The following is a 1,058,385-nucleotide window of genomic DNA, read 5'->3' on the forward strand; positions in this document are numbered from 1 at the left end:
TAATCATCATGGCTCTATATTCTTTATTCTTAAATCAGGAATACTGGACCTGGGTCTTCAACCAACATTTTAGGCACATGGTGAATTTTACTCATGCAAATCAAGTCATGCAAAGGCCTACATGTTTCCAAAATCAAAGCATTAAGCTACAAACACTTTTGCATGTGCTTAGCTTTACTACTGTGCGCAACATAATCAGTGCCTTTGATTGTAAACTCTGATATCAAAACAAGATGCCAGTCCTGAAATCAGGGAGAGAGACTATATTATTTGTGTGAATGAATGTGTCTTTTTTATTTTGATTTTTAATTAGATTTTTTTCTGCTCTTTGTCATCTTTCACTCCACAATTTTCTTGTTGGGGTGGGGTGGGCTCTATGCTTTTTCTCCCTTCTATTGGGGGGCGTCAGTGGGTCCTTCCACCCCCAGCTCAGTGGGGTTGAGGGACTCTGGGCTAAGATTTAACATTGTACTTAGGAAGCGATACTTGTCACCCTTACCCTGCTAACTACACCTCTGACACCTCCTGGTCTCTCAAACCACACTCCCCACACAGACCTCTAGTCACCGCCTCTCTCATAGGCGTCAACTTCTACTGGTGCCCGTGGGTGTTCGACCTCCCTCTGCCCCCTCCCTGCTCCTATTCCGACTCCTTCCCTAAATCCCCACCTCGGCCCCGCCTCTTCCCTGCCTCCTCTCCTGAGTGTGCCACGTTCCTGCTCCTCCCCCCTCCCTCCAGAAGCTTGCTACAGCTGTTTGGCAGTGGCAAGCACTGGGAAGTGGGCGGAGGAGCGGGGACATAGTGCGCTCAGGGGAAGAGGTGGTGAGGTGGGGCAGGGAGCTTGGCTGCCGGTGGGTGCAGAGCACCCACTAAACTTTCCCTCTCTCTAGAGGTAGAATCACGCAATTCTTCCACTCTCAGACTGAGCCTTGGGCTGCAGTCCCCTGTGATCAACCATTATCATCTCAGCAGGTCACTGTTGGCAGTCCCTATGCCAAATAGAAGAAGGTTTCAGGCCTCACAGGTCAGTTTCCCATTGAAGGAGAAATTAGTGATGTGGTGGATGGATATTTTCTTAGTGCAAATTATTTACACTGTGTTCAAAGGTCCCTGAACAGGGGCGGTCATAAACAGCACATAGACAAACCCGTTTCAGGAACCTCAGCCTCTGTTTCAGGAATCTCAGCCCAAACAGTTCTCAGGGAGCAATGCTGTCCTAATCTCTCTAACAAGAGTCAATTATTGGCACAGAGCAAAAGCTTCCCCAAAAGAACCTGCATCACAAAACTAACAACAAAGCAGCATTTCTTCAGAGACTGTACACAACTTGCCCTCTGAGGCCAGATGTACCATGATTTGAAGGCAAGTGCTAAAGGTGTGTCAGCTGCTGGGCCCTATAGCCAATAGCCCTGGTGGGTCCCACATAAGTAAGTGTAGGGATATTTTAATAGGGCTATTGGCCAATGGAAAAGGGGAAGGTTGCAAATATCCTATGTGCAGTAGCTTAACTAGTTACAATTGAAAGTAAATATGGGTGGTTCCTTGCTTGGGCCTTGGGGCCAGTGGTGTCATGGAGCTAGAATGGTCCAGGACACACTCTGGAACTTTCGAGAGGTCATGCCATGTGGTGGGCACCATTTTGTAGGACAAAATGGCATCCTCCACACACTGAGCTTCTTCAGCCACTGTGGTTGCCAGGCTGTAAGACCCCACACTGCCCTGGCTGTATATAATTGCCCTTTACAAGGGAAGTCCCTTGAGATCAATCCCAGTTAGGGCACACTGCCCAGGCTAATTCTCAGTGTCTAGGGCACTTCCTTGGAAGTAGCCTTCTCCAGGCCTCTATCCCTCTAAGAGCCCAGGCCAGCTGCTGGTTCGGCACCCCCACAAGTTCCCTCATGCCCCTCTCTGCTCAGCCTTCTGGCTGCAGGACCCCTGCCCAATCTCTGCAGCTTCCCAACAAATTCTGTTCAGACCTGAGTCCAGGTGCAATTTCTGCCAGTCCTAGCCTGCTCCCCCACATATCACAGCAGCTTCCCCTGCAGTCAGCGGCCCTGAGCTGATCACCATATGGCTGCTACCTTTCCCCAGAGACAAGTTATTTCCTGGGTCAGGGTGTTTCATAGAAGAGTTTCTCCCATTTCCCCGTATTAACCAGGACAGAGGTGTGTGCCTGCATCTCCACCCTGGAAGGTCATCACTCAGTGGGAAGGGGATTGACGGGAATTCTAGTTTCCTGCTTAGCCAATTCAAAACTGTGTTAAAGTTGGGCCCAATTCTCTTCTCACTTACACCAGTGAGAGTCTATAGTAAACGTCACTGATGTTATTGGGTTACCCCAGGGTATGTTCAGAGTCAATGAGGAACAAGTCCAACTCTCTCCTCTGTAGCTGGGCAAGACCCTGTGCAATTAGTGGGGTTCTGCTCTGTTAATGGGGGGGGCTGGATGTAGGTGAGCTATGCTAGATGGGTGGGCATGAGGCAGGGCATCCATTACTGCACAGATCTCAGCACAGGAAGGCCACATATGATCCATACCCAGGCTTGGTTAATACTGGGTCATAGCCCCAACTCAACAATCAGTGGCTAGGGATCCGCGTAGCTGAGCTCATGTTGACCTCTACATGTAGGGGTTTGCATACACTGAGCTAGTTGGAGAAGATAGGGATCAATATGAACATCAGAAGGTGGATAAGGAATTGGTTAAAGGGGAGACTGCAACGGGTCCTACTGAAAGGCGAACTGTCAGGTTGGAGGGAGGTTACCAGTGGAGTTCCTCAGGGATCGGTTTTGGGACCAATCTTATTTAATCTTTTTGTTACTGACCTTGGCACAAAAAGTGGGAGTGTGCTAATAACGTTTGCAGATGATACAAAGCTGGGAGGTATTGCCAATTCGGAGAAGGATCGGGATATTATACAGGAGGATCTGGATGACCTTGTAAACTGGAGTAATAGTAATAGGATGAAATTTAATAGTGAGAAGTGTAAGGTTATGCATTTACGGATTAATAACAAGAATTTTAGTTATAAGTTGGGGACGCATCAATTAGAAGTAACGGAAGAGGAGAAGGACCTTGGAGTATTGGTTGATCATAGGATGACTATGAGCTGCCAATGTGATATGGCTGTGAAAAAAGCTAATGCGGTTTTGGGATGCATCAGGAGAGGCATTTCCAGTAGGGATAAGGAGGTTTTAGTACCGTTATACAAAGCAATGGTGAGACCTCACCTAGAATACTGTGTGCAGTTCTGGTCTCCCATGTTTAAAAAGGATGAATTCAAACTGGAGCAGGTACAGAGAAGGGCTACTAGGATGATCTGAGGAATGGAAAACTTGTCTTATGAAAGGAGACTTAAGGAGCTGGGCTTGTTTAGCCTAACTAAAAGAAGGTTGAGGGGAGATATGATTGCTCTCTATAAATATATCAGAGGGATAAATATAGGAGAGGGAGAGGAATTATTTAAGCTCAGCACCAATGTGGACACAAGAACAAATGGGTATAAACTGGCCACCAGGAAGTTTAGACTTGAAATCAGACGAAGGTTTTTAACCATCAGAGGAGTGAAGTTTTGGAATAACCTTCCAAGGGAAGCAGTGGGGGCAAAAGATCTATCTGGTTTTAAGATTCTACTCGATAAGTTTATGGAGGAGATGGTATGATGGGATAATGGGATTTTGGTAAGTAATTGATCTTTAAATATTCAGGGTAAATAGGCCAAATCCCCTGAGATGGGATATTAGATGGATGGGATCTGATTTACTATAGAAAACTCTTTCCTGGGTATCTGGCTGGTGAATTTTGCCCATGTGCTCAGGGTTTGGCTGATTGCCATGTTTGGGGTCGGGAGGGAGTTTTCCTCCAGGGCAGATTGGAGAGGCCCTGGAGGTTTTTTTGCCTTCCTCTGTAGCATGGGGCATGGTTGACTGGAGGGAGGCTTCTCTGCTCCTTGAAGTTTTGAACCATGATTTGAGGACTTCAATAGCTCAGACATGGGTGAGGTTTTTCATAGGAGTGGGTGGGTGACATTCTGTGGCCTGCGCTGTGCAGGAGGTCGGACTAGATGATCAGAGTGGTCCCTTCTGACCTTAGTATCTATGAATCTATGAATCTATTAATCTAGTTGAGGTTTATCCCTACTTGCAATTGGTCCAAACCCTGACTTGCCCAGACCCATTCCAAAGAGTCAGCACCAATGCAGCTGCACTGATTGCTGGCCTGTCTGTGGCCATTTCCAAATGTGCAATTCCATAGGCCACTTCAGTCATTGGGCTAAAGCAGCTTCTACCACCAGGGGTGGAAAAAGATTCCTGACTGCACCTCCCAGCATCCAGCCCAGCTATTCAGTCTACATTCAATCTAGATTTCAGCCTGGGGACACAATTTAGCCCCAAGGACTACAAAATCATTAACCAGCTCACCTCACTAATGAAAACACTTGTCCATCCACCCAACCATTTTTTGATTCTGCCTAATACACAGTATACAGGATTTTTCCTTAAAACCATCCTACAGTTCAAATGCTCCAATGTGTGATCCATTATTTAATCGGCAGACCTCTTTTTGAGCCTGGCCTTATTTTATTTGTCTCTTTCTTTGGATGATTATTGTCTTTTCAGCAGACAAAGGGAAAACTGGAAATTAAATCAAAGTTCTGGTCAAAATTAGACCATTCTGGTCAGACTGACCCCCCTGCTGAACTAGAATTGATCTCTCAAGTGAGAGAAATATCAAAAAGCTTCTCTCCTGCTGAGCAGAGGTTTCGAAACTCTAATCTCAGCAAACTATTTTTTAAGCATTATACAGAAGGTTTATTGTGTTTTGGGTGAGGGTTTTTCTTTTTCCTTGCTCTGTGTGACAGTTCTGAATGCAACAGCTTTTCCTCTGGAAGTCCTCTGGGAGCGCCTGTCTCAATTCCTCCCCTGCTACACTTATTGTACAAACACAAAGTTAACAAAAAAAAAATCACCTCCACCTTTTGAAAGATAGTTTATTGTGTATGGTTCTTTTCAGTGGCTCCCTTACATCTGGCTCCTTCTCCCCTTGTAATTCCCAACTGGTGTAACATGAGCGGAGCTATCTTTTTATAGCAAAAGCACACACGCTTCTCATTTACAACTGGCCGACTTTGTACGCTGTATTAAAAATAATAAAACATGCTTCCCAAGTGCAAAGAATTGAAAATGTCCAGCTTTGACTGTATTCCTGATCACCTGTCCAGCTCCGATTTGGTGAAGAGATTAAAGTCTGCCCTGGAAGTCGGGGATGAGATCACAATGATGGATTTGATCTGCACTGAAGTTAAACATGTGAATGCTACCATAGAACTATCTAATGATGACTGGATGAAGGAGCCACAAGCTCAACTGCACCCTTTAGTGCTAGTAGGTAACTGCAATATTTTTTAAAATGGCAAAAATAGATACTTAAAATATCAATATTTTAATTCTGTGAAGAACTAGCATTCATGAATGGGAAGAAATTGACAGATGGAATTTTGTTTACCTGAAAATTAGATATAGCCTAACAGGGCACCGGTTTTCCATGCTATGAGCTGGCACTTTAGACTAGCTCCAAGCTTGATTATCATCACCCTAGTTTCGCCTCTTTCCAGTATTCCACCCTATGCTCAGAGTTTGCCATGTTTCAAAAAATTGAATACATTATTCTAGCAGACAGGCCTCCGTAAGTGCAGCAATCAGGTCAGGATCAAAGATCAATTTGCTCTCCGCACTGAAGAGTGTTTCTCAACCCTACCTTGCATTAGAACAATTTTCAGGCAGATAACACTCATAAATTTAACTCTGTTGGAGTCTGCCTCTCTCTGTAAATTAGAGTTTGGACAAAAGCCCATCTAACGGAGCTAAGTACTCCATCCACTCCCTAACTGGAATAATCACATGAATCTTTTGCAATCCTAGCACTCAGGCCTCTACGTTCCAGATTACTGAGCTTTGCTGGCTTCTCTGTCTACCTGGTATGCCCAAGGGTCACTGTCACCTCCCAAGCACTCACTTGTGGCTGTCTGTGGCTCTGCTGTGGCCTGCCTCAGTTTCCCCTATGACAAGGTAACAATTAGTTCACTTTAACAGCCCTGTCAAGGAGCAGCCAAACTCTCTAACTAACATCAGCAAAGCTCCATTTAATAAATCATTCTGAAAGGAGCACTTTCACAATTGTTTAAAGGCGCTTAGCACAGAGCCCAGGCAAAACTTTCAGGGAGCTAGGCCAGGATGAGTCTCCCTTGCTAGTTCAGCAGCTTCTTGAGTAGTTAATCTCACCTTCCTCTAGCAGCAGCTCCTGCTAGGATAAGCCCCAGGCTTCTCTGCTGTCTGGATAGCTCTGTAGTCTCTCTCTTAGATGGTCCGAGTCTTCCCTAGGCCTCTCCAGCTGGACATCTTTGCAGTCCCTTCTATTGGTTCAGCTTCTGTCTCAGGCTTTCCTACCTGGTGCCATCTGTAACATCCCCACCTTAGCTTGCAGCTTTCTTTTTATAGCCAGCTAATTAATACCCACATCCCCACTCAGCTGTGGTGAGCAGGCTAATTAGCCCAGACTAATTGTTTCCAGGCCTCTGGCCTTAGAGGGGCAAGCCACCCTATGACATGGTGCTGACCCCAACATTCCCAATCTCTTCTGTTGCACTGAACAATTACATCACTGCTTTTACAGCTACTTTTTATCACCCCTAGGGGCAGTGTTGCACCAAAACAACCGCCACACAATGATTTTCCCTTCTGCTTCAGCTGCTTTGAGTTCGATATTAACACTTAAACCCTTTAAAGAAAATCTTGATACCAGAGCGCAAACACTACTTCACTTCTTAAAATTAAAGCAACCGGAAGTTATTGTTGCATCATGTGTATGAGGACAATGTGCAGACAGAAGTGTTATGCCTCTATATCAACATAGGAGCCTCTTTTCCATGGAAATAGTGAGAAAAATAGAATGGGCGCACTTTTGAGCATCACAGCCTCTTTGTCCAGCCAGGAAACAGAACAAAGTACAATATAGAAATAGTTCCAACAGTGGCCTGTACCCATTTCTCAGAGGAAGGCAGAGACTTGGACTCAGGACATAGTGCACGGGAAGGGAATTTCACTGGCGCTCAGGATGACTTCCACACATTCAGGACTTTTGGCCATGCTGGAGACACCATGGCCATAGTCTCTACAACTCCAATAGTCATGCGGAATAAGAGAGAGGAAAAGGATGAGTCTTGTCCAAGTAAGCCAACTGAACATGTCCTGTCATTGTCTAATCCACTCGCGGGGGGTACATTATTTTCCTGGTTCTTCTGTTTTTAAACTGTTCTATATAATTTTTTTTCCAAATACAAGAACAAGTTGTAGGGAGGGAGAAATACAAGGGGAATGGCCAGAACTTAGCCTAGAGAACAATCCGACTTTTTAATTTCCCCTTTTAGGTAAGTTGGTTTCCCATGCAGTGCAGCATTCAGAGAAAGAGCCATGAAGAAGGCACACAGAGAGCAGCTGGGAAGAAGAAGCAGGGCTGTCAGAGGTCTGGGAGGACAGCTGATTAGGCCCCAATCCTCAGGCCTAGGGTATCAGAGTGGAAAATCTGCTGCTTAAATGCTCTGTATTGAATTAGCCTTTGGAGCCTGAAGTCTGTGGGGTCAGAGTGCAGAGGTTGTGGGCAATGAAGACGGGTCAGGATGGACCAGTGGTTGAGGCACTGGCCTGATATGAAGAGATTGGGTGCAATTCCCAGCCTGCCACAGGCTGCATGTGTGAACTTGGGCAAGTCCCACAGGGCCTGATTTTCAGAGGTGCCCAGTAGCCTTAGAAGTCTGAGTACCTCAGGGTCTTTGCAAAATGGGAATAGAAGTACCGCCCTGTTTCATGGGGTGTTGCAGTGATAAAGTCATTAACAATCATGAGGCACATGGCAATAAGATATATAAAAGCAGCTAGAGAGACAGAGGGAGCAAACTGGGAGTTGCTAACATAGAGGAATTCAAGCCCCTACTCCGCTCATATTTAAAGTCAGCTTTGTTCAAAGGTGACGTTTCAGCTCTGCCCTCGCCGTCATGCTGCATCTTTGTACAAGGCAGTAAAACCTTGAAAATTCACATTAATGACTGGAAGCCCCATTGCGAGTTACCAGATGTTGTGGATTAGCCTTGAAAGGAACACACAGTTTAGGAGAGCAAGGATAATGCATCATAGCATACTTTTAGCATTGATTTGAACAAATGGAGCTTACTTTAAATTATTTATGATATTTCATGGTATACAAGTAAGTGTCTTCCAGCACAATTTATGAAAATAATGATGTCTTGGTAACATGAGACATCGCGACTGTACTTAGCTATCACTGAGAAGTGGGGAAAGACCATTGTATATGTGAGAGCACTATGGGATGTGCTAATAAGCCAACCTACTGTAACTGATGGAATTTCACAAGCCATACAACATGAGGTCAGTTTGCCAAAGCTTCAGACCCCATTATTCACCTTACCATTTCATAGCTGTGTGACACGGCAAAAATAATAAGCAACGTTCTCTTTGCCAACCTCAGCTTCATGGGAAATTTGATTTGATGTGGATTCAGATGAAATGTTTACATAGATATTGAGGAAGTGTTCTTTCTTTGGCCAGTGAAAAACTAAATCCATATCTGAATGTCTTTATTTATAATTAAACAAAGAGCTTTAATTTTTCTGCCTGCACCAAACCAAATTGAAAAGACAACAGAGGACACTAGTACACTATTATAGGAGCTGGACAGGAATTTTCTGTTAAAATGTGTTATATATATATGATATATGTGATATGAGTGAAAACAGAACATTGTGACCTTATCGAAATGCTTGGATAATTTCCCTTCAAAAATGTTGATGAAATCAATATGTTCCCACAAAACTGGGCAACTTAGTCAAATCAGCATTTTCCAATGGAAAGCTGTTCCACTGGAATAATTTTGACCAGCTCTGTGTATTTAACCATACTGAGCAGAGGTCTTCATTGAGCGGTCTGCAATGACAGATCTCTTTCCTGAATTAATATGGTTACTTCCAAACTTTGTAAGGTGTATGAGTCATTTAAATTTTTCCCTCCAGTGTGCATTACTTTGCATTTATCAACATTGAACTTCATTTGCTATCATGTTGCCCATTCACTTAGCTTTGCTCGGTCTCTCAGAAGAGTTTCACAGTCCTCTCTGGCTTCCCTGACCTACATAATTGTGTGTCAGATCTACAGTCCAACCAATGGTGTTGTTTCTCCCCTGCCTTGTATTTTGTGCCTTCATTTACATATCTCCGAGTGTGCAAAATGCTCCCAAATCACAAGATACAAGACAGCAGAGAATCAGTCTCAAGAACAATAAGTTTATGCTTGAGCTGGACAAATAATTTATAATTAATAATTTATTGGACAAACTTTGCCTTTTTCTCCATCGCAGTTGTCTCAAATTTATTTACGATTCAACATCACTTCCTAATAATGTTGCTGGTAAGTTCTTAGTCTATAGCGTGTGTGCAATCAATTGCAAGAACCCGATATGTAAATATGAGCTGTTTTAATTGGATATCTAAGTCACATGAGTAATTTCCACAGGTAGATAAGCAGCACAATAATTATAAATGTATCAGTGCTATTGCAATAAAGCAAACTGTCCCTGGGAATGAGAAAAGGGCCTTAGGGAAAAAGGTACCATGCTTTGTAACAAGATAAATGCATCCTCTCTCCTTGTTTGTTCACAAACAAAGAATGCAGCCCTGAAAAAGAATGGGCTCCTTCTTTCTTTCACAGGGTTGTCAATCTGGGACAATATGGTTTGAGAGAGAAAAAACAAAGTGAGGAAACAAACCTTACAAAATTCATCCTTACCTGGAGAACACACTTAAGACTTGGTTAGAGCAGACATGATTCTCTGAAATAGCAAGGAAAAGGGAGGCCTCAGTCAACCTACTTTTAGCAAAGCATGATGGGAAGAGACATCTAGGATCCAATAAAATGCAAGCTCTTCTACCTCACCTTTAGTGTTGATTACAATAGTACTAATGAAAGAAGTACTGTTCTGATAAGAATGCTAGAAGGTAAGCTCTGAAGAGATTCTTCTACTTGAAAAATTTTAACTGTATGTTAATAATGCTCATATTTATGACTGCATGATTTACATGATATTTTCCAATATTTTCTCAATTTCTTGTTTCCACAAAAACCCCTGCCAGTACTAGCACTTATTAGTACTTTCATGGACTACAAATATCAGAGCTAAGATCACAGTCAAAGAGTATCTTTCCTCCTTTAAGAATGTGAATGAGATTCATATCTCCTGTGGGGGAGGAGGGGTTGTTTGTTTGTTTTTCTATATTTACACAACTATGAATGAAATACTCATGTCTCAATTACAATTCGTTAATTACTTTTAAATTTGTTCATACACAATCATTAGAGATTACACTATTAATCAGTGTTGACACCTCTTGTGACTATCATGTTTCTCATGCTTATTTGGAATTTTTCTTAAAATATGTAAGAATCTTAAATTTCATTTAAAAAATGTCTAGTTCTCTTGGTTGTGGAGCAAGACTTCAAAACTTAACCAGAATACACCCTAAAGGTTTAAAAGTCATATGGAGTCTAAAAACCCCAAAATGTAAAAAATCTCCTGATTTTGAAGACAATCTTGTGATTTTGAATCCTTGGGTTTGACAGTATTGGAAGTTATGATTTGAAACCTATATAATGTTAGAAACTAAATAAGCTGTTATATAGAAGCTTCAGGGTAATAAATTAGTAAACATGCTCTCAATTTACTCTTTTTAGTTTTGCATATTGTGCTCTTTCACTTGACAATAATGAGTTTTCCTAATAATGTGAAATCAGCTCAGACAATTTGAGTCATTATTAATAGACACACTTGATCTGAAGAAGTAAAATTGCTTAATGTCTTGTTAAATGAGGTGTACTCTACAAACATTCAGAAAGAAGGGTAAGATACTACAACATATTAAAGATTAATGGTTGTAATGTTATTGCTAATGGAGGAGGCATGCTTGTGTGCTGTACCTTTATGGGCCCTATCCTGCAAATACATCCCTGAATAATTTACAGATCTGAGTCAGTCCATTAAGTAGAGTTACTCACATGCATAATTATTGTCAGGATCAGGCCCTAAAACTAAAACTTGTTTATTAGTCTGCCCACCCAAAATAATACAGTGAAACTATATATCAAGAACTTTCTCTTGAGGATTAGAAGGAAGGAAGAATGACAAAAACATTGAGACTAGGACAATCACTTTGGAGCACATTGTGGTACCCTTAGTCGGGTAGAGAAGCATTTTACTCCACAACTAGTGCCATTGGTTTCAATGGAATGAGACATAAGTAACTTATCATTTGGGATTGTTGGGGATTGGACCTGCTTTGAGCAGGGGGTTTGTGCTTCGTTACATCATCCTCTGATTCTCTGCAGTAGCATTGATGAGGTGGCACAAGAGGCTATAATGGCATCTGTACTGCAGACAAGGTAGCACAATGATACATGGGTCTGTGGGAAAGAAGGTAAAAGGAAAACAAAGCAATATAGTGACAAACTCTGGGAAACAATGGAAAGCTGTCAGATTGTAAAGAACACCCTCTACAGAAACGCCAAAATCACTTCCATCCTCACCTACATACTCTGTCAAATATTCCATCCAACTAGTGACTCTATTTAGTTTGAGAGATGTAATAGAATTGCAACACAAGGCCACAACTCCTCCATTTTTGTACACTGTTTGCTGGCTTCTTTGGGTTGCAATTTCTTTAGGTCATTGTGTTTTCTCAAGGAGATTTCTTTGGATATTTACTCAGGGGCGGGGGCAGTTAGGACATGGATCTTAAAGTTTTAGGTTATATGAAACCTATGAATTGAGAGGAATGTTCTTGTGCTTAAGCCATCAGACTGGGAGTCATGAGATCCATCATCAATTCTTGACTCTGCATCGTCATCCTGTGTGAGCTTGAATATATTTGTTAGGGCTTGATCCTGCTCCCATTGTAAAACTCCCAGTGACTTCAGTGAGAGCAGCAGAACTGCATCCGATGCATCCGATGAAGTGAGCTGTAGCTCACGAAAGCTTATGCTCTAATAAATTTGTTAGTCTCTAAGGTGCCACAAGTACTCCTTTTCTTTCAGCAGAACTGAAACATCCTTGAAATCCTATTGAAGTCTATAGAAGTTTTGCCATTAATTTAAATGGTAACAGGATTAGGTTCTATCTCTTTTCTATAATAGCACAAGGATATTAATCCTTAGATCAAAAGGTGCTGTGAGTTTTTTAATTCATTCATGTTTATAAAGTGTGCTGAGATACTCAGAAGATGCTATTCTGAGCATGGCTTCTGCCACACAGTATTATCACTGAATGTGAAACCCAATTGCACCTAAAGGCTTTTTTGTGCTCAAAAGCAAATGACAGTCATAGCACTGGAAATATGGATCATAGTCCTGAAAAAAACCAGTCTCCCAGATAAACCACTTACAACATGTATTTTTACACAGACTCCAGAAGAATACAAGTGATAGAAATTCATTCAGCCAGGGAAAAATAGAAGTTAAAGGCCTTGGGGTGGATAGTTTCTTTTATTATGGGGAAATTTTCTTCCCAGATTAAACTGGTCTCTTTCTCTGCCAACCTGCTGTCTGGAATCAAAATGGGATTTTAATCACAGAGATGCTGACACAAAGCTGCTTGGTGAACATTTGACCTTAGCTATCACCTTGTGATTACATACATACATATGTGTATATATATAACTAGGCAAGTTTGCTGTTGCTGTATCCAGAAGTCCATCTGACCCTTACTGTATCAAGTAACCATAATCATCTGACCCCACTGGAGTTATAAATACAACAACAATAGAGCCCTAACTGGATTATAATTGGACAATGGTAACAGGACAATGGAAATAACTATAAAAGACCATCTATCCACACAGATAGGTCTTGTACTAAAATAAGTTGCAGTACATTGCAATGGTTGAGCTGCCGGGACCCGTTATAGAGAAGCTACAGATCTTTCGGAAAGTAGAATCGGAGCACCCATTAATGGCTCATGCTCCAGCGGACAAGTACTACACAGCACTGGTCACGGGAGACCTGAGAAACCTTAAGGTCCTGACTGATAAATATTATGAAGACGTCAATCTGATTTTTGAGATCAGTAAAAATGAGCTGGAATGGCAAGTGAAAAGCTTGGCCTCTTTTGGATTGTCAGGTACTCTTGCTTTCAAGGACCAGTTTAAAAAGTAAACAGGCACTTACTAACACTGATTGAGAGAAAGGTGCGGTGTGTTTATATTAAATGAATTACACTCTGTTTTTAAGTAGCCTGTTAATATGTTACAGAGGAGTCTGATTTCTTTTGAAATGATTGTACGATGTGCTTGGCGGATGCACCCTTTGTGCTAAATGTTTGCAGTGCCTCACCGTTAGCAAGTGCTCTAGACAGGAAAAATGAAGGACCTGATTCTGAAAATTTGCACTAACAGATCTAGGGTAAAATGTTCCGTGATTGAGGAGCCTAAAGTGCCTAACTTGTCTTTAATAGGGCACTTTGGCATGTTTGAACATTGTATCCACAGTGCTTATTACCAAGCATAGTCCCATGGGACAAGTTTGTGCCGCTCACAAGTAGCTTTGCATTCGGGGCACGGGGATAAAGGGGTGCAGAGCAACACTGCAGCAGGGGGCGCTCTGGAGATGTCCTGCCCTGGGCAGATCAAAGATTTCCTGGAGCATGCAGTATGCTATATCCCTGCAGCATTTTACACCCAGGCTCTGCCTATTCTTAGCCCCTCATTAGCACTATAGCACTTTTTCCCCTAGGAAAGTAGTGAAGGAGCAGAGCCTGCAATACCCAGTGCGCACAATGCCATTCTGCATGGACTGCACCAGCTCCCTCCCTCCCACTGTGCACCTACATAATGCCTAGGCAGAACCACCATGGGCAATGGAACTATATTTGCAGTGCCAAGGCTGGATAAAAACATTGAACAAAACACTTGAGTGTCAGAAAATGGGGCTTCACTGAAAACAAAATCTCCCATGGGAAAGGAGGGGAATTTTCACAGAATTTTCCATTAGAGAAAATTGAAATTAAAAGTTTTCCTTCAGGTCAGTGTGCTGAGCTGCCACAGGGCCTGATGGGAGTTGTACTTCTGGATTTCTTATACTCCCATTCTCCCCTACGACCCCATCTCACTGGCTGGACTACATTTCCCATGATGCACCACTGCCTCTCCATGGTGTTTCAACCTTTCCAAATCAAAGTCTTTCTAAACTCCTTAATGTGCCACAAGCTTCGTTATTTCAGGTTTTTGTCCCAGTTCAGGACACAAACAAATACCAGTTTCCCACAGGACGGAAATTCCATTTTCCAACCAGTTCTACCCAACAGTAAGCACCGCACCCAGTGAGATCACGTCCCAGGCTGACTCCCAGGTCACCCAGCAGGCCAGGAATAGAACTCAGGTCTCCCAAGTTCCAGTCTGTCCACTAGGCCACACTGCAGAGGGCTAAAGTGCGGTTCAGCTTGTGCCTATCTTTAAAGCAGGCGAGGTGGAACTCCATGGGACTATTCCCTTGCTTGAAGTTAGGCATATAGCTGCTGAGGCAAGGCCTGAAAAAGCAGGGCTCCTACCAGTGTCACTGAAATGGCCTCAATAGATAAAAAAGTCATTCATGTCAGAATGGGGCTAAGTTGCTTTAACGAGGTTTATGTTTAATTGCTCTGATTACATGGTACATATTAAAATATGCAGAAACTGAGAGTTTGACTTTTAGGCTGAGCCCTCGCCACCTACAAACGAACACATGACTAGTATGAACGTGTGCCTCCACCTAGTGTCGTCACCACTCAGCTGTAGGTCACAGCCCTGTACTTGCCCCTTTAGCTCAAGTGACATCTGAAGCAGACGAATCTGAATTCCCTCTCTGCTGTTGCCAGGTGCTAGGTGTCCTGGCTTAGGGAGTGGTGACAGAAATAAGATTTGAATCGATCCCAGAGGCTCAAGGGGAGACATTTGTCAAAGCAGTTCTTTAAACGCTTTCCTGTGTTTAATGTGTCACTGTGTCTATACTGAATGGGATCGGTAACATTTCATAGCCCTTACCCAGCACCTCCTTTGGTTCAAGGGATGGGAAAAGCTGGGACAAAAGCAGTCCCAAAATAGGCAGTCAAAGCAATCGCAAAATCTTCCCATCCAAAACTTTGGTCTGAAACAATATCCTCCATCCTTCCTGCAATGGAAGGGTTTGGAGAGGAGATACACCATACGTGCATGCATCATTGACTCCTGGATTTTAATATCCTGAGGCTATCACTGAAGGGAAGGGAATTAAATAATTTGCAGGATTTCTACCTCTGCATCGGGAGGAAGGCTGGTTATGTGGCACTAGACCACTAGAGGAACTAGCCTGGGACTTGGGCAACCTCAACTATGCCCCAGACTCCCTGTGAGACCTGGAACTTCATCAATCCACACTTCATCTCTCTGCCTCAGTTGCCCATGTCTAAAGAGGGGACAATATTTCCCATGCCAATGCTTCACCAGCATTCTGGGGAAATCTATTTATGTATGTTTTGGTGGCATGACTTGGGTATTATAGAGCTATTGGAGTACCTAGAGAGAGGGTGTACCTGCTCCCAAACAAATGTAGCTCTTGATCTACAGAAGGCAGCCTGCAGGGTTTGACCTGCTATGTGTGGTGGCATATTGGCTTTAGGGGACTGTGTGTACATAAAGCAAGCAGGGGACAGTGGAACTGAGCAACCAGCACATTTCTGATGGCTAGCTTCACACAGGAGCTACGAAGCAGAGAAGTCAGCCACTTGAATGGAATGCACACACATAGTTCTTTGCAAATCCAAACTCTATCCTTGCCAGGGCAGTTGCTATGTCCAGGGTCACTGTCGTATCAAATTCCTGTTTTGGATCTGTTACTTCAGGCCCACTATGAGTCCAGCTAATGCAGGCTTTCCCCTGAATGAACAATAAACTGCACACCCAGGGGCCAGGCACAGTCCTCAACAGGTTACAAATCTGTATTAGATGCAGGTGGGTAATTAATAAGCTGCCTTTTAAAACTTCTCAGCATGGGCTCAGGGGAAGAAGTTAAGTCTCTGAATAAGGTACCCTTTGCGGCTCATTACAGGCATGATATTGATTCTTCCATCATTATAAGATGATATTCCTACCATGTGAAATCCTGCCCATTGATGTGCATTCACTGGGGAATTTTCTTTTCCCCTATAGCCACCACAGCTCAGAGTGGCTAACAACCTTAAACGGGCCTTTTGAAAGCCCCAAAGTTTTCAGAGAGTGAAAAAATGTACATGCACTGCTCTGTTTTATTCAGCAAAAGGGCAACGGCTGCACACACAGAGAACTAAAAAGGGGGAAAGAAAGAAACCAGAATTGTGTTGAATGCGGAGCCAGTAATCCTTTTTGAGAGCAATGTGCATTAAAGAGCTGCAAATGCTCAGCATTTTCTGCAGGTCAAAACTTTCCCAAATTCCTTTTCCTGTGCACTGTGTGCCAGGCAGGGGAGGGGGCCCACAGGTGCCAAGTCTCTTTGTTTTGCTTTGTATTTTAATTGCTCCTCTCTCAGGCCTGGTCTACACTACATAGTTAGGTCGACATAAGCTGCCTTACATCGCTGTGGAAGTGTCTTCACTTAAATTTGGCTCCCATCAATGTAATTTGCCTGTCCATGCTGATTTAGTTTACCACTTCCCTGAGTGGCGTAGAGTCACGGTCAATGTACACAGGTGAACGCAGCAGCATTGTAGACACTGCATTGCTTACGTCGACTTTTACTGCCTTTCAGAAGCCATCCCACAATGCCCCACACTGACAATACTCTTGATACAAGTGCTCCTGGTGAGGCTGCCCACCACCGACACCAGGAGCTAAGTGTGCACACGCAAGCTATTTTATAACTGCCGGGGCTGTATGTCAACGGAAGTTAGGTTGACATAACTTTGTAGTGCAGACAGGGCCTTAGTTTGTGCAGCTGAAAAGTATAACATTTACTGTATGTCTTGTATAAAATAACAGACCACTTCACCTTGAATGGGCCCTTAGCATAGCATAAGCAGTTAGCCGCACATATTCTATCTGTTCAATCTTGTGTTTAGCTATGACACTCAGAATATCTTTCCCAGCCCTGAAGAAGAGCTCTGTGTGGCTTGAAAGCTTGTCTTTCTTACCAACAGAAGTTGGTCCATAAAAGATATCACCTCACCGAACTTGTCTGTCTGGTGTAAAAGGGCAAAGTCTCTGACATCTGTGTCTGCCACTCACCCCAGTCATTTATTGGCTTCCCTCTGGTGCTGAAATGATCAAAGCTGGGCAGCTGCTAATGAAGTTATCCTCACCCCTGGGAGGAAGGGAAGCATGGCTACCACTTTGAGGATCTGAAACTGAGGCATTTAAAAATTAAGAGACTTGCCCAAGGTCACACAGGAAGCCTGTGGAAGAGCTTGGATCTCAGGAGTCCCTATCCTGTGCCATAACCATAAGTTCATCCTTCTCACATCTCTCTCTCTCCATCTCTCTCTCTCTCTCTCTCTCTCTCTCTCTGCCCTACAGGCCTGTGGTCCCTAGAATACAAGAGGGAACTGACCACCCCACTGTGCATCACTGCCAGAAATGGACACACTGCCTGCGTGCGTCATCTGCTGTTCTGGCGGGCAGACCCCAACATGGCTCCAGGAGGCCAGAGTGCTCTGCATGAGGCCTGCAAGGGAGGCCACACGGACTGCATGGAGCTGCTGCTGGAGCACAGAGCCAACCCCAACCTCCTGAGCGAGGAAGGCTTGGCACCACTGCATCTGTGCACCAACCAGAACACGCTGGGGTAAGAAGAGGGCTGTGCCAAGCAGCCTGAACCCACTCCCCTCCACTCTCTCCCATTATTAACCACCACCACCCTTGCAATTGTAATGTTCATTTAACCCTCGCTGTGCAGTTCTTCTCTCCACCAGCCCATATATTCTTCTCTATGTGGGCCTGATCGAGAGCCCGCTGGAGCCTATAGAAAGACTCCTATAGAGCCTATAGCATCTCGGAGATTGCTCAGCACTAACCTGCCCCAAGCAAAGTGACTTTCCCTTATAATACTGAGTTCAAGGGGAATTAGAGTCAGAAGAATTTACATAAAATTGACTGCTTCTTACACGCCAGATGTACTTCCTGTGTGTAGTCAGCATCTCCTCTCCTGACTCTGTTAATGACTGGAATCGGTTTTTACTACTTGTTAGCCCTGCAGAGTTAATATAGCAACAGGGAACTGGATTTTAGCTTGGCTAACCTCCAGGCATAGACTCTTTAAGTCTAATGCACAGATGTGTACACCACAATTGCAGCTTAACTACATGTATCATACCCCTCTGCTTTATCTAGGTCAGTGTTTCCCAAACTTAGGACGCCACTTGTTCAGGGAGAGCCCCCGGCAGGCCTGGCCAGTTTGTTTACCTGCTGCGTCTGTAGGTTCGGCCGATCGCGGCTCCCACTGGCCGCAGTTCGCCAGGCCAATGGGGGCTGTGGGAAGCGGCACAGGCCAAGGGACGTGCTGGCCGCCCTTCCCGCAGCCCCCATTGGCCTGGAGCAGCGAGCCGCGGCCAGTGGGAGCCATGATCGGCCGAACCTGCGGGTGCGGCAGGTAAACAAACCAGCCCGGCCCACCAGGGACTTTCCCTGAACAAGCGGTGTCCCAACTTTGGGAAACACTGATCTAGGTGATGAGAGATTATGCAACACCAAGACCAGTTAGCCTTTCCGGCTGACAGAACAAAAGGTTGACTTAGATGGAGTACATCTGAGCAAAACCGGGAAATGTTTACATTTTGCCACAAAACAAGTTTGATTTTCATATCTTGGAATAAGAAAAATTACAAAGCTGTCTCCAGGAGAGATCTCAGTGTCAACACATGGCTCTCTCGCCTCTAACATGCTGTATCAACTTTGCCTCATAAATCATCCAGGCAGATGTGACACATGGGGGGGGGGAGCAGGCAGGATCATTGTCCTGGCCCCCCCTTCCCCCTATTTGCTGCTTGGTTTGTACTGAGCATGCTCACACAGACTGAGCATGCTCAGTAACACTGCTGAAGTCCTCTGCCCTTACTCTGCCCCGCTCCCACTATCAGCAGGTACCAGTTGCCTCTGCAGCCAGGCAGATTCCTTTTAAAAACATCAAGGTGCAGTAGTACGTAGAAAGCAATGTTAATAACCACAGCCTACATATGCCACAGTCCTGGAGAGAAGAATAAACATGGAACACCCAATGCCGAGTGGATGAAAGTGGTAAAGCTGTGTCGCATCCACTGATTTGGTATTCAGTGGTTGTGCAAAACGGGTAACTTACATGCCAAAGGAGCCAGCGTTGAGTATAGCAGGAAGAGCAATGGACAACAAAAGATAAAGCCCCTCCTACTGCATCGTCTAGGTCATACTGTAATTTCTATTCTGATGGAAATAACTAAAGCAGTTCCTCCACTGATGTCACATTGGCTTTACATCATGTGACTGATCAAGATTTACCTACATGCAGGGATACCAATTCTGCATGCCCATTGAATATGTGATACTGTTACTCCTCTCTGACCCTTGACATAACTTTTCACTACTGTTTACACTCAAGCTGAATTTGGCCCTGTTGGCAGGGTTCTGACTTCAAGGCAAGTCCACGCTACGATCATGCCATTCAATTCAGTGGAATTACTCTTGATTTATTCTGTACTAACTGAAACCAGAATTAGGCACAACCCTTTTCAGGCAAACTTCCAAAACAGTCCAGTCTCTTTTCCAGCAAGTAAGAGCTTGTAGATTTCCAGGCCAGGCTCAGTTAGTGTTTCACTGGGACCCCTCTGCACCGGCTCCCTGCTCAGCCATTGCTACTCCCCAATAAGCCTCACCCTTACCTGCACCCAGCTGTAACACCTAGCACACACAGCCTTGTTCCACATACCATTCCTGGAGATTCCACTTTGTGTTCAGCTTCTTTGCTGCTCCTGGCTCACCACACAGGCCATCTGCTGCTTCCCAACTAAGCCCAGCCACTTTCAGGACCTTTCTCATTACCTAGCCAGCAGAAAGGATGTGCCGTGGGGAGGGAACTGATGGGAGTTGTAGTCCCCTGCTTAGCAAATCCAGCACACCTGTTTTACCACACTTATTACTGCCATGTGACAATGACAAAATCAGTCTCTTTCTTCTAATACTGAACAAGGAACTTCAGCAAAAATCCTTGTTTCCTCTATTCTAATAAAGTGACTCTGCTTCACTGTAGAACTTATGCCCACAAGCTTTGCCCATCTGCTGCTTCTAGCTTACTGCTACCAGTGTAAAGATGCAGTACCCACAACTTCATATCTTTCTCCTCACCTTTTTTCCCATAAGCAATCTATAACAATAATTAATGTTTAACTAACTCTAGGTCAAAATCCAGTCACAATTTAGCCTTGAGGAGGATTTTGTCCAGTTGACTCACAGCGATTATCAAATCCAAACAAGTGGAGACTCATGTTCAGTATGGTTAGGACTCTCCTTTGCAGGATTACCTCCCTCCACCCTGTCCGTGATGCAAGTAGGTTCACAAACGAGCTGGGTTTGGAACCTGCTGCGGATGCTGCCTGGTCCTTCTGTAGTGAGGACTCGGGCTGATGGGAAAACAGGAATTCTAGAGATGAAAAAGTTTGAGGTTGTTGTCATTGTGTTTCCTTTTACACTTGGATAAAATCAAGAGCTTCTGAATTTTTTCATGGAGCATCAGAGAGCCACCCCAGAATAGCCCACTCATCAGCGCACTCACCAGAGATGTAGAAGAGCCAAGTTCAAGTCACTGCTCTGGTGGTGTCATTAAGGAGTGCCATTAAGCTATTGTCAGGCAGTGTTTGCTATCTTCATACACCAGAAATTCCATCATGGAGCTGAGAAATCTTCCTGATAAATTGGTATTTTCCGACAATAAAACATGTCATCTAAGAATCCTGGCCAGCTCTAGTGAGGGCCTTAGTTGGTCTCTGTCAGGTGGATTCACATGGGGCCAAGGAATGGAGCACAGCTACATCTGGTGGCAATGGGTGGTGGCCAATGTTTTGCCTTATCCAGTCTTATCAAGACTTAGTGTCTTTCTTTTAAATGTCGGTATGTTTTGAGCTACATGCCAGCAGCTGAGGAAGACAGCCTGAAACTTCATAGATCTGGCACCTCTCAGCCTTGCACGTTTTAAGCAAGGCCATTTAGAATGATGATTTACTTTTTCACATTGGCTCAGAATGTGAGCCAATTGACCTATCATCAGCTGCCATGCTGTATCACTCAGCATAGCTAATACAGGGACTTTTTGTATGTTCTTAGCTAGTTGTACTGCTCTCTCCACCAGTCAGTTCCTTCCCTCATGATGATGAGGGCTGGAATATGCATGAAGTAACACTGTTTCCCAAAAGCATGGAATTCAGAGCTGGCAAACTGTGGTCCATTATCAGGGACTCTTTCTTTCCAGAATGCCACATGAGACCAGATGTTCTGACCTGGAGAGTTGTAGATCTAGTTAGAATGTCTACAGATATAAAAAAATTGTCACTCCACATAGGTGCGTCCCTTTCACACAGCTCTGGTGCTATTCTTTCCCAAAGGCATATGTAGTGTCTGGAACACTTACATGGAAGATGGGACTTTCTCTGTGATTTCTTCCTGGTCATTCTGCAAAACTCACGTGATTCTACCTTAAATTTTAGGCTTTTCCTTGTGCTGGGCCACAACACTGCCATTTGGGCTCAATCCCAGCGTTACCTAAAGCCCTGGTATCCTTCATGTATCCTTCAAGGACTGTTGGAGTAATATCCCCATACTTAATCAGACCTTCAGCTTCAGAGCATAGATTTCATGAGCTAGGTGTGGGACTGTGGCAAGTAACTTAGCCAACGTCTATTGCACACTATTGTGGGTGTGTGCCAACAGTAATGGCTATTTTAATCAGTTCTGTCTTCGGTGGTGGGTCTGGCAGTGGCCAGGTCTTTTCTAGTTATTAATAGCAAGAGCAGCTTGTGGTTGTGGGCAACTTGAAATAATCAAGACTGTACAAGTAGCATATTAAACTCTTGCACACCCCTATAGAGACAAACGTTCTGTTTGGGAGACAAAGGTACCTAGAATAGGCTATAAGCTGCCAGCCATATCTGTGCCATTGGAGTAGCAACTCACCAAGGGTGTAGCTGTTGCTATCTGCTGAAATGACTGTAGTCTTGGAAACACCATCAAATACCAGTAATGGGGCTATGGTCAATAGAAGCCTGCTTAAGAGATTGTTTAAATCCTCAGGTGCCCCTTACCATTGTATCTGCACCACGCCCAATGCACCTATGAGGGCGGGATGTATCATCTCCATTTCACAGATGGAGAACAGAGCCACAGAGTCTGAGGTTACACAGGAAGGCTGTGACAGAGGAAGGTCTTAAACCTGGTCTCTGGCTAGCACCCTAACCACTGCACCATCCCTCCTCTGGTGTCTTGGCCCACATCCTTAGGGCTTTAAGAATCACATAAGTAGCTTGGCCTTTTGAGGATAGGTTAGGTATAAATTTGCCTTCACTCTTTATATCTAGAAACACCATCAGCTCTAATACAGTCCTATAGCTTGGCTCTAGGAGTCCTCTGGCTCTTCCCTCATCCTCTATCAAGCACATGTCCTAAAACATGCCATTGGGTTTGCTTCAGCGTACACTCCTCTTCACTTTAGCTAAGCAGCCACACAACTGCCTTGGGAACTTACTTCAATCTTAAGTTCTTCCTCAGACTTCCCACAGACAAAAATTTCATCAATATGAACTTCCTCCCTCCAGGTTCCACAGAATTACATTCACTTTCCCTTGTAAGATATCTGGCTGTGTCACCAAACAGAAGGTGACCTCAGCCATTTCTGACATTTCCAAAGCATGCACTCAGTGGCTGAGCAAATCCCATCTGTCCTGTGTCAGTCCTTACCACACCTACCATGTTACTGCCTAGTGCTCTTCAGAGGCCATTTTTATGGCATTTCCCTTCCTTTACTACTTGTACCTTGCTTCCATGGAACACCCTCCCCCCAGGTGAACTGCAAAATCAGTACCCTTTTCTTCCATAATGCCTACAACAAAAAGTTATCCATTAATAAGATAGGTGATAGGGCACTTGGATAGCTGGGGCATTTAAATATGTTAAATGTGCATACTGATTGCATCTCTCTTTCCATCACATTTATATTGCTTCTTGTCTTAGCCCCCAATCCTGCAAATACTTACACAGATGTTTCATTTTAATGGGACTGATCATGGCAATAAAGTAAAGCATATGCATAAGTGTTGACAAGGTTAGGGCCTTACAATCCATGCCCTGAAGAGTCTGTCTGCTTGTCTGTGGCCAGTAGCCAGAACTAGGGTGCTAGCAGGATTCAAATAGAGCAGGTCAACATTTTTCAAACTTGGATTTTTTTTACCACATTTCATTGATTGTGAATTTAAACAGAGAAATAGAGCTCAACAAAAAAGTGCAAAAAGTAATCTTTTTGACCCACTATCCAGTTATTTTTATTTATGAAAATATTTTTGAAATTTAAACACAGTCAACATTTTTTAATTAATACTAATTGTGAAAAAATTGTGCCAGCACTAGAAAAAAATAAAGTTGTAATCATCTGGAAAAAAAACAGGTATGAAATTTTTACCAGCAGTCATTTCACAGAGAAGGGAAATTTTAGGAGAGATGGTAAGACCACACTTTATGCAAATGTGACATAACTGATAATTTACAGAGGGTCATATATTGTGCTGCACAAATCAGAGACACCACCCCACACACAGTCCTCTGACACAGGGCGGCTGGAGAAGACAAACAAATGTATTGGTCACAGACATTGCCATGCCATGCAGACGTGTATACTCACATAAAACCACATTTGTTGGGAGTAAAAATGCTCACTGTTTCAACACTGTTGCTCACCAAAAGTACAGCCCTAAGCTAAATTCACCTGCCTACGGGTCCCCTGTAGAGGGGGAATGAGTGAGGGAAGGTGCTGTGGCTGCTTTTCACAGTCACAGCCTGTAAAGGGCTCCCCTCCCACTGCTACTGGTGGCTGGGTCTGGGGATTCAGCTTTCGCCCCCTTCTGATGCTTACTTGCACTGCTGCCCCCCTCTCTCTCCTTGACTCAGTCCTCCTTCATTGTGACTCAGCTTTCCGGCCAGGTCACTATATAGTGCCCCCTTCTAGGATAACAAAGTCCCACCGGAGAAGCTGTCCAGATACTGTCACAGGCAGCCTCCTCTTCCAACTCCAGGTCCTGTGCTACTGGGAACCTGGTCCCACCTGTTACCCCCGGTCCCAGCCCAGGGACCCTCTCACTGGCAATCCAGGTCTGCTCAGTCTCCAACCTGGTTACTATTTCCCTGGACTCCTCCCTACCTCACCTCTCTATCTCCTTGCCTATCTCTGGCTTTACTCAGGAGCTTCCTCCGCTCCCCATGGCTACTTCACTTCTCTAGATCGCTTGTCAGACTTCTCTAGGGCAGGACCCCAGGGCTTGGTCTCTCCTGTCCCTGACCAACTCTCTTCCCTCTAGGGGCACACCCCCCAAGGGGGGCATGGAGGAACGTTTGGGGGAGCAAGTGGCAATGCCAGGCAGCTCGTTCCAGCCCCATATGGCAGGGCCTGGGGCAGCCTCTATGTGGGGTGGGGAGGGAGCGCCACCTCCCCCCCCAGACTCACGTCAGTGAGCCATCCAGCCTGTGGGTCAATCTCAACATCCGCCGTGGCCACACCCATTTCTGCTCCAGGCAGTCTCTGTGCCCAGCGCTGGCTCTGCCCCCACAGACCATCGCAGATGCCTTCCCAGGGAGGCAGGTATTGGCCCTGCCTGAGCAGTGCTGCCTGGCTGCAAGGTAGAAGCAGCCCACTGCTGAGGAAGCTTTGGCTGTTCCATTGGTAAGTAGTTTGCCTCTAGGTGCAGCAATCTTAGGTTAATGGGCCCCTCCAGACCCACATTAAATCCCTCAGAGTTTGTGTGGGGCAGCCTCCCCACCATGGACTTTCTGCCACTTGCCCAGAGCCCCCAGAGGCAGAAAGTCCACAGAGTGAAGGCTTCAGAGTAGCAGCCGTGTTAGTCTGTATTCGCAAAAAGAAAAGGAGTACTTGTGGCACCTTAGAGACTAACAAATTTATTAGAGCATAAGCTTTCGTGAGCTACAGCTCACTTCATCGGATGCATTTGGTGGAAAAAACAGAGGAGAGATTTATATACACACACACAGAGAACATGAAACAATGGGTTTATCATACACACTGTAAGGAGAGTGATCACTTAAGATAAGCCATCACCAACAGCAGGAGGGGGAAGGAGGAAAACCTTCCATGGTGACAAGCAGGTAGGCTAATTCCAGCAGTTAACAAGAATATCAGAGGAACAGTGGGGGGTGGGGTGGGAGGGAGAAATACCATGGGGAAATAGTTTTACTTTGTGTAATGACTCATCCATTCCCAGTCTCTATTCAAGCCTAAGTTAATTGTATCCAGTTTGCAAATTAATTCCAATTCAGCAGTCTCTCGTTGGAGTCTGTTTTTGAAGCTTTTTTTGTTGAAGGATAGCCACTCTTAGGTCTGTGATCGAGTGACCAGAGAGATTGAAGTGTTCTCCAACTGGTTTTTGAATGTTATTATTCTTGATGTCTGATTTGTGTCCATTCATTCTTTTACGTAGAGACTGTCCAGTTTGGCCAATGTACATGGCAGAGGGGCATTGCTGGCACATGCCTGACTAATCTAATCGCCTTTTATGATGAGATTACTGGTTCTGTGGATGAAGGGAAAGCAGTGGATGTATTGTTTCTTGACTTTAGCAAAGCTTTTGACACGGTCTCCCACAGCATTCTTGTCAGCAAGTTAAGGAAGTATGGGCTGGATGAATGCACTATAAGGTGGGTAGAAAGCTGGCTAGATTGTCGGGCTCAACGGGTAGTGATCAATGGCTCCATGTCTAGTTGGCAGCCGGTGTCAAGTGGAGTGCCCCAGGGGTCGGTCCTGGGGCCCGTTTTGTTCAATATCTTCATAAATGATCTGGAGGATGGTGTGGATTGCACTCTCAGCAAATTTGCGGATGATACTAAACTGGGAGGAGTGGTAGATACGCTGGAGGAGAGGGATAGGATACAGAAGGACCTAGACAAATTGGAGGATTGGGCCAAAAGAAATCTAATGAGGTTCAATAAGGATAAATGCAGGGTCCTGCACTTAGGATGGAAGAATCCAATGCACCGCTACAGACTAGGGACCGAATGGCTCGGCAGCAGTTCTGCGGAAAAGGACCTAGGGGTGACAGTGGACGAGAAGCTGGATATGAGTCAGCAGTGTGCCCTTGTTGCCAAGAAGGCCAATGGCATTTTGGGTTGTATAAGTAGGGGCATAGCGAGCAGATCGAGGGACGTGATCGTTCCCCTCTATTCGACACTGGTGAGGCCTCATCTGGAGTACTGTGTCCAGTTTTGGGCCCCACACTACAGGAAGGATGTGGATAAATTGGAAAGAGTACAACGAAGGGCAACGAAAATGATTAGGGGTCTAGAGCACATGACTTATGAGGAGAGGCTGAGGGAGCTGGGATTGTTTAGTCTGCAGAAGAGAAGAATGAGGGGGGATTTGATAGCTGCTTTCAACTACCTGAAAGGGGGTTTCAAAGAGGATGGCTCTAGACTGTTCTCAATGGTAGCAGATGACAGAACGAGGAGTAATGGTCTCAAGTTGCAATGGGGGAGGTTTAGATTGGATATTAGGAAAAACTTTTTCACTAAGAGGGTGGTGAAACACTGGAATGCGTTACCTAGGGAGGTGGTAGAATCTCCTTCCTTAGAGGTTTTTAAGGTCAGGCTTGACAAAGCCCTAGCTGGGATGATTTAACTGGGACTTGGTCCTGCTTTGAGCAGGGGGTTGGACTAGATGACCTTCTGGGGTCCCTTCCAACCCTGATATTCTATGATTCTATGATTCTATGATGGCATATATCACATTGGGAGATGCGCAGGTGAACAAGCCTCTGATAGTGTGGCTGATGTGATTAGGCCCTATGATGGTATCCCCTGAATAGATATGTGGACAGAGTTGGCAACGGGCTTTGTTGCAAGGATAGGTTCCTGGGTTAGTGGTTCTGTTGTGTGGTGTGTGGTTGCTGGTGAGAATTTGCTTCAGATTCGGGGGCTGTCTGTAAGCAAGGACTGGTCTGTCTCCCAAGATCTGAGAGAGCGATGGCTCGTCCTTCAGGATAGGTTGTAGATCCTTGATGATGCGTTGGAGAGGTTTTAGTTGGGGGCTGAAGGTGATGGCTAGTGGCGTTCTGTTGTTTTCTTTGTTGGGCCTGTCCTGTAGTAGGTGACTTCTGGGTAATCTTCTGGCTCTGTCAATCTGTTTCTTCACTTCAGCAGGTGGGTATTGTAGTTGTAGGAATGCATGATAGAGATCTTGTAGGTGTTTGTCTCTGTCTGAGGGGTTGGAGCAAATGCGGTTATATCGTAGCGCTTGGCTGTAGACAATGGATCGAGTGGTATGATCTGGATGAAAGCTAGAGGCATGTAGGTAGGAATAGCAGTCAGTAGGTTTCCGATATAGGGTGGTGTTTATGTGACCATCACTTATTAGCACCGTAGTGTCCAGGAAGTAGATCTCTTGTGTGGACTGGTCCAGGCTGAGGTTGATGGTGGGATGGAAATTGTTGAAATCATGGTGGAATTCCTCAAGAGCTTCTTTTCCATGGGTCCAGATGATGAAGATGTCATCAATGTAGCGCAAGTAGAGTAGGGGCATTAGGGGACGAGAGCTGAGGAAGCGTTGTTCTAAGTCAGCCATAAAAATGTTGGCATACTGTGGGGCCATGCGGGTACCCATCGCAGTGCCGCTGATTTGAAGGTATACATTGTCACCAAATGTAAAATAGTGAAGAGTGAAGCCTGTGACTGTGGAAAGCAGACACAATACCTGCCCTCACCCACTCCTGCTCTGCAGGGGATCAGCAAAGCAATGGGGCAGGTGATGACCAGGGAGAGAGTATAGCCAGGATACCATGGAACATGATGATGATTCAGTGCATCTGCAGGATAGTCTCTGCAAGTAGTGCACCTAAGGGTCTTGGCAGGTTTTAAAGCATCCCTCTGCTGGAATATCTCCCGTAGGGGTGTGGTGATGGAAACTCTGCATGTCCTCTTCCGGGAGTGAAGTCCCTTAGCTTCTGTGAGGCCCTGTGAGTAGAAGGAGATACCCACTTTGTCAGGGTTGCAGCCCCTTCTGTCTTGCAACAAATACTATACTGATTCTAGTCTGACATAGCAATAAAGTAATGCCTGGAACCTCAGGAAGAGTACACATGCCATGTGTTACAGCAGAATAGATTAAGATGCTGGTATAAATGTTTAAAGAAACATTCATCCTGGTTGTGATCTATGTCAAGTTTCAGCCCAGTATGACTTGAAGTGTCTGAATCATTAAAACTTGGAAAGCTTTTTATTTAAAAAGCAAAGCTACCTTGATATCTTGGTAACAATGCTTAGAAGTGTAGTGAACTTCGTTGCCTGCCAGTTTCAATGAAGTGCCACCCTGGTTTCAAACCAGTCCCCTTTAGACAGGTAGAGAAGCTAAACAAAACTATGTTGAGAGTCTGGGGTAACACTACAGAACACAGATATGATGAGCCACATGTTGGACAGGTGTGTGAGTAAGGCTCTTAAGAAAAGAAGGTATCCACTCAGGGGAGGCAGATTTCAAAAATAAATCTCTCAAGCATTTCCTATAAATGTGAATCTTTTCCAAGCACCAAAAGATACTAATGATTCGACCAAAATACATGGGTAGATAGAAGAACAACATGATGATGCAGAGAAGCTCTTGCGTGACACAAAAAAAGCAAAAATGATTTTCCAAGAGGGTAGCTGGATGAATATTGTCTTGTGACACTGAGCCACAATTGCTAATAAAGGACCTGATTTTTCCCCCATTCATCTCTATCAGAGCAGGATTAATCCCTAAATTTCCCTTTTAATATTTTCTCTCTAGAAAGAGAAAGCTTGGTCCACAAGCCTATGACCTAAAATAATTGTTAACCACAGCCTTGCAATCAAAACTATTTATTTGCCCAGACACCAAATTCACTCTCCCATACCATAAAAATTATGTTTTACTTGCTGGCATAAAATATAAAAGTCTCCCACACAGGATTTTTTGCTCGGCTCTTTTAGTCACTCTACAGACTTAGCTGATATACATGTTTTTACACGAATGGGGAGGCAGGAGTGAAATGGCATTTGAGCTGCCAACCTGTAACCCAAGTTACAGACAGAGGCAATGTGGAAACAGCTGAGTTATAAGCCCTTGAATATTGGGGCTTTATAATGGAAATTTTGGCAGACCCTTAACTACAGCAGCGCTACCGGGCGCCTCTACAATAACTAAGCCAACTACCTTGAAGGATCAAAAATTAATAGACATTTCAGACAGGTTTTGAGGTTTTGACCACTGCTTTTCAATTGCAAAGACTTTTGCTAAAGTTAGACACTGAGGAGGTCAAGCTTTTGGTAACATAAACATTTCGTCTGATTAAGAGAGACTACTTGTCCCTGGTTTTGAGTAGTAGATTTTAGGTCATCCTTAATTTTTTACTGACAGTAAAGAGCAGGTCATTGACCTACATACAGAGCTATTTTATTTTTCTCCCTCTTGATAACAATGGCCAGAACACCTATGTGTCGGGTTCTTCTGTATTCCCATATAGTTGGCAATTCACCATGGGGGCAGGACTTAAAACCTTTGAGCCTCTGAGTGACTGGGATAAAAAAAAATTACCTGGGCTTCCTTCCAGCCATTTGAGCTTCAGAATCCATGAGAATTCAACCAAAAAAAAGCATATCAGAGCTTTAATCTAGGAGCTTTTTGAAGAGATTTAAAAAAAAAAGTTCCAGTAAAGTTCACTCTTACCTTCTTCGCTTTAGGAGCCATGCATGCCAACTTCGCCCTATTTAGTAGAGAGTTCCTCTCCTTGACCTCCTTTTTACAGCAGAGATAATTAACATGGTGGGGTAAAACGAATCTCTAAATTTCACTGCACTCGGTCTTTTTTTCCCTTTTGCTAAAGGTGGGATGATTAAAAAGAGGAGAATTTAGTTGATTTTTCCTTTTTTCTTCTAAAGAGAATAAAATTGAGGGGGAGAAAAAGTTCTTTGCTTCTAAACTTTGTCAGTGGCACCAGGAGAAAATAAAAACAGGAGCCTGGAAAGAATCAGGTGCGCTGGTGCTGAATTACTGGGATCTGTGGAAAATTCCTGTCTGCTTCAGACCGAGATGGAGACACATTTGTATGAAATGAAAAGATCCATTGTTTTCAGTGAGGAACATGAGGGTTAGCAATGGGCTGGCGTGCTCCAGATGAACCTGTGCATGCAGTTAGGCCCTCCATTCACACATCTCCTGCTTTCTACATGGACGGGAGAAGAGAAATTCTGCTGTGGCAATGCCTCACTCCACCCCATTGCTTCATACAGATGTGCTTCTGGAGCAGCTCTGTGGATTGGAAGCCAGCAATGGGAGATCGTGGAGCAGGTATTCCCAGGCCCCTGTCCCAGCTCTCCTCCTAGGTTTCTGTGTGGTACTAATATTCTGGGACCCCAACCCATGGCAGTAGGGAGCCTTGCCAATTGCAGCTGATGATTGGTACCATCACAACCAGCTGCAGCTCCTCTGTCATGATGCCTTTTGGAGATCCCCATGGTTGGAAAGGTTCAGCCTTCCAGAACCCAAGGCACCCCTATACTCCCCTCCCAGCAGTCAGGATAATACCAGGGAAATTCAGAAGAGAAACCTCATAGGGCTGTTCACCTCCTGTGAATCTCGTAAGTGTTTTCCCTGTTTTCCTGGCCCAACAATAAGTAAATAACAAACAACTCTGTGCCACTTGGGACAGGTACCTATGTCTTAGTGAAGGGTTCTATCAAGGAGCAGGATGTCGTAGCCAACAAGATAGTGGATGGTGAGAGCCTGGATGGCAGCTTTGGCTGCCAGGTCTTAGCAATTTTCTTTAAAGGCAAGATGTAACAGTAACCACTGGAGAAATAGGATGCTGAGCTCTGATATGTGAAAGGGACGTTAACTAATACGGATCAGGATAACAATAACAGGACCAGGAGCAGGAGGAAAACATTTACTCTTACCAATACAGCTGGTCAAAAAATCTATTTTTCCCCTGAAAAAAAATTGTAAACAAAAATTTGCCATTCAAAATTTTGATTTTCTGTGGCAAATTTTTGGAAATGGTTTGAATTTTTTATTTTAGATGTTAAAATAATCCATTTTTATTTGCTTTTTCTTTTTCACCACAGAATGAACTATGTCATTGAGTTTTTCCACTTTTTCCTTGATTTTTTCCATCCTCTTCCCTCTTTAACTTTTCCAACATTGGAGAAGCTGTAACAAGTTAGCTTGGGAAAGAGAGGAAGAGCGTGTTGAGGGAAGAAAACTTTGACATTTTTCTTGTTATTGCACCTTGTCAAATAGAGGAGATGGAAGTTCTACATTTCAAATATATTTTGATTTTTAAAAACCTAAACAAAAATTTCACATAGAAACAAAATGAAAATTCTCCTTGCCTCCAATTAGCCCGACAAGGAGAGTGAAGCAATATATTTTATTGTTGGTGAGAGAGACGAGCTTTTGAGCTGACACAGAGCTCTTCACCAGGCTCTCTCACCAACAGAAGTGGGTCCAATAAAAGATATTACTCACCCTCCTTGTCCCGCTAATATCCTGGGACCAGCATGGCTACAACACCAACTGCATACATTGCATCAAATGACATTTTCCCACAAAAATCTTCCTTTTGACTTAAACCCCATTTTCACAGTGGAAGATATTTTCAGTCAATATCTAAGGGGAGGGATAGCTCAGTGGTTTGAGCATTGGCCTGCTAAACCCAGGGTTGGGAGTTCAATCCTTTAGGGGGCCATTTAGGGACCTGGGGCAAAAAAAATTGGGGATTGGTCCTGCTTTGAGCAGGTGGTTGGACTAGATGACCTCCCAAGGTCCCTTCTAACCCTGATATTCTATTATTCAAAAAATGTTGACCAGATCTACTTCCCCACGGTCTTATGTGTTGCTTACCTTTGTCACCAATATAGTTACTAAAGGAGTGACTGGAGAGGTAGGAGGAAAACCAGGAGAGGAAGGAGTCACGAAAGCCAAAAGAGCACAAGTATTCAAGGAGTGTGTGATCAACAATATCATAGAGTGGTAGCGTGCAAAGCCAGAAGGAACCACCAGACAATCTACTCTGACCTCCTGTATGTGTCTGGCCACCATCATCCACTAGCACCCATAACCTAGAGGTCAAGGAGGAGAAGATGGCAAACAGGCCCTGTCACCTGGCTACGAGTATACATTGATAACATGGACCAATCACCACACATTGGTGCACGCTCAGGGGAGGAGGCAGGGAAGAGGAGGGGCCGGGGATTTGGGGAAGGGGTTGGAATGGGGACAGGGCCGGGGGGCAGAGAGGAGTCGAGCACCCACCGGCGCGAGCAGAAGTCAGCACCTATGGAACCGCCAGAGCAGAAAGCACAAGTCCCTACCCTTGAGTGAAAGATCCTCAAGCTGTGAGCTTCAACAGACCCATATCCTCTGTGGATCAGGCATAGAGGCAGGTACATAGTACAATAACTCCTCACTTAACGTTATAGTTATGTTCCTGAAAAATGCGACTTTAAGTGAAATGATGTTAAGCGAATCCAATTTCCCCATAAGAATTAATGTAAATGGGGGGGTTAGGTTCCAGAGAAATTTTTTTTTTTGCCAAACAAAATATATTATATACATTTTAAACAATTTTAAACAAGCAATTTAATACTACAATCATCATTGCTAAATAAGAAGCTTGGTTGAGGTGGTGGAGTCAAACAGTGGAAGAGAGTGGATTGTCCAGCTGCTCCTCTTGCTGAACTTTCTGAACTTGAAAAAACACATCTAGACGTTGTTTTGCTTTCCTTTTTTTTCTTGGTAAATTTCTTTATAGCAAGTCATTAGATGACCAACTCCCCTAATCACTTTGGATCTGCGTTCCCTGTCAGGATCATCATCACTCAACCCTCAGCCCACACACTCCACCCCTTTCCCCAAGCCCCCACCCTTGACCCTCCTCTTCTCCCCCCTCACCTCCTCCCCTTTTACTTTGCACACTGTGTCTTCGCTCCTCCCCCTCCATCCTGGCTGGGGCAATCAGCTGGCTTGCAGCTTTTAGGAGGCAGAAGGGAGGGGGAAGGAGTGAGGACTAGGTGTGCAGGCTCCCCCTCCTTACCCCCCCCCCCGCCTCCTGCCCGGGCAATCAGCTGGCTTGCCATGTTCAGGAGGCAGGGGAGGGAGGGGGAGCCTGCACGCCGAGTCCTTGCTCCTCCCCCCTCCCTTCTGCCTCCTAAAAGCCTCAAGACAGCTGATTACCACCGGCAGGAGGCCGGGGGAGGAGGGGGAAGGCACTGATCCATGGGGTCTGTCGGCGGGCAGGAGGCTCTGTGTGGGGGGGCATAGAGAGGCTGCCAGCTGTGGAGAAAGCAGGCAGCCAAACAATGTAATAGTGGAGCATTGCACAGCTTTAAATGAGCATGTTCCCTAATTTGATCAGCAACGTAACAATGAAACAACGTTAACCGGGACGAACTTTAAGTGAGGAGTTATAGTACACTAACCAGTGGGTTACATGCTTCCCCTGGAGAGAAGACACTCATTCTCAGGCCCACAGCAGTTCAAGTCCCCATGCGCCCTTGCTATGTGATAGCCACTATCTTGACTAACAGTGGAGATTGGACCAGGGACCTCCAGAGCTAAATATGTGAGTCTCTATAGATTGATCTAAAGAACCTGGGCCTGTAGCAGACTGTGAACTGGTTACAGAGGGGGACACATAACATGCACCAAACAGTGGTATACACATATGCTTAAGGGCTTTCCTAAACCAGGACTACAGTACTGAGGTTAGTTTGATTTTCATTTGTCCTTTACAGGTCACCTTCCAAAACCAGAGGGCCAAATGGAGCTACGTCAATTTGGATGAGCTGGGGATCTAGCCCTTATCTCCAATTTCCATGGAAATATAACCATTTAATGAAAGAAAAATTAGAGAAGATAGAAGAATTAAGTAGCTACATAACGTTGTCAGAAGGGTCTCCAAACAGATTTTTCATTAGGCATCTGGTAGTCTTTAACATGGTTACAAGTCAGACTGTTCTAGGCACCAAAGCCAAATGGCAATGTATAAGGAGCGCTAGGGGGAAGAAAACCTGCTTGAAGTTTGCATGAGTCAATCTGGACCTGAGCAAGGTTCATTTCAGTTAAATATGAGCACTGAACATCACTAAACTCTGTAGAAGCATATTTGAGTAAAATAGGTGCAAAATTGCTGTACAGCTGAGCCCAATACTGTCACATCAGTCTCTACTATGAAATCTACATCCCAGAATATTTTCAAGGTCTTGCATTATTACCTATGAGTCTCCCCTTCTCCCTGCTGCCCTCCTCTCATTACCTAATAGAAATCCTAATCACAGCATGGCCAGTTGTACTGGCATTGGTGCCAACTGCCCTTTGCATGTACTGCAGAATTTGACATTGTTTTGCCACCATGTCACCGTTACAACGGATACAACGTCAACTTCTAGTAGAAAAAGTAGCAGTAACTTTGATTCATTTAGACTGGCTTATCACATTCACTTACTTGCATTAAAAAACCATTGGTGTGGACTGTTTATCTTTAACCCCCTTCTGTTTGTCAGAAGGCATTCTGTTCTGTAAATAGAATATTGTAAAGAAGGGAGGGTGTCCTTTTAATGGCCAAGGTTTCATGACAGTCTCCCCTGATCTGAGATCACTCTTTTGCAAATTTCCAAGATAATTTGTATTACAGGAATGTTTTTGTTTAAACACAAACCCTGTTCTTCTTGAAATGGCAGGTACTGCCACATGGGACAGTCCCCAAAGTTGGGTAGCAAGCAATTCTGTACACTGCTCACAAAATACATTTCTTTCGGTGGGCTTGAACCAAGAAAGGAAGTGTTCCCTTGCAGTACACACAAGGGGTGAAATCCTACATTCCTTATTCAAGCAAAACTCCCATAGACATCAGTGGGATTTCTGTCTGAATAAGGAGGGACTCAGGAAAGACTGCAGAGCTTGACCAAGGAAGACAACAAACCAGAAAAGTAGTTCTTGTTGGATAATTGCCACCCATGCCCCAATTCTTTTCCAACTCAAAGTTTTAACCTCACAATTAAAACGTCTGTTCTCCCATTGATGCAAGGCTATTGAAAGATTTCTCTTGCAACAATTTGGAAATAGACAATTCTAGTGTGAGTAAAGTTACACTACACTTGGAGAGCCAGAGAATATGTTTCAGCACCTTACTAGTTTCTGAAACTAGGAGAAGGCACAGGCAGTAGTTTTGGTCACTTAAATGGCAGTGTCAGAAATGGGTGAAGAAAGCATTTTTAATGCCAAATCTGCCCATGTACAGCACTCCATGTGTCTCAAAGCAGCCCAAGTCAATGCATTAAGTAGCTATAGAAGTTTTGTTCCCGTCTAGTTATTCTGGCTCAATACCAGCGTGAACAGCCTTGACCACTGGCAGCCAAGGTCCAGACAGTGGGTTTGATGTTTTCAGCTGAGAATCATTCCCTGATTCACTTACAGCTGACATCTATATAAAGAACCTTGCCTTTCCACACCGCCTCCCACCTACCGCCTACACACAGACCCTTGCCCTAAGGCATACATGTCAGACAAGAGTTGGATTATATGGATAGTCTGCATAACACTCTGGGGCTGTTATCTACACCAAGAGATGAAATGACTGCAGACACATTGATTGCATGAACTGGCTGATTGTCTTATGTGTCCTTGCAATAGTTTAATGTGTCTCCAGAGCAACACTGATTTTGACAAAACCTTTCTGGCACATCCACACGCGGTGCCCGCCTTGTAACCTTGCCTGTACCAGTGGACCCTGGGTCTCCAGGAGCATCTACTATGTAGTGCCCAGAGCCCTTGCTGAGAGCTGGGGCTTTGGGGCAATTCCCAAATGTGTAGGGATGGCACTGGGAGGACTGGCTGAAGCATCGTAGCTTTACTGCTTGTGGCTCCCCATCCATATGAAGAAGAAACCACAGCAGGCTACACTGATACAGCCAGACCTGATCATGGCCCAAGGCATTGCAACCAGGCACTTACACTCAACATTTGTAAAGTGCCTGGGGTTGGTATTGAGTGTGAACCTTTCCAACCAGTGCCCTTCCTTTCTCCTCGTGTGGACAAGGCTCTGGACCTTAGCCCAGTGTTTGCACTTGCAGCAATCAGCCAGAGTCACAGCTTTAATTTTTAAACAGCTGGGGATAGAAGACTCTTTCACATAAGCCAAAGAAGACCACCTTTCTTCCCGTGCCTGGAAAGCACTTGTGGGTGGCTGTGTGACCCAAAGTCCCGAAAGCTGGAGAGATTAGCTAACTGCTAGGCACAGCCATGGCATGCAGGGAGCGAGCTGCTCTCAACTTGCTCCAGTGTTAATAAGGCTGCAGATTTGGAGGATTATGCAAATAATACCCCAATACGCATGAGAATATGCATGACCTCATTTCCATAATTCTCTCTAACACCCCCACCCCTATGCTCCTGCTTCCTCCTTGACAGGTTTCAGAGTAGCAGCCGTGTTAGTCTGTATCCGCAAAAAGAAAAGGAGGACTTGTGGCACCTTAGAGACTAACAAATTTATTTGAGCATAAGCTTTCATGAGCTACAGCATCCGATGAAGTGAGCTGTAGCTCACGAAAGCTTATGCTCAAATAAATTTGTTAGTCTCTAAGGTGCCACAAGCACTCCTTTTCTTCCTCCTTGAGTTTCACCTTCCCCCCTCACCCTGATTTTCCTGTCTTGCCTGAGGCAACAAGACCTTTTCCCCTAAGCTCTGGCAGGGCCAGGGGATCCCCCCTTCTCCCTATGGAGTATTTTCTGGGGATGGAGAGCCAGAATCTTGCTCCCTCCCCAGTCTGCTGATGAGCTTCCTGTCTGCCCCCTACTCTGCACTGCAGCCTGCTGTCCCCACCCCAACCCCTTGCTGACCAGCTGGCTCTGCAGGAAAACCACAGCGGTTGTGTAGCTCTGCCAGGGAGACCCAGGTCCAATTTCCTACTCCCCTACAACATTCCTGTGTGGCATCGCTTAGCCTCTCCTTGCTGCAGTTCCCCCTCTGTCTGGGAATAACAGCTCTGCACTACCACATGAGAGTATTATGAGGATAAATGCTTTAAACGCTGACGGGATGGAGGACATGTAAGTACCTTGGATAGATAAGGGAGAGGGAAGCAAGGAAGCCATCCCTGCCAGGATGCAGAGCCTCTGGGCTCATTTCAGGCTCTCTCTGGGGTTCCCGAGAGGTTGCCTGAAAAGCCCAGCAGAGGGGGCTGGAAACTGGATGTCTTTGGAGGAGACTTACCAGGTCTGATGACTCACAGCTTTTAACAACCCCTGTTTGAAGAACAGAGGGCACTCTACACTGGGCCAAAGGGTGTTTGCCTCAAGGTCAAGTCACCAATGCCGTGCTGTCTGCCAGGCTCCGAGAGCTCTGCCTGCACATCACCCTCAGTGCTTATTCTGAACAGGCTCCCTTGTGTGTGGAGCCCCTTCCGGATGCAGCAATGTGATGACGTAGCCTGGTGCTGGGCTCCCTATCCTGGGTGGAACAGTGCCTGAACCCTGGTCCTGACCACCACCCCTTTCAAAACACAGATATCTCATCCACTGATTTGACCACAGCATCTACCCCCGTTTAATGCCTCCATTGTCTTTCCTTTCCTCACTGCATCAAGCTTAACCTTCTTGTTCTCCCTTTCCAGACCCTACATACCACTCTGTCTCAGACCTCCTCTCAGGTACATCCCAGCCCACCCAGGATGCCCGCCTCGTTCCTTTCTCCAGTTTCATCTCTATGCTTCCCCCTGCTCCTCCACACCACCCTCAATACACAGGATGCCCACACAGCACCGGCTTGCCGAGCGTCCCCCACTCCCTCCTCCAGAACTCGCCAAAAGACTCACTTCTTCTGCATCGGCTATAAGTAGCAGGTTAAGAGTGTTTTCTAAAAAAGCATACACCTCATTTTTTCCCCTTCTGGTGGCCCAGCATGTGCTGGCTGCCTTGCATCTGCGACCATCTCAGGCAGACATGGCTGATTTTTCTGTGCCTTGCTCTTAAAGAAAACACAATTTACGGTACATTTCAATTCATTTTTAAATAAAGGCTGCTTATATGTTTTGAATGAGTGTCGACACCCAATCAAGGTGGGCCACTCCAGCCTTAACCACATTGTTTCCATTCCTCAACTTAGTGTCCCATCATGCCAATAGTACCTAAGTGAATTAGGAGCACAAGTCCCATCAGAGGTCATTGGAGGCCACCCAAGAGCTTATGGGCTGGTAGATCTGTTTTCTCTAATCTTAGTGGTCTCGTTAATGGGAGGTGGCAAAGATGGCCCAATAATAACCAAGTCAAACAGCTCAGCTTCTATTTCTCCTTCAGTAAATGCCAGTGTCACTTCATTACAGATGTGCGAAACTTCTGGTGAAGTATGGCGCGATGGTTGATCTACCAAGTGAAGAGACACAGGAGACACCACTTCACATAGCAGCTAAACATGGCCTCTATAATCATGCTCTCCTGTACTTGAGGTATGGCGCTAGTGCGGATAGGAAGAACAGTCGGGAAGAAACGGCACTCAGCGTGACTTGCGGACAGGCAAAAGAACAAGCAGAGCAAGGAAGCTACTTGCAGGTGTGCAGATTGCTAGTAAAGTATGGAGCAGATGTCAACACCACAGATGAAGAGGAGAAGAGTCCACTCCACAAAGCCTGCAAGAATGCCAGTCACCGCTTGGTCCAGTTTTTGCTGCAGAATAAAGCGGATGTGAATGCCATTGATTACAACGGAGTATCCCCCCTGTCCTGTATCCTACAGACCGCAGCCTTCAAGCAGCAACTGAGGCCACATCTCACAGTGCAGACATTGCTGAACCATGGCTCCCAAAAAATCTGGCCTATGGCCTTTGGGAAGGTACAGTCTCACGCATTGGCTAGAGGCAGAGGCAGTTAGCCAGCTTAAATACCAAGGAGCCTTTTCCAAGGGGATCGGTAAAGGGCTACTGTAAGGTTGGCCAACTGATTGCTAGTTCTAATCCAGGCCAGTAATGGCTGAGGGCAGTTAGCAGCCCAGGGCTGTGCAGTGGCCTATGTGAAAAGGATTTGGTGGTTTCAGGCAAGGTTTCAGCAGACAGGAGTTCACATCACAGCACTTGTTGGCCATCTCAGAGACTGACCTGCTCTCTTAGCTCCCTTTGAAGTGACCCTTTTGGCTGCGGTGGGGCGGTGAGGGCTGAAACTTGCAATGTAACTGCCTGTACTGTCCCTGGTCTATAACTAAGCAGAGGAATTAGCCCTCTGAGGCCAGCCACCCAGCACCTTGCCTGAGCACTAAATTCACTCACATGTTTCTTTTAAAGAAGAGAGGACAAAGCCTCTTTCAAAAGGCTGACGTCAGAACTCAGCTGGCTGCTGAGAGAGTGGTGAGCAGTTCTAGTCAATGTAGGCACGGGAATAACAAGCTAATAGCGCGCCACTCACCTCGCGTGTAGTGATAGTGGGCAACATTTTCAACAGCACCTAAGTGACTTAGGCTCTGAAGTCCCATTTTCAGAAGTGACTTAGGGACTTACGCCTCATTTCAAGTCACTGGAGCTTTGCAAAATGGACTTAGAAACCTGAGCTCCACTAATTTGCAATGAGATGAAGGTTCCTAAGTCACTTTTGAAAATGGGCCTTGTTGCGGGGTTGTATTGGAAACCCAGGAAGTCAGTGGGCGCAAGCCCTTCCTCCAGCCTAGTGGAAAGGACCACTGGACCCAGGGACCAACTGATTACGGGGGACAACTAATAAAAAACAGGGATCGGAGTGAAGGTCAAAGGTTCAAAATGAGGATACCGGATGGGGACACAGAGCAGAGAACCCCGGACAGCGCCCACTGCTCCGCAAAGCTGTCGAGGGAGCCAGCGGATGCTGCACAGTGGAACTCTGCCCAGATACGTGACACTAGGGAGGAACGGACATGGGCCCCGCAGTTGCAGAGCACCCCCTCGTCTAACATCCTCTTCCTGGTATTATAGATGGAAACTTTGGCCAGAGCCGGGAGGAGGTTGACGAGGAGGTCTTGCGACTTTGTGGGGCCACGGATAGGGTGTGCAAAGAGGAACAAGTGTGGGGAGAAGTGCAGCCAGAACCTCAACAAGAGGTTTGTAGCGGGGTGGTCACCCACTCCCGGCCCAAAGGGGTTAAAAGCCAGTCCTGGGAGAGGGCGGGGGCTGGGAGCCTTAGGTGGGGCTGATTGGGAGGCAGCCTCAGCTGTGGCCCCAAACAGACTCCACTGGCCCTATAAAGAGGCTGCTGGGCTGAAGCTCAAGAGTCTCTTTCTAGCTCTGAGAGGGAGGGACCTGGCTGCAGGGACCCAAGCAGAGGACCTAGATTGGAGCAGGGCTGGAGAGCTCCCGCCAGGAAAGCCCCAGGCTGTGTCCTAGTATTAGGCCCAAGAGGTACTGGGGTTGCAGGGAACAGCCCAAGGTTAGACAGAGGCAGCAGGTCCAAACCCAACCTTGCCTGTGATGAGGGGCTTATACTGCAGTCTGCCCCAGGGCGTGGGGGCTCGCTGGTGACTGGCAGTAGCCTTCAACTGAGGTGAGGTAGGGATAGGGGGTGGGGTTCCCCAGAGAGGGGAGACCCTGCAAGTGAGGGGTTACTGTGAGGGGGCAGCACCCCAATGTGCAAGGAGCACTGTGTCCGGGAGGGACACGAGGGGCCTGGTGTAAACGGGACACCGGCCTGCAGAGGGTTTTCCAAGGCTGGAAGTAGAGCTAATTCCCAGGACCCCAGCAAGAGGTGCCACAGGGGTGAGTCCCACGTGCTTACATGCCTGAAGAGCCTAAATCAACAGAGGCGCTTTGGAAAATGTTCCCCAGCATGATGATAGTGACTGTTAGCTTCCATGTTGAAAGGGAAACATTTCTTGCAGTAGATTTACATCCTTTTCTTAAGAAACTCGTGATTTGAATACAGCACCCAAAGCAGAGTACAAACTTTAAATACGTTGCCAACATGTATTCAATTAACTTACATGTTGAGGACTAAACATTTCCTCTGGGTAACTCCAGTGAAGAAAACTGAGTTACCCTAGATATTAACCTGGCCCTAGAAGGCTTCTGAGTTATGAACTCTGTCCCATGTACACAGGCTACTCTGTGCTCACACATGTGTAGGCAGAACCAACAGAGCTGGGAGCATCTAGCTAGTAAACTCTAAGCCAGGTAGGGCATCAAATAAAGCTCTCAAACTGCAGCAGGATGTCAATTTTTTTCACAAAACAAAAAAAAAGGCCAAGATAAATTAAACAGGTAAACCATGTCCAGCTGCTTGGCCCCTTTCTAGGGCCTTCTCCCCTGAGCGGGGGGCCTTGTGCAGGTGCCTACCTGCTCCTTGCAAGCAGCTAGAGCTCTGTCTGCATTTAGCTGCTTGTTGGCTTTTGATCTAAGGACCAGGTGACCTGCAGCTATGACCTGAACCCTGGGAGGCAGCTAATTAAGTCCCCAATGGAACTAAAGGACCATCACATCCCCTGACATAAACAAATAGTTCTGGGTTTGGGAAGGAGGCACGGTTGGGTTGTTCTATTTATCCATCTGTATCAAAATCTGTGATGTTCCTCCCTGGGGTAACTTCACTGAAGTCAGTGCAGCTACGCTAAAAATTCATGTGAACAACTGTGTACAGTGTGATTATTTTTTTTGTGCCCAATTCAGCACTGTGTTTGTCCAGTCTGATGTGCCTCCACTAAGGCTTCGTCTACACTGGAACCCGAACAACAAAACTTTTTATCAGTTGGGGGTGTGAAAAAAACACACCCCCGAACGACAAAAGCTTTTGCTGATGAAAAGCATCAGTGTGAACAGCGCTTTGTCATTAGGAGAGTGCTCTCCAGCCAACAAACAGCAGCTGCACTGCGTGCCTTTTAGCAGCACGGCTGCAGCACAGCTGTGTCACTAAAAGGTGCGCAGTGTAGACATAGACTAATTCATACAGTAGTGAATCACACCCTGTATATTTTTTGCCACCTCATTTGGGGCCTGACCTTAAGGCACTGCGTGTCTCTCAGGATCAGGCCCTTAACATCACACATCATTTGGCTTTAAATCACATTTTAATGAGCAATGTTGGTCACATGCAGACAGAGGGTGAAGTTTTCAAAAATGCAAGGGCTTATTGCTCTCCATGTTTATGTTAATGAAATACATGCTGGAAACTTATTTCAGTGATCAGAGAGGTTCCTATCCTGCTGAGAATGTTTCATTGGCCTTAGACACCTAAGTCATCTAGACACTTTGTAAAATTTTACCCAGAGTGCTTTGCTTTGTAAAGGGATGACTTTTTGATGGCCTCTGAAAGTGCTCAAATTCAATCTGATTTGAGAGGGAGGAACCTTACACTGGGATCGTGCTGCGTGGAGTAATGAACATTAAAATGTGAATGAAATGCTTTGTGGTGATGGGTGTATGAAGTCTATCGGAGGGTAAGGGGGAAAGGGTTAGGATAGGCTGAAACTAACTCTGTTGTGGAGGCTAAGAAACAGAGTGCCCAATCTATCTAATCTATCACAGAGCAATGGCATATCAACTTGGTATTTTTGTCATCAAAGTAGTCTTCCTATAGCTTTGCATTTCATTGATTTTTACCTCAAAGCATAAAGAAAATATTATCCTGGCTTATGTACAAGCAAAGAGTGTAAACAAAAAGCAAATGGTTTTAGAGTAGTAGCCATGTTAGTCTGTATCAGCAAAAACAACGAGGAGTCCTTGTGGCACTTTAGAGACTCACAAATTTATTTGAGCATAAGCTTTCAGGGGTTCTGATGAGTGTGTTCTAGCCCACAAAAGCTTATGCCCAAATAAATTTGTGAGTCTCTAAGGTACCACAAGGACTTCTCGTTTAAAAAGCAAATAACCTCACAATAAAAGCAAGCCTTCCAATGATTTTTGCATATGAAGGAGATTTAGGGACTTGCTACAGAGCAGAACTTCTTCTTTTAATGTTGTGTGCACCATTCCCAAGTGCCTTGGCTAAGTGGTTTACACAGATAATTAGGCTGTCATTGGTGGAACCTCTGATCCTTTCATCTAGTGACACGATGAAAAGTGAAACCTCTAGTCGTCATATCTGGGTTTTTTAAGAGTTTCAGCACTGAGTGTACAGCACCCCCAGTGAAACCTCACAACATCACCTCTGCATTTGTTCTTCTAGGTGCTGAGGTCTTGTGCATCTGTGCCAGAGATCATTGAAATCCTCTTCAATTCCTACTCTCAAGTCCCCATCTCCGAGCAGTGGCGGGAGGCTATTCCAGAGGAGATATTTCAGGTAGGAAAGCTGTGGGCTGGTTTCTTAGATAGGCATATAGCCAGTGGCATAGTTTTGCCTCCTAAGACATGGGTTCATATCCCACAGTGCCTGAGGCGTGCCATCATGAGACCTTGAGCACTGCAGGTTCCTTCCCACACCATTCCCACCATCCGAATGGTTGTCTCTTACACCTATCCTGCACAGATGTAAATAAACAGGTAAGGTGCAAGGCAAAGAAAAGTCAAGCCCCTGCTTTGCACCCAGTAGCTTAGGATCCTGCTCTAAAAATGAAAATAGCCAAATGGCATCAAGGGCAAGTACAGTTTCCTGCGGACGGCACAAATGGAAAGGAGCAACTCCAAAATGAATATTAAACTTTGTTAAAACTGACCTTAAAAAAAGGTTTACTCTAGGAACATTTTATACAGAATAGACCTAAATTTCATCTCTTCAGTTTTACACTGGATTAACGCCATCAGTTCAAAAAGCATTACTCCTGATTTACACCAGCATGAGAGCACAATAAAGCTCAACATGGTAACCAATATGTGCATTTGTGACATCACTTCCCTGCAAGTCCTGCACTGATGACACAGAAATGGGCAGCAATGGTCAGTGCAAATCCAACCATACAAAGTTACAATCAAAAGGGCCAACAACCAACCGCTTGCTTTGAATGTTCTTTCCAGTTTTCTCCATATTGAGAGTCTGTACAAATCCTGTCTTTTTTAGCTAAATGTCAGTTTTAAGAGAGATGGTCAGAATAGCTTTAGTTTTCATTTGTTTGTTTTTTTAAATGTTGGAAAGCAACAAAAATAATGGAGTGGCAGTGAATAGCTGAGAGTAAAGGGAAATACACTGAGTCCTCTAGGTCAGTTCTACCTCCGATCCAAGCTGGAGGCAGCATGGTACAATGCGTATGGCACTTACCTAGGACTCAGGAGACTGGCTGTGCCACTGACCTGCTGCGGGATCTTGCACGAGCCACTCTGTCCCTTCCCACCCCTTGTCTAGTTAGATTGTAAATGTTGTGGAGTGAGGACTGTCTCTTTACCATGTTTGTACAGTACCGAGCCCAATGAGGTCCCAGTTTTGGTCTGCATCTCTAAGCATTACTGTACTAGAAATAATTGCACACACAAAACCCCTACATTAAAGGAACATTGCAAAGTCAAGCATTCAATAGTTAGGCAATGCCTGGCAACTTTAACTCAACTCCTCTTGGACATATGCATTATGATAGTCTTCATTATATACTATTTTTTCCACAGGATCCTTGCCAGGCATACCTATAATAAGATTAATAGTGATCAAAAGTTGTTACCCTCTGATGCCTGTTTGTGAAATAAATAGATGGTCTCAGGCCAGCTACTCATATGCAGGTTTCCATATCATGAAACCATTTGGCTTTAGGTAGCAGGGAAGCCAAGGACTGAAATCGGAACAACAATCTCATTCCTAGGAGAGATTCCTCCAGATCCCAGCTGAGGTTACGTTGGTGTGAAGAGTGGGGAAAGCACTTGCACTTCTAGTGCTGTCTCTCTGCCATGGACATACAGAGGAGTCTGATCAAGCCTGTCCCTTTCATACATGCTGGATTCACTCAACAAAATTTAGAAGTTCAAGAAGAATTCATTGTGAGCCGTTTTGCTGCTGATTCTAGAAATGAGGTTGTCTCTTCCTGGTGAGATTTGTGAGAGAACACTGAAAAGATAAAATACTGAAGAGTGAAGATGGCAGAGACCCTGATAGAACATGAGATGATTATTGCACCTTTGCAGCATTTGTATACAGAAACTCATGGCACCATGTTCCCTAGATAAGAACATAAGAATGGCTATACTGGGTCAGACCAAAGGTCCGTCTAGCCCAGTATCCTGTCTTCCAACAGTGGCCAATGCCAGGTGCCCCAGAGGGAATAAACAGAACAGGTCATCATCAGGTGAAATCCCAGTTGCCCATTCCCAGCTTCTAGCAAACAGAGGCTAGGGACACTTCAGAGCATGGTTTTGCATCCCTGCCCATCCTGGTTAATAGCCATTGATGGACCTATCCTCCATGAACTTATCTAGTTCTTTTTTGAACCCTGTTATAGTTCTAGATAGTTTGCACTAGCAATCTCTGGCATATGGTCTTGGGATGACAAGTTTATGGAGGAGATGGTATGATGGGATAACAAGATTTTGGCAATTAATTAATCTTTAAATATTCATGGTAAATAGGCCCAATGGCCTGTGATGGGGTGTTTAGATGGGGTGGGATCTGAGTTACTACAGAGAATTCTTTCCTGGGTATCTGGCTGGTGAATCTTGCCCATATGCTCAGGTTCAGCTGATCGCCATATATGGGGTCAGGAAGGAATTTGCCTCCAGGGCAGATTGGAAGAGGCCCTGGGGGGTTTTCACCTTCCGCTGTAGCATGGGGCATGGATCACTTGCTGGAGGATTCTCTGCACCTTGAAGTCTTTAAACCATGATTTGAGGACTTCAATAGCTCAGACATAGATGAGAGGTTTATCGCAGGAGTGGGTGGGTGAGATTCTGTGGCCTGCATTGTTCAGGAGGTCAGACTAGATGATCATGATGGTCCCTTCTGACTTTGATATCTATGATAGCTATATCTGAGTGGCTATTATAGCATCTGAGCACCACACAATCTTTAATGCAGCTAGCCTCACAACAGAGGGGGAGCTGAGATATAGAGACTGTAAGGGAGTCACCCAGGGTCTCATAAGGAGTCCATGGCAGAGCTGGGAACACAACCCCGGTCTCCAGGCTGCAGCCTTCCTCCTGCTCTATCTCCTCAGGGAATGTCTATACTACAATGTAAGATGATATTGCAGTTCAGCTAGGGATACCCGCACCAGATTTGATCTAGCTAGCAGGGATAAAAACAGCAGTGTAGACAAAGGCACTGACTTTTCATTGTGCCAGGCGGTGCTCAACCCCTGGCTATGTCCCAGGCCCCGCCCCCACTCCACCCCTTTCCTCAATGCCACACCCCCACTCCAACCCTGCACCACCTCTTCCTGCTCCATTCCGCCCCCTCCCCTGAGTGTGTCCCATCCTCACTCCTTCCTCCTCCCCCCCAGCCTCCTGCACACCGTGAAACAGCTGATTGCAGTGGGAGGGAGGGGGAGGTACTGATCTGTGGGGCCCACGGTGGTCAGGAGGCACTTGGGGGGGTGGAGGAGAGCTGATGGGGGGCTGCCAGTGGGTGCTCAGCACCCACCACTTTACCCCGTGGGTGCTCCATCACCCATGAAGTCGAGGCATATGAGTGTAGATGCAACAGTGTGATCTGTACATGCCTGCCCAGGGACCCTGAATATGTACTCGTGTGCCACCACATCTTCACTGTCACTATTTTTGCCATGCTAGCTAGATTAAAGCTCACCCAGGTATTCCTACCCATGCTCCAATCAAACCTCCGATTTACCCTTAGATGTGCTCTCATCCCCTCTCCCGGCTCAGTCCTGCGACCGTGGGTCAGTCCTCAAATATTCTGAGTTCACACTTGTCATAGGTCAGGGAAGGAAGGCAAGAGTGGCTCTAAGCCACTGTTACACCCATCCCAGTCCCGGAAAGCCACTGCACAGCTCTAGCTAGCACCAGCCAGTATTGTTCCCTAGGGACTGTTCCTTCAGCCAGAGCTCAATGAAGCATACTGCTCTGACTCCCCCCTCTAGTCCCCATCATGTCCCCTATTACCTGGAACCCCCCTCCCTACTCCTAGCCAGCCCCAATATGCCCCCTGCCTCAGGAGGCAAGTATCAGAGGGGTAGCCATGTTAGTCTGTATCCTTAAAAACAACAAGAAGACAGGTGGCACCTTAAAGACTAACAGATTTATTTGGGCATAAGCTTTCATGGGTATTTCATGCATCTGAAGAAGTGGGTTTTTTACCCATGAAAGCTTATGCCCAAATAAATCTGTTAGTCTTTAAGGTGCCACCGGACTCCTTGTTTTTAAGGAGGCAAGAAGGGGCTGGCATAATGCCCCATACCAGGGCAATCATCAGCTGCCTCTTTATGGCAGCATTCAGTCTCTGCACTGCTTCTGTAACCACAGCAGAGAACTATCATTTGTTGGTTGGTGTATTTGTGAACTGCTTTGAATGGATGCAGTACGTCATCCCCTATTTCTGTTGCTTCCTTCCACTAACAGAGTTGCTGCTTAGCTCACTAATTTCAGGCCTGTGGTTTTTGTGTACTCCGGTCATAAGAGCCAAGCTAGCTGCTGTGGGATAAGGCTGGGGTTTACAAAGCGCAATCCTGGCCTTTGTCAATTCTTTGAAAACCCCCAGCCTTGCCCCACAAAGTCAGTGGGGTCTGGGCACCAAACTCCTTCAAAGCCCTAGGACTACAACATTTAAAATCTCCACCCCTTCCTTTTCTGGGTGCACATCAAATTATTAGACAGGGAGACCAGGCTTCAGCCCAGCTAAAATCTCACCCTTGTGTGTTTACAACTGGTGGATGGCAGCATATAGGCAGCAATGAGCACTACAGTGGCAGTCGTTGATTGTTGCTACATCCTTTGATCCTCGTAGAACTACCCCAGCCACACATGGAAAGAAAAAGAAAGCTGGCGTATAAGGGCTATTCTCTGTGCTTTCTGCAGTTGTTTCTACCAAGGATTAAGCAGCCATCTTAGAAGCTCCATGTCTCCTATACTTCAAGTCAGCATGCTAATGCTTTAGGAAGAATTCTGCTGTCAAGTATATTTAAAATCACAAAAAAATAAAACTGTTTTCCACAATGAGGTGTTGTACCTGCAGAAATTTTGTGTGTCCTTTCTGATGGGAATTACTTTTGTAGTTGTGTTTCATCTCAGAGAATCCTACCAGTACCTAAACTTCTTAACATGCGAACAAGTTTCGGTAATGATGTTACCGTACTTAATCTAATCATGCTATTGATTTTCAGTTTGAAAATTCTCTGTTTTGTCTAGCTTATCCAAAAACTGAATTCAAGGTTTACTCTCTCTTGCTTTACAGATGCATCTGCCCTTTTACGAATCCTTTTTCATGCTGTCATGCACACCTCGGGGTCTGCAACATTTGTGCCGTTGTGCCATTCGGAAAAGATTTGGCATCAAATGCCACTACCTTATCCCCTTATTACCTGTGCCCAAACCCCTACAAAACTACCTGCTGTTGGAACCTGAAGGAATACTGGTTTGAAGTGCTGTCCTTTTATTAACTGATCCTCAGTAGTATATTACAGTATATTTTGTGTGTGCCTTTAGAATTACGGATCTGTTGTTTCCATTATAAATAATTGTTTTTCAGGGATTTACACTGTAACTTAAAAATTTGCTTTCAGTTGAAATTTTGTATAGAATGTTTTTTAATCACATTATATGTTCAGGTTACACTTATCAATGGTCTATGAAGGGTTAACAAATGAGTAATAGCCGTTATAAGCATATTACAGACATGAGTAGTACGTGTTACAAAAACTTAATTGAAGTCAATGAGACAACGCATATGCATAATGTTAAATGGGTGTAAGCATCAGCAGGATCTAACCCATGTGCAGTCCTAATGATTTCAGTGGTATCACTCCCAGGGGTAATGAGAGCCAAATTTGGCCCTTAATAGAGTCACTGCTGTAACCTTTGGCAGAATGCTCGAACTGATGAGGATAACCTATAATATAGAAAGGCTTGGCAGAATTCTATTTTTTTAATCATTTTGATAGATAATATCAATATTTATTTTTGAACATCTTTTTAGATTTTATATATGTAAATTTTCATGGTTAACCAACTTATGGACTTTAAGCATTTTTTATAAATTCAAATTTTCAAAGTTGCAGGAAATTATTTGGGGGCGGACAATTAATTAATGACAATGGCTGTTAACCTTCAAAAAGTCAAAGCATTATAAGCCACTCAAGCACAAACTGTCAACATCAAATGTCAAAATATACAAAGCCTTAAATCAGGAAATCATCCCTATTTTTACAATTCATTTGCTAGTCCATTTGTAGCAAGCTTAATTCAAAACTCTAAATCGCTGGACTTTGACTCTAATAAGTTCTCAAGCAACATTTGTCTGTCTTTGCCTATCTGCAAATTTCGATTATTATCAATGGAAATATTTTTTCATCACTTTGTGTGTGTATGGTGAAATCAGCATTTACTGACATTTGCCATTAAAAATCTAATTCTTCCAAGCCTAAATAGAGACTAGACCCTATTAGCATTTTAATTGTCCTTTAAAGAACAGGCTGTGGCTGAAAGCTGGCTACTCTACATACACACAAACTTTTTCTTTGATTCCTATACTAAAATTAAAATGGCTCCATCCTACCACAGGCAGTTTGCAGTATCTCCAAAGATGCTCTTGGCACCATATATGAGTGTAGCTCTGCTCTGAGCATGTGTCACGATGCACTGAGCCTAGTCACATGTCAGGGCCCCTCCGATCACGCTGGTATGGACTAATGCAGGACAGCTGGGGGGGTGTTTGTTTGAAAATTAAGGGAAGACGTTTAGGATCCTTTCTAAATCTATTTAATACAAATTTAAAATAATAGTGTTCTGACCAAAACATGGAGCGTTAGACTAATGGCCGTTGCCCTCTCCTTAACCCTCTTACATTCAGGCACCGGAGCAGGGATTTTCAAAGGACAGCCAGGTGTCCAGCTCCTAATGAGTTTCATTATTTCATGTCTTCCAATGGGAACTGGGCACCAACCTCCCTTAGGTTCCTTTCAAAAGCATCTCAGCCTACAGCAAATAGGTAGGTGTAGGTGAAATCCTGGCCTCATTTCCGTCAATGGCCAAAAACTCCCACTGATTTCTGTAGGGCTACGATTTTACCCAGTAAGTGGGGATTAACTCAGAGATTCCAAGGCCAGAAGGGATCATTGTGATCATCTAGTCCAACCTTCTGTATAACACAGGCCAGAGAACTTGCCAGTTTGCCTACAGCATGTCTTCTAGAAAAATATCCAAAGTTAAAGATTTCCAGTGACAGAGAATTCACCACAACCCATGGTAAGTTGGTCACTGGTTAATTACCCTGTTAAAAACTAATGCCTTAGAGCAGTGGTTCCCAAACTTGTTCCGCCGCTTGTGCAGGGAAAGCCCCTGGCGGACTGGGCCGGTTTGTTTACCTGCCGTGTCCGCAGGTTCGGCCAATCGTGGCTCCCAGTGCCTGTGTTTGCTGCTCCAGGCCAATGGGAGCTGCTGGAAGTGTGTGTGGGCTGAGAATCATATAAATCTCAGGCTAGAGGGGACCTCGAGAAGTCATCAAGTCCAGTCCCCTGGGAGGAGGCAGGACCAAGTAAACCTAGATCATCACTGGCAGGTGTTTGTCCAACCTATTCTTAAAAACTTCCCTGATGGGGAGATACCACAACCTCCCTTGGAAGCCTGTTCCAGAGCTTAACTCCCTTAAAGATAAAAAGCTTTTGCTAATATCAAACCTAAATCTCTTTTGCTGCAAATTAAGCCCATTATTTCTTGTCCTACCTTCATTGGTCATGGAGAACAATTAATCACAGTCCTCTTTATAACAGCCCTTCACATATTTGAATCAGGTCCCCCTGAGTCTTCATTTTTCAAGACTAAACATGTCCAGGTTTTTTAACCTGTCTTCATAGGTCGGGCTTTTCTAAACCTTTTATCATTTTTGGTGCTTCCTCTGGACTCTCTCCCATTTGTCCACATCTTTCCTAAAGTGCATCACCCAGAATTGGACACAGCTGAGGCCTCACCAGCACTAAGTAGAGCAGAACAATTACCACTGGTATCTTACATACAATACTCCTGTTAATATACACCCCAGAATTTTAGCCTTTTTTGCAACTGTATCACATTGTTGACTCCTATTCAATTTGTGATCCACTATAACCCCCAGATCCTTGTCAACAATACTACCACCTAGCCAATTATTCCCCATTTTGTAGTTGTGCATTTGATTTTTTCCTTCCGAAGTGAAGCACTCTGCACTTGTCTTTATTGACTCTCATCTTGGTGATATCAGACCAATTCACCAATTTGTCAAGGTCATTTTAAAGTCTAATCCTGTCCTCTAAAATGCTCACAACCCCTCCCATCTTCGTATCATCTGCAAATTTTATAAGTGTGCTCTCCACACCATTGTCCAAGTCATTAATTAAAATACTGAATAGTACTGGACTCTGGACTGACCTCTGCAGGACTAGATATGTCCTCCCAATTTGACAGCAAACCATTGATAATTACTCTTTGAGTACAGTCTTTCAACCAGTTCTGTGCTCATCTTATAATAATTTCATCTAGACCAAATTTCCCGAGTCTGTTTATGAGAATGTCCTATGGGACTATGTCAAATGCCTTACTAAAAATCAAGATATATCATATCTACTGCTTCCCCCCATCCACTAGGCCAATAACCCTGTAAAAGAAGGAAATTAGGCTAGTTTGGTATGATTTGTCCTTGACAATTCCATGCCTGCTATTCCTTGTAACCCTATTATCCTCTAGGTGCTTACACATTGATTATTTAATAATTTTTCCAGTATCTTTCCAGGTAGCAAAGTTAGGCTGACTGGTCTATACTTCCCTGGGTCCTCTTTGTTCCCTTTTTTAAAGATAGGTACTGTTCCAAGGTTGCTAAAGCTAGTGCCTGACGTACTCGAGGATGAATTTCATCAGGTCCTGCCAATTTGAATGCATCTAACTTATCTTTATTCTTTATTCTTTAACCTGTTTTTTCCCTATTTTGGCTTGCATTCCTTCTCCTTTGTTGTTAATACAGTATTAGTTGTGTTGAGTATCTGGTTATCGTCAATCTTTTTAGTGAAGACTAAAGCAAAGTAGACATTAAACATCTCTGCTTATTAGCTCTCCTTCCTCACTGTGTAGAACATCTACACGTTCCTTCTTCTTTCTCTTGCTCCTAATGTATTTAAAGAACTTATTTTTATTGCCTTCTATGTCCCTTGCTAGAAAATAACTCATAGTGCGTCGTAGCCTTTCTGATTTGGCCCCAACATGCTTGTTATTTTAAGACTGAAGTTGTCTAGCTTCAATTCCCAGACTTTGGATCTTGTTATACCTTTGTTTGCTAGACTGAAGAGGCCCCTATTACCAAAATTCTGCTCCACACTTGAAGGCTTAGGTGGTAGCTGGGGCTGTTGCCAGTAGCATATATGCACAAGAGAATGGAATGACAACAGGAATTAGGCCCAGATTTTGCGAAGTACTTAAACATTTGATTGTCTGTGAGTACCCAAATAGTCCCAGCGATTCATAAGCATCCATAACTTCAACAGGCGTCGCCCATACTGCAGCCCATCACCATTCTATCTGAGCACCTTTTCATGTAAAATCTATAGGAATCCTAAAGTCTGTGGTGGACTTCGTGAAGTCTCTGGCACCCTATTAAAGGTAAAAACTCTGTCTGGTGGAGAGTGTTTGTTTTTGATTGCATGCATCAGATGAAGTGAGCTGTAACTCACGAAAGCTTATGCTCTAATAAATTTGTTAGTCTCTAAGGTGCCACAAGTACTCCTTTTCTTTTTGTTTTTGATTTGTAAGATTTCATTAACCTTTTTTACAGGTTGATTGTTTCAGGGGGGATTGTTTTGGTTTTTGTTTTGGGCTGTTTATCTGGGGGCTAGGGGAGGTTGGGTATAAGGGATGTCAGAGCTGAGTTCCATTGTATCCAAGCCAGCAAAGATAGGTTTGGTTTTTACCCCATCTTATTTTTCATATTCCATCTGCCCGGTTGCATATAGAAGGAAAACATTTTCACTGTAGCAGTCACATATCCTACTGGCGCTTTTTAACATAATTAGCATGGCAACTTCTCAGAGGGGCATACTCAATAAAACAGTACATATTTGAGTGTAGTGTTCAAAACATATTTCAGAATGAAAGCACAGGACAAGGTAGTAAATTGGCAGCCCAGTGTAAATCACCAGAACATATCATGAGAAGGTAAACTGGCCTTCACAGATAAGAAATATGGCCTTCTTAATTTGTGCTTTGCAAGGAAAAAGGAGATTTGCATGGCCCATAACTTATTCTAGTTTATGTCAAGCCCCCTGTCTTATTATCAGTGTTCTCCTATCCTGATTGACCAGTACCTCCAGAACCCAATAGGATCCCACCTCACGCTCTTTAAATATCTCTTCCTGTGTCGTCATTGCCAATCCAGGTATAGAATAGGAAACCCGTGTCGGCATCAGATCTACATGCATCCACCGCCACTGCAAAATATCTAAGAGGAGCCGACATCCAGAACAGCATAACCCAGCTTTCTAAATCAAGGGAGATTGCTGATTGCTGTATTGTTTGAAGGCATCTTCCCTGCGTCCTCCAGGTGGCGCCATATGCACAACAGTTGTACTATTAGCCGGGCTGGAGGTAGTTACCTGCGTTTCATCCGAATTAAGGAGTTCGGTGTGGGGAGCGGACTGTTCTCCTTAAGGGTATCTCGCAGCCTTGTTTAGCTCTAGTAGCCTATAGAACTGTACTGCCCAGCCCAAGACCAGAGCGCTTCAGTAATTAAAATATTGATTATTGGATTGTGTTAGCGCCTTCTCTGTATGAATCACGAACATTTGCTAGGTTATGAGTTTGTACATAAATGCCGGTCTAAGCAGCCTCTCTTTATCCTGATGCTATGATGACAGCATCGTGCTCGACCGTGGGTTCCACCGGTTCTTTAGCAGAATTAGACACTTACCCCTGGGGTGTAAGTACCTAGGTTTTGCAAGCGTCATTTTTTGAGATCGGGCATGTCAGTGCTACTGCAATTCTGAAAGTGTTTGCTTAAGCACGCCAATAAAAAAAGTAAATTTCTTTTGTAACGTAATTTGTAAGCAATAAACATGATTGGAAATGCAGTATCTGCTGTTGCCTATGCTAAATGCAGAGGTTTTTAACTCTCTGTGTCGTTACTCATGTAATAGGCAGTTTTCTGTACATACTTTGTTCCCCATCTCTGAGCAAAGTTAGCAAGTTTCCTCGGAACATTTCAGTCTTTTCCTACCAGCCCCTGGTTTTGATGCAGATGCTTTGGGAAGGGATCATTTATTTCATCAGGTAAAGACAGGAGGTCACATTAACTTATAATACAGAGACACATACAAATGCGGTTCTGACTGCTAAAGAGAACACAGGAGGCTGCTAGTTAACACAATGAGATTTCTAGGAAGTGATGCATAAATTCTTCACAAATGACACATTTTTTCACGTTTCATTCCAATTAAGTTACTGAGGCAGCTAACCCAGCAATGAGCACACAATACATTTGGGTAAAATGAGGCTTTTTCTGGTGGGTGGGTGTGGATTTTATTTTTACCCTGAATGCTCGTGTGTTTTATGAAATGCAGTTAGTATTAAGCTGCTATTATGGATGAAATGTCAGTGACCTTAACAAGTCTCCCTTTCTCTGCACGAGTTGTTTACCCAGTATGTGCCTTGCAACGATAAACATAGGAAAACCCTCTGCACTGAGCTTTTCAAAAGATACGGCGTTGGGCTGCGATAAGGGAGCGATAAGGGAGCACGGAAGCTTATGCTCACATAAATTTGTTAGTCTCTAAGGTGCCACAAGTCCTCCTTTTCTTTTTTGCGAATACAGACTAACACGGCTGCTACGCTGAAACTTGAAGGGTTTGGCAGTCACACGGTAGATTTCAATAGTTAGATGCTTCCAGGAAACGTTAAAAAACAAATCGTTTAAACAAGATCTATTCAGGGGCTTGGGAATCCACCCGGCGACGGTCTCCGTGTGTCTTCTGATCACCCAGCACGTTTAGGAGGAACAGCGAGTTGCAAGGCAATCTTGGCCAACTCTTACTTCCAGGGTGACTCGGGGTTTTAACCTGGTAGGGGCGGATCCTGGCCCATTCCCAGCGAGTGGCTCTGGACACAGCAACCAGCGAGCTGACCTTACAGACACAACAAAATTCGCCTTGTTGGCCCAGGCAGGAGCACCGAAGGCTGTAGCGCAATTTCCGATGGCATTGAAATGCAAGACCCCTCCCCGCCCCCGCCCAAGTGCTAAACTGGATATGGCAAGACCCCCCCCCCTTTTGGACAGAGAGTGTTCCAATGTCCTTTCCTATATTTGCATTGTGGCGGGGGGGGGGGAGGAGGGTGTATAGTTTGCTTTACTTAAACTATTGGCGCTGTTAGCCTTTCAACCACATACGCACGACTGAACAGGGTCCCGATCCAGCCCCCATGGTAGGCAATGGCGCAACTCCCCATTGGGGTTTAGGAGCGGGTCCTCAATTTTGGGGGGGAAATATACTTACAAAATTATCTGGGGCTGAATGGGTAAAACGCTAACCACAACAACAACCCCCCCCCCAAGCTGGCCATTGTAATGAAATAGCATCTGATTTTAAAAGCAGAGGCTTTCCACAAGCTGCACTGAGGCGGGTGATCCACAAAGCAATACAAATCAGAAATGAGATTTCGGAGTCCTAATGAATCTGATTGCATGAACATTTATAATCCCCCATGGCTTTAAATGAAATCAGATATAATCAGGAGCTATGGGGAAAGGGAGTGTTTACAGGCTGAGATTGGGAAGTGCTGCAGTATTAGTAAAGATGCTGTTCCTTCTATTGATGTCTAAAATGATGGATAATGTGAGAATGGCAAATATACTATTTGTCTAATGGCTCTGCAATTAAATTCCCCTGTAAATGACCCATGCCTCATTTCATCCTAATCTATGGAATTTTGATTGAATTCGTCAGCTCTAATTGAAAAATACTGCACTTTAATGTCTGCATTGCAGTTTCAGGACCATGGTGGTTTTAATGAGACAGTGCCCCTCTGACCTGGGAATATTTTAGATTTTTATTCGGGATTTTAAACCAGCAGATTCTTCAATTCTATTCCATGCAGGAGTGAGTGTATATGCGTGTGTTTGTATAAGTATATCGAGAGAGAGAGAGAAAATTTTGCAAATCACAGTTTTATTAACCTCTGCTTTACTTTCCTTACAGTATTTTTACTTTTACTACTTTCCAAAAATCCAGTGAAATATATTTCCAAATCTGAGTCACCAAATCATCGGAAATAATTAATTTAAGAACATAAACCACGATTATTCAACCCACTTCTCATTTTTCTGCCATCCTCTGATTTTTTTTAATCTTTTAAATCTTTTTCATTAAGATCAGCATCTATGGTTTCCTTTTATGGCAGCAAGTGCGAATTAAATAACAAAGCAAATGTATACAGTAGCCAGGAGCCCTGTATACATTTGAAGGAAACCTACAACCCTCCCCAAAAGAGACAACACTGAGCACAGAATTCATAGATATGCTTTCTATGCAAATAGGGAAAGCAATCCGGGAGAAATTAGCTAGTTGTTGAAGCATAGTCACTAGATTGAAATGAGTTAAAGAGAAACATGCAAACGAGCTAATTGGATTAAGCATCGAATGTTTTCTCTTTTCCTGAAGAACAAAAAGAGAGAGATTTCAATCAAAGGGGCTGACAAGCAGTTTGATGGGGAAGCGTAGGTGCTGGAACTAGCAGTGTTGGGAGGACTGCACCCCCCGGCTTGAAGTGGTTTCCAGCATATACAGGATTTACAGGTTAGTTCAATGGCTTTCAGCACCCCCACAGTTAAATACCTGGCTCACTCTTGTAATACTGGTTGAGAGTTTTTGCAGGGATCCTTCTTTGGGGGTCACATTCTGCTGTGAGATCTCCCAGTGTCAAAGAGCAGCAGCCTGATTGCACTTGACAGGGGGGATAATTAGCAGGCCTGCCACAGAAACTGTGATTTGGTCACAATCAGCCCTGCAGAAATCCGTGCAGAACAGCCTTCCACAGCCTTCTGTGTAGGGTCCAATCCTGCATCCCTCATGCAGGCAAAACTGCTGGGAGTGAGGCCTGCAGGATTTGCCCTTTGAGCACAAAAGGGAAGTGGCTAAGGAGAAAGAAGGGGGATAAAGCAGGAATTCTGCCACATGCTAGACACCAAAAACACTTCTCCATATCCAACTGAGCGTAGCAAATCACAACAGAGCCATCCCAGGAGTAAATATCCATCGGATGAGTAGCCAGTGCTATTAGGGTGAAGTGGTGAAAATGCAGGTATAATCCTGCAATCTTCAGTCAGGCAAAATTCCAGAATAATGAAATCCTAAGGATTAAAGGGTACTTATTTGTGTCTCTTTCCTATTTTAAAGTCCTCAGTGATCACATGTAAACTACATATCATTAAACATTGCCCTGACACATTAGGTTATTTCCCCCCCTAAAATTGATTTAATTGCATGTAGTTTACATATTAGTGTGAGGAGCTTTAAAATGCATGTACTGTGTAATTACAATTTCAGCACATCTCCCAGATGAAGGCAGGGCTTGTTTTAAATGATTGCCTTGTTAGGGCCTTTGTAAGTTAGTTTTGCTTTATAATTTGTTAATTTATTTTTTGCAGTATTTGGCTATTTTTTTTAATTCTATTGAATGCCAGGAATTAAACCTACCAGATTTAAAAATAAAAAGCTGATGTTACATGATCCTAAAACGTACAGCCCTGCACAATGGTGTAAGATTAGTTTTTTTGTTTAAACCAAAAAACATAAAACAAAGCTTTCCAGATGGTCCCTTAGACTTCAGTTCTGCAGTTTAATTCAGCAGGGCTGCTAAACCTGATCCAAAGCTCATTAAATCTAACACAAGTCTTTCCATTGGCCTCAATGGGCTTTGGATCACACCCATAGTTAGGAACAATGACTTGCTGACTACAGACCACATGCATGTTCAGTACAGCTCTTCCCCATGGCATAGCGATGCTCTTCATATACCAACACGATGAGTCTCCACATTTGCAGGAGTTGGCCCTTAAATTGTATAATATTGTGAGCATGTTCCTGCATGAGCTAGGCCTTGTATGATCCCTCTTAAAACCCACTTGCACACCCCTTCCAGGATGCAAGGGCCTTGTCTACATGAGGAAAATTAGAACATGGAATGCAAAGCACTGCAAAGGTGGCAGCTGTAGTGTAGTTAAGACTCCGGCGTTCTAACCTCTGGCTCATCTAATCCTGCAACAAGACTGCCCAGTGGAGCCTGCAGAGGCTCTTCCCACCCCTTTTCTACCCACTCTGCCTGTACAGTAGAAGCAGCACTGGGTGGAAAGAAGGCACATTGGAGTTCAGCCCAATAGACTCTACATGCTGGATACGTACGGCACTTCATCCCCTCAGCCATGGAGTAACTGCCCGCACAGTTATTTCAGTGGAGTTCTGACATCAGGGGCTGTAATGTTTCTGTGCAGTTGGATAAGGAAAGATAAAAGGCTCAATTCTCCTATCACATCAATGTGACGCCCTTGGTTGGAATGGGGTTACTCCCCATTTACACCCATGTAAGTGTGAGGCACAAAGTTAAAGCTTATGCTCAAATAAATGTATTAGTCTCTAAAGTGCCACAAGTACTCCTTTTCTTTTTGTGAATGCAGACTAACACGGCTGCTACTCTGAATTCCAGACTTGGCAGTGTGTACTGCCCTGTAGCACTGAGTTTTGTCTGCATTTAAAGGGGACATGTGCCACTTTCCCTTGCTTTTAGTTCTTGTGTATTGCAAGTTACCTTTCTATCCATTTTCCTCCATCATGATTTCCCAACCTTCCCCTCTCCCCATCTTGGAAAAAAAATGGCTAAAACCTTAATGAATCAATGACTAACATGGAGACAAAATCCTGTGCTACCCAACTTAGTGCATACACTGTAATGCAAGTGTCAGGGTTCCTTCCTCACTCTGAACTCTGGGGTACAGATGTGGGGACCCGCATGCAAGACCCCCTAAGCTTATTTTTACCAGCTTAGATTAAAAACTTTCCCAAGGCACAAATTTCACCTTGTCCTTGAACAGTATGCTGCCACCACCAGGTGATTTAGACAACGAATCAGGGAAAGGACCACTTGGAGTTCCTGTTCCCCCAAAATATCCCCCCAAGCCCTACACCCCCTTTCCTGGGGAAGGCTTGAGAATAATATCCTCACCTATTGGTACCGGTGAACACATACCCACCCTTGGATCTTAAGCCTTCCCCAGGAGGGATAGCTCAGTGGTTTGAGCATTGGCCTGCTAAACCCAGGGTTGCAAGTTCAATCCTTGAGGGGGCCATTTAGGGATCTGGGGCAAAAAAAAATTGGGGATTGGTCCTGCTTTGAGCAGGGGGTTGGACTAGATGATCTCCTGAGGTCCCTTCCAACTCTGATATTCTATGATTCTATGAAAGGGGGTGTAGGGCTTGGGGGGGGTATTTTGTGGGAGTATCTTTTGCCCCCATTGGTTCCTTTGGTCAGGTCCCAACCAGGTTATTTGAGCTTCTTAACCCCTTACAGGTAAGGAGGAATTTTAGGCTACCCTTATGGTTATCGCAAAAAGAAAAGGAGTACTTGTGGCACCTTAGAGACTAACAAATTTATTAGAGCATAAGCTTTCGTGGTTATGACAGCAAGGTTGATGACTGGTGCAAGACATCCCACATGGAAGGACAATCTCCCACTGGTGTCCCTGTTTTGTTGTTTAACTCTAAGACAGGTGGTCAGATGAAGGCTTGCTTACTACCAGGAATGTACAGGTAAAGTTCCACAACCCCAGTAAATCCTGATCCTGCTCCCCAGCTGAGAACTGGGAAAGGGAGCAGCAATGGAAATCCAACATGAAACAGTAGCCCCCATGATTTTCAAAGCAGGCAAGATCCGCTCCCTGGAGAGGAAGTTACTGTTATTTAATACTGATGTGCCTCCCCCTTGTGTAGTGCTCAGGCATTCCCATATTAGCTCACAATTAGTCCAGCTGTCTTGATTACTTATTGTGAAGTGCTCTCTTTCATGTAATTTTTTTCTTGCCTTTTCAGATTCCTCTCAAATTAAACCTCCCCCTCTAAATTGTCTCCTACATAGGATTTTCCTGTTCCCCTTACATTTGCTTTTATGGGGGATGATCTGAGCAAACTTTTCAAGAGTGCCTCAGTGACTTAGGATCCTGAGTCCCACTGAAACTCAATGGGACTTTGGCTCCTAAGTCATTCATGTGCTTTTGAAAACTTTACCCTTTGCCATTTTTATGCACTACTGAAAGGAATTTGCAAAGATGCCTGGATATTTTGATTCTCCTGTGACATCCCAATGCTGTGCTTGGGGGCATTGCAATCACTTTCTGGGCAAGACTCTTTGATGCTATAGGGCTTTTGTCACTTTACTGCAGCTGCAAGGGCAGGCAAAAAGAGAAGCCAGGTTGTAATGGAGAGGTCGCTTATTCAGATACAACTACCTTCCATAAATGAGGGCTGAATCATCCTCTGGGGGCTTGTTCCTATGCTATGGCCTGATCCAAAGCCCGGTTATGCTAATGGGAAACTTCTGAAGTGCATGGGAATACTATTAGTGAGCCCTGAGAGAATACTGGAATAAGGACTTGCAGAGTTTCCACCAGGTCATTCGCCCAGGAGAGTAGCATTTACCCCATCTCCTGTTCCACACAGTGGAGAGGCAGTGTATGGGATACCCAGGAACCAGGAGATCCACCAGGCATCAGAACTATCCACATGAAGGAGCAGAGCCTCCACATCTCTCACTCCAACCTTGCAGAGGAGCCAGGCTGCCAATTGCCGTGTGGTGGGGACAGCCATACACATTAATGCTGACTGACTTGGTGCGACAGAAATGCCCATGTGGCTGAGGGAAGGGATAATGCCGGGGAAAGCAACCCTTCTCTCTACTTTTCTGTGAAGTTCCATTTACACAGAACCTTAACTCATAGCTACATGTGACCATCCCAGGGAAAAAAACCTATGGAGAGGGCCCACAGCTCCAGGCATGGGACTGGTGCCTCCTGCTCCCCTCGGGGAGGAGGGACTTATTGTCTCATAGAGGAGAGAGCAGCAGGGCCTGTAGATCGTGTGGATCCACCAGCTCTGCAAGGGACTCAGGACCAAACACTGCAGAACTTGTCATACCTGGGAAAGGGATACAGCACTCCTGGGGGCCTGGGTCAGCATGGCTCCCTGAGGAGCTCCCCTGCCATACTCACCTTCAGCCCATGAGCAGCTGGAAGGGTCATCGCATGTATATCCAGTGAGTTAATACTTTCTTGTAGCTCTCCGCCATGTTGTTCAGTGCCACGGGCTATTAGGGAGGTGATGGACCTGCAGCATGAAACCACAGCCAGGTTTGGCCCCTTCTGAAGAAGCAGCCTGCGGACCACACCACTGAGAGAGAGTCCTGAGCACTACAGCTGAGGCTGATCCTGCACTTGAGCACATGAGAGCTGAAGGGAGCCAGGGCAGCCCCAGCAATTCCAAAGTTAGAACACAGGCAGGGTAAAAAGCCAACACAGCCGGGGGAGCCTTGCCCAGAGCCCAGCCCAGGATATCTCATCTGGGTACCATAAGTGGGGGAGTCGTGCTGTGTAGGCAGCACTTCGGAGAATGCCACCCCTCTCCTTCCCACAATATGACCCTAGGCACTAGCCTCTTCCTGAGGGTGAAGGGTGTAGAAGACATAGATGGAAAGTAAGGCTGGTTCCTTACTGGGCCCAAAGCACTGCAGTTGCTACCCACCTCTGCTTCCCTCCCCCCATCTTGCCTCAGCCGCACCACCGTAAGCCCACAGAGCCCTGCCACATGCTCAGGAATAAGGATGACTCCCCCCATTCCACAAGTTTAGGGGCCTTCCCACGCTCCCTTGCACCCTGGTATCCTCTGCAGCATGGAATGGAGAGAGCAATTTGGCCCTCCTGCATTCCATTTCATGGGCGCAATCACACTTGGTTCACTTCCTCACCAATCAGAAATCATAGCAGTTCGCTAGAGAAAAATCAGCTAACTATGTGGAGCACAAAAGTCTGGTCTCATCTGAACTAATACTCCTGTCTGACAAGTGCACTTGTTTGTGGGCAGATTCTTAAGGGGTCAGACAATACAAGAGCTGGAGTGTTGGTGCACAGTGCCACATGCTGACAGATTACCAGGTCTAATTATCTGGCATGCCAACAGTCCAATATCCTTTCCTGGAAGTTTTTTTAATCAATTATCTGTTCATAAATATTTACTTTTCTGCTCTTCACAGTATAATGCAGTCTGCTGGGCTTTGGATTTCTGCATTGGGTAGCCTATCACAAGGAGGAATGACACTCTGGGCTAGCTGCAGTGCTGCACCTCCTGAGGTGGGAAACGCAGACAGAGCAGCCTCGGGAGAAGAGATGACAAAAGTGACTTTTTGCACTGATTCTAGGCTTCTGCAGGAGCCAACCTGGCCCCTAAGGGCTGATCTATCTTCCAGCACCCTCCTCGGGGTTGTCTACAGGCTGCACCAGAGCCCAGAATCCTTCATAGTGCCTATGAGACACACACCCTTCTACCCCCAACACTTCCCTATGTTGGGCTTGTAAAGCAGCACAGAGCCACTTGCACCAGTCTGGGGAATTGTTTCCCTCTACCTCTGCAAACTGCCACAGCAGCACACAGAGGCCAGAGTGGAGTGCAGAACTGATTCCTCTGAATTCAGGCTACACTGATACTTTTGATTCATCTGAATGTAGCTGTGCTGAAGTTAAAGTTATGGACAAGCTTTTCGAAAGCAGGGCCTTAATCTAACCTCCTAATTCCATATTTTGGCACCAAAATTAGCAGCCTGATTTCCTAGAATGCCGAGCACCCCACATTCTGCAGCCCCGATGACTTCAGTGGGGTGACACAGGGTGGAAGCCAGAAGAGAGTGCAGCCAAAGGTTTGTGAGATTAGAATGCCTCTGTTAATTAAAATGGGCCATATACACCTCTTTGTTGTCAAGAGGTATAGAGAGGGCTGAGGTCATCAAACGATCACACAAAATGAACATGGAGAGATTCTGCAGTCACAAGAAAAAAAGAAAACATCTGAGGTAACTAGCAGTGGGCATGCTAGAAAACACTGACTAGAGATCAAAAAGTTACAGACCCTGTGTTGGGGAAGCTGTAGATCCCTGAACTATTACACATATGGCAGCAGCTGTAATATGGTCGCAGGGCATATGGAAATGAGTAGTAAAACAAAACTTTTCCAAGCCTCTGAAAGTCTCAGATGAGTAAGTTTGAGGTCTTTGGTGCAGATTTTTACAGGCATTTAGATGTTGCTCCACTTTGGAAGGGGTGTAGTTCTACTGGAAGAGTCTAAAAGTCACTTTAGAATTGAGTGTCCAAATGTGGGGTTATATCAGCATAGCTGTAGCAGGATAATTATTCTATTATAGCTATGCCTTTTGATTTCCACCATGTAGACAAACCCTTAATCTCTCTGCACCTCACTTTCCCATCTGTAAAATGGGGTAGGAATCTTTCCTTTCTTTCCACCTTTTGACCGTCTTGCTTAGATTGTAAAATTAGATTATATTAGTCTAGATTGTAAAATTAGATTAGATTTTGAACTGTCTGGGGGAGGGACTGCTGTGTTTACACAGCACAATGGGATCTCTAGGAGCTACCATACATAATAGTAACTCACCACCGGCCAACCTGAGATGTGACCCTGGGTTCCCTGAAAGTTGGAGGCTAACAGAAATGATCAATGCTGACATCAGTATAGCCAACGCTGCAGTAATAAGGGCTACAAGTCAACAAGTGGACCTTGAAGCCAATCTACAACTTTGCAGGCTATGAGTGCAAAGAACAACCCACTGAGGGGGTCACCCAACTGCGGCTGTTCAGTTCCATGAGCCCGCATGCTGCAGCCCCCTTGTGCACCAGCTGTGAGGGAGGCCCTGAACAAAACCTTTATATGAGGAAACCGCAATAATCTTGTGGTCCTCTGGGCATGTATTGCAAGGTCATTGTGGGATAAGCAAGGGACAGCCTGCCCCAACTGCAGGGCTGGGAAAGACACAGCCCTACATAGCACAGCATTGACTTACTGTCTGCTTGGTGGAGTAGCTCAAGACCAAATTCTCTCATTTACAGGGGTTGAGCTCATGACTAACTCCATTGATTTAAATGGATTTGGACAGAAGTATTCTGAGTCCCACCCTTGTAATGAGCAGTATTTGGCCTTTACATTGTTTCTCGAGGGTAGCAGCAACAGTACTTGCCCCTAACTCCTCCCACATCTTTTCAAGCCACGCCCCCTTTTCCAGGGGTTGTCCTGTCATGTTACCTTGTGTGTTGTAATTTACATGGTAGCTTCCCAAGGAAAAGCTTATTTAGCCTCTGCATAGAACATGGAGGCAGATGTCTAGCAAGCTTGCAAGCCATGGGAGCATATGGCCCAGATCCTTAGGTCTTGAGAGGACTCCACCATGTCTGCTTCCCTTGTGCATTCAGAGCGCCTATTGAAATCAGTGCAGGGGTGGAGAAAGAGGGGAGATGAGACCCCTACCCTACAATATGTGAATGTTAAGGGATATATTGATGTACCCAAGAGAATACACCTTCACACTGAAAAGAAATCCTACTATATAATGAAACTTTGTCCACCTTGACCAAGCTCCACAAAGTATCCACAAAGAACTCAATGGAAGTTAGGTGCCTAAATACCTTCCTGACTCTAGTTGTTTGCTTCTGTTTTGCTTCCCTGCTCCCTCTCTCTATCTTGTCTATTTAGATAATAAAGTCTCTGGGACTAGGACAGTTGGTTTACAGGGACCCTCAGTATATGTCTTTGCACAGCGCCTACCACACAGGGGCCCTGATCTCTCCTGAAGCCTCTAGGTGCGGCCGCATTACAAATACAACAATAATAGGGGGATGGGGAAGGAATGAAAACGCAGCTCCCCCTGGAAAACTTTAATCCCTTTCCTGACACGTTGCTGTTCCCGAGGGGGTTCTCCAGCTGAGCTTTGGCCTGCTTTATAAACTTCTGTGACAGCGATGCCTTAGCATCTTCCTCCGAGCAATGCCAGAGCTCAGTTACTCTGCATTTCATTTGGAACATCTCAGTAAGCAATGCATGCTTGCCAGTTATTCCTCCTGCCTGACCCGGCTCCTTAGCGCCCATCATTCAGCCTTGATTTACTGTCATTTTGCTCACTTCTCTCCCCCCCCCCACCTTCCTTTTTAGCCAAATGCCAAACATCTGTCTTGCTTTTTCTTTCATTTCCCCAGAAAATATTTGATCCAATGATTTATAAATGACTGTCATGTAATTAAAACCTGCCTGGGCACAGGGGCCAGTTTTTTTCTTCTTCCTTTGGACAAGCAGCTCAACAAGGTTGGATTGTTTCATTTTTTCTTTTCTGACGAGTAATTTCAAGGCACTTTGACCCAGCTGGGCCATTTCCATTGCAAAGGCTGAGATTTGTTTATGAACCTTCATAAGCGTTTGGTCTTAGGAGATCAATTAGGGGGCGGGGAATATTAGCCAGAGTTGGAGAGGTTGCTGAATAGCGAAGTGCCCTGAAAGGCAACCGCAAATCCACAAATACAAGCGCACAATGCAGTGCTTCAGTCACCCCTTTCACCCTTCCCCTGTCCCCGCCCTGTGTTTACAGGTACCAGGGATGAGCATATCTGCGATCTCGCAAACAATACTCTGTGGAAGGCAGATAAAAAAGTGAGGCTACTGGTCTAAAGAGGGAGATAGGGGCGCGTTTGAAGTTCGCAGGAGATCAGTAGCAGATTGGAGGCAGAAAAACAAATCTATAGGGCTAGAAGATAAGGACTCACCTGGCCCCTGGAAACCCGCAGGGTAAGCTTTCCACTACTTCCTGCCGGCCATAGACTGTCGGCAAACACCAGCTCTTCTGCCTGCTTCAGCAACCCAGATGTCACCGTCCCGAGGGCAGCCCCACTCTCACGTGTGAGAGGTTCTGTGAATTCAATGCTCCTTGGATTGTAATTTCTCTTCGTAACCTACAAAGTGTAGCGTTAGCCAGCTGAATATCTGGCCATCCTCCTGCGGCACCAGGGTTCCCCTGATCTCCTCTAGACGAGCCTAGCCCTTTCATTGATCAGCTGTTCACTCCACCCTTCTTTTCGGTCCTTTCTTGCACAAGACGGGCTCGGTCCGACGCTTCCCAGCTGAGCAAGTCTGGCACATTCCCTCTGGTTTGCAAGAAAGTTTCCTCCGAGCCATTGTACGGCCTGTGCGTTTTGAATGAAACCTCTGCCTCCACCAAGTTTGCGTCTAGCCACAAACTGTATCTACAAAAAGAAAAGGAGTACTTGTGGCACCTTAGAGACTAACAAATTTATTAGAGCATAAGCTTTCGTGAGCTACAGCTCACTTCATCGGATGCATTTGGTGGAAAAATGGTGGGTTTTTTTCCACCAAATGCATCCGATGAAGTGAGCTGTAGCTCACGAAAGCTTATGCTCTAATAAATTTGTTAGTCTCTAAGGTGCCACAAGTACTCCTTTTCTTTTTGCGAATACAGACTAACACGGCTGCTACTCTGAAACTGTATCTAGTCGATTGAAATAGGGGACTGGTACTTGATTTATTTCCTGCGTGGGAGAACTGAATTTGTTCTCTTCCCCCCGATCACGAGGATAGTGCTCTGCCTATGTGTTGAATCAAAAGCTTGGCAGAGAACAGTAAGAGGTAGGGAGAAAATTATAAGGGAAAAAAAGGTAAAGGGGGGGGGGCAGACAAGGTTATTCATTGCCCAGTGGTCACGCCGAAATCTGTAGTTGCCAACTCCAGCCCAGCCATCAGTGAAATACCGAGGCACAAATAGTGGCTCAGATTTGGCAGACTGCAGGGACCTGTGTCTACAGTACAACAGCCAGGGAACCCCGCACAGGACAACAAGAGCTTTTAAACACATTCTGCCTTTCACCGGGCCTAGCACTATTTTCTTCTTTTTTGTAAGGATAGAAATACGAATGAGAGGCGATGAAAACATGGTCATAGAATGGCAAAGTCTAAGTAAACACAACAGCAAGTTTGAAGTAACCAAGTTATAAGCCAGAGAGTGTTAGGCCATTTCTAGAAAAGAAAAGAAAAGAAAAGAAAAGAAAAGAAAAGAAAAGAAAAGAAAAGAAAAGAAAAGAAAAGTCATCTGGCTGGATGCAAACTTTCAAATTCCCTCAAGCCAACTTTGCAACCAAAACAAGAATACAGGCACTACACTGCCTAGTTAGAAGTTTACCAGTAAATACGTTTATTTCCCATCCCATCCCCCAGTGATGTTTGAAGCGGAGGGGGGGGGCGCGGGGTGTTGCCTACATTTCTAAATTCCACCGCAGCAGAAGAATAGAAGTCAAACTTTATTTTTATTGTATTTTGGAAAGCACTTGATCTTTGCTTGGGAAACTCTATTAATTGAATGGGTTTGCCTTTTTGCCAGGTCTCTTTATCATTATTTATGGGCTTTAAATTGTTTAAAGTTCCCTTGACGTTCAATTTACAAGTTTGGGGACTTTTTTTTTGTTCTGCCTTTTGTCCTCGAGAAAGACATCGTGTTGGCAGGGCTTTGAAACGCCAAACATGAGAGGCTTGCCCGTGAAAAGGGAGCAGGCTAGATCGCTTTTAATTCCACCCTGTTAGTGAATGACTCTTTTACATAATTGCAGGAGCTGTTTCAAAGCCAAGCCAGAGGCTGACTTCACTTAGAACCGCATGGAGTCTATTTGGGGCTTTCAGATTAAAAAAAAAAGAAGACGAAGAAGAAGCATGAATAAAATCGTTTAAAAAGATGAGGCTTTAATGCTTTTGCCATTTGCAAATTGGTGTGTCTGATGGGGGATTTTACACAAGAACCCCTTTGTGAGCCCATCTTGGACACTTGAGGGAGTCTTCTAGGTTAGCTGGATATGAATGCAATCGCCCTGCCCCTAAATAAAACCATCCCCAGCTATTTCCCAACGCCTTACCAGGAAAGGTTGCAATAATGATTGAATGATCCGTGCGTTGTAAAGAACCCCAACTAATAGCAGTTCCCTGAAAATCCAACACATTTGCCCGGGCAAATGGGGCTGCTCTGTTAGACAAGCAAGAAGTGCAGAGAGACACCGCAAGCAAAAGGAAGAGTGCTGAAAGCTGACATTCACATGCTGCCTATGTGCTGTGTTTCATTTAGTTATTTCCTCTCCAATCCCAGTAACATCAGCAAACGACCAGGTGGGCGCTTCCTCCACCGAAAATTACAGGAATCCACATTAAAGTTCCCTCTCCCTGCTTGTGTTCAGCTATAAACCAGCCACTTAAATGCCGTTAACTCCAGGCACTACACACCTACATGCAAGAATGTGCACGCTGAAATAAACAAAATCTAGCGTTGCTATAGAGACTTCTGAGCTGATGCCCGGGATGCTGACTAATACTGGCCTCTACCCGGTCTAAAATTGGTGTCAGGAGCCTTTTCATGACCTAGTAGGTTGTAAACTTTACTTACGGGCAGAGTGCTTGCTTTTACCAAAGGAGCTAAACTTGTGCCTGGTTGTGAAGCTGCAGTGGCTTTCCTGAAATGATTTTTGCTCTTCCTCTGCGGATCGAAGTTGCAAAGGAATATATGCAAATTGGCTTGCATTCAGAGCATGAGAAGAATAAACTGGGGCCCTCTGCTAATTATTTAGATAGATAGATAGATAGATAGATAGATAGATAGATACTGGTTAATCTGTCCGAGAAGCAGACTAAAAACTGTAAAGGATTTTGTTATCTGCAGTCCTCAAGCTTTAAACGCATTGCAGATAGTTTAAGGTGTCTGGGATCGATCTTGTTAATCACTACAAAACTCAAGGATACTTTTATGACACGTACAGTCCTTTTCTAAGCAGTTAAACGTTAAATGAGAAAATATTACTTTTGCATTTTAGGAAAAGCACACCAGTAAATAAAAACGCCCATTGATGGAACTATGCCGGAATCCCTATACAACAAGCCCTCTGCAGTCGATATCTCCAGTAGCACTTTATAGATGCAAATAATATGCCATAAAAATATTCCAAATGTGGAGGTACTTGGAGGGGTTTTAAATCGTTTGGTGAGTGCATTTAAATACAGAATGATGGCTATTTCCCCCAGACATCGAAAGTTCCCACCATGGTATTTGAAAGTAGGATTTCTGATGTTTGTTTCTTGATTGATTGGAAATATTTGCTTGCCTGGCGATTTCAAAATCAACTGATGGGCACATCTGTGACAAGTGCCAGAGCAAGATAAACCAAACAACTTTCAGAAAGATTAAGGGTCTGTCTTAACCATTTTGAAACGCCTGTAAATGAGTGAATTGCTGTGGTATTTCAATGAGTGGGATTATTTAACATCCTCCGGGCTTCAGAGTTTCTATCTGGATTTTGACACAGGTGACATCCGTAGATTCTGAAGTAGTTTTTCATGTGAAATGTAATTGTCTACTGCTACCCACAGAGTCATGTCCCTTCTGCCTGTGCACCCATAACGAATTGATGTAAATATACATGGTGCTCTAATGGATTCCCTCCAAATATACAGGCATTCGGATGGCTCTCCGGGTACACTTACCAGATGTCTTTAAAATGTGCTGGGGGATGTTTGTGTCCCCCCTTCAGGATAAAGTCTGCGGCATTACAATTTGGTGTGCTGCAAAGTGGATTTCCCCCCATCAGGTAACCTCGCTGGAAAAATTATCCTGGGATTAAGATATTCCCTAGTGTGCCATAGAGTTAGGAGTCTGGGAGAGAAAAAGAGAGAGATTTGCAAAGAGTTGGATCGATACATTCATAAATATCGATTTGCCTTTATCTTCCAATTAAATGTACATGTAAAAAGACTCCCATCACTAGGGTAACAGCACCCATCTCTCTGATCACTATCTCGGTTAATGTTTCAAAAGGATGATATCCTCCCCCTTCCCCCCCGCCCCCAGCTTCTGTCCTATTGCAGCTGTTAAAACGGAACAGCAAAACACTGGTAAATCAGTGGGGATCTGTTCCTTAGATCTGTTTGGCTTGTATTTTCCCCCGCTTAGGTTCCCGTGGAATCTTTAATCTTAGTTTTAAGAGAGAGAGAGAAATCAGCTTTCGATAACCTTTTAATCACAGAAAATCAGCCCAGTGAAAGACAGTTTTATGCCTGTAGGGGCTACAGCTCCTCATTATTAAATCTTCCTTTTCCTTCTGACTAAGCGGACCTACTGTCCTTTTTTTAAAAAAAAAAAAAAAGAAAAGAAAAGAAGAGATCATTTAGTTCGTGCATATTTTCCAAAGGGGGCTTTTATTTGAACAAACATCGCAAAGCCTCCATCAGGCTCCAGCTCCACAATCAGGCGACCATTTCAAGCCCCCCACTTCTCCCTGAGGACCGACCACAGTGAAAAAACCCCAACAGCCTCTCCCTTTATTACCGTAATTACCGCGGCCGTGGGTACGTGCACGGGGAAAGTGTCTTAGGGTTTCACAAGACCAGGAGGAATTTAAAACAAACCCCCCCCCCCCCCCACCCAACCGACCCCCGGAGCGGGGCTGTTCTCCGCGAACAAGGGAGCACAGCGAGTTAGTGGGAGGAGGAAACCCCGCCGTGCAAACCATGCGGGATGTATCCCGCCCCCCGCTGAAAGAAACCGCCCCAAACCGCAGCGGCATCCAGGGACGGGCTCAGCCTCGGGCGGGGGGAAAGGGAGACTTGCGCTCGCTGGCCCGCGCAGCGCCGAGCCCCGAGCGAATGGGGCGGGCGGAGCGTGGCCCCTTTAAGGGGGCTTTGCACAAGTTTGCCCGGGACGCGCCGGCCGCGGCCTTCGCCCTCAGCGCCCCCCGAGCCCAGCTCCGGCGGGGAGGGGGAGGGGGAGGGGGCGGGGCCGAGGCCCCCTCCGGCCCCGCCCCCTCCCCCGGCCCCGGCCAATGGGCGGCCGGGCGGGCGCCCACGTGAGGCGGGGAGCGGGCCGGCCGCCGGCACGAGGCGGACGGGAGAGGAGAGCGCAATTTAAAGGTGCTGCCGGCGCCCGGAGAGAGCCGCGCGCAGCCTCTGCCCGGCCGCCTCTGCCCGCCGCCCCGCGGGGCCCCAGGAGCCGGCGAGGGGATGCCCCCCAGCTGCACCGGAGGGGACCCGGCTTGAAGCCCGGGCTCTCTGCCCTGCACCCCCCCCGGCTCACTGGCCGCCTGCTCCTGCCTGGCTGCTCCGCCGTCTCCGCTCCCCCGCAGCTCTATGAGCGCAGCCTCCCGGTCCTCCCTCATGATGATGCAGCGCCCCTTGGGCAGCAGCACGGCCTTCAGCATAGACTCTCTCATAGGCAGCCCGCCCCAGCCCAGCCCGGGCCACTTCGTCTACGCCGGCTACCCCATGTTCATGCCCTACCGGCCGGTGGTCTTGCCCCCGCCCCCGCCGACCCTCCCTCAAGCCTCGCTGCAGCCCGCCCTGCCGCCCTCCCACCCCCACCACCCAATCCCCAGCCTGCCCCCCGGCTTCTGCTCCAGCCTGGCCCAAGGGATGGCGCTCACCTCCACGCTCATGGCCACGCTGCCCAGCACCTTCTCCGCTTCCCCGCAGCACCAGGAGGCGGCCCGGAAGTTTGCCCCGCAAGCTCTCCCGGGCAGCTTCGACAAGGGCGAAGGGATCCCGCAGGAGAGCGAGGAGGGGAAGCCCTTCCCGGGCAAGGAGAGCTCCCTGCTGTCGTTCGCCGCCGCAGAGGCCGCGCAGGCTTCCCTGGGTGAGTGGCCAAACGACTCTTCGGGGCGCGCACTTAGAGCAAGTTTTTTACTCCCTGTCAGGGAAGCCGGGGTGGGGGGGGGGAAGGGTTGGTGCCAGGGGATAAGGACAGATTGTGTGTGTGTGTGTGTGTGTGTGTCCCATAACCTACCCCTGTCAATTTCACAAATTGAGCAATTCCATGCCATCGAAATGGGTGATCTCCAGCTACTTTTTACTAGGCACTAAACCCCTCTCCCCAACTCAAATCCTGGGGGAGGCGGTGAATCCCACACATCCTTTCCCAAGGAATGCACCCGACAAGGGTTGATGAGCTATAACACTGCAAAGCGCAACCTTATCAACCTGAAAACTTAAAATCTATGTCACATGTAATTACTACCTTCTGTCTAATCGCTATTTATAACAGCGCTGGCTGTGCTGCAAGAGGCCAGCTGGATTTTACAATTGATTGTAAGCGTCTTAAAAAAAAAAAAAATCGCACGCAGGAAAGAATCATCTCCGAAATATTTAATCCTTCCGGGGAAAGATGTCTTTTCCAGAGAGAACTAATCTCGGTTCAAACACTTTCTTCCCGTTGTTCACAGTGCTATCCAAAGAGGAAAAGTTTAAGTACTTCCCAAACAAATTAAGTTTCCCTTTCTCCGTTTTTTGAGAGGTAAAGGACCCGTCCTCCATTTTCCTCCCACTGTTACAAAAATATTGGGCAGTGAAATATACATGGCTACCAGTAGCTGCATGCAGAGAACCGTCTCTTCAATCTTGTGTTGTGACAGAAGGTAACATTTCATAAATCGGCTTGGTGCGAGGCTGTGGGGGATGGTGGCTGCTATTCCAACAAATGATGAGAAAATATCGGCCGGGGAGAAGTGTTGAAACGGGCAGTGAGCAATTCAGTCTAAAGGAAACAGCTATATGTCCCGAAATGTTACTCTGTGTCTGCCAAGATCGGTTTTCTCTTTCCTCCCTATAATCCCGCTTGCTTTCATCAAACCCGAATAGATCTTCCTCCCCTGTATAAATAGAGAGACATAAATCGAGGAGGATTTAATTCAGAAGAGCTAAAATTTATGCTGGACAGTGTTCTGGGACGGCTGCAGATGCCTTTGCTTTGCTTTGCTTTCAGGAGGGGCTGGCCGGGCTCAGGCCACAGATGATTCCAAAGCGGAAGACGACTCTAAAGGCAAAGAGGAAAGTTTCTCGGTGGACAGCGATCTAGATTATAGCTCTGATGACAATATCACAAGCCAAGCCGCTCATAAAGAAGAGGACTCTGGCAACGCACTAGAAGAAAACACCCAGAGCACAAATAACTCAAACACCACCACATCCACTGGCAAAAACAGGCGCAGGAGAACAGCCTTTACCAGCGAGCAGCTGCTAGAGTTGGAAAAGGAATTTCATTGCAAAAAGTATCTGTCTCTGACAGAGAGATCCCAGATCGCTCACGCCCTCAAACTCAGTGAAGTGCAGGTCAAAATCTGGTTCCAGAACAGAAGAGCCAAGTGGAAAAGGGTGAAAGCCGGCAATGCTAACTCGAAGACAGGAGAACCATCCAGAAACCCCAAGATCGTGGTACCCATCCCCGTCCATGTCAGCAGATTTGCCATCAGAAGTCAGCACCAGCAGCTGGAACAAGCCAGACCCTGATACATTTTCCACTACCCTTTTCCCCCCCATCCAAAAGTTTTGATCAATGTTTCGAAATCGGCTTAAAAACAAACACACACAAACTTTAATCTGAACCTTTCGACATATCAAGTAAAGCAAGAATCTATTAAGAGGCTTAAAACCTGTGTTTTGTTTTGGATCGGGAATATCAAACCCTTGAAGAGACTTAATAAATATTTATGATACTGTCCTACCTTGTGTATAAAGTGCTGGATGTCAGCTGCAGAGTTTTGACTTTTTTGGGACCAAATAACCAGTGACATGAATTCTGACATTCCAGAAGAACAACAACAAAAACTGCAATGCCTATTACCCATCTTTGGGGTTTTGTTCCTTACCGTTTTGAAAGGTAAAAATGAAACAAAACTAAGAGGTTTGTTTTCCCTTTTTTGGGTTGGCTGAGTGGCAGACATTTGGGTGAATTATTTTATTTTATTTTTGCCTGGCTTTCTGTCGATTTGGTTGCATATTCTACTAAGCCATGTTTGAAAAGCACGATCCTCTCTATTGTGTTTAATTTATTTCAATGTAGCTTTTTCCTGATAAGTTATGAAATTTAAAAAAAACTCAGTCTTGTGAATAAACAAAATCAAAAGCGAAAAAGAAAAAAAAACCCCAACCGATTTCTGTACCGAATTTCTTGTGTGATAGTGGGAGCATTTTCCCTCCTAGGAGAGTATCATTTTAGGTATGGGTCCTCTGCCTCTTAAAGGTGAGGTTTATTGTCAATAGGAAACATTTCGCAAAATACCTAAAGTTTAACTCTGGGGGAAGGGAGAGCTTGCCACCAAGGTGATAGCTGAGTTTATGGAAGCGAATTTCATCTGTAATAAACTGTAAACAAAACCCTGCTGAAAAGGATGTTATAGAAACAGGTTGGCATTGCAGAGCCTAGTCTAGGAGGGAGCTGACCAGAAGGGAATACGGTAGCCATGCCTGTGATTCTAGGTACCTTGAATTGAAAAGGATCAGACAGGTCTTACGCCCCCTCCGTAAATATTCAACACACACCCACCCGTGCACCGCATTACCTGGCGCTTTAAAACCAGCCAGTACTGAAAAGTCAGTCAATGAACTGTTCTGATTTTACTTCTGCTCCAGTCGTGCGCAGGGTTACTGTGGAGTGTCAGACAATGAGGGAGATGCAGGCAGTTTACTCTTGCAAGTGGAAAAGGAGTACTTGAGGCACCTTAGAGACTAACAAATTTATTTAAGCATAAGCTTTCGTGAGCTACAGCTCACTTCATCGGATGCTGTAGCTCACGAAAGCTTATGCTCTAATAAATGTGTTAGTCTCTAAGGTGCCACAAGTCCTCCTTTTCTTTTTGCGAATGCAGACTAACACGGCTGCTACTCTGAAATCTTGCAAGTGGGACTGACTTTGTATTGTTATCTGAGCTGCCGCGCTGTATCTGATTAACGCTCTAGGAAATTAACAAGGCTAAATCAGTATCTATTCGCTGCCTACGATCTGTCTGAGTAGGAGGAAGAAAAACTGCAACCCGGAAAGTTGTCAGAACTGTGGAGGGTCTTTAGTGATATTTAAAAGCAAAGCCCCTTGTTCCCCCCAAAGTTGTCCTGATGCCACACTAATTGGTATGCGCACAAAGCAATAATCTGTAACTACATGACAAAAATGACAATATTCCGCTAAAAGCGCAGCCAAAATAAACCCATCGAAATGGGGAATTTTTCTTTTCCACATGATCATGGGATTAGGAGACCAGAACTTGTTTCCGCCTGGTTATGAGCATACACATCAACGGTTGAAACATATATTTGATTGTCTACTCTTCCCCGCCCCCTTCTATCGAAAGCTTGTTTGCTAACAAAAAGACTGATTATTAACAATCGTTGAACGCTAAATACTACCTTTCCTCCCACAGATATTTAAACAAAAATATTGTCTCTATCGCTCGCCTAGCAAGCATCTACTGTGGGCATCAGGGACAGAGGCGATCTACAACTAGAAAGACAGGAATTAAAAGCCTTAATTTGCTAAATAAAATTAAAAACAAACCAAAAAAAAAAAAAGCAGCCAGCTCCTAACTGGCTGTGAAAGTGGACAATTAAGGAGAGCTGCAAGGAGCAATTTGCTATGCAGATAGCGCTGAGACTTCTAGTTTAAGCTTCAGTGAGTAAATCAAATGTTCCAGAAGGTCAATACCAATATTGACATAATTTATATCAGTTGCACTTCATCATTTTTTTTTAATGCTGGGGTTTAAATTGCATTAGAACGGTCTGGAAATGAAGCTTTGTAAGGACACAGCATCTTGTGTGTGGTTTCCCTCCTAAACTGTCCTAAAAATATTCCAAGTAAGTAGCCTGATCAACATCGATTTTTTCCCCTTTTGCACTAGGACTATATTATTTATAATGACTGATAAACGGCCTAGATGGATTAAAAGAGAATGATAGGAGAGGGTCATGAATAGATAGCCTACATTTGAATCATGGCCACTGAAAGGACAAGGCCAAATATTTCAGCACCAGCAGATAATGACTGGTCCTTTAAAAAAAAAAAATCTATTGATACAGAGGCTTTGACCTGAATCACACCCCATAGAAAACAATTTATAGCCGCAGAGGCATTGAAGGAATAAAGTGTGACTGTGTGTGGTGTATCACATAGGTGTGGGTTGTTTTACGGGAATAAAATGCAGAAGAAAAGTAACTGCTATCACCTACCTGTGCTCATTACACGCATACCTGGTGTATGTCTGCATGGAATTTTGAGCGTGGGGATTCTATATGTGTGGCTATATATACAACCCAGGTGCAGCCCCCATACAATTGTCAAACACAAACACACCCAAATCAAGCAGAGAAACGTATGAGCTAACTGCACCCCCTGGAGAAGTAAAAAGTATAAAAGTAGTATAAAAAGTATAAAAATGCGTAGCCCCATGACAAACCCTACATTTTCAATACACGATCTCTATGTATTTTTAAGCGATGCCAGAAGCACTACTGTGCAATCTTTAGTCTACAAAGGGAAACGCAGGCACTTATGTGGCTACCGTTTGTCCCTTCTTAAAAAACCCTGAAAATAGAAGTTCAAGTTACTTAAGAAGTTTTCCAGCCGTCCTTAGCCGGGAGGAATGCGAGAATGACGCGAGCGCTTTGGATTGGGGTCAGTTACACCGCTCCAGAGCTGGGAGGATTTCATTTGAGCAAAGAACAGCTGTTCTTTACCCCTTTTCCGCCAAGGGGGCTGGGAGGGGAGAGACACACGCGACAGTAAATACAATAAAAGTACGCAGCTGCCAAATGCTTATCAAAGTTACTTACCAATCAAGGTTTTTTTGCCCCCACCCAAATAAAATAGCTGCAAAGTATGTGTGAGAGAAAGGGAGATAGAGGGCTTGAGGTGCCCTGAAGTGGAAACAGGGACAGAAGAAAAGAAGATAAACAAGTGAGGGGGGTTGATAGCTGTCATCATCACCACGATCATGGCTTTCATTTGGCTGCCTAATGAGTCAGATCACAGGCAGAGAGAAAAATTGTCAATCGCCCAGACTCTAATGAATTTTTTTGCAAATTGTAATCAAGCCAGGCCGTCTCAGCTCGCTGATTAATGAGACCCAGGAGGCTTGGCCAGCACCTCAGCTTTTTATTCCATCCCATCCTCCCTGCACTAAATTAACAGCAACTTGTCTGAGCTTCAAATTAACTCCCAATGATTAATTCCGATGGGGGGGCCTGAAGAATAGCTCGTCCTAATAGGCACTAGCCTGTGATACTGTTTGAAATTAATCCACTTCCCCTTTGGCTGCCTGCTTTAATCCAAGGCTGGGGTTTGACATCACTATATTTGTTGTTACAATAAATTCCAGTTACATCTGCAGATCAAATCATTACAATGCCTCCCTCAAAGAACAGAAATCTGGGCCCAAGCTGACCAGTCCAAAGTCGGGAGTTTTCTCCAACCCATTCGCAGCTCACCTGGCCCTCTTATTTGACACTTTATTATAAAATATTAGATTTTTTTCCCAAAAAGTAAATTTACCACTAAGTCTCATACAAACAATCCCTCTCATTTCTTGGTGTGATGCTATTCTATTAGATCAGATACATTCATTTTAAATATACTCCTGGTCTTTATAATCATCTCATTGGGAAAACGATGGGGGGGGGGAAAGATTATTTTGGTAGAAAATACTCCCCACCACCACTACCACACACACACAGGAGGCACCTAAAACAAAGCTATCAGAAGAGGCTAGGCTTTTTGCCACGCTAAAGCTGTGCTTAACTGACAAGCAAAGTGTGTTTAAACTTAGCAACTTTCATTGCACTGATGTCAGGAAAGCAGGAGAAAGGGCTAACCGGTGTTCTGTTAGAGGTGTCATTTCAAAAGGAAAGGTACTAACGTTTTCCCAGTGATCAGAAAGGGTTGCGTAGTGGGCCTGCTACCACTCCAATCCTTGTGTCCAGTTTGGGTTTAATACTCCTGCACACCACAGCTATTTCTTTAGTCCTTGAGCCCGCAGGTTTGGATTTTTTATTATTAATTATTATTATTAACATGACCTCCCATCTCTTCTTGGTGGTGATCTTTAGGTTCCCCATTGACTGCGTTTCCCACTTGTGTTTTTATAGCTTTGATGACCATCATTACATGTTGTATTATTGTAAACGCATCATGCTATTCCCTATATTGCATGCAATTTACCACTACACATATGTCTCTGGGGCAAACACATCTGTTCTAAGAAGTCGAGACACCTCCCCCTTCCGAAGGGTCAGACCTCTCTTCCATCTTGTTTCTGTTTGTATTGACTTAATTGGTTTAATTATTTCAGCTGTGATTGGCAATACTCAGCATTGTACCTTTTTAACTGCCCCAGGGGTCTGCCAGTGATCTCTGTCAGAAGGATGCAGATTGCTTAGCCATCCTGCAATTTACAAAAGTCCCTTTGTGCTGAAGCATTGAGATAAAAGTAGAACTGTTCGCTTTCCATTGCAAACGCGGGATGAATTTATTATCCCAGACCCCAGCAAAGGTGGCGTGTAGGAGGGGAGATTATGCTTTCGCAATTAATTTATTATTATCTGTCGCCGATTGTCTTCTCAGGCAGTGGGGGAAAGTAAACCGACTGGCCTTCACCGGACAACGCAATAGGTTGGAGATTTGAAAGAAATGTTTGCTAATAACCGGTGGCCAGACAGAAAGGTTAGAGCAGCACGGACAGAAACCCACGCGAAGCAATGGCACATAAGGGCCAAAACAGAAGTAAACTGAACCAAGCTTGGCATTCTTATGCCTTTTCCCAAGAAAGAGCAGTGTGGAAAGTGATCATTGTCCCCCTACGAAATCAGGTGTTTGAAATCAAATTCCTTTAAATTTAAAAAAGATTAATTTTATGTCAATATAACAATTACTTTATATCGATTAAAAAAAAAACCTGGAAATATCCAAAATCCTCCCCTGGGGCTGAGCTAATATTATCGTGAGGAATATTTCGAGAGAAAGTTTGTGGATCTCTAGGCAGACTGAGTAATTTGGTCAAACAGCAGTCACTAAAATGAAGAGAGAGGACACATGGTATTGCATTTAAGAATAAGAACTGGTGTGATTATATATCAGCACTTTTAAAATGCCGGGTAAACAGTGATCGGATAGCAAGATCTGGACCGAGCCACCCTTATCTATGTCTCTACGGGGATGTAGCAAACATCGCCAGCGAGATCAATCTTCATAATTCGGCCCTTATGGTGTAAACCAGAGAAATATGAGCAGGCTAACTGAACATGAATGCAAATCATACTGTCACCGTAATAAAGTACCTGAAACACTGACACACAAAAGCAACACCATATGTATGAAGACAACCTGTATGAATTATAAATTACATCATAAAAATTGATTGCCCATTTTAACCGTTCAGAAACACACACACACAAATCGGTGTTGACTTTCACCTCGTTCTCTCTTGCTAAAGGTCACGGTGCCTGCTGGTGATCGCACCCATTTTGCAAAGCCAATATTTTGGCATGGGCCAGGGCCGGGGAGAAGCAGCCTTAGTGGTTTGCCAAATCCTATCCAGCCTGGGGTGGCCTCTAATTACATGCAAGCACCCAACTCTCTTACTTGGGTCTTGACCCTCCTACTTCCCATCTCTCAACTCAGGCAATTCAGGCACAAACCTCCTTCTCTCAAACACCTGGACTGGACTAAGGGACTGATTTCAGAAAGTGGCCTTAACTTCCAGGCCACTAAGTGCCATCCCCAAATGTCACAGCAGACTGCACCGGACACCACCGCCCTCTGCTGGCCACCTCGAGAGGCCTCGGCGTTGGCCATGGAGACAGCTGCTTGCATGCCCTCCAGCTGGGGGGCGAGGCGCCAGAGACGCTGACCTGTGTAGGGGCGGAGCAGGGGCTCACTGGAGAATGCCATCTGCCAGATGTCACTGAACGGCCCCTTAGGCACCGCCATCGGAAGTTGCAGCTGTGACCGTCAAGCTGCGTAGTGCAGGCGGGCAAGTCCCAGCGCACCCCTTGGACAGGTGATGGGCTACTCTTGCTTGCATCATCTTCCTACCCTGGGAGAAAGTGTTAGCCGCACGAGACAGAACCACCACTGGCAAAGAGCAATTACAAACAGAGTCTAAATCCAGACTCTGGTGCACAACAGAGAGGCCAGCAAATTCGGAAGCACTAAGCCAGGTACTTAGACCACGAGCACTACACCCCCACCCCACTCTCGATCAGATAACTCCGGCATACACAGAAATGGAGCCAACAGATTGTTTTCCAAATGCCTAGATGACCACTATTCATTTAATCTGTTGCTAGACTCCCAGCTGCGCGCCACAGTTTGCAGCATCTCTTCCTACCCTCATGCGTTTACAAAAGCAAAAGTGTCTTTGTGTTGTTGCTTGTTTCGATCTGCCTTGTGTGGCGCAGTCATTAAGGTCATAGGTATATTCGTGTCTGCTTCGAAACACCCGTGAATTCTGCACTCACGCAAGCCGAGACAAGGACTTCAGGAATTTCAGTTTGGAGCCTCAGACACCTCTGGAATTTGCATTGGTTTTAGAGCTTTGGCTGCTCTGCTGAATGCAGGTTTCCTCCCGCCCCCCAGGTGTACAGTAGCTTCTTGAGCAGACAGTGGCTATTTGCGTTTGGGCTCTGAGGAAACTCACGTGGCGCTATCATTCAAGGGCAGGAGAAGTGTAATAAATAAGGGTGATAGATTCTCACCAAGCAGTGAGATGTTTGCACGTCCTTCCCTCCATGCACGGACCCCAGCACCTATAACAATAGCCTCGGGGCAAACTCTCTCTCTCTGTGTGTGTGTGAGAGAGAGAGAGAGAGAGAGAGACCACCACCGAATTTAGGAGGGAGGCATATACTTTCATTTTGCCTTTTGATGCAGCCATTCAGAATGTTTCCTTCTGATCTTCAATTAAATGATTCTCTGTTCTCTCTGGCTTGCCTTGCCAATCAATATTACGTTTAGTCCTGGTGTCTGTTGCAGAGGGGGACAATCCTGCCCCTCTCCCTCCCTCTCAGAAAATCACCGGGCTTCCACAAGCGCAGCCCGGCCCTGGAAAAAGAGGAAGGGCCATGCAAGGGCAAACTGGGCATTAGAGAACCGAGTCTGCATGGCCCTGGGTTGCTCTTTTTTTCCCCGCTGAGCCTCTGCCATAGAGAGAACTCTAATCTATTTATTTCAAGCCACTTCATCCACTCTCCTGCTTTTGTCATGGCACCAGCCCCTGGCTTTGTGGTATGACTGCTGATCTTTTTAAAGCCCAGTCCCCTCTCGTCTGGGGTCTCCTTGGCTGCCTGAATTACAATAGATAAAACAGGATTACACTGACCTGATCCTATTAAACTCTGCCAATCGATCTGCAGTGACCTCCCTTCAGCTTGCTCTGCAAACTTACTTAACTTTTCTCGGGTGATTTACACTTGCACTTGCACGCGTGCGCGCGCGCACACACACACACACACACACACACAGAGCACTGGGGCTGATCTTAGCCAAAAACGTCTGCAGGAAAAGGTTGAGTTTCCAGTTGGGTATCACAGGGAGGTTTGATTATCCCAAGGCAGTTCTGAGTCAGGTGTCTCTCAAGTCTCTCTCCCCTCCCCCCACTTTCCTGGCATTCTATGGCACAGAGGTAGCAGCAGCTCTGTGTTACTCCACCGGCTCTGCTCCGTTGTTTCAATGGAGGTACCCCAGGTGACACTGGTGAACCAGGCCAAGAATCCCGCTGATAGCCATACACAGAGAACTGAATTTGCCCAGTGACCCTGCGAGTGCACCGGTTACAAATTCACAGAGTTTTGCACATTTCTGGAGGTGCGTACGATCAAAGGGCCAAAAAAACCAACAACCAAACCCATAGTTCCCAGGACCCAGGGAGGTGCAACTGCAGTCCCTGAAAATGTTGCCGTTTTTAATCTTGGAAACTGGGGACAGTGGAGAACAGAGATGAAGGTCCTGATGCCGCTCTCATCAAAACGAGGGACAAAACTGCCACTGGTTTAAATAGGAACAGGATCTGCCCTAATTATTATTGATTGTGCCACAAGAACAACCCAGCTCACGGCCATGTTGTGCTAGACTGTAAATTCTGTGGGGCTGGAATTCTCTTACTATCTTACTGGACAGGACAGATAAAGTGTGGGGAAATAAGGCATTATAATCCCCATTTAACTGACAGAGAATTGAGGCAGAGAAGGACTAAGTGCCTTGACCAAGGTCACACAATCTGTGGCAAAGCTGACAACCGAACCCACAGCCAAAGCCCTGTGAAATAGATGGAAAGGCTCTCACTGACTTGGGATCAGTCCTCTTTGTCTACAGGAAATGTCAGAAGTACAAACTGTATTTGCATCAAATGAATGTCTGTTTAATGATATTTCTTTAGATTTGGATAGAGAGACTAAACTCACTGAATTACTTTATCCATTGCCAGTGGAAGCATCACTTTTCGTTCATGATAGGACACACCACCATTTGTGAAGGAACGGATGCTTGGAATTAGTCCCCGCATTCCAATGGGAAAATGATCACAAAGTTAGAGCATATTCTAAAAACGTGAGGAAAAATATGGGTAATTTATTTAAATCCAACAGAATGATTGAATTAGTTAAATCAATGGGAGTGTGGTACCTAAATCCTTTTGTGGATCTGGGTCCAAAAGGTCTGAGCCTTGTCCCATTGGCAGTCATGCCAGTTTTGCCACCGACTTCCATGGGCGTAGTTTCAACTCTCAAACAGTGTAACTGAGATACTTCAAAAGACAAATTGAGGGTTCCCATAAACTTCTTAGGACTAGTGTTATAAACAATGAGTAAATTGAATTGAAGAATGTAAATACACATTTCAAAGTGTCTGTCGTCATTCCCTTTCCACAGCAAGACAAAGGAGAGAAAAATGAATCAGAACACACAACAACATCGCTGTTTCATAAACCCATAAATGTAGAAGTTAAACATACATTATGAACAAATATGGCTTATCTGCAATCACTTGAGTGGAGTTATTATGAACTTCCTCCAAAATCAGCTGAAGGTTGTTGCCTCAAATATGGGCTTTTCCTTTAATTATTTTTTTTTTTTTTTTGAAAAGATGACTTTTCATGATGCTTTGTCTGAAAGGGCCCTGATAATAGGTGGCAAAGGTTTACATGCTTTCACTCCTCAGAACCATAACTTGCTATTGTACTTTCCAATATGTTTTTCTGGATGACGGCTGCTGCTATTTCACCATTTAGAATTGATAAAGAGAACAATGAAAAAATGTACTATTGCAACATACCAGCAAGCATTTCCAGGGACAGCATCACTACATCATAGCCTCAGAACAGGAACAATTAAAAAAAATACACAGGGATATCAACGTTGTGATGTAATTATGCAAATTAAATAATTGTTTATCCACTGGCCGATTCAGCTCATTACCAAAAGGAGAAGCTGACAGATTTGGCATCAGTGACATGTGACAAACAGGATTCCTCCCATTGTTTGACTTTGAAACACTAGAACGTTGAGGTCACAGATCCTCCATGGGGCCAATTCCCACAGTCCTTACACAGGCAAAATTCCCAGTTGAGTCAAGATGAATGTGAATGGGAGTTTTACACCCTGTGTTAGCTGTGACACAGAACACAATAATACAACCTAATAAAACAAGAATGTCTGAGAGCTATGCCTGAAAAAAGAATCACAATGAAAAAAAAAATCTTTAAAGCAAAATGGGCTGGTTCCTCCTTCCTGTTGTAGGAAATGGAACTGATACAGTCCGGTAAAGCTCTGTTTATCTGAACCCTTTTAATCTGAAACTCTTTCATCCAAGTCCTAGTAACAGCCCCAGAATGTGCATCTCCTCAGCAATAACTCATTCAGTTACTCCAAATGCCTTTGATGCATTCAAGGGATTCTGGGTAAACATAGTTTTACTATATATGTAAAGGACCAAATTATGAAACATTCCTGGTGGCTCAGCAAAAATACAATGCTATATTAACATATAGGGAACATTACCAACAATTGGTAAAGTAATTTAGTGGATCCAGCAACAATGGCTTCCTAGACCTATGTAGTGCATCCTCACTGCTTCAAAGGGATTTGGGTGCATAACTTCCATTGAAATCAATGGAATTACCTTTGATGATCTTGGCCTGAATATATGGTATAAAAGAACTTCATAAAACCATTGGCAGTTGTACAGTGACATGTTGCACTATGACAGGTTTCTGCATAGTAGCCGTGTTAGTCTGTATTCGCAAAAAGAAAAGGAGTATTTGTGGCACCTTAGAGACTAACAAATTTATTTGAGCATAAGCTTTCGTGAGCTACAGCTCACTTCATGAGATGCATCTGATGAAGTGAGCTGTAGCTCATGAGCTCACAAAAGCTTATGCTCAAATAAATTTGTTAGTCTCTAAGGTGCCACAAGTACTCCTTTTCATGATGCACTAAGCACCTACAAATAACTTCTTCACTGCTAAAAATACACTTGTGCTATGTGAACATCATTATCTTCCTAGTTTAATATTATCTATTGATAAACACATTGCAGTCAACCATCAGGCTAAATGGTCTTTTTTTAACACACATCATTATTTGTTTAAGCAGATGCCCTGCTCCTAGGTCTAAAATTGCTATATTCCTCCCTTCTCCCCATCTCCCCTCAATTATTTTCATATTTCAACATTTCCAAAGCTGTGATAAGTTGCCACGAAAGAAGGATAATAGTAAGTCTCTTTAAGAGAAATTGTTAATTTGGGATTTATAAAGGACTTTCCTTAATGAATAATAGTTGAGAGGGATCTGTCTTCCTGACTCATTTTGCAAAGTAACATTTGTAAAGTAAGGTGATCCCAATTACTCCCGCTAATAACTCAATTCAGAAGGAGGTTTCACAGTTATACTGAGGAAACCGAGGGGGGGGGAAAGCATGTCTTTTAATACCGAACCAATCTCAGTATCAACAGAGAACTGCTTTAGTGGCACCCAAACACATTCTCCATGTAAAGAATGGTGGTTACTGTGCTGTATTCAGTTAGGTAACTGGTTTTGTTTTCTGTGCACTGCACCTTTAAATCTCCAAGGTCTCTTCTGACCACAGAGACTGTCAGCCAATTGTTGTTGAGATCAATGCAGACCATCAAAAAGACAAGACATGCACTCACTGCGCTCTCACCCATGGGGAGTTTACTTTCTAGATGATCTGGTAGTCCCTCTGGGCCTTAACCTCTATGACTTTTGTTCTCTCTTATAATTGTCTTTCCTTAAGCTAAAATTAAATGAATGTTACACCAGAAGTGTATGGTTGCTCTTTGTGCATGCAAAAACATATGAAATATAAGGCAATACTAGCAAGCCTCTCATTCCACATACGTACCTTCTACAATGCTCACCCCTTTTTATTCACTAACCTTATAGCCTTTATACCAGCTTTGTACCCCTTGTTGGAGAATTCTCTCTTTTGTGTGCTGTTGCTTATCCGTGTAACAGTGTCGAATGTAAATACATTCTAGAGTGCACCTCAGGATTAATGTATTCTACATACTAAGGGATTGTATGCATCTCTATTACAATTACTTCTGTTCTCATAATATCTCACCTCTATTTGCTTCCATTGTACTTGCTTGTAGTGTGGGAAGCTCTTCAATTAAAATGTAGCTGTGGCTCTTCGATTCTTCATTTGTTGGTGGCACTGGGTGGTTGAGGAGGTTGGAGATGGGAGACAGAGCTTTTCATATCGAGTCACCAGTTGCCATATGGCAACTGTTCCACGACCTGTGATGTTCTCAGTGCACATCATGAAAGATATTCTTGTAGGCAGTCCTGGCAGAAGTCAGAGACTGACTGGCCACAGGACTGGGACTCAAAAGAACTGGGTTCTATTTCCAACTCTGCCTTTGACTTGATGGGTAAGTTTGGGCAAGTCACGTCATCTCTTTGCACTTGTTCACTCTCTCGCCTTTTGTCTATTTACAGGAACACCATCCCCCCGAATGATGGTAACTAGGTCATTGGAAGCATTATTCCATCAATGTAACTGTCTCTATGCTGAAGTTTAGGTCAACATAGCGATGCCAGTCTCAGGTGTGGATTTTTCACTCCCGTGACCAATGTAACTCTCCGACCTAACTTTTAAGCATAGACCAAGCCTAAGAGTTCAGAGAAGGAAAGAAAGGAACAGAAAAAGAGGAAGAAGGAAGGAGTAAATTTTGACTCCTTCACTGGTCAGCTCCTCAGTGGCAAGTCCTCTCCCAGTGTTTGGGTCTTTGCCACCTGATGTACACAACTGCTGGCTGCTGCTGGCCCAGGGCTCCCCAGGCCCAGCGGTTCCACCGTCTTCCCCAACAGACCCGGGGATTCTCCTACACCCTAAGCAGGCCAAGGGATTCCCTTGGTGGTCAGAAGCTGCACTCCTCTCCCAGGTGCTCTCCCTCCATCCCACCCCATGCCCCAACCCCAATCATAGGCATTGTGCTCTTGCTGGTTAGTCCTCCAGTGTTCTGCTCCATTGTGTCCTTCCTCCTCAGTGGCCCATTCACCTCTGTCAACCGCTTACCTATCCGTCACTGGTGTGAATGTAATTATTGCTGTGAAGTCTGTCTGAGTTAGCTGCCAGAAGCCATCCCACAGAGGGACCTGACCTGCCCCCCCCCCCAAATCAGGGGCTGGCGCTCCGAAATGGATGGTGATGCCTTATTTGTCAAAACTATTAACTACTATCTTTGAGAACTCCTGGAGCATGGGAGCGGTGCCAGAAGACTGGAGAAGGGCAAACATAGTCTCTGTCTTTAAAAAGGGGCCAAGGTGGCCCAGGGTACTATAGACTAGTCAGCCTAACTTCAATACCTGGAAAGATACTAGAGCAAATTACTACACAATGAATTTATAAGCACCTAGAGGATAATAGGATTATAAGGAATAGTCAGCATGGATTTGCCTAGAACAAATCACACCAAACCAACTTAATTTCCTTTTGTGACAGGGTTTCTGACCTAGTGGATAGGGGGAAGCATTAGATGTGATATATCTTGATTCTAATAAGGCGTTTGACACAGTTCCACTTGACATTCTCACAAGCAAACTAGGGAAATGTGGGCTAGATTAAATTACCATAAGGTGGGTACACAACTGGTTGAAAGACGGTACTCAAAGAGTAGTTATGAGTGGTTTGCTGTCAAACTGGGAGGGTGCATCTACTGGGGCCACAAAGGGGTCAGGCCTGGGTCCAGTACTAGTGAATATTTTAATTAATGACTTGGATAATAGAGTAGAGAGTACATGTATAAAATTTGCAGATTACACCAAGCTGGGAGGGGTTGCTAGCACTTTGGAGGAAAGGTTTAAAATTCACAATGACCTTGACAAATCAAAGAATCGGTCTGAATTCAACAAGATGAAATTCAATAAAGACAGGTGCAAAGTATTTGAATTAGGAAGGAAAAATCAAATTTACAACTACAAATTTAGGAAAAACTGACTAGGTGGTAGTTGTGCTGAAAAGGATCTGCGGGTTAGAGTGGACCACAAACTGAATATGAGTTGTCAGTGTGATGCAGCTGCAAAAATGGTTAACACGATTCTGGATGTATTAACAGGAGTGCTGTATGTAAGACACTGGTGAGGCCCCAGCTGAAGCAGTGTGTCCAATTCTGCACACTTTAGGAAAGATGCGAACATATTAGAGAGAGTCCAGAAGAGAGCAACAAAAATGCTAAAAGTTTAGAAAACCTGACCTATGAAGAAAGGTTAAAAAAACTGGGTATGTTTAGTCTTGACAAAAGAAGACTGATGGGGGACCTGATCACAGTCTTGCATTGTGTTAAGGGCTGTTATAAAGATGACAGGGATCAATTGTTCTCCATGGCCACTGAAGACTGGATGAGAATAAATCAGCTTAATCTGCAGCAAGGGAGATTTGGGTTAGATATTAGGAAAAACTTGCTCCCTATCAGGGTAGTTAAGCTCTGGAATAGGTTTCCAATGGAGATCATGGAGTCCCCATCATTGGAAGCTTTTAAAAACAAGTTGGACAAACACCTGTCAGGGATGGTCTAGGTTTACTTGGTCTTGCCACAGCTCAGGGGGCTGGACTTGATGACTTCTCAGGGTCCCTTCCAGCCCTACATTTCTGAGATTTCCCAGCTGATCAGTTTGGCAAAGCCACCCAGCTAATGTTCTTCACTCCTGGATGGAGTGGCAGATATTGGGGTGGAGGTGGGAGTGAAGGGAGATGGCTATGGGCTAAGGAACAATTATTTTTAAACCTCCCTTCTCCCAAAATATAATGTCATATTCAGACCGTCCCAAACAGGGGAAGGAAGAGCTTCAACCATTTTCCAGTACCAAAAACCTCAACTGTGTCACCTCCCATGCTTTCCTGGATGCCAAAACCCCCATCTGTTCCCTTACCAGCTGCCAAAACTCTCAGCTTTCCCTGACAGGTTCTTTATTATACTTCTGTATTTTCAGTACCAAAGGCTGTGTCACACCAGAAACTGGAAATTTGCAGGTAGTGCCAAATAATCTTGCAGTAAATTACAAGGGATATGGTACAGATTGTACTGTGTTGTACCAGAGGATGGTGCTATTGAGAGAGAAAGGGTCACGTCATTTAGATTCCATATGCCACTAAGGAGAGACAGCCCTGTTAAAATGCATGGACCAATTGCGACAAAAGCCCAGTGTCCCAGATAACTTGCATGTCATCCATTAAATGAATTCAGAATCATACTAGGCTGGTGTTCAGTGCCCTAACAGTCAGGTATTTGCACATGCATATCTCTGGGTGCACACTGAGTGTGTATGCAAATCCTCTAATTGCACTTGTGCATGGCTAGAGAAGCACACATCTGGGAAAGGCCGCAGATGTTTGGGAAGTTACACAGAGCACAGTAAAATCATGCCCTGAGTATGTAAAAACTATCCAGAATCACCCTTATTAAACGTATACACATCAGACCAAACAGGGTTCTCCTCTTCTTTACACAGAGAGAGGACATCTTACATAAATTTGCAGGACACAGTGGGCTCCCAAGTGCCATTGTCCTAGAGGATCCTGTCCCATGAGGTCTCTTGATATGTCAGATAAAGCACAGTGTGCATGTAACATTCTGGCACCTAACAGGATAATGGACATAGCCAGACTCCCTCTGCTTTTTTGATCTGGTCCCTCTGTGCTTAAGGGTTTTGATCCTCTTTTTCTATCTGCCTGTCTCTTTTTCCTGCCAATGACCTTTTTTTCCCCATTTTTTCTCCCTATAAATTTTTCTCTGCATCCTTCCATGTGTATTTATATTACACAAATCACCACAGTATGACACCCAGCTCCATCCTCCCTCCCTAACCTGTTATTTTCATCCCCAGATGCCCCCCACCTCATCTTCTGGGATGTTTCATTAGAGCCTTTTTTATGACTTCCCTCCCCACATCACTGTAGTATGGGCCCCTTGCCAGCATTAATGGCTGAGGCTCCGGATACCTCAGCGAGGCAGGAAAGTGTAATCCCCATTTTAAAGAGAGGAAACTGAAGCACAAAAGGGCACGTGTCAGCAGTAGGGATTAAGCCAAGGTCACGAAGGCAGCCTGTGGCCGAGCTAGGACTTGAGCCCCAATCTCCTGAATCCCAGCACAGTGCCTTAATCACAAAGCCAACCTACCTTTCAGTATGTTGGGCCTCACCTTCTGGGGTCTCTTCTCCTTTAGCACTCCCTCCCTGAGATGTCTTTATTCACCCGCAGACTCTTCCTGTCCCTGCCCTCTCTCTCCCTCACTTCCCCTTCTTTACCATCTCTCCTTCCTCCATGTCTATCCTGTCCCTCCCCTGCTCTCTCACTCTCTCACCCTGGTTATTCCCCTCCCCCACTCTCCAGCAAGGCATTTAGAATACACCCAATGCTGTGTTATCTAGGAGCACCCCCCAAAAAAGGTATCCCTCCTGTGTTATCAGTACTCTTTTACCTAGGGTCACCAGATGTCCTGATTTTATAGGGACAGTCCTGATTTGGGGGGCTTTTTCTTATATAGGCACCTATTACCCCCCACCCCATCCCAATTTTTTACACTTGCTATCTAGTCACCCTACTTTTACCTCACACTTCCCTCTCAGTGCTCCTCTATGTCCCTCATGCCACCTCTGTATGTCTATGTTCCCAATGCCCCCAGCACCTCTGAGATCCCCCCTCACACCTCTCCAGCTCCCCTCATACCTCCATCCCACCACCCCGTGTCTTCCTCTCAGCTATGTTCCTCCTTCCTGCCTTCATCAAGTTCTTCATCTTCTCTCTTATTTGCCTGGCACTTTGCGGAGCCCTCTCCTGGCTCGGAGCTGATCTGGGGAGTGAGAGCATGTCGCGGTTGGAATACTGCCACCGTTCTGGTGCCCAAGACTTAAAATGGGTGCTGAAAACTTAGAGAGGGTGCAGAAAAAAGCCATAAAAATGATGCAAGGGCCAGAGAAAATGACGTACAGCAGGGGTTCTCAAACCGGGGGTCGTGAGGTTATTACCTGGGGGGCCACGAGCTGTCAGCCTCCATCCCAAATTCCGCTTCACCTCCAGCATTTATAATAGTGTTCAATAGAAAAGTGTTTATAATTTATAAGGGGGGGGTCACACTCAGAGGCTTGCTGTGTGCAAGGGGTCACCAGTAGAAATTTTGAGACCCACTGCCCTACAGTGAGTGACTTGGAGAGCTCAATCAGTTTAGCTCATCATAATAAAGATTGAGAGGTGACTTGCTTATAGTGCATCAGTTCCTTCACCGACCACTGGTGCCTTCCCACACTGGCGGGTGGGTGGGGGGAGCAAGCTAAAGGGGAGGACACATGACTGCCCCACGTGTCTCCTCCTCCGCCCTGCCCCCAGCCCGGGGCCGCTGCACTCTCCCCACCCCATGTTAACTTTGGGGTGGGGGGGCTCTGTCCTTCTGCTGTGCTGGCTACCCCTCTCCCCAGCATGTCCCTCTTCTCTCCCTAGCAGCCAGGCCTGGGCAGGGAGAGGGACGAATCCACTCCTGATCGTTGCTCTGTGCAGCGTTGCAACTGCCTGTAAGAGAACCTGACTGGGGACAGGTGGCAGCAGCAGCCAGCTCCCGGCCAGGCTTGGCTGCCATGGACAGGAAGTGAGCATGCCAGGGGGCCACCGACTCACTTTGCCCCTGCCCGCTGCCACCACAGCTAGGCTCTCTCTCTCAGGCAGTGACCAGGCTCTGGGCCCACCCCTTCTGCTCCCTGCCTGGACCAGCTGCTGTGGGGGACACTTGACCCCCACATGCCCATCCTATGTGTCACCTCGCCAAAGGACTCTTTAACCTAGTAGACAAGGGCAGAATCAGAATCAATGGTTGGAAGTTGAAGCCAGACAAAAATGAGAAATAAACTATTGGAACAAACTATCAAGGGAATTGGTGGATTCTCTTCTTGCTGTCTTGACATCAGGTCAGGAGGCCTTCCAGGAAGATATACATTAGCCAAACAGAAGGTATGCTTTGGTTAAAGACAAGTTATTGGGCTCAACACAGGGGTAACTGGGTGAAATGCAATGGCTTCTGTTATACACCCAATAATGAGCCATCAAGTATCATTACAGTATCTTCACCAGGAGACTCAAATCAAAGAAGAAGCTCTGTAGAGTTGTTTTAGCAGATCACTTTTCAGATTCAGCAAGAGATTTAAAGGTGAGTGCAATGAAAAAAAAATGGCTGTGCCCTTTTTGCTTCTTGACGATGGAAGGTGGCCTGAAAGTCTCTTCTTCCCTTTCTTACTTCCATTAGAAATGTAGGTCCTGTTTCGGGCTGAATGCCTAGAGATCTAATGAAAACATGAGCTCACAAGAGCGAAAACAATAAACACTGAAGCAATTGAGAGGGGAAGGGATTTTTAGGTAGACTGTTTAACAAAGACATCCTTTCCTCAACATGTTAATTAGCAATTGATGTAGAATTTATTAACAAAAGCAGTGTTTTAAAGATTCAAACCACCTGCCTTTTAAATTGCAGAACACTAACAATGCACATCCCCCGAGACAGTCACTAGCTGCTTCCAGGAAAACCGGAGATCAAGAATGCCACATCTTCTGCTATTTTTCCTTCTTTTCTTTTTAAAGAAAAAAACCCCACACTTCTCATGTCATCTTTATCCAAGGTAAAGAAACTGAAAAGGGTACAGGACCAATGAAGGAAAAAGCTCTGTTATAGGTACTGTTAACAGTATTGACAAGAAGGTGATAGAAATCAGGAAAGAAGGGTATTATTGACTGAAGTGTCTTCTACATAACAAAGCTACTCAATAATTTCATCAGGTTTGTTATGTATTATGTTTTCCAAGCAAAACAAGCCCTTTTCCAGCTAGATGACTTTTACTTCTGAATCAGGAAAAACACTTCTAAAGAAGGAACACATACAAAGTCTCCACAAAAGGGATCACAGTAACTCAGTCATGCTTCTGAACTGAAAAACAGCCTCTGCAGCTGGCAGAGAGACTTGTCTACATTGAAAGGTGCAGCACACAGAAAACAGAATGCCACCCTCTTCTTTCAGTTACCTAACCACAGACACCACATCACTGACCATCACATTCAGCTGAGCATCACAGCAGGCTAATTTGGAGAAATTCCTTAGCTCTGTTCTGTTTCCCCCACCATTAGGATAAGTCATAACACACGGTTATGTCACACGTAGGTAGGTGAGTTTTTGAATTCGAATTCTTGTGACTCTGAATGTTGCTTCACAGCCTGTACAATTCATGCACCTCTTTTTCTAATTGACCACAGAGAGGTGGTGGGATTTTTCTTATCAGGGCCTCCCTACCTTTGGTTGTTACCCGTTGTCACTGGAAGAGGATTTTGTGATTTGCAGCTACTGTCCAGCACTCCAGCCCATCGCTTTGTAAAATCTAAGGGCAGAGGCTTCCCAGTGGCTTAAGACGAGTTTGCCAGCTCTGTTCAAGTCACTGCATGGCTGGATGCGTAAATCCTGTTTTATTTATTCACTTGGCACAACACCTCAACTTTGTGGATATTAACTGGCCAGGCCAATTTGTGGGATGCCATCAGCCAATAAATAAATTGGAACCATCTCCAGACCTGAATGGCTTGCTAATTAAGTTCAGTTACAGGGAAATCTGCAGTCAATCAGCTCGGCTGTTACCAGTTGGAACTGTGCACTGTTAGCAGTAGATGGGTGTTATCATAGCTTTCTGTTTTGGAGGGTGGGGTTCACAATGGGGGTGGGCAGGAACAGTGCCCCCAAGTCCTCTTCATCTGTCAATAGTGACAGGAGACAATCAATCTTGGGGATCATTAAATAAAGCAGGAAGTACAAAGCCTAAAGATACCAGTCCCACTGTGGAGCGCAAGGTAGAATGATACTGCTTTGCTTCTGATCAAAACAATTTGGCAACACACACACTTTCCAGGCCACAAAGTCTGAGAAATCAAGGGCTAATGTCACAAAATTCTGCACATTCAGAAGGGTAAACATGGCATTTTATTTCTATATTTTGGCCCATTTAATTTTTTTCAACCCTCCCCACCCCAACGCACTGCTCAATTTTCTCTGCCTGGCTCCAAATTTTTCCCTCACACCATCTCCTTCATTCAACCGAAAGCTTTGGGGCACGGGAGTCCTTAGTGGCTGCTGCCAGCAATGGCAGAATCTTGATGTATGGCCTAGTGACAGCACAATGTTGAAAAGCTATAAGTAAAAGAGATTTTGTCTGGATTCATCACATGCTGCATTCATAGTGTCTCCTTGGTGCAGTCTCCATTGACAGAAGCATGAGGACTTTATTAACAAACAGGTACAACATAAAGCAAAGATTTGTGATCATCAGATGAAAGGCACCATATAGAACAGCAAAGTATTATAATTAATATGCAAGTACAGAACAACACAAATTACACATAAGAGTCATGAAAATCGCATGATGATGCATTATCTCCTTGTTTACATTTTCCCTAATGTATTCTAGTTTTGACGTATATGGCAGGGAAGCTGCTAACACAGCTGTGCAGTCTGGGGCAGGTGGGATGTCCCATGTAACAACCTTAATTTGAAAGGTGCTGAGTCCCACCAAGCTGCACTGATGTCAATGGAAATTGAGGGCATTCAGCACCTAACAGGGAATGTCCGGCATCTCCGAAGATGAAGGGTGGGGAGGACTCCAAAGAATTATGCTGTCCCACATGCTTCAATAGCAAAGAAACAAAGGGAGGGGAAAAAAAATCAAACAATGAGTCAGAGAGAGCTGGTTGAATTTGTTGTCATAATAGAGCTTGCCATTTAAAATCACAGCCATGGGTTTCTCTGCCTGGATGAAACCTATTTCGTGTTGTTGCTGTTCAGCCCTTGATGAATTTGTCACAAAACTGAGTCCAGGTAATGAGGTAGAATCCATGACAGCTGGCAATGGCAGCTGAGCTACCAGTTCTGAGACAGCCTGAGTATGCTAGCTGCCTCTTAGCCAGCCTCCCTTCCCCACGAAAAGGATGGCACCCCTCAAGATAAGGACGTAGTTCACTGATAGAAAAGGTTTGGACTGCCTGTCGGGTAAATGTAGGAGAGAAAAACCTTCAAGAGGTCCTGCCTTACTCAAGCAATTTCATACAAGCAGAATGTTTTGAACAGATAGACCTACTCTGACCCAGCAAGGTTTGTCTGAGGTGTTGTCAACTGCTGTAGCAAATCATAGTCATTTTGATCAGGCTAATTTTTAGTGTCTTCTTTAATCCACATGCCTCTTTCCCTTCCTTGCAATGGAAGAATTCAGAATCTCAGCACCAATTAGTAACTTTTTTTTTTAGAAGATACATTGCATTCAGTGCCAGCATAAAATTAATTACAGAAATGTTGTAACATGCCCAGCAGCTAGACTTCCAAGGCCAGATTCCTTTATCATTCCTGCTTGCTGGTATGGAATTGCCTTTTACTTTTTAGCTGTTTTAGTTTCTCTCTCCTTTGTGGCAAATGAGATGTTTCCTGGCTTCAAAACAAACAGATCTTGAAAACGAGTTGAGCTGGAGATCGGTCAATATCATATGCAAATAAATAAGTGCTAATTGCAGGCAGTGTCACTGTGTGTCAAGTGCAGTTATTGTGACCACATTTATTGGCCAATTAAGAGCTTTACTGGACTTTAGAAGAGATAAATTACAGCTTAGTGGGTTCACCCATCATGTCACAGAGAGAATGTGGTTTGTGGTTTTATTGCATTACATTTAGTGGTTTCACCACAAGTGAATGCATTTTCTTAATAAATTCCACAGGCCTTTCCTAATAACTCATCCAATCTAGGGCTCTCAGGTGTACCACTCCAACTGTCAGAGGTAGGAATTGTAACACAGTGGCATTATAGAGATACTGTACTGCATCAGCTGGAAATCATGCTACCTGCAACCCGTTCAGAAGAATCCCAGGACCTGGAAATAGGGGGAGCAGGAGGGAAAATGAATTCTAAAGGAAATTTACCAAAGCAAGGACACTTTTTTTCTCAGATCTACTCAAGCCTTAATATGGCTTCCTGGGCTTATATTTCTATTGAATTTGCCATCTCTGAGCATAATGGCAAACTTCCTGTGTACAGGATAACAGAACTGGAATCTGCTGATCTCTTTTCTAGGCCCAGCTCTACCACTGATTTATTGTGCTACTTTGGTCCAGTGACAATCTTCCTGTGCCTTAATTTATCTATTTGTAAAGTAGGGATAGAAATGTTTATACAAAATACAATGTAACTGCAACATTTATGTAAAATACTGAAATCTATGTATATACTAATTAAATCATTTTTAATGGCACACATAAAATGGTGTTTCCATCTGAACTTTGTCTTCCAGGTTTTCATGACTACTCTGCACTAGTGTATTTGTAATTGGCCTTTTAATATGATATTTGTAGCAAAGGATGCTGTTTTAAATGTAGGAGCTGGGGTTCTTTTAGGCACTCCTCATTTAGGGGAAGTTTCTCAGCAAGGTGACATGAGGCTAATCTTTGCCCTAGGAGCAGAGTAGGTCACCTTTATAATGCTCCTTCCTCAGGCAGCGTAAAAAAAAATCCAGTACTGTCCTGAAAGGAATTAGTGATACAGTAGAACCTTGATTTTATGAACACGAGTCTTACCAATGACTAGTTATAAGAACCATTTTTTCCAAGGGGGTGAAAAAATCACATAATGAAAGTGATGTCAGTGAAGAACAAGTCACCATCCTTTCTCATCCCAATGCCTTCAGTCCATTAGAAGTTGCTTTGGAGTAGCTTGAAGGACAAGAAAGCTATTCATGCACCATACTGCCACTTATGAGTCATGCCTTCTGTAACTTGGAGATGTTCAATTTTACAATCTTCTCAATCCCCAATTAATTAAAAAAATAGGGGCTGTACTGTATTATCACATGGGGTGTTTGAGTCTTTGTACTATTGTCTTGCTATGTGTAAGACATAGAGCTCAGTCATAGGAATGAGACTGCTACAGGGTTCAGCATGACACAGAAGTTACCTTTGCACAGTCAACATTTGCTGGCCAATACCCTCCAGTTATTTTCTATTCCAAGTAGGCAGGAAAACTGTGATAGCCCTGACACGTTAGAGGACGAGGAGAAAAATATGCAAATATAACAAGGGAAAGGTGGTCTTCAACCCATCTGTGAAAAATGTCATGTTTGAGTGAACTGAAATATTTATTTAAACAAATATGGATCTGATGTTGCTTTTTGGCTGGATTTTCAACTCTGCTGTGGAATCTCAAATGGGAGAGATATACAGCTTTGATGACAGCATCGCATTGAGATGTGTATGTTGCGTCCCCATTCTCTCTCCTCCCACCCTGTTTTTCCCATTTGGATTTGATCCAAAAGAACAAAAGGGAAACAGTGAAACTGCAGGGAAAAGTGTTTTAACTAGGAACCAAGGGCACTTGGTACCAGGGAGGATCAGACCTATGGCCTGTGTGCTCTGGAAGTGTCTAAGTTATTGCTCCTCAGCTCTAGCAGTGCTGATTCTTAGTAGGGGAGGATGTAAAAGAATGGAGGGGCCTTATGACAGAGCAACAGTCTTGTGTCTATAGTAATTGCTACATCGTCCTAGAAAAGGGGGCTCTGCCACTCCCATTAGGGCTGCAGTGTTTTCCTTGCAAATCTCCTTTTTGACCTCTGCCGCCTTGCAGTGTTGCATTTTCTTTTCTTCCTAGAGATCTGTGAATGCCACCAGCTGAGAGGTGGGTTTTGGGTAGTAAGAAACATTGGAATAAAAGACATCTTTAAATCTGCTCAGCCATTCTCACACCAGAATTTTCCATAAGAAATCAGAGGTTAGAGGGTGTGTTATTAGGGAAGACAGGGAAACTCAATCAGCAGCACTCAGCCAGGCCTGTCATACCAGAGGGAATGACGATTTTTCACACTTAATATGGTAAATTCAATCTCTTAGTCTTCCCCAGTTTCTATTTTCTTTATTTTAGCCTGTTCTTCCAGAGTTCTGTTGTACCTGAAGTTCTAAACCACAGAGAGACCAAAAACAAACCCTCCAATCCAAACATCTTCATATTTCAGATTTGGAGCCTGGATCTGATCATGCCTCCTGATAGTTCAGGTTCTGATCAATCCAAAACTCTAGGACCCTGTGGGGGTCGGAGGGTCCTGGGACAGCCCAGAAGTCTACCCAGCAATAAAACAGCTCCCCAACCTCAGCCCTGTGAGCCTGAGTTGACTGGCCGGGCCAGCCATGAGATTTGTTGTTTTTTTCGCAGTGTAGACATACCCATAGGGATTCTCCAGATTTGGAGAAGGGATCTGCTCCCTTTGCTGCTTGGGGGCAAACCGCACCCTCTCGAAGTGATGATGTGGAGGAATCTTGATGAGCATCTCTTCTCCAACAGCCTCCTCCCAGGATTTGTAATGTGAAGTGGGCATGATTTAAACACCAGGCCTTTTGGCAGCTGGGCTGCAGATTCACTCAGTCAGGGGTCTCATGATGTCTTTAAGGAAGGGGATGTAGAACTTGCCTCATTGTCATGATGACTTTGGTTGTGTTCTGTAACTGAATAAAGCAACTCATGGTAACTCAAGAATCTCCATAGTGGATCAGACTGATGGTCCTTCTAGTTCAGTATCCAGTTTCCAACAGTGGCCACTGCTCGATGATTCAGAGGAAGGTGCAAGAAAGCCTGCAGGTTGGGAAGAGGGATAATCTGCCTGCACCCTCTTCGCATGGCACACTGACCTAACACCAGAAATGGTTAGGGATTGGTGTAAATACTGAAGCATGTAATTTTATATCCCCTTTAAAGTTTTTTTTTTAAAGTATTCATTACTATATTTCTGGATATTTTTGATATCCATATAAGCGTCCAATCTCTTTTTGAATCTTGCTAAGCTATTGGCTTCATTAACATCATGTGACAATGAGTTTCACAGCTTAACTATGTGCTGTGTGAAAATGATGAAAATGATGTCTGTTTATCAGGTTTGAATTTGATGGCTTTCAATTTCATTGCATGTCCGGTTATTCTTTTGTTACATCAATGAGAAAAAAGAAATCCACCTTAGAACCATACAGTTTAAGACTAGGTTATCTAATCTGACCTTTTGCATATCAGAGGGCACCAACTCAGCACCAGTACGCAGAGCCCAAAAACTGAAATTAGACCAATGTATGACAACAGACAGGAGACACGGCTACTACATGCCACCTTCTTTATACCAGTCACTATTTTGAATAATTTTATCATGTCCCCTCTTTTTTGTCTTTCTAAGGTAAACAATCTCAATCTTTTCAATCTCCCTTCACACAAGAGCTTCTCAATTCTTCTGGCTCATCTCTGGGCCTCTCTCTTTCTGCAATATCCTTTTTAAGATAAGATAACTGGTAATGAACACAGTATTCCAGCTAAGGATAAGCCATTGATTTATATAATGTCATTATATTTCCCATGCTATTCTCCACCCCTTTCTTTATGCATCCTAACATTTTATTGAATTTTTCCACCCACAGTGGTGAATTGAACAGAAGTCTTCTTTGAGCTGTCCACAATGACTCCCAGGTCCCTTTCCTGAGTTGATATTTAACTTATTGCCCAGTAAAGTCCATGAGTAGTTCCAGTTTTTCCTTCCAACTTGCACAATTTTGCATTTATCAATATTGAATTGAATCTGCTATGGTGTTGCCCCATCTACCTAGTTCGATTAGGTCCTCATAGTCATCTGTTGACTTGACTAATCAAATAATTTTGTGTCATCGGCAAGTTTTGCTGCCTCACTGCCTGCCTGCTATGCAGAGCATTAAAAAAAACAAACAGACTGGTGGTCCCAGTAAGGAACATTGTGGTATTCTGTTTTTAACTTTTGTCATGATGAAAATGCACCACTTACTACGCTTAAATAGTTTTGAGCCATGCCTTTCACCCCATGCCTACTTAGCTTCTTCAATAGCCTTTGTGAGGAACCTTGTCAAAGGACTTTAAACATAAATTATGTCGACCAGTTGTCCCTTTATGTGCTACTTTAGCTGACCCTTCCAAAGAATTCTAATAAAATTAAAGCATCTCCTATCATTCATAACAGGAAAAAGTAGAATCTTGATATGTAGGGCTGGAAGGGCCCTCAAGAGGACATCTTCTCCAGCTCCTGGTGCGGAGAAAGGATTGAATATATTTGGACCATGCCTGACAGGTGTTCTGAGTAGTTATCTCCCAACATCCTCTGTGGTGAAGACTAAGGCAAAGAAGCAAAGCCATGACAGATATGTTTTGTCGTCTTTATTAGAAAGAGACCTATACAGTATGGCAGTCCCTCTCTGCATTACTTTACATTTTTCTTAAAAACTCAGAATACTGTACAGCTGACACAAAAATCTCAAGGTGGAGCAAGGGTTGAGGGGAAACATAATACAAACCAGCATATTTAATCAAAACAAAATCATATGAAACAACAAGCAAAGTGAAATGTCTGTCAATTGTTTTAATTACAGTACAAACAATATAAATAAAACATCATTGCATCATTGTAAAACAAACTTGCTGAATGAGGTAATATAAAAACAACAACCGAAGAGACTTTTTTTCCTTCTAATAATTTCCACACTGCTCTGTCATTTATACATGACTATATACAGAAACAGAAAAAACATACTATAAAGTCTGCCATGTGCTAGGCATTTCCTGCCTTTACCCAAGAAACATTTCTCGGGCATCACCATTCACCTGCTCCCTTCCCCCCTCCCCCAAACCCCACTTTAAGAAACATGCCAATGTGACAATGCAGGGAAACTAAAGGGTTTGATGGTTGAATGGGACAGAACAGTAAAACAGTTTAAAAATCTAAGGTTTGCATTCAGGCAGGGTATAAAACACAAATATTTAACCACCACAAACTGGTGGTCAATGGGTCTTTCAAAACAATGGGAATCTTATAAGCCATGCTGGCTGACTTGAGTGCCAAATTCTGATCTCAGTGGCAAAACTCCCCTTGACTTCAATGAGGCCAGAATTTAGCCCTTTGTGATTTACAGCCTGATTCTGCAGCCCTTACTCAAGCTCTGATTCAGCAAAGTACCTAAGGTTGTGCTTAAATCCCACTGGAGCCAATGGAAGGATTGCCACAGTAAAGGCTGCAGGACTGGGCTCACAGCAAACATTAAATCTAGGAGAGATGAAGTGAGAAATTACAAAGAGCTATCAAATCTTTTCTAAATAGCACAACTCCCTAGCAAGTGTTTAAAAAGATCATCAGTCCACATATTCCCTCTCACTTTGTGCAGTCTGTACAAACTGTGTAACAATTAAAAACTATCTTGAAGTTTTCTTTAACCTAAAAAAAATAAAGTTGATTGGACCAATTTGTATCCCTCATTCTGTGGCTCAGGAATCCTTGTATTTCCACAGAGGAGAGGGCTGTGCTTTACAGACACTTTAGTCAGACTTTATCTGTGGATTGGCAAAATGACCCCAGTGGACGCAGTGCAGGCCTGCAATGTGCATCTTGAATCCAATTCAAGCCTGGAATACATCAATCATTTTGAAGAAGAATTATCCCATCCTAGAGGATTTTTAGGTACAAGAAGGAGAAAAAATTAAAAAAAAAAATACACCCCCACAGCTGTGTTTTCCAACATACCTCCCTTCACTGCCGAGAACTGGCATCTTTACCTTATCAGGTTTGAGCTCTCTTTAACTTATTTCCCCTACCATGATTATAAACTGCAATGGTAACTGAAAACAATGGTGTGAATCATGTAAATCATGATCTAATATTTATGGACTGCCCACTATTATGCAGTGCCTTAACATACCGTAGAGACAATGTTTACAATCTCTTCAGAAACTAATATACTGCCACAATTTAGCTAACAAACATGTGAAGGGAAGGGCAGGGAGAAATCTAAGGAAACTATCAGCCTGGAGCGAGCTCTTTTAAACATCTTCCTCAGAGTGGATTCCTGAACTATCCTATATACATACACGCACACACACATTATGTAAGTGGCAGTAAGACGTCAAATGGCATTAATTTAAAACAGCTGCAGAAGGTCAGACTGTCATTCTCAGAGTTCAATTCAGCCAGTCAGCTGAAGTTCTCAGCACTTTCCCCATAATTATATATATCGAAATCGGCTTCTGACTGGTGAGCCCGCTCTCAACTTTTGCATCTTTTTCCCACCCTAGAATTTTGCTCATCTTTCATAGAATAGAAACACACCACTATGGCTGCCTAGACCACAGTGGTTAACCCTGCGGGCTGACTATGCCATTTTAAATCACGGTAGAGTTGGCATATCCCGTGACGAGTGGTGAGTTTGGGGTTTTTTGATAAAGACACTGCATGCACCTATAGTTTGAAGGAGTTTTCTGAATGAACTGAATCAATGCTCACAAACAGTTGTCTGCCTCACCATCATCTGAACTAAGAGCCCCATACGTTCAATCGGCACCCAAAAGTACCACTGTCTATGTGTCTTTCTGCCTAATTATATCCACTACACAATGTATACTGTTGACTGGGCAGCCACAGTTCTGTGCATCTATCTGTGCATGCCTCATTTACGCTTTCAAACACTTGCTTCATGCATGCACATATTCATGCACATAAATTAGGTATGTGAAAATGTGCAGTTATGCACAACTAACTGAAAACCTGGCACTCACTATAGATTTGCATATATGTAAATATATGTACACACACTATATATAAAATTATATTGCATGTGTTATATATAGCATATATGTATATATTAACATATGCATACACAGACTGCAAAATATTTTTGTATCGTATATTTAGTAGTATCTATCCATTGCCTATATCTTGCAACTTTGCCAGTTTCTCCTGCACTCTGCCCAATAATAATCTAACTCTACTGGGTCTCATTCTAAGATTCCACATCACTGAGCTGCTTGCCAAACAACCACCATTACATTTGTATAAGAAAAACCCCCCACAATTAACCTGCTGCACATTCCCCCCACCTTAACTGTGGAATTAGCTTTGAGAATTACACTGGCCTTATCCACAGGTTGGACAATATTAAGTCCTCCACCAGTGGCAGGTTTAAGGTCCCATATCTTGTGGTCCATCAGGACTAGGAAAAGATTAAATGCTACTGGAGAGGAGCAAGGACTGACCCAATTTTCTAATCAGATAGACCATCTGTTTATAGCTGTGACAAGACACGAAATTTCAGACTAAAGCTGCAATATTATGACTTATAAAAAGTTTTAGATAATTTCAAGAGGTTTCTAAAATGTATTCCTTTTTCCCATCCTCCACCATGACTTAGATAACTTAGCTTTAAAGGTGGAAGGATACAAGAAAATTTGTACCACTGATATTTGCAGAAACCAGAAATCATTGATCAGTTTTTCTGTAAAATATGTGGCCACATAAAGTACCCGATGGTGTTATCACTGCTGGTCAATGATACGGTCATTCCAAACTCATGTCAATAAAACCTTTATAACACCCCACACCACTTTCTCCCTCACATTTTAATCTAACATTCATACTACATTGAAAGTGACTAGCTCTGGAGCACTGGCAAAACCTCAGCTGTTAGAACTTTGAGCAGTGGGCATTCAATACAAATACCCAGCGGTTGGTGGCCAAGAGAGGAGAGAGAAGACGAAAGTTTTGAGAGTCAGTGAATCTCACCTTTGTCATGTGGATGTGCTAGAAACGTTAGATGTAAATAAGAAAGCTAACCATGTTAAAACATTGAAGGATGTTTATTTTTATCTGCCCATTAAACAAAAGTCCCTAAAATGCTCAGAGGACAAGTATAGGGAATGAATTCACCCACATATTGCTGTCACCTGAAATAAAACAGCAAAAGCCATGATTTCCAAAAAAGCAACTAGTGATTTTGGGGGCCCAGTCTGAGGGCCCTATTTTTAGGGCATGTTGGGTACTCAGTCCTCTGAAATTTCCAGTGGATGCACCCAAAATGACTAATTGATGCTGAAACCCCCTTATTTCCTCTGCTTAAAATATGTGATGTGGACTTAGTCAAATGAAGCTTGGTGCCATGAGACGGGAGCACCAGTGACCTAAAAGAAACATGGCTCATGACAACCAAACCGGACATGGTCACATGACAAATCAACGGCTTTTATAATTGGCTCTGTAATCTGCATCTTTTCCAGATGGGAGAGCCCTTCAAACTAAAACTACTGAACCACTCTTCTTCTTGTACTTCAATATGCAAGAGGTAAACCCTGATCTGAAAAACACAACTTCAAACTTGAGATTTATTAGTGTTATTTTATTCTTTCATCAAAAAGTATTGTGACCTGAAGTGCTTTTACATGGAGCAAACAGATAAAATGCCAAAGATTGCCTTTCTAAATGACAAATCTACAAAAATGGAATAAGAGAAGTTAAAATAAATCAGGGGTCCGAGACTAATGAAGCAAAGGTCAGAGATCCCCCACACTAATGACAATAATAGCTCACTGTGGGAAAATAAAGGTGCTTTAATATAAAACATGAACAAGGGAATCATCAGCATTTTCCCAAGCAAGGATTAAACTGCCCCAAATTTGGTCCCCCTACATTTGCATTCTCAAAGTAGAGTAGCAATAGCTTGAATGAACACCTGTTCCCTCTTGGGGTGTAAACATGGCTCCCCGAGACAGTAGTGAAGGAATCCACTTATTTAGAAATCTTTTGTGAAATCTGTGCTCGTCTTAGCTACTGCTACTTTATTAAACCCACACATTACTTCATTTTTCCTGATCACCTTACAAATATAAAAGATGAAAATAGCAACAAATTGGACCCTCAGTGCAGACCCCATGAATAACGGTACATTGTAGTGCTAGATACAATTGTTAGGGGAGTGTATTTAACATTATGTATTCACAATCTCTCTCCAACTTCTTTCCTATTTTATCCAACTTCCCCTTCCCATGAGCAAATCTCATATCAAGTGAAGGGGAAGCTCTTTGCTCCCTAAAAAGTATAATTGAAGGAGGTGGGGGAAAGAGACAGCAAAATAAATAGTATTAATATTTACACAGCAGTTATACACTGTACCTAAGTAGCAATGCCTAAAAATCTTCTCCCTTTAGTTAAACAGCTTTCTAAATGGCACGTGAATCAGAATGCACTACCACTTTCAAGACATATTTATTCTTCTGTCCCCATTTAGCAATAAAATTGAAATCTATTAAACAGAGAGGATATCTGACTAAACCCCTTGATCTGGAAAATCCTAAACTTTCCAGAAGTTTGGATCTGGCCCCTCTGTCTACAAGATGAAACACAGCCTTCCAGACTCTGGAAACATCAACACCCCAGTATTGCGCATTAGGCTCATCTCTATGGTTCAACAGCAATTGGATTCAAATAAATAGAATGGAAAAGCCAATGCTAATAGCAAAGATGGCTTTGATTTTAGTGTCTTATTACTTGGGGATAAACTGCAGAGGAGATAGGAAAGAAGATAATGGGAGCAGGAAAAGGGTTGAATGGGTGACATTATGGATCTCCATTATTTGAGAAAACAGAAATAGATTTAGCTCCCCAGCTGGGATATTTTATTGTCTGGCCTTCAATTGGTTTTTTAAGTTCTCCTAACATGCTCAAAAAGTGTAATCATTCTGGCAAGTGGGTTCCAGAATCGCAAGAAGAGGGGCTAAAAGCAAAAGTGAGGAACTGAAGTGGACAGGTTAAAAGAGCAGAATCAGTGTAAAAAAAATTACCGTGAAGTCTAGAAGTCTTACTGTATTCCTTTGTGTTTCAATGTCTTGGTGGGGTCAGAATCACCCTCTGCAAAATACTACCACATCACCTATAAGCGCGTAGTGTCAACAAATCTCCGTTTCTAATGCCAATCCAAGTCAGACTAGGTCTGCTGGATATCTGGGAGATGACTAACAGTTGCTAATATTTGTTAAGCATCAGCTCTGGGCAACTTGTACCCTAATGTGTGAAGGAGGTAAAATGGAAAGGAAAGGAAAACATGAGACTTACAAAGGAAAATTCTTAGTTTTAAACTTAGGAGAGAGACTGGAACACCAGGCAAGAAGATTTTTGTTTTTTCTTTAAGTACAGTACATATTAATTACACTGTACAAGACAGAGAGCTAGCAAACAAGCAGAGGATGGTATTCAGACTGGCCTGATCTTGTCACATTCCCTCTCACGGTGAGTCCTAGAGACCAAAGGCCCAAGCAATGCCTTACCCCTTTCCAGCCATTTCTGACCAACCTTCCTTGAATATGTACCTGAGGATGCAAACTTCCTGGGAGACAAATATACCTGAATCTGCTCACATATGGTAGCTTGTGCCTCATTAACACCTCTGCTACTGCTCACATCTCAATGGGAGGCGAGGGGGAATTGATTACAGGTATGCATATTACATAACACAAAAAGCATAGGTTTGTCAAGGCCTAAACCACATCTATCAAAGCAATGACAAGCCTTCCACATCTAGTAATCATTACATTGTTTCAGGGACAATGTATGGGTGGCCTTCCCAGTCTTTCACAGAGAATGCCACCAAGTGGATGGGCTGTATATCTTCCCTGCAGACATCCCTTGACTTTTGGGATATGCCACTAGAAAGAGGTAAGCTAGCTCATATTCTACAAAAGCACTGGTCTACATTGCTATTATCATCCCTTACTAATATGTCTACGAAAAAGATGTGCTAATTTAAACACAACTGTGTTACTGCTTTATCTAAAGTAGTGTGTTAATATTCTGTTTGTCTGGATAAACCATCCTTCCTATGATACAGTAGAGTTTCCTTTTCTAAAAACTTCTTTGTTACAATTTCTGAATGTCCTCCTTTATCACAGAAGGATACGATGGACCTCTACAATGTCAGAAACCTGTTACAATTTAGCCCGGTTCCCCTTATTTCTCAGTGACCTTGTGTCTTTCCTGCTAGGAAGATTGGTTTAAAGAGATCATTGAAAGGTGAATGGAAAAGCATTTTAAACCTAGAAGAATACCAGCTTTGAAAAAGCATGCGTGTTGTAGGCTTAAAAATGGCAACTTGTTTTAAAACAAAGTATTTTAAACAGAGGCGAGCTGGTTAGCACTTTTGGAAATCAGACTCTCAATTCCTACTTCACCGGCCTGCCAAGAGACTTGAGATCAGGTTACTGAGTCCCCTACCACAGATGGTAAAATCACAACACCCAGCAGCACAAGGTTGAGTGTGCAGTTTCATGTTCAGTTGTAGATGTTAGTGAAATCATCCAAGGTTGGAGGAAGATACTTGTCAATATTTAAGTCCAGACGTCAGATTGTGAGTAAAGAAGGCACCATTATGCAAACTACTTTAAAAAAACCCAAAAAACAGCTTTATCATTTTGAATGCACATGTGCACGCATGATGCTGCCGGCTTAAGCAGGTAAAACGAACACTAAAAACTTTTTCCATTCACCTTTAAATACCCCTATTGCAACAAAGCATAAAAGCAGAATTCTAAAGGACCAGGAAAGCCCATCAATGTCCACCTGCTTGAGCCCTTGGGGCTTCTCTCACCTGATCACTATGTCTTTTGGACCAAACCTGCCTCTTTTGGACACCCATGGGATATTACATTCCCCACCCCCAATTTTGTCCACATACATTTTATTATTTTCTTTTCCCATTCTGACCTGAACAGACATACAGAGCCCCAGGAAGTGCAGAAACTCATGAAATACAAGAAGATCAGGTAGATTAGCAAATTAGTGTGCTGTGTGTACCTGATCAACTTCATACACTTGTTCCTCTGCCACATGATTCAGATCAGATTTCAACTTTCTCTGAAATACCTTCTCCCACCTTCATATTACCATATGCTAATTAAAAATCACTTCTCTTTTTGCCAGAAACCTTGCAATCTACTTCTCTGTGCCACAATTTCAGTTTTTAGAAGACTTCAGAAATCAGCATCAGTCTAGTGCTATCAAAATATTGAATCAAGTATTAAAACTGGTAGATGGATGAACTGTTCAAACTCCTTCCACAAATTATTGTTGCTCCATAAAGCAGCCAAGTTGAGAGTCAAAGGAGCCAGGCCATGCCCACCTCAGAGAACAACATTAAATTTAGCTATTAGACAAATCTGATCTCTCCTCCCACCCCCAGGCTGTGTCTCGATCTGTGAAAGCATCATAGCTTCTAATGTAAAATATGTTTACGCTACTGAGAGACATCCTCCTTTTCTTCCTAATAGATACTGTACACCTTTTTTTGTAAGCCAAATATGCCATCCTCTCATTCCGATATGTTCGTCAAAGGTTTGCATCAAACAAATGGAAATACAGTTCACTGCTGGGAATATTTTCAATGTGCAATTATCTGTAAACCTCAGATCCTAACTACTTGCACATTATTTCGTTCACATCCATTATAGTTTATAAATTAACAGAGGTGTCATTTGTCTGTACAAAAATCAATGCATATTTATGAACTTGTTTATTCAAATAGATTTTACATACATATAATCTAAAGACACAATACAAAATCTGTATAATTTAGACAATGCATCACAAGAGTGACCAAAAAACTCAACACACTTACTTGGCAAAATGACATAACATATTTCTTGTGACTGAAAAAAATAGTATCCTTTAATGCATTTATTTATTTTACTAAATGTACTTGAAATGTTTTTCCTTATCAGTATTCATTTTTCTTTTTGTGTTTCATAGTTATTCTTATTTATTTTTTCCATTTTGTTTTTACACCAAGGAGACTGCAGTCAAATAACACTCAGCAACCGATTTCCTCTCTTTGGACTGAAAAATTAAACAGATACTAAATTATGACAGTGAATTTAGAAAGGAGGGCTCCAAGGGCTTGAAAGAACATGTCTGAGATAATATGATGCTTCTAAGAATATTGCAATCACATCCAAGCAATCACCGAAGCGTGCCATGTAACTACCTCCTCAGCTAATATGCTTTTTTCTCCGTGATGACTAATCATGTTCTATTAAACAGCAGTAATGCTGGAAGAACTCAACTATACAAGTGTAATGAAGCCAGTATTCTCCCTGGACAGATTAGCTACAACTGATTTGACACATACCATCATAGGAACTTCAAACCTGACAAACTCTGTGCTTGCTTCTGATTTATGCCGTCAAGCTCTTCGGAGAAGAGAATGAAATCCAAGTGTTCCGTTTGGTAGAGGTGAAATGTACTGATGTGCTTAACTGTCAGTTAAGGAAAGTTACCATTTCTTCTTTCTTCTCCTCTTCCTCCTCCTTTCTTCTCCCTCCAACCTCTCTTTCAACACTTGTAGAACCTCTGTCTAAAGACAACTAGTAAAATGGTCCCATGTCGTGCTATAATTAGAGACCTCACAACCACTCTCTCTCACAAACCCTCTCTTTTTCAGTTTTCCTTATTCAAGACCTTTTATTAAAATAAATGGTTTCTGCAGCCCCCTTTTCTCCTCTTGTCACTTCACACTGTTCAGATATGATTTTTCTGGAGAGGACAGAGATTGAGGGGAAAGGGGAGATGCGGAGGTATAAGACTCACAGGTCAGAGCTGTGAAGAAAATGGAGCAGTATGAGGCTGCGGATGTTACTCAGGTCAGTGAAGAAATGAGTACGTTCCTCAGATGATGGTGGGCATTCTTCCACTGCTGTTGTTCCTGTTATTGTTCTTCCTGGACAAATTGGGAGTAGCCATCAGGACAAAGCGCTCATCAGGGCAACCATACTGCAGGAGAACATCAATGCATTCCTGGCCTGTGGCTTGCCTGGCATAGGCTAAAGCTGTGTTCCCATGGGCATCACGGGCCATAACATCCACGCCATACTGTGGAAAAAAACAGATATCATTTGAGACCCTGCTAACACAGCGATAAAATGGAGTGAAAGAAAACAGCACAGCTAGAGCTGAGTTTAAGGGGAGGGGTGCGACAGATGGAGAGACATTCTCAAAGACAGACGCTACTTATTTTAAGGGTTTGTAAATCTAAACATGACAAATATGCTTCATGCACATACAGCTTTCTACTGGAAGAGCCTCACCTGCTGCCAGTCATGCAAATAATCTCTCACCATTGCATTTTATGTGGATTTTCCACAGTGTGTGCGCCTATCCCTCTCCCCATCTCCCGTGCCTCACTCCAGTTTTCACCACATTTAAACAGATGTGGAAAAAGACACATTTTGTAAGTGATCTCCAAGAATGCTAAAGTGCCATCATTTGAAAGGAATAGGAACATTTAGACTAAGGAAAAGAGGGAGATACCTTGAGCACCCCACTGGAATATGCTCATAGCAGTATTTTGAAAGGCCATATTGAAATAATGTTTGCTAGACAATAGGGACGAGTGAAACGTAACTCAGCACTGCATAGTCAACACCAAAAGGCAGGTACTTACCCAAATTAAGAGCTGAACTAACACTACATTTCCTTTTCTACATGCCAAGTGAAGGGCTGTGCGCCCATCCCCATCTCCGCAGGTCTCATTCACTTCTTCCCGGGTTCCATGGGCCAGGAGCAGGATGACAGTCCGCAAGTCCTCTTCAGCTGTAGCTTGAAGCAGATGCTGGCCTAAAGAAAGTTCCAGGCACTGCAGCGGGGCAAGGAAGAGCTTCTGTTCATATTTAGCACGTATCCAGCGCTCTTTTTCTTCCCTAGAGAAGCAAAAAGAAACATGCCATTCAAAAACTGGTTCCATTGCCTTTATGTGATGTTATATATTCATCTTTGGAGACAAACAATCCAAAAAAACCACTGCCATACAGAGAGGCTAATTAGCAAGAAAACATTTTCTTCTTGTAAATGTCAGCAAAAAAGCTTCTTTCTGAAACATTTCCTTTACGCCTTATACTTGTGACAAATTTTATGACACCTATACATTTCTCACCTGGTTGTACCTGGCTGGGGAGCTACATTACATATTGGGTTAACGGACCAGGCTTTCACCTCCAGAAACAGAGGCTCAAGCATGCCTTGGGCCACAAGTGGAACAAGTTTGGTGCCATGCAGTTTGGCATAGGTCAGCAAAACCAGCTATCTCTACTCAAGAGAGGCCCAAGACTAGAGCAGCCAAGCGGAGCTCCAGGTCAGGATTGAGATGTGCTGGTAAAGCTACACAGGGAAGCGTGCACAGAATTTGCCTGCACTGGGCCTAGATGTAGCCAGTGGCAGCACTAAATTCCTCAAAGTTCACTCCCATGAAAAAACTGACTTCTGCTTGCATCTAAAGAAAGAAAAGGGAAATTAATGAAAGATACTGCCTTGCTTTTTCATTCTGTAAGACTTGGCCACTGAACAATAACATCCCAGTTTGTTTCACAATGGGACAGAGGTTCAGGAGGTTTTTGTTTTTAAAGGAAAATCTCAGTACTTTGAAGCATCATTTCCTCTCACTGTACCAAGTAAGCACCAAAAGCTTCCTAGATACAGTTGTATTGTAGGATAATGCCACATTTTATAAGTAACTCCAATTTCTATTAAAAACTTTTCAAAACACACTGATGTGTTTTGGGAGACCTGGTCACAGGCAAATTCCCATTTACAGGTGCCCTTTGCCTAATACTTCAGGTATCTACATGGTAATCTGTCTATCCTGTGAAACCCATATATAGCATCTAGTAGGAAAACTACTTACTAGTGACATTTTTTCCCTGTCAAGTACAGAAAGAAAAGCTCTGTTTACACCTTTCAGCAGTGTTTACACTACTCCCAGTAATCTAGTGTCAGGTTAGCCCTAATCTGTTTTCAAATACTTATGTAAACAGATAGTTCCAACAGCAAATCTGGATTAGTTTTGCATCACTTCCTGGTACATATGGAGTGACCTTACATTGACCCCTCGGGATGCTTTCATGCAAAGCTTCCAAAGCATGCACTTTGCTACACAAATGACAAGTCAACCTATAACTATGCAATATACAGTCGTTTTTCCCCATAAAAAAAAGTACACATTTTTCAATTTATTCCAAAAATTATGGCTCGGACAATCCTTCGAACGACCACCTCACTCTGAATAATATTGAAACCATCTTGGGGGCTGAAAAATAGCCTGTGATGCTGATGCTTGAAAGTACATTCTATTTAAAAAAAAAAAAAGAGGAGAACTTAAAACATTCAACATGAGAAAAAACTTCTGAATACTGTTAACACTTTGACACAAACATACATGGAGAGGGAAGATTAATACTCTACTTATCTTGTGCTGTTCTATACAAATCAAATCAAATCAAATCCAACAAGAAGGATGGAATAGCTTAGCTCCGGCTGCCTAAAATGTCATGAATTTTGTGGAGTTGTGTCACATGATGCCATTTTGGTATTCTATGCACTCTTAAAAAATAACCATAGATGGCTGTAAAACTATTATTTATCCAGGTCTTGTACATCTCCAAGTCAATGGAGCAAGCAGGTACAGTATTTGGTAAGACTCATTTAAAATGTTTTAATATTTGTTAAAAATAAAAGTGTGTGTAATGTACAAAATATTTTATAACTATATCATTTACCCTTACAAAATGGGCAGGACTCCCAGATTAAGTGCATTTCACAGTGTTACTGTGGGACCACTGCCTAGGTCAGGGGACAGTCAATTTATACCTCCTAAAATCATACATCCAATTTTTTTCAAGAGCTGCTTCTACCCATCTGCTCCACAACAAAACCTTAAAATCTTAAATTTAAGGACTTAAATTTAAAGGGCACTGGGGACTGTCAGCAACAGCAACCTGCAGTTGTTTCTGCAACAGGTGTTCACAGTTCCAATCCCAGCTGTGGCAGCAGTTGTGGGAACCATGACTTGAACAGAAATTGCTCTCTGTTCAGAGAAACAAGCTATTTTAAACAAACCTTCTATTCTACTCACAATCCATCTATGACAAAAAGGATTTTTGTTTTGATTAAAGATGAGCATAACTTCAGTCAGACCCATGAGAGCGGATACCTCAGCGTGTACAGAAGCAGCAACTAAAAATGCCAGGATCAGCTGGAAGTTTTCAGAGCCTTAGGCTGCCAAAGTTTTACAAAATTCATGAGAATGTATTTTATGTTTACACTATTTTTTAACAGTTTATCTATTTTTCCTCCACAGCATTTACATAAGCTTCAAAAGCAGTTTTTACGGAGAAACATCTTCTAGAAACGTGCATCTTACGCATATGAAAACAAAAAGCTGCTTGAGAGTGATGCAAAGGCTTATCAGACAATGAGATCCTGTCATGTCTGGATGGCCTGGGGGAACAAGGAATGAGCTCCAAACTGGGACCATCTTATCACACTGTTTCAAAAAGGGTAAGGAGGACAGACCACAAACTTGTTAGGTTATTATGGGTAATCCATTAATAGGGTCTGTCTGTGGGGGGTGGGAACAAGGCATCCTCCCTCCCTGTCCTGTTGGCTTAGCGGGGGAAGGCAAAGTGCAGGACACAACCGGTCCCTCTCAAAGATTTCTACTGCTATGTAACCTGGTGACACAAACCACTGTCTCTCTCTCTGACTCTTATTGTCTGCTGTGATCAGAATTCTGTGCAACCACAATAAATCTGTTACAGAGCTGGGCAATGGCTAGAGTTACTGGTAATCCAAGATATTCAGGAAATGGGAGTCTACTTGCAAGAGCAGGGTTCTGCATTCTATATTAGACTCTGCCACTGTCTCACCTATCTCCTATGGGTACTGAGAGTCTTAATTAAATTAGGGCCAGATTCTGCCACCCTTGCTCAGACTGAGTAAAGCCTTGCTCTTTAAGTAGTCCCACTGAAATTAGTGGGACTATTTGTGGAGTAAGATACAATTCAGGGTGTGTAAGTGTGGCAGAATCTTGTCCTTACTCTCTGTAAAGCACCTTGAGATCCTCAGATGGAAGATACTTCAATGTCAATAATTGTTTCTAGTTTGAAAGACTATTTAAAAACAATTCTAGACACAGTAGTTATTGGGGGAATATACTGGAGAGAAAGTGTCAGCCTGTTATACATCCAGACAGACAATAGTTATTTTAAGTACATTCCTGATGAATAACACAGAAACTTTCATCTGAATAGCACATGATGTTAATGACTGGCCTGGTTAAGGATTCCCAAAATTCCACTTGAGGCTTCTAGCAGGAAGCCATGGGAAGAGCAATCAGTGCAAGCAATCAGTGTGCCCTTGTTGCCAAGAAGGCCAATGGCATTTTGGGATGTATAAGTAGAGGCATTGCCAGCAGATCGAGGGACATGATCGTTCCCCTCTATTCGACATTGGTGAGGCCTCATCTGGAGTACTGTGTTCAGTTTTGGGCCCCACACTACAAGAGGGATGTGAAAAAATTGGAAAACGTCCAGCGGAGGGGAACAAAAATGATTAGGGGACTGGAACACATGACTTATGAGGAGAGGCTGAGGGAACTGGGATTGTTTAGTTTGCAGAAGAGAAGAATGAGGGGGGATTTGATAGCTGCTTTCAACTACCTGAAAGGGGGTTCCAAAGAGGATGGATCTAAACTGTTCTCAGTGGTACCAGATGACAGAATCATAGAATCATAGAATATCAGGGTTGGAAGGGACCTCAGGTGGTCATCTAGTCCAACCCCCTGCTCAGAGCAGGACCAATCCCCAATTTTTGCCCCAGATCCCTAAATGGCCCCCTCAAGGATTGAACTCACAACCCTGGTTTTAGCAGGTCAATGCTCAAACCACTGTGCTATCCCTCCCCCCCAGAAGGAGTAATGGTCTCAAGTTGCAGTGGGGGAGGTTTAGGTTGGCTATTAGGAAAAACTTTTTCACTAGGAGGGTGCTGACGCACTGGAATGCGTTACCTAGGGAGGTGGTGGAATCTCTTCTTTGAAGTTTTTAAGGTCAGGCTTGACAAAGCCCTGGCTGGGATGATTTAGTTGGGGATTGGACTAGATGACCTCCTGAGGTCCCTTCCAACCTTAATATTCTATGATTCTATGAAACACAAATAAAAAGGCTTTAAATGTTTAGCACACCCTGGGGCAGCTCATTTCTGACCTCTGATGACAAGTGAGGTTCCAAACACAACCAATGTGCAAAATAGGGCACAAGTGAGACATTCCATTTGGGTATTCCTATAGGAAACTATCTTTGATTAGCTGGTCATAGTCTGGAGCTGGCAGTGTGTTCCTCACACTCCCCTGGGTCGATGCATTCAAACTTCAGAATGATTACTCGTTTGAGTAAAAATCCAGAAAGCTTCACAGACATCCTCTCCTGCTGTATTTCCCCTAATACAGGCTCTCTCCCCTTTGGTGTGAGTGATTTAATTTAAAATGGAAAGTTCTCAGGATTTTCCTGGAAGACTATTTTGGCTTCACTGTACCTGCTCACCCTAGGAATTATGACACTAAGACATAAATAGTGTAACTGTTTCTCTGATGTCACAATTTCATTTCTGGGATCCACATCTTGTCCTGGTTGAGTTTTCATTTTCCCAAAGGAAGGCCAGTCCAAGAGCAGAGTTGTCAGCAGTAGATCACTTAACCTCATTCCAATCCCCTGGAGGACCACTGTTCACATCCCCCGTTAGCTAATGAGCTACAAAATGAATGACTGGAACGGTCAGCAATAAGCAGAAAGAGGAGGCATAGTACTTCATTTCAGCCTGTGCTGACATACCTTTAAATAAATCAACTGCATAAGAGTGAGAGGAAATGAGAGAAAGAGCAACTAATCAGGAGAAAGACACCAATCCCTAAAAATAAATGTGCAACTGAACATCTGCTAATAAATATTCTTCTTCTTTTCACTTGTAACCCTATTAACCGCTTTCTGGGTAACCTCGTCTGTGCTAGGGACCCCAGATGTAGCTGTAGCAAGCCAAATCCTAATCTTAAACAAAATTGGCTTGCTTGTTTACTGTGACTTCCAAAATTCATTAACATACTTTTCTCTGGATCAGAGAGCAGGCCAAGGCCAGCTCCTGGGAGATGTTACAACATGATGTGTCTGGATCTTCTCTAGCTTGCCTGACCCAGTATGCAGTGATTGAGAAGGACACAGCCTTTCTTCAATGACCTTGCTGGTTCAAAATATAGCCTACTTGCACTGTACTATTTTTTTTTTAAACATACATGCACAGGGTGGATTAATAATCAGCTACAAACTAATGGATAAACAAATAACACTAACAACAAGAAGCAGAAGTACAGTAAATTAGATTAGGTGGCGCTTGCACCTTTTACCTTTATTCAGGTAAATACCAATCCATTTGAACTTAGTTTACTGATATAAACTTAAAGCCTTGTTGTCTATATAAAGGTCTGATACAACTGAATAATCATTATCATGTTGTTCCTCTATATCAAGGAAGTGATGATGAACAAAGTCTTGACCAAAAAGCACCATTGATTTCCTTACTTTAGTATGTGACTCCATCATCACTGAACTCTAATCCACTTTAGTGTGAATAATGAAAACTATGCCATGTATCTGATACTGTATATGAGCCAAAGTTTATGAGAAATGGAACAAAATTCAACCCTCAGTTTATTCTGATCTAATTAGGTGCTTGCTTCTCAAGATAATGTCCAATTATTTAAATTACTCTGCCAGCTACATCAGATCACTATTATGGAAACATACATACCGGGGATTGTAAGGGAGTGGGACAGAGTAGGTAGGATGAGAGGGTAGAAACAGCAAATTTGTTTAAGACACAATTATTTTGCTTCATGAACTTGACTGTGTTGTGTGCTTATATGTTGGAGCATAAAATACTCATTTAGAAGTCCAGACTCACTTCTACTGCATCATTTGGCTCTCTTTTTTCAATCAGGTATTCAAGTTTATATACCTGACACAGATCCAGATAAAAGCTGGCATCATTCCTACTCGCCCTCCATACTTCTACCTCCAACCTCATTTCCCTTCCTCAAATGTACTAAGTAGAGAAATTAGAAAGCAAGATAAGGAAATAACATGCACTTTGGAAGCAGAAATAGTGTTAGTATGGGAATTTACAATTTGTTGTTTAGTCAATACAGTGTATGAGAGAAAAGCCTGGGGAACTTGCCATGAGAATTCACTGGCACAGGCATAAAACCTAGAAGCTCAATCTTATTAAATTGATAAGAAAAAAAATTTATATTCTAGTCACCCATTATCTAAAATTATTCATCCCAAGTAAGTAGGTGAATGGAATGTTACAAGGTTGTATTAGAAATGCTACAAAAAGTGGGAGGTGGTTTACTGCATCAAGAAGTCACTATCATGCCTATTTCACGTACCAGCCAAAATACAGAGTGAGTCTGCTGAGTCAACATTTTAAAATGTATTTTTATCCCCCAACCGACATCCCCCAACCTTACAAAAATACGTAAACAATACACCTTCACTGTCATAGATAATCACAGGTTTCAGAGTAGCAGCCGTGTTAGTCTGTATTCGCAAAAAGAAAAGGAGTACTTGTGGCACCTTAGAGACTAACAAATTTATTAGAGCATAAGCTTTCGTGAGCTACAGCTCACTTCATCGGATGCATGTCATAGATAATGTTTATCTGAGATAGTCTCTCAGTTCTCACTATCTTTTATATATTTGACAACTCAAACCTAAGCACAGTGTGTCAGTCACATTTATTTTGCCATTTATGGCTGCATATTTAAGGCAACAAGTTTACTAATGTTTAACTTCTTGTAACCTGGCTAACTCAGCATGAGTAGTCCAGCCTTGCCAGCCTGTCAGAGACTGCGTCGGTTCCAAGAAAGTGAAGTAAAGCCCCCCACCTCTTCGACAACCCCTAAAACTGGCTTTACATGCATCTCTTGTAGCATCACAGGATGTATCATTAACTTAGTGATTCAGTATGTAGGGAACATGCATCATACAAGCAAAGCTGCAACCTCATCATAAGCTATATTGGCATTAGATCATGCTGCTTTCTCTAAAGAAAGCTATTCAAGACAATACGTTTCCGTATTCGATAAATTATCACCTGGTTTTGTTGGAATTTGCAATGTAGTGTTTTCGTAGGAAAAAGCAATGGAACAAAGATATTGGAAGGGTGAGGAGGTAGGAGGCATTTACAATTTTTTAAAAAATTTGACTGGAAAGGGGGCGGGGGGAAGAGAGGGTGAGAAGAATGGGCTAGCAGCAAGGAATTTCCAAAGTGTCTTCCTGTCTCTAGCAAAGCAGGAACTGGGAGGAGAGGCATGGAAGAGGAGCTAGGAACAATATGCTGAGAAAACAGAGGGGGCTTCCTCTCTCTGCAGGAGAAGACCCCACTCTATTGCAAAGTAAGTGCTTAGCAGTTGACTGCTTCCTCACATGCATGCCTTCTCTCCTAGGCTGCGTTGCTAAGGGGGAAGGAGCACAGGCCCGCTAGGGATGTAGGCCCCTGGCTAACAAGGGGACCGCAGACAGCAAACAAAGACCGATGGATATTTATTCCTTAATTACCAAAAGCCTTTAAGAAACTGGCCACTGTAAATCCCACATGCCGAGAAAGGGAAGCAAAGGACAAGGATTTATGTGCACTAGGGCATAGAGGAAATAAATATTCCTGTGGCTCTTGATCAATATTATGAGTGTTTTGCCAAGCTGCAGGGTGTTTTATGAACTTTAAGGACAGAGAAGGATAATTAAATAAATAAAGTCAACCTATTAAGCTTATTACTTACAAGTTATAGTTAGATACACCAGACAGATGAAATAGGGCCACATAGAAAAGCTCTGGACAGGACAACATCCAAATGTATTGCGGCAATAAGCAGACAAGCATGGACTACAATACTTGGCCAGTGAGCTCAGGGTCAGTCAATGCAGGGAATCTTGTTGAGAAATGCTTTTATTCTCTGTTGTGGGCAGAGAAGCTGTCTAGATGAGGATGGCGTTCTATTTCCAGTTTACTAGAAAGAAGAGGTGTAAAATTCATAATGCAGTGTTACAGAACTACTCCAAATTCAAGTTTATTCTCATTTCATAATGAATATGAATACAGGCCCTATTTCAGATTAATAACAGGCCTATTTTTCAGATGGAAATGCCCCCCACTCCAACTTTTTTTTTTTTTTTTTTTTTTAAAACAAAAGGGGCTTCACACCAAAGGATGCAAGAGACATTTTCTGATGTTTTGGAAGTTTCACTTGATATTTAACAAAACAAAAAATCATTCGTGAGAGATTCAGTAGCCCACAAATCAAAAAGTTTTTCTATCAGTAACTCCACAACTGTACTTAGTACTTCAGTCATACCATTACAAACTTGTGTTACAAATTTCAGGAGCTCCTAATAGCAGTGATTTCTTATACAAGCATTCTGACTTGAATCATTCTATTAGATTAATCACTTATTGAAGGTTACCTATCATTTAATAATAATCTTTTTGATTTTCTGAAGACATCAGCCCATCTTACCTACTTCGTTTCTGACACTCCACCACCACCCGGGTCTTTCAAATAGCTGAATTGCATGTATTTTCAAGCTTTGTTTTTCAGTGATGCCATGAAATAACCTGAGCTTCCCTCAGGTGCTAGACACCTGCTGGAGTTACTACTGTACAATATTAATTACCAGCCTGGCCAGGACATCAAGGCTTACTGACATGAAGTGAACTGGATAAATATACTGTAATTGTGGACTCTGCTACACTATATAAATCAGCAGTAAATTTAGTGTTTTCATTGCAGCACACGCAACTAAACCTAATAATTTTTAAGGCACGTTTGATAAAATATATCACATCTGAGGATTACTCTGTATGTGATTAAATAAAAGTCACATAGCATAGGGAATACTGCAGATACCAAGGAAAGCTTTCTTAAGTTATCAAAGACAAATGACGAGGTTGTAAGTGTGACAACTATAAACCCTATAAATATGTTATTAAGTCTTTTCCTGTTTCAAATCTAACCACATTTTCTGTCAGACATGCACTTCATAAACCATGATGCCTTCCAGAGCTGGTATCTTCTCATCGAAGCCAAAACAACTAGTAATTTTTTGACAGTCCTACCAACAGCTGCAAAGAAAGGAAAAATAATGCAGCGAACCGTAACACTTTTCCATTCACAGCTTGGAAAAATCTGTAATAAAATGAAACTAAACACTGGGGAGGGGGTGGAGGGGAGATGGGTGGCTTGTGGGATCTCTAACAGGCCACAGAATCATTCAAACCCAGCCCAAAACAGAAGTGAACAAAAGTTATCTTCCAATAGCTCTTTGAAGGCACACAGAAATTGAACAGAGTTGGTGCCATCAGAACAGTTCCTGGCAGACAGATGTCCCCACCCACAACACATTCCTAAGGCCCCCCCCCCACCCCCATATTTGTTTTTCTTGCAGGCAGTGTCATCACTAGGAGGCGATGGATGTATTCAAGGGACACAGAGTGCATTATTTAGTCTCTCATAGAGATGACCCCCCTTTAAGAATAGGGCTGAGGCACGCTGTCAGAGTAGCATTGGGAAATTTACATTGAAACTATGTATCAGCCCATATAGATAGAGCCTTGCCAATCTGGCAACTTTTAAGCATACTAAAAATTACTTAATAAAAAGAAAGTCACAAAGTTATTTTACAGCAGATACACAAACAAATTATAAACCCTGGAGTACGTTCTTGGTGATTCCTTCGACCTTAGTCCATCCCATGCTTTGCTGCACATTGGGCTACCCACATTTGCAATCGTTGCCTGTCAACTGCCCTTCTCTCCAAATCTTCCCATTTCATGCTGAGGTGCTTGATGTTGTTCAGAACTGTTCGTTTCCATTTTACTTGCGGTCTTCCTCTTTTTTGTCTTGCATTTTCTGTCTTCCATTCAAGGGTGGTATTTGGTAAGCATTCTTTTTCCATTCTCAGCACATATCCCAGCCACTGATGTCTTCTTTTGTAGATTATTTGTGAGACAAATTGGCCAGTAATTTATCTGACTTCTTCATTCTTCTTCCTATCTCTATGTTATTCCCATTTTCTTCTCAGACATTTGTGATTAAATACATCCAGCTTCTGTGTATCTTTCTTGGTAAGTTGCCATGTCTCATGGCTCTATGTTGTGATGGCAATAAAAATTGCTTTGTACACATTCAGTTTTGAGGGAGATGTTTCTGAGTCTTCCAAATGCAGCATTTGCCTTCCCGATTCTTCTTCTTATTTCCTTGGAACTAGTACCATCTTGGCTGATCGTATTTCCAAGATACGTAAAATTGTCCACCTTCTCCAGTTTCTGTTCTTCAGTTTTGATTTCAGTCCCTGTAGTCCCCATTAACATGACTTTACATTTCTTTGCATTGTATCTCAAATCTATCTTCTCCATTACTTTTTACTTGGTTTGTACATTTTTGTAGTCCATTGGCATCTTCATTGATAAGGGCGATATCATTAGCAAAGTCTAGATCAAATAGCCTTCAATTGTTCCATTTTAGGCCATATGTTATCACTGTTGCATTGTTTTAATCCATAATCCATGACTAGCATAAACAAAAAAAGGAGACAGAATATACCCCTACCTTACACCTCTCTTGATGCTGAATGGCTTACTCAATCCATTTTCATGCAGCATTTTGAGTTGGCGTAGAATGCCTTCATAATGTTGATTAATTTTGTTGGAATTCCATATTGTTCCACAATTTCCACATTGTTTCTCTGTTTACACTATTGAATGCCTTTTGAAAGTCCACAAAATTGATGGCAAGACTGCCTTGGAATTCAGTAATATATAAATAAAGAGAATATTAATGGCAATGGTATGCCCACTGCATTTCATCATACAAACTGAATGCATCCGATGAAGTGAGCTGTAGCTCACGAAAGCTTATGCTCAAATATATTTGTTCGTCTCTAAGTCCACTGAATGCATCCGATGAAGTGAGCTGTAGCTCACGAAAGCTTATGCTCAGATAAATTTGTTAGTCTCTAAGGTGCCACAAGTACTCCTTTTCTTTTTCTGATTTATCTAGATATCTATTAAATATGTAAATAATAACTTTCCATTGGAAATTTCAGTTTACAATTTTATATATATCACTTATATATTAATGGAGCATTCCATTAATTTGCCAGTTGCTAAAGATATCTGTCTCCCATATGGAAGCATTTTTTAAAGTTCTATTCAAAGGGTTGTAAAAAATGCATTCTCTTCTTTAAAAAACAGCTACCAATTTCTATTCTTATGCTGACTTTAGCAAGATAAGCCAAAAACTGGAGACTTGCTTTGAATGGACATTTCAATTCAAAATGAACATGACCACATTTTATGCAAAAGAAGGCAGTTTTTTATCCTATTTATTTATGAAAAAGAGTGACTACTTTAATGTAAATTATACCAAAATCCATCAGGCTTCTGCTTTCATGTTCATATAATTGTAGAGTTTTTTGTACAGTATGTAAGCAGTAGAAAAAATGTGACAAATTTTTCAATGCATAAATCTCAATAAATCTGTACCAGGTGAGAAGCAGACCGAGGTAGTCAAGTGAGATTCTCAGAGACCTGGTAATGTGGCATATAACAGGGATGTACATCAGCAATGTACTTTACAGCAGTTCTTTCTGTGATGCGACTATCACACTGCATTAGGGATACCATAACAGTCACTGATGTGATCTGCTTTGGAACATACCGCATCATAAACAGATGAAAGAAGAGAAATGGCGCTTTTCTTCTGCTCATAATATTATAAAGTGGATAAGTATCATAGCTATGAGTGCACCAATGCTTTACAAATGAAAGGGAAAAATGCAGGCTCCATCCAAGAGCTAATAAACTTAATTTACACATTAAAAAAAGTCTCAAACAAGGACTTGCCTTATAATCAAACGGATTGCACAGGAATGGTTGAGTTGAGTGGAAATGGAAAGGCATGGGAAGATCTGAGCTACAGAATCTGCATACAATTTTTGTTTGAAGACTAGAAAACAGAGGAGGATGTTCATATTATGTACATGTGGGTGCTTACATAGAAAATTTAAAATCACTGGACAATCCAAAGCTCTTGTTAATGTTAATTTCTAAAATAACCATTTGGGCTACAAAAAAAATTACCTTATTAACTATTACAGAGACAAAGGGGTGAGGTAATATCTTTTATTAGACAATTTCTATTGCTGAGAGACAAGCTTTCAAGCCACACAGAGCTCTTCTTCAGGTCTGGGAAAGGTACTCCCAGTGTCACAGCAAAATGCAAGGTGGAACAGATTATTTATTATAAGTAGTTAGCACATATTATAAGGGACCATTCAAGGTAGAGTAGTCCGTTAACACCTCTGCAATCATAGGACAAAAAGAGGGGGTTAGTGGGTTACAGATTGTTGTAATAAGCCATAAATCCAGTGTCTTTGTTCAGCCCGTGATTTTTAGTGTCTAGCAGAATAATGAATTTAAGCTCCCAGGCTCGTTCTTTGAAAGTGTTGTGCAGGTTTCCTTTGAGGACAAGGACTGTTAGGTCAGATATGGAGTGATCACTTTGGGAAAAGTGTTCACCCATAGGTGAGAGCATGTTTTTGTCTTTTATCATTTTCCTGCGTGAGTTCATTCAAGAGCGCAGTGATTGTCTGGTTTCACCCACATAGTTGTTATCACAGCATTAGGTGCACTGGATGAGGTACACCAGACGTTGCATAGTAGGCCACTCTACCTTGAATAGTCCCCTACAATGTGTGCTAACTACTTATGCTAAGCAATCTGTTCCACCTTGCCTTTCGCTGTGATTCTGAGAGTATCTTTCACAGACCTGAAGAAGAGCTCTGTGTGGCTTGAAAGCGGGTCTCTCTCAGCAACAGAAGTTGGTCCAATAAAAGATATTACCTCACCGACCTTGTCTCTCTAATATCCTGGATCTGACACAGCTACAACTACATTGCATACTGTTCACCATATTATACCATTACAATTTAAAAACAAATATTTTACCAGTGAAACCATCTCTGCAGATACATTTGTTATGCCTCCATAAAAAATAGAGGAGGGGAAAAAAAAGATTATACTGGCTCATATACTTGAAATTATAGCTAAACAAAAAACTTCAGTACTAAAACTCAGTACTTGAGCACAGATTATGAAAAAAAAACTTGCATTCAGAGCTACAAACAAATAAAAAAAGTTTTGATATTTTCAACGTCAGAAGCAAAGAACAGGCACAATTTCAGCTGAAGTTTTAGTGTGTGAAAACCAAAGAATACATCACAAAAATATCCAAATTATAAATGGTAATCAAAGTTTTAATGCAGAAAATTCTTTGATGCAACTGACCTCTATAGTCAGTAACTCCCTTTCCAGTGACTCCATTTGAGACCCTTCAGTCATCACTGCTTCCCTTTCCAATCCTTTACCACTTTGAGCTTCTCTCGTCTCCTCTCTCAGACACTGTAGTCTCTTCTATCTCTCCCCCCAAATCTCTCTTTGTCCTGCTTACCATGTCATCTGTCACCTCTACTTCTTCAGTCACTCTGGGCCTCTCTTACCTCCACCGTAATTTAATCCAAGGTTCTGGAGCCAAAACTGATAGAAGAAGTCTGGTGGTGTATTAACAATGTTTAAAATGTCAAGTCACTGCCACATCATTTTGTGATAAAGCTCTATCTATTGGCATGGCTGGTCAACTGAAGGAGTGTCTTCTTTTCATAAATACATCATATTCCCCTGATAATTTAAGAGCTAATTTAGAAGCTAATGAAGTACAGGTGTTCAGCATCTTTGAAAAATCAGGCCAGAGGTAACATTTAAAGTTGGAGCAGGGAAAGTGTATCCTCCGACATTTTCTGAAAGTGTACAACATCTCAAGTACCTCCTCTAGAAACAAAAAACAAAACAAACAACAACATAAAAAGCAAAGGAATCTTAGACTCTTACCAACACAATAACCATTAATGAGTTATTTAATTGCAACAAGGAAAATAGAAGGCCTTGTGTAAAATGCCTGTCTAGTTCTGACTGCCCAATACTCCTATCTCATGCACTGTTTCGGAAAAGTGCCATGAAAATGGAATTCAGCTGAATTCCAGTGAAAAACATTCACAGTAAGTTAACACATGTTGACATGCTTGTAGGCACTGGAAGAAGAGGAAAGGAAGGGGTTTCATTCTGAATGAGTTACCTGGGATTTCAGTTGTGCGATTCCCATTTACTTTAATGGGAATAATACAACTAAAAAACCTGCACACGTCTTTGAGAATGCTCTCCTAGATGCCCCATAAGGAATCATCACAGTCCAACTGAGTTTTGAAGGCTCACTGCTACTCTTCTAGTCTAATGTCAATGAAAAATTGCCAGGAGCATGGCCCTTGGTGAACACCATCCTCAGCCCAATATGCAGCAACACGCTGGGGTATTCTTTGGGCTGTCACTGAGCTGTCAATGTAACCATGCTGCCAGGAAGAAGGGGAGGAGGGAGATGAGATTGTGATGTTGGGAGAAGAGGTGAGAAGAGAGGGAAAAAAAGATCTGCTTATTTTTACAAAGTTAGAATAGTCCCTTGGCCAAAATTTTTGGGAGTCCAACTGGAGACACTTAAGAGGGACCTGGATTTTCAGTTGGTAGGTGCCCAGTACCTTCTGAAACTGAGGTCTCTCTAAGGTGACTGAAATTGGGCACACAAAATCATTAGTCATGCCTGGAAACTTAAGCTTTTATGGTTTAGTAACATTACCTCAGAACCTGCATCTGTAAAAATGAAAAACTCACATAAAATCTGACAACTTGTAAGCAAAAGTAAACATGCACAGGTGATACATACCAACTGTAAGGTCAAGAAGTTCCTATTATACAGAGACTCGATGGAAGTATCTACAAGGAATTTCAGATGTGCACCAAAATGGATTATTCTGTTCCATTTGCCAAAGCAATATTTGCTTAAAAGATTTTCTTGTTGTTGCTGTTTTCCTGCATAGTGTCTTCAGGGCACATTTGGAAATTATTTAAAAAAAGATAAAATGTCTCTAATCTGTTACCAATTAGAAAAACATGTGAATATTATTTTCTAATTTGTGACTCGAGTGTGTGTCTCAAAACCAGAGAGAAGTAATTGAAATAATTATGTCTGCTCCTGAATATTTCTATTATGCTCTTGAAATAAGAGGGTGGGTATGTCTTCTTTCGCCTGATGTGCCCTAGGGCTGAATATATCAGAAAGTACATCAAAGCCCTGAACATAAACTGCCACAAAATTGTAATTTCTACAAAGTGCATACATTGGTCCATTGCAGCTGCAGCCCAAGGGCTGCCAAACTGATTAGTTAGCTTCTAATGGTCTTTGTGCAAAACTTGGATGGGGGAGGGAAGTAGTAAGAAGCGAAGGAAAGTTTAACAGTAAACACTCAGCCTGCCATGCTGTTCAAGGAGTCTACTAGCAAAGTGACTAATTTTCTAAGGACTATTGATGTACAAGCTATAACCCCATGATTTATAAGAGCAGCAAAGTAGATTTTTTTTTAAACCCAGACGCAGTGCGACTTGAGTGACTAACTCCTGAAAATTGGTAATTTCCTGGTGGTTAGCAGTAAAGGGCCTACCAATGAGAAAGCAGAACATGCTAATAAATTTATAGTGCGTTATATGCCAATTAGACCTCTTCAGCCATTCAAGAGGCAGTGCCACCAATCAGGTTATCATTCCATAAATGTACTCTTTAGAGCTGATCTCATCACAAATCAATCCAGCATTTAAATTTCCGAAGCATAATTCTCATTAGTCTTAACCCAGAAATGTATTTGTGAAACACCACACTGGGTTATTTTTCCCCTCTTAGTGCCCTCTCCGTATACCCTATGTACAGTTATTCTTCTTGTTTACAGTCATGTCTGTACTTCAAATGGTAAATAATAATTCTGAATACCACATTAATTCTGTACAGAACCAGATTTATTACAGACTTCATACTTGGGAGTTTCACCGTCATTCACAAGCCATCCGTGAATCTCTTGGTTAAATTACATCCTTGTATTTAATCATGCATCATGTATTATTCTATCAATACAGTGACTCATATTAGATCCATCATCTCACACTTCTTTCTCACTATGACACCCAAAAGTGCCAGATACCCAATAATGGCTTAGTTTGGCATCACAGTCAGCGAGGAAAAAATCAAGTACAGAAAGAAAAAAAAATCAAGTCCGGTTTCAGCCTGCTCAATACATTTTCTACTCTGGCCACTATTTTTGATACCGCTTGGTGCTTATATCTGTACAAGAAACACTGTATTTTGGATTACATAATCTGTATTTCCTTTCTTCCTTCTCTGCTAAATAAAGCCACATAAGGATTCTGGTTTTAACTCTGACTCAATGCAATATAAGATGCACATAAGTCAGCATTTTAATGTCCAAAGCCATGCCAGACTCATCAGTTTACGATCGCACTGCATTGACATGGATCATGATGCTAATATGTACGGGCAGTACAAGGCACCTTAGATTAATAATTCGGAGCACATTTTCCTCGTACCACTTTCTTTTCTTTCAGCAGTCTTTGAGATCAGAATCTGACCAGAGTGTCATGTAAACATGCTGTTATATCACTGTGTGGGCCTTTATATATTTCATTTCAAAACTACTTGCCATTTGTGCTAGCAGTTGATCAAATCTGATCTGATTGTACTAAATGTTACATGATTTGCCTCAGTAAGTGTAGCAGTAAGTTCTGGCACATGCTAATAGCACCATCAGCAGACAAAAAGCTAACACTGTTATTGCATCTCACTAGTTCTTGCAGTCATACACTTATGGGGGCCTGCTGACTGAGTTGCTACTAAGGAGACCAATGAACAAATGCAAACTCTTTCTACCATCTTCCTCTATAACTTGCAATAATATTAACAAACTGTGAGATATTGGCAGAACCCACAAAGGGTACTAACCTCCTGTACAGACCTGAGTGAATTACTGATTTTTTTGGTTTCGTGGCCATACTAAAAGATCTGAAAACGTATTTAGTTCTTGCCAAAGCAAAACTGAATTTTTTCATTTTTTTTGCTGAAACAAAACTGAATTTTTTAAAAATGAAATGCTGAGAAATGACATTTTAAAACGATGTTTCCTTTTAAACAAAATTCCTTTAAAACTGTTCATTTAGAAAATGGTGAAACAACATTCTGCCTTTTGCAAGCTTTTCCCCTTGTTTTTTATTTGGTTGAAACTATTTGCCAAATTTCACCTGACCGCTCAAATAGCTTCAGTCTGTATTTTTCAGCAAATTTGCTATTTGCTAAAAAAATGTTGTCCAGATCTATTCATGTGGACAACTATCATACCATTAGAAAATTTCTATCACAAAAGCAAAATGGAGGGCACTTAACAGGGACTGCATGGCTCAGTGGTTTAGTGATGGGCTGAGCCCTTTACTGGTCCAGGCAGGTAATGAATTAAAGTCATTGCACTGTGTGCAATCCACTTTTTTGCCTCTCAGTTGTTCTCCCGAATCCATATTGCCATGAAACAAACAAACAAACAAACAAACAAACAAAGTGTCCAGCCCTCATGGTAATAAAGACTTGAAAACATGGGGAGTGTACATCAATTCAGTGTTATTCTCTTTTTTAGCGGACAAGATGAAACAATAGCTATGCGAGGTGCAAACTGGCCCATTCACCGTGTGTACTCTGAAACCTACAGATGACAATTTCAATGTTAATATTAACTAATTCACTGCTGATAATTTTAGCAGAATCATCATACTCAGGTGCTTATCCTACAACTCCAAACTACCTCCCCCCATCCTCACTTGCCAACAAGAGCTCCAGCTGTCTCTTACTACCAGCTTTCCCAACAAATTTTGCAATGCAGTTATGCATTGGCAATATTAAGATATTAAGATATGTGGGTATCAAAAATTGAAAGTATGTGGACAGCATTAAACATTTCAAATTTATTGTCAAGCGGGGCAATTTTACTGAATATACTCATCATTTCTAAACTTAATTAAAACTTCATTTTAAAGTTTAAAGAAAGCTGCAGCAGATATGCCATTCTTATCCTACAACTCCAAACTACCTCCCCCCATCCTCACTTGCCAACAAGAGCTCCAGCTGTCTCTTACTACCAGCTTTCCCAACAAATTTTGCAATGCAGTTAGGCATTGGCAATATTAAGATATTAAGATATGTAGGTATCAAAAATTGAAAGTATGTGGACAGCATTAAACATTTCAAATTTATTGTCAAGCGGGGCAATTTTACTGAATATACTCATCATTTCTAAACTTAATTAAAACTTCATTTTAAAGTTTAAAGAAAGCTGCAGCAGATATGCCATTCTGCCATGCCAGAAGACCTGGCTTCAGCTTGCTGCATTGCACAACAGGCTTAGGTCATTACATCCCATATATTCTGTGGCCTGTATGAAATGAGTTAGTAGTTTTAGTCCCATTCCTAGGGGACAAAGATGACATTAAAAAAATCCTAACATGACATCCATATGATATCCTTGTTTGCAATCTTAGCACTGATACACCATCAGCTAAATGGCCAAATTAGCCTCCTACTCCTATGCTAGAAAGTCCAAGTGAGGAGTGAAACTCATTCGTGGACGATGTGAAGCAGCTCACATTTCTCACAACCTATGTTGTAGCTATTCTGCAGTCAGAGAACTTCAGCGACTGCCAGTCTGGTACCTTTCATGAAGACAAACTCTGAACACTAAAATTCACTGAAACAAATGTTCAAACTGAAGGAAAAAAATGGACTTTCTTTCCTGCTCTCTTGGTTTCACTAAATTTCAGTCTTGATAAGATTTTATTTTGCTTGCTATATAAAAGCTACCTTCTGCCTCACCCATTTTAAGTTTTGCAAAAATTCCATATGAACAGTGTCACAAGATGCCTCAGCCTTGGGCTGTCACCTGCATTTTATTTCTACTTAACCTCTTAAATAACTTTGGAATGCACTTTGTCCCCTGATGGGCACCGTAATGAGATCCAACTGTCAATCACAGCTCCATTAGTGTGGACAGACTTTTACTTCCTAAAACAATTTATTGGATTCCCAGAAGCAAATGGGCCTTCTTCCTTTTCAGCTGTTTTTAGGGGAGCTATTCAGAGGGAGTGGGTATCCCTTCTGTTCCTGCTGAGCTGCCTTTGTTTCCTCCGTTTACTCATGAAAACAGTTTCCTGAGTTTACCCACCTCTTCTGTCCTGGGTAGGCCAAGTGTTTGCCAAAACTTTTTTTTTCTACTGCTCAGTTCACCAACGCAATACAAAACCCACCAGCTGTTTCCAGCTCCTGGCGCAGGGAGAAAGCGAATTTTACTGTTAACCCTTTCCCAACATAAAGTTACTTCCAGAACTGGAATTTGTTAGGTAGTGGTTTAATTTCATGCAGAGAATTGAAAAGATACTAATACAATCACAGGCTGTATTTTCCTTATGAAAAATGGACAGAGTGGGATTCTAAGGTGCCTATTTTTAATTTGTCCCTGCTCCACAACATTTTAGTTTGATAGTTGCTTTTGCTTTCCTTAATTTCTCTTGGTTAAATTTAAATTACAGCTCAAAGATAATCTTACTGATAAAGGATAAAACCACTTTATTTGAATCACTATCTTTAAAGGGGAGTTTTTATTTCACTGAATGTGTGCAGTTCTTATGGGGTTTGTTTGTGAGTTGAAAAATTGTTTTGATGAGATAATAAAAACTTACTTTATTTAAAAATATTCCAATTTTGTCCCAAAGGAATATAAAAGGTTAATCTTTCTGCTTCAAGAACAACCCACTGAGTAAATACAAGGACTCAAGACTATATAAAACAATATTTTTTTCTTCTTCCGCTGGTCTTGAAGAATCAAATACAACTGCAGTTCAGCATTAGCAGTATGCCCTTTTAGTATAAATCAGTTTAACTTTTAGCCTGGGAAAAAAAATTTGAAACAAGAGGATAGTTATCTCTAGCCTTCTGTGATTCTCAAGTCAATAGTAAATTGGGGGACTCGTTAGTGCCATAGAGATCCAATCAGGATGAAATTATGCAGTCATGTAAGAAATAATATCTATTAGGCTAATTTAATCAACGAATACTTTACAGATGAATTAGAATGCAGAATCCAATTATTTCAAACATTTGGACTGTCAGCCACTGTGTTTTTTAAGCAGAAGGGTACAGGAGGGAGGTCTAGGGAACCTTTTTAAAAGGCAGTGAATGAGGTGCACTTATAACAGGAGAGCTTATAACAGCAGAAAACTGACAACTACAATCAGTACCTTACACTGATCAGACAGATCGCACCCAAGCGGGCCTAATCTAACCATTCTACCCAGCCCCTGCAGCACATTTCTCCTGTATATTGGCCCAGACAGCTTGATTTGCTGTCTCAGTGACTGATAATTACTGTCTCAAGTCTTTATAATTTCCCCTTGCCACTCACCCTTTAAAAAAAGTCTTAAATTCTTTTGCTATGGTATTTCTTCTTCTTTGGTTTGTTTTAAAGGTAATAAGCATGCAAGAAGGGTGTTTCTGTTTCACAGCTCCCCATTGGTTGGATATAATATTGTCTTAGGAAGGGACATACTGATTTGCAATGCCAGCTAGAGGGAGACACTTACTACTTAGGAAGGAAAGGAGGAATTATTTCAGAAGAAAACCTGAGTAAAATGGGGTCTTCACTACAGTTTGGTCCACATCACACTGGACAGCATGAAGCCTTATTCACGATTGTCACTAGGGCTGTATACATATAATCCATATTCTAGGTCCATTATTTGTATCCCAAATGGAATAATATAAATTTTTCCCATACTTTGCAGGAAAAATCACATTTTACCCACCCAAAGGAACTCTTTTCCCTACATTTTCTTTTCTCTGAGATGAGACCTTTGAGTCCTTTACCATAGAATAGAAAAATAGGAATTGCCAAAATGGACTGGATTTATGGTTAATCTGGTGCAGTATTCTGTCTCCAACAGTGGCTGGCACCAGATGTTTCAGAAGAAAGTGTAAGAAACCTTGCAGGACAGGATGTGGGAGAATCTATTCCCTAGAATAGTCTTCCTGTAACCCTTAATAGTCAGAGATTGGTGTAAGCTCCAAAAGAAGTTGTTTTAGATTTTTAAACTGAGTTCTGGAGTATTGAAAAAAGTCACAGACCTGTCTCCCAAGGGTGCTCTTGTTAGGAAGGACCATCCACTGCATTAACCACAGAAAAAGTTCTTCCAAAGCTAATAAACTAGTAATTATACTAAAGAGAAATTATGAATAAATGATGCCAATTCCTCACTACAAATATGGGCAGTAAATCTGACTCTTTTTTTGGAGAAGACATTTGATTAATGGACAAGCTTCTTTTCAAAGCATATGTCCGCTAATCCAACCTTTTGGGAAGTTCTAAAATGCTAGCAAAGAGGAAGGAAAATAAGATCAGGAAAAAACTAGTAAATCTGACCCCTCAACAGTCTGGAAAACCCTGGTAAGTGGAAACCTCATCTTGTGGCACTCTCCTTCCAAATGATTTTCAAGTGAATACTGAAAGTTAAATTTATGGTCTGTGAAGGTATACATAATGGACAATACTGCTGGTTTACGTATTTCTTCTACTGGGACACTCATTTTTTCAGCCAATGACAGATACACAGATGCTATGAAAAACTTGTTTTCTTGTTGTAAAATGAGTACTTCCTGTTGCTTTGTATGTTTCAGTATGGCAATTCTTGAGTCATCTAGCTGGAGTCTTGAATACTTTTTTGCTCTGACATCTGGCGCAGTTAGCAGATTCACTTATGGAATGACTCTTGCTCATTTAAATCTTTAATGCTTTTCTGTCTGAATTATGCCTGTTCATGTGATGAATTAGCACAGAATGTGAGGGGGACAACATTCTGCAATCTGTGGAATATCAAATGTTGATTATTTTGGGAAGCCAAAGAAAAGAGTTATAAGTAAACTGTTTTGATTGATAAGAAGCAAAAGGATACTTCATGCAGTGGCTCAGTGAAGGCCTTGATGAATGCCTTAAGGACTATGGTGAGTCTTCACTGAAGGCATTCAATAGCATGGGGAAGATTTAAGATATTTATTGTCAACAAAAACAAGTGAGATGTGTGGGTGAACTGGGATGGGATGATTGCATTCTGCTGATGAGACCGAGTGTAAGGCTGACACTTGTAATTTTTGAACAGCTAAAACAAATTCATTTTCGGGTTCTGCTGTAGAATATATAAGATGTTGGTTATCTCCTTTTCCTTACCCCAGTTACAGAAACTCATTCTAGAATAAATTCTTGCAGTAGATGTTCTTCTAGATGACATCACCATTTCTTCTACTTTGGGAGCCTAGATTATTTTCCATCATCTCCATTTTAGTAATCCTGATGCTTACAGAAACCTGAAATAGATGATGCAGGAAGACTGAAAGAGCCCTCTAGTGAAATTTAAACCAGTTCTGAGAATCAGATCTCCTGGGCTAATGGAAGAACTATTAAAATTACTAAATCTATTCTAATTTTTCTGCACTTCCTGTGTAAGGAGAAATTGGGGAAAGGCATATATAAATTGACTAATTTTATGACAGCAAAATCACTGCCTTAGCTTTGAGATTTTTTTTCTGTTGAAATGTCTCTCTTACTTTGTTCACTGCTGAGGCAGAAGCATTTATCATTGAATTTCCTGATTCTTACTATGATCTGCTGCAACTCAGAGTATTTCAGATTCTGTTCTTCCTAACAGATCGTTTGGAGACTGTGCCAGTCCATGTTTATTGTTGCACTTCTTTTACATGAACAGATGTAATTGATAAAATTCATCTACTCAGCTGAAGAAAAATTTTGTTTCCTGGTCTGCCCTTTGCACCTCCTGGCATGTTGTTAAGTTATGGTCCAGGGACATTTGAGGTTTTGGATACTCAGTGAGAATCAGGCTCTAATGGTCTCATGTTCCATCCTTCTAATTGTAGAATTTTCAGTCCATAAGCCGTATAAGGCAGAAGAAAGATAGCACAATGGATTGTTCTTGAATTAATAATTTACTTATTGTCTGCTGGAGTTTGCAGAAACTCACCACAAACAAAGTCACTCATCCTTACTTCATAGCTAGGAAGACCTGAAAGTGCAGGATTTTCTGTGAGGAATTAGGCTGCTTTGGGGGTATGTCAATTACAAACCTATTTCACCCAGGGTCTCAGTGGTGACTTGGGTGTTTGTTGTGAATGGATTCCTTTTGGGTTCTAGGCTTGATAAGAAAATGGTATGTGTGCAATCTCTATGACTTCAATTGAAATATGACTATTAATTGCATCTTTGAGAAAAGGGCTGTCTGTGACCAGACAAAGAAAATTCTGGGACCTGGGAAATTACTTGTACAATGTTCTTATGCGAGTGTGCAGATAGGCTCCTGAGAGATCCAATGAAGCAAGGTGATCACCAGGGAACATGCTGAAGCGAGTTTTTATCAGAAATGTCGTCTTCTTTCTAGAAACAGAACGTCCACACAATTTCTCTTCTATTGAAACTGGCTCAACTGCACTTATTCTTTTGATGGAGGCAACTGATCTCTTTTATCCTAAGTTTTTTTTTGGAGTGCGAGATTGTTTTTTTGGGAAGGTTGTGAATGGAAGAAAGCATTTTGAAGCACCTGCTAGTAGTTCTATAGCAAATTATCCCAAGACACAATTATCTTGAGTACAGTCTGTCTATTCTAGAAGAAAGTGGGATAATTGCCAACCAGTTCAACAGTGACCTACATATGGTGGATAAATACATTGACTTGAAATACCGATCAGTCAAAGAGATGGGCTTCAGATTCAGTTTGTTAAAACTCTTTCCAAGTTATTTGCTGTAGTCAGTGGCTGCCTGAGAGTTGCAACTAACTTTACCTATTTTTGGTTTTTCTATCAAACTTGCTCCAATAGTCCAGGCTGACACAACATTACACTATATTAAGGGAACACTAGGGATTTCCTGTCATCCGAGGGGGACAGAAAGAACTCACAAAGAAGCTGGGGTGTTTTATAATATTGTTTTCTGGGCCTGGACACCAAGGAGCTTTAGCGATTGAGTTGGAAATTCAGACAAGCATCAGCATCATGATACAAGGCAGAACTTGGTAGAAAAATATGTAGTTGGTGTATATCATAATACATGATCCCAAATGAGGGGACTAGGATTTATCTTTTTTTTAAAGTGGCCTTGGAGCTTGGTATTTTGAAGCCTATCAGACCAGTGTATCACATTACTGGCCTTTCCTGTTTACATTCAGCAAGTGATTCTTAATCTGAATAAATACAAAGTGAGTCATACAAGTTAATCTGCATAATATTATGTAAAAAAAAACCACCACACCAGTTTTTTGCTGATTATTTTCAGATCAGAAGAACAAGACACAGACCTATTGGGTTATTACCATGGCTTTTTTTTTAACTGAACAGACAAAATTACAATTATATTTCTTTTAGCAGTGAAAATGTGCTTTGCCTTTCTGAAACAGGACATTTAAGATGTACTTGTTGAAAACTGATCAGCTCCCAAATACAGCTGTAGAGAGGCTTTTAGCATTTAGATTCAATTTTTATTTTTTTGGGTGGGGAGTCCTACATTAGGAATACCGAGGATGGAACCTTTAAACACTTGGCAGGGCTGCAGGCAGTCTCCACACCTACACAGTGTGCACTCACATCTATCAACTACAGGATTTTAAAAAATCCTAAAATATTGCATGAGATAAAGCCCCCTCCTTTTCTTAGCCATGCCAGTGAACTAAGCCAGTAGTCACAGCAATCATGTTGTTTACTTCTAGAACACCTTTTGGGAATAGCCTTTCCTTCTAGAGGGGAGACAATGTGTCAACCACCTTTAATCCTGCCTGGATGCTTAGAAAAAGCTATCACTCCCTTAGAGATCAAGTGGGCAGCAGCTCCTTAACAGGAACTGGTCTATGAGCTACCGCCACATGCCTAATTAATGACCCTGCCGGTCGCAGCTGGAAGAGCTGAGCTGGGGGTGATTAATTAAATTAGCTGGCAGAGGAAATTACAGTGGAAAAGCCAAAGTTTGATTGCTCCATAATTAACCGCAGTGCAAATAATATCTGCATCTATAACTTCCAGCAATGAGATCAGAAGCCAATTGAATTTGGCACTGATTGAAGCTGTAAATATCCTGTGGTGAAAAATGATAGGTTTGTTCTGAAGGGAAAACTTACAGAAATGGACATCTAGCGGATGCAGTAGGGGGAGAGGGCACACAAGAGGAATCAGCATTGGAATTAGACCTTTATTTCAGTGGTATCTCTCCTTCCCATGCCTTTCAGCTGCAGGCTCATTTTTTGTACTTCATTGCTTTTGTTTGAGTGCTCAAGGGTATGGTAAAAGGCAAAAAATTTAAGAAGTTTATTATGTTAATCTGGATGGTCTGTTTCTAAAATCCTTAATAATAGAATCAATATTCTAGAAACAAAAAAAGGATGTTTTTTCAGTGCCTCTCCTTGCTAGTACAGGATTGTTCCCTATTGTACATTTATTAGTGATGAGGCTTCCATCATTTCCCATGGGAAGCTACTCCACAGCCTAATAGACCTAGCTGCCAGGAAGATTTTCTTGATAATCAGCCTAAATATTTCCTCTCTTAATTTCATCCCATTATTCCTAGCTATAACTCTTTTTACTGTGTCAATTCATTCTTTGTTGGTCTGTACACTCTTCAAATATTAGCAAACTGTTCGGTCCCCACATTTCCTCACAATAACCACTTAGCCAAGATATACATAGTTAACTCTTAATACTTCCTCATAAGTCATTCAATACAGCCTTTGGAACTCTCTAATTTTTCTGCTATCTGTTTGTTAATGACAGGTCTAGAATGGAATAAAACATAAGTTTGGTTTCCTCCTCAAATCACCTTCTCCTACAAGATGCACACTTACATTTTGGTCCCAGGATTGGAAAACACATCCTGGTGCCCAATCCCTCCACCATTCTATTTAGATTCCTATCCCACACCCATCCTAGTGGTAGCTTTGGCTTCAAGATAATTCAGGCTGGGAAGAACTGACGCCAAGGTACTCTAGAGCCACCAAATGAGTTGAAGTTTTATTTACTTATTTCGAATAGCAAAATTCCAATTTGTAAGTTGTTTTGCCCATCTCTTTTCTTGTGTAACAGATGATGGATTTTGAAAAATATGTATGATCTTCGGTTGGTTTTTCAGTGTTGATTCATTTGCATGAATTTATAGAGCTAACAGCTTATGAAGAAGCAGATCAAGCTGAGGACATGTAGACCACATGTGAAGGAAAACTAATGGGAAGAGGAAGTGGCCAGAAAATAACACTATGGATTTCCAATCTTGTGAAGTTTGGACTCAAGGAGTGAATATAAACATTCAGGTTTCTCTGGTGCCAAAATCTACTAGCAAGATGTTTTCAACCCTAAAATTCCTTTTATGTGGCAAGTGAGACCACATGCCTCATTGATATAGCCTCCATCACTAGTCTTGCATACAGCTAGGCACGTTCTGGCTGAAGGTCCCATTCCTGTACTATTGTAGAGATGGACAGCACATTGAATTGTCTGAACACTACACTGGTGTGCTGTGTTGCAGAGTGCAGAATTTAGAACTTGAAAATAGGAGAATGAAGACTATCTTGGGATTTTTAACATAAGCCTCAAAATATGTTTTAGGGACAAGGAAAATATCCTCAGGAAACATCATATAGGATGGACCTACTTAAGAACCAGCCATATGTGTTGGGAATTCCTGACAAAGAGGAGAGCTGGGATCCTCCACTGTTTTTAGTGTGGTGGGTTGAGGGTTTTTTGGAGGGGGCAAGAGGAGATGAGAAATGATTTTAAAGACACAATCTAAATGTGAGAGATGACCATCTCATCACTGTGTCATGAATAAAAATAACCAAAGGGGTTCAGCTACAAAGACAAATTGTAATTGTACATAATGGATGACTACCAGGATAAAGAAAAAAGTACTACTTTCAGCTCATAAGAAGAAAGGCAATAATACAAAGTGATGGATTCTTATTTTTTCCAAATTTGGGACCAACAACTTAAGCTAAATGAAGGCATCTTTCTAATCAATAAAAATATCATTCACCAACCATGATATAGAAAGAGTTTATTTCACCCAAGAAGACTTGGAGTCACATAACAGAGCAAACAATATATCTACTGGGTCAAAAAATCAGCTGAAACTTAATTAGCTAAAATTGATAGCAAAGAGAACAGTGGTGACTCAGTGACAGTCTCTGATGCAGAGAAAACCAGAATAAGCCCCATATTAATTAAGAAAAGAGTTTGCTAACCAATATATACAACATAACTGTCAAGATGGTGTTTGTGTGTAGGATGGGTACATTAGGATTTATAGCTTATTTTCTTAGATTACAATAAATAACTCTGTGTGTGTGTGTATATATATATATTCATTCAGATTTAGTGGTTATCTTTCAGATTTTGTTGATAATTTTGCTTTATGTTCTTTCAGATTATAACTTTTTAATCAATAAAATATGACAAACTGAATGGGACTTTTTCTGTGTCAAAATCAATATTGCTTGTTTACTTACAAAGGGAGGGACATTTATGAGCTTATCTGATTTGGCTCCTGTGCTGTCCTAAAAAAGGGTGATTAGGCTAGAATAATTTCATACAATTATTTGTGTTACAAATCACAACTTACATCCTACTTCATATTTTAAATTTACTTACATTGTAACAGTAATTGTAGCAGCTATATTTAAGAGGGAGATTTTCAAAGGCAGAAACAAATCAGGCACGTAACTGCCACTGAAAATCAAAAGGAGCTGGGCACCTAACTTTGTACTTTTGAGACTCTCCTTCTAAATCAGGACAGTGCCCTCTCTCTGAGGATCTTAAGGCACATTATAAACAATTATATATTAAACCTCACATTTGTGTGAAGAACATAGAAATTATGATGACTTTTTAAAAATAGAATAATTAATGATTTAGAATGGATACTTAATGGTATTTAAAAGGAATTTGAAACAACAGTTTATTTAACCTCCAAAAATCCCGACTGCTAAATCATGCAGAAATCAAAAAGCTGTACGCCAGATGCATAGATGTAGTGTTTCAGTGTTGATCTGTAGAGAATGCCATATACTTCACTAAGAGTTTGTTTCAAAAGGAGCTGCTGAGATGTTAGAGGGAGAAATTCCACAGCATAATTAAGAAATGTTTTTTTTTCTTGTTCCCCTTCCCCATTTTTAAATTCTCTGCTGACTTTAATTAAATTTGCCCTAGAGCAATGAGCCTAGTGAGGTTGGAGAACTCTGAAAAGTAAAAAGCTAGCTATCTTGATGGGGAGAATGTCCATAGCTCTTGCCTATTTGAAATTGAAAGAGGTTCGCTTTTCCTTGATGTTGTTCTATGACCTTTAAAATTAAGCTTAATGTTTTACAGTGTATGTTAATGGAAAAAAACCCCATTATGGCTGATATCTTGTCTGCAAAGTTGTAACTCCATGGGATTTTTGATTTATGCTACTCAAAGAAAGACAAAAGAAAGGATACTAACAAATTATAATCCAACAAATTCAGAAGGTGCCATATACTGTATCAAAGCAGTGGCCCAGATTTTCAAAAGTGACGAGTAAATTTGATTGTATGTCCAACAGGGGCCTAATTCTCAGGGTGTGCATAGCCTTTTGGGCACTCAGAATCACTCATCACTTTGACAATCTTGGTTTATGTTTGTTCAAAGTCTAGGCATCCATCTTTTGTCATTGGCTTCAATGGAGAACTCAGTGCACAATAGTAGCCTAAGTCAAGGCTTCTTAAGAGTTAAAATGAAAGGGATCCAGAGTTGTACAAAATGTAACTATAAAATTTTAAATTGGTTGATATCACCTGTTTTGGGGTTTCCTTATAAATCTACAATACAAGCTAGGTTTGACGAGGTAGTGAATCTTTAAGTAAACCAAAACCAAGTTTTGAGTGAACCTGGGCCACTTTATGATTTCTACACATCCGTTACATGGAACTTGATGGTTTTTGCAAAGTTTTGATAGACAGCTATACAAAATGCAGGACTGTTGCTTTGAGTTTTTGGTTTCATTCAAAGCCAAAGCTCAAAACCAAACTCAGCAAGGTGTGAATCCCTACAAAAAGAAAAACAGGTTTGCATGAATCCCCTACCAACTGAAACCATTCCGTTTTGCATAGTTGTACTGCTTATAAAATGTGCAGTACAGAGGCTACACAGAAATTATGGCTAGCAAAATAAACTGTACTAGCTACTTCTTAAAATGAACTGTGTAAAAAACATCAATCTTGGGTGTTTCAAAAGCTTTTTTTTTTTTTAAACAACCCAGAGTTTGGTCAAATAAAACTTCTGAAACACTCAAAAAATTACAAACTGATATGTCACTTCCATAACATGAAGCCTTATTGCTACTTTTCCATCTGTGGGACTGACTGTGTGCTAGTTTGGGCCATGCTGGCTCCAAGCACCTGCTGAGTCCCCCTGCACTAGGGAATTCCCTAGGTAGTCATTCATGTTGGATTTCTGGCTACTTTGCACCGTAAAAGTGGCACAAAGCAGCCAAAAGGCATGCAGAGGGTCTAGCTCTTGAAGTAAAGAGTGCACGTGCGTATATGTATATATTTGTTCTTGAGTGTTATAGCTGGAAAGTCTTCCTCCTTGCATTGAAAAAGTGACCAACTGTGCATCTCAGTAATATCTGATAATGTAGGTTGAAGGTGTTCATTGGAGGTCATTCTTTCAGTTCAAGCGATTATTCTCCTTTTGTTTTAATTTTGTGTGCGCTACTATACTGCTGGCACGGGAAGTGAAAACAAAAACTTTCTGACCGAGAATTTCTGACCTTGCTGAACCCAGGATGTACTTGAAATCTCTTGAGAAAATCTGTACTTGGGAAGATTTCTAGACTATGGAATAATCATCTATTAAACCCATCATTAGAGATGGCTTCTTCCTGCTATGTCACTCTGTAGGCTCAACACAGACAAAAATTCTTAAATACTCTAGTATTTAGCTCCAACTACACAATCTAAATAATGGGCACAGTAGATAGAGATTCATTTCACTACATCCCCAAATCCAGAGCGAGTCCAAAAACTATTGAATACTTTACCTACATTCAGTTAAGCACATTTTAATTTGCAATTTTAAAACCTGTTTTTTTTTTTTTTTAAAGCTGACGTAATAGTGTTCATGCAATGTAGTTATAGCTGTGCCTTTCCCAGATTTGAAGAAGAGCTCTGTGTGGCTTGAAAGCTCATCTCTCCCACCAACAGAAGTTGGTCCAATAAAAGATATCTCACACACCTTGTCTCTATAATAGTGGTCATGTTTTTCTGGTTACACCTCTCTTCAAGGGTTCACCTTTGGATCCTTAATAACACTACACGTGTTGCACAGGCAAGCAACATCTGCAGTATACAAAATGAGAAATGACTGCCTAGGAAGGAATACTGAGGAACGGGATCTGGGGGTCATACTGGACCCCAGGCTAAATATGAGTAAACAATGTAACACTATTGCAAAAAAAAGCAAACACAATTGTGGGATGTATTAGCATGAGCGTTGTAAGCAAGACACAAGAAGTAATTCTTCCGCTCTATTCCACTCTGACTAGGCCTCAACTGGAGTACTGTGTCCAGTTCTGGGTGCCACATTTCAGGAAGGATGTGGACAAATTGGAGAAAGTCCAGAGAAGAGCAACAAAAATTATTAAAGGTCTAGAAAACGTGACCTTTGAGAGAAGACTGAAAAAATTGGGTTTGTTTAGTCCAGAGAAGAGAAGACTGAGAGGGGACATAGAACAGTTTTCAAGTACATAAAAGATTGTTACAAGGAGGAGGGAGAAAATTTGATCTCATTAATCTCTGAAGATAGGACAAGAAACAATGGGCAGCTTAGGTTGGACATTACGAAAAACTTCCTGTCAGGGTAGCTAAGCACTGGAATAAATTGCATAGGGAGGTTGTGGAACCTCTATCATTGGAGATTTTTAAGAGCAGGCTAGACAAACACCTCTCAGGGATGGTCTAGATAACTCAGTCTTGCCTTGAGTGCAAGGGACTGGATTTGAAGACCTCTTGAGGTCCCTTCTAGTCCTATGATTCTATGTTACAAATTCACAAAGCTTTAGACCTGCAAGAAAACAACATTTGGGATGACAACTCGTATAAAGTTTCAGCCCAGTGAAAAGCCAGCACCATCTTTTCATTGCAATCTGCTGTCCTTTTCATTTAGTTCTCTATCATTGAAGTCTCATCTCCCCAGTCCCTTGCCATAGGCTACCAGCTACCTGCAGAGCCAGAAACAAAGCTCAGTCTTAAACAAAGAAAAACAGGAAAAAAATCACAAGAGAGAGAAAGTTGGTCACAGTTACTATTATGGAGTCCTGCAGGGTCTGTAACTATGACCAAAGCAGAAGCATGCTGTTGCTGCTACTTCTATGCCCAGTGTCACTGTGGTGCTGATCAGCAAAGCTGCGAGTATCATCTGCAAGGTCCCGAAGCTGCAGGTTTTTTTTTCTTTTTTAAAGTCTTATTACCATTGCCATTACTAGCTCTCTTTTTTAGGCATCTTCCTATTTTCAATATGGCATAAGTTCACCAAAGCTTCTTACTATCTTGATAACTACTGAATGCAACACAACCTGGTGAAGAACAATCTAGTGTGACCACTACTAAAAGACTGCAGTTCTTGGCTCTTCAAACACAAAATGCTGATGAACCACTACAAGGAATAAAGAACTTCTAGCTAGGGTCATGCATAAGATCAGTTTGTATCTTATCTGACTCCAGCCAAAACAGTGTATTACTGAGGCCTTGGCTACACACAAAGTTGCATGGGCTTAACTAAAATTGATTTAAAAACAGATTTAGTTAGCTAGCAGTGAAAATCTGTTATATGGACACACTTAAATCAATTTAGCTTAAGTCAATTCTTCACCCAAATAAGCTAACAATACATAACATTATGGTTTTGTGCCAATTTAATAAAATGATTTTAGCTCCTTTAGTTAAACGTGCAACTTTCTATTTAGACAAGTCCCAAGATACTAAGATACTGTGATCTTCAGTCAGGGGGAATGAAATGCAGCTGCTTCAGTATGGAGTATATGGAAGAGATTTAATAGATTTTTCTCACTCAGAATATTCTGATGAGCTTTAGCCACTCCTTAAAAAACTGACCATTGTTGGCTAGCTAAAAAACCCCCTCTATCAATTATTACCTGTCTTTGATATATAAAGTTGTACATTCAGCAACACCAGTTGCTCAAATTCAGTGTCTTAATGCAACAAATCTCAAGCATCACACTTTGGCTATGATTCTTTCTAAGGGTTCCACAATAGCTGATGTTTGGTACTAAGGCCTGTCTACATAGCAGGTTACCATGTGGCAAGGTGGGGTATGACCTGACAGCACACAAGCTTGCTGTGCACTAAGTCGCTGTATAGAAAAGCCCTCTGCATGTTCTTTTTCTAATCACTACTGGGTTTCCCCTCCTGTTGCAGGGCTACGTCTATCAAATGTCTTCAATTTAGTACTGATAGTGTTGTTAAGTTGAACTCTTTTCTTTCAAGAATTCTCAATAAAACAACACAGGTATTAAAGGTTGAGCTGGCAGGAACCCATACAATTAAGGATGCCTAAAATTTTACATTGTAAATACCCATTTTCAGTTGCCTTTAACTTTGTCAGACATTAACTGTTTAAGCTAAAATTTTCCATGCTTGCACTGTACTGCAGGCTGATTTTTTTTCTTTAAGTTTCAGCAAAAACAATTAAGCTGTTCATAAGAATGGCATTAAGGATATATAGCTATTTTTGTCAATGTAAATATTTTCCCCAAATATTTTGAAGAGTTCTAGCTTTGCTGCAGGAGCTTGAAATTTGGGAAACAGATGATTCTGGAACCAGGAAGGTACCTTTTGCTGTCCCTGTGAAAAGTCATCCAGATTTGACACAGTCATAATCCTCTGAAAGTCACCATTTTCTACATGATCAACAGAATTTTTTGTTGCTAAGATCTCAAAAGATTCTATTCATACTGAGCATGCTACAGCCCCATGGAGTGTCTACATATTAGCTGCACTAAGCATGCTCCTATGTCCAATGTCATAATACTTATTTTATGTTAAACAGATGAAATGTACATCATAAACCTAAAATTCCATGGTTCACTTTGATTCACTGGCTTCTAAAAATTACTGGTTGGAGATACGAGTAACATTGGAGGGCCATTGTGATAATGGTATGTTCAACCTGAAAGACTCATTAGCCTTAATCAATGCCCCTGCTTTACTCTTCGCTAAAGCTTGTCTACACAAACATTTTGTTTGCAGCAAACTGGGGTGAGACTCTACCAGCATCTACCACAGACGAACTCTCTGTGTGGACTCTGCTGATGCCTGTTAAGAGTTTGCTAATATGCATTGATCGACTCCTATTTCAAAGAGGACTAAATCAAGGTGCACTAACAAGCAGTTAATTCACGTCGGCAGGGTCTACACAGGCAGTTAGTCTGTTGTAGACTAGTGTAGGGTAGATTCATACCCCAGCTTGCCACCAACTAACAGTTTGTATAGACAAACCCGTAGGGTATTAGTTCAGGCCATTAATCTTGATCCAGACTTTGGATATCATTAATTCTAAATTCACAATGCACATTTCAAGCTTGTCAAGATGTTGGCAATTTTCTGATTATTATACAGAAAACGTATCCGATCCTGGTTGTTACCCATCTCAAAATCATTCATCACTGACACACCTTTTATCTTGATCAGAACTGTGAATATCAGATAAGAGGTACCAAGTTATCTCCAAGCTTCTAGTTCTTGATGATATTCTAAGGAAAGAAGTTACCTTACAGCTTCATTTTGTACTCCCACATAAGATTTAAACTAATAAACCTGGTCTGGATTCAGGATGATGATCGTATAATGTCCTTATAAAGGTTGAGACTCAAGGTGGGTGAGATAGTATCTTTTATTGGACTAACTTCTTATAAAAGTTTGCAACTGTCCTTTGCTACAATCTAATTCAAAGGTATGCTATCCAGGAATGCTCTCTGATCCATCTTCAGCTTTCTATGCTTTTGGATCTGGGCATCATTTGTAACATGTAAAGCAGGTGGTGGAGCAATTTAGAACCGCTCTCTCTTACAGACCATTGTCAATTCATTTATGCATTCCATATCTCTAATCATTTTTCTGTGTTGTGGAAATCTGAAGGACTCAATTTTAGGACAATAATTTTATTATCTACATGACTCCTATTGCTTCTTATATTCATCAATGTGGTCTGAATAGTTGTTATACTGATAATATGAAGTTCTGTCTTCTTCTGTGGGTATAACCAAGGTAAATTTTCATATGTATATTGATGAAAGGCTCTGATTCCAAACTGATTTAGTGGATATCAGATGATTTTCAGAGTTAATAAATATTAATTTATGGTGGCTGGTTCCCAGCTTATTTAAGGTGGCATTGCCGTTCCAGACATCAGTTTGAGAGAAACATTTTTTTTTCCAATTACCATTAAAAATACTCAGAATCCAGTTTCTCTCCATTTGAAGGTCAGATTATTGTGCTAACTACCTCCTCCATTTATCAGTCACAGGAACACTGTTCGGCATTGTCCCATGTAGCTTCTCCTAGGCATGGCAATGGTTTTCTGTTCTTTGATACCTTCTAAACTGGGCTTTTTTACTCACTGTCTTCTAAACCAGCAGATAAAACACTGCACATATGATATCCTGGAATTGGAAGACCACTCTCCATGGTTGGTGTAGAAGTGATCCTGCTTTGTCATGCTGACAGTGAAGGCCAATCCATTTCTAAACTCAGAATGAGGTTCAGTGCAGAACTCCTCCAAGATCTCAGAGAGAACTTTAGAACACAGACACGGATCAGAAGTCTGATCCTCATTAATACGGCGCACAGATTTACAGCTCTAGTTAGCTTATAGTGACAACCTGAAAAATTATATATCTACACCATATCATGTAATTCTCTAATTGATAAAAGTTCACACACAATGGAAAATATCATCTCCCTTTTACTTCTGGAGTCCTGGATTCAAATTCTAGCTTTACTCAACTGCAAAAAATGAGTTTTGACAATACCATCCTAATTCCTAGCAGACTTCTAAATATATTCCTATGACTAATTTACATAGTGTATATATATATTAATTATAGAGAAAAAACACAGAAACAGAACAAAATGTCTAATGCTAAACAAAATCAATGCATCTTGTTTTGTACTCTGAAGGACATTGAACCAAATCACTAACAGGGTGCTAAAGGAGTGAATTTCAAAGACAAGGCCCCTCAAATGAGAAACCTCTATCCACTACTGGCACCCTCAACCATTCAAAGCCATGAGTTAGACCCACACAATTACAAGATTAAAAAAAACCTCCTGATTTTTAAGCCTAATAAATTTGGGGTCCTTTTCATTTTTCTGCTGTCTTCTGAGCCTTCATGTCATGTTTTCAAGCTTTTCTCCACAGCTCTGAGAGGTAAAAACGTACTTAAATAAATTAAGCCTGAGATTCCCACAATTCTAGAGGCTAGAGTTTTAAGAAAAGCACAGCAAATTGAGAAACTAGGAAAAAAATTGAAAGAACTGACAACATGGCCTGTCACTAGGCAATAGACTAGTGTTTAAACTGATCTTCCAACAGCAAGTATTTCTCTACCTCACAGGTGAGATATGGTATGGGACAAAAGCAAGACTCTTCGATAACCAGGGCCCAGACCACTTACGGCTTTAAAGGTTACAAACTTCACTTTAAATTGCACAAGGAAGTGAAGAGGGAGTCATTGTTGACTTAACACAGCTGTTGTGTGTTTATTACAGTCCACACTGTTCAGAATTCTGGCAACTGAAATTGTACATTGTTTGGAGCTTCTAAGCAGACTTCAAAAACTAGGCCCAAAGTAGAGCATATCGCAGATGCCTAGCCAAGAGATAAAGGTTTGCATGACAACTAAAAGCAGGACACTTGAGAGGAATTGTCTTCTGATCCACGTTTGGTGGAAGTTTGGTATAAACCTTCACTTGATGGTACAGGCACCTCTTTTACTTCTGAAAATTATCCCCTGCCTACTTTAAGATTGGGTCACAGATAGTTAATTTTCAATCAGATCTTCATCCCTGTTAGAAACTTGGAGAGTAATATTATAGAATTTGGATTTGATGAAGAGGAGATGGGGAGCAGAGTATCATTAGCTATCTGGTGACATTGCAGTGTGGAAACATCTCCATCTCCCCTGGTGGCTGCATATGAATATCACAAAAGAGGAGTGACAGATAGAACTATAGGGAGCCTTGCATGTGAAAGACTTAAAAAGGACAAGCAATTACTCAGCAATATCCCTATATGCAGAAAGACACCAGTGAAGAGCTGCTTGGCCCTTTCCTTCAAGATGTCTAATCAACTCAAATACCAACTTGTCAATGGTATCAAGAGCTACTGGAAAGATTTATATACATAGAGAACATGAAACAATTGGTGTTACCATACACACTGTAACCAGAGTGATCACTTAAGGTGAGCTATTACCAGCAGGAGAGCGGGGGGGACGGGACAGGACACATCTTTGTAGTGATCACTACAAAAGGTTCCCCCCTGCTCTCCTGCTGGTAATAGCTCACCTTAAGTGATCACTCTGGTTACAGTGTATATGGTAACACCAATTGTTTCATGTTCTCTATGTATATAAATCTCCCCACTGTATTTTCCACTGAATGCATCTGATGAAGTGAGCTGTAGCTCACGAAAGCTTATGCTCAAATAAATTTGTTAGTCTCTAAGGTGCCACAAGTATTCCTTTTCTTTTTGTAAATACAGACTAACACGGCTGCTACTCTAAGAGCTACTGGGAGTCAAACAGAATTAGAAGGTGTATCTAACACTGCCATTATCCACTTAGCACAACTGGAAATCTCTGTTCAAGGAAGGCATGTCAATCTATCAATTGGCCCCATAATTTATCATATTGATCTAACCCACACACACACAGGATGCGTCATGTATGTGTGCACCGTACATGTACATGCTGGAGATACAAAGTAACATATATACAAAGATGTTAAAAGACAAGTGATTTATAAAACAATTAAACAAGTCTTAGAAAGTTAAAGATTTTTAAAAATTATTTTTTATACATTTCTTGCCTTTCAGGTACTATTTTGTAAACCTCAGAGGGAGCAAAAATATATTCCTTTGTAGGTTATTCATTGTTATATACATTGCAATGGAGAAACATTAAGTTTATATACACAAATAGTTTGGCAAAGATTGTATCTGGTTTCTAGTGGTATTAACTGAAATTGTTTTGTAAGCTGTAGTTTGGTTTTATGGAGCCATCACTCTTTAGTAAAGGTGAATTTTGTTACATAAACATATACATTTGCACTGGGAAGCATGATCTCTATCTGAACTGGTCATCAGCATGTGCTTGGACTATCTTTTTATCTATCATGCACCAATGTTTTACTGACTCCGATGCTGAGAAGAATAAAACATTTTGTAGCACTTAGCTTTCTCTTGTGAGTTGTAGGCCTCCTGAAGGTGGAAGTTGAGCAATAACAATATTTTTTTGCTGAATTATTCTCAGTAGGTGCATTTTCTGAGAATTATTGAGAAGTGACAATAGCTTCACCTGAAAGTACTATATTCTAGCATGTCAGAACTGGTTCATTCCTACAGAGTGATGTGGGCTGAAAAGCTTTGGTTTACTGGCCATAATAGATCAGTATTTTTTATTTACATGTATATCTTTTATTTACATGTATATCAGTATTCATGCACTTTTAATTTATGCAATTGCATAATTGACTGAATGCTTACAATGAAATATTTGCATCCTAATGCACAACAGAAGTAAAGTCGAGCATTCTTAGAGATGTGTTAATAAGGGTAGTTCAGTCATGAGACAATGAATGAGTTACAACTCACAGTTTGATTCAAAGTCTCCTGACTAACAGAACTCGATAAAATATCTTAAGTAAAATCTTAAGTCCCCTAGCAGCTGTTTGGTCCACAGAAGCACAGTTGTTCAAACTTTATTGGCAGTAAATGTCATTCTTGCACACAAACTGTGTGCCTGGAAAACCCAGAGGCACATCTTGGTCCGTTAGTGCTATCACATATGATCACGCTCCCCAACGAGATGTGAAAACTGAAATGGAAAACGTCAACAAACTCTGTCCGCAGTGTGGACTGGGGCATGCCCGTTGACAAGCGTGCCACAATGACAGAAATTTACTTTGAGTTGCAATTAGTAGCACTGTCATTTTTGGGCTCTCCTGCCAATTAATTAAGCCTGTCAAATGGAAAAACAGCAGCATTCACATGATAATTTAGATAGGGAGAGACGAGCCTAGCAATGCTGCTGCTTCAGCCAACAGAATTCCCTTGGAGCACTTAAACAAAATAAAATAGAATATAAAGAAGTAGAAGAGGGGTTGGGGGGGAAGAAAGTTAAACTGTCCTTGTTATAATTGTTAACTCTGATCGCTCAAGTAGAAGATGGGCTGATTAAAACTCCAAACGAGCCCCTAGCTCGCCTAAATCTCGGAGTCCAGAATGATAGAATCAGAGGAGTTTATTCATACCATTAAGCCCCAGAGAACTTAATTGAAAGAAGAGCATAGCCCGGACCTTGACAAGCGGGAGGTCACAGTAATTGCTGCCGGACATATTTAACATTAAGATAATCAGGCCATTAATTACCCTTTGGATCATTAAATCAGCCAGTTGCAAAATGAAATTTCTGCCTCTATTACTCACTTGAGAGACCACAGGGGTGGCTTTTAATTTATCAGTGAGCTTGAGATACAAAGGACCAGGCTTGGGAAGGGAGGAAAGGGGGAGAGAAGGGGGTTTGCTTCAGCAGAGGCAGGAATATCAATCCGCCATGCTTAGTGATCGTGGCAAATTAACTAGGTAAGATAACCTCAGCTTCTAAAGGCAGAAGCTGGGGGTATGTAAATAGATGAGGGCAGACAGGGAGATCAGAGCCTGCACACCACTTAGCAGGATAATAAAGGAAATCATCCTTGATTATCAGTGCTAATTTGGACACTGCCGGTAGCTTGTTATGCGTGTTCTGAGTAGCATTTAATTAATTCAATTGCTTGTTAATGAGGGAAGTGACATGTGGGGAGCAGATGCCACCCAACTGCAGATGGGCTCTGGTCAGCCCATCACAATAAAGTCCTTTATTTTTTTTTACCCCTTCTTTCCCTCCCCCCCAGAAAATGGGAAAGGTGTCAAGCATGAAACAACATTCAAAAGGGACAAAACACTGACCTCATCAGGCCAGGAACTCTTAAGAAATAATAAGACCTGACAATTTTGGATATATGGGTACTAATGTTCCCTGAGGCTGCATTTGTAATGGTGCATCTTTATGCCAGAAATTTGAGATCGACATGGCTATACTGTGATCTTATGATCAAACTTAACAAAACAAAGAAAGGTTGATATGGACTATCTTTACATATTCAGCATAAGCTACAGGGCTCCAACTGTTTATTTACTGTGGGTATAAATAGGAATGAACTAATATTCTAAGAAAAAGGGAGGACAAACATATTTAACCTATACATCAGCTTCTGGTTAACCCGAAGGAGCCTTCAGTACAGGGGACCAACACATCCTATGTAGTGATCATTATCTTTGTATGGTAAGGAGATAATTTAGACTTTAGCCTGGAGTTCGAAAAAAAAAAAAGTCTGTTAAATATACCAAACTCCATAATGTTTTCTCTGAGACCATCTGACTCAGTTCATTTGAAAGTGGGGGTCAAACTAGATTTAACATTTTAAGGTAAAGGACAATTTCAGAAACTTAACTCCTAATTCAAAAGTTCTCAGACCGAATTAAGAATCTTTTCATGTTTCCTTTGAGCTTTGCCAAATAGAAAAAATACTATGTAAATGGACTACCTGAGAGGAACTCAAAGAGAATCGACGCTGGGGGCAGCAAATCATGGTGGTGACTTTAAAGTTGCGCTATATTTCTAGAGTGATTGTAGGAAAAGAAGAAGCACGTACAATGTAGGGGATAAAGTAAGCTTTATTTTTTTCCCCACCATCCCTTAGAACTTCAGCTATGACAGGTTTTGTAATCCACACTGAAGGAAAGTCTGCAAATTTTTAAGCAAAAAATTCCTCCTCACTCTTATGTCAGCTGAATGTGAAAAACGGACTGCAGAGTCCAACTCATTTGTACCCAAGTTCAGAAGCGTGCGTTATGCAGTATAACACAAAACCAGACTCTCTATGTTGAAGGTTTCTGCTTATCACTGCGTCAGGAGAGCTTATATATTTCAGCTGGTACACAAAGGTAGATAACAGTATAGCATCAGACATATCGGAGCATAAGCTTTCGTGGGTGAAGACCTCCACGAAAGCTTATGCTCCAATATGTCTGTTAGTCTATAAGGTGCCACAGGACACTCTGCCGCTTTAACAGTATAGTGTTCACTCATTGTACACACCTCAATTTTGGGGTAAATTTTTAAGTGGGAATAGAGGATCCTGAAAATCCCCAACAAGGCAACTCAAAAGTTGGGCACTCAAAACTTGTATCAATTAATAAATGTTTCTGAAAATGTCGGCCTTAATGTCGGCACAGAAAGCATCACTGCCAGCATATACGGATTCTCTTATGCCTGCTGGATTGCTTCATTCTAGACAGTGCCAAAAACAATCCTCAAGCCTGCAGTCATATGGGCAAGAATGGTGCATGCAGAAAGCTTACCACTTTCATAGCTCAAATCTGCTGTTCACTCAGTTAGCCTCATCACTGGCCAGCATGGGGAAAGGAAGAACAACAATCCCTGCACTCTGCTGATCCACCTAGTGGATCGGGGAACAAGCCAGAGACCTTCCCCTCTGGTGGAACCCACAGTCCAGTTCAACTCCTCTGGTATTAAGTAGGGAGCTGGGGGGATGGAGGGAACCCGGGCCCGCCCTCTACTCCGGGATCCAGCCCAGGGCCCTGTAGATTGCAGCTGTCTACAGTGGCTCCTGTAACAGCTGTGCGACAGCTACAACTCCCTGGGCTACTTCCCCATGGCCTCCTCCCAACACCTTCTTTATTTGTACCACAGGACCTTCCTCCTGATTTCTAATAATGCTTGTACTTCTCAGTCTTCCAGTTGTATGCCTTCTCACTCTCAGCTTCTTGCGCCTCTTGCTCCCAGCTCCTCGCATGCACCACAAACTGAAGTGAGCTTCTTTTAAAAACCCAGGTGCCCTGATTAGCCTGCCTTAATTGATTCTAGCAGCTTCTTGATTGGCTACAGGTGTTCTAATCAGCCTGTTTGCCTTAATTGTTTCCAGAAAGTTCCTGATTGTTCTGAAACCTTCCATTACCTTACCCAGGGAAAAGGGACCTACTTAACCTGGGGTAATACATCTGCCTTCTATCACTCTCCTGTAACCATCTGGCCCAGTCACTATATATATATATGGGCTGTCAAGTGATTAAAATAATTAATCACTATTAATCACACTGTTAAACAATGATAGAATACCATTTATTTAAATATTTTTGGATGTTTTCTGCATTTTCAAATATATTGATTTCGATTACAACACAGAATACAAAATGTACAGTGCTAACTTTATATTTATTTTTGATTACAAATATTTGCACTGTAAAAAATGAAAAATAATATTTTTTAATTCACATAGTACAAGTAGTGCAATCTCTATGATGAAAGTTGAACTTACAAATGTAGAATTATGTACAAAAAATAACTGCATTCAAAAATAAAACAATATAAAACTTTAGAGCCTACAAGTCCACTCAGTCCTACTTCTTGTTCATCCAATCGCTTAGAAAAACAAGTTTGTTTACATTTGCAGGAGATAATGCTGCCTGCTTCTTGTTCACAGTGTCACCTGAAAGTGAGAACAGGTGTTCACATGGCACTGTTGCACCAGAGTCGCAAGATATTTACATGCTAGATGCGCTGAAGATTCATTTGTCCCTTCATGCTTCATCCACCATTCCAGAGGATAGGCATCCATGCTGATGATGGTTTCTGCTCAATAATAATCCAAAGCAGCGTGGACCGATGCCACCAGCAGAAGGTTGATTTTCTTTTTTTGTGGTTCGGGTTCTGTAGTTTCTGCATCAGAGTGTTGGTCTTTTAAGACTTCTGAAAACATGCTCCACACCACGTCCCTCTCAGATTTTGGAAGGCAATTCAGATTCTTAAACCTTGGGTCGAGTGCTGTAGCTATCTTTAGAAATCTCACATTGATACCTTCTTTGAATTTTTTCAAATCTGCAGTGAAAGTGTTCTTAAAAAGAACAACATGTGTAGAGTCATCATCCGAGGCTGCCGTAACATGAAATATATGGCAGAATGCGGGTAAAACAGAACTGGAGACATACAATTCACCCCCAAGGAGTTCTGTCACAAATTTAATTAATGCATTGTTTTCTTAATGAGTGTCATCAGTATGGAAGCACATCTTCTGGAATGAAGCATAAAGGGCATACAAATGTTTAGCATATCTGGCACGTAAATACCTTGCAATGCCGGCTACAAAAGTCCCATGCGAATGTCTGTTCTTATTTACAATGTCACCAGAAAGTGAGAAGTGGACAGCATTATCTCCCGTAAATGTAAAGAAACTTGTTTGTCTGAGTGATTGGTTGAACAAGAAGTAGGACTGAGTGGACTTGTAGGCTCTAAAGTTTTGCATTGTTTTGTTTTTGAGTGCAGTTATGTAACCAAAAACTCTATATTTGTAAGTTGCATTTTCATGATAAAGAGGTTGCACTACAGTACTTGTATGAGGTGAACTGAAAAATACTGTTTCTTTTATCATTTTTACAGTGCAAATATTTTTAATCAAAAATAATAATATAAAGAGAACAGTGTACACTTTGTATTCTGTGTTGTAATTGAAATAAAAATATTTGAAAATGTAGAAAACATCCAAAATATTTAATAAATTTCAATTTGTATTCTATTGTTTAAAAGTGCAATTAATTGCAATTATTTTTTTGAGTTAATCACGTGAGTTAACTGCGATTAATCAACAGCCCTTATATATATATATATATATATATATATATATAGACACACACACACAAGAAAAGGTCCACAAAATAATCCACTATTCTGATGTAACTTCAAAACAATACTGACACAGGCGCATACAAACATAGTGCATTGTGCATAAGATCTTTTAATGATGATTCAAAGGACCGACTTCCATCACTTACCTCCAACAATATCTTCACATTCCTTTATCAAGTAAATTCTGTCCACCTGCCCACTGCTACTATCCACAAACCACTTCAGGATTACATCATTCAAAATCAATTTTTTAAGTGTGTGCTTAAACAGTATCAATAGCAATTAGAGGGGAAAATCCTGATTTCACCCTCAGATCCGGTTAATTGTTGCAATATTGATCTACTCTAATTTGACTTCTTACTGCAAATTAAACCCACATTACTGAGGGAGGGATTGAGGGCAAATCACCCCCCAAGACAATAAATTTAATATTGAATACACTTGGAAAAAATGGAAGTTGTTGCAGGATCCATACCAAAAAGATTTTTTTTTCTTCCTGGGAGTAATTAAAAGATGCTTTTCTTGACTAATGATCCCCCTGTTTAGAAATGGGAAGTCGATACTCCTTCAGCAGCAGTCTGCTTCAATTTGTCACAATGCTCCAGAAGTTTGAATGGCAGTTCTCAGGGCTGCTGATAATTGCTGGAACCAATTACAAGCTTTCTAAAGCTGACCTAATCAGGGGCCCATGGACAACAATCAGAAGACCAGCTGTTCACATTTTCTTTCTAGTTTCACAAATTCTACCATACTGTTTCCCCCCACCCCATTAACAAAGTTTCCATGTTTACTAGTAACACACATCTCTTTCTTTCCTCATCATTTTCAAACAACTATCCTCAACCCAAATTTCAGCTTGGATAGACTCTGGCTGCTTATTTACTCAGGAGTGCTTCCTTTAGGGAGCACATTACACCTGTGTTCCCATAGCCTGCACTGGCTTCCAATTTGTTTCTTGGTGCAATCCAAGGTGTTGGTTTTGACATATAGCCTCTAAATGGTCTGGAGTCCTTGTTATCTCACAGATTGTCTCTGAACCCTCATGTGACACTGTAGACTTAAAATCAGCAGAGGTGTTTGAACTAACAGCCCCCGGTATAAAGCAAGACTGCCAGTGGCAGGACATTTTCAGTGAAGAATCTTCAGTGTTGGAACTTATGTGGTCCAGTCTGATAGAGTCTCCATTTGTTGATCTTCAGAACATGCTGGAAAGCCTGTCTGGTTTCCAAGTCTTCCTCAAAGAGAGGTTTGAGTGGGCTGAGAAGGAAGAATTTCATTTAGGAGGTTTTTGGTATCGATACCGGTTCAACTCAATTTTGCATGTGCATCTAAAACACATGTTGTACATGCAGCTAGAGTCCTGGATAGGCACACTTAATAAACTGTATAAAACAAAATGTTTGGGAGATGACAGTTGTGCCCCTTCTCATTTTCTCGGAAATGGCTTTTCACATATTCTGTGTTTTACTACTGACCTGCCCACAATTCCATCCTAAAGGACCTGCATATCTCACCCCCTTACACTCTTTCCACAGAGGACAAATGCATGAGACTCTATTTATGGCCAGTCAATGATGCTTCCTAACACTGTGGAAGGACTGCTCTTGAAATGATGTCCAGCACTTTCAGCTTCTCCTGGTCCTGTGTGAAAGACTGGAGAGAATGTCTTTACTACAGTACTTCCTAAAGTTTTACCTCAATGCTGCCTTGAGCATCCTTACATGATGTACTCTATTTGTGGACCAGAGTCAATCATTCTCCCTCCTCCCCCACCCCAAGCCTGCAGGCAGCCACTGGTAGCTTCACATCAGACAAACTATACTATGAAATGGTGAAACCGACGTAGCTCTGTTTTCCTTAACAAATTTATCTTAAAATCAACCCTTCCTTGCATCATATCTTCTGTAAATAGTATTATTTTGGGAACCGTGCCTGTCAGAGAGAGACAGAGTTTGTGTTTAATTTCTCTTATTTAGCTTTTTTTTTGGTGGGGGGGGCAATCTCATAGACTTTAAGGTCAGAAGAGACCATTGTGATCATCTCTTGTAGAATGTTTAACCCAGCTTTTCAAAGTGAAAAGACGGGACATCTGTGGATGTGGGGAGCAAAGAAAGCTTTTGGTGGGGCTACAGAGGTTCAAACAGGAGAATTTTAGCAGCTGGGAGGAAAGAGAAGGACGTCCAACTCCTCCATACTCTATACGGGTTCTTATACTGCCCTCATCACCACAGTATCTGAGCACCTTCCAAAAATGCATTAAGTGACATGAGTCACACAGCATACATGACTGACATCTGTCATATATTTGTTCTACCATCCCCTCAGCAGTGGGAGGTGTGCGCAGCAACATTTTAAAAAAAAGTAAAATATTTGTGTATATATATATATGCACACACAGAGCTATATGTTTATGTTAGAGCAGGAGTTCTCAAACTTCATTTCATCGCGATCCCTTTCTGACAAAAAAAATTACTATATGACCTCAGGAGGAGGGGGGCTGAAGTCTGAGCCTGCTCTAGCCACGCTTCCCCAGGTGGGAAGGCCAAAACCCAAGGGAATCAGCCCAAGGCTGGGGGGATGGCTGAAAACTGAGCACCGACATCCAGGGCTGAAGCTGTCAGGCTTTGGCTCGGGCTTCAGCCCCAGGCCCCAACAAGTCTAATGCCAGCCCTGGCGACCCCATTAAAATGGGGTCGCAATCTACTTTTGGGTCCCAACCCACAGTTTAAGAACCGCTGTGTTAGAGAAAGCCAATGGCAAAAGAAGAGTGCCTTACATTCAGAGCAGAAGGTGATGAAGTTTGTATTCATCCTTCATTTGTTGCCTGATTTTATGGGAGATTAATAGATAATATGGGTTATAGGCTCGCCATTAATCTGATCAGAAGATAATAAGGTTCCTGTCTCAGAATCAGGCTACACAGAATTTGCCGGGACTCTCAGGATGTCTGACAAGAAAACTGTCATTGAGAACAAAATGCAGCCTTAAGCTTTTTATTGAAATAGTAATTGAACAGTAATCAAATAATAATCGAATAATCAATCAATTACAAAAGCAATAATGTTGTTCTAGCAGGACATGTGGTATTATATACTATAAAGGTTTCTTGATTAATATACTCACACCCTTCCTTGATAACCTGGTGATAGGAGACTCTCTGGCATGCCGAGAGTTCGATAGTTCAGGTTCCTCAAGTCTTGAGTGGGAGGTGAAGAACTTAGAAGAAGCTACAGCTAAAAGCTGCTGAAAGACTACAGAAGCTAACTTAGAGTTTACTTAAAACTATCCATTAAGAACTAACAAGGATGAACTACCAATGAACAAGCTGAACCTACCCAACATGGTGGGTTGCCCCTTTTATAGGGCCTGATCCCTAAGTGCCCGCCTTCCCTAAATGCCCTCCTCAAAACTTAATTTCCTCCCTATGAAAACGTTAGCGTTCCCTTACTCTATAGGCTGGCATGGTCATGAGTATTAATGACATATTTGTAACTATTAGTGACCATTAGCTCATCCTCACCTCTGCTATTTCTGTCCTAACTGGTTGTTTCCATGTCCTTTGTGCTGTACCTGTAAAGTCTGAGAAAGACCATGAACTTGGGTGGCCTTACCTACCAACTAGCTCTAAACATGCCCATTTATCTATGTTAAAGGTCACAAACATATATACTGTATGCTTTAGCTCATCACCACCCATTTAGGGTAAAGATCTCAAACATAAGTATGTTAACTTGCCTTTGCTTAACATACAGGATGTTGCCTGTAGGTTCCTTGAGTTACAGCTAACATACTTTAATACAACTAGCCAAAATACTCTAATACAAATTGATAAACCCATTATAATAACAAACAACAAATCTATAATATAACAAATGATTAAACTCATAAGAAAAGATATATAGGCAGGCAAGCAAGCAGGATAGCCTTATAGGCTACACATTGCTGTGCGAGTTAGTTCCACAGTCGTGGGCTGGCATCTCTAGAACAGATGAGCTTTAAAAGTATGTAGACTGTTCCATTGTGCTAGAGGAGTGAAGTTGTCAGCCACAGTCCTCATCCCTTACCTCTCCCCAGCCAATCTACGCCCACCTGTTTTCTAAATGAAACCCAGGACATTTTACTGTGAAGGGTGGACTGGGAGAAAACATTACTTTATCCCTCTGACTCTTTTCTACTGTTTGTTCCCAGTGTTATTCTCTCTTCCTGCATTTCCTAGCATGTGTCTGCAGGCCCTGCTCAGAAGCTAGAGGGGTATGTGACAAGCAAGAGGGAGTGTGGGTCAGTGGGAGAGGTGAATGGAGTGGGAAATATGAGAAACTAAGCAGGCCTGTGGGAAAGAGAGGGAGCGAGTGGGATGGGGGAGTGGAGATATTGGTGGGGCCATGAAAGATGAGTGACCATGTTGGGGTGGAAGACGAATGGGTAAGTGCAGGAGGATGAGAAAGAAGGGAGGCACTAGTGATTCTCTACCCCCTCTGCCTGATGGAGCTTCTATGGCTCACTAGGACGGGGAGCCACTAAGCTGTGAGTGCATGAGCTGATGGCTCCTCATGTGCCAGCCAGCAGATCTCAGGTTCTGGATGGCCCCTGAGCTGTGTGAAGGACCAGTAAGCCTTAGCGTGTGGAGGGGAACTCATGCTATGGCTCAGAACAGACTGACTTCCTTCCTGCTAGTGGTTTCTCCTTCTGCTTTCAGCCTCCAAACCCCATGATAAAGTCACCCAGCCATTATAACTCATAACATCCAGCTCTCCATCCAGCTCATCCACTTCCCTGCTCACCCCATCCAACCCCATAACCTATCTCATGTCCCACAACAGCACTTTTTCCTCAAGACCCCACGTCCATAGTAGAGTGTCTGGCTGTTGGCTTTCTTTTGTGAAACTCAACTCAGGAGTAACACAACTACTAGGTGAATAATTTGTTATATTTAAAATTCTAGTGTTTAACTTACGTCCAAGAGGTAGTGAGTAAAACTGTGAAACCAAGTATGATTACGATTATTTTACACAAGATGAACCCAATTAAATGTCACAGAACAGGGTTAAACTTAAAAATAGGAGGATTTTAAAATGTTTCTTGTGCAAAAGTTATTAAATATTTTACTAAAGGCCATCAAAAATGCAATTGTCCCACGATGAGTTATTGTTCCAAATTTGAGAAAAAAAATCATTCATTAACATGTGTAACAGAGGGAAGTTAACAAAGGTAAGGGTAATTAAGTTACTGACAAATATAAAAACAGCTGGAAAACTATATTACAAAATACATACATGAAGGAATTGTGAAGATGCAGGGACAGTTTAAAATAAATTCTAAGTACGGAATATAAAGAGAAAATGCAATCACCCAACCAAGCCTTAATTCAAACATTGTCAGAGAACTGAATTATTTGATTTCAACACTAGTATTCTCCTTCCATTGAGATCTTTTTTGTGGTATGGGTTTATCAAGACAATTTCTTTCATTTATTATATCCAGCCTTGCAGAAATCTTTAAAAATATTGTGAATTGAAATATTGAGAGTGAAGCCTATCTTTAATATTCGGAATCAATAAATCTTTCCAATGCCTCATTATTAAAGAGCTAGAGTCAAACAAAACAACAAAACAGTGTCTTCAGATTAAGTCTACAGTTATTAGATAATGCTGCTGATTTAATAACAATATTTTAAGTTAGATCTAGTTTAATTTGTGGAATTCTTAATTTATTTGATCTGTGTCACAAATATATGCACACATATACAGGTTCTATGCATATGAACTCCATGTGTATATCTGAGTATGCACATATTTAGATTGACAGTTGTGTATATAAATAGCCAGATTAATACACTGCCTTCATTCTCTAAGATGAACCAAAGGTGGCACCACAAATTCATTTTTCAGTGCAAACGAAATAATGCAGTAAGATATGGTTAACTTTATTACAGTCAACAGGACAAATCTATTTATCTTCTGTAGGAGGCGGCACAGGTATAGATTCAGTTATCCTTTCAGTAAATCTGGTATTGGGTACAATAAACTCCAGAAATGAAGCATCTGCATTTAAAAAAAAGGAAAAGTACCCTTCTGTTGTATTCTCTTACATCCAGGAGGCAAACACTGACAGCAAGTGCTAAACCTCCATCAGAATATCTGACACCTGGAGACTAAACGGTGCTTAGACGCAGTCAGTGCAACATGCTAGCCCCCTGGAGTGTGGCACTGTGACAACTGCAACACATGCACTTCTGAAGGCAACTTAAAAGGTTAGATTAACTGGGCAAGGTAGTCCAGGCTCCTCCTCATGTCTGAAATCTGCTCTACTGATATAGAGACGGCCAGCGGTCACATTGCTTTCGCCAAGCAAGTATTTCTTAATTGTTCAGTGCGACTATCAGCTCTTACATTTAACACCCATCACGGTTAACTTTTCTTTCTAAACCATTAAAACTTTTTTCTAAGCCATTTGACACTGATAATATGGACGCAATACAAAAACAACCTCAGTTTTCTTTTAGGATAACAAACCATAGCGAGAGGATCTTCTGTATGCTGACCCAACATTTGTAGATAAAATATTATATTAGTTATGGAAAAACATACACTTACCCAACAGATTGACTCCTTTACATACATAAGGAAATTAAGCAGCCTCATTTGGAACTGAACTCTCAAAACAATGAGAGCAATAACGTTATAGCCCCAAGAATTCACAGTTAGGTGTAAAAGACGACAGCAGTTTGCTGGGTTAGATTATGATTATGGAAATCACATTGCTAATTACAGTAAAGTATCCAGAGAGTCAGATTTACTGGTTTATCAAAAGCTAAACACACAATACAGTCGAATGAAAATGATGGAACAAAAGTTTGGGAGGCTTAAATTTCCCACTGTTTGAAAGACTTCAAAACTGCAGGGCAGCCTTGGCAAGTACAAAAGTTATAAAGATCACTCAATTTTTGGCACTTTTTGGTGAGACTTCACATTTACCTGACATGCTAAAATGATGCCTGAAATTTGGCTCCTAGAAGTCCATAAGTAGTAAAAAGTGCTAAGACCCAGCCGGCTCCCCTTGAAGCAAATAACCTTGAAAATCAGGACATAGATTTAGATGCCTAAACATGTATTTATGTGCCTATTTTAGATACTCATTTTTTAAAATCTTAGTCACAGTTTTGACATATGCACGCATTGTACACAAAAGGGAACAAAATAGCCTACCTTGTGGAGTCTGAAGAGGGTTTCATACGTCCCTGGCTATTCTCCTCCCAGACACTGTTTGCTAACTCATTCCCAATGGATGACATCACCTTGATGAGTTCTATAGGCCAATCATCCAGGTCAAGTGACCGTACACGTGACAAGTGCGTGCCAAGGTTCCGGTGTATACCCGAGCATTCAATACACATGAGGGCTCCCAGATTCAGACTGGCCCAGTCAGGGTCTACAGGAAGATAGACACAAACAATCACTAAAAAAAACAAAACAAAATTCCTTGTGACACATTCTAAACCTCTCTCAGAACTAAAGAACTTATGGATAATGATTTTTGCTGGGGAAGCAAGAGGAGTAATATTCAGGTCTCTTGGTCTCACAGCACTGTTAGGAAGCCTGACAGGAAGTGGAGGCAAAAGTTTGGTCCCGAGGTCTAGCCCTCTCAATGTGACATTCCTCATACAGACCATAAATGAGTTGACAAGTAGTAGTGGTGGGCTCAAAGGAAGGCACATGCAACACTCCAACAGACAAAGGGAACCTGTGATTCTAAAGAGAAAAGAAGCAATAGGGAAGATAAAAAGAGGGTAGCAGGTAGCTCCCTTAATAACCATCTATATCACCACCTACTTATGACTTATACATCTAACATGCTGTGGGGTATGGTTCATCTCTAAGATCAGGGAGATAAGTACTAAGCTGAAAATGTGCAATTTTTTTTAAGTGTACTAGGAAGAACAATTCTACAGAAAAAAAAATTACCCCCCAAAAGACAAGGCTATGACAAACCTGGCAAAAGCCAAGAAATTCAAAGTCATTTCTCAAGCTGTTTCATTTTTGTCACCACGCTATGTTATTTAAATGCAAGTTTGTCTGAACCTCTCGAACAAACATTAATTTTAACACATGCAATGAAACACTTCCGAGGGAAGATTTTTGGAGGTGCTTTTCTTGCTGTCAGATCTTGTCTACCTTTCTTTTTCTCTGAAGAGCTAGTATGTCACAATATCAATCAGGAAAAACCTGGTTCATAGGGCAAGAGATTTTTATTCACACTATAAATTTTAACACTGGTCAGAAAATGGGATTCCCCCACTGGTGTAAGAAATTTCCATTTCAATAAGAATGATTTTTTCCTGAATTTTCTGCAACAGAAACTGAACATTTTTCTGCAATTGAAAGCTGTCAAAATCTGAAAATATTTTCTGGTTTTCAGCCAAAAAATTTGGGTTTTGGACAAAAATTCAAATATTTTCAAGGAAGGCAGACACTTTCCATAAATTTTTTTGTTTAATTGAAAACCCAATTTTCCCTCGAAAAATGTTGATGGAAATATTTTGAACAGCCCTAATAAAGAGAATTTTAAAAAAAATTAAGTTCAAACAGAAGAACAGAATTATTTGTTAAAGCTTCATTGTCACTCCTACTCCTTTGATTAAGTGTTGAGAAAGCGCAGTACAAATCTTAGATTTCCAATGAGTCCTGTGAAAATAAGGAAGACAAGACTTGCTATTCCTTTCATGCATTCTTTGTACATCATACAGGATCTACAAAAGGCACAAATTATTTTCCCTCCCTCACCCTCCAATCATCTTTATTAGATAAGTTTCATGTCTCAAACAGTACATTGGGGGACTTGTGAAGTATTGAAAGCTAGCTGAAAAGATTAAAAGAAAGTAATTGTTTAAGGTCTAAATTAGTAAGATAATGTGTGTTAAATTACAATTTAAAAACAATTGCAACTTGGAATAAAATCTCTTTCATTGACCTGCCAAAGTCCGAGTTCAGTGTTCTGTGTTTCTCTGCCAACACTGATGATACTGCTAACAGCCAAAGGGGAAACTGCAGCTCCATATTCTATTTTAGGCCTTGTGACACTCAGAAGTGAGGATATATAAAATTTATTTTCTGACTACATGAGCAAGCAGAGTGGGAATGTGGATCTATTTAGGCAATTATCTCAAAGAACCAAAGTTCTTCAGCCGTATCTGCACTGAAAGATTATCAAGTAGCAATAAATTATAAAGGAGGTGGTTCTGAGGAGTATTTGTTAAATAAAAATGGCAAGACAGCTCTTCTATACTGGGCATCATATCAAATAACCAGATTAAGTGAACAAAGATGCAAAAAAACTGAACAGAACTCCAAATATCAGCATTATATATTTCTGTGACAGTCATATGTCAAGTATGCAGTAAAATTTGCTTGAGACCTAACAGAATATGGCTCAGCATCCCCAAGTTTTGGAGTTAAGGCCATAGCAAGATTTAATACACAGTCTCACTCATTTAGAGACTCTCTCTGAGTACAGGTGGACTTCCCTTAGATCTATCCCCACAAACCACAGACTGTATCCAAGATGGGCAAATATGTTTGTTCTACAAATGCACTCTCCATCATCCACGCTATGTAATCTAGCCTCCCAGGGTAGTATGTCAGACTTATGAAAAACTATTAGCATGTTTATAGAGTGTTGTAAATGAACACATGAAACCATCAAAGGCCTTGATTCAGCAAAGTACTTAAGCATGTGCTTAACCCTCAATGAAATAAATGGGATTTAAGCACATATATAAGTGCTTTGCTGAATCAGGGCCTTAGTGAAGAATTTACAGTATTTTCTTATGAAACACTGAGAACCAGTCCTTAGGTCTTGTATCTCTCAGACTCTTCTTTGCAGAAGTGATTGCCACTAAAAATGTCTCCAGGCTCTGGTGGAAAGGAGAACATTCTGCAAGAAACTCAAAAGGTGGCTTCAGCAGATTTATTTGCACAAAAATTAAGTCAAGAAAATATTTAGCTTAGTCTTCTCAAAGATCATTTAATAATTGCACATGCCAAGAATAAAGATCTCTGTGTTGGATCCCTGATGGCAGGATGACAGGAGACCTAGACTGTCTCTGAGCATTGTTAAATTCACCTTCCCTATCCTTTGCTGAAGAAGTATTCATAAGAAATATTTATGAAGAATCTACTTCCATGGACAATGGTAGTAACATCAAAGTAGCATACCAAATTCTAATACAATCAAGAAGTCACTAGAAATCTTTTCAGGACGGTATCCTGAGTTTCAATAGCTAGAAAATATGGTCAGATATGAAGACTACAGATCTTAAGTGAGTAGATATGGACAGATTTAAGAATGAGATGGTTGAGGTCCTTGGAAATGACCCCAAGAAAACCAAGGTTGTTGACCTCAGTTCCAACAAGAAAACAAAGAAAGAGACAGGACTGAATTAAACAATCAATCCATTCCCACAAACAAAGTTTTGCAAGCTTGGAACAAATGGTCTGATTTTTTTGATTCTATGAAAAAAAAAAGCAATAGTGTTTTTGCTGACCGTTGTTTCAATGTACTCTTCTAAATAATTGTTCTCAAATGAATTTAAAGGCAGACATCAGGAACTGATTGGTGAATGGTATGGAGTTCATCATGTGTGATGTTGTAAAATAAAAATAAGAGCATAGAAAAGCTCTATTCTGAAATTTAACATAGCAGAAGTGCCACTGACCTCTGCACCTCCAGCATGACACATGAAAGTGAGTATTTCCCTTGTAATTTCATGTCATGCGTTGCAAAAAAAGGTTCATCACTGATACAGGGTTAAAAACATATCTATCAAGTAGAGCTTGATAACTGACAATACACTTGCTGTCTTTTTCAGAAGGTGCAAATCAAAAAGACTTTTTGGACCAAACATGCTTTACTCCCTGTTGATACCGTCAATATTCCTGGGATTAGAGTATTGTAAAAATACTCAAAACCATTTGTATGGACATGATTGGTTCTCGTCTCCTTTTTGGATACAGCAAGACAATGCTAGAATGAGCCAAAGGTCTCTAACTGTTCAAGCAGAGCTATATTTATTGGACGAGCCATTCTTCCCTTTCGTTTTTTCTCCAGTATGTCAAAGAGCAAATATGACCTCTGTAGAACTATTGGTATTTCCAGATTAAAAGCTTCAGCACCCATATAAGAAGTTCTGAAAACTTTTGAAATCCACAAGAGATAATGGTGATACAAATACTTCTGCATCAAGTTGAAGGAGATTCTTAGAGTCATTATCCCTGCCAAGAAGTTTCTCCTTCTCTTCACCTGAAAGAGAACCACAATTAGTTTGGTCATCATCTAAAAAAATGGCATATAATACCAAGGTGTTAACTGTCCCAGCTCCTTTGGATTAGATGATTTGCGCTGTGCTGAACTGCTACCACATCCATTCTTCTTCTTTTTTCTTCATTATGATCTTGGAGACTCTAAGCTCACTGGACCCATGGATCTCGGGAGCTTCTCTGAAGGCGTTGGACTGGACTCAAATCTATCCTTTGATCTCCCCTTAGGCCTCTTCATGGAAAGAGCCAAAGCACTTTGAGGCACAAACTCAGCTGTAGTGAGCTGTAGCTCACGAAAGCTTATGCTCTAATAAATTTGTTAGTCTCTAAGGTGCCACAAGTACTCCTTTTCTTTTTGCGAATACAGACTAACACGGCTGCTACTCTGAGACTCAGCTGGGTTTTCCTCAGCAACACTACTTGTCTTATGTGGCTCCTCGAGAAGGAAGTCAAAGCAGAGATTCCAATTCCTTTCATACTCTCTGGGATAAGGCAACACAAGCTGTGCACTACCACAGCAGTGTCCTTCTGAGACACAGCAAGTACTCTGGTCTGGCAATGACATCTGAGTCACGCAAAAGGTGCAGTGTTTGAGGCCAGCCTTCTGCCCTGGGACAACTATCCATCACTCTGTGCTGGCATGGGAACAGAACAGAAGGGCACTGATAAAACCTAAGTCCCAGGCTGCTAAAGAGCCGGGCTGCTGGAACCAAGCAATGACTATTCTTAACCAATAAAACAACACAAAAGTAGTAACACCAATAGAACCTAAATCACTAAAATGAGCTGCTACCAAGGTAACTGATGAGAACATTGGAAAAACAGGATGAATGAGGATTCTGATCATGAAGCTGTTGGTGGTAGTTGAAAGGAACTGAAGGCTGGTTGCAGGATGCAATTTCTTATGTATCCCATTGCTTCTGAATATTTGGATGTGTGAGGGTGCAGACTTGGCCCGTAATGGCCATTGCTTTCCAAAGTGTTCTGAGCTCTAATGTTTGGAGTGCATACATGCCAGAAGTGGGGACCTACAAAAGCAAGGCTTGAAGAAAGAGACCTTGGCAGGCCCAGGACGCAAAATGCTGTTTAAAAGATGCTCTCTCAGAATGCATGCTTGAAGAATACCTTTTCAAAATAAAAGCTTCACATTTAATGGTGATCTTGAAATTGAGACTTTTAGCCACTTGCCCCTCCCACAGAACTTCTGAGCTAAGCCTTTGAGTACACGAATAACTGACTGGTTGAACCTTAGCAGCAAGGTCTACAAGGTAGACCTGTGAAGATATCATATATCCCCTTCCAGCCTGTTCTGGGCAACTGGAGCGAGGTTTTAGTGAAATCCTATAAAGTAAAAGACAGGAGCAGGAAAACAGAATTTCACAATGTAGTTTATTGACATACAGTAGTATTCTGAATGAACAAAATACATATTTAGGCAGTTTTTCAGTACTCATACAGAAATGAGCTATTTTTGTATGTATATTTTATATATTTCACTTGAGCTCTATCAGTCGCTGGGTAAATCTCAGCGTTGATAACCATAATGATAGTAAAGATGTTTTAATAAACAATTGTTTTAGTCTGTCTATGATGGAATATATCCTAAAGCAACAAACCCATTAGTTTATCATATATAGTCTTTTTTTTTGATTACTGGTTTATAGAATGTAAAGTCCCTGTGAAAAGTATCTGTAAAATTTACATCAAAGACCTGTGCAAAGCAGGTCAATGCACTGCCTTGACGGTATCTAAATTAGGATCCAGAGCTTTAGTACTCAGTGTCCAAGACAATTAGGCCAACACTACACAACCAGCATGCTCAGCTCCTGGGGGGATGGAGCAACTGGCATTACTCTTGACCCACTCTCAACACCTATGAATATCTGATAGATTTCAATGGAAGTAATGTCAAACCTTCCTTAATTGCAAGGAGGCATTGGTATGAACTGAGCCCTCTGAAGGGGCAATGAAAGGGAGAAAACAGAGAGGATCTTAGTGGACTTTACTCACATTTTTAAAAAGTAAAAAATTTCTTTCTAAAGTAACAGGGACATTTAAATGTTTTATTTACACATTAGCTTTCTATTCTAAATGCCCAGTAGTCTTTTGATACCCAAACCCCCTCCAAGTCAAGTGAGGAAGAAGCAGTTTGATGGGATAGGGTTATGGTGAGTTATTGAGATCAATTTTCTTGGTCATTATTTGGACAGTGAATTAAGTGTATGAAAGCTTCTGCATTACTGTATGAATTGTTTTAAGTCTAGGGAAGGTGCTAAAAAGATTTAAGTAAATAACTACATAGACAAGTTTATAAAACAACGTGTCTATAAAATATCAGTTTTAAGATAAAAGCACAAAAAAGCAACAGAAATTACTAAATTTTCATTTTTGGTCCTTGTACAATTAAAAAAAATGAGTATGATTTTCACACGTAAAAGAAATAAGAATTTTCAAATACCCTTTTGTCCTATTTCTCCAATTGATTGTTTCTCAGCTGGGACCTTGTATTGTTAAGTTTTAGCCCTGAGCTAATTTTTATAGCTGACTTACAAACCCCTTGAAGCAGGGGTAATAAAGAGTAGGGAGAAAAGACAGTTACCTTTTCTGTAACTGGTGTTCTTTAAGATGTGTTGCTCATGTCTATTCCACAATAGGTGTGCGTGCTTGCCATGTGCACCGGTGCTGGAAGTTTTTCCCCTAGCAGAACCTGTGTGGGGAATGCTCCCCGCAACCCCTGGAGTGGCACCTGCCTGGCGCGGTATAAGGGGGGGCTGCGCTCCCCCCCCTCAGTTCCTTCTTGTCAGACAACTGACAGAGGGGAAGGAGGGTGGGATGTGGAATAGACATGAGCAACACATCTCGAAGAACACCAGTTACGGAAAAGGTAACTGTCTTTTCTTCTTCTTCGAGTGATTGCTCATATGTATTCCACAATAAGTGATTCCAAACTATATCTGTTGGAGGTGGATAGGAGTTCACAAGTTCACGGGATGGAATACCGCCCTGCCGAACCCAGCATCATCCCTGGCCTGGGAGATGATTGCATAGTGCGAGGTGAACATGTGAACTGAAGACACGTGGCGGTCCTATAAATGTCCTGGATGGGGATGTGGGTCACAAAGGCAGCTCGTAACAGGAACGGATGCACGAAGTGATTCACTTAGAAAGCCGCTGAGTGGAAATTGGCTGACCCTTTGCAAGCTCAGCCGAGGCGATGAACAGTTGCGAAGACTTGCTGAATGGCTTGGTCCGCTCGAGGTAGAAAGCCAGAGCTCGCCTCACGTGGAGTGTGTGGTGACGGCGTTCCTCACTAGTCGTGTGAGGCTTGGGGCAGAGGACTGGCAGAAAAATGTCCTGACCCATGTGGTAGGTGGAGACTACCTTAGGGAGGAAAGTGGGGTGTGGGCGGAGCTGGACCTTGTCCTTATGAAAAACCACATATGGCGGTTCGGAGGTTAGGGCCCTGAGCTCCGAGACCCACCTGGCTGACATGATAGCTACCAGGAAGGCCACTTTCTATGAGAGGCGAGACCAGGAACACGTGGTCAGTGGTTCAAATGGGGCCCCCAAGAGACGAGCCAGCACCAGGTTTAGGTCCCACTGTGGAACCAGGGGCTTGGAATATGGGTAGACACGGTCCAAATGCTTAAGGGACTGGCCAGTCATACCATGGGAAAACACCGTGTGCTCTTACACCAGGGGATGAAAGGCCGATATGGCCGCCAAGTGTACCCTGACTGACGAGGGCGCCAGTCCCTGGGCCCTCAGGTGGAGAAGGTATTCAAGGATAAGCTGGATTGGGGAGGCCGTCGGGGAAACACCCTGGCCTGCCGCCCACCTCGAAAAACAAGACCACTTCGCCACATAGGAGCGGCGAGTGGAGGGCCGTCTACTTTCAAGGAGGATGAACTGAACCTGTTCTGAGCATGTCCTTTCCTCACCACCTAGCCACTGAGCAGCCACGCCGTGAGGTGAAGTGTTGCTAGGTTGGGATGGAGGAGGTGGCCCTGGCCCTGGCCCTGAGAGAGCAGGTCCAGGCGGAGCGGCAACTGCCATGGTGGCGCTACCACCAGCCCCGAGAGGGTCCCATACCAGTGCTGTCTGGGCCACACCGGGACAACGAGGAGGACCCTGGCTTTGTCTGTCTATTTTCTCCAGGGCCCTGCTGATCAGAGGGAATGGGGGAAAGGTGTAGAGGAGCTGGCCTGACCAGGACAAGGTAAAGGCACTGGAGATAGCGCCCCTCCCCGGACCAGAACCGGGAGCATCGTCAGTTCTTCCAGGTCGCAAATAGGTCCACCTGGGGAGTACCCCACCTTTGGAAGAGCTGGCGAGCCACTTCTGGTGTAGAGACCATTCGTGCTGAGAGGAAAAATTCCTACTCAAGCGAGCCACCCTCACATTCCAGGCCCCTGGCAGGTGGAAGGCTTTTCGGTAGATGTCGTGGGCTATACAGAACTCCCAGGGCTTTGTGGCAGAGGATCGCACCCCACCTTGCCTGTTGATATAGAACATTGAGGCTGTGTTGTCTGTGAGGACCTGACTACCTTGCCCTCCAGGTGCGAGCGGAAGGCCATACACACCAGTTGCACTGCCCTGAGTTCCTTGACGTTTATATGTAAGGTCAGGTCTTGAGCTGACCATAGACCTTGGGTTTGAAAGTTCCCCACATGGCCTCCCAAACCCAGGTCCAATGCGTTGGACACCAGCTCCAACGACAGGCACTGGTCCCTGAATGGGACCCCTTGGAGCATGTTGTTTGGGGTGGACTGCCACCGCGGGGAGGTGATCACCGAGTTCGGCACGGTGAGGACTTTGCCCATTCTGACAGTGGCCTGGGAGAATTGCGAAGCCAGCCAGAGCTGGAGGGGCCTCATTCTGAGTCTGGCATGAGGGATCACCTATATGCATGCAGATGTGACCCAGCAGTTGCAGGCAAGCCCTGGCTGTCGTCACCGGGAACCTTGTGACCGAGTCAATGAGCCCTTTCAGGGACTCGAACATGTCTGGTGGGAGAGAGGCCCTGGCCGACATTGCGTTCAGTAGCGCCCCAATAAACTCTATGCGTTGGACCGGGATTAATGTGGACTTGGCGTTGTTTATCAACAGGCCCAGGGCAGTACATGTGGACAAGAGGAGCGCCACATGATCCCTCACCTGCAACTGGGAAGTGCCTTTGACTAGCCAGTCATCCAGATATGGGAATATTTGGACCCCCTGGTGTCTGAGGTAGGCCGTTACCATCACCATACACTTTGTATAGACCCTGGGGGCAGTGGACAGACCAAACGGTAGCACCATGAATTGGTAGTGACTCTGTCCCACCACGAAACGGAGGAAGTGTCTGTGCCCCTCCAATATGTGGCTATGGAATTACGCGTCCTGTAAATTGAGGGCATGCTACCAGTCCCCGGGATCCAGGGAGGGGATGATGGAGGCCAAGGAAACCATGGGGAACTTGAGTTTCACCATGTAGTGGTTTAGGCCTCGCAGGTCCATGATGGATCTGAGCCACTCTTTGGCCTTCGGGATAAGGAAATACTGGGTGTAATAACCCTTGCCCAGGAACTCCTTGGGCACCGCATCTATAGCTTCTAGGTCCAGGAGCCACCCCACCTCCTGCCTGAGCAGAGCCTTGTGAGAGGGGTCCTCCAGGAGGGACGGGGGCAGAGGGCAGTGAGGAGGTAAACTGAAGGGTGTAACCTCAGGAGATGGTTGTTGAGGACCCATTGGTCTGAGGTGAGCCGCGACCATTCCGGGAGGAAAGCACACAACCGATTGGAGAAAAGGAGCTTTATTGGGGGCAGGTCCCTGCTGAGAACTGGTGGGGTAGCCCCGAGCATCCCGTCAAAAACACCTTTTGCCCACCTGCTTGACCTTAGAAGACTCAGGCTGGGGGGCAGGCTGCGATTGCCACTACGGGCGCTTTCTGTAGTCCCACTGCTTTTTGTGGGCAGCCTCGTACTTCAGGAGGACAGCCTGGGTGGGAGCCTGCTGCAGCTTGAACTTGGGTTTTGTCGGAGGAGGGACATAGAGGCCCAAGGTCTGGAGGATAATGCGGGAGTCTTTCATGCTATGCAGCCTTTTGTCTGTTTCCTCAGCAAACAGAGCCTTCCCGTCGAAAGGGAGATCCTGCATTGACGACTGCGCTTCCCTGGAGAGCCAAGAGAGCAGAAGCCATGATGCCTGTCTCATGGACACCATTAAGACCATGGACCGTGTCTGCTGCATCCAAAGTGGCCTACAGGGATGCCCTTGTGGCCACCATCCCTTCCTCCACGAGTGCCTTAAACTCCTTCTTATCGCGTTCCCAGAGGGAGTCCTCAAACTTGGGGAGGGATTCCCAGAGGTTAAACTCATAGTGACCCAGGAGAACCTGATGGTTTGCTACTCGTAGCTGAAAGCTTGATGACGAATAAACTTTTCTCCCGAAAGTATCCAGCCTCCAAGAGTCTTTGTTCTTGAGGTTTAGGGCTGGTTGCTCCTGCTGCTCCCAGTGGTTGCCCGACTCGACCACCAAGGAGTTGGGTGCCGGTTGGGTATACAGATACTCATGTCCCTTCATGGGTACAAAGTACTTGCACTCCGCCTTTTTAGAGATGGGAGCCAACGAGGCTGGTGTTTGCCACAGGTCATTTGAAATTCTTGCCACCTCTTCATGGAGCGGCAAGGCCACCCTGCCCGGTGCTGAAGGGGACAGCACATCGAACAGGGAGTCTGAGGGCTCTTCCATCTCCTCAGCGTGGAAATGGAGGCTCGCTTCCACACTTTTTAGGAGGTCTTGGTGGGCCCGGTAGTCCTCCTGCATGACGGAGGGGGATGGGGATGCAATCAGCTCCTCCGGATGGGGCGAGGCCAGTGAGGTGCTTTGGGTGTCATCCGGCACTGGAGGATCCACCAGCTGGTCGGACTCCGGGCACGGTACCGAGGACACAGGTCCCACCAACCTTTTTTCTGGCGGTCTAAAGATGGACGCTGATGGTGCTTCTGAGACCCTGGCCACTGAGTGAGCCCCCACCAGGGGCCATGGCGCCCACTGGGTCGGCCACGACGCTTGATACCATTGCGCTTGCTGAGGCACCGGTGGGGCTGGCTGTTCGGGCTAGCTAGCTTGGCCTGTAGATGGGTGGCTGTGAGGGGAGACCGGGCTGGCGTATGATCCACTGCTGCCTGTGGACCGAGAGAATCAGCGGTGCCAGGATCTACATAGGCCATGGGACTGCGATCTCGACATGGAGGAGCGGCACCGATGGCAGTAGCTGGTCCGCGAACGGCCTTGACGGGCGGATCTGCGTTGGCGAGACGCCGGCGATTGAAGCCCGGGGCTACGGTGCCATGGCGGAGACTTGGAATGGGAGTCCAAGCGGGAATGGCGTCGACGATCGTGCCACGACCTACTGTGGTATCTCCTGAGAGACGAGGACTGTTGGCAACGTCTGCCATGGTCCCGTTGATATTCGCTTTGCGAAGACGAGTGGTGCCGGGACCCATCCGGACAGTCTGGCTGGCATCGAGGGCGATCTACATGGACTGAGCCCTGAACGGTTGCTGGACGGTGAGAGTTGTCGGGAATGTTCCCTCGACCGAGACCGGCACTGGGCCAGTGGCGACTGCGGTGATCCAAGTGGCGGCTTGCCTCTGGAGTGTGGGACCGACTTCGGTGGAGCTCCGGGCACCGGCACGGACATGATGTCCCTGGCTGCCTGGATGGCATCTGGAGAGGCCTGCTCCAAAGGGGCTGGGATACTCCTCTCAACGTGAGTTGGAGGCCTAAGGCCTGATGGGGATCGAGGACTACCCGACATGGCCGTAGCCTCTGTCCCAGACTTCCCTCAGTGCCGTTGTGAAGAGGGAGTCTTTCCGCTCCTCTTGGCGTGCCCCGTGGACAGGAACGGTGCTGACTGGATGATGGGACCAGAGGGTCTCCGTGTACCGATGCCACGGTGCCAGGTACCGGTTCGGAGCAGCGTGCCAGGGTCGGGCCAGCAACGACTCCATCAGGATGGCCCGGAGCCTAATGTTCCTTTCTTTTTTAGTCCGGGGCTTGAAAGACTTGCAGATCTTGCACTGATATGGGCTTCTCCCAAGCAGCGCAGACAATTCGTGTGCGAGTCGCTCCTTGGCATAGAGCGCCTACAAGAGCTGCACGACTTAAAGCCTGGGGCACGGGGCATCCCCCGGGCCAGGCTCAATGACTAACTAAACTAACTGAATTAGCTAACAGACTACAGGTACTACTGAACAAACAAAGAGTTCTGGGGACGAGCTGCAGCAAAGCTGGAGCTGAGCAGTTCCGACGCACCTTCACTGGTGGCAAGAAGGAACTGAGAGTATAAGTGCAGCCCCCCTTATACCGTGCAAGGCAGTTGCCGCTCCAGGGGTCGCAGGGGGGCGGGTGGCGGGGAAAAACTTCCAGCACCGGTGCACGTGGCAAGCATGCACACTTATTGTGGAATACACATGAGCAATCACTCGAAGAAGAACAGCTCCCCTGAAATTAAACTGGCCAATCCTTTGTTAACTGTTAGTCTGTATATTTAAAAAGAATTCAGAATAAAAAAAAGCACTAAGGGAAAGAAATACAAAATCAATTTTGTAGCATTCCACTACTAGCGAATATTTTATTTTCCTCTATCAGTAATATGAAAAAAGCAGAAAGCTCAAGCAAAGCTTTACATATCTAACAACATTGCTAGGGCACCTGATTTTTTTTTCCTTATTGGAGGACAATGGTAGCATCTTATGTTGAAAAGAAATATGAAACAAACCCATTTTTTTCCTCAACTTCAAAGACAAAACGTGTGAACTCATGTTTAATGTGACAGATGAAATACTGGTGAAAAATCAGGGCTTATTATAACATAGCACATATTAATAACAAATTAATGTAAAGTAAACCTGACTAATCAACCTTCATAATGAACACCAAGCTTGCAAAGGTATGTGGAATTCAATACCAAGAGGGAAAGAATCAGAACAGGTGTTCACGTAAGCCTGGACAGAAGAGAATGCGTAAGCTTTATAAAACCAAGGGTAACAGTCCTTCTATGGCAATGGCTGTACTTACCTTGTGTCTCACAGTCCACACAGTGAGAATTGCCTCTGATGTTTCTTATTGACTGAAGGGCCATGGCCTCATTCTGACTTGTCAGTCGGGACTGTGTATATTTAAAGAAACACACACACAAGAAATAAGAACCCAATGAAAAGGTTTAGAAACACAATTGTCAGCAATGTGAAAAGCAAAAAAATAAAAAATAAAAAAGGAAGTTCAGATCAGGGTTGAATGAACATGATCAGGGAATTTGACATCTTTAGTTTGCTTCTCAAAGAGTTGATCCTTTGGCATCTTTAAGTACTGCAGCTCAGTGCATAACAAGCACAGCTACCCATTTTCATCCATATTTCTGACAGCTCAAACTTTTATTGAAGCTCCCTGCATAGAACACAGGAAGTCTGTGCATTTATGAGATATTGGACTGGACTCTGACCAATAATGGGATTTGTAGAGGAAAGGTGAGCTGAAAAATGAAGCATAGCATTCATGATCCATGTAAAGTACTTTTTGGAGATAAATTATATAACATTATTTATAAATCCCCCCCCCCTTTTTTGTTTTACTAGTATGTATGCTTGTGTACTTGAAGACTAAGAGATGGTCTGCAAAGGAAGCTGAACTGAAAGCCTTTTATCATCAAAAGATCAGATTTTATCAGATGGCTACAATGGGTGTTTCTTTCCACTGTGGCCTGCCCATAACCTCTACTTTGACCTGGAGAGACAATTGCCCATGTAGAGGTAGCTCGGCCTCAAAACCAGCTAAATCTTGCAATCTCTCCTAGGCAAAAAATGCTAATTACATCAAATTATTGCCACTGAATTAAATATCAGCTCGATCAAGTCATATATATGATAGTTTCAGATGTATACTTCTGCTCTGTCAACAGGACACTGAGTCCTGAGATAATCTAATTCATTTCACATATGCCTTCCAAGTGCTTCTTGAGCCCTAGTTCCAGAGGTGAATGATAAAAACTTCTCCCAGAAAATCTTGCAAGAAAACCTCCATACAAATATAACTTGTGTGTTTTTTTTAAAAGACTCTTGCCTTTATATAAACAAAATGTAATTCTCTCTTCAGTTACTGTGTGTTAAATATTCAAACCAGCATTCTTTACCTCCTATTACATTAACATTTTGTATTAATGTTTGCAGCCTAATTTCCATTGCCATCTTGTTATAATGTACTGATCTCAATGAAGACAGGCCACAGAGAAATATATGGGCAGTGATTTTTCTCCACCTCAGATATAAAAAGTCAATTTTTTAAAAAATGGGAAGTAAATTACATTACAAATATAATTACTGTGGTCTGGTTTACCCTGATTATAGAGGTAATAAAAAAGGCAGTCATGTCAAAATATAGATCCCCTTTCTTAATAAGAAAACAGAACATAAATCATTATAGAAGTTTCTTTACATAGATAGCAAAAGGATCTACAGGTCTATGAAAAGAATCTCCTCGCTCACCTCTTGTTTTCTAGTTATTAAATGTTTGAAAAATCAAGAGGCTCAAGAATAGCAAACTGTCAGCCCTCTACAGAAAGAAACTGTTTGGGTTGGGGGGAGGTATCAGAGTTTACAATAAATTGTTTTATAGAGAAAGCAGAAGAAATTGCTTGTGCCAAATATGAATGTGATGGGGGAAGCCTATCCCCAGGACACCACAAAAAGGACCATGCTTTTGCTTCCTGATTGGTTTTCCCTGAGACTGGCCTATTAGCAAAACCACAAAGAATGAATTACATTTAATTAAAGGAAAAAAACCTATATAGTAGCTTCACAAAAACAATTGATCATTACTTCTGAAATGTGTACCACCTTATATACAAGTCTGCTCCTACTCACAGGAATAGCAGTGCACATTACTATTAAGAAATCCAGAGCATTTAATGGAACATTGCCATGGAGAAGCCCAGTAGCATCCAGTAGAGACTTAGCTTGTAAACAAGCTGTTCTTTTCTCAGCCCTTACAGGCTTTCCTATAGACCTCCCCACCAAAATACAGTTTGTATTGTTAGAGCAAGTGATCCAACCAAAAGAGTATTATTCTACATCTGAAATGATGAGAGATGGAAAAGGCAAAAAAAATTAAATAATTTTAATTATTTAAATATAAAATCAGAATGTGTAACAGGATAAAATATGTTTCATATTGAATTATTTTGGAGGCATACAAGTTTGCATGGTTTACTTTTCTTTAGCTGTGTCCAACAAGTACATGGACCTTGCTGAATATGTTTACTTTTCACAATACCCTAGATCCTAAATTCTCTCCAATGATCAATGGCCCTTGCTCACTTTCAATGTGATGTTGTGCACCATACCTTATTCTTACTGCTCTCACATGACTGTAAACTGGCCAGGATCTGACTCTCAATGGCTTGTACCCACGCATCTCTTTCTTCATATGTGGTTGCTTCAAAGTGCCAAGTCTGGCCAGTAAGGGAAACGATAATAAACTCAAAGTTTTCTTCTTGTTCTGAAAAACAGCAGTGGGAAGAACAGTTTACATTTTATGAAACCAGCACTCAATTCTAAAAACTGTCTTTTACTTGGACAGAACCTCTATGGTGTTACACTCAAAGGCAAGTTTGGACATCTGATTCTAATCCAAACACATCTCTCCTCTCGTGAAGCATCATGCTTTGCCTGAAAATGCCTCAAAGATTTTGTAGTTTTTTATTGGTTGTTTCCTGGCTTCATAACTTTATTTCATGAGGATGAAGTACCAACTATTTTAGGGAGACCTGCAAATTTTAATAAAAAAACCCAGCCTATATTCTGTTAACCTTCAGAGCTAGGTAAGAACCAATATTTGAAGTAAAACCAGTCTATTGTAAAATCTGCTGAAGCACTTAGAAAAATAAGTTATGATGAACGTTCTACCGAATAAAAAATTTATAATACAAATCCTCTGGAGTAAATTTTTCTCTTGTGTATAGGTTACATGTATGTATCATATACAATACACATAATACATTTTAAGTGTACATGTACATGCACATACACACAGCTGATAACTGTCTTGAATAATATCTTTTCCCCACAGCTCAAATAAATTGCAATACAGATTAATATTAGTCCAATACTTTCTTCTCAGCAGCTCAGGGAGACTAAAGGAGCTGTGACAATGATTTGAGGAGACAACAGAAAGGGTCACTGGAATATCCAAGGATAACAGGAACATAAGAAAAATACTTCAGGGCCAGGGGAACACAGTGTAAGAAAGTATCAGCGATATTGCAGGGTTGGACACACAGATTCCAAACATACTTGGGACACCCAAAGACAAATAAAAAAAGTTCAAGGAAGCTGAAAAAAGCTTAAGGAATCATGGAACGATTAGAATAAGAGAGTATAATGTACCAGTGAACAAAAAGTATAATGGGTTTGCTTTAGAGAGGGATTTTATGTTCACTTGTCTGCCAACGACTTACATATTTACAGCCAAGAAACTTTTGCATTATTTTGTCATTCATAAACATGTACAGAGAAATGACAAGTCTAAAAATTAGTCCATTTAAATATAGCTCTACTGCTCACTGGAAATCATTTCTTCAAACTCTGGGGCAACACTTTTTCCCCAATAAACTCAAACTCCAGTCCACAGGCCGAGTGTCCACTCACGTAAATTGGTGGAGCACCACTAACTTCATTACAGCTTTGCCAATTAAAAATCAGTAGATAATTTGGCCCCAAATTTAAGATGCCCAGGGTTCACTTTTACTTAAGTGTCCAGGATGGGTCAGGCCCAGCCTGGCTCAAAGAAGAGATCTATCAAAGGCTGGACAAAAGGTTCCCTCAGGTGCAAGTCAGCTTTGAGATAAGGCCTGTAATTGCAAGGGGAAGAGAATGCAAACATTATATTGTGGTGAATCAGGACACCTCAAGTTGGCTTTTTAAATCAAAACATAGAGAGGTAAAAAACCCCAGCAAAGGCTTATGAAAGCCATGGCTGTTTGGCAGGCTCATTTTTGTAACCAGCTGTGGTTTTTAGAAGTACTACCCTGGGGCTGGCCCACAGTTTGAATTATATGTTGCAATTATTGATCAGGATGTCACATCAGTGAATTACAAGGAGTCCCAACTTTGTGATTCATTGGTTTGGCATCAAAATATTGTGAATTACAACTTTTAAAAACATGATTAAAAAAAAGAGAGATACAGTCCCTCCTCTCCACGCAAAACAATGATATACTGTTTAACCAACAGGAAAATCACAAGGGATCACTACTTTACACTACTACATACATTACATAATAAGATACTGTTTTCCCCTACACCCTCCCCAAAACAGTGTAGCTGGAGACCACCACCAAGGAACCGCAGGACTCATGTGACACCATGCCCCCCTCTTGTCATTGAGCTCCAAGAAAATAAAATATTCTAAGGCAGAATCAGCTCTTGAGCAGAGAGACAGCCAGCATGAGCAGACACAGCAGCAGTGGACACTGATATAGGCCTGAGAGTGCTTTCTGCTGCTTTTACTCTGAACATTCTTTCCCCTGTGGTGACTGGCTGCTTATTCCAATCCCTCCTCCATGCACCTTCCCTTCCTCTGACTTCTCCTGCCACCATTTATCTTCCACACTCCATCTGTTCTTTTATTAACTCTTCTAGCAGAATCTTCCCACCTCTAAACAGTTAAACAAAAATCCAAAATAAAAAAATCATGGAACTAACATGGCACTAGGAAATCACAACATTATGCACACTGCTTGCTTGTTATATCCCTTGCCTCTCACCTTTTTTTTGTCTTGCTTATTTTGATTGTAAGCAATTTGGGGCAGGGATTGTCTCTTACTCTGTGGCTATGTCTTCACTACCAAACAGGTGAGATTTTTACAGCAAGATAACTAACATGTATTAGCTAACCTGCCGTAAAACCCGAGTGGAGACAAGGTGCCTGTAATTTTTACCACAAGGTAGCTAGGTGAGGTCAACATTCTCTCCTGACTATGGTTGACCTCACAGTAAAAACTACAGATGCCGTGTCTCCTCTAGGATTTGATGGCAGCATAGCTAAAACATATTAATTATTCGGTGGTAAAAAAAAAAGCCCTTTTTTAGCAGTGAAGACACCTCCTGTGTCTTCCATCTCTGTGTGCCAAACACAATGGGACTCCAATTTCAGGTGGGTCTAGGCTCTACCATCATCACAAACAACAATTAATTTACATAAATACTGGAAGGAAGACTTCATAATCTACACATGTGGTGCCATATAACTTCAGTGGGAATTTGCCCAAGGAATGAGTAAGAACTGAAAATGAGCTCAAGAATTGACCCAGAGAACTGTAAGGGCCAAGATCAACAGTTTTTCTCCTTAATTTGAACCCTAATCCAACAAATATTTCACTAATGTGGACTAGTCTTATTGACTTCAGCAGGCTTACTCAAGCGAGTAAAGTTATGCATGAATGAAAGCATGTAAAGGATCTGAAATCCAGCCACATTTAACAGTAGCTCTCATCAGGGTTTATTTATTTAAACTTTCTGTAAGAAGATTCAACTCAGCAACCTCCTAGTTGGACATTGATATAACTACTCCTATGCAAAAACAAGATGTGTAATGCCAAAATATACAACCAGATTCATGTTACATAAAATACTATAGTTAAACCATGGATTTACTTCTCACAGATCTTAGTGACATCAAAATCTTGTGATTATGTCATCCAAACTGCTTTCTTGAATTATTAATCATTGTTCACATCTATGATGTATAATCTCTATCAAAACTAAAGTTACATTAACAAAATAAGTTACCTTACAAGTGCTGTTGAGGGGGAAGAGAGCCAGAACAAAGAATGTGGAAGGCTAGTTCAAGAAGAGAAAGGGAAGGATCCAGCACCTGTTTTAGCAGCATCCTGTATTAAGGAGTCCAACTTCTCGAGTTTATCATTACTACTCTTTTTAATGGTCTCTAAGTGATTAATAGGACTTTCCTTCAAATATGCAAGTATTGAAGAATTTCTATAGGTCCAGTGGCACCACCTCTGCCACTTAAGAAAAACCTCCTGGTGTATATTCTATAAATAGGCTCCCATCTATTTGTACAAGAGAAATATATCTGTTCAGCTACAATATGTGTTGTCAGAGAAGTGAGAAGCAACAGCGTATGGCAAAATTTTCAGTATAGCCCCTTTCAAAATGAAAAAATACACTGAGTGCATTGGCACTGAGGCAACTCCTTTGCTAACCATACAGAAGGTCCTGTGAAGATCCAAGAGATCTTCATAGAAAAATAAAAAATGAGTAGCATAATGATACAAAGGGGAAACCAACTCATACATAAGAAAGGATTGATTTTTGAACATATATACAAGTTATGAAAACTTTGTGGACAATGATCCTATTTGTAATTCAACTATATTTTAAGTTGGTATGGATTTGGGAAGTCTCCGTTAATTGCTTGCTGATTCAGATGAAAATTAAAAAAATGTTTGATTAAATTCTCTTACCTTTCATTGCTTATATCCTACATCATACTATGGCTAGAGAAGCTAACTTTGTAAGTGGGAACAAGGGATTTGGGATTAGGAATAAATTCAACAATTCAGACAGTTTTATATCCAGTAAAATTTGGCATCAACACTTGATCACGTTTAGGTATTTTATCTGGTTTTCTGACAGAGCCAACTGCTCTCTTCCTTACTAATTATTCTCCTCCTTCCCCAGTCAAAGTATCATAGTCTGCTCTGAACATCCATAGTCAATGGCAAGGAATTTAAAATGGGAATAGATTACAGGCAGAATGTAGTCCTCACACATCAGTATTCAACCATCATGTTGGCTTTGCATTAAAGACTTTACAAGAATTCCTGTTATATTCTAGGCAGGCATTCTTGGCAGCCATGGTATTGCAGGCAGAACTGACTTTGGTGTTGAACACACAGTATCCCTTTCTAGACAACCAGAAGTTAGAATCTCATTTGGCCAATGTGATTTTCCATCAACATGCGTCTCAACTGCCAGTTTTGCTTTTCAGGAATATTTCAGTCAAATTATACATTTTTCCTTGTTTATAGAAATGTGTACCAAATACATTATGTACAAAACAGTCTAGTAAGAATATTAAATGGTGTCATACAGAAGCACCTTTTGGAACGTTCCATTTTTACATACAAACTATCTTTTCCCAAAGAATAGTTTTTGACACACAAATTTCTTGTTTCATCTCCTGACCCTCTTTGCTGTGACCAGATGACATTGTGACAGCTGCCATCTTGGCTGACACACTGGGGTATGAGCTGGGAACCTCCAAAGCTAAACCCAGAAGTCTCCAGCTAAGCTCCATACTATGGGCTGTAACAGACTCACACCCTTTGTGGCTCAGGCACAGAGGGCACAGATAACACACACAACCAAAGGGTTATTACATGTACTCCCATCTTGGTAAAAGGGGCTATGTAATTTTTTGGATTGGGCTACAATGCTATTTTGGTCTGAAAACTTGCCAAAATGTTCACCACAACTGGCTGAGAGAGGCAGCCCATGAAGGAAATGGAAGTCATTATTGTTTTTCCCATGCCCTCCACTTTTGAATTTGTTCCCCACCCCAGAAAAGGGGGGAGGAGGCTAAAAACAGGAGATCAGAAGTAACGGTACGAGCTGAAGATCTGTCTTCTTGTAAGTTTTTCTGTCTAAAGTATTCTAAATATGGTAGACTACTGTTTCAAACCTGTGATCTTATAATAACAAATAATACTGCATATTATATGTTACTGTGATTACACAAATGCACGCACTGCTAGGTCGTGTATGTTTAGAATTTTTAAATACTACATACACAGAGAGAAAAATCCATGTAACAAAATAAGATGAAATTGTTGGGTTTTACCCAGCAGTGTTATACGCTGAGCTGTTTAAACCCCTCCGAGCCTAATCACAACACTTTATCAAACAGGTTTCCGTGTGTAACAGTTATTCATAGAAAGGTCCACTATAATAGTATTTTAGCACCATCAACCTGTCGAAATCAACCTGCCCAATTATTCCAAACTACATTAATAACACCGGATATTACACTAATTGTGTCCAGTTTCTATGCAGACGAGGTCCCATGGGGCTAATTTTGCATCCTCAGGGGCAAGCAACTCAGCCATCAAACTGATTTCACAAGGAATCCCTCCTCATTACACAAGTCCAGGCTGTCAAACATTTTTTTTTAAAAGGTTAATGGGCCAATCAGTCATCAATTATTTCCTGGAAGCCTAGCAGACAAAGGGTTAAAGTGCTAAAAAACAGCTGCAATTGTTTTACATTTGGAAGTTTTTATCAACAGGAGATGTCTGACGGGAATATCTTTTTGGATGGGAAAACAGGAGTTGGAAAGAGCTGGAGGGAGACACATATGTATGGATTCCACTGCATTATAATTAAAGAGTAATACATCACTGTGATGCTTTTTCAAAGAACCAATGAGAACTGGAAATCCAAGACAATGCATATTAGAAAAGCTGTAGAGTTCTCTTAAGATTCAGTTTAACAGCTGCCTCTTTCATGTTAGAATATCACTTCTTATATTCCAGATCTGGCTTTTACTATTTTCCTACACCACCACCTTTGGTTTTTAATTTTGCCTAACATCTTTAGTTATATGTGGTTATTAGTTACTTTCGTTGGGGCAATAACAGGAAAGTTATTGCATCAACAACCCACCCACCCTAGGAAAGAAAGAAATATTCCTTATATATCAAGTACAATACAAGTGAAAACAAACATTGATACACCATATATAAATGGATAATACTTCTTATGGATTCAATGAAATAACACTTACAAATAATTATTTCAGGCTACCTCAGTGGATGGATCCCTCAACGCTTTCCTTTTTGGATTAACTTTATTCTCTTTCGAGAGATATCTCTGGTATCCCTTCTGTGTAAGCCCATAAATGCTAAGTGAGGAAGCATCCCAATGGAAAACAGACAAAGACAGTGGGCCACAGTGAATGTCATTAAGTGTCTTCCTGTTCTAACATTCAGATAGCAAGTGGAGAGGCCTAATTTGATGAATTATATTGGACATGGCCAAGGAATAAGATTCAGTCAAATCACTTTCTTTTCATAAAGGCTATACCTCTTCCCAGAAAACTTTTCAAATGCCAGTTGGCTTTTTATCTGAAAGAGTAATTCTAAAATCATGTGTAGATCAATTTGTGATCGTAGGTGCCACATCCAGCATTGTCTAATCTAAATGACCCGAGTTACCTCAAACATATACTGAGCTATGCATCCACTGGTGGTGGTGGTTTGTATCATGGTAGCTCCTAGAGGCCTCACCACAGATCAGGGTTCCATTGAATTAGGCATTATGCAAAGACATAGAAACAGTGCCTGCCCTGAAATACTTAAAATTTAAAGAGACAACAGAGGGAAAGAGAGAGTGAGAGAGAAAGAAAGGAAGATTTTGCAGATTCATAACTAAGGCACAGAGGGAGTAAGGTCTGGAAGAGGCAGGAAGTGAAACCAGACTTCTGAAGTCCCAGTCCAGTGACTTAATCATAAGATTATTCTTCTTTTCATGGTACCAGGTTTCATATTTTTGGGATGCTGATCTTACTATAATGTAGCCATTATCACAGGTACATCAGGCTAGCTGCTTACTTTTTAATAAATACACTGAACATTTAGATTGGATGAGTCAACTAACTTTGCAACAGGGACCATGTACTTTTCCTTTAAATATAGTCACAAGTGATGGGTCGGACTAAAGATATTGGTATATTTTTAATGATCCAAAAACATCTTCAACAGTTGGGACTGAATCTTAAAACCAATTCTATTACACGTGCCTGAAATGACATATTGCAAGCTTAGTTTTCATAACAATGTGGTATCAAAGACTGATTTAAACTCCCCCGGCCAAGCCCTCCCCCACATAAAATTCCAATCCAACCACTCTTTTGAATCAGTCATTTGAAAAGACTTAGGGTTGCACCAAAAAACTATATTCATGACCTAAAATAGGCAATAGATATTTACACCCTACCCATGTAGTTGTGAAAGAAGTACAAAACCAAAGGTATTTGTTTTAATTTATTTAGGTACTTGATAATTTTTGCTATCATTACCATTTGTCACTCAGTGTAATTTATCTTCATATCTTGGAAGATTATAAGTATGTTTATTAGCAGCCCCAATTAAGGAAATAAATTTGTGCCATGTCCCACTGGGCATGACTATGCTAATACTTCTCTCCCCTCTCCAAATCCAGTGGTCTAAATCTAATTAGTTTTGAAATTCAACCTTATCAGGTCAATGTGACTCTGCCATTAGTCACCCACAGGTATTCTGGCCCATAGCTCTTGAAAAAAGATTGTGATCTACTGGATGAATTATATCCCCACCCTTACATGACAAACTGGAGACAAAAAGCTTGTTATTAGCTCAGGGGAGTGGATTATTTTATTGTAGGCATTCGTTGTTTTTGTAGGACACTTGGGTTTGAGGAAATCCATGAAATCATTTTCAGTCAGTTTATGCATGATATATGTCAATGTTAGATGGATAATTTTTCTAATATTTTTAAAAACAATGTCACATTTCAGTTTGCAGTTCTATAGTTTACATTTCAAAGTGGACATATAATTCAAATGTTAAGAGTTTAAGTACATTTAAATGTGACAACGATAGTGTCAAGGCAGCAAAGCCATTGTTACAGCTTAAATGTCACTTCTGTATTACTTTTTTAAAGGGACTGTTTCATAAAAATCTGTTCAGGCATTTTGGAGTTAATGGACACATTTTTTCATATGATTAGATGTTTTCAGAATTTTTTTATACTTGGTAACTCAAATACAACTTGGGTTTAACACTCGAAACTTGTCATGCATGCCGTCCTGAATGAAGACTAGAAGAAATGTGATTTTGATATAATTACAGATTTTAAATATAGCATACTGAGCAAACACAGCATCAGTTTCTTTAATTTTAGAAAGTTACACCAGTGTACAATGCTCCAAATGTGCTGATCTCTGAAAAATCACATTTGTATTTAAACAGCATAACTACGATAATTGAAATTACAAAGGTGAGAGGGGTCAGGTGTCTTTTATAAACCTGACAAGTTTATATTATATACCTTTCCCTCTAAATATTCAATAAGAATTCAACTTGTCACTTCTCTACAGTAGAATAAAATCTGAAACCTAATGTTTGCAGCAAACCCTAATAATGGCCTTGCAAACGTAGAACTAAATCAGTGAATGAATATATAATGGGAGTCTCACTAAATTGCAGGTAAGAGCAAGGGGGCAATTCCTTGAACACAGACAACCCTTATTGGTCTAAACAGCTTTGTTCTTTTCTGATTGTAGAAGTTAAACAAATGTAGTCCCTTTTATTACTTGGACAGGTACCATTGCCCAAATTTTGTTCTCAATTACATACACAGAACTCCCAGTGAAATCAGCATAGTTGATCAAGTCTAAATGAGGATGGAATTTGGGCCCTGGGGTGTAAGGATGTTGAATCGCTGGGATTCCACTGGTCACTTTTAGCATATATTACCTATTATGTAATGATAGGTACATTGATAGGTAATGACCTAATGGTAACACCCTAGGGAGTGAGACCTGGTTTCGCTCCAGCTCCTGCTAGCTCTCTTTCTTTATGGGACTTCTCTGCGTGTCAAAAAATCAATAGTCTAATAGTTTTCAATTGTGGTCCGCAGATGCTGGGGGGTCGTAGACTACGTCTAAAATTTCCAAAGGGATCCACATCTCCACTTGAAATTTTTTAGGGGTTTGCAAATGAAAAAAAAGTTGAAAACCACCGGTCTAAAGCCATGCTGTCATGGGCTAGGATATTGACAAGATCACAGTTAAGAAATGATGAGACTAGTCAGTTTGTGGATGCAAGAGTTCCAACAGAATACTTGTAATTTTTGTGCACAGTGGCATGCACAGCAAAATGGACTAGCCGCTTCACTACATACTTAAGGATCTGGGAAGGCTTATACTGCCCATGTTGCTGTGACTTCACTGCTATTGTTATTTGAGTTAGCTAGATCAAAGCTAGCTCAAGTTTGTCTACATGTGCTGCAGTCAAATCTCTGATTGCAGTGTAGACATACATACCATTTGAATGAGCCTGGGGCAAGCTGGGAATGTGATGGGATCCGTAGTGCGGAGAACACAGAGAGATCCATTGGTTATGGAAGTTGTAGCAACCAAGGTTTGGGTGTCCAGATGAAAAAGGTTTAAATGCACTGAACAGGCATATTCTAAAGCATATCTGCTATTTTGGATATTTGACATTTCCTATTACCATTTCCCTTTTTGAAAGCACAGTTATGTTAATACGGAGCTCTGTGATGTTGTACAATTAAAATATGATGATGTCTATCACTGTTGCTACCAATGTTATGTAATTACAACAAATTTATATGAAATATGTCATGTAAGGTATCAATGGAAAAGTTATAATCTATCAAATATGATTATCTATTTGTATGTCTGTATCATCTTTGTATCTAAAGTTATGAATATTGACTTTGTATTAGTATTTCAAGTATGTTGCTCCTGGGATAACACCCACAAGGTAATTTACATCCAGTTTGGCCAGCACATTGTGAATGGACTACTCAAATTGATGGCCCATTAAAGGACACTTAGCTCGCGCAATAGACGATGGAAGAAGCCTGTCCCCACCTGATGGGCCTTCCTGGGGATGTTTTAGCCAGAATACTAGTAATGACCGTTTCCATGACTCACTGAAGCATGCAAGGGTATGTGACTAGCTCATGTGACCGTGGACTCCTTCTTGTGCCTGTTATTTTTCACAAACTAAGACTGAGAGCAGTCCCTCCACATGGGAGAAGGTATAACAAACCCTGTAAGCATCTGCATTTTGCCTCTTTCCTGCTCTCATCTCTGGACTATGGAATTACACTAACAGGAGCATTCTACTAAAGGACTGAGTACCTATCAATCATCAGTGACTGGATCCCCAGAGACCACAAGTGACTGCTGGGCAGACCAAAAACACACAGGGCCGATCCCATGACTAAACTCTTTGGCCAGAAATGGAAGGAACATGCTCGCAACAAAATAGAAGGGTGTGGTGTCGACTTACATTCGCGGTGGGACGGATAAGGACAAGCCGGACAAAAGTGACAAAGATGACCTTTCAATCTTCTGGAAATTACCAGAGACTTAACAAGTCAGCAGTTTATAACAGCACTGCTTCAACCCTGATACAAGAACTTTGCAATGAGTGTATGTATTTGTTTTTCTTGACCATTATAACTCTCTTCTCTTTCTTTCCTCTTATAAATAACCTTTAGATATTAGATACTAAAGGATTGGTAACAGCCATGATTATTGGGTAAAATCTGAGTTATATATTTACCTGGCTATGTGGCTGATCTCTTGGGATTAGAAGAACCCTTTGTTTGATGAAATTGGTTTTAAATAATCACTCATCATTCAGTATAGAGTCTGGATGGTGAAACAAGGGCTGAGATACCCAAGGAGGCTGCATTTCTGACTTCATGTTAACCAGTGTGGTGGGACAGAAGTTTACTTTTGTTATTGGCTTAGTATATCTTATGAAGGAATAATCACCAGTTGGGGAGAGGGAGGTCTGCCCCATTTCTCAGCAGTTTGTCCTGAATCTGATATTTTCAGCTGTGGCCCACTTAGGCAAGATGACAGACTCCTACTATGTACACTCCTGATTTCAAAAAGAAAAGGAGTACTTGATGCATCCGATGAAGTGAGCTGTAGCTCACGAAAGCTTATGCTCAAATACATTTGTTAGTCTTTAAGGTGTCACAAGTCCTCCTTTTCTTTTTGCAAATACAGACTAACACGACTGCTGCTCTGACTCCTGATTTACTGAGCATTCCCCAGTTTTACAATGCTAGCCATTATCCACAGACTTTGTTTAGTAGCTCAAAGATGCAAGGTTATTGCTCACAATTTTCCTAGACTCTCTCTTTCCCATGTGGTGAGTACTTCCAAGAAAGACGACCCCCCGTCCCTTGCCTAATTAGTTAAGATAGAGAAAATCTCATTGGTGCTGCTAGTCGCAAGTCTTAGGAGTTCAACTTTTAAAGTTATGTTCCCTCACAGATGAACACACCCCTAGCATACCTTTCATATATATGCGTATCAGTATGTTAAATGGTACCTAAGATTGAACAGGCCCCCAAATATGAACTCCCTTTCTGTAAAATATATGCAATTATTTCTATTTATTTTATTGTTAAAAGTTTAGCAAAAAGAGAACAGTAAATCCCATGCTTGTCAACAGTCACCCTACAATCGCAAACATGCCTGCATGTCTGATCTGGGAAAATAACTAGTTTAAAAGAGATTACCAGTGGGGGGAAAAAAACATTTTGCAAATTACAAAAAAGTATCTCGGAAGTTTCCTTTTAAATAGCAAAAAGCTTATTTATTCATGTTCACCAACTAGTATTTATTTCTCTCCAATTCATTTCACATTCTGTGCTTAAATGCTTTAAAAGGTAACACAAAAGTATCACAATGAATATAGCTTTGTTGTTGTTACTTAAAAGGTGAGAATTTTAAGTTTCCAATGAGAAATAAAACAAGATTATAATATAATGTGTTTTCTTAACAAGCTGCAGTAAAAAACACACTTTTGTTTCCCAGACACATTTTATCTGTCGGTGAGAGCAAAGCATCAGACAGGAATACGGTAGTAATTGTGCAAAAAAAAGGATGGTGATATAAATCACCAAAGGTTAATGATCAGGATGTGAACAGAGGGACTTGTTTACAGAAATAGCATGCAATTTAAAATTTACAAGAGATTTAATGCCACTACTTGGCAATCGCTAAAATCAACAGCCCAGAAAACAGTGACATTAAGAAAAATATTACAGTTATAATCATTCCAAAATAAGTCAATTAGTGTTAGGGCATGCGCTTGTGATTACTTGACCCATTTGGTTTGCACTTAAGTGAAAAAAAGATTTCCCCCCTATAATATCAAGATTACCGAGATGTGACCTATTTTGCATTCCATATTTCATATACCATCCCCTCTTACTCGCTGTCTGAGATGGTGGCCGAGGGTTTTTCTCCTTGCCTGGCTTCCAAGTAATTCTGACCTCTGACATTTGTAATAATAATAAAAAAAGAAGACAGTTTATAATTGTGTTGTTCAAATGAAGGTGGGGAAAAATTCAATCTGCTATTATACAAAAGGCATGACGGCTGTCTTCAGTGAAAAAAGCAATGCAAGTCAATTTGTGAACTTTGGCACCAGGCGACCTTTAGAAATACAATATACAGAATTTACAAGCAAGAGCAGCACATGCAAATGACCTGGCTCTGTCTCGCCTTTGGATTACAGCTGCAAAGAGCATTATGGAGAGCGCTTTCACAAAACAAATTAAGACTGTTACTTAAATGTCACGGCACACTATTGTATTTGGCTACAGATCATTACACCTGATACTAACACTTTTAAAAACTGTAATAACTTGGGAAATATTACATTGAGTACCCACATGTATAAAGGGAAAAAATAAATAAATAAAAGAAAATGGGTTCCCGAAGTAATTTAAACATCACCACTCCACGACTAGAGGGAAAGGTCAGAATTTAAGTAAGCTGAAAGGAACATGAATGGCAAAATAAAACGCACAAACAAAAAGATGAAAAGACCATGGGAATGACTCTGCAAACAAAAGATGAAAGCACGCATGCTTTGGGCAAATTTGATTTCCATTCCTGCATTTGGAAAGTGAGAGGAAAGGGGAGCAAGTCTGGAGAGGCAGGTATAAAGGGGAGAGAGGGTAAGATGTTCATCTAAAACGTGTTGTTTTAATTTGTTACCTTCAGTGTTGGTGCTGCTGCTGCTGTATATATTTCGCAGGCTACCAACACGGTTTAGTTTCCATGCTTTGCGTTTGGCTGCATCCAGAGAGCAGAAGGGGAAGAGAAAGAAAAAAAAAGAGAGAAAATAATAAAATATAAAGAAAAGAAAAACATGAAAAAGGGGAGAAAAGAAATGTCAAAGTAGCACGTGAAGTAAAATACCAGCACAAGCCTGTTATATGTGAAGCAGCAACACAGACAAACACATACAGAACAACACAGCTTCTCAGAACCCCCATCAACATGGAAGGCCTTGCTCCTTTTTTTTCCGCTGAAAAAGATACTTTCAAGACTTTACAACATGACAAGACTTGTCAGTAGTATTGGGATCTAAAATAGCAATGAACAATGGAATAGAAAACGCACTCAGTGCTTCTTGTATAAATGATGCACTATTAGAGACAAGACAACTACTGAGATATAATGCTGTTTAATTTATAGCAAAAATTGCCAACCAAAGGATTTCCCCTTTTGCTAAGAGGGTACACTAATCACTAGATGCCTATAACCGTAAAACCTTTAATTCCAGGTGATGATGTAATAGGCAATAAGTTCAAATAATCTAAACCATCATAAGCATTATTTCTAGTGTAATGATTAGCTGTTCTACTTCATTATTATTAATTATTATTATTATAAATATCAAGTAGAAACTGTTACTATGCACATCTTGTTTTTTCAGAGGCAGGTTACTGGCAAAGTATAAATTCTTGTTTGGACGGTAAACTGTAATGCCATCATTGCTGTATTAGAATCACATCAAACTTTTAAATCTCTCTGTTTCAAGCTCCCATTTTTGACATTAATAGACAGAACTGTACAAAAAGCACTTAAATCCTCTGCTCATTATGGGAAATTAATTCTCTCACTGTCTTTTAGCAGAATCTATATATTTCTCCCCAAAAGCTAATTCAAAGCATGAGAAATACACTAGACTAACAAAAAGAAAAGGAGGACTCATGAAAACTTATGCTCAAATAAATTTGTTAGTCTCTAAGGTGCCACAAGTCCTCCTTTTCTTTTTGCAGATACAGAGTAACACGGCTGCTACTCTGAAACTAGACTAACAATATTTTTAGAGTCAATTTCATGGGTCAGGGCCTGTATCTTTCTTTTCAAAACACCACCAGGCACAGACACACACTGTTGGCATTTAACAACAACCAACATTAACACACTGGAAAATCGACCTGTTATTTATCCACCAAACCTGTATGTATGGACAGTAGAAGAGCAAGCTTCCCCATTGCTATCCCAAAATAGGTCTCAAATGTAACCTACTGGGGCCACTTTTCAGGATGAGGTGGTAAAGCAGTGATTCATGGCTGCACCACTTAGCAGGCATTGTGATTGCCAAGTAACTGTATACATGCAGCATGGAGAACAGACTTCACAATACTAACAACAGTGATAAAGGCAAACCTCCATCAGCTGTCAGCAGTATTAGAGCTCATACCTATCTTCAAGCTAGACAGAAGAGCGAATGAGAAAAGTGCCAACAGACAGACACTTCAGCAGGCCTTATCTTCCACCTAGTCTCTTCCCTCATTCAAATCTTGGTCTACGGCTGTCAAATACTGCAAATTTAATTGTGATGGTGCATTGCAGTGAACTGGTTAGTCTACCATCTCAGTCAACAGGGGATCTGTTGGTAACAAATCTGTCATAATTAGGTGTATATATTGTTTCTCCCACTCCTGCCCAGTATGGCCCTTCAACCTTTGAGATGATATGCACACAACAAATAATATATGCAAACTCTGAAAAAGTCTTTTTCTTGTTTATTTTTCTAGATGTGTATTTTAGAATGCCAAGAAGCGCTTCAACCAAAAGATTGTTTATATGGAAAAGTAACATTACAGTTAACTCATTCAAATGTTTAACAAAAAGCTGCATCTTCAGTTGAATGGCTAAGAATGGAAAAATACTTGTTTTCCCGTAATGGACAAGTAGCTCAATCAAAAGATTGAGCACATAACCTGATTCATACAGTAGGTGACGTGATCTTATGCTGAATTCAGTTTAGTGCTGTAAGGAGAAACCCTGTCCTACTACCTGTATTAGAAAGTTGCCTATTTGGAGAGCAATTCCTCATGTACAGCATTGAGAATGATAACTACCATCTGCATGCAACCAGTAACACTATTATAAAATGGTAATTCAGCTGTAATCGAAAAGCAGTACCCAAACACCCTAGAATGTTAACAACCTATACATTCTTTTAATGCAGTGGCATTCAGTGTTTAATACTATGCACTGATAAGGGAAAAAATGGAAACCTGGACACCTGACTGCTGTTACCGATCCCCTTAACTTTAAAAATATATATTACTGAAATGAAAATCTACAATATTATCCAGGAGACCAACTGATTCAGTCAGATTTATCTATACATTTAAGTTGGTCAAGTCTAAAAGTGTCTGTCTACTGTGCCCTTTAATATTATGAACCTTTAGTTTTAAGAGACATTTAGCAAGTCAGAGCAGGAAGTAACAACTAAAGAGGCTCAATCTCCCTGCTGAAAACTTACTTTTTCTGAAAAAAACGTGCATATAAATAGCAAAGTCTAGACTTAGCACCCCTTTGCAAAGGGAGGCTGTCTCCAGTACATAAAGCCCCTTTCCCAGTCTGCTTTATGTTTTTCATTTTTCATACGCTAATCGCACATTAGAGAATGGATGTATAAGCAGGAGTGAACTTGCAGCCTGGTTTTCTATTAACCTATTGATGAAATAATCAATTTTAAATGTGTTAAATGTCATGCCTTTTTCTTCCTTTAAACAAATGGACATTTTCTGGCTGAAGCTGAGGTCCTGATACATCCTTGTGTGTCTTGCAGCATTGATTGGACTTCAGTCTACTTTCTGTGGTGCTTCACTGCCTCAGATAATACAATACTGTTACCATTAGCAGGCTTTGGACAATGCCAAATGCAGCTTCCAGGATTCTGACTGATGTATGTGAGAACACCAAGGCCCATCTTAGACAGCCTACCCTGACTGCCTTCACGATTACGCACGGACTACAAATGTTTGTAACTTACAAACAAGGCCTTAAAAAGCACTGCAGGTAGTTATGTGCCTTATATGTCACTGACTCATATCCCAGGACATTCTGTCTATCTAGGCTGGACTCTCTTTCTAATTCATAAGCCAGTTCAACAGAAGATGATTATATCTCCAACCTCTGATGTGCACTGCTTATTAAATCTCATAAGTTTTCTATATAAAGAATCTAAAATAAATATTTATTTTCTTTTGTTTTTAATGGTAACTCAGCTTCCTATTTCGAAAGAATCTTCAAATAATTGGATTTGCTAAAGTCTTTTTCCCTAGGCCTCTCCTCCGTTAAAAAAATACTAGTTTCTTTTTCAGCCTGCTGATTTTGAAGGAAATGCAAGTTTTAGCTCTTTAGTTTGCCCTGACATATCTAGCTTTCCATCTACAATGTTGAAATACCATAACCTGCATTATTAATGTATTATTTTAAATGGTTTCAACAAACCCTTTTATCGTCTTTGAACTTGCGTTGATTTTGGCTTCATTGTCTATCAAAAACAAACTAAAAAAATCCAACCTGAGAGCGCAGCTAGATTACAAGTATAATTTTGACCTCATCTGAACGAATTAACATCTAGAATTTAGACTGCTGAGATTAAATTTCTATCCCGTCAGTCAGGAAAATTAATTTGTGCTTTCTGACTCCCAATCCAGACTGGTACAATAAGTCATTATATATAGCCTGGCAATACAGAGCTATGTTATTAACTACAGAGTTGCATTATGGTGCTACACTGTGAAACAATAGCATAAATTGTTATAATATTTTACTTCAGCACAAAATATAGCCCAGCAATTCCTGTTATAATTATCATAGCAAGAGATTATATAATGATAAGCCATAAAGACTTTGACTCCATGGCTTTGAAGCATGTTTTCTAAGATGAAAGGGTCAAAAAGACTTCTTGAAATCTTTCAAGCCAGCCACTTTTGATTAAATCATTTCATTCTGTGATTTGATTTATTGCTTCTGCATGGCACAAACTTCCTTGACTATGTAGGTCAAATATACTGTTTAAGACCATCGAATCCAGCAGAATGACTGATCCATAAGGAAGGAAGACTGATGAGTTTTCATAAAGTGTAGCTTGTATATAGATGTTTTCATGTCAAAAAGAGGTAAAGAGTGGTTCCTTTATTGTGGTTCAAGCATTTTAAAAACTGTTAAATATTTACCTAGTTAAATTCAGCAACTGCTGTGACCTATGTCCTGTGTGAACAAAGTTTGTGAGGAAAAAAGATAATGACCATTAATATGCCATGTTGTAGCATGCGATACAGCCATATACTTCGTGAAAATTCATCGGTCTTCCCCCTTTATGGATTGCGTAATATTCTATGTTTTGTCTAATGCTCAAGTGAAGAACCTGTTCCCCTCTTTCCCCAAAATGTCTGTTGCAACATTAAAGGCTTAGGAGTGCCTCAGCACACTGTGGCTATGCCCACATTGCAGCCAGCTAGCTTTGACTGAGCTAGTGTGCCAAAACAGCAGCGTAAGTGTGCCTGCATGGGCAGCAGCAGGGACTAGATGCTTGAATACATACTGGGGTTGGGGGTTGGGCGAGATTGAACATGGGATAGGTAGCCCAAGCCACTGTGGCTACACATATTTTTAGTGTGCAAGCTTGATGAAAGAATGCAGCTATATCTACCCAAGTTGGAAATCACACACTCCTGGCTGCACAGTTATGCAATAGTATACACCATTTATCAGAGGTGAAACTACGAACTTCTCTGGTTCCTCCCAATCTCCAAGGAGGATCAATGTAAGACATTAATTATAACGGGTTCTTATATGCAGTATTTTTCATTGTGGCTGAAGTGCCCCAATTTCTTTTATATTTCCTGATAGGGAATTGTGTACCCAAATGACAGGACCATATGATTCTCTTTCCTCATAAATAAGATGTGGTTATTATAGAGGGAGTGGCAGCAACCCCTGCTTGTTACTTTTCCTATTAAAAGAATTTGCAAAAGTATTTTAAGTGCTTTAAAAACTCTCTGTCTGGCTTGTAGGAGGATTTTGAAATTTGGCATCAGGGAGGCACCTTTCTTTTGGTGTTTCCATTTAAATTGACTTGCTGCCAGAAACCCTCATGATTTTCTTAGCATTGCCCCAGCATCTCACTTCAGCAGTCCACACTGGGTGGAATCTCTGGGTGGGGGAGGGATAGTTCAGTGGTTTGAGCATTGGCCTGCTAAACCCAGGGTTGTCAGCTCAATCCTTGAGGGGGCCATTTAGGGATCTAGGGCAAAAATTGGGGATTGGTCCTGCTTTGAGCAGGGGGTTGGACTAGATGACCTCCTGAGGTCCCTTCCAATCCTGATATTCTCTGATTCTATGAAATGGATCCTCCTCCTCATCTTCTGTCTAATCAAAATGTGGCCTAGGGGGAGAGGACACTGGACTGGAACCCAGGAGATCATACATTCTCTAGACCCACCACTTTTACCAGCTGGTGTTAATAATTCTATCTTTTTCGCTGCTTTTATTAGTAAGCAATGCCTCATAAGTCATGCAAGCTGGAAACAGAACCCAGAACTCCAGTGTGGCAGACCCAAATCTCAGCCATACCACATGTGAGGTGCTCTGGATTTGTTGTCTGTAAGAACAGGGCTATTCTTGCATATATAATCCACTGTTTCAATGTGGTATGTGATGTCCTCTACATACCTGCCAAGTTTTGTTCATTTCATGGGTAACATTTTATGGAAATGTAAATTATTTGAACTAGTTTGTATGTAACCATAAACTCTGGTTTTAGAAATGTTGTGTAGATTTAGTGCTCATGAAACTTTGGAGAAAGGAGCCCTCTATTTATCTACAGGACAGCAGCTGGGTAAGCTTTCCACACACACTGCCCTGCAAGTGTGTCTTGAATTTGATCGGTTGGTGGGGTGGGGGACCTTCCTTAAGGGGTAACTGGGATAAGTTCAGGTTCCAGGCCCCAGGAAGTTCCTAGCTTCTCTGCTGAGTCTGCCAATTAGTGCAAAGCAAGGTGGTGAATGTGTGCTTAGGGAGATGGAGCTGAGATTCCCCCAAACTCCTCTCATATAGGGGCTGCCAAACATCCATTAGACAGAAATCACTTTTAATCCTTACTGAGTGGGGTTGGATTCGTACTAGCAACCAAACAGGCAAAAAGCTTTGATGCTCATCATTAGCAAATGTCCTCAGGCATCCAAGTCCCCTAATCCGTACTAATGTTACACCTTCAAGTGTGAAGCCTGTTTTCTGGAAGATAAATTTATTAAACCAAGTTCTGACCTCTTCTGGAGTTTAAACAGGCAGGATCTTATACAGTCTGCAGTCAGAAGCAACATCTCCCGCATCCCGCTCTCAATCTTCTTCAAACAAAAAAATGTGTCCCACTCTTTCTTAAATGGATTGGACCCATTAACCAAAATACATATAATACAATAAAACAAATATTAACAAAACATCCAAATTCACCTCTAATCATACTGTTTTGCAATATAAAATAATTTCAACAATTATTCCAGTGTTTTCACACTAACCTACATATACCCATCTCTCTGATGGATCATCGGCTGTCTTTGAACCTATAACCTTCAGATACACAGCAGAGACCACTACCGCTACTGAGGCAGGCGAATGTCAGGAAAGCCCAGTCCCACCTCTGTCAGAGATTTCTAATGTAATTCTGGCCAAATCACTTAAATCAAAATTTCAGGTATTCCACTTATCGTGTGCTCCTCATTTTCTGAGTACCTAACTTGAGGCAGGTGGGCCTGACATACACAAGTGCTGAGCACTCACCTGCAACCAGAGTGAATGGTACCTGTGGATGCTCAGCCTTTCGACCAGTGTGGCAGTGTAGTCTGAAGAATGAGCACAGGAGTGGGGAATCAGGAAGGCCAGAGTTCTAATCCTAACTCTGCAACTGATTCACTGTGTGGCCTCAGGCAAATCACGTTTGTCTTTGTCTCAGTTTTCCCATCTGTAAAATGGGGATAACTCTCACACTGGAGACTTGTAAGCAATAATTAGTTGAACTTTGAACATGAAATGCTATACAAATACTGAGTACTGGGGTTTCTCAAGTTTGGTTGTAATCATTGGGCCCCCCCAAAATTAGTGAAGACTATAAAGCTTTGGCCTGTCTCCTTCTGCATAAGGGGTCTCTCTGCAAAATGTGGATAATAATTCTCTGCTATTTCACAGGAGTGTTACAAAGATAAATTCATAAGTATTTGTGAGGCAAAGGCAACCTTAAGTCTGCAATTCACTAACTTTCAAGTGCTCGGTTTTGCAAACTGAACACAGGTGTATTTTGTATCTAGCATGCATTTCTATATTTTAAAATATATATGCATACCCCTTACATATTAAAGAAAGAGAGGGACAGTGTGTCTAAGAGAGTAATGCTGCTTTTGCTAGGATATGGAGTAACTGGGAATTATTTAAACTTAATGACTCCCAATTACTGCACATCTTTGTATTTGTTCAGTCAACAGCTTTACATCTGTGACTATCCCATGGCAGACAGGATTTTTGTGTGCGTTTGTATTCTTTAATAGGGATCCCAGGTATTTCACTTTTATGAATCTATTTTTCCCTTGTTTTTTTATTATCTAGATATTATAGCAAATATGTTTACCATCATTACTACCACTATGTGATTTCCAAAACCACGGTACCACTGGGTGCTTGTATATAAATTCATTTAGTACCTGGAACACCCCCTAATGGAACCTAAGAATATAATCTCCTGCAAATCTTATTAAAAAAAACCTCATTACAACTCATTGCTTTTTTTTTGGTAAGTGAAATAAAAATACACTTCCATTCTTAGGAGTGTTCTAATGTCTACAGTTTGATTCTAAAATCTTCTTCCATCATTGTACCAAGAAACAACAGACTTGTTAATGTCACCTCTGGTCTCCATCTGACAGAGCTATTTGTTGATTACATAAATAGTCCTCAGATAGCTGATTACAAAATGATGTAGCCGTTAGGTTGTGTGCCCAAGCCTTGTCAGCCATGTTGGATGTTAAAGTGTGCATGAATTACATCCCTGGAGTGTGCTGAACAGTTCTGATTAAATGAGGCACGCCACAGCCCTCAGCATCAATTATCAGAAATAATAGGATCTTTTCACCTACACCGGAGGAAGGGGGATGGGGATGTAGTTGGTGTGCCACTCATATCTGAGAATATCTCATTATCACCAGCACAAAATAAATAACCCTGTCCATTCATATAAAGAAGTTTTATTTTTTTATGAAACACAAGGTAAAGCAAGAGAAAATGTAAGATAACCCTTCCAGATAACACATACCAGCCTAACTTGTATCTTTTAAATATCTATGCTAGACTTGTATAAATACCATATTTGCAGAAAGGCATGCCTGCATGACAGAAGGGTATTTTAGGGTGACCCATGCTCCAGGACAATCTGCATAAAGCTAACACACCACAGTGGAGATAGGATTCTGCTGTTTTGTTCTCCTCTTACACGTTTTAGTGCTCTGCATCCCATAATCTTTTATCAGTTGTCATTTCATTGAGAAGCTGCAGATTGGGGATCTCTTTTATGTTGGCCATCTGAATGTTCATTTGCTCAACAAGACTGTGTAAATGTTCTGTTCTTTCATAATAGGAGTAGAATTATTTCATAAGATGCAACCCAGAAGATTCTTACACTATGTGAACTCCCTACTTCAACTGCAAAGGGGCTTGACACAATGGTCTTTTCCTAGAGGATGCCATACAGGGAAGTAGTAAAGTTGAAACATCCATTCAAAGGTCTTTGAAAGGATTAAAAAACTAAGACCAAGCAAATTCAACACAGGACAAATTCAGAAATAACCTGGCTGAACTGAGTTTCTGACTCTGAGTAACATTATGCCTGTAAATTCTACTCAAAATTAATTAAAAAATTAAACTTAATTAAAAAAAATTCAAAACAGCGCAAATATCTGACAACAGAGATGAAGAATTATTGTCACTTTTCTGCATTTCCCAGCAAATTGTCAGAGTAGGTCATATTGCAGTTCATACTAAACTAGATTTCCACAGTAAAATTGCTTTAAACGCTCAAAAGAGATTTGAAAGCTTCAGAAGATTTCCATTTAGTGGGTTAATGTGGATTCTAACAGATGTACCACCAGACCAAGGCAAGAGCTGAAATAAAAACAAAAGCAAAGACAACCGGGTACTTCAATAAAGCAGAAATCCAAGCTTGCAGGGTGCTGAATTCTTTTGAAAATGTGGTCCCACCTTTAAATAATCGAGCCCTGAATATTTTTGGAAGGATGGTGATTGAGAAGGGAAATTGGTAGGAATACTGAATTCTGGATTGGAAGATCACCTACACTGTACACTAAAATTTCAAATCTGACAACAAAATGGAAACTGACCATCAGTGCTCCATTTTACAACCATGAAACAATCTAAGGGTACTAACTGTATTTTAATTAAATTTGGTTTGCAGCTTTTTCATCTTCATATATTTCAAAGAGAGAAAAGACGAAAATTGGGAGAAGAAAAGTTTATCTTCACCACTTAACAAAAATTTAAAGTTTTATATATACTCATTTACACAAAAGTTAATCTCAAACTAATATTAATGAAGAATTGTGGTTTATATTAACAATAATTAATTCTTCTTTCCATCTGAGTAAGGTTTTTTCCACACTGAAACTTCTGCAGAAGGTAAAGGATTATCCAGTGTTTTAGCAATGTGCTATAAACATTCAAGATTCACAAAGACAGAAATAGATGTTAATTGGAAACATTTTTATTTTTTCCTCAGCTTTTTTGTTTCCTGCAGCTGAAAATTACAGGTCTTTTATACACACACACAAATCTTTTTCAGCCACCTAGAAAAATTGTCTTTTAATAAAAGCTTTAATTTGTGCTATCATATTTCAAAGGCAACGAACAGCTAAAGCAGCTAATCAAAGGTATAATTATTTAATGACTAGTACTCATGCTATCTAAGAGGGACATAATTGCTTGGCTGTGATCACTAGACCACCAGCTTCTATACTGGAAAACAAGTACTTTGCTTGTAGCATTTGATCGACCAATTTCTAAGGTTAGTTTCGACAACTGGGTCAGCTTCACGAGGCTAGCTGAGTTATTATGAGATTAGATAATCAGTTTATAACTCCACCTCCATTTTTGTTGCACGTATTTTAACTAGAGAGAATTGGTGGGGAAAAGAGAAACCTCTCTACCACCATCACACAAAAATATTTCCCTTGACACACCGTACTGGGGGCCAACATTACCCAGGTTTAAAGTGTTTTTAATGGTACATGGCAGTTTTCTATATATTCTAGCTCACCTTATTCCAGGAATTATAATGTAAACCAAGAAACTGCTAGTTAAAAGGGATTTTTGTCCTTAATTGCTTTTTGATATTTACCATCAATATTCCATTTGTTCTGAGTTAGTGGAACAGCTATAGAAAAGTTTTAAAAGATCAGTCTATCGGTGATTTGTACAATTGAGCATGTTACAGTAGAAAGCCTGATGGTACATTTGTCATTGTTAAACCTATCAACAATTTACATTTATTTACATGATCTGTGTTTTCATGAGTTTAAGAACAAGATACTTAACTAGAGATACTCCATCATAGAAAAGCTTCTTGAACTTAATACCAAGCGCAAGATATATAATATACATTGTTACCGTTATTGACTCTCACTTCCTTTTAGGGTACATTAAGAAGGTACCCTATATAAATTCTGGTATTTCAAAGATTTCAGGGTTCTGAAATCAAACTTAATCAACATTCTTATACTTGTGCCAAGGTGAAGGTTCCATTGGGTAATTAATATAGAATTAGCTTCCAAACACAGGAGATAAAACACTGGATGCCACTATCAGATCAGGATACTGCACAGACAAGTCACTGCTTGAGCCAAATTGCTTTCTCATGTGCCACTGCTTTGTTCAAGTCTTACAATTTAAGGATCAAGAAACAACATACACCGGAACCTCGCTAGAACATGGGATTTGGGATCCATGCGCAGTACCATGTTAATGTAGGGACTGTGTTATAGCGGGGACTGCGTTAAAATGAAATGCAATTAAAGCAATTAAATTTGGGATCCATGGCCGCGACTGCATTATATGCAAATTCACACTATATAGACATGTGTTCTAGTGAGGGTCCGGTGTATTGTTACACAAGTCAGGACTTCTGTTCACACTGCTAGAATGGAGATTAAAACCCTACATTTATGACAACAAATCAAGTACAAACCTAGATCACAAATGAAATGGCTTTTGATAGTCAATCCTCAACTGGCAATGCTGCCACTGCATACAGTAAAATGTGTTAGCATTACAAGCGAACAGATTTACTTCTAAAGAGGAGGGGAGAAATAAGAGATGGAAGCAAAGAAAAGTGGTGGGGAAGAACCCACCAACAGGGCATACTGCCCAAAATGGGCTTAAAGGAGAGGAATACTAGAAGAGCAAGTATGGAACAAAGGTGAACATGTTCTTCTCAATAGGCTGACCTTATTTCCTCTGTTTAGACTCAGTATTGATTCACAGTGAAGAGAAAATGCTAACTTGCTTATCCTACAAAAACCCACTACTTTTATGGCATGATGGATTTATTCTTGGTTTGGACCATCAGTTTCATCTACAGACAGGGAGCCTGCAATTTTACCCATTATACGCTGATAAACAAGCAGCATTTCAATCCATTAACCAAAGATGCATTGTTCTATACTTTTTCTTTGAGCAAAATGCAGCCACATTTTGTTGATAGTGCAAGCAATTACTATCAAGAAAACAGTTACAAAACAGCAGAAAGATGTTTCTGCTAAAAGGAATTTTCTTCTCAAAGCAGGGATCCTGAAATTTCTGAACTTATTTTGCCACCTCTTTTTAATGAAATTTCTTTTTCAAATGTATACTAGGTGTCAGTGTGAAAAAAACAGTAAATTAAAAAAAGACTATTCATTGGGGGCTACCATGATGCAAACAAAGCCATGAAATTTAGAGACAAGCCTCCAGGGCACCCATTCTCTGACATGGTATAAAAATAATGTGTTCAAAGACTGACAAATATTTATGTACAATGTGAGTTAGGAATGTGCTCTCTAAACTGAAGTTTTCCTCAGATACTCTGTCCAACTCCTCTCATGGTTAAAGCTACATCAGCCAGCACCAGCCGCTGCAAAAGTCATGGAGGACTTCTGTGACCTCCATGACAGACTCACAGCCTTAGTCATGGTACCTACAAGAAATAAGGCAATGTTTAATGGTGTCGCTGAGGAACCATTCAGGCAAGCAGTTGAAGGGAAAGTAATACATTTAAAATAAAGTTTCCACTAGAAGGTTGTTAAATCTCACTTCAGCCCTGTTTTGAGGTCTAATGTGAAAATTAAGTGGTGGAAAAGAGAGCCAGGTGCTGGCCCTCTTTGTAGCAGAGAATTTCACCTGAAATACATATGAGGGGTTTGGTGGTTTCTAGTATCCATATATGTTGCAAAATCTAGCATCATTTGTAGTTTGTTCTCTAGAGGTGCAAGGCTGGAGTTTCTTTTGCAATGTAGGTGAGGACTGATGTGCACTGGAAGAACTTTGTGGGAAGGCATGCACAACACTAGTTTGGACTATTCTTGATGGAAAATCATGCCCATACTTTTGTCGTGACATACTAACAGCTTCCATTGGATCTGTATTAACTTTAATTTTCTGAAGATCATTTTTTTCGTTTGTCAAGTGAGCATAAAAATACGTACCCCTCACTTGAAAAGTGCTTTGAGATCTAAGGATGAGAAGCACTATATAAGAACTACTATGAAACCATAATTAATTTAACACCTTAGAACAGGGATTCTTCACATGAAAAACTCTTAATAGTAGAGATCTATTTTGGCAAGGCCTTTACATCTTACAGACTTATTGGCATTTGTAACAACTATTTCTGTACGTGAGAGACAAACTATATAGTCGATACCAAGTTTAAGGTAGGTGTGGCCATGTACATAGGGAATTATAAAAGTAGAAGGTCTAATTACACCATGTTATTGTGCATTTCTATTAATTATAATCTTCTGTTTCTACTATACATGAAGTCAAGCTACCACCTATTCATGTAGTTAGGGCAGATGACAAACTTTGGAAATTAAAACACAGGAGTAAGGCTGAAGTTTATGTTAACTTACTTGTAAAAGGTAATAAATGTAAATCGTTCTCTCTCCAGTAAATCATTAGTTTCATGGTGCATTTGTTCGGAAGTTCTTCCTTGAGGTGACCAGTAAAGAGGTGGGCACATTGCAGAGTGATCCTAGTACTTAGATACTAGACATGTAACTAGACACTGGATTTATGGTTTATTACAAGAATCTGTAACCCACTAACCTTCTCTTTTAGCCCTGTCATTGCAGAGTTGTTAACAGGTCACTTCACCTTGAATGGTCTCTTACAATGTGTGTTAACCACTTATGCTAAACAATCTATTCCATCTTGTATTTGGCTGTGACACACTAAGCGCTTATATACATTAGCTTACTTTGGTATAACTTAAGTTGCTCAGGAAAAGCCACCCTCCAAGCTACGTACATTTCACCAACCTAAGTGCTGGGGGAGGAGGAGTAATTACATCGACAGGAGAGGTCTGAGCATCTGCACTAGCAGCACTACAGCAGCAAGCTCCATCCACAGGCATGGGAACTAGTGGTGCGGGGGAGGGAGGGGTGCTGCAGCACCCCCACTTTTTATGCAAGGCTCTGCTCCTGGTCCCATGCCCGGGGTCTCAGCTACTGGCCCCATGCTCTGGGCTCCGTGCCCGCCCTCAGCTGTGGCCCCAGCCTCTTCCCCCTTTCCGCATCCCCCCATCCCTGAGCCATGTCCCTCCTCCCGGCCCCAGCTCTAGGGTGTGTGGACAGGGGTAAGGGGAAGGCACAGCACCCCCACTATAAAAAGTTTTCCAGTGCCACTGGTGACATTGGAACAGCTGTGCCCCGTAGCGAAACTAGTGTACACTAGCCTTAAGTACTTGTCTCAGACCTGAAGCATAGCTCTGAGTAGTTGTCCAATAGAAGGTATTATCTCAGCTGCCTTGTTTCTCTAATATCCTGAGACCTATATGGCTACAACAACATTGCAAACAGTAACATCCAATGGCTATCCAGTGACATAGTTCTTACTGGTAAGTGTCCAAAAAAACCGAGGAGCTACACAGGGAGGAAGAACTGCTGTTTGGTTGCTTCTTTGTAACTGCTGGGATTTTTCCAATTTAAGGTTAAAGACAGGGTAGGAAAATGTTCTAGCTATTACTAAAATAGACGACTTTGTGTTTTCTATTAATTATGCTGTTATTTTAAATTTCACTCCTTCATGTGTGTATTATTTAGGGTTCACCTTGGCTAGGATTCTTCAGCTTTACTTATGTCCTACTGTTGGTTCTCAGGACCTTCCTGATGACATATCTAAAACAAACTATAATGAAGTCTGATGAGGGTACACAATACCCAAGTACACTCCGAATTCTGAGTAATGTTTGAGATAAGCCAGCATGCTCAGGGTTAATTTTTCTCTGTACTCAGTAGTTTTTACATTAATGTAATACTAGCACTGTAAAGCTTGGCTTATATAGAAGATAACTGGAATGGCAGAAATAAATCCCCATGAACTCCAGTGATTAGCCTTTTGAACAATTAAGTTAAAAAAGGGAAAATTATGAGGTCAATTTTATAGTCACATATTTTTAACACATTTTATCAAAACATTTGCACGGAACAGGCTATTTGTAACTGAATTCAAAGTAACTGTTTGAGAAAGCACAACCACCATAAAATTAAGAATCTCAAGTCTAGGGTTGATTGTCTTTAATCTGTCAAAAAGCATTAAGTAATTTTGATCAGCAAGTCTAATCGCATTTCACCTGTATATTAAAACTTCCTTTTACATCAGATGCTAGTATCAAACAATTCCTTTACTAGCCAGACATCTGAGTTGTTAACTACTAAACAGCTAAATGACAATGGCTGTTACTAATCGCTTATTGAATAATGAAACTGACACAACTGATAAAAGGTTTCAATCCTGGAAAAAAATGATTTATAGTATTTCACTCTACCGGCTCTGTTATTTGTATGACAAATGGTTGGACAGACACCAGTTAATCTCTGCACACCTCCAACTCTGATGTGGCAGCTTCTTCTGGAGCATCCAAATAATCAAGTACAGCTAACAATACAGCTATGATGTTGTGAGGGGCTGAATGCTGGTATTTTATCAAGGCTGATCCCCAAATCAATTTACACAATGGATTTTTTTTGGTTATGGGGGAGGGAGAGCATGGAAAGAAAGAGGAGTATCATAAAAACAATAAGCTGAAGCTTGCAGCTAGGTATCTAGGCCACATTCCTATAACAGAGAAATGAAATCATCAATACAACCAAGGCATTAATGATTTCAGAAAGCTCAGTATAGTTTATAGATTTCCTTGATGGCAAAACCTGAACTGCAGCATCATACAGACCCTGTCAAGGTTGTTTGTTATGTTGTAGTGTAATATTACATTTCCTGCTGTGTGCAGCGAATCCTATTTTCCCTCAGATGGAGGAGAGGGATGTGGCTTCTTTTGAAGATGTTACGATGTGATTTTTTTTTTGAAAAATGAATGAAACATTATATTTATAAGCAGCATACCAATGGAAACTTTATCTGGATGGTACTATAGCCTCATTCTACTTCCTGCAGAAGTCAAATGTATTCAATCATTCTTTTCCTTCTTCTGAAGGATGAGCAAACACCTCAGACAGTTACTATGCTTTTTCTCTCATTAGAAGCTCACTTAAGAATGTAGCAACTGATATGTTCGGTCAGACTACTGGTCCATGTATCCCAGCACCGTCTTCCAGCTGTGGCCAGTGCCAGATGCTTCAGAGGGAATGAACAGAACAGGGCAATCAGCAAGTGATCCATCCTGTTGTCCAGTCCCAGCTTCTGACAGTCATAGGTTTAGGAATCCCTGACATCTTGGCTAATACCATTGATGGACTACCCTCCATGAACTTGTCCAATTCTTTTTTGAACCCAGTTATGATTTTGGCCTTCACAACAATCCTGGCAATGAGTTACACAGGTTGACTGTGCATTGTGTGTTTGTTTTAAATCTGCTGCCTATTAATTTAGGGTGAACCCTGATTCTTGTGTTATGTGATGGGGTCAGCAGATGTTATTTACCTGTAACTGGAGCTTCTTCCAGATTTGTGGTCCCTATCTGTATTCTACTGTGGGTTACACATGTGCACTATGAGCTCAGAGCTGGAGAATTTGAAAGCAATGTCCATTGGTCCACATATGTGCCTTGGCTCACCTTTTGGTGCCAACCAAGGGGATAAAGGACGGGGCGGAGCGCCTCTCCAGTTCCTTCTCTACCACGAATCATATAAGATACAAAGCAGAGGGGAAGGCATCTCAAAGAACTTCCAGTTACAGGTAAGTAACCTCCCCTTCTTCTTTGAAAAAAGAAAAGGAGTACTTGTGGCACCTTAGAGACTAACAAATTTATTAGAGCATAAGCTTTCGTGAGCTACAGCTCACTTCATCGGATGCATTTGGTGGAAAAAACAGAGGAGAGATTTATATACACACACACAGAGAACATGAAACAATGGGTTTATCATACACACTGTAAGGAGAGTGATCACTTAAGATAAGCCATCACCCACAGCAGGGGGGGGAAAGGAGGAAAACCTTCCATGGTGACAAGCAGGTAGGCTAATTCCAGCAGTTAACAAGAATATCAGAGGAACAGTGGGGGGTGGGGTGGGGGGGAGAAATACCACGGGGAAATAGTTTTACTTTGTGTAATGACTCATCCATTCCCAGTCTCTATTCAAGCCTAAGTTAATTGTATCCAGTTTGCAAATTAATTCCAATTCAGCAGTCTCTCGTTGGAGTCTGTTTTTGAAGCTTTTTTGTTGAAGGATAGCCACTCTTAGGTCTGTGATCGAGTGACCAGAGAGATTGAAGTGTTCTCCGACTGGTTTTTGAATGTTATAATTCTTGACGTCTGATTTGTGTCCATTCATTCTTTTACGTAGAGACTGTCCAGTTTGGCCAATGTACATGGCAGAGGGGCATTGCTGGCACATGATGGCATATATCACATTGGGAGATGCGCAGGTGAACGAGCCTCTGATAGTGTGGCTGATGTGATTAGGCCCTATGATGGTATCCCCTGAATAGATATGTGGACAGAGTTGGCAACGGGCTTTGTTGCAAGGATAGGTTCCTGGGTTAGTGGTTCTGTTGTGTGGTGTGTGGTTGCTGGTGAGTATTTGCTTCAGATTGGGGGGCTGTCTGTAAGCAAGGACTGGTCTGTCTCCCAAGATCTGAGAGAGCGATGGCTCGTCCTTCAGGATAGGTTGTAGATCCTTGATGATGCGTTGGAGAGGTTTTAGTTGGGGGCTGAAGGTGATGGCTAGTGGCGTTCTGTTGTTTTCTTTGTTGGGCCTGTCCTGTAGTAGGTGACTTCTGGGTACTTTCTGGCTCTGTCAATCTCAGACTCAAGGAATATTTCCAACACACCTCTGACCAACATATTAACCCACAGAGACCTTCCTGCCAACACTACAAAAAGAAGGATTCTGGGTGGACTCCTCCTGAAGGTCGAAACAGCAGCCTGGATTTCTACATAGACTGCTTCCGCCGACGTGCACGAGCTGAAATTGTGGAAAAGCAGCATCGCTTACCCCATAACCTCAGCCATGCAGAACACAGTGCCATCCACAGCCTCAGAAACAACTCTGACATCATAATCAAAAAGGCTGACAAAGGAGGTGCTGTCGTCATCATGAATAGGTCGGAGTATGAACAAGAGGCTACTAGGCAGCTCTCCAACACCACTTTCTACAAGCCATTACCCTCTGATCCCACTGAGAGTTACCAAAAGAAACTACAGCATTTGCTCAAGAAACTCCCTGAAAAAGCACAAGAACAAATCCGCACAGACACACCCCTGGAGCCCCGACCTGGGGTATTCTATCTGCTACCCAAGATCCATAAACCTGGAAATCCTGGACGCCCCATCATCTCAGGCATTGGCACCCTGACAGCAGGATTGTCTGGCTATGTAGACTCCCTCCTCAGGCCCTTCGTTACCAGCACTCCCAGCTATCTTCGAGACAGCACCGATTTCCTGAGGAAACTACAGTCCATTGGTGATCTTCCTAAAAACACCATCCTAGCCACTATGGATGTAGAAGCCCTTTACACCAACATTCCACACAAAGATGGACTACAAGCCGTCAGGAACAGTATCCCCGATACTGTCACGGCTAACCTGGTGGCAGAACTTTGTGACTTTGTCCTGACCCATAACTATTTCACATTTGGGGACAATGTATACCTTCAAATCAGCGGCACTGCGATGGGTACCCGCATGGCCCCACAGTATGCCAACATTTTTATGGCTGACTTAGAACAACGCTTCCTCAGCTCTCGTCCCCTAATGCCCCTACTCTACTTGCGCTACATTGATGACATCTTCATCATCTGGACCCATGGAATTCCACCATGATTTCAACAATTTCCATCCCACCATCAACCTCAGCCTGGACCAGTCCACACAAGAGATCCACTTCCTGGACACTACGGTGCTAATAAGCGATGGTCACATAAACACCACCCTATATCGGAAACCTACTGACCGCTATTCCTACCTACATGCCTCTAGCTTTCATCCAGATCATACCACTCGATCCATTGTCTACAGCCAAGCGCTACGATATAACCGCATTTGCTCCAACCCCTCAGACAGAGACAAACACCTACAAGATCTCTATCATGCATTCCTACAACTACAATACCCACCTGCTGAAGTGAAGAAACAGATTGACAGAGCCAGAAGAGTACCCAGAAGTCACCTACTACAGGACAGGCCCAACAAAGAAAACAACAGAACGCCACTAGCCATCACCTTCAGCCCCCAACTAAAACCTCTCCAACGCATCATTAAGGATCTACAACCTATCCTGAAGGACGAGCCATCGCTCTCTCAGATCTTGGGAGACAGACCAGTCCTTGCTTACAGACAGCCCCCCAATCTGAAGCAAATACTCACCAGCAACCACACACCACACAACAGAACCACTAACCCAGGAACCTATCCTTGCAACAAAGCCCGTTGCCAACTCTGTCCACATATCTATTCAGGGGATACCATCATAGGGCCTAATCACATCAGCCACACTATCAGAGGCTCGTTCACCTGCGCATCTCCCAATGTGATATATGCCATCATGTGCCAGCAATGCCCCTCTGCCATGTACATTGGCCAAACTGGACAGTCTCTACGTAAAAGAATGAATGGACACAAATCAGACGTCAAGAATTATAACATTCAAAAACCAGTCGGAGAACACTTCAATCTCTCTGGTCACTCGATCACAGACCTAAGAGTGGCTATCCTTCAACAAAAAAGCTTCAAAAACAGACTCCAACGAGAGACTGCTGAATTGGAATTAATTTGCAAACTGGATACAATTAACTTAGGCTTGAATAGAGACTGGGAATGGATGAGTCATTACACAAAGTAAAACTATTTCCCCATGGTATTTCTCCCCCCCACCCCACCCCCCACTGTTCCTCTGATATTCTTGTTAACTGCTGGAATTAGCCTACCTGCTTGTCACCATGGAAGGTTTTCCTCCTTTCCCCCCCCTGCTGTGGGTGATGGCTTATCTTAAGTGATCACTCTCCTTACAGTGTGTATGATAAACCCATTGTTTCATGTTCTCTGTGTGTGTGTATATAAATCTCTCCTCTGTTTTTTCCACCAAATGCATCCGATGAAGTGAGCTGTAGCTCACGAAAGCTTATGCTCTAATAAATTTGTTAGTCTCTAAGGTGCCACAAGTACTCCTTTTCTTTTTGCGAGTACAGACTAACACGGCTGCTACTCTGAAACTTCTTCTTTGAGTAATGGTCCCTGTTGTATTCCACTGTGGGTGACTGACAAGAAGTACCTAAGTAGGAGAGTGTGAGGCTGTAGATGGTAGGGCTGAGAGGAGTATCACCATCCCAAAGGAGGCATCAGCAGAAGGTTCCGCACCAGGGCATAATGTCTTCCAAATTCATGAATGGAGCCCCACGCAGCTGGTTTACAGATGTCCAGGAGGGCATCTCTTGAAGAGATGCCATAGTTGTTGCCTGTACTCTGGTGGAATGAGCTCTTATCCCCTGAGGACGGGGATAAGTTCAAAAGCTGATAGTAGAATACAATGCAGCCAGAGATCCATTTCGAGGGGATGTGGACTCTGACTATTTCTGCTATAGCGACAAATGGTCTTGGGGACTTCCTGATTGGTCTTGTTCTGTGTAAGTAATATGCCAAAGCGCGCTGAACATCAAGGGAGTGGAATCTTTGTTCCTCTGTGCAAGCATGCAGTTCTGGGAAAAATACAGGTAAGCGGATGGATTGGTTAAGGTGCAATTCCGAAACTACTTTAGGGGTGAATTTGGGGTATAGATGCAAAGAAACCTTGTTCTTATAGAATATAGAGTATGAAAGATCTGCCATCATCGCTACAAGCTCACCAACCCTTCTTACTGTGGTGATGGCTACAACAAAAGCGACCTTCATGAAAACGAGGGACACAGAGCAAGTAGCTAAAGGTGTGGGGGGTACTGTGAGTACTGAGAGAAAAAAGTTTAGGTCCCACTGGAGAGTAGGCTTCTGATTAGGTGGGAAATAGGCCTTTCCAGAATCTATTAGTCAGTGGATGTGCGAAGATCAAGTAGCACTGAGAAGGTGGATGGGATGCACTTATTGCCCCCAAGTGGACTTGCAGGGAACTGATGGACAAACCTGATGTCTTCAAAGATAGGATGTAGTCTAAGATAGGAGAATTATCTGTAGTCTTTGGGAAAGTGCCTCTTTGGTGTGCCCAAGAGAAGTGCTTCCATTTAGCTTGGTAACATTTTCTAGTAGAGTCTTTTCTAATATTACAGAGGATCTCTTGTACCACTGTAGTGCATGAACATTCTATAGATGATGCCCATCTGAATATCAAGCCCTGAAGTGGAGTGAGGCAGATAAGGGTGCTTGATTTTGCCTTTCTCCTGGGTCAGGAGCTCAGGGAACGATGGGAGGATGATTAATGGTTGGGATGACATGAGTAGGAGGTTGGGAAACCAGAATGGTTTGGGCCAGAAGGGGGCAATCAGGATTTTGTGTAGCACTCATGGCAGGAGAAGGCATAGCTGAACTGGTCTGACCAAGGAAAAAGCAAAGCGTCACCCTGGGAGCATATGGCTTCTCTGCAGCAATATGTGGTGCATTTCCTGTTTGCCTGAGAGGCAAACAGATCCCTGGTTGGTGTTCCCCACAGAATGACAATATTGCACAATCCCAAGTCATTGAGCTTCCATGCCTGGTTAACTGCGAAACATCTGCTGAGGGAATCTGCAAGCACATTTTGTTTCCCCAAAAGGTAGGCTGTCGATAGGGTGATTTGATTGCTTCAGAGGCTGACTGCTTCTGTACACAAGGAGGCGGATCTAGCTCCTCCCTGCTTGTTGATGTAGAAGACAGTCATAACTTTGTGTGACATTCTAAGGACACTGAGTACGGAAGAAAGGACTTGCATGCCTTCCGGACTGCTCACAACTCCAGGATATTGATGTTCATCCTCGACTCTCGAGATATCCAGTCACTTTGTGGTGTTTGGCTGTTCATGTGGGCCCCCCAACTTAATAGGGATGCTGCCAAATAATGGTCCTGTTTGGAGAGGAAGGGAGAAAGGGGATGCCCATGCATACCTAACGAGGATTTGTCCATCATAGCAAGGAGGACACTACCTTGGTGGAACTGTCATCATGATGTTCATGGAATGATGGCTCGGGGAGTATACTGACTGCAGCCCAAGTTTGAAGACAATGAAGGTGAAGTCTTGCAAACAGGGTGACATAAGTGCACAAGGCCATATGACCTATAAGAGACAGAAATGTCTTGAGTGGTACTCAAGGGTTGCTTCTGACATGAGCTACGACATTGTTCATGCCCTGGAACCTATCTTTGGGTAGGTATGCTCTTGCAGTAATAGACTTTAAGGTTGCCCCAATGAAATCCAGAGATTCTTTGAGGGTGAGGAAAAGATTTTTTGATGTTTTCACTGACTCTCAGTGAGAAGGGGAGGTGTAGTTGATGCACATGCTTCCTGGTGAGACTTGGCAACAAGCAGCCAGTTGTTGAGGGAGGGGAAAACAAACAATTAAGACTGTGACATTTGACATGGACTGCTACTACCGAAAATACCTTGGTAAAGACTCTAAGGGGGGATGCTATTCCAATGGGGAGTACTCTGTTCTGAAAGTAGTCAGAGCCAACCATAACCTGAGAAAGCATCTCTGGGCGGGATGAATGTCTACATGAAAGTAGGTGTCTTTTATATCGAGAGCCGGGAAGCATATGCCCTTTCTAAAGATGGAATTATCACTGCCAACATGACCATTTGAAATCTGAGTTTGCAAATGAAATGGTTGAGATGGTGGAAGTCAAGAATGGATCTCCAACCACCCTTCTTTTTGGGTATCAGGAAATAGGTTGAGTAGAACTATCTCCCTTGGTATTGAGGAGGGGTGTATTCCATTGCTCCTCGCTGCAGTAAGGAACTCACCTCTTGTTTGAAAATACTTTCATGAGAGTGGTCCTTGAAGGGGGGCAGAGGAGGTAGGGATAGCAAACTATCGTACAGCCAGAATGTAGTGGGGTGGTCACCCCCTCCGGCCTTAAAGGGCTTAAAACAGCCCAGGAGAGGGCTGTGGCTGGGAGCAAGCAGTTCCCAGGCTGATTGGGGGAAGCAGGCTCAGCTGTGGCCACACCCCAATCAGGGCTCAGCTGGCCCTTATAAGAGGGCAGAGGACCAGGAGCAGAGTCTCTCTCTGCCTTTACAGGGAGAAGAGCCTGGCCACTGGGGAGCGTACCTGGGTACCTAACGTGAAGTAAGGCTGGGGAAGGCCAGAGGAGCTGGGAGGCTCCAAATTGGAAAAGCCCCAGGCTGCAGGCCTGGCGGCCGGCCTAAGGTAGGTACTGGCATTGCAGGGGGCAGCCCACGGGTAGGCAGAAGCAGCAGGTCCAAACCCCCCCTTGCCTGTGATGATTGGCTTATATACTGCTGTCTGCCCCAGTGAACAGGGGCTAGATGGTGACTGGGCAGTAGCTATACACTGAGACGAGATGGGGATAGTGGATGGGGGTTCCCCAGGGAGGGGAGACCCAGAGACTGTGGGGCACTGCCAGGGGACAGCACCCCAGGGAAAGGGGCACTGGGGTCCAGGAGGGACATGGGGGCCAGTGGCAAGCAGCACACTGGCCTGCAGAGGGTGCTCCGGACCTGGAAAAAGAGCTAATTCCCAGGAATCAGCAGCAGGCACCGCAGCAGTGAGTCTCATCCCGTTACACAGAGTCAATGACATTCAGTATCCACTTGTCTGTTATTGCTCTCCAGATGCTGAAAAAGGTACTAGTTAACCCCCAAATTGTGTGTGTGGGGAGGGTCAGGGATTGTGAGGCAGCAACAGATTCAGATCTCCCAGTATGAGAGGGGTTCTGCTTGTCTGGGTCGTCAGAGCAGATGAGGAGGCTGGTATCCAAAGTTAATGGTTGTTGTTGATTTATAAGGATCGTGGGCAGGAAGCATAAAGTTTGAAGCCTAGAGTCCTGGGCAAAGTCCGGTACCCGAATGGGGTACAGAGATGGGGGGGGGGAGATATCCTCCCCCCGGGAATCTAATTTAATGATTAACAGTAAAAACTATTAAAACCATTTTATTTGTTATTTTTTCATTATTTTGTAGAACGAAACCAAAGCTGCGGATACTAAAGATTCCGACAGACTATGAGGCAGTGAGAAGAAATTGGAGAGACGGTTGGTCCGCCCGTCCTTTAAACCCTTAGTCAGAGGAACAAGGTGAGCCAGGGTGCATGCATGGACCAACAAAGACTGCTTTCAAATTCTCTGTCTCCGGGCGCATATGTAACCCACAGGGGAATACAATCACTCAGAGAAACAACACTTCCCTATTAACTTTTTCCATACCAGTCTTATTTTATAAACCTCAATCATATCTTCCCTTAGTCGTCTCTTTTCTAAACTAGATAGTTCCAGTCTTTTAAATCTCTCCTCATTTGGAAGCTGTTCCATACCCCTAATCATTTGTTGCCCTTCTCTGTACCTTTTCCATTTCTAATATATATCCTTTTTTGAGATGGAGCAACCAGAAATGCACACTGTATTCAGTATTCTCAATTTAGCATCCACAAATTTTATCTTTGTATATGAAGAAATATAGAAAACAAAATTTCCAGAAATTTAATGTGGACGAGTAGATTAAAAAATATCTGCAGAAAGAAAATAAAAGCATTTCATTTTTTTCAAACTGAGAAGTGATGTGTCAAAGGTTTTTATATTCACAAAGTACAGCTTGGCTAATACCTACAATACTAAACCTCATGCCTTATAAATTGTACAACAATCTACAAAGGCAGATACTAAGTTGAGCACTAATATCACAAACATTTCATTATGTTAGCCCTCATTTTTATGTACAAAATGTGCATGAAATAGCTTATCATAAATAAAACTAAACCATTCACAAAATATGGCCTTGATTCAACAAAGTACTTAAGCCTGTGCTGAACTACCATTGACCGAATAGAATTACTCTCATATTCAAGGTTAAGCACATCCTTAAGTGTTTATCTGAACTGGGGACTAAACGAACAAATACAGTTTGTTATGCATTACTCTTCTTAGTATTTGCTCACCTAGGCCCTGATTCAGCAAACCACGAAAGCAGAGATTGATAGATTTTAAGGTTAGAAGAAACTATTACGATGATCTAGTCTCACCTTCTGCATAACACAGGCCATAGATTAAGCAGCGGTCCTCAAACAGTAGATCAGGACACCAAAGTAGGTTGCCATCCCATTTTAATGGGGTTGCCAGGGCTGGCATTAGACTTGCTGGGGCCTGGGGCTGAAGCCGAAGTCCGAGCCCCACCGCCCAGGGCCGAAGTCAGAGTCCGAGTCAAAGCCTTCAACCTTGGGTGGCAGGGCTCAGGTTACAGGCCCCCCACTGGGGCTGATGCCCTTGGACTTTGCCTTTGCCACCTCCCCCAACACACACACCTGGGGCGGGCTTAGGCTTCAGTCCCCCCTTGTGGTATCATGTAGTAATTTTTGGTGTCAGAAGAGGGTCGTGGTGCAATGAAGTTTGAGAAGCTCTGGATTAGAGAGCTGCCTACTATGAGAAATCTCTTCCCCATATACATACCTGCAAATCGTGATCAAATAGTCTCTTAACCTTCGTTTGGACAAAACTAAATAGACCAAGCTTCTCTCACTATAAAGGCATGTTTTCCACACCTCGAATCATTCTTGTAGCTTATTTCTGAACTCTTTCAAATTTGCCAATGTCCTTTTTTTTGAAGCATTGACACCAGAACTGGACCCAGTGTTTCAGCCATGGTCTCACTAATGTCAAAGAGCTAATTCCACCTCCGTCTTCCTATTTGATATTCCCTTTGCTTATGTATCCAGAAAGATCACCTATGCCCTCTTCGCTACACATCACACTGGGCATGTTCAATTGGTTACCTTATATGACCCCCACGTCCTTTTTAGAGATGGGACCTTGAGATGGGACAGAATGAAAAATAGTCACAGGAGGATGAGAAAAAAGAAAAGGAGTACTTGTGGCACCTTTGAGACTAAAAAATTTATTTGAGCATAAGTTTTTGTGAACTACAGCTCACTTCATCGGAAGCATGGAGAGAATCAACAACCATATCAATGAAAGACAGGGAAGAAATGCCAGGGAGGAGAGCAATCCAGGTCACTCTGTATAACTGATCTATCCCAGTCATTATTTACTACTCCAGTTTTTGTCTACTTTACAGAATTTACCAACAAGGATTTTTTACAGATCACTGACAAAGAAATTGAATAGCAGTGGATTGAGAACAGATCTCAAAAACATCCTCAGTGGATGACAGTTACCAGTTGACAGTTATCAGTTTACAATTACTTTTGTGATCTATTGGTTAACCAGTTTTGAATCCATTTATTATGGGCTATGTTGATTTTGTATAGCTTTTTAACATTTTTTTTTAATCAGGATGACACATGAGCTAAGTCAAATGACTCAGAGAAGCCTAACTATATTATGCCAATAATTATCTTTATCAAGTAAATTTGTAATTTGATCAAAACACACTTGTTTGTTTTGTAAGACCTACTTTTCATAAAACCATATTAACTGGCATTAATTATTCCATCATCTTTAATTATTTAATGATTGTCCAATATCAGCCTTTCCATGATTTTGCCCAGGATTGATGTCAAGCTAAATGGCTTATAAATTCCCAAAGCGTTCCATTTACCCTTTTGAAGTTTTATGGAACTTTCAGAGTGTTCCTAGATTTGTTAAAAAGAGAATCAATATTCATGGCTCAGAGAACTCCTCATCCAATTCTTTTAATACTCTTGGATAAAAGTTATGTGGTTCTGCATATTAAAAAAAAATCACTTCAGTAGATGGTATTTAACATCCTTCCTAATTAATTATGGAACAGAAAGTATTTCATGACCACTGTAAGATATTAATCCTGCTTCTTTCCAAATACAGAACAGAAATATGAATTGAATACTTCTGCATTTTCTGTATCATGATTAATAATCTTAGTCCGCTGTATACTATCAGATCTACACCACTGTTAGGATTCCATTTGTTGGTGGAATATTTCAATACTTCCTTCTTGTTGTTAACACGATTGGCCATAGTTTTTTTTTTGTTTTGTTTTGTTTTTTTTTTTTTTTTACTGATACCTTCAGAATCCTCTCTCAATTGTCTACAATGCCTAACTGCTGATTTATATTTGCTGTCACCTTACCCATTTTTCAAATTTTTATATATATATTTATTGCTTCTCACTTCCCCTCCTAACAGTGGTGCTCTAACCAAAGAAGCCTGCTTTTGAGAGTGCAGAATTGTGGTTTATTTGAAAATTTAATAAAGGATTCCTAAACAATTCCCAATTACCATTCATATTTTTATGGTTAAAGCATTTCTTCCCACACAAGTTTGCTCATGATTGTTTTCATCTTTTTAAAGCTCTGAGTATATATACACATTACTGAACGAGACTATATTTTGTTTGCACATAGCAAATGAAACTAGATCATGATCTCTTGCACTAGACAATCGTAACTTTAAGCATGTTTAAGTGCTTAGCTAAAATAAGGCCTTACTTAGTAATTCACAAAATTCATTCCTTTATAATGGATTGTAATCAGGGAGATTCTACTGTATTCCAAACCATCAATCTGCTATTTTGAGCGCAAAGTGTGGTGTTTTTTCATATTGAGTCAATAAAGATGTGGACAGCGGTACTAAACAATAATACATAAAAACCCAAAGACACTTACTAGTACTAGATCAATGTCAAACGCTATTAAAACCAAATATCTATTAAAATGTACTTATGAACTGGGAAATGTCTATTATTTTTTATAAATGTGCATACCTCTGTGTATTGATGGATGACAGATTACTTGCTAAGGGGTGAGATCAACAAGGGGTCGTTAGAGGAATCAAGCAGGAAAGGAATAAAATTCTTGCCCCCTCAAATGCAAAGGGAATTCCTCCACAGCTCCCACTCACAGAAGGCCTTGTACCTCCTGAGTGAGCCGATGCTCATGAGAAGGGTCTCTGAAGTGGGACAGGGAGGGAGGTGGGAGGTTAGAAATAAACTGGAAGGTGTACCCCCTTGCTACTGTGCTGAGAACTCACTGGTCCAATGTTATAGAAGCCCAGGCAGGGAGGGAGACTGACGGTTGGAAAAAAGCAAGGGTGCTGCATCAGGACAGGCTGGAAGATTGTCCTTGAGCACACCCTCAAAATGCCTGCTTATTACCCCACTGGTTGCAGGTAGAGCTTGGGGGAGCTGAGGGTGCTGGCTGTTGGTCTTGCCCGAGCTTGTAGCTGCTACTCTTTCTGTGGAAGGGCTCTGTTCGGGATTGGCCCCCGAACCTGTGGGAGTGCTGCAGTTTGAACTGCTTTCTCGCAGGAGCCATCATGTAAAGGCCCAGTGAGTGCAAGGTAGCCCTAGAGTCTTTCAGGCCATGTGACTTGCTGTCTCTGTCTGTTCCGTGAACAGCACCAGGGTGTCAAAAGGGAGGCCCTGGACGGACTGCTGAATCTCCACTGACAGGCCTGATGACTGCAGCGAGGATGCATGTCTCATGGAAATGGCCAAAGCCATGGTCCAGGCTGCGGAGTTCACTGCATTTGAGGCCACTTGGAGGGCTGCCCTGCCTACAGCTCTGCCTTCATCCAGAATAGCCAGGAACTCCTTCCTGGGCTCCTCTGGCAGTGAGTCCACAAACTCGGCCATAGACTGCCAAATGTTAAAGGTGTAGCGGCCAAGTAGGACCTGATGGTTGGCCACTCTTAAATGGAGGCTGCCATCAAATAAAATTTGCTTATTGGCTGCCAATATCACCAGAGAGCTAGGAGCGGGGTGTATATATACGTATTCAAATCCCTTAGCAGGGACGTAGTACTTTCTCTTCGCCCTCTTAGAGATGGGAGGCAGGGAGGAGGGAGTTTGCCACAAGGCTTTGATCAGCTTTACCACTCCTTCATGGACTGGCAATGCCAGCCTGGAGGGGGCAGTTGTGCTTAAAACATCAAACAGGGAGTCGGAGGGTTCTGCCAGCTCCTCAGCCTCTAACCCGAGGTTCAAAGTCACACTCTTAAGAAGCTCCTGGTGGGCTTTACTATCATCCCAGGGGCCCATGTGGGAAGGTCCTGCTATTGCCTCATCAGGCAAAGAGGATGAGGAGGCAGGTAACAGTGGGTCTGCCACTTCTGTGGCCTCTGCCAGGGGAGCCCCAGCCAGGGCTGCCTGACCTTGGGGACTTTTGTCTGACTCTGCTTCCAAATCTGGGGCAGGCGGGAGACTGTCGCTGACTGTTTCTTAGATGCCCCTGAAATGGTTGGGGAAACCCCCAGGGGGTCCCATAGCTGCCAGGGAGCTGGCCATTGACCTTGGGGCCATGCAGACACTGGTGGTCCTGATGGGAATGTCGATACCCCCAGTGGGTGGCCCTGGCCTGCTGGTAGATTTTCCTTCTCACTCTCCGAGTCTGAGGAGAGAGAGACTTGTCTGGGGGACCAGGAAAGTGCTGATGCCACTTATCTACCCAGATATTGTCGGCCCTCTCCATGGGGCTTCACCCATGACCTGTACCGGAAAACGGTTCAGCATTTGGCAGATTGGCGCTGGTACCCCGGCTATTGATGCCTCACGCTTTGAGAGCGGTGCTGCTCCAGGGATCAGGAGTGAGAGCAGGAGCAAAAGGATTGACATCTTGGCTCAGGGAATCGACACCGTGCATGCAGTGAACTGGAGATGGGACTCTGGGGACCGGTGTCTGCTGCGAGCTTGGAGATTGACCCTGCTGCTCCAGAGACCGGTCCAGGGACTCCAGGGACTGGCAACGCGCCTCCACAAGTCTGTGTCAGACCACCGGCGAATGATGATGGGATCCCAGGGAACGCTGTCTGGAGTTTGGGGAATGATACTGGAAACTCTGAAGGGTAAGATGGTGGCGCTGCTCTGGTGAGTGCTGGAGGGGCAGCCTGTGTCGGGGAGCGGTGCTGCACTGATGGGGACCTCTGGAAAGGTCCCAGAGCAGATTTACCCCTCAAATGGGGCACCTCGCTGGCTGGCATGGGCATCACTGGAAGGAACAATATGTCATTAGCGACCTCAAAGGCCTCCACTGTAGAAGGCACTGCCAGGTTCCGAGTGCCTCTGCTGCTTCCCAGCAGGGCAGGCGGGTCACGAAGTGGGCTCAAGAGCTCAGCAGCCTGGCCACTGTCCGGAGGGGAAGAGCTGCCCCAAATGGATCTTTACTCTCCTCCGGCTCTCTCCTTCCTTTTACAGGATTAGGAGAATGCCCTCCTCCCAGCCTTTGTCTGCTTTTTTAGCTGGGGGATTGGCACCAGTCAGAGGCTGGTACCGACAGCATGCGCCACACTGAAGCTGAGGTGCTTGGAGCGGAGTCTGATCTGGCCAGCTCTGAGGCCGGTGCAAGGGCTGCCTCCATAAGGAGCGCTCAAAGATGAATGTCCCGTTCCTTTTTGGTTCGGGACTTGAAACTCTTACAAATGCGACACTTGTTGCTCATGTGGGTCTCCCCCAAACACTTAAGACAGCTTTGATGGGGATCACTGAATGGCATAGGTTTTTTGCAGCGGTTGCAAGGCTTAAAGCCCTGGGACCAGGGCATGCCCCATCCCTAGGTTAAGTGTCACAGGGGACTAACTATTTCTAACTCCTACACTAAGGGAACTTGTGGCACCTTAGAGACTAACAAATTTATTAGAGCATAAGCTTTCGTGAGCTACAGCTCACTTCATCGGATGCAGTGAGCTGTAGCTCACGAAAGCTTATGCTCTAATAAATTTGTTAGTCTCTAAGGTGCCACAAGTACTCCTTTTCTTTTTGCGAATACAGACTAACACGGCTGCTACTCTGAAAACTAAGGGAACTAATACACTACTCAAACTTTCTAAGAACTATATACCAGAGAATTCACAACTAGGCACAGTTGAGAAGGAAAGCTTGCCAAAGCACTGAGACATTCTGCACCATCACTAGTAGTAAGAAGGAACTGAGGGAGGGGGGAACCAGCCCTGACCCTTATACTGGTGCATATGTGCGTCACTTCAGAGGGCACCAGAGCCGGTCCCTATAGATACCACTGAGGGAAAAACTTCCAGCACCAGTGCATGTGGCAAGCACACACATCTATAATGGAATGGACATAAACAAGCACTTGAAGATCAAAGGGGATATTAAAACCTTAAGTTTGCAGAAAGCCTCACCCTGCTAACAAACCTAACAGAGAGAGAGAGAGAGAGAGAGAGAGAGAGAGAGAGAGAGAGAGAGAGCACGCACATGTGCATACTGTGAACAGCACAGTCAACTTCTACAAGTAAGAGATGGAATAAGCTGGACCTACCTGAGCTAGAGATAGAGAAATTAAGTTTAGGTAAGGAACCATGCACACAAGACTCTGTTTTAACCCATTTTCCTAAAAGCACAGTCCCTTTTAGCAACTAAATACTACTTAGTTTTCAAGAAGATGTTCCTGTGCTACTGCAGCCTTATTTTCTCACAGATACCAGAGGGAGATTAACAGCAGAGCCAAATATCTATTTGGACTGGCGGGGATAACACAGCTGGCAAAGATAGGCTGAGGCCAAGAGATCCAGTCTAAGGGTATGTCTACACTGAACACTCCTTATGGTAGCCTGAAAAGTACATACAATGCACGCTCTCCTAGCACGGGTTTACATAGCAGTGTAGCCAGTGAGGATCTGCTTAGATGAGTAAAGATGCCTGAATATTAAAAATATGTACCCTTCATAGCTCTCTTGGGCACACGCCCAAGCAGTACCTCCCCCATTTACTCTGCTATTTTTAGCAGTGTAGTGTCCCACTGCCTCCCAGCTGCAGGAGTCTTTCCCCACAGCAGAGAAAGGACCTGGCAAAGGAGACACTGAGCAAAGGCTCTGGCAGCTCCCTGCTCCTGGAAACTTTCCTCACTGCAGAGAATGACTCCATCAGGAAAGAGGCAGCACGGAAAGACTCTGGCAGCTCCCTGAGGGAGGTTTTCTTCCCAAAGCGAAAGACTCCAGCAGTGGGGAAAGGGTCTGGCAGTGGGAGGGCACCAGAGAATGGCTCCCACAGCTCCCCACTGTGGTACCCATTCCCTGCTGTCCCCCCTCTGTCAAAGCCTTTCATTGCCATGTGTAGCTACACACCACACAGAGGAAACAGCCCGCATTTCACTATGGTGTGTAGTTACCCATATCCTATATGCCACTGCCAGTGGTGTGCAGTGTAGACATACTAAGTGGATGGACTGTGTGGTTCCACCTAGAGAGGGGGAAGGTAGCGAAATCTATTCCCAAAGGGGTCTAAGGCATGGCTTCTCCAGTAACCATGGCAAACACAGTGCACTGCCTTCTTATTTTAGTCAAGTCCATTACTATCACCTTGATGGAAAAGTGAACGATTCCTTACCTATACTGCCCCCAGGGCACACACCTCTGCTTGCATAGCATGCGATAGTACTTTTAATTACAGATGGGCAAATCTGGAAACTTTCTAGCCCCTAAAATTTTTAGCAATATAGACAGAATGGAACCTGGACCTCAACCATGTTGACATCAGTTTTACAAATCAAAATCTGTGGCTTAAAAAATTACTAGGGTTTGCCCATCATGGGAATGGGACAAAACTATTACCATTACTCTTGGAATTCTGTGCCACTATTTAGAATTAATGTCCCTCACAGATTTCCCCTCACCCCACAAAAAATAGATTCTGCCAGGGAGGTGCTCCAACCACACCTTTTGCCCACAAGGGGCTGCTGTGGTGCCAGAAGAGTGGGCAGCTGGCTCAGGGACGGAGCAGTGAGCTGCAGAAAGGAAGGGGGCAGTGACTGCCTTCCTCACAGCACCTTGCCTGCGGGGCCAGGTGAGGAGGCATGGGATATGGGGGGGACTGACAGCGTGGCTGCTGGGGGTCACATAGACTGGGAATAATGGGGAACAGACTGGGGTGGGGGCACAGGAGCTAGTGGGATGACATCATTGAGTAAGGGGCTGAATGGAAGTGGGGGTGCAAGAGCGGTGTAGGGACACATGGGAGAGGGGCAGATGAGCCTGACAATGGAAGAGGGTAGGGGTTAGCTGGGGTCTGCATGAGGGAGGCTCCCCAATACCCTAACAATGCTTCCCCCCAAAAAACCTGTTCCATACTTCTCCCATCCACACCCAACAACCCTCCAGGTTCACTCCCAGGCTCCTTCACAGCAATTACTTCCTTCTCCCTCAGCTCCTCCATTACCCCTGACTGCCCCAAGCCTTTGCCCTGCTTCTGAGGGATGTTGGAAATACCTTTCTGTATTGTAGTTTAAATGAATTATTACTCAAAGTTCTGTATTAATATGCCTAGTAAAGAATCTATTTGTCAAAAAACATTTCCTGAATTTTTTTTGTTGTATGTATTGTTAGAGACATACTTGCTCACAGGTATTTTAAAATAAGTTACCAAAATAATTGAAACTGGTGTGATTATATTGTGTTATTTTGACAAATAAAATCTGCAGAATTTTAAACTATTGTGTGCAGAATTTTTGATGTTTTGGGTGCAGAATTCCCCCAGGAGTAAATCATTTGTAAAGCAACAGATGAAAAGTACTACATAAAAGCTAGATATCATAATTCTTAAAAGTTTAACCGACTCGCTGTCCTTTGGATTGCAAATGCATGCACATGGGATTATCTCTCTAACCTACCTCATTCTTGTAAGTAAAGGAGGGTATTTGACAAATACAGGAATCCTGTTGTCTAAGTACACTGTAGAGTAAGGTTTTTTTTTTGTTTAATATCTTCCTAAAAATAGTGTTGACAGGCAGTGACAAGGTACAGAACAATTTTCACATGCATATTCTTGAAGAAACCAATATACTGACTTTGCAAGTTGCCTAGCAGAGGACTTTGGAATTTATCAGGCTGCAGCTTTAATTTGGAAGCTGTCAGATTTTTTTCAGGCTCTGGGGGGTGATTTAAGTTCAACTTTTTTTCCAAAGGCACTGTAGGTTAAACTTTGGACCTAACAGCCTTAACAGTATTCCTTTAAATTTTTGAGATTGAGCCATTGAGTAGTATTATGACAAATTATGGGACCTGATGATATGTAACAAGAACATCTTTCCAAGTCAAAGCCTACAGAGAAATAAAAAAAGCTTAAAAGAAATATTTCTGGCAAAAAGAACCTTTTTCCTCTTCATTAGGATAAAGAATTGTAGACAGTGAAATACCTTAATTACCCATGAAGAAGGGTATCTTTGTGCAGTGATTGCATTTACTTCAAGATAGTTGGCCACTAGAAAAACTGATATACAAACAATTCATATACACTCTGTCCTGTTCTTAAAGATCTATGGACAACTCACGAAAATCTTTGAAAATCATTCTAGTTAGAAACAACACTGTCTTTACATCATATTTTCCTACTTTTCTTATCTTCCATTCTTTATTTCGGAAATAGCTCATATAAAGGCAAGATTTTGATTGAGTTCAGGCACTTCTTGCTGCCCTTTGCTCATAAAAAGCAATAATTCTCTATTTGTGTTATCACCACTGGTGCTGAGGAAAGTATTATGATGTCACAAACAGAGGCTAATGTTTGCAGGTTGAGAGCCACCAGAAGCAGCCACCAAATCCTAGGGGTATATTGTTTTCATTCAGAAAATGTAGAAATAAAGTCCTGAAAATATATCAGAACATAAGCAGAGTTCATTCTAAACAGAATATTTTAAAGTATTTCCTAATAATCTTCAGCTGTTTGCTGAGGAATACACTCATAGCAAAATAAAGCTGAATCTATGAAAAAGCGTATCAATTGTATTGCTACTACACAAAAAGTGGATCGTTTGTGCCTCTAAAGCCGGTGCATAATTAATACTATGGATAACGACAGGCTCAATTTTCCCCTTTTATTTATTTTTCTCATGTCATTTTTAATAAAACCTGTACATGGATTTTGATGAGGGTTTTGTACAAATCTCTCTAAGTGTGTGATAAGCTGAAACCTGTACCCTGAATCTGAAACCCCCTGAATTTTGAGTATGATCCAGTTTGGAGAAGCAGATCTGGAAATGGATTTCTCCCAGGAGTCTGGAACCAGCTCCGTAGCTCAGAATCAAACATTTGGACAGAAGGGGAAATTAGTTATTTTGTTCAGGTGACTACTTATAATTCAAACTACATCTTTTTCCTGGTAATTAGTCTAACAATGTCAGTAAGTGTCCTATAGAATACCTGCTGATTGAATCAACAAATATTTTACCACCTATAGGTGACTGTTAGAATACTACTCTATTACTCATGTGTTTTAACACATGTACAATTAGATCAGAGGATCAGTCTCCTTACTCTAGGAAAGAAAGAGCTCTCTCAGACCTTCTAAAATACCCTAAATGCAGCCAAAGTCCTATAGGCACTAAATATCCTGCATTTTGCATCACTGAACCTTTGCTTCTCCAATTTTTTGGTATTAGGAAATCTAAATGATCCCCATGAGCACTAATAATCTAGTTACTAATATGGATTTGACCTTGGTGAGCTGAAGTAGACTAATGAACAGGAATCTACATGATAGTATTTACTATTTTGGGAATTTACCATAGAAGGGAGGGAAACATCAAGTAAAGACAATTATCCACCTCACAAAATATCTGCTGAACCCTCCTCTAGTAATTATTTTGGAACATCACACCACATGTACATAATTTTTAGAGCAAGGTTTGTTACAAACAGTTTAAACCACACTTATGCACCTTCCCCTAGGGAGCAGAACAATTCAGTTGTCTAGCAAATATGTTTTTTTTGAACATAACTGTGTTCGGAACCTTGAGGATACTTAGAAGTATTTTTTGTTTATCTGCACCAGGTGAATTCTTAGTGCAGACTTCACTGTTTGAAAGATTTTGTTTTTTACTGCAACTTATAAGATCATACTTAGCTAGTATGCATATAAAATCAGCTTTCCCACCCAATCCTGAGCACTAGAAAGTCAGTGTCATAGTCTCATTTGAATTTTAATATAAGTAGATGAAAATCAAACAAGGGAAACTCAGAAGTGAGAAAACGCATGTGGAAAAACACATTTTCACACAATCTGCAACTGCAGGTTTTATATTTCATGCAATAAAATAGTGTAATTGTGGCAGGATGGACTAGGTCTGGAGGCCCCCTGCTAGAGGCCTCATGGCCTGCATCACCCTGCCTCAGAATAGAGCAGGGAGAAGTCCTCCAGGCAGCCTAGAGTAGCTGCAGAGGAGCAGCCAATCAGAGGGGCCTGCTGGAGCGACCAATAAAGGGCCAGAAAAAAGGCAAGCAGCGGAGCAGAGCCTTGGTTGCTGTGTGAGCTTGATGATGGAGGACCGGGTACCTGGCTGGCTAGACGAACAGCAGGACTGCGGACAGCTCACTGCAGAGAGCTCACCAGACAGAACCGAGCCCAGGGAAGGGGGCTGCCAAAGACTGGATGTCTGGCTGGCTGGATAGAAGAGCAGTAGGACCATCGAAAGGTCAGACTGAGCCCAGGGGACTGAGCCCAGAACCTGGCCAGACCAGACGAGGGTACCAAAAGGGCTCTGCTGGTCTGGTTGCAGAATGAGCCCAGGGAGGACACCAGCTGAGGGTAATGAGGCTGGGTATTTGAAGAAGACTGGGAAGAAGCTGAAGAGCTACAACCCCATACCACAGCCATGATAAGAACTTGGGACTGTATACCCAGGAAGGGGGGACAGCATATGTGGCTTGGCCGGGGGGCTGAGTCGCTGAAGACCCGCTGAGAGAACCATCTGCTGGGAGGGCGCTCACCATAGACGGTGCCTCCCTGTTGAAAGAACAAAAACCCAAACCATAGGCTCACACCCAACCTAGCAAACCGGGCTGCCCGTGAGAGGTGAGTGCTGTCCCATTGGAAAGATTGTGATTGCACATGTTCAGCTAGAGAAAGGGGGTGCTCACAAGAGGTGAGTGCTGACCCCATTACAATAATATTCTGGTATTTGTCAGATTCTAATAAGATAACTTTGTTCAATTCTGTCCTAGTGTAATTTGCAGAAATAATATTTATCTGTCCTAAAACAGTTTTGAATAAATTCTCATTGTAATAATATTTTAAACATGTTAAATTTTAACCATTCCCAATAAAGATTCTTGTTCATTAATCGTGGGAGAGGGATAGCTCAGTGGTTTGAGCATTGGCCTGCTAAACCCAGGGTTGCGAGTTCAATCCTTGAGGGAGCCATTTAGGGATCAGGGCAAAAATTGGGGATTGGTCTGCTTTGAGCAGGGGTTGGATTAGATGACCTCCTGAGGTCCCTTCCAACCCTGATATTCTAGGATTCTAATCTTAGCCATTACCTTCACTATAGTATTTACAAAATCTCACGCAAGTACACCCCTGTATTCAATTAATAATATAGAGAACAGAGTAATTTTACTCTTGCTTTAAGTAGAATCATAATGTAAGTATAGAGTCAGTAACGATATCTCTACAATATGTATATACACACAGCTAGAAATGGGAAATGGGGGAGACAGACAGACTCTGCATGATAGTATGTGGTAGTTAAGAGAATTTGGGGCCAACTTTCTGCAACCTATTGGTACAAGGATTCTGAAAAGACCTTGACAATAGATGATACTGAAAACAGATATCATTTATGGAGAAGCTGGGCCAGAAAGGCAAGTTTTACAGGTTCACTGAAGCACAGGCACCAACTTTTCTCAGCACCGGTGGGTGCTCGCGCACTCCTGCTCCCGGTTCCGCCCCAACTTCACCCCTGCCCCCGCCCCCCATTCCAACCCCTTCCCCAAAGTCCCTGCCCCCAACTCCACCCCTCCCTGGTCCCTATTGAACCCCTTCCCCAAATCCCTGTCCAGCCCCGCCTCCTCCCCGAGCATGCCGCATTCCCCCAAGTCCCTTGGCTGGCCGTGCGAAACAGTTGTTTCGCAGCGCAAGCACTGGGACCTAGGGGAGAAGCAGGATGCAGTGGTGCGCTCAGGGGAGGACTCGGAGGTGAGCTGGGGCGGGGCTGGGAGCTGCCAGTGTGTGCAGAGCACCCACCAATTTTTCCAGCCCCAGAGCACCCACAGAGTCGGTGCCTATGCACTGAAGTAGCTGGGTTCTTGCCCATTTAGGCATAAGTACAGTAGATAATAATCAGTCCCTTGAATTTCATCTCGTAGCTTACTGTCAACTTCTTCAAAGTGCAGATACATAGATACCCAGGCCAGAAGGGACAACTGAGATCATCTAGTGAGACTTCCTATATAACAGAGGCCACAGAAAATAATTCCTAGAGCAGACTTTTTAAAAAACATCCAATCTTGATTGAAAAATTGTCAGCAATGGAGAATCCACCACAGCCCCAGGTAAAGGTTCCAACAGTTAACACTCTTACTGCTAAGAAGTTATGAGGCAACAATACCATCACCACCTTCTTCTATGAGGAAAAAGCTATTAGATGGCAGACTGACACATTCTGCAACTAGGTGCACAGTAGCCACTGTAGTCAGTCATATCAAGTAAATTGTGTTGTGGTATCTATTTTGGATAGCACAAGCATGTGGATGAATGAAGTGAGATTTTCATAAAAAGAAAGTATTTTTGGCAGGCCAGAATTTTAGGTGTTTCGGGGCACTGATATCATCTGGCAGTCTTTGAAGATATGTCAAGGATGACTTCAAGAATACAAGTAAATGGGAAGATGATGGGAACTTGCTCTGAACTGGTGGAATAGTAACAGACTATGCAACATGCTGCTGCATCCTCAACATGCTGCTGCTGCACTATCAGCATTATTCTGATTTTGGTCCAAATAGAACTTCATCCAAGCCCCTACTCTGACCAGTAACTAATAAAGTAGGGAAACAGCTTCTTAGGGCAGAGAAAAGGAGACAGAGCTGAATGTCTCAAAGGCACTGATAGATAATAGGATAGTCCACAAATCATATCACTACAGCCTACAGACAGTACCACTTATGAATCTGATTTGTCATCATTTGTGTGGTATAAATATCCTAATTTCATACCCGGAAATTTGATCTCCTTGACAAACTAAAATCAATGGGCTACAGATCAGGTTGCAATAAGAAAATAAATGTGTAAATCTTTCCCTCACACAATAGCTGTCTTGTTGATTAATTCAAATGTGTTAAAAACACCCACTTCTCCCACAGACATACCTACCTAAGTTCCTCAGTAGCTAAATAAGAAAGTGAGAAGTGTGAGTGTGAGTCTAAGTGGTGGCCAGGTTATAGGAAGTACATTTGTATTCCTTTATGATCAAAATATGTTTGATGGATTCTGAACACAGATAAGGCAGTAAGAATTAGCAGAAAAGAAAATCATCGGAGTTGTGAACCTCTAATTATTATGTGGCCATAAGATATACCTGAAAAAGCAATCTTTTTCTGTTAATTAATAATGACTGGAAAAATATGCATAGACTTTGGAAAAAACTCCACACTGAACTCTGTTTCCTTCAATGAATACACTTTCTGTCCACTCTGCTGCAATCTGACAGTTCACTCCCATTAAGCACATCTCACCATAAATTTGAATTGGTTTTGAGAAACAAGTTATTTATAACTGTCCAGTCACAGCCTACTCATTGCCATCCATCCCAACCAAAAGTACTTATGTGTGTGACAATGACAATATTAAAACCCTATGTAATAGGATAGCTTCCAACCAATTTCAATGCAGGTTAAGTAAACCATGAACTGAACTTTAACAATCATTAAAAAAAAAGAGTATACATCTATAAAAAACCATAAGAAAGTTGGCTGGAAAATGGTTGGCTGTCTTTACATAGTTATCTTTATGATGTCACAAATGCCACCACTTTCAGAAATCAAGGCACCACCAATGGTAGCCTGAGATTGCTAATTTATTTTTAAAATAAAATAATTTGATTTGTTTCCCAAAACAATAAAATATTAGACCAGCACTTTATTACATGTGTCATGTACTGTGCACAAACATAGGAGAAGGAGAACTCAATGCATTTAGTAAAAGGAATTGGGGAGTGATTTTAGGGGAAGAGCTGCAAATTCTAAGTAAAATGAAGCACCACAAAGCTGAGCTGAATGATTTCTAGTTCTCTGTGTACTGTAGTAATTCCACCCCAACACTGCAAAGAAGTGGACTGAAAGGATTTGGGAAGGTGGGGTGAGAAGGGAAGCACACATCATTTTGAGAATGCTAATGAGGAAGATGAGTGTGTGGCTGGTGAAGTAGTTCTCTGCCCAAAATGTTTTACACTGCCTGGCTTCTTCTGATGTTATGAAGACAGCCTTTTCTGAAATTGACACTGGAAGTCAGAGGATGTTGGGTAAGATCTACAATGTCATAAGGAAGAGGACATGGATGCCTTTCACTTCTAGCTGGCACATAAATATCTTAGTGCCTTTCATTTTTGCCCCCACACATTCTTGTCCATCTTGAGGCTGAACACACCCTCCTGGCCAAATGGGAGGTCTTCTGTATTCCTACAATGCCAGTGCCCCCGTATGGAGAATGCCCTCAAGCACAATTGGGCGTGGACAAACCCTGCGTACAAATTATTGGTCTCAGTGTAACCAGAGGTCCGATAGTTGGTGTTGCAACGCCTCAGATAGCACATGGCTCCCAAGGCAGGATTGCGGGGGCTGTACTGGCTATGCAGTTGTTGAGCGTATAAAACTCTACCCAACCAATGATGTGGACCGTGCACATTGGGACGGCTTCTCCCCTATATGTATGGAATGCAAACCATGCATGCTCATGCAGTGCATAATTACATATTGGTGGCATGTCCACAATGGAGCCCAAACCCCATTGTGCAGAGACCCACGGGCTTACATCAGTTTGTCCACGCTTTCCTCCCCTGGCTAGGGGTGGCCGAACTGGAGCGGGCTATTGTAAATATCTCAGCCATGTTAGAGGTTATAGAGAATACCACCATAGATGCAGTCCAAGCCCTGCAATTAGAAGTAGCTTCTTTGTCGCAAGTTGTATTACAGAATCGTATGGCGTTGGACTATTTATTAGCTGCTCAAGGCGGCATTTGTGCCTTGATTCATGAAAGTTGTTGTTTTTACTCAAATCAGGCATTGAGACTGATGTTCATAATATGACGGACCACTTGAAGGTGTTACATGACGTGGGCTCTGAGACTTCTGTATAGGATGACCCTTGGTGGTGGCTAACCTCCTGGTTTCCGGATCTTGGCGCCTGGGGGGAGACGCTTCGGGCTCCTGCTATTGATTAGACTACTGGGCTTTGTATGTGTGTTTGTCATTCTTCAATGCTGCGTGAATTGCTCCTCCGCCCTCCTGGACCGACTAGCGATTCTCAAATCAGTGCACACGCTTGCCGTGTGCTGATGCAGCAACTAATACACCTCAGTCCGCCAAGGGTTGCAGTGTAGGGGCAAGGTTGCGGAAGATTGGCGAGGAGCTAAGTGGTGGACTGAGTATGTGACTGGATGTAAGCGGAGGATGTAGGCAGTTTCCATGAACTTTGTCCGACAGACCCTGCCAAAAAAATATGGTAGCAAAGCTCAGCATATTTTTGCCTGTAAACAAGTTAGTTTATGTAATAAGCATACATCATACATATAAGAATGTAACCAGCGGTGACCCCGTGAAACCCCCGAGATAAGCGTGGAGAATATAGCACGCAGAGGACTCCCCCCGCAGCGGAGTCCTGCCTGGTCAGCTATCCCGAACGGCCAGGGTCCCTACGACCCTCCGTGTGTCCTAGGGCTCCCCGCACAGACTGAAGCGGTAAATTCTTCCTTCCTTCCTTCAATAAAGCATAGTTTACTATTCTTGGGCCTGAGTGTCCTCCTTTCACTGGTATCTCCCCCCGCCCCCGGCCCTTGCGGACACAACTTCCTTATTTATTTTCTCCACACCAGCCATGATTTTATATACCTCTATCATATCACCTCTTAATAATCTCTTTTCCAAACTGAAAAGTCCCAGTCTTATTAATCGCTCCTCATACAGAAGCTGTTCCATACCCTGATAATTTTTGTTGCCCTTTTCTGAACCTTTTCCAACTTCAATACATCTTTTTGAGATGGGGTGACCACATCTGCACACAGTATTCAAGATGTGGGCATACCATGGATTTATATAGAGGCAATATGATATTTTCTCTCTTATTATCTATCCTTTTCTTAATGATTCCCAATGTTCTGTTCTCTTTTTTCACTGCCGTTGCACATTGAGTGGATGTTTTCAGAGAACTATCCACAATCACTCCCAAGATCTCTTTCTTGAGTGGTAACAGTAATCTAGACCCCATCATTTTATATGTATGGTTGGGATTATGTTTCCAATGTGCATTACTTTACATTTATCAACATTGAATTTCATCTGCCATTTTATTGCCCAGTCACATAGTTTTGTAAGATCCTTTTGTGCCTCTGGCAGTCTGCTTGGGACTTAACTATCTTGAGTAGTTTTGTATCATCTCCAAATTTTGCCACCTCACTGTTTACCCCTTTTTCCAGATCATATATGAATATGTTGAATAGGACTGGGCCTAGTACAGACCCCTGGGGGACACCACTATTTACCTCTCTCCGTTCTGAAAACTGACCATTTATTCCTACCCTTTGTTTCCTACCTTTTAACTAGTTACCAATCCATGAGGGACCTTTCCTCTTATCCCATCACAGCTTACTTTGCTTAAGAGCCTTTGGTGAGGGACCTTGTCAAAGGCTTTCTGAAAATCTAAGTACACTATATCCTCTGGATCCCCTAGTCCACATGCTTGTTGACGCCCCTCCAAGAATTCTAGTAGATTAGTGAGGCATGATTTCCCTTTACAAAAACCACGTTGACTCTTTGCCAACAATTATGTTCATCTACATGTCTGACAGTTTTGTTTTTTTTACTATTGTTTTCAACCAGTTTGCCTGATACTGGGGGGAAGGGGAGGGAAGGGATTATAGGAGGGAGAGATAGCTCAGTGGTTTGGCATGGCCTGTTAAACCCAGGGTTGTGAGCTCAATCCTTGAGGGAGCCACTTAGGGATCTGGGGCAAAGTTTGCGGATTGGTCCTGCTTTGAGCAGAGGGTTGGACTAGATGATCTCCTGAGGTCCCTTCCAACCATGATATTCTGTGATACTGAAGTCAGACTTATCAGCCTGTAACTGCTGGGATCACCTCTGGAGCCCTTTTTAAAAATTGGCATCACATCAGCTATCCTCCAGTCATTTTGTACAGAAGCTGATTTAAATGATAAAGGTTACAAACTCCAGTTAGTAGTTCTGCAATTTCACATTTGAGTTCCTTCAGAAGTCCACCTGGTCCTGGTTCCTTATTACTGTTTAGAAATATTTCTTAGGTGATTAAAGGAAGCAACTGTTCCCAAATATTAAACTCATGCTAGGTTGACAGTTCAGTAACTGTCCATGGAGACATTCAGAGTACCAGAGAAGTCGACTTTCCTCCCCTAAAAGTCCATCTTTTCAGAGTCTGTAATACTGCAAGGTCTGACATGCCTTAGAATTTCTCACTCTTTCACTGATTGTGACCCCTGCCAACTGTTTGAGAAATAATGAGCACCTGCCATTCCACCCGATAAAGATGGATTTTCATGTCCACCTTTGGGAACATGGAGAATGAAGTATGTTGCTTAAATCCATTATTCGATCAGTGTCTTTGAAAACCTGGTTTCAGAGTAGCAGCCGTGTTAGTCTGTCAAAGTTAGTCAAAAAGAAAGCAGTACTTGTGGCACCTTAGAGACTAACAAATTTATTAGAGCATAAGCTTTCGTGAGCTACAGCTCATGGCATCCGATGAAGTGAGCTGTAGCTCACGAAAGCTTATGCTCTAATAAATTTGTTAGTCTCTAAGGTGCCACAAGTACTCCTTTTTTTGAAAACCTTATTAGCAATGACCAAAATCTTGGGTCTCTCTGTCCAGAATAAAAACTAAATAAGAAAGCAGACCAACACTTATTAACTAATTAGCTAGAAATTAATGGATTTTTGTCAAATCCCCCAGATATTGCTTTGACTGGGGGAGATGGTCCCTAACACCTAGAGCTGGCCACGGAAAGTAAGCAAAGGAGGTGGTTGGACACTGCCTGGTCTCTATAACCTGGTCTTTGAATGTTTGGTGTCACAAAAGGGTGTTAATTTGGTACTAGTGGACCTTTCTTTCCAGAAGGTTGCTGAAACTCCATGAAACCAGGGTATGCATCCCACAAGTGGGAATATGCAAAAGCCACCATGAAGGAGGACTTATTTTTCTGTCAATAGATAGTAGATTTTGGGAGAAGATTTTTCTTTCAAAGAAAAAAGGAACTATGAACCCTTGTGGTCTACATAGGAGCAGTAAAATATTATCAGTGGTCTCAGGTTAAAAAACAGAACAAAACCTTAGCCTTTGGAATTTAAGACATCAGTTAAACCTCAAATCCTTGGAAGGAGATTGAAGGGCTCTGTTTTGAAAAGCTTGAAGAAAGGAAGCTACTTTGATGACCTTGCTTAGACTTGACTCTAGATTGCTCTCTAAAGAGGAAGAAAGTCACAACTGGCCTTAAAAAAAGAATAGTGGAAAACTACAGAAGTCAAAGCTGCTTTGTAAGAGCTAGGGTTGGTCAATCTATGCTCAGTTTTACAATGCTCTCTACAAGAACCACAAAAGTCTGATTTTTCAAAAAAGGAAACAACAGGCAGTGCTATCCTCTAAAAGGGGGAGGTTTGTTTTTAAACTTGAGTTCTAAACTTTTGTTCACATCCTATCAGTTTCAGGAGCCCTGTAGATTCTGATGTTCTATCTGTTTTAGTAGAGCAGTCCCATGATGGAGGACTTGAAGAGATCATAGAATCATAGAATATCAGGGTTGGAAGGGACCTCAAGAGGTCATCTAGTCCAACCCCCTGCTCAAAGCAGGACCAATCCCCAATGTTTGCCCCAAATCCCTAAATGGCCCCCTCAAGAATTGAACTCATAACCCTGGGTTTAGCAGGCCAATGCTCAAACCACTGAGCTATCCCTACCCCCTATGCACCACATTGATTTACCTGCCTCATTTTCACTCTCCTGTTGTGAGGCTGTTTTATTTCACAACTATATGTTAATGCCAGCTTTTTGGTGTTGGAAAGGTAGTATTGCTGCATAAATAGACTAAATATTTAAAGTGTGATACACCGGCCCCCGATGTAAAATGATCAAACAGTGATCTTCTGATTTTAGGAGTCATCTGTATGATGAGAGATTGTTACTTGTGATAAATTGCCAAGTCATAAATGTCCTCTATGATATAAGAATCTAAACAATGAACAAACAAGGCAAACAACCAATACTTTTCCTTGATTTTTTAAAATTTATACAGATTACCCTCACTGTGAGATTAGAGTTTGTTCATTCTAAATGATCAAGTAAACTCTGTAATATCTGTGCTAACCCAAGTACCCACTAATACAAGCACCAACACACATTCGTTTGTAGTTTGACGGTTAAAACTGGACGAATTTGGAAAACCTGAAAATTGATACGCTATAAATTTAACACATGCTCAACATGTGTGTTCAACAGCAACTGAAATGAAATATCTCAAATATTATCAAATGTTACATCATTAAATATAAATTAGACAGAAATAGTGGAAAAGCTAAAAATTGACTAGGAGTTCAGATACTCTAAATGGCTAATATGTCAATTTTTCACCTGAAGCCCTCTCCAATGCAGTTTTGCTATTAAGCAAAACCAAAGAAGGTAATCAATTCCAACTAAAAAGCACTTATCCTGGAATGACTGTGCGTAAGCCACTTCAAACCCCTGGCTGGCTGCCAAAACCCAGACAACAGCTATCAATGTTTCTGACTACACAGGAGCACAAGGGGCCATGCATAATTGACTAGAAGATGGGCTAAAACTGGCCCAATCAGTGTGTGATCAAAAACGCGTGGAATATTCAGCACCACTTGATTACATGGAGGCATGTCCTTTCACTCTCCTCATGAAATCTCTTCAAGGTCCAGAGTACTGTAATAAGATCATTACTGTCAAGCGGTACGAATCGCAGGCAATGAGTCTTGGGATAGGAAGTCATACTTCACAAGCTCCTCTGGTCCTTTTTTTTTTTTTTTTTTTTTGTATTTTACTGTGTGTTGAGGCAGCAAGGCGACGATGTGACAGATAATGATCACATCACTGTGTGGCAACTAGAAAGGCACTTTTAAGAAAAAGCAGAGAGAAATCAGCTTAAGAGAAAACTCAAACAATTTTTCTTTGCTTTTTTTCTTAAATTAAATAGAATTAAACTGTGTGCTGTATTCTCTTTTCATGAACTCTGATATAATGTCACTGAATTTAATCATTTGATGGATTTTCATATTACAGCAAAGCCTATTACCTCACACACAAATGGCCAGTATTCTTTATTTCTCACTTACAAAAGAAGCCTTTATTAATTTTGGGGGGGTAAATGCCACGGCCTGTTGAAAAGTTTTCCTTTTACCTATTTTTATGGAGATACACAGTGCACTTAATGCCTGGTGTCTATTATACGCAATCCAGATCTATGAGAGAACATAGGGTGCAAAGGTGGAAAAGGAAGACAAGTAGATTAATGAACAGATTACTAAACAAACATGCGGACGGGTAAACAAAACCACACGCAGCTATGTGATGAAAGGTAGACTGCAAATAGATAGATACAGAGTACTGCTGATTGAATTTGACAGCCAATTTAAGGGAAGTAATTGATTAAACCTTGGAACAACAATGTAGTTTTGAAATTACTGAATGATCAGGAGTTTGAAATAAACAACAGCGATGTGGATTTTTTTTTTAAAGGTTGTCTTGCGAATGCCTCCCTGTAATGACAACACCCATACCATAAGAGCTTCAAAACTGGATTGCTCTTGTGCTGCATTTCTCAAATGGGGAGGCTGGTCTGTCTGAAGAAGCACCTACTGCTTCACAGGGAGGCACAAGTCAGAACAGGGAGTATTTAAAACCACCACATTGTTTTTTCTGTTTGTTTTTTCTTCAGGCAGAGGACACAGAACTGTCTCTTGAACAGTGAATATGTCAAAATCCACCATTTTCCTACCTCTTGGGCCACCTTTTTAAAACAATTCTTTAAACCAAAGGGACATCTCTCTCTCTCTCTCTCTCCTCTCTCTCTCTCTCTAGATGAAAAGTATCAGGGTAAAATTTGCGATAATAAATTCCACACCTCATTCTGGACATTGGGTTGTTTCCTTATCACAAAGCTTATTTTATTAATGTGGCACATAATTACACAAATGAGTAGTATTCAGGCTCTCCTCTTCTTAGGGCAGGAGGAGGAGCTTAGCATCTCCACATTTTAGAATGTGCCAAATATCACCAAATAGCAGCATTAGTTCTAGGCATTATTAGCATGTTGGAACCAGACAGTAATACATGCAGAGGTGTAGAATGTATAGGTCATCAAGCTACGTGCACCATGATTGTGCCCAGAATGACCCTTGTGGCCCATAAAAAGCTGATGCATCAGCCCCAGTACAACCAACTTTACCCTCTCTAGATTCTCCACAAACTGAATTCACACAAGCAGATGGAAGAGGGGAACATGAATGGCTGCAGAAAAATTAAGTTATTAATAAGTGATCATCAGTGTCGATGCATCAGAATACAAAGGTGGGGGGAATACAAAAAGGGACAAAAGGGAAGGGGGAAGAAACTCACTTCTCTGACCAAGGGAAAAGAATAATTTCATTTTGAAGGCCCAATAAATCTGAGTAAATTGCCTATAACCCCTCTCTTAAATTGATACTACTGGAATCACAAGAAGGAACATATGTGGACAAAGCAAATATAAGTCAGAAGTTTTTTACGTACTGGCAGCTGTGGCAACTGCTATCTCCAGAATGCCTCTTCTACAAATCAGCAAAACAAGCTCCACATGAACTCTAAAAGTGGCAAGAGACTGGTTGTCTTGATATTTATTTTATTTAATGCACTTGTATGGATACAGACTCATTTGCTCAATTTAGTATTGATATGCCTTCAAAAAAGAAATCACAACACTTTGACAAACAAACTGAATGGGAAGAAGAGTGGAAAAGGACAGTAGACTCATTGGATCTGGAGGCTATTACTGAATTCTGAAGCCTAGGAGAGAGAGTGCTCAAAGCAACCCCATTCAGAAACACCTTACTGGAAGGAAACCTGGCTGGAACTGCTGAAACCTAAAGTAGGCATCAACCTGCAATGCAACCCAACTCATGCGCCAAAGGATATAAATGCCTATGGGATGGTACTAAATGAGATGTCAGATCTGAGGACCCTGTCAATACTGAGAAAATATCTTCTGCATAGACTTTTGAATCTGAACTCCTTGAAAACATCTTCACTGTCACTCCCCTAGAATGGATCTGGAGTGCCTCCTCTGTAAAAGGGAGACTTGCTCACAAGACATACTTGGAATGATTTTAGTTTAAAGAAGAAAGAGAAGAAGAACAGAACAGAACAGAAGAAAGAACTATTTACCTCTCTCCATCCTGAAAACTGACCATTTATACCTACCCTTTGTTTCCTATCTTTTAACCAGTCACCAGTCTAGGAGAGCACCTTCCCTCTTAACCCATGGCAGCTTACTTTGTGTAAGAGCCTTTGGTGAGGGACCTTGTCAAAGGCTTTCTGAAAATCTAAGTACACTATATCCACTGGATCCCCTTGGACCACATGCTTGTTGACCCCCTCAAAGAATTCAAGTAGATTGGTGAGGCATGATTTCCCTTTACTAAAACCATGTTGACTCTTCCTCAACAAATTATATTCTTCATGTCTGACAATATTGTTCTTTATTATAGTTTCAACCAGTTTGCCCGGTAGTGAAATCAGGCTTACAGGCCTGTAATTGCCGGGATCAGCTCTGGAGCTCTCTTTAAAAATTGGTATCACATTAGCTATCCCTCCAATCATCTGGTACAGAAGCTGATTTAAATGATAGGTTACAGATTATAGTTAATAGTTCTGCAATTTCATATTTGAGTTTCTTCAGAACTCTTGGGTGAATACTATCTGGTCCTGGTGACTTACTGCAGTTTCAATTTGTTCCAAAACCACCTCTAATGATACCTCAATTTGGGACAGTTCCTCAAATCTGTCACCTAAAAAGAATGGCTCAGGTTTGGGAATCTCCCTCACATCCTCAGCTATGAAGACCGATGCAAAGAATTTATTTAATTTCTCCGCAATGGCCTTATCATCCTGGAGTGCTCCTTTAGCACCTCGATCGTCCAGTGGCCCCACTGGTTGTTTAGCAGGCTTCCTGCTTTTGATGTACTTAAAAAAATTGCTATTACTTTTTGAGTCTTTGGCTAACTGTTCCTCAAATTCTTTTTTGGCCTCCTAATTGTATTTTTAAACTTAATTTGCCAGTGTTTATGCTCCTTTCTGTTTTCCTGACTTGGATTTAACTTCCACTTTTTAAAGGATGCCTTTTTGCCTCTCACTGTTTCTTTTACTTTGTTGTTTGGCCACGGTGGCTCTTTTTTGGTTCTCTTACTATGTTTTTTAATTTGGGATATACATTTAAGCTGAGCCTCTATTATGGTGTTCTTAAAAAGTTTTGACGCAGCTTGCAGACATTTCGCTTTTGGCATTGTACCCTTTAATTTCTGTTTAATTAACCTCCTCCTTTTTGTGTAGTTCCCCTTTCTGAAATTAAATACTACAGTGTTGGGCCGCTGTGATGTTTTTCCTGCCACAGGGCTATTAGATTTAATTATATTATGGTCACTATTACGAAGCGGTCCAGCTATATTCACCTCTTGGACCAGATCTTGTGCTCCACTTAAGATTAAATCAAGAATTGCCTCTCCTCTGGTGCGTTCCAGGACCAGCTGCTCCAAGAAGCAATCACTTAAGGTATTAAGAAGCTTTATCTTGCATCCCACCTGAGGTGATATGTACCCAGTCAATAATGGGGTAATTGCATTTCCATTATTATTATTGTGTTTTTTATTTAACAGCCTCTCTACTCTCCCTAAGCATTTCACAGTCACTAATCACCCTTCCTGGTCAGGTAGTCAAGTAATATATCCCTACCACTATATTCTTCTTATTAGAGCATGGAATTTCTATCCATAGAGATTCTATGGTACAGTTTGATTCATTTACATACACTAACTTTATAGAAGGGATATACTTATTTATTAGTTCTAGATGATTATTTAAAAAAATCATAGAGAAGGTCATCACAATAATATTGTAAGTGTAATTTTTGTAGGATCAAAATAGAACCTTGTGGTTTAATTATTTTACATTCAACAGGACTTCTCTATAGTCTATTAGGAAGGGAATTACCTTCTCCTGAATGGATCACAGCAGACAACACAGTAAACAGGAAGAGAATTTTCAAGAATTTTTTTTGTCTAACAAGGAGACTTATTTATTCATACGCTGGTAACTTCTCCTCCATATTTCAGTTCACATTCTGTTGTATTGTGTGCATCCTATTTAAGGAGTCTTTTGAACATACTGTCAAATATGTGCTTTATAAATCCAGTGTATAATTAGAAAGGTCCACATATTTTCCACTGAATTCTATAGGACTTTTCCATAAGGGTATTAAACTGGTCTCTGGTATCCAGAAGGACAAAACAGGACACATTGGTAATGTACTGTATATCTCTCCACAAAAAAGGCAGGAAACCAAATACAAAGGTGGCAAGTACTTTTTCGTGGACTTTGAAGAAATATGTGTAGCATCATATTAGGTAAGCAACTATTGGAGAATATAAGGTAATAACTCACAACATAGCAGTCATCCCTGGAGAACAAAAAAAGTTTTCCTTAGTACAGAGTCATAGAAATGTAGGACTGGAAGGGACCTCCAGAATTCATTACGTCCAGACACCCCTGTGCTGAGGCAGGACCACATAAACCTAGATGATCCCTAATAAGTGTTTGTCCAACTTGTTTTTAAAAACCTCCACTGATGGGGATTCCACAACCTCCCTTGGACACCTAGTCCAGAATTTTAAGTACCCTTATGGTTAAAAAGTTTTTCTTAATTTCTAACCTAAATTAAGCTCATTACTTCTTGTCCTACGTTCAGTGAACATGGAGAACAATTGAACACCAACATCTTTAGAACATCCCTAAACAGATTTGAAGATTCTTATCAGGTCTCCCCTCAGTCTTCTTTGCTCAAGACTAAATATACCAGCTAGCAGTGGTATCACAAAATGTCTTGCTATCTATAACTGATCAGAAGACAATTCCTCTCAAGTGTCCAGCTTTCAGCTGTCACGCAGATCTTTATCTCCTGGCTAGGCAATATGCTCTACTTAGGGCGCAGTCTTTGAAGTCTGCTAGGAAGCTCCAAACAATGTACAATTTCAACTGTCAGAATTCTGAATAGCGTGGATTGTAATGAACACACAACAGCTGTTTTAAGTCAACAATGACTCCCTCTTTACTTCCATGTGCAATTTAAGATGGAGCTGGTAATCTTTACAGTCCTAAATGGTCCAGAAGCTGGTGTGACATTATCTAATTAAAATGGTAGCAACAATAAGTTGCATGGTGATACTGTTATATATTTGAAACAAATCTTATACAAAGTGTGACGTATGGCCAGAAAGGGTTAAGCATCCTGTAGGATAAATGACCCAGATTCAACCTTTAGAGACATGTTAGAAAAGTATGTAAATGGTAATTAGGGCCATTCCATGTTAGATAGGCTAGAACTTTGAAGTGCAAACCTGTATTGTTAAAAAATTAAGGTGATACTAACTGTATGTGTTTACTTATATCTTGTTAAATGTTAGCCATGTAAATGGACAATTCCTGTCTGTTACTATAACTATTGATTCAGAGATCAAAAGGAAATATTAACATTTAGATGAATGTTGGGTGCAATAATGTCATAGTCTATACGTCTCTTTAAAGTTTGTGGTAGACTGCCTAATGGATAAACTGCCTTATGTTAATTTGTGTAGTTAATTACTGGTGAAGTTTGGGAAACAGAGGGTTACATCAAAAGTGTATTGTTCACCCCAGGACTGTATGGTCAAGTGGCGACTAGAAAACTGTATAAAAGACTCTTGGGTCTTGATCTTTTTATCTCAAATCTGCTTGATGCTTCATGCAGGAAAGCTTAAGCCACAGGCTGAAATCTCCAGTTCTAACCTGGAATCACCCTGAATATGAATATTGGACTATAACCTATGAACTAGTTCTGAAAGAACTCTTTGCAACTACAGTGCTCATCATCTCTTCTATGAATTTAATCTCAAGAACTGTACTCATGCCTGTATATATACTGATTTTTAACCAATACTCTCTCTTTTCTTTTTTAATAAATAGTAGTTTAGTTAATAAGAATTGGCTGTAAGCGTGTATTGGGAAAGATCTGGAATATTCATTAACCTGTGAGGTAATGTGTCCTGATCCTTTGGGATGGAAGAACTTTCTTATATGAAGAATACAATTTTTCTGTAATCCTCATTCATATTTGACTTGGGTACCTGGGTGGAGGCCTGAGGCTGGGTTGCTTTAAGGGAACTGTGTTGTTGGCTTCTGGTAACTAGTGAGGTATTACAGAAGCTGTCTTGTGCTGGCTTCGTGAATCTAAGTATAGGAATATCCACCAGCTTTGGGGATTGTCTGCTCCATTCTTTGCAGTTCACCCTAATTGAGTGACCTCAGTTGGCTCCCCTGGGACTCTGGTCACAGCTGGTAATCTAAGAGCCCACCTTTTGTCCCATGGTCTCTCTCACCTGTTTGGTGGGAAAGTACTTGCGATTGGAAGATCAGTGTAGAGACACTATTGCTTAATGGACAGGCCATGTTGCCAATTCTTGTAATTTTATTGCAAGTCTCTTAATTTGTTGCGGTTTTCTTAAAGCTCTAGCCCCTGGAATTGTGGGAATCTCTGATTTTTTTTTTTTAGAATAACTTTTTTGTCCCTCATGTTTGTGGAAAAAAAAACTTGAAAACTGACCTGAGTGCACCCGGGCAGGCTCAAAAACAGTAGAAAAATTAAAAGGATCCCAAATGTATTGGGCTTTAAAAAAATTCATAATTTGGAAGGTCTAACTCATGGCTTGAATGGTTGAGGGTGGCAACAGTGGACAGAGGTTCAACTGAGAGGCCCTACCTTTGAAATTCACGCCTTTGGCAGCCTGGTAGTGACTGAGCCCAATGTCCTGCAGGGTATGACGAAGATATTTGATTTTGTTTACCCTTTGACAGTGTTTTTGTTCTGTTTGGGGTGTTCTACTCTCTACAGGTAATACACTTGGCTGCCACAGCAATAGGTACTATATAAATTAGTAGTAAGAATATGTTTAAAATCTGCTAGCAATTAGTAAGATACTATCAAACTAATTTTTGCAGTGAGTAAAACTAGGACTTGAATCCAGGACTCCTGAAGTAAAAGAGAAAGTTTTTTCATTGTGTGTAACTTACATCAATGAGGAGAACTACAATCCATTGGTGATCTTCCAGAACCACACCATCCTGGCCATATGGATGTAGAAGTCCTCTACAACAACATTCCACACAAAGATGGACTAGAAGCCATCAGGAACAGTATCCCCGATAATATCACAGCCAAACCTGGTGGCTGAACTTTGTGCCTTTGTTCTCATCCACAACTATTTCACGTTTTGGGGACAATGTATACCTTCAAATCAGCGGCACTGTTATGGGTACCCGCATGGCCCCCCAGTATGCCAACATTTTTATGGCTGACTTAGAACAACGCTTCCTCAGCTCTCGTCCCCTAATGCCCCTACTCTACTTATGCTACATTGATGACATCTTCATCATCTGGACCCATGGAAAGAAGCCCTTGAGGAATTCCACCAGGATTTCAACAATTTCCATCCCACCATCAACCTCAGCCTGAACCCAGTCCACCAAGAGATCCACTTCCTGGACACTACGGTGCAAATAAGCAATGGTCACATAAACACCACCCTATACCGGAAACCTACTGACTGCTATACTTACCTACATGCCTCCAGCTTTCATCCAGAACACATGTATCCATTGTCTACAGCCATGCTCTAAGATACAACTGCATTTGTTCCAACCCCTCAGACAGAGGACAAACACCTACAAGATCTCTATCAAGCATTCTTAAAATACAATACCCACCTGCTGAAGTGAAGAAACAGATTGACAGAGCCAGAAGAGTACCCAGAAGTCACCTACTACAGGACAGGCCCAACAAAGAAAATAACAGAACGCCACTAGCCATCACCTTCAGCCCCCAACTAAAACCTCTCCAGTGCATCATCAGAATCTACAACCTATCCTGAAGGACGATCCCTCACTCTCACAGATCTTGGGAGACAGGCCAGTCCTCGCTTACAGACAGCCCCCCACCAGTTACTCACCAGCAACCACACAACAGAACCACTAACCCAGGAACCTATCCTTGCAACAAAGCCCGTTGCCAACTCTGTCCACATATCCATTCAAGGGACACCATCAGAAGACCTAATCACATCAGCCACACCATCGGGGCTCGTTCACCTGCACATCTACCAATGTGATATATGCCATCATGTGCCAGTAATGCTCCTCTCCCTATGCACATTAGTCAACTGGACCAATCTCTATGCAAAAGAATAAGGACACAAATCAGACATCAAGAATTCAAAAACAGTCAGAGAACACTTCAACCTCCCTGGTCAACCTCCCTCAAATTCAGACCTAAAAGTTGCAATCTCCAACAAAAAAACTTCAAAAACAGACTCCAAAGAGAAACTGCAGAATTGGAATTAATTTGTAAATTGGACACATTAATTAGGCTTGAATAAAGACTGGGAGTGGATGGATCACTACACAAAGTAAAAACTATTTCACCATGCCAATTTCCTCCCCTACTGTTACTCATACCTTCTTGTCAACTGTTTGAAATGGGCCATCCTGATTATCACTACAAAAGTTTTTTTTCTCCTGCTGATAATAGCCCACCTTAATTGATTAGTCTTGTTACAGTTGGTATGGCACACCCATTTTTTCATGTTCTCTGTGTATATATATCTTCCTACTGTATTTTCCACTGCATGCATCCAATGAAGTGGGGTTTTAGCTAATGAAAGCTTACGCCCAAATAAATGTGTTAGTCTCTAAGGTGCCACAAGTACTCCTTGTTTTTTTGTTGTTTGTTTTGTTTTGCTGATACAGACTAACACGGCTACCACTCTGAAACAAAATATGGAGTAGACAATAGTTTTAATAGGTTGTCACTAGTAGATAAATCTATGTACAATACTATGAGGCCCAAACTTAGAGATTTCTCTGTTCTAAAGCTCTCTGAGATCCTGGAGTTCAGCTCTGAACCTAATTTTGAGTTCAGAAATGGACTTGCATTTCTGGCCTTAAGGGTCAGCGTGAAAACTAAGGAGAGCCGTCTTCCAATTCAAGACACAATATGTGCAGTGTAGCATTTGCTGGTTTACAAGTCAATGAATAAAAAAAGTCCAGCTGAGACATTACCAAAGGACAGATAACCATAGCTGTGTCTAGTAAAAGCTATGTGGGACAGTGCTGAGCAACCTTCCTGTGACCGAGAGATCATAGAATCATAGAATACCAGGGTTGGAAGGGACTTCGGTAGGTCATCTAGTCCAACCCCCTGCTCAAAGCAGGACCGATCCCAAACTAAATCATCCCAGCCAGGGCTTTGTCAAGCCTGACCTTAAAAACCTCAAAGGAAGGAGATTCCATCACCTCCCTAGGTAACACATTCCAGTGCTTCACCACCCTCCTACTGAAAAAGTTTTTCCTAATATCCAACCTAAACCTCCCCTACTGCAACTTGAGACCACTATTCCTTGCTCTGTCACCTGCTACCACTCAGAACAGTCTAGATCCATCCTCTTTGGAACCTCCTTTCAAGTAGTTGAAAGCAGCTAGCAAATCTCGCCTCATTCTTCTCTTCTGCAGACTAAACAATCCCAGTTCCCTCAGCCTCTCCTCATAAGTCATGTGTTCCAGTCCCCTAATCATTTTTGTTGCCCTCCGCTGGACGCTTTCCAATTTTTCCACATCCTTCTTGTAGTGTGGGTCCCAAAACTGGAAACAGTACTCCAGATGAGGCCTCACCAGTGTTCAATAGAGGGGAACGATCATGTCCCTCAATCTGCTGGCAATGCCCCTACTTATACAGCTCAAAATGCCATTGGCCTTCTTGGCAACAAGGGCACACTGTTGACTCATATCTAACTTCTCGTACACTGTAACCCCTAGGTCTTTTCTGCAAAACTGCTGCCTAGCCATTCAGTCCCTAGTCTGTAGCAGTGCATGGGATTCTTCCTTTCTAAGTGCAGGACTCTGTACTTGTCCTTGTTGAACCTCATCAGATTTCTTTTGGCCCAATCCTCCAATTTGTCTAGGTCCCTCTGTATCCTATACCTACTCTCCAACATATCTACCACTCCTCCCAGTTTAGTGTCATCTGCAAACTTGCTCAGGGTGCAGTCCATGCCATCCTCCAGATCATTAAGGAAGATACTGAACAAAACCAGCCCCAGGACCGACCCTTGGAGCACATTGCTTGATACTGGCTGCCAACTAGACATGGAGCCATTAATCACTGCCTGTTGAGCCCGACGATCTAGCCACCTTATAGTCCATTCATCCAATCCATACTTCTTTAACTTGCTGGCAAGAATACTGTGAGAGACCATATCAAAAGCTTTTCTAAAGTCAAGATACATCACCGCTACCACTTTCCCCATATCCACAGAGCCAGTTATCTCATCACAGAAGGCAATTAAATTGGTCAGGCATGACTTGCCCTTGGTGAATCCATGTTGACTGTTCCTGATCACCTTCCTCTCCTCCAAGTGCTTCAAAATGGATTCCTTGAGGACCTTCTCCATTGCCTGTGTTAAATCAGAGTCAACCACTCTCAGGGATCCCAGCGCCACCATGGAGAGGGGCTATCAACTCAAAGAGCAACTCTTAAGAGCTACAGGGTAACCTGCAAGCCAATATCAGCCCCTATTAACTGACTGGAAATACACAAATTAGATGATGCATTATATTAGGTTTGGAGGAGACCTCCATTTGAGGACACAGGGATGCAACATACCCACACCATCTCCTCAATTCTCCCTTGATTCATGAAGAACAGAGTCTATAAAAGGTAGTGTCTCATTTAACAAAGGTCTTAATCTAGCCAGGATTCAGAAACACATGCAGAAGTCACAGGCCACATTCCTGATCAAGTCATTAGTCAATACCCTTGCATTATACATAGAACCTTACCAAATTCAGCCATGAAAAATGTGTCCCAGACCATGAAATCTGGTCTTTTGTGTGCTTTTACCCTACGGATTTACAGATTTCACAGTTTCTCAAATTGGGGGGCCTGACCCAAAAGGGAGTTGCGGGAGGGGGATGCAACGTTCTTTTAGGGGGGTTGCTGTACTGCCACCCTTACTTCTGCACTGCCTTCAAAGCTGAGCAGCTGGAGAGCGGCGGCTGTTGGCCCAGTACCCAGCTGTGAAGGCAGTGCCCCCCCAGCAACAGCAGCATAGAAGTAAGGGTGGGAATACCACATCATACCACCCTTACTTCTGTGCTTCTGTCTTCAGAGCTGGGTGGCCGAAGAGTGGCGGCTGCTGACTGAGACACCACTCTGCAGGCAACAACGCAGAAGTAAGGGTAGCAGTACCATGCCATGCAATCCTTACTTCTGTGCGGCTTCTGGCGGTGGCTCTACCTTCAGAGCTGGGCTCCTGGCCAGCAGCTGCCGCTTTCCAGCCGCCCAGCTCTGAAGGCAGCACCGCCACCAGCAGCAGTGCAGAAGTAAGGTTAGCAGTACCGCAACCTCCGCCCCCCTACAATAACCTTGTGCCCCCTCCACAACTCCTTTTGGGTCAGGACCTCTACAATTACAACACCGTGAAATTTCAGATTTAAATAGCTAAAATCATGAAATTTACAATTTCTAAAATCCTATGACTGTGAAATTAACCAAAATGGACTGTGAATTTGGTAGGGGCCCTAATTATACAGCATGAATCAAAGAACAAAGTTCTCGTCAGCTGATGACATCTGCCCACAAAAGAGGCCAGTGTGTGCCTTCAGGGGCAAGTCTGGATTAAATAGATTGCAGTGTATGATCAGCTCCCAGTAATGTTAGCAGCTTGCAATCTGCATTAATTACCTGTGTGGTTCTGTGTGTAGTTGAAGGCGTTTGTTTTTTTACCTATAAAACCCTAAATAGCCTGGGAGCTGCGTACTTGAAAGACTGCCTCTTTCCCATGCCACACTGAGACAGCTTTCATTAGCGGAGGCACTCCCGCAGGTTTGCGCAAGGATAAAACAGAGGGAGTTGCTGGTAGAACACCATCTATGGGGGGCCCTCAACTTTGGAACTAGTTCCCTTGCTTAGTCAAACATCCTGTTCATTTGCAGTTCATACTGGAAAATCCATCTTTTGGGGGATGGGTACTGCAGGTCTTGTTGGTATCAGGAAATGCTCTATATCTAGAATATGTAATACCCCCTGCTGGGCTGTGCTTCAGGCTGAACAAAACAAATTATGTAAAACACATTTATACACATAATTGATATATTGTAAAGTTCTAGTTTTACCCAGATTATAAAAATGATGAACAGTAGAGCCATATTCTAAGTTCCATGTTATACAACATATAACTTTTAAGTTACTATAAGTTTCTGTGAACACAAAAGATAAAATGCAAAAACAGTATGCAATGAACCCTTCCTTTCTGTAAATAGCAAAGTTTATGTAATTACAAGAGTCCAGTCACATGTAAATCTTATTCTCCACAAGGGAAGCTGATTTTATTTATTAGCATCTTTAGTATTATCTTTAATTGCACTATTTTAGTTTTAGATAGCCACTGCTGCACACTGAAACTTTGCATCAGGGTTCTCAATGTCTGTTGGAAGTTCAGTGTACAAATAGTGTACTTGGGACAAGATCCATAATTGTCTTTAACAAACACAACGTGTTCTTTTCCTACCTGAGAAACTGGTAGGGAATATTATGATTTCCAAAACAGGGCAGAACAAGAGGCACTATAGGAAATACTCTGATCCCTCTCCAAAAGTAAACTTAAAATTGTGTATATTTTCAATTCCCATTTAAAATGCTTTCCCCCTCTATTCCCAGTCACCCACCTTGTGAACAAAGAGCCACAAATAATTTCCTGCTCAGGGTGGCTGCCTTTGAACTGACAGCATAGTTTTAAGTATACTGTAGTACCTGAAGTTAGTAGGACTCCCAAGATGTCATCTAGCTCCAGAGAGTACTTTTATTTTAACCTTTACTCATCAAGAAAAAGATTGGTCAAAATGTATCACAGCAGCACTCAGTGCCCTACCCCATTCAGAATATATCAGGTGCTGAACACCAAATTGTTGCATAGTTCCTAAAATGCCACAGGGGTACTGGAATCACTTCTCTGAGACAGACAAGTGATATTTTTTATTCTGTATCTTTTTAGAGATATCCAGGTATGCAAGTACTTGCAATAACCATCAATTCATCCTGGGATTCGCCCTTTCCAGAATCCCCTTTTCTGTTGACTGCCACTGTGACACTTTTCCCTTCAACCAGGGAGGCGGGACGTGCAGCCCTTCTGACCCTGAAGTTACCAGGGCTTTTAAAGACCAGAAGGAACCTTTCAACTTGTTTGGTCCGCAATGAAGTAGGTTAAAACAATAGATGAGCTTCACCTCCCTTATCTTCTCCTCAGCATCAACGTAACAGCCTTTCAGCAGCAAACCTTTCATGTCAGATAGGCTGACAACTAAGGCTGAAAGTTTCCCGACTTGTGACCTTTGTCCCTTGGTTAAAAGTGAATCTCTGTAGATTTGGTCTAGATTTTATTTCTTCTGCCCTCTTGTTTCTCAGGTGTGTAGTGAAAGTCCACTATTATATCTCCTACAAGGCAGTGAATGAAGTCTTATGATCAGTTGAGTTATAGCGAACACTGAATAGGGGAAACCTTTGGAGACAGTTGCAGTACCCTTAAAGATACATGTACATTCAATATCACTGATTACAATTATAGTCAAATGCAGTTTATATTGCCTAAATGTCTATATAGGCATGGAAGGAAAATGTAGTTAAACCCTTTGCTACTACCCATTTTTTTCAAATGCAGAATGAGAGCCTCATTTTTATCTTTTAAGACATCATACTTTCTGCACAATTGCAGAGAAAAACCTCTGGCTAGAACTATAAATGTTCTTAGACAACCTGTTTGACAATGAAACAAATCTACTCCAAATCAGTTTCATTCTTTCATATAATTTACAAGATTCCGTAATTACAAAACACTGTTAGCAATGTATCTGTGTAACAATTACCTGTGTAACTGCAATAAGTAAATGGTTTGAGCTAAATTATACAGGCACAATGGCGGCCCTGTATAAATAATAAAAATACAAACTTACCTTTGGTAAAAGTTTGATGGATGGAAAATTTGATTTCTCTGCTACATGGTTTTCAGAACTGCTGAGTACCTGCCTTTGGAAAATCAGGCCCTTTGAAGTGTCCAGTTAGGCACTCGAAAACTTAGAAACAAGTGAAGGTTTTAGCAAGGAACAACCCAAAGCAAGATGTGTATTAATACAGACTAAGAGGGCAGAAAAGGAAAGGTTACTCACTTTGTGCAGTAATTGGAGTTTTTCACTTACTTATACCAAACCTTAACTCTGGTATTATATGGATTTTCAGCAAACTGATCAGAACATCTCACAAACTCACTAGGAATCATGGCCTTCCCTGAATTTTAACTGATTTACCTATTTCACTGAGGCTGTAAAACTACAAAACAAGGCTCATCCACTTATTAAAATAATAGAAGTTCTTCAGTAATGCCTCTGCATCTGCTCCTCCAGTTCCAGTGAACTTACCATCTATCACAATTGGTATGAAAGGACTATCAGAAAACTTTTTACTGTACGGAAAATGATTATTTACTTATACAAATCACAGTAATATTCCTCATTTGGATGTGGTTAATCTGGAAGCCCTTTAAAATTTTAAACATCAATAATGACAGGTTTCAGAGTAGCAGCCGTGTTAGTCTGTTTTCACAAAAAGAAAAGGAGTACTTGTGGAACCTTAGAGACTAACAAATTTATTTGAGCATAAGCTTTCGTGAGCTAGAGCTCACTTCATCGGAGGCATTTGGTGGAAAATACATTGGGGAGATTTATGTACACACACAGAGAACATGAAACAATGGGTTTTATCATACACACTGTAAGGAGAGTGATCACTTAAGATGAGCCATCACCAGCAGCGGGGGGAAGGGGGGATGGAGGAAAACCTTTCATGGTGACAAGCAAGGTGGGCCATTTCCAGCAGTTAACAAGATATCTGAGGAACAGTGGGGGGTGGGGTGGGGGGGAGAAATAACATGGGGAAATAGTTTTACTTTGTGTAATGACTCATCCATTCCCAGTCTCTATTCAAGCCTAAGTTAATTGTATCCAGTTTGCAAATTAATTCCAATTCAGCAGTCTCTCATTGGAGTCTGTTTTTGAAGTTTTTTGTTGAAGGATAGCCATTCTCAGGTCTGTAACTGAGTGACCGGAGAGACTGAAGTGTTCTCCGACTGGTTTTGAATGTTATAATTCTGACGTCTGATTTGTGTCCATTTATTCTTTTACGTAGAGACTGTCCAGTTTGACCACTGTACATGGCAGAGGGGCATTGCTGGCACATGATGGTATATCACATTGGTAGATGCGCAGGTGAGTGAGCCTCTGATAGTGTGGCTGATAGATTAGGCCCTATGATGGTGTCCCCTGAATAGATATGTGGACAGAGTTGGCAATGGGCTTTGTTGCAAGGATAGGTTCCTGGGTTAGTGGTTCTGTTGTGTGGTGTGTGGTTGCTGGTGAGTATTTGCTTCAGATTGGGGGGCTGTCTGTAATCAATGACTGGCCTGTCTCCCAAGATCTGTGAGAGTGATGGGTCGTCCTTCAGGATAGGTTGTAGATCCTTGATGATGCGTTGGAGAGGTTTTAGTTGGGGGCTGAAGGTGATGGCTAGTGGCGTTCTGTTATTTTCTTTGTTGGGCCTGTCCTGTAGTAGGTGACTTCTGGGTATTCTTCTGGCTCTGTCAATCTGTTTCTTCACTTCAGCAGGTGGGTATTGTAGTTGTAAGAATGCATGATAGAGATCTTGTAGGTGTTTGTCTCTGAGGGGTTGGAACAAATGTGGTTGTATCGTAGAGCTTGGCTGTAGACAATGGATGGTGTGGTATGATCTGGATGAAAGCTAGAGGCATGTAGGTAGGAATAGCGGTCAGTAGGTTTCCGATATAGGGTGGTGTTTATGTGACCATCGCTTATTAGCACCGTAGTGTCCAGGAAGTGGATCTCTTGTGTGGACTCGTCCAGGCTGAGGTTGATGGTGGGATGGAAATTGTTGAAATCCTGGTGGAATTCCTCAAGGGCTTCTTTTCCATGGGTCCAGATGACGAAGATGTCATCAATGTAGCATAAGTAGAGTAGGGGCATTAGGGGACGAGAGCTGAGGAAGCGTGTTCTAAGTCAGCCATAAAAATGTTGGCATACTGGGGGGCCATGCGGGTACCCATCGCAGTGCCGCTGATTTGAAGGTATACATTGTCCCCAAATGTGAAATAGTTATGGGTGAGGACAAAGTCACAAAGTTCAGCCACCAGGTTAGCCGTGACATTATCGGGGATACTGTTCCTGACGGCTTGTAGTCCATCTTTGTGTAGACTGTTGGTGTAGAGGGCTTCTACATCCATAGTGGTTAGGATGGTGTCTACTCAATTTTAGGCATTATTATTTTCAGCAACATAATCCAGACATGACCTTGACATCTAACAGATATGAGCCCAAAGGTTATAAATTCTTTACCAAGTGACCAGTTTTCCCCTTGTATAGCAACAGGTCAAGACATATTTCACATCATCTTTCTTGTGAAAAGGGAGTGATAACGCAGTGAATTTTTGTGCTCAAGAGGTTTCTGAGCAGGATATCACTCTGTCCTCTGGACAATGTTACAGACGACATTCTGCCAGGGCCTGGAGGGGACTCCTCCACACTCTGAAGGAATCAGAATACTGCCCTTTCCTCTCCAATGTTAATCAAAGATCTTTAGACTCTGCATTCTAACCCTTTGGTGTCAGAAATTGGGATTCTCTGAGGCTAACTGCTAGTGCAGTAGAATAAGAGTTAGTGTTAATTAAGTACCATTGCATCTACTACAAAGATGCTGAATTGTGAAGAGAGACAAAGTGGGTGAGTAAATATCTTTTACTGGACCAATTTCTGTTGGGCCAACAAAAGGTATTACCTCACCCCCTTGTCTTTCGCATCCCTAGGATCAACACAGCAATAACAATCTGCAATATACAAGATATATGAAGGTATAAGTACTTTTAGCTACACAATTTTCCCCTCTTTCAATTGAAGAATTCATTCCCCTCCAGCCACGCACACCTATTATTGCTCCTGTTAGAAAACTGTGTAATGGATGAAGTCTCAGTGGCATTTGCACTGACCTCATTCATACAGAATTTCCTTGTATGCCTCATCATAGGGGTTGGTTTGTTTCTTTTAAAATTATTCTAGCTATAATGGACTTATTAGTACTTTGTATCACCTGATAAATGTGCTAACTTTATTTGTGGTATAACTTCCTGTATCAGGGAATGTCTGCATTTTGTACAGAGTTAAGCACTCTTAGTATTTAAATAAATAGTAGCACTTATAACGAATATGGTATGAGAAATGCCTGGGGTCATACGGAGCATGGAAAGGAAAGTTTAGGATAAGAAATATTACATGTAACATTTGTATTTATTTTCTATACCCCTTCTTTTCATGTATCATATATCATATGTGAATAAATGCAGTATTTTTAGTTTTTCATATCATGACTGTATTGTACAGTATTAGATATCCCGTGAATTCTGGATACTGAGTTTGAGGAGGGCATTTCCCTACTTCCCCTTTTTTCTGTGAATCATTTTGGTTTGAGTGTGAGGACAAGGGGGACATAAGTGTTGAAATATATGGGTTAATACATACTGAAAAAACAAAATCTATGTTCTTACCAGTAACTGGGGTTCTCAAAATATTGCCTCACATAGCCATGCACCTGGAGCCCATGAGATGGGCTGCACAGACATTAGGACGACTGAAATTATTTAGCTCTCGGAGGGGGATTCATGTCATAGTGCAGCTAAGTATCAAAATAAAGGCTCTGATGAGAAGCATATAAATGTCCCCCCTCTCTGAAGAAGTTCTGAAGAAATGGGGAAGAAAGACCGGTAAGGGTGAATTTGTGGAGGAATTATACTGAAACTGAAGTTCTAATTACTGATTAACAACCAGTTCTCTCCCCCACCCTCAAATTTGCTTTCATATATCCCCACTGTTGATATTAAACAAGCAGCAAATTCATCCCAGAAGGAGGCAATTTCTAACACATTCATGTATAACTTGGACTTAATTGAATTTTACAGGCAACATGTCCAAGTATCCTGGGTGAGTTCTCCTATTGGAGGTTTTAAATCTATCCCTATTATGAAGGTGGAAGAAGGCTAAGCAAAAGGAACCCGCCCTCCTTCCCCCTTTAGGGCACTGGATAGGAGAAATTTCTAGACAAATACTGGGAAATCAGATCCTTGTTGAGGCTATTGAATCTGGAAAGATACTGACAGGTTTCAGAGTAGCAGCCGTGTTAGACTGTATTCGCAAAAAGAAAAGAAAAGGAGTACTTGTGGCACCTTAGAGATTAACAAATTTATTAGAGCACAAGCTTTCGTGAGCTACAGCTCACTTCATCGGATGCATTTGGTGGAAAAAACATGATAAACCCATTGTTTCATGTTCTCTGTGTGTGTGTATAAATCTCTCCTCTGTTTTTTCCACCAAATGCATCCAATGAAGTGAGCTGTAGCTCACGAAAGCTTATGCTCTAATAAATTTGTTAGTCTCTAAGGTGCCACAAGTACTCCTTTTCTTTTTGGAAAGATACTGAGTACTAAGTCAGGCCTGAAGAGGGTACATTCTGAAGCTAGCAGAAATGTGCATGATGCACCAGCTGACCCTGAGGCACAATTAAATGGTGACCGCTATTGGTGACTGAGTAATTAAATAGGTTGTTCCAAATCTACAAAGTTGTCCCACAGGACACTTCTACAAAGATAAGCAAAATGAAGAATCAGCTTCATCCTGGTGAGCTGAAGCCTCAGAGAGGAAGACAGAAAACAAGTCTGGTCACCACAAATGATATCAAGCCATGAACCTGGGCTGAGATCAACTCATAATCTGGATACTTGACAATAAAGATAATCTGTCCATTATGAATGAGTATAAATACATAGATACCTCAGATGCTGCAGCACCATCTAAACACCTTTACAAGTAAATAGTTCAAGCAAACTACACCTCCTCCTTTTCATCTACTTCTGACTTTGGCAAAGAGGCTGAGCAAAAAAATACCACAGATTATTTTAATTTTAGATGTAGACTGGTTACCCTGCAACATAGAATCACAGACTTTAAAGTCAGAAGGGACCATTATGATCATCTAGTCTGACCTCTGCACAACGCAGGCCACGGAATCTCACCCACCCACTCCTGCAATAAACCTCTGATCTATGTCTGAGCTATTGAAGTCCTCAACTCATGGTTTAAAGACTTCAAGGTGCAGAGAATCCTCCAGCAAGTGACCCATGCACCACGCTGCAGGGAAGGCAAAAAACCCCCAGGGCCTCTGCCAATCTGCCCTGGAGGAAATTCCTTCCCAACCCCAATATTGGCGATCAGCTGAACCTGAGCTGTGGGCAAGACTCACCAGCCAGATACCCAGGAGAATTCTCTGTAGTAACTCAGAACCCCACCCCCATCTAACATCCCATCATCATAGGAGACTGGGTCTATATTACACTAATAGCCAAGATCAATTAATTGCCAAAATCATATATCCCATCATACCCATCTCCTCCATAACGTATCGAGCTTAATCTTGAAGCCAGATAGGTCTTTTGCCCCCACAGCTTCCCTTGGAAGGCTGTTCCAGAACTTCACTCCTCTTCATCTAATTCAAGTCTAAACTTCCTGAATGGCCAGATTATATCCATTTGTTCTTGTGTCCACACTGGTACTGAGCTTAACTAATTCCTCTCCCCTCTCTGGTATTATCCCTCTGATATATTATAGAGAGAAATCACATCTCCCCATAGCCTTCTTTTGTTAGGCTAAACAAGCCAAGGTCTTTGAGTCTCCTTTCATAAAACAGGTTTTCCATTCCTCGGATCATCCTAGTAGCCCTTCTCTGTTCCCTTCCCTTTCTTCCCTTCCCTTACCTGTTCCAGTTTGAATTCATCCTTCTTAAACATGGGGAGACCAGAACTACACATAGTATTCCAGGTGAGGTCTCACCAGTGCCTTGTATAAAACGGTTCTAGCATCTCCTTATTCTTTACTGAAATACCTCGCCTGATGCATCCCAGACCGCATTAGCTTTTTTCATGGCCATATCACATTGGCGGCTCATTGTCATCCTGTGGTCAACCAATACTCCAAGGTCCTTCTCTTCCTCTGTTACTTCCAATTGATGCGTCCCCAGCTTATAACTTAAATCTTGTTATTAATCCCTAAATGCATGACCTTACACTTCTCACTATTAAATTTCATCCTGTTACTATTACTCCAGTTTACAAGGTCATCCAGATCTTCCTGTATGATATCCCGGTCCTTCTCTGAATTGGCAATACCTCCCAGTTTTGTGTCATCCGCAAACTTTATTAGCACACTCCCACTTTTTGTGCTGAGGTCAGTAATATAAAGATTAAATAAGATTGGTCCCAAAACTGATCCTGAGGAACTCCTCTTGTAACCTCCCCTCTAGCCTGACAGTTCACCTTTCAATATGACCCGCTGTAGTCTCCCCTTTAACCAGTTTCTTATCCACCTTTAAATTTCATATTGATCCCCATCTTTCCAATTTAACTAATAATTCCCCTTGTGGCACCATATCAAATGCCTTACTGAAATCTAGGTAAATTAGATCCACTGTGTTCCTTTGTCTAAAAATTTGTTACTTTCTCAAAGAAGGAGATCAGGTTGGTTTGGCACGATCTGCCCTTTGTAAAAACCATGTTGTATTTTGTCCCAATTACCATTGACCTCAATGTCCTTAACTACTTTCTCCTTCAAATTTTTTTTCCAAGATCTTGCATACTACAGACGTCAAACTAACTGGCCTGTAGGTACCCCGGATCACTTTTTTTTTTTCCCTTCTTAAAAATAGGAACTATGTTAGCAATTCTCCAGTCATATGATACAACGCCTGAGTTTATAGATTCATTAAAATTTCTTGCTAATGGGCTTGCAATTTCAAGTGCCAGTTCCTTTAATATTCTCGGATGAAGATTATCTTTTCCCCCTCCCCCCCCGATTTAGCCCCATTAAGCTGCCACGAGGGTAGGTGTTTGGATGAAGGGTACTGAGAGTTACTTTCTGACTCATGAGGAGGGTTCTACAGGGAGCTGACCCACTTTCTAGTTGATGTTGAGGGACAAGTTTATGCTTTGTTCTTAAAATGGCTAGATGGTGTCACATCCTAGATAGCTGAAAAGAGCTAAGTGCCAAAAGCAATAAGAGAATGCCCACCTAGAAGCTAGACCAAAGACCTTATGCAGAAGTGTCAGAACAGACAAAATGCATTGATACTTCAGGGAGAGGCATGTAAAGCAGATGTCTGTGCTGGGTGGTACTTTTATGGGCAGCTGTCAAAAATACTGTAGCACGGGAGGCAACTTTTTGCCCGAGGGCCACATGGCATTGCCAAACTGTATGGAGGGCTGGGTAGGGAAGGCTGTGCCTCCCCAAAGAGCCTGACCCCTGCCCCTATCTGTCCCTCCCCCTTCCTGCCCCCCTCAGAAACCCTGACCCATCAACCCCCCCCGCTCCTTGTCCCCTGACTGCTCCTCTTGTGACCCCACCCCTATCCAATCCCCCTACTCCCTTGTCCCCTGCCCGACCCTCCTGGAACCCCCTGCCCCTAACAGCCGCTCCGGGACCCCACCTCCTATCCAACGCCCCCTGCTCCCTGTCCCCTGACTGCCCCCACCCCCAGAACCTCTGCTCCATCTAAACTGCCTCCTGCTCCCTGGCCCCTGACTGCCCCCCCCGGGACCCTCTGCCCCTTATCCAACCCCCTGCTCTCTGCTCCTTACCAGCTGGAGCCAGCTGCACTGCCTGGCAGGAGCTCGCAGCCACACCGCCCAGAGCATTGCACTGGCAGCGCAGTGAGCTGAGGCTGTGGGGGATGGGGGACAGCAGGGGAGGGGCGGGCTAGCCTCCCCGGCCAGGAGCTCAGGGGCCGGGCAGCATGGTCCCACCGTAATTTGCCACCTCTGCTTGTAGCATTTTCTAATGCTTGACAATCATGTTTTGTCCTTCCAATGTGCGTTAAAGCCTCAGCCAGAAGGAGGCAAGACTTGTAACTGCCCTCAAAAAGGTTGCAGGCTAGGAAGCTAAGGTCTCTTCCATGGGAAATTTGGAGGTATTTCTCTTGAACCCCTTAAGCTTGAGAGTAAATCAGACACTCATTTGGTGTACGAGTGAAACATGTTCCCAGGCCAGACTTGCCTTCAGCCATAATGAGCCAACAACAACAAATTGAGAGCTAAACCCAAGCTCCCCAATCTCCTGACTAAGAAACAATTATGACTAAGATTTGAAAAACAAGAACAGAAAAGAAAAATACTAAAATCTTGGAATTGATGTGAATCCCCACATTTGTTGACAGGCCAGAAGTCCTGATCTGCATGGATACGAAGAGGACAAGGAATGAGGATGAAGGAGTCATTTACTCCTTTACAATACTGATTTCCTCACTAACACATATGGCTCAGATGGTTCTTGGAACTCTGGGGAATCTGTGGAGATAATATTAACCTTTTGTCCTTCCCTTGAGAAATTAAGAGTGAGATTTTCAAATGCCTTTGGTGCTGGCTAATCTCAATTCCCATTGAAGGCAATGGTAAAACCCCTATTAACCTCAATGGGAGCTGACTGAGCACTTTGAAAATCCCATTCTTAATCTTCTGGGTGTGCAAATATGTGCAAATGTGTAAGTGGAGTAGAAAAAGAACCCAAGTAAAAAACGAATGTCTAAAATAAAATTTGACTTTCCACGGTCAACCAGGGGGAGTCCAACGGTAAAGATGACACAACACGGAGAGAAAGCAGCAGGAGCTATTATGGACAAAGCGAAGGTTTTCGACAAAGAATTCACACATGCAGCTATGGAAATAAAACATAATCCAGAGGTGATAGCACCACAACTGAGAAATTAAAGTAAATGGAAATAAGGATGACTAAGTAGTATTTAATATGTCCCTTCCCAGTTGTATACTATTATCCCATCTTTATTTTAATGTCTCCTCAGATGCCTGCAATTGTCATCCCATTTCCAGAACTTGCCCCCTTGTTCCTTGATATTGAATTAGCTAGTTTTACCCTCCAAAGCTTTTCTTAACACTCCTCTTCTTCCACATTATTATTCCACTCTCTCCCTTTTGCTTTCCCACTATCCTTATTCATTTTTTTTTCTGGAGCTCAATCAGTGAATTGTAGCATGTTTCTATTCTTTTTTCTACAGATATAAGTATTTTTTATATCATATCTAGCTATTGTGTATATATTGCTACCTCTTCAGCGGATGTTGAACTACTAGCACTGATAGCATTGGAAATATTAAGATAAACTAAGGGAATAAATACCTCTTTTGGCTTTTGCTGTCTGGTTCTTAAAAATGAACCCAAACATTTAACTCTCCCCTTTCCTTGCTCTTAATAATGCAATCTTTCCATGAGCAGCTGACTAGTCAACAAACAATAGCAGGCATCAAAGCATTGACAACTGGTTCTAAACATGGAGTGTGCTTAATGAGCAAAGATAATATAGGATTTTAGCTGTGCTTATTGAAGATGTACTGAATATGTGCTAACTTACTTTTGTCTCATAAAAAGGCCCAAACCTCATCTGTGCTACCCATGATGACAGACACACATGCACATGACTAAGGAACAGGTTGGGTACATTCTTAAAGCAAACACCAATTGATGAAACAAGATTTCAAGATCACAGAAATGTGTCTGTTATGATGTCTCTTTTACCATTCAGCTTTTCATGAAAAGGTTGGATTGCTGGATTTCTCTTTACATGTGTTTCTGTTCACCTTTAAAGATACAAATCTAGCAATCAAGTTAAACTAGTATCCAACAACAAAGATTCAAGACAACACTTGGAGGCTTTCAGGATAATGAAAGAACACTGGGAATCTGGGCCTCCCGTCAGCATAGAAAGCTTACCTTCAGCAGTGCCTGAGATACCATCAGCTTTAAAATTGCTAGTGCTTTTCTTCCTACGATGTTTCTTTCTGTTGGCATGAGGAGAGGGAGGAGGATCCAGTTTGGGACTTGTGGTACTGGATATACTTGGACTTGAACACACAGAATCTCCCAAACCAGTATCTGCAATTTGACACAAAGCAGACAAAAGTGAGAAACTCTATGAACAGTGCATCATTTTAAATAAATGCCTGAAAGATCCTGCCAAAAATAAGAATGTTTGAGAGATTACAGTTCTGTACTGCCTAGTAGTATTTATATTACGGCATATTCAGATTCTTTTTAATTTACCATCTAAATGTGATTTTATTAAAATATCAATTCTCCCACCTGATGATGATGGGGTATCTGATTTGTGTATACTTACAGATAGCCAATACATTACAAAAATAACATTTTCTCACTACTTTTCCCACTACTGTATAGAATACTGTAGTATTTTAGGATAATATACAAAGTTTTCTGAGCAATAATGATGGCAAGTAGTTTTTTCCGCCATAATTAAATAATCATGAGACACAAGGTGGTGAGGTAATATCTTTTATTGGACCAAGCTTTGTTAAACCGAAATTGATCCAATAAAATGTATTACCTCACCTACAACACTACAAACATAAATCAAGTCACCTCTTTTGTACTCAACCAAAGGTACGATTACTTAAACATAGCAGCTATGCCATCTCTCATACTTTCATAAATACATTCTTACTCCTGCATGTCTATTCTGTATCCCATGCTTAGGTACTGAGGGGTAATGATGTTGAAACAGAATGACTGATCTAAAATTTCTATCATTCTTAAAGCACATTTGCTGTTGGTGGATTATTTTAAAAGTATACAAGCTCTTCAGGCCCAATTTCTCTTATAGGAGTGGCAAATACAGAGAAAGGGGAAAGTCCCTCTGATTTGCTGGTTTTGCAACTCGGAATATATATGGCAGCAATACAGTATAAAATTACATCACCACGCCCCATTTTTTTCATATATTTTTAAAAAACCATTAACACCACAACATTGATTCAAGCCAAAAGGTGCAAGGAACCCACCAGTCCACAAATGGTAGGAATTAGTAATACCACCTAGATTTGCCTTACTGTCAAAGCCATGTCATTTTGGATTTTAATTGACACTAGATTTTCATAGGCAACCTTAAGTTTGGTATTCCTTAACTATTGAGTGCTGCTTTGTAACTTTAATCTTCTTTTAACATATTTTTTTGTAATGGAATATATAAATATGCCAGCAGAAAAAATAAGGTAATAATCCTTTACAGTAATATACTAACAATTGAAATAGATTTTAAAATTCCTCTCGAATAGAGCAAAATAATATAATCTGTGATTCATTATCATTGGGCCATAGTCTCATGTGATAAACTTGTAATTGGATCTATTAATGAGGACTTCTCAATTATGTGCAGTCCCACTGAAGTCCATATTAATCCTGGGACACTGCACAGGCATGGGGTGCTGCACAAGAAGACGCCATTAAAGTATTGGGGCCCTCTGATTGAATGGATCAGCATAATCAACAACCAATTGACATGAGATATATAATGCACAAAAAAGGCAGACTATATATTTGTTATACCTAATGTTCTATTACTTGTTAGTTTGTTGACACAATACAAAAAGAAAATTGAAAAAAGTATATTGGAAATTAGCCAATAAGCACTAAATACTAATTCAGAATATATCTTTTTTCCCTTTGTAAACTGATAAAGTATCTAAAATAAGCAAAGCCAAATATGAACCCCAAGAAAAAGTTCAAATTAAAATATTTGCTAGCTTTCCCCCCCGTTCTGCACAACAGTCTTAAAAAATGAAACAGGAATATCATTTAACCACAGTTTTAATTATATGATGGGATCCTGTGTTGAAAGAAATACTTCTACACTTCTACTTTTCCTCTGAATCTGGAGGTTTTTTAACTGAGGATACACTTCTTAAGAGTCCTTCATTTAGTCTCTGATCAAGGGTAGACAGGACTTCAATTTAATAGCAATTCATGTTTTGGCTAAGAACAGTGCTAAATATGTAGAATTATTTTTTATTTACTCAGTATAACGTCCCACACATTAAAGTACTCTAAAAGATAAAACAAAATGGAACTGCTGCAATTTCTGTGTTGAAGAACAAAGATGAATTCTTTTCTATTCCGTGTCTAAAACTGCTTATACCTGATTTGAGGGAGACAAGGTGGGAGAGGTTATGTCTTCTACTGGATCAGCTTCAGTGGGTAAAAAAGACAAGCTTTCGAGCTCCACAGAGCTTTGTGGAACTAGAGAAGTTGGTCCAATAAAGGTATTACCTCGACCACTTCTCTTTCATAATCAAGGATCAACACAGCCACAATAACACTGCAATATTGCTTATTTGATATTTTCACACAAAATCAAACTAGTTTCTTAATGTTTTAAAAAGGTTAAGAAACACCTTATAAGAAAATATCTGATTTAATTATTGAATAAATGGTTGTTTATTAATTGCATGCTTAGTTTGAAAATACTGAAAAAGAGCTGTGGGTGGCAAATTACAAAGGCATATTTCAGGGATTTAAAAAATTTCCTATAAAAGCCTCATTATTCCTTTTTCCACATCTGTAGGACTATTTTTAAATTAGGCAATTTATGATGTAAACCGAAAGAGAGGCATGGGGTACATATTTACTGTACAGTAGATCTAAGTATCTGTAAAAAGAGGTGCTTGAAGCAGGACACAGCTTTAAAGATCTTGACTTCTCCAAGCGCAAAGAAATAAGAAAATAAATATTGGATTAGAACAAGTTGCTACTCCTGAGAAGATTCAAATCCATTTGGGGAAGGGTGTTTGTCTTTTCCTCTCCATTCTATACTGAGAGAAGGTGCAGCAAAAATAAAATGGATCAAAAAGATAAGAAAGATACAAATGCAAGGCCAAATTAGTGAAGCAAACAGACAAAGCATTACTTGTTTTGTATGTTTTCCTCTATGTTTGATGCCAGGAATGATCCGTACTTAGGACACCGTAAAAACATGACACTGCCAAAAAGAAGAAACTCCTATGTTTAAATGAGACTACTCATAGTTAAGGCTGTGAGTCTGTCATGGAGGTCACAGATTCTGTGACTTTTTGTGACCTCCGTGACTTCTGCAGCGGCTGGTCTGGCTCGGGCTGCCCGAGCTGGGCAGCCCCTGGGCCAGCAGCAGCAGTTTGGGTGTGTGTGGGGGGGCTCAAGGCTAGGCGCAGGGGGTTGGAGGCTGCGGGGGGGTCGCTTACCTCAGGATGGGGGGCTCCCGTTGGCATGGCCCTGCAGCTCCTAGGTGGTGGAGGTGTTGGGGGGAAACAAACTCTGCACTGAGTGCTGCTCATGCCCGCAGGCCCATCCCCTCCCATTGGCTGTGGTTCCTGGCCAATGGGAGCTGTGGGAGCCGGCGCTTGTGCTCCTCCACCGCCTAGGAGCTGCAGGGATGCGGAGCCGTGTAGGGAATCCCTGCCAGCCTCACCAACCCTCCCCACCCCAGCACGAATCCCAGGTTGCACCCCAACTCCCCCTCCCCCTGAGCACCTCCACCCCAGAGCGCCCATGGTCCCCCGCCCAAGTTTTAGTCATGGGTATTTTTAGTAAAAGTCATGGACAGGTCACGGGCCAAGAATTTTTGTTAACTGTCCATGACTTTTACTAAAAATACCCATGACTAAAACATAGCTTTACTCATCGTACAAATCATGGTTAATGCTCTTATGGCTGTTAATATTTTCTAATGCCTGTGCAGGTGTACTAATTACTCCTGGGAGCCTTCTACGCCAAAAAATTTAAAATTCTGCAAAATTCTGCAAATTTTGTTAAAATAAGACTACCAAAATAATTGAAACTGGTGTTATTGTATAATTATTTCAAAATACCTGTCAGCAAGTGTATCTGTAACAATACAGACTCACACAAAATTCCTCCAGGAGTAGAGAGTTAAAGAAACCCCCACGACAACCCAATTCCTGTTTCTCTGCTCCCCACTCCTCCCAGAGCCCAGCTGGGGGGTCGGATACCCACAACCCCTATCCCCAAGAGCCCAACTGCAGGGCACCCCCTAGCCCAGATACCCGCACTTCTTCCCCCCCAGAGCCCAGCCTCAGTCGCCCCCCCCCCTTGCCCAGATACCTGCAAACCCCGCCCAGCCGTGACCTTCCCAGATTGTAAAGATTGTTTTGCCTGAAATATGCATAACCTAACTTCTCTCATATACGAGACCTGGAGATTTACCCTAATATGGTAAATCCTTATGATCCAACAATCCTTTTCAAATAATAACCTACTATCCTTGAGTCAAACGGCTCTGAAGTGAAGAGTCTGAGGTATTCCTTCCTCTTCAACCAGAAAAGAAATGTGAATCTTTGGTAAACCAATGCTGAGCTTATATTATTAGTGTATTAAAGCTCTATATTCTAGTTTTAGAGACCACCTTTTGAAGATGGAAGTTATTTAACATTCTACTGGTTTAAAATATGAGCAATCAAAATGTACTAGGCTTATATGCTGTGCTTTCCCATCTTCGACTACTTCTCTTTCCTGACAAGGTATTCTTCAAATTGAAAAGAGGGCTCCTAAAAACCCGGCTTCGGAAAACTGTAAATGAGTTCAAGATTCAGCTCACTGAATGCAATTTCTTACTCCTGACTGAATACAAATAACGCGTTTTATTTTGTATCAATTACCACGCGTGAGAACAGACGACCACTGCCAATGCTATTAATATGAAAAAAGGGAAAGAAAAAGGCACGCCAAATTAAAAAAGCAAGCGCCTCATTACTCCACATCTAAACCAGCTTTGACAGAGGCACTAGAACTCATAAGCTGCGTTTCACTGATTTGGGATGGGCTGTTTTGCAGCCATCCTGTACGTTCAATGTCAGCCATTAGTTCTTCCCAATCGGGCATCAATGTTCAACGCACACCCAAAAAATATATAATACTAGTAATAATAATAACAATCTGCAGACTCTCCGAGCTTCAATACTTGAAGTATGAGTCAAAGAAGCAGTTTCACTTTTCACTCGGGAAGCTGACAAGCATGACTAGAGGGGGAATAAAATAACATTCAGTTCGCATAAATATCAAGCAGGCTGCTTGAGACTGATGGGCCAGGAATGTATTCTTAGCCATCATTCTGGCAGACAGGCCCAAGGACACTCATAACTTATTTTACAATCATTTAGTTTCAGCTCAAGTGGAAAACGTGACAACTTATCTCTACTGACAAGATGCCATATCGAACCGTACAATTAACTCTCCCACGATTATCTGCCCAACCCATCATTAGCTCTGCAGTTTTTGATGGATTGCACAAGCAGCTTTCCCTGATGATGGCCATCGTTTTCAGGAGTGTATATCTATATTAAATAACATTAAGGACAAAATCCTGTCCTGTCCACATTGCTAGGGAACCCTGTATGCTGACCAGTGCATCCTTTCCTCCAGAACTCCATGGCAGATCTGTAAATGGCATGAGGGGTAAAATGCACTGAAGAGCACTTTTTCCTCTGAAAAGGAACACCATGTACCCCTGGCTAGCACTTGCTGCTGACCACAACATACACTAGTTGGCTGTGTATGGATATGCCCCCATATCCATGCTCCCTTGGAAATCTGATACATGGGCTGGTGCAGCTGTTAGCCCTAATCAAACAGTAGTTTGAGATTTGAGACAGAGGCTCCTTACAGCTTCTTCACCATAATATACCCATGAAGCAGAAGGCAGGACCTATATTGTATTTGGGAATCTCACCTTGACAATGACACAGAACTTCCATTTCTAGCTCTACAAGTCATGAAATAATAGGAGCGTTACACCAAAGAAGAGGGCAGAGTCATTTTCCTATATGGCACACAATAAAGGCTTCCAGCCTCCAAAAGTCCTAAGGTACTAAACTTTTTTCCACAAGTTTCACAGTTATTTTAGGTCATTTTTAGAATTTTTAATGGCTGCACCTCAGTCCTGGTACAATTGACGCTTGATAACCAAGGCCCCTGACTTACCAGTCAGAGGGAAAACTGGTCCTAATGACTTTTATAAAAGTTCTTACATTTTTCTATAAGCTACGGCATAATATTATGTTTGAATTGGCTTAAGTTTGACACTGTGCAACTCACTTGCGATGAACAAGATCAAACCCAAACTCATCCAGATAACACCTTTATTGTACCCCTACATACTCCATTCATAGATTCATAGATACCAAGGTCAGAAGGGACCATTCTGATCATCTAGTCTGACCTCCTGCACAATGCAGGCCACAGAATCTCACCCACCCACTCCTACGAGAAACCTCACCTATGTCTGAGCTATTGAAGTCCTCAAATCATGGTTTAAAGACTTCAAGGAGCAGAGAAGCCTCCCTCAAGTGACCCGTGCCTCATGCTACAGAGGAAGGCAAAAAACCTCCAGGGCCTCTTCCAATCTGCCTTGGAGGAAAATTCCTTCCTGACCCCAAATATGGCGATCAGCTAAACCCTGAGCATATGGGCAAGATTCACCAGCCAGATACTACAGAAAATTCTTTCCTGGATAACTCAGATCCCACTCATCTAATATACCATCTCAGGGGATTAGGCCTATTTACCCTGAATATTTAAAGATCAATTAATTACCAAAATTACATTATCCCATCATACCATCTCCTCCATAAACTTATTGAGTTTAATCTTAAAGACAGATAGATTCCATACATTATATGTGTGTACAGTCAACCACACCCCTATACACACTTTTAGTACCTATTAGTCATCTTATACTACTCACATCACTTGACTTATATGAGAAAAAACTGTGAGGAAGAGATGAAGAGTACTGCTCACCCAAAAGCACAGAACAGCACTAAGAGGAATAAATGATACCAACAATCAACTAATCCTCCTCAGATTAAATTAGTTTAAGCAATCGTGTAGGGAACACCTGTGGATGCCACTTAGGACTTTGGAGATTGAGCTGCAGTCCAAGGTTATCTTCCATTCTTAAGCATGTCTGCGACCCTCTCTCAGTATAGTATAATTGTGAAATAGAAAATTAAAAAGAAGTCCTCTGTATTACATTTCTTTATGGATTCTATTATTCAGAACTGCATGTGCTCCAGGATCAGGAGAAAAAGACAATTCAATTTTCACCAGCCAAGGTCAATGCAAGAGCCCTCCTATGGGATTTGTGGAGCGTGAGGAGGTTAGTTCAAAGCCATTCCCTGCCTATTGTCCTCTGGTGCAGGTGTTTGTAGCACAGTGAAATTAACAAGAATCCCAATCTCTGACGTGCCTGCATAAAGCACTTTAAGGATTGGTATTCTAGTCACTTTTACTGTGTTGCTAGCAGTGCACACAGAAGTGGAGCAGCAGAAGATGCTAACGCAAGAATGAGGGAGAGGGAAGAAAATTAGTGACATTAGGTGTGGGTGGGTGGATGCAGTGCAATCATGGGGAGACAGGCAACATGGGATGGACAAGAGATATGCAACACAAAGGATGTGTTGAGAGAAAAAAAGAAGAATGGAGTTTTTTACTTGGACCATAGTTCCCTTTCACACATAATCCTGTCTCTCCCATGTAACAATTTAAAATGGAAACAAGGATATTCTGACCTTTATTACCCATTTATCTTTTGATTTATTTTGTATTTTTATCAAATCACCTATTTACAAAACTTGAAAAAAAAAACTCAACAGGTGGTGCTATTCTCCACAGACCAAAGTCTGGCTTGATCTGGTTTACATTTTTCTTGCATCTTCTTGTTAAAATTTCCAACAGACTTTCAAAGTGCAATTAGACTTTCTGTCAAGCCTAGCTCTCTAATGTGGTCTTATTCTTAGGAGGCAGGAGATTGATTAATTTGGTTTTTGATTTTCCAAAGTGGCAAGAAGTCAGATATTACAAAAGCAGAACCTGTGAATGGGATCAATTAAAAAGCAGAAGCGGCAACACAATTAACTCCACGAGGTTCAACAGAAAAAGAAAAGACCGATGACGAAAACAACAGCAACAGCTTTGACCCACAGGAGGAATCTTCACCATGAACCAAGGAAGGCTGAATCCAAAGAGAGCATTTTAGAACTTTTACTATGCTATTAGTGTTGAAGACCAAAGACATCTGTAGCTGCTGGACAGAATAATAATAAAAAAAAATACCTAGACACTTTCATCTACTATATGTGTTTTTTAAATAAAGAGGTGAAAACAGCAACCTTTTTATTTAAAGAGGAAAGAACGAGACTAAAACCATCTATAGTTATATTTCAGACCCATTTTCCTTAGCTGTGGTTTTCTGACTGTGAAATCCACTGCTCTATAATGTCCCTTTACAGCGATCACCATAAATGTTCTATCAAGCTCTTTATATTCCCATTCTGCCTCAAACTTGAGTTAAAGGGATGCTGCAATGATATCAAAGCAGCTGCTGCTGCTGAAGTCAGGCAGAGAGGTATGGGTGACTGTACTTAAAGTAAGAAACTGACAAAATTGTCCCTTGGTAAGTCAGGGTAGCCATTTAGTTTTTGTGTTTTTTTTTGCAGGGTGGGGAGGAGTTATAAGAAGGAGACAAAGAAATAAGGTGAACATATTTTTAAGTTGGGTGTAGGTCAAATCTGTAATTGAATTAGGTAGTGGGCAGCTGGTCATTGTTTAGCTGAATGAGGTTCCACACTCAAGCTGTAGAGGGTTTAAATTAACCTGCTGCACTTGAAGAAATTAAAAGAGAGCTCTGAGCTTGATGGAGATGAAAGAGCCTCAGGAGTATTCTCTTTCCATTGCATCTACCATTTTTCCAGTCTCATGCCTAGAGCCTATAAATCACAAAGCTATTCTGTCATGTACAGAATGCCCCCACTGAATGCCCAAGTTACTGACGGCCTTTCCTTCCTCTAATGGCAATTTCAATTAAATAAGAAAAACAAGTATTTCTCTTTGACAACACAAATCTCCCTACTTCTGTGGCTGTAGCTTTTGAGATATTCTTGCACGCCTCGAGCAAAAGACATGGAGTCAAGTTTAGAACACAAGGATCGTTTAAACACGGAAGTATAATGTTACTTTATTTGCAAATTTGTGGGAGGAAAAATAGTCTTGTAATTAAACTATACATATTAGAATGACTGTCTTCAGTGACTTTTATGAAGGAAAACCACTAGGCAAATTATTTCACATGGAGGGAACGCTTAGGCACTTCTATTTAAGATCTCATTTCCATGTGGCCTGTGATTTCTGAACATCTGAAAGGATTCATGAAAGTAAACAATGAAGTGTGCAAGTTTTTATCTTAGTAGGTTGTTTTCCAGAAGTCTCCTGCCCAAAAGATAAAATTTTACAGCACTGATACGAGACCACTCGGCCCCTGGAAATCTGAGCGTCGGCAGGAGAAGTTGGAGGTTAAAGATTGTATCAGTTAAATTAGTTTAAAATCTCACTAATCAAGAAAGTAAATTCACTGCATCATTCATGAAATAATGTTCCTTTCTTCACCAACAGGAAACAAATCCATCCCTAACTCACCCTACTGTACTGAGATATTGCAACAAGCATGAGCAATGAACATCAGCTACATTTTGGAGAGCCTGTGATACTTAGCATCACAGAGATGAATAAGGACAAAATTCTAGCCCTTCACTCTGAATTACTACCATGTATATGATTTAGTTCAGATCCTTAATGTCATATAAATCAACTCCTAGAGTTGAGTTTGGAGACTTGTCTTATTCTATATTACATTGAAGCATTTTTGTGTTTGCCTTGTTTGCCATTATGTGTTGAATGCTCTATGTGGTGAGATCAAGAGTGACAAGTGATTTGGGCAGAAGAGGAAAATGAGCAAGTAGTGTGATTCTCTAAGGAGAGGTAAGTCTCAGATGTTCTGAGGATATGCCTACACTTCAATTAGACACCTGGAGCTGGTCCATACCAGCTGACTTGGGCTTGCGGGTCTCAGGCTAAGGGGCTGTTTAATTGTGGCTTAGACGCTCAGGCTTGGGCTGCAACACAAGCTCTGGGATCCTCCCACCTTGCAATTAAAAAGCCCTTTAGCCTGAGCCCTGCAAGTCCAAGTGAAATGGCATGGACCGACTGCAGGTTTTTAATTGCAATGCAGACATACCTTAAGATACCACAGCATCTCAAGGTAAATTCCATCACTCCCACATAGACCATTAACAGATAACTCAGATTCCTCTTGTATGATGTTTTGGTTGGTCAGTGTCAGATCTATTCTGAATTTGTCCAGCACTCTTCATGATTCTATCACAGAGAGTTGCCTTGAACATTCATTGGGTGGATGACAGAAACTATAGGCATAGCTTGTTCTGGTCACCAACTTTATACAGAATGAAGAAATGGGAAGTTATTCAAAGGACCACGAATGGTGTAAATTCATTTATTCAAGCAAACAATTCTTACCTGTGCTCTTAGGCAGAACCAAAATTTATGGTCCTGCTTATATATAAATCATGGTTATATGAAGAGTTTCAGAACTCAGCCCTCTGAGTAGGTGCTCGTACCAGTGTTCGAGTTGTTGTGGAATACTGACCCCTGAGATATCAATGTGAACATGGAATCTGCTCAGAAGGACGCATACACAACTCTCCTGAATTTAACTGACTCTGGATTTCATGCAAGTGGTGAGGAGAGGGCCCAGAGGACTGACCTTTCTGACTCTGCTCTCTTGAGAGTCTGGTTTGATATTTGGTGTCCATGTCATCCCTGTTGGCTGGGTTGTCCGTCACCCCTGCATTTCAATGGTCATGAGGCACACCTGACATGACTTGAAGCCAGGGGGTGGAGCAGCTCAGCAACAGCTGTTATCGCTGCCCTGGGGGCTCGACATCTCCTTATTTACAACCACATTATCTTCTTATACCCAGAGACACCCAAAGGTTAATGATGATCTGCAGGAGTGGAAGCAGCCGGGATGCAGATGGAGGGATACGTCTAGGACACTGCTTGGTGGTTTGATCATCTTCAAGCATATAGAAGATTATATGACCAAGGCCAAGAGACATTTCCTATCCTTAGCCATAAACATCTGTAAGTAGTGTGTTCCTTCAACAGATTATTACGACGAATTTGCTTTGTGTTTTATGGATAACCTAGATCATCTCCAGGCTTTTAGATTCTGAGAACTGTCAGCTCACAATGGGCTGCTTCTATTTAATCTTGTGAAGGATGTCTTCTGCGTTCCTTGAGATCTGTCTCTTGAAGATCTGACCTTTGCCCATTCTCAGTGTTTACAGCAAGTGATGGAATTGTGAAGCAATTACTGACAAACATTATTAACCCTTTGCTTACCAAGACAACAATACTGATCAACCTCAAGTATGCAGAGTTCTGTCCCCTCCTCAAATTTTTTTTTATGGTGGTGTACATGCCAATACTGCCAACTCATAAACAACTCCTTTTAAGAGACGATCATTGAGAAAGCAGCAGCTATTCAATTCTAAATGCATTTGGCATCAGTGAGCCCTTGTGGGTTAGTTCAATCTGGGTTCTGGCTGTTTGGTGTACAATGGGTTTCCCGCAATATTTATTATAAACAAAACAAGTTTTGTGTTATTTTCTTTAAAGACAATTCTAGAATGTTAGTTACCTCTAAACCCTGCAAAATTATTTGTTTTGCCTTCCTTTAATCTTACAAACACCTGAATGTAGAGAAATATTTTTGAGAGGAAACCTTAGTTACCAAATTTCTATGCAAAGCACATTTTTATTGCTAAGTTTCAACCTTCTAAAATATGGGGTTTATAATGGCAACACTGGCAGACTCCTAACAAAAGCAAGTCTTGGGGGGGTTCTTTTGTAATCTAACTATTGCTGTCACTGCAAGTGCTTTAATAACAGCAACCATCATTCAAATCACTTGAAAATATTAATGCATGCCTTGTTAAATAATTATTTAATAAAATATTATCCTTACATTACAAGATGGGCTAATAAAAGCCGAAAGAGATGAAGTAACTTTCTCAAGGTCACACAGGAAATCCGTGAGAGCTAGGAACAGAACCCAGGTGTCTTGACTCCAGACCTATTCCTTAATCACAAGATTATCCTACCCTCCATATAACCTATGGATAACCTCCAGCATCAAAAAATGCACTGGTAATTGAGAAGAGGTTAGGACAATCTTAATTGTCTGCCCACAGGATTTAAATGAGAAACCCTTGATGCTAGTGTTTCAAAATCAAGAGACATTTATTATTAACATCTTACAATTAAAGCTGAGCAACTACTATGTAACGAACAAGCAGCTAATTTGCATCATGCTAGGTAGAAAAAGGTTAAGATCCTTCTGGTAATGTATGTCAAGAACATAAGCATCAGAAAATAAAGGAAATACGGGAAGAGACACCAACTGAACTCTTTTCAAACTAGAAAACAAACATGGCTTCTGTGCCACTGTACAAGCTCCAAAACAGCTGAGCGGGGTTGGATCCAAACAAAATTACACTTTTAAATAGATATAATTAATTGATTCAAATTAGTTGAATTTTGCATTTTACTTGTCAATTATAGTATCTTGCTCTTAGTAGAAAGATGTTGAGTTTTACTGATATGACATCCTCGTTCTCTTTCTATAAATGTCCGATGCTATATGACTGTACATAATTGTCATTGGCAAGATGATTTTTTTTTGGACTGCATCACTTATTCATTCTACCTTTGCAGAAATTACTAACTCTTTTGAGTATTTAAGTTGAAAAAAGTGCTAGTCCTAAATTCCCAGCTCTCAAGAGTTTCCTCCTTGCTTTATGAAAGCCCTGCATCAGGAGAAACAGTAGCACAGTATCTCTGCTGAGAGATGCTGAAATTGGATATTTTATCTCTTACACTAGCCTGGATTGTGGGTAGCACACCATGATTGCTGAGTTAAGTGATGGTATCAGTTGCAACAAATGAAGGGTCCAGCAACTTGAAAAGAGATGCTCTTCCATCTGCAGGAAGTCCCAATCTCTGTGCTTCACCTGTGCCCTAACAATCACAAGGTTGTGAAGGAGCAGTGTATCAGATTTAGCACACAGGTCTCTTTCGCTCCTTGAACTGTATACAATACGAAGAAGCTTTGAAGTGTTGGATTCCATAGGTAAGGTATACATGGTGACCTTCCACCTAAAGCTCTGTGATCTAGACTGGAAAGAAACTAAGAGACATGCCTGATGAAACAACTACTCTCCCATTATTAATTGGAACAGAAACTTCATTAAGCCTGGGAGGAAAGAAATGCATCAAATATGCTTGTAACATGCTTTACCCAGAAACTAACAAAACAAAGTGTTGCACTATATTACATTGTTGGGATTCTAATCAGACCTACCTTCTAAAACATACCTATAAATACCTATCAAGATGCAAGACTATAGACATGAAAACACAGACTTTTTTTTTTTTATACTTTATAACATTAAGGTTGGGAATTTACATACTGCCAGAACTATAATCCTTTTGCTCCCCGATTTTGTGTGTTTAAACTTAAACCTGAATATTAGATAAATAGAAAATTTGGTATTTTATTTCTCCACATTTATTTCAAACAGAACTGATGAAAAATCCAAACCAACTGGGCTGGAGAGCTTATTCATTCCACTGGCAAAGACGAAGGCAAGGTCATAGAATCAAAATTGTTAAATTTATAGAGTTTATAAACTCTGCTGAAACCACCAGCGAGTTTAAAAGCCCCACATTTTCTTCTTATGATAATGATTTGCTCAGCAGGGGAATGTGAAATTTTGGCCTTTGGCATACACAATCCATAACTACTACGAATATCTTCTTATTCAAAAAATCCTCTACAACTTCAGTATTCTAGGAAGGAGTTTCAAATACTTATTTCCTTCTGATTATGATTTATAAAGAGAAATCCCTTCAGAATACATAAACATATCCTCAGATAAAAATACAGTCAGCTAACATTTAACAGCTATTGCCAAAAGATTTGTCTTTTCTACTGTTGATGAATTTAAACACCACAATGAAGTATCTGCTACTGCATATATATTGTAGGGAATTTAAGGACATAATTAATGTTTATTCCTAAGGAGGTGGAAACCCCCCCCATCATAGCTGAAACTCAGACTAGGTGGTGGCTAACCTGACAATGGCATCATAATAAAACCGTATTACAAACTATGGCCATATCTTTAGAAGATTAAAACCATTAAAAAATTAAACCATCTTTTTTACACAAATGAGATTAAAATATTCCCTTTTTGATGAACACATTAGTGTATATGGTATGTAGGATTATCACCTTCAATACTGACCTTAACTTTTGACAAATATTAATACAGAAATTGAAAACTGAAGGTATTTTATAATCTTCTAAGTACTATATCTGTCAAATGTCAAGTGTCTGAGCTACAAAGAACAATTTTGTAGTTGAAGTCACACAAGCAGACAGTTGCTTTTACAGAACTTGAAGTTAAAAGTGCTCTCTCTTTCTAGGGATACCAGTGCCAGATTTCTACTTTCCTTACTTTATAAGTACTAAGTTTTGGTGGTGTTTAAATTGCACGCACAGTACACTGCAGGCACTAACCTTTTACCTGAAAGGTCAGAATCCTATGATCTCTCTAGGATATAATCTTGAAGGCCTGATATAGAGAACATTCTCAATTCTGACTAAATCTTGGGAAGCAATAGTTCATATTCTGCATAATAAAAGGAGTAATTTTTCTGAGGAAGGGGGGAAAACAAATTTAACTATATGCAGAAAAGAGACTGATTTATTGAACCTATCTAGATAATCAAGTCAAATTAAACCAGTATTAATAATCAATCCAGAGGAAAAATAAACAGGAAACTTTTCTAGCCGATGGCATATGCCACACGCAATTCCATCATTGCTGTTTAAATCTTAAGCTAAACTAAAGGGAAAAATCCACATTAAATCAACATTAAGGCTGTAAATCTGGATACCAAAATGTCAAGAAATGAAAAGCTTTAAGTCTCTAGTAGCAAAGTTGAGTTGGTCACATTGTAAATAACTCTGAGTTAAACGTCCAGCAACCTACACAGTAAACAAAATGCTTAAGGTGGCCATGGTGAAATTACTGGAACTCATTCACGTTTCCTACCTTTTTCGTTTTCAAACGTACAGTCTGAAAAAAGATTTTCTTTTTTTTTAAATTTAATATTCTAGGGTATTTTAGAAGACAAAAAAGGAAGGTACATTTCGGTAGCACTGTGAAACTGTAAAAAGCTGTGTTGTGCAATTCTATATTTAAACAGCAACACTATGTAAAGTTACAGAAAATACCTATCTGCGGCACTGTGCAGCTGTACTACTGCAAAATGCCACAGGGGAGAACATACTTAAAAATCCAAAACATTATTTTTAATGCCAAATGCCAAAACACCTATTCAAACTTTTCAACATTAAGATTAGTCTAAACTTCTTTCAAACACTCGGCAGCTGGTGACTCACTACTGAAGGACTGATAGTTAAGGCTACGATTATGTCACAGAGGGCTTGGGAGTCATACAATCTGTGACTTTCAGAGACCTCTGTGACACTGGGGCACTGCAGCAGCCCAGCTGCCATGGGTGACAGAGGAACACCCCAGTAGCTCCCCAATGCTGCAGGGGATCCCCTCCCAACTCCCAGCCCCGTGGATGGCGGAAGGACCCCAGCAGTAGCTTAGATGCCACTGGTGCAGGCCTTCCCCGCAGTTCTCAGTTGCTGTGGGCAGCGGGGCACCCAGCAGTTCCCAGTTGCTGTAGGGAACTCCCCCAGCTCTTCAGAGTGGTAGAGGATTGCCCCCCAAGCTCCCAGCCACTGGGTAGGGGCAGAGGACCACAGCTCCCAGCCGCTGCATGCAGCGGGGCAGGGTGCTTGACCCTTCTCCCTCCCCTTTTTGTCAGGAATGTTTTTAGTAAAAATCAAGGACAGGTCACAGCTTTTGTGAATTTTTGTTTATTGCACGTGACCTGTCCATAACTTTTACTAAAAACATCCATGACAAAATCGTAGCCTTACTGATAGTATATTAGGATGATCTTTCCCCTCCACAATTGATGTGGCTCCTAAGAACCTGCTTTCTATACATCTCTCTTTTGAAAGAAATCATGAGATTAACACATGACCTGCCATAGATGAAACACAGGGGCAGAGTGCCAATAGTGGAAATCATCTTTCAAGTTAAATGAATTGCGGTAGACTCAGCCTAGATAACGTGATAATGTGTACTTTACAAATAACATAGATAAAGTCTTTGATGTCCTATGATGGGATGTTGATGGAAATTTTTTTTTTTTTTTGGTGATCCCCTGTTAACATAGAGCAACATTCAGCAAAATGTTCTTAATGGTTACCAATTTAGGAAATATTGGCTGCTTCTGCTCAAACAAATTTTACTGGAAGAATTCTTCATTTACAAGATGAATCAGATCAGAACAGGTTTACTCACTATTTGAGCAGCAGATCCACAGAATCATAGGGTTAGAAGGGACAGCAAGGGTCATCTAGTCTAACTCTGTGTAAAACCACCCAAGACAGATGGCTCCAGCCTCCTTTTGAAAACCTCCAGTGAAGGAGCTTTAACAACTTCCCTTGGCAGTCTGTTCCATTGTCCTACTGTTCTTACAGTTAGCAGATTTAGATTAAATCTCAGAAAAAACTTCCTATTTTGTAGTTTGAACCCATTGCCTCTTGTCCTGCTCTCTGTGGCAAGAGAGAACAACTTTTCTCCACTTTTATTATGGCAGCCTTTCAAGTATTTGAAGACCACAATAATATCCCCCCTAAATCTCCTCTTTTTCCAAATTAAACATACCCAGTTCCTTCAGTCTTTGCTCGTATGGCTTGTGTTCCATCCCTTTGGTCATGTTTGTCACTCACCTCTGGATCCTTTCCAGTTTCTCTACATCCTTTCTTGCAGTGGTGATCAAAACTGGACAGAGTACTACAGCTGAGGCCTAACCAGTGCTGAGCAGAGCAGAATATCACATCCTGCGACTTGCATGCTATGCTTGTGTTAATGCAACCTAAAATTGCATTTGCTTTTTTTTTTTTTTTGCAACAGCATCACATTGCTAACTCATGTGGAGGTTGTGATCCACCACAACTCCTAGATCCTTCTCAGCCATGCTGCCACCAAGCCAGTTATCCCCCATTCTGTATTTATGCATTTGATTTTTCTTCCCTAAGTGTAGCACCTTACATTTGTCATTGTTGAATTTCATTTTGTTGTCTATAACCCAGTATTCCAATTTATCAAGATCCCTCTGAAATTTAGCTCTATACTTCAAAATGCTTGCAACCCCCGCACAGCTTTGTCTCATCTGAAAATTTGATCAATATACTCTCCATTCCTACATCGAGGTCATTAATAAAGATGTTAACCAACACCAGACCCAGAAAAGATCCCTGTGAAACCCCACTTGAGACCTCCCTCTAATCTGACATAATTCCATTTATTCCACACTCTTTGTTTGCACTTGTTTAACCAATTATGTATCTGCTGTTGAGCCCACATTTCTCCAGTTTATTTATCAGAATGCCGTGTGGGACTGTGTCAAAAGACTGGCTGAAGTCCAGGTATATTATGTTCACCACATTCCCCCTATCCACCAAACCAGTTACCCTGTCAAAGAAGAAAAGCAAGCTGGTTTGGCATGATTTGTTTTTAGTAAATCCATGCTTGCTGATAGTGATTACCCCATCCAGATATTTGCAAATTGAATGTTTTATACATTGTTCTAGTAGCTTCCCAGGTATCAAAGTCAGGCTGACCGGTCTGTAATTTCCCGGTTCCTCCTTTTTCCTGTTTTTAAAGCGGGGCACTACATTAGCCCTTCTCCAGTCTTCCGGGACCTTTCCTGTCATCCATGAGCTTGCCAAATATTATTGCCAGTGGCTCCACTTCAGCTGATTCCTTCAATTCTCTGGGATGAACAACATCAGGCCCCGCTGATTTGAATGAATTCAAATTGGTCAGAAGATCTCTGACGTGTTCTCTACTTATCCCGATCTGAATCCCTTCCTCTTTATTGTCTATGGTAACTAGTCATCTGGTCACATTTTATTTTTTGTGAGAAGACAGAAGCAAAGTAGGTATTGACCCTTCCTATCATCTTCGTTCCTGGTTCACCTTCTCCATTGAGCGGAGGATCCATACCATGCCTGATTTTTCTTTTTTTGTCTGACACATTTGAAGAACGTTTTCTTGTTGTCTCCAACATTTCTTGCCAGATCCAACTCATTCTTTTCGTTAGCTTTCCTTATTTTATCCCTACACACTTGCACTATTCCCATATTTACTACTTTGATGACATGCCCCACTTTCAATTCCCTAGATGTATCCCTTTTGGTTTTAGATTGCTGAAAAAAAAAAACCCTTGCACAGCTAAACTGGCCTCCCATGGGTCATCTTATCTTTCCTCTGCATTGAATAGCTTGATGTTGAGCCTCTAGTATTACATCTTTTAGGAACTGCCAGCCCCCTTCGACACCTTTTCTTCCTAATTAGTGTTTCTATGGGACCTTGCCTACTGTCTCTCTGCGTTGGCTGAGATCTGCCTTTTTGATTTCCAGTGTCCTTGTTTTGCTGTTGTCATGTCCTCCTTTCCATGGGATCGTGAATTCCATCAGATCATGATCACTTCCAAGTTTCCGTCGACCTTCACGTTTGCAATTAATTCATCCTGGTTCATCAAAACCAGATGTAGAATGGATGTCCCCCTAGTTGTTTTCTTAATTTTCTGAATCAGAAAGCTGTCCCCTACACATGCTAAGAACTTGCCGGATGTATTACGTTTTGCTGTAATAGTCTTCCAACAGAGATCAGGGAAGTTAAAATCCCCTATTAATACTAGCTCATGTTTGTTAGTTAATCTTGTTACCTACTTGTAGAATGACTCCTCCACTTCCTCTTCCTGACTGGGTGGTCTATAATAGACCCCCACCATAATATCACTACTATTCTTTCCCCTTTTTACCCTGGCCCAAAGAATCTCAGTAGGTCTGTCGCTCACTTCCTCTTGGACCTCTGAGCAAGTACAATGCCGCCTCGTATAGTGCAATGCTGCCTCCTTTTTTCTCATACCTATCCTTCTGGAACAAGCTCTCTCTCTCAATGCTGGTACTCCAATCATGGGAGATGTGCCACCAAGTCTCTGGAATGCCAATTAAGTCACAATTTTCTTCATATTTTATGACTTCCAGTTCTTCCTGCTTGTTCCCCATACTTCTTGCATTTGTATACAGGCACTGAAGATATTTTGCAGACTACCCTGTTGCTTTTCTTCTTGCCTTTTTAACGCAATGGTGGTTTCAAGTCCTTGTCCAGAAATTTGCCCCTTTTCCTTGTCTTCATTACTGAAGCCTAGATGTGCATTGGCCGGATTTTTGTCACCACCCCCCATAAGACTTAGTTTAAACCTCTCCCTATAAGGTTAGCCAGACGATGTCCAAAGATACTCTTCCCAGTATTTGATAGATGGAGCCCCCCCCAAAACAGTAATCCTCTTTCCTGGAACATCAACTCATCATCAAAAGCCAAAGCGTTTTCACTGACACCATCTGTTTAGATATGCATTTATTTCCAGGATTTGACAGTCCCAGCCCGGGCCTTTTCCATGTGTGGAGAGCACAAATATAGCATTTACACTAAGTGAAGCTGGCAGAAACTCCTCAATGAGATTCTAGTATTACTCAGGGAGCTTAGCATACAACCTACCAATTGGATCAATGGTCTTCAGGGCTTGTGAAAAGCAACTGGGAAGCACTGGATTTCCTGAAGGCTGAGATTAACTCTCTTCCTATAGAGAGATAGGCTACTTTGCTACACTTAATTTAAGACATCAGGGACTTACCCAAGGAACCACCATGTGTTGCTGCCATTAACTAATTTTTCCTTATCCAGACAGATCATGAGAAAATTATAATCAGGTAACTGCAGTGAACTTTGGAGCTCTCACATTTCCTTCATTTATCTCAATCTATTTTTAGGCCTAGGCATGATACAGACCGCACTGGCCATGTTGGTTGGTGATCTCATGCTAGTGGACAATGATCTGGTATCCATGATGACTTTTCTTTGTACGTGTTAGCAGCTTTTGATTCTAAGTAAGTTTTAGTTCTGAACCAGTCTTGTTTTTTCTCTCTCAAACAGTTCTACAGATTGTTTTTTGACATCTTTTATGGACTCTATTCTGTGGCCCCCTTCAGTTTAACACATATGTGATGCTGCTAAGGGAAAGTATGACATGATGTATAGTCAAGACCATGAATATGCAAATGATATGAGCTGCTGCATGTCACTCCCATAAGAACACAGAAGTAAGAGTCTATACTTTAGCAAGGTACTCTGATACTATGGTGATGAGGACCCTACATAACACCTAAATAGATGGTATAATGCCTGGTGAGAAATGCAATCTGGACGAGAGCAAACTGGCTGAAGGCTAATCTGCACAAGTTGGTGATGATGACTAGGGGTTGGGGGAAAGATCTTGAACATATAGTAAGGATAGTTCCTGTCCTCTGTTTTGTGATCAGGAAGGTGCCGCTTTTTAATTAAGTAATTCACAATTTGTTCTGGGAATCCCAGTGATGTGAGAGACCAAAAGCATCTTTTTTATCTGCACCTCTGCAATTATCCCCCTTAAGGCTGGATTTTGACATCTCTATCCTTATTTTGGATAGCTGCAGGTTGGAGAATTGCAATGGTTTTTACTTGGGGCTAAATTTTAAGAGCATTCTGAATCTAGAAGTAATACAGAATGTAGCTGTTTCCCAGTTAGGCACTATTAGCTATAGAGAAGATGTCACATCCACAAAAACTGAACTGGCTTCCTAATAATTTTCACATATGGGTGAAGGTGAGTTTTAGATACCCAAGAGATTAGCCTGTGTTCCGTGCATGCCACATAAGTTGTAGTTGGCTGGATCATGAGAGATACAATTTTCCAAGAGAAACTAGTGAATCTGGGTGCCCCAATTTTGATGTGTCCGTATTCAAATACAGTGAGGGAGCTGGTTTTCAGAATGTGCTGAACACCTGTCCTGTAATTATAAAGTTCCTTGATGGTATCTCACTAGTCAAATTGGAAAATTTAGCCTATGGCTTCATGATGTTCTTAGTAGAGGGATCTTGATTGTGGAATTTGTTTCCCCTGCTATTCTGACTCACTGATTTTCTGCAGGGAGTGGTTTGCTTTGTAGTGAGAAGGGAGTTTGTATGTAGAGATTTTTTCTTTGCATACTGTTTCTTTCCTTTTTGTTTAAGATAAACAACAATTTAAAATTATTTTTATATTTGTATATGCAATGATATGCAGTGAATTTTATAAGTTAAAAATAATGGACACTACAGTAAACTCCAGAGCGCTAACCAACTGTTAAATGGGAGAACACCACTACATGCACAGAACTCTACTTAAAACCATCTCATTTCTCTAAAGAGAAAGAAAATTGGCTGTAGGATTTATATTGCTGGAAAACCAAGAGAGATTTCTTTCTGATGGAAAGATAAATACTGCATGGTAATATAACCAGCCACCACTCATCTGCTATTAGATGAATAGAGGAGGAAGAAAATCTTTCTTCAGAAGTGTCATATATAGGTAAACTTCTTTGACTAAGGCCTTAATCAAGACTTATCCCTTTTAAGCAGCAGCTAAGCATTTTGTTTAGATCATTCTTTATATGATGATTAACAACCTATCTGATAGCAGATAAAAAGCACATTAAGAAATAGGGAAGATATGGGCACTCAGCTGGGTAACAGCCCAAACCTTAAATCTTTGTTGTTGTTGTTTTGTTTTTGTTACCACAGCAAAATATTGTAATGATGATTGGAAAATGTATGGCCAAAATACCATATTACAGCCTTGCAGATCTCATCTGGTGGGACTAACCAAAGCCTGTCTTGTTGATGCTGCAACATGATCGATTGAGTTGTGACATGCCCTTTCAAATTTCAATGTTGCTACTATGGTACAACAGTGACAGATGCACACTGATAGGTTATCAGAAAGGGTTCTTTTGGACAGAGGCTTACTTTATGTTCCACTCTTACAGAAAAATAAAAAATGGTGGATTAATTCTCTAATGGCATTCCCCACTTTTCAAAAAGACTTTATTGATGCAACTAATTTGCAGAACAAAGCTCCCCTAAGTTGAAAGCTAGAAGGAATTAGAAAATAGTGGCACTGCAATACTTGTTTGAAAGCAAAATGTAAACATTTAATTTGAAAACCAGAAAGCAGTAACCTGACCTGTGTGTTTCAACAAAGTAAAAAAACCCCACATTTGCATTTTAAAAGAAAAGATTTGAAAATCCATTCCTCCTCTGTTTACTACTTGAGTTCAGGATTCTATACATGTTCTGAAACTGTTGATGAGATTACTACCTGAAACAGAAATCCCAGCATTATTTTAGAGGGTTTTGTGATGATACTAACTATTATAGGAAAAGTACCAAATCTTGTATGCAGGGCTTAGCAGATAAGTGACAGAGGAACTAATTTTGACAAGCTTTGTGAATGTATTAAAAATACAATAGAGTCTACCTTACTCGAACTTTGTTATTGATTTGGGATTATAAATGATTCTTTAAAATTAAAATCTTTCCAGTTCACCTTCAAATTGAGTTTTGAAACTACTGCCAGAAGAATTTTCCTGAGTGTGCACACAAAGCCAAACCTCTCTCTTCAAATGTACCATAGGTCTTCAGAGCCCATAACTCACTAATTGTATGAGACAAAGTGATTGCCATCAGAAAAGTAACCTGGGTAATGCTTGCATGAATGTAGAAGCTCAAAATACCACTTATATCCCCTGGCACAGCAGGATCTTAATTTGAGGTTGATAAACCCTGATAACACCAAACTGCTGGAGATTGAATAGAAACTAGGTGTTGTGCTTTCTACAAGTTATTGAAGAGATGACACTGTAAACACAATAAACCATCTTTCAGAGATAAAATATATGCAGAAGGCATTCAAGAACATGGCATGTGACAATACAGTAATCATTTATACTAGAAATGTACGTGATGCTCCATAAAAGCAGAGTACAAATACCCGGCTGCATGTGAATTAATCTAGTTTGAGGCACTAGAACTTATGCAAGAGCTAGGTATTATTACTATTATTATTATATATAAACATTTGTTGTGCTTGAAACGGAAAGAGTATCTAATATACTATTTTTGGGACACATTCCAACAAATCAAACCTTAAATCCTAACTTCTCAGAAGAGAGGATGAATGAACTTCTCAGAAGAGAGAATGAATGAGCTGCATTGCATATCTTGAGATGGAAAAGAATGTTCAACCTTTTGTTAATGAGGTCTGGAGAACTTAGTTTCCTGATCTCAAAAAATTGGCTATGGTCACCTTTTATCAAGAGAGATCGTCCTATTAAGATCACGGAATTTCTCTCTCTTGAGCTCTGTTAAGATCTATAATTTGTATGTAATGGAGAACAGACGTGATCAGTATTCACCAGTGATTCTATAAAGTGCTAGTAATATCAACTGATATTTTCCTCTGGAAGACTGGATTTCCTACGCAAGCTTGAGATACTTCATAATTCGAGTAACAGCCAATGATTAACCAAAAATTCATAGGCCCAGCGAAATAGAGCTATTTCCATTTTTTACAATATAAAAAAATAAAATACAAATAAGAACTCTGAAGTCTAAATACTAAGCAAGAGAAAACTAGAACTGAATTTGCAGAAGAAAATGCAAAAGTGGGTGTGTACTTCCTTCCTGTGCCAAGAAAAAAAAATGTAACTGATGGCTAGATGAACAGAGGCAGTATTTACTCCACTAAAAGCATGTGTGAAGCACACACAAAGGATCTTGACTTGAAGTAAAATTTAACAACTAAGCAAGTTAGGAATAGCTCCCCAGAGATTATATGACCCTCCTATCCCCAGGAGTGTGAAGCCACAGATTACACCTCTAAAGAAAATTATCCATCAAGAAAGGGATTAATCAAAGAAAAAAAATCTCAGGCTTCCAATCAGATTCAAAAAAACCCATCAGCCAATAGTTGTTGCAGAGGTAATTGTTCTAAATCTATCAGTAAACCTAAGATGCTCCTTCATTGACTGCAAACACCAATTTCTTTCACAGAGGATTATAAGTTGATGTTCATGGTCTTACTTCTGCCATTAGGGTGATAAACAGTTTAAGCTACATCAGGATCTGACATGTAGATCAATTCTAGGTCCATAAAGAATCTATACAAGAGGTTCCCAGACAGGGAATTTACTGCCCCCCATTTTTATTCTCTTGCTGCTAAAATTACTTCTGTCAAACACTTACAAGAGTAAGAAAAAAGGTAAAAAAATTAATTTTTCATGTAGTCCTGGAACAGTCTTTTTAAATTCAAAAACTTAAAGACGAACACGTTACTGCATTTAAAATTATGTTAAACAGCATGTAGTATTTAGCTAAATAGCGATCCAAATCTATGATTTGCTCACTCTCAAGCAGACAGCAATTTGAAACATTGAACTAAGCTGTCTAGATTTTTCTCTAAGGGCAGTCACAGGCTTCCTGTTACCAGTGCCAAATTATATTAGACATTTAATTTTAAACCTCAGGTACTTAAATGTAAAACCTTACAACAGTAATAGTCATAAAGCAGTGGGGCATTCCATTTCAGAGAATGGATTTTTCTATTTTTTCCCCTTTAATTTAACCAGCACCTCCTGTTTTGTGGCTCTGCCCACTACAAAGTAATTTATCTAATTAGGAGATGTTCACAGCTGCTTAAAAGACAGAAGCCCCAGGAAACCAACGGTCCGGATAGGAAGACTTTGAAAAGTTCTCTGGAGCCACACAAAGTATTAATTTCATGTGAAAAAAGGTTCAGAGAAAAATTGAATCCCAATATGTTATTTTGTCTACAATAAAACCATGTGACAATAAGCAGGCATATTCTCCAGTACACTGGCATTTGAATTCCAAAAGATGCTTAGCTTCTCCCTATCCCTGCTGCTTTCACAGCATTATCTTTTTATGATTCTAAAATTCAAAACCTTTTATTGGGGCAAAAAAGATGAAATTAAAAAGGGTTTTTCATGTGTCAACTGTCAGCATAAAGGATAAATTCTGCGATCTAAGTGAAAGAGGATACACTGATGGAGATGAATCATGTTTGAGTTTTTGAAGTAATTTTATCAATCACAATAGTTAATGTTTATGTTGACATTTGTTTGTCTAAGACTATCCACTAAGCACTGACCTAGTTAAAAGAAGTTCTCCCAGTATTTTCAAAATGTAAAAGCAAAGCAGGAAATGATGCAAATACCATTTTTCTATCATTATTTACTTCTCAGTCTTCCTGTGTCCTTTGAGTAAATGTAGCACAGCTGACCCTGGCTGTTGTCTCTTATGATCCAGAAGTAATTACATATGATTGCCAAGTCATAAAACAGAATTAGATGTCCTTACTATAAGAAGTATAAAATGTAATTGGGTGTAGGAGAAAGGGAAGGCTTCTTTTTTATACCAGCATAGATAACACACTCATGAGTGCTGTAGGGCTTGCCCAAGTAAGAGACAAAAGCTAAGATCAGCAGATACACCCAAAACAGCAACAGCTGTGTTCGTGAGCACACGTGCCACAAAATGTGTCCTTTTGAGATCCTTACAATTGTCACTATTTTAAGGAATAGCCTCAAAAGCAGCAGTTTCTTTTTCTCTAATTCTCTTTCATAGTCACTTCATCCTGTGTTGTCCATACCCTTTCTCCATTTACTCTGTTGAAGGTTCCCTTTGCTTTCCACGTTCTTATTTCTCCATTCCATTACTTCCACCATTACTTTCATGGGCTCTCCATGGTGCTTCCCCTGGCCTCTCTTTGAAATACTACAAATTTAACACTTGCATAGTGCTTTACTAACATTAATGGAATCTTCACAACTCACCATGACGTAAGTAGTATAGCCCCATTTTACAAATGGGACTAATAAGGCAGGAAGTGACTTGACCAAGGTCACAGACAAATTATGTGTTAGACCTAAGATTGGAATAAAGGACTCCCTTGCTCCACTGGACCACAGCACCTTTCATGCTATTCAGACATTCCCCCTTGAGGACAAAGCCCACAATGTATGTTTAGTAGAGGAACAAGCTCAACTGCAAACTGTTTGCTACAAGTTTGTAGGGAGCTTGTAGCAGCTCAGGCAACACCTTTGACGCAACATCAAATTGGTCTGGGATCTTTTCAGAAATCAAGATATCAATGACAACTGATTTGTTGGCCCCACAGACTATCCTTAAGTGGCTATATGAAAATCATGAATATACCTTATGATTTTGTTGGACAAATCACTATGACAAACTTGCAGCCCTTGTGATTGGTCAGCATTTTCAAGGCTCTCTTCACAACAGAGAGGTAGAAACATCTTTAAAAAAGTAAATAGAGTAGTCCTGACATTTACAAATTCCTCCAATTGAGATTATGGAGAAAGTGGCTGCAGGATTCACACATTCCAAAGGCTGGCTCTGCCTACAGCTAACCAATTACAACAATAAAAATAAAATAATAAATAGTTCAACACTTAAGACCACAAACAAAGGGAATAAGAACTGTATACCTCCATACACAGATGCAGTGAAGATGTCTTAGAAGCTATGCACTTAGAAAGCAACCCTGGCTTTGCTATGCTTTTAATAATTTTGGGCCTATGTGAAATTTCAGGCATGGGGTAGTTGACAACACAAGGCATCTCCTTCCTCGTGCAGTTACGTTTGCTGCTTCCACAGCACTCCTAGCCTTTCCATGCCACAGGAAGAGATGTTTTGTTAATTTATGTTCTTATCCCTCCTTCTCATCCTTTTTGTTCTGTTTAAATGGCTGCAGCTTTGCTTAGGACAATGTACCCAGATGAGCGACATCAGTCCTCAAGGAAGAGCTCTAGCAAAAAACCCCCAACTTGTCTCTTACCACTGCTGATGCCAGAGTTTGCAATGACTGTCGCCTCACTCCATTGGTCAGCACTGGAAACTGAGTAGGAGCGTTGATGCATACCATCGGGGCGACTGTTGAAGGAGACTAGACTGATCCCACTTGCCATCTGGGACACAGACGTACTAGTAGTCACATTTCCTAAAAACAAACAAACAAATCAAGTTACTGTACAAGATAATGCTGATTTACATTAAGGAGAATAAATCATACAGTACCACAGAGCAGAGACAGCACTAATTTCATTAATGTGGAGAACAGCAGCAGCACTGAATGCAGTGTTCTTTAAACTTTTGGAGGCCGAGTCCCCTCCGGACCCTTTTCTAGAAAATGGAAATACTTGCAAGCCCCCAGTGCATCCCTGATTTATGTTGTTAAAAGCCTAAACATCTTAGTTTATATACCCTCTGCACTGCCCTAGCTAGTCCTTCATACCTGTCTAGTGGGCTTTGGGAAGTGTTGGCTTAGTGCAAAAAAAGCCACGTGGAAAAAACCCTAATCCTTAAAAATTAATAAGCATTAAGCAAACCATCCATTGTACCCTTAAAAAAGTAAGTCCTGAAAATGTAACATGACCCTCTAAACATAACTCTAATATACAAAACGTGTATTAACTACATCAAATGGAGACACTTCAAACCCTCTTATCCTAATTCAATTATTTTAATTGAGTATCCCCACCGCTGAATAAAGCCAAAATTGAAAAATCTACAGTGCCAGTAAATAAACTGGTACTAGTAGCATAAAATCAACTATAAAACCCAACTTTCACAGACTTTTAACTATCACCAACATGGAGGCAACACCAATATATTGTTCCTTATAAAAAGTCATTTCTTGTTAAGCAACAGCAAACTTTTTATTCCTAAATTGATTGGTTGTTAAAAGATAATATGAACAATAACCTTAAACACTGTATATTAATTAGCAATGCGTTTAGTGCTTTCATGATCCATAAGGGCTGTGACAGATAATAGTTCAGTAAAAAGTTTAATGGAGGAAATGGGATTCACAGCATTAAAAATAGCTGAACAGTGATCTAGTTGACAAAACACAGGTTTCAGAGTAGCAGCCGTGTTAGTCTGTATTCGCAAAAAGAAAAGGAGTACCGGTGGCACCTTAGAGACTAACAAATTTATTAGAGCATAAGCTTTCGTGAGCTACAGCTCACTTCATCGGATGCATTAGGTGGATCCTATGAATGCATCCGATGAAGTGAGCTGTAGCTCACGAAAGCTTATGCTCTAATAAATTTGTTAGTCTCTAAGGTGCCACCGGTACTCCTTTTCTAGTTGACAAAACATAAATAAAACCCTCTCCATGAACTTGGGCTTCCAGTGGTCTCAGTCTACCTTTTTTGTTCTCGTGTTTGACATGCACTAGAAATTTCACTCTGACATTTAGTTTTTAATCATATACTACATTACTGATTTAGAAATTACTTTTTAAACAAATTTAAATATTTTAAAGTGTTTGTTTGATTTTTGTAAGAATGTTCTAATAGCTGCAATCTCTTCATGGCAGACTTTACCAAAACACAGCGGACATTGTGAATCCATTGTTAAGGCTATCCTACAGTAAGGTTAAATGGTTTTAAGAATAATATTTTTATAGACAGATTTAAAGCATTTACTATTTTCATCCAAAGACAAAATAACTAGTAATGCCTTTCCAGCAGAGCTGAATTAGAAGCAAAGTCATCTAAACCTACACACAGTGCACAATTAGTAATGTATATAAAGCATCTTGCCATCCTTTGCTATTAAAGACTCTCTCTATTCTATGCACACACACACACACACACACACACACTTTAAAGATACTTTCACAGGAAAATTTTGCACTTCCATAGTACATTCAATTGGACAACCACCGATGAGTTCAGAAACTTTGGTGAATTAAGGTTCAACACTCTTGTGAGGAAATTATCTACTATTACTTCCCACTTTTCCCACAGGTTAAATGACCAAAGCTTAGGGAGGAAGACTGTAGCAGAGTGGGAAATAAAACCCAGATCTCCTGACTCCCAGTTCCATCATCACGACTTTTCCCAACAGCAGTGTTTTGAAAGAAAGTAGAGCTTTGTGAAGTACTTTGTGCTCATTACAGTTTGTGAGATAGCTTCCCTGAGACCAAACGCCATCTGTCTATCCGATGAAGTGAGCTGTAGCTCATGAAAGCTGATGCTTAAATAAATTTGTTAGTCTCTAAGGTGCCACAAGTACTCCTTTTCTTTTTGTGAATACAGACTAACATGGCTGCTACTCTGAAACCTATCTGTCTATGGTACTTGTATAACCTCCATTACTGTAAGATCTGAGCACCTCAATCTTTAATCAGGAGGTAACTGTGTTAGTCTGTATCCACAAAAACAACAAGGAGTCCTGTGGCACCTTAAAGACTAACAGATTTATTTGAGCATAAGCTTTCATGGGTAAAAACCTCACTTCTTCAGATGCAACAATCTTTAATAAATTTGTCCTCAACATAACCAGGAGGTATTTTACAGATGGGGAACTGAGGCAGAGAAAGACTAAATATCTTGCTCAAAGTCACATAGGAAGCCTATGGTAGAGCATATATTTGAACCTGGTTCTCCTGAGTCCCGGCCAGTATCTCTACCACTGGACTTCCTCTCTAATCCCCTTTTCCAAGTCATCCTTTCACCCACGTGATCTCCATAATCAGACTGGCATCTATTACACTGATCACACATTTAATGCATTATGGCTAGTATGTGAACATACTGTGTCAGTGTTTTCTAAGAAAGCATTCGGAACACATGTGAAGGTCAGCAATGAAACCTTGCCCACAAAACAGCACGTATGTGAAGATTCAGATTAGAACCCCACATCTTGACTGAAGTCTCACTAAAATAGAGCACACACACAGTTTTTTTCATTCTTTCTAATTAAATAAATACTTTTTCTCCAAATGAATCTCTCTGCACTCCAGCTGATGCTCCCTCTGATACAATATCAGCACACTTTTCCTCCAGGTTTTATAGCCTGGGAAAAAAACGTGAGTCAAAAAGTTGCTAATGAGAAAAAAAATACTATTGTGACAACTCCATTTTGGCTGACACACCAGGAACTTCCAGAGCTGAAAGATGATTCTTTACAGTTTGAAGGAAAAAGCCAAACTCTTTGATTGTGAGCTGTAGCGGACTCCTATCATATGCGGATCAGACACACAGGGACACATATACTAAAGAGACCAGACACGACTAATTTGTGAATCACTTAGTTCATCATCACATTATTGTGCTATTATTTTGCAAATGTGGGGGAGGTGTAGAAAGGCTAAGCTGTATTGCTTTATGTTTCTAACGGGGTCCCACAGAAATCTGTCCTAGCCCCAGTGCTATTGCATACTTTATCAGTGATCACATATAAATCATTGCTGGTAAGGTATGCAGATAACACAAATTAATGGAGTAGTAAATAAGAAGGACAAATCAGTTCTATAGAGCGATCTGGATCACACGATAAGCTGGGATCACTGATGTTCTAATACAGCTAAATGAAAGGTCATATCTAGGAGGTTATGAAGTCAGTCACACTTACTGGAAAAGGGGCTGTATTTTGGAAACCAGTGAGTGATAAGGACATAAAGAAAAGGAATACTTGTGGCACCTTAGAGACTAACAAATGTATTAGAGCATAAGCTTTCGTGAGCTACAGCTCACTTCATCCGATGAAGTGAGCTGTAGCTCACGAAAGCTTATGCTCTAATAAATTTGTTAGTCTCTAAGGTGCCACAAGTACTCCTTTTCTTTTTGCGAATACAGACTAACACGGCTGCTACTCTGAAAAGGACATAAAGGTCATTGTGGATAGCCAGCTGAACATGAGCTCCCAATATGTTTTTATGGCTAAAATGGAAAATACTATCCTTGGATGTATAAGCAGGGGAATACTGAGTAGATGTATGGAGATGTTATCACCGGTTACAGCATCAGTGAGACCTTTAAGCAATCCTGTGTCCACACTTTTAAAAGAATGTTGACAAACTGGTAAGGATTCCGGAAAGAGCTACAAAAATGATCTGAGGTCTGGAAAACCTGTTTTATAGTGAGACACTAAAGAAGCTCAGTTTATACAAGAGAAAGTTAAGGGGCAACTTAACTTGAAGACCATAAATACCTATACAGAATGATTTATGATAGTATAGGGCTCTTTAATCTAGCTGACAAAGGCATAACACAAGATCTAATAGTTAGAAGCTTAAGCTAGACAAATTCAGACTAGTAAGAGGGCACTATCTTTTTTTCTAAACAGAAAGGATAATAAACAATTGGAACAACTTACCAAGGGATGTGGTGGATTCTACATCACTACATCTTTTCGATCAAGACAGAAAGTCACTCTATTAGATATGCTCTAGCTCAACCAGAAGTTATGGACTTGATGCAAGAACTTGGTGAAATTCTATGGACTGTGTTATGTAGTAGGTCAAACTAGACGGTCACAATGATCTTTTTCTGGCCTTAGTGAGTAGACATCTATAAAATGCACATTTCTTTTAAGGACTAAATGTACTCCCTCAGAATTGATTTTAGAGTTTTTATACTTAAAGACTTCTGTCACAGAAACAGATATGACACTTCAGATTGAACCATATCTCAATCTCTTTGGAGAAGCAAAATAGCAGAAATTGATTACTTATAATTTGTATTCAGAGAACAACTACCCACTCTTCCAGTAGATGGGGTGAATCTGCTAATGCGGATACTTCTGCTACTACCCAGTTGTAAACGCTTGTGGATAGATGGGGACCCCAGACCGTCCTACTCCCGCAGTGTCCCAGTCTTGGGTTGTGAAGGATTTGTCCTGACAAACTTTTCTGCCTTCCTGAGACTACTTAATTTCCTCTTCAAAACCAAAACAAACAGTAAAGTGCTTAACTAGCCTGCCCATAGCTGGAGTTCTTTGGAAATTTTCCCTTTTCCCCCAGTTGCTATGACAGACCCTGATCCTATAAGCATACATGTACATGTAACTTTATTCAGTCAAATAATCCCATTGGCTTCAAAGGGACTAGTCACAGATACAGAGTCACCAAAATGCACAACTGTTGGCAGGATTGGGGCCCTTAGTGAACATAGTCCTTTGTGATCTTTTCTTCATAGCAAAGTTTAGTACAGATGAGCCAGTAGCCCAGCTGAAAACAAACAGTCTCAAACTCACAGAAGGCATGCAGATCGGATGTGGGTCAAGAACAAATGTTGCTGCTTGTCTGGTCCCACTATGGTGTCAAACAGTCTTAGCAGCTGTCTTGTTCTGATTTAATGTTCCAGTAAGGCTTATTGGTCCCTGGCCTGGTCGTTGACTCTTGCATTCCGAGCATGGCACTCCAAGGTTTTCTGACCTGCCCATGGTGCTGTCTTGTCTTCAGGCCACAGCTAGGAGATATATGAGGTCACACATCTCAAAGAATAGACTATAATTACACCAAAGATATTTAATATCCATGGCTTAAATAGCCCATACTACCTGTGGAAGCATGTGCTATTATCATGCCTCCTAGCTGCTGAATTTGGGACATTAGATGTTGCACATTAGAAATTCTCCTCTCTTATATATGAAATAATGTCTAGTTTATAGCTTTATAAAAAAACAATACTACTTGCACTTCCTTGATCTCAGAAACCACTTTTGTATCGCATTAAACTCTAAACTCTAACTATTTGTACCTTATTAAAGTCCTCACACAACAAAATGGTACCTTCTCCCAGTCCACATATCATTTTGGGTTCCCTTAATTTTAAGTTTGGACTATTGAGGAGGATAAAGATTTTTACATGTATTATATTTTATATTTTACTTGTTTTAAGCCTTGTTTAGAATGTTTACAGCATTTTTCTAGGCTTGTTCTCAACTATCTACATTAATCTTAACTTCCCAATTAGCTTTATTCAACAAAACCATCTATTCAAGGTGACAAATATTCACCGCAACAGAGTGATCCTGCATTCCTGTTCACCGTGGCATCTATTTTAGCACCTTTAGAATACAGTGGGTAAATGGTTTTGAAAATGCATTATTTTTCAGAGGCAGAATTAGATTTCCCATTGGGAAACTCCTTGAAAGGCATCTCAAAGACCTTACAAGTGGCATCCAACATGCTGGACTGAAACGTGATGCTATGTAAGCCCATTTTTAACCTTTAACTATCTCTCATTCCATGTCTAATAAAATGGACAGTTATTTTTGATGAATACCTGGGCAATAAACTTCATAGCAGAGATTGAGAAGGAGAAAACTGGTATGTGAAAGAAAAGATGGAATGTTTTTGTGAGATCATGGAAAGATGGAAAACAATTATTGAATACCTTTGCTTGAATAATATATTGCTATCAGTCTGAATTGGGTGTCTGAGTGGGGGAGAAAGGTGGTATTTTGAATGTCAGCATTTTCTGGCAATTTAGCTAGATTTAGAACAAAAAGGCCCAGTCACATTCTAAACCTTGATGGGATACAAGATCAAAACTTTACAAAGAATATATATAACATGCTGATTCTTATATTGACATTGCAGTGTTCAAAATTTTGTGTATTCTTTAAACTTATTTTGATACACAATGATTTGGCCTGTGAAATTAATTTCACCACAGAGAAAGTGAATTACTCAGGAGAATTATATAATAATTCTGTCAATTCAAATTCATGAGGAATTTTGGATAGTTGGGAGCAAATATGATAGGATCTGGGAAGCTAACTTCTTGGTGAACCATAATGCAGCTTTGTTTTGTGGCCAGTGATACAATTTATCAACTTTGTGCCTGATTTTGCAATCGAACAGCTTCTTAATCCATCACAGGCATTAGTACAATTTTCAATCTTGTTTGAGGTCACTAAAATTTTTTAGATAAACCAAACTGTATAAAAGTCCCTATGTGGTCATTGACTTATCAGAAAGGCTGATCTACACAAAACTGAATAAGAGATGGAGAGTTTTCTCAAACATGCTCTGATCAGACACAGGACTAACCTTTGAATGACGACCTTATTTATTTGAACTTAAATATTTTTCCAAACAATTGCTCATTTTTCACTCCTTCAAGTTAATTATAACATGCCTGGACACACTTATTTAGTCGTATCAAGTTGACAACAATGCTATTATACTTGCATCCAAATGGAGCCTTGTTAATGCCAACTGCTGTTCTTATGGACTTGTTCTGCCACAGAAAGCTTCAGGAAACACTCCTACTCATTTTTCTCCTCCAGGAGGCAAACTCCTCTTCCCAGCTTCAAGAAGCAATATTTCTTTAATTTTACATGTGAGGATACAGAGCCAGTGGCAAGGCATAGCAGTCTCTTAGCAGACAAGCCAGCCAGCTCAAAATATGAAGCCAACAATGTTCACTGTAGATTCTGAATATTCTGGTAAAATACCTAATATGAAGCCTTTGTATCTAAAAACCTTAGAAGCAAGGACTTGCTGCACTTTTACATCTGTCTCCCTCTCTGTCCCTCTTAATATATCAACATTAACATGAAATACATGGTCAACTACCTAGTCCATTCTGTGTTCTGAAAAAATGCTTCTTCAAATACATCATATATGCATCAGCTGGTTGCTTAAGTTGATTAGCGGGGGGCAGTTAAATTACTATGCTAATCCGTGTATTCTCAGGACTATTTCCTTGATATGGATATGTGTATATGCTTACTGGGAAGCCTTGATTAGTTCAAGCTTCAATGTGTCAAAGGCTCTAGTTTCTTTCCAAAGAATAATTTTAGCTGTACTCACAACCCTAAAGTGCAGGAGCTGATTTGAAAAGGTACTTACCTCTACCATATGCTATTTTTCTTTAAACAATTTGCATTTCAAAGTGAACATGGCATTTATATTTGAATGAATATCAGTATGTTGCCAGAAGTGGTTTCAAATGAGCAAAAAAAGATGCTGGTTTCCCATTGAACAAAAATGTTTTCATCTACCAAAGCAGCATCAAAAGAAGAATTCCTCTTTCTAGCTATAGATGGCTTTAGAACATTTAAAACTATCTTTTCTGATATTATAAAATATCCTGTTATGATACAGTTTGCAGTTCAATTACACTTTCACAAACAATTAATCTCTTCAAAGACCACCATGATTAGAATCCAAGGCACACTCCCAATTTTAGTCAATGCTTAAAAAAATCACCTTTCAACAGAGAGATTTTTAAAATGAGGCACTGGAAGATGCATGGGGAATGAAATTTATGCTTTATTTACTCATTAAGCCAATGTGGACAGCATCAAACTGCAAAGAGAGTTCAAAAGGTTTACTTGCCCATATGATAGGCCCAATATAGATGGATAAAAATAGGGTAGCATTGTTCCCATCAGTGCCTGTGCGAACAACTCATTAATGGAAAAAACACAGCTGGATTGTGAGGAGAACAGACCCCCATTCACATGGTATACACTGCCTGATTAAATAGTCTTCACAAACGTGTCACAAAATTGCTAGACCCTACAGAATTCAGGTGCATAATATTTAGAAATATCTTTTTAAAAATATCACTAATGAAGATTTATCCAAACTCATGATTTCATGCCATTCAATGCCTATCTGGTACCACCTATTCAATTATAACCAGAGACAATAAAATTGTACGTAATGAAAATTTTCAATAAAAATTATTGAATATAGAGTGAGGATAATAAAAAGGTATTCTTATTCTTGAAGCAATCATTTGCTCTGCAGAAGTCTGTAGTTTGTTTGCGCAGTTTTAGTATCTACTGAAACACTAATGGTGAGTGCTTCTGTAACTCCTGTCTTTGTCCAATATATTTCAGCTTAACAAAAAAATGTTATCGTGAACCATCACCGGGCAGCACAGGTCATTTTAATGGACACATCACTTCAAACTAAGCCTTCACCATCTGTTCTACCCACTAATTACAAACACAAAAAGAATATAATTCACAACTGTACCATAAAAAAAATGAGATACAGATCATTTAAATGCATACAAGCGGCCTGCATTCATTGCAGCATGTGCATTTGTGATTTCCCACCATCCCCAAGGCAAACAACTGAGTTGTAAGGGGTTTTATTCAGGGTGCACCCAGTGCACTATTTTCAAAGTAAGAGGTGAATATATGATTCCAGAGTTGGGTAATCTACCATTATACATTTTTTGCAAGAAACTGTGTATATATGAGACCAGGAGAGAGAGAGAGAGATCACATTAGAACAGAAGAAGATAGGGCATAGGGTGAACTCTAACACATTACTCTGCCTTCACTACATTCATGGTTTATTTGTGCTATGCTCTTCATGATCACTACGAGTTTCTCTTCCAAAAGGAAATAAACCTCTCCAGGCCAGAGGGCTCAGCTCCCCAGCTGTTAACACTAATGAAAAATACATTAGAGCAGTGGGTCAGGAAATCCTGACTCCTGGTATCAGAGGGTTAATTGTACCAAATCATCTTGGGTGAATTTATGTTGCAAGATACTGCATATTCCTGAAATGCTCTCTAATTCATTAAACAGCACGGTCAAGAAGATTAAACCACAGCTTGGCCCGCTGTTATAAAATTGGGGCCAAAAATCTTCTGTATTTGCGGTTATTTTGGGGATGAGGGTGTAGACGAGGAAAGGGGAAAGACACTACTTTTGTGAGAAGTGCTTTAAGCTCCCCCTTCCTTTAGTATTCCATTACCCTAATTAATCCAATTCCCAGAGTTATGCAGAAATCACCTTTAGCAGACTAACTTTTTGTGGGAGGCAAGTAATCTTCCAGCACCTTCCCATTTGCCTTGTGCTCTCTTCAGTGCCCATTAACATACACGTTGCGATGACCTTCCCTACAGTGATTGGAAATGCCCCTCAGGAATCTGATAACATGTCACGTAGGATCCCATCATAACTCTCTCCAAGAAGATAAAAGGTGGCTCCCCTGCTGACCCAAGGGCAGAATTTGTGCCCAATGGTAAAATCAAGATGCACCACTACTTCTTACTAACTGGACAGCATCTCCCCAAACCCATTCAGAATGAGTCAGTAAGAGGGCGAGGGGGTGGAGGGGGAGACTGTCTACTGAAAGGAGCACTGTCAGTTAGGTACCATGAGCAGCAGGAGCAGGGACTAGAGCCAGATAGGTTATTGGCAGGGATTATTCATGGAGAAAGGCAAAAGAACATGTTTTCTTTACCTGTCTCCTTGCTATGAATTCCATTTGGACCCAGCTGCAATACCAGCCTACAGCATGGCACCTCTGTTTTTTTCCTGGACGGACCTTACTAGAAGCCTAAATAACCAGGGCTTTGGAGCTATGCTTCAGCTCCGCTCAAGCTCCAGGTAAAAACCTGCAGCTCTACTGCTCTGGAGCTGCTCTGCGCTCCAGCTCTGGGCTCCACTCCAAAGCTCTGTAAATAACCCCCAATTCCCCCATTAAAATTCCCAGAATTAATTTTCAATAATCCTCCAAGAACTTTGTTTGGTATATTTGTCTAATGCCGTTTTCCAAAGTGAATTACTTTGTGCGATTTCCATACAGTTTTCTTTCATAGTCAGTAATCACACCAATACAATAATAAAGGCCTGAAGCCCTACAACCTCAGGCTGGGATCTCATTGGTAGCCACAAGTTAGGTAGAGTTAAGTTTAATGAACGCATGGGAGGACGCCAAGAAAATAGTCTGGTGCTGCAGGAAGTGGTATTAATGATTCAACAGGAGGGTATGCTTTTTTTTCAACTCCAAATATGATTAGGGAAATTATGATTTTCACATGTACCATCTTTTGGATGCAAAGTAAAACCACAAACTTGTCCAACTGATTTTGTTCAAGATCCCATGGCACTTTTTGCAAAGTTAAGACATTTCTAGTTAAATCATCCTGACGAAAATACAGTTTGCTCATATTATATTTCCTTCACTCTGTTTCCCTTTGCTATACATTTTCTAAGCAAATACTGTTTACTATTACTGTAACATCCCAGAGCTGGCTATGCTACATTCTTTGTGAAGTTATTTGTGTGTTATGAATTTGGGCCGAAGTCATGCCAACGGTTATATATGTGCTTAACACTACGCATGGGAGTAGTCCCATTGAATTGATTAATGTAAAATCAGTAAATTCTTAACACTACGCATGGGAGTAGTCCCACTGAATTGATTAATGTAAAATCAGTAAATTCAAAGAGAGTACAATTCCCATGTGTAAAGTTAAGGACATGTGGAAATATCTGCAGGCTTGGGGCCATAGTTTGTAAAGTGCTTTGGGATCTCTGTGAAGACTTACGGAAGTTGTTTAATAATAACTAAACTGGAAAAAAGCATTACCTGTGCATTAGATAAATAACCTCTAAATTAGACACAATTAACATATGACTTAAGGAATGGGGCAAAAACTAACTACATATTTCCTGTACCAGTAAAACAGACTTCCCCAAATTCTCACCCATAATTGTGGGCCTAAAAATACTCATGCTTGGCGTACAAAGTAGATTATCATTATTAAAAGATTTCCTAGATCATTTTAAACTAAAACAGAGAAACTTTCTCTCTAAAAGACAATAGCTACGATTTTGATGTTAAATTTTTTTTATAGCTATTACCACTGTAACAGCAGCTCAGCGAATGCATGTCTGCAGTGTGAGCAGTTTTGATAAACAGCCTCTGTGGGCCACACAACGGGGATAATGTATCCTTAAGTACTGCCAATGAGCTGCCATTCTGCACAGCCAATTACTTCTGTGCGTCTGTCACTCAAAGGAAAAATGACTGAGCCCATTAGATCAAACCTTTGTCACTGTTCCTAATGCACTCTTAGGCCTCATTAATCTGAGGGAGCAGCAACACAGCCGCCGGTGCCTCATTGCCTCCCCCACAACAGGACCACGTGAATCCTCTCATCTCTCCCCCAAGTGTACCACGTTAATCAAGCTCTCCTTATTACCCCAGTCCCTGTCACGGCGGAGAGCGCTCTCTCTCTTAAATGCTCTCATTATGGCCCATCTTTAGAGCCGGCTGAGTGGAAAAAAAGAGAGCAAGAGAGAAAGAGAAGGGGAAAAAGCAAGTCCGATCACATTAATATTCATGACAATAATTAGTATTCTAGGTCACTGAATATTCATGCTATTAGTTTGGTTTTTTATGGGTTTGCTGGATGTCCTGATTGCTGGAGTGTGGAGGAAAACAGCATGGTTAGGACTTTAGATGTCAACGGCATTTCAATACTCCAAACACATTTGTGCATTTTTTTCTCATTTTGATAAATCAGCTTCAACCCCCTTGATGGCTTTAATATTTTAAAATCATTAGGGGAATAAAAGAGCTAGCAGTTTTGCAATGGTCTGAGCATCCAACTGGTTAGTATTACAATATGTAAAAGTCAAAACTCGACAAGACCCCATCAATGAGACTGGACAAATCTGTGATTTTATCCAGGATATAGTACAAGAGTACAGTGAGTCATACAAATCAGTCATCTTGGAACAAATGCAGTCTCATCAGTAAATGATCTCATCTACTCTGGCGCCTACATTCAGGTCCATGAAAGTTCAGAACATATTTCTAATGCTTGTCTTGCTAATTGTTAGACTTCAGCCCCATTTGTGAACTGGAGGAAGAAGAAATCCCAAAAATACCTCCTGCACACTTAAAATCAAAGCAAGAAATTTTTTAAACGAACACAAAAATGTTTCATGCTGATTTAAAACCAAAACCCCAAAACGTTTACTAAAGTAGCCCTGATATTTCCCTCCCTTTTCTATGAAGCACAGAATATTGAAAACAAAAGTATGTTTATTTTTCTCTAGTACTGGTGAGGGGCAAACAGTGTCATGAAGAGAACTGAAAAAATGACCTTGAGGGAGCACCCTCTAGCAGGCTGAAAGGGTAATCTCCAAGATATTTATTACTTGATTCGTTTTTGTTTGCAAAGTGACAAAAGTGACCATTTTTAAAATTTCTAGAATGGCTAGGTGTTGTTCGGCTATCAGCAGCTGAATTAGCAAAAGCAATAAAAAAAGGAATACTTGTGGCACCTTAGAGACTAAAATTTATTTGAGCATAAGCTTTCGTGAGCTACAGCTCACTTCATCAGATGCATTCAGTGGAAAATACAGTGGGGAGATTTATATACATAGAGAACATGAAACAATGGGTGTTACCATACACACTGTAATGAGAGTAATTAGGTAAGGTGAGCTATTACCAGCAGGAGAGCGGGGGGGGAAGGGGGGCGGGGAAAGCCTTTTGTAGTGATAATCAAGGTGGACCATTTCCAGCAGTTGACAAGAATGTCTGAGGAACAGTGGAGGGGGGAAAATAAACATGGGGAAATAGTTATACTTTGTGTAATGACCCATCCACTCCCAGTCTCTATTCAAGCCTAAATTAATTATATCCAGTTTGCAAATTAATTCCAATTCAGCAGTCTCTTGCTGGAGTCTGTTTTTGAAGTTTTTTTTGTTGAAGAATTGCAACTTTTAGGTCTGTAATCGAGTGACCAGAGAAATTGAAGATTGACAGAGCCAGAAGAGTACCCAGAAGTCACCTACTACAGGACAGGCCCAACAAAGAAAATAACAGAACGCCACTAGCCATCACCTTCAGCCTCCAACTAAAACCTCTCCAACGAATCATCAAGGATCTACAACCTATCCTGAAGGACGACCCATCACTCTCACAGATCTTGGGAGACAGGCCAGTCCTTCTTACAGACAGCCCCCCCAACCTGAAGCAAATACTCACCAGCAACCACACACCACACAACAGAACCACCAACCCAGGAACCTATCCTTGCAACAAAGCCCGTTGCCAACTCTGTCCACATATCTATTCAGGGGATACCATCATAGGGCCTAATCACATCAGCCACACTATCAGAGGCTCGTTCACCTGTGCATCTCCCAATGTGATATATGCCATCATGTGCCAGCAATGCCCCTCTGCCATGTACATTGGCCAAACTGGACAGTCTCTACGTAAAAGAATGAATGGACACAAATCAGACGCCAAGAATTAGAACATTCAAAAACCAGTCGGAGAACACTTCAATCTCTCTGGTTACTCAATTACAGACCTAAAACTTGCAATTCTTCATCAAAAAAACTGGATACAATTAATTTAGGCTTGAATAGAGACTGAGAGTGGATGGGTCATTACACAAAGTAAAACTATTTCCCCATGTTTATTTCCCCCTCTCCACTGTTCCTCAGACGTTCTTGTCAACTGCTGGAAATGGTCCACCTTGATTACAGTGTGTATGGTAACACCCATTATTTCATGTTCTCTATGTATATAAATCTCCCCACTGTATTTTCCACTGAATGCATCCGATGAAGTGAGCTGTAGATCACGAAAGCTTATGCTCAAATAAATTTGTTAGTCTCTAAGGTGCCACAAGTACTCCTTTTCTTTTTGCGAATACAGACTAACATGGCTGCTACTCTGAAACCTGTCAAAAGAAATAAAATGATCCATCTGAGAGTCTTTTGTAGAAACCCAGTCAAAGCAAAAATAGGCTGTTAATTAATGTTAAAATTTGAACAAAATGCCTCACAAGACACTGAGTTTACAGTCTGCAGTACAATCACATAATGTGTCCAAGTGAGAAAGAAAGGAGACAAAACAGATCATGTTAACTGCATAATGCTGGCTAGAGTACTGGAATAGGCTAAAGTAATTCACATTTACATTGTTGCTAATATAGCATATTGTAAGTGTTACATACTATGTAAGAATTATTTTAGACAAAAATTAGGTGTTTCTTAAGAAAATATTCTTTCCTGCTGCTTTTTACATCCTCGCCAGCCAACACTATCAAAATATATTTTAAAATGAAAATATTCAGTGTTAGAACAATACCCCAGCACTCTGGGCCATTTAGTTTCATTGCTGATCATTTATATCCAGAATAGATTAAAAAAATGTAGGGACTGATCCTGAGAATATTTACTACTTGACCAGTGCTTACTGGCTTTGGTGCAAATGCCTGACCATAAAATCTAAACCCACACAATACCGCCAATTTAAAAAGGACCACACACACAAATTAACCACAGTCAATTAAAAGACTGACTTCAGTTGTTTTTGGATCAGGCCAAAAATTAAAAATACATATCTAAGACAGATAAATTACCTTATCCATGTATTATTAGGTTTTATATTAAGTTTCCCCTATGCCCACCTCATGCTTTTTTTTTTTTTAAGTGAGTACCACAATACATTTTAAAGGCTATTGCCGCTAATCTTTAGGTTTACTGTAATGAAATATTTTGTGGAAACTATATGCTGTGACACAGACCAAGCAGTAGATTTCATTTCAGTTTAAAAGGAAATAACTTTTAGTTGTAAGGAAAAACTATCACTGTTAGAACCCAATGATACCATATTAGATACTTTAAAAGCATATTAGTCTAACTTAAAAATAAATTCTGTACTTAACATTTTTTAAATAATGTCTGGAAGGCAGTTCATTACAACTTAATCTGATTCTAAGCACTTCAGTGTACAATAAGATTACTTAATGGCCACTGCATAGCTTTGATAGATGATCAGGATTATTAACAGATATGAAACTCACATTTATGAGAACACATCTTTACATTTTTGCAACATGTCCAAAGTGTCATACATTGTTAGACGATAATAGTGTTTAACAAACTTAATGACAGCTGTGCAGCTAACAAACATTTTTTAATACTTCAGTGTTAAATTTACATACAATGGTGAATATACAATATGAAGTTTTCTGTAACTAGCAGCGTTAACTATTCAACAATTTATTGGTACAGTAAACTTTTCTAGATGTGAACTTTCTACATTAGTGACTCTAAACATGATGTGGTTTTTTTTTTGTTTGTAAGAGAAAATGGATGGCTCCGGGGACGAGTCACCAGACACACAGATCACTGACTCGTACCTAACCATGGTCAGCAGTCATTGAAAACTGGGCCTGTGAGTCTGCTCCATCTGAAGTCACAGAGTTGTGCTAATAACTTCTACGGAAGGACGGCTGTGCAGCAGCTGATGTAGCGCGTGGACACATGTCCACATCAAGTAACACTATCCCAGAATTGGCAGTATCTCTGGATATAGCAGAAGCTGAAGGGAGCTGAAAATTACCCTCTGTAGAGGTTTCAGAGTAGCAGCCGTGTTAGTCTGTATTCGCAAAAAGAAAAGGAGTACTTGTGGCACCTTAGAGACTAACAAATTTATTAGAGCATAAGCTTTCGTGAGCTACAGCTCACTTCATCGGATGCATTTGGTGGAAAAAACAGAGGGGAGATTGATATACACACACAGAGAACATGAAACAATGGGTTTATCATACACACTGTAAGGAGAGTGATCACTTAAGATAAGCCATCACCAGCAGTAGCGGGGGGAAAGGAGGAAAACCTTTCATGGTGACAAGCAAGGTAGGCTATTTCCAGCAGTTAACAAGAATATCTGAGGAACAGTGGGGGGTGGGGTGGGGTGGAGGGGAGAAATAACATGGGGAAATAGTTTTACTTTGTGTAATGACTCATCCATTCCCAGTCTCTATTCAAGCCTAAGTTAATTGTATCCAGTTTGCAAATTAATTCCAATTCAGCAGTCTCTCGTTGGAGTCTGGTTTTGAAGCTTTTTTGTTGAAGGATAGCCACTCTTAGGTCTGTAATCGAGTGACCAGAGAGATTGAAGTGTTCTCCAACTGGTTTTTGAATGTTATAATTCTTGACGTCTGATTTGTGTCCATTTATTCTTTTACGTAGAGACTGTCCAGTTTGACCAATGTACGTGGCAGAGGGGCATTGCTGGCACATGATGGCATATATCACATTGGTAGATGCGCAGGTGAACGAGCCTCTGATAGTGTGGCTGATGTGATTAGGCCCTATGATGGTGTCCCCTGAATAGATATGTGGACAGAGTTGGCAACGAGCTTTGTTGCAAGGATAGGTTCCTGGGTTGGTGGTTCTGTTGTGTGGTGTGTGGTTGCTGGTGAGTATTTGCTTCAGGCTGGGGGGCTGTCTGTAAGCAAGGACTGGCCTGTCTCCCAAGATCTGTGAGAGTGATGCGTCGTCCTTCAGGATAGGTTGTAGATCCTTGATGATGCGCTGGAGAGGTTTTAGCTGGGGGCTGAAGGTGATGGCTAGTGGCGTTGTTATTTTCTTTGTTGGGCCTGTCCTATAGTAGGTGACTTCTGGGTACTCGTCTGGCTCTGTCAATCTGTTTCTTCACTTCAGCAGGTGGGTATTGTAGTTGTAGGAATGTATGATAGAGATCTTGTAGGTGTTTGTCTCTGTCTGAGGGGTTGGAGCAAATGCGGTTATATCGTAGAGCTTGGCTGTAGACAATGGATCGTGTGGTATGATCTGGATGAAAGCTAGAGGCATGTAGGTAGGAATAGCGGTCAGTAGGTTTCCGATATAGGGTGGTGTTTATGTGACCATCGCTTATTAGCACCGTAGTGTCCAGGAAGTGGATCTCTTATGTGTCTCTCCAACGCATCATCAAGGATCTACAACCTTGATCTTCTGGCTCTGTCAATCTTCAATCTCTCTGGTCACTCGATTACAGACCTAAGAGTGGCTATCCTTCAACAAAAAAGCTTCAAAACCAGACTCCAACGAGAGACTGCTGAATTGGAATTAATTTGCAAACTGGATACAATTAATTTAGGCTTGAATAGAGACTGGGAATGGATGAGTCATTACACAAAGTAAAACTATTTCCCCATGTTATTTCTCCCCTCCACCCCACCCCACCCCCCACTGTTCCTCAGATATTCTTGTTAACTGCTGGAAATAGCCTACCTTGCTTGTCACCATGAAAGGTTTTCCTCCTTTCCCACCCCTGCTGCTGGTGATGGCTTATCTTAAGTGATCACTCTCCTTACAGTGTGTATGATAAAATCCATTGTTTCATGTTCTCTGTGTATGTATATCAATCTCCCCTGTTTTTTCCACCAAATGCATCCGATGAAGTGAGCTGTAGCTCACGAAAGCTTATGCTCTAATAAATTTGTTAGTCTCTAAGGTGCCACAAGTACTCCTTTCCCTCTGTAGAGGAAGTCCCAGGTCAGGCTTGAGGCACACTGACTGGTCAGCATGGTGAAGCTTGCCTACCACCTGTCACAAAATCTAAATAAATAGAATTTCATTTCACTTTGAAAGTTAAATAAATAAAATGTTGTGTTTACTTAAGTTATATCCCACAGCTTGGACTTGGGGTGCCATGACAGCAATACAACTTTTTAAAAGCGTGGTCTGAAGGAAATGAGCCTTGCTAATGCTAACTGAAGTGAGAATTTGTACCATCCTCCTCTCTGCTTAATCTGCTGTGCAAGTAGCCTAGCCTGTGGGCAAGTCTGTGCAAACCCAATTCCCCAATTAAAACCTGCAGTTTGGACCATAGGCATTGCAAACAAACAAACCTTGGAACTTGGGTTGGAAGACTATCTACAGCTTAAACCTCTAAAGGGATCTTCCCACAAATGGCACTTCACTAAAAAACAAATAAAAAAAAACCTCCTTGCCCTACTTCTTACCTTAGGGTTTATCTACACAGTGCATTAGACTGGAATACAGAAAAGTCAGGAATATAGAAAGCCAGCAAAAGAGTTCTGCTGGAACTGGGATAAATGTCTCAAGGCAAGGCTAAACCTTTGTTCTCAAGCAGATGGGATGAGGTGGAAACTAAAACACTAAATCTTGTTGAAGAAAATTTCAACATTGACTTAACAGTTAAACACATTTCTGCCCATGAAATCTATGCTGTACTTTCTATACATCATTTTACAAAGCCAATTTAACGGATGTAACGTCCAGTGGCTGTTTGGCTCACAAATTTTACATTATGGGTTAACTGCTAAGCCTCATTACAACCTCACCACAATTTGCCTGTTTCCTTTTTTACCACAAGACTATGTGTAGCAAAGCCATCCTGTAGTCCTTCGTCATGCTATTTCAAAAATATATTTTTTTACAAAGCTGGGACAATGCTCTCAGCATTAAATAAAATGTCAATGGGGATAATTACTGATAAGGAACTCCAGTTGTCATTTTGTGGTAGTCGTATGCAGAAATGGAAAAACATTTCACTGGTATTTCACAAAAAATATCCTGCCATTTTTTTGCATGCTATTTTAAATGCTGAAATTTTGCTGCTAAAAATTTTGGCAGCATGGAAAAAAAAAAACCTGTAAGGCCCTTTTGCATTAGAATTTTCAAGCAAGCAGAAATACTATAGCAGACATCCTTGAAATATGTCTGGGTTTTGGTAGGGGAAGAACGAGAGAGAATGCACATGTACAGACAGGCTTTTGAGATGGAAGGTGAGAGGACAGGAAAGAACTGGGATGTTACAGTACCATCACAGAAAACAGTGGTGACAGGGAACATATCACCCATTTAACGACATCTTGATATTGACGAGTTATGGAAGGAGCGCTGTGCCCTGTAGTTGGAGCACAAAAAACAGAGGTACCTGTGAAGCACATACCCCAAACTCTATCTTATGTAACGGGGAAAGGCCAGATGGCTATAGAAAAGTAGTGGGAGATAAATATATTAGCTCCAGGCTAAACAAATCCCTGGTACCAGGATAAGTGAAATGGCAGCTGCTCCAGGTCAATTAAGACACCTGGGGCCAATTAAGAACTTTCCAGAAGGCAGGGAGAAGGCTAGGTTGATTGGGACACCTGAAGCCAATCAGGGGGCTGGCTGAAACTAGTTAAAAGCCTCCCAGTTAGTCAGGTGGGTGTGCAAGTCAGGAGCTGTGGGAGGAAGTTGTGCTGTTGGAGAGGCTGAGTAGTACACACCATATCAGGCACAAGGAAGGACGTAATGGTGAAGTGGAGCTTGAGGAAGTGAGGGCTGCTGTGGGGAAAGTAGCCCAGGGAATTATACATGTCATGTTTCTAAAAGGTCAGCTACCACAGCTGATACTATTAGGGTCCCTGGGCTGGAGCCTGGAGTAGAGGGTAGGCCCAGGCTCCCCCCCACCTTTGCCCCCTGATTAATCACTGAGACTGGAAAACAACAGAGACTGTGCAAGGAAGGATAACTTCTTTTCACCTCCCACGCTGGCTTATGATGAAAATGGCTCAGTAGACTGTGACCCTTGTCTCTAGAGAGAGAAGGGTTATGTGTAGGGTCACAGTGAGCCTCTGAGGCTAGCAAAATCTGCCAGGAAACGCGGGACCCACGGAGGCAAGGACAGAGTTTTGTCACAACTAGTGTCAGCAGTGGGATTTCGTTCACAGCGTGGCGGAAGAGGTTTTAAAAAAAACTGCACTGGGGTTTTGGATTTATTTTTTGTTTTGGTTTTTGTTTGTTTGCTTTGTACCATAATAGAGGAGGTGGTAAGAGCTCTGGTACAAGCCATGGCAGCCCAGCAGGAGGCCACCTGGGTTCAGGCAATGGCACAACAGGAGTCTATGCAGCTACAGCAGGAAACCAATCGATTACTGATGAGCCAGGTGACCCAAGATCTTGCCTTCTTGACAGAGGTGGTGGACCAGCTGAAGATCCTCACCACCCAGGCCCGGGGGTCCGATGGGACGCAAACCCTGAGGGCCACTGGTTGTCTGCCAAAGATGACATCAGGAGATGACGTAGAGACATATCTCCTCTCATTTGAAAGGACTGCTCAGTGTGAGGCCTGGCCCCAGGAGCAGTGGGTCAGCATTCTTGTCCCTTTTTTGTGTGGAGAGACCCAGAAGGCCTACTTTGACTTGCTGCCACGGATGCCACTGACTATACCTGTCTGAAGGCAGAGATCCTAGCACGATCGGGGTAACGGCAGTGCTAAGGGCCCAGAGATTCCATGAGTGGAAATAGCAGGAGAACAAACCTCCGAGGTCCCAACTATTCGACCTTGTACACCTCGTGCGGAAGTGGCTACAGCCCAAGGTGTGCAGACCGGAGGAGATTTTGGAGACCCTGGTCATAGACCATTACATGCGGGGACTGCCGCCAGATCTCCACAAATGGGTAGACTAGAACGATCCGTCCACCTACGACAAGATGATCACACTGGTAGAAAGATGAATGACAGCCAGGGAACTGACCTGACTACCCAAGGAAGGCCCCTTTCGAAGCAAGCACCTGACCCCAACCCTGGAAGGTTGGGCAGCCAAACCCCTGGGGAGTCCTAGGTGGAAGGGGGGGGCAAAAACCAGCAGAGACCCCAGAAGGAAGGGATTGGCCTGAGTGGGGGGAACCCCGGGACTAAACCCCCTAACCTCCGGGATAGGGGAGTGATTAAAAGCAATTATAGATGTTATGCATGTGGGGAGTGGGGACACATAGCAGCACAGTGTCCCAGCACTGAGGAGCCTATGCAATATAACTTGGGGGATTGGGAGGTCCAATGCTCCCTTATCCACCTCGCGGGGGTCGCATTAGCCCTGCATAATTACACCAGGCCAGTGAGGATAAATGGAGCAGACACTACAGCGCTTGTGGACCCTGGGAGTGCTAGCACCCTCATATCGGGTAAGCTGGTAAAAAGTAGTCAGCTGCTACAAGCCAAACGTGTAGCAGTGACGTGCGTGTATGGGGCCGTGAGCCATTACCCCACCATCCCAGTGGAGATAGAAGTTCAGGGAAACCCCATTGAGGTAACCGTGGGCATAGTTCCTAAACTCCCATATCCTGTAGTCATTGGGAGGGACTATCCAGGGTTGGTAATTTACTCCCCCTGGAGAGGCTGGAGGGAAGTGGGGACCCTGAGGACAGCGACTCGTCTCCGGGGGAATGTCAACCCCCGATGTTTGCTGAGATTTCTCAGGATCTATTCTCACCCCCCAAAAGACCCGGAAGACAAAAAAAGAGAGGAAGGCCGTGAAGGCCTTGGGAACCCGGATCCTGACCAGGGCCAGAAGACCTCCCTAGTAGGCAGATGGACACAAGCAGCCAACAGAGAAACTTCCACCACAGAAGGTGAGCCAGAAGCTGACCCCAGCCATGACGGCAGTGAGCCATTGGAAGAAGCAGAAGCCAGCCCCTGGGAACTTGGGCAGATTAGTTCCGGGAGAAAGACTTTTGGATAGGACCAGGAGGAGTATCCCAGATATGATAATGCCAGGAAAGAGGTGGCCGAAATCGATGGGATACCCATGGATAGGAAGGTCTGGGGTCCCGGACCTTACTTAATAGTGAAGAAAGATCTCCTGTACCGCGTGGTGCAAATGCAGGAGCAAGAGATACAACAACTTCTGGTGCCACGAAAACATCAAAAACCCATACTGAGTCTCACCCACAGTCATCTGTTTGAAGGACACCTAGGGGTAGAGAAAACCCAGGCACAGATCCTGCGGAGGTTCTTCTGGCCAGGAGTACATGAAGATGTCCGGCGATACTGCACCTCTTGTCCTGAATGTCAGTTACATAGCCCTCGCCCGCACTTGCGGGCTCCTTTCATACCTCTTCCAATAATAGAAGTTCCTTTTGAACGGATAACCATGGATCTGGTAGAGCCCCTAGAGAAGACAGCTCGGGGCCACCAACATGTGCTTGTTGTACTGGACTATGCAACCCGGTACCTGGAAGCTGTTCCCCTGCGCAACACAGCTTCCAAGACAATAGCTAAAGAGCTAGTACAGATCTTTGCCCGGGTTGGGCTATCCAAGGAGATATTGACTGATCAAGGGACACCTTTCACGTCCAAGTTGATGAAAGATCTCTGTTCATTGCTCCATGTACAAGCCCTATAGACCTCTGTATATCACCCGCAAACAGATGGCCTTGTGGAAAGGTTTAATAGGACTCTCAAGGCCATGATCAGGAAAAGTGGTGAGCCGGGATGGGAAAGATTGGAATACCCTATTGCCTTACCTCATGTTCGCCATCTGGGAGGTTCCGTAAGCCTCCACGGGTTTCTCTCCATTCAAACTACTATATGGGCGCCACCCTCGGGGCATACTGGATATAGCCAGAGAAGCCTGGGAAGAGGAGCCAAATCCCGGATGAAACATAGTTGAGCATGTACTGCAGATGAGAGATCAGATAGCCCGAGTTACGCCCATTATATGGGAACACTTGGAGAGAGCACAGGAGACCCAAGAAACCCATTATAACCACCAAGTGAAGCTTCGACAGTTCCAACCAGGGGATCGGGAGATGGTACTGGTGCCCACAGCAGAAAGTAAACTGTTGGCCCAGTGGTAGGGACCCTACGAAATAATCGAAGCTGTGGGAGAGGTGAAGTATAAGGTGCGGCAGCCGGGCCGCCAGAAATTGGTGAAAGTTTACCACATCAATCTTCTAAAACTTTGGCACGATCAAGAGGCATGTTTAGTCATGCAGGAGACCCTTCCCCAGGAGATTTCAGAGTAGCAGCCGTGTTAGTCTGTATTCGCAAAAAAGAAAAGGAGTACTCGTGGTACCTTAGAGACTAACAAATTTATTTGAGCATAAGCTTTCGTGAGCTACAGCTGACTTTCGTGAGCTAAAGCTCACTTCATCTGATGAATGCATCCGATGAAGTGAGCTGTAGCTCATGAAGGCTTATGCTCAAATAAATTTGTTATTCTCTAAGGTGCCACAAGTACTCCTTTTTTTTTCCCCCAGGAGGATAACTTACACAAGCAAGTGAGGATATCATCAGACTTGACGCCGATCCAAAAGATCGAGGCAGCCGACATGATTAATCGCAACTGAGATGTGTTCTCTACAAAACCAGGGCAGACGACTGAGACCTATCAACATATCCGCACGATCCCTGGACCCAAGGTAACATTGAGACCCTACCGAATCCCAGCAGCCAAAAGAGAAGAAATAAGGCCGAAGTCAAGAAAATGTTAGAATTAGGGGTTATTGAAGAATCTTACAGTCAGTGGTCCAGTCCAATTGTTCTAGTGCCTAAACCTGACGGTACAATGAGATTCTGTAATGACTTTCGCCGACTGAATGAAATATCCCAGTTTGATGCATACGCCATACCACGCATCAACGAACTGGTTGACCAACTGGGTAGTGCCAGATTCTTGACTACACTGGATCTGACAAAAGGGTACTGGCAGATTCCTCTGACCAAAGAAGCTAAAGAAAAGACAGCATTCTCCACCCCGGATGGGCTATTCTAGTACATCGTCCTCCCTTTTGGGCTACATGGGGCCCCAGCCACATTCTAGCGCCTCATGGATAAGCTGCTGCACCCCATACTAGTCATGCAGCTGCATACCTAGATGATGTCATCATCCATATGCCAGACTGGGGAACCCACTTGGAGAAAGTTGAGGCAGTACTGCGCACCTTAAGGCGGGCTGGCCTCACTGCTAATCCCGCTAAATGCACCAGAGGGCTAGCAGAGGTTAGGTACTTGGCATATATTGTGAGAAGGGGCATAGTGAAACCCCAAACGAACAAGCTAGAGGCAATTCAAAACTGGCCCCGGCCGACCCGAAAGAAGCAGGTCCGTGCATTCCTAGGCATGGTAGGCTACTACCGACAGTTTATTCCCCACTTCGCCACTAGGGCAAGTCCCCTAACAGACCTGGTGAAGGCCTGAGGTCCAGACATAGTAAAGTGGACCGATGCAGCAGAGGGGGCATTTACAGACCTTTGGACAGCCCTCTGTAATGACCCCGTACTCATAGCCCCGGACTTCAACAGGGAATTTATTTTATAAACAGATGCTTCTGAGGTGGGGTTGGGGGCAGTTCCGTTGCAAATGGTGGGAGAAGAGGAACACCTGATCCTCTACCTAAGCAGAAAGCTTCTCCCAAGAGAACAGAAATATGCACTAGTCGAGAGAGAATGCCTTGCTGTCAAATAGGCTATGGACACACTGCATTATTAACTCTTAGTCCGGTGATTTACTCTTGTGATGGACCATGCACCCCTCCAGTGGATGCAGTGAAATAAGGAAAAGAATGCAAGGGTCACCAGGTGGTTCTTATCCCTCCAACCATTCCAGTTCCGCATACAGCACAGAGCTAGATGCCACCATGGCAACGCTGATGGTCTGTCATGAGCATACTGCCTGGCGTCCCAAGTTGCCCAACTCTATGGTGTTGAGCGGGGGGGAGGGGATATGTGACGGGGAAAGGCCAGTGGGAGATAGATATATTAGCTCCAGCCTAAACAAATCCCTGGTACCAGGATAAGTGAAATGGCAGCTACTCCAGGTCAATTAAGATACCTGGGGCCAATTAAGAACTTTCCAGAAGGCAGGGAGAAGGCTAGGTTGATTGGGACACCTGAAGCCAATTAGGAGGCTGGCTGAAACTAGTTAAAAGCCTCCCAGTTAGTCAGGTGGGTATGCAAGTCAGGAGCTGTGGGAGGAAGTTGTGCTGTTGGAGAGGCTGGGTAGTACACACCATATCAGGCACAAGGAAGGAGGCCCTGAGGTAAGGGTGAAGTGGAGCTTGAGGAAATGAGGGCTGCTGTGGGGGAAGTAGCCCAGGGAATTGTACATGACATGTTTCTAAAAGGACAGCTACCATAGTTGATACTATTAGGGTCCCGGGCCTGGAGCCAGAAATAGAGGATGGGCCCAGGCTTCCCCCCCACCTTTGCTACCTGATTAATCACTGAGACTGGGAGACAACAGAGACTATGCAAGGAAGGATAACTTCTCCTCACCTCCCACGCTGGCTTTTGATGAAAATGGCTCAGTAGACTGTGACCCTTGTCTCTAGAGAGAGAAGGGTTACATGCAGGGACACAGCGAGCCTCTGAGGCTAGCAAAATTTGCCACGAAACGCGGGACCCATGGAGGCAAGGACAGAGCTTTGTCACACTTATCATATATATATAGATAATGATTCATATAGGCATGTAGGCTCCAACAGGTAATCTTTTGGGAAAGCGAGGCTAGGTGCTGATTAAGCATTCTTAGCTCATATTGGAGTAATAGTCTCAAATTGCAGTGGGGGCGGTTTAGGTTGGATATTAGGAAAAACTTTTTCACTAGGAGGGTGGTGAAACACTAGAATGTGTTACCTAGGGAGGTGGTGGAATCTCTTTCCTTAGTAGTTTTTAAGGTCAGGCTTGAGAAAGCCCTGGCTGGGATGATTTAGTTGGGGATTGGTCCTGCTTTGAGCAGGGGGTTGGACTAGATGACTTCCTGAGGTCCCTTCCAACCCTGATATTTTATGATTCTATGATTTCAGCAGAGCTGTCTCATGACTGAAGAAGGTGCAAATGGCTGCAAGGTGCTTGTGGCCCAGAAGACAAAAGCACAGCCCACAATAATTATTGGTGGGATTTTGCCTCCTTAGGCAAGTATCACTCTAACCATTTTACAAACAAGGAAATTCAAAGAGCACAAGATCAGTTCTGGCATGGCTCTGAAGAGAGTCCAGTATTACCTATGTAGCTACAATGTTATTCAAAATAAATAAGCCAAAACCATATGCTGTGCTGTCGGCAACCACCTGTGGTTAGATGTTGATAAGATGTTTGACTGTGTGTGAGTGTGTTCCTTTTGTGTGTTGCCCTAGCCCTGCGCAGACAGCCAACATGGCAGACCTCGAGTGAACCGCTCAATGACTACAAGATCAGTTAACGGGTGAAGGAATCCAGCCAGATTTACTGTTGATGAAGCAAGGTACTAGTATCCTGCAGACTCTACCGCACCACTAATATATGTATGCCTGTAACAATGGACCAGCTCAGTGACCGGCAGGATTTTCCATTCCTCCCTAGGCTAGTAAAAGACATTTCCTCTGAGATACATCTTTATACCCCGATACAAACAAGTTACATATTGCCCCTATGACACAGTTAGTTACCACCTCTCACCGTGTACAGTTTGGTTCGATCAAAACATCTTTATTACATCCTGTCATCCTTACCTTATCTTTTAGGAGGGGTCAGGGGTCATTCCTGTTATCCTTGGGGAATGTTTTTGTACCATCCCTGATATCGGGATGTTCTGGTACCACTTGATATCGGGATGTGTTTGTGTGAATACTCTGTGACAAGCACTTCTTATGACTGTGTATTTTTGCAATATAAGCCCTGTTCTTGCCAGATTTTGTGAGTAGGTTCTGCCTCATACCAGGCCTCTGATACTCGGGCTTATATCTCAGGCGTTCTTCCTACTACACCGCCAGATGACACTCCACTTCCTAAAGAGCCCAAAATAGAACCTAGGATTCCAGATTCCCAAATTCTTCTGCTGTCTAGCAAACAGCTGTATAAGGCACAGGCAAAGCGTATGTAGCATTCCCCTCTAGTGGCCTCTTCTCATGGAAAACAACAGTCTATTACTGTTGTCATTTACTCCTTTAGATTGAGCAGTAGAAGTCTGTGATATGCATATTATAGTCCTGGATTAAAATGTGGATGGCCCATGTAGAGGGCACTATAGTTCTCTTTTTTTCAGTTTGCTTAAAAAACCCCAGAACAGTTCATATTAAGAATGTTAAGGTTGCAAAATGAAGCACTCAATGGTCAGAAAACCCTGGAATTAAAGTGCAATCTTAATTCTGCCCTCTTGTAGAAATGCATTATGTTACAGGTTGATTTACATTATCATATGTTTTACAGGATCCCTGCATTAAGTAGCACACAAGAGAGACACTGAATAAAGCACACAATTGTTAAATATGAAGGTATGTTTTCTTTTGTTTAAGACACTGCATGGAACTGCTGGGTTCCATTAGACTTCCTATGAGTTGTTGCCCAAGACTATCACAATGCATAAGTGCAAAGAAGCTGAATTAAAGTTGGACAGGAATCTTAAATCTCACATTTTCTAAATGGATATTACTCTTTGCAACCTTTGTGTTCTTTTAACACAGTATTTTTTTTTTCCTAAGAAGTATGTAGTTATGTCACATAAGACTGAAAGCCAGCCAGGCGTGCTTTTTTGGTATGAGGAGCTCTATCATGCACCAGAGACATTAGGTCTACAATGACAGAAGCACACAAAAAAACCCCCCAAAACCCCCATACACCCCATAGAGAACTGCTCCTCTTAGGAAATGGTAAACTCTGAAGAAATAAACAAACACATACTAATATCAAATGCAGGAAAATGCAATAGTTCCTTGCCTGTATAAAATGGGGGGATTAAATAAGGCAATAGCCAAAGGGAGTGCAGACCTCTCCACTTTCTCAGAGGGCTGCCTATGTTTCTGCCGGTCACTCTGCCATAGATAATATTCAAATTCACTGTAGCTAATGGCTTCTCAAAATTTTTTTAACAGGAACTTAGTTCCCAAATATACTTTTGACAAGAATTCATTCCCAGGCTGGACTGTGTAATTACTATTGATTCTAAAAAAAATGGAGAAAATATAATTATTTTCTGTAACTTCTTAGCTGTAGTCTCTCCCTCCAAGAAATGCAGTTTAAATATTACTGTAATGGTTGAATACCATGTGATAAGTGTCTTAGAAATATCCAAGAGTCAAAATAGTATCTGCTGATCCTTCCTGTGCGCACGGAATAGATTCACCCAATCTGGGAATAATATCAGGTGACATCACTAAGCTAACTACACTCAACTTGAAGGCAACTGCATTATAATTTTTATACAAAACCCCTGCTTTTCTGTGAAAGCACCATGAACACAATGAGGGTCAAATTACAAATGTTTTCAGTTGTGAGACAAATATTTTGCACTTTTCTACAGCAGGCCATGAAATTTCCCCTTTTACTACCACCTCAGAAAAAGATTTTCACTGGCTAATTCATATCACATCTCTCTAACTTTTATCAGCTACGCACTATCACTGCTTTTCAGTTACTTTTTCCAATGCAAAAACAGAAGTGTTTTCAATCCATCATTACTATATTGTACAAAGTGTTCAAATCTCCCCACCACTACTAGTTTTTCAATAGGTCTTCAAATGTGAAATACACTGCATATAGGTTCCCTTACTTCAAACTTATTTATGTGCATTTTCTCTTAGCCGTCACTTTATACTCATGTGCAAGATGTTATAGTGAGAAAGCTTTCGAAAAAAATATTTTCAGCACAACCAAAACACACATTCAGTTGTGTAATTTAAATATGTACTGATTTCGGAACCTTATCTGCTGTGCATGGGAGTTGAACTGCACCTGTCTATATTTCCTCTCTAGTTGAATTGAAGCTGAGATCCTCTATCTGTGTGAAGAATGTTTCCAGCATCCTTCACCATTATGAGGGTCAGAAGAAGGGAGCAGTATGACTGCTCAGAGCTCCGGTACGAAACTGTGGAAAAACCTGAGTGTCTCTGGATTAAGTTTAGAAGTGTGTGCAACAAGAGTGATGTCATGGTGGGAGTCTGCTATAGACCACCGGACCAGGGGGATGAGGTGGATGAGGCTTTCTTCCGGCAACTCACGGAAGCTACTAGATCGCATGCCCTGATTCTCATGGGTGACTTTAATTTTCCTGATATCTGCTGGGAGAGCAATACAGCGGTGCATAGACAATCCAGGAAGTTTTTGGAAAGCGTAGGGGACAATTTCCTGGTGCAAGTGCTAGGGGAGCCAACTAGGGGGAGCGCTTTTCTTGACCTGCTGCTCACAAACCGGGTAGAATTAGTGGGGGAAGCAAAAGTGGATGGGAATCTGGGAGGCAGTGACCATGAGTTGGTTGAGTTCAGGATCCTGACGCAGGGAAGAAAGGTAAGCAGCAGGATACGGACCCTGGACTTCAGGAAAGCAGACTTTGACTCCCTCAGGGAACAGATGGCCAGGATCCCCTGGGGGACTAACATGAAAGGGAAGGGAGTCCAGGAGAGCTGGCTGTATTTCAAGGAATCCCTGTTGAGGTTACAGGGACAAACCATCCCGATGAGTCGAAAGAATAGTAAATATGGCAGGCGACCAGCTTGGCTTAATGGTGAAATCCTAGCGGATCTTAAACATAAAAAAGAAGCTTACAAAAAGTGGAAGGTTGGACATATGACCAGGGAAGAGTATAAAAATATTGCTCGGGCATGTAGGAAAGATATCAGGAGGGCCAAATCGCACCTGGAGCTGCAGCTAGCAAGAGATGTCAAGAGTAACAAGAAGGGTTTCTTCAGGTATGTTGGCAACAAGAAGAAAGCCAAGGAAAGTGTGGGCCCCTTACTGAATGAGGGAGGCAAGCTAGTGACAGAGGATGTGGAAAAAGCTAATGTACTCAATGCTTTTTTTGCCTCTGTTTTCACTAACAAGGTCAGCTCCCAGACTGCTGTGCTGGGCAACACAAAATGGGGAAGAGATGGCCAGCCCTCTGTAGAGATAGAGGTGGTTAGGGACTATTTAGAAAAGCTGGACGTGCACAAGTCCATGGGGCCGGACGAATTGCATCCGAGAGTGCTGAAGGAATTGGCGGCTGTGATTGCAGAGCCCTTGGCCATTATCTTTGAAAACTCGTGGCGAATGGGGGAAGTCCCGGATGACTGGAAAAAGGCTAATGTAGTGCCCATCTTTAAAAAAGGGAAGAAGGAGGATCCTGGGAACTACAGGCCGGTCAGCCTCACCTCAGTCCCTGGAAAAATCATGGAGCAGGTCCTCAAAGAATCAATCCTGAAGCACTTAGAGGAGAGGAAAGTGATCAGGAACAGTCAGCATGGATTCACCAAGGGAAGGTCATGCCTGACTAATCTAATCGCCTTTTATGATGAGATTACTGGTTCTGTGGATGAAGGGAAAGCAGTGGATGTATTGTTTCTTGACTTTAGCAAAGCTTTTGACACGGTCTCCCACAGCATTCTTGTCAGCAAGTTAAGGAAGTATGGGCTGGATGAATGCACTATAAGGTGGGTAGAAAGCTGGCTAGATTGTCGGGCTCAACGGGTAGTGATCAATGGCTCCATGTCTAGTTGGCAGCCGGTGTCAAGTGGAGTGCCCCAGGGGTCGGTCCTGGGGCCCGTTTTGTTCAATATCTTCATAAATGATCTGGAGGATGGTGTGGATTGCACTCTCAGCAAATTTGCGGATGATACTAAACTGGGAGGAGTGGTAGATACGCTGGAGGGGAGGGATAGGATACAGAAGGACCTAGACAAATTGGAGGATTGGGCCAAAAGAAATCTAATGAGGTTCAATAAGGATAAATGCAGGGTCCTGCACTTAGGATGGAAGAATCCAATGCACCGCTACAGACTAGGGACCGAATGGCTCGGCAGCAGTTCTGCGGAAAAGGACCTAGGGGTGACAGTGGACGAGAAGCTGGATATGAGTCAGCAGTGTGCCCTTGTTGCCAAGAAGGCCAATGGCATTTTGGGTTGTATAAGTAGGGGCATAGCGAGCAGATCGAGGGACGTGATCGTTCCCCTCTATTCGACACTGGTGAGGCCTCATCTGGAGTACTGTGTCCAGTTTTGGGCCCCACACTACAGGAAGGATGTGGATAAATTGGAAAGAGTACAACGAAGGGCAACAAAAATGATTAGGGGTCTAGAGCACATGACTTATGAGGAGAGGCTGAGGGAGCTGGGATTGTTTAGTCTGCAGAAGAGAAGAATGAGGGGGGATTTGATAGCTGCTTTCAACTACCTGAAAGGGGGTTTCAAAGAGGATGGCTCTAGACTGTTCTCAATGGTAGCAGATGACAGAACGAGGAGTAATGGTCTCAAGTTGCAATGGGGGAGGTTTAGATTGGATATTAGGAAAAACTTTTTCACTAAGAGGGTGGTGAAACACTGGAATGCGTTACCTAGGGAGGTGGTAGAATCTCCTTCCTTAGAGGTTTTTAAGGTCAGGCTTGACAAAGCCCTGGCTGGGATGATTTAACTGGGACTTGGTCCTGCTTTGAGCAGGGGGTTGGACTAGATGACCTTCTGGGGTCCCTTCCAACCCTGATATTCTATGATTCTATGATTCTAAGAGCAAACCTATTTATAGATTGTGCTTGGGGTGTGCTATAGACCTCCGGGATCTAATTTGGATATGGATAGAGCCCTTTTTAATGTTTTTAATAAAGTAAATACTAATGGAAACTGCATGATCATGGGAGACTTTAACTTCCCAGATATAGACTGGAGGACCAGTGCTAGTAATAATAATAGGGCTCAGATTTTCCTAGATGCGATAGCTGATGGATTCCTTCATCAAGTAGTTGCTGAACCGACTAGAGGGGATGCCATTTTAGATTTAATTTTGGTGAGTAGCGAGGACCTCATAGAAGAAATGGTTGTAGGGGACAATCTTGGCTCAAGTGATCATGAGCTAATTCAGTTCAAACTAAATGGAAGGATTAACAAAAATAAATCTGCAACTAGGGTTTTTGATTTCAAAGGGGCTGACTTTCAAAAATTAAGGAAATGAGTTAGGGAAGTGGATTGGACTGAAGAACTTATAGATCTAAAGGTAGAGGAGGCCTGGGATTACTTTAAATCAAAACTGCAGAAGCTATCAGAAGCCTGTATCCCAAGAAAGGGGAAAAAATTCATAGGAAGGAGTTGTAGACCAAGCTGGATGAGCAAGCATCTTAGAGAGGTGATTAAGAAGAAGCAGAAAGCATACAGGGAGTGGAAGATGGGAGGGATCAGCAAGGAAAGCTACCTAATTGAGGTCAGAACATGTAGGGATAAAGTGAGACAGGCTAAAAGTCGAGTAGAGTTGGACCTTGCAAAGGGAATTAAAACCAATAGTAAAAGGTTCTATAGCCATATAAATAAGAAGAAAACTAAGAAAGAAGAAGTGGGGCCGCTTAACACTGAGGATGGAGTGGAAGTTAAAGATAATCTAGGCATGGCCCAATATCTAAACAAATACTTTGCCTCAGTCTTTAATAAGGCTAAAGAGGATCTTGGGGATAATGGTAGCATGACAAATGGGAATGAGGATATAGAGGTAGATATTACCATATCTGAGGTAGAAGCAAAACTGAAACAGCTTAATGGGACTAAATCGGGGGGCCCAGATAATCTTCATCCAAGAATATTAAAGGAATTGGCACCTGAAATTGCAAGCCCATTAGCAAGAATTTTTAATGAATCTGTAAACTCAGGAGTAGTACCGAATGATTGGAGAATTGCTAATATAGTTCCTATTTTTAAGAAAGGAAAAAAAAAGTGATCCGGGTAACTACAGGCCAGTTAGTTTGACATCTGTAGTATGCAAAGTCCTGGAAAAAATTTTGAAGGAGAAATTAGTTAAGGACACTGAAGTCAATGGTAATTGGGACAAAATACAACATGGTTTTACAAAAGGTAGATCGTGCCAAACCAACCTAATCTCCTTTTTTGAAAAAGTAACAGATTTTTTAGATAAAGGAAATGCAGTGGATCTAATTTACCTACATTTCAGTAAGGCATTTGATACCGTGCCACATGGGGAATTATTAGTTAAATTGGAGAAGATGGGGATCAATATGAACATCAAAAGGTGGATAAGGAATTGGTTAAAGGGGAGACTGCAACGGGTCCTACTGAAAGGCGAACTGTCAGGTTGGAGGGAGGTTACCAGTTGAGTTCCTCAGGGATCGGTTTTGGGACCAATCTTATTTAATCTTTTTATTACTGACCTTGGCACAAAAAGTGGGAGTGTGCTAATAAAGTTTGCAGATGATACAAAGCTGGGAGGTATTGCCAATTCGGAGAAGGATCGGGATATTATACAGGAGGATCTGGATTACCTTGTAAACTGGAGTAATAGTAATAGGATGAAATTTAATAGTGATAAGTGTAAGGTTATGCATTTAGGGATTAATAACAAGAATTTTAGTTATAAGTTGGGGACGCATCAATTAGAAGTAACGGAAGAGGAGAAGGACCTTGGAGTATTGGTTGATCATAGGATGACTATGAGCTGCCAATGTGATATGGCTGTGAAAAAAGCTAATGCGGTTTTGGGATGCATCAGGAGAGGCATTTCCGGTAGGGATAAGGAGGTTTTAGTACCGTTATACAAGGCACTGGTGAGACCTCACCTAGAATACTGTGTGCAGTTCTGGTCTCCCATGTTTAAAAAGGATGAATTCAAACTGGAGCAGGTACAGAGAAGGGCTACTAGGATGATCCGAGGAATGGAAAACTTGTCTTATGAAAGCAGACTTAAGGAGCTTGGCTTGTTTAGCCTAACTAAAAGAAGGTTGAGGGGAGATATGATTGCTCTCTATAAATATATCAGAGGGATAAATACAGGAGAGGGAGAGGAATTATTTCAGCTCAGCACCAATGTGGACACAAGAACAAATGGGTATAAACTGGCCACCAGGAAGTTTAGACTTGAAATCAGACGAAGGTATTTAACCATCAGAGGAGTGAAGTTTTGGAATAACCTTCCAAGGGAAGCAGTGGGGGCAAAAGATCTATCTGGTTTTAAGATTCTACTCGATAAGTTTATGGAGGAGATGGTATGATGGGATAATGGGATTTTGGTAAGTAATTGATCTTTAAATATTCAGGGTAAATAGGCCAAATCCCCTGAGATGGGATATTAGATGGATGGGATCTGAGTTACTATAGAAAATTCTTTCCTGGGTATCTGGCTGGTGAATCTTGCCCATATGCTCAGGGTTTAGCTGATTGCCATATTTGGGGTCGGGAAGGAATTTTCCTCCAGGGCAGATTGGAGAGACCCTGGAGGTTTTTCGCCTTCCTCTGTAGCATGGGGCATGGTTGACTTGAGGGAGGCTTCTCTGCTCCTTGAAGTCTTTGAACCATGATTTAAGGACTTCAATAGCTCAGACATGGGTGAGGTTTTTCGTAGGAGTGGGTGGGTGAGATTCTGGCCTGCACTGTGCAGGAGGTCAGACTAGATGATCAGAATGGTCCCTTCTGACCTTAGTATCTATGAATCTATCTATTTATAGATTACGATGTAATCTTCTAAAATACTAACATTTCCATAGTATTATTTAAAGCCATCGCTTGTTATATACCCCCTCAATTTTATTGAGCTGAATTCTAAAATATGTTGATAATGGAACTCTGCTATACATTTGACAGACAGTAAAACCAGCCCAAGCAGGTACCTTTTTTTTTTAAACTTGTTTTTAATATCTTGTTTTTATTCAATAAGAGGAGGTTACTGACCTGTGCAGTGACTGATGTTCTTCAAGATGAGTGTCCCTGTGGGTGCTCCACTGTAGGTGTCAGTGCGCTCCTGCGCCATTGTTCAGAGATTTTTACAGCAGTACCCGCATCAGCTGCACATGCGCGGAGCCTGCCTCACATACCAGTCTTGTCTTAACAGTGTGCACGCATGGCCAAACTCCTCAGTTCCTTCTCTACAACAGAGGCTGCCCCAGCTCCGAAATGGGGGGGGGGAGTGCAGCACCCACAGGGACACTTATCTCGAAGAATGTCAGGTACTGCACAGGTGAGTAACCTCCTACACTTCTTCTTCTTCTTCTTCTTCTTCTTCGAGAGGTGTCCCTGTGGGTGCTCCACTGTAGGTGCCTGAAAAGCAGTTTATCTCAAGGAGTTAGGTAGGCATTTTGGATCTGGAAGGAATGCAGTCGATAGAGCAGCTCTGCCCACATGTGTATCGGTGATGGGTCCCTGTGTAAGAGCATAATGTTTTGCAAATGTATTTTCAAAAGCCCAAATGGCAGCTCTGGAAATGTCCTTAAAGGGGGATGTTAAGTAGAAAGGCCACTAAGGCCGCCATGGATCTAGTGGAGTGAGTCCTGATGAAGGTAGGAGGAGTCATGTTCTGTAGTTGATAACAGAGACAAATGCAACTCGAGATCCAGTTGGAAAGTCTGTGGTTAGAGATAAATGAGCCCTTAGAGCATTCTTCAATGGGGACGAATAGCTTGTCGAAACAGCTAAAGGTTTTAGTCCTCTCGAAGTAGAAGGACAAAGCTCTGCGCACGTCCGAAGTGTGCATCGTAGATTCAAAGGAATTTGCATGTGGTTTTGGAAAAGGTAGGGAGATAGATAGGCTCATGGACATGGAAAGATGAGTGCACCTTCGGAGAATTTCAGAGAGTAAGCATAGGGTGACTTTGTCCTTAAAAAAATAATGTGTATGGCGGATCTGCCATGAGTGCTGAAATTTCTCCTGTGCGTCTCACAGAGGCAATCGCTACCAGAAATGCAGTTTTCATAGAGAGAGTAGGAGGGAACATGTGGCTAATGATTAAAATGGTTTTGGTTAGGCATCTTAAGACTTGGGGAGGTCCCAAGATGGATTAGGCAGTTTGATGTCTGGGTATAGGGTTTGGGGTCCCTTAAGGAATTGCTTAGTAATGGAATGAGCAAAGATAGTCCTATCATCGATGCCATCACAGAACATTGTAACTGCAGCCAAGTGGAGTTTGATGGGATTCAGGGAGAGTCCAGAGAATTTAATCTCTAAACAGATAGTCGAGGATTAGCGGGAAAGGCATGGAAAAAAGGAGCAGCGTTTGTGACAGCCTACCAATGTGTAAATCTTGTCCAGTTATGAAGGCAGGTGGTGCATGCAGAATTTGTTATGCTACAAAGGAGTACATTTTGAACCTGCTCTGAGCAAGTTCAGAACCATGAAGGAGCCAAACCTTGAGGTATAACATGGTCAAACTGGGGTGGAGTAGTAGACCCTGTTGTTGGGACAAGAGATTTAGGTGGAGGGTAGTGGGATGGGTGCGGAAAGCAACATCTTGGTAAGGAAGGGGTATCATTCCTGTCTGGGCCATGTGGGGCTACCATTATGACTCTGGCTTGGTGTGTTCATATTTTTATCAATAATTTGTGTATGAGTGGTATCGGGGAAATGCATACATTAGGTCGGTGTTCCATGGGAACAGGAACACATTCCCCGAGGAGTGTTTGCCTAGTCCCGCTCTGGAACAAAATCTTGGGCATTTTTTGTTTGCTGCAGTTGTGAAAAGGTCTGTGGTTGGGTATCCCCATGTGTGGAATATGTTTAGTACTATATCCTCGTTTAGTTCCCATTCGTGGTCTATGGGAAATCTTCTGCAGAAGTCATCGCGGTGGTATTGAGAGAGCCGGGTAAGTATGCAGCTGATATTCAGACATTGTGTCTGAGACACCAGTTCCATCGTTTCATTGCTTCTGTTCAAAGCGAGTGGGATCGCGCCCTCACCCCCCTTGCCTGTTTACACAGAACTTGCAGGCAATGTTGTCGGTCATTGTCCTGACATGTTGGTTTTGTATGAAAGGGAGAAATTGGAGGCAGGCATTGCGTATCACTCAGAGTTCTAGACGTTGACGTGAAGGGACATCTCAGCAGGAGACGAAAGACTCTGAGTAGTGTATTGGGGCATGTGTACTCCCTATCCCGTAAGGGATGCGTCTGTAGTTATGACAACCAATGGGATGTCCTGTAGAAAGGGGACCCCAGAGCAAAGGTTGTGAGGCAATGTCCACCAGTGGAGGGAGTCCTAGACTCTGGGAGGTATGTATAAAAGTTTGTTCAGACCATGGACATTCAGTCTGAAGACAGTGGAATCCAGCTTTGGAAACACCTCATGAAGAGGCGAGTGTTCCTGACTGCAAAAGTGCAAGAGGCCATGTGGCCTCAGAGTTGTAGGCAAGCTCGTGCAGACACTTGTGGACTGTTGCACAGCTTGGGAATTAAAAGGTTGATGATGTTAAAATGGTGGAGTGGGAGAGATGCTATTCTTTTGCGTGAGTCAAAATGTGCTCCTATGAACTCCAGTTGTTGGGTGGGAGTGAGTGAAGATTTTCTTTGTTCTATTCGCAGGCCAAGAGCATGGAAACATTGGACTGTCCGTTGTGTGGACTGAATGGCTTCTTGGAGGGTCCTGGCTTTGAAAAGTCAGTTGTTGAGGTAAGAAAAAATTATGATTCTCTGCCTTCTGAGATGAGCGGTTATGACTGCGAGGAGTTTGGAAAAGACACGAGGCACAGTCAAGAGGCCGAAAGGTAGGACCCTGTACTGGGAGTGTTGTGAGCCCAGAACGAAGCAATTAAAATGTCTGTGGGCAGGATGTATGGTCACAGGAACTGAAAACCCAATCTCCCTGCTCCAGTGCTGGAATTATGGTTGCAAGAGTCACCATTTTGTATTTTTTCTTTTTAATTTTATTTAATGAATTTATTGAGGCATCTGAGGTCGAGAATGGGTCACCATCCCCCAGTTTTCTTTTGTGTTAAAAAGTAATGGTAGTAGAACCCTTTTCCTCTGTGTTGTCAGGCACTGGTTCTTCTGCTCCTAATTGGAAAAGGTGATGCACCTCTTGGTGGAGCCGTTGTTCGTGAGAGGAGTCCCTGAAAAGGGACGGGGGTGGGGGAAGAATAAACACTGAAGTAGGGATGATGATTTCTATACCCTCGGTCACACCTTCACATTTGCTTATTAGTGGGAGGGGGTTGACATAAAGCCGATGGATTGGTACGGCGACATTGGTATCTTGGTCACTGACGTTGTTGTTCATATGGTCTACGATTTTGCTGAGTATACGCTGGGTAGCGTGGATATTGATAAGGTTGGTATCTATATTGTCTCCTCCTATTTGGAGGGGTTTGGATACTGAGAGACCATAATGTCGCTCTCAAGTCCTTCGTGGAGTTGAAGCACATCGTTGGTGTTACTGGCAAATAGATTTTTCACCATCAAAAGGGAGATCTTTGATGGTATTCTGAACCTCGCAAGGAAAAGATAACGATGAAAGCCAGGAAGCTCGACGCATCATGACTGCTGTAGCAGTGGACCTCGCAGCTGTGTTAGCAACATCAAGCGCAGCTTGTAGTGCGGTATGGGAGATGATTTGTCTGTCAGAGACTATAGCTTTAAACTGATTTTTTTTGCCCTCTGGAATGTCATCAATAAAGCCCATGAGTTTCTCATAATTTCTGTGGTCATATTTTGCCAGCGCGGCCGCATAATTAGATATCTGGAATTGTAATGTGGACAAAGCATACACTTTATGACCAAGCAGGTCCAGCCTTTTACATTCTTTATCAGCTGGGGTAGACGTGGGAACTGGTGTTCATTCTTTTGATTAGCTACCTCTACTACCAATGAGTTTGGTGCTGGGTGAGTAAAAGGAACTCAGACCTTTTGGAAGGAATAAAATATTTCCGGTCAGCTCGCTTACAGGTAGCTGTACTAGTAGCTGGTGTCTGCCATATGGTTTTTGCAGGATTCATAATGGCTGGATTTATATGGTAAGGTAATCTTGGATGTGGAGGAAGGTTGCAGGATGTCAGTCAACTCATGTTGGTTTTCAGAAACTTCCTCCAGATTAATCTTCAACTCATTGTCAAGTCTTTTGAAGAGGTCTTGAAATTTTAAGAAGTCATCCAACAGTGTTGATGGGGGAGGCAGTATAGCCTCATCCTGTGTGGATACGGGCTCCACAAGGGTTGGGGAAGCATGTGTACTGTGTTCATCGAATTGTGGAGTAACAGTTTGCTGTTGTCTCATTCGTAGCCATATGCAATGATGGTGGCAGCGAGGTGGCATTGCTCCTATTTTTGGCATCTTGGTGATCATAGTGGAATCGCTTATATGGTGCCCATGGACCCCAGTATTGCCACTGACTAGGGAAGGGCATAGGTGGTACCATCCACGGGTTTGTATACCAGGGAGGGAGGTATTTGATGAATTAAGACCTAGATTTTCTGTGACCTGTGCTGATTTGGCTCTGTGACTGGGAGAACTGATATGATGAAAAGACTCCCTGCACTATGGCTTCCTCATCACTAGAAAAGTGAGATACAGCTGAAGACAGGTGTCCGGACCGCATGCGAATATCCGGAGAAAAATAGGTGTCAAGTAGAGGTGACTGTAGGTTAGGTGACACCCGTAGGTCCGGTGAATGAATGAACTGCAGTGCCGGAGAGCCTGTGTGAAATAAACCCTCCATTAGGAGTGCCTGTGGTGCTGGAGGGTCATTTGGCACCAATGTTCTCTGCACCGTAGTGCTCAATGCATGCACTGAGGTTGGTGGTGCCGGGGAGGTAAGTGCAACCCATGTCTGTTCCGGCAAGGTAATCTGTGCTGGCACTGTGTCCATTGCAGTGCCAGATGGTGCCATGAGAGAGGCAGGGAACATGAAGCCTGAAGCCTCGACACCGGGAGCTTGCGCTGTCACCGCAGCCACAGGCAGGAATTACCATGATGCCGGGGGAACCGGCACATCAAAGGTGCTGAGCCGGGGAAGGTCTGCATAGAAGAAATAGACCTGCTCAGTGATCTTTTTGCTTGCAATGTTTCCCTTCTGGGTAAGGGAGGCAGGCGTTTTCTTTTTTTGTCCTTTTTGGAGGCGGTAGGGCTGCAGTTCACTGAGGAGCCCATACCTGGGTGAGAAGCAGGTCTGAGTGACTTCTGCCCAAGAATCATTTTCAGGCAGAATTCTCTGCTTTATGTGCCAGGGATTTTCATTTGGAACAATGGGCACATTTCTGAGGAATGAGGGACTCCCCCAGGCATTTTATACACTGAAAGTGATCATCCAAGATAGGGATGGCATCCCTGCATGTAGTGCACTGCTTAAATCCTGGGGAGCCAGGCATATTAGCATTGGCTGGACGCTGAGAGGAACAAGCGGGAATGAATTTTTTTTTTAAAGGGATGAACTTATCTAGTAACTAGAGTGCTAAACTAAGGGGAAAAAAGGATGTAGAATGGGTAAGAGAAAAAGTTTTAACGAGTCTGCTGTAGGTCCGACTCAGGCCGGGGACGGTAGAGAAGGAACTGAGGAGTTCGGCCACGCATGTGCACAATTAAGACAAGTCTGGTATGTGAGGCAGGCTCTGTTCATGCGCAGCTGATACGCGTACTGCTGTAAAAATCTCTGAACAATGGTGTGGGACGCACCGACATCTACAGTGGAGCACCCACAGGGACACTCACCTCGAAAAAGAATTGTGGTTGAGACCAAGCAAGAGATGGTTGATTTTAAAGCTCTGAAACCATAATTTTTGCCCATGGTACAAAATAAATAAATAGTCTTTCCTTGACAAACTTTGTTCTGTCCAGGTAATGTAATAGTCTGACAGACATATTGGTGATGCCACTTACTTCCCTAAGAGTCAGAAGGACTGAAAAGGAGGTATGATGTCTTGATTTAAAAATGGTAAAAAGAAACAACTGAGTAAAACTTGAGACAATAAAAAACTATTAAGTCAATCAGTGGTTCAAAGAGTAGTTCATCTTCCAGTTGGCTTCAGGATTATGACTACAGGACACAGTTTTACTACTGCCTTGGAGAACCTGGCAATGTTAGAATAAGGAGCTTGAGATGCTTTCCCCCGTATATAAATCAAAGGTGACTAATGTAGTCAGATGCATCTATAAGAGAGGTGCTGAGGGTCAGACCTTCAACAAATCATCAGAAAGAAAACGAAGGCAAGTTTTGACTGCCATTCATTTTGGACAGATTTTTGCACTCCAGTGTTTGAAAATGTGTTAGACATGGCACTTGGCCTTGCATGTAGAGTCTAGACTGTAGGAAGACATCAACTAACTGTTTTGCATACCCAGAGTCTTCAAAAGATTTGTCCTCTTAAGTTCCAGCCCATCAGTTTGAACCTGACAGGGTACTGGCAACATTGGGTCCTGTATGTCTCTGGGGAGAGGTTACTTCCATGGACAAGAGGCTGATATTTACACCTGTCAAGAGAATCCAAGCCAGTGGGCCTATTAGGATGACACCTGTCCCATCACTCCTCTTCTATATACATCCTGAGACAGTTTGCGCTCATTCATCTTTCATTACCTGGTATCAACTCCTTGGAATCCCCACCATCTTTCCTGGACGCTCAAATAGACACGTGTGGATGTTCAGAAGATCTCTTTTGTGAATCTGATGATTCAAGAACCTTAAAACAAAAACTTCAAAAAGCCCCCAGAAGCAGTCAGATTTACAGAGCTGAAAAAAAAAAGTATCTCTAAAGGAAGAGGGAGAAGTCCCTCTGGAGGACTTTTTGCTCTTGGTTTCACATTTTTAGCCAGATTCTTTTCTCTTGGACTAAGCTGAGCTTAAAAAGTAAGAAAGAGTCCTCTGATGGAAGACTCTCGTAGCTCCTTACTCTTCCACTATGGAAATTATATCACCCTTGATAGGCATTAGGATGCAGCAACCCTCTCAACACTTGATACCATCTTTGTTCTCTCAATGGAATCCTACGGAAGGCATTCTTGGGCACAGAGTCAGATGGATAACAAATTATGTACTTCCCACTTTTGGGAAGTTCTGTTGACAGAGATCCCTACCATGCCATGACTAAGGGATTGTGGATCAGACAGCACAAAAAATAACATATTTGGGTATGAATTTAAGGCTGTCTACAGAGCTCTGCTATCCTTTAAAATACACCATCTTCTTTGCTCTGTTATCATGCAAACTGACAATTCTGCAATCAGTCTATATTAAAAAAAATCAGGGATCCACATGAAGCAGTTCCCTAGCCAAGGAAATCAAAGAGTTCCTCATCTAAGACACACACAGGCTAAAGAATGGCAGCATGAATAGATTTCATAGTAGCAGCCGTGTTAGTCTGTATTCGCAAAAAGAAAAGGAGTACTTGTGGCACCTTAGAGACTAACAAATTTATTAGAGCATAAGCTTTCGTGAGCTACAGCTCACTTCATCGGATGCATTTGATGGAAAAAACTTTTCCACCAAATGCATCCGATGAAGTGAGCTGTAGCTCACGAAAGCTTATGCTCTAATAAATTTGTTAGTCTCTAAGGTGCCACAAGTACTCCTTTTCTTTTTGCATGAATAGAGTGATGGAAACCACTAGGGGGCATAGCCTTCAAAGCAGGACACCACACTATCAGAGGCTCGTTCACCTGCGCATCTACCAATGTGATATATGCCATCATGTGCCAGCAATGCCCCTCTGCCATGTATATTGGTCAAACTGGACAGTCTCTACGTAAAAGAATAAATGGACACAAATCAGACGTCAAGAATTATAACATTCAAAAACCAGTCGGAGAACAGTTCAATCTCTCCGGTCACTCGATTACAGACCTAAGAGTGGCTATTCTTCAACAGAAATACTTCAAAACCAGACGCCAACGAGACACTGCTGAATTGGAATTAATTTGCAAACTGGATACAATTAACTTAGGCTTGAATAGAGACTGGGAGTGGATGGGTCATTACACAAAGTAAAACTATTTCCGCATGTTATTTCCCCTCCCCTCCCCTCCCCTCCCCCCCGTTCCTCAGACATTCTTGTCAACTGCTGGAAATGGCCCACCTTGATTATCACCACAAAAGGTTTTCTTCCATCACCCCCCCTCCCCCCCACTGGTAAGAGCTCAACTTAAGTGATCACTCTCCTTACAGTGTGTATGATAAAATCCATTGTTTCATGTTCTCTGTGTGTGTATATAAATCTCCCCACTGTATTTTCCACTGAATGCATCTGATGAAGTGAGCTGTAGCTCATGAAAGCTTATGCTCAAATAAATTTGTTAGTCTCTAAGGTGCCACAAGCACTCCTTTTCTTTTTGCAAAGCAGGACAGGAGAAGAAGTGAGGGTGGTCTGATCATTTGGTTCCCTTTCATTCCTCACTACACCCAACTCACTCAGTTTTGCTAGGTGTGCGAGAGACTTCAGCCACTCAATATTAATAGCTGTCCTAGTAAGCCATGAAGAGGGCTCTGTCAAGATGGCAACCACCATACCTGGGTGCCAGCCTCGGTAGAAAGAAAAGGTTTGTGGTGCAAAACCACACTAAGGCTCCTCTGAATGTTGGGAAGTCTGCCCTAGGAGAGGTAGGTCTTGTTTAACTACCCACCCTGACATGCAGAGGATATGGCTGGTAGCATGAGACAGAGAATCTCCCCCATTTCAGACTCTCACTACAGTTTGCTTTCTCCCTGCCTTTCTATCTACTCTGCCCATGGAATGGACAGTTCAAGTTCTTCTGGACGGAAGGCAGAGCATTCCTAAGTGCTGGGCAAGCAACTCCTGAATGGGGGCAGTGTTGGAGCCAAACTTTCAGTACTAGAGCTTCCATCCACCTACCTTGTGGGAAGCGAGAAGGAGCTTGTTAGTTCCAGGTCATGAGAATCTCATGGAGAAAGTTGAAAACATATTGCGAGAGGTTTGTAACCTTTGTTGAGCTGATATTCCTCTCGACTGTCTTGTGAGAATAGCACCGGTGAATGGTAGGAGGACAGAGCTTCTAATTCCCAACAAAGGATGACATAGGAGTAAGAACCTTGACCTACAGATCTTGGCTGTCTAGAGCAGCACTGTTGGTTCTGTCATGCTGCTGATTGGCTGACCAGTCTAACTATAATATCCCCACTGTACTCACCCACGCCCAAGTCTGTTAAAGTGGCACGGTGAGAAGTACTTCTAGTACACTAGAAATTCTGCTGCCCTGAGACAGAAATAAGCTGTGCTGAGGAATTGTTCCCTCAGCTCCACTGCCTATTTGGCACTGAATTGTAGTCTGGCCCTGCTCTGCTCTGGTGAGTGAAGTTAAGCACAGAGCTAGTATTGCAACTATACACCAAGTTGCACAATGGGAAAGATGCTATATGCACCTGCACCTCTCAGTGTGACCCTTCCCACAATCCTATTAATAAGGGTTTGCTGCAGTTTGGCTCCCCTCCTACATCATGCGCTGGAGGACAGCATACGCTTCGTAGGAATTGATGTCCAAACAGAATGACCTGAATATATACCTCACTCCGATTGGTTGAAGAAGATGCCAAAAGAGTATAACTGCCTCTCAAAGACACTCACATCAGGACTATAAAGTGTCTTTTACCTACTAAATAACGTCACTGATTCATACATTTAAAAAAAAAGTAAAATACTTTAAGGGTTTATTTCTATTTTTTAAAATGTAAATAGCAATAATCCATCGACTCCCTTCAAAGGTGAGTGAAAAGGTCACAAATATCAAAGTTGATTGTTAACTCCGTAATAAAGGGGAAAAACCCTCCCAGTGATGAGCAGTGTTTTGATAAATTGGCCATTTGGTTGACTTAAGGAAAGAAGTGTCTGATCAGCAACATCAGCGACTTTTTTTTTTTTTTAGTACATCAGACGCAGCAAGCCTGCCAAACCACCAGTGGGGTCACTGGACGACTGAGATGCTAAAGAAACACTCAAGGAAGACCAGGCCGTTGTGGAGAAGCTAAATGAATTCTTTCCATCAAGTCTTCACTGCAGATGATATGAGGGAGATTTCCACACCTGAGCCATTCTTTTTAGATGACAAATTTAAGGTGTCAATAGAGGAGATTTTGGAACAAATTGATAAATTAAACAGAAATAAGTCACCAGGATCAGATGGTATTCACCCAAGAATTGTGAAGGAACTCAAATATGAAATTGCAGAACTACTAACTATAATATGTAAGCTATTGCCTAAATCAGCCTGAGTACCAGATGACTGGTGTATAGCTAATGTAATGCTGATTTTTAAAAAAGGTCCCAGAAACAATCCTGGCAATTACAGGCTGGCAAGCCTAACTTCAGTATCAGCTAACTGGTTGAAACGACAGAAAAGAAGAGAATTATAAGACATCTAGAAGAATATGATTTGTTGGGGAAGGGTAATCATGATTCACCAATTTATTACAATTCTCAGAGTGTCAACAAACAAGTTGACAAGGCTGATCCCCTGGATATACCATACTTGGACTTTCAGAAAGCCTTTGACTCCATGCTCTGGAAATCCCTAAGCCTCCGACTGCCAGATGCTGGGACTGGTCAACAGGGGATGGATCACTCAAAAATCTCCCTGTTCTGTTCATCCCCTCTGAAGCATCTGCCACTGGCCACTGTCAGAGACAGGATACTGGGCCAGAAAGACCATTAGTCTGACCCAATATGGCTGCTCTTATGTTCTCAAGGTCCTTCACCCAAAGGCTCTTAAGTAAAGTAGTCCCGGGTAAGAGGGAAGGTCCTCATGGAACAGTAACTGGTTAACAGACAGGAAACAAAGGGTAGGAATAAATGGTCAGTTTTCACAGTGGAGAAGTTAAAATAGCAGGGTCCCTCAAGGATTTGTTCTGGTTTCAGTACAGTTCAACATATTAATAAATGATCTGAAAAGAGGGATAAACAGTGAGGTGGCAACGTTTGGAGATGATACAAAATTACTCAAGATACTGAAGTCCAAATCAGACTCCAAAGAGTTACAAAGGGATTTCTCAAAAAACTGGGTGACTGGGCAACAAAATGGCAGATGAAATTCCGTGTTGATAAATTCAAAGTAATGCATACTGGAAAACATAATCCCAACTATAAATACAGAATTATGGGGTCTAAATTATCTGTTGCCACTAAAAAAAAAAAAAAAAAAAAAGAAGATCTTGGACCATTGTTGAAAGTTCTCCGAAAACATTCTCTCAATGTCCAGGGCCAGTCAAAAAAGCTAACAGAACATAAGGAACCATCAGGAAAGGGATAGATAATAAGATTGAAAATATCATAATGCCACTACATAAATACATGGTATGCCCACATCCTGAATACTGCACGCAGATGTGGGTGCCCTATCTCAAAAAAGATATATTGGAAAAGGTCCAGAAAAGGGCAACAAAAATGATTAGGGGTATGGAATGGCTTCCGTATGAGGAGAGATTAATAAGACTGGGACTTTTCAGCTTGGAAAAGAGACGACTAAGTGGGGATATGATAGAGGTCTATAAAATCATGACTGGTATGGAGACAGTAAATAAGGAAGTGGTATTTACTTCTTCTCATAACACAAGAACTAGGGGTTACCAAATGAAATTAATAGGCAACAGGTTAAAAACACACAAAAGGAAGTATTTCTTCACACAACTCACAGTAAACCAGTGGAACTATTTGCCAGAGGATGTTGTGAAGGCCAATTACCTGTTAGGTTCACTCCCTCTGGGGCACTGGCATTGGCTACTGTTGGCAGACAGGATAGTGGGCTGGATGGACCTTTCGTCTAACCCAGTATGGCCATTCTTATGTTCTTTTGACCATAACAAGGTTTAAAAAAGAGCTAGGTAAGTTCATGGAGGACAGGTCCATCAACGGCTATTAACCAGGATGGGCAGGCATGAATATCTCTAGCCTCTGTTTGCTGGAAGCTGGGAATGGGCGACAGGGGATGGATCACTTGATTATGACCTGTTCTGTTCATTCCCTCTGGGGCACCTGGCATTGCCCACTGTCGGAAGACAGGATGCTGGGCTAGATGGATCTTTGGTTCCTATGTTCTTAAGTAATACTGCGTGCAGTTCTGATTGCCCCATCTCCAAAAAGGTCTATTAGAATTGGAAAAAAGTACACAGAAGAGCAAAAAAAAAAAAAAAAAAGGATTAGGAGTCTGGAACAACTTCCATATGAGGAGAGATTAAAAAGACTGGGACTGGTTCATCTTAGAAAAGAGATTATGAAGGGGGGACATGATTGAAGTCTATAAAATCAGGAATGGTTAAGAGAACATGTATAGGGAAGTTTTATTTATCCCTTCACATAATGCAAAAACCATGGGTCACCCAAATGAAGTCAATAGGGAGCAGGTTTAAAAAAAAACATAAGGAAGTACTTCTTCACACAACGTATAGTCAATCTGGGGCACTCGTTGCTGGAGATGTTATGAAGACCAAAACTATAGCTGGGTTCAAAAAAGAATTAGATAAGTTCATGGAGGACAGGCCCACCCAGGGCTACGAGCGAAGATGGTCAGGGACACAATCCCATGCTCTGGGTGTTCCTAAATGTCCCACTGTCTGAAGCTGGGACTGGATGACAGGGGATGGATCACTCAAAAATTGCCCTGTTCTATTCCTTCCCTCTGAAGCGTCTGGCACTGGTCACTGTCAGAAGACAGGATATTGGGCTAGATAGATCCTTGGTCTGACCCAGTATGGCCATTCTTATGTTCTCTAAGAAATGAGGCGTCCACTCTCACCCACTGTTTCCTGCTTCTGGTTTGGAGGAGCATGGGACATTTTAAAAAGGAAGCTGTTCTCTCACTTTCTGCAGCACAGTGTATAGGAGGATTCTGCAAATGAAGATGTTCCTCTTCTGACCCTGCTTCCAACAGCTGACAATAACATGGAGAGGGAAGAGACAAAAGTTAGACATAGGTGCTGTGAATCCCATTGGCAAATTGGAAGTGCTCTTTTCCAATGGCATAAATCTCCTGTTTCTAGCCCAGCAGGTATGCAACATATTGGACCCAATAACCTTGCACTGGGATAGGACTGAATATTTCTCATTGTGAGCCTTTGTGTAATTTAGAAGGGAAATAAGGAAATATTTCACTGGCTAAGCACTTTAAAATAAATAAAAAGGTAGCAGTTTAAAGGTGCTCAGAGGTTTCAGATCTCTTGTGGGAAATGGATTAGTAGATAGAGGGAAAATTTAACAGTCATGGATGTCATTTGTCACATGAATTTGTAATTTATTTCATAGCTATCATTCCCACATAGGTGGTATATATGTATGAGCATATGCATGCATTCACACACACTAACGTATTTGACTGGAAGAGAACATATGTTCTTTTGTTTTGCTCAACTTGCTATTCTCTTACCTGAATTAGGAGAGATGTGTAAACTGCTCATGTCTTTGGACATGCCATTGGTTTTGGGACTGGAGATAGGTGCACAAGCTGATGTCGCTCGAGGTGGCCTCTTTCCTGGCACTTTCACAGTAGTTCTCAAAAGGTCGATTTCTTTTCCGTGAACATTCTGCATATAGTCCTGCAGAGAAACAAACAAATAAAAATCAAAAAGGTACAAGAAAACTAGAAGTTAGAATAGTATATTAAGAACTGGAGACTAAAAGGGGGAAAAGCTTTTCATAATTCTTTCTTATCAAATACATAAATGCACCAAGAGGACAGACCCTAATGCAGAAAGAGGTTGGTCAGTGGCTTGCACAGAAACCACCACCTGTTTACCAGAGTTCTGCAGAACAGCAAATTACACTCATCTTCTTTACGCCCGCACAGAGTCTCCAGAGAAAAGAGGCCTTTACATCTGTTCTCCAAAGAGAATTCTTCCATAGAATTCTCTAACAGTACGTGGGGTGACCAGTGTTGTCATGTAGACTTAGCCAGACTAATAGCTCCTATATCTGAAGCAACCAGATATTTCAAGAATAGGGTCAAAAATTGAGTGGTTAGTATGCTAGTGGTACAAAACGGCATGTACAAAAACCAGAGTTGCATATTTCTGAGTTCCTCAACTCCATAGGTATGGAAATAAAATAGACTGAAACTATCTTATATTGTTCTCTTTTTTGGAAACAGTCTTGTAATTCTTAGTTGCCAGGCTAATATTTATTTTTGTGATAACAACGATGTTCTCTTCAGGGTTGTTTCCCATTAAGTAATTGACTTGATTCCATAATGTTGGGATTAGGAAGGCCGAATTAAAGTCAGAAGGATTAAAATAGTTTTGCACATAGGCCTGTTATGGGTCCAAATCACTGCAGGTATTACATGGCTACAATTTGGTAAATTATTTATTTTCCATAAACACCACTTCACCTTTGACACAGCAACACAAATTTTACAATATGAAATACACATTCTGTTTAAACATGCTGAACTCTGCTACTGGGGCAATACTTATTTTCTGGTAGACTTATCCAATTTGATAAAGAAATTATATCAGCTTTCTTCAGATTGTTTGTGAATGCAGTAAATATCTACATGGTATGAAGAGGGAGTCGGAACAGTTCACTGGAGGTTTTAGAGTGCAGAGTGACACCGAAAATTAAGTATCAGAGGATTAGCCGAAAATTAAAAAAACCTCCCTTCACTAGTTTCTGGATACAGTACAAGATGAAAAGAATAGCTCCCCTTATAAAACATCAACTTGGTATAACTTTCTTGTTCAATGCCAATTCTTCACAAATTAAAATACAATAAGAGGAACGTAATTGAGCATTTATTGCTTATGGGCTCTAAAATGAGGCTAATCAGATAGTGACTAAACCTCAGCATGCGCTCTTTTAATAGACACATTTTATTTAACATACAATAACCGATGTATTCCATTTAAATTTTGCTAATGGAGAAGTTTAAAGTGTTCTCTACAAATTCTGGAACTGGAGCGAGTACACAAATCACCTTTAACACTCAGTTTCGGAAATGTCTCAGGCGCAGGTTAAGTTGCCTTAAATAGAGAAGGAATCAGGTTTGAAAGTGAGGTATAAACTTACTGAAGAAAGAGTAAATTAATGTTGGGAAGCAGGGAATAAATATACTGTAACTATTATTTTACTATTAAACAAAGGTGCCCAAACAAAATAGAAGCCCGACAAGCACTAAATGACAGTTTACATTATTACTTTCTATGGATGTACTGAATGCACATGACAAAGACCCTTTCATTCTGTGCTGGGGGCATAATAATAATCCTGTACATTTCCCCGTAAAGGGAGAAAGGAAAGCACTGACCTTCCTTCCACTAGGATGTCAACTCCCTCCTAGCCCTGCATCCACCCATCTTAGATCTACACTTGAGAAATTAAAAGTTACAACTACAAAATAATGCACATGGTCAGAAGTGTGATGTGTGGTTTGATCAGATTAGAACAGATGAGGGTCTCGCTGTCATCTGGAATATGATGTGTTAAAGAGAAGACAGCAAGTCTGATTTTGATATGCAAATGTTACAGATTTAACTCCCCTAGATGTTAGTTGTAGAAAATGCTGATCTGAGAAAAAAGGGGAAAAAACTCTTTAACAAGGCATGAGGGTAATTCAAAGCCAAGTACTTTTAAACAGCACTTAACAAGTCCCTAGAGCCTACTCAACAGCGGGCCACCCCAGAAGTGCCATCTTCTACCCCTCAACAGCTTGAAAAAGTAGTAATTGCAAATCCATTTGCATTTTTCTTCTCAAGTTGTCCATGTTCATCATTCAGCACTGTGAAAAAAACAAGCATCAAGGAAAGGGAACCCTCCCCAAATGTGTCAATAACAAGATAACGGAGTGCATGAATCCCCCCGCACTCCTGCTCTTACACCTTTGCCATCGGTTGTTTTTCACATTTCACTCCTAATTATGTTGCATCTATTGCCATATACTTAATTAGCTGCATTAATGTGATTTCTTTTCACATAGTCAAGCAATTAAGAGCTATGATTGAGTTTCATTCAATTAGCCTCAACAAACATGCTAATTGATGTCCCAGATGCAAATGAGGTGCAATGAGAGAAACCTGCTAGCAATTGAGAGTTGTGTCAGAGAGACACAGCTCTCAGCTTGCTGACAGAAGCACAGCTTACCATGGCTACCACCTTCTGTGGAGCTGCCTTTCGAGGAAGGGAGATAAGTCATTAATGCCTCAGTGTACCAAACAGATCCCTACAGGAATACTGTGCAGCACTGAATCAAATCAATGTAGTCTCCAATTCTCAAAGCAGTGGCTGGTAGCTGCACTGTAAATGGGGAAAATGTGAGGCACTTTACTAGGATTTGGTAGGCGTTACAGATATTGTAACTACCACATATACAACTTCTTTAGCTAAAAAATTGTTTAAAAAAGTGTTCATCTAATCTCTGAGCTTGTGAAATACTACATAAGTAATGGCCTACAGTTATCAGTAACTGGCGACTTCATCTTAGTCAGCTGTGGGGCATGCTGGTACTTGAAGTTAAGCCTAGAATACATCCATCAATCAATGTTCCCTAAAAATACACTCACTATATTGATTCTCATTGCTTTTGATCCTGAGGTAACACCTTTAGCAGTTTGCTCAAATATAGCGCCACTGAGTGTTAATTTGACTACTCAAGGCAAGTGACTAGTATCTATAAGACTAAATTAACTGCTAAAATATCCGTGATTGCCATAGAAAAGATAAATACTTCTGGAAGCTGCAAAATGTTATTTAATAACACCTCAAAATGAATTGCCCATAGTGAAAATACATGATGCACAATAATACAGCTTTCTTTTTAGAAACACTGTAAATGGAAATATAATTAAGTTAAACAATGAAATGGATGGAAGCTGTTAGGCAAACACATGGACTGACTAAAGAGATAGATATGACTTTGCTTTCTAAATAGGCCTTGTCTTGAGAATATTTAATACTGCTATTTAAGGATGTTCCTTACTGACTGGAATAAATAATTGCAATGAAAACATTACACAACTGTTGGTACACATTCATGTGGGCTTCAGTTTTTTAAATCACTCTCTCACACACAAAATTCAGTGAACACAGGTGTCCAATCATCATACATTCATTCCCAAAACAATTAGAATCCTTTTTTATAAAAACAAAATCTAACAACAATTGCTATGAAGAATTCTTCAACAAAACCACTATTCATGTAATGGAAGCACACAATCTTGTCTAGAGGAAAAAAAAATCAAACTTTAATTTTCAAAACTTAAGAAAGGAACCACAAAAATGTCCTCCTATATCACATAATATTGGGCACAGTAGTTTAATTTCTTCTCTACACTACTGTCTGCACATGAGAATATGCCTTTATTTCAACACTGCTTCAAATAAGAAAAAATCAGAACATAGCTCCACCAGGTTTGGAGGCGTGTACAATGCTCTCTTAAAACACAGACACAGAGTTTATTTTAAAGGCAGAAATATAGGACCACTCATTCCTGCTGTACGTTCCCTCCATTCCTCATGTTGCCTGTCTGGACTCTACACTCCTTGGTACAGGAACTATATTTTTAATATGATTTAAATGCATAGCACAGTACATTGTGGATGAAATACAAATACATAAATACCAGTCTTTCAGCTGCATTTCACTTTTTCTATTTCCAAAATCTAGTTTATTATGCAAGAACACTCTCCATTTGTTCATGGCTCCATCGCATTTAAAAAGTGACCCCTGCCATTGAGCAACCCCTGCAAGCATCCAATCACTTTTGTTTCTACAATTTGACTAATAAGCTAAGAACAGCTAGTGAAATGTACAAACTAATACAATACGCAAACTCAATTTTTAGATACTAAATACCATAAACTTACTTCCACTATATATCTGAGGGCCTTAATCTCCAGTGCATTTCTCCTTGTGGTTAAACAACACTTGTGCAAAGTAGGTGTAAAATACTACCATTCCAATTACTTTGCACAGATATAAATAACCATACAAAGAGCAAGGAAGTGTAACCCACACACCTCCTAGGTGTGGTGTTCTGTCCCATCTAGTGGCACTGAGACCACTTAGAGAGAGATAAAATGAGTCTGCTCTACAGCCTTAGTTAACAGCCAGTTGGCTTTTAGCTCATGCGGTAGAGGCTCATGCACTAAGCTCCAGAGGTTCCAGAATTGATCCCACCCACTGCCAACAAGGATCTGTCAGTTTTACAGAAGCAGAGATGGAGCTTGAGTATTGCAAAGCAAGAGAGACCTTTAAAAGAGAATGAAATTATCGAGTAGATAGCTATAGACCCTGGGAGCCTAAGTGGGAGTGTTCTGCACTGCTTTATGTGATAAACAAAAATGAGTGACTCAGATTCTTGCTGCAAAAGCAGATAAGGACATGGAGACACTATACCTTGTACTGTTGATACTGGATAGTTCTGAAATTATAGTGAAAGGTCCAATGTTCCAGTGTGGTCCTCCATGCATAGAAACCAAACCAGCTCTTTCCCTGGGAGGCCTCAGAGCAGGGGATTCTTAAGACTCTCTCTGGTTGCATTTGGATGGCCTATAGTTGGAGCAGCCCTTCTCCAGAATCCTTCCCCTCACACGACAGAATACACATACTGTTTACCATGATTAGGGCCCTACCAAATTCACGGTCCATTTTGGTATATTTAACAGTTATAGTATTTTAAAAATCTTAAATTTCATGGTTTCAGATATTTAAATTACCGTGTTGTAACTGTGGGGGTCCCAAAAGGGGGAGGGGGGAGTCACGAGATTATTGTAGGAAGGTTGCAATATTGCCATCCATACTTCTACACTGCTGCTTGTGACAGCCCTGCCTTCAGAGCTGGGCTCCCAGCCACAGTCGCAGCACTTCCTGCAGCTGGCAGAGGTGCACGGAGGTGGGTCTGACTCGACCCTGGGAGCAGCCCATGCTGGGAAGAGGAAGTCCAACCCCTGCTCGTGCAGAACTAGCAGCTGGAGCCAGATGCATGGTAGGAGCCCCTGGCTGGGATACTCCCAACCCTGCCCCTCTCCAGCTCTGGGCCTGGCGCTCAGGTTTAAAGGGGCCTTGGGTTCGCTCTGTGTGTGTGTGTGCGCGCGAGTGACCACAGCGTTCTGGGCAGTTGCCCATAGTGTCCATCCATAAGGCCAGCCCTGCCCACCCCAAAAGTAACAACCTCCCCATACCATGCCACCCTCACTTCTGCTTTGCTGCTGGCAGTGGTGTTACCTTCAAAGCTGGGCGCCTGCCCAGCAGCCTCTGCTCTGTGGCCATCTAGCTCTGAAGGCAGTGCAGAAGTAAGGGTGGCAATACCAGGGACTGCCCCACAATTGACAGATTTCACAGTGGAGACTAGATTTCACAGTCCGTGATGCATTTTTCATGGCTTCGAATTTGGTAGGGCCCTAACCATTGACAGCTGTTTGGCTGAGTACACTCTTCTTGCATGCTCAACGTCAAAACACTCATCGCAAGGTTACTGTGTGTCAAAAAATTAATGTACCTAAACCTAATCTAACCTCTCACTTCTCAGAAAGTCCTGGAAAAAACTGGTCCCTCAAATTTTCATTTTCTCTCTTGCATTCCCTTCTCTCTCTCTCTATCTCCCATCAATAACTTACTCTAAGGTAATAAAATACAGAATTTAACCTGAAGAGTGTTGGCTTTTTCCAGTCAAATATTACGTGGTACATGAATATTTCTGTAGTCTTCAAAGTGATAGCAGCCAGAAAAAACACACACTTCCCATTCTGTGACTTGTGTTGACACAATCTGACAGCTCCCACTCCCCTTCCTAGAAACTGGTTAAGACACAGGGCAAGTAGTTAGGAGTTCTATTCCCACTACTATTATTGGTTTGTCCTGTGGTGCTGGGCCAGATATTTGATATATGTATGTCAGATTCCCTGTCAGCAGATAGTAGATCCTGCTTGTCTATCATACAGAGATGTTTGTGAGGCTCACTGCATTAAGGCTTCCTTATCCGTAGGTGAAAGATGCTGCTGAAGTATTAAAACAGAGAGCCCGTGTTTGTATCTCAGGATGGAATGTTGTAAGTTTTTGAAGAGAGGGAGCTAAGATCAAGATGGCATATTTTAGAGAATAATACTGACTTAGGGAGCTGTGAATGGTAACCTGCAAAGCTATTGTTCATTGTCAGCAACAACTGCTTTGTCAGAAGCGGGTGAGAGACATAGACTGGTAAATGCTGAAGCCGTACTTTTGTGTGTACATGGCAGTCAGACATTTTTATTGCAAAATGCCGTCTGGAAAAGATGCAAAACAAAATTGCTAAACTGCAAAGAAAAGAAATAAGGGGGAAAAACAAAAGGCCCCCTTCCCTTTGCTTATTGAGTTCAAAGGCATAACATGCAGCACCCTGCAGCAAATGGGAAGCTACACTAATTTTAAAACCATAAAACCCTATAAAGTGCCCTGCGGGGCAGGACTACACTGAAGCTAGTTGCACCTAAATAAGACATGGTTCATTTACTTCGCAGCTTAGCCTAATGTAATCATCAGTGGATTTCTAGCCTAGAGTTGTAACAGGCAAATAGCCGATACTGCGGAGGCGACACTCCCAGCCATAGAGGGGGCCTCAGCTATATTGCTGTTGATTAGAAAATTTTTCAGTTTTGACAAGCACTTAATGAACATAAATCGCACCTTGATTGGTTTCCATTTGGGGCCACAGGCACACCTGAGAAAAAACAACAATCTCCAACTCCACTTCCCCCATTCTTTACAGAGAACTCAGCAAAAAACCTACAGTCCTGTTATGAGCCACATAAGAAAATATTTATCATACGTTTCTGTGCAAGCAGCAGTGAAAACATTTTCCCTAAACGCCTTCCTACACAGAGATATGGACATTATGTCCTGTAACATCTTAGTGCACTGTGATTTCTTAAAAGGTACTACAAAGCTACTTCCCCAGAAAACAACATTGGGGGACAATTAGTCATTTTAAATTGTGTGTGTCAGTCTGTTCTGGAAAACAATCTGATCAACCTAAAGCTCCTTCTGAGAAGGTCATCTTGTTCCCTTACTATTAACATTGGGAACTGAGACCCTGAAGTTAAAGGAATAAAATAAACATTCACTGTGTCTATCCTATAGTATTAATCAGATCAATTGATGCTTGGGGAGGGAGGGGGGTAGGAAGAGTCTTTCGATGTATAACACCAGATCTCAAACATACAGAATATTTAATTTTTCATAGTTTGCACATTTTCATGGAAATCTGAGCAGGTTATTCTGTCTCTGCCCCTCACTCCCCCCTGCTCTCACTAGATCATAGCAAGAACCGATCTAACCTTTAGTAAGCACTAGATCCACAATTTGTCTATCACAAATAATTTATGTAACATGTATGTCTATACTGGTTAGTTCTACTAGAAATGGAGCTTTATTTTCATAAATCATCTCTTCATAAATCAATACCTTGCCTATTTAAATTGCAACTTGTTCAAATAACCAAACACTTTCAGACCTGTCTTTTTTGACAATGAGCTTCACTCTTTGCTGATATCTATTACATACTGTACGTTTACACTGTTCTGCAAGTAATAGTTCCATGTGCATTGCAGTATCCTACACTAATTACATGTGATAAATCTTGTGTCATATGCTCTGAAACAAATGGATTCCAAGTTAAATATGCTTTATATATTCACAGGTCACTTAATGCACAAACAAGGAGAATCTCTACCCGGTTGTGGGACTAGTTACATGGAAACAGCAGGAATAATCAGTCTTCATTACCCTAAGCACAGACTGCTTAAGTGGGAGTCTTTTATGGTACAGCTTACTGACCATTATACAGGACACTGAGAACTCCACATTTCATTATGCCCCTGGTTTGCTGTGATTTTTCACTTGGCATAGCAGGTGCAGTGGTGATTTCATTTAGGGCTACACTCAGTTTGAAGGGACACTGTTAAGGTTGTTAGGATTTAAAATTTACTTACCTCGACAGTTTTCTCACATTGCAATCCTTACCTTAAGGATGGCAGCTATGTATTTAGGTGGTATTTTTTTTAAAAGTAATCCTTACTGCAGCACTATTTCAAGAAAACAAAGCCCTTGTAAACAACAAACTGCATGGATGATCTCCTGTAGTGGTCCCCTCTGGCCACTACCAACCCCTTTGTTTCCCATACAAGCACACATGTTATCACACACAATATATGTATTAGTTGAAAACACACAGCGGTGATGTGTGATATCCCATATGATCATGGCATAAGGTGGTAAAGTAGCACAGCCTCTAATTACCATTTTTGCTGAAGAGGTTCCATGTAGCGTCTATAAAGTAACTGCAGCAATGTATCAAAGAATGACACAATTAAGAAATGAAGCCCAGAGAAATTGTAACAAATGACATCATAAAGCAGTATACTATTCTGAACAAGGTTTTAGGACAGAAGCTATTAAACTTGCCCACAATTATTTTTGTGTGGACGATATATGGTATCAACACCTCAAATATGCAGCAAGAATTAGACAACACTGTATATTTTTCATGCCTGTTTTTCCATTTACTAAGTTTCATACATATTAACTGATAAAAAATAATTATAACACAAATCTGAGCATTGATAATTTTGTCAAACCCCTAAAATCACCCTGTCGACTTCCCTTTCCCAGGGTCTACCCTGAATGCAAAAGGTTTCAAAGAGTACATCTGCATCCTAATTGATACATAGCAATATGAAATCATAAACAAAGCTATCTTTGGGTCAATTCCCAGACCTATTCAACGTGACCCGATTTTATGATTACTTGGGCCCTTCCCAGAAAAGTATTAAAGAAGAGAGTTCAGACTTCACAAATATCTAGAGTTGTATTTTCATTTGAAGCAAACTATTTTTTATTGACTATGATCATCAGGGAGAGTGTGGGTAGTTTGTTAATCCAACATACCTATACATACCTTGGGGCTATGAAACAGTTCAAGGGGAAACACACTTTTTGGAGCAAGAGACAAGCCAGACAAAGATGTTTGCACAAAGTTATTCATATACCCAGTTGTGCAACACAGCATTTAAATACTACAATGATAGGCAGACTGCAAGAACCAATGTTGGCCCAGCCCCCATACCTACAAAAATCATTTGTCAGGTCCCCAAAATCATGAAATTGGCCTAAAAAAAATAATATATTTTGGGTTCTTTTTGGCCACTGAGTTTTTATAGTCCCCATTTTCAACCTTTTCTGCAGAAGCATGAAGTCAAGGAATTTTTTTTTAAACACGAGAATCCCAGCTTTATTTAATCACATGGCTTGAGGAGCTCTGGCTTTAAGAAAACAACACTAAATATAATGAGACGTGAGAACATTGCTGGAGTTGGCTACACTGCTAGACACTCGTGTGTCACATTTCAACAGTTTTTACATGGATCATCATTTAAACTCTGATTGGGTCCTAGAAGATCAGTCAGTACCTGTAGACTTTCACAAGCCAAGGTATTGTTATGGTAGTAGTGTCATTACAATATATCGGAGCAGATGTGTGTGAAGCAAGACAACTCCTAGCCATGCTGAAGTTTCACACACCACTATTGCAACATGATTACTTTGTCTGATAATGGAAAAATCATTCCTAAGGTCTTTATCATTAAGCCAACATGAACTACGTTTCTATGAACGATGGAATGAGCTCATTTCCCCTTCAGTTAGCACTGCTCATAAGAAAATGGATTTCCAGAGTTGTGGAAACCATTTCCCAGGCCAAACTTATTCAGATGAGTCTCATCTGGATACAGTATAACAAAATTTTTTTTAGTCACTCCCGCAGCACCAACACAATCCCAACAATCTTTGTGAATGTCGTTTGAACAGAGTCTATCCCAAATGGGAGAAAGAAGAAATAGAAGCAGTGCTCTTATGCCTCAGACCTCAGAACATTATGATAAAAACACCCAGCTTTCATACAGCACTTTTCATCTGTAGATTTCCAAGTACTTTACAAAGGACGTCAGTATCAGTACCCCCCATTTCACCGAAGAGGAAATGGAAACAGAGATGAGATGACTTGCCCTAGGTCATCCAACAGGCCAATGATTAAGCCAGGAACAGAACCCATGTCTCCACAGTCCCAGTGCACTATCAACTAGGCCAAACTGCCTCCATACAATACTATTCTCTGTACACAGTCAAACCATTCTCTTGGATATGTACCCAAGATATATAGGTGCTAGATGGACAGCTGGGTTTTATGAGGACAATCAGCAGGATTGCCCTCTCATTCTTCGTTATTTTGGAAGGCAATGAAATAAGAATAAAGCCATGGAAACTTTTTCCCAGAAGAAAGTTATTAAATGGTTTCAATTTCGCACAGGCATCATGAGGAAGAGGAGACCCTCTCTTTACAGAGATGTAGGAACTTACCACCTTTCACATGGCAGGAGATACCAGAATTGTTGGAACACTTTTGAACCCACTGTGTCTAAGATCAATGGTGAGCCACTCATGCTGGAACTCTTCCCCCACTTCATTCTTCTTCTGACATGAGATGAACTTTTGGAACGGAACCCTTGGAGCTTTGTTTCTGCCCTGGCAAAGTTTAGGCTTTAATTTTCTGCTTGGGAATCTTAGGATTTGTCTGCACGGGTACTCAGGAAAGTTAACCTGAACTAACTAAAGGTGGGAATTTAAAGTGGATTGGGTAAGCTAAAGCAACTTTAATTCTGAATGAGTATGTCCACACAGGGATTTAATGCAGTTTAATTAATCCACTTTAAATTTACACCTTTTATTAATTCAACTTAATTTTACTTACTCCATGGAGACATGCCCTAACAATAGCTTTGAGTACCAAGAAAAGTAGGTAAGAACTGAAATCTTGCGAATACGAAGTAGGGAGCATCTCCTTAGCAATCTTCGGAGTAGTCTTCAGAAATTCTCAAAATAAGCTGTATTTCTTGAAATACAAAGACAATTCTGAGCTTTGATGAAAGGTACTTTCCAAGGAGCCCATGCGCCATATAACCAGGATAATGATAAAACCCTCCCTTCCCCACAATCTACCATGGAGCCGTGTACTGATGTAAAAAACACAAATATAGAAAAACTGATTCAAATATAAAACAAATTAAAATCCCCCCCAGAAAAAAGTTACATTTTCATCTCTCTTTTTTAGAAGTGGGAAAGTGAACAATTGAAGTGGATCCAGGGTCAGAACATTTTACACTGAGGACAACCACAGCTAAAGCTGTGTCATCTGCTGACCTGTGGCATGCTGGTAAAAAACCCAAAAAGGTAGATGGGTGTCAAAATAGGTATTCATCAGGATAACTCTAAGTTAAAGAGGCTTCAAACACAAACTTATCCTTCACCATTAAAATAGCACTACTCAGCAAGTATCCTAGAGAATATACACAGGGAGCCCTGATGCATGGCACTATGCCATTAGGAACCAAGAGATGCCTAGACAAATTCTCATGGGTCCCTTTGTGAAGGCAAGACAGACATGTAAGATGAATAGGCAGAGATGGTGTACTGTGAAACCTGCAGGTCAAAGTTCTCTCTCATTATCCCCTCCATTTTTCTATCAAGGTAGTCCCTTAGGCACACCAAGGGAAGGGCAGGTTTAAGGTTCTTGGAAAAAAACTGTCAGCACCAAGTCCTGAAAATGTAGGTTGCTTATGTATATATTTTCTCCTTCTTTAAGAAAAGGAAAATGCGTTTAGTGATTGTGAAAGGCGTCAAGCTGACAGCATTACCAACTGATGTTACTTATTTAGCTAGCAAAGTATAGCTCAAGCTTCCCCATGCTGCCCTGCCATTGTCTCTCAACTCTTCTGGAGGTATCACCTCTAGAACTCAGATGCTAGTTCACTTTCTGCACGTTTGTGATATTTTCTATGTCTAGACTGCTTATAAGGGTGCCAATTTTGATACTGGTTTGTGTGACAGACTTTTCACTCGGAAATGATCCAAGACCACTGAATCATTTCTCATAGGCTGCTGAACATATCTGATAGTAAGGACTTGTGATCGTTATGATCTTAGACCTGATATGAGGCAACATTGCCAAACACATTGTCAGTGCTTAAAGAATAGATTAAATATTTTAGTCCCTGCAACTTTTGCATCAACTCGAACTTCAGTACAGAGGGATTGAAATTGCCTTTTCATTTATTTCTCCCACATATACCCTCCCCATCCCCACTATTCCTGAAAGGGTTGACAAGTGCTCCACGTTGGGGAACCACAACTCCAGAGCTCTGAGGAAGGGGTTACTCACCTTGTGCAGTAACCGAGGGTATGTCTATACTATCCACTGGATCAGTAGGCAGCGACTGATCCAGTGGAGGGGTCCATTTATCGCGTCTAGACTAGACTAGACAAATCGACCCCTGAGCGCTCTCCTGTTGACTACTATACTCCACCGCCACAAGAGGCGCAGGCACAGTTGACGGGGAAGCGGCAGCAGTCAACTCACTCCAGTGAAGACACCGCGGTGAGTAGGTCTAAGTATGTCGACTTCAGCGATGTTATTCACGCAGCTGAAGATAAGTAACTTAGATAGATCTCCCACCCTTGTGTAGACCAGGCCCGAGGTTCTTCAAGATGTGCCCTCCGTGAGTGCTCCAGCTCAGGTGTCAGTGCATCTCTGCGCCTTTGCTTGGACAGTTTCAGTAGCAGTGCCCATACGGGTCGCACGTGCATGGTGCCAGTCTCACGGCCCCAATGATGCCTCATCTAGCATGTATGTGACTTGAACCTCTCAGTTCCTTCTTTAATGTAGAGTCATATTGCACGCTCCAAAGTAGAGGGGAGGAGAGTGGGTAGTGGAGCACCCACAGGGGAACACATCTCGAAGAACCTCAGTTATTGCACAAGGTTAGTAACTTCTCTTTTTCAAGTAATGTCCATGTGGGTGCTCCACTTCAGGTGACTGTAGAGGACAGTCTGTCCTCCTGAGCATGGAAGGGGCTTCGGAGTTGGTTGGTTGATGGAGGATAATACTGCTAATCCTAGCCGTGCATCTGATTCTAGACCTTGTGTTATTGCATAGTGTTTTGCTGATGATGCTATTGATCTGGTAGAATGTGATCTGGTCCCCGATGGGGATTGCATGTCCTTTAGTTGGTAGCATGGGTGAATGCACCCCAAAATCCATTTTGATAGTCTCTGTGCTGATATAGCAGATCCTTTGGAACCTGTGCAATAGTAACAAAGAGTTTTGGGGATTTCCTAAATGGATTGGTTCTATCCAGGTAGAATGCTTGAAGCTTGTCTAACGTCCAAGATGTGCCATGTAGCTTCATGTGCATTCTCATGTGGTTAGGGAAAGAATGTGTGTAGATGTATTGGTTGATTTAAATGGAAGGATGAGGATATTTTAGGGATGAATTTTAGATGGGTCCTTAACGTAACTTTGTCTTTAAAAAAAGATAGCATGTGGTGGGTCTGCCGTGAGAGCCCCTATTCCTTTCCCATGCGTCAAGCCAATGTGATTGCCATTAAAAAGGTGACTTTTCATTGATAGGCGCATTAGGGAGCAGGTCACTAAGGGTTCGAATGGAGTTCTGGTGAGACCTTTTAAAATCAAATTAAGGTCCCATGGTGGTATAGGTGGGCGTACATCTGGGTAGATTATTCGTAGGCCCTAGAGGAATCCTTTGGTGACTGGATGCGTGAACAGCATCGTCGCATCGATTTTTTGGTGAACAGCAGTTATAGCAGCAAGGTGTACATTGTTCGAACTTATGGATAGCCCAGAGTGTTTTAATTTGAGAATGTAATTTAGTGTCAGTGGAAGGGGTGCTGACACAGCGGTGACTTGTTTGGCATTGCACCATTTAGTGAATCTCTTCCATTTCTGTAGATAAGTCTTACAAGTAATAGACTTTCTACTATGTAGCAGCACTTGTTTGACCTGTTCCAAGCAGGCTAATTCGTCACAAGTGAACGACAGAGGAGCCATGCTTTCAGGTGGAGCACCTCTAGGTTTGGGTGGTGAACTTGACCCTTGTGTTGTGTTAGCAGGTCTAAAGCAGTAGGGTGATTGGGTTATGTACGGATACCACTGCTGTCTTGGCTATGTGGGGGTCTCTCGCTACATCGTTCTCATTTCGTGTATCATTTTCAACAACAGCGGTATGGGTGAGAATGCGTACAGAAGAGATGTGTCCCATTTGATTCGGAACGCATCTCCCATCAATTGGATTCCCAGACCTGCTCTCGAGCAGAATTGCGGGCACTTGCAGTTTTGAGTTTTCGTGAAGAGGCCTATAGCTGGATGACCCAATTGTTGGAATATGTCCTGTAGTATCACTTTCTTCATCTCCCATTTGTAATCATGGGGAAATTGTCTGCTAAGTTTGTCCACAATGGTGTTCTGGCATCCAGGCATGTAGGAGGCAGAGATGATGATATTGTGTTGGATGTATCAGTTCCAGAGTTTCATGGCTTTGATGCATAGTGAGTGTGATCGGGCCCCTCACTGCCTGTTTATGTAGAGCATGTATGCAATGTTGTCGGTCATACCCATATGTTCTGGTTCCTTAGCAGCAGTAGGAAATGGAAGCAAGCATTGTGAACTGTGTGGAGTTTTAACAGATTTATGGGTAGGTGCGTTTCATCGGGGGACCACTGTCCCTGAATTGTGTGTTGTTGCATGTGTGCTCCCCACCCGATATGGAGGCATCCATTGTGAGCATTCCTGTGTGAAAGGAATCCCCGAGCACAAGTTGTTGGGTTGCGTCCACCATCTTAGGGATTCCTTTACTTTGGGTACCTTCATTAGTCATCTGTTTAGGCCATGTTTGTTTGGCCTGTACACAATTCCTAGCCATCCTTGAAGGCATTGCATAGGTAAATGTGCACATTTCATCACAAATGTGCATGCTGCCATGTGACCCAAAAATCGGAGACATGTACAGGCTCATATATGTGGGCTGCTCATTAGTACGGATATGAGTTTGGTCATTGGGCCCAATCTGTTTATTGGTAGGGACACTTTTGCTTCCACTGAATCAAGGTAAGCCATGATAAATTCTAGTTGTTGAACGGGGTCTAGGGTTGACTTTTTCTCATTTATTTGTAGATCTAGACTCTGGAAGAAGTCTATCGTCTGTTGGGTAGTCCAGATGCTGACTATTCAAGCAGGTGACTTCAGAAGACACTCATCCAAATAAGGGAATATTATTATCCCTTGTTTTCTTAGGTGTGCTGCTAATACTGGGAGAATTTTGGAAAAGACTTGAGGTGCCAGGGGTGCTAGATAGGCCATAAGGTAAGACTTTGTATTGATAGTGGTCTGTGCCTAAGGTAAATCTTAGGAAGCACCTGTAATCAGGGTATATTATAATATGAAAATAAGCATATTGTAGGTCGAGAGCCGACAACCAGTCCCCTAGTTCCAGTGCTGGTATTATCGTTGATAACATGACCATCTTGAATAGTCATTTTCTCACAAATTTATTGAGTTTTCTGAGATCCAATATAGGGCTCCATCCCCTGTTTTTCTTCTAAGAACAGGTGGGAATAGAAACCCTTCCCTCTGTGTTGAGTGGGAACTACTTCCACTGCACCTAGCTGTAGAAGGTGGTCGTGAATGGGAATCTGAAGAGGGACGGGGACAGGGGGCAGGCGGGTGTATAGAAATGAAGGGGATGGAATAGCCCGTATGGATGATGTCTATGGCCCATTCGTCCATGGTGATGGAAGACCACTTCAGGTGGAAAGGGAGGAAGTGATCTCCAAACAGATCGTATAGTTGGCACTGTAATGTGAGGGAGGTCCTTCAGACCATCGACCAAGCCTTCAAATTTGCTATTTGGATGAAGGAGCTTGGGTCGCAACAGGTGGTAGGGGTTTGAGTCTTTGTGGTCTCTGTTTTTGTTGATCTTATTGATGCTAATATTGTTGTGTTAGGGTGAATATCTCTTTCTTTGGTATGATTGATACCCATTTTGTTTCAGTTTCATGGCAGGTGTGTAAATGCCTAACCTGCTGAGTGTTGCCTGCGAATTTTTCATGGTGTGTAATACCTCGCTGGTTTGACTGCGAATGGGAGGTCTTCATCACTAGCCTGCATTTCCTGGGGGAACCCCAAAGAGCTCAACCATGAAGCCATCACATGACCACCGTGGGAGCAGTGGATCTTGCTGCAGTGTCGGTTATTCTAGGGACAACTGTAGGGCCATCCTCGCTATCATTTGTCCCTCAGAAACCAGTGCTTTAAAATTGTCTCTATTAGCAATATTCCTGAGGAAAAAAATCCATGAATTTACCATAGTTTCTGTGGTTATTTTTGGCAAGTAGTGCTGCATAGTTTGTGTCATAAATATAAAGGGAAGGGGTTAAGAAGCTCTGATACAGTACTATAAAATCCGCTTATCTGTAAAGGCTTAAGAAGCGCAAGTAACCTGGCTCGCACCTGACCCAAATGACCAATCGGGGACAAGATACTTTCAAATCTGTGAGGGAGTGGGGGGGGGAAGGGAAGGCTTTGTCTGTCTGTCTGATGCTTCCGCTGGGGACAGATCAAGAAAGCAAGCAATCCAACTCCTATAGAGTTAGTAAGTAATCTACCTAGAAAATGTGTTAGATTTTCTTTTGTTTTGGCTTGTGAAATTCACTGTGCTGGAGGGAATTTGTATTCCTGTTTTTGTGTTTTTTTGTAACTTAAGGTTTTGCCTAGAGGGATTCTCTGTGTTTTAAGTCTGACTGCCTGTGAGATTATCTTCCATTCTAATCTTACAAAGTAGTTCTTTTATCATTTCTTTGTGCTTCTAATAAAGTTCTGTTTTTTAAGAATCTGATTGCGGTTTTTAGTGTCCCTAAAAACCCAAGGTTGGTGTGTGCTCATCTTGTTTATTCTCAAGCCATCCCAGGAAAGGGGGTGTAGGGCTTGAGCAGATATTAGGGGGAGATAGGGTTCCAAGTGGCTCCCTAAATATTCGTTTGAATCACTTGGTGGTGGCAGTTTTTACCTAATCCAAAGTACAAGGGAGAATTTGTGCCTTGGGGAGTTTTTAACCTAAACTGGTAAAAATAAGCTTAGGGGGTCTTTCATGCAGGTCCCCACATCTGCACTCTAGAGTTCAGAGTGGGGAGGGAACCCTGACAGTTTGCCACTCTGAACTGGAGCGTGGAGGAGAAATAGACTTTGCGGCCAAATAGGTCCAACCTCTTACCATCCTTATTAGTGGGTGCTATAATGTTGTTGCTTCCCTCTCTGGGTGGCCACCTCCTCAACAAGTGAGTTTGGTGCTGGATGGGCGAATAAGAAATCTGTTCACTTTGAGGGGATAGAGTACTTTTTGTCAGCCCTCTTACAGATTGGTAGTGTAGTGGCTGGAGTTTGCCAGACTGTTTTGGCAGGTTCCATCAGCGCCCCATTCATTGGCAGCACTATCTTAGATGATGAGAATGTTTGCAAGACATCAAGTAATTCGTGTTGGGCCTCCAGAACCTCTTTGAGAAGTATTTTCAATTCCTCAGCCACCCTTTTGAACAAATCCTGGAAATGGCTGAAATCATCAGTGGTTGTTGGGGGTCGGGGCATTATTGCCTCATCTGGAGAGGATGAGGTGTTATAAAGTTAGGTGAAGTGTCTGGTGGCATACTCTCCTCCTGTTCCTCTGTGGTTTCCTCCCTTGGTTCAGTTGTTCTAGTTTCCAGTGGTGGAGGTGGGTCTCTAATACCCTCCCATTGTGGACTGGGGGTGTCTTCTGTAAGGTCCCCACGGGTCCCATTAAGGCCAGTGAGTGGGGAATGGCATGGGTGGACCCATCATGGATGTCCACACCATAGTGGTGCCTCCTGTCCCTATGTGAGCCTTGCTCATAGGGGTCCAGGTGTCATAGATGTTCTGAGTGGAGAGGAATGGTGAGATGAGAACACCCCTTTTTCCTTATCCTCCACCACACTTGAAAGTGTGTGTGTGTGGGGGGGGGCTACCAGTGATAGAGGTAGTTCCTTTACTGCAAGCACTGGGGAGCTATCGGTGCCCAGAAGAGGGGACTCTGGTGTCAATGAGACCAGCAAGTCTTTCTAGTGCAGAAATAGGTGCAGTGCCTGGGTCTTCAGCGTCAATGAGGTGGGTGCCGATTGCTTCGCTGATGTAGCAGTTGGTGCCACTGTCGTGGTCTTTGTCAGAGCTGTTGTCACCATGGGAGGTGGCATAATTGGCAGAGTGACTGACTGTTCCGACTCCTTCAGCGTCATCGATGGTGCCGTAGTGGAGGAAGTAGGTTTGGTGCCCCTGGACTCCGCACTGGAAAGCTGGGATTCTGCAGAGGCCCCTGCACACGCAGTGCCAGAGGTTCCTGGAGCTTCATGAGTGCTGAGCCACAGTGCGGTCAGCACCGAGGAGAGTGACCTGGTTGGAGACAGTTTTCTCATGGTCTGCTCTCTACGAGGCAAAGAGGATGCCCATTTCCTTGCAGGTGTTTTGGAAGAATGAGTCTTAGGAGACCTTGCTGGAGAAATGTCTGGTCACCTGTGCCAGGAAGGGTTTCCTGCCGCAGGTCAGAGGCTGGTAGTAGAGACTTGTTCATCAAAATGAGTTTCAGCCTTAGATCTCTATCTCTGTGAGCCCTGGCTTTGAGGTTGCTACAATGGACACATTTCTGAGCAATGTGCGTTTCCCCCAAGCAATGGACATATTAAATGTGTCCGTCTGACATCAGCGTAGCTTCCCTGCACATCGTGCAGCTTTTAAAGACCGATGAACCAAGCATTTTAGCATTTTGTTGTCTTATCCTAACTATTCTACAGGATAAACGGAAAATATATATATTTTTTTTGCGAAAAAAAGGGTAGGTAATTAACTAAGAACTAAAACTTATTCTGCCTATACTATTTTAAACTATCTAAACAGGAGTACTATCTAATTTTTACAGGACTGCTGGGAGCTCCATCTCAGGCTGGGGACGGTTGACAAGGAACTAAGGGGTTCGGGTTGCATGCACACTAGATGAGGCACCAACAGTGTCACGAGACCGGCACCACACAAATGTGATCAGTATGGGTGCTACTACTAAAACTCTCTGAGCAAAGGCACCGGGATGCATTGACACCTGAAGCGGAGCAACCACAGGGACATCACTCGGAGAAGGTGGTGTTTTGCTGTGACACCACAGCTGCCCATCAGCTCAACTTTAGGCACAAAAAAAGGTAGTCTTTTCCTTCTTCCTCTCGTGAGACCTAGTGCAAAGGCTCTGAGTTTGGTAAGGAAAGGGCATTCTTCCTTTTAGAATGAAGATGGAATGAACACACCTCTATAGACTAATCAGTAGCAACCTTATAATAGTGGTGGAAAAACCAATGACAGCCTCTTCTGCTGCTTTCTGAACAGGTTCAAGAACAGATGTAGAGCCACAAGAAAATACTGTGCACAAGAGACGAGTTACATGGATTCTTCCTTCTAGTGAGAATCCACTTCTGGATCATTCCTTTCAGGTACTGGAGCGTGAAATTCACTCCAGTTTCATATTCGCAACAAGCTGGGAGTCTACACAGCAGACTGCTTATGTAGAAATTCTGTACAAACAGGTCTTATGTATGTAACTGAGTGTTGAATATCTAATTCTACCTCAAGCTGTGGTTTACATATATGACTAGGCAGAAGCTATTTGCACTTCCAACCCACCAAGGGGAGAGCAGCACTTGTTCACAATGAAGGATAGAGACAGAATTACCCAAATCTACAACTAGCCTTACTCTCCCATTTCCTCTGCGGACCACTGACTCTGCATGGAACTCTGCTGCAGAATGAGTAGCAGAAAGCACCTACAGCCCGGAGGAGGCAAAAAAAGTATTCATGGTGATTGGCTGCCATCTGGTTGACAGAGAGAGTAAGAGTGCTCCACACTCTGCACTGATAATACCTAAACGAACAAAAATAAAAATCTTCCAGGGATACCCTTGTTACTTGTGGAATGATTTCCAATGGCTTCTTCAAGACTAATAACAATGGAAATAACATTTAAAATCACATATTATAGGTTATCATTCACTCCATAGTAATGATATAATGTAGCTGCTTCCTAACCTTAAACAGACTGGCATTTTAAATTTGCTAAATTCACATGACTGCACACCAAGCCACAGCAAGGAGAGTGTGCTAAAGTATCAATTTTCACCCTGTACTGCAACAGTACATTTCAGTGGATTACTATTGGCTTTGTGCACCCACTAACTTGGTGGAAATTCCTATAGCTTTAAAATTCTAAGCCAGTTGATCAAGTGAGACATTTTGTGACACCCCTGCTAAGGAAATTCTCTGGTGCTCGAATGACTGGTTCCTTTCAATGTGATAGTGTAGATATTACTTTAACACTTAAAATTGTCAGGGAAAAGTAACGAGAAGTTATAAAACCCTTAGATGTATGGGGAGGAAGGTGAGCAAGTGGTAGTACACTGAGATATACCTTCAGCAAAAACCAGAATTGATTGCCCTGTATCAGCATTGCTCACAAAAGGGCAATGTTGATAGTCTTGACTTGCAGCAGGAGGCTCAACTCTTGCTTCAAGGTCAAATGCTTTGAGACTTTCTTGCCAACCTCACACAATTTAATGGAAGAACCAGAGAAGCAGATGCAGTTGGGCTGTTCTAAAACAATCAGAATAACAGGGGATGAAGCCCTGCTGGTGTGGACAAAGATTTTGGGATATGAATTCTGTTGCGGGTGAGTGCTTTGCAGCTAACTGCCATGCAATTTATGAAATCAATAGTTCTAAAGAATCAAGGAAGTGACATCAGAGATGACAGTAAGACATTCTCAAGTGGGCAGAAAGTAAGGCTGAGCAGTTTTGTACCAAGCGAGATCAACCACTAATGCTCAGTGGATTGTAGTCCCAAGAGAGCACTTCTGCTGATTGCGGTCAAGAAAGACTCGATTGGTACAGCCCTGGAAGCAGACCAGCAGGTGGCCCCTACAGTTTTAACCCACTAAAACTAGGATGAACGTGCAGATCTATGAACGCCAAAGCATTTCCACTATGATGCATCCCTTTAGAGAAAAGATTTACATTCTTTAATGCTTGAGAGCTCGGTATTTAAATGTTCAGTTTAAAGACAGATGAGACTGCTGGGATGCTAGGTTTATATGACAATAAATTTGACAGACCTTTGATCATAGTGAGGAATGTGATTCTACAACACAAAAATACGCACACACCCCATCTCTGATCTTGGCAAATTCAGAAACATAGGGCTAGATTGTGGTTTTAAGTCATGGCCTGTGCTGGACAGCATGTTGAAGAGCCTGAGTGTATTGGGATCCCACATTGCAGAAGCAGTTCTGGCTCTAGCCCCTTCAAAGAGATGCAGCAGCATGTTCTCTCCTCCCTAACCAATCAGCTCTGACCGATGGAGCAAACTCTTTTGAAGCACTTAGAGGACAGGAAAGTGATCAGGAACAGTCAGCATGGATTCACCAAGGGCAAGTCATGCCTGATTAACATAATTGCCTTCTATGACGAGATAACTGGTTCTGTGGATGAGGGGAAAGCAGTGTGTGTGTTATTCCTTGACTTTAGCAAAGCTTTTGATACGGTCTCCCACAGTATTCTTGCCAGCAACTTAAAGAAGTATGGGCTGGATGAATCGACTATAAGGTGGATAGAAAGCTGGCTAGATTGTCGGGTTCAACAGGTAGTGATCAATGACTCCATGTCTAGTTGGCAGCCGGTATCAAGCGGAGTGCCCCAAAGGTCGGTCCTGGGGCTGGTTTTGTTCATTATCTTCATTAATGATCTGGAAGATGGCATGCATTGCACCCTTAGTAAGTTTGCAAATGACACTAAACTGGGAGGAGTGGTAGACACGCTGTCCGGTAGAGATAGGATACAAAAGGACCTAGACAAATTGGAGGATTGGGCCAAAAGAAATTTGATGAGGTTCAACAAGGACAAGTGCAGAGTCCTGCACTTAGGATGGAAGAATCCCATGCACTGCTACAGACTAGGGACCGAGTGGCTAAGCAGAAGTTCTGCAGAAAAGAACCTAAGGGTTACACTGGACGAGAAGCTGGATATGAGTCAGCAGTGTGCTCTTGTTGCCAAGAAGGCTAACAGTATTTTGGGCTGTATAAGTAGAAGTATTGCCAGCAGATCGAGGGACGTGATCGTTCCCCTTTATTCGACATTGATGAGGCCTCATTTGTAGTACTGTATCCAGTTTTGGGCCCCACACTACAAGAAGGATGTGGAAAAATTGCAAAGAGTCCAGTGGAGTGCAACAAAAATGATTAGGGAGCTGGAGCACATGACTTATGAGGAGAGGCTGAGGGAACTGGGATTATTTAGTCTGCAGAAGAGAAGAATGAGGAGGGGTTTGATAGCTTCTTTCAACTGCCTGAAAGGGGGTTCCAAAGAGGATGGATCTAGACTGTTCTCAGTAGTAGCAGATGACAGAACAAGGAGTAATGGTCTCAAGTTGCAGTGGGGGAGGTTTAGGTTGGATATTAGGAAAAACTTTTTCACTAGGAGGGTGGTGAAGCACTGGAATGCGTTACCTAGGAAGGTGGTGGAATCTCCTTCCTTTGAGGTTTTTAAGATCAGGCTTGACAAAGCCTTGGCTGGGATGATTTAGTTGGGGATTGGTCCTGCTTTGAGCAAGAGGTTGGACTAGATGCCCTCCGGAGGTCCCTTTCAACTCTGATATTCTATGATTCTCTACTCTTTTCAGGTAGCTAGTGCTTACAGAAGTGCTAGCACTGTGCAGCAATCAAGTTCCCCCAGATGATTGTGACTGTGGATTGTGTTAGGGGGGCCTAAAGGGAGGGAAGGTGCTTCATGCTTTCACCCTTCTTGAGCACCAATGCAAGATCGGTGCAGTAGTGTCTTTGACATAAGGCAGTTTAATGGTGTATGTGAAAATTCCAGTAATTTAAAATCTAAAAAGGTGGTAAAAGGTTTTATTTTTAAAATGCCACCATCACTGCTACCCAGGAAACACAAACTATAGAAAACTTAAAAAAATACATTCTTATTTACTGCATTCAAATCACCTTTCCCAAGTCAAAAAGTGTCATCTCTTAAAATCCTGATATTTACAGCCTCTCCTGCAAGTCTAGGAGAAGCCCAACACAAAATAAACTTTTATATCTACTTAACTAGTAAACCGCATAAAGGAAGATTATCTTGTTGTAGAAGTGATCACATTATGGAATTTAGATCCAGTGTGCCCACAGCTTCATAGCTTCAGGATTTTTTTCCACCAGAGACAAGATATTTTTGTCAAACCATGTCCAGATGAGCCTGCTAACAGTACTTGATCTGTGGTCTGACAAGTGCTGACTGCAAAGACTGTGGCATACTTACATGTAAACTGGGATGATAGGTCAGTACTCCGTTGTCACACAAGGTAACGTATTTTTTCTTCCACTCCTTATTCAATGACTTGCCACTTCGCTTTAGCAGCACACCCTGTTAGAGAGGGAGAGAGAGGAAAAGGCTGAGAAAGGAATTAAACATGATCTTTTGCAAATGTTCAAAGGCAAGTGCAGCAGAGACTTATAACATATTTACTAACATTCTAGTACTGTTTCCCTACAAGCTTCTCCATCTCTTCACTTTGTTTCTCCTTTGTCTTTTTACCAAAATATATCGAATGGCAGCTACCAGTAGCCCCAATAGTAGTAGAGTAGTAGCTCTTCAACTTGGTTTTCAATGAAGCAGATTAGCCCAACAAAATATAGTCTGTGTCAACATTTGCTCTGTCCACTAGGGCTATCACGAGAAGCTTTTGTACTGAATTATACCTCCCTTGGAATTTATATTTTAATGGTGGTACTCAGTCAGATTTATGGCCATAACAGTAAACTCTAAGTTGAGCAAAGATCAAATACCTAGTACGCTTGTGGGCACTATAAAATAAATGATAAATAATAAATTTCTGTCTGAATGGATTTTCCATGCAATTATGGATTCTAGTGTTTTTGGTGTGTGGCTTTTGGATTCCTTTATAGCAACTACTATTTGTGGATTCCTCTGCTGTATCTGAGCTCAGCCGCAGCATGGGCATGGAAATGCAGCAGATAGCATTTGATTGTTTCTGCTTGAACACTCATTCTACTAATTTGTGCAGTTTTCTCTCCCTTTCCCAAGTGGTGGCACTGCACAGAAATTCTTCCAGTTACTTATAATCCTAGCAAAGAGAAGCACTACTAATGCAGGTGATAGCAGGAGAGACCCTTACAAGGAAATAAAGCTAAAGCAAGTGGTGGGGGAAGATCTTGAGAGTGCACTTTTGAGTAATCAGAAAGTAACATTGGAAGATGATGGATGGAAGCACAACTTGGGAGTCATGCAGTAAGAGAGAGGAAAGAGGCCAAGTTTTGTATTTCCAGGGAGCGCAAAAGAAAATAAGAGCAGCCAAACAGGAAGTAATTTACCACAGCAGAGGGAAGAGATGATTGAACAATGAATTAAGAGGTAAAACTACTGAAAATACACAAAAACACTGGAGAAGAAAGGAACCAAAATGAAAAGGAAACTCAAGACAAAAAATGGTCTGTAAGGAATTCCAGTTGCAGTCAAAACTAAACTGGAATTTATGAACAACTAGAACACGGGAAAATAGAGGGAAGCGCAAGAAAAGAAAATCAAGAGAAAAAACTAAATATTTTTATGTACTTGATCTTTTTAAATTACTACCAACCTAACTCATGAAACATATGGTGTCATTTCATGTTCACTAAGGAAGTAGTCTCAAACAGTGGACATTTCCCCCCAACATTACACTATACATTGACTGGTTAGGGCATTGAGAGACAGGAAACCAGATGAAGTAATTTCATTAGACAAAAGTAATTTTTAATACACAATTCATTTAATCTCATCACCTGGCTCTCCAATTCCAGTTATGTCCATGCTGAAATATAGTTTACATCTATATTGGTAATTGTAACACTCAAAAGGAAAAGGACTGAAACAATGAACTTATACTAAACATGCACGTGGAACTTGCAACTTTCAGTAACTAGCACTAATAACTAAAAGGTCTTTCATCATGAGTTTAAAAAAACAGAAACACTATAAAGATAGCCACGTTAATATGGCATTTGATCTAAACACCTCTTAGTTGAATTTTAGTGTTTTACAAGCCATGATTTATATTTTCAAAATTCATTATCACAGTTAGATTGGCTGGAACTTCTGTGGCATTTCAGTGTATTCCGAAGTAAATAAAAAGCTAAGCACACTGAAATGCACTAAGTGAATTGCCACAGTAGGCTAATCAAGGTATGCCAACCAATGCTTTAGGAACAGTTTTGTCTAGGAAATTCTGATAAAAAATGCAATTATAAGGCATCTCTTAATGAATGCTGCACAGTATAATTTGGTTGAGGAATATTTCTAGTTAAAGTGCTCTTACTCAGGCAAATATCAAACTTCTATCCTTGTACGCAAGTACCATCTCGGGGACCCACAGCTAGGCCTGGTCATTTTGTACTGAGAAGAATCTGCAAATTCAATAAATCCTGCGGTGTGTCAGGTGCTCAACAGCATGGATCAGTTCAAACCAAAATCAGACTTTTATGTTTGTTAATTTAAAGCTCAACACAACCAGCAATTTGAACTAAAACATGCATTGGTTTCATCTTATCCCTATGAATGTAACAGAAGAATGTTTCCACTAAATAAAATTAAATAATGAAGGAATAGCATTCAATATTAGTACATGGAAAATACAGCAGGAAATAGAAAGTAAAAAGTGTAGTATTTCCAACTATTATGATACTTTATTTAGTACAATTTTTTAAAATGAATAAACCTAAAGCAAGCCGTGATTCATGCTTACTTTTTCAGTTCAACAGCTTGCTTTATAAAATTATGTCATTTCAGACTGAGTCCCAACAATACAAGGGAACAAGGGTCAGACCTGTGCCAATGCACAATTACAACTGCTCCATTGCTTCAGAAAACAGTTTCCCTCCCCCAAACACTGACAGACATAATCCTCAACTAAATCCCCCATGCCACAATCCAGATGGACTCATAATACTCCTTTAGCACCCATGGAGATGGTTCCACAGGGGAGTCCCAGGGTCATAACTGCCCTTTACTAGACACACTCTTTAAATAAAGGCCACAACAGTGACCTTTCAGAATCCACATTGGCTATGAAAGACACTGTACCCAAAAGCACACTTTAAATGACTGAAATTAGGCACAAATGTATTGTAGTATCTTTCTGATAGTTTTGGGATCAGGTTTCTCTTGGTGCTGTTGGATGCAACTTCCCAGGGCTGGAGACCTCAAACTTGTAAAAATGGAACAGGGTTCTGAATGTTCTTTCCATGGTTCTGAAAGTTTGAGGTTTATATGCCAATTACTGTCTTCTCATGCAAGAGAAATTGTTTTCTTCTATTAAAAATGAAAGCTTACATCTGCCTTTGACTTCTATGTTCGTCTGTAAGAGGTGATATGTCATTTCACCTTTCCAGTCTTTTATATGGCAACTAACTAAAACTGAATCCCATAAATGTAAGATTGCACTGTTATCACTGTGCTATAAATAAAGAATTACTTTCCGAAAGCTATTCCCCAACTGGTGCTGATATGTTTTTTCTTTATACTCTTTAATAGGAATTAAACTGTAAAGCATCACATTGGTAATTTTTTCCTTTCCACTTTCTTCAAATTTTCAAGTGGAAATGCACTTTCCACATTTTTGACTGCCACTCAATTACAGGTAAAACATTTTACTACTTTGGAGCTGCCTGTTCAAGGCAATTATAAGATCAATGAAGTGTAAGGTTGCTAATGTTGGTTGGACATATTCCTGGAGGTTTCATCACATGACAATCTTTAATTAAAGATTAATCTTTAATTCCTGGAGACTCCAGGACAATCCTTGGCAATCCTAAAAGTTCCATGATATTAAAATGTCTAAAATGCACTTGGTTCTTGCACAAAGAAGGTTTCAGCTACTATCCATGTAAGAGTTAGGAAGTTCCATTTCATGGATCTGGATGAAGTCATCACTCTGACAATCAAAATGCAAGTTACACAGCTTCATATTTTTTAAAAAAGAGGATTCCACTATATTTTTATGTATGGTAGTGTTTTATTGAACATTATGTACATCTAACCTCCCTTGTAATGTGATTTGTTTTTGTTGTTTTAACTATTTGAGTTAACTGACTAAAGAAGTATTTATAGCTAGTGTCAGCCATTCATTCCATCAGTTCAAACATAAAATACTTCACAAGATATATTTGATCCACAATGGCACTCAAAAAACGGTAGAACAATTAATACTGCTTCATTTAAGGACAGAAAATGAACCTCCACCTCTACTCTGGATCAGAACATTCCCAAGGTCTGAGATGGAATACATCTGGGGTTCTAGTTTAGACTCATGTCTAGTACAGCAGTAATAACTTCAGAAGCAATTCATATCACCACACTATTTGCAGTATTCTCTTCATTAAGCTTAGAGATTCCAGGGTAAAATTACCCTCTGGCAAAGGCTAAATTGTAAAGATTTTAATAGTCAGTGTACACACAAAATAAGTTAATTTCAACACAAGGTTATTAATATCCCCATGAAAAGCAGTATTCTCAACTTTAAAAACACCAGTTGAAAATATGGAATTAAACATCATTGTACTTAGCTGTAGTTAAGGGGACTTTGGTTTTGCTGAAAGAAGGGATCTTTAATGATCTGGAGAACAACGTGGATTGCACCCTCAGCAAGTTTTCAGATGACACTAAACTGGGAGGAGAGGTAGATACACTTGAGGGTAGGGATAGGATACAGAGGGACCTAGACAAATGGAGGATTAGGCCAAAAGAAATCTGATGAGGTTCAACAAGGACAAGTGCAGAGTCCTGCACTTAGGATGGAAGAATCCCATGCAGACTAGGGACCGAATGGCTAGGAAGCAGTTCTACAGAAAGGGACCTGAGGGTTACAGTGGACAAGAAGCTAGATATGAGTCAACAGTGTGCCCCTGTTGCCAAGAAGGCCAATGGCATTTTGGGATGTATAAGTAGAGGCATTGCCAGCAGATTGAGAGACGTGATCGTTCCCCTCTATTCGACATTGGTGAGGCCTCATCTGGAGTACTGTGTCCCGTTTTGGGCCCCACACTACAAGAAGGATGTGAAAAAATTAGATAATATCCAGCAGAGGGCAACAAAAAAGATTAGGGGACTGGAACACATGACTTATGAGGAGAGCTGAGGGAACTGGGATTGTTTAGTCTGCGGAAGAGAAGAATGAGGGGGGATTTGATAGCTGCTTTCAACTACCTGAAAGGGGGTTCCAAAGAGGATGGATCTAGACTGTTCTCAGTGGTAGCAGATGACAAAAGGCCTGAGCCTGAACATCTACACAGCAATATTTAGCCCAAATCCTGTGAGCCCGAATCAGCTGACAGAGGCTGACACTGGCCAGGTATGGGTTATTATCCTCATGAAGATATACCACGGAGACCGCAGGATCCCCTAACTCCTCCCCGTGATGTCAAAGCTGATTCAGACCCTTCTGGTCAAAAGTGACAGGGTGATGCTCAAGAAGCACATTTTCTATTCTTTAATACATACATACCTAAAAAGACACAGTCTCTTCACACAGTTGTCCTCAAGGGCCACATTTAGAATCTTGAGTGTCACAGATTGGACACCACTGCTGTAGCCTCTGAGCAAGTGCATGTTAGGCAGTAAACAGTGGAAGGAAAAGAGAGACTACATTACAGTCCCCCTGCATCATCTCTTCGAATGTAGTGTTTCTCAACAGCCGGTCTGTGGCCTGGTGCCAGTCCCTGAGACCTCCCTGACCTCATTTTCCACATCAGAGCAAGACATTAAAATTTTATTTTCATTTCTTCCATACTCCTCAGATGCATAACAGAATTGGTTCCCCCTTGCAGAGAGGCAAAAAAGGGACTGGATGAATCACTTCAATTTGCTCTTTACTCTGAAATGTATAGAAACATCAGGCAGGAAAACAATGGGAAAAAATGGAAGAGAGGTATTTTAATTATTGAATACAGGGGACACCTGTCCAGGAAATCAGAGACTATAAAGGGCAGGTAGAAAAGTGTATACAAACCTACTTCCTGCTCCACTAAATTAAAAGCAAAATTCAAAATTAACATCAAGTTGATCAAAAGGCAATTATATGCAGTCACCATTTTAACACATTTAATCAAGCAAAAATGTAAACATATCTATTTTTCTAATATAAGAGAGCCACTCTGTTACAACCCTGGAGAATAGTCTTGAGAATGTTTTTAGCCTAGGAGTTAATAGCTAAAAAATACATTTAAGCATAGACTAGATTTAAAATATAGATACACAACACAAAGCAAGAAATATACTTTATTTTTAAAAAAACCTTCAACTCACTCCACTTTCAAGTGGCGTTTACCACTAAGATCTACTAGTGTACATGCAGTACATTATAAAATCATGTTTTATCCTCAGGACATTTAACTAAGGGACATACCGGATTTAAGTAAATAATTTTTAGACCTCAAATCTCTCCAAGATATCACTTTTTGTTTATTAAAAAAAGTCTGTTCCAAAAACTCTCATTGACCAGATAGTATCATTTCATCTGACAATTGATCCCTGTACATACTTCAGTTTCGTACTTTCCTCTATCTCGACAATTTTAGCAGTACAATTAAGGCGTGGATGACCCAAGCCTCAAGACTTTCAAATTTTAACACCTCCAATTTGCTCACCAACTATGAAAAAAATTTAACACTTCAAATTCAATTTTATTACCTTCCCCAAAAACTGCTGTGTATTTAAGTGGGATACTTCGTATTTACAGTATTTAATCCTAGATCATGTTTTGTGTGGTTTTAATGAGCTCCAAGAAAAATACTTTGAGTGCACACACTTCATTGCTTAGTTTTTGCTCAAGGAACTTTCTCATCGTGCAAAAAAAAAAAAAAAAAAAAAAAAAAAAAAAAAAAAAGAGGAACTGTCTGTCTGTATTGCAGTCTCTTTATTAGTAATGTATACTCTGAATCTAGTCCCAGGAGGTCATTGCAAGCCAAAAGCAATGTTAAGTGTACAAGCTTTAAATAACTTACAAAGTTAATGTAATGAATGTAAGTGTTATCTGAAATCTATCACTCAGTGGCTTGCTGTAGCCCCAAGCTGTGATAAAACACTGCTCATAAATTTATATTAAAACTCTGTTCAATGGCAATTATTTACCAACAAAGATTTATTGATTGCATTTGCTGTTAGAGATCGGGGCCTTAACTGCGCCAATCAGCTGCTGTTGTTGAGCTTCAAGGTACCAAGAGATGCTACAGACCACTGTCAGGTTTGGTATCCTGATCATTATGGCAACACAAGGAACGGTTAATGACAAGACTCTCATGTGGGATCAATTGCACGTAAGATGGTGGGCTGAAACTCTAGGGACTAGTATGTATTCTAAAAGCCAGCTCAGTTTGAATATCTAGTTAATTAAATCTAGAAATTATGAATTCTTTGCCTTGCGCAACAATCCTTACCTGCTTAAACAGATTTAAATGCAAGTGAATGAAGAAACCACCATGAGTTTGTTTAAGGTTAATGTGTGTTTTGGGTTCTACATAATGGAGCTGTATGTACTATACACCAGGCTGTGTAAATAACTCTCCATTTCCCACATTTTTTCATTCTTACACAATAAAACCATGTAAACAATTTTTTGTTGAAAAAGCTACAGATGCTTAATATTGCCTTTGCGTCCCTGTTTTATAGGAACTTATAAACTGTTGCTTTTGGTTATGGAGGCAGGCAGAGAAGAGTTAGTGGGACTTACTGATGCAAAAATAAATACATCAACAAAAATACACCTCAATTTTTTGTTACTTCTTAAAACAAAGGTTCTAGTCTTACTGCACATTTCAACTGATCTATGATGCACTACCTTTTTTTTTTTTTTAAATGAAGAGGACTTTCAGAAATATTTGATTTTTCTTACCACAGTGAGCTAAAATCAAGGAGTGAAATCTTGGCCACACTGAAGTTAGTGGCAAAGCTCCCATTGACTTCAGTGGAGCTAGGATTTCACCCAACATGTCCATCTTGAGAAGAAAATATTTGTATACATTTGTTTCTATTCTCCTGCTGTTGTTTTGGTAGAATGAAACATGTCATCTTTCACTTAATCATAAATTGCATAAATCCTTAATTTCCCACAGAGCTCTCCAGTTCATCAGTAGCTGTTGCAATTAGCAGCTAACAGTGCTAAGTATTTCCCAGCCATGTAATCTGCATACTATTTACAAGGAAAACCACACTTTAAAAAAAAAAAAAAGAAGGCCTGAGTCAATTTTCACAGACAAGTTCACAAACATCTATTGTGTATGAATTTTGGTCAATAAAGCATCCTCTTCCTTCCAAATCCATTAGCATTGTAAACAGTCTGACAAACCCTGCAATTCCCACAATAGATTACATAAGATGGCCTGTGAAGTCTTGTGATCTCTTATACTAACTGTACTGCAACTGTCTGTTTTGTCCAACTCAGCAAGAGAAAACGTCTTAACCTGTAATTCTTGCTCTCAGAAACGCTAAGGATAATAGATCACCAATTCTCCCCATGCTTCCAGCATGTGATTGGCGACAACCACAGGACTATAGATACTAAACCACCTCACCAGCAAGCAGTATGCGCATGTGTGCCTGCTAAGGTGATGGTAGTGGCCCCTACTAGTTTAGTTGGGGATTGATTTAGTTGGGGACTGGTCCTGCTTTGAGCAGGGGGTTGGACTAGATGACCTCCTGAAGTCCCTTCCAACCCTGACATTCTATGATTCTACTACCTCTAAGCATCAGTTCAGCTGAGGAAAAAGGTGAAAAAGTGATGTTCAGAAGTATCCCTAACTTTGAGAGGAAGAAAGGTGTGTGTGTGGAGATCTATCATTGCAACATACCCGCTGTATACAACGATTACAGGTAAGTGTCTTTCTATTCTCCAGAATTTAAGTACAATGAAACCTCTGTTCCTAGAAACTGATTGTAGTATCAGTCAGCATTTTGGAGCACTATCCAGGAAGCTAAAGAAGTTAACACAGCAGGGTAACCGTAAAAAACAAAAACAGGCTTCAAAGTAACAGAATGGTGTGATCACCAGTGCCAACATAATTAATAAAAACCGAGAGGTAAGATAACTCAAAGAAAAATGAACTAGACACAATCCTTGGCTAAATAAATATACCTAGAGAATGGGAAAATTGGGGTGTTCTTAACTCAGAAGTTCCACAACACTGCTAACGTACACTTAGTTGTACCGCTACATCTGTGGAGCTGAAGGTCTCCTGTGTAGCTGCTCTATGCCAGCAGGAGAGAGCTCTCCAGACGGCATAATTAACGCCCCCACAAGTGGCAGTAGCTATGTCGGCGGAAGAGCATCTCCTGCCAACACAGCGCTGTCCACAATGGCACTTTTGTCAGTAAAGCTTTTGTCAGGCAGGGGTGTGGGTTTTTTGCAAGGAGTAAATTTTTTCACTGAAAATACTTAAGTTCAGAGGAACAATATGGTTCACTGGAGGTTTGATCAAATTTGAAAGAACATTAAGCTCCAAAGAATTGATAAGTTTTTTTTTTTAAATGCATGAAGACCCCAGAGACTCTGATAATCAGGGGTCTGAACAGGAGCTGGTCGACCTACACCATGTCATGAAAAGACCACCCCTAGGAATGAAGTCTGGAGTTCACACCATGGTAAGAGGAAGAAGTTCAACAACTGTTGTGTTGGACAAGCAATATGATCCACTACAGGCCCATTATACCGCACCTCACAAGACATCCCATTTAAAAAGTAATAGATCCTTGGTTCCAGCCAAGGGCAAGCTACACTCGAGTGTAGAAGTCAAGGAGGGCAGCAGATACACCATCTTTCCATCACTTCTGATCCCAGGATTAGCTCGTGGAGTAATTTAGAGCAACTGCTACCAGCTGGTAATGGACCAATAGTGGGCCATCAAGCAGCATGGGATTGCGTGATCATCAGATCCCACAGCCACATCATCTCCTGCCCCCAGATGTCCCTTCCACTAGCAGGACTCTAGAGAGGATGGTGAAAAAATGTATGAGAGTATATCTACTACCATGGTCTACATCTGTCTTGTGCATGTGAAGTTAGAAAAATGATATCTTTCTGTTCAGATATATGTCAAACAGATCAGTCTTAGATGTTTTCCACATGAGAAAGATCTGCTACCTATACCTTCCAATATTGGTACCACATGTGAGGACCTGTTACTGACCAGGTGAGCACATATGTGACCATATTTTCTTTTCCTTCCAAGTAACAAGCAGCAACATTTTGTGACATACTGCCCAGTTCCACCCCTGCAGGGCTTTCTGTCACAGGAAAATAGAGTCTTTTGCTACTTGTTGGTAGATAAGATAGCATTATTGTCCACTTGAATTACAGCCATCTTTTTCGATAACAGGCCTCTGACAGACTGAAGTGTATACAGCTGCTGACCCCACCCCTCTGGAGAAACCAAGTGCCTTGAAAGCCAGATCACTGTGACTGAGCTCGCTATTCCAGGGTGGATGCATCCGTAGTCATAGTTCAGAGCAGAATAAATTTGGAAGCCTCATTAGATTGTAAGTGGCCTCTGGACTTTGACCAGGCCACTGCATCTAACAAGGAATCTGTCACCAACATCCAGCATAAGATTATGTGTTGCTCCCCAAACAGAGAATAGAGCAAGAATCAGTCGGTGGATGCACATTGTCTTTATGTGTATGGAAGCACACATCAGCTCCAAAAAGCATAGGGAGTAGCTTTTCTCTAGCAGAGGTAGAATTTTTCCCATACATATCATTTTGAACTTTACTGTAGTTACCACTAGTTGAAAGCTGTGAGATCTAGGCCTGAAATTCTGATTATCAGGAATTACCAAGAGTGCAAATGTTTTTCTTGTCTGGTGACATGGATGAAGGACACTACATGCCAGACAAGACTGGCTTTTTCTGCAGAATGTCTACCTAATATTGCTGTATTTCAGAGACTTCTCAAGACATCTGTGCCTGAGTTGATTCGGTTAATCCAAGATAGATATTTTACAATCTCCTTTCCATAGGGAAATCACACAGGGCTGATAGATGCAGGCTACAGCTTGGAGTTTCAAGCCCTTGAAGCATAATGTAAGTTCTGAGCACCCTTGAAACTGAACCTAGAAGTTTGAATTATCTCATGGTGATGTTGTCTTATCTCATTTACAAAAGGAAATGGTGTAAGGTTTACTTACCGACTTGCATGTTGAACACAGACAATTCTCAATATAAGAATCTCTTCCTACTGGAATCCTGATACTTGAAATCATGCTGAATTTGTAGTTTTACCTCTGGTCATAGTCATCTCTACTAAACTATAGGAGGGAGAGTGACAAGAAATCATTGTACGGGGAACCAAAAGTGGTGGGTTGGTATCAAATGTGCAACAATATCCTCTTCAGCTGGCTGAGAGGATGCTTCCTTATTTTAAGGGCAAAAAGGCTTCTATGCAACAGCAGATTAAGGCAACTCCTCTTCTGTCAGCAGTGAAATAGGAACTGACGGCTAAAGACAGTAGGTATAGGTGCACTAGGTCCACTATAGGTGCACACAATGCTCTGGTGAGGTGATAGTAACAGTTTTATAACCCTAAAACTATAGGAATTACCACCAGCCACATGCTGGTAGTACAGTGGGCAATGCACTGTATAATAATACAGAACGTACCTTCTGAAGGAAGTGGAAATACTATAGATTTTGTGAGAGCTCTTCATCACTCCTTTGATGACAGCATTATGATAAATGAGTATCCATCTTGTACGCTATCCTTGCTCATCATTACTTTTACTATTGAAGGCTTTGTATCAATAGCACATTATATTCTGATGCAGTTATTTCCTGTGATTTCTGATTTATTTACATTCATTTTTAAATTTTACTCATTTTTAAAAAGGAACTGTGCATTCCTTGATATGAACTCCATTAGCTATTCTAGTCTAGGCATGTCACCAAGCAAGTCAAACATTTTTATTTTGCCTTACCGTATAGAGAGCTCTGTTGTCTTTCACCATTTATTCCGCATTGTAGAAATCACAGCCTTTAATAATCAAAAGTTTATTAACCCTTTGGCATTGGCAGTTGTGGTTTCCTTGAGACCACTGTGAGTGCTCATACAAAATGCACTGCAATACAAATCATTAACTCAGTGTTGGGGAAACCAGACGGCTGATACCAAGGGATCTAAGTCAGAAGTACAGAAGCCAGCAGCTATGAGCTCTGTTTGAACAATACTTCTTGCTGTGGCTACTGTATCATGCACTGTTTTCTAGCTATATTGGGACAAATGACGTTGCCCCAATACAAACGCAACATCAATGAAACACTGTTACTTAAAAGTAAAATAAACATTTCAAACTGGCAGCATAAACAACTATTACAATGTTACACACTGAATATAGGAAGGGCCCTACCATGACACAACAGCTGCAAGGTAGGCTGTACAGTCAAGACAACAGATCATTTTTTCTTCAAGAGACAAAAGCAATAAGGAAAAAATCAAAAGTGACCATTAGGCAGACGTCTCAACACCGAGGTGGGCACAACAGCTACTGTAACTCAATTCCCCGCACCATGAAATTCTCTTTATCGTATTTGTATAAAGTGAGGTATATGGGGAAGGGAGTAGGTTGATGGAAGGAAGCCCTGTTGGGCTTAAAAACAGATTTTAACTTTCCATCCTGATCTAAAGTGTTTCCACAGAAACATTAGGAAGACCACCTAACAGAGAATTTTTTTTTGGTAGACATGTCTGGTACCATACCCCTCCCCTGGACAGCCTATTATTTCACAAATGGATGCTTTTTGCTGCTTGGTCTGTGCAAGTTTCGATAAAGGGGGGAAGAAAAAGAATACCGGATCTTTAACCAGTTCCCTTGTGGCCCCCTCCTTTCTCTATTGGTAATATTTCTGTCATTCTGCCAGGATGTATGGTACAAAGGGTTACACTTTAATTGAGCTGTCAGCATCTCCAACAATCCTATAAAACTCCGATTATGCACGGCAGGGTTAGTGACACACTTGTTATTGTGGATGCCCTATTTGCTAAACCCAAACCCTCCCCTCACAGGTCACATAACCCAAGCGACCTTCCTGTCATTAGCCGCGTCTATTCCTACCTCACTGCTGTGAAAATCACACAAGCGAAGGCTTCAAAGCCCTTGCCAGGACTGAATTCGACCAGGAGCTAATCACCCACAAATCCAGCTCAAATGGCAATAATTGGCTAAACTGCTCACCTCTCCAGAGCTCAGCAGTAATTTGGGATAATAAAGAAAAGAATTATTCAGCTAACTGCCCTGAAATGTATGCTTTGTGACCGACACACTTCACATTTTAATAATGATGGACACAAAATCCAATTTAATACATCATCTACTGAATAACAAAACCAGGAACATTGATGGAGAAAAGGAAGATTTTTTTGAAAAATTGTGGTCCATATTATTGTGAAGAAAGGGTTCACATATCATGTTGTGAAGTTTTGGGACCAAAAAGGTCTCCATGAGCAACCCTCAGAAACTCTGAACTATGAGGAGATCTTTTTAAATAAAAGAAGTGTTCTATGTTAAAAAATAATTTAATTCAGCTTCTGTACATTTGGCCCTTAATCCTTTGCAAGAAGAGGGGGAAAATGGGGGGGGGGGCGGGATCTCTTTCCTAGGGCTCACAGGTACTTTCTTTATTGTTCTAGTTAATATTATCTCTGATTGCCTCATTTTTCTTTCCTTTCACCCTATCCTTCTCTTGTCACAGGATCCTCAGCAGCAGTGACTACAATATCTATGCTTAATAACTGGGTGGTGAAACTAGTTCAGCTGCTCCAGGAAGCGGACCATCATCTAGGGACTTATTGAGCTGGCTCAGTGGTGCAAAGATGCTCAATCATTCTCCCTTCTGCCCATCCCCTACTCCCACCTCGAACCTCCCCTAAGGCCAACAATTAAAAAAAATCAACAATTCCATATTCTGACTAACAATGGTGTAGAAATATACTATCTTCCATGTCTGCATGAGAATTCCAATTCAGCCAGAGGAATGAGCATTAAAACAGTAATCTTCAGTAGATGCAGGTTGTTCATACTTAGGCACCTACCATACTCTAGCCAGCATATTTGGCAATAGGAACAATAAGGAATTCAATGAAATAAATTTTTAAGCTCTTTCTGAAAAACTTACATACAACTTGCCACAAAAACTATGCATTTAAACGTTAATGAGTGTGCATTTCAGATACTTACGCTTATTTTAGGGGCATAACTGCTGCAGAATGTTTCTGTAATTAAGGAAATGCATCATACTTATATAGACCAATTTATTTTCCTTAAATACAGGTAATATTTTTGCACTGATTTAACGCACAGTGGCTGACATATACAGAACTTGGAAGAAGACAGGCCAATGCCCAATTGCCAAAAAAACTGAGAATCAAGTGGTAGTAATTCAGCAAAACCAATGCCTTGAAACATTTTTCTTCAAGCAAGGCTTTTTTAGTAATGTATATAGCTTATATGTATTTGAGTAGCATTAGTGGAAAAGTAATATATAACAATTATATTACATAAATAAATATATATGTGTGCGTGCATTACACAAGCTTGCACATGCGCACACACTTAAAACATTTTCCAAATACTAAAAAGAAAATCAGAAAAAACAGCCACACAGAGATGTAGATGTGTTAGCAATACATTCAAAAAGCGTTAGCCATTAAAATGGTCAAGTCAAACAAGTTGTAATTAGGCTAACCTGGACCCCTGCTTCCTAAGGTTCATAAAAAAACATATAGAAGTTCTGAACTGAAAAGGGCAGGGAGAGGGAGAACCCACTGAGTCATAATTGTATCTTGTTTAACTTGATCATTTAAACAATTGAACTTCTCTAATGAGGATTTTTTTTGTTTTTACAGAAGATGCATCATATTTGCTGTATGGATGACTCATTTTTCTAAATGTGACTTTTTCCACACAGTATTTTTTGGAGAGTTGGAAGGGTGAAACAGATTTATTTTTGTTCTTTAGGAAAGAATTAATTTATACATGCAACAGAGGAAAAAATAGAAATCTAAAGTAATACACTAATAATAAAAAAGGTGAGAAATTATAAAACCAGCTACCACACAGAACACAGTACATAGGTCAAACAAACTCAATATATGGTGAAGTACATGCATATCACTATTGTCACTATATTTCAGGAAAAAATATTTAATATTACATTTCCTCTTCAATAAAAGATTTTTTTGATAAATGCCAATTTCTGGACAATACAGACAATTATGTTGAGTCTGCTATGATTTCTCGAATTATATGGAAATGTTCACAACACACAACCACACCAAGGTTTGAACTTAATATCTTTCAAATATAAAGCAGCCCCTTCAACTAGGATACAAAGTCTTTTGGTTAATATCTGTCTGAATTTGTGGATGATGTGTTGTTCACTAAATGCAGTCTATATTAGTAAATTAAGAAATCAGAAAATGAAAATTTGAGAAAAAAATCATGATAGTGTTAAAAATGTAATTTCACTTCATGGCATAATCCACAAAATATGAAAAGTTTCATAAATATAAATATCTGAAGATATACTGAGGTTTAGTCTCCTAAACAAAAAGTGATAAGAATAAGAATTTCTTGTATTTCAGCTATTTGCTTTCCCCATTAAAATTACACATTTTTGTGTATGTTGGAAAGAGTAGTAAATCTATGTAACATAGAAACAAATGAAGTTTTAAAGCAGTAGGTAACGATATAAAGGAATCCTATCTTGAGGTTCTGATGACTAACAGATTTAAGATCACATTGTGAACCTTCTTAAGGGCTATCACAAGGATGAAAGTTGGGAAGACAGGACAGAAAACAAGGAGCATTTTCCACACCCCCTCCCCAAACCTGGCACCCCTTCAGAAGGGTCAGCAACCACACTGCACTTGAGGAGGGTAGACAATATGCATGGGTAAGTTAGCATAGGGTTAAAAAGGATTGCAAGGGTCATCTAGTCGAACCCCCTGCCAAGATTCAGGATGTGTTATGTATAAACCATTCAAGACAGACAGCTCTCCAGCCTCCTTCTGAAAACCCCTAGTAAAGGAGCTTCCACAACATCCATAGGCAGTCTGTTCCATTGTCCTATTGTTCTTAGAGTTAGGAAGCTTTTCCTGAGACTTATTCTAAATCTCCCATGATGTAGTTTGAACTCACTGCCTCCTGTCCTGCTTGCTGTGGCAACAGAGAACTCCACCTTTTTTATGGCAGCCTTTCAAGTATTTGAAGACCACTATCATGTTCCCCCTTAATCGCCTCTTTCCCAAACTAAACATACCCAGTTCCTTCAGCCTTTGCTCGTATGGCTTGTATTCCATCCCTTTGATCATCTTTGTCACTCACCTCTGGATCCTTTCTAGTTTCTCTACATCCTTTCTATACAGTGGTGACCAAAATTGGACACAGTTCTCCAGCTAAGGCCTAACCAGCGCTGAGCAGAGCGGTACTATCACCTCCCGGGATTTGCATGCTATGCCTCTGTTAAGTCAACCTAAAATTGCATTTGCTTTTTTCGCTACAGCATTGCATTGCTGACTCATATTAAGGTTCTCATCCACCACAATTCCCAGATCCTTCTCAGCAGTACTACTGCCAAGCCAGTTATCCCCCATTCTGTGTTTGTGCACTTGGTTTTTCTTCTTAAGTGTAGCACCTTACATTTGTCTTTGCTGAATTTCATTTTGTTGGCTATAGCCCAGTTCTCCAATTGATCAAGATCCTGCTGAATGTTAGCTCTATCCTCCAAAGTGCTTGCAACTCCCACCCAGCTTTGTGTCATCTGCAGATTTGATCAGTGTGCTCTCTATTCCTACATCCAGGTCACTAATAAAGAAGTTAAACACTGGACCCAGAACAGATCCCTGTGGAACCCCACTTGAGATCTCCCTCCAATCTGACATAATTCAATTCATAGTTATTGCAGTTGTTTAACCAATTATGTGCCCACTTAATGGTAGTTCTGTTGAATCTACATTTCTTCAGCTTACTTATCAGAATATCATGTAGGACTGGTGTCAAAAGCATGGCTGAAGTCCAGGTATATTATGTCCACGGAACTCTCCTTATCCACCAAACCAGTAACCCTGTCAAAGGAGGAAATCAGGCTGGTTTGGCATGGTTGGCTCTTAGTAAATCCATGGTGGCTGCTAGTGATTACCCAGTCATCCTCCAGGTATTTGCAAATGGAGCGTTTTACACATTGCTCTAGTAGCTTCCCAGGTATCAAAGTCAGACTATAGTTCCCCAGCTCCTCCTTTTTCCCCTTTCTAAAGATGGGCACTACATTAGCCCTTCTCCAGTCTTCCAGGACCTCTCCTATCATCCATAAACTTGTAAATATTATTGCCAGTGGCTCCAAAATTTCTTCAGCTAATTCCTTCAGTACCCTTGGGTGAACAGCATCAGGCCCTGCTGACTTGAATTCATTCAAATTGGTCAGAAGATCTCTGACATGTTCTTTAATTATCCCGATCTGCATCCCTTCCCCTTCATTGTCTATGGTAATTTTGCTAGTTGTCCGGTCACATTTTATTTTTTCTGAGAAGACTGAGGCAAAGTAGGCATTGAGCAGTTCTGCCTTTTGATCATCTTCCGTTACCAGTTCACCTCGTCCATTGAGCAGTGGACCCACACTACCCCGATCTTTCTTTTTTGTCTGACATATTTGAAGAACCCCTTCTTGTTGTCTAACATTTCTTTCCAGCTGCAATTCATTCTTTGCCTTGACTTTCCTGATTTTGTCCCTATACAATCTTGCTATTCCAATGTATACTTCCTCAGTGAAATGACAGACCTTCCATTTCCTGTATGTATCCCTTTTGGTTTTTAGATAGCTAAAAAGGTCTTGTGCAGCTAAACTGGCCTCCTGTGGGTCTTCTTATCTTTTCTTTGCATCAGTAGAGCTTGATGTTGAGCCTCTAGTATTATATCTTTTAGGAACTGACAGCCCCCTTCGACTCCTTTTCTTCCTAATTGGACTTCCATGGGACCTTACCTACTATATCTCTGAGTTGCTTGAAATCTGCCTTTCTGAAGTCCAGTGCCCTTATGTTGCTGTTCTCATGTCCTCCTTTCTTTAGAATCTTGAATTCTATTAGATCATGATCACTTCCTCCCAAGTTTCCATCCACCCTCACATTCACAAATAATTCATGTTTGTCAATTCATGTTTGTCAATTCGCAACTAATTCACAACTAATTTGGGTATGTCAAAATCAGATTCAGAATGGATGACCCCCTAATTGTTTCCTTAACTTTCTGAATTAGAAAGTTGCCCCCTACACATGCTAAGAATTTGCAGGACATATTATATTTTGCTGTAATGGTCTTCCAACAGATATCAGGGAAATTAAAATTCCTCAATACTAGCTCATGCATTTGCTAATCTTGTTACCTGTTTGTAGAATGACTCCTCCACTTCCTCCTCTTGATTGGGTGATCTATCATAGACCTCCGCCATAACATCGTTACTATTCTTTACCCTTTTTTAACCTCACCCAAAGACTTTCAGTAGGTCTGTCACTCACTTCCTCTTGAGCCTCAGAACAAGTGTACACATTCTTGACATACAGTGCAATGCCTCCTCCTTTCCCCCCACACCTATAATTCCAGAACAATCATATCCCTCAATGCTGGTACTCTATTCACGGGAAATGTCCCACCAAGTCTCTGTAGTGTCAATTAAGTCATAATTTTCTTCACGTACTATGACTTGCACTTCATCCTGCTTGTTCCCCATACTCCTTGCATTTGTATACAGGCATCGAAGATATTTTGCAGACTGACCTGTTGCTTTTCTTCTTGCCTTTTTAATGCAATAGTGGTTTTGAGTCCCTTCTCCAGAGATTAGCCCCTTCCCTTGGTTTTCGTTATTTGAGCCTAGATGTGCATTGGCTGGATTCCTGTGACCATCCCCAGTAAGACCTAGTTTAAAGCTCTCTATCAGGTTAGCAAGAGGATGTCCAAAGATGCTCTTCCCAGTATTTGATAGATGGAGCCCTTCCCAGCACAGTAATCCTCTTTCCTGGAACATCAGCTCTTTGTCAAAGAAGTCTTCCTATGAGTCAGAGTCCAGGTCCGGATTCCACCCACCCTCAACTGACCAACAGAGTTGAGCAGGTGGGATGAGAGTAAAAAATACATACTATTTCATTCTGACAAAGCTGCCACTGTAGCTTACCCACCTTGGGAATACCAGGAGATTTTCTAGCTGAGCAGGTTAGAAATCCTCCTTGGGTCCCTGATACATCCTCTTTCTCTCTACAGCATGAGCAGAGATTTAAGTCAACAGTATAGTCCTTAATATCCCACCAGAGTCTACAGAGGATAAATAAAGCTACACTGCAAGATTATTTTGCCATCATAGGATATCTCTGAAACATTCTTATTTACAGACCATATACAGTACATGCACACATACAGACAGGCAAATATTTGCTACAGATAACCAAAAATGTACCTTATGCTAGCACTCTATCCCATGTCATGTGGATGTCCTTATAATTCTGTCCATTGATAAATGCAAACAATTGGAGGTTGAGTGGAATATTTGCAAGGGTTTTGAGGATTTATGAAATACCATCTTCTTCCAAGATGGTGGAGGCTAGAGCTTCAGATCAGAGATATTCAAAGAGAGTACTATTTTTAAGCATATTTGAACAAAGGCCTAAGTTCAAAATATCCTTGAAAAAATACCTTTGATAGACCTTATCAGTGGCAGTAGCAGCCCCATCTTTTCAGTGAGCCTTTTGAGAATGCACACAACTGCTTTTGAAACTATGCATTTGGACTGAGTTTATATTCAAAATGTAGTTTATAATATGAGAACAAAGGTTCATTCTGGATTCAAATGTAAAAGAGTACACAAGTATTGATATGCAACTACCTCTAAGTGTTGGACAAAGGTAAAAGTGCCCAGCTTTTGATATCATTGACCAGAAAGGTATTGTTGATTTGTCTGTGGGATCTTACATGATTGGAAGGATGGAGTGGACCTTTCCTGGGTTTGCTCATTCTCTAAAAAGTCTCAGAGGATCTTTCTTGTTCAACTGTTACTTGAAGACTGAGAAGGCTGAGGCTGCAATGGTGCGAATATGTTGATGTTCTACGTCTTTCCCTAGAACTCCAAATCCCACTGTCTAATTACTCACCCCATGTCTGGCAGGAAGGTATAGACGTCTCAATGAAAAACAAGCTAATTAAAAAGATAACCATTTAGAGGAATGAGCAGAGCAGCATATCTGCATCATCTGAGGATGCATATTTCCTGCCTTTTGCCAAAATGGTTTGCAGACTTAAGGCCACACCGGAAACTCTGCTATTCCTACATTTTCTAGCAGAACCAATGGTCTAAACCAGTGGTTCCCAAACTTGGGATGCCGCTTGTTCAGGGTAAGCGGGCCGGGTTGGTTTGTTTACCAGCCGCATCTGCAGGTTTGGCCGATCGCGGCTCCTACTAGCTGCTGTTCACCACCGCAGGACAATGGGGGCTGCGGGAAGCAGCGGCCAGTACGTCCCTCGGCCTGCTCAACTTCCCGCAGTCCCCATTGGCCTGCAGAGACGAACCATGGCCAGTGGGAGCTGCGATTGGCCGAACCTGTGGACGCAGCAGGTAAACGAACTGGCCCGGCCCGCCAGGGGCTTTCCCTGAACAAGCGGCATCCCAAATTTGGGAAACACTGGTCTATAGTGTCAGGTCTGGTTGGTCAGGAGATTGTGGCCATTTCTCTCTAGAACAGGCTTTACAAGTGTCATCAATACCTTTGTCACCTCTTGGCTTAACTACTGTAACGTACACCATAAATCTGGTGGCTGTGCTAAAGTAAAGGATTTGCAATTTGTTCCTTAGTCCCACTGGCAATCCATCAGAGGCCAAATCCAGTGATTTTAAGGGCATAACAAAGAGCCATTAAAAACAAACTTTTATATTTGTTTTGTTTTTAAGTTGCTTTTTCCAAATGGCACAACTAATTTGTGTATTTTTGCCTAACTGAAGCACCTAGCTACAGCCGTGATAGATGCTACAGAAATTAACACAAAGTAAAAAAACTGCCAGCATTCACTTTTAGAAGGAACTATCCCAAGAGGTTCTAAACCAGTGCTTTAAAATTAGACTTTTTTTAAAATTTCATTTTAGCATACTGGCAATGTATAGCCTTCATGCAACCAAACTCACTTTTAAAAACACCTCTGAGTAGTAGCTAGATTTCACTGCTCTCTGGGCCTACTGCACTTTCAAAGTACTGACAGAGCATATATACAGACAGAGACGCAGACTCTCACACTCAGAGCCCTTTCAACAACCCAGCATTAATCAATGACATTTAAAAAACCCAGGATTCTGCATACTATGTCAGCAAGTTAAAAACTGTATTATTGCTTTAACGTTAAAATCAGTTGAGATAAATATATTATATAGAAAGTATTGTATTGCCTAATTTCCCTCCATAGATATTACGCTTCGTTCAACAATTAACAAACAACTGGTACAGTCTTTTAAATATAAAAGGTTTTTGGGGAAGAGCTGGGACAGCCGCTGGATTTATTGTACTTATGCTGATTCTATATTCCCAGTTTATTTTCTTTATACAGACACCCATTCTCAAGAATGATAAAATCACTTAAATCTACATTTCAGTTTATTTGAAATTCAGACTTGAGAGTCATAAAGCATATATTTTAGTCAAAAGAATTGCTGTCAGTGCAACTATTTAAAATAGCATTTAAACAGTTAATTGTCTCTCACTTACCAGACAAGATAACTCACAAATGCAGCTATTTAAGTGAAAATTTAAGTGGTATTTTCTATACAGCACTTGCACTATTTATACTGGTTTAAAAATGGTGTGCCAGAAGACAGTACATTCTGAACACTTATTGCCAGTTTTCTTAAAGAGACTCACCAGCTCTCTCATACACACAAACAGCAACAAATGGTCACTAGACAATTAGCTGACATAATGGTATGTGCTTTCATTCCTGGACATGATGTGACATACTACACGTATTGTATTCTGAAATACTGATTTAAGTGTAAAGAGGAATTTTTTAGTGCCATATCAGGAACACACTCCACATTTTACATCCTTTCCCATGCCAAAAAACGAAACAATGAATTTGATCCTTCTAAAACATCAACTATCTCTCTACCTTTAAATCCAAGCCTTATGGCAAACCAGACAGCTCACTGGTAACTGGGCAAAGCGGCAAAGCTTTCCACCTGTAGATCACTAGTTCAAGTCAAAGCCACATCAGAAAAAAATTACTTTTCAGCAGCTTGCATGAAATGAATTGGTATCCTTTCTAGTAACTAGGTACTCATTGTACAAAGCACTACACCCAGTAATCTTGTTAGCAACAAACGTGCCAATGACTAAATTTTATTTATTTTAATTTTTCCAGAAATGAAAATATCATTCAATTCTTGACACCACCACAATTCAGTATTTGTGACATCCAAAATTCTCAACTTTTGCCAACCTCATGGCAAATAAAGGCCACATTTCTAAAGGGGCCTCAGCTTGGTCTCCAATTAGATGTGGTTCAAATCTTAGGTGTGCCTATCTGGCTACCTCATGTGAGTCCAATCAGCTACTTAGACACAGAATACTATCATTTTCGCATGAAAAACTAAGTATTTTTTTAAGGAATTGTTCTAGAAAGTTTAATTAAGCTAAATAAGGTTCTTTGAGAGACTTAAGGCAGCTGCTTTTTCCTGTAAAAGTAGAGACAGGTAACTCGCTTTCATTAGTTGCTCCTTCCATAAGCAGAGAGATTCCTCAGTTAATGATATTTTTAGATTGGCAAGTGAAATGATGTAAGAGGCAAGTATGGTTTAAGAGGCCTTTGATTTTCTTCATAGGACATTACTCCTTCATAAAGACAAGTCTGGAAGACCCAACGCTGTGTGCACAAGAGAGAATTTAAAAGGGACTTGTATGGAATTTTGTGCAACCTTACTTAGCCATGGAAAGAGTTTAATGTACTGCGTTAGAAAACTTAAGTGCTTTTTTTTCCTTTTTTTTTAAATTAAGTGGCCAGCTCTGGACAAAGTGAAAGGCCATTTATTAAACCACCTCCTCCAAATTTTTATGGATGGAGAATGCATTAATAAAGAAAAAATATATATAAATAAAAATGCAAGGTACCCAGAGTGTGGCTAATGGGATTTGACGCTGGCTTTAATTTTAATGAAGAAAGTTGCCAGTAGCAACAAAACTGTCAGCAGCAGCCAAGCACCATTAATAAAGACCCAGAGAACATTAGTGGCACCGCAACAGTACAAAAGGTCCCCCCCCCCACCCAGTTCACACTGTGCTAAATTGGCTGCCCAATTTTTCTTAAGTGTCCATACTATTTAGAAGACAATTTATTAATTTTTGTCATCCATTTTCAGTTGACAGGCCATCATTTTGCATCCCGAATTTTAGATGAAAACTAATTTAAAAGACTGGCAGTATTTATGAGGGGTATTATTTGTCAATTATGGATGATGATGATACTTGGTCTCACCAACTTTAAAACCCCCATGCTCGGGCGTGTCAGACAGACATTTTTTGTCACACGCGTGTCTGACATTTTTTGTCATTTAAATGTTAGTTCTCTGAAAGTGGCAAAACAAACAAAAACCCCACAATTATCTAATCAATTCACAAGGCTCATGAAGGAAAAGGGACACAACTGTCCCCTCAACCCCCCCCTAAGATCCACTGTAATATGGGAAGAGGAAGGAGCTAACTGAGTCCAATAGGAACCATACAATTGTTCTCAAAACTCTTAATTACTTGAAATAAAAACCTTTTTTTTTTGCTATTGACAGAAAAAAAATAGAAAAAGAAAATCCTTGGTGATGCAATAGCCCCCTGTAATTATCTAGATTTAACACACTTTGCCTGTTTGTCTGAAGTAGCACTGTTCTATACAACCTTCTACAAAGATAGAACTTTTTTTATGACCACTGGCCATAGGCCTATTCTTGAAAAGGTTTATTAGTCCTGAAGGCATTTGCGCTGGTCAAAGCATAACCATTGCAGGTCACAAGATATCAGATCTTAAGAACTCCTCATTCCAACCACCTTCATTTCCCTACTTCTCCAATTCAAAATTTCAAGTGTGATGTTTTAAAATTCAAAGCAATGTATACAGATTACTGCTTTATGTCATCTGAAAGTTTGCATTCCAATGGCTCTTAGTGCTAAGGTTTCTCAAGAGAGTAGCCAGTGATATCATGTCACAACTCGGGGGAAAGCAAGCAAAACAGTAAACAATATGATGTGATTTTAAAGATACATATTGGCAGGAATCGAAAGGAATACTTTATATTAATGGAAACTGGAGATTCCAACTTTCAAAGTTGATACAACATCCCCCTCTGGCAAGGGAGATTCATAAGCAACCACATCTTCAAATTATGACTTGTAATTTGGTCTAGTAGTGCCAGACTGCTAAAATACTACAGACATTAAAAGACATTTTATTAAAATTGCAAGTACTAAAAAGTAATGTTGCACTACTACCATCTGTTGATAACTAAGTTATGTCAGCACAGTGAAAAGTATTTTTCACTCCAATATTTTTCCCCAAAGATTTCCCAGAAAGACATTTTAACAATATCATTATTTTCTCATACCATTACAGAAGCCCATGGACTAGTACAGGTAAGGATGCATCCAGACTACTACTATACACCTTTTTTTCAGGGGATATTACTAGTTCGATCTTAAAAATCTGCTTTGGGCTCAAACTTGGGATAATTTAGATTCCTCACCCATAATTTTAAAAGTGAGAACCTATTCTTCACACTTTCCTAAAAGTAGCAGTGTTGTGTTTCTGGCACTAAATGGTTCCCTGTTCTCCTTGAGACGTAGCTTCTTTCAGAAGCTATCCTTATGTGGAAAGTACACTGTCTGCAAAACTATTTGAGATCCTTCCGAGTGAGAAGTGTTATATGAATGTAATGCAGGGTTGGTTTTATTTTGAACCTGGAAGTATGTTTTGGGGGGTCAATTTTTTAAATGAAATGCGTAATACAACATTTCCCTATTTAATATGCATTTTGCTCTTCTACTGCTCAAAAGTGGCTATAGATACACAAGTACATTTTACTTATCCATATGCATACATGTGCACCCTCTCCACAGCTATAGTTAAAAAACCATAGCAATCTAAGTCACTAGTTTCAATTACTCAGCTGAATTTTTCTTAGTCACTGCCCAGAGATGAAAACTTTTGATTGTGAGCAAAATAAATTTATCCATTTTTTGAAGACAAGGAGAGTAGAAAGCACGTTTCCAATTACAACAACCCTTGCCAACTGTCCTTAAAACAGCTGAAAGAGCTGGGGAAGAAAGCAAACTAAAAATTGCACCTGTACTATTGGAGTGGTGGTGTCCATGCACAATGTTGCTGGCCATTGCTGTCTTGGTTTTAAATAACCACAGAATAAACATTGCTTTGTAGTATGGCCGTGTAACTATTAAAAAAAATTGCAATCAACTGCGGGATTAAAAAAAACAGTCTCAGTTCATTCAGAAGTCCCACAGATGGATAGCCTACTGGCACTGGGCAGAGGAGTGCAATCATCCTTGTTTGTTGATGTAGAACATGGCTGCCATATTGTCCATAAGCATCTGTACTACTTTTCCCGTGATCTGGAAAAGAAACACTTGGCAAGCTAAGTGGACTGCTCTGAGCTCTCTTACATTTATGTATAGGGAGAGCTCTTCCCAGGACAACAGGCCCTGTGTCCTGAGGTGATCAAGATGAGCTCCCAAACATAGATTGGAAGCATCTGAAACTAGGGATACTGACAGCTGGGGGTGTGTGACAAAGGGAACGGGATCCTTTCACCAGTCACAAGAGGTGAGGATTAGGGCTCGAGGCAAAACCAGGGTGTCATGACAGGGTGGGCCTGAACCGTGGATATCACATCCAACATTGTTTGGAATTGAGCTTCCGGAAGGAAGGCTCTGGCCTGGGTAGAGTCTAGCACTGCCCAGATAAATTCTATTCTCTGCAATGGGAAGAGAGTCGACTTTTGTTAGTTTATTAACAGGCCCAGTGCTCGGAAGGTGGTTTGGACCAGGCTGATGCTGTTCTTTACTTGAGCCTCCGAGTGACCCTTGATCAACCAGTCATTGAGGTCTGGGTAGACTTGAATATCTCACCTTCTGCGGAAGGCTGCTACCAACGCCATGCATTTCACAAAAACCCAAGGGGCTGCCCCTCTCATTGCCACTGTGACCACTAGAAACCCGGGAGGCAGGTGAGAATACAAAGTACCCCTTTACCAGCAAGTGGTATTTCTTCTCTGGCCTCTTCAAAGTGAGAGGGAGAGAAGATGGGGTTTGCCACAGGGGCTCTAACCAGACCCATAACAGCTTCGTTGATGGGTAGGACCATTTTAGATGGTGCTGCTGCAGCCAAAATATCAATGATGCTATGGGAAGACTCCTTGAGTACCTCAACCTCAAGACCCAGATTAGTAGCTCTTCATGGGCTCTAAAGTCATCTTGTGGCAGCGAGCTGCTCGGCCCTGAGATGGCCTCATCTAGTGAGGAGGAGGAGGAGGAGGAGGAAGAGGCCTGAACCAGTGTGGGAGCTCTCTCTTCTTCTTCTGCCCCATGTCTTGTCTGTCAGTACTGGGCTAGTCAGGGTTGGGTGCCGAATGGAGCCATGTTGGGTCCTGCTTTTCGGATGCAACAAAGTAGGATGGGTGCGACGGCGGTGCTGGTACTGGGGGAAACCCACATGGGTTCCAGAACAGCCATTACATCAGTCACTGTCTTCCCAGCAAGATGCCACTGGGGGACACACATCAGATTCCTACGGGATGTAGGATGGGTAACTGCGGTGGCTTTTGGGAAGACCATAGGGCTCCACCTCAGACTCTGAAGAAGAGTTGTCTGGAGGTGACCATGGGGAAGTGGAACCCCTCGCTTCTGCTGGTTAGTGCCGAAGGTCTGGGGACCAGTGCCAGATTGGGATGACCTCGCCGATGAAAGAAGGGCTGGCTTGCCTCTAGATCGTACTGAAGACCCCAGTCCCAGGCAAGAGCTTGGAGCCTCATGCTCATTGGAGCCAGCAATTGTCCCACTGAGGTTGGCAGTACCAGGAAAGATAGGAAGTCTCTAGCCTCTGCAAAGGCCTCCAGGGTAGAAGGCACTGCAATCCTGCTGGCACTGTGATGACTTCCTGGCATCGGTGGGAGGTACTGCACCAAACTTAATGGCCCACACGGTGAAGTCAACAGTACCTTCTGGGGACCAGAGGTGCAGAAGTGGCCCGACGCAGGTCACACTCCATTGCCTTCCCTGTTCATCCTGTCTTGGCACTGGCAAGTGACCTCTCTCAGATCGTTGTTTCTTCTGTTTCTTCCTATTCACTGGGGATGGAGAACGGTGCAGAGAAACGTGCGGTGCAGAAGGGTGCTTCGTACTGAAGCCGAAATGCACGTTGCCAAATCCAATTGCCTTGGCTCAGACGCCACTTTAAGTGCAGCTTCCATTAGGATAGCCCTCAGTCTAGCCTCCCTGTCTTTCTTCATATGAAGCTTAAAGTCCCAACAGATCCAACAGCGCTCTTGTATGTGATTCTCTCCCAGACACTTCAGACAACTGGAGTGTGGGCACTCACGGCATAGGCTTGCCACAGTAGGTACAAGGTTTGAAACTGAGGCATGCCTGGCTCCCAGTGTGAAGGGAGCCTCTCTACGATAAGAAAGCGGGACTAACTAATACTGTTTACACTACTACTGAACTAGTAAATGAAGCTGAAGAGAAAAACCACTGAATATGCCTTGCCAAAACAAGAGGAGATGTTCCAGCAACTGCCGGAGGTGGTAAGAAGGAATTGAGATGGTGCGGGGCCAGCAGTGCTCCTTTTACCATTGAGTAAGTGTGCAGCACCAGAGGGCTCCAGAGCCAGCCTGATGGATACCACTGAGAGAAAAATGTCAGGCAACAGTGCTCAGCGCGCACACACCTAACGTGGGCAAGCACTCAAAGAAGAACTGAATTTGCCTTACAGTAGCCAGCAAAGCTAATGATTCAGAACATTTCATAGCCAAACACAAGTAATAGAACCCCACCACAATAGAGTAACTGACACTTGTCCCATGAAGCTTCAACCCCTTTAGGGAAAACAACCCCCCTCCACACTATTATTTTTCATTTTGCCCAAAGTAATATATCTAAGGAATACATATTTTTGGTATCTTAAAGAGGCTAAACAGAAACAAAACAGGACCTGGAAACAGTCCCTCTCCTTAATGATAAAAATTAAGGCACAAACGCCATAACAAATTGTTTCTACTAATCCACTTAGAAAGAAAATCAGGTATCACCGACTAGAGGCAGACAGAACATTCACAGGGTGAAAGAAAATGGTGAGGTTTACTAGTAAACTGCTCATTTTGATTCTTCTCTAAAATGATGCTGTAGTAAATCCTATCAGATTGTTTCAACTGAACTAACCAGCAAAATAAATTAACCACCTTTAAGCTGAAAAAAATACAGTACGAGATGCAAGCAGCAAATTCAGTTTAGTGCAGGTGAATCTCTCTCATATGTTTCAATGTTTTGCTATGAATGCTGAACTTTTATTTTCAAAAAACAAATCTATATTCTGCTTATCATATTGATATCAGAGTGTGACCCAGATTTACAGCAAAATGTGGTCCAATGAATTGTCTTCTTCACTTCTTCCTTTTACTACTCAACTCAAGGGAAGGGTAAATGGAATTCCACTTTTCCGGACTGGACTATATATGCACATTGTTGCCTAACTGAAGATTTTCAAAAACAAAAACACTGAAAGTTCAGAACAGCTAATTTTGTTCCTTATGCCTTTTGATAATCTGGAGTGCAGATCTCACAACATAAGAAATATAATAAGGATTGCTATGGCGGAATAGCTGTAGTGTTATAAGACTTATTTGGTCAACTGCTAGCTTATTGGTTGCCTACTGTTATCACAAAATGTAATTAGTCTGTTGTGTCATCAGTAATCTACCACAAAAACTACAGTCTTAAAGAAAATGAAGTACTACACTGCTGTTTAAACTTCCAGTAAAATTCTACTGTGGAACACACACAAATGCCCAATGAAGGTTTCTGTTACTTGATTCCACAAAGGATTGTCAAAATCAAACTAGAAATACATGTTACAGCTAACATTGCAAGGGAAAAGAAAAGGTTTACCAATCTACTTAAAAATGAATGGCAACCATAGGGGAGCAGGGCTTTACAGACTGTCAGAAGAATCATCTCCCCTCCCCCATTAGGAGATTCAGCTACAATTTTCTGTTGTGCTCCCACCCAAATTAAGAAGAAACGGGACTGATCATAAGCCTGAAAGACAATATTACAAGACACAGGAGTCTTTTCTTCTCTCGTCTCTAATTCAGAAATTCTAAATGAAGAGAAACCCCCAGCATTGTTTTTGAAAGCTATTCTTCTCCAGCAGGTAAACCTGTCTAAAACCAACTCAATGACATGAACCTACTGCAATCACAGCATGAAAGCGCCTTTTCTCCAACACATCTATAGAAGGACAGTGCTTTGATAGAGGAAGCCATTTGACATACAAGTCCCCTTAATCAGGTTCAACAAGATGATACCATCCACCTTGTATGTTTTGAAAATATATGTCCAAAGTTTGTACCCCTGTAAGCAAACTAGTCTGATCCACAATATAAGGGAGATAAGGTCACCAAAAGAAATGGTGTAAAATCTCATTTATTTTCTCTGTATTGTTATAATGAATTGCATGGCAGAAGGAATTAAGGGTTCTTTGTAAGTAGCCTAACTTTCTGAAGGAATGCACCATTGCTACATCTACCTTTTTAACCTCTTTGTTGCAAAGTGTCAGCAGTATATCAGAGCTGTAGAAAGAGGCTAACAAACAGAAGCCACTCTGCAAGCTATCGGTGGTCCAATCTGGAGTTCACCTATACGTAAACTCCTACTGCTAATTCATCATCCAAGCACCCGACAGCTAGACTGATTGTGAGCCTTATAGTACAATAAGGGTCTCAGCTGACCACCAAAATCAGCAAAAGGGGGGAGGGGTTGATGGGCACAGTCCTGGAGAAGGCCTAAGATAAGTGCTGGCAGTCAGTGCAAGGACAAAGAAGGGCAGACCCTGGGGAGAGAAAGGAGATAAAAAAAAAATCTCGACAACTGCTTTATCTGATGAGGGTTATGGCTAATTAATTATAAACTCAATTACCTAACCCTTACTTCAGCAGTCTCTATTCATTAAGAGATAAAACTTGACTGACTGCTAACTTTCTCTTGCACACATGCACATAGTATGCTTACTTCAAATTTGCACACTTTAACACAATTTCTTAAAAAAGATCTCCAAAAGCATTCATACCTGTCAACTTTTTCCTCACAGGATGAAACATTTTTCTTTTTTTTGTTACCACCCAAAGCACCTTCTGTTGCACAATGAGAGGGCAATGCGCCCATGCTGTGCACTGCCATTTAAAAGCAAAAACCAGACATTAAACAATAGACATTATGTACATCAAAGCCCCTTTTCACAGCTAAGTTTCTTCCTTCATGGGCTTCTGATCTATTCCACATTTTAAACTAAGCTTTTAATTTTGTGTGCTAAAAGTTTGGCAGTCTAGTTCATTGGTACTCAACTAAATCTTATTCGTTCAAAGTTCGAAGTTAACTGGACAAATCAAGTCCAGCTAAGAAATGAACACTTAAACCCTTAACCAAGCTAACATTCACTAATATCCAAACTGGGTTTTCCATGTAACATGTTGACAGTTTCTATTTTATCACTATCTAAATTCCTGAGGTGCCTGGCCTTTCCTTAGCTTAAGTTCCTGCCCCCTTGTCTTGTACTTGGCATCAGCTCAAACAGCCTTATAGCATCGATCCACTCTATTCAACGAAGGCTCCACTAAATCTCATTTCCAAAGACCGCAGACCCAGTTTCTCTAACCTTTCTGAACAAGTGAGATCCTTAAATCCCTGTATCATTCTGATGGCCCTCTGCTGAAGCTTTTCCATTTCTATAGTATCCTTTTTATGATAAGATGACCAGATCTATACAGTATTTCACATTGTCTCATTGCTCCCTTTTACAGCAGAAGAATTTCTTCCAATTTATGGAAACTATTTTTGCATCCAAGCATTTTTGGTTTGCTTTTTTTAATTGCTGTTAAACACTATTTGGAAAGTAGTAATCTATCTATGAAGTAGTCTTAATTCATGATTATCTGGATTAAACCAGAGTTATTATAAATTACATTAACTATTCACGTTCTGTCCATGGGCTCATTTCATGACTTTGTCTACACTCAACTGCATCAGCCACCTTTCTTCCCATAATCCTTCATATGTTTGTGCACTATAAAATACTTTAGCAATATTTTTCATCTCCAGGTTATTTTAATATTTTATATTTGGAAATCTCTCTCCTTCCTCAATGTTGCATTAATACGGTCGAAAAACCCACCTGTAGTGTTTTTGCTCAAAAAATTTTAGTGGATTTGTTAGGCATGATTTCAGTTTTGTGAATCCATGCTCCCAATCTTCATTGAAACAACACTGTCAAGTTGAAACTGTTTTTATTAAAAAATAAATATTGTTACTATTGCAAGACTTTAGATTATTAAAACTGAAATAACTGAAAAATCAAAATTACTTTTAACCCTTAAAGAATATTTGCTTTTTGACTTGGATAATGAAATCCAGATTAGTCAATTTCACTGCAATTTTAGGCTAACATGCACTAGTGAAATACTGCAATGGCAGGGTTGCAAACACTGCATGAGAAAGGTGAAATCCAAGATACTGTTCATCAAGCTATTTCTATCAATCTTAAACTTTGTAATACTTGCTTTTTATAAAATCTAAATGTTTGTCATTAAATCATTGCTCCTTGAGCATTCCCCTCTGCAGATTCAGTGCTGGATCAGTTTCCCCTTTGTAGAGTACATATTCAGAAGTGAAGTTTTCTGTATTCTCTCTATATTCCAGTCACTTCCTATTTGGTTTGCCGGGGTTTCGATTTGGGGGTTTTCTTCAGGATTTTCTACAAGGCTCACCTGTTTCTAGAGAAGGGGATGAAGACAGTCTGGCATTGGGAAGGTTTTCCAGAAGTTAATTTTTAGGAGAATTATTTTATACATTTGTATCAAAGTTGATATTTTTAGTGTCTACTGTGCAGAGAGCAGATGATACAGACAAATGAAAAACCAAAACCAAACAAAATAGAACAAGGAGTTCCTTATTATTTGCTTCATCTTTTAGAAATGTGAGGAGGAAACCTCTTGACTTGAACTTTTATCAGTGTTCAGGTAAACTAATTTCTTGAGTATCTTTTCAGATGTGATGATCCTGAGTGTCTTTTCAGTGTTTTTTTCTTTCCACCTTTTGGAAACACACGTCATCAACATCTGTTCAACATTTTTCATTGAGAACACGAAAGCAAACAACTTCATAAACTAACACCTCTTAAAATATAACCCTGGACATCTCCAAGGCCTAGTCTCACTAACTTCTTGCGCCTTAAGTTGAAAAAAAAGTTGTACAGTATTTTTGGCATTTGTTTTTATTGTTCCACATGTAATTTTTTTCTGTAACCTTCATCTGTGCTTTTTTAAATTCAGCTGTGCATATTCACCTCATTGTTGTTCTCTTTCATTCCTAGTATCTTTCTTGATCACATTTTTAGCATTTAGCAATATACTTATCTTTGAATACTTTTCCTGTGTTAGGTTTCAGAGTAGCAGCCATATTAGTCTGTATTCGCAAAAAGGAAAGGAGTACTTGTGGTACCTTAGAGACTAACACATTTATTTGAGCATAAGCTTTCGTGAGCTACAGCTCACTTCATCAGATGCATCCGATGAAGTGAGCTGTAGCTCACGAAAGCTTATGCTCAAATAAATGTGTTAGTCTCTAAGGTGCCACAAGTACTTCTTTTCTTTTTCCTGTGTTATTTTACCATGTTCAGTTTGACCCAGAATTCTACTATTCCCCTAAAATTTGAGTTACTGAGTTTCAGTGTACTTTTATTTTGGCCTCCCCAACTATTTAGATCTCATTTTACTTCTAAATTGTAAATGACTACTATGCCTCAGATACTCGTTCACATTTCATTTTCTACACAATCATTATACTGTAAAAAACAAAGTAGAAAAGGGTACAGTCCTGCGCTATTTTTCTTAACTATATCGCTGTTTATTTCCATCAGTCGGTGTGTCCTACATTGTCTAGGTAGCTGACATTTTTTATTTTTTGGTTTGATCACAGTTCTGTGCATCATGTTCCTCCTCCACATCACAAACCCGTTTTCGAAGTGCCCTCAGATTCACAAAGGAGATTTTGATGGAAAAGCACAGTTTTTTTTTTAAGAGTTCTTTGACCTCAATATATATCACTAATTTAATACATTGAGAAGAATCTGTTCCTTTTCCTTGACCTTTAACAATGCAATAAAAGGTCCAGTAGTTAAGAGAAATCCCTTGCAAAGATAAAATATATTTCTCTTTAGTCTTTTAAGTCTCTCCAACCAGAATTTATTCTCTCTTTGACTACCAAAGTCTCTCCTTCCTAACATACATGGATCTCCATAATTTTCACTGCATTCCAGCAATGTTCTGACCTCAGGTTAGTAAGTTCACCAATGGCTACAAAGAAGTTCATTGCCAGAATTCAAACTGGAAAGCTTTGTAAATTGTTTGGGAGAAGTGACTTTTTAAGCTTCCAAAATATCAAGTGCTTTACCTCCACAGAAAACAAAGTATTAAGTGAAGGGAAGGCAGAGGAAGAGAGAGGCAAAGGGCTGGTCAAAACCAATTTTCCATTGAAAGTTGAACTTGTAGACATTTAGTTACAAACTATAAACAGAACTATGGAGGCAACTGCATGTGCAGTAACATCACCCCTCCCCTTGTTCCTCTCCCCACCACTTTGACAATATTAGGTAGAAGAGACTACTTTTCCCATTCATCAATACAGAACTTATTCACCCGAAAAAAGAAAAGGAGTACTTGTGGCACCTTAGAGACTAACAAATTTATTAGTCTCTAAGGTGCCACAAGTACTCCTTTTCTTTTTGCGAATACAGACTAACACGGCTGCTACTCTGAAACTTATTCACCCGAAGTTTATCATCTCAGGTAATTTGATCAATACACTTCACCTTTATAGTACAGTTGTCCTTGTGAGCAAAGCATTTTGTGTTTTATAGTGAGATGGTTATTATGAAGGCTATTCATAGGGAAATTCTCTGTAGTTAAAAGTTTTTCCAATTAACTACATTTACCAGCATTTAAGCCATAAAATGGTGGTTAAATTCCACAGTGTTTTGTCCAGCTGTGGGACTAGTACTGCTTAGAAGTCACTTAGCACAGAATTGGTTTCAGAAACCAATACATTTTTAAAAATGGAAACTAAAGGTAAGTCTGCAAATAGACAGTGTAAGATCCATAAAATATCAGTTACAAATACACACAAAATGTACAAGTCAGAAGAAACACTTTACAAAAACTTCAAAAAGAAGTTTTAAAGATTCCACAACATAGGACTGCTCCCCCCTAAAAACTTCTCTCACAATCATGCAATTTTAGCACTCTTCAATCACTCTTCCTTTTGTGAGTTTTCACATTTCTGTAAAGGGTCATAAATGTGAAATCTAGCTCAGCTATAAAATTCCATCCTTTATCCTTTTATTTTCCATTTGTAAGTATGAAATGTGTTTATGAAATGGGAACACTAGGAAGAAGTCATTCAATACTCTGGATTTTTCAATCTGTTTTTCATGCCGATGCGCATACACTAACATCTCACAAATAAGCTTAGGGCTACTGAACCTCAGACTGCCAGCACCATGCTGTTAATTTGAAATAATTATTAATAGTTCGTCCCCAATTCAAAATCTTCAACATGTCTAAGTATTTGCAAAACTAAGGGACTGATAGCACATCTGAGAAATGGAGTGGTGCAGGTAGATTTACTTTGGGTAAGTTTCCCCTTCCCAGCTCAGTTATGAATACCTTGATCACTGTCACTGATCCTATCAAGCATTCTTTGCCAGCAGCAGTCCTAGTGTGTGGCTCGGATGGGGTGCTTGTTAGGATCTGTGAAATCCTGGGCACTTCTTCAAGAAAAACAACTGGCAATGATGCCAAATTAGGACAAACTAAGAAGCATCCACTGAGAACTATACATACAGAGAGCAATACTGTATTTTCACTAGTTATCAAAACAGCATTTGAACCCAGAATTTCAGCTTCAAGAGAATAGCATATCAGCAACAAGTTATACCAAAAGAAAAACGATTTATTAGAAATATAAGCAAAATAAGTACATTTGCAGGATAATTATTACCACCAAGTGAAGGAACTTCTTTAAAAAACTTGATTAAAAATAATAATGATTCCGTGTGAGAGATCTTCAGAACAAACTAGTTCACTGAAGTCACATCAGCACTTTTAATTGGCCCTTGTTGGCCAATAGAAGGAGACATTTGCAACTTTTCCCAGGAAATTATATTCTAAATCCTTCATGAGGTGGACCTTGTCCTTTTCGCAGAAAACTTGATAGCAGTCTTTAGTATTCACTGGCATAATTAGGACTGCAGTTAATTTCATTAAATTCTCTTGCTGCTAAATGAAGCAGATTATGAGACATCTTTTATTGCAAGGCGTGAAATTACAGCCTGTCAGCTGCCAATGGCAGAGTAAAACTAATGAATTACAGGGTAAATAACACCAGAATTAACCAGCCAATTTAACATAGCAAAGAACAAAGTCATTTTTACTTTGAGCTCTAACGAACAACACCAACAGGATACCTGCTTAGCTCAGATGAAAAGGGAAAGTGCTTCAAGGATCTTCAGAAAACTAAAAAACTAGGGCAAAGCTATAGTTACTATTGGTTAAATGTCTTAAAGCATAAATCTAAAAATACTACGATAGATTATATTTCTAATATGAAGATCATGGAAAGTAGTACACACCTACAGGTCACTATTAAAATATAGAGAATGTTCTTTTTGCACGTATCTAATGTTATTGCAGCATTTCTTAAACCTGGCATAGGCAATATAGTGAACATTAGGAAATAAATTAATTGTAAATATTTTAACTTGTTTAATGGTGACAACTGAATGGGGCACACGCAACCTAAACAAAATGCCAGTTAGCTAACAGTTGTTGAGAAATGCAACACCAGATGAATAATTTAAAATAAACTGAAATCTCCAGCTAACATTATGCATACGCTGAAACCCAACTTAACATGTCATTAATTAACACAAACTTACAAAGTGCATGTTTCTGTCAGAGCAACAACACAGCTATCTTTATTCTGCTCCTACAATGGTGTCAGCCTCCACCCTTTCCTTTTGTGTTCCTTTTATACAGGGGGTATGTCTATCCTGCACTTAAACACCTGTGGCTGGCCGGCATCAGCTGATTTAGTCTTATGGGACTCAAAGGGTGACCATGAAAGGGTACGAGACTGTAACATGTAGTGTAGGTGTTAGGGCTCAGGATGGAGCCCGGGCTCTGGGACCCTCCCCCTCATGTGTGGCTTGTAAAGTTTTAAAATGCCAGTGTATTGGTACAGAAACAACTTCCACTGCCATCCTCCTACCTTTCTTTGATTATAATTTTAAGGGGGGTAACCAACCAGCAGCACATGTATGTTGGTAGATAACAGTGATGTGTTTACCAGTATTTCTATCATTTGTACCATTATGCTAATGCTCAGATACCAGGGTGACAGGCACTTACAAAACTTGAACATACCTAGAAAACAGTCATTGTCACAAGATATAGAATCCTAGAAGGTTGGAAGGGACCTCAGGGGGTCATCTAGTTCAACCCCCTGCTCAAAGCAGGACCGGTCCCCAACTAAATCATCCCAGCCAGGGCTTTATCAAGCCTGACCTTAAAAACCTCAAAGGAAGGAGATTCCACCACCTCCCTAGGTAATGCATTCCAGTGCTTCACTAAACAAAAACGATTAGGGGACTGGAACACATGACTCATGAGGAGAGGCAGAGGGAACTGGGATTGTTTAGTCTGCAGAAGAGAAGAGTGAGGGGGGATTTGATAGCTGCTTTCAACTACCTGAAAGGGGGTTCCAAAGAGGATGGATCTAGACTGTTCTCAGTGGTAGCAGATGACAGAACAAGGAGTAATGGTCTCAAGTTGCAGTGGGGGAGGTTTAGGTTGGATATTAGGAAAAACTTTTTCATTAGGAGGGTGATGAAGCATTCAAATGGTGGTTCATCTCCACATTTCAGGCCTGAAGCCATCAGCACCTCAAGTACCATGACCTTTTGGTGTTTATGCGCTCCTCATTAATGTTATTCCTTTCAACAAAATTAAAAAAAAAAACTGTCCTCCATTCTTTCCCCCCCCTCTTTTCTTTAACTGCAAAAATGGGCAAAAAAAAAGATTTTTTTTTCTAGAAACCTTTAAAGCTTATTGTTTTTTCCCCTTCTCTCACTAATCTATTTCCTACTAAATAGTGTCTTTCTGACAGCTGGGAAGGAAGAGGACACATCCATCCCATTTAGTAGCTCTTCCTGGCTGTTCTGGGGAGACCCACGCTGGGGGTGTCTCCTGTTTTCTGGCCCTGCCTAAAAGGCAAAACCATTGATATCTCGCTTCCTGTCGGTCACGTGCTTACTCCCAATCTCAATTTTAAAGAGCCCCAAACCTGTTAACAGGCACACTGAGATGCACCTTTCCGTTTTAGGCTCAGTGTCCTGTTGCAGTAATAATCACTAGAACTCTCAGAGACCACTTGCAGAGATCACTTCTCACAATTAAAAATGTTTCTATGCTGATTTGTTAAAAAAGAATCCTGTGCAGTCTTTTTGGTGACGAGCCTACAAAGCAAGTCTGATTTTTACTATTAAGCTGTTGAGTTAAAAATGGTCAAAATGAAAAGTCAAGAAAAAACAACATGAAATGGAAAGAAAACCATATCACTTTCTCCATCTTATAGCTTAAAGTCAGCTAGTGCCATTAACCTCAAAATTAAATAAATGATCCTCTGAACAAAGATAACAGGAGCAATTTTGTGAAGGAGATTTTCCCAGAAAGTTAGAAATGTTTAAAATTGGACTTATAAAATGGAAACCATTCAACAACCTCAATAGGGATAACTAGAATCTTTGTTCAACAGATCTGCAAAAGCTCAAAAGCCAGTTCTAATGGCAAGGAAACAGGAGTTCTGGTAAACTTCCTTCTAGCATCGTAAAATGGACTCTGGTCTTCACAGCAGTGACCATTGGTATCTTTCCATTAAAACTAATGGAAAAAAATTCAACAAGACTTGGTTAGGTGAGCTGATGAATAAATACAAAGAGTAAAAGGGACGATAAACCTCTGCTATACATTATGTAGAAATAGACCTTGGTGAAAATATAGAAGGTAATGCCTTTATCAGCAGAACACTTTTCTAAATGTCTTAATTCATGTGGATTCTTCTCCTAGCGTCACAGGAGAAAATCCTGACTGATTTCGGCAAACTGAACAGAAACAGATGCATAATCGCTGCATCTCAAAATGATTTACAATTAACACTGCCTTTTCTCTTTCCAGTATCACATTCATATTGTGACAAAGTTCCTCCTCTACCTTGGTGGGTCTTGCGCTTATTGGCGGATTTGCTCGCCTTGGAGCTTTACAGTAGCCCTCAGTTTGGCCGTTGTCGTGAACCCACAGTCCAGGTCAACTTCTCCTGTGTCTGACCAGGAGTTGGGAGGTTTGGGGGAAACCTGGGCCCGCACTCTACTCCGGGTTCCAGCCCAGGGCCCTGTGGAATGCAGCTGTCTAGAGAACCTCCTGGAACAGCTGTGCGACAGCTACAACTCCCTGGGCTACTTCCCCATGGCCTCCTCCCAACCCCTTCTTCATCCTCACCATAGGACCTTCCTCCTGGTGTCTGATAATGCTTGTATTCCTCAGTCCTCCAACAATATGCGTTCTCACTCTCAGCTCCTAGTGCCGCTTGCTCCCAGATCTTTACACGTACACCACAAACTGAAGTGAGCTCCTTTTTAAACCCAGGTGCCCTGATTAGCTTGCCATAATTGATTCTAGCAGCTTCTTGATTGGCTGCAGGTGTTCTAATCAGCCTGTCTGTCTTAATGGTCTCCAGAAGGTTCCTGATTGTTCTGGAACCTTCCCTGTTACTTTACCCAGGAAAAGGGACCTACTTAACCTGGGGCTAATATATCTACCTTCTATTACTCTCCTGTAGCCGTCTGGCCCGACCCCATCACATGTAGACAAAAAAAAAGTATCTGTATATAAAAAAAAATAGCCAGGCCTTCTAAGGCAATATACAAAACAAAGCCTAGAGTCTCAGGTCCCATGTAACTAAACATATACTACCAGAGACAAGAGCTGTAATAGATGGTTGACTGGCAAGCCAACTGGATAGAAAAACATTTTTATTGCTGAGCTCTTTAATTTATGAAATGTTACTCATTTTCATATACATCTGATTTATTTTAGAAAGTGCCTGTAGTTAGAGAAGTCACCAGGATGCCAGATCAAAGTGTTGGTAACAAAGGGATCTCACAAAACTTGGTGACTGGGCAACTGGGAAACAAAATGGCAGATGAAATTCAGTACTGAAATGCAAATTAATGCACATAGGAAAAAATAATCCAAATTATGCATTGAAAATGATGGGGCCCAAATTAGCTGTTACCATTCAAGAAAGAGATCTTAGAGTCATCATAGATAATTCCCTGAAAACACCCTCTCAATGTGCAGCAGCTGTCAAACCGTTAGGAAAGGGATAGATAAGACAGAGAGCATCATAATGCCACTATATAAATCCATAGTATGCCCACACGTTGAATACTGCGTGCAGTTCTGGTCGTCCCATCTCAAAAAGATATACTAGAATTGGAAAAAGTACAGAGAATGACAAAACCATGATGGCATGGAACAGCTTCCATGTGAGGAGAGGTTAAAAAGATTGGGACTGTTCGTTTTATAAAACAGATTACTAAGGGGGGGGGAGATATGACAGAGGTGTATAAAATCTGGAATGGTGCAAAAAAAAAGTGAATAGGAAGTGTTATTTACCCCTTAACACAACACAAGAACCACGGATCACCCAACAAATTAATAGGCAGCAGATTTAAAAAAAAAACCACAAGGAAGTCCTTCTTCACACAACACACAGTCAACCTGTGGAACTCCTTGTCAGAGGACGCTGTGAAGGCCAAAAGTATAAATGCATTAAAAAAAGAATACGGTAAGTTGGAGGATATATTCATCCAGGACTAATAGCCAAGATGATCAGGGACACAGCCCCATGCTCCGGGTGTCCCTAAACCTCTGAGTGTCAGAAGCGTAGACTGGATGATGGGATGGATTACTTGATAAATTTCTCTATCCTGTTCATTCCCTCTAAAGCATTGGCCACTGTCCACTGTCAGAAGATAGGATACTGGGCTAGATGGACCACCGATCTCACCTAGTATGACCATTCCTATGTACCACAGTGATCACGCATGCACAAATTCAACTTCTGCTAATCTAGTACTAATGTACTATCATGACTGATGAGGAGGTGGCAGAGGTGTACCATACAGAACCAAAGGATCAGATCCTGAGGTCCAATCATGGCAGTTCTTTGCCAACACATTGACTTCGATGTTTTGAATATGTTTTCATTAGATGCACAGCTTTCATCCCAATACTGGAAGATGTGTGTATGATTAGTCTACTGGATATAAAAAGAAAAGGAGTACTTGTGGCACCTTAGAGACTAACACATTTATTAGAGCATAAGCTTTCGTGAGCTACAGCTCACTTCATCAGATGCATTTGGGTTGAAGTGAGCTGTAGCTCACGAAAGCTTATGCTCTAATAAATTTGTTAGTCTCTAAGGTGCCACAAGTACTCCTTTTCTTTTTGCGAATACAGACTAACACGGCTGCTACTCTGAAACCTGTCTACTGGATATGACACTGAAAAGCTATGCCTCAATATTTCTATTTTTCCATTTTTCTTTGAAAATATTCTTAAGAGACAGTTTCTCATTAAAAGCATACCAACCCCATGTTTCCTTACTTTTATGCTTCTTAAATTCATGTCCTTGGAACTATTTTTTCAATCTGTCCACAATGAAATTCACAGACTCTGCTTGCATTGTGGGATTCCTAACATATACCTTTTGCTGGAGGATATAAACACTTATGTGTTTGGGCATGGAATGATGTTATAATTTTGTTTTATGTTTCCTAGATTACTGGGTGCCTCTAATGCTTTTTTGTTCTTTGATTTTGTTGCACTGAATAAAGAGTTTGTATTTTTAATCTCTCATTTTATATAAGGAAGCATTTTGTGTGCTTGATTTATCACATGTATTTTGAGTCAAATATCCTCATATCAGAAACACCTTTTCTTATATCTGCAAATACATGTTAAACAAAACATAAAAATGGCAGCCTGATCACTAGATGAACAGTTAATTTATACAAGACATTCCATTTCAGATTCTACATTCTGAACAATTTTGTTAAGAATTTTTTTTAAAAACAAGGGTGGCTTTTTTTTTGAGAATTTCATCAAAGCCCTGGGTTCCATGTTTATACTATACTACTTTAATAAACTTTTTCTCTCCAACACTTATGGCAGTTTCTGAACTCAAAAGACTTCTCACAATTACATGTTTTTCTGAAATAATCACTCAGTACAGTAGCATATTAGGTGTTAATCTAGTTACTTGATTTGTAACTATTCTCCTGTCCTCTACCCAATCATTTAAATACGGTCATTCGTAATAGGTGATATACTGTACTATAAACCAACTCATAATTGGACCTCTCAGTTCAATGTATTTTATTTTTGTGCTAAAGAATCACAGAAGTCAGATAAGGAAATGAGCTATTTGATCTGTCTACAAATGCGGGATTCTTCTCTACAATACATTTTCTATTTTTTTCCTATCTACTTTTAAAAGCGTAAATAATTCGGCTTCTCTTGTTTCCCTATGAGAATATTTCACAGCCTAACAGATACTGCATTAAGGAAGTTTTTCCTTAACATGCCTAAAGTTTTCATTCCATATTGTTAACCCACACCTCTGTCGGTTATATAAATAAAAAATGTTGAGGCATTATATAAAAACTAGCTCTTCTATTCCTCAGTGTTTGTACCCCTCAGATCCCCATATACTTACCATTGTTCCCAGCAGTAGCCTACCTAAGCCAAATATCATTAGCCCTTTTGATCTTTTAATGGGGTATGTGAATACAACAGATCATGTTGCCCCCCACAGTGGTGGCCACAGTGTTTATTACTACTGCCAGCTAGGAAAGGATCTTTTAACTAAAGAAGCCACAAAGGTCTGTTTTTGGAGTCAAAACCTCAGATTCACTCTCATGCTGCACTCACTAATAGCAAGTGAGCCCATTTATTTAGCTTATGGATCCTCACAATACACTAATTTCTCCAGCTGCTATTCTTGTTTGAACCCCCTCAAATTTAACAGTATTGGTAATATGATGCCCAGAAATTAACTGAAATTTCTGGTGTAGTTGGACCACAGCCACATACGTCCCCTTCTGTTGACAAGGTGGGTTTTTGTATTCAGCCCCAAATAACATGGACCTGTTTTGCACCCACCTCCCAGTTGCAAATTCAAGTCTAACTTGCTGACCACTGACACCTCTGCATCTCTTTGAGCAATACTGCTTTCCAGGTTTCTTCCTCTTATTTAGATATTAGCCTTTTCCCCTAAAATTTCCCACAGCTTGGCTATCACCAATTTAGCAGCAATGGTGAATGTGCTATTCTAGACAGCTCAGCAACTTTTCACCAGTGCCATATAAAACTTCCCAGAGAAAATCTAGTTGACAAGGTGGTTGAGATGCTGGCAGCTACCAGTGCCTTGGCACAGTGGTGTTCTCTCAGCATTCCTACCATTAATGAAATTGTACTAATGGGAGCAACGGTAAGAAACATCAAGACAATAAGCCTTAACTGAGTACATGTGGTTAGGAGTAGTGTTGCCTAAATATATTAGCTTGCTTTTTTACAAGTTGATCCTCATTTTATTTTCTGGTTTCAGAGTAGCAGCCATGTTAGTCTGTATTCGCAAAAAGAAAAGGAGTACTTGTGGCACCTTAGAGACTAACAAATTTATTTGAGCATAAGCTTTCATGAGCTACAGCTCACTGCATCCGATGCATCCAGACATTGTCCCTTTTTATAATGTTTCCATCCCAACTGGTGTTCGGAGCTCTTCCTAATTTAGCAGAATGTAAATCCCATTAGTCTGTTTGTTCCATCTTTCAGATCATTAAGGAAAATGTTAACTAGAAAAAGACACAATATTAATCCCTGCTCTATCCAATTTGACAACTTACTTACACCAACTCCAATCCTGGTTTACCTTTTTATTACAATCTTGTAGACAGTTTTCAATCAACATAACTGTTTTTAGCCAAGCTAATTTGAATTAATTTTTCAATTACAATTTAGTGAAATAGTAGCAAATGCTTTACTAAAATCCAAATATTTAACATCTGTTGTGTTCCCTTCATCCACTAATTTTGAAATTCTATCAAACAGCAATCAAGTGTGTCTGGCAAGATCTATTCTTTATAAACCATGCTGCCTATTACTCATAGCTTTATTATACTGTTCAGGATACAGAGTGTTCCTATTGTGTCTGTGCTGTTCTATTCCTTAAACCTAAAATTGGGTATAAAATTGATAAAATCCCAAGTATTTGCTACCAATCTCATTTTTTGGTCAGCTGTCAAGGAAGTGTGTTAATGCCATGCTATGAACATAATGGCCACGCTAGTCAGACAAAGGTCCATCTAACTCAGCATCCTCTTTTCCAACAGTGGCCAGCGCTACATGCTTCAGAGGTAAGGAACAGAATAGGGCAATTTATTGAGTGATTCAACCCTTGTCATCCGTTCCGAACTTCTAGCAGTCAGTGGTTTAGGGACACCCAGAGCATGGGGTTTAGGGACACCCTGACCATCTTGGCTAAAAGCTATCTTCCATGAATGCATTCAATTTTGTTTTGAACCAAGGTATACTTTTGGCCTTCACAATATCCCCTGGCAACAAATTCCATAGGCTGACTGTGCGCTGTGTGAAAAAGAATTTTCTTTAAACCTGCTGCCTATTAATTTTATTGGGTGACCCTGATCCTTGTGCTATGTGAAGTGGGAAATACCACTTCCCTATTCACTTTCTCCATATCATTCCTGATTTTATAGAACTCTGTGATTACTCCCCCCTCTCCCCCGCAAGTGATCTCTTTTCTAAACAGTCCTGGTCTTTTTAATCTGTCCTTATATGGAAGCTGCTCCATACCTCATATCACTTCTGGTGTCCTTTTCGTGCCCTTTCCATTTCTAACGTATGTTTTTTTTTTAGTTTGGGTGACCAGAACTGCACGCATTATTCAAGCTGTGGGTGTATCATGGATTTATTTAGTGGCATTATGATATTTTCTGCTTTATTATCTATGATCTTGTTATTCAAACAATACATACCGTATATACTCGTTCGTAAGCAAAATATTTTTCGTAAAAAAGCGACGCATCAAAGAGCGGGGGTCAGCTTATAAATGGGTCTACACCAAAATGTGATGATTTTAAACTCTATGAAATCATTGAATTGAATATCTAATACATTGTCGTTTTGTTTACCTGGAGCATCTGCAGACACGGAGCCCCTCAGTTCCCTGTAGCTGCAGTTCGCCGTTCCCATTGGCTGGGAACAGCGAACCGCGGCCAATGGAAGCTGAGGGGCTCCATGCCTGTGAATGCTCCAGGTAAACAAAACACCCGACCTGCCAGCGGCTTACCCTGATGGGCCGGGAACCAAAGTTTGCCAACCCCTGAAATATAGGGTTGATTTATGAAAGGGTCATACGGTTTTTACTATTTTTACCTATCCATCTTGGGGGGGAGGGGTCAGCTTATAAATGAATGGGCTAATGAAAGAGTATATACGGTATATCGTTAGAATGCTGGAGCCTTCATCTTCAGCTATCCTAAGTAGAATGGTCAGTATTTATAGCTTCATCTCTAACAAACTAACTTGTGTAAAATAATCTTTAAATTACTTTCAAAAACTGCATTTCCGGATTCTTCCCTTTAAACTCTGAAGATTTATTTTAAGTGTCAACATCTGGCACATCTGCTAAGGAAGCTTTATACATGTACTGCTAATAAGTGTAGTTGGAAATTTTTGGAGAATAAGGGTGAGAGGTTGCAAATTAATGCCAATTCTTTATATAGACTAAGAACAAGTCAAAACCTTTACTTTTGTACCATAAAGAACAATATTTCAGTGGAAGAGATTTCAACTCTCACACCGCTACTCTTTTAGAAGACCTGCAACAAGGGAGTCATTCAGCATTGCATACACTGTGTGAATGTTTTTTCCAGGGTGACTAGCACTTCTTCCCCCTCCTTTAGCTTCTTTTAACATGCCATTGTTAATGGAACCCTGTACACTTCTCTCCTCACATATTGTTCTGCTCCAATTTTATAGTATGGAGTGCCCTCAAACACTGATTTTGATTATCTATGGTTGCCACAGAATTAAAAGTAGCAGAACTTTTATGGAAATATTTGTAATGTCAAAAGTTTGCTTCATTCAAAAATCAGGCTAAAGGGCTTTAAATGCTTGCTGTTCAGTTTACTCTTTTGATTGCTTTACCACTATGTAAATCAATTTGTTAATGTTCTTTACAAAATGCATGAGCCAGTTATACTGACAAACACACAAAGCTCATTCGTAATTAGCAGTTAATTAGTACGAAGGAACAGATGCTGTTAGAGTTTCAGCAGGCGAACAGGTTCTGTAAACAATGCTTATAAATCTAAATGAATTTATTAACCACAATGCAACAGTCAACATTTTGTTGGCAACCATACAAATATGGCGAATCCCCAAAACATCGTTACAACACATTAATAATCAGTGTGTCAACCAAGCTCTATCAGGCAATTTGACTTGCTAACAGTCATCACCATTCTACTTAATCTTATATATGTCACTAATCTCCATTCTGATTCCCCACCTATAACACACAATGAAAAGATTCTGGCTCCCAGAATTTTAATGCATTATACATTTTCTCTCTCTCTCTCTGAAAAGGTGTCCCCTGAAACCACAGAACTTTTGCAAGACACCATGGTGTATCTTATACTGGTGGTTTGAATGAACTTCCACATACAGAGCCGATACGTGAAACACAACTTCAAAACAAAGTCTCAATCCTGAGGAGTTTGCTATACTACATCCTTAATAACAATTACCTCTTAAAAAGGGAACACCACTATGAAGCCTCTACAGACCTCATCAATTATCACCAATCACTATTTATAAAGCTCACACACTCAATAAGCTACTGAGTGATTCTATGGCTCTTTTTAACGATCTTGGTACATACAGATGGCTGAAATAAAGAGAATACCCCTTGTAAGCGTTTTCTAGGTGCAACATGGAGAAAACAATTCAAGAAATACCCTCTTATGGCTTCCTAAAAACACCATCCTAGCCACTATGGATGTAGAAGCCCTCTACACCAACATTCCACACAAAGATGGACTACAAGCCGTCAGGAACAGTATCCCCGATACTGTCACGGCTAACCTGGTGGCAGAACTTTGTGACTTTGTCCTGACCCATAACTATTTCACATTTGGTGACAATGTATACCTTCAAATCAGCGGCACTGCGATGGGTACCCGCATGGCCCCACAGTATGCCAACATTTTTATGGCTGACTTAGAACAACGCTTCCTCAGCTCTCATTCCCTAATGCCCCTACTCTACTTGCGCTACATTGATGACATCTTCATCATCTGGACCCATGGAAAAGAAGCTCTTGAGGAATTCCACCATGATTTCAACAATTTCCATCCCACCATCAACCTCAGCCTGGACCAGTCCACACAAGAGATCCACTTCCTGGACACTACGGTGCTAATAAGCGATGGTCACATAAACACCACCCTATATCGGAAACCTACTGACCGCTATTCCTACCTACATGCCTCTAGCTTTCATCCAGATCATACCACTCGATCCATTGTCTACAGCCAAGCGCTACGATATAACCGCATTTGCTCCAACCCCTCAGACAGAGACAAACACCTACAAGATCTCTATCATGCATTCCTACAACTACAGTACCCACCTGCTGAAGTGAAGAAACAGATTGACAGAGCCAGAAGAGTACCCAGAAGTCACCTACTACAGGACAGGCCCAACAAAGAAAACAACAGAACGCCACTAGCCATCACCTTCAGCCCCCAACTAAAACCCCTCCAACGCATCATCAAGGATCTACAACCTATCCTGAAGGACGAGCCATCGCTCTCTCAGATCTTGGGAGACAGACCAGTCCTTGCTTACAGACAGCCCCCCAATCTGAAGCAAATACTCACCAGCAACCACACACCACACAACAGAACCACTAACCCAGGAACCTATCCTTGCAACAAAGCCCGTTGCCAACTCTGTCCACATATCTATTCAGGGGATACCATCATAGGGCCTAATCACATCAGCCACACTATCAAAGGCTCGTTCACCTGCGCATCTACCAATGTGATATATGCCATCATGTGCCAGCAATGCCCCTCTGCCATGTACATTGGCCAAACTGGACAGTCTCTACGTAAAAGAATGAATGGACACAAATCAGACGTCAAGAATTATAACATTCAAAAACCAGTTGGAGAACACTTCAATCTCTCTGGTCACTCGATCACAGACCTAAGAGTGGCTATACTTCAACAAAAAAGCTTCAAAAACAAACTCCAACGAGAGACTGCTGAATTGGAATTAATTTGCAAACTGGATACAATTAACTTAGGCTTGAATAGAGACTGGGAATGGATGAGTCATTACACAAAGTAAAACTATTTCCCCATGGTATTTCTCCCTCCCACCCCACCCCCCACTGTTCCTCTGATATTCTTGTTAACTGCTGGAATTAGCCTACCTGCTTGTCACCATGAAAGGTTTTCCTCCTTTCCCCCCCCTGCTGTTGGTGATGGCTTATCTTAAGTGATCACTCTCCTTACAGTGTGTATGATAAACCCATTGTTTCATGTTCTCTGTGTGTGTGTATATAAATCTCTCCTCTGTTTTTTCCACCAAATGCATCCGATGAAGTGAGCTGTAGCTCACGAAAGCTTATGCTCTAATAAATTTGTTAGTCTTTAAGGTGCCACAAGTACTCCTTTTCTTTTTGCGAATACAGACTAACACGGCTGCTACTCTGAAACCTCTTATGGCTGTATTAGTCACTGACTTTTGGCTAGAAGATCAGATCTCAGCCTTGGGGTGCCATGAGGACCATCTTTTTGACCTCATGCCTGAAAATGTCTGTATGTCACACTTCGAGATGCCACCATGATTTGTTACAACACTTTAGCTCTGAAAAATCATAATTCTTTTGTCATATCATAGCTTCCTTTGTTGTGGTTTTCATTGCTTTCAATCACTCCCCCCTCTTCTTCTCCAAAACAATCTTACATCTTTTTTCATTGCATCCTCTGTCCCCTTTGATGACATGCGTTGACTTTGTCCTGTGTTGGAATGATGAATAAGAAGATCATTCCTAAGCAGGTGAAGGTCTCCCAAGTGGCTGCTCTCATTGGAGAGACTGTTTTATTCTTTCACTGCAGATTCGAGCTAGGGATGGTGCCTCATCAAGGGGATAACAAGCAGTCAGTTTTCAGGAAACCAGTCTGGTAGCACCAGGAGTGGAGGGAGGGGACAACAGGCAGCCTCTGCTGGAATCTCCCGGAAAGCCGGAAAGAAACCCAGACTGTAGTAGCCTAAATCCTCAATACTCCAGAGGCTGAGTTATCCGCTTGTTTTCTCTTTGTTCTAAGAGGCATTTTTCAGTCTTGGAAAGCAAGTTAACCAACCCTGAGGAGCAGCAACTGTTTTATTAATCAGTGATTAGTGATTATTTTTAATATCACCAACGTTAAACCCCCATTTCTAGGTATGCATGCATCCTCCTTAATCTCCTCACACCTAGTCTCCATACTTCCCATGTCTCTCCCCTGACTCTGTAAGCATTGCCTGATTTCATTAATATTCTACTCCAAAGCAGAGCCCTGATTATTTCCCCTGGAAATCTGGTGATGCATGTGAGCTATTCTCACACTTGCTTTGCCAACCAAGAATCATTAGCTACCAGTTGCAATTCAGTGATTCTTTCCTAGCTGCTTTAAACAAAAATAAAAGTTTAAATTGTTAGATTTGGGAAAAGGAAAAAAAGCTCAGTTTTACTGTTAGTCACAAGGCTATATGAGTTCTTATGACATTTACCTGAATTTTAAAATGTTTGACAGATACTAAGAAAACAGAATCATTCAGGGTTTTCCTCACACATTGTCAGATTCTTAGTGGGTTTTTTCTTCATTTTCCCCTTAAACAATATGATGCTATCCTATAATGCATTTTCCAACATTGTATCATATTCACAATTGGAATAACATTTTCTAAAGGAAGCCTACACACTAAACCAGTTCAAAACTAACAAAACTCATTAAACAACAATCTACTTTTTAAAGACAGCTGAAGTTGCTAACTTATAAATACCTTCACCAACACAAACAGAAAACATAGAAATGAATAGTAAACTTATCAGCAAGTCACCTCCAAGGAGAAATCTCAAACACAATGCAGGACCCTCACAGATTACATTACGATTTAAACTACCCAGATCCCACACATAAGCATCACAGAGGCCACCATTTGGAATCTTGAAAGATGTACATTGGGTGTTTGCCCATTTTTGCAAGTTACTAGCCCCATATCTGTGTTTCAGTTTGCTGATTGTTGCAAGGGCCACATCTAGGTATGGAAATAGTATGTTGGGCCATGAATGCTCACGAAATTGGGGATTGGGAGGGAGTGAGGGCTTCGGCCGGGGTGCGGGTTCTGGGGATGTTGGGTTGGAGGTGCAGGAGGGTGCTCCAGGATGGGAAAGGGAGTTGGGGCAAAGGGAAGGGATCTGGGGCACAGGCTCCAGGTGGCACCTACCTCAAGCACCTACCTGGCCGATGGCAGCTGCAGGGGCAGTGTGCAGAGCCCCCTGGCTGCTCCTACATATAGGAAGTGGAGAGGGGACATGCCGCTGCTTCCGGGAGCCACACGGAGCCCAGGCATACGTGAAGCGGGGCAAGACCCTGACCCTGGACCCCTCCCCACCCGGCTGGAGCTCGAGTGCAGGATTAAAATGTCTGAAGGGCTGGATGTGGCCCCCAGGCTGTAGTTTGCACACCACTGCACTAGCCCCATAGCTAGGTTTAATTAAGAAATCTTGATTGTAGTGAATAATAGTTTGGAAAAAATATTTTGTCAGTATCTTATAGTCAGTACTAATTGACGCCAATGGGCAGTAATAGGCACATTAGTCTAGACCAGGGGTGGGCAAACCTTTTGGCCCGAGGGCCCCATCGGGGTTGCAAAACAGTATGGAGGGCCAGGTAGGGAAGGCTGTGCCTCCCCAAACAACCTGACCCCCGCCCCGTCGGCCCCTCCCACTTCCTGCCCCCAGACCGCCCCCCTCAGAACCCCAGACCTATCCAACCCGCCCTGCTCATTGTCCCATGACTGCCCCCTCCCAGGACCCCCCGCCCCAACCAACCCCCCTGCTCCCTGTCCACTGACTGCCTCACCTCTTATCCACACCCCCTGATAGACCCTTCGGGATCCCCAAACCATCCACTCCCCCACTTCTTGTCCCCTGACCCCTCCCAGGACCCCACCCCCATCCAACCCCCACTGCTCCTTGTCTCCTGACAACCCCCCCCCACGAACCTCTACCCCATCCAACCGCCCCCCTCCGGGACCTCATGCCCCTTATACAACTCCCCACCGCCCCCATCCCCTTACCATGCCGCTCAGAATGGCAGGACAGGTTTATTGGAAAGTCTGGGAGGTGGGCAGGTGCAAGCCGTGCTGCCTGCGTGGCTGCAGGAGAGGGGGACAGCAGGGGAGGAGCCGGGGGCTAGCCTCCCCGACTAGGAGCTCAGGGGCCAGGAAGGATGGTCCTGCGGGCCAGATGTGGCCTGTGGGCCATAGTTTGCCCACCTCTGATCTAGACCTTTGCTAGCTTTTAGCAGAAGAGATAAGGGCAGTCTGCAATATGAGAGATAGAAAACACTTTTTCTAGAGCCTCTTAAACATGGCTATTAGCAGGAAGGCAAGTGTTTTCAGGTCGGTGTTGGTAGAAGTCTACCAGTAAATCAGCATTTACAACAACATTTCCAGGTTCTGGATTGTTCCCTCTGGATTGAATTCAGGACAGGAGGGACCTCCAGGTCCTGGTGGTCATCCTCCTACGTCTGCGGGAGGGTGAACGAATCAAAATATTCAAAAAGAGTCCAAGTGGAGGCAGATGGCTCATCTGAAGATACTGATTCACAGAAGCAAAGAAAATTGATGTTATTGCAGGCCATGAGGTATGCTGGCTAATCTGTGGGTTCATGATGGAAATGATTTAAATTAACCTTGTAACTTGCTGACAGATTAGCTATCTGCCTGCCTTTTGCCAAATTCCCAGTGTGTCCGGTGCTGGTAGAAAAATACAAATTCTATCTACACTGTGTCTGTTGAGTTTTTGGAATGGGGATGGACAGACCAGGGGAATGTGTATTCCTGTTTAGCTGTTCTAGCTGCCCAAACAGTTTCTTCATCTAAACTCTCTTTTCCTTGGATTAGAATGAAATAGTCTTGCCATGCACTTAGGTCTTCAGAAACCCTTACAGATCTGTCTAGAAAAGGGCTGTTGAGTTTAAGTTTCTCTCTAGGTAGCAGGAGAACAGGGGATACAGAAGAAGTGATATATGAAGACATCATCTACTGAGGGTAAATAATACATCCATGCTGATGTCCACCATCAGAGATACCTACAGTGTAAATGTTATCACTGACTGTAATTTTAACAGCATTGGCAGGTTTTAACAGACCTATACTGAGTGGAAACCGTGGACTGCAGCAACAAAGGTATGCCAGTAGGGATAATCAACCACCAGATAGCCACCAATTCTGGAGTGCTAACAGCACATTCCTCAGTGGGGACATAGGTCCCTGGCAAACTCAGGATTGGTCCAACACAGGTCAGTTGTGATGATTAAGTAACCTTCAATGATGATAAAGTCTGCCTTTAAAGCAGCAGTCTGAGTCAAGAAGTATGAAACAGTGTTGTTTTGAAGAGGCATTATGGAGGCAACAAACCTTACCTATTAGTATACCTCAATTTCTAAACACATCTTATGCACATGGACCCTTAACTTCTGTATAAGAGGAGTGCAGCTCCCTTAGCCTGAGAGAACAAGTTGAAGAGATTGGTGCCAACTCAGTTCCCCTGCAGGTGTGGAGGTAGGTCTACCAGAGTAAGGACACAATGACTCTCTTTCGTAAAACCGTTTCAGGCTTTATGCTGGGTTATTCTTTGAGTTATATAACTAAACCCCAATCCCAGAAAAAGGGCAAATTTGGAACACTGGTCTGTGTGCTCCGTTGAGATGGACTCTGCCCATTCACAATTCCAGTTCAGTACACACTCTGCAAAATGTTCAATGACAGGAGAATGAGAAAGACTTAAAAGTAGCAGGTCAGAAACTTGACGGTTGAATGCAGCCCTTTGCATGCAATCTATTTAAGATGACAACCAGAACAAAAGGTCCAAAATAGTCTTACAATTGTGTATCTCACAGAAACATTTACTTTTTCCATATTTGGCAGTTTTGCTGGGTTATTTCTTCTAAACTGAAGAAACAACAAGAGCTATCTATATATCAAGTTCATAGTATTTGTTCCACAACTTAGAATCATAAAGAATTAACTTAAAGGAAGCTTCCTGTTGAACATGAGGAAAATTTCCATTAAAACCAAGATCTGAAATAAATTTTTGCATGGGATATCAGTGCAAATACTTAGGAGTACTGGGTTTCTTGATATTAAATGTGAAAACATTGTTAAGAACACACAAAAATAGCCTTCATCCTCCAATTTACCATTATTCTAAGCAGGTACACATTACTACAGTCACTCCTCTGATGTAAGGGCACAGTTGATCTAATTGGAAAAAAATATTTTGAGTGTTCTGGGAATAGTCACTGTTAACTGAATTCAACAACAAAAAAGGGGGAAAAAAAGAGCATGCAGACCCGAGGGAATTACCAAATCAATTAACAACTAATTCAGGAACTAATTTCTGTATTGCCTCTTAGCACAAAACTGTATCTTTAATTTCTCTTGCAATAAGCATCACCATGATAGTCCTAACATACACTGACGCTTTAAATGAGTTTACAAGTATCTCTTTTTGATTGGCTATATAATATTATTTCTTCACAGTTCAATGGAACTGTAGCCAAGTGCTCTGAAATATTTAATTATACTGGTAGCTATCAGTTAACAATTTACAGAACCACAGTGAGTATGGAACATTTTATAACTAGTAATCAACTAATTAAAAACATAGCAAATTGTGGGTACTATGATTATCAACAATTACAGAAGAATTACATAGAAGATTTCAGCATTAAGAATATTTGGGTATGAAGGGTATTTGTATTTCTACAACATATTTTGGAAAGCATCACTATGTGCTGGGAAGGAATAAACATCAGATCAAAGTGTTAATCAAGATGCTACACCTCAAATCAGTATTTCTATTTATGTATCTCTCTCTTTGTTAGCCACATTATGATTGAGTTTTGGAAAGAGCTATTCACTACAGATATGAATTCTGAGCAAAGAACAATTTCTTAGATACTTTCATGAAAAATGTTGACTCAACTCCCACGCTTGCTAGGGCAACCTGTCCAACTAGACTGGTTCCTTCCTTTTGGGTTTATCAGATAGCTTCAGTCAGGTACAACAGACACTGCTGAAATTCTCACTGACCATACCCGTTGTGAAGTGGTCAAAGTCAGTGTGGAAGAGTGGTAGTCAACTTGGAGGCAGAACTGGCAGAGGTTAGATTTTTCTTATGAATGATTTCTGTGGCTGGGGCCACGAAAAACAAGTGCATTCTTAGTTTATTTATATAGATCAAGGCTCACAGTGGTGGGAGAGGAATTTGCAGCAGAAAGGAGAACCGGAGAAGTGCAGTAGAAATAAGTAATATGGACAGTGGGAAACAAAGGAAGTGATGATAACTTTAGTATGTTATTGATGGCTCAAAAAATGTGCATACTAGAAGTGTGACACCAATGGACATCCACAGCAGTTACATTTCTTGAAGCAGGCTCGGTTTAGGAAGTGGTGTGGGATTCTGCAACACCAGATGAGTGGGAGATAAAGTTTTGCTCGCCTGTGTTGTAAATTAAAAATAAATGAAAGGGCTCTGGGAAAATAACACCCTCACTATAACGTTAGTCCAGAACGTATTATTTTAGGGTCCCTCATGCTGGCATTCAAAATCAGCTGCCTGCACAACTATGTAAAACAGGCTAACCTAAAAAGAATTAGTAAATTCTGTTTAAGGAACATAAACTGGCAGTTTAACATAATCCAAATCAAGTACTCTATGTTATACTGGTTATAACTGTTTTTACACACTCAAGGAAGAAGCTGTATGTTAATACAGTTAGTTTTGAGGGACGCATGACAGAAAGGACATTTTCTACTTTCTCGTAAAATTCAGCCATGTTGCAAAAAAAGTGTTCAGTAAAATGCATGTAATATCAACATTAAACAAATAATTACAAGCTAATGTCATCTAGAACTATAAAGACATCTGCTACCTTCATCCAATTATCTGCAGTCAGTGCACAGATGGGTTATTTAGAAAGAGAAGGTCCTTACGGATCAGACTGTGATGCCAAAGATTAGGGTGCTATTATCTGCTCTGCCACAGACTTCCTGGGTGGCAAGTCACTAAAGCTATGTCTACACTAGAGATCCTACAATGGCACAGCTACAGCAATGGAAGGAGTTTTTCCATTGCTTCAGTTAATCCACCTTTCCAAAAAGAGGTATCTTGATTGACAGAAGAATTTGTCTGTTGACCTAGTGTGTCTACACTGGAGATTAGGTCAGTTTAACTACATTTCTCAGGGGGTGTGAAATGTAAAATTTTAAGTGTAGCCTGGGCCTTAATCTCTCTGTTCCTTGGTACCCCTCTATAAAATGGGAGTATTAACACCTCCCTACCTCTCTAGGCAGTTGAAAGGTCATATCATTAGTACTTGTCAATGGGTCAGATAATTAGCGAGGAGCACCAGAGAAAGCCTATGTAGTGTTGTTGTAGCCCTGTCAGTCTCACTTCACCCATTTTCTAAGTAAAGTAGAAAGCCTTGGGATCTCCGCCAGCCTTAAGCCCCAGTCTGAAATTTGGGAGTTTGTCTTCCCTACAGATGTTGAATGAATACAAGATGGCAAAATGGATTTGTTCTTCATAGACATTGCTCTTTGTAGGATTACTACCTAGTAGTCCTGGTCATCTCCTTCAGAGTAGTTCTCTCTTTTCAGGTTTCAGAGTAGCAGCCGTGTTAGTCTGTATTCGCAAAAAGAAAAGGAGTACTTGTGGCACCTTAGAGACTAACAAATTTATGAGAGCATAAGATTTCGTGAGCTACAGAAACTGCGGAACCACCTGATCAACATCCTCTACAGCAAACAGGGAAAGATTAAGTAATGCATCCGATGAATTGAGCTGTAGCTCACGAAAGCTTATGCTCTAATAAATTTTTTAGTCTCTAAGGTGCCACAAGTACTCCTTTTCTTTTTTCTCTCTTTTCAGTATCAGTTGTGAAATCTGCTTGTAATTGCTATCTGTTTACTCTCTGATGCCATGGCTTTTTCTAATTTATATTTTAGCATTTTTACTGATGGATTCACATCCTTTGTACCTTTAAACTGGCTCTATCATGTAAAAGTTTGTGAGCCAGTCCCAAAGGACATCATGCTAGGGCACACCAGTTGCCAAGGAAGCTAGCAGGATGCAGATTCCATTACTTTTTTCCTGGAAGGGAAGAAGTTTCAGTTCAGGGAATCTGACTGGATCCTTTGCTTAGAGTGAAAGCAAAGTCCCAGGCTTGTCCAATGTAATGACTAAAGGTCTGAATGTTTAGACTGAAGTCTCTGGTGTCCCTTCCAGGGAGTACACAACCAGTCAAGTGATGGTTTGATTGTTGTAGCTTCTTCACTTTTCAAAGACAGAGTTAGGGATAACTGGTTTTACAGTTTGATAGAAACAGTTATCTTTTGTAATTCAACCTAGAATTGTTAAATTACATTACAGAGTTAAGGTGGGAGCAGTAATATATTTTACTGAACTAACTTCTGTTGGTGACAAAGACAAGTTTTCAAGCTCCACAACGCTGTTCTTTTGACATGTTAATTCTTTTAGTAATTTCTTTGCGACCTCTCAGTTATTATGGATAGTCCATCTTTAATGCTGGTGTCTGCAAATAAATCTCAGTATTTTATCTGCCTACCAATACCTGGTGAACTCTGTTTTACTTGAATTAACAGAAGTAATACACAAAAGAGTATGTGTGTGTATATAGAAATAATGCCTTACACAATCACTTTCAAAGTACACAGTATTATAATAAGATCTGGAGGGACACTCTCATTCCTGGACAACTTAAACGACAAAAAATAGAGTCAATCCGATGACAAAACCCCCCCCGAGTTGTATCATGTGCCCAGCTGATCAGACAGGGATCAGAGATATCAATATACAATATCATTCTAATGCTGAATCAACATTTAAAGGGCTTGACATTTTTCAGTTAAAGATTTCACTCATTTCAAAGGCACTATACTTAACTCCACTTTCTTTTGCCTTCTGATTTAGGTTCAAAATATTTTGCTTTATGATATCTTTTGGAATCTGCTGATAATTTTCAACTTTCTGCTCTAATTTTTCAAATCTGGCGTCCTAAATCCTGGTGACACATCCATTCATTTAAGCAATATTTTCCTTTACATCTGAGTGGTGTAAAGATTCCTCATTCTGAGACCTCATTTTCTTGAGGTATAATTGTCGATATATTTTTCTTCTTTTCTCAGTTGAGGACATTGTCCCACAAGGAATTCTTCCCCATTGTAAAAATGCATTGAGAAAGGTATAAAACTATACATTAGATCGTGGGGACATTAAGAGTTCCGTAGACATAGCATATCTGATGGCCTTTGTTTTCAAATTTTAGAGATTTTAAACAGTTCACAAATGACTCCCCATGATATACAAACATGACCTAACAATAGCACACACAGAAAGTATGCCTGAAGGATGGAAAAACCTAACCTAGAATTATTTAAATAAAGCAACCAATAAGAAGGCCTCAGTTCCCCTCTTGCTTAGGCGTTAGAAGCAATGTCTCTGATGCAAACAGAAGGACAAAATCTCAACCTTGAAAGATGTCCTGAATGAGATCAACAGCAGCTATAAAAAGGTATACTTTCTGCAACAGCAGTTTTGATGAGAGCTCAAAGCTGAGTGCTGCTTCAAATGTAGGGAGCAAAAGGCATAAGCCAAGGGACCCATTTACTGATAAGCAAGATGGAAACAAATATTTCTACTACACTGTCAACCTCAATAAAAGGCAAAGTGATGAAAAATATAAAATTTGGAGACTCAGAATGGAGGCAAACACTTAAGATTTATACTTCCTCTGCCAGAGGAAGTAGAGGCAAATGAGCTGACTATATTCCTAGAAAAATGAATTTCAAATATACTAGACAAGAGTAATCAAGAGCAACAGGACAGAAATGTTGTGGGTTAAAAAGTTAACAATATAGCCCTAAGAACTTCACAACATAATCTCTAAGTATTTCATACATTGCTTGCTCAGAGAAACAGAGAAATTGTGCAAAGGTACATGCATTTGAGATTGGGGAGATACCTAGAGCTGAATTTGATGGGTCACTCAGCAAATCGGTTAGATTTTAGTTATGTTACAGCCCTTGTTTTTGGGCAATTGAAATAATTTTTGGCATTAAGAAGTCCAGTTATATTTTGTTAGTTTGATTTTATATTACATACATAATAGGGAAAATAGTTGGTTAAACTTTGGCCTTGACATAAATGACAACAAACCCTTTAACATGTTTACTCTTTCTGGTAGCATTGTGAATCAGTTTCACTCCTGCAATACCAATTCCTTCACCTTGTCAAACTGAATTAATTAAACCGCAACAGTTACTGCTAAGATGGTCTCCTGTTTGGTTTCTTTTTCCATAGGTTTGATATAAGCATTTACATCTATGAAACCTGCTATAAAAACATTTGTTATTTATGGTGATCGTGGGTTTCAGGTCTGACAGTTGCCTGAAGCACTATAGTGCTCTTTTGCTAGTGAAGAGAACTAATGAAATCAGTTTGACTGACTATGTGTAGCTCTGGATCTCTTTTCAAAATCTATCTCAAAGATATTTCCATTGAACCTTGTTGAAATGTTGAAACAGTTGTCTACAGAGGCCTAAACATTTTATAAAGGAAAATTTATTTCAGATGCTATAACAGCGATACTACTTGGTTCAGTGAAAGGGTCAGATTAAACAAATTAGTTTATTATTCAGCACTAGACATTAAGTTGGTATATAGTATTGCAAAGAAAACTCACCAGCAAGAGTCAAACATAGGCTAAAGAGAAAAAAGGAAGATTAGCTAGGATGAGGAAAGAAACCACTGCAGATAAGGCAGCAGAAGACTAAGAGTGACCCATAATTGCAGGTTTCAGAGTAGCAGCCGTGTTAGTTTGTATTCGCAATTCTTTTTTCCATAATTGTAGGTAGCTGAAAAGAGGAGAGAGAAGCTGCGAGTTGCAGGAGAGTAGGTAGACATGAGGTCAGAGAAATAAGGTTAAGTCCATTAAAAGCTGTGAAAATTCAAAAAGGCAATTTTGAGTCAGATACAAGGTGAATATAGAAAAGCAGTGAAGATGCCAAAGGATGGATATGATATTGTCCCACTATTTGGAGCAAGAGAGAAGGATGCAATGCCACTAGACTGGACAACCTTGAAGTTTAAAGGCTGGAAATTCATAAAGACCATACAAAAAGAACTGCATGAGTCGGGCACAAAGATTTCATGGTCTAGATGAGAACAAATTTTAGCTAATGTGGAAAATTTAGGCGTTTTTCTGGGAATGGTTATATGCATTTATTTTAATTCTGAGCTCACAGCCAACAAAATCCTGACCAAAAGGCGACAGCTTTTGCACTAACGCAGGAAAATTCCTTGAAGACCTAAATTATTGAATCCCTTTTAAATATAATCTCCAGATGGTTAGCATGCCATAAAGATATGTTTAGGAATATGTTCAGTGATAAGTAGGCTAAGATTTAGTCACAGGTATTTTTTAGTGAAAGTCACGAACAGGACGTGGGCAATAAATAATAAATCACGGAAGCCTGAGCTCTGCCACCTGGGGCTAACAGCCCGAGCCCCGGTGTCCGGGGCTGAAGTTGCAGAGATCACGCAAAATCATGGATTCTATGACCTCCGTAACCTTAGTGATAAGGAATTAAAAACCCCATTGTGTGTCCTTTACTGGAAAGGTTCTTTTTGGCCTACACTGCATTGTATTTTAACAGAAGATTAAAAAAAAGGAGGAACTCAAACATTTATGGATCTATGCAGAAAATCATAAGAAATTGGTTTTTAATATTAACAAGTGGCTGGTCACTGCCAGCCAGTGAAACAAAAAAGCAACAGATTTCTCTTCCTCTGTTTCAGTCTACCCATTCCCTTTATAACAGCTGTCTTCAGATTGGTCTCTGCTTTGGTTTCCTCAGAAGAGTAGCACCCTCCCAAAGATCAGGCCAATCATCAGTGTATGGTATTGATCTTTATGTGAATCCTTCTCAAAACATCTATTATTGTTTTCTTTATTTAATAAAAAGAAAAGGAGTACTTGTGGCACCTTAGAGACTAACAAATTTATTAGAGCATAAGCTTTCGTGAGCTACTTCAAAGTGAGCTGTAGCTCACGAAAGCTTATGCTCTAATAAATTTGTTAGTCTCTAAGGTGCCACAAGTACTCCTTTTCTTTTTGCGAATACAGACTAACACGGCTGCTACTCTGAAACCTGTCATTATGCAAGGCACTGAATTTAGCCGTATAGAGTGGAAATCTGTCAACTTCATGAAAAAACTCGCACAGATACAGACAGACATCATCTTCCTCTCCAAATGCAAACAGATGGACATCATACCGAAAGGACTGAAGGTAAAAAATCCATTACAATCTACATACCACACAGACTATGCTGACAGCTTGTGCCACACACTCTCAAAGAAACTGCGGAACCACCTGATCAGCATCCTCTACAGCAAACAGGGAAAGATTAAGAATGAGCTCTCAAAACTGGATACTCTCATAAAGAACCAACCTTCCACACAAACTTCCTCGTGGCTGGACTTTACAAAAACTAGACAAGCCATTTACAAAACACACTTTGCTTCTCTACAAAAGAAAAAGGACACTAAGCTATCTAAACTACTATATGCCACAAGGGGCCACAACAGTGGTTCCCGTAACCCACCCAGCAATATTGTTAATCTATCCAACTATACTCTTAGCCCAGCAGAAGAATCTGTCCTATCTCGGGGCCTCTCCTTTTGCCCCTCCACCCCCACAAACATGATACAGTTCTGTGGTGACCTAGAATCCTATTTTCGACGTTTCAGACTCAAGGAATATTTCCAAAACACCTCTGACCAACATATTAACCCACAGAGACCTTCCTGCCAACACTACAAAAAGAAGGATTCTGGGTGGACTCCTCCTGAAGGTCGAAACAGCAGCCTGGATTTCTACAAAGGCATCCGATGAAGTGAGCTGTAGCTCACGAAAGCTTATGCTCTAATAAATTTGTTAGTCTCTAAGGTGCCACAAGTACTCCTTTTCTTTTTGCGAATACAGACTAACACGGCTGCTACTCTGAAACCTTTATTTAATAAGCGTCACACAATGCACCACCTCATGTTCCTCCAAGGCACCAGCCAGCTGAGGTCAGCAGGCTACAGCAGGTTGTAGGGATCAGCTCTCATATGTTTCGTTCACATTTAAGCAAAGGGAAAAAAGAATTGTGTTTATGCTTTTGTCGTCTTAGTGATATACTAAAGCCTGAACAGTTGTTTGTTTCCACCTTGTAAAAAATTTTGAAGGTACTTTTCCCTGTTTTCCCCCCCTCCTTTAGAAATATGAGTAATATCAAGCCTTATCTCTCTTGTTTTAACTGATGGACACTCTAAAGAACTTGAATGTGGGCTCTGACCACAATTGAAGGAGCTCGGCTGTTTGAATTTTTAATGTTCTCTACTTGTCACAGAAAACAGAAAGCAAAGTTTTAAACGGACTGTATACAAATTTCTTTCCATATAAACAGTTCCATTTCAGTTTGTAATTTGTTACAGCCGTGCCCCAAAACTCTGAGTTCTGGGCACCACTTGGATAGGCACTGTACAAACGTATGTCAGAGACAATTCCTGCCATGAAAAATTTACAATCTAAATAAACAAGACACACAAAGTGTAGGAAGGAATGAGTCATGGAGCAGCAAAGCAATCCCACTAGTTCTCCATAGAGTCTTCCAGTAAGAGCAGCATAGAAAAGATCTGATATTTGTAATTTAAAAAGCAGGCAAACAACTAAAACAAAATACTTATTTTGACTTTGTCTACATTTTAAAATCGGAACTGTTTTTCTCTAGTCACTAGTCATTTTTATTTTACTTGTCTGTTTTCATGTGTTCAGATCATAGATTCAAAACAGACAGACAACCCAATGGCTGTTCCTAGAATAAACATCCCATATATGCAAGTATTCCATATAGTGCTGGTTGAAAAGAGAATATTTTGAGAAAGTATTTCACAAGAAATGAAGAAAATTCAATGGTGGTATACATTTGGAGTTTTTTGACAAAAAGGAGTTTCACAACTTTTTTGGGGGGTGGGGAAAGAAACAACATAAAATACTTTCTGCCTTCCTCCTGCTTTTGCCAGTGAGAAAAAAAGCAAATTCAAGAGTGTTTTCACAATAAAACATAACTTTTTAAAAAAGTTTCAAAATTATGTTTAACTGAACAATGAAAAGTTCTGTCCAAGTAAAATTTTTCCAAAGTTTCGTTTGTTGAAACAGCATTTTCTGTTGGGGGAGTTGTCAGGGAGGAGGACAGAATTTTCCACCAGCTCTAATAATATATTTTTCCTGACAGAAATCAGATTCAGAAATTACAAGTTCAAATTTGTTGAGACCCACTATTTCAGAAGTGATAATGCACACTTCCAAAAATATGAATTAGTCTTTAACAGAAATGAATGTTTAACCAATGCAGTTACTTCATGTCTCCCACTAACAAAAATCCATTGGGATCTTTGCATTTATTTAAAGTGCATATTGTTTTATTATGTTTTCTTAAAATGAGAGGAGCTACACTGGCAAAGTACCAAATTCCAATAATCACAGGTTATCTTTCAATCTTGGCACAGGGTAGATACTGCTATCCCTCCTTCACTACCTCAAAGTAGCTTTCCCATAAATGTGACTGGTGTCATTTTCAGTGTCACCAGAAATCTTTACATTGAAACAAAATTTGGCATTTGTTATTCTAGGAGATGCAGCTGGAATTATTTTAAACCTGAATTTTGGGGCAAAAATATCATACTGAAAAGTGTGATCAAACAGCTCAAGTGTCATGCCAAAAGCTATTTCCAACAAAGCCCCGGCCTTCCCATTTTGGGTAAAAGCAGAGTCAAGGTTATATAGTTCAGTTATACAATAATATGAGCATCTGTGATTAAGTGCAAATGCTAAACGTAAGAATCTATGAAACCAGAAAGCCAGGCCAGCTCTTATGCATTTATTTACACTCAAATCTAGAGAGGGGAGAAAAAAAAAGAAAGAAAGAGCACACAGCTGCCATCCCAAAAACAGACCTCCCATCTGCCACCCACGATTTGCATGTCACCTTCTCCAGGCTCATTTGTACTTCATTAACTGCCATTGACTTAACAAGATTTATGCAAATGACACCATAGGAGCTCGCTAACTCCCACTGCAATCAAGTGATTATGTATGTACAATTCTCCACAGCAATGAAAAATTAATACATGACAAGCCCACTCACCGCTGAGCTGAGCTTCTTGCTTTTATTTTTGTTGTTGTGATTTTTTTTACTTGAATATGTCCTACTAATGGAGGTTTAGCAAGACCACAAAAACAAACAAAATGAACCTTCCCCAAACACTCCAACTAAAGAAGCTTAGTAGGGAGCATATGAATCTTAAAAAAAAAAAAATGGCTTGACTGATAAAGAGTTTTTAGAAAATTCACTCTCTCTGCAGGAAACAAAGCTTAATTCTCATAAATGTTTTACAACAGAGAGTAGACTGGGTTTTTTTCCTATTTCATCTTGCATTAGCCATTTATCTTAACCTTATTACAACAGCGAAGCCAGCAAAAGCTATAGTAAAGTTGCTTAAGTCTTTCCATTTTAAGCTCCTATTTCTTAGTTATTCATAATCTTCCAGAAATTTCAACTTTTTGGTTGAAATTTTTCTGGCTTCTGCTTGACTGGTACACAGAGTGGAATACAGTAATACAAGATACTATACATGTATTTCTAAGATTGCAGGAAGAATCTATTCTTGAATCTGAGAAATAGAATGTGTTCATGTAATTAAAGCATGTATTATAATGCACACAGAGGGGAAGAGTGAAATTTGTGTTCATCTTTTTTTAATTCTTGATTTTTGAGGTATTAACTGTGCAATCTTATTCTTTTATCATAATTTTGTTTTTAATGGAAAATCATGGAACACACAGCTATTCGGGCCAGCTGACAGGGGTAATGCTACTCTCTAGTTAAGTAAAGCTAGCTTCCCATCTTAAACGTGATTTTCAGGTCCCCTAAATTCCTGAAAAGAAACTGACCTTCCTGAAGTTTCAGATGCTATATTTCATACTAGAGTAAATTTGGTAAAAATCAGCACAGAAGTTTTCAAATTATAGTGTTTTGAAAAGTTACATTAAGTTCACTATTGGTTAATTTTTTTGGTTGGGGAGGTTATTCACAATAGCTTCAAAATGGCTCAGGCTAAACATTCCAAATGGCTGTTTTATTTTGTTGACACTGTATGAAAAAATGTTTTTTAGTATTTCTGGAGAAGAAAGGAAAAATATTCACTGGAGAAATAATGAAGATACATTATAAAAGTATCAAGACAATCTGTGATACCCACTTGAAGATAAGCAAAAAAAGGGCTTAACTAAGCTCCGGGTTATAAAAAGTCGTCATAGGCACATCCAGCCCATCAGGTTAGAAAGTAAGGAAGAACTGGAAAAATTAAGATTATATACTGCTTTAAAAGAATTTAGTAGATGAAGGGCTGTTTGCTTTCTCCCTGGCTGAAGCCATCTATGGCAAGCTGGAGGTTTTTTTGGAGAAGGCTGAAGCAAGCCCTGATTCTCAATCTATGCACATTAGACTGGAGTAGAGATATGTTCTGCACAACATAATGCACTTTAAGTGGCAAACTGCAACATTCAGGGTTTCCCCTCTCCTTATTCCCCACCCCCATTCAGAAGATTGGTCAGTGCAAGTCATCACTCCTGTGGACCTCGTAACCAACCAGATGTATATATGTTGCTCATTTAAAGGACTGGGAAACCACAAACAAAAAGCATAAGCCAGATCTACACTACATACGTTTGCCAGCATAACTATGTATGTCAGGGATGTGGTTTGACTGACGTTGTGCCGGCATAAGCTTTGCCAGCAAAAGCAGTTTTGCTGGTATATACTGTCCAGCATTGGAGTGTTTTACCTATACAGTATATGAGCATAGCTACACCAGCACAGCGTTCCCAGTGTAGACCTGGCCTTAGAGAAGAATCAAGGTTAAGAGTGCGTTTCCCTGCAGTCTAACATCCAAAACGAGATTACATTTTCTAGACAACAAAATCTAGACCTTTTAAAAAGGTTAGAACATCCGAACATGAACAGTTAAGGGATCCTGTCTGTTCCTCCCTGACATGGAATCCTTCACTCACTGAGTCACACACTCGATTAACACTGTCTGCCTAACCTTAATGTTGTCCTTTAAAACAGGAGAGAATAAAGCCCTATTTCTTACCCATGGGATCCATTTCTTATCTCCTAGAAATCTGCATATTCCCCCCCAGGTTTTAGGGAGCAACACCAAGGCTGGGTAACTATATAGTTCAGATGTAATGACTGATGAAGGACCATCCAGGAGAAGTGGGGGAACAAGGTAGATCCATTAACACTTCCCTTCAACGTCTGAACTTTTTTACCTGGTGTAGAATGCAATCTTTTGCTAGGGGTTGGGGGAATGGGGGAGTCCGAATCCATTGTAACATAATTTCAACCATAATTCTATAGCAAAGTTTTTTTTTATTTGCAAGTAAGTACTACTGCACAGCCACCATGAAATTCTCCCCCTTCGCGCCAGTGATGATGAGCTTAGACTCCTGGAGGAAAGGCTATTTTCTGTCTTGCTTCCAAAGCCCCGGACCTGCTAGCACATCTGCACATTATTACGGTGATGATTGCCATATAAGAACCTACATAGTGTTGAAAAATAGCATTGACAACAGATCTGGAAAAAAGCACAACAACTACAGGCTTTTATAGAAGGCCCAATGGCATAATGAAAGACTGCATGTGCACAAGTAAAGCTGGCAAAGCCATTACTCAACAGAGCAGTTTAAGGAATGGTCCTGCAGTCACAGGACCTTTAGCATAGCTGGAGTCACGGATGGACAATAACCTCTAGTATGAGGCAGTGTGGCAAGGTCACAATTGGGCTAATAGGAGGATAAATACAGGAAAATATGGGAATGAAATAGAATTTTTTCAACAATACAAGATGATATTCTTGCAACATAGAGGTTATGAATATTGCAATCTGTACTGCACTTCCTGAAGTAAAATGGATTTATCTTTCTACCTTCCTACCATTTCCTTTTCATTGAAATAAACTAATGCTATATTGGTTTTTTTAAACCACTGCATGTAAAAGTAAACACAAAGTATTACTCAAGTTCGTATATCTGAGAGCCCTCTTTGTTGTATCTACCGGCCTCTTTCACAACGGTGAAACTAGAAAATAAACTTAACAGTGAAACTTCTCAGACAAGATTTTTGAACACTGCCTCTGAGCTATCTCCAAGTGCTTGTAATCTGTAAAGGCTCAGAACAATATAGCCATGTTAACAGTTTATCTAGATGCAGTTGTAATTAAGGATTCGGTGCTGATGAAAAACGACACTCTAAACAATTAGGCAAGTGTGACAGACATCCCATATTCAGGAATCTTTTCCGTATTCAGTGTATGGGAGGGGGAATGAATATGTGGGAGTAGTTACCTGAATAAGACGACTTAAAGAGGACTTAATAGCAAGATCATTCACCACCTTCAGAGTTTCAAGCACTGAATAATATTTTCCGACTTATGACTGACACAAGTTTTGAAAATGACGCATATGGAACAAATTAGCTTTAAATAAATTGTGTTACATTTTTAATAAACTGACAGCTTCAAACTAATATCTCTTTATTTTAATGGTTATTGAAAATTTCTCAGTTCGTATGTCTATTATTTCCAATACTTAATATTTCCAATATGAAAAACTAAGTATTAGACTCAAAGATTATTTACATCTTATGAAGGAAAATAACTGAAGAAAGTTGTCAGGCAACCCTTATGGAAAATGAAAAAACAGATTAAAATCTGCCAGTCAATTGACAATCTATTCAAAAATAGAGAAGGAATAGAGTGCTTAGATCCTTTAGCTATCTTTTTTAGATAAAACTAAAGAATTATAGTAAAGACCTATGCAAGGACTTAGTATTCAAGTAATGCCCTGAACAAGGAAAGGGTCAGTGGTGCCAAAGCTCCACCCAACACTCACTAGTCTGTAAATGTCAATCTCCACTAGGTAGCATAGGTAAGTGAGCTGCTTTCATACACACATTTGATGAAGTGCCCTTGTTTGGCTAGGGTACCATTTTTTTCCTAATGCTTCCTAATTTATGTAACTCAGGCTATGTCTACACTACTAGTACTACAGCGGCACAGTTGCAGTATTGTAGCTACACCACTGTACAACAGACACTTACCATAGTGACAGAAGGAGTTTTTTCATCACTGTAGTAAATCCACCCCCCCCCTCAAGAGGCGGTAGCTAGACTGATGGAAGAATTCTTCCATCGACCTAGCTACATCTACAGTGGGGGTTAGGTTGACCTGTGTCGCACAGCACATGACATTTTTCACAGCCCTGAGCAATATAGCTTGGGCAGCTTAAGTTTTAGGTATAGACCAGGCCATAGCAACCTGTGATGGGCTTACTGATTTTAAGTGCAGATTACTATCTATAAAATGGGAAAAAGCCACATGCCAAATCCTCTGCAAATTCAATCTCCTACTGAGAGTTTGCAGAGCTGAAACTCATTGATGGTGGGTGCTGTGATAGAGCAGTGCAATCTTACTTCGCCTTGCTCACCCATTCCTGCTTGCACTAGGGTGAACAGGAAAAATCTTTTGACTAGTAACCCACTGGATAATTTGCTTACATTTTTGGTGATTAGGGGTTAATAAATGAAAATCATTCCCCAAAGACTGGGGGAGAAAGGTGACACCCCCCTCAACACCCAGTGAGATAATCATGAGCCAATGGAGTCTTCAAACCAAGAGGTAAGAGTTCTGTGAAACAGAAGTCCACTTTATTATATGCAGTGGATATTTTATTACATCCCTGCAAGAGATGTTTTTGCTCTGTATATGCATTACCCTAAGATAGCCTCTGAAGAGTCCATTTTAGATTCGATCCTTCTGACCTTCTCAGTGTAACTGAGCTCTAGAAAGAATGGCAATTTTGAATACAGGTGCATCAACAATATTCCTCAGTTTCCCCCATTTGTGCTTTTGCATTAAAAGTAGCGGCCCCATTTCATTACATAGTGCTGAAATTTAAAACTCTGTATCTACTCAAAAATATTACTGAGCCTACCACAGCTAATACCATGGCAAGTGCTAGAATTTTTTTTTTTCCTCTTACCCCATGCCCCCTCCATTTCTGGAATTTCCTCCATTACCTGCAGTGCCAAATGTAAAGAGTTTGTGTGCTGGAATCACACAATAGCAACATGCTTGATTACATTTGTCTACTAAAAATCTATAGTGATAAGAGCACACAATTTCACTATCTGAGGTGCCACAAAAAATTTTTTAAACTGTTTTTTAGAAAACAAAATGCCACATACAAGTAGAGCGCAAAAGCAAAACAGGAGAACGTAGCCTTGCCAGCAAGATGATGCAGGAAGGAGAGGAGTCCATGCCCAAGCAGGGAGGGGGAAAACTGACCTATAGAAAGCAACAAAAGAAGAATTTGTGACAGCTGTGAAGGAAGGGAAGAATCTCTTGTCTTTCACTTGGCACCTTTTCATGTTTCACCTAACATAATGGCAACTCACATTTGAAAAGAATTTGCAACTAGTGCTAACAAAACTGTTTGTAAACTATCCCACACAAATGCTCAAAATGCTCGCTCTCACAGCTGCATGATTTCCGATTAAATTATTTTGAACAAGTCAATTATTCCATTCTGCACTGCAGATTCCAATATTATCTTTCCCTTATGAAGCAGTGTACACAGTAACAATTTAGCATCCAGTTTCTGGGCTAATGAAAGTGCATCTAGGCTAGTAAAAACAGGCCAAAACAAATCCTTGAATTCAAGTCCTGTTGTGTAATGAGGAAGTTTAATTAAGGCCACAGATTACAGCTGTAAATGTTCTCTTATATAATAAGGTCTAAATGAAACTGAACCTAATCAAAGTTACAATTCCTTCATTAGCAAATTACAAACAAGAGCACACAGCTGACACACCGGCTATGATTATCACAACTAATTGCCTCGTTGTTACAAACCAGCCTGAAACAGTGTTCAGATGTCCGTCTGCAACAGCAAATTAGGGCCACATCAGGCTATTTCTGCTATCACAAGGGGCTCTTGTACAGCGATCTGATTTACCCCTGTCGACTGGCAGCAAACGGCCCAATCAAAGCATTCTCTACAAAGGCAGGCTTTGAAGCCAGCTCAGCCTAGAAACATGCTCCATATGCAGGCCGGCAGACTGCACTTCATTAGGCCTGTTGTCACATTTTCCCTCTTCTTATTCTAATGATCCTATTTTAATACACACAGGAACCTCTCCTAATTGATGTCAAGTGAGTGACTTCCACATTCATCACCAGAGCACATCAAACAAATCTTGGCACACAGGCCCAGCATCATAGTGTTTAAGACCCAAGGTGTGTCTCTAACTATAGGAAAGCAAAAAAAGCAGCATACCTGTTTAATTGGGATTGCACGGCCACTTCCAATGCTATCTGTTCTGCTCTCCAGGACTTTCTTCTCTTTGTCTGGATCACTCCCTTTCCGAGACTGCAGAGCAAAATGAAAGTTCACACTCTGTTAAACATTTTGGTTGACACAGAGGGGATGCCCTGTTTAAACCATTGTTTTGAATATGTATTTTGAAATAAAAGAACGTATGACAATCACATAATCTTGTTTATTTTATTTCTAAGGTATCTTCCCAATACTTTCCTCCTCCACCTAGATTTGAAAATTTGTTAAGTTTTGAAGTGCTCATATTTCAATTACTGGAAATCAAGAGGTCAGATAGGGAAATAATGCTTATCTGATAACACATTTCAGAAACTGCCTGTAATAGCTCCAAGGAAGAAAGAGGGTTCTAGCTTCCTACTAAGAAACCCTACTACATAAATGTATATATTTAAGTAATGTCTGAATGGTTCAAAATGTTATTAACTACTCAGCTGTGTGATTTTATGATGCACCCTTGATTATATAGACTTGAAATTAGACGAAGGTTTCTAACCATCAGAGGAGTGAAGTTTTGGAATAGCCTTCCAAGGGAAGCAGTGGGGGAAAAAGATCTATCTGGCTTGAAGATTCTACTCGATAAGTTTATGGAGAAGATGGTATGATGGGATAATGGGATTTTGGTAAGTAATTGATCTTTAAATATTCAGGGTAAATAGGACTAATCCCCTGAGATGGGATATTAGATGGATGGGATCTGAGTTACTACAGAAAATTCTTTCCTGGGTATGGCTGGTGAATCTTGCCCATATGCTCAGGGTTTAGCTGATCACCATATTTGGGGTCGGGAAGGAATTTTCCTCCAGGGCAGATTGGAGAGGCCCTGGAGGTTTTTCGCCTTCCTCTGTAGCATGGGGCATGGGTGACTTGAGGGAGGCTTCTCTGCTCCTTAAAGTCTTCAAACTATGATTTAAGGACTTCAATAGCTCAGACATAGGTGAGGTTTTTCATAGGAGTGGGTGGGTGAGATTCTGTGGCCTGCGCTGTGCAGGAGGTCGGACTAGATGATCAGAATGGTCCCTTCTGACCTTAGTATCTATGAATCTATATCAAGTGTCAGTTTTCCCCCTATTTCTTTTGAATGGTTAGAAAATACTAACTTCAAAGTCAACCTAGCAGCCGATGCTGGAAAAATCCAATCTCTTTTGGCAAAGCGTAAGAGCACTGAGAAGCAAACTCTGGAATCGGGGGTTGGGGGCGGGGGAGAGAGAAGTTTAAAAAAAGTCTGTAAATTGCTTTATTATTATGTTCTGTAAATGAAATATGAGCTCCACCTATTCAAGAATTGTTCTACGGGCTGGGGATTTGCAGTGTAATTTTGTCTGGCCATTAAGTAAACACAGTGAAATTTAACAAGTACTCTAGATTCTTGTTCTTTACAGTGAGACATGTGCAAGCATGATGATTTTCTGACAGATTTATTTTATTATGAGAGAAGGATCTGAGAGTCATCCTCCTTAATAACTATGCTGACAAGTGACAACTTCACTCCATTACTTTCCAATGGGAATATTACTCGCATAAAATTCAAAATGGGGAAACATTTTCATGTGGATTTCAAATCGCCAATGATATATGAAATGAATACACTTGTGGTGTCCAGCATCACAGTGTAGAGCTAATGAAAACCAGAGTGATGCAAGATGCTGCTTTGGATTTTCAATACAGTTAAAAAGAGATGTCAGAACAGACACTGAAAATAGGAGCGTAGATTAGAATCATGTATAGAATCACGCTCATTTTCCATAGTAGGTTAGCCAGCCAGTGAAGGGATACAAGGAAGGAAGGAAGATCACCCAACACACTTGCCTTGAGGGGGGAAGAGAGAAAAAGAGAGAAAGATTCCAAGTAACAGCATTCTACTAAGCACATTTACCTACCAGGGACCTGTGCTATTCCTGACTCTATGCGAGTAGGCTCCTATCACTAGTTACTGTGGTTCAGGGTTGTGAAAGACATGCCAGGAAATTAAATAAAGAATAATTGAGAGAAAGCAAAACAAGTGGGACGGATGAGATCCAATTTCCAGGATAACGAACAATTGCTTCTCTTCCCTAAAATAGATTTCAAGGAGCTGAGGAAGGTAGCCAGTCCATCCTTTAAAAGGGACATTATTAACTTGATATATTTTAAATCTGATTTAAAAAAGAAAAAGTTTCTGATGGAGCACAGATGGAGCACTGTAAGTACTATGTACTGATTTAAAAAAAAAAAAAATCTAAGTACAATGTTTTTTCTGCTCACCTATACATCTTTGTAAGGGTCTTTTCAGCAAGGGAGTTATTAATTGAATATAAAGGGGAAGCAGTGAAAGTGACTGTACACTAGGTGCTGTCAAATGCACAAAGTAAACAATAGATTTTTTTGCTAGTCTATTAGCTAGTTATAATAATCTTAGCTATTATTTTTAACTATGAAACTGAACACAAAATTTTCAGACAAATGCAGATTTCAATTTGGAAATGGTTCTTTAACTCATCAAATTGTGCCAATGCGGTACCGAGATCCCTAAACAGTGATACATTTTATATGCTGCAGTATACAGAAACAGAAGTTGACAATGCAGTGGCAGCATTCATAATGAATTCTCTATGTTTAATAGTTTAACTACTCTTTCCTTAGTAGTTCTACTAAAGTTTCATTAAGGAAGTATAAAAATATAGGAGTCCGGTGGTACCTTAAAGACTAAGATTTATTTGGGCATAAGCTTTCGTGGGTAAAAATACCACTTCTTCAGATGCATGGAGTGAAAATTACAGATGTAGGCATATTTAACATCTAACATTTAGCATCTGTAATTTTCACTCCATGCATTTAAAGAAGTGGGCTTTTTATCCACGAAAGCTTATGCCCAAATAAATTTGTTAGTCTTTAAGGTGCCACTGGACTCCTTGTTGTTTTTGTGGATACAGACTAACACGGCTACCCCCAATATAAAAATATAACACCACAAAAATGATTAAACAAACACTACCTTGCATTGGCATTCTATGTGGTCCATTGCTACTTTAGATCAGACACAGCCTTGACAGAACTACAGCAGAACCCTAATATCTGAACTCAATATCCTATCACAAACAGTTATTCAGAATATACTTTCTTTGGTGCAGAAAGTGTTTTATTATGTATTTGTAAGGCACCTTTGACAATGCAGACCCAACCCTGATTAGGAAGTCTGGGTATTACCAGAATATCAATAATAATAAGAAAGAGGTCTGGGTAGCACAATGGTTACATGTACTAATCTTTAAGTGCCACTTCAGTGATGAAGTGGTAGCGATTTTAATTTAGAATCACTATAAAGTCACTCTTAAAATTGTGCAGTAACACATGATATTATTCTCTGTAATCAGAGAAATAGTTACTACTACTATCCAAAACCTGCCTTCGGATAGTATTAGTCATATAGGTTGAAGTACACCATAGGCAGAAAATCTATGCATATCTTAAATCCTAATATGAGAGCTACAAACAGATGTATTTACTATTAGTAGATGAAATTCAAGATACAAGAGACACTTGCAGAAATGCTGCAGTTATTGATCTGTTATGCTGCCAATGGAAAAAATAAACACTGCACCAACTCCGATTTTGAAAGTTCATGTAGAGTGAAGATGTGAAGACCAGTTGCCGCATATACAATAGAATCATAGGGACCTCAGGAGGTCATCTAGTCCAACCCCCTGCTCAAAGCAGGACCAATCTCCAATTTTTGCCCCAGATCCCTAAATGCCCCCCTCAAGGATTGAACTCAGAACCCAGGGTTTAGCAGGCCAATGCTCAAACCACTGAGCTATCCCTCCCACCAATACTGTAACTTGACTATTTTTTAAATTCTTCAAACCCATCCTCACTTTAAACACATAAATAGGCACGAGGTCACATCATCCATTTATCATTTAAAACCATTCGGTAGAAGGGTTCCCTTCCCCTCCAATGCTAACTGAAAACTATATGGGGGGGGGGGGGAGAGAACATATCCTGTCTGACAACCAGTGTCAAGTTTAGTCAAACTGATATGACTAAGATCCATCCAACTAAACCCTTGCTCCCTGCCAAAAAACCTTCCAAAACCATAACTAAGTCAGAATTTTCTTATGTTACAAAACTGCAGTAAGAACTGAATCCCTGTTCCTCACCACAGTACTAATGGAAAAGTATCTGCCATCTATTCACTCAATAATATTATTCCAAGTGGCTAGATAGTTGGCATTAATTCATAGAATATCAGGGTTGGAAGGGACCTCAGGAGATCATCTAGTCCAACCCCTTGCTCAAAGCAGGACCAATCCCCAATTTTTGCCCCAGACCCCTAAATGGCCCCCTCAAGGATTGAACTCACAACCCTGGATTTAGCAGAACAATACTCAAACCACTGAGCTATCCCTCCCCCCCGGATCCATGGTTTTACACAAAGTTTTTGTAAAACACTGTAGTATGTAGTACTACATAATTAAATTACCTTCCATGTGTGACACAAGTAGATCACTTTAAAAAGTGTCTAAAACTTGGTTTTAAGATTATTTATACAAACTTTTATGCCAATTACCTATTACTGGATAGCAATGAACTTTCATGATTATAAGAGGGGTTTTCCCTCCAAAATAAAGGTTTATGCAGGGCCAATAGTTAAACAATGTTAAGTATTATTCAATATCAGTAGTGTAATAGTTAATACAGGGGTTTTATCAATGAAAACTGAGGGTTTTGTTTATTATGACTACAGAATATTTTTTTAATAAAACATTTAAAACTTTAAAATACTTTTTTTTTTGGCAAACAGATTTTTAGTCAGTTGGCTTATGGCAGACAGATTACTTTACATGTTCTTTTATAACTCTCTCCTTGAAGATAGGAAATGCATAAAAAAAATTTATGCATCTCTTCTGCCTACTCCAGTTTAGGCCATCCTTGGTTTTTTATATCACAACTACTGTACATATAACCATCCCCACTGTATCCTATTCATATTTAGAACAAGAGCAAGCTGGCAGGCTTTTCTAAATGGAGCTGTAACAGTTTTCAGTTGTGCGTACTTTCAAATTTATTATCCTGCATTCAGTTCCTAGGATGACACTGACATCTAGTGGAGTTAATAATTCACAAGATCTAAATTTAAAAATCAAAACAGACCACTTTATAAAAGGTCAGAGCACAATTCTGACAAGCTTTCAGATACCATTATTTTTTAAAATGCTTTTTTAATATCTAGATATTAATCCATTATAACTTTAACTACTTGTATGATGTTCTAGGGCCTGTCTATACCACAACTTTAAACAGATTGCGTAACAAGTTGGTACTACACATGATTTGTGTCCAATATGGTTTATACTCTGTAACCATGGCAGGTAACAGTGTTTTGCACTCACCAAAGGTCTAGGCTGGCACATGGTTGTCTTATAAATAATTCAGGATACTGTTTTTTTTTTTTTAAAGCCCCCCCCCAGCTGTGTGTGCAACCAGTCTGGTCCCTCCTTCCTCCCAGCCAGTGTACACCTTCCTACACATAGCTAGTGGTGCTCTTTGTATGTTCCTCAGGCATTCTGTCCCTTGATGAGGCAGTATGGGACTTTTTCCCCAGAAGGCACGGACACACACACAGAGGTGGAACTTGACCGACACATGACTGTGATGAGAAAAGAATGTGTGTGTGGACACAAATCAACTCTGTTTGTTATAACCCTGTCAGAAGAAAGAAAAGGAGTACTTGTGGCACCTTAGAGACTAACAAATTTATTTGAGCATAAGCTTTCGTGAGCTACAGTTCACTTCATCGGATGCTGTTGCTCACGAAAGCTTATGCTCAAATAAATTTGTTAGTCTCTAAGGTGCCACAAGTCCTCCTTTTCTTTTTGCGGATACAGACTTACATGGCTGCTACTCTGAAACCTGTCAGAAAAGAGTTTCAAAACTAAGTACAAAACCACAATTGTATTTGTCTTAGACAAATGGCCCACAATGGAATACTGTTAACACAACCACAATACTAAACACATTAAAATTCTTCAATTATTTACATTTCCCTAAATACTTATGCAGGAACATAAGAACTGCCATACTAGATCTGATTAATGTTCTACCTACTCCACTATCCTGTCTCCTACAGTGGACAATGTCAGATGCTTCAGAAGAAAATACACATAATTAGGATCCCTCCCAGAATTAAAAGAATGTGATGAAGAAAAATGAATTGAGTTATTGTATTTTTAAGCCAGTATGGAACAGTTCAGTTTTCTGGTACCATGTATAATTTACTTTGCAAAGACCCCAACTCAGAATTTTCTCTCAATATATACTGGATGCTTCCACAGTTGAAATCAGTAGGTTTTTTTCCTGATCAGTTGTTTTGGACCAGAGGTCCAGAATTCTCATTGCTAACTCAGAAGGTGACAAAACTGGAAAATTTAGGTTTGAACAGAGACACCTGGGAATCAAAGTCATGTATCTATTATATGGAATGTTTAACCTGCTGGGGCTTTGTAACACATTGCAGAAGCTTAGGAATATCCTGAACAAAAATTGTTCCACTAGTAAATGATCAGTTTCATAACAGTGAAATACTTGGACCATGCTAGGAAACGTCATTGTGTCTAGATGAGTTTTCCAACATAAAGGAAAACCTCAAAAATCTTCAGACTTTTGCCTTGAAACTAGCAGAACCTTCCTGGCACATCTATTTAGACTAGACTAGCGTGGCTTAGCAGGATCTAAGTTTAGTCAATAGTCAAACTTAAACAGCAACATTTTCTTCGCTGGGCCACTCACCGTGAAGAGGTTGGAGCGGCGCTTGGACTGTTTACGAACGGGTGTTGGAGTGTTGGCAGTGGGAGGAACATCAATCCGTAGCTCCTTCTGACTGGTGCTTGGAGTTGATGGAACAGAGGAGGAATAATCACTTAAGCTACCTCCTCCATTACTGGTCTGCAATGATTAAAGTTAGATTTAACAGTGTTATGCTACTTTCAAGTAATTCAATTCACAGCATTATCTACTTAACCCTCAAATGGAAGAATGGTGTCTTGGCTTACAAAATTAGTGATATCTATCCTCGGAGCACTTGATAGCACTGTTAAACTTTTTTTTAAAAATGCCATTTCCATTCACCTCAGAGGAAAATCTGATGTTTCTGCTGCTAAGGTAGATACATTTTCATCTTCCACAATGTGACAAATTGGTTTAAAAACTTGTTTCAGTATATTGTAAAGCAATACATTTTTCAAGACATATTAAAACTAAAAGCTTAATTTTCCCACTTCAAGTTTGGTAGATACTTGGAGCCACATTCACCCCTGGTTATATGCAGAAACACTCTAAGGTCTTGCTTTCAGCCAGAGAGTAGGTACGGATTCCAAGTTAAGTTTAGGGACCTCCAGAGACCCATTTTATGTTCACCCCACTCATGTTCCTACACTGCGCCTTGCATATTGAAGTCAATTCTTTCAAAGATGAGCAGCAATCCATCCAAAAAAATTTGAAATATAAAATTTATATATAACAAAATGTTACAGAAACCACCCAACTAAGCAGAGGCGTTTCTAAATGGAGCTGAGTGAGTGCTAATCCATGAAGCTATGCTTCTTCAGACAATAAGAACTAATTTCTTTTCTTCAAAGGTAACTAATCCCGTTGGATTTTCTCTCTTGCAGACAAAGTCAAAGGAGGACATTAAAATAAAACACAGAACAAAAGCTAAAATAATCTGTAATCAGCAAAAAAAAAAAAACCCGAAACACAATGAAATGCCTTTGAAGTATGAAAGCAGTGAAATTTTTCTTTAAATTTATGAGGACTAAATTACAACATAAGCAGCAATGATAAGATTACAGTATCATCTATAAAGTACAAAAGATGGACTCATTTCAATAGAATAAGGACATAGTAAACAGAACTCCAGACGGAGTTGGAGCTTGGGCTCCAACACTGATAATTTAACCCTGGATTCTTGCCTAGATTCTAAGAAATCACTTGGGAAGTGCGTGTAAGCCTGTGTGGCTACTTAGTTCAGAGGCTACTAGGTAAAGCTGACTTGTCCAGAATGGAATAAGCCTTGACATGATTTTCAAGCTGCAGGCCTCCCAGACAGTAACAATAAAAAATGCAATCAGATATACTTTGAAAAGATATGCTTGGTAACATTAGAACCTAATGCATTGTCAAATGAAACAAAAAGCTGGGTGGCATTTTAAGGCCTCCTGTTTGCTCCAGATAAAACCTAGGGACCTTTTCACATCAAGATTGTGGAGTAGTAACTTGCTGGGATGAGCATGCAGGCATAAGATAAATATCTGCAAGGACAACAGGTTCATTGAAGTGTACTGCAATCACCAGCTATGCAAGGGATTTAGGACACATCTGTATGAATGGTTATCCTTCACAGAATATAAGATATGTGTCACCGAAGTCTCATACCATAAAATGAAAGGTTTCAGAGTAGCAGCCGTGTTAGTCTGTATTCGCAAAAAGAAAAGGAGTACTTGTGGCACCTTAGAGACTAACAAATTTATAAGAGCATAAGCTTTCGTGAGCTACAGCTCACTTCCGATGAAGTGAGCTGTAGCTCACGAAAGCTTATGCTCTTATAAATTTGTTAGTCTCTAAGGTGCCACAAGTACTCCTTTTCTTTTTTCATAAAATGAAGTCATGCATCTGGAAGATAACCTTCCACATAATAAATCTGAGCCATCAGTGGCTCCAAATCAGTCTGGTTAAGACTTAAATGACCCTACTGCTGTGGGTGGTTAATGAAGTGCCTCACATCCTGTACAAACCCAACAGAAAAACTGGTCTAACTTTGACATGTTCATTGCAGCCAAAAACACTTATCAAACGAACAATGAAGAAATATGTCTTTAAGCTACTCAGACAAATGAAGAGATTGTCCAATAGTTTCCACAGGGACCTTTACACACTGGAAAGCTAACCTTTTCAACTTTTAATCTTCTTCTTTAGGATCCTTTCAAGAAGCCAGATGGCTCTGAAACACCTGCCCAAAAGGCCATTTATCTGGATCATTATCCTCCCCCAGAGCCATGAGGATAGGGAGAGAAATTGTCAGCTCTACTTTGAGCAGTGCCCTGTTCTGAGTCATCAATTTCAGCCAGCCCCAAAAGATGAGTTTCCTTATGGCCATCTCTAACAAGACTGAGAACTGTATCTGCCTTGGCAAACATGGGGTTAATAAGATCAACTGAACCTTTGTCTCTCCCAAGACTGATTAGGAACTGCTGATGCTGGAGATATTGATGGGAAGGCATAGGCAGTTTTACTTCCATATGAAGATGGCATTTCCAGTGCATGCAGGAGGTGATCTTTTCCTGATGCCTTGAGTAGATACTAGAAGCTGTTTGTTCAGGTCAATTACATGTGATAAAAGATTTAATACACTATTAATCCACAGTTAAGCGGCCATTCTCTCAGGTCCATTCCTGGCTGCTTCAGCTGCAATTACACTTTCCTTCCTTGGCAGGAAAGGGGCCACCAGGAATGCCTTGTGGGACAGAGCCTAACCCACATTGGAAAGGCTTCAGAATATATAATATGATGTTCTCCTTTATTCACTGGAAACATGGTAACCTGATTGTCTGGTTTGATCAGGCCACCAACTTTTCACAGTATTGTACTAAGCCCCTGAAGGTCCTTGGTGAATCTAAAAATACCCCGATTTCTAGGATATTTACGTAAAGACTTTACACTTGGAGAAACTGAATGCCCCAAGTTATGATGGACCCTCTGCATGGGCTCCTCAATTGAATCACCATTCAGCTGCTTTTCCTATAGTTTGAGTTTGAAGAATCTGGAGTTCCAAACCTAAACTGAATATTGTCCCTGAACTGCAATCAAATCAAAAAAGCTCATATATCAACCCACCTCCTTGACGTAATTTGACCATGTAGCTTGAGATTACCAATAACCAAGATACAGTAAGACTGCCTCACATACAGACATGCCATGGACACTACCAATACATCTATGACCATCAAGCCACCCAAAATTTGTAACATGTAAATATGCCAATGCCTGCTGGTGTCAAAGACAAACCCTTTTTCTCATACTGTGTTTAGGAAGAAAGGACAAGTCAAGTCAAAGCTCCCAGACTCCAATCACAGCTCCTGTAAAAAGAAAAGGAGTACTTGTGGCACCTTAGAGACTAAGAAATTTATTTAAGCATAAGCTTTCGTGAGCTACAGCATATTTTCCACCAAATGCATATTTTCCACCAAATGCATCCGATGAAGTGAGCTGTAGCTCATGAAAGCTTATGCTCAAATAAATTTGTTAGTCTCTAAGGTGCCACAAGTACTCCTTTTCTTTTTGCGAATACAGACTAACACGGCTGCTACTCTGAAACCTGTCACAGCTCCTGTATACGCCCACCTGTCTTCTGGTGACTAGCTGTGAGGTCAGACAATTTACTTTGAACCACAGTGACACCAGCATCCCAACAGTGGCTGGGTTGATCCTTATATCCATTCCAGGGTGACGGATTATTCAAATAGTACAACGTATTCACTTGACATCTTGTGCAGGTAAGTTGCTATCACTAAGTACTTCATAACAAGCAATGCAGATGCCAGGCCAGAACAGTATCGGCAGCAATGTTACATTATTATGAAACTGAGACTCTCCTATCTGAGAAGTGTGCATGTAGCTAGTTGTCTTCCTCTGTAGCGACTAGAAGAAATATGATGACCCCAGGAACACAATTGTTAATTCTTCCCTAGCAGACAGTTAATGTATTCTCTAGATCTAACATAGAACAAAGTCTTCCTGGGTTTTAAAGCACCTGGAAGTATTTGGAATAAAATAATACACTTCTTTTGTTAGCATGGATTTGGGGATATTCTTTGCCAGGACAAATTCAGTTTCCTGCATCTTCTATTATTGAGAGAGTAGAGTTTGAGTATATTCTTTGGAGGGTGGGAGGGTAAGCCCACTTCCACAGATCAATGTATGTCCTTTGCCTAAAGGGTTTGTAGTTTATAAGCAAAATGTTGCCTTTGCCAACCTGGTCATCCCATTGTCACAGTTTACAGCCTGAAACCACCACACCACAAAAGTCCAGCCAGTTTCAGCCACAGCCAGTGACTACCACACATCCAGAGTATTGTCAAGGAAAATGGGTTTTTCTCCACTGCCTCTCCAAGAGCCAGGCTGCAATGAGGATGCTACCAGACCCTCAGTAACCAGCCCAAAGGACAATTTAAGGGCACTGCACATGTATCTGACAATGGAATTTGAGCTAGATACTTACCAAGCCCAGTCCTAGACATTTTCTAGATAAACAAATTAATTCAAATGCAGTCTTCCCTCAGTACGGTCCAGGTGCCTGCTCCTCTCTCTAGATCTTGCAGACAGCCTTTGGGGTGTGGCAGGGCTTCTCCCTCTTATTAGGGAGTTGCTTTACCATTTCTTCCACCAGCTGTGGATACTGGGGGAAAGGAGAGCAGCATACATATGCCCTGTCACAGGCACACAATGAAGCTCCATAAATACCCAGTCTGAAAATATCCTGGTGAAAAGACAGCTGATGTGTCCAACAAAAATGAAAAATATTTAGTCATGGCATTTCATTAATGGGGATTAACAAAAGGCTCTATCAACGGCTACAGTGGCCGAAAACATTTTATGAACTGAATCCCATTGCTGAGCCAGGACAGCATCTGACACTGCTAATGGCAGCAAAAGAGGAAGTGACCAGGCAACATGGATACCTGACTGGTGGGGGAGGGAGAGAGGGAAAATGAGACAGAGGCACAACTGTGGGGCCTCGAAAGGTTCAAAATACGAGTCCAATGACAGCTCTCAGAAAAATCTCACATTAGGTGGATGGACATGAGTGGAATCCAATGAAACATACACCTTTTGAGAAGTATTTATTCTCCACCTTTCAAAATGATTAGAAAAAAGAAAAAACAAAATTACAAAGAAGCAGTAAATACTGCAGAATTATGAATATTATGATACTGTTCTTAAATATCTCTTAATTTTTAGTTTATTTTTCTCTTGCCTTTCATATTTGTATTAACATTGAATAGTGTTGTATTAAGCTGAAAAAAGCAAGTAAACAATTAAACTTGCCTACTCCTAATGTTTCTAAATATTTCAACAGAATGGAATTTTCATTCAAAATAGCACCAAACAAGATATTACAATAATAAATATTGCAAGACAATGTTGCACTATGTTCACAATCTATTTTAAGATCTTTCAAAATATCAGACACAGTAAGTACAAGAAAGATTATAATGTACACTTTTTGGAAAATTAAATTTAGATACTGGGGAAAGATACACTAGCATACAAAGTATGGGATTGTTACGAGCATTAAATGTTTTTGCAGGTATAAAGTTTGTATACATTATAACATTGATTGCAAATTAGTAATGTATTTCAGCATAGAAGGCAGCAGTTTAATTTTTTACCTAGTACTTTCTGGCTGTCAAACAATTTACTGCAATGTAAATGATTCAGCAAACATTCACAGTAATGTCACTAAAGGTGTAGGTTTCAATTGAGCACAGGGGAAATGGGTAATAAAATTGAATGGTGGTGCCAAATTTGAGACTGAAGTGTGTTAAATGTTGAGATGTACCAACTACTATTCAGTGTATGATTAAACCAGGGCAATGACCAAAGCACTGTAAGCTAATTAAAAAAGCAGAACAGCAAATCTTGTGACTATAACAATCCCTCCACTCATACCAGCAGGCTGCAGAACATAATCAGCACGACCAAGAATTGTTTTAAAGCCAATTCCCAATAAAAATGTTTTGTCACAGCAGTTACTTAAAGCAAAGTCGAGCCAATTATGAACACACAGTTTTATACTAAAGACAGCAGTAAGCTTTTAGAAAAATCTAACTGCTGATAAAGCAGCAAAAAAAATAATGGCTTTAAATGCACTCTGACATTCCAACATTTTCTTTTCAATGCAAACATTCCATTCTGTACCTGGCTGATATGTACAGCAGAAACCTGGGCAGAACACACAGACGAGTGACTTGGAGAGTTTGGTAAAGATTTGCAGGGGCCTATTGAAAGCTGCTGTTTCTTCCTTGTTGCCACAATCTTCTGAGCAACTGAAACAAAAACAAAAAAAGAGATAATCATGTAAATGATTAAGCAAAAGTGTAGGCTGCAAGGTATCACAATTCAAACATGTACAGAACACAGACAGGGAACAATTCTAAACTACTAATCTTCAAGGTCTGAGGTCCTAAAATCGAAGGTATTACTTCAAAAAAATCTAAGCTGACAGACTATTATTTTGTTTTTCTGTGGTGTGCTCATCATTGTATCTCTCTGCATTTATTTCAGTCAATGGATATTTGAAAGTCAGCTTCATTCATCTAAAACATAAGGAAAACTAGAAATTCTTTCCATTTCTGATAATGGGTAGCGCTTCAATGGTTCTTATAACAAAGGAAATATGTTAGTGCTAGCTGCACTGAGTATGGTTTTGGCTTGTCTACACTTGCAAGTAAACAGACAAAGGTAGGTGTAAATTTAAAGTGCAGTAGCTATTCCTGAATAATTCCATGAGTTTACACTCTTACTCTGAAACAAGAGTGCCCTACTCCATTCTGCTAAACACAAACAAGGCACTCTTGTTCTGTAACAAGAGCACATGGAGTTATTCAGGAACAATTGCACAGGAACCCATCGCGTGGAAACAAACCCTTAAAGAATCCTGGTAAAAACACCTTTGTTATGCCTATAACACACTGGTGCAGGGTTACTAATTGATAATGGGTATGGAAATTTCTACTATATGTGCAACCCTAAACAGCATAGAATTCTCAAAAATTCACTGTTAATACTTGAAAACATGAGATGCTCACTGTATAAACAATATTTACATAATAAAACACAGTATCACTCCTGTTTATTAAACCAGTTTTAAAACAGGGCCACCATATACCACTAACTATGTCATGTTATTTTATGCATCCGATGAAGTGAGCTGTAGCTCACGAAAGCTTATGCTCTAATAAATTTGTTAGTCTCTAAGGTGCCACAAGTACTCCTTTTCTTTTTGCGAATACAGACTAACACGGCTGCTACTCTGAAACATGTTATTTTATATAATTCACCTTTTCTTGTTTATTTCCTATGGTAACTAAAATATTTCATTTGAAAGAGGGGATTAAAGGGTAAATTGTTACAGAATATAGCTACAGAAACAGTGCTCCATAATGAACTATAACCTCACATATGTTGTGAAGAGGTTAATATTTCTTCCTATATGGGGAAGGGAAGGGAAGAATGGGGAGTGATTCTGAGTAAAGTGAAAACACAGTTTTGGACTAATCCCAGACTAAAACTGTTCTAGAATTATACTTTATTTCATTTACTCCTATTTATTTGGTTTTTCAGGTGTAATTAAGGACAGGAAAAGGAGAAACCACCGTTGCCCTGATTTTCATAGGTGCAAAAAATCTAGAGCTCCTATGAACATGAATGAAACTTAGGGATCAAGAATTAGGCCATGTTGGCCAGTCAGCTCCCTGAAAACCACCACCAGTGGCCAGGAACCAAAATTTTGGAACCCCTGCATTACTATATTAAATAAATATTCATTTTAAACTATTATAAAAGGTTAGTCAGAGGGAATGATCACTAGCTACTGTGTCAAAATGGGAGGAGAGATGGAGAGGAGAGTGAGAAAGAGACTTAGAACTTCCAAAAAACTCCAATGAGGTCAGATGCATAACGAGCAGTTATTTACCATGTACCATAACTGAATTTTTCAAGATGTGTGGTCTGTACTCAACAGTGGGTGCACATGCGCTCCATGCACCTGAGACCAGAAGACTTTTTTGCTAGCAGTGTCCATTGCTCTATGCCTGCACCTGTCTCCTCCTTGTATGCCACTCCCGTTCTTTCTCTACAATGAATTGTATCCATGATCCAAAGCAGAGGGGAAGAGGTAGTGAAAAATATATAGCAACCACATTTTTTGCAGAACTCCAGTTAATGTACAAGGTAAGTAACTACGCTTTCTTCTTCAAGCGAATGCAACTGACTGTAGGATCAACTTGCAGCAAGGCTACCGAGGAGGCCTGGGCTCTAGTATAATATCACTGTAGAGGAGCGTTTGTCAACTCATAACAGGAGAATGCAGTCTGACATCCACTTGTAAAGCCTTTGGGAGGGGATTGCTTCCCGTCTCATCAATTCTGAGAAAGATATAAATAGTCTAGACCATTTTTTAAATAGTTTTGTTCTTTGTAGGTAGAACACCATGGCTAAATGGATGCCCAAGGAGTGAACCCTTCTGTCTTCACTAATGGCATGAGGTTTTGGGAAGAAGACAGGTAGGTTGACTGACTGATTCACACAGAAATCCAAGATCACTTCAGGCGAAAACTTAGGATGTAGTCTCAGAGCCATTTTATCTCTGTGAAAGACTGCATATATGGTGAGCTCCCTGTTAATCCACCCTTCTGTCTGAGGTGACGGCCAATAGAATGGTGACTTTCGTGGCTAAATGGGATAAGGAGCATGAAGACAAAAGTTCCAGTGGAGGTCTTGTGAGCGTTGAGAGGACCAAATTGAAATCCCATGTCAGAATGGGCCTACTCACAGGTGGAAAAGTTGTAACCTGGCCTTTCAAAAAACATACAGTTACAGGAGGGTAAAAACAGGAGTAGTCAATCAGAGGATGACATACGAGATGAGCTAATTGAGAGACCCAAGGTCTTTAAGAATAAAAGATACTCCAAAATAATAGGGATGTCAGACTCCTCAGGAACTGACGACTGTGTTTTCACTTGGCTACGTAACATTTCCTAGTAGACTCTTCTACTATCGTCTTTAAACTGCTTCCAAGCACATATTTTCTAGGTTTGATGTTCATCCAAAAAAAAAACAAAAAAAACAAACAGGCTGTCAAGTGGAAGGAAGCTGGACTGGGATAGTTGATTCTGCCTGTCCTGGGTCAGCAGGTCCAGGAAAGTCTGGGAACTAATGCATGGTCATGCTGATATCTGAAGATGGTTGGAGGCTCCCCAGGCTATCTGGGAGCAAAGCAACACAACCAGTGCCCCATGCTGCCTGAACTTCCTCAGAACCTGAGGTAAGAGAGGAATGCCTGGGAAGGCACGGCATCAGTTACCCTTACTAGGGAATTAGGAGTGCATATTCTCCAGAATCTTAACCCTGCGTTCCTGCACAGCAATAAATTTCACATTTCCTGTTTCTGGGGGATGCCCAAAGGTCCCAGGAGAGGAATCCACACATGTTTACTATGAAAGCGTGAATCTCCCATTCACAGTCCTGGGAGAAATATCTGCCGAGGCTGTCTGCCAGCATGTTGTGCATCCCTGGCAAGTATGCTGCCGACAGGGTGATTTGTTGGGTAATACACCAGTTCCAAAGCTTTATTGCTCCCAGTTAGCTGACGCAGAACACTGTTGACATGTTGTGTGACATCATTTGAATAGATAGGAACTGAATGATGGGATGAAAATGCATGCAGGCTTCACCGAGTGCCACAATTCTAGCAGGTTCATGTGCACCCTGGTCTCCTGTGTAGTCCATGCCCCTTGTGGTGTATGCTTGTGTAGGTGAGCACCCCAGCCTAGCAGCCAAGCATCTGTGATCAATGTCTTCTCTGATGGGGCAGGGCGGGGGGGAGAATAACTAGGACCTGATCCTTGTTTTCCCATCAGGCTAGAGAACCTCTCATCCTTGAGGGAGCTAGACTAGCTTGCTCATACTATTTCTGCTTGGGGAATAAACTGACCAGAGTCAGGCCCCCAGGCAGGGAAGATGGAGCCTCGTGAAGGGGGTCACATGTGCAGGGAAACCATGTGACCCAGAAGAATGAGACAGAAACAGACATGTGCCTGTAGCTCAGTATAAGTTGAGCACCAAGTTCCTTTATGCACTAGAATTTTCCTTGGCCCTGATAAAAGTCCAGAGTCCCCCCCCTACAAATTCTATATGCTGGACTGGAATCAAAATGGGCTTCTCTGTATTTATGCATAATCCCTGTGATTGTAGAAGGTTGGTCAGGGACACAGTTGATGCCAAAGCCTCGTGGAAAAATTTCCACATCAACAGCCACCTATCGAGGTAGGGGAAAACTGACAACCCGTGGCATTGGAAGTGAGCTGCTGCTACCAACAGTATCTTAGTAAATAATTTTAGTGATCTCACACCACCAAAGGCGAGTGCCCTATATTGGTATCAGCTCCTACACACAGTGAAAAAACGATTACCTACCTTTTGTAACTGTTCTTCAAGATGTGTTGCTCATGTCCATTCCAAGTTAGGTATGCATGTGCCGTTCCTGCTTGCCATCAACTCTGACAGCAGGGACAGAGGGCAGGTCACGGAATGGACATGAGCGACACATCTCGAAGAACAGTTACGAAAGGTAGGTAAACATTTTTTCTTCAAGTGCTTCCTCATGTCAACTCCATGTTAGGTGACTCACAAGGAGTATCTCTGGAGGTGGGCTTGGAGTTCATGGACGTGCAGCTTGTAACACAACTCTGCTGAAGCTGGCATCATCTCTGGCTTGTGGGATGATGGCGTAGCGCGATGCAAACATATGCACCGACAACATATTTGCAGCCCTGTATCAGAATATGTGACACTGAGGATGCCTGCATTCTTGTGGAATGAGTCTTCACAATGGCTGGAGGTAGGATCCCTGCTTGCTCGTAGCAGGTTTGGATACAGTCGGTGATTTAGGAAGAGAACCTTTGAGCCAACACCAGAAGGCCCTTCATCCTGTCCGCTATCACAACAAAAAGCTGCATTGATTTGCAAAATCTTGTCCTGTCAGTATAAAAGGCTAGGGCTCTTCTTACGTCCAGAGAATGCAGAAACTGTTCCTCTTCTGACTTGTGCCGTTTCAGGCAGAAGACTGGTAGAAAGATATCCTGGTGAAACGGCAACACCACCTTAGGCAAAAAAGTTGGGTGGGGACATAGCCAGACCTCATCCTTGAAGAAGATTGTATAAGGAGGTTCACAGGTTAAAGTCTGAAGCTCAGAAACCCTTCTTGCTGAAGTGATCGCCTCCAGGAAAGCAACCTTCCAGGAGAGTAGTAGAACAGCCATAATGCCAAAGGCTTGATGGGTGGCCCAGAGAGACTAGACAGAACGAATTGGGATGGGTCCCAAAGTTGGGATGGGTCACAAACCTGCAGATAGAGCCTTTCCAGCCCTTTGATGAATCTGCCTGTGATTTCCTGTGCGAAGACTGACCTGCCATGGTTTGGGGGATGGAACACTGAAACTGCCGCCAAATGGACATTTCTAGAGGACAGTGATAGGCCTTGGAGCTGTAGATGGAGGAGGAACTCTAGGACAGACTGCAACGATACCTATGTCAGAGAAAGGCTTTGCTCGACTGCCCAACATGAGCAGTGTTGCCATTTGGCCAGGTTTGCCCTGATAGAGGGTTTTCTACTACCTAGCAAGACCTGCTGCACATGCTCAGAGCATGCTCCCTTCTGGATTCAACCACACAACAGCCATGCTGTCAGATGTAGGCCTGCGAGGTTCAGATGGATGAGCCTCTCTTGATCCTGCGAGGTCAAGTCTGGCCTGAGGGGAAGAGTCCACGGAACTGTGACTGCTAAGTCTAGAAGAATGCCATCCAGCTCTGAAGGCAGTGTATAAATAAGGGTGGCAATACTGTGACCCCCTTAAAATAACCTTGTGACCACACCCCGCAACTCCCTTTTGGGGCAGGACCTCCAATTTGAGAAACACCGGTCTCCCCTGTGAAATCTGTACAATATAGGGTAAAAGCACACAAAAGACCAGATTTCATGGAGGGAGACCAGATTTCACGGTCTGGGACGTGTTTTCCATAGCCGTGAATTTGGTAGGGCCCTAACTCTACTGTTTACCAAAACTAGCTTTGTATTTTTCAGGCATGTACACTTTAGGAAGCCTACATGTCAAAATGGGTTCTTCTGAATCCATACAAGCTACAAAAGGGAATGCTATGGATCGCTCCTAAGTTCCACATGGCAGAGCTGGGGGCCTGAGAAACAATGTGCTACGCTGAAGGGCAAAGAACCAGAGACCCTGGGGAGTGGCGAGAACCTTTGGAGCATGCATGTTCTAAGCTGGCCCTGCAATTTTTTAAAAAGCAAACAAGCTTTATTAAGTGTGAATTAAGATTATTACTAGGTATGTGTGGTGAGGAATGTTCTAGCTTTTTTAAAGTAAGGAAACAACAGTTAAAGGGAAGGTAAACAAATATTCAAGTACAGTCATATTTCAAGCATTCAAATAACATACACATGTAAAAATAGCACATCTTCCATACACAGGTACCTGCCATTGATCAAACAGGGTTACACACACGACATCAGTTTTAGATACTTTTGAAATCATAAACTGCAAATGAAAATGCATTACATTCTAAAAGACATGTTGACTCCTTTCTCTCCTCTATGGTTTGATGGATAAGTTACCCTCAAGGTTTGCAACTCCCTGGGAATGTAAAATATACTGTTTGGCATAATGGGATTTCCGGTTCATACGTGGAGGTTAGAAAAAGTAGATTAGTTTTTCCTGCCTCATTGTGGAATTATGGGTTGGGAAAAAGTGATATTGGACCATATCTGAGGAAAAGGATGGAATTTATTGGGGGTCTCTTGACCACGGTGAGCAATATTCTGAACAGAGAAGGGTTGGACTATGTTTGTTTTGGTTTGCCTTGCTGATAAAGAGTGTGGGAAATGGAGGATTGTCTATAGGCCATATCTATTTGCTGATTTACAGTTTGAGGGATTTTTATGCCCCAGACAAGGTAATGAGTATTGAGACTCTGAACTGTATATGAGGCAGGGCGGGTGAATATAACAAAAATTATTGGTATACACAGTAAGGTGAGGCAAGAATACAAGGGCAGACAAAGTTTTATTTTTTTTTTAAATATACAGTGTAGTATTTTATACGCACACTTATTTAAAAAAAGACTGTATTAACTATACATGAACGCTTAGCTACCCTTCACTTAATTTGTTCATTTCCATACTTGAAAAAATTCAGGTGGGTCTTCTGTTTTTAATCATAATAGCTCTTGTTGTACACAGTTGCCACCCTAACTAAGTTTTTTGTCTATTAGTACAAAAGTTAATTTCAAATACCATTCAGTTTGCACACACTCTGAAAGCTGATCAGGCTAAGAACTAAATTAATTTCTCTAAATGAAACTGGGAAACTTGTTTTATGAACATTGTCCTAGAATCTGCAGGAATTCTGGAAGAAAACTTGCAAAGAAGTCTGTAGTCCATTATCTCTGCCCACACCAGTAACTGTAACTACACTGAAAAGGAGTACTTGTGGCACCTTAGAGACTAACAAATTTATTAGAGCATAAGCTTTCGTGAGCTACAGCTCAGTTCATCGGAAGTGAGCTGTAGCTCACGAAAGCTTATGCTCTAATAAATTTGTTAGTCTCTAAGGTGCCACAAGTACTCCTTTTCTTTTTGCGAATACAGACTAACACGGCTGCTACTCTGAAACCTGTAACTACACTGGAATTACTGCAACCATTGTTGAGGCTGATATAAGAAATTAGAAGTCTGATGTAATTAAATTCAACAGAATTCAATCTCTTTCTTGTTCACATAGTATAAAGAAGATATTTATGTAAATGAGCAGATGATTTTTCCCAGTACATTATAATGTAGACAGAGATATTGTTTAGTTTAGACATTGTGTATGCATACAATTTCTTTTTAAATGAATGTAATTTTAATAAGGAACTGGTCTGCAGCTTATGTTTTTCATATAAATGAATGATGGCAGAACCATGATTTAGTGAGAATACATTGTATTAAAAATGACTCATATATATATATATATGAAGAAGCAGCTTCATTAGTTACATCCCACCTGCAATAAGCCTCTTATCATCCTGAAAGGATATCAATTAATTTATCTTCTTCTAGCATATTGATCATAACCTTCATCAGCTAATCATGTTTAAATTACAGAGGAATATCGTAACACTCTGTCATTTCAGAACTATTGGTTTATTGATCTGGCATCATGGAAGTCGTATATTAGAATATTTTAAAAATCATTATGTGAATGCAGAGAGCAAAGCGAAGGTCAGATCTTCACTATACATGTTAAAGGCCAATATTAAGACCAAAAACTGAATTAAAAATCTCACAGATAAATAAAGGTCACCTTCCTTGCAAAAGTTCCTTTTTTTGTCTCACACTAGACATATTACCAATTAAGGCAAATACTCGCTTCTTTCCTGAAATTGGCACTGAGGAGTTACCACTTACAGCATAAACATAGGCACGCACATTTAAAATGTTGGCCCTGTGTTCTCTTTCCAAATTACCATGAAATGAAACCACAAAGCAATCCACAATAAACTGCTGATTATTTAAACTATCATAGGGAACAATTTTACCCTTTCCACTTATAAACTGTTATTTGAACTAACCATTTGATCACCGTCACATTATTGAATATATCTGACCCATTTTTCCTCAAGGGCTGATATAGCCCTAAATATTTCCCACAACAGGTAAAATATTCTTACTCAAAAGCAAAGACCATACTATGTAGTAGAATAGCAGAGACAAGCAGGTGGTACAAGAGCTGTTTTCTCCTTAGGTCTACCCACTAACACACAGTACATTCTTTCACACATATTTCAAAAACACCAGCGAGACCTAGAAGCCAGACTTTTTCCTAGAAGCTTCTAATTTTTTGAGGCAACAGCCTAACACAAGGATACAAAAGTCCCAGAAGTCAGGGGAAACTTTTCTGGACTTTTAAAGAGAAATATTTCCTCCAAGCTCTCGTCTGTCTGAACATTTACTATAGTCAGGTTCACCCAAGTTAGTTGCTCTGAAGAAGAAGGGTGGTATGTGCGCTTTTCTTTTATCTGATCACAACACTGATGTCAGGGTCACAATCCTATGCTAGGATTTGGATGACCTTCTTTTCCCACAGTTGCTCTGAGGAAAGTCTTTGTGAAAAACAGAAGGGGTGTATTTCAAACCATCTAAGTTAATACAAGCGGATATAAGAGGAGACAGGCTTCTTTGATCACATTTTAGCACTATTTGAGTAGAGAATGTACTTTTGGGATTCACATGGCTATTCCCATCTCAGCCTTTTTAAACTTGTATCCTAGAAAAGGTTGGGATGGCAACATCCATGTCTACCAGCTCCCTGTATTACTCTGTGCTACTTACCGTGTCACAAGCAGAGTGTCCCACAAATAGAGCCCTGCAAATCTGTGGGTATCCACTTTATATCCACAGATGCGGATATCATGCTTGCGGATCGGATTTTGATACAAATTTTGTATCTGCACAGTACTCTACCCACAAAAACCTTGCCTTCAATCACAATGTGATTGCAGCATCTGAAGACTGAAAATCCAAGCAAAGACTAAATAATTAAAATAACTGTATTAAAAATACTCAGATTGGTATATAACTACAAATGGCAAGGGAGATATCCATAGTGTGGCTGGAGACTATATTCAAACTCAAAAATACACTCAACAGAATGAACAGTCATCAAAAATACTACCTACTCATTTGTTCAATGTAACCAAGGCAACGTTGTTATGGGAACCCTATCACGACAACTTCTTATACCTATAAATTCTCAAATTTAATGTATTTTTTAAGCACTGAATTTCTTATTCACTGAATTTATTCTTTGTTAGAGGGAGAAATTGATCTGCCCTTAACTGAAACCCCATTCCCAGCTGGCAAAAATTCCTGAATCCTCTCCCATTCCGGCAACAAGTCTGATATCTCCCCAAAGTTGTCAATTCTTCCTGAAACAACTCTCCTCTATTCAAAATTATACAACCTGATCTCATCTCAGACAGCAAACGCTCTTGGCTTCTTTCATTACACTTATGTAGCTGTCACCCCTTAATTAGATCACATATTCAATATTCAATTAGAATTTTGGATGGTCTGGCTACCTGCCCTTGCATACTGTGGTGAAACACCATGATCCTCCAAAGTTTGACACACATGAAACAAATGACAGTTAATCTGTGAGGTAATAGCTGAACTGCCAACTCCTTCAAAAGCTACTTGCGAAAGGAGAATTGAATCCAAGCCTTGCCTATCAGAAGAAATGAAAAAGTAATTAAAATTTAAAATGACAGGCACTTAAAACCCCTACAGATCAGCTGAACTCCTCCTGCTGCCCTCTTTAGTTGAGGGGCAGTTGTTTAGAGGTTGGGAAGGAGAAAAGTAAAGTTAGCTGGATGTATGGCAAGAGTGAAATCTGTTTAGGTTTAACTTAAATACAATACTATCTTAACTGGAAAGTATCTTAACATTCTGTGCTGGTGAATTCCACAGGTTTTCTACTTCTTTATTATATTTTCTTCATGACTGAGTAAAGTGACCATATGAGGATGAGACATCTTAATACTGGAAAAAAATATTTAAAATGGAACAATAATATATCCATGCCTCATCACCTGCATACACAAACACATGTAACCAGTCACCTGGGTTAAATCTCTGGGCTCAGACTCAAAGGCCAGACCCCAGTTCCACTGAATCCAATGAGCGAACTAGGATTTGGCTCTAAACATGAAACATTCAACCAAAAAGTTCATGTCTGATAGCTATGAATGACTAAAAATAGGGGTTTAGAGTACTGAATGGCCTTCTAAAACATAACTACAGTGACACTATCATGACATTAACATACATTTTATGCTTTATTGCAGCCATATCTAGGACTCATGATGCGTGCGAGGCACATGGTTTTATCTGTCTCTAATTAAGTTAAAACCAGACTCCCTTTGCTGGAAAGCTTAGCTTTAAACTGGAGTACCTCTCTCATTTGCAATACAAGATTCATCAAAAGAAAATGACTAAAACTGAACACTAACCATGACTTCTTAATTCATATGATATGTATATATGATATATATAGCAGAAATAAAACCTATTTATTTTGTGTTAGAAGGAAAATACAGTTAATTGCGTATTTCCAGATTCTGCTCTGTCCACATAGTTAATCTTGGTATTTGTGAATTTGAATAAAAGCTCTGCTGATGGATTTTTGCAAAAATGAAAAACTGAAGCTTATAATACTGGCATAATCTTTATAAAATAGATTTCCAAAGTGGGAAAGATATTGAGAGTATTCTTATTTTAAAGAAAATTTTCTCATTGCTTATATACAAGATTATATCAACTTCAGAATGGTTTTACTGTGAGACATATGACCTACAGAGATATAAACCTAAAAAAACTAATTGCTAACTTTAAAAAAAACCATCCCAGATTACATGTTTTATTTATAAAACGAAAAATGGCCATAGAACAGGAGTCAGTCAAAATAATAAAATCCATAAAGGTAGCATAAAACTAACACCCAACACAGTTAAATGTTTAACGAATAGTGTGTTCAAAAGAGGTGATTCATATGAACTCCTTCTAAATTAAGATGTCACTTTCATAAATAGGCACACAACAGATTTAATTTTAAGGTCTTGCTAAATTAAGGCATGTAAAGTTTTTGGTCTGTAATAAATGAGCAAATTTTTACAAGAAGTCCTTATTTGAATGCCTCTTTTTTCATGTTTGACCGAAGTTACAAAAACTAATTTAATCTTCCTACCCCTCACAACTTTCATCTTAACAGAATTTTGTTAGTGAAATCATTCAGTTGGTACTCATCCCCTACGTACCACCGATATAGTGGACCATGGTAGATAATAGTGTTTTGCCCTTTTTTTTTTTTTTTTTTTAAATCTTGAACATTTGAATCAAAGTAGTACCACCCAGGAAAAAAAGTAGCAGAGTAGTCAAATTTGGACAAAGAAAAAAAATCTACTTTTCAACATGAACATTGTGTTTTAAATCCAGGACACCATTTTTGTATTTAAGCAAATTGGTTTTTTTTACCACCTCCACTCCAATACACACGCACATAGAAGAGTTAACCATAGTTGAAGCAAAAGTTACACCAGTTTTTAAAAAACAAAATAAAGCACTCCTGCTTCGCTCTCAAGGGTGCAGACATAAAGGAAGGTAGGCTGACTAGCAGAGGTCTGAATTCACGTTAGAGAGGAACACTAGATCAGCTCTTCTCCCTAAAACCAAGGTCTATGTTTCCATTATGAACCAAGACCTCACTGTGCTCAATATTTGAGCTAATTGTCATTAGAAACAGTGTTGCTAGAGTAACCAATTGAGAGAGAGCTGTCTTTGGTTGGTTCAAAGGGCTGTTCATGTGTCAACATCTTGTGCAGTATTAAACTTCTTTGGCAGGAGCAGCTATGACAATAAAATCTCATTAGTACAGCATTATTCAAGTAAAGAAAGTCAGACTCCTGAGGGAAAAAATACTTGTGTAAAAAGTCCAACACACAAGGTAAGAGAGAGATCTAGCTCTAGCTCTTTAAACTTGGAGTACAAGGATACCTCTAAACCACACAATAGACCAGTGAAGTGAAATCTTGCCTAGTCTGGGGTGAATAAAACTTTCACTGTAGCCATAAATTTGTTAAAAAGTAAAAGGTACATCCTGGGATGGGCCTATACATGGCAGCAAGGTCCCCCACATTTAACTATTATGGCTATCTTTTCCAAAATGCACTAATTCATAGAATCATATAGTATCAAGGTTGGAAGGGATCTCAACTAGTCCAACCCCCGCTCAAAGGAGGGCCAATCACCAACTAAATCATCTCAGCCAGGGCTTTGTCAAGCCTGATCCTAAAAGCCTCAAAGGAATGAGATTCCACCACCTCCCTTGGTAACGCATTCCAGTGCTTCACTACCCTCCTAGTGAAAACGTTTTTCCTAACATCCAACCTAAACCTCCCTCACTGCAACTTGAGACCATTCCTCCTTGTTTTGTCATCTGCTACCACTGAGAACAGTCTAGATCCATCCTCTTTGGAACCCCCTTTCAGGTAGTTGAAAGCAGCTATCAAATCCCCCCTCATTCTTCTCTTCCGCAGACTAATCAATCCTAGTTCCCTCAGCCTCTTCTCATAAATCCTGTGTTTTAGTCCCGTAATCATTTTTGTTCCCCTCTACTGGATGCTTTCCAATTTTTCCACATCCTTCTTGTAGTGTAGGGCCCAAAACTGAACACAGTACTCCAGATGAGGCCACACCAATGTCAAATAGCGGGGAAAAATCACGTCCCTAGATCTGCTGGCAATGCCCCTACTTATACATCCCAAAATGTCATTGGCCTTCTTGGCAACAAGGGCACACTGTTGACTCATATCCAGCTTCTCGTCCACTGTAACCCCTAGGTTCTTTTCTGCAAAACTGCTTCCTTGCCATTCGGTCCCTAGTCTGTAGCATGCATGGGATTCTTCCGTCCTAAAAGCACTTGTCCTTGTTGAACCTCATCAGATTTCTTTTGGCCCAATGTGTCTAGGTCCCTCTGTAACCTATCCCTATCCTCCAGCATATCTACCTCTCCTCCCAGTTTAGTGTCATCAGCAAACTTGCTGAGGGTGCAATCCATGCCATCCTCCAGATCATTAATGAAGATATCAAACAAAACCAGCCCCAGGACCGACCCTTGAGGCACTCCACTTGATACCGGCTGCCAACTAGACATGGAGCCATTGATCACCACCTGTTGAGCCTGACAATCTAGCCAGCTTTCTATCCACCTTATAGTCCTTTCATCCAGCCCATACTACTTTAACTTGCTGGCAAGAATACTGTGGGAGACAGTATTTGCAGTAAGCTTTGCTAAAGTCAAGGAATAACATATCCACTGTTTTCCCCTCATCCACAGAGCCAGTTATCTCGTCATAGAAGGCAATTATGTTAATCAGGCATGACCCGCGCTTGGTGAATCCATGCTGACTGTTCCTGATCACTTTCCTCTCCTCTAAGTGCTTCAGAATTGATTCCTTGAGGACCTGGCTCCATGATTTTTCCAGGGACTGACCTGTAGTTCCCAGAATCCCCCTCCTTCCTTTTTTTTTTTTTTTTTTTTTTTTTTAAAAAAGATGAATATTACATTAGCCTTTTTCCAGTCGCCCGGGACTTCCCCCGATCAGATATTCAACACTGATCTCACCTACTGAAGAATGATAAGCCCATAAATAAGTTCTCCCTCCCCTGGCTGTATGTGGTGGTGCCACCATGACCTTTGCTCTGGCTATATGTGGTGGCGCTGCCCTGACACTCTTCATTGATTTTGCATCGAAAGCTCATGAGAGGAGACGCTGATGCAGAGGAGACGGCGCGTGGGTCAAGAAGTACACATGTCAAAGAACTAGAGTTACAGTAACCATTTCTTCTTCGTCTTCTTCGAGTAGATACACACGTGTATTCCACTTAGCAAAAACAATGAGGAGTCTTTGTGGCACCTTAAGAGACTAACAAAATTTATTTGGACATAAGCTTTCATGGGCTAAAACCCACTCCATTCATAGATTCATAGATACTAAGGTCAGAAGGGACCATTCTGATCATCTAGTCTAACCTCCTGCACAGCGCAGGCCACAGAATCTCACCCACCCACTCCTATGAAAAACCTCACCCATGTCTGAGCTATTGAAGTCCTTAAATCATAGTTTGAAGACTTTAAGGAGCAGAGAAGCCTCCCTCAAGTCAACCATGCCCCATGCTACAGAGGAAGGTGAAAAACCTCCAGGGCCTCTCCAATCTGCCCTGGAGGAAAATTCCTTCCCGACCCCAAATATGGCAATCAGCTAAACCCTGAGCACATGGGCAAGATTCACCAGCCAGATACTACAGAAAATTCTTTCCTGGACAACTCAGATCCCATCCATCTAATATCCCATCTCAGGGGATTTGGCCTATTTACCCTGAATATTTAAAGATCAATTACTTACCAAAATCCCATTATCCCATCATACCATCTCCTCCATAAACTTATCACGTAGAATCTTAAAACCAGATAGATCTTTTGCCCCCACTGCTTCCCTTGGAAGGCTATTCCAAAACTTCACTCCTCTGATGGTTAAAAACCTTCGACTGATTTCAAGTCTAAACTTCCTGGTGGCCAGTTTATATCCATTTGTTCTTGTGTCCACATTGGTGCTGAGCTGAAATAATTCCTCTCCCTCTCCAGTATTTATCCCTCTGATATATTTATAGAGAGCAATCATATCTCCCCTCAACCTTCTTTTAGTTAGGCTAAACAAGCTAAGCTCCTTAAGTCTCCTTTCATAAGACAAGTTTTCCATTCCTCGGATCATCCTAGTAGCCCTTCTCTGTACCTGCTCCAGCTTGAATTCATCCTTTTTAAACATGGGAGACCAGAACTGCACACAGTATTCTAGGTGAGGTCTCACCAGTGCCTTGTATAACAGTACTAAAACCTCCTTATCCCTACTGGAAATGCCTCTCCTGATGCATCCCAAAACCACATTAGCTTTTTTCACAGCCATATCACATTGGCAGCTCATAGTCATCCTATGATCAACCAATACTCCAAGGTCCTTCTCCTCTTCCGTTATTTCTAATTGATGCGTCCCCAGCTTATAACTAAAATTCTTCTTATTAATCCCTAAATGCATAACCTTACACTTCTCATTATTAAATTTCATCCTATTACTATTACTCCAGTTTACAAGATCATCCAGATCCTCCTGTATAATATCCCGATCCTTCTCCGAATTGGCAATACCTCCCAGCTTTGTATCATCTGCAAACTTTATTAGCACACTCCCACTTTTTGTGCCAAGGTCAGTAATAAAAAGATTAAATAAGATTGGTCCCAAAACCGATCCCTGAGGAACTCCACTGGTAACCTCCCTCCAACCTGACAGTTCGCCTTTCAGTAGGACCCATTGCAGTCTCCCCTTTAACCAATTCCTTATCTACCTTTTGATGTTCATATTGATCCCCATCTTCTCCAATTTAACTAATAATTCCCCATGTGGCACGGTATCAAATGCGTTACTGAAATCTAGGTAAATTAGATCCACTGCATTTCCTTTATCTAAAAAATCTGTTACCTTTTCAAAAAAGGAGATTAGGTTGGTTTGGCACGATCTACCTTTTGTAAAACCATGTTGTATTTTGTCCCATTTACCATTGACTTCAATGTCCTTAACTAATTTCTCCTTCAAAATTTTTTCCAGGACCTTGCATACTACAGATGTCAAATTAACTGGCCTGTAGTTACCCGGATCACATTTTTTTTCCTTTCTTAAAAATAGGAACTATATTAGCAATTCTCCAATCATTCGGTACTACTCCTGAGTTTACAGATTCATTAAAAATTCTTGCTAATGGGCTTGCAATTTCAGGTGCCAATTCCTTAATATTCTTGGATGAAGATTATCTGGGCCCCCCGATGTAGTCCCATTAAGCTGTTTCAGTTTCGCTTCTACCTCAGATATGGTAATATCTACCTCTATATCCTCATTCCCATTTGTCATGCTACCATTATCCCTAAGATCCTCTTTAGCCTTATTAAAGACTGAGGCAAATTATTTGTTTAGATATTGGGCCATGCCTAGATTATCTTTAACCTCCACTCCATCCTCAGTGTTAAGCGGCCCCACTTCTCCTTTCTTAGTTTTCTTCTTATTTATATGGCTATAGAACCTTTTACTATTGGTTTTAATTCCCTTTGCAAGGTCCAACTCTACTCGACTTTTAGCCTGTCTCACTTTATCCCTACATGTTCTGACCTCAATTAGGTAGCTTTCCTTGCTGATCCCTCCCATCTTCCACTCCCTGTATGCTTTCTGCTTCTTCTTAAATCACCTCTCTAAGATGCTTGCTCATCCAGCTTGGTCTACAACTCCTTCCTATGAATTTTTTCCCCTTTCTTGGGATACAGGCTTCCAATAGCTTCTGCAGCTTTGATTTAAAGTAATCCCAGGCCTCCTCTACCTTTAGATCCATAAATTCTTCAGTACAATCCACTTCCCTAACTAATTTCCTTAATTTTTGAAAGTCAGCCCTTTTGAAATCAAAAACCTTAGTTGCAGATTTATTTTTGTTAATCCTTCCATTTAGTTTGAACTGAATTAGCTCATGATCACTTGAGCCAAGATTGTCCTTTACAACCATTTCTTCTATGAGGTCCTCACTACTCACCAAAATTAAATCTAAAATGGCATCCCCTCTAGTCGGTTCAGCAACTACTTGATGAAGGAATCCATCAGCTATCGCATTAAGGAAAATGTGAGCCCTATTATTATTACTAGCACTGGTCCTCCAGTCTATATCTGGGAAGTTAAAGTCTCCCATGATCACGCAGTTTCCATTAGTATTTACTTTATTAAAGACATTAAAAAGGGCTCTATCCATATCCAAATTAGATCCCGGAGGTCTATAGCACACTCCAAGCACTATCGTAGCAGAGGCTTTACTAGTTTTCTTCCCCAATGTAATTTTTGCCCACACGGACTCTGTCTTATCCATTGCATCGCTTCTTATTTCTTTACATTCTACCTCATCATTGATATACCATGCTACTCCACCACCTTTACCTTTGTTTCTGTCTTTCCTAAACAGCACATACCCTTCAATACCTGTAGTACAGTCATGACTACTATTCCACCATATTTCTGTTATCCCTATAATATCTGGTTTCACTTCGTGCACCAGTAGCTCTAGTTCCTCCATTTTGTTACCTAGGCTCCTCGCATTGGTGTATAAACATCTTAATTTTTGCTGTTTGGCCTCGCTCACATTTTGTATCTATTAGGCACAGTCATTCTACAGCCAGTATAACCTATTAGACTAGTATCCACACCGCCCTCGCTCCTTATAGACATTCTCCTACCCACGGCTGTATCCTTTCTTACTTCGTCTTCTTCCCTCTCAATGCTAAAATCTGGCGTGGAGATTTCCTGGACATCTCCCATCCATCTCCCCCTAATTCCTAGTTTAAAGCTCAGTTGTGCCAGCCTCCATCCTAGAAGTTTATTTCCTTCCCTACTCAGATCAAGTCCATCCCGAGAGAACTGTCCTCTGTCCGTTAATGCCTCCCAGTGGCCATACATCCCAAAGCCCTCCTTATAGCACCACTGCCTAAGCCATCTGTTGACAGTCATAATCTTGTCACACCTTTGTTGCCCTTCTCTAGGAACAGGAAGGATCCCACTAAATATCACCTGAGCCTCAATTTCCTTAAGCGTCTTCCCCAGCCTAGCATAGTCTCCCTTAATACTTTCCAGCGAGAATCTAGCCGTATCATTTGTTCCCACATGAAGGATAATTAAGGGATTCTTTCCCGCTCCCTTTAGGATCCTTTTCAACCTCAGGTCTACATCCCGTATCTTAGCACCCGGAAGACAGCACACCCTTCTATTCTCTGGATCAGCTCTAGTTACAGGTCTGTCTATTCTTCTCAATAAAGAGTCCCCGATCACATAGACTTGCCTTTTCCTGGTGACTGTGCTATTCTCCTGTCTCTCCCCTGTTCCGTTTGGCTGCAAGTTCTTTCCATTCCTATTTTCCCTTATAATCTTCTTCAACCCATCCTATATCCTCCTGGGGCTCATATTTGGTCTAGTCTCCCTTGACTCTTCTGCTTTTCTTATGGGACTAGCCTCTCTTCTCTTCTTCCTTACCCTTCCACCTTCAACAAGTACCTGCTGAGCCCCTTCTTCATTTTCCAACTCTGCAAACCTGTTCCTAAGCTCTATTTCTCCTTCACTAGCCCTTCTTTTCCTCTGCCTGGTTCTTTGAATCACATGTTTCCACTGACCACTTTCCTCACCCAGGCTCCCCTCAAAATTCCCCAGCCCTGCTTCCATCCATGAGTCTGAGCTTTTCCCTTCAGATACCTCATATCTTTGCTCCATCATCTGCTCAAACCCCTTCCTAAACTCAACCAGACTTTCCACCTGCATCTCCTAACCTCGGATCTTTTCCTCCATCAGCTCTATCAGACGACATTTCATGCAGAAAAAACTCTTACCAGGTCCCCCCTCCAGGATCATGTACATACCACAGCTTCCACATCCAGTCATCCTCAATGTGTCTTCCACTACAGGAGTCACTCCCACAGCTGCCTCCATATCTGTCATCACCTTCCCACCTAAATCCTGTTAATCTGGGAAACACAAGGCACACCAAAAAGACCCCCCCCCCAGCAAAAGCAAACCCCAAACAAGCACCACAATACGAACTCCCCTTCCAAACTCCCACTCAAACTCCCCTGTTTAGAGCTCTGTTTGTTAGCTCCTGTGCCGCTGCATTTCATCTGTGAAATGGGTCTTCATGCAGTCTGCGAATAACACAAACAGGCAAGACAAAGCACAAAACGGTTCAGTTCTATCCAGATAAAAGGCTAGACATTGTCTAACATCCAAAGTATGGAGGTGTTGTTCCTCAGGGGATGAATGTGGCTTAGGGAAGAACACAGGCGAACACTGACCGCTGGGTCAGATGAAACTGAAAGACCACTTTGGATAAAACCTTTGGGTGTGTGTCTTCGGAGAACTGTGTGTAAGGAGCCCCTGCCATCAGAGTCTGCAACTCACACACACAAGCAGCTGACATAATGGCTATAAGGAACCATGTTTATTGACACAAGAGGGGCAGCAAACAGGACTCTAGGGTCTCAAATGGAGGGCCCATTATTTCCACCAAGACTGTGTTTAGGACAGTTCTCAGACCGGGGGGGTATAAATGGAGAAGCTGGTGAAGCTTGGGGCTAAATCAAACCCAATCAATGGAAGGATGGACTATTCATCTATATCTACTATTTAAAAAAAAATACACCCCAACAGAGACCACAACCAACCAGATCAGATAGATCACCCCACCCCCATTCCCCTGAGCTCAGCACCCGGGCTGGGCCTGCACTCACCGGCAGCAGGAGTGCAGCGACCCGGCCTCAGCCATGCCACTGGTGAGTGCTGGGGGGCGGTTCCCCCTACCCCTCAATCCAGCCCTGCCTCCCCCATGGAAGCCTGGGGCCCATCCCCCCACAGGGCCCTGGGGCCCCACATACACCACCCGTGGGGGGGCTGCGTAGGGCCCCAGAATTGCCAGGGCCCTATCTACCAGCCTAGCTGTTGTTTCTATCAGATACACAACTCGACACAACACAAAGCTTATTTTAATTGACTTTTAGGAAGCATTACATTAGAGATTTCTCAACACAGAAGGACTGACAGAACATATTCAATGTAGGGCAGTAACAAAATACACATAACTAATGCACACTGGGGAAGTTCTAAGAATTAATCCTTCCTTTAAAAAAAATATTTCCCCTAGGTCCCATAGTGGAGACGCAATGAAGTTTTTATAAGCAAGATAAATGTCTACAGTATATATTCCGAAAAGTATATTTATAAATTAATATCTACATGTATTTCCCTATCCATCCATCTATTATGTATAGATATACTTTGAAAAAGAAGAGAGCAATATAATAAGTGGACCACCATAAAATGGTCTCACCATAATTAACACAATTTAAACATTTCAGTTTCTCAAAACAGAACTGATTATTTCATTCTCAGATGAGTCTCTCTGTAACAGTCTAATTTCAGTTTGATTTCACCTACCAAAGAGTACTGGTTCTTTAAATTGCTTAAGCCATTGTCCTTGCCCTGACCGGGAGCAATAGGTTTTTGGATATAGGAAAGGAGAAGAAATTGAAGTAGAAAATAGCATCTAAGCTCACTAATGGGAAAAATGCCATAATATACCAATAAGTAGCCTTACATTATAAACCAATCCCTGTAGTAGCCCCTATTCCTAAATTACTTACCTAAGCTAAATAAGAGAAAAAGGGATGGAAGGAATCTAGCCATGATTACTGTAACACCAGTAAAATTATATTTTAGCAGAGTTGGAGGAATGAGATATATCCATGCATTACTCAAACGATTTAGTTTCTCCATCCCTCCAATTAACCCTATTGATGACAATTTGTTTACCAGCCTTTCCAGAACAGCCATTATGCACAATATATTGCTAGAACTGGTTTGTATCTTTATTGCAACTGTATTTTAGTTCAATATCCCATATTTACAATAAATAAATGTTCAATAAAAATAAATTTATTCTGCAATTACACATTACGAGCACAGCAGTAATAATGACAAGAATAGGCACTGAAACTAAAATGTTTGTGAAAAAGGAAACATTAACATAAGCATCCACTTTTAAAATCACTCTGTGTGCTCTCTTAAATGCAAGTCAATTTCTAGGCCTAACAACTTTGATACTGCACTTTTAAAGGAGAGCCTGCACTTATTTTAGCATGTATGGTATCCAGACAAATTATCATGTAAAACTTAAATAAATGTAAAATTAACTAACATGCAAATCATATATCCTGTATTGTGATCCTCTGCATGTCAGGTGTGGATACAAAAAGTCCCAACCCAAAACCATTCCCCCAAATAGTAAGTTGAATATATTTATCATATGTATCTAGAATATCTTGGTTTCAGGTGCAACTGGAAAACCAACGAAGTTCTGTGATGAAGGTTACTCTTGACATTTTCAACCAGTACAAACCCCAAAATCCCAAGAGAAAATCTGTTCTCAAGGGAGTTTCAGTCTGTTTTTTTGCTGCATTTATGGAACAACCTGACATTTCAGGACAGAAGAGGATGCGTTTTTCTTTAGCTGCTATGAATAACAGTTAAGTTGTGTGGGTATACTGGAAAAGGGCCAGTCAGCTCCAATATCAGCTGAGAAGACTACCTCTTTTATGGAGCCACACAATCAAGCAGCACCCTCAGTTCAGAACAAAACTACAAAAAGAAAATCCCCAATATCCTCTCTCCTTCCTAAGTAACCTATTTTAATTATTTTAATAAGAGATATTCTGTTTCATGTAAGCGAGGCTGCCATGACAGCCAAATTAGCAAAGACCTTGTTTGTATAATATATATTTGTATAAAACCAGGGCAGATAAAATACCATGTACACTCAAATACCATTTAACATACACATTAGTCAGTATTACAGCTTTTGTTCGTAGATATTCTGCCTCTTTGTATGTAGATACTTCATATATCATTTTTAATGTGTCAAAAGAAAACTTCAGTTCAGAAGGTGTTAAGCAATCAAGTCATTACAGGCTTTTTATATTTGGTTGTATAGTTAATCACTGCATGTTGACTATTCCATTAAACCTCACTCACTTCTGAACCTAGGGCAGGTGTCGCACAAAGCACAGAAAGACTTTAGTTGTCTCTTAAGAGTCTCTCTCCCCTACCCCCTTTTCAATACACATCCGCAAGCAGGCAAAGGGAGGCTTAAATGCTAATCTACTTGACCATTCTGCATTGCAGCTGACCAAAGTTACTAAATATAAAGGGAGCCTCTTCCCTGGCCTAAACAGTAGATCAAAGAGGACAGTAGTCATACTTCATCTAAAGCACCCTCCAGTTCTGACTGTCCCCATCTGAAAGTCAGGGCTTGTCTATACTTACGGCTAGATCGGCACTGCTGAGATCGATGCAGCGGTGTTGATTAAGTGGGTCTGGTAAAGACCCACTAAATTGATGGCAGAGCACTCTCTGGTAAACTCATGTACTCCTGCTCCCCGAGAAGAGTAATACAAGTCAGCAGGAGAGTGTCTCCTATAGACACAGTGCAGTGTAGACACTGCAGCAAGTGGATCTAGCTACGTCGACTCCAGTTACGTTATTCACATAACTGAAGTAGTGTAACTTAGATCGATTTACCACGGTAGCGTAGACAAGGCCTTAGTGTCTGCTTTCCCTGTTTCTAAAAGTGGCTAACAATCACAAGCAAATCTGTTAGCTACCACAATATGAGCTGGAGTATTTGGTGCTATATAATACCCACCCCAAAACAGATAAACGAGGCCAAAATTAGTTGGCCACCAAAAGGTAAGAAGCCCTGCTTCTTGCAAGATATACAATGGGAACAACATATCTGAAAATAACTGGCATATATAAGAATATATAGGAATAGCAGCATCTAATCACTGACACCTCAGACTGTGACCAGATAGCCAAATAGTCACACAGAGAAATGTTATGATGAATGACAATATAACATGGCCTTTCATAAACAAAAACAAATTTGGTGTGAAGTCATCTGTACTAATACACAATATCTACAGCACTGAGCACAGTTTCTACACATCTCAAAGAAATCATCATATTGAAAGAAAAACGAGTAAACCCCAAAGAGGATCATACACAACTATTCTAAAACTGGAGTCCTTTATCTTCATGGCAACAACATTTTTGATTCTTCTAATATGTTTCTGACAATGATCTCACTTATAACAGCTTCTGACTGCCCATTCCTACTCAAGAGTTGTGCTGTCTGCAGTTCCCATCAGTATACACAAACTGACACTACAAACTGTTCTTTCTACCTCCTGTTCAAATAATTCTTTTCTGTGAGCTGTAAACACCATCAAACCACTGTCAACAATGATCTGCACCCTCTGCAGGCATCAGTGTTATCTAGAGGACTGTATAGACTTGGAAGCCTACACCTAGAATTCTGGAGTTCTAATTCTGGCAAGACATGAGCCCTCAATTTGTCTCAATTTCCTCATCTGGAGTTCATATGTGATTATTTAAGTCATAGCCCTGGTCTACACTAGGAGCTGAGGTCGAATTTAGCAGCATTAAATCGATTTAATCCTGCACCCGTCCACACGACGAAGCCCTTTTTTCGACTTAAAGGGCTCTTAAAATCGATTTCCTTACTCCGACCCCAACAAAGGGATTAGCGCTGAAATCGGCCTTGCTGGGTCGAATTTGGGGTACTGTGGACACAATTAGACGGTATTGGCCTCTGAGAGCTATCCCAGAGTGCTCCATTGTGACCACTTTGGACAGCACTCTCAACTCAGATGCACTGAGCAGGTAGACAGGAAAAGGCAAGCAAACTTTTGAATTTCAATTTCCTGTTTGGCCAGCATGGCAAGCTGCAAGTGACCATGCAGAGCTCATCAGCAGAGGTGACCATGATGGAGTCCCAGAATCGCAAAAGGGCTCCAGCATGGACCAAATGGGAGGTATGGGATCTGATTGCTGTATGGGGAGAGGAATCTGTGCTATCAGAACTACGTTCCAGTTTTCGAAATGCCAAAACATTTGTCAAAATCTCCCAGGGCATGAAGGACAGAGGCATTAACAGGGACCCGAAGCAGTGCCATGTGAACCTTAAAGAGCTGAGGCAAGCCTACCAGAAAACCAGAGAGGCGAAAGGCCGCTCCAGGTCAGAGCCCAAAATATGCCGCTTCTATGATGAGCTGCATGCCATTTTAGAGGGTTCAGCCTCCACTACCCCAGCCGTGTTGTTTGACTCCTTCAATGGAGATGGAGGCTACGCGGAAGCAGCTTTTGGGGACGAGGAAGATGATGATGATGAGGTTGTAGACAGCTCACAGCAAGCAAGCGGAGAAACAAGTTTTCCCAACAGCCAGGAACTGTTTTTCACTCTGGACCTGGAGCCAGTACCCCCCGAACCCACCCAAGGCTGCCTCCTCCTGGACCCGCCAGGTGGAGAAGGGACCTCTGGTGAGTGTAGCTTTTTAAATACTATACGTGGTTTAAAAGCAAGCATGTTCAATGATTAATTTGCTCTGGCATTCACGGCTTTCCTGGATGTACTCCCAAAGCCTTTGCAAAATGTTTCTGGGGAGGGCAGCCTTATTCCGTCCACCATGGTAAGACGCTTTACCACTCCAGGCTAGTAGCACGTTCTCGGGAATCATTGTAGAACAAAGCATTGCAGTGTATGTTTGCTGGTGTTCAAACAACATCCGTTCTTTATCTCTCTGTGTTATCCTCAGCAGAGTGATATCATTCATGGTCACCTGGTTGAAATAAGGTGCTTTTCTTAAGGGGACATTCAGAGGTGACTGTTCCTACTGGGATGTTTGCCTGTGGCCGAACAGAAACGCTCCCCGCTGTTATCCACGGGGAGGGGGGAGGGGCTAGCCATGCACGGGGGAGAGGCAAACTGCGACCTTGGAACGAAAGCACATGTGCTATGTATGTAAAGTTAACAGCAAGGTTTACCGTGAAAGAGTGTACCCATTGTTCTATAAAATGTGTCTTTTTAAATACCACTGTCCCTTTTTTTTTCTCCACCAGCTGCATGTGTTTCAAGGATCACAGGATCCTCTCCTTCCCAGAGGCTAGCGAAGATTAGAAGGTGAAAAAAACGCACTCGCGATGAAATGTTCTCTGAGCTCATGCTGTCCTCCCACATTGACGGAGCACAGATGAATGTGTGGAGGCAGACAATGTCAGAGTGCAGGAAAGCACAAAATGACCGGGAGGAGAGGTGGTGGGCTGAAGAGAGGGCTGAAGCTGAAAGGTGGTGGCAGCGTGATGAGAGGAGGCAGGATTCAATGCTGAGGCTGCTGGAGGATCAAACTAATATGCTCCAGCATATGGTTGAGCTGCAGGAAAGGCAGCAGGAGCACAGACCACCACTATAGCCCCTGCGTAACCAACCGTCCTCCTCCCCAAGTTCCATAGCCTCCACACCCAGACACCCAAGAACGTGGTGGGGAGGCCTCCGGCCACCCAGCCACTCCACCCCAGAGGATTGCCCAAGCAACAGAAGGCTAGTATTCAATAAGTTTTAAGGTTTTAAACTTTTAAAGTGCTGTGTGGCTTTGTCCTTCCCTCCTCCACCACCCCTCCTGGTGCTTCTCTCCACCACCACCCCTCCTGGGCTACCTTGGTAGTTATCCCCCTATTTGTGTGATGAATTAATAAAGAATGCATGAATGTGAAGCAACAATGCCTTTATTGCCGCTGCAAGTGGTGATCGAAGGGAGGAGGGGGGGTGATTAGCTTACAGGGAAGCAGAGTGAACCAAGGGGTGGGGGGTTTCATCAAGGAGAAACAAACAGAACTTTCACACCGTAGCCTGGCCAGTCATGAAACTGGTTTTCAAAGCTTCTCTGATGCGCACCACGCCCTCCTGTGCTCTTCTAACCGCCCTGGTGTCTGGCTGTGCATAACCAGCGGCCAGGCGATTTGCCTCAACCTCCCACCCGCCGTAAACGTCTCCCCCTTACTCTCACAGATATTGTGGAGCGCACAGCAAGCAGTAATAACAATGGCAATATTGGTTTCGCTGAGGTCTAACCGAGTCAGTAAACTGTGCCAGCGCGCTTCTAAACGTCCAAATGCACATTCTACCACCATTCTGCACTTGCTCAGCCTATAGTTGAACAGTTCCTGACTATTGTCCAGGCTGCCTGTGTATAGCTTCATGAGCCATGGCATTAAGGGGTAGGCTGGGTCCGCAAGGGTAACTATAGACATTTCAACATCCCCAATGCTTATTTTCTGGTCTGGGAAGAAAGTCCCTTCCTGCAGCTTTTGGAACAGACCAGAGTTCCTAAAGATGCGAGCGTCATGTTCCTTTCCTGGCCATCCCACATTGATGTTGATGACACGTACCTTGTGATCCACCAGTGCTTGCAGCACTATTGAAACGCTTTATGTACTCGCAAGCTTGGTGCTGTGGTGCCAAGATAGGGATACGGGTTCAGTCTATGGCCCCACCACAGTTAGGGAATCCCATTGCAGCAAACCCATCCCTATGACCTGCACATTTCCCAGGGTCATTACCCTTGATATCAGCAGATTTTTGATTGCATTGGCTACTTGCATTACAGCAGCCCCCACAGTAGATTTGCCCACTCCAAATTGATTCCCGACTGACCGGTAGCTGTCTGGCGTTGCAAGCTTCCACAGGGCTATTGCCACTCGCTTCTCAACTGTGAGGACTGCTCTCATCTTGGTATTCTTGCGCCTCAGGGCAGGGGAAAGCAAGTCACAAAGTTCCATGAAAGTGCCCTTACGCATCCAAAAGTTTCACAACCACTGGGAATCGTCCCAGACCTCCAACACTATGCAGTCCCACCAGTCTTTGCTTGTTTCCCGAGCCCAGAATCAGTGTTCCACCACATGAACCTGCCCCATTAGCACCATGATGCCCACATTGCCAGGGCCCGAGCTTTGAGAGAAGTCTGTGTCCATGTCCTCATCGCTCTCGTCACCGCGCTGATGTCGCCTACTCGCCTGGTTTCGCTTTGCTAGGTTCTGGTGCTGCATATACTGCTGGATAATGCGTGTTGTGTTTAATGTGCTCATAATTGCCAAAGTGATCTGAGCGGGCTCCATGCTTGCCGTGATATGGCGTCTGCACAGAAAAAAGGCACAGAACGATTGTCTGCCATTGCCTTGACGGAGGGAGGGGCGACTGACCACATGGCTTACAGGGAATTAAAATCAACAAAGGGGGTGACTTTGCGAGAAACTGAATGGCCCCCTCAAGGATAGAACTCAAAACCTCAAGGACAGAACTCAAAACTGGGTTTAGCAGGCCATTGATTTCACGAGGGAGGGAGGACAAAATGAATACAAAACAAATCTGGGCTATTTCTTGTTTTGAGCCACTTCATCTATCTTTATACATCTTGCTGGCAGCAGACTGGGCAGTACGACCGCTTGCCATTGTCATCTCCTGGGTGCTCGGCAGAAGACGGTGCAGTATGACTACTGGCCATCATCTTCTGCTGGCTGCTGATTGAAGGACAGTGCACTGCCGGTAGGACTCAATCGCCATGAGACGAAACTTAAAAGGAAAACGACCAGGCTGAGTCACTCCCATGTTTGCCCAGGCGCCCCTGACCTCATTGAGGTTGGTTAAAAGAACAACCAGGACTAAGTCAACGACGGCTACCAGACATACTGCAGTGTCTGCTACCAAAAGACAAACTGCTGCTGTGTAGCAATGCAGTACCGCGTCTGTAAGCGCCCAGGAGACACAGTGACGGTTAGCTGAGCGGGCTCCATGCTTGCCGTGGTATAGCGTCTGCACAGGTAACTCAAGAAAAAAGGCGCAAAACGATTGTCTGCCCTTGCTTTCACGGAAGGAGGGAGGGAAGGGGGGCCTAACAATATGTACCCAGAACCACCTGCGACAACGTTTTAGCCCCATCAGGCACAAGGATTTCTACCCAGAATTCAAATGGGCAGCAGAGACTGCAGGAACTGTAGTATAGCGACCCACAGTGCAACGCTCCGGAAGTCGACGGTTGCCTCGGTACTGTGGACACACTCCGCCGACTATATGCACTTAGAGCATTTGTGTGGGGACACACAATCGACTGTATAAAAACGATTTCTATAAAACCGACTTCTGTAAATTCGACCTAATTTTGTAGTGTAGAAATACCCACAGAAATGACAGGTGGATTGGTGTGACACACTAAGGTAACATTGCTTTAAATAACTAGTTTTTTGAAGATGGAGAGGGATTCTTCCCTCGTTTGACATGACACAGGTAAACTCATAAGAGTTCTTAACATAATCAGTTTAAGAGACTGAAAAAAATTAGTATCCTTTTTAACACACACACTCAAACATTCAAACATTTCTAATTACACCTGAAATTTCTCAGCAATCTGTAGTGTGTGTACTGTGCATACGCAGCACAATGCCTCAATGTTCACATGGGCCCTTCTGAGACATATTTTGAGATTAAATCAGATCTTACTGTAAAACTTATTTATGATGACTAGTGAAACTTTCAAATTTCTTCTGAAATAATGAAGACTGAATTTTTAATCTGAGATTCAGTTCTTGTCTGTATTCTTTTTATCTCATTGTATTAAAACAAATTTATCTTCATTTATGTCGCAATTACTTCTTAGGGCTGTTAATTTGCTGAAAATGAAGCTATTGTTTAATTGCTCCTATTAATCGGGAGATTTAAATGCTGACTGTAATAAACAGCTACCTTCAGGACAGAACAAAGTCAAGGCTGCTAATGTTAATTTTGGAAAGGAGAAAATTTCTCATGCAGCCAAATATACAAGCATATTTAAATATATCCTCCCCCTCATAAAAAAGCTAAGGGAGTAGATACGATGGACATTTGATATTTAAATACATTAGTTTTAAACTTTCTCCGCTTAAAAAAAATTTCAACTTTTCAAATGATTATACTGATCTGATCTATAAATGATCTGATTTGATCATCTATACTCTTCCGTGAAGAAGACACAGATTATGAACTCCTGCCCATACTCAACAATAAGCATACTATTGGTCACAAGTAAACTATGTTACTCAAACCATAAACCCAAGGAAAGATTTTTCACTTTCAAGAAATAATGGAAGTTACTGAACTCTTCAATTCAGAGCCTGCTTTCAGGATAGTTGTTGCATTTTCTATAAACTGGGACTAATTTCTGCTTCCTCATTCATTCTTCTACTTTCCTGACACATTTATTTTTGATGCATCAGTTTATCTTTTCTTGTGCAGTTCAAGAACTGTTGGAAATGTTTAGTGCTTCCTCTTCCACATTTAGGTTGGTTTGTTGTTTTCTGGTGCTGCTGTGTTTTCTATTGGGCTAAGTTTACATGCAGGGATAAAAAAGTTGACATTACCGCTTCGCTGTAAATCTTCCATAGTGCATTTAGTGAATGTGTAAGGATGTCAGAGTGATAAACTGAGGACTTAGTGATAAATTGAGGCTGGCTAACCTAGTGAGGAAGGCTTTAAACTAGGTTCACCAGGGGAAGGAAACCAAAGCCCTCAGGTTAGTGGGGAAGTGGGATACCAGGAGGAAACACGAGCAGGAGCATGTGAGAGAGGAGGGCTCCTGCCTCATACTGAGAAAGAGGGACGATCAGCAATTTATCTCAAGTGCCTATACACAAATGCAAGAAGCCTGGGAAACAAGTAGGGAGAACTGGAAGTCCTGGCACAGTCAAGGAATTATGATGTGATTGGAATAACAGAGACTTGGTGGGATAACTCACATGACTGGAGTACTGTCATGCATGATTATGTGACGGGGCAAGGCCAGATGGCTGTGGAAAAGTAGTGGTAGACAGATATATTAGCTCCAGGCTAAACAATTCCCTGGTATCAGGTAAGTGAAATGGCAGCTGCTCCATGTCAATTAAGACACCCGGGGCCAATTAAGAACTTTCCAGAAGGCAGGGAGAAGGCTAGGTTGATTGGGACACCTGAAGCCAATCAGAGGCTGGCTGAAACTAGTTAAAAGCCTCCCAGTTAGTCAGGTGGGAGTGCATGTCAGGAGCTGTGTGAAGAAGTTGCGTGGTTGGAGAGCCTGAGTAGTACACACCATATCAGGCACAAGGAAGGAGGCCCTGAGATAAGGGTGAAGTGGAGCTTGAGGAAGTGAGGGCTGCTGTGGGGGAAGTAGCCCAGGGAATTGTACAGGTCATGTTTCTAAAAGGTCAGCTACCACAGCTGATACTATTAGGGTCCCTGGGCTGGAGCCCGGAGTAGAGGGTTAGCCCGGGCTCCCCCCACCCACTACCTTTGCCCCCAATTAATCACTGAGACTGGGAGACAACCGAGACTGTGCAAGGAAGGATAACTTCTCCTCACCTCCCTCGACAGCTTATGATGAAAATGGCTCAGTAGATTGTGACCCTTGTCTCTAGAGAAAGAAGGGTTACGTGGAAGGTCACAGTGAGCCTCTGAGGCTAGCGAAATCCACCAGGAAATGTCGGACCCACAGAAGCAAGGACAGAGCTTTGTCACAATATAAACTGTTCAGGAAGGACAGGCAGGGCAGAAAAGGTGGGGAGTTGCATTGTATGTAAGGGAGCAGTATGACTGCTCAGAACTCCGGTATGAAACTGCAGAAAAACCTGAGTCTCTGGATTAAGTTTAGAAGTGTGAGCAAAAGGGTGATGTCGTGGTGGGAGTCTGCTATAGACCACCGGACCAGGGGGATGAAGTGGACGAAGCTTTCTTCAGGCAACTCACAGAAATTACTAGATCGCAGGCCCTGATTCTCATGGGAGACTTCAAATCACCCTGATATCTGCTGGGAGAGCAATACAGCAGTTCACGGACAATCCAGGAAGTTTTTGGAAAGTGTAGGGGACAATTTCCTGGTGCAAGTGCTGGAGGATCCAACTAGGGGCAGAGCTTTTCTTGACCTGCTGTTCACAAACTGGAAAGAATTAGTAGGGGAAGCAAAAGTGGATGGGAACCTGGGAGGCAGTGACCATGAGATGGTCGACTTCAGGATCCTGACACAGGGAAGAAAGGAGAGCAGCAGAATATGGACCCTGGACTTCAGAAAAGCAGACTTTGACTCCCTCAGGGAACTGATGGCCAGGATTCCCTGGGAGAATAACATGAGGGGGAAAGGAGTCCAGGAGAGCTGGCTGTATTTTAAAGAATCCTTATTGAGGTTACAGGGACAAACCATCCCGATGTGTAGAAAGAATAGTAAATATGGCAGGCAACCAGCTTGGCTTAACAGTGAAATCCTTGCTGATCTTAAACACAAAAAAGAAGCTTACAAGAAGTGGAAGATTGGACAAATTACTAGAGAGGACTATAAAAATATTGCTCAGGCATGCAGGAGTGAAATCAGGAAGGCCAAATCACACCTGGAGTTGCAGCTAGCAAGAAATGTTAAGAGTAACAAGAAGGGTTTCTTCAGGTATGTTAACAACAAGAAGAAAGTCAAGGAAAGTGTTGGCCCCTTACTGAATGAGGGAGACAACCTAGTGACAAAGGATGTGGAAAAAGCTAATGTACTCAATGCTTTTTTTGCCTCTTTCTTCACGAACAAGATCAGCTCCCAGACTACTGCACTGGCAGCACAGCATGGGGAGGAGAAAGAAGTGGTTCGGGACTATTTAGAAAAACTGGACGAGCACAAGTCCATGAGGCCGGATGCGCTGCATCTGAGAGTGCTAAAGGAGCTGGCGGATGTGATTGCAGAGCCATTGGCCATTATCTTTGAAAACTCATGGCGATCTGGGGAGGTCTCGAATGACTGGAAAAAGGCTAATGTAGTGCCCATCTTTAAAAAAGGGAAGGAGGATCCTGGGAACTACAGGCCAGTCAGCCTCACCTCAGTCCCTGGAAAAATCATGGAGTAGGTTCTCAAGGAATCAATTCTGAAGCACTTAGAGGAAAGTGATCAGGAACGGTCAGCATGGATTCACCAAGGGCAAGTCATGCCTGACTAATCTAATTGCCTTCTATGAAGAGATAACTGGCTCTGTGGATGAGGGGAAAGCAGTGGACATGTTGTTCCTTGACTTTAGCAAAGCTTTTGACACTGTCTCCCACAGTATTCTTGCCAGTAAGTTAAAGTACTATGGGCTGGATGAATGGACTATAAGGTGGACAGAAAGTTGGATAGATTGTCAGGCTCAACAGGTAGTGATCAATGGCTCCATGTCTAGTTGGCAGCCGGTATCAAGTGGAGTGCCCCAAGGGTCAGTCCTTGGGCCGATTTTGTTCAATATCTTCATAAATGATCTGGAGGATGATGTGGATTGCACCCTCAGCAAGTTTGCTGATGACACTAAACTGGGAGGAGAGGTAGATACACTGGAGGGTAGGGATAGGATACAGAGGGACCTAGAGAAATTAGAAAATTGGGCCAAAAGTAATCTGATGAGGTTCAACAAGGACAAATGCGGAGTCCTGCACTTAGGACGGAAGAATCCCATGCACCGCTACAGACTAGGGACCAAGTGGCTAGGCAGCAGGTCTGCAGGAAAGGACCTAGGGGTTACAGTGGACGAGAAGCTGGATGAGACTCAACAGTGTGCCGTTGTTGCCAAGAAGGCCAATGACATTTTGCGATGTATAAGTAGGGGCATTGCCAGCAGATTGAGGGACGTGATCGTTCCCCTCTATTCGACATTGGTGAGGCCTCATCTGGAGTACTGTGTCCAGTTTTGGGCCCCACACTATAAGAAGGATGTGGAAAAATTGGAAAGCGTCCAGCAGAGGGCAACAAAAATGATTAGGGGACTAGAACACAAGACCTATGAGGAGAGGCTGAGGGAACTGGGATTGTTTAGTTTGCAGAAGAGAAGAATGAGGGGGGATTTGATAGCTGCTTTCAACTACCTGAAAGGGGGTTCCAAAGAGGATGGATCTAGACTGTTTTCAGTGGTAGCAGATGACAGAACAAGGAGGAATGGTCTCAAGTTGCAGTGGGGGAGGTTTAGGTTGGATATTAGGAAAAACTTTTTCACTAGGAGGGTGATGAAGCACTGGAATGCGTTACCTAGGGAGGTGGTGGAATCTCCTTCCTTAGAAGTTTTTAAGGTCAAGCGTGACAAAGTCCTGGCTGAGATGATTTAGTTGGGGATTGGTCCTGCTTTGAGCAGGGGGTTGGACTAGATGACCTCCTGAGGTCCCTCCGAACCCTGATATTCTATGATTCTATGACTTAGTCCCCAAGGTTAAGCACAAGAAAATGGAAGGAAGCTTCACCATTACATCACGTTAATGTTCCTTAACCCTGTTCCAAGAACCACCTCTTGGAATAACAGGATCTTATTTACTTGCTTTGCATACGACTAGTTGTGTTGGTTTGTGTTCATGAATATCTCCAATCTAGTTACTCAACAAGACCAACAATTCATTATATATACCATCGACCAAAAAACTTTCAGATACTAATAATTTTTAATCACTAATAATCCAAATTTCTAGTGACCTAGAAGTGAAAAATCCCTGTCTTATTAACAATATAAGATGCAGACCATACTGTCCTTCCCCCCATTTACACACACAAGGCATGATGTTCTTTAAATAATTCAAGGAAAAAATCAACTGGGAGGCTTTGTAACAATGTTCTTTTAGTGCCTGCTATTGTATTTCTAATTCAGGAAGAGCTTGCATTGCACATAGTAACTTTTACAAGGCAGAGCATGAATGTTGTTAGTACTACACATAGTCTCTAAGGTGCCACAAGTACTCCTTTTCACATTGCTGAAGTGTAATTCTTGACAGCAACTGGGCACCTTGGAAGAATTTAGGGACATATATCATTCTTAGGAAGAATAATTCTCTCTTGCTGATAAATTTGTTATTTTATAGTGCTCATATCCTAGCAGCTAGATTCTGAGACCGTTTTGTTTGGGTAATTCATAACTCAAACTGATTGAGGAATATCTGTGTAAATAGGTGAATTCTGTATGCTCACAAACTGTTGCACAACCACCTCTATTACTAGTGAGATCTCCCGACACAAGACTTTGATCAGCTTCAACTCTCAGAGTTCAATTTTTCATGCACTTTCCCTTACAAGTATTTAAAAAACTCAACTTTAGTCAAGCATTACATTTTCATTGATATGTCAGTCAAAATATAGATTTCAGCACCTTTCTATAGAAACTGAAGATTAGGGCAATTCACATTTTACCAAGCATGGAAATCTGGTTATAAATAAGGCTTTGTATTAAAAATCTCTAATCACTGCCAAACTAAATCTGTTCCACAGGTGAGAATACGATTAACACTCCATAACCCCAAGTCTGACACAAATCAATGCCTCCCATGATAAAACATGTGAATATTCCAATAAACTGCCTATACAATCTGGATAGCATCTGGCTTCTAGATGGTAAATGAGAAAAAATGAGCCCATCATTTCTTCTCAACTCATCAAGCTATCACGTGAGTAGAAAGAGTTTTCCAAGACAGAAATGTTTCTGATATAGAATAAGGTGAAGACCTTTGCACTTGAATTCATCTGAAAGATGAGACATTCAGCTACCACCTTATATTATGTGAAGGGAGCAAGTGCTGAAAGCTGTCATCTCTCTTTATGACAGACTGTTTTAATTAGAAGAAAAATTAAAAAAAGCTAGCATACAAGTTTAATGGAAGGTGATATGCAAATGAAGCATGTCTGTCAAAATTCTTCATTTCATAGCCTAACTTTAACCTACCACAGTGTAAAATACAGATTCTTAGAAACACTCTATAGTAATTACCTTTTCAAAAATGAGTAATCAATTATTAAATAAATGAGGTACTACAGTATTATTTGTAAACATTTTACTAGCTGGCATGCCATTTCAGTAAGTAGCAAAATTTTGAAGTGCTTTATGCAACATCTTCAGGGACAGTATAAAATTGTGGTTTAAAAAACAGCTTTAGTCACATCTAACAGGACATTTGGCAATTGTCTAACAGGACTGCTGACCACACACGAATATACCGGGTGTGGTGTGAGAAAGGCTTTACAGGCAAGATTCTGAGATTTTCATTGTCTACAATGGAAATTTTAGTTCAAGGAGTACAAAGGAAAGTTTCTGCCTTGTCATATTTACTTCATTTGCCTCACTTCAGAGAAAAGTTTCTTTAGGGCTTTTTTTGTTAAATGGTAATACTTTGTATCCTTTCCATCTGTAAAGTCAAGTTCCCTTAGTTACCAAATCAGGCATGCCAGAAAGAATAGCATAGAAGTGTTTTTAAAGTCTCTAAAAGGGATATAAAATAGCTTTCCTTATAAGTCAAAGCCTGACAATCCCAAAGTCCAATAGAGTGCCCAGATATCACTGTGATGAGTATAATACTGTATGCTTACTAAAAAATACCAAATCTAGAAACTCATGCTTTATAATCAAGGTTCGCAAACTACACTGTGTCCTCTTTCTCTCTCCATATCTGTCTCTCAGCTATCCAGAAAGTACGATTTTTATTGGTGGTTCTCCAAGAACAGTACATCTGAAATTCCAAGTCCCCACTGAGATATAGCATGTATCTCTAGTCCTTCAGACCACCTCACACTGTGAAAAGGTATTGGTAAAAGACTGAGGCATGTGTCATTAAACCCTGGGGCAGTGTATGTCTGGAAGGAAAAAATATAGCACGTATTCCATATAAAGATGTACATAGTATAATCTGAGGCTTGGTATGTCACCAACCCAGTGGAGATTAACATGCATAATGATGTTTACCCCATGGCACATGTGCCATTTACACAAATAGTTATCCCTCCTCTGAAAATGCTAAAGAGAGCACCCACTGCCAAAAGAAAGCTCACTCAGGGTACAAACAATTCTTTTGATAGTAGGTAACACGGCATATGCCTGGTGAATTTGGTAATTTTAAAAATAAGTTTTCTACTAGTTCTAGTAAGAAACAGGATTTGCATTATTGTAATCTCTGGAGTATTCTGTTGGTCACAAATCACTAGCTTGATTTTAAGTGATACAAAAAGCTGGAAAAAACTTAAGAGCGGTGTTTAGTATTACTTTTGTAATGCAAGTGACCAATAGCACAATCCAGAGCCATGCACATTGCAAACAGGGCTATGCAATCCACCCTTGTCTTCTACCCAGGAGATATGTCAATGAACCTCATACCTAATCAGAAGCACCCCTACTCTTCCAGTCCTGAATTTAGAATGGACAGAGACTGCTAGTCATGTCAAATTACAGTAAATTTATGATGCACTTACAAAGTGTGATTAAGTGACTGGAAATTTTGATCACAGAGGATTTTGTGCATTAAACTTGTATGTTACTTCCCTGTCTCCTTACCTAGTAACTTTTAATTATAGTTCTGTCTTAAAAAAAAATCTTATATTTGGCCTATTGAAAACTGTTACCAATGTCCTATGTAGTTTAATAATCATGCTTTTAATTTTAAACATTATTTCTGAACAACCCTGAGGTCTCATGGGTTACACAATAAGTCAAACATTAAACTCCAAAAAAACCCAAAACCCTTATGAGCATTTGATAGTGGAAGTACAGCATTCATCAAAATAAAGAAAACATTACAAATCAGAAATGCACATGGGGACAAGGGGGAGTGATACAATAATAAAATGCTATACATCCCAAATAAAATGAGAACTGAATTAGTGTCGACAGAGCCATTTTTGCAGATCATTTTAAATGTTTGCTATTCAAAGGGTTAATCACCCACGTGAGAGTGAACATCTAAGTGATCTAAATCTAATTGTATTTAGATTTAGAATACTGAGTTCATTACTGATTAAGATGTCATGTTTGTTACTAATCACATCCCGATGTTAATTATTTAAACAATGAAAGCTGATTGATTTTGAATTTTTAATCTGTTGCAGTTTTATATCATTGATAAAGTCATTTAATCCGACTCTTATTCCATTTAAATTAAGGAATTGATTATGTGGTCACATTGGTTGCAATGCACAGTTTTCGAGTTCTTAACCAAAAAAAAATCATTTTAAAGTGGGATTTATGTGATCATGAATGTAATGCCCAAAATTAAAACTGAATTTTAAAGACACTACATTATTTACATTCCAGTGGTGCCCAAAGGTTTCAGTCAGGACCAATGTACCATGAGGCTAGATGCTGTATAAACATACATGAAGGGATGGACCCTATGCCTAAAAACACACTATTTCTCTCATTTAGGAAATATGAACTTTAACTGTTGCCCCATCGTATATATTTAATCTGCTATCACTTTTCCTCTATTAAACCAAATTAAACAGAAGTCCCACATACGAGTTTTCATACTACTGACCAAAGAGTTCACTCTGTCCATCAAAACCTTTAAGTGATATCAAGAAAGGGTTCAGTTTGCATGCTCAAATCATCTCAGCAGAAAATACAATCAAAAACATGGTTCCTTTAGATTATAATAAATACCATCCATTTATGCTTCACCATGATATAAAGGAACAGAACCCTTCAGGTTCAAAATACCTTGAATTTTAGGACAGCTGTTCTAACTTTACAAGTGTACTACTTGGACACATGATACTCAAATGTCCATTCTCCTTCATGAAACTAATGGGCAATTTACTCGTTGCTTTGAATATGAAACATTTAAAAAAAATTAAATAAACGTGAGCATAATCACAGCAGCATCCAAAAGGTGCATGGGAATGTCACCTGATCGGAAGTATATGAGTATGCAAATATAGCCCACCGTCATCAAGATAAAATAAACGACAACATTGTTCTCCTCTTCCATAAAGAGCCCTGAAATTATCCCTCAAGCCAAGCCAGTAAAACACCACTTCAGTTTGATAAAACCCCTTCGGGCTGACCTCATGAGACAACAAAATCTACTTCAGACACACTAATTTTCCCATTAGAAAATATATTACTTTTCACCCTAAAATCTACTACTTTAGTAGTTAAGCCTGTTAATAAGACTGCTGCTAAAGTCCATAGTGAAATAAATTTCTCTTTCCAAAATGTTTTCCACAATTAAGAAAGTGGACAGAACGCTATCGAATCTGTAATGATGGCTAAATTCTACATGGAGGATGGGGGGGTGAGGGGAGATAGCTAAAAACACAAATTCCAGTCATAAAATCAGTAGCCTGCCTGAATAAAAGAATCAAATAGCATTCAGAATAAATCTTAAAAAACATGTAAGGCCCCCCCTTGCACTTTAATCATTTGCCAACAGTTACAATAAGATTGTATTAAAAATTTAAACTGCCCTGCTTAATGCAATTTACCTTCAAAGGTCCATTTCCAGAGAATGAATTCAAATGATATAAATGTCGAACACTTGATCAGATTTATTGCACCAAAGAATATTTTTCTTGATATAGATCTGATGAGTGAAGGCTAATGGCTTTAGTTTTATTACTTTTTAAGCACTTAATGGGAAAATTTAGACATTTTCACAAGACTAAGGTTCAGCAAGAATGGTACATTTACAAAGTGACAGGTGCAAAAGAGAGCCATGAGATTCCTTTAGAGATTGACCAATGCAACAGGATGATTATGGACGAGACTAATGTCAAATATTTATCTAGACAGTTTTTCATGTAACAACTGAGCATGAGTGTCAAAGTTTGTCTTGTCTTCAAAGATTTTTCTTTCAACTGAAACAGCTCTGAGACCTCAGATTTCAATTAATGTCTAGGCAGTTTTCTTATTGATCATCAAGGTATATTTGGCTAAACCACTGCATAGCTTAAATGTAAACATACATTTCCATTGTACTGAAAAGTATTATGCATAGGATGCAAGCAACTGTAACCACTATATGAAGTGGCATAAATGATGCAAGCAAGTCAACTGTATATATGAGGATCTGTAGCTGATTGACTTTTCACAATTCCCTCTTTAAAAAAAAATAAATAAAAAGGTGCATTGCTAATGGACTACATCTCTTGGAATTTGCTTATTTGACTTGAAATAGGTAATGACCTGTCTCCATTAACAAACAAGTTTTACATATAAAAAATTATCTATGGAAAAAATATTTTTTTCTGTTTTCTGTCAATTATGTTCCTTGCAGTTACCTGTAAGGCTAAGATTCTATCACGCATATTTTTAGTAAAAGTCACGGACAGGTCATGGGCAATAAAGAAAAATTCACAGAAGCCTGTGACCTATCGGTGACTTTTACTAAAACTATGCATGACAAAATGGGGAGCTGCAGGCTCCCCACATCACCCAGGCTCAGAGATGCAGGGTCCCCCTACCTCCTGCAGTGGCTCCAAGCTTGGGGCTCTGAGCCCCAGGGTGCCCACGTCAGCTGGGATTTCCCAGGAGACCCGCTGCCCACAGAGGCCAGGAGTTTGGGGTCTACCTGCCACCTCGAAGATCTGGGCATCCCTGCCGCCCTCTGTGGCTGGGAGCTCGGGCCTTTGCAGTTCCTAGCCGCCAGGTGTGGCTGGGGACCCTACAGCTCCCAGGTACTGGGGGCTCAAGTCATGGAGGTCTCTGGAAGTCACAGATTCAGTAACTTTTGTGACAAAATCGTAGCCCTAGGCTGTAGTATCTAATTTTTTAAAACTTAACGTTCAAAATAATTTTCAAAGCTGGAAGCTATTTTCAGACTTTTTAAAATTTAGTTATTTATTTATTTAAAGAGCATACATGCATTAATAAGCAATGCAAAGCAAATTAGGGTTGCCAATTTTAGAATCTGAGTCAGAAAACTCTCACACTCTAATTATTAGTCCTTATGGGATATTTTCCCTCCTATTCTGGAGCACAGACAAAGCACAAATGATTCAAAAGCAGCATGTTCACCTGTGAGATGGCAATAGCAACATGCCAGCTCTCAGTAAACAGACTAGTAAATAGCTTTCAGTTTGCCCACCACACCTGCTTTATGTCTAGTTATATTAATTGTTTGTTTCAATGGAACACAATGACTATTTCCAAGATTAGAAGACATGGTTCTTGCTTCTCTCCAAAAGGTGAAGCTGAGCTAAAATTGAGGAGTTGGTTTTAGACATTTTTAACTGTTGCTGTAACAGCAGCACCACCTGGTGGACAAAAGACTCACTAATGAGAAATCTGTGTAGCCAGCACACCTTTTCTTCTGTTACAAGGCACTGTCAAGGGCTCTGTCCCTCTGTCTCAATATTTACTCTAATGGAAGGCAAATATCTTCCTGACCCAATGTAGATTGGAAGGTAAACAAAGAAGAATTTTCTTCTCAGACACAGGCAGTAATGGAAATCAAACATCCCAATTAATGCCTTGATCCTGCAAAGACAGACACGATTAAATTTACACACAGAGACTTGACTATTCCAGTAAGCAAAAGGGCAGGGGTGAGAGAGACCCATCCACAAGCAAGTGATTAAGTCCTTCCAGGATCAGACCTAAGTGATTTTCCCAAACAGCAGATACTTGTACGAACATGTTATGCTGGGAGATGTTTACAAGGTTGACCATTAAAAGGTCTCAACTGATGCACAGTGCCAAACAGTGGTACACGAGTTACTGCAGTATTTCCTTACAAGTATAGAAAATAAGTATGGTTCTCATATTGTGTGGTCTCATTTATCTATTGAGTCACTGACATGCACTACATTAAATCTTTTACATGATTATTCCGAATATGCCTGCTTTCAGACTGCCAACCAAGTGAATTCTGCTGTATTATCTTTTTTAGCTTTCAGACTTCTATGCTGCACAAAAGGGGTACCAATTACATTTCACCAGGAACAACTTTTGTAATACATTTAAAAATTTCATTTTTTCCCATTAAACTTGGCATTTCAGAGAGCAATACCGGTGGCAGCCATCTTGCTAAAAAGCGACACTTGCAACAGTTGCAGTACAGAAGCTTTATTTCAGATTGAACAAGTGTTCAAACTGGTGTAAATATCACGCAAAAAGAGTAATAGATGCTATCGATCTCAGCTTTGAAGATGCTCAAAATAAGTGATAAGCATCATAGTGCCTTTCAAACGAGAAGATCTAAAAATACTTTGACTTGAAATATACACAGGGATCAATTCCAAACTGACACCAAACTCAGTTTGTTCTGACCTATGCTTTCAGAATTCATTCAGCTTCCCCACACCGCTAAAACCATTTTTAAGCAATGGGTAATTTTCCTAGTGTAGGAAAGTCTGAACTATTCCTACTCATCTGCCAAGTTCTCCAGCCTCCCCCTGAAAATTTCCACTTTGCAACCATGCAGTGTCAATTTAAAAAAACAAAACAAAACACCAATCCTCTTGTGGCATAATGCGATTGAAAATTATTTAGGGCAGATCAAAACAGACTTAATAGCAAAATACCAGCAAAAAATACTGTACAGCAGCAGAGTGGATTTTGTTAAATCACCAAAATTTAAATCACTGATTTTAATTATGATTTTAAATCAGCAGAAAGGAAATCTTGATTTAAATAATTGATTTTAATCATGTTTTGCATTTGTTCTCTTTTGTTTGTTTGTTTTCCTAAAGAAGGTTGATTCTCATTGGTTGATAACCATTAAAACACACTAACTTATAACTAAATATAGCTTTACACAAAATGTGGTGTGCTTCTTTTTGCTGACCAAGATAAAGAAAATTTGTATAAATATAGGTTAAGTATTTATTTAGATTCTTAATTTCTACATTTTATGTCAAAATTGTAAATGATGCATTTCTTATTTATTAGATGATTAATTTTTTATTTGTGATGTCAATATTTAGATGGAATTTCAATTCAATTAAAAATGCACAAAAGCAGCATTGTATTACATTATTATTAAATCAGACTACCTTAAATGTGCTGGGTACATAAGAAAAAAGTTGATCAAAACATGTTTTACATTAAAAACTGATTTGTTAAACAAAGGAGATATCTGTAGTCAGGGCACAGAATTGAGGGTTCTGGGACTATGCCCCTCAAGATTTTAGAACTAGTATATCTCACCCTTTCACACCCTTTCACACTTAGTTTTTTATTAGAGATTCTGCTTTTTCAACTCCTAATTGATTTCTTAACTTTAAAATGAAATCGTCATTGAACTGAACCAGTTAAACTGAAATGAAGAAAATATTCTGTCTGCACCTGCAGAAGGGGCTACTGCTGTCAAAAGCTTGTTTAGCACTTCAACGAACTCTGGTCCCAGATGATTAGCCAGTGACTTCCCAACAGTTTCAACTGTTTGACTGTAAAACCTGGCAGCAAAAATGTACTGCTTAATAGTATTTTTTGTATTTAATTTAAATGATTTTAAGAGGTTATAATTAGGGCTGTCAAGCGATTAAAAACTTAATTGTGATTAACTGCATGATTAAAATTAATTGTGATTAATCATGCAATTAATCACACTGTTAATAATAGAACACCATTTATTTAAATATTTTTGGATGTTTTCTACATTTTCAAATATATAGATTTCCATTACAAAACAGAATACAAAGTGTACAGTGCTCACTTTATATTTATTTTTATTACAAATATTTGCACTGTAAAAAACAAAATAAATAGTATTTTTCAATTCACTTAATACAAGTCCTGTAGTGCAATCTCTATGATGAAAGTTGAACTTACAAATGTAGAATTATGTACCAAAAAAAACTGCATTCAAAAATAGAAGTGCCATGCAAATGCCTGTTCTCACTTTCAGGTGACTTTCTCCCATAAATGTAAACAAACTTGTTTGGCACAGCAATTAGCTGAACAAGATATAGGACTGAATGGACTTGTAGGCTCAAAAGTTTTACATTGTTTTGTTTTTGAGGGCAGTTATGTAACAAAAAAAAATCTACATCTGTAAGTTGCACTTTCATGATAAAGAGATAGCACTATAGTACTTGTATGAGGTGAACTGAAAATACTATTGCTTTTGTTTATCATTTTAAAGTGCAGATGTTTGTAATAAAAATAATAATATAAAGTGAGCACTGTACACTTGTATTATGTGTTGTAATTGAAATAAATATATTTGAAAAAGTAGAAAAACTTCCAAAAATACGTAATACTGTTAAACAATAGAATACCAGTTGAAATGTGCCATTAAAACTGCAATTAATCAGGATTTTTTTAATTGCAATTAATTTTTTTGAGTTAATCGCACGAATTAACTGCAATTAATCGACAGCCCTAGTTGTAATAAATTTAAGCCTTAACATTGACAATCTATTTCAAATTTAATTTTTAAAAATCAAACCTGTATTGAATTCAAACAAATCCAATTTAAATACATTTTTTAAAAAAAATCATCTATTTTTATCCATCCTGACAGATTGCATTATTCTTTATATTGAATTAACCAACCACTTTGGAGTTATAGGAAGCTGCTGCCAAATTTCCCGTTAACCACAAAATACTGCACTAGAATAACTCAGAACTCAAGGGCCTTGCTACAGAATTTAAGTCTAGCTTACCGCAATGGATATGGTTAAGGTTACAATTTAATCATGGGTATTTTTAGCAAAAGCCCGTGACCTGCCCATTACTTACACTATAAATACCCCATACTAAATCAGGGGGGAAGGCGGGAGGGAAAGAGAGTCACTGCTGGGTGTGGTGTCTGGGAAGTCACATCTGTGCAGGGCATCGGGGGGGGGTGCTGCTGGGGGCCAGCAGCACCAGCTGCCAGGGGCTGCCAAGTAGCAGCTGCTCCGGCCACCCTGGAACCGCAGCCTCAGGTTGCCCAAGCAGCGGTCAATGTGGCTGGCTGCGGGGCCGCTCCGGAGCCAGTTGCTTGGACAGCCCTGGGGTTAGCCATACTGGCTGCCGCAGAACTCACGAAGGTCGCAGAAAGTCACAGAATCCGTGACTTCCGTGACCTTCATGACAAACATGGAGCCCTAGACATGGTGCCTTGATTACTATACTGAGTACACATACACACACACCCAACCTCTTCTGGATGGCTTTTAAAAGCACTGACATATCTTGATGGCAAAGAATGGAACAATTAAGGATATGAAATGAACAGAGAGCTTAACTTAAGTACAGGATCTGAACTTCTGAACTGTAGCCATTAGAAGAACACAAAAGTGACTAAAAACTTATATTTAAAGGGTAATTCTTATCAGGCAATTACCACAACTGCTACTTTGATAACATACTTTGTAGCAACATACTGTTATCACTATAGTTAAAACAATTAGAGGTTTATTAAACAACTCCATTTTCAATGTTTTTAAATCAGCCTCAAACGATATGAACCATATTTTTTTTAAAGAAGTATTTTTTTAATTACAAAATAGAATGCTTTTGTACTCCTAAAACTCAACCCTATTTTAAATGGTAATTTTAAGTCCAAGCATTCATCTCTGGAAAGTGATGTATGGGTTCATTACATATGGGCGCACATGCACTTTTATATGCATGCATAAGAGAGGAAAGAGAAACAAGTTTTGTGGGGTTGTTTAGGCTGAATTGTGCCTTTGGATACACCTATGCAGCTCCCCTAGAAGTAAATATTTCAGAGGGAGTTGCGCATGGGTACTGAAGGACAGAATTACCCAAGTAGTTCAGGCACTTCTTTTGAACTGCAACATTTTTCAATAAATACAACTCTGTTTAAAACGTGGACTTCACACGCGTCCACTATCAGGATCAAACGTCACCAATAGATTATGTTAACTTTAGACATATTATAAGGTTGACAGTCGACAACTCAGAAGTCACAGCAGCCAATGTCAAGTGTATTTATATAATGAAAATGAAACAACTATCCAGTTACTTGCATCAAAATATTTTAAGCTTACAAAAAATCACAGAAAACTCAAACAAAAATAGGATAGGAATCAACAAAAGTTTGGCTCAAAGTGAAAAGTCAAGAAATTCACAGTAACGGCAAAGGAAAGTATACTATGCATAGGAGGCTGTACGAGAAAAGTTGACAGCAAACTGAAATTAAACCTTGAAACACTTTCAATAGCTCATAGGTATCTGTATCCTGATTCTGTCCACTCTGTCTACTAACAGCAGTTCTTGCTCTTACATATTTAATTCTTGTTTAAAGCTGTGAAACTTAACAAGCAGTGACACTGTTCTAATGACATTCTGAGCTGGAAGCTTATATTCTGTATCCTTTTGTTACAGAGTAAGTCTTACAATAATAATAGAAAGCTACATCTCTTTATACCTATCCTGACCTCTTGCTAAGGATCTTTACACTTAGGCATTTTTGACAATTTTACCCCAACTCTGTTCATTCATTACTACTAAGCCACTGAACATGGTTTGAAACGAATCTGTGAAAGACCTAGAGGTTAAACTAAAGTAAAACTAAAAATGAAACACCATATTTGCAATTGGAAGATTAAAACCTTGTAAGACAGACACAGTAAGGACACGTTAGGGAAAATTAAAAATCCAAACACTTCACAGACAATGTCATGCTAAACTCCAACCTTGCTGAAAAACAGATTGTGGTAATTTATATACATTTTTAAGAACAGGCGCAATGGATTACTGAAGAAAATGTAAGTGGTCTACCCCCCAAAAAGTGCTGAAAATCAGACATGCCAAACCCGTGAAAAAAAAATGCAGAAATTGGGCTTGGTTTTGGCTTAACTGGCTTGTGAGTTGCTTGTTGGCTAGCCTTTGGCTTGTAGCTTATTGCTTCTTTTTTTTAAATCAGCTCCCGGCAAGCAGGGGCAAGGTTGGAGAGAATCAGGGGTGCACAGCGGGCTCACCACAGTCCCAGACTGCACGCCGGGGGGTAGGTGGGGGGAATCTAATCACATAGTGTGTTGGGCTTCTTAGGGAATGGCTTGTTCTGGCCTTGTTTTGAAATGGGATTAGCCTGGTTTTTGGCTTATTGCGAAAGTCGGGGTGCTTGTTTACTCCGTGAAAGTTGGCAACTGTGCTGAAAATGAGCAGTAGTTTAGAAGGGCCTTCAGAAAACAAGACTGTCAGAAGTAAGAAAAAGGATGTCAATGTGATAACAGGATTTAAATGGTTACCACTTAAAGCAGCATATACTCTGGTGAAGCCCTTCCTAGCCTTTATCTAACCTTGTGGTGAACTCAACCAGCCCCCATTACAACATCATTAGCAACAGCTGAAAGCAGAGCTTAAGGCTCTAGCTAGCAACCATTACAAAAAGTGAGCTGTATTTCTTATTCTTGCATTCAGATATATCCCCTGCAACTGAACATCCTGAGTTTGCAGAATAACTCGATAAGCAAAGTTAAGTAATCAGACTGTGATTCAGATCCCTTGGCATTGAAAGGAATCTGGGCATTTATCATCCCTCTGTTCAACCTCTTCCACTGGTCCCACCAGGATATCTTGCACTCAAAACCTAACAGCAGGATGGTTTTCATAACCTCACCTCTCTCAAACTGACAGGATGGCTGCTTATTTCCAATCTATTCAGAATAAAATTATGCAAGATCTGATTAACTAACACTTAGCAGCAGCATGTTTTCACAGTGTGCTAACAACAAAACTGAAATAAATGAATACAGCAGAAACAGATTAGCAATAGAAATGTATGTGTAATACATTTTAAAAAAAGATACTGCTGCATACCACCTTCAATAACAGGGCATTATACTCTAGATAGGTATTTATACAAAATCTTATACTTTGCTAATGTAGTCTGCATTTAATAGCAACAATGAATTTAACATGGTATTTAGTGAAGAATAGCAGAAGAAACCAGATTCAATTACTAAGTGTAACACAATAATACAGTTTGATATAGACTAGAAGTAAATGTAAAGTGATACTACCCTAATATTAACTAGTAGCTAGAAAGGAAACAAAACCCCAGAGCACCTGGCTGCAAGTCAAGCCTTTGCCCCAAAGCTAAATTTTTATAACTTGCATGAAAGATTACATATGGTTCCTATCACCGGATCCTGGGGCCGTTAGCCCAAAGATCAATAGATCCAAGTGGCAGATCACCACCATGAAGAAACCTTCTCAGTTGAGTCTGCCAACTATGGAGCTCAAAAGCTCCCAGCTTACCCGGCGGGCTCAGGAGCAGTAGCACCTTCTGTAATATCAAAACTTGTATTCTTTCATATTCAGCAGGGCACTGACACCTCCAAATGCAAATCTCCATTAGAACCAGCCAATGACATCTCACTATCCATCTGCCCTACTCCAGCATGCTTCTCATACTCTTATTCCAGAGCCTCAGCTTCTCTCAACACCCTGTCCCTCCCAGGCCTCTCTTCCCTATCTCCCTGCTCTCCAGTCCTTTCCCATTTTCACATTCCTTCCCAAACTCCTGTCAACAGCTCCATTCCCCCTAAAAAACCCTCACTATTAAAATTTGATTGAATTGGATTTTAAAAAGCAGTATTGTACATATCTTAGGCATTTAAGACTTGCCTAAGACATAGCTAAGTAACCTTATATTTGTAACATACAGCCTTCCTTTCTCCCATTGTTTTTATTGCTTTCATTGTGTCTTATATTTTGATTGCAAGTTTTTCAGGGCAGGAAAATGCCTTTATTATTTGACTGTGAGGTACTTAGCAAAATTCTTAAGCCACCCTATATAGCAAATCCAGCATCCAGGACAGTTTATGGATTCCAGTAAGAGAGACACTCCAACAGTAAGTATATGCTGGGAACTCTGAAATGCCATCCATCATCACACAGTCATTGCTCTTCTTTCTGACTAGAGACTGACCCCTCAAAAACAAAAAAAACCAGCCCCCAAAAAACAAAAAAAACCCAATGTTGTTTAAAAATCAAGCTGCTGATCATTTTAGGAGAAACATCCAGCTAGCAAGTATCTCTCTTGTTGCGAGAATGGAGGCAGAGGGTACCTGATTGTTGTCTAGAATTAATAGTACAGGGAACTAAAAAAATCAACTCAACTGCTTCCATCACTACCTCCCAAATGAGGTAAGCTATCTCCATCCGTCTACAGGAAGTAAATAGTAAATATATCCCCTATAAGCAACTAACACCCAAACCAACTCTCATGCTTTCCAGCTTGCCAGACCCTCCCACCTTTTCCATACCCTGTGCCAAAGTCTCCCACTTTCCTTCAACTGCTTCTGTAATGCAACATTGTTAATACAAAATCCTGCAGCATCATGCAAACTCCAAATTTAGGAACAGCATATGTTGAAAACACATTCCTGTAGAAATTTATATTGAATTTAATATCAACATAAATAATATGAGATATATTGCACTGCTTGGACTCTTCTTTTTCTTATTTAATTCAAAAAGGGCTCTGACCTGAAAAAAAAATGTAAGTACCTTCAGATAACTTCAGTGCACTCTATTACATTTGGAATGCTAGGCCATTGTCCTGCAGAATACATAGCATGCTGCTAGAGTCCCTCTGGCCAATTTAAGAGCAGAGCTAATTGATAATGAAGATAATCCAACCTAGTACTACAGTGACTGCAACATAGGGCCCTCCAGAATGGAGTCTTCAAATGGAAAAATTAGGGCAGATGCCCAGGATTCCAATAAGAGCATGGGGAGATTTTATATTTAAATTATTTTAATATTGTAATAGCAAATGAGTCATCTGCTGGATCTTGACCTTCACTTTTTGTTTTTAATGGGCTGCAGAAATCCAGAGAGATTCCAGTTTTCAATACTATTTAACCTTTCTACGCCTTTCCCCTCCATTTTTCCAAGGAGGGAACACTTTTTTTTCTTTTTAACTTCTTCTTCTGTATACTGCTGATCCAATAACTTCACATAATTTTTGTAGTCTCTCTTATTGCAGGTCTAAATGATCTCTTAAACCAGTGTGTTAGTTTTATTATGCCTGTATTCTCAACAGTTACAGGGAGGAGGGGAAGCTGCATAAAACCAAACCTTGGATACTGTTACACTGCTCCCTAGTGACCTCTTCCTAAATTACAAAGATGCTTTATTTTTTCCATAATATTTGATAAAATATCCAAGAAGTTCTGCTGTTAGAAAAATATTCTGTATTCCATATAAACACAGTAATTCTGCAAATAAATAAAACTAATTCAACGATAGGTAGTTTCTTCCTTAATTGCTCCAAACTAAGCTTAATAAATAAAATATAAAATAATCTAGTCCTTCAGGGAGGAAATTTTACAAAGGCACCTAAGTGACTTAGGAGTCTAAGCATTTTTGACATTTAGAGGGACTTGGGAATCTTTGAAAATTTTACCATATATCTAACGTCAGAATAAGGGTAAGGGTGTGTCCCAAGAATGTTAAAGTCTTATAAATACAGGTTCACTTTAAACATTTGCTTTAGCATCTTTAGTAAAGGTGATATAATATAATTTGTATGTCTCCAGGAGCCATTCATTAGATTTTATGTACAAGTATGTATAGGCATATAGGGAAATGAAGAGGACATTACACAAGAGGCAACAAGCAGAAGCTACTTCAAAAAAATCTTATTCTCCATATCAAGTTAACAAGAGAAGACAAATGTTTTTATAACACCCAAACAAAAACAGCCTTGATGGACTGGCATGCCTATTCTCTATGCATTTTCTATAAATTAAATTAGATATTGAATACACTTCAATTAATCCACTAGAGAAACATATTCTACTAGTTAAAATAGATCATTAGCAGAAAAAGGGCCAAATAATACATACATAGTTACTTCTACTTCCACACTGAGTTTAACAAATATTTTATGACTACATCAAAACCGCAATCTTTATCCTGTCATGATAGTCTTAGATTGAGAGTAAGAATGCATCAAGTTGAGATACAGATCTTAAATACAGTGCCATAACAATTAGCTGCTCATGAATACTGGTCAAATAAACACATCACGTTTTATTTCCATAAAAAAATGTTACACTAAATTGTGCTTTCATATGACGCAAATAGCTACTTAAAATAAATGGGAGACATGAGATTTTACTACTCCAGGCTAAATGTGCACAAAATAATTGGGTATCTTTTGTTTGTTTTGTTAAGAAAGGAGAAATACGTACACCTGAGACTAACTAGAGTCAAAGGATTAATGCCCCAGTGCTGCTGCTGCACTGCAGCAATTCAGAATTTAAACAGGCTGACACTATCCACCGTTGACTAGTCTGGCTAATGGATAATCAGGGCCACATGTCACTTCAGATGCTGTGCTGTAGACATAAGCATTCTACTGAAAGGTCACAGCTGTACATTATGGAAATCGAAGTAATTACAGAAGCCAGAGGACCTGCTCCCTTGCTCTGCATAGTACTTTGGATCCACATTGCTCCAGCATCTGACTTCCAACTGAGGAACCCTTGGGGCCACATCCAGTATAAGAGTGAAGATTGCCTCTTCCTAAAATCTGTCAGTGTAAATAGGACTAAGACTATATTCTCTACCCATTAAGCTGATTAACATTTCTTAATGAAAATATATCTGTAAAAACTGACTATAAGACTGATAGCGAGTGACAGCCTCTCTCTGTAATCCAAACGTACAAGCACTAATATGTCATCCTTATCCTTTAACAGAGACTGTAGTTTACGCTGTAAAATACCTTTCTGCTCACACAGTCAAGTCAGTACTACAGTGGGCAGGATTTGGAAATAAAATATATTTTTGACATTTATACCACATTGGATATATACTGCATCAAATAAAATCAGTTTAATTTTCAGCAGACATTTCGGGATTCCAACAGCTCCCCTTCCAGATTACTTCAACCTGACATAGTAAGGGAGATATAGCAAAGGGCACAAATTATAAACTGTGGTCAATTTTCTCCTGATCCAACTTGGAGGTTTTTATACCTGCTTCATATAACTCAGAATACAGTGCATTCAAGTCTACAACCTCATCACTACATTAAGCCTTTGGTAGTGACTGTTAGTGGCAGTGGCTAATATGCGGTCAACCAGAAAAGGAAAAATGCAAGAGTCAGCAGCAGCAGAACTGATATGAGAGGCTAGATCTTGCACACAGCCATACAAGTACCCCACCATTTATCATACTAGATACATAGCTAAACTGGCGCTTTTTTTTTTTTTTTTTTTTTTTTTTTTTTTAAAGCCTTGTACCTTTTTCCTCCTTTGGCACATGTTCTGAACTATTTCAGAAGCTAACTATTTCATTAGACATGATTGCAGCCACACTACCCACAAAGTAATTGGGATAATTAAATCACACTGAAAGATTCCATTCAAGTGATGACTTATTTCCAGGGCCTGTTCTAATTTGTCTAGCGGCACCTTAACAATTAAACAGTAAGCGGCACTGAAATTTCAGCAATGCTTTATCTCTATAGACTCATTGCTAACGTATCTTTAAACACAAGAGCCAGGCTTGAAAAATTTTTCATTACCACTACCAAAATGAGTAGCTCATATTCTTAAAGCAATTGATTTAAAAGAAATACGCCAGACATTTAGAAATGTGAAAAACCTATAAACAGAGGGGTGAAGGGATACCTCAGTGGCTTGAGCACTGGCCTGCTAAACCCAGGGTTGTGAGTTCAATCCTTGAGGGGGCCATTTAGGGATCTGGGGCAAAAATTGAGGATTGGTCCTGCTTTGAGCAGGGGGTTGGACTAGATGACCTCCTGAGGTCCCTTCCAACTCTACGATTCCATGATAGCTATGTTCTGTATAACTTTAATTTATATTAACAACGTCTTAGTGAGGAATAGTTAGTAACCCTGCATGATGTTCATGTTTAAGTTGTGCTTATAAAAATATGCAACTGTCTCCAACTTCCACAACTGTTAAGTGCAAAAGAAAAATAGATTGATTGCTAAACTACAATATCAGGCTGTCCATTAAACTCAAATTATAGGCTCACATGAACAACTTTAAATCAGTTTGCACTTGATACAAGTCAACTACACAGGCAGATAACATTTTGACATTCTTCTCTGTTGGTGTACATTGAGATAGTTACATAGCAGGGGGTTAAATGGGTCAAACAACAGAACATCTGAAGGAAAGAAAAGAAAAAAAACCATGCAATTATGAATACATCATCAGCAAAAATAAAAGCAATTCTTAAGTAATAATCGTACATCAAGCTAATTCAAGCAGGCTAAAGTAATTAGAGAGACAACCTGGGGCAGAACACAGACAGTACAATACTGTGCTGCCAAGAAATATTAAAATAATCATTTTCAGTTTCACTGGTAAAGCTATTTTGATGTGTGGCAAAAGAGAACTACATCTTAATGAGGAGATCTTTTAAAAGACCTATTGTACTTTTGTAAAAAAAAAAATAACCTTCACACAATTTTTCCTAGTACCAAAAACAAACAAACAAACAAAACAAAACAGCCTATGACCTGAAAGTTTGGCACAGAATACCACACAAAGATAAAACCCATTTTCTTTTATTTAGAGCAGTAATTTATGGCCTGATTCTGCCACGCTTACTCACCCTGAATAGTGCCCTATCTCACCGTAGACCCGTAGAAGACAATGCAGAACAGCAGCAAAACCAGGCTTTTATTAATCATATTCAAAAAACCCCCCAAAACCCCACAAATTTGATTTAATGAAGTTTGAACGATTAGTGAGAGAAGATGACCAAGCAAAAATAACTTCTAATAAAAATCACATAAGAGAAAGTCTGAACATATACACATCAGAGGGACCAGAATTATAGATCTTAAGGAATTAAGAGAATTAGTTGCATTTATTATACCACAAATAGTCACTTTTGAAAAATCATCAGCCACCATGAGGATACCAAACAGTAAGACTAAAGCAAACAGAACAGATTTCCAAAAAAAGATAAAATTGAGCTGTCCTAACAATTCAAATTTCAAAGAAAAATAATATTGAAAAGAATCATTAACTACCTACTCCTAGAAAATACCATTGATATATTAACAAAGCAACAAACTTATAAAGAATAGATCTTCCGAGACAAATGTGATTTAAGTCAAGAGCAAAATTTCCATTACTTTAATAGAACATGCTAGATGCAACATATTTGGATTTTCATAAAGCATGAGATACCATTTCACAAAATTTTACTTGGAAAAAAATTCAATGGGCTTATTGATAGGAACAGTGAAGTAGACTGAAAAGTGGCAAAAAGATGATCAATGTTTATGGGTCAACAGCAGCCAATTAAGCTGTGTGAGAGTATGTAGGAGGTTAATGCAAAAATCAATTTTGCGTCCAGTCTTACTTAACAATATCTGAATGAAGGAGCAAACAGCGCTTTACTGAAGTTTGCAGATGAAATTTAATTCAGAGGATTTACCGACATCAGTCAAGACAGAAAATACACAAGAGAATAAAGATATACTAGAAATGTGGACAAATAATAAAATTAAATTCCAACTGGAAAAGATGAAAGAAACCTAGGGTTGCTATTGGGTAGGAATTTAGAAATTCTGAATTTGTGGTCAACTGCAGACTACATAATAGAATTTATGTAGCCTAATTTCCTGATAGTGGAAGTAATCTGTTAGGTAGATGACTATATTCCATCACCTATACCCACAAGTATTTGTGGGTGCAAAATTACAGGTCATTTTTGAAAATATGACTCAAATTCTAACATGGGAGCTCCAAACCTAATGCTAAAAATTTGTATCTACTACCAATTCTACAATTCTATTCTTTATACATGCTTAATACCATGCTCCATTACTGGAAAATCTAAAGCAGAACAACAGGACAGTAATAAAGACAAGGAAGAAGTAGGAGAATAAGAAAACAGGTGACTGGACAGCACATATCCATCTGTATAATACATAGTGATGGTCATAAACACATATTAATACAAACAAAAAACAGTTGTGAAGGCTTATAAGATATCTAATAGAGAGCATTATCTAGCCCCTATCAGCTTAACACAAAGTTATAAAAATCTATATATAAAATCCAAGAAGAGATATTTATCGAGCTGGTGTGTTTTACAAATAATTTTGGTACCCATGAACTTGTCTTATTAATGGCTTCATTAACCACTTTCCTTACATACATACTGGTAACTTTCTGCATGCCTGCATCGTATTGTACAATACTTTCTGAAGACTGCTTAATTGGTGAAGATTTTGCAAAAAAGGTCACATTTTAAAGCCTGTTTGTTCCATAGATACAGAGAAATTATTCTCAAAAAGAAAAGGAGTACTTGTGGCACCTTAGAGACTAACAAATTTATTTGAGCATAAGCTTTCGATGAAGTGAGCTGTAGCTCACAAAAGCTTACGCTCAAATAAATGTGTTAGTCTCTAAGGTGCCACAAGTACTCCTTTTCTTTTTGCGAATACAGACTAACACGGCTGCTACTCTGAAACCAGAAACTATTCTACCACCAAATGTTATTAGGAATTACCACACTCATTAGCTTATCACCACCATGTACACACTAATGTTAGGTACAACCATCAAATCTTTCTTAAAAATTGACATTCTACAAAGGCTGCAAGCATCAAGTCAAAAACTTTTAATTAAATAGAATTTTAAAATTGTAATTGGACTATGAAAATGTCTGCATACCTATTCTGGATCAGAGCTTAATCTTATTGCTACAATATGCCTTCACTCATCCCATTCTCTCATTGTTTTGTTTTTCCTATACATGCTCATCACAGGAGGCCCCTAAAATTAGAATTCAAGCAAGGGATAATGTGCTCCTGTTTTGTAAAGTGCCTGAACAAACAGTAACTACCACCACCCCTCCCCCACTACTACTACTACTGAAAGTGGCCTGGGTGAGGAATGATGGAGGGCTAGGAGTCCACTAGCTCCTTGGTTCTAATTCTGGTTATGTCACTTACTTGCCATGCTGCCTTGGACAAGTCACTTCAAGATCTGACATGGTAAAGTAGTTCAGCACATGCTTAATTTTAAGCATTTGAACCACTGTACTCAAGTCAGTAGAATGCTTAAAGCTAGGTGGGTGTTTAGGTAACTTGCAGGACTGGGGCCTCAGACTCTTCATACATAAAATGAGGATAATTATTCTTACCTCCACCTATTTCAATATCACCAGTGGGAAGTACAGGAGAGGAGGAACAACAACTGAATGCCCGTAGAGAGATTCAACCATACAAAGTGCTATATAAAAGCTAATAAAACTAACACAGCACGTTCAAAACAGCTACAAGAAGCTAAAACGTTCCATGTCTGCCATCTCTCCACCGAAAATCTCTTACAATGGGCAACCTTGTAGCTGTTTTAGTGCATTAGTAGTGACACATTGTGGATACCCTCAGTAAATTAGCTCAGAAGTATACATACAAAATTAAATAGTGCCTAACACCACCTGCCATCAAGTACAGAAATTAAAATAGAACACAGTATATTTTAAATACAGGACCTTTCAAAAATGGTTGATTTTCCCTTACCTATTAAATATGGCTTCACAAAAGATTTTTTGTTCTTCTGCCAAAAAGTAAGATGGTGACAAAGACACAAAATAATTACATAATATATTCCTCATTACACATACAGATTTTCTCAGAGCACTAATGGGAATTACTCAGGCATGCTCCTATAAGAATAAAACTCTACCTTTTAAGTCGGCTATTTCCCCCCCTCCCGTAATCATCGTTACATAAGGCCAAGCACTGACATATGGTACCATAAGACCTTTTCACTTTCAAGGAACTGTAATTTTGTTTCTACAGAATCACTGCATCATTTCGTAAAGACTAAATTGAATCTGGTGTTTCCCACAGCTGTAAATCACAGATTAATCATATTTAATCTTGGTAAGTGTTTCCTCAAAGATGTCTGAAATCAGTTAATCAATTGGCCATTGATCAGGATTTGTATTACTTGATCATAAATTACATGCCATAAATTTATCTTTTGGCCCAAGGTTACCTCTTCTTTTATTGAAGTCAATGGCATTATTCTCACTGACTTCAATGAGATAAGGAGCTGCTGTCCTAGTCTGAAAAACACTTCACTTTTTAATATATAGGCAATTCTATGACACTCAGCATACTGAACATTTAAACAGGTTTCAGAGTAGCAGCCGTGTTAGTCTGTATTCACAAAAAGAAAAGGAGTACTTGTGGCACCTTAGAGACTAACAAATTTATTTGAGCATAAGCTTTCGTGAGCTACAGCTCACTTCATTGGATGCATTCAGTGGCTTCTGAATGCATCCGATGAAGTGAGCTGTAGCTCACAAAAGCTTATGTTCAAATAAATTTGTTAGTCTCTAAGGTGCCACAAGTACTCCTTTTCTTTTTGAACATTTAAAATTCACCACCACTTCACATATTCTAACGTTTTCCCACAGTATATTTACCCCTTGTATTCACTACATAGCATTACTGACATTATAGGAGAAGGCCATAGTATGTAATAACCAGCTCATCCAGTACAGATATGCACAAGAAGTGGAGGAGTTGTATCACTGTATAATTCCACAGGGTCCATCTCTCAAGAGTTCCCTGAAAAATGAGAGAGGATGGAATCCCACAAGTTTTTAGGGTATATGTAATGAAAAATAAACAGCAGCTAATCGCAAACAAGGACATTAAACTTCTATTTTTATATGCAAAATTGTAGAAATTAATCTTTGATACAGGGAATATGAAGAGAATAGAATGGATTTCTCCTTAATACCCTCTCTAAGATCAACATGGGTAAACAAAGTGTATTAGCTTAATTGTTAAGAATAAAAATAACCTCTCTATTTGGAATTTAAACCAAGAGCAATTCATTCAGTACTTCCACTTACAGAAAGTCCATTTGGTCTATCTTTCCTCACTTCTTTTGCATGTACACCACTTACCACCAAAAATGGTGTATACTGTAGACTAGCATATGTAGCGTCCACACCCGCATAGCCACCCTAGCAGAGGTATAAATAGCAGTGTAGCCAGTGAGGAACGGCTTAGGCAAGTGAAGAAACTTGAAAGGTGTGGGTATATATGTACTAGCTCAAGCAGTGCCTTCCTATCTACATTGTTATTTTTAGCAGTGTAGTGTGCTGCTGCCTCCCCATTGATGGAGCCTTTCTCCACCGCAAAGGAAGGCTCTGGCACTGGGGAGATGATGGAGAAAGACTCTGGCAGCTCCCCACTGCTGGAGCCCTGGTCTCACCACGGGGAAACGCTCTTGCAATGGGAAAAGGCTCTGGCAGGTCCCAGCTGCCAGAGCCTTTCCCCTCCACTGAGAAAGGCTCTGGCAGGGGAGAGGCAGCTGCCAGAGCCTTTCCCTGACATATGTAGCAACACACTGTAGCATGGACTCAGCCTGCTTTTAACTGCAGCATGTAGCTACACATATACTACATGCCACCAGAAGCGGTATGTAGTGTAGACATAGCCTTAGACACTTACTGATGAGATGGGATCTCAGGTAACTATGGTTCTTAGAAGAGAAAACCAAGGGACTGGAACATGGCAGAGATCAGGAACTTCAGGAAATCGTTTTAACAAATTAAAATTTTTTCTTTAAAAATTAGAATAATTTCTGTAGTGGCCAGTTTACAGTTGGGGATAAAGTAACTATTGAGTGGAAGATAGGAGATGCCTCAAATACACACAGTATGTGGAACTACCACTGGAGGGAGCACAGAGACTTGCTTCATACACAGAAGACATTTAGGAACTGCATATTTCCTTTCCATTTTTCGTTTTGTTTTGTTTATTTAGACATTGTGTTTTCCCCAGGAAAATTTTTTCCAGGAGTAATCGTCCAAGTAAACAATTGTCAGTCAAGTTACATATTTAGTGTTTTTCTTCCATGCTGTATTTATGATTTGGAACATCTTCTCACACTAGTCCATAAAGTCACCACTCCCTATCTTTTAAATCCCTCCCTAAGGCCTGGTCTAGACTGGGGAAATCAATCTAAGTTGCGCAACTTCAGTCAATGTACTTAGACCTATTCACCGTGGTGTCTTCACTACTGTAAGTCAACTGCTGCCGCTCCCCCGTCGACTCTACCTGCGCTTCTCATAGAGCTGGAGTACAGGAGTCAACGAGAGAGTGCTTGGAGATTGATTTATCATGTCCAGACTAGATGCAATAAATCGTCCCCCACTGGATTGATCGCTGCCCGCGAATCGGGCGGGTAATATAGACATACCCTAAGACTCAATTCTACGCTGATGGCTAGGTGAAATTGCCAACTGATAACATGGATACCATGAGAGAATTTTAATACTGATCTTATGCATTTTATTTATCTCATCAGATTTCATATTCTACTCTTCCCTAATTTTTAAAAATGTGTTTAGTTACATCTTTATTATATATGTCTATTAAGTCGGAGTAATAACATAAAAGATTACCCACAGTCACACAACTTCAGTCTGTTATATAGTATACCTGCATGAAGACATTTCTTAAGTAGATATAAATATAATCTGCATAAACAAATGTATTCATAATATTATGGTTCTAATGTATTGTTTCTTTCCAACCAGGAATGGACTGAACCCAGCAGCTGGAGATAACTGGAGTACAGAAGGCTGTATGTGTGTGCACAGTGCTGAGCAATTCCTAACTGGGACTCTAGGTGCTATCAAAATAAAAGATCCCAACCAGGATTAAATCTTCTGAACTATATAGCAGGCACTGGTTGTTAATCTGGAGAACACTTTGGTTACAGTATGCTATGAGATACTAAGTAGGAAAAAAAAATCCATCTTTACCATCTTGGAAGACCCTTTCCACATTCAGCCCGTAAGTAGCACAGGTTTCATAGTAAGTGCATCTCTTCAAATCATTCGACAGCTTTCTTGCTCTGGCATCATCAATAACACGTGGATTATTAGAGCTTATAGCATCTATAGTAACAGCATGCAGAGGGGAGAAAAAAAGCAACAGCATTAGTAGTTTTATCGTGATAACAAATCCTGCATTCAACAGCAACAGTTTATATTTACAAAACACCCTATGCCTACAGAGCCTACAAGGTGCTTAAATGTAATCCTAAAAACAAACCCATACAAAAAACTTCATAAAGAGACTAAAGGTTGCACAGATAAGCAAAACAGCCAGGTACTGTCAATTTAAGATTATACAACAGTAACTTTCCCTTTTTGCATATAAATACACATCCAACACAATCTGCTTTTTTATATAAATTCTCTACCTTTTAAGACATGTAAATTTCATAATTTTTCCTCTGCACCCATATACTATACATTTAAAGGGATGTTTCCTCTAGTAATATTCCACAATAAAATTATTGTTCAGAGGTGCATCTTGCACTCTTCTCAGGAAACACAGGTAAATAAGAGTCCTATTATCAGCATTACTTTTTTCAATGATTTCTACTATATTGTACTTTTAATTGTGACCTAACAAGCTGTCTTAATAAAGTCAAGTATTACTTCACCAGAGAACTGGCTATACTTTAAAATACCATTTAACTCTGTAATTAGCAAAAATTTTGTTTCCAAGATTTATAGTTCTATCCTATTGATCTTCCAGTCACTGATACAATTCTAACTGGAAAATAAATTTAAACTTTTTCCCCTAAGTTATCATAAAAATGCATATAAGGCTACCAGGTGGAATATATTTACCTGTATTAAATAATAATAATATACTTAGAGTAAGATATATTAGCAAAATGCTACCAATATTGCTGTAGTCCTTTAAGGAAGCTAATTACTTTTAGATCCCTTATTAACACCAGCACATTGACTAATAATATGCTAAGTATGATGTAAAAATGACTTTCATGGACAATCTGATATACAGAGTAGTAGGATGTAGGGACGGGGAAGTGATGATACATCTACTACCGTAATGCATAAGCATACTTCTTCACTTGAGTGTTTAACCACCAATATTAATGGCCTCTTCATGCAGTATTGTTGGATAGCATTGTCTGTTTATTTTTAAGTAATAAAAAGATGGAAAAAATAAAAATTAAGGCTTGGCTAAGGACCAAAGGCAACAGAACTCTTCTGGGTTCCAAAATGTATAGTGTAAATTCCATAATTCAACTCTCTCATCACAGTCCTTGCAGACATTACAAGGGTCATAGGAGTTCTTCCCTCCTTATAGATTCTGCAATAACCTTGGTTCACCCCTACAACATCCCACAAACTATGCATTAAGTTTAGTTTACATTTAGCTTACCTGAGTATATATCTCTGGCCAGCCTGCCTAGGTATAAGTGACAGTAAGGAGACCTCACTTGCATACTTCACAAGTCGGCCAGTTCCCTCTTCTTGACCACTACACATCCAATATACAGCAGCCCTTCTTACAATCACTACAACTTGAAATAGTCCTCGGAAGCCTTTGCCAGATCTGGGCATAGGTGAATAGCCCCATTTACTGCAAAATTAAAAGAACGAGTACCAGCTGTGGCACCTTAGAGACTAACAAATTTATCTGAACATAAGCGTTCGTGGGCTAAAACCCACTTCATCGGATGCATGCAGTGGAATGGAAGACGTATATATATACATACACACAGAGAACATGAAAACATGGGTGTTGCCATACACACTATAACGAGAGTGATCGGTTAAGGTGAGCTATTATCAGCAGGAGAAAAACAAAACAAAACCTTTTGTAGTGATAATCAGGATGGCCCATTTCCAACAGTTGACAAGAAGGTGTGAGTACAGTGGGGGGGAGGGAAATAAGCATGGGGAAATAGTTTTATTTTGTGTAATGACCCATCCACTCCCAGTCTTTATTCAAGCCTAATTTAATGGTGTCCAGTTTGCACATTAATTCCAATTCAGCAGTTTCTAGTTGGAGTCTGTTTTTGAAGGTTTTTTGTTGTAGTATTGCGACTTTTAGGTCTGTAATCGAGTGACCAGGGAGACTGAAGTTTCTCCTTCTGATAATAGCTCACCTTAACGGATCACTCTCGTTATAGTGGATATGGCAACACCCATTTTTTCGTGTTCTCTCTTTGTGTATCTCTCTCTCTCTCTCTCTCTCTCTCTCTCTCTCTCTCCCCCTTCTGTATTTTCCACTGCATTATCCGATGAAGTGGGTTTTAGCCCACGAAAGCTCATGCTCAAATAAATGTATTAGTCTCTAAGGTGCCACAAGTACTCCTCATTCTTTTTGCTGATTCAGACTAACACAGCTATCACTCTGAAACCTGCAAAATTGAAGTGGCTATGCATACGTGCACTGCCCATCTTTCCTTAGGTTTACACTTAGGGCCTGATCCAAAGCCCATTCAAGTCAATGGATTTGGATTACACCGTTAATGAGCGCAAACACCTTCTGTACATGCTCAAAATGCCATTTTAAAGGCCAAAGAAATCAAACCCATTTTCTGATGCAATAAGGCATGCAGTACTCCTCAGTGAGAATTATTCTTCATGCAAATCTCAATACTAAAATGTCAGGCATTTTAGTTGTAGGGCTGATCTGAATAGGTTGCAAGAATTATTTTATGATAGGAAGAAGATTATTGGTTTCCTTCTCTTTGTGTTCAAAAAAACTGAACCATTTTTGCTCTAACTTTCAAAACCACTCAACAATGGGCAGCGATCATTTCTGGAAAATTTCACCCACAGAAGATCAAAATGTCAGTTAGTAATGAGCAACTGAAAACAGCGGGCTGTAATAGCAACTGTTATGCAACTTTCAAGATAGTGGGTTGCAATCAATGTCCTATTGTAACATAGTACATGCATAACTGATTACATTTACTTCTGGAAATGTAAACTGAAGTAGTTGATAGTATCTGAGGAAACATCTAAGAATTCAAGAGTAATCACACTAAAATCTTTGGAGTAAAGAAACGGATGTCATGGAGAAATGAAATTCACACCTTAGGACCCAACACATGACACTGAGTTAAAACAGGATAGTGGTATTCCTAAATAGCAGCTGATTGTAGATACCCATTGATGCTCCCACAGGACGAAGAAAGAAAAAGACTTTATCAACACCCTTGAATATAAACAATTAACATAATTAGAAAAAGTCATTTAGAGGATCAACTCTTGACTGCTCATAGCCATCGTAATATACAAACTATTACTGATGTTCATCCTTCAACTTCAAGGATCAGAAACCACAGTGTTGCTATAGTATGATCCCCATAATAAACCATTACCTATGTGTCAAATTTTCCCAATATTCTGAAGCGACATGATTGTACTCACATTGTCAGCTCTCAGAACTCTGAGAAATGCCAACTGACTAGGGAAGTGGTTAGTTTAGTCCTGAAAAAAACTCCACTACAGCAGTGTTTTACATTGCAGTTCTCACCTGTACCACTTACAAACTGACATAGTGTGAAATTACACAGATTTTAAATATCAACTCTTCCTCATGAGCTATATGGCCCCAATTCAGGAAAGCGTACATGCTTAAGTCCCATTAATTTAATTGACTATTCACATTCTTAAAAGTTAAATACATATTTAAGTGTTTTGCTAAATGAAGGTCAATATTAGCTTTATATTCATATGAAAAAAGAATCCTGCACATTCTGGATATAATCAGCTGCTATTTAGGAATACATGTAAATAAAACCTATATTTTTATACATACATTTGTGCATTCTGCATACTAATCTATCACCTTCATGATGATCCTCATTCATTTCACAGTGGGGAGATGTAGTTATTCCACACAGGTAATGAGAAGATCTGAAGAGAGGATTTAGTGAGTGCAGAAAATTGAAAGGAATAATGTAAAGGGTTTTTTAAAGAGTTTATTCATGGAACAATTGACAAAGCAAGGAGACCCAATCATAATGTATGTATTGTTTGAAACTGCAATTTACTTTAATAGGGTTTTTAGCGTTAGCGTACCCACCTGTCAGGGCATTATAAGGACTAGTTAATATTGTAAAATACTTCAAAGATGTATAGCACTAAAACCCATTACAATTCAGATCGACACACACAATGATAAAATTTTCCTATTTCACATGGCAGCTTATAGTAACAATGCAAAGAACCGCAGCATCACAAACGTGATCAGAAAATGTACCTGAGATTCAGCTACAATTTATTTAGTAGAAACCAATGAGGTTCCCATAAGATAAAATCTCATATGGACTTGAATATAAATTGCCATTACTGTGAATCAATACTAAACTTGGCATTCCTGTCTGAAGTATCAGAGTAGTAGCCGTGTTAGTCTGTATCAGCAAAAAAAAAAAAAAAAAGGAGTACTTGTGGCACCTTAGAGACTAACAAATTTATTTGAGCATAAGCTTTCGTGAACTGTAGCTTATGCTCAAAAAAATTTGTTAGTCTCTAAGGTGCCACAAGTACTCCTTTTCTTTTTGTCTGAAGTATATTACTTAGGTTAAAGTTTCAAAAATTTTAAATCTTATATGTGATGTAAGATACCAACTGAAGCATATTGGTTTTTATACTGCTATCTATTACCCGACAGCTAAAAGGTCAACATGTCTGCTTAGAAGCAAGTCTAAGGATTTTTCTTTGTAAAACCAGCAGAGGGTGCTGAAGGCATGTGGACAATAAAGCATCTAAAATTAGCAACGTCACTTAAATATCTTTTTTTTTTTGGTTTCAAATGATATTTTGTTGTCAAAATCTGGACTTCAATTTCACCTGGAGATGGGGGAGAAAATATCTTCCTCTATTTTTCACCTCCATATTCACAATGGGGAGAGGATTCACCTTTGGTTGCAAGAGCATCGGGGGGCAGACACTAGCATTTTAGGGAGATCATTCAGAGATCATTTCACAGCTACCAACCAGTCTAATAGCTATGATTAGTGGATCAGTAGCAGAAATCAGTCAGATATAATCGCCAACATAACATTAAAAAGGACAGCGTCACCTTGATGTGTAGCTAAGAATGATGCCTTGTATTACCCTTGGTTCCTGCCTCTCTACCTCCTAGCCCTGCTATCATTAAAATTCTCCCCTTCTCCTCTGTGGCGCTCTGGGAAAAAGACCTATACAAAACTTCCAACACCGACCACATCACTGTAAGGGAAAACACTGAAAATGGCACACAAAGCAAAGAAATCCTGAACAAATATCTTTCCCCTCTAACCTTTCTCTTACAGTAGCTATCTGTAGTTGCATCCAATGAAGTGAGCTGAAGCTCACGAAAGCTTATGCTCAGATAAATTTGTTAGTCTCTAAGATGCCACAAGTACTCCTTTTCTTTTTGCGAATACAGACTAACAGGGCTGCTACTCTGAAAACTGCCAGTAGCTATCTTAGGAGTTAAAACATTGTGAAATTTTTAAGTTGACAGTGTCCCTTTAAGCAATTCACTTCCCTTTTTGACTGCAGCTTCTTCTGTTCACCCTAGGATTTTTTTGTATCATCTACTTCTCCCTTTTATCTGTCACGTGCTTCCACCTTGTTACTATTCTTTCCCCTCTATATTCCCCCTACTTCCTGGGATTCACAATGAGCAGCTTTGGTTTCAGAGTTTGCAATCAGGCATTGGGCTGTCCCCAGGCATTGTCTTAACTGGCAAAAAGACAAAGTGAGGAAGCAATGAAGCCCTAGATCAGCATTAAACCATCCACAACTTTTCACATTGCTACAGGCTAGAGGGGAAGGGGAGTCTGAAACCACAGCTGAAAACGCCGAGGGGGGGGGGAGAGGGGGAATAAGTAGCTACTTTTCACGAGAGGATCTGAAATTGCACCCACCTTCAGAGCTCACCTATCCCTGCAGGATAGCTTTTTCCTAAATGGGGTAAAGTATTATTGTGGGGTTTCTTTTTAAGTGATACAAAATGCAAGTGACTGTGCAGCAAATCTAAAATAACGAGGATTGAGGTCTGACCTGTAAATGGCAACCTTCATTTTTTTTATAAGTATTTATAGAAGAATGATTGACAAGTGTTGTTTCTTGTTTTGTTTGTGATTTAAGGGCAATAAAGGACTGGTCTATTCTGGATCTTTAAGCAATTTGAGTCCCATCTTAATTTATGTCATGATCCTGTAAACACTTATGCATGTACTCAACTCAGAGCATGAAAACAGTCTCGTTGATTCAACAACAAGCAGACATGACTGGTCAGAATTAGGAACACTTTAAACTACCCCTGAGGTTCAGGACAGCCATTTTCTGCTAACATCTAGAATGTACTGCATTTTCAGTTATGCCCCAAAAAGGTTGGTATGAAAAGCAATAGATCAAGGTAAGTATGTTTGTCTTTAAAAAAAGTTCCAGTACAAAACTGTCACTTTAAATACACTTTCAGATAGGTAAATCAGCCAAAGATAATAGAATATGAAGACAGCAACTAGAATACCAGTATCTTCTTAGAGATGTTATAACGAAGACTGCACTTACCTTGGGTTCCCACTAGTACCATTGGGATTTCACTAGTGTTACGATAGTTAGCCATACGACTGTAGTAGTGGTAAACTGTCTGGAAGCTTATTTCATCTTCCAAACTGAAGACAAATATAACAGCATCGACCCACATGGCAAACTACAGAGGGAAAAAAAAAGGGGGGGGGGAGAGATTCCGTGGGAAAGCAGTGAGCACTAGTCAATAAAATTAGTGGAATTATCCTGTGCTGAAGGGAGGGGAGAAAGAATGCTGCATTCGGGAAATATAACCATTAACACTATTAACTCAACTTGCTTTTTAATTTTACAAGGAGTTTGGTGCATATGAAGGTAAGGGTTTAATACACATATTATAATATTGGCTTGAACCTGGGAGACAAAATTTATGCTATTAATTCTCGGTATATTCTAAGTAGTAACCGGTTTTTGTTATATATAATAATTGGGAATGAAATGAGCTTGCCTTTGCACTTGTGAACGATAGGAATATTTGAAAACAGGTATCTAGAAATGAAAGGTTAGTGCAAAAACCTATTACGTTACTTTCCGTTCATCCCTTAATATATGTATTTTGATTTCTTAACTAGCATCAGCATTGACATTCAAAGCACAACTCTACATTCAAGGGTTTACAAGTTTACCCACTAAATTTCAGATCTGAGCAAAATCTCAAATATTGCTTATGTTTCTTTTATATTCTAAAACTCAATTTTTAAGATATCTGAATTTGCAAATGCCATAATTATAGAAGTTTAAGTAAAATGATTATGCCTTAGATTTTGTAGTGGGAAAGGGAACTGGTTTTCCCTGGTGTTGTAAATCTACTGAAGGAGAGGCACTTCTGTGCCCAGGTAAGGCTTAAAAAAAACCCCATATCTGTAGGGAAAATTTTAGATCACAAGTACTTATTAGAAATATTAAAAGAAATTAACATGGTAGCAATTCATCTTGGTTATAGATTGCCAGAAGATTTCATAAGCTAATAAATAGCATGTGTTATAACTGTGTCCATTCCAAGACTAAAGTTTCCATCAATAATACAAAGCTAACCAGCTGCAACCTAAAATAAGACACATTATCTCTTCATAGTTATTAGTCATATTACTATCCTACATACAGAACCAATCTAGCCAGGGCCCCACTTTACATATACATAGCAAAAGGTAGATGCTGCTGCAAAGAGAAGACTAGGCAAATAAATAACATCACTTACTTCTTATCTAGCACTTTTCATCAGTAAATCTCAAAGCTCTTTACAAAGCGGGTCAACATCACGATCACCATTTTACAGATGGGGAAATGGAGGCACAGAGGCGAGGTGACTCACCTAAGCTCATCAAGTGTCCGAGCGGGAATAGTAAACGAGTTTCCTAATCTCCACTCCAATGATCTATCCACTGGACAACACTGCCTCTGTGCTCTCCATAATTAGCGTATTTTATGTTTAGATACATGTGTTATGCATTATTGTTCTCCTGGGTTTATGCCCATTGTTACTTCAGTATTGCTAAGTCTTGCAATTTTAAGTTTGCAATGCTTCACATTTTTTAAAAGTATCAGTTCCTAGGATCATGTGATTATCCCTGTTTACATTGAAAATTTCCTAGCTTTTATGGCTGGAGGGGAGGGGAAGGTTGAAAACATGAACCCTCAAGGCTCAACGCTCAGAAAGAAAATAGGAATCCACAGGCTATTTTTTGGGGTGCGTGTTTAATTATTTCTATTAAAAGAATGTATACACATTAAATGATTATGAACCATTTGAACACTTCAACACACCTGGATGTCTTTTCACTTAGGATCAAGGTGTAAGAACAGCAAAAACAAATCTTTGCAGTTCTCAAGACAGATACTTAATAAGCCAACCCCCTACAATGTATTGCCAATGCTGTATTGTGCTAATACACAATATAGGGCAGGCAATGTTCAACACTGTCAATGTGTGCGAGCTGAACTGTTGTCAGAACTGGAAGCCTAATGAAAAGCATGAGAGAGGTACAAAAACTGTGGAGGAAGTATAGCTGGAGGATTTTAATGTACAATTAATCTCATACCATGGAATCAATTGTATTCTGCCTAGAATTCTTGCTTTCAGCGCTGATATTCTTAAAGAATAATTTATGAGATGAATGGTTTCTGTAGAATGTATTAAAATTTCTTGAAACCAGTGTACAATGATGGAAAGGTATTCCATCTATTAACGACTATGAGATACACCAAAGGAGACTATTTAAAATAGTAACTTTTTTTTTTCTGGGGTGTGTGTGAATAAAGAGAGAAATAATTTACACACCATCTTAAGTAATTTAATGTTATGAAAGTGCCATGTTAACAGCCCCGGAACCTGAAGTCTTTGAAAAACAACACGGGCAATGGCAAATTCAAGCTTCCCTTTCACTTCCTCACTAATGTGCTTCAAATCCCACTGTGGGAGAGAACAGCTCTCTGGGCAGAGAGGACAGTTCAATTTCATATGTATTCAGTGTCTTGAATGGCACCAAATGTATTCATTTTTATTTTTTTAATTAAGGTGAACACTTGTTCAAATGAGGCCAAAAATCACACTAGTAACCTAGAAACTGTATCCCAGAGCAACTATCATGAGCCATCCAAATCCCTGTTGTGTTTTATCATAGGAGACTTGAACAAAGTTTTGTGGTAGGTCAGAAACAACTAAAATCATGGCTGGCGAGCAATGGAAATGGCGATTTATTCATTACTGGTATGCTTTAAAAAGGATGAGGATGAAAAGCAGACTACCATCAACTGACCAATAGTACATATTTCACTCGGATTTTATCATAAAAAATGAGCTATTTTTAAAATTGTTTATGTATTAACTTGGCACAGAAAAAATGCAAAGCAAAAAACAGTAATTGTCCTTTACTACACCTTTATCATGGATTTTCATACTTTTGTTTAGTCTACAATATAAACCTTCATTTTTCAGGACGCAAGTCAAACTCCAAATCGAGGGGTTAGAAAAGAAAGTTCTCTGTAGGCAATTTAACCAGTAATTGCCAGCTTCAGGATTTTTCACCTTCATCTGAAGCTTCTTGTATTAGACAACTGATCGGATCTGGAACACCAATTCCCAAACTCCAAGTTCCCTTTTCTGCGAGAGGACTGGAATGGTGACATCACAATAAGCTGAAACATGAGCAGTAGTTGCCACTTAAGAAAGAAGAGAATGTCTAGGCGCTTCTAAGATTCACTTCAACTGTGGCAATGGCTCCCAACCTATTTACCATTCTGGGCTCCATATGCACCCCACAATGTGTGATGTGGGCTGCATCCAACACTACCCGTATGGCTCTGCGGATGTCACACGGGCTGCAGCTCGCCTGTGGGCCAGAGGTTGAGAACCACTGAACTGAGGACTGGGAAAGCTGCCGCACAGATTTCTGCCTATTATGATGTCACATCCCTTTTATTCCTCCATTAAAAATAATATTCCTAACAAAAACAAAATAGAAAAACCCTTTAAAACCCAAAACTTTATCAGGCAATCACTGTGAATCATAAAGGAAAAGAGAAGGTTACAAACAATATTTTCCTTAAGATGTTCCACTTTCATCGTAGAAATTATCAATATTAATTTTTCCAGAAATAGTATTTCGGTTTATTTTGTGAATTAGATATATGAGAAAATCACAAAAATTTAGACCTTCTCCGTAACAATATTACATGACCAAATTATAATTAAAATAATTTAAGAAGAGAGATTACTTCTGTAGACATACATTTTGTTCCTACAAAATACTGACTGGCAAACAGGAAGAAAATGTACATTCTGATATGTATTATGACTTTTATGAAATGCTTTGTTGGACACAAATTATGATAATTTCAATTTAATATTTGGTATTTATCTGCCAAAGAATAGTTTTGTAGCAGCACTAGATACAATGAAAACACTGCTTTGGGTGCCATGTCCTAAATTCTGCATCTATAACCAGTGTGTGTGTAGTTGTATTAAGTGAACATACTACAAGAAAACAGTTTTTTGGTAGATTATAATACACACGCTATATATACATATACATACATATATATACATACATACATATACATACATATTATATATATAGTGTGTATTATTATCAACTTTTATATACACATATAGGCTGTTGTAAACACATTTCTCAGCCAAGTTATTCACACTGAGTGTTAAGTAGTTTGGCGCTCTCTCTTACCTCAACACAGGTAGGTTTACCTCACAAGATCCAAGTTGAATTAAGTAAGCCTGTCTTTTGTTTGTAATTTCCTTAAGGGCTTCTCCTTCATTCCTCTGCCTAGCCTCTTCTCTTCTCCTTTGTCTAAACTTCTTCCACAGTGCTTTAATCCTCCCATGGCTAATGGGCAACAGTGGGGCATTGAAACAGAAGCTGCTGATGCTGCTTGCAACACTACATTCAGCTCTTTGGCAGCAGAGCAGCTTAGCAGCTCCTGCTGCTTATTCTTTGAAGCTGCTCCATCATGAACAGCTGAGGGCAGTGAGGCCAGTAGATTCTATTTAGCAACCCTGCTAATAACCAGGTAAGGGGAGGCAGAGGGTGATCTGTCCTCGTAGCCCCAGACACACAGACTGTAGCCAGAGTTTCACTATATGTACTAATGCCCATATGAGCATATGCTGATAAAAAATTTTAATGGTTTCAACTTGTATCATCCCAGAGTATGGGAACCAGAGAAAAATGACCACCTGTCTCCTCTTCAGAGTTATCAAAATCCTGTGTGCAATAAAACAGCCTTCTACAGGACAAAATAAGTTAAATAAACGTTCAGTAACCAAATAGGAAATGCATAAGATTACAATGGCACTCTATTGAGGCCTGGAGAGCTAGAGACAGCCTCACAACACTACAAGGAAGAAGCAGTAGAGATGAGGTAGAATGAGGGAAAAGGACAAAGATTTAAATGCAAACCGTTCTAACACATTTCAGTGTGAGTACATCTGCTATGATAATATTATGAAAGGACTTAATCACATACTTCAATCAATTCCTTTAATATGAACGTTTAATAAAAATGTAATGTAGTGTAGTTACCTGGTCAGTGAATCAGCTTTGTAGCCCTGAATTGTGCATGGTAAGTCCACATGTTCTATGTTCCTCCAGTTTATCAGAGTGAAATTTACAACTTAAACCATTTTGTAAGTACCAAAGAACCAATTTTCACCTGAGGATGTTTAGTATTGCCTCAGAGACCGTCACTATTGATTAATTATATGTAATTTTAAAATACAAAGATGTCTTTACACATTCAAGTGTATGGAAATTCTCCCCCAAAAAGGTAGATTTAAATGACCTCTCCATTTTCATCAGGCTGTTGGAAAAGGTGGGGCAATGAGTCAGCTTTGCTTTCAGGTTAGGTGACCTGAGCAGACTGCGATATAACTTGTTCACATCAGGAGTAAAATATTCTGCTGCCTTCATAGGAAGGCAATCAGTGCATTCTGTTTTGCGTTACATGACCAAGTTTTAATCCATCACATTTATATTCTTAAATACATGTAAAAACTTCCTATGAAAACATCAAGTTCTCAACCTACTGACTTAATTCTTTGCATTTTTTTAATACCAAGTGAGAGATAATATTAAAGTTGTTATTCATTTTCATGATCTATAGTCTAGCCTAATAAAACTCTAAATGCAATACTCACCTGTGCCTCTGGAGGGCCCCCTTCATCTCTAATCAGCAGCAGATAGCTTTGTCCATCAACTACTATCTCCTTCTTGAATCTCCCACCTGTTACACAAAGTAACTCATTACATAAAAGAAAAAGTAAAACACAAACAAAGGCTTCACTTGTGGAAAATAACATTTCTTTAAGATTCCCGCATAAGCATAATGTATTATGTATTAATTACAAATGTAGCTCAAATTTATAAAGTTTCATGGATGCAAGACTTATTTAGGAAAGCTAACTGAATTACGTATTTTTAAGGAGTTATAAGTCTGATTGAGAAGCATATTTCAAGGGCTCTATTACACATACTGCTTAAGAAAATAAGAGATCGTTAAAAATTTTGATAGCTAGTATATGAAGTAAGTCATTTTGTCCACAATCCAGATGTGGTTTAAAATAGTAATTTTGGGAAATGCAAGTGTCAACAAAATGGTATTAATCTGAAGTTATATACAATACTGAATTTTCACATTACCTCATATGACAACTAAAATAATTAAGTTACATATACCCTTTATTTTTCCTCAAGAGAAGCCCAGTTCTTAAAAGTCAACATTTAACATTATGAAAATGGTATTCTCTACTCACAAGTCACAATTAGGGAAAGGGTGCTGAAACACTACACATGTTAGACAGAAGAACTACAATGATGGCACTTCTGTGAGATGTATTAAACTATGAAAGAAGTGCTGTACCATTTACCAACAGAATGAATTAGAGACTTATTTTGGGTTAGAGATAAAATGGTAGAAGCTACAAAACGTTCTCTGAAGCAAGAACTATTTCTGGGCTTCAAATACATATTTTGAAAGGAAACAGAGTATTTAGTGCTTGTGAAGACCAGGGAACTGGCACTTCAGAAACTGACCTCTTCAACAGTCGCAGATTAAATGAGGCATACAGCTGCACTGTAAATTTCCTCACCACTGCCCTGGTCAATGACTTCAAGTCTGACCTGCAGGTGGGATAGGGATTACCCCTTCCCTTGGTTGAGAGGTATTTCAGGCACCATGCTGTTTCTCATGACAGACTCCAGATAATACCAGATTACATTTAGGTTTCTGAGCCTGACTGATCCTCAACCAAAATTAGCAAACCTGGTCCATTTAAGGCCTTAGGATGGATTTTATACTCTGCTCCTAGAAGTGAAAGCATTTTTATCTTACTGACTAAGCCACACAAGCCTTCAGCCTCTATGAATAATGCCTTCCAATTAACCCACATCTGAGTTCAACAAGCAAAGATATAATAGTATAATGTTATTGGTATAAGATGTGTCTAGTTTTTCCTCTTATATTAAAACTTAGGCTACTTCCAATTAGAACTCTTCCTCATCTTGTTTTTAACCTAACTTCTCAACTCTACTTTTTCTTCATAAACTTGTCATAGGAGTAAAACTGAAAAATACTTTAGAAAAAATATTTCATATGAAAGAGACCTACTGAAATAAGTGTTCTTATAGAAGAGCATTCCCCTCAAGTCTTTTGTGCATCGTTCTTCAAACAACAAAGAGAAAGGCCAGCATGCAGAAGCCAGCAATAATCCTTTGAAACTTTAACAGAACTCTGAATGGAATTCAGGGAAATGATACAAAATTAAACACTGAGTATTTCAGACTCACCTTTTTCCCCTTCTTGATTGCTACAGCTCTATATCAATAGATAATTGCTTGATTTGCTGAGATTACTGAACAGCTCAGCAAGGTGCAATTGATTCAGTATTTAAGATAGCTACAAATCATTGAGTAAAAGTGGCTAGAACCTTACTTTTTCTTTATACTTCATTACATATAGCTCAGTAAAGGCGTGGGAAATACCAATTTGTCTGGTCATCACACTATACAAAACTGGGATCTACTGTAGCTCAGAACAGCTTTTGGTTAGCTGGATTGAGCCTTTGGCTCTGAAAATTAAGTCCCAGACAAAAATCCTTTCAAGCCCATCATTAATAGAATTCTAAAATCAAAATTAAATGGATCAAAGGAAGCAGACCATCTTAGATCACCAAGTCTAAATTTCCATTAATCTCATTATTTTCCTTTGAAAAAAATATAATAAAGACCTTATCAGTTTAGTAAAGAATTAATAGAATTCAATATTGTAAATGCTCAATATATACTCCTCTGGGGGCATGCAAATTTTTAAGTTCTAAACAACTGAATGACAAGGTCATGTAGTTTGATGTAAAGTGAAGATTCTGAACAATTGTTGCAGCAGCCCTCAGTTTTCGGCCTTCCCACCTTTTAACAGTAAATATTTGAATTCTGAACAGGCTAACTGTAAAACAGTTAATGTATACCCATTTTAAGAAAGAGCATCCATCTAACTCATGATCCATAATTTATTCACTTGGGGGGGGGGGAAGTCTTGGGCTATGTAGTCCTCAATGCATTTTCACATACTCTCCATAGGTTAAATACAGACAAGAGGAACATAGGCGTAAGTAAAGAATTACAACCCAGTAAGTGTGTACAGTAAGTAGGTAGTAAGGAGAACGTGGCTGCAACCACTTAAAGAGAGATTTCACTTATCTGTAAAAGCAGCAGAGTCCTGAGGCACCTTATAGACTAACAAACGTACTGGAGCATGAGCTTTCGTGGGAAAGTGGGTATTCATGCTCCAATACGTCTGTTAGTCTTAGGTGCCACAGGACTCTTTGCTTTTACAGATCCAGACTAACACGGCTACCCCTCTGAAACTTCACTTATCTGGATTGCCACTTCTCCCTATCATCTCAAGTGGCAGCTGCAGTTTACTAGCATTAAACTGGGAGAACCTATCCTTAAAGGTGTCTGATACATCGAAGATTCATTTTGGGGGAAGCAGAAGAAAGAAATCAACATCTGACAAGGCGATGAACATGGGTAGCCAAAATTACTGACCCTCCGAGCCACATACAACAATCTTCAGAAGTTTGAGAGCCAGGGCGCACCTGCCAGGCTCCACAGTCTGGCAGGCATCTCCCACAGGGCTGAAGCCCCAAGACATCCCTCCCCGCTGGGTGGAAGCGAGAGGCGACGTGTGGTGGGAGCACGTGGGGTCACGTGCTCCCCACCCCAGATTTTTGCCAGGGTTTGCTGGCCCCATTCAGTCACATGGTGCCGCCAGGCCTCCTCCCTGTGCAGCAGCTGCTGAAGCCAATAAGAGGCAACAGCGAACACCTGGGAGCTACAAGTAATGCCACTTCTTTTGCAGCTGCCTCTCCCTGCAGAGCTAAAGCAGCAGCCACTCCCTGCAGCTGCCTCTCCAGGCAGAGCTAACACCTGGGAGCTGAAGGGAGGGGCCACTGAGGATAAAAGGGAGGGTGTGCTTGGGGGCAAGAGTCAAGCTGTGTGTGTGGGGGAGGCGACGAACCTTTAAATTATGACCCCCCCCCCCATTCTCAGCAGGCACAAGCAGTCTCCAGCAGAAGCCCGGGCCCCATCACAGGGAAGAAGCCCTGAGCTCCCCCGCCCCCACCCTGAGTCTGGTAGATGGAGAATGGAGTGGGGCTCCACAAGCCGCACTAATTGTAAAAGAGCCACATGCGGCTCATGAGCCAGTTTGGCAACCCCTAGAGTACGTATAATGTTATCCACAAGTTCTCATTTATTTAAGAGGTTGCGTTTTTTTTTTCTTCCAAAACAACATATGCCATAAACCAAAAGTTGCTTGCAGCGTTCTTGTAGTGTAGCTGTGTTGGTCCCAGGATACGTGAGAGACAAGTTGGGTGAGGCTATATATTTTATTGGGCCCACTTCTGTTGGTGAAAGAAACAAGCTTTCAAGCTACATAGAGAATTCTTTGGGACCTGGAGAATCTTCACTTTACACAAAACTATATTACATTACCATTCAATTACCTCCAGGATCTGCAGAGCTCCATGTAGCTCAAAAGCTTCTCTTTCACCAACAGAAGTGGATCCATAAGAGATATTACTTCATCCACCTCGTCTCAAAAACCAAAAGGGCAGTTATTACAATTGTTTCTATTACTGCATTCCTACCTTACTTATGTAAAATTTGCATCAATTTAATTAAGTAAATCAGCTAGAATAAACTCCAATACAATGAGTCTGGTACCCTGCCTTTAAAGTTGAGTACATTGATTCCTTGGGAGTTATTTTAATCTTTTATTAGTTACACTTACATGCTAGTGTAACCATTTCCTATACTCCTGGAAAGTACTGCGATAACAAATCTTCAAATCAAAAGATCATATACAGAAAAGTTATTGAAGTAATTCTTAGATTTTTCCTATTGGAAAATTATTTCCAATTTTCATGCCATTCTAAGGCCTATGTAGTAACTCATGATACTATGCCATCATGTGCCAGCAATGCCCCTCTGCCATGTACATTGGCCAAACTGGACAGTCTCTACGTAAAAGAATGAATGGACACAAATCAGACGTCAAGAATTATAACATTCAAAAACCAGTTGGAGAACACTTCAATCTCTCTGGTCACTCGATTACAGACCTAAGAGCATCCTTCAACAAAAAAGCTTCAAAAACAGACTCCAACGAGAGACTGCTGAATTGGAATTAATTTGCAAACTGGATACAATTAACTTAGGTTTGAATAGAGACTGGGAATGGATGAGTCATTACACAAAGTAAAACTATTTCCCCATGGTATTTCTCCCCCCCACCCCACCCCCCACTGTTCCTCTGATATTCTTGTTAAATGCTGGAATTAGCCTACCTTGCTTGTCACCATGAAAGGTTTTCCTCCTTTCCCCCCCTGCTGCTGTTGATGGCTTATCTTAAGTGATCACTCTCCTTACAGTGTGTATGATAACCCCATTGTTTCATGTTCTCTGTGTGTGTATATAAAAATCTCTACTCTGTTTTTTCCACCAAATGCATCCGATGAAGTGAGCTGTAGCTCACGAAAGCTTATGCTCTAATAAATTTGTTAGTCTCTAAGGTGCCACAAGTACTCTTTTCTTTTTATGACAACCTGGATTTACATGTGGAAAGATATAAGAAGGACTTACTTTCCTTCTAACCCTACCTTTCTGAAGTTATCTTGCCTGATTTTCACTCTGGGGGGATCCTAGTTCTCAGTGAGAGACAGGAAAAACTCCCAGAGCATTTTAAGGTTTTCTGATCTGCAGAGCTTAGGAGAACATACTATATACCTTCTACTAGTGCTCGCGATCCCCCATAATTATTTGGAATCCTGGACCTGTGGATCCTCCCCTTAGGTTGTAGGGAGGTCCTTTAGCAGTTGGCCTGTGTCATAAATATAAAGGAAAGGGTAAACAACTTTAAAATACCTCCTGGCCAGAGGAAAAATCCTTTCACCTGTAAAGGGTTAAGAAGCTAGGATAACCTCGCTGGCACCTGACCACAATGACCAATGAGGAAACAAGATACTTTCAAAGCTGGGGGGGGGGGGAGAAACAATGGGTCTGGGTCTGTCTGTGTGATGCTTTTGCCAGGGACAGAACAGGAATGGAGTCTTAGAACTTAGTAAGTAATCTAGCTAGATATGCGTTAGATTCGGTTTGCTTAAATGGCTGAGAAAATAAGCTGTGCTGAATGGAATGGATATTCCTGTCTTTGTGTCTTTTTGTAACTTAAGGTTTTGCCTAGAGGGATTCTCTATGTTTTCAATCTAATTACCCTGTAAGGTATTTACCATCCTGATTTTACAGAGGTGATTCTTTTTACTTTTTCTTCTATTAAAATTATTCTTTTAAGAAACCGAATGCTTTTTTATTGTTCTTAAGATCCAAGGGTTTGGGTCTGTGGTCACCTATGCAAATTGGTGAGGATTTTTATCAAACCTTCCCCAGGAAGGGGGGTGCAAGGTTTTGGTGAGGATTTGGGGGGAAAAGATGTTTCCAAACAGGCTCTTTCCTAATAAAATAAAAGCGGTTAGACATTTGGTTGTGGCAGCAAAGGTCCAAGGGCAAAAGGTAAAATAGTTTGTACCTTGGGGAAGTTATAACTTAAGCTGGTAAAAGTAAGTTTAGGAGGTTTTCATGCAGGTCCCCACATCTGTATCCTAGAGGTCAGAGTGGGGAAGGAACCTTGACATGGTGGCAGAGCGGTGGAATCAACTTGAAATCATTTTGAGATTTTTTGAACCAGAAGCAAATACTTTTTTTCCCCTTTGGGCTGCTGGAAAGCAGGTTAAACTGAAAACAGTTAGAGGTTTTTTTTTCCTCTGTTTTGGGGCTAGAGCAGAGACAAAGGGAATTGTCTTTTGTGAGATGGAGTTTTCTCTACCTAAAGGCAGGGTAGTTAACCTCCTGCAGGGAAATTCCCAAGTCTTCACAGACCCAAAGTGGTTTTTTTTTTAAACCTAAGAGCAGCTAGAGGGGTTTTTTGCCTATTTGCCTGGAGACAAAGGTGTTAGGGTTTTTTGGTTTGTTTTTTTTGGTTTTTTTTTTTTAGGATTTCTCTGTAAGCTGACAATCACTATCAGAGAATATCGGTATCATATTACAGCACAAAAAATTTTACAACCCAAGGTTTTTTTTTTGTTTTGTTTTCTTTCTAACTCTCGGGTGTAAAGTTAGTTAAAAACAGAGAGGTTTGGATGACAGATTCCATGGTTCAACAAAAGCTGGAATTAGCCAGATTTGAGGCTGAGAAAAAACAAAAAAAACATGAAAGAAAGGTAGAACTCAGACGGATGGAGATGGAGGAGAAGGAAAAAGAGAGGAAGCATGCACTGGAGATGGAGAAGGCAAAGGCTCAGCAGAATATACCAACAAACCCTAGCAATCCTTCTCCAGGAACTTTCCCATCCCAGAAAGTTCCACACCTACTAGGCAGGCGATGATACCGAGGCCTTCTTAGAAAACTTCAAAAGGGCCTGCCTTGGATACAGCATCTCTACAAACCAATACATGGTAGAGCTGAGGCCGCAGCTCAGTGGACCCTTAGCTGAGGTGGCGGCTGAAATGCCTAAGGAACGCATGAACCAGTATGAACTGTTTAAAACCAAGGCGAGAGTCAGAATGGGGCTAACACCCAAGCATTCCCATCGGCGGTTCAGCGCCCTAAGGTGGAAACCAGACGTGTCATTTACCCAACATGCCTACCACATTGTGAAACATTGGGATGCCTGGATATCAGGAGCAAGTGTTAAATCTCCAGAAGATTTGCCCTTCCTAATGCAAATGGAGCAGTTCTTAGAGGGTGTTCCTGAGGAAATAGAAAGATACATCCTAGATGGGAAGCCCAAAACTGTAATCGAGGCACGGGAGATTGGAACCAAATGGGTGGAGGTGGCAGAAAAGAAAAAAACTTGTCGCAATTGGAACAGATAACAGAAGGGACAACCTCAGACCACACCCTACTATCGAGGACCGCCCAAGGCCCTAACTACCACCCAAGGAACCCTCCAGATACCTTATCGTCCCGCCACACCATTCTCCAGCAACCCACCTCGCCCCAGTGACCAGTCAGCTGGACGATGTTTTAAATGCAATGAGATGGGGCATGTAAAGGCCAATTGCCCCAAGAAACCCAACAGATTACAGTTAAAATCCAGGAAGACTGGCATCCTCAGAGACACTTGGTAGTTCCAACTAAGTAAGAAGAAGTGGGGCCGCTAAACACTGAGTACGGAGTGGAGGTTAAGGATAATCTAGGCATGGCCCAATATCTAAACAAATACTTTGCCTCAGTCTTTAACAAGGCTAAAGAAGATCTTGGGGATAATGGTAGCATGACAAATGGGAATGAGAATATGGAGGTAGATATTACCATATCTGAGGTAGAAGCGAAACTGAAACAGCTTAATGGGACTAAATCGGGGGGCCCAGACAATCTTCATCCAAGAATATTAAAGGAATTGGCACCTGAAATTGCAAGCCCATTAGCAAGAATTTTTAATGAATCTGTAAACTCAGGAGTTGTACCAAATGATTGGAGAATTGCTAATATAGTTCCTATTTTTAAGAAAGGAAAAAAAGCGATCTGGGTAACTACAGGCCAGTTAGTTTGACATCTGTAGTATGCAAGGTCCTGGAAAAAATTTTGAAGGAGAAATTAGTTAAGGACATTGAAGTCAATGGTAAATGGGACAAAATACGACATGGTTTTACAAAAGGTAGATCATGCCAAACCAACCTGATCTCCTTTTTTGAAAAGGTAACAGATTTTTTAGATAAAGGAAATGCAGTGGATCTAATTTACCTAGATTTCAGTAAGGCATTTGATACCGTGCCACATGTGGAATTATTAGTTAAATTGGAGAAGATGGGGATCAATATGAACATCAAAAGGTGGATAAGGAATTGGTTAAAGGGGAGACTATAACGGGTCCTACTGAAAGGTGAACTGTCAGGTTGAAGGGGGGTTACCAGTGGAGTTCCTCAGGGATCGGTTTTGGGACCAATCTTATTTAATCTTTTTATTACTGACCTTGGCACAAAAAGTGGGAGTGCGCTAATAAAGTTTGCAGATGATACAAAGCTGGGAGGTATTGCCAATTCGGAGAAGGATCGGGATATTATACAGGAGGATCTGGATGACCTTGTAAACTGGAGTAATAGTAATAGGATGAAATTTAATAGTGAGAAGTGTAAGGTTATGCATTTAGGGATTAATAACAAGAATTTTAGTTATAAGTTGGGGACGCATCAATTAGAAGTAACGGAAGAGGAGAAGGACCTTGGAGTATTGGTTGATCATAGGATGATTATGAGCTGCCAATGTGATATGGCTGTGAAAAAAGCTAATGTGGTTTTGGGATGCATCAGGAAAGGTATTTCCAGTAGGGATAAGGAGATTTTAGTACCATTATACAAGGCACTAGTGAGACCTCACCTGAAATACTGTGTGCAGTTCTGGTCTCCCATGTTTAAAAAGGATGAATTCAAACTGGAGCAGGTACAGAGAAGGGCTACTAGGATGATCTGAGGAATGGAAAACTTGTCTTATGAAAGGAGACTTAAGGAGCTTGGCTTGTTTAGCCTAATTAAGAGAAGGTTGAGGGGAGATATGACTGCTCTCTATAAATATATCAGAGGGATAAATACAGGAGAGGGAGAGGAATTATTTAAGCTCAGCACCAATGTGGACACAAGAACAAATGGGTATAAACTGGCCACCAGGAAGTTTAGACTTGAAATTAGAAGAAGGTTTCTAACCATCAGAGGAGTGAAGTTTTCGAATAGCCTTCCAAGGGAAACAGTGGGGGCAAAAGATCTATCTGGTTTTAAGATTCTACTCGATAAGTTTCTGGAGGAGATGGTATGATGGGATAATGTGTTTTTGTTAAGTAATTGATCTTTAAATATTCAGGGTAAATACGCCTAATCCCCTGAGATGGGTTATTAGATGGATGGGATCTGAGTTACCCAGGAAAGAATTTTCTGTACTATCTGGCTGGTGAATCTTGCCCATATGCTCAGGGTTTAGCTGATCGCCATATTTGGGGTCGGGAAGGAATTTTCCTCCAGGGCAGATTGGAGAGGCCCTGGAGGTTTTTCGCCTTCCTCTGTAGCATGGGACATGGGTGACTTGAGGGAGGCTTCTCTACTCCTTGAAGTCTTTAAACCATGATTTGAGGACTTCAATAGCTCAGACATAGGTGAGGTTTTTCGTAGGAGTGGGTGGGTGAGATTCTGTGGCCTGCGCTGTGCAGGAGGTCGGACTAGATGATCAGAATGGTCCCTTCTGACCTTAGTATCTATGAACCTAAGTACCGGGTCAAGCTCTTGAGCTTAGCCCATGATCATCCTAGTGGCCATGCTGGGGTAAACAGGACCAAAGACTGGTTGGGGAGGTGATTCCACTGGGAGGGAATGGGCAAGGATGTTTCTACCTATGTCCGGTCTTGTGAGGTATGCCAGAAAGTGGGAAAACCCCAAGACCAGGTAAAGCCCCGCTCCAGCCACTCCCCATCATTGAAGTTCCATTTCAGCGAGTAGCTGTGGATATTCTGGGTCCTTTTCCAAAAAAGACACCCAGAGGAAACCAGTACATACTGACTTTCATGGATTTTCCCAACTGATGGCCGGAAGCAGTAGCTCTAAGCAACACCAGGGCTAAAAGTGTGTGCCAGGCACTAGCAGACATTTTTGCCAGGGTAGGTTGGCCCTCTGACATCCTCACAGATGCAGGAACTAATTTCCTGGCAAGAACTATGGAAAGCCTTTGGGAAGCTCATGGGATAAATCACTTGGTTGCCACTCCTTACCACCATCAAACAAATGGCATGGTGGAGAAATTTAATGGAACTTTGGGGGCCATGATACGTACATTCGTAAATGAACACTCCAATGATTGGGACCTAGTGTTGCAGCAGTTGCTCTTTGCCTACAGAGCTGTACCACATCCCAGTTTAGGGTTTTCACCATTTGAACTTGTATATGCCTGGAAGATTAAGGGGCCGTTACAGTTGGTGAAGCAGCAATGGGAGGGATTTACACCTTCTCCAGAAACTAACATTCTGGACTTTGTAACCAACCTACAAAACACCCTCTGAACCTCTCTAGCCCTTGCTAAAGAAAACCTACGGGATGCTCAAAAAGAGGAAAAAGCCTGGTATGATAAACATGCCAGAGAGCGTTCCTTCAAAGTAGGAGACCAGGTTATGGTCTTAAAGGCGTTTCAGGCCCATAAAATGGAAGTGTCGTGGGAAGGGCCATTCATGGTCCAGGAGCGCCTCGGAGCTGTTAATTACCTCATAGCATTCCCCACCTCCAACCGAAAGCCTAAGGTATACCATATTAATTCTCTAAAGCCCTTTTATTCCAGAGAATTAAAGGTTTGTCAGTTTACAGCCCAGGGAGGAGATGACGCTGAATGGCCTGAAAGTGTCTACTATGAAGGGAAAAGTGCTGGTGGCGTGGAAGAAGTGAACCTCTCCATGACCCTCGATCGTATGCAGCAACAGGAGATCCAGGAGCTGTGCACTAGCTATGCGCCGATGTTCTCAGCCATCCCAGGGCTGACTGAACGGGCATACCACTCCATTGACACAGGTAATGCTTACCCAATTAAAGTCCAACCTTACTGGGTGTCTCCTCAAGCTAAAACTGCTATAGGACGAGAGATCCAGGATATGTTACAGATAGGTGTAATCCGCTCCTCTGGCAGTGCATGGGCATCTCCAGTGATTCTAGTTCCCAAACCAGATGGGGAGATACGTTTTTGTGTGGACTACCATAAGCTAAATGCTGTAACTCGCCCAGACAACTATCCAATGCTACGCACAGATGAACTATTAGAGAAACTGGGACGGGCCTAGTTCATCTCTAACTTGGACTTAACCAAGGGGTACTGGGCAGGTACCGCTAGATCAATCCGCCAAGGCAAGGTCAGCCTTCACCACACCTCAGGCTGTATGAATTTAATGTACTCCCTTTTGGGCTGCGGAATGCACCCGCCACCTTCCAAAGATTTGTAGATGGTCTCCCAGCATGATTAGGAGAATATGCAGTGGCCTACCTTGACGATGTGGCCATATTTTCGGATTCCTGGGCAGAACACCTGGGATATCTACAAAAAGTCTTTGAGCGCATAAGGGAGGCAGGACTAACTGTTAAGGCTAAGAAGTGTCAAATAGGCCTAAACAGAGTGACTTACCTTGGACACCTGGTGGGTCAAGGAACTATCAACCCCCTACAGGCCAAAGTGGATGCTGTCCAAAAGTGGCCTGTCCCGAAGTCAAAGAAACAGGTTCAATCCTTCTTAGGCTTGGCCAGTTATTACAGACAATTTGTACCGCAATACAGCCAAATCGCCGCCCCACTGACAAACCTAACCAAAAAGAAACAGCCAAATGTCGTTCAGTGGAACGAACAGTGTCAGAAGGCCTTTAACCAACTTAAAGCGACACTCATGTCTGACCCTCTACTAAGGGCCCCAGACATTGACAAACTGTTCCTAGTAACCACAGATGCGTCCGAGCGTGGTGTGGGAGCAGTTTTAATGCAGGAAGGACTGGGTCAAGAATTCCACCCTGTAGTGTTTCTCAGCAAAAAAACTGTCAGAGGGAAAGCAACTGGTCAGTCAGTGAAAAAGAATGTTACACCATTGTCTACGCTCTGGAAAAGCTACGCCCATATGTTTGGGGACAGCATTTCCACCCGCAAACCGACCATGCTGCGCTACGGTGGCTTCATACCACTACGAGAAGTAACAGAAAACTTATTCGGTGGAGTTTAGCTCTCTAAGATTTTGATTTCGACATCCAACACATCTCAGGAGCTTCTAACAAAGCGGCTGATGCACTCTCCTGTGAAAGTTTCCCAGAATCAACTGGTTAAAATTGTCCTTGAGATGTGGAAAATATTGTTAGTCTTTATATACTTGGTGGTATATTTAGAGGTGCATGTGTCTTATTAACTCTGCTTTTTCCTAGAGATCCAGGAGGAAATCCCAGCCAGCGTTTCACCCTATCTGTGATTTGGGGGGCGTGTCATAAATATAAAGGGAAGGGTAAACAACTTTAAAATCCCTCCTGGCCAGAGGAAAAATCCTTTCACCTGTAAAGGGTTAAGAAGCTAGGATAACCTCGCTGGCACCTGACCAAAATGACCAATGAGGAAACAAGATACTTTCAAAGCTGGAGGGAGGGAGAAACAAAGGGTCTGGGTCTGTCTGTGTGATGCTTTTGCCGGGGACAGAACAGGAATGGAGTCTTAGAACTTAGTAAGTAATCTAGCTAGATATGCGTTAGATTCGGTTTGTTTAAATGGCTGAGAAAATAAGCTGTGCTGAATGGAATGGATATTCCTGTCTTTGTGTCTTTTTGTAACTTAAGGTTTTGCCTAGAGGGATTCTCTATGTTTTCAATCTAATTACCCTGTAAGGTATTTACCATCCTGATTTTACAGAGGTGATTCTTTTTACTTTTTCTTCTATTAAAATTATTCTTTTAAGAAACCGAATGCTTTTTTATTGTTCTTAAGATACAAGGGTTTGGGTCTGTGGTCACCTATGCAAATTGGTGAGGATTTTTATCAAACCCTCCCCAGGAAGGGGGGTGCAAGGTTTTGGTGAGGATTTGGGGGGAAAAGATGTTTCCAAACAGGCTCTTTCCTAATAAAATAAACCCGGTTAGACATTTGGTTGTGGCAGCGAAGGTCCAAGGGCAAAAGGTAAAATAGTTTGCACCTTGGGGAAGTTTTAACCTAAGCTGGTAAAAGTAAGTTTAGGAGGTTTTCATGCAGATCCCCACATCTGTACCCTAGAGTTCAGAGAGGTGAAGGAACCTTGACAGCCTGCTTCCGCCCACCCACTTCCTGGATCCCAACAGGACTAGTGCTCACGAATGCACTAGCATAGCCATCTAGTGTACTGGAACTTTCCAGACAGTTTCTGATTGGGAAACAAGAGATTCCCTCAAAAATGAAGCCAACTACAAAATAAATGTGACTGAAAAGTGAGAAACTCTAACCCTAAAAGGGTAAAAAAGGAAAACAGCCTACAAAAACTGACACACCTCAAATGAATGTTCATTCCATAACAGTTATCGGTGCAGGATTCTAATTTCATGATATAAGTAGTTTGAGGAGTTATTATTAACACTGAGGAATGTTTAACAACAGAACAACAGAAAATATACTGATATTGGTCTCATTCAAATACTCATTTTTGGTGGGCTTTAAGTTATAAATGACAGATAGGATTCCTCCCAAGATACGCCACCTACACAACTTAAAACCCTGAAGGATGCAGCCAGGAAAAAAAATCCTGAAGTCTGGCCAGCCCTAAGAGATATTCTAAACAGAGCCAGAGAGATAAGTGAATAATATAGTTTGGGCTCCCCTATTTCAGAAACAGGAGGAATTCGTCCCTAAACTCTAAATCTAAGCAATTACTGCTTTGTAAACGCATGGAGCCAGGACTACATGGCTACTCTCTTTCAACCTGTTTTGCAATGTTTATTAGAAAGATGGTCGGGGAAAGCCCTGTTAAACATACTGATGGATTCATGGACAAAATAATCTTTGCTATCAGGCAGACCAATGTAATTAGAAAAAAATAGTACCGATGTAGTGACTTCAAAAGAAGTCACATCAGCTTTACAAGAAGAAAATCTTGTGAGTAGAAAGTCAGAGGATTGTTTGGAGGGATACTTCAGCATACAAAAAGTCTGAGTTCCAGATCAGTTTAAATGAGTGTTATCTTTTAACTTCAGTGTTATGACTGAAAATATTGCACAAGGCAAGGACTAGTATTTCTTCAGTCTCTTCAGAGCAGATTTAGGAAGTACTCACACAAGCCCATGTTTTCAAACCTGCACACCAACTTTTGCGTGCAAACATGTCAGTGTTTGTGCAAATTATGGCTGCATGGACTCAGACTCAACAATTGTATATGTGAAAACTTCATGCATGCATGCACGCACGCACTGAGAGATCTGTGTGCCTACCATAAACCACATATGCATGAAAGTGCTCATGATTAGGGAAAAATTAATATACTATCTCTCACGCTCCCCTCCCCCATGTTGCACACAACTAAAATTCTAGGATAGTTATACAAGGCTAGAGTGTCAGTTAAAGGTGGCCCAGCCATCTGACAAAGGGCCTGCCTTCAATAAATGTAAAACGAAAATAAATCCATGCATCAACCACAGATTTGTCAATCACGGTATAGGCCTGGCATGGATTAGAATATTGGGCTGAAGAGATCAGGGCAGGCTTGTTAACCTAATTTCTATTTTTGTCTTATTTCAAGCACTGTTTTGTTTGAGAAGCACCTGGAGGAACTCTGTATCCCTTGTTGAAATACTTAGTTTAACATGCATATGTTACAGAGTAGCAGCCGTGTTAGTCTGTATCTACAAAAAGAACAGGAGTACTTGTGGCACCTTAGAGACTAACAAATTTATTTGAGCATAAGCTTCTGTGGGCTACAGCCCATTTCATTGGATGCATAGAATAGAACATATAGTAAGAAGATATATATACACATACAGAGAAGGTGGAAGTTGCCATACAGACTGTAAAAGGCTAATTAATTAAGATGAGCTATTATCAGCAGGAGAAAAAAACTTTTGTAGTGATAATCAAGATGGCCCATTTAGACAGTTGCAAGAAGGTGTGAGGATACTTAACATAGGGAAATAGATTCAATATGTGTAATGACCCAGCCAATCCCAGTCTCTATTCAAACCCAAGTTAATGGTATCTAGTTTGCATATTAATTCAAGCTCAGCAGTTTCTTGTTGGAGTCTGTTTCTGAAGCTTTTCCGTTTCAAAATTGTCACCCTTAAGTCTTTTTACTGAGTGGCCAGAGAGGTTGAAGTGATCTCCTACCGGTTTTTGAATGTTATGATTCCTGAGTCAGATTTGTATCTCTACACAAAAGAATAAATGCCTAGTAACAAAGAATGTACGTCACACTTACAAGGTGGGAAACAGCTCTTCTTGAATTCAGTGACACATGAAAGTTCTTAGAGGCACATAGTAGATAATCAATTGAACATGAGCTCCCAGTGCAGTATTGTAGCTAAGAGCAAAAACATGATCCTAGGATGTACAAGCAGGAGAATATCAAATATGAACAGGGAGATAATGCAGTATACAGAGTTTATACTAAGGAGACCATTACTAGAATACTGTATCCAGTTCTGGTATCCACGCTGCAAAAGGAATGTGGGACAAATCGGAAAGGCATGCAGGAAAAAAAAACTACAAAACCGATTCAAGGTTTGGAAAACATGCCTTATAGATTTAGCTTCTTTTGTCTCACTATTTCAATTGTCCAAGAGCAGATTTAGAAATAACTTGATCACAATCTACAAATACCTACAAGGGAAAGATTTCAGACAGTAGACGGTTTTTTATCAAGAAGAAAATGGTTTAACAAGACCGAATGACTGGAAGCACACTAGAAACAAGCAGCAAATTTAACAGGAAAGATAATTAACCACTGGAAAAACTTACCTAAAAATGTGCTGCTTTGTCCATCACTTGCCATTAAAGTCAGCTCTCGATGTCTTTGTAAAAGATATGCTATCACTCGTAAGTTATGAGCTTGATGTAAAAGATATCATGAAGGTTCTTTGGCCTGTGTTATAGAGGTGGTCAGACTAGATGATCATAATGCTCCCATCTGGCTTTAAAATCTATTTATCTGTTTACATCCTCTCATGAGGCAGCATCCTCTGTCGTTGCAGAATGTCATCATTGCTCTCAGGGAACGTGTTTTGATTCCAAAGGATGAGTGAGGCTCATTCCTCTCATATAGACCCCACTCAGCTAAATGGAGACTGAAGTTTTCATACCCTTCGCATGTAGGTGATACAAGATTAAGAAAAAGCTAACTCTTCAGAAGGGACTTGCGCACATTCTGTAGATTTAGAGCACCTGCACATATCTAACTTAAACCCTAACCTCTCTGATGGATGTGATGGCCTCAGATAGAGTGACTGCTGCACTGTTCCCTGGGTCCTATGGAACAAGATGTTGACCTTGGAGAAAAATGTCACACTGTTTCCATTCAGAAAAGGTAGGCCTCAAAACCAATCTTGAGGGCCCATGGGTAGTATACTAAACACCAAGTCTCCTCACTGTGGCAATAGCTGTAAGAACAGCCACTTAAATAAACAAGCTGTTGAGGGACAGATTGCTCAATAGCGAGGTTGGGTGTTTTATGCACAGATAATTACCACAATTGAGTCCTGTGAACCTGCAGAAACATTTAATGTCCTAGTGGAAACAAGTTTGCCTTCCTCCATGGACTCCAGTAGGACAAACAATGCTGTTGTTTGGCATTTTAACATTGGACTCATCCTCTAAAGGATAGCCCATCTTTAATTCTCAGATACTATTCACCTCTCGCGTTGCTGGAGACAACCCATGTTCTTTGCAACAGCACCTTAACCTTGTCCAAACTTTGAGTCATTGATGTCAGTTAAGTTCTTTTCTTGGAGGAGAATCTGGAGTCTTGTAGGCAAACAGATCAGTAGCTAAATTGTTCAGGATTTTTTTGCAAAGGAAAAGAAACTGAGCTGGAGATTCCATTCAGCTACAGCTATTACCAGCTAAACCAATATATGCTGAGATCAAATCTCCCTTTTATGTGGTGTGCATGTAACTATTGTGGGTTTTTGTCTTGCTCAAACTCTAAAACTAATCTCCTGTTGCAGGTTAGGAGATCCATTTCTTTTCTACTTGTTTGGATCTGGCATAGCTGGCATGTTATCTATCATAGCTAGGCTTGGAAGGATTAGATTTTTATCGGTAAATGTTGATTTCACCCTACACACACACACACACAAACCAATGGAAAAAAATATTTCCATTGACAATCATCAAAAATGTACAGATAGGCAAAACCAAATCCTGCTTGAGAATGTATTAGAGTTTGATTGAAGGCTATTTACTTTGTATATTTTGACATATCTTGACAATTTGTGTTTTAACAGTTATGAAGCAGCAACTTTTTGAATCTCAACATCTCATTAAATAATTGTCTGACCCCCCTCATTGCCCAACACCCCCCAGTCATTTCACACAACTAAGAAAATTTAAAATTGACAAAAAAAATTAAAAAGTTTTAAAATGAATGTTGACACTATCCGCCTAAATTATACAAAAAGTTAAAAAAAACAGTTACCTACCTTTCGTAACTGTTATTTGAGATGTGTTGCTCATGTCCATTTGAATTAGGTGTGCGCGCACTGTGTGCACAGCAGCCGGAAGGTTTTTCCCTAAAATTAACTGTCAGGTTGGTCCAGACAACTCCTGGAGTCGCACCTTCATGGAGCTGTATATAACATGTCGCCAGCAGTTCAAAGGGTGGCCCTATTAGCCTGGATAGCACCAAGTTAAGGTCCCAGACCAGGATCAGCTGTCGTACATGAGGGTATAGTCTGTTGAGACCTTTTAGGAAACGACTCACTAAAGGGTTGGCAAAGACCGACCGGCCCTCTATGCCTGGATGGAAGGCAGAGATGGTGGCCAGGTGGACCTTTATTGACAACAAGGAAAGACCTTTCTGCTTGAGGTGGAGGAGATAGTCGAATATCATGGGTATCGATGAACATGTTGGAGACTGGAGATATTGGGAAGACCAGATTGTGAATCTTTTCCATTTGGCTAGGTAGGTAGCCCTAATGGAGGGTTTCCTACTGCCCAGGACTTCCCGGACCGGACCCAAATAGGCAAGCTCCATTGGATTCAGCCATGGAGCTTCCACACCATGAGGTGAAGCGATTCGAGGTACAGGTGCTGGAGACGGCTATGATCCTGAGTTATCAGGTCCAGGAAGAGCAGTAAGTTCCATGGACACTTCCAGGAAAGATGTACAACAGTGCTGGCAAAGCCAGGCTGGAACTATAAATATCACTGAGGCCTCATCCCTTCGAACCTTGATGAGCACCTTGTGAACAAGAGGTATGGAAGGGAATGCACACAAGAGGTGTCCCTTCCAGGGAAGGGGAAACGTATCCATGATGGAGCCCGGGCTGCGATTCAGGAAGGAGCAGAACTGCAGGCACTTTCTCTTGTGTTGCAAACAAGTCTACCTGGGAAAACCCCCACTGTTGGAAGATGGTATTTGCATCATCAGGGTGTAGGGACCACTCATGGCCACGAAAAGATCTGCTGAGATGGTCCGCCAACTCATTCTGTACTCCAGGGAGGTACGATGCCTGCAGATTTATTGAGAGAGCTATGCAAAAGTCCCACAATCTGAGGGCTTCCTGGCACAGGTGAGAGGAGCGTGCACCCCCATATAAAACACGCTGTTGTATTGTCCATCATAACCGATACACAATTGCCTTCCAGATGAACTTGGAATGTCTGACATGCCAGAAGAACTGCTCTCAGCTCTCTGACATTGATGTGAAGTGAGAGCTCCACTTGAGACCAGAGGCCTTGAGGTCTCCCGGCTGCGCACCCCACTCCAATGCTGACATGTCCGTCACCAACAAGAGGGATGACTGCAGTCTGGCTAAGGGAACATCTGCCCACACCTCCTGTGGGTTGAGCCACCATAGGACAGAGTCGAGGACCAGATGAGGAAGAGTGAAGTTTTTGTCTAGACCATCCCGAATCGGCTGATATACCGAAGCCAGCCACGCCTGAAGAGGTCGGCGTCTCAATCTGGCGTCCTGTACCACACAGGTACAAGCGGCCACGTGTTCCAGAAGCTTTAGACAATTCCTTGCGGTGGTAGTAGGGAACTGCCCGAGACTTTGTATGATGTCACACAGGCACTGGAAAGGACCATGAGGTATGCCCTCGCCTGTGTAGAGTCCAATACTGCCCCTATAAACTCTATCCGCTGAATGGGAGATAGGATTGACTTCTGTATATTCAGTAGAAGGCCTAGATCATCGAAAGTAGCCCTTATGAAGCTCACTTGCACCTTGGAGAAACACCTGCACCTGACGCTTGCGTAGGAACGCGGCTTTGACTCTGTTTACCAAGTGCACAGTAGTGCACTTGGTAAACACTCGAGGAACTGCTGAGAGGCTGAACAGAAGGATGTGAACTGATGACGACTGTGAATCTGAGGTAGCTTCTGCGGGACGGCATTATTGAAATATGAAAGTAAGTGTCCTTCAAATCGAGGGCAGCATACCAGTCTCCCAGTTCCAAGAAAGGGATAATGGAGGCCAAAGAGACCATGTGGAACTTCAGTTTCTTCATGAACTTGTTGAGATTTCACAGGTCTTGGATGGGCCTGAGGCCACCTTTGGCTTTCGGTATTAGGAAATACCATGATAGAACCCCTTGCCCTTCAGTTCCTGAGGAACCTCTTCCACTGCCCCCAGCATTAGGAGCAAGTGCACCTCTTGCGCAAGGAGTTGCTCATAAGAAGGGTCCCTAAAAAGGGACGGGTATGGGAGCCCTGAAACCTGTAAGCAAGGAGCTTCTTCTCATGGCTATCCCTGAGGCCATGGTGTGGGTGGCCGCATCCACCACATCAAGGGCTGGCTGCCGCAAAGTTTGAGCAATGAGCTTGCCCTCCTCTACTAAGGAGGAAAACTCTACCCTGGAGTCCTCTGGCAATGGCTCTGTAAATTTTGCCATTGCTCCACAGGCATTGTAATACGGCCTCATGGTTAGATAGTCTGAGCTGGAGCTCTCCTGTGGAATAGAGTTTTCTCCCCAAAAAGTCCAGCTTTTTAGCCTCCCAGTTTTTGGGGGAGGGGCCCTGGTAGCCTTGGCACTCCTGCTCATTTGCTGCAGCTACCACTAGGGAGCCCAGCAGGGGATGAGTATACAGGTACCGAACCCCTTATAGGGAACAAAGTACTTTCGTTCATTCCTCTTTGCCATTAATAGTTTTGGTAAGTGGCAGAGCAATATGGGAGGGACTAGAGAGGGCAAGACACCATGGGGTCTGATGTCTCAATGATCTCCTCTGCCTGGATCCCCAGGTTCTGCACCTCCATCCTCAGCAGTTGTTGGAGCACCCTGCTCTCCTCCAGGACAGGGGCAGTCGACGTTCCCGCCACCGCCTCATCAGGCAAGGATGAGGACAAGGCCCTAGCTGGGAGCAGGTCCTGTTCCTTTACGCGCGGTGCTAAGGGGATCTCTCGGCACCCCGGTCTTCCGGGGCAGTTTGTGCCTGCGCGGGGAACACTTGGTCCTGCTGATACGCCAGAGGCACCAAAGCCAAACTGGAATAGGACCTCTGACTCTGGCCCTGGTGGAACACCCACAGCGCCCAGAATGGTCATTAGGCAGAAGCCTGCCACTGATTAGGCCACGGTCTCAGATGAGGCTGCCGCCCATGCTTACCAGACCTGGAACTCCTGCATCTCCTCTACCGGTAGGGGACTCTGTTTTGGAGGACAACAGAGGAGCAGTGCCCATTGGTGCCGGAGATTGATGCCGGGAACTTGGGGACCAGTGCAGCTCCCCTACGTGAGGGCTGGTGACTGGTGGAGCATCATCACTGGCTTGCCCCTGGACAGCACCGAGGGTCTCACGGGTGCCACTGAGACCAATGTAGGGGACCTATCCCGCCTTGGAGGGGAAGGGAGGGCAGTGCCATGGGGGCGATGAGGTCCTTGGCCGCCTCGAATACCTCCAGCCTGTATGGCAGCTGCAGGTTGCAGCTCTCCCAGATAAGAGAGTGTTGTGGGCCCAGACTCGACTGGCCCCTTGTAGGGACAGGAGTCAATGAGACCCTAGTCAGCAGAGCTGAACTCACATAGCTTCACATGGGTCTCAAGGCAGCGGACTCTGTCTGTGCCAGTCTGAACGTAAGGGAGTGGCCCCTTTTCAGGTCTCTTCTTATGGTCCACTGGGGATTCAGAATGATGGTGCCCGGTAACAGGAACAAAAAAAGGGGGGGACGGGGGGAGTACCCCCAAATTAAACTTATATAAAAAGCTACACTATACTAACTATTAACTACTATTATTATCTAACTATATACACAAAGTTCAAAGACTGCTAAGAGAGATGCTTGCCGAAGCAAGAGATATGAGTGTTCCGGCTAACTGTCACAGGCGGTAAGAAGGAACTGATGCTGGTGGGTTGGCAGGGCCCTATATCCAATGCCATGAAGGCGCAACATCTGTCAGGTACTGCTAGGGGCAAAACCTTCTGGCTACCATGCAAGCGGCGTGTGCACACCTAATTGGAATGGACATAAGCAATCACTTGAAGAAGAAAATATTCTGCCAAGCCTAATCATAGTGTGGTCATCCCAACTGAGTAGCGATAGTAAATGCTTCAAGGCCATTCCATATCACCCTGAACTCTTACTGGTTGATACTGTGACTATTCTCCTCTTTAAGAAGTACTTTGCTCTGTTTCCACCAACAGAAGCAACCCACTAAGCTAATATTCTGTCTGGCTAAGCTATTGTGCGATATCTCAGGAACCTATTGATTTGGGATACCTTTTGCCACAAATGTTGCCGTTAACTTCTGGTGACTCCTTTGCAACAGAAACCAATGTCTCAGGTAAAAGATCACTTGCACAGGAGTGGACCAATTCGTGTCTCATCTGTTTCTGACAAATCTGATTGAACACATGGTGGCTGCTGATGCATTTAGTATCAACAAAGCCATTTCAAAGTTTCTCCTCAATGATAAGTCCATACTACTGGAAACCCATTGTTAGGAAATGTGGAGCTTTCTGCAGAGAAAAATACTGCATACTCCCCAAACCCACCATTATATTTGACATCTTGCTGGGAGTCTTACCAAGAGTCCAGGTACTGAATAGGCTTAGATCTTGTCTACAGTAGACTTGGCTAAAATTTTCCCATTGGTGGTAACAGTGACCATGGCTATCCTGTCTGGAACAGCACTCCCACAATAGCTAATGTCAGTGGAACTGAACTGGTGATAGCATCAGTGAGGAATTTGACAAAAAAGCCTAAACTATGCACAACTTTACACTCCCAGAGGCAGTCCATATACATCAGGCATTACATACATTATAGCACCAAGGCAGAAGCTTGTCTTGCTCCTACCATAGATGTACTGGTTACGTGCTTAGTGGACATATAAGAGGACTTAGTGTCAGTATAAGGGGCCAAATTGAGATCTCTGGATAACTAGAGGTGTAAACCAGCATAGTCCCACTGACTTCAATAAAGGAACATAATTTTATATCATCTGAAAATCTGGCCTCTATTCACTTAAATTTAAAAATATCTGCAATTGTCCATGATCTGTTCAATGATGTTTAATCTCCCTACTTAATACCTGACATAAAAGCAAACACTAAACTACACAAAGGTACCCGATATTGTTCTCTAGCTGCTTCTGCTCTGATGGATCAAAAAATGAAGCATTAATTGGTATCTTCCTGATCTCACTTCTATTCTCCTGTGAACCTTATTGTTTAGCTCTAACAAAGAGAAAAGGTGTTCATATTTAAAATATTAAATGTATATTTCATATCACACCTAAAATATTATAATTTCTATGACATTTACACAGATGTGTGTTTAAAAATCAGTGTCTCTCCTATCATGATGCACAAGAAACCTGCATGTGACAGTGATATCTAACTAGTGAACAACATAGGTTTGAGATGTTCAGTACTCTTCAGGGTTCAACCTGGCATGACTAAATAATATTTACCACCCTCTAAGGGGTATAAATTACAAGGCAGTAAACACCTGAGCACTGTGTACACTAGGGAGCACACCTGTACCATTGCAAGAATATGTGTACTAAGTGTTCTAATATAGACAGGGCTTTAAAGAAGTCACACAAATGAGGATCATTCTTGTCAGTTGCCAGCTTGTGCAGATCAAGGAGTGACTGGTTCACATTCTTTTCCAGGAGCAGAGCACACTCCATTGCTGTCAACCCATTCTCCCAATCATCACGATCTGGTTTTTTGATGTCCTGTAAAAAGATACTAACTAGCACTGTGAATTAACACATTTTCTTCCGCCAAGTATTTTCAGTTTTGCAAATTTAAAATGGGGGGGGGCACTTTTTCATTGCTGTAAGAAGCATATGCCCCAAACCCTGGAAACTGCTGCAACAATGATGACAATTTCCTGCCGTATCCTGGACAACCTTACTCAACTAAGTTTAATATCTTTGGGGTCCATTGTATTAAAAATGCAATTGTTTGTGTGTTATTGTGAGATTGTAACTAGCTTCTCGAGGTGGAGGTGGTATGCTAATGTAATTCCTCTAGTAATCAGCCCTTTTGAAAACACTCCCAGGACCTCAAACTGGATTCTTTAGGGACCAGCGACAAATAAGGGATTTTTGGACAAAGAGCTGGTTTTAAACAGGCTCAGAACTTTTTTTCTGATCCAGCAAATAGACAGGTCCTCCATTCCACGGAGGGCTCAATCTTTAGGGAAGGCCTGGAAGGACGAACACCAATCAGAGCCCTTCTGGAGACTGCGGGAATGGGGTAGATGTCCTCTGGTAAGCTTATTCACACAAGTAGATTCTTTTACAGTTTTCAGTACATTTTCACTGTAGTGCTTTTACCTTATGCTTGCTTAGAAAAAAACTGTATAACAACTTAAAACTTTTGGAAATGACTATTATTCTCTACAGAGAAAGCAAGCAGGCCTGTACAGACAGATTGTCTTTCGCTGGGAATAACAATGAAGGCAGGGAACTGTTCAGCCTGGGAATATCCTGGTCAGGAGGGGGAGAGGCACGGGTCTTCACTCCAGAAAGACACAGGCTGGGAAGACAGAAGCCTGACTCAGAGCCCTTGCTTGGTCAGAGCAGTTGTCCTGAACTGTGACATCTACATGCAGACTCTACATACTTTAAAAGTAAATATATTTTCTCAATGATGCATGTAATGCCTATTAACATGAATGAAGGCTGAATCTCTTTGACACTGTTTCTTTTTTTTGTTGGTCGGTTTGTTTGTCTAACAAGAAAGCTATCTGAACCTCCAGGAACTAACTTACCCTGAGGCCCTCCTAAATCTCCCACCTTCACAGTGTTGTCATAGCTCATGTAGACTGACCACTGACTTTTTAACAATGTCATCTGCACTAGCACAGTTATATGACAGGATGAGAAAAATGCCAGCAAGCATTCTTTACTAACACTTCCCTTGCTGCAAGTACTGGAAGAGCTGCAATAGTGGGACATTTTCAGAGAAAGCCTAGTGCAGTAGCAACCCAACTCAACCCCATGCTACAGCCAAATGCTCATAACCACATGCCTTCCTTTTTCAGGCTGAATTTAAAACTCATTTAACAGTTAAAATAAAAAAGTGGATGTAAACCACAGCTAGACAGCTTCCATTCCTCAGAGATTTTTCCAGCCCTGCTTTCAACAACCCTCACTGAAATGGATTGTCTGCTGCTGATCCTAGTTTGCCTCCTTTCCATGAAGACCAATTACTTCTCTTGTATCACTGCAAATTTACATGAGAATGCTGAATCCTGAAACTGAAGTTTAGGTTGAAACAATTAAATGGCATTCTTCCTGCACTGTTGTTTTACTTTTGTTCCTTATTTTCAGTACCTTTTCCTAACACCATTTCCTCTTAGTTTTATTTAATTGAGATTGCACAATACCATCACATTTGCTCAAGCTTCTTTAGACTATAATTTTGCTTTGATTAGCAAGCTAACAAAGATTTTTGAGGCTATCAAGTAAATCATGATTTTCCTCTGTGCTAAAATGGGTTAAGTGAAAACGAGTAATTGTTTAGTGGGATCTTTAAAAGGACTTAAAGTTTAATAACTCAAGTATCCTATTACAAGTTTTAAAATATCCCACAAATATTTTACCTGTTTTTTTCCGTATCTTTCTGACTCGTTGTTCTGCTTAATCTACACAAAACTCCAAATACAAACTGTTCTCAAATAAAAATTTTGAGCATGGTACAAGATAAAGATTAATATAAAATTTAAAATGGTTTCCTCTGCTTATCCTCATAATTTATAAATTATATTCCTCTCCCCACATATTTTGTTCCTTTCCCATCCCCCAATTAGTAGAGAAACACTGCATCTAAATTACAACCTACAGGGAATTTTTCCCCCCATAACATAGTTAGCAGCTACCTAAACCACTTAAATTCTTCAACCTATTTTATAACAAGACAATCAGTACCTGACTACACCTCTCACTATTAGAATATGAATTTTTAATAATCTCCATCAACAACCTACTTCTAAAAACATTTTCATCGTTATTTTCTAGGACCAGGTATTAGGTGCTTTACACAAAACATGGGAGAGAAATTCATTTCCTGAAGATCTTATAACCTAAATGATACCTTCCCTAGAGGAGCTAGGATAAAACACACCAGCATCTGGAAGGGACATGAAGGGACAGGCATTCCAGATTATGTGATAATATATTTATTCAGTTTTGGCGGACACAGCTTCCATTTTTCATGTTATTTATTTGTAATGAAGCACATTTAGTGATGCTTAGTTTTACCTAGAAGAAATAATTCTTGTTAGGTGCAGGCATTAAGTGGGAGATTTTCTAATGCACGAACAGGAGTCAGACACTTAATTACCATCTGTGCCTTTGAAAGTCTCCCCCTAATTCTGAATTGCAGTCTATTTAAGATGTATTTTATCAATACACCATTGTCCAAAATATTCAAAATAGCGATCCACCTTGTCAGGCAGGACACAATATACTGAAGTGTATACTTTACAAAGCTGCTCAAACTCATGTTTAAGTTCTAAAAGATCAAATACACAACAATGCTTTCTGAAGAAGAGGAGCTCTGAAAAGTATTTCCACAACTGAACGTACTTCTGCCCTTTTAATTTTTTATTCCCCAATGAAAAAACAAAACAAAACAAAAAACTTATTTTCCAAAAAGCATTTCCTAAAATCCAAACCAGGACAGATGTTCAATGTTTCATCTTACATAACATTCGCTCATTTCACCAAACATTAACACATGTTCTGAAGGTTATTTAGGGAACACACAACAATCTCTCACTGACACCAGCTCTCTAAAGTTTCTTTAGGTCAGATAAACCGCCCAAGCTTTCAGCATAATTTCACAGAGTTTAGCAAATGTACACAGCCCAGATTGGATACCAAGACTATCTAATACATAACTCCCCAAAGCTTCTGTACAGTACAGTAGATACCCTTTCATCGCAATATTACACTGCAGCTAATACCCTTGAAGTTAAAGTTAGACTGATCTAGCAGCAATTAACCTGTAAACTAATCAAACAAAAGAACTGCAATAGAACTAAAGGAAGCCTGGGATAACAGTTATGCATTTTCGTGCGACACAAAAACAGGTTCTCCTCTCAGTTTTGAACCAAGATTGTTTAAAAATGTACAGTAATTGTGACAGAGCACGCTACCATGTAACTGGAAGTTAAAAACTATACATGTAATGTTCACCTTTATTTTATACATCTACTAAACATCTTCCACGTCCATACCAAACACTGCTGAGAGATAATGCAGAGAAAAGAAAACACCTGAAAGCCCATAGATAACGTTTTCAAAAACAGGGGCCTAGTATTAGAAATCTAAGTGACCTATTTTCTTAAGTGGAAAGCACCCAGAAGCTCCAGTGAAATGAAAAGAAGGTACTATGTTAAGAAAACAGTCTATTAGGTAGTTAACTTTAAGTAGTGACAATTTAAGATCTAGGTCCACTAAATTAGGAACTCTCTCCAACCAATGGAAGTATTTTAGTCACCCATTTTATTTTCTTGGCTTAAAGATAATTTCCAGGAAGATAAGCTGCAAAAGCTACTTTTTTCTTTCACATGAAATCATATATCTGGCAGAGTTTTGAAAGTTCTTCCTAAAATATCCTTTTGCCATTGTTCCTAGAAATTTAAGGGGAAAATGGTATACCGCACAGACTATGAAATCAGAATCCTTTGAATTCCTGTTACATACATTTTACTGGAGGAAGGTGAAAAGCTATTTGCTACTCATGACTGATAGAAGCTGGGACACACAGATATAGTTTATTAATATGTAACACAGTAAGATTTAAGCTAGAATCTGAATAAAGGCCCCACTGAGGTGGGCACTGTACTCAAATAATCAAGATGTCCTTGTCCCAAAGAGCTCACAATCTTCTTGGTGACCTCTCTGGTACAGAGAGTCTCTGCTGAAATAAAACCTATTCTCTCCTCCTCACAATTCTGCTTGGTTTTTCCTCTTGTGAACTGCCTACTATGGGCATCAGGGGCAAGGCTGGTCCTGCACTCCAGCCCTCGTTTCCCGTGCACAGGCTCACCTAGGCATCTGCATACTTGGGGAAAAAGTAAACAGGTGGCTGAGTCAGAATGGCTGGAATTCTGGGTGTGAAGGGATTGTGCACCTTATCCAAAAGGCCCTCTCTGTCTAGGAAGCTCTGCTCTCCCACTTCCTCTGAAAACAGGGATTCTTCTGAGTCCAACCAACCACTCCCTCCCCTCACACCTCCAAAGGCCAGGCAGAAAGTGCCTGCCATGCTTGGCAGTGTGGGAGGCCAACAGAAAAAGCATCTACAGCACCTTCTTAGTATCAACCACAATGGAGATCAGCTAATGATATATGATGCAAAGAAGACTTAAGGGCCTGCAAGAAGTTGATGTTTCACATACATTTGTGACTAGATCCCAAAAAGGAGCAATGGATTAATTAGATGGATAAAAATTAGTGAATATCAAATCTAACAGAAGTTGGGGAAAATTCCATTGTATTATTGGTCAAGGGAAATTGAACTTAGGTTTAAGATGGTTAACAAGGAAGGTATTTTTAAAAGGTCAACTTGTGGTTTTTAAAATGAATCCAAAAGCCAAATATATAAAACAAAGTGAGGAACTCCCTTTTTCCACCAATAGGTTATCAAGTGACTCCTAGCTCACTAACACTCACAGAAAGTCAATCAGTGCTTTGTTGGCAGGATTTATCTTTACCACTAGCAGCAGATTTACTTGTAATCTTAGCTATAAATCTGAGTTGACTGAAATTGTTATCTATGTTGGAATCTTTAAAGGAACCTATGATATTTAGGCCCTCAAATTTCACACACCTGAATGCAACGGTCTATGTATACTTAGGGCACTGCCTCAGCTCAGGGGACTGGACTAGATGACCTCTCTAGGTGCCTTCCAGCCCTACATTTCTATGATTCTGTGATATTCCACTGCAAAAGCAGCATATGTTGATCCTGCACCTAATCAGCCACTCCATCAGCAGCAACTAGGCCCGACTAGACATTTTCTTCTTTTTTCTGCTGCTGTGAAGAGAAAAAAGTAGAGAGGAAGAACAATTTCATGCAACTCCACTTAGCTTCCCTCTAAATCTATTTATAAGAGCTCTTCAGTTGCCTGAGGACAAAAACTCAATCCTTTCATACAGCCTCAGAACACCAGCTGGATGGTCTGCAAGGCTAGTGGAAACATTCCAACTCACTTCAAATAACTTTGGCTTCTTTCAGTTGTTACACAGCTTTCTTTTAGTAGGTGGGATATTCTGTACACCCTACAGGGACATTGGTCAACTTAATTTTACTATTCTACATTAATATACAACTAGAATCCCTCTCATCAACTCTCACTTATCACTGAAATACGTTTTTAGTAGGTAAACACCCCAAGATGTTTGGAAGATCTTTGTAAATTTAGTGTGGCAGCATGTATTTAGAGCATGGTCACAGACTCCCCCAATAGCAGCTTCCCAGAAAAGCCATTACGGATAAGCAATCTCCAAAACTGAAGCAAATCTTAAAAAATCTTGAGCTTATTAGAAACCAAACATCTGTGCAAGGCATCTCGGAGGGCTGGGGGGAGAGGAGGGTTGAGGGTATTGTGTACTGTGTGGAAGAAAAAAAATCATTGTTTTTTTATATGGCTGGCTTTTTTATATGATGATTGCTGGCAAAAGGAGAGTCAGACAGTGTGATGCAAAATTGACTGTTTTTAAAGAAAACACTGAAATTATTTTTAACTTTCTTCATATTGACAGCATCGTTTATCTTTCTTAAGTGCCCCAATCACCATTTGTAAAAAGTTGACCTCAATTATCCAGAGAGCTCTTCCTCACATCCCAACTTTTCACATTGAATGCACCTGTGCATCACCTAAACAATTTCAGTGGAGCACAATGGTATCAAGAAAGGTACTACATGCTAGTAGAACAAAAGATAGCTTCAGCCCACTCAAAAGGGACATGGAACAAGAGTAGAGCCCTAATACTTAAGTATTTATCTATGTGAAGTTCAAATTGGATAAAGTTCATTTGCCCAATCATATCAGATTACATTCTAACACATTTCAGGAAGAAAATCCTATCATTTTAGCATTTGGAATTCTATTTTCATTTTTTTAGGCACTGCACAGCTGAGTTAGTTTCCATGGTTTAGAAGTCCATGAATTTTTATTTGATCATCAATTATGGAATTTTCAGCAAGGCCTGGAGATTCTTTGAGGAGTTTCTGTTCAGAGGATAAAAAATTACCTTTATTATTTAGCATTCTTTATTTGCTCACATGTTGAAGGATTACTTACACTGTATAGTGCACAAAAAATGTAAACTTTGGGACAGGGCTTCTCCCTTCAACTCAGAATATAACGCTGGGCAGTGCATGATTGAAATCAGAAATTACATAGCAGATCTCCATGGGAAGCACCTTACACCTGGCCTGTCTGTGTGGACTTAATTGCAACATCTACCCCTCAGCATCTAAACCTGTATACTGTTTGTCTTTATTCTTTATAACATTGGGAGTACACAAATGCAAAAAGTATCTTTGTTCTAAATAGTTCCATCCCATATATGCATGTCAGGGGATAAAGACACATTATAATCCTTCCATAATGTAGGATAGGTAGAACCTGCTACAATTTCAAGTCCATCAGAACTGGAAATTATATTAAGGCACTACTGGGGTCCCAGTTGCAGAAATGGAAATTTGGGGTGACTGAAGCTTTTGGAGGAGAAAAACTAAAGTGTCAGGATAAGATGTTCTTTTCAAATCTTGTTACTTCCCCAAAACACTTCCCCAAAGCAAAATACATTAAACACAAAGTAAAAACTTTCAATTGACTAGAAAAACAGGAGAAGCTCAAACTCAGTCTATGTATTTATTCAACTATCAAGCATCGTAATGAGTTTGTGAACTGCCCAGCTGAACAAATCAAATAGAAGATCATCAAGATTGACAAATTGAGTATTTCTTAGATTTAAGTTTTCCAGTAAAAGATGTATTCAACTACTTTATTATGAGTTTATGACCAGATGAAAGGAATATTAGGGGAAAGTTAAACCACAAAAGTGACTGAAATTCTAAAAGAAAAATTTACTCCCACTCTTTCTTGCACAGAATTATCTCCTGTCAAAACAGTAAGGTATGTAAAAATAAACAGGCACTAGAGGTCATATCTTGGACAACACACAACAGAACAACAAAACTAAGTAAAATTCATATGACAGGCAAAAGCATCAATACATAAAAAAGCAACAATTTCACACTTCCTATGGCCAACCTGCACTAGAAAACCATTCTTTCCTGTACAAACTGTAGGTTACGTTTGTTTTAATAAGCTAGGTAACAAATTCACTTAAAGTTTATTGATAAGTATGCCAAAATGTTCATTCTACTATGTAACTAACAGCTAAAGATGATATCTCTTCTGTTGCTCATTTTATTTACTAATATATTTCTTTATTGTTTAAGCACACTCATTGCTGGGACATTGCAAATAATCTCCAAGGATTTAAAGGAATAGCCATTATTCAAGTTTACCACAAGCTGAAATCTACACTTTTTACCAAGTCTGGAGAAACCCTGAGGAAAGAGGAATAAAACCTGATACCATGTGACTCTTTTCTAGACAAGTGCCTGAAACCAAAGCAAATACACTAAGATGAAATACTTCAGTGATCTGTAAAAGGAGACAATTGTGGGAGGAAAAAAACGCTGGGAAGCTGAATAATCTGACATTGCATGCCTGTCCATCTTTGAAGACACTAGACAATAAGGAAAAATCCTTATCCTGGAAAATAAAAATGATGCCCCATTTAAAGGTTTCAGAGTAGGAGGTTATTTCTCTATAGTGTCACATTAAAGATTTAAGCAGGAGTAGAAGTGTAAAGGGTGGGGAACGGGTGTTGTGACACATTTTGATCCACACTACAGCCCCCATCCTGTAAACTGTCCCACGTATGGGCAGTCCTGTGCTCATACAGAGCCCTGTTGACCTCATCAGGTATTTACCTAAATGAATCAGTTGCAAGAATGGGTGCTATGTTTGTTCACTTCAAATCAGGGAAGAGGAGGGTTTTTATTGCTTTTATGGACTTTTTTTTTCACTCATTAAAAACATTTGAAACACTTGAGTTTTAAATATAGTTTAATATTTTGTGCATATTTCCTTAATTTAAGTACTGAAGTGTGGCCCTCAGGGTCCTGTACTAATACTGCTGTGTATAATCTCATACAATTAAAGCAGAGCAGGAGCTGCTTGAGGATATCAGAGGTTCAGAGAGAGGAAAAGAACAATAACCTCCAATCTCTGTGATTAAGTAAGGATGATTTTTGTAATGTCTGCATATTGGTAATTTTAAGTATCAGCATATATTATAAGAATTTACTATCTTAAATATCTTTACATAAGTATGTGCATCTTTAAATATACAACAGCTTTTGAAGTTGTCATTGTGTTTGTGTTCTAATCTTGAATTTCTTTTATTTTTTTTTTTTTTGGTAGCCAGCCATAACCTGGTGCTATCTTTCATCCTGTCTCTAATCCCTCCAGCAGGAGACCTGCTTCCCTCTCAGCACCAGCTCTTACACTTTCCTGTGTCCCAAAGAAAGGGAACCAGTTAACAGTTCCTTATTACTTCCTTTCCCTCCTCCAATCTGTAGAAAATACCCTGGGCAGACCGAGCAGCTCACATTCTTTGTTTACCTTCCCTCAGCTGCCTGCTTTACCCTCCCACACAGCCCACAGTTTACTGTGTGTACTGGGTTCCTCCCCATGCTGACAGCTCCTTCCCGGATAGGAGAAGTATTTTATCATGCTTTCAATTTAACTTGCTTGAAGCTTCAAAAGGAGGCTGAAACAGAAAACCTCTCTAAATTGCCATGACACAAGTAAGGAGATTGGATTTTATTCTTGTATGTGACACCTTGGTTAAGTCATATATCTGCTCCATGCCTCTGTTTCTCTTTCTATAAAATGAGAACAGTACCAGCCTCACACCAGTGTTTCAAGGCTTAATTCATTCATGTTTGCAAAACATTTTAAAATTCTCAAATGGAAGGGGACCTAGACCTGCATAGTACCATGCAGGAATGCACCACACAAGAGCAGTATCAATAAAATCATGTGTGCAGAAAAACACCTTCCATGGAATTAGCTTTTAACTAGTTCAAATATGGGATGTCTACATTGCAATCAGAAGCCCATGGCTGGCCCATGCCAGCTGGCTTGGGCTAAGGGGCTGTTTAATTGCAGTGTAGATATTTGGGATCGCGCTGGAATCCAGGCCCTAGGATGACTGCAAGGTGGAAGGGTCCCAGAGCTTGGCTAGAGCTTAAACAGCCCCTTAGCCGGAGCCCTGCAAACCTGAGTGAGCTGGCATGGACCAGCCAGGGTTTTTAAATGAAGTGTAAACATACCCACAGATAATCCTTAGAGGACAAGTTTGGCGACGGAGAACAGTTTCCAGTTCACCCCTCTCAAGAAACCAGAACTACTCTTTAAATGTAGATGTGAAGATGACAGTTTGAATGTGACATATTCACAGCTCAACTACATGTCTTGCACTTGCACAATAAAAGTTGCTGATTGGTGGCTGTTTTTCTAATCGTTCCTTGTTTTACTATGAGAAGGCAGACAACTTCAATAGGTCTTCTATATTTAATCAGCTCCCTTTTTTTCTACATCAGCGTGATGTAACTGCAAATCTCAGACATTACTCTGGCCTTCAAGGTTGTTTCAGACATCTATTTTCTCTTAAGTCAGACACCAAAATACCTCCATAATGAAAATGCTTGTCCCGTTGGGTATGCATATATGCATAGTGGGAGGTTGGTATAATGAATTAAAGCCTGCTGTACAAGTATTATTTCTTGGATTGTTACTGAAGGAAATAAATCAGCTTTCAATGTATAATTTTCACTTAGAATTAAAAATCCAAAGCGTTGCCAGGTAAGTGACAAGAAAGGCGTTTTTTGCACCATATGCTGATGTAGTTCAAGTGTATTTTTGGGTGGAAGAAACACTTAGGGTCAAAGAAAGTGGAAAGAAAACAGACATTGCCCATACTGATGGTTAAATGCTAACTAGAAACAACTGCTGGCATGGTGAGAAACACTGGAAAACCATAGAGTAGGTCTGGCACTTAGCTGACCCATGCCAGAAGGTGAGGGTTATTGTAGTGGCAGCAACTTGGGAGGCAAATGATAAAGGGAACAAAGGTAGTGGGGGCTGCATCTAGCGCCTTTTATATCCCAAGCACATTACAGGTAGATACTGGTAGTACAGCTGCTGAGTAAACTAGCATGGCACCCAGCATGCGCTCACCAACAGCTCACAAATAGCACTGACATAAGAACCTGTTTTATTTTGAGAAATAGCACTGGCTGCAACATCTTGGATATGTTCTATCTTTTGTCCAACTGAAAGAGCCCATATTCTTTTTCAGTCATCAGCAAGGGGCAAAGACAACACCTCACATTAGCATCCAATCTGAAGATTACTGCTAACAATTCAGCCGAAACCCTTACGCTATTACGCACAGAACTTGAAACTAAATCCCAATGTGGAACTTGGAGCAACAAGCTCCTTTCCTTGCTTAAATTCAGTCAAACTGCCCGTATGGACCCAGATTGATAGGGTATGTTTTCACGCGAGAATATTAACTATATATATATATAGTTTATATATAAACATGAGCGGATAAACTATCACTGTCACAAATTATGTGGGGCTAGAGCTATTTCCAAACATGATGTTTACTAATGACAGGTTGTCGGCGTTAATTAAATTCCTAAGTACTGATTTCATCACACTGCCTAACCCTATCACTTGCAAGGTGAATTATGGCTTTTAATTGTTCCAATTTTACCTGTTAATGAAAATGCATGGTGCCATTAGTAAGGCCTGTCGGCTACATTTATCTGCAAAGAAATGATCTGACTCTGCTTTGGTGACCTAATCCTGTCCATGAAAACAGCCTGAATGTCATTTTCAAGTACAGTACAGTAAATAACTATCCCTAAAGATAAAGAGGACAGATGGGAATACGCTCAGAACAGAGCAACAAATCACAGAATCAAGAAAAACAAAATATTCCAGGTTTGAATGCCATTAAAAAACTACAGAACAGAAACAAGTTTGTCTCCTGAAAGAACTAATCAAATATTTATTACCTTCTGTTCATGAGAGTAATAAATAAATAAATAAAAATCAGTGGAGATACTAATTATGCTTTTTTCATTGTGAGGCTCTCTCAGTTTCGGGACTTACCCACCATTTATCTTTGTTTGTTTCTCATTATTGATAGCCACTTGAAGCAGCAGTACTAGGCAGTGACTTTCCAACACCTTTCAAACATTTCAGTAGAGGATTTCTGAGCATTCATGTACAAATCCAACTGCTGCTCCTTTTGCAATGGTCCTCAAACGTCACCTCTATCAATAGTAGTAGAGAAGCAACCTAAGTCCCTTTCATGTGAAGTAATAAAATCTAGAAAATTTTTGCATCACTATTGCATTTTCCCATGAAAATGGCTGACTCCACAGTGAAGCCTCACACAGTTTTTTAACTACAAAGACTAGTTAAAACCTCAAGAATACTATGCTCTAACATTCTGAACTGTATAACCTCCAACAACAAGCATTAATTTGAAACAGGTATTACAGTAGACACATGAAGCTACATATGACTACTGCTAAAAAGACATCTACAGAAAGGGACAAGACAGAGAGAGATGTGCTTAAAACTTAAGAAAATCAAAAGAAAAACAAATTTAGATGATACACAAAACAAGGGGAAAACACTACAGTACAAAAGCGGTGTCTCCTCCCTCTTCAAAACAAGACAAGCACTGCCATGAAGAGAATGAATAGTTACCTGCATCCATATCTGCAAAGAATGGAACAGCCAGTAAGGAAAAGAAGGAACCAGAAATTCAGTGTCTCAGAGTTGGATTTAAAGTTCATAAGGAGAATAAATAAAAATCAAGAAAATATTTTTAGTGAAAAATATACCTCAATTATGTGCTACGATGATATACATGGTCTCAAATGGTAGAAGTGACTAAGCTTAAATTAAAATAACAAATACAATGAAAGTTTTGAACTACATATTAAACTGTAGCATAAAACTAGAATTAAAAAAAACAAAACAAAAAAAACTGTTCTCCAGGCCCAAAAATTAGTGTTCTAAAAAATAATGGAACAAATTCATAACACAGAAGTTTTATTTGAAAATCTTTACTGTCTTTGGTACAAGAAACTGAAGGGCTCAATCCTGTATACATCCAATACCAAGGGTAGTAGTTATTGCCTTCAGCAGCCAAATTGGAATTAATGAAAGTAGTTATAGTAGTAAGCATTACACTGGGTAGTGAGTGAAATTTATGAAACTAAGATTAAGAACATTTCCCATACGGACAAATACTTCATGGGAAAGCATTCAAAAATGATAAGATACTACAAAAAAAAAAAGGTATGCAATTGTACTCGTTGCCTCTCCACTATGACAAATGTTCAAAGGAAGCATACTTTATTTTTTACCAACATGCAGAACGACCAATGATGATTTTTTTTACTGTACTATTTCTGTATGATATATAAAAACATCAATTAACAGTGCCTTGCATGAAAGCAAAAGAACTAAAATCAGCATGCTTTTAATCATCCGCATATCCACTTACCTTCAGGAGATTCCTCCTGGACATATGTGCCAGTCAGATACCGGTGCACAAGTGCAGATTTGCCACTAGCTAAATTCCCCACAATTCCCTGGAATGAAAAGATGACACACGTTGAGCCATAATCAAACCTTCCGATATTTAAAAAATATAACAAATAGTATGATTTGTATAATTTTCTTTAAACAAAAAATCCCTCAATCCCCAAAAGAAGATTTCATATTTTAACCTCTATGTTTATGAGAAATACCATTTATAAGAAAAACTAGCAATGTATCTCAGAACACACAACCCAAAAAAAAATTCATTGTGAGAGCACTAAGGCTGCTGCACACTGCAAACAGAGCACAAAAGGAATGCCATGAGAAGTGAAGCTATTTACAATCCCTTCCCTCTACTCCTCCTCCGGCACACACATCACCACTACTGTACACTATATACAATAGTGCACTGCAATCTTAGCTCTGCCCCCGACCCCGCAGAGGATGCCAGACTTCCAGAACACATCAATGATCTCAAGTAGCAATTCTGATGTAACTGATGCTGCAGAGTCAGCAGAAGGAAGGAATACTATTGTTATGGGTCACACAAAGTTAATTTTTTTTGTTGGTTTGTTAAAAACCTGCAAGTAAGTGGCAGTTACAATTGCTCCGTTCGCTTCAAATTCTTGCTCTAAACCACCCCTTTGGTAGCCCATTTACTTCATTATCTGATATGCTGTCCCTACACTAGAAAGAAGCACCCTCTTGTGCGTTTGTCAGTCATATCCCTGTATTCAAATTCCTCCTTAAAATACAATTCTGAAAGCATTTACTTGATAATACACCTTTTTGAAAAGGTGAAATTCTACTATACATGATTTCAAGACCACACTTTTTCCTGGTTGTCCATTGTGAGTCTCAACTGTTTTATTATCCATCTAGTTCAGTATTTAAGCTCTTGGGTCAGTGACTGTGTGCCACTGTGCACTTTTGATCTCTGAACACAATAAAGGTGTTTAATGAACACAAAATTAATAGATTTCAAAGTAGCAGCCGTGTTAGTCTGTATCCGCAAAAAGAAAAGGAGTACTTGTGGCACCTTAGAAACTAAAATTTATTTGAGCATAAGCTTTCATGAGCTACAGCTCACTTCATCGGATGCATTCAGTGGAAAATACAGTGCAGACTGAATGCATCCGATGAAGTGAGCTGTAGCTCACGAAAGCTTATGCTCAAATAAATTTGTTAGTCTCTAAGGTGCCACAAGTACTCCTTTTCTTTTTACAAAATTAATACACATTCTATCCATTTCATGGGATCCTTCTTATTGGCATGCTGAACTAAGGTGAACTAAGGTGGTTTGTTCAAAACGATATGTAGGATAGCAAACAATCCCAAAGTGACAGATTTTGGGCAGTGGGCTTAGAATTATAGACTATCAAGGTTGGAAGGGACCTCAGGAGGTCATCTAGTCCAAGTCCCTGCTCAAAACAGGACCAATCCCCAATTTTTGCCCCAGATCCCTAAATGACCCCCTCAAGGATTGAACTCACAACCCTTGGTTTAGCAGGCCAATGCTGAAACCACTGAGCTATTCCTCCCCCCAATTAGGGAAAGCCTTATGATCTTGGATCTGTTCTCCCTCACTGCAAGCACACTCCAGTAAAGAACAGGTGAAGGTAGCTTCTTGAAAGTTGCTCACTCTCCTTCCATACTCCAAAGGTAGCCAGTAATGCAGCTGTGGAAGTATCTTAAGCAAAGAGCTCATAATCCAAGCTCATGGAGATATCCCTTGCCCAACAGGCCATATAAACCTTCAGGTGCAGGGAGAGATGTGGACTACAAGTACGGGAACATAGAATCATAGAATATTAGGATTGGAAGAGACCTCAGGAGGTCATCTAGTCCAATCCCCTACTCAAAGCAGGACCAACACCAACTAAATCATCCCAGCCAGGACTTTGTCAAGCCGGACCTTAAAAACTCCTAAGGATGGAGATTCCACCACCTCCCTAGGTAACCCATTCCAGTGCTTCACCACCCTCCTAGTGAAATAGCATTTCCTAATATCCAACCTAGATCTCCCCCACTGCAATTTGAGACCATTACTTTGTGTTCTGTCATCTGTCACCACTGAGAACAGCCTAGCTCCATCCTTTTTGGAACCCCCCTTCAGGTATTTGAAGGCTGCTATCAAATCCCCCCTCACGCTTCTCTTCTGGAGACTAAATAAGACCAGTTCCCTCAGCCTCTCCTTGTAAGTCATGTGCCCCAGCCCCCAATCATTTTCATTGCCCTGAATCATAGAATATCAGGGTTGGAAGGGACCTCAGGAGGTCATCTAGTCCAACCACCTGCTCAAAGCAGGACCAATCCTCAATTTTTGCCCCAGATCCCTAAATGGCCCCCTCAAGGATTGAACTCACAACCCTGAGTTTAGCAGGCCAGTGCTCAAACTACTGAGCTATCCCTCCCCCAAAAAGGAAGGAGTGCCAGAGACTCTCCTGAATAAAAGCAGAGAGGAATTTAAAATAGATAATAAGGAGGGCAAGAAAGAAAGAAAAAAGCAGAGAGAAAGGGGGAAATGGAGGGATCAGAGCTACTGCATTGGGCCATAGTGCATGAGGGAACACAAGTCTATGAATCAGCTGTTGGGGAGGAGACAGCTTGATCACAAGCAGTTTGGGAGTCATCTGCAGCAAAAGAAACTAACAAGATTATGTCAAGCGAAATGCCACTGTATTTTCGACCGTAGGTGCTACCAGCCTAAGCAACAGACCAAAATAAATAAATCCCAAGTAAAGCTGGAGCTAAGTGGTAGTAGGAAGGCCATCTGTTCAGCAAGGCTCTGTGAGAGCCAACTCTGAAGAGTGTTTAAACGGAGCACACCAGAAGATTTTAATCTAATTTCATCTAAGAGGAATTACTGAGTATGCTGGTACATGCTGAAACATATACATCTAAAAATAAGTGTGAGGTAAGACTCTGGACAAGTTCAATCATTTGGACAGCTTGGATTTGCCTCATTCTCAAACACCAGCTAAACAAAAGGATGCTCTCTGGTAACCTATGACATGGCCTCAACTGAAGACAAAAATGTCTATAGGTTACTATGTCACTACTAGACGTAAAAGCTGAAACCCTGCTAAGAAGGATGGGGTATGCCAATTCATTTGGCAGACCTCCAAAAGCATACAAGACAGCTACATAATTGTGTGGCTGCAAACATTTTGGGCCAAACTTTCAAAACTTGTCTCTGAAAGAGACATCCCAGGACTTGCATCCCAGGACCAACCTGCATGAAAACAGACATTTGTGTGTACAAATTGTCTTGACATCTCCAATTGCATAACTGGCACAGGGTGAACTTGCAGTCTGACTGAAAACGTGTTGCTCAACATTCTACTACTACTACTACTGCTATACAGCAGCCTAGAGTAGTGGCTCTCAACCTTTCCAGACTACTGTACCCCTTTCAGGAGTCGGATTTACCTTGCGTACCCCCAAGTTATACCTCGCTTAAAAACTACTGGCTTACAAAATCAGACATAAAAATACAAAAAAAGTGTCACAGCACACTATAACTGAAAAATTGCTTATGATCTCATAGGGCTGTCAAGTGATTAAAAATTAATTGCGATTAATCATGCTATTAAACAATAGAATATTGTTTATTTAAATATTTTGGATGTTTTCTACATTTTCAAATATATTGATTTCAATTACAACACAATACAAAGTGTACAGTGCTCACTTTATATTTATTTTATTACAAATATTTGCACTGTAAAAACAAAATAGTATTTTTCAATTCATCTAATGAAAGTACTGCAGTGCAATCTCTTTATAATGAAAGCTGAACTTATCAATGTAAAATTATGTACAAAAAAACCTGCATTCAAAAATAAAACAAAAAACTTTAGAGCCTACAAATCCATCTATGTTCAGCCAATTGCTCAGACAAACAAGTTTGGTTACAATTTGCAGGAGATAACGCTGCTCACTTCTTGTTTACAGTGTCACCTGAAAGTGAGAACAGGTGTTTGCATGCACTATTGTAGCCGGCATCGCAGGATATGGACATGCTAGATGTGCTAAAGATTCATATGCCCCTTCATGCTTCAAACCACCATTCCAGAGGACATGCTACATGGATTCTGCTCAATAACAATCCAAAGTAGTGCAGAGCAACATATGTTCATTTTCATAGAATCATAGAATCATAGAATATCAGGGTTGGAAGGGACCCCAGAAGGTCATCTAGTCCAACCCCCTGCTCAAAGCAGGACCAAGTCCCAGTTAAATCATCCTAGCCAGGGCTTTGTCAAGCCTGACCTTAAAAACCTCTAAGGAAGGAGATTCTACCACCTCCCTAGGTAACGCATTCCAGTGTTTCACCACCCTCTTAGTGAAAAAGTTTTTCCTAATATCCAATCTAAACCTCCCCCATTGCAACTTGAGACCATTACTCCTCGTTCTGTCATCTGCTACCATTGAGAACAGTCTAGAGCCATCCTCTTTGAAACCCCCTTTCAGGTAGTTGAAAGCAGCTATCAAATCCCCCCTCATTCTTCTCTTCTGCAGACTAAACAATCCCAGCTCCCTCAGCCTCTCCTCATAAGTCATGTGCTCTAGACCCCTAATCATTTTCGTTGCCCTTCGTTGTACTCTTTCCAATTTATCCACATCCTTCCTGTAGTGTGGGGCCCAAAACTGGACACAGTACTCCAGATGAGGCCTCACCAGTGTCGAATAGAGGGGAACGATCACGTCCCTCGATCTGCTCGCTATGCCCCTACTTATACATCCCAAAATGCCATTGGCCTTCTTGGCAACAAGGGCACACTGCTGACTCATATCCAGCTTCTCGTCCACTGTCACCCCTAGGTCCTTTTCCGCAGAACTGCTGCCGAGCCATTCGGTCCCTAGTCTGTAGCGGTGCATTGGATTCTTCCATCCTAAGTGCAGGACCCTGCATTTATCCTTATTGAACCTCATTAGATTTCTTTTGGCCCAATCCTCCAATTTGTCTAGGTCCTTCTGTATCCTATCCCTCCCCTCCAGCGTATCTACCACTCCTCCCAGTTTAGTATCATCCGCAAATTTGCTGAGAGTGCAATCCACACCATCCTCCAGATCATTTATGAAGATATTGAACAAAACGGGCCCCAGGACCGACCCCTGGGGCACTCCACTTGACACCGGCTGCCAACTAGACATGGAGCCATTGATCACTACCCGTTGAGCCCGACAATCTAGCCAGCTTTCTACCCACCTTATAGTGCATTCATCCAGCCCATACTTCCTTAACTTGCTGACAAGAATGCTGTGGGAGACCGTGTCAAAAGCTTTGCTAAAGTCAAGAAACAATACATCCACTGCTTTCCCTTCATCCACAGAACCAGTAATCTCATCATAAAAGGCGATTAGATTAGTCAGGCATGACCTTCCCTTGGTGAATCCATGCTGACTGTTCCTGATCACTTTCCTCTCCTCTAAGTGCTTCAGGATTGATTCTTTGAGGACCTGCTCCATGATTTTTCCAGGGACTGAGGTGAGGCTGACCGGCCTGTAGTTCCCAGGATCCTCCTTCTTCCCTTTTTTAAAGATGGGCACTACATTAGCCTTTTTCCAGTCATCCGGGACTTCCCCCGTTCGCCACGAGTTTTCAAAGATAATGGCCAAGGGCTCTGCAATCACAGCCGCCAATTCCTTCAGCACTCTCGGATGCAATTCGTCCGGCCCCATGGACTTGTGCACGTCCAGCTTTTCTAAATAGTCCCTAACCACCTCTATCTCTACAGAGGGCTGGCCATCTCTTCCCCATTTTGTGTTGCCCAGCACAGCAGTCTGGGAGCTGACCTTGTTAGTGAAAACAGAGGCAAAAAAAGCATTGAGTACATTAGCTTTTTCCACATCCTCTGTCACTAGCTTGCCTCCCTCATTCAGTAAGGGGCCCACACTTTCCTTGGCTTTCTTCTTGTTGCCAACATACCTGAAGAAACCCTTCTTGTTACTCTTGACATCTCTTGCTAGCTGCAGCTCCAGGTGCGATTTGGCCCTCCTGATATCTTTCCTACATGCCCGAGCAATATTTTTATACTCTTCCCTGGTCATATGTCCAAGCTTCCACTTCTTGTAAGCTTCTTTTTTATGTTTAAGATCCGCTAGGATTTCACCATTAAGCCAAGCTGGTCGCCTGCCATATTTACTATTCTTTCGACTCATCGGGATGGTTTGTCCCTGTAACCTCAACAGGGATTCCTTGAAATACAGCCAGCTCTCCTGGACTCCCTTCCCTTTCATGTTAGTCCCCCAGGGGATCCTGGCCATCTGTTCCCTGAGGGAGTCAAAGTCTGCTTTCCTGAAGTCCAGGGTCCGTATCCTGCTGCTTACCTTTCTTCCCTGCGTCAGGATCCTGAACTCAACCAACTCATGGTCACTGCCTCCCAGATTCCCATCCACTTTTGCTTCCCCCACTAATTCTACCCGGTTTGTGAGCAGCAGGTCAAGAAAAGCGCTCCCCCTAGTTGGCTCCCCTAGCACTTGCACCAGGAAATTGTCCCCTACGCTTTCCAAAAACTTCCTGGATTGTCTATGCACCGCTGTATTGCTCTCCCAGCAGATATCAGGAAAATTAAAGTCACCCATGAGAATCAGGGCATGCGATCTAGTAGCTTCCGTGAGTTGCCGGAAGAAAGCCTCATCCACCTCATCCCCCTGGTCCGGTGGTCTATAGCAGACTCCCACCATGACATCACTCTTGTTGCACACACTTCTAAACTTAATCCAGAGACACTCAGGTTTTTCCACAGTTTCGTACCGGAGCTCTGAGCAGTCATACTGCTCCCTTACATACAGTGCTACTCCCCCACCTTTTCTGCCCTGCCTGTCCTTCCTGAACAGTTTATAACCATCCATGACTGTACTCCAGTCATGTGAGTTATCCCACCAAGTCTCTGTTATTCCAATCACGTCATAATTCCTTGACATCACCAGGACCTCCAGTTCTCCCTGCTTGTTTCCAAGGCTTTGTGCATTTGTATATAAGCACTTGAGATAACCTGTTGATCGCCCCTCATTCCCAGTATGAGGCAGGAGCCCTCCCCTCACAGACCTTCCTGCCTGTGCTTCCTCCCGGTATCCCGCTTTCCCACTTACCTCAGGGCTTTGGTCTCCTTCCCCCGGTGAACCTAGTTTAAAGCCCTCCTCACTAGGTTAGCCAGCCTGCTGGCAAAGATGTTCTTCCCTCTCTTCGTAAGATGGAGCCCGTCTCTGCCCAGCACTCCTCCTTCATGGAACACCATCCCATGGTCAAAGAATCCAAAGCCTTCTCTCCGACACCACCTGCGTAGCCATTCGTTGACCTCCACGATTCGACGGTCCCTACCCAGGCCTTTTCCTTCCACGGGGAGGATGGACGAGAACACCACTTGCGCCTCCAACTCCTTTATCCTTCTTCCCAGAGCCACATAGTCTGCAGTGATCCGCTCAAGGTCATTCTTGGCAGTATCATTGGTGCCCACGTGGAGAAGCAGGAAGGGGTAGCGATCCGAGGGCTTGATGAGTCTCGGCAGTCTCTCCGTCACATCACGAATCTTAGCCCCTGGCAAGCAGCAGACTTCTCGGTTTTCCCGGTCAGGGCGGCAGATAGATGACTCAGTCCCCCGGAGGAGAGAGTCCCCGACCACCACCACCCGCCTTCTCCTCTTGGGAGTGGTGGTCGTGGAACCTCCAACCTCAGGACATCGCATCTCATGCCTCCCAACCAGCGGAGTCTCCTTCTGCTTTCTCCCCCCAGACATATCATCTGGTCCACTCTCCGCATTGGTACCTGTGGAGAGAACATGAAAGCGGTTAGTTACCTGTGTCTGTGTTACTGGAACCCGGACATTCCGCTTACCTCTTCTGGAGGTCACATGTTGCCAAGCTTCTTCACTGGCCTCTTGGCTCCTCTGTGCAACCTGCTCTACATCTTTAGAGCTTTGTGCCCCTAGAAGGCTATCCTGAGTTTGGTCCAGAAAATCCTCAGTCTCTCGTATACAACACAGGGTCGTTACCTGTTTTCATCATCTGAGTCAGACGCCGCCAGAAGGTTGATTTTCTTTTTTGGTGGTTCGGGTTCTGTAGTTTCCGCATTGGAGCGTTGCTCTTTTAAGACTTCTGAAAGCATGCTCCTCACCTCATCCCTCTCAGATTTTAGAAGGCACATCAGATTCTTAATCCTTGGGTTGAGTGCTATAGCTATTGTGACAGGGTCAGGTCAGATGGCTACAGGAGAATGATAGAAGGCAGATATATTAGCCCCAGGTTAAGTAGGTCCCTTTTCCCGGGTAACGTAACAGGGAAGGTTCCAGAACAATCGGGAACCTTCTGGAAACAATTAAGGCAGACAGGCTGATTAGAACACCTGCAGCCAATCAAGACGCTGCCAGAATCAATTTAGATAGGCAGGCTAATCAGGGCACCTGGGGTTAAAAAGAAGCTCACTTCAGTTTGTGGTGTGCGTGTAAGGAGCTGGGAGCAAGAAGCTGAGAGTGAGAAGGCATACAACTGGAAGACTGAGAAGTACAAGCATTATCAGACATCAGGAGGAAGGTCCTGTGGTGAGAATAAAGAAGGTGTTGGGAGGAGGCCATGGGGAAGTAGCCCAGGAAGTTGTAGCTGTTACGCAGCTGTTACAGGAGCCACTGTAGACAGCTGCAATCCACAGGGCCCTGGGCTGGAACCCAGAGTAGAGGGTGGGCCCGGGTTCCCCCCATTCCTCCATTCCCCCAACTCCCTACTTGATACCGAAGGAGTTGACCTGGACTGTGGGTACCACCAGAGGGGAAGGTCTCTGGCCTGTTCCCCGATCCACTAGGTGGATCAGCAGAGACTGCGGGGATTATTTTTCTTCCTTTTCCCCATGCTGGCCAGTGATGAGGCTAACTGAGTGAACGACAGATTTGAGTCACGGAAGTGGCCAAACTGAGGGCTGCCGTGAACCTCTGAGGCGAGCAAATCTGCCAATAAGGGCGGGACCCACCAAGACAGAGGAGGAACTTTGTCACACTATCTTTAGAAATCTCACATTGGTACCTTCTTTGCATTTTGTCAAATCTGCAGTGAAAGCGTTCTTAAAACAAACAACATGCGCTGGGTCATCATTCGATACTGCTATAACATGAAATACATGGCAGAATGCAAGTAAAACAGAGCAGCAGACATACAATTCTTCCCCAAGGAGTTTAGTCACAAATATAATGTTTTTTTTTTTAATGAGCATCAGCATGGAAGCGTGTCCTCTAGAATGGTGGACAAAGCATGAAGAGACATACAAATGTTTAGCATACCTGGCACGTAAATACATGGCAATGACACTTACAAAAGTGCCATGTGAAAGCCCGTTCTCACTTTCAAGCGAGATTATAAATAAGAAGGGGGCAGCATTAACTCCCGTAAATGTACACAAACTTGTTTGCCTGAGCAATTGGCAGAACAAGAAGTAGGACTGAGTGGACTTGTAGGGTCTATAGTTTTACATTGTTTTGTTTTTGAGTGCAATCATGTAACAAAAAAAAAATCTACATTTTTAAGTTGCACTTTCACGATAAGGAGATTGCACTACAGTACTTGTGTGAATTGAACTTTTATCATTTTTATAGTGCAAATATTTGTAATGAAAAATAAAGTGAGCACTGTACACTTCGTATTCTGTGTTGTAATTGATTCAATATATTTTGAAGTGTAGAAAAACGTCCAAAAATACTTAATACATTTCAATTGGTATTTTATTGTTTAACAGTGCACTTAAAAACTGCAATTACTCACAATTTTTTTTTTTAGTGACTTTCTGACAGGGAAGCAAATGGAATCTGCAAGAGCAATCACGCACCAGTCCCTAGCTGTGCAGATTCATTGTTTCAGGCACCCAGAGAAGCCAGCAAAGAGGTAAATCACCGCAGAGCTGGGGACACCCTAGCCACTGGCTCCTACCCTGAGCCAGCATCAGCTGCTAATCCCGGCTAGGCTGGAGGCAGGAAAGGACAGGACTTCCTCTTCCCCTGCAAGGAGAGGCTGGGGCTGTGTCTGACCCACCTCCAGAAACATCCTCCCCTGCTTCCTGCTCCCATCGCTCCTCAGCTGCGTGCAGAGGGGTCACTTTACAGGGAGCTGCTCCCGCAACTGCCCAACCCCCGTGCATCTGGATTTCCCATACCCAGACACCCACACCAAGCCTCACCCCATACACCCAGAACTCCCCTAGCCTTCCATACCCAAACCCACCCCACTGAACCTCAACCCCTGCATCTGGAGCCTCCCTGCACCCTGATCATGTCCCACTGAGCTCCTTGCACTCAAATCCCCACCCTGATGAGCCCCAAGCCCCCTGCACTCCCAAGCCCACACATTAATACTGATGGGAGTTGCAGGCACTGAGCACCTTGCATGAAGTACTCAGCAACTAAAGTATCAAACCCCAAAGCATATGATATTTACTACAGTAAACATCTTCTCCCGTCTGCATCCTAACTGCTCCCTTTAACTGAGGCTGTTAATATGCTAGTTTGTGACAGGAGCAAATGTTATATGCTTTTCATATTTCCATAAATCCCTAAACAAAAGAGCCACAAGCAGAAGCGCACAATCCAAAATTAATCTAAGTGTCAGTGAACATAATGATAGTGCTGTGGCACAAGAGAGGCAGGTTTAGCAGTTAACATGGCCCTTCACTTCCTCAGGCATATTACATACTTGATCATTAGTCTGGGAACATGACCTGTTATAGGGTGATGACTCACTACACAAGTTCCTTCATGATGGGAGATTTATGGGTAAGAATGAATGTAAACATGAGGTGGAACTAGTTGGCCATCCTTCCTGCTGAAGCACAAGTGCCACAGGCACAGCTCGTTTGAATAACGTTTCAGTAGTATAATCACATTTCTGTTTTTATTAAATGGTAAAACTGAGTTTTACTTTTAGCAGGGGTTGCACAAAAATGAAACCAGCAGAAGGTCATCATAAGACTTGTGCTGCCTGACAACCTGAATTTCATTCTCTGCAGCAGCTACACATCAAAAGTTTGTCTCCTCTACTTGCAAGTCCCTGTCCCCAGTATTAGGGAAACAGAAGGATAGGAATCATGGTGAAATGGGCTCTCATACTCAGCCAAGATGTGATCAATTGGCAATGCAAGCGTTCCAAAAAGTGTGGTATGTAAAGCGGACAGACAGCAAGGAGACAAGGAAGGTAAAGAGGACATGTATCATGTGTGTCACTAACCATGGTTTAAGCAAATGATTTGTCTGTCAAATCAATACAGTTGTACAACAGAACACTGCTAGTACTAACAGTACACATCTAACTTCCCTTTATTTCAAAATTCAATAGGCTATGTAAATGTAAGTGAAAGTCAATCTGTTGTGGTCACACTAGCACCTCATTCAATATCATTGTGTCCTAGGTATCACCATGTGTTTCATCCTCCTGTAGCATGTACACTTCTGAAATAAAAACAAACAACTTAACTGACATGTCATTAACACACTGTCAGCTGTGATGCTGCTCTGATGGATAGGTGGATTTGGCACATGCAAATCTACCATTGCGGTCTCTTGCTTGCTGGGATAATCTCCACTTTAACCAAGGCTGGGGGCAGGGGAGACTCCCACTCAGTACAAGAAAGTTTACTTAGTGAGTGAGGTATTCTCAAGTTAAACTAATATAATTTTGTACATTTCATTTTGTGCTCTCCTGATGGGAAAAGTTGAGCAAAAAAAAGAGTAAATCTTAGCATAATCTTTTTACCACTGTTCCTGCTGGAAACCTGTGGTATGCATCATCAGCTGGGGTTGGTCTTTTCTTTTCTCACCTCATCTCAGCATCATCATCTATGGCCATATCTATACTACAGAATTGTATACAGTCAACTTAAGTTACATGGGAATTCAGCCAGCACAATTATTACATAGTTTGTGTGTGTCGACACTGTGCGTCCTTACTAGGAGCGCTTGTATAGACGCAGAGAACAGTGTACCATGGGTAGCTATCCCACCATGCTACTTGCCACCATCTAGTATAGGGTGTTTTGGGAAGGTTTTGCAATGCCTCATGAGGCAGAAACAAGTCTCCCAGGGATCCCGCGGAGCACGGGTTCAACTTCCCATGATGCAGTGTTTTCTATCCCAAAATGTTTCATGCCTCCTTTCAGAATCACCCACACACACCTGCGTGTCCCACCTCCCTGTCCACCATCTGTGACAGAAGCATGGATCCTGCATAGCTCTGCACTATTGTGATAAACGTGAGCACAGGAAAATATGTGCAGAGCCGCAAGAGGAGCTGCAGGGAATATGATTATTCCTTGAAAGCTAGACTGCTGTGGGACATAGAAAGAAACAATTCAAAGGTTGTTGGTGGCATTCATGGAGCAGCTTCAGACAGTGGAGCGCCAGTTCTGGGTCCAAGAAACAAGGATGGTCATGCAGGTTTGGGATGACAAGCACTGGCTGCAGAACTTTTAGATGCTCAAGGCCACATTTCTGGATCTACGTGCAGAGCTCCCTCCAGCACAGCAACACCAAAATGACATCTGCACTGACAGTGGAAAAGCGAGTGGCGATTGCATTGTGGAAACTTGCAATGCCAGATTGATTACTGACTGATTGGTAGCAATTTGGAGTTAGGAAATCCAAAACAGGGTCTGGCAAGTGTGCAAGGCCTTTAATTTCCTCCTGCTAGGAAGAACTGTGAATCTGGCCAATGTGCAGGACATAGTGGGTGATTTTGCAGCAATGGGCTTCCAAACTGCGGTGGGGTGATAGATGGCACGCATATCCCCATTTTGGCACCAGACCACCTTGCCTTCGAGTACACCAACAGAAAGTGCTACTTTCCTATGGTAATACAAGAGCTGGTGGATCACTGGGGACGCTTCACCAACCTCAGTGTGGGCTGGCCAGGGAAGGTGCACAACACATGCAGGATTCTTCAGAGAGCTGAAAGCAGGGACTTGCTTTCACAACCAGCAGCTTACCACTAGTGATCCTGGGAGACCCAGCCTACCCCTTGCTCCCATGGCTCATGAAGCTGTACACCAGCACCCTGACAATTGAATGTGCCTTTGGGCGTTTGAAGGATTGTTGGCGCGGTCTACTCATGAGATTGGACCTAAGGGGAAAAAATATGCCAATGGTTATAGCTGCCTGCTGTGTCCTGCATAGTATCGGTGAAGCAAAGGGAAGTGGAGATGGAGCAGCTGTCTGCTGATTTTGAGCACCCAGATACCAGGGCTATAAGAAGAGCTCAACATGGAGCTATACAGCTTAGGGAGGCTTTGAAAGAACATTTTAATAGTGAGCCAAAGTAGAGAGTGTTGCTGTAGTTTGCTCTACCTGTCCTTGCTCTTTTGCAGCCCCGTATGAATCATTTAGTGAGTGTTGTGTGTGATATAATATAACATTGCCAATGCACCTATTAATATAGTCTGTGAATGATGTCAGCACCACCTAGCATATGTTATGAACTAATAAACATGAATTAGGTTTCCAAAAACATGTTTATTCCACAATGATGCAAACAGAAAAAACATTTTAAACTTCACTAAACTTCATAAATTAAGGAAAAAACTTATGATGAGGAAAGAACAGTCATTTCCATTTCAAATTCACATAAACCAACTATATCTTTCCCAGGTCAGCATATGCGCAGCTGTGAATGTCTTTAATGTTCCCAGGGTGGAATGGTAAGGACAGTGCAGAAACTTGATGCCACACAGAATGTTGAGGGGCATGGGAGCACAGAGAGTTCCCAATATGCAGTCCTCTGTGGGCTGCAGAGAGAGGCAAGCACAGGATTGTTGAATCTGCAGATCCACCAGAGTCTGCAGCACGTCTGTTTGCTGCCTGAGAAGTGCAAGCATCTCCAGCTGCACATCCCTCTCCTTTTCCTGCACCTTTCTCCTCTCTGCTGTATCCCTCTCCATGCTGTCTGCAATGGTGATCCTCCAAGTGCTTTTATCGGAGGCAGCGGCAGCTTGCAGGATCTCTTGGAACATGTCATCCCAAGTCCTTTTCCTTCTTCTCTTTATCTGGCTCATCCGTTCCATTGGTGTGGATGGAGAAACCCTCATGGCCATATTTGCAGCTGCTGAAGATGCAATACACAGAAGTACCATTGTCAGTTATTTATGAGATAAGCCAAAACTTAGGAGGCTGAACTCACTTCCTTTGATCCACACAAGTTGTAAGCACTACATTCTCACTTCTCATTGGGATTTATACAGCATTAGCCATGGTGAGCACAGCCCTGGGGTGGGAGGCAAATTGGGGAAATGAGAGGGGACAGCTCACAGGCATGAGTGTGTATAGGGCAATTGAACTGAATATTGGCACTGCTTTCCACAGGCGGTGGTGATTTTAGCTGACCTCTCACCCCTGAGGGTAATGGAGGGAAACAAGGCTGAGACCCTGGCTGAGCTGACTGAGACCCTATGCTGCAAGGCTGAGACCCTGGCTGAGACCCTATGCTGCAATGGTTCTCGCTCAAGTAATCGCTGAGGGGCATGAGAAAGTGTCCTACCATGGAAGGAGAAATAAGAAACCTACAGCAGAGGATTGCAGACAAACTCCAGGAAAGTTTCATCGAGATATCTATGGATTCATGGGACATCCTGGTGTACATAAATAGTGTGTTCCCTGGGGCCCCCCTCTGCCTAACAGTCGAGGGGGGGTGAGAAGCAGACAATTCTTCCTCTACTAGTTGTTTCACTATCTCTTCTAGAATAAGAGTAAATCAACAGATATGTACTGCTATTTTGTGGGTTCCATCCCTGTAATTTCAAAGCAAACAGCATACTTACCAGAGGTGCCTTCCCCTGCATCAGAATCGCCTGTGCTGGACTGTAGGGACTGACTGGACTGCGCTGGAGTCAAAAACATGTCCTGGCTCGCTGAGCAGCTGCCCCCCCCATGCTGCTACTCCTCCAACACCTCCTCTTCACTGTTCACAGCAGAGGCCTCTGACTCTGGCTCCTCCGAAGTATCCATAGGGCGCTTGGGGGTGGGGGTGGAGTCTCATCTAAGGATGGTATGCAGCTCTTTGGTGCAGAGCCACAAACTTGCTGCTTTTACAGAGCAATTGTTAGCTTCCCTTGTCTTCTGGTACACCTGTTGCAGCTCCTTGGCTTTCACGCAGCTCTGCTTTTCATCCCTCTTGTAGCCCTTCTCCTCCATGCCCAGAGCGATCTGCTCGTAGATGTCGATGTTTCTACGGCTGGATCAGAGATGTACCTGCAAAGCCTCTTCTCCCCACAGACCCAGGAAATCCAACATCTCCTGTCTTCTCCAGGCAGGGGAGCATCTGCAGCATGTAGCCAGTGTGGTCAGCTAGGCAGTTGCTAGGTGTGCTCTCCAAGCCAGGCAATGGAAATGGAATTTCAAAAATTCATAGGGCTTTAAAGAAGAGAGGTAGTTCTCTGGCCAGCTGGCTGCTGGGCTTTGTGGGATACCTCCTGGAGGCCATTAACCATTGATGTAAGTAACACAATGTCTACACTGACACTGCATCAACATAACTACATCGACCGTGACTATCCCACTGGGGGAGGTGATTTTATTACATTGGCCTAACAGGGCAGTTACGTCGATGGGAGCGAAATGTAAGTGTATACGCATACATAGCTACGTTGATGTAAGCTGCCTTGCATCAAATTAACTGTGTAATGTAGACCAGGAATAAATCCTTGCACAAACTTACAGAATCATATCAGTTTTGTCTTGCAGATTCTATTTTAAAAGGCAGCAGGAGAGAGACAGACTCTGATCTGGTTGCACAAGAAAAATATGAGGTAGCAAGGGAACATCTTCATATCCCCAAAACAGTGAAGGCAAAAGAGAAATTCAGACAATCCACCTCATATGCGCACACAGCCCCCAAGCTAACAAAAAATGGAATGGGGAGAAGATAGAAAAAAGATAAGGAGACAAGCAGTGGAATCCTGCACAAACAGCATGAGATCCTCTTTTAGGCTTTGTTTTCATTGAGGGAAAACTAACACACATCAGCTATCCTGCTGCAAAAACCTAGTCCAGAAGAGGCACTGGAGTTTTTATTGTGAAGTAAATAGATGAGGTCAACCACAAATGAGGGTAGGGCATTGACCATGACTTTTTACCTGGCAGATAAAACTACAATGTGCCCTATCTTCACTAGCTATATTTCTGTAAAATCCCGATGTGTATTAGTTATCCCACAGTAACAGGAAAATGAAGACAAGCCTTTTTCAGGGCAATGAAGCAAACAATGACTAAACAAACAAGGGCCCCTTACTTACCTTCACTCCTTCAGCAATGCCTGAAAGCAGCAAGCATATGCAGCATGCCCAGCTTTTTGAACTGGTTAGTCCCCAAGGTGTTGAACTGTTGGGGAATAGCCAATGCCTATGGTTAACTAAATGTTTCCTACTCTAGGTTCAATTGACATACTATGTATGGTGTAACAGCATAATGCAGACACAATAAGTCTATGACCAATTCAACTAGGTAAAAAGTAAGAGAGGTTTGTCATAACCCCACAGACAAAGGAAACTCAGAGGAGGCTGCTCTTGTGTTTCTAGTCCCACTGTACTTAAATATCCTAGAACAAACAGGCACACAGCTGAGAGTTCACAGGAGAGTTACTGGGGATTCAATTCTTCTGGGCCACAACGAGATCTTTTGCACTGTAACTTGCTTTATGCCATGCTCTGGGAGGGGGGTTTGAGCTCCTGGGGCAGTGCAGCTGCAGAGTCCGGCCTGACCCGGGGCTCTGTGCTGCATGGCACAGCTGCCTGTCCTGGTGCAGCCGCGCTGCCAGCCACCGGTGCTCCAGGCAGCGTGGTAAGGGAGCGGGGGGGGGGGTGTTGGATAGAGGGCAGAGGAGTTTGGGGAGTGGTCAGGAGCTGGGGGTGTGGATAGGGGTCAGGGCAGTCGGAGGGCGGGGAACCGGGGGGTTGAATGGGGGCAGGGGTCCCAGGGGGGCAGTCAGGAAGGAGAGGGGGGGTTGGATGCGGTGGCGGGGGACAGTTAGGGATGGAGGGTCTGGAGGTGGTCAGGGGACAGAGAGCAGGGGGGTTGGATGGGGCTGGAGTCCCGGGGGGGGACAGCCGGGGGCAAGAAGCGGGGGGGGGGGTCGGATGGGGGCGGGGGCTGGGCCACGCCTGGCTGTTTGGGGAGGCACGGCCTCCCCTAACCAGCCCTCCATACAATTTCAGAAACCCAATGTGGCCCTCAGGCCAAAAAGTTTGCCTGCCCCTCCTTTATGTTCTGGACTTCAAAAATTACCACACTTAACAGCCAAAGAACTCAACCCACTAACCAGAAATCACAATCCGATGAAGTGAGCTGTAGCTCACGAAAGCTTATGCTCTAATAAATTTGTTAGTCTCTAAGGTGCCACAAGTACTCCTTTTCTTTTTGCGAATAAAAGTCAAATGTGCGCACACAAAAGAGTTCCCACCACCAAGCTGCAGACATTCAGAGGCAATAAGTCTAGTTCCGTGTCTTAGTGCTGGGATTCTTAGGAGTTTGTCCCCAGCAGGAGCCACACAGTTTTTACTTTGTATCAGTATCTCATGGGTGCCTGATAACTTTGAAATCTTCCTGCCCCCATCTGAATGCTGGAAGGAAGTTCTTTCTCCATCTTCAACCCAAAAACTGCCTCATTACAGTGAAGGGGAACGTCTCAGCTATTCTATCGACCCCATCATCATTTGGGGCACTCCAGTTCCTGCTTCTAGTGTTGTTCTTAGCTTTCAAAACAGCAGCTCTGTGAAATTCCCTCATCTGTGCCATGCATTTTTATCTCCAGATAGTCCTTTCGTTGATGGCATCTCCCACCTACACTCTCTTCAAGCTCAGCTCAAGTAACGCCAAAAATAAACAATTTATAAAAAGCTGCTTTAATTCGCATTCTTCTGGAACTAACATTAAGACCATTTGGTACCTTGCCTCCCACTAATCTCCAGTCTTTTAGGAAATCAAATGGAGTCCTGACAAAAAACAACAGGAAAAAAAACATTTCAGCTAGACAATTCATTTTGAAATTCTTTTTTAAAAAACTTGGGAGTGAAAAAGATCGGTCCTATGCAGAGACCCTGGAGGAATCTGATAGACACATTCCCCTTGAAAAGTGATCAATTTCAAGCAGTGCTAAAAAGTTGTTAAGGTACTACATGTACCTGCTAGTCCACCCACCCTTTTTCATATTTTAAAATATTTTTATTTTCAAACATTTTTTCTCTCTCCCCCCGACACCCCATTACTGCAAGGGGTCTCTACCCCCAAAAAACAGAACAAGTTACACTGAGAAAAGGACTACTACACACAAAACACTGTTAATTGCACTAAGTAACCAAGCTTGGGGGAAAAAAAAAAACAGGGAAAAGCATCATCTCCAATCTCAGTAATATTCTTAAATGTTAACAGTAACAGTGGTAGGTTAAAAGTTTAGACAGAAGAGTCTAAGTTATGTTCCATTAAGATTTGTATTCAAGGTTTAAAATCCTCTAAATGTTTTTATAAAGGAAAAATCTGGCAGACTTTAAAATATAACCTTACGAATGTTCCACTTCTGTGTAAATGCAGAAAGAATGGAATGCAGAAGTAAAGAAAACACATGTAAATATAAAATATTACTTACCACTTTCAGCTCTGGTACAGATCGACTTAGTGTCCACTCCTGGCTATTTACAAAAGCATCTGTTAAAAAAAAACAAAACAAAAAAAACACAAATATATTTAGAAAGATACACTATTAGTTTAGTAAAGCTGTATATTTTTTATTCCTGCTGCAGCAGCCAAAAAAGCACCTTAAAATAAAGGAAAAACCAGAAGCCTCATTCAAACCTCAGTAAAAGATACAGGTGTTCTTCACAGCCAACCTGAAAATGTCAAACACTACACCCTAAACTCAGTATACACTAAGGATATGTCTATACTACCCACGGATCGGTGGGCAGCAATCGATCCAGAGGGTGTCAACTTATCGCTTCTAGTCTAGATGTGATAAATGGACCCCCGAGCGCTCTCCCGTCGACTCCTGTACTCCACGAGAGTGAAAGGCGCAGGCAGAGTCGACGGGGGATCGGCAGCATCAACTTACCGCAGTGAAGACACCGCAATGAGTAGATCTAAGTACATCGACTTCAGCTATGCTATTCACGTAGCTGACGTTGCATAACTTAGATCAATTCCCCCCCATAGTGTAGACCAGGCCTTAGACAACTTCTCACACCCAGAGTTTCTAGTCTTGCCTATAAGTGGCAGAAATAAACCTCTAGTTCTGTTAAGGAGAAACAAATGTGCCAATTCCTTCTACATTTAAGCAAGTGTTCAGTATCATCTCTCTTCTCTCGGTAAAGTTTATTTAGCATACTGGAGAAGAAATCAGTCTCAGGCACTGAAGTCCAAGTAGTAGTGTCCTAAATTACTGCACCATAAAAAATGACTTACTTCGTAATAAACACAATTTATGAAAGGTTTCAGAGTAGCAGCCGTGTTAGTCTGTATTCGCAAAAAGAAAAGGAGTACTTGTGGCACCTTAGAGACTAACAAATTTATTTGAGCATAAGCTTTCGTGAGCTACAGCTCACTTCATCGGATGCATTCGATGAAGTGAGCTGTAGCTCACGAAAGCTTATGCTTAAATAAATTTGTTAGTCTCTAAGGTGCCACAAGTACTCCTTTTCTTTTTACAATTTATGAAAATGCTTTACAAACCCCATCTGTGTTCTCCGCAAGCTAAGCATGAACTACATGCAAACTTCTCCAGCAACTTTTATGAATGATGGGAGAAATCTCAGAGCATTCACTCTATCTTAATGTTCATTACTCTATGCACATTTCCCCCTCACCAGCCCTCAAACAAAAATGTAGTTATTTAATACACAGTTGGGTATCACCTATTGATTTGGAAGCATTTTCTCTCTCCTTTTTATACTCAGCCCACATAAAACAGTTACCTACTTTTCGGAACAGTGGTTCTTCGAGATGTGTTGCTCATGTCCATTCCAATTAGGTGCATGCATGCCGCATGCAAAGTAGCCAGAAGGTTTTTCCCCTAGCAGTACCCGTTGGTTCAGGCACCACCTGGAATGGCACCTTCGTGGTGCCATGTATAAGGTCCTGCTGACCCACCATCTCTCCAGTTCCTTCTTACCGGCATTGCTCTGACAGATGGGTCTTGGAACAGACATGAACACCACATCCTGGCATTGTAAAATATGTAAATTTAACAATCAAATGCTAAGCTATTTATGTCATCCTATATTAATATAAGGTTTCTAAAAATTATTATACTGATTTAATCTACTCTGCAATTATTATAGCCATAGGTTTGATCTACTGTATTATTAATCTCAAAAGCGAAACTGTAAAAAGCCACTATGTTTTAGCTAGAAGAGTCCTGAATGGCCAGTGTAAAGTCTTGAGAATCTGCCTCCTTTACAAAACCCAAGCCAGAGCGTCCAGTTTGCAGCCACCTAAGGATGGCTAGATGCAAGTCCTTTAATAAACCAGAAGGATGTCTATTGCTAATTCAATGCGAGTATCCTCAGAGTTCAACCAATGGGTAATGCAAGACAATGCAGTATTAGACTACTAAGCAAGCTCAAGTGATTTGTGCAGCTAAGTAACTATTTTCTACTACTGGGATGTTTTCAAAGTGGCATATTCAACCACCACAACATAAAAGACAAGAAAGATTAATTCCCCTCTTCCCCCTGCAATCATGTGGAGTATTAATCCCTTGTGCCAGCCATATATTCTTATAAATGTGGGGGTGAGGGGTGGGAAGACTAAATAAACCAGTATCTCCCTAAATGGGGGATACACCTTTTGAGGTGGCAGGAAGAATTAGCCACACCAGAGTGACACAAACATGCTTCAGCTGTTCTCTGAACCCTCAGCTTTAATTAAAAAAAATAGGTCTACCTGTTATGGTTACAAAGAAACCCTCCAAAATATGAAACAATTCTAACCAATGCAGAGACACTTGCCTGAAATTGCAGAGAGCCTGAAAAAAAAAGTAATCTATCTTCGTAACTGTTTGAGATGTGCTGCTCATGTCCATTTCGAACAGGTATGTGAGCACCATGTGCAGAGTCATTGGACGGTTTTTTCCCCTGTGGGTACCGGTCGGGTCAGCTGTGGAGCCCCCTGGAGTTGCACCTTCATGGTGCCATACATAGGGCCCTGTCGATGCCTCCCCATCCCTCCCCCCCCCCAACCACCACCCCCGCCTCTTCAGTTCTTCTTGCCTGCTTACTCCAACAGAGGGGAAAGCGAGTAAGTCTTGGAACAGACATGAGCAACACATCTCGAAGAACAGTTACGAAAAGGTAGGTAACTAACTGTTTTTCCTTTTTCAAGTGCTTGCTCATGTTGATTCCAAATAGGTGACTCTCAAACATTCGCTAGGAGGATAGGTGGGAGGTCGCAGATTGCATCACCGCTCTTCCAAATGCAGCATCGTCTCTGGCCTGCTGTGTAATGGTGCTGTGCAATATAAAGGTGTGGACTGATGACTATGTTGCTGCCCTGTGGATATCTTGAATGGGGACCTGAGCTAGGAACGTCACAGAGGATGCTTGTGCCCTTGTGGAGTGTGCTGTCAGAGCGGAGGCAGGTATTTTTGCCAAGTCATAGCATGCCCAGATGCAGGCTGTGATCCATGAGGATATCCTTTGGGACGACACCGGAAGCCCCTTCATCCTTTCTGCAATTGCAACAAAAAGTTGTGTTGATCTACTGAACAGCTTAGTTCTTTCGACATAAAATGCCAGTGCATGCCTGATGTCCAGGGAGTGGAGCATTCACTCCCGGTTGTTGACGGATGGCTTAAGGAAGAAAACTGGAAGGAAAACGTCAGTTTGCATGGAATTGCGAAACCACTTTTGGAAGAAAGGCTGGGTGGGATCGTAGCTGAACGTAGTCCTTATAGAAGGCAGTATATGGAGGTTCAGCAGTCAGGACCTTAAGCTCAGACACCCTTCTGGCTGAAGTTATAGCCACCAGGAACACTACTTTCCAGGAAAGGTAAAGAAGTGAGGATGTAGCTAAGCGCTCAGAGGGGAGCCCTCCCATCAGACTTGAAAGTACCAAGTTAAGATCCCATGCAGGGATCAGTTGTCTGTCTTGAGGTACAGTCTATCTAGTCCTTTGAGGAAGTGGCCAACCATTGGGTTAGCAAAAACCAATCGACTGGCAAATCCGGGATGGAAGGCCAAGATTGCAGCCAGGTGCACCTTTATTGACAACACCAACAGGCCTTGCTGTTCAGGTGTAATAAATAGCCCAGGATAAAGGGAATCAAAGACTGTAAAAACAACGAGGAGTCCTTCTGGCGCTTTAGAGACTAACAATTTATTTGGGCATAAGCTTTCGTGGGCTAAAACCCACTTCATCACATGGGTTCTAGCCCACGAAACCTATGCCCAAATAAATTGTTAGTCTCTAAAGTGCCAGAAGGACTCCTTGTCGTTTTTGCTGTAGCCTTTTAGCGAAGAGAAGGGGGTCAGATACAGACTAACATAGCTACCACTCTGAAAGAGCGTAAAGGGGGAATGTCCTTTTGTAATGACCAAATGGAGAATTCTCTTCCACTTAACTAAGTGACCGTAGTTGATAACTTCCTGCTGCCAAGGAAGACCTCTCTAACAGGGTCTGAGCATGCCAACTCCAAAGGGTTTATCCATGGAGTTTCCACACCGTGAGGTGAAGAGACTCAAGATTGGGATGCCAGAGGTGGCCGTGGTCCTCAGTGATCAAGTCCAGGACCCCAGGCATGGTGATCAGTGTGTCCATTGACAGGTCTAGGAGGGTAAACTAACTATTTACAGGACACAAAGAAGTGTCCACTAGGGAATTGCTTGCCATAGCAAGAGAGAGAAGCAGCTCCAACGACCGTTACAGATGGTAAGAAGGAACATAAGAGGTGAGGGGGTCGGCAGAGCCCGATATACAGTGCCATGAAGATATAACTCCAGGAGGCTCCACAGGCGACCTGACAGGTGCTGCTAAGGGAAAAACCTGACAACTATGCACGCGGCGCGTGCACACACCTACTTAGAATGGACATGAGTAAGGTGACCAGAATTCCCGATTTTTAGGGACAGTCCTGATATTTGGGGCTGTGTCTTATATTGGCGCCTATTATCCCCCACCTCCTGTCCTGATTTTTCACACTTGCTGTCAGGTCACCCTAGACATGAGCAAGCACTCATCATCCTTGTTTAGTTTTAGTTAGCTTGGGTGCTGCGACAGGGAGAGATGCCTCTTCCCCCAGCACCAGACCTGCCACGGCAGGGAGAAGCACCTCTCCCCACCAGCCCCAGCCCAGCCCTGTACCCACTGCAGCTGGGGAAGAGGTGCCCCTCCACTGGCTCCAACCCAGCCCAGCCATCACCTCCATATTGGTACACATAACAAAATTAATTCCATACATGCATGGAAAAATTAGAGGGGACACTGCTGCTGACCAAGAGGTAGAACAACAATAATTTGTGAGAGTATGCAACAGTTCTGCTTGTGAATCTATTTGATTCCTCATTCCATGGGCCAGCTGAGGCAACAGCACTACAGAGGCAATGCAGTTAGTTGCCAAAGTGAATGGATCATCTTATATATAAGTAGAAGAATTGTCAGCAGATCGAAGGACGTCCCTCTATTGGACATTGGTGAGGCCTCATCTGGACTAGTGTGTCCCGTTTTGGGCCCCACACTACAAGAACGATGTGGAAAAACTGGGAAGCATCCAGCAGAGGGCAACAAAAATTATTAGGGACCTGGAACACATGACTTATGAGGAGAGAATGAGGGAACTGGGATTATTTAGTCTGCAGAAGAGAAGAATGAGGGGGGATGTGATAGCTGCGGTCAACTACCTGAAAGGGGGTTCCAAAGAGGTTGGATCTAGACTGTTCTCAGTAGTAGCAGATGACAGAAAAAGGAGGAATGGTCTCAAGTTGCAATGGGGGAGGTTTAGGTTGGATATTAGGAAAAACTTTTTCACTAGGAGGGTGGTAAAGCACTGGCATTAGTTACCTACAGAGGTGGTGGAATCTCCTTCCTTTGAGGTTTTTAAGGTCAGGCTTGACAAAGCCTTGGCTGGGATGATTTAGTTGGAGATTGGTCCTGCTTTCAGCAGGGGGCTGGACTAGATGACCTCCTGAGGTCCCTTCCAACCCTGATATTCTATGATTCTATGTCTGTGTGTTTAGCTACACCCTGCCTGCACCCGAGTGGTTTTCAAACTTTTTGAGCCAAGTCCCCGCTTTGAGTTATATTTTTTGGTTAACCCCCCCCCCCCCCCGCCCCACCCCCAAGCCAGACAGGCTAGGTGGCCTGCTGAGGTGAGTCAAGGGGTGGAGGTGACACGCCCTCCCTGGACCCCACTGTGCTGAGCTGGCCTGAGCCCTACCAGCCCTTACATCTCCCCTGCCCCAAAAAAACAGAAGTCAAACTACGCCTGTGCCCAAGGGTCCCACCCCAGCCCAGAGCTTTGAGTCATCATTCCCAAAAGCCTGTATATTGTGACAGAAAATATGAAGTGAGAAATCATTAAGTAGATATACCAGATAAGTAAAGGAGAATTCAACCAGGGCCCAGTGGTATACTGTACGTGCCTGCTCTCCTTAAAAACTGTGTGGCAATCCCCTTTCTGACCCCCTTCTCTTCGCTAAAAGGCTACAGTAAAAATACTGTACACAAAAACAAGTGAAATCCAGAGAACTAAGCTATTGGAAGACTGTTCTGCCTTTTACAAAATGGTTGCATAAACAGTGGCTCCTGTTTAAATTATTATGTAAATAATGTACTCATTTGGAAATGTTTAGAACAAACAGTTTTATTTTAAGTAGAAGGAGTTAGTTGACAAGCAATGACTCCATGCCTAACATATCCCAGGACTTTATCCACAATAAATACAAACCTATCGTATAAGTGACATTTTGGTTTAAATTAGAGGATTCTTTTCTTTTCTTTTTTTGAGCATTTTAACTCTGATCTACAAGTGACATAAGGCATACTACAACAAATTCAATGTCTAATTATTTTTCCCCAATCTTCAATACTCTAGATATTTTATTAAAAAAGCTACAACCTACTAAAAGAGAAATGGTACTTCAGCCCAGAAAATTAAGTTAAATCTTTTCAAAAGTCAGTTATCTTCAATAAGTATAAATAATTTTTCCCTGCCCCCCAAAAAGTTCATTATTATTGTTTTGTCTTTTTAACCTAATTATGTTTTTGATGGAATATTTCCACTCTTACTATAAATTAAGATGGTAATTTTAGAGGGCAATTATGAACAAGAATTAAAAACACAATATTTCATGCAGCACCACCTGTTCACCTCTCCTTATGGCATATAGTACCTCCAATAATTTCAGCAGAAATGACATATGCAAGAAAAGATGAATAAATCGCTATGTAAGTGGAAGTTAGAGGAAGAAAAATATACAGCTCACCGATTAGTACTATAACTCAAAAACTTGGAATAATGAATGACTGATTCTGAGTTAATTTGGGGGCTTTTGAGAACTTAGGTGAGAAAGATCAAAGACTTGCAGGTAAAATAGGACTGAAAGATTTTTAACATTCATTTCATACAAGGAACGCAATGTAGCTTGAGTTAGAGGGTATGTTATGTCACAAATTAGACAGATCCATACACAATTTTTCCCCATATTAAGGGAAAGTTGGGTTAGTACAGTTAGTGCAATAAAAAACTAAACTATTAAATGTGGATTTAAATATACTAGAACAGATTTGCATATTTAAAAGAATCATTTATGAAGCAGATGAACTGTGAGGCTTATGTTTACATTCCTTTAACATTGGAATTCAAGTGAATGCAATATATCCTGTTTAACAACATAGGAACGGAATGAATTTTAAAAATAATCACAGTTGTGTGTCTTGTTCATTTAGGTTATACACCTATTATAATTTGTATGTTGCCAACCCTTGATTTTTAGAAGGTGAAATAAAAGTCAAGTAAAACTATATTCCTAAAATATTCTTAAAATACATTTCCTTACTTGTGTTATTCACAATGCATTAAATGAACCTGGAATCTATACTTTTTGGTAGTTATCCACTTTATTAACACTTTAATTAACCTTGAACATAAACCCAATTATTTATAGTTTCACTTTCCAGTTCTACTGTAGAAGTAAAAATTGCAGTAGAATAACTGCAAATACTGGAGAATGATTAACTTTTTTAAAAAAGTATTAAATGAGATGTTGAGTTGTTCCCACATGCCCTCACAAAATATAGGTTTTTGACAAACTATTTAACATCTGTATTGAAGATATTAAATTGAGAAGTTAGTGCTGAAATGTTTAACTTCATCTGTATTGTTGACAAACTAGGAAAATGTACATGTTTACACCTGAGAAATTCCTTTCTTCCAGTAATAATGTCCACAGATCCATTACAATGCATCCTTCAGCCTACTTGTAGCTTAGGGTAGAACCAGACCCGTTGGTCACTAGCAGCAGGGGAATGCCCCACAACCTGAAGTTTCTTCCAGTTAAGTCAACTTCCATAGCCAAGATAATCCAGTTCTACTTTCCTAAATTAAAGGACTGTGTTAATTATATTTTGAAGAGAATGCACAACAATTTATCCTACTGAGGATTATGGGAAATTCTCCCTAACAATAGGGTTTTGGAGTGGAGCCCGGAGCTGGAGCGCAGAGCAGCAGGTTTTTGACTGGAGCTGGAGCACAGCTCCAAAGCCCTACCTAACAAAACTAACTTAAGTCCATGGATATCAATTTCCACCTCTATTCTGGTGGATGCATTTGGCTCCAAGGTGGGACTGATCTGTGGACCTCATTATCCAAAAAAAGGAAATTTTCAGGTAAGCACGTGCATTTTCCTATTCTTCTTTGTGCTGTGGTTCAGAGATCCCATAACGGTATTTTTGTAGCAGCGTGCCTTCCAGGGTGGGAAACAGGATCATGCAAAACCAGACATATTACATAAACCTCCATCTTCCCTGGAAATATGTTAAGACTGCCAAATATGGGAATGGCTGAACACTGGATGACCAACCGGTGGAATTTTGTTGAACGTATATATTGATAGCCGTGTGGCCACCTATTAGCTCTCATACAGGAGACATGAGTACTCTGCCCTGCGATTATCCAGTCCTCAAGAGCATGGAAACTAATGCTAAACAGAAGAATTTTTTAATTTTTTTTTTGGCTGTCAGAAGAATATTTATTGAGTTTACTTAAGGAATGAATGCTATGACAGTTGTGAAGACCTCATCTGTATTAAAAGACTACTGAGTCTTAGCTGAGAAAAATCACAACTATAACATTCATAAGATTGGAGATAGTAGCTACCAGAAGATCTACCTTTAATGGATAGGAAGGAGGAGAACATCTGCAGGGAATCAAGCTTGAAAAGAACAGACTTTTTGTTTACAAACCCACATTAAGGCCCTCCTGGAAGAACTCAAGGCTGTATTTCAATAGTTTAGCACAGGGATGGGCAACCTTTGGCAAGCAGCCTGCCAGGGTAAGCCCCCTGGCGGGCAGGGCCGGTTTGTTGACCTGCCGCATCCGCAGGTTCGGCTGATCGCGGCTCCCACTGGCTGCTCCAGGCCAATAGGGGCTGAGGGAAGTGGCGCAGACCAAGAGATGTGTTGGCCATCGCTTCCCACAGCCCCCATTGGCCTAGAGCGGCGAACTGCGGCCAGTGGGAACCGCGATCAGCTGAACCTGCTAACACAGCAGGTAAACAAACCGGCCCAGCCTGCCAGGAGGCTTACCCTGGCAGGCCATGTGCCAAAGGTTGCCAATCCCTGGTTTAGCATGACAAGGTGGGTGAGGTAATATCTTTTACTAGGCCAACTTCTCCTGCTGAGACACAAAAGAAAAGACTGTTTCTCTCACAAACAGAAGTTGATCCAATAAAAGATCCTACCTCACCCAAAAAGAAAAAGAGCACTTGTAGCACCTTAGAGACTAACAAATTTATTTGAGCATAAGCTTTTGTAAGTGAGCTGTAGCTCATGAAAGCTTATGCTCAAATAAATTTGTTAGTCTCTAAGGTGCCACAAGTACTCCTTTTCTTTTTGCGAATACAGACTAACACGGCTGCTACTCTGAATACCTCACCGGCCATCTCTTTCTAATATCCTGGGACCGACAGGGCTACAACACTGCACACTAGTTAGCATGGCAGTTCAATATGGAATTTGCAGCAACCAGTACAATAACTTTTATTTATCGACTCCTGAGAGTCCCTGAGATCGATAACTTCATCATCTATTTTAATCTGTCTGGTCCCAGATGGAAGATTGGTCTTGCAATATCAAACCTCAGAAATAAAAAGAAAGAAAAGAAAAAAAAACCCAGCATTAAATCATCAAGTCTGAGAGCTGTAGCTTCTTCAACAGAAAGGTATAAATTGCTGCTCAATTGTTCCCATCTTTGCATTATCCTAGGAACTTGTGGAAAACATGGGAAGGCATACTGCAGACACACTGTCCAGCTTTTCAAGAGATCATTCACAGCCTCACATCCTAGATCCTGACACATGGAAAGGCAACAGGGCACTGTTCCCAGAAGCAAAGAGGTCAATCACCAGTGCACCATATGAGTGAGGATATTCCTGGGTGCAGTAGCCACTCTGATAACCAACTTCTGACATGAAGTCTTGAGTCCTCCTGCCCCTCACTGGGTAGTGCAGCTAGAGACAGGAAACTTTGCTCTGCAAAGGTTAGTAGGGGTTGATTTTCTGAAGTAGGGATGATTGTGTTGTTCTAGGTTATCTATGAAAATTCCAACAGACTTCCGGACTGTCCTGAACACCACAGATCTAAGTACCCATGGAAGGAACAGTGATCTGTGACTGCAATGAATCATTTTGTTCCAGTTGGTGGATGCTGTCCTAGCTCTTTTTCAGGGATCTATTCCTTTAATTGAATTGGGACCGGAATGAACCCCCTCCCTTATCCAGCTAGCATCAAACATAAGATTCACTCTGCCTGAATCACTCAAGGGTGGATCCTCTCAAAAAATCTGATTTGCTACATCACCAGTCAAGGCAGTTAAGAAAATACACTGGAACCTTTATCTGTGACAATGGATATGATGGGGGCAAGATGCAGAGGGAATCACAGAACTTACTGGGCATGTCTCATATGAACTCTGGACCACTGAAGCATATCTGTGTATGAAATCCATATTCCCAATAGGCTCCAATAATATGAACTGGACTACTGTTTCTGTTATGCCCTGTGTTTTCCCTTTCATCTTCTGTTAACATTCTCCTAAGATGACACCTTGGATTTGATAGTATTCATCCTGAACCCAGGCCAAGAACTGACTTCACTGGCACTGTATGTCTGTTTATTATGAACACAAGATCTATTCCACAAAGCTTTAATCAGAAAAATTGTCCTGGGAGAGTAGTTGAGTTTGCTTGTGCTTTAAAGCCAGTATTAATACTGCCATGATCCTAGAAGAGACTCAGAGCATGTATCAGATGAAAAGTCTTGATCAAGTGGGGGGGGAGAAGAGAGAGAACTCTATCCATTAGGAGGAATTATCTATGGGATGATAAAATGGGAATGTGCAGATAATCCTCCTTTAGGAACTTATTCAGATGTTGTAAGATCAGTGGTTTTCAACCTGGGGTCCACAGACTATGTCTAAGATTTAAAAAAAGGTCTGCATCTCCCTTTGAAATTTTTTATGGGTCTACAAATGAAAAAAAAGTTGAAAACCACTGTTGTACATAGAGCCCTCCACTGTTTGTGCCCTACTGTCTGAGGAGAGAAATAATATGGAAAATTAGTTATATTACTCTGATTATACATAGATGGACATAGATGGTTTCAATCATGTCCTGTCATGCCCATGGGTAGCTTTACACTGGGAATGACACCTAGCTGTTCCTGCAATTCTTGCACAACTCCATACTGTACCCCCTCTAGACAACATCCATTGGCTTCATTTTGACCAAAGCTATAGGCAGACTTTCTCCCAAAGTGAATGAGCCTGAAACATGGTCAAATTCCAGACAGGGCTGGTTGGGAATCATGCAGATAGCTCTGCAACAACTGAGCATGCCTGTGAACCTCACATCAGCACCCTGCACTTGTTCTAGCTACCAGGTGCAGAGTGGCATTTTCTCCTGTTGTATCTTAGGGACTGCTTCAACTTGCCATATGACTAATACTCACTTCTATCATGCCTGGTAATAGCCAGAATTGTAAGTCAATTTTTCCCATCACTGAAACGTCTCAGCTTTACATGAAGTTTCCCATTGTATCACTTTGATCAGGAAATTGATATTTGAGATCAGATGTTCAAGTAAAAACAAAGTCCCTTACATTCTGCCCCCTTATCTTTTTCAGAGTCAGTGCGAGTTTCAGGTTGAGGGAGACCATGTGTATACCACCGTTCACCCGCATTAGCATTGCTTGTGAAAGCCTGAAGAGGCTCTGAATGGTGTCAGAGTACAATTCTTAATTCATTTTTTGTATTAGTCTGATGTCACATGAGAGTTTTCATGCCCAAAGGAGGCAAGTGAGGCAATATCTGTAGAGACATGGCTTCCTGTGAAGGGCCTATATAGTGAGAATGCTACTTTATCAGACAGCAATTTACCCATTAGCAACACTGAGACCTTGGCCACTGAGGAAACAGCCACATTTACCTTCAATAATGACACTAGATTAAAATTTGGACTGGTGCACACTAATGGATCTTATAAATAAAATAGATGCTGGGACAGGGAGAAGCTCAAAATAAAATACACGGTCAGCCAAGAGGCCCCTTACTGCCTGCTTGTTCCTCTACATCTGCACTGCTGGCCATAGAGGGATCAGAAGGACAGCAGTGCAAATTGTAACTGGAGCACATACAGTCATGGAAATGGGTGCCAAATGAGAACTTTCTATTAAGAAAGCTCTGTCATCCATTTTAAGTCCAGCTTCAGATACTAGCAGCAAAAGCATTACAGCTGACCTTAACAGCATTGTTGTAGGGCAAGTAGTTGTCTTCCTAGCTCCAGGGCCAACACAATCTGATCGGCTTAAAGTGCCTTAATAATTTACACTTGGGAATTTGTGTCATATTGAAGTTCCAATCAAACTGTTTCCTTCCACAGAGCTTCATTAACAAGCCAGCTAATCAGTCATGCTACCGATCCAGTAGTTGTATCTGAACGTTATCAGATAGATATTCCCCCGCCACATTTTTGTCTCTCCTGCTTAAAGAGTTCAAACCATCTAAATTCTCTTAGTCTGTATCTTGTCATAGTTTTGACAAGAGAAGACAGCTTATATTGTGAGACCTGATCAAACTACCTATGTGCCTTGATTCTACATGCAATCAATTGTTATCAACCTGACAAGGTTAATACATCCATCTGCGGCTGCACTTATGCCTAGTCCATATGATTTACTATACAATCTCTTGTTCTGCCTGTGTACTTTGTCCCTTGTACCACTGCACTATTTTGGCCTTGACTATTAATTTAAACCAAAACTCATGAATTGTACAGATATATTTTTGACAAACATGGCAAATGTCCCTCAAGGGAGTAAAGAGGAAAGAAAATAAAGGCTTTTCAAGAAAAGACATAAAAGGCTTGAATCTATTATGATTCTTAGAAAGCCTCTTAAAAGCTTGCCTCTGGGTATCCCAAGGTCCCTTTCCTGTTTTATAGGACAAGGCACTACAAAGAAAGCAAGGGGTTTATTTCAGGAATACGTGCAGCAAAAGGATCTTTTCCCAGCATAACAAGAAGAAAGATGGTGCACTGAATCATAAGAAAGTAAAAATATAGTAAGTTGTATGGTGCAACAATTCCTATGGTTGGGTTTTGCATGACAAAAAGCGCTTTCAACTACTTTGTTTATTAAATTATTAATTTGTAATTATGCATCTATTGAGAAGATGGGACCAATATACAAGCTACATAAAGTACATGTACAAACTATTATACACATACATAAACAACACACAGAAGTAAATAAATGTACACAATATAGTCCTCTGATTGATTGTAGACAAGGAATATTTCCAAAAAGTTTCTCAGCAGCATATTTGCTGTCGCTACTTATTTGTGTATTCCTGGGAAGGCTGAAGAAGAGGTATGCTGAGTTTCATACAAATCAGTGATTTTGTCTAAAGGTTACAAGTCTATTTAGAGTTTCTGTTTTGAAACAGATAGTTATAAATTAAAACTAAGTTGAAATGCCCAGTTTTTTGAGAACTTGAGAAGCATTTTTAGGACACCTTCCCTCCAACCTACCCTACCTATGCATCATTCTGTGTAGCGCATAGGTACACTTCCGTACTAGAGAAAATATTTTGAAGTATTGAATTATGACACTGGTGCTCAAGAGCATGAATCCTTCAATACTTATCTTACTGGCAGAGAGACAGGGTGCAGATATCACAAACTTTTTGACATACCTGAGAAGTTTGCTTCATTTCCCTCTCTTGATTGCACAATAGATTTACAGTGAAAATCAATTTAAATGTAAATCAGGTACAGTCAGATAAGAAACACACATTGACGCCATTGTTGGTTTGTTTTTTCCAGTCTGTCTCAAAAACAACGCCCTTTACTCTGTGCATTTATAAATTTGTTACAAGATATCCAAGAAATAATCTCTATACTTAGAATATCAAGCATCACACTGTTATATTCTCTCTGGATCTGACCACATAACCCGCAACCGTTTTCCATATGCTCTTTCTTCTGCATAAAACAAGCTCCTGTTAGGCTTTCTAGAGTTGTTCCTTTCTCACACCTCCCTTCCACTCTATAGTCTACTTAATCTGTATCCCCTAGTGCTGTCTTTGTCCCTTCCAATTCTGTCATCTCATGGCTTTTATCCTTGGAATTGCCTCCTTTACCCACACACGCAAACACCTCCACTCCCTGCCTCTCAATATCTCCTTAACACTTACTGCTTTCCACTTATGCGCCAATGCTGATCCTTCTTCAATGCCATCTCCTTCTACTCGCACTTAAATATTAAGTCATTTATACTATACCTGTTTAGAGTCAGACTGAGTTTATGAATGCAGAGGTCTTATCTCCCTCTGATTGTTAAGCTCCATATAAATCAATGATGGTGGTGGTATAAACAAACAAGAATAAATATAAGGAATAAAATACTTCCACAATATCGAGTAGATTTAATATTCAAAGTCAACTTCAAAATTTGTCATTATTCAGTTTTATTTCGGGAGTGGGGTGGGAGGCAGGAAGGATAAAGATTCATATCACTTTCCTAATTTTCCTTTTGTTTGCTCTAGAACTTGCATCAATATTCACTGTATCACTGGTGTAAGAAGGAAGAGAGAAGGAAGTTGTGCCACTACAGTATTGTTCACATACACTTATTTTAGTTCTCTCTCCAAAGCTTTATAAAATCATCTCTACTCATTCTCTTCACTCATCTGACATTTATCATAAAGCCAGAAACCCAGGCCATTCAATGGCAATTCACTTGAAACACAAATTAAATGTCCTCCTGAACACAAGCTGATTCCTGGACTACCTCCTGTTGAACACCAATGTTATCATTTATTCTATCACAAATTCAAAAATCATTTTGTAAAGTACAGAAGTGATCCCACATACAGATAACCACATTTTTACACTTCACTGATATAAGTTTATTCGCAAAATATTGTAAAAAGGAACAGTGAAATTTACTACCAACTTATCACTAAGTGAAATGAATTTATAAAAAAAATTAATTGGCCATAACATGAAAAGAAGTACAGAATTTATGTAGTTTGGCCTTCTCCTCTCACCACACAGAAACATTTTTATAGTGCCTAATAAATAATATATTATTTTTAAAAAAGAAAACAAACATCCATTAAAAAAAGCTGTCAATTCTTTCTATTTTGCTCTCTTCTATTTGGAAATTGTAATAGAAAATTGAATAAATGACTAGCTGCCAATGTTTATGTGCAACTCAATCAAATTCTAAAAATACAAAAACACAAACAGATTTTTATGCAACCTACCAATTTTCAGTTTTAGGCACATATCTTTTCTGTCCAAACAAAAATGCAAAATGCAGAAAAAAAAGGTTACTCCCATCTCATAACTGTTCTTCAAGATGTGGTGTTCATGTCCATTCCAATCAGGTGTGTGCGCGCGCATGTGCACAGTAGCTGGAAGATTTTTCCCATAGCAGCATCTGTCAGGTCGGTTCGGGTACCCCCTAGAGTTGCACCTTCATAGTGCTCAATATAGAGCCCTGCCGACCCGCCACCCCCTCAGGTCCTTCTTGCCAGCTACTCCAACAGAGGGGAAGGAGGGTGGATACTAGAATGGACATGAACAACACATCTCGAAGAACAATAGTTTCGAGAAGGTGAGTAACCATTTTTTTTCTTCTTCGAACGCTTGTTCATGTCAATTCCAAACAAGTGACTCACAAGCCCAAGTTTAGGTGGTGGGGTCAGAGTCTTCCACTGATTGGAGCACTGTTTGTCCAAAGGTCACATTGTCTCTGGCCTGCTGGGGAATCACATAGCACATGGTGAAAGTGTGGATAGAGGACCACATCACAGCCCTACAGATTTCTTGAGAGGGAACCTGAGCCAGGAACACTGCTGAGGAAGCCTGCGCCCTGGTGAAGTGCGCAGTGATCGGGGGTGCAGGAACCCCTGCCACATTGTAGCATTCGTGAATACAGGACGCTATCCATGATAAGATGTGTTGTGACGACACAGGTTGACCTTTCATTCTGTCCACCACTGCCATGAATAACTGGACTGATTTTCTGAACGGTTTCGTTCCCTCAATGTAAAGGCCAGAGTCCTGCGGACATCGAGAGAGTGGAGCCTCTGCTCCCTGCTGCTGGAATGAGGCTTAGGGTACAATACCAGGACAAAGATGTGCTGGTTGATGTGAAACTGCGACAACCTTCAGGAGGAAAGCAGGATGAGGCCTGAGCTAAACTTTGTCCTTATAAAACATGGTGTAGGGAGACTCTGATGTTAGGGCCCTGAGCTCAGACGCCCTCCTGGGCGAGGTTATCGCTCCTAGGAACTCCACCTTGTAAGAGAGAGAGAGAGAGAGAGAGAGAGAGAGAGCGCAAGCAGGGTGCATGTCGCTAATGGTTTAAAAGGTGTGTGTGGTGGGTCCCCATGAGCTTAGAAAGAACCAGGTTGAGGCCCAGGCAGGGACAGGCTGCCAGACGTGAGGGTAGCCTGTCAAACCCTTCCAAGAACAGGTTGACCATAGGGTTAGCAAACACAAAGCAGCCCTCAGTGCCCATGCGGAAGGCCGAGATGGCAGCTAAGTGCATCCTTATTGATGACATCCAAAGCCCCTGTACTTCAGACGGAGGAGGTAGTCCCAAATATGCGGCACTGAGGCAAGCATCGGGGATGAATGGTGCTGAGCCAATCAGACTGAAAATTTCTTCCACTTGGCAAGGTATGTGGCAATCAGAGGGTTTTCTGCTGCCAAGGAGGACGTGTCTAACCTGGTCTGAACAGGAAAGCTCCATCAGGTTCAACCATGGAGCTTCCACGCAATGAGGTGAAGCAACTCAAGGTTTGGATGTTGAAGACTGACATGATCTTGTGTCAGAAGGTCTGGGAAGAGCGGTAGAGTGATCAGGGCTTCCACTGACATGTCTAGGAGAGATGTGTACCAGTGCTGATGGGCCCAGGCTGGAGCTATCAATATGACCAGAGCTTGTCGTCTCTGGATCTTGAGAAGCACCTTGCGAACGAGTAGTACGGGCGGAAAGGCGTACAGGAGAGAACTCCCCAGTGGAGGAGGAACGCGTCTGCACTGGAGCCCAGGCTGTGATTTTGGAAGGGGCAGCACTGCTGGCACTTTGTACTGTGTCTCATGGCGAATAGATCTATCTGGGGAAAGCCCCACCTCTGGAAGATTGAAATCATGACATCCGGACGAAGGGACTACTCCTGGCTGTGAAACAACCTGCTGAGGTGGTCCGCCAGCTCGTTCTGTACCCCAGGAAGGTACGACGCTTGCAGGTGTATCGAATGTTCTACATAGAAGTCCCACAGTATGAGGGCTTCCTGGCACAGGAGAGAGGGGCATACACCCCCGTTTGTTGATATAGAACATTTCTGTTGTATTGTCCTTCATGACTGATACACATTGTTCATTAAGCGTGCCCGGAAGGTTTGAGATGCCAGGCGCACTGCTCTCAGCTCTCTGACGATGATGTGGAAACCCAGGTCCGCCTGAGACCAGAGGCCTTGAGTCCTGAGGTCTCCCAGATGTGCTCCCCAGCCCAAGTCTGATGCGTCCATCACTAGTGACAGAGATGGCTGCAGAGTGGCTAAGGGAACCCCTGAGCACACCTCCTGAGGGTCGAGCCACCAAAGGAGGAAGTCAAGGACCGGGCAAGGCAGGGTCACGATCCTGTCCAAACTGTCCCAGGCTGGGTGATACACTGACGCAAGCCATGACTGAAGAGGTCAAAGCCGGAGTCTGGCGTGCCACACCATGTAGGTACAGGCAGCCATGTGTCTGAGAAGCTTCAGGCACTTTCTCGTTGTGATGGTGGGAAACTGTCTGAGGTCTTGAATGGTATCAGTTAGGGCCTAAAACCTTGCTTCTGGAAGGTATGCCCTGGCTTGGGTAGAGTCCAATATGGCCCTATAAACTCTATCCTCTGGACAGGGGACAGAGTCTATTTTGCTTCGTTTAGAAGGAGACCCAGATTGTCAAAGGTGGCTCTGATGAATCTGACCTGAGCTTTCATTTGGGTCCTGGAGTGGCCCCTGATCAGCCAGTCATTGAGGTACGGAAACACCTGTACCTGGTGCCTGCGCAAGAACACAGAGACAACTGCCATGCACTTGGTGAAGACTCGAGGTGTTGCTGACAGGCCGAACGGAAGGACGGTAAACTGGTAGTGGGTACTGTTGATCAAAACCTGAGGTACTTCCTGTGGGGCTGAGTGACTGCGATATGAAAATATGCGTCCTTTAAGTAGAGGGCAGCATACCAGTCCGCTGGATCCAGTGAGGGGATGATGGAGGTCAAAGAGACCATGCGGTACTTGAGTTTCTTCCAGAACTTGTCGAGTTCTTGCAGGTCCAAGATAGGCCTGAGCCCACCTTTGGCTTTCGGTACTAGGAAATACTGGGAATAAAAGCCCTCGCCCCTGTGCTCCTGAGGAACTTCCTCCACTGCCCATAGAGATAGGAGTGACTGCACCTCCTGGATAAGGAGCTACTCATGAGAAGGGTCCCTGAAGAGGGACGGGGAAGGAGGGTGGAAGAGCAGGAGGGCACAGAATTGGATGGAGTATTCCCCTCTCTACCACACAGAGCACCCTGAGGTCCTAGGTGATACAGGACCATGCACGGTAGAAAGGGGACAGTCGGGACAAGAAGGTAAAACAGCATGGATCCAGTTGGGTATCTGGTGCGCGGTCCTCTACTGCACCTTCAAAAGGCCTGTTTCGGGCCAGAAGATGGTTTGGATTGGCCAGAGCCCTGGCCTGAAAACGGGTGTTGTCTTTTCCTGCCACTCGTGTTCCTCCTGTGAGAATCGTCCTGGCAGTTCTGCTTATAGAACCTTGGAGGAGGTTGCAGCCTAAAGCGTTTCTGCTGTGTGGTGGGAGGGTGCAGGCCCAAAGACCTGAGGATGGCTCGTGAGTCTTTCAGGCTATGCAGCCTCGTCTATCTTTTCACAGAAAAAAAAAAAGAGTCACACCCTCAAATGGGAGGTCCTGAATGGTCTGTTGGACCTCATAAGGGAGCCCCGAGACTTGGAGCCAGGAACCCCTTTTCATGGCCACCCCAGTAGCCATGACTCTAGTGGTGGCATCAGCACCATACAACTCAGCCTGTAGGGAAGCCAGGGAGACGAGCTTTCCCTCCTCCACCAAGACCAAGAACTCGGCTCAGGATTCTGAAGGGAAGAGTTCTGCAAATTTGGCCATTGCCACATAGGTGTAAAAGAGTACCTGCTGACGATGGCCTGCTGGTTCAAAACATGGAGCTGAAGACCCCCTGTAGAGTAGACCTTTCTCCCGAAAACACTGAGTTGTTTCGCAGAGTTTCAGGGGCCCTCCACTAAAAATAGGGAGGCTACTCATACTGATTAGCAGCATCCATGACAGGAGAATCAGGAGGGAATACAAATGTTCATACCCCTTGGAGGGCATGAAATACCGTCTCTCATTGTGCTTGGCAGTGGGTGGGAAGGAAGCTGGGGTCTGCCTCAGGATCTTGGTGGTATCCACAATAGTCTTAAGTGGTACAGCAATACGAGAAGGACCTGACGGGGCAGATCAGCCTCCTCAACCACCTCCTCAGCCTTAATGCCCAGACCCTGAGCAGCCCTTCGCAGCAAGTGTTGTAGCACCCTACTGTCCTCAAGCGCCAGGGCTGTGGCTGTGCCTACCAATGCCTCATCCAGAGACAACAAGGAGGAAGCCCCTATAAGCAGCGACTGCTCCCTGCCAGCAGCTTCCAAGGAGTCCCGGGGGAAAGTCGGTGCTGATGGAGTGCCCGTCAGCGCCAGGGCAGTCAATACCGAACTTTGCGTTGGTACGGGTACCGGAGACGCTGATGGTGCCACCGGTGGAGCTGGTGCCAAACCAAGTGCCTTAGCTGACTAAGGTGCTGCTGTTGGTGCCGAAAATGTTGTCGGTGCCAAAGCAGCAGTCAGCACAGAGATCGCTGTCAGCGCCAAGGTCAAAAGAGTCGCTGATGCCGATGAAGGCGCCACAGTCAACGGTGTCGGCATGTGGGTAGGTGCCAAGGCGAGCTGTGCTGTTGATGGCGGGACAAATGTGGCTCAGGCCATCAGACGCTGTGGAGCGGTGCCCGTGGATCCCTCCCTGGCTCTGGTAAAATGCCCAGGGGGTCCAGAATGGCCACTGTGGTGGATTCTGCCATTGAGGTGGCCACGCCTGGAGCTCTCCCCTTGACCTTGATTGTTGGCTCTTATTCCTCCAAGGGCAATAGGAGTCGACTTTGAGGTCTCTGAGACTGAAGACCACGGAGGAGCCGAGCTTCAGTGCATCAAGTGTCCAGAGCTTTGGGAGTGACTAGGCTCTCTGTCCAAGTAGGCCAGTGCCGAAGGATGTGGAGAGAGGGAATGCCTGGATATCATTGCCGGCTTCCCCCTTGACTGCACCTGGGGGCGGGGTGGGATCGCCAGCGCCAGAGGTTCCTCCCTCCTAGGGAGCGAGAACGGCACTGTAAGGTGCAGCAGATCCCGAGCAGCTTCGAAAGCTTCCGGCGTAGAAGGAAGCGGCAGCTGCTGGCTTGTAGGGACAGGTGGGAGTGGGGGACCCGGACTCAACTGCCTCGCCTGGGCAGGAGTTAATGCAGGCCTAATGGGAGATCCGGAACTGTGGCCCACCTGGAGTCTCACCTCCTTAGATTTTGCCGGGGGTGACCAACTGTCCAGCTTCTTTTTCTTCCAAGGCACCGGCGAGTGAGACTGGTGCCTGCTCTCTGCTGGGCCTTGGGAGGTGCCGTGCCAGTGCCGAGCAACCCGGGACGAGTCCTTTCTTGGCACCAAACTCGATGGCAGCAGGGTGCTCTGCATCGACAAGGTAGCGCTAGGAGCCAGGTCCTCTGAGCCAGGGTCCGAATGGGGGCGTAGAGCTGCCTCCAGGAGGATCACTTTAAGCCACTGCTCCCTTTCTTTACGAGTTTAGGGCGGAACTCGTGGCAGATCTTACAGTGATCTTTTTGGACTCCCACAGGCACCATAGATACGAGGAGTGTTGATCACTCTTTGACATGCACTTTATGCAGACCACAGAGTTTTTAAACCCCGGGTACCACGGCATATCACTGCTCCGGAGAGTCAGACGGGGGGTAGGGAGGAACTGAGCAGGGGGCAGGTCGGCAGGGCTCTATATTGTGCGCCATGAAAGCGCAACTCCAGGGGGCGCCCGGACTGACCCGACAGATGCTGCTATAGGAAAAATCACCCAGATACCATGCACAAATGCGCACACACATCTGATTGGAATCGACATGAACAAAGCACTCTAAGAAGAGCCATAGCTCTAGAGCACAAAAACTGTTTTTAAAAGCAGAAGTCTTTTTACAAAAGTAAACTATGTCATTGTTTTTAACAATGATATATTTATTTAATCTAATGGTTTCTTCTTCCATCACAGTTCATTTGTTATTAGGACAGAGATTGTTTCACAAATTTATTTTCCACAGTGGAGCAAAGAATGAAAACTTAACAGCACATATGGTTTTAATTTAAACATTTTTTATTTGTCACATAGATGTACTACCCACCCATAAGACATGTCAGAAATATGTAGAGAAACCGGCAAAAGGATCTAAATACTTAGTGCTTGTATAAAGATACATAAGTAGCTTAGGTCTAACATAACTAAAGATCTAAGCCTCTAATTTACTGAATTTTGAAGGGATTTACTCTCTTGACAGAAATACATTTAAAGATACATAAATGAACACAAGCATTTTTCAATAACCATTAATTCTGACTACAACAGTATCATACTTGTACTGTTGTACAGTTAACTAGCAGACTTCTTTCCAAAACAGTTTTATTAATATTCCTATCAATGCACAAGCAAGCAAAACAAAACCTTACCTATGTTAGCCAGATGGCCAAGGATACAAAATGTAATAGCAACCACTGCAAAGTTAAATTTTGCTCTTATATAATACAATAAACACTGGGCCTGGATGTTTAAAATCATCTCTTCACCATCATGGTATATCAGTTTCTTTTTAAACTTGATATGGACTTCTCTATCAGAGATGTTGGCATAATACCATGTATGTTTGTTTTTTCTAGCTGCTACGTCTGTGGTTATTCTTACCTACACAAATAATCTAATCCTTGTTCTCTGCCTGAAGAGCAGATAGTAGTTGTGAAAAGCCCTAGATGCACTGGCGCAAAGCCAAAGCAAGAGAGCATTTTTGCATTGTTTTTAAACAGATCCTAAGTAAACATTTTTTAAATTATTTTTAAAACATGCTGTATTAACATATTTCCTTGTCATTCAGCATAACTGCCAACAGACTGCTGAACCAACCCAACTAATCTCTTTTAGGGAAAGGTTGGTGGTAACACCACAGGGGCTCAAGGCAAAGGATATAAATTAGGCAAAAATAGAGAGGGGAAGGGAAAGGAGAACTTTCAACAGGCATGTAAGTAGCCCCCTTCCGTCAACATAAAAGTGGAAAAATTAAAGTCAATTTACTTTGAAACAAAGCACTTCATAAAATAATTTGTCAGAAGTTGCTGTAGATGATTTCTGCAACTTCCCACTAGCTTGTCCAGTTCTCCCTCATTAAGCAGCAATAAAGCAGAAAAGAAAAGACTAAGATGCTAAAGGGCATCACCCAGATCAAACTTCATCTTCACTAAGTTAAATGTGCCACCAATCTTCCCAGCTTTATTCTGTCTCCACATAAGGAAACTGACCCCTTATTTGTTCTCATAAATTATCAACCAGATGCACAGTAAGAAGCCACAATTATACCTGGTTTATGGATACTTATAGCTCCATTAATCTTTCCAATCTATACTGTCTGGATGGAGAGGCTACGAAGTGTGTTGTACATACAAATGTGCAGTGAGATTTCAAGTCACCAGAAAAGATCACACCTCTGCAGCAATAATATTCTACCCTTAGAGAACTCTTGAAAGGATATATTAAGTTGCAGTTAATATTTTTTAATTATTCTATAAGAGATTCTAATCTAACACATTTGTAAATGTACAAAAAGATTAGGATTAGATAGGATTATACAATTAGAAGCAGAATTCAGTTCTCTCTCTACAAAGTTTTTAGTAGTGAAGAGTGAAGAGAAAACCTCCAAAACTATTAGTTGTCAAAGAATAATAATAGTGTTTGAAAGATTTTTAAATAAAGCAGGATTGTTTATTACGGTAGGTTTTTTTAAATCAAGATAGAAGCACAAGAGACTTTCTTGTCAAGGCATTTTGGAGGGTGGGAAATTAAAATATTACTGGATTGCTCGCCTCAGGATTTCAGGAAAATCCTGACATTTCAGCATTGGCAGGAACTGTTGCTCCTGGGGGAATTCTGCGCCAAAAAGTTAAAAATTGTGCACCAAAAATTAAAAATTCTGCACAAAATATTTTAAAATTTTGCAAAAATTCTGCATATTTTATTTGTTAAAATAATGCAGTATAATCACACTAGTTTCAATTATTTTGGTAGTTTATTTAAACTATTTATTTAAACTACAATACATAGTACAATACATACATGGATAATAGGAGTGGGGAGCATTGGAAGAAATCACCAAACCCCCTCTGTCTAATAGTAATGTAGCTAGTATTGACACTTCTAGTTATTAGTCATTATATGCAACCATATGCTCAGTGTTACATCATAGGCAGCTGAAGAGCAAGCAAGAGCTGGGCACTCAAACTCAATTTATATTGGCTACTGACCATGGCCAGAAAGGTCAGTAGCAACAGTTCATGGAGCACATTTTGATAGACCAGTTCTAATTACTAAAGCATTTCCTAAATTTTTGGACTGAAAACATCAAACATTTATAAGGCCATACTGTCCTTTAAAATAAGGCTCCTTTACACCACTCTGGTGACGTAAAGTTGCCTTCACATTTTTACACCTGTTTTATATTTCTGGAGGAATTCACTAAGAACAATGGCAACAAGTCATTAAGCAGGCAGGCTGCTACATTCTGCTCTGCCTGAGGGGACAGTGCCTGTCCCACGCCCACCTCCTCAGAAACACCCCAAAGCCCTGCCCCTCCACACTGAGTGTGCCTCAACAGCAAGCAAGCGGGACAGAGCGTCTCTCTCTCTCATACATGCATGACTGCCCATCCCCTTCCCCCTAGCTGTGATTTACATTTCTACTGGCTGCTCCAGGCACCCACACCGACCTGCCTGCACTCCTGGGGAGGGGCTCTTTGCTTCCCTATCGGAAGTCACTTTTCTGTGGAGAAGCAAAAAAATCTGCGGGGCCATGAATTCTGCACACACGTAGTGATGCACAACTTCCCCAGGAGTAAACTGTGCATCATCATTAATGCAGAATTCAAATAAAACAAGCATTTAATGAAATATGGACTTTACATAAATAACAAAGTTAACAGCCAGACAATCCATGTGGTGCACAGAAATCACTGAAAAGTAAAACACACACTGATTTTGTATGTTATTTTTCACTCTCATGCAATATCTGAAACGCAGGCACACGCAGGGAAGGTGAGAAGAAAGTGATTGTTGGTAACAGAGAATTACTTTTTTCAACTGGAACTACAGGAGAAAATTTTTAGGTAGGCAAAGTGTAATTATGAATGATGCAAGTGCTATGGGTGAAAATGGAACATCTTCCTTAATTGAATTTCCTTGCTCTGGCTGGCAAAGCTTTCTTGAAGAGATTTTCATTTTCAGTATAAATTAGTCTATGTTTCTCATTTAAATTAGATCCCACACAATGCCTGCTCAAGGAACAGTAATATCAAAGGAGAAAAAAGTTGTCACAGACAGGGATCTTGGTTTCCTGATGCTAAAAAAACACTGAAGTGAAGCCAGAGTCATTTATCAAAAATGTGATACATTTCAAACCACACTGATTTGTGTCTGAGATCCTACCACTGCAATGGATTTACTACTGTTTGTTGTTAGACCAATACAGTTCTTAATTGATAGGTCCATAAAATAAAATATTCTCTTATACTGACATAAGTTGACTTTACCACTCAAACATGTTGATATACGGGGAAGTGGAAAAAGGAGCCTTACCTAAAATTCTTTCCACAGCCAGGTCATTTGGCTCTATCAGGCAGCATGACTTGGTTCTAGTTGTTCGCTAGATGTGCGAGCCAATAGCGACCCTAAGTGCCTCCCCCTGTCTTATGGTGGTGGGTTACCTGTCACTGCAGGTACCTGAAATCTAACATGCATCTGCCAGGGAAACCACCATAAAGTTTCAGAGTAGCAGCCGTGTTAGTCTTGTGATCTTTCATCTAGCACAAGACATGCAGGCTTGTAAATGAACCTTGTGACTTAAGTGCATGTCTGTTTTCAAAGCCTGTTTAAATACAACTATTAATGGTGCAGAGAGCAGACAATTTCAATACCACGTAAGCCTATAAAACAAATCAGAGGTCCATGCAGACGCTATGTCATTGCAATCTATCCTATTGCTTATATTTGGCCAGAAAGGAGGTCAAAGTGTCCTATCTGTTTTAGATTCTGTCTGAAGGGGGATACATTTTTAAACTATAATGAGAAGAAAATCTATGGACAAGACTTGAAAAATTATTAGTGATTGTGGGAGGGAGCATCCCTTCTGAAATGTTCAACCTGAAATAACTAGGAGGCCTAAGTTTTACAGAATGATGGGGAAAAAAATCAGACTCTTAATGTGTCTCAAACTGGGGACCCCAAAGTTGAGATTCTCGAAGTCACTGCTGAAATCTTGGCCTCTTTCCTTCACGGATGCAAATATGCATAGGAAATTCTGTAGTATTAGTGCATTTTTGCTAAGTATACTGTACTGAATAGTTGTCTTCTCATAGTCAATTTTTATGTAAAGCTTGAAAGTTAGTGGTGACAACGAATCAATATAATAGGATGACAAATTCTTTGGTGCCATTTGATACAATAAATGCAGATGATTATAATAAATTACATCAGAACTAACATGTGCCTTTCAGAAAATTTTTTCTTTAAGTGAAGAAAAAGTTATTTACAATTATTTATTGTTTGTATTTCCAGAGTGCCTACAAGTCCTAGTCATGAGCCAGGACTCCACTGGTGTAGGCACTGTACAAACACAGAACAAAGACAGTGCCTGTCCCAAAGAGCTAAGTATAAAATAAGAGACAACAGATTGAGACAGACAGATGGGGGAGTACCAGGAAACAATGAGACAACACTTGTCAACATGACAGTCTGTTCATTATTGGCTTACCTGTAAGTTTTTTGTTGGTATCACAGAAAGGAGAGAGGTCTAAGGAGAATAAGATGGCTTTGCAAATGTTTGCAGGGAGCTCCTCCGAAGCGTGAGGGGCAGCATGGAAGGAAGCATGAAGATGATTGTTTAAAAATTTAAGAAGAGGGAGATGGAGGCTGTCATCATGCATCAACTGGAGATGTGAGCAGACATGCATGTGAATAAGAGATGACAGGAGCCATCAGAGTAAGTTGTGAATGGCCATGAAAGGAAAGACAAGCAATTTATGCGTGATGCCATAAAGACAGGAGAGCCAGCGGAGGGATTCAAAGAGAGGGTGACATGGTCAAAGCAACAGGCTAGAAAAATGATCTTTGTGGCAGCATCTGGAATGGACATGAGCATAGAAAGATTACATTTGGCAAGACCAGAGAAAAAGAATAATACAGCAATTGAGATGTGAGATGATGAGAGTTCTAGCTGTGTGGCTGGACAGGAAGGCTGTATCGCAAAGCTGATGCACAGAAAAATTTGGCAACATTTAGACATAAGCCAGGATATGAGGACCACGAGAGGTCTGCATCTGTAAGGTAACATCCTGACTATAGGGCTGGATCACAGGCAGGATTAACAGTGGTGTTTACAGTGATCAAGAAAGCAGGAAAGAGTCAGAGCTCTGTTTTAGCCATGTTGCATTTAAGATACCAGATTGAAATCCACAAGATGTCAGAGACAGGCCAAGATTTTAGGTTGGACAGAAGACAGGTCTGGAATAGCAAAGGAGACCTGTGGATCATCAACTGTTGAATTTGAGGAGGAAGTTACCCAGACTAAAATTGTAGAGAAAGATAAAACAGGAAAAGGACAGAGCTTTGTGGAACCCCACGGAAGGTTCGGGGGAGGTGGGGAGGGGGGATGAGGAGGATCCTGCAAAGGACATGCTGAAGAAGTAAATCAAGAGATAGGTGGAGAACCAGAAGACAGAATCACAGAACCTAAGGGAGGACAACATTTCAAGAGGATGACTAACAGGTCAAAAAGGATGAGGATGAAATAATGGTTCGGAGTTAGAAAAGCAGAGACTTTGGTGAGACCAGTTTTAGTGGACTACACAGGACAAACATGAACAGAGAGAAACTCAAGAAAGCGACTGTAGACAGCACATTCAATGAGATGAAAGATGGAAGAGATACGGGAGATTGAACAGTAGCTGGAGAAATAAGTGGAGTCAAAGGAGGTAGAGACTTAAGCATGTTTGTACTATGAGGGGAAATCTAGAAGAGAGTGAGAGGTTAAGGAGAAGAGTGAGGGAGGGGATGAGAATGGGCACCATGGAGATGGGATGGGGTCATTGGAGCAAGTGGAGAAGTTAGCCGAGAAGCAGACCTGAAACTTGGGCATCTGTGACCGGAAGCAGGAGTAGATGGTGTGGGAGAGAGGGAAGACAAACTGAAGGGGGCAAGGTGGAAATGAAGTAATCAGATTTTGTCTTAGAAAAACAAATTGTGAGATCCTGTGCAGAGAGACATGTGAAGGCAGAAGGAGGGGAGGGTTTTGAGGAGTGAGTCAAAGATGACAAAGATGATGACAAGGTGGCTAGGATTGCAGGTGTGTCATTCAGTTAAGATGGAGAAGTAGAGATGTTTACCAAAGAAGATGGCAGAAGTAAAGGAGGAAAGAACAAATATATAGTGGAGGAAGTCAGCCAGCCTGGTCTCAAAATTTCTGCCAGGGATGCTCTATAGCATGAAAGCAGGAGCAGTGGAAGTAGATGCGGGCTGTGAGCCAGGGATGGTGGTTGGCAGGGTAGAACTTGCAACGCAAGAGAAAAGCCGTAAAGTCAAAGGTAGAGTGGAGTGAAGCATGGAGAGAATCAACAGAAGTATAAATGGAAGGGAAGAGAGCAATGATGTCAATGATGATGGACTGGACATCACAAAAAGGCAGGGCGTGAGGAAGGGGACTGATGCATGATGCTGAAAAAGATCAGGTGATGATTGGAGAGGGGGAGCTCAACAACAGAGAAGAAAACAAGCAGTGCTTCATGAAGATCAAATCAAGTCAACAACCCACATGGTGAGAGGGTAATCAGCATGGAGGATGAAGTCACCAAGGAATGTTTCTAAAACATACTGAAATGTTTTTATGTGGAATAAAAAAAATTCCTTTCATTCTTCACTTCTAATAACTGTAATAGCGATGCTGTGGAATTGGCCATCACATTCGACCTCAGGAGGTAGCTGTATTTTAGCAGTGGGTGTGGTTAATATACATAGAGCCAAATTCTGCCTGTACAGCCATGTACAAATCCAGTCAATGTGGTTATATGGGTGTGAGGGAATAATCTTGCTCATAGTCCAAAGGTTTTCTTCACGGGCAGTGCTTGAGCATTTGAAGACATTCCCCCTAAAATGGTCTACATGTGACTGGAACGAAACATACTAAAACCATTGTTAAAACTGTAGAGAAGTATTTGATCAGTCCACTTTCATCCCTAGTAGCAAGCCTAGCATAGTTAGAAGTTGGTGTAATGCAAGCTGGTTTTTAAAAAGGCAGTTCTTAAACAAGAATGCAAAAACAGCATACACTCCACCCAGCCCGCCTCAGGACTCTGCAATATGTAAAGGTATACATCTAAAAAATTCGCAAAAAGAAAAGGAGTACCCGTGGCACCTTAGAGACTAACAAATTTATTAGAGCATGCTCTAATAAATTTGTTAGTCTCTAAGGTGCCACGGGTACTCCTTTTCTTTTTGCGAATACAGACTAACACAGCTGCTACTCTGAAATCTAAAAAATTATTACTATTATACACTATCTTGTGAGATGTCTAAGACTCTGCAGTACACTGACACAATGGTGTGAATTAATGAGTTAGTCTTAACTATAATTCCTTGATCAATTCACAGTTTATTTTTAATGCTGTTTAATTTGTATTTTATTAGCAAGTTAAGTTAGCTTTTATGAGTTTTAAATCATAGCTACAGAGAATGAGTCCAACACATTAGCATAACAGCACTCTTGGAAAAAAATATTCATTTTCTCTATGTGAAGAATTATGACTTGTTTTCAGAAATCTGTTGTTGTTGTATAAACATTTTTTAGTATTCAAGTCATGTCTCAGAGATTGCAATCTTGGTTGTCAAAACAGACTGTCTTTTTCCCGGCTCATACCATATGTAACAGTCAGCCCAATTTCCCTAATTTGATATAATTCATGCAATGATTTGGAGACAATTCCTGGAAAACATACAAATGAGAACAGAGAGCAGTGCAGCAGTAATAATCTTATTCTCTTCTTACATTTATTGGCCTAATGTACAGCTGACTTGTTTAAAAAAAGGTTTTCATCAAATGTCAAAAAATGTTAATGCAATCCAGTTCTCTCTCAAAGGGAATTAATATTGTGTTGGAATCAGCATGAAGGCCTTAGTTACAGCAAAAACGCAAAAGTCAAGCAGGATAGAGGCATCAATCCTAATGGTAAGAGCAGAGGACCAAAATCAGGAGATCTGGGCTCTATTTAAGATTCTAACAACAGACACCAACTTTTGGGCAACTGCTAGCCTCTAAGCATGTTAGATTTTTATTCTTTTGTAAAATTGGTGTCCATTTGACCAGTGATCTTAGAGCCTTGGATGACAGACACTGCATATATTCAAAATATTCTTGCGGTCCTGGCATTACTCTTTCCATTTGAGTGCAAAGCAGGATACCAAAGCAGCTGCACAACTAGCTGAGATGGGGAAGAGATGCTCAGGATGGCTATTGTCTCATGCCTTGCAACTACTTGCAATAATTCAGTAAGTGAGCCCTTGCTCTGACTGGACAACTCAGCAAAAAAAGGGAGACTTCTCTGCATTTTTTCCACCTTTTCATTTAAAGCACACAGATTGTGGTCTTTAAGAAAACACCTCAGAAAAAGGGATGATTATTTACACAAAAATTAATACATTTAAGAAATAACAAAAAAGCGTGTGTTTGAATTGTTTAGGAACATTTATCTGTGAGACCACGTAATGCATGCATAATATGTAATGAAATGCAGCACAATCATTTTTATTGCCCTTGATTTCTATATGGAACTGTGTAGGCACCTTTCAGTTCTCCTTTGAAAAAGAAAATTGTTTGATTCGTAAATGTATTAGGAACTTTATGGCAAGAACAGTCAATAGCTATTTAGCTACAAAACCCTTTATATTTTACACCTATCAGCCTCTGTTCCTCAGTTCTCACACCACTGACTGACTGCACTTCGGGAAGCTGTCATACTGAGTGTTCTAACGATAAGGGCATTCAAATCACAGACTGTTTATTTCTAACCTTTGTAGCCATGTGAAGTATGAAAACAAACATGCTCCTCTTCCTAGGTTCTGTGATTTGAGATTTGGGGGCAGGGAGGGGGAATCAAAAGCACTCAGCATTCTTACCATTGTTATCCAAGCCTGTCTGATAATCAGTTTAGGGCAGGGGAGGGCAAACTTTTTGGCCCGAGGGCCACATCAGGGTTGTGAAACTGTATGGGGGGGCTGGATAGGGAAGGCCCCAAACATCCTGGCCCCTGACCCCATCCGGTCCCTCCTGCCCCCTCAGAACCTCCGACTCATCCAAACCCTCCCCACTCCTTGTCCCCTGACTGCCCCCACCTGGGACCCGAGCCCCTATCCAAACCACCCCTGCTCCCTGTCCCCTGACTGACCAGCCCCTATCCACACGCCCACCCCCTGACAGGCCCCCCAGGACTCCCACACCTATCCAACCCCCCTGTTCCCTGTCCCCTGACTGCACTCCCCGCCCAAACCTCTGCCCCATCCAACTTCCCCCTGCTCCCTGTCCCCTGGAGCCCCTGCCCCTTATCCAACCCCCCTGCTCCCTTATCATGCTGCTCAGAGCGGCAGGAGCTCGCAGCTGCATGGCCCAGCCAGAACCAGCCACACCACCCAGAGCACTGGCAGCGCAGCGAGGTGAGGCTGCAGGGGCAGGGCCGTCCCCAGCAATTCTGGGGCCCTACGCAGCCTCCGTGTGGGAACAGGGCTGGATTGAGGGGTAGGGGGGAACCACCCCCCAGCACTCACCGGTGGCGTGGCTGAGGCCAGGTCGCTGCACCCCCGCTGCCGGTGAGTGTAGTCCCAGCCCGGGTGCAGAGCTCAGGAGAACTGGAGTGGGGGCGGGGCTGGGCCTGCCCTCACAGGCAGCGGGTGTGCAGCAACCCGGCCTCATCCACACTGCTGGTGAGTGCTTTGTGGGGGGGTGTCCAGGGCAAGGGGGGGCTGAGCAGAGGCAGGGGCCCTGGGGAAGAGCCAGAGCAGCATGCAGATGCGCAGGGCACCAGCAAATTTCCTTGTATACAAGCAAGTTGCAAATTAAAAGGAACCAATTTCTCATTGTTACAAAGATGTCCCCCTCCTAAGTAAATGCAAAATGGAAGAACCATCTCCAACAGGAAATATGTTGATTGCGAATGTAGCATCAAAAACCTCATTATCTTCTGTTCTAAGTCGCATCATGTTTGGCAGCTCCTCCACTATAAGTAGGGCCCTACCAAATTCACAGTCCATTTTGTCCAATTTTACAGTCCTAAGATTTTTAAAAATGCAAATTTAACTATTTCAGATATGTTAATCTTTCAGCGTTGTAAGCTTGGGGGGTTCTGACACAAAAGGGGGCTCTGGGGGGTTGCAAGACTATTGTAGAGAGGGGGGCATGGTATTACCACCCCCGCAGAGCTTCCTGCAACCTCGGGAGGTTCCTGGAGGTCCCAGGAGCAGCCCCTCCAGGGTAAGAGGAAGTCCTGTCCTTCCACAGCCCATCCAGACTAGCATCTGGGGCCCAGGACACAATAAGAGCGTCCAGCCCTGCCCCTCCCGTACACGAGCCAGATTTCACAGGGGATATCAAATTTCATGGCATTTTGCTCAGCCTTCAATTTGGTAAGGCCCTAACTGTAAAAATTTGTTCTTCCGGGGGGGGGGGGGAGGAAACAAGAGGAGACCACACTCAGGACATCCAGTTACACTATCAACTGTGCACATTGCAGCAGCTGAAACAATTGTAGCTGGTCTCATTATGGCTGTGTCAATATTTAACTACTATACTACTTTAGCATCCAAAACTAAAAACAAACCAAAACCAAAAATAAGCTTCACAATCTCACTAATTACAGGGACTCAGCTCTTCAGGAAGGAACAATAAACCATTATTGTAGGAGCCAAGAAATATTTTTAGTACTTTCAGCAGCATCATAGAGGTTTTGCTGGCAATCCAAATAGACAATGACTTACGTGTATCATCATGAGAGAAAAAAACACTGGGAAGCAGGCTTTTCATTCCTTGTTAAATCACAATCAGCAGGTGCTCAGAGTTTAATTTGACTGTGCAGTCCTTTACTAGCAAATGAGGGTTTATTGCAGGCTTGCAATTTAACCAGACCATATCAGATATTAACACCCCCCTAGTCATAGAATCATAGAACTGGAAGGGACCTCGAGAGGTCATTTAGTCCAGTCCCCTGCAATCAAGGCAGGACTAAGTATTATCTAGACCATCCCTGACAGGGGTTTGTGCAACCTGCTCTTAAAAATCCCCAATAATGGAGATTCCACAAGCTTCCTAGGCAATTTATTCCAGTGCTTAACCACCCTGACAGTTAGGAAGCTTTTCCTAATGTCCAAACTAAACTGCCCTTGCTGCAATTTAAGCCCATTGCTTCTTGTCTCAGAGGTGAACAATAATAATTTTTCTCCCTCCTCCCTGTAACCCCCTTTTATGTACTTGAAAAAGTATGTTACCTCTCGGTCTTCTCTTCTCCAGACTAAACAAACCCAATTTTTTCAATCTTCCCTCATTGGTCATGTTTTCTAGACCTTTAATCATTTTTGTTGCTCTTCTCTGGACTTTCTCCAATTTGTCCACATCCTTCCTGAAATGTGGCGCCCAAAACTGGACACACTACTCCAGATGAGGCCTAATCAGCACGGAGTAGAGTAGAATTACTTCTCGTGTCTTGCTTACAACACTGTTGCTAATACATCCCAGAATGATGTTTGCTTTTTTTGCAACAGCGTTACACTGTTGACTCATATTTAGCTTTTGGTCCACTATGACTCCCACATCCGTTTCCGCAGTACTCCTTCCTAGGTAGTCATTTCCCATTTTGTATGTGTGCAACTGATTGTTCCTTCCTAAATGGAGTACTTTGCATTTGTCCTTATTGAATTTCATCCTATTTACTTCAGACTATTTCTACAGTTTGTCCTGATCATTTTGAATTTTCATCCTATCCTCCAAAGCACTTGCAACCCCTTGGTGTCGTCTGCAAACTTTATAAGTGTACTTCTCTCACTGATGAAGATCTTGAACAGAACCGGATCCAGAACTGATCCCTGCTCGTTATGCCCTTACAGCATGACTGTGAACCATCGATAACTACTGTCCGGTAATGATTTTCCAAACGGTTATGCACCCACCTTATAGTAGCTCCATCTAGGTTGTATTCCCCTAGTTTGTTTATGAGAAGATCATGCGAGACAGCCTTACTAAAGTCAAGATATATCACATCTACTGGTCTGTAATTCCCCAGGTTGTCCTTATTTCCCTTTTTATAGATGGGCACTATAGTTGCTCTTTTCTAGTCTTCTGGAATGTCTCCCGTTTTCCATGACTTTTCAAAGATAATTGCTAACGTCTCAGATATCTCCTCAGTCAGCTCCTTGAGTACTGTTGTATGCGTTTCATGAGGCCCTGGTGATTTGAAGACATCTAACTTGTCTAAGTAATTTTTGACTTGTCGAAGCCTGTTAAGCACAAGTGGATTTTACTACTATTCCAGAAACACCTACTTTAAATACCTGTGTGTCTTGGATGAACTAGTGCCTTGTCTTTTAAGGTATTTTTAACCAGGCATTTCGTATTCTGCTAATGAAGTCAACTTTGATGTTTGCAGCATACACAGCAGTGGGAGGGATTTTAAATACAAGTTATGTATACCTTTGCTTCCCGCACTCCCTAATTACACAAAACATTATTCCCCCTTTTCCATTAATAGTTTATATTTGATATTTTTATCAAAGTCAGAGACCTACCAAAATGAACTTCTATTCAGTTTCTATTTTCAAAAATAAAACAAACAGAAACCATTAAAAATCCTCATTCTCTACCTGCTGTCAACTTTGCTTACCCAACTAAGCAAATCTACATACATCTCAGATTAAAACTATCCATTAATTTATAATTATCTGAACTACACACAATTTTAAAAGTTTGAATTTACAATGAGGTAATAAATGAGGTTGAGGTGAGCCAGTTGATTATTTTTTAAGGGGGAAAAAAGGACAAGAGATATTTGCCAAGGGCTAGAAAAACACTAGTTATGTGGAAAATATCTGTATTCTTCAAAAGCTAATCTACCAGCATGTTTGCTTCCTCCCAAGCTCTCAAAATCTCATTTTTGGGGAAGAAAAAGCACATAAGAGAGCCTAACCATAAGAGTTACAGGAGCATCTAGAAAAGGAGTACTTGTGGCACCTTAGAGACTAACAAATTTATTAGAGCATAAGCTTTCGTGAGCTACAGCTCACTTCATCGGATGCATTTAGTAGCAATCACTTCACTTAGATGGTTTAACAATTTCCACTACGCAAGATATTTAGAAGCTCTAAAATCTGTTTGCAGCAGGCGTTTGAAATGGAAGGGAGAAAGGCCTTAGGCTAGAAAAGCACCTCTTCTTTGTCCCATGAAATTCTGTTCAGAATGGGCTGAGATAAGAACTATTAGAAACTGTATTTCCCTCCTTTGGCTGTGTGCCTCAATGTTTTGACAGCATGCCAACATACTCTGCAACATAAGCCCAGGGTTAGAAGAACTCAAATTAGTAGATCTTGGGGGATTGTTGACCTAGGACTTGAGCAGCTTCACTCATTTGCAACCCCAGGTTAGGAACTATAGAATCCTGGATCCCAACCTAGGGCTCCAGAATCTACAACTGCATTCTGTGGGTCTAAATCCAACCACACATCGCAAACTTCCAAGCACCCTCCTAAAACATGGCCACTCTAGCCCTTTATTCATGGTGCAGCGTGAGAAAACTGGACTGTCCAGAGGACAAAAAGTCAGCCTGTGGGATTCTTTTGGCAGACTCCCAGAGCACAAGTCCAGCAGTTCTGCATCTACACTGCAAAGCACCGGGGCTAGAATCCTAGGTCCCAGCTCGACTCAGGCTTGGACCCTCTGCCTCAGTATTGCCCTGGGACCCTGCATCTGAATCCTGGGTAACACAATTTCTTTGTAGGCAGAAGGGAGTTAGACTTCAACTTGAATTTGAATCCTGGGCTTACACTGCAGCGTAGACGTACCATAACATTTTAAGGCTGAGCCCATGCGATTGCCAGTGATGCTGTACTAGGACTGTTTGGGAGCTGCTGGGACAGTGGAAGGTGTGGAGGGGAAAGAGCTATACCTCTTTGCCCCAACCCACCAAATGCTCCCAAACATCCCATCCACACTACATGGGACAGGAACATTTGGCTCCAGTGCAGTGCATGCTCATGGAATTCCCATGCAGCCACTTCCCAGATCTAGCACATGGTGTCAGCAACCCTTCCCCCCGCTTTGTGATAAGTGCCCTCTTCTACTATCAGCTAAGCTAGCTCAAGTGTAGCAATCTGTATTGCACTGCTGAAGGTTCAGGGTTCCAACCCTGCTCCTGATTCATGGAAGGAGGTGGGGGGGAGGGAGGACTGTTACAGTTGTGCCCAATAGAATTTATTTTTCTTTTTAAAAGTTGGGATATTACATACAAAGAATCTACATTAAAGGAGCATTATTTAGGTTGTTAGGTCATGCACCTGAAAGTCAGGAAATGGCAGATTTACAGTTGTACATGCAACCTTACTTCTGATCCCTTGTGCACATGGATTATATTACAGTCTTTCATTGCATAGTAATATACTACTTTTTCCACAGCACAATATTCAATGCACAAAGGAGCAGCATTAAGGTTGAGTGAGCAGCCCTAAATCTGACACTGCCTAAATTTCAAGGGCTTAACTTTACAACCTAAATTAATGTAATATTTTTATGTATATTGTACAAGATAAAAACTGAACTGCAATAGTTAATATAGTTTAATCTTTTAAGAGCAGCTACCTATGAACTCATGACAGGTTTCAGAGTAGCAGCTGTGTTAGTCTGTTTTCGCAAAAAGAAAAGGAGTACTTGTGGCACCTTAGAGATTAACAAATTTATTTGAGCATAAGCTTTCGTGAGTTACAGCTCACTTGTAGCTCACGAAAGCTTATGCTCAAATAAATTTGTTAGTCTCTAAGGTGCCACAAGCACTCCTTTTCTTCTTTCTATGAACTCATGGTTATCCAAAATTTCTCAATGTGACTGAAGATATTTCTATTAGTAACAGTCTTACTTAAGTGAAGGTTAATGAGCAAAAACTCAGGCAATGAAACATCATGACAGACAGCAGTTAGTTACCCAGCAAGACTTCCTTGATGCCCTTCACAATTGGGGAAGATCCTGGACTTTAATTGTACATTTTAAAAATCAACAAAATAGGAAAAAATTAAATTTTTATTTTCAGTTGTAGCACAAACACATTAGCATAATATTGAAGGGCAATGAGAACAAGTGCCTTTCCCAACCTATACTACACAGGCTCACTTCCCTTAAGCTCAGATAGGGTAATGTGTCACCTGCCCTATTGAGCCAGCATAACCTAGTGATTAACACTCTGGAAGGGTAATGCATAGTAATAGCTTACACAGCTCTTCTATTGAACTATATCTGCTTTGAAATTACTATGACTAAGCTTGATTTAGGCCAGACCTATACGAGAAACCTACATTGGTATAACTTCATTGCTCAGGGGTGTGAAAAATCCACCCTGCCTGAGTAACGCAGTTGTACTGACCTAACCCCCGGTGTAGGCAGTGCTGTCAATGGGAGGGCTTCTCCCATCAACATAGTCATGGAGGAGGATTAACTACACCGACAGGAGACGGTCTTCACCAACCAGTGGTGCCGCTGCGCCTCAAGCCTTTTAACTGTAGACCTGCCCTTAGTATCTTCTAATGTCTCAAAAATATCTGTAACTATGCGTGGAACAGACTACCAATGCCATATACTATAGCTATGACTAAAGAATTATGTGCGAACTATTGCCACAGTTGAAATAAAATCATTTAATATAGGGAAAAGACCAAAGGAAGAGTATTCCCATTGCTAAATGTTTACCACTCCACTTTAAGGCTTTGGCTGTCTACACTACAACTCTTGTTGGTAAAATTTGTGTCATTCAGGGGTGTGAAAAAACCACACCCCTGCCTGACCTAAGTTATACCCACAGACAGGCCAGTGCGGTCAGCGCTATGTTGGCAGAAGACACTCTCCTACTGACATAGCTAACACTGCTCGTTGGGGGTGGTTTAATTATGCTGGCGGGAAAGCTCTCTCCATCCGGCACAGAGGAGCTACACAGGAGATCTTATAGCAATGCACCTGGTCTGTAGTGTAGCCATGGCCTTAGTTGCTACAACGCAACAGTTTTAATTACTTAATTACCACCAAGAGCCAACCAGGAACAGTCAATTCATGGCAGAATCTGTGCTGGCTACAAGTACTAGGATTCTTTGCACCTGAAAATCAAGTCCAGAGAACAGCTGTTAGAGCATGATGATGTATATTGCACTAAATACACACTTCAGCTTTATCATTATCAGTAACAAATTTGTTAAGGGGTGAAGACAGTTGATTCTTCCTTACACCCTTGTTGACAGAGTCAGCAAGGAGAAAGTCACAGAGATGCTAGGGTGTTTTCTGATAAGTAAACTGAGGCCAACTCACTGACAAACAAAACTGCCACCACTTGGTCATTCTGTCCAGACCCATCTTATTGCATTCAGAAAAGAAATCAGAAAGGGACAGCACTGAAACGGGATACTGAAGTAAATTTTCTTTAGATCACTTCCCAAAGAGGGCTTACCAATTTGGTTAGAATAAACCTGATCTTGCTTCACAATCCTAGTACTTAATTGCTGCCATGCTGATACCACATCTGATAAACAGCTTTCCCAACCTTGTGTATAAGCTTATAGCATCTTATTGGTACTACGGATACATCACGTTGAGCAAGATCAGATGGTAATTAAAAATTATATTTAGATACTGCATATAAGCAATTAGGCAACCAAATAGAATGAGCCATATTAAGGTACTGCAGTTTCCTCTAGTGGTGGTTGAGACAGGACACTCAGCCAAATTAACCTAAATAGATTTATTATACACCAGTCGGCAAACAGTGCCCAGAAAATGGGCTGTAATTTCATGGTGGATCTACCAATTTCATTGTCACATTAAACAATAAAGTAAATACCGAACATCAATGTAGCTTTTCATTAAAATTGAATTTTCTTTGTAAAAAAAAAAAAAAAAAAAAAACAGACCTCAGGCATCTGAAAGTTTGAAATGTTGACTTCTTCTCAATCCCTCATCCCAAATTACACTCCTCCCTCCAGATTTCACATAATTGTTACTTTTTAGTCAAAGGCTGCATTAGAGTCCTTTCAAAGCCTATAAATTCTTCCTCTAAATTGGCCAGATGTTTTGTTTAAATTATAAGCAGTGAGATGTGAGACATTCCTTAAACTGCATGTATTGGGACCTCCCAATCAAGTCATTGTTTATGACTATGTGGTGAGCATAATTTTCCTCCCAATACAAACAGGTATATTTTTGGTCAAACCTTCGAAGGCTACACGTGAAAGTTCACCCCCAAACCCCCTATTCCTGATGGCTGTGTCAACATTTGCGCATACATATTCAACCTTGCACTTGTGCATTCAGGTTTGTGCACGACTAAACTGGGTGCATGCTCTATTCACAGCAACCATAGAAATGTAGGACTGGAAGGAATCTAATCCAGTCCCCTTCACTGAGGTAGGGACTGTGCATTAAAGGGCTTTGATCCTCTTATGTATATAGGAAACAACTTCTAAAAATAAAATTATTTCACTCCATTTCAAAGTTAACTTTGAAAAAGTCACTGAAATGGAACATGAGAAAGCTTATCTATCAATTAGCTTTGTGCATGACTACTCATAATAAAAACCAGAATGGAAGAGCTGCTCTTTAACAGGCTGCACCAATTATTCTTAAAAAGACTTGGGCACCCCTTGTGCAGGGTTCATTGATTTAAATTAAGGCAATTTAAATCACCAAGTGGAAAGCCTCAATTTAAAATCACCAATTTTAATTATCTTTTCCATTTTATTTCATTTATTTTCTAAAGAAATGTGCCTTCTAATTGATTGAGATCACCTTTAAAATATGTTGGCAACTAAATGGAGCCTTCACACTAGATTTGGTGCATCTTTTTGCTACCTAGAAGGGTACCATATATATATATTTATTTAAGCAATTATATAGCTTAATATTTTCAGATGTATATTAATTGTATATTTTAGTATGTCTGAAAATGGTGAATGATATATTGCTTATTTCTAGATAACTAACTTTTTGCTCATCATTGTGTCAAGCTGCATTAGAATGGTAACCAGAATTTAATTACACACGCAAAACAATATTTAAAATTTATTTTTATTACACAAAACATCAAAGGTTTTGGATACAATAACTTCTCTTACCAAAACATGTTTCACACTTCCAACTAAATCGTAAGAAGAGAAGAGTCTTAACTTATTTTATATTAAATTCAGATTTCATTTTAAACAGGTTTATTTTTAAAAAAATAAATATAATTTAACAAAATCAAAAAATCCAATTTAAATAAAAATTAGATTCCTTTTTATTTTATTTTTTTATGAAAGTCTAATTTTTATCCTCCATGCCATGGTGTAGTAGAAACAATAGGAAGGCTCTGAAACGCAATCCCACACAGAGGTGAACTCCTACATAAGAGACCCTAATGGTAGCAAAGTCATCTCAGGCCCTCTGATAGAGAGAATCTGAGGAAGAACTGATTTTTCTGAGCAGTTCCATTATGTTGTGTACTCAACACAATGGACTTATCCTTTCTGCTGCTGAACAACATTTCTAGATGTGCTAGTGACTGCCAAGGAAAACGATTTTTTTAACCGTAGCATGCTTAACAGATCAAAAACCCATAGTACTCTATACTGCACATAGAAAAGGAGTACTTGTGGCACCTTAAAGACTAACAAATTTATTTGAGCATAAGCTTTCGTGAGCTACAGCTCACTTCATCGGACCTGTCATTATACTGCACATAGTTAGGCTTCTTGGGAGACAGCCCAGATTAGCCAGTCATCCAGGCTGGGGGATTGGATGCCAGTTTTTACATTTAGAGGACTCCAGCAATTCCACAGTAGTTTTTGCAAGTGTTGCAAAAGATTTAAGTGTTATCAGATATGCACACACAGCCAGTGAAAGAGCTGGAGGTAGCCCTATGTGAACCTTGATCAGCATTCGGGACAGCATACAGGAGATGATAAATGTACACGTCTTGGATACTGGCCGGTGCCTAGCTGTCCACCAGTTGTTAGTATCACAAACTGACAGCCACATCCTGAAATGGATTTTTACTACAAAGCTGATGAGCCACTTTAGGCCAGTGTAGGTCAGTTTCCCTTTTGATCTATTAGGGACCACAAGGAGAAATGATTTAAAGATGTATACTACTGCCATTATGGGTAAAGTGTGAGGTGGCAAACTAATTCCCCTCCACCAGAGAACAGAGACTGATGAAGCAATATCATTAGGAATACCACTACAAGGTCTATGCTGGTGTGTGGCATGAAGCCTATACCTTCTAGAAAACCAGCAGACAGCGACTCATAGAACCATAGGAAACACAGCTTGACAGTCAGGGACAAAACAGCCTAGTCTACACAAGAAAGTTCAAATGGTTTAACTTAAACTGTTTTTAAACCAAGTTATGGAAGCCTAAGTAGTGTCTACACAAGGATTTGGACCAGTTTATGAGAGGTTTATTTTGGCTTAGCTCACACAGATTCCTAAAGGGATTTAAACTAAACCATAATAAGCCTGGTTTAAAACTGAAAGCATGTAAAAGACTTTTGCATCAGTCTAACTAAAAACAGTTTCAAAGTTACCCTTTAAATAAAATTGGTCCAATTTTCTCATGCAGAGAAGACCTTAGGTAGTCATCTGTTGATACACACTGTAGAGAAGGGGTTCTCAACCTTTTTCTTTCTCAGCCCCCCCCCCCAACATGCTATAAAAACTCCATGGCCCAGCTGTGCCACAACTATTTTTCTGCACATAAATGCCAAAGCCGGCAATAAGGGGTAGCAAGCAGGGCAATTGCCTGGGGCCCCACACCACGGGGACACAGTGAAGCTAAGTTGCTCAAGCTTCATCTTCAGTCGCGGGTGATTGGGCTTGGGGCCCCAGGTTGCAGTCCTGCACGGCAGGGGCTTTGGTTTTCTGTCCAGGGCCCTAGCGAGTCTAACGCTGGCCATACTTGGCAGACCCCCTGAAACCTGCCCGCGGCCCCCCCAGGGGGCTCCAGACCCCAGGTTAAGAACCACTGCTCTAGAGGACAATAACTACATGAAGCATTTCCATTCTGATCAATGAAAGAGCAAGGGAGATTTATGGAACGATTAACAGCCCGAAGAAGAGATTCTGTTCTGAAGAGAAATTATTTTAAGAGCAAAGATCTTTTGTCCTTCGTATAGAACGGCAACAGTCTCTCCTTTCCTTAAATCAAGGAGACATACAAAATGATTTTATAGATTCCAGAGATTCCAAAACCAGAAGAGATCATTGTGATCATCTAGGCTGACTTCCTGTATAACACAGGATCTCTTGGATTGCTGGAGTAAGACCAATGGTCTATCACTTCTGGAAGCTGGTATACTGTACAGCACTGGTTTTTAGCTTAGTATCTCTCAAGAGGCTATCTTCCAACACCAAATCAAATCTAAAATAAAAGGCAAAAAAAAAAGCTAGATAGTAATTAAACCATGATTATAGTATGATCTCACCAAAATAAACTTCACAGATTTCAATGCAATTAAGGGTTTTTTTTATTAAGCTGCAATGGTCTAAAAATGTGTTGATTTTAGCATCACCTATGGTCCCTTATTTTACCAGTGTTTGTGCAATAAAGATGAAAATCTAAAATAGCAATGTCTGGATCTTGGAACATGACAATGTTCATTCCAATTCCTCCATCGAAAGATAACCAAAAGAGCCTCCTAGCCACCATAGTGCTTGACATACCTGAGGATGCAATTTGTAGTTCATTCTGGCCTGTGTTGTAAATAAAATGTCTTCCACACTGCAATAAACGTTTTTCTTTAAGAAATCTAGGGACAAGTTACTGCCATCCCAGTCTTCAATCTCTGTAGCTGACTAAAGGACAGTGATTAACTTACTTTTCTTCCCTTCTGGCATTTAGCCTTCTCAGAAATGTGATTACCTTTGCCATGGAATGGACAAAAGAAACCACATGAGAAGCCAGGGAGAATGCAAAGGGGGGGGGGGGGGGAAACAGCAAAAGGACTCCTTCTGCTGCTCTGTCTCCTGGAGAAAAGCAGTAACACAGCTATTCCATAATGCTACACAGAGGGTATAGAAATCAATTGACATTAAAATCACAGTCAAGACATAACAAACCAAAGAAAGACTCTTAATGTTGACAGGTGGAAACATTAATATTTTAATGAAATAATTAAAAATATCTTACATTTTCTGATTGAATTTTGTACTAACAGTTTTTGATAACTGCTAGTGGGAAAAATTTCTCTTCCAAAAAAGGGCATAATTTGGTTTTATGTTATTAAAAAATATCCCCACTTCCACACCTTTCAAAAACAATACTGCTGAAAATATAAGTACCATGTACTAAAGTAAAAAACAGTAAGCTAAGAAGATCAACAATACTGTCACTGATGTTTAAATTTCACCAAAACCTATTCAAACATGCATAGCCATGCTGGGAATTCTAGCAAGAGCTGCATAAAAGACCAGAAGGGATATAAAGAAGTGTCAAATATATACACTATCTGAATATGTCTTTCATGTTTGAAAGCAGACACTGTATTCTGTTTACCATTCACTTCTGATTCAGCAGAAGGTAGTGTATTCATCTGAAGTTCAAACACTATTTTTAAATAATTAAATTTCCAACTTATCACTCCACAAGTAGTCACCTGCTCAAACATCAAAGCAAGAAGTTCACTTGTCCTCCCATAGCAACTCCTGTATATCCCTATCAATCATACGTATAAGGTAATCTTACAATACTGTAGTTCAATTTAATATTTGCCACTTAAACATCCCCCAAAAACCCAAACTAATGGAGGTGTGATTCAAAACTTACATCAACATGCTGAAACTAACCCCTATTGAAGATTACAGTTAAAACATAAAATAGCCGCTCTCTCTTTCAATAAACAAGTTCTAATGTCCAAACCTATAGGTGAGTTACTGCTGAGCATATAATTGCTGCCACCTCTGCCTACACACAAGCAGTAATCACCAAAAAGTGCACAGCCCACTCTCTTAGGGGCTCTCGATTACAATGTGTCATTCTGCCCTGCAGTATCAATCACACCTCAATAATTTACGTCAGAAATATAATTAATTACTTTGGAACACAATTTGAAACACCCTGAGAATGAAAGCCACGGCAGAAAAACATATTGCATTTAATGTTACCTTGTATAAAGCAGAGAGTTAAATTACAATTTGTTTCAAAGAACTCACTTTCACAATATTTCTCTTAGTGTGGTGCCACTGATGTGCACTATAACCTACATTAGCTGCAGATACACTCCAAATAGTAGCTGGAGTGCATTATGGAAACACAGTGTTGTACAACTCTGGAAGATGCTCGTGACATGGTACTGAAAGGGCTCCATTTCACCAGCTAAAAAGCTACGGCTAGAGCTGACATCATCATACAACACCAACCTCTTCCATTCTGCTAAGGTGGGAAACTCCTAGTACTGTATCAGTAAGATGAAGAACAATGGCTTTTATAGTTGGAGCCCTCCATTAAATTTATTAGTGCTTGCCTACAGTGCCTTAAATCCCTATTGTACTGTGCACAATGGGAAGTCAAACAGTGAATTAGATACACTTCAGTAGCTACTGGCTGTGAAAGCTGGAGATTTGTGAACTGTAAATAAATGGATCACCTGATCTCCAGCACTGCTCACCCAAATTCAGAAGCATATTACAATTAGCACAGTGTCTCTCACATTCAGAGCACAGAAGCAGGTGGCAACATACACAGGTATCCAACATGATAAAGACATAAATCAACTATCCAATTATTCTATACGTTATAAACAAACCCACTGTGGAAAATCTGAATATATCTTACGCACACTTTTAGCACCAGAGAAACTGCTTTCAACACAAATTTATTTTGAAGAGAGACTATCATTTGGTGTAGTTATTCCTAAAACTTGATACCTGCCCAGAAACTGAAAGACTTCTTCGGAGATTGATATGTACCTTGTCATCTTACCTGACCAACAATCACATTTACACCAACTTTGCGGGGGAATTAGTTTCCAACCCATTTCATGGGAGTTTGCCACATACATGCCAAAAAGCAATGACAGGAGGAATGAAGGGATAGAGGGCCTTAAGAGTCCAAATGATTTTCTCCCTTTACTAAAAAAATAAAAAGACACAAAACATGAAATCTAGTTAGCTTCCTTACAAAATTAGCTAAGAGCCATTTCAGTAACTAGACCTGGTCCAGTCCCCTGACAATTATAATGATTTTACAATCAGAATTAGAATTTTCTCTCCCTGTTCCTGGTGGCCACAACCACCCACACATCAGAAGAAATGACTGTACTGAAATGGATTAAAAACAGAAAGTGTTGTGGCTCTAAACCTAAAAGCCAGATGTGTAACCCGTGTGCTTTTATTGCTGCAGCACTTTATTTTATTGTGGTCCAAAGAAAGCAGTGGGGATGAGGCACAGAACGGACTGGTTTGAGTCTACGTCTGTACACTCGTGCTAAGTGTAGTGCAAGGGACTCTGATAGAAGCACCCAGACACATCCAGAAAATGGCTATATTAATAAAAGCTTTGCCTTAATAAAAGTCTCAAAAAAGCAGCTCCAATAAAAAATGAAAATACTACATTGTACATTGAATATTAACCTGATTCTCACTAAGTAAAGAACTTAGCTAAAGATTCTGACTTGCTGGATGTGGAGCCTGCTTTTATTGAAGTTACAGAAAGTCGCTATTACACACAGGCAGTTCTGTAGGTCGTACACATCCTCAGCCTGAGAGTTGAGTCACTAAGCACTCAGGGAAGAATATAGGAGCTACTGAGAGTAGCTCTCTCTCAAAATAATCTCCTAAAATACAATCTTTTAAAATAATCACAGGGAAACAAAATGTGGGTGTGCATGCTGAAGTAATGAAGGTTAAATGTCTTATTGAAATGCTACATTGTAATAGCAGAACCATCAGACTGGAAAATTCTTTAGGAAGAGCACACTACCTCTAGACTTACTATCCAGTAAGTAACACCCTTAACATTGTTTCAAATATTTCATATGCTGTTTAAAAATGATTGTATTAAATAATTACATGTTATGCTGGGGGTAGTCTTTCTTCACGTTCCTGGGAGCAGTTAGGCCATTATCTCAGTTTTTGTATACACACCCGTGGGTTTGACTATGTATAGTGGTTTCTAGAAAGTCTTGAAAAAGAAAATTCAAGCCTACACTTCAGCAAAGAGTTAAAATGAGGAGCAGGAAGGGAAGAACAAACAGTACTCTTAAATAATTTGACCTAATATCTCACCTGACCAACAGCACCAAAATACACACTTTATTTTCTCTTTGCCTGGCTAACACTGATTTTCTCACGAAGGGGAAATACAGTGCATTTAATGCTCTGACCCTTGTATATAGGAGAGATACCACCCAAAATCATGGGTACTTATAGACATGGGCTGGTTCCCAGCACAACAAATTCTTACCGCTGCTAGCCTCACACTGATAACAGCAGAAGTAAGATTGCCAATTAAGGCATATTGATATGAGAGAGAGAGAGAGAGAGAGAGAGAGAGAGAGAGAGGTTTGAGTGCAAAAGGGGACTATGCTGCCTACTCATCAGGTTGTGCTTTTTTTGGTACACCAGTACCACAGAGCACAGAACAACCAATAGGTGTATCTAAGCATTCTCATAAAATGTCTAATATTGATGTCTAATAATGATTGACTGTGTTTATACCTATGGTTGACCCGAACTGCAACAAAAAGTTACCCCGAGATGCAGATAATGCAAGTAGTAATAATCCATAATTTACCGCAATGTCCCATATTACATGAGCGAGCCAGAAAAAAATCTGCACTCTTGACTATAGTAATCGTAGGTTTTTAATCAAGTTACGTTTCCAAGTATTTCAGACAGAAGTAGAATTTAATTTACATGTCTTTTTTTAAGAAAAGGAAACACTGAAAGTAAGGAAATTCTTAGCAGTAACGTTTTCTTTTGTTGTATATCAACCCAGATACAAGGACTGCAGTTCCTCCCACCACGAACTCTGGATGACACCACACTCAGATAACGGTCTAACTATGGCAACCTTCTGTTATTCATGTCCAGTAAGTCAACTGTGTTCCAAAAAGCCAATTATTCATTTGAGCCACAATTTTAAATACATAATTGAGCACATACATTTTATATTCTTTTTTCAATCAAAACTGCGTTGTTTATATCGAGGTTTTAATTTTAGTAAATGGCAAGAGATGCTAGGAGAGCTGTAAATAAAGAGAACCCTTAAAAAAGATTGAGATGGAGAAATTCTTCTTCTTCTTCTTCTAACAGTGATTCACTGTACTGTTAACATACTTGGCTATTTATAATCTTCACAGAAAAACAGCCACACAGATATACAAGCAGACCCAACCAACAAATACTAGCTTTAGCAACACAATCTTTTTGTAAAAAGAAAAGGAGTACTCGTGGCATCTTAGAGACTAACAAATTTATTTGAGCATAAGCTTTCGTGAACTACAGCTCACTTCATTGGTTGCATCTGATGAAGTGAGCTGTAGCTCACGAAAGCTTATGCTCAAATAAATGTGTTAGTCTCTAAGGCGCCACAAGTACTCCTTTTCTTTTTGCGAATACAGACTAACATGGCTGCTATTCTGGAACCAATCTTTTTGTAGTTATTAAAAATCATAATTGTGATGAAAGCAAAGACAAATATTCACATCAACAGCACACTGACAGCACCAACTGAAGGAGTAAGTCAAATGTACAATGCATACACAGACTATATTCTTTACCTACCTCAAAGTACGCACAAAAATCTATTACAACAATACTAGACAGAAAGACATTTCTGTTCTTTAGATGTATATGTAACAGGCTATTTACAGCAGATGTTTATGGTATGAATACTGCCTGTTTTCATAGGCTAAATTTAGTCAGTATGTGACTAAAGCACTTAAAGATAAATATTATATGCCACAGAAACGCTATTTGTCATCTTCCATACACAGGCTAACCTTTCCATGCTCATGCATCTCATCCCAATACCTGCGTCCTCAGTACTAATTTCAGTTCTTCACTACACAGTTTTCTGCAGCAGAAGAAAAATACCTAGAGTTTTACATTTAATTACTTTAGCAAAAAGAAAAATCAACATTTTTGTTGAGGTCATAGCTCTTCTGCCAAATCTTCTCTCTATAAGGTTCTGAAGGATTTTTAAGTATGGATCTTTCTAAACCTGGGCCAGCACACAGGCTGGTGCAACAATGGAAGCTGACAAAGGGCAGCAAGTGCAAATAAACAAATCCAGCACACATGGGATGAAGACAATGACACATTCGTAGAGTTTTTCTGCAGAAAAGAAGTTAAGCTAATGAATGAAAGAATGAACTTCTTACAATTAGTCTGTACCATATAATACTGGGGTAATGGAGTGGTTGTGTACTACAAACCAATGAAGTTATTCCATCTTTTCCTAATTGTATCTGTTTGCTCACAAGTTTATTTTCACAAAGATAAAACACTTAAGCTAGGGGATGGGCAACCAGTGAACCTCTCTGGAAGGCTAACAAATTTATTAGAGCATAAGCTTTTGTGGGCTACAGCCACTTCATCGGATGCACAAAGCTTACGCTCTAATAAATGTGTTAGTCTTTAAGGTGCCACAAGTACTCCTGTTCTTTTGGCAGATACAGACTAATAGGGCTGCTACTCTGAAACCTCTCTGGAAGGGCTGGGCATGACACCTCATTAGCCTGAATGAAAGGAACCTAACAATTAAATGTTCCTTTGTTTAATGATAGCTGAATCAATGGAAATCCACCACTCAATTATTAGACCACATACCAGCCTGGGTAATAGATGGACCATGTTGTCCACGGGGTTTCCCTGGAGGTCTAACAACAAATGCAGAGGCCAGGTATTGATTTGATTAAAGCTATATGTCTGTAAGCAAGGAGCAGCCAGAGGATAGACAAAACCACAGATGCACACATAGATCACAGTAAGGAAGCACCAAAGACAGCAAGAGCGAAACATTTAGTGTGACTCTGAGGCCATGACTACACTAGGAGTGCTTTATGGGTATAGGAATATCAGTATGCTATACAGGGAAAACATTCCTAGGCTGTGTCTACACTGCCACTTTCAGCGCTAAAACTTTAGTCGTCAAGGGGTGTGAAAAAACACCCCCTTGAGCAACAAAAGTTTTAGCACTGAAAAGCATCAGTATAGACAGCACTTGATCACTGGGAGAGTTCTCCCCTGGCGATAAAGCGTCTCTACACGGCCCATGTCACAGCACTGCTGCAGTAGCACCACCACAGCCGCACTGTAACATGGGCAGAGTAGACAACTATACTGGCAGAGATGCACTTTTTACTGGTATAATAAGCCTTCTTCCCGAATCCCCAGCTTTGCCAGTACATCTGTATCTACGCTACAGACTTCTGCCTGCACAGCTACGTCGGTCAGGTATTACACCTCTTTATATCCCTGACCAAAACAGATGTGCAGGCTGAAATCTGTAGTATAGTAGTGTAGTTGTTAGATCTTTTGGGTACAGTGCTGGCTGAAAAGAGGCATGGAACTGTGAGCAAAGAAACTGCCTCCAGCTGTATGATTCCTATGGTGTTCAGGAAACAGGAGTGTGTCTACATTCTTTGTAATGCAACAGGATTGCATCAAACACCCGACTTCACCATCAATTTCTCCTCCTAAAGGAAGCAACCCATAGGAACCGAAATTTTGGCTAACCACTCAGGTCAAAAAGAGTAACTTTGTAACATGGTATAGTTTTGTAGTTTTACAGTTTTCTATCTGCCCTAAAAAATAAGGACAGCTTGATTTAAAATCCCAACCTATGCAACGTGATAACACAAGTTAATTCTGCGTATATCTGCAACCCTCTGACCTAATCACTTTATAATTTCTTACAGGTTTGACAAGAGGATATACAGCAAAGAAGAGCTGTGACAGGACCATATTTTATCAGTCAATAGCAGCATTAAAGACCTTCCCCATAACAAATGTTTTTGGATACATATACGGAGGCTGTTAGCTCTAGTTTCCTTTGGGGCAGTTTCCTCTTTTTGACATCAGAATGGCACCTACCAGGAAGAGGTATCGTGTCCAAAATCTCCTTCCCTTGAATTTGCTTGGTCTGTCCCAGACCCATGATCACATTATGGGGCTGCAGGGATTTCAGAGGAAGATGCCCGAGTATAATCTTTCAATATGTTCAAATAAATTATTTAAACTATTTTAAGACTGAAAAGTGTAACTAAGCCTGATTTTGAGAGAGAAGGGGGCTGTAAAAACCATAGGAGGGAATCAATGATTAGTCTGATCTCTTAAACGTGATTATTTCATACAGAATTTGAAATCGCACTTTTAATACACCAGTTTAGCCTTAGAGGGTGTTGAAAAGCTCTTGCCAAGTCTCTCCCTTCTGGGACACAGCTCCTTCTCAAGCTCCCTTCTCCCCTCCCTCAGCCAGATTCCAGAAAATCCTACTTTCTCCCAGCTGCTCCCACACATCCTCTGGAAAAAGTGAAGCTTAAAACAACTTGCAAAAGAGACTGGAAGCTCTCTGGAGCAAGGACTGCCTTTTTGTTCTGTTTGTACAGACTTAGCACAAGGGGCTCCTAGAAGCTTTGGTAGTAAAAGTAATGAACAGCAGTGGCTTCACCGGTGGGGGGCGAGGGAAGGGGACATGGTAACTCCCAGGCTCTGAGAGGCTGGTTTATGAAGATCTGCTGGTGGTTGTGGTAGGGTTCCTCCAATATGGTAGATCTAGCTACATAATTCAGGACTGTCACCTAATACAAGTAGCTTTAGCTAAAAGAAATTTACCTCTCACCTCTCTGTGTATCAATAACAGCTTTATAGAACTCAGGACAAACCTGATTTCTAATAAAAATCAACATGAAGTTTCTTTTCCCCTTGGACCAAACACCTTGTACTGATCTAAAAGGGGACTAGGCACCCCACCAATATAGGCTGGCACCAGAGTTGACGTGAAGAATGGGAGGATGATCATGAATGGAACAGGGCCTCTCTATCCACCCAGGTCAGAGGTGGTTTAATTAATGAGGAAGCCTTCCAGGGAATTCCTGGAGATCTAACTGAAGATAGAGGAAATGGAGCAGTAACTATGGGAGTGGTCAGAGTGCCACTGATCTCAGGAAGTCAGCTCTTGGAAAAATATGAGGATACCCCAGTAGGTATAAATAGCACTTGAGGAACATCTCTATGGTAGACTGTCAGAAAAAGATATCACACTTCCAGCTTCTCAATCCTTTCCAGTGATGACATGCAACTATAACTTCCATGAGGAAATGGAGGCTACATAGGCCATTGAGAGCCATGTTTCTGACCTAAGGGAGGTAATGGGTGGGATCCCTCTCATTTCCACTCTGAACAAGTCATAGCTCCTCCTTGATGTCCCTGCCCTGGCTCTGATGGCCTAGCATCAATTCTTGTTCTCTCTGTACCGGAAGCATAATACTTTTTATCTGGTTTCCACCCACCAGCTCTCATGCTGACAACTGGCTGTTGCAAGTCTTTGCAGGCCTGAACACAGTGCAGACTGCTCCCACTATCAATGGGTGCAAATGGCAAAATTAGTGTCCATTTGTTACATTCACCAGAGCAAGTTAACTAAAACTTTAAAATATGGGTTGCCAAATACAGTAAAAATACTTCACTATAAAAAAGCCAGGACTATATGGACAGAGGGCAAGTACTGCATAACAGCTAAAAATGAATCACCTGATACACCTCCCTGAACATACTTTTAGGGCAAAATGCAGGAAGTCTGTTGTCCCAGACCTCCTATAATTTCCAAATGAGATCATAGAAAAAAAAAAGCATACCCTCAAACTGGATGAGTTATCCTATCAAACTGAAAAATTTAACTCTGTAAACATACAATTGGTTTCCCAGTGTCTTGATCTCTTAAAAGTAACTATCCTTTTGGCTTGAACTTAGAGACCCTAAGTTCAGTGTCTACAGCTCCTGTGTCAATGCCAAGGATTTAAATATTGTAACATGCTTTTCAGACAAGCATTCTTTGGTTGTGTCAGGTTTACTGGTCTCTAAGGAGAAATGAAAGACTCAGTTACAGGCACTAAATGGCTGCAATACAGTATAATTAGCCCTACATCTGAGGTGGGTTCTTTTTAAACCTCCCCCCCCCCAATTCCTTCCTTCACATTAACAACAGAACTGATGCAAGTATGTTGGCAGCCAAAGGTGTTAGGTTAGCAGAGAGCCAAAAATTCAAAGACCACACATGTATGTCTGCTGCTGGATCATTACTTTAACAACCATTATGAACAACCAGTTTTGAGGTATTTAAGTAACGAAGAGGAAACAACAATTAGACACTGGAAAGCTATAGTAGGAGCATATTTAAGTTTGAGTGCACAATCAACTGCAACTAGCACTACTAGATTCTGCTTTAGGAATCACCACCAACTCTATGTCCATCCATCTATAAGATTATATGAAAGAAGAAGAAAAATGAAGGACCCAGACGGGCCAAACTTTCAGTCCAGCCTTAGGCAGGTCTAAAGCAATTTTGAGCCCACAAAAGTGCAGGCATAATTAATGCTACTTAGACATCCAAAGACTTAACCAAACCTCCAAATCAGATACTTCAACATTTAAGTGAGCTTTATTGTGCCCACAAATTGCAAACACAAAAAAGAAGGCTAGTGTTTTCAGTACTTGGTCCTTCCACTGTTATTTCAGGATACATATTCAGGTCCAGATTGCTTTTGTATCTCTTTAGTTTTCTTTTGGATGAATACAAGCTATTTTAATAGTCATTAACATATTGTCTCCCCTCCCCTTTCTGCAGTCTCTCCCTCCTACCATGCTGTTCAGTGTCATTCTATGTTTTGACACACAAACACAGTAGGATGTATCAGTACTAAAGCTGCTCTCTCAAGCAACGATAGCACCGCTGAGGACAAAAGGCTTAATAAATATCCCTTCATTCACCTCACAGAATGGGGTGAAGCAAAGCAGCACAACTGGGGATGCGAAAACAAGATGATGAATAAAAATGAAGCATCCTAAAAGACCAGGGACCTCTCTGGCACAATAGGTAGCAACTATTCAACCTGCAAAGCTAGGCAACAAGGTTGTACAAACACCTGTCCCATGTTTACACCACAGCACCCATTGTTGATGCCACAAATATAATTGCACTGGTGCAGAACTTGTTTTCCTAATGTAGAGAAGGTCCCACAAGAGGTCCTTAGGGGTCAAGGTACATGGAACTTTAGGTTAATGGAGGCTTTGAATCCCATTGCCTAACCTTTTATATGACAGAAAGGGATTGAGGTACAGACAATCATGAAACAGAATTTAGCTTACAGAAATCACCGAATACATTAATTCAGTGGAAGAATAAAAGCTCTCTCTTTTTTTACCATGTTTATTTTCATGTTGACAGAGATTCAAGTAACTTCAGGTTCCCAAAGACTAAAACACAGAACAAATTCCTGTTAATTTCTTTATGTTCATTCTCAGGCACAGCATCACACTGCCAAGTAAGAAAAATAATATTGTTCTCATTTAAGGTAATATCTTACACTTTTAGTAATTAAAAGCAAGATGATAGGATCAAGATTATTTCCATTAAGCAGCACTGATTTTCTTAAACTAAATACATAAGCAATAAAAGATTTCAGAATGTCATGCTTTTTAAGATACATAAAAATGTATTTTGTATAACAATACTTAAATATGTTTAAGTTCAAACCAGACTAGTGTTGGCAATATCAAATGAAACTACTGGCTGACGTAACAGCATTCAGTATTCACCTAATTTTATTCTATGCATCATGGAACACCAAAGGCTATTGGTCTCTACTAGCAATAGTTAGATTAACTACCCCAGTATTATGCCTTGAGTGAACAAAAATACAAAGTTTCAAAGGGCAGAGAGTTAAAAAGGAAACTGCATTATTCTCCATGAAAAAGAGTTAAGACATATTGTGCATTTTCTTCAATAGCATTATCAGGCCAGCCCCATAGTACAGTTGATTTCATAATCAGAAGCCTCCACTTTCTCAGAGATACTTAAAAACAGCCAGGTATAATATTAACCACATCTGGAATGCGCATGTAAGTAGCCAAAATTCTACAGTTTTACAGTTGACTAGCTGTCACTCCTTACTCTGAGCAATACCAGCACTCTTTCTAACAAGGGTATCAGCGTGGCTTGGAAAAGGCCATTAACTGCCAGATACCTTGGAACACTATTTACAAAATGCATTCTTCAGAACAAGACTCATTTAACTTCATCATCTTCATCTGGCATCCAGCAAACACTCCTAACTTATGCAACTATACATGGATATAAACAGTTGTAGTACTGTGCTATGTAGTTAACTCCTTCATACCAGAAGTCTGCAAAACTTAAACAGGTTCTCAGACAGGAGGATGCAGGCAGAGAAGTCCTTTAAGAAATGTCATCACCACAGTGTTGGGAAAAAACAATCTCCCTTGGCTAGGTGGATGAAATATGGATATTACTGCAAAGTGAACTCTCAGTGAATTTAGTGCTAAGCCCAATTCCTGAAGGTGTAGCAGGTACTCTAAGACAGGGATTCTCAAAAATTAAAATTTTTGGTGGCCTCAGAGTGCGGCCACCAATTCTTGCTTGTGGCTTTTTCCTAAAACACTTAATTAGGTTTAGGGAAAACAAATAAATATGCACATATATACGGCCAAATCATTATAATTTATTTATTGCTAGCTAGTAAGTCCATTGTGAAAAGAGATTAATGAACATACAAACATCTCTATTCACAGCAGATTTACACAGCCCTGTCAAGAAGCCTAGGGACAAATTAAGCCCTAAATAGAGGGTCCAGGGAGACAGTGGAGGGCTGGAGCCCGAAGCTCTGTGGCCAGAGCCTGCTGCCCCGCTACCCCAGGGCTGAAGCCCAAAGCCTAAATCCCACTGCCCCAGGAAGGTGGGAAACTCACCAGCTGCATGGTCCTCCAGCATTGTGCCCCAAGTGTCTCCACGGGGAGCAGGGCCCAACAACTGCTGGTGGCCCCAGCAATCAACACTAAGACAGTGCATCCAGGAGCAACAGGAAGGGGCTGTTACTTTGGCCCCCGTCCCCCCCATCAAAGGGGAGGAGCGTGACCGCAAGAAAAGCATTTGAGAAACGCTGTTTTAAGATATCCTGGATGGAAGCTCCACGGGCCAAGGAGCACATGGAAAACCTCTTCCACTTCACCAAGTAGACCGTCCTAGTGGAAGGTTTCCGACTCTTAAGTAGGACTTGTTGGACAGCCTCCGAACAACACTCTTCCTCCTCATTCAGCCATACAGCACCCACGCTGTAAGGTGTAGGAAACTGACCTTCGGATTCAGGATGCAGCTGCAGTCCTGCACAAGATCGTCAGCAAGGAGAGGAAATGCCATGGAAGGCTGAACTGACAGGAGGTCCAAGAACTGGTCTGGTGTTCTCGCATGGCTCTGGAGTAGTTCCTGAGAGGACACCTTCAGAGTGTTAGCCCCCTTAGGGTCACACTCTCACTAGGGTAAACCCCTGAGTTTCACCATCTCCTGGGTCCAAACCCTCTGAGCCTTCAGCATGCCTGCCTCACACAGCGAGCTCCCCTCAGTGAGTCCACTCAAATAGGTCCCCTGGGGAAGACCTGCATGCTCAAAGGGAGCAATGCACCCCCACCCTCTCTAGACTGGAGCGACTCTTAGCGTTTTAAAAACAGAAGGGCTTACTGGATGACTGGAACAGCATAGAAAGTTCTTAGGTAGCATACAGAATAGAAAGTTACAGCATAGTCCATATGGGTCTCTTCAGAGCCTAAGTGGGCTAAGACCCCTTTGTCCCTAGTCCAGAAGCATGTGACCTGCTTCCAGCCCCATACACTATACCACACCCAATGGCCCCAGTCCATCATTTGTTCTGATTCCTGGGCAAAACAGGTCACCTGGCTTTACACCTCAGTTCTTTCTTCTCCAGCTGGTAGCAGCCTGGTGGTTTCTTGCAGAGGGTTGTCCCCAGGGTCGTCAGTTGCTAGGTTATAAAATGTCCTGACCATTATCTGGGTCCAGGTGGCAGTCACACCTGGTCCTCTGGGTCTCTGCAACATTAAAACCCCTTCCCACCACCTAATTAAACATGCAGCACCGATGCAAAATATTCAGAAAGTTTCCCATTTCGTTACAGTTCAAGAACCAACACTATCTCGACCATGCCAGGACGACCGGGATGAGGCTGGCTCGATCCGCCTTGAGCTTGGCAATGACCTGGGGAATGACTGGGACAGAAGGGAAGGCATACAGGAGAGTCTACTACTAGCTGCAGTGCAAAGCATTAGAGAAAGAGCCCACGCTGACACCCCACCAAGAGAAGAATAGGTGACACTTCTTGTTTTCCCTTGACGCAAATAGGGCAATCGTGGGGATGCTCTATGCTACAAAAGCAGTCTGAAGGACACTCTACTTCAGGGACCATTTGTAACTCGGCAAGAAAATCCTGGTGACACGGTCCATGAGACCATTTTACACCTCTGAAAAGTGGATAGCTACCAGGGTGAGGTCTTCTATACACAACTGCCACAGGTTGATCATTACATGGAGGTGGTATTGTTGGTGAGTATGTGAACCACTGAATGTCTGATACAGTTTCAGAAAGCATGACACGTGTTGTGGATGGCCCAAAGCTCCAAACACATTTATATGGAGTGAGGCTTCCTGTTCTGACCACGGGCCCTGAACCCTCAATGAGCCCAGATGCACCCCCCAGCACAAAAGGGACACGTCAGTAAACAAAGATTTAGTCTGGGAATGCCAAGCGAAGGGAACTCCTTGACACACATTACATGGAGACTCCCACCGGGCCCAAGGACTCCAGGACTGGTGGAGGAAGGCAAACCAACCTGTCCAGAGAATGCAAGACAAGGTGGTAAACTGTCTTGAGTCACAACTGAAGAGGCTGAAGAGACAACCTAGCCAACTGGATCACCTGGGGTATAAGCAGAGATGTGGCCCAACAGGCTCAGACACACACAAACTGTCGTGGAAGGTTGCAACTGTAGACAAACATAGCTGTTTAAATCTCCTGGAAGCAGTCAGTTGGCAAGAATGCCCTTGACTTCGTGGAATCTAACAGGGTTCCAAACGAACTCTATTTGTTGAGAAGGACCCAAGGTTGACTTTGTGGTATTCAGAATGAGTCCCAATCAGTCAAGTAAACAGAGTGTGATGCGAATGTGGGTAAGAACCTCCTTTATAAAGCTGTCCCTCAGTAACCAGTCATCAAGGTAGGGGAAGATGTGGATTCCCTTCTTCCTGAGGTATGCCATGCATTTGGTGATGACTCAATGGGCAGAAGAGAGGCTGAAAAGGAGAACTGTGTACTAAAAAAAATGGTGTTCTTCTATGAAGCGAAGGAACTTCTTGTGACTCAGTAGAATGGCCACATAAAAAGAAGTGTCCTGAAGGTCCAGAGCACTGAACAAGTCGTTCTGAGACAAAGCAGGAAGAATAACTGAGTATGACCATGCAGAACCTCATGTATTTGATTGATTTTTTAAGTCCGTGAAGGTCGACTATAGGCCTCATCCCGTATTTCCTTATACCAGAATCCAAGGGCGGCGAGTATTGGGATCATGACTCAAGTACTCTCATGGAACTTCCTCCACCACCCCCAACATTAACAGAGAGCTGACTTGCCTGAAGAGCAGTGTCTCGTGTGAGGGGGTCCCTGAAGTGGGACAGGAAGGGGTGTGCAAAGGGGGCATGGAGAAGAACTAGATGGTGCAGTCCAATCTGACAATATCTAGGACCCAGCCAACAGAGGTAATCAAGACACCCAGGCATCATAAAAGCAGGCCAGCCTGTCCCCAAAGGAACCAGGTGACAAGAAGGGTAGAAGAAGAACTGGAATGGTGCTCTGAACCAATAAGTCAAAACAGGGTGTTTAGTAGGCACCAAGGGAGAGCAAAACAGACCAGAGAGGCCCCGAGCTCAAGTGCTTCCTCTTGTAAGACCTGTCCCTCTTCCTGGGGTAGTCTCACTGTCTTCGGGTGAAGGGCTGCACAAAAGAATGCTGCAGCCTGTATAGGTTTTGTTGCTGCACTCCATAATGGTGTCTCTGCACGGATAGTGTGTACATCCCAAAAGACCTTAAGGTAGGCCATGAATCCTTAAAGGAATGCAGGGCTTCAAACTTGTCTGAAAACAAGGTTCTGCCATCGAAAGGAAAGTCCTCAATTGCTTCCTGGACATCCAGAATGATCCCCGAGTTTGGGAGTCTGGAAGCCCTCCTTATAGTAATCACCAAGGATATCGCCCAGGCCATGCTGTCCACAACATCAAGGGTGGATTGAGACCTCTTCCCTTATGCCAATGACTGAGAACAGCACCTGTGCCTCTTTGGAGAGGCTCCTGCCTTGGAATGAGAGGCAGATCTCCCTCAGGCTTGGAAAGTGCTGCTGTGGCCCAAGGTAAGCCTAGGTAACAGGTCAGGCTGCATGGCCTGTTCAAGCAGGTTCTGTGTGAGGCGAGGGTCCTCCGTCACCCAAGTCCTCTTCTTGAATGATCTACAGATCTAACAGTGCTCTTCGCCAAGGCAGAGCAAGCACTGCACGTGGGGGTCACTGTTGGGAATGGCCATTCCACACAAAGGGCAATGGTTGAAACCCAGTGAGGGCACCACCAGTGAACACGTTGCAAAGAGTATACTCTACTTTTTTTAAAACTAACTTAAATTAGTTCTTAACTATGGTCAATAGGCTAGGCTAGGTTAAAAGAATGAATGCAAGGTTATGAAAACCACCACAAAGAGCTCCGACTCCAGCTGATGCGCGCTGAGAAGGAACTGAGGGCGGTCCGGATGGTGCCACCTCATATAGCCAGGGCAGGGGCTACATATAAGAAGCATGAGTGCCGCCCCTCTATGGCTACTGTTAGGCAAAAGTCTCCATCTCCAGTGTGCGAGGTATGCATATCCCTACTTGGAATACATGTTTGCATCTACTCAAAGAAGAATCTCAAAAATATCAGTGTAAGAACGTTGGGGAAATAGATGGCTCAGGGCACTCTTACTATACCCACTTAAACTCCAACTCAGTTGCCAGGAAACTAAAGACATTACCAACTTATTCCACATAAGTCACTTAAAAGCAAATGGACGGTGAAGTGGACACTTACCATATCACAAAACCACCATCACAAGATGAACAAACTGGTAGGCTAACTGAATGGTTATGCGCCTCTCCACGACATTGTTTCTGTTGGGGTGATCTAATTTTGCAACGTAGTGGGGAGGCTCATACTGTTGCCCATAAAGTACTATAATTATTCAGAAAATGAACTTAAGATTTCAGCCTTTAGGACTATCAATCCAGCACTCTTCATGAACACTGATTCCCCTTTAACAAAGCAAACCCTGCCTCTGTCCTCAGCCAATGAGACATTTCCACAGTACAGCAGAAATATTAAAGTTATCCAGAGCAAAAACAGGGTGTTTTCCTGATCTAACAACCTTAATATGCATAATGACGCAATTGCTGTTCTGCCATCCTGTGTGTTCTTAGACTAGGATCAAACAGTTTGCTGTGGGGAACAACAGCATGAAAAGCTAGAGGTGGTTTTATAGCAGAAACACAATTTAGAGCACAGTAAATTCTTAATTTTTGACTTTTCATAGGATAAACACAAAAATCACCATTAATGACTAAAAATTACAAAGCAAAAGAGGGATGGTTTCTCTGAATCCTAACTACAGGAAGTAAGGACAGCATCTCTTATAATTTGATCTATTTGGCAAGACAAAGACCTGTGTGTAACATGTTTTATGAAACTCAAAGCTGCTCGATATAACTAGTGGAAAGCCACTGAACTATGAAAAGTGCTTAGATGAGAAATGGACAAAATAAAGATTGCACTATTCCTTTTATACTGGAAATACCTTGTCCAAGAATGTACTGAATGCCTTCCAAAACAAGGTAGACTTTCACTCCCTTTTTTCCAAGCAAGTGGCTCCTGAAGAGCTAAATGAAGCAGAAGTGATGGATGCCAGGCTCTTTGATATCCGAATTTGAGGACTTTCCAGGTTATTGAACAAATTACTCTCTCTAACTCATTGATTTAACTATCAAAATTAAAGAACCCTTGAACAGTAAGCAGCACCAAACAATAGAGAGATGTCAGGGAAGCAGTTAAACAAGACTCAGCTCACTCAGTCTGACTTTACAATTGCCCAGTGCTTACAAATCAGAGAAAATATAGTTTTAGGTAATAAATAAATGGACGTTTTAACAGAAAGAGGTAGTTATAAGTTATGTTTATTACAGCTGAAATAGTAAAGTGATTGACAATATGTTCCTTACTCTATTTAATAACAATAGCACACAACTTTTATTTTATTTTGTTTTAATTTCCCTTACCGCGGCGGCATAGGTTACTAGGCTCAAGCTAGTAAGTGTCAGGTACATTTTTCAAGTCCTATGCATAATAAAACCAACTTATCAAACATTCTAACCAGGCCTAAAGTCCAATTTTACAGCTGAAATAGAGTTGACTCTAAACAGCTACAAGAGAGTTAATTCTCATGTTCTTTATTAACACATCGAAAATATTTTCTGCATGGGATCTAGGGATTGAGATGGAAAAGCAATCTCCCTTGCCAACATATATATAAAAATGCTTGTCAGAGCAGAAGATTCCAGAGTGAAGCAACTACATAAGGAATACTATGGACAGTGTCCCAATTTCTCAGTCAGTCATGTAATAATAATGTCCACATAAGTAGAACATTTTTAGTCAGAATAAACATCAGTAATTCTGAATCTCTTTCAGAGGATGGTTTTATTTTCAAAGAGTCAAGGAGCATAGCTTTCTTCTCAAGTGCCACACTTTAGTGGTCAGTAACGTTTACAGCCAACAATAGTACAATCTGAAATTAGGGCTCATCATAGTACAGTGATGACCAAAACATCAGGGACATCACTAATTTGGAGGATTGCCCCTAGTAGACAACACTATGTGCATATGTACAGGGAAACAAATTCACTGAGTGTCAGTGTGCTTGGCACTCTACAAAACAGAGGAAGCAGCAGTCCTTTCCCCAAAAGCGTACATACTATGTACCATAAGGAAAGACATTCTCAAATCAGAAGGAAGACTTTATATGTGGCTTTCTCCTGTCTTAAAGACTAGAATAAGCACAGTGATCATCAACGTGAGGATAGGTGGCCAGAACTAGCACTAGTGTTATGAGAATCGCCTCTTCTCAAAATATATTTACCTAGAGGTTTCAAATTAACAACAATTTGGGTGAGCGACAGCTGCTGTGAAATATTTCTGGAAATCTTGAAGAGTATTAATGGGCTATTTCTCCAATTAACTGGACAAGCCCACCAACAAGTTCATATCCATGGAAATCTGAAGCAATCAGTCCATGAACAGCAAATCAGAAACACTGGAGTTGGTAGCAGTCAGCAGAGTGCTTTCTGCCCTCCACTTGTGATTCCTGGCATCTTAAATTCAGTCCCGCTTCAACAAAGATTAGCATTTAAAACCTCAGATAAGATAGCAATTTGCTTGAAATCCATCATGGGACTGTAGGTAGAAAGAGGACGTTTAATTCATACATATCCAAAACAGGAAATCTGTCTCCCGAAGTGTCCCTAACCCTGAAAAGGAGAATAAAAGAACACAAGAATTACATAAGCTAGCAAATGCTAAGAAGTTTGCAAATGAACTGCCGGTAATAAACAGCTAGATTCATTTCAGCTCCAAAGGACTGCATTCTTAGTTTATTGCAGCTCCAGAGATAAAAGGCCACATCCATAAACTGTTATCTCCTAAACCAAAATGCCCTTCATTACTCTATGGAGGTAATTGAGGCTCTCAGAATTAAAATAGCAGGAGTCAGATTTTGGCTTAGAAACTAGTACATAGTTTTTAACACTTACATTCTACAAAAATCTTCATTTATAAAATCCAACTTTCATGGATACAAGATTTATGACGTGTGTCATCTAGTAATTATTATAAATATTTTACAACAACATTTTTCTGCAAGATCTTTATGTTGCTCCCAAATGAAATTTTTACTATCAGATGATCTGGAAATATGATGTTTGCATTTTAGAGAGACGAGGTAATATCAATTGCCACCTAGAACATGCAATTAAGAAGAATTTTAAAGACATTTCCAGGAACTGAAGTTATTTCTCACCAGCATCTTCATGTATAAAAACAGTTTGCAATAGAAGCTATCCTTACAACCCTTTTAAAGATGACCTAACCTAAGCTTTTGTCTTTAAGAGCTTGTAAAGAAAACAATCATGCTATATAAATGTTTCTTGGGCTTAGATTTTCTCCAGGTACACACTATGTAAGTGAGGGACGACCCTAGAGTCTCCTTCCAAGTTAGAATAAGAACGTTCATTGTTTTGGTGACTCCAATAACTCTACATCAAGGTAACTTTATATGAACTATTGATAATCCTTAAAAAGTATCCTCAACAACTGTAAATTACAGAAAATGTAAGAAATTATAATTGAAGTGCACTGTCCCTTATTCGTGAGTTTCAAACTCACCCTCATATTGGTCATCAGTTGCAATGATATACCTATTGCTTTTCTCACCAGGATGTTCATGTGTAGCAGTAAAGAATTCAATTATTTTCTTACAAAACTTGCATGTGCTTTCATAGCTCATGGGCTTCATTTTTAGAGGTAGAATACCTATAGCTCCTGTTGAATTTAAATGGAGTTATGGTGTTAAGTAATCTATGAAAAATTAGGTCCTAGATGAATTCTTCCCATGATCATGCTACTTTATTCACAACTACACAAAGCTCCAATAAAATAATAATGAGAAGCTTCTGCATACAAATTAATATCCTGTGCCAGATTACTAGGTCTTTGAAGAAATGAAGGAAGTGACACTTTTGAAAGCCAAGGAGCATACCATGTATTATCACAACAACATGAAGCTTGCTGGATAGTTTGCTACAAGAAACGTTTGGAGTTTTGTACACACTGTGGAATTATTTGCTAAACATTGTAATTGTACATGTGTTTGAAATATGTGAACAGAATCAAGCTAATAGTTTATTTTTAAGGTTCCTTCAACTTAACTTTGTGTTCCTAAAACAGAATAGATATCTGCTTTTCAAATTAGATTTTTAATGGCATTTCTTTTGCTCACATACAAAAATGTCCACTCTGGACTCTTTGGGCATACAAACCTCCCGCTACCGTAGGTTTACTGCAGATGCCTAGAGAAAATCCTAACCGTATTGTAAAGGGCAAGACTGATATATTACTAATCTTTGATAATGCTCCTTTTTATATTTCACTCACTCCAGGAATGAAACAAGTCTACAGTGCACCGCAGTTAATTTGCACTCCCTACAAAACACTTATTTGGAAACATGATCATAGGAACACAACTGAAGAATAATGTTCCAGTGTAAACAACTATTCCATGTTAATTTCAACAGACCTTAAGTTCTTTTAGAAACTGCAATAGCCTGCACCACACAGGTTTGAAGTTCTCTATTAGCAGTAACCTTCAACACTTTAGAGTTCTATTTTCTTGCCTTAGGAAAAAAAGTGTCCAGACCTGCTTAAGTACACTTCTGAATACCAATGCCCTGCAATGGACTTTCAGACCTGCTATAGCTTGGACCCAAGCTGCCAAGCTCTAAAGAAAAAAACAAAACCACCACCATTTACCCGGTGAAACCTGAGCTCATCAAGATCAAGGCAAGAGAGGAGGCTTGGAGGGAAAAGGAGGGAAGAGGGTATTTTTATGCTCCAGACCGTGGGTAGTTAATGGTCTAATCATCTAGCTCAGTGGTTCTCAACCAGGGCCACACAGAGGTCTTCCTTGGGGTACATCAACTCATCTAGAAATTTGCCTAGTTTTACAACAGGCTTCATAAAAAGCACTAGTGAAGTCAGCACAAACTAAAATTTCATATAATGGACTTGTTTATACTGCTTTATATAACTATACACTGAAATGAAAGGACAATATTTATATTCCAATTGTTTATTTTATAATTACTCTATATGGTAAAAATGAGAAAGTAAGCAATTTTTTCAGTAAGTGTGCTGTGACATTTCTGTATTTTTATGTCTGATTTTGTAAGCAAGTAGTTTTTAAGCGAGGTGAAACTTGGGATATTCAAGACAAATCTGACTCCTGACAGGGGTACAATAGTCTGGAAAGGTTGAGAGAAACTAATCTAGTTAAGCGCCATAATTCTCTTGATCTGCCAAATATTACAACTGACATGTACATAAGCCAAGAAGATGCCAGATTTCAGGCAAAATGTATACTCATTTAACCAACAGTGCTTGGCTTGAGGGGGACAGAAGAGGGGAAAGCATGCCAATAACCGAACATGCAGGATTACCTATCAGTTGTATTACTGTAGCATTCAGCGTTCAGCCAAGACTGAGGCCCTGAGCAGAAAGTTACACAGGTCATGCTGCCATTCATTGATCTACTGACTTCAGTCAAATTAATACAGAACAACCTTAGAAATTAAAATTTGATTTTTGTCTAAACAGAAAATGTGAAAACCACCACTGCCAGCATCTGGTGTATACTTGAACAGTGCACAAACATTAATCTTTCCCTTTCTCTCTAATACAGCCAGTGACCTTAATACCAGTTCAGTTTTTAATCATCTGGCTGTATCAGTACAGCTGACATCCACTCTGCCTGGCACAGAACCTCCCCAATAAATAAAAATAAAATCTCTTAACCAACTCATGACAATTCCTAAAATGGTTAGAATCCCTTTATCACTTTGATTTTATTTTATCATGACCATGTCTGGACAAAGCCCACTCTCTAATTCAAACACACAGCTAATCCTTACTGACTAGAAAATTACTATGGAAATAATATTTTCCAGGCATTATCCTTTTAGACTCTGATCTAAACAACTGAGATATAAACACCCCTAGCTCAAAAGTGAGGGTCAGTCAACATAAGCTTCTTGGAAGAAGGGGATTTCTGGGTCAGCGCACTAAAGCAAAAAATTAATGGTGTAAACTATGGAATCCAATGAAATTCCCCAAGGTCTCTGACCTAGAGAGAAATTTCAGCTAAGAGCTTGTAAGGATAATTGGACCTCAATATCTCATTGTGATTTGCTTTACCCTAAGCTCCAGTACAAAAATCTGTAAGGCCCCAGACTCCTGCCTTCTTGGTTGCTTCCTCAACCCTTGAGTGGTTTTGCTTTAGAACACACTAATACATGATTTTTTCTAAAAGTTACCAAAAAATAAGATGTATATGAAAACAAAAACCACGAGTGAGCTAACGGACTAGCTCAATGTGCAAAGCAAAGCATCACAAAATATGGGGCGCACCCATACCTCCTGAAGGCAGATGCAAACAACTGTCTAAGTGTCAAAGAGGCCTCTTTTTCTTTTCCCTTTTTTTTTTTTTTTTTAAGTTAAGTCTTTTGTCATTTTTTTTCCCCGAAAGCACTAATGTGATTTATGAGCCTAAGTCTTAACTTTCAACGGGACTTAGGTGCTTTTGAAAATTGTATGCTTTAGCTCTATGCGTAAACAACAGTTGAGGTGAGAATTGCACTGTCCACTTTAAGGGGTGGTAACTCTGACGCTGGTGATACTTTGAATGCCAACATTAAACTAATTCAGGTTGTTCAAGGCATATTAGAAAGGAGAGAAAGTACCAAATCATGCATTTCCCAAAGCTGGTGGGGAGGGGGAAGAGGGCAAGGCAAAGGAATTACCAGGAATCGGCTGGAACCTTCACCAGCGCATGGAGGGACTGCAGGGAGGACAACTGGCTTAGTTTTCCTGAAGGAGCCTCCCCCACTTAAAGTTGGGAGAACATTGATGTAAAGTATCATTACCTAACTTTAGAAAGTAATTTTGCTTTAAAATGTTTTTCTGTCATTCTATTGCTTCAAAAATTTTAGAAATTTGAAGTTGCCACATACTACCTGGAGACAAGCAGCCAATTTCAAAACAAAAGCCACACAAATTCAATAAACATTGAATGATCGGTACCAATTTCCTTTCCCTTACACTGGTGTGGAAGCCATCTATTTTCTTACTCATTATACATGCCTTGTTTTGGTTCAGCATTGTGTCTTAACATATAAAATATATGAATTAAAAAAAAAATCTATGCATGTCTACAAAAATTAGAAATACCAACCCTGCAAAGTAAGATTCATAGGAAGTTGAATTAGATGATACTGAAGCTGCTTTAATAATTTAAGTCCTCCCTACAAAAAAGAAAATGAGATGAAAACATTCCCTCCAGCATATGTTGCTCCTTGTGATGTTTGTTGCTCACAGGCACTTCAACCTCGGATTCCCATAACACCTTGATGAATTAAAATATCATTTGGTGTTTACTAAAAACTGAAGGCAGCAAAACGTAAAGGTTACATTAAGGGTCAGAGTTGTACTGTCAGGAGTCAAAGTCTGCAGACTTAAGGACTGCCACTCCATTCTTATCTTGACACAGTCTATTTATATACTGGAACTTATTTGACATGTCAGCTCCAAAGCCCTAGCAGCACCCAAAAACAAAGAGGGTGAGTAAAGGACAAAATTAGTTAAATCTGAATTTCTTGGCATTATACCGACAAGCATCAGCCCAAACTGAAGACTAAATTCAAAATGTGTTTTTTAGAAAGAAGTACTTTGCTGGTAGCAACAACAACAAATAATGGAAAAAAACACCAACAAAAAAAAAAAAAAAAACAACAGCACTGAAACCAAATACACCTTTCTTGAGGAGGAGGATGGAGTTACTGTTGGAGGAAAAACACAAAATAAAGATTGTTCTGAATTTAAAAACAAAACACCACACCCCCCCTACAGAGCTGAAAACAGGCTCTCCAACCTTCAAAAATGGGACTCATAGTAAGCAGTGCATGACATTTAACTATATTTTCATATAAAACAAACTTTTTAAGTAGGGTAAGAATTAGCCCATTAAGGGCTGCAATTAGTTTTAAAATTTTCACTGACAAGCTTTATGGTATTGGCATTTGGAAGAAAAAACTCACTGGCAATTTTGCTTAACCAATAGTGCACATAACCCTTTATAAGATGGATGAAAGTGTCCCTTTCTCTTTACATATTTACTCCTAATGTAAGAATGGTGTACTTTCCATATACATCTCTGTACTGTTAAAACAATACAAGTTACATTCTAAGTATTTTGGCATGAAGCAAATACCAAAAGCTGTGTGAACTAAATTAATATCTTTGTTGTGGTTACTTCAAACTTTAGAGGTCAGACCACAAGTTACGGTAGCGTTTTCTGCAATCCCACATGGACATATTTAATATTTTATTGACTGAGTGTTCTTATGCATGAAGTTATTATTTGCATACATTACAACTTTGCTATAATGATGTTTACAACCTAAAGAATGCAGCCATTATTTGCACCTGATCTGTTGGGTCACTGGCTCTGCAACACTGTTATGGATGAAAAGTTATAGTTCTATTTCTTCAAAATAAAAGAACACCTATATATACACTCGGGAAACATTTTCTATTGCACATGCAAAGAAAAATACTAAAAAACCTTTGTCAGTGGAGGTACTTCAGTTGTAGACTATTTCTCCGTAACCTTTTTTCCTTAATCTCTTTGGTGTATTTTTAGTCTAGTTGCTGCTATAATTAATGTAATATAAAATTTATTATTACCCATTAAAGTTCCAGAAAATAGCACTATTGGGAAGTAGAAAAATATGATTTTTTACACTGACGCTGCATAATTTAAATTCAGGTCGATTTTTAATGTTTCTCTTTTTGAGTAGACGATTTATTCCAGGCCAGATTCAAAAAGATGGCCTTACAAACTGCTGTCAGTGTGGGGAATCCATCCCTACTATTCTACTTACTTTCCACGAACTTAAAGGTAGTTTACTTTTGTATTCCTAAAAGATGTACAGCAATGAGTCCCAGAAGTTCTCCCTGTTATTTTCTAAGTAAGTTTATAATACTTAACTACTGCAAGCTCTAATTTACATGGAATGTGTAAAAGGAATATTTCGCATTGCTGATATCTGCATGGCTTTTTAGCTTCACCAACCGTCTATGGACAAACACAGATACCTTGCCTCTCCTCGCGATCATACTGTTAAAAACAGACGTACTAATACTGGAAGTATTCTAGAACAGACTTAACACAAAAAGGAAAGGAGTACTTGTGGCACCTTAGAGACTAACAAATTTATTAGAGCATAAGCTTTCGTGAGCTACAGCTCCCTTCATCAGGAAAGCTTATGCTCTAATGAATTTGTTAGTCTCTAAGGTGCCACAAGTACTCCTTTTCCTTTTGCGAATACAGACCAACACGGCTGCTACTCTGAAACCTGTCATTATGCAAGACTTAGCACAGCTTCTCTAATACTCCAACCGGTCAAAAGGATTTTAAAGCACAATACAGCACAGAGTGACTTAGTAACCGATATAAAAAAGCAACACAGGCATGCTTTATCCCCCTTACATAAATGAACAAGCTGCACTTGTGTCACATTCAACTATCCTAGCAGTGAACAAAGCTACAAGAAGGCGTTTCCTCACTCCTTATGCAATCTGCCGTCACCATGAGCGGTTATCTCTTGCACCTGAGTAGGTGGTGGCGGGCAGCGCTGAACAGATACTGTAGCAAAGGAACGAGTGCCACTGGCGATAAGGTTAAGAGGAGCAGCAGGAGATCCAGTGCACGTCTCCTCCTCGGAGGAGCGCCATTCTTCACCCTGCGAGTCTCATCCCCAAACATCCCCGCCCGAAGCTCCCCGACAGACAAGAAAGGGCACCTTTGTGGGGCGAGCCGTTGATGCTCTCGCTGCTGGACTGCACATCCGCGGTGGCTCTCCTGAGGCTGCTGAAGTAGCCCCTGGGCCTGGAGAAGCTGCTCCCGGGTGATGGGCCGCCCCTGCGGGTGAAGATGCCGCTGAAGAAGCGAAGCAGCCTGTGCTCGTGGGAGGCGGCGCCGCTCCGGGGGCTGCCCCGGCCCAGGCGCTCGGAGAGCCGCTGCAGGTCGCTGTTATCCAGGGTCCGGTTCTTGCCTTTGCCGCGCTCCCAGCGCTCCAGCTCCGACAGCGGCTCCGCCTTGCTCAGCACCTCGCCCACGTCCAGCGTCTTGCGCTTCTCGGCGCAGGCGGCCGGCGGGGCCAGGCAGCCCGAGCTGCTGTGGCGCCGGTCCCGGCAGAGGGCCCGCGCCAGCTCCCCGCCGCTCCGGTGCCGGAAGCTGAAGCTCCGCCGCAGCCGGCCCGGCTCCCCCAGCCCCCGTCCAGCCTCCGCCGGGCGGCCTGCGGGGGCGCCCCGCGCCGCGAGCCCGGCCTGCGGGGGCGCCCCGGGGCCCTCGCCGCCCGCTCCCGGCGCCCGCGGGCTCCGCCGCCAGCCCGGGCCCGCCACAGCGCCCCCCGGCGGCGGGCTGCTCCCGGCCCCCGCCAGCCCCGGCCCCCTGCGGGAGAGCTCGGGGGGGAAGCGGCGCCCCGCGCGCCTGGCCACCGGCAGCCGGCCCAGCTCCAGCTGCCCCGTGCTCAGGGCGCGGAAGGCGCGGACGCCGCAGGCAGCGGGCGGCAGCTCCTCGGCCGCCCCCTCCAGCAGCAGCCCGGCCCGGGGCAGGCTGGCGGAGGCCGGCGGCTGGCCTCCCGCCCGCCGCCGGGGCCGAGACGGCGCCAGGCCGGGGCCGCTGCCCTGGGCCGCCAGCGGCTCCTTCTTCACCATGGTCACCGAGATGCGGTAGACGGTTTTCCGCTGGGGGCTTCCCCGCTGCATCCTCTCGGGGGAGGCGGCGGAGGGCGGCTCGCTGCTGTCCAAGAGGTACATGGCTCCCTCCCCCGCTCCTCCCGTCAGGCCGCCGCCGCCAGCCGAGCCATGCCCGGGCCGCCCCGACGAGCGCTCCCTGGGCGGCACAGCCGCAGACACCGCGGCGACGCCAGCCGATCCCGCCCCGGCCGAGCTCGAAGTCACTTTGCTGGGCGCAGGGGCTTGCAGGCAGGATTCACATCGCCGAGCCTCCGGCTCCGGAGGGAGCTGCTCCACGCCGGCTCTCGGTACCGCTACACGGGTCTCTCCACCCCGTCCATCTGTGCGATGAGCGGCTCTCTCAGCCGCCCCTCAAGTAACTCGCACCACCGCTTAAAAGCCATGGGGTGCCTGCATGCATCCTCCTGCAGATCCCGAAATGCATCGCTCAGGAGAAGCGGCCTCTGGTATTCACAGGGTTGGAGCCGAAGCAGCCTGCAAATTGCATTGTTTACAGCGGATTGCACGTTGGCACACTGTGTCCTTTTTGCTGAATAAATCTGCTCCTCTTCCCTCTCCTCCGCGCTCCGAAACGAAAGTCGCGCAGAATGATCTCTACCATCAACTGCCCCGAATTGAGGCGAGGGAGGTGTTTAACATGAAAACGCCCGCCGCTGCCACTTGCGGAGGGCCAGAGTAACCCGACCCCCAGCCAAACATTCCCTCCAACCGCAGTCAGCGACCCACCGAGTCCCCCCCCCCGCCCCGCCCCAGCATCAGAAAACAGCAGATAGTCCGCACCGTGTTCGCAGAGAGCTCAGCCTCCAGCACTGCGGCAGGATTGAAATGCTGGAGTGGATTGCTGCTCTTCTGGGGAATTGATTAGGCTCGACCCAAACCTGCCCATTGCACAGCAGCAAGGGCTTCTTTTTTAAAAGTGGAAAGGAGAACAAAACGAGAGAGAAAACATTAGAGGGGTAGCCCGTCTTAGTCTGGATCTGATCTGTAAAAGCAGCAAGGAGTCCTGGGGCACCTTATAGACTAACATGTAATGGAGCATAAGCTTTCCAATACCCACTTCCTCAGACCTCTTGCCCCAGCCAGATCACTGCTTCCAAAGTGAAGTCACTCATCTAATGGCCCTACAAAATCTCAGACCACCTCCAGTCATTCCTCCTCCACTTGTTGATATCAATATGTTCAGGGATTTAAAAAAAAAAAAAAAAAAAAAAACCTGGAACCCACCATGGCATATGCAGCTTTTCACCTGTTGGTCTCCATTTCTAAACCAGTCCTTGTCAGTGGGTATTACCAAAGACAGCTGATTGGTGGGTAAAACAAGTTGAGTTTTTCACATACTCTCAGTCAACTACAAAGGGCACTAGTTAGCATTGAGGATGGTCTCTAAGAAGCCAAAAACGGAAAGGATATCCAGAATGAGCTATATTCTCATCCCTATAGATGCCACCAGGTCAGGGTTGAAACTCACTGGCCGGTCAAAAACTGTGGGAGAACTTCAAGTGGTTCTACTTATGGCCTATCTGGTGCATAGAGAGTGAATTCATTTTCCAATGCTGTTAAATCTGGCACCCTTCACAAGCAACACACATTTGGGGAAAAAATGGCATAAACTAGAAAAGCTAAGAAAATTTTATTAACACCAAGAAAGCAAACCAAAGTTTTGCAGATGATAGCCCCTATTGTGCCTTCTTCAAAACTAAATCAAAACAGAAACTGGATGCATCTATTTCAGTGCTACAATAACCTTAGTACGGGGCAAATCACCTCATTTACACGGAAAAAATTACTGCAACTTCAAACAAGGGGATTTTGTATTACAGCCATGACTTGTGTTGTTAATGTCCCCATGCACTGTAACGCATCTAATAGATCATTCACTAGTTGGAACTAGGGTGACCAGATAGCAAGTGTGAAAAATCAGGACGGGGGTGGGGGGGAGAATAGGCACCTACGTAAGAAAAAGCCCCAAATATCTGGACTGTCCCTATAAAATCAGGACATCTGGTCACCCTAGTTGGAACCCTCTAAAATAACTTCACATGATAGGGTGAATTAAGGTCAGTCATTCTTGCCTTTCGATTTAACCTTTCTTTTTGTAACATTATGATTCACTGTATTTTACAGCTCATTTTGCTGCCAGGATAGTGTTTACACACTTCAGTCACACCAATGCACTCGGATTAAAAAAAAGCAGTCACAATTTCTACAGTCTTTTCTGGGTGGATATTTGCATCTCTACTCCCATAGCAAGATAAAGTTTTGAAATCTATATGAAGCTTTTCAGAACATTAAAAATGCCATTTCCTCCCCTAAATGGTCATTTACTACAAGTGCAAGTTACAGCACATTTAATCATTTCACTCCACTATACTGCAAGCCATTATAAATTTAACATTTCCAGACTAGTATGTCTAGCTGTTCAGGACTAAAGTAGTCCTGAATCATACAGTATTTGTGGAAGCACACATAATACCTTCACTAGGTAATACAGTGTCACAAAATATTAACCCAACTCTAAGAGACAAAGTGAGTAAGGCAGTATCTTTTATTGAACCAACTTTTGTTGGTGAGAGAAGCTTTCAAGATTACACAGCTTAAATTACCTCACCCATCTTGCCCCTCTAATATCTTGGGAGGGACCAACACAACTACAACAACACTTCATACAACTTAACTAAGACATTTTAGTGTTCAGCATCATTGGCTATTGCAAATTCTTCCAAAAATAATCCATGCCACAATTTCCACTGTGCTGTACCATGCAAGTAGGTTTCTTACTACAGAGTGGAAGAATCCATTTTTGTCCGTTTCAGATGACTGAATCTTCAGTGGAACTACTTTCAAGCACAAATGAATCGTCTACAAGTGTTCTTGCAACCTCTCTTTAAACACACTATTCTTTTCAGCTAAAACACAGTAGTTACACCCCTTGACGACTGTATATTCCAGCATCTATTCACAAGTCCCACTCCTTCTCCCCACCAGAAAAAAAATAGTAGGTCCCAATGGAAAGGATGGCACATGTGAAAAGCTCCTAAGCATAAACATTTAATTACACTTGGAAAGCTGCAGACAGGTTTTGGATTTTGTTACAATAGAATTTATCCTATTTCAGTCAAATAAACGTTATTCTTGTGGGTTTGTTACAACCTACATCACTTATGAGAGTACATATATTAAAGAGTAGTTCAGATACCATTCTGCAAAGAACAAACACAATCCCTTTCAAAGAGACCACCAGTGGTGGATGGACTCATCGGCTGTTCAGACTGACTAGTCATGCATTATTTAACCATCCTTTAGCTGAAATAAGACTTCTTTTAATGCAACCAAGTTTGCTGGTATTCAAATGTGCATCATCTGAACCTGCAGGCATTGCTCCCCTCCATAATTGACAAAGGATTTACCCCATGTCATTACCAACTTCCCTGGAGCAATCTTGAATATATAGGTATTTCACCCCAACATTGTACTGTAAGATTACCATAGCAGGAATACAACTTCATAAACTTTACATTTAGTTTTACAATACAATACATATAATTATAAAAAAAATTGCTGCACACCACACAGTGACGTCTAAATAAATGTCACTGAACCAAAAAAGTAAGACGTCAAAGGCCCTGTACATTCTAAAAGCAAGAAACAGGAAAATATTGTTTGCTAAAGGAGTCATTTTCCCTCCAGGGAATTCCTTCAAATTAAGTAATGCTATAAAACAAGTTAAATATGTCAAATATGTATATCTAATAAATAAAAGCATCACTTCTTTTGGCCTATTGGACAAGTTCAAGGGCAGTCCATCAAGGTACTTCTACAACCTTCATCAATTTAGTATCAGAGCACAAGAGGAATACTTAAAAATCTATCTCCCTATGGGGCAGGAAAATGTATCCTTATTTCACAGGTGGGGAACTGTGGCAGAGATTGTGGTGTCTGAAGTCACACAGGAAATCTGTGGCATATCCAAGAACTGAACTAAACTATCCAAATCCAAGTCTGCTGGTTTCCTCACAGATCTCCCCCCACCCTCCACACCAAAAATCACAGTGGATACATGTTCTAACAAAGATAGCCTGCTTTATCTTATACTTGAAGATGTACAGACTCGGTGATTCAACAGGTCTCCTTTAGCTTCTCTTCAAGGACAAACAGCTACTGTACTAACATTTACTCCAAAATAAACTGCAACACCACCTTAAAATGTTAACGCACACAATTAGTCATGATACAATTTTGCTAGCTATATTATAAGCGGATATTAATTGGTTTTTAGTATATATTAATTTATGAAACATCCCTTATATGCTACTTGTCAATTACTCCAATATTGCATGTGTTTAAACAACTATTTTTTGAAGAGGCTTTAACTGCAAAGTATTTTGGTGGGTCTTTTGCCTTACACAAACCAAGATACTTTACCATAAGATTAGACTGAGGTAACAACTCATTACGCTTGCCTGAATTCTAACTTCACACTCAAACCATGCTGCACAGGAGAGGCTTAGAACTAGAACACAGCAGGTCAGCCTCAGGTGGATCAGCATAACCATATGAAGGTTTGCTGTGCACCTCTCCGAAATGTGCTTTGCTTCTAGCCAGTGTAGTCAGTCTCCCACTTCCAGGCACACAATCGAGTTTAGTTTTAAATCACTGCTGAATATGAGCCTCTAGCACACTTTACTTTTTGAACATTTATCGTTAATAGCAACATGATCAAAACACGAAGTACTGGCCATTGTTAGTGGCCACTGCTACAGATACAAACTGCTTCTAGAACTATTTTTAACTTCCTCAGCATCCCGGGTTATCAGAAGTTCATATTTTAAAATTATTTTTAACTTGGCCTTTACTCTCTTCCATTTGAGCCTCTGGGGAGGATTAAAAACGCTCATAAAATTATCCCTTCATAACAATTAAGACAATTTACTCTTTTAAAGGTTGCCAGAAAGCCTATTTTTCCATGTAACAGCTCAGAAAGGATATAGTGAATGTTAAAACATATATTTCCAGTCGGCTGCTGGTTGATTGTAGATCATTTAAGCTTTAATTCTGAAAGGCCACTCTGGGCAGACTCCTACATACACATGAAGCTCCTAGCAGAGAATCTCTCTCTCCACTTGAGTTAAGTCTTAACACCTCTTCCAAAAAACACTCTGGCAGACTGCAATCATTCTGAAATTCCCAGTTGTAAGACACAAGCCAGTTATCCAGATTGCTTCTAAAGATTTGTCATTCATTTCTGTAACTGTGCAAAAGCCACACCCTTTCTGCAATACAGCATTGTAAAAAACAGGCTTTAAGCTGATTTCAGACACAAAGGCAAACACATCTATGTGTCCTGTTAAATCTACAACTAGAAATGCCCAGCTGATCTAACAAGATACCCAACAATGAGCATCTGTATCGGTTGTATGACCAAACCTATTAGGGATACAGGTGACAGAAGAAAACACAACACTGAATTTCAAGCCAAATGAAAAAATCACAAGGAAAAAAGGTAGTTGTACTTTAGTAGCAGTTAATTTCCAGACTAGCATGCATTCATAGACTCAGACACTAAGGTCAGAAGAGACCATCATGATCATCTCATCTGACCTCCTGCACATTGCAGGCCTCAGAACCTCCCCCAACCCAACTCCTGTAAGAGACTCTCAACCTCTGCGGAGTTACGGAAGTCCTCAAATCATGGTTTAAAGACTTCTAGTTACAGAGAATCCACCATTTACACTAGTTTAAACCTGCAATTGACCTGTGTCTCATGGTGCAAAAGTAAGATGAAAAACTCCCAGGGTCTTTGCCAATCTGACACGGAAAAATTACTTTCCGACCCCAAATATGGCGATCAGTTAGATCCCGAGCACGTGGGCAAGACCAACCAGACACACACCTGGGAAAGAATTCTCTGCAGTAAGTCAGTCAGAGCCCTCCCCATCTAGTATCCCATCACCTGCCACTGGAGATATTTGCTGCTGGCAGTTGCAGATTGCCTACAATGGCCTGTAGCCAGTCTTATCCCATCTCCTCCATAAACTTATCAAACCCAGTCTTGAAGGTAGTTAGGGGTTTTTTTGCCCCCACTGCTCCTCTTGGAAGACTGTTCCAGAACTTCACTCCTCTGATGGTTAACTTCAAGTCTAAACTTGTTGACGTCCAGTTTATATCCATTTGTTCTTGTGTCCACATTGGAGCTTAACTTAAATAACTCCTCTCCCTTCTTGGCATTTATCCCTCTGATGTATTTGTAGAGAGCAATCGTATCTTCCCTCCACCTTCTTTTGGTAATCTAAAACAAGCCAAACTCTTTGAGTCTCCTCTAATAAAGTGGGTTTTCCATTCCTCAGATCATCCTAGTAGTCCTTCTCTGCCCCGTTCCCATTTGAATTAATCTTTCTTAAAGATAGGAGACCAGAATTGCACACAGTATTCCAGATGAGGTCTCATTAGTGCCTTGTATAATGGTACTAACGCTTCCCTCTCTCTACTGGAAATACCTCCCCTGATGTACCATAGAACTACATTACCTTTTTTCACGGCCACATCATATTGGTGGCTCATGGTCATCCTCTGATCATCCAAAACACACAAGTCTTCCATTTCCTCTGTCACTTCCAACTGACAAGTCCCCATCTTATAGCAAAAATTCTTGTTAGTCCCTAAATGCATGACCTTGAACTTTGCATTATTAAATTTCATCCCATTGCTTTTATTTCAGTTTACAAGGTCATCCAGATCTTCCTTGTAAGATATTCCAGCCCTCCTCCGTATTTGAAATACCTCCCAACTTTGGGTCATCCACAAATTTTATTAGCAAACTCCCACTTTTTGAGCCAATGTCAGTAATGAAAATGTTAAATAAGATTGGTCCCAACACCAATCCATGAGGAACTCCACTTGCATCTTCTCTCCAGCCTGACAGTTCACCTTTCAGTATGACCCATTGTAGTCTTCCCTTTAACCAGTTCTTTATCCACCTTTCAATTCTCATTAATTCCCATCTTCTCCAATTTAACTAATAATTTCCCCTGTGGAACTGTATCACATGATTTACTGAAATCCAGGTAGATTACATCTACTGCATTTCCTTTGTCTAAAAAAAAAATCTGTTATCTTCTCAGAGAAGATCAGATTGGTCTGGCACAATCTTTCGCAAAATGATATTGTGTTTTATCCCAGTGACTGTTAACGTCTATGTCCTTAACTAATTTCTTTTTCAAAATTTATTCCAAGACCTTGCATACAATTCAGGTCAAACTAATACACCTGTAGTATCCCAGATTATGTTTTCTTAAAAACAGGTACTATATTAGCAATTCTCCAGTCATAGGGTACGATCCCAGAGTCTACAGAATCATTAAAAATCCTTGCTATTGGGCTTGCAATTTTATGTGTCAATTCCTTTAATATTTTTGGATGTAGATTATCCAGGCCCCCCGATTTAGTCCCATTAAACCGTTTGAATTTGACTTCCACCTCTAACATGGAGTACTTGTGGCACCTTAGAGAGACTAACAAATTTATTAGAGCATAAGCTTTCGTGAGCTACAGCTCACTTCATCGGATGCATTTGGACGTGAGCTGTAGCTCACGAAAGCTTATGCTCAAATAAATTTGTTAGTCTCTAAGGTGCCACAAGTACTCCTTTTCTTTTTGCGAATACAGACTAACACGGCTGCTACTTTGAAACCTCTAACATGGTAATTTCTACTTCATATCCTCGTTTCCATTAGCCATACTGCCAAGATCCTTAAGCTCTTCATAACCTTATTAAAAGCTGAAGCAAAGTATTTGTTTAGGTGTTAGGCCAGGCATAGATTATCTTTAATCTCCACCCCATCCTCAGTGTTTAACAGTCCCTATTCTTTCCTTGTTTCTTTTTACTTTATATAGCTACAGAACATTTTAGTATTGGTTTTAATTCCTTTTGTAAGGTCCAACTCCTCTTGGCTTTGGGTAGGTCTCACTTTATCTCTACACTTTGACCTCCAAGAGGTAGCTTTCCTTGATGATCCAACTCACTTTTTCATTGCTTATAGGTTTTCTGCTTTCTCTTAATCACCTGTTTGAGATAGTTATTCATCCGGCTTGGTCTGCACCCTTCCCTATGAATTTTCTCTCCTTGCCCAAGATGCAGGCTTCAAATAGCTTCCACAACTTTGACAAAATAATTCCATGCCTCCTCCACATTCAGATCTTTGAATTCTTCAGTCCAGTCCACTTCCCTAATTCCCTTAATTTTTTAAAAGTTAGCCCTTTTGAAATAAAAAACCAGAGTTGCAGATCTATTTTTATTTATCTTTCCATTTAGTTTAAACTGAATTAGCTCTTGATCACTCAAACCAAGGTTGTCCTCTACAACCAGTTCTATGACGTCCTCCCTATTCATGAATACCAAATCTAAAATGCCATCACCTCTTGTTGGTTCAGCAACTATATGGTGAAGGGCAACTGCATATCTATTATTCAATAGAAATCTTTCTTCTAATTCTTTTCTGAAGGCTATCAGCACTGAAAGTGGAACCAGACAAATGCACAGGAGGGCAACTGTCAAAGACAAGTATATTTTATGACATTTGGATGGTCATTTCATGACATTCCTTTTGATCTTTTAAATACCCAGGATTATGGCTAAGGAGTAACTAAAAGTTGACAGAGCCAGAAGGGTACCCAGAAGTCACCTACTACAGGACAAGCCCAACACAAAGTAACAGAACGCCACTAGCCGTCACCTACAGCCCCCAACTAAAACCTTTCCAGCACATCATCAAGGATCTACAACCTATCCTGAAGGACGATCCCTCACTCTCACAGACCTTGGGAGACAGGCCAGTCCTCATTTACAGACAGTCCCCCAACCTGAAGCAAATACCAGCAGCTACACACCACACAACAAAAACACTAGCCCAGGAACCAATCCCTGCAACAAAGCCCATTGCCAACTCTGTCCACATATCTATTCAAGGGACATCATAGGTCCTAACCACATCAGCCACACCATCAGGGGCTCGTATACCTGCACATCTACCAATGTGATATATGCCATCATGTGCCAGCAATACCCCTCTGTCATAATCATTGGCCAAACCGGACAGTCTCTATGCAAAAGTACAAAAAGTAAATTTTCCCTCTGCCGATTCTCATGCCTTCTTGTCAACTGTTGGAAATGGGCAACATCCACCTTGATTGTATTGGCCTTGTTAGCATTACAAAAGTAATTTTCCCTCCCTTGGTATTCACCCATTCTTGTCAACTTTTGTAAACAGGCCACTTCCACCTTAACTGAATTGGCTCATTAGCACTGACACCCTACCCCTCCCACCCCCCCGGTAAGGCAACTCATCTTTTCACATGCTACAATATATATTTTCTGTATTTTCCATACATCTGATGAAGTGCGTTTTAGCCCACGAAAGCTTATGCCCAAATACATTTGTTAGTCTCAAAGGTGCCACAAGGACTCCTCATTGTTTTTGCTGATACAGACTAATACAGCTACGACTCAAAGTTAAATATATCAAGTAATATTTCTAATGCTCATCTTTAATGAAGTTATATCAAGATAAAACTCCCTTCTTAAGCAAACAGTATAATATAGCATTTTGGATATAGCTTTTTATCATGATTATGGGTTTTTTAAACTATTTCAAAAATTCAATACTCTTAATAATGTTAATCATTGTAGAAACTGCCTATCACTACTCTCCATTATATACATGTTGAAAGTCATGGGATGTTCCATTCTTCCCCTCTTGGCATTCGTAAAGTTACAAAAACTAAACATCATTTAGCTTATCTTACATAATTATGGTTCTGTTGCGTTGTAATGAGTCCTCATTTTAGATGGATACAGTTTTTTAGGCAGTGAGTTGAACTCTTGGAGTGTAATTTCTTTACATGCCTCTGTTTTGCTTTAGTGCCAGAAGATATCCAACCATTTTAATGCTCTACAATGAAATTCCTTGATTTTGTTAGCACGTGTCACAGCCTTAATGTTGTGTATAATGTGGTACAGTTAATATCCTTGAAGGTTAAACTCTAAAGGCAAAGTATCACTCCAGGTAGTTGCCTCTTGGAGCAAACTTCCTTTGTGGAATAAAGCGAAATTAGGTCACCAGAACAGTTCAGTTCAGTAAAATCAAATATTTCACTCTTTTCTTATCTAGAGATAAAGACAGACTGCTTTCTGTCCACTGTTTGTCACTACAAATCAATGTGCAATGAAGGAATAAGAGAAGGCATCTGGATAAGAATAATATTGTGCTGGATGTTAACAGCAATCCAGAATCTAAACCCAAACTCTGCCTCAGGCCACAGGGTTTTGCATTAAGTCACTGATCTGAGCTCTTGTACAACTATGCAATCGTCCACTAAGACAGACCTCAATTCACCATAGGCAATTCTTTTGTCTGCAAGAGATTAAATTAAGTAACTCCAACCAAATTCAAGGTATATAGTATAGTGGCTACCAATGAAAAAACAACATTTGCCAAGTCACCTCACTAGTTATTTCCTATTTTCTGTATTAAAAAGTTCAATTCTCCCCATCCTCACTCTCCTTACTTAAATGCTTGGGAAAATAAAATGGCCTTTGCAGCATACCTCAACCAACTTGGGCTTTTCATATCAAGGGAGGAATGAATGCAGAAGTTAAGGTCCTTTATGCAAACCACCTCTTCTGTCTAAATGAGGAGGCTGTAGTGAACATGCTTCTATGGATTACATAGGCAGACGCAATATCTCAGGTAGGAAGGTCCTAGGCTATCACATTTACATTTAGAAAATTAACTATGTTAGTCCCTTTATAAACCTAAAACCAGGAAGAGAAAAAATGCCTGATGAAAATAAGAACTGATAAATATGCTAACTCCATTACAATTTCATTTATGAAAGATACAAAAATCTAAGCAAGGCATCCTAAACCTTTATTTTTATCCAAAGCTCTTAGCTGAGAAGGCATTATTTAATGTAATACAGATCTAAGAAAACAAACAATGCTAGTGTTTCCTTTTCAAGATACAAGTGCTTTTGAACGTCAACCAATGGTTGTCCTCACAAATAGTACAGTATATGTAATTATAATGGCTATTAAACTATAGGGTATAGTAAGAGTTTAATTTTTTTCCTTTTAATTTCAAAGTGTGGATTTTATGCTTTTTTCACTCCCATTTATGTTATGCTTGTTACCAAGGCTCATTCCTTTAATAAAGCTACTGCTCACATATTCCATTTCCTCTTTTTTCCATTAATTCTCATGTTTAATAGACCATAACCAGTTATGACAATGGTTATAAGGTCACAAACAATTATGGCAGCTTAATACAATGTAGGTGCAAGGTAGGTATTTGACTGCAAGTTCTCTTTAAACAACCTCTACTAAGGGTTCTGAAGAAGTGAGGTTTTTACCCACAAAAGCTTATGCTCAAATAAATCTGTTAGTCTTTAAGGTGCCACCGTATTCCTTGTTGTTTTTGTGGATACAGACTAACACGGCTACCCCCTTATACTCTACTAAGGGGGAGAGTTATGAAGGTGTTTGAAACGTAATGGACTTATATTGTTACACTTTAAATTTTGATGGCTGAGCAAGACATACCATCTAATTTTTTTTTTTAAATGGAACCAAGAATAGTTTCTTTACAAGGAAAAAGGAGAAAATCTTAAATGTTCTTCTGCAGCAGCATCCATTTGATTTTTGTCCTCAAGCTCCTGCAGCCAGCATGATTAACACATTTTGCCTGTTCCTTTTTCTATTCCTCCTCATCAGCCTACAACATCCTGACTGCAATCAGGTTGATACTGAAATAACAAGCTCACCTTAAGGTTGTCTTCTCACTAGACAGTTAATCTTAACCAAAAGGAGGAGCTCTGTGTGAGACTCTTTCAGACTGTGATGAATTTTTTTTTAAAGGAAGCCTATCATCTTTGATGTCAGAAGACTAGTGAAGCAGCATAAGGCATCAGCCTATCAAAGTAAAATAACACATGTAGAAAGAATTTTTTAAAAATGCATAAACTGTTTCATTCAGATTTTAAATAAAAACAAAGGTTTTAATCACAAAACGAATTCTATGTATCTAACAAAGTTCACCGAGAGAACAATCCAGTCAACAGTAAGGATGCTGAAAAAGAATTAACACGTGAAACAACAGAGTACTGGCTATACGTATTCTTGCAGTGGCCTCAGAATCTTAGCCAACCAGCTGGCCGCATAATGCTATTCGGTAGATTTTTCAATAAAAAAGGTCAAATAAATTAAAAAGTTTATCTGCTACCTAATTAACTCTTACAACGTTTAAGTTTACCATACTCCATGTCACCTCCCTACATCTTTTGGATACTGAATTTTCAAGACACTTTTGAAGAAGCTAGAGATTAGTTTTCCCCATTTTGTACATTACTGCTGTTAGTTCAAGTGAGGCAGTCTACATAATGAAGAAAACACGAAATAGTTAGTCTACAAATTAACAGTTGGGAAGGGTTACTCAGATTCAGATTTTAAAGGTCAAAAGGAACCATCATGATAATCTAGTCCGACCTCCTGCACATTGCACGCCACAAATCCTTGCCCACCCACTCCCATAATAGACCCATAACCTCTGGCTGAGTTACTCCATGTTACTTCTCCAGATATGAGCACAAATGAAAAAACTTGACAAATCGTACATTTTCAACTAAATTTAATATCAAGTAATCCACTTCAGAACTATTACGTAGAATTATGTTATGCTTTGCAAATATTTGAATTAATAATGTTTTGTACACACTAATATGCATGCAATGAGAAATAACAAAATGTACATGTAAGCTCTTATAGTACTCCTGGGGGAATTCTGCACCAAAATATTAAAAATTCTGCGCACAGTATTTTAAAATTCTGCAAAATTCTACATGTATTTTATTTGTCAAAACAACAATATAATCATGCCAGTTTCAATTATTTTGGTAATTTATTTCAAAATATCTGTCAGCAAGTATGTCTGGAACAATATAGACAACAAAAGATATTCAGGAAAAAAATTTTGACAAATGGATTCCTTACTAGGCATATTAATACAAAACTTTAAGTAATAATTCATCTAAACTACAAAGCAGAAACATATTTCCTGCATCCCTCAGAAGCAGTGCAAAGGTTTGTGGGAGTCAGGGGTAATGGAGAAGCTGAAGGAGAGGGAAGAAATTGCTGGGAAGGAGCCTGGGAAGGAATCTGGATGGTTATTGAGAATAGGTAGAAATAGTATGGAATGGGGGGGAGGGTTGGACGGGGAAAGGTGTTAGGCAGACTCTCCCTTGCAGACGCTGGCTGACTTTTAGCCTCACGCATTAAGTCGGGCACTTCTGCCCCTGTCCCCATGTGTCCCTGCACCTCCCCCACCCTATGTGGTATAGGTGCTGAATTCTTCCTGAACAGTGGGTGCTCGACCTCCCCCCAACCCCGGCCCCACCCCGACTCCACCTCTGCCCCGCCCCCTCCTGCCCCATTCCAACTCCTTCCCCAAATATTGATCCCAATCCCGCCTCTTCCCTGCTTCCTCCCTGAGCATGCCACATTTCCGCTCCTCCCCAGCGCTTGTTACAGCTGTTTGACAGCAGCAAGCACTGGGAGGGAGGCAGGGAAGAGCAGAAATGCAGTGCGCTCAGGGAGGAAGCTGAGTCGGAGGGGTGGGACAGGGAGCTTGGCTGCCGGTGGGTGTAGAGAACGCACTGATTTTTCCCTGTGGGTGCTCCAGTCCTGATGCCATGTGGTCCTGAACCCCCACTCACTCAGCCACACACACGTTCCCATGTGGTCCTGCACCTCCACTCCCATTCAGCCTCTGGCTCAATGCTGTCACCCAACTAGCTCCTGTGCCCCTGCCACAGTGTGCCCCCCACTAGTCCTTCTGAATCCCAGTCTGAGACCCCTCAGCATCTCCATGTGTCCTGCTCTTTCCATCCCCCACCCCGTATCCCATGCCTCCTTACCTGGCCCCATGGGCAGAGCACCGTGAAGGGCAGAGCCACTGTCCCTTCCTATCTGCAGCTGACTGCTCCAGCCCATGAGTTGGCTGCCCTCTGTTCTGGGGCCTCAGAAGCCCCTAGTGGGCAAAAGGTTGAATTGCAGTGCTTCTCCAACAATCTATTTTCTGCACGGGACATGAATTCTGCACATGTGCAGTAATGGAGAATTCCCCCAGGAGTGTTGTAGATAAGTGTGTACAGATTTATACAACAGTAAAGTTTACTAGTAAACAAAACACATCCATGCTCCCAAACAGAACACTAATCAAGAGAAAAGCTGCTTACAAAACATTTAAGTTAGAATTTTAGAAAGAATTCATCTCTACTTGCCAGATAAGGTCCCAGCAATGAATCACATTCCAGCAGAAATAATTTTCTATTATTTTCAAAAATCACATCTGCTGTCCTAAGCCTACTATTACTTTGTAGTAAACACACAAAAACATGCCTTTCAATGCATTACAACAATAGATTCTGATCATGGGCACTGAAGATAGGGGGCCAAATAGCCATTGCTCCCATTTTTAAACAGGGGGCCTTGGCCCCCCACACTTTTGAGAATCTGAACTCAGTGGTGTAACAAGGGATTGGCCCCTAACTGGGAGCTGGGCAGTATAAAAGCATAGGTCCTTCCTCACTAGTATTAGTCTTTGTCCAGAGGCTATTGCAAACATTCCAAATGTACATTTAAGAAGTCAAACAGAAATGGCCCCTTCCTTCCCTTCCAGTATGCAATTTTCTCCACAAAACTGCATCTGCACAACAGTCACAATGAAGAGTATTCACTGCTGCACCAGTGATAAGTTTCAAGTCTAGCAGCTCATAAACCTACATATCAAGAAATGGGAGCTTTATCTTTAGGAGGGGAAGGCACTCAGGTTCCTGAAATATTGACCTTCTACCCCTGCAAGGTCCTGCACACATGGTGTGCAGAGAAGTTACTTTCATTTCTCCTTCTTTGTTCTGAGTAGTTGTAATCATGGCAACTGAGTCATCTGGCTTCACAGGTGGGATAAAAAAAATTCAGTCCTGATAAATGTTCGTTTTCCAGAACTTTGCTACGACTTGTGGAGTTTACAGAATAATGTGTAATGGTAAAATTCTACCAGTACTCATTTGGGCTGACTTTCGTAGCTCGGAAGTGGCAGTGATACATAAGTAATTTTCTATCAAGCTCATACCAGTCATACCTCTTATGCCACACCACACCATGTATCAATATGGATATGTAGTTGAGAGAAAGATCTCAACTGTATTTATAATATGCATATTTGGATTAGTGTGGTACCTAGGAACCTTAGGCATGGACCAGGCTCCTGTTGTGCTAGGTGTGTACAAACAGAACAAAAAGATGGTCCCTGCCTCCAGGAACAAGTGTAGGAGAAATGGACAGACAGGGGAGTACAATAAAACAATGAGCCAATACTGGTTAGTATGATATGTCTCAGCACACCACCAGCAGCCTAACCACTGTCAAGTCATTGTCAATTTTTCGGTAAGCATCCTGGCAAAAGAGAATACTGAGGAGGGATCTGAAGGTGAATAATGAAGTAGCTTTGCAGATATCTCCCAAGAGTATGTAATCAAGTTATCAGGACAACATATGTACTGCTAGTGAGCTAAAGTGCACAAAGGGTATCATGGTTTGGTCTTCAAGAAAGATTACTTCAAGTCAACTTAGGGCAACATATTTAAACCCTGACTTTGAGGCCAAGCTTTACGAGTGTTCAACCCTTAATTGAGATCAGATTTTCTCAACCGGTCAGCTTCTCCCCCCCCCCCCTTTTTTTTTTTTTTTTAAATAAAAGCTGTTGGTTGCCAAACATGTTTGGAAATCAGGCTTTTTAAGTTTTAATAGTTATCAGTCAACCATAGTGATTTCTATACTAAATAAGGTATTTTTATATTTCCAATTAATATTAACAAGCAAACAAAGCATTTTAAGCAGTACTTGACATTTGAAAGTTTTAGACCAAACCATTCAGTATCAGTGTAATTCTTCCAATCTAAACTTTCATTCCCCCTGTATTGCTTTTATACTATATATAATTAATATATATATACATATATATATACATATATATATATATATATTAATGTAACAGAAACCTGAGCTGTAACAGCTACATCAGTTACAGAGTTCTAATCCTTCATTTACCACACACACACAATCTCACGCTTGCAGCTGTGTCCCTTGCTCTGATCTCTGCACACATGCAGAAAGAAGATTCCAGCAAAGTATTCTTTCCCATTGCTGCCCACCTTTTCTTTGGGCTTAAACAAATAATATGCTGCTGTACAAAAGCATGTGGATTATACATCTATACATGCGCACAAACTGTGTAGGCTTAATAGGTGTATATAGTAGGTGACCTTTTTCATATGCTCAGAGCTTTCACTAATTCTACTCTCACTGAAATAAACAGGAGTGTTACACTGTTGGAGCAGAACTAGGCCAACACAGTGCTTTTGAAAATTCCCCTCAGGGTGCGATACTCAGTATGTACAGTCTATATATCATGGGTCAGCTAACACATTGAACACAGCCAAGGCAGTACACAGAAGAGCCAGCTGCAACTCCCTCATTCTGACGCTTGGATTTACACTGGCTCTAAAGCATGTTGGCCAGCTATGGCCACCCAGCACCATAATATAATAGCAATGTGGCCATATCCATCCAGTCTCTTCTGAGCGTATGAGCTCACAAAGAATAGAAGCTGTGTAGGCTACTGTAAGACTGTTAGATATTAGCTGGGGGTTCCCCTGGGTGACAGGAAACTACAATTTTTCAGCCATTTGCTCTCCCTAAAACCAAAACAAACTGACCCCATTACATGTATATATTTTTGTAGCAAATGTTAAGTCCATAATCATGTGTATAAAGGTTCTAACCCACATTCACATTAATCACAAGTTGTGAAGTCACAAACAAGTTATGCCTATCAGCCCATGTGGGCACCATTATGTGCTTTTCTACTACACTGTCCATTTTATAAAGATTTTAGTCTTGTACATTTTTTAAAATGCCATTGGACTATTTATGTATCCCCAACAATTCTATATATAGGCATGTGATGGGATATACTGGGCCCTTTGAGACCCTCTGCTGGAGGCCTTATGGTCCTATCACACCCTATCCAGAAAAAGGAGAAGTGAAGGTGGGTCCTCCAGACCTGCCTAGAAAGACCACAGGGAAGCAGCCAACCCAGATGCAGCAGGCTCGATTAAAAGGAGCTGAGCTGTTCAGTTAGTGGCTGGAATCAGAAGAGTGAAGGAGGACTGAAAGGCGGTGGCAACTCCACAGGGAAAGAGACTGAGGAGAAACCCTATTCAAGCAGAGAGAGGGCTGGGATACTCCACTGACAGAGGCCTAGGAGAAAGAACCCTGATTAAAAAGGGAGCAGAGACTCTTACAAGCTCTCCAGACAAAGAGAGCTAAGAGAAGATCCTGAGAAGTCAGGGCAGAAACAGATAAACTTGTCAGGCAAGGAGGCCTGGGAAATATCCTGCTCACACAAGGAACAGACAGAGACTCCAAGAAGATGATGGGACAGGGGAGGAAGCATCCCAGGAAATGCAGCAGCAGCTATTACAGAAAGCAGCACGTGGCTGCTATTTATAGGGTCCCTGGGTTTGGGACCTGGAGTAGTGGGCAGGCAGTCCCCACCCTTCTGGCCAGTGGTGAAGTGGCCTAAGCCGCAAGAAGGGGCTAAAAGCATTAGAAAGGCCTGAGAAAGGGGCTGGAATTTAACAGACCCAGAGACAGGGCTGAAGACAATGAAGAGGGTCAACCATTTGTTGGATTTTGTTACCCTGAAAGGTAATAAAAAGAGCCACCGTGGCTTAACAACCATGTATATTTAAAAAGGGTTCTAGAGGCGATCCCAGACAATTACAGACCGGTAAGTCTAACATCAGTACCAGGCAAATTAGTTGAAACAATAATAAAGAATAAAATTGTAAGACACGTAGAAGAACAAGTTGTTGGGCAAAAGTCAACATGGTTTCTGCAAAGGGAAATCATGTCTTACTAATCTATTACACTTCTTTGAAGTGGTCAACAAACATGTGGACAAGGGGGATCCAGTGGACATAGTGTACTTAGATTTCCAGAAACCTTCACCAAAGGCTCTTACATAAATTAAGTTGTCATGGGATAAGGAGGAAGATACTTTCATGGATTGAGAACTGGTAAAAGACAGGGATCAAAGGGTAGGAATAAATGGTAAATTTTCAAAATGGAGCAGGGTAATTAGTGGTGTTCCCCAAGGGTAAGTCCTAGAACCAATCCTACTCAACTTATTCATAAATGATCTGGAGAAAGGAGTAAACAGTGAGGTGACAAAGTTTGCAGATGATACTAAACATTTAAGACCAAAGCAGACAGTGAAGAACTTCAAAAAGATCTCACAAAACTAAGTGATTGGGCAACAAAATGGCAAATGAAATTTAATGTGGATAAATGTAAAGTAATGCACATTGGAAAAAATAACCCCAACTATACATACAATATGATGGGGGCTAATTTAGCTACAACTAACCAGGAGAAAGATCTTGGAGTCATTGTGGATAGTTCTCTGAAGACATCCACGCAGTGTGCAGCAGCAGTCAAAAAAGCAAACAGGATGTTAGGAATCATTAAAAAAGGGATAGAGAATAAGACGGAGAATATCTAATTTCCCTTATATAAATCCATGGTACACCCACATCTTGAATACTGTGCACAGATGTGGTCCTCTCATCTCATAAAAGATATACTGGCATTAGAAAAGGTTCAGAGAAGGGCAACTAAAATGATTAGGGGTTTGGAATGGGTCCCATATGAGGAAAGATTAAAGAGGCTAGGACTTTTCTGCTTGGAAAAGAGGAGACTAAGGGGGGATATGATAGAGATATATAAAATCATGAGCGGTGTGGAGAAAGTGAATAAGGAAAAGTTATTTACTTGTTCCCATAATATAAGAACTAGGGGCCACCAAATTAAATTAATGGGCAGCAGGTTTAAAACAAATAAAAGGAAGTTTTCTTCACACAGCCAACCTGTGGAACTCCTGGCCTGAGGAGATTGTGAAGGCTAGGACTATAACAGGGTTTAAAAGAGAAATCGATAAACTCACAGAGGTTAAGTCCATTAATGGCTATTAGCCAGAATGGGTAAAGAATGGTGTCCCTAGCCTCTGTTTATCAGAGGGTGGAGATGGATGGCAGGAGAGAGATCACTTGATCATTACCTGTTAGGTTCACTCCCTCTGGGGCACCTGGGCTGGATGGATCTTTGGTCTGACTCAGTATGGCCATTCTTATGTTCTTATGGTTTGTTTGTCCATTTTAGACTGTGTGACTTAGTTGGAGGGCTGGACCACTCAAGACGCGCCTGACAAGGCCAACAGCCGACAAGGTCACTGTGAGTGGAGTGTGCATGCAGGTTCACGCCCAACCAGCAGGAGGCGCTCACGGGAAATAAGTGTCCCCCATCACAAGGCAATCATACCATGATGATGGGCACAGTGGCATATCCTCGATATAATGCAGATTGAGCATACCACTCGTCTAGGTACACGGAGGCACTTGGATGGTTTGTCTGGGGCTGTCCCAGTAGGGCCAAGACTCACTGTTCCATTTTCCCTGACAGATCTGCAGGGGTATTAGTTGGCTGGAAAGCAGATACAGCTAACATGCCTAAAAAGGGTAAAGAAAATAGCAACCGCCAGAGTAGGAGAAAGTCTGAACTGTTGGCCTGCTTCTGATGGAAAAGGACAAGTTTGAGATATTTAACTTGTAAGTTGAAAAGTTTGTTGTAGACCTGTACAAATATCAGAAAACTTGTTTATTCTATAAACTATTCAACCTACCAGAGAGGAAAAGCCTACCTTTTATATTATACTATATATCATATCATATCATATATTATGCAGTTAAAGTAAAATCCACTGAGATCCTATTCGAATCCTTTTGCTGATCTAAATTCAGTTGAATCAACATGCTTCATTTAATTTAAATAAACTTCAAAGAAAAAACATGTACGAAAAGCAAGAGAGACTTAAAAAATTAAATTAGATTAGAAAGTGAAAAACACACTTCAAGCACTTCTTCCATCCACCTTTTAGATAAAGGTTACAAACCAGTGCACATTTTCTCTTACAAATACACCAGTTTACTGATTGTCAAAATTATGTTATGCATTGGCTTAGTTTTATTTTACTACAGACCACGGCTCAATAGTATTAAAACGTGGATATCTGAACTGCAGAAGTTAAGATCTCCCATATGGTATCAATATCAAACCAAGTCCTTTTTCTGGCCTAGTCTTGTATCATTTAAAAATCACTACTGCCTGGAATGGGAGCACTGACTAATGCTGTAACCACCACACTACTTGAAAATACGTCATTACTGTGATGACTTCAGTTTTCGCTCACCTTGAAGGCCCCAAGGTTATTTCTGAAACTAGGCTTCTAATGTACACAATGGCATAAAAAGCATAGCACTGATCCACTCTCTCCCCAGTCCCCAAAACATTTCCCATTTAATTCCATCAATATGGAAAGTGGGATATTTAGTACAAATTTCTTATTTTAAAGAACTGATTGGAAAATTCACTTCCTTGCTTTTGCCATTTTAGTTCTAAAGCTAAGCAATCCCAGCTGTCCAGGAAATACCATTGTAATGAACACATTTAACATGGAAGAATCAATCGGGACTTCTGTCAAAGGTTTCACATACTGTGAACAGGCCAGAAATCAGAACGCTACATTAGAAGAATTTTATGCTTATGAAGTAAAGCCTCTCTCAACCTTCTTTTATGACTTCATCACATTCAAAATTGAAGTACAGAACTATGTATGTAGATAAGTATCACATGAATAAGAACAGGAAAGAACTGTCAGAATGAATCAGGCTGATTTCACAACAGTAGAAACAGAAGATAAAAAGAAATAACCCTTATCACTGACTGTTTCTACACTGGTTTTGGTTTAGAGCAAGTTAAAATAAGTGGTGGTCAGGAAAAACATTTAAAATCAAAGCAAAAACCATTCTAATCAAAAAATTGTTTTTCCAAATGAAAAACAAAATTACTTATTTTGCTGTGCATTTTATTTTTGGTAATCTTCCTTTGATCTGGATGTCCCACCAAAATATTGTAGTTAGCAGGCTACTTTACCCTATTTCATCCCAGGTGGCTGGGGGTTGGCTCACCCTCACCTTTTCTGCTTCGACGACATTGCTAAATTAACAGAATTCTCAACTGCATAAGAAAATCATCATTATAGCTGCTAAGTAGTGGATTAAATATGAATACTCAAAAAGAAAAGGAGTACTTGTGGCACCTTAGAGACTAACAAATTTATTAGAGCATAAGCTTTCGTGAGCTACAGCTCACTTCATCGGATGCATTTGGTGGAAAAAACAGAGGAGAGATTTATATACACACACACACACACACACACACACAGAGAACATGAAACAAATACTATGTTCAATAATTTCTTCAAGACTAATTCTTTACCTAGCATTTTAGTCATTACAGCAGAGATCCAGCAGCATTGCATTCATACACCCTGGCATAATTCAGCTTTCCTATTTGGGCATTAAGAGAATTTTAACTCTGAAGTGCATATCTGTGGTCTGCTCTTCCTTGAAAAACCTCAGGTTAGATGTTAACTGCATGTTCAGGATTCTCTCCCCCTATCCCCAATGCCCATATTTTTCAAGGTATTTAGATGTTGAGCATTGAAATGCCTAACTGATTTAGGAGTTCACAATGAGATTTAGGCACTTAGGAGCTTACAAAATTAATGACAGGTTTCAGAGTAGCAGCCATGTTAGTCTGTATTCGCAAAAAGAAAAAAAAGAGTACTTGTGGCACCTTAGAGACTAACCAATTTATTTGAGCATAAGCTTTCATGAGCTACAGCATCCAATGAAGTGAGCTGTAGCTCACAAAAGCTTATGCTCAAATAAATTGGTTAGTCTCTAAGGTGCCACAAGTACTCCTTTTCTTTTTACAAAATTAATGAAAAAGTACTTTGATAAAATTCATGCAAGTCTGCAATTCAAGTGTCTAAGTACATACACTTGTAAAATCAATGCAGAAAAGACTGCTTGTATGATCCTACATTTTAGCAGAGCATTAGACTGATGACCCTTGCACTCCCTTCAAAACCTATGGTTCTACGATGATCCTTCTGTAAAGTTTTCCTTTTTTCAATTGGTTAATTAGAAGTACATTAAAACTCCCTGTTCTATTCTGTGTTTTCCTGTCTTCCACTTTCCTCCCTCAACGTCAAATGCATTGCATTGTAATTCCTTTCAGGCGAGCTAGAATTAGCACACTCTTTCTGATTAACTAGCATTTTCCAGTCTTTGTTCATTGGCAGAATCGCTGTCTGGTTGATTACTCCACTACTTTTCAATAAGATTGCCCTGCAAGGGTGCTGTTTTGTTTGAAAACAGTCTTCTATCTCATAGAGGAAGCCAGAACACCAAGATCAGAGGAACTCCTGGCCAAAACACACAGGGATCTACCAGTTCAATCAACATGCTTCAGTTAATCTAATGAATGAGGTATGGTAGATAACAGTTTCACAATCCAGTATTTGCAAAGTAGGAAAAAACAGTATTCAGTAGAAAGTAGTATTCCATGGTCTATGTCTGTTCTCCCAACAACTGAATGTCCTTGGTCAAATAAGTTAACTGTTGTACACTTTGCCTTCTACAAAATAGATGTAATACTTCCTATGCAACAGGAGCATTGAGAAGCTTAGTGTACGTGAAGCAGTAAGATCATTAGGTGACAAATACAATACAGAAAAGTGAAGTGGCTTTAAGTGTACTTAATGTTTTTTACTTACTAAACAAGGCCACCCAGGGCATGCAAAAGAGGGAGTTTGCCCTAGGCCCACATTTGAGAGGGCTCATAAACCAAGTGGTGATGTGACAGGGCGTGCAGGGTCTCACTGCCACTCAGGTTTGACTCACTGGCCCCTCCATCATAATGGAGGCAGGTGGGCCAAACCTCAGAGGCACTGCAATCCCTCAACTCCACTCACTGAAATTTGGCCTGGCAGCCCCTCCATCACAGTGAAGGAGCAGCCAGGCCAAACCTGAGCGGTGTTGCAGAAGAAGAAGGGGAGCCAGGCCCAGCCCTGCAGGACAAGAGGCAAGACACTGCTGCAGGATGAGTGTGGTGCAAGCTCACCTTCTAGCCCACTTTCCCTCCCCTAAGGCCTACCCTCAGTGGTAATTTTTTTGGAAGGGGTGAGGGCTCAGTTTCAGATTTTGCCCCAGGCCCCTTGAAACCTCTGTGCAACCCTGAGTAAAATAGAAGAGAATTTTCAAATACTTCTAAGCGTGACAGCTTGGAATCAAGGGGCAGGTACAGTTGAGCTAATTGAAGCTAAGACTCTGAGTCCAGAAATCCTACCACCAAGACTCACTGTATGACCTTGGGCAGCCAATTGAACCTCTGGTGTCTCTCGGTTACTCTATTGGTATAATAGGAGTAATGTCTAACCAGTTGTATGAAGTGTTTAGAAGTCAGAAAATTGAGAAATGCTATTCCTGGGCAACCCTACAATAATTCAGTAACTGAACAACATTTCAGTATGCAGCATTCATGTACGGTGAGTGAGACAGTGGTACAATAATGTTAAATTTCAATTTTTCAAGACATTCTGGACCTGGATAAAGAATTAAAATTCTGGTGTTAGTTACCATGTTTCAAAGACTCAAACTGTGAACTAGTTAAATATCACACACAACTTTACAATGAGTTCTCCACTAGTTGCCCTTCATAAATTCATAGTATAAAAGCAAAACACTTTATAGATTTGTGCTAGATTTTTTGGAAATTTCCTTCCACCCACAAAATATTACATCATTTAGAGTGCATAACAGCTATTCCCATACTACATATAAATGCAGGTCAATCCAGAAATGATCACCAGGGATAGGCTGACATTTTCATAAGCGATAAAAAAAAATGGCCTCTTTCCAAGTAATTAGCAGTCTATTCTTCATTCCATGCATGCAGCTAGGGGAATGAAGGCACACCTCTTAGCTTTTATGCTTTATCTAGCCACACTTTCAATATCTTTAAAGTTGATTCAGGGAAACTATAAACTAGTTTGTAAGACGTAATGCAGGATCTTTTAATTCAATGGGCCTGAAGACCAGGTTTAAAAGGGCTCAGATTATATTTCATTAGCACTGCTTTGCAGAGAAAGCAATTTTCAATATTTCTTCAGCATCTTATTTTTAGTGTGCATGCATACACGCAGAGTACCAACTGAGACAACACATGCAATGGCACCTACGCTGTCCATTTTCATAACCACCCTATTCAAACAGTTCAGGAAAGGATATTTTAAAATAAATTCCTGGCATAATTATAAAAATTTACTTCACATCTGTTCTACATTTTAACAAAATGTTTCAGATCTATTCCCACCACATTTCTTCCTTCGCTATGCAGGTTTGCTTCCATGTCATTGTATTGGGTGAAATTTTAATGAAAGAATTTCTACACTGACATTTCACGTTAAAGATCATCTTTCTGCATAAATTACTGCTTTTTTACTTTACAATTAAACACAGGAATTATGGAGGAAGCCACAGTTCACTAGGACTATATTAAAAGTGGAAAATATTGGCAATTCCAATGGTGTTAGCTGTTAGAAGGAAAATGCTAGAACTTTCTAAAATGGCTGCACTTAAGGAATTGAGCTGGAAAACTTGTTTCAACAAAAAAGCCAGAAATTTCATTGCTGCAGAATTTGTTCTAACATGTTATTTAAAAAAAACAAACAGTGGAATGCTTCCAGTGTAAATCTGTTAAATACTTCACATAAAATTTGTGTTACAAACTTCTAACAGATGTTTTAAACAGACAACGTTATTAATTAAATTAATAGAGGCACTATAATGAGACCCTGATGTTGACATTTCATTCTAGAATGCTCATAGCTGCTGCAATTATTGTGTAATCTGATTAAGAACTCTTATAGAGCCACTCTACTTAAGGTGACGGCTTTTCTGCTTTGGAGGAACACCAGGATCATCATCATCGTAAGTATGCCTGCAAGAAAACAAAGAATAGAGATAGAAAAACAGATGAGCTTCCTGCTTCCTCAGGGCATGGCTACACTTGCAGATGTAGAGCACTTTAAACCCGCCTTCGGAGAGCACAGTAGGGAAAGCACTGCAGTCTGTCCATACTAACAGCTGCAAGCGCACTGACATGGCCACATTTGGAGCACTTGCAACGGCATTGGGAGCGATGCATTATGGGCAGCTATACCACAGGGGACCTCTTCCCAGTCTGACACTGTGGCGTGTGGGAAGGGGGCGGGGCATTCTGGGTCCTGTCCCAATGCCCCGTGATGCATTGGTTCGCATCCCAGCAATCCCTGTGTTTCCCTCCACATTTGGCGCCATCTTTCAATGTTTTTTCTACTGCACACTCTGTCTTCCCTTTCGGTCTGCGTGAATGGAGCCCAAACTGCTGAGGAGTATGCTGATGAGTCTCGTCAGCACGTCATGTTTGGCAGTCAAGTTATTCCTTATGATCCAAAGTGACGAGGACTGACGACGATATCAACTCGAGTAAGGCATAGGACACGAGTTTGCTTGTGGCATTCACAGACATGCTCGCCACCATGGAATGCCGCTTTTGGACTCAGGAAACCAGCACTGAGTGGTGGGATCACATCATCATGCAAGTCTGGAATGACGAGCAGTGCCTGAAGAACTTTCAGATGAGAAAAGCCACTTTCATGGGACTGTGAGAGGAGCTTGGCCCCACCCTGCAGCACAAGGACACAAGATTGAGAGCTGCCCTGATGGTGGAAAAGCGGATGACTATTGCAATCTGGAAGATGGCAACTCCAGATAGCTACCGATCGGTCACTAACCAGTTTGGAGTGGGAAAGTAGACCACTGGAATCGTGTTGATGCAAGTTTGCAGGGCCATTAATCGCATCTTGCTCAGAAGAACTATGACTCTGGGTAACGTGCATGACATTGTGGATGGCTTTGCACAAATGGGTTTCCCTAACTGCGGAGGAGCGATAGATGGCACACGTATTCCGATTCTGGCACCAGCCCACCTAGCCTCCAAGTAAGTTAATCGGAAGGGGTATTTCTCTATTGGTTCTCCAGGCGCTTGTGGATCACCGTGGGCATTTCATTGACATTAATGCAGGCTGGCCCGGAAAGGTGCATGACCCATGCATCTTTTGGAACACTGGCCTATTCAGGAAGCTGCAAGCCAGGATTTTTTCCCCAGACCAGAAGATCACCATAGGGGAAGTCGAAATGCCCATTGTGATCCTTGGAGACCCTGCTTACCCTTTAATGCGGTGGCTCATGAAATCCTACACAGAGAGCCTTGACAGCAGCAAGGAGCAGTACAATACAGGCTGAGCCGGTGCAGAATGACTGTGGAGTGTGCCTTTGGCCATTTAAAGGGCCGCTGGCGCTTTCTGTATGGGAAGCTGGACCTGACTGATGACAGCATTCCTGCGGTTATATCCGGGTGCTGTACCCTCCCTAACATTTGTGAAAGGAAGGCTGAACTATTCACTCAGGCATGGAACTTGGAGGTTTAACACCCGGAGGCTGAATTTGAACAGCCAGAGAGCAGGGCTATTAGAGGGGCCCAACGCATGGCTGCAAGGATTAGGGATGCCTTGAGGGAGCAATTTGAGGCTGAAAGCCACCAGTAATGTCTGGTGCCCTGCTTGGGAGTGAAGTGCAGTGGTTCCAATGTTAGTAGGTATCTGTGTTTCGCTGACCTGCAGTGCCTATTTCTTACTTGGGCTATGGCATCTTTTACTTTATGCAATGATAAAGAATATTTTCAAAGCCAAAAAATCCGTTTATTGAAAAGAAAAACAACTGCTTGGGAAACAGAAAGGGCAAGGGGGAGTGGTGTGGGGAACGGTACAATTTCAGACTTGCATATGTCCTGTTATCATACTCAGCCTTCCTGTCTGGGGTGCTGTGCAATGAGTGCTGCACTTCAGGATGGCTATACTGCATAGTGATGGGGGTTGAGTGCAGCGGGTAAGGGTCGTAGTTTCCAGGGCTGGGTGTGAAGCTACAGGTGTTGGAGACAGCTGGTGGCGGTAAGAACCCAGATGTTGAGGAAAGTGGGTTGGAGGTGACATGGAGGCACAAGGGAAAGAGTTTTGGGACAAGGGCTGCAGGGTGGGCAGGCGAGGTAGTGCTCTGCCTGTATGGTTACAAGCGCCTGGATAGAGTCCGCTTGGCTCTCCATTATGCTCATCAGCCAATCCGCGCTTAGCTGCCGGAGCACCGCACTTTTGTGCCGACACATCCTCATTTTGCTGGCGAATCCTCCTTTCACTGTTCCGCCACTCCTGCACTTTTTGATTTTTATTACTTGAATGATGCATTACTTCATGCAACATGTCTTCCTTGCTTCTTCACGGCCTCTTTCTGATTCTTTGGAGTCTTTCGGCCAGTGATAACACAGACAGCTGAGATCTCAAGGTTGCATCTGTAAAGGCAAAATGCAACACTTAACAGAGGCAGCATTGTTCACACCAGACAGAGCAATGATTCCCCCACACTTAAGGGCAAGCACAGTCTACACAATAGCATAATTTGCCCATCCCAAAGCGAGTGCACATAACCCAAGGGAGCCCCAAAATGGTGAGTAAGCACAGGATCAAGCGTGACTGTTTCACGGCTGTACTGTCCTCTCAGTTTCTGTGCCTTGGGGAGAGCCAACTGCAGCGGGGGCCCCTATACTGAAAACTGTCCCCACATTTTCCCACAGGAGTTCATCCTGGAAAATATCTCGCTGCTGAGCATGACCTGGGAAGCAAGGGAGGATCTTCTACTGCAATACGGCTTCTGCCCTGGCCCATATGCAGCTTGCCTGTGTGCAACAATGGTCCCCCCGCCCCTCATGGCACAGTGGCGCAGACAAGTTAGCCTTACTGGGCCAAGCACCACCATGGCTCTCCCAAGAAACCTGCACAAGCGGATTGCCCAAGTTCTGGATGAGACCTCAAGAGATCACTGAGGCAGATTACTGATATGTGGGAGAGCACATCAATGCCCTATTCTGCATATAGGCATGCATGCAGCCCTGACTTTCCTCGCCCCAAGAGCCCGCACTGAATAACTTCCTTTCCAAAATAAAAGCCGCTTACCGGGAACCTCCTCTGGTGTTTGTCCTTCCCCAAGCACCGGCTGCCGCGACTGGCTACCTTCCTCCGAGCTTGAGAACAGCTTCTGGACACATGCATCTAGGGATGCCGGGGTGTCTTCCTCTGCCTCAGCACCCTCGCTACTGCCTTGCTCCCCCCTTCTCCTGCCTTGTTGAACTCTGAGTGGAGGTGGGGTTACCCCCAAGTATCACATCCAGCTCTTTGTAGAAACGGCAGGTCACGGGGGGCAGCACTGGAGCGGCTGTTTGCCTCGCGGGCTTTGCAGTAGGCATTCCACAGCTCCTTCACTTTAGCCCTGCACTGCAGTGCGTCCTGGTCATGGCCCCTTTCCATCATGTCCCTTGGTATCTGCCCGAAGGTATCGTAATTCCTACGGCTGGAGCGCAGCTGGGACTAGACAGCTTCCTCTCCCCAAACACTGATGAGGTCCAGCACCTCACCACTTCTCCATACTGGGGATTGCCTGGCACATGGAGGCATTATCACCTGGAAAAATTCACTGAGAGCACTCCACGCCCGCCTGAGGAAACAGGACGGGGATTTTCAAAATTCCCAGAGAATTTGGTATTTGGTCACCTGAGGGCAAGGCAGTAGAGTTCAAAGTGATGACCAGAGTGGCTAGAACAGGCATTGTGGGACACTTCTGGAGCCCAATCAGAGCACACTAACAGACTAGGGCGTCCACCTATTATACCACACTGGCGACGCGGTGCTCCAGCGGGGGCGCACCAAACATTATTCCATTCGCCGAGGTGGAGTACCAGGAGCGCTCTAGCCACCGAGTCAGAGAGCTCTACATGCCTTGCCAGTGATAGTGAGCTAGTGTGCCCAGGGCTGCTTTCATGTGCTCTTACTCGCAAATATAGCCAAGCCCTCACAAAAACCACTTGTGCTTATGTAAACTCCTGCATACGGTATCAAGCAGAATTTTCTCACTATTGATTAATTTGGCCTGAACACAGGTATATCCAACTCTAGACTTTTGCTGTATTTCTAACTCATTACCCCACCTTCAAACCAAACTCGGTTTTTAAAAACAGAGGGTAGCAGCAACAGCTTTTTTATATTTATTAAAGGAGCAGGGTATTTAAGTGTTGAAGAATGCACTTGTAATTGCCCAGCAACACAGCTTTCTGAACTCTCAAAGGAATTGTTTTTGGAAACCGACTGCAAAAGCATTGCTTTCAAAGAATGTAAGGAGGTGTTTGAAGCCCTACTGTCAGAGCAGGTATAGAAGTTAGAAAAGTTAATGCTGTGAGAAAAAGACAGGGCAAAGCATGCCAGACATCCCTTGGTTGGGGAACACCAACAGCACTGGAAATGCTGGTATTGCCTAACAGAATGCATTAACAGGCTAATAGTGTTCATAGTTCTAGGTGATAGGGAAATACTTGCCAATGTTTAGAGTATAAAAGGGAATTAGTGGAAAAGGAATAAAATGTGAATTCTGATGAGCAAAGAATGAGCCCAGAACACAACAAAAGAGAACAGACCATATAAACAGGGATTCATATGGCTGGCATGGGACAGTGGTATCAGGCTGGTAGCCTGGGCTAAATCAATCTGTTGCATTACTATAATAAGGGTGGGGAAATGGTGGGCTGGGCTAGGAGACAAAACATGTACACCCTGGAGGGAGGCTAAAGTAATGCAAATGCAACACTAAATGATTCTGAGGCTGCCCTAAAAGGAGATCAACAGGTTCTGACTATTCCAGACAGTTCATTTAAAGTTCCAGCATTAAATTTTAACTCAAATCCTGTTGAGCACAGCAGCAAGTCTAGAGCTGCCCTTTCAGGTGACCAGAGTGCAGTGCTACTGCAGTCCAGCAGAAAGTATCTGAACTCACCAAACAGGTAAAAACCAAAGCTGCCTCCATAGTTGTAGAATGAGCAGATCTAACCCACAAGTAATTTCTTGCCCACATACGAGTATCTAGTTTTAATACTCTATTGTTTTGGCATATAGACACTTGCAGTTTTGTCAGCTGTGTATTTTCACATTTGTATGTCAACGCTTATAACCCAAGCATAGCAGATGTTCCTAAGATGGTTTGTTAATTGATTCACTCATACTTATGTAATATATATGATGATTCTGTGTTACAAAGTTTATTCAGTTATACTTTCTCCTACAAATTCAGTTCTGAATGAATTCCGTCAGAAATTAAGTGAGAAAGCAAAATATAATAGTTTTCCCATTATGTCATCCCCAAGAGGCAATCAACAGCCATCTGCTTTGTCAAGTAACATCAGTAAGGTAGCCAACAGAAGTGGAACAGTCCTCCACTTGAACAATACACACCCACTAACTTCATCAGAAACAGCACCAACTCAGACTGACTCTATTTTTCTGCATAATGTAACAAATAGTTAATATGATTGCAGGTCTCAAGTGGTAAAACCAGTTACAGATCTTGCTTCATGTCCCCACTCCCACATTAAATTTATGTAATGAATTATAACCAACAATTTGACATGGGAACTTTAAAAGTCTAATACTGAACTAATTTTCCCCAAAGACTATTGGCAACAAAATTATGGTCCAGTCAAATAACCTTCCTTAGTTTAAAATGTTTTTGCTCAGTTCATTTCTCTCTCCATTAAGCAGAGAAAAAGTGTTGTATTAAGACTCCAATTTTTGCCACAAGTTTACAGTCAGTAGAAAATTACCAAGCTATTTTAAGCTTTTTGTTGAAATATGAGCAAACGTAAGCTAGTTTACTGTAGCACAGCCAAAGTTTGCTGAGTAAGACTAACTAAAAACATCTCTTTTCCCTACCAATGGAAGTTAACTACTCCAAAAATGTATACGAGAGCTGATAATTCCTATTGTCACACCCAGACCTTTCCCCTGTTAAAGAATGCCATGAAATCAGTCTCAAGTAATCATTTCTCTCTCCTTTCCTTGGAATCTTGATAAAATGGCCAAAGTACTTGGTTTTTTTTCCTAGCAGTTCATCTTCTTGGCCTGAGTGACCTCTCTAGAGCAAGGTGGTGTACCTGAAGGAACTGCTAAAGTATAGTCAACAGAAGGATCCAGAAAGGACAACCTCTGGTTGTCACAACAGAATCAGGAGATGCAGAGTAGTCAAACCTTCCTAGGAAGGGGTTTTTACAGATTCCTGGCGTGAATTGCTTTCTCTGGTAAGGTTTTATGGACTTCCGCTGAGATTTTGTTTGAAGTTTCCCATGTTGAGCTGACCGATAAGCTTAGAGAGCAGTAGAAAAGTGACAACAAAAGGAAGATCCTACTTTACTGAAGCATGTCCTGTTTAGAACAGTGCCACCAAGAAGGAAATAATGGTAGAGCCAGAGCTTTTTTTTTTTTTGGCTTCACATAAAAAGGAGAACACACTAAGCACTGAGGCATGCTGGAAATGCTTTCTAAAGACAAAGCCCAATTTTCCCATGGAGTATTCAAGTAGGACTTAAATTATGAGTAATGGCAGTGGGGAAATTGCAGTGAAGTCCTCAAAATAAAGGAACATTATAAATGATTTTTCCAATTAAATCAACACATGTTAATAGAGAAGGGCTAAGAAAATTTGTAAAAAACGCCTAAAATTGATTTGACTCTTGCTAAAACCATTGATTCCTTTGCTTCTGATATTAGATTTCATCTGCAAATCTTTCCCAACTGTACTTATTTCTTCCCTATACAGAACACAGCTGTTCACATCCTCATGTTCCACAAACTCTTGGCTGTTAAGGGTAAATAGCGTTAATGGATTTTGAAATCACAGAATATCAGGGTTAGAAGGCACCTCAGGAGGTCATCTAGTCCAACCCCCTGCTCAAAGCAGGACCAATTCCCAATTTTTGCCCCAGATCCCCAAATGGCCCCCTCAAGGATTGAACTCACAACCCTGGGTTTAGCTGGCCAATGCTCAAACCACTGAGCTATCCCTCCCCCCAGTGATAGTTTTCAAAGACTGAGAAAGGCAAAACAAGTCTTCACACTTCCTCTCCTGGAGGTCAAAATTTATATAAAAGTATAGAAAGTGGAACACACCACAACTCACCAATGTTTAACAATATTCTATGTCAACCTCTTATGCATACTTCCCACGGCTACTTACTGACAACATTTTGAAACCGCTGCTTTCCGCATGCATCGTTAGACAAATCACACTTCTAAATTACTGCGTGTATGAAATGAAATTACTTGCTTTACCCTTTTAGTTTATTAAAATGTATTTCAGAAAGCACCCATGTGAACAAGTTACTCATTTGTTTTCATAATTTAGAGTTTATAATTGATAGTGTTATTCTGCTGCAGATGCCTTCATTTGACTTGAATGTTAGTTTCTACATGATTAAAATCATGCACAGTATTTGTTTGGTGCAAAATGCCTGATCAAAAACAAACAAAAAAAAAAGCTGATCTTGGAATCTGTTAACACTGGACCTTAGTCTGGGTCATGCTCAGTTAAGGGAGAAACATGTGGGCCCTGCTAAGTGCAAGGGACTAAAGCAAAGGCTGTTTCTGAAGTTCAGGAATAGGTGGTTGCTTTTTTTAAAATTAAGATCCTTCCTAATGGGGGGGAAAATGTAACAACTGGGCTTGTGGCTTTTTCCCTTCATGATTGCCAAAAACTTTCCAGGCCTTTTTTCCCCTAACAAGTTCCCTCCCTGACTTTTTTTTTTTTTTTTTAAAAGCTTTGTACATTATCTTGTCTACCTTGAAAGACAATGTATGACAACAACTAAGTGACTTACGCACATGCCCATTCACTTTCAGTGGGACTTGTGCTCCTAAATCACCTAGGAGCACTTGAAAATCCCTTCCTAAAGAATTTGTGAAATGACAAAAAGCAGCTGACCAACTGGACAGCTGACCACCTCGGGGGGGCGGGGAAACAAAAATTAATCAGTTTTAGCAATATTTCACCCCAGTGATTATGATTTTACAGAGATAAGCATATTTGCTTCAATACATCTGGCTTTTAGTTACAATGCAAAATTCTCAAGATGTCCTCCATTACAACTAGAATACTAGATTGGCATTTCTGGTACTTCAGATAAAGGTCTTTGTTTAAAAAAAAGTCAGGTTTTTTTTTTTGCACCTATAAAGGGCACAAACCCAAATGTAAAAAAATCCTCTGCAGGTCATCTTTAAATGGTAGGCTTGGAATCAGTGTGCATTTACCAAGAGCTCAGTGTACCCACATCCCATTAAAGAACCATATTAACAAGTCCTCCCAAGCAATCCCACAAGACATACCACAATCTCAGTAAAGCAAATAATTACAAAGTGGTTACTTCCAAACCAAATATGCAGTGCAGGTCAGCGTAAAATGTGTCAGCCATAGCTATGAAATATTCCTTTGCCCTATTCCTCAGTTCCACACTTTGCCAAGCACCTCAACTAGTTCTTGATGGGTAGTGGAGCTGTTTTTGACACAGTTGTGTGAACAGTCTAACAGTGTTACGTAGTTTAACCAGTGTTACATTAAACCATATAGAATACAGTTGTTATAAGAGACAAGGCACAAGTGTCTTAACAGATGGTATAATAGGTGTGCTAGCATTTCTGCTTTTACATACCACGTTTAGTACAGACCTGGTTAAACAAAATATGCTAAGCTCAGTTTCTGCTTTACAGGTTTTTTTTTTTAAATGCTAATGTCTCATAACATGCAAAGATTTCTGAAAACCACAACAAAAATGTCTTTTCTTACACTCTGCACTGAAGTCTTCAAATATTACTAGTGTGTTGCTCTTTCCGTGATTTATTTCTCTACATCCTGAAGAAAGTAACCCTTTAGAATTTACTGTTTTTGCATGGGAACACCACACTAGCCACTTTCTAGATCAGTCTAGCCAGCTAAGTCATTCAGAGAATGACATCTTGGATTCCAGATTAGTATTTAATATGTACTATGTTGGGGTGGAAGGGAGACACTGCAACAAAATGGACTCCATTTAACAGACGCTAGAAATGGAAAATAGCTGTCAGAAGTTGTAAATGGTGTGCCACTCAGAAGACACCAGGTCTTTGAAACTCCTATTACTTATGTCCCCCAGAGCAAGTGTTTTAGGACTCCTCTATTCAAAATGATTGTTCAATTCCATATTAGTATAATCACTGATAAACTAGATATGTTCTTAAGTAAAGATACTTCCAGGTCACAAGTTTGTATAGAACTTCCAGGTCCAGTTTGTATAGAACTTGCCTCTTAATACTGCAACCTTAGTTATTAAATCTCAGCATTTTAAAAATATATTGTTTTAAAATTATAATCTAAAAGTTTAATTCTCTTTTTATGCAAGTTACATTTTTCTCAATTTGGAAAAGTAAAGGTATCATTTTGCTACTCATAATATTTTCTTATCTGGTGCTCCATGACCTGTTACAACTGGGTTATTCTTTGTTATCTTCCAAGCATGCAGACTTCTCATTTTTTTTCTTTCAAAAAACCCCCTCTTTGGCTTCATAATGTAATGCTTACAAATGCAACTGTTCAGAAAACCAAGTGCTGTTAAGGGGTAGGCTCTCCACAAGCCCTCCATGACCTTCTTAACAGACTGGCCATCAGAAATACAATCAGACTGGTGAGAAAACAAGGAACAGAAGAGAAACCCAAAAAGGCAATGCATGGAATTGATAATGTGCCCACAACAAAGTTTGCCAAGTGTATACAAGATGGGTGTAACAAGCCAAATGACACATGAAGACTGGCTTCTTTGTACGACAGAGAAAATCCTGAGGAGATCTGTGTCAAAGACTCAGACTCTATGCAAAAATGGGCCTTGCAGACTATTAGTCTGGAGACAGTCAGTATTGGGTAACACTTATCTGTCCTCTTCTCTACCAGAAAAGTCTTGAATTACTACCCAAAAAATCCCCAGGAAAAGAAACTGTTTTGGTGATATGAGATTTGCAATGCTGTCCTCATTGCCTCTTTGCTGGTTCACTGGAAGGAAGGGGTGACAGGATGAATCAAGGAAGGCAACTTAAAAAAAAAAATCTATGGAAGACTGAGTTTTAAGAGTCCATCTGCCTGATGTGGATTTTTTTAATTTGATTTGGAAAGCAGCTATGTTCTATCATTTTTTCCCTTGGAAGCTCAACGTAGTTTTTGGTTTGGTATTTTTCATACACCCTTTTGGTACTAACCATCTCAAATGGTAAAGCAACCTCTAATTTACTGAGTTTGTTGGCCTCACAATAATAAAGCCACTGCTGTCCAGTCTATAACATGCCCCTTGAAGAGGATAGGGAATGAATTGTTTCCTTATTTTGGGGAAGAGGGAGGGGAGAAGAGCAGAACTGAGTATGAGGTCCCATGCTGAAGCCTTTTCCTTGAGTATTAATGCTCTGAAAGTTTTCTGAAGTGGTTTTACAACAAAAGGGTGCATCCTACTTTCATCCTGCCAACATTGTCATGTAGGATCAATTGTTGGGATTATCCATCGGAAAAGGCAGGCCCATGGTGTGAGCAAACTAGACCTTAAGTAACATCACCAGGACAAACACTGCTTTTAAGCTCAATAATGTGGCAGACTAGGCCAAACTAGCACACATGAAGGGATGCCAGAAGACAACAAAGCATACCTGCGTCGCTGCCTGCAGATTCCTTCTGTTTTCATCATTTACTGACAGGCTGGCAGCGTGAGGTAGGCTGCTCTGCTGCATAGCTTTTGTTACCCATAGATATTGTAAAAACACAAGTTTGGTTAGACTATGCTGACTTAAAGGAAGCCAAACAAAACAGAAGAGCTACTAACAAGAGCTGGGCGGGGAACAATGATTTTTCAGTTCATTGTCAGTTCCAAAAAATGTGAAAAACAAAATTGGTTCAGGTCAAACTAAAACAAAAAAATCACTAACTTTTCTTTCTGGTTATTCATAACTTTATTTTTTTTTAAAAGGAAATGAAAGGCTGGATTCACAAAACATCCCGAGTCCAAGGCGGCGACAGCTGCCTTAACTTTTAGCCAAGTTGTTTTGACATTCACCAGGGATGTGGGAGACCTGGGTTCATTTCCCTCCTCTGCCTGATGTGGAGGAAGATTCTGAACAGGGTTCTCACCTCCCAGAAAAGTGACCTAATCACTTATTTTGAGGTGAGTCTATTTAAATTTTCTCCTGTTGAAGTTGTTCCACTTTATATAAAGTACTTGAATAGTAGCTGGACCTGAGAAAGAAAGACTGACTATAGCCCAGTAGTTAGGTCATTCTCATGAGAGGAGAGAGATCCAAGTTCACACCCCCCTTCCTGTGACTATACACAATGGGTCTCCCAGATGTGTACGCTAGCCACTGGGCTAACAGTTATAAGACCCTCCAAAGCACCTCCTCCCATTTTGTAAACTAGCCCAAACAATCTTTCATTTTGACCAAAGGTATTTCCCAAAATAGACAAGATTCATGAACAGTTTATTGACCCAAACACAATTTTTCTTGAATAAATTATTAATTCAAAAAATGTCACCCAGCTCTACTGACACTGCTAGACTAGCAGTAGGGACTAGACTGCTCTACCAGATCGCACAAAAACAAGCTAGAACATAGCAGTACAATTGAGGACTGACTAAGGCCATGCTTGAGGGAGGCAGGCAAAGGAAAGAAGCTCAACGGCCACACAGCACAAACCCATCTTTGAGGGAGCTAAGAACAGAATTAGCACACAGAATCCTCAGGCTTCCCCGAAGTAACGGCAACTGGTACAAAAAAACAGTGGGAATCTCAGCCACCCGAGATTTGTTGGGTGTCAACTGTGATTTCAGTGTCAGACCTGCCCTTTGATAGAGGAAGCCATCAAAAGCACCAATGAGGCAAGGGTTCAAGAAACTGACCACAAGAACTGGGGAGAAAATATCTGATTACTGAGGCAACCTGAAAGGAGTGGGGGATCCTGTGCTGTGGGTTTTTCATGCCAATTGATTTAGTAGCCTCTCGGAGACTCCTGGGCACTATTATTTCACACCCCAGTCCAAAAAAAAGGGAAAGCCATCTGGCTTGCTTCTTCCAAAATGCCAAGTTCCAGCTGCTGAATTTCCACCCCAAGCAGCTCAAGGCTTGCCTGGCACATTAGGGAGGCAGTGCAATATTGCTCAGAGGGGTTGTGAGCAGGAACCCCTTAGACCTTAGTTGGGCCTGCTACATTGCTGTGTCCCTACCCCTTTTTGGGGTGGAGGGTTAGGGGGGATTTTGTACTCAAGAATTCTCTCCCTACCAGGTGCAACAAGCGGAAGGAAAAATAAAACCAAAACATAATGGAAATAAATTCCTGCCTAAAAAGAATGAGAAACTACTAGCTTTAAGTGGAGGCAAAGCACTGGAAAGTTAGAGAGGTAGTTAATTCTCTGAGCACGTCTGCTTCCTGGCACTACACTGTGAACCCCATGGGTGCGTTTGTTAAAAAGGAGGAGACCCCCGGGCTTAAAAGATGAGGAAGAACCAAGTTGTAAAGGAATGTGGAACATCAGGAGCCCATTAGGGAGAAAATCAACTGACAACTCATTTTCTTTTGGTCAGTTTCTACAACATTTGATTCTCATGCATAACGATGTAGAGTTTGATTTGAGCACTTCAGGGGAATGACATGTTTTTAAAAGGTTTCCATAGTTTTAAAACATATTTAATGGAAATCTTTAGCCACATTTTGCAATAGCTGGTTTCTACAAAACTTAAGGTTGGAGTTTAAGTTAATTTTTTTTTTGTTGGTGGTGAAAAGTGAGAAGTTGGGACATTGTTGCACTTTGTTTTGAGGAGCTTTTGGGACAAAGGACACTACATATTTTTAGAATTATTTCAACTTCGTTCATACAACTAGTGATCTTTAACAAAAGAATCAACTTGCAATACAATTAATCAATTGCTACCCTGAATACTAGTTTCCACTAATTTCAGCTACACAAAGATGTGACATTGGCAGTTATAACTCTCAAAAACATGCAAAATCCTTTATGTTTACTAACATTTGCCCATTACCCTATATGATAACAGGCAATACATAGAGCTATTGGCAGAAATTACTTCTGTAGTCTTGCTCAAAAAGAGAGGACTCAGCACTTAAGAATCTAAGTCTGCAACTTGGTCTTATATTACACTTTTCTACCTGTAACAAATTAATGCTCTGACCTATGTGATTTAGTAAAATTTATTTCATAAATGTAACATTCGCAAATAAGAGCTCTCAGGATCCTAAAGTATTTCCATCTGAAATTTAACTTGAGAAAAATTGGACTAAATATACTGCTCAATATACACTGAAACCAAGGGGAATATTCTTCTTCTCTTCTCTGAAAGCGGTACAGTGATTTGCAACCATCTGCAGCATGGGGAAGTATGTGCTCATCACATCTTGAAGGAAAGCCTCAAAGTCCTGATTCACAGAACACAAGAGGTTATTTGTTCTTCATTTGGAGGCTAGGAAAAAATCCTGGGGACTATTCCAGGCATTCGGTTGTGTGTGCAAATGCAGCAGAACCATAACAGCTCGTCTACCAGAGATTACATACATTTCTCTTCAGAGGAAAACCAAGGAAGACAAAAAAAGTAAGCTTGGCTCGAGTCTGACACTAATACAATACAATACAATACAACTACATTTCTAGATATTGTTACAAAATAGAATAACGGACACTTCGTTAACTGCTTATGAGTGTCCCAGCATTTTAGTTGTGAGAAAAATCCAATAATGCCTCCATTAAGTCTCACAAGATTCACTGATGTTATGATCATAGCACCCAGAAATGATAAAGACCTACTGGACCACAAGTGAATACACCTGGCAGAACATGAATGATGATGTGACAGTCTCATTAAATTCAATTCCTCCTTCCTATAGTGCAATCTGGTATTGTTTCCTACATCAAAATAACTACGTCAGCCTTCACTCTACGCTGCTCAGAGGCGTGGAGTTAAGTTAGCATAGCAGGGCAATTACTTCGGCGTGAGTGAAATTTAAGTGCAGTCACTTCCATAGTGAGTCCGATGTAAACTGCCTTGAGTCAACCTAACTCTGTAGCACAGACCAGGCCTGAGAGAAAAGAGTTGGATATGACCAGGTGCTCATGGGCTGGAGTTCACTGTGGGCAGGTTGGTCAAGAATACAATAAATTGGAGTGTTGTAAAGCTGGATCTGCAAATCACAATCATGAGCTAAGAATACTGGGTCCAAAGCAGTTTGCCATTAAGCTACTAACCAAACACCAATCTGAAACATTTTTGGGAGACTGTTACATCCCCTGCATCAAGAATAGCCACCTACTTTAATAGCCAGCTATTAGGATGTGGGAAAGAACGTTTGCATGTCTACCAGAGTTCTTTCCATTGTATGTGGATCCTGCTTGATAGCTTTAACTTCCATATCAGTCTCCAATAGATATCTGATCTATTTAAAGCTCCATTCCCCCACACATCTGCTGCAAGGGAGAAAGTAGTGTTTTTCTTTCCATTCTCTCACAATTTCAGTGCTTTACAGCTTTTTTGGTGTACCAAGGGATCTCAAATAGTACTTTTCTTCCATGCCTTTAGTTTACTTATCTTCCTCTTCCCTGTGACCTTTATGCTGTTTTTCAATGGTAGAAGCGACAAACCATTAGTCAGAGAGGGGGCCATGAAACACTTCACGTATCATGCAGAATTAGGCACCCCTCCATCTTGAGCAAGCTGTACCCTTTTATACAGGGTAAAATTCTGCAAGCATGCCCCAAGTCTGATTTCTTACAAATATACACAAGGGGACTGAACAGCTGTTTGTCATTTCCTGAAGTAAAAAAAAGCAAAACACATTGCTGTCAAAACACATTGGTTAAATTTACAGGTGAATGAACTCAGCAAATTTTAACTTTTCACTACCAGGCAATAACTTACGGTTCAGCGATTGTAAACATCACTGGATACTAACATTGTTCCACGTTGCATCAAAACAAATCTTCTGTTCTCTACAGGGCTGTTAATATTAATGAGCCAATTTACACATTCCTAATTATAACCTTACTTCAGGGATCAGTCAGACTCACGTGCATCTGTGTTGCAAGTCACATTAAGCATTTCTGCATGACCAATTTTTATTCAGTATTCTCAAATGTTCAGAAAGTGAAAAGTTTTAATAAAGATTTTTGAGATTAAACTGATTTATTCCCATGTTGTTGTAGAATGAGACTTCAAATGCATTATGTAGTAGTATGGATTTGCGTACTACATGGGTATGTATACACTAATGTAAGCCCAGGGTTAGTGGAGTCTGAGCTAACAGATGCTGGATTTGTTAAGCTAGCTTGTGAACATCTACACTCATTTGTAACCTCAGGTTAGGAATGGTTGAACCCTGGGTTCCAATTTGGGGCTTCAGGTGTCTACACTGCATTCTGTGGATCCCAAGTCCAATCACTCATACCAGACTTTCTAGCGCCCTCCCAAAATGTGGCTACTCTATCCCTTTGTTCATGGTGCAGTGTGGGAAAACTTGACTATCTGGCTGCTTTGGTGCAATGTGGAACAATGTTCGTATTAGTTATACTTCCCAGCTCTGAACCGTAGTGAAAAGTTACTTTTCCCAGTAGTGAAAAGTTAAAATTTGCTGAGTTCATCCACCTGTAAAGTCAACCAATACATTTTGACAGACAAGAAGCGTCACCCCACCCCTTTTTTTTTTAAATGTACAAAATAAACAGCTGTTCAGTCCCTCAGAGGACAAAGTAATCTTATGGGATTATTCTGATGGACTCCCAGAACACTAGTCCAGAAATGCTGGTGAATAAACACAACTATGACATAGTTGGCACCACAGAGACTTGGTGGGATAACGAGCATGACTGGAATATTGCTATAGAAGGGTACAGCTTGCTCAGAAAGGATAGGCAGAAGGAAGAGGGAGGTGATGTTGCCCTCTATATCAAAGATATATACACTTGGACTGAGGCAGAGATGTTGAAAGTCTCTGGGAAGTATAAAAGGTATAAAAAACAAGGGTGATGTTATGGTAGGTGTCTAAATCTAAGGAGAAAACACAGTTCAGGAGAGTTGCCAGATTTTCAAAGACATTATTATGGCCACAAGAGCAAACTATCCCACTGTGTAGGAAAGATAGGAAGTATGGCAAGAGACCACCCTGGCTTAAGCAGGAAATTTTCAGTGATCTGAAACTCAAACGAGAGTCCTACAAAAACTGTAAACTAGTCAAATTACAAAGGATGAATATAAACACAAGCATGTAGGAACAAAATTGGAAAGGCCAAGGCACAAAATGAGATTAAACTAACTAGAGATGTAAAGGGTAACAAGAAAACATTCTACAAATACATTAGAAGCAAGAGGAAGACCAAGCACAGGGTAGGCCAATTACTCAATGGGGATGGGGAAAACAACAGAAAGTGTGAAAATGGCAAAAGTGCAAGATGACTTATTTTGGGTTCAGTTTTCACCAACAAGTTTAGCAGCAATTGGCCATCTAACATGGTAAATGCCAATGAAAAGGAGGTACAGTAACTCCTCACTTAAAGTCGTCCCGGTTAACGTTGTTTCGTTGCTGATCAATTGGGGAACATGCTCGTTTAAAGTTGTTTAATGCTCCCTTATAACATCATTTGGCAGTCACCTGCTTTGCCCACTGCTTCCCGGAAAAGCAGCCCATTGGAGCGAGTTGGTGGGGGCTTAGAACCAGGGTGGGCCGGCAGCCCCCCTATCAGCTCCCCGCTCCCCTAAGTTCCCTGTGCGGCTGCCGCCCAGCAGCAACTGCTGGCAGTTCAGCTGTCCCTCCCCCCCACTGTCATGTGCTGCTCCTGCTCTCTGCCTTGGAGCTGCTCTCCAGAGCCTCCTGCTTGCTGTGCAGGGGTGGGGGGCGGCTAATGTCAGGGTGGCCCCCCCTCCCCTGCTCCTGCACCCCGCTTACCCCTTCTTCACCTGAGCAGGGTAGGGACACAGATGGAGAGAGACAGACAGCTTGGGGCAGCAGCTGCTGTCTCAACTTCCTGATTAACTTAAAAAGACAATGTACTTAAGAGTGGTGTCAGCATACTTAAAGGGCCAATGCACATCTCTCTCTCTCCCCCACACACAGGGGGTGTGTGTGTCTGCTATGCTGTCTCCCCTCCCTCCACTCATGCCCCCTTGTAGAGTGTGTGGCTACATTAACAACAAATGTGTTAACCCTTGAGGGCTCAGCCAAAAGCTAGTTCATCATTTAGCAGTAAGGCATTCCCTGGGAAATATCCCACCCTCTGACTTCAGCACCTGAACCAAGCTTCACAATCATCACTGTGTACAGTATTAAATTGTTTGTTTAAAAGGTATACAGTGTGTGTATATATATATATATATATATATATATATATATATATATATATATATATATATATATATATATATATACAGTGTATATATAATGTATAGTTTTTTGTCTGGTGAAAAAAATTTCCCTGGAACCCAACCCGCACAATTTACATTAATTCTTATGGGGAAATTGGATTCTCTTAACATCATTTCGCTTAAAGTCACATTTTTCAGGAACATAACTACAACATTAAGCAAGGAGTTACTGTACGATTAGAGGCTAAAACAGAGATTTTAGAAGAAGTTAAAAATTAGACAAATTAGATATCTTCAAGTCTCCAGGTTAGATATCTTCAAGGGCCTGATGAAACGCATCCTAGAATACTCAAGGAGCTCACTGAGGAGATATCTGAGCCATAAGTGATCATCTTCTTAAATTCATGGGAGATGGGAGAGATTCCAGAGGACTGGAAAAGGGCAAAAATAGTGCTAATTTATAAAAAGGAAAATAAAGACAACCTGGGCAATTATAGACCAGCCACTTTAACTTCAGTACCCAGAAAGATAATGGAGCAAATAATTAAGCAATCCATTTGCAAACACCTACAGGATAAGAAGTTGTTAAGTAACAGTCACCATGGATTTGTCAAGAACAAATTGTGTCAAACCAGCCGAAGAGCTCTCTTTGACAGGGTAACAAGCCTTGTGGATTTGGGGGTGGGGAGTGGTAGATGTGATATCTTGACTTTAGTAAGGCTTTTGATGGGGCTGCTATAATGTGGATGGATAACTGGTTGGAAGACCGTTTTCAAATACATAAAAGGTTAGTACAAGGAAGAGGGTGAAAAATTCTTCTCCTTAACGTCTGAGGATAGTACAAGAAGCAACGGGCTTTCATCACAGAAGGGAGGTTTAGATTGGACATTAGGAAAAACTTCCTGTCAGGGTAGTTAAACTCTGGAACAAATTGCCTAATGAGGTTGTGGACACTCTGCCATAGGAGGTTTTTAAAAGCAGGTGAGATAAACACCTATCAGGGATGGTTTTGATAATACTTAGTCCTGCCTTGAGTGCAGGGGACTGGACTAGAAGACCTCCCAAGATCCCTTCCAGTCCTACACTTCTATGAGGCTTCATTTATAGTGCAAATCAACAGGGCTTGAACCCTAGGTACTGGCTTGACTCAGGCTCAGCCCCTCCAATCCAGTGAGGTCCTGGGACCAAGCCCTGGGCTATGTGATGTGTGTGTATAGACAGAAGGGGGGTTAGACTTGAGCCTGATTTTGAACCCTGAGCTTACACTGCAATGTAGACATACTCCATAAGCCCTCCCACTGTATGTAACTAATACTGTTCAGATGGTCAGAAATTGTACATAAAAATTCTAATTATAGTCACCTAAGCAGCTGCTTGTAATAGAACTCAAAACCTATTCTGTTGCAAAGCAGAGTTTTTCAAGATTGCTTTCTTCAATATTTTATCAAAATCAAGGAAGTTTTGTTACAGAAAGCGGAAGACAAAAGCAGTTGAGCAGATGCTAACTTAAGCTTTAATAGCATTTTTGTTTCTCCAATAGCACCTCACAATGTCCTAAGTGCTTCTCAAACAGAAAACAGAGTGCTCCCTGAAAATCTAAGGAAGTCAAAAAAGATTGAGCTAAGGTCAGCATCAGTCACTGATCACTCAAGAAAGTGTGTAAATAACTGATTGGTAAAAGGTAAACAGTTTTTTATTCTACAAATTACGATGTTAATGCAGTAATTTGTAAAGAATATTGATATAAAAAGATCACAAATATTTAGTAAAACATCACAACTGTGTATTCTTACCTTTCATGCAATTTATTTTTCAGCTTTAGACCAATTTTAAAGCTTCTTTCCACTAGCATAAGCTTTACATTCTTACCTTAAAAGATCTAACTTTTGTTTATTCTTAAATTTCTTTTTAGACTGGTCTTCAAAAACCATAAGAGAGGAAGCAGTCTTGCACAGGGTCATGAACAGTAGTGCAGCAATATTAGTGCCTGATACTCACTATCCTGCTTAACATCTCTCTGAACAACCTGAAGCAGCACAGGGAAAATATTGTTCAGTTTATGCAGTATAGCTAGGGCCCTACCCAATTCAGAGTTCATTTTGGTTAATTTCACGGTCTTGGGATTTTAAAAACAATAAATTTCATGATTTCAGTTATTTAAATCTGAAATGTCATGGTGTTATTGTAGGGGACCTGACCCAAAAAGGAGTTGGGGGGTCGCAAGGTGATTATTTGTGTGCGTGGCGGGGGGGACGACTGCTACCCTTACTTCTGTGCTGCTGCTGGCAGCAGCACTGCCTTCAGAGCTGGGCAGCTGGAGAGTGGCAGCTGCTGGCCAGGAGCCCAGCTTTAAAGGCAGAGCCGCCGCCAGCAGCAGCAGCAGCACAGAACTAAGGGTGGCATGGTAGGGTATTGCCACCCTAACTTCTGCGCTGCTGGTGGTGGGGCGCTGCCTACAGACCTGGGTGCCCGCCCAACAGCCACTGCTTTCTGGCCACCCAGCTCTGAAGGCAGTACAGAAGTAAGGGAGGCAATATTGCAACCTCCTAAAATAACCTTGTGACCTCCCCTACAACTCCCAAAAGGGTCAGGACCCCCAGTTTGAGAAACACTGGTCTCTCCGTGAAATCTGTACAGTATATGGTAAAAGCACACAAAAGACCTGATTTCACAGCGGAAGATCAGATTTTACAGTTCGGGATGCATTTTTCATGGCCATGAATTTAGTAGGGCCATAAGTGTAGCCTTTCACTCTGAAAACCTAGGTCCTAGAAAAAGGCTGATAAAAAAACTAAACAACCTATTTTCTAATTTTTAATAGATTTCCTTCAAACTAGATTTGACTAGCCTCTCAGAAGCCAGACAGCTTTCAGTACCAATTTGTGGCCTACTCACTCATAAAAATTAAAATTTTAATATTGAGCAGTTCCTATTGTGACAGCTAAATTTGGGAAGTTTAAAAGCGAGTCAAAGGGCCATAAACTTGTTGACAGAGCAGCTCAGCACTGTGAAAGCAGTACACTGGGAGGGAGAAGGGAATTTACAAGACTGTCGCCTTCTCTTATTTTCTGTTGGCCCCCAACCAGTCTTACATAACATTATGAGAGATTAGGCAAGGAGTTCCCAGATGGGCACCACTGATGACTGATGCATGCTGTGACGTCTGAAAGCCTAACTGGCTTTTGGACAAGCAGGTTATGTCTACACTGCAAAATAAGCCCAGAGTTCAAATTCAGACTCAAGCCTAATCTCCCTTCCAACTACACACTAACTGCACCAACTCAAGGCTCAGATGCAGGGTCCTACGAAGCTATGGGGATGAAAGGTCTAAGACTGAGTCAGATCGGGACCCAGAGTCAAGCAGTATTGCTCTGCAGTGTAGATGCAGCCTCACCAGACTCGTACTCTGGGAGTCTGCCAAAAGTATGCCATAACCCCATGGGCTGACATTTCTCCTGTGGACAGTCAATTTTGGTGGACAGTCAAGTTTTCACACATCGCACCATGAACAAAGGGATAGGGTGGTCACATTTTGGGAGGGCGTTAATAAGTCTGGGATATGAGTGGTTGACTCAGGGCCAGATAATGGAGGCACAAGTTGGGATCCAGGGTTCAACAGTTCCTAAGCTGTGATTACATATGCGTGGAGACATTCACGCTCTAGGTTAACAAACCCAGGTTCTGCTAACTTGAGTTCTACTAACCCTGGGTTTACATTGAAGAATAGATATGACTAGGGATACTAGGTATGATCTAATACCTGTTAGAGATGGATGTCTTTGTACTAATATTTGAATAAATGTACCAATTACCATGAGCAAAGAGGAGTATGATCTAAGAGTGGAACAGCAGGGGTTAAAATGTAGTTTTCTGTCACAAGCAACTAAGCCAGTACTTGCACAGTTACAACAGACTATGCACATGTTTAAAACTAATGAAAGTCTTCTATACTTCTCCGCAGCCTTAGTTACGGCAAAATATTGCCACAAATATTTGTTTGAAAATACTTCTAGGACATTTGCATTACTAAACATGCTCAGAAAGCACATTGCTTTCATTGGTCCTAAAGATAACCTATGGGCATAAAGCAGACAATCTCTGCAGCATGTCCAGGCTTGGAACTTTCGTATGTGGCAGTGTTGTCCAAATTTATAACAAAGCACAAGTGTGGTTTCAAATTCTTGATGAATGGCATCTTGGGAAATAGAAAATTTACATTTAAACCAATGTTTTCTATTTTAGAGCACTGTTAGCATCACATGCAGTCCAATCTACAGTATGATTAAAAAATATGTCCCACGTATATTTTATAGAGTATCAAGTTATCATCTTATATCCTGGTTGGATAATACCTAGTATACAGCAATTTCACACTTTTGTTGGAAACATGCACAGAAAATCTACAGTTCAAACATGTAGCTATAAGACAGTCCCATCTTCCCTATGTATAATTAAGAGTTAACTTTAAAACAAATATAATGTTAAAGGTTAATCTGGAGATAGAGGGAAACAGATGTTAAGTCAAAAGGAAATTTTCTCAAGAGGAGATACCCAGGAAGTTTGTGTTTCCAGTCTCTTCCAGCCCACAAAATTTCCCACCACACTGCTCTCCAAGTGGGAAAATTTTGAATCCGATTACTCAAACTTACTACCATATATACATGATAAAAATTAAAACTTGAATGCACTTCAGACTAACACTGCCCTTTGCAACATACACCCAAGTGGTTCTTTTTATTATTTCTGGTGATAGGTGACAGAATATGGGCCAATATGCACAGTTTAACACAATGAATTATAAAACTTTTTTTTATTTAGAAGCTTCAAAATGGACAGTCTAGAGATTTTAAATTTTGTAGGGAACTGGATAGTTTGGTAAACAATCATAATGAGCAGATCATAAGAGTGGATCACATAATTACTAGATCATAAGAGTGGATCACATAATTCAGAAAAGTCAAAGATTGTCCACCGGTATCCAATTAAATTAAGCTCACCTTCTTACAGGAAAAGAAATGGCTGCTCAGAATGGGGATAGAGGGCTAACTTTCCTCTTAGCAAGTTGCGTGTCAGTGACATCTAAATTAATGGAACTACTGGATGTATTTTCTTAAGACCCATTTAGCATTCAAAGCAGCCCTCCTAGTGCCTTTCTTTAGGAAGGTGAAAGACTTGTATGATGGTTCTCGAGGTACCCAGAACTGTAAGTCACCTTGCTACTCCCCCTGCCTCCACTGTGAGGAAGGCTTGATCATGTTTAACTGGGGGGGGGTGCACTGACACCACCAGCAGCCCATTAGCCACCCAAGCTCTCTTCTCTGCGCTATGCCAACCCTTACCTTACCTTACCTTGCAGGTTAACAATAGGCGTCCCCCAGTCCCCACGTCCCTTTGAAACATTCCCTGGTAGTGCCCAGGCCCTTATCCACTGAACACTCAGGAATACCAGGTTTGCTGTCCAAGGGAACAGTGCACATACAAGCTTGTCTGAGTCAACTCAGGGTCAACTCCTTGCTTAATACCACAGCACGGAGATATATTTATAGTGTGAAAAACAATAAATTTAATATCAAAGATTAGAGATTCAATAGAGAGGGAGTAAGAGAAATGGAAACAAAAGATTACACATAAAACAAAGTCATAACATTTTCGAGAGACTAAAACTTACCTTAGCAGGCTAACCTCCAGTATAAAGAAGTTTATTCCACCACATAACGTCCTCTGCCGGGTTCTGTGAGCTCATTTTCATGAGCATAAATGCACTGCTCATTTACTTTCTAGATGCAGGAGACAGGGCGTCTTTTGTTCCCCAAATATAGTACAGCAAAACTTTCTCTACCTCTGCTTGCTGTGTGCTCTTCCTTGTTGACTTCATATGCAAGTGTGCCTCCACTGTGTTAGCATGTAAATAAACTTTGTAAGGTAACAGACAGGTGAATCAATATCTTGTGCAACCGGAAACGTGTTTCCCCACTTGTCCTGTGTCACAGAATCTAAGAACATATTTCCAGTATACATAAGTCCTTACATAGTATCTGTACATACATTTCACAAAAATATTTCACAGTCTGCCCCTGGCTTTCATTTAAGACCTTACATGACGTTCTTTGGTGAACCAGAATGTATAAAATCAGGATATTCTTGTAACTCCCTGGCCAGGTGGTATGAAGCGTTCTTGGATCAATTTGCAACACCCTTTATTGCTTGCAGCCATGAAGATTAGGAGCAGTTCTTCCTAACATGCTGAACCAGACAAACGCAGACACAAATTCAACTCAAGTCCAGCACAGGAAATAGATTTTATTTTATCAGGATTTCTTCCACTCAAAAATTTTGTGGAAATAAAACAAGTATTTTCTTTCACATGCTATTTACCAACAGAACTCAGTTTCTATTTCTGATTGAACATGAAGCATGGTATGGCAAATACAGGAGGGAATACGGTAAATCCATATTAAAATACAGATCAAATTAGGTCATGACACAGGCCATTAACTATTAAGAAAAAGCAACAAAGATTATAAATCATCATCAACACTTATTTTTCCTGGGGCTAACTAGAAGCTGCTGTGGATCAAAGTAATTCAATTGCTTGGTTAATATTCAACTATATCTGCACAAGATCACTGTTTACTCAGGTGATTATAGGTTACATAGCATAAATTATATTTGAAGGTGAAATCAACTTGTAATGAAGTATATTCATTTGTTTGCCACCACAAGTGTCAAGAGGATAAAGCTCTCAGCACAGAGATCATTTCAAGTTCTCTCCCTATCTACTTCAGATCCCCCTACCTCAGTGTTACCCAAACTTGGGAAGCCACTTGTTCAGGGAAAGCCCCTGGCGGGCCAGGCCACTTTGTTTACCTGCCGCATCCACAGGTAGAGCCAATCACGGCTCCCACTGGCCGCAGTTCATTGCTGCAGGCCAACGGGGGCTGCGGGAAACAGCGCGGGCTGAGGGACATACCAGCTGCCGCTTCCCGCAGCCCCCATTCGCCAGCAGCGGTGAACCGCGGCCAGTGGGAGCCACGATCGTCCGAACCTGCAGACGCAGGCAGGTAAACAAACCGGCCCCACCCACTGGGGGCTTTCCCTGAACAAACTGCATCCCAAGTTTGGGAAACAATGCCCTACATCACATATTGCCAGCACCCACACTACAACATGATGTGCGCTGTGGTATCATGTGACATCACAGTCTGTTCAAGCCCTGCTGTTTCACAAAGCTAGTTTGAGATGGAACACACAAGCAGTTTATTACTTTATGTGCTTCTGCAAGCTGGCAAAGTAGTTTAGCTGGTCAAAGATCATGTTAAAAAATTTCAAAGTCACTTCCTATTCTGAACAAGTTACCACTCACCCAGGTCCCTCACTCCAAGCAGGCCAATGCTGTGATTCAGCAAGGCACCATGGAAGCTATACCACAACCTGGCACATGTTGGAGTGTTGCTTGAGTAGGCTATGTACCACTCCAAGGGGTTTAAAAAAAGGGGATCTCCCAGTAAATCACAAGGCAAGTATCTGCTTATTATTTGGGATTTTAAGTATTCAGAACTATACTTAGTTGACTTGGAAATCTATTTGTAGGGTAACTGAAAGAGTAGCTAAAAAGTCAATTACTAAAGTTGGGAGATGTGATTTTCATCTATTAGAAATGCTACAGAACTGAAACAAGAGTTTAATATATAGAAAATATATTGCATCTTGCCACAGTACTGAACTTTATTCTACTACCTTTTCAGTGTACATACTGAGTTCTCAGACTAATCACACAAATAAAAACTTCAGGAAAGAAAAGCAGCATTTTTCATATACTTTTAGATTCATAGATACTAAAGTCAGAAAGGACCATTCTGATCATCTAGTCCGACCTCCTGCACAGCGCAGGCCACAGAATCTCACCCACCCACTCCTACGAAAAACCTCACCTATGTCTGAGCTATTGAAGTCCTCAAATCATGGTTTAAAGACTTCCAGGAGCAGAGAAGCCTCCCTCAAGTCAACCATGCCCCATGCTACAGAGGAAGGCGAAAAACCTCCAGGGCCTCTCCAATCTGCCCTGGAGGAAAATTCCTTCCCGACCCCAAATATGGCAATCAGCTAAACCCTGAGCATATGGGCAAGATTCACCAGCCAGATACCCAGGAAAGAATTTTCTGTAGTAACTCAGATCCCATCCATCTAATATCTCATTTCAGGGGATTAGGCCTATTTACCCTGAATATTTAAAGATCAGTTAATTACCAAAATCCCATTATCCCATCATACCATCTCCTCCATAAACTTATCGAGTAGAATCTTAAAACCAGATAGATCTTTTGCCCCCACTGCTTCCCTTGGAAGGCTATTCCAAAACTTCACTCCTCTGATGGTTAGAAACCTTCATCTAATTTCAAGTCTAAACTTCCTGGTGGCCAGTTTATATCCATTTGTTCTTGTGTCCACATTGGTGCTGAGCTGAAATAATTCCTCTCCCTCTCCAGTATTTATCCCTCTGATATATTTATACAGAGCAGTCACATCTCCCCTCAACCTTCTTTTAGTTAGGCTAAACAAGCTAAGCTCCTTAAGTCTCCTTTCATAAGACAAGTTTTCCATTCCTCGGATCATCCGAGTAGCCCTTCTCTGTACCTGCTCCAGTTTGAATTCATCCTTTTTAAACATGGGAGACCAGAACTGCACACAGTAGTCTAGGTGAGGTCTCACCAGTGCCTTGTATAATGGTATTAAAACCTCCTTATCCCTACTGGAAATGCCTCTCCTGATGCATCCCAAAACCGTATTAGCTTTTTTCACAGCCATATCACATTGGCAGCTCATAGTCATCCTATCATCAACCAATACTCCAAGGTCCTTCTCCTCTTCCGTTACTTCTAATTGATGCGTCCCCAGCTTATAACTAAAATTCTTGTTATTAATCCCTAAATGCATAACCTTACACTTCTCACTATTAAATTTCATCCTATTACTATTACTCCAGTTTACAAGATCATCCAGATCCTCCTGTATAATATCCCGATCCTTCTCCGAATTGGCAATACCTCCCAGCTTTGTATCATCTGCAAACTTTATTAGCACACTCCCACTTTTTGTGCCAAGGTCAGTAATAAAAAGATTGAATAAGATTGGTCCCAAAACTGATCCCTGAGGAACTCCACTGGTAACCCCCCTCCAACCTGACAGTTCACCTTTCAGTAGGACCCGTTATAGTCTCCCCTTTAACCAATTCCTTATCCACCTTTTGATGTTCATATTGATCCCCATCTTCTCCAATTTAACTAATAATTCCCCATGTGGCACGGTATCAAATGCCTTACTGAAATCTAGGTAAATTAGATCCACTGCATTTCCTTTATCTAAAAAAATCTTACTTTTTCAAAAAAGGAGATTAGGTTGGTTTGGCACAATCTACCTTTTGTAAAACCATGTTGTATTTTGTCCCATTTACCATTGACTTCAATGTCCTTAACTAATTTCTCCTTCAAAATTTTTTCCAGGACCTTGCATACTACAGATGTAACTGGTCTGTAGTTACCCGGATCACGTTTTTTTCCTTTCTTAAAAATAGGAACTATATTAGCAATACTCCAATCATTCAGTACTACTCCTGAGTTTACAGATTCATTAAAAATTCTTGCTAATGGGCTTGCAATTTCAGGTGCCAATTCCTTTAATATTCTTGGATGAAGATTATCTGGGCCCCCCGATTTAGTCCCATTAAGCTGTTTCAGTTTCGCTTCTACCTCAGATATGGTAATATCTACCTCCATATCCTCCTTCCCATTTGTCATGCTACCATTATCCCCAAGATCCTCTTTAGCCTTATTAAAGACTGAGGCAAAGTATTTGTTTAGATATTGGGCCATGCCTAGATTATCTTTAACCTCCACTCCATCCTCAGTGTTTAGCGGCCCCACTTCTTCTTTCTTAGTTTTCCTCTTATTTATATGGCTATAGAACCTTTTACTATTGGTTTTAATTCCCTTTGCAAGGTCCAACTCTACTCGACTTTTAGCCTGTCTCACTTTATCCCTACATGTTCTGACCTCAATACGGTAGCATTCCTTGCTGATATCTCCCATTTTCCACTCCCTGTATGCTTTCTGTTTCTTAATCACCTCTCTAAGATGCTTGCTCATCCAGCTTGGTCTACAACTCCTTCCTATGAATTTTTTCCCCTTTCTTGGGATACAGGCTTCCGATAGCTTCTGCAGCTTTGATTTAAAGTAATCCCAGGCCTCTACCTTTAGATCCACAAGTTCTTCAGTTCAATCCACTTCCCTAACTAATTTCCTTAATTTTTGAAAGTCAGCCCTTTTGAAATCAAAAAAACTCTAGTTGCAGATTTATTTTTGTTAATCCTTCCATTTAGTTTGAACTGAATTAGCTCATGATCACTTGAGCCAAGATTGTCCCCCACAACCATTTCTTCTGTGAGGTCCTCGCTACTCACCAAAATTAAATCTAAAATGGCATCCCCTCTAGTCAGTTCAGCAACTACTTGATGAAGGAATCCATCAGCTATCACATCTAGGAAAATCTGAGCCCTATTATTATTACTAGCACTGGTCCTCCAGTCTATATCTGGGAAGTTAAAGTCTCCCATGATCACGCAGTTTCCATTAGTATTTACTTTATTAAAAACATTAAAAAGGGCTCTATCCATATCCAAATTAGATCCCCGAGGTCTATAGCACACCCCAAGCACTATCGTAGGAGAGGCTTTACTAGTTATCTTCCCCAATGTAATTTTTGCCCAGACGGACTCTGTCTCATTCATTGCATCGCTTCTTATTTCTTTACATTCTACCTCATGATTGATATACAATGCTACTCCACCACCTTTACCTTTGTTTCCGTCTTTCCTCAACAGCACATACCCTTCAATACCTGTAGTCCAGTCATGACTACTATTCCACCATGTTTCTGTTATCCCTATAATATCTGGTTTCACTTCCTGCACCAGTAGCTCTAGTTCCTCCATTTTGTTACCTAGGCTCCTCGCATTGGTGTACAAACATCTTAATTTTTGCTGTTTGGCCTCGCTCACATTTTGTACCCTATTAGGTACAGTCATTCTACAGCCAGTATAACCTATTAGACTAGTATCCACACCGCCCTCGCTCCTTATATACATTCTCCACCCCACGGCTGTATCCTTTCTTACTTCGTCTTCTTCCCTCTCAATGCTAAAATCTGGCATGGAAATTACCTGCACATCTCCCAACCATCTCCCCCAAATTCCTAGTTTAAAGCTCTCTTTATCAGTTGTGCCAGCCTCCATCCTAGAAGTCTATTTCCTTCCCTACTCAGATCAAGTCCATCCCGAGAGAACTGTCCTCTGTCCGTGAATGCCTCCCAGTGGCCATACATCCCAAAGCCCTCCCTATAGCACCACTGCCTAAGTCATCTGTTGACAGTCATAATCTTGTCACACCTTTGTTGCCCTTCTCTAGGAACAGGCAGGATCCCACTAAAGTTCACCTGAGCCTCAATTTCCTTAAGCGTCTTCCCCAGCCTAGCATAGTCTCCCTTAATACTTTCCAGCGAGAATCTAGCCGTATCATTTGTTCCCACATGAAGGATAATTAAGGGATTCTTTCCCGCTCCCTTTAGGATCCTTTTCAACCTCAGGTCTACATCCCGTATCTTAGCACCCGGAAGACAGCACACCCTTCTATTCTCTCGATCAGCTCCAGTTACAGGCCTGTCTATTCTTCTCAATAAAGAGTCCCCGATCACATAGACCTGCCTTTTCCTGGCGACAGTGCTATCCTCCAGTCTGTCCCCTGTTCCCTCTGGCTGCAAGTTCTTCCCATTCCTATTTTCCCTTATAATCCTCTTCAACCCATCCTGTATCCTCCTGGGGCTCATATTTGGGGTAGTCTACCTTGACTCTTCTGCTTTTCCTATAGGACTAGCCTCTCTTCTCTTCTTCCTTACCCTTCCACCTTCAGTGACCACCTGCTGAGCCCCTTCTTCATTTTCCAACTCTGCAAACCTGTTCCTAAGCTCTATTTCTCCTTCACTAGCCCTTTTCCTCTGCCTGGTTCTTTTAGTCACATGCTTCCACTGACCACTTTCCTCACCCCGTCTCCCCTCAAAATTCCCCAGCCCTGCTTCCATCTGTGAGTGAGCTTTTCCCTTCAGATACCTCATATCTTTGCTCCATCATCTGCTCAAACCCCTTCCTAAACTCAACCAGACTTTCCACCTGCATCTCCAAACCTCGGATCTTTTCCTCCATCAGCTCTATCAGATGGCATTTCATGCAGAAAGAACTCTTACCAGGTCCCCCCTCCAGGATCATGTACATACCACAGCTTCCACATCCAGTCATCCTCCATGTGTCTTTCACTACAGGAGTCACTCCCACAGCTGCCTCTGTATCTGTCATCGCCTTCCCAGCTAAATCCTGTTAATCTGGGAAACACAAGTCACACCAAAAAGACCACCCCCCCAGCAAAAGCAAACCCCCAACAAGCACCACAATACAAACTCCCACTCAAACTCCCCTGTTTACAGCTCTGTTTGCTAGCTCCTGTGCCGCTGCAGCTGTCTGATGCTAGTGAAACTTTGCCCTTGGCACAAAACATGGACCACAATTACCCTAGAGGAAATACTGCTTCAGAAGGATTGAAGGCTAATGCTACAGAATGCTTGATTGATTAATTCATGTATTATACAGGAGTTTTAAAAAGATTAATTACCCATTCTTTCAGTATTTTCAAATTAGCCACAGTATGGATATATAGAACACTTAATTTGAATTCTTAAATATCCAATAAAGAGGCAAAGGTAATTGAATGTGTACAATTTTATGTACAATGGATTCTACATTCAAGCGTACTTGAATGAAAAATGGGAAACCTGCAAAGGCAGAAAACTTCTAGGATTGAAGTATATGTATTTGAGCCATCTCTCACAAGTGAAAACAGAAGGAACAATACGTTGCCTTGCGAGGACATAAATAAGAGGACATGATAGAAGTATATAAATGGTATAGAAAAGGTAGATATGGAACTTTTATTCTCCAAGTCGTAAGAGAAAAGGGGACACTCAATAGAAAATTAAAAGCTGATATTCAAAACTGATAATAGGAAACTCTAGCCTGTAGACCGTTGAACCCATTCCAACAGGAAGCTAAGGCTATGAACACAAGACGAGACTGCAGTGTTTATAGTTACAAAAATATCCAAAAGATACAAGAATTCTGAAAAAGATATTAAAAATATAAGCTTCAGGACAAACTATCTCCATTAGAGACGAAAATGAGACATAAGGTGGGAAGATTACCCCCACATCAGCCTTCTGTGGGGTTTTTACCCCCACATGTGAAGCCTCTGGTACTGGTCACTGTCACATAAGATGCCATTCTAGATGCAATTCTCATACTCAAGAAAATCTAGCAAGACAGCTTCTCTTTTGATGTTAACAGCCAACCATGCAGAAGTACTGAGTTTAAAAAAAAAAAAAAATCTAAGACCATAACACACATACTATCCAATTGTCTTTAGTGATTTTACTAAGACTGTCAGTAACTACAGCTACTACTATACCTTGATATACCTTTTCGTGGCAGTCACAATGCTTGTTGCAAATTAGAAAAATTTCCTCCCTTTACAAATTGGTAGCAGACTGGGGAAGCAGTAGTAATGAAATCAACTCACATAAAAACTAGACAGAAAACAAATACTTAATCTGGTTTTCCTTCGTTTGGATATGGAACATTCACTTGCTGTCAACTTGCATCAACACAGTATTTTTAACTTTAATTTAACAATTTGTGAAAGGACTGAAAGTAGAAGAGATTAATTTTGTATCATTATGGAAAAAGTAGATTAGGTATATATTCCAATAAATGAGAAAAAAGAATTTAGTGTTTGCACTCAACCTGAGAGAGTATTCAAATATGGCATGTGAAGGACAAATATTGCAAACACAATTCACATGATGGGTTACCAGGGAAATATCGATGAAAGGAAAAGGTGGGAAACATTTTGCACTTCATATTTCTTGGTAACAAGAAAGGATGAAACAACAAAAGTAATCTTTTGGTGGCATGTATTAACTCACAAATTAAATACCCCAGTAATAAAAACCTTTGACTGACTAGTAAATCCTGTATCAAACTTACCCCAATTCTTTCAAAATTTACTATTGACTTACAAGGAAGTCTCCAGGCCTGGACAGCCTTCACAGAAACCACTGCTTTACAGAACAGGAAAGACTACATTATTGTAAACATTAACACAACTGGGTAACTTTAAAATGCAGCACAGACAACAGTTCCTCAGCTTCAGCCAACCTCATATGTGAATTGTGTTATAGCCCTCTGCAATTTTTTCCACACTGATTCACTCCCAGGAGTCTGGATACTTAAGTGATCTCCCAAAATCTTATTGTCCTGATCCATCAAGTTTCCCAGGGTATAGGATGCAGCAACCATTTTTCCTCATGAAATGCTGCTTAATTAACTCCTTCCCTCCAAGTCATGGGGCTCTCAGATCAGGGGAATAAGTGAGGATTGTGTTGTCAGACGACTTCCACTGCAGCTTTGAAGGAGGAAAAACTATTAGAAAAAAAATTGGAAGCCAAAAGTGAAAATGCTGAGCACAGCAGACAGGACAAGACTTGTAAGGAGTAACCACCAACTAGTCCTTGCTGCTGCATTAATTACTGACTTCCAACACTCTTAAGTAGTACAGTATCATAGGGGTCTTACTTTGCTTTTTATTAAGAGATGCATTAAGATCTGTTTGAAGGTCCCATTTTAGCTTTTCTTTAAATTAACAGCTGAAACAAGTAGTATTGGATTCGAGAGGGAAGGTTACTTTTAAAGTTACATTCCCAACAGCAACTCACAGGTGAGTGTAATGTTTTTAATACAATTTGAGCATATTAATTGACTTGCCATGTAATCTGATGAGGCTTTCTGAACCAAACCATACCCTGAAGGCAGCTCAATGTCCAGTGAGATAGGAGTGAATGGGAAAAGAAAGACATTTGGGGATGCAGATCTGACTTCAAGTAGAGAACTTAACTTTTGTTCCCTCATTTATAAATTACTAAATTTTGTATACCCTTCTGCTATGGAAAGGTGTGTGTTGGAAACAAACTTCTAGACACTGTTTAATCAATATATATCCCATGTGGCTGACAACACATTCCTTCAGTAAAGGATACCCAGTTGTGTAAATTTTTTTCCTATAGTCGCATGTGTGAGTTTTCCATCTGAAGACAGTTACTATGGTTGAGTATATTAGGAAGCTAGCAAGAGTCAAGTTCTTCCAAGCAGTTCTGGTGTAAGAAGGGCTAATGTTTCAGAACATTACTAACCATGATAAACCATTAAACTAGTTCACCAGATCAAACCTGGCCCAGCTTCTTAACAGAAAGTCAAAACCATCTGACTGCTGTTCAATGGCTTTAGGTGATAGTATCTAGTTCGTAATGGGACAAGGTGGTTCCTAGCGGTCCCTCTTGGTTGCTAAAGAGTCAAGGAGGGTGAAGTAATACTTTTACTGGACTAACTTCTGCTGGTGAGACACACAAACTTTCCAGCTTATACAGAGCTCTTCAAGTCAGGTACATGCAAGTCGCAGCAAGCAAAACAGGCCAATTTCACAAGTGCTGAGACAGAGACCTGCCAATGGTTCAATAGGCAGGGAATACCTACTTTTGACTTCAGAGGTGCTCTTTCCCGCTAAGATCCACCGGCAAAGTTTTGTGGGAAAGCTTGTATACTGCCACCTGGGCTTTACCTGGTTTTGTGAACAAGCAGGATATCAGTTTTGGACAGTTAATCCAGAAATATTAATGAGCATTAGAATAATTTCTAAGATAACGCAAGAGAAATAAATTAGCAAATGATGATTGACTAAGCTGATCAAGAAATATTACTATTGCTTGTGCAACAGTGTTATTTAACCAAAAAACGTAAATATCTTGATTAATAACCAAAAATATGCAGCAAGAGTTCAATTTTTTTTAATCCATCGTACAGAGCCAGGTACACTGTATCTGAGACAGTAATATTTATAGTTTACTTCACCACATAGCCCAACATGCATACTTGGAGCAAGTGGTAATGGTTTAAGCTTCAAGGTCTGCCAATATTACAAAGCTCTACAAAGTCTAAGTCTAAAACTAAGCTCTAAAACAAATGTAACCCTAATACAACCATTGAAACAATGCAATTCACATCACAGTATACTTAAGAAAAAGTGAAGTATACTGTAGTTTTCAAGTCTTCCATCACATCAGTATTTAGCTAAAAATATACAATATGGACTATGAAGCAGAAAAAAATTACAGGAAAATACTGTCGAACCTCTTAACACTGCTCAGAATTGGTATTAATGAGCAGTGGTGGGCAGAAAGTTAACACAATTCCTGGACAATTAGGAGTTTTAAAGCAATGTATTCTGCCATAAGCAGCAGGCTTTTCCCACAGTACAATCAAAAACTGTATTTTGTATTGACTTGACCAAGAGGGATGGACTACATTTTTTTCTGAATATAAAGAATCATGAGTAGAGAGAGACTCAGCAACCACCCTAAATGGTATTTTTAATGTTCACATTTAGGGAAATGTGCTCTTATCCTTAGGGGTATGGCTGGAGGGAAAAAGCAGTGATATACATCCAAACTCTGCCACAAACTAAGCCTAGTCCATAAAACAGATTGCGACAACCTTCAGGAAGTTGTACAGATTTTGAAAACATGTCTTGTGTGCTCCATTGTGCTTGGTGAGGTTCAGATGCCCAACTTGACTGTACTATGCCATGCAATATATAAGTGACAATTCAGGTATAAAACACAAAGCAAATTCTTTATGTAGGATGCTGGGCTCACAGACCTGTAACAACCTGGATCTCTATCTTGCAGATTACACCACAAGTTGTGTTCCTTAGTGAACCACATATGGTCTGCTTAAACCCTGGACTGGATTTAATCGTGGAACTGATTACACTACAGATTCTCTTCTACTTAGGGCTTTGTTTGACTCAGATATCCCTTGGTAGAATTTGGATGCCAATCTCAGTAGATAATTCAGATTATTATATGATTGCCCTTTTCCTTTCTTATATGCTTTGATCAGAAACAAAATAGTTAACTAGTTCAGTAGTTGGTAGGCTTCCATGTCAACACTTCAATGAAATGAATGAGGGAGGCTGCTGTTTCAGGCTCAGGAGTATATCATTACACCAGTTTATTCACAGCTTCTATTTTGGAGTTCTCTCAATAATGACTTAATTCGGAAGTGAAAGCTTAGATTCTCAAGTGCATGATGGCAGGCTCCAGAAAAATGCTCATGGCACAAGTTCCCCATCTTTGATGAATGAATATACCGTCTCAGACATTTCTACCTAATTCTAATTACCTTACACTGCAAATTGTATTGGCTGATCACCACAGAGAAACACAAAAAGAGGTAAATGGAAACAAACATCTAGTTGGCAACTATACAGGCACAATATACACCTCAGAATTATGAAAAATTATTCTAATCTGCAACAATCTCAGCCTAAAAGGCTTCTCTTGCCGTCAGATAAATCTGTTCTAGGGGCCAGTTAGTCACCTATGTGTCTCAGTCACATGAACAAGAATGGCACAGGCCCCTGACTTAGTCGGGGCTATTTTTTTTGCTGTAGCCTGGTTTATTGTTTGGACACACTGCATCACCCCAGATCTAACCACTGAAGCAGAAATTAGCATGAATTAATTTAATGTAGGTCCTGCTTTGTTCTAGTCCCAAAACATGCATAGATATTTAGCAATGTGCTCTACATAACCCCTCAAGTTTGTTTCACATATGGCTACTAGTCACATTCCTAAAAAATACCCTTCAAGACAGTCCTCTGATTGCCTGTAACTGGATTTTTCTGCCCCCAACAGATTATATGTAAAATATTGCATCTCCAGGACACCTACACATCAGCGGTTATTGGGTGACTCGTTTTTACTCACCTGATTTGTTTTGAAATACTTCATAAAGTTCAGGAATATCAGCTCTGGACTGCCCTGTTTATTACCAAAGGACTAAGTGACATCACAACAGGCTTATGCCATCGCTTGCCTAATTCCCAGTTGAGGGAGACTCCTCCATATTTAAGACATCCTGTTTTTCAGTCTAAGACAGTCACACCCATAGGCAGAATTGCATCAGTAATAAAACTATGTAGATCAGACCTTAATCTCAACATTTTTTTTCCTTTTAACTGAAATTTGGGAGAGCAGCAAATCATATTTCATTCATGAGATGTCACCATACTAGTCCACCAGCAAGAGAGCTATAATCAGACTTGATTTTTTTGAATGTTAAAGCAGAATTAAGATTTCGCTATTCCTTTATCACAAACGCTTTTTTTGCTTTGCAGTACACTTTCAAAGCCTTCTTCCCCACTTTAGCTTTCCTCTCATGCAAGCATTTGTTTTGTCAATATAAAACTATTAAGTGTTTATTCTTGTGCTATCACTTTTGCATGCTGTACCTGGGCTTTCCCACGGAGAGCTCTTGCAAACCCAGTATGATCAGAGACAAAAAACACTGGGAAACAGATTTCCACAACAGAAAAGCTGTTATGGGCATAATTAGCACATCTCCTCGCTGGAGACAATGAGGAGCGAGAAGGTGTAATACAAGCTTAGTCCAATTATTGCATCTTCCCTAAAGATGATCACAGATTTGCAGATTCATTTTCACTTCAAAGTTGGGTGGCCTGTCCATTAAAGACACATTTACCACAGTATTATTGATCTGTTGGAACTTGAGGCCTTCTGCATATTCAATCATAATGCAACTCTAAACTATTTGACATTAAGGTAAATTGAATGTTAAAAATTGGGCACAAACTTGTGTACAAATTTGGATGCTAAGAATTTATCTACATGGACTCAGGTGGTGGGAGTAGGGGAAATGCCAACTCCAGACTGACTTGTCTCCATATTTCTAGATTGAGTCTGGGCAGGTTCGATATTTTGGTCAAGTCCAATTGTAGAGGTGTCTCACAAATGTAAAAAGCTTAACACTTTCCTGCATTATCCACCTTAAATATTATGCTGTATAATTTTTTAAAACATAGTACAGAGTTCTTACACTGACCTTAAAACACTGGTTTAAAACAAAATTAAAGTAGTAAATGAGAATAAGTTTAAGGTTTGGGCTAGTTAATACAAGCTTTTTTTTTTAATTTCAATGCAAGAGTCAACATTGCATTTATCAGCATATAAAACAGTCTATATAAATAGCACGTGGGTAGGTATCAAAAGCACTTTCTAATTCTATACTAGTAATCTAGAGGGCGGAGAAAACTTGTCAATGGCAATTCGAAGTGTAGCTAGCTCTTGAAGACGCCTGTAACCTACAAAATAACATCTTACAGTAGTATGTAGGCTGACAAGGATAACCTAGAAAGCAAGAATGTGTGCGCACGCATATTTTTTTAAGACAGTTTAACTATCCACCTTATAACAAACTTAAAATGAAAGTTAAGTATTGGCATTGTAGCCTTCCTTTGTTCTTTGCAGATTCTGGAAACAAGACACACTGGTGAGTCCAAGAAGAGAAACTTCCATTTTACTAAATAACAGCTTCTCAGAGTCTTCTCTGCTTTGATTAAGGATGCATTGCACCCTTTTGGAACATGAGCGCTCTATTTCAGACATCCATCCAAATACCAGGCTCTGAGTTGCAGCAGTCCCAGGCTGGGGTGCTTGACCCTGACACTGTGCTGTGTTAGAAGGTCCAGCAATGTGGGTATATTCACGGTGGCTGAACTGAAAACTTCAACAGTACAACAGAAATGTTTTGATCAGCTGGACACAGAAAGACTTAAGCTGTCTTGGTGAATCTTCTGTACAACTTGTGGTATCAATTGATTGGGAGGGAAGGCGTACCCCAGGCGATCCTTCCATGACACCTGTAAGTCCTTGCCCTGGGCTATTCTGGAGCAACACCAAGGAAGTTTCCTTTTCACTAGTGAGGTGAGAAAGTCCCAGACCAGCATCCCTATTGGACGAAGATGTCATTGAAAACCAACCTGTGAATCTCCCATGCATGATTTGTGGAAAAATGTCTGCTCAGGAGTCCACTATAAAATTTTGGTAAATATGCTGCTGTTATGCAATGGCTAATGTACCAAGTCTAGTGGGTGACTACCTCTGTCGCAGAGGGAGAGATCTTGCTCAGCCCCTGCTTGTTTATGTAAAACGTTGTCATGTTGTCCAATAATATTTGGCCACGTTAGGTTCAGATGAGTGGGCAGAAGGCACTGAAGGCTTGACAGACTGCCCTAAGATCTAGTAAAATTATATGCATTCTGGACTCTTGTAGGGTCCAGATATCCTGTGCCATATGATCACCCATCTGATCACCCCAACCCAAGAGGGAGGCATTGATAACAATGGCTACCTTGAGAGTTAGTGTGAACAGGATGCCCACCCAAGCCTTTGCTGGTTTTGTCCACCGAGACCCTCAAAATTTGAGCAGAATAGTCATTTATGTTACCCTTCTCTGGTGAGTACACAGAGAGAAACAAGGCTTGTAGGCAGCAAAGATTAAACTTGATGAACAGCATCATCTATGTGCATGAAGCCATCTGGCCAAGGAAGGAAAGACAAGTTCTGATTGATGTCCTGATTAGGTCTGAGAGTGACCCGATATATGAGAGCACACATGAAACCTCGAGAAGTAGATATGCTCTTGCATAAAATTATGAACCTCGTTGGGGTCAGCATGGATTTTCCATGATTGATGCAGACACCCAGGAAAGACAGAAAGCTGAAAAGAATACGGATTGTCTGCTGGACTTCCTTGTAGAAACTGACAATCTTAAGCCAGTCATTGAGGAAGATAATAAAAATCCCTTTCCTCTCACCCAAGCAGCCACTGCTGAAAAAACCTTTGCAAAGACCTGAGTACTGTGGCTAGACTAAAAGGGAGGACTCTGATCTGGTAATGGTCTTGATTAAAGAGGAACCACCTGGCGCCCAGTTGGATGTCTATGCGAAAAAGCATGTCTCATGTAGAGAGCCGAAAACTATGTACCCTCCTTTAATGAGGAAATTAGTGATACCAAGGATATCATGCAGAATTTTTGTTTTCAAGTGAACATATTTAGCTTTGTCAGAAAGAGAACTGGACTCTATTCCCCATTCTTCTTGGGGATCAAGTAGTAAGGAGAACAGAATCCCTTCCCTTAATGTTGAGGCTCCACTGAAAAGGGAGTTCACTCTTGTCATAGAATCTCCTCATGAAAGTGGTCCCTGAAAAGGAACCAGGAAGAGGGGTTGTGGGTAGGAGTTATCAGAAACTCAGATGGCCACCATAAATCTGTAATATCCATGTGCCTGTAGTTAGGGCCCTCCAGTTTGTGTCAAGTTGGGTAAGGTGGCCTCTGAATGTCAGAGGAGGGGAATGAAGCAGAATCAATAAAGGGACACAGGTTTAGTCAATCCCATAAAAAAAACTCTGCTTGGAAGTCAGAGTACCAAGCAGCGGTGGATGTAGCAATGGCTGTGTTCCTGGATCTATATACCCTCCATGTGGCAGCTCCTGAGGATGTTAGTGGTAAAAGGAGCAAGGTGGTCTTACCCTATATATGGTGTTTCTTTTATGGTCAGGAGTATAGAGCAAGACCACCTTGCCTAGTGAGCAAAGCATTGTCCTTGAGTCTTTGACGGAGTGGAGAGACTCATCCATCTCATGGAATTTATAGTGTATATATATATATATATATATATATATATATATATATATATATATATATATATATATATATATATATAGGTTTATAGTATCGAAGGGCATATCTTGGATGGTGTTCTGCACCTCTCTAGGGAAACCCAAGGATTGCAACCATAAAAGTCTCTCCTCATAACATCCATAGCCATCCTCCTAGGTGCAGTATCTGCCACATCCACCATGGCTAGGTAGAAAGGAAGTTTTGGCCACCAATCTGCCCTCATTCACCGAGGTCTGGAAGCAGGTCCTATCCTCCTCAGGAAGCGTGTCCTTAAATTCCCATAAATACAGTATAATTAGTAAAATCCTATTTGGCCAAGTGGGCCTGATAATTTGAGATCCTGAACTGGAGGCAGGTGGAAGAGAAGACCTTTTTCCCTAGAAGGCTGAGTTGCTTGTATCCCTTATCAAAGGGAATAGCCTTTGGGTGCTGTTGCTTGGGCCGCTCTCTAGCCACCTGCCAATCAAAGTTAGGGAATGGGTGAGAACAAAAATCCCCCCTCCCCTCGGAAATGGCACAAAATAGCACTTCTTGGCCCTCTTAGGAAAGAGAGTACAAGCAGCAAGAATGAGTGAAATCAACTTTGCCAGGTCCATGATGGCCTCAATGGGGAGGGTCACTCAACTGGGACCAGAAGGCTGAAGAACATCTAGTAAACTGTGTTGAGGTCCTGGAAGTACTCAAGCTGAATCTGATATTGCTTTTAAGTCATCTGGCAGACACAAAGACTATGGAATAACTGCCTCATCCCGTGAAAGACCAGACTGGTCCTGGAACCAGCTCACCTTCCCCTTCTGAATATTCTGATGGGGTTAATCGTACGTGTCCAGGCAATGGCAAATACGACTCCAGGGTGTCTAGGGTAGGGCTCCTATGATCTCCAACTTTGCCAGTAGGCTGGATCAACTGGTGGAGTAGGACTCCATGCATAGGAATTTCCACCTGTCTCTTGGCTAACTGCATCAGGTTGGAGGCCAGAACTCTGATCTTCTGGTGCTCCTGTACCATGACACCTCTGCTCAATGCCAAAGACTTCTGCAGGTCTTCTGACCCGTCCAAAGAGAAAGCCAGATCCCTTATCTCTGGCAGAACCAATGGTACTGATGATTGCACCTCAACACAAGCAGGTAGGATGGGGGAACAACTCTGCATCATCAGGATAGTCTCTTCCTCTGGTGTCACAGTGTTCCAGAATAGTCCTGATGGGGGTGGTGAATGCAGATAAGAAAGAGCCAAGATGTCCTCTGGTGAGATGTAGGTCTCAGATTGCTCTGGAGTATAAAGAGAGTCCAATGCCAGAGCAACAGAACTGGAGCTTCCTTGGTCACCACATCGGTTGGCTCCCTCCAGGGCCGTGTTGCTACTAATACAGCATCAGGTCTTATAAGTGGATGGGAGCACCAGGAGCTGTTTATCCCGAGCCTTCACCATCAGAGCCAACGTAGGAACTGTCAGATCTATACCCCTGCTCACCTTCTCCTGTCAAGAAGATTCACTCAGGCATAAGTTCTTAGCACCTGTGCATGCCATCTACCCCAACTCTGATGGGAAGGAATCCTCTTTCTGCAGGGCATTTTTAGAAGATGGCTTGTCCCTATGTCTATGAGAATCCCTTGCTCTCACGTGATGCCTTCTCCTTAGGCTTAACAGTCTCAGCCTCCAATCCCAAGCTTGTGCTCAGAGGGACACTGTCCACTTGATGAGACTGCTGTACGGGGTCCCACCCCCACCCAGATCTGATTGGGTTATCACGGTCTTCTCCACAAGATGTTTTCTGAGTCTCTGTTCCTGAACTTCCCAAGTTCTGGGGGGGAAAGACTACTAAAACTATTTTAAAAAAAAACAGCTAACTATATACACTTGCTTACAGCAATGATGCAGGAAAAAAAAAAAGACAATGAAGATTCCAACTCAGACCATGCAGGGGTAAGAAGGAATTGGAAAGACATCAGTCCACGCCATCTTTTATGTCTTAAGTTCTGAGCATGTGTGTAGGCCAACAGACATTGCTTGCAAAAAATGCCCAACTCGGGCACATGCATATCCCCATGTGTGGAATACATATAGGTACCATCCCTTGAAGAATATCTGCCTTCATCTTGGTCTGATATCTATTAATTAGTGGGAACTCCCAGAATTCTCTTTTTTTTTATATAAAGTGTATCTACAGAAACTCAAATATTTCAATACAATTGATAGAAAAAACTAACAGCCTGGGCTGCCTGAGATAATAAATTAATGCAGTCTACCAGAACATGTACGATGCAGTTAGCTGAAGACTGGCATAGTTGTTTAGGCAACAGCACATCAGAAATATTCAAAATATTTTCAACATATTTAATACAGGATTATTGCCAGTTTGTGGATTCTCTGAGTGACTGCTTACCATTCCTCTACTGCTAATGCTATCTGCATATTTAGGACACAGGCTACAGGCCCCATAATAAGGTTTTTTTTTGACAATTCATTAAGAAATGTCAACTAAGTCAACTAACTTAACAGAAAGCACACTAGCAATGCTTTAGCAATCTGTCCATCATTCACTGCATTTCCCTTTGTTTTTTCACACTTCTGCTGTCTGTCATTCTCGAGTCATACATAATGCAGCCCCATCTCAGTGCTGGAACAAACATACATGCCTCATTTCAAATAATTAAGGGAACATCTAATGGAGGTAGTGGTGTTGGGAGGAGCTGTTGTCATGACAGCAGCAAAGAAAGGTGGTCCCATACCGATGGAAGAGAACAAACGTGCCTTCAATGGTCCTGTCATTAGTTGAAAGCTGTAGATGACAGGAGACTTAAAAATCACCACAAAATGGACAAATTAAAGAATAAATCATGTTACACTCCTCTGAGCTGTCACTCTGTTCTTTGTTTATCAAGCATTGCTAATTGAAGTGGAACATTAATTTGATATAGTATTACAAGGACAACTGATTTTTCTGAGCATAAAGAAAAATGGATAAAATGAGCTGAAAATTAAGAGTCCTGTAAGTACTTTCAGATAAGGATTTTTGACAATTACATCTGCGTAAATAACTTTAGAGATGTTTTTCTCCTTACAAGCTTAATGCAAATTAACTGAAGAGATAATTTCTTACTTGAAAATGTGGTTTCTTAGAATGTCTTGTAATATGCCAAAACAACATTCTCTACATGCTGAGCTTACTCCAACACTCTTGCAATATACACCATCTGCTTTTATGTACACCAGCCATGAGCCACGCTGAGCAGAGCTATCATTAAACAAGAGGACCACTTACCATATGGATCATCCTCCTTTCACTGCTGAGGGAGCTCTCTCAGTACCTAGAGCCAGCAGTCTCCAGCATTAGATACTGTTTGACAAACCTCCCTTACAAACAGCACCTGCCTTCAGCAAAAATAGTCCCTCTTCCATTTGGCATTAAGTCCTTAAAAAAGCTCTCTGAACAGGTTATTTTACACATTGTATTCTATAACTTACACACCCGCAGAAGTTTATATTTTCACATTAAGTATCTTATCACAGGCTGGCTGGCCCTTTAAGGGGAGTCGGGCCCAGCCTCACTCGTGACAGCGAAGCTATCTCCCAAGCTATTATCAATTTTGGATCAGATAGCCTTATTTAATTATTAGACCTAGCTGGGAAGGACTCATTGGTGTGACCCTTCCTGGAGGTATCCAGGGTTGTAAAGATATCAATCAATAACTGATTGTGAGGACATCGAGTCATCATTGGCACAGAAGATAGCACCTGTGCTGACAAGCCCCTCAATTACAAAAAGACAAACTCAACTCTGCACCTTGATCTGGAAGAGGCACAGAAGACTGGTTGCAAACTTACCATTATTGTTGGCACAATCTAGACGGTGCCAAAGATACTACTACAGCTAAACATTCCAGAACTAAACACTTGCCAGGAACAGACAGGCAAGGCAAGTTTGAAGCTGCCTGATACACCATTGGCATGGAAACAGTTGGTGCCAATGCCGATGTCATCAGTACTAGACTCAATGGATGGTACCATACCCTCAGTACAGGAGAGCAAGTAGATAGTCCCGCTCTCTCGCACGTATTGGATGAATCACAGTGGCAGTCTGCACTTCTCTTAGAAGGGGAGAACGATTCTCTCCTAGGTCTGGAACAGCCTCAGTCTGTTTTAGGAGACCTTTTTCTAGGAAGACCAGCAGAAGGAGAATGGTGTTTTTCTCCTGGGAGAGGAACCCAAAAATGGCCGAAAAGCTCATGGCAGCTCAAATGACATCTGAGGGGGCTGAGGATAAGCAGAGGGTGCCTGATGCCACATCAGGCTTCATGGCCTGCTCCCAAAGGTGCTGCTTCAAATATAAGTCACTTGCCACCTCCATTTTTTTCAAATGATTTGCTGATGGAGCACCCTTCTGCTGTCATGGTAGTGAGTGAGCAGGTCCGTGACCAGCAGGACTGCCCGCACTGCTTCAGAGCCAGTGACACCAAATCACTGAAGGCTTAAGGTGCAGGGAAGGCTGCGGTCCTAGTCTGGCAGAGCGGAGACCCCCACCAGGATTGTGAAAAGTTGCGGGCCATTGGCCCAGGACAACCGCAGCTTCCCCCATACCTTGCGTCCCGTGTCTTAATTCCTTCGGCTGCCAAGTTATTTAACATAACTTAAATTGTGTAACTTACGTAGACTTACCCTGCAGTGTAGACAAGGCCTATGATACCAAAGCATGAGGTAAAATACCACACAGAATGACCTGGGGAGGCACTGTCCTTAAATAGCCAGGGGAGAGGCTAAGGGTTTAGCGGGAATGAGCACTTCCCGTACGGGTACTGTTAGGCAAAATACTCAGCTTTCAGTGTGCTGGGCGAGTGCACACCTGAGTGGAATGCATATCTGCAACCACTTGAAGAACTAAATTTTCAGCATAGACACAATTCCTTAAATATTATCCAGACATACATTTTTCAGCGATCGATAGTTTTCTTCACCAATAAAATGCAACCCCTTCTGGGGTTAAGTGTGGCAGACAAAGCAGAATAAAAAGTGAAGCAGAATGTATCTAATTGAGGAATTCAGTGAGCTAACTTAGGTTAAAAAAATATTACTGAAGCCAAAAGTTGGCAAGGACATCAGGATTAACACTAAGCTTTTAGAAAAGGTGCCATGCCCAACCTGAAGTTAGTGAGGTTACGCAGTTGTATCTGAGAGTATAATTGAGTCTGATGGTCAAAAACCTTTACAGCCAAACAAAACTGATATTGAAATCATACAGTAAATGTGGAACAATGTCACATGTATGGAAGTGCTTAATATGAAGGAACTAATGACTACACAAGAGTTTAAGTGAATGAACGTAGCAGGGGAAAATAAGCTAGATGAATATAAAACATTAAATCAAAAAGCAAATACAAGGCTATTACGTTGTGTCATGCTTAAATAAAAGCTCAGAGGAAGCTAGATTGAGTCAAAATTTCAATTAATCCATCATTTTCAACAGCAGAAAACCAAGTTATTCCATATGCCCTCTTCCCTTAACTTTGAATTATAACTGAACCGATTTAACTCGCATGGTCTCCCCTGTTATTTTTCCCCACTCTTACCAGATCCATTTTGTATTTATCATCCCAAAGACTTTTTTAAAACTGTATTTACTCTGGTTATGGATACACAAAAGCTTCTACATATGCTCAACCATTTGCAAGAAGGTTGGCAAAGTTCAGGTAATTAAAAAAAAAAAAAAAAGAAGTACTTGAATGTTGTTTATCAGTCATGGAAACAGATGTTCTTTTCCAAATCCATTCTCTGGAGAGTGGAAAGCAGGATAACTATTGATCACATTGATCAATTCAGATACTTCTGCACTAAACCAAATCATTGAAGATAAGGTATAGATATGGGTATCTATACAGAAAAATATGTATGAGCTGTGTAAAGTGACTGTCAAGATAATTTTGACAAAATATCATGGACTGTTCATACACATCCTCAGTAGTCACATGAATATTAAAAAGAAAAGGAGGACTTGTGGCACCTTAGAGACTAACAAATAATCTCCAAGGTGTCACAAATCCTCCTTTTCTTTTTGCGGATACAGACTAACACGGCTGCTACTCTGAAACCTATGAATATTAAACTCAAGAGAATCTACACACCTATACAAAATAGTCTTAAAACTACTCACACAGAAATCATTCACCTACTTGATTCCTCAAAGCATGGGAGCATTAATTTCATTTAGAGAGAAGATTTGTTTTCCTCATCCCAAAACACTACGGTCTGTGTTGCACTGCATTTCTAGTAGCTTTTTCACTCATCTTTATATAGGACTAAATGCTTTAAGCAAAAAAAAAAAAAAAAAAGTGCTTGAATCTTGGAAACTGACTTTTTCAACTTGGACGGTCATACATACGTAATTATTAAATTATCTGTAAATTCAGTAAATTTTAAATTAAAGAAAGCTGCAAAGAGAAAGTTAAGTGAAACAGCTCCGAGACATTGACTGGGTGCTTTGTCCATAAGCACCAGGAAAAGGAGAGAAGAATTAGTCATCCATGATGGCAGACATTTTGTACATACTTCAATCCCACGATATCCTGCTTTGAATTATTTGAAGGAAAAATTGCCAGAGCAAGCTCTGTTGCATCCCGAGACGTTCTGCCTCAAAAAGTAAAGATCACTAAGAAGCACAAATGCCAAAAAAGTAAAAACCAAGGGACTGATTTCTCTAACGTGTTTCCTGCTTCCTCACAGGCATCGCGCACACAGGCTTTTTTTTCCTCTGTCACAAGTGAGACAAGTGACCCCCTTTACTGTTGTCTGCAGGCAAGAAACAATTTACATACATGTTTGTAGAAATCCTGAGCAAAAACAAAAAGCTTGCAGAAAAGCATAGTTGCTTTCAGGCAAATTTGAGGGTCTGGCAACCCAAATTAAGCAAGGAGATTACCATGGGACCACCATTGAGGTGCATTTGGGTGCCGGAGATGAAGTGGAAGCCCCTAAAAATGCAATACGATACCCCTAAGCCCTTCTCCCCCTTACCCACCTCCATCAATATTTCAAATATGCCCTTAAGAGTAGAGTATCTGAACCTGAATATGGAATACAAGGATTTGGAGTGTTCAGTTACAGCAATACATTCCTGATTGTTTTTAGCCCCTATATTGTCAATGAGGCTGAGAACTGACACTTTCAAAGCACAGCTCCATTCACGATGTCCTTTGCTGCAGGAAGTGGAGGCAGGGAAGCCAAAGCAACCAGTAGGAAGAAGGACCAGCTGCAACAGTTGCACCTGTGGCAATAGAAACTCGCCTTCAAGAAGCAGGAGAGGAGTAGAACCTCTCACTAAGAGTCAAGGATAGACTGAGAAACAGAAGCTAGGGAAAAGCACCTTTACCAAATTATGCTACAGAGCTAGAAACAAAGAGCACGAGTTTCAGGCAAACTCAACAGGCTGCCTATTCTGAAACTGACCTTGAGCTCCCTACTCCTTCAGCTGTAGCTCAAGAACCCACTGCCTGTTTCTACGCCTCTCCTGGCAATCTGCCTACACAGAGGGAGGCAAGAGGCCATGGGGATATTATGTATCCCACTTCACTTCCTCCTCCTCTCCAGCTGAAGAAGAGTTAGTCTCTCAGAGATCCTAGGAGTGTGGCAGAGGATGATCACTACTCTCCTGAAGACAGATCGAAAGATTTCTGGGAAGCAGTGTAGGGTACAGACACGACCCTAGCAACCATTTGAAATATCACAGTAATTGATAAGATTCCTTGCACACATCAGCTGTCAGCCATCCTTACCTAACTGCTGCTCCCTGAGATTTTTCAGAAGGGAGGAGCTACTTATTATTTAAGCAGGATTTCAAGAACCCTCCATTGTGCCTGCAGCTGTTGCTCCACCTCTTGATGTAGGGAGTGGAGCATCCATTTGTGATAAAGGTTAATGAGATAGTCGTCAGGCTCTAAATATCTAAAAATATTAGAAGACAGAGCTTCCCATTTACTCACTTTCCCCCTCACTTTTATAATATTTCAGTGTCAGAACTCTTTCTGGGGCAACATAATCAACCACATCATTGTCTGGGAGGCAAGTTCCCCCCAAACCTGAAGAAAACGATAGAAAAAACCCTAAACAGTAATATCTTCAGAAGGTCGAAAGCCCCATCTGATCAGACAGCAATCAGGTAAGAAAGACTGTTCCTATTCTTGTGAGGTTTATTTTTTGCCATTACTGTGCAAGTTTTAGTAATGGTTTGCTCTGGATTCAGAATCACTTATGAATTGTCAGGTAAGTAAACTGATATGGCAAATCCTGCAATCTATCAAAATATAATTCCTCTAAATTATAAGATTACTGTGATCTCTATTTCTGAAGATTATGTAATTATATGCTGTACTCTTTTGTCACATCCAACACAAGATTACTATTTCTCATTTGAGCGAAGTGTATCCTGACAGACTCGTCGTCATCCAACATCAAGTATTATGCATATACGTTTATAAAATTACAAAAACTACTAAACTTTTAATCTCTGGTCATTACCAATTTGAAGAACTACTTTTAAGATCAGTGTTAAAGTCAATATGCAAATTTTAAAAAGCCTGTGCTAACTGAAAAGCAAAAGGAGGTTTTTTTCAAATCATCTAGTTGTACATGCTATAAAGCCCCTGGGAATAGCACTATTAAAATAAATCAAGTTAAAAAACTAAATGGTATAAAAATGACTAATGGAGTGGTTATACACTGACACCAAAGACCGGAAAAGAAATCCTCTGATAAATGAGTGGAGTTTCTTAACTAGGGAGAGAGGGGAAGATGTAGAACTATACTGGAGCTATTTCCATATTTTCAGAGCCACAGTAGCAAACACAGTGTGCCATCTGTTAACCTCAGAAACAGCGTTGGAACATGTGAATTGGCAGGTTTCAGTGACCACTCAGATGAGGCTCAAAGTTGTACATAGGCCAAATTTCAAAAAAATAAACCAAAATCCCATAATGATGAAATAAGTAGCTTTCACTTAAATATCAACTAAGCAAGAATAGTTAATAATTTAACCAAAGATGCAAGCAATATTGGCCTAACAGTAAGTCACCAAGTCATTTTTAAATTTCTGCTTGTATTATATTCCATTTCTTGAGCTAAATAATTTTACACCTTGGGTAGTCTTCACACACAGAGAACAGAGTCAAAGACATAGCTTAAGCTATGCTAGCCAACTACACTCAAACTTGTTTAAGTTTTTTTACTTGCTACACATTATATTATAATATCTCAATTAGTTGAAAAAAATCATTTTTACACTGATATAAATATTAAATTAAAAGGCTCTCTCTTTAATGCAAAAAGTCTGTGTATTCAGATGGCCCTCAACATAGCTGGAAGCAAGACAAATGTTAGGGAAAAGGAGGTCACTTCCTGCTGTTTGAAAATTTGCCATCCCCAAACATGGTACAACCACTACATCTACCAATATAATTACTGCTGAAATTTTGTATTTGGACCATAATGTTGGGGCTAAAACCAAACAGAGCTACTTTAGCCAAGATATCAGATACAATGTTTCAGTTGGGAAGCTCTCTTAACTTAATTAAAAACCTTGGTTTAGATTTCCTTTACAATTACAATAGGGTACTTATGCAGCAGCAGCATTCAGTTAACTACTAAATTTACACAAAGCAATAAAAAAAGTCTCAAAGTAAAATTTTCCAACCCGCTAAATGACTTAGGAACCTAAATTCCATTTTCCAAAGTGATTTAGAAGGCCAAGTCTCATTGACTTTCAATGAGATATGGGCTTTCAAGTCAGTTTTGAAAATATCAAGGTTTTTCTTTAATTTTCTTGGAAGGGTGGAAAGAGGATCTGCTTCTACATTTCTAATGCAGGGTTAATATTACACCAGGCACAAGGCAGGCAGGCTTTGTGCAAACTTCCCCACACAGTAGCTTTGCTTGTCAGTCTGCATTCCTCTGCTGGATTCACAAAAAGGGCAGTAATAGGGTGAAAGCCCCAAACCTATTGGCCCAGGACCCTCTAAATTGCTTTCTGCATTCCAGAAAAAAATCATTCAAAATGTTGAACTGAATTCCTCATAAAGCTCAAAAACAGCTGGCAATTTTTTTTTTCATCCAGGGCTTCAGAACATACCTTTAAATTTTGCACAGCAAGGTAGTCTTGATTTTTGGTCAAGTTCCACCAAAAGCCAATAATGACAGGAGAGCACTTGTTTATATTTCTGCATCAACAAGTAGAGGTCATCATGCAGAAAGCACATAAATTTCAGATGTTTTACTCAGTTGGCAAACTACATCATGTGGACTATGTCTGCAGCTGTGTTAACTTTCAACAAGGAAAGGGAAGGTCTATTAGTACAAAAATACTCATGACTATTGGTATGACAGACGCACAGAGCTCAGTGTCTTTTGCTAGTATATTACTGGATCAACAAGGAAATAAGATGTAATAAATACCATTTGTTCAGAATAGGATGTACATTTTGGCTTAGTTATGATCTTTCAAATTGCACTCAACTATTCTCGACATATTGGTTATGTGTCTGGTTTTCCCCAATTAAGAAATATTGAACAAAACTATAGACATTTCACTGCTGTTACCCTCAACTCTCTACAGTTTTGTGTGTGAATTAACACCTGTTGTAGAACACAGAACAGAGATTTATGACAATGCTTTCCTGAAATTGACCAAAGCAGCATAAAAGCTAAATTTTCCATAGACTAAAGACTATCACGTTAAAATTAGTCAAATAGAAATTAGTGCAAAAAGTCAACTAAAATTTGTCTGGAGTTGATAATATATTTCTAACAAGTGCTTTTGCACAAAAAGGACCATATTTAAACCAGATACAAGTTGGTAGACCCCCACTGAAATCAGTGGCATTCTGCTTATGTATATCAATTCTGAATTTGACTTCAATTGTCACCCACTCTTCCTCTTAATTTATTGCTCCTCTTTTTCCTACAAACTAAGGACAAAAAATGACTCTTTAAAATTAGTTTTCTGATCTAGTCTAGTATTTATTTTATGCCATCATCATATACGGGGAGAACCATCACTGTAGTAATGTGATTAGAATGTTGACTGCCACTATCACAGTAATGCACTTGAATGCTAGTATCAGTGTATCATGTTGGTGTACTTACAATCCCAGCCTCAGCTGTCCAATGTGTCCTGCTTCTCAAATACCATGCTGCTGCACAGGATTCTAACCAACCTCTGTGTGTGTAATATTAACATACTGGTACATGCACATATTCAATATATTTTTGTAAGAAAAGCCTATTAAGTCAACTGAACAATTAGGCATTGTTCACAAAAAGTGAAACAATTGAATTGCAAACATTTCTCTGGTACCTAGGAAAAAGTTCACAGGAAGTGACCCCTGAATCTCTCAAAGTTTTGAAAAATCTATTTAGTAAATAACACTGCTTTTCGGAACTGGACTTGTTACAGGCAATGTCATCTTGCAACTGCCAAACACATTTTGTTTAAGTCTTTGGTGCCTAAAATGCCAATTTTACTTCTAATTGCCTTCATGTTGTATTTCTGACTTGGGCAAACAAGGAAGGACTCAAAAATCTATTATGGTTCTGACAGCAGAAGAGGCAAACTGGGCTGTCACGGATGGCCTACAAAGAAGCTCCTTTCAATTAGGGATCTGCAGCCTAGCTTCCTGTACTTCTCTGTACAGCTTGCTGATCTTGAGACTCATGGAACACACATCAAAAGAGGGAGTCAATGGTCAGAGTCAATTCAAGACTTTGAATGAATTCAAACTGGAGCAGGTACAGAGAAGGGCTACTAGGATGATCCGAGGAATGGAAAACTTGTCTTATGAAAGGAGACTCAAAGAGCTTGGCTTGTTTTGCCTAACCAAAAGAAGGCTATGGGGAGATATGATTGCTCTCTATAAATATATCAGAGGGATAATACAGGAGAGGGAGAGGAATTAGTTCAGCTCAGCACCAATGTGGACACAAGAACAAATGGGTATAAACTGGCCACCAGGAAGTTTAGACTTGAAATTAGATGAAGGTTTCTAACCATCAGAGGAGTGAAGTTTTGGAATAGCTTTCCAAGGGAAGCAGTGGGGTCAGGAAGGAATTTTCCTCCAGGGCAGATTGGAGGCGCCCTGGAGGTTTTTCACCTTCCTCTGTGGCATGGGTCACTTGGGGGAGGGTTCTCTGCTCCTTGAGGTCTTTGGACCACGATTTGAGGACTTCAGTGGCTCAGACGTGGGTAGGGTTTTTCGTGGGAGTGGGTGGGTGAGATTCTGTGGCCTGCGTTGTACAGGAGGTCGGACTAGATGATCAGGATGGTCCCTTCTGACCTTAGTATCTATGAATCTAAGACAATTTAGTATGTAGTCATCCTGTCAGACTCACTAGTAAGGAAAAACTTGAGTAGCCACTTGTTTACACTGGTCAAAAAGAATGAGAGCAACTTGTCTTATTTCTTCCTTATGTGAGACATTTTTCTGCCTTCCGAGGTGAAAGCTACACAAATCAAAACTAGTAATCCTCTTCACTCCATGAATATGTAAGACAAAGGCATGTCAAATATGCCTACTTTTAAGTCTTTAACCCTAAATTTGGATGCTTGCCCTTTTAGACATTGTTTATCTGTTATTCTGCAAGATTAGTTTTAAATTGTGTTCAGAACCTACACACACACACACACACACACACACACACACACACAAAAGTGTCCATCAATGCTTTCACTTGGAAACAGAATCCCTCTGACTAAAAAGATCCCAGATCATAAAAAAGAAACCAAGTGACAAAGAAGTTGGCTTTCTGCTGAGATGTACTTCCAGTGACTCAATTCATAGTACAATGGCTTATGGCACAGAAGTCTAAAATAAATGAACTGTGGTTCAGTTCCTGATCAAATCCATTCGTTGTTCATTCCCTGAAACAGAGCTTTTTTTGCCTTTTTTTTTGTTTGTTTGTTGTTGAATTGTCTGTCACCTACACATGAAATGGATACCTTGCAAAAAACTGAAGGGCACTATGAAAAATCCTCAGATCCACTGCTTCTTTCTCCCCATCCAGATTATATCAGCAGGTCTTAACTGAAGGTCAAGACAGAGTGGCCTCATCTAACTCTCAACACAGGGAAGACTAGATGGTATATGCAAATGTAGAAGCTTACTACTGTCTCCCATATCTCCCTGCCAATTCTAAGACATCTAAGGAAACCAACAGCAAATGAGGCAGATGAGTTAGCAAGTAACAGAGCACAAAAAAATCCTCTACCAAAAAAGCAAACTTAGTACCCGAGTGCTTTATACCTTCCACATGCTTTACAAACATGAAACCTCACCTAGCTCTGTGATGCAAGTATTCCTATTTTACAGGTGGCAAACCTGAATCTAAGTACAAGGTAAAATTGAATCGCTGGAGTTTGAGGCTCCCAATTTCAAGCTGTTCATCTCTGAAAGCCCCTGTAGTCAATCTGTGAACATAATGTAAATGCTATTACGCTACAAACTGGGTCCATTTCATCCTCTTTGGTGTAATGCTATTTGTCAGAGGGAACAGATATTGAGGGAGGGAAAGTAGTGGTATTGCTGTTACCACTTTACCCCAGACTTTGGATCTCTTTGCCTGAAAACATGGAATATAAATTTTAAATTTGCATGTTTTCTGTAAACAGTCTAAGCCCTTTTGTTCACTTATGTTAAGATACTTGGTGAAGTATGAATCACACCACATTTGAAGGGTCTACACTGGGGTCGCAATCTTTCAGAAATGGTATGCCGAGTCTTCATTTATTCACTCTAATTTAAGGTTTCGCATGCCAGGAATACATTAACATTTTTAAAAGGTCTCTTTTTGTAAGTCTTTAATATATAACTAAACTATTTTTGTATGTAAAGTAAATAAGGTTTTTTAAATGTTTAAGAACCTTCATTTAAAATTAAATTAAATTAAAACGCAGAGCCCCCCGGACCAGTGGCCGTGACTTGGACAGTGTGAGTGCACTGAAAATCAGCTCATGTGCCACTTTTGGCACACGTGCCATAGGTTGCCTACCCCTGGTCTACACAATACTTATCTAACTGTATAATGACCTTTAAGAGCCTTATGAAACAGTTTAGAACTACTATTCCATACTTAGCTCACTATATTTTGCTTAGTACTGCAGCACATATGGTATGTAAGAATAGACAACGTTCTGAGATCATTCCAGTAGCTATGGACAACAGGGTGACATAAGGATAACAATGGAAGCTTTAATTCCACATTTCGCTGCTTTTGGCAGGCTAAATTAGACTTGTTATTTTAACCTAATTTTCTTAATTTTTTATTCACTCACACAGCAGTCTATTTTATTTTAAAACATGAACTATAGGATTTTAAAGATGCTAACAATGAAGTTAGCTAAGATCAATTCAGGTAGCCAAGAAATAAATGTTCTTCACTGTATTTCAAATTAATATGGTAATAAAATGTAGGGCCATGATCAACTCCTAAAGACCTAGAAAAAGTTTAGTCACAGTTACATTCCAACGTTAAATATAAAACTTCAGGACAGCCAATTAAGTTTAGAATTAAACCTGTACATTTGTTTAATGAATGCTTCAGCATGGCTGAAATAGGCATATAAAATTTTTCCAGCCTTTGCTAAAAATGTCTAAATACTTAGAACTCAGTCTTCCTTACCATGACATTTTCAGAATTGTCTTAATCATGTTTATTTTGAAGGCATTCATCTGCATTTTTCCAACTATGAAATTCTTTAAACTGTGAAAATGTGAATAATGGGTTTGTTTTTTTTAAAAGCAGGGAGACATTGAAGTTGAAAAACGTTTGACATGTTTTGTTTGAAAAACAGGCCTCTGATTTCTCTCTTCCAATGGCCAGAGGCAAAAAGAAAAATGTATTTGACCATTTCTGCAGAAACCCATAGGACCTTTACATGCTAAGCTTCAGGGAAAAAACAGAACACATGCTTATTCTGTGAATTCAGTCTCTGCAGAACAGCTGAACTAACTGTTTTGTTATGCTCTGCACTAAATTTGCTAGGTACACTCACGTAAGAAATTAACATGCTACATTCCTCTCAACTATTTTTAAGGATAAACGTAGTCATTTTCTTTTGGTGTTTGTAGGAAGAGAAGAATAGATTGGATTTTTGGTTAAGAGAGACTGGAAGGAAAAGCAATCTATGTGCAAGTAAACCAGAACAACAAGAACTTACTTTGTCCACATTGTCAATTTCACTCCCACAAGGGTCACAGTGCAAAACCAATGAGCTGTAATTCTGTGTTATAAGTGTGTAGGGAATACCTGAATCCTTCAGCTTTTTCTTTTTTTACTTAAGATAGAAAGCTCTAGTCAGACAATCAAGCTGATTTAATTAACAGAGAATGAAGGCAGTATTTGTGTGTTAATTTAGCAACGTCCTTATGGTTAGGAGTTTTGTCAGAGTGTTATTATATCAAGTGACCATATAATTATTTGTTATTTCTAATATAGTAGCATTTACAAAACATTAATGCTCACCAAACTCCTGTTTCCAAGGAACTGAAAATCTAAGTAAAATATACATAATACTGCACCACACAGCTAAACACTGAACACGTAACCCATTCAAAGTAGTGCTTTGTACTCTCAGCACCTGTTATTCCCAAGAGAACAAGTACCAAAAATGTACTTGTTTTTGTTTTTAAAGTTCACCCACTTTTTCCTCCACCAGACATCCTATCTGACTAACTGCTACCAGCATGATCTTCCCCACCCTGCCACTCCCAAACACACACACCCCAAATCCAGAAAACCCCTGGCCTGAAACAAGCCATGCTGGGTATATCTACACTGCAGCTAGGAGCGAGCCTCCCAGCCAACGAGGACAGACTTGCACTAACTCTGCTGGAGCTAGCATACTAAAAAGAGCAGTGTGGATATACCGGCTAAGGCTAGCCACCAAGTTCGAACCCGGGGATGGAGGTGGGGGGAAGGCAAGCTTGGACTCTGGCAGCTAACATAAGCTGCTACCTGTACAACAATATCTACACTGCTATTTTTAGCTCAAGTAGAGCTAGCACAAGTCTGTCTACGGAGGTGGGGGGACAACACACCACACACTCTAAGCTGCCGTGTAGATAGACATAGCCTCTCTGCACTGTTTCCTCCAATAATAGCAGAGCAGCTTTCCATAGTTCAGTTCCCCATCTTAAAATTTGTTTACAATAATATCCATTATGAGCTACAGGCTTTCCAAATGTCCTCAGGAGTGATGGTCCCTGATCCAAGGAACTCTCAATCCAAGGATAGGTCAGAGAAAAAGATTAGGACAAAGGGAAAAGGCTGCAGTTTATATACAAGTCAGTGAATTTCACTGTGAACAGCATGGCAAAGGTGAGTCTGCATTGGAGACTTACGTGTAGCTAAAATGCACTTACAGATGCACTCAGGGAGGTTGTATTATGCAGAGGGGGACTGACTAAGTGGAATGAGGCAGAGAATGATTACACAAGCTGATGCAGTTAGGAACAGTGCCAAGCAGAGGAGATGTTTAGAGTCACCCCAAGAGTAGAATCTAGCAGTCCACTTCACTTCCCCACATAATCCATTAGAATAGCACAGATCAGGAGGAGTTCTCTCACAAGGGTTGGGTTGTTCAGGAATACAAATCTAAACACAGTCATGCATCCACAGGTGGGCTGCCTTTTAAACAGTCTTTGAAAAGCAAGCAAAAGAGAAAATACTAATAGTGAAACTGGCTGAGCTGTAACATCTGAAGTAGCAATGATGCATGGGACCACTGAAAGCCAGGTGTCATGAAGAGCAGATGGGCTGAGATACAGCATAAACCACAAAGCATAACCATATGTTAATTTACTGTTAATTACAGGAGCTTTTCAGGACTGCTAAAGTACTACGCACTAGGGAAGTCTGTACCAATTAAACACATTCACAAAGGAATATTTTAGAGTAATTAACAATTTATATTAATAACTTCATATTTCTTTTTATTCATAATTATAACTAAATAATGTGCCCTGGTAAACACTGAGACTACAGTTAGATGTGCTAACTTGACCTTTTTCCTACAGGATTTCAATATGGTTGGAAAACCATAAATGGTTGAAAAATACATGTTTAGGTTCTCCAGCACACATACACTGAAAGGATAGTGGAAGTCCACTAACTGAAATATGTTCCCAAATTACAGTATCTCAGTTACATGAGTTTCAGAACTCTAATTAGTGGCTCCATTGAAACTGGAAGCTTTTGATTACAGGACTTTATAAGACTTGTATTAAAGGAAACCAACCTATGTTAGGCAAGTAAAGTCATGTTTCTTATCACTTCTCTCCTATATAATTCAGTAGATGGTGAGTAAGCTGCAAATCAGGAGATGAAACTACAAGCCTGTTACACTACTACCAGAGCTACATAATACACGCAAGCAGTTTCATCTCAACAACCACCAAATTTATCCTTTCAGAGAACCAACCTTGTTTGAAACTAGCAATACCCTCACAATATTTTAACTCTGATTGATCTTAACTTTGGTTCAGGTATAACACTTAATTTTTTAAAAGCAGCCTCAACCTGACCACATGCACATACACTTTCTAAACATTTATTTTTCAACATCTGACCACAGAGATTTTAAAGTTTCCTCCCATTGAGGGTGTGTGTGCAAACATTATGTCATGCGTGTGCCCATAAAAGGAAGTCATCATCTGAAAAAAAATCCTTAATCTATTGCAGCACTTGAGTTTAAGTCAGTGCTAGTCAGCAGTTGTGCTACAAAAAATTTTTTAATTTTCATCCACAAATTGTTTCCTTTATATCTCATCCTTAAAGAGACAAAGAGGAATGCAAGTAGGATAGAATGAAACTGCTAAGGAATTTCCTTTCCCCATAACACACAAATCCCATTAGTTAAGTATTTGTCGGTTTGAATAACCGTAGCAGCAAAGCCCATTTCATAGATCTGGAAGGAGCCAAGAGCTCGAGGCTTTGCCCCTGAGATCTCATTATGACAACCCCATTATGATGCCCCAGCTGACATCAATTATTTACTGCAATCCTGCACTTATGATTATGCACATGCATTATACGCTGAAGATGCATCTGTGCCCCAGTTTAAACAGCCATGTCGAATCAAATCCCAGCAATTGAGTAAAAATAAATTTCATACCACTGCAAGGGTAATGTTACTAAATGCTCTAGAAATCATCAAAAGGAGGATAAACAGTGGGTATGTCTTTATTTCTGCTCTACTACACACAAATCCTTCCAATAAAACTGAGAAAGGACAAGGTGAAATCAAACAGTTAATAAAATAACCATTTCAAGTGTATTAATAGTCTTCTCGTTTGTAAAAATTCATGGACAATAATGCAGTTTAATCCAATTCAAAGGCTGTCACATTCATAATCACATGTACACAAATCACCAAATAAATGAAAAAAATAAATTACACGGGCATGTGTCTGGACAATCGCACTGCCATCCAGACAAAATGTCCCCGTGCATTATCATGCTTATCAGTTTCAGCCTCACCTTCTTCCTATTGTACAACTAAAAAAAAGGAAATTTAGATGTAAAAATAGACCGAATGTACAGTGACCCACTGACAAACCCTTAATTTTAAAAAGTCAACTTCTGATAAGTTACGGGAAATGCTGAAACCCTCCTTTGTGCATTTAATGTGTCCTTAATCAGCATGAGCCCATAGAGGCACTACATTGAGGAATGCCACAGTAAAAAATGTCATCCTCATAGCAATTCCAGAGGTGGGTAAGTAAACGCTCAGAGCTTTTTCTCCATTTTAGTATTAAAGCCATATCACCATATGACAACTTCTATACAAAATCTCTATTATACAGTAAGAGCAAGGAGAGAGCGAGCTCACTATATTCATGCTGAATGCTGTTTCAGCATAATAAGTACATACATTCTGTAAACAGATTCTGAATCATGGTTGCCAGGTGAGTAAATAAAGAGAATAATTCCTGATGTTTTATAAGGCCTGTACAAGGACACTCCAGCACATTCTTTGGATATCAATCCACAACAATTTTCAAAATGCATCAAATATGCTATTTCTAGGTCAACCTAAGTTCAGACCCATCACTTCCAGCATTAATATAAAAGTGATAACCACCTATTGGTTTTATTGATAAATGAGGACCAACAGACTTGTCTATTCACAGTGCTTCCAGAATGTCATCTTGTTGTTTCTAGGCCAATAATATTTTAGCCTCATCGGAGTAATCTTTGTCATACTCTGCCCATGGTTCATCACTTCTGGGGAAAAAGAAAATATTTAAGCTTGAGGTCTTATCAAACCCCTTTTTCTTCTCACAACTTTACTCTTTGTGGGATGATTTTATTGCTTGTTATATGATGCTGAACTAAGTTTGAGACAAACCATTTATCTGGAGTTCAGATGAAGTATGAAAAGCAGCTTTATAGCCTTCCTCACACTCCAGTGTTGCCTCACTCTAACACACTATGTTTAGGACCAAGAGGATCATTTTAATTCCATGTCTTACCAAATAAAAGCCCTATGAACAGAAACTTTATCCTTATCTGAAACAGGTGGACCAAAAGCAGCATGTGTGTTTGTGGCATCAGTTTTAATCTGGAACTGCTCTTCCTCCACAAGTTAGTTGGAAATATTTAACACCATAATACCCCAGGGACCAAGTAGACAAAGGATAGAGATCCAAGCTATAGGGATGGGTAACTATTCCTTTCCTTGCTAAATGGAATAAACTACAATAGACATCTCAGCTGGAATTTTCAAAAGCAAGTTAAGCATCTAACTCCTCTGGAGTTCCAAAAGGAGTTGACTAACTCCCTTAGGCACCTCTGAAAAGCCCATCCCTAGGCTCTAAGTAGAAGAAACAGCTACTTAAAGTTAGTTCCTGTCAGAATTAGGCACAGTAGTGTAGGACAGGCATATGAAAGCAGTCTTTACCTCCTACACCTTTTATGTCTAGGTTACAGAGTACCTTATACACAAAATAGGGAGTATATGCATGTGTACAGCAAATAAAGATAGCACGTATGTGCAGCAAACACCAACATTTTAATGCTTAGTAGAAATACAATACACAGTAAATGTACACAAAGTAGTATGCTACTAGGTTCTACCACAAAATACATTTCCAAGGGTTTTTAGTAGATTTGAAACTGGGGCCACTGATAACCCACTGTTCCCTAGAACAGACTTCTCCCAAAAATCTGGCTTCCTCCTGGCTAATCCTCACCATTAATTCCCTCAGATAGAATTCTCTCCTCTGAGGTACCTATGAATCCTCTACATCAATGCACACTGCATTTTTTAGGACATCCTTCCCCATGAGACTCTGGAACTAGTCCTTTTGTCCTATTACAGAGAATCAGGTATGGCCTTTTGCAACCCCTTTCCTCTAAAGAAGAAGAATAGCAGAAAAGGGAATAGCCTTCATTTATTTAGATAGTAGCTATTGCCTCATACTTCTTACCCTATTACTTCTACTTGAAAGACCTTAGAATAGACAGATAAGAAGATTTGCAGAGTATATCACCACCACAGCTTTTGCATCTCTCCTGATTAAGCTACGATTGTGAGAAGGCTGGTTTTAGTCTACTTTTAGTCAGTCTGAAGAATGCCAATCTAAAGCTCCAAGTTCATTTATGAACAGCATTAACTTATACTCTGCTTTGTGATAGAGATGGTTATGAAAGTTTCTGGATAACAGTTTTCCTTCAACAGAAAAAAGAATTATGCTCTAATATTGGTCAATATTAAGGTGTGCTATTCTATCCACAAGCAGCCACAACTTCTGCAAGTTGAGTAATTTTGTAGACTAAGGAAAAATGCAACACAATCACAATGATTTTAAAAAAAAAAAAAAAAACTTACTTTATGCAAAGCTATCTTTTTCTTAACAAGACTAAAAGTATGAGAAGCTGAAATAACCAAGTAACAGAATATTATGGATTGTTCTGATTACATCATACTGGTTCCTCCAAAACTCACTCAAGTCCTGTTCTCAAAGCCAGTCCACCGCTTGTTCAGGGAAAGCCCCTGACAGGCCAGATCGGTTTGTTTACCTGCCGCATCCGCAGGTTCGGCCAATCGTGGCTCGCCGCTCCAGGCCAATGGGGGCTGCAGGAAGCAACGCGGGCCAAGGAACATGCTGGCTGCCCTTCCTGCCAGGGGCTTTCCCTGAACAAGCGGAGGACTGGTTTTGAGAACCACCGCTATAAATACAAAGCTTGTACACTTACAAAGCTATACCACAGACTGACGAGAAAAGTACTCAAATTATATATTTAGAAACATAATGCCAATGATTAAAGTATCAACTTGCATCTGTACCAACTTTATGAAAACCCTAAACAATAGGGTGAACTGAACTCTCTCTCTCAAAAAAAAAAAAAAAGGTGTCCACAGTAGTCAAGTGCTGTACAAACCTTTTTGCTGTTTTTAATTTTCAGAGTTTGAAGTTAATACAAGACATAAAAACTTCAACTCTCCTTTGCCTGTCTGCTTAATTGCTCAACTAGAACAGAGTCCATCAAATTTTAGAACTACTTAAAAACATCACTTTCTCCCAGAAACCAGACCTCCTGTCACTTAAATATAGGAATCCTATAAAGAGACACTGGGAGGGACATCAAAATATCATCTAGTCCAGCTTCCTACACTAAGGCAAGACAAACTATACCTAGGCCATCTCTGAAAGGTATTTGTCTATGCTGTTCTTAAAAACCTCCAATGACAGGGATTCTACAACATCCCTCGGAAATCCTTTCCAGTATTTAACTATCCTTATAGTTAGAAAGGTTTCTGTAGTATCTTGCTACAGATGTGGGGCATATCTACACTACAATCTTAAGTCAACCTATGTTATGTCGACTTACAGCCACCACAGTAATTACTGAATGGCAGCCCGGCTTGGAGAGCGGAGACCTAGCAGAAACCCAGCTGGGTAGCCAGGCTTTCTTGTCAATTTCACGGCTTCAGCTGAGCCATGAAATTGACAAAACAGCCAACCTAACAGACACTGTGTAGCCCTAACTATGCCAACATAAACCCTATGCCTCTCGTGGAGGTGGAGTTATGTCGATGTAGTATGGCACTTACATCAGTGGGACAGGGCTGTAACGGTTATACTGACATAATGAGGTTGACATAAGTTGCCTTACGTCAACCTAACTGCGAAGTGTAGACCAGGCCTAAGCCCATTACGAGTTGAACTACTGCCTCTAGAAGAGTATATTCAGCCAGAGTGGGAGTGACAGAAAAGGCATGCATCATCTGAGCTAAGATAGTAAGTGGTTATTTATAATTTAAAATTAGAAGATGAAACACGAGGAAGAGGGAAGGTCATGGTTTTGGCATTGCAGTGTTCCCAGATTGCATCTGTTTTCAATTCCATGCCTATAGCTCTCAAATAGTTTTGGGATTCAAAACCTTCCAGTGAATTCTGCTTCTCCTCTTGGCTTTTCTTTCTTCTTACTTTTCCTAATGCAATTTTAATCCACTGTAGTGATGGTGCACCTGCCTGAAGTTCTCAGTCAAAGCTTTGTTGTAACAGGAGGGGGGACCAAAACAGCCTCCAGCTCTTCTGAGATGAAATATGACTAACACTAACTCCTGAAAATACAGCAATAGAAACCAATTAAACTTAATTTTATGTGAGAGCAAGGTACAAGTGGTGTTGCATCCGATACAAAGAAAGGGGGCCCCTATTTTGGGAAGCCTAGTTCCAACAGTCACACCTACACACATACATAAAATAGAAAGATACAACTAAAACTATGATTTACAGACCCACACTTGAAGTTAAAATCATCGTGTAGTTTCTTAGCAAGCACCCATGGAATAAGCAATTATGGGAGGGATGGGTTAGGTGAAGGAGTAGAAACAAAACTAATAATTAAGTCTGGCATGCAGAAAACTTAATAAAAGCTGCTGGGTGGATTATTTGGTTTTTCAACTGTTTTCTTAGAGTTCTCAGTCATTCAATTTAATTTTAGTTGCAGACATGTTCAGTTTGTCACTTTCTCCCTGTTCTTGATTTCCCTTTAACATTTTACCCTTTTACCCCCCTCTGATGAGTCACTCTTTCCCTTGGTTTCTCACAGATTCTATTGTTTCATTTCCTTCTTTTTAGTCCTCTCGACTACCACACTTCAGAGGTGTATATTTATCTATTCTTCACTGCTCAAGAGGGAACAGTGAAAAGCAACTTCAAGATTCTATTTTCCCAGGGCTTTGTTGAATCACTGCATATGGTTTATAAGGTGCAGCAATTGCCAGTACACGATACAGTACAGTAAATAAGAACAGTAAGGCAAACACTCCAAAGACCTCTTATGCCAAGTATTCTACAGGAAAAAACAACATTCCCTGAATTACTATTAAACCCTTGTGACTAACACCTACGAGGTAAATTTGGGAAACATCAGCCATTCCCGGGAATTGAATGTAGTTGCTTTTGAGAAATCATCATCAGAAGCCAGGATAAAATATATATTTTAACTGCAAAGAAAAATACACTGGCCATATTAATAACTTAATATGAATGGACTAAACCTGTAAAAATAAATGCAATAATTAAGCATAGTTGTTTTATTCCTAAGCCACCTCAAAACCACTCTTTGTTTACTGTGGTAAATATGGTCGTTACACATGAACATCAAATCAAGAGTGTTTTTTGTGAAGTTGTGCTCTAGGAATTATTTTGGTGCAGTTCTCTAGACAGCATTATATGGGAGATCAGACTAGATGATCACAATAGCCCCTTCTAGCGCTGGAATTTATAAAACTAATAGCTATGGACACAATACTCCAGTTGAGGCCTAATCAGCACGGAGTACAGCAGAATTACTTGCTTGCAACACTCCTGCTAATACATCCCAGAATGACGATTGCTTTTTTTGCAGTGTTACACTATTGACTCATATTTAGCTTGTGGTCCACTATGACCCCGAGATCCCTTTCCAAGTACTCCTTTCTAGGCAGTCATTTCCCATTTTGTATGTGTGCAACTGATTACTCCACTTAGGATGAAATTAAATAAGGACAAATGCAAAGTGTTCCTTCCTATTTACTTCAGACCATTTGTCCAGATCATTTTGAATTTAATCCTATCCTCCAAAGCACTTGCAACCCTCCCAGATTGATATCATCTGCAGACTTTATAAGCATACTCTCTATGCCATTATCTTAATCGCTGATGAAGATGTTGAACAGAACCAGACCCAGAACTGATCCCTACAGGACCCCACCATTATGCCCTTTCAGCATGACTGTGAGCCACTGATTACTCCCTAGGAATGGTTTTCCAACCATATTTGCACCCACCTTATAGTAGCTCCATCTACACTGCATTTCCCTAGTTTGTTTATGAGAAGGTCATGCGAGACAAAAACAAAAGCCTTATTAAAGTCAAGATACACCACGTCTACCACTTCTCTGCAATCCACAAGGCCAGTTACCCTGTCAAAAGAGGATATTAGGTTGATTTCACATTTATTCTTGGCAAAACCATGTTGCCCGTTACTTATCACATTATTATATCTTCTAAGTGCTTACAAATTTATTGTTTATTTGCTCCATTATCTTTCAGGGTACCAAAATTAAGCTGACTGATCTGTAATCCCATGGGCTGTCCTTATTCCCCTTCTTATAGATACGTGCTCGTTGCCACAAAATAACGAATCCCATGAGGCAAAGGTCTAAGTAGAATTTTAAAAATGTTATGCTTAGAGATTATGAAAAGTCAATTACAAATGTAGGGTAGAAAATTTGGAAGGGTAATAAAAACAATTAAGTGCTGAGAATTAGAAAGAAACTTTCCTCAGGGACACAACATAACTGCACCCTCCTCAGGAGCATCTAGTTCTGGTATTGTCAGAAACAAGATACAGTAGCTCCTCACTTAAAGTCATCCCGGTTAACATCGTTATGTTGCTGATCAATTAGGGAACATGCTCATTTAAAGTTGTGCAATGCTCCCTTATAAAGTCCTCTGGCAGCTGCCTGCTTCATCCACTGCTTGCAGGAAGAGCAACCTGTTGGAGTTAGCTGGGGGGAGGGGAGGGCTTGGAACCAGGGTGTACCCGCAGCCCCACATCAGCTTCCCGTTCCCTGTGCGGGCAGCGGCCCAGCAGGCTATCAACTGCCAGCAGTTCAGCTGTCCCTACCCCCACTGCCATGTGCTGCTCCTGCTCTCTGCCTTGGAGCTGCTCTCCAGAGCCTCCTGCTTGCTTGGGGGGGGAGGGAGGAAGGGGAGAAAAGTGTCCCCTCTCCCCCCCCCACTTACCCCATCTTCTATAGAGCAGGGGGGATGCACAACAGGGCTCAGGACTGAGGGAGCTTCCTGGCCCTCTCAGCTTGCTGATTAACTTAAAAAGGCATTGTACTTAAAAGAGTGGGGTCAGCATACTTAAAGGAGCAATGCACATCTCTCTCACACACACAGGGTGTGTGTCTCTGTCTGCCATGCTGTCTCCCCTCCCTCCATTCCTGCCGCCTTGTAGTGTGTGAGGCTACATTAACCACCAGTTAACCCTTGAGGGCTCAGCCAAAAGCTAGTTCAACATTTAGCAGTAAGGCATCCCCTGGGAAATATCCCACCCTCTGACTCCACCTCAACCAAATTTTTTTTATATATATCAAACAAAAGGCTAATTTTATTTTATTTTATTTAATATTATATATATATATATATATATATATATATATATATAAAATTAGCCTTTTGTTTGAAGAAAAAAATTTCCCTGGAACCTAGCCCCTCCTATTTACATTAATTCTTAGGGAGAAATTGGATTCACTTAAAGTTGCATTTTTCAGGAACATACCTACAACGTTTAGTGAGGAGTTACTGTACTGATAAGAAGGATCTCTGGCCAGATCAGGTATATTAATTCCCATGTTAAGTCAACATTACCATTCTTCTATTATTTAAATCTCGACATTTGTTCTTGTACCCTGCAGCTAACTTCACTGAATGAAGTCTGAAAACCAGACAATGAAATATTAGCCAAAATAGTTAGTAAAGGGCACACCTAGGAAAAACTCTGCTATAGACGAGCAATTCAGGTGTTATCTATCATTCTAAAGTCATTTGTAAAAATAACTTCAACATGGCCTTAAAAAGATGGAGTAATTTTTTTCTTGTGAGCCATGTCAGGAAAACAACCCAGTGCAAACATACTGAGTAGTTTGCTCAAGTAAAATGTCTTATCAGTAAAAGTTTTATTAATAAAAGTTGTTTTTATTGATCTGTAATTTCAATGAAATTTATATGGAGGGAATATAAACCATGAATTTACAATTCAATGTTGTATCGTCATTTGTTTTATTTTACCACATGCGAACTGGCCATTTTAGACTTGCTTACACATCTCACTACCTCCACCTACTGTTAACAGTTGTAAAATTCTGTTTAAACAAACTTCATATTTTATTCTTTATTATATTTTAAAATCTCAATCTTAAATAGTAGTGTTTATGTATGTACAAAAGCTTCTATATCGTAAGATAGCTTTGTTGAATATATACATATACCTTCTTTGAACAAACTTGATAAAACCAACAAGACAAGTGAAAAAAGTAACTGCATTAATCCAACTACATATCCAAAAGGAAAAGTAGAACAAGTGTGATCCAACTATTGAACACTTACTGTTTACCATTTTCTAAACAATTTTAATTGGTCAATCCCATAGTTTGCTGCAACTTCACATTTCCTGACTGCCTGACATTACAAAATGCAGAAGCACTATAGAAGTTACAGCAATTTGATCACTAAATCTGTCCATTTTCAACATTAGTTTAATTCAACATGAAACAAAAACTACCCCATCAATGCACTAGCAATCTGAACCACCTTATTTACTCATTGGTCACAGATCAGATTGCAAACATCTCAGTTAAGCAGTACAACAGCAAACAAGCTTTGCAATACTTCAGAATGCCCACATAAATTTCAGTAGATAAAACGTAGATTATAATTTTAGTACCAGGAATATTCCATATCAAACATACAAGTACAGATACTTTTAATATGTTCCTTGTACCCTGACTAAGAAAATGCACACATTCACATTTAAAACCCTTCATTATTTTAACTTCAGAAACAGGGCTTCACCCTTTTAAGAGGCAATGCCTAGAATTACAAGGCATGGTTATACGTTCCAGATTTAGGGAACATTTTTAGAAGACAATTCCTAAATCCAGTGTTGTCTACAGGGCTGGCTGGCTGCTTTCCAAGCAGGTGCTTGGGGCGGCATTCAGAATGGGGCTGCAGTCCGTTTCTCATGGCGGCAATTGGGCGGCAGCTCTGCTGCTCTTCCTGCCATGGAGGCTTTTGGGCAGCGGCAGCAATTCAGCAGCGACTGCCTGGAGAGGCAAAATTGGTAGAGCCACCCCTGGTAGTCTCCGTTTCCTCTTGCAATTCATTCCCTAACAATATTACCTTTGGTCCATGAACTCCATAAGGCAAATTCCCAGTCTTCTACCAGGGAGCTATTGTGATTGTTTCTTCTGCTCTCAGGTGCAAAGCGTACACAAGCATATTCTAGGAAGGCAGACCAGTTTTTTCATCTACTATTTTAGTTCTTACATAATTATGTTTCTACGATATTCCATTTTTCCCCACAAGGCAGAAGATACTGGCACAGTTTTTTTCAAAACCAGTTATAGCACATATCTGGCAGAAAGAGCAGTTTTGTCATCTATGATCATCTGTGATTAAAGCAAGTTTGTCCTTCTGGGAGCCAACTTCATGATCAAAATGGAAAAAAAAATCTACTATATATCTGATCATTTTAATAATACTGTTCCAAGAGGAATGCAACCCGAGGCAAAATGATGTGCTGTGTATTTCCCTTTTGCTTAGACTTCCTCCAGCACGGATTTGATTTTGTCAGTTTCATTCCAAGTTGGAGAGGAGCAATAGTATTGCTGGAAACCAAACATGAAATACTGCTTCTAACATACTCTGATTTATCTGGTCATTGTTCAGGTTCAATTTCTATTATTAAGTTTGTTTAAAAAAAGCAAACAAACAAAAACAGTTCTCATGTAACTATCCATGAACTGGATAACATCAGCTACATTCTAGTTTTAGTGGTGTCAAAATTATTTTCTTATTGTGTAGGTTTGCCCCTACTTTGAATGTAGTTGTGAAAAAGATGGCAGATCTTTTATTTTGCCAGAATACCCATTTTAAAACAAATTATGCTTGAAGTTTTTTTGCTTATTCTTTCCAGTTCCCTCAAGAATTACCCATTCTAGCTACCAGGTAACTAATGTCTACATTTATAAACTTAATACCTTATTGTTAATGCTGTTGACTTAAAGAAATGGGACTTATTTTCTTTAAAATTAGCCCAAGGGAATAGCTAAGCATTCAATGCACCTTAATATTAAGAGTTGAATGTATCATGCTGAGGTGTATTTACACTGAAAATTGGCAAAATTTAGATTCTGCAATCCTTATAGAAGGGCTTGGGATATTATGCTATTTCAGGGGTTTTCAAACTTCACTGCACCGCGACTCCCTTCTGATGACAAAAATACTACACAACCCCAGGAAGGGGGACCAAAGCCAAAGCCCACCTGAGCCCTGCCACCCAGGGTGTGGGGGGGGGGGGGTGGAACAGGGGCCTCTAGCCTGAGCCCAGCCATCAGGGCTGAAGCCCTGGGGATTCTGCCTCGGGCCCCAGCGTTGCGGGCCTCAGGCTTCTGCCTCGGGCCCCAGCAAGTCTAACACCAGCCCTGGCAACCCCATTAAAATGGGGTCGTGATCCGCTTTGGTGTCCCGACCCACACAGTTTGAGAACTGCGGTCTTATTTTATCTGAACCCAAAGAAGGGAGCATTGGTGGGATGTTAAAGAAATGATTCTTGCTTGACTCATCTCCAGAACAGTTTTTTACAGCTCTTGCTCCTCAGGGCTGTAGAGTAACATCAGTTGGCACCTGTATACACAAGACATACGTGAAGAGCAGAAACACTAGCTGAATCAGTTAGTTGAGTAAGCATTGCATTTTAAGACAAACATCTTCCTGAAATGCTGATTTTTCTATTTATTTTTCCTCTGAAGACCAACCTCAAGCTGCAATAGTTTCCCAACAGTGCAAACTGGGCTGAAATAATTACATCATAAGTAGGTATTGTATTATGTCTGCATTAATTTTAAAAATTCTGTAACGTTGCAAACTTTCCCTGTTGTGGGTGCATACAATTTTTTCACCTAAATCAGTATGCTGTAACACCTTACATTATGAAAAGAATCAAGACTAATTAAGGTATACTCTTTTCATCATCTCCTTAGTGTTTCACAGAATTCAGAAAATGAAAGAATTGCTCATTTTACTTCTATTTAAATCGGCAGTACTCTACAGACTGAGCTAATGCACGAGAACTAGAAAATTTATGTTGCAAATATTGTAGGGAAACATAAGGTATCAGTTTTGAAGCACTTTTTGTATTTTCAGAGTTATGGTCTAGTAGAATTTGGGGTTTGTTCTATTTGCAGTATTTTTAACAAATTTTAGTTATGAATTATTGCCTTTCACAGCATCTTTTTAAAATCAAGTATTTTCACTCTTCTTCCTGATTTTTCTTCTGTATTATGTGAGAACAGATAGATATGGCTTTAAGTTCTAAACACCTTACATGTTATTTACACAGAGTAGATATCAATCTTTACCTTTATTCCATTGAACCAAGCACACAGATAATCAACCAGAAGGGGGCAGCATTTTAAAGACTATGTGAAAACTGCTTAGTGTTGTCAAAGTGAAATAAAATGCCTACATTGATTGAATAAAAAAATGGGCACACTATTCTAATACCTTACTTGAAATACTTGTTTTTAAATTTGCTATTCAGAGCTGTTCCATTTACTCTTCTTTATTTTCAGTATGTAGACAAAATGTTCCCATTTCATTTTCTGAAGTTTACAGTAGCATAATGATCTTGTTCAGTTCACACCAGTGATTTACAGCAAGCACTTGAATAGGGAAAGCCAATCACAGAAGAAATGAAGATTTCACTTTCACATCTCACCCTCACAGAAACTGCAACATACTCCTGATGCTTAGTTACAGACGAGTACTACACTGAGGCCACAAGCACTTGTCTAAGAATATATAAATACCAGTAGTATAAAAGGTTTCAGAGTAGCAGCCGTGTTAGTCTGTATTCGCAAAAAGAAAAGGAGTACTTGTGGCACCTTAGAGACTAACAAATTTATTTGAGCATAAGCTTTCGTGATCTACAACTCACTTCATCGGATGCATTTGGTGGAAAAAACAGAGGAGAGATTTATATACACACACACAGAGAACATGAAACAATGGGTTTATCATACACACTGTAAGGAGAGTGATCACTTAAGATAAGCCATCACCAACAGCAGGGGGGGGGAAGGAGGAAAACCTTTCATGGTGACAAGCAGGTAGGCTAATTCCAGCAGTTAACAAGAATATCAGAGGAACAGTGGGAGGTGGGATGGGGTGGGGGGGAGAAATAACATGGGGAAATAGTTTTACTTTGTGTAATGACTCATCCATTCCCAGTCTCTATTCAAGCCTAGAGTTAATTGTATCCAGTTTGCAAATTAATTCCAATTCAGCAGTCTCTCGTTGGAGTCTGTTTTTGAAGCTTTTTTGTTGAAGTATAGCCACTCTTAGGTCTGTGATCGAGTGACCAGAGAGATTGAAGTGTTCTCCAACTGGTTTTTGAATGTTATAATTCTTGACGTCTGATTTGTGTCCATTCATTCTTTTACGTAGAGACTGTCCAGTTTGGCCAATGTACATGGCAGAGGGGCATTGCTGGCACATGATGGCATATATCACATTGGTAGATGCGCAGGTGAACGAGCCTCTGATAGTGTGGCTGATGTGATTAGGCCCTATGATGGTATCCCCTGAATAGATATGTGGACAGAGTTGGCAACGGGCTTTGTTGCAAGGATAGGTTCCTGGGTTAGTGGTTCTGTTGTGTGGTGTGTGGTTGCTGGTGAGTATTTGCTTCAGATTGGGGGGCTGTCTGTAAGCAAGGACTGGTCTGTCTCCCAAAATCTGAGAGAGCGATGGCTCGTCCTTCAGGATAGGTTGTAGATCCTTGATGATGCGTTGGAGAGGTTTTAGTTGGGGGCTGAAGGTGATGGCTAGTGGCGTTCTGTTTTCTTTGTTGGGCCTGTCCTGTAGTAGGTGACTTCTGGTATAAAGGGATCCTCCATGTACCAATTCAATTGCTGAGCTTAAATTGAATGATATCTTTCCTTCAGAGTATTAAGAATGTCATTTTCCCCCTTTTAATGTATGTGTTTTCACATTGTTATTTAGCCAAAAATACATGAAATGTCTGTACAACGTACCTATGAAAACCGACAGATTAAGAGCTAAGGAAAACCCTCAAAAAATCTATTCTGAAATCTCAATCTCTTGAGTAGTACATGATTAATCAGAAACTAACCCAGATGCTCTAAACTATAGCAACAGAAAAATAAAAGGCCAAAACAACATTAATTTGGAACAGTACTGGTTACTGGTCCACAAGAAGATGCACAAAATAAATTCATGAATAGGCTACTACCATAGTCATGTCCCTGGAGAGAGAGACAAGGATGCCCACAACAGCAGGAAAATTTGATCTGATTTTAGTAGGCATGGCTAGTTTAATTGGATCACAGGAAAATAGATGAAAATGCCACATAATACTGGAAATTAGTGTCTATCCTGTTCAGTACTCACCAAGAAGGAAAAAGCTAAAAAGGAACCATCTCTGCCAGCCACTTGAGTTGAATCTGGAGCTTAGCTAAACTTCAATAAAAGATGTATTTTGAGCTGTGCAAACTATTATGTTTTTAACTAAAGCACTGAAAGTTCTAAATTGCATTAGTTAAGAACACTGTAGCTTTCACATCTCAAAATACACCTTACTGCATTTAGATAAGCCTTTACAGATGCATTTACTTGTTAGAAAAATCCTAAAATTTACCCATCTAAACATTTTTCCAGAGGTAGATATTAGATCAGAGTTAGTCATAACTATTAGGAAAAGTTACAGTTAACTAGACAGGGCAAACTAACAGAGTTTGCTTTTGCTTTGAGGTAGCTTCTCTGTGGAAAGATTAAACACATCAAAATGCCACAACTCCTTATTATGCATTAAACAGTTGGATGAATCTTCCACCTAGTTGGAATGAGACTGGTCCCAACTCTGGTTACGGTAACATTTTTACAATCTCTAATTCATGTATTTTAAAGTTTTATTATATGAAAGTGAGTATTCCTTTTCTAAAAAGTACTATTGGAAATCTTTTAATCTGGAAAGGAGGTGGAAAAACATACCACTTTGGCCTCTTCTGTGCTAGCAGGCAATTTCTTAAGGGTTCTGGGTAACAATCCCCATTGTACTTTCTATTAGAAACCCCAGGAGGTACTCCATGGGTCTCATCAATATATTGAGTACTTTTGATCTATAATTCATCTTCATGGTCTCAGTGATGCTTAGTTTTTTAAAAAGCTATTCTTCAAAACGTATAGTTCTGGAACTTAGAGAAATTCCCATTTTTGCAGGTTAATATTTGAAAATTATATTTCATAACCAACTTATGTACTCAAAAGAGAACCTAACAAGATCGCCTTTGCCGTCCAACATTTCATAGTACAGAGTACAGTACTGTCAGATACCACCATATATTTACAGCAGTTCAAATGCTACTTTTTGACCAGTTCTCAATTTGTTTGAATGACAGATTTTTCTCATTTCTGAAAGCACGCCTGATCACTTTAATGCTAAAGTGGCATTAAAGAAGGTATCAAGAGTATATGCAGGAAAAAGCTAAACAGGGTTTTCCACATTGCTTTGCCAATGCTCTAAAATCCTGTAACGGTCCCCAGTGTGGCCAGCTCTCAAGATTTTCTCACGAGTAATGGGATTTCAGAGGGGTCTGGAGCTGGTCTTGTGACGAGGTAAACTTCTGCCCCAGAAGTGAGCAGAGTCTCTCCCTTCTGCTAACCATTCCCACAGGAAGGAGGGAGGGAAAAGAGCCCAGCAGCCCCCTGCAACTCCAATCCCTCCTTTCCCTCATCTTGCCATTCTCACACAAGGAAGCAGGGGCAGAGGAAGCAAAGAGCCCAGCACAGCTCCTCCTGTGAGAAACACCTATAGGACTCAGAGTAGCAGCCGTGTTAGTCTTTATTTTCCACCAAATGCATCCTCTGTATTTTCCACCAAATGCATCCGATGAAGTGAGCTGTAGCTCACGAAAGCTTATGCTCTAATAAATTTGTTAGTTTCTAAGGTGCCACAAGTACTCCTTTTCTTTTTACCTATAGGACTGCACATCTGCTCCTCCCACTTCCCCCTACAGCAACCAAACTGGGAAGGGCAGAGAGGGGTGAAGAGCCTGGAGCTGCGCTCCTCAGCCTGGGAAGGGAGTGAAGAACTCTAGGAAGAGCAGAGGTGAGGGTTGAGGGCTGAAGTGGTAGGGGGATTGAGGAAGAAGAAGAATTGCTTGGAAGGGGATGGGCAGAGTTTTGGGTGAGAGCTCCTGAAACAAGGGCCAAAAGCACCTTACCCAGTACATTTGGGAGAGTAGGCAACACAAGTTATTACAGACATACTGGGGATGGGCAGGGGGAGTTCAAAAGTGAAGACTGATTATATTGTGGTTTTGGTCTTTAAGGAGCTCATGATTCTTGGGGGGCGGGGGAGTGGGAGAGAGTCTGACTCAATTCTTGGGCTCGAGGTTGGCAATACTGTGGATACACCTCTCCTATTCCAGTACTCAACCTCCTAAAACACAGGCGGTCATTATGTCAAACAATGTGCTGTTAACAACTAACACTTGGACTGGACCGAAGCCAAGCTTTCAATTTTTAACACAGTTCTGAAAGAGTCTAATACATTCGTCCACTGTTTCCTGCAACTGCTTCTGAACCGTGATTAGTATATTACATAGTTTATTTACACTGAAACATGAAGCCTATTTCCTAATCAAATGCTAAAATAAGCAGTCTTTTTCACACTTGTATGCTTTCTTCCTGCTACATGCCTTAGCCTCCATCAACACATTTCCTGCTCAAAAATGGTCTTGGGCACAGCATCAGTACAAGCCCTGAAACTAAACCAACAGGACAGAATATTTTGGAAAATCCAAGCAAAAACTGTTTAAAGTATAAAAAAAGAAAATTAGTGTCCCACCCCGAGCAAGAGAAAGGCTACATTTTCAGTGTGCTCTCATTTATAAATTTATAAATGACTGTTGATCTGATAAAAATAATGGTTTTAACGTACGTTCAAGCCTTTCAGCATTTTCTAGGAGGCAGGTACGAGGTTGAAACAATGAATTACTGCTCCAAACACCACTTAAACTGTGTCTTTAATAAGTGCTTTATTCCCAGGGATATCAATGAGAATGCAGTGCACATAAGAGTACATGCTCATATTTCTTTAAGTCTTAGTTTGTTTTAGCAAAAACTCAACAATGTTAAACAAATTAGCTTTGCTAAATAATATCTTTACAGTCTAATTACTTCTTCAAGCTCCCTAGATAAACCAGTTCAAAATTGTTTTTCCTTAATTTCTTGAGGCAACAGCTAAAATCCATTTATAAGTTTTTGGACGCGATTCACAAGTGTTCTGATTACCCCTCAGTCAGCGAAGATGAATCATGCTAGCAGTTTTTATTGTAGGTTAATTTTGTCCTTTGCTTGGCCAACTTCCCTCACCTCACAGAAGTAAAGACTAAACCACGTAATGTCTAGAAGTTGCTGAAAACAGTTTTGAAGCTATAATCTTAAAATAGAATTCGACTTTTGTCTTCAGTTAAGATTCATTATAATGATATGACAAACTGATCCACTGACTGGCAAACAACCTAAGACAGGACTTCTCAGCATTTTCTGCAGCGAGGACCACCATCCCTTCTACCATAAGCTTCCACACCACTATTGCAATTGCTTACACATACAATATAAAAAGTTATGTATCCTTAGCTGTCTTTTGGCAAGTGGAGACAAGGAGAAGCATTCACAACGTCTGACCACCAACAAGTGCATCAAAGATCGCTAGTGATACATGGTCCAATTTTGTAAATGTGGACCTAAGGTCATGATTTGCTATCAACAGTTCCTCAAGGAATTGTTGTGAAGAGTAATAAGTGTGCAATAATGCAGCATTTTTTTTTTTGTTTTTAGTCCACAAATAGCTCATGACACTTGTCCAGCAAAACTTAGAATCATGTCATTTACACACCCACAATGCACCAAATTCATTTTGTGTTTAACATTGTTGAATTCAGATTTGTCATTCCTATTCAACCTAGAGAATTGACCTAGTCTAGTTATGAGAATGCTAATTCATTTGCCAACCTAAACTGAAATCCCAAGCTAGCACAAAAAAACCCCTTCATATTTACAAAGAATAGTTAGGCAACCTTTATGCAAGTATGCCTTTTTGAAACACAAATTTAAAACCAGCAATTCCTCATGGCAACCTCTCTACCTATATACCCTGGAGTATAATTAATTTCATATTTTATTAAAAGTTAGTATCACTAGATATTTAATGGGTCAAAAGGATATTCTTCCTTACAGTACCCGTGGCATGAGGCCCACATGAACACTAGAAGTTGAATGCCTATATTTATTGTTTTGAACAATCAAATCACAGCTGGGTCACTAAACTCTGAGTTTCTGCCAAGGTCAGCCAAGTCTTCCTGTTTGTGTGCACTTCCTTTCACCTAGCTTGTGACTCCACTCGTCAAAGATACATTTTTGAAAATATCTTCAAAGGTGAAAAGCTTTGCAAGCTGAAATGCAAAGACGTTTACTTTCCAGTATCGAAACATTCCTTATTTCAGTATAGCAGATTTATTTCTTCCTCAATGCCTACATTTCACGATAAGAAAACAACTACATCAATATACTTTGGAAGTTGCAAGAAAACCACTTGTTACTTGCAGATACTCCTGACCTTTATTCGAGCAGTATGACCTATTAATCAAAATTTTATAGGGGTTGAACCTCTCTAGTCCGGCACCCTCAGGACCTGACTGGTGCCAAACAAGAGAATTTGCCAAACCACGGGAGGTCAATGCAGAGTGCCGGCAGGTCTCCATAGGTGCAGGAAGTAGGGGTGCAGCTGGTGCTGCAGCACCCCCAGGCTTTGTGCCCAGCATGGCCCCCTGCCCAGGGTCCTGGCCACCAACCCCTCTGCTGTTGCCTGGGGTCCCGGCTGCCGGCCACAGAGGGAGCTTGGCGCCAGTGAATGCTCTGCACCCACAGAGTCAGTGCCTATGCCGGACCACAGATGTTGCCAGACCAGGGAGTGCTGGATTACAGAGGTTCAACCTACTGCCTCCTCTCTCCAATCACTTGGGCACACTCAAATGATTCTATCCCATTTCAGTTTCCTAATAGCTACGTTTTAAAAGAGTCTTAGAACCACGTATTTCCAAAGTATTCTGACCTCACTCAGGCTCACGTGAGAGACCTGGAAAAAATCTTTATAGCTGACAGACTTTTCCTTCCAATGAAATTTAGCCCTACTTACTGGCTATTTCCTAAGCAGAGATGCCTGATACAGGATCATGTTTTCTCATCTTAACATTATGCCATTGGAAACATCATTTAAAGCCCAAGATTTGCCAATTACCTTCACAGAGCTGGTGGGACACTTCTGTTGAAACTGATTTTTAGTGCTAAAATGAATTGCTCCACTTCAATATTCACCTTTTTCCATGTAAAGACTGCCAGATCTAAATGATAAAGTAAATAATTTATTCACTTCCACTACTGGAAACAGATTGCTGAGTTTCAGTCTTTAACAAAAGATACATTGGAAGTTTGTCTATGGATTTTAAATGCATTTAGGCAAAGAAATAACTCAGAAATGAAGACTGTGGTATAGAAATGAAGACTGTGGTAACACAAAAAATTTAAATTCTATGCAACTTACGTCAGAACAAATACTACGATATTTGAAAAGGGTAGGTGGGATGACCCAGAAAATTATTGGCCTCTCAGTCTGACATAGATCCCGATCAAGATAATGGTGTAGCTGATACATGACTGGATTAACAAAGAATTTAAAGGAGGGTAATATAATTCATGCAGAGCAGCGTTGGTTTATGGAAAACAGACCTTGTCAAACTACCTTGACCTTTTTAGATGAGATTACAAGCTTAGCTGATAAAGGTAACAGTGTTGATGTAATAGACTTAGACTTCTGCAAGGTATTTCCCTTGGTACTGGACTAATTTTAATTAAAAATATAAAGATATAAAATTAACATGGCATACATTAAATGGATTAAACACTGGCTAACTGATAGGTCTCAAAATTAAACTGTAAAGGGGGAATCGAACAGGTGCGTTTCTAGTGGGGTCCTGCAGGTGTAGTTCTTGGGCCTACACTATAATCCATGACCTGGAAGAAAACAAAATAGTCATTGATAAACTTTGGTCCCCCCTCCTGGGTAGTGCAAGAATCTTTGGCTTCAGTGCTTAGAAATCCACCAAAAGAGCCTTCCTACCTTACGGAAAACCACTTCCTCTGGGCAGTTTGATGCCAGCTGCAAAAGTAGTAATTTTGAAAAATATTGCCCTTAAAACCCCACATTTCATTTTGCAAACATGTCACTACATATATTTAGGAGCAAGCCATTAGGTTATCAGTCTGCAATGTCACTAATATGTAGCTTTTCAAACCGTCTAGTTATCACATCCCTTCTCATAAATTCAAAAACATTTTAAGCTACATAAATAAGATTGGTAAATTGTCAAAAACACAGCACTCAGAATTTCACAGTCCAAGAGCTTTTTGCTTTGAAATAATTACAATTGACCTTCTTAATCAAGAAACCTAAAAACTGTAGCACAGGTTTAACACGACTTCAAGATTACATCTCAAACAAACAAATCCAAATGGGGCCTCTTGCCAATGCAAATTCAACAGACAGGCATAAAGTACATAAAGAAACTATTCCAGTTCATCTCAAAGTAACATATTAAAACCCTGTACTGTTTGCCTAAACAAATGTAGTTCCTAGCCATGTTAAAGTCCCAGATGTAGAGAGCAACCTGAATCTCTAGGCCCTGTTGACAACACCACTTCAGACTCGTGGACGGACACCAGAACAGTAATGGTGGCAAAAGTACTTACAGCACTTATTTGCTAACTGAACACATACTAGTATTTGAATCTGCTTTTATACCAATACATTTTATCCACCCTTCCCAACAGAAAAGTAAATGACACATTCGCAACTGCTACCAAATGCACGCCAGGATGTTGATTCAACACTTTGATTAACACCCAAAAATAGTGTAGGGAACGTGTGACTGTCTGGCATCATCCTAACTCACTACCAGATTACACCGCATTAGTGTATTTACCCCTCCCAATAAATTGGAGAATTATGGCAATGTTCTCTGTGCAAAGCCATACTGCACTCAAGAAACATTTAAAATCCCTTCAATTATTTTCCACTCAAGTTTTTCTATCTCCATTTTGATCTGAAAAGGAGAAACAAGCGAGAGCAAAGCCTCTTTTCACAATCCACAATTTCAACTGGCATTCCTATACTTTTTTTCTGAACAAAATGCTAAAAATTAATGCCTTTTAAAAAAATCCCTCACAGGTGCAATACTATAAAAACCAATACTAATGATTTTTTAGAGTAACCGATCCTTGCAATAGTTTAGACTAACACAGCTACCACTCTAAAATATTCCAGAAAGCATGCTATCACAGAAATAACAAGGCAGACTCTTTACTCATAGATGGAAAATTAAGTTCTCAGTCACTTAAAATGATCTTTTTCAGTATTCAGTAACTGTATCTCAAACAATTAAAGGAAGGTACAAAAGCAGCAGAAAAAAATCACTGTGCACATCCTTGTAATGAACCAGCATTTAACACACCCTCAGCTGAACCTTTGTTTCATAACACTGAGCACTTTCGTTAAGTTAAGACACAAGATGCATGTTATTTCTCAGTTGGCTGATTTTCTTCATGCGTCTTTGAAACAGTTTAGTTTTTCCTAATAAATTAGAATTTGTCCTTACCACACAATCACAGCCCTGCTACTTTCATTTACACCAGTCCCGACTATAAAGGAATACCTTAGTACACCTATGAGCAGAAAGAAAGCAAATTCTTGACGCCAGTAAAAGCAGTACATAGCCTCCCACCTTTACATTTGCTCTGTCTCAAGCATGGCACACAAGCGCTTAAATCACCATAGGAAACGTTGGTTAAGTTTTACATTTCTCATTAAACTTTATTGTTTAACCTCCTATAAGTCTACAAGCATACAAAACCTTACGTATTGGCAAATGTAAGCTAAAAATTGCATCACTCTTGCAAGAACAGCCTTCCAGTGAAGCAGAGGTGATTTTGAGTCCAATTCACTCTGTGGCGGAGGACAAGTACAAGGTGCACATATGTTCTACTTCAGTTTCACTTGCATTTCTAAATTAGACCTTAAACAGGCCCTGTGTTGGCTCTCTGCACAGAAGCAAACTCATCCTTCTAACTTGGTCATAATTTAATGTGAAATTAATCTTAAAGACTTTATTATGCTTGAATGGCTCATCAAGACATGAAAGAAAACTTCAGGAAACTTTTTTTTTTTTTTTTAAAGAAGTCTGTAGCAGATCATTACTATGAAAGTTACAAGCTAAGTGCCCTTAACAGACCTCTCCATCGGACTGAGAGTCATTTTTCTCTTGTTCTTGTAGCAATTTCTGTGTGAAACAATACACTGCAAAGTCCAGCAACTAGTTAAAGTAAAAATGCACATTTGGAACAAAAACTTCAATAGTTTTAGAGAGTTCTGTCCAGATGAGAAGTTTGTCAAGTTTCATCTAAGTTGTTCCAGTTCATTTTCCCTCCCAGTATTTTACAAAGGACTTTACAAGTTTCAGAGTTTGAAATTCTTATTTAAGTTTTGAAATAAGCCAATTTTGTGAATAGCAAATTCATCAGACAGAACAGCTTTAAATCAGTGTCAGTGAAGCTAGTTAAGGACATAATAGCCCTGAGGATAATAAGGACATTGCATGTAGAACAGTTTGATACCCACTGAAATTGACTGGCCTGTGAAGTAGATTCACCAACTGTCATTTAATATATGCACACAAGGCACTGTAGATGCTAAATATTACCTTTATCAACTGTCTGCTCAATTTGCACTGCTTTATTTAATCTAACTTTGGCTTCTGTACATTCCCCAAACCAAGTTATAGGGAGTGAAACTGATAGGATTGGACACCACAGCACAGGGCTGCTACCAAAGCCAAAGAAAACCAGGATAAAAAGCCAAGAGGTGGAGACATAGGGGAAAGCCACAGAATGAAAATGAGAAGAGATGTATGGGTATGCACATTTTTGTTCTGTTTATTCCTCTACCTTTGCTCAAAAAAAAAATGAAAACAAGTATTGAGGGCCATCTGTATAACTATTTCATATGAAAAATGCTCGGTTTAATATCTATTTTCTCAAGCACCTGCCCAACATTCGCTTTGAGAACTAGTAAAAGTTGAAGTTCCTTTTCCTTAAATCACCAGCGGTTAAAGTTTTTCTAGGACAAATCAGGTCTATGTTGATACCTGTTCTTCTCACTGTTTTCAACAGTTTGGACAGATTTAACCAATTGCAACACAGTAAATAGTTTAGTTGTTGCACACTAATGAAGCAAATCCATCTCACTCAGTTGCAGTTTTGCAATCTTATCATAAATAAGCAGCACTAAATGCCAATATCCATTTAGTGATACAAAGTAGTACATAAAGATATGGAGCAAAATTTAGCACTTAACCCCACTACCTTTAAGGCTATGTCTACACCTAGCACCTTTTAGTGACACAGCTGTGCTGCTAAAAGACGTGCAGTGTAACTGCTGTTACAGCAGGAGAGTGCTCTCCCACGGACAAAAAACTTCCACCCCCAACAAGATCTGGTAGCTTTGTCGGCAGGAGAGCTCTGCCTGGTGAGATCCACTTCCTGGACACTATGGTGCTAATAAGCGATGGTCACATAACCACCACCCTATATCGGAAACCTACTGACCGCTATTCCTACCTACATGCCTCTAGCTTTCATCCAGATCATACCACTTGATCCATTGTCTACAGCCAAGCTCTACGATATAACCGCATTTGCTCCAACCCCTCAGACAGAGACAAACACCTACAAGATCTCTATCATGCATTCCTACAACTACAATACCCACCTGCTGAAGTGAAGGAACAGATTGACAGAGCCAGAAGAGTCCCCAGAAGTCACCTACTACAGGACAGGCCCAACAAAGAAAATAACAGAACGCCACTAGCCATCACCTTCAGCCCCCAACTAAAACCTCTCCAACGCATCATCAAGGATCTACAACCTATCCTGAAGGACGACCCATCACTCTCACAGATCTTGGGAGACAGGCCAGTCCTTCCTTAGAGACAGCCCCCCAATCTGAAGCAAATACTCACCAGCAACCACACACCACACAACAGAACCACTAACCCAGGAACCTATCCTTGCAACAAAGCCCGTTGCCAACTCGGTCCACATATCTATTCAGGGGATACCATCATAGGGCCTAATCACATCAGCCACACTATCAGAGGCTCATTCACCTGCGCATCTACCAATGTGATATATGCCATCATGTGCCAGCAATGCCCCTCTGCCATGTACATTGGCCAAACTGGACAGTCTCTACGTAAAAGAATGAATGGACACAAATCAGACGTCAAGAATTATAACATTCAAAAACCAGTCGGAGAACACTTCAATCTCTCTGGTCACTCGATTAAAGACCTAAGAGTGGCTATCCTTCAACAAAAAAGCTTCAAAAACAGACTCCAACGAGAGACTCCTGAATTGGAATTAATTTGCAAACTGGATACAATTAACTTAGGCTTGAATAGAGACTGGGAATGGATGAGTCATTACACAAAGTAAAACTATTTCCCCATGAAGAAAAGGAGTACTTGTGGCACCTTAGAGACTAACAAATTTATTAGAGCATAAGCTTTCGTGAGCTACAGCTCACTTCATCGGATGCATTTGGTGGAAAAAACGGAGGAGAGATTTAACTTAATTTAATTTAAATGCATCCGATGAAGTGAGCTGTAGCTCACGAAAGCTTATGCTCTAATAAATTTGTTAGTCTCTAAGGTGCCACAAGTACTCCTTTTCTTTTTGCGAATACAGACTAACACGGCTGCTACTCTGAAACCTATTTCCCCATGGTATTTCTCCCCCCCACCCCACCCCCCACTGTTCCTCTGATATTCTTGCTAACTGCTGGAATTAGCCTACCTTGCTTGTCACCATGAAAGGTTTTCCTCCTTTCCCCCCCCTGCTGCTGGTGATGGCTTATCTTAAGTGATCACTCTCCTTACAGTGTGTATGATAAACCCATTGTTTCATGTTCTGTGTGTGTGTGTGTGTGTGTGTGTGTGTGTGTGTGTGTGTGTGTGTGTGTGTGTGTGTGTGTGTGTGTGTGTGTGTGTGTGTGTGTGAGAGAGAGAATCTCTCCTCTGTTTTTTCCACCAAATGCATCCGATGAAGTGAGCTGTAGCTCACGAAAGCTTATGCTCTAATAAATTTGTTAGTCTCTAAGGTGCCACAAGTACTCCTTTTCTTTTTGAGAACTATAAATCAGTAACCAAGAAGTGAATTTCTGTAGCCCATATAAGCCTTTCCAAAATGGGACTGGTTTTCCTGGGCTTTAGTGAACAAGCATGCTGAGTTGAGAAACTGTTAAAAGAAAAACAACTGACTGAATATTATATTACAAATTCTATCTTTCATATGTCACTGGGGCTCCTTTCAGTTTAGTTCAGAACAGTGGTTTGTATCATACTGCATTTCTGATCAACTCTGTGGAATAGCAGTCACCTGGTTATTGGCTAAAAGGGCTTATACTTCACAAGCATTTAATTAAGCGTGAATGACAGCTGACGGAAATTGAAAAACTTAGCATTCATCATTAAATGCTCAAAATCTGTGTCCTCCCCTCATGTCATTTTGCCTGCAGCTGGGGGCAGGGCAGAGAATCCAAGTTTCTCTAAAGTAGATATTAGTTTTCTGGTCCATCAGTGACATTGTTCACTATGGAACAGTTGTTCCCATTCCTTAATATTCCTGAATACACTTGTCAAAGAAACTGTTCTTTATGAAGACTAAGATGAAATTATCAAGCACATATTACTCAACCGAGATCTTTACTGAATTTGTTTTTTAAAGTAAGTCATTTGTTGGGTCTTCTAGTGCAATTCCAAACTTTACTGTAATACAAAAACACAATGTGTACTTCCTAGCTTTTCATCCTCAACATCCATGATCTAAGGTTTTTATCCTCATTTCAATAAGAGAAACTGACTCACTAATTTAATTAATGCAAAGGGTGTCTACCACAGATGGCACTAAGACCACATCTATACTACAGGCCTTATAGTGGCACAGCTGTACTGCTAAAGCTGCGCTGCTGTAAGCTCTCATGTAGTCACTCTCCTGCCGGCATAATTAAACCACTTCCAATGAGCAGCAGCATACTGCTATCCACACCAGCACTTTTGTCCATGGAACTACATTGGTCGGAGGGGTTCACACCCCTGACTGACAAAAGTTTTACTGACAAAAGTGGTAGCGTAGGCAAAGCCTTAGACTCAGGAGTTCCTAACTGTGTTTAAATCAACACTTGTGTTCATAAATTACTTCAAATATATTGACTTATATTATTGCACTTCTTACTGAAATGCACAGAAACCAAGTGCTACAAATTCATTATACACAACAAATAAATAGTTATGCCTACTCAATCTTCAAGGCAACTTGATAGCTACTACTATGGGTAGGTCTACACTTAAAAGGCTGCATCAGAGCAGCTGCGCCACTAAGTGCTTAGTTCAACACACTCCTATGCTGACAGAAGAGCTTCTCCTGTCAGTGTAGTTAATCCTCCTCTTCAAGAAGCAATAGCTATGTCGACAGGAGAAGATCTATACTGGGGGTTAGGTCGGTATAACTATGCCGTTCAGGGGTGTGGATTTTTGAGTGATGCAGCTATACCTATACAAGTGTAGTGTAGACCTGGCCTACGCAATGTATAGATGTTGTTACTTTGGTTTTAGTTTGATGAATGCTTGCATCATATTTTACAGTCTGGATCAGTTACACTTTATACATTCAATGCCAACTTTCTTCATAAGCAGTTTCATCTTTTAAAAAAAAAATTTCAAAAGTTGCTTTGAGGACACATTTCATTAATCTTTGTTTCTATCTAAAGAATAAGCATGTCATATGAGCCACAGCACTGAAAATGCAAGGTCTAGGAACAGTTATGTCCCCAAAGCCTAGTCAAAGACTCAAATGACCTTTACTGCCTACCATTAAATTGAGCTGGATTACTTATTTAAATGAGTTATGTTTCCCAACACAAGTGTAAAAAGTCAGGTTAGTGAAGACAGTACAATTTACCGTCTTGTTGAAGACTGATTCAATATGATGCATCTGTTATTCATGGTTACACTTTAGGCTTACAGAATTACTGCATACAGCTTTTTCATATGCCACACCATTGAATGCACCTCTGACTATACTGATTTTCCTTTGAAATATTACAATGCTCAGTAAACCTCAAAAGACATTGAGGAGATAGGCAAGATAACTTTACCAATGTGAAATACATATCAGCTACAAAACTCAAGGAAGCACAAAGGAAATGTATTTGAGCCTTTATGGTTTACTGCTGTCCTGTATCACACATGGAACAAGAGTCAACAAGTTAAAGCTTGTGTCACTAAATTTATAAAACATGGCTTTTATATATTTAAGCAAGCAGAGACTTCCTATTTGAGAAGTATAAACTAAGAGTACATGATGTAATACAATAAAATTAAAAGTTTTATCAAACTATCTTAGACACAGTCATAAATATAAAGGGAAGAGTAAACACCTTTAAAATCCCTCCTGGCCAGAGGAAAAACCCTTTCACTTGTAAAGGGTTAAGAAGCTAGGATAACCTCGCTGGCACCTGACCAAAATGACCAATGAGGAGACAAGATACTTTCAAAGCTGGGGGGGGGGGGGGGAGAGAAACAAAGGTTCTCTGTCTGTGCGATGCTTTGGCCGGGAACAGAACAGGAATGGAGTCTTAGAACTTAGTAAGTAATCTAGCTAGATATGCGTTAGATTCTGTTGTGTTTAAATGGCTGATAAAATAAGCTGTGCTGAATGGAATGTATATTCCTGTTTTTATGTCTTTTTGTAACTTAAAGGTTTTGCCTAGAGGGATTCTCTAAGTTTTGAATCTGATTACCCTGTAAGGTATTTATCATCCTGATTTTACAGAGGTGATTCTTTTTACTTTTTCTTCAATTAAAATTCTTTAAGAACCTGATTGCTTTTTCATTGTTCTTAAGATCCAAGGGTTTGGGTCTGTGTTCACCTATGCAAATTGGTGAGGATTTTTAATCAAGCCTTCCGCAGGAAAGGGGGTGTAGGGTTTTGGAGGATTTTCGGGGGAGGAGGGGAAGACGTTTCCAAGCAGGCTCTTTCCCTGTTATATATTTCTTAGACGCTTGGTGGTGGCAGCAATAAAGTCCAAGGGCAAAAGGTCAAATAGTTTGTACCTTGGGGAAGTTTAACCTAAGCTGGTAAAAATAAGCTTAGGGGGTTTTTCATGCAGGTCCCCACATCTGTACCTGAGAGTTCAGAGTGGGGAAGGAACCTTGACAGACACAAAAAAGATTACTCCAACTGAGACAAGAGACTTTATTATAAGATTAACATTTCCAGATTCATGAAGTGCCAACAAATGCAAACTTCTACTTCTATTTGTTTGGAATCAATATATTGCACAGCTCTTCTCAGGCTTACATTAAAGAACAAACCATAAAAAAGAAAATTACTCTCTAGTTCTTCCTCTTGTTCAGAAGAATAGAGCACAACCCAAAATTCCACAAAGCACAACTATTGGAGAGAGTGGAGTCTGATGGGCTCTCCTGCAATTCACCTCTGACTACACTGACAGTCCTTTGAAATATTACTGTTTAGATGTGTGTCTATAATTAAGCATTCCCACCCATCACAGCCCGAAAAGGGAAATTAGACTGATGTACAGATTAAAGGCATAATTTCTTAAACCAAAATTTCTTTAACAGATTACAGCCTCTCCATCTTTTGGGATGCTGTACTTGATAAGAGATTATCACAACAAGCTATGAAACAGCTTACAAAGTCAGACATACAGGCATATGTTTTTTCACATTTTATTCAAAAAGGCATTTAACAATTTTACTAGGTGAAGAGAAAATAGCTTCTCCTTTTACCAAAAATTTCAGCGTGCTTTTGATTCACTGTTCTTTATGGAAGAAAGTTCCTGATGTGGCATTTATGCTTGATCTGAATCAGTGTGGACATGACTGTAGCAAAGCACCTCTGAAGCCAAATTAAAGCAGCAGTACCAAATATCTTCTATTATAATTTTCTCCAAGTCCTTGAACAGGACTTTGATCCTCTTATTAAAGAGGTGATTACACTACAATTATTTACTGCTGGGGGAATACTGCGCCACTGCACATGTGCAGAAATCATGTCCCCCACAGATCTCTTTGCTTCCCCACAGAAAAATGATTTTCTAACAGAAAAGCAAAGGGAATCTGCAAGAGCAGTCACGTACCAGTCCCTAGCTGCACAGGTACATCATTTCAGGCACCAGGTGCAGCCAGCAAAAAAGTAAATCACAGTAGGGCTGGGAACACTCCAGCCAGTGGCTCCTACACTGAGCCAGGATCAACTGCTAGTCCCAGCTGGACTGGAGAAGAGGGGACTTCCTCTTCCCTTGTAAGGAGTGGTCAGGGCTGTTTCCGACCCACGCCCAGAAACCTCCCCCCGCTGCAGGAAGCTCAGCATCCTCCCCTGCTTCCTATCCCCATTGGTCCTCATCTCCAGAGGAGGGATCACTGTAAAGGGATCTGCTCACCCATCCACCCAACCCCTATGCATCTGGCCCTCACATTCCCAGACACCCCTGCCAAGCCTCACCCAGTAGATCCAGAACCCCCCTAGCCCTCCATACCCAAACCCCACCCCAATGAACCTCAACCCCTGCATCCAGAGCTCCCCTGCACTTAACCCCCTGCCTCCAGACCCCCACCCATGCACCCAAACCCACCCCCCACTGAGCTCCCTACACTCAAACCCCCACACCCCTGCACCAGACCCCCACATCACTGACTCCTAACTAGCTGCACCCAGACCCCACCCCACCAAACCCTGCTCCCCCATCAGACAACCCCACTGAGACCCCCAGACCCCTCCATTGAGCCCCAACCACCTTCATCTGGAAGCCCCTGCAGAGTCCCATTGCATCTGCAAACGCACAACGAGCCTCTGTGCATCCAGATCCCCCACACCCCTAGATTTCCCCCCCCCCACACGCTAACCCTAATCCTAACCCCAGGCCTTGTGCTGTGTCAGGGTCGGATGCAGCCTCAGTGCTGAATCTGTGTCCCAGGAAAGGGGGGGGGCTGCAGGGTGATCTCCCACCTTCGTGCAGCCAGTGGCCTGCGTTCCCCACTGCCATGCTGAGCCTCTGCATTTATTTATTGACAAATGAAACTTGGAGAATTTTAAAATATTGTGTGCAGAATTTTTAACATTTGGGCACCGAATGCTCTCAGGAGTAACAATTATATGCACATCTCCCAAAATGAGGCAGGCTGGTTTTTGATCTCAGGGCCAGCTTACTTAACATGTTTGTTTCTTTACATTTTTAAAATACAACAGCAGACATCTATAAGTTATAAGTTACCAAATAAAGGACTACCCATAAACATATCCACCTCAACCTACACAGTCTTCTGCCACCTTAAGTGAGATAGCTCAAGACTGGACAAAATACAAATACAAAACCTAAAGGGAACAAACAAACAAACAGTCCTCAGAGAAAACTCACCAGCAACTCCCTCATTTATACTGAGGGAGATCCCAACTCATAACCCTCTGTTTAACTCAATTGTGGCAGTTGACACTGAGAAGAGAGGTGTGCTCTCTCTCTCTCTCAAGTACCCAGGTGCCAAGCAATGTACAGATACTTATTTCAGGTGTTAATGATTTCTATGAGAATTTCAGCCACTTTTGAGGAGGATGATACAGATTTAAATCAACTTCCCTGGCTAACTTCAAGCTACAGGTAGACTATACATTGAGGTAAGTTTTCAAGGGTGTCTTTTTTGGGAAGAAGGAGATTAATTCTATTTTACCCATGCTCTTCCCACAATGAAACTGCTCCCACTACACCCCTTTCTGACTTAATGTTTGTGACCAGCAATAATGGACAAAACTGACATTAACAACTAGGATTCAGGAACAGCAGTTGAATTCATGGGGCAGTACTGACTGGATGAGATTTCAAGGAATTCTCCCCCCACACCTCGTTTGGGAAGCAGCTGCTGCTGCTACTTCAATGCACTGGTTATAGCAGTCTGGGAGTCCTTGCACATCTCCTTCATGGAAAGGATAGGTATATTATCTCCCTAGTGGATTATCGATCCACTGACCAGTCACCTGCACCATCTTTGCTATCTTACTGAACTGTTCCTCTCTGTAACCCTCCCACAAGGCTTCATGGAGCAATGCATGGGAGAGTGCAATGAACAGGGGGATCCTGAATTGGCTGAAAAGAATGTAATAGTTCCCAAAAGGGGTAGGGATGGAGCACATAAAAGTATATATATATACACACACGGCAAGAAAGGAGCTGCTTCCCCCATCTGCAACTTTTCCATAGGCTGGGGATTGGGGGACTGGGCTCACCCATTAGCTCTCACATGTGCCCCCACACTGCTAATTTAAGCTCTCCTGGGCTTTTCAAAACCCTCTTGCTTCTGTTAACTACAACATCCTCCTTCCACTTACTTGCAGCACAGAACCCGCGTTCTTAGGATCTTGGAGGCCTGACAAATTGCCTGTTTTGCACTCAAAGAATTTTTCCCCTCTGGACCCAACTGGCAGGGGTTGATGGGTGATTTCACCCTCTCCATAGCATCACAGATGCACAGTTTTGTTGTAAACAGGATTTTAAATATCATGAATTAGGCTACAATTGAGTCATGGGTATGTTTAGTAAAGTCATGGATAGGTCACTGGCAATAAACAAAAATTTACAGCCCACAACCTGTCCATGACTTTTACTAAAAATGCCCCAGATTAAATCTTGGTGAGGACTGCTGCTGTGGGGGATGCCTCAGGGGGACGCTGGCACAGGGGAGAGGGTGTCCCAGTTGGCTGCTCTGACCTCCTGGGGCCAACCACACCGGCCACTGTTCAGGCAGTCCCCAGGGCCAGCTGCCTGGGGCCACCCGAGCACCAACCGGTGCAGCTGGCTGCAGAGCTGCTCCAGCAGCAGCCAATGTGGCTGTCCCCAGGACCACCTGAGCAGCTGGCCCCAGAGCCAGCTGCTTGGGCAGCACTGAGGTCATTCACACTGGCTGCTGCAGAAGTCACGGAGGAGCCCAGCTGTCCAAATTGGTGTAATTAAAGCAGGCAAATCACACTTATCCATCAGAAATTTTGTTACAAACATATTAGATTTTTTTTTTCTGTTTGCTATTTCCTTGGAATAGAGCAAACATAAGGTCTGTTCTCCAGCAAGGTACCAAACAAATGATAGAGGTGTCATTTCTCCAAAGTGTGTAATATACATTTAAAAACAGACTAGCTTTGACCTTGAAAGAAAAAAAAATTGGGATTAGTTATGTAATTAATTTAGTTGTATGATCCTAGTCCTCAGTTCTGGACTCAAGATAATACAGTCTGACAGTGGCTAGTTTCTACTTCAACTTTACAACAGAAAGCATAAGACAGTTGAGGTACATTGGCAATTCATGCAGAAGCTTGTTTTTGCTATGCCAGGTTCAAAATGGATCCTTACTTTGATGAACTGAAGCACCTGCAAAGCTTAAGGGAGTGATGTCAGAGATACAGACAAATGATTTAATAGCCAGTGTTTGAGAAAGCCTGACAGAATACAAAAATAGCCAGATCAAGAGACTTGAAGTTCCACTGCTGCCTTATTTTCCTAAAGAACTTCCAGTTATAAACTGACAAGTTACTATCAATTTTATTTTATTTTCTGGCTAATGAAAAAGTTACTAAGGGTCATTCATAAAATAAAGCTTTAGCTATCAAAGTATGAAATAAAATTTCACTAAACTGATATTTAATACATTTGCTAATCTGAAACTGTTAGTTTCATTAGAGTTCTTATTGGATGCCAGCTTACAGTTATCATAACCTACTACAGTTCTTGAATTACAATTATCTCAACTGTTGTTGCAACAAACAAATACTGTTTTAAAAAGTAAAAGACAAATATGTGCAGTACGTGGCCATGTACTTATGGTCAACTGTGGGCAGGCTAACAATCTCCTAGCCTATTTTGGTGAACCCACAACACAACTGTTTTTGTCACCCGAAGTTGTTGCTCTGACACCTGCATTCTTAACTGAAACCAGAGCACAAGTCTATTTCTTTAACAAATATTGTTAAACTTTACATCAAACCAAACTTTACATCAAACCAAGCTGCAATTCAGTGTATGAGGATATCCAGCATGGTGAAGACACCAGTGAAGTTTTTCAAAAAGCTATCTGTTCTCGTCTGCAGAGGGAATGGGGATCCTTCAGCAGAGGTAGTTTCCTTCATCTTCTACCTTATTTAGCAGTATTAAGCTTTAGCTACCAAGTAAAACCTGGCACTACAAATTCATAGACAAGCATATTCTGATTACCAGATAAACTGTTGTATTTAATTTTTACATTGCATTTTAAGAGCTCCACCTTTGCTATCAGATACCAGTACAAAGGTGTAGATATTATAATATGCTATATAAATATAAAGGGAAGCCTAAAAGCTCAGAAAATCACTCTAATCCAATAATGAGGATCAGTTGATGTCGAACTGCTATGCAGTAGAGTTAAAGCCATTTATTAACATCCCAAAATACCCTTTGGTATGAATGGACTCAGATAACCTCCCTGGTCACATTTTTTCCTAGCCTCTTACATAAAAAAAGAGCTCCCCTTAGAGAATGTAAGAGTTACTGGCTTTTCTAATATTGAAGACATCGAACATAATGCTGTACTTTGAGATTAAAGATTTAAGACCTAGAACAAGGTGGGAGGACAAGAATCTAAGTGGAAAGTGAAGGAAAAAGCCCAGACGGTACCAGAAAATACAGCGACAAGGTCTAAGTTCCCTCTAAGCTGTGCAGCTGCACAGCAGCCTATTAAGTGCTGCCTAGGTGCTCAGGGCTGCAGCAGGGAAAAATGCCTCTCCCACAGCATGGACCTGCCACAGCAGGGAAAGGGGCCCCTCTTGCCACACCAACCCAGCCCAGGAGCTTCTGCAGCAGGGAGAGGCACTTCTCCCCTCCCCCACACCTCACCCTAGCCCAGGTGATGCAGCGGGGAGAGGGAGCTGGGGGGAGTCCTCTCTTCCTGCCATAACCCTGGAGCATCCTGCACCCCAAACCCTTCATCCCCATCCCAGAGCCCACACCCCCAGCCAGAGCTCTTAGCCTGCACGCCGCAATCCTCTGCCCCAACCCTGAGCCCCCTCCCCTTGGCCCCACCCTGCTGCATGAATTTTGTTATGTGCACCAATACAGAGATGTGTCACACATCACCTCCATATTAGTGCACAAAAAAATCATTCTGCACGTGCATGGGAAAAAATAGAGGGAACACTGGACAAGACTGGAGAATCTGATTTAAATAGGATTTATACAAGTCTTAAATAAGTGCTCTATGCCTAATGCCCTTCATGGAAGATCCCCTATATTCATGCAGAGCTCCATTTACATGGGCATACAGGTCTCCCTGTGCAGCATCAGGGTGTTTTATATTGTAAGCAGCAAGTTTCTTCAAGTAATTGCAGTAATTTTTCTTCAAGCAAGAGATTTTTAGCTATGTCATCGACACTCACCCCACTACTCCCAAGACAGACATAAGGAACTACATCTAGTACCAAAACTAAGATATATAGCAAGTGGGCCAACAGAACTGAGTCAATCTCACTTCTGTACAGAAGTGTTAGGCAGTCATTTACATATTAGTAACACATTAACAAGTGTACGCCTTCCTCAACAGTGTAACCAAGTATGTGTCAGTTAAGGTGCTATTTGGTTAACAGTCTTCTGAGCTAACATTACAACAAAGCAGCTAACACGGCCCACACTGTTTGCATATTCACAAATGCTGATTTGTTATTGTAAGAATATCAGCTACATCGTAATTTGCTATCCCTCCTATTCTACATTGCAGAAGGTTTATTATAAAGAATGCTTTTCCACTCTGTACATTGAACATTTATACTTCACTCAAGAATTTTCACTATTTGCCTTTTTAAAAGTTCTAACTTTTGGAAATCTTTTAGTGATAGTTAACAGTGATAGCTTGTTACTCTTCCCACCAGTCATCATGAACTATGAACAAATTCTCTTGAAAATATTTAATTGATGCTGCAGAAGCCACATGAAAGCCAATGTGGTTTCAAAAACACACTTTTTCTACCTGTGGCTAAAGTCTTTTTGATAACCTTCAAATACGGAATAGATATTCTCCCAACAGCAGTTTATGTAAATCTTAACACAGATGTAATTAGGTCTGTTGTATAAAGGCATTCCTCCCGCAGCAGTTAGTAATAACTCAATGGCTCTGTCACTAACAATTAGTTTCATTGGATTTCTTATTATTAGTCCATATTTACTCCCTTTTCAGTTTTGCAGGTGTCCTTGACGCAACAAAGGCATCAAGAGTTTATTTCAGACTTCCTGAAACAGATATAGACTTGAGATGGTTGAATTGAAAAAGTGTTCCAAATTTCATTTAAAATTAATTTTTTGATTTTTAAACAACTTAATGTTTGAAAGTGAGTGAAACACCCCAATAACTCAAAATACCAATCAGTTTACTGGTTCTGAAAACACAATTAAAAATGCATATGGTAAACTGTATATCAGCTGACCTATTTATCGGCCCCATTTCTAAACCTGGTAACTATTAACATTTGTAAGTGAGTCTCTTGTTCTGTCTATGATCCACAGCCTTTCCCTTTCATTTCTAAGTAGTATCTAATTAACAAGCCTATCACCCACTATCTCAAAAGTTAGTTCCTCTCATATTTGGGGACAGCACTGTATGTAGATCCTGTTTACAGTTTGACCATTTTTATAACTTAGTATGACTTTACTATAAGTTAGGTATACTGTCTAAAGAACAGGCCCATTGGTGGTAAGAAGTCAGAATTATAAGACATCTTTTTTTCCACTGAAAAAAGTTTGTCCGCAAAACTGGATCAACTAGAGCATAATGAGTCCTATATGCGACAAAAAAACCACAGTGAACCATGTCAGAAACAAACTCTAAGCTGAATTACAAATCTCTGACTTTTGAACCAAACTGTCAAATTAGCCAAATATTTAAGCACTTTACAGCAAATTTGAAAAGGGAATAGAGATGTGTTTGAGGACAACACTACTGACCTCAAGTTATTGATATAATCTAACCAGTTAGCAGACTTTTCAATTACTAACAAGACCAGTGCCACATTCCAAGTCATGTGATGAAGGAATGATCACACACAGGAAAGGTTTATCATCTTTATAATGGTGTACTCTACAGCAGCACACAGCTCTCCATAAACCCTCCCCCGCATACTGCCCCACAGCAGGAGGCAGCAGTTCAAGGCTGTGACAATCTAGACAAATTTCAGATTTCACAGGGAAGGAACGAGACTGATTATACAATAAACCACTTTTTCAAAATTGGACTCCCTGTAAATTTTACATATTAGCCTTAGGAAGGAGCTGCCACTGGACAGCATTCAATCATAAGGCTGCAAGGAGAAAATAAAAGTATCCTCTTCTGAGTCTTGTTCTCACTGAAGTCTTTCAAAAAAAGATTAGCAATATGTCCAGGATTTCCAGGACACTGCCTCTTTAAGCCTCCGTCCTCTGTCCCGACAGATTTTTCAAACAGGCAGAGTCCAGGATTTTTCAGAGCAGACGCTGCAGCTCAGAAAGAGCCCGACTGGTCCACTTCCCGAATTGTCCCTCCCGTGCATCGGCAGAGGATAGGTCCATTCCCCTGCAGTCACAGCTCCCAGATCCCACTCACCCAGGCCCCAGCTCCCAGCCCTGGGGAGAGGTCCCAGAAGTAGGCGCTGACTGACAGCTGTTGATGCATCCTGTGTTTGCGCCAGTTCTGTCACCATGACAGAGGGAGTGACACTGCCCCCCCCAGTGAGTATCCCTGCTGCAGGTAACCCCCCAGGTTCCCCAAATGTCCTCCCCCCCACCCCACCACCGCAGTGTCCTCTTTTTGTGAGCCTGAAATATGGTAACCCTAAACAAACTATTAGAGGGCTTTCACATTTGTGACCGACTACACATACAGTGGAAAATTGTTACAAGATTTGGGAAAGGGTCCTTACCCCATAAGCTGCCCTACCCCCATTTAAAAAAAATATTACGATCAAGTTACCTTCATTGTCCAAAATACTGAAGTATTTGAAGTGACAGGTTCAGATTTAAGTGCCCGAAGTTACATATATGCGATTGCAGGTCAAGGTCTATCTTTTAAATCAGATTTTCTATCTTTGAGTAGTTTTACGAACAACTTAAATATTGAAAGGTGCATCTCCTTTGTCTGTAATATTTGTTTCCTGTTGTTTATAGAAAGACTTGAGAACTGCAGATATCCAAACAAAAAAAGCCAGTAAGCTTCATCTCCAAGCGTTCAAGCTTATTTTCACTCTTATGTTTAGTGTTTTAATTTATATCACCATAAAATACAGGTAACATTAAAAAAAAGTTAGCTTCTATTTCTAAAGTCTGCCCCTAGTCCTCCTGCCACTTCATTTTAGACACCGATTCCTCCTTGTTAGTGTGAAAAACCCAGCATGGAAGCAGACTTAGCCAAAGTGCTTGCAAAAATAAAGGAGTACTTGTGGCACCTTAGAGGCTAACAAATTTATTTGAGCATAAGCTTTCATGCTGTAACCTGTAAACTCAATGAGCTGAATCAAGATAAAAGTAATTGTTTTTCCTCTCAGCTTTTGGTTACAGCAGTCATACCATATGTCAGGCTACAATTTAATCATGGGTATTTTTAGTAAAAAGGTCAAGGACAGCAAGAAACAAAAAATCATGGCCCGTGACCTGTCCATGACTTATACCATAAATACCCCTCATAGGGAGAGCCAGCAGCCACATCGGCAACTGCTCGGGTGGTCCCCAGGGTCAGCTGCCCGGGGTCACCAGAGCAGCGGCTGATGCGGCTGGCTGAGTGGCCACCCAAGCGGCTGGCTGCAGAGCCACTCCAGCAGCGGCCAGTGTAGCTGGCCCTAGGGCTGGCCAAGCAGCTTGTCCCAGGTCACAGAATCCTACTTGCAACACTAGTAGGTCAAAAAAATATATAAATAAGTCATTTTAACTGAACGAGGTCTTCAATATTAATTATAAAGAGCCAAGGACCAATGCATGATGTAGAAGACCACAAATGGTGAGGGGTGGGGGGAAAACAGGCCTTTCAGACTTATTATAAATACAATTCAGGTTGTTTTCTTGAGATAAAGTCCTTAGCTGCAGGGATGAAAAGAGCTTGACCAACGATGCGCAGGCCTAAACCCATGTTGACACCAGAGAGCTTACAGTGAAACAGCTTTACCAATGCAGCTGTGCTGCTGTAAGATCTCCCACGTAGGTGCTCTATGCCAACCGGAGAGCGCTCTCCTGCCGACATAGTGCAGTCCACACCAACAAAAGTGCCAGTGTGGACCGCACTAATTCTTGTCACTCAAGGGTTTTTTTTTTTTCCCCACACCCCTGAGCAACAAAAGTTTTGACAACATAAGTGCTAATGTAGACATAGCCTAAGTTTCTTAGAGTGTTTGAAGCTCATATTTATGGTCTTTCAGCTAGTTCAGCGTAAGTATGTACACAGCAGCTATGCACCAAGAGCACTGATATTTAAAATTAAATTTCAGCTACACTGCAAGCCTGGCTTGGGTAAAACAGATTTTCAATTATCAGGCCAGCGAAAAGTAACATACATTTAAAAGGTAGATTGAGCAATCCAGAATAAGTAACCTCATCTGAGAAACCTAGCCATTCCTTGAAATTTAAAAAACATTTAAAGAATTTTGGTCAAAAACACTTGATAGGTGAGAGTACATGTCTGGCTCCAAATTTCGACTTCCAAGCCAAAACAGAAGCATTCTCAGTGATAAAGCAGCAAATACCCTGAGCTACAAACCTCTTCATCTTATGCACACTGAGGTCTTTTCAGACAATAAATACTTCTTTTATAACCTTAGGTTAATACTGTATTAACTTTAATTGTATTAACTGGCAGCACATTACAACATACCCACATGTACTACAGCTGTTTCCTTTTCACAACATTCAGCCCTAAGCTTTTTAAAATTGTAAATAGAGGAAACACAATGAAGCCATAGGATATCAGTATTTGTTCTTTAAATACTACATATGGTGAGTTTGTTCACATGGTCTTTTAAGTAACCGTTTGGTAAAACTGGATGGATGTATAAAAAGTTTTGAATCCTAGACGTTCTACAAATGTCAGTCTAATTATTTTTACTACCTATGTAAGTGGAAAAACCCCATTTTAAATCAGTCAACTTTAAGATATTCAGAAGGGGTTTCAAAATACTATTCCTGTCAATAATTCCCAGTGTTGTACTGGGGGATTCTTAGGGGTTGTCTACATTACCACTTAAGTTGATGTAACTTATATCACTCAAGGCTGTGAAAACACCTCCCCCCCCCCCGAGCGATGTAAATTACATGGACTTAAAGCGATGTTCACACCACGCTATACTGGGGAAGATGCTCTCCTGTCGACATAGCTTCTGCCTCTCGTTGAGGTGGAGTAATTATGCCAACGGGAGAATGCTCTCCCATCAGCAGTCGCATCTTCTGCAGCTGCACTGCTGTAGTGCAATAGTATAGACTAGCCCTTATTTTAAAATACGGGATTCTTCTTCCCTGCTGCTCTGTGGAAAAACAAAATAATTACTTCTAATACTTGGTGCTAAATAAAATGAACCAGGGGTTCGTACACATACTGATACCACCATTGGAAATCAAACCAGAAGCACAGGCCTCTGCTAATTAGTAGAAAAAAACAAAAAAACCTTAGCTCTGATAAACTGGCAAGCTGTAAAATACATGCACTAGGGACAGTGTATTACGTAACCTTCTAGAAGTATATAAATCCATCATTTCATATAATCTGCACTTTGCAACAGGAGGAGGGAAGCAGAAACCAAACTAAATCCAATTCCAAGTACTTCACTTGTGAAAGCAAGTGAAACCAACGTCTCACTAAAACAAAACACAAGCCCTAAGGAAATCTATGGCCATTGCAAGTTCTATCTGAAGTCTCACAGCCATAAGGCTATGAGTACCTTGAGAATTCAACAGGTTTGGTTTTATAAATTTTGAAAACCAGAGACCTTTAGTTCTGAAATTACTCAATTGTGTTTATTACCCACATACACATCCATATATTTAAAAATTCTTTGTCCATTTATCAGCCCGCCTATTTTTCAGCTGTTCTGCTGGACTTTAATATTAACATTAAATATTAAAGTTAAATATTAACTAAAAACTGCCAGGGCAAACATGATTAGTGATCAGATTTCTAGATTAACTCAAATGACCACATCAACAAATTTTATTCTTGTGAATGAAGTATTCATTGAAAATTCCATCTTTCTTCTATTACCCATAAGAGTTCAGCTTTATTCCATCAAAGACCTGTTATCTTGTTTTGTATGGCCTTATCAATAATAGACACCCTTGGCATCCTAAGCACTTTGACACCAACACTGTCCACTACAAAAAACACTTCCAGTAATCATCATCTCAATGTTGCTGTAAGCAAGGTTAGCCATTAGTCATCCATCCATTGTGTCATTCACCAGCACATGCCAGTTTGACCAGAAAGCTCTGATATAGTAGCCCCAACAATGCAAATACTACTACTACCACAACCTGATGTACTAGTCACTGATTAGGTGGCCTGTCAGGTCTTTCCTAAAGAAGGGGCAACTTTACCAGAAGCCACTTATTTGTACAAATACTGCTGCACCCAAGTAGATCTAATGAACGCCGTCATTAATGTTGAGTCAGTAGGTGTAGCCTCAAATGAGGCTCAAGTGCCTCCTTAGCTCTAACTTTATGCCAAAGTATAGGGAAACTGGGAGAAAGGAGGTCTTCAACATCTGCTGCTTTTTCTAGGGAAGCAGAAAGAAGTCTCCTAATATAAGGAATTAGCCTCAAGTGCAACATCTTTATTATCTGCTGTGCACAATTTGCTCCAAGTCCCACTACCTACTCACTCAATTGTTCAAAGACCATTTCACCATGGTATTCACATATAATAGCAACATGTTAAATTTTGCATAATTTGGCTATTACCAAGCAAAGTAAGATTGTATGTCAGCTCTCACTTGCTTTCACACCCAAAAGCACATTCCATCATCATCATGCACCTGCTGAGCACACAGATGCTCTGATGGTTTTGGATTTATGTAATCAGAGGGTTGTTAAGCCAGCAGTCACCATGGGGACGATATCATTCATTGTAATATTGTGCAGTGTCATTAGTTCCCTCTAATTGCTCAGCATTTTCAGAAAGTCTAACCCAATATACTTGACCTGGCTATTTCACATATATGGCCAGGAACCTGCGATGACCAAAATCAATGTTTGTGTGACCCCTCGTGATTGGTACCCCTTCTGGCAGTGTATTCCTGGGTTTGTCAACAGAACATGCATGTGAGTTCTATCCCTAGCTCCCACAGTTTAAAGACAGTTAGCTGTCTGGCCCTCATTGATATCTGGCTCACTGATCATCTCTGTCAAACCCCAACAGTTCTACATACAGAGCCACATGAACTGTCACCACAGCAGCAACTTCCATGGACTTCCCAGACTAAAGACCATACCCAAATGACCAGTCAACATGCAAGATAGCCAGATTACACATGGGAGCCAGGACCATTCCACAGTAATGCCCGCATCTTGATGACCTGCTGGTGCAATGCAGGCCCAGCTCACTACAAGGAGATTCAAGTTATATAGACATCACTGCTAGTTCCAGGCCTGTAGGAGCCTCTCACTGTGCCAGGAATGGAGGAGAACCATCTCTGCAGCCATATAGTCATTCCCTGCAGTAACTTCAACAACTTCTACTACCACGCAAGTACTTCTCAATAATTGCCAACAAAATTCTTGTTGAGCAAAAACTGAACCTTCCCATTTGAGGAGACAACTAGGAATCAGCCTAGTACCTGGGTGCTTAGGGCAGTCTCCCTCTGGATTTATGCATGTGTAACCTCTTGCCCCACGCTCCTGGAAACCTTATGAAATCTCCATAAAAGACACTTCAGGAGTTGTTTTTGATCTGTGAGATAGGTGTCAGAAAGCTGTGCGACTGCAACTATTGGATAAGTCAAGTCTTCACATGGAGCAAAACTGCATGCATGACAGAATAACCACTTTGGACACCATGCCATCTGTACTTACTGGTGGTGTCCCATCTGTTTAGCTACCTGTGTTTCAACTCTCTCTCTCTCTCTCTCTCGTATACACAATCTATTTCTCAAACTACTGATTTTCTGTTTGTCAAGATTCAGTTTTATGCTGGGTTGCTAACAAAAAAATTCAAACTGGAAATATAAATCAGCTACAATTTCATGAAAAAGTCTAATAAAGATTCCTTACGGTATTTACATTATACTGTAAATTCACTGATTACAATAAGTGACTGCACAGCAATGATTAAATAATACTTGAAAGAGGAGAAAAATGTAATGGTCCAGATCATTTTAGTTCTCGGGTTGCTATTTTTATGGTTACTTGCGGTCCTGTTAGCTAGTGAAAGACTGAAGAGAAACACCATGGTTTTTATTAGGGTTAAGCCAGACTTAACTCTTCCTTGTCCCCACAAACTTGCTACTTTTGTGTACAACACTGGCTGTTGAAATACTTTAAAAAAATCTACAGAACAGCTTTCTTTCTAAAATAGAAAAGTAGTACTTGTGGCACCTTAGAGACTAAAATTTATTAGAGCATAAGCTTTCGTGAGCTACAGTAGCTCACGAAAGCTTATGCTCTAATAAATGTGTTAGTCTCTAAGGTGCCACAAGTACTCCTTTTCTTTTTGTGAATACAGACTAACACGGCTGCTACTCTGAAACCTTTCTAAAATAGTGAGTAATGCATGTCAAACAGTGATTAAGGAGGTGGAAGACTACTTTAAACTACATTAATATTCTTTCTGCAGGTGTTCACTAGCATGATATAGTCTGAGGAAGACCCCCCCCATTTAGTATTCCCTACAATCTCTGCCATGCAGAATAGAGAAGGAGCATAAAGAGGACTTAAGAGTTTCATTTCCTATATATTTTATCCAGAGTAGTTTTTAGACCAGTTTATCCCAAAAATTCTTGGAAACATGAGACCTAATTAAAATTCACACCACAAAAGGGTCGGACTAAAGATCCTCTCTATTGAATACTAAGGCTATGTCTACACTAGAGAGCCTACAGCTGAACAGCTATACTGATGCAGCTGTGCCGCTGTAAGATCACTTGTGTGGCCCCTCTACACCGTCAGGAGAGAGCTCTCCCCTCAACATAAACCATCCTCAATGAGCAGCGGTAACTACGTCAGTGGGAGAAGCTCTCCCGCCAACATAGCGCTGTGCACACTACCACTTATGCCCATCAGGGGATGTTTTTTTCACACCCCTGAGCGACATAAGTTTTGCCAACATAAGTGATAGTGTAGACATGGCTTAAGAGAATTAAAAATCCCATTTATGTGAACATTTGCTGCTGTTTAGATACTATTTAGATACTATAGCAACGCTATAACACATGGCTTGAATTGATGGCTCTTCCATTCTAAATCGCATTACAATGTCAGAATTTTAAACTAATTTCTCTTTTAAAGGAGAAAGTTTGTCACGCTCATTCTCACCCAGAATTTTTCATGAAGTTTGACAAGATCGACCGAGTCATTTTTGAATTTATGGTTGAATTTTATGGTCTGATAACTCAGCTTCACGTGAAGCTTCAAAACCTCACATTTATGTAGTCCTCAGTGGGAAGTGCATGCTTTGCCAGGTTTGAAAATGTTTGGTTTAAACAACAGTTATTAAAACTACACAGAGCACATGCATAGTGCTTCATTTTCCTTTATGAATAAAGTGTTCTGCCTTAAACATTGTGTATAGAATGGGCACAGATTAAATACTACTACTGTATTTTCAAAGTGATTAGACAAACTATGTGAAAAACTGTATGAAGGACAATGTTGGTTTCTTATTAGTTACTCCTTTCAGAAGTATCAGGATTTTATTTTTTGGCATTCTATCTGAACAGTCACATCAACCATGCTCCGTAAGCTAGTATCTCTGACTTACCAAGAAAAAAAAGTCATATTTCCAAGTAGGAAGCCTCACTTACTGGCTTTGTTTGTGCAAAGAGGAAAGACTCAGGCAAAGGGGGAAAACTACATTTGAATACAGTGTACTGATTTTCCCTTAGCATACATTAGTGATAGTGTTATAATTTAAAAGCATGACTGCCCCTATAAAGTTAGGCAGGAAGACTAATTCAATTTAAAAAGAACAGGAGTACTTGCGGCACCTTAGAGACTAGCACCTGTATTAGAGCATAAGCTTTCGTGGGCTACAGCCCACTTCATCGGATGCATAGAATGGAACATATAGTAAGAAGACAGATAGATAAATATACACAATGTTCCATTCTATGCATCCGATGAAGTGGGCTGTAGCCCACAAAAGCTTATGCTCTAATACAGTTGCTAGTCCCTAAGGTGCCGCAAGTCACAGACAGCTGCAGCGGCACAGGAGCTAGCAAACCGAGCTCTAAACAGGGGAGTTTGAGTGGGAGTTCTGTTGGAGGAGAAGGTAGTTGTACTTGGTTTTGTATTTTTAGTATTTGTATTTGTGTGTGTGTAGGGGTTTTGTGCTGGGAGAGCAGCTGAGCCTGATTAGGGGGTGGGGCTTTGTGCTGAGAGAGCAGCTGAGCCCTGCCTAGGGGGTGGGGCTTCTGACTAGGGGCCCTATAAAGGTAGCCAGCCAGTCAGGCAGCGGCACAGACAGCTGCAGCGGCACAGGAGCTAGCAAACAGAGCTCTAAACAGGGGAGTTTGGATTGTGGTGCTTGTTGGGGGTTTGCTTTTGCTGGGGGGGGTGTGTGGTCTTTTTGGTGTGCCTTGTGTTTCCCAGATTAACAGGATTTAGGTGGGAAGGAGATGACAGATACAGAGGCAGCTGTGGGAGTGACTCCTGCAGTGAAAGACACATGGAGGATGACTGGATGTGGAAGCTGTGGTATGTACATGATCCTGGAGGGGGGAACCGGTAAGAGTTTTGTCTGCATGAAATGCCGTCTGATAGAGCTGATGGAGGAAAAGATCCGAGGTTTGGAGATGCAGGTGGAAAGTCTGGTTGAGTTTAGGAAGGGGTTTGAGCAGATGATGGAGCAAAGATATGAGGTATCTGAAGGGAAAAGCTCAGACTCACAGATGGAAGCAGGGCTGGGGAATTTTGAGGGGAGACTGGATGAGGAAAGCGGTCAGTGGAAACATGCGACTCAAACAACCAGGCAGAGAAAAAGATGGGCTAGTGAAGGAGAAATACAGCTTAGGAACAGGTTTGCAGAGTTGGAAAATGAAGAAGGGGCTCAGCAGGTAGTCGCTGAAGGTGGAAGGGTAAGGAAGAAGAGAAGAGAGGCTAGCCCTATAGAAAAAGGGGAAGAGTCAATTGAGACTACACCAAATATGAGCCCCAGGAGGATACAGGATGGGTTGAAGAAAATTGTAAGGGAAAATAGGAATGGAAAGAACTTGCAGCCAGAGGGAACAGGGGAGAGACTGGAGAATAGCACTGTCACCAGGAAAAGGCAGGTCTATGTGATCGGGGACTCTTTATTGAGAAGAATAGACAGGCCTGTAACTAGAGCTGATCCTGAGAATAGAAGGGTGTGCTGTCTTCCGGGTGCTAAGATACGGGATGTAGACCTGAGGTTGAAAAGGATCCTCAAGGGAGCGGGAAAGAATCTCCTAATTATCCTTCATGTGGGAACAAATGATACAGCCAGATTCTCGCTGGAAAGTATCAAGGGAGACTATGCTACGCTGGGGAAGACGCTTAAGGAAATTGAGGCTCAGGTGATCTTTAGCGGGATCCTTCCTGTTCCTAGAGAAGGGCAACAAAGGTGTGACAAGATTATGACTGTCAACAGATGGCTTAGGCAGTGGTGCTATAAGGAGGGCTTTGGGATGTATGGCCACTGGGAGGCATTCACGGACAGAGGTCAGTTCTCTCGGGATGGACTTGATCTGAGTAGGGAAGGAAATAGACTTCTAGGATCGAGGCTGGCACAACTGATAAAGAGAGCTTTAAACTAGGAATTGGGGGGAGATGGATGGGAGATGTCCAGGAAATCTCCACGCCAGATTTTAGCATTGAGAGGGAAGAAGTCGAAGTAAGAAAGGATACAGCCGTGGGTAGGAGAATGTCTATAAGGAGCGAGGGCGGTGTGGATACTAGTCTAATAGGTTATACTGGCTGTAGAATGACTGTGCCTAATAGGGTACAAAATGTGAGCGAGGCCAAACAGCAAAAATTAAGATGTTTGTACACCAATGCGAGGAGCCTAGGTAACAAAATGGAGGAACTAGAGCTACTGGTGCAGGAAGTGAAACCAGATATTATAGGGATAACAGAAACATGGTGGAATAGTAGTCATGACTGGACTACAGGTATTGAAGAGTATGTGCTCTTTAGGAAAGACAGAAACAAAGGTAAAGGGGGTGGAGTAGCATTGTATATCAACGATGAGTTAGAATGTAAAGAAATAAGAAGCGATGCAATGGATAAGACAGAGTCTGTCTGGGCAAAAATTACATTGGGGAAGAAAACTAGTAAAGCCTCTCCTGCGATAGTGCTTGGGGTGTGCTATAGACCTCCGGGATCTAATTTGGTTATGGATAGCGCCCTTTTTAATGTCTTTAATAAAGTAAATACTAATGGAAACTGCGTGATCATGGGAGACTTTAACTTCCCAGATATAGACTGGAGGACCAGTGCTAGTAATAATAATAGGGCTCAGATTTTCCTAGATGCGATAGCTGATGGATTCCTTCATCAAGTAGTTGCTGAACCGACTAGAGGGGATGCCATTTTAGATTTAATTTTGGTGAGTAGCGAGGACCTCATAGAAGAAATGGTTGTAGGGGACAATCTTGGCTCAAGTGATCATGAGCTAATTCAGTTCAAACTAAATGGAAGGATTAACAAAAATAAATCTGCAACTAGGGTTTTTGATTTCAAAAGGGCTGACTTTCAAAAATTAAGGAAATTAGTTAGGGAAGTGGATTGGACTGAAGAACTTATGGATCTAAAGGCAGTTGAGGCCTGGGATTACTTTAAATCAAAACTGCAGAAGCTATCGGAAGCCTGTATCCCAAGAAAGGGGAAAAAAATCATAGGAAGGAGTTGTAGACCAAGCTGGATGAGCAAGCATCTTAGAGAGGTGATTATGAAGAAGCAGAAAGCATACAGGGAGTGGAAGATGGGAGGGATCAGCAAGGAAAGCTACCTAATTGAGGTCAGAAGATGTAGGGATAAAGTCAGAGAGGCTAAAAGTCGAGTAGAGTTGGACCTTGCAAAGGGAATTAAAACCAATAGTAAAAGGTTCTATAGCCATATAAATAAGAAGAAAACTAAGAAGGAAGAAGTGGGGCCGCTTAACACTGAGGATGGAGTGGAGGTTAAAGATAATCTAGGCATGGCCCAATATCTAAACAAATACTTTGCCTCAGTCTTTAATAAGGCTAAAGAGGATCTTGGGGATAATGGTAGCATGACAAATGGGAAGGAGGATATAGAGGTAGATATTACCATATCAGAGGTAGAAGCGAAACTGAAACAGCTTAATGGGACTAAATCGGGGGGCCCAGATAATCTTCATCCAAGAATATTAAAGGAATTGGCACCTGAAATTGCAAGCCCATTAGCAAGAATTTTTAATGAATCTGTAAACTCAGGAATAGTACCGAATGATTGGAGAATTGCTAATATAGTTCCTATTTTTAAGAAAGGAAAAAAAAGTGATCCAGGTAACTACAGGCCAGTTAGTTTGACATCTGTAGTATGCAAGGTCCTGGAAAAAATTTTGAAGGAGAAATTAGTTAAGGACATTGAAGTCAATGGTAAATGGGACAAAATACAACATGGTTTTACAAAAGGTAGATCGTGCCAAACCAACCTAATCTCCTTTTTTGAAAAAGTAACAGATTTTTTAGATAAAGGAAATGCAGTGGATCTAATTTACCTACATTTCAGTAAGGCATTTGATACCGTGCCACATGGGGAATTATTAGTTAAATTGGAGAAGATGGGGATCAATATGAACATCAGAAGGTGGATAAGGAATTGGTTAAAGGGGAGACTGCAACGGGTCCTACTGAAAGGCGAACTGTCAGGTTGGAGGGAGGTTACCAGTGGAGTTCCTCAGGGATCGGTTTTGGGACCAATCTTATTTAATCTTTTTGTTACTGACCTTGGCACAAAAAGTGGGAGTGTGCTAATAAAGTTTGCAGATGATACAAAGCTGGGAGGTATTGCCAATTCGGAGAAGGATCGGGATATTATACAGGAGGATCTGGATGACCTTGTAAACTGGAGTAATAGTAATAGGATGAAATTTAATAGTGAGAAGTGTAAGGTTATGCATTTAGGGATTAATAAGAATTTTAGTTATAAGTTGGGGACGCATCAATTAGAAGTAACGGAAGAGGAGAAGGACCTTGGAGTATTGGTTGATCATAGGATGACTATGAGCTGCCAATGTGATATGGCTGTGAAAAAAGCTAATGCGGTTTTGGGATGCATCAGGAGAGGCATTTCCAGTAGGGATAAGGAGGTTTTAGTACCGTTATACAAGGCACTGGTGAGACCTCACCTAGAATACTGTGTGCAGTTCTGGTCTCCCATGTTTAAAAAGGATGAATTCAAACTGGAGCAGGTACAGAGAAGGGCTACTAGGATGATCCGAGGAATGGAAAACTTGTCTTATGAAAGGAGACTTAAGGAGCTTGGCTTGTTTAGCCTAACTAAAAGAAGGTTGAGGGGAGATATGATTGCTCTCTATAAATATATCAGAGGGATAAATACAGGAGAGGGAGAGGAATTATTTAAGCTCAGCACCAATGTGGACACAAGAACAAATGGGTATAAACTGGCCACCAGGAAGTTTAGACTTGAAATCAGACGAAGGTTTTTAACCATCAGAGGAGTGAAGTTTTGGAATAGCCTTCCAAGGGAAGCAGTGGGGGCAAAAGATCTATCTGGTTTTAAGATTCTACTCGATAAGTTTATGGAGGAGATGGTATGATGGGATAATGGGATTTTGGTAAGTAATTGATCTTTAAATATTCAGGGTAAATAGGCCAAATCCCCTGAGATGGGATATTAGATGGATGGGATCTGATTTACTATTGAAAATTCTTTCCTGGGTATCTGGCTGGTGAATCTTGCCCATGTGCTCAGGGTTTGGCTGATTGCCATGTTTGGGGTCGGGAGGGAGTTTTCCTCCAGGGCAGATTGGAGAGGCCCTGGAGGGGTTTTTTTGCCTTCCTCTGTAGCATAGGGCATGGTTGACTGGAGGGAGGCTTCTCTGCTCCTTGAAGTTTTGAACCATGATTTGAGGACTTCAATAGCTCAGACATGGGTGAGGCTTTTCATAGGAGTGGTGGGTGACATTCTGTGGCCTGCGCTGTGCAGGAGGTCGGACTAGATGATCAGAGTGGTCCCTTCTGACCTTAGTATCTATGAATCTATGAATCTAAGTACTCCTGTTCTTTTGGTGGATACAGAACAACATGGCTGCTACTCTGAAACCTGTCATAATTCAATTTAGTTCATCTGAAATTGGAAACCGTTTTCCAAAGGAATTCCATCCTCAATCAGATTTATACGTCCAGATGTTCAATCGTCATGCCCTGTTTCACATATTTGGAGGAGACTCGCACTGAAAAATTGTGCTAGACTCTGGTGGCTGAGATAATTTAAGCATTTTTCCCCTCACTCCTATGCTCTCAATGGACCATTTTACTGGCAACCAAGAAGCATGGAGGAAGAAGCAATTTAATTCTAATATAGGGAGCCAAAACCCAGACTGGGGTAAGGCTGCAAGCCAGCACCTGGGAGCCAGGTTGGAAGGGACAAAGCAAAAAGGGTCAAGCTTGGGTGAATGAGCTGAAGAGTTTGTGCCCACTAAAGGCCACTGCTCTTGAGAGTCTGGAATGAAACCCAAGATTCTGAGTCTCAGCATTCCTTTGCTATCAGCAATTATCGGTAAACCATTGGCCCATGTGTGTCTCATCCCCCTCTAGCTTCTGGCATCTCAGCAAGGTTGAAACCTCAACTTTGCTGAGAAGCCACATGTGTGTCAAGATGATGTAGCATGATGGAATTACTATTTTTTCAGTTTGCTTATTTAAAACTTGGGAAGTTGCACACAAACCTACATTGCAAGATTATGAAGGCTGCAGAGTCAAGCATGCAGAAGTTAGGAAATGTCAGAATTAGGGTTTCCCTGTGCAACCATAATTCAGCTCCCTAGTGCATATGCATTATGAGGCAATCTTTAATTACACAATTTTTTCCACAGCATACTACCTCATTCTGTGCACAGGATGGGCCTTCTCAGGGGATGAATCAGGGTAGTGTATGGAAGGAGGCCGATGTCTAAAGGCACGTCTACGCCACTCATGAGCCCAGGCTCTGATTCAGGTTGAAGCCCCAGCGCCCCTTCTGTCATACGAAAATCAGCCTCACTTAGGTCAACAAGCATGCAGGACTTGGGTTCTGAACCTAGAGAGAGGGGGAGTGAAGAGTAGGGGAGGGGAGGCGGGGTCAGAGCCCAAGTCTCACTGTGACTTAAGCCCTGACATTTTGCAGCATGGACACAGGTCAAACTGCAGACCTGAGCCAGAAGGTCTGTACAGTGCAGTACAGATACATTAGTATGGCTGAGAGACCTGCATCCAGCGACTGTAACCCCAGGTTTACAATGCAATGTGGATGGTCAAACATGCACTTAGAAACACCAAGTCCACAGAGCTTGACGTAGTGTGCAGTGTACTGTGAAGAACCCCAGACTCATTTGTTGCAGCATTTGGAAGGCGAGTAATAAATGAGGAAAAAGATTGCAGGAAGGGAAAAAGATGGTCTTATGTTTAAGGAAGTTGAATGCTACCCCACAGAACTACGTGGTCTCTCTGACTCTGACAAGGTTTGTGTGATATTCAGGAAGTCACTTAACTAAACTCTTTGCAGGTGGTCACGAACTGTGTGTTCCTCACTTTCTATTCTCTGACTTCGGAACCAAAGGCTTGATTTACAGTCATGCTGAACACTCCTGGCTCAATTGCAATCAATCATTGAGACTTGTGCTTTGAACATGCTATATAATGCTAACTACTCAGAAAAATCAGGTCCGAGCTACATCAAATTGGATACCCAAAATTAGTGGATATCTTTTACCTTCATGTCTCAGCTCCTCATCTGTTAAATGTGGATACCACCACCCCCAGAGGGATGTTGGGAAGATAAATATTACGAACTGAGATACTATAGACATGAGCACCTTAGAAAACCCCATGAGAAAATGAGTAATTCTGTATTCAGAGCAGATTTTGAATAGTGTTCAGTAAATAAGGCATAGGTTGCACATTTAACAATGAGGAGAAAACAAAATCTGATCATGAAGTGAGCAACACCCATCCTGTCCATGAATGAGGCAGAAATGCTGTGGAAAAAAGTGTGTAATTAGGGAGAGTCTCATAATGCTTATCCATAAAGGGGCTTAATCAAAAGTCCCACAAGCAACCTTAAGGCTGGCATTTCTTAAACTTCCGAGTTCCTGACTTTGCAAGCTTAATGTTTTAAATGTAGTTTGTGTAATATGTCTGTATTTCCTTTGAACTCTATTTTCTCAACATTCGTGAAAGTTTTTTTGTAGGTCACGTAATGAAAATGTGACAGAATATATATATGCAAGAGGGGCAAAGCTAGGCTTATATGCGGATTAGGTTCAGATTTAATTGGATACAGTGAGAAGATCTTTGACTGCAAAAGATAATTCACCTTTATCAACATGCTGTAAAAAACTCAACAGTATTTTACTTGAATAGAAGGGATATATTTTTCAGGTGTTAGAAGGTAAGTGTAGGTTTTGTGGAAACCAATTCTTAAGTGGAAGCTTAAGTGATAAATATGTTGTTACTGAGTAGCAACATACGAGTTGTTTATGGTAGCTCATCCAGAGTGCTGGCGGCCCAGCGAACTGAGGCTGCGGGGGAGGGGCCGGGGGCTAGCCTCCCTGGCCAGGAGTTCAATGGCCAGAAAGGACAGGCCCGCGGGCCAGATGTGGCCCACAGGCCATAGTTTGCCCACCTCTGGAAGCATCTTTGGGTTAGCAAAGTGTACAGGAATTCCCTCCTCAACTTATGGCAAAAGTTTAGTTGTCACTGAGCTTGTCCTTGATTCTAACTGCCACATTGTATATATACTCTATTCTCCCCTCTTAAAATGAGCCTGTGAAAGTTAAAGGTATTATCTTACCCCACCTTACCTCTCTTATTGGACCAACTTCTGTTGAGAGAGAAGCTTTCGATCTTACACCTGTAAAAATGATCAGTATTGTTTACACACTAAAAATCACAAACCCAGAAGCCTACTCTTAATTTTTTCAACTGACAGCTTTAACAAATTCAAATGACAGGTAAAATGAAAACATTTGCAAAGCATGACCGGTATAGAATACTTGATACGTACTTGTCCTGTAAAAACCTTAGTACAATGTATACATTAGAGTATCTCAAGACAACCAAAATTATTCTCCATCAGAAAGAAGAATTAAAAGCAAAAGAGGCAGTGAACATATTACACAAATGCTACCTAAATAGCTGAGTTCAATACATTCTGGGCATTACATATAGGCTTGGGAGGATTTGATTTATATTCGTGAACATCAGTTAACTATTTCACTACACAAATCATGAAAAAAATATTTCCATCAATAATCAACATTTACAGATAGACAAAGAAAAACGCTGCTTGAGAACTTCAAACCAAACTCGATGGATATTTACTTTGTATATTCTGACAGTTTTAAACAGTTATAAAGCTTTAACTTTTTGTATCTCAACATATAGTGTCATTAAATTGTCTGATTTTTCACCCATCATTTCTTGCAACTATGAAAATTTAAACAGATAAATGCTTGAAATCCATAACTTTGCGCAACAGTGAAAATTTAAAATGATCTAAAAAAGCTTAAAAACAAAGACTGATATTGTACATCGAGATTATAAAAAAAGTCAATCTGCCAAACCTAATTTATGTAAATAGATTCTCATAATTATGGTATTTGTACAGAAAGGCTTCGCTTATGCTCCAAGACAGACATTCTATGGTGGAGATGATCTTTAAAGTTCAGCACAAGAGTAAATTTGTCCATTTCTCTTATTCTGCAGACAGTGTATTGTATTGAGAATTCATGAAGTGTAAAAGAATTCTCTTCCTACACAGTATCCATTATAATCCATCTATAGTAAATTCACCATGTACTGGACATGAATTATGTATAAATGAGATGGGCCATTCAAAAATATCCTTGATAATCTGTAAATCCATAGTTCTTGAAATATCACATTGTATTCCATTTCATTCTTACTTCACCACCAAACAGTTGGAAGATATTTCTCTTTCTGGAGCTGCACTGGAAGTCTGAGGTCAAGTTATTTTACAATAGTTGCTTCTCAGAACTCAGTAATATTTATACAGCAGTTGTAGAACTGTTATCTTATAAAACTGCTTTAGCCTACCCAGTGTAATAAGCCAGCTGGATAATTTCACTGGCATCCGAAGATATCTGAAATTAACCCATACTAACATTAGATAAATGAATAGAACTGCTTTTGTTCCTTTAAACACATTTACCTGTGTATCGTTGGTGCAGTTTTTAAAATATCTGCATAGTTACATGTAAATTCATTTCTGAAGACCTTTTGTAACAGAGGACAGTTAGCACATGCATTTTGCACAGACTGCCAAATTAGTATAATAAATGGATTTACTAATCCTTTAATGATACTCCACTGTAATTCAAAGGAAGCAAAACGTTTATTCGTGTTTTAAGGAAAGTATTCTGTGCTCCATTAGCGTTTTTTAAACTAAAAAGGAAGTATTTGTCAAAGTACGCACAGGCCTCATGACTTTGGAAAGAGCGACCATTAGCTAAGTAATGTGTTAAGCAGCCATTGCCAAGGGAAATATGCCCTCTAAGTATTGGAGTATTTGAACTAGCAGGCATTTTTATCTGTAATGTGATTGCACATCAATTACTGCTCCCCAAGGGCTGCAGTTATTTGCACACCCACAACTGAACATGTGCCTTTCAGCAAGGAGTCTTCTCTCTGCCTAGATCCATTCTATTCAGGAGTTCTAAGTCTTTCAAAATGAGTCAATAACAAAACTCTAAATACATGAGGGAAATACACACACCTACATCATGTCACTAAATGCTAGAACATACTCTGGCAACAGAACAGGTGTTATCTTAGTTATTCAGCTCCAGGTGTTACAATCTTGCCTCTTCTGATGGGCGAAGGATAATTAGACAGGGCTGGAAAGGTAACTCCCAGAGTGAAAAAGCCTAGTTCTCAAAGTTGTTACAATCCTACTCAGAAGCAGTTTTCCGAGTAGTTAACCTGTGAAAATAAAGAATGCTAAGTGTAACCTTGAATGTGTGAGGTTACAGTTCAAGAACTGGGATGGTGTATACTTGCAGGTGATTAATGACAATAGCTATCACAGGAAGATTGCAGCTGCACTACGTTTTTGAGTGTGGGTATGTACTTTTTTCAGGTTAAGAGATACTCTAGCACTTGCAGCCAATGCACATGCAAAGAATCACAACTGAATGCTTCATGCCATAAGCAGCAAATTAGTATTTGGGACTGCCTATATTCTGTGCAAAAGGGAGACAAGAATAAGCAATGTATTTTAAAAGGCGAGACATTAAGGTTTCTACATGATACAGGGCTGATAAAAGCTATTTAAAAATAAAAATATTGTTTAAATACAGCTTTATTTTAAAATATAAACGTACCTAAAATAAAATGTAAAATTATGACAACCTATGTTAAGGCCTAAATTTACAGTAATCTATTAAAATAATTTAAATTAAAAATTACATTAAGTAGTATGTTGCCAAGTCAGACACTCAACTGATGGCCGTTACTGGCTATGCGCTTGGAACCAGAGTTTGCTCAAGTGCTAAACCAGCTTTAACAGTAGTTTCTTCCCCAGTCACCAGAGGTATTTTCTTCATTTTGGTTTATTCAGTTCAATAACTAGTTTCTTCAAAATTAAGATGCAAAAAAGCAGGAAAGCTTGTTTTTCTCTAGTTTATGAATAAAAAACTAGGTGAGAGAGGATAAGATCTACTAGTTATAAAATCTTGAAGGACATCGTGACCAGAAGCCATCAATTCAATTCAATTCACTAACTACAGACAAGACTTCCTTTGTTTTAGTTTTGATAAACTAGTGCATTTTTCTTTTATGTCTCTTAAGATATTTTTATTAGTTAAATAAAAGTATTTGAAAATGTTGGTTCTGTGCATTTTAATTGAATTTGAATTCCCATCCACATACAGCTTGGCACAAATCAAATAAAAAATTCCTCCAGTACTTAAGTACTACATCAGTCACCATTTTCTAACATAATAAAAAATGTAAAAATTAAGAATCTTAACAAAAAAGTCAATGAAACCATGTAAGTGCTTAACTATGTACAGATAGGTTTCAGAGTAGCAGCCGTGTTAGTCTGTATTCGCAAAAAGAAAAGGAGTACTTGTGGCACCTTAGAGACTAACAAATTTATTTGAGCATAAGCTTTCGTGAGCTGTAGCTCACTTCATCGGATGCATTCAGTGGAAAATACAGTGGGGAGATTTATATACATATAGAACATGAAACAATGGGTGTTATCATACACACTGTAACAAGAGTGATGATAACGCCCATTGTCTCATGTTCTCTATGTATATAAATCTCCCCACTGTATTTTCCACTGAATGCATCCGATGAAGTGAGCTATAGCTCACAAAAGCTTATGCTCAAATAAATGTGTTAGTCTCTAAGGTGCCACAAGTACTCCTTTTCTTTTTATGTACAGATAAGTGTATCCTCCTGGTTAGCAAACAGCACCACATGTAGTTTAAAGGCTATATTTAGTTGCAAATCAACATGTTCTAATGGTTACCAACCAATGAGAATCAACCTTACTTTAAGAAGTAGCTAAAAAGTACAAATGCAAAACACGATTAAAATTACTTGAAACTGTGATTAAAATTACATTCATTTAAATCAATCCACCTGGCATGGTGTCCAGGAAAGCATTTAAGACTCAGTCCCTCTTTATTATATTATATTAATATATATATATATATATATATATATATTTTTTAAAGCCACTTACATATGCTAGATGCGAGTAGTTTGACTTGACCACATTAGCATTACATTATACTGTATAGCATAGATTTTATTGATGAAGGAAATGAGGAAACGTTCATTTGCTTCTTTATTTTCATTTTATTTTTGTAATAGACTTTATGGTTGTCACCAAGTGGTGTGTATGTATAAAGCAGAGATTAATTTCTTGACCCTCAAGGAACTGCATTCAGTTCTGGAACACAATTTTACATTGACACCACTTACAGGTAAAGCAAGATCATCTATTTGAAATCTAGTCAAAGGCCAGAACTATTTTCAAGTACTACAGCAATTCCAGTTTTCCCTCTCCACTGTTGCTGTGTCAAAGGCCCATACAAACTGACTAGAAACTCTTAAACTGACAAGAATACTATCAACCGCAGAGAAAAACTCTAATTTATAGGTATTAGAGTAAAATTGTAACTAAATAAAAGTTTGTTTAAAAAAAATTCAAATAGAGCACAATAAAGCTGCCTGGACTAAATAGGGGCATTCTTAATGCAATTGCTTTTCCGTTTCAACCACCCATTGTCTCCCATCTTTAGTTTCAGCTCTCTGTATCTGCTTCCTTTAATATGCCTTTACCTATAGCCATAGGAGCATAACAGTTGTGTGCCATCCACCACCAATAAGTCAGATGTCTCCAAGATGACATATTTATATGAACATTAATGCCTTAATAGGTCTTAGGTGTCATGCCAAAGTACTATGAATAGCATGGAAACCTTAACTTTTTCTCCCCCTATGGAATTCTAAAAATCTCATTTTTAATATTGCTTAAGGCAGGGGTGCCCAATCTATGTCCCACCAGGGCATTTCACAAGGCCTGTGGCCGGCTTCAACACAACATACTAACAGCCGATTCATTAGCATTTTGTCATCATGTTTATCTCATTTTAGTTTATATAAGTGTGTAAATAAACCATACTGTACATAGAAACAATCTATCCAAATACATATGAAACCAGCTGAATTTAAAATGCAAAAATCAATACAGGTAACTATATCTTATACGAAAAATTTGTTTGGACAACACAAATGTTGTGCTTCCGTTTATGTGGCCCTCCTATGTCGTCATCCTTTAATGAGGCCTACACTCATACCATGTAAATTTTTATTTAACTAAAACAACTTTAAGATGCAAACCCAAGTGCATCTGGAAGTTTGTTCACAAAATACTGGACAGGATTCTAATGCCAGTGAAGGATAATTGTCATTTTTCTACTTTGGATGCAAATTTAATGCTCATCACCTTGGTTCACAAATCCCAGTGGGATTGCTAGGCATTTTCTCCATCAAAATGTGAGCATTTTAACACGAAGGAGGGTCTTGTAGTTAAGGCATGAGACTGGGATTCTGAAGGCCTTAATTCAACTCTGTCATTCTGTCTGCAACCTTGGGCATGTCACAAACTCTTTGTGTCTTATTTTTCCATATCTCCTTAATACACCTATGAGGTAGGGAAACTTGATAATGTCAGACAGGTACTCAAATACTATGTTAATGACTGCTTAAGGAAAGGCTATATAATCAATTTCAGATCAATACCTTGGAGCTGGATGTACTGCTGAAACATATCATCATGTTAAAAGGGTGGCAGATTATTAACTTTGCCTAGTTCATTGTTTTTTTAGCACCCCAGATACTTTGGGAATGGGACAGAGAAAGAATCCCTTGCCTGCCAGTTTCTTTGCTCCAATACTAGCTTTCGAGTCCAGCAGCAGGTCATAGTGTCCTGCGCACTCAATTCCCAGCACATCCCTAACTGCTTCCTGTTAGTGAACTTCACAATCCTCCCGCTACCAACTCAGAAGATACCTCTAACACCCAGCTTCCCCCCCCCCTTTTGTCCAGAGCTACAGTGAATGCCATAAGCCCAAGAATCCACCAGTTGAGCTAGTCACACAAATCACATATGCCTCTTGCTCCAGACATCTGCTTACTTGCTTGATACAGCACATTGGCAAGCATTTGGGCCGAGCACTATTAATTAGTTGAAAGACAAAGAAGAATAGCCTCTGGGACACTGTCACACACCAGGGTGTTCAGGATCCTGAGCTTTGCTTGAATCATTCTCAGATCACTCTAAATGCCTTCCTGTCAGCCTTAGGCCAGAAAGTGCCATGAACAGGTAAACTATTTTATAGCAACACTATATATTGCCACCACAGGTAGCTAATAGAAATAGTGATTTCCAAAGCAGATCCTGGCATCCAGTTACCTAGTGCCATTCACTATATTGGGCAAGCGCTAGACCAGTGATACTCAGTCTGAGGCTCGTGAGCCGCAAGTGGCTCTTTAATGTGTCTCCTGTGGCTCTTTGCAGCACATTATATTAAAACACTGTATGATTTAATTAACCAATCTAGATGCTTTTGCAATGTTATTAACCAATTGTAGTTGATAAAATACTTGGTTAGTCATTTTGGTGTGAGAATAATATATTAAGGCTGTCAATCAGTTAAGCGATTAACGCAAAACAAATTAACTAGATTTTAAAAATAGTTGTGATTTTAATTGCACTGTTAATAATAGAATGCCAATTTAAAGAAATATTTTGGATGTTCTACTTTTCAAATATATTGATTTCAGTTACAACACAGAATACAAAGTACAGTGCTCAAATATTTGCACTGTAAAAAGAAATATTTTTCAGTGCACCTCATACAAGTACTGTAGTGCAATCTCTATCATGAAAGTGAAGCTTACAAATGTGGAATTTTTTTTTTACATAACTGCACTCCAACAGAACAATGTAAAACTTTAGAGCCTACAAGTTCACTCAGTTCTACTTCTTGTGGAGCCAATTGCGAAGACAAACATGTTTGTTTACATTTAAGGGAGATAATACTGACAGCTTCTTATTTACAATGTCACCTGAAAGTGAGAACAGGCATTTGCATGGCACTGTTGTAGCCAGCACTGCAATGCATTTACATGCCAGATATGCTGAACGTTCATATGCCTCTTCATGCTTCAACCACCATTCCAGAGGACATGCCTCCACATCAAATTTAAATTGGTATTCTATTATCGTTTAACAGTGCGATTAATCGTGACTATTTTAATCTCGCGATTAACTATGATTTTTTTAATGAATGAACAATGAATTCACACTACTGTGGATCTTTTGGGTAATGCTAATCGCTAATTTGGCTCCTGTACCACTGACATCCGAGTATAGCGGTGCTAGACTACATGAACTGCAAGCTGTGTGATAGCAGTATCGAGGAATTCTTGCCAGAGCAATTAAAGGTTGAGCAAAGCACTGTCAGACTCAAAGAATGGTAGCCTAAGTGCTAGCTCCAGTAGGCCTGTTAGCTGCTCCCCAAATGTTTACTCCCAACACCTGTTCACATGCCACCCCCACGAGCCTTATGAGATTCATTGGGGTCTCTAACCCCTCCAACCCGACTGGAAATTTAAAGGCAAAACTAAGCTGCCGCAGACTGCATTTTTAGAGAGCCTTGCTTTTGATTCACATTTATCGAAAGGGTCTAACCCTAACATTTGGAAAGCTAAGTATTTTAACTATTTATATTTATATATTCAACTATTTATATTTAAGTGAGCCTATCTGATTTTAGTGGGTAGTTCAATTTGCATTGTTAAAGAGTGGTTGCAAAGCCAGAAAAGAAGTTTCACACTTGAGGTTTCCTTTGGGTTTCTGCCTGTGAGCTCTAACAGGGTTACTATAAGACCTAAATTTAGACTTGTTTTCTTTTGGTTGACATGCTAGGTCACTCCCTTTGCTTTACTAGCTTCATTCTCGTGGGAGATAGAACAATAGAAGTCCTGCATTTATATATCAGCTGCTTACTGGCTCACAAGAATAGAGCAGACAGCACCTCGTAACAGTACACTGCATGAACCTGCAACTTTGAATGAATCCTGCTCTGTAGTTTTACCATAGATGTTCAGCCCAAAAGAAGTAGTTGGAAAGTTAAACGTTACAGTTCTTGTTCATAAAACAGAAGTGTCCAAACACAAAATCCAAAGGCTGTGTTAAATTAAACCCACAAGTTCAAACATAGTACAAAAATTAAGTGAGACTGGATTCTCCTCTGCATATTACAGGCTTGTCTTCATTACCAGGGAGATCAATGTTGTTGCAATCAATGCAGCAAGTGTCGATTTAACGTATCTAGATTGATGGCAGAGTGCTCTCCAGTCGACTTTGGTACTCTGCCCCTTCCCCCCCCAAGAAGAGTAAGGTAAGTCAACGGGAGAGCATCTCCGGTCAATGCAGTGCAGTGAAGACACTGCGGTAAGTCGACCCAAGTTATCTCGACTCCAGCTATGTTATTCATGTAGTGGGAGTAACATAACTTAGGTTGACTTAGGCCTTGTCTACGCTGCCGGGGTAAGTCAAGTTATCTTCTCTAAAACCTGAATAACCATAAAGACAATTAAGTTACAGATGTAACTCAAGGCACTGTCTGCCCATCTCCCTACTGGTGATGATGCATATGGACAAAACCCAGCATGAGTTAAGGACAGTTAGAAAACTTCATCTGTAGTTGTAAAATGAGCAAGTTGAAGGAGATATTCAAACAACTACTATTTAACACATTTACTAAAGTACAGTCGAAATGCCATTCTTCTCCTTTTATTGGTCTCGAGATTTTGGTCTCAAGCAACACCAAACAAAAATATTCTTTGTTAACATGCTAGGATTATATTCCTTATCCTTCTATGAAAGCAAAGAAAGCTAATAAAAAAGACGAGCTAAAATTACATACCTTGCTATTGATCCTGTGTGTTTATTTCTGGTATTTGGTTAAGTGCCTTGCTGAAATTAAGCAATGGGAAAACGGAAAGGAAAGGAGAAGGAAGTAGTTAAGTCTCGGCCATCACAAGATGGGGGTGATGTTGATACTCCTTGTTAAGGAGCATTATGTAAGCTATTTGTATGGTATTTTTTTTTTTGCAGAAACTCAGAGTAAATAGCTAATCCTGTCAGATAGGTTAATTCTCCACTTGTAAGTGCCATAGCTCCCGTTTCCAATTCACTTCATGAGAGTGTCTTGAACTCAACCAAGAATTTGAGAGGTTTCTCACTACAGATACAATGTTAACAAGGGAATGTTATTGGTAGCAATATGGAGAATTCCTCCTTCCACTGACAAATTCACAAAAATACTAAATCTTAAACAGTGTTTTTCTAACACTATAATCCCACTGAATACGACTGCCTTTTCTCTGCTATTGGAAACACCAATTAAGATCAAAATTACTCTTCCTACAAATTTCACTTCATTTCATCTAAGTACATCAATATTTTTCTCCTTATATTTTGAAGTTAGACACTTAAGATTTTCATCTAAATTCCAAACTAGCAGCTTTAAATCCAAGAATGCCATGTCGATATCAAAAGAAATCTACTTAGATTAAGCTAAGGCATTTGAAAAAGTGTATGTAAACTGAAGGAATGCAGAAAACTTACGGATTTAATTAAGGCTACCAGACATTTTGCTGCTTTTTTAAAAAAACTGTTCATATTTATTTAGTTTGTCAATGGGTAATTTACCGTTGTGATCCAACTGTACATAATACTTAGTTTTTGACACTTAAAACAGCAAAAATGCTCAAAATCTACAACTGGTTAAAAAATCCTTTTTATAGTAATACATCTTGCAAGTACAATATTTTACATCTGGTCTTTTACAGTTAAGATTCAGTGTAAGCTTACCATCCCCATAGTGAGCAATTTTTTCCGTAGTTTTACTATGAGATCAAGTTAAATAGACCCATCCCATTATAGTGCTTAGCATTTAATTCTGGAGGAGCAAAGATTTAGGACAAGAGATAAAGCTCAGTCCTTTGTAAAGCTAAACTTAATGGGAACCCATACAAAAGTTCACAAAGATGGCGATAAAGCTAATTTGTAAAATTCTGGTCTAATTGTGGAATTACAATATTGCACTGTTACAACTCATTTTGTAGGATCTATCAGCAGACATACTACATGTGCATCTGAAGATAAAGTACTCATGGAAAACATTTACTTGTAAAGTGGGCTGAATGAAGGAAAAATCCAGTCAGACAGCAGGATTCTGAGCTGTGTAATTATGATGTAAAAAAAATGAACTGGTTCACAAATGTTTAATTTTTAACAGAGCCATCCAAGGCAGAGCAGTTGGAATCACATTTGTCTGGCTAGTTGAAGTATTCTGTCTTCAACCTTGTCCCTCACAATCCACTTACAATATGCCAGAAGATATTCAATAACTACACATTCCATCATATTAAGTGCATACCTTATTCAATTTACTGAAGTCACTGATTCAACCATGCTGGAATTCTTTTGGCGCTATATTAAAAAAATTACAGGAAGCAACTTCATCATCAAAATGGAAGACGAACACTGCTTTAGCTATAACTCATCTGCTAGGCTCTGCTCATTCTACCATAAGGCACTTAAGTTCATTCTGTTGAACTGCTGCGGCACTACCCTGACAAAGGTGGCATCCAAAACCAGCAGGTTTTTTAATTACTAGGTGAAGGATGCCAATACCAGTATTATAAATGATAAAACTAGAATTCTATTAACTTCTAGAGATTATAGTTTTTTTAAAAAAATGAGGTTCCGTCTGGAACAGTGGACGTCATCTATTTTAAGAAATAAAAGACAAGTCAACTATTACTTTCCTCTGTGATTATCCAGTGGTCTGGCCATTACTCATGGGAAGTAGCAAGAAGTAGTTCCTAGTGAATGAAAAAGACAAGGCAACAAGTTATTTCAAGAAAAATGAAAAAAAAATTCAAGGTTTTTTGGTGAATTGCTTCCAGCAGCTCCCATTGGTCTGAAGCAGCGAACCGCGGCCAGTGGAAGCCACGATCGGCCAAAGCTGCGGACACAGCAGGTAAATAAACTGGCCTGGCTGGGGCTTTCCCTGCCCAGGTGGTGGAACAAGTTTGGGAACCACTGGTGGAGACATAACCTGAGCTTAAGAACTAAGGACAGAGAACCGGATTTTAGGTAAGTGAAACTACCCCTAATGTAAGCTACTTATAAAAATTTGGAGAAGGTCTGATATTCAGAGCAGGCTGAGATTGAGGCTCACATCAGGTGAGTGAGTCACTCACATGCTACAGAGGTTTGACATTTTAACTAGGAATTGAAGTAGCTTGCAGGTTTCGCACATCTAGAAGGTTCATACTTTGTTAAACTCGTGTCTATGAAGATCAGGATGAATGAGGTATCATGATTAAATGTACTGTTGAAAACCTGGATGATCTGTTGCTGATGATGAAGTTAAACAGATGTAAATACTTTCTCCATATAGCCTATATGGAGATCCGTTTAACACCAAAGGAAAGGCAATATATCAAATTAAGAAAACAATGGTTTGTCCTAGATAACACTGATAACTAGTACTGATGAGAGGAAAATGTCATTCTTGAGCTGTATGGAGCATGAAGAGGAACAGTGATATGGTTTCTTCATGCACTATTCTTTTCTAAGCCTTGTTTCCATAAAACAAAACTACAATGTGAAGAAAATACCTAGATGATATAAGGGTAGTTCTAGAATGTCTTCTCTACCTGAAGGTTTTTGTTTTGTTTTGTTTTGTTTTTTAAAACAAATTCACGACCAGAGTGGAAACAGCTCCTCTGCATTAAAGGACACCAACACCATCTGACAGAATCAGCAGGAAGGCAGATTTAGTACCCAGCATCTTCAGGCTGCTTTTAGAAGAATTTCCACAAGTTTCAATTACTGAAAATGCATAGTTAGTCCCTAGCAGTTTGAGAGGTGAAACATTCACCTGTATTTTCCACTGAATGCATCCGATGAAGTGAGCTGTAGCTCACGAAAGCTTATGCTCAAATAAATTTGTTAGTCTCTAAGGTGCCACAAGTACTCCTTTTCTTTTTGCGAATACAGACTACACAGCTGCTACTCTGAAACCATTCATATTCTCAAGCTTTGTTGTGAAAAGCAGTGATCCTAGAGTAGCTCTCAGATTAAGGCCAAGTAAACTGGGAGGGAGATCAGACATCACAGTGCAGTGCTGCAGCAGCACTCCAGCAGTGAGTCTGAATTCAAAGGAGGAACAGGAAAAGAGCCTTAAGCATCTCTACTGAGGTGAAATACACTGACCAGCAGATACCCAAGCATAAAAATGTTTAAGGTACCAAGAATTCAAACAAACAATGAAAATATTTTTAGATCGTTTCATCATGGTTTCTTCTAACTCAGTCCAACTGCTGTCAAGAACCAGTGACCCCTGTGTAATAATTTCAGTATCACGAGTTTAGACTCTTATCCACTAAGGATTCTGCTTAAGGGACTTCACATCAGGCACAATGTTAGATAACAAGGACCGGTCAATTGAAAGAGAGGTGAAATCTGAGCAAGGGACCAGGAACTCTTACTTGTGGCTATAACCTCAGGGAACTCTAGTAGCAATGTTTCTTCATTCAGAAACTGTAGGTAATACTCATTTTAAAAGGATGTCAAAGACAAATTACAAAGGATTTTTAAATATTAAATAGCCTTAAATTAAGTATTATGACCATTTCCAAGTGGTGAAAAGACTCAAATCCTTTTTTTAAAAAAAGGAAAAGTGGACATGAGAACAGTTTTTAATTATCATTGTGTTTATGTAGTAAAGGATTAAGATAAAAATAACCACTGAGACAGTGATTTTGGAAGCGAAGAGTGATTCTGAGTGCTCAACAAAGGTGCCTGATTTTAAGAACATAAGAGTGGCCATACAGAGTCAGACCAGAGGTCCATCTAGCCCAATATCCTGTCTTCCAACGGTGGCCAATGCCAGGTGCCCCAGAGGAAATGAACACCACAGGTAATTATCAAGTGATCCATCCCATGCCGCCCATTCCCAGCTTCCGGCAAGCAGAGGCCAGGGACACCATCCTCGCCAATAGCCATTGATGGACCTATCATCCGTGAATTTATCTAGCTTTTTTTTTTTTTTTTTAACCCTGTTATAGTCTTGGCCTTCACAACATTCTCTGGCAAGGAGTTTCACAGGATGACTGTGCATTGTGTGAAAAAATATTTGCTTTTGTTTGTTTTAAACCTGCTGCCTATTAATTTTATTTGGTGGCCCCTAGTTTGTGTGTTGTGAGGAGGAGTAAACACATCCTTATTTACTTTCTCCACGCCAGTCATGATTTTATAGACCTCTATCGTATCACCCACGCGCGCACACACACACACACACACACACACGCTCCCCGGTCATCTTTTTTCCAAGCTGAAAAGTCTCAGTCTTATTAATCTCTCCTCATACGGCAGCCGTTCCATACCCCTAATCATTTTTGTTGCCCTTTTCTGAACCTTTTACAAGTCCAATCTATCTTTTTTGAGATTGGGCAACCACATCTGCATGGAGTATTCAAGATGTGGACGTACCATGGATTTATATAGAGGCAATATGATTCTGTCTTATCTATCCCTTTCTTAATGATTCCCAACATTCTATTTGCTTTTTTGACTGCCGCTGCACATTGAGTGGATGTTTTCTGAGAATTGGCCACAATGACTCCAAGATCTTTCATGAGTGGTAACAGCTAATTTAGACCCCATCATTTTATATGTATGGTTGGGATTATGTTTTCCAATGTGCATTACTTTGCATTTATCAGCATTGAATTTCGTCTGCCATTTTGTTGCCCAGTCACCCAGTTTTGAGAGATCCTTTTGTAGCTCTTCATAGTCTGCCTGGGATTTAACCTACCTTGAGTAATTTTGTAACATCTGCAAATTTTGCCACCTCACTGCTGACCCCATTTTCCAGATCATTTATGAATATGTTGAATAGGACTGGGCCCAGTACAGATTCCTGTGGAACACCACAATTTACCACTATTTAATGGGCAAAGCACCCACTACTTGAAAAAGAAAAAGTCAAGCCTTTTAGGGTGGCTCAGATTGAGCACCCAAAATTAATAATCAGCTTTGAATGGTCTCGGAGCTCATGGACATTGCCCCACAGTTTAAACCACAGAGGTGTGAATAGCAGAGCACACAAGTCCTGCACTGTAACCCCCGCCACCATGTGGATGCTCTGGGCGTGAACGAAAAGGTTCCTAGTTCTCATTACTGCAGTCCTCTTCAAAAGGTGTACACGGCTTTGGCGTACACTGCTATTCACAACCCCAGTCTCAACTATGAGGCAGTGTAGAGATAGCTTTGATCTCGATGTATTAAAAAAACAGAGCTGCATGTTACAGCATGTGTTTTCACTTTAAGTGCATAAGAGCTGTCAAAATCTGATTTTAAAGCTTGAGCCTGATTTTCTTTACTGCATGTATACTGCTTACAGAGTGTATAAGACTTTTTAAACAGAAATTAAAAACAATGGTTTTATACACACTGCATTGTGAACTTCTAATATATGCTGTGTTATTCTGTACAGATGTACACTCCGTACATGTATCATTCCATACAGATGTAATACTCCCAAACAAAAAGGCATGGGAAGCCTGCACCCTGCCTGGAAAATCCACTAAACCCTCATAACACAATTGACTGCAGATATCAGAATAATTCATCCAAGAGTATCTCTTATTTTATTTCTTTGATTTAAGAAAAGAGAGGTTATTCTCAACTGTTAATAGTAAAATGTCCACCTCTGGCTCGAGAACAGAGTATTACCACAGCATTGTATTTTTAATCAGCTATACCCATTCCTTCAATAAGCATTTGATATTATCACAATGGCATCAATTTAGTGTCCTCTTAGAAGCTGGAAGAAAGGAAGCTATAAATTTCTACAGTCATTTTTTATTACCTGAAGAAAAGCAAACAAAATTCTACCTTTAGAAAGACATATCCCAATCAGTTAAGAACATATTACTACATGATTCAACTATTCGCAGAATGTATCATCCACCAGATAAGAATGAAACCAAGCAATTGAGATTATACAAGTAATATTTTCATGATTTTTAAACCTACTGTAGTCTTAATTTGGCAGGAATGCCTTTTCTTTTTTGATACAAGCCATTATGAATATGCTACTGAAGCCAGTAGAACTAACTGTGCATAGAGAGGGCTGAACAAATGTGCAATCAGGAACCAACACTATCATACCACCCATAACAGGGAAGCATTACTTTTAAGTTTGACAAAACAGACCTGTTGGATACAAGATCACAAATCTGTCCCCCCATAGTGGAAATATAAAAATGGCTTTAATGCAGTTTTGCTCTAACCACCTGATAGTATACAGAGGTATATATTTAGACAACTATCCCTATTTAGAATCACCATTGATCTCATGGTTTTTTCACGTACACACACAGGAAGTACATACAAATCAGATCTGTAAAAGAAATGCATGTGTTAAGACTTATCCTGCACCTTTGACTGCTTCAATTGAACCCCCTCTTACTAACCCACCTCCCCATGACTTACTCTAAGATTTGAAGTTCATTTAGACTCCAACCTCCCCTTCTCAAAAATGTTTATCGTCTTGCCAAAATCAGGGCTCCCTCAGCACTGCCCAAAAAACTACACCCACCATGACAAGACTTATCTCTGAGCTAGGGACTGCTTTTTGTCACTGGAAGTATCTTTAAAATTAATTATCTTGCAGCTAGAAACAGGTGCTTTGCTTTTAGAAAGGAGAGATTGCCAGCTTTCCAAATAGATATACATGTCCAGACCTGAGACAGCCCCACGCTGTCAGACTTTAGAATCCTTACACTAAGTCTTAGAAAACTTGTTAGTTTTGTATTTATTCAATTTCAGGGGGGAGTTACCAGCTCAGAGCACTGCACAACTTGAGTCATAGTAACTAAGGCACATGGATGTGCATGCAAATGAAAAATTACCCTCAGAAAAATCTATAGGAGTGTCTCAAAAACATGAGATGATCTTATTGGGTAATGTGGTATCAAGATTTTACTGTCACTTGTTTGGGTTGATCTGCATAGCATGCTCATTGTTTCAATGATAAACAAGTATAATGTCCATGACCATCTCATGAGGATAGAACTTTTGCACTACACTACATCAACTGGCACTCACCTGCACTATTTCCTTTAACACTTATTCACGTAGTGCCATAGGTTTATCAGCACTTCATAAACATACGCAGCAGATGACCTTTAGATGCCTTATTTAAACAACAACCCAGCCCCAGCTCAAGATTTGACAGTATTTCAGTACAAAGTTCCATGGCTACAGAAATGTTTAAATTATTCAGTATGGTAAGAGAAGCAGCAGTAGCAGCTCAAGTAATGACAGCAATCCAGCCCAAAAATAGAGTGGAGAATGAGCAACACTGCAGACAAACTACACTTCATTTAAATATGATTCTTAAACATGAAGTACACTTACATGCACATGGGTGTTTCTCCATTAGTTAAAGAAGTCATCCCAGAACTTATATTTGCAACCACACTCACACACACACACACACACACATATATGTGTATGTATGTATAAGCAATTTTAGTTGCACATTCAATATCCAAACTGAAGAGCCACATAGCATTTGGGCAAGTTATTCCATATACCTGGAAAACAGGTAGAGACTTCCCCTTCCATAAACTTTGATTCAATGACCTCTGCCATTTGATTTCTAGGTTTCAATACCTCAGGCAAAAAAAAAAAAAAAATCATACTTGTCAAAGAAACCTCAGAGGTAAAGTTAATATTACACCACCTTCTAATGATGTTGCTGAATCACAGCAACATCTTGCACTAAAGCAGTGGTTTTTCAACCTGTTTTCATTTGAAGACCCCTAAAAAATTTCAAATGGAGGTGTAGACCTCTTTGGAAATCTGAGACAGTCTGCAGATCACAGGTTGAAAACCACTGCACTAAAGCAGAGATTCTCAACCGGGATACGTGTACCCTTGGGGTACATGGAGGCCTTCCAATGAGTATATCAACTCATCTAGAGATTTACCTACCTAGTTTTATAACAGGCTACATAAAAAACACTAGCGAAGTCAGTACAAACTAAAATTTCATACAGACAATTTGTTTACGCTGCTCTATATACTATACACTGAAATGAAAGGACAATATTTATAATCCGATTGATTTATTTTACAATAGGGTAAATATGAAAAAGCAAGGAACTGTTCAATAGTATGCTGTGACACTTTTGTATTTTTATGTCTGATTTTGTAAGCAAGCAGTTTTTAAGTGAGGTGTAACTTGGGGTTACGCAAGGCAAATCAGACTCCTGAGAGGGGTAGAGTAGTCTGGAAAGGTTGAGAGCCACTGATCTAAAGCACAGGGTGTCTAAAGACAAGTCAAAAATAAATCTCACATTAGTATGAGCGATTCAAATATTTCAAAATATATTCGACTCTCCTCCTTCCCAGTCCAACATCTAAATAACCTGATTAGGTCAGACTAACAGTAAGCAGCCACTATATCTCGAAGAGATGTTTTAGGTCTATGCCAAACATGACGCTTCTCAGGGATACCTTGCTGCCACCTGTCCTTACTGTGGGCAAGCCTTGTCTATGTCTGCCACAGCTCAGCTTCCTAACTCCACCAGCCACAGGCAACATGAGCACTCCCCTCTAGGCCTATGTAGGCCCCACTGTCTCTTTACAGGTTAGCAATAGGCACACTCCTAATCCAGAGTCCTCCAAGAATCTCCCTGGAGTATCCAGCCCCTGCTCCACTAGAGACTCAGATTTACTGCTCCCAAAGGAACAGTACACGCCAGTTTACCATTACACCTCAGACCACTCGCTTTAACACACAGCACTTATATTTATAGTGAAAACAAGTTTATTTAACCAAGTATAGAGATTCAAGTGATAGCAAATAGATATATTGGAAACAAATGGTTACATATAAAAAAATCATAACATGCATTCTAGAACCTGGACTTAACCAGACATTTTAAATGTTTTAAAGAGCAATAGTCACTCAAAGTCCAGCATTTTACAGCCAGACTTGGCTGTGATCTTCCACTCATGAGATATCAGCTTGCCTCCGATATCAGATTAATCCTTTGATCTTAGTCATGAACAGAACCACCCTCACTGTGCTGTTTTTTCCTGTAGGTTCTCTCTCTCCTGTAGATTTTACAATCTTTTGATTAGCATCAGGCTTAGCAACCATTGTTGTGAGGCAGACAACACATGAGGACCTGACAGAGAGGTAAGCATCTGTCACCCCCTACCTAAAAGGAATCTGTCGGAAACATGTTACCTCCTGATAACCTGCCTTACCTCAAGGTCTATAAGGAGGCACACATTAAAGTACAGCAGCTTACCTCTACATACTCCAGCTCTGATCTTGAAAAATGAGATACCATTCAAATTGAATTTATTAGCACATCAAAGTCAGGTTTTCTAAAACCTAAAAATATTGTTCATTAGGACTGACTAGATGGAGAGGTGAAAAGGAAGCACAGACATTGCTCATGCACTGTTGCGTTAATCATCACTTAGCCATGTCCACATTTTCATAGGGAATGAGGGGGCACACATGACAGATTAGAAGTTTAGCAGGAACAACAGCAATAACTCTATGCTAGCTGGGACATGCTACTACCTCATTATGGTATACCAAATAAAGTTTCTTTTATGAGTAGGCAGGTGTTTATTTTGTGTCTTGCAGCTATTAATGCAATAATGGTGGTTTCTGAATTAGTAAGCACAAGAAACTAATGCAATTCCAACTCCAAAAATGAGCAACATGCTTCTGGTTTTCCTTCTCTATCATTTAGTTCCTATTTTTTTGTATTATTCTCATATCACACGTGGTATTGATATACCAGAACTATTCCTGTTGTGGAACTATTACTGTACTCTCAGATCAAGGACAACAGAGCTAAAAGAAGCAACACGAAGCAGAGCTTGCCAGCTTTAAGAGCCAGATTCCTTCCTCACCCCAACCTACCGCCCCCGCCAAGGGTGGCTTCAGATGCCACTAGAAGTAGTAGGACATGAGGTTTAAAGGTGACCTGGCAAAAGAAAATTGGGCTTGAACCTATTTTATACATCAAAAAAAATTAAAAAACTCATCTGCCCTTCTCCCCTAAATTAGAAATTCAGGTCTTAGTTACTCTCAAACACTGATGTTATTTCTCTAGTCACATGATATGAAAGAAAACAATGAGAAATGCAGAAGAACATTATTTAAGACAATTGCTAGAATTTAGTAGCCATTACCCCTTTGAATCTTTTAGCTATTCCACCCTTCCAATTAAAGGGAGAGAGATTCACACTTGAACATTCTGGGACATATAGCAAGACCCTCACCAAAATTTGAAGGCTATCCCATTAACATATCCAAAATTTTCAAGTAAAATGCCCTTACCTTACTCCGGCCCATTAAAAAACACAAAAACAAAAACCACCAACCACCACCATTTAGGCTTTCTATACATCCTAAAGTAGTAAAAGAAGGGAAAAAACCAAGGGTTTTATATCTTTGCAGATGTCAATTAAAGCTAATCTTTCAGCCAGAGTCCTTTGGTGTTTGAGTAGAAGCAGGTTTAAAACACACACACACACACACACACACACAGGGTTCCTGCCCCTCCCCAACACAAGCGAATGTATTCTGATCAGCACCTGAAGCAATGTTTTACCAAATTAGCTCCACCCAACACAGACTACAACAAATATCCACAACTAATAGTTGTGCTATATATAGCATTGGCAGGGGGAAATTCGGTAAAGGTGTGTTTGCAGAAGGATAAGTTGAGGGAACAGTGTTGAAGATTGTGGTAACTGTATTATGGATAAGTAGTATGCCTCTGGATGAAGAATTAGAAATTATGTATTGTAAGACAAAACCTAGACCAAGTAACTTAAGCTGTCAGTTATGTTGTGTGTAGCAACCAGAAGTACCACAACAAAGTTTCGCAAAAAGAAAAGGAGTACTTGTGGCACCTTAGAGACTAACAAATTTATTAGAGCATAAGCTTTCGTGAGCTACAGCTCACTTCATCGGATGCATTTCCAACAAAGTTTGGTATAGTAGGTAATGTTGGCTTAATTACAAACCACAGATCACTAAATGATGTCCTATAATACTGCCAAGAATTACTAAAATATTACTGATGCTAGAAATGCCATTCAATGGTTAAGCTTTTATAATAAATGCTAGGTGGAGCTGATAAAAGCAGGAGAGAGCAGAACAAGAAAACTGATCCAATTTAAATTAATTATCTTTCACTTAATGGCATCAATATGCCTGCTGTAACATTCAGATATTAAATCCCAAATATTTTGGGCATCTCAGGATATATTTGATAAATTTCTTAACACAGCCCTGTTTTAAGTCACTGTTCACAAAGAATACTACACATTACTTTTTTCAGTTACCGCTTGGGGTTTTGTAACATTTAAGGAATATTGATAAGTCAATTAAATCTCAAGCATAACAAATGAAAATTAGAACTCATTTTATACTTCAAGTTCAAACACCACCTAACTAACTGAAGACAAAGGCACAGACTTGTGCCAAAATATATTAAACACAAAAACAACTAAGTTTTAATTAAACAGTTTTTAAAACAAAACATGACCAAGCAGTGTTTGAACACAAATACGGCAACTCTAAGAACCTAAAGTAAAATTGACATTATGAATTGTCATAACTCAGGCAATGATATGCGCAAGTTCACAAATATTAGCAAGATTTTTTGTAATGCTTTTACCTTTGAGAATCATGTAAGGTAAGCAATGTACTATAATATAGTTTCAGTGTGGTAGCACATTCAGTGATTGCCAAATACATTTACTTCTATAGGACTAAATACAACTCAAGGGCTAAATTAAATGCAAAGAAATTACAACAAAAAAAAATGATAAGTACCGTAGGGTCAACGGCTGTAGCTGGCCAAGTTTCAAGATATTTCAATAGTTCTTATTCTAGCAGCTGCACTGACCTAACCCATTATATCTTTTTTAAAAGGTATTAAAGTTAAAATAATAATATCACAATAGCTTTAGAAATTAAAGATCTATGGTACTTACAATTTTTAAGCGATTTGTTAGATAAATGACTTCTTTTTTTTACTTAGCGAGTTCTCAGAATGATGATGTATTTTTTAATTCATTAAAATAAGCCTCACTCAGTTATTAGATTTCAAATTCCAAATCCATTCTAATCTGACTCCATCAGAAATCCAGCAGTAGCAGGTATAGTATTTGGAGAGATATCAGGCATATTTCTCTCTACCACCAGATTTGTTGCATCTGCTAAGGTATAAGTGGCAAAGTTATACTCCATTTTAACCAAAATTTCTCATGCCATACATATCAGTTTTCCTGCAACTACACCCCAACATTTCGCATGACTACTAGTACTTATGGAGTTGTACAAACCACAGCAAGTTATACAATATAGTCACACATTTTGTTACTTACTCAAATATGTCAAACTTGCAAACAAATTTGAAAGACAACTTCTTTGGGGAAGATCCCTTGGAGAATATACCAATATTTCATAAATATCACTAAGGTCAATGAAGCTCAGACAGAAGGACAGATATTTGTTTCTTATATAACCAAAAGAAGCTGAGCTAAGAGAGCGCATAGCAATCTTACACAGTGTAGGAAATTACTGTGGATCTGATCAGTTATCCCTGAAGATGTCTATATCTTTTAAAGCAAAGTGAACATGAATGAAGAGTGAGCTTGTTGACTTGAATGTTACAATCCAATGGTTGATTAAATAGAATGAATGCCACACAAGATTCTCAGTTACCAGGAAAGCCTTAGCATGATTTTAAAAGATCTCTTTTTTCATTCATGTTTCTCATGAGTCACTTTTTCTGGTTTCCTGACTCACTGTCCAATGCAAGTAACACAGCTACAAAATGCTGCAAGAAATTTTTTAACTCATCAACTCCTAGACCCAGCTTTTGAAGTATATCAGCACTGCCATGCACCATGTTAGTTTTATTAGAAACCTCAATGATTTTCATATGAAATGAGCCAGATATAGATAATATGAGCTATGAGAATACATACATAAATCATATGCTATGTAGATAGCTATACACACAGTTTGATTTCACATTCCCTCTAGATGGATCAACAGATTAGTGGAAAAATTGATGCATTATAAAGAGCCTCTTCTAATCCAAAATCTTATTAGAGGGTTGAATATGCACTTGTTTGTAGCAGGACATTTGGGGCATCTCATCTACAGAAGATGATGCATAACCTTCGTAACTAATGTTACCTACCAATGAAAACATTCTAAAGCAGGGCATTTTCTCTCCCTGAGGAAGAAAAAATGATAGTACTGAGAAAAAAAGTGGTTGCTCGTGTTACATTCTCCCAACAATGCACATTAATAAGTTTCCATTACCTTCAATGAAAAGTAAAGTAGAGGAATCAGAAACAGGAGCAAGCAGAATGACAACCATTTGCCATGATTTCAGGTAAGTTACAAGCACCACAAAGCAAACACAGCAGAATGATGTGTTTGTCTGAACCCTTCCCCCCATCCCCATGCATCACTGGATCAAATTATGTCTTTTATCAAATTGGTCATTGCTGTCATTATGTTATTCAAATACTAACTCGCTATGTAATACAGACTAACACGGCTGCTATTCTGAAACCTAACATTATATGCATGTCTCCACTCAAATTGTATTTCATAACACTCAGATGGGTAATTAAGTCTTTCAAATGACTGTGCCTCAACAGCATCTATAAGGTTTTCATTACAGGTGCTTTTAAAAAGACAAGACAGAAATCCAAGCTGAATGGTTTTAGCTAGATGTCAATTCCAGTTATTATTCTGCTAACTTGATTTTCTGCTTCAGATTAATGGTAGGACCACCATAAATGTTAAAGCTACAGGTCATAACTCAGTAGGTCCCCTACAGTAAAGGGCGTACTCAAAGCTATTGAGAAAGTTTGTGATCACTGCCCTAAATTTGGTCCAGGTCATCAACTTTTGACCTTGATAGCTTCCCTATATCATATACGGTTTTTCCTCCAATGCATTCCCACACTGCTGCATCAACACATCTAACAGAAAAAGCTTATCTTACCTGAGTTTTCAGAAGCAATGGATTTTTAATCATGCACATCCAAGACAGTTCAATAGCCTACTCCGTACTGCCCTTTAGATAGACGCATATTCACATCTATGAAGTAAAACTGGTTCTCTCTGTTTTTTCCACCAAATGCATCCGATGAAGTGAGCTGTAGCTCACGAAAGCTTATGCTCTAATAAATTTGTTAGTCTCTAAGGTGCCACAAGTACTCCTTTTCTTTTTGGTTCTCTCTACTTTGCAGACTCCACACCTACATTCTTATACTGTATATACAGTTGTCTTATGAACCAGCTATAGATCTTGCTTGCCCTTTAATATATCTAAATCGGAATTTATAGCACAAGGGTTTACAACACAAACAGAGCGCCGAAGAATTCCTTGCACCAAACCCCTCCGAATGCAGGAAAGACTCATCCCTTAGCCTCAGCACAGCCCTACCAAGATCGCTATTCTCCCTATCCTGGCAGCGACCTGCAAGCAGCTGGAAACTTGGCTCCACAGTGCTCTGCTCCCCGGTCCCAAGCCTCAGCCCAACGCAGCTTTAGCCTAAGTGGGGGATCTACGCTGCTCCTCTGCACAGAAACTAACGCGCTACCCCATGCGGAGAAGAGGGCGGTGAAGAAGAACCCAGCCCTGGGCACCGGCAGCCACTGCACAGGACGGATCCAACCAGCCCCGCTCTTGCGCCTCAAAGCAGCCCACCCACCAATACAGCCACCCCTCAGGCAGGCTGCGGGGCAGCATCCGCCAGCAAGGGCTCTGCAGGTAGGGAGGCTGGTGCAGCTCCCCCAAGCAGGGCAGCCCCCACCGCGCACAGCAGCATCCAGCCCTGCGGGCACTGCAGGCAAGGCCCGGGCGCAGTCCCATCCCATCCCCCAGGGCAGCGTCCACCCCCCCACCGGCCCAGCCCCCGGCACGGCCCGGCCCGGCCCGCAACCCTTACCCTCGATGGCGATGACATGCTCGCGGAGCTGGCCCTGCAGCGCCGGCTCCTCCACCCGCTCCAGCAGCTCGTAGACGGAGTAGATGTTGGGGTGCACGGACTCGAAGCGCTGGATCTCGGCGCGGATGGCTGCCGAGTTGGCCAGCTGCTGCTGGTAGCTCATGGCGCGGCCGCTCGGCTCGGCTCGGCTCGGCTCGGCTCCGCGCCGGCAGCGCCACCCGCTCCCCACGGGCACGGGGGGGGCCGCCCGGCAGCCGCACTGCACAGCCCGCCCGCTGTCACTTCATCGCGGCGGCCCCAGCCCCACGGGGAAGCGGGGCGGGTGCCGGCGGCTCCTGGCCCCCAACGGCTGCCCGGTGCCGCAAGCGGGCGGGGGAGGGGCCGGGCACCCCACACGCCACAGAGCCTTGCTCGGCCGCCCCGCTGGAGCTACCGCGTCCTTCTCCGCGGCACGCTCACGCAGGCCACGCCCCGTCCCGTTGCGTCACCGCGCTCCCCTGCTGCCCCGCCCCCCCCCCTCCGCGCTGCTTCCTGGGAGTTGTAGTCCCTGCGGGGCAGCGGGCCCGTCACAGCCTGGACAAAGCGGGATGAGGATGGAGGACCAGGGAGTGGGACGGGGGAGGGAGTTAAGGGGCGGAAGGGGGAAGGGAAGGAGGAGCAGGGAGCATCAGGGGGAGGAGGGAAAAACAGGGGGCGGGATGGGGCAGGGAAGGGGGAGGATCAGGGGGCGGGAAGGGGAAGTGAAGGGGAGGAGGGTGGATCCGGGGGTTGCGGGGCGGGGAGGAGAAGATGAGAGAGAGGTGGTGCTAAATCAGTGTCTGCTGCCCTGTAGCCCCCACTCCCACCCTGAAGCCTCCTGTTATGTTCACGGCCCAGGAAAAGAAAGGTTAGATAAAAACATAAAAGGCTCTTGCTGGAAGGTTGCGCTGCACCACTACTTTGTTTCTTAAAATCCAGAATCTTAACACAGGAGAACCAAAAAAACAGAAAAGAAAAGGAGGACTTGTGACACCTTAGAGACTAACCAATTTATTAGAGCATAAGCTTTCATGAGCTACAGCTCACTTCATCGGTTGCATCCAATGAAGTGAGCTGTAGCTCACGAAAGTTTATGCTCAAATAAATTGGTTAGTCTCTAAGGTGCCACAAGTCCTCCTTTTTTTTTTTTTTTTTTGCGAATACAGACTAACACGGCTGCTACTCTGAAACCAAAAAAACAGAGACAGACAAAGCAGACTGCACCTTAAGGCAGAGAGGCACAACTCACCACACCTTACTGTAGGCTAGCTCTTTGCATACTGATTGCTTGCTGCTATACCTAGATCCCAGGCTTCCCTATAGATCCCCCAGCCTGCAAGCAGGACCAGGAAAACCTTTGAAATTTAAAGTGATAGCCCTCAATTTTAACACAGTTCTCAATACATCACTAGACTCATCTTTGTAGGGAACAGGGATTGAGGTCCCTGAAGCGCACTTGTAGTGGCCACCATCTTGACTAATACATGAGAGATTGAACCAGAGACCTACAGAGCTAAAAGTATGAATTACTAAAACTTGAGCTAAACATCCAAGCTGCTTTAAATTGTGGCTGTAACAACTCATATCCTCTGTGGTCTGTGGATCACTGCAGATGGTGACTTGTAACATACACTCACCGGTGGGTTACACATTCTCAGTGCAAAGGGAAAAAACTATCTGAAACCACCATGATGGGGGGAAAGTCATCTCTTTAGTGGGAACCAGATTTTCTTTCCCTTTCCCCCCTGACCCCGAAGTGTGGGCCGACAACAAAGAGGAAAGCAACGCTGCCAAGGGTGCACATGCCTCATTGAGTGACCAGCAAGATGGACTTGTGCTCCATCCCCACATGCCCCCCTTTCTTCTCTAGTCAGGACCTCACTCAGCTTGTCTTCTTGAATTTGGTATGTGGCAGGGACCAAGCCTTTGCTCATTTTGGGAGGCACCTTGAACATTTTCTGCATCCTGACCTATGAGGAAAGGTTAAGAAAAAAAACTGGGCAAGTTTAGTCTTGAAAAAAGATTGAGGGGTGACTGGATGATAGCCTTCAAACATGTCAGGAGCTGTTACAAAGAGGACAGTGATCAATTGTTCTCCATGCCCACTGAAGATAGGACCAGAAGTAATGGGCTTAGTCTCCAGCAAGGGAGATTTAGGTTCGATATTAGGAAACCCTTCACTAACTATAAGGGGAGTTACCCACTGGAATAGGTTACCAAGGGATACTTTGGAATACCTGTTGTTGAAGGGTTTTAAGAACAGGTTAGACAAATACCTGCAGGGAAGGTCTAGGTATACTTGGTCCTACCGCTGCATGATTTGACGGACTAGATGATCTCTTGAGGTTCCTTCCAACGTAGGTACATATATTTCTAAGATTCTATAAGCTGTGCTAGTAAAAGAACGCTTAAGAAGAAGAAGTATAAATTGCATCTCTACCAAGGACAGTAGCATTAGGCCTTATCTACACTGGGAGCCTGGACCAGAATACAGGAAGTGCAAAAGTCACTTAAAGCAAGCTTTCCTCTCTCCCTTGGCTCCTGTGCCAAATACAAGTCAGGGCCAATGTGTTTGACCCGACTTTAAGAGGTCCTGAGTGCTCACAGCTACATTCTCAAGCAGAATAGGACATGTAGTTGAAGGTTCTGCTTGGACAAGTAGCAGAGTACATCTGGAACTGAAGGCAACTGCTCTACATGGCATCTTCCTCTGGCAAGTCCACAGAATAGCCTCAGAAATTGCTGAAAGTTCATGCTGCTGGCGTCAGCTCTTTACCTCTAAGTTCACACCTTAGGGTGTGAGAGGTTGGGGAGGAACACGAGGTTGTTCCCTGAAAAGATACCAAGAGCTATTGAACTCCTGTTGGTTCTCTGCACATCCAGCCAACTTGTGCTGTTCCCATTGGTCACTCTGCAGGCCAGGAAAAGTTTGTAACTGCTCTGTGAGCATGATGGAAGCTTGGAAAAACTCAAATGCTTTAAACTATCTTGTTTGTAATTTAAGGTCCACACTGAAGTATTGTTAACTCTTTCTTTTGCTAAAATTCTTAAACTAAATTAATAGGTTAGAAACTTGAGTGTCAAATCCCAGTCTTTGCCCCACTGAGACTTCTGGGTCAGGTTTAATTCCTTAGTAGCATGCAATAAGGACAGACACACTTGATCAGGTACAATGTGATTTTATTGATTATAGCATTTCAAAGCCCGGATCTTGCTCAGTGCTAAAAGTGAAGAGGCGCCCATCATTCATTTTTTGGTGACAGGCCTGGAGGATTGGGTTGTCTCCAGCACGCGCATTAAGCCAAGCCGCTTTTCGAAGGGGAGGGGGGGGAAGAGAATCTCGTTAAAGCAAAACTTCCAGTGGGTTTTAATGACCACCCGCACCCATCCAAAGCACTGCTGCATCTAGTCCGCCATGGGGGTTATTGTGGTTCACAAACTGAATATGAGTCAACAATATGATGCAGTTGCAAGAAAGGCTAATATTCTGGAGTGTATTAACAGGAGTGTGATATGTAAGACATGGGAGGTAATTGTCTACTCTACTTGGCCCTGAGGCATTAGCTGGAGTACTGTGTCCAATTCTAGGCGCCACACTTCAGAAAAGATGTGGACAAATTGGAGAGAGTCCAGAGGACAACAACAAACATAATAAAAGGCCTAGAAAACCTGAACTATGTGGAAAGGTTAAAAAAACTGGGCATGTTTAGTTTTGAGAAAAGAAGACCTGATAAGTCTTCAAATCTCTTTAAGGGCTGTTACAAGGGTATGGTGATCAATTGTTCTCCATGTCCACTGAAGACAGGAAGGAAATAATCAGCTTAATCTGTAGCAAGGGAGATTTAATTAGCTATTGGGGGGAAAAATCTTTCTAACAAGAAGAACAGTTGAGTACTGGAATAGGTAGCAAGGGAGCTTTTAGAATCCCCATCATTGGAAGTTTTAAAGAACAGGCTGCACACATGCTTGCCAGAGATGATCTAGGTTTACTTGATGCTGTTGCGGTACTGGGAATAGACTAGATGACCTCTCTAAAATATAAATGTAGGGCTAGAAGGGAGCTAAAGATTTCCAGTCCTCAGGGTTCAGTGCAGTGATGTCCACTGGAGTCTGCAGATAGAATAGTTCAGAGAGGGATGAACTGCACGACTTACCTACTGCTCCAGGAGCCCTCACGATACAACCCTTATGGAGGACTCTGTAGTAGGAGAATAGTGCAGCAAGCCTTGCCCACTTCACCTAGAAGCTGAAGATTTATGCAGTGGTGCGAAGACCCAGCCTGCTGCCATGCCTCTTTGGGGATATGTATAGGGGGACCTTGCTGATGCATCTACTCATCCCAATGGGAGGAAGCCCTTTGAACTAAAAAGAGGGCCCTAAGCTACTGGTCCTGCCTTTTTTGGAGGAGGCCACTGCCACTCAGGTAGAGGGTGTGGCTATTGTGCAGGGATAGAGCCACAATGGGTCTTCTATAGCATTGAGGGCCCCAGATAGCATTAATCCAGCCCTGCACACTTACAGCCCAGGTGACCTGGAGCTCAGCCAAGCACTTGTAGTTGATCTTCTTGGTCCCTGGCTGCCACTTTCTCCCCACAGGGTTCAAAGGTGGGTAAGGGTGGTCCTGAGAAACCAAGTGGTCTGTCCTGCCTTCAGACTCTACCACTCGTATGGCAGGGCAGCAAGTGTGTGCTGCTTATGTCAGGCACACCCTGTTGTGGTGAAAGCAGCACAGAGGAAGCTGCAGCCAGCCCCTAGTGAAGCAGAAAACAAAACATCAGACACCTGGCTGCAGCAAAATGGCAGACCCCATGGCCAAACATGGAACTGCATGTCAGGTGAAAAGTCAGATTCCTCAGGAAATTCCATGATCTGAGCACAGAGCCCTGACTACCATTTGAGTACAACCTCAAATTTAGGTAAATAGAATAGAATTATCCTGACTGAGGCAGTTGTCTCAACTGAGGGGAACTCTAGGTGTGGGGTATTCCCGTGCTGCTAGAGACCGACAACTCTGGTTCTGTTCCAAAGCTGCAAGCAGGCTAAAGCACCTATCCCAGTACATATTTGGAGAGCTGGGCTATAGACAACAAAATGAAATTCAACAAAGACAAATGTAAGGTGCTACACTTAGAGAAGAAAAACCAAATGCACAAATACAGAATGGGGGATAACTGGCTTGGCAGCAGCACTGCTGAGAAGCATCTGGGATTTGTGGTGGATCACAACCTCAAAATGAGTCAACAATGCAATGCTGTTGTAAAAAAAGCGAATGCAATTTTGGGTTGCATCAACAGAGGCATAGCATGCAAGTCATGGGAGGTGATAGTACTGCTCTGCTCAGCGCTGGTTAGATCTCAGCTATATAGAAAGATTGTAGAGAAACTGGAAAGGATCCAGAGGCAAGCAGCAGATTAAGAGGGGACATGATAGCGATCTTCAAATACTTGAAAGGCTACCATAAAAAAGATGGAGAAAAATTGTTTTCTCTTTCCAGAGAGCTGGACAAGAGGCGATGGGTTCAAACTACAGCACAGCAGATTTGGATTAAATATCTGGGAAAATTTCATAACTGTCAGAACAGTAGGACAATGGAACAGACTACCTAGTGCATGGTTGTGGAAGCTCCTTCACTGCTGATTTTCAAGAAGGGACTGGATAGCCTTCTATCTTGGATGGTTTAGACAAAACAAATCCTGCATCTTCACGGGGGGTTAGACTAGATGACCCTTGCGGTTCCTTCTAACCCTGTGATTCTATGTGGAGCTTGTGTACATAGGCTCCTGTTGCCCAGTTTTAATGAGTTTGAGATCTCATCACTTTAAAAACAAACTCACTTTCTTTCAGTTTGTATTGAAACAATTACAATTACTGAAATACCAACTGTAACTTTATCTAGCACACTGGCTGCAGCCCTTTCATCCTGGGTATGAAACTCTTGTAGAAGACTTCTTAGATGCCAAGAGTCAGTGCAGAGAATCTGAATTTAATATATAATATCCAGAATAATTGACCATAGTCTAACATAAGAATGTGAACATCCCTACTGTAACTGCCATCAGCTGCTACCTTTAACACAGACCTCGAAGACAAACTAAAATGAAGTTACTATTTTCCCTTTCTCAACATCTGCTGTTGGTTCCTTAAGACTAAGCAGACTAGCCACCTGAAAAACTCACTTCATGAGAGAATGTATTGCTTTAGAGAAAAGGAAGTCTAAGTCCATAGTTAAAACAGAGTTCCAACTATATGCCTCCTCTAGCACATTTTTCTGTCCATGGATGAATCTAGGGAATATGCCAGCCTGAATTGCTCAGGAATCTTTTCCCTAGTAGAAGTCATCTTACATGCCTTTTTTTGTAGCTTTCTCTTTCATAAATGTGTAATCAACTCCCTTATTTCCCTTGTCTAGAACCAACCCAGGCCCCTGGGCATAGGTCCACCTTCACATTTGTATTTGGTTTGCTCAGGTTTGTATATGACCTAGTTCTATTCAGTAAGGCGGTTTAACAGTGCAGTGCTGGGAATGGCTCCAGCTGTTAAAACTGGGTATTCCTTCTGCAGCGATTAATTGTGGTTCAAGAATAATTTCTGGCTATGTAACATAAAATTAAGAGACAAATATGCAGCATCAGTGACTTTCAACAAAAGTGCTTTAAACAAACTTCATCCAGCAGCAGTTCTGTTCAGTTCCAAGCCATACCATGCACAATGGGGCCCTAAGACTTCATAGCTGGTCTCTAGTGCTACCCATAACAAACAGCTCCACACACGGATCAGGCTGGAAAATAAAACAATATGTTTAAAAGGGATGTATAGGAAAGACTGTTGAAGTGAGACACCAAGTTATTTTTGTAGTGATTGGTCTGCGCCTTTTTCCACTCTAACTTCCCTCCCATTTGCACAGCAGGATTGGAAAACAACTTATCGGGCAATAATAGTTTACACAGATTGTGTTTCCTGAGGAAAGCGGATAAATTACTGCAGCTAGGGTGGGTTATTAGCCCTAAATAAGCATTTAGAGCATGGCTAATAGATCGCATAGCTTAAATCCTAGCTGCTAGATCCAAACACAAAGGGGATACTACAAATAAATCTCCCTCGCAGGCACAGTTACAGCACAGTCATCTTCTCCAGAAGTCAAGGAGGCCTCTGCATGGTCCAGGATCAATATCAGGGATAAAATGGAGATTGAGTAGGGTGGAAGAGGGGGCAGGCCCAACAATCTGGATACAAATAATATTGGAATTACCTGAAAGACATCAGGGCCTACATTTTAAAACAGGATTGAGTTTGAATACTGTGACGAAGTATGGAGAGTATGGAGCATGAGCGTGTACAGATGTGCCCTTGGTGTGGTTTGCAGCTGGTTCAGATTGTGTGCAGGGGGGGACGGCTGGGGAGGATGTGTGATCTCTGGCGGCCAGGCTCTGCCTGGTCCCCATGTGGTCCCGCTCTTCGAGGTTGGTGTTAAAATCCCCACCCGGGACCAGGTCTCATGAGGAGCCAAAAGCCAAGGAAGGTGGATGCCTGCTGAAAAAATGCACCCGCTCCGGGCCCGATGTCAGGGCATAGACATTGACCAAATTCAACCTCAACCCCTCCACATCAGCCTGGAGGTGCATCAGGCAGCCTGGCACAACCTCGGCAGCCCCCAGCACTGCAGGCCAGAGGTCAGGAGAGAACAGCATGGCCACCCCAGACGAATGAATTGTGAGGTGGCTGAAATACACCCCGTCACTCACTCCAACTGCCAGCTAGTCTCAGTGGCTGGATCCATGTGGGTCTCCTGCAGGAAAATCACAGAGTACCCCCCCATCCTGAAGGAAGGAGAGCACCTGGCACCTGTGGAGACCCACCCTACAGTCTTGGGTGTTCAGCATGGCGAAGATGGTCAGTGCCATAGCAAGGTCTGGGGACGATCCTCTCAGGCAGGAATGCTAGCAGCCCTTATTGGACCCCGCAGCAATCCGTAACCAACCCTGAAAGCCATGAGGGAGTCATGGAAGCTGCGGGTCCCCAGCTACAGCATCTAGCCTCCCAGTCTCTTTACTCTCCCCCAAAATGGCCCTCATGGCCCAGAGGATGAGATGGAAATCCCCCCAGAGCTGGAGAGCGAGCTGCACCCTATTCCTGGAACCAGGAGTATCCAGGAGAAAACAGTGCAGATTGTCTTGCAGCACATCGGGGGAAGAGGTCACAGACCCCCAGCTGTCCTCTGGCTGGATCCCCATAACATCCCTGTGGCCTACTGAGCGGGACAGACATGGGGCAGACCCCCAATGCGGCACCCATTCTACTGGCCCCGTACAGCCCATCTCAAACCCTGGCACTGAGGACAGCAGCAGAGAGAAGACAGCAGCCCAAATGGGCCAGGAGAGGGAGAACACAAAGGCCGCCTCTGGGGAGCTATCAGAAAAAGGAAATGATACAACCCCGGGGTGGCAACGCATGTGTGATAAATGAAGTGGCGGGGAGGGTAGCTCCCTTTTATGGATACCCACCCAGCCAGTTAGCTATAAAGTCCCTCTTGGTAGCTGTTCTCTACTTGCTTTACCTGTAAAGGCTTAAAAAAAGTCCCCAGGTAAAAAAAAAGGAAGTGGGCACCTGACCAAAAGAACCAATGGGAATACTAGAACTTTTTAAAATTAGGAAAAAAAAAAACTTTCCCTTTGTGTTTTGTTGTTGTTCTCCGGGAAAGAGGGGAACAGAGAGTAGTTATCCTGTGAGAAGCTTTAAGCCAGATATGAAAATCATCAGATCATATCTAGAACTACTTTTAACAACCCAAATATGTAAGTAGATAAGGAATGTTTAGAAATACACGATTAGGGTTATTTCTGTTTATTTCTCATTGGCGTATGGACTCCTTTGTGCTAACCCCAGATGCTTTTGTTTTGCTTATAACCTTTAAGCTGGACCTCAAGAGAGCGATCTTGATGCTTAAGTTTCATAATTGTTTCTTTTAAGATCTAACAAAAGCCTAAGTTTCAAATGTATTTCCTTTCTTTTTGGGTTTAATAAAATTTACCTTTTTTAAGAACAGAATTGGATTATTGTGTTCCTAAGAGATTTCTGCATATGTTTTTTAATTAGCTGGTGGCAACAGCTTATTTCCTTCATTTTCTTTCTCAGCTCTTCCCCGTAGGGGTGGGGGTGTGTGTGAAAGGGCTTGAGGGTACCCCACAGGAAAGAATTCCCAAGTGCTCCTTCCTGGGTCCCAGGAGGTTTGCATTTAGGTAGTGGCAGCGTTTACCAAGCCAAGGTCTGAGAAAAGCTGTAACCATGGGAGTTTAATACAAGCCTGGAAGGGCAAGTATTAATTTTTAAAATCCTTATGGGCCCCCACCTCTGCTCTGAAAGTACCAGAGTGGGGAATCAGCCTTGACAACATGGAAAGGAGAGGGAAGAGGGGTTGGGTCAACAACAGGGGTGGGAACAGGATCTGAGACACGGACAGGATGGGGATCAGGAACAGGAATAGAAACAGGGGCCCCATTGGCCAAACCTTCAAGGTGTGGTGCCTCCCGACCGGGCACAGGGGTCAAAGGGACAGATGGGGAAAAGGGGCCCTCAATGGTGCTGGATCCAGGCACCAGCACTGGATAGGAGAGCACCTAAACCCAGGCCCCCAGATGAGGAAAATGGCAGCTGTCCCACCATGAAGGGAGAAGGGCGCCCAGGGGCCCAAGATCGCCACAATGGGCTTGGCAGCCTCAGAGAGGGTGCAGATTGCGGCAGGACGAGCTCAAGGGTGCCTCAAAGATGACAGCAGCCTGCGAAGAAAGGGAAGGAAGAGGAGGGGGCGGCTGAACACAGTCACTGCCTAGACCGAGGATCTCCAACAGAGGGGCGTCCTCTCCCTGAATAGCCGGGGACAGGCCCAGGGCCTCGATCTCCTCAAAAATAGAGGTAAATTTCCCACCCACCACCACAAGGTCTCCCTCAGCAGCAACCGAGGCAGTAGTCACCTCGGTGCTGACAAGGGGCACAGGTGGCAACGGGATGGGGAGGGCTTCTTCTGGGGCCTCCTCTGGTGGAGGAGGGGAGGGACACTGCACTCCTCTGCTGCTACAATGACCTTGGTGAGATCCAACTGCTGGGCTCCAGCAGGGGAGGCGGCAGAAGGCCCAGCAACAGTGCCCCCGTCATGATCTTATGGGGGTCTCCTCCCTCTCTACAGTGAGGTGGAAGAGCTGGGCCTGCAGCTTACACCTGCTGCGCTTCCCCTGCACAAGCACCCAGCCCTCCAAGGTGGAGGGCCGGCCAGCGGGAACAGGGCTGGGGGGCAAGGGTGATGGTATTGAGGCTTGGGGATACAAAGGCAGGACAGCAAGGGGAAGGGAAAACTCCCCCTGGGGTAAGCTCCTCCCAGTGCCCGGCAACGGCCCTGCCACCCTCTCCTCTGTGGGCCCCGCCCAAATTCACACAACGGTGGTAGTGCCCCCCCACTCATCTGGGTATAACGGGGGGGCCACCCCTGAGGCTCAAGTGGAGGCAAAAACAGGCAAAGGAGAAAGAGGAGCAATCACAGGGACCAAAGTACTAGGGTCCCCGGCGATGACAGAGCTAGCACCCTCCTGGGTCTCAGGGATCCAGGCGCCCCTCTGCACTGGGCCAAGGAGCAGTCCCTCCGAACATGCCCTGGAGCCTGGCAGAGATAACACTGGGCTTTCCTCAAAGAGTAGTACACCTGGTACCGGGTCCTCTAATGGCGCACCAGAAAGGACCCCTCCAAAGCCTCACTGCCATGTACTGCCTGCAGCAGCTGGATTTGCACCTGCCAGCAGAACGTGGCGGAGGCGTGGGTCCTTGCAGCCCAATAGAAGAGGCCTGATCACAGACAGGGGCTTCCCAAGGGTGGAGACAAAAGGCAGAAGGGTGGCAGTAAGGAGGAAGGGCAGGACAGAGGTTAAGACCACCCATACGCCCAGGTCCTTTAAAGGCTTGAGAGGGACATAGAGGCCCCCCTCTGAAAGGCCCTTCTCCACCACCTCCTGGGCAGCAGCCTCCGATGCCAGGAAGAAAACAACCTTCCTGTACATCTTAGAAGCTACTACCACAGTCGTGGGCCCAACCACCTCTGCCAATGCCAGCACATAAGTCTCTATATGGGGCAAGGCCGACACCAGGAGGCAGCGAACGCCATGCTTCCTGGTCAGGGTGGGGAAGGGGCCCTGGCCTCCAGGGATGGTACTACAGGAGGTGACTGGGCCAGATGTCAAGGCGGTGAGCATAGGGGTCGCAGCCACCTAGGCGTATGCTCTGGGGGCTGAGGAATGAGCCAGAGCCAGTGGAAAGAACAGCGGGGGGAGGGAAGAGAAGGAGCTGCGGTTGAAAACAGGGCCATGGCAGGAGCGGGAGGAGCCCCACGACAGGCTGCTGCTTCTTCCGCCCTTCCTGATGGCTGAGGAAGCTCCGCCAGAGGTGGAGGAGGCAGAGGTCGTGGCAAGAATGGAGTCCCCGCACATGCCCACTGGCGTTAGTGCCCCAGTGGGGGTGATGGCAAGTAACCTGGCAGTGGCGGTCAAGATGATCACCACAGGAAAAGATTGGGGGAGGGCAACAAGAGCAACCAAAGGAGCCCCATCCTTGAGTACACCCGCCATTCAGGAGAGGGAGAGAGGAACAAGCCCTCGGAAAGAAGGTAAGGAAGGTGGGGGAAAAGGGAAAAAAGCCCACTGCTCCTCTCCTCTCCACTTGGCTGCAAGCAGGGGAGGAGGGTGCTGTCAAAAAGGGACACATAGGCGCCAATCCAGGCAAGGCAATCAGACAACAGTAAATGACCATCAACTACCATAGGCATCTTCTCGAATTAAATACTGAAACTCCATGAGAAGGCTACACTATAAAATATATTGATTACTCTCTTTTTAAAGAGCAAGGAGCCAGTTTTTAGTGTCCCATGGGCTGAACAAATGCTCATCTATCATAACTGGTACCTGACACATGAATTATGGAATGAATGTTGTTCTAGTAGTGTGATTCTATTGTGATTATTCCCCCTGAGAAATCCTGGAACAGGAGAAGATACACTTTGTGCTTGCTTCACTCCACTGGAGACAGTGGAAATGACAAGACCTAAATTGGCACTGAGCCAACTAGCTGGGCCTAGGCATGGAGGATGGTGTGCAGAAATTCTGCAGTCATAGAGCTTGCTTGCTCGCTCCAGGCAGAGCCTTATCTCTTTCCTACAGGACATATTGAGTGTCTGACCCTGTCAAACTGCAGATGGTCCCAACTCTGCATGGCTTTTGGGACACTAGTATAACCCTTCTGCCAGGCCAAGATGACAGCAGCAAGGGCTGGGTTCAGTACATAGGAGTTCCCTTTCAAAAATACAATGCAAAACTGGCTCAAGCCCCCACCCAGTGACCTGGGAAAATTACACACACACACCTCTGGGTGCCTCAAAGAGGCAACACTTCCTCTTTCGCAAGCACAGCGTCTCAGTGTAGCAAAAAACTTTAACAACATGAGGGAAACAACACAACATTAAATTGGGAAAACACCACCACAAGGGTTCATAAATACAAACCATGAATCAGAAGACCCACCCCCCAAGCAGATTGGAGCGTGTCCCTTCCCTTTGGTTCTTGAGTCCAGCAACCCAAAGAGACCCCTCCCACAGTTTCTGCCCTTAGTCAGTGCAGCCCCCCAGAGTTCAGAAGTTCCTCTGCAGAGTTTACCTCCCAGCATGGGTGGAAGGGAGGGAAGGTATGGGGGCACCTTACGTGCTCCGCTGCTCATGTTGACAGCCAATTGCCAAGCCTCTCCGTGAGGTTCTGCTGCAGGCTTCTGCAGCTGTTTCTCCCTGCCAGCTGTCCTGCTAGCCCCCGCCCCCCACTACTACACACAGCTCTAAGTGATTTCAGCTTTTAGTAACTTCAGGGTAATAGGGTTGCCTCAGTACTGATGTACCACTAGCTCAAAGTAGGTCTAACGCTTAGATGTAGGTATCATGATTTCAGCTCTGCAGCATATAACAAGACTCCTAATGAAGTAAAATTAGGTCTGTTATTACATAGTGGAGAGAGGAGGATTCAAAGTAGTGTTTGGGTCCCTCAGAAAGGGCCCACACTATAAAATACAAATACCTGTCTCCAACCTCTCTTAATTCACTGGGTTTTGGAACCCATGTCCCTTGCCTACCAAGTGCTACTTAGTTCAGGGCAAGTCCCTCTGTCATAAAATGCAAAGTACAGTTCTACTGTCCTTGATTCACATAAGCAGGATAACAACACTTTACTACTCCTGCGCCAGTAACAAAGAGACTGGGGATCCCACAGCAGCCAAAGTGACCATTTGGGCCAGCAGTCCCATCATGCTAGGCAGGGTGGGTGTGCCATGCAAACAAGTTCAGCCCCTAAAGTCCTTTTCCACAGCTCACCACTAGATGTCAGGATAGAGCCCGTTCTGACTCTGCTTACATCAGCAAAGGACAGGAAAACCCATATAAACCCAGTGCTTGCCCATAAGGCCAGGAAACTATGTGATGCTGTTGCTCCCACCCCTCCTCTTTTGCCTACCTGGTTTAGTAGACAGGAGTTGCTGCATGAGATAATTCAGATCCAGTTTTCTGTTTCTCAGGGTATTCCCATGTTATAAATTGAATAGCACTATGGCTTTGCTTCATATATCCTAGTCTGGTCACTCCTGACCAGCAGAACAAAGCCCCATGTATGATGCACCGACAACATGAGTGGGGGTGTGTCAAGGTTCCTTCCCCACTCTGAACTCTAGGGTACAGATGTGGGGACGTGCATGAAAACCTCCTAAGCTTACTTTTATCAGCTTAGGTTAAAACATCCCCAAGATACAAACTATTTTACCTTTTGCCCTTGGACTTTCGCTGCCAGCACCAAACATCTAACCGGGTTTATTATTGGGAAGGAGTAGTCTGGAAATGTCTTTCCCCCCAAAATCCTCACCAAAACCTTGCACCTCCCTTCCTGGGGAAGGTTTGATAAAAATCCTCACCAATTTGCATAGGTGACCACAGACCCAAATCCTTGGATCTTAAGAACAATGAAAAAAGCATTCAGTTTCTTACAAGAAGAATTTTAATAGAAGAAAAGGTAAAAAGGATAACCTCTGTAAAATCAGGATGGTAAATACCTTACAGGGTAATTAGATTCAAAACATACAGAATCCCTCTAGACAAAACCTTAAGTTACAAAAAGACACAAAAACAGGAATATCCATTCTATTCAGCACAGTTTATTTTCTCAGCCATTTAAAGAAATCATAATCTAACGCATATCTAGCTAGATTACTTACTAAATTCTAAGACTCCATTCCTGTTCTGTCCCCAGCAAAAGCATCACACAGACAGACCCAGACCTTTTGTTTCTCCCCCCTCCAGCTTTGAAAGTATCTTGTCTCCTCATTGGTCATTTTGGTCAGGTGCTAGCAAGGTTATCCTAGCTTCTTAACCCTTTACAAGTGAAAGGGCTTTTCCTCTGGCCAGGAGGGATTTTAAAGGTGTTTACCCTTCCCTTTATATTTATGACACCCCCCCAAATAACAGATAAGGTGAAACGCTGGCTGGGATTTCTTCCTGGAGCTCTAGGAAAAAACAGAGTTAATAAGACACATGCACCTCTAAATATACTACCAAATATATAAAGACTAACAATAGTTTCCACATCTGAAGGACGATTTTAACCAGTTGATTCTGGGAAACTTTCACGGGAGAGTGCATCAGCCACTTTGTTAGAAGCTCCTGAGATGTGTTGGATGTCAAAATCAAAATCTTGGAGAGCTAAACTCCACTGAATAAGTTTTTTGTTATTTCCCGTGGCGGTATGAAGCCACTGTAGCGCAGCATGGTCAGTTTGCAGGTGGAAATGCCGTCCCCAAATATATGGGCATAGCTTTTCCAGAGCGTAGACAATGGTGTAACATTCTTTTTCACTGACTGACCAGTTGCTTTCCTTCTCGGACAGTTTTTTGCTGAGAAACACTACACGGTGGAATTCTTGATCCGGTCCTTCCTGCATTAAACCTGCTCCCACACCATGCTCGGACGCATCTGTGGTTACTAGGAACGGTTTGTCGAAGTCTGGGGGCCTTAGTACAAGGTCAGACATGAGTGTCGCTTTAAGCTGGTTAATGGCCTTCTGACACTCTTCGGTCTACTGAACTGCATTTGGCTGTTTCTTTTTGGTTAGGTCTGTCAGTGGGGCAGTGATTTGGTTGTATTGCGGTACAAATTGTCTGTAATAACTGGCCAAGCCTAAGAAGGATTGAATCTGTTTCTTTGACTTTGGGACAGGCCACTTTTGGATAGCATCCACTTGGGCCTGTAGGAGGTTGATAGTTCCTTGACCCACCAGGTGTCTAAGGTAAGACACTCTGTTTAGGCCTATTTGACACTTCTTAGCCTTAACAGTTAGTCCTGCCTCCCTTATGCGATCAAAGACTTTTTGTAGATGTTCCAGGTGTTCTGCTCAGGAATCTGAAAATATGGCCACATCGTCAAGGTAGGGGACTGCATATTCTCCTAATCCCTCTAGGAGACCATCTACAAGTCTTTGGAAGGTGGTGGGTGCATTCCGCAGCCCGAAAGGAAGTACATTAAATTCATACAGCCCGACATGTGTGGTGAAGGCTGACCTTTCCTTGGCGGATTCATCTAGCGGTACCTACCAGTACCCCTTGGTTAAGTCCAAGTTAGAGATGAACTGGGCCTGTCCCAGTTTCTCTAATAGTTCATCTGTGCATGGCATTGGATAGTTGTCTGGGCGAGTTACAGCATTTAGCTTACGGTAGTCCACGCAAAAACATATCTCCTCATCTGGTTTGGGAACTAGAACCACTGGAGATGCCCATGCACTGCCAGAGGGGCGGATTACACCCATCTGTAACATATCCTGGATCTCCCATTCTATAGCAGTTTTAGCCTGAGGAGACACCCGGTAAAGTTGGACTTTAATTGGGTGAGCATTACCTGTGTCAATGGAGTGGTATGCCTGTTCAGTCAGCCCTCGGGTGGCTGAGAACATCGGCGCGTAGCTAGTGCACAGCTCCTGGATCTGCTGTCGCTGCATATGCCCAAGGGTCTTGGAGAGGTTCACCTCTTCCACGCCACCAGCACTTTTCCCTTTGTAGGAGACACCTTCAGGCCACTCAGCGTCATCTCCTCCCTGGGCTGTAAACTGACAAACCTTTAATTCTCTGGAATAAAAGGGCTTTAGAGAATTAATATGGTATACCTTAGGCTTTCGGTTGGAGGTGGGGAATGGCCCTTCCCACGACGCTTCCATTTTATGGGCCTGAAGCGCCTTTAAGACCATGACCTGATCCCCTACTTTGAAGGAACGCTCTCTGGCATAAAGAAAAGGAGTACTTGTGGCATCTTAGAGATCAAGGTGCCACAAGTACTCCTTTTCTTTTTGCGAATACAGACTAACATGGCTGCTACTCTGAACCTGTCATTGTGCAAGGCTCTCTGGCATGTTTATCATACCAGGCTTTTTGTTCTTTTTGAGCATCCTGAAGGTTTTCTTTAGCCAGGGCTAGAGAGGTTCGGAGGGTGTTTTGTAGGTTGGTTACAAAGTCCAGAATGTTAGTTCCTGGAGAAGGTGTAAATCCCTCCCATTGCTGCTTCATCAACTGTAATGGCCCCTTAATCTCATGGCCATATACAAGTTCAAATGGTGAAAACCCTAAACTGGTATGTGGTACAGCTCTGTACGCAAAGAGCAACTGCTGCAACACTAGGTTCCAATCATTGGAGTGTTCATTTACGAATTTACGTATCATGGCCCCCAAAGTTCCATTAAACTTCTCCACCATGCCATTTGTTTGATGGTGGTAAGGAGTGGCAACCAAGTGATTTACCCCATGAGCTTCCCAAAGGCTTTCCATAGTTCCTGCCAGAAAATTAGTTCCTGCATCTGTGAGGATGTCGGAGGGCCAACCTACCCTGGCAAAAATGTCTGTTAGTGCCTGGCACACACTTTTAGCCCTGGTGTTGCTTAGAGCTACTGTTTCCGGCCATTGGGTGGCAAAATCCATGAAAGTCAGTATGTACTGCTTTCCTCTGGGTGTCTTTTTTGGAAAAGGACCCAGAATATCCACAGCTACTCGCTGAAGTGGAACTTCAATTATGGGGATTTCAGAGGAGCAGCCATGTTAGTCTGTATTCGCAAAAAGAAAAAGGAGTACTTGTGGCACCTTAGAGACTAACAAATTTATTTGAGCATAAGCTTTTGTGAGCTACAGATCACTTCATCAGATACTGGGGAGTGGCTGGAGAGGGGCTTTGACCTGGTCTTGGGGTTTTCCCACTCTTTGGCATACCTCACAAGACTGGACATAGGTAGAAACATCCTTGCCCATTCCCCCCCAGTGGAATGACCTCCCCAAACAGTCTTTAGTTCTGTTCACCCCAGCATGGCCAGTAGGATGATCGTGGGCTAAGCTCAAGAGCTTGACCCGGTACTTAGTTGGAACTACCAACTGTCTCTGAGGATGCCAGTCTTCCTGGTGTCCTCCAGAAAACGTTTCCTTGTATAAAATTCCTCTTTGTACAACAAACCTGGATCGATTAGAAGAGCTGAGAGGCAGTGGATTCCTCCGTGCCGCCATCCAAGCTTTCTGGAGACTTTCATCTGCTTCCTGTTCGGTGTGGAACTGTTCCCCTGATGCTGGAGACATCAGTTCCTCATTGGATTGTGGACCTATACTTGGTCCCTCTGGAAGCGATGTAGGGGATGGGGCTGTTTCTGTTGACTGTGAACTGCTCTCCGCTGGTGCACTATGTTGGGGTTCAGACTCCGGCTGAGCCTCTTGTGTAGGGTTATTGGCTGCTGCCGGTTCATGTTCGGTGGGGCCCTCTGGTGTTGGGATTGCAAGTACTGGATTCAGTGCTGGCAATGGGTCTGGTGCTGGTTGTTCCACCGGTTCCGGTTCTGGGACTGGCTGTCTGGGTATCTGGGACTGGATCCACTACTGCTGTTGCAGACATTGGCCTGGGGTCTGGGTCCATCAGCTCTGACCGGGTCCTGGTAAAAGTTTCCAGAACAGAGCTAGGCGTGACGGCTTGTTTAGCCTGGCTGCAGGTGACCATTCCCACCCTCTTGGCTGACTTCACACAATTGGCCAAGTCTTCCCCCAACAGCATGGGGATGGGATAATCATCATAAACTGCAAAAGTCCACGTTTCTGACCAGCCCTTGTACTGGACAGGCAACATGGCTGTAGGCAAACTGAAAGAGTTGGACTTGAAGGGTTGAATCATCACTTGGATCTCTGGGTTGATTAAATTGGGATCCACTAAGGAAGCATGGATAGCCAACACTTGTGCTCCGGTGTCCCTCCACGCGGTGACCTTCTTCCTGCCCACACTCACAGTTTCCGTCCGCTCCAAGGGTATCTGGGAGGTATCTGGGCCTGAGGACCTCTGGTGTGATTCCGGTGCAATGAACTGTAATCTGTTGGGGTTCTTGGGGCAGTTGGTCTTTACATGCCCCGGCTTGTTGCATTTAAAATATCGTCCAGGTGACTGGTCACGGGGCAAGGTGGGTTGCTGGAGAACGGTGTGGCGGGACGATAAGTTGTCTGGAGGGTTCCTTGGGTGGTAGCTGGGGCCTTGGGCAGCCCGCAATAGTAGGGGTGGTCTGAGGTTGTCCCTTCTGGTATCCACTCCAACTGCGATCAGTTTTTTTCTTTTCTGCCACCTCCACCCATTTGGCTCCAATCTTCCCCGCCTCGATTACAGTTTTGGGCTTCCCATCTAGGATGTATCTTTCTATTTCCTCAGGAACACCCTCTAAGAACTGTTCCATTTGCATTAGGAAGTGAAAATCTTCTGGAGATTTAACACTTGGTCCTGATATCCAGGCATCCCAATGTTTCACAATGTGGTAGGCATGTTGGGTAAATGACACGTCTGGTTTCCACCTTTGGGCTCTGAACCGTCGATGGGAATGCTCGGGGGGTTAGCCCCGTTCTGACTCTTGCCTTGGTTTTAAACAGTTCATACTGGTTCATGTGTTCTTTAGGCATTTCAGCTGCCACATCAGCTAAGGGTCCACTGAGCTGCGGCCTCAGCTCTACCATGTATTGGTTTGTAGAGATGCTGTATCCAAGGCAGGCCCTTTTGAAGTTTTCTAAGAAGGCCTCGGTATCATTACCTGCCTTGTAGGTGGGGAACTTTCTGGGATTGGAAGTGGTACCTGGAGAAGGATTGCTAGGGTTTGTTGGTATATTCTGCTGAGCCTTTGCCTCCTCTCTTTTTCCTTCTCCTCCAGCTCTTTGTCCCTTGCCTCCATTTCCCTCCTGTGGGCAACCTCCATTTCTTTTTCCTTTGCCTCCATTTTCCTCCTGTGGGCAGCCTCCATTTCTTTGTCCCTGGCCGCGTGTGCATCCATCTCCATCCGCATGAGTTCTATCTGTCTTTCATATTCCTTTTGTTTTTCCTCAGCCTCAAATCTGGCTAATTCCAGTTGAACCATGGAGTCTGTCATCCTAACCTCTCTGTTTTTAACTAACTTTACACCCGAGAATTGGAAAGAAACCAAAACAAAACAAAAAACTTGGGTTGTAAAATTTTGCTGTGCTGTAATACGATACCTATATTCTCTGATAGTGATTGTCAGCCTACAGAGAAATCCTTAAAAAAAAAGCCTAACACCTTTATCTCCCGGTAAATAGGCAGAAAACCCCTCTAGTTGCTCTTAGGAGAGAAAAAACAACAACAAAAAGCAAAATACGTACATACTTGTGAATTTCCCTGCAGGAGGTTAACTACCCTTCCTTTAGGTAGAGAAAACTCCAGCTCACAAAAGACAATTCCCTTTTGTCTCTGCTCTGGCCCCAAAGCAGAGAAAAAAACTGCAACTGCTTCCAGTTGGAAACCTGCTTTCCAGCAGCCCAAAGGAAAAAAAATTCCCTTTTAAAATCTATGTTTCTGGTTAAAAAAATCTCAGATTGATCTCAAAATGATTTCACGTTAATCCCACCACTCTGCCACCATGTCAAGGTTCCTTCCCCACTCTAAACTCCAGGGTACAGATGTGGGGACCTGCATGAAAACCTCCTAAGCTTACTTTTACCATCTTAGGTTAAAACTTCCCCAAGGTACAAACAATTTTACCTTTTGCCCTTGGACTTTCGCTGCCACCACCAAACATCTAACCGGGTTTATTATTGGGAAAAAGTAGTTTGGAAATGTCTTTCCCCCCAAAATCCTCACCAAAATCTTGCACCCCCCCTTCCTGGGGAAGGTTTGATAAAAATCCTCACCAATTTGCATAGGTGACCACAGACCCAAATCCTTGGATCTTAAGAACAATGAAAAAAACATTCAGTTAAGTTACAAAAAGACACAAAGACAGGAATATCCATTCTATTCAGCACAGCTTATTTTCTCAGCCATTTAAAGAAATCATAATCTAACACATATCTAGCTAGATTACTTACTAAGTTTAAGACTCCATTCCTGTTCTGTCCCCGGCAAAAGCATCAAACAAACAGACCCAGACCCTTTGTTTCTCCCCACCTCCAGCTTTGAAAGTATCTTGTCTCCTCATTGGTCATTTTGGTCAGGTGCCAGTGAGGTTATCCTAGCTTCTTAACCCTTTACAAGTGAATGGGCTTTTCCTCTGGCCAGGAGGGATTTTAAAGGTGTTTACCCTTCCCTTTATATTTATGAAAGGGTGGGAAGAGACAAAGCTGCAGAACTCTTGTATTGGTCCCTCTGTTCCTCAACTCAGATCTGCCTGACTAGTTTCTTTCCACTGGAGGAGGCTAAGGGATGAGATCTTATATTCCACTGCTCTTTATTGCAGAGTACCTGAGACACCTAAAAGTCAAGTTTTCTCCAAGGGCTGGTGATACATGAGGAGGAGGAGGAGGGGAAAAATGAGAGCCTAAAATGGAACATCTACAGAAGCAATACAGGTAATTTGTTTCTGGATGGTATGTGAGGATGGAGAGGCAGACCTGGGAACTAGATAGCATATACAGGGGAAAAGGGAACAAAGAGAGAGGGGAAACAAGTGACAGGAAGAGGGGCCTGGTTAGCATGAATAGGGGGAAGTGCACAGGAATTACAGGAGAAAACAAGGAGCAAAAATGTCTTGAAAAAGAATACTTTCTCTGCATTAAAATAGTACTGTTGCATGAGACTTGGCTTTCTGTTGCTTTTTAAACTTTCAGAGAACAGGAGGATTGTAGTGAGATGATGTGCTGGCAGAGGGGAAGTGACAACATAGCTTTCTTGCTGAACTATGAACCCTAGCTGAACCATGAACCCAAGCCACATGATTTTAATTGCTGTTTCAAATCTGTTCTGTTAAAGTTCTCTGCAGCCTTAGTATTTCCTTAAGTTCATCACATCTGTAAGTCTCCAAAGCATGGTGGAGTTCCTCAGCTTCGGGTATGGAGTACCTTCAGAAGGAGGTGTTAAGATTGCTGAAGGAGCTGTAGAATTACTACATGGTGATCAAGACAAATGATAGGACTCCAGACTTAAACTTCACTTCAAGAGCAAACCACCATACAAGATTCTCTTATGTCCTGGAAACAGTATAGCTACTCTGCAGCTGGCAGTGAGCCACCCAGTCCAGATAGATTGACTCATACAAGCGAAGCTCCAGCTAGTGTGCTAAAAATATCTGTATGGACATTGCTGCTTGATCTCTCAAGCCCATCTGAATCCCTAGTTTTGAGAACCTGAGCTCCGGCATGAGCTGCAATGTCTATGCTGCTATGGCCTTGAACATCCGATGGCTTTTTAGCTACTGTATCTTAATTGCCTGCTGCTTAATGTCTACACATGGCAGGACATATTAAGTTCTTAATTTAAGGAATCATAGCAATGTAGGGTTGGAAGGGACCTTACCAAAGCTTACTGTCTTTCATCTTCTACTTCCATGTCTTTGATCATCTACTGTCTTTCATCTTTCCCAAAGTATTCTTGCCAGCAAGTTAAAGAAGCATGGGCTGGATGAATGGACTATAAGGTAGATAGAAAGCTGGCTAGATCATTGGGCTCAATGGATAGTGATTAATGGCTCCATATCTAGTTCTCAAGTCTACTGTCATTACGTTTTCTGCTCCCTGACCATAATTTCCCACAACTGTGATAACTGAAATAGATTTAAAAAAAAAGCCTAAACATAAACATGGACATTGAAATTTATTTTTAAAAATTGAATTCTGTCAAGCCAACTGATCTTACTAGGGTGGACTGAAGTTGAGGCTTGCTGGCCTTTGGTTGTTCTGATGTTTTGTTTAGATTTTCTAACTCTTAGACGATGCAATGCTCTAACATACATGTAGCATCTTGTGGCCACCAACTTGTCTGTCACTCCCACAAGGGCCTAGACTTGTTGACCCTGAGCTTAGGGGGATGTAGAGATGACTTGAGGGGCTTGAGCACATCAGAAGAAGCTGGCTAGTGCCAGCCAGCCACACCAAGGAGAACATGTAGAATTGCTCCAGAATGCTTGTGCCACTTGCACAGCCCCTATCTGCTAGACACATTGGTTGTGCTTTGAAGGGTGGCAAAGCCACATAATTCTCCAATTGTCTAGTGGTTAAATACACAACCTGGGTGTTGAAATCTATGGTGAAGGCCCTCAGAGCTGCTGTTTCTGAAGGATGCCTCCCTGTTGAAACAACTTCTCTATCACAATCCTGTCAGCATCGTCATAGGATACTGCAAAGGAAGTGTAAATTCTAAAGGGAAGGGAAGAAATGGCTAGGCATGAACAAACTGAAGCTATTTCATAAACAAAAGGGAAGCCTTGTTGACAACACTGGTACGTAATTAAAAGTTAAAACTATACTTTCCAAATCATGCTTCCCTCTTTTCTTGAGCCAATTTATTAACTATGGCAAGTCTGAACAAATCTTCCTGTAGCAATTCTGAGCTTCCTTCCCCTTGTGCTAGTATTCAAAGCAGTGACATAATAAGCATTCTTGTTCCATGCTTAAAACTTGTGTATGATTCCCCCATCCCGGCCCCCAGCCTGGATCCAGAGCCAGTGAAGAGCTCCTACTGTTTAACTCTCTTCTGCATCTCTAGAATTCCTTTTTTGGTAACAGATGATGGTAGATTTCTACTTAATGGAAACATCCTGAAGGGGATTTTCTGGATATTTGTAAGTGTGTCATGGGATCAGGGGTGCAGCTAGCTATTTGGCTGGTATTTATGTAAATTTCAATCTTCTGGGGTAGATGACATTACAACCCCTCAGAAATGCACCAGGTGCAATCTGATCAATCAAGATTTTGCCTTTCTGTTTCTTCAGGGGACATACTAATCCAGGAAAGGCATGGCACAAGATCTAGTTCAATGGACACTTAGGGATCCACTGTAATTATAATGCTGAGTAATAACAATTTAATAAATCCTGAAAATATTAATTAGCATAACCTGTTTGGAATCTCAACAGTTATCATGAGTTGTTTCTGGGTACCAGAAACAGGAGGTAATTCTCATAACAAATCTCAGATCTGAGAGTATTGCATTTAAACCAGAGTGATTCAAAGCATACTGTAGCAGCCATCTTTGTCCTTATCTTCCTGACTAGACCAGGAGGTCTCTAAAGCTTTTATTGATGCCAAATAACAGAACTAGATACATTGTCATCTTTTGGAGATAAACTTGAGCCTAGATCCAAAATCACTGATGGATGAACAGAGTGGAGTGACTGGATAAAGTAACAGGCAACACAAAACTTTTAAGCCTTCCCAATGGATGGAAAGACTTTAAATTAACATTTCAAGATACTAGTGCTCTAGAGAGTGAATCATGGAATTAAAGACAAAAATAATCCGTTCTACAGAAAGTGGAAATCTTCCTTAGTAAAAGTGTTAACTGGGCTAGTTTTAAATAGGCTATGCATTTCTTAGCTGCTTAGATAATATATAGTGGATTGGGTAAAGGTGATTGGGGGGGGTCTATGATCCTCAACAGGGGGATTAATATGGAAGCGGTATTGCAGTTTTAAGTCCTTACAGATAGAGTGAATTACTGCCCTCTAAAATGGCAAACTGTTTGATGTGGGATGGTAATTTCTGGACTGTATACAAAGAATGGAAGGGTGTATGTATGTGATATGTTGGGATCTCCTCATAGCAGGGAAAGGATAAAGCTTCATACCCTCTATTTACATAAACATAGGTGAGATGCTAGTGTGTCTGGCTTAGGAAACTGGAGGGTGATCACTGGATTTGTAGTTTATTACAATCATCTGTAACCCACTAACCCCCTCTTTTTGTCTTATGACTACATAGTTGTTATAGAATCATAGAGTTGTTAATGGGCCACTCTACCTTGAATGGTTCCCTTACAATGTGCGCTAACTACAAATGCTAAACAAACTGTTCCACCTTGCATTTTGCTGTGAGGCTCAGAGTACCTTTCCCAGACCTGAAGAAGAGCTCAATGTAAGCTCAAAAGTGTGTCTCTCACACCAGCAGAAGTTGGTCCAATAAAAGATTTATTTAAGCCACATTTGTTTCTTACCCACCTTGTCTCTCTAATATCTTGGGGCTGACACAGCTACACTGAACTGACGCTATGGCAGAGATGAATGTAGAATCTAGAAATTGCTCGTTGTGCTGTCATTTGCAGGGGTAGATTAAGGCTAAAGATGATCTGGATTAACCCAAAAGCATAGGGCATATTTGGAGGTGCTTGTGTATCCTCAGGGAATAAAGTTGAAATTTAAGGCTCCTTCTATCTTCATTTGGTCATAATTTATATTTTACTGTTAGAGTATCCAGAACTATCATGCAAAAGGGGATATAATCAAACATTTCTGAGGTGAGGTGTGAATGTGTTAAGAGATGGATTTGCATTGCCTTCAAGCACATCTGACTAAGGCACTTTATCCTGCAGATTACTACTTCATGAAAGAAACAATGATAAAACACAGCAATTAAATTTTGGCAAGCACAAAGACTAAACTTTGTCCAAGCCTTTCCAGTAGACACACTGCAGTAAAAGGTTGCTGTAGACAGCCAGATCACATCTGCTGAGACTTGTAGCAATTTTTACAGCAATGCACTCAATTCAGAGCTACTTTTCAGTGCGGGGAATACTGCCAGATGCATATTGCTGAAAGAGCCTGGGAGGAAGTGTTTCTCTGGAAACAGAATCTATTTTATATTGTTCAAGGGGTAACACAGAGCCAGTCTCACCCCAATTTACTTACATGCAAAAAGGGTAGGAAACTGCAAATAGTTAGCTGATCAGCTGAGTGAAGTTCATGGAATGTATTCAGACAGGCTGGATTGGCCATGACCACAACATTTCACTGACCTTGTAAGCTAGAGGATTGAATAGACAAAATGAGTGCATTCAGTCTGTGAATATAATAAATATGCTGGCGGGGAGGGGGTCAGACACGACTAAACCTTTCCATTTATCTGGATGGTACAGAATCTGCAGACAACGAGGGAGGGGGAAATCTGTGTTTTACTCAAGCATTTCAGGGGGCATAGTGGAATCAAGGCTCAGCTCCCTGCCCACTTGTTTGCTCAAGGTGGCAAATAATCCAATAGAAGGGGATGATTTTGCACCAGACCCAAAAGAGGGTAGTCCAAGCAAAGGGATAGGAAGGGGAGGGTGTTCGAAACTGTTACAATTTAAAGGGGTTATCCTGATTCTGCTCTGAGGGAAGGCCTATGACATAGGTCCTCTTTGGGCAGTCTGCAAAGAGCCAGCCTGGAAAAAGGAAGGTTGAGATGTGCCTCTCCGCTTTAAGAAGCAGCCTGCCTTGTGTCTGTATTTGGATTGTGTGTTAGATTCTGGAGTCAAAGAAATAAACTGTTATGGTTCAACCTTCCAGATAGAGTATTTTTGTATTTCCCTGTCAATGCCGAGGTGGGAACATAACAGAGGGGAGCATAATTCCCTGCTTGGCCAAGCACAGTCTCGTTTATTCAACTATTTGAGGAGTAAGGTAACAATCAGAGAAAGGAAGGCAGTAACTTCCCTTTGCAAAGACTTCAGCTAAGCATTTCCCACATTCTTAGGGCTCTTCAGAGACTGACGAACCTATAGCCTAAATCCCTCCACTAAAGAGCCTCTCTCTCAGTACACAGCTAGGTGTGGTAATAAGTCACATTTCTCAGTGTGTCAGCAGAATCCATTTGATTCTTCCAGTAGAGTTCTTGATTTATAAGAGGATAGCAATGTCAGGTAAGCATTCAATAGCTTTTTGGAAACGGTTTTGCAGAATGAGAGCCCTAGAGACTGACATCAAGCATTGTAAATATAGCTGTTTCACTGGAGACACTCGGAGGTGTACACCCGGAACTGGGGGTGAACATTGCAAAATTTTAGTGAAAGTTCACCAAAATTATTCACTAATATTTTGAACAAGTTTGTGACTATTGATGAACTGTAAGTGAATACAGTAGAATACTTGCAGATAGTGAATTTTGATCACATTATGACTAGGTGACTTGTGTTCCATGAAAGACAGAAAAGTAGGCAACTACACTTTGTATTAGATGAACTTTACATGGGATCTTCCAGAGTAGACCCATATGCAATGAATAACAAATTAAGCCAATAGCTGATATATTTATTTGCATGGGCGTGTCACGATAGTGTTTTAACACAGTATGCAGACTAGAGTGAGCAACTAGATGGTGAATTTATTAGCAATACTTGTCTCTTCCAATAAAGGCTTAGTTATAGGAAGGCTTAAAGATTGGAACTGCAGTAGGCCTCCTTTTGCTAAGTGCTATACAAGTGAAAACTGGTAACCAAAAGGAGGAATGAGGGGTACAGTCAAATAGGGTTACAGTTTGAAAAAAAAAACAATCTTCTAGTAAGTCTGCCAGAAGTAGACAGGATGAGACATAAAACATGATGGAAAAAGAAATCCTGAAAGATCTGGAGGAGAGGTTAGTGTCGCTATGCATCACTAAGATTGCTTTAATAGCATATTGCAGCCTTTGTTATATATGCAATGTGAAAATTTTATTCTAGGCCACCACGCTCTGTATCCAAAAGGATTAATAAGATTCCTAGGCTAAAGCATAGCTCTTCAACTACAGGGCATATAAAATCTCCAGCATTGTCCAGTACTTAGTAGGTGCCAAATTTCTTTGAAGTGGCTTCACTTGTACAAGTCAAAAATTGATCTTAAGCAGTGTTTTCTGAAATGTGACTCTACCATCTTGCATGCTATCCTACACAAACTGTCCGCTTTAATTAGTGAAGTTTAATTAGAGGTTGCTAAGTGGTGTCAAAATAGTGGGAGGAAAAGCAATGGGGACTTTGGGGAGAGGAACTGATCTCAATTATAGAAATGACAGCTGTAAAACAGTAGAGTGACTGAGTATTCTTGAAGTATACAGGGGAATAGTGGAGTCTGCAAGACTTACATAGAATCTGAAACAGAAGAATACAGTAGACCTCAGGAAAATAAGTTCAGTGTTAGGATATTTGGGACTGTAAAAGGCCAACTTAAATGACTGCAATAATCATTCCAAATGTATAGAGGGAAATGGCTGTATCCCCAAAATGACTTACTAACTTAACTCCAGTCTCTGTGTCCCAAGAACACACCATGTATGCTAGCTAACTAATCTGTGGGTCAAATGTGTCAACTATTTGTCAGCAAGACAGTTGGACGTGAATGAAAAGGATCATTGGGTGTTGTTAGTCTAAACATCAGCCCCGCACTGACCAATGTTCCTGTTGGTTACCCCAGGGTCTTCCCGACCCCAAATATGGCGATCAGCTAGACCCTGAGCATGGTGGCAAGACTCACCAGCCAGACACCCAGGAAAGAATTCTCTGTAGTAACTCAGACCTCACCCCATCTAACATCCCATCACAGGCCATTGTGCATATTTACCACTAATAGTCAAAGATCAATTAATTGCCAAAATTAGGCTATCCCATCATACCATTCCCTCCATAAACTTATCAACCTTAGTCTTGAAGCCACATATGTCTTTTTCCCCCACTTCTCCCCTTGGAAGGCTCCCTCAGCCTTCTTTTGGTTAGGCTAAACAAGCCAAGCTCTTTGAGTCTCCTTTCATAAGACAGGTTTTCCATTCCTTGGATCATCCTAGTAGCCCTTCTCTGTACCTGTTCCAGTTTTAATTCATCCTTCTTAAACATGGGAGACCAGAACTGCACACAATATTCCCCACGTGGTCTCACCAGTGCCTTGTATAACGGTACTAACACCTCCTTATCTTTACTGGAAATACCTTGCCTGAGGCATCCCAAGACCGCATTAGCTTTTTTCACGGCCATATCATATCGGCGGCTCATAGTCATCCTGTGATCAACCAATACTCCGAGGTCCTTCTCCTCCTCTGTTACTTCCAAGTGATGCGTCCCCAGCTTATAACAAAAATTCTTGTTATTAATCCCTAAATGCATGACCTTGTACTTTTCATTATTAAATTTCATCCTATTACTATTACTCCAGTTTACAATGTCATCCAGATCTTCCTGTATGATATCCCGGTCCTTCTCTGTATTGGCAATATCCCCCAGCTTTGTGTCATCCACAAACTTTATTAGGACATGCCCATTTTTTGTGCCAAGGTCAATAATAAGAAGATTAAATAAGATTGGTCCCAAAACCAATCCCTGAGGAACTCCACTAGTAACCTCCTTCCAATCTGATAGTTCACCGTTGTAGTCTCCCCTTTAAACAGTTCCTTATCCACCTTTCAGTTTTCATAGTGATCCCCATCTTTTCCAATTTAGCTAATAATTCCCCATGTGTAACCGTATCAAATGCCTTACTGAAATCTAGGTAATTAGATCCACTGCATTCCCTTTGTCTAAAAAATCTGTTACCTTCTCAAAGAAGGAGATCAGGTTGTTTTGGCACAATCTACCTTTTGTAAAGCCATGTTGTATTCTGTCCCAATTACCATTGACCTCAATGTCCTTAACTACTTTTTCCTTCAAAATTTTTTCCAAGACCTTGCATACTACAGATGTCATACTAACAGGCCTGTAGTTATCCAGATCACTTTTTTCCCCTTTCTTAAAAATAGGAACTATGTTAGCAATTTTCGACTCATACGGTACAACCCCTGAGTTTATAGATTCATTAAAAATTCTTGCTAATGGGCTTGCAATTTCATGTGCCAGTTCCTTTAATATTCTTGGATGAAGATTATCTGGGTCCCCTGATTTAGTCCCATTAAGCTGTTCGAGTTTGGCTTCTACCTCGCATATGGTAATATCCACCTCCATATTCTCATTCCCATTTGTCGTCCTACCATTATCGCAAAAATCCTCATTATCCTCATTAAAGACTGAGACAAAGTATTTGTTTCAATATTGGGCCATGCCTAGATTATCCTTAACCTCCACTCCATCCTCAGTGTTTAGTGGTCCCACTTCTTCTTTCTTTGTTTTCTTCTTATTTATATGACTATAGAACCTTTTACTACTGGTTTTAATTCCCTTTGCAAGGTCCAACTCTACATAGTGTTTGGCCTTTCTCACTTCATCCCTATATGTTCTGACCTCAATAAGGTACTGAACTCAGATGTGCAGGAGAGCTGTGGATTCAGTTTTCAGCTCTGTAATAGGCTACCTGCAGCTGACAGATTGAAACTGCAAGACACACCTGTGTTGCCCAAGGCATAAACTCCTGTAATGACCCAATACACATGGAGTACACTTTGGGTTAAGTTATAGGAGTTGTAGCAATTTCCAAAAAAGAGGCTGGGTGCTTGAAATAATGTCTGACATGTTATGGAGAGAAGGCAAATAATTCTCCTTTTATTCAGTAAGTAGGTTTATTACCTTGAGCCAAAAAGGCTCCTAGAGTAGTTCCTTATTGAGTAATGGATTCTTCACAAATAAATACAATCTGTCTGCTTACTCTGCGATCTCCCTACACTGGCCATTTCAGGCTCTGACATTTATTTCCAGTCAGAAATGCACTTACACAGGAGCTGCTGTTACATTGTAACTTCCTCCAATCTTTACAAACTAGGGGCCAAATGGAGTTTTTAGTTCTTGTTATGAGGGGATAGTGCATTGCTATGCTGTGCCAGAAGCTGCCCTGGAAAAGAATTGTGCCTGTCACATTCTCCCTTGCTTTGGGGTGGAATGGAGGAAGGAATTCAGCCAGCCCTTGACTGAGTGCAGGCTATTTTCCGTCCTTGCACGACTTCAGTGGTTGGCTGGTGCAGAGCTAGGACTCTATTCCCTCCTCACTTTCTCCCTGATCAGGTGCTTGGGTTCTCCTCCAGCTGAAGTGCAGGGAGCGTTAATGCAGCTGCACAAATGGTCAGTTCACCTCACTGACCTGCACAGCTGCATTAGACTGGCCCCGAAACACTTAGGATAGAAGCCTCCAACCTGGTAATGAGATCTGTCTGTGTGGACTCCTGACCCAAACCAGAGTCTTCAGCTCTGTCTACATTGCAGATCACAGTGCACAATCAAAGATGTAGAGTAATACTCTTTAAGGGCTGAGCAGCTGGCATCTCTCCGGTTGCTTGGTGCTCAGCACTCCTTAGAAGAAGGCAATGTATTCAGGCATCTACACATATGTGGTGTCTTGCCCCCGAACCTCAATATTGTGATGCTCTGTAACAATGGTGGTTTTGAAGTTTCAGAACTCAAAGTGCAAATCCAGAGATGTTAAGGAGCAAGTGAACAGCTGTTCAGCTTACTCAGTAAATATCAGAAGTTCAGTTCCTCTTGTTAAAGCTTCATATCACTTGAACCCTGACCCCAGTATGGAGATGCCAGAAAGTGCCTGGAAGGAGTGATTTATCAAGCTGGTATGAAATGGGTAGGAAACAGAGTTTTCCTAGCTAGCTAATCGTGGAGGCTCAACTAGACAGCTGTGTGAAGAATGGCTAATAAATTAATGCTTTCGTCACTTCATTCCTCAGTGACAGAAGATAGGCACATGATTGAACCGACAAGCCTTATCAATAGACCTATTGGCTTCAGTTGGATTGTGTGCATCAGTAAGTACTCCACATGTAAAGGTTTGCTGCTTCAGGCCAATAATGTAGTAACTGCCATTGCAGCAAAATAGCTCTGAAGTAGTGGTACACCATGTCATGTTATGTCTTCCCCATCCATTACTAAAGTTGGATGTTCTCTGTAGATGTTATCCAACCAGGTGGAATGTACTGGAGAACTATAGGAATCTCAAGGATGACTTAAAAACTCAGATTCTCTAGTGTCTTGCACAAAAACTATTGGTTTAATTGCTGATAAATACTATAGGACTTCCTCAAGGGAAACACCCACATAGGTGTATGTGGCTTGCAGAAAATTTGCATAGAATGTATGGAGAGAACTGAATGCTGTGTAGTAAGTGCTTTTTGAGCAATTTTTTTACAGCATCCTAAATGTTATTTTGACTGTTAGAGTAAAATTCACTAACTGTCCTTGTACAGTAAGCACAATTAATACCACTGCAGAAAATATCCATAAGCACAGAGTACAATTTTAACTTATGTTTCAGACCTCTTTAGCTGAAGCACAATATTTTGCACCTTTTTGTGGCATAGTTTCTAGCCCACACTAAGAGAACATAGAGATGGAAAAGACATGTCTAGTTCATCTTCCTTCTAATGCAATGTTTATCTGATTATTAAACTTTGTAGTGCATTGTCCAGTGTAGTTCTGAATGTCTCTACCAAAGGGATTTTCTACAATTTTCCTCAAATGAAAAGTCTGGAGTTGGAACAGCTGTCAGTTTTAGCTTAGTATGATCACAAATTGATTTACTGCAACTAGAAATAACTTTAACTGGAAGTAAAGATTCACTAAATCAGTCCAAATTCACTTCTTCTATCCAGTTTTAACTCCACTCCATGTTCCACCATAAACGCCATTCCCTCTGTCTGCACTCGTGTAGTTTCTACTTACATCCCTGCTTCTAAGTCAAATTATACATGCTTAGCTTAATGTTTCTTTCTCTTTTTTTCTTTGTACTCCAGTCCATTAATACCCAGAACTGATTACTGTACTTGCATCACACATATATAGGACTACAGGGAAGTGGAAGAGGAAAGTGATTATTCCCTTCTATTCAGCACTGGTGAAGCCACATTTGGAGTATTGTGTTCAGTTTTGGGCCCCCCACTATAGAAAGGATGTGGACAAATTGGAGAGAGTCCAGCGGAGGGCAAAGAAAATGATTAGGGCGTTAGGGCACATGACTTATGAGAGGCTGAGGGAACTGGTCTTATTTAGTCTCCAGAAGAGAAGCGTGAGGGGGGATTTGATAGCAGCCTTCAACAACCTGAAGGGGGGTTCCAACGAGGATGGAGCTTGGCTGTTCTCAGTGGTGGCGGATGATAGGACAAGAAGCAATGGTCTGAAGTTGCAGAATGGGAGGTCTAGGTTGGATATTAGGAAAAATTATTTCATTAGGAGGGTGGTGAAGCTCTTGAATGAGTTACCTAGGGAGGTGGTGGAATCTCCATCCTTAGAGGTTTTTAAGGCCCAGCTTGACAAACCCCTGGCTGGGATGATTTAGTTGGGGTTGGTCCTGCTTTGAGCAGGGGCTTGGACAAGATGACCTCCTGAGGTCTCTTCCAACCCTAATCTTCTATGATTCTATGAGTAGGATGCTGCTCTAATGAAGTATACGCAGAATATGTGCTGTCATAATTTACAATGGCAAAGAGCTATAGCTAAAAATATGAAGGTAGCAGAATTCTTAGGTAAGAACACCACAAGTAATGACAATGAAGAGAAGACCTGGGGTGGGAGAGGGAAAAAAATCTTGTATCAGTTATAAAGCTGATCCAAGATGCAACTTACTGAAATCTGGGACTTCAACTAAATGTCAGATGGCTATTGTCAAGGTTCCTTCCCCATTCTGAACTCTAGGGTACAGATGTGGGGACCTGCATGAAAGACCCCTAAGCTTATTCTTACCAGCTTAGGTTAAAAACTTCACCAAGGTACAAACTTTGCCTTGTCCTTGAACAGTATGCTGCCACCATCAAGCGTTTTAAAGAAAGAACCGGGAAAGAGACCACTTGAAGACATCTTCCCCCAAAATACCTCCCCTCCCCCAGCCCTACACCTCCTTTCCTGGGGAAGGCTTGATAATAATCCTCACCAATTGGTACAGGTGAACACAGACCCAAACCCTTGGATCTTAAGAACAATGAACAATTAATAAGGTTCTTAGAAGAATTTTAATTAAAGAAAAGGTAAAAGAATCACCTTTGTAAAATAAGGATGGTAAATACCTTACAAGGTAATCAGATTCAAAACATAGAGTCCCTCTAGGCAAAACCTTAAGATACAAAAAGACACAAAAACAGGAATATACATTCCCTTCAGCACAGCTTATTTTACCAGCCATTAAACAAAAGAAAATCTAACGCATTTTCTAGCTAGATTACTTACTAACTTTACAGGAGTTGTAAGGCTGTTTTCCTGATCTGTACCCGGCAAAAGCATCACACAAACAGACAGAACCCTTTGTTCCGCCCTGCTCCAGATTTGAAAGTATCTTGTCCCCTCATTGGTCATTGTGGGTCAGGTGCCAGCGAGGTTATCTTAGCTTCTTAACCCTTTACAGGTGAAAGGGTTTTGCCTCTGGCCAGGAGGGATTTTATAGCACTGTATACAGAAAGGTGGTTACCCTTCCCTTTATATTTATGACGGCTATGTAACAGGGTATAGTTCTTTCATCAGACATGTAGCTCTTACTGAAGCTGCCAGAAGCTGTGTGTCTAAGTCAAAATATAAATTTTATGATGCAGATAATCCTACAAATGGAGTGGTCATTGTGGAGGAGCCTTCTTTACAACAGGAAAGATCTGGTAAATGAAAACATGAACTTGCTTTTAAAATTAATCAGACTTATAGGGTGAAATTGTGGTGCTGTTGAAGCCAATTGCAAAATTCACTTTGTCAATGGGGCCATGATTTCACTCATGGACATTTCTATGGTGCTCAACCCCAGAATACGTGATCATTTTACAAACACTACTTCTAGGTGAGAGAGAAGGAAGTAGCTTTGTCTCCAGTATACTGACTGGGAAATGGAGGTGTGAAGAGATGAAGTGACTGAACCAAGGTCATGCAGGAACCTGGGCTTCACTCAGATCTACTGACTCAGTCCTGTGTCATAGTCATATGGCCAGTTTCCCTCCCTCATGAGAAGGAATAGGACCAGTAAAAAACTATTAGAGCAGTGGTTCTCAAAGCCGGTCCGCCGCTTGTTCAGGGAAAGCCCCTGGCAGGCCGGACCGGCTTGTTTACCTGCCGCGTCCGCAGTTCGGCCGATCGTGGCTCCCATGGGCCACGGTTCACTGCTCCAGGCCAATGGGGCCTGCGGGAAGCAGCGTGGGCCAAGGGACGTGCTCGCTGCCCTTCCCACAGCCTCCATTGGTCTGAAGTGGCGAACCATGGCCCGTGGGAGCCGCGATCGGCCGAACCTGCGGACACAGAAGGTAAACAAATCAGTCCGGCCCGCCAGGGGCTTTTCCTGAACAAATGGTGGACCAGCTTTGAGAACCATTGTACTAGAGGAATACTTCAAAAGTCTAAAATAAGGGGGGATTTGAGAAATCTGAATAAGGTGTCTGAAGAGGAAGTACTAAAACCTACTGTCAACACAGGGTTAAATCTGTCCCAGTAGAGATAATGGGCATGGTCTGACTTGCATAAAAGCAGGATCTGGTCGTCAATGATTTTCATCCCTGTAACAGCAGAGTGTGGCCTATTTTTAGCAGATAACGTTCTTGCTAGTCATTAAGAAGAAAACACTTCAATACACATATTTGTGCTTCAACTGCATATTACAGTAACAATCACGGCTAGTCAGCAATCATGCGCATTCAATATCTTCCATTTTCACTGTTTAAATGAGTTTTATGTGATTCCAGTAAAATAGCATGAAGCAAATAACATGGAATAACATTCTAGCAAGTGGGACTTGAAAAGCAGTGTTCAGTGTGCTCTCACTTACAGACACCGTCTCTAAAATCTCATTGTATTTCATTTAATTATGACTCAATCAGTTATCCTCTGAGCACAACTGTCACAGCTGACAACCCTGCCTGTTAAATCTCTTTGCTGCTTTTCAGCTATCTAATTCATTTCCCCCAGCCATATGGTTGTCATGGGGACTTAACCTCTATTCCCAGTGGGGCTTGCATTTCCACAGACTTGCAGCCATCGTGTCTGACCACATACAACCTAGGCAAGAACAGCCACCACATACTGAGAAAGCAGCTTGCGCCTTTCCTGATCCGAACGTATGCAGAGAAGATAAATGATGTCAGATTGGGGTGAAGTGATGTAGTGTGAGGGAGGGCACATGTACTGGCACTTTCTGAGGGAGGAATAATCTCACACTGAACTCAGAATTGGCTTTTGCACTGCTGTAAAACCCTTAGCCTTAGTAAAGTGGAGTGTAAACAATGTAGTAGGTACCTGCAGTTCAAATACAGAAGGTTAAACACAATACTATCCCTTGCATCCATTAATCTCTTGTTCTCTATAGCTGCCTTAAATTTTGAGACTGTATCCCAATTTTGCTCAAACTGAAATAGCCAAGCTTCAGACATCAAACCAGAGGCCTGAGCAGAGATACTTCATTTCACTTTCCCTCCTGGGAGACGCACGCTCCTGATGTGACCCTCACGCTTGGCAGAGCTCTCTGCCTTGGAATTTTGCAGACTCTCTTACCTTCACTTGGGGTGAATTTATCACCCATGTGGGAGAGGGGGAAGGAAGGCCACGGTGTTAGAGCATAGTTATGATTTCATGAGTCATCCTATCAGCTAATGCCACCTATGTTTTTTCTTTTGACAATTGGTCCATTTACATATTCAGCTTAGAATGCTGGAAGGCTTTCTGGTCACTCAATGCCAAGATAATGAATGTGCCTCCAGTGGAATTGTCAGTCTATTTGAATAAATCTACTTAAATAAACACATTTCTTACACAAGTGTTTAAATAAATAGGGTGCCAGTGGATGGCACTGAAGAATACTTTGCACAGTTCCTACATGTTGGGCCAATAACTTGAGTGCACTGCAAATAGCTTCACCAGACAACTCTTAAATGGAGCTCTCAATAGCTATACTGTAATGCAGTGCCCCAAAATACCAGTCTACTTTGCTAGCACCACGTCTACGGTGCACAGCACTGGAGGTAGTATATAAGTTGTGTGTAACTACATGATGCATTGAAAAGCAAGTTGCATCCAAGCTGCAGTGTGTAGCTATGCATGTCAGTGGAAGGTTCTGGTAGGGGGGAAGGTTCTGGCAGCTCTCTATGGCAGGGAAAGGTGTATAAAGGTGTATAGTGAGCTGTGTAGGGTACATACCCACAGGATTCAGGTTTCTTTACTTGCTGAAGCAGTGCCTCACTTTTTACACTGCTGTGTATATCCGTGCTGGAGTGGGGTGCAGAGTCTGTACTCTACAGCTGCACTAAGATTTGCACTAAGAACCGTAAGGGTAACAAAGATGCAGCAAAAAGAAAAGGAGTACTTGTAGCACCTTAGAGACTAACAAGTTTATTAGAGCATAAGCTTTCGTGAGCAGCAGTGAGACAAGCTGAAGTATAATAAGGTTTCCTTATTGCTCCAAGAGCACACAACTTTGGTGAATGGTGCTAGGCTCCTCCTTTAGCTGCTGCTGTCGCTAGAAGTTGTACCACAGACTCTGAATGGCATGGATAGCTGACAGCCCGCAAGTCTATTAGGTCCGGGCAGTCAGTAGTAAGCCAGGTGTAGCATGCCAGTTGGCACTGTAGCTCTCATGGCACCAGGCAGCACATGGGAATTGCTGGGAAGAGCAAGAGAACAATCTTTGTGTGAGTAGCTCCCTGCATTCCATATACAAATATAAAATTGATAGGTGACAAAATCCATGAGGCCTTGGTCTCAATATTCAAGTGCAAGAACTTGTCTGAATGCAGCTTGCGTGGCTAGAGGTGCTGACACATTCAGGGATAACACACTTGTCTCTGTAAGCAGGCGCATTTCCAGCGAGGCTACTTTTTTGGAACTGGTGCTCACTTAACCCCTGTAGTTAATGACAATTGTACTTTCACCTTGTGCATCCTCCATTTAAAAACTTAAACTGAGAGGCGATATTAATTGAGTTAGCCTAACTCAGATTTGCACACCCAATCTGATCTGAGTGTGTTGAGTGGCTTCCTTATCATTTCCTTTCTACCCCCTTTGGTATGTCAGAGCATGAAAGCAAGTACCCTTTAGTGGTAATGTCAGTGTCTGAGCACTCCTCAAGAATTTTTCCTTTGTTGAATTTCAAATTACCCTAGCTTCTTTACTAGGCTTCACTTTTCCCCTTTTTCTAGTGAGGCAGGTTTAAAAAAAAATAAATAAAAAAAGCATGGGCTCCTGCTGTTAGACAGTGCTGGGGACTCCATTCCCGTGAGCTCCTGCTGACTTTGATCAGTGCCCTAGTACTCACCACATAGGGCTGCTGCTGATGAAGTTCTCAATTCCCAGCAGGATCTTACAATTACAGAACAGAATCAGAAGCAAGACGTGCACAAAAAGCAACAAAACTGAAGTTTGACCCATTGACTTGCAACCACATTTATTACACTGAAATTCCCTTTAGTAGAGCATATAACACCTTCCTTTGAAGATCTAGCAATTTAACTGGATAATTTCCAATTCTGATAATAAGGAAAAGATCCAGCCTCCTTTTTAAGCATGCTGGATTTGGTTTTGCAGTCTGCTTATTAATTACACCTACACAGGGTACATGGAATGTCAATCTTAATGATCACAATTAAGATTCAACTGTGCATATGTATGCAAGATCCAAAGGAAATGATTACATCAATGTAGTTTTAAACCTCATGTAATTTAACCATTACAAAAATGAATTTGACTTGCTGACAAAAAGGATGCGGCTTCTCACCTAAGGAGCGTGCTTGGTGGCAGCGGCAAACCATGCATTTGTGTTTTAGTTACATCTAAGATCTTGTATGCCAAGCCTAACTTTTTTCTGCACACTTGAGAAAAAAAAGAAGACAGGACTGACTGATTTCAGTATAATAACATGGCTTCATTACTTTTCAAAGAAGTATACTTGCTGAAGTTCTCTTGCTTTTTCGTCTGGAGAGGCATTCTTTGGAAGAAATCACCGTTTATCTTCACATAGTACCAGTTTGTTGCCCCAATAGTAGCAATGGTGTAGTTAGTTGTTGTGTCAGTATCTTAGTGTGTAACTCATATGGTACATGGGTACAAGTGATGTGTAAAGGGTAAGATTGTCACTCAGGCATAGGGCATAGTTGGGAGTTGAAGAGCCCTGGGGGGCACAATAGAAGGCATTGTCTCCCAGAGACCCTGGACATGTAGAGGCTGCATAAGCACAGTGAACTCTTTGTGGGGTGCAGTCTACACCTACATGTCTACTCATTGCCTTTGGCATGAGCTGTTCCATGGGAGTAGAGCTGGAGTATCCTATGCTCTGCTCCTGGATTGCAATTCTATTGGACACAAGAACAAATGGGTATAAACTGGCCACCAGGAAGTTTAGACTTGAAATCAGATGAAGGTTTTTAACCATCAGAGGAGTGAAGTTTTGGAATAACCTTCCAAGGGAAGCAGTGGGGGCAAAAGATCTATCTGGTTTTAAGATTCTACTCGATAAGTTTATGGAGGAGATGGTATGATGGGATAATGGGATTTTGGTAAGTAATTTATCTTTAAATATTCAGGGTAAATAGGCCAAATCCCCTGAGATGGGATATTAGATGGATGGGATCTGATTTACTATAGAAAATTCTTTCCTGGGTATCTGGCTGGTGAATCTTGCCCATGTGCTCAGGGTTTGGCTGATTGCCATGTTTGGGGTCGGGAGGGAGTTTTCCTCCAGGGCAGATTGGAGAGGCCCTGGAGGTTTTTTTGCCTTCCTCTGTAGCATGGGGCATGGTTGACTGGAGGGAGGCTTCTCTGCTCCTTGAAGTTTTGAACCATGATTTGAGGACTTCAATAGCTCAGACATGGGTGAGGTTTTTCATAGGAGTGGTGGGTGACATTCTGTGGCCTGCGCTGTGCAGGAGGTCGGACTAGATGATCAGAGTGGTCCCTTCTGACCTTAGTATCTATGAATCTATTGGATCCCTCTGGGGCATACTGACAAAGTTGTTTACTCCTTCCTCTTAACACTACGCACTGAGGCAGTAGTGAGGTACATTGTAGCACCAAGTTAAGTGATGCAATTATGGCTGAAGTGGCACTTTCAGTTCAAGGTCCAGATGCTGTAGAATGAAGAACAGACACTATAAAAACCAAGAAGAAAAGCAGTACTTGTGGCACCTTAGAGACTAACAAATTTATTAGAGCATAAGCTTTCGTGAGCTCACTTCATTGGATGCGAATACAGACTAACACGGCTGCTACTCTGAAACCTATAAAAACCAAGGGGTATCTGCTCTGGACTTGACTGAGGAGCCAAAGTACACAGGTAGCATATTTATCTTCAAGCATTGAAACAGTATTTTAGTGGTGAATTACACACCCTGCACTTGTGTACTTCTACCATCTATTTAAACCTGACTCAAGGCCAGAGTCTGGTTCTTGACTTGCATGTAGTCAATGAGGAATGTGTGCTTTAATAACACCAGTGGGAGCATCTAGCTGGAAAGTCAGGTAAGGGAAAACATGTCATGAATATCTACATGCTATAAAGTACATGTCATAGAATAGGATGAAGCCTTTTTAATTGGGTGTCTCAGTGCAGGATACTGCAGGAACATAGGGTTCAGGTTGCTGACCATGCATGGTGCTTACTAGGGTCTCATCACAGCAGAAGTATGTGTGGAGGTAGTGTTGGCTAGGATAGTAAGCTTGGTAATCAGACCTGGGCCCTTGGTCTGCCGTTAACCTGTTGTGTTAGGAGCTGTGACACCTTGCACAAGTCACTTCCTCTCTCTCTCTCTCTCTCTCTCTCTCTGAATCTCCTCTCCCCCATCTCTCATCTATTTGGGTTTTAAACTTTTTGTGCCAATGGCTGTCTTGCATCTCTAAAGTGCCTAGCAGAATGGGTTCAAGATCTTATCTGGCTCCAGATGTTAATGTGATCGAAGTAAACTGTCTGACCAAGCACTTTGGTGATGGATTTCTTGGAATTGCTTGGGGGGGAGGGGCAAAAAGCATAGAGAAATATTAACAGCCTGTATTCCACTTAGCTTGATTCTAATGCTCTAGGTCTCTGTTAAAATGATTTATTTCTAACATGAATTTACACCTGGATTGGTAATACTATTGAGAACAAACTGTGCTTGGCTATAGGATGAAGGGCTGTTGAGTGTGACAAGAGAAATCTGAAAGCTATGCATTTATGAAGTCCATCACTAAACATTGCTGTTGCATACACAGGTTGTCTTGCAATACAAGAATACAGAATGTCAAAGGTCTTGCTTTAGGACTGGATGGCACCTTTCTGCGCATCAGGCTGAAATGAAAGCATTTATGAATGCCACTTCCAATTGATCCCAAAGGGCCAAGGAATGCCCTAGGCATCAGTGGCCAGAACCACATTGATTTTGGTGAAAAACTGGAAAAAACTGTAAAGGGAAAATGGGAGGGGGACAGACCCTCCAACAGCTGGTTAGCACAGCCAGCAGCTTCAGCCATCTCTACTTGTCTATAGATCACAGAACTAGTAGATGACAGCCATTAACACATTCCAGCAAGACAGTACACCCCATTTTAGCTCTGCCCATCCTCCCAATGCAAGACATCAACATGTTAAATTGTGAGACCTTGAGAGACCCCTCCTAGCCAGAGAAGAGAATGGAGGGCACACGGAGTCACTGGCATGGAGAGTGGGACACTTGTAGGAGGTCCCAGAAATACAAGGGGATGGCACGTTGGGAGCTCATTGGTGGAATGGAGGAATACCAGGTGCCCACAGTGTTTGCTGTAAGCTTGGCCTACAGAAGCAAAAGTATGAGAAACAAGGTGAGAGACCCTCTAATTAAATTTGCCTACTGATCAGAGCTTTAGGGTGCACTCTGGTCAAGTTTTCAGATGTCACTGCAAACATGAAGGCTAGACTTTTTTCCCTACATGAAAATAGATGATCTCACAGAGTCCATTGACTCCAGGGGCCAAGCTTTGAACAACAGCCAAATAATGATACTTCTAATGAAGTGGTTCAAGTCAGCAACACTTGAGAATATCTGCTAAGTTCATTTTAGTAATATGTAAGGCACTAAAAATAAGGCATTTATAAGCATCCTCTAATTTTGTTACTCCAGCACCCTTATGTCAGAATCCATAGAACATATGGTAGCAGCCTTGAGTGAATGCTCCAGAATAATGCCGTGAGAACAGAATTGACTTGTTTCTAAAGTCTGGTGCCCCAAATATGACCCATTCAAGCATTCTCCCTTTCAAATATAGTTTTCAGAGTAGCAGCCGTGTTAGTCTGTATTCGCAAAAAGAAAAGGAGTACTTGTGGCACCTTAGAGACTAACAAATTTATTAGAGCATAAGCTTTCGTGAGCTACAGCTCACTTCATCGGATGCATCCGATGAAGTGAGCTGTAGCTCACGAAAGCTTATGCTCTAATAAATTTGTTAGTCTCAAATATAGTTGTTAGTTAAACTGACACTCAGCTACTGCCAAGCTCTGCTCCTGGGGCAAAGCCTACTCCATGCAGGCAGAGTGCCCTCTCTCAGCTGAACAGGTGGTACTCTAAAGATCAAGATGTGCTGTGAAAGCCATGCATGCATCATACATGGAGTCCAAATACACTGTTCCCTACATGGGGTATTGCAAGGAAACTTACCACGGAGCAGGCACGGCCAAGGCTAGGGATTATACTGTTACATATCCTGTTGCAGAAAGTGAGCTCTAGATAGCAGAGGCTACCTTAGTTATTAGGCTGGAATAACTTCCACAGGGAAGTCTCAAAAATTCTCCATGGTCTGGAGGATGGAAGGGATTCTCCCCCTCTCCCCACTTTCCTGTGGGCAATTTTTCATTTGAGATAATGGTGTGGATTTGTCCCTTTGTTACACCCTGTAGTGAGGCTGAGTGGCCTCCCTCTGAGTGGGAGAGTGAGGGACCATTACACGCCCCTTGGAGGGCCTAGATCGCCCCACCCCCCCATCGCTGGAAATACCAGGGCATGGCCAGAAATATAAAAGGCCGGCCCTGCAGCACAGTTGTGGGAGAGCCTGCGGAGCAAAAGGACGCTCCTCCTGTTCTCCCGCGTCCCCGAGAGGAACCTGCGCCTGGCTGTTCCTGATTCCCAGACGCTGACAAAGACTGGCCCGGAGTACCTGCTGCTGTATATCCCAAAGAGCTGGAAGAGGCCTGGAGGCCACAGGTACCAAACCCTGGGGAGGCAGGAAGTGGCCCAGGGGTAGCCCCGGAGCAGCCGGCTGCAGAACCAGGTGTGGCTCCATCGGCATGTTGCGGCTGGATCCCCGCCAACGCAGAGGCAGCCAACCCTAACCCTGCCAGGGCCCTGGGTTGGGACGCGGTAAAGTAGTGTGGGCCCGCTTCCCCCTGCCAACCCACCACGGGGTGGCTGATCCCCTACGCTGTGCAAGGAGGCTCTAGCTCTGAAGAGGAGCTTCCCTTACCAATCACCCTTAGAGACTGTTCTGTTTGCTGACTGCCTGAGTTCCACCCAGGCCACAGCCAGCCTGGATAGACTGTGTTTAAGGGTGACTACTTGAGCTACCTAAGCCCAGGCTAAAGCCTGACAGTGACTATTAATCGCCCAGCCCTATTGTGGGCTCTTGGCTGTCTTGCAGACTCTGGTCCTGGTCAGACAGGGCCAGCCTGAGTGGCCTCCCTCCAAGTGGGAGAGTGAGGGATCATTACACACCCATGATATCCTACTGAGTTTAGTGGGACCGAACCAATGTGAAGGAAAGAAGACCCAGCATCAGATGCCAGACCTATCTATCCATGTGTTCGGAGGAATTCTTGTCATGCTTACTTGGCAAGTCAATTAAATGTTATTTTCTGTATTACTACCAAAAGAACTTTAAAAATGAGTCACTGAAACAAGAGAACCCCCAAGTGTGGAGTGTAACTCCCTCACACTAAGACAAGAGGGATAATTGTCCTTTTCTAGCTCTTACCTACCACAAAGTCATGGGCCAAAGGGACCACCATAGAATCATAGAAGATTAGGGTTGGAAGAGACCTCAGGAGGTCATCTAGTACAATCCCCTGCTCAAAGCAGGACCAACACCAGGTAAATCATCCCAGCCAGGGCTTTGTCAAGCTGGGCCTTAAAAACTTCTAAGGATGGAGATTCCACCACCTCCCTAGGTAACCCATTCCAGTGCTTCACCACCCTCCTAGTGAAATAGTGTTCCCTAATATCCAACCTAGACCTCCCCCACTGCAACTGGAGACCTTACTTTGTGTTCTGTCATCTGCCACCATGGAGAACAGCCTAGCTCCATCCTCTTTGGAACCCCTCTTCAGGTAGTTGAAGGTTGCTATCAAATCCCTCCTCACTCTTCTCTTCTGCAGACTAAGGTCACCAGATCTAGTCAGATGTCCTGTATATCACTGGCCCCTAAGCACCAGCCTGCCACCTCTACCCCAAGCCCAACACAACCAGAATTTGAGCGATGTTTACAGCCCTCCAGGGACAGAACTATTGTGTGCCATGGACATCGAACAGGTCATTTGATCACAACTGCAACATGACTTCAAGTCAGAAGTAAAGCCATCTGGTTGAGATGAAGTCTTCCAGCTGGAGAACCAAACTAATGAGAGGCAGCAAGACATGATTTGGTTTCCATTAACCACTTGAAAGGGAATTGCTTCTATGGGTTACAGAATCACGACCTAGATTATGAAAGCCACAATATGCACTAGAATTACAGCATATAAATGTCAAAAAGAAGAGGTACAGAGAAGGGCAATGAAAATGAAGAGGAGTATGGGAGCAGTTCCATTCAAAGGAGAGATTTAAAAGATGAGGACTATCATCTCAGGAAAGAGACAACTGACGGGGGATATAATTGAGATCTATAAAATCATGAGTGGGGTGAAGAAAGTGAATAAAGAAGAGTTATTTACCCTTTCACAAACACAAGAACTAGAGGTCACCCAATGACATTAATAGGCAGCAGATTTAACACAGACATAAGGAAGTATTTCTTCAAACAATGTAATCAACCTGTGGAACTAGTTGCCAGGAATGTTCATAGAATCATAGAATATCAGGGTTGGAAGGGACCTCAGGAGGTCGTCTAGTCCAACCCCCTGCTCAAAGCAGGACCAATCCCCAACTAAATCATCCCAGCCAGGGCTTTGTCAAGCCTGACCTTAAAAACGTTTAAGGAAGGAGATCCCACCACCTCCCTAGGTAACGCATTCCAGTGCTTCACCACCCTCCTAGTGAAAAAGTTTTTCCTAATATCCAACGTAAACCTCCCCCACTGCAACTTGAGACCATTACTCCTCGTTCTGTCATCTGCTACCACTGAGAACAGTCTAGATCCATCCTCTTTGGAACCCCTTTCAGGTAGTTGAAAGCAGCTATCAAATCCCCCCTCATTCTTCTCTTCTGCAAACTAAACAATCCCAGTTCCCTCAGGCTCTCATAAGTCATGTGCCCTAGCCCCCAGTCATTTTCTTTGCCCTCCACTGGATGCTTTCCACTGTTGCCAAGGCCAAAAGTATAAAGGGTTTCAAAAAAGAATTAGGTACATTCATGGAGGATAGGTCCATCAATGGCTGTTAGCCAGGATGAGCAAGGCTGCAACCCCATGCTCTGGGTGTCCCTAAACCTCAGACTGCTAGAAGCTGGGACTGAGTGACAGAGGATGAATCATGCAATTGCCCTGTTCTGTTTGTTCCCTCTGGATGGCCACTATCAGACAGGTTACTGGTCTAGATGGACCATTGGTCTGACCCATTCTAAAATCTCATGATCAACGCATGATTTCGGAAAGCTTGGAATAAATAATACTGCATTTACTATTGCCCACAGTTTCCCTCACTCTTTTGCATTGGACTCTCTGCAATTGAAAGGGGGTGTGTTAATGTCAGGGTTCCCTCCCCACTCTGAACTCTAGGGTACAGATGTGGGGACCCGCATGAAAGACCCCCTAAGCTTATTTCTACCAGCTGAGGTTAAAAGCTTTCCCAAGGCACAAATCCTTCCTTGTCCTTGGATGGGTATTGCTGCCACCACCAAATGAGTTAGACAAAGATTCAGGAAAGGGACGACTTGGAGTTCCTGTTTCCCTAACATATCCCCCCAAGCCCCTTCACCCCCTTTCCTGAGGTGGCTTGAGAATAATATACCAACCAAATAGGTAACCCAGATTCTTAAAAAACAGAACTTTATTCTAAATAAGAAAAAAAAGTAAAAGAAGCACCTCTGTAAAATCAGGATGGAAGGTAACTTTACAGGGTAATCAGATTCAAAACACAGAGGATTCCCCTCTAGGCAAAACTTTAAAGTTACAAAAAACAGGGATAACCTCCCTCTTAGCACAGGGAAAATTCACAAGCTAAAACAAAAGATAATCTAACGCCTTTCCTTGCTTTACTTACAATTTTTGTAATCTTAGATCTTATTTCAGGCAGGGTTTTAAGAGATGGTTTTTCCTGCCCTGGTCCCTCTCTGGCTCCAAGAGAACCCACAAAAAGAGACAAAGCAAAAACCTTCCCCCACAGATTTGAAAGTATCTTCTCCCCTTATTGGTCCTTTTAGTCAGGTGCCAACCAGGTTATTTGAGATTCTTAACCCTTTACAGGTAAAGGAGGGATTTTATGCTACCCTTAGCTGAATGTTTATGACAGGGTGCATGTAAATATTTCTGAGTATAGTATTGTTTGGATGGGTATAAGATAAAGTAGCTGAACTACCTTACATCTAAGGTAGAGAACTAAGACCATTCAACAGAAATGAATGGCTTCACCTAAGAAGGCAGCCTTCTCACACTGCATCTCCCTAGTATTTTGGGGGAGGGATAGCTCAGTGGTTTGAGCATTGGCCCGCTAAACCCAGGGTTGTGAGTTCAATCCTTGAGGGGGCCATTTAGGGATCTGGGGCAAAAATTGAGGATTGGTCTTGCTTTGAGCAGGGGGTTGGACTAGATGACCTCCTGAGGTCCCTTCCAACACTGATATTCTATGACTATTATGTTGGTCATAAAGAATTGTTTTTTCTTATGGCTAGAAAATATATTCATATGTCAGTATTTAAAAGTGCTATGGGTCTGAGCAACATTCAAGTTATTACTAGCTATAAATAGTAATCAGATATTTACCAGGTTGAGTGGGACAGAAGAATGACCTCTTACTACTCTTTCATGCGTCTGAAAGTATATTGGTAACCCAGATGGCTAGCTAACATTTCAGATGGTGAGATCATGCTTCTAAATTACTTAATCCTGGGTTGATGGATTGCCCTGATGTTGAAAATATGCACTTAGGTGTAGCTGCAAATCCCCAGACAGTTAAGGTGCTTGTGTTTTTGGAGCCATCTCACCATATGTGCCAGATCCTCTAACCTGTGCTCATGAATTAGGGAACCCCAGGATAGGATTTACTATTGGTGTTGTGATATTGGTAACTTTCTGCATTATCGTATTCTGTGTTCCTGTGGATGGAAGTGTGGCCCTTGAGTAGAGATGTCTGGGGGCTGAGCGGACTTAAGTGCTTGTCTGTATTACAGTAATGCCTACAGGTGCTCAGAAGCAGGGAGATAGTGTTAGTTGCTGTACAACAAGGTGAGATGGTCCCTGCCCCCCACAAACTTCAAACTAGAAAAGATGGGGAAGTCACAGAAGGCTAATGACTTGACATACAGAAGGTCAGTAGCTATCTAGAACAGAACCCAAATTTGAGTCCTTTCTCTATCCCGTTGACTAAACTGTGCTCCTGCAGTTGCTCTTCCTGGCCTTTTCCAAATGACCGTTCTATCCCATAATGGATTCCCATCATTCTGGCAAATATTAAAAACCCTGTTGAACTTGTGGCATCTCCAGCTGCAGCAGGCCACTTTTTCCTATTTAAGTACAAGGCTTTCAATTGCACTTCTACATATTCTGTAAGTGGTATCTGACTTTTCAATGTGCAAAATGTGTGCATCTTTCTTCTGAATTGAGGTTCCCTTCTGAATGATTAGTGTAGCCCTGAATACAACACCCCAATCTAGCCACTTGTGGCTATCTGACACTATTAGAATAATTGGTTCCAGTCTGATTATCCTGACTAGTTCTTAAAACCAGCTATCAATGGTGACTAATGCAATGATTCAGTAAACGCTATTTTTTATCCTTAGTAGGACTATGCTACTGTGTACTGTGTATTTGAGGATCTGAATTTCTATTAGGAGAAATGCATTTTTCAAATAAGACTCCAATTATTCCAGCTTTTCATGCCAATGTCTTAAAACGTGAGCTTTATATATTTTGCTCGTGAAGAGTGGACTGCTCCCACGTGGGTCTGCAGAGTGCATAAAGGAATTACTTGGAGAAGAGACATCCACATTTTTGGTTTTTGCAGTTTTGCTATTAGCACTTCATGGGTGCCTTGACAGAAAACCAGCCCTGTCTGTCAGTAATAGCACTGCAATAAACAAAGGCTGGAGAGCTGGAGCTATGGGAGTTGAGGGAGTCTAGCACCTCTCAGGAGGCAGGGGTGCTGGAACAGATTGTATAGTATGGGTGCTGAGAGCCATTGAACCCAGCTGTAAATCCTGTGTATGATAGAAATGACTTCAAGCCAGGGGGTGCCCCCACACCTTCAGCTCCGTTAGTTCCAGCACCTATGCCAGGAGGTCCCTTGGAAGATTGGCCTCTACTTCATTAACCTTGTTTCCTTGCTGTAACAATGATCTCTCAGCCCATGAGTATCCTGAAATGCATCTGTAGCTGAGTAGTGCTGATGCAGCAGGAACTCTTGGTTAGTATTATCTGTTTCAGCAGTATATACTGATACCTGACTTCCCTCCAGTAGCTTTTTTGCTTTACATACAGGATTTGATATGCAGGGCATATTTCAGTCTCTTTGCTCCACTGAAGCCATTAAATACATTTAAACAAGACCCATTTCCAGCCCATTAAAACAGATCAGATTTCTCTGTGCCCCTTAACCTCTATTATAAAGGCTGGAGGAGGACAATGACCTATTTCCTTCACTAGATAGGCTTAAACATATTGAACTGGCTTGAGTTTTTAACCTTTCTTTGGCTGTTTTTACTGCTTTGGTACCTCACTGTACTACTTCCACATCTTTTTGTATTAATTTCAACTAGAGTTGAACTGTAAAGTGCTTTCTTTGGCCCTTTTTTGTTTTCTTATGGGTACCTATTGAACTAAACAGGAGCAGCATTTGACACATTGGGAGGAATGAGAATCACCCACTTTACTTCTGTGCCAGAGCTGTTGATTCAGCTTACATATTAGTAGGGCTGGCAGCCACTGCTGCACCTGATAAGAAGGCTACAGCAATAGCTCCAACACTGACTGATAGTGACTTCAGAGCTCTCAAGTGATGCCACAAGGGGTTGCACTGAAATACAGGAAAGGCGCACTGTTTGGGGTAACCTTGCAGTATGCATGTTAATTGACAGGTGTGTGGTGGGGTTGTCCACATGCAAATGAACGCTGTCCAGAAAATAAATGGATGTAACCTTGGTTGTCATTGTAAGCCAGGCCTACATTTAAAGCTGTTGCCAGTAGAGTAATATTGGAGGGTGTGTGACTCTTTACATTTTTTTGTCTCTAACAGCAATCCTTTTTCTAATGCAGAGAAGCCTTAGGAGGCTCCAGCATCCATGGGAGTTAGGGCTACTGTTGGTCACTTAATAGCTGTCATGGTGACCTACAATCATAGTACTCTTGGTATCAGCTGCATTATAAAAACTGAGATACTTAATTTTACATATTTATATAGCTCAGCTTCACCCACGAAGCTGTTTCTAACAAGGCGAAAAACAGGAGTTTAGCACTTGAAGTTGAATGGGGTGTGTGTGTGTATGTATGCATGTGTGTGTATATATATATATATATATATATATTCCATTGTCTGCTCTACAGACAGCCTACTTGTTTGGCTCTGGTAAGTTGCTCAACCTCATTCTTTCCTGTTAACGAAAGGATAACCATTCCTAACTGCCTCAGATGAAGACTGAGACTTGTTCAGAATTTAGCACATGAATCAGTTTATCCAGGACTGGGATTAAGTGCTGAGAGAAGTACACAATTACATCTATAAGCTATAAAATGGCTTTTCTAACACCAATTATGGAGAAGGAAACACTTTCTCTCATTCTCAATAAATAGAACAAACAAGCAAATTATATAAATGTGATTTAGCTTCTCAATGGACTTTGACTTGAGTTTTGTGACTGCTGTCCTCTTGCTGAGTTGTGTAACTCTAGAGTTATTTCCCCCCCTGCTGCTGGTGATGGCTTATCTTAAGTGATCACTCTCCTTACAGTGTGTATGATAAACCCATTGTTTCATGTTCTCTGTGTGTGTATATCAATCTCCCCTCTGTTTTTTCCACCAAATGCATCCAATGAAGTGAGCTGTAGCTCACGAAAGCTTATGCTCTAATAAATTTGTTAGTTGCTAAGGTGCCACAAGTACTCCTTTTCTTTTTGCGAATACAGACTAACATGGCTGCTACTCTGAAACCTAGAGTTATGAATGTCCATCTGTTTCTGGGGCCAGACTGAAAACGGCACTGGTGTGTAAGTACAACTTGGGGAGGCACAAGGTGTTCTTCATATGCCTTCATTCAAGGAGCGGTCAAAATTGTAGTCCCTATAGTCTGTTGTTAGCAGTTCCTGCTTTCAGTTAGCACCCCCTGATTGCAAGCCTCCTTAGCTTGGGACCGGGAGGAATCCAGTCCACATGTGCTGTAAACTCCCAACGGGTGGTGCAGTGTTGTGCAGGGACTTAGAGGCACAGTGCATCTCAGAGGTACTTGCAGATTGTGGATCCATGTAGGACCCTGCTTACAGTGATCTTGGCATAATCTGCACCTAGATATATATATATATATATATATATATATATATATATATAGGATGCCTTGATTTTTTATTAACATTTTTTGAGTGATAAGACTAGGATAATTCTTTAGCTCAATTTGCTAAACCCACGAGCAACTCCAGGAGACTAGCTAGTAATTGTTTTAAGAGGAGAGGTAAACATGCTAATTTTTTTGCAAGCCATATTGTACAATTGTTCCTCTTCAATTCTATATTGTTTGTTGTCTACAGGCTCTGGTGTTGTGTGATACAGGCTGTGTCATGGACCAAATGTATTCCCTGGGTTGGTGCCCCGGAAGTAGTCTGGCAGATCCTGTCTTTTATCTGCATGAAGCCATTGACTAAATATGAAAAAAATGTCTTTTATGCAACAGACACTGGAATATTCATCTAATATCTCGAAAAGAGAGAACGCTAATGCGTAAATTGTATGTGGGTACAATTAAACTTTAAGTTATCAGCAGTGAAGAAAACTAAATGACAAAAAGATGGCAGGTGTTTTGCTTTTACATTCTTGATGGGGTGCTGGAGCTGAGCATTACATTAGGAGGAATATTAACAAAATAGTCCATAAGAGCTAGAGCAGCTGATGCCTGATGGAAAAACATGAAAAATTCCCTTTGGAAATAACCCTCCTTTGTCACATTTTTCTTTTTTTTTTTGTTCTAAATAAAATTTGTTGAACAAGGGAAAAGAAACAAAGTACTTGTGGCACCTTAGAGACTAACAAATTTATTTGAGCATAAGCTTTTGTGAGCTTCAGCTCACTTCATCGGATGCATTCAGTGGAAAATACAGTGGGGAGATGATGTATATACACAGAGAACATGAAACAATGGGTGTTATCATACACACTGTAAGGAGAGTGATCACTTAAGATGAGCTATTACCAGCGGGGGGGGGGGGGGAGAAGAAAACCTTTTGTAGTGATAATCAAAACTCACTTGTCTCAAGACATCCCCTTCTTGCTGCTTACACCCCACACCCTAATCATAACCCCTTGCTTGGGCAACATAATCAGTTCTGCAAAAATCAGTTGAGATTACAGACAGTTTCTGCTGGAAATTATAAAGATCTAGGTGCAGATGGAGGCTTGCTTTTATGCTTCTCTTTTTAATAAAGACAAGGCAGAGAAATATAGACCACAAACAAGACTGTTTTAAAGCAGAGTGCATTTAATAATATTTCAGTGAGGCCACAGCAGCTTGTAGCTAACAGGAGCATTCCCAAGAAGTAAGGACAGTCTGAGTGACAGGCTTTGTAGGATAGGCACAACAAGTCTCATGATACAAGTGAGATGGAGAACATTGTAGTTTAATACACTGCTCATATATGGCTCTGCAGTCTTGCACTCTAAAGACTGCAAGTGTATTTAGACAAGGGCTCTTTGTGGTAAATCCAATTGATATGCAAAACATCACAATCAGCTTACTTTGTGCAAATCTCCTCACCACAGTTGCTATTACCTTGAAGAAAGGAAAAATCAGGAATAGTCATGACATATACGTTGAAGATTTTGGTTATTAAGATACAAGTTAAGGTTTCCAAGCTTATGTAGTAACATAGGTGGTACTTTGCCTTTGCCAACAGGGCCACATTTATTACTGAAGTGATACTATAAAGATTTGTAGGGCAAAAATGAGACATAGCAGTTGTTTAGTTAGCAGGCTTACATACATAGCATTTCCCCTTCCCCTGTACCAAATATGAATGTTTGCATGTCCTGGGGTGCACCACTTGTCACTGGTATGGCACTTCCTCCTGGTCACTTTGGGGATTAGCTCGAGTCCGATGCCCCCCATCTGCAGTTTGTATGCCATCATCTTTGTCTGGCCTGCAGCCCCTCTCTCAGCCTCAGGAACTGCAGCATCCTCTTTGTGGCTTGGCCCTTTGGCCAGGTCACTAAATTCCTCCCCTTCCAGGGAAATCAAAGCCTTCTGGGCTGACTGTCCAGCTGGCATCTCTTCTCTTATGTCCTTGCCCCTTCCCAGTGGCTGGTAGGTGAATATGGACCTGACCTCTACATCTGGGTCCAGCCCAGGGACCCTATAACAAGCAAGTACAGTCCTACCTCTGGATGCTGTTTCCCTGGGCTTCTTCCTCCTTATCTGGCTTCCCCCTCTCGGTTTGCCAGCCTCTGACTCCCTCCATTCAGGGAATAACTACAGCCTTTGTCAACAACAACACCCTCCTCCCCCCACTTCAGCCAGCTTACCTAGCTTTACACTGTCCCTGCACAGGTAAGCCTCACTGTAATTAGCTGTCTTCAGCCAAAAGCTCCCCTGTTTGCAGCCTAACTAGCTAAGTGGGCCCACTTGGCTCAGCTCTGCCCTTGCAGGGCTAGTGTGAGGCTCTCACCCCATCACAGCATGCTTATTGTCAACCAGCATATACATCTTTACAAGAAACCCACTTTCTGCACTTCACTGAGCAACATTCTTGTAACCTGAATATGCTGTGTACAAAAACAAAGCAGAAAGCAAGGGGGAAAGCTATTACTCATGTCAGCTTGGTTCACATACAGACTTCCAGCAAGATGAAATCTGCATGTGGGTTACTGTAGGATGAATTGCTATAATCACTGCACCACTTGTCTGATCTAACAGGTCTCAAGGCCGTAGACAAAAGCCAACAAGTTGCTGGTAGTCCAGCATTGCACAGGACCTCCTTGGGAAGTTGGCACTGTGCGCTCACTCCTTTACACTGCAAGGGTACAGCTACACAGCCCACAGCAGTAAGCCGCCCAGCCCAGGTCAACAGACTTGGGCTTGTGCTACTGTGATAAACAGAACTGTGTAGTCAGTGTTTGAAGCTGTGGCTTGGGCTAGCACTCGGGTTCTGAAGCCTGGGTGGGGATGAGCTTCAGGCCCCAAGCTCCAGCCCACGCCACCACATCTACACTTTCAGCTTGGCAGCGCGAGCCCCCCATCTGTTGATCCAGACTGGGAGGATCACTGTTATGGGCTGTGTAGGTGTAATCTGTGGCTCGATGGAAAAGGCTTATTGTGCATGCTTAGAACTTTAAAAGCTCCATTCACATTAGGCTAGATCCTGACAACCTTTATCAAGCAGTACTGTACTCAAACAGGTTTCCATTTGGAGAATGGTGGTGATACTATTCCAACCTGTGCCCCCAGGAGACAACACTCAGATTGTGCAGAAGTTAAAATAGAATCATGCATGTGCTTTGGGCTCAGATTCCCTGCAGTGGGGGATGAATACATACATGGGCTCTGCTGTGATCCTTACATGTGGCTGCTCCTCAATGAGGCCAAAATGCACCTCTGGCCTTCTAGAGCTTGGCGCTCTCTTTGGGGGGGAATTGCTTGTTTAAACCTCCCTCCCACCTCAGTACTGGTGGAGCAGGAACAGTGTTAAGGCTCCATGCCATTACTGCAGCTTTGAGCACTCTGACACCCCATCCTGATCAGAGCAGGTGTAGAGAACCTGGTATTGAAGGCTGGCTGCACCTTGTCTACAGCCACTCTCACTGCTGGCGATGGCAGGACTGAGCTGGCAATAGTAAATCAAGAATCCTAGTATAGACAAGGCCAAACTGCTATAGCCATAGCAGGGTCAGAATTACCTGGCATATTGCTCCAGCGTTTTGGAGGGATGGATACTTGGTCAACCAAAGCCCCACAACTGACTTTTTTGGAGTACAGTTTCTTAGCACAACTTTTAGACTGAAAGTGTTTAGTGTGGATGTCAGCTTGAATGACTGATAACCTGCAAGGCTTTAATAGAAGAGGAAGCCCACTGGACTATGCCCCACTGAAACTGCCCATTTCCCCCCACAGTCAGAATACCTACCAGAACCTAACTGCTCACTGGCAGGGACTTAGAACTGTTGTCACTACTTGGGTTTCTAGCAGTTCTAAATTGCTGCTGCTAGCAGAGGTTCTGAATCGCTACTGCTAGCAGTAGCCAGTCACTGATCACATTGAAAAGGGGCAGAGTCTTTCCAAAACTTGTAGGAGAGGTCCAAGTCTGGCAGCAACTTTTCTTTAAACTGTGAGCCATTCAGAGGAACAGCAGCTTGAGGGAAGTAGAAAATAAGAACATGTAAGAGGAAAGAGGGAGGAAAAAATAGAAAGATGCCTATACAGAACTGAGGATGGCTGAGAGGGAAGAGGAATAATCGCCCAAGCAGACTCAGTTGAGTGTCCAGTTTAGCTCTGGTAGCATGATACAAGCTGAAGTGGCAGGATAAAACTGCAGAAGGGAAATCAGACACTAATATGTGTTGCTGAACCAGATATTACTGCTTGGGGATTTTTTGCTGTCGACTTTGCCTGCTATAAGTGCTTTAGATCACCGTTGAGGGGGAGTTCATGAAAATAAATGAACATTATTTTAAAATCTGACTAGTCCTTCTCATGTAAACTGGATGAGTTCTCATCCCTGTGTTGGACTTGCCATCTTTCCTCAGAAGTTAACAAACACAGTTCAGTTATGATATTGGGGAATGGGTTAAATTATCTACTGGGACTACCTGGGAAGCAGAGGAGCCCATCGTGCCCCATATGCACAGGGTGACTTCTATATTGGGGGGTGGGGGAGCTCAGTCCAGTCAAGCCGACTTGTGTGAGCAAATTCCACACCTTCCCAAGGCTTACAGTTTTGGAGGGCAATGCCCTCTGCTTCCCAAACTATGCCCATGATTATGGGGTAAATTTTCATTAGTATGAGATTCTGCACTATGTTTCCTGCCTGCCAACTGGCTGCCTGTGTAGTATATTGGTATAAAATGAAATCTCTTTGGAGCAAGAACTGGGTGGAATGCCTGGGCTTTGTGTTTCTGTATCATGTCCCTTTAAGTGTTGGAACTGAGATCAGAGGAGTGCAGCTCTGGAGGGCAAAGGTATGGTTGGCTCAGAGTTGGGAGCTCCTAGAACACTCCAGCAGTGGGGCTTGTGCAATCTCAGTGGTGGAGTCTGTTGAAGTTTAATAAACACTGGTTTCAAATAGCACCTTGGGCTAATAGTATAACACTCTTCTCCCCAGGAAGGGGAGCAGCACACTGGTGCAACCCAGAGATAAAGTCTGGCTGCCCATCTGAATCTTGAGTCTTGATCAAGCTGTAAATCATAGAACTGGAAGCGACCTTAAGAGGTCATCTAGTCCAGTCCCCTGCACTCAAGGCAGAACTAAGTATTACCTAGACCAGTGGTTCTCAAAGCTGGTCGGCTGCTTGTTCAGGGAAAGCCCCTGGCGGGCCGGAACCGTTTGTTTACCTGCCGCGTCCGCAGGTTTGGCCAATTGCGGCTCCCTCTGGCCATGGTTCGCTGTTCCAGGCCAATGGGGGCTGCAGGAAGGGCAGCCAGCACGTCCCTTGGCCCGCGCTGCTTCCTGCAGCCCCCATTGGCCTGGAGCGGCAAACTGCGGCCAGTGGGAGCTGCGATCGGCCGAACCTGCAGACGTGGCAAGTAAACAAACCGGTCTGGTCTGCCAGGGGCTTTCACTGAACAAGCAGCAGACCGGCTTTGAGAACCACTGACCTAGACCATCCTGGACAGGTGTTTGTCTAATCTGCGCTTAAAAATCTCCAATGATGGAGACTCCACAACCTTCCTAGGCAATTTATTCCATGCTTAGCCACCTGACAGTTAGGAATTTTTTCCAAATGTCCAACCTAAACCTCCCTTGCTGCAATTTAAGCCCATTGCTGCTTGTCCTGTTCTCAGAGATTAAGAAAAAACAGTTTTTCTTCCTCCTCCTTGTAACAAACTTTTACGTACTTGAAAACTGTTATCAAATCCCCTCTCAGTCTTCTCTTTTCCAGATTAAACAAACACAGTTTTTTCAATCTTCCCTCATAGGTCATGTTTTCTAGACCTTTAATCATTTTTGTTGCTCTTCTCTGGACTTTATCCAACTTGTCCACCTCTTTCCTGAAATGTGGCGCCCAGAAGTGGACACACTATTCCAGATGAGGCCTAAATAGCACGGAGTAGAGTAGAAGAATTACTTCTCATGTCTTGCTTACAACACTGCTACTAATACATCCCAGAATGATGTTTGCTTTTTTTGCAACAGCGTTAGACTGACTCATATTTAGCTTGTGGTCCACGATGACCCCCAGACCCCTTTCTGCAGTATTCCTTCCTAGGCAGGCATTTCCCATTTTGTATGTGTGCAACTGATTGTTCCTTCCTAAATGGAGTACTTTGCATTTGTCCTTATTGAATTTCATCCTATTTACTTCAAAGATAATTGCTAATGGCTCAAATCTCCTCAGTCAGCTCCTTGAGTATTCTAGGATGCATTTCATCAGATGACTTGAAGACAACTAATTTGTCCAAGTAATTTTTAACTTGTTCTTTCCCTATTTTAGCTTCTTCTGATCCTACCTCATTCTCACTGGCATTCACTACATTAGACGTCCAATCACCACCAACCTGGGTCAAAACCGAAACAAAAGTCATGAAGCACCTCTGCCATTTCCACATTTTTTGTTATTTCCCCCCTCCTCCCCCATTGAGTAATGGGCCTATCCTGTCCTTGGTCTTCCTCTTGCTTCTAATGTATTTGTAGAATGTTTTCTTGTTACCCTTTAGGTCTCTAGCTAATTTGATCTCATTTTGTGCTTTGGCCTTTCTAATTTTGTCCCTACATACCTGCGTTATTTGTTTATATTCATACTTTGTAATTTGACCTAGTTTCCACTTTTTGTAGGACTCTTTTTTTGATTTTTAGATCACTGAAGATCTCCTGGTTAAGCCAGGGTGGTCTCTTGCCATACTTCCTATCTTTCCTACGCAGTAGAATAGTTTGCTCTTGTACCCTTAATAATGTCTTTGAAAAACTGCCAAATGTCTTCTATTGTTTTTCCCCTTAGACTTGCTTCCCATGGGATCTTATCTACCGACTCCCTGAGTTGTCTTGTAAGGAAGCATGATCATGTGGTGTCAGTACTTCTTGGATTGGGCAGGGTTTCAGCGCATTAGCAAAAAATTCAAAACTATTTTTAACACATAATTAGTGCATCATGAGTCAAACCAGACAGCCATAAAGAGGAGGAAAACAAGAGGGAAATGGGTAAGGAGATTTGTCCTTTAAAGCCCTTCCATCTTTTATCAGCAGACATGAAAATTCAGTAGGCTGGGGACATGGCATGAGTGAGCTCGATAATGTTATTCAGTGTAATGGTGTGTCCTTAGTGTGTCATGGAATTCTGGAGTGGAGATGTTTTGGGTTTAGGTAACTTCAGGAATCATGTAAAAGGGATGCCAAAAGAGTTCTGCTTAAGTTTAAAAGAATACTCAGAAAAAGGATGGAGCCAGATGGGAAGGAGAAGCTTTAAAGAAAATTCTTTGCTTCCTAGTATTGTCTGTTCAAGATGTCATAAATGTACCTGGTACTATATGGGGAAAGGGCCCTGGTCTGAAAGTGATACAGTCCAAATTAGACTTTAATAGTGAGGGAAGATAAAGAGGATTGGGTAATAACCCTGACCTGGGGGCTGGGAGGGGGGAAGCAGCGGCACCGTGGTAGGGAGACCAAGTGAGCAATTGTTTTAAAGGTAGGAAAACCAACAAAACTCAGTTAAGGCTGACACTTCACTAACCTCTGCTATGGGGAGAAGGATAAGGGACAACGTGGAATGGTGGTATGTCTATATGATGATGATTCTAACTGATTAGCTACTCAATGTCAAAGCTGTGAGAAGGACTCTACTCATAGGGGTTGGTCAAAAGTAGCTATGCCACACTTAAGATGTAGCTTATGAGATGCTACTGAAGGTCACCAGATGGGGTTAAAGACTGTCTTACAAGTTGCATGTAACTGAATGTATAGGCAGTTAGATTCTGGAGACATGTTTGTTCTCTAGAATCTGGTGAACACAAGTATAGTTTGAGACAGGGAACAATTTCCTGGATGCAGAGCAGCTTCTGATTGAATATCAATGAAATCAAAATGAAGTTCAGGGTACCAGATATCCAGTAAGTGTGTGGCCCAAACACAACTACAGAGCAGTCTCTGGCTGAAGTTGCTGCCTGAAATTGACTTGCTGCATTGACTGATGAAAGGATTCAGTACAGGTCAGTGATTGGGGCTAACTTCTCAAAAAATCAGTGGAAAGCTGATAAATGAGAACAACTTGATGTCTATCAAGAAACAGATACTGGCAGATGATGACATGAAATGGTACAGGCTAGCTAGAATCAACTTCTGAAGAATCCTGTAAAGAGTAGCCAAGCCCTGTTGTGTTTTTAGGCAACAAACTCCCATGCACACAAGCAGGCAAGCTAGACACATGTAAAAGAAGCTCTAGTGCACTCTGGGAAGACCCACAAGCCAGAGTAATATCCAGCACAATGATAAATACAAGGAAAATAATTCTGCAAAACTGGGCAAATCCAACAGAATGCACGGGTGAAAGAGCATCTATAGTGTAGCACTGAAGCCATGTGAGGGCAAGAATAGCAACAGGGCCTGATTCTCCTCTCACTGATTGTAAATGGGACTAAATTAATTGAAGTAAAAGCTTATTTAAAATGAGTTCGGAGTAGGGGCCCCAAGTTGTGTAACTGAATCCTTTTGAAGAAGACTCGGGAAGCTTGATAACAGCAAAGGTAAACCATAAAGTTATTCTCACTCTTTCACAGAATTCACTATGGGCAGCGGGTGAACAAACCATTGGGGGAGGCTAGCCCCAGTGCCGGATGGGCGGCATGCCCCCAGCTCTGGAGCACTGGGAAGGGAACTGGAAGCAGCAGGAGGGGGCTCAAGGGTGGGGTGTGGGTGTGGCCTCGCCAGGCTGTTTGGGGAGGCACAGCCTCCTGAGGCCTTGGATACCCATTGCCCATGGAGCTCACATTCTTCTCTTCTTTCTCCTTCCCCTTTGCCCGGTGCATCCTGGGAGTTGTAGTTCCTGGACTCAAAGCTACGGAAGCCACCTAGAACACAGTTACAAATACAAACTGGGGTAGCTATCTGCACCTAGCTAGATACAACATACTTTTCCCCTTTAGAATAATCATTGCAAAACTTTAAACAGTCACCTCCAAACTGTCACTTGAGTCGGGGAACAGTCTTTTAGGCAGTCTTTTAGGAGAAGCGTGAGATGATATTTAGAGAGGCAGGAACAAGACTAGGTGGTAGAGCAATTCCAACTACTGTAGATTGTCCATCTAGGTTCTCTAGTCCAAGGTGGACATTGGCATTTTCTTCAGTTGCTGGCTGAGCTGTGGACAATCTTGAAATGTGACATTTCCTTCATCTATTAATACAGAAGACTCTCCTCAGATGTAGTCATCTGAAAAAGGCATGAATATCTCAGAACATACTTCCTTGATTTTGTATGGTAGCTTCACACAAATAATCTCCAGTTTGAAACTTTTGCAGTTTAGCACCTTTCTGATCTATGTGCTAGAAACAAGGTGGGTGAGGTAATATCTCTTATTGGCTTAACTTCTGTTGGTGGGAGAGACAAGCTTACACAGAGCTGCTCTGCAAGTCTGGGACCAGCATGGCTACAACATTGATCTACATCTGGTCTGTTTCTACTGTTTAACACTTCATGAACAGTGGCATTGGAAGGTTTGATTGAAAAAGAAGAGCACCTAAGCCCTTGACAGGTAGTAAGTGTATTGGCCTTGCATCCTCCTAACAATTTCAAGGATGGTAGTTCTGTTGAGCGTGGAGTGGTTCTGAAAGCAAAGTTTCATGTAAAGCTTCTTTCCATGGTCTTATTTGCAAACTTTCTTTCACCAGCCTGTTCAACTAGGTCATTAGCTCTTGGATGGTATAAAGAAACCATTTTGTGCTTGATTACCATTGCTACTAAGGTAGTGTTACACTTTCACAGAGGTTATCTGTGAGAACTCCAGGTACAATATTAAGCAGACTTAAGCAAAATATCCTTTTGTTGCACTTCTTGCATACTGATTTTGTGGCAGGACACCCTGAAAGTCTGCCTTGGACCAGGATTGCTGCATTTGTAGCATTAATGGTGTGTAGCAGGGTAAAAGTATTATGGATATAGACTTAGGAGCTTTGTGGATTGCAGTCTCACATTGGACTGCATTCATCTCTGCAAGCTCAAAGACATCTGGTGTCACAAAAAGTGACTTAGCACAGGGGATAATGCTTTCCACTCACCAGGTGGCTTCTATGGCTTTCTCCAAGGTAGGGCCTTCCATTATGAGGAGTCATTCTCAAATCTTAGAACTGGTCATCTTCATAACAATTTGATCTCTGATCATTTCATCTGTGAAACTGGGAAATTCACAGGTTGCATTGAACTCACATTATGCAGTTATATAGTGGTTGGGCTTGTGAGGCATCTGTGCATGGGAATAGAAGCTGAAGCTTTCAGCAACATTTGTTTTAATTCTCTACTAATCAGCCATGGCTTGGAGGCAGCATCATATGGAGTTGTAGCTTGTGGTTAGCCAGTAGGAGGAAGGAGATGCCTGAAGACTTGTTTCCTTGCAGGACTGAGAAACTGAAGCAGTAAGGCTTTCTACTTTCTGCAAGCATAGCAATATAGCAAGCATCTAGCTGCTGAAGTAAAACTTGCATCATTACCATAGCAGTGGAGGATCTCCTGGGGTAGGCATGAAGAATGATGGAGGCAGAATTTGCATCATGGTAACAAGTATGGAAGCAAGCTGGAGACATCTGGTGAATTGAACAAGAAAGGTGAAGAAGCATTAGGTAGTAAGAAATGCTGGTCACAGAAATGGCTGGCTGGCCTTGGAAAGCTGTTTGTGATGCAGCTGGGGTACTTGGAACTGCAGAGAAAGGTGCTGGCTGGGAAAAAGGGAGCACTATGAAAAAATAAGCATTGCTTCATTAAATTTCTCTTCTCAGCAAGTTGCAGTCACAGATAGCAGCAGGCTTTAGGCCTGTGGAGTTTCCCTGTGAGCAGCAAGTCACAACAGCAGGCATCATGAGGTACTTGGATAAATTAAATTTCTGTTTCTCTCTCGTTCTTTCATGTTCATCACCAGGTTTTTTTTGGTACCTGAACCTCTTTAAGGAAGACTCAGGAAGCTTGACAATAGCAAAGGTGAGGTTTATGCCCCTCGCTCTTGCACAGAGCTCTCATTCTTCCTTGCTTCTCCTCTCTCCCCTCTCCCTCTTTGCCCAGGGCATCCTGGGAATTGTAGTTCCTAGACTCAAAGCTAGGAACCACCTAGGGAAAAACCACAACTACTTCAGTTTATATCTGCACCTCGCTAGACACAACACCAAGGCTTGTCCGGTGTTGCCACTGTGGAGAACTGGTACTGCTTGACTGTAAATCGCTTTCTGGTGCATAAATCTATTTAAATACTGGAAGATCCCAAACCCCTCACAGCCACAACCGACAAACTGACGATGGATGTGAAAAGCAAAAGCACTGTAATGTTCTTGTGTTCCCACATTGTACTGAAGTGCTTGAGGCTGGCTTGCTTGTTTTAGGATTGGTTGTGGACCAGCCTGGTCTGTAAGGTACCTGAGTAGCCTCAGGGCTGATGTAAAATACCAGCTGCCATGGCCCCAAGGAGCCATTCAGGCAGGCAAGGATTGACAAAGCATTAAGATGCTCTAGCTATGTATGTCTTTCCTGTTAGACATCTTGGGTGAGGAGACCTTATATCATACAGAAATATTCCTTGTGCTTGGCAATCAAAAGTAGCAAGTACCAGGTTACTGGCATGAAGCAGATTGAATCAGGTTGAAGATTTGCCCTTAAGTTCTTTCCTTCATGAGTGCTTAAAACCTCGGCATTGCAAAACCTGCCTGGTATCCTCAGGTTAGTAGCAACATGCAGTGACCCGTCACTTATTCATAGTTAAATGTGCTAGGGGTATTTCAGCTTTCAGTTTCATTCCTCTGTGTGCATTCAGTTGTTGCCGAGTATTAGCCATTCCTCAAGTAACTTTCTTCTTAAGAACATAAAGAGCTTTATGCACGTGAAGAAATAGTATTCCTGTTTATGCACGGGGAAACTTGGGCATGGCAGCTAACCTCTGCTTCCCCAGGGGGCCTCTAATTTGGGTGTACAGCTTCTGAAGTCTTACTGCATTTGAAAATCTAGCCTGAATAGGTCTCAGTGATTTTAACTGGCTTTCTGGGTGCTCAATGCTTTGGAAACAATGTCCAGTGTTTTGGATTTTAGGATCCCAAAATTAGAGGCCACTCGGGCAGGTTCGCTGCCAAGGTTTCAAAAGCCAAGAACAAAATGATCTAACTCAAGGTTATTACCTCTAATTATTAAATAAGTTGGAGATTGGCTAGTTTCCTAGGGTTGGGAAGTGATACTATAGAAAGCACTGTCCTGTGGAGGCCAGAGTTTAGTTGCTGGGAGGTACCTTTGAAGATTTAATTGGGTGGATTTGTCATACTAAGAGGGCAGACAATACTTATCATATCTGGTTTCTGGCTGTCCCTTGAGACAAGCAGTCATGCTAGGAGGCTAAAGGAAACATCTGGGTTGAGATGGCTGAGACTGAGCAGAGGCTGGGGAGGTAACATGGGGCAGGCGGCAAGAGTCTGTCTGAGAACTACAAGGAGGTGCTGGGGAGATTGGAAGGGATTTATTCAGTATGTGTGGTGGGGAGGTGTCCTGCTATGTGGTTGGAGGAGAGAGGCTGTAGACGAGTTTACTGCTGCAAAAGAGGCAAGACTGCAAACATCAGTTTGTGCCTACCAGTTTAATGCTGCACTTGAATGATTAATGCTTAGAAAGTGGAACATACCTTGTTCACATCTATTTATAACAGGGATTCCTGTATCCAAGTACTGCTGCCCTTCAAGTGGAGCAATGTTTTGATCACATTCTGGAGTGACTTGCCAAATGTTTGTTTATAAATCAGACATGCATGAAATGAGTGAGCTTCCATTTGTGTAAATTGGTGGTTCTCAACTTTACATACCACAATCCCATATCATAAAGCTTGGTAACCCACCTCCTATCTAGCACTGAAGAGGACCTGATTAATTTTTGGCCCCTGAGATGTTAATACATGATTACATTTAAATAACCATGCTGACTTGAAGTGGTGCTGGATTACAAATTGGACTAAAACAACAACTTGAAGCAGTGTGAATTGATGTCCATAGATATTTTTAGCTTTTAGGCTGCTTTAAACCCAGCCCAAACTGGTAGTTTGGTTTTGCCTCCTTTATAGGAACTGAACTTGGTCGACTGTTCCTAGTGGATACATGTCCACCTGATAAAACCACCAGGTAGATGGCACTAATGACAAAGGTGTCCAGCAGAGAAGATAACTGAGTGGGCATGGACAAAGGGTTTGCTGAGAGTAAGGAGGCTTGCACTGATGTGACTACACTGGTGAAGCTATACCCATACAAACCCCTAATGTAGATGCTATATTGGTGCCCATCACAACAATGACAAAAGTATAAGCCTTTAACCAGGTGCAGCTCATCTACGCTGAAGGCTTGTGCCAGTGAAACTACATGGATACAAAAGTACCTCAAATCAAGCAGGCTCTCCCAGGCACTGAAGCACTTCAGGAGGGTTAGTTAGATACTTTTTGCCTGAGCTGTATCTGGTACAAACATAGATGCAAGAATCTACTGTAGTTGATCATGACAATTTCCTGGACTTTGAACTTGGCTTCCCTTGAACACCTTTTGAAAATAATTATACGTCCCTAAAATAAAGCACACTATTCTTTGTTTGAAGCACTTGATACGTGAGTAAGTCATGAAAACAAAGCTTACCTGAGCTCTGAAAATGCTCAAGACATGGCTCATGCTTCTTAGCCTTTTTGTAACTGTTTTTCTGGCATGGGAATAATAAGCTTCAGCTTTTTGTATCTATCCTGTTTTCTTCCTGTGGAATTCTCAGCAAATAGCCTGGGCTGGAAGCTACACAACTGTAGTCTGTGAAATGAGAATGGGTTGGGAGCCACAGTGACATGATGCAAAACAGAAAAATAACTTTGGTAATGAAAAGACCTCTGTTAATGCATTCAGGCTATTTATAGCTTTGATAGTGGGAGCTCTCCTGCAGAGTCTTTCCATAGGAAGATATTAGCTCAAAATTGGGCTTAAAATCACAAGCAGCTTAAAAGGAATCTTTCTATTTATAGAGTTTCTTGTTTTCACTAGTTGGTGTTACTGTGGAATTTTTCTCCTTGCTGTCTTAGTGTCTAATTCTGTATTGCAGGGCAAACTCTGTTCCCATTGTATCTTTCATATTGAAACCAGTATTTGAACAAATTGAAGTGGGTGAAGGAAACAATTAGCTGATCAGTGACTTCTGTATCAGTAGCCTGGGTACTTGAAGGGGGTATGCCTTCTCAGTGTAGCAATGTAGCTTACTATTTCTGTCATGGGGCATGAACTGATATTAAGGCTGCTCACGCATGAAGTAACTTGTTAAAATAATGGTGCCATTGCTTATAGCTATTGTGTGCTTGTGCAGTGGCATACAAGCTCACATTGTTGCCATAACTCTAGTGGCTTCTGTAGAGTTGGCAGACTGCCTTCAATAAATGCTAGCAAATCTGTGCTTAGTTGGTCAGTGACCTACTGAAAAAGCAAAGAAGCCCTGACCAACCTCCAAAGGACTGAGGCTTGGGTTTGTATCTTAATCAAAGCTCTAGTATCTTGCCTCCTAAACTATGCTAACCTCCCCAGTAATGCCCCATGATTTTCCAACAGCCTAGACACCCTTACCTTGGTATAATAAAAAGGTAGAACACTTCTCTGCTCCAGCCATGGCAGACTGACCCTCTGCATCTCTCAAACTTTGAGAGGGCAGCTGGCTAGCCTAGTCAATGTCCTCCAACTTTAAGGGTAAGTCTTCAGGCTCACTCCTCCCAAAAATTGGCATCTTCTAGGGTGTGGATGGCCTATGTACTCAGCAGTAGGACCCTTAATAGTTCTCTGGGGTCTGCACTGGCTGGAGAGAGCTCTTCTCCCAGAGTGGAGATTGGTGTTGAAGTACTGAAATGTTTAATTACTGACTGGAAAATCATAATCCAAACAGCATAGAACCTTAAAGTTTCAGTTCAGGTTTGAGGTTCTTGGTCAAGGCTAAGAATCTGCCACTTTACCTGTTGCTAGTGGAGAATTGGGGCTTGTCTAACAGCGAGTTGCTCCAGTTTTGCTTCTGCTGGTTTAAACTTCTGCACACCAATGTGTGGACTTGGCTTTACCAGGACAAGCTTACCGGATGTAATTTATGAGTGCAAGCTAAACAGATAAACTGGTGCCAAACTGCGTGGTCACTATTACATTGGTTAAAACAACTTAACTAAACATGTATCAATAACAAGTTGAACCAGGTCAGCTATGGGTGTTACCAGGCTTTAATGTTGATAAAACCAAACACCCAGCCAAAATGTGGCTTTAACAATAGGGAGGGTTGAGGCAGACAGGCTTTCTAATGTGGTGGGAATGCACACAGGGCTAACTACTGCAGCATGAATACAGACCCTTGACTTGGATGGGCAGGAGGTGTGGGAGGAAAAGGGGGACAAGTACCTGGTTAATATGGACTGTGAGGAGGCAGCCTCTCATTTCATCACATGTCTAAATGTGCATAGTATTGCCAACCCCTGGTGTCAGACAAAATATCAGGCCCCCAAAAGTCACAAGTGGCTGAAAAATGATTTTCCTAAAAGTGTTTGGGTGGTTTTTTGCCTGCTGAGTTCAAACTGTTGTGGGGGCATTTGGGTGACACTTTCTAGCTTCTCCATAACCATGAGGGCAAGTAACTTTTAGTTAAAGGGAAATCCACAATTCTCCCAATTGCAGGATTCCAGAAATGCCAAATTTTGGAAGACTTGTGATAAAATCACAAGTGTTTGCAACACTGTGGATAGGTATATTGAGTCTGGCTTTTAAAAGGAAAAGTTTTACTTCTAACAGTGAAGCAGGTCCTAAATACCCATGACAGTAAACAAAATGTCTTTACTCATTGAACAAGAACAGAACAGATCCCTTTTAGAAATTATGTAACACAAGTTCCCTCTCCATATAGATCTAACCATTATCAGACCCCACCCTCTGTAGCAGCCTGTCCAAATCCTTATGACTGGATAGCTACTCCTTTTTAGGAGAACTGAAGCATTTCAAAGTACACCTTGTACTTGGCAGTCCCGGCTGCCATCTCTTGTATAGATGCTCATAAATTCTGATTCTACATACTGAAACAGCCAACCTGGCGTTACTTGATGTAAATCATCTTGTAAAATAAGACTATTTAAGTTTTTTTTGTATGGTAGTAAGTGTGTGAATGCAACACCATTATGCTCCAAATTATTCAAAGTAAGTGCTTGTTAGTGAGGACTTGATAAATCATCTAGAAAATGGAAGAGTGAATCTTTTTAGAAGCAGACCATCGCAATGTTTTCCCTAGTGTACACTTGTAGAACTGTAGACACTATAATAAAACTTAATGCAGTTCAGTTGTCAAAATGACAAACTAGCTGATATTCATAACTTGTTAAGAGAGCTCAAATTAAAATAGACCTGAAAACTCAGCACAGGTGAAACACATTGTGACTTTGGTAGAAATTTGACTTGCAAGTAAAGATTAAAGACTTGATATGGGGAAAAATTCTGATACTGGGAATGTGTAAATCATTTGAACTTTGGCTTTTATTGTGATCGGAAATCTCAACACTCTCTCACAGTGCCGTTGTGTCCATCTCCCTACAAAAATTAAGGGCTAGGAAATCCATACACTGCAAGGATTTCCTTCCATTGAGGTATGAACTTCAAGAGCGGCACTTGGGTGGCTTGTTAACTTGTAGTACAGCAGCTCCAGTCACTGTCTTCCCTCTAAGCACTATTGCATGTATTGAAAAGGGCTGTGCTGCAAAGGTCTTAGCACCTTGGGATTGTAGTGAAAACATGCAGTGCCAGTGTGAGATGGAGATGAGGATTTGGTGCCTCACTTTCAACTCTTTGACAATTTTCAAGTCAATGCAAGTGATAGGCTGGTTTTATGGAATGTCATTCTATTCTAATTCTATGGAATGTCATTAGTCAAAGCAGGCAATCCATTATCCTAACCTGAGCATGTGTGACAGTGTGGCTGAAGCTGCAGTAATAGTTATACAGTGCATTTTCCTTAACCTTTACCTCCATGCCAACCTCGAGCTTCAGACCACATCATAAATGTTCCAGATGCTGGAGGACAGACAATGTTAGGGTACTTTCAAAGTCCTCTAACAGTAAACCTCCAATGTTTAAAAATGCAACTCCATGCTTAAAACATTGTTTTGGTGTAATTTAATAAAACTGCTCTTGGGTTAACCAGTTTCAAGACAGAGTTTGTGTCCTTTTTGATCACCTTAGCACAGCAAATAGCAAAAGACTGCTGCTAGGCAATAGCTCAGTGTGTGACTTGAAAATACTCCATTTTACTCCCTTCCTTCAGTCCCCACTACACTTTTTAGGGCCATTTGGATAACTTCTTTCTCAAAGATCCCCTCTGGGATTGTAGAGCAAGAGCCATGCTGGCCTACAGATTAGGAGAGCAGGACAAAAAAGGTACAGCAAACCCTGCTCATCAGTAGAACAGCTGAGTGCTCCCAATGTGGTTTGGCCCAAACAGTTCTAAATTCAAGGCACTCCCTTGTATATAAATGACAAGGGTTATTGGGAAGAATCATCTGGGAATCTGAACAAATGGATATGAGAAGACACTTCCAGGAACTCTGTCATCTGAGCACATATATGTTTTATACTAGGCTCAGCCAAGCTGTGATCGTTATGCTGTAAGGTTAACGCCAAAAATAAGCACACTTTCTTATGGGCAAGGTGAAAAAAAATCACTTTTCAAGAAGCCTTCTAGATTAATTGGTGGTGGATTTCTCTATAATAGACTGTGGTAAGCTGCTGGCTTAAGATCTACGATGGAACCCAAAAATGCCTGGTTTTCAAGAAAGCTATTACCTTCCCCTAAACTCTCTGCTGCAGTTGCAATAAGCAGGCAATCGCTATTGTCATGTGTACTAGCACTTTTTTTATCTCTTAATACTGTTAGTCAATTTCAGTAATACTTAATAGTCTGTTTTGGTAAATTGTCCTTCCAGCAAGACCTAGTACTGCTGGACCTCAAGTGGGTCTCATGAGCAGATGTAGGCCTGGTCCAAACACCTCTGAAATTGGATCCAGATACAAACTTCTTCCAGTAGCTCCTTTCTAGTTTTCAAAAGTGAGTAAGCCACTTAGGCTTATAAGTCCACGTCCATTGTTGAAAGCAGGACTTAGGCTCCAGAATCACTCAGACCCTCTTGAAAAATGTAGCCTATATGTCTAATAGTGGTTGCCAATGGCATTTTCAACTACCTAACAGGTCAGCTTTGACAGTACTTCACCAGCAGTAAGGACATGGTGCTAGACCCACAGCCGTGAAGCTATACAATCTTGTGCTGAGGCCAACCTCATGAGATCCTTTTAGTAGTTTATTGGACTTGTCAGTTAGTGTCTCTGAACTCTCATACAATAGTCTAATGCAATGTTTGCTCTGTAGAATGAGGTGAGCTCTTCCCACATATTGAGTTAAGAACAATGATTCAATTAAACTCGTCTGAACATGGCTATCACTAAGTGCTCTGCCTATCTGTATTAGATACTGTAGAGTCGAGACATAATAGAAACTGCAGATGCACTTTCAAATCCAATTTATAACAGCCTCTGTCTGCTGTGGTGAAAGCTATTAGTTGAACTTGAACTCCTGTTTCAGAAACTCTTACACCACTCATTTACTGTCATTGAGTGTCATTAGCTGAAGCCTAGGGCCCCTTGGGTGATTTTTTGTTGTTGCTCAATATGCCAAATGGTATTTCGGGCAATGCTTCAGGAAACTCTGAGGTTATCTTTAGTCTCTTTGAGGCAGCATTTTGAGTCATTCAGCCACTGTAGCTCAGCTACAATTTACTCTGCAGTGACAGTTTTGTACCGTTAGGTTCATAAGTCACTATCCTTCAGAATTCAAAAAAGAATGAAAGGACTCAAATCCCAAGGTTTTGTTGGAAGTTAGAGTTTGGAAAAATGCCTGTGGCTTTGCAGACTCTTTAGCTGCAGGATTTATGGGCTGTTGTGTGGTGACTTCAGCTCAGCGTTGAGAAGACAGTTGATAGCTTCACGCATCTTGTTTTACACATGAAGCTTCACAAATGCGCGAACAAACATGAAAAAGATTGCTTAGCTTTTCTAGTAACATAAGAATAGCACCTAAAGCTAGAGACTGCTTAAAAGTATGGATTCATGAGAAAGCTTCATGTTCCAGTAGTTGGAGAAGAAAGGCAAGTCAGGCTTCTTGGGTCGTTCTGCGTCTGCCTCTGAACTGCTGAGAGGAAGTGCCTTCACCTCCTAGGGCCTTTTCTGCAAAAGTCTTGTTCTGAAACCTACCCCCAGCCCACTGGTAATACTGGTGTAGCTCCATGGAAGGTAGCAACAATGGGAGCAAGAATTTAAAGAGCACCAGAAACTCTGTGGTATTTTTGCAACCATGTTGTGTAAACCTGTTCAGATTACATTTCTGCAGCACCCCAGTGGTCTCATGTATGCCTCATGTATGCTATAGCCTCATGTATGCTACTAGCATTAACGTTATTCCCACTGGTGGACTTCAGTGGATGGGGATACTGTAGAAACAAGTGCAGTAGAATTGAGTGCAATTCTGAATTACTTGCACTGCTGTACTACAGGTTTGAATTAATGTCTTGTAAATTAATGTGCTTATTCAAAACAATGTTTCATATCAGTAGTGGATTAGGGATCCAATTGAATAATTTAGTTGCATAGGAACCACTGGGCCATCTGGCTTACTCAGTTAGGGAAGAGCTCTCTGTACACTGAAGGCTGGTTAAGTCAGAAAGTTCTCATGTCTAAAGCCCTTCACAAACTTCATCCATTTACGGTATGTGCACATAAATGTACTATTTGTCTATGCATGTTAAAGTTTTACACTGCTGCAGATTATTGTATCTAAGAGCCTTCTACATAAAATCAGTAGTCAAGTTCCTGAACACTGCATGGGATTTCTGCTCAGTGAACCAGTTTCGGTCTCCGGTCTCCAATACATTTCTTCCAATCGAGTATCTAGATTAAAATGAGAATAGGGCCAAGATAGCGCATTAGACACTTACTATTCATTATACAAACTAAAATAGTTTCTTCTTTTCCTCTCCCAGTATTGGATGGGGTGGGGGAAACCTTGTTAAAGAAAAATATAGCAGGCGAAGACTCTAGAGAGTTGATGCGTAAAGGGAAGTAGCTTGTTTTACAAGAACTGTAAGTGTAGGGGGCAACATGGAGGAAAGTGCAAAAGATGGGAGAGGAATCAAACCAAGGGTGCTTCTCACCTTGCAGATTAAGTCTCAAATGCTTGGCACATTTCTACTGGACCCTCAGTAACACTTAAACTTGTTAATAATTTCCCCAAGTCTGAGGCTGAAGTCTAACTTACTGGAGTTGAGACTATCTTAAAAGGCTACTAGGTTAGTGGGAGCATTGGTCTGATCAAGTATGAGAGTTCTTATGTTCTTAATTCTTAAGGATTTTCTTCTGACAAGAACCTCTTTTCTAGATTTAGCCCAAGAATAAACTTTTTCCCAAGAGTTCTAAACCTGAAGATGGTGGGTTAGAATAAAGCTCCTCCTTATGGTGTTTATATATATTTGTATGAAATGTTGCCTTATTAAATCTCTGTTAAGAGGCAGGCAGGAGCATAAGTCAGGGAACAGCAGACCATTGTATCTTCCTTTTTTTTTTACAATGGGAGTGGAAGGCTCAGAACTGCCTCTGAGATCTGTCCAGCCAATAAACTGCCACGTTCTGCTGACAATTGTTTTCCTGTGCACAAGCACCATCTGGCCTTTGAGTTAGAGAGGGCACAAATGTCAAGTGCTCTTCCTTTATGCAATAACCATTGTAAATGGATGAAGCACCATGTGGCAAAATGGGTAACTACTTCATGTCCTTTTTAGATCAGCTGATAACTTACTAGTGGGTTCTGTAGCAATTTCCAAGTCACTGGCAGTATGGTTTATATAATACAAAGAACTGAGTGGTAGGTAACTACAAGGCTATATAATACCATCAAGGGGTTTCTGATATTATGAAACATACTCAAGTGTCACCAGAAATCCCATCAGGGTATCAAACTTACTTTACAATTTTTTTGTACCCAGTATGTAAATTGGATGTTGAAAAGGGAAATTCCCTCCTGTACAGAGGTCTCCATGCACATTGCCATCTACTCTCTTGCTTCATCTGTTTCCTAAAGTGTTTAATCACTGCATTATGAATGTCTCCCCCACCCAGTGAGGGGCATCTCCAGTGTAAGTTGCTGAGGAAGAAAGTACCATAGTAGCTTCCAGTTCAGCACTGTCTGAGTCATGTTTAACAGGCGATGGACAAAAGCAAGAAAATGGGTTGAGAGTAGGGAGAGACATGAAAGTGGCTGCTCTAAAGCCAGCACCAAACTTACCTTGGAAATAGTGGAATATAAAATCTGGTCCTTAACTGGGGTTGCTGGAAGAGCAGGGAACCAGAATGGGAACTTTTCTGAACTCTCCATAGAAGGCATTAAATGTCTAATTGCCCAGAAGCTTTTATCCAAGTTTGTCAGGTGGTGAAGAAGTTGGATACATGGGTAGAAACCAAAAGCAGCTTTAGAGTGACTCACCCTCAGAAATGATTCTGGTTGTTTGTAATGTCCTAACCCCATAACTTCCTATAGAGTAGTCCTGGAGAAACAAGATAATGTAAATAGAACCAGGCACTTCTCCCTCATTCTCAAGACACTTGACCTCCAAGCGCTATTTTCCAGTGGCAACTGGCTAATGAGTCCTTAAACTTGCATTGCACCCAAATGAACATACATATTTTCTTTATAAATGAGTCTGCTCTAAATTTACCCTGCTTCTACATGGGTTACTATATTCCACCTTATGTGCAAATTTCCCCTGTAAGGAAAGAGTTACGGCTGGAGTACTTGCAAGATATGTAACTTAATGTGACCTGTGTCAGCCTACACAGTTCTCCAGGGCTATAATCTGACTCAGTGGCAGTACTTTCTTGAGTAATCTTTTTTTTTCTCTCCTTCTTTGCCAAAGAAGTGAGTGCCAGTAAACTAGGCCTGAAAGTGTACATTAAAGACAAGGATGTTATCTGGAAACTCTCAGAGGCTAACCCTAGTCTCAAACTCTCTGATTCTCCTCATGAAGGCTGGCTCTCCTGTGAGCCAGCTGAGAACTAAGATTAAACTACTTTGTAGAGGCTCTTTCCCATTCTAGCTGAGGGTTATGCTGAATTGGTGAGTGAGGATTTGAACTTTTTTTGAACTTAAGAATCTAAAACTCAACTGTCTACATTGAAACCTGAAGCTTCAGGAAGGCCTTTTCTTAGTTGAAGGAGAGAAGGCTGGTGGGGACTGCAGAAGATAGATCACTAAGGAAACTTTAAAAGGTAAACTACATGGAGCCATCACTTGGAAGCAAATGTTTTTTCTGAGTGAGGTTGCTTTTATAATTAGCAGCACTACTAAGAAATGCACAGCTCTTCATTGAGGGGCAAACTGACTTAACAATTTTGCATATTCACAGCTCTCCCAAAACAAGTGAGAACTGCAGCTGAGACAACTCACTGGGCTGCCTCAAGTTTATCCAAGCTTTCTCATGCTCAAATGATCTTCGGCAAGACAGTGCCACAGTTTGTTTGGTTAAGATGACACACAGCCTGACGTTACCATTGCCTCTTTGTGTCAATTTGTGGATGCCAATCCTCTATTACACAGCAGTAGAAAGGGAAATGGCTTGAAAAGAAGCCTTAGTTCCGGTGTATTCTGTTGGGACATAGTGTCCAACACTTGCTATTGGAATCCCAGCCAAAGTTCCAACTGCAATGCCTTTGAACAGCGCCTGATGTGACTCACATTAAATGGAGCTACACCGGGGTGAATTTGGCCCAGAGATTCTCATGTCAGTGGCATCACTGTAAAATCAGTATGAGATCTGGGTAAACTGCCCCCGAGACTCCAGTCTGACTGGAAATACATCTGTTAATTAGATTACAAGGTTTAGAATGAAGATCTTCAAACTTTAGGCATGGCTGTTGTTCTGTTCTCCACTATATTGCAGTAAAACCGGCTTAACATTGACTTCGGTGGGCTTCTGTCTTGCACAGGTATAAAAGCAGAATCAGACAACTATATCCTCTGTTATGCACCCAGCATATGTACCTTACTTAGGGTTAAGAGTTCTTTGGAGAGACTAGGACAAACACAGGTGTCAGAATTACAGCTTTGTACTAATACTGGAATCACAGTTGCTTCTGCCCCTACCTCTGCATAAACACTTGGCACTCAACATTTCCAGATTACTGTACCCCTTTCAGGAGCCTGATTTGTCTTGCATACCCCAAGTTTCACTTCACTTAAACTATTTGTTTACAAAATCAGACATAAAAATAAGTGTCACAGCACACTATTACTGAAAAATTGCTTACTTTCTCATTTACCAAATAATAAAATCAATATATTGTACTTTTTAGTGCACAGTATAAAGAGCAGTATAAAGAGCAGTATAAAAAAGTCATTGTGTATGAAATTTTAGTTTGTACCGGCTTCACTAGTGCTTTTTATGTAGCCTGTTAAACTAGGTGCAAATCTAGATGAATTGAGGTACCCCTGGGAGATCTCTGCATACCCCCCAGGGTACACGTACTCCTGGTTGAGAACCACTTCTTTAAAAAAATTGCTTGTACATGAATCTGTAACAATGCTGCACTATTATGCCAGCGTTGTCTTTAGAACTATGCTGAACCTTCAGGTGTAAATGTCAGCTGGATTCAGTGTCCACTGATTTTAAAGGAGTTGACCTGGATTTATAATTAGCTAAGTAAGACTAATAAAGTGCCTGCATATACATTTATTAATGTGCTAACCTGTTCCCTGCAGTAGGGAAGGAATGAGAATAAACAGTTGCCGAGTAAGCCCCTTTGCTAGTTATCAGGTGCTTATTCTCCAAAAATCTCTTGATTGCTATTTCTCTTGGTTGAAAGTGAACAATGTTTCTTACTAGAAAGTGCCTATATTGCACATAGGAGCACACAGCTTTCCTTGCTGGTTATAATAATGTTGCCTCATTAACAGGAAGAGGCAGTGCCAGCAAGGAAGTCAGTGAGGGTCCTGGGACTCCAAAACCTGCTCCCTGTTGTCTGAAACAGTCACTCTGAACTTCCAAGACCCCCCTGAAAAGTGGGAAGGATGCAAGTATGTCCCTGGCTGAGGTAAATTTGATTAAGTCTGCAAGCAGGCAGTTAATATATTTGTATGTTTGTATGAATTCAACTTGCACTAACTAATCAGTGAAGGAGTTTTCAAAATCTTCAGAGCTTTTGTGTGAGTGCTCTTCTTTTCAATGTAAGATTTTTCTCTGAAGCTCTTCAGAGCTTGGTTGACTTAAGCTAAAAAGTGAAGGGAACTGGACGGGGACACCAAGCAGAGAACCCCGGACAGCGCCCGCTGCTCCTCAAAGGTGTCAAGGGAGCCAGTGGACGCCACCCAGAGGAACTCTGCCCGGACTGAGGAGCGGAAATAGGCCCCACATTCCCAGGAAACCCCATCGGCCAACCTCCTTTCTCTCTGTAGGTTCTGTAGGTGGCCATTTTGGCCAAGGCTAGGAGGAGGTTGACAAGGAGGTCCCGTGACTTTGTGGGGCCACGGATAGGGAGTGCATATATGAACAGGTGAGGGGAAAAGTGCAGCCAAAAACATAAGAACAGAGCTAAAAGGAACAGGAATAGGGGCTGCAACTTGGCGCACTCCGGGTACACGTGGCGCCAGGGTCTCCCTCATACCGCAAAAGGGGCAGGTGTCCAGGAGGGGAGTGAACTGTGCCAAGTACACGTCCGTGCTCACGACTCTGCGAAGGAGCTGCCAGCTGATGTCCCCGGCGGGCCTCGGGACCAGGGTGGAATATAGGCTGGCCCACAGGGACTTCTCACCCTCCAGAGGTGGCAGGAGGTCCTGCCACTTTGTGATGGGGCAGGACGTGAGGGTGAGGACATGAAGAGTGTGGAGCACGAGCATGTACAGATGTTTTCTTGACGCAGTCTGGAACCAAACCGGCTGCAAGTCGTGCACCCGGCTCGAGGTAAAGGGGTGGGATGGCCAGGCAGGTCCACAGGGCAGGGGCCCGATGAAAAGGTTTGGAGGGCCTAGGGTGTCGGGTGGGTGGGCATGCCCTCTTGCAGGACCCGGTAGAGGAAAACCTGAGCAGTGGGCAGTAAAGTGGCCCTCACGTCCTGAAGTACGCGCCGGGGAGTACGAAGTCTGGAGAGCCCCATTCGCTGAGCGAGCATCAGGGGATCCAGCCAGTCTCCCCAGTCATAGTCCAGGAGGTCTCCGACTCTGGTGACTTCTGCTAGGACCAACCTCTGGTGCACCGAGGGAGACTCCACCACTTGCACATGGAGCTGGGGGTTGTGTAGCAGGGGCTCTGCGAGGAGATCCTCCCCCTCGATGGCCGCCATGGACCTGGTGGCTGAAACCAATCTCCAGGTCCGGTGGAGGTCCTGGTAGAAGACTGGCAGCCCTGAGAGGTCTTGCGGAAGACCTCTTGGATGGAGATAAAGGAGCTGCCGGTCATATCGGAGCCCTCGGAAGCAGCGCAGGAAGGCATGCACCAGTACTCTCCACGTTGGACTACCTGCACTATAAAGTAGTCTTTCCAGGGCCTGGAGGTGGAAGATGTGGACCGAGTGCGCAGGCACTTCAGGCCCTGTCTTCCCTCCTCCAGGGGCAGGTGGAGGACCCCTGCAGAGACCCAGTGCAGTCCTAGCCAGAAGAACTCCAGAATCGACGTCCGGAGTGTGAAAGGGTGATGGAAGGCTGGTATATTAGCCTTTTCCCCCTGTAAGCTGAAAAGAAGTTATACCTTAATTGGACTCAGGTGTCCCTAGTTGACCTAAGGGCTGCCTGAGACCTTTTAAAAATTCCTCCTGCAGTGAGAGGTGGGAGGAGAGACAAGCCGCTGCAGGGCTAGTGGCAGCAGGGAAGAGGACTGCTCTCCTCCCTACAGGGGAAGCTACAGAACTGACTGCCTGTTTAGGCAAAGGACTAGCATCCCAGGGCCTGTAACAAAGCCACCCACCCTCAGAGTGGGGGTAGGGAAAAGTAGTCCCCTTGGTTTAGTGTTGGAATTGGTTTCTTTTTCTTTGGCAGAGGGGCAGTCCTTGGGCCTGCCCTGAGGCCATGGGTGCTGGAACTAGAGATGCTTGGATGCTGCGAGTGGTGTCCATCATATACTGGGTTCACAGTTTGGTTCAATGTCACTCAACACCCCCACTATACAAATTGTTCCACTGCCCCGCCTGGAAAATACTGGGAAATAACACCCCCCCGCTCCCGGGACATGGGGCGGGGGAGAGAGTAAATACCATCCAGAGTGGGGCTGACTTACTCCAGGCCCTCACTACTAGATGGGGAAGCATGGACCCCACTGAGATGGAGGAGATGCCTTGCCACAATACCATGTGCAGGAACCTGCTCCCTTAAATAGCCTGTTGTGAGCAGTGCTCTGCAGTCATGCAAAGTACAGACAATCTCAGAAGCGCCCCTTCTGTTACCAGTGTGCAGATCCCCTGTGTTCACCGAGTCTCTCATTACCTATGAATTTACAAGGAGTCCTGTCTCTAGGTGATGCAATCATGCAGAAGTAATAGTCTCTCTCCAGTCACTTTGAAGTTAGACACCTGCTGCTAAAATACTGTAGTGCAGGCAGGGAAGTGAACTGTGAAACTAGTGAGAGAAAGTGGGATGGATAGTCACTTAGTGAGCCAACAGCAGAGCAGGAAACTGAAGTAAAGATTCTTAGAGCATGAATTGAAGCTTTTCCTCTGTATCGAGGCAAACTCACCACCATTGCAGAAGTGTTTTATTATCTCTAAAGCGACAACATGACAGAGTTCTGTTTAATGGGGGAAATGGAAAAGGATGCAAATCCAAGGGCAGAAGGGGATTAATTTGGAGGTTTCTGTTGGGTTGGGTTTTGTAGAAATGTCTTGAGGGACTCAAATGCAAACGGGGTAGTGGCTTAGTTAATTGGGGTGGGGAAGAAGGCATGGGAATGGGAGAAGATGAGGCTGGCACTAATGGCAGCACACAAATTGGTAGAAGAGTGTTGCAATAAGATGAGATCAGGTGTGAAAAGCCAAGTTGTGTAGCATATGGATTATCAATATCCATTGTAGGCTATATCTTAATAGTGATTCATGGGTATGTCTCCTTATTTATGATCCTACACATCTTTTCCCTTTCCATTGGGACTCCATTAGTTTAACAATGTTTTTCTTCAATTTCTATCTCTTTCCATACAAGCCAGAGCAGAACAAATAAGGAGTTGCCACCAGCAAGTGCTCTACAGTTTCAGATCCTTGATATAGGAGGCAAGAGGCTTAAATTTGGAGTGGGGAGTAAGTGGAAAGAGGTGGGGGGGTGGGACCTGTATGAAAAGGATAATATTGGCAGCCACACTTTGGATGGATTGGAAGTACATGATTGGGGAGGCCAGAGGGGGTGGCTGTGATCAAGACACATGGTCAGGACATGGGAGAATACTAGTCCTCAAGTCACAGGGTACATGGATAGATAAGTTGTGGAAGAAGCAGTCATAGGAGGATTTGGGCACTGCTTGACAGGTGGAATGAGGAGTCGGATTCTCAGCTCCAAGCCTATGCCTTGAGGAGAATGGTTGTGACAAATGTTATTAATGGGGGAATTAGGAAAGCTTAGGAGAGATACTCCTAGGGGAATTCTGTGGCTAAAAATTCTGCACACAATATTTTAAAATTCTACATTATTTTATTTGTCAAAAACACAATATAATTATGCCAATTTATGTTATTTTGTGTAATTTATTTCAAAATACCTATCAGCAAGTATGTCTTTAGTATAGATAACAAAAAAGATTCCAAAAATGTTTGACAAATAGATGCCTTACTAGGCATATTAATACAGAACTTTCAGTAATTCATTTAAACTACTATACAGGAACATATTTCCTGCACTCCTCAGAAGCAGTGCAAAGGCTTGGGAGAGTCAGGGGTAACAGGAACTGAGGGAGAGGGAAGTAATTGCTGGGCAGGAGCATGGGTGGGAGAAGTCTGAAACAGGACTTTTTGGGGAGGAGGCATTGTAAGGGAGTAGGGGAGTCTCCCCCATGCAGACCCTGCCTGACCCCTAGTCTCTCCCATTGTCAGGCACATCTGTCCCTGTCCTTGCACCCCCGTTCAGCCAGGCATATCTGTACTTGGGAGAGGGAAGTAATTGCTGGGCAGGAGCATGGGTGGGAGAAGTCTGAAACAGGACTTTTTGGGGAGGAGGCATTGTAAGGGAGTAGGGGAGTCTCCCCCATGCAGACCCTGCCTGACCCCTAGTCTCTCCCATTGTCAGGCACATCTGTCCCTGTCCTTGCACCCCCGTTCAGCCAGGCATATCTGTACTTGTTCCCTTGTACCCTCACTCAGCCAGGGATAGCTGCGTCTATTGCCATGTGGCCAGCACTCCCACTCTCATTCAGCCACTGGCTCAATACGGTCACCCCACAAGCTCCTGTGCTGTGCCCCAGCCTCTCTCCCAGCAGCCCTGTGTGCCCTTATCCGTCCCTCCAGTATCCCATGCCTCCTCACCTGGCCTCATGGGCTGAGTACTGTGAGGAAGTACTAATACCACATGATCAAGCCTCCTTACAAGACATTTACATCTACCTCTGGTGGGCAAAAGGTGTAATTGTAGCTTCCCTTCGCCTCCCTGTCAGAATCCATTATTATGAGTGGGGTGGGCAATCTGCAGAGGACATTAATTCTCTGCTTGCGCAGTTGTGCAAAATTCCCCCTGGAGTAGAGGGGGTAGTTAATTTTTTGTCAAGGTCCAGACTCTAGAGAAAACAAGTAAATAGAAATGTTGGGGTCTGTTCAAAAGTTTCTAGCAGTCTAGATTTGGCCTGTGGTGTGCTTATTGACTACCTCTGGTTTAGGAGCTTGCATATGACCATTAAGTTAGACATCCAGGATGAAATTTGGAAGAGCAGATGAGAAGCTAGAAAGAGGGACAGGTCAGGAGGAAAGGAATAGGCTGGAGTTAGGTATACAGGTAATACTGAAGTGAAGTGAGTGGATGAAGCATTCCAAAGGGTGTAGAGACCATAAGAAGGGCCATACTGAGTCATACCAATGGTCCATCTAGCCCAGTATTGTCTTCTGACAGTAGCTAATGCCAGGTGGTTCAGAGGGAAGGAACAGAACAGGCAATCAAGTGATCTATCCAAAAGCTGGGAGTGGATGACCTGGCAGTCAGAGGATATGGCTATGGGTTGCATTCCTGACCATAGTGGCCAATAGCCATTGATGGACCTATCATCTAGTTCTTTTTTGGAGAAGTTCATGAACCCTGTTATAGTTTTGGCCTTCACAAAATCACCTGATAATGAGTTCTGCAGGCTGACTGTGCCTTGCATGAAGTACTTCCTTTTGTTTTTTTAAAACATGCTGTGTGTTTCATTGGGTAACCCCTGGTTCTTATGTGAAGTCATAGACTTTAATTTAAAATAAATGTAGTGGTGTTCTATTACATCAGTGGGTTCAGCTCTGGTGGCTACAGTCTTAAGTTCAACAGAGTTACCTCTGCCTGGTTTAGATCTAGAGATCATAGGAACACATGAAACAATAGGGAAGTAACACATACAAACACAAGAACAAGGTCTAATATCTCTTATAAACTTTATTCAAGTTACCAGCAAAGTTACGAATATTGCAGCATATACCAATCCTAGATATATCCATGCACCAGGTATAGCTACAGGCAACCTTACATTCTCCTAAATAGTGTTAGGGTCTGATGGGTCGCTTATGGATTCATGATGAGTAGAGGGATGGTTCCTGCTGAAATTTTCCTGTAGAAAGCCCAATTTACCCCAATCTGGCCACTTTTTTTTTTAAATAATGTGATTCTGCCTATGCCTACATTCTGCACATGTACATGAAAGTGTCAACCCTCTTTTTCCTTACTTGTCTGGTGTCCCCAGACAACTTGAGGGCCTCATTTTATATAGGTTCTGTATAGTTCCTTTTATTCTCATTAGCATTGACGCACAACCTGGATCCTGCAGTTAAGGCACACGTTAGAGACAGATGTGCCTCTAAAGCATTGCCGTGAGATTAAAATGAATCTTTTAGTTAATTTTTTTGAAGTTTCACCCCGGGTACATATTTTCCCATAACCCGATTGCATCAGGTTATTCAGTAACTTATGTCAGCATTTATCTCTAAGACTTAAAATAACTAAATTAAAATCTTACAGTATCTTGCCTTTCAGCTATACTTACTTAGATGATACATAATTATCACTTGTATCTACTGATCAATTTTATGCTTCTATAGTCCTACAATTTAACATTATTTTTAGCATACAATGATTATATATGATGTTAATCATAACACAACACAACAACCAACAATAAACTAAAATGATTGGCTATAGAGTAAATAACCCTTCCTTATCTCACTTTCTCCACACCGTTCATGATTTTATAGATCTGTCATACCCCCCCCCCCCGTTTCTTTTCCAAGCTGAACAGTCTCTTTTTAAAAAAAGAAAAGGAGTACGTGTGGCACCTTAGAGACTAACAAATTTATTAGAGCATAAGCTTTCGTGAGCTACAGCTCACTTCATCGGATGCATTGAAGTGAGCTGTAGCTCACGAAAGCTTATGCTCTAATAAATTTGTTAGTCTCTAAGGTGCCACACGTACTCCTTTTCTTTTTGCGAATACAGACTAACACGGCTGCTACTCTGAAACCAGTCTCTTTTTAATCTCTCTCCTCATATGGAAGGTGCTCCAGAATCAATTATTTTTGTTGCCCTTCTCTGTACCTTTTCCAATTCCAATATCTTTTTTGAGATGTTCATTTGTGTATCTGATAATTCTGTTCTTTCCTATAGTTTCAACCAGTTTGCTTGGTACTGAAGCTAGGCTATAATTGCCTATAATTGCCAGGATTACCTCTGGAAACTTTTGTAAAAATTGGTGTCACAACCTATCTTCCAGTCATCTAACACAGAAGCTGATTTAAGTTATAGATTACATATCATCGACTCAGATTTTAAGGTCAGAAAGGACCATTATGGTAGTCTAATCTGACCGCCTGCATGATGCAGGCCACAGAATCTCACCCACCCACTCCTGTAATAAACCCCTAACCTATGTCTGAGCTACTGAAGTCCTCAAATCATGGTTTAAAGACTTCAAGGTGCAGAGAATCCTCCAGCAAGTGACCTGTACCCCACACTGCAGAGGAAGGCGAAAACCCCCCAGGGCCTCTGCCAATCTGCCCTGGAGGAAAATTCCTTCCTGACACCAAATATGGTGATCCGCTAAACACTGAGCATGTGGGCAAGACTTACTGGCCAGACACTCAGGAAAGATTCTCTGTAATAACTCAGATCCCACCCCATCTATCATCCCATCACAGGCCACTGGGCATATTTACTGCTAATAGTCAAAGATCAATTAATAGCCAAAATTAGGCTATCCCATCATACCATCCCCTCCATAAATTTATCAAGCTTAGTCTTGAAGCCAGATAGGTCTTTTGTCCCCACTGCTTCCCTTGGAAGGCTGTTCCAGAACTTCACTCCTCTGATGGTTAGAAACCTAATTTCAAGTCTAAACTTCCTGATGGCCAGTTTATATCCATCTGCTCTTGTGTCCACATAGGTACCGAGCTTAAATAATTCCTCTCCCACCCTGGTATTTATCCCTCTGATATATTTATAGAGAGCAATCATATCTCCCCTCAGCCTTCTTTTGGTTAGGCTAAACAAGACAAGTTCTTTAAGTCTCCTTTCATAAGACAGGTTTTCCATTCCTCGGATCATCCTAGTAGCCCTTCTCTGTACCTGCTCCAGTTTGAATTCATCCTTCTTAAACATGGGAGAACTGCACACAGTATTCCAGATGAGGTCTCACCAGTGCTGTATAACAGTACTAACCACTTAGTAATTCTGCAATTTCATATCTGAGTTCCTTGCAAAACTCTTTGGTGAATCCCATATGGTCCTGGTGACTTATTACTATTTATCAACTTGTTCCAAAATCTCCTCTGTTGACACTTCATTCTGGAACAGTTCCTCAGATGTCACTTAAAAAGAATTGCTCAGGTGTAGGAATCTCCCTCACATCCTCTGAAGTGAAAACTGATTAAAAGAATTTATTTAGTTTCTTCACAATGACCTTGTCTTCCCTGTGTGCTCCTTTCACATCTCAATTGTCCAGTGGTCCCACTGATTGTGTGGGGCCTACTTCTGATGTACTTAAACAAACAACAACAAAAATATACCACAAAAAAACCAACAAAAAACAAAAAACCACAACTTTTGTTGTTCACTTTTCTTTTCCTGGTTGCTCTTCAAACTCTTTCTTTTGCTTGCTAATTGTAGTTAAACTCTAGCAAGGCAAGTGTTAATGCTCCTTTCTATTTTCCTCAGTAGGATTTAACTTCCTATTCTGAAAGGATGCCTTTTGGCCTCTGACCACCTCTTTTACTTTGTTTAACCATGGTGGAACTTTCTTTCTGGTCATCATCCTATCTTTAATTTGGGGTATACATTTACTTTGAGCCTCTTTTATGGTCTTTTAAAAATATTTTAATGCAGCTTGCAGGCAATTCACTTTTGTGACTGTTCCTTTTAATTTGTTTAACTAGCTTCCTCATTTTTGTGTGGTTCCCCTTTCTGAAGTTAAATGCTACTGTTGTGGGCTTCTTTGATATTTTCCCCCCAACAAGGATTTTAAATTAGAGTACATTATGGTAGCTATTACCAAGCAGTTCAGCTATATTCACCTCCTGGTCCTGATCCTGATCCTGTGCTCCACTTAGGACTAAATCAAGAATTCTATCCTCTTATGGGTTCCAGGACAAGCTATTGCAAGAAGCAATCGTTAATAGTGTCTAGACCATCATGGAGAGGGGAGGTGGCTGAACTACAAAGGAAGGCATGATTCAGCAACTGGAACAGTACAACTAGGAATGCCAAGGGAGGAAAGGATTCCATGGAAGAGCAATCAATGGTGTAGAAAATGCTGGAGGTCATGGAGAACAAAGATAGAGGGAAGGCATGTGGGAGGCAGTAGTCACTGTCTAAGGATATGGATGTGGCTGTGAAAATTAAAGGTCACTGGGAGGTTGTCCCCCTAGGTTGCAGGGACAGTTGGAGTGCAATACAGGCTTTTGTTTCTATTGACACTTACATGCATAACTGTTAAATTCAAGCTTCGATTGCTTTTATGCCAAGAACAGAAAGCTCTGAGATAGGTCAGGAAGAGAGACCATGGTGGGAGCAGTTTTGGAGGAAAAGAGGGAGGTAGGGTGGCTAAAGGTGAAGTCTTTTTCTGTTTGAAGATGTGGGATTCTGCAGCATGCTTGCATTGTGGTGGGGGAAGAGCCAGCTTTCTTGATTCTAGTAGAAATAGTGGTGGTTCTCTAGTGCCTCCCACTAGGTGCAGATGATTCAGTGCAGGGCTGGTACTGAATCACACTTGAAAGGTGCCCAACTTCATGCAAAATGATGGAAGTGGCTAACCGAGCCCTTAGGCCTCGCCTACCCCTAAAACTTAGGTTGAAATATAAGGCCTGGTATAGATACTGTTAGATTGATGAAAGAATTCAGTCGCCTAGCTACCGTATCTGTAGTTAATCCATCCCCTGAAGCAATAGGGGCGGGGGGAGGAGGAGGGAACCCTTCTGTCCCTAAAGCAAGTGTCTACACTAGAGTACTACCATGGCATAGCTGGAATGCCAGAGTTGTGCTTCTGAATCATCTGCACTGTAAACAAGCCCTTAATATAGCTGCTGCCCCTGTATTTAATCACTAATAGCTTGGTAGGACCTGTGTGCTCTTTTGCATTTTATATAGCGGCTTTCATCCAGTTTCTCAAACTGCTTTAGCAAGGTGCAGCAATCCTTGATATCCCTGCCTGTTTCTTAAATGAGTGGCTTGAAAGCATGCACTTTGGTCATTGGCAGAGTACTTAAGATACCAGATACAATCTGTTACAGGTGCTTTGCTGGACAATATTTCCTCTCCTAAACATTCCCTCCCCATTCACTTGCATTGCCAATCTTTTGCTGGGCTGTTTTCCCATCTTTCATAGGAGGATTCAGTTCAGCTTGTTTTGGTGTTTAGATGTTGCTTGTAATTATTAGAATTGGGAGCACTGGCTGTTGGGAGTATGAAAGGACAGGAAACAGGAAGGAGGGGGAGGAGTTGAGAGGCTGGGAGAGAGCTACAGAGGGTGCAGCAGCAGCTTGGTAAAGAGGTTTTCACTTTGAAAATAAAGTTCTGTTGAAGCTTGTTAGTACCTTGCCTGGTTGATACAGCATTTTGGTGACAAGGATGGATCTTCTGCCTCTGAACCCACCTATACCCTTTCTGCAAAGCCCAGGTGAGCTTCCAATTGTTTTTACTACCTGAATCTATATGTTTGAGACTTATCTGCTTGCAATCAGTGCCTCAGAGATTTCTGAAGTAAAAAAGTGTGCTCTGCTAATCTACTGCCTTGGAGCAGAAGGGCAGTGTATATTTTACATTTTTCCCCTTCCAGATGATAAATATGAGACTGCACTCACTGCATTAAATAATTTTTTTGTGGCAAAAGTGAATGTAGTAGCTAATCGCTACAGATTTCACCAGTGTGAGCAGAAACCAGGGGAAACTATAATGCAGTATATTGCTTCCCAGAGGAGTCTGATTGTAATTTGTGACTTTGGGAATATGGCAGATGAGATGATTAGAGATCAGCTCATTGAGAAAACCACCATGCTTCATGTAAGAGAATGCTTACTTCTAGAACCACAACTTATAATAGAAAGAGCAATAACATTGCTTCTCAGATTGAGTCAGCTACAGCTGAAGCCAAAATAATGAGCATGGATACTGGAGGCATAGTCCAGGCTGTGACTTCTTTGCAGAAAAGTTCACTACCACTGCAGACACACAATTGCAAGAGGAAAACTAATGAAAAACCACCAAATCAGCAAATTCAAAATACAGTAAAAGCATGCTTTTGCTGTGGATCCCCACAACACCTTGCACGCTACACAGTATGTCCGGTAAAAGTAGCTCAGTGCAATCATTGCAAAAAGATTTTGCTAAAGTATGTCACAGTAGCCAGTTCAATCAAGAGGTGTATGCAGTTACAATACCAGATGTTACTGTGCTGAGCATGGACAAAATCACTACTGCACATGTTCCAGAACAGATAAAGTGCACTGTAAACATTTCTGCCATACCCTCAGGCAAACCATACTCTATTCAGCTAATGTTGGACACTGGCTCAGCAGTATCTATACTACCTGATTCCATCTAACTGCATTACTTTAAAGATGTGCCTCGTACTGAATCCAAACTTCACTTGGTGTGCTATTTGAAAAAAACGTATTCTAGTACATGGGTGCCTGCCAGTAATAGTTACTTTTGGTGATTGCAGAGTTCTACATTGTCCTATCCTTGGCAGAGATTTATTGGCTGTTTTAAATCGCAGGGTAGTTAATGGACTAATTGATTTTCCTGAGCAAAACTCTCTTGTGGTACACACACCAGTTTCAGCTGGGACCCAACAGCAGGTCGAGGAGAAACTCTGCTGTGCTTATGGGTTTCTGCATAAAGTTAAAATGCGGAATAATGTGATGCCTGTACGACAAAAGTTACAACGCTTACCATTTTCAGTCAGGGAAGCTGTTTCAGAGGAACTTGGAAGACTTGTTCAAAAGGACATTATTGAAGAGATCAACTCCTTGGAATGGGTTTCACCAAAAGTAGTGATGCAGAAGAAGGGTGGAGGTATTCACCTTTGTGTGGATTTAAGGGAGCCAAATAAAGCTATTGTGATTGACAGCCATCCTCTTCCTCACATAGAAGAAGTATTTGCAGAACTCCGTGGAGCAAAGATGTTTTCTACTCTTGATTTGCAGAGCGCAACCACCAGGTTACGTTGCATGAAGATAGTAGAGACCTCACAGCATTTATTACACATGAGGGACTATTTCATTTTAAATGTGTTCCATACAGTCTCTCATCTGCCCCAAGTGCCTTTCAAAAAATGATGTAATTGATTCTGAAGAATCGACATGGAGTTCAGTGCTATCTGGATGATATTATTGTGTTTGGAAATACTTCTGAGGAGCAGAATAATAATAATAACAATAACCTGCAGTCTGTACTAGACTGCATCAGCATAGCAGGCCTCCAGCTCAATAGGTCCAGATGCAAATTTAGACAAACTGAACTCTCCTTTCTGGGACATACAACTTCACAGGCTGGACTAAAACCTGATCCAGATCATATCCTGGCAATTTCAAATGCTCCTCTGCCAACAGATTTGCAAACCGTACGTTCCTTCTTGGGTCTTACCTCCTGGTATGCAAAATTCATTCCCAATTATGCTTCTGTCACTGAACTGTTACGGGAATTACTACAGAGAAGTTCAACCTTAGTGTGGACAATGGATGCACAAGCTAGCTTCGAAACAGTGAAAGGCTTGATTGTACACAATTGTAACTACTGATGCTTGGGACTGTTCTCACACATCTGCATGAGGAAAACACAGAGAGGACTGTTGCATTTGCTTCAAGGACACTAAGTAATGCTGGGAGAAAATATTCTACAGTTGAAAAAGAAGAACTTGCTTGTGTCTGGGCTACTGAGAAATGGAGAACTTACCTGTCGAGCCGCAAGTTCAAGTTGTGCACAGACTACATCCCTTTGACGTTGCTCACCACGAAAGGACTGGGAAGAGCAGGATACCGTATTGCTTCATGGTCTGCAAGACTACTCTTTCAATTATGAACTGGAATATAAGCCTGGAAACCAAAATGTGGTTGCTGATTGTCTTTCTTGCCTGCCTTTGCCTTCACCAGATGGTCCACCGGAGGATGAGGATGTAGTGGTTGCACTTATTACAAGTACTCTCACTGCAGGTACAAGAGAACAATTTCAAGTTGCTTGTTCAGCGTGTCCAATTCAACAAAAACTACAGGAATTTCTGACAAAGTCACCCTAAAAACCTTGACCCAGTTTTGCTGCCTTATTTTAGAGTTCGGGATGAACTTTCTTTGTTTGACGGCTGTGTGCTACGAGGTACACACCGGTTCCTTGTGCCAGAAGAATTACAGTCAAAACTGATACACTTGACACACGATACTCATCAAGGAATTGTCCGAACCAAACAACGACTATGGGATCTGTATTGGTGGCCAGGGATGGACTCTCAAACTGAAGCACTCGTAAAATCCTGTGTCACTTGCCAAATGCATGATAAGACAGCAGTGACATGTACCCCTCAATTACAGCCTGTTCCTCTTCCTGAATCTGCATGGGGAAAAAGTGGGGATTGACATTGTAGGACCCTTTGATACTGCTCCAAGTGACTGTTGTTATACCATCACTTTAATAGAGTATTTCAGTAAATGGCCTGAGGTAGCATTTACATTGCAAATCTCTTCTGCTACAGTAATTAAGTTCCTCTCTTCAGTTTTTAGCAGGAAAGGTAACCCCAAAGAACTGGTTTGAGATAATGGTAGTCAATTTACTTCCCTGGAGTTTGAAACTTTTCTATCACAGAGGAACATTTTACACAGAAGGTCATCCCTATATTACCCTCAAGCCAATGGGGAAATCGAATGGTTTAACAGAAGTTTGAAAGAGTTTGCAAACAGCTAAACTGGAAGGGCAATTGTGGATACCCTTCACTACTGATTTCTTGCAAGCATACTGGGCTACACGACATGACACAATGTAGAGATCACCCACGGAGTTACTGCATGGGAAACAGATGAATACTAAACTGAACATTGCTGGATTGTTAAAGGCACGACCTGATGCCCCAAACGAGGATGATGTGAGGTGATGATCTCTGAAAACAATACAGACCTCTCTGGCAATGAGCACTATGCCTTTTCAAGATAAACTCAGATGTGTGTTGTCTGCTTTTGTCAGTCTTCAGGGTGTGAGGCAGAAGGGGGCATAAGAGAGCAGCATTGGCCTGGTTTTCATTGATAGGTACAGATGAATATAATACCTACTTAAATTGATATGTTCTGTATTGCTAGGTATAATGGAGAGTGCATCCCCATACAGGCTCCAAAAGGGTTAATGTGGGGCCTCGCAGGCCAATTAACATAACAGGCTGCACCCAGAGGGAGAGTCAGGCTTAACTGTGGATGGAGCACAGCTGGGGAGGGGCTGGGAGAGGAATATAAGAGCAGAAGAGGCCTTCAGGGAAAGTCTGCAACTCTCAGATGAGAGGGATTGTGAGAAGACAGCCAGGGTACGGAGGGCGGGCAAGCCCCAGGAGAGGGACTCAATACGGAGGAACCCATGAGAGAGGAGATGAGTACATTGTCTCAGGGAAGGGCCTGGGGAAGGCAATCCTGAGAGGTGGGCATTCCAGCAGAGAAAGGAGTTTGGGGTCGGGGGCAGAGGGGAATCTCTGGAGAAGCCAGATCCAGCGACCCTAGGAGAGGCAGCGTTAAGCACAGGCTTCAGGAGGCAACATGAGGAGATAGGAAGTAGCAGAGGGAAACAGCAGCATGTCTGAAGAAGCAGACTTAGCTGCTTAATACAGGGTCTCTGGGCTGGAGCCCAGAGTAGAGGATGGGCTTGGGTTCCCCATCAGCCTCAAGAACACGGCGTAAAACTACTACTAACTACTTAAAAACTACTGAGCCGGGGTGGAGCTGAAGACTGAGCCTAAAGACAAGGCTGAGGAATAGCCCCAGAGGGGACAGAAGGCTCTGTTAGGAAATTTTGGACCATGAGTTGTACTTTTCATACCCCAGAAGGCATAGACTGAATTTTGTGAGCTGGCTGGAAGGCCAAAGTCCCAGGAAGAGATGGATCACCAGAGCAGCTGCTGCTAGAAGGGGAAAGAGCCTCCATTCTTGGCCATAAGCAGGCACTCCAGTGATGGGCCCACGCCTTCACCGAGGGGAGAGGAAAATCCCATACCGAATAAGGATGCTCCACGAATGAACATGGAAGTGCTAACAGTGAGACTGGGAGTGAGTGTTGTAATATTTTCTGGGCCCTGCCCCCAAGGTTATGCTGTCTGGACTTTTTCTGCAGCAATTTCTCCAGCAAGTAGTTTTTCCTTAGGCTGATGTTAGAGCAATGTACAATATCGGGAGACTCGCAGTAGTTGCAGTTTCTGAATGTGCATTATTTCTGTGGCTCATTTATTTTCACATCATAGTCAACTGGAGCATGAGGCCCTTTCCAAGACTCATAGAAACCTAGTTCAGAAATGACCCTGTTGCTTGTCTCTAAGAAGAAAAATCCAATGTAGTGTTCCATAGTAATGAGTCAAACCTCTATAGCTTACACTGTGTTGTTGTGGAGTTTGGGGGATGTTACTAAAGTATATCCTTTAATGTTAAGGATATATGGCAGGGTTTGGCAACCTATGGCACGCGTGCCAAAGATGGCACGCGAGCCGATTTTTTTTTTTTTTTTTTTTTTTTTTTTTTTTTAATGGCATGCTGCTGCCTGCCAGGTCCCAGCCGCCAGCCCCGCTCAGCGTGCTGCCGAACCTAGGCCGGGACCCTGGCAGGCAGCAGTTAGCCATTAAAAATCCTGCCCGCCCCAGCCCACTCTTCTCCATCCCTCGCGGGGGCAGGGTGAAGAAGCTTGGTCCTGCCGGCTGCTGCTGCAGGGCAGGCAAGTTCCCCTTCCCCCGCCTCTTCCCCTGCTGTGCTGGGGTCCTGCCCCTCCCCTTCTCCCTCCCTGCCACCGAGCAGCTGATGGCCCTTGCGAAGGAGAGGGAGAAGTGGAGAAGAGGTGGGGACGGGGCCTTAGGGAATGGGGATGGAATCAGGGCATATCCCCTCTAGCCCCCTGCCATGAGTTGCTCTGGGTAGGGGGCTGGGGGCACCCCCAGCCCTCTGCCCTGACCCCTACACTGCGCGCGCGCGCACACACACACACACACACACACCACTGCCCTGACCCCGGCACCCCCCATGATCCCATCCTTGACTCCAGCCCCCCCACACCCATGCCCTGACTCCTGCACCCCCCACATTCTCACCCCCACCCTGAGCACCAAACGGGAGCTCCTGCACCCCCCACCCCCACATTCCTACTGGCACCCCTCTCACCAAATGGGAGCTGCCCAGGTAAGCACTCCACACCCAAACCTCCTGCCCCAACCCTGAGCCCCCTCCCTCATTCTAGTTCCTGGCCAGACCCTACATCACAACCCCCAACTGCTCCTTCACCCCCCCAGCCCTGTGCTCAGTGCACTCCCACCCTGAGAGAGAGAGAGAGAGAGAGAGAGAGGGAGAGAGGGGGGGGGGAGAGGGAGAGAGGGGGGGGGGAGGGGGAGAGAGAGGGGGGGGGGGGAGAGGGAGAGAGGGGGGGGGAGGGGGAGAGAGAGGGGGAGGGGGAGAGAGAGAGAGGGAGAGGGGGGGGAGAGAGGGAGAGAGGGGGGGGAGGGGGAGAGAGGGGGGGGGAGAGAGAGAGAGAGGGGGACTGTGGGGGGGGGGAGAGAGAGAGAGAGGGAGAGAGGGGGGGGGGGGGGAGAGAGAGAGTGAGGGGGGGGAGGGAGAGGAGAGAGGAGGGGGAGGAGAGAGAGGAGGGAGGGGGGAGAGAGAGAGGGAGAGGGGGGGAGGGGGAGAGAGAGAGGAGGGAGAGGGGAGAGGGGGGGAGAGAGGAGAGGGGGGAGAGGGGGGAGAGAGAGGAGAGGGGGGGGAGGGGGAGAGAGAGAGAGAGGAGAGAGAGGGAGAGAGAGGGAGACTGTGCGGGGGAGAGAGAGAGAGACAGTGGGGGGGGGGGAGAGGGGGAGAGATGGGGGGAGGGGGGGGGAGAGAGGGAGAGGGGGGGAGGGGGAGAGAGAGAGAGAGAGAGAGAGAGAGAGAGGGGGGGAGAGAGAGAGAGAGAGGGAGAGAGAGGGAGACTGTGGGGGGAGAGAGAGAGAGGGAGAGGGGGGGGAGGGGGAGAGAGAGGGGGGGAGAGAGAGGGGGAGAGGGAGGGGGAGGGAGGGAAAATGGGCTAGAACCAGGGAGAAGGTAGGTACCCACTCTATGGAGGCAGGGCCGGGATCCCAGACTGGCAGCAGGCTGAGCGGGCCGGCGGCGTAAGGTCAGCATTTTAATTTAATTTTAAATGAAGCTTCTTAAACATTTTGAAAACATTGTTTACTTTACATATGACAATAGTTTAGTTATGTAATATATAGACTTGTAGAGCAAGATCTTCTAAAAAATGTTAAAATGTATTACTGGCACGCGAATGCTTAAATTAAAGTGAATAAATGAAGACTCGGCCCACCGCTTCTGAACGGTTGGCGATCCCTGGTATACACGCACTTACGGGGTTCTGACAACTTGGGGAATCTGTCTTTTGTACCGCTTATGAAATCCAGTTAGGAAGCTGTATCTGGGGTATGCCTCGGTGGCTGTGGAATCCACAGCTTTCTGACATGGGGTATAGCTTGGGCCCTACCAAATTCACTGTCCATTTTGGTCAATTTCACAGTCACAGGATTTTAAAAAATCATAAATTTCATGATTTCAGGCATTTAAATCTGAAATTTCACCGTGATGTAATTGTAGGGGTCCTGACCCAAAAAGGAGTTGTTGGGGGGGTTGCAAGGTTATTGTAGCGGTGGCTATGGTACTGTTACTATTAATTCTGTTCTGCTGCTGGTGGCAGTGCTGCCTTCAGAGCTGGGTGGCTGGAGAGTGGCGACTGCTGGCTGGGACCCCAGCTCTGAAGATAGAGCTGCGAGCAGCAGCAGTGCAGAAGGAAGGATGGCGTGATATGGTACTGCTACCCTTACTGCTGCTGGCAGGGGGCTACCTTCAGAGCTGGGTGCCCGGCCAACAGCTGCCACTCTCTCTAGCCTCCCAGCTCTGAAGGCAGCGCAGAAGTAAGGGTGGTAATACTACAACCCCCCCCTAAAATAACCTTTCAACCTCTCCCCCCCCACAACTCCATTTTGGGTCAGGAACCCCCAATTCGAGAAATGCTGGTCTCCTTCATGAAATCTGTATAGCATAGGATTTCATAGGGCAAGACCAGCTTTCACAATCCGTGACGTGTTTTTCATGGCTGTGAATTTGGTAGGGCCCTCGCTATAGCACATGTTTCCCAGACCAGATACAATGGAGAACTGTTAACATTAATGTCTGTTTCCTGGATAGAGCAGTTGGTACGCTAAGTCAGTGGCTCTCAACCTTTCCAGACTATTCACAAAAAGAAAAGGAGTACTTGTGTCACCTTAGAGACTAACAAATTTATTAGAGCATAAGCTTTCGTGAGCTACAGCTCACTTCATCTGATGCATTTGGTGGAAAAAACAGAGGGGAGATTGATATACACATACAGAGAACATGAAACAATGGGTTTATCATACACACTGTAAAGAGAGTGATCACTTAAGATAAGCCATCACCAGCAGCAGGGTGGGGGAAAGGAGGAAAACCTTTCATGGTGACAAGCAAGGTAGGCTATTTCCAGCAGTTAACAAGAATATCTGAGGAACAGTGGGAGGTGGGATGGGGTGGGGGGGAGAAATAACATGGGGAAATAGTTTTACTTTGTGTAATGACTCATCCATTCCTAGTCGCTAATCAAGCCTAAGTTAATTGTATCCAGTTTGCAAATTAATTCCAATTAGCAGTCTCTCATTGGAGTCTTTTTGAAGCTTTTTTGTTGAAGTATTGCCACTTTTAGGTCTGTAATCGAGTGACCAGAGAGATTGAAGTGTTCTCCAACTGGTTTTTGAATGTTATAATTCTTGACGTCTGATTTGTGTCCATTCATTCTTTTACGTAGAGACTGTCCAGTTTGGCCAATGTACATGGCAGAGGGGCATTGCTGGCACATGATGGCATATATCACATTGGTAGATGCGCAGGTGAACGAGCCTCTGATAGTGTGGCTGATGTGATTAGGCCCTATGATGGTGTCCCCTGAATAGATGTGTGGACAGGGTTGGCAACGGGCTTTGTTGCAAGGATAGGTTCCTGGATTAGTGGTTCTGTTGTGTGGTTGCTGGTGAGTATTTGCTTCAGATTGGGGGGCTGTCTGTAAGCAAGGACTGGCCTGTCTCCCAAGATCTGTGAGAGTGATGGGTCATCCTTCAAGGATCTACAACCTATCCTGAACTACTTGCTTACAAAATCAGACAAAAATATCACAGCACACTATTATTGAAGTGCTGACTTTTACCATATAATTATAAAGTAAATCAATTGAAATATAAATATTATTCTTATTTTTCAGTGTATAATACATAGAGCAGCATAAACAAGCCATTATATGACATTTTAGTTTGTACCGAATTCACTAGTGCTTTTTATGTAGCCTGTAGTAAAACTAGGAAAATAACTAGATGAGTGGATGTACCCCTTGGAAGACCTCTGCGGACCCCCAGGGGAAAGCATACCCCTGGTTGAGAACCAGTGTGCTAAGGAGGTTGCCTGGAGCCAGGACAAGCTGCTTCTTCCAGTTTGTCTGCAGTGGGCTAGTGAAGTGGAGAGTAGAAAAACACTAGCAATAGGAGAAAAGACCCCGCTGTTGGTAGTGGGGTATATAAATCTGAGACTGGAACAGGAATTCTGCAGCAGAAGAGGAAAGACAGGCTCTTGTTGTATCTCTGTCCTATTGAACTGCAGACCAGCCAAGATCAGAGTGTCAGCTGAGCTGAAAAGACTCTGTGTTTCTGAAGAGAAGCAATGAGGGGCAGAGGAAGGATCCTAGGCACTCCAGAGGGCTCTGTAGAAGCCGGATGTCTCCAGAGTGGTGAAGAACTTGAGGCAGGGAAATGCATATAGGTCTGTTTCTCCTGCAACTTAGTAATGAGTAATGGTGTTTCAGAATCCTCTGTCAAGTTGCTGTGTCTGTTGGCTGTCACATACCCCTGAAGCAGTGATGTGTAAACTAGAAAGCTCATGCCATGGGTGGGATCCTGGGGAATATGCAAGAGCTGCCGGTGAGGCAGCACTAATTTCAAAGCCAAGGAAACAGGATGGGGGGGGGGTTCCTGCTGCCAAGAGTAGTGTCAGATAAGAGGTCTGCACCTGGAGAGTCTAAGCCTGGGACTACCTAAGATAAGCCTCGCTCCAGACAGATAAGAGCTGCTGGGATTCAGTGGTTGGATCCCCCTCCTGGCCCTGACTGCCCAACAGGGAGCTCAGCTAGATCTGTGAAAGGCTCACAATCATAGGAGGAGCCTCTGAGGCATTGCCATGTGTGCTGGTGGTGGATCACATGGCTGTCTAAATTCAGAAGTTCCTGGGCTGCTGGATCTGTGGCCAGCCTCCGAATTGCACCCAAACAATAGAAATGTTAAGACACATTAATGCCAAATCCATGAACAAATCAATTTATTGCACTAAGCTACTTAGTGGGCCCATCTAGTAATTGGTAATTCATGGCTTGGGCAATCTGCTGCTAGTTGGCAGGGCTTGGGACAGATACCTAGTGCAGCCAACAGTTTAGTTTTACATATTCTCCAGTCTCTAGATTTCAGAGCAGTAAAACTGTCAGTCACTCCTGCAGTTTATCAATGAGGAAATGGAATAAAGCAGACTTCTCTGTAACCCTTAAGATGATTGGGTTGGACTTAGACATACCTGTCACAATGACTCAGCAGTAGCTATCCAAAGAGCTGACAGCAGGATGGCTTAAGAGGGAGCCCACATTGCTGTGCCATGTCTGAGTCTTTCCCTGTTGTAACAGGAACATGTGGAGGCAGTTCAGTTCTAAAGCTGCATTTTTACAGCTCAATGCTGCAAAACACAGAGTGACCTTGACTTCTCCTGAAATGACAAGGATTGTTATTGTTCTGCACCTTGTGTGACTGGGCTCTGGTATAAGTGCCATATATACTCGTTCATTAGCCTGTTCATTTATAAGTCGACCCCGCAAGATAGATAGGTAAAAATGGCAAAATCTGTATGATCCTTTCATAAGCCGATCCTATATTTCAGGGGTTGGCAAACTTTGTCTCCTGGCACGTCAGGGTAAGCTGCTGGGAGGCCGGGACATTTACCTAACAAAATTTCCTGGGCCACCAGCAGCTTACCCTGATGGGCTGGGAGACAAAGTTTGCCAACCCCTGATCTATAATGACAATGTATTAGATATTCAATTCAATAGAGCTTAAAATCATCCACTTTTGATGTAGACCTGTCGAAAAGCCGATCCCCGCTCTTTGATGCTTCACTTTTTTTTACCCCCCAAAATTTGGCTAATCCATCTAATGCACAGTTTCTCCTCTATGGGTTCAGATTGTGCTGTGTACCTCCCAGTTTGACCTCTGGTCTGTGGTTGCTGATTGTGTAATTGAGCAACTGCTCTAGTTTTGCCTGCTTCAGAGAGTTGTAGCTCACGAAAGTTTATGCTCAAATAAATTTGTTAGTCTCTAAGGTGCCACAGGTGCCACACATACAGACTAACATGGCTGCTACTCTGAAACTGTGAGATAGTTGGCTCAAATGGTCGTTTATATGCAGGGATCTGTAGCCATCTAGCATGCTTATGCTTAGTCCCCATGAGTTAAGTACCGGAGGGGTAGCTGGGTTAGTCTGGAGCTGTAAGTGGGTATTCACCCATGAAAGCTCATCCTCCAGTACGTCTGTTTGTCTGTAAGGTGCCACAGGACTCTTTGCTGCCTCCACAGGTGTTGTATATTAGTGCTTATAGAGGCTGGTCCAGTATCTTGGTTTTGAGCTAGGTTCTTTGCTCTATTGTTCATACTGAAGTAGATTGCATTGTGCCAATTGAAGGTATAGTTCATGTGCTTGTCTTTGTACAGTAAGACTCACCCCAGTGCACAGAGCAGGTATAAGGGTACATAGTACCATATGGGTGCCCCTGTCCCATTTCATTAGGCTTTAAAAGTCTACAAACTGTACTTCATACATCATTCTGCAAGGAGCATTGCTATTACTTGGTTTATTGCATTCCATACATATTATTTTGTATCCATTTCTTATATTTTTCAGGGTATGTAGAAATGGGCCTGAACTTAAGCACCATTTATTGGTTGAATTGCTTTAGCTATGTTGAGCTTTAAAACAGTGTCCTGTTCGATTTGTGATTATGCATATTAAACAGGAGCCAGGCTTTGCTTGCTGCTGCATGCAGTTGACTGTGAAAGATGGTGTATGCACACAACAAGAATAAGAAACACAAACCAGGGTCTTTGGGACACCCTGTGGCCCTACCCCCCACTTTAAGGGGTCCCAGTGCACACCCTGGTTATCTGGGTGTAATCTATGTAGAGTGCAGCATGCCTGTCCCATCCATGCAGTTCTCCTGTCACAAGCCCCTGCTGGGGCAGTGGTGTGCAAGCTCCTTAGAATGGTGGTGTGTTGGGTTCCCCTCAGGGTATCACCTGGAACTGCGGTTCCACTGAGCACTCTGACCCACCAGCCTGGGCTTCCTCTTACTGTACTACTGTGACAAGCTATGGACAGCTCCGAGTCCTACACTTCCACCAGCATTTGCACAGGCAGGGACACACCCAGCTGCAGTCATATGGAGGCTGACCATCATGCACTGCATGAACCAACAATAGACCGGCTACAGCCAAGATACCTCCAGCTTTCCAGCCTAGGACCCCAAAGCTGCATCACCCTGTCCTGATCGAAACTCCAACCAGTATGAATGTATTACCTGGTTTGTCCCTCCCTCTATATGGAGAGGAATATCCAACAAACTTGTGTTAACCAAGTTGAGTTTTTCCCCAGACACTTCACTTTAAATGCACACTGGTTTAGATTAAACCATATCACAAGTTTATTAACTATGAAAAGATTTTAAGTGATAGCAAACAGATCAAAGCAGATTACCTAGTAAATAAACAACCCAAAACTAATCCTAAAATACTAGAAAGACTAGCTATGAATTAGCAATTTCTCAACCTGACTGATGATACAGCAGGGCTGCAGATTCTCCAGGCACAAGCTGCACTTGCTTTGCAGCTTGGGCTCCCCACCCCCAATCCAAGTCCTTTTCTTTTGGAGCTTCTCTCAGGTGTTGTATTGTGTTGTGGGGGAGTAAAGAACAAGAGATGATGTCGCTCCTGGCCTTATATAGCTTTAGCATATGGTGGGAACCCTTTCTTTCAAACTTGGTTCCCAGACTAGTTTGTTGAAAAATACAGGTACCCAAAATGGAGGTCAGAGTCCTATGGTCTGGTCACATGTCCTTGCAGAGTCAGAGCAACTATTACTTACAGGCTGTCTGGAGCCATCTCAGGAAGGCTCACCAGGTGGGGGATAAGGGTCTCCTAAGGCCTATTTTTTTCCTAACAGCCCATTACCCTGAATAGGCCCTTCCCAACCAGCTATCTAGACTGGAGGCATTTTGCTTAGTGGGTATCACCAGGTGTAAGTACATGTGAAATACAGATACAAAAATGATGCATACATATAGGATAATCCTATTCGGCAAGTTATAACCTTTCCAATGACACTTCACATGACTCATCTTGTACAAATTGCATCAGAATTATGTCATAATATCATAATTAAGGTTGTCAAGTGATTAAAAATTGTGTGATTAATCACGCTGCTAAACAATAATAGAATACCATTTATTTAAATATTTGTGGATGTTTTCAAATATATTGATTTCAATTACAACACAGAATACAGTGTACAGTGCTCACTTTATATTACAAATATTTGCACTGTAAAAAACAAAAATAGTATATTTCAATTCTCCTAATACAAGTACAGTAGTGCAATCACTTTATCATGAAAGTTGAACCTACACATGTAGAATTATGTACAAAAAAACTGCATTCAAAAATAAAACAATATAAAACTTTAGAGCCTACAAGTCCACTCAATCCTACTTCAGCCAATCGCTCAGACAAACAAGTTTGGTAACAATTTAGAAGAGATAATGCTGCCTTCTTCTTGTTTACAATGTCACCTGAAAGTGAGAACAGGCGTTCGCATGGCACTGTTGTAGCCAGTGTCACATGCCAGATGTGCTAAAGATTCATATATTCCCTTCATGCTTCAACCACCATTCCAGGAGACATGTGTCCATGCTGATGATGGATTCTGCTTGATAACAATCCAAAGCAGAGCAGACCAACACATGTTCATTTTCGTCATCTGAGTCAGATGCCACCAGCAGAAGGCTGATTTTCTTTTTTGGTGGTTTGGGTTCTGTAGTTTCCGTAACTGAGTGTTGCTCTTTTAAGAATTATGAAACTATGCTCCGCACCTCGTCCTTCTCAGATTTTGGATGGAACTTCAGATTCTTAAACCTTGGGTTAAGTACTGTAGCTATTTTTATAAATCTCACATCGGTACCTTCTTTGCGTTTTGTCAAATCTGCTGTGAAAGTGTTCTTAAAACAAACATATGCTGGGTTATCATCCGAGACTGCTATAACATGAAATATATGGCAGAATGCAGGTAAAACAGAACAGGAGACATGCTAAACATTCTCCTTGGGGAAGAATTGTGTGTCTGGCACGTAAATACTTTGCAATGCCAGCTACAAAAGTGCCTTGTGAATGTCTGTTCTCACTTTCAGGTGACATTGTAAATAAGAAGCAGGCAGCAGTATCTCCTGTAAAGGTAAACAAACTTGTTTGTCTTAGCAATTGGCTGAACAAGAAGTAGGACTGAATGGACTTGTAGGCTCTGAAGTTTTATATTTTGTTTGAGTGTGATAATATAACAAAAATCTATATTTGTAAGTCGTGCTTTCACAATAAAGAGATTGCAATATGGTACTTGTATGAGGTGAATTGAAAAATATTATTTTGTTTATCATTTTTACAGTGCAAATATTTGTAATCAAAAATAATAAAGTGAGCAGTGTACACTTTGTATTCTGTGTTGTAATAGAAATCAATATATTTGAAAATGTAGAAAAACATCCAATAACATTTAATAAATTTCAATTGGTATTCCATTGTTTAACAGTGTGATTAAACGTGATTGATTTTTTTCAGTTAATCATGTGAGTTACCGGTGATTAATTGATAGCCCTAATCATAATCATACCCCCATGATGTATAGGGGGTGTAGTGGCACAGGTGGGTCTTGGTGTTAACATCCCATTGAAATGAACAGGGCAGTTCACAGCTGTTGGCATCTTTCTTTTTCAGGTTGTGCACAAACTCAAGCAGACCTTGTGGCATCCTTTAAGCTTGAATTGTGAACCAAGTGTTTCTTCGCAATGAGGAAGGCTAGAAACGCGTGCTTGGAAATGAGAGCTGAGAGCTTATCTATACAGAGACTCAATGTGTGGCAGGCAAGGGTGTAAATTTACAGTGCAGCAGCGTGCCTGTTGCTGTCTGGACCCTGCTATTACATGGTAAAAATTGCATAGTATGTCTTGACCTTCCCTTTGAAAGGATGGAAATGGAGTAGATCTAAGCATACTACAGAATTCTTAGCGCATGGTATCAGAGTCCACGCAATGACAGGCAGGTTGTACAACTTAATTTTACACCCTGGGCTTGCCATGTGCCGTCTACAGACAAGCCCTCAGATTTGCACATGGCCAAGACTGGAGGGGTCTGGTTACTAGATGTGGGCCAGTAAGGGCTCAAGGCTTAATTCAGTACTAGCATCACAGATCAAAGACCCAAACTGGCCTGGACACAGGATTCTAATGCCAGAAGGGACTATTGTGGTGATCTGGTCTGACCTCCTGTATAACACAGGCCAGAGAACTGCCCCAAAATAATTCCTGTTTTAGAAAAACGGCCAATCTTGATTTTAAAAATTGCCCATGATGGAGAATCGACCATGACTCTTGGTAAATTTTTCCAATGGATAATCACACTCAGTGGCAAAAATGTACCCCTTATTTCCAATATGAATTTGTCTAGCTTCAATTATCAGCTATTGGATTCTGTTAGACCTTTCTCTGCTAGATTAAAGAGCCTATTATCAAATATTTATTCCCCATGTCAGTATTTGCACACTGTAATCAAGTCACCCCTTAACCTTATCTTTGTTAAGCTAAATAGATAGACTCCAGGAGCTCAGTCACTACAAGGCATGTTTTCTAACCCTTCAGTAATTCATGTGGCTCTTCTCTGAACCCTCTCCAGTTTATCAACATCCTCCTCGAATTGCGGATATCAGAACCAGACACAGTATCCAGCAGCGGTTGCACTAGTACTGAACAGAGATAAAATAATCCCATATTCCTACTCAAGATTCCCCTCTTTATGCATCCCAGGATCACATTAGCCCGTTGGCCATGGTTTCACACTGAGTTCAAGTTCAGCTGGTTCTCCACCATAATGCTCAAATTTTTTTCAGAGCCCCTGCTTCCCAAGATAGTTCCGCATCATGTATGTTTGTCCCACATTCTGTTCCTAGATGTATACATTTATATTTAGGATAATGGAATGCCAGATGTATAAAACACATCATGTACACTTCAGAGCTAGTGCTCATAGACTTTAAGGACAGAAAAGACCATTGTGACCATCCTGTCTGACCCCTTGCACATTGCAGGCCACAAAACCTCACCCACTCACTCCTGTAATAGACCCCTAACCGCTGGTTGAGTTATTGAAGTTCAGGCCCTCTCAGGGGTCTAGAGAGGCCCAGGCCACTTCCAGCTTTTGAGGCCCCTTGCCATAATAAAAATAAAAAATGATGACACGTGGTCTAATCTTGTGCTATCAGAACCGATACATTTTATTAATATTTATGAACATTTTTAACTCTTTAATATAACAAATCTATATCCGTTAACAAAAAAAAGTCTTTTACCAAATCACATCTCTTATTTGCTTAAATTTGCAGCTCTAAGATGAGTGTGTGTCACATTTTGGTCTGATAGGGATGTGCATAAAACCAAGTTGTGAAACTTAGCAAATGCCAAAAAATGAACAAGTGCCTAAATTTGAGGCCCGCTTTGAGCTTGAGGCCCAGGCCAAATGGTCCTCCTGGGCCCCGCCCTCTGATTGCCCCTGCTGAAGTCTTCAAATTATGGTTTAAAGGCTTCAAGTTACAAATAATCCACCATTTACACTAGTTTAAACCTACAAGTGACCTCATGCCCTATGCTGCATCCCCTTTGTCTCTGTTAATCTGACCTGGGGAAAAATGCCATACCAGCCCCATATATGGCGATCAGTTAAACCCTGAGCATGTGAGTGAGCCCCACCAGCCAGACACTTGGGGAAAAAAATCTCTAGTAACTCGGAGCCCTCCCCATCTAGTGTCCTATCACTGACTGTTAGGGATATTTGCTAATAGCAGTCACAGATTGCCTACAAAGGCACGTGGCCCATCTCATCATACCATCCCTTCCTTAAACTTATCAAGCCCAGTCTTGAAGCCAGTTAGGTTTTTTGCCCCCACTGCTCCCCTTGGAAGGCTGTTCCAGAACTTCATGCCTCTGATGGTTTGAAACCTTTATCTAATTTCAAGACTAATCTTGTTGAGGGCCAGTTTACATCCATTTGTTCTTGTGTCCACATTGGCGCTTACCTTAAGTTCCTCTCCCTCCCTGCTCTTTGCTCTCTATAAAGACATCAGAGGCATAATGTATCTCCCCTCATCCTTCATTTCATTAGGCCAGAGGTTCTCAAACTGTGGTCTGCAGACCACCAGTGGTCTGCAAGCTCCATTCAGGTGGTCCACAATAGTTCCCTCTAAGGTGTGTGCCTGGGCGACTGCACACAAGAGAATGAAGGGCCACCACTTAATCAGTAGAGCTGCGTAGGCATGGCTCCACTAATTAGATGCTTGGACCCTGGAGAAGACTCACATGTAAGGTGAGGTGGTGGCCTTGGGGAAGGGAGGTGGCAAAGGGGTGAGAAGAAGGGGTTGGGGGAAATCTGGGATGTGCAGGGCTGCAGCAGCCAGAGAAAGAGGCGATTTTCCTTAGCTCCAGGGCTGCGGCTGCTGGGGAGAGACATCTTTCCTTCCTATCCTCAGCTCTGTGGCACAGGAGAGACCCTGCTCCCTCCCAGCTGCTGCTCGGGGTCTGCCATGGTGGGGGAGAGAGGGCACATGCATTGCATTACAAAGGTAAGACTGATATTAAAATATGAGTGTTGTGCTTTTATTTGTAAAACAAAAAGTTAAGTTTTTTTTAATATAGTGCTTTTATCCAAAGCACTTTACAATAGTTAGCAAACGGTGCAAACAACATTTGGAAAGATCATTAAGTGGTCCGCCGAGACCCTCGGCAACTTTCAAGTGGTCTGTGGAAAAAGCAGTCTGAGAACCACCGGGTTAGGCAAAACAAGTCAAGCTCCTTAAGTCTTCTCTCCACGTAGGCTTTCCATTTTTCTGATCATCCTAGCAGCCCTCCTCACTTGTTCCAGTATGAATTCATCTTAAACTTGGGAGACCAGAAATACAAACAGTATTCCAGATGAGGTCTTACCAGTGCCTTGTATAAGGGCAATAACACTTCCTTTTCTCTACTAGAAACATCTCACCTGATGCATTCTAGGATTGCGTTAGCTTTTTTCATGCCCATATCACATTGGCAGCTCATGGTCAGCCTGTGATTGACCAATACACCCAGGTCTTTCTCCTCCTTTGACGTCCAGCTGATATAGCCCCAGTTTATATCAAAAATTCTTGTTCTTAATCCCTAAATGCATCACCTTTTATTTTGCAGTATACATTTCATTCAATTTCTTACTCCAGTTTCAAGGTCATCCAGATCTTCTTGTATGATATTTCAGTCTTCTTCCCTATTGGGAGGTATTGCCAATTTTGTGTCAAGTGCAAATATTAGTACACTCCCACTCTTTGTGCCAATGTCATTACATTATTTAATATATTTGTTAACCCTTCTGCCAGTCAGAGTTGACAGTAACAAGGGTCGGGATCAGTATCTAGGGGTTCCTTTTCAATAATACAACACAGAACCGGCTCGAGCCCCCACCCAGTGACATGGGACAATTACACACCACCCTCTGAGTGCCTCTAACAGGCGATTCGTCCCCTCTTGCAAGCGCAGAGTCTGAGTGTAGCTAAAAACTTTTACTAAAAGGAGGAAAGTAACTCGGCTTTAATTTGGGAAAACGCCACAACCAGGGTTCACAAACAAAAATCATGAGCAAAAGACCCACCCCCAATTAAGTTGGGCAGAGTCCTTTTCCCTCAGGTTCTTAAGTCCAGCAACTAAAAGTCCCCTGAACGTGCACCCCACTCACAGTTGCTGTCCTTGGTCAGTGCAGCCCCAGAGTTCAGAGGTGCATCTGCAGAGTTCACCTCCCACCCTGGATGGAGGAGAAAGTAGGAAGGCACCTTACTCGCTCTGCTGCTTGGGCACTCGCTAACCCTGCTTCTGTGCCAGCCGTCCTGCTGGCTGATCGTCACATCTCTCTGCCAGGCTCCGCTCCTCACCACCAGCCACCCTGCTCTGGCCTTCTCTGCCAGCTGCCTTGCTGGCCAGTTGCCACACCAATCTGTGGGGCCCTGCTTTGGTCCTCTCCACTGGATGCCCTGTCAGCTAATCGCTGAGATACCTTCAGGTCCCACCACTTAATATAAGTCTTAGTGATTTCTGCTGTTGTGGGGGGGGGGGGGGAGCCTCACTACTAGTGCACAATGGGCAGTCTCTTGTATCAGAGAGAGTGTCCCAAAGCAGGTCTAATACTTAAACCTAGATATCGGTGATTTCAGCGCTGTGGCCTGTAACAAGACTGTCAATTGAGTCTAAATTAGCTCTTTTATTACACAGTGGAGAGAGGAAGGGTCAAATGGTGTCTGGGGGTCCTTGGGCAGGGACCCTACCACCAGGTACAAGTACCCATCATCACCCTCTCTCAACTCACTGGAATTGGAACCCATGTCCCCTGCCTAGCGAGTGCCATTCAGTTGAGGGCGAGTCCCTCAATCAGGATATGCCAAGTACGGTTCTGCTGCCCTCGATTCACACAAGGATAACAACCCTTTATTACTCCTGACCCAATAACAAGGAGACTGAAGATCCAACAACAGCCAAAAGTGACCATTTGGGGAAGCACCCCATCATGCTGAGCACTTAGGCTGGGTGAGTGTGTCCATGCAAACGAGATCAGCTTCTGAAGTCCTCTTCCGCAGCTCATCGCTAGATGTCAGGGAGAGCTCATTCAGACTGCATTTACAAAAAGATTGGTTCCAGACTGATCGCTGAGGAACTCCACTAGTAACGTCCCTCCAGCCTGACAGTTGCCTTTCAGTATGACCTGTTGTAGTCTCCCCTTTAACCAGTTCCTTATTCACCTTTTGATCCTTTAGTTAAACTGAGGATGAGTTTACTTCCCGTGTGGAACTGTATCAAATGCCTTACTGAAATCCAGAAGAGATTAAATCTACTTCATTTCCTTTATCTAGAAAATCAAGTTATATCCTCAAAGAAGGAAATCTCCCTTTTGTGAAACCATGTATTTTATCACAATTACCGTTTAACTCTTCCTTTAATTACTCTTTCAAAATTTGTTCCAAGACCTTGCATGTAACTGAGGTCAAACTAACAGGCCTGTAGTTTCCCAGATCACTATTTTCCTTTCTTTAAATATAGGTACTATATTTGCAGTTCTCCAGTGATATGGTATGGCCCCCAAGTTTATGGATTCATTAAAAATCCTTGCCAATAAGCTTGCAACTTCATGTGCCAATTCCTTTAGTATTCTTGGATGGAGATTATCTGGGCCTCTGATTTGCTCCCACTAAGCTGTTTGAGTTTGGCTTCCACGTTGGATGTGGTAATTTCTACTTCCATGTCCTTGTTCCTATTAGCTACCCTGTCACTACCCGTAAGCTCCTCATTACCCTTATTAAAAATGGAGGCAAAGTATTTTTGTTTAGGTGCCAGGCCATACCTAGATTATCTTAAATCTCAATGCTATCTTCAGTGTTTCTGAAGAAGTGTCCCGCTTCTTTTCTTTTTTCTTTTTATGACTAAAGAGTTTTTTTACTATTCTATTTAACTTCCTTTGCAAGGTCCAACTCTATGTAGCTTTTGCTAGTTCTCACTCTTTCCCTATGCTCTTTGACCTCCAAGAGGTAGCTTCCCATGGTGACCCATTCATCCTTCAATTCCTTGTAGGCTTTCTGTTTTCTCTTAATCTGTTTCTCTTTCTCTGTTTTTAAGATGCTTGTTCATCCAGTTTGGTCTGCAATCCTTTCCTATTTTTTCCCCTTGTTTAGGATGCAGGCTTCAGGTAATTTCTGCACCTTTGAGGTAATTCCAAGCTTTCTCCACATTCAGATCCTTGTTCTTCAGGCCAGTCCACTTCCTTAGCTAATTCCCTTAATTTTTTTTAAAGTTTGCCCTCTTGAAATCTAGGACCCTAGTTGCAGACCTGTTTTCATTTATCCTTCCATTTAATTTAAATTGACTTAATTCAACAGCACTTGAACCAAGATTGTCCTCTACAGTCCTTGCTACTTACCAAAACGAAATCTAAAAGGGCATCCCCTTCTTTTGGTCCCCCTCTAGGATTTGGCTGTTCTGGCTCCTGGGGGAAGCTAGGCTACCTACAAAAAGCATAGGTCTAGGAAATCTGGCCTCTATTCTGCCAGTAAGGTCTGAGTATAGGTCATCTATTGTTTCACTTAAACTTGGAAAATAATTGCTTCCCACGAGGGCTGTTATACTGTGTGTAATTACTCTATACAACTATTTCAAATAAAACCCTTTTAAAAACTTTGCTTGGCTGATCTTATAGGTACAATACAAAACAATCTAAAAGAGCTTCACTGTGACTAGAGGATAAAACTTTGGTCACAAAAAAGAACCTTAACGTGAATAATCCTGAAGTTCCCCTTTCAAAAGAAGTGCTTTTGAAATATACAATTGGAAGTTAACTAGTGATTTAGCTCAACTTCAGAAAAAGTTGACTATATTTTTAGGGGATGTTTCAGTGGTCAGACAGATGTCTAAAAAACAAAAGTGCTGGTATTACAATGGGAATTGGGTCTTGAACCTTCAGTTGCACAGATGGCAACTACTGAACAAATATGAAAGGCATCATTTTGATCTTAGATTTTACCCTGGGGTTACTCTATTGATTTCCCTGGAGTTACTCCTGATGAGATTAGAATTCTGCCCCAAAATCTTATAAGAGTTTTCAGGGTTTGTTTTGATATGCCTTGTCAAAAGCTTTCTCTTCTTTATGAGGCTTGAAGTATTCCAGATTGTGGAAGAGAAGCAATAGAGTTGAAATCTGTGGCTCCAAGGTTTTTCCATATGAATTTTTTTCTGTTACTGTGAATAAGTTATTCTATGGGGTGAATTATTAATTGGATTCCCTATCAGGCTTTACTTTCAGGACATGGAGGGCCCAGAGCAAGGATTAGCAGCAGGGGTCCTTATGGCTAATGTGATTTAAAAACTACTTAGCTGGAGAAGAGAGAATTTCATTATTCTCCACCGTATTGTTCAGTCTTGATGAGTGCAGTAATATTAACGATGAGACTCCTAACCCCAGACAGGTCATACATGTTTCATTTGAGCAGTTATAAAAAGAAATCGGCAATTTAGCAATCACAGGAGACTTGCTAAATACAAGTTATTACCATAGCTCAAAATAATCTGAACAACATCTCTTCAAGTACCCTTCTAAGAAGCCAGGTTATTTAAAAAAAAAAGTCTAGGCAACTGTTTCCATAGTAGCAGATCAGATGCTACAAACCTGTAAATTCTATCATGGGTGTATGCCCCCCCCCCCATTACTGGGACATCTGAGCACCTCAACATTTAATGTAGTTATCCCCTGCGCCCTATGAGGCAGTTTTTCCTTTTTTACAGCTGAGAAACTAAGGCATGGGGACTAGGTGACTTGACACAGGTCACACACAATGTGACAGAGCTGAAAGTTAGACTTAGGTCTCCAGAGTCCCAGTCCAGTGCCCTATGCAATAGACATGGCTTCTCTCTTTGCATTAGCCTCCAAACACCATTGGCTAACCATTGCCTTTCACTACCAACCTCGCCAATTTGAACTAGTGTCAGAGGTGAACCTAAATATATCACCCCATTACCAGTTCTTTGACCCTATGTGCCACTCAACTGATTACTATGAATGACCCTCCACAGATTTTTTTGGTAATAAAAGAATTCACTAGCTTCATGAGAACCCCACAATCTTAACATCTCTGCATGAGGCAGAACACGAACACTAAAGCTCCTTCAAATTTGAGTAGCAGGTGTTTGCATCTCCCTGTGTCTGCCCACAGGATGTGGAAGAGCAAAGTCAACAACTGCAACCAAACTAATAAGGTCTTTCTGATGGTCTTCCAGTGCGTCGATCTCAGGAACTATGTGTTCTGGCAAGAGCACGTAAACTTTAGGCACTATCTCTGTGCTTGAGGACCTAGGTCAATCAGTTGCCTCTATCGGTGTGGTGGTTCCCCCATTACTTTTTCATTCTTTGCTAGTTTTATAGTAGTTTCTCATGTAACATGTAAGCAGGGCTTATGTACTGTACCATGTTTCCAACTTTGCCATAGAGAACCCTACAAGATGTCAGTCATTCTGTAAGTGAAAATGATCTTACCAGAATACTTTCAATGGTATTTTTGTTGCTCTATGTAATTGGGTGTCTATCCCAAACAGGTGAACAAAGGTTCACACAGGAGTCTGAGAGCTCAGTCAGCCCACTTTCTTGCACCTCATTGATTTGCTATCTGATCCAGCTGGGGAGGAAGTGAAAGCTATAGGAGAAGTCCAGGAGAGGGACCCAAGACAGAGAAACCTAGGAGAGAAGAGGTGCAGAGTTCCTGCTGTCTGAGAAGAGCCTGGGGGAAGGCAGATTGAAGGCCATAAGGCTGGAATTAATCCCTGGGGTGGCTCTGGAAAGGGGGCACACCATAGAGGCAATCTGGAGAGGTTGGTGTTCCAGCAGAGAAGGGAGGAGCAGGGAGGATGTAGGGAGAACCTAGAGACCTGTTAGGCATAGGCCACAGGGAAGTATCACAAAGGGCTTGGAAGCAGGAAGTGGCCCAGAGAAGCAGCATTGTGTCTGGAGAGGCAGACCTAGCTGCTCAACACTGAGTCCCCGGGCCAGAACCAGAGCACAGGTTGGTCCTGGGTTCCCCTCCCATTCCCAAGAAAGGGTGCACATGCCTGGGGTAAGGACCAGTGAGCTCAGGGTTGGGCTGAAGACTGACTCAAGGATGGGCCAAGGAATAGCTCAAGATGGGACAGAGGTGGAACACTGTTAGTGGCACCCTTGTTGCCATGGAAAGGGAGAGACTTTCAAGTGATTGGATGAAAGGCTGAGTTGTGAAAAGATGCAGACCAAGTAGGACACTATATATAACCTCTGCGTGACTGTTGGCAGGGGGTGCACTATACTAAAAAGAGCTGTTCTGGCATGCTCTGCCATGAGGGGGTGCTCCAGCCAGGAGTTCACTCTTCTACACTCTACAAAAGTAGATGCCAACAGTCACAACATACCACGTCCCTGCTCTAAAGAGTTAATGATTTAGTCCGATTGCTAATTTTTTGTATTCCGTGCTTTGTTTCTTAGCAGCTCTCTATTCCTCTGTGAAGAGTTTCAGGTGCATCTATAGCTATTAACTTTAATTTCAAAATATTTCTTAGTTGTTTCTTTGTTGGAGGGGGAAAGAGTGACAGTTTAATAGCACCCAGGACTACCCCATGAATTTCCAGGAAACATAATACAAATCTGATAGAACAGATCATGTTTCCTCATTGTCGTCCCCCCCCCCAGCTCTGTCCCTGTTACACCATTTGTTTTTCCTCTCCCCCTTGATCTGTCTGCCTCCCTTCCCCCCGCAATTGGAAAATGCAGCAGTTAAAGATGCTGCTTGCCTGTAAATGTGCCAAATAGGAAGCAGACAAGAAGCACCAAGTCACAGCCTTGTGTCATGAAGAGCAGAAAGTGGCCCATATTGAAAGGAAGGATCCGTGCTATAGGTGAAAGGTGCATTTAAAAGAATTCGTTATAAAAACAAGGTAATTTTCTCATGGTGAGTCTGGGGGTCTCTGAAGCATTTGAGATTTGGGGATTATCTGTGTCTGGTTCACTACCCTGCAGTGTTCCTGCTGGTACAATTACCTTGCAATAAATCAAGGGATTTATAGTGAAATCTCATAACTGTGTGTTCTGTTAACATGTGGTGTGTCTTTCCTTGGAGCAGCCTTCAGTTCCGTGCTTTGCCCTCTTGTTTTTTCACATAGAGAAGTGCAGAATGCCAGTTGATAGTGCTGAGGAATCACAACAGTTGGCAGAAGATGGCAACAGAAAGGATAAATGAGCTTGTTAGAGCTCTAGCTTTTCAGCAGTCAGAAATGAAAAAGGCATATTGAGTAACTTCTGGAACTCACTGCCACAAGATATCATTGAGGTCGAGAACTTGTGACATTGTACTCCATACGTTTATGGAAATATGCTTGAGTGTGAATATAATGTAACTGGAATATGCTTTATGCAAAAGGTCTCTTGTAAGGTATTACAAAGCTTATGATCTACTGAGTGTGTTCATCCCATTTGGAAGTTGCAAGTATTATTTCTATGTCTGGAGTTAGGAGAATAAGATATAAACTTGTATTACAGATGTAAACATATTAAGTGGAAGCCATTAAGGGTGCTTCAGAATCAGTCACCTGAAAATAGCTTTATTTATTTGCAGGGGTACGTGCAGGCCAGCCTTGGAAGAATGGAGACTAGGGGTTTCACAGGACATGTGACCATGTCACATGATACTGGAATACATCTTAAACCGGGTGCTTTTCCATTTAGAAGGAGGGGTGGGGACCCAAAGAGAGACAAAGGATTCCCACCTTGTGCCAAAGCTATAAAAGGGTGTGGAACAGAACAAAGGGGGCTGCTAGTCATGAGAAATCCCCTAGTTACCACCTGAGCTGGAACTAACAAGAATTGTACCAAGGGAAAGGATTGGGCCCAGACTAGGAAGGAGTCCAGTCTGTGAAAGAAGCTTATTGGAACATCTCTGAGGGTGAGATTTTTATCTGTAATTGGTTTCTTAATGTATTAGGCTTAGACTTGTGTGTTTTGTTTTATTTTGCTTGGTAACTTATTTTGTTCTGTGTGTTATGACTTGAAACCACTTAAATCCTACTTTTTATACTTAATAAAATCACTTTTGTTTATTAACTGACCCAGAGTACGTGATTAATACCTGGAGGAGCAAACGGAGAGATATGCACAGCTATCAGTGTTACGGAGGGTACACAATTTATGATTTTACCCTGTATAAGCTTTATACATAGTTAAACGGATTTATTTGGGGTTTGGAGCCCATTGGAAGCTGGGTGTCTGGGTGCTGGAGATAGGAGTACTTGCTGAGCTGTTTTCAGTTTAGTCTGCAGCTTTGGGGGTGTGGTTCAGACCCTGGGTCTGTGTTGCAGCAGGTTAGCATATCTGGCTCAACAAGACAGGGTTCTGGAGTTCCAAGATAGCAGGGAAAACAGGCTTAGAGGTAATCTCAACACATCAGGTGACGGTTCTAAGGGGGTCTTTGTGACCGAACTGGTCACAGAGGCATATTGAGTAACTTCTGGAACTCACTGCTACAAGATATCATTGAGGTCAAGAACTTGGTAGGAATTAGGCATTTCTATGAATGGATGGATTAGGGTGGGGAAGAGGAGCGAATCACATTTTCACTAAGACTAGCTGTTTCCATAACAGAGCTCACCACTTGCCTAGCAATTACATGGGCAGTGTTCTGTAGGCTCCTGTGACTATTTGGGAATCTGTCCGTACAACTTACTGGTTGGCTGGTGTCATGAAGTTGTTATAAAAGTGTTCCAACAGGGACCATGTTGATGTGGGTGTGGAATCTACCCCTTTCTGACACCGGCAGCAGCCTGTACCTACCTGACCAGGGACAATGGAAAGTTATTAATCTTAATGACAGTGCTCTGGAGTGAACAATGGGTATGCTAATGTGGTGACCTAAGTGGGGAAATGATTTTGACCTAGTTTCTGCTCAGGGAGTGGATAGAGTGGAAGTCTCCAACAGGATGAACAGATAAAGTAGAGGGTTTAAAAAGGACTCAATGGGGGAAGGTTTTTGGAGGGGCAGGAGAGGGGAAGACATGAATGGGAGTTTATTCCAGGGCTCAGGTTGGTCCCCATTGAATTGAGTCATTACAAACAGGTTCTATAGTCGTAAATTGTATGATCACATACTACTTTATTCATGGGACCCCTGCCTCATCCAATGAATGGATAGCTGTTCCATTTTGTTCCCATCCTTTTTTTTTTTTTTTTTTTGTTATGTAGTCCCAGGCCTTATTTAATCACACATTACTGAAACCTGCCCTACTACAAAATTAATTGCCTTCTGGACACTTCTGTGGTGGTTTCACCATAGTATGAGTGCTGCACAAATGGCTAATGTACTTCCCTTCACAAATCCTTAAGACCAAGAGCATTATTACCCTTTTACAGCTGGGGAACTGAGAGATTACAGACAGATTTATGAAGTGATCACTAATTTTGCATGTCCAATTTAAGAAACCTAGGGGCATTATGAAAGACACATACATATAAGGGGCCAAATTAAGGTTGCACAGGAAATCTTAATTCTAGCATTTTCTACCTGTCGAGTGCTGGACTTCAACTTGACATCCTTTTAGCTTAGTTTTCTTGATATGATATTTAGAACCATTTTTTCTTTAGGGGTTTGACTTCTGGTAAATCTAACTTCCCCAAAGGGCTTGAAATTAGTGTATTGCTCCCAGTCAGGTCTGAGTCCACTCGGCAATGAATCAATTTCCCCGGTTGCTTGCATGATAAAGATATAGTTAACTATTATCTTCACTTAAAAACCATTTTCATTTTTATATAACTACCCAGACCTCCTTATGATAAAATAGTGAATTGGACTCCGTGTCTGCGGATGATGAAAGTGAGATTGATTTGTAGAACTGTATGTGAGAATTTAGCCATACCTTGTTGGGCTCTAGGCAGAGCTGCCCTGTAAAAGCCTTCCAGTTTAACAGGCACTAAAACAAAGTCATTTATTGTTAAAATCAAGTAAAACAAAATCTTGGACAAGTGTCAGATGGTGCCCACAGTGTGAGGCAATTATGTAAGAGCTGAAACATTCTATAATTACAACTAGCACTGTTCTGTCTACACGGACACTTGAACATACAAACCACCACAATTTCTGCTTCAGTAGAAGATGCTGTGGCTTCTAAATTCTAACAGTAACTCTCCAGAATATTTCTGACTGCACAGTCAATATTTCAAAGGGGAGGGGAGCAATAAAGCAGGTGGCCTGCTTTTCAGATGTGCTGAGTCTCCATTGACTCCTCAGGATTTATAGGTGGCCAGCCCCTCCTCCAACCTACAGGTGTTTTGTGAGCACTGAACTGGATTTTTCCCCCAAAGAATTGAACCAATAGATGTAGAGAAACAGCTGACCCAAGAATTGCCATGCAAATAATTCTATTGGGCTTTTGTTCAAAACTAGCTTGGACTGACTCCACTGCGTCCTCTGTTTCTTAAGGGGAAGATGCCGTGATCTGTGCTTGATATTTTCATTAGAAATTGCTGCAGCATACAATCAGTATCTTAATTCAGTGCTGAGAGAGGGTAGATTCAGTCAAATTACAAACTAGATGCTCCTGTCAATTTAAATTAATTGAAAAGGTGCCAGAGCTTTTTATTAGACAGCATTATATGGACTCGTATATGGTGGGGATGCTGAGCTTTCCCCCCCTGCCCTGTAAATCTACTTTAAAAATCCCGGTTGCTTTAACTCCAGATGCTTTTTTCAGTCTGACTTTTGTGTTGTCAGAACAACCCCTCTAACAAGTACTCTGAAACTTATCTTATTACACAACTTAGCTTGTAGAATGGAAGCCCCCTTTCCACAAAAATGATGGAACAAATGCACTGGCACAAAACAAATAATTCTAGTTGGAGCTGGCAATGCTGGAATTAAGAATGCCAGACACTTCCCATTATAGGGCTCTGTTTGCACTTGCTGATAACATTGCCAAATGTTAACAGTTTGGGCTGAAATTCTCCATGCTGAGTGTCTGCCTCAGGTTCAGTTAATTAGGAAAGTTGTAGTAAAATTGATTCAGTCTGAGAACAAGATTAGGGAAGCCATATTTTTGCCCACATAAGATTCTAGCTGTAATTGGGAAGCTGTAGTGCCTCATGCTTTGGTGCAGTCTTGAAATTTAGCAGGATATTTGTATTAATACAAGAAATGTGACTTTTGCCATCCCCATGAAAATGTGCCCACTTTGAAAGCCTCAAATCTCCATTCATACAGCTCAGTTAAAGACTTGTTAGAGTCTGTCGGCTAAATTTGCCCAAAATTGTCTGCTCTGGGCGTGCTCCAACTGAGGGCTTCAGAAGTTGAGCATGACATTGCATGTAATTGCTTCTGCCCTCTGCCAAGGTTTGCTGTGGTGCTGGGCATCAGAACTGAGCGGGGACATGTTCATATGTGCACACTGCTCCTTGAGCATCTGCAGCAGATGGTAAGAGAGAGGTTGCAGGCTGATGGGATGCAGAGGAGGTGAGGAATGAATAAGAGGGATGGGGGAGAAGAGAAGCAGGAGCCTCATTCAGTGCACAAGCCTATTTAGTCCCATGTACGTGGTGAATCTGTCTAGTAAACCAAAAGGGCCTCTCCCTCTTCAGAAACCACAAGGATCAACTAAGCCTGGGGGACAACAAATGAAAAAATAGGACGGGGAGTCATAGGGGAGGGAGGTCGTAGGGTTATAGCCAGGATCCAAGAGTGGGCCACACGCTGCCAGACAGCACCCACTGCTGGTCCAGAGTTCAGGGAGCCAGTGGATGCGGTGCAGAGGAAATCTGCCTGGAGATGTGAATGGACAAGGGCACAACACTGAGCCCCACAGTCACAGCTGCAAGGAACTTCGCTGTCCAGCCTCCTCCTCTTTGATTAATATATGGCCAGCTTGGCTAATGCCAGGACCTTGAGGCATGGCAGGTGACTCAGCACAACTTCAGCAACCCCCAATACCTTGGGCCTTAGGTTTGGGGAGAATGAGGTTGCCAGCCCATCCAGTGGTGGCATGAGATGGATGAACTGCACCCCCCAGTGCTGGTGCAAGGCCTAACAGGGAAGGAAGAATGGAAATACCCCCAGTGGCCTTTGTCTTAGCAGGGCCTTTGTCCCGGGAGGAGGAGGAGCCCTTGCCCTGAAAGGTGAAACTGATAATAGTGCCTAATCCCCATTGTAGGCGCAGCTATGTTGACAGAAGAATGCTTCCATTCACATAGCTGATTTTGTTCTGGGAGATGTTCCTACACAGATGGAAAAATAGCTTCCAGCTATGTAGGTTGCATTTACACTATGGAGCTATGCTGGCGTAGTTGCCCACAGCCTCAATCACAACTGTAACCATTTAATGCCACAGTCCTGCATTTGCAATTGGTCCCAGAATACCCCAACCCAACTGACCTAGATTTGCCAAGCTCAGTGTCTTAGTCGAAACAATGGAAGGCTACCAATCATCACTATAGAGGCATTTAAATTTCCCTTCTATTTAGCATGAAAGAAGGGCTTTAACCAGTTCTACAGTTGTCTATAGATAAGACCCACTTGATGGTAGCTATTAATATCTTCCATCATAAGAGAAGTAGATAGGAGGATTAGTGTGATAATGGATATCTCCTTAAAAATTACCTCTCAGAACTCTGGTTTAGGAAATCTCATTCTGGAAACCTCTAACTCACTGAAAGCTTGTTATCAGAGCAAATGTAGGCAAATGACTCATTGTTTCATTAGAAGCTTGGCTCAGTGACTTGGCTTACCTTAGCTAAAGAGGGGGTAATCTTTCAGAGAAGAGGGACCACAGACAAATTGGAGAAGAGTTGGTGGGTGGAAACAGACATCACAGGCTATCCCCTTCCTTTTCCTGACCCTCCCTTCTCTTTACTTCTTTGTTCTTTGGTCTTTTTGTCTGTTCAATTTATATTTTACTGATATTTCTGAGAATATTTCTGGAAAAATACAAATTGAATGACCAGGGGGCATAGTAAAGTGGAATTGTGCTGAATGTGGGTCGCATCCTAGGATATGCTAATGTTGGAGCAATTTGGGGGCTCTTCCTTTTCCTAGTTTCTTTTTAGAGGTCAGGTATGCCAATGTGCAAGGTGTAAACTGAAGCTCAGTTAAAAGCCAGCTGATGAAACAATTCTTCTCTCTACAGAAAACAACCTGTTGCTAAATCCAATCCCATGCAGGAACCAAAGAAGATAGAAACAAAGGAGAGGTGATAAGCTCTTACTAAAACATCATGGCCATTAAATGTTGAAGCTCTAAGGGAATATAGAAGAAGAAAAGAACACTGGTACTGTGTAACAAGGTGCACTTAAAAAAATGTTGGAGAAGATTTTAAAGGATGTGTTGAACAGCTGGCGAAATATTATATTTGCCACATTTCAAAGAGGAAGCAATGTAATAGAGAGAATTAATACTGCTGAACAAAGCTTTTGTGAACAGTTAAGCAGGGATGTGATTTATAATGACAGAGATGTGGGGAGGGGGGGGGAAATCTTACTTTACAAGAAAATAGCGAGGTAAGGGAAAACAGGAAAGACAACCAGAATGCTGGAGAAATAAAAGTGAACATAGAGAACTGTTAATTGAGCTCCTGGAGAGACTAAAATATTGTTGTATTATCATGGCTAAACAAATGAATGAATGTTTTCATTTAGCTTGGCAAATGGATGAGTCTGCAGACTGATGGAAACACAAAAACACCACACACTGGAGGAAAAGCAGATGAAGTTATGAATTTGTAACTCAAGCCAGTTTCCTCCTATTCTAATTTAGCTTTGTCATCCCAAGACTAGATTTGCTTGGAAAAGAGACCAAAAGACTCCTTGTTCCTGTCTTCCCTTATATGTGCCTGATCCTTCACCGTGCTCCATTCGCTCGCAGGAATTGGCCCAGAGATGGTGTACACTGCAGATAAAATTTTCAGGCAGTCTGACTGCTCATAGTTCCCTTGAGTTTTGCAGGTGTTCGGTATCTCCAAAAATAAGGCCCCAAGTAATTTAGTGTATTGCGTCTTATCCAAAGAGGCAGTGCATCTGAATAGCTGTGATATGGATGCGTGACAAACTAGCAAATTAATCCAGTGTTGAAAGGCCAAGATGGTAAGTTTTGTTTAATAAACATCCTAATCAAGTGTAACAAACAGATGCCCCTTTGCTTCAATCTCTCCCCCTATAGAGGATTCGTAGCACGTTCAATCCTTAAGAGTCCTCTATTCTAATTCCATTTATAACAGGCAATATTTTTCAAGCATCAGAGGGGTAGCCATGTTAATCTGGATCTGTAGAAGCGGCAAATAGTCCTGATGCACCTTATAGACTAAGGGACATATTTGAGCATAAGCTTTCATGGGTGAATATCCACTTTGTAGGATGCATCTGATGAAGTGGGTATTCACCCACGAAAGTTTATGCTCCAATATGTCTGTTAGTCTATAAGGTGCCACAGGACTCTTTGCTGAATATTTTTCAAGCAACTCCCTAAATATAAAATCCTACCTGGACTTAACACACGAGGAGTTTGCATTCAAGAGGCTTGTCTAAACAGATCGAGCAGCCTTCCCCAGGCTCACAGCTGCAGCCTTTCCCAGAGCTGACGCTATTCCCTTTGTGGTTCTGTATCAAAGGCAGAGGGAAGGCTGCTGAAAGGCATGGACTGACTTCCTAACGCTTTCTTAGCTTATCATTACAGCTACTTCTTCAGCCATTCAATGGAATACTGGCAACTCAAAGCAAACAGGGTAGTATTCTGATAACCTCGTTGGAAGAAACAAGGTTCTGTAGCGCCTGTAAGCATTTCTGCCCTTGTAGTATCTCCTGCTACCACAGTGCTGCTAGTTCTTGGTATTTGTGTTGTCTTATGATATTTGGTTTTCTTAAAGGCCCAACTTCTAGATAATTGATTATGCGGGAATTGCAGGATGTTTCTAACCCTTGTGGTTACAGAGAAGCTTAGAAATATGACTCCTAAAGACTTAAACTGAAGGAAAATAATGCCCCCCCAATTGATTTTCTTTAAACCTTACTCTTAAGACAATCACGTTGATTTGGGGGAGCTTGACTCGTGATTTTTTTCACAGTATGGGTTGGGAAGCACACAAACATCTTTCCTTAACTGAGAGTGTATTCTAAAGGGCTAAACCCAGCCCTTCTGAGGCACATAACTAGTTGTTCAGAGCACTCCCTTTCTCTTTATTGCAGCAGAACTGGCTTTCAGATTTCTTGAGCTCACAGTGCTTTCTTCACTACCACAGTGAAGAACATACACTTGCCTTCTAACACTGTTTCTGTAGTGTTCTCCAGCCTCCATTTCAGAAAGAGACCAAGCAGCCTCATAGGATCTGCCAATAATAGGCAATGTCTCCGAGTTGAGGAAAACTAGCCGAGGTAGAATTATCCATCCCCATGGCTCCTTGTTCTATTTCACTGTCTACAAAGTGACGTATTACCATGGCACCAGTGTTTAGCTGCACTGTGCCTAGAGTGGTTCCCTTTTTTTGGAACACAGAAAATATTACCACTCACGTTAAGTAACCTCGCTCTCAATGCTCTTACACAGAGATGTAGGTTCTTAAAAGCCAGATCTATGGAGTCATGTGTCTGTGTGGATTTTATGCCCATCTGAGTTAGCTTTTCCACCATCGCTCCGTGCCACCCTCCCTCCCACCTCCTGAAGGTGCTCTCCTCTGGGGTTACCCAACCCAACTGAGTACATGAGTCACCCTGTCACCACTCTGCTCCACTGAGATGTATGACTCCGCCTGGCTTTATTTAGAATTTTGATTGATCTTTTGGGGAATCCTGAGGGATGTTAAAATAGCACTCTGTGCAGATGATATGATGTACTAGTGTAGTTTTATTTGAAAGTGTTTTATGAATCATTCGAGTAGGTGGACCTGTCATCACCTGTCCTATGTGCACCAACCATTTTTTTTCCCTATCTGTGTTGAGTACTTCTCTTGGTGGTATGTATCAAATGTTCCACGGGGAAAATGCATATCTGAGAACATAACATGCTTGAATAATCTATCCCAATCCAAGGGATGCACATAAACATCTTGTGGCTGGTCGGGTGTTAAAACTTGGCAGGCTGTCTCCTTAGATTGTCAAAACCTATTTTTGTCTCATATTTGCCTAGTACTAGGTGTCTCTGGTTTAGATATTGATAGTTCCCTCTGTACTTCCGTTTGCATTCAGTATTGGTCTGTAACTGTTGCATACTAGTGCTGTGTTATTTAACAATTGCCACATGCTTTCCCAAAGGAGGCTGCACCTTAGGGTTAGTGAAATGATCCTTAGACAGACAGGATATTCAGGCTCTGTCAGGGTTCCCTCCCCACTCTGAACTCTGGGGTACGGATGTGGGGACCTGCGTAAAAGCCCCCTATACTTATTTCTACCAGCTTAGGTTAAAAACTTCCCCAAGGCACAAATCCTTTGTCCTTGGATGGTATACTGCCACCACCAAGTGATTTAGACAGAGAATCAGGGAAAGGACTACTTGGAGTTCCTATTCCCCCAAAACATCCCCCCAAGCCCTTACATCCCCTTTCCTGGGGAGGCTTGAGAATAATATCCTAACCAATTGGTTACAAAGTGAGCACAGATCAACCCTCCTGGGTCTTAGGACACTGAAAATCAATTAAGTTCTTAAAAGAAGAATTTTATTTTTTAAAAAAAGGTAAAAGAATCACCTCTGTAAAATCAGGATGGAAAATAACTTTAGAGGGTAACAAAAGATTCAAAAACAGAGCAGAACTCCCTCTAGTCTTAGTTTTAAAGATATAAAATACAGGAATAAACCTCCCCCTAGCAAAGGGAAAATTCACAAGTTAAAACAAAAGATAATCTAATGTGCCTTGTCTTATTTACTTACTCTTTTTGCAATATTGAGACTCCATTTTAGGATGGTTTATAGAAGGAGTTTTCTGACCTCTGCTTCCCAGGCTTCTCTGCTTCCCAAGAGAACACACAAACAAAGCCTCCCCCCCAACCTCAATTTGAAAGTATCTTCTTTCCCCATTGGCCCTTTTGGTCAGGTGCCAACCAGGTTAGTTGAGCTTCTTAACTGCTTACAAGTAAGGAGGAATTCTAGGCTACCCTTAGCTGTATGGTTATGACAGGCTCCTATCCTGCAATATCATTGGTGTAGAAAGACAAGCTCATGGATTTTTGGGGATGCTCCATATGTGCTGAAAGACCCAGTCATAAAGACAATATCACGGCCTGTTTCAAGAACACCCTGGCTCCTTTTGGAGGGAAGGTGTTGTAACATATGCAGTTACTCTTTAGAATAAAGCATTGTTATAAGTCAAGTAGGAGATGGGGCTTTGTGTTTTCTCTTGAAAAACTGGGAAAATGATTTAAATTTTTCATACAAAACTCTCATGCTGTGTCTCTGCTGTGAAAGTTTGCCAAGCACTGAGATCTTCCCCCTGAAAAACATTGTTGGTTACTAACTAGAATCTTATGTTCATTTTTTAAATTCAATTTATCTGATTCAAATCTTATTAGCAGTCCACTGAAACTCTCATTGGGGCCTGATCCAATTCCCACTGATGTCAAACAGCTAGAACAGTGCAATATTCAGAATACAGTAAAATGTGAAATAAATTGCAATGATATATCTTGGGTATTTTGAGAGGGGAGGGGGTTTTGACAAACCACTTATGATTCCAAAAAGAAAAGGAGTACCGGTGGCACTTTAGAGACTAACAAATTTATTAGAGCATAAGCTTTCGTGAGCTACAGCTCACTTCATCGGATGCACTTATGATTCCATTACACTGGCCACAAAAGATTAGATGTTGACTACAGTAACTAGGAGTGTAACTCAATTTCCTGACAAGGTAAATATTTCAAATCAGTTTCAAGTCAGAGATCTACAAATATGCTTCAAAGGATTCATATCTCCTCTGGTATTTGGCCACCAAGTGGAACACCACTTAAACACAGAAGGAAAATATAATTAAATAGTAAAACTGATTTCTGATTAAGTCAACCTAATGAGAAGTGACTGAGAACTGATGGCATTATAATTGTTTCCTCCTAAGAACTGACATAGATTGTCAACTTGCTTGAATGAATATGTGAACCAGTGAAATGTAGACATAAATCAAAATGTTCTCATTGTCGTGATGTACAACTTGATTGTAGTTCTAGTCTCTTAGCCTGGAGGAGAATATACAGCAATTGGGGGGCAAGAAAAGGAAATCTAATGGAAATGAACATATGATTAAGCATGTCCTGGACCTTTGACTGCTTTCCCACTCCAGACTTGAAGGACTTGGTTTTAGCTCCCCTGTATCGGTTCACAAGCTGTGTTCTTTGTCAGGATCCTCTTGCAGAATGCTATGTGGATTTGCTCCTGACTGGTGTAAGGAAAATGAGACCCATAGGTTGGAACTTACAGTAATATTGACCCTGTTGCAAGGGTTGGTGATGTCTAAGAACATAAGAAGGGCCATACTGGGTCAGACCAATGGTTCATCTCGCACAATATGCTGTCTTCCGGAAGTGGCCAACGCTAGATGTTTCACAGTGAATGAATAGAACAAGGCAACTATCAAGTGATCCATCCCCTATAGTCCAGTCTCAGCATCTGTCAGTTAGACCCAAAGCATGGGGTTCTCCCTGATCCTCTTGACTAATAGCCATTGATGGACCTATCCTCCAATTTATCTCATTCTTTTTTGAACCCAATTATTGTTTTGGCCTTCACACCATCCCTTGCAATGAGTTCCACAGATTGACTGTGCATTGTTTGAAGTAGTACTCCCCTTTGTTTTAAACCTGGCTATAATTTCATTGGATGACTCCTGGTTCTTATGTGAAGGGTAAATAACACTTCCCCATTCACTTTCACCACACTGTTCAGGATTGTATAGACCTCTTTCCTATCCCCCCTAAATAGTCTCTCTTTTCCACGCTGTAAAGTCCCAATCTTATTAATCTCTCCTCAATGGAAGCTATTCCAGGCCCCTAATCACCTGTTGCCCTTCTCTCTACCTTTTCAAATTCTGATACATCATTATTATAGCTCCTTCAGGGGCTTCCTGCATACACGGTGAACATCACCCATGTTGAGTGATGAACAGCCTAATTCTCAGTAGACTCTGATCAGCTTTGTAGGCTGGTGTATAGTCAACGTTCATCAAACAACTTCTGGTAATAAATCAGTCACCCTGTTCCCATGAAACTGAATAGAAAGAGCTGAACTCTTTAGATTTTTTCTTTACCCAGGTCCCCAACACCTCTCCACTCCACGAAGAACTGACTGCACTGATTGTAGCAATATAAGGGGTTAAGTGAATCTTCACTTCTGCAAAGCTTCATTGAGTGAAGGCTGGTTTTGGGCATAAGTAATCCGAATGACTACTTTATGACACAACTACCTCTGCCACACTTCTGTCCCCACCCTTTACCAAACTCCCCCCACCCACAGCAGTATTTATAGCCTTGTTCTGTATTCTCAGACAAAGCTTTAAAGGTGGAATGAACTTGCTCTAAAGTACACTTGGAATATATTTAGCTGCTACTTTTTATTACTAGTAACTTCAGCTGGAGAAATTGGACCTTGGAGCTTTAAAGCAGCTGCTGTGTTACTAAGGAAGCACTGCTGAATGAAAACTGCCACTCTCCCACCTGTCGCTGCCTTTCTGCACTGCCAGCTGTGTCCGCCCAGCAATGGAGAGAGGCTGGCCTTGAAGAAAGTCTGAAGAGGAAAGCGACTCAGAAGAGGAGAGGTGGAGTCGGCAGGCTAAATGGAGTAGCAGTCGGCAGTGTGGGAAGATTGATACTTGGATCTGTGTGGGTGAACTTTGCAGAGCAGGATCTGAGTTAAGGGGAGGACAAAAAGTGTAAAGACCAAACACTCATGGAAAAGGAACGCAAAAACCAGCAAAAATAACCCCTTTACTTTCTTCTTGCAACAACAATAAAAGGTGAAGGGGCAGGGGAAAATAGAAGGAAGGCGGTAAATGTAGAGCTAAAAGGTTTTTGTAAAAAGATATGTAACATAGGAAGAATCTGTGAAATCTGTGCCAGGGCAAACACAGAGGATGAAGCATACATGGAATATATATATAGGTGAAGCCCTCAAGCTGATAAGTTGCTGCCATGTTGTGCTCCAGAAATTAGGCTTTCATTAAAAAAAGAAAGTTTTAGCTCCTAGTATACCCAAGGCAGTGCTGTCTTCCAGCCCTGGTCTACACTATGAGTTTAGGTCGAATTTAGCAGCGTTAGATCAATTTAACCCTGCACCCGTCCACACAACAAAGCCATTTTTGTCAACTTAATGGGCTTTTAAAATCAATTTCTGTACTCCTCCCTGATGAGGGGATTAGCGCTGAAATCGACATTGCCGGGTTGAATTTGCGTTAGTGTGGACACAATTTGATGGTATTGGCCTCTGGGAGCTATCCCACAGTGCTCCATTGTGACCGCTCTGGATAGTACTCTCAACTCGGATGCACTGGCCAGGTACACAGGAAAAGCCCCATGAACTTTTGAATGTCATTTCCTATTTGGCCAGTGTGGAGAGCTCTTTGGCAGAGGTGACCATGGAGTCCAAGAATCACAAAAGAGCTCCAGCATGGACGGAATGGGAGGTACTGGATCTGATCGCTGTATGGGGAGACGAATCCATGCTATCAGAACTATGAATGCCAAAATATTTGAAAAAATCTCCAAGGGCATGAAGGACCGAGGCTATCACAGGGACCCACAGCAGCGCTGCGTGAAACTTAAGGAGCTTAGGCAAGCCTATCAAAAAACCCAAGAGGCAAATGCCCGCTCGGGGTCAGAGCCCCAGACATGCCAATTCTATGATGAGCTGCATACAATTTTAGGGGGTGCCCCTACCACTGCCCCACTCCTGTATGTGGACTCCTGCAAGGGGGGAGTCTCACGCAACAAGGATGAGGATTTTGAGGAAGAGGAAGACAATGAGGAGGGGGAGGTTGAAGATAGCGCACACCAGACAAGCAGAGAAACTGTTCTCCCTGACAGCCAGGAACTGATCACCCTGCATCCAAAACCCGCCCAACCTGGGCTTCTGGACCTTGAAGGCGGAGAAGGCAGCTCTGGTGAGTGTACCTTTGTAAATATAATACATGGTTTAAACGCAAGTGTGTTTAATGATTAATTTGCCCTGAAGACTTGGGATGCATTCGCGGCCAGTACAGCTACTGGAAAAGTCTGTTAACATGTCTGGGGATGGGGCGGAAATCCTCCAGGGACATCTCAATGAAGCTGTCCTGGAGGTACTCCCAAAGCCTTTGCAAAAGGTTTCTGGGGAGGGCAGCCTTATTGCGTCCTTCATGGTAGGACACTTTACCACGGCAGGCCAGTAGCATGTAGTCTGGAATCATTGCATAAGAAAGCATGGCAGTGTGTGGTCCTGGTGTTTGCTGGCATTTGAGCAACATCCGTTCATTATCTCTCTGTGTTATCCTCAGGAGAGTGATATCATTCATGGTCACCTGGTTGAAATAGGGGAATTTTATTAAGGGGACATCAGAGGTGGCCATTCCTGCTGGGCTGTTTGCCTGTGGCTGAAAAGAAATCATCCCCGCTGTTAGCCACGTGGTGGGGGGAGGGGTGAAGCGATCATCCCAGAGAATTGTGTGTGTGTGGTGGGGGTGGTTTAGTTGGGTTTGTGCTGCACGTTAACCCCAAAACCTCAGCCCCTGTTTTTAAATGGCCAATGTGTCTTTTTCAGTTTTAATCTCCCTTTTTTTTCCTCCTGCAGCTGCAAATGTTTCAACGCTGCGACCAGCATCTCCCATCCCAGAGGCTAGTGCAGATAAGAAGGCATTAGCGATGAAATGTTCTCTGAGCTCATGCAGTCCACCCAAACTGAAAGAGCACAGCAGAATGCGTGGAGGAAGAAAATGGTAGAGTCCAGGAAAGCACAAAATGAATGCGAGGAGAGGAGGGATGCGCGAGAGGATAGATGGCTGGAGCAACAGGAGAGGTGGCAGCAGCATGATGAAAGGAGGCAGGATGCAATGCTGAGGCTACTGGAGGATCAAACTGATATGCTCCGGTATATGGTTGAGGTGCAGGAAAAGCAGCAGGAGCACAGACTGTCACTGCAGCCCCTGTGTAACCAACTGCCCTCAACTTGTTCAACTATAGGCTGAGCAAGTGTAGAATGGTGGTAGAATGTGCATTTGGACGTTTAAAAGCACGCTGGTGCAGTTTACTGATTCGGTTAGACTACAGCGAAACCAATATTCCTATTGTTATTACTGCTTGCTGTGTGCTCCACAATATCTGTGAGAGTAACGGGGAGACATTTATGGCGGGGTGGGAAGTTGAGGCAAATCGCCTGGCTGCTGATTATGCGCAATCAGACACCAGGGCGGTTAGAAGAGCAAAGCAGGGCATGCTGCACATCAGAGAAGCTTTGAACACCAGTTTCATGGCTGACCAGGCTATGGTGTGACAGTTCTGTTTGTTTCTCCTTGATGAAAACCCACCCCCATGGTTCACTCTACTTACCTGTAAGCCAACTGCCCTCCCCTCCCTCCTTCGATCACCATTTTCAGAGGCAATAAAGTCATTGTTTCAAATTCATGCATTCTTTATTTATTCGTCACACAAATAGGGGGATAACTGCCAAGGTAGCCCGGGAGGGGTGGTGGAGGAGGGAAGGATAAGGGCACACTGCACTTCAAAACTTCTTGAATGCCAGCTTTTTGCTCCTTGGGCAGTCCTCTGAGGTGGAGTGGTTGGGTGCCCGGAGGGCCCCCCTCCCCCTGCATTCTTGGGCATCTGGTTGAGGAGGCTATGGAACTTAGCCAGTCACCAGCGTGGTTAGAAGAGCACAGCAGGAAGTACTGTGCATCAGAGAAGCTTTGAAAACCAGTTTCATGACTGGCCAGGGTACTGTGTGACACTTCTGTTTGTTTCTCCTTGATGAAAACCTGCCTCCTTGGTTGCCTCTAAATTCCCTGTAAGCCATCCGCCCTCCTCCTTCAATCACAGCTTGCTTGCAAAGGAAATAAAGTCACTATCATTTAAAAACATGTATTCTTTATTAATTGATTATAAAAATAGGGAGATAACGCACAAGCTAGCCTAGGTGGGGTGGGGGAGGAGGGTAGGAGGGAAGGAAAAGGCCTCTTCAAAACTTTTTGAATGCCAGCCTTCTGTTGCTTGGGCTGTCCACTGGGGTGCAGTGGTTGGGTGCCTGGAGCCTCCCCCCCCCTTGTTCTTGGGCATTAGGTTGAGGAGGCTATAGAACTTGGAGGAGGGAGGGTGGTTAAACAGGGGCTGCAGCAGCAGTTCATGAACCTCCCCCAGACACTGGAGCATGTCTGTTTAATCCCGCAGTAGCCCCAGTGTTGCCTCATGCCTCCTATGATCTTCCTGCTGCCACCTCTCCTCACGTTCATTGGCCACTTTCCTGTACTGTGCTACCGTGTCCCTCCACACATTCTGCTGAGATCTGTCAGTGCCGGCCGATTGCATGAGCTCAGAGAACATTTCATCACGCTTGTGTTTTTTTCGCCACCTTATCTGAGATACCTTTGGGATGGAGGAGGGAGACTTGAAACATTTGCAGCTGCTGGAGGAAAAAAAGGGAGTGAAGTATTTAAAAAAGATATATTTTACAGAACAATGGCTATACTCTTTCACGGTGAACAACACTATTCACATTACATAGCACATGTGATTTTGGTACAAGGTTGCATTTTGCATCTTATATTGAGTGCCTGCGGCTTTGGTGTTACAGATCACACACGCAGGGCCGGGCAACAGAATTTGGCTTGCAGGCAGCCATGGTAATCCATAGCTGTTCGGCTTCTGCAACCTTCATAACAGCAGCTCCCTCCTCTTCCATACCAAGCAAAGCATGTTGAGTTGGCCATTTAGTGCTGCGGTTTTCCTGTTACGTGCAGCAGCAGAAACCAAACTAACCCCCCCCCCACAATTCTCTGGGATGGTTGCTTTATCCCTCACCCCACAGCGTGGCTGGTATCAGGGAAGATCCCTGCTAACCAAATGCGAACAGCTCAGTGCTAATGGCCCCCCATCTCCCACTGCGTGGCTAACTGTGGGGAGGATTTCTTTTCAGCACCAAGCAAACAGCCCAGTAGGAATAGCCACCTCTGAATGTCCCTTTAATTAAATTCCCCTATATCAACCAGGTTACCATGAATGATATCACTCTCCCGAGGATAACACAGAGAGATAAAGAACGGATGTTGAATACCAGGAAACACCAGGACCATACACTGCCAGGCTTTGTCATGCAATGATACCAGATTACTTGCTACTAGCATGCATGGTAAAGTGTCCTACCGTGGAGGACGGAATAAGGCTGCTCTCCCCAGAAACCTTCTGCGAAGGCTTTTAGAGTACCTCCAGGAGAGCTTCATGGAGATGTCCCTAGAGGATTTCCGCTCCATCCCCAGACATGTTAACAGAATTTTTCAGTAGCTGTACTGGCCACGAATATATCTCAAATCCTCAGGACTACTTAATCATTAAAAAACACTTGCTTCTATAACATGTATTATATTTTAAAAGGTACACTCACCAGAGGTCCCTTCTCCGGCTTGGTTGGGTTGGGAGGGTATTTCAGTCAGGGTGATAAAAAGATCCTGGCTGTCAGGGAGAACTGTGTGCTCTCCTCAAGCTCGTACTCCTCCTCCTCCTCCTCATCTTCCCCATCCGCAAAATCCTCAGGCATGGCGGAAAGTACCCCATCATCGGAGTCAATGGACGGGGTGGGGTAGTGGTGGTGGCCCCCCATAGAATTGCATGCAGCTCAGCGTAGAAGCGGGATGTCTGGGGCTCTGTCGCGGAGAATCCGTTTGATTCTTTGGTTTTCTGGTACGCTTGTCTGAGCTCTAAGTTTTACACGGCACTGTGTTGCGTCCCTGCTGTAGCCTCTGTCCCTCATGGCCTCGGAGATTTTTTGAAATGTTTTGGCATTTCGTCTTTTGGAACATAGTTCTGATAGCACAGATTCCTCTCCCCATACAGCAATCAGATCCAATACCTCCCGTTCAGTCCATGCTGGAGCTCTTTTTCGATTCTGGGATTGCATGGTCACCTGTGCTGATGAGCTCTGCATGGTCACCTGTGCTGATGAGCTCGCCTGGCCAAACAGGAAATGAGATTCAAAAGCTCCTGGGGCTTTTCCTGTACACGTGGCCAGTACATCCGAGTTGAGAGTGCTGTCCAGAGTGGTGCACTGTGGGATAGCTCCCGGAGGCCAATACCTTTGAATTGTGTCCACACTAACCCCAATTCGAAACGGTGATGTCAATTTGAGTGCTAATCCCCTCATTGGGGAGGAGTACAGAAATCAGTTTTAAGAGCCCTGTATGTAAAAAAAAAAAGGCTTCATTGTGTGGACAGGTGCAGGGTTAATTCGATTTAACACTGCTAAATCCGACATAAACTCGTAGTGTAGACCAGGCTTAAGGTGCCACAAGTACTCCTTGTTCTCATGGCAAGAAAGGTGCTCATGGTGCTGGGGCAGCCATAATTTACCCTGTAGCATGGCTGGTAAACGTAGATCCCTGTTGTGGCCTGAGTGGTGTGCTTTGCAGTCTCACGCACATTGAGAAGGCAGGGATATAATTCAGGGCTGAATCTGGCCTGTAACTTGGACAGTATTCTGCAGCCTTTGAGACCAGTAGTTTGAAATCAAGCTGCAATGTTAATTAGTCTGAAATCTTAATGCTGAACAATGGCACTCAATACATAGGCGTAAGTGCAGTAAATGGTATGAGTAGAGCAGTCAACGTCTGAGTCGCTCATTGCCTTGAACAGTATAATCTGATGATTATGGATGGGATTATGAAAGGATATGTCATTCTGGGAACTCAAAGGTCTTTCAGACAGTAAAAAGGAGGAGGACTGGTTTGTTAGCCATTAATGGATTCAGGAATGTTGCCCTTTACAAGAATATTTAACATTTAGAATCAGACGTGAAGCCAAGAAGACTGACGCTGTCTGGGAGATGGGAGGCCAAGCTCTTATTTTGGTATGGAGTCCTTTTGTTTGAAATTGTAGCTCTGGACTAGAGAATCCAGCAGAGGGGCACAGTTCAAAAGTCAAAGGCTTGCTGTGGTTTCTGAGCAGATACTCCTGCAGTCCCTTCTTATTGAGAGAGAAATGAATCAACACAGAGCACTGTGTTCGGAGTTAAATCTGTTGACATGTTTGTGCCCTGTTTAACAGGGAAGGCTAAAAACAGCAGCCTGATTTATATGGATGGAGCTCTATGTTGGTTTGAAGTCTGGCAGGGAACTCAGATGCAGTTTCCAAACTCCTCCCCCAAAACTGTAATAAAATGTACCTGTATAGTCCATCCCAATCTATTCTCTTGCAGCAGGTTTAAAACAAATATAAGGAAGTAATTTTTCACAACACAGTGTGGCAAAGTTCTTCCTCTACCTTGGTGGGTCTTGCGTTTATTGGCAGGTTTGCTTGCCTTGGAGCTTCACGGGAGCCCTCAGTTTGGCCATTGTCTTGAACCCACAGTCCAAGTCAACTCCTCCTGTGCCTGACCAGGAGTTGGGAGGATTTGGGGGGAACCCGGGCCCACCCTCTATTCTGGGTTCCAGCCCAGGGCCCTGTGGAATGCAGCTATCTAGAGAGCCTCCCGGAACAGCTGTGCAACAGCTACAACTCCCTGGGCTACTTCCCCATGGCCTCCTCCCAACCCCTTCTTCATCCTCACCATAGGACCTTCCTCCTGATGTCTGATAATGCTTGTCCTCCTCAGTCCTCCAACAGTCCACTTTCTCACTCTTCGCTCCTAGCGCCTCTTGCTCTCAGCTCCTTACACACACACCACAAAGTGAAGTGAACTCCTTTTTAAACCCAGGTGACCTGATTAGCCTGCCTTAATTGATTCTAGCAGCTTCTTGATTGGCTGCAGGTGTTCTAATCAGCCTGTCTGTCATCATTGTCTCCAGAAGGTTCCTTATTGTTCTGGAACCTTCCCTGTTACCTTACCCAGGGAAAAGGGACCTGCTTAACCTGGGACCAAGAGTTCTTGCTTTGATCACTCTCCTGTAGCCCTCTGGCATGGAGGGAGAAGGAGGGAGAGAGCTGCTGCTGGTACTGCTGCTAGACTCTGGGCTCTCCTTGCTGCTACTGCAGCTGTTGCTGCTCCAGCTGTTCCCCTGGCTAGGCCAGACACCACCCCCCTTCTCTGCTACCTGGTTGCTGGCTGGCTGCTGGACCCGCCCCCCCCACCCCGGGTGCTGCTACTGCTCCAACTGCAGCCCCTGAGGGGTCCCATTACTGGGTGCACTATTCCACGCGGGAGGCCCGGTGCTACCTCTGCCGGGCGATTGGGCATGTCCGGAGGAACTGCCCCTTGGCCCGGCAAGGAGAAGCATCTGGGACCCCCGAGCCCCGGTGGGGCGCTGGCCCTGTCATCGCTGGCGCCCCTGGTTGCGTGGCGCCCGGAGCCGCCCCTCCTCCCACTCAGTCCACCACTGCTCCCGCTCGGGCCTAAGGGGCGCTCCCCCCAGTATGCCCAGACGAGCGGGAGAGCCCTGCCTCTGCTGCCTGCAGTCTGGCTGGGCATCTAGAGGAGGGTGCGACAGGGATGCCACCGAGCGTGGGAGAGGACCCACCCCAGGGGGATTTTTCCCTCCCTCATACCGCCCCACCGCTGCCTCCCACAGTCCCTGAGCCATCGCCCCTGCCTCCCGACCCGACCAGACCCCTGTTAGCCGGCCCCCTGATGATGCCATGGAGGGCTGGGCCCTTGTCCAGGGAAGCGGGGCAAGTGGAAGGCTCGAGCTCTGCTCCCTTTCACTGATGGAGAAGCCCCCTGGAAGACCAAAAAAGGGGGCACCGGTGCCGAGCCCTCTGCTTTGCCCACGGGTGCGTTCCATTCCCCCAGTGCTGGCTGGGGAGGGCATGGCAGCACGGAAGGGCAATACCGTCCCTCCATTGGAGCCCCTTCCCTTCAAGACCCCCGATGGAGCCCCTCCTGCCCCATTACCACCCGGAGCCCCTGTGAGCCCCGAGGCGAGCGTCACTTAGGGCATTGGCGGGGAGACTTCAGGGGTGGTGGAAGGGGAGCGGCAGCGAACCAGCGGAGCAGCGGGGACAGCAGAGCAGCTCACAGCAGGAGTTTGCCTGGGACTGGTAAGTATCCGAGTGTGTGTGTTTGCTTGCTGAGGAAGTATCCGAGCGTGTGTTTGCTGGGAGGGCAGGGAGAGAGCCTGAGTGAGTGTCTGATTGGCTGCTAGCCTGCAGGGGGCGGGCATTAGGGTGTCTGTGTGTTTGCGTCAGGGAAGCCTGGCTGTTTAAAAATAGCCGGAGCCTCGCGAACCAGCTGAGCGGCAGCGGAGCAGCAGGGACAGCAGAGCAGCTCACAGCAGGAGTTTGCCTGGGAGTTCGCCTGGAGCGAGCCCAGTGAGGCTTACATCTTGCCAACGTCTCTGAGGAAGCTCCGTAGTAGGTAGGTGATATGGAAGGGGGGGGTTCAGCTGTTGTGACCTGCACTGGATGTGCCATGTTTGTCTTTCTTCCACAGGACAGAAGCGACTTTGTCTGTACAAAGTGCAAGCTGGTCTCCATATTGGAAGAGAAGATTGAAGGTCTGGAGCAACAGGTAACGACCCTGCGTTGTATACGAGAGACTGAGGATTTTCTGGACCAAACTCAGGATAGCCTTCTAGGGGCACAAAGCTCTAAAGATGTAGAGCAGGTTGCACAGAGGAGCCAAGAGGCCAGTGAAGAAGCTTGGCAACATGTGACCTCCAGAAGAGGTAAGCGGAATGTCCGGGTTCCAGTAACACAGACACAGGTAACTAACCGCTTTCATGTTCTCTCCACAGGTACCAATGCGGAGAGTGGACCAGATGATATGTCTGGGGGGAGAAAGCGGAAGGAGACTCCGCTGGTTGGGAGGCATGAGATGCGATGTCCTGAGGTTGGAGGTTCCACGACCACCACTCCCAAGAGGAGAAGGCGGGTGGTGGTGGTCGGGGACTCTCTCCTCCGGGGGACTGAGTCATCTATCTGCCGCCCTGACCGGGAAAACCGAGAAGTCTGCTGCTTGCCAGGGGCTAAGATTCGTGATGTGACGGAGAGACTGCCGAGACTCATCAAGCCCTCGGATCGCTACCCCTTCCTGCTTCTCCACGTGGGCACCAATGATACTGCCAAGAATGACCTTGAGCGGATCACTGCGGACTATGTGGCTCTGGGAAGAAGGATAAAGGAGTTGGAGGCGCAAGTGGTGTTCTCGTCCATCCTCCCCGTGGAAGGAAAAGGCCTGGGTAGGGACCGTCGAATCGTGGAGGTCAACGAATGGCTACGCAGGTGGTGTCGGAGAGAAGGCTTTGGATTCTTTGACCATGGGATGGTGTTCCATGAAGGAGGAGTGCTGGGCAGAGACGGGCTCCATCTTACGAAGAGAGGGAAGAACATCTTTGCCAGCAGGCTGGCTAACCTAGTGAGGAGGGCTTTAAACTAGGCTCACCGGGGGAAGGAGACCAAAGCCCTGAGGTAAGTGGGAAAGCGGGATACCGGGAGGAAGCACAGGCAGGAAGGTCTGTGAGGGGAGGGCTCCTGCCTCATACTGCGAATGAGGGGCGATCAACAGGTTATCTCAAGTGCTTATATACAAATGCACAAAGCCTTGGAAACAAGCAGGGAGAACTGGAGGTCCTGGTGATGTCAAGGAATTATGACGTGATTGGAATAACAGAGACTTGGTGGGATAACTCACATGACTGGAGTACAGTCATGGATGGTTATAAACTGTTCAGGAAGGACAGGCAGGGCAGAAAAGGTGGGGGAGTAGCACTGTATGTAAGGGAGCAGTATGACTGCTCAGAGCTCCGGTACGAAACTGTGGAAAAACCTGAGTGTCTCTGGATTAAGTTTAGAAGTGTGTGCAACAAGAGTGATGTCATGGTGGGAGTCTGCTATAGACCACCGGACCAGGGGGATGAGGTGGATGAGGCTTTCTTCCGGCAACTCACGGAAGCTACTAGATCGCATGCCCTGATTCTCATGGGTGACTTTAATTTTCCTGATATCTGCTGGGAGAGCAATACAGCGGTGCATAGACAATCCAGGAAGTTTTTGGAAAGCGTAGGGGACAATTTCCTGGTGCAAGTGCTAGGGGAGCCAACTAGGGGGAGCGCTTTTCTTGACCTGCTGCTCACAAACCGGGTAGAATTAGTGGGGGAAGCAAAAGTGGATGGGAATCTGGGAGGCAGTGACCATGAGTTGGTTGAGTTCAGGATCCTGACGCAGGGAAGAAAGGTAAGCAGCAGGATACGGACCCTGGACTTCAGGAAAGCAGACTTTGACTCCCTCAGGGAACAGATGGCCAGGATCCCCTGGGGGACTAACATGAAAGGGAAGGGAGTCCAGGAGAGCTGGCTGTATTTCAAGGAATCCCTGTTGAGGTTACAGGGACAAACCATCCCGATGAGTCGAAAGAATAGTAAATATGGCAGGCGACCAGCTTGGCTTAATGGTGAAATCCTAGCGGATCTTAAACATAAAAAAGAAGCTTACAAGAAGTGGAAGCTTGGACATATGACCAGGGAAGAGTATAAAAATATTGCTCGGGCATGTAGGAAAGATATCAGGAGGGCCAAATCGCACCTGGAGCTGCAGCTAGCAAGAGATGTCAAGAGTAACAAGAAGGGTTTCTTCAGGTATGTTGGCAACAAGAAGAAAGCCAAGGAAAGTGTGGGCCCCTTACTGAATGAGGGAGGCAAGCTAGTGACAGAGGATGTGGAAAAAGCTAATGTACTCAATGCTTTTTTTGCCTCTGTTTTCACTAACAAGGTCAGCTCCCAGACTGCTGTGCTGGGCAACACAAAATGGGGAAGAGATGGCCAGCCCTCTGTAGAGATAGAGGTGGTTAGGGACTATTTAGAAAAGCTGGACGTGCACAAGTCCATGGGGCCGGACGAATTGCATCCGAGAGTGCTGAAGGAATTGGCGGCTGTGATTGCAGAGCCCTTAGCCATTATCTTTGAAAACTCGTGGCGAACGGGGGAAGTCCCGGATGACTGGAAAAAGGCTAATGTAGTGCCCATCTTTAAAAAAGGGAAGAAGGAGGATCCTGGGAACTACAGGCCGGTCAGCCTCACCTCAGTCCCTGGAAAAATCATGGAGCAGGTCCTCAAAGAATCAATCCTGAAGCACTTAGAGGAGAGGAAAGTGATCAGGAACAGTCAGCATGGATTCACCAAGGGAAGGTCATGCCTGACTAATCTAATCGCCTTTTATGATGAGATTACTGGTTCTGTGGATGAAGGGAAAGCAGTGGATGTATTGTTTCTTGACTTTAGCAAAGCTTTTGACACGGTCTCCCACAGCATTCTTGTCAGCAAGTTAAGGAAGTATGGGCTGGATGAATGCACTATAAGGTGGGTAGAAAGCTGGCTAGATTGTCGGGCTCAACGGGTAGTGATCAATGGCTCCATGTCTAGTTGGCAGCTGGTGTCAAGTGGAGTGCCCCAGGGGTCGGTCCTGGGGCCCGTTTTGTTCAATATCTTCATAAATGATCTGGAGGATGGTGTGGATTGCACTCTCAGCAAATTTGCGGATGATACTAAACTGGGAGGAGTGGTAGATACGCTGGAGGGGAGGGATAGGATACAGAAGGACCTAGACAAATTGGAGGATTGGGCCAAAAGAAATCTAATGAGGTTCAATAAGGATAAGTGCAGGGTCCTGCACTTAGGATGGAAGAATCCAATGCACCGCTACAGACTAGGGACCGAATGGCTCGGCAGCAGTTCTGCGGAAAAGGACCTAGGGGTGACAGTGGACGAGAAGCTGGATATGAGTCAGCAGTGTGCCCTTGTTGCCAAGAAGGCCAATGGCATTTTGGGTTGTATAAGTAGGGGCATAGCGAGCAGATCGAGGGACGTGATCGTTCCCCTCTATTCGACACTGGTGAGGCCTCATCTGGAGTACTGTGTCCAGTTTTGGGCCCCACACTACAGGAAGGATGTGGATAAATTGGAAAGAGTACAACGAAGGGCAACGAAAATGATTAGGGGTCTAGAGCACATGACTTATGAGGAGAGGCTGAGGGAGCTGGGATTGTTTAGTCTGCAGAAGAGAAGAATGAGGGGGGATTTGATAGCTGCTTTCAACTACCTGAAAGGGGGTTTCAAAGAGGATGGCTCTAGACTGTTCTCAATGGTAGCAGATGACAGAACGAGGAGTAATGGTCTCAAGTTGCAATGGGGGAGGTTTAGATTGGATATTAGGAAAAACTTTTTCACTAAGAGGGTGGTGAAACACTGGAATGCGTTACCTAGGGAGGTGGTAGAATCTCCTTCCTTAGAGGTTTTTAAGGTCAGGCTTGACAAAGCCCTAGCTGGGATGATTTAACTGGGACTTGGTCCTGCTTTGAGCAGGGGGTTGGACTAGATGACCTTCTGGGGTCCCTTCCAACCCTGATATTCTATGATCTACGAGGAGCTCGAGGCCCTGGGTCTGACCCCGGTCACCCAGGGAGAGGACAACCCTCTGCCAGCGGGCCTCGATCTGAGTGACCTCACCCCAGCCCCCCCTTCACCATGCTCCTCCTCCCTAACTGCTGCTTCTGCTCCTGCCCCCGAGGGTTGCCTGGGCTCCTCCATCTGCCCAGCCGCGGGTCGCACCCTGCTGTCGGCCGCCGAGCCCATTGAGGCGACAGCCGGTGCTGTGCGGCTGGGACCCGGGCTCCACGGGCTGTCCTTTGTGGGTGAGGGGCAACTGACCTCCTTCCCGGGCAGGGACCCCACTGGAGATACTGTGGCTACTCTGCCGGCCGTGGTGCCAGAGCCCAGCATCGTGGAGGGCCCCCTCCCCACCCCCCAGTCCCTTGAGCTCCACCAAGGGGGCCAATCTCCAGCTGCGTGGCTCCTGAAGCCCAGGATCCTGCCTTTGCCCCTCACCCTGACTCTGCTTCCAGCCCCTGTCCTGCTCCTGCTCTGGATCCCTGCCCTGCCCTTGTTGTCAACCCCGTCCCTGTCCCCTCCACCTCCCATGATATCATTGCCACCCCTGGAGCCACCACCTCCTCGCCCCCAGAGGATAGTCCCCAAGGAGCGGCCTCTGTATTTCCCAGTCCCAACTCACCAGGGGCTGCTATCTTCCCTCCGCCGCTCCCAATTGAGCCGGGGTTTGAGGGAGGCCATGTGGTGCCAGCCCATCAGGCGCCACAATGGGGGTCCACCCCTTGCCTGCCCATCTCGGTGGGCAACAGGGCTGTGTCAGCGGTCCCTCCAGAGCAAAGCTGGGGGCTAGTGACCCCGGCCTCCCATACGCTGCGAGAGGAGCTGCGGGAGTTCCTCGAGGACATTCGTGGCTCCCGTATCAAGGTGCAGCTCGCTCTCCAGCGATGGGGGGATTTCCAACTTATCCTCCGGGCCATGAGGGCCCTCATGGGGGAGGGCAAAAGGACCGGGAAACAGGGCGCCACGGTTTACCAGCGGGTCTGCCTCTTCCGTGACTCCTTACTCACCTACGGGGTAGGTCATGGACTGTTGCTCGGCCAGTCGGGAGCCACGAGCGTCCCTGCCGGCGAGGATCCCCCCCAGCCCTCCTTATGATACCTCTTACCTTCGCAACATTGAACACCCGCGGCTGTAGGATGGGTCTCCGCAGGTCCCAGGTGCTCTCCTTCCTTCGGGGGGGGGTTTTCTGTGGTTTTCCTACAGGAGACCCATTATGTTCTGGCCGCCGAAGACAGCTGGCGGCTGGATTGGGAGGACAGGGCCTACTTTAGCCATCTCACGGCTCGTCCGGCTGGAGTGGCAACCCTGTTCTCCCCCGACCTACGGCCCAAGGTGCTGGGGGTCGTCGATGCTGTGCCGGGCCGCCTGCTGCACCTCCGGGTCCATATGGAGGGGCTCGTGGTTAATCTTATCAACGTCTATGCCCCAATATCGGGCCCAGAGCAGCTGCGTTTCTTTCAGCAGGTGTCCGCCTTCCTCGGCACCTTGGATCCTCACGAGTGCCTGGTCCTGGGCGGGGACTTTAATACGACCCTCAAGGAGCAGGACTGCTCAGGGACCGAGCAGTGCCCGGCCGCCGCGGATGTCCTCCGGGGAATAGTCAACCATCACTCTCTGGTGGACGTCTGGCACGACCACCACCCGGACGACGTCTCGATGTTCACCTTTGTCCGGGTGGAGGTCCATCGGTCGCACCACTCCTGGTTGGACCGCATCTACTTATCACGTTTCCTCTTTTCATGGGCCCACTCCTCCAGCATTCGGCTGGCCCCGTTCTCCGATCACCACCTAGCCACCGTGACGGTCTCTCTCTGAGCGGAGAGGCCGGGGCTAGCCTATTGGCACTTTAACAATAGCTTGTTGGAGGATGTGGGCTTCGTGGCATCCTTCTGGGAGTTCTGGCTGGCCTGGCGAGGGCAGCAGCATGCCTTTCCCTCGGCGCGGCGGTGGTGGGACCTGGGGAAGGTGCGTGCCCGGCTCTTCTGCCACGACTACACCCGGGGCGCCAGCTGACGGAGGGATGCGACGATAGGGCAGTTGGAACGGGAGGTCTTAGAACTGGAGAGGTGTCTGGCCGCCAGCCCCGAGGATCCATCCCTCTGCAGGGCGTGCCGGGAGAAGCAGGAGGAGCTCCGGGCCCTTGAGGACCACGAGGCCCGGGGTGCCTTTGTTCGATCCCGCATCCGCCTCCTTCGGGAGATGGATTGCGGCTCCCGCTTCTTCTACGCCCTGGAGAAAAAGAGGGGGGTTAAGAAGCATGTCACCTGCCTCCTCGTGGAGGATGTCACCCTCCTCATGGATCCGGCGGAGATGTGCGCGAGGGCCAGGGCCTTCTACGCAGGCCTTTTCTCCCCAGATCCGACTGATCCTAATGCTTGCAGAGTGGTCTGGGACAGACTCCCGACAGTCAGCGCGGGCGACCGAGACCGGCTAGAGCTGCGTCTCACTCTGGCCGAGTTCTCGGAAGCCCTCTGCCGCATGCCCACTAATAAATCTCCGGGCATGGACGGGCTGACCGTGGAGTTCTACCACGTGTTCTGGGATGTCCTGGGCCCAGACCTAGTCACCGTCTGGGCCGAGTCTTTGCAGAGTGGGATCCTCCCTCTTTCGTGCAGGCGAGCCATGCTCGTCTTATTGCCAAAGAAGGGAGACCTCCGCTATTTACGGAATTGGCGTCCCGTCTCGCTCCTCAGCATGGACTAGACGGTCGTAGTGAAAGTCATCTCGCTGCGGCTAGGTCCATGCTGGCGGATGTGATCCACCCAGACCAGACCTACACCGTCCCGGGCTGCACCATCTTCGGCAACCTGTATCTGGTCTGGGACCTTTTGGAATTCGGGTGTAGGGACAGTCTGTTGTTTGCCCTCCTGTCCCTGGATCAGGAGAAGGCGTTCGACAGGGTGGATCACAGGTATCTCCTGAGCACTCTGTGAGCATTTGGCTTCGGACCCCAGTTTGTGGGTTTTCTCCAGGTGCTGTACGCCTCCGCAGAGTGTCTGGTCAGGCTCAACTGGACCCTGACCGAACCGGTCAGCTTCAGGTGAGGAGTACGGCAGGGGTGCCCGCTCTCAGGCCAGCTGTATGCTCTGGTGATCAAGCCCTTCCTCTCTCTCCTCCGTAGGAGTTTGACGGGGTTGGTGCTGTGGGAGCCGGAGCTGCGGCTGGTCCTGTCGGTGTACGCCGACGATGTGCTCCTCATGGTCCAGGACCCGGGCGACTTGGCGCGGGTGGAGGCTTGCCAGGCCGTTTACTCGGCAGCCTCCTCCGCCTGGGTCAACTGGATCAAGAGCTCTGGCTTGGTGGTAGGGGACTGGCGGCAGGTGAGCTCCCTCCCACCCGCGCTTCAGGACATCCAGTGGACCGTGGGTCCGCTGCTCTATCTCGGCGTTTACCTTTCTGCCACGCATCTGTCTCCGCCGGAGAACTGGCACGATTTAGAGGGCAGGGTGGTAGAGCGGCTCCGGAGATGGACAGGACTACTCCGGTGTCTCTCCCTTCGAGGGAGGGCACTGGTGCTTAATCAGCTAGCCCTGTCCATGCTCTGGTACCGGCTCAACACCCTGGTCCTGGCCCTGGATTTCCTGGCCAACCATTTCTGGATTTCTGGAGTTCTTCTGGTCAGGACTGCATTGGGTCTCTGCAGGGGTCCTCCATCTACCCCTGGAGGAGGGAGGGCAGAGCCTGAAATGTCTTCGCACTCAGGTCCGTGTCTTCCGTCTCCAGGCCCTGCAGAGGCTCCTTTATGTTGTAGATAGTCCGGCGTGGAGCATATTGTCGCACGCCTTCCTGCGCCGCCTCCGGGGGCTCCGATATGACCGGCAGCTCCTTTATCTCCATCCGAGAGGTCTTCCACAAGACCTCTCCGAGCTGCCGGTCTTCTACCTCCAGACCTGGACACTGTTCACAGTGACCAGATCCGTGGCGGGCACTGTGGGGGAAGATCTCCTCGTGGAGCCCCTGCTACACAACCCCCAGCTTCATGTGCAGGTGGCGGAGTCCCCCGCGTTGCGCCGGAGGTTGGTCCTGGCAGAAGTCACCAGAGTCGGAGACCTCCTGGACTACGACCGGGGAGACTGGCTGGATTCCCTGACGCTCGCGCAGCGCATGGGACTCTCCAGACCTTGTACTCCCCTGCAAGCACTTCAGGAGGTGAGGGCCGCTTTGTCGCCCGCTGCTCAGGTTTTCCTCAACCAGGTCCTGCACAAGGGTGCACCCCTCCCTCCTCTACCCCAGGCCCGCTGTACCTTTTAATTGGGCCCCTGCCCCGTGGACCCAACTGACCCCCTCAGCCGTTCACCGTGAGCCGGCTGCACAAGCTGCAGTCGGTCTGCTTCCAAACCGTGCCAAGGAAACATCTATACACGCTCGTGCTCCACAACCTTCACGCCCTCACCCTCGTGTCCTGCCCCGATACAAAATGGTGGGACCTCCAGCCACCTTTGGAGGGTGAGGAGCCCCGGTGGGCCAGCCTATATTCCACCTTAGTCCCGAGGCCCGCCGTGGATGTCAGTTGGCGGCTCCTTCACGGAGCCCTGAGCACGGGCATGTTCTTGGCATGGTTCACCTCAATCCCAGAACCTGCCCCTTTTGCAGCGTGAGGGAAACCCTGGCACATGCAAACCTGGAGTGTGTCAGGCTGCAGCCCCTATTCCGGCTCCTCACCAATATTTTATTACGTTTTTGGTTGCACTTTTCCCCCACCTTCTTATTTATGCACTCCCTAACCATGGCCCCACAAAGTCATGGGCTCTCCTGGTCAACCTCCTCCTGGTCCTAGCTAAAATGGCCATCTATAAAACCAGAGTGAGGAGGCTGGCCGATGGAGTCTGCTGTGATTGTGGGACTTATTTCCGATCCTCTGTGTGTTCATGTATCCAGGCAGAGTTCCTCTGGGCGGTGTCCATTGACTCCCTTGATGCCTTTGAGCAGCAGTGGGTGCTGTCCGGGATTCTCTGCTCGGTGTCCCTATCCAGTTCCCTTCGTTTGACCCTTTGACCACACTCCTGTCTCTGTTATTTCATTAGTTGTCTCCTGTATTTATTTGGTGTCCAGGTCCTGTGGATCCCCCTTTTAGGCTGGTGGGGGGGATGCTTTAGCAGATCCCGCCCACTTCCCGGATCCCAATGGGATTACTCTCCTGTAGCCATCTGGCCCGACCCTGTCACAACTGTCAACCTGTGGAAGTTGCTGCCAGGGAATGTTGTGAAGGCCAAGACTGTAATGGTTAAAAAAAAGAATTAGATAAGTTCATGGAGGATAGGTTTATCAATGGCTGTTAGCCAAGATGGGCAGGGATGCAACCCCATGCTCTGAGTGTCCCTAGCCTCTATTTGCCAGAAGCTGCGAGTGGACAACAGGGGGTGGTTCACTTGTTCTGTTCATTCCCTCTGAAGTACGTAGCACTGTTCACTGGCGGAAGACAGGATACTGGGCTAGGTGGACCATCGATCTGACCCAATATGGCCATTCTTACATTGTTAGTTTAAGGTAGCATTAATTTATTGTCAAAACTGTGACCATGCACTCAGTGCTGTACAGAACATGCAGGAAAATGTTGTCGTTGCCTCCAAGTTGCTGCAAGAGATTTTTGGGAATATTGACATCAGACTGTCTGGAAATTACTTCCTGTCCAACCTTGGACTGAGTCACTTCCTTGATAGCTGAGGTTAGTCTATTGGTAGAAACTAGTGTAGTTGCCCAAGAGTTCCGTAACTGACACAACACCAGTGTGGTTTCATATTTTTTAATAAACTAGCAAGATCCACAATAGGCCACCCAACCAGTAGGTATGACTATCCCGTTGCTCAGCAACTGGATTCAATCAGACGTCAGAATCTTGCATGGGTTTTGGCTTCCCTTGAGTTAATTTGGCCTTTTATAACGGACACACTTGAGCTTAAACAAACTCAGTAACAGAACTCAGCATGAAACAACTCCCCTTCTATTGCTTAATTATATTTTCTGTGTACAGTCAAAAGGAACTGTATCTGACGGTCTATAGGGTTTCCCTTATATCCTGTTGTATCAGTAATTGGCATGTGATTACATTATCATAAATATATTATAACTTCATTATTCTGGTGTGCTGACTTATAGAATTAAAGTGTATTTAAAGAGTATTATAAATGTTCTTCTTCTACACCCCAGCATTATTAAATCCTTTAATGATGGTAGCCTTTCTGGGCAGCTATCCAGTATCTTAATTTTCACATATTTAAGGTCTCCTGTAATAATGTTAATTCATCATGCAGTCAATCCTGAAAGCACAGTGGCTGGTTCTGGTGAAGTCTACTTGGCAAGCATGGAAAATAGAAAATTTTGTGCAGAAATCACGCAATCATACTAATAAATAGCTTGGTGTACTGATAACAGTGGTTGCCAATAAGCTGGTATTGAGTTGTGTATTTCAAGTGCAAGATGTGTACACATTCAGCATAAGTATCTCCTGAAGCCTAAAGGACGTAGCAATGTGGGCTAATATCTTACTAGAAATACACACATAAGAGAAACAAGGTAGTGAAAGTGCATTTAAAATAAAAGTGAGATAGGGGGCCATGACTTTGTTTTTGGAGAACACTCCAGTCTTGGATTTTTTCTCCCTTATTCTCACTGAATTTCACCTGGAATCTAATAAATGTATACAACTGAATGAATTCTCTACTGCTCTGTCCTCAAATTAATGAATTAGAATATGTAAAGTCTGCTCAGCACTATGCACAAAGGTGAGGACCAAGGGTGACACAGATGCTGCATGTTGAGGGGAAAGGCTGTGCTGAAGTTTAGCTTAGAGGCTGCTTACCTTAGCTACCTATAAACACAAAGCCATAGTGTGCTTATTGTGACTTCCTAAACTTAGCTTTGAGGTCTGTACTGCAGCATCTGTTGAGGGTATCAGGCAAACTGCATGTGCTGGATCAGTGGGGCAATGAAGAAATAAGACACCCATGATTTGCTGCTTATTACTTGCTGTGCTCTGTGTCTGTGTGCTGGAGTGGAGCAGTATAGATAGTATCATTGGACTTCTCAGCAACACTAGTAGTCCCTTGCAGCCTCTTACTCCGAGTTATCAGCTGCTTCTCTTCTTGGACGGCAGGGCACATGGCACCAGGACTCTCATGCACCTTCTAGTTCTCTGATATGCACAGTAATACGATAGCACCTAACAGTGTTACCTGCAAACAAGCTTTCCTTTCCAAATTTACTGACTTAATCTTCATCATCCTCTGACCATTAGTCTGCCCCCCAAATCTCTTTGCTACTCAGTGGCCTTTCAGTCTTCCACTGTTTGGTTTACTCATTTAAGGTATGCAGAAGTGATGGACACAACTTTCTCTGACAGACAAAAGTTTCACCAACAAAAGCACCTGTGTGGACAGTGCTATGTTGGTGGGAGAGCGTCTTCTGCTGACATAGTTACCACTGTTCTTTGGAAGTGGTTTAACTATGCCATCAGGAGAGCTCTCTCCTGCCAGCTCAGAGCAGTTACACATAAGACCTTACAGCCGCACAGCTGCAGCAGTACAGCTGTGCCACTGTAAGGTCCATAGTGTAGATATAGCCTAAGATATAACTGATTATTTACCTGACAACCTTTCACCTGTGCTCAGGTGAACAGCATGGAATTCAGTCAAGATCCATCCTTTGTCATGCACAGGTGAACATCTTTCCCTTTGTGAAAAACCCTGATGGGTGGAGAAGTAGGGCAGTTACTAAGCACAGACTCATGTGTGTCTGTATGTGAGGATATGAAATAGAGGAATAAGTCCAAAAAAGCAATGCAGAACTAACTTACTCAAAAAACAAACCCTCTAATTTTCTTCCCCCAAATGTCTGTGCGTTACCTAAAGCTGCCTAGAGGCAAGACTGACTTTTTCATGTGAGATTGCAGATTTCTCTCTGTACTGACTAATTATGACTGATCGCTATGGTAACTGCAAGATAATACCTCAACAGGTGGAACACCTTGGTGCACCAACTCACATAGGCATACTTTCCTTAAGCTTGTGACTTAATTGGAAAGGTAATTGTTTTTTTCAACAGACTACTCTTTATCTGATTGCTTTTCTCCCTCTTTATTTGGTCAAACTGAAAGTTTGCATGTCACAGGAAAGGAGTGGGTTCAAGGGGTTTCTTATAGGAGAGCTCTCTGTAGGGCCATTGTGTCTCTTTGTGTAGGAGTTCCAGAAAATGGCAACTATTTAACAAATCAGTGAATTAGTCCACTTACTGTGTGCAATAGTTTTAGTCGTAGGCTGCTGTAGATGAAAAGGGGGACAAGAGTGGTCTGAACAATTAGATTTCTGTGTTTCCCTCAGTACTCCTTGAGGGTTGGGTTTTAAAAAGTGCTTCTCCCACAACCTAGTTGCTGTAGAAAATACTACAGTGCTTGATAGTAATGCTCCCAAATGCTATTGTATTATGCTAGCATTACTGCTGTGATTTGGACCATCACAGTAAGCTATTGCATTGCCTTGTCCTCCACTAAAATAAAGGACTTCAGCTTTTCCTTCCCTTTTACTTACAGCTTATGTTTATAGTATGATCTCAGACTGCTGCCATGGAAATCAGAACATAAGTGATAGGAACAGGAAGGAAACAACCATTCAGTACAATAGGGCTGCCCTCTTTTGGTTTATTTTGATCCTACCTTCCTGCTGTTAATCATTGTCCCACCACCACCTCTTGAGACAAATCAAAATCCCTCTAGTTCATTTACATTGCTTAATTCCATGACTTTCGCCAGGTAACAACTGGAAACACTTGCCACTGATGGAGTGAAATTATTATGCTAGAGTTCTCCATTTACTCTTAGTTCCCTAATCATGTTTGTCATCTAGTTTTTATAACACTTACATTTTTTAGTACTGTTACCTAATTTTAAGATCTCAGCTTTCTAACACAACAATCTCTTTCCATTAACTTAGGTTCTTGAGTCGTATCTCTTTTTTTCCACACATGAGACTGCGTGCTCACATACAATCTCTTTGGTGATACAGTGACTAAATGCCCCAGATGGGATCTCAAGTGCCTTAGTGTCACTTGGTCTGTATTGTGTGCTATTAACATTCCTTGTTTGCCATTTTGTTAATACCTTGCACTCCAAGAATGCCTTCCATAGGAAGATATCAGAGCACTGAGTAAGTATTTAATTAAAACTTCACAAAAAACATGCAATAAGTATAATTTTCTCATTTTACAGTGAAACTGAGGCACAAGGAGTATAACTTGACTAGGAAACGTGCACCGGAAATTTTGTGAAAGTCCAGAGGAAAACCCAGGTGTTCTGTTTCCAGTAATGCAAATCTGTAATTTTCACTCCATGCATCTGAAGAAGTGGGGTTTTTACCCACAAAAACTTATGCTCAAATAAATCTGTTAGTCTTTAAGATGCCAGCGGACTTCTTTTTGTTTTTGTTTCCAGTAATGTGCTGTACACTTTTGTTTCCAGTAATGTGCTGTACACTCAGCAAGATGGTTATTTATTGAGGCAGTGTCATTTCAATAACTTCTCCAGGATAACTCCTCAAACTTCTGCCTGATTGGTATCCTGAGCGACTCTTCCATTTTTGCACATCTTTTACTTTGCTCCCGGTCTTCACAACCAGTCCTCTTTGTGCAGACACACAGTTGTGTCCGCATACTTCCCTTTCTCTTTTCACATACAAATTTTGGTTTGAGGATTCATAGGCATTCAAATACAGCATGTATATGTTTGCCTTTGTAGACCACATGTGAAGACAATTAAACGCAAACACAAGTGGAGATCAAGCAGATTCCCTTTTCAAAATGCCCTCCTGATTACATTTTAGCTGTCTACAGAATTTGGCATCTGCTGGACTAATTGCTTAAATTATTCAAATGCTATTGAATCTGGTTCCATTGGTCTTCATTAGTCCAATTTATGATTTTGGTATCATGTGCACTCTTAAATATTTTGGACCAGATCTTCTGCTGGTGTTAAATGAAGTGACTTAATCAAAGCCAATGGAGCAATGCCACTGTCACCAGTTTAGAATCTGATCTTGTGTTTCAAATGTTCCTGTTGATGTCTGAAATGTTGTTTAGTTGTTGCCACTTTGTTATCCCCTAGAACCTCTTGCTTGTAGAAGTCTGATACATTTGAATGTATTCCCTGCAATGAGCCCGTCTATCAGAGATTAAAAGGTTTGGGCTAGAGTAGAGGGACTAACATATTAGCTAAGGAGCGAATGAAAAGGGTTTCTACAGACAAAACAACTTCACTCATTATTAAGGTCAGAAAGGACCATTAGATCAAGCCTTAATGGCATGTGTAACACACTCTGAAGAACCTTACCATTTATTCATCAAACATGAGTTATTGAAGTGAGGAGGCAGGATTCTGTTTCACGTTACCAGTCTTCCGTTTTAAGTGTCTGTAGTCCACAAAGGTTGGAAGGAACTCGAAGACATGCTCTTGCTAGTATCCCAACAATTCAAGGTGAATGTGGTGATTCATTCTGTAAATAGACAAGAACAAGTAGTTCAATGCTTTTTCTGTGGTATCTTGTTTTCTTGTTGCCTACACAATACCATGCTGCTGGATTATGACTTTTTTGTTTTTCCTTCAAAAGTTAGGTCCTAAAGTCTTACTAGCCACTGTACCAAGCTCCTGCTGCACATGAGCGTGACGTGCCTAACACAGCGGCTCGCCACCTTTCCAGACTACTGTGCCTCTCTCGGGAGTCAGGTTTGTCTTGTGTACCCCAAGTTTACCCTCACTTAAAAACTACTTGCTTACAAAAATCAGACCTAAAAATTCAGAAGCGACACATTACACTATCACTGAAAAATTGCTGACTTTCTCATTTTTACCATATAATTATAAAATACATCCATTGAAATATGGAACTTAGATTAGAGGGTACAGTATATAGAGCAGCATAAATGAGTCATTGTCTGTATGAAATTTTAGTTTGTACTGGCTTCGCTAGTGCTTTTTAGGTAGCCTGTTGTGAAATCTCTAGATGAGTTGATGTACCCCCTGAAAGGCCTCTGCGTACCCCCAGGGGTACACGTACCCCTTGTTGAGAACCACTGGCCTAACAAACCTGTTGTGTCCTCCCACCCCAGTGGAATGCCAGCTTAGACTGGATGCACAGGGATATGTAACGGGAGACTAAGTTGGAAGAGTGGTTGGTTCACTCATATGCTCCAAAGCAGTTTCAGTCTCTACATCTGTTTCTCCTCAGGTTATCTGCCCAATTATTTTTGGCAGGGAGCCTGTACACTTTGGGCATGTTCTTCCCTCAAATGTGTTTATGTTCGAGTTCCTGGGTGACCCCTGTGTGCATCTGAGGGCAGAGCGTGGCTTTTTCCCCAAGAGACGGGAACGTTAAATGTTGACTCGCTAGCCGACAGCATGGTGCCGATCTCCCCTCTGCCATGTGCGAAGGGGGGAATGCTGTCTTTGTAGTGCTCTCCTTCCCTCTGAACTTACCTTTGTCAAGATGGAGCTTGCAGGTCTATAGGGTGGGCCTGGGAATGGTAAGCAGTGTCCGACAGATAGTTTGTTGCTTTACTCCCCATTTTCTGTGCAGAGATGGCCTTTCTTCTGAGACTCCTTGGCAGCTGCCAGTGAACAGTTACAGAGGGACTCATGGGGCATGCTACTGTGGGGAGACAGCAGCCATTCCTTAAGGATAGTCCCTGGCTCTGGTAGGTGGGGGTGAATGGAAGAGTACAACCTCCAGTGCATATCCCTGAGGTTTATATGGCTGAGAGAACTCCAGAGGGAGAACTGCAAGGCAAATTCTATAAAGGAAAAATCACAAGTTTTTTCTCATTGGCCCTCTTGTGGGGTTTCCTGACATACTTGGCCTGATTACAGTGATACTTCCTGGTTTTGCTTAAAAGGTAACTGCATGTGATTAACTCCTTTTTCAGGCTTGGGAGTCCAGTTCCACATATGGGCATAGTAATTAGCACCTTTGTACATAAGCGCCCACTCAAGCACTGAACGACAAGTAGGTGCTCAGATCTGAATGTGGTGCCCCAGAGTAGAATTGTTCAGCTGAATCAATTCTCGAATCCTTCAGTATGAATTAAAGAATGGACTGAAACACCTTAATTCAGATTTGGATTTTGTAAAAACCCCATACAAATTTGGAGGTTTTGGAGGTACAGTTCTGGATTGGGCATATCTCTGCTATGAATGTTATTTCAAAATAGTCACACTGCCCTGTTTGGACATATTTTCCGCCATTAATTTTTTAGTTTTTTTTTTTTTTGATCAGGAGCTCAAAATAGAAAAAGCTAACTGAGCTAACTTGAAAAGTAGGCCTTGCCATCTTCCAAATGATTTGCTCCATGGATTTGAGAAACTTTTGAAGCAGGGTGTATGTTTGACACCAAAATAGGGATAATATTCTTTTTATCCCTGCCTGTCTCAGAAGATAAGTAGGTTTAAATAAAAACTTTTTTGGGAAACATTAGAAATGTAGCTTAACAGAGTAGGGTTTTCAGACTGGCAGATAACAAAAACTAAAATAGCATATATCACTTCATTGATGGGTACCAAAATACTTGCAGAAACCTGATGACTTGAACTCACCCAGAATTTTGGGCTAATGCATCTCAATTAGCTTTACTAAAACATGTTTTTATTTTGCACCTGAGAATGAAACATGCAGGCTGAAAATGCAGCTCTTTTAAAAATAATTTTGGAGCCATATCTCTAGTGAACAAGTAAAACCACATACAATGTTAATGTGATGTGTAAGCTTTGTGTTTGAGGAAATATTGATAGTGAGGTCATAGTTCATGATCTCTAGCTCAGAGCCTGATGCAAAGGCCACTGACTTCAGCAGCAATTAGCTTTGAGCAGGTCATAACCAATAATGAATTACAAGAACTACACTACAGAAGAGTACAAGCCTAAAACGATGAACTGCTTTATTATACTAACCCTTACTTGGCAGTCAATTAGTGTCTTGAACATTCCAGTATGGAATATAACACAGTTTAATGGAATAGCATGCATACCAGTTAGAGGCCTTGCTGAAGTAGCTATTTGTGTGTGTGTGTGAGTGAGCGCTTGATTCAAATGGAATAGTTAAGTGCAGATCTAACCCCATACTGGTTAGGAGGCCCTGAAACAAAGATGTGACATTAGCAGATTTCATGGACTTTACACCAGGCCATAAAATCTATTGCTACTGTTTCTATGGGAGATTAGCCTTTACTCCAAGTGATAAAAATGCTGCTATTTATCTATGGGGCAAGTTTCTATGGGTAGTTGCCAATGGCAAGTCAATGTTTACCAATAGTTCCTGTGTTGTGGCAGTATGAGTGCAGAATTTTTCTGTACATAATAGAAAAATCTATCTTAGATTCTGTGGCATGGTAATAATTGGTAAACAATGGCTTAACTAGGAATGTCTGTATTGTACTTGGCAAATGAGCTGCAGTGTGATGCCCTTGCATTGAAGGGAGCCATTATGCCATCATCAGAATAAACTCCTCCAAAAGTAACTTGTGGTGACCATAACACATTGTTAGGCAGTAGACCTGGTAAGAAATATTTGTATTGCAAAACTAGAAGGCTCACTCGAGATGAGGCCCCATTGTACTGTGTGGGGGACACATTAGGCAGTCACCTATCCCAAAGAGCGTACCATGTGAATAGACAATGGGGGGAAATGAAACAATAGCACAGAGTTGAAATGGTTCTTCCATGATCAAACAACAGGTCAGTGGCAGAAGTAAGAATGGAATGCTAGGATCCTGGCTGGACCATGTTGCCTCACCAATCCAGGTTTGCTACCTTATGCAATATGTAGTTTTAAAGCCTATCACAGGACATGTTTTGTTACTTCACAGGATGTAGTGTGTGATCCTTTGAAAACTATAATGTAACCCATGACATAACTAGTGGCAAAATCCTCTGTAGGCAGCTGGAGAATAGCTAGCTTTCCAGCTACATTCTCTACATTGGGTACATCTGCTTTAGGAGGTGGTTCCTTTGTGTAGGTGACTTAAGTGCATGATTCGTTGGCATGATTCCTGCTTTGTTCCTCTTGTCATTTAGATAAAATCAAAATTTTCTTCATGGGTTCTGTCAAGCACAGAGCATTGCCTAGAGAGTTGTAGGAAGCCTCCAGTCTATCAGCTGCATGGATTTCCTGGCCTTAAGGGTTCTGGATAGGAATAAGAGTATTACATACTGCATAGATCAAGTGTGCAGGACCAAATCATGGTGCACATCTGACCTCCCTGTGCAGTTGTCTTAAATATTGCAGCGATTCTCCATTCTACTCTAAGAGTAGGAGAATCACTTGGGACGGAAGGAATCAGTAGAGGGGCTTCTCTGGGCTCCCCTGTAGAGGGGGAGTGACTACTAAGAAATGGGGTATACGTGGAGTGTACATACACCCTGGTGATCCCCACCTGCTGCATTGCCCACTGGGGCTGTGGTCAGCGGGCACGACTTAGGCCAGGCCTGAAGGTTGCTCTAAGAATAGGGGGTATGGAAGAGTGGCTTTGCTCTGCTTCCAGCTTGCTCTGAAGATCAGGTCTGAAGCGGTTGCTGTATATTACTGACTGTAATAATCACAAGAAATGTTTTTCTCAGACTATGACAAAATGGCAAATGTTATTGTTTGCTGTGGGATCTTTAGCTAGTTAGTTTGGTGGGATTTTAAAAAGCTCTCCTAGACATAGTGGCTCAAATGTTTGTAAAAGTTGTGTGCCTGAGCATTGTGCACAAAATGCACATGTGATGCAAGTCAAGGATGAGTATGCACATGTACTTCAGCATACACAACTCCGCCTTGCACACATGCACTAGGCATGCCCAACTCAGGGGCTCACAAGTGCAAATACAGCCTTTGCACTGATTAAAGAACTTCAGACAATGAGGTGAATAACTATTGGAACAGGGTAGTATAGATACATTGAAGAGGATAATCAGGCCATTTCCACCTTCTTTAGTACAAAGTAAGGAAGGAGGGAAGCTGGCAATCCCAAGGGGTCAGAGTTCAGGGTTTCTGTGTAATCCTAGATGTGTATTTGAATACATATGGATTTTTTTGTAAAGTGGGATAAAATTTGTATTTCCAGACTTCCTAACACTTGTATTGAGACACTTTGGTGCTATCTAAGGTTGTTTGGCTCAAGTCAGTCAGAAGTCCTTCTCACCTAAACCTTAGTTTTTTGCCCTGGGAATTTACCTAAGTTTTAAATTAATTGCTCAGTGATAGGAGTCCCTGTGAGTTGTGCAAGATAATCACTGTTCTTGTAGGAGTTCTTGTGGGTTTTTTTTAGGCTGCATAGGGTGAGACACCAAACACCTTCTCATATGGCTCCTTCCCTCCCATTCTCCCTACACCAGCCACCTCGGCTAACACCATATACTGCTCTCCATGTCACTCAGCTCATCGTGCCTGTCCATTTTTGGTCCAAGTGGCTCTCATGGAAATCTGTGTGGCCAAATTCCACGCTGGGTAAATGTGTGCTTCATAAACATTGTCTGTACCGTGAAGGCTCAAGCAGTTTCCTCATTAACCATAGACAGACTTGCTTATAGATTGAGACTGCTTAGAGACTTGCATATATCCAATACTGTACATTTAAAATGGACGAAACATTTTAGCTAAACATTAAATTAGTTCAGATTGCTTCCCACCACTGCAAATGGTTTCCCTGCAGATAATCACAATTTTAGACAACCTAGCTAAGATCTGTAACCCTACATACTAGAAAGATTCTTTTGCCCTTGTTCTCAGTAGGTATTGTGGCAAGGAGTCTCCTCCACCTCGGTGGGTTCTGCGCTCCCCCCTCTGGTGCTGTAGGCCTGGAGTAAGCCAGCCCCATTCTGGGCAGTAGCTTGCCCTGTCAGGAGGAAAGCAGCTCTTCTCCCTGCAGGGTTCTCTGCTTGATGTCCCCTTCAGGTTCCCTATTTTTGACCCTTTCATCTTCACACCTGTCCCTGTTTTTTTTCTTTATTGTCCCCCGTATTTATTTGCGTCCTGGGCTCAGTGGCTCCTCCCTATAGGAACCTAGTAGGACCACCCTCTTAGAGCTGTCCTGCCTGACTGTGTCACAATATCTTTCTGAGACCTCCAACTTCTGCTAACATCAGTACAGCTCCCCCTTACAGCCACTCCAGTGCAGGAGTGCCAGCAACTATCCTTTTAAGCTCCAGAGACATACAAGTGTTGGCAACTGCAAGCTGATAAAACTTCAGTTGACCACCAAACTTGGTTACATAGACATAGCCTGAGCTAAGTTGGATAATGTGGCACTGAACACTGGTGGCCCTTTGCCACTAAATGATCCCAGTATTACTAGCATTGGGGCGGCTGACCTTTTTGAAGGAATAGTGACAAACATGAGCTAACCTCTTGTGTAGACACAGCCAGTGGTTAAAGCAGACTGATCAAGCGGAGAGAGCACCAGCAGCTGAGGAGGAGAGGGAACTGTGGGTAACGCTACTTACCCAAGCCATGGGGAGGAGCAGAAGCTGGTTTTGTTTTTTGTAATTGAAGGGGACCTGCGCTCTCCCTGTGCCTGCTTCCCTGAATTCCTGGGCACAAATGTAGGGAATTGTCTGTCGCTCCCTTCAACTGTGGTACAACTGACTTTTTTTAGCTCATGGGTGTTGAAAGTTCAGTTTGACTGTAGTACATAATTTTAATAACATGCATCATCGAACAGTGGCCAACAACCTTTCATTCAGCAGCATGATCGGAATCAGCGGAGGTGGCTGTCCTTTCACAAGTGCCATTGAACAGTAGCAACACTCTTGGTGAGAGGTGTAGGTTGGGTCTGGTAGCTTCAATCAAATTTGCTTCCTGTGATTAAAACAAAGTAGTTTTTAAACTCTGTTAATGAATTGTTTTGTCTCTTGGATTTTCATTAGAGGAGAGTTCCTGCATTATATACTGATAGTTCCTCTAGATCAAAGACTTTGCTGCTGTACATCATGTGTTACACCTGTCTTGCTGGGGTTTGGCAGATGAGTTTGGCTAGAGTTCTTTAAAGCTGGAGAATAAGAACTACAGTGCTGGGTCACATCAATGGTCTGCCTAGTCCACAATCATGAACTGGTGCTTGGTGTAAGGATTTAGAGGAGCAAGACAACTTAAAATCTGGATCAGCTCCATGCGATTGACATCACAAATAGTTTTGTATTGTATGAAAAGAGTGGAGAGCTGAGGTGGGTGAAGTAATACCTGTTATTGGGCCAACTTCTGTTGGTGAGAGACAAGCTTTTGAGCTACATGGAACTCATCTTCAAGTCTTCATAGTGGAGTGCAGTCATAGTTATGGTGTTTATGAGATGGAGAGTCTTGTGGTTAAGATACTGGATTGGTGTGTACGAGTTCTGGGCTCTGCCACTGATTACTTGTGCGACCTTGAGAAAATAATTTAATCTCTCTACATCCATTCGCCATCTGTAAAATGCTGGTAAAAATATTCCTTTTCTTCCACCCTTTGTGAATCTTGTCACTTTAGACTGTAAGCTCTTCAGGGTAGGGACTATTCATTTGTGTGTGCTGTGTCTAGTGTCCTGGTGCCCGGATCTCAGCTGGAGCACTGAGGTGCTACTGACAGGTTTCAGAGTAGCAGCCGTGTTAGTCTGTATTCGCAAAAAGAAAAGGAGTACTTGTGGCACCTTAGAGACTAACAAATTTATTAGAGCATAAGCTTTCGTGAGCTACAGCTCACTTCATCGGATGCATTTGGTGGAAAAAACAGAGGAGAGATTTATATACACACACACAGAGAACATGAAACAATGGGTTTATCATACATATGATAATATGGTGTGTATGATAAACCCATTGTTTCATGTTCTCTGTGTGTGTGTATATAAATCTCTCCTCTGTTTTTTCCACCAAATGCATCCGATGAAGTGAGCTGTAGCTCACGAAAGCTTATGCTCTAATAAATTTGTTAGTCTCTAAGGTGCCACAAGTACTCCTTTTCTTTTTGAGGTGCTACTGTAACACTAATACTCACCTGAGAGGACTTATCGCCTGTGTAGATGTCTGCCCCTTCCAGACAAGAACTTGGAGTAGTTACATGGATAGTCTGTTGTGCTGGAGCTAATGTAAGGTCAGAGAAGTGCAAGGCTACACTTCTAGGAACAAAGATAAGCCACACTTGCAGGTTGATGGACTAGTGCACTCTGAAAAAGAGTGACTCACAATGTTGCCAACTCTCGTGACTTTGGCCACTGCTGGAGCCCATCTGGTAATGATGCAAGAAGCTCCAGTCCTCTCAGGAACTTCAGTTCTGCTGTGGAAGGGGACCCTCTGGTTGCTGCCTTCCCCAGGAGGTGGGATAGTGGGAAGGCCACCAATCAGAGCTGCTGCAAGAAGCAGGCAGAGCTTTCATTTGCCTCTTCTCAGGAGTAGATGTTGTTCTTGGAGAACAGGACAGGGATGAGGGAGCAGAAAATAGCCCTCTTGCGAGTAATGGGGAAAGGACTGTACCTCTCCCTCCCTCCCTTGGTGCAATACCCAGACTTGGAAGGGATTGCAGGGGTGAAGATCTTCTGGAGCTGCAACCCAGCTGTGAAGGAAGAGAGGGGACACTTCTGCAACCCCCACAGGAGTAGGAGAGGGAGTGAAGAACCCCAGGAGGAGCAGAGGCGAAGCTGGGGTGTCAGAATTGATTGGGGGCAGAACTGATGGGGGGGGCTGGGCCGTTGTAGGGATGACAGCTCCTGCAGCAGGGGCCAAATCAACTCTGAACTTGGGCTTGTTGGCCTCATGGTCTTTGTTGCTGGAGGAGAGGGGGTTCAGAAATCAGTGTGTAGGCGAGATGGATCAGAAGCCCAATCTTTTAAAAAGTAATGGTTTGGAGGCAAGTCTCAAGATTTTGGGTATCTGACTCATGGTTTTTGAACCTTTGAAGTTGGCAGTACCGTGATAGATGACAAATGGAACATGAGCTCCTGATGCAATGCTGTAGTTAAAACTTATGTGATCTCTGGGTGCATCAATGGGCATACCAGGTAGTTCGAGAGGTGGCATTACCTCGTATATGGCATAGGTAAGATCATGACTGGAATACTGTGTCTATGCTTCGAAAAGGATGTTGAATCATTTGAACTGTCTCAGTTTTATCAAGGTCTAATAAAAGGGGTTTTATAGTCAGAGTTGAGTTCAATCTTGCTCTCAATCTTTTTGATAAGGTAGGAGCTTAAAGGCCAATCAATTCCCCTATGCTGGGAGATGACTTCTGATGGTGAAGGCAGAACAATATCTAGTAGCTGGAAGTTAAGGCTAAAAATTCAAACTGGAAAGAAGATGCACATTTTTAACAGGGAATGTAACTAACCATTGGAACAGATTATTGGTGTGTTCATTCCTAGCGCTTTCAGACACCCAATCTTAATTTATTTGCTGTAGGTGTGATGCCGAAGTCACTGGATACAATTCTGTGGCTTGTTTTATGCAGAACCTCAGACTGTATCACAATGGTCTCTGATAGCCTTAAAATATGAAGTGGTATACTAGTCTGAAGAAAACTTTAACCAGTTTATATTAAGAGCAAGAAAAATGTAGTGTCTCTGTCCTTGGCTGTAGGAGAAATGATACAGCATCCAGATGCAGTAGGCCTTATGAATTTAGAAGTTATATTTTCCTATGAGCGTGATTCCTACTTTAACTATGTACTACAGATTTCTTGTGGGTTTTTGGGCTGTTTGGGGCAATGCTCTCTTAACAAGTGAGCTACTGATAGTGTCTTCATTGTAGGTATGAACTTGTAAATAATGTCTCCGGAAAGTAAAATGCTTTTAAGCATGAAAATTTGAAGTCTGAGATACCATGAGAAGAGAGAGCCTGCCATCAACTTGATAAACAGAGCTAGTACATTAACCAGAGAGTTGTGCATCTGGTCAAGTACATGACAAGATCAGAGGTAGGATAGCCATGGGGCTAAGAATGGGATAAAAAGGAATCCAAGATGTCTCCTGACCCTAATTTGAGCAGTGGCTTCATTGTGTGCTGATACCAGGAAGTCTTAAAAAAACAACCCCAACCCCAAACAAGCAAGGAGTGATTCAAAACCAAGTACAGGATAGTGGAGAATTCAAAGAGCATATAAAGCATGGGTAGTGTTAAATTAAGCGACACAGTGTCCCTGTGAACACTCCACTTAAAATGCAGGAAGATGTTTTCACTGTTTCATTAAAAAAGAGTGAAGCTGAATTCAGCTGAAGTTGAACAAAGTGGAACTTTATTAAACCCTGTGGACTGCTCTGTTCATGTGGCTGCATTGCTGCCAGCCCAGCTCCCCCATTCCCCGTTTTCGTGGGGTCTCCTCAATAGCAGCTCCTCCAGGGAATATGGTCCCTCTGGCTCTGGCTCCAGCTCCATTGCTTATGAAGCATTGACCTGTTCAGGCAGTTCTCAGCTTTGCAAGGGAAAGCTTGTGCAGACTAATAGGCCCTCCTTCTGCAGTACGTAGAACAAACAGTCCTAGTGCTACATCAGTGAGGTGAAACCTGAGGAAGCTAAATAAAATGAAGGCAATAGAGGGCTCATCTGGAAAAGATCCCTTAATCTTCAGTCAAATCTAGTTAAAACATCTGAAGACATCCCACAATGGTCAGCCCTGATTTACTGTTGGAATGAAAAGTGTCAGAGAATCCCCTGTGGCATGAAGCAAAAAACGTCTAGATCCGAGAAAAATCCCAGGCTGAGCTCAGCAGGGAGAGAAATGTCAGCAGAGCAGAAGTGCATGAAGATAAAAGCCTCTGATAACCTTTCTTTGGCAGACCAGCTATCAAAGCATTGGACACATTGCCACAAGTGACAATTACAGGTGCCTTGGGAGGGAAATGTATGACAACATCACAGAACGATTTAACGTGTTAGCAGGGAGAGGAGCAAGACTACAGCAACTGAGTGGTAAATGAGAAGATGGAATGTGCACAGACTAAACTGTGTCCAGCCTTTGAGCATTTTTGGCCTGTGCTGACCCTTCTGGGAGTGACAATAAGCTAGCAAAAAGTTGTCCAAAATGCTCTGTGCTTTGTAGACTTCTCAGGTCAAAAGCGCAGATTCTCAAGACATGTAAATGTAGAACAGGAGGAAAAACAGCAACATTGTACTGCAGTAACATGAAATGGGGGGCAGGGGTCCTCTCCTACTGAGTTAATTTTTAACTAGTTTGAAGTCTGGAGCAAAGGGGAAAAGCCTACTGCAGGGAATTTTAAGCCCCTTCCCTCTGCCTCCTACCATACCCTTCTGGAAGTGACTCTTCTGGAATGCTTACCTCCTGGTATTCAAGTCATTGAAGAACAAAGCTCATGGTCGGCAAGGCACATCTTGATTTGTTCTGCTCGTGAAGGTTCTTACACTGCTCTTGTCAGCACAGTATCAACGTGCCTGCCATCTGAGCATAATGCACAGTGACTAACATCTGGTGTATGTGGCTCCTTCTTTCTCATCCTGTTCCCCAGGGAGAACAGTTTGTGCTGTGCTCTGTCTCTGATAGGGTTTTGGGGAGTTGTGTTAATGTACACTGCTATTATGCATTTGTATCTGAGAAGGCGGGTTGGAGCTGTGTGTTTTGCCCTGGGAGTGGAAGGTGGTGATATCTGTGATGGCCCTCTGTGCTTGTGCGAATTTGTTCCAGTCTTAGACTGGCTCTGGAGAAAGCTCTGTCATCTGTGCAGGAGAGCTTGACTCTGTGCTAGGAAGTTCAGAGGGGCTTGACAAGCTGAATTGTCAAGCAGTGTTCATCCTGGAGCTTTAAGCTCCCCCAGGCCATTGAGTACCTTCATGATAAGAACTGAGAGCTTGAACTTGACTCCGTATGCTGGGGGAAGCCTGCGTGCAGAGGGGAGGGCCAGTTTTCTGTAGTGTTCTGTACTCTGTTCCAGGCAGACAGCTAGCTGAAGGCACACCACAGTGAGTGGGCTGCCTTTTAGCACAAAGCTCTTCCTTGGAAGGTGTTGTCAACTTAAAATATTTCAGACTGCTTTACTGTAAATGACAGGCTCCAAAATATCTCACTTCCTGGTGCGAACCCCTGTGTGGCTAGCTCCTGGTGCAAAAAGGTTCAATGTTAGAAATCCCCCAAACAATAGAAAATTCTGAAGAACATGGATTTCAACTTATGTTAAACTCAAACACCTTCCAAAAGGCAGATGCTATTTTAATAATCAGCAGTTGTATTTTCCAGGCTGGCAGCATAAGGAAAGTTCAGAATTCTTTCTGGTTACATTAGAGGTTTTAACACGGTTGCAACCCTTTATCTTCCCCCTCCTCCTCTCTTCCCCCCCGCCTCACCAATCTCTCTTGCACACATTGCTGTTTGCTGGGGGAAAAAAAGCCTGTGCCATCTGCTATGCCCAAACTGATGTGTGGTCTATCAGATTGCACTGATGGCAACAGAGGTGTCAGCTGGAGCACAGGCTGGCACAACCAGGCCCAGGTGCTGACCCCCCACCTTTGTTTTGTTTCTATCTATTTGACTGTAAAGAGACTTCAGACAGCAGGCTGCACTGTTGCAGTAAATTCTACAGGAAGCAATTAAGCTCCTGGGAACGTGGCTGTGCTTCAAATAAACGCTCCAAAAAACTTCTAGATAAATGACAAGGAAACATCATAAGAACTTCGGAGCCAGCACTGGGGCATATAAATTGTACTCTTGACACTCCTGACTTTTAAACCGTAATTAGAAAGGCGCTGCGGGGGGGGTCAAAATCCCCCAAGCTAACAAATCATAGGAGCTGTTCTTCCAATAACAAGAGATGCTCTCCATGTGTAGTAATTATCCTATTCACCACGTACCATCTTGCACGCTGACAGCTGAGATTTACAATGCTTGAAGATGCCATTTCTCACCAACGGGGTCATTCCAAATATTTAAGTCTGTGACTTATGCAGCGGCGGGTGCAGCTGGCCCTGGAGCCACCTGAGCAGCTCGGACAGCCTCTGGGCCAGTCACACTGGCTGCTGCTGGGCAGTCTTGTCCCCACCCCACCCCCAGTGGGGGGGCCTCAAGGCTGGGGTTTGGGATGTGGGGCGGTGCTTACCTGGGGGGGGCTCCCCAGAAGGGCGACAGGAACTCCCCTCCCTCAGCTCCTAGTTCTACATGCTGCCTCTGCTTGCAGGCACCGCCCCCGCAGCTCCCATTGGCCATGCTTCCCAGCCAATAGGAGCTGCAGAACTGGGACTTGGGGCAGAGCAGAGGCAGGACATGGATCTAGGAGCTGGAGGTCACCGCTTCTCAGGAGCTGGGTAGGGAGCTTGGCCCAGCCCCGCCAACCTCCCCCCAAATACCCGTGGCACCCCCAGGCCGCCCCCCCCCCCAGTTTTAATCAAGGGTATATAGTAAAAATCATGGACAGATCACGGGCCATGAATTTTTTTTTTACTCCCATGACCTGTCCATGACTTTTACTAAAAATACCCGTGACTAAAATGTAGCCTTACAAATCCTTTGCAAGTAGTGTCCCTGCCCTAACATCGCTGATGGAGCAGCATGCAATCCACCAGCCATAGAGATTTTAGACAGAATGGTTCAAATGGATTTTTCAGTTTGCAGGCAATTCAGAAAAGTCCAACAATGCATTCTGGAACATACAAACCATTTCAATTTGTCAGTTTTTGATTTTTAATTCAATTAAAGGAAATTTTTTCTCCCTAAAATGCCAGAATGAAACAACTTTTTAGAATTTTCTTGACCAAAAGAATTTAGTGAAACTGACAACGATGAGTCACCCAGACTTTTTTCTTTTTTTTCCCTCCTGAATTTCTCCCCCAAGCTTGAATTTCCGATGTGGTAGTGATTTCTTTTTGCAGTGCAGGAGGGGGAGTGGGGCAGAGCCTTCTTATCTGTAAAAAGAAAAGGAGGAGTTGTGGCACCTTAGAGACTAACATTTATTTGAGCATAAGCTTTCGTGAGCTACAGCTCACTTCATTGGATGCATTCTGATGAAGTGAGCTGTAACTCACGAAAGCTTATTTTCAAATAAATTTGTTAGTCGCTAAGGTGCCACAAGTACTCCTTTTCTTTTTGCGAACACAGACTAACACGGCTGCTACTCTGAAACCTGTTCTTTTCTGTAGTTAGTTGCTTGCTTTAAATAGCTTGTTCCCAGGTTCTAAACAACAGGCATGAGTGTGGTACTGGAGAAGGAAGCAGACTCTATGCACCTTGCTCCACCTTGCCTTGCTCCTTCTGTAGGCTTTGCCTCTTTGATGTGCCTGGTAGTTTTTTCTCCATTGTGTTCTGAGACATAGTCAGGGAGCAGTCCTAGGATCCAGTGTGGCTCCTACCTGGGTCACTCTGTGTGTAGTACCAAACAACTGGGCAGGGGGAACTTGGGGAAAGGCTGGCATAGGACTAGTCCATCAGCATGGGACCACATGTGGAATTTCCCACTTTTGCGTAACTTGCAACAGGGGTCCAATCACAAGCAGTCCTCTGTACACTGTTGAAAAGGGGGCAGGGCAGAGGCATCCCAAGTAGACCAGTGCCTGTGTAGTTCTACCATTGAGCTTTCATATTTGGTTTGCATTAGCTGTTTTACAGTCAGGAGTTCTGGGGACTTCTCCTACCTCTGATTTCTTTTTTCTCTTTTGACCATTAAGGAAGTGTGTTGTGGATCCCTTAAGCTGGTGGGGGGATGGGGAGAAGGGAGGTGGAGACAATCCAGCAAGTGACAGGGGGGAAGTGGGGAGAGGAGTAAGCGGTGGGGCGGGGCCTCAGGGGTCGGGGTGGGGCCTCAGGGGTCCGGTCACCAGCAATTAGAAAGGTGGCAATCATAGTCCTTCCTTGGGAAGAGGGAGTTGGTTTGGAGATGGTACATCCAAAGAAGTGGGGAATCAGAAAGAGTAGGAAGCAGTCCAGGGAAGGAGCAGTGAGAGCTGAAAGGTTAGAGCCCATAAGTGCTGAGCTGAGGTCCCTGGACTGGAGCCCAGAGAAGAGGGTGGATCCAGGTCCCTTACTGGCCACTGGGGAAATGGCACCATGGGGGTAGCACAGGAGACTGCCCGGGACTGTTTCCATATAAGGACTCTGGATATCCCTGGAAGGGGAGGGCCAAGTCACAAAGAGGGCGCTGCGGTTCCTGAAGTGAGGCAGGTCTGCAGACAGAGAAGACAACTGGAGAAGCACCACGTGAAGAGGGCACACTGACTGGCCAAGCTAATCCCCAGGACGGTCAGCAGGAGGTGCCACTGGTGAGTGGACCCAGTGACAAGTAATAAATGCCTATTTCTTATATAGCATTTTTCATCAGTAGCTTTCAAAGTGCTTCCATTTTGTAATGTATCTGTCCTCACAACATGACTGTGAGGCTGGGGAGCAGTGCTATCCCTGTTTTAGAGATGGGCAACTAAGGCATAGAGAGGCAAAGTGATTTTCCCAAAGTCATGCAGGGAATCCATGGCAGAGGAGGTAGTTTAAGCTAGGTCTTCCATGTCCTAAGCTGGTGCTCTAACCACTCAACAGTTCTTCCCAGCTGACTGGACAGAACTGTGTTTTGTCCCCCTTTGCACCCCCAGAGAGGCCCCAGGGGACCAGGAGGTCAGTGGTTAAGATTTTTGCAGGGTAGGTTCTTCATGGCGTATAACCAACACATTTCCAAAAACAGGCCCCAAACCCTCCGCTGTTATGGAATTTCAAATGTCCTTTTGTTGCAAGGTATAAGCAGCTTTCTCCCTCCCTCCCCCAAATCCCTGACCTTCTGTGGTGCCCAAGCCAGAGGGCATGATCTCTTCTGGGATAATCTGTTCAGTAGCCATTCTGGCAAGGGCAGCTTCTAGGTTTGTTTTTCTCATATATGGCAGCTTGGCCTAGGAAGCATAGCTGTACTTGTTCCACAGCCACATAGCCTTTCCCTGTCTGCTTCAACATTAAGCTGAGACAAAGGAAAGAGGACTTGACCTTTATACCTGGGCAGCCCCAGTCCAGCTGCCCCGAGGCCTTCGGGATGTTTGAAACACCATATACCCTATCGCAAAGACAATGGTTGTGTGGGCTTCCCCTAGAAGGTATTGGGCACTTTTAAACCTGGGAATGGGACTAATCATAGAATCATAAGACTAGAAGGGACCTCGAGAGGTCATCCAGTCCCCTGCACTCATGGCAGGACTAGGTGTTATCTAGACCATCCTGGACAGGTGTTTGTCTAACCTGCTCTTAAAAATCTCCAATGATGGAGATTCCACAACCTCATTTGGCAATTTATTCAAATGCTTAAGCACCCTGACAGATAGGAAGTTTTTCCTAATGTCCAACCAAAACCACCCTTGCTGCAATTTAAGTCCATTGCTTCTTGTCCTATACTCAGAGATTAACAAGAACAATTTTTCACCCTCCTCCTTGTAACAACCTTTTTATGTCCTTGAAAACTGTTCTCATGTCCCCTCTCAGTCTTCTCTTCTCCAGACTAAACAAACCCAGTTTTTTCAGTCTTCCCTCACAGGTCCTGTTTGCTAGATCTTTAATAATTTTTGTTGCTCTACATTACATTATGCAAGTCAGGCCACCAAATGCTGTTCACAATTGCATCCCACTCTCTAATGACTTGGCCTGCCCCATTGGTCAGAGGTTAGTGGACTTCCATTCATTGCAAGAATTCCAACATACACGTCTGTTTAAATGAAATCTAGTTCAAAAGATTTGAGCCTTTGGGATGAGAGCCCGAGGAAGACAAACTGCCCAAATGCGTATAGGCATTGTGTAGTTGGCTTGAAGCAGCTGGAATGTTCCGCAGGCTTTCTGTAGTTGTGTGGCTGACCAAAAGAGGGTAGGGGTCTGTTAAAAATCACAGCTTGAGAGCCTGAATTCTTAACTCAAGCTGTAGAGACTCATGCTCCTAACTCTGAAGGTTCCCCATTCAGTCAACCAACTGTCAGCCAAGAAGTGGCTGTCTCAGATGTAGGCCAGGACTTTCAGAAGCAACAAGTGATTTTGGGTGCTCATCTTACTTGGTAGGGGTGTCAGTTTTGGGGAAGAATTGAGCATACCACCTCTGAAAGCAAGCCCCTTACGGATTACCAAGTTATGAGTTTTCCAATGATACCTCACAAGGCATGCCTTGTGCAAAGATTATTCCAGTAGTATGTAGGGTGTGAACACGGGGGTGTCTTCTGTCACAACTAGATCAAAGCACAGTATCAAACTGTTAATGTGCACCAGCAGGGTCACATGGACAGTTAGCCCATGGCGGGCAAGATCAGGGTAGATTCATATCCCAGCTTGCCATAAACTAAAGGTTGCCCCACCTACCAGGATTTTTCTGAGGCATAACTATTCTCTGAAAAGGACTTTGGATGGAAGATGCTGTAGACACACTGTCAAGGTTCCTTCCCCATTCTGAACTCTAGGGTACAGATGTGGGGACCCGCATGAAAGACCCCCTAAGCTTATTTCTACCAGCTTAGGTCTGGTCTACACTAGGAAGGGGGATCGATCTAAGATACACAACTTCAGCTACGAAAATAGCATAGCTGAAATCGACTTATCTTAGATCGACTTAGAATCACTTACTTCGCGTCCTCGCGGCACAGGATCGACGGCCGCCGCTTCCCCGTCGACTCCGCTTCTGCCTCTCGCCCTGGTGGAGTTCCGGAGTCGATGGCAGAGCGATCGGGGATTGATTTATTGTGTCTACACTAGATGTGATAAATCAATCCCCGATAGATTGATCACTACCCGCCGATCCGGTGGGTAGTGTATATGTGGCCTTAGGTTAAAACTTCCCCAAGGCACAAAGTCTTTGCCCTTGGATTAGATAAAGCGCTGTCACCACCAAGTGCTTTAACAAAGAACCAGGGAAAAGGATCACTTGGAGTTCCTATTTCCCCAAAATATCCCCCCCAAGCCCTTACACCCCCTTTCCTGGGGAGGCTTGAGAATAAAAAAGATGAGCAGAAACCTCTTGGATTTTTAAGACCCAAAAAACCCAATCAGATTCTTAAAAATCAGAACTTTATTAGAAGAACAAAACAAGATAAGAGAACAACGCTGTAAGATCAGAATGGAAGATAATCTTCCAGGCAGTCAGATTCAAAATGTAGAGAATCCCTCTAGGCAAAACCTTAAATTACAAAAAGACACAAAAACAGGAATACACATTTCCTCCAGCACAATGAATTTACAAGCCAAAAAACAAAGAAAACCTAATGTATTTTCTAGCTAGATTACTTACTAACTTTACAGGATTTGGAGAGCTTGCATCCTTGATCTGTTCCTGGCAAAGGTATCACACAGACAGACAGACAGACAAAAGCCTTCCCCCCCCTCCAGATTTGAAAGTATCTTGTCCTCTCATTGGTCATTTTGGGTCAGGTGCCAGCGAGGTTACCTTAGCTTCTTAACCCTTTATAGGTGAAAGGATTTTGCCTCTGGCCAGGAGGGATTTTATAGTACTGTATACAGAAAGGTGGCTACCCTTCCCTTTAGACTGGGAATGGATGAGTCATTACACAAAGTAAAACTATTTCCCCATGGTATTTCTCCTTCCCACCCCACCCCCCACTGTTCCTCTGATATTCTTGTTAACTGCTGGAATTAGCCTACCTTGCTTGTCACCATGAAAGGTTTTCCTCCTTTCCCCCCCTGCTGCTGGTGATGGCTTATCTTAAGTGATCACTCTCCTTACAGTGTGTATGATAAACCCATTGTTTCATGTTCTCTGTGTGTGTGTATATAAATCTCTCCTCTGTTTTTTCCTCCAAATGCATCCGATGAAGTGAGCTGTAGCTCACGAAAGCTTATGCTCTAATAAATTTGTTAGTCTCTAAGGTGCCACAAGTACTCCTTTTCTTTTTGCCAAGAACTATTAATTTGTAGTGGTGGTATTTTCAGCTACAACTGGACACAGTGAAATAGAAATGTAGGCTTTGTGAATTTAAAGGAGTTGACTCCTTTGTTTCCTCCAAACCTGCGTCATTTTCATTACAGGAGTAAGATTCTTTCAGAAGCCCTAAACACAGACCAGTCCTGACAGCAGAAAGGGACAATTAATTCATTCTTCTGTGGGCAATTCTGCCCTGTTACATCCATGCACAACCACAGTCCAAGTCTGTTTCACCCAGTATGAGAGAGGGCTGTATAAGGTTTTCTATGCAACTATCACTCTGGTATCTGAGCCTTTCTGCAGGAGGTTATCGAGGACAATGGGGGATGAAAAATTACCTTGAAAGTCAATGAGGGCAATCTGCACAAGCTCCTGGTGGAATTTAGCTTCCATATTTGATTAGTAACACCAAACACGGTGATTGTGTTACATGCTAAGTCCTTGTAGACAGTTTTTCTTATTGGAGGCAGCTTTACAACTGAGAAATGAAGTTTTTATGTTTGAATGGGAATAATGGAACAACCAGCAAATAGGACTTCTGGCATTCAAGTCTAAAAGTAACATTGTGGGGATGTAGCTAAGGAGTACTTATAGATGTGATTTTAAATAACGGGCAGGGAGCAAAAGGACAGCCGTCACTCCTTAGGAATCACTCTGATTCATCAGCAACAGCATAAAGTATTCTTCAGACTGGAGTGTATAACAAGTAAAGCCAGTCGATAATTTCACTCAGTGAACTACACAATGCATCATTTTTTTTGTTTGTTCTTGCATTAGTCTTAAGTGGCCCAGGTAGCAATCTGCAATGGAATGGTGTGCATGAGCTCCATCATGTAGGGAAATCTGCTTGACACAGGCAAATCTCTTTGTATGAGAGCCAAGGACTACAATTGTCCTTTGATGAATTTGGTTTAGTAAAATGCATTTTCACTGAGCTGCTGGGTGAGCCACATCTCTTAGTGAATTCTGGCTCCTCAGATGAGAACGGGGGTTGTAATTTGTGACACAGAGGCAATTTCAAACACTCTTTGTGCAAGGCAAAATTTCAGCAGTTGGATGTATTGAGATTTGAGCGCCACTCATGCTGCTGCTGTTTCAGTAACAATTCACTCAGCCCTTCCCGAATCCTCCAGCTTGTATAGCCAGCCGATCCGACTGTTGTGCGTATGTGGAGGAGTGATGCGGGTACTATAAAGATAGTAAGCAAGCACAGCTGAGGTGTTGTAATCTTTTTGGGTTTGTAGTCTGTCATGGACCCATGTTAGATATGGGGATCTTTATCGCTCTTAATGCCCATATTTAAGAAACTCTTTAAAAAGTGATGTAACTTTTGGTGGATTTATTAAGATTGAAGCTGCGAGTTCTGTATTGCACTCTGAAGTTAGTGGTTCATGGCCAGCTGTCTCCTGCATAGAGGAGCCTTGTTCTTGAGCTTTACAGTTCACTTGCTGCGATCACATGAGGCTGTCGTGGAGGTGCATATTTGACACCGTGTACATAGTTCTTCCCAGAAGATCTTAACGTTAAGGCATTCTGATAGACTGTCATTGTGACATTGCTTTGGGAAAATACAACAGCTTCCAAAGAAACGTTTCCAGAAGCAATGTTAAAACACCAGCATTGGGCCTTTGGCTTGCCCTGTCCATAACCAAGATCTTGTTTTCTCTTTGCGGGTGAGGGGAAGCTCAGAGGGGGAGTACATAATGGGTTTTCTAACTCTCAGATTCATGCCAAGAAAGTGTGATCACTTTGTCTCTATTGGGTAGATAAAACCCCTTCCACCTGTGGATGATTTGAAGTGGCTCAGGCAGATACTAACCTGAAAACTCAAACTGAACCACCTTGTGCTCTGAAAGAGTCTCATTATTGTTGTGCAATATATACTCACACTTGGCACCTTGAGATCAGGGGAGTTTCAGCAGGGGGGGTGGATTTGGCTCTTGATATTGGATCATTACTACTTGAATTCTTTAAGAATTTGTAGAAATAGTTCCACCTAGAACATTAACCCTGTCCAGAGAAACTTCACATGCAGCTGAAGTGATAATTGAAACACACCTGGCTCAGTTCAACACTGGAAAAACTCATTTTAAATAGAAATTACTGAACTACGATTATCTTTTGGGCTGAAATGGTTTAGACCACTGTGTTACTGCTGAATTACTATACCATATTGAATCCCAGAACTTTCAAGACTGGTGCAGCATGGAAAGACACAACTAAGTGGTTATTAAAAGACCTGTATAATAAGGCTTGCAAGGTGGGAAAAACTATTTATATTAAATGCTGAAGGACTACTGTGATCCCTCAGCTGCTATAGATTTTAATAAGATGAGTGTGACGGTGCCTCCCATAAGGCTTTACGGAAATATGCTTATGAATGTGTATATATATATATATATATATATGACATAACTGGAATATGTTTTATGCTACATATGCCATGTAACATATCTCTGTAGAGGTAATGATCTACTGAATCTATTAATCCTATTTGTATGCATGTGTCATTTTTGTATTCAAAGTTATGAATATTGGCTGTATACTTGTCTGATTCTAAGTAGGTTTTAGTGAAGCAGTTGGTCAGCTTCCTGAGAAAAGACTATTATCAGTAAGTGCCCAATCAAGAACCCTTAAGCCAACAATGAACTTGGAGACACCAATCCACATCTGAGCTTTCCCAGGAATGTGGCTTGGCTGGTAAGGAACTCAGTCATGCATGGACATGTGACTTGCCCAGGTGACTCTAAAACTCCATTTTGTAGCTGGACTTTGCATAAGAGAGAGGAGGGGGTCTTCACTCACAAGAGAAAGTCTATTTAAACCCCTGGGGACCGCTCCATTTTGTCTTCAGCTGGCTAAAGAGAGTGCCTCTCCGCCCCCAAAGATACCTGAAAGAAACTGGAACAAAGGACAGTGTAACAATGCTGGTTCTGGTGGGACCCAACTGAGAGTGCCAATTCAGGACAAATTGCTTAAAGCAGGGTAGTTACAACCCAAGGCTGGGGTTTCTATGCACACCAAGGCAAACCAAACCAGCCAGACAGAGAGGACTTTGGTTTTACCCCATTGGCTAACCACAAGTCACACAAGCAATTCCCTTAGACACTCCAGTTTCCCAGTATCACCACCAGTGCCACTCATTATGGGGACAAATGGTTATGAAAACCAATACCCCAGTAAAAGAAAAAAGGTTCTCCTGATCCCAAAGGATCAAGCCTCAGACCCTGGTCAATATACAAATCAGATCTTACCCACAAATCATGCTGTTGCCACTCCTTTAGAATCTAAAATCTAAAGGCTTATTCATAAAAGGAAAAAGATAGAGATGAGAGCTAGAATTGGTTAAATGGAATCAATTACATACAGTAATGTCAAAGTTCTTGGTTCAGGCTTGCAGCAGTGATAGAATAAACTGCAGGTTCAAATCAAGTCTCTGGAGTACATCCACAGCTGGGATGGGTCTTTCAGTCCTTGATTCAAAGCTTCAGTGTAGCAAAGTCCCTCCAGAGGTAAGAAGCAGGACTGAAGACAAGATGGAGGAGCTGCAGCAGCTTTTTATATTCTCTTACCATGTGTTCTCTGCTTTCTTTGTTTCAAAGACAAGCTGTCCATCACATGGCATGGAAAAACCTCAGAGTTCTGTTCATAGGCATGTCCCTGCATATCTTGCTGAGTCACAAGGCGTGTCTGCCTTCTCTCACTGGGTCAATTGTATAGCTCATGGTTCTTAATGGGCCATCAAGCAGGCTAGGCAGAGCTGACACCAACTTGTCTGGGGTGTCACCCAGAAGCATGGCATAAGTTTGAAATACAGACAGTATAGAGCCAATATTCATAACTTTAACTACAAAAATGATACACACATATAGACAGCATAATCATAACCAGCAAACCATAACCTTGTCTGAGACACCTTATTTGACCCCCTTTATACAAAATTTGGTGCCACTACAGGACCTTGGTTGCAACCATGTTTTATATGGTCCCAGTTCAAGTCAATAACATGACAGACAGTAACTACAGGGGGTGTGAGTGATTGCTGGACCCAGACTAGAAGGAGATTAGTCTGTAAAAGAAAGCTTACTGGAAGTGGTGAGGTTTTTATCTGTATTCAGTTGTATTACCGTACTAGACATAGACTTGCATGTTTTATTCGATTTTGCTTGGTAATTCACTTTGTTCTGTCTGTTACTACTTGGAACCACTTAAATCCTACTTTCAGTATTTAATAAAATCACTTTTTGCTCATTAATTAACCCAGAGTATGTATTAATACTTGTGGGGGGAGGGGGGGCTAACAGTTGTGTATATCTCTCTATCAGTGTTATACAGGGCGAACAATTTATGAGTTTACCCTGTATAAGCTTTATGCAGGGTAAAATGGATTTATTTAGGGTTTGGACCCCATTGGGAGTTGCGCATCTGAGTGTCAAGGACAGGAACACTTCTTAAATTGCTTTTAGTTAAGCTTGCAGTTTGGGGCCCGTAGTTCAGACCCTGGGTTTGTGTTGGAGCAGACTGGCATGTCTGGCTCAGCAAGACAGGGTGCTGGAGTCCTACAGGGGGTGAATGTGATCCAACCCATCACAACGAGATACTCCATTTTTGGTTGGGGGGGGCTTTACTTAAATAGCAGGGAAGGCAGTGTGACTAACCTCTCAATATTTTATAAGACCTTTAAAAATTCACTTCATTTAGTATTTTTGTTTTTTCTTTAAGGAGTTATGCTTAAACCCCCTCTGCCCTCAACTGAAATATCAAACTAAAAGCATTAAAAGACTGACGTGTTCAATGTTCGCCTTACCAGCCCTCTTTTGCAATAAGCAATTGCAGTCACCCATTTAGCACTGCTGCCAATTCTGTCCCTCCAGCACAGCTTGTAAGGAGGGACTGAAAGAATGCCTACTGTCCAGTGGAGGTATCACTGTAGCAGATTTGCATAAGCATAGTGAGGCACGGGGAGAGGGTAGCATCAACGTTCATCATTCTAGCATTGTTGCCTAGAATTCAGCTATATTAGGCAAATATGCCTAGTTCCTAGCCCTGGCAGGGAAGTGCTGTGCATAAAGATCCAAGTTTTCCTACTTGGTATCTAAAGTTAGGTTCCTAATCTTTACTCAAGTGCCTAAATAAGGATTGTGATGGGTTGAGATCACAGAACCCCCCCTGGGAATTGCCAACTGATGTGCTGAGATTACTTCTGAGCCTGTTTTCCCTGGCAGCTTGGGACTTCAGAACCTTGCCTGTTTGAGCCAGACATGCTACCCTGCTACAAACACAGCCCCAGGTCTGAACCACATCCCCTAAAAGCTACAGACTTAACTGAAAACAGCTTAAGAAGTGTTTCTGTCTTCAACACTCAGATGCCCAGCTCCCAATGGGGTCCAAACCCCAAATACATCCGTTTTACCCTGTATAACACATATACAGGATAAACTCATAAATTATTCACCCTCTATAACACTGATATAGAGATATGCACAGCTGTTTGCTCCCCCCAGGTATTAAAACATACTCTGGGTTAATTAATGAGTAAAAAGCTATTTTATTAGATATAAAAAGTAGGATTTAAGTCATCTCAAGTAATAACAGATAGAACAAAGTGAATTAAAAAGGAAAATAAAATAAAACACGCAAGTCTAAACCTAATACAGTAAGAAAATTATTACAGATGAAATCTCACCCTCAGAGATGTTCCAATATGTTTCTTTTACAGACTAGCCTCCTTCTAGTCTGGGTTCAGCAATCACTCACACCCCTGTAGTTACTGTCCTTTGTTCCAGTTTTTTTCAGGTATCCTTTGGGGGTGGAGAGGCTATCTCTTGAGCCAGCTGAAGACAAAATGGAGGGGTCTCCCAAGGCTTTATATAGTTTCTCCTTGTGGGTCTAAACCCCTCCCTCCCCCTGTGTAGAATCCCCTCTAAGAAATGGAGTTTTGGAGTCACCTGGGCAAGTCACATGTCCATGCATGACTTAGTTCTCTACAGGAATGTTCCCAGGAAAGCTCAGATGTGGATTGGCGTCTATCAAGGTCTATTGTCAACTTAAGTGTTTCTTGATTGAGCACTTAACTTGTAAATTCCTTTCTTAAGAAGCTGATCAAATTCATAGATTTATAGATTCATAGATACTAAGGTCAGAAGGGACCATTCTGATCATCTAGTCTGACCTCCTGAACAATGCAGGCCACAGAATCTCACCCACCCACTCCTACGAAAAACTCTCACCTATGTTTGAGCTATTGAAGTCCTCAAATCGTGGTTTAAAGACTTCAAGGAGCAGAGAATCCTTCCTCAAGTGACCCGTGCCCCATGCTACAGAGGAAGGCGAAAAACCTCCAGGGCCTCTTCCAATCTGCCCTGGAGGAAAATTCCTTCCTGACCCCAAATATGGCGATCAGCTAAACCCTGAGCATATGGGCAAGATTCACCAGCCAGATACTACAGAAAATTCTTTCCTGGCTAACACTCAGATCCCATCCATCTAATATCCCATCTCAGGGGATTAGACCTATTTACCATGAATATTTAAAGATCAATTAAATACCAAAATCACATTATCCCATCATACCATCTCCTCCATAAACTTATCGAGTTTAATCTTAAAGCCAGATAGATCTTTTGCCCCCACTGCTTCCCTTGAAAGGCTATTCCAAGACTTCACTCCTCTGATGGTTAGAAACCTTCATCTAATTTCAAGTCTAAACTTCCTGGTGGCCAGTTTATATCCATTTATTCTTGTGTCCACATTGGTGCTGAGCTGAAATAATTCCTCTCCCTGTATTTATCCCTCTGATATATTTATAGAGAGCAGTCACATCTCCCCTCAATCTTCTTTTAGTTAGGCTAAACAAGCCAAGCTCCTTGAGTCTCCTTTCATAAGACAAGTTTTCCATTCCTTGGATCATCCTAGTAGCCCTTCTCTGTACCTGTTCCAGTTTGAATCCATCCTTTTTAAACATGGGAGACCAGAACTGCACACAGTATTCCAGGTGAGGTCTCACTAGAGCCTAGTATAACAATACTAAAACCTCCTTATCCCTACTGGAAATGCCTCTCCTGTTGCATCCCAAAACCGCATTAGCTTTTTTTGTAGCCATATCACATTGGCAGCTCATAGTCATCCTATGATGATACTCCAAGGTCCTTCTCCTCCTCCTTTACTTCTAATTGATGCGTCCCCAGCTTATAACTAAAATTCTTGTTATTAATCCCTAAATGTATAACCTTACACTTCTCACTATTAAATTTCATCCTATTATATTACTCCAGTTTACAAGGTCATCCAGATCCTCCTGTATGATATCCCGATCCTTCTCTGAATTGGCAATACCTCCCAGCTTTGTATCATCTGCAAACTTTATTAGCACACTCCCACTTTTTGTGCCAAGGTCAGTAATAAAAAGATTAAATAAGATTGGTCCCAAAACTAATCCCTGAGGAACTCCACTAGTAACTCCCTCCAGCCTGACAGTTCACCTTTCTGTAAGACCCGTTGTAGTCTCCCCTTTAACCAATTCCTTATCCACCTTTTGATGTTCATATTGATCCCCATCTTCTCCAATTTAACTAATAATTCCCCATGTGGCATGGTATCAAACACCTTACTGAAATCTAGGTAAATTAGATCCACTGCATTTCCTTTGTCTAAAAATCTGTTACTTTCTCAAAGAAGGAGATCAGGTTGGTTTGTAAAACCATGTTGTATTTTGTCCCATTTACCATTGACTTCAATGTCCTTAACTATTTTCTCCTTGCATACTACAGATGTCAAGCTAATAGGCCTGTAGTTACCCGGATCACTTTTTTTCCTCTCTTAAAAATAGGAACTATATTAGCAATTCTCCAATCATATGGTACAACTCCTGAGTTTACAGATTCATTAAAAATTCTTGCTAATGGGCTTGCAATTTCAAGTGCCAATTCCTTTAATATTCTTGAATGAAGCTTATCTGGGCCCCCCGATTTAGTCCCATTAAACTGTTCGAGTTTGGCTTCTACCTCAGATATAGTAATATCTACCTCCATATCCTCATTCCCATTTGTCATGCTACCATTATCCCTAAGATCTTCTTAGCCTTATTAAAGACTGAGGCAAAGTATTTATTTAGATATTGGGTCATGCCTAGATTATCCTTAACCTCCACTCCATCCTCAGTGTTTAGCAGCCCCACTTCTTCTTTCTTAGTTTTCTTCTTATTAATATGGATATAGAACCTTTTACTATTGGTTTTAATTCCCTTTGCAAGGTCCAACTCTACGTGACTTTTAGGTTGTCTCACTTTATCCCTATATGTTCTGACCTCAATAAGGTAGCTTTCCTTGCTGATCCCGCCCATCTTCCACTCCCTGTATGCTTACTAAGGCTACTTAAAATCAAACAAGTACACAGCCAATATTCATAACTTTGAATACAAAAATGATACATGTATACAAATAGGATGAATATATTCAGTAGATCATAACCTTTGCAGAGATATGTTACATGGCATATGTAGCATCAAACATATTCCAGTTATGTCATATATACATTCATAAGCATATTTCCATAAAGCATTATGGGGTGCAAGTCACAAGGATGAGTCTACATGACGAAGACTATACTGGCATAGCTATCTTGCCTTACCTACGATGTCATAACCCTGTAGTGTAGATACAGCCTACACTGATGGAAGGAGTTTTCCCCTCTGTGTAGGAGCACCTCCCTGAATTGGTCAACAGTAGCATTCTTCCATTGACCTAGCTCTGTCTACACTGGGGATTAGGTTGGCATAGTTGTGTTGGTTTTTGCACATCCTTTTCCATGAATGTTGACCTAATGTAAGTGTGCTGTTGCACTCCATATGCTTTATGGAAGTATGCTTATGAATATGACATAACTGGAATATGCTTTATGCTAAATACCCCTTGTATAGTGTCATTAGAAAGCTTGTAATCTACTAAATGTGTTTGTCCTGTTTGTTTGCAAGTATTATTTCTATATCTGGCATTAGGAGAATAAGATATAAACTTGTATTACTGATGTAAACATGTTAAGTGAAGGCCATTAAGGGTACTCCAGAAACAATCAGTTGTAAATGGCCTTAGTTACTTGAAAGACTTCCTGTGTACGTTTGGGCCAGCCCCTGGGGAATGGAGACTAGGGGTTTTACAGTGACATGTGACCATGTCACCTGATAATGAAATCCATCTTAAATCTGGTACTTTTCCATTTAGAAAGAGGTGTGGGGATCCAGAGAGAAAAGATTCCTGCCTTGTGCCAAAGCTAAAAAGGGGGTGGAGCAGGACAAAAGGGGCTACGAATCATGAGAAAATCCCTGCTTACCACCTGAGAAGTCTGCTGGAACTAACAAGGACTGTACCAGGGGAAAGGATTAGGCCCAGACTAGGAAGAAGTCTAGTCTGTGATAGAAACTTATTGGAACATCTCGGAGGGTGAGATATTACCTGTAATCAGTTTTGTAATGTATTAGGCTTAGACTTGCATGTTTTTGCTTTATTTTGCTTGGTGACTTACTTTGTTCTGACTGTTATTACTCAAAACCACTTAAATCCTACTTTTTATACTTAATAAAAATCACATTTGTTTATTAATAAACCCAGAGTAAGTGATTAATACCCGGGGGAGCAAACAGCTGTGCATATCTTTCTATCAGTGTTATAGACGGTGAACAATTTATAATTTTACTCTGTATAAGCTTTATAGAGAGTAAAATGGATTTATTTGGGGTTTGGATCCCATTGGGAACTGGGTGTCTGGGTGCTGGATATAGGTGACCTGCTGAACTGTTTTCAGTTAAGTCTGCAGCTTTGGGGCCGTGGACCAGACCTGGGTCTGTGTTGCAGCTGGCAAGTGTGTCTGGCTCAACAAGACAGGGTTCTGGAAGTCCAAAGCTGGCAGGGAAAAAGGGCTCAGAGGTAATTTCAGCACGTCAGGTGACAATCCCAAGGGGGTCTCTGTGACTGAACACAATAAGTCTAGACCAGGCCTAAACGTGGGTCTTATTTTTTCGATGGTGCTGAGCACCTAGTAACTTCCTGTAAACTTAATGGGATTGTGGATTCTCAGTGTTACCTCAGTGTAGGTGACTGAATCTGGATTTTGGAATTTAACTGTAGATAGGCTTTTTGTTTCCTGGATTAAATGGAACTTGTGACACAAAACACATTCTTAATGAGGGTTCAAAGGGGACTAGAACTGGATTTTCATCAGCATATTGATTGCTGCCACTATAGTATGGTAGGGTGATTTTTCAAGCCTGGTGCCCCAAATAATGTTTTCAAAGCTTTCATCATTGTCTCTGCTTCCTGTAATCTTTCTTTACTTTTTAAGGTGAGCTGTTTTTAATAGGATGCTGTTCCTGGGGAAATCCAGTCCTTCTCGGACCTAATCAAGTTCTCATATCAATTAGACTAATTGACACCAGGTTTCAGTTGCTTAATGAGACTGGTTAGCTTCTTGCTGAAAACAAGCCCTGAAACTGTCAAGCAGTCTCCCTGTCTTTAAAATACAAAACTAAGCCAAATCTCCCTTTCTTTATAGGGGAGATAGGGAGTAGTACACTTAGCAGTATAAATCAATATTGCATCAAAACCTTTGTACCCTACTGTGCATAGAAAATGCAAATACTGCTGTATTTCCCTTCAAATATATCCGACAATCAAATATCTTGTACGAGGCTCTAATCTCGGAGGCTGAATAGACTCCTTCAAGGACCAGTGAAAATAAACACTTTAAACAAGTTAGGGAAGTAAAAGAGACACTGAAAGAGACTGAAAGGAAATTGATATTTTCCAGATGCACAGAAATAGATAGGTTTGAGTTGTCTTCCTTTCCTAGAGATAGAGGCAAAAACATCACTGTTGTAGCTGAACATCAAAGAACATACCAGCCGCCATATGCAATAATAACTGAGGTACATTAAAGGAGCTGCACAGAGGAAGTTTATACTGGATCCTCCGGCAGGATGGCCAAATTTAAAAAGGAGGCTTGTTCTTAACTGATCCAGTGCTCCCTTATAGCAAGCAGTGGCCCCTGAACAACCTGCAAATTTGTCATAAATTAAATACAACTGCATTAGCAGGGCATTTCCATCTCCAGATAATCCTTTTAATTCTTTCCTCTGATAACAAAAGATGCATGGGAGGAAGAGCTGCTGTCCAACAGGAAAAATCTAATAAAAAAATCCCTGTGAAACAGGGAGACCCCTAGCAGGATTGCTTAGCTCATAGAAGAATTCAGAAGGGGAGCTGAGGTAGTAGCCAAGTCAACAGAAGCCAAAGAATAGCACCAGGGAATGCACATTGAGGTTTTGGAGGTTGTATGAATTCTTAAATTACATCCCCTCTTCCTTCTGAGGTGACAGTTACTCTGTTTCATGGAATAATGTTTTCTAAGAAACCTACATTCAGAAATAAAGCCAATGGACAATATGCCCTGGTACTCTATACTTCCAAAGTACCAAGTAACTTTTCTGGATGACTTTCATAGTGTCTTCTGGGAGGATTTTAGCCTAACTAAAAGAAGGTTGAGGGGAGATATGATTGCTCTCTATAAATATATCAGAGGGATAAATATAGGAGAGGGAGAGGAATTATTTAAGCTCAGCACCAATGTGGACACAAGAACAAATGGGTATAAACTGGCCACCAGGAAGTTTAGACTTGAAATCAGACGAAGGTTTTTAACCATCAGAGGAGTGAAGTTTTGGAATAACCTTCCAAGGGAAGCAGTGGGGGCAAAAGATCTATCTGGTTTTAAGATTCTACTCGATAAGTTTATGGAGGAGATGGTATGATGGGATAATGGGATTTTGGTAAGTAATTGATCTTTAAATATTCAGGGTAAATAGGCCAAATCCCCTGAGATGGGATATTAGATGGATGGGATCTGATTTACTATAGAAAAGTCTTTCCTGGGTATCTGGCTGGTGAATCTTGCCCATGTGCTCAGGGTTTGGCTGATTGCCATGTTTGGGGTCGGGAGGGAGTTTTCCTCCAGGGCAGATTGGAGAGGCCCTGGAGGTTTTTTTGCCTTCCTCTGTAGCATGGGGCATGGTTGACTGGAGGGAGGCTTCTCTGCTCCTTGAAGTTTTGAACCATGATTTGAGGACTTCAATAGCTCAGACATGAGTGAGGTTTTTCATAGGAGTGGTGGGTGACATTCTGTGGCCTGCGCTGTGCAGGAGGTCGGACTAGATGATCAGAGTGGTCCCTTCTGACCATAGTATCTATGAATCTATGAATCTAGGATTATGGAGGGGCTAGTGGCAAAGCTCCATTCAGTATATCCAAAGAGCATATTCCGTTTTTTGTGTTTAAAATTGTCTTTACTATTGCTACTCTGAAACTTTACTATTGCTGAGCATATTTCTTCAGTCTCAAATACTGCATCCTCTACCATGCATTTCAAAATGGAGAAACTGCTATGTTACATTATGTACAAACTTCATGGAGGCATGGATGGACATGGTGTAAAGCCTATTGAAGTCAAAAGGCTTTAGATTGGAATTTAGAGTAAAAGAATATCTAGAACAGAAGCTTTTAGGCCTTTATTTCAAGTTTACATTGTACTGTAAGATCTGGGAGGCAAAGACTGTCTTTTTGTATGTTTACAGCATTTATCAAAGCTTTGTGTATTGTAAAAGCCCAGTCTGCCTTTTGGTGTTACTGCAACCCAAATTAACATTTAAATGTAGAAAGCATAGACAAATAATACTACACATTTTAGTGGATTAATTACTGTTTTCTAATTATTGTGGGTTGGGCCAGGCCTTTAGATTATATCTTTGCCTAAACTGAATAGAAAAACTGCTGACCCAAGCAATATGTGTTCTGCATTCTTCTTGGTTGTCAGTGCTTAATTATGTTTTTTTCACTAGCATGAAAAAGCAGTCTAGCAAATTGGAAACGTTTGCTAGAGGAATAGCTCAGTGGTTTGACCATTGACCTGCTAAACCTAGGGTTGTGAGTTCAATCCTTGAGTGGGCCATTTAGGGATCTGGGGCAAAAATTGGGGATTGGTCCTACTCTGAGCAGGGGGTTGGACTAGATGACCTCCTGAGGTCCCTTCCAACCCTGATATTCTATGATAGCTGTTCTACTAGTTCTTAATTATCTCACAGCATAGATATAAATCAGTAATGGGAACAGAAAACTACCAAAGAAAACACAGTAAGTTAAATTGAGGCCTTGGGCACTTTGTGTCCAGTGAAGTTTGCACGTTAACACTGCAGAGGGAGTGTTATGGTGGGCCAATATTCACAATGAGTCTGTACCTCATGCAGGCCACTCCTGGGGCACGTTTTTTCAAAACACTAGGATGGCTGGGTCCGGAAGTTTGTGTGTGTCGGACATGGATGGCCTAGGCCTCTGGACTTGGAGCCTCACTCCTGCTCCTTGTCTTCCTCCGGGTGGGGAAGGTGGCCTCAGAAGCTTTTTACGGCTGCTAGGAGCCGGTCACAAACATAACACTGCACAGTTTCTCTTTTAGTTGCTTCTTTTTTGGGTGTCTCCTTCCATGGCCTGCAATGCCTGAATGCTCAACTGCAAGCTGTCTGTGTTGTATTAAAAGTTATTGCAAGAGTATGTGGTCTTTGGACACAGACAAAAGCTGGCCTCCCCATTGTTTGGGAGAAAAGCTACCAGTTGGTACCTGTTGGCGAAAAACTGTGGCTTCCTATATTGATGTAGCTTGAGGCCTTAATTTGGCCACCAAGATTTCAGAATTGCTCTATTTTTTTGTCCAAAATGCGTTAGATAAATGAGTCATGCAGCTTGAAACCCTGTGCAGCTATGGAAACTTAACTGGGGGGTAATGCAAATAAACAGAGAATTAAAAACATGCTTGTTGATGACAAAAGAGGCCCATCAGTACAACGAGAGAGGTTCTGGTGACATCGTAGTTAATGGCAGAGCAGTTTGAATGGCTTGGACATCCCAGCAGCATTCAGATGAACACACACTAAAATGAAGTTACATTTAGCTTGTGTGCTTTTATGGGCCCTGCAGCCCTTCTTAGTCCCCAGTCCTGGATAGAGTTCTTCACAAGTGAATCCCTGTGGCCACATGGAGTCATTTTGGCTCTGTGTGCACAGGGGACTCCTCGCACCAAACTCATTGCTGGAATGTGGCCCTTGCCAAAATTCTCATTGAGTTAGAGCTTCATCCAAGCCCATTAGAGTTAATGAAAAGACTTCCACTGAGCTCCATGGGCTTTGGAACAGGGTAATTTGGAATGTACCTGAAAATGGACTGTGGGATTAGTCTAATTATTACTGGTATTACAATAACATTTGGAAGTCCCAGCTGAAATCAGAACTCCATTGTGGTAGGTACTTTACACATTCCATGTAAAATAAAATATGGGACAGTTCCTACCCCAAAGAACTTGCAGTCTAAATAGATAAAGAATGGGTGAGGAAACAGAATTATAATGATGTATCCAAGGTCCAACAATAGGCCAGGGCAGAGCCTGGATTAGAACTCTGTTCTCCTGAGTCCTAGTCCACTGCCAATTTAAACCATTTTGCCTCTTAAATTGAAGCCTCTACCTTTTTCCTCTCATATTTAAATTCAAGTATCCAGTACAGTTGCTTACCAGAATGAAAATAGGTCTGAGATTGAAAGAATATCAAAATAGAGGATGTCAAGGTGCTTTCACTGAAAATGAAAATTATACTAACAATATTGGACTACACAATGCAGCCCTGACCCTGCAGTTGGACCTGTGGTGATAACCATTTGGTCCTGTGTGGTGTTCCATATAAGTCAGTGGGGCTCTGCATAGCATATGAGTGCAGGTAGATGGGACTGCAGGTTCATAGGTTTTGCCTATTAAGGTCTGTGAGCCAAATTCTCCTGGTCTAACTACTGCATGTAGTCCCATTGGAAGCTTGGCTTGTTCCATTTATAGGTCCAGAATCAATATCCATTTACTTCTGTGCTCTACACATCCAGGGATACCAATGAAGAATGTAGTAATGGGAAAATAACTGAAAGTGTGCTGACTGGTTAATAAGAAATGGCAAGTTCTTTTAATTAAAGAAGAACAAGTTCTAATAAACAGCTGGAGCTTCTGGAGATCAAAGCCCATGAAAAGGCTTTGAAATGAACTATTTTGGGGGGAACTGCATGTGGCTGTGTGTAATTTTAGCTGGAGCTCCTCCACGATTGAATCTCAAGCAGAGGTGGTTTTTGGGGGTGGGGAGGGTCCATTTTGAAATTAATTACTAGCTCAGTTACTTAAAACTTTCAAGGGTCTTAGCTGTGGTGTTTTTTAGGCGTTCTCTGAATAGGTCTGCATTAATGTATTTCCTTTGAGGGAAAAAACATCATTTTTTTTAACCCTTCAAACTCATATGCTTAAAATTCATCTCCTCTGAGATGCTGAAGCTTATTCTCTGTCCCAGTGTCTGAGAGACACACACCCTGTCTAGTTCATTCAAGGATGGTGATAAAATGTCACCCAAGCTTGACAAGATTCACTGATGGCATGAATCTCCATCGATTTCAGTGGACTTGGGTCTGGTTACACTGATGGTGATTTTAGCCTTTAATCTTAGTATGTGAAGTGGGCCTCAATATTGAGTCTAAACTTACTGTACTCTATTTTTGTAAACTTTTTCCCCCCCTAGGGCCAGAGTCTGGCACCCTGGTACCTTCTGATTCCCAGTATTGTCTAAGCTGTAGCTGCATTCCTCCTAGAATGAAATAAAGCATTCTAGCTCTCCACAGAGAATGCCGCACTCTGATTAAACAGATTTTATTCTCTGTGTGTTCGTTTCTGAAAGACAAGGGCATGTTGGCTATTGTTACCCTTATTTTGGTCGGAAATTATTGTCTAGCCATTAAGGAATTAAAAGTACTGGAGTATCAAGCATTTGACCCCATTGTGCATATTGTTCCGTCTGGCAATATCTAGCAAGTGATGCAACTATTGGGACTAGTGTAGTCAGCGGTGTTTGGACGTAACTGCTGTCACAGTGTCTGACATAATCAGAATGCTTCCCAGGATTATTTTCACGGAGTAGCTGCTGAACTGAAATAGGAGGATTTCTAGTACTTGTCAAAACCTTGACTCCCATCACTTGACACTAAATGGGGGAAGAAAGTGCATTGCTAGACCTAGCTTTTATGTGTCATTCAGGGAGATTCAAGGGTACACCAGTTCCCACCGGCTGAGATGACAATATGCCCCCAGAGGTGGGCCCTGATATTCGATGGAAGGAAATCTGAGCTGTCTAGAGTGGTGATGACTTATCTCCAAAGCCTCTTGAGGGGTCGGTATTCATCTGCTTTTGTCAACTGCTGATTCCCTTATCACAGAGTAAAAATAGGCTGCTCTGTTAGCTTGTTTTCTTTCTCTCCTACATTGTCTACCGTCAGACTGCTTCCTTAGGACTGCCTGCATAAAAAGATGTATTAGGAATAACACGGGGCAAAGTCTGTTATATTAGTGTGAAATTACCTATGACTGTACACTGTGACCTGCTCCAAAGTTGGCTTTCTTACCTATGTGCCCCTTTTCAAATGACATTTTTCATGAGTATAGAACATGACATATAGCTGTATAACGTAGGCCACAGAGCTGCAAAATAATTCCTGTTTGAACTAAAGTATAGCCTGTCGAAAAACATCCCATTCTGATTTAAAAGTTGACAGTGATGGAGAATCCCACACAGCCCTTGGAAAATTGCTCCATTGGTTATTTACCCTCACCGGTTAAAAATGTATACTTTCCTACTGAGGCACAAAGAGGTGAAGTGACTTGCTCAAGGTCACACAGCCAATCAGTGGCAAAGCTGGGTAAAGAACCCAGCTATTAAGACTTCCAGTTAAATGCCTGTCCACTAAACCAATCTGCCTCCCAAACATATGTTTTGATTTCTTCAATAACTTAAATTTTTTTGTGGGGCTGGATGGCGTAGCACAGAAAAAAATATGTAACAGCTGTCCTCATGTCCTTTATTCTCATGCAGTCTGTTCTATAGAATCATAGAAATGTAGGACTTGAAAGGACCTCAGTAGGTAAGCTAGTCCAGTCCGCTGCACTCATGGCAGGACAGGCTATGTCTACACTACAGCCGGGATCGATGCTCTGAGATCGATCCACCACTGGTCGATTTAGCGGGTCTAGTCAATACCTGCCAAATCGACAGCAGATTGCTCTCCAGTCGACCCCTATACTCTATCCCCGCCGATAAGAGTAAGGTAACCCCCCCCCACGTTGTAGACCCCGCGGTAACTCAGCCTAAGGTATGTAGACTCCAGCTACGTTATTCATGTAGCTGGAGGTGCGTAGACTAGGTTGACTTACCGCGGTAGTGTAGACATAGCCTCAATAATAACTAGACCATCCCTGACAGAGGTTTGTCTAACCTGTTCTTGAAAACTCTCTCCAAGGGGCAAGTGAGTAAAGCAGCCAAGCTCCTAGGAAACAGCAGCCAATTAAGGAGCAGGCACAGATTCCTCCTCACCTCAGGAGCTGACACCATGCTCACAGGAGGGGTTGTGGGAGGGAGCAGAAAGAGCCCAGCAGATGTCGGCAGTGCTGCCTGCTCTCTCCCTCCCTGCAGCAGCTGGCCTGGGATGGGGACCCCACTGTGGCCCTTCCAGGGCCTGGGAGATGGGGTGAAGTGCCCCAGGAGAAGCTGGGCAGACGATGGGCAGGTGTGTGATGGACCCCTACTTTTTTCAGACCACTTTGTTACAGGCAGCACTTAATGTGTGGAAGGGTTAACAGTTCTTTGTGGAAGGACTTAGAGGTGGACTGTGGACGTACCCTGCTGGGACTGTGGACGTAACATACTCACAGAGATGGAAAAGTACACTTCCTAAAGAGATCTGGGACTGCTGTTAGGCAGCAAGCATTGCTAGAAACTGTCCAGGGCAGCTGACTGAAGGTGAGGCACAAGAGAAGTCACTGCTTGGGAGCTCAAAGGCCAAGTGACTGTGGACTCTTCCCCAGAAGGTGCTGTGGAGAGGCTTGCTGCCATGTGTGGACATGGGCATGGGTGCAAGGTCTGAGGGCATGCAAGGTTTGGTTACAACCAAAGCCCCAGTCAGAGACTTGCAGTGACTTTCCTAGGGGCTGGAGAAAGGGAGGCATATGATGGAAGTTAAGGAAAAGAGGCTTTTGGTACTAATGCTACAAGGATTGATTCCTCCTGTCTGAATGGCTAAAGTTCTGGGCTTCTGTTGCGTCTAGGCTTCTCCTCCACCTGCCCTCTGCCACAGTGCAGGCTCCCTTTCTCACTGCATTGCTCTGTGTTTATAACCATAAGCATCATTAAACCGAACCAGTGTGGCATCCACCTAATGCCCATCTATCTTTCACCAGTAGGGCCACCACCATTCCTGAAGGGGGTTCCCAGGGCTTTGACCACTGCCTTGAACAACTCTATGTGCTGCAAGGAGGCAACTGTACTGTCAAAGAACAGCAGTACTAGAGCAGGGGCAGAAGGGATGGGGAGACAGGAAGAGAGAAACACAGAGGACCCAACCTAGAAAGCCATTGTGAAAAGATGAGGGATGACTTTAAACAGGTAGGGAAGGTAGTGAAGCCTCTTTGTTGACCTATAACCAGTTTCATTTGGGGAATAGTGAAGTGGGAACACTTTTTGACCTGCCATGACCTGAAAACACAGTGAACATTTATATTTTGATGGCACCCAGATGCCAGCCAGCATGAATCCCCATTGTGCTAGGCAAACTCAGTAAATAATAGTCCCTTCCCCAAAGAACTTGTATTTAAAAACAAAAACATTGGGTCTCTTAGTAAAACAAGGAATTGGTTTATTGTATGGTTACTTCTGTGTAGGATCCTAAATACTGGCCAGATTCATATGCATTCTTTCTAGCTTATCCGTTTGAGCTTTCAGTGTAATGGGCTGGACTATACGTCTTGACTCTCCCACGTGCCAGCAAATGCAGTTCACCACACTGAGGTGCCATTTAGTGCTCCACTATTTTACTTGTTGTGTGTAGACAAACACACGAGAGGGATGATGGAGCAGAGAGCAGCCTTATTGTAGGTCATCCCATCTATGACCTCCTCAAAGAGGTCTCACTGTAATTTCCATGGGGTAAATTTAAAGAATATCCCCTCTCTCCCCCACCACTTGTATTTGAGCTGCAGTAGGGGCCAAACTGTTTAGCATAGCTGCTGTTGCTAAGTATTTATCGCAGGCAGAAAAGCAATGGCTGGTGACCATCAGCTTTGGGGTTAACAGCCATGTATAGGCAACATCTTAGTGTTTGCCTTAAAAAAAAAATCCTTGGCCACTTAAATTAAAGCAGTCTAGCAAAATAAGGCAGGTGGAAAAATTACCCCTCTTTACTCTTATCAGAGGGGTAAATAATCTAATAAAACCACCCATTGTATATACAAGAAACCAGTCACCACAACATGTAGATGCAGGAGACCCTACCTATTGTGATGGACTGAAAATAAACAGGCACCTGGTAAGTTGTGGAGATGTGTAAACGCTCTGGTTACTTGTGGGAAGAGGCACTTGGCTTTGATAGTGCTTTATGGAAAATCAGGGCCAATATTGCACTTAGAGTGTTACTGAATGGCTACTGCTGCCTTTTTGCCTTTTGGAATGTTAATTCAGTGTTGCGGTTCTATCCTATGATGCCCCATACTAGATGGGGAGAGCTGCCTGCTTATAGAAAGCTTCCCCTGACACTGGATTTGGTTGATCCAAACCCACCAGATCTAACCACCACTCAATTTAGGGCTCATCCCTAAAATGTGGATGTGGAATTTCAGTCTCCTTTATACTAATACAATTTCCCCTCACATCCTCTGTACTTCTGGATTAAAATTCTGGATTTGAACATCAGGGCCTAAATCCATCTCTAGTTCTTGCAACTTGCTTTTATTCCTTTACAGTACTTAGCTCATATCTAGGAATTAAGGATGTCTTTTCCTGCCTTGCTTCCTGTTTCTCAGGAGCCCTCCCCTCCTGTTGCATTACTTATGCACTTCTGGACGACTGCTGAAGATTACACAGATTCTTTCCCCATACACCTTTCAAGCAGTTTTTTAAGCAGCTGTCCATGTGTGAGCACCACCTCTTGCTTAAAGACACATTTTCTGCACAAACTAGAGTAGTGCAGCTCCACTACGTGCTTCTGATTTGATCTAAAGAGGAAAAGAAACACAGATGAAGTCTTTCTCCTCCAGGCTAATTGCCAATGGAACACAGAGCTATCCTCTACCTTCTCTCCCACACTGATAACACAGCACATATCTCTAGTCTTGGTGATTTCTCTAGCTCCTGTATCCCAGACTCACTGCTTCCCTGTTTCATTGTAGGTTCAATTAACAGCCAGACCTGGCCTCATTCTTCCATGCCAAACCAAGTCCCAGTTTCAGGGAGTTGTGGTATGGCAGACATGTCATTGCTCTGTTGCGAGATGATGTCACGAGGAGATGATATGCTCCTGGATGATATCTCTGGCCCATAGGAAAGTGTTAATATGCTTTAGCTTTGTGGTTACAGTCAGCCGCAGTCTGCCGTTCTCAGTCCTTTGTGCATCTTGGGTGCTTCTGAGCTTCTGGCCTCTTCCTCAGTTACCACTGTCATCAACATAACTGCATCAGCAGCTTCCTGGTTGTTAGCCCACTCAGAGCTTAGCAATGACAACACAATGAGTGGTAACCGTCTCTGCATCATTATGTGCAACGTTTTTGGTTTGTCACAGTTGCTTTCCACCTTCCTTTTAATGCTGCTTTGAGCTGTCACTGCTCCTCCTTGGCTTTGGCCATCACTTGCATCAGGCATTATTCACCATATGGCTTTATGATGCACGCTTCAAGGAATTGTTTGCTGCATGTGGAGAGGAAATTGTTTCTACTTACTATATCCTTTGCTTCTTGGTACTTTGCCCCTAACTATGTCCTCTCCCACACTTATCTCAAAAGGCCCACCTGAACAACGTCATGCTTTTTCAAACCAGCTGTCTCTATGTCATGTAATTCTATCACCAGCCTTGCAACCTTTGAAACTGGCTTCAGAGGAAGGTGCAAGAAACCATGTAGTAGCAGTTATGGGATATTTAAGGGAAAATTTCTTCTTAACACCCACTTGATTTGGTAGGGTTTTGTATCCCTTCCAAAACTCAGGTGAGTTTTAAAACCTTACAATTAAACTGGATATTCTTGTTATCCATATCCTTTTCTTCAGAAAAAGACCTGGGGATTACAGTGGATGAGAAGCTGGATATGAGCCAGCAGTGTGCCCTTGTTGCCAAGAAGGCTAACAGCATATTGGGCTGCATTAGTAGGATCATTGCCAGCAGATCAAGGGAAGTGATTATTCCCCTATATTCGGCACTGGTGAGGCCACATCTGGACTATTGCATCCAGTTTTGGTCCCCCCCACAACAGAAAGGATGTGGACAAATTGGAGAGAGTCCAGTGGAGGGCAACGGAAATGATTAGGGGGCTGGGGCACATGATTTACGAGGAAAGGCTGAGGGAACTGGGCTTGTTTAGTCTGCAGAAGAGAAGAGTGAGGGGGGATTTGATAGCAGCCTTCAACTATCTGAAGGGGGGTTCCAAAGAGGATGGAGCGCAGCTGTTCTCAGAGGTGACAGATGACAGAACAAGGAGTAATGGTCTCAAGTTGCAGTGCGGGAGGTCTAGGTTGGATATTAGGAAACACTATTTCAGTAGGAGGGTGGTGAAGCACCTCCTTTTCTGGGGAAGGCTTGATAAAAAATCCTCACCAATTTGTACAGGGGAACACAGTCCCAAACCCTTGAATCTTAAGAACAATGAAAAAGCAATCAGGTTCTTAACAGAAGAATTTTAATTAAAGAAAAGGTAAAAGAATCACCTGTGTAATCAGGATGGTGAATACCTTACAGAGTAATTAGATTCAAAACATAGAGAATCCTTCTAGGCAAAACCTTAAGTTACAAAAAGACACAAAAACAGGAATATACATCCCATTCAGCACACCTTATTTACGAGCCATTTAAACAAAACAGAAATCTAACGCATATCTAGCTAGATTACTTACTAAGTTCTAAGACTCCATTCCTTTTCTGTTCCCAGCAAAAGCATCACACAGACAGAGAGACCTTTTGTTCCCCCCCCATCCAGATTTTATAGTATCTTGTCTCCTCATTGGTCATTTTGGTCAGGAGCCAGTGAGGTTACCTTAGCTTCTTAACCCTTTCCAGGTAAAAGGACTTTGCCTCTGGCCAAGAGGGATTTTATAGCACTGTATGCAGAAAGGTGGTTACCCTTCCCTTTATATTTATGACAGAGGTTTTTAAGGCCCGGCTTGACAAAGCCCTGGCTGGGATGATTTAGGTGGTATTGGTCCTGCTTTGAGTAGGGGGTTGGACTAGATGACCTCCTTAGGTCTTTCCAATCCTAATCTTCTGTGATCCTATGATTCTATGTAAATCCTTCTTTTGAGTCTTGTTGATCTGGGGCTCAATGTTGCAGCAAACTGTGCATTGTGTGGATGAAATATTTTATTCAGTCAGCTTTAACTACTATTGATGTGGATGTTCAGAAGTCTTCTGCTGTACTGATGAGACTCCTGCCTCCATATGACAGGTAATGCCACTTCCCTGACTCCTTCCAAACACATCATGACAAATCTTGCCCCTTGTTTGTATGGCTGAAGACAGTGGAGCTGCTCAATTTAATTTGAGACGCGAAGGATCAAAGCTGGTATCTCCTTTGCTAGCGGCACATGTTCCTGCCAGTGCCAGTCAGGATGACTTTGTTACAGTGGTTTAAATGAATGGGACTTGGCTATATTTCTGCTCACTCATCACCAGGCCCAGTTTGACTGAGTCACGACTTCCAAATTTCTGGTGCTGAGCCACAGTGCTGCACCTCCTGAGTGGCTTGCTTTCTGTTTCCTTTGTTATGATAATGGAGCTTGAATGCTGAGATAAGTCACTTCCCATCACCCCTTTGATGCATTTCATCTGCACATCTGAGATGGTGGCAGAGCACAGAGCCAGCTATTTTATGCTTATCCAAAAGGTCAAAAGCAGTGAATCCAAAGTCTGAATTCAGAAGAGGTAGAACAGACATGCAGATTGCCCCTGTGGGGGAGACTAGCTTTAATAACCTCTAAACTTCCCTGCTTTTTGTGTGACTGTTGTGGTATAAAGCCCAGTCCTCTTGCAGAGTGGAACTTGGGGTTCTACCCTGGTACTTTATGAATCATTTGCTTGATCATGAAACCCACTTGACAGTGTCTACTCAAGATGCTGTAAGGGACCCCTCACTCCGTAAGTGCTGGGACTGTAATTTTAAATAGCCAAAAATAAGCAGAGTTCAGAGCTGCAGCTGGGCTCAGAGACCCTGTGGGGGTTTTCCATAGCACTGTAGACATGGCCTCAGAGGACTGTCCAACGTATGCTTGTGTTATAAAGGTGGCCCTGTGAACAGTAATGCACTTAGGTATCAAGTCACTTCTGATAGGTGAGACCCTCAAGTTTGGCCTTAACTTCTCCCTCTCTGAAATGACAAAGGATGCCACTCTGGTCCCCATCCCACAAGGTCATTTGGATAGTACTGTGATAAGTACCATGCAAGTGCCTAGATAGAGGAAGACTGAAGGATGAGAGAAACAATTTGGTGGCCATCCAGATACAGTACAAAAGACATCTGTTTGATAGGGCTTTGGGGGAGGATGGAGGGTAAGTTTTCAGTAATGGTGAAAGGGTGAAAATGAGTTTTGTAGATGTTTGGCTGGGTTCCTGCTGGAATGCTGGTGGCATTTCATTATATACACTGTATTGTTACTGGCTTGTTCAGCTGCCTGGAGTCTCAGATAGATGTTTGTCTTATTTGAAATCTAAAAATAAAATTGTGGGGAAGTTTGAAGCACAGGAGGGAAAAAATCACAATAAAAGGATAAGGGGAAAAAGGGCAAAAACCCAAGGAAAAATGTCTTGAGAAAAGTTGTGTATTTATATTTAAAATATGAAAATGTAGCCTGAAACAAAACAGCAGAAGAGATTCAAGATAGAGAAGCACAAAATGGGAAAACCATATCCCCGCCCTAGAAATAGCCACATTATGAGATTCAGTGTTGCATAAAGACAGGTTTCAGAGTAGCAGCCGTGTTAGTCTGTATTCGCAAAAAGAAAAGGAGTACATGTGGCACCTTAGAGACTAACAAATTTATTAGAGCATAAGCTTTCGTGAGCTACAGCTCACTTCATCGGATGGATTTGGTGGAAAAAACAGAGGGGAGATTGATATACATACACAGAGAACATGAAACAATGGGTTTATCATACACACTGTCAGGAGAGTGATCACTTAAGATAAGCCATCACCAGCAGCGGGGCGGGGGGGGGGGGGAAGGAGGAAAACCTTTCATGGTGACAAGCAAGGTAGGCTATTTCCAGCAATTAACAAGAATATCTGAGGAACAGTGGGGGGTGGGGTGGGGGGGAGAAATAACATGGGGAAATAGTTTTACTTTGTGTAATGACTCATCCATTCCCAGTCTCTATTCAAGCCTAAGATAATTGTATCCAGTTTGCAAATTAATTGCAATTCAGCAGTCTCTCATTGGAGTCTGTTTTTGAAGCTTTTTTGTTGAAGGATAGCCACTCTTAGGTCTGTAATCGAGTGACCAGAGAGATTGAAGTATTCTCCAACTGGTTTTTGAATGTTATAATTCTTGATGTTTGATTTGTGTCCATTCATTCTTTTACGTAGAGACTGTCCAGTTTGACCAATGTACATGGCAGAGGGGCATTGCTGGCACATGATGGCATATATCACATTGGTAGATGCGCAGGTGAACGAGCCTCTGATAGTGTGGCTGATGTGATTAGGCCCTATGATGGTGTCCCCTGAATAGATATGTGGACAGAGTTTGCAACGGGCTTTCTTGCAAGGATAGGTTCCTAGGTTAGTGGTTCTGTTGTGTGGTGTGTGGTTGCTGGTGAGTATTTGCTTCAGATTGGGCAGCTGTCTGTAAGCAAGGACTGGCCTGTCTCCCAAGATCTGTGAGAGTGTTGGGTCGTCCTTCAGGATAGGTTGTAGATCCTTGATGATACGTTGGAGAGGTTTTAGTTGGGGGCTGAAGGTGATGGTTAGAGGCGTTTTGTTATTTTCTTTGTTGGGCCTGTCCTGTAGTAGGTGACTTCTGGGTTCTCTTCTGGCTCTGTCAATCTGTTTCTTCACTTCAGCAGGTGGGTATTGTAGTTGTAAGAATGCATGATAGAGATCTTGTAGGTGTTTGTCTCTGTCTGAGGGGTTGGAGCAAATGCGGTTATATCGTAGAGCTTGGCTGGAGACAATGGATCATGTGGTATGATCTGGATGAAAGCTAGAGGCATGTAGGTAGGAATAGCGGTCAGTAGGTTTCCGATATAGGGTGGTGTTTATGTGACCATCGCTTATTAGCACCGTAGTGTCCAGGAAGTGGATCTCTTGTGTGGACTGGTCCAGGGTGAGGTTGATGGTGGGATGGAAATTGTTGAAATCCTGGTGGAATTCCTCAAGGGCTTCTTTTCCATGGGTCCAGATGATGAAGATGTCATCAATGTAGCGCAAGTAGAGTAGGGGCATTAGGGGACGAGAGCTGAGGAAGCGTTGTTCTAAGTCAGCCATAAAAATGTTGGCATACTGTGGGGCCATGCGGGTACCCATTGCAGTGCCGCTGACTTAAAGGTATACATTGTCCACAAATGTGAAATAGTTATGGATGAGGACAAAGTCACAAAGTTCAGCCACCAGGTTAGCCGTGACATTATCGGGGATGCTGTACCTGACGGCTTGTAGTCCATCTTTGTGTGGAATGTTGGTGTAGAGGCTTCTACATCCATAGTGGCCAGGATGGTGTTTTTAGGAAGATCACCGATGGATTGTAGTTTCCTCAGAAAGTCCGTGGTGTATCAAAGATAGCTGGGAGTGCTAGTAACGTAGGGCCTGAGGAGGGAGTCTACATAGCCAGACAATCCTGCTGTCAGGGTGCCAATGCCTGAGATGATGGGGTGTCCAGGATTTCCAGGTTTATGGATCTTGGGTAGCAGATAGAATACCCCAGGTCGGGATTCTAGGGGTGTGTCTGTGCGGATTTGTTCTTGTGCTTTTTCAGGGAGTTTCTTGAGCAAATGCTGTAGTTTCTTTTGGTAACTCTCAGTGGGATCAGAGGGTAATGGCTTGTAGAAAGTGGTGTTGGAGAGCTGCCTAGTAGCCTCTTGTTCATATTCCGACCTATTCATGATGACGACAGCACCTCCTTTGTCAGCCTTTTTGATTATGATGTCAGAGTTGTTTCTGAGGCTGTGGATGGCATTGTGTTCTGCATGGCTGAGGTTATGAGGCAAGCGATGCTGCTTTTCCACAATTTCAGCTCGTGCACGTCGGTGGAAGCACTCTATGTAGAAGTCCAGGCTGCAGTTTCAACCTTCAGGAGGAGTCCACCCAGAATCCTTCTTTTTGTAGTGTTGGTAGGAAGGTCTCTGTGGGTTAATATGTTGCTCAGAGGTGTATTGGAAATATTCCTTGAGTCGGAGATGTCGAAAATAGGATTCCAGGTCACCACAGAACTGTATCATATTCATGGGTTGGAGGGGCAAAAGGAGAGGCCCCGAGATAGGACAGATTCTTCTGCTGGGCTAAGAGTATAGTTGGATAGATTAACAATATTGCTGGGTGGGTTACGGGAACCACTGTTGTGGCCCCTTGTGGCATGTAGTAGTTTAGATAGCTTAGTGTTCTTTTTCTTTTGTAGAGAAGCAAAGTGTGTGTTGTAAATGGTTTGTCTAGTTTTTGTAAAGTCCAGCCACGAGGAAGTTTGTGTGGAAGGTTGGTTCTTTATGAGAGTATCCAGTTTTGAGAGCTCATTCTTAATCTTTCCCTGTTTGCTGTAGAGGATGTTGATCAGGTGGTTCCGCAGTTTCTTTGAGAGTGTGTGGCACAAGCTGTCAGCATAGTCTGTGTGGTATGTAGATTGTAATGGATTTTTTACCTTCAGTCCTTTCAGTATGATGTCCATCTGTTTGCATTTGGAGAGGAAGATGATGTCTGTCTGTATCTGTACGAGTTTTTCATGAAGTTGACAGATTTCCACTCTATACGGCTAATTTCAGTGCCTTGCATAATGACAGGTTTCAGAGTAGTAGCTGTGTTAGTCTGTATTCGCAAAAAGAAAAGGAGTACTTGTGGCACCTTAGAGACTAACGAATTTATTAGAGCATAAGCTTTCGTGAGCTACAGCTCACTTCATCGGATGCATTTAATGCATCCGATGAAGTGAGCTGTAGCTCACGAAAGCTTATGCTCTAATAAATTTGTTAGTCTCTAAGGTGCCACAAGTACTCCTTTTCTTTTTAAGAATATCTGAGGAACAGTGGGAGGTGGGGTGGGGGGGAGAAATAACATGGGGAAATAGTTTTACTTTGTGTAATGACTCATCCATTCCCAGTCTCTATTCAAGCCTAAGATAATTGTATCCAGTTTGCAAATTAATTGCAATTCAGCAGTCTCTCATTGGAGTCTGTTTTTGAAGCTTTTTTGTTGAAGGATAGCCACTCTTAGGTCTGTAATCGAGTGACCAGAGAGATTGAAGTATTCTCCAACTGGTTTTTGAATGTTATAATTCTTGATGTTTGATTTGTGTCCATTCATTCTTTTACGTAGAGACTGTCCAGTTTGACCAATGTACATGGCAGAGGGGCATTGCTGGCACATGATGGCATATATCACATTGGTAGATGCGCAGGTGAACGAGCCTCTGATAGTGTGGCTGATGTGATTAGGCCCTATGATGGTGTCCCCTGAATAGATATGTGGACAGAGTTTGCAACGGGCTTTCTTGCAAGGATAGGTTCCTAGGTTAGTGGTTCTGTTGTGTGGTGTGTGGTTGCTGGTGAGTATTTGCTTCAGATTGGGCAGCTGTCTGTAAGCAAGGACTGGCCTGTCTCCCAAGATCTGTGAGAGTGTTGGGTCGTCCTTCAGGATAGGTTGTAGATCCTTGATGATACGTTGGAGAGGTTTTAGTTGGGGGCTGAAGGTGATGGTTAGAGGCGTTTTGTTATTTTCTTTGTTGGGCCTGTCCTGTAGTAGGTGACTTCTGGGTTCTCTTCTGGCTCTGTCAATCTGTTTCTTCACTTCAGCAGGTGGGTATTGTAGTTGTAAGAATGCATGATAGAGATCTTGTAGGTGTTTGTCTCTGTCTGAGGGGTTGGAGCAAATGCGGTTATATCGTAGAGCTTGGCTGGAGACAATGGATCGTGTGGTATGATCTGGATGAAAGCTAGAGGCATGTAGGTAGGAATAGCGGTCAGTAGGTTTCCGATATAGGGTGGTGTTTATGTGACCATCGCTTATTAGCACCGTAGTGTCCAGGAAGTGGATCTCTTGTGTGGACTGGTCCAGGGTGAGGTTGATGGTGGGATGGAAATTGTTGAAATCCTGGTGGAATTCCTCAAGGGCTTCTTTTCCATGGGTCCAGATGATGAAGATGTCATCAATGTAGCGCAAGTAGAGTAGGGGCATTAGGGGACGAGAGCTGAGGAAGCGTTGTTCTAAGTCAGCCATAAAAATGTTGGCATACTGTGGGGCCATGCGGGTACCCATTGCAGTGCCGCTGACTTAAAGGTATACATTGTCCACAAATGTGAAATAGTTATGGATGAGGACAAAGTCACAAAGTTCAGCCACCAGGTTAGCCGTGACATTATCGGGGATGCTGTACCTGACGGCTTGTAGTCCATCTTTGTGTGGAATGTTGGTGTAGAGGCTTCTACATCCATAGTGGCCAGGATGGTGTTTTTAGGAAGATCACCGATGGATTGTAGTTTCCTCAGAAAGTCCGTGGTGTATCAAAGATAGCTGGGAGTGCTAGTAACGTAGGGCCTGAGGAGGGAGTCTACATAGCCAGACAATCCTGCTGTCAGGGTGCCAATGCCTGAGATGATGGGGTGTCCAGGATTTCCAGGTTTATGGATCTTGGGTAGCAGATAGAATACCCCAGGTCGGGATTCTAGGGGTGTGTCTGTGCGGATTTGTTCTTGTGCTTTTTCAGGGAGTTTCTTGAGCAAATGCTGTAGTTTCTTTTGGTAACTCTCAGTGGGATCAGAGGGTAATGGCTTGTAGAAAGTGGTGTTGGAGAGCTGCCTAGTAGCCTCTTGTTCATATTCCGACCTATTCATGATGACGACAGCACCTCCTTTGTCAGCCTTTTTGATTATGATGTCAGAGTTGTTTCTGAGGCTGTGGATGGCATTGTGTTCTGCATGGCTGAGGTTATGAGGCAAGCGATGCTGCTTTTCCACAATTTCAGCTCGTGCACGTCGGCGGAAGCACTCTATGTAGAAGTCCAGGCTGCAGTTTCAACCTTCAGGAGGAGTCCACCCAGAATCCTTCTTTTTGTAGTGTTGGTAGGAAGGTCTCTGTGGGTTAATATGTTGCTCAGAGGTGTATTGGAAATATTCCTTGAGTCGGAGATGTCGAAAATAGGATTCCAGGTCACCACAGAACTGTATCATATTCATGGGTTGGAGGGGCAAAAGGAGAGGCCCCGAGATAGGACAGATTCTTCTGCTGGGCTAAGAGTATAGTTGGATAGATTAACAATATTGCTGGGTGGGTTACGGGAACCACTGTTGTGGCCCCTTGTGGCATGTAGTAGTTTAGATAGCTTAGTGTTCTTTTTCTTTTGTAGAGAAGCAAAGTGTGTGTTGTAAATGGTTTGTCTAGTTTTTGTAAAGTCCAGCCACGAGGAAGTTTGTGTGGAAGGTTGGTTCTTTATGAGAGTATCCAGTTTTGAGAGCTCATTCTTAATCTTTCCCTGTTTGCTGTAGAGGATGTTGATCAGGTGGTTCCGCAGTTTCTTTGAGAGTGTGTGGCACAAGCTGTCAGCATAGTCTGTGTGGTATGTAGATTGTAATGGATTTTTTACCTTCAGCCCTTTCAGTATGATGTCCATCTGTTTGCATTTGGAGAGGAAGATGATGTCTGTCTGTATCTGTACGAGTTTTTCATGAAGTTGACAGATTTCCACTCTATACGGCTAATTTCAGTGCCTTGCATAATGACAGGTTTCAGAGTAGTAGCTGTGTTAGTCTGTATTCGCAAAAAGAAAAGGAGTACTTGTGGCACCTTAGAGACTAACGAATTTATTAGAGCATAAGCTTTCGTGAGCTACAGCTCACTTCATCGGATGCATTTAATGCATCCGATGAAGTGAGCTGTAGCTCACGAAAGCTTATGCTCTAATAAATTTGTTAGTCTCTAAGGTGCCACAAGTACTCCTTTTCTTTTTAAGAATATCTGAGGAACAGTGGGAGGTGGGGTGGGGGGGAGAAATAACATGGGGAAATAGTTTTACTTTGTGTAATGACTCATCCATTCCCAGTCTCTATTCAAGCCTAAGATAATTGTATCCAGTTTGCAAATTAATTGCAATTCAGCTGTCTCTCGTTGGAGTCTGTTTCTGAAGCTTTTTTGTTGAAGGATAGCCACTCTTAGGTCTGTAATCGAGTGACCAGAGAGATTGAAGTATTCTCCAACTGGTTTTTGAATGTTATAATTCTTGACGTCTGATTTGTGTCCATTTATTCTTTTACGTAGAGACTGTCCAGTTTGACCAATGTACATGGCAGAGGGGCATTGCTGGCACATGATGGCATATATCACATTGGTAGATGCGCAGGTGAACGAGCCTCTGATATTGTGGCTGATGTGATTAGGCCCTATGATGGTGTCCCCTGAATAGATTTGTGGACAGAGTTTGCAATGGGCTTTGTTGCAAGGATAGGTTCCTGGGTTAGTGGTTCTGTTGTGTGGTGTGTGGTTGCTGGTGAGTATTTGTTGAGTGTTGCATAAAGTGAACTTCTGCTCTTAACAACAACAACAACAAAAAAGCCAGTCTGAAAGCATTCCTGGCTTTGATAGGGAAGAGATGACATCGGATCCTTACATCACCCTCTTGAGATACAAGAGATAATGCTTCATTTTTCTATGAAAAGCTGACCATTGTGTACGAAATTAATCTTCCTGTTGTCTGGGAAGGTATACATACATAAAGTCTATTGGCTTTCCAGAGAGAAATAAGTAGTTATTACTAGCCTCTCTCATATAGTACAGATGATAAAATAAATGTTCCTGTTGCTAGATTGCCTTTAATCATTAATCTGACTTGATGTTGAGTTCTGTGCTTCAATTAAACAGAATCTGAGGAAACAGATGCAACAGAAATCCAGCTCAGGAGTTCAGCACAGTGCCCTGCACTGAGTCATCATTATGCAGACTAATTAACCTCTGCTCCTCAGGAAGAGAGATTAAGGTGCCTTTCTATCATGGTCTGGATCTTTTTAGTTTTGGAAAAAATCTGCAGTGCAGCTGCTTACTTGCCTCACAGCGGCATTATAAGGCTTAATTAGCAATGAGTTATATTTATAAAAGGCTTTGAAAATGAAGGGCCACTGTGTCCCTGGCATGAGTTGGCACAAGTTCATTGTCATCAATAGTGCGGTCATTGTGAAATGCTGCAGTCCTTGCCCACATATTACTCCTTTTTTCTGGAGTCCCTTATTCTGTGGGTGCGGCTATACTGTAAATCTGGAGTTCTAACTCAGGCTAACCCCACTTTCGTCTACACACACTGCATGCTAACCCTATCACACTCCAGAGTGTCTATGTTGGCTGTACCCCAAGTCTGGATGGTGGGAACGTCCTTTAGAAGCTTGTACTTCAACTAGATAATATTCTAGAGGGCACTGCCCAGCAAATCCTACTTATTTTCAGATCTATTAGGCTGTGGGCCTAAGTAACCAGAGTTTCTTTTGATTTACAAAAGTCCATTCTGTCCATTTTAATAAATTGCTTCATGAGGGAGCGAGGCTTGGTATTAGTAATGGATGACACGTGAAATCCAGATAACAACCCAAACCTTTGCCTGAAATGCAAACTGAACTGGAACCTCTTTTGTGCAGTACAATCCAATGGACTACTCATGTCTGCTTTTCTGGTCTGTGCCAGACACATATACAAGATCTTTTAGAGAAAAGCCACCCTTCACCCAAACAAGATAGCAATGGAAACCGCCCAAGAAATACTGATCTCCCAAAATCTCTCGTCTGACTTCTCAAGCAAAGAGATTTACATGAGCATACGAGTGCTTAGATGCTTCTCTGCATAGAACATGCCAGTCAGCTGAGATTTTGTGTGATGCTGGACTCCATAATGTTTTATGGAAATATGCTTATGAGTGTGAATATGATGTAACTAGAATATGCTTTATGCAAAAGGTCTCTTGTACGGTATCATTACAAATCTTATAATCTATTGAGTGTGTTCATCCTATTTGTATGACTGTATCACTCTTGTATCTTGTAGGAATATGAAGTATAACTCTGAGGTTCTATTGTAATTATGCAAAGTGTGGGCCATTAATGGTGGTTTAGAATCTTGATGGCTCCCATTGACTAGGACAATTGGTTGTAAATGGTTTATTTGCCTGCAAACCTTCCTGCATACATGTGTGCCAGCCTGTAGGTAATGAAGAATGAAATCTTACAGTGACAAGTGACCATGTCACACGATACCGGAATCCATCTTAAACCTAGTGCTTTTCCATTTAGAAGGAGGGGCTAATTTAGCTACAACTAATCAGGAGAAAGATCTTGGAGTCATTGTGGATAGTTCTCTGAAGATGTCCACACAGTGTGCAGCAACAGTCAAAAAAGCAAATGGGATGTTAGGAATCATTAAAAAAGGGATAGAGAATAAGATGGAGAATATCTTATTGCTCTTATATAAATCCATGGTATGCCCACATCTTGAATACAGTGTACAGATGTGGTCCCCTCATCTCAAAAAAGATATACGGGCATTAGAAAAGGGCAACTAAAATGATTAGGGGTTTGGAATGGGTCCCACATGAGGAGAGATTAAAGAGGCTAGGACTTTTCATCTTGGAAAAGAGGAGACTAAGGGGGGATATGATAGAGGTATATAAATAATGAGTGATGTGGAGAAAGTGCATAAGGAAAAGTTATTTACTTGTTCCCATAATATAAGAACTAGGGGCCACCAAATGAAATTAATGGGCAGCATGTTTAAAATAAATAAAAGGAAGTTCTTCTTCACTCAGCACACAGTCAACCTGTGGAACTCCTTGCCTGAGGAGGTTGTGAAGGCTAGGACTATAACAGGGTTTAAAAGAGAACTGGATAAATTCTTGGAGGTTAAGTCCATTAATGGCTATTAACCAGAATGGGCAAGGAATGGTGTCTCTAGCCTCTGTTTGTCAGAGGGTGGAGATGGATGGCAGAAGAGAGATCACTTGATCATTACCTGTTAGGTTCACCCCCTCTGGGGCACCTGGCATTGGCCACTGTCTGTAGACTGGATACTGGGCTGGATGGACCTTTGGTCTGACCCAGTATGGCTATTCTTATGTTCTTATGTTCTTATAGAGGGTGGACAAATTATGAGTTTACCCTATATAAGCTGAATACAGAATAAAATGGATTTATTTGGGGTTTGGATCCCATTGGGAGCTGGGTTTCTGGGTGCTGAGGTAGCCTGCTGAGTTGTTTTCACTTAAAGCCTGCAGCTTTCGGGGTGTGGTCTAGACCCCAAGTCTGGGTTGCAGCAGGCTAGGTTCAACAAGGCAGGGTTCTGGAGTCCCAAGATGGCAGGGAAAACAGGCTCAGAGGTAATCTCAGCACATCATGTGACAGTCCCAAGGGACTCTCTTGACAGTCCCAAGGGACACACAGTCTCTGTGACCAGAGCATTGTTGCTGCTAATTGGTTGTAATGCTGGGCAATAAAAACAAGAAGTCATTGACAAGGTAAGCAGCAAGGCTTGGGCCATGATGTTTTATTACAGTGCTTGTTTGATCTCATGTGCAAATTGGGGATGCTTCTAGTGCAGTTGGACTGAATGAGCAACTGCTTGAGGCCCAGAGGCAGTGCAATACAGCAGCCACTATGCCAAAGGGTGTTTACTGAGGAGTATTTCATGTACACAAGGGGCCCAATCTGGTTTTCTTTGCATTCCAAATGAGGAAGGGGGACTTTGGTTCTGTTCCCAGCTCTGTCTCTGATCTGCAGTGAGCAGAACTGACTGGGAAACCGTTTAATGAGGAAACTTGCGAATTCATCGAACTCAGAACATTTTGATGAACTTCTGTTGAATCACAGGTAGGGTTCTGATGGAACCCTGCCTGGCTTCCTAGTGGGTTGATAGGGAGCTCAGACTTTAAGGCTCCGGTGCCCTGGGCAGCACCACTGCCATGCCAGGGCTTCAGGTTTCCTTCCAAGTGCTGTGAAAGCCAATTGTGAAATTGACAAGAATCATGTTTATTTCAGTCAGCAGCTGGCAGGCTCCTGGAGAGCATGTTTCATTTCAGGAACACCATATGTCAGTGTTCCCAAAACACAATTTTTTTGGACATTGTGGTTCATGGGAAATTTAGAAAAAAGTTGGGTTTGTTCAGATTCAAAGTGAAACCAGATTTCAATAGGTCTAATTTATTGTAAATCTGGAAATCCTGAGTTTGGCCGGCTCTTAGCTGTGTGTGAGGCCTAGGGCAAGTCACTTCTTTTCCCAGCCTACCTTCTGTCTGTCCTGTTTACTTAGCATGTGAACTGTTTAGGGCAGGGATTGTCTGACTGTCTGTATCCTGGCACAATGGGACTCTCCTCTTCGTTGGTTCTACTGTCAAACAAATAATGAGATTACAAGGAGCATTCTAACTCCTCCTGCTCAGGATCTCATCCCTCTCCATGTCGGTTATACACCTCATGAAAGTTCCTGCAACTTCAGTGCTGGAGTTACTCCTCTACATGGATCCTGGGTTAGGAGACTGATCAGACCAGCTCTTCCAATAGACTGGAAGGAGGGGAAACATCTTGTGACAAGACCCCTTGGTGATTTGATCCTCCTCCTCCCCATGGATGGGTCTGTAACAGATGAGAGTGACAGGAGTCATGGTACTCTTCAGGGATGTAGACCTAATCTTCCAGCCTGATGAGTGATGTATCCATTTCAGTGCTCAGCCAGCAATAGTCTGCTTCAAAAGGAAGTCATGCTAGTGTTAATACCGATAGACCTTGGTTGTCGGCAGGTGGTATCGAACCTGGAGCCTATGGAGCTTAGTGCATGATCCTCTACCGCATGAGCTAAAAGTCAACTGGCTGTTAGCTAAGGCCGTAGAACACACTCTTTAATCTCTTTCTCTCTCTAAGTGGTCTTTGTGCCACTAGATGGGACAGAACACCACACCCAGATGGTGTGTGGGTTACATTAGCATCCTATTTGGCTGAACAACATCCAGTCAGGAGGGCATAGTGCCCAACTGCTGTGCTGATAGGCAGCTGTGCAAGTGCCTGTAATAGCACATTATGTGGCTGCTAGTGAAGGGGATGATCATGTATTCCATTTTGATTCAGGGGCAGAGAAGCCTTTGAAGTAACCAGAATTTACTAATGTACATTGCTAAAGAGCCACAGTAATATGTAATGATTATATATTGTGACGGGGCAAGGCCCGATGGCTATTGAAGAATAATCCTTTTGGGATCCAGGAAGTGGGTGGGCAAAGCCCATCCACTGATAAAGGATCCCCCCCAGCCTAGAAGGGGGATCCACAGGACCTAGACTCCAGTTAATTTCGGGGGACAACTAATGAAATAACAGGGACAGGAGTGCGGTCAAAGGGTCAAACGAAGGGAACCGGACGGGGACACCGAGCAGAAAACCCCGGACAGTGCCCACTGCTCCTCAAAGGCGTCAAGAGAGTCAGGGGATGCCGCCCAGAGGAACTCTGCCCGGATATGTGAACGGACCGAGGATAGGAAATAGGCCCCACAGTTACAGAAGACTCCATCGGCCAACCTCTTCACTCTGGTTTTATAGATGGCCATTTTAGCTAGGGCCAGGAGGAGGTTGACCGGGAGACCACGTGACTTTGTGGGGCCACGGATAGGGAGTGCATAAATGAGAAGGTGAGGCGAGAAGTGCAACCAAAAACGTAATAAAATATTGGTGAGGAGCCGGAATAGGGGCTGCAGCCTGGCACGCTCCAAAAATATATTTGCTAGGGTATCCCTCATGCCGTAAAAGGGGCAGGTGTCTGGGATTGAGGTGAACCACGCCAAGAACACACCCGTGCTCATGGCTCCATGAAGAAACCGCCAACTGACATCCCCGGCGGCCCTTGGGACTAAGGTGGAATATAGGCTGGCCCACCGGGGCTTCTCACCCTCCAGAGGTGGCAGGAGGTCCCGCCATTTTGTATCGGGGCAGGACACGAGGGTGAGGGCGTGAAGGGTGTGGAGCACGAGCCTGTATAGATGTTTTCTTGGCGTGGTTTGAAAGCAGACTGGCTGTATGTCGTGCAGCCGGCTTACAGTGAAGGGGTGAGGGGGTCGGTTGGGTCCACGGAGCAGGGGACCAATTAAAAGGTCCGGCGGACCCAGGGTAGGGGGTGGGCGGGGCATGCCCTCGTGCAGGACCCAGTCGAGATAAACCCGAGCAGCGGGCGGCAAAGCGGCCTTCACCTCCTGAAGTATGCGCCGGGGAGTACAAGGTCTGGAGAGCCCCATGCGCTGAGTGAGCGTCAGGGGATCCAGCCAGTCTCCCCGGTCATAGTCCAGGAGGTCTCCGACTCTTGTGACCTCTGCCAGGACCAACCTCTGGTGCACCGAGCGGGACTCCGCCACCTGCACACGGAGCTGGGGGTTGTGTAGCAGGGGCTCCACGAGGAGATCTGCCCCCTCGGTGCCGCCACGGACCTGGTCGTTGAAAAGAGTTTCCAGGTCCGGAGGAGGTCCTGGTAGAAGACCGGCAGCCCGGAGAGGTCTCGCAGAAGACCTCTTGGATGGAGATAAAGGAGCTGCCGGTCGTATTGGAGCCCTCGGAAGCGGCGCAGGAAGGCGTGTGCCAGTATGCTCCACGCCGGACTACCTGCCCCATAAAGGAGCCTCTGCAGGGCCTGGAGGTGGAAGACATGGATCTGCGTAAGTGGATATTTTAGGCCCTGCCCTTCCTCCTCCAGAGGTAGATGGAGAACCCCAACAGGGACCCAGTGCAGTCCTGACCAAAAGAACTCCAGAATCGATGTCCGGAGGTTGGCCAGGAAACCCGGGGCTGGGACCAGGGTGTTGAGCCGGTACCAGAGCATGGACAGGACTAGCTGATTAAGCACCAGTGCTCTCCCTCGAAGGGAGAGGCACCGGAGTAGTCCTGTCCATTTCCGGAGCCGCTCTATCACCCCGCCTTCTAAATTCTGCCAGTTCTCCGGCGGAGAGAGATGCGTGGCAGAAAGGTAAACGCCGAGATAGAGCAGCGGACCCGTGCTCTACCGGATGGCCTGAAGCGCGGGTCGCCTGCTGCCAGTCAGAGCTCTTGACCCAGTTGAGCCGCGCAGAGGAGGCTGCCGAATAGATGGCCTGGCAAGCCTCCACCTGCGCCAAGTCGCCCGGGTTTGGACCACGAGGAGCACGTCATCAGCGTACACTGACAGGACCAGCCACAGCTCCGGCTCCCACAGCACCAACCCAGTCAACCTCCTTCGGAGGAGACAGAGGAAGGCTTGATCGCCAGAGTGTACAGCTGGCCCGAGAGGGGGCATCCCTGCCGTACTCCTCGCCCGAAGCTGACCGGTTCGGTCAGGGTCCAGTTGAGCCTGACCAAACACTCTGCGGAGGCGTACAGCGCCCGGAGAAAACCCACAAAGTTGGGTCCAAAGCCAAATGCTTGCAGAGTGCTGAGGAGATACCCGTGATCCACCCTGTCAAACACCTTCTCCTGATCTAAGGACAGGAGGGTGAACGACAGACCATCCCTACACCCGAGTTCCAACAGGTCCCTGACCAGATATAGGTTGTCGAAGATGCTGCGGCCCGGGACGGTGTAGGTCTGGTCTGGGTGGACCACGTCTGCCAGCACGGACCATAGCTGCAGCGAGATTGCTTTTGCCATGACTTTGTAGTCTGTGCTGAGGAGCGAGACGGGACGCCAATTTCATAAATCGCGGAGGTCCCCCTTCTTCGGCAATAAGGCAAGCAACGCTCGCCTGCATGAAAGAGGGAGGATCCCGCTCTGCAAAGACTCGGCCCAGACGGTGACTAGGTCTGGGCCCAGGACATCCCAGAACACGCGGTAGAACTCCACGGTCAGCCCGTCTATGCCCGGAGATTTATTGGTGGGCATGCGATGGAGGGCTTCCGAGAACTCGGCCAGAGTGAGAGGCAGCTCTAGCCGGTCTCGATTGCCTGCGCTGACTGTCGGGAGCTCCTCCCAGAGCACTCTGCAAGCATTAGGATCAGTCGGATCCGGGTAGAAAAGACTTGGTAGAAAGCTCTCGCCCTCCCGCATATCTCCACCTGATCTGTGAGGGGGGTGCCATCTTCTGCTAGAAGGCAGATGACATGTTTCTTGGCCCCCCTCTTTTTCTCCAGTGCCTAGAAGAAGCGGGAGCCGTGATCCATCTCCCGAAGAAGACGGATGCGGGATCGAACAAAGGCACCCCGGGCCTGATGGTCCTCGAGGGTCCAGAGCTCCTCCCGCTTCTCCCGGCACGCTCCGCAGATGGATGAATCCTCGGGGCTGGTGGCCAGACGCCTCTCCAGCTCTAAGACCTCCCGTTCCAACTGCTCTATCACCGCATCCCTCCGTTGGCTAGCGCCCCGGGTGTAGTCACGGCAGAAGAGCCGGGCGCGCACCTTCCCTAGGTCCCACCACCGCCGCGCCGAGGGAAAGGCACACCGCTGCCCTCTCCAGGCCAGCCAAAACTCACGGAAGGACGCCACGAAGCCCGCATCCTCCAGGAAACTATTGTTAAAATGCCAATAGGCCGGCCCTGCCTCTCCGCGCAGAGGGAGGCTGTCACGGTGGCTATATGATGGTCAGAAAATGGGGCCGGCCAGATGCTGGAGGAGTGGGCTCGTGGAAGATGAAAGCATGATAAATAAATGCGGTCCAACCGGGAGTGGCACAACCAATGGGCTTCCACCCGGACAAAGGTGAACGTGGAAGTGTCATCTGGGTGGTGGTCGTGCCAGACGTTCACCAGGAAGTGGTGTTCGACTATCTCCTGGAGGACGGCGGCGGCGGCCGGGCTCTGCTCGGTCCCCGAGTGGTCCTGCTTCTCAAGGGTGATGTTAAAGTCCCCGCCCAGGACCAGTCACTCATGAGGATCCAAGGTGCCGAGGAAGGCGGACGCCTGCTGTTAGAATTGCAGCCGCTCCGGGCTCGCTGCCGGGGCATAGATGTTGACGAGGTTGACTACGAGCCCCTCCATGTGGACCCAGAGGTGCAGCAGACGGCCCGGCACAGCCTCGGTGACCCCCAGCACCTCGGGCCTTAGGTCGGGGGAGAATAGGGTCGCCACTCCAGCCGTACGAACTGTGAGGTGGCTAAACTAGACCCTGTCCCCCCAATCCAGCCACCAGCTGTCTTCGGCGGTCAGATCTGTATGGGTCTCTTGCAGAAAAACCACAGAGTACCCCCCCCCAGAAGGAAGGAGAGCACTTGGGACCTGCGGAGACCCATCCTACAGCCGCGGGTGTTCAATGTTGTGATGGTAAGAGGTGCCCCATGCATCTCATCCCCCGCCATTATGAGTAGGGAGGGAATGGGAGACACCAGAAGGAGGAGGGGAGAGGGGAAGCAGGTTGACCACTCCTCCCCGCTAGGCTGCAGGCAGGGGAGGAGGGCGCCAAAAGGGGGGGCTGGACGGGGGGCAATCAGGGGTTAGGGGTCAGTCGCCAACACAGGATGGAATTCCGGCTCCTCTTGGTGCACTAGGGGAGGGGGGGATACAACAACATTCGGGGTGCAGTGAAAAGGGTTGAAACTAAAATGGGGAGTTGCACAAGCGCATGAGAGGGGGCATGGGCCCACGGAGCAAAGGGCTAAGCAGGCTGGAGTTAGGGCAGGGAAACCAAGGGGTAGCTTCAGAGGCTGGGGTGGGGCAACCAAACAAAGGCTGTAGAGGTAAATGGGTGGGGCAGGCAAACAAACTGAAGCTAGTAAGGGGGACTGGGGCAAAAGAGGGGGCAAAGTTGCAAGTGGCAAATGGGGCAGGTAGTAAAGGGCAAAGCTGTGGGGTGGGCAGTCCGGGGGGGGGGCACGTGCACCCACATGCACTTGCACAAGTCTTTTTAGGCTGGCTGCTGCTTCTGGCCCAAAGGGTGGAAATAGGGCATGGCAAGCCAAGCAAGCAGCTGAGTCCAGAGGCAGAAGCTCAGGCAGATGGTATACAGCCAGTGGGGGTGGTGGAGGGGGCAGTGGTGGTGGTAGTAGTGGTGGGGGTTGGGGGGGACACACAGATGGATCGGGGGGCAGCTCCACGCCACACCCTGTGTGTCCCTACAAACACAGTCAGGACCCCCACCACAAGAGCACAGTTTGAAAATTACTCAGTCTTAGGGCCCCCTCCACGGTGGTCTGCAAAGTCTCTAGGTGCTCCCCCACTGGTAGATGGTCCTCTTCTTCTCCTCCTCGGGGCTTCAGCAGCTCCAGGCAACAGACTCCGCAGCAGCAGCAGCAGCTCCAGGAACTCCAGGTGGTGGTCCAGGCAGGCAGAAAGGACCCTCTCAGGTGGTGGTGTCCACAACAGCAGTGGCTGGGGTCCCTCACTCCTCCTCTCTGGGGAGTGGGCTAGCAACCCCCCCCCCCCGGGCTGCAGTTGGAGCAGTAGCAGCCCCCAGAGTGGGGGGTCCAGCAACCAGGTAGCAGAAAATGGGGGGGGTAGGGGGGTGTCTGGCCCAGCCAGGGGAGCAGCTAGAGCAGCAGGGAGAGCTTAGGGCCTAGCAGCAGGAGTAGCAGCTTCCCACCTCCCTCCAAGCTAGAAGGCTATGGAAGAGTAGTGAGAGAGAGAGAGATTCGCTCCAGGCTAAACAAATCCCTGGTACCAGGATAAGTGAAATGGCAGCTGCTCCAGGTCAATTAAGACACCTGGGGCCAATTAAGAACTTTTCAGAAGGCAGGGAGAAGGCTAGGTTGATTGGGACACATGAAACCAATCAGGGGCTGGCTGAAACTAGTTAAAAGCCTCCCAGTTAGTTAGGTGGGTGTGCATGTCAGGAGCTGTGGGAAGAAGTTGTGCGGTTGGAGAGGCTGAGTAGTACACACCATATCAGGCACCAGGAAGGAGGCTCTGAGGTAAGGGTGAAGTGGAGCTTGAGGAAGTGAGGGCTGCTGTGGGGGAAGTAGCCCAGGGAATTGTACATGTCATGTTTCTAAAAGGTCAGCTACCATAGCTGATACTATTAGGGTCTCTGGGCTGGAGCCCAGAGCAGAGGGTGGGCCCTCCACCCCCTTTGCCCCCTGATTAATTCCCCCCCTTTGCACCCTGATTAATCACTGAGACTGGGAGACAACAGAGACTGTGCAAGGAAGGATAACTTCTCCTCACCTCCTTCGCTGGCTTATGATGAAAATGGCTCAGTAGACTGTGACCCTTGTCTCTAGAGAAAGAAGGGTTATGTGGAGGGTCACAGTGAGCCTCTGAGGCTAGCAAAATCCACCAGGAAATGTGGGACCCATGGAGGCAAGGGCAGAGCTTTGTCACAATATGTATATGTGTGTAATATACACATAATATACACATAATCATTATATAATTTGACAATGTATATTCATTATACATTTATAATATATAGTTAACAAAGATAATAAAAATGTGACCTTTTACTTAGCAGGACTTCTGGCAATCTTTGCTTTCAACAATTCCCTTGAAGTTTAGTTTGTGTTTAGTTGTGCTCACACACAGCAGTTCTCTTAAGTGGCTGTCTGTCCAAATGGATTGGTGCTTGGATTTCACCTGTTTGAGTGTCGAGAAAACAGACTCACAAAGACAGGTCGAGGCAAACATCAAGATTAATTTTAGGGCTGCACCTCTGATGTTGGGGTATTTATCCTTTGGCACAGATTTCCAGAAAGTAAGGGTCCCCTCAGTCTTCTGAACAGATTTCAATCTGTCATCTTCCAAAAGTTCTATTATTTCCATCTGGGATGTTGCTTCATCAGTGGCATCAGACAATCGGCTTCAGCATTAAAAGGGTCAATTAGAAATCTGATTTGAGGTCTTTTCAGCTGCAAATCTTGAAATCTTTTCTCAAAACTGTCCTTAAGATCTTTAATCATGCTCACATATCTAGTCGTGCTCCATTTTAGGGGTTCTGCTACATCTTCTTTTGATCTAGCATGAAGTTGTGACATTGAAGGAAAGAGTGTCAGCTCTCCCTCAAGCATTTGTCTGTGAAACAACTGCAGTTTGTTCATGAATGCAAATATACTTTGCACTAGATCAGACAGCAACCGGAATTTTCCTTCTAAGACCACATTTAGTTTATCCAAATGCAGCAGCATGTCTCCAAGAAATGACAAATCTGGAACCCACCCAGGATCTGTAAGTTCGGGGTGTATTCTGTGCTTCTCCTCCAGAAACAATTGTACTGGCTCCAGGAGCTCAAAAAAAACAGGAAATAACTTTACCTCTAAAAAGCCATCAAACTGCACAGTGAAATGGCAAATTGGCAGGGGAGTTGTCTTCATCCAGTTCTTCAATTAGATTTTGAAATTGTGTGTGATTGAATGCATTTGAGTGAATGAAATTCCCAATGTGCAAGACAGGTTTTATGACGTGATCAAATCTGAGATTTTTAGATATCAGTTGCTCCCGATGAAAAATACAGTGAAACGTCCACAATTCAGGAAGGCTCTCATCAGACTTACAAAGCCCTACTAATCTATTCGCAGATCCCCACATGGATGGAGCCCTGTCTGTTGCAACGGCAGTGAGCTTCTGTAAAGGCAAGTGGTTTTTCACAACTACCAACATCAACACCTCCTTTAAATCTCGTCCACGAGTTCTGTCCTTTAGTTACACGATATCGAGAAGTTCTTCCCTTACAACACAGTTGTCAGACACAGTGTGGACAAATACCGATAATTGAGGTTTATCCTGTGCATGACACAACTCATCCAAAGTGATGTTCAAATACTCACACTGCTGAAGTTGTGAGTGCAGTTGCGATTCGATGTCACTGTTCAGGTTTCAGATTCTGCGTTCTATTGTGTGGCATGAAAGCTGTAACCAGAAATTTTCTCCCGTAGATTCACGTTCTCTGGTGACAGGATTGAAATCACATCAGTGAGGCATGTTTTTATGAACTCACCTTCAGAGTAGGGCTTTTTAACAGGCTGTGTGCCAGGCCACATAATAGGAGGCTAACGTTAGAATCTGCGATTGGTTGGCAAATCTGGTGAAGAACTGGGCTTCTACATCCATTTGTTTTTTTCAGAGTTTTGAGTTTTAAAGTGCAGAGTTCAGAACCTTGTGGGAATTCTTGATCCATATGTGCATGGCTCGATGCTGCAGGTTTGAGGATTTGAACTGAGAGATACATGTCTGACAAAGAAGACACATGGCCTTACCTTGACATTCAATGAAAAAGTACTTATTCTTCTACTCCTGTTGAAAACCTTGATTTTCATCTGTGTATTTTCTTTTCTTTTTGCACTTGCCTTCCAGTGTTAGATGGTGTAAGAAAAATTTTGATTAAAAATTTCCACACCAGCTCGTCACCGTGTGCTTTATTCAAGGAGACACAGGTGCCGGCCAGGGGGTGCTGGACCCCTGGCTGTCCCAGGCCCTGCCCCCCACTCCAGCCCTTTCCCCAAGTCCCCACACCACCTCTTCCTGCCCCATTTTGCCCCCTCCCTTGAGTGAGCTGCGTCCTCGCTCCTCCCCTCCCCCCCAGAGCCTCCTGCGCACTGCGAAACAGCTGATCGCGGTGGGCAGGAGGCACGAGGAGGGAGGAGGAGGCACTGGGAGAGGGAGGCGGGAGGCTGTGCACTGTGTCCTCGCTCCTCCCCTCTCCCCCCCCAGAGCCTCCTGAACACCACAATCAGCTGATTGCAGTGGGTGGGAGGCACAGGGAGAGAGGGGGAGGCGCTGATCAGGAGGGGGGCACCGGCGGGTGTGAGGTGCTGGGGGAGGGAGAGGGGGCTGGTAGGGCTGCCAGTGGGTACTGAGCACCTACCATTGTTCCCCAAGAGTCGGCTCCTGGCAGGAACCACATATTACCTTCTGAAGAGCTGCATGTGGCTCTGGAGCCACTGGTTGGCCACCCCTGCTTTACAGCTTCTTGCAGCAGAAACTCAAATCTCCTGTGTTGAGGGCATAATGCTAAACACAGGGCAGGAATGAATGAATCCTAGAAACATGGTAGTGACTAGGGCTGGACAAACTTCTTAATATCTGGACAAACGTAGTTCCCTTTTCTATTTGCGAATTATCTGCAAACACTTAGGCTTTTATGAACGGGTGTGGTGTTTGAACAGTTAATGCAAACATGCTCCAGTCCATGGATTGCTTGCGAACCATTCACCTTCCCTATTGCTTTGATTATTGACCATTCAAACTTGCTATTCACTGAGCCATGTGTGAGCCATTCTTTCTGTGCTGATTTGGGTGCATTCTAAGCCCACACAAAGCTTTTCAAGATATCTTTGCAAATACTCATGGGAGCAAACCCATGAAGCCTTCCTGGCACACTGACCTGCCAACACGCTTGCAAAGACAAATTCACTTGTGCAAATAGCCAGTATAAATAAAAAGGGTCATGGAAAGAAACTGCGAGTTCATGTAATTCGTTAAATCAGTGTTTGCAAATTCTTCTTTGCAATGTTCCCCCCCAGCTCAGGTAGTGACTTCGAGCAAAGCTAGTGGAATAATATTGGTTGAATACATCAAGTTAGGGGTTGGCTTCATGAATTATATGTATACTAGATCTGTTAGATACTCCGTTTGGCAAGATATTCTACAAATATTACAAGCAAAGTATAGGAAGTATATGATGATGCATACTGTATAGATCCATGGTTACTATGATAGATTGGTGTCTGTGAGACCTTGGCTGGATAGATGTTGTATTGAAGCTTAGAAATGGGCTACTCATGTCACACAATTTTGGTTTTGGCCCCATGCTAAGCTCCTAAACAGAGGCTGACTTTTTGACTAATTTTCCTGCTCCCATGTTGCTGTATGACAAAGGCATGAAAATGTAGAGGATGTGGGGCATGGAAAAGGTATTCCACGTTGAATTGCATGCTACATGTATTTGATCCTGGATACATATATTTGGCAGAAAAGCTTTGAATTCTCACTACCAGTCTGAGTAGCTGAATCTAACTGACGGCAAAGTCAAAAATATTCCCAGCAGTATATCTAAGTCATGCTAAGCAGAATGAATGTGATGACATATTTCAGCTTGAACAGAATGAAAGTGTGCCCGTGTCATGGTAGAAGAGTATTCTAAATAGACGTGATCACAATTCTGCCACCTGGGTTGAGTCCAGCCTACCGAGGTGCATGCTAGAATATTTAAATGCTTGCTAATGGACGATGGAAGAAACTTTCATTTTATAGACTATGGTATCTCAGGCCTAGGATCACTTTAGAATTGGCTCCTGGGGAAATGTGCTGTGTAGTGGTGGGTGAAAGATTGAGGGTTTAAACCCCTCACTGAACGTCCATGACACACTTAATTCCAAGTGTGACATGGGGAAGAGGGATTAGAATGCTCAAGTGGAATAAAGTACCCAGCTTAGTACCCAGCAGCTGAGTAGCAAAGTCCTCTGCAAAGCTTGTTCTGGTGTCCTGGGCCGGACCTATTGTTGCATGGCTTTCTAAGAATCTTAGAACTGGCTTGATGGAATGTGCGACTGAAGATGAAAAGAGGAAACTAGTCCCTGAGGCAAACGCCAAGTGGTGGCCCTGACAACAGCTTCTTCTGTCCCAGGGACTCAAGGGAGCAGATCTATGGAACAATATACTGGTGGACACAGCCCAGCCTTTTGCTTGCCTCCCTTCCCCTTGATGCCAGTCTGTAATGGGTGATTACAGAGGCAATGATAGTTTCAGAATTATTCATGTCCTATTTCCCTAGGGTTCAGTAAGAATCTCAGGGTTTTGCTTTTAATGTCATCCTGAGCTTTAAACGCTGTTGACCAATCCTCAGATGTGGAAAACCTGCAAGCCGATTAGTGTTACTATGAGCTACAGGGCCTGGAAGGCCTTTCTTGAGAGAAGTTTGTGTTCATTGCTTAGCTTATCTTACCACTTGGGGAGTAGGCAGAGCAGTTGTAAGAGTAGCGATTGGTCTCTCTGTTGCCTGTGTATGCTGTCTGCAGAGAGCTCCCTGCCAGCTGTTAACAAGCTGTTGTATTATCATGGCTGACTTACAACTCTGGCCTTGAGTGCCTTTAACTTAACTAGCTCTAGGACGCCATTCCTCTCTGGCCCATGGAAACGTATGGACCTTTGAGTAGGTTTAATTTTCCTCTAACAAATGAGAAGAAAGTTGCTGCATCTTGCAGAGTCTGTGTGCTTTGGCAATAAAGCAAGCAGGGGAGGTCATCTTAATGGGAGCTGAATCCTATAGAAGAGACTGTAAATGGGAGAGATGGAGTGACCTTGCATGTTCTCTGGAAGTGTCATGTGGTATGTCTCAGGCAGAGAACTCCTCAGCATTCTGCCGTGTACACAAAGAACATCATGGGGGTGTTGACATACACCTGCCAGGCTGGGAGACTGCCAAGAAGTGTGCAGCTCAGGTGTATGGAACAGTTTAATCATTAATCTGCTTTAATGAGCAGGCACCTCCAGGGTACTTAATACAGGGTTGAGCCAGTCTGCAGGAGCAGGCAAGCAACTGATCTGGATTTTTGCTACTTTTGTCTGACTCTTCACTGTCTCCTCAGTTTGCTGTACTCCCTCTGCCCTCTTTGCTTGGATGATCCCTGCTCTGCATAGTCATATACAGTACCTGGCAGTGTTTCTGAAATGGGGTCATCAGAGTTGCAGTCTAGCTGCAGGTTTCCTGTCTATGAGTAGCTTGTGGCTAGCTGATCCAGCTGAAGGCTGCTAGTATAATTCTTTGCTTTTCCAGAGGGCCACTACTACAGAAAGGACACATCTGTTCTTCTTCATTGACTGATTTCTGAATAATGATGAGTCACTTCTGAGACCTGGACAGCAGTCTTGGAAAGAGATCTGTGGTTAATCTGTCAAACCCAGCTGGTTGTTAATTACTTCTCCACTGATGGTACTCTCAAAAGGCAAGGTCCCAGATCCTGTTCTCAGTTGTACTGTGATGGCATTACTCCAAATCTACTTTGGGGTAACAGAAATCAGGATCTGGCTTGGGGGCTTTGAGTCAAATAAGTAGTCTGGACCTGCTGTAGATGCTTAATTTTGGGGTCTCCCCCTTTCAGGCCCTTTGACTTGCTCTCCCAATTCAAGTCTCCTTCCATTCTCCAATGCCAGCCCTCCATCTAGGCCCCAAGACCAAGCCCCTGACAAAACCTCTTGCCAATCAGATGCTGCTCTTCCCTGCTCCTCTTTAACTCAGGGTGTTGGAATGGCTGAGCAGCTTGTTCCATCTTCTCAGCTAAATTCTGCTTTCAGAAAAGGCACGAAAATCCCATTGAAGTCCCTGGCAAGTGGGCACATATCTGAGGACAGAATTTAGTATCCTATGTTACAGTGACACAACGAGGGATGGTTTAATGACTCATCACTGACTTGCAGTCTCTTGAGTTTCATTGCTTAACTGAGCTTCTAACAGTGCTTTAAAATAATTACAGGAGGTTAACTGTTCTTTTAGTCTCTCAGTGAAAGAGGACAGGAGGTAAAAGCATGTAGAAGGAAGCAACAGCTGAGCAAGGTCATTGTGTTAAGTAAAAGTAAAGTTAAGTAAAACTGGGTGCTGAGGGACAGATTCTGGGCTGGTGAACTGGTATAGCTCCATTGAAATCAATAGCCAGATGCTGCACAACATCAATTGAGGAACTGGCCCTGAGTTAATAAGGAACATAAGAATGACCATACTGGGTCAGACCAATGGTCCATCAAGTTCAGTATCCTGTTTTCTGACAGTGGCCAGTGCCAGGTGCTTCTGAGGGAATGAAGAGAACAGGTAATCATCAAGTGATCCATCCCCTGTCTCCCTGATGTATATTTCTGTAGGGAAACTGGGGTGAATGTCTCTATTTATATGGCCAGAACCTAACATTGGATCCAGCATAAAGCAGCAGCACAAATCAGACAGCCTGGCTCAATAGCTGTTCAGAAAGCAGAGTTGTTTGGGAGCTCTATAAGGCTGGTTGTGGCTTTGGGGTAAGGTAGGGTGGGGGGAAGACTTGGGTGAAGAGACACTGTCATCCTCTGGGTACTTGAGTCATGGTATCAATTCTCTCATGGCTCTAGTGGGACAGATGAACAGGGCACTGTAATGGTTCTGACATGGGGGTTCAGGAGGGACTCAAAGAATCCTCCCAGGAGGAAGGCAATTATTCCGGGCATCTCAGAGCCCTTCCCAAAGCCCAATTAATCCTCCTGCTATCTTTGTGAGGTAGGTAAGGGAGAGATAAAGGCAGGGCCCGACACCACTGTGCATCTAGCATGCTAATTCTGTGCTGTCCACCTCTTCAGTCAGTCACTGCAATCCTGTGAAATAGGGGCCCTAAGCCTGATCTTGTTGTGCTGTTTGAAGATGCTGATGAAATAGCTGCTTAAGGGCCTGACTGGAAGCCCATCAAAGTCAATGGGAGCCTTTCTGGGGACTGCGGTGAGTTTTGGAGCAGGCTCTAAATTCACATCAAAGGGTTTTTTGAATAATGCGTAGAACGATATCTCTCTTCAGCAGGACTGTTGTTGCCGGTGTTCCAGTAGCAGATACTTCTGAAGTCAGTCCTACCTTGGAGCGTAAGGGAGACTTTATGCAATTGAATTACAGTCATAGAATTAACCAGTATAGCTCTCCAGTCTGCATCCCACAAAAGTACCATGTATTAGGAACAAAACACATAACCCTTCCATTCGCCTTCTGGCAAGGCAGCTCAAGGGGCTGTTCTGAACCCATGGCACCGCAGAACGTTGCTAACACAGAGGGTTGATTCTGTGATAGCATCATAGCTTATTGAAGAATTAACCTTCTGGAATTGCAAAGTGAGACCAAACCAAGGCAAGGGGGATGGTGTTCGAGGGACAGACAGCAGCCATGCAATCTCACTTCCTACATAAAGGCAGCCATTGCTCTTGAAGGTGTTTAATTCCACGGAGAGTAGCAAAATAACAAGCTTTCCCCCCTCCTTTTGCTGCTACATCTAAAGAAAACTTTGTATTTTGTTTTTTTGACAGATGTGCCCACTCTGTTTAGTTCTGTGACTGTGGTTTGAACCAGGCCATAGCTCCACCTACCTCCTCAGAATTTTTTTGCAAGTACTAAAGCAAACATCAACAAGCGCAGTTCATTTCCACAGGGAGACTCATCTAATTATAACACTTCCCTGCAGGAGCCCTGTTATACTTTACAGCTACTGTCTCTTTCATAATGGAACAGTGGTAGCAACCTGAATATGGAATTAATGTCATATCCTGCATCAGCTAAATCACCGGCAAAATTGTCATTAATATCGAGGGTCTTAATGTGTGTTTCTTGTATTTTCCCATATCTCACAAGATTTGAATTAGCCACAACCTTACACAAAACACATTTAAATAACAACCCCCCCCCTTTTCTTGACCATTTAAAAATTATTTAACTGACCTGTCCCGTTGTCTTACAAGTGAAATATTTTGAAGCCAGCTTGTTGTTACACTTGAAGTGCTCCTATATAACTTAATTATGCGCCATATGCAAAGTAATTGGTCATTCAATATGTATGGAGAATACACTGCGGCAGGTTATCATTTGAGATGCTGCATGTAGAAATGTCTTTATAAGGATGTGCAACTGATGTAGAAGGTTACTTTGATACCATCTCTGCCAGTGTGCTTGTGCCAGTTTCTGCAGCAATAATTTCAGATCAGCTATTCAGAGCCTTTGCTGTTGCTATAATTCCCACTGCAGTGTCTGAACCACTGAGGAATCGAGTAATGCAAATAGAGAAGCAAGTTCTTCTGCATGGTTATTGTTGCTATAGAAACCATTTGCTTAGTATCCATGTAAACATCACTGGCTCCATCTAGGTATTTTAAAAATCAAAATCTTACTTGAGCGACCTCTGGTGGCAATGGGTAAAAGTGTGTGTGAAATCAAATTTATTAGAGCATAAGCTTTCGTGAGCTACAGCTCACTTCATCGGATCCGATGAAGTGAGCTGTAGCTCACGAAAGCTTATGCTCTAATAAATTTGTTAGTCTCTAAGGTGCCACAAGTACTCCTTTTCTTTTTGCGAATACAGACTAACACGGCTGCTACTCTGAAACCTGTGTGAAATCAGTGAGAGAAAGTCGGTGATATAATACCTCTTACTGGACCAACAGTGCAAACAACAATGTGAAATCAGTATTATACTATATTGAAAAGAGGTTTTTTTTTGTGTCAAGGAGGGGGACTCAAAATCTAACTTATTACCTCCTTATTTTGGGGCATAAAACCCATAAATTGTGTGTATGTTTCATGAAAAGGTTAAAAAACCAAAGAAATAGCCCAGGGTTAACAATGACCATGTACACAGTGAGTGAAAGTGGAGGAGGGACAGGTTACCACTTACTTTCATTAGATCCTGCAGTCTGGAGGCTGCACAGGTATCACTGAAAGAATTTTTGATACCACATTTTCATCTCCTGAGAAGCCATGCCCGGGTCCCAAGACACTGGTTAAGAACTCCATGTAAAGAGGTGCATGGACAAGAAGCTTTATGGGTCCCATAAAACCCATATTGTTGAGTGCCATCTACTGGCACTTTATCTAGTAACTACCATGAGCTTGACTTGGTTGTTCTCCCCCTCCCAAGGCTGCTGTTTCAGGGGGTGGGAAGAAGGGACTGGAGGGTTGAAAGAGGAAGGGGTTGTGGATGGCCACTGCTATAGATCCAGAGGGGTGGGGGGGAGAGGTGGTGTCAGAGTCTCTGCAAAGCTCCATTCCAAGGCACCTCACACCTGCATAGTCCTTCTCCTCTAGGCCCCTGAGGAGGGGAGAAGGATGCAGACATCGAACCCTCTTCCTCCCACCCTTGGTCTCACCCCCACAACTGCAGGCCTTAGTTGAGGCAGAGAAGTTTGTACAGGCTTGGGGAGGGTGGAGTTGATAGAACAGAAGCAGCATTTCCATCTAATATGTCCCACTGGGGAAGAATAACCCAAGTAATTGCCTCCATCAGTGGAACTGGAAGGGACAATCTGGGCTTTTATTACTGAGTCAACCCCAAATGTTCAAAAATTGATTCAAACCCCAAATATCATGAGATTAGATAAAAAGAAACTGGGGAGTTGTCTGTATTTGCCTTCTGATATTTGATCTCTTAGAGTTCATGTGTTTTCACACAATCCTTTGCAGCCACATGTAGCGTATGCAGCATACCATACGCAGGTTGTAATGTGCACAAGCTCACAAATTTGGCTGTTACTGCTGTGAAGCCCAATTGTATGGCTGTGCACATTACAACCAAAGCACACCACAAGATGGCATTGTTAAACAGAGCCAAAGATGCATTTAGAACTAGACCCCATTTCTGCCTCCTCACAAGAGACAGAGGCCCCTGCAAATACTGGGGGTTCTACTCTCCGCAGCGATGCTGTGTAGCTTTCCAGTAACGACTCTGAACTTATTACAGAGCAACAGAGCTGTTGACAGTACTCGTTCCTCTCTTGCAGAAGCAACGAGTAAGTGTCAAAGTGTAATGGTAAAGGGACTGGATGTGGCACCTTAGAGACTAACAAATTTAGTTGAGCATAAGCTTTCGTGAGCTACAGCTCACTTCATCGGATACATTCGGTGGAAAATACAGTGGGGAGATTTATATACACACACAGAGAACATGAAACAATGGGTTTTATCATACACACTGTAAGGAGAGTGATCACTTAAGATGAGCTATTACCAGCAGGAAGAGGGGGGAGGAGGAAAACCTTTTATGGTGATAATCAAGGTGGGCCATTTCCAGCAGTTAACAAGAATGTCTGAGGAACAGTGGGGGGTGGGGTGGGGGGGAGAAATGGGGAAATAGTTTTACTTTGTGTAATGACCCATCCACTCCCAGTCTCTATTCAAGCCTAAATTAATTGTATCCAGTTTGCAAATTAATTGCAATTCAGCAGTCTCTCGTTGGAGTCTGTTTTTGAAGTTTTTTTGTTGAAGAATAGCCACCCTCAGGTCTGTAATCGAGTGACCGGACAGATTGAAGTGTTCTCCGACTGGTTTTTGAATGTTATAATTCTTGACGTCTGATTTGTGTCCATTTATTCTTTTACGTAGAGACTGTCCAGTTTGACCAATGTACATGGCAGAGGGGCATTGCTGGCACATGATGGCATATATCACATTGGTATATGCGCAGGTGAACGAGCCTCTGATAGAGTGGCTGATGTGATTAGGCCCTATGATGATGTCCCCTGAATAGATATGTGGACAGAGTTGGCAACGGGCTCTGTTGCAAGGATAGGTTCCTGGATTAGTGGTTCTGTTGTGTGGTGTGTGGTTGCTGGTGAGTATTTGCTTCAGGTTGGGGGGCTGTCTGTAAGCAAGGTCTGTAAGCCTGTCTCCCAAGATCTGTGAGAGTGATGGGTCGTCCTTCAGGATAGGTTGTAGATCCTTGATGATGCGTTGGAGAGGTTTTAGTTGGGGGCTGAAGGTGATGGCTAGTGGCGTTCTGTTATTTTCTTTGTTGGGCCTTTCCTGTAGTAGGTGACTTCTGGGTACTCTTCTGGCTCTGTCAATCTGTTTCTTCACTTCAGCAGGTGGGTATTGTAGTTGTAGGAATGCATGATAGAGATCTTGTAGGTGTTTATCTCTGTCTAAGGGGTTGGAGCAAATGTGGTTATATCATAGAGCTTGGCTGTAGACAATAGATCGTGTGGTGTGATCTGGATGAAAGCTAGAGGCATGTAGGTAGGAATAGCGGTCAGTAGGTTTCCGATATAGGGTGGTGTTTATGTGACCATCGCTTATTAGCACCGTAGTGTCCAGGAAATGGATCTCTTGTGTGGACTGGTCCAGGCTGAGGTTGATGGTGGGATGGAATTGGTGAAATCATGGTGGAATTCCTCAAGGGCTTCTTTTCCATGAGTCCAGATGATGAAGATGTCATCAATGTAACGCAAATAGAGTAGGGGCGTTAGGGGACGAGAGCTGAGGAAGCGTTGTTCTAAGTCAGCCATAAAAATGTTGGCATACTGTGGGGCCAAGCGGGTACCCATGGCAGTGCTGCTGATTTGAAGATATACATTGTCCCCAAATGTGAAATAGTTATGGGTGAGGACAAAGTCACAAAGTTCAGCCACCAGGTTAGCCGTGACAGTATCGGGGATACTGTTCCTGATGGCTTGTAGTCCATCTTTGTGTGGAATGTTGGTGTAAAGGGCTTCTACATCCATAGTGGCTAGGATGGTGTTTTTAGGAAGATCACCGATGGATTGTAGTTTCCTCAGGAAGTCAGAGGTGTCTCGAAGATAGCTGGGAGTGTTGGTAGTGTAGGGCCTGAGGAGGGAGTCTACATAGCCAGACAATCCTGCTGTCAGGGTGCCAATGCCTGAGATGATGGGGCGTCCAGGATTTCCAGGTTTATGGATCTTGGGTAGCAGATAGAATACCCCAGGCGGGGTTCCAGGGGTGTGTCTGTGCAGATTCATTCTTGTGCTTTTTCAGGGAGTTTCTTGAGCAAATGCTGTAGTTTCTTTTGGTAACCCTCAGTGGGATCAGAGGGTAATGGCTTGTAGAAAGTGGTGTTGGAGAGCTGCCTAGTAGCCTCTTGTTCATATTCCGACCTATTCATGATGAAGACAGCACCTCCTTTGTCAGCCTTTTTGATTATGATGTCAGAGTTGTTTCTGAGGCTGTAGATGGCATTGTGTTCTGCATGGCTGAGGTTATGGGGCATGTGATGCTGCTTTTCCACAATTTCAGCCTATGAACATCGGCGGAAGCACTCTATGTAGAAGTCCAGTCTGTTGTTTCGACCTTCAGGAGGAGTCCACCCAGAATCCTTCTTTTTGTAGTGTTGGTAGGAAGGTCTCTGTGGGTTAATATGTTGATCAGAGGTGTATTGGAAATATTCCTTGAGTCGGAGATGTCGAAAATAGGATTCCAGGTCACCACAGAACTGTATCATGTTCGTGGGGGTGGAGGGGCAAAAGGAGAGGCCCTGAGATAGGACAGATTCTTCTGCTGGGCTAAGAGTATAGTTGGATAGATGAACAATATTGCTGGGTGCGTTAAGGGAACCACTGTTGTGGCCCCTTGTGGCATGTAGTAGTTTAGATAGCTTAGTGTCCTTTTTTTCTTTTGTAGAGAAGCAAACTGTGTGTTATAAATAGCTTGTCTAGTTTTTGTAAAGTCCAGCCATGAGGAAGTTTGTGTGGAAGGTTGGTTCTTTATGAGAGTATCCAGTTTTGAGAGCTCATTCTTAATCTTTCCCTGTTTGCTGTAGAGGATGTTGATCAGGTGGTTCCGCAGTTTCTTTGAGAGTGTGTGGCACAAGCTGTCAGCATAGTCTGTGTGGTATGTATTTTCCACCGAATGCATTCGATGAAGTGAGCTGTAGCTCACGAAAGCTTATGCTCAAATAAATTTGTTAGTCGCTAAGGTGCCACAAGTACTCCTTTTCTTTTTGCGAATACAGACTAACGCAGCTGCTACTCTGAAACCGGTAAAGGGAGTATGACAGAGCTAAGGTCATGTAACTTATCCACAAAGTAAGGACACTTGCCTTACAAGAAAAAGTAGCACAATGATTTGCTTTGTTTGCTAATGTCACTTAGTCCCTCTTTCCTCTCATAGCTCTGTTGTCTGCCTAATACCTGGGGTGGAACTGGGGCCATCCCACGTCAATGCACTTCTGTGCTTAGTTACCTCTCATCCTCCAGCCTTTTGATGTGGCTGGTGGACTTGTTCCTTTCCTGTGCTAACAGGGGTGTAGAAGTTAAGGAAGCAGAGTCTCTCAGGTTGCAGAGGAATGCATTTCATTGTATTAGTGTATCAGCATCTATCTCAAAGAACCTCTGAACCCTGTGTCTTCAGCCTACTTCCTGTTAGGTACCTGCAAGGTCTACAAGATGGTGTTACTCTCCTCACCACAAGTTTTGACTGTCCTGAAATCTGTGCACGTCTGATTACCCCAGGTGCCTCAGAGTTCCACCTAAGTGAGGTGCTTCAGTCCCACCTTTGGATCTGCAGAGCAAGAAGGTAACTGCTCCTTATCATTACTCGGGCTGAATTGACTGAGAGTCCTGGGGACCCAAGGGAGGGAAGGAAAGCACACGGGTGGGGAGAGTAAGATGTGACTGAAGAGGGAGAACAGATGTGTCTGAGACACAAGAGGGGAGAAATATGGGGAGAGTTTCAAAGACCAGGAAGGAGGAGAGAATGATCTAGGGAGAGATGACCTCTTCAAACTCACTGTAAAGGCTTGTTCTGCCTGGAAGATATTTCCAGTTACAAGCAGTATAATTAAACCAGGATAGTTGTACTGGGATAACCTTCCTGTGTGGACACTTGGGCAGGAATAAAAATATCCACACAGGGAGTGGAACCAGTATAACTATAACATTTTAAATTCACACCCTACATTATACCAGTAGAACTTCCTATGTAGAATATCCTAAGAATAGTGGTGTAAGTAGCAAACTACTGTAGCTGAGATACAGGCAGGTCTCCAAATCCCCCTTTGCCCAGGGGCATCTGGCATTTGACAAAACAGCCAGTCTCTTCTATGCATGTTATTTTAGTTATTTACCCAAATTTTCTCTCCCACTAGGAAATTGCCTCACTCACTGGCAAAACCCAGGGAGCATAATCTTAGAAACAGCATATATAGTTGTACAACCCCTTGATGCTCTTCACAAACACTAATGGATTCAGTATCACTACACCCCTGCAAGGGAGATAGACTAGGTATCACCCCTTTTTTTACAGATGGGAAAATAGAGACACAGAGACTGACTCATCTAATGTAAGCCAATCAACAGTAGAACCGGAACAGAAGCCGGGTCTCCTGGCTCCTAGCTCTGTGCTTAGCCATGCTCCTACTATAAACAAATACAGGTCTTGTTTCTTAGTCCCCTTCCAGTCAGCTCTCTTAGAAGCTGTCCTGTTATGTGATTGCTTGAGCAGAGAAGTATTAAACGTGAACATCAGAGACTGAATTGACATGATTAAATGTTTGACTACTGGCTTGCTGGTCACCAGCAGGTACCAGTGTTAGCTCACAGTTCAATAGGGGACAATCATTCTCTGCGGGTACCTAACAGATGGCAAACACTGCAGGCTGTCCAGACCCCTGCCCACTTCTCTAGCTGGCTCAAATGGCACAACTTGAGCTATCTTTTCTCTGGGAGCATCATCCCCCTGGTGTACTGATACCTGAAACACCTCTACCCCCCAGCACTGGTAAGTGAAGGTCAGGATGGATATTCAGTATATCCAGGTGTTAATTACACTTGTGGATTGGCCATCTTTAGTCCTGCTCTCTATTTTCAGATGGGATGAACGGTGAGGATTGAATTCTGCTCACAACCCAGGTTCCAGGCTGTACTATGTGACTAGAAAGTTAGTAGCCCAGTAACTTGTGGTCGTACTAAAGCCATATTTTTTTAGAAAGGCATCTGATTTCAATTGTAAGACTCCCAAGTTGACAGAATAGCATTTAAGTTCAATTTCCAAGTGAGATTTTTGTACAAGCTGAAGAAAGAAAAACTCCCCTGTACGGAGCATAGTGATGGATGGAGTTGTGTGTGAGGAAACTGTGTAAGTTTGCAGGAATTTAGAAATGCCATCCATTTTTCTTCCCCTTCCCAAAAAACTCCCATGCACACTTCTTATGTGAGTCCCCACTGCACTTCAGAAGACAGTACTGTGCATTAGGACCTCCTGTGAAGTGTGCTCTGACCAGAAACTCTTGTAAGGCATGTGGATTTTTTGTTAAATGCTGAGGATAACCATGCAGGCACCTTCCTATAGTTGGGATACTGTATCTAAAATGTCAAAGTTTGGGAAATTGGGATTGAGGCTGCTGGGATAAGACTAGAAATGTATATTTAAGGAAAACTCTACACCATTGTATCAAAAACAGGCCTAGATTAAGGCTGATTGATTCATAGAATCACTGATTCCAAAGCCAGGAGGGATTCCTGTGATCATTTAGTTTGACCTCCTGTATAACACAGATCATAGAACTTTGCCAGTTAATCCGTAGAGCAAATCTTTCAGAAAAAAATATCCATTCTTGATTTAAAATTCACCAGTGATGGAGAATCCATCACAACCCTTGGTAACTTGTTTCAGTGGTTAATTACCCTAGACCCCTCTAAAAATACACCCGTTTGATAGTGATTCTCTATTTTGAGACCTATTATCCTGTTATTAATCCATTTGAGTGCCATGTTAATTTTATATTCTAGTTTTTAATCAAAATGTTGTGCAGTACTAAGTCATATACCTTACAGAAGTCTATTACATCAACATTATTACCTTTATCAACCAAACTTGTAGTCTCATGAAAAAAAGATATCAAGTTAGTTTAATGGGGTCTATTTTCCATAAATCCATGTTAATTGGCATTAGTTGTTACCTGCTTTAAATCTTTATCTATCAAGTCCTATATCAGCTGCTTTGTTACTTTGTTTGGGATTAATATCGGACTGACAGGCCTATAATTACCCAGGTCATCCCATTTACCCTTTTAAAATATTCGCACATCATTAGCTTTCTTCCAGTCTTCTGGAACTTTCCCAGTATTCCAGACTTACTGAATATCTACTTTAGCAGTCCACTCTGCTCCTCAGCCAGCTGTTTTAAAACTTTTGGGTGCAAATTATACAGACCTGCTGATTTTAGAAAGTCCAACTTTAGTAGCTGCTCTTTAACATCCTCCTGTAAAGCTAGTGGAATGATGTGTTATCATATGATGAGACTATTTCTGTTCTTTTCCCCAAATACAGAACAGCAATATTTATTGAACACTTCTGCCTTTTCTGCATTATTATTATTATTATTTAATAAACCATTTCAATCTAGTAATGGACCAGTACCACTGTCAGATTATTTTTATTCCTTATGTACTTTAAAAGCTCCTATCTCTGCTGGCCATGTCCCTTTGCTTCATAGAATCATAGAATCATAGAATATCAGGGTTGGAAGGAACCTCAGGAGGTCATCTAGTCCAACCCCCTGCTCAAAGCAGGACCAATCCCCAACTAAATCATCACAGCCAGGGCTTTGTCAAGACTGACCTTAAAAACTTCTGTGGAAGGAGATTCTACCACCTCCCTAGGTACCGCATTCCAGTGTTTCACCACCCTCCTAGTGAAAAAGTTTTTCCTAATATCCGACCTAAACCTCCCACACTGCAACTTGAGACCATTATTCCTCTTTCTGTCATCTGCTACCACTGAAAACAGTCTAGATCCATCCTCTTTGGAACCCCCTTTCAGGTAGTTGAAAGCAGCTATCAAATCCCCCCTCATTCTTCTCTTCCGCAGACTAAACAATCCCAGTTCCCTCAGCCTCTCCTCATATGTCATATGTTCCAGTCCCCTAATCATTTTGGTTGCCCTCCACTGGACGTTTTCCAATTTTTCCACATCCTTCTTGTAGTGTGGGACCCAAAACTGGACACAGTACTCCAGATGAGGCCTCACCAATGTCGAATAGAGGGGAACGATCACGTCCCTTGATCTGCTGGCAATGCCCCTACTTATCCCAAAATGCCATTGGGCTTCTTGGCAACAATGGCACACGGTTGACTCATATCCAGCTTCTCGTCCACTGTAACCCCTAGGTCCTTTTCTGCAGAACTGCTGCCTAGCCATTCGGTCCCTAGTCTGTAGCAGTGCATGGGATTCTTCCATCCTAAGTGCAGGACTCTGCACTTGTCCTTGTTGAATCTCATCAGATTTCTTTTGGCCCAATCCTTCAATTTGTCTAGGTCCCTCTGTATCCTATCCCTATCCTCCAGTGTATCTACCTCTCCTCCCAGTTTAGTGTCATCTGCAGACTTGCTGAGGGTGCAATCCACACCATCCTCCAGATCATTAATGAAGATATTGAACAAAACCGGCCCGAGGACCGACCCTTGGGGCACTCCACTTGATACCGGCTGCCAACTAGACATGGAGCCATTGATCACTACCCATTGAGCCTGACAATCTAGCCAGTTTTCTATCCACCTTATCATCCATTCATCCAGCCCATACTTCTTTAACTTGTTGGCAAGAATACTGTGGGAGACCGTGTCAAAAAATTTGCCAGAGTCAAGGAACAACACGTCCACTGCTTTCCCCTCATCCACAGAGCCAGTTATCTTGTCACAGAAGGCAATTAGATTACTCAGGCATGATTTGCCCTTGGAGAATCCATGCTGACTATTCCTGATCACTTTCCTCTCCTCTAAGTGCTTCAGAATTGATTCCTTGAGGACCTGCTCCAGGAATCCTGTTTCCCTTATCATTTCCCCCCAATTCCCAGCTTCTGACTTATATTCATTACTCTCATTTATTTTATATATATATATTTCTAGCTGCCTTCACATCCCATCTAAATCAGGTAGTTTTTTAACCAATATCGCCTTCTTCATTGACTGTAGCTTTTTGGATGTCTGATAAACTGTTCTTAAACAATGCCAAATTATTCAACATTTTTCTGATTAAATTCTTCTTTCCAGTTGATTTAGATCAGGATTGTTTTCAGATTTGTGAAATTAGCCTTTTTAAAGCACCAAATATATATATTATTTGTCTGAATTTTATATTCTTTTGACACTATAAATGTGATCACTTCATGATCACTTGTCCCTGAACAACCATTAATTTTTCATTTTGTGATCAGTTCCTCTTTATCTGTCAAAGCAAGGGCTAATGTAGAATTCCTTTTTGTTGGAAACAACTCTTTTTGACTGATGAAATTGTCATCTATAATATTTGGAAATGCCAAGGATGTTTTAGTACCGGCAGCATGAGACCTCTAGCATGTGTATATGATGGAGGATCCTGATACTGGTGACATGGCAGGGACAAGTATTAGTAATAATAACCCAGTTGGTGGTGATTGGTCATGGGATGAGATTGGGATTAGAAATGGTTTGAAATTTTTTAAAAATCAAAAGTAGCTTTGAACAAAAAAAATCATGTTGGTGGAAGTTTTTGGTTTTCAACAAACAGAAACCAGATTCTGTTTGGTAAAAATAATTCATGATTGAGTAAAAATTTTCATTTTTTTCCATCTCGCTTTTTGGTTACATTTTGGTTTTTGACAGGTTTCAGAGTAGCAGCCGTGTTAGTCTGTATTCGCAAAAAGAAAAGGAGTACTTGTGGCACCTTAGAGACTAACAAATTTATTAGAGCATAAGCTTTCGTGAGCTACAGCTCACTTCATCGGATGCATTTGGTGGAAATGCATCCGATGAAGTGAGCTGTAGCTCACGAAAGCTTATGCTCTAATAAATTTGTTAGTCTCTAAGGTGCCACAAGCACTCCTTTTCATTTTGCTTTTTGGTTTTCTCCTTGTGTCTGGTCCTCCAGGTGATTCAGGAAAGTATCAGATGACTGGTAGGGCTGGCTGTGATAAATGGGGCCCCTTGACATTAGCAATCCTGAAAAGTAGCTAGTCAGTCAAGGATGTGGGTGTCCTGTCAGCACTACCATGCCTCCACATGCACAGGCAGACTGCTGGGCTGTCTGAAAAAATCTGTAGGAGAGTGAAAATTGGAGCAGTGAGAACTGATGTAACTGAGCTGAGTGTAAGGGAACAAGAGGGATCTCACACTTTGGACTTTGGCCAATCCCATAGGGTTGATTATAGGGCTTGTTCAGAAGTGTTGTGATGGGCGGAACAAGCATTTCTGGCTCTGAAAGGCCAAGTAATGATTCCTGCAGAGAGATGTGGTAGATCCCACTCTTCCTCTGCCAAGGATCCAGAGTAGCAGCCGTGTTAGTCTGTATTCGCAAAAAAGAAAGGGAGTACTTGTGGCACCTTAGAGACTAACAAATTTATTTGAGCATAAGCTTTCGTGAGCTACAGCTCTCGTCCCCAAATGCCCCTACTCTACTTGCACTACATTGATGACATCTTCATCATCTGGACCCATGGAAAAGAAGCCCTTGAGGAATTCCACCAGGATTTCAACAATTTCCATCCCACCATCAACCTCAGCCTGGACCAGTCCACACAAGAGATCCACTTCCTGGACACTACGGTGCTAATAAGCAATGGTCACATAAACATCACCCTATATCGGAAACCTACTGACCGCTATTCCTACCTATATGCCTCTAGCTTTCATCCAGATCACACCACACGATCCATTGTCTACAGCCAAGCTCTATGATATAACCGCATTTGCTCCAACCCCTCAGACAGAAACACCTACAAGATCTCTATCATGCATTCTTACAACTACAATACCCACCTGCTGAAGTGAAGAAACAGATTGACAGAGCCAGAAGAGTACCCAGAAGTCACCTACTACAGGACAGGCCTAACAAAGAAAATAACAAAACGCCACTAGCCATCACCTTCAGCCCCCAACTAAAATCTCTCCAACACATCATCAAAGATCTACAACCTATCCTGCAAGATGACCCATCACTCTCACAGATCTTGGGAGACAGGCCAGTCCTTGCTTACAGACAGCCTCCCAACCTGAAGCAAATACTCACCAGCAACCACACGCCACACAACAGAACCACTAACCCAGGAACCTATCCTTGCAACAAAGCCCGTTGCCAACTCTGTCGACATATCTATTCAGGGGACACCATCATAGGGCCTAATCACATCAGCCACACTATCAGAGGCTCGTTCACCTGCGCATCTACCCATGTGATATATGTCATCATGTGCCAGCAATGCCCCTTGCCATGTACATTGGTCAAACTGGACAGTCTCTACATTAAAGAATAAATGGACACAAATCAGACGTCAAGAATTATAACATTCAAAAACCAGTCGGAGAACACTTCAATCTCTCCGGTCACTCGATTACAGACCTGAGAGTGGCTATCCTTCAACAAAAAAACTTCAAAAACAGACTCCAACGAGAGACTGCTGAATTAGAATTAATTTGCAAACTGGATACAATTAACTTAGGCTTGAATAGAGAATGGGAGTGGATGGGTCATTACATAAAGTAAAACTATTTCCCCATGTTATTTCTCCCCCCACCCCACCCCCCACTGTTCCTCAGATGTTCTTGTTAACTGCTGGAAATGGCCTACCTTGATTATCACCACAAAAGGTTTTCCTCCTTTCCCCCCCTCCTTCCTGCTGGTAATAGCTCATCTTAAGTGATCACTCTCCTTACAGCGTGTATGATAAAACCCATTGTTTCATGTTCTCTGTGTGTGTATATAAATCTCCCCACTGTATTTTCCACCAAATGCATATGATGAAGTGAGCTGTAGCTCACGAAAGCTTATGCTCAAATAAATTTGTTAGTCTCTAAGGTGCCACAAGTACTCCTTTTCTTTTCTGCCAAGGATGATCCTCCTCTGCTGAGTTCCCTCCTTCCCCGCTGGTTCCTGCCTGGTTTCTCATATTGGGAGCCAGTGGAGTGTGAGAATGAGGTCAGGGCCAGGAGTCTCTAGCATGGAACCTAGAGTGCCTCCCTCTGTCTAAGATATGAAGTTGGTAGCTGTGAGGAGGTAGGTCAGGCGGTGGGGAGTGTGAAGCTGTCTGTTCACTGGGAGGCAGAGTGAGGTCTTCAGTTTTGGGGGAAGGGAGGCAGTGGGATGGATCTGAGTTGAGATGGGAAGGACAGGAGAGGCTATGGCAATGCAGTATGGCAGGTAGAAGAGAGGGAAGCCAAGTTCACCCACCTTAGAATCTGTAGAGCTATCCTGGGCCTTAATATGTGAAGTATTCCGTTCTCTTAATTACCCTTTATAGCCACTGTCCATGTGATGGAAAATTACTGCCCTTATGTTCCCTTTTTGCCTTGTTATGGTACAAGCACTTTCATAAAGGTGCTTATCCATGCTCTTAATGTGTAGTAATGGGATCACCATTTAAAAAAAAATCAATACAACCATCACATTAAAAAATCGGGGTTTATAGAGTTGTCTGGCAGAAGCTGTTTTTAATAGCTCTGAGTTTTCTGACATTTGAGACACCTTTTCCCTCAAAGTAACCATTCAGTGTAGAGTCTCTTATTATTTTTAAATATTTCACTTGGTACAGATTCCAGAGTGGTAGATGGAAATTGTTATTATGTAACATGCTCTTAATAGTGGAGGGCAAAGTTAGCTTTCCCGTAACTCTGAAAAATTAAATGAGAAATCAGAACTATATTTCCATTACTTAATTTCCTGGGTTAATGGAAGGGCAGTCACATAAGTTAGGGAGTGGTCAAATGCCAATTATCCCCTGCAACATACTGTGTTTCCGTTGACTTGTAACTTCTGGACCACATAATTGGAGAGCTGAGGGTATGATAGAATGATGAGTATGGTCTTCTCCAGCTTGGCTGAAAACTCTGTCCAAAAGAAGGTAGCGATAGTAATGGGGAGAAAAGAATGGAGGAGATCATTAAAGGACAAGATCCTTTTTTGATGCAATCAAAGTCTTTATTCTTCTCTAAAAACAGTCTGACATTTTCAGGGAGGAAAGCCACTGTCTGTCTGAAGATCCCCACAGGTTACCACTCCACAACTCTTTCCTTCTCCCAGACAGTGAGGGAGAGAAGCCGGCATTACTAAAGAACTTGAGACTGTACCTCTTTCTGACATACTTTGATGAAAAGAAGGTTGACAGTAAAATTGACTGTTTTGGAACAAATTGATAAACTGAACAATAATAAATCTCCAGGACCTGATGGTATTCACCCAAGAGTTCTGAAGGAACTCAAATGTGAAATTGAAGGACGACTAACTGTCATCTGTAACCTATCATTTAAATCAGTTTCTGTACCAAATGACTGGAGGATAGCTAATGTGACACCAATTTTTAAAAAGGGTTCCAGAGGTGATCCTGGCAACTACAGGCCAGTAAGTCTCACTTCAGTATCAGGCAAATTGGTTGAAACTATTGTAAAGAACAAAATTGTCAGATACATAGATGGACATAATTTGTTGGGAAATAGTCAACATGGTTTTTGTAAAGGGAAATCATGTCTCACCAATCTACTAGAATTCTTTGAGGGGGTCAACAAGCATGCAGACAAAGGAGATCCAGTGGATATAGTGTATTTAGATTTTCAGAAAGCCTTTGACAAGTTCCCTCACCAATGGCTCTTAAGCAAAATAAGCAGTCATGGGAGAAGAGGAAAGGTTCTCTCATGGATTGGTAACTGGTTAAAAAATAGGAAACAAAGGGTAGGAATAAATGGTCAGTTTTCAGAATGGAGAGAGGTAAATAGTATCCCTCAAGGATCTGTACTGGGCCCAGTCCTATTTGACATATTCATAAGTGTTCTGGAAAAAGGGGTAAACAGCGAGGTGGCAAAATTTGCAGATGATGCAAAACTACTCTAGATAATTAAGTCCTACGCAGATGGTGAAGAGCTACAAAAGGATCTCACAAAACTGGGTGACTGGGCAACAAAATGGCAGATGAAATTTAATGCTGATAAATGCAAAGTAATGCACATTGGAAAACATAATCCTAACTATACATATACAATGATGGGGTCTAAATTAGCTATTACGTCTTGGAGTCATTGTGAATAGTTTTCTGAAATCATCCATTCAATGTGCAGCGGCAGTCAAAAAAGTAAACAGAATGCTGGGAATCATCAAGAAAGGGATAGATAATAAGACAGAAAATATGTTTCCTCTATATAAATCCATGGTCCGCTCACATCTTGTATAGTGCGTGCAGATGTGGTTGCCTCATCTCAAAAAAGATATATTGGAATTGGAAAAGGTTCAGAAAAGGACAACAAAAATGATTAGCGATATAGAATGGCTTCCGTATGAGGAGAGATTAATAAGACTGGGACTTTTCAGCTTGGAAAAGAGACGACTAAGGGGGGATATGATAGAGGTCTATAAAATCATGAGTGGTATATAGAAAGTAAATCAGAAAGTGTTATTTACTCCTTCTCATAATACAAGAACAAGGGGCCACCAAATGAAATTAATAGATAGCAGGTTTAAAACAAACACAAGAAAGTATATTTTTACGCAAGCACTGTCAACCTCTGGAACTCCTTGCCAGAGGGTGTTGTGAAGGCCAATACTATTACGGGGTTCAAAAGGGAGCTAGATAGATTCATGGAAGATAGGTCCATCAATGGCTATTAGCCAGGATGGGCAAGAATGGTGTCCATAGCCTCTGTTTGCCAGAAGCTGGGATTGGGTGACAGGGGATGGATCACCTGATAATAACCTGTCTGTTCATTCCCTTTGGGGCACCTGCCATTGGCCATTGTCAGAGGACAGGATACTGGGCTTGATGGATCTTTGGTCTGACCCAGTATGGACATTCTTATGTTCTTATATCAAGTTTCTTTTCCTCATTTTCTAAGGAGAGCCTGTTCTGGACCCACAACTGGAGTCCATTCTCCAGGAAAAGACAAATCTCCTCAGGCCAACTTCCTAGGTTTTTTCATGTCCTGAAATCAGACTAGCTCAATTGAATAACACTGATAGAACCCAGAGCCTCCCTTCTGACACAAAGAGAGAAAAAAACATGGGCTTTGTATTTCCACAAGATACTTTTCAAAATTCCAGTGTCAGTTTGATCTGTCACAGGCCCAAACAAAGATCCCAGATTTGAACTTCCTGAAACATAGAGTGGAGAGGCAAAATCCAAACTTGGATCCACTTCTTTGCAGCTTCTACTTCCCTCCCATCTCTCACTCCGAGTTGCTGGAATAGTGATTATCTAAGGGAAAGGTAGTTTTGATCTCAAGGTGGGCAAATACTGTCTTATTTTACCCAAACAACTATCCTGGCCAAAAGCTTCACCTACAACTCCAACCTTAAACTTTTCTGAGGCTTGGAAAATGCTTACTTAATTTTCTTTAATTTTCACTTTTTTGAGCCACTTCACTTCTGGAGATTAGTATAACCTGGAAGCAGGAATTCTGAAAAGGTGTGAGAGCTTTTTTTAAAGATTAAGTTCTGTGCAAGTGGACTAGGTGACTTGGCTAGTTAAAGAAACCTTGGTTTGTTTGGCTTCTGGAAACTTATTTAAGTCAAGCTGAAACTCTGAATCTTTTCATGTTTCTTCAGCTTAGTGGCATTTTTTCTCTGCAAAAACAACAGAATGTGTTGAAACCAGTATGTACAAAACACTGAGGTTGAGTTTATATATTAGTAATTTAAAGGGGAGAAGCATTCCAAGAATCAGCACCAATGTGGACACAAGAACAAATGGGTATAAACTGGCCACCAGGAAGTTTAGACTTGAAATTAGATGAAGGTTTCTAACCATCAGAGGAGTGAAGTTTTGGAATAGCCTTCCAAGGGAAGAAGTGAGGGGCAAAAGATCTATCTGGTTTTAAGATTCTACTCGATAAGTTTATGGAGGAGATGGTATGATGGGATAATGTGATTTTGGTAAGTAATTGATCTCTAAATATTCAGGGTAAATAGGACTAATTCCCTGAGATGGGATATTAGATGGATGGGATCTGAGTTACCCAGGAAAGAATTTTCTGTAGTATCTGGCTGGTGAATCTTGCCCATATGCTCAGGGTTTAGCTGATTGCCATATATGCGGTCGGGAAGGAATTTTCCTCCAGGGCAGATTGGAGAGGCCCTGGAGGTTTTTCACCTTCCTCTGTAGCATGGGGCATGGGTGACTTGAGGGAGGCTTCTCTGCTCCTTGAAGTCTTTAAACCATGATTTGAGGACTTCAATAGCTCAGACATAGGTGAGGTTCTTCGTAGAAGTGGGTGGGTGAGATTCTGTGGCCTGCGCTGTGCAGGAGGTCGGACTAGATGATCAGAATAGTCCCTTCTGACCTTAGTATCTATGAATCTATAAACAAGCATTAGAAACCCATGTGATTCAGAGTTAAGGTTAAACCTGAAAGAAATCCAGAATATTCAAGTACAGAAATACACAGTTAAAGGGCCTAAAGGTGCCCTTTACACTGCTTTGCTGTTATTGCCTCAGCTCCTGGACTGCTCACAGAGAGGCTCCCGCATGTAAATTACTCCCCGCTATGTCTGTGCATAACAGCCTGCCAGTCACACCTAGGCTCTTACACTTAGTCCCACACTCCACAATCCGTCCCAGATTTACCTCCAGAAATCTATGTCTTGTACTGCCCAGCTCTCTCTTGGGCAATACAACCTCATATAAAAATTTGTCATTTTATTAATAGAAATGAGATGCACAAATCCTGTTATCCTCGATGGAGTTTCCCACACACTTCAATCCACACACACTGGATTAGATAAAACAGTAAAACATGTGTATTAACTACAAAGAGAAATTTTAAGTGAATGCAAGTCATGAGACATAAAAGTCAGAAATGGTTACAAGAACAATACAGATAAAATGCAATTGATGCCTAACTGAACACATGATATTAAATTCAGAGCCACATTTTTCTCATTACATGCTCTCAACAGTTTACTGGCCAAATTTACCTTAGGCCAGGACCCCTTCTTCTCCATAATGGCTGCTTCCTTTGTTCCTTCTGGTGCAGTGAATCAAGAGACAGAGCAAGAACAAGGAGAAGGTGCTCTTGTGGTGTTTGCCCATTCTTTTTATAGTCCTCTCCCTCCTTTTGAGAAGCATCTCCAACTGAGACAAAAAGTCTACAGGGGAGATATTTCCTACTGGTTTCCCTACCTGTTGGAACTCCCTTTTTGCTTGATGGCTCTGTTTACTGCTTAAATGCAAATTAAGCAGAGCACATATTCCTTTGTTTGAGACCAACCTTCTGTTTGGACAGAGCTGCAGGGTTTGGAGCATGTGTTAACACCATTCAGGAGAATCTTATAACTTCACATATAATGTTGCCACATCTATTTTATCAGGACAGTATTGACCAGCAAATGGAGTTTTCAAATGATACCTCACAAGGCATATTTTGTACAAAGATGATTACAATAGTGTGCGAGGTGAATACAGGGATACAGTCTGTCACAATGATCACAAACAATAAAGGTCTTGATTGTAATGACATCATATGATGTCCTTGCCAGGAAGACCTGAAGTTCAGGTTTCTTCAAATATAGCGTAGGCAGAAGACTTCAATGAGTTTCAACTACATAGGGAGTTTGAAGATCATTTGAACCAACAATAAAGATTAGCAAGTGCAAAATATACTGTCATATAGTAGATACTTAACAGAGTGAATCTCTGCATTGAGTGACAAATTCTGCTCAACCTAAACCATGGAGTTGTAATCAGTATCTCATCATTATATCTTATTTCTATTGCAGTAGCCCCTAGCAAGCCCAAAGAGGGATTAAGACCTTTTTGTATGAGGCACTGTACAAACACAGGCAGTCGCTGTTCCGTTGAGTTCATAGTCTACGATTTAGACAGTCTGCAGCTGATAAATAAACAAATGGTGGGAGGAGAACAAGGTAACAGCAAGTAGTTCTGCAGCTAGTCCATTCTTGAAAAAAGGTAGCTCCTTCAGACACAGACATGGTGTTCTGGCTGAGATTACTATAAGAAGGGATTGTCTGTTGTGACCATCTCTGTTTCAGAACTGGTGTGTAAATGAAGTTACACTAAGAAAATACCCTGACTCGGCATCACTGATTCCAACGGGAATCCCAGGATCTGTTATCATTTGGCAAAGGGCTGACAACTTGCATCATGTTCTTCGTCATGCCTATAAGGTAATTAAATGGGCTTCTGTCAATAACTAAACAAGTATATTGCCCTTCTGAATTTTCATTGGATTAAGTAGATCAGATGGGGACCCACATCATCTGCATCCTCCATGGCTAGCCTCTTTGTTCATATTGGACAAAGGTCACTTTGCTGTGCAGGGCTGGTACAGAGCTCTGCCACTCAAGCCCCACATAGGGGCTGTGTTGAGGGTGGGATCAGCTGGCCAGGTGAAGAACCATGCAGGAATGCCTGTACATCATTTGCGCACTGCAGAACAGTTGGTTCCAGTCTAAAGGTGACCATGGCCCAGAAGTTCCCTTTGGGATGGGCCAGGGCAGGGTCTGCAAAACCGTGCCCATACAAATGGAGAGGTTCAAGAAGCATGGAGGGGCTGTGGCTGCTATTCTGGCCCATGGGTTGGAACAGCAGTTGCCTGTGCAGCGTGCAGCAGTTCCTCTCCCTGGCCCAAAGCTAAAGGAGTGATTTTTACCTCCCCATACTCCACCCACACAGAGTCTGAATACCCAGATTTTGTGCAGGTAGAGTTGCTTCCTCCCACTGAGAGTAAATGGCAAAGCTAATTCTTAGTGTAACTCCATTGATTACTGGAGTTGAATTTGGCCCCGCTTATTTCATTGTTGTGCTTTGAAAAAGTATGATGTCTCGGTATTTCAGGGAGAGCTTCTGAAGTCTCTTTTGTTGAACACTGGCATCTCAGAGACCTACAGCTAGAAAAGAAGGTGCTCCACACTCTGATGTAATACATTTACCCTTCTTCTTTCACAAACTGTATGCTACAGTCCTGTGCTAGGTTTAGGAATAGTTTTCCTTTAAATTCTGTTTAGTGCTTTCTTGGAATCAAAAAAGAAAGCAGTTTCCACAATATCGTTCTGGGAAAAATGCACTTAAAAATGCACCATAGAAATATATCCTGTAGTATTTTAACCTGATCCTAACTACACTATTGAAACCTGCAGACTTGTTTGAGGGTTTAACATGAAAAGTTACTTTGGAGGAGGAGAAGTTTGTTTCAAACAGCTGGCGCTGTGTTCTTCACCTGGCCAGCTGATCCCACCCTCAAAGATCAAGTGTATTTCTTCACCCATGGTTCATTCTCATGTGTTAGCTGACTGGTTAAAGAGTAATTCTAACCAACTCATTTACCCCCCCCCCCTTTACATTTCTATCCCCAGTGTGACTTGTCTCCTGCAAATGGAATCTAAAGTAAACATATGCCTCAGTTTTAGCAGGGGCAGATATATCATTTTAGACAATGTGTCCATAAAGCTTGCTTGTTTTTCATGTGCAAGACATGCATCAGCTTCACTGTGCCCAGAAGAACGAAAGCATGGCAAGATGTTGCATTCCTTCATTTTCAGCATCCATGGTAGTTTGAATATTATTCATGCTGCAAGGGAAACAACATGGAGGCTAACCTTTCAAGATCTGCGTGGTTACATTACAGAATTCCTCACATTCTGAGTTTCCTTTTTTCTCACATTGACTTGTGTGTTCCTGGCACACATTAGTTTCTTGGGAAAAACATATGGTGCTTAAAATATCAAAAAGACCAGATTAACATTGAATGTTATTCTTAGAGCCAGGTTCTGATACTCTCATTCATGCCAAGTAGTTTCTTACTTGGTGAGGAGTCCCATTGATTTTAATGGCGTTTCTTGAGGAGTAGGGTACTCTTAACCCTTTTTTGCTCAAATAGTTAGCCAAAATTAGGGTCTTGTGGGTTGTTTTGGTTGGAAGGCGAAATTCATGGTGAGCCGGGTATAATGCTGAGAGCTGTATTACGTATGGGGGGCCCTGAAGACATCTTGGCGAGCGGCCAGCCAGGCGGCTACTGGAGAAGCGCGGCCAGCTGGGCATGTAAGGTGCCTCCTTACATCCCCTCCCTTCCACTAGGGTGGGAGGTGAACTCTGCAGATGAACCTCTGAACTATGGGGCTGCACTGACCAAGGATAGCAACTGTGAATGAGGTGCAGAGAAGGGGCAGGCACGTTAAAAGGACTTTTGGGTTGCTGGACTTAAGAACTTTAAGGGAAAAGGACACTGCCCAACCTACTTGGAGGTGGGTCTTTTGCTCATGATTTATGTTTATGAATCCTAGTTGCAGTGTTTTCCCAAATTAATGCTGAGTTAATTCCCTTCTTTTATTAAAAGTTTTTGCTACACTCAGACTCTGTGTTTGCTAGAGGGGAAGTATTGCCTCTTAGAAGTGCCCAGGGGATGGTGTATAATTGTTCCAGGTCACTGGGTGGGGGCTCAAGCCAGTTTTATGTTGTATGGTTGAAAAGGAACCTCTAGATACTGAACCTGGCCCTTTTTGCTGCCAACTCTGATGGACATAAAGATGTCCCTCCTATGACTTCTCCTTTTATTTTATTGGTACAAATAAGTTATGTCTTACACTCCAGATGTTGTTAGTTACCACCCTTATGCTTGCACCTGCTACTTCAAACAAAACATCCTCATCCATTATCCTGTCATCCCATCCCTATCTTACAAGAGGTCGGTGTGTTCCTGCACAGTCTCTTGGGAATGTGGTTACGTAGTTACTTGAGAACTCTGGATGTTCTTGTACCATCCTCTCCAGTCAGGAATGTGCTTACTTGGTTGGCCAATACCTGGTGTGTTACAATTTTGCTGAGGCCTGGCCTACTTTAGTTCCCAGCCTTTGGTTGACATTGTTAGTTATGCCTAGGGATCCAGCAAGGCCTACAGTATCCTGACATAGCTTGACTACAACTGTGCTATTTGCCTGCTGCCTGCAACTTGGTGCCTGACTTTGACTTCCTGGCATTCTGAACTGGCTCGCTTCCAGTCCTGCTCCTTGTCTCCTGACTGCAACTTAGCAGCTGACCAGTGCACACAGCTTCCCTGGTCTGCTCCTGATAGTGGAACTGCGTAGGTGTGGGAGGGAATGTAGTGCATGCTGCATAGGATTGAGCAGCCACCATGATTCCCATGTGTTCCCCTCTGCTCCTGCTCTGTGGGCGTCTCCTGGAGCACCTTCAAGGCATAGTTTGACCTCTGTTTGATCTCAAGGGTTGGTAGATTTTTGTCATGTATCGTTAAAAAAAAAAAAAAGCCTTGCAGTCCTTGGTTTCTACTAGGGCTGGCCAAAAATGGCCAATGTCAACAAAAGAAATCAAAAGAAAAAATGACAGGTTTCAGAGTAGCAGCCGTGTTAGTCTGTATTCGCAAAAAGAAAAGGAGTACTCGTGGCACCTTAGAGACTAACAAATTTATTAGAGCATAAGCTTTCGTGAGCTACAGCTCACTTCATCGGATGCATTTGGTGGAAAAAACAGAGGAGAGATTTATATACACACACACAGAGAACATGAAACAATGGGTTTATCATACACACTGTAAGGAGAGTGATCACTTAAGATAAGCCATCACCAGCAGCAGGGGGGGAAAAGGAGGAAAACCTTTCATGGTGACAAGCAAGGTAGGCTAATTCCAGCAGTTAACAAGAATATTAGAGAAACAGTGGGGGGTGGGGTGGGAGGGAGAAATACCATGGGGAAATAGTTTTACTTTGTGTAATGACTCATCCATTCCCAGTCGCTATTCAAGCCTAAGTTAATTGTATCCAGTTTGCAAATTAATTCCAATTCAGCAGTCTCTCGTTGGAGTCTGTTTTTGAAGCTTTTTTGTTGAAGTATAGCCACTCTTAGGTCTGTGATCGAGTGACCAGAGAGATTGAAGTGTTCTCCAACTGGTTTTTGAATGTTATAATTCTTGACGTCTGATTTGTGTCCATTCATTCTTTTACGTAGAGACTGTCCAGTTTGGCCAATGTACATGGCAGAGTGGCATTGCTGGCACATGATGGCATATATCACATTGGTAGATGCGCAGGTGAACGAGCCTCTGATAGTGTGGCTGATGTGATTAGGCCCTATGATGGTATCCCCTGAATAGATATGTGGACAGAGTTGGCAACGGGCTTTGTTGCAAGGATAGGTTCTTGGGTTAGTGGTTCTGTTGTGTGGTGTGTGGTTGCTGGTGAGTATTTGCTTCAGATTGGGGGGCTGTCTGTAAGCAAGGACTGGTCTGTCTCCCAAGATCTGTGAGAGTGATGGCTCGTCCTTCAGGATAGGTTGTAGATCCTTGATGTTGCGTTGGAGAGGTTTTAGTTGGGGGCTGAAGGTGATGGCTAGTGGCGTTCTGTTGTTTTCTTTGTTGGGCCTGTCCTGTAGTAGGTGACTTCTGGGTACTCTTCTGGCTCTGTCAATCTGTTTCTTCACTTCAGCAGGTGGGTATTGTAGTTGTAGGAATGCATGATAGAGATCTTGTAGGTGTTTGTCTCTGTCTGAGGGGTTGGAGCAAATGCGGTTATATCGTAGCACTTGGCTGTAGACATGGATCGTGTGGTGTGATCTGGATGAAAGCTAGAGGCATGTAGGTAGGAATAGCGGTCAGTAGGTTTCCGATATAGGGTGGTGTTTATGTGACCATTGCTAACTAGCACCGTAGTGTCCAGGAAGTGGATCTCTTGTGTGGACTGGTCCAGGCTGAGGTTGATGGTGGGATGGAAATTGTTGAAATGCTGGTGGAATTCCTCAAGAGCTTCTTTTCCATGGGTCCAGATGATGAAGATGTCATCAATGTAGCGCAAGTAGAGTAGGGGCATTAGGGGACGAGAGCTGAGGAAGCGTTGTTCTAAGTCAGCCATAAAAATGTTGGCATACTGTGGGGCCATGCGGGTACCATCGCAGTGCCGCTGATTTGAAGGTATACATTGTCCCCAAATGTGAAATAGTTATGGGTGAGGACAAAGTCATAAAGTTCAGCCACCAGGTTAGCCGTGACAGTATCGGGGATACTGTTCCTGAGGGCTTGTAGTCCATCTTTGTGTGGAATTTGGTGTAGAGGGCTTCTACATCCATAGTGGCTAAGATGGTGTTTTTAGGAAGATCACCGATGGACTGTAGTTTCCTCAGGAAGTCAGTGGTGTCTTGAAGATAGGTGGGAGTGCTGGTAACGAAGGGCCTGAGGAGGGAGTCTACATAGCCAGACAATCCTGCTGTCAGGGTGCCAATGCCTGAGATGATGGGACGTCCAGGATTTCCAGGTTTATGGATCTTGGGTAGCAGATAGAATACCCCAGGTCGGGGCTCCAGGGGTGTGTCTCTGCGGATTTGTTCTTGTGCTTTTTCAGGGAGTTTCTTGAGCAAATGCTGTAGTTTCTTTTGGTAACTCTCAGTGGGATCAGAGGGTAATGGCTTGTAGAAAGTGGAGTTGGAGAGCTGCCTAGTAGCCTCTTGTTCATACTCCGACCTATTCATGATGACGACAGCACCTCCTTTGTCAGCCTTTTTGATTATGATGTCAGAGTTGTTTCTGAGGCTGTGGATGGCATTGTGTTCTGCATGGCTGAGGTTATGGGGTAAGCGATGCTGCTTTTCCACAATTTCAGCTCGTGCGAGTCGGCGGAAGCACTCTATGTAGAAGTCCAGGCTGTTGTTTCGACCTTCAGGAGGAGTCCACCCAGAATCCTTCTTTTTGTAGTGTTGGCAGGAAGGTCTCTGTGGGTTAATATGCTGGTGAGAGGTGTGTTGGAAATATTCCTTGAGTCTGAGACGTCGAAAATAGGATTCTAGGTCACCACAGAACTGTATCATGTTCGTGGGGGTGGAGGGGCAAAAGGAGAGGCCCCGAGATAGGACAGATTCTTCTGCTGGGCTAAGAGTATAGTTGGATAGATTAACAATATTGCTGGGTGGGTTACGGGAACCACTGTTGTGGCCCCTTGTGGCATATAGTAGTTTAGATAGCTTATTGTCCTTTTTCTTTTGTAGAGAAGCAAAGTGTGTTTTGTAAATGGCTTGTCTAGTTTTTGTAAAGTCCAGCCACGAATCTTCCTAAAAACCCCATCCTAGCCACTATGGATGTAGAAGCCTCTACACCAACATTCCACACAAAGATGGACTACAAGCCGTCAGGAACAGTATCCCCGATACTGTCACGGCTAACCTGGTGGCTGAACTTGGTGACTTTGTCCTCACCCATAACTATTTCACATTTGGTGACAATGTATACCTTCAAATCAGCGGCACTGCGATGGGTACCCGCATGGCCCCACAGTATGCCAACATATTTATGGCTGACTTAGAACAACGCTTCCTCAGCTCTCGTCCCCTAATGCCCCTACTCTACTTGCGCTACATTGATGACATCTTCATCATCTGGACCCATGGAAAAGAAGCTCTTGAGGAATTCCACCATGATTTCAACAATTTCCATCCCACGATCAACCTCAGCCTGGACCAGTCCACACAACAGATCCACTTCCTGGACACTACGGTGCTAGTAAGCGATGGTCACATAAACACCACCCTATATCGGAAACCTACTGACCGCTATTCCTACCTACATGCCTCTAGCTTTCATCCAGATCATACCACTCGATCCATTGTCTACAGCCAAGCGCTACGATATAAACGCATTTGCTCCAACCCCTCAGACAGAGACAAACACCTACAAGATCTCTATCATGCATTCCTACAACTACAATACCCACCTGCTGAAGTGAAGAAACAGATTGACAGAGCCAGAAGAGTACCCAGAAGTCACCTACTACAGGACAGGCCCAACAAAGAAAACAACAGAACGCCACTAGCCATCACCTTCAGCCCCCAACTAAAACCTCTCCAACGCATCATCAAGGATCTACAACCTATCCTGAAGGACGACCCATCACTCTCACAGATCTTGGGAGACAGACCAGTCCTTGCTTACAGACAGCCCCCCAATCTGAAGCAAATACTCACCAGCAACCACACACCACACAACAGAACCACTAACCCAGGAACCTATCCTTGCAACAAAGCCCGTTGCCAACTCTGTCCACATATCTATTCAGGGGATACCATCATAGGGCCTAATCACATCAGCCACACTTTCAGAGGCTCGTTCACCTGCGCATCTACCAATGTGATATATGCCATCATGTGCCAGCAATGCCCCTCTGCCATGTACATTGGCCAAACTGGACAGTCTCTACGTAAAAGAATGAATGGACACAAATCATACGTCAAGAATTATAACATTCAAAAACCAGTTGGAGAACACTTCAGTCTCTCTGGTCACTCGATCACAGACCTAAGAGTGGCTATACTTCAACAAAAAAGCTTCAAAAACAGACTCCAACGAGAGACTGCTGAATTGGAATTAATTTGAAAACTGGATACAATTAATTTAGGCTTGAATAGAGACTGGGAATGGATGAGTCATTACACAAAGTAAAACTATTTCCCCATGGTATTTCTCCCTCCCACCCCACCCCCGCACTGTTCCTCTGATATTCTTGTTAACTGCTGGAATTAGCCTACCTTGCTTGTCACCATGAAAGGTTTTCCTCCTTTCCCCCCCGCCTGCTGCTGGTGATGGCTTATCTTAAGTGATCACTCTCCTTACAGTGTTTATGATAAACCCATTGTTTCATCTTATCTGTGTGTGTGTGTATAGATTCACAGATTCATAGATACTAAGGTCAGAAGGGACCATTCTGATCATCTAGTCCGACCTCCTGCACAGCGCAGGCCACAGAATCTCACCCACCCAATCCTATGAAAAACCTCACCCATGTCTGAGCTATTGAAGTCCTTAAATCATGGTTCAAAGACTTCAAGGAGCAGAGAAGCCTCCCTCAAGTCAACCATGCCCCATGCTACAGAGGAAGGCGAAAAAACTCCAGGGCCTCTCCAATCTCCCCTGGAGGAAAATTCCTTCCCGACCCCAAATATGGCAATCATCTAAACCCTGAGCATATGGGCAAGATTCACCAGCCAGATACCCAGGAAAGAATTTTCTATAGTAACTCAGATCCCATCCATCTAATATCCCATCTCAGGGGATTTGGCCTATTTACCCTGAATATTTAAAGATCAATTACTTACCAAAATCCCATTATCCCATCATACCATCTCCTCCATAAACTTATCGAGTAGAATCTTAAAGCCAGATAGATCTTTTGCCCCCACTGCTTCCCTTGGAAGGCTATTCCAAAACTTCACTCCTCTGATGGTTAAAAACCTTCATCTGATTTCAAGTCTAAACTTCCTGGTGGCCAGTTTATACCCATTTGTTCTTGTGTCCACATTGGTGCTGAGCTGAAATAATTCCTCTCCCTCTCCTGTATTTATCCCTCTGATATATTTATAGAGAGCAATCATATCTCCCCTCAACCTTCTTTTAGTTAGGCTAAACAAGCCAAGCTCCTTAAGTCTCCTTTCATAAGACAAGTTTTCCATTCCTCGGATCATCCTAGTAGCCCTTCTCTGTACCTGCTCCAGTTTGAATTCATCCTTTTTAAACATGGGAGACCAGAACTGCACACAGTATTCTAGGTGAGGTCTCACCATTGCCTTGTATAACGGTACTAAAACCTCCTTATCCCTACTGGAAATGCCTCTCCTGATGCATCCCAAAACCGCATTAGCTTTTTTCACAGCCATATTACATTGGCAGCTCATAGTCATCCTATGATCAACCAATACTCCAAGGTCCTTCTCCTCTTCCGTTACTTCTAATTGATGCGTCCCCAACTTATAGCTAAAATTCTTGTTATTAATCCCTAAATGCATAACTTTACACTTCTCACTATTAAATTTCATCCTATTACTATTACTCCAGTTTACAAGGTAATCCAGATCCTCCTGTAGAATATCCCGATCCTTCTCCAAATTGGCAATACCTCCCAGCTTTGTATCATCTGCAAACTTTATTAGCACACTCCCACTTTTTGTGCCAAGGTCAGTAATAAAAAGATTAAATAAGATTGGTCCCAAAACCGATCCCTGAGGAACTCCACTGGTAACCTCCCTCCAACCTGACAGTTTGCCTTTCAGTAGGACCCGTTGCAGTCTCCTCTTTAACCAATTCCTTATCCACCTTTTGATGTTCATATTGATCCCCATCTTCTCCAATTTAACTAATAATTCCCCATGTGGCACGGTATCAAATGCCTTACTGAAATCTAGGTAAATTAGATCCACTGCATTTCCTTTATCTAAAAAATCTGTTACTTTTTCAAAAAAGGAGATTAGGTTGGTTTGGCACGATCTACCTTTTGTAAAACCATGTTGTATTTTGTCCCATTTACCATTGACTTCAATGTCCTTAACTAATTTCTCCTTCAAAATTTTTTCCAGGACCTTGCATATTACAGATGTCAAACTAACTGGCCTGTAGTTACCTGGATCACTTTTTTTTCCCTTTCTTAAAAATAGTAACTATATTAGCAATTCTCCAATCATTCGGTACTATTCCTGAGTTTACAGATTCATTAAAAATTCTTGCTAATGGGCTTTGAATTTCAGGTGCCAATTCCTTTAATATTCTTGGATGAAGATTATCTGGGCCCTCCGATTTAGTCCCATTAAGCTGTTTCAGTTTCGCTTCTACCTCTGATATGGTAATATCTACCTCTATATCCTCCTTCCCATTTGTCATGCTACCATTATCCCCAAGATCCTCTTTAGCCTTATTAAAGACTGAGGCAAAGTATTTGTTTAGATATTGGGCCATGCCTAGATTATCTTTAACCTCCACTCCATCCTCAGTGTTAAGCGGCCCCACTTCTTCCTTCTTAGTTTTCTTCTTATTTATATGGCTATAGAACCTTTTACTATTGGTTTTAATTCCCTTTGCAAGGTCCAACTCTACTCGACTTTTAGCCTCTCACTTGATCCCTACATGTTCTGACCTCAATTAGGTAGCTTTCCTTGCTGATCCCTCCCATCTTCCACTCCCTGTATGCTTTCTGCTTCTTCTTAATCACCTCTCTAAGATGCTTGCTCATCCAGCTTGGTCTACAACTCCTTCCCATGAATTTTTTCCCCTTTCTTGGGATACAGGCTTCCGATAGCTTCTGCAGTTTTGATTTAAAGTAATCCCAGGCCTCCTCTACCTTTAGATCCATAAATTCTTCAGTCCAATCCACTTCCCTAACTAATTTCCTTAATTTTTGAAAGTCAGCCCTTTTGAAATCAAAAACCCTAGTTGCAGATTTATTTTTGTTAATCCTTCCATTTAGTTTGAACTGAATTAGCTCATGATCACTTGAGCCAAGATTGTCCCCTACAACCATTTCTTCTATGAGGTCCTCGCTACTCATCAAAATTAAATCTAAAATGGCATCCCCTCTAGTCGGTTCAGCAACTACTTGATGAAGGAATCCATCAGCTATCGCATCTAGGAAAATCTGAGCCCTATTATTATTACTAGCACTGGTCCTCCAGTCTATATCTGGGATGTTAAAGTCTCCCATGATCACGCAGTTTCCATTAGTATTTACTTTATTAAAGACATTAAAAAGGGCTCTATCCATATCCAAATTAGATCCCGGAGGTCTATAGCACACCCCAAGCACTATCGTAGGAGAGGCTTTACTAGTTTTCTTCCCCAATGTAATTTTTGCCCAGACGGACTCTGTCTTATCCATTGCATCGCTTCTTATTTCTTTACATTCTACCTCATCATTGATATACAATGCTACTCCACCCCCTTTACCTTTGTTTCTGTCTTTCCTAAAGAGCACATACCCTTCAATACCTGTAGTCCAGTCATGACTACTATTCCACCATGTTTCTATTATCCCTATGATATCTGGTTTCACTTCCTGCACCAGTAGCTCTAGTTCCTCCATTTTGTTACCTAGACTCCTCGCATTGGTGTACAAACATCTTAATTTTTGCTGTTTGGCCTCGCTCACATTTTGTACCCTATTAGGAACAGTCATTCTACATCCAGTATAACCTATTAGACTAGTATCCACACCGCCCTCACTCCTTATATACATTCTCCTACCCACGGCTGTATCCATTCTTACTTCATCTTCTTCCCTCTCAATGCTAAAATCTGGCGTGGAGATTTTCTGGACATCTCCCATCCATCTCCCCCCAATTCCTAGTTTAAAGCTCTCTTTATCAGTTGTGCCAGCCTCGATCCTAGAAGTCTATTTCCTTCCCTACTGAGATGAAATCCATCCCGAGAGAACTGACCTCTGTCCGTGAATGCCTCCCAGTGGTCATACATCCCAAAGCCCTCCTTATAGCACCACTGCCTAAGCCATCTGTTGACAGTCATAATCTTGTCAGACCTTTGTTGCCCTTCTCTAGGAACAGGAAGGATCCCGCTAAAGATCACCTGAGCCTCAATTTCCTTAAGCGTCTTCCCCAGTCTCCCTTAATACTTTCCAGCGAGAATCTAGCCGTATCATTTGTTCCCACATGAAGGATAATTAGGGGATTCTTTCCCGCTCCCTTTAGGATCCTTTTCAACCTCAGGTCTACATCCCGTATCTTAGCACCCGGAAGACAGCACACCCTTCTATTCTCTGGATCAGCTCTAGTTACAGGCCTGTCTATTCTTCTCAATAAAGAGTCCCCGATCACATAGACCTGCCTTTTCCTGGTGACAGTGCTATTCTCCAGTGTCTCCCCTGTTCTCTCTGGCTGCAAGTTCTTTCCATTCCTATTTTCCCTTACAATCTTCTTCAACCCATCCTGTATCCTCCTGGGGCTCATATTTGGTGTAGTCTCCCTTGACTCTTCCCCTTTTTCTATAGGGCTAGCCTCTCTTCTCTTCTTCCTTACCCTTCCACCTTCAACAAGTACCTGCTGAGCCCCTTCTTCATTTTCCAACTCTGCAAACCTGTTCCTAAGCTCTATTTCTCCTTCAGTAGCCCATCTTTTTCTCTGCCTGGTTCTTTGAGTCACATGTTTCCACTGACCACTTTCCTCATCCAGTCTCTCCTCAAAATTCCCCAGCCCTGGTTCCATCTGTGAGTCTGAGCTTTTCCCTTCAGATACCTCATATCTTTGCTCCATCATCTGCTCAAACCCCTTCCTAAACTCAACCAGACTTTCCACCTGCATCTCCAAACCTCGGATCTTTTCCTCCATCAGCTCTATCAGACGACATTTCATGCAGAAAAAACTCTTACCGGTTCCCCCCTCCAGGATCATGTACATACCACAGCTTCCACATCCAGTCATCCTCAATGTGTCTTTCACTGCAGGAGTCACTCCCACAGCTGCCTCTGTATCTGTCATCTCCTTCCCACCTAAATCCTGTTAATCTGGGAAACACAAGCCACACCAAAAAGACCACCCCCCCCAGCAAAAACAAACCCCAAACAAGCACCACAATCCAAACCCCCTTTTCGAACTCCCACTCAAACTCCCCTGTTTAGAGCTCTGTTTGCTAGCTCCTGTGCCGCTGCAGCTGTCTGTGCCGCTGCCTGACTGGCTGGCTACCTTTATAGGGCCCCTAGTATTATAGTATTTATAGTATATAAATCTCTCCTCTGTTTTTTCCACCAAATGCATCCGATGAAGTGAGCTGTAGCTCACGAAAGCTTATGCTCTAATAAATTTGTTAGTCTCTAAGGTGCCACAAGTACTCCTTTTCTTTTTTAAAAGAAAAAATGTTTAATTAGAAATATTTGACTGAATTTTGTTTGGGTTTTTTTGACTAAACAAGAAGTTTTCTTTTAGAAAACAGAAAAGTCTTGTTTTCACCACTGAATTTTTCCGTTGTTTTTTTTTCCTCCTCAGTCTTTTTTTCCAATGGGAATATCTCCCAAGATTGAAAGTTGTGACTTTTTTTTCGGTTTTGGAAACGGCAATTAACTTTTTCAGTTTGAAAAGAAATGTTTAGTTTTATTGATAACAAGAGACAAAGAACAAAAAAGAAAATATCTGAACATTTTTGATTCCTTCTAAAATGTTCTTAACAAAAGTTGAGTCATTCCTAATTGTTACACAAGCAGACGAGCCAAGCAGTCATGGTGTGTGCTTTGCCTTTACAAAGAACAACAAGGTTTTCTGCCAAATGTGTCTTTACTTACACTCTAATACACAAGATATGATCATCTGCCTTAGGCCTCCCACTCATTTAGTGCAAATTAACACGGTTCTACTGTACATTTAAAGATTTAAATTCAGTATTGGATTGTGGATTCCCCACTCTATACACTGCTCTGTGAGACCATCCTTTAGGGCAGCTCTAGGCCTTCTGCTGCTACTACGTAGCACCAACAGGCCCAACCACATGAGCATGTGCAGTGCCAAAATGGAATGCACTATTTCTTCAAGTAATTTTCCATTTACTTTGCTGAGCCACACGACAAAGCTCCGTCGAAGCAGCACAAGGCTGATGTTCCCATGCTGGAGGTGAAGAAGGGCAAAGGAGAGAAGAGAAATTGCTGAATGTCACATGTCTTGCATCCATGTCATGCCTGCCTACAAGTATCACAGATACATCTACACTGGAACAAAAGAGCTGCTGCCTGGCTGCAGGTGACTCAGGCTAGCGGGGCTTGGGCTGGGGGGCTGAAAATTGCTGGTAGATGTTTGGGCCCGAATCTGGGGCCCTTCCCCATCGCCAGGTCCCAGAGCTTGGGCTCTAGCCCAAGCCCGAACACCTACACTGCAATTTTACAGTCTTATGTTCCAAGCCCAGTAAGCCCGAGTCAGCTGATGTAGGCCAGCCACAGGTGTTTTATTGCTGTGTAGATGTACCCTCAGTTGGAATTATTCAGCCTTGCTAAAGGCGGGAATTGCAGTTTTCCCTGTGGCCGCTAGAGGCCATAGCTGCACATGGTGCCTGAGCCCTAAAAGGAGTTGGCAGGGACTGCAGGGGGAGAGATCTGAGAAGGGGGCTAGGGAGGGGTGCTCCAGACCCTACAATCCCAAATGACCCAAGGCTCCTATTTGCATCCCAGACATTAATCTCTCCCTGCCTTGATTATGCCTAGAGCAAGTCGTCCCTGCCCCTGATGAGGGCGCGCTAGCAGGGCCGTGTGTTTGGGAAGCTTGTTGTGGGGCTGCTCTGTACAGACACACACAGTTTGGTTCACCAGGGTTGTCAAATAGGCTGATGCCTTCACCAGAACAAAATCCATCCAATTTTTTTAATGTCAAGTTTATGTCTCTGTGGAAGTGAGCTAACTAACTGCCATCAAATGTCTCAGGACTGCGCAACTATACTCTAGCCCCAGAGATTGCCCACATCTCTGTATTACTTCTGCAAAGAGTGTTCCCCCCTGCGCCAGAGCAGGATTGCAGAGTGCTTAACTGAGTGCCATGATAGGCTGATTGTTTTGTTGGCACAGAAGCAGCTGCAGAAGTATGCTGCTTCAAGAGTAGAAAGGGAAATTGGGGAGAAGAGGTAGGTGCAGTAGGGTAGGTAAAGTAATCTGTGGAGTCTGCAGGCTGCCTCCTCTCATATGATACAGGTGTAACTTTCTGTAGTCCAGGCCCATCTCTGATAGCTAGGAATTAAGGATCATTCTTTGCCCTGTTCTCACATGTGCCACATCTGTATTGTAAGGGTTGGACCCTGGACTCTATCAAGAGAGTCCTGAAATACACAATAATTAGTGCTGGTCGCAGGCTTCCATTTGGTTAATTTTGTTTATGAAAAATGTGTTTTGCTCCCAAAATGGGGGGAAAAGTTTTGAAAATGGAAGCAGTTGGAAGCCTGGGCTCTCATCTAAAACGTGAGCACAGCTCACCCCCGCTCATTGCTCTTGACAAGACTGACTAAGCACCTTAGCTCAGTGAAAATTTTCCTTGCCAGTCTTTTCCTTGGAAAATGTCATTGTGGAGACTTGTATACTGTACTGAGTCTGCAAAAGAGGCTCTGATGGGGGTCCCTAGCAATTAGGTAATGCACATTTTCTATAGAATCTTCTAAAAAAATTGTGTAAAATATAATGGGCCAAATTTTAATCTCTTGCCATTTTTATAGCAGTGTAAAAATGGTGGGGTAGGATAGTGTGTACAGCCTGGCCTGACCTGACCTGGCAGGAAAACAGTTTCCTTTCTTTTCCCTGGGGAGGCCCACAGCTACCTTCATTACTGCAGAGGCACTCTGGCAGGGGAGGAGACTGCTAAGGAGAGAAGGACCACTTCTACCACCCGCTCACTCTCTATGTGAGCTCCTGCTGGAGGGGAAATGATGTATGTACAGCTGGGGTGGAGGACAAACTCCAGAGAAACTTCAGGGGATGGAGAATGGGGAGCATCCTGGAGATTTGCATTTCTGTTTCCTTTGGGAAGTTGGCAGAGAGCGTCAATGTTCCCTCTAATTTTTTCCATCCATGTGCGGGATACATTTTTTACCAAGGTATGTGTGGATATGCGCCACCAGTGGAAACAAAAAACCTAGATATGATATATATTTTTAAAAAGTTACCGTAGGGATAATTACTCCAGCCAGGACAAGTTAGGCATTTTAGAACTCACTACTCAAAGAATTAAATTTAAGTGTAAGAGAAATAAAAATTATGAAATGCGTAGACCAGTCAAAACACTAAAATAACACATGTTGAAAGAATAAAATTACAGAGAATACATGTGCATTGCAGGAAGTACCAAGAAGTAACAACAACAATAATACAAATATGTGTTGGGAGGTGAGTGTGAAAGAGACAGTCTGTGTGTGACCCAGAGACTCTGTGTGTGTGTGTGTGTGTGTGTGTGTGTGTGTGACACAGTGTGTGTGCTGGTTGCTGGGGAAGTTTCTGAGACACCGTGCCCTGTCTCTTTAAGGCACTCACTGAAATCTGTCCTGAGTCCTGTCTCCCCTCCCCTTCTCTGTGGAGATGGGGTACATGGGCAGGGGAGAGAGACAGACAGAATGAGTGAGCTGGCTGCCGGGGAAGTCTCAGAAACCATGTGCTGTCTCTTTAAGAAAGGCACTCACTCACCATTCAGACTTCAGACTGCAACAGCGCCCAGTCCTCCTGAGCCAGGCTGTCCCCTCTCCCCTGCTCTGCACAGATGGGATACCAGGGCAGGGGGAGGTGGACACCATAACATCAGGCCCGCTCCCTACTCTGCACAGTCAGCAGGAGGGTCCCGGGAGCAGCTGCAGGACAGAGCAACATTGCTGCAAAGCAGCGGGGGGGGGGAGGAGCACCTGAACACACACTGCTGGATGTTGGTGGCTCTGCTAATCAACTGGGCTAATCACCGTGAATCTCTCCTGGGTGGCTGCCCAACCACACAGCTTATAGGGAACACCATCTTGGACTTTGGGTGGAAAAATTCTTGTTTTTCTTTAAAGGAAGAGGGCCCTTTTTAGTTCCCTGTTGTACTATTTGTTTTATTGTATCATCGAAAGGCCTTATTGAGCTAGGCTGTGTGCATCACATGTTGAGACTGTTTCTTTCCTGAAGAATTTACCTTCTAAACTTAAGACCAAGGGTGGGAGAGAGGCAGAGAGAGATGGACGGCTTGCTCAAGATACCACCGCAGACTAGTGATGGACCTGGGAACAGAACGCAGCTCTCTTAAGTCAGGGGCTCCAGTGTCCTATCCAATAGAAAATTCTCTGTAATGAAACTGAGCCCACCCCTGTCTGTAGTGTTTGTCATCACTAGTCAATTTGTGAGCCTGCTTGGTGCATTGAGAGGAAAATATTTTTGGTCCTGAAATCTTGGTGATGCAACTTCTCCCAGCTTGTGAGTATAGCATCTTGGTGAAAAGGAATGAATCAAGATTTGACCCCACATCTTCAGTGGAAAGAGTATAAAGCATTATGTTATAAAATTAGTTTGGCTTTGCATTGAACACTAGTGGACATTTCTCCTTCTCAGAAGACCTCTGCATAATTTACCGCAAGGTGTTACTGCAGCAGGTAATCTGATCAGTATAGGTCAAGAGCTGGTGTATTGGAGGTGTTTCTGGTCAGGTGTGAAGAGTGTTGGAAAAGCTTCTGTCTGGCATAATCTACTACAATGTCTGCACATTAAAAAGATCCTTCCATTTTTCAAAAAGATTGCCACTGCTGCCTGCATTCCCCATTTGAAGCATAGGGAATCTCTCAAAGATGGTAGTACCTTTCAAAATGGTTGAACTGTTTTAACCACGACTGCTCCATCATCTGTAGTGAATGCGCATTATCACAGTGGCTGATTTTAAGCTTGTACTGAGATAGAGCTTGCTATCACTCCTTACTTTAATGTGCACCAAAGTCTCTCACTCACAAATCCCCCAGCCAAACTCCTTAATAATCTTTTCAAAAGCAAAGCATTTAATTGAGTGGATCAGAATGATCAAGTGCATATTTTACTTTAGACCACTTACCTTTCAATGTATGTCAATCATGTACTGTCATAAAATAAAAACTGTAAACTGCCCCTTTAAAGAACATACTGAAGTGTAGCTTAGTGTTTTTGGGCACAAAGGCTTTGACAGCAGCACTGGATTAATAATTAATATAAATTAATGCCCAATGAAAGAAACAGCTCTGCTAATTTATAATTACTGGAAGCTTCCTCATATATTTTCATAAGTGTCTTTTCCTTGTATGATTTTTTAAAAACAAGTATATTCATTGTTTTTGTTTTCAGCATGGGATTTCTGCAGATATTGACTGAAATGCCATATTGATCCATACCACCAGACATCCCTGTTTGGTGGATTTTATGGCTTTTGAATGTTTTTCTTCCTTCCACCTTTCAGTTGTCACATTACGGGTGGTCAGGCAATGCTGCCTATTCAGGTTGCCTGACACGTCTTATTATAAGATTGTGTTTTCAGTTGCTTATGACTTTGCCAAACTTCACCCATGCAGGGTGAAATTCCGTGCCAGGTGTCTGCCTCAAGTTGAATTTTTTGGGAAAGTTTCCATCAGAATGCGCTTTTGCCATTTGAGAATGAGGTTAGGGAGAAATAAATGACTAGCCGTGTGTTTTTTTGTTTTTTGTTTTTGTTTTTTGTAGCTCTTGGGAGATTGACTATATTATCATTTCCAAACTTTTGAGCCCTTGATATTGCAACCATAATGTTGTCTTAACATAGCAAAGTTTTTGTGTGTGTGTGTGTGTATGTGTAATATTAAATTAGTTTGGCACATACTGGAGAGAAAATGGCTAAAATAAAACTTAGCTGCTCTTTACTTTTAGTTGTTGGATATCAGAACTATGATGGAGTGCTAGAGTTCCAGGTGGGCTGGTAGTGAGCACTTACGCAAAATGCCAGTTTTGATTATTGATGCAAGAGTCCTTAAAAATAATGGATTGGAAATGACTGCAACAGCTTGGGCTTCTTGGATGTGTCAGGCCCTGCAATGAGAGAGGAGCCGATAGGCAGAATTGGAGTGTGAGTCAGGACCTATTTGAATGCAGGCTGTTGCTGAACACTTTCCAGGCCTCTTCCCACAGGTACTGAGGCTCACACCCTGAAAGGAGAGTCCACCCCTCATAACTATTTATTTTCTGTTACAGCAATGCAGCAACAGGGCACAGCGCTTCTGTGACTACTGCCAATAATGGCCAGTTTCCAGGATTTGGACTATAGATTCAAGGCACAGCAAGGGTTAATACTTTGCACTTCCAGTTTCGCCTTCCATCTGAGATGCCAAAGCACTTTGCAGTCATTAACTTTTCACAACCGCCCTGTGAAAGAGAGGGAAGGATTACTATTGCTAGTTTACGTATGGGAAAAGAGGCACAGGAAGGCACTTGACTCATGATCCAAGGAGCCAGTGGCAGAGTCCAGATTAGAACAATGGTTCCTGACACTTAGTGCTTTGCTTCAGATGCTGGTCTTTGCTTCTTCTCTGCACTGCTAATTTCTGCTAGTTAAGATTTTGCATCTCCATGCATTAATACTGGCCCAGTATTAAATGCACCTAACCATGATGCATGATGCATGATGCAAAGGACTCAAGATGCACAATATATATTAGAATTCATTGTTCAACTGTTCTCTGGTATTCCCTTTTTAACATACTGTGTCTCTTTCTCACTAATGTATTGAGTGGGTGCTGTTCTTGAGGGCAGTGCCAACAGCATGAGCCGTTGTCTTCCCTAATTTCCCGCTTTGGAATAGTCTAAAGCTGCTTAGCATCTGTGACTGAGAGTGTGTATCTGGAAGGGAGCCACTAATTAGACATCAGAAACGACAACAGAAAACAGAAGACAGTAATGACTCAAATGAACCAAAACTCTGACCATTCCCAGGACTGAAAGTTAGAATGAATTCTGATCAGGACTGTGAATAGTGGAAACACTTTGGACAGACATGGAAAGACAGGTAAGTCACCTCTCCCACCCTCATGCCCTTGTCAAGAGACTTATACGGGTTATACCCAGCTGTGATTTGAGACAGAGTTACTATTGGCGGGGGAACAGCCCTCTTTTTTTTTGGTTCTGTTTCTGCTGGTGACCTCATGAGGTGAGTGAAGTTACCTCAGCACATGATGCTGGAATGGTGGTCTTGTATGTCTGGCACTCCATGATGAGTGTACCAGGTGTGATTACAGCATGTAAGACAAGGCACAAAAGTCTCCTGTTTTTGTTCGGTTGATTCAGAGAAACCAAATGCTGAAAGCACTTTGTATAAAAGAAGAAAGCAGGTCCTACTACTAATGATGATCAATGCAGATTGAGGAAACATGCTGTCATTCTCTTCTCTCTAAACAGAGGATTGAATGCAAAGGAATATTTATATAGGACTGTCTCCATTTATTTCAATTCGCTTTGGATACACCCTCCCCATCACTGAATTCAGTGTAGCACAATAGGGTCCTAGTCTGTGACTAGGGCTCCTTGGTTCAGTGAAAGAGATCCTGATTATTTTTATAGGGAAAGGGAATGCACTAACATGGATTAGACAAACATGGCTTTCATAGAATATCACAGGGTTGGAAGGGACCTGAGGAGGTCATCTAATCCAACTCCCTGCTCAAAGCAGGATCAATCCCTAATTTTTGCTCCAGATCCCTAAATGGCCCCCTCAAGGATTGAACTCACAACCCTGGGTTTAGCAGGCCAATGCTCAAACCACTGAGCTATCCCTCCCTGCAACCATTAAATTCCTCCAGTGGTGTTCTGTTGGGATGATGACAGAAGGTATGCTTTCCATTTTTCTCTTGAAAGAACAGAGAAGACAACTGAAGAAAAAAGTAATACAGGTAATAATCTGCCTCAAACATTTAGTTCAGGAGAAATTGTGCAGTTGATCAGGAGTCTGATATTAATGATGCTGCATCATAGTAATATTTCTCTTAGCTAAAGCAGATACAAGCACTGCTACATAGCTGTTTTCTTTTTATTAAATTAATTTTCTTCTGTGGAAGCCCATTAGAAAACACTTTTTCTTGTTTCTAAAAAATAATTTTTGCTCTTTGTGTTTTATGCTATACTGTTTCAATTTGAGCTTATCATGCTAAAAACCCTCAATAAAATACAGACATTAATTCTATATGGAAGACAATGTTCTGTACCATGTGTCACTAATAAAAGGTTTAGATTAATATACTATATCAGAATGATGTTATAGTGAAGAGGTTATGTTAGCTACTTATCAGACACTGGCTGTTGTAGTAAGGTCCTTATTGTAAATTCTGCTTTAAAAGTATTAATTTAAGCCTAATTTTTGATGTTTGCACCATATGTATCCAGCCTGACTCTCACTTACATCAGTGGAATTAATGTAGCAGAGGTGAGATGAGTTAGGGTAAGTGTGTAACATCCGTTGTCTGATTTAGTCATGTTCTTTGATAAAAAGCATACACTGCTAAACCTGTAGGGAGTTCTCTCTGTTACTGTGCAACTTAAATAGGAAGGGCTTCTTGTTTCTGCTGAGCATCAATTTGATTGCTTTGGCAATTGGATTCTGATCTCTCTCACACCAGTATAAATCAGGCGTAATTCCATTGCAGTTGGAGCAAACCTAAGGTCATGATCTCACACTAGTGAAGCCACGGAAGCTGGATCACGCCTTAAAGCCAAGATTTTCAGAAGTGACTAGTGATTTTGGGCCTCAACTTGAGAAACCTTAAAGGCGCTTGAATTTCAAAGGGAGACTCAGCATCTTCTGAAAAGTGGTGATACCTTAAAAGGTGTCTGACTGAGGTATACAGAATCATTGGTCACTTCTGCTAGTGATGCCCTAAATGTTTAATATGCCACACAGAAAGTTACACTGATTATTTTTTAGTAGATTTTATTTCCTTCATTTTTTGTTCCCTATTTTTTGAAAAACAAACAAGCCCCAAAACCACCTTAATGTAGCATTCTGTTCTTGTCAGCCATTAATATTTCACAGCAAAACTTGACCACAGAGCATTCTGAGCTAACGTGCAAATTATAGAACGCACTCATCCACTAAGCTCTGAGTCCTTATCGCCTTTTGGCTAAGATCAAGTGTAGTATCTGTTCTTATCAGTTTAATATCTGATACGTCCATGAAGTGAGCTGTAGCTCACGAAAGCTTATGCTCTAATAAATTTGTTAGTCTCTAAGGTGCCACAAGTACTCCTTTTCTTTTTGCTTATTCCTGTTTGTACTCTTGCAGTTAGGACTGTACATTGTAAAAATGGATTTAAAATACCTGTGAAATAAACAGCAAGATAGAAAGTAAGAGACAGAAGGGACCAATCTCTTCCTTTTTGAAGTCCAGTTTGGAAGCACTGTACAAGCCTTCATAATTTCCTAATTGTAAAAATGCATTTCCCTTCATGGAATTGCTTTTTTCGTGTTCAGTGAAATCTGCCTTGAAGAGCAGAGCAGCAAAATGGGCCAGTGTGACAACCTAAGAGACGAGAAAAACATGACTGCTTAGTAGATTTTAACTTTATCGATTTTCACTTTTTTATTGAGATAACAGACCTGCATAATTATCTGAATATTCATCTCTCATTTGATCTATACCACCTTGAACGTGTTATGAACTGTAGAGTTGATAGAGTACTGTACTGATCTGTAATTTAAAAGACAAATGGCTAAAAATTAGTTAAATCACTATAAGTCACAAACAATATATATATGAAGTCAGGTTGAGGCTGGAGGTTGCACAGGTCATCCAAAACTAAAAGAGATAATATAATAATCAAAGCAAGTTACCTAGTTGTTCAAATGTCATAAACATATCAACAAAATGCCTTTTTGGTAGAGAAATGTGTTTGTTTGCTCTCTTAGCCCCTCACAACATTAACGAATTTCCCAGTGCAAGTAATATTCCCATGTAGGGATGGGAGTTGAGGCACAGAGATTGTGTCTTGCCCAAAATCAGAGAGATTGTGGCAGAGCAGGGAATTTAATCCAATCCGATGCCTTAACCACAATACCATTCTTCATTTCTAGTGGTATGTATTGTCCAGCTGTGAATGGTGTAAAACCAGTTCTTGTTGTAGATGTTTATAGGGAAGTTTTTTTCTATGGAGAGAACTTTCATAGAATCATAGAATATCAGGGTTGGAAGGGACCTCAGGAGGTCATATAGTCCAACCCCCTGCTCAAAGCAGGACCAATCCCAACTAAATCATCCCAGCCAGGGCTTTGTCAAGCCTGACCTTGAAAACCTCGAAGGAAGGAGATTCCACCACCTCCTTAAGTAATCCGTTCCAGTTCTTCACCACCCTCCTAGTGAAAACATTTTTCCTAACATCCAACCTAAACCTCCCCCACTACAACATGAGACCATTACTCCTTGTTCTGTCATCTGCTACCACTGAGAACAGTCTAGATCCATCCTCTTTGGAACCCCCTTTCAGGTAGTTGAAAGCAACTATCAAATCCCCCCTCATTCTTCTCTTCTGCAAACTAAACAATCCCAGTTCCCTCAGCCTCTCCTCACAAGTCATGTGTTCCAGCCCCCAAATCATTTTTGTTGTCCTCCGCTGGACATTTTCCAATTTTTTCACATCCTTCTTGTAGTGTGAGGCCCAAAACTGACACAGTGCTCCAGATGAGGCCTCACCAATGTTGAATAGAAGGGAATGATCTGCCATCTGTCCAATGCAGAGCATTGCTACTGAACAGGGAGAAGTCAACTGTGGTCCATCTCTATCTAATCATCTCACAAATTCCTTTTCTTTACAGTTAATTATTTTCAGCACCTACCCTTTATTGGGAAGCTCAACTGGTTCATAGAAAACTAAACCATGCCGGCTTTCTGTTAGAAGAAACAATTTTAATTTTGGACGCTTTCCCCAAGGATACATTAAGGAACTCAGCTGACCACAATCTCCACCATAAGGTAATAACAGCCTCTCTGAGGAAACTTATCTGCTCTTGGTCACCTGGGGTATGGTTTTGCCACAGCAGCCTTTAGAAGGTCATAGTAAAACAGTGACCAGAAAGGCTCTGAATAAGACTTTGGGACAGTTCCTTTTGGGTAAAGGCAGTGGTGGCTCATGACTCTTTTGACAAATGAGGCAAAATCACACACTAGTTATTTCTACCCATGCCGCATGTATAATTTAAGAGCTCTTAAAATATTCTTTATTTATAGTGAGGAAGCAGTGGGTGGACCTGGGAGCTGGAGCTGCTGCTGGTATTGGGGCCAGTGTGGGAGGTGGAGCACAAGGTGGGCCTGAGGCTTGGTGGCAGCTTCTTGTGTGCACACTCCCAGCCTGCCCTGTGTGGGAGGGGACTGGAGAGGTGCAGGGTGCAGGCCCAATCTCTACCACCTGAAAACCTCCTGTAGCCTGGGCTTAATGGCTACAATATTGTTGTGGCCTCACCACAACACAAGTAGTGATAACCACAGCAAGGCTCCCGTAAAGTGGTGTAGTAAATTACCATGGTAATAAGGCAGCCTCTTGAGGTGCTAGTAACAATACCAAGATTTGATCCTCTCACAGCACTATGTTGCACAATTTGAGAGTGTGAATTGGGACATTCAAATCAAATCATAATTTGTTTGTACATCTGTGTGTATTTATCAATTAAATAAAAAAGAATATGCAAAATGTATTTTGTAGCGTTTTGGAATTCTTGGTTAAGGCTGTTGCCTTATTTTCCTGGCTGATGAGCCATCTGGTGTGGATGCGGGCTTTAATTGTCTTATCCATACCTTTGTACCCTCAGGTTAGATATTTCAATGTGCTCTGCATTAAACTCCAGCCTACATTTATTTTGAACCATTGAAGTTGGTGCAGAATGCAACAGCAATTGTCTGGCTGGATGCAATGGCACCTGAACTCCATGACCTGCACTGGTCTACCCTTGGTCTCCAGAAGGCATTAAAGTGGTTGTTTTTGTCCTGACTATATATATGGATGGCTGCCTCTTTACTTTTGCCATATACTCCTTCAATTGTAGTCAATGGAGACTCTTGAGCTGGGATCTCCTTATCCCCTAACATACATGCGCTCCAAGGATAGCTCTACACTGGAGCTGGAGGTGTCATTGCCAGCTTGGACAGACCCACAGGTGCTAGCTTTGATCGAGCCAGTGCGCTAAAAATAGGAATGTCATCACAGCAAAATGGGCAGCAGGACAGGTTAGCCACCCCAGATAGAATCTCTTCTGAAGCCCCAATATACGTACTCAGGGTGCTTAGCCCATCCTGCTGCCCATGCAGCCATGGCTATGCTGTTATTCTTGGCATGCTAGTTTGGTCAAAACTAGCATGTATGTGTCTGTATGAGCTGAAAATCATACTTCCAGCTCCAGTGTAGGCAGAGACAAGGCTGCGGAAGGACCTTCTGACCTTCTGACCTTCTCTCTTCTACTTTTTTGTCCAGAATAATCCTAATTTGTTGACCTTCAGGGTGCATTGCAAAAACTAGATATCTGGTAGGGTTTCTGAGGTGGTCTGTGGGGTAGTTTGGTGCAGTTGGATGTGTACATTTTGCTTAGTGGACAGTTTTTAAGCTAGGCCAGCAAATTAAGAAGAGCAATGTGGATTATATATTTCAGGTTTCAGAGTAGCAGCCTTGTTAGTCTGTATTCGCAAAAAGAAAAGAAGTACTTGTGGCACCTTAGAGACTAACAAATTTATTTGAGCATAAGCTTTTGTGAGCTACTGCTCACTTCATCGGATGCATTCAGTGGAAAATACAGTGGGGAGATTTATATACGCACACAGAGAACATGAAACAATGGGTTTTATCATACACACTGTCAGGAGAGTGATCACTTAAGATGAGCCCCACCTGCTGGTAATGATTATATGTATCATTATATATAATAATTATATATTCCTATGTGAAGATCACACTGTCAGGGTGTCTAGAGCATGTTGTATAGGAGTTAATACCTATGAAAATAAAATGACTGTTGCAGTAACCAGATCCCATATAATTAAATGGGCCAATAAGTCTGATGTAGGATTGATTTTGGATTAGTTTATGGTTAGCTCAACTTGGGTCTTTGAGTATGATTCTGATCTGTCATACCACAGTGTAAATCAGGAACAAGGCCACTGATGGGTTGCAGAGGATTGCAAGGGACAACAGGAATCGAGAGGACTTGCAGCCAGAGGGAACAGGAGATAGACTGGAGAATTGCACCATCTCCAGGAAAAGGCAGGCCTATGTGGTTGGGGACTTCTTACTGAGAAGAATAGACAGGCCTGTAACAAGAGCTGATCCAGAGAACAGAAGGGTGTGCTATCTGCTGGGTGCTAAAATATGAGATGTGGACCTGAGGCTGAAGAGGATCCTAACGGGAGCTGGAAAGAATCCACTTATTGTCCTTCATGTGGGAACAAATGATAAGGCTAGATTCTCTCTAGATTGTATCAAGGGAGACTGTGCCAGGCTGGGGAAGACGCTTAAGGAAATCGAGGCTCAGGTGATCTTCAATGGGATTCTGCCTGTTTCTAGAGAAGGGCAACAAGGGTGTGAAAAGATTATGATGCTCAACAGATGGCTCAGGCACTGGTGCTATGAGGAGGGCTTTGGGATATATGGCCACTGAGAAGCATTCATGGACAGAGGACAGTTCTCTCAGGATGGACTTCATCTGAGTAAGGAGGGAAATAGACTTCTAGGATGGAGGATGGCACAACTGATCAAGAGAGCTTTAAACTAGGAATCTGGGGGAGATGGTTGGGAGATGTCCAGGTAAATCTCCATGCCGGATTTTAGCATTGAGAGGGAAGAACAGAAAGTAAGAAAGAATAAAGCCATTGGTAGGAGAATGGACATAAGGAGGAAGGGCAGTGTGGATATCAGTCTAATAGGTCATACTGGCTGTAGAATGACGGTGCCTAATTGGGTAAAGAATGTGAGCAAGCCCAAACAGCAAAAATTAAGATGTTTGTACACCAATGCGAGCAGCCTAGGTAACAAAATGGAGGAACTAGAGCTACTGGTGCAGGAAGTGAAACCAGATGTTATAGAGATAACAGAATAGTAATCATGACTGGAGTACGGGTATTGAAGGGTATGTGCTATTTAAGAATGACAGAAATAATGATAAAGGTGTTGGAGTAGCATTGTATATCAAGGATGAAGTAGAATGTAAAGAAATAAGCAATGGAATGGATAAGACAGAGTCCGTCTGGGCAAAAATCACATTGGGGAAGAAAACTACTAGAGCTTCCCCTGTAATAGTACTTGGGGTGTGCTGTAGACCGTCGGGATCTAATTTGGATATGGATAGAGCCCTCTTTAATGTTTTTAATGAAGTAAATACTAATGGAAACTGCGTGATCATGGGAGACTTTAACTTCCCAGATATAGACTGGAGGACAAGTGCTAGTAATAATAATAGGGCTCAGATTTTCCTAGATGCGATAGCTGATGGATTCCTTCACCAAGTAGTTGCTGAACCAACAAGAGGAGATGCCATTTTAGACTTTGTTTTGGTGAGCAGTGAGGACCTCATAAAAGAAATGGTTGTAGGGGACAACCTTGGTTCAAGTGATCATAAGCTAATTCAGTTCAAACTAAATGGAAGGTTAAACAAAAATAGATCTGTGACTAGTGATTTTGATTTCAAAAGAGCTAACTTTAAAAAATTAAGAAAATGAGTTAGGGAAGTGGATTGGACTGAAGAATTTATGGATCTAAAGGTGGAAAAGGCCTGGAGTTACTTCAAGTCAAAGTTGCAGAAACTATCAGAAGCCTGCATCCCAAGGAAGGGGAAAAAATTCATAGGCAGGATTGTAGACCAAGCTGGATGAGCAAGCACTTTAGAGAGGTGATTAAGAAAAAGCAGAAAGCGTACAAGGAGTGGAAGATGGGAGGGATTAGCAAGCAAAGCTACCTTATTGAGGTCAGAACATGTAGGGATAAAGTGAGAACGGCCAAAAGCCATGTAGAATTGGACCTTGCAAAGGGAATTAAAACCAATAGTAAAAGGTTCTATAGCCATATAAATAAGAAGAAAACAAAGAAAGAAGAAGTGGGACCACTAAACACTGAGGATGGAATGGAGGTTAAGGATAATCTAGGCATGGCCCAATATCGAAACAAATACTTTGTCTCAGTCTTTAATGAGGCTAATGAGAAGCTTAGCGATAATGGTAGGACGACAAATGGGAAGGAGGATATGGAGGTAGACATTACCATATCTGAGGTAGAAGCGAAACTCGAACAGCTTAATGGGACTAAATCAGGGGGGCCAGATAGTCTTCAGCCAAGAATATTAAAGGAATTGTCACATGAAATTGAAAGCCCATTAGCAAGAATTTTTTATGAATCGGTAAACTTAGGGGTTGTACCATATGACTGGAGAATTGCTAACACAGTTCCTATTTTTAAGAAAGGGAAAAATGGTGATCCGGGTAACTACAGGCCTGTTAGTTTGACATCTGTAGTATGCAATGTCTCGGAAAAAATTTTGAAGGAGAAAGTAGTTAAGGACTACTGAAGTCAATGGTAATTGGGACAAAATTCAACATGGTTTTACAAATGGTAGTTCGTTTCAAACCAACCTGATCTCCTTCTTTGAGAAGGTAACAGATTTTTTAGACAAAGGAAATGCAGTGGATCTAATTTACCTCGATTTCAGTAAGGCATTTGATACATGGAGAATTATTAATTAAATTGGAAAAGATGGGGATCAATATGAAAATTGAAAGGTGGATAAGGAACTGGTTAAAGGGGAGACTACAACGGGTCATACTGAAAAGAGGACTGTCAGGCTGGAAGGAAGTTACTAGTGGAATTCCTCAGGGGTCAGTTTTGGGACCAGTCTTATTTAATCTTTTTATTATTGACCTTGGCACAAAAAGTGGGAATGTGCTAATAAAGTTTTCGGATGACACAAAGCTGGGAGGTATTGCCAATACAGAGAAGGACTGGGATATCGTACAGGAAGATCTGGATGACCTTGTTAACTGGAGTAATAGTAATAGGATGAAATTTAATAATGAAAAGTGCAAGGTCATGCATTTAGGGATTCATAGCAAGAATTTTTGTTATATGCTGGGGACACATAACTTGGAAGTAACAGAGGAGGAGAAGGACCTCGGAGTGTTGGTTGATCACAGGATGACTATGAGCTGCCAATGTTATGTGGCCATGAAAAAAGCTAATGTGGTCTTGGGATGCATCAGGCGAGGTATTTCCAGTAGAGATAAGGAGGTGTTAGTACCGTTATACAAGGCACTGGAACATTCTCAGATGTAAAAAGAAAAGGAGTACTTGAGGCATCTTAGAGACTAACAAATTTATTTGAGCATACGCTTTCGTGAGCTACGGCTCACTTCATCAGATGCATTCAGTGGAAAATACAGTGGGGAGATTTATAGACACAGAGAACATGAAACAAGGGGTGTTACCATACACACTGTAAGGAGAGTGATCACTTAATATGAGCTATTACCAGCAGGAGAGCCGGTTAAGGGGGGGGAAAGAAAACCTTTTGTAGTGGTAATCAAGGTGGGCCATTTTCAGCAGTTGACAAGATCGTCTGAGGAACAGTGAGGGGGTGGAGGGTGGGGAAATAAACATGGGGAAATAGTTTTACTTTGTGTAATGACCCATCCACTCCCAGTCTCTATTCAAGCCTAAGTTCATTGTATCCAGTTTGCAAATTAATTCCAATTCAGCAGTCTCTCGTTGGAGTCTGTTTTTGAAGTTTTTTTTTTTTGAAGAATTGCCACTCTTAGATCTGTAATCAAGTGACCAGAGTCCGATGAAGTGAGCTGTAGCTCACGAAAGCTTATGTTCAAATAAATTTGTTAGTCTCTAAGGTGCCACAAGTACTCCTTTTCTTTTTGCGAATACAGACTAACACGGCTGCTACTCTGAAACCTGTCATTATTTTCAGATGTGTGTTTCTTGTGATACCTATGCACTACTTAGAGCACAATTGCTTAATGCCATATATAATTTTTGCTTAGCATTGCTGGTGGGTGTGATGCCAGATGCAGAAGCATTGCTAGAAATATTTGCTTGATCTCCATTAGGCATGATGTTAAAGAATGATACTTAATTATTTGGCTGGTTGTTGATATATGCACGGCAATTACAATACATAGACCTGCCTGAGAGCATCCTTTAATGATTGTAAATGCTCTACTGTTTGCTGAACAGCAACTGGAGAGTAGAGCTGGGGGAATCTATGCTCAGAGGAGTCAGTGACTGCCTTTCCCAAGACGCCAAGAGATATACCGGTTGGTCTCAGCAGGCCACTCGCCATCTTCCACTCCATTATGGCTCCACGTGGCCTAAACTTTGTTTTGACCATTAGTGTGTTTCCCTATTTTAAACAAATTTCCTGAGAGGTACCGCAAAGTGCATCTCTGAATTGAGCCCATATATATATATATGGTGCAATCATAGAATCATAGAAGATTAGGGTTGGAAGAGACCTCAGCAGGTCATCTAGTCCAATCTCCTGCTTAAAGCAGGGCCAACACCAGCTATTCAACCATGTATTCAACCATGCCCTTAGCCACAACTTGGAAATATGGATCTTGTCACCATTGCTGAGAACACTGAGAACTTCAGAAGTGAGCTAAGGCCAGACGTAGAAATGAGTTGGAATTGAAATGGGGGTGGGGAGGGAAAAACAGTAATGACTTACCTCATAGGTCTGTTGTGAAGATCACTCCAGTAATGTCTGTAAGGCACTTTGTGCTTGAAAAGTGCTTAGATAAGTGCTAAGTACTTTCCCACACTTCTTCACCGGTAATCTTTTGTCATTGTTATACTTGTGTGTGGTTTTTTCCCCAGTGCAGCAGAGAAATGCAGTGTCTGAGCTGGAGAGAAGATGAAACACATATATTGTCCCCAGTGGTTATGAAGGGATTGTTTTTCTTCTTCATTGTTACCACACAAGTGGGCAGAAGTCATACAAGTTGTTACCTCTTAAACTAAATTACAACAATTTGGATAAAAAGGGAATAAATAGGCTGTTATTGCCTACAGCTATAAAAGGGGACACAGAAGACAGGTCATAGATGGCAAATTAGTTGGAATGTGAATTTTTTATGAACTAAAGTGGCTGTTTTCTTCCCTGGTTCTGAGCTGAAGTGCTAGCAGACTGGAGCCAGAGCATAAGTGACATAGAAATTTTCACAGTTTGATTTCTATTACAAATAAGGTTCCGACAAAAGGATAAAATTTCTTCTGGAAGAGTCTTTTATATTTGATTTATTTAAATCAGTGTAATAAGCCTTGTATTACAGAGCATCTTGGACACTGAGTGTTAGTAATCTGTGTAGTAAAAATAGAAATATATATATGTATACAATGTCATTACATGGTATACATGGGGCCAATGGAGAATGGGTCACCATTGTGATAGGCACTGTACAACAAGAATAAGTGATATTTCCTGCTTGGAAGAGCTTGCTTTCAAAATTAACAAGCCAAAGACTAGGGTGAAGGGTTATAACTTTCAGAGTGAACAATGCAATGGCAGCAAATGTCAAGTGAGTTCTGTGACCAGTACTTTCATTTTGATTTTTTTAAACCTTTTTAGAGGATTGTGTTAGGAGGAGCTTGTCTAGATGGAAAGACAAAGGGAGGAAATGGGAGAGGTTGGAGCAAACAGCCAGTGAGCACAAGACAGTGTAGAGTGAAGTAGGCAGAAAGCAGTTCTGAGATGATCATTGCCCTGTTAAAATTGCTTTCTGCAGTTGCTAGGTTGGGTAGTGAAAGAGGCTGTTTGTAGGACCCTGGCCTTCTTGTAGAAGTTGGTCTGTAGCCTTCCTCCCTAGGCTTCTCATTCAGTTGCTTGCTCTTCCCACATCCCCTGGCTCCATGTCCAATCTCTGCCTAGCCAGCCCCAGACTTCTTCCCTCTCCCACGTCAGGTTCTTGTCCCCTCTATATTTAAGTCAAGCAGCTGCCTCCTCAAACTGCCTGGGTGCCAGGACGGGGGTAATTGAGGGCTCTCTGTGGTCAGTTCCAGTGCTTGTCTGTACTCCATCCCACAGTATCCAAGAGCTGCAATTACAGAGAAAGTCCTAGTGAGCACTTGTGTCCCTGGACTGGAGCATGTCCAGTTCTGTCATGTGTAGGAGCTGAGGTCTCAAATCTGCAGCCAGGCTCCCAATTGGGTCCACTGTGCTGAGTTGAGAGTGTCTACACAGACACTGCATTGACCTAACTACATTGACCTAAGTGCTACACACCGCATGGAGATGGAGTTATTAGGTCGGTGTAATGGGGGACTTACATCAGCAGGAGCAACGCAGTAGTGTAGACACTTACAGAATTACATCGACATAATGTTAAACTAACTCTGTAGTTTAGACCTGTACTAAGACCCAAAGGACTCTCAGGAGAGAAGAGGAAACTTCCATGAGTGCAGTTGTTTGGTGTTATTTTTCCTTTAGATCTGTATGTCTCTTTGTCTAGGAGTAAAGTGTGTGTGGTTTATAGATACACTCTGTGTTACTTGATTTAACTGTGACAAAGTCTGTGATGTGTGAAACGGTAATCCGGGGTACCCACAAGGATGGAGCTCTGGAGATGGCATGCAAGAGTGACTGGGAAGATTTGGGGTGTGTGTGTCTTCATCGATCTTGAGGCCTAGGGCAGCTGGGCCCCACCTCCCAAGAAGGAGGTGCCAGCACTGGAGTCTGTACCCCAGGAGTGTGCCTGAAAGGCCAGAGAAAGAGATAATGTATGAACGTTGTTCAGATTCAGTAAGCTTAAAAGCCTGTGGGATCCAAAGGTTAGGTTCACATACAGCCTGGCGAGCGTGCATAAGTGGGAGCTCATTCAGGGCTGTAACAACTGGTATTGTACGAATGACCTTATATGTTATGTGGTATGTGTAGTGAGAGCTGAAAGACTGTCATGAGAGGAGATACTCAATTCAGCAGAGAACCAGAGAATGGCCTCATACCCAGAAGTCCTTTAAAGACCAATATCAAGTCCACTCTTTAACATATTCTGGTTCTTTCTAATAACCAGAGGACCAAGAACTCTATAAACCTAACTTATCTCTGTTGGATTGCTGCTTCTTGTTGTTCATGGCTTCTTATAATCTTAGTTGTTTTTTTAAAGGAGGTTTCAAATTTTTTTTGTTGAATGAATATTCATGCTAAAACTAATGCAGCTTTTGGGGATTCATATGGATATGCA

At 42.1% G+C, this 1,058,385-nt stretch overlaps 3 protein-coding genes, 2 long non-coding RNA genes and 1 pseudogene across 16 annotated transcripts; 3 read left to right on the top strand and 3 right to left on the bottom strand.

Moving 5' to 3' along the window:
* The first annotated feature begins 12,896 nt into the window (after nt 1–12,896).
* On the top strand, nt 12,897–48,740 carry ASB18 (ankyrin repeat and SOCS box containing 18). The gene is made up of 5 exons (XM_038422579.2): nt 12,897–13,234; nt 17,613–17,880; nt 38,658–39,162; nt 43,446–43,559; nt 48,540–48,740. The coding sequence occupies exons 1-5, from the start codon at nt 12,994–12,996 to the stop codon at nt 48,723–48,725; spliced, it is 1,314 nt and encodes a 437-aa protein (XP_038278507.1). The 5' UTR covers nt 12,897–12,993; the 3' UTR covers nt 48,726–48,740.
* A 22,574-nt stretch (nt 48,741–71,314) lies between these two features.
* On the top strand, nt 71,315–74,906 carry GBX2 (gastrulation brain homeobox 2). 2 transcript variants are annotated; one of them, XM_038421001.2, is made up of 2 exons: nt 71,315–72,073; nt 73,199–74,906. In XM_038421001.2, the coding sequence occupies exons 1-2, from the start codon at nt 71,572–71,574 to the stop codon at nt 73,720–73,722; spliced, it is 1,026 nt and encodes a 341-aa protein (XP_038276929.1). In that variant the 5' UTR covers nt 71,315–71,571; the 3' UTR covers nt 73,723–74,906. The 2 variants fall into 2 exon arrangements, with proteins under 2 accessions (XP_038276929.1, XP_043361677.1); XM_043505742.1 differs by having other exon boundaries at nt 71,349–72,073; nt 73,202–74,906.
* A 25,061-nt stretch (nt 74,907–99,967) lies between these two features.
* AGAP1 (ArfGAP with GTPase domain, ankyrin repeat and PH domain 1) lies at nt 99,968–794,608 on the bottom strand. Of its 11 annotated transcripts, XM_043505743.1 has the most exons (21): nt 794,159–794,608; nt 629,113–629,268; nt 566,731–566,789; nt 548,090–548,177; nt 547,285–547,296; nt 511,859–511,944; nt 506,191–506,332; nt 499,609–499,743; nt 441,160–441,287; nt 434,974–435,129; nt 428,149–428,241; nt 359,015–359,119; nt 335,165–335,333; nt 286,896–287,057; nt 259,953–260,114; nt 189,836–189,913; nt 176,340–176,494; nt 174,020–174,110; nt 160,846–161,068; nt 110,068–110,323; nt 99,968–109,496 (listed from the first exon to the last, which is right to left on the bottom strand). In XM_043505743.1, the coding sequence occupies exons 1-21, from the start codon at nt 794,319–794,321 to the stop codon at nt 109,293–109,295; spliced, it is 2,823 nt and encodes a 940-aa protein (XP_043361678.1). In that variant the 5' UTR covers nt 794,322–794,608; the 3' UTR covers nt 99,968–109,292. The 11 variants fall into 11 exon arrangements, with proteins under 11 accessions (XP_043361678.1, XP_043361681.1, XP_043361679.1 ...); XM_043505746.1 differs by lacking the exon at nt 629,113–629,268 and having other exon boundaries at nt 794,159–794,606; XM_043505744.1 differs by lacking the exon at nt 189,836–189,913 and having other exon boundaries at nt 794,159–794,606.
* LOC122458207 lies at nt 135,787–150,061 on the bottom strand. Its single transcript, XR_006278122.1, has 3 exons — nt 148,017–150,061; nt 146,596–146,601; nt 135,787–135,798 (listed from the first exon to the last, which is right to left on the bottom strand). It is a non-coding gene; the product is annotated as an uncharacterized LOC122458207 (long non-coding RNA).
* On the bottom strand, nt 690,544–706,472 carry LOC122458208. The gene is made up of 3 exons (XR_006278123.1): nt 705,630–706,472; nt 698,569–698,574; nt 690,544–690,555 (listed from the first exon to the last, which is right to left on the bottom strand). It is a non-coding gene; the product is annotated as an uncharacterized LOC122458208 (long non-coding RNA).
* A 252,671-nt stretch (nt 794,609–1,047,279) lies between the features above and the next one.
* On the top strand, nt 1,047,280–1,047,487 carry LOC119840934 (annotated as a pseudogene).
* Nucleotides 1,047,488–1,058,385: the final 10,898 nt, after the last annotated feature.

This window comes from Dermochelys coriacea, chromosome 11 (genome assembly GCF_009764565.3).
Source record: "Dermochelys coriacea isolate rDerCor1 chromosome 11, rDerCor1.pri.v4, whole genome shotgun sequence".
In the NCBI taxonomy this organism is placed as follows: Eukaryota; Metazoa; Chordata; order Testudines; family Dermochelyidae; genus Dermochelys; species Dermochelys coriacea.

What these genes read in the sequence shown, in the direction of transcription:
- ASB18 (XM_038422579.2), top strand. Translation starts at nt 12,994, where the DNA reads ATGGTTGAGCTGCCGGGACCCGTTATAGAGAAGCTACAGATCTTTCGG. An exon ending in GGCCTCTTTTGGATTGTCAG is followed by an intron (nt 13,235 to 17,612) that starts GTACTCTTGCTT and finishes TCTGCCCTACAG; the next exon opens with GCCTGTGGTCCCTAGAATAC. An exon ending in GGCCTATGGCCTTTGGGAAG is followed by an intron (nt 39,163 to 43,445) that starts GTACAGTCTCAC and finishes TTGTTCTTCTAG; the next exon opens with GTGCTGAGGTCTTGTGCATC.
- AGAP1 (XM_043505743.1), bottom strand. Translation starts at nt 794,321, where the DNA reads ATGAGCTACCAGCAGCAGCTGGCCAACTCGGCAGCCATCCGCGCCGAG. An exon ending in GCCGCTCCAACCTCTTCACG is followed by an intron (nt 428,242 to 434,973) that starts GTGAGTGGCCCA and finishes TTTGCTCTGCAG; the next exon opens with TCTCGGAAAGGGAGTGATCC. An exon ending in CCTATCATCCCAGTTTACAT is followed by an intron (nt 335,334 to 359,014) that starts GTAAGTATGCCA and finishes GTTTCTCTGCAG; the next exon opens with GACTATATGCAGAATGTTCA.
- GBX2 (XM_038421001.2), top strand. Translation starts at nt 71,572, where the DNA reads ATGAGCGCAGCCTCCCGGTCCTCCCTCATGATGATGCAGCGCCCCTTG. An exon ending in GGCCGCGCAGGCTTCCCTGG is followed by an intron (nt 72,074 to 73,198) that starts GTGAGTGGCCAA and finishes CTTTGCTTTCAG; the next exon opens with GAGGGGCTGGCCGGGCTCAG.